This window comes from Eubalaena glacialis, chromosome X, assembly GCF_028564815.1.
Source record: "Eubalaena glacialis isolate mEubGla1 chromosome X, mEubGla1.1.hap2.+ XY, whole genome shotgun sequence".
Lineage (NCBI taxonomy): Eukaryota > Metazoa > Chordata > Mammalia > Artiodactyla > Balaenidae > Eubalaena > Eubalaena glacialis.
In genome coordinates this window covers 89,476,750-90,630,182 of record NC_083736.1, presented here as the reverse complement: position 1 = coordinate 90,630,182, position 1,153,433 = coordinate 89,476,750, and the positions used below count along the sequence as shown (strand labels likewise).

At 37.2% G+C, this 1,153,433-nt stretch overlaps 3 protein-coding genes, 1 non-coding gene and 4 pseudogenes across 7 annotated transcripts; 3 read left to right on the top strand and 5 right to left on the bottom strand.

Annotated features, from left to right (window-relative positions):
• Nucleotides 1-39,358: 39,358 nt before the first annotated feature.
• Nucleotides 39,359-39,720, bottom strand: LOC133082383 (large ribosomal subunit protein uL29-like; annotated as a pseudogene).
• Nucleotides 39,721-195,434: 155,714 nt separating this feature from the next.
• Nucleotides 195,435-215,241, bottom strand: LOC133081841 (protein ripply3-like; annotated as a pseudogene).
• Nucleotides 215,242-255,014: 39,773 nt separating this feature from the next.
• Nucleotides 255,015-1,133,042, bottom strand: DIAPH2 (diaphanous related formin 2). 4 transcript variants are annotated; one of them, XM_061179189.1, is made up of 28 exons: nucleotides 1,132,665-1,133,042; nucleotides 1,075,302-1,075,334; nucleotides 1,072,568-1,072,744; nucleotides 1,054,727-1,054,831; nucleotides 1,049,681-1,049,701; nucleotides 920,050-920,189; nucleotides 896,286-896,360; nucleotides 896,138-896,207; nucleotides 891,985-892,121; nucleotides 889,221-889,329; nucleotides 871,366-871,476; nucleotides 866,120-866,238; nucleotides 864,122-864,238; nucleotides 861,289-861,407; nucleotides 843,022-843,086; nucleotides 839,643-839,747; nucleotides 835,147-835,461; nucleotides 833,450-833,564; nucleotides 729,348-729,449; nucleotides 727,399-727,493; nucleotides 680,005-680,106; nucleotides 666,834-667,073; nucleotides 641,687-641,816; nucleotides 550,810-550,934; nucleotides 473,025-473,189; nucleotides 441,739-441,874; nucleotides 406,641-406,736; nucleotides 255,015-255,906 (listed from the first exon to the last, which is right to left on the bottom strand). In XM_061179189.1, exons 1-28 carry the CDS (start codon nucleotides 1,132,797-1,132,799, stop codon nucleotides 255,842-255,844), a joined length of 3,324 nt encoding a protein of 1,107 aa, XP_061035172.1. In that variant the 5' UTR covers nucleotides 1,132,800-1,133,042; the 3' UTR covers nucleotides 255,015-255,841. The 4 variants fall into 4 exon arrangements, with proteins under 4 accessions (XP_061035172.1, XP_061035174.1, XP_061035175.1 ...); XM_061179191.1 differs by lacking the exon at nucleotides 1,049,681-1,049,701; XM_061179192.1 differs by lacking the exon at nucleotides 1,075,302-1,075,334.
• On the bottom strand, nucleotides 760,659-762,787 carry LOC133082637 (uncharacterized; annotated as a pseudogene).
• On the top strand, nucleotides 850,790-855,810 carry LOC133082636 (methionine aminopeptidase 1-like). Its single transcript, XM_061179307.1, is given in 3 exon segments — nucleotides 850,790-850,800; nucleotides 854,525-854,658; nucleotides 854,661-855,810. Coding segments are annotated over 3 exon segments (1,143 nt in total). The 3' UTR covers nucleotides 855,659-855,810.
• RPA4 (replication protein A4) lies at nucleotides 917,597-918,376 on the bottom strand. Its single transcript, XM_061179194.1, has one exon. It carries the CDS (start codon nucleotides 918,374-918,376, stop codon nucleotides 917,597-917,599), a length of 780 nt encoding a protein of 259 aa, XP_061035177.1.
• Nucleotides 1,078,301-1,078,435, top strand: LOC133082790 (small nucleolar RNA SNORA70). The gene has a single exon (XR_009699011.1). It is a non-coding gene; the product is annotated as a small nucleolar RNA SNORA70 (small nucleolar RNA).
• LOC133082599 (large ribosomal subunit protein uL16-like) lies at nucleotides 1,078,386-1,078,836 on the top strand (annotated as a pseudogene).
• Nucleotides 1,133,043-1,153,433: the final 20,391 nt, after the last annotated feature.

Genomic DNA, 1,153,433 nt, shown 5'->3' with positions numbered 1-1,153,433 from the left:
ACTGCTTGAGGAAGTTAAGCTCTGGATTTTCCTTACAGCATTCTCAGCAGTGCTGTGGATGTATCTATGTACGTCTGTGTGTCTGGTTTTGTGTCTTGAAGTTGAACACTTTTCTAGAAAATACAGAGTAGCAATTAAGAACCTAGAGCTTTTCATCAGATGGAAATGAGATTGAACCAAAGCTCTTCCATTTATTAGCTATATAGCTTATCAGAAACACTTAACCCCCTAAGCTTTAGTTTTCTCATCTGTGAACTGTAAATAATAGTACCTACCTCATAGAATTACTGTGAAATCTAAATGTTATAACCTACATAGAGTACATATGATATTGCCTGGGCCCAAAGTCGGTGGTTAATAAATTACTGCTGTTGCTGCTGTGGCTGCTGTTATTATTATTATTCCTGTTCTTATTTTCTTAGTCACTAGACACATAAAATGTCTTTTTCCAGTCCCCTCCCACACTGTGTTGGGAGGGCAGGTAATGAAAGTCTTTGACTTATTAGAGGATATATGTTACAATCAACTATTGAGCTTAGTAGGGTTGCTGATTCATTGTCTCAATATTGTACATTTGGTTATGTTCTATTCTAATTCCCTGGAAACGGCTCATCCCTTGCCCAGAGCACCAGCATCCTAGAACATTCATTCATCAGATGTGTCTTGAGCACCTGGTACATACTGGGCATGTGCTATGCCCTGGAGATACAATTGTAAGCAGGATGCACATGGTGCCTATCTTTGAAGAGTTCCCGGTTTGATTTTGTTTATTAAGAGGAAGGGTGATGTGAATAGAGAGAGAGACAGATATAGTATGTTCTATGACAGAAATTAGCAGTCAATGTTAAGAAAGTAAGAGCATAGGACAGCCTAGGTGACGTGTCAGGGAAGGCTTTCCAGGGTAACTGTCTCTAGACTTATGTCTTAAAGTGTATATAGAAATTATATCCAGAGAGAGGGGATATAATTTCTGTTATTCCTGACAGATCTAGGAAAATGTGCAAAGATGTAGGTTATGAAAGACCAGAGCACATAAAGAAATAGCAAGTAGATCAGTATGATTGAAGAATAGGAAAAGAGTGGGGGTGGGGGGCAGGGAAGTACAGTAGGACTTGGGAGGTAAGTAGGGGCCAAATCATGAAGGTCCTTAGGAGCCATTTTAATGAGTTTGTTTATTATTCTGAAGAAAATAGGAAGTTGTGTTGAAGTGGCTTAAGCACCCTGACATCAGGGTGGAAAACGCAGTGTTGGAGGGAAAAAATTATAAACCTGTATACCAGTAAGGAAGCTATTGCAATAACCCAGGAGCGAACAGATGAGGCCTGAAAATAATGGCAGTGCTGTTAGAGAGGAGAGAACGCATTGAGTAGAGAGTTAAGAAGTAGAATCAACAGGGTTAGATATGTCACTTCTAACCATAGCATTGTTTTAGTACAGTTAACAAATCCTTACTGAGCACCTATTCATTCTATTTATACAGAAATGAACAAAGCACCACGGTCTTGCTTCCTGATAGAGGAGATGAGACATACACAATATGCCTAAGGTATGAGAGAAGGGCAGGAGTAGAGCTACAAGCTAAGAGCTGTAGGAGTGGTGAGGAAGGCAGCATCATTTCTACTTGTGATTTGTAACGTTAGAGAGAAGCAAGGTGGAGGAGATGTTATCTAACTTAGTTTACACAGACTAATGCATAAACCAGAATGTCAGGGTTTGAAAAAAATTTTTTTTGGTTATAAAAAATATTCCAGAAGAATTAAACAATGTCTTAGTTTCTCTGATGAAGAAAAATATAGTAAGGTAAGCTTTTTATTATTACCAGGAGGTTGCCAAGTGAGTATGGAACCAGAATTGGTAGAATTAACTGGATCATCTTATTAGTTGTGGTCTGAATGTTTGCATCTCTCCGAAATTCATGTATTGAAAACCTAATGGCCAAGGTGAAGGTATTAGGAGGTGGGGCCTTTGGGAGGTGGTTAGGTCATGAAGACAAAGCCCTCATGAATATGATTAGTGCTCTTATAAAAGAAGCCCCTTAGAGCTAACTTACCCCTTCCACCATGTGAGGACACAACAAGAAGTCTGTGACCTGGAAGAGGATCCTCACAAGAACCCGAGCATGAGGACACCCTGATCTTAGACTTCCAGCCTCCAGAACTGGAGAAATCAATTTCTCTTGTTTATAAGCCACCCAGTCTCTGGTATTTTGTTATAGCATCCAGAACAAACTAAGACAGCTACTATCTTTAAATTTTGGGAAAGCCATCCTGAAGCAGTGAGATCTAGAGGATAAATAAGACTCACCCACACAAAGATGGAGGAAAGAGTGTTCCAGGCAGAGGAGACAGCATGACTGAAGGCCATGATGTGAGATATCGTTCAGTGTGAACTGAAAGAAGTCTAACACATGACTGGGGAGGAGAGAGTGATGGGGAGAGCGCTGAGAGATGGGACTGAACCTGAGAAGCCTTGTAAGATTTTGGACTTCACCCTCAAGGCAACTGCAATTGGCTGAAGTGTTTTAAGGATGGGTCTGACCGCATCATTTTTTCACTTTAAGATCACTCTGCCTGCAGATTGGAGGGGGATTTGAAAGGAAACAAGACTGGAGGTGGGGAGACCAGACAGGAAGCTCTTGTAGTATTCCAGGCAAGAAGTGACAGTGGGTCGTGACAGAGAATATAGAGAGAAATATTTAGATAGCAGAATAGATAAAAGTTGGCAAGTGATTGAATAAGGGGTGTGGAGTGAATGTAAGATGAATCCCGTGTATTTGGCTTGAGCAACTGGGCGGATGGTGATGCTATTCACTGGTACAGGAGACACCGGAACAGAAACAGACAAACAGGATGGAAAAGATAATGGGTTCTGTTTGGGACAGGTTACGTTTCAGTTGCTTGTGTGAAATCCAAATGGAAATGCCAAGTTGGCAGTTGAATATGTAGATCTTGGGCTCAGAGTGGAGGGCTAGGCTAGCAAGCTCTCTTTGAGAGATGTGGGCACACTAATTACACTTCACTTACTTCTACGGATAGTTAATATCGTCCGTTTTGAACTCATCTTAATTATTTTCTCTCATAGAAGATAATCTTATCTAATGCTTATTGACTGGTTTCAGTAATCAGAAAAGCCATCATGGACAAGGTGGCATTTGATCTGGACCTCTGAAAGGCAAAGATGGTGACAAAAAAGAGGGTATTCGAGGCAAAGAGGAGAGAGACAGAAAAACAACTGTTCAGGGAAGATGAGTCTTCCAAATTGACTATAGCACGAGGATGATATACGCATTCAAGTGACTGTGTGCCACGAGGAATGTAAAGTTGAATAAGGGTTGGGGTCTGCACTCCTTTAAGAAGCCATCCCTCAATCCCCAGGCTGAGTTACAAGCACGTCCTCTGTGCTTCCTGAGTACCCTCTGCTCAGTCTCGTTGTTGGACTTAGCCACATTATATTGAAAGTATTTGTTTCTTGTGTCAGGCTTCTCCACTATAACAAGAATTCTTCATATTCACCATGTTATCCCCATGCCTAGCACAGGCACTCATCATGGTAAATACTCAATGAATGTTCATTGGAACGAACTGAACTGCAACCAAGGAGCTTACAGTCTAGTGGGGAAAATGTGGAAGCTAAAGCTGGAAAGAAACATATTGCAGAGAGATCTAAGTGTCAAGAGAAAGGGTTGGGATTATACTGGTAGGCAACAGGGTGTCAAGGGAAGTTTTTGAAGCTGATTTTGAAACAATCAAAGTGTGTTTTGACAATATTGATCTAATAACCACGTCTAGAATGCATTGGAGGAGGCAAGATGTAAGTCGAAAGGGTACATAGCACAGCCAGCTGACTCATAGTAGGTACTCAGTAGACATTAATGAAAAAATGGATAAAAGTCAGGGACAGAAAATAAGGAATAGATGCAACTATTAGCTAAGGAATTGAATGCATGCTCAGATACCCAGTAGCTCTCTGGAATACTTCTACCACCAACAGCATTATGTATATTTTATAATGCTGTAGTGTGGACCTGTTATAATAGGGTTTCACTGCAGCAACCATAAACTTTGCTCCTCACATCTCTTTTTTTAAAAAAATTTCTCCCAATGAATTAATTTTAAGGAGATGATGTAATTTTACGTGATTTTGTTGGGACTCAGGTCATTTAGCTGCATGATTAATACTCTACCAAGAGCCTGCATGCCATCAGGCAACATACCTATACACTGAACGTTTCAATTTGGCAAAACGGAAACAGCTTTAATAGTGATTATTGTGTGTGAAAATTTTCAGGGGTGGAAGACTGGCTATTATTGATCAAAATGGGAATCATTCTTCTGTCTTTGTTATTTTGTTGTGGAGACTCCTAGACATTTGCATTTGATTATAGCTGTTGCACAGCTGTTCTATTTTCTCATAACTTGCTCTCTGGTACCAAATATCATAGACAATCAATCAGAACATCAAAGTGTCCTATTTCTAGATTCCTTCAGCCTAGAAGCCCAGTGACAATAAGCTGAGGTTTACCTCTGGATCTAATTAATGTGTGGATCCAGCTGTTGTGCTGTATGGGTTCAGTTTTCTTAAGTCAAGCCTGTGGATCTGTATTGCACCTAGCTGAGTTTTAAAATGCTGCAATCAAATTGGCCAGTCAAACGGAAAGGACAAATTGTATTTAACAAAAACCAATGAAAAAGAAGGGAATGCAATTTTCTCTTTCCTTGGGAAGCCACTGGCTTATGTAACTACTATATTCTGGTGAATGTTGTAAGTTTCCATTATGAAGACATTGTATTTATTTGAAATCCACTTTAAAAGAAATCAATGTGTCTATTCCACCTGAGGGTTATTTTATGCTGAAAACAAATAGCATTATTTTTCTAATATTGAAATAAGTGCTTCCACTGCTAAAATAAATGATTTATTTCAATAGAAGAAAATTGACATGTGTCTAAAGCAGTTTTATTTCTTATGATTTATTTTATTTCCTTTCTATAACTTTATCTCTTACTTTATGAATGAAGTTAAAGTTGGATTTTTATTTTTTATTCTGCTTAGTTCTTGTAATTTGGACAATTTCTGCCTCAAACAAGACTTTGCTGGCTTGTGTACATCTGTACTGAAAACACTAGCCTTAAGTGAGGCCAGGATGGAAAGCCACATGGGTGCCTAAGCTCTCTGTAATAAGCAGATTAGAATATGCCCATGTGTTCAAGCCCTAAAGGTAACCAGGAAGAGAAGGCCTACTGAAAATCAAGTAGAGAGATTACTTAAGAGAGCATCCAAGTCTTTTAAATTGGAGAATAAGTGAGTTTTCACTCTGTGTTCTATGCCCATAAGGTAAAATATACATGAATATGCTAATTTGTGCAAAAAGAAACACAGGAAGGACCAAACATAAAATAATGTGATTCATTACCTATAGGAGATATGTGGGAATGGGGTGGGCAGGATGGGGAGAAGGAAACAGAGTAGAAGACATGGGTCAGGGAGTCACTACACTTGAGTATACTTTTTTTAGAGAGTTCTGATGTTGGAACCATGATAGTATTGCACATAGTCAAAAAATAAATAAATGAGAGATGGGTTCAAGATGGCAGAGTAGAAGGACGTGCTCTCACTCCCTCTTGCAAGAACACCAGAATCACAACTAACTGCTGAACAATCATCGACAGGAAGACACTGGAACTCAGCAAAAAAGATACCCCACATCCAAAGACAAAGGAGAAGTCACAATGAGACGGTAGGAGGGGTGCAATCACAATAAAATCAAATCCCATAACTGCTGGGTAGGTGACTCACAAACTGGAGAACACTTATACCATAGAAGTCCACCCTCTGCACTGAAGGTTCTGAGCCCCACGTCAGGCTTCCTAATCTGGGGGTCCAGCAACGGGAGGAGGAATTCCTAGATAATCAGACTTTGAAGGCTAGCGGGATTTGATTGCAGGACTTTGACAGGACTGGGGGAAACAGAGACTCCACGCTTGGAGGGCACACACAAAGTAGTGTGTGCATTGGGAACCAGGAGAAGGAGCAGTGAACCCATAGGAGACTGAACCAGACCTACCTGCTAGTGTTGGAGGGTCTCCTGCAGAGGCGGGGGGTGGCTGTGGCTCACCGAGAGTACAAGGGCACTGGCAGCAGAAGTTCTGGGAAGTACTCCTTGGCATGAGCCCTCCCAGAGTCTGTCATTAGCCCCACCAAAGAGCCCAGGTAGGCTCCAGTGTTGGGTTGCCTCAGGCCAAACAACCAACAGGGAGGGAACCCAGCCCCACCCATCAACAGTCAAGTGGATTAAAGTTTTACTGAGCTCTGCCCACCAGAGCAACAGTCAACTCTACCCATAACTAGTCCCTCCCATCAAGCCTCTTAGATACCCTCATCCACCAGAGGGCAGACAGCAGAAGCAAGAAGAACTACAATCCTGCAGCCTGTGGAACAAAAACCACATTCACAGAAAGATAGACAAGATGAAAAGGCAGAGGGCTACATACCAGATGAAGGAACAAGATAAAACCCCAGAAAAACAACTAAATGAAGTGGAGATAGGCAACCTTCCAGAAAAAGAATTCAGAATAATGATAGTGAGGATGATCCAGGACCTCGGAAAAAGAATGGAGGCAAAGATGGAGAAGATGCAAGAAATGTTTAACAAAGACCTAGAAGAATTAAAGAACAAACAGAGATGAACAATATAATAACTGAAATGAAAAATCCACTAGAAGGAATCAATAGCAGAATAACTGAGGCAGACCAACGGATAAGTGACCTGGAAGACAGAATGGTGGAATTCAATGCTGCAGAACAGAATAAAGAAAAAAGAATGAAGAGAAATGAAGACAGCCTAAGAGACATGTGGGACAACATAAAACGTAACAATATTCGCATTACAAGGGTCCCAGAAGGAGAAGAGAGAGAGAAGGGACCCAAAAAAAATATTTGAAGAGATTATAGTCAAAAACTTCCCTAACATGGGAAAGAAAATAGCCACCCAAGTCCAGGAAGTGCAGAGAGTCCCATACAGGATAAACCTAAGGAGAAACACGCCGAGACACATAGTAATCAAATTGGCAAAAATTAAAGACAAAGAAAAATTATTAAAAGCAGCAAGGTAAAAACAACAAATAACATACAACAGAACTCCCATAAGGTTAACAGCTGATTTCTCAGCAGAAACTCAACAAGCCAGAAGGGAGTGGCACGATATAATTAAGTGCTGAAAAGGAAGAACTTACAACCAAGATAACTCTACCCGGAAAGGATCTCATTCAGATTCGATGGAGAAATCAAAAGCTTTACAGACAAGCAAAAGGTAAGTGAATTTAGCACCACCAAACCAGCTTTACAACAAATGCTAAAGGAACTTCTCTAAGTGGGAAACACAAGAGAAGAAAAAGACCTATAAAAACAAACCCAAAACAATTTTAAAAATGGTCATAGGAATATACATATCGATAAATACCCTAAACATGAATGGATTAAATGCTACAACCAAAAGACACAGGCTTGCTGAATGGATACAAAAACAAGACCCATATATATGCTGTCTACAAGAGACCCACTTCAGACCTAGAGACACATAAAGACTGGAAGTGAGGGGATGGAAAAAGATATTCCATGAAAATGGAAATCAAAAGAAAGCTGGAGTAGCAATACTCATATCAGATAAAATAGACTTTAAAATAGAGAATGTTACAAGAGCCAAGGAAGGACACTACATAATGATCAGGGGATCAATCCAAGAAGAAGATATAACAATTATAGATATATATGCACCCAACATAGGAGCACCTCAATACGTAAGGCAACTGCTAACAGCTATAAAAGAGGAAATCGACAGTAACACAATAATAGTGGGGGATTTTAACACCTCACTTACACCAATGGACAGATCATCCTAAATGAAAATAAATAAGGAAACAGAAGCTTTAAATGACACAATAGACCAGATAGATTTAATTGATAGTTATAGGACATTCCATCCAAAAACAGCAGATTACACTTTCTTCTCAAGTGCACACAGAACATTCTCCAGGATATATCACATCTTGGGTCACAAATCAAACCTCAGTAAATTTAAGAAAACTGAAATCATATCAAGCATCTTTTCTGACCACAATGCTATGAGATTAGAAATGAATTACAGGGAAAGAAATGTAAAAAACAAAAACATATGGAGGCTAAACAATACGTTACTAAAGAACCAAGTGATCACTGAAGAAATCAAAGAGGAAATCAAAAAATACCTAGAGACAAATGATAATGAAAACACAATGATCCAAAACCTATGGGATGCAGCAAAAGCAGTTCTAAGAGGGAAGTGTATAGCTATACAAGCCTACTTCAAGAAACAAGAAAAATCTCGTATAAACGATCTAACCTTACACCTAAAGGAAACAGAGAAAGAAGAACAAACAAAACCCAAAGTTAGTAGAAGGAAAGAAATCATAAAGATCAGAGCAGAAATAAATGAAATAGAAACAAAGAAAACAATAGGACCAATCAATAAAATTAAAGTTGGTTCTTTGAGAAGATAAACAAAATTGATAAACCATTAGCCAGACTCATCAAGAAAAAGAGGGAGAGGACTCAAATCAATAAAATTAGAAATGAAAAAGGAGAAGTTACAACAGACACTGCAGAAATACAAAGCATCCTAAGAGACTAGTACAAGCAACTCTATGCCATTAAAATGGACAAGCTCGAAGAAATGGACAAATTCTTAGAAAGGTATAACTTTCCAAGACTGAACCAGGAAGAAACAGAAAATATGAACACACCAATCACAAGAAATGAAATTGGAACTGTGATTAAAAATCTTCCAACAAACAAAAGTCCAGGACCAGATGGCTTCACGGGTGAATTCTATCAAACATTTAGAGAAGAGCTAACACCTATCCTTCTCAAACTCTTCCAAAAACTTGCAGAGGAAGGAAGACTCCCAAACTCATTCTATGAGGCCACCATCACCCTGATACCAAAACCAGACAAAGATACTACAAAAAAAGAAAATTACAGACCAATATCATTGATGAATATAGATGCAAAAATCCTCAACAAAATACTAGCAAACAGAATCCAACATCACATTGAAAGGATCATACACCAGGATCAAGTGGGATTTATCCCAGGGATGCAAGGATTCTTCAATATACGCAAATCAATCAATGTGGTACACCATATTAACAAATTGAAGAATAAAAACTATATGATCATCTCAATAGATGCAGAAAAACCTTTTGACAAAATTCAACACCTATTTATGATAAAAACTCTCCAGAAAGTAGGGATAGAGGGAACGTACCACAACATAATAAAGACCATATACGACAAACCCACAGCAAACATCATTCTCAATGGTGAAAAACTGAAAGCATTTCCTCTAAGATCAGGAACAAGACAAGGATGTCCACTCTCGCCACTATACTTAACATAGTTTTGGAAGTCCTAGCCACGGCAATCAGAGAAGAAAAAGAAATAAAAGGAATACAAATTGGAAAAGAAGAAGTAAAACTGTCACAGTTTGCAGATGACATGATACTATACATAGAGAACCATAAAGATGCCACCAGAAAACTACTAGAGCTAATCAATGAACTTGGTAAAGTTGCAGGATACAAATTTAATGCACAGAAATCTCTTGCATTCCTATACACTAATGATGAAAAATCTGAAAAAGAAATTATGGAAACACTCCCATTTACCATTGCAACAAAAAGAATAAAATATCTAGGAATAAATCTACCTAGGGAGACAAAAGACCTGTATGCAGAAAACTATAAGACACTGATGAAAGAAATCAAAGATGACCCAAACAGATGGAGAGATATACCATGCTGTTGGATTGGCAGAATCAATATTGTGAAAATGACTATACTACCCAAAGCAATCTACAGATTCAATGCAATCCCTATCAAATTACCAATGGCATTTTTTACGGAACTAGAACAAAAAAATCTTAAAATTTTTATGGAGACACAAAAGACCCCGAGTAGCCAAAGCAGTCTTGAGGGAAAAAAACGGAGCTGGAGGAATCAGACTCCCTGACTTCAGACTATACTACAAAGCTACAGTAATCAAGACAATATGGTACTGGCACAAAAACAGAAACATAGATCAGTGGAACAGGATAGAAAGCCCAGAGATAAACCCACGCACCTATGGTCAACTAATCTATGACAAAGGAGGCAAGGATATACAATGGAGAAAAGACAGTCTCTTCAATAAGTGGTGCTGGGAAAACTGGACAGCTACAAGTAAATGAATGAAATTAGAACACTCCCTAACACCATACACAAAAATAAACTCAAAATGGATTAGAGACCTAAATGTAAGACCGGACACTATAAAACTCTTAGAGGAAAACATAGGAAGAGCACTCTTTGACATAAATCACAGCAAGATCTTTTTTGATCCACCTCCTAGAGTAATGGAAATAAAAACAAAAATAAACAAATGGGACCTAATGAAACGCCAAAGCTTTTGCAAAGCAAAGGAAACTACAAATAAGACAAAAAGACAAACCTCAGAATGGGAAAAAATATTTGCAAACAAATCAAAGGACAAATGATTAATCTCCAAAATATATAAACAGCTCATGCACCTCAATATTAAAAAAACAAACAACCCAATCCAAAATTGGGCAGAAGACCTAAGTAGACATTTCTTCAAAGAGGACATACAGATGGCTGAGAAGCACATGAAAAGCTGCTCAACATAACTAATTATTAGAGAAATGCAAATCAAACTACCATGAGGTATCACCTCACGTCAGTTAGAATGGGCATCATCCGAAAATCTACATACAACAAATGCTGGAGAGGGTGCGGAGAAAAGGGAACCCTCTTGCACTGTTGGTGGGAATGTAAATTGGTCCAGCCACTATGGAGAACAGTATGGCGGCTCCTTAAAAAACTAAAAATAGAATTACCATATGACCCAGCAATCCCACTACTGGGCATATACCCTGAGAAAACCATAATTCAAAAAGTCACATGCACCCCAATGTTCATTGCAGCACTATTTACAATAGCCAGGTCATGGAAGCAACCTAAATGCCCATCGACAGATGGATGGATAAAGAAGTTTTGGTACATATATACAATGGAATATTACTCAGCCATAAAAAGGGACGATTGGGTCATTTGTAGAGACTGTCATACAGAATGAAGTAAGTCAGAAGGAGAAAAACAAATATCGCATATTATCGCATATATGTGGAACCTAGAAAAATGGTACAGATGAACTGGTTTGCAGGGCAGAAAGTGAGACACAGATGTAGAGAACAAACATATGGACACCAAGGGGAAAAAGGGGAAGGGGGGGTGATGGTGTGATGAATTTGGAGATTAGGATTGACATGTATACACTGATGTGTATAAAATGGATGACTAATAAGAACCTGCTGTATAAAAAAATAAATAAAATAAAATTCAAATAAATGAATAAATAAATAAATGAAATCAGCAAGAATGAAGGAGATCCCAAAATGGAATACAAACAAAAATAAAGGAACTTAATTTTATTTCAGATGAATAATGTCACCACTCTGAATGGAAAAAGAGAGAAAACAAACAACCCAAGTAACATTTGAATACAGTATTTTAGCTGTATATATTCGGGTAAAAAGTAAAAGAACTGTAAACAAATATTAAACCTAGTTAAGTAGGTTTGTTTCTTCACAGTGTTAAAGTTAGCAATTTTGGAAACACTTTATGCCTATTCTATGAATGAGCAAATAAGTAAATATACTGTGGATAATGAGAACCAGGGTGTCACTGTAGAAGGCAGGTACAAATATGGCAAGGGGGGAAGAGCAGAGTGAACTCTGTGGTATTGATTGTAAGTACAGGTATCAGTATATACTCATGGTTTTTAACAGGTAGGTAGCATAGGTTAGACAGATGATTGGTAGACAGATAGATAGATGATAGAGAGATAGATAGGTGATATGTAGGTAGAAAAACACACACATACATACATACATGCATGCATACCTACATACATATATTTCTTAGCTTTGTCTGCTGAGAGACCTTAAAAACAATAGTACCCCATAATAACTAGCAAAACTAGTATCTACTCTTAATTTCTAAGTATCTTTTTCTACCAAAAGGAACCAGAGCCTCTTGGAACTGATTCCAGAGGTGGGGCAGAGAAAGAAGAAAATGAGCCTTGAAACAATTTTTGGCCCAGAAACTGAGAGTGTTCAAAGAATGAAGAGGTCACGGCCAGAGGACACAGGAGCCAGCCTGAGGGGCTCCATTGGCCACATATGGGACAATGTGAGCATCAAAATAGTGATAACAATGGGTTAACCTATAGAATAAAATGAGAATATATGAGTCAATACTAATATAAAAAAAGTTTGAATAAATAAATAAGGAATAAGAGAAAGCTCTCCCTTGCAGTAAAATTCAAACTAATAAATGTGGTAGGACTAATATGTTGCACTGAAAAGAGCACATCCTCCTTTCTGTGGTATTTTTGGAGAAAAAAAACCCTCAAAACCTGAGTGTCTGAGTCTAATGAAGAAAAAACAGCAGATAAACACAAATTGAGGAACATTTAAAAAATAAACGGCTTATTCTCTTCAAAAATGTCAGTTGTGAAAGACAAAGAAAGGTCAAAAACTCTTCCTGATTAAAGGACACTAAAGAGACATAATAAGTAAATTCAATGGGTGATTCTATATCAGATTCTAATACACAAACTTCTTTTTCTGTCACTATAAGAGACATTAATGGGACAGTTGACAGAATTTGAATAAGGTTTAGATTAGGTAATAGTATTATATCAGTGTTAGCTTCCTGATTTTGATGGTTGTGCTATGGATATGTAAGAGACTATCCTTATTTTTAAGAAATACATATTGAAGTATTTAGGGGTAAAAGGACCATCATATCTGCAACTTATTCTTAAATCATTCAGAAAAATTAAGTTGATATATTGATACACACACTTGTGTGAAAATCATATAGAGAGAGAGAGACAAAGACTACGAAGGTGGTAAAAGGTAAACATGTAGGGAATCTGGGCATATGAGTGAAGGGAATATGGGAATTGTTTGTACTATTTTTGCAACTTCTCTGTAAGTCTGAAATTATGTCAGAATAAAAAGTTTAAAACTGTGAAAATAAAATATTTCAAATAAATCTATCCTAGTGCCAAGATGTTTGGGATCTGGGTTAATAGGATTTTCTGCAAATGTAAGGAAGTGAGCCATAAAGAAGTAATTCTCACTGTCAGAGTAGTTTGGATTAAATCATTCTGTGGCCTATTTTTTCCCTTTGTTTCTTGTTCAGTGTCATTAGTATGGGGTCTTTGAAAGGCCCACAGGAAAATGATGCTATATCAGTTCCAATTACAAGAACCAGGCCCAGTTGTTGCCCTTTCCCGTACTGTCTTGATATTGATTTGACTTTAGCCCACATCATCTTTTCATTTAGGTCAGAAACCTAACTTTAAAAGTAAAAATCAAAATATAAACTTTATGATGTCTCCCATTTTTGAGAAGTCGTCCTGCTATTGCTATGAACTTTTAGGACTTTTCACTGGTGAGTGCATTCTAATCCATGCATTTGGATCTTTCACATCCTTAAAATAAATTGGGGTGCCTGAAGATTAATGAAACTGAACAGTTCCTTTAGACTAAGCACTAGCAGAACTACAGTCCAGGACTAAACGTTTTCTCTTTAAGGAAAAAGTATATTTGGAAAGGTAAAATTACTAAAAATATTTTCAAAGTGAAAAAAAAAATCTAAAAGGAGAGCTAATTCACCTCTTAATTTGGAAATAGCTGGAGGTGGGATGGGAATGAGGTGGAGATAAGGGAATGGAAGTTTAGGTAGAATTATGTTGCTCTGATTTATCCTTGGAGCAGGGCAAGCCATAAGATAAATTGTGAACTATGTAAAATTTTCTATTTCCTCAGTCTTCCCTCCTCCCCAGGCATTTAGTGTCCTCTTTCTCTTTTCTTCTATTCCAACTTTTATAACATTCCTCATTCTCACTAAGGAGTAAATGACTGATACAAACTCAGTGAGTTACCCTTCATAGGGTCATTAAGATTTTAACAGATATCAATACCATAAGCCAAAAAGCTAAAACTCCAATGGCAGATTTCAGGCATCTGACAGCAGATGAAAGAGATCATGGGGAAGGAGGGAGATAGTGGTTCTGGGTCTTTCCAATAAACATGGTATCACATACTTCTATGTAGGACTAGCCCTAACTTAGTCAACCAAAATGTCACAATTACTTTGTACCCTAAAGCAAGCTCAACGCTCACTCTACGTGTAGGTTACCCAAGTTGGCAGCCTGGCATCTTAGCCCAAAACCACTTTGGCTATAGACTTTCAGTCAACTTATATTTACATAGCACCTTCCATCTTAGAATGTCTGCCTTTTTATTAAGATTGTTTTTTTAAAAAAAATCCATGGAAGATTGAAACATAATATTTTCTTTTCACAGATTGGTAAAGTGATTCCAAGCAGAGTGCCATTGTCGACTAGCAACCAAAAGTTAGCAACGGAATGACAAGAGAGGCTCCTGCCTTTGCATTCTTTATCTGAAAAGAAACATTTTTACAACTGGACTTGGACTCTTCCTGGTGCTGTGTCTTCTGTAGAGCTGGTTTAAAACCAAACCACCCAGAGCCTAGGTAACCACATTTTGTTTGAAATGCCATTTGGCTTTGCATCATCTGCCATAATCTCTTTCCCAACTGGCCTGATATTCTTTCTCTCTTACGGATGCTGTAGGGAGGATGGCAATGCTGAGCGGAAGGTTGGACCAGATGGCCTTAAAGGGCCCTTCCAAATACAAGATTCTCCAATTCTCTGATTTAATTTTGATGATTCAGTTTCATGATTTTGGCTATCACCAGATGAAATTATGTAGACATTCTGCCTTCCATCTGCCCTCAGATATATGTCAATTTGTCCGTATCCAAATTCATCACATCAGTCAATGATTAAGCACTCATTTCCATGGAGTATTCTACAAAGTGTGTCCTAAGGGCTCTGACCCACAAATGTGAAGAACAGTTAGGAGCAGCAGGTATAGTAGAGGTGGACACATCAGGTTATCATAACTTGGGAACACCAGGGAGTCTAATCAGCCAGCTAACTCTCCATGTCCGGATTTCAAGCCATGAAGCAACCTTTTGACTGTAATTTGAGGTTCCTTGTGGACAGACAACAGAATGAGAATGGGCTGATTATCAAATAACAGTTATTGAACTATTGAGTGCTTACTATGTATGAGGCTAAATACTTTACACATATCAACTGACTTTAATTCTCACAGTAACCCTATCAGACAGGGATTAGCATTATTGCCCTTATTTTACGGATGCGGAAATCGAGGTATGCAGAGTTTAAGTAACTTTTCCAAAGTCAGATAGGTAGTAAGTGGTAGCCCTGGGATTCAAATTCAAGCAATCTCGCTCCTGGCCCATAAAGTCTATTAAGCCATAGTGCCACTGCAAGTATGCAGGCCACTTGATTGTACTGCCTCCGAGTAGCTGTGTTCCAGGAGATCCATGCTCTCCATGTTGGGCAGAGAAAACTGCACAGGAAGTCTGCAAAAGAGAAAATCCCAGGCTTCATATAAGAAAAGAAATCCCAAGAGTCTTGCAAGGCCTAAAGAATCTAATAACACAAGGGACTGCTCCTGTCCCTGGGGATGACTTACTGTTCCATAGTCGAGGAATGATATAAAATTCTGTAAACAGGACATCAGTGTTCATGGTGTGGATTTCTTTCATTAGGATTCAGGAGAACAAGAACTAGAACTAGATAGAGCCACCATTGGCCCTACGGCAACACCAGCTTCACTCTAATAGTTGTTTCTTGAGATATCCAGGCAGCTAAGCTCAAGTTAAATTAGAACAGCAAGATTCTTTCAGAGCATTGAGTATCCACTGATTGATTTTTGGTCTGAATCCAATTTAATCAATGAACCGCATGTATGTTGAGATTCCCTGCAACTTCTTGGCCTTCTTCCCCCCATCTTTATACTACCTGTTGCTACATCTTTATGCCATCTACCCCTAAGTCCATTCTATAAAACTAATTAACAATCATCCTAGGACTTCTGATTTCTCTTTTCACCCCAAATCCCCCCGTGTTCTTGGATGTTGTTTCCATGGTAACAACTAGCATTTGCTTCTGTGACTTTTATTTCATTTCCTTACCTGTAATTTACCCTGTAACATACTAAAATATGACTTCTACCTCCCTCCTAAACCCCACATACCCCTTCACAGTGGAACTGATCTTCCAAGACCATCAAAGACCTCCATGTTGTGAAATATAGTGGAAGATTTTTTGGTCCCCGTGTCTCAGCAGTATTTGACACTGTTGACCATTTCCTTCTTCTGGAGAAATTCTTTTCCCTCAGCTTCCCTTACATTCGTCTTCTGGGTTTCCTCGTACTCCTCAGTCTGCACCTTCCCAATCTTTTTTACAGGCTCTTTTTCCTGTATGTGTCAATTAGATGTTGGTGTTCATTGGGCTTTGTCTTAGATTTTCTGCTTATGTCAATGTACACAGTTTTATAACAAGGTTACAACTGCCCCTGTTACCTGCAAGTGTCAGCTATATGGTGGTATCTCTCGCATCTCTGTCTCCATCCTTGATCTCTTCTCAAAGCATGAGGTAAGTCAACTGAAATGTCAGTTGGGTATGTCCACTTGAATACCCTCCCCCCAAAGAGCTCACACTCATCATGCCAAAAAGTAATTGCCATCTTCTCATCTACCACCTCCTCCTCCTGTTCTCTGTTTCAGTGAGTTGCACCTCTGAATACCCAATCACAGTTCTGTAATGATCAGACACCTGAAAGTCTTCCTTGATTTCTTTGTCTCCCTCATTGACACCTCCATTCAATCAATCACCAAGGCCTATCAATTCTGCCTCTCTCCCTCTCTCTCTCTATCTGTCTCTCTCTCTCTCTCTCTCTCCCTCCCACCCCCCTCCCTTCTCCCTCTGGCATCTGGCTATTTCTCTGCATCTTCACTGCCAACACCATAGTCCAAGCCACCATCATCAGTTGCATGAATTATCACAATGACTTCATAACTTGTCTCTTTACCTCTAGTCTTCTCCCATTTAGATCCATTCTTCACATTGCTGCTAGAGTTATCTTGGTAAATTTCAAAACATTAAACCTTTCAGTGGTTGCCTGTTGTATTAGGGGAAATTCAAAACTCTAATACAGAATCTTGACACTTAGAATCAGGGGGGTCTGAGATGGTCTGGGTTCAAACCTTGGATCTGACAATCACTAGCTAGGTAAACTTGGGCTACTGGGTTAACCTCACTGAGCTTCTGTTTCCTTATCTGTGAAATGAGAACAATAATAATAGTAATAGTAAAATAATAATAATAAATGCCTCATAATGTTGTGAGGATTTAATTAAATTGCACATGAATAAACACTTTAGAATGTTTTCTGTCTCATAATTAAATAAATGGCTGCTGTTTTTCTTTTTGTTGCTGTTATTGTTATTATTCAACAATAATTTTTGAATTTTTACTATGTGACAGGAACAATAGTAGATAATGGCAATGCTATTTTGAACAAAATAGACAAGGTTGCTGCCCTCAGGGGAACTGATTTACAATCTAGCCACATTTCTTACCTCTCATGAACTTACACTCTAAATTATACTACTGTAGTCCCATTATATGCTGTTTTTCTCTCCTCCGGGCATTTTCCTATGCTCTTCCTGTCTCAGAAAACATTCTCTCCAAGTCCTCCCTCATCTGTTTAACTCTTTATCCTTCAGATTTCAATTTAAAATGTCACTTCCAAGATTTCTCTAACTGGATTAGGCCCCCCTTATTTCTTAATTCTTTCCCTACCTTAGCACATTTGTATTTTACCTGTTCATATATGTATATCCCAATACACTCTAAACACTAAAAGATGAAGGAGTCTCTAGGTCTTGTTCATCACTGTTTCCCCAGTTGTCTAACATAGGGTCTGACACACATAGACATTAAAAAAATATTTATGGAAGGAAGTAAGGTAATTAGTAGAGGCCACAAAGATCCTTACCATGATGGCACTTGGAGGGGGAGGGGAGGTACTTACTAGTATACCTTTGTATGTTACATTCTATAAGCTAATATATCTTCAGTATCACATGTCATCATCTGGAACATCTGTACACTTGAAAAGCAGAGAGTGGGTAACACATGCAAAAGACATCCTAGCAGCTATTCTTTGAACTCTTAATTGTGCACACTTACTGCCATTCTGATTTGTAATAATGGAAAGACTATTTTGAATAAAGACTCACAGTAGTAATTAATGCTAGTTGAATTGTTGAAAAACAGCTATCACGTAGTCTGAGAGTTGGTGTCATACCTGAAAGTAGACCCCTAGCTGTACTCCATCTTGTTGAAGAAGTGCTTGCATGGCTTTCTCCTAAAAACAATTCATGTCACAGCTCTACACACCATTGTAAGAAAGGGTAATAGGCTGTACTGCTCAGAAGAATTTCAGAAATGATTAGAAACATTAGTGGGATGTCTGACCAGAATTGGTTGGCCATAGGGAGAGGCATACAAGGCTGGCAGTGATAAGGCTGCCAAAAGTTGACAAGCATTCCCAGCCAAGTTCTGGCCCTCATCAAGTTTCCTAGCTGCAAAGATACTTCAATGTTTTGAAAGATGTACCGGCATATTGCAAGCATTTCTGACTATAATATAGTCCTGGCTGATATTACAACTGAATCGTGTTATGGTTCCCAAACCCCTTTCTTCCAGAAAAATCTTTCCTAGAAGATCAATATATAAAATAGAAAAGGTAGAGCTACTCTCCCTGATTCCCTTCTTATGCCCCCAACCTAATGACCTTTGAGGGAAGAGTAAAAGGATCACTGTACTGGCAACCAGAAAGCAGACTCATAGAATTCCAGGGTAGAAACAGAACATAAAATAATTCAGTCCAACTGTCCACCCTGTGCTTGAATTCCCTTCTATGAGAACCCTCCAAGCTCTATCCCCCACAGTGTTTCTGCTCTTGGACAAATCATTTCCCCTCTGTAGACTTCAGTTTATACACCTGTAGGAAGAAGAGTGGGATAAATACACTCCAAGGTCTTTTCATCATAAAAACATGATTCAATAGTACTAAGAACATATAAGAATCCTCACCCAGAAAGGAGATCATGAAACTTGTTAAGTTTTGCATTCTATACAACCAGTAGTCCAAAGGAATATGATTTGAGATGTCCTATAGGACTATATAGGTAGTTTCAAGGATTCTGAAACCCTTCTGAATTTTCATGCAAAACTGGAGCATTCTTCTGGTAGTGGAGCCCACTGGGGTTTTTGTTTGTTTACTTGTTTGTTTTATTTTGTTGTTTTATTTTGCATTCATTTATTGCAATATTTTGCATTTAAAGGGGAAAGCCCAGAGTTTTTAATAAACTTGTTTCTTTTGGGGGTGACATTACTGTCCCAACTTTGGCTGTTCTAGAGTGCTCTTGACCTCCTTTGAGTATTTGAATTTGGAATAGGTTTTCTTTGTCTTTTTTCATTTTTCAAACATCAATCTTTTCTGGCTCTTCCTAATAAAATCCATGTATGTTCAGTATATGGACATCCAAATGGTGCTTAAGAGGTACAATGTTTCCCAAAGTTTCTTTGTCATATAAGGTTTTTTAAATTTTTTTTATTTTATTGTGGTAAGAACACTTAATATTATACCCTCTTAACAGATTTTTAACTGTACAATGCAAATTTTATTTATTAAAGGACTGGCACATTGGTTACTACATTCCTAATAGGCCTGCCACTTTAATAAAGGAGAGATGAGAGGCCTGATATTGTCCTAACATAAATAATGATTTAGACCCCAGTCTTTTCTTCCAACCATTTTCAGAGTGCTTGTGAGAATACCCATACCTGAAATGTGGAATCAAAATATGCCTGGAACTCTTCTTAGTATATTTGTTTAATGTGTGGACATTGTGAGTCAGGGTTCTCATTGTGGAAGAAAGAAGATACAAATAAGGAATGAGGAAAGATGAGATTAGGATTGGAGGTATCCCTCCCACTGAGTAAATATGGCACTATTTGAGCATCAAAATTTAAAAGGTAATGGATAATAATCCACTGAATAAAATAGGTATCCATGAGTCCATAGCTATAAAGTTAATTGATATATCAGGCTGCCCCAGTGGCCTGGCCCACATCACAAATCTAAACCTTGGTCAGCCTGCACTTACAGGAACCACCTGTCAAGGAAACTTAACACCAATCACAGTCCTCCAACTCAGCTTTAGCTAGCTTAAATATTTAGCTAGAATAGGACCTGCCTGCCTTATAAGGAAATCCCTAACCTCTAGCCAATCACGCCATTTTCGCATTGCCTCTTCTAGTGCTCTATACACTCACTCTTTCCCAAAATCCTTCAGAAAGACTGCTCCACTGCTTGTTAGGCACTGTACTCCCCCAATCCATGGATTGTTTTCCCTAGAATAAAGGACAGCAAACTCATTACTAAATTGTTTTAGTTTTGTCATTTGACAATAGTGATAACAAATAGAAAGAGAGAGAAAGACAGAGAAAGACAGAGAGGGAAGCAGAATGTCAACTAACGAGTATGGAGGGAGGGGTGGATTTAGAAAAGCACCATTTTGTAACCATCATAGTAAAGATCAGTTCAGGCAACAACCAGCAATTTATGCTAAATGCAAGGTAGGGGGATGGACGGCAAACAATATTTGCATGGTTTTAAAATGTCTCCCCACAATTTCTTTATTAGTTGCAAGGGGAAAGTAGTAACTGTACAGTGAATAAAACAGATGATATGTTGACCAGCGATCAAAATTAACCTCATCAGTGAAGGACAGACAGACAATATGTGCTTCTGTATGTGCTTCCCTGATATGGACTCAACACTGTTGCTGTAGTATGTAGGGAGGTCTCACTTGAATCTAATTATGAGGAAACAGTAGAGAAACTTAAATTGAAGTACATTCTATAAAAAACTGAACTGCATTCTTTAAATTTCCTGAATTTGATAGCTGCATTGTGCTTATGTAAGAGAATTTCTTCTTTTTGGGAAAGACACAAAGAATAGTTAAAGCTTATGATCATATTCTCAAATAGTTTATCTTAAAATGTTTATATAAATGTATAAATCAATAAATATATATAGAGAGAGAAAAAGAGACACACAGAGATACAGACAAAGAGGACAGACAGAGAGAGAATAGTAAAACAAATGTGGCAAAATATTAAATATTAGTGATGAGTGAATCTGGGTAAAGGGCAATCAGAAGTTTTCTATATTGGCCTTCCAACTTTTCCATAAACTTGACATTACTTCAAACTAAATTTTTTTCAATTTAAAAAATTGACTGTTGCTTATATTCATCCTAATTTCAAATGATAAATAGTATTTATTTCTTTTAAAATTTTCTTGCCCGGGAAATTAATTTACTGGGAAATACTTTTTACTCAAGTACGTTTGTTTTATTTTCAGTGAAAAGGATGATAATGTGAAACATGTGAAGCACTGAACACATAACAACCCACTTAGAAGCAACTTTTAAAGCTAAGGGAAAAAATTCCTACTCAGTAGAAGCATTATACTCCTGCACATACACTCAAAAATCTATTTGTATATCAGGTCATTAAACTTTTTTCCCGCAGTTAAAGTCACCACTGGTCAAGCTTTATTAAAACTTTCCCATAGAACAGCAAATGGAGCAGTGGAGTGGGAGCCAAGAAGTCCTGGGTTCAAGTCCCAGCTTTGTCACTTAACTAGTCACATAGGTGTAACTGTCTAACTTCAGCTTTCCCATCTATACAATGGGGATAAGGATATCCTGATAGGTTCAGGAGTGCACAGACTTTCTGAAAGTACACCTGCAAGTTGGCCTTGTCATGAGGGATTGTGTGAAGCTGGTAGTAAGTGTTGGACTTGCTCATATACTTGTCTTTCTGTTTAATCTGACCATCCTCTAGGGTGGAGCTTGTCTACAGGAGCTATATATTCTTAAAAGGAATCTGACAAGCTGCTTTCAAGAGTAGTAAATCCTAGACAATCAGTTGCAATGAATTCACTAGCTTGTGCATACTATGGCCATTTTGCTTCTTGTGGAATCTTCCAAGTAATCATTGTGTTGGTCCAGAGAGTGACAACACAGGAAACAAATTTTTTTATACCCCAGATCTTTCTTGTGTACCTTTGAGACCTATCACTTACTGACAATTGCACTTTTTTCCTTCCTGTTAGCTCTGCTGTACCAATCTTCCTATGAGAGAGTAGGAACTGAATTGTATTCTGTCTTCAGCAGCAACAATTTCGTCAGTTAGACTGTGACTGCTGAATCTTTATTCCAGGGATGTGGCAAGATAGGGTGACAGCTTCAATATTGCTGACTAGCTCTTTTGGGATTTGTAAACTTGTGGCACAATTGACTTGTAAATCAATGCTTGTATAAATGCATCTGATACCCAAACATAAAAACCTACCATTTTATCTGAGTCTTGTTCACATTAAAATCATAAGTTTCTCTAATTCTTCATCTTCTCTTCACATTTTATGCCATTCATGAAACAAGCAGGATTAACTACCAAAGAGAAAGTGAAATGTAGTTGGTAAACATAGGACATACACAGCACTTTGCACTTATAGTCTCCCTATATTTTTTTTCGAATCTTCACTCTCTTAGGTAATTTTCTCTATCAAAATCTTTGTCCCCGGTAGTTTTCTTTAGTTGTACCTATAGAGTTTTATAGCAGAGGAAAGGATGACTCAGAATATTAAGTAGCAAGCTGGGGAAATGAGTATGTATTTCTAATTCCTAACATCAGTGCTTCAGTCCAGTCATCTGCAAAATGGGACTAAAGATACGCATGATATGTAAGTAAAAATTCGTGAACATGTGTAATGTGATATAAATTCAAAATGATAACACATGTGCTGTCTAAGATTTTTACTAGGAGGAAAACTGCTGGATTCAGAAAGCTCAACGTTCAGCCTGAACAAATTAGTAGATACCAAAGTAATACACCTCAAAATGCACCAAAGTTGGTAAATGATACTTTAACTCCCTGGTGTGAGAATTGGAAGGTGTACTAGTTTTCTACTACCGCTGTAACAAATTACCATAAACTTCGTGGCTCGAACAATACAAATGTACTATCATACAGTTGTATAGGTCAGAAGTCTGACATGGGTCTCGCTGGGCTAAAATCAAGGTGTCAGCAGGACCAAAATCCTTTCTGAAGATTATACTGGATTATCTGGGTGGGTCCAGTATAACCACAAATATCCTTAACACGGAAGCAAACTTTAGAGAAAGAGAGAGGCAGAGAGAGTGAGAGAGAGAGAGAGAAAGAGAGAAAGGGAGAGAGAGAAAGAGATATGATGACGGAAGCAGAGGTTGGAGTGAAGCACTTTAAAGATGAATTATAATTGATTTACAGTATATTAATTTCAGGTGTACAGTATAGTGATTCAGAATTTTTACAGATTATATTCCATTAAATGTCACTACAAGGTAATGGCTACAATTCCCTGTGCTATACAATATATTCTTGTTGTTTATCTATTTTATACATAGTAGTTTATGTCTCTTAATCCCATACCCCTGTCTTGCCCCTCCGCCTTCACACTGGGAACCACTGGTTTGTTTTCTGTATCTGTGAGTCTGTTTGGTTTTGCTATAAACATTCATTTGTATTATGTTTTAGATTCCACATATAAGTGATATCATACAGTATTTATCTTTCTCTGTCTGACTTATTTCACTAAGCATAATATTCTCTAGGTCCATTCATGTTGCAGCAAATGGCAGAATTTCATTATTTTTTATGACTGAGTAATATTTCATTGTATTTATAGACCACATCTTCTTTCATCCATTCATCTGTTACTGGACACTTAGGTTGTTTCCATGTCTTGGTTATTGTAAATAATGCTGCAGTGAACATTGGGGTGCATGTAGCTTTTCAAATTAGTGTTTTTGTTTTTTCTGGATATATATCCAGGAGCGGAATTGCTAGATCATATGGTAGTTCTATTTTTGGTTTTTTGAGGAACCTCCATACTGTTTTCCATAGTGACTGCACCAATTTACACTCCCACCAACAGTGCATAGGTGTTCCCTTTTCTCCACATTCTCTCTAACACTTGTTATTTGTAGACATTTTGATGATAGTCATTCTGACAGGTGAGGTGATATCTCATTATGGTTTTGGCTTGCATTTCTCTAGTAATTAGTGATGTTGAGCATCTTTTCATCTTTCCATGTTAGCCATCTGTATGTCTTCTTGGGAAAAATCTTCTCTATTCAGGTCTTTTGCCCATTTTTTTGATTGGGTTGTTTGTTTTTTTGATGTTGAGTTGTATGAGCTGTTTATGTATTTTGGATATTAATCCCTTGTCAGTCATATCATTTGCAAATACTTTCGCCCATTCAGTAGGTTGCCTTTTCATTTTGTCAGTGGTTACCTTTGCCATGCAAAAGCTTTTAAGTTTAATTGGGTCCCATTTGTTTATTTTAAGTTTAATTGGGTCCCATTTGTTTATTTTTCCTTTTATTTCTTTTGCCTTAGGAGACAAATCCAAAAAAAATATTGCTACAATTTATGTCAAAGATTGTTCTCCCTATGTTCTCTTCTAGGAGTTTTATGGTTTCAGGTCTCATGTTTAGGTCTTTAATCCATTTTGAGCTTATTTTTGTATATGGTATGAGGAAATGTTCTGATCTCATTGTTTTACATGTAGCTGTCCTGTTTTCCCAGCACCACTTATTGAAGAGACTGTATTTTCTCCATTGTATATTCTTGCCTCCTTTGTTGTACATTAATTGACTATAGGTGCATAGTTTTATTTCTGGGCTCTCTATTCTGTTCCATTGATCTATGTGTCTGTTTTTGTGCCAGTAACATACTGTTTTCATTACTGCAGCTTTGTAGTATAGTCTGAACTCTGGGAGGATAATACCTCCTGCTTTGTTCTTTATTCTCAAGATTGCTTTGGCAATTTAGGGTCTTTTGTGGTTCCATATGAATTTTAGGATTATTTGTTCTAGTTCTGTAAAAAAACGTCATGAGTATTTTGATAGGGACTGCATTAAATCTGTAGATTTTTTTAGATAGTATAGACATTTTAACAGTATTGATTCTTTCAATCCATGAACATGGTATATCTTTCCATTTCTTTGCCTCATCTGCAATTTCCTTTATCAATGTTTTTGCTCTCTGAGAAGTTCTTTATCTCTCTTTCAATTCTAAATGATAATGTTGCTGGGTAGAGTGTCCTAGGTTGCATGGTATTCCCTTTCAGGACTTTGAATATATCATGCCACACCCTTCTGACCTGCAAAGTTTCTGCAGTGAAGTCAGCTGATAGCCTTATGGGGGTTCCATTATGTATGACTCTTTGTTTTTCTCTTGCTGCCTTTAGAATTCTATCTTCACCTTTTGCCATTTTAATTATGATATGTCTTGGTGTGGGTCTGTTTGAGTTCATTTCTTTGGGACCCTCTGTGCTTCCTGTACCTGGATATCTGTTTCCTTCTTCAGGTTTAAGAAGTTTTCAGTCATACTTTCCTCAAATACTTTTTTGATCCCCTTCTATCTCTCTTCTCCTTCTAGGACCCCTATAATACAAATGTTGTTGGTATGCTTAATGTTATCCCAGAGATCTCTTAAATTGCTTTCATTTTTTTAAATTTGTTTTTCTTTTTGCTGTTCTGATTGGGTGATTTCCATTATTCTACCTTCCAGGTCACTTATCTGTTCTTCTGTATCACTTAGTCTGCTATTCATTCCTTCTAGTGTGTTTTTTATTTTAGCTCTTGAATTATTCATTTCTGATTGGGTCTTTTTATATTTTCTAGTTCCTTGTTAAAAATGTTCACTGTTTACATCAATTCTTTTCCCAAATGCAGTTAACATTTTTATCACCAATATTTTGAATTTTTTGTCTGGTAAATTATTTATTTTTGTTTCATTATGTATTTTTCAGGGTTTTTCTCTTGATCTTTCAATTGAGAGTAATTCCTCTGCCTTTTCATTTTGCTTATTTTCCTCTGCCTCTATGAGTTTAGGTGCAACAGTTACCTACTGTGGTCTTGAAAGGGTGTTTTTATATGGGAGTATCCCTATGCAGACTGTGTGTCCAATGCCTTTTGTGGCAGAGCTAGATTTGATGTGGATGCAAGTCACATCTTCAGGGTGTGCTGGCAGCTATCACCTTGGTAGGGGGTAGGGCTGGAGATGGAGATGCTAGAACTGGAGCCAGGTGTGAGGCAGGACTTTCCCTCTGCTCAGTGGCCATCACCACCCTATCAGGGTCAGGGTCTGACTCCAAGTTGCTGAAGCAGAACCCCTGACAGTCAGCCCAAGCTGGCTCTACTCCCTTTAAGTGTGTGTTTTTCCTTCTCCCCGCTCTGGGACCCTTGACCCAGAGGAGGGGAGTGCTGAAGCAAGTGGGACCCATGCACACAGAGGCCCAATGTGCTGCCTTGTAAGCGCCTGTGTCTCTGCTCAGACACCGCCTCTGGTGCAAGTCTCCTTTATCCCTCACAGCTGATCATTGTCCCCAGGCTCTGGGCAGCTCCACAGGGCTGGCAGGGGCCTGCTTGGACTCTCAGCATGTGTCAGGAGGTGAGCTGTGGTGGAGTGGCCACCATCAGAGATCTGGGTGGCTTCTAAGGCACTGTTTGAGAAAGTGCCAACAATGGTCACCACCACCCTACCCAGGCTCTATCCCGGGACTGGGTCACCTCTGCATCGCACAGTTGAATCTTTTGCTTGGTCATGGCCACCCCAGATCCAGTGCTGTGCTATGGTATGGAGTGAGCAGGGCCAGAGCGTTTGTTCAGCTTGGGCTAGGGCGTGCTGCTAGGCATTTGCAGGAAACCCAGCAGCTGCTAGAGCAGACCTCTCTCTCCCCTGCCTAGGGGCCCAGGCAGTGTGTGCATGTTCCTAACCAGCAGAGTCCAGGCTTCCCACAGCCCCTCTGTCTGTCCCAGTGCTCCTCCAACCAGATAAGGGGGCTTGTCTCCTCCTCATAGGACCCCAGGACTGAGGTGTCTAATATATGGTTTATACCACTGACTCCCCAGTGTGGGCATCCACCTGTATAATCTTCCTTTTCCTCTGAGTCCCCTCCCAGGGACACAGGTCCTGACCCGATCACTTTTCTTCCTTCCTACCGGAGCACATGTGTATCTTTCTTACAGCTTTGGTTATACAGGAGTCCTTCTGCCAGCTTCCATTCAGTTTTCTGTAAGAATTTTTCCACGTGTAGATGTATTTTTGATGCGTCCATGGGGGAGGTAACCTCTACATCCTCTTACTCCACTATCTTGATCTCTCCTCTGCTGTCTCTAGTAGCTTGAAAAGGCAAAGAAATAGATCTTCTCCTAAAGCCTCCAGAAAGAATGCAGCACTGCTAACACCTTGATTTTAGCTTGTAAGTCCTATTTTGGACTTCTGGCTTTCAGAATTGTATGATAATAAATTTGTGTTGCTTTAAGCATTAAGTTTGTGGTAATTTGTTAAAGCAGATAGGAAACTAATATATGGAGAATCCATTTCCTTGTCTTTTCTACATTCTAAAAGCCACCTGTGTTTCTTGACTTCTTGTGCTGTCCTCCATCTTCAAAGCCAGCAATGTCAAATCTTTCTCTGACCCTTCTTCCATTATCACGTCTCTTTCCTTTATTTTTAAATAAATTTATTTATTTTTGGCTGCATTGGGTCTTCGTTGCTGCGCGCAGGCTTCCTCTAGTTGCGGCGAGGAGGGGCTACTCTTCGTTGTGGTGCACAGGCTTATCATTGTGGTGGCTTCTCTTGTTGCGGAGCATGGGCTCTAGGCGCACGGGCTTCAGTAGGTGTGGGGCGTGGGCTTCAGTAGTTGTGGCTTGCGGACTTTAGGGCGCAGCCTCAGTAGTTGTGGTGCACGGGCTTAGTTGCTCCACAGCATGTGGGATCTCCCCCGACCAGGGCTCGGACCCATGTCCGCTGCATTGGGAGGCGGATTCTTAACCACTGCACCACTAGGGAAGTCCCTATCACGTCTCTTTCCGACCTTAGCTGGGAAAGGTTCTCTGAGTTTAAAAATTCACATGGTTAGATTGGATAATCCAGAATAACCTCCCCATATCAACATACTTAATCATTTTCACATCTGCAAAGTCTCGTTTGACATGGACGTTAATTTATTCACAGGTTTCAGGGATTAGGACATGGACATCTTTGGGGGATGGGGGCATCATTCTGCCTACTACAGAAGGCTTAAGTTCTATGCTTAGTTCATCAGCTCTCTAGAGATGGTACTTTGGGAAAATGTTATCAAATCTCTAGATCATAGATTTCTTTATCTGTGTAATGATCATAATACCTTGCTATGTCACAGGGTTGCTCTCAGCATTAAATGAGTGAAAGAATGTGAAAACACGTATAAACCACAAAGATTACATAAATATAAGGGATTATTATTTCAGGAAGGATGGAAGGGCAACAATAACAGTAATTTAAATAATGGATAATGAAGGAGATATGGGTATCCTACCTGTCCTGCACATCAAGCCTTATCAAGCTATTTATGGGCATACTTAGGGGTATCCCTGTGAACTTACAGAGTCCTCTCATATTCTCTTTTCTGAACACTTTCATTTATCTCATTAATTCGGGTTGCCATACAGCCACTGGAGGGTGGCATCTGATCATGACCTAGTTGCTGCTTGCCACAGTGCCCTCCGTGTCCATCCCACATTCTTTTGTTGCTCCTGAAGCTGTATACTCTAGAGGTGTCAAAGAGATGCAATAATTTCTTCAAATGCTCATCGAGCTGAGGCCACAGTATGTCCATATAGGATATCCTTTTCCTCCATTTTGCATCATATTTGGTCACCTGACCACAATGGCTGGGCCATTAAAGATTGGAGACAATGATGACTTAGACTTCATTCAAAGTTACTTTCACTCTGTGTTTTTACCAAACCAGCAAACAGGATTGGAAGGAATATACACCAGAAGCACAAGGAAATCAGTGGTGAATACATCCTATGCAGAAATAGAGATCTGCAATGTTAGAGGAGTCAAATACCATGAACTTGCTGCCTGTTAGATGATTTTAGCTGGGAGAGGGCCCACATCAGCACTCAAGGGTCTAACCATTACTATTCATTAAATTCTCACTATACCACAGTTAAATACTTCTGTGTCCTATTGCTTACTGACTCCTTATGGCTACCTGCAGCCTGACCATGGCATTCCACATCACGTGCCTCACAAGTCCTTTGTAAATACAGGTCTTTCTGCTTGTGCCTTCAATGCCTCTATTCAAAAAGCTCAGAAGTCTTTGGGAATAGATCAGGGGACAGACACTGGGCCAGCCTCCCCACCCCTTCTCCTCCATCACATCTTTGCCAACCAAGTGACCACTTACAAGACTCTCCCTGCCATTTCCTCACCTCCTCCTCATCTCACTCTTTCCACACCTCCTCTTTTCCTTCTCCTAGGCCTCTTCTCCCCAAGTGACAAAACCCATTTAAATGGACCCTGTGGATTATTTCTATCTGCTAATTAGATGCACTCAGGTGTATATGAATGGCAGTTAGGCTCAACTGGGACCACTGTTAAAATTATATTTGTTGTGATACATAACCAATAACAGGTACAGTTATGATCACGTAACAGATACAGTTCATGATTCAAATAAAAGACAAATGTCTTAAAGCCAAGAAGCTTGTGGTTCTTTATAGAACCACATCCATTGTAACTTTGGGCAGAACTAATTAACTGAGCTCCTGAGACATGGAAAAGTCTGTTCCTGTCACTGGGCAGACAATAGCTAATCAGTTTGACTGAAAGTTGAGGTCAGAATGGTTTAGAAAGGATACTGCAGCCACACATGGAGAAAAAGCTCTATAAAAGAAACATCCACGTCCACAATGACAATTTCATGGTCTGTGGAAAGAATCTGGAGTATGTGCACATATATTAATACCTTCCCCACCCACTATGAGATCTGGGATATACTTAGAGTTTGCACACCCTTCTGATCTGATAGATCAGAATGATGGATTCAGACCAGAGACTATCACCAAACAAGTACACAAGGAAAAGAAAAAGGTAGACATCTGAGTTCCACTCCCTGAACCACCCACATGGCTGAGCCGAACATTTAATTCTTACACTTCCTATTGAAGTGTTGTCCGAACTGCTCCTGCCAAGGGGCTCCAGGGTCTGTAGAAGCCAATGAATCAGCTCTGGCACTGGAGGTGAGCAAATTGTTTCATACACACTGGGGAGTGGTAGAAAATTGCTTGCCATCATAATGCAGCAATCAGGGGTCAAGGGACTTCATATCTGAGTTACAACAAGGGATGTGCTATGGAGGAAGCTTGGTTCGTGCCCAAGTTTGTACTTTAATGCTGAGGTCATTTCACTTGGGAAGAATACAAAAATCCCAAACATTTTGTTTCGTGCAATTTTGTGTCCCAGCAACGCCTGTTTCCACTGATTCCATTCAGTCACTTTGAAGGCTTTGCCTGCACTGCAGTGATTAATGAACATTGTATTTTGCTTATAACAAAAATTGAAAAAATTGGGAGCAGGGCACAGCGTGGTAACTCCTCCGGTGTAAGAAATAACATACAGAGGTGCTCATCTTAACTCAGTAGAAGAACCAGGTGTCAGTCAAACTGTAGAGGTGGAAATAACTGGTCAATTCAGTCCAACAACTGGTCAGTGACTACTCAGTAGCAAGTAGGTAAAGTCTTGGTTCTTTCTAATAAGCTGTGTTATTATAGGTGTTTGAAGGGCAACCTGCCTCCTCAAGATAAATTTCTAATTTTTTTCTAATATATAGTGTTTCTAATATACTCTGTATATTCTTGATAGTTCTTGATAGTCTATGCTTTATAAACTCTTCACAAAAAAAATGTGTTTTTTTCCATAAACTCCTAGATGACAGAAATAGGGTATTCCTTTACTCTGTGATTTCCTCCACTATTTCTACTATTGTCTAAAATGTGATATAAGCTGGAAAAGACTGGAATACTTTTGAAGTCACAGATGACTTTCTGACCCTTTCAAAACATATGAAAGTTCTCAATAACTGAAACAAACATGTGAATCAAAATATCAGAAATGTAACCTATAGCACATGTCCCAAATGTCACCTTCCCATACAGGATTCGTAGGTTGCAATCTCTTAGTAACAATTGAAAAATATATATATATATATATATAAAATATATATTAAAAAATATATATATATGGCAAATAAACCAACATGCTCCTGATTCAAAACTCTCATCTTAAAAAATGAGGGGAGGCGGTGGCCAGAGCAGTACACAATGAAACATTATTTATTAGCTGTTTTCTCTTGTAAGAAAAAAAGAAAAATGACAGCAAAGAAATGTCTAAGGAAACTGTTCAAGGCAAGTAAACAATACCTGAATGAAGTCAGAACGTTTGCGTTGGTAGTGCTGCTTCAGCAGCCAGTTAGAGATGAACGCTTTTTCCAGAATATGAGTAGCACTCAGTTTAACCATATATAGTCTTCTGATGTCATGTAATAAATAATAGAATATGTACTGTTAGACAAGATGAAAGAGCATGGACGGTACATCAGGGTTTATGCAAGAAAAACTGGTGTGAGAAAAGACAACTCGTGTAAAACCAGAGAGGGAAAATGCTTCATGCTTAGAAACATAATTTGAAAGTCACAGAAACCAAAAATGTTATCCCTGGGAATGGAGATACCATTGATAATCAATCGTATTGGTTTGACACTTCCAAGGACTCAGAAAAGGAACCATTAGTATATAAAAGTTAGAGAAAAAATGTCTGACTGACTTGCCACAACCTCATCTTCAGTTCTGTCATTAACACTGAATGTAGATTTATGAGGACAGAGAAATTAGACTTACCAAAGCTACAGTGAATGGATTTGTAGGGAAGCCCTGTACTGGATGACTAAGGTAGAGTTGAGAGGGGGTTGGCTCTATATTTCCTAAAGGAAACTAGAAGTTAGTCACGTGGAATTTTCTAGAAGTTGCCTTCATTTTGTGACAAAGAATTGTTCTCTGTTTTAAACGCATTTAATATTTTTGAATGAGTGGCAGCCTTAGAAATTGAACAGACTATTCTCCAAAGGTTTTTTAAAGGAGAATGATAGTTCTCTGCCATACTCCAACAACAAATACATTTTAGTCATTCAATAGAGACCCTGCAATGCTCATGAAATTGCAAGGGAAAACAACAATCCTGCCAAGAACGAACATAAAGGTAAAACGCCAAGCCTCTTTGCAATTCTTTTTTTTTTTTTTTTTCCCAAGTGCTAGAAGTGTTGGCAGATGTGTATGTAGGGTCCCAATAATAAGCAAATGAACACGTTTAACCTCTGGGCCAGATGAGCTGTATGGACGAGTCATGTCAGATTGTGTCATGTCTAGGGGAAGCCACATAAGATGTCAGTACAAACTAGGCTGGTTATCCACCAAATATGAGATTCACCAGCTTCTAGGAAATGCATTCCCATCCAATTAAGTGACTTTCTAAAAGGAAAAAGAATAAGATAATTCTCCTTCAGTGAGCTATTGCTTTTAGAAAATGTATTTCATGGAAATCAAAATTATCAAGTTAGAAAAGATTTATAGAGATAATTTAGACAAGGTTGTTTAGACCCAGGGAAGGGAAGTGATTTCCTCTAGGAAGCTGCATAGAAAAGCCAAGAACTACCTGACCAGGGCTGGATCTACATTTGCTGTTAACAAAATGTTCCAACCAGCTTCCCTGAATACCCTTCCAGATTTTCCTCCACTGGAGACTTCCTAATTCTTATTCAAAATACAAAATACTCCCTGACATTTTCACTCGGGGCATTTCATGAGGAAAGCAGAGTGGATATCGTAGGTAATATTGATAAATACAAAAGAGGCTAAGGTCAGATCAGAGGTGATTCAAATTTACCTATGACTTAAACCCAAATTGAAGCCATGTGGACCAATATGTTCTTACAATTTGAGCATAGGACTGTGATCACCCCCCTTCTGTCTTGAATAAAGCATATTTTGCTCAGTAGAAATATTCCCCTTTAATAGCTCACATGATGAATTAACAGAGTGCTAAATTAAAGGAATTTCATCTGTAACACTACTAGTTATTTCTTCATCATGGAATATGGGTATTCATCACCTGTAGCCTTATTTTAAGCTATGTATTCCATTCAGCTTTCATACTCAAATGCTACTGCACTAAAGGTTGGAAGAGAAACAGCCTTTCTATGGCAAGAAACACCCTTTCTTGCCATAGAAAGAGTACCTCATTCTACCACTCACTAGCCATACAACTTTGGACCAGATAACTTCTCTGAGTTTTAGTTTTTTCGTGTATAAAACACAGTTCACAGAAAGAGTTAAGATCAGTATGCAAAAGTGCTTGACATGTAGTAGGTGTTGAATATATATACAATAGTTGAATATGAGTGTTTGGGCAAGCATTATCTTCTGTTACCAACCTGGAATTGGTTCATGGAGAATGAAATAGAATTAAAATAGAAAATGTTCTTTTTCAGGCTCATAAGCAACTTTTAAACAATGGAGGAGCATAGCAGTAAAAACATGAAGAAAATAAGGTAAACTTGTCTTGTTCCATAGGCCTGGGTTTACCCCTAGATAATTCCTTCTTGCTGTATAAGATTATATGTGAATTAAGTCTCCTAAGCTGGAACAGCCCTGGGTGCTGCATAAATAGCATGAGTATTAGTGGATATTAAAGGCACACATACATACACATAAGTGCAACACACATATACACACACACATAGGGGCTTGCCATGAGAACCTAGCCTAATGTTATATTTGGTTTAAGCTATGAAGAGTTTCTTGTTTGTGCCTTTTGATTCTCAACTTACACCCTCTATATCAGAGGGTATCCTGTTTCTCAGTCAGTAATTGTTGGCTTCAAAGAACAGGAATGTATTCAGGCAGCTTAAATAGAATGGAATTTAATAAAAGACTGCAACAAACAATCTCATGGAAATCCCAGGGCATCCAACAAAGCCCAGTCAGGAACCTAGGAACCGGAAATTTACCTGTTAAATCAGAAACCATTGTTCATACTATCTCAAAAAGCCTCTCTCATCTCTGCCCTTCTGCCTCCTCTCTCTCTCTCAGCTCATTTCCTCTGCTTTCATATGGCACAATTTAGCTAAAGCAGCCATTCAGGTCTATTATCTGCTCATTTTCTAAGTGACTGAAACAATCATTAAAATATGTTGTATCTCAAATATTTTATATGAAAAATATTTTATTGAAGTAGAATTGAAAAAAAAGTATAATTACAATAATATATTAGTTTCAGGTGTACAACATAGCGATTTGATATTTTTATACATTACAAAATGACCATTGCAAAAGTCTAGTTACCATCTGTCACCATACAAAGTTACTGACGTATTATTGACCATATTCCCTATGCTGTATATTACATCCCCATGAATTATTTACTTTATTATTGGAAGTTTGTATCTCAAGCTCCTTCACCTACTTCACTCATCCTCCTACCACCCTCCCTTCTGGCAAACACCTATTTCTTCTCCATATCTATGACTCTGTTTCCGTTTTGTTATGTTTGTTCATTTGTTTTGTTTTTTATTTATTTATTTTATTTTTTAATTGAAGTATAGTTGCTGTACAATATTATATGAGTTACAGGTGTACAATATAGTGATTCACAATTTTTAAAGGTTATACTCCATTTATAGTAAATATAGATATTGGCTGTATTCCTTGTGTTGTACAGTATATCCTTGTAGCTTATTTATTTTTGCTGAAAAGACAGCTGAGAGTTCCCTTGTACATAACTAGTTGCTTTTCTCTTTCTGCTTTTAAGATTCTCTCTTTAATTTTTGCCATTTTAATTATGTGTCTTGATGTGAACCTCTTTGGGTTCGTCTAGTTTGGGACTCTGTGTTTCCTTGAACTGGATGTCTCTTTCCTTTCCCAGATTAGGGAATTTTTTAGCTGTTATTTCTTCAAATAAGTTCTCTGCCCTTACCTCTCTCTCTTGCCTTCTGATATCACTATAATGCGAATGTTAGTACACTTGATGTTGTCCCAGAGGTCTCTTACACGGTCTTCACTTTTTAAAATCCTTTTTTCTGTTCAGCTTGGGTGATTTCCACTACTGTGTCTTTCAGTTTGCTGATCTGTTCCTCTGTATCATCTAACCCAGGGGTCCCCAACCCCCGGGCCACAGACCAGTACTGGTCCACGGCCTGTTAGGAACCCAGCCACACAGCAGGAGCTGAGCGGCGGGTGAGCGAGTGAAGCTTCATCTGCCACTCCCCATCGCTCCCCATTGCTCGCATTACCGCCTGAACCATCACCCCTATGTCCATGGAAAAATTGTGTTCCACAAAACTGGTCCCTGGTGCCAAAAATGTTGGGGACCGCTGATCTAACCTACTGTTGATCTCTTCTAGTATACTTTTTTACTTCAGTTATTGTATTGTTCAGCTTTACTTGGTTCTTCTTTATATTTCCAAACTCTTTGTTAAACTTCTCACTGTGTTCATTCATTCTTCTCCCAAATTCATTGAGCATCTTTATGATCATTACCTTGAACTCTTTATCAGGTAGATTGTTATTCTCCATTTTGCTTAGTTCTTCTTCTGGGGTTTTGTCTTATTCCTTCTTTTGGAACATATTCCTCTGTCTTCTCATTTTGCCTAATTCTCTGTGTTTAATTTAAAATATTAGGTAGGTCAGTTACATTTCCTGATTTTGGAGAAACAGCCTTATGTAGGAGACATTCTATGGGGCCCAACAGCATATCACCCCCTGGTCACCTGAGTTATATGCTCTAGTGGTTCCCTTTTGTGGGCTGCATGGGCCCTTCTGTTGCAGCAGGGCTGACTACTATGGATGCACTGGTAGGCATGGCTGGCCCCTGGCCCAGCTGGCTGCTAGGCCCTTCTTTTTTTTATTATTATTATTTATTTATTTATGGCTGTGTTGGGTCTCCGTTTCTGTGCGAGGGCTCTCTCCAGTTGTGGCAAGCGGGGGCCACTCTTCATCGCGATGCGCGGGCCTCTCACTATCGCGGCCTCTCCTGTTGCGGAGCACAGGCTCCAGACGCGCAGGCTCAGCAACTGTGGCTCACGGGCCTAGTCGCTCAGCGGCATGTGGGATCCTCCCAGACCAGGGCTCGAACCCGTGTCCCCCGCATTAGCAGGCAGATTCTCAACCACTGCGCCACCAGGGAAGCCCTAGGCCCTTCTTTATGTGATGGCTACCAACCTGCTGGTGGGGGGCTGGGTCCCAGCATGGCTGGCTACAGGGGTTGGGGTGTCCTGGGGCTGGTGCTGGCCTGCTGGTGGGCAGAGCCAGGTCCCAGGGTGGCTTCTCATCCCAGGAGGTCCCAGGCTGGCTGCTCGGCCCAGAGGGTCCCAGGGCTGGTGCCAGCCTGCTGGTGGATGAGTAGGCCTTGGACACTAATAGGCTAAAAAGATACTCCAAAATGGTGTTTGCCAGCACTAGTGTCCTTGTAATAGAACGAGCTTCCAAAAAATGGCTTCCACCAGCATCTATGTCCTCAAGGAGAGTCCTAATTTCCTCCTGCCTCTCCAGGAAGCTCTCTAAGATCAGCAAGTGGGTCTGACCAGGCTCCTTTCAAGTTATTGCCTCTGTGCTGGGTCTTGGAATGTGTGAGATTTTGTGTGTGCACTTTAAGAGCAGAGTCTCTGTTTCCTATAGCCCTCCACCTCTCGCATACATAAGCCTCACTGGTCTTCAAAGCTACATGTTCTGCAGGCTCATCTTCCCAGTGCACGCCCCCTGGGCTTGGAAGCTTGATGTGTGGCTCAGATCCCTCACTCCTCGGGGAGAACCTCTGCAATTGTGATTATCCTCCCATTTGTGGATTGCCTCCTTCTGGGATGTGAGTCTTGACTATTCCCCATCTCTGCCCCTCCTACCCATCTAGCTGTGGTTCCTTCTTCTTATCTTTCATTTTATCTTTTCTGCTAGTCTTCTCATAAATAGTTGCTCTGTAAATAGTTGTAATTTTGGTGTGCCCTTGGGAGGAGTAGTGCTCAGGGTCTTCCTACTCCACCATCTTGGCCATACCTTCCAAAATTTTTTTTTTTTTTTTTTTGATAACAGGATGATAAGTGGATAGCTTCTCCCTTCTAGGGCCCAGTACATGGATTCCACAATTTTATTCTACCCTCCAGCCTTTTTCTTAAGTATGGTTTGACTTTTGTACTTTTGCACTATCTTGCTTACGCAAACCACATCCATAATTTCCAGTTTGGATTCCTTTAAAGTGAAATGAGAACTAAAAAAGACCTATGAGAGGAAGTGATCTGATATCCGTGATTTGCTTCAAAATAATTGTAGCAAAGGAGTGGGTGGGTATAGCTAAAACAAGATTGGACATGTATGGATAATTGTTGAAGCTGGGTGATGAGAATATCCTGTTTAATTATACCAGACTCTCTAATTTTAGATATGTTTGAAATTATCCATAAAATAAAGTAAAAAACAAAATATGTGAAGCAATATGAATGTAGAATCTTCTTAATTATTATAATTTCCCCCATCTTTTACTTTTTTCTTACCCGCGCCTAATTTGACAGATTTTTTTAGCACCCTGCATTTACTGAGACCTACAAAGGCATTCAGCCTAGATTTCATTGAAGCAACAACTCACTTTGCATTCATATTTCATCAGTTTACATAATATTTAATTAAATCACATAATTGCATTATTATGTACAACTGGCATAAATAGATTTGGAACAAACTCAACTAATTTTCAGTAAGCACACAACTCAAACTGTTGAAGCAGAAGTATCTGGGCAAACTAGACTCTTCTAGTCACACTACTTCTAACCGCACTACTAACTATAAGCACTTAGTGTACCATGCTTATTGGTCCTGGGTCTCACTGTCAATTAATCCAGCAAGATGATTAAGCAGAAGTTCACTAAGAGAGAATCTACTGTATTTTGTTGTTGTTGTTGTTACGTATGTGTTCTCCTACATTTTTCAAACTTTAATTCTGACTTCAGTTAATCTTCTTTCATGATCTCAAACTCAAGACCGTTGAAGATTTTATGTTTGCCTCAAATGATCTTCTGGTGTGTAATGGAGCCAGTGGGACTAATTTTTTCAGTTACTTATATTTGGCAAGGATGGGGAGGAAGGGTGTTTCATTTCTATATTCTTATTATTGTATTTTTCTGTTTTCTCACAACTCTCTGATTTGCTCGCTTAAAAAGAAATAGAAGTTAGGTTATTTTACGGACATTGGCTTTGGCGAGAAGCCTGATTATACTTGCTAAGCCTCCTAGTAGCAATATTGAGGAATTAGTTAAAATGCTGAGATGAGAGTACAGACCCAGAGAGACAAAGAATGAGTGTGCTAGTAGTCCCCAGCTCTAAGTTTCTGCAGTCATTTGTTGAAATACCTTGAGGAAGTAAGTCAGTTTTTATTTCTCTATGCAGGGTGGCAAAAGGTGATATGACGTACCAATCTTTTTATAATGATAAAACTGTAGGGACCAAAATTCCCTCTTTCTCCTCCTCCCTCCATGATACCTCAAAGCTGCTTCCAGAATGAACTAGTCATACTGCCCCTTGAGTTTCTTTTATCAAACTCACAGCCGTGGATGTTGGAAGGGACTGCTTCCCCTTTGCTTAACCACTTTAGTATGACTAACTCATGAACACACAGGAGCAAGGCAATTTGCTCCGCCATTTTTCATCTCGGGTATGCATGCAGCAACAGCATGCATTCTGAGTCACGCAGAGTCTACCCTAAAGAATGTGTGCTGTGAGCTCAGAGGGGCTAATAATCAAATTAGGCTGCTAACAAATGGCAATTTATAATGCTGAAACTAATGAGAGGTCAAAGAACAAAACTCTGCAAGGAGTTTTAATTATCCTGTCCTTTGTGACTCCACAAGAACATTTTTAAAGGAACACTGTCACCAGTATTCAACTGGTACTTTAAGTTCCATTAAGGTTTACATAAGCTATTACATAAATGGGAAATACACACTTTCTTTCCAAGTAGAGTAGGAATCTAAATCCTTCTCTTCAGGGATGGAAAACAAGCACTGTCTTGCTTTGATGTTCAATTTATTGAATCCTTTCCTTCCCATAGCACTGATGGAGAAACATGAAGCCTCTCTTCAAGGGAATCTCTAGATTGGATAGCATATAGAAAGAAAAGAACTGTAACAACCAAAACAACTGCAACAGTTTTTCTGTCCTTGTTTCCTATGCCATTTCGTTTTCACTTTTTTTTTTTTTTCTAGTTTGTTTGTGTTTTATTGACTCTGTGATGCTCAGGCCTTGACCACGAACTTTGGCAGTGGGTACAGCTGTTTCTTCTGCTGTTGCTTCTTGGTATTCAACTTCTCCTCATGCTTGTTGAATCTGCAGCATGTGTTTCCTTGGGCTGCAGATCCAGAGGCTTGTACTTCTTGCCCTTGTAGAATTTCCTGAGGTTCTCTTTCTGAGTCTGATTAACAACAGTGAGAACTCGGGCAACGGATTTACAAACATCTAGGATCTTGGAGAGCTTGGATGCCACACTGCTTGTCACTTTGGTGATTTCCAGCTAAGACAGCTCCACCTTCAAGTCATCCAGCTGTTTCAGCAGCTCCATCTTTTTGCCAGGAAGATCTCAAGCTTTAATCTTGGCCATGACTGCACAAGCTGCGCCACTGCCTGCTCTTGAGGGAAAGAGTTTTTTTCGCTTCTTATTTTCACTTTCCTCTGTCACATATATATCCACACGCACCACCACAACCACCACACCCAGCATTTCTGCAGGTCAAAGTGCCCTTCCTCTCTCAGAGCCTAACTTCTTTCTAGGAGGTGTTTGAGATGGGTTTGTATATTTATCTGTTTGTTTGGAGAAGAGTGGCATAATTGATGAACTGACGAAAGTGACAATATCAACTGAACGTGGAAACTCTCAGGCAAAAATAAAACCAAAAAGCTGCTACCCTTAAAAGCTAGAGAAAAGTGGAGATGTTAGCAGCAACATACTGTGAACACGGCTGGTCTGGAAAGGCTTTTGCTACCAAGAGGGTTAATTGTCCAAAGGTAATGTCTACCCATCAAGCCAATTTAAGGTCAAAGAATGCATCTTGGCAAGGAGTTTTCTTTTATCAATAACTGCATCAATAAAACAGCAAATGGAACACAAAAAAATCGAGCATATTCATATCATCAGGGCAGCAAGACAAGTAGCCCAGAGCACTGGAGGGTCTGGGTGTTGAACTAGTTGCCCTTTATTACTGAAAAAAACAAAGTATAAAAGCAATTCCAACAAGGAAATTGGGAACAATGCAAATAACAAAACTTTCTTCCTGAAAAGGAAGAAAAAATCTGCAAATTCTTCCGCTAAACTTGTCATCACCACACCCTGCCATGTGACATTTACATGGTTCTTTTAAATAGGTAGCCCGTTGTTTTATGAGACAGTGTAGCTTAAGGGCTAAGAGTGTGGGCTCTAGAGTCAAACTAAATCCAGTTCCATCACTTCTTAGCCACATAGTCTTGGGCAGGTTACTTTTTTCTTTCTAAGCCTCAGTATCCTCATGTGTAAAACTGGGATAATAGTAAGGCAGCAAGAGTACAGGCTTTGGAGTCAAACTGCCTGGTTCCCAGCCCTCTACTCCACCACTTACTGGCAGTGTGACCTTGAGCAAATTGCATAACTTCTCTGTGGCTCAGTTTCCCCTTCAATAAAATGGGCCCGATTGATTGTCAGGACCTCACAGGATCATTTTGAAAATTATATGTATTATAGAACACATGTAAAGTACCTAGTAAGTGCTCCACAGATATAAGTCATTAGTACCTACCTCAGAAGGTTGTAGTAAGGATGAAATGAGACAATGAATGAAAAGCTTTTAAGCTTGGTATAGTCAGTGCTCAATAAATGCTAGCTTTTGTTATGTGCTTGTCTTTTGACTCTCCAACTGGCTTTTAAGCTTCTAGAGGATGAGTCTTAATTTTTTTTCTTCATACTATAATATCTAGCACTCTGTTATATGCAAATAAAAGTAACTCAACTATAGCCAAAGGAAAGAAAGGAACAAATCCTCATGCAGAAAAAGTGGAAACTCAAATATCAGAACCGTGGACTCACACGCCATGAAAAGATTGGGTTTATTAAAAATTAATGGTACAGGTCAAACAACATGTCTGATTTTTGGCAAATTATAAATATTATCAAGAGCAAACAATTTGGCATTCGATTTCTTACTTGTGTAGGGGAGTATAAATATTTTTCCCTCTACCCTTCTAGGTTCTTGGCTGAGACCCCCTGTAATAAAAGACAGATTAACAGGAGAAAAACAATTTTAATTATGTACATACTATGTAGTACCGGAGCCCCACAAAGATATGAGGCTCAAAAGGAAGCCAGACAATAGAGGCTTATATACCATCCCAAGGCAAGGAAAGGAATAGGGGTCTGGGACTTTAAAGCAGGGGAGGCAAGTCATGGGACAATGAGAAGAGAAAAATGTATGGTAAACAAAAGTTGCACTGCCAGGTAGATAAATTTCTCAGGCGAAAAAATGATCTCTGATAAAAGCTCTCTTCCTGCTACCAGCCCCCTTTCTAATGTAAATTTCATTTATAAATGTAGATTTCCCTTACAAAAGGGCAACTTTGTTTTCAGAGCTTCTCCTATGTCTGTAGTTTCTCAAGATGATTCTTAGGCCAAAGAGGCATATTTTGGGGTGGCACTTCATTTGAAAATATTGATGACTACAATAGATGACTCAGTTAAAAAAAAACAAATGGCCAAACTAATGATGTTACATAGACACAGCTTAGGAGGTAGTTCTCACACTTGAGACTTCTGTGAATCACCTTTACAAATTTCATTACTTCAGTATACCACCAAAAAAATTCCTTCATAATTTATGCTTTATACACATACCACATTTACTATTATTTTCTTAACAACTTTTTCTTTGAACTAACTTAAATTGTGTTAAAAAAAAGACAACAGGCCCAAAATGGAGTCACTTATGCCAAGCCCCATGTCACCAAGACTTAATTATGGTTTTGGCCTCTCCCAGAAATGGAATCGAAAACCAGTCAATCAGGAATCACCTCGTTAGCGCTAGTGAGGTCATCTGCCTGATAGGCACCTGCCATTCCCTGAAGGAAAGTGACCTTGCCATAAACAATCCACTTTTTGCCCAATTAACTTTCTAATTCCCACTCCCTTCTACCTATAAAATTCTGTCATTTTGTACAGCTCCTCAGAGCTCCTTTCTATCTGCTAGAAGGGATGCTGTCCAATTCATGAACTATTGAATAAAGCCAATAAGATCTTTAAAATTTACTCAATTGTACTTAGATTTTTAACAATTGTTTTTACTTATCGATTTGAAAAGCTGAGTTTATATCATTACATAAAATGGAAACCAGTATCATTTATCATAAATAGAAGGTGAGAGTAAAAATAAATATAATGAAAACAAAACAGTGTTCTTAAAATCTAGATAAATATTGTTGCCTGGCAGAGGCTCCTGAGTCTGTGGCTTTGAGACCTGCTTTTTCTTTGTTAAAAAGTTTGTTTAGAACACATCAGAAATGTTTAAGACTAACTTTCACCAAAGTGAGAACTGAAAAAGAATTTAAAAGGGAAAACTTCCCCACTCTATGACTCAGTATTATTTAATGTCTATATACTCTGTGCACCACCTGAAATCATTTTGTGATTTCATGAAACACTGGCCTAGATGATCAATGAAGAATGGTTTCTGGCTCCCCAAATGCCTGTACAATAGTGTTCTCAGGGTGTAGCCCCTGAATTACCTGCATCCGAATCACCTATGGGTGCTTATTTAAAAAGGGGGGTGGTAACTAATGAATCACTACTTAATCTGGAGACTGGGACCCGACATATTACATTATTAAGAAACACCCGCAGGTGATTCTGATGCACAATAAAGTCTGAAAACCAGGGCTATATTATAGCAATTATTGAAGAAGGTGGAACCATCCCTATAACAGCTCTGTAGATACAGAAAAGCTGAAAGGAAAAGTGAACGGAGAATTTAGCTAAAGGAGGTAATCTGCCCCAGACCTGAACTGTGAGACTACAGCCTGCAAGATAAGCACTGCATTTAACTGGAGTATTTTAATACCAGAATGAGGTAGAAAGGGGAAAAAAAAAAAAGAAGAAGAAAGGCATCCGGCAATGAGAGAACAAAAAGATTCAATGAAGAAAGGGATTGATTTACAAGAAAAGATGAAAGGAATTTAAAATGTGGCTTTGCTAAGTGATCACTAAGCAGGGGTGTGATAACAGTTTACAAATGTTTGAATCATATACTAAAAAGAGGAGGAGGAATTTGTTAAGTAAGAACAAGAAGGGATAATTAGAACATTAGAAGATTCTCTGAAAATAGAGTAGAACTTTCCTGAGGGCAAATTACATTTATGAGGGAAACCTCCATTTGTAAGGGTGTCTCCCTCTCTCTACCAGGAAGGGAAAGTTGGCTCTAAATCACAAGAGAATTCTGTCAATGGAGAAGGCACTGACTGAAATCTGCATAACAAGACTTACCCTTGTTTACTGTGCTTTTCCTGGTCACCTCTCATAACTGGCTCCCCCACCTAACTTCCAGGCCACTGTGGCTGTCATGACCTCCACATCCTTTCCAAAATTACAGCCTAGACCCTCACTCTACTAGGGCAAAGCCTACAGGTCTAGTGGCCCTAACACCTTAAAAGCATTATAGGGGAGTCTGCACTAGAGCTTGGGAGACCTCCACTTTGAGGAGCTGAGAAATTGATTGGCAGTAGGGCCAGACTCTGGCAAAACCGACCAGTTGTAAAATTTGTCTTCAGCAGCTTTTTTGTGCCACCCCCAGTTCCAGATTCCCAGACATCTCGGAATATATAAGTAAATGTCCCTCTTGTAAGAGGAGAAAGGGATCAAATAAATACCACTCATATATGGAATGTTTTAATATGTATTGGGCTCCACCCCACAGGCCTGCAAGCTCTGTACTTGCCCGACGTCAAGATCAAAGAAAGAGCCCAGCGTCAGCAATAGAGACATCAGTGGTTTAATGGATGGGGGATCTTACATGGCTGAAGCAACACTGTGCGCAGTGGAAGGCAGGCAGGACACAGCAGCAGTCTTGCAGTCTTCACTCCTGGGGCGGAGGTTGCTGGGAAACCAGGTGGAAATGTTCTGACCTAGGATTAGGACAATCACTAGCTGGGTCTGGGGGCACGTCTGTAGGAAGGTCGGTCATGTGAGTAGGGTGTAGGTGAAGCAGGCGCTGGTCGAGCAGGGGATGTACAGAGAGCAAGAGAACAGCCATCTTGAGTGGTCTGACCATATAATATGTTACCTCTGGGAACAGGAATGGTAATTACTTTAAAAGAGCACTGTGGCGGGACTTCCCTGGTGGCGCTGTGGTTAAGACTCCGCACTCCCAATGCAGGGGGCTGGGGTTCAATCCTTAGTCAGGGAACTAGATCCCACATGCATGCCACAACTAAGAGTTCACATGCCACAACTAAGGAGCCAGTGAGCCACAACTAAGGAGCCCGTGAGCTGCAACTAAGGAGGCGACAAGCCGCAACTAAGACCCAGCACAACCAAATAAATAAATAAATAAATATTTTTTAAAAAAAGAGCACTGTGGAGAAAGGAAGATGCTTAAATCAAATGCAAAAATTCTAAAGTTAGAATTTTAGACACTGAGCATCTGAGTGTTGAGCTCTTTGGGGGAAGAGGAACACCATAAATAGACCTCAGTTTACCACATTAGTGATTCTGTAGGGGAGGAAAAATAATTTTCCATTTACCTTTTTGGTTCTTGATTGAGACTCCCTGGTAATCAAAGACAGATTACAAGAGAAAAACAAACGGAAGTCTAATAACATGTATACCTCCTGTATACATGGGACATACTCAAGAAAACTAACCCCCTGAGATGAGCTGGGCCAAGCCATCACCTTAAATACTATTTCCATCTAAAAACAAAAGAAGTTGGGGGAGGGAGATGCCAGTTATGGGAGGTGACCAGGAGAAGCACAGTAAACAAGGGTAAGGTTGTTATACAGATTTAAGTCATTGCCTTGTCCATTGATATTGTTGCTGGTGAATTTAAGGTTCTTTCTTCATCGCGAAAGAATTCGGAAACAAAGTGATAGGTAAGAAGTGGATTTATAGAGGCAAACACACTCCACAGACAGAGTGTGGGCCATCTTGGAAGGCAAGAGGCAAGAGGCCTCGAAATATGGCATGGTTAGTTTTTATGGGCTGGATAATTTCATAGGCAAATGAGTGGGAAGATTATTCCAACTATTTTGGGGAAGGTGTGGGAATTTCCAGGAATTGGGCCACCACCCACTTTTTGACCTTTCATGGTTGGCCGCAAAACTGTCATGGCGCTGGTGGGTGTGTCACTTAGCTTATGCTAATGTATTACAATGAGCATATAATGAGGCTCAAGGTCTACTGGAAGTCGAATCTTCCACCATCTTGGACCTAGTTGGTTCTCACTAGTTTTCATCATGTACTATGGCTATGTCTTCCTTTTAAAGGTTGTACCTTGCACCCTTCCCTCCTGTTCCAATATGAGTTTCTAGAAATTTACAGTCATCCTTCTCTTCCTGGTAGAGAGAGGGAGACACCCTTACAAATGGAGATCTCCCTTATAAATATAAATTTGCCTCAGGCAAGGGCAACTTCTACTCTGTTTTCAGAGATTATCCTGTGTCTGCAGCCTCTCAAAAATAATTAGCCCAAAATAATCCTCATGCCAAAAAGATATATTTTGGGGTGGCATATTCTGCTCCCCTTCACCACATTAGTGATGTTAAACTGCTGTCCCCATATTTCAAACTGATCAGTGACACCTGAAAAAACCTGGATTTTGAAGCTATGCCCTGTACTACCCTCTTCTGTCCCCTGACAGTTCAGAGACATTAACCTACTGAGTGACTTTCAGAGCCCACTTACTGAAGGTCTGACATAGCCACATAGCAGTTTGTAACTTTAGATACACTAGCAAATGTAAAATAGATAGCTAGTGGGAAGAAGCCACATAGCACAGGGAGATCAGCTCCGTGCTTTGTGACCACTTAGAGGGGTGGGATAGGGAGGGTGGGAGGGAGACGCAAGAGGGAGGAGATATGGGAATATATGTATATGTATAGCTGATTCACTTTGTTATAAAGCAGAAACTAACACACCATTGTAAAGCAATTATACTCCAATAAAGATGTTAAAAAAAAGTATTTTTCAGCTTTACATACGCCTTCACATATACCACCTGTATTTCCCCTCCCAGTCCTTTTATAGTTTCTCAATAGCTCACTTTACTGTGGACTCACATGAGCTTAGAATGCTGTTCAATCAACCAACAATTTCCTGACTGAATGATTAAGTTAAGAAATGTGGCATAAGTGGCATAATTTGAGACTCATGCTAGACTAAACTGAGAAGCAGAAATGCAGAGGAAGGGCTTTAAAATACATCACTTGATGGATAGCCTGAATCATTGCTGGGTCTCTTCCATCTATGTATTTCATATAATAAAGTAGCACTGTACTTTCCAAGGAATTTCACATTACCATAGAAGATTCTCTTTCATTGTATTTTAATTTGGGTTTAATATAGAAAATATTTGAATGTCCTATTCATCAGCTGAATAGTGCTTCTATCAGAAGTAGATAAAGGCTGTGTTGCTTTGTCTGTTCAGCACTTTTTCCTCCTTCACTTGGGCGTAGAGCTCTCCTTTCCTCTGGGGAAACACAGTTCATGTGGTTTTACTCCTGCCCTGGCCACTGGGGTGGTCTTATGACCCAGAAGTGTTCTCATAACCCAGATTTGGTCAATCAGAATAACCCATGTCTCTTGCCCCAGTGATTGGTCCAGGGATGATCACACGATTCAGGTCAGACTAGCCAAGGTGCTTTGGCTGAAATCACTGCATGCAAGTCTGGGGTCATCCTGCCATGCCTGTGCCTCTGTGGAGGGGAGCTGTACGAGAATGAAGACAAGCAGAATTGATGGATGGAGAGAGAGAGAGTTGGAACTCCTAGATGTAGCTGTGCCTGGAGCTCACTGAAAACCCCCTTCGACTTCACAAGTACATAAGCCATTACATTCTCCTTTTTTGCTTATTTAGGTTCATACTGGGCTTCTGACACTCGCAACCAAAATATTTCCACATAACACATTTCCAGGTTTTACTTAGGAAAAATGAATTAAACATAGAGGAATACTTTGCTTTATGTAATTGGTATCTTTTTCAGAAGTTGAGGTTAAATAAATTTTTGTGAATCAAATCACACGAAGGGGGACAGAACATGCCATCCAAAATGTGCCCCTTTGGCATAAGGATTATTCTGAGCTATTTTGAAAAGCTGAAGACACAGGAGAAGCTCTGTAAACAGTGGAAATGATTCTTTTGTAAGGGACATTTACATTAGAAAGGGGGCCTGTAGCAGGAAGCTCACTTTTTCACCTGAGAGATCTGCCTGGCGGGGCAAGCTTTGTTTACCAAACATTTTCTTTTCTCACCTTCCTGTGAATTGCCTTCCCTGCTTTGAAGCCCCAGACCCCTATCCCTTTCCTTAGCTCAGGATGATATATAAGACTCTATTGCCTGGCAGCTTTTTGAGTTATATCTTTGTGGGGATCCCATACATACTTATGTGCTATGTAATTTAATTTACTTTTCTTCTGTTCATCTGTCTTTTTGTTGCTGGGGGTGGGGGTGGGGAGGTTTCAACCAGGAACATAGAAGAGTAGAGGGAAAATTGTATTTCCTCCCATATACATACTACATAAAAAACAATACATTGTTAAAAGGAGACTTGTTGGGAATCTTTCATAGTACAGGTTTTTTGGGTGGCTTTCTGTTCGTTTGTTTGTTTTTAAGGAAAGGCATTACAAACGTAGAAATGTGCAAGTACCTGTTGGCGATTCTGGGAGAGCTACTTGGCCGCTTTCATGATCCCAGAAAGAGAGCAATGACTTTATTGATTTCATTATTTCTCGGGTATTAATTCTCACTCTTGTAGGCTTAGAAATTTGATTTAGTTGGTACACTAAGATAGGACCTATCTCTCAGGGAAGGATTCCCAATGAGCAAGTTCACAGAGACTAAAATAGAAAACCAAAATGCCAATTGATTAATGGACAATTACAAAGACAGTCCTCCAATGGACAAGAATCCTTGCATCAGCAGATCATTGCATTTTGTTTTTGAGGGCATAAGTTTCATCCTGATAATCTTGATTCAGTCACATATGCTTTTCATAAGCCTATAGTATAGTACAGGCATACTTCGGAGATACTGGGGGTTGGGTTCACTGCAATAAAGCAAATATCCCAATAAAGTGAGTCACATGATCTTTTTGGTTTCCCAGTGCATATAAGGGTAATGTTTATTAAGTGTGCAATAGCAAAAGCAATATATATACCTTAATTTAAAAATACCTGACTGCTAAAAATGCCTAATTATAATAGTTACATCAAAGATCACTGACACAAATCATCATAACAAATATAATAATGATGAAAAAGTTCTAAATATTGTGAGAATTACCGAAATGTGATACATAGACGTGAAGCGAGCAAATGCTGTTGGAAAAATAGGGCTGATAGACTTCCTCCTTGCAATGTTGTCACACACCTTCAATTTGTAAAAAATGTAGTAACTGTAAAGTGCAATAAAGTGCAATAAAATGAGTTATGCCTGTATATAAAAAAGTTTGGAATCAGATATCAATGTTAACAAATCATGGAACTTCACATAAAAATCTGGATTTACAACTTCTCTTGAAAAATCAAAATACCTACCAACACTAATTTCTCTGATCATGGCAACCATTGCATGGATCTGAGTAGGGCCTGAGCCCTTTATATGAGACATGGACTCTCTTATATACTAGAGTCCCCATCAGGCCCATTGTCTTCATTTATATCCCCTTCCTGGCCTATACAGGTATTTGAATTTCATACATTTAGAAAGGAAAGCTACATGTGAAGTCAATAAGCTCTTTCCTTCCCCCTAGCTGCAGAGTTTGATTCAAGAGTGGGAATGTGAGTGAAGCCAATGTAATTAGAGTGAATCTCAGGGGTTTTTCTGGGAATGTTGGGGCAAAGATGCTCACTGTTTTTTCTGTTGCAAATGAAAAAGGAGGCATGTATGTCTGGGTGTTACTGACAGCCATCCTGGGACTATAAGGGAAGCAAGTCTTATGATGACAAATTACATCAAAGAAGACAGCAGAAACACCAAAAGAAATAGGATCCTTTGGGACTTGAGTGAGCTGCAGGATCAAGCCTTACCTAAAGCTACACTGGAATTTTCAGGTACATAGGTGTCATTATTTAAACCAGTTTGAGTTGGGTGTGAGGGGAGCAGAATATGCCGCCCCAAAATATGTCTTTTTAGCATAAAGATTATTTTGGGCTGATTATTTTTGAGAGCTTGCAGACACAAGAGAATATCTGGAAACAGTAAAAGTTGCCCTTGTTAGGGAAATTTATACTTATAAGGGAAATCTCCACTTGAAAGTGTGGCTCCCTCTCTGTACCAGACTATTTAGATGACTAAATCTCTAGGAACTTATGAATGGAAAAGGCAACCACTCAAATCTGCATAACAACCATACCCTTGTCTACTGTGCTTTTCCTAATAGCCTTCCATAACTGGCCCCCACAACCCTCAACATCTTCTTTGTCTTTAGCTGGATATGGTATTTAAGGTGATGATTTGGGCCATTTCCAGAAGTTACTCAGTTTTTTGTGGGTCTCTCCAATATATATAGGAGGTATACATGGTATTAAACTTGTTTGTTTTTCTCCTGTTAATCTGTCTTTTATTACAGGGTGTCTCAGCCAAGAACCTAGAAGGGTAAAGGGAAAATAATTTTTCTTCCTCTACAGGTGATTTGCCACAAAAAGTATTCCGATATGGGAAAGGTATATTTTTTCTCCAATAGAATGTCTAGCAAAACTATTGTTACTCATGAGAGCGTGGCAAATCCCTTAGAAATCCCGAAGCAAAAACAGATTAAGAATTACTACTCTCAACTACAAGATATAATAAAATTAGGGTTCACTTACTGAATTCCAGTTTTAGTCTCACTTTCAGGAGGTTGTACTTAATTCACCTGGATTAGACTTTTGGATCTTCCCAGACTCTTTAGTCCTCACAGGCAACTTCTTGCTTTACCCACACATGGCTAGTCACATATCTTTTTATAAAGATTTAACATTTGAGGTCAATTATATTAACCCAATCTCCAAGGTTTGTGTGAGATAATTTATAGACTTACTCATGTACTGTAAATAAGAGGAACATATATGACTGCACAGCATATAATCTACTTATACAGGATATTTTAAAATCCAGGAATATATCTCTTATCGAAAGAATCATTATTTGGCAACTCTAACAATCTGAAATATTGATAAATATCAGGAAGAAACTAAAAGATCTTTCTATAAAGCCTATTACATATAATGAAATTCTCACAAAACTGAACATTGCTTCAGTCAGAGGACTTCCCCCACCACCACCACCACCACCTCACACACACACACCCTCAGGACCTTAGAGCCATTTATTCTTATTTTGTATAGAATTCAAACTAAACTGATTTCTCAAGTCATAAAAGTTTAGAAGTAGTAAATCAGAAGTATGTGTGGAGGTGGCATTGTTGAAGTAGGCACTGGAAGGAAGGGAAGGGGATGGAAGAGAAACAGAGAGACAAAGAGAGAGACTCGAAAACCACAGCATTATTATTGAGCCAGAGAAGCTGAAATACAAGAATTGGTTCTGAAAGCAACACAGTATCATGTACAGGGTAGTGTAATTGCTGGTATTTAATTTGATGAACCTGATTAGCCTGAAAGTTAAATTATGTCCAATAACTTTTATTTAAGAAGAAATATAACTATGTTATATATTTTACAAGTGTTTCTTCCCAAAGAATTAAGCTGTAGCTTTTAAAGAAATATACTTCAGTTATAACAAATAACACAGTTCTTGGCATATGGTAGGATATATATATATATATATATATATATATATATATATATATATATATATATATATATCAGGTACTTGTAAATCCATTTTGCTTTCTTGTGGATACCATGTCTACTAATTGACAATTTGAGTGTGTGTGTGTGTTTGTAATTGTTGGGGGGAAAAGAAATCATTTATGTGGAATATTACTTACTTATAAAAAAAGCTGTGTTAAGCTGACCATATTTTTCAACTATAAATTAAGCCATATAGTCGGAAAATAAAATATTTTTTTCTAATTTGTGAATGTATGTGTAAGTCTTACAAAAGCATAGAAACAAAATAATTCCACTTTATTTCAAAGAATAAAATGAGATGAAATTAGGGCTGTCCACAAAAAAATGTTAAATTTGTATGGAAACACAAAAGACCCAAAATAGCCAAAATAATCTTGAGAAAGAAGAACAGAGCTGTAGGCACCGTGCTCCCTGACTTCAGACTATACTACAAAGCTACAGTAATCAAAACAGTATGTTACTGGCACAAAAACGGATACAGAAATCAATGGACCAGGATAGAAAGCCCAGAAATAAACCCACACACCAATGGTCATTTAATCTATCACAAAGGAGGCAAGAATATACAGTGGAGAAAAGACAGTCTCTTCAATAACTGGTGCTTGGAAAACTGGACAGCTACATGTAAAAGAATGAAATTAGAACATTCTCTAACACCATTACAAAAATAAACTCAAAATGGATTAAAGACCTAAACATAAGACTGGACACTATAAAACTCCTAGAGGAAAACATAGGCAGAACACTCTTTAACATAAATCGCAAAAATATTTTTTGGATCCGTCTCCCAGAGTAATGGAAATAAAAACAAAAATGAACAAATGGGACCTAATTAAACTGAAAAGCTTTTGCACAGCAAAGGAAGCTGTAAACAAGACGAAAAGACAACCTACAGACTGGGAGAAAAATATTTGCAAACGATGCTACCAACAAGGGGTCAATTTCCAAAATATACAAACAGCTCATACAGCTTAGTATTAAAAAAACAGCCCAAACAAAAAATGGGCAGAAAACCTAAATAGACATTTCCCCAAAGGAGACATACAGACGACCAACAGGCACATGAAAAGATGCTCAATATCGCTAATTATTAGAGAAATGCAAATTAAAAGTACAATGATGTATCACCTCACACTAGTCAGAATGGCCATCATCAAAAAGTCTACAAATAATAAATGCTGGAGAGGGTGTGGATTAAAAGGAACCCTCCTACACTCTTGGTGGGAATGTAAATTGGTGCAGCCACTATGGAGAACAGTATGGAGGTTCCTTAAAAAACTAAAAATAGAGCTACCATATGGTCTTGCAATCCCACTTCTGAGCATATATCTGGAGAAAACTCTAATTTGAAAAGATACATGCACCCCAATGTTCATAGCAGTACTGTTACAATAGCCAAGACATGGAAGCAACATAAATGTCCATAAACAGATGAATGGATAAAGATGTGGTATATATATCCAATGAAATATTACTCAGCCATAAAAAATAATGAAATAATGCCGTTTGGCAGCAACATGGATGGAACTAGAGATTATCATGTTAAGTGAAGTCAGACAGAGAAATACAAATATATGATATCACTTATATGTGGAATCTAAAAAAAAATGATACAAATGAACTTATTTACAAAACAGAAATAGACTCACAAACATAGAAAACAAATTTATAGTTACCAAAGGGGAAAGGGGAGGGGGAGGGATAAACTAGGAGTATGGGATTAACAGATACACACTACTATATATAAAATAGGTAATCAACAAAGACCTACTGTATAGCACAGGGAACTATATTCAATGTCTTTTAATAACCTATAATGGAACAGAATCTGAAAAAGAATGTATATAAATGAATCACTTTGCTGTACACCTGAAACACAACATTGTAAATTAATTATACTTCAATAAAAAAAAAAAGAAGCCTCATGTAGGTATAAAAACTCACCTTACTATTACATCAAAAAAAAATTTGAAGAAGATGCAATATTTATAAATCAGTTTCAATTTAAAAAAACAACAGAAAGTTAAAAACTAAACACATTCTCTTTGACTACTGATCATTTTCAGTATTAAATGTCATTTCAACCTTGGGTATTCTAACTTTGGAGAACTTACCTAGATGGTTTAATGAGAACAAAAATCCCTCTCATTTCTCTTATCAAATATGTATAACATGATTTTCCAGTCAATTATTAATTTTTGAGGGGCATTTAAAAATAGACCTGGAAATATTAACTAAAGTCATGTGGTTATCTGTACAACTCATTATAAAGAAACTGAGAAAGTTGTTAAATATGCCTTAAGCATCTTCATCATGAGCATAAGCAAAAAATCTTGGTAACTTCATTTGATTATGGTTTATAAAAGCAAGCCAATGTTCAAAAGATTTGAAATAAAGTTGTGATTTTGAAAAAAAAAAAAATTAGGGCTGTCCAAAAAAAATATCTGGGATGTGTTCTATATGGAGTATAATCCCTTACCCACCACAAAATTTCCTTAAGTGAAAGTGTATCCTTCAAGAATTTACTTTGGCATAACTTCTACAGCAACAAGGATTTGGTTCTGTTGAGGATAATTTAAAAGAAGGGAATGACCACGTGAACGAACACATTGCTATGGCCCCTTCCAGGATTTGGAAGTTGCTCCTGCAAGTGAGGGTCTTGGAGCATAAGCTTCATTAGTTTCATGGTTAATTTACCTCTGAGGGAAGTAATCCTTCACATGTCCAGAAAGTAAGTAATGACAGATTTAAATTAACTGTACAGAATCATTTATTATTAAGTGTATATATCCAGAATTAGCCAAACTCTGAGGATTGAGCGCACAGTCCTTCAGACTGCCTAGTCTCACCAAGACTTATGACACCAACTGCAAGGAGTTAGTCTAACTACTGTTGAAAAGAAACAGACCCCAAATGGAGTCACTTGTAAGACCCACCTAAATACTTAACCTAATTGCAGTTTCAGCCTCTCCCAGGAGTGGAATTTTAAACCAATCAGTATGGAACCTCCTGATTAGCATAATAAAACCCCTGCCATTCCCTTCCTCCCAAAAGAAGATGAAATGGCCTGAAACAATTCTTTTTTTGCTAATAGCCTTCTCATCCTGCCCAGTTTTTGCCTATAAATACCTTACATTTTGTACTTCTCCTGCTTGCCCTCCTGCTTGCTAGGTGAGCTGCTGCATAAAGCCAATTAGAGTTTCAAATTTACTTGGTTGAATTTTGTTTTTTAACACTACAAATTTGGAGAACACCATCCCCAAGACTGCCCTCACTTTTGACACCAATTGCAAGTTCAGGGGAGTTCCCAAAACCTTCCTCAAGTTTGAAAATTCACTACAAAGAATCACAGTACTCCCTGAAGGCTATTATACTCACAGTTACGGTTTATTATGGAAAAGAGGCACAGATCCAAAGGAAGAGACACATAGGGCAGGGTATGGAGGATTCCAAATGCAAGGCCTCCGTTGTCTCCAGGATGTATTACCTTCCCAGTGTACGTGAGCTTTGGGTCTGGAGATTTTATTGGGGCTTCATTGCATAGGCATGATTGACTGATTGATTGCCCATGTGGTTGAACTAAATTTCCAGCAACCTCCTCCTGTCTCCAGAGATCAGGCTGATACCACATGGTCTGAGGGGCTCATTATAAGTCACCTCATTAGCATGAACTCTCAGATGTAGTTGAGGGGCCCACCATGAATAACAAAGACACTCCTATTACTCAGGAAGTTTCAAGGGCTTAGACATTACCTCCCAGGAACCAGAGACAAAGGTCAGTCCTCTCTTTGGAGCAGGACAAATTCTTTACTACACAGTGTAAAATACCACTGATGTACTCTTTAGTATACTTCTAATTTTATTTTTATGAATCTAAAACTATTCATGTTTCTATAGGTCATCATGGTTCCCCACCTTTGCTTTTTTCTTGCAGGCTTATAAATTCCTCATCTTCTTCATAGTTGCCAGGTAGTTTGAGAGGAGATTATTTTGTCAATATGATTTAGGTCATCTCTGTAAAATGTGACAATTTACAACTGTGACAAATGTCAAAACTGGTTAAATTGATTTTATTTTTGTATTAACTATTGCAAATGACAGCAACACATTTAAAAATAAATTTAAGGTAAGAAACGAATTGATTGGCTAGAGTATCTAGAGTAACTAGAGTATCTTGCAAGGAGTATCTTGCTTTAAGAGTAGCTGGAATCAGACTTTTAGAAAGTACTATCATGAGTTTTTGAATTTCCATTTTATGTATATATATATATATATATATATATATGTATATATTTGCTGTTGTTGGGATTCTAACTCTGATCACTCATTAATGCAATTTCTCTTTTAATTCTTTGAATACATTTGTAATAACACCTTTGAAGACTTGTCCATTATAGTCAGTGTGTAGACCCATTCTGAAGTATTTTCTATTGACTGCATTTTTTTCCTGAATGTGAGTTACACTTTCCTGTCTCTTCGCATATCTATAATTTTTTAAATTGGACATTGCAGATAATACATTATGATGATTCTGGATTATGTTTTATTCTGAGGATTTTATTGCTATAATAGGAAGTTAGTTTGCAAGAATTGAAACTGTAAACTCTGTCTCCTCCACGGAATGTAGCCCTGATATAGTTGCTCAGTTCTTAAGGTTTCCTGCTACTGCTATTTTTACCTCAGCTTTCCAGGAGTTTCACCTGCACCTGCATATCTTGGTGGTCAGCCAAAGATTTGGGCACAGATAGTGGGGTTCTGTCCTCTGATACCTCAAGCCAGTAACACTTCAGTTTTCTGCCCACCTGAGCAGATTGGGGAACACAGTCAGATTTTAACAAAAGAGAAGCAGCAAATTCACAAACCTCTTAGTGCACCTAGTGCAGCTGTTTTTCAAGAGTAGAAAAACCTCATTGTTTTCTCACCAGATGCCCTGGTATCTCTCTTGCACATGTGTAGTTTAGCAGTAAACCAGCATTAGCACAGAGTTTATGTTCAGATTTTGTGTCTCACCCATTTTGCAATTCTCTTGCTTCCAGAACTTTCCCCTTAAATTTACAGTTGCTTTTCCAGTTTTGAACTCTTCTCTGCTATCATAATGCTGATTTTTTTTTTTTTTTTTTTGGCTGTCATAGACATGGTAGTAGGGAGAAACCCCAGGAAAGAAAGCCACAAACTTGTAATTCTGCCTCCTTGAACTGCAGTTTTTCAAGAGTAAATTTTTCTCCTTCTTCTGTCTGCTTCTGGACACCTAATATTTTACACTGTTGGGAATATATATATTCTAGATTTTATAATTATGAACTGCACAAGGTTTCGCCTAACCACTTCACTTTGCTGTCATTAATGGAAGTACTTCAATAAAACATTATTTTGAAAAGAATCTAAAAGGAATTTGTGGGCTCAATGTAGTCATTAGGAATTTTGATAGCAAATTGACAATTGGACTTTTTTCTTCATTTTCACTTGTTGGCATCACATGGACAGAATGTCAAGCCTATGTTTGTTTGTTTGTTTCCACATCCACAGAAATAGCCAATTGCTAAACCATTGATTAGATTATCCCAGAGACAATCTCGTGGGTATTAAGAAGGGAGAAATCCCCTATCTCATGAAAAAGAGTTGATCATATAAAATCAATTAAAATATGATTTGGTAAAGTGTGTATACCAAAAAGCAATTACATGATTCAGCATCTTATTAGCATTTTTGAAAAATATTAACTTGACTGAATTCTTTGGTTAAGATTATAAAGAAATTCTACCAATTTTTGATCTATACATAGAGAAGATTACATACAAATGTAATATCTTATTTTAGAAAATCGGGTTAAAAAGATGATTCTCTTAGAAGTTGAGAGTGGTATTTTATATTTTCCTTTCTTGTAAAAATTTGTATTAATTTAGAATGCTAGTTGAGAAAAGATTTTAATTTAGAAAAACAAATTCCCTGAACTGATCCAGATGTATGTATCAAAGTGAAGTTACTCTTAGAACAGACATTAATTTTAATGTTCATATTTTCCAAAACACATACACATGCACATGCACACACCACACACAGAGCATCTCTTGATGTTCAACAACTCTGGTTTTCAAAAGTCATTGATTCTGGGACTTCCCTGGTGGCGCAGTGGTTAAGAATCTGCCTGCCAATGCAGGGGACAGGGGTTCGAGCCCTGGTCCAGGAAGATCCCACATGCCGTGGAGCAACAAAGCCCATGTGCCGCAACTACTGAGCCTGTGCTCTAGAGCCTGCGAGCCACAACTACTGAGCCCATGTGCCACAACTACTGAAGCCCACATGCCTAGAGCCCATGCTCCACAACAAGAGAAGCCACTGCAATGAGAACCCCATGCACCACAATGAAGAGTAGCCCCTGCCCGCCTCAACTAGAGGAAGCCCGCACACAGCAATGAAGACCCAACATAGCCAAAAATAAATTAATAAATAAATAAATTTATATTTTTAAAAAAGTCATTGATTCCACTTGTGTCTAAGAGTACTATGAACTAAATAAATAAGCAAGTGCAACCTCTCCAGGTGGGTAGCAATTCAAAGATCATTCTTTAACATTTCAGAAACATAATACTGAGCACCTCTTTACAAAGAATGTCTCCCCACTATTGAAATTCAAGTGCAAATTACAAATAGACCAACAGTGAAAAAGCACATAGTTCAATGCCTCAACTACTAATAAGAAAGGCAGCTAGTATGACAAAATCAACTTTGTGTAAGGACCACAATTGTCATTTGTGACCAGACTCTGGGCAGTCAAAAGATCAGACCATATAACCTTCCCCGATCCTAGTGTTTCCTTGGGATTTCTACAAAAAGCACTTTCCCTTTGTGTTGCTTCCTTTTTCAGACTTTTTTCTCCACACAGCCAAAGAATTTTGATAAGAAAGCGATGTAAGGAAAAGTTAGAAGGGAAAACAGTAATAGCTAATGTTTTTAAATAGAAAAATAATCTAGATTCTATTTTGCTTTATTTTTCAATAAAGCTCAATTCAATAAAGTAAAATACTTTCTCAAGATTTCCTGCAGTTTATATAGAAATAACAAGACCATGTCCATGTGGAGTAATTTTTAAGTAAGCACAAATCATAAGTCACAGTTCCATGATATTTTACAAAGTGAACTTTTGTGCATACCACCCATATACATAAATAGAAAATGCCCAGCTTCACAGAAGCCCCTCATAGCCCCTCCCAATTCCTTCTTCCCTAAAGGTAACTACTGTTATGAGTTCTATCACTATAGGTAAGTTTTGCTTGTTTTTACTTTTATACAAATGAAGTAATAAAATATGTATTTTTGTCTGACACCTCTTGCTCAATATTTGGTTTTGTGACACATTCATGCTGTTGCATGTATAAGTAATATGTTCATTGTCATTGCTGTATAGTATTCCATTTTATGACTATGTCAGAATTTATTGATTTTACTGTTGAATATTTTAGATGCACCCAGTTTTGTCTTTTACGAACAGGTGTTGCTGTCAACATTCTTATACATGTCTCCTGGTGAACATATGTACTAATCTGTAGGATACATACCTGGGAATAAAAGTGCTGAGTGTAGTCTCATGTTTGTCTTTAGTAGATATTGCCATTTGGGGCAATTTTGAATGGTTCTTGATAGGTTTTTAGGGAATGATTTGGATCTGATAAATACCATAAAAGTCCTTCAGCAAAACAGCTACAAACATTCTCTGAGATTCAGGGAGCGTGTACAGAGTAGTGAATGTGATTCACATTCATTCACTCATTCAACAAGCTTTTGGTAAGCAATTTAAAATGTCAAACACTGTGTTAGGCATTGGCATTACAGCATTAAACAAATCAGTCTCTGTTCTTACCAAGTAACTTTACAATTCCGTCTATTAAAATCATTTGTATTTAGCAGAAAACATAGAAGAAAATCTTTGTGACCTTGTGTTATGAAATAAATTATCCTTCCACCCATCTCCCCCATTCATATGTCAAAGCCCTAATCCCCAGCATCTCAGAATGTGACTATATTTGGAGATAGGGCCTTTAAAGATGTAATTAAGGTAAAATGCAGTCATACAAGTGGGTGCTAATCTAATATGACTAATGTCCTTATAAGAGTAAGAAGAGGAGATTAGGATATAGACATGTGTATGCACAGAGGAAAGACCATGTGAGGACACACTGACAAGTTACCATTTGTAAGTCAAGCAGAGAGGCCTCAGAAGAAACCCAGACTGCTGACACTTTGATCTTGGATCTCTAGCCTCCAGAGCTGTGAGAAAATAAATTTCTGTTCTTTAAGCCACACAGTCTGTGATATTTTGTTATGGTAGGCCTAGCAAACTGACACACCTTGGGTTAGGCAAATAATTTTTAGATATGACAGTAAAAGTGTGATGCATAAAAGAAATTCATAAACTAAACTTAATAAAACTTTAAAAATTTGCTCTGCAAAACATTGTTAGAAGAATGGAAAGCAAGCCACATAATGGGAGAAAATATTTGCAAATTGTATCTCTGATGAAGGAATTATATTAAGTATATATAAAGAATTCTTAAAACTTAATAATGAGAAAACTGAATCCCAATAATGAAATAGGCAAATCCTTTGAAGGGACACTTCAGCAAAGAAGGTATACAGATAACATAAAACCATATGTAAAGATGCCTGACATAATTAGTCATTATGGAAATTCAAATTAAAACCACACCTATTAGAATGGCTAACATTCAAATGCCTGAGCATACCAAATGTTGGTGAGGATGTGGAGGAACTGAAACCCTCATATGCTGCTGGTGGGAATGCAAAACAGTAGAGCCATGTTGGAAAACAGTTTGGCGGTTTTCTTATAAACATGCACTTACTGTACAACTGAGCAATTCCACTCCTGGGCTTCTGTCCAAGTGAAATGAAAACCTGTGTCCACATAAAAAAATGTATTAGAATGCTCATAGCAGCTTTATTCATAATTACCCATAACTGGGAACAACCCAAATGTCCCTCACCCAGGGAGAGGATAACAGACTGTGGTATATCCATACAATGGAACACTACTCAACAATAAAAAGGAATGAACTTCTGATACCTGCAATGACATAGGTGTGTCTCAAATTCATTATGCTGAGTGATACATATATACTGTGTGATTCCATTTACATGTTATTCTAGAAAAGACAAAACTATAAGAATGTAGAACAGATCAGTGGTTGACAGGCAATAAGGGTTTGACTACAAAGATGACAAGAGATTTTCGAGGGAGCAGGGGAGAAGGCAGTGATGGAACTGTTCTGTATCTTGATTGTAGTGGTAGTAGTTACATGACTCATAGAATAGTCAACAAACAGAGTGAATTTTACTGTATATAAATAAAATATAAATGACAAAAAATTGATGGACTCAGATATCCACATACAAACACCATCCTTCCTCCTGAAAAAAATCATTTGCCAAGTTTTCTAAAAGTAGAGATAAGTTCAAGGATGGATAAGAGTGAGGCAAAAGATACCATGGTGTGTATGGAGAAATAGAAACAATGTATTATTGTAAAGGAGTGATGCTGAAGAAGTTGACAGGAATGAATTTATGGAGGCCTTGTATGTACTGCAAAAGGATTTTGACCTTGTATGGTAGGGATTGGGAGCCATTGAATGATTTTGAGAAAGAGCATGGTATGGTCAGCTTTTACATAAATCAGTCTGGCTGTGATAAAGAGATAGGATTTGACTCGTAGAAAGACTGAAAGCACGGAGATCAGTTGGAAGGTGTTTGCTGTAGTCCAAGTGAGATATGAAAAAATCCTGCACTCAGGCAGCTGCAATAGGAATATAAAGTAAGGAGAGGTTTCTGAGCCCCATTGAGTGTGGATACATAAGTTCAAGAGAGCTAGAAGGGAAGTAATGACCTAAGAAAAGGATCTCAACTTTGGAAGGCTTCAGAGTACCTTCTTCTTACTATCTTGTTTCAGTCATAAGGGAGAGAATCACTACTGCTTGACCCTATCTCATTTCTGTGATACAAACCCACATGAATCCCAGACAATTTTTTCAATTACATGGTCTCACATGTTTTTTAGATGTTTCAGTGAAATCCAGATGGCAACTGAATAACAGTGATTAAATGACCTACAGTTAGGATGACCATATATCCAATTTTGCTAAGAGATAGTCCCTGTTTATTCCTGATCTCCTAGAATAATTATTATAGTGTATTAATAATAGTACCTCCTTTCATTCTCAAAAGCACCCTGGTTTGGATGGTAAAATTTATGGTCACCCTAGCCTATAGTAGCTTCCCCATTTGACTATTCTTCAAGGGGAAAAAGGAGGGAACATAAAAATGCCAATACATTCATTTTTTTTTTTTTTTTTTTGGCCGCACCGCGCGGCATGTGGGATCTTAGTTCCCCAATCAGGGATCGAACCCACGTCCTCTGCATCAGAAGAGCAGAGTCTTAACCACTGGACAGCCAGGGAAGTGCCAATACATTCATCTTTTGAATATAAACCAAGAGAGATTTTTTTCGTCTTCAAAGGCCTATAGACCAGTAAAACAGAATGGAAAGCTATATAATCTGAACACAAAGGTAATCATTTAACTATATATGTATATATACACCCAATTAACAGACTTGATCCTCAAATAATTATTGAGTTCTTCCCATTTACTTTTTCTTCCTGTGTACTAAATTTTGTGTAAAATTTAAAACCTTACTATCCCTTGGTACTTAAAAATTTCAACAGAGTGCCCCGGGGCCTTGAAGGGAATTAGGAAGTGAGGTCGTGACTGATTGTGATACCCCTGACTGTTCTCCTTTCAAAGATTCATCCTTCATTCTGTCTTCTATAATCCTGTGAGAAGCCAAAGCAAGCTTGCTCAGAAGGGTTCCTTGTGAAATATCAAGAATTCTACACTAAATCATCACCTCCCTCGTGCTAGGTCCACATAGGGCAGACAGAAGAGAAAAGAAGCATAACAACTTTGCTTCGTGGCACACTGTTCTGTCACATCAAGACTGGTTTTTGATACACCCCAAACCCTGTTTTCACACTCTGACCATAATGGTAAAACATAATTCCGGCCTGTGTAAGCCAATATGAAAGTGACAAACAAATAGAGTACTGAGGCAGAGAAGATTGGATTTCTTCCAGAGAAGATTTTAAAATACAAAAAACTGTATTTTATTATTTCTACCCATCCTACTTCCATAAAGGACTTAAAGCAATAAAAACAAATAAGAAGTTGTAATGAATTATAATCATGTTAGCAATAATCAAATGAGGAGTAGCCATTATATTGCCTTTTTTTTTTTTTTTTACTTCTTTTGTTTGATCTTTAGTTTTAAAATAAGAGTCCTGCAAAAACTCTTCACAGGTTCAACAGCTTGAATAAGATACTAACTCAAAAGATTAATACTTGGCTCTTTTATCTTTGTAACAGTCTGATGCCTTCAAGCTTTCTAAAATGAAATTGAATTTGAATAAGGATAGCACTCCTGAGGTCTGTAAATTGTCAGTTCTCAAAAGATTCCTTGTCTGTATTCCATATTCTCTTTCTAAAGCCTATAGGACAGATAATACAGATTCAATTCTAAGTAGATGTTACATGCATGTCAAAATTTTTTCTTTTTAAAGAAACTGATGTGCTCTTCAAGTCTATTAAATCTGAAAGATATCTGCATAAAATTTATCCACAGAAGATGTTTTGACATGGTCAGCATGGGCTTTTGCAAAGAGGTAAAGAAAAAGGCTCCCTTCATCTTCTTGTACCCCCAGTAGGGCCCAGAATAGGTACTAAATCAGTTATCACCACCATCTGTTCTATTATTTATTATGTTACACTGTAATTTATCTGTTTCTCTATCCATCTCCCCCACTAGACTCCATTAACTGCTTGAGGGTAAGGGTTGTTTCCCATGCATCTTTATTTCTCTGGCACCTAGCATGAAAGGAATTCAGTAACTTGCTGAATAAATGAATAGGGTCTCATTTTAATTTTGTTAGAGGCCATATACTTAACACTGTGCCTCTTGCATAGTAAGTGTTCAATAAATGTTAACTGTTATTTGCTATAATGGGGTCAAATGGAACTGGGAGCTGTACTGGAGCAGATTCCTACTGGCTGTTAAATTTTCAGGAATTTTGCAAGTTGGTTGTTAAATTATTGGTAGAAATAGCCCATGGAGGGAGAATTCATACCCTGGAAATTAGCAAATGCCACAGTTCCACACACAGACATCCCCTCCCCCCAAGTCGGCAATTAAACATTTACCAGCACACCACTGAAGTCAGATAACATACTACATACTGGAGCTTGAATCCCTCTAAATGTTATTAATGTTCATGTGATAAAGTGTGCATGTGATATGTGTTGAATGTAGGAGAGAGAAGAAAGTGAAACATTGGGGACAGAGAGGTAGTCTGCCAGCAACTGAGTGAAGTTCCAAATCCAACCTCCCATAACGCTTCACCTCTCTCAGATAATAGCCTTTGCAACAATTTATGGTGCAGGGTCTCCTGGTGGGCTTAATTTAGGCCAACAAGAAAGAACCGGCTGATGGTCTTAATTCAATATCAATCATTATCATGCTTCAGAAAAACTTCAAATGTTGCGACACCAACAATATAAAGGTTTACTAACCATTGAAGTTCTCCACGATGAAGTAGTTTGCTTTAAAATGTGAGGTTTTTTTGTGTAAATTAGGAGTGTTCACAGGGAAGCTAGATGAAAATCTGCAGAGATACTGCAGAATGAATTCTCACTAGGTGATTCTCTCGCACCGTGCTTCTCAAAGTCTGATCTGCAGACTTCTTGGGACCCACCCAAGACCTACTGAATGAGGACCTGCATTTTAATAAGCACCTCAGGTTATTCATATGGAAATTAAAGTTTGAGAAGGCTTTGCCCTAGATCACCTCTAAGGTCACAGCTAACTCTGGGATTCTGTGCCTCTACCATGACTTGATGAAGACATACAAATCACGCTTATAATATTTGGAAGGAAATAAAATGACAGAATGAAACAATTCGACACTAAACTCCAGATACAAGTTCCAAAATAATCTCAACATACTTAATGATAGGCGAAAATCAGCAAGATGAAATTCAAAAGGCAAAGTATGAAATCTACATTTAGAGAAATCCCTAAAGCAAGGGAATCAGGCACATCCACAGGACTAAGTCTTGTCAAAGCATCCGGGTGAGTGACATACAGGCAAATCCTTCTGTCCTAGATTCTGAGCTCTATTCATGTGCTCTCATGGGTTTATATTACTTTGTGAATTTTCTGAAGTCACTGCAGGAATATGCAATGACCTTCTGAACTAGACCATTTAGTAAGGCCCTTAGTTACAACATCTGCTTCTTTTGGGCTCTCCCCATCTCCCACTGGACCTGGAACAGAGCTCTTTACCAAGTGAGTGCCCAAACAATGCTACTGACTGATAATAATTATTAGTAGCATTTTAGATAGTACCCTTGTTTCTATTCCCTTCCAGTGACTACAAAATCTTCATAACACAACAAAATATCTCCATGATAGAAATTATTTATATTGTAAGCAGTAAATACAATATAAATTTTAACAAATCAATTAACAAGTGATAGACTGCTACAATTTCTAAATAATATCCTACAACTAATATTTTCCATTTAAACTTTATACTCTAAACTTCAAATGTTTCCCCAAAGTGATCAAATCCATTGACCACTTCTCTGAACCACTGCATTTCTTCCTGATCTCTGTTGGGTAGAACAGAGTTGGCAAATGTGTTGAGAAGCCAGAGCTGTTGTATTAAATGAACAACATGCATATTGTGACCTGCTGAATGAGGAGACACAAGCCACCACACGGGGATAGCAGGGAGTTCCCTCAGCATCTTACCTCCCACTATGGGGACCTGAAACCCATGGGGTCGTTTTGATTGAAGGTGCAGTTTCAATCAATACACCCACACAAAGGAAATCGAATCACAAGATTTATTATTGCTTACGGGGTTGGGGGTTGCTGGCAGCGCAGTGAGCCAGGGGAAGGGTAGTCCTTCATCCCAGGTCACAAGCCAGTAGGAGATAGAGAGCAGGGCAGCAAGTACTTATTACCTATAAGGTGGTTGGGGCAAAGTCACTAACTTCGCGGGCTTAGTTTTAACTGTGGTTATTTTAAAAGGTGTCCCAGGGAAAAGCAAAGCAGGAACTTATGGCGGGCACCCTAAACTCAAGTCCTTATCTAAATGTCCAGACTCTGGATGTGAGTAGGGTTATCATACTCTAAAATGCCTGGGCAGCAACTCAGAAAAACAAAGTTGTTTTCCTCAAAAGTTGTTTTTCCCATCACAGCAAACTTCTTGTAAAGGGCCAGACAGTAAATACTTTGGCTTTGTGAGTCAGATAGTCTCTGTTGCAACTACTTAAAAGCAGCCATAAACAATAGGTAAACAAAAGAGAGAATGAGTGCTGCTGTGTTCTATTAAAACTTGACCACAGCAGGCAGGCCACAGTTGGCTGAGCCTGAGTTGGAAGATTCTGTATCACAAGAAGCCAAGGTCCCCTCTTGCACTTACTCTAGGGAAAGAATGCTCCAATTCACATGGATTTGCCCTTCTCAACCCAGGAACCCATATGGATCTTGTTTTTTCAGTAGAAACCAATGAGTATGATCCAGATTCATGTCAACCAAATATTGCACAAATGTCTTTTTTCCCCATTTCTCCTTCTTTCTTCTGTCCTTGTGTCAATACAAGGCTCTATTTTATTCTGCTTCTCTTTTGCAAAGTCGTTCTGGAGGAGAATTCACACACAGAAAATTTTTCTTTCGGTTCTAGTAATAGAGATGGGCAGGCCCACGAGCCAAGGCTGAGCTAAGTCGCCTAGAGAAATCTAGGCTGAGAGGGCTGGAGACATTTTGCTCTTCCTCCCCTTTACCAGTCATGCCAGAGGAGTGACCAGTCAGAGAAAACAGCCCTGCCCTCTGGGGGGTGGGGGGTAGGGGGGTAGGGGAGGGTGTCATAACTAATTCCCCCTAAATCTGTTTAGTTCCAAGTCCATGATACTCCTTCCCATGACACTACTTCCCACACTGACTTATTTAACCAATTTGAAGAGGATTAAGGGCTCAGCTGACACTTACAAACGAGTTTCATGTGGTTGAATGAAAAACATGTTCTGGCAGCTTTGAGCTGTATGTAGCACAATGAGTTGGAATGTCAGAAAAAGGAATCTGGAAAGTGGATCCCATTTTGAATTCAAGCCGATATCAGAAAGGCCTTAAAGGTTCCGTTTTAATTTGCAAATTGAGATTTACCAGAAGCCAAGAAAGACAAACAGTCTTCATCAAGGCAGCATTTTTGCAAGTTTAATCCACCAGTTCACAGTTTCTTTGACCCTTGTGGTACTCGAGATTACTTTGCTCCTCCCAGAACACTGTGCAATAAAAGGGAGCTGATCAATGGAGAGAGACCTACGCTGCCTGTGAGAAGATAGCCATGGGGGATGATAAAACTGTTTTATTTCATGCTTGAATATATCTAATATTTTTTTCAATATTTTCAATTCAGAATTTTTACCCTGCTTAAAACAAAACAAGGAGAAAAAAAAAACCAAAACCTCATTTTAACTTTTGAAATGCGTTAGAAACACTGACTTTGGCTTGGCTCCTGAAGAGATTTGGGGGGTTAATTTATTTCTTTGAGAAGAAAGACAGTACAGAATCAAATAATCCAGCTGTTATGATTTTGAAGAAAGCATAAATGTGATTTAGAAGCATATTCACCTTGCTATGTGCCTGCTAGTAAAAGATAGTAGTGAAATCCTCAGTAGAGGCACCAATTGCAGTAATCTTAACGAACTGGAGCTTGAAAACCATCAAGAAATAGCCACAACCTCTGCAATACAGAGAACAAGCAATGGAGAAAACAATGATAAACAAGGAAAATGTTAATATTCCATTTATTCTTTGCAAGACATGCATCAAATATCCCCCAGCGTCTCTCTTTAAACATGGAAATGAATGTAGGCTACTTCCCCTTTCACCAAAAGGAATGTTGAAGAGAAGCTTCAATCTCATTGACTAATCCAGCTGTTCCTTTAAATTGAATTTTTAAACATATGGGCACACAAGCCAATCTATATGCAGAACAATTCTTTGAACAGCATGCAAACGGTTTGGGATTACATGCTATGTATCACACAAGTGAGTTTTCACAGGACAAAAGAATGAATTCCTTATTGTGACACTTGAGATAACAATACTAAAGAATTTCAGCTCAACTTTAAATTGTTCCACAACTGCTGTAGTTTTCTTAGTAGGAGTCTAACAGCCTCCTCAGCTTCTGGTTTCTCCTACCAAATAATAACTGCTCAACTCTACTAAAGAATGGGTCATTGATCTTCGCATTCATTCAGTCATTCAACAAACATTTCTTGAGCAACTCACGTCTGGTACTATCTCTCTTTTTTTTAATATTTTATTTATTTATGTATTTATTTCCTGGTCACACTTAATTAATTTAAATTAATTAATTAGTTAGTTAGTTATTTTTGGCTGCGTTGGGTCTTCATTGCTGCGCGCAGGCTTTCTCTAGTTGCGCGAGCAGGGGCTACTCTTCGTTGCGGTGTGTGGGCTTCTCATTGTGGTGGCTTCTCTTGTTGTGGAGCACGGGCTCTAGGCGTGCGGGCTTCAGTAGTTGTGGCACGTGGGCTCAGTAGTTGTGGCTTGCAGGCTCTAGAGCACAGGCTCAGTAGTTGTGGCACACGGGCTTAGTTGCTCCACGGCATGGGGAATCTTCCTGGACCAGGGCTTGAACCCGTGTCCCCTGCATTGGTAGGTGGATTCTTAACCACTGTGCCACCAGGGAAGTCCCTAGTACTATCTTTTTTTTAATGTGTTTTTTTTTAATTGACGTGTAGTTGATTTACAATGTGTGAATTTCTGCTATACAGCAAAGTGATTCAGTTATACCTATATATGCATTCTTTTTTTATATTCTTTTCCATAATGGTTTATCTCAGAATACTGAATATGGTTCCCTGTGCTATACAGTAGGATCTTGTTGTTTATCCTGGTACTATCTTAAACATTGAGAATAGAGAGATAAATATGGAATAAAACCTCTAAAAACTACATTCCTAATAGGTAGGACAGACTTATATAGAGACAAATTATATGAAAAGGAAGAGAAAGGGAAACACATCCCTAATTTGAGATTTTTATTCCAATTCAACAAATCTCCTTTTCATCACCGTATAACATATTGACCTTATATTTTACTTTATGTGTGTCCCTGGGAAATTCCTCTTGTCAGTCATCTTTCTTGGAAAAGAAATGATTACTTAAACCAGCACCTACTATTGTATGTAGGGCACTGACAACCAGGACAGAGCAGGCTGGAATGTGGAGGGGGCCTGATGGAACCTGTTACCAATGATGTATGAGGATGGAAACAATTCAGCCCTGAGATTTCCACTGACATATTATTGGTACACAGTGAGGATTTCAGCTGCTGATTCTGCCCCGTATCAGTTGCCCATAGTTTTGCTGATAAGGAGAGCCAATGAAGGGAAGAGGAGACAGGAAAGGAAAAAATGTCTTTAAATATTAAGGTATTTTTGTGGTCTAAGCAGGGTTGGTATACAACCTGTATGCACTGGTTAGGCATCTGTTCTTATTGCTCACTATTTTAATATCACCCTGAGTGTAGGTACCAAATTTACTGTATAAAGTGCACAGAGAATTGAAAGAAAATGTGGTGTATATATACAACGGAATACATTTAGCCTTTAAAAAGAAGGAAATTCTGCCATATGTGGCAACACGGATGAACCTGGAGGACATTATGCTAAGTGAAATAAGCCAGTCACAAAAAGACAAGTACTATATCATCCCACTTCCACGAGGTATCTAAGATAGTCAAACTCATAGAAACAGAGAGTAGAATAGTGGTTTCCAGGAGTTGGGGAGAGGGGGAAATGGGGAGATACTGTTCAACAGGTGTAAAGTTTGTTACACAAGATGAATGAGTTCTAGAGCTCTGTGGTACATCATGCCTATAGTTAACAATACTGTATTGTGCACTTAAAAGTTTGTCAGAAGGGTAGATCTCATGTTAAGTGTTCATACCACAATAAAAAATGGAAATATAATCTTGAAGAACTGCCAAAAAAGAGAATTTGAGTCTTTGAAGCCATGTCACCTTTAAGACTAAATTTGGGAGGAGGTGCCACCTGGGATGAGTCTTTAAAGGATAAATAGGAGTTAGTTAGGCTTGCAAGGAGAGGGCTGGGGACATCTGAGGCAGAGGGAACACACTCATAAATGGGAAACATCATGATGAGTGTAGGTGAAAGTACAAGGATTTTAGCGTGGATGAAGAGGAGAGATAGCAGAGCAGAAATGTACACAGGGTGCAAATTATAACTAGTCTTATATGGCAGGTTATGGAGTTTGGACTTTATCCTAAGAATCATGGGGAGCCATTTGAAGGCTTAAGTAAAGCAAGTTGGGGAGGGGAGTCCACCATATGATCAAATTTGCGTTTGAAAAGGTTACTCAGGCTGCAGTGTGGAGAATAAATGGGATTGGGCAAAGGAAAGGAGTGAGAATAATTTTGAATACCTGAGGGTTGCATTTTGCTGGGCTGATACAGCAGAAGGGACAGGTTACGTGACTTTGGAGAGGCCAGTAAGGGGCAAATAGACTAGAGGAAATTGGAGTACAGTAGTCAAGGTAGTGAATGTCTCACTTATAGGAGAGAGCAGCTGTAATGGGTTCGGGGAACAAATGAGTTGGAAAACTTGGAGGTTATAACCAGAGAATGGATTCTTGGAGTGTAAGATTTCTTACGTGGTGTGGTTTAAAGTAATTGTGATATTGTGATGTATAATAAATATTTTGGTCTTTAGTCCACGATTCCTGGCTTACAGCTTCCCCAAACCCTTGGAATTTCCTGAGCAATAAGAGCGATGGGAGCATCTTCTGTCATAATATTTGGCCTCTTGTCCTCAGTTCCTGAAATCCCTTCAGAGCCATAAAGCCGAAATGGGTGTCTTTGAAGCCGAATATGGCCTCTGTACCCTGACACCGAATTAAATCTTGGAGACAGAGTTTTGGGTGAAGTAGAAAAGAATAGCTTTATTGCTTTGCCAGGTAAAAGGGGTCACAGCAGGCTAATGCCCTCAAAACTGTGTGTCCCAACCTGGAGGTGGTTAGGTAGTGAGAAGTTTTATAGTCGTGGTTCAAAGAGGGCGTGATCAGCTTCTGGACATTCTTCTGATTGGTTGGTGGTGAGGTAAGCGGTCGTCAGCATCATCAACCTTCCGGTTCCAACCTGTCTGGGGTCTATGTGCTTGTGGGCAGCACACAGTTAACTTCTCCCACCTGGTGGGGGTTTCAGTGTCTGCAAAACAGCTCAAAGATATTGTTATGTGTATCCCTTGAGGGGAAACCAGGCCCCTGCCCCAAGGCTGTACTATTGTTTTTTTTTTTTTTTTTGACTGTTCCTCCCTTGTCTCTGCATCCCCTCCCTTCCCTAATTAGCAACTGTTTGAACCCGCTTGTTGGAACTCAGGGAAGGTCATAGAGGCTGAATGAAGATTGTTTCCTGTCATCAAGAAATGGGGGACACAGGAAGGCTTTTGTGCCCAGGAACCCCACAGGGTCCTGCTCAGTATCATCGTGTTATTCATAACAAACCCCTTTGTCAACTGAGTTGATATTAATGAGCTGACTTTGGAAATCCTCTAAAGATGAGGGGCTGATTGCCAGGGGAACCAACCAGAATGTAAGGGTTGAAACTTTCAGTCCCATCCCCTGATTTCCAGGGAGGGGAGAGGGGCTGCAGGTAGAATCAATCACCAACGGTCCATGATTTAATCAATCATGTCTCTGTAATGAAGCCTCCATAAAAGCACAAAAGGATGAGGTTCAGAGAGCTTCCAGGTTGGTGAACCAGAATGCATCTACATGCTGGCCCCAAACTCCACAGGGGCAGAAGCTCCTGTATTCAGGACCTTGCCCTATGTATCTCTTCATGTGGCTGTTGATTTGTATTCTTTAATATCTTTTGTAGTAAACCAGTAATCTAGTGAGTCAACTGGTTTTGTGAGTCCTGTGAGCCACTCTAGCAAATTAATTGAACCCACAGAGGGGGTTGTGGGAACCTCAGACTGATAGCCAGTCAGTCAGTAGCACAGGTAACAACTTGGACTTTAGATGGGCATCTGAAGTGAGGGGCAGTCTTGTGGGACTGACCCCTTAATTTGTGGAATCTGATGCTATCTTTGAGTAGATAGTGTCAGAATTGAGTTGAATTGTAGGACACCCAGCTGGTGTCAGAGAATTGCTTGCGTGGGAAAAAGCCACACATTGGAACTGGGTACAGAATTGTAGTGTAATGAAAATGTCTACAGTGTAGCCATGATGTTGAACGCAGAGGTAGGAGTAGAAGCAGACAAAACTCAAGGCTGCAAGACACCTGCAATTCTGATGGTATATCAGAATCATCTGTGGTGGTTTTACAGGTTACAGAATGTAGGGCCCCCATCCTGAGAGATTCTGATATGGTAGGTGGAACTCAGGCATATGCACTTTTAAAAAACTTTTACAGATATTTCTAATGTGCAAGCCAACTTGGGAACCCCTGAACTGAAGTTGGATGGATTGTCCATACAAATCCTAAATCTCCAAATGACAGCAAATTCGGTTAGGATAGAAAGCAAAGTCTTCACCGAGTGTGAGATAGTGAGCCAGTAGTCAGTATGTAAGGAAGAGGAAGAGGAATTGATTGTGGCATAGCCAGAGGGTAAAAACTTGAAACGAGCAGGGATTTTTACTGGAGGGTGAAGGATTTAACTCAGCATCACAGAGCAAAGGATGAAGGTGTAAACCTCACCTCCCAACAGTGACTTCCTTTAAACTAGATCATACAGCACAAAACTGTTTGTTCATCCCCAGTTCACAACTGGCATTTCCAAATTTCTACTTCACTATTCTGAGAAAAGTGAGTTTGGAGATGTTCTCATATTCTGAAGTTCTACTTTCCACTTTTCAAAGCTCATTGCCCTCTTTTAGATATTTCCTTCTCTTTTAGATAACCACTATGCTTGGAAGGAAGAAATTTTCTTCTACCCTTCTAAGTTCCTCCGACTGCCTAAGAATTAAATTAGCATGAGACAGGTTAACAGGAGAAAATCAAACAAATTTGAATAACATGTATACATGGGAGAGACCCAGGAAAACTGAATAACTCTCCCAAGTGGCCAAAATCCTCACCTTAAATACCATCTTCAGCTAAAGACAAAAGAAGATGTTGGGGGTAGTGGTTTGGGACTTCAAATGGGAGGAAGGCAATTCACATAGAGATGGAAAAGCAAATGTCTGGTAAACAAATATTGGCTGGGCCATGCAGAAAGGATGGGACACAGAGTGGATTCTGATCTCTAGGTTTTGCTGAGTTTTTCTCTCCACACCTAGCCTATATTCTTTGCAGATATCTGGTGATAGCTCTATTCCAGGAACAGGCCCTTTATCTAAATTCCTGTAGGCAGTTAAGGGGGAGGTAACAAGAAAAAATTCCTGAGTCTTCTGTTTCTTAAAAACAATCAGCCTAAATTAATCTTCATGCCAAAGAGATACATCTTGGGGTGGCAAATTTTGCTCCCTGACAGTAGCCTCTTGGGGGAATGAAATGAATCCTGTGGACTTGAATCCAGGTATTTTTAAATGAATTATTTTCTACAAGATTCAGGAGCCCACTTCACTTACTTGGTTTTCAAGATATTTGTGTGAAAGAGGATCAGGATAGGGTGTGATTAGATAATGTAAATTAGATCATTTTTAGAAAAATGGAATTCTATAGAATACATTATGGAGTATTTAGATTGAAGGAAATTCCAAATGACTGTCTCTAGTAACAGTAGTAGTAGTAAGAGTAGTAGTAGTAGTAATTCAGCATTACAAAGAAATGAAAAGCATCAAGTCTTGTTTACCTAGTATATTTTATTCTTTATCTTTTAAAATGCTTTCATTATAAAAGTAATGCAAGCTCCATATAAAAGTACTGAATAATTCACAGGTATCTAGAGTAAAAGTGAATGTCTTCTTTCCACAACACCACTCCCAACTCCCGTCCTAGTGTGCATCTTTTTCCAGAACCTTCCCTATGCATTTATAAAATATATACATATATATACATATATAAATGTATTATGCATTTTCTGCAACTTCTCTTTCTGTTAGCAATATATCACAAATATCCTTCTATACTGATACATATGGATGAACCTCATTCCTTTATCGTCTGTATAGCATTTCATAGTATGGGTGCACAATAATGTTTTTAAACATACTCTCCTTTTTGGGGTGTTTGTTTCAAATTTCTTTCTTTTATAAAAATAATTCTCTCCAAAAAATTCTTGTACGCATATTTTTGTGTGCATGTGCTAATATTTCTGTAGCATATATTCCTAAAAGGAGAATTTCTAGATCAAAAGATATGCATATTTAAAAGATATGCATATTTAAAAGATATGCATATTTAAATTGTCGTTAGGTTACACTTGGTTAGGTTCAAGTGTCCTTCAAAAAAATTTACTTTTCCACATATATCAAGTGCCCATTTCCCCCACCCTCTTGCCAATTGTGTATATTATAAATCTTTTTCATTTTACAAGTTAGTTTATTGTTTTTATTTACATTTCTTTGATTTCAAGTAAGGTTTCTTTGATTTCAAATAAAGCTGAGAGCGTCTTTTCCTATTTTATTGGCAACATCTCTTTTCCTTGAATTTCTTCATATACATTTGCCTTTTCGGGGGGGGTGCCTTCTTAATGATTTGTAGGAGTCCTTTATATATTGTGGATATAAATGCTTTGTCTATTATGTACATTAAAAATATTTTTTGCCAAATCCAATGCCTGTCTTTTAATTTTGTTTAGGATGCTTTTCATAATACAGAAAGAAAATTTTAATTTTCACATACATCATATCTTTACATAAAGCCATCCTTTATGGCTTCTAGCTTTTATGTTATGTTTAAGAAAGACTTTCCCACACAAAATTATTTCCAAGATAAATATTCTTTTACATTTTCTTAGAATGTATTGTTGCAAGTTGAGTTCCACAGTATGCAGAATCTGAAACAGAGTTTAGCCTTTTGGATGTTTCTTAGGGAATGATCTTGGGACCAACACCTGTGGAAAATGGAGGGCAAGGAAGCAGAAGTGGTCAGAGGAAGAAGCTGAGCCAATGACCACCTCAACCCACCTCATGGGTACCTCTGGTGCTCAAATGGTGCTTCAAAATTTTTTTGAGTTGGGCTGAGATGGCCAGGCCTATATATTCCTGCTTTTTCATCAGTCACTGGATGTAGGCTGCCCTGGGAAGGGGTGTGACCCTGCATGAGGCAGCTCTTTACAACTGAAGCAGTTACTGAAGAGGCCGGCATCTGAAGACTGTCTCCTGACAGCACTCTCAGCAAATGGAGCAGTTAAGTCCTTCACTGAAGAGACGTCTGGGCAGTACTTCACAGTGTCTACCACGCATGTGTATGGTTTAGAGTCTTTAACCCATCTGGAATTTATTTTTGTGTATGATACGAGGTAGACAGAGGTTCTGATTTTCCTATTCCAGTAGACAGCCAATTCTTCCAACATTTGCTTGATAGTTCATAATTTCCCATTAATCTTTTTACTCATTTTTTTAAAAATTCAGTCAAAACATTTATTAATTTGTAATCTACTTGATTGGTATTTATGATAACTCAGATACAATGTGGTATTTTCTATTACATTAGAGAAAAATAATTGTCTTAGTTCGGGCTGCTATAACAAAGTACCATAAGCGGTTTATAACAACGGAACTTTAGTTTTTACAGCTCTGGAGGCTGGAAGTCTGAGATCAGGGTGCCAGCATAGTCAGGTTCTGGTGAGAGCCATCTTCCGTGCTTCAGACTATCCCTGACTTCTTGCTGTGCCTTCACATGGCCAAAAGTAAAAGGGCTTGCTCTCTTCCTCCTCTTATAAGGACACTAATCCCAGCCTGAGGCTTCCACCCTCATGACTTAATTACTTCCCAAAGGCCCCACCTCCTAATAACATCCTACTGGGGCTTAGGGTTTCAACATGAATTTTGGGGGGAGACACAAATATGCCATCCATAACACTAATCAAAAAACAGAAGAATGTGTGAAATCATAGGGCTACAGAAAAGAATTTTCTATCATTGAAGATTTTTTATCATTAGAGTCATAAATCATCAAAACCAGAAGGGAACATAGTACATATTTTCCAGTCTCATTTCCCAGATGAGAAAACTGAGACCTGAAGAGTGGTAGGGGTAGATTAAAAACCAGATCATAAGACTTGATTTCCAGACCAGTGTTACTTCCTCTGTATTGGCAGCTTCTAATATATCATTTTACAATGTAGGCCTTTGAGGCTTTTTAATACTTTCATTAAAATATTTATTTGTTTACAGTTATTTATACTTTCTAATATGTCCTCTAGTTGAAAATAAGAAAACAGCATTTCATTAAATAATCTTCTCTACTGTAGACTCTTCACAAAGCTCAACTGGCCTCTCCTCTCATCCTCTAATTATTTAGAATTAGTGTAAAATTTTTTGTGCTGGCCGCACTCTCCTAGAAACCATGGAGTAATTAGCAAGTAGAAGGCACACCAAAGACAGATGATACTATATTGGCTTGTAAGGATAATTGTAAGTTTACTGATAAAAATCCATTTTTATTGGCTCACTTATACTTCATAATAAGGCCACCGTGGCACTTCCTGCTCAAGGCACATAAGTGAGAGCTAGTGTGTATTTGATTTTAATAAATACTGTCTGTGGGAAGCCTGGATAGGAATGAACAGATGTTGGAACCATATGATAATAGTGTGACAGGGTAAAAAAACCTGTGCATTTATATGGCACACCTGGTGTTTATGATACTTTTGCAACTTTTATAACTACAGCATCTGGCCCTTTGCTGCTGTTCTTTAATTTTCAAATACCCAGGATCTTACGTCTCTTGCAGTGTAGACATGTCCATCAGAAGAAAAAGAAAGGCCATACACATGTCACGATTCATGCAGAAAGAGACTACTGCCTCCCACAAGGAACTTATATTAAAATTGTTGGTGAAATTTAAAAATATGAGAAAACATTTGGATCGGCTTTTCCCAGCTCTTAAGGGGCAAGAAAAATTCACTCAAGGATTGCCACATCACCCATCTGCACTGCAAACTTTCCAATATTTTTAATTTGCAATATAGATAATTTAGGGGAAATATCTAAAATAAGTATAGCACTATAGGCTCTAAGTTATGCCAGTTGTATTCTATTTGATCCAAGTGATGTAGGTTGAGTTGGACAAAGAGAATATAATTTGATGTAACTCAAGTTTGATTAAATTTCATGATTTTTCCTCTGAGCTTTAGGGGGTGTTCCATGAGTTAAAGGATACCAAATGTATATATCTGAACCTAACACAATATTGCAAATCAACTGTACTTCAATAAAACTTTTTAAAATAACTTAAAAAGGATATCATATGTAAAATAGTTCTTCTAAATTTTCAGTTGTTCTAATGAGTATATCAGATTAATAGTATAACTCACTCAAGAGATGGTTTTTAAAAACATCACTAGACACACACACATAGCTTTATACTAAAGTTCACTTAGTAACTCTCTAACTCTTCTGGGGTTTTCTGGACTAGAACTTGGAGGAACCTTCAGAGTAGTGAATATGATCTGAGTTCTATAGCAAAACATGCTCCCTGAAGATGACCCCAATTTCGACAAGACAGATTTTTCAAAAAACACATCCTACTTGGGTTTTTGTGATGATGAACCTGCTAGGGTTTGTCAGTTATCAAACTTATATTAATATTTTCATGAATTGATAGATTTCAGTGAGAAAGAAGTCCCTCAGATGGCAACCTGAAACCCCTAAATCAGGGATGGAAAACACTCAGTGGTGTAATAGATCATGGATTCTTTCTCATTAAGTACCAGAAACCTTCAACACATGGCCCCAGGAGCCCACTCCCAAGCATTCAGGGTTGGTTTATGGGATAAACCAGGAATGAAAGACAGAGGGCATGAAACAGGGAAAGAAAAGAGAACCAATTCAAGGATGCATTATCAGGTGGCCCACCACTGAGTGCTCAGTCATGTGGGACCATCTAAGTTGCCTCATGAAATGCAAACCAAGACCATCCATGTAAAAGAAAGGGAAAAATGTTTAACCATCAGCTCTGTTTCCCCTTGGCTAAAAGTTGCCCTACAGGGTATTAACTTTCCCCACCTCACTTCCAGGTTGCCCCTACTTGAATGCCAAATGCCTTCTTGGAGCATCCTTGGGCAAGGAATCAGAGAAGCCCTGTTCCCAGAAGTGAGAGTCATTTGTGGCTGGCCAGAGACAAAGGACTCTCAGTGGCATTGAAGCTGGTCAAGGCCTACTAGGTTGCCCAGGTATGACTGGGTGGGAAATGAAACCAGAGGATTTGAAGTGTTGCACAAGCAATGTTCAATATACCTTATACAGGGCCTGCCAGTGAGAAATTATTGGACTATTCCATACAGTAGTGACAAGCAGAAGAGCAGTTTGTTTTTTACAGCTGTTATTTTTAAACTCTCCCTCATAATTTAAGCCTAAACTGTAAAGTTTGTTCCCCTTTCTATTAGTATTAATGAAATAATGCTACTGAGATTGGTTACTATGATTAGCACCATGGAACTGATGAAAAATGGATTTTTTTATTAGTATTTTATCCTTATTAGTAAGGAAGTTCCACAATCATGCCATTACACATAATTTTGAATAAGCAGCTTCTCATAATTATGAAATATAGAGTTATGGAACCTAATTTAAATAATTCCACTTATTCTCTGAGGTTTTTAATCACATATTGTGATTTTTTTGTTTTCGAGATCAAAGATGACAGGTTTACCTTTTGTGAAAGAAGACAATTTACTTAACAACAAAATCTTATTGTATCATAGTTACTAACATGTCTATTTCTCTTTCTGGCATTGATTTAAAATATTTTGAAATAATGAAATCGCTGTAACTTAACTTTGTGGATATGCTTCACAATATTCCTACTTAGCCCGTTTACTAAAATTACCCAAGCGTATATCCACGAGTATGGAGAATGGGGTGGAGAGTTGAGGGGGGAGTGGAGGAAGTTCATTTTGGAAGGCAGTATTATTAATACCTGCCATTTATTGAACTCTTGAAATGTGCTGTTCACTGTGCTAAGCAAATGCTATTTCTATATCATGTCATTTAATACTCACCAATAGGTGTTTTTATCTGCATTTCATAGATAAGGAACATGAAGGTCAGGTAGGCTGAGTAATATGTCCATGGTCACATAGTAGTAACCGATTTAGCCAGGATTCAAACGAGTGTCTTTTATTTTAGCATTCAGGCTGTTATTCAGCACAGTTAGCTGCCTATAATTTAGATGTCTGGAATGACCAGGAGAGGACATATAATTCTTTGTATACTGAGTCCATTAGAAATTGGGTCTCTTGCTAAATGTCTGTAGCCAAGTGTCTGGAAGTATCTGTCACTGCTCACTCGTTTTGCAGCTTAGAGCCACGGATGCCCTGTCCAGCTTGGCTGCCATGTACTGCCCTTTCCCTGTCAGCTGCAGTCAGACCATATTGCTTGGCTTTCTTTTGGTATATTCTCAAAGCATTCCAAGCAGCACATTATTCCCAAGAAAAGTAATGCATAAAAAACAATCACATCTCTATTCATCAATTTTTCATCAAACTTACAGATGTCCATTTGAGAGTTTTTAATAAAGTCTCTAAATATTACAGCTTCAATTGCACAATTTGAAAGCTTTGATGCTGTTTGGGCCTCTCTCACAGGAAAAGTCCACATGGCCTCCCTATTCACTTTAAGTCCAATTAAACAGTATTCATTAAATTCATTAAACTCACCCATTTTTTTTTAACATGTCCAAATAGGGACATGGGTACTTAATGAAATTGTTATTCCTCATTTCTCATCCAGCAGAAATGACCCAGCCTAGGCAAAGTGGGTTAGAGGCAATATTTTGGGTTCTTTATTTCTAGAACATGTGTGACTCAACTTGGAGGAAACCACATTATCTCTGCCCCAGTCTCAGCAAATGTTTCTTTATAATTGGTAATGCTTGACCAAATTAGCCTGTATGTCATGAACCAAGACTACTGAAAACCATGAGCTTAATTAATTGGCAGGTAGAATGTCTTTCTACACATCCTAGTTCCTGTTGGAGCAGTGTGTGTTCAAATGGGTCATCACACCAAGACAGAGGTTAAATCTTTCATCTTGTTTTGCTACAAGTTTCCAATTGACATATACCATTTAGTGGTTATAAGAATGATTAAGGCACTACAAAAAGGGTCTATAGCAATAATTAGCTAACTGTACATCAGAAGGTCAAAAGACACTTAGAAAGTTTGCTTACCTAACTACTAAGCTTTGCTTGCTCTGGGAGAGGTCAGAGTTCTTTTGCTTTGGCAGATTAATGTCACTTCCTTGATAGAGCAATGGATATATGATAAGGAGAGTTAAATTACCTACAGAGCAATTCCTGAACTGTGGGATCAAGATTCTTTGTGACAGCTCCCAAGAGGGAATAAATGCTTTTCTGAGATAGTCAACACTGTCTCAAATCCTTACATTGATCCGGGCCCATAAGAGGCTACAATCACCCTATAAGTCCAGGCAGTTTAACTGTTGTAACAAAGAATTCCAGTATCTCAGTGATTACAGAGAATGAAGGTTTAGTTCTCATTCTCCACATAGTCCAATTAGGTGATGAGTGGGAAGCATTCTATAAAGTCATTCAGGACCCCAGGCTCCTTCCATGGTGTGGTCTGCCATCCCTAGTGCCTCAGAGCCCTCCACTGGATCCTCTGCTTCTGGCTGGGTGACAAGGGGAGGGAGAGAATATGGAAAAGGTTCACCTGTTTTTAACAGCTTTAGCCAAGCCATGACACCCATGGCCTCCCCTCACATTCCATTGGCAAGAACTAGGCACATGGCCCCACCTAGATGCAGCAAGACTGGGAGATATTGTCTGGTGACATGCCCAAGAAAAGGAAGGAAATGGGTTGCACATGACACAACCACAACAATAAACACATTCCAAAAGGAGGCACTTTCGTAGCACCTTGTTTGTTTACTTTGTAACACATCATGCAATGCCATTACTTTATTTGTTGATTAATTTGAGGTTTACCCGTTGCTTTATTTGTCTGTCTCCACAACAAGAATGTACTGAGGACAGTGACCATGTCTGTATTTTCCACTATTGTATTCCCAGCATCTGGCATAGTGTCTGGTACTTTACAGGCACTTAAAGATTTGTTAAATGAATGAATGCCAGTGCTACCGTAACAAAGATGAGGGAATAACTGTAATAGTTCCTTAATTCTAAGATGTACTATCTAACAAGTAACAGATTTTCAGTGGAGTGGGTAAACACCACCATAATAAATACCCATGTTGATGATAAGACACATTCAGATTCCAGAAATATTAATCAGAAAAACATATAAAAATGAATCATATTTCTTCCTGATGGGCTCTGGAAAGTTTCACTGAGGACATGTTATTTGAGCTAATGGAAAGATGGCATTGTCAGGTTTTAAAAAGTTGGGAAAAGACATTCTGGACATGGAGGCGAGCATGCACAAAGGCAGTGCAGCTTCCTCCCTTTGGGAAGTCAGTAATTCGGTATAGTTAACTGGAAGAGTGCTTAAGGGGAGAACTGAAGATGAGTCTGGAAAAGCAGGCTCCAGCAATGGGGTGTCATTGACAACTCTGAAGCAAAGAACTGTCATTGTCAGGCTTGTGTTTTACCAACTTCATTCTGGCAGCAGTAGGAAGAGTATAATTAAGGGGGTCTAGAATGGAGCCAAGGAAGCCAGTTATGAGGCTATTGGAAGTGTGGAAGGTACATGGAAGGGTTAGTGTTTGTTCTATATGTCAGCTCCACAAAATGCAGTATGAAAACACACAATATAATCCCTTCTTTACAAAAGATAATTAATATAAATTTAAGGAGTAGAAACAGCATTTGTTGTATGGGATTATTTATTGCAGACAATTCTTTATTACCACAGCAAATTAGCTTGAACTGCCCAAGAGAAATAGAAGTGATTTTGTTAATACAGAACTCTTCTTTATAATGATATTCTTTGTAATGTCCTGTATTGAAACCCAGTTTTTCCTTATGTCTGTTTTAGCAATTAAGAACATTCCATCTCCATCATCTATTAAATTACTGTGTGTGTGGGGATGGGATATTTTGCCTTCTTTATTTCCATTTCCAGGTCTATCCTTTCTCCTAAGTAAATTAGAATTTATTAGTTACATTTCAATGTTTTATTTACAGATTTGAGGCTCTCCTAAAGTACCTCTTGTTCTTAATAGCATTGTGATTGTGGAGCTGAGAAATGTAAACCTTCTGCGGACTACACGTTCTACTAAATATATTGCAAGGATGATCTTGTGCTTTCTAGATATATCCCAGTTTAATGGAAAGGACACAGGCTTTACAGTCGGAACAACCTGGACTGAGTTCCAGCCACTTACTAGCTGTGTGACCTTGGGCAGGTCACTTCATCACTGCCCCATGGGTTAGTCGTGAAAAGGAAGAGGAAGTACCTCCCTACTATATGTAAAGGGCCTAGGACATTGCCCCAGGGCTTGGCTAACAATAATCTGATCCAGCCTCCAGGGCACTAGCCAGCCATCTCCCCACAGCCCAGATTCACCCTTTTTCTTTTCACATCAGCACTACATTTTGGCTAGCATTCAAACAGTATTTTTTTTTCCTTTTGTTATATTATTTATAGAAAATGTTTTTGCATAGCATTCCTTGTCTCTTGTGTTGCATGTAAAGTTGTTTTCTTCCCTAAGTGGCATGGCAGGCAATTCTGCCCATTTCTCCCCATCGGCTTTTACAGAATTTTCTCCTGCAAGATTTTGTTTCTTTAAAGTTTGTTTCCTGGGACTTTCCTGGTGGTACAGTGGTTAAAACTCTGAGCTTCCAATGCAGGGCGTGTGGGTTCAACCCCTGGTCAGGGAAATAAGATCCCACATGTCGCGCGGCCATAAATAAATAAATAAATAAATAAATGAGCTTAAACTATAAAAATATATATATAAAATAAAGTTTGTTTCCCTATCAGCAGTAGGATTTGTTATAAAAATTAAATCAACAGCAATTATTCCTTAACTGTTCCCTTTAACATATGCTTTGCCTTGTATGTGTCTCCCAATTAAGTAGTAGGCTCGTGGAGTGTCCATATGATCCCCCTTTTATCTTAAAAAAATTTTGTTGTTGTTTTCTGAAAGTTGGAAATACCACTTCTCTTCCAATCTGCAGACAGTTTCAATGAAATCTCGATTTTCTAATTTCCAGTTGAGTGCACACAACTTTATCTTTTTTAGTAGTTTATATTTTGGATCCAGTCTTCTTGCCCTGAACTTTTACTGAGGCGTCAGCATTGTAAAGTCTTTCTTCCACTCCCACACATCTAGTTATTCTTTGTCCTTAATCATTCCATTTGGGGTCTGGCTCTGTTAGTTTTTACTTAACCTGTGCAAACAACCTTGCTTATTCCTCCTACTCAATTGCTTTGGCTATGTAAACTTGATTACACTAAAACAGATTTTATGCAACTTACGACTTTCTTTCTTGGCGGTGGTGATTGTAGGGAATTCTTTTAACGGTTATTTGTTTTAAGAGACTTTATTTTGTTTATTATACAAGGTGGGCAGGAATCACTGCTTCTGTGCAGTTTTTCCTCTATACATTAAAAGCAACTTAAGACATGTCAGTCTTGAAATCACTTGGAAAGTGGAAAATGTCTCAGTATCCCTATCAGTGATCTGGAGAATCCATATTTTCTGCTGACAGAGTTGAAAGGAACATTACAAATAACACCCACTGCTTCTAGCCTTTAGCAAAGGACCACCTCCCAAACTACTGAATATACTCAGAGAATTGTTGGGGAGGAGGACATTTTCATCTACCCTTCTAAGTTCTTTTGGCTGGTCTAAGAATTAAATTGACATGAGACAGATTTACAGGAGAAAATCAAACAAAAGTTTAATAACATGTATACATGGGAGAGACCGAGGAGAACTGAGTAACTCTCCAAAATGGCCAAAATCTTCACCTTGAATATCATCTTCAGATAAAGACAAAAGAAGATGTTGGGGAGAGTGGTTTGGGACTTCAAAGGGGAGGAAGGCTATTCACACGGAGATGAAAAAGCAAATGTTTGGTAAAAAAATGTTTGCTGGGCCATACAGAGACAATGGGACACAAAGAGGAATTTTAACAAGCAGACTTTGCTAGGTTCCTCCCACACCTAGCTCATACTATAGTTATCTATGGTGATAGCCCCCTTTCTGGAACAGGTCCTCTATCTACATTCTTTTAGAAGTGACCAGAGCAGAAAGCTTTTATACCTTTTAGACAAAGAAATAATACATTTGTGAAGAATTGACAAGACAAACGGGTTTGGGCTTGGGATAGCAAATGGGGAAGAAGTAACTATGTTTGTTTATACAGCCTTCTAGGCCCTAAATTCCCTGTCTCCAGTGGTAAGGGTGTCTATCTTCCTGGTACAGGGAGGGTATCTTTCACATGGGAGATTTTTCTTTTTTTTTAATTTATTTTTATTCTAATATTTATTTACTTATTCGGCTGCTTTGTTTCTTAGTTGTGGCATGCGGGATCTTCATTGCAGCATGTGGGATCTTTAGTTGCAGCATGCAAACTCTTAGTTGCGGCATGCATGCGGGATCTAGTTCCCTGACCAGGGATTGAACCCAGGCCCCCTGCATTGGGGGTGCGGAGTCTTACCCACTGGACCACCAGGGAAGTCTCCTCACATGGGAGATTTATCTCTTGCTTTCAGGAGGACCAAAGAAGACCAGAGTGTCCTTCTTGAGCCAGCTGTTCCCTAAGTATGTTTAATTCAAAATAATCTGTATGCTGAAGGGGCATATTTTGGGGTGGCATATTCTGCTACCCTTCACCAAAATGCAGGGAATGGTTTCCAGTCACATATGCTGGAGCTTTTGTTTTGCAACTACATGAGGAAAGAAGAAGGTTTGCTTGGGAGAGGGTACTGAGGGAGACTAGAGTGAAGGCTCAAGGGGATGGAATGAGATCTATCTACATTGGGTCTTTGGCCTGGATTTGGCACTGTTACAAAGATAGTAGGTCAGAGGGAGAAGCTGAGGAACAAAACACAATCTTGCTACCCAGAGACAAGATCCTTGACATAGACAATGGCCTTATCTTTGTAGAGAAAGAAAAATAATTTTTTATATTTTTTCATGTTTGGGGTGTTATATTTTGCTACCCTTCATCATTATGGTCTATAATAGTGGTGAGGTCCCGCCAGGATATTTTAAGGGCAGTGGATACAAACAAATGGGAGTTGGAGGGGAAGAATACAGAAGATCCTACTCATGAAAGTAGCTGATGAGCTGGTTTTTAGGCTCAAGTGAAGCATTCCTCTGGGGACTCTCGTAAATAACTGGGTAACATTTGCATGTTGTAACGCTGAGACCCTGTTTCTACGCGGTTGGAAGTTAGCAAGTCAATGAACATCTGGATTACAGTTGGTAATGCTTTCCCATACTAGCATACAAAGCACAAGGTAGAGAGAGCTACAACTCAACATTGTCATGTTCTGGCCTCAAAAAGAATTTAGGGTACTCACTAACCACACCTCCAGAAATGGAAAACTCTCCAGCTTCTCTGTAAGAAACCCCGATCCACCCCGACACTCACATCAACATATATGCACACATATCTAACCTTGTTTAATTTAAAAGCAGATCGCAAGGCTGTATAGTCAGTTTGCCACCCCTTCATACACACCCACCCCCAATCTGCTCTCCCACCTGAGCACAAAGCACAGTTGCTCTTTTGAAACATCTGGTTTCTGCTACAAAGTTCGACCTTTTCTTCATGGTCTCCTGCTGCCTGCAGGGAGAAAAATCTTTCACCATCCAATTTCTCAGTTTGTTTTTAGCATCCTCCAAAGCCCCGATTTCATCCCTTTCCATTACCACCCCCTCTTCGTTTGTTGTCCTTCCATCTTCTTTCTTTTTTTTTTTAATTAAAGAAGATTTTTTTTTGAAGTATAGTTGATTTACAATGTTTCAGGTGTATAGCAAAGTGATTCAGTTATACATATATGTGTGTATATATATATATGTATATATATATATATATATATATATATATATATATATATACACACATATATATTCTTTTTCAGATTCTTTCCCCTTACAGGTTATTACAAGATACTGAATATAGTTCCCTGTGCTATACAGTAGGTCCTTGTTGCTTACCTGTTTTATACATAGTAGTGTATATCTGTAACCCCAAACTCCTAATTTATCCCTCCCACTTCCTTTCCCCTTTGGTAACCATAAATTTGTTTTCTATGTCTGTGAGTCTATTTCTGTTTTGTAAATAAGTTCATTTGTATCATTTTTTTAGGTTCCACATATAAGTGATATCATATGATATTTGTCTTTCTCTGTCTGACTTACCGTCTTCTTTCTACACTCCACCCATCTCCCTGCAGGGAAGTGTCTAGTAACCTACTTTCCCTAAGAACAAAAGGGTTCTTTGTGCTCAATCCCCCAGGGGATTGACATTTGAATAAGGGACAATCTTCCAACCAAATGAAATTAATTACACCTGAGGAAATTGGAGACTTCAGCAAAAGGTCCTGAAAAGTTTGTATGGAAAGTGGGGACTTGCCGCAAATCCTACCACTTAACAATTGCATGCTTTAGGGTAGAGTAGGGTCCTTTATTTTGGTATAGCCTTGGGACTTTATCACACACCCCACTCTTCCCCTGCATCTTTTCTTTTTTTTTTTTTAATTAATTGATTTACTTATTTATTTATTTTTGGCTGTATTGGGTTTTCATTGTGGTGCGCAGGCTTCTCATTGCAGTGGCTTCTCTTGTTGCAGAGCACGGGCTCTAGGCACGCAGGCTTCAGTAGTTGTGGCATGCGGGCTTCAGTAGCTGTGGCTCGCGGGCTCTAAAGCACAGGCTCAGTAGTTGTGGTGCACAGACTTAGTTGCTCCACGGCATGTGGGACCTTCCCAGACCAGGGATCGAACCTGTGTCCCCTGCACTGGCAGGCAGATTCTTAACCACTGAGCCACCAGGGAAATCCCCCCTGCATCTTTTCTTGAATTTCATTTCCTTACACATCTTTCTCAAGTTTTTCAGGGAGGGAAGCATTTTCTGACGACAACAATAAAATCTGGATTCTGCTGATCCTAGTTGTTTTCTAGGCAAAGGGAGTAAAAACATAGGTCATGTAAGATAGAGAGACAACTGATCTTCTTAGCTAGGGAATTTTCCTTGTCACCTTTATGTAGTTACTAATTTACATCTTCGATAGCTATATATTCTAGGGTTCCTTTCCTCTGAAGAGTTTGATATGCCCTTATTGGTCTAAAATTCAAAATAACAATAAAGGTTCTTTTGTTAATTAGTGAAAAACTGTCTTAATATGGTCTTGAAATGAGACTAAAATGGCCGGGAAAAGGCCATCAGTGGGAAAGGGATTGTTCGTGGTCTAGTTTGCAGTAATGAGGACAGGACCTTAGTGGGTGAGCCTAAATTATGCTGTTTTGTTATTCAGAAGCAGTGGGATGGAGACAGAGCCACAGGAATTGTACATTCGTAAATAGAAGTAGGTTAAGGTAATTAATCCTATGTCTTGCAGCTCCAACATTCTTTCCCTTAAGAGAAATAACCCAGGGTCCAAGGCAGCTAACAGCAAGGTGCAATGATAAAGTGGTCGAGTTCTCTCTGATTTGGGACCTGTTATTTGTTTCAGTGTATGTTGTGTGCAAAGCACATGTTTTAGGCGAAAGAGCAAGTATAAATTTGGTGTAACCTCAGATCCTTCCCAGTCACAGATATGGAAAATGCTTTTAGAAACATAAAGTCACATTTTTAAAAGCAACTCACTGGAACTCTTCAAGAAGCAATTAGATGCCATCCTGAGGGGAAGAAAGCTTCAATAAAATGAGTGGGTGATTTCTCTTAGCATTTCTTATATTTCTAATTTCATGCTTAATGAAATGGAAGCATGAGAAAGAAGTTCTGCCCATTACTGTTGTTTCTTTTTTTTTTTTTTTTTTTTCCTGGGGTAACTTTGAAGTCATTTTTGAAAATTTCACCATTATTTAGGTTCCCAGAAAAATAACTGCATTTAGGAGCCTTACTCCTGCCATGTTAATCCTGGAACTAAGTGCTTCATCCACTGATACAATAGAAAACACCAAAACAACCTTCAGAAATTCATTTACAGAACCCCCCCCCAAAAAAGATGGATCTGCAATCTTAAAGCTTTGCCAGCACAGTAGTATGCATATTCCTTTAGAGCAAACATAGAGTGCCTATTATGTGCCAGGCATGGTTTAAGTGTCATACCTAAGTTAACTCACTAAATACACAAAATCCTCAGACAGAGGAACTGAAACATTCCCACTGTAAATATGAGGCAACTAAGGCTCAAAGAGGTTAAGTGGTTTGCCCCATTAAGTGGTGGAGCTGCTCCAAAGTAGGTCCAAAGCCCATGAATCTCCACATATTCATCCCAGTATACAGCTTCCCCTGTACACAGCATGCTTCTAAGGCACATAAGTAAAGACATATGCTAGTCTGCGGGCATTAGTGTTAAAACTCCTGGTCTGACACTGATTAGAAAGAGCCCCAGGCAGGTGTGGAAGAGCAGAGTTGAAATATACTGTGCCTGGAAAACACAGAGTCTCTTGCTGGCTCAGCAACAGATCGGAAACCCAGGGGCTGTTAGTTCTCCTCAAAGCTTTGTCTGAGCACAGATGTGACCTTGATCTCACTAATGAGCCAGGCTGGCCTCAGTTTTCTCATCTGTGACTTAGAAATGGAGACTTAGAATACTTCAAAACATACCCAGGTGACAGGAAATTTCAAGAACCTAGGCTCTCATACTTGAGGTACAATACGTAGTTCTGTATGGAGTTAAGTATATGCTCAATGCAGAAACGTGGACAAAAGACCTATTCCCGTTTAGGAAAGAAAAAAAGCCATTTACCAAGTTTTCCCTCTGCTAATAAATGTCACCTTGATAGATATGGCTAAATAGAACACTGAAGGAATGGAAAGGTCTGCCATTTTCAGGAATAAACTTTTTGAATATTCTTTGTTTCTACACTTAGTCGAAGTAATATGGTTTTAATAAACATGGAGCTAATAAAATAGTATTATTTTGAGCTTATGAATTGTTAAGCCTATTTTTTATAATGATTAATGATGAATCATTTTATAAAGCTTGGGTGATTCATCAACAGAGCAGCATGCCTTTAAAACAGGTGTTCTGAGAATTTAGAACCTCTGTAACATAAAGTTATTTTTTATTCTCTAATTTGGGAATTTCCAAATTACCTGCCAATAGGAATAGAAACCAGGAAAGTAGGAGATATATACTCTTAGCTCTTCATATTACTTCCATCTTCATGGAATCTTAATAAATTCAGCTATAACAAAATGTAAACTACAAGTAGAGTCCAATTTCAAAGGAGATCTAGCTGCATTATCTAAAAAAGACTGTGTAGCTTTTGTACGAGTATTTTTCTTTGAAGTATTTTGTCCCTGCTGTAATCTTAAAGGATTTAAAAAAAAAAAAAAAAAGGGAAGAATAGCAAAGCTATGTCTGCTCCAGAGCTCAGATGTTTTGAAAAATGTGGACAGCTTCCCTGGAATTATTTTTCAGAAGGAAGGGTATAAACTTTATTTTAGATAGAAGATATAAGGTGATGTGACAAAGATCATGGAGGAAAAAAAGAAGCTAATAACTGCCCACTGAATTCCGCTCCTCTGAACTCATAAAATCATCATTTGATGGAAAGATAATGATCATAACTATACTTTTGTCTCATGATATTTTTAGCTTATCTGAAAAGAACGTCAATATAAACGATCAACAATAAAGAAATGCTTAAATTATGATATACCTATCAGATAGAATATGCTGCAGCCATTATAACAAATGTTTTAAAAGAATATTTAATAACAGATTGTTTAGAACATAAATGAATAAAAATGCCAGAATACAAAACTATAAGAAGAGTAGGAACACAATTTAAAATATATAACTAGAAAAAAAGAAACAATAATGTTAACGAGTATTTCTGGTGGTGGTTTTATTTGATCCTTTATACTTTTCTGTATTTCTCAAGTATCCTACAATTAACATATATTTGTTTTGCTACTAAAAAACAAATATGCATTTTTAGTCTTAAAGTTTAAAACTTGCACTTCTTTTCAGACGAGTAACATATGTTGACTTATTTTTATCATTTATTATTATTTTTCTAGAAACAAAACAAAAGTTACTGACATAAGGTCAAGAGTGACAGAATTTTACTTTTTAGACTCTATCTCTCTCTCTCTGTCAAGGTATATGACCCTCATTCTTGAGAGTTCTGTAAACTCAAGCTTGAGAGCTCTCATTTTACATTATGTTTCACTTTCCTCTGTAAAGAAATCCATTGTCTTTATAATTGTCAATTGTTAATGTTTGTATAATCATTTGTCCATTCATTTATTCACTCAACATTCTCTTATTGAGGAACATAGGCATAATAATACCTCAATGTGGGGGGATAGCTTAGAGAAGGAAAACTAAAGATGGTAGACCAGTTAGACAAGGAAAGATGCATGCCTAAAACATGCTAGTTAGTATGAGAATGTGAAGGAAGAAAGTCAAAAGATATCCTGAGACAGAGAAAGACAAATATCATATGATATCACTTATATGTGGAATCTAAACAAAATGATACAAATGAACTTGTTTACAAAACAGAAATAGACTCACAGACATAGAAAACAAACTTATGGTTACCAAAGGGGAAAGGAAGGAGAGGGATAAATTAAGAGTTGGAGATTAACAGATACAAACTACTATATATATAATAGATAAACAACAAGGACCTACGGTATAGCACAGGGAACTATATTCAGTATTTTGTAATAACTTAAAATGGAAAAGAATCTGAAAAAGAATATACATATGTACACCTGAAACATTGTACACCTGCTATACACCTGAAACATTGTAAATCAACTATACTTCAAAAAAAAAAAGATATCTTGAGAGTATAAAGAGAATGTGGTGACTTTTTATGTGTAGTTATGCCTAACATGTACTAGATAGTGTGGTAATGTAGACTGTATGACAGTAAACAAAACACCTTCTCCTCATTCCTCAAACCTCCAACCCAACATCACTCACTCCCTTTCACTCTCAACTGATGTTCTGGGAAAACAGAGCAATCAGAAGAGAACTTAATTACAATTCCACCTCTAAATCTACAATTCTCTACACCCTATGGCATATAGTCTTCCTTTTCTCCTGCTAAAAGGGAAGACTTGTTCACCCCTGGATGTATGTCCTGAGTTGCACCCCCTGTCACCTCCACAAGGACATCACTCTTATAATTGCCCAGCTATTCTACATCCTCAAAATTTCCCCCTCTAATGGATCATTCTAATCAACACACAAATATTCTGTTATTCTCTCATCTTAAACAAACATTCCCTTGAGCTCAACACTCTCTGCAGCCATCACTCCATTTCTGCTAAAATTAAGACTCTAAAAGCTGGTATTTATTCACATAGTCATATGATTTTGTAAAATTTATTAAGTAAAATACAAATTATTCTGATGTTAAGAAGCAAATTTGAGAAGATGCTTCGGAAACTTTCCATAAAACAAGTGAAAATTTACAGACTCCTTATTTGGCTGAATATGACAGGTACTCTTTTTGTCATCTTTAAATTTATTTATTAAAGTACAGAGAGAAAATTCAGATAAAAAATTAATGAAATGTGAAGCCAAAGTAATAAAGATGAGTGATGAAATCAATAGAAATTATTCTGACATTGAGAAGTGAATTGAAACATTTTTTTCCAGATTATGCCAAAAGCAGTAATTCATTAAGAGGAAGAGATAAATTTTGAATAGAAGTAATGAATAGGCTCTTGGATTGTTTAAGAGTTCAAATAGTGAAGAGAAGTGAATCATATGAATATATCAGGAAAAGATTTAAATTTCTTGCTGATTTGATACAAAATACTGACATTGCTGAAGATAACATAAAACCCATAATAATGCTACTTACAATGAGCACATTGATGCAAAACTGGTTAATGAATGTCATCAATTCAAATAATATTTAATATTAGTCACTGTACAAAAAAAATTGAAGTACTCTGAAATCTTACAGCTCATAAATTAAATAAACTTGATAGAAGTTTCCCAAATTTGACACAAAACCTTAATCTCTATATGATATTACCAATATATGTTGAGAAGGTGAAAGAAAGTGCAAAAGCTATCAATAAAAAAAATTGATCAGCCATGATAGAGATGATTGACTTCTTCTCAAAGAGTTTACAGACAAAAACTGTAGGGAAAAAAAGATAGTATAGCCATGTACCAGACAGTTAATTACTATGAGTATTATGTTATTTTCCTGGATTTGTGTCATGTTTGTGGTCTGTGCCAGGTTTTTTTAAAATAATAGATGATTTATTGATATCTTTTCTTGTTATGTAACAACGGTTACTTTCAATTGCTGCAATAACAAATTAGCCCAAAACTTAAACAATAACAGATGTATCATTTCACATCTGTAGGTCAAGAATTCAAAGGGTCTTAACTTGGTAGTTGTCATTCAAGGTCTTTTATTAGGCTGCAGTTAAGATGTCAGCTGGCACTGCACTTATGTGAAGGCTTGACTGGTGACAGTGTTGCTAAACTTTCCATTCCTATATAACAAGGATCCCCTTTTCTCCAGTTTCCAACATTTCCCATTTTCCTTTAAGCCCACATCTGAAGCCTCCTCAAAGCCCATCAGGATGCTATGAACAGTCTCATGAATGTTAGACTTAATATAACACCTCATCAAAATCCTTCTACCCTTTGATTACTACCTAGTTTCAAAGTTTCTCCATATTTTATGTTTTTATTATGGTAGCACTCCACTCCTGGCACCAAAATCTGTATTAGGTGTCTTTTCTTACATAACAAATTAGCCCCAAACTTAGTGTCTTAAAAAAAATGATCATTTATTACCTCACACAGTTTCTGTGGGTCAGGAATTCAGGAATGGCTTCACTGGGTGGTTCTGGCTCAGGATCTTTTATGACATTGCAGTTAGAATATTTCAGGATGCAGTGAAGATCATGGGGGACCATCTTGGAAGCAGACCACAACACATTCAAAATAAATATTTGCCTTCATATCTTATTTTTCTTTGTAACTTTTTATTCATTACATGTATAATTTTCCTTTTCCACAACACGTGGATGTCCAGTAAATCAGACTAAAAGTCTTGACTTCTCTCATTGTCTCAGACCACACAGATGGTCTATTAGTACATCCTGTTAGGTCTACCTTCAAAATATATCCCTAATTCAGTTACATATCACAACCTCCACTGTTACCAAGCTTCCCGAAATGATAATCATCGCTCACTGAGATTTACTACAATAGTTTTTTCTTTGGTCTTCCTGCTTCTACCTTTGTCCTCCTCTCATCTATTGCCAACATGGAAAAGTGATTATTTAAAATAAGAGCCATGTCATGTAACCACTTTTCTCAAATCCTCCAATGACTTACTATCTTACCCCAAGCAAAAGCCAACCTCCTTATATGTTCTATAAGACGCTACGTGCCCTGGTCCCTGTCTACCTCTCTGACAGCGTAACCACCTCTCTCCTCCTGCTCACTGTGCGCCAACTGGCTTCCATGCTGCTCCTACCTCAAAAACTTTATATTTTCTGTTCTTCTGCCTGAATGCTCTTTCTCCAAATACACCTCTTTTTTTATACTTTTTTGTATATAAACATATTACACACTTTACACTCTAAAAAGGATTTTGTACTGCCTCTTACCCTCCACTAAAATATAAGCTCTCTGAGGACCAGAGCTTTGTTTTGTACATGGTAATATTCCTAGCACATAGAACAAGGCCTAACACATGATAGATATTCAGTCAATATTTATTGAATGAATGAATAGATGAAGGAATCAATGAATAATTGAATTTTTGGAGAGATCACATTAGAGCTAGAACTGTGCAGTGTTAATATGGTCAAGAGGAAAAAGGATACAGAAAAACAATGATATGATTGTCTCTGTTAAATGCTGTAGAAAGGTAAATGAGACTGGAAATAAGAGAAGGGGGGGAAAAAAGGTCAAATTTAGAAGATTAGAAGATTATTTGATAGAATAGTTGTAATGCAGTTGTGGAAGCAGAAGTCATTGCCAGAAGTTAATGAGTGAGGTAGGGGAACATAGATGCTATGAATATCCTTTTGAGAAAGAGGATAATGAAAAATGGAAAGGAGGGAGAGAAGAAAGGGAGGGAGGAGAGAAGGAGGAAGGGAGGGATATAGAGAGAGGGAGAGATGGAGAGAGAAAGAGGGAATGAGAAAAAGGGTACCCAGTGCAGTGGTTAAGATCTTAGGCTTTGGAGTCAGACAGTTACGCTTTCAAGTCCCAGCTCCACCACTAAATACTTGCATGATTTTGGGCAAGTTGCTTAAACTCAGGAGCCTCAGTTTTCTCTGTCAATTGAGCATAATATTACCTACCTCATAAGGGAGGTGTGAGGATTAAATGAAATAACTCATGTAAAAGTTGAGCTTGATCCACTTTCTCAAACACAGTAAGAGCTTAGTAAGTGCTAGCTTAAGAATAGGTACCTTTTAAAAAGTCACAGGGTTGAGAAAGGGAGTTTTGGTGTTTTTTTCAGATATGGGAAGACTTGATTCTGCTTAAAAGCCAAGGGGAATAAGTTAGTGGAGGGAACAGATTGAAGATGTAAGAAATGTTCCAGTGAAACGGAAGTGGACAAGTACTGATAGTCCTGAAAAGAGTGGGACTGAATGAGAAAAGCTTCCTTCTGACATTGAAGTAGGGAAGAACAATTGAGTGGGTGACATGGAGAAATTTAAGAAAAGAGGGAGAGCTGACTTATATTTAATAAAACAGAAGAAAGCAAGCCATCTGCTGAGAGGATGAAGATATTGGGTTTAAAGCTGTACAATGCACTGCCTCGTTCTTCCAAATTTGCCTTCGCTTTTTAAAGGCTCAGACATTATTTATACTCAAATATATTCACCTTTCCACTTTCTCCAGCACAATCAGATACTGTCTTATGCCTGCCTCTGTAAGAGAAAGAACATTGGAAGTTCCTTTTTAAAAGAAGATGTTCATGACCTGGTAGATAATATATATATATAGCTACAATTTACACTCTGTGTATGTATATATATATATATATATATATATATATATATATATATATATATATATATATATATATACAAGGTATAAATTGCACAGGATGCATCTCAAAAACCATTTTAAGAGGTTTTTGTCTCTCTCCTACTAGGTTGTTGATAAATATATCAAAAGCGGGTAGGTAAATCACTGGGCATTGTACTGCATCAATCAATACGGTGATTGTATGACAAACATTTTCTATTTTTCTGTTTGCTAAAGCTAGCCAATCTAGTATGTGTTGGTGGTGTTTGTCTGTTTGCTGTTAAGGAAAGGGGTTTCTTCTGGAATGAGATTGGAAGAGGATCAAGAGAAGAGGGGACCCGGTGGGCTGCTCAAATCTTCTACAGTAGGGTAGTCACACTAAAATAATCCCATTGAGTACAGCTACTACTCTACCACTGTGACAGTGAAGGCTGTTATTTGAAAACAAAACAAAACTTAACAGCACTTAGTGCTTCCTGGTGACCTCTCCCCAATGTTTACTAGCTCTGCTTGCAGATCTGAATAAACTGAGGGAGGTAGGAGAGGATGAAGGGGAGAAATGGTGGGTCAGCACTTAGATTTGAAAATATTTTTTGATCCGAAAATACCACCATCATCAAGAATAACAAACATTTGATGAATATTTAGTACTTGAGAGCAGTTCTAGGGTCAGATGAATTATTTCTTTTTTTTAACATCTTTATTGGAGTATAATTGCTTTACAATGGTGTGTTAGTTTCTGCTTTATAACAAAGTGGATCAGCTATACATATACATATCCCCATATCTCTTCCCTCTTGTGTTTCCCTCCCTCCCACCCTCCCTATCTCACCCCACTAGGTGGTCACAAAGCACCGAGATGATCTCCCTGTGCTATGTGGCTGCTTCCCACTAGCTACCGGTTTTACATTTGGTAGTGTATATATGTCCATGCCACTCTCTCACTTTGTCCCAGCTTACCATTCCCCTCCCTGTGTCCTCAAGTCCATTCTCTAGTAGGTCTGCGTCTTTATTCCCATCCTGCCCCTAGGTTCTTCATGACCTTTTTTTTTTTTTTTATATTCCATATATATGTGTTAGCATATGGTATTTGTTTTTCTCTTTCTGACTTACTTCACTCCTTATGACAGACTCTAGGTCCATCCACCTCACTACAAATAACCCAGTTTTGTTTCTTTTTATGGCTGAGTAATATTCCATTGTATATATGTGCCACATCTTCTTTAACCATTCATCTGTTGATGGACACTAAGGTTGCTTCCTTGTCCTGACTATTGTAAATAGAAATGCAATGAACATTGTGGTACATGACTCTTTTTGAATTATGGTTTTCTCAGGGTATATGCCCAGTAGTGGGATTTCTGGGCCGTATGGTAGTCCTATTTTTAGTTTTTTAAGGAACCTCCATACTGTTCTCCATAGTGGCTGTATCATTTACATTCCCACCAACAGTGCAAGAGGGTTCTCTTTTCTCCACACCCTCTCCAGCATTTTTTGTTTGTAGATTTTTTGATGATGGCCATTCTGACTGGTGTGAGATGATATCTCATTGTACTTTTGATTTGCATTTCTCTAATGATTAGTGATGTTGAGCAAACTTTCATGTGTTTGTTGGCTATCTGTATATCTTCTTTGGAGAAATTTCTATTTAGGTCTTCTGCCCATTTTTGGATTGGGTTGTTTGTTTTTTTGATATTGAGCTGCATGAGCTGCTTGTAAATTTTGGAGATTAACCCTTAGTCAGTTGCTTCATTTGCAAATATTTTCTCCCATTCTGAGGGTTGTCTTTTGGTCTTGTTTATGGTTTCCTTTGCTGTGCAAAAGCTTTTAAGTTTCATTAGGTCCGATTTGTTTATTTTTGTTTTTATTTCCATTTCTCTAGGAGGTGGGGCAAAAAGGATCTTGCTGTGTTTTATGTCATGGAGTGTTTATCAATTTTTTTTATCTTCTCAAAGAACTAGCTTTTAGTTTTATTGATCTTTGTAATTGTTTCCTTCATTTCTTTTTCATTTATTTCTGATCTGATCTTCATGATTTCTTTCCTCCTGTTAACTTTGGGGTTTTTTTGTTCTTCTTTCTCTAATTGCTTTAGGTGTAAGGTTAGGTTGTTTATTTGCGATGTTTCTTGTTTCTTAAGGTAGGATTGTATTGCTATAATTTTCCCTCTTAGAAGTGCTTTTGCTGCATCCCATAGGTTTTGGTTCATCGTGTTTTCATTGCCATTTGTTTCTAGGTATTTCTTGATTTCCCCTTTGATTTCTTCAGTGATCTCTTGGTTATTTAGTAGTGTATTGTTTAGCCTCCATGTGTTTGTATTTTTTACAAATTTTTTCCTGTAATTGATATCTAGTCTCATAGCATTGTGGTCAGAAAAGATACTTGATACGATTTCAATTTTTTTAAATTTACCAAGGCTTGATTTGTGACCGAAGATATGATCTATCCTGAAGAATGCTCCATGAGTACTTGAGAAGAAAGTGTATTCTGTTGTTTTTGGATGGAATGTCCTATAAATATCAATGAAGTCCCTCTTGTTTAATGTGTCATTTAAAGCTTGTGTTTCCTTATTTATTTCATTTTGGATGATCTGTCCATTGGTGAAAGTGGGGTGTTAAAGTCCCCTACTATGACTGTGTTCCTGTCGATTTCCCCTTTTATGACTGATAGCATTTGCCTTATGTATTGTGGTGCTCCTGTGTTGGGTGCATAAATATTTACAATTGTTATATCTTCTTCTTGGATTGATCCCTTGATCATTATGTAGTGTCCTTTTTTGTCTCTTGTAATAGTCTTTGTATTAAAGTCTATTTTATGTGATATGAGAATTGCTACTCTAGCTTTCTTTTGATTTCCATTTGCATGGAATATCTTTTTCCATCCCTTCACTTTCAGTCTGTATGTGTCCCTAGATCTGAAGTGGTTCTCTTCTAGACAGCATATATATGGGCCTTGTTTTTGTATCCATTCAGCTAGTCTATGTCTTTTGGTTGGAGCATTTAATCTGTTTACATTTAAGGTAATTATCAATATCGATGTTCCTATTACCATTTTCTTAATTGTTTTGGGTTTATTATTGTAATTCTTTTCCTTGTCTTGTGTTTCCTGCCTAGAGAATTTCCTTTAGCATTTGTTGTAAAGCTGGTTTGGTGGTGCTGAATTCTCTTAGCTTTTGTTTGTCTGTAAAGGTTTTAATTTCTCTGTTGAATATTAATGAGATCCTTGCTGGGTAGAGTAATCTTGGTTGTAGGTTTTTCCATTTCATCACTTTAAATATGTCCTGCCACTCCCTTCTGGCTTGCAGAGTTTCTGCTGAAAGATCAGCTGTTAACCTTATGGGGATTCCCTTTTATGTTATTTGTTATTTTTCCCTTGCTGCTTTTAATATTTGTTCTTTGTATTTAATTTTTGATAGTTTGATTAATATGTGTCTTGGCGTGTTTCTCCTTGGATTTATCCTGTATGGGACTCCCTGTGCTTCCTGGACTTGATTAACTATTTCCTTTCCCTTATTAGGGAAGTTTTCAACTACAATCACTTCAAATATTTGCTCAGTCCCTTTCTTTTTCTCTTCTCCTTCTGGGACCCCTATAATTGGAATGTTGGTGAATTTAATGTTGTCCCAGAGGTCTCTGAGACTGTCTGCAATACTTTTCATTCTTTTTTCTTTATTCTGCTCTGCAGTAGTTATTTCCACTATTTTATCTTCCAGGTCACTTATCCGTTCTTCTACCTCAGTTATTCTGCTATTGATTCCTTCTAGAGAATTTTTAATTTCATTTATTGTGTTGTTCATCGTTTGTTTGCTCTTCAGTTCTTCTAGGTCCTTGTTACACGTTTCTTCTATTTTCTTCATTCTATTTCCAAGATTTTGGATCATCTTTACTATCATTACTCTGAATTCTTTTCATGTAGACTGCCTATTTCCTCTTCATTTGTTTGGTCTGGTGGGTTTTTACCTTGCTCCTTCATCTACTGTGTGTTTCTCTGTCTTCTTATTTTGCTTAACATACTGTGTTTGGGGTCTCCTTTTTGCAGGCTGCTGGTTCGTATTTCCTGTTGTTTTTGGTGTCTGCCCCCAGTGGCTAAGATTGGTTCAGTGGGTTGTGTAGGCTTTGTGGTGGAGAGGACTAGTGCCTGTGTTCTGGTGGATGAGGCTGGATCTTGTCTTTCTGGTGGGCATATCCGCGTCTGGTGATGTGTTTTGGGGTGTCTGTGACCATGTTATGATTTTAGGCAGCCTCTCTGCTAATGGATGGGGTTGTGTTCCTGCCTTGCTAGTTGTTTGGCATAGGATATCTAGCACTGTAGCTTGCTTGTTGTTGAGTGGAGCTGGGTCTTGGCGTTGAGATGGAGATCTCTGGGCGATTTTCGCCATTTGATATTATGTGGAGCTCGGAGGTCTCTGGTGTACCAATGTGCTGAACTCGGCTCTCCCACCTCAGAGGCACAGGCCTGATGCCTGGCTGGAGCACCAAAGCCCTGTCAGCCACACGGCTCAGAAGAAAAGGGAGAAAAAAAGAAAGAAAGAAAGAAAGAAAAAAAAGTATAAGTAAAGTTATTAAAATAAAAAATAATTATTAAAAATTCAAAGAATTTTTAAAGTAATAAAAAAAAAGAAAGAAGAGAGCAACCAAACCAATAACAAATCCACCAATTATAACAAGCGCTAAAAAGTATACTAAAAAAAAAAAAACCAACAGACAGAACCCTAGGACAAATGGTAAAAGCAAAGCTATACAGACAAAAATCACACAGAAGCATACACATACACTCTCACAAAAAGAGAAAAAGGGAAAAATATATATATATATCATTGCTCCCAAGGTCCACCGCCTCAATTTGGGATGATTTTTCGTCTATTCAGGTATTCCACAGGTGCAGGGTATATCAAGTTGACTGTGGAGATTTAATCTGCTGCTCCTGAGGCTGCTGGGAGAGATTTCCCTTTCTCTTCTTTGTTCACAAATGTCCTGGGGTTCAGCTTTGGATTTGGCCCTACATTTGCATGTAGGTCGCCTGAGGGCATCTGTTCCCCACTCAGACAGGATGGGGTTAAAGTAGCAGCTGATTCGGGGACTCTGGCTCACTCAGGCCGGGGGGAGGGAGGGGTACGGAATGTGGGGCTAGTCTGTGGCGGCAGGGGCCGGCGTGACGTTGCAGCAGCCTGAGGAGCACCGTGCGTTCTCCCGGGGACGCTGTCCCTGGATCACGGGAGCCTGGCCGTGGCGGGCTGCACAGGCTCCCTGGAGGGGCGGTGTGGAGAGTGACCTGTGCTTGCACGCAGGCTTCTTGGTGGCGGCAGCAGCAGCCTTAGCGTCTCATGCCCGTCTCTGGGGTCTGCGCTGATAGCCGCGGCTCGCGCCCGTCTCTGGAGCTCCTTTAAGCAGCGCTCTTAATCCCCTTTCCTCGCGCACCAGGAAACAAAGAGGGAAGAAAAAGTCTCTTGCCTCTTCGGCAGCTGCAGACTTTTTCCCGGACTCCCTCCCGGCTGACTGTGGCGCACTAGCCCCCTTCAGGCTGTGTTCATGCCGCCAACCCGAGTCCTCTTCCTGGGATCCGACCTCCGAAGCCCGAGCCTCAGCTCCCAGCCCCCGCCTGCCCCGGCGGGTGAGCAGACAAGCCTCTCGGGCTGGTGAGTGCTGCTCGGCGCCGAGCCTCTGTGCGGGAATCTCTCCGCTTTGCCCTCTGCACCCCTGTGGCTGCGCTCTCCTCCGTGGCTCCGAAGCTTCCCCCCTCTGCCACCTGCAGTCTCCACCAGTGAAGGGGCTTCCTAGTGTGTGGAAACCTTTCCTTCTTCACTGCTCCCTCCCACTGGTGCAGGTCCCCTCCCTATTCTTTTGTCTCTGTTTTTTCTTTTTTCTTTTGCCCTACTCAGGTACGTGGGGAGTTCCTTGCCTTTTGGGAAGTCTGAGGCCTTCTGCCAGCACTCAGTAGATGTTCTGTAGGGGTTGTTCCACATGTAGATGTATTTCTGATGTATTTGTGGGGAGGAAGGTGATCTCCACGTCTTACTCTTCCGCCATCTTGAAGCTCCTCAGATGAATGATTTTTAAGTGTCACAGCTTAGTGTTGGGAGATTTATCAAAAGAAAAAAACACATCAGTTGTAAATTACTTGGATGGCTTTTTAAAAGACAGATGGTTTACCTAAACCATTCCCCCCATGTGTCTTCTAAATTCTAAGAAGCCAAGAAAATATTATTAATTTAATGTGGCATATGTATTGTATTTTTTCACACCTTGGATTTAGATAGGATTGTGATAGCTGCATTTTTTTTTTTACATGATAGTACCTGCTTAATTCATTTTTTAATAGTTTTTAGAAACATACAGTGCAGCAAGTGATAAGGATCACATGCATTTTTTTCCATTTCAAAATTTGTCTGTCCCTTGAATCCATACCTTAAAGTTGTTTACCAGTCTGAGTGTCTTTTTTTTTAGATTCATTGAAATGTTATTTCTTTTAAAATTTTTTAAAAATTGAAGTATAGTTGATTTACGTTGTGTTAATTTCTGCTGTACAGCAAAGTGATTCATTTATACATAGATATACTTTTTTTTATATTCTTTTTCCATTATAGCCTGAGTGTCTTGATTGGAATCAGCTGAAAAATCATGCCATCCCCGCCCCCATAGGCAGAAAAGATTCAAGTCCTAGAGAAGTACCGGCTTAAAAGCTCAGGTACTTAGAGATTTGCTTTTGAAACCTGTTGCAGAGAGAATCTCAGGGAGAGAAGCGTGATGCAGGAAAGAAAGAAAAAAGGCTAGAAGAGAGGTTATGTTCCAAATAAATGGCTTTTTAAAAGGAATGGCACTTCAAGATGTTCCAGGAAGAGACTGTTCTGAAACTTTGAAGAAGCTGCTGGCCCTTCTGAATTTCAACAGAGTGGTGAGAAACTAAGTACTAATATTAAACTGGAGTCGTAAGAGAACCTTGAGTGGCTTAGAAGCACCCCTGAGCATGCTCTGTATGGTGAAGTGGCCCCAAGGATGTATGTTACAAGATAACATGAAAATAGAGTACCTGCCTTGTATTTCAGTTTTGCTTCCTTTTTCTTGGCTCTGTATTTTACTGTTGTTTTATTTATTTACCTCGGTTGCATGAAGTGAATGATAGAGAACTAGCATAACCAATTCACCAAAAGTTTTAGCAAAGAGAAATATTAGATAGGAGTAGAAATTGGTACAACCTTTTTAAGGGGGATTCACATTGAATTTCAAAATATTTGTAGCCTTAAAACTATTTGTAGCCTTTGACTCAGTAATACCACTTCAAGAAAGCTTAAGGAAATAATCAAATGTGCATAAGGGTTTTGTTTATTTGTTTGTTTTTTCAAATTTAAGTATTATTTATTTGAATCAAGTTAGTCTTTTTTAATAAGGTTTTACACAAAAGATTAATCTAGAAGACTAATAATCTTCTCTCTCCTCTCCTCCCTTCCATTATAGATGATTTAGCAACTACAGAAAAACATCATAATAAAAATCACCTGTAATTCCAGTACCCAGAGACAATCACTCTTATTACACTTTTCTTGGTGTTATTTTCTTCCAAACTGTGTTGTTAGGTTTCTCTTTGAGGCCACCATAACAAATTATCAAAAACATAGTGGCTTGAAACAACACAAATTTATTATCTTACAATTCTGTTAAGTCACGAGTCAGAGGCAGCTCTTACTGGGCTAAAAATCAAGGTGTCTGCGGGGCAGCATTCCTTTCTGGAAGCTCTAGGCGAAAATTCATTTTCTTTCCTTTTCAAGCTTCTGGAGGCCACCCACATTCCTTGGCTAATGGCCTCCTTTGTCCATCTTCAAAGTCAGCAATGTTATCTCTCTGTGCCTTTCTTCCATAGACATAGCTCTCTCTGACCACAGCAGGGAAAGATTCTCTACTTTGAAAGACCCATGTTATTAGATTGAGCCCGTTCAAATAATCCAGGATAATCTCCCCATTTCAAGGCCCTTAAACAGAATCACATGTGCAAAGTTCTTTTTGCCATGTAAGGGAGCATACTCACAGGTTTTGGAAATTAGGGCATGTATAGGCATCTTTGGTGAGGAGAGGGGCATTATTCTGTCTACTACACAAATATTTTCATGTATCTTGAAAAATATATATTTTCTAAAATTGGAAACATGAATAATTTTGTATCATGCTTTCCTTCTACTTACAGATGGGTAATCAGCTTCCAGATGAAGAAACAGACAATTACCAGCATTCCAGAAGCCCCCCTCATGACACTTTCTAGTCACTGCCACCAAAGTAAGCACTATTTTGACTTATAACAGCACAGATTAGTTTTGAATGTTTTTGTAGTTATACAGAATGTATGCATTTGTATCTGGTTTCTTTCATGTGACATTATATTTATAAGATTCATTTGTATTGTTTTATATAGTTGTAGGTTGTTGTTTCTCCTACTCTATAATATTCAGTTGTGTGAGCATACCACAATTCATGTATCCATTCTACACTGGGAAGTTTCTGTTTGGGGGCTGGTAAGCGTATGGACACAGTTTTTTTGTTATTAACCTAGGAGAGGAATTGCTGTGTCATAGAGTATGCATATAAGTTAGCATAAGTAGATACTGCCAAACCATTTTCTGAGGTGATTGTATCTATTTCATTCCCATTAGCAATGAGTGAGAGTTCCACTTGCTGTATACTTTGTCAACACTTGTTATTTTCTATCTTTCTCATTGTAGACATTTTGGTGGGTGGACTTATACATCTTTATATTTATTATCCTCAGTGTAGTTCTATAGTTGCAGCTATGGGTTTTCTTAGTTGATTAAATACAGATCTTCCTCAACTTACCATGGGGTTACATCTCACTAAGCCCATCATAAGTTGAAAATATCATTAAGTCAAAAATGAATTTAAGACACCTAATTTACTGAACATCATAGCTTAACCTAGCCTACCTTCAATGTGCTCAGAACACTTATGTTAGCCTACAGTTGTTCAAAATAATCTAACACAAAGCCTATTTTATAATGAAGTGTTGAATATCTCTGGAAATTTATTCAATACTGTACTGAAAGTGAAAAACAGAACGGTTGTATGGGTTGTAAGTGTATCAGTTGTTTACCCTCATGATCACATGGCTGACTGGGAACTGGGGCTGGCTGCTGCTGCCCAACATCAGGAGAACATATCATACCATATATCGCTAGCCCGGGAGAAGATCAAAATATAAAATTTGAAGTATGGTTTCTACTGAATGTGTATTGCTTTTGCACCACTGTAAAGTCAAAAACTCATAAGTCCAACCATTATAAGTTAGGGATGGTCTGTAGTTATTTAGGAAAGTTTTTTTGGTTTTTTTGTTTGTTTGTTTGTTTTAAATTATAACTAGTTGTGTCCTTTAAATTGTTGTTAAATTTTAGTTTTAGCACATTGTGATCAAATAATGTGGTCTTTACTATCTCGGCTTTTTGGAATTTGTTTTCTTTTAGAATCTAATGTGTGATCAGTTTTATAATTGTAAAAAGGATGGTTTAAAGTAATATATATTCTCTGTAGTCTTTTAAGTTTGTTATGACAGCCTGATTAATGTTTAAATCATTTATTGTTCTTTCTACTTAATCTGTCTAAGACAGAAAGGGTGGATTAAAGATTTCCACTTCAGTTATGTTTCTCTCATTTTCTAGGAGGCAGCACATGTAGTGCAGTGGCTCTCAAATTTTAGCATGCATAAGAATCAATTGGAGTACTTGTTAAAATGCAAATTTCAGAGCTCTAGAATATATCTGAGGTGACGCCTGGAGTTTGTGTTTTTAGTAACCGTTCTAATGCAGGTAATGCAAGGACTAAACTTTCAGATACAGTAAAGTAGTGTCTTAGTGCTTCTCAAGTCATAAAGACCTGGGTCCAAATCCCAGTTGTGCCCTTAACAGTGAAAACCTTGAACAAGTCATTGAACCTCTCTGTGCTCAGTTTCTTCATCTGTAAAATGGGAATAATTACCATGTCTACCACATAGTGTTGTTCTGAACATTAAATTAGCTAACCCATGTGCAAATGGTAGTGCAGTATCTGGCCACATGGTTCATTACTGTATAAGGCCATTCATTGACCATATACTATTTTATGTAAAGTGACTCTGTCCCACTTATTAAATTCTACTTTTATTATTATTCATCACCACCTTTGCATTTTATTACATTTTTCTGTTATATCTTTGCTCATTTAAAAAAATATTTTTAACTTCTAAGGCACTTTAGATATCTCTCATATGTGACAAATAGTTTTGTTTTTCTTTTGTAAGTTCAGTCTGAAACTCTTTTTATTACAGGAGTTAACTCATTTACGTTTGCTTTATCTTCAACAAGCTCCCTTTGCTTTCATATTCTCATATTTTTATGCTGTTTGTTTTGTTTTATATACTATATTTTTCTTTGCTTTTTTGTTTAGATATTTGGAAGAAATTAACCATCTTTTAAATTTACCTTTGTGTTTAAAATTGTACCTATATTTCTCTTGTCAATGTCAGGTATGAAATGGTATTTCTTTCTTTTTTTTGGGGGGGGGGATTTTTTTTTTTTTATTCAAACAGAAAGTCACAAAAATTATAATCATCCTCATCAGTTCACTCAGTCCCATGTAATTAATTTTTTTTTTCATCTTGATCTTTTGTTAGCACTTTTACGAATTCATCAGTTTTCCATTAGAGTTCTGAAAATGCTTATTCATTCACTTCAGCAGTATAGTCAGTTACCAGAAACCTGTACTTGTCAGAGTCTTTTCCATGAATTCCTTGAAGATGAAACCCTTTTATAGGAACATTTTTGCAAAAGCATCAGAGTACACCCAGAACTGTCTGTAAATGACAAAAGACTTAAAAATGACCACGGTTAAAGATTTGATGAAAGTTCATAATAATGCAATTGACAAGGAAATTTAGTTATTTCTGAGATATACATTTTAAAGATATAACTAGAATTATGACTTATAACATTATACCAGAACATATAACATTTCTAGAAATTTCATGTAATGTCTGAAACATTTATATTAACATATTTCCATACAAATAACCCAAAGAAAGTTTAGTACTGGTTGTTTTCTTGTTTGTTTGTTTGTTTTTTTATACTGCAGGTTCTAATTAGTCATCAGTTTTATACACATCAGTGTATACATGTCAATCCCAATCTACCAATTCAGCACACCACCATCCCCACCCCACCGCGGTTTTACCCCCTTGGTGTCCATACGTTTGTTCTCTACATCTGTGTCTCAACTTCTGCCCTGCAAACCAGTTCATCTGTACTATTTTTCTAGGTTCGACATACATGCGTTAATATATGATATTTGTTTTTCTCTTTCTGACATACTTCACTCTGTATGAAAGTCTCTAGATCCATCCATGTCTCAACAAATGACTCAATTTCGTTCCTTTTTATGGCTGAGTAATATTCCATTGTATATATGTACCACAACTTCTTTATCCATTCGTCTGTCGATGGGCATTTAGCTTGCTTCCATGACCTGGCTATTGTAAATAGTGCTGCAATGAACATTAAGGTGCATGTCTTTTTGAATTATGGTTTTCTCTTGGTATATGCCCAGTAGTGGGATTGCGGGGTCATATGGTAGTTCTATTTTTAGCTTTTTAAGGAACCTCCATACTGTTCTCCATAGTGGCTGTATCAATTTACATTCCCACCAACAGTGCAAGAGTGTTCCCTTTTCTCCACACCCTCTCCAACATTTGTTCTTTGTAGATTTTCTGATGATGCCCATTCTAACTGGTGTGAGGTGATACCTCATTGTAGTTTTGATTTACATTTCTCTAATAATTAGTGATGTTGAGCAGCTTTTCATGTGCTTCTTGGCCATCTGTATGTCTTCTTTGGAGAAATGTCTATTTAGGTCTTCTGCCCATTTTTCGATTGGGTTGTTTGTTTCTTTAATATTGAGCTGCATGAGCTGTTTATATATTTTGGAGATTAATCCTTTGTCCATTGATTCGTTTGCAAATATTTTCTCCCATTCTGAGGGGTGTCTTTTCATCTTGTTTATGGTTTCGTTTTGCTTTTCCTGTGCAAAAGCTTTGAAGTTTCATTAGGTCCCATTTGTTTATTTTTGTTTTTATTTCCATTACTCTAGGAGGTGGATCAAAAAAGATCTTGCTGTGATTTATGTCAACGAGTGTTCTTCCTATGTTTTCCTCTAAGAGTTTTATAGTGTCCAGTCTTACATTTAGGTCTGTAATCCATTTTGAGTTTATTTTTGTGTATGGTGTTACGGAGTGTTCTAATTTCACTCTTTTACATGTAGCTGTCCAGCTTTCCCAGCACCACTTATTGAAGAGACTGTCTTTTCTCCATTGTATATCCTTGCCTCCTTTGTCATAGATTAGTTGACCATAGGTGCGTGGGTTTATCTCTGGGCTTTCTATCCTGTTCCACTGATCTATGTTTCTGTTTTTGTGCCAGTACCATATTGTCTTGATTACTGTAGCTTTGTAGTATAGTCTGAAGTCAGGGAGTCTGATTCCTCCAGCTCCGTTTTTTTCCCTCAAGACTGCTTTGGCTATTCGGGGTCTTTTGTGTCTCCATACAAATTTTAAGATGATTTGTTCTAGTTCCGTAAAAAATGCCATTGGTAATTTGATAGGGATTGCATTGACTCTGTAGATTGCTTTGGGTAGTATAATCATTTTCACAATATTTATTCTTCTAATCCAAGAACATGGTATATCTCTCCATCTGTTGGTATCATCTTTAATTTCTTTCATCAGTGTCTTATAGTTTTCTGCATACAGGTCTTTTGTCTCCCTAGGTAGGTTTATTCCTAGATATTTTATTCTTTTTGTTGCAATGGTAAATGGGAGTGTTTCCATAATTTCTCTTTCAGATTTTTCATCATTAGTGTATAGGAATGCAAGAGATTTCTGTGCATTAATTTTGTATCCTGCAACTTTACCAAATTCATTGATTAGCTCTAGTAGTTTTCTGGTGGCATTTTTAGGATTCTCTATGTATAGTATCATGTCATCTGCAAACAGTGACAGTTTTACTTCTTCTTTTCCAATTTGTATTCCTTTTATTTCTTTTTCTTCTCTGATTGCCGTGGCTAGGACTTCCAAAACTATGTTGAATAATAGTGGTGAGACTGGACATCGTTGTCTCGTTCCTGATCTTAGAGTAAATACTTCCAGTTTTTCACCATTGAGAATGATGTTTGCTGTGGGTTTGTCGTATATGGCCTTTATTATGTTGAGGAAAGTTCCCTCTATGCCCACTTTCTGGAGAGTTTTTATCATAAATGGGTGTTGAATTTTGTCAAAAGCTTTTTCGCATCTATTGAGATGATCATATGGTTTTTATTCTTCAATTTGTTAATATGGTGTACCACATTGATTGATTTGCGTATATTGAAGAATCCTTGCATCCCTGGGATAAATCCCACTTGATCGTGGTGTATGATCCTTTTAATGTGTTGTTGGATTCTGTTTGCCAGTATTTTGTTGAGGATTTTTGGATCTATATTCATCAGTGATATTGGTCTGTAATTTTCTTTTTTTGTAGTATCTTTGTCTGGTTTTGGTATCAGGGTGATGGTGGCCTCATAGAATGAGTTTGGGAGTGTTCCTTCCTCTGCAATTTTTTGGAAGAGTTTGAGAAGGATGGGTGTTAGCTCTTCTCTAAATGTTTGATAGAATTCACCTGTGAAGCCATCTGGTCCTGGACTTTTGTTTGTTCGAAGATTTTTAATCACATTTTCAATTTCATTACTTGTGATTGGTCTGTTCATATTTTCTGTTTCTTCCTGGTTCAGTCTTGGAAGGTTATACCTTTCTAAGAATTTGTCCATTTCTTCCAGGTTGTCCATTTTATTGGCATAGAGTTGCTTGTAGTAGTCTCTTAGGATGTTTTGTATTTCTGTGGTGTCTGTTGTAACTTCTCCTTTTTCATTTCTAATTTTATTGATTTGAGTCCTCTCCCTTTTTTTCTTGATGAGTCTGGCTAATGGCTTATCAATTTTGTTTATCTTCTCAAAGAACCAGCTTTTAGTTTTATTGATCTTTGCTATTGTTTTCTTTGTTTCTATTTCATTTATTTCTTCTCTGATCTTTACGATTTCTTTCCTTCTGCTAACTTCGGGTTTTGTTTGTTCTTCTTTCTCGAGTTCCTTTAGGTGTAAGGTTAGATTGTTTACTTGAGATTTTTCTTGTTTCTTTAGGTAGGCTTGTATAGCTATAAACTTCCCTCTTAGAACTGCTTTTGCTGCATCCCATAGGTTTTGGATCATCGTGTTTTCATTGTCATTTGTCTCTAGGTATTTTTTGATTTCCTCTTTGATTTCTTCAGTGATCTCTTGGTTATTTAGTAACGTATTGTTTAGCCTCCATGTGTTTGTGTTTTTTACATTTTTTTCCCTGTAATTGATTTCTAATCTCATAGCGTTGTGGTCAGGAAAGATGCTTGATATGATTTCGATTTTCTTAAATTTACTGAGGCTTGATTTGTGACCCAAGATTTGATCTATCCTGGAGAATGTTCCGTGTGCACTTGAGAAGAAAGTGTAATCTGCTGTTTTTGGATGGAATGTCCTATAATTATCAATTAAATCTATCTGGTCTGTTGTGTCATTTAAAGCTTCTGTTTCCTTATTTATTTTCATTTTGGATGATCTGTCCATTGGTGTAAGTGAGGTGTTAAAGTCCCCCCACTATTATTGTGTTACTGTCGATTTCCTCTTTTATAGCTGTTAGCAGTTGCCTTATGTATTGATGTGCTCCTATGTTGGGTGCATATATATCTATAATTGTTATATCTTCTTCTTGGATTGATCCCTTGATCATTATGTAGTGTCCTTCCTTGTCTCTTGCAACATTCTTTATTTTAAAGTCTATTTTATCTGATATGAGTATAGCTACTCCAGCTTTCTTTTGATTTCCATTTGCATGGAATATCTTTTTCCATCCCCTCACTTTCAGTCTGTATGTGTCCCTAGGTCTGAAGTGGGTCTCTTGTAGACAGCATATATATGGGTCTTGTTTTTGTATCCATTCAGCAAGCCTGTGTCTTTTGTTTGGAGCATTTAATCCATTCACGTTTAAGGTAATTATTGATATGTATGTTCCTATGACCATTTTCTTAATTGTTTTGGGTTTGTTTTTGTAGATCCTTTTCTTCTCTTGTGTTTCCCACTTAGAGAAGTTCCTTTAGCATTTGTTGTAGAGCTGGTTTGGTGGTGCTGAATTCTCTTAGCTTTAGCTTGTCTGTAAAGCTTTTGATTTCTCCATCCAATCTGCATGAGATCCTTGGCAGGTAGAGTAATCTTGGTTGTAGGTTCTTCCCTTTCATCACTTTAAGTATATCATGCCACTCCCTTCTGCCGTGTAGAGTTTCTGCTGAGAAATCAGCTGTTAACCTTATGGGAGTTCCCTTGTATGTTATTTGTCATTTTTCCCTTGCTGCTTTCAATAATTTTTCTTTGTCTTTAATTTTTGCCAATTTGATTACTATGTGTCTCCGCATGTTTCTCCTTGGATTTATCCTGTATTGGACTCGCTGCGCTTCCTAGACTTGGGTGGCTATTTCCTTTCCCATGTTAGGGAAGTTTTTGACTCTAATCTCTTCAAATATTTTCTCTGGTCCTTTCTCTCTCTCTTCTCCTTCTGGGACCCCTATAATGCGAATGTTGTTGCGTTTAATGTTGTCCCAGAGGTCTCTTAGGCTGTCTTCATTTCTTTTCATTCTTTTTTCTTTATTCTGTTCCACAGCAGTGAATTCCACCATTCTGTCTTCCAGGTCACTTATCCGTTCTTCTGCCTCAGTTATTCTGCTATTGATTCCTTCTAGTGGATTTTTCATTTCAGTTATTATATTGTTCATCTCTGTTTGTTTGTTCTTTAATTCTTCTAGGTCTTTGTTAAACATTTCTTGCATCTTCTCGATCTTTGCCTCCATTCTTTTTCTGAGGTCCTGGATCATCTTCACTATCATTATTCTGAATTCTTTTTCTGGAAGGTGGCCTATCTCCACTTCATTTAGTTGTTTTTCTGGGGTTTTATGTTGTTCCTTCATTTGGTATATAGCCCTCTTCCTTTTAATCTTGTCTATCTTTCTGTGAATGTGGTTTTTGTTCCACAGGCTGCAGGATTGTAGTTCTTCTTGCTTCTGCTGTCTTCCCTCTGGTGGATGAGGCTATCTAAGAGGCTTGATGGGAGGGACTGGTGATGGGTAGAGTTGCCTGTTACTCTGGTGGGCAGAGCTCAGTAAAACTTTAATCCACTTGACTGTTGATAGGTGGGGCTGGGTTCCCTCCCTGTTGGTTGTTTGGCCTGAGGCAACCCAACACTGCAGCCTACCTGGGCTCTTTGGTGGGGTTAATGACAGACTCTGGGAGGGCTCATGCCAAGGAGTACTTCCCAGAACTTCTGCTGCCAGTGTCCTTGTCCCCTCGGTGAGCCACAGCCACCCCCTGCCTCTGCAGGAGACCCTCCAACACTAGCAGTTAGGTCTGGTTCAGTCTCCCCTGGGGTCACTGCTCCTTCCCCTGGGTCCCCATGCGCACACTACTTTGTGTATGCCCTCCAAGAGTGGAGTCTCTCTTTCTCCCAGTCCTGTCAAAGTCCTGCAATCAATTCCCACTAGGCTTCAATGTCTGATTTTCTAGGAATTCCTCCTCCCATTGCCGGACCCCCAGGTTGGGAAGCCTGACATGAGGCTCAGAACCTGCACTCCAGTGGGTGGACTTCTGTGGTATAAGTGTTCGCCAGTCTGAGTCACCTACCCACCAGTTATGGGATTTGATTTTACCATGATTTCGCCCCTCCTACCGTCTCATTGTGGCTTCTCCTTTGTCTTTGGATGTGGGGTATCTTTTTTGGTGAGTTCCAGTGTCTTCCTGTCGATGATTGTCCTGCAGCTAGTTGTGATTCTGGTGTTCTCACAAGAGGGAGTGAAATGGTATTTCTTGATTCTTTCCCTTCTCCTGACACTATCACTAGTGTAAATACAGTAATGTTTTACATAGCTATTCATAAGTCTTTTTGTTAAACTGTGAATTTATCAATAAAAAAATTCAATCAGGAAGTGTCTGATCTTGCTTGCCTCATTTATTTTGTATTATATTGACCCTTTTCAGCTCTAAGTTTTCTTCTAAACTTTGGTTTTTCATTTTATTTAATCTGTTCTTCATGTAATTGGAAAGTTTGGATCTCCTAGATCAGTTCTCCCTATCTTATTACATTTTTTTTTCATTCTGGACTAAGTTTTGTAAAGGTCTTTTAGGGTTTGACTCTGACCACTAAACAGCATCAACCCATCCAGTATTATTTCCATATCCCCTACTGTACTCAGAAGGCATTTGCTCAACCCTCACAAACTATATAACTTATCTCTGATGTGGAAAAAAATAAAATAAAATGGAGCTAATTAAACCACAAAAAAGTGACTGAACTATGGTGTTTATAAGAATGAAGTTCTAAATGTCATAAGCCTGCTTTATCTTTCTATCCCTCATTGACTGCCTATTTGGTAGAAGAACTCTTTCTATTTGGACTCCCTGAGCTTAGTTTGTGTTGCCAGCAGAGATAAGACCCCCAAGACTTTGCCTCTGCCTACTTCTCCAGGTTTATCTTCTTCCATTCCATAGTCTTGTTATGCTGAATTTCTTTCACCCTGTCAAATACTCTCAGTCAGGATACTTTTGACTTTAGGTAGAAAACACTGACTCAAACTAGTTCAAGTAATGAGAATATTAACTCAAAACTAGAGGTCCAAAGAATGGCATGCTCTAGATATGATAAAAATCAATTGTTACTCAATTATTATTATGAAATACTTGAATTTATTTCTGTTTTGTGTTAAGCTCTCCACAGTTTGGTTTCATGTTAAGGCTGGTGTAGCAAGAGGATTGCCAATGGAAATAAGGGTTACAAGCTTTTTTTGATCGCATCCAGCAGGAAAGAGAGAGGAAAATCTCTCCTTGAAGCATGGATTAGGTCTCTCCCTTGAAATTTTATTGGGCTGAACAAATAATAGTCACCAAGGAAATGCCACACACTAATTAGCTTAAACTAATCAAATTCTCCTGAGTATCCAGAGATGGATTCGGATATCTGAACAAAATTGAAATCATATTCAGAGTAAGAAAAGGCTAAATGGATGTTGATGAGGCAATAAATAGTGTCTACAGTGGATGCTACGTTCTTTCTCAAATCCTGATCTTTGCACACAGCGTTTCCTCTGCCTATGATACTTATTGCCTCCCTCTTTACCTAGCTTACTTTTACTTAGTAAGTAAAAAGCTCTCATCTTTTCCCCCCATTTTTATTGAGATATAATTGAGATACAGCACTGCATAAGTTTAAGGTATACTGCATCATGATTTGACTTACATATATTGTAAAATGATTACCACAGTGTTTAGTTAACATCCATCATCTCATATAGATACAAAATTTTTAAAAAGAAAAAAAAAGATTTTTTCTTCTTGTGATGAGAACTCTTAGGATTTACTGTCTTAAAAACTTTTATATATACCATATAGCAGTGTTAACTATAGTCACCATGCTGTACATTGCATTGCCAGGACTTATTTATCTTATAACTGGAAGTTTGTACCTTTTGACTGCCTTCATCCAATTCCCCTACCCTTCTACCACCCCCATTTCTGATAACCCACAAGTCTGGTCTCTTTTTCTATGAGTTTCCTTTTTTCTTCTTCCTCTTTTTTTTTTTTTTTTAAAGATTCCACATATGAGATCATACAGTATTTGTCATTCTATGACTTATTTCACTTAGCATAACACCCTCAAGTTCCATCCATGTTGTCACAAATGACAAGATTTCTTCATTTTTAATGGCTGAACAATATTGCATTTACCATTCATCCATTGATGAACACTTAGGTTGTTTCTATGTCTTGGATATTGTAAATAATGCTGTGAGTATGGTGGCGCAGATATCTTTCCACATAGTGTTTTTGTTTCCTTCAGACATATTCCCTGAAGTGGAATTGCTGGATCATACGATAGTTCTATTTTTAATTTTTTGAGGAACCTCCATACTGTTTTCCATAGGGGCTGAACCAATTTATTGGGTTGACCAAAAAGTTCGTTCAGGATTTTCCGTAAGATGTTATGGAAAGCCCAAACTTTTTGGCCAACCCAATACAATCCCACCAACAGTGCACAAGTGTCCCTTTTTCTCCACATCTTTGCCAACACTTGTTATTTCTTGTCTTTTTGATAATAGCCATTCTGACAGATGTGAGATAATATCTCATTGTGGTTTTTATTTGCATTTCCCCGATGAGTAGTCATGTTGATCATCTTTTCATGTGCCTGTGGCCAACTGTATGTCTTACTTGAAAAAACATTATTCAGGTCCTCTGTGCACTTTTTAATCAGGTTATTTTTTCTGGAAATTGAGTTGTGTGAGTTCTTTATATATTTTGGATATCAACCCCTTAATGGATATATCATTTGCAAATATCTCCTTCCATTCAGTTGGTTGCCTTTTCATTGTGTTGGTCATTTCTTTTGCTGTATAGAAGATTTTTAGTCTGATATAGTCTCACTTATTTATTTTCTATTTTGTTGCTTGTGCTTATAGGTATCATGTCCAAAAAATCATTGCCAAGACCTATGTCAAGGAGCTTTTTTCTTATCTTTTTTTTTAGGAGTTTTGTGTTTTTCAGTCTTATATTTCAGCTTTAATCTATTTGGAGTTAATTTTTGTGAGTGGTGTAAGGTAGGGGTTTTACTCTTTTACATGTGAATATCCAGTTTTCCCAGCACCATTTATTGAAGAGACTATTTTTTTTCCTCCATTAAGTATTCTTGACTCCCTTGTCAAATATTAGTTGACTCAGCTCTCATCTTAAACCGAATTCCGTGACCCATGCAAACTGCATTATAGAATTTGGGGCCTATGTAGATTTTTGTAGATTAAATGCAATTTTGCAGAGAGAGTGAGGATAACTCAACAGTTTCAGAAATTGTTGTTCCTACAACATTTCTCAGGGTAGAGGAGGACTGTACTGTATGTCCTCACAGGCTGTGTGCTGCAATTGAATTACACCCCCCTGACTAATTCCAGGGGGTCCTCAAACTATGGCCAATAGACTAAATCCAGCCATCACCTCCTTTTGTAAATAAAGTTTTATTCAAGCACAACCACATTTATTGATGTGTGGCCTACAAGATAAAAATATTTACTATGGGTCCCTTTATAGGAAAAAAAAAAAAAAGCCATCCTCTGACTTGGACAACATAGAGGCCTTGTCTTTAGGCCTTGTCTTGCTGAGAGTTGCTACACATTGGGAACTGACTTGAGATTGACTACCTTCACTCTAAACAATAGGAATGCAACAGGGTTCTTTTGCCCCTTTTACTTGCACTTGGTGAGGACGCACACCAGTGACCACAGTTTCTATAACAATTGAGGGAAGAGAGTGTGGGTGGGACAGGAGTTCAGAGAAACACCCATGAGATTGACAAAGATGAGTGGCTCACACTTGTTAGATTCCTCATACCATGCTGGCATAAGCAGTTGTAAGTCAGTGTGGAAAACTGGGATAAATGGCTAGTCTATACATCCATCCAGGTTCTTGCTGCTTTATCTTCTGTTTTATGGTGTAGTCTCTGAACAGATGGGTTTCTATATCTGTTGGCCTTAAACAGACAACATTTTTAAATTATACATGTGCATCCATCAATCACTGGACTCTAGTGTAAGAGCAGATTGTCAATCTATATTGATGGCTGAGGGACTTATGAGGATGTAAGGTATGAAAGTATTTACTGAGAAAGTTGCACCTGATTACTTTTTCCAAGTGGTGAACTTGTTGAAGATAAGGACCATGTCTTATACTATTTTCACCTAGAAGAGGATTAAGTGCTAAGCTGCTCAATAAATGCTATGAATGTGGAATGAAAATAACACAGTCTAGCTTGGCAATCAACAAGATTGAAAGTTTTGGTTGATTCACTGTTTTAAGGAGGGAAAAATTCAGAACACTTTCTATTACCTGTATTTTTATATATTCTCTTATATAAAAGATGTAAGTGAAATAGTAATAAACCCCAAATAAGTGCAACTAGAATGGTGTATTTGCTGTTAAAAGCACGCATAAGGACTATTATGGTAGACTATATCCCTGATCTGTAGTCATAGCCATATTCATAAAAACTCAGGGACTTAAGCATGCTTGAGCTGCCCCAGACTAACAAGGCAACTCTGCTTTATTTCTCGGAAGTGGCATGTAAAAAAAACCCAAAAAAACAGGAGACCTTCAAGATGGCGGAAGAGTAAGGCGTGCAAATCACCTTCCTCCCCACAAATAGATCAGAAATACATCTACATGTGGAACAACTCCTACAGAACACCTAACGAATGCGAGTAGAAGACCTCAGACTTCCCAAAAGGCAAGAAACTCCCCACGTACCTGGGTAGGGCAAAAGAAAAAAGAAAAAACAGAGACAAAAGAATAGGGATGGGACCTGCACCACTGGGAGGGAGCTGTGAAGGAGGAACAGTTTCCACACACTAGGAAGCCCCTTCACTGGCGGAGACAGGGGGTGGCAGGGAGGAAGCTTTGGATCCATGGGAGAGGGCACAGCAATAGAGTGCAGAGGGCAAAGTGGAGAGATTCCCACACAGAGGATCGGTGCTGACCAGCACTCACCAGCCCGAGAGGCTTGTCTGCTCACCCACCTGCCGGGATGGGTGGGGGCTGGGACCTGAGGCTCCCGCTTCTTCGGAGGTCAGATCCAAGGGAGAAGACTGGGGTTGGCTGTGTGAACACAGCCTGAAGGGGACTAGTGTGCCACAGCTAGCTGGGAGGGAGTCCGGGAAAAAGTCTGGACCTGCCTAAGAGGCAAGAGGCCATTGTTTCGGGGTGAGCAAGGAGAGGGGATTCAGAGCACTGCCTAAACGAGCTCCAGAGACAGGCGTGAACTGGGGCTATCAGTGTGAACACCAGAGACGGGCATGAGACGCTAAGGCTGCTGCTGCAGCCACCAAGAAGCCTGTGTGCAAGCACAGGTCACTATCCACACCTCCCCTCCCAGGAGTCTGTGGAGCCTGCCACTGCCAGGGTCCTGTGATCCAGGGACAACTTCCCCGGGAGAACACATGGCGCACCTCAGGCTGTTGCAACATCACGCCAGCCTCTGCTGCCACAGGCTCACCACAGATTCTGTAACCCTCCCCCCACCCCGGCCTGAGTGAGCCAGAGCCCCCTAATCAGCTGCTACTTTAACCCCGTCCTCTCTCAGCAAACAACAGATGCCCTCAGGCAACCTACACACAGAGGTGGGGCCAAATCCAAAGCTGAACCCCAGGACATTTGTGAACAAAGAAGAGAAAGGGAAATCTCTTCCAGCAGCCTCAGGGGCAGCGGATCAAATCTCCACAATCAACTTGATGTACCCTGCATCAGTGGAATACCTGAATAGACGACAAATCATCCCAAAATTGAGGCAGTGGACTTTGGGAGCAACAATATATATATATTTTTTCTTTTTCTCCTTTTGTGAGTGTGTATGTGTATGTTTCTTTGTGTAATTTTGTCTGTATAGCTTTGCTTTTACCATTTGTCCTAGGGTTCCGTCTGTCGGCTTTTTTTTTGTTTCCTTGTTTGTTTTATTAGTATAGTTTTTAGCACTTATCATTGGTGGATTTGTTTTTTGGTTTGGTTGCTCTCTTCTTTCCTTTTTTCAATTGCTTAAAAAAATGTTTTTTAATAATTATTTTTTATTTTAATAACTTTATTTTATTTTTTTCTTTCTTTCTTTCTTTTTCTCTCCCTTTTCCTCTGAGCCGTGCAGCTGACAGGGTCTTGGTGCTCCAGCCAGGTGTCAGGCCTGTGCCTCTGAGATAGGAGAGCCGAGTTCAGGACATCGGTCCATGAGAGACCTCCCAGCTCCACGTAATATCAAATGGCGAAAGCTCTCCTGGAGATCTCCATCTCAATGCTAAGACCCAGCTCCATTCAACAACCAGCAAACTACAGTGCTGGACACTCTATGCCAAACAACTAGCAAGACAGGAACACAACCCCACCCACTAGGAGAAACGCTGCCTAAAATCATAATAAGGTCACAGACACCCCCAAAACACACCACCAGACGCGTTCCTGCCCACCAGAAAGACAAGATCCAGCCTCATCCACCAGAACACAGGCACCAGTCCCCTCCACCAGGAAGCCTACACAACCCACTGAACCAACCTTACCCACTGGGGGCAGACACCAAAAACAATGGGAAGTACGAACCTGCAGCATGTGAAAAGGAGACCCCAAACACAGTAGGTTAAGCAAAATGAGAAGACAGAGAAACACACAGCAGATAAACGAGCAAGGTAAAAACCTACCAGACCAAACAAATGAAGAGGAAATAGGCAGTCTACATGAAACAGAATTCAGAGTAATTATGGTAAAGATGATCCAAAATCTTGGAAATAGAATGGAGAAAATACAAGAAATGTTTAACAAGGACCTAGAAGAGCTAAAGAGCAAACAAACAATGATGAACAACACAATAAATGAAATTAAAAATTCTCTAGAGGGATCAATAGTAGAATAACTGAGGCAGAAGAACAGAAAAGTGACCTGGAAGATAAAATAATGGAAATAACTACCACAGAGCAGAATAAAGAAAAAAGAATGGAAAGGAATCAGGACAGTCTCAGAGACGTCTGGGACAACATTAAATGCACCAACATTCGAATTATAGGGGTCCCAGAAGAAGAAAAGAAAAAGAAAGGGATTGAGAAAATATTTGAAGAGATTATAGTTGAAAACTTACCTAATATGGGAAGGGAAATAGTTAATCAAGTCCAGGAGGCTCAGGGAGTCCCATACAGGATAAATCCAAGGAGAAACAGGTCAAGACACATATTAATCAAACTATCAAAAATTAAATACAAAGAAAAAATATTAAAAGCAGCAAGGGGAAAACAAAAAATAACATACAAAGGAATCCCCATAAGGTTAACAGCTGATCTTTCAGCAGAAACTCTGCAAGCCAGAAAGGAGTGGCAAGACATATTTAAAGTGATGAAAGGGAAAAACCTACAAGAATGATTACCCTACCCAGCAAGGATCTCATTCAGATTCGATGGAGAAATTAAAACCTTTACAGACAAGCAAAAGCTAAGAGAATTCAGCACCGCCAAACCAGCTTTACAACAAATGCTAAAGGAACTTCTCTAGGCAGGAAACAAGAGAAGAAAAAGACCTACAATAACAAACACAAAACAATTAAGAAAATGGTAATACGAATATACAATAACAAACACAAAACAATTAAGAAAATGTTAATACGAATATACAATAACAAACACAAAACAATTAAGAAAATGGTAATAGGAATATACATATCGATAATTACCTTAAATGTAAACAGATTAAATGCTCCAACCAAAAGACATAGACTAGCTGCATGGATACAAAAACAAGACCCGTATATATGCTGTCTACAAGAGACCCACTTCAGACCTAGGGACACATACAGACTGAAAGTGAGGGGATGGAAAAAGATATTCCATGCAAATGGAAATCAAAAGAAGGCTGGAGTAGCAGTACTCATATCAGACATAATAGACTTTAAAATAAAGACTATTACAAGAGACAAAGAAGGACTCTACATAATGATCAAGGGATCAATCCAAGAAGAAGATATAACAATTGTAAATATTTATGCACCCAACATAGGAGCACCTCAATATATAATGCAAATGCTAACAGCCATAAAAGGGGAAATCAACAGTAAGACAATCATAGTGGGGGACTTTAACACCCCACTTTCACCAATGGACAGATCATCCAAAATGAAAGTAAATAAGGAAACACAAGCTTTAAATGATACATGAAATAAGATGGACTTAATTGATATTTATAGGACATTCCATCCAAAAACAGCAGAATACACTTTCTTCTCAAGTGCTCATGGAACATTTTCCAGAATCGATCATATCTTGGGTCACAAATCAAGCCTTGGTAAATTTAAGTAAATTGAAATCGTATTGAGTATCTTTTCCGACCACAACGCTATGAGACTAGATATCAATTACAGGAAAAAATCTGTAAAAAATACAAACACATGGAGGCTAAACAATAAACTACTAAATAACCAAGAGATCACTGAAGAAATCAAAGAGGAAATCAAAAAATACCTAGAAACAAATAACAATGAAAACATGGCGACCCAAAACCTATGGGATACAGCAAAAGCAGTTCTAAGAGGGAAGTTTATAGCAATAAAATCCTACCTCAAGAAACAAGAAACATCTCAAATAAGCAACCTAACCTTACACCTAAAACAATTAGAGAAAGAGGAACAAAAAACCCCCAAAGTTAGCAGAAGGGAAGAAATCATAAAGATCAGATCAGAAATAAATGAAAAATAAATGAAGGAAATGACAACAAATATCAATAAAACTAAAAGCTGGTTCTTTGAGAAGATAAACAAAACTGATAAACCATTAGCCAGCCTCATCAAGAAAAAAAGGGATAAGGCTCAAATCAATAGAATTAGAAATGTAAAAGGAGAAGTAACAACTGACACTGCAGAAATACAAAGGAGCATGAGAGAATACTAAGAGCAACTATATGCCAATAAAATGGACAACCTGGAAGAAATGGACAAATTCTTAGAAAAGCACAACCTTCTGACACTGAACCAGGAAGAAATAGAAAATATAAACACAAGCACTGACACTGAGACTGTGATTTAAAATCTTCCAACAAACAAAAGCCCAGGACCAGATACCTTCACAGGTGAATGCTACCAAACATTTAGAGAAAAGCTAACCTATCCTTCTCAAACTCTTTCAAAATATAGTAGAGGAAGGAACACTCCCAAACTCATTCTATGAGGCCACCATCACTCTGATACCAAAACCAGAAAAAGATTTCACAAAGAAAGAAAACTACAGGCCAATATCACTGATGAACATAGATGCAAAAATCCTCAACAAAATACTAGCAAACAGAATCCAGCAACACATTAAAAGGATCATACACCATGATCAAGTGGGGTTTATCCCAGGAATGCAAGGATTCTTCAATATATGCAAATCAATCAATGTGATACACCATATTAACAAATTGAAGGACAAAAACCATATGATGATCTCAATAGATGCAGAAAAAGCTTTTGACAAAATTCAACACCCATTTATGATAAAAATCCTCCAGAAAGTAGGCATAGAGGGAACTTACCTCAACATAATAAAGGCCATATATGACAAAACCACAGCCAATATCGTCCTCAATGGTGAAAAACTGAAACCATTTCCTCTAAGATCAGGAACAAGACAAGGTTGCCCACTCTCACCACTATTATTCAACATAGTTTTGGAAGTTTTAGCCACAGCAATCAGAGAAGGAAAAGAAATAAAAGTAATCCAAATCAGAAGAGAAGAAGTAAAGCTGTCACTGTTTGCAGATGACATGATACTCTGCGTAGAGAATCCTAAAGACTCTACCAGAAAACTACTAGAGCTAATCAATGAATTTGGTAAAGTAGCAGGATACAAAATTAATACAGAAATCTCTTGCATTCCTATACACTAATGATGAAAAGTCTGAAAGAGAATTTAAGGAAACACTCCCATTTACCTTTGCAACAAACAGAATAAAATACCTAGGAATAAACCTACCTAAGGAGACAAAAGACCTGTATGCAGAAAACTATGAGACACTGATGAAAGAAATTAAAGATGCTACAAACAGATGGAGAGATACACCATGATCTTGGATTGGAAGAATCAACATTGTGAAAATGAGTATACTACCCAAAGCAATCTACAGATTCAATGCAATCCCTATCAAACTATCAATGGCATTTTTCACAGAACGAGAACAAAAAGTTTCACAATTTGTATGGAAACACAAAAGACCCCGAATAGCCAAGCAATCTTGAAAAAGAAAAATGGAGCTGCAGGAGTCAGGCTCCCTGACTTCAGACTATACTACAAAGCTACAGTAATCAAGACAGTATGGTACTGGCACAAAAACAGAAATAATGGAACAGGATAGAAAGCCCAGAGATAAACCCATGCACATATGGTCACCTTATCTTTGATAAAGGAGGCAAGAATATACTATGGAGAAAAGACAGCCTCTTCAATAAGTGGTGCTGGGAAAACTGGACAGCTACATGTAAAAGAATGAAATTAGAACACTCCCTAACACCATACACAAAAATAAACTCAAAATGGATTAAAGACCTAAATGTAAGGCCAGACACTATCAAAGTCTTAGAGGAAAACATAGGCAGAACACTCCATGACATAAATCACAGCAAGATCCTTTTTGACCTACCTCCTGGAGAAATGGAAATAAAAACAAAAATAAACAAATGGGACCTAATGAAACTTAAAAGCTTTTGCACCGCAAAGGAAACCATAAACAAGAGGAAAAGGCAACCCTCAGAATGGGAGAAAATATTTGCAAATGAAGCAACTGACAAAGGATTAATCTCCAAGATTTACAAGCAGCTCATACAGCTCAATATCAAGAAAACAAACAACCCAATCGAAAAATGGGCAGAATACCTAAATAGACATTTCTCCAAAGAAGATAAACAGATTGCCAACAAACACATGAAAGGATGCTCAACATCACTAATCATCAGAGAAATGCAAATCAAAACTACAATGAGGTATCACCTCACAGCAGTCAGAATGGCCATCATCAAAAAATCTACAAACAATAAATGCTGGAGAGGGTGTGGAGAAAAGGGAACCCTCTTGCACTGTTGGTGGGAATGTAAATTGATACAGCCACTATGGAGAACATTCTGGAGGTTCCTTAAAAAACTAAAAATAGAACTACCATACGACCCAGCAATCCCACTACTGAGCATATACCCTGAGAAAACCATAATTCAAAAAGAGTCATGTACCACAATGTTCATTGCAGCTCTATTTACAATAGCCAGGACATGGAAGCAAACTAAGTGTCCATCAACAGATGAATGGATAAAGAAGATGTGACACGTATATACAATGCAATATTACTCAGCCATAAAAAGAAACGAAATTGAGTTATTTGTAGTGAGGTGGATGGACCTAGAGTCTGTCATACAGAGTGAAGTAAGTCAGAAAGAGAAAAACAAATACCGTATGCTAACACATATATATGGAATCTAAAAAAAAAAAAGGTTCTGAAGAACCTAGGGGCAGGTCAGGAATAAAGACGCAGACGTAGATAATGGACTTGAGGACACAGGGAGGGTGAATGGTAAGCTGGGACGAAGTGAGAGAGTGGCATGGACTTATATATACTACCAAATGTGAAATAGATACCTAGTGGGAAGCAGCCGCATAGCACAGGGAGATAAGCTCGGTGCCTTGTGACCACCCAGTGGGGTGCGATAGGGAGCGTGGCAGGGAGACACAAGAGGGAGGAGTTATGGGGATGTATGTATATGTATAGCTGATTTACTTTGTTATACAGAGAAACTAACACACCATTGTAAAGCAATTATACTCCAATAAAGATGTTAAAACAAACAAACAAACAAAAAAAGAGCCTGTCAATATCATAAAGCTCAAAGTCCAATTACTCACAAAGATGAGGCCTTTTGACAGACTCAGAAATGCTTAGATCCAAAGGTGAATTGTGACTCCAGTCTACAAAATTGATTCATGAAAGGTAGTAAAGCTAGCTATATACTGAAACTGAGCCCTAGCTCTGCCTTGGTTCCTGACTCATTTGCAAAAGACATAAGGCCAATAGATTAATTCAGTAATTCTTCCTACCATGTGCCAGACACTGTTCAAAGCAATATAAGTACAATGTTGAATAATACAAGCAAGGTCTATGCCCTCAGGGAGTTTGTATTCTACTGGGAAAAGACATATTAAGTAATTAGATTCGTTGCAATATAATGATCATATAATAAGTGATGAAGTACTGGGTGTTATGAGAGCACAGGTGAAGAATATTGAAATGACAGTGAGGGATCAAGCAAGATCTCCCTGAGAAGTTACACTAATATCTAATAGATGGGTTGAAGTTGAGTCAACAGGCAGGGAAGTGGGGAGTTGGTGAAAGTAGTGGTGAAGAATATCCCAAGGAAAGGGAACAACAAATGCAAAAGTATCAGGATGGAAGCAGTTGGGGGGAAAATTAAAATTTTAGACAGAATAGATGATTTTTTAGAGAATGTGTATTTACAAAAAATAAGTTGAGTAATAGCCTGACTGACATAAAATTCGGCTTAAGAGTTAGGTAGAGGTGATGTCATAAACAGTTTTGTTGATTGTGCTAAATATTTTGAACCACATTAATAATTTTAGAGCAACAAGATGTCACAAAAGAATTTTGAGCAGGATAATAGCATGATCAGATTTATGTTTTCTTAAAGAATATCACCAATCCCAGGAGTAGAGATAGCATGAAGGCAGGTTGCCCAGTTGGGATACAATCCACTTCTCTTCTTCACCATGCTTTCATTTGTAGGGAGCATTGTGCAGTGTAATAACTACTACTGATGATAAGTCAGTTAGTGATTTATTTGACCCTTTGTATCAGTCAGGCAAGGCTGTTATGCTTCAGTGACAAAAAACCCCCAAACCTCCATGACTTAAAACAACTAAAGTTTGTTTTTTGCTTATGATACATGTTCATTTTGAGTCAACTGGTACACTCTGCTCAATGTCATCCTCATTCCAGGACTCAAGCTGACAGAGAAGTCGTGATCTAGAGTGTTACTCATTGCTGGGGCATTCACTTGGGGTTCCATAAGTCAGCACACTAGCTCCTAGACCTACCACCTAGAAGTGATGCATATCACTTCTTCTCACATCAAGGAGTTATGGAGAAGTGTAGTCCTATAATATTATTGAAAAGAGGAGAACAAAAGTATTATGATCAAAAGACAATCTATAGAATGAGAAAAAATATTTGCAAATCACGTATCTGATGAGTCTAGTATCTAGAATATATAAACAACTCTTAAAACTCAACAATAAAAAGACAACCCAGTTCAAAAATGGGCTAAGGACTTCAATAGACATGTTTCTAAAGAAGATACACAAATGGCTAACAAAAACATGAAAAGATACTCAATATCATTAGTCACTAATGCAAATCAAAACACAATGAGTTACTACTTCACACCCACTAAAATGGCTAAAATTTTTTTAAATAGAAAATAACTAGTGTTGGCAAAAATGTGGAGAAATTGGAACCTTCATACATTGCAGGTGGGAATGTAAAACGGTTCAAGCTACTGTTGTTCCTCAAGAAGTTAAATATAGAATTACCACATCACTGAGCAATTCCACTCTTACATTTTATACTCCAAAGAATTGAAAACAGGTATTCAAATACTGTACACATGTATTCATAGGAGCACAATTCACAGTAGCCAAAATATCCATCAACTGATGGATAAACAAATTCTGGTAAATACATATAATTAAATATTATTTAGCCATAAAAAGGAATGAAGTACTGATATGTGCTGCAATGTGGATGAATCTTGAAAACATGCCAAGTGAAATAAGCCAGACACAAAAGGTCACGTGTTGTATTATTCCATTTATATGTATTATTCCATTTATATGAAATATCCAGGACAAGTAAATCCATAAGAGATAGAAAGCAGATCGGTTGTTGTCTGCAGCTGGGGGATAGGTTGGATGGAGAATAATGACTTAATTGGTACAGGATTCCTTTTGAGGTGATTAAAATGTTTTCAAACTAGATAGAGGTCATGGTTGCACAACACCAGAATGTACTAAATGCCGCTGAATTATTCACTTTAAAATGATTAATTTTGTGTTACATGAATTTTCCCTCAATAAAAAAATGTATTTATGACAAGAACTAATGATTACCACACCTCTCTAAAAATCTGTCATGAGGGAACTTGTAGGATATTTTGAAATATTTATTTAAGGTACAAAAATATATTTTAGAATATAATGTGATTCTTTGGGAATTGTTTTTTTTTTTAACCATAATCCCCATCTTCCTTTGTAGTTCTATGACAATATAAGATATTTTCCTACACACTTACATATTTTAACTTTCTCTCCATGAAGGTCATAATCAGCAAGAAACTTTGACAAAATATCCACTCCCTGAAGATCATTAGGTTTTCCCTTGTCCCTTTGTATAAAGATCAGGCGTGGTTGCCACCTGAATATTTAAGAGTCAAAATTAGCAGAGTATTTGTTATAATTGTTCAAGAGGAACCAGCTTTTAGTAGGGGTCAAAATGATCAGAATCCTCAGATCTGGCTCAAAGCGCTTGTTCTGTGTTTTTTAATGATATATTGGCCAGCCCTGAAAAGAATCCATCAAAGTGGCTAAGAAACAAAGAAGGTTAGGTATGCTTGCTAAGGAAAGGAGAACAGGCACGATTACCATTTCAAGCTGCAGAGTTCATGCTATTCAGACCTTAATATGCTTGCCGATTAAGAGCATACTGGTAAAACTCTGATCACTCAAGGTCACTCGGGATTGCACTTTCTGCCCAGAGATGGTTTCGTGGTGTGGTCAAGTCATGAAATTCAAATGTTTTTTTACTTGCAAAATAAAATGAAAGGTATTTAAATTGTTAGAGCAGGTCAAAATAATTTGTCTAATGGTTCCCCAAACAGTCACTGCCCTTTATAATCTAAGTTGACACTGCTGACAATGGTGTTTTCTATATCAGACTTCTCTACCTCAGCAAGCAATACACAGAGAATCACTCCAGTGGTATGGCCGGCGCAACACCTGCCCTTTCATCTCTGACCAGCCTCATGCACAGCATTATGTATGTTCAAGACCAAGTGGGTCCAAAAGGGTATAGATAAAGCAATAGGTGGTGATTTCTTTTTGGTGCAGAACACTAAAGGCATGAGGATAGCTGGGAACAGGCTATGATATCAGAAAAGGAGAGGAAGTGAAAAGAGACAGAAAGGCTAGTCCCAAGAAATTTTTGAAATTTTGAAAATTTTAAAAATGGGGTTAAAAATCTTGTTTCCATTTCTTACTGGCTGTATGACCTTGGTCACTTACTTACCTTTTAGTGCCTCAGATTCTTCATCTATAAAATAGAGATAATAATAGTATCTACCTCATTGGGTTGTCATGAGGAATAAATGAAGTCAATTCACGTGAAATGCTTAGAACAATGATTCTCAGTCTTTTGTGGGCATCTCAATCACCTGGAAGGGCTTGCTAAAACAGAGTGCTGGCTCTCACCCCCTGACTTCCTGATTCAGTAGCTCTGGGATGGGGCTGGAGACGTGCCCTTCTAACAAGTTTCCAGATAATTCTGATGCCACTGGTCTGGGGAACCACACTTTGCAAATCATTGTATTAGAATGATGCTTGGCATGTGGTAAGTTAGGAATTACTGTTTTATAAAATTACAACTACGATTTATTAAGCATTTACTGTTTGCCAGGCACTGTGGAGATTATTTTATGCGTATTGCCTCTCTTAAGCGTCACCGTAGCTCTCTGGGAAGGTGCTGTTACCAGTAAGTGGTAAGAGAGGAAGAATGAACACCCAAAGCGGTTGGGGAAATTGACCAAGGCCCCATAGCTTATAAAGGCAGAGAAGCAAATTAGACTGTCTGACTCCAGAGATTATGCAAGTGACTGCTCGAATCTGGTAGTGCCTTCCAACTCAGTAGTACCTTGACCCTGCCCCAGGTACTTTTGTGTTGTTCTCTTTGGTGGCACCGAGGAACCACTCTCCTTGCCAGGCTGTACTAGACCTTTCGAAATGGGGTTTATTCTTCTCCATCACCTCCACCCTTATCTTCTGCACCTGTTAACCGCAATCAAGGAACACTTGCCCAGTGATCACAGCTTATATCTGGAATGCCCCCCCCCATCACAAATGTTTCCTATTTTCTATTTTTCACCAATACCTAGCTCAGATGTCATCTTTAGAAACCCTTCCCTGATCACCTCTCTCCCTCTTTCTTCCCTCCCCCTCTCTCTCCCCTCCCCCTCTCTCCCCTCCCCCTCTCTCTTTCTCCTCCTCCCCCTTGCTCTTTCTCTCTCTCTCTCCACCCCTCTTTCTCAACCCAAAAGAGTTGATCACACTCTTTTCTGAGAATGTAGTATAGTGGATAAGAGCACAGGACTGGATTTGAATTCTAAACCTACCTCTGCTCCTTACTATCTGTCTGACCTTGAGCAAGTTACTTAACCTCTCTGGGCTCAGTCTCTTCATCTCTAAAATGGTCATAATAATAGTGCCTACCTTAGGATTGTTGAGGACTGAATGAGCTTATCCGTATAAAATACTTAACACAGTTTAGATGATATACACTGCAATATACAAAAAAAAAAAAAAAAACTCAATAGTAGCTATGATTTTTTCATGCTACCTTTATAATATAGTCCATACCTAAAGTCTATACCCAATGTTATCTCCTTATCACACTGTATTATAAACCGTCTGTTTCCATACTCATGCCCTTTGCTAGGCTAGGAGCTACCTGAGGAGATTTTTGCCTCTGCAGTCTCTATACCAGTTGTTCTCAAACTGTGGTCCCTGCTTGTAATCCAATGCTTGGGTTTGTGGTCTAGGTCATGAACCTGGGTTCACTGCTCACTGAGGCCACATTCCTTTGACTCTAGGCCCTATACTTTCATCAGCTCTCTCAGAACAGTGTGATTCTCTACGGATGCTGTAAAGGGGAAGTTTTGGGTTTGGGTTTTTTTTGTTTTTTTTAACTAGTGATTCTCACAGTGTGGTCCTTGGACCAGCAGCATCAGCATCACCTGGGAACTTGCTAGATCAGAAACTCTAGGAGAGGGACTTCCCTGGTGGCGCAGTGGTTAAGAATCCGCCCGCCAATGCAGGGGACACGGGTTCGAGCCCTGGTCCGGGAAAATCCCACATGCCGCGGAACAACTAAGCCTGTGTGTCATAACTACTGAGCCTGTGCTCTAGAGCCCGCGAGCCACAACTACTGAAGCCCACGCACCTAGAGCCCGTGCTCCGCAACAAGAGAAGCCACCGCAATGAGAAGCCCGCAACGAAGAGTAGCCCCCGCTCGCCGCAACTAGAGGAAGCCCGCGCGCAACAACGAAGACCCAATGCAGCCAAAAATAAAAGAAACTCTAGGAGAGGGGCCCAGCAATCTGTGTTTTCACAAGCCCTGGGCTGAAGTTTGAGAACTGTTCTCCCATGCCCGGCTTAAGAAATGTGTGATTTCCTAAAGGTCTACTCTCTATTTGCTTTCTTTTTTATTCACAAGGCATAGTGTCTTTGAGATTTTTCCAGGGACATACACTAGTAACATCCCAGCGAACTAGACTTTACTGGACTTGGAATTCGTATCAAGGTTATGAGGAGAAAAAAATATGGATCTCAATTTTGTATGTAATATTCTTAAATTCACTGAGCGTTGGGCAAGCTGAAATTTTCTAAATCTATGCCATTCCTAGGAGGAAAATATCATTTTTAACCATCCTTATCGCAATTAATAAAGCATCAAAAGACTTAAGGAAAACAAGCCTCTCTCGACAACAACAAAAAACACCCTTCTTTATGCTAAGCTAAGACAATTTCCCATTGATTTCAAGGTATCTCTTAATCACATATTTAACTCCTCTATTGAATTGTACTGCTTATTTATGCATACACACAATTACTGACAACTGTAGAGAATTTTAACTCCTTGGGAGGGTTCCAGAGGCAAATCCTTAGTGAAAAAACAAAAGTGGCAACTTTATCAAAATACTGTAGACTTCATTTCCACACTGCAGTGTATTCAGGACTCTCAATAGCTCCTCAAAATCATTACAACATGCTTTGTTGGCATAGATCTAAGCAAGAGTCTGGGTTGGTGAGGCAACAAAATCTCACTTTCTGGGGTACTTCAGAGAACACTGAATGGGGAGTTAGGGCACCGGGATTGTAGCCCAGGCCCTTCTGTACACTAACTATGTGACCTTGAGCAAATCACTCCCCCTCTCAGTTGTATTTCCCCGTCTATAAAATGCAGAGGTTTGGACCGCGTGATGTTTAAAACATATTGCTTCTCTGAAGTTTCCAGATGGCCTGAAGGTCAAGATTTAAAGTGATAGTAAAAAACTGAGCTCACCTTCTTGTAAATGGAACTGTAGGAACACGACTCTAAAGGGGTCTTGCTAGGGGCTGTGTAGAAGCCACTGGAGATCAGCATAGTCATCAGCATAGACTGATGAAGGTGGATGCTTCCCAAGCTTAGCCTACCTCCTGAGTGCAGGTTGAATAAACAGCAGACCCAGGGCCTCCTAGATTCACCCTTTCTGTTAAGGACCGTCCAGGCTCGTGCTGTTTAATTTCTAACCCCCTTCCAATAAATTCTGATCCCCTCTAGGTGTCTAACACTCTTGGACATCTCTTTTTGGTGTTAGTGACTGTGTCACCAGAGGTTCTGAAAGTAGAATGACCCCCGGGGGGTCCATCTGGTTTTATGTAGGGCTTCCTAAGGAGGCTCTAGGCTTGGCGTACCAACTCTCTCTTCACTCTTCAGGCCATTCTGCTTTAGAGCCTGCTGCCATCTTAAAGGCTTATGCGGTGTGGGGATTCAGCTGTGTGTGACATTGAAGCAGGTGCCAGGATGATGTGCTCTTTTTTTTCATATCTTTTGGTGAACTGCAAAACATTCTTTAGAACCTCTTAGATGTCTAAGAGTGATCCAGGAAATATCTTTGAATGTGGAAAACTTTTATATCATTGAGTATTTAAAGTGAAGCCTTATATTTTTAAATATATTTTATATATTTGTCTTCCTTATAACATCCATTCTTAACAAGTTTTTCAGAAACAGTGACCAAAGTAAGAGAAAGCTTCTGATTCACTCCCAAGAAAGGAAGTAGTGATACATTAACCCATTCTCCACAAAACTCAGCATTTAAAATCTTTGTATTGCTAGTACTGATAAAGCTATGCTAGAGACATGTCAAAAATTACCATGTGCTGCAACCTTAATTGGCTCATTGTGTAGAATTTTCTATTTCTACCTTAACTTCTAAATGTTTGTTTGGGTCCACATTTATAAGTTTGATGCCTCCTGATTTTGCCTGCCTGATTTTGGATCATTACCCTTGTTTTACCGTTGGTTTTCATCTTTTAATTCCAAGGATTCTTTTTAAGTGAGTAAATACTAAAACAGCTTCAAGACGAATATAAGCATCTGAGTGCCCCGGGATCTGGCAGTTAGACAAACAAATACAGTCTAAGCAGATGCTTGAACAGCCAGGGGAGGCCTTAGGCAGAACAGAATACTCAGTACTCTGGGCTGACAGAGCCCAGAGACCATCATTTCCTAGCTTGTAAGCAGCCTAATCCCCCAACATTATGCCTCCAGCTTGGGGAGTTTTATTTCAGGCCTCAAAGTACATTCCAGTAGCTTTCCTTCACTTCTCCCAAACCTCTGCCTGAAATGCCCCATCCCCCAGAGACTTAGGCCAAGAAAACCAAATGGGGAAGCACAAACTCGAAGCAACAGAGATGAAATCCCCAAAGTTCTAAAAACACTTCCTTGAATTTTAAAATAGAGTTAACATTTGTAGAGCACTTCTGATTTACCAGCCACCACGCCAAGCGCTTTACGGGGATTATCTAATTTAATCTCCCACAACAGTCGAGGAAGGGAGACACTATTATTTCCCCCTATGATAGCAATAAGGAAAAACTTGGGCTGAGGAAAGTTAAGGGAGTTGCCCAAGGTCCCAGAGGTAATAAGGGATGGAACTAGAATTTGGAGTCTACAGATCGTTTGCCAAAGACACCTAGCAAAAGTCTCATTAAAAAAAAAAAAAATCCAGCCAACACACCAAGCAGGTGAATAAGTGGTTGCTAGCAGGTGCACAAAACCATAAAAAAAAAAAATCCTGCTTTTCCTGCACGGTCCCATCCTTGATGGCTCTTCTTGCTGATTCTAGCCTGGCATGCCAAGACTGCTTCAGCGCCTGCTTTTTGAAACACAATTATACTCCTCAGAGGAGTCTAGAGACTCTGGGTCAGGGAGAGTTCTGCAGGTCACCAAGCTATTCTTCTGGCCAAGGAAGTGATGCAAACAGGAGAGCCTTCCAGAGGCTTGAAGAAAATGCACCAGGAGGGAGGAGTGGGTCAAATGGGAAAAGAATGCTGCAGAGAACCCAAGGTGATAGTGGCTCCCTAAGAAGCCCCATGTCTTTTCCTCATGTTCCATATAACACGTTGAACTTTGTCCCACGAGCATTAAAATCTAGTTTACTTTAGTCATGAGCACATGCATTAGTAGTCAGTGGCAAGATGCATATGCATTTTCATCATCCAGGTTGATCCTGTTGTGGCCTCCTGGAGTATTTCCCCGCCATCCCTCTGCCCCACACCCCTCAGTTTTTACGTCTGGAGAACTTAGGTACCAAAGCTCGAGTCTCTCTCCTGGATTATCCTGGCTCCCTGCCTTGGATGCTAGCTCCATTCATTCACTCGTTGAGTGCCCACTCCAAGCCAGGCTCTGTAGGAAAGCACCACTAAGGCTACAAAAGATCCTTAGACACAGCCCCAGCCTCAAAGAGGAGAGAGAGCTATAAAGAAATGTTTCCCAAATTTGAATTTTCCCCAGCCTCAGGAACTACAAGTACAGATGAGGCCACTTAATGGCAGTGACTTGGTTCTCTGCAGCTTACTCCCACGTGCTGATGTAGGAACTACAGGCTCTGTGCCAATAATGTTAGCGTTTTCAGCAAAAAGACGCTTGCAAGTTTTTACTTATAGCCCAGGCCCTGCTCTCCGTAGAGCTTAGACAGGAGCTAAATGGGGAGCTGAACCGGGCACTTACTCCAAGCAACACACAGTAGATGTGGGACATGAGCTCGGGTCTATTTGGTTTCAGGACCTGAAATCAGAATGACTATACTGTTACTGTCTCTATACACTTAGAGTTTTGCTTGTTTGGGAATGTGAACCTTCCAGTGGAAATTCTTCTGTCGTTCCATTTACACATTCCCAACCTGAGTTTGGAGTGTGGGCATAAGGGACACTGAGAAGGCAATAAAAAAAGGTGAAAGCCCCATGCCCCTATAAAGCCAAGTTTACAATCTCTCTCAGCTGTGGAAACTAAGAATTGGGCTTTTTACAAAGCATTTCCCCATTCTGAGGGTAGAGAGTTCCCAGAATTTGCCAGCAGAAACACTAGACTGACAAGCCAAGCTATAAGCTGCTGAGTACAAAGTAGTCTACAGCCTGTTCTCCACCTTTATTTTTAGATTCTTTTCTGTGTAATTGTGGCAGCTGAGGCTGTCTGCAATCCCTTCTTGGAATATGTTCTGCCCTATTTTTCTCCCCTAAGACTATGGTTTCAAATTCACCTAATTACTTCTCTGCGCAGAATTAAATCATGGTGGCTTCAAAATGGAGATGACCCAGTGAGTTTAATTATTCTCTAATGTGCCTCATTGTGGCAAAGGCGTGTTTACTACATAAATAACAATTCTAGAGGACAGCAAGCGTTTTTGTTTGGTTTTTGTGTTTTGTTTTATAAAGACAGAGTATAAGATTTACCTGGATTTTAAACCTTGAGTGCCATCATTTTCAAGTAATGGTACACTACGACAAAACTGTTCATATTAACTCAGAATCTTTCTCCTTGTCTTTTTGAAAGAAAGAGACCAAGTCCGATTTTTAGGGAAATTGCATCAGCTATCACCCCAATGACTCTTTTTTTCCGTGGAAATCACTGATGTAGTAATAAACATTGGTGCTACTTTTCTGGGAGTTAAACGGGAACACAGCAATGCATGTGTTAAAATGACAGCAAGACAAATGAAAGTGTAGGAAAAGAAAGTTTGTTGGCCTTTTATCCTTTGACTCATGTCTATTGGGAACTTGAAATTTTATTTCTCTTTGGGTCCTTCTCAGTTTCCCTTTAATTTTTTCCTGCTAAAGCAGAATGCAGTATGGCTTTAAAGAGAACATTCTCAATTCTCTCTAAAATTGAGAACATTCTCAATTCTATCAGTTAACACCTGATAACTAAGATGGCCATCTCTTGGTTATCAGGTGTTATTTCTACCCCACATTTGGAAATGAATCCACAGATAAAAAGATTTTTTGTTTTTGTTAACAAATAGACTTTCTGGAAGGGCTTTGTATACCTGTTTCATGAGGAAGTGGAACCAGTTGCTCTGAGATTTCTTTGAGTCATGATGTAGCACCAGGCTTTAGTACCCATTTTAGTTAGACCCCACTTAACTTTACACTACAAAGAGCATGATGAAGAGACTCTAGGGGTCCCCGGAAGGAGGGAGTCAACATTCAAGAAGAATTTTGCTCATTTCATTTTTCATATATCTAACCTTTCATCCTTGGGAAAACCTATAATCTACTCATACCAAAATTGAGCAGAGCAAAGGAGTTATGTTGACTTGAATCCATTTAAGATCATGGGCCTCCACTGAGACCAAAGAGAACTGGACTCAGGAGAAGGAAGGGCAGTATACAGTAGACCACGTTCATTTGTGCTGCCCTCTCTGATTCACACATTGCAGGGCCTGGCTACCTCTGCCATTTCATGCCTCTTTCACTAAGATGCCAGAATTTCCCATCTCTGACAAAGACAACACAGGGGACAGTATGAGACTGGGGGTTCCTACATAGGTTAAGAATTTTTACCAGATCAGTTAGAGCCATGGAACAGCATTGTCCTACAAATGGAGATCTGAGTTCTAGGTCAAGATTTGTTCATCTCTAACCTGGGGATTTCTGAGCCTCAGCTTCCTCATCCTTAAAATGAGAAGGTTGGATAAAAGATTGTCTCTGTGGTAGCTTTCAGCTCTAGCATTCTGTGATATTTCCCTTCTTCTCCTCCTCTTCCTCTTTTGGTTTAAAGCAAACCACTGAGCCCAGAGACTGTCTGGTTCAGTGCCCTTGCCAAAGGACATCTGAGATACATGAGGCACTGGGGCTCTGCACACATGACTAGAGCATACTCATGGCCAGATCCATCTTCATTTCCTAGGCAGTAAACCACTATCCTCATCAAAACTCTATGTAAATGTATCTATCCTCTGGTATCCAGGGCTATAAGTCATGTTAGGTCATTCTACCATTTTCCTTTATAATCTCTTCTACTTTTTATTTTTTTTCACTAGGTAATGGTGGTGGTTACACTTCTTTTTTTCATACACCTTCAATTCTACAAATATTAATTAAATACCTGCCTAGTTACCACTACTGGACTGGAGGCCATGTTGGGTTAAGCATATATATATTATATATTATATATAATATATATATGTGTTTTACATTTATATTTTTATACACACACACATACACACATTTGGGAGAGATGAGATTACATAAGAAATAGTTGTATAGGGGCCACCATTTGTAAGTGGGATGTTTTGGACTACATCTAAGACAATTAAATATCATATTATGTAATGGGGCCTGTATGAGCCATGGGCCATCAACAAGGAGAGGGGGCTATAATGATTTAAGGAAGACTTCATCAAGGAAATAGGGTTATAATTGACTCTTGAATGATGGGTAGGATCTGAATAGGTGGAAAAGTGGGAAGGCCTTACAGGATGGGGTTGCAACCTGAGAAAAGATACTATATTTAAAAAGGTTCTTTTGGTTTCAAGCAACAGAAACCATGTGGAGCTTTGCTACTCAAATGTCACCCCTAAAGTAGTAGCATCGACATCATCTGGGAACTTATTGGAAACGAAGCATCTTGGGCCCCACCATAGACCTACTGAATGAGAATGTGCAGTTTAACGGGATCTTCAGGTGAGTCATGTGCACGTTAAACCTTACCTAACATTGGAGTAAGGTAACTATTCTCAGCTTTGAATGCCTACTGGTGACCAAAATCCAGAAATAGCTAAATTAAAACTACCAAATCAAAAAATAGTATTTAGTAAGAATTTATTATACATATTAGAATAGTTTATGAACTGGGAGCTTTCAAATTCAAAGAGTGGTATGAAGCTCAGGGGCATGAAGTTACGGGATGGCTCATAAAGTAAAAATGAGGAAGTTGTTTATCCTTTACAATGATTGGTTATTACACTGGAGGTTTCTAGACAGCAGGGGATTGGTTAAAAGTGATTATCTCTTACCATTTTTAAGATGACTTAAGTTTCTTTTATGATTGTCAGAGGCATTTACAATAAATAACCTAAGTTTCACTTATGTTCATGAAATAAGATAGGTTTAGTTTTGCTTAAGTGGCTTAGATGGTTTGTCAGTTCAGGGAATTCTCAAGTCCGGTCTCCATTTTGTATTTAATTTTAATATTGGGATCACCTGGGGAACTTTAAAAACAAACAATACTGGGTCTCGCTCCCATTGACCTGAAGCTAGCTTAAACAGTGGGCAGTGAAAGGGTGAGTTTATTGAAATGTCACTAGAATGTTTCTTGGAATTAGTGAAGAACAAACTCAAGGTGGCCAGGAGCCAAGGTAGCTACAGAGAAATATGAGGTGTATTTCGTGAATTTTCCTTCTAGAGCAGTGCTTCTCAATTTTAATATCTACTACTAAACCAGTCAGCTTTGGGCAGAAGAAGACAGAAGGACTACTTTGTATCCAAGGTCATTTTCAGAGAAGGGAAAATTCTGAATGAGGCATCTGCCCTACAAAGTGTCTGCTATAGCCACAAGGGCAAAAATGAGCATGGAACATGCACTCAGACAAAAACACGGAGAAGGAGTTTGTACCTCCTTTCAGTTGAAAGCTTCTTGGCTTAGATAACCATGATCATATTGATATGTAATTTTATTGCTTCTTTGTTTTGAAGGTGTGGAAAAAATTTTCCTTCTCTTCTAGGTTCTTTGGCTGGTCTAATGATTAAATTGATATAAGACCGATTAACAGAAAAACAAACACATTTTGTATGTATAGGAGCCCCATAAACATGAGACGCAAAGAGCAGCCAGGCAATTGAGGCTTATATAACACCCCGAGCTAAGGACAGGGGTTGGGGTCTGGGGATACAAAGGGGAGGAAAGCCATTCACAGGAAGACAGAGAAGATGTTCGGGAAACAAAGATTTCCCTGTTATGCAGATAAGTTTCTTAGGTAAAAAGAGAACTCTGGTATATGCTCTCTTCCTGGTACAGGCCCCTTTTCCAATGTAAATTTAGGCAGTTGAGGGGGAGGTAAAGAAGCTTTTCCTGAATCTGCTGCATTTTGCTTGCCTTTAGCTCCAAGTAATCCTCAAGCCAAAGAGACATATTTTGGGATAGCAAAATCTGCTCCCCTTCAGTTTCATTTGTTTCCTTTTAGATATTTTGTAAATGGTTAATTTTTTAAAAATCTCTAGCAGTACAAAACAGTGTACAATGAAAAGTCTGCCTTCCACCCTAGATTATCTATCCCACAGTCTTTTCAGGTTCCGTACACAGAGACCACCACAGTTAAGCCTCTCACACTTGTACTTTGCAAAGACCGCAGTTTCTAGCTCTGAGTTTGATGAAATAAGCCAATGCCGTTGGGAGAGTCTCCATAATCATATTATTACAGAAAGACTTTCCAGGAAATAAATTGTATGTTAGCCATTTGAAATGGAAACAAGTAGATCAAATTAACATCCTAATACCACCTTACCCTTGTATCACAAGACTTTAAATTTTACAAAGCACTTTTGTATGCATTATCTCATTTGATCTTTATATTGATTCTGTGAACTTCTGCAGGGCAGGTATTTTCCCCTGATCTAATTAAATGGTTTCTGAGGTTCATAAAGGTTATGATTTATCCTATAATTACATTTTTCACCAAAATAAACGGACTTCTGAGGGTGCTTTGCATATTTCACGGGTAAAATTGAAGTATAGTCAAATATTTATTTTCAACACTTCTCTTAGGAGGCCTCTTGCCCCTGCCTGCAAAATTCTACCCACTAGGGTAGGGTATCTGACCCCTTTCTCCAATTAAAACATTCTCTAGGTTTTTCCCAGGCCCAGCTATTATGATTAACTAACCAAACTCAGGTAATGAAGACGATACCTTGCCATTAACTAGAATTTTCCAGTTTACCACACAGCTTCCTATTCAGGCAAGCGTCAATTCATTCAACAAATATTCCATCCTACTCTGTGTCAGGCACTGTTATAGACACTGGGGACACCAGACAGGCAAGCCCCCCTCCTGGAGATTCCATTGGGGGAAAAGAGACAAAGAAGAAAACAGATGAATACAAATTTTAGACAATCCTGGGTGCTATAAAGAGAAGAAAACAAAATGATGGTGATAATACAGAGAATGACTCATGGAGGGTGCTCACTACTTTAGATTAGAGGAGTCAAGAAGACTGAGGAGGTAACCTTTGAGCTGAGATTTGAATTCTAGCCCTGGAGCTGTGGCATTTGCTAGCTCTGTGAACCTCAGGCATGTTAGTTAACGTCTTTAAGTATTACAGTTGACCCTTGAACAACACAGAGGGTTAATCTGCCTATAACTTAGAGTTGGCCATCCGTATCTACCCCTCCTTCACATCTGCAGATTCAGCCAACCACGGATCTTGTCGTACTGTAGTGTTTACTGTTGAAAAATATCCGAGTATGAGTGGACCCACACAGTTCAAATCCACCTTGTACAAGGGTCAACTGTACTGTATTTCTTTGTAGAAAATGGGTTATATATAGTAGTATAATAATGATATCTACTTCAGGGTATCATTTTGAGGATTTAATTGGAGTAATGTATGCAGCAAATTACTCACAAAGTTCACTACATAGGTAAGTGCCCAACAAAGATTAGTGTGTGGTTATCCATGATTTCACTTTGTCCATGTAAAGAGCCCATTAAATTGTGTTAAGGAAATTGAGATTTAGAAAGGTGAAGTGATAATGGATCACTCAATGTGATGATAACTCACCCAGGTTGTCTACTTGCAGTTAAACAGAGAGTTCTACCAGCAATGCTATCTTTGAGATACTTTGGCAGGTTGAATACCAGGGAGATTTGGAGACAGCCAACAATTTTATGCTGTTCAAATCAGAACAGGGCTTGCTATCCCATTCTCAGACTTCTAGAGGGGTATGAAGCAATCACTTTAATGGTCTCTAGAAAGAAAGCATTATAGGGGATCAGTAATACTAAATACAGTAGGTATAAAACATCTTCACTAGATTAATTGAATGTGTACACCATCACTTGCTCCTGAATAATAAGCAATATTCATTAAAATGAATACTCTCCTGTAAAACTCTAACCTATTTTTTGCTTAGCCCAGTGCATTTTTAATCTAACAGAGTTAGAAAAAAATAATTTGCATGTGCTCAAATCATTACATTTTTATATACAACAGTGTCTGATATACAGAATCTATAAAACTTGTGTTATTACAAACTGATAGGTTGTGATGGTGCATGATAAAGTTAAACCAACGTTCACAGGAACGATTCACAACCCTAGGATAAAAAGAGCAAACTTCTTAGTGAAATAATCTGTTCTAAAAGGGACTGCTAAACATGACTTCCTAGGCCCACCAGAGAGTCAATCACAACATTCTTATTAGGATCCCTAGAATCTTGAATCCCCTTCAGGGCAGAATCTGGGGTCTATTTTCATCCAGGTCTTTAGCAAAATGAACAGGAAGAGGCCTGACTCCTGTCCCAAGTAAGGTCAGAGGCCAATGGGCAGGTGGCTTTGAATTATACTCAACAACAAAGATAATCCCCTTTTGTTGTTCCACTTAGTAGTTAACATACAGTTGTGATGAGAAGCCAGAGCTGTTGTATTGAATGAACAATATGCAGATTGTGACCTGCTGAATGAGGAGACACAAGCCACCACACGGGGATGGCAGGGAGCTCCCTCAGCATCTTACCTCCCACTTTGGGAACCTGAAACCCATGGGGTCATTTTGATTGAAGGTGCAGTTTCAATCAATACACCCACACAAAGGAAATCGAATCACAAGATTTATTATTGCTTACAGATCCAGGGTTGGGGGTTGCTGGCAGCGCAGTGAGCCAGGGGAAGGGTAGTCCTTCATCCCAGGTCACAAGCCAGCAGGAGATAGAGAGCAGGGCAGCAAGTACTTATTACCTATAAGGTGGTTGGGGCAGAGGTTACTAGCGTTTTGCAGGCTTAACTATATATGGTTATTTTAAAAGTTGTCCCAGGGAAAAGCAAAGCAGGAATTTATGGCGGGCATCCTAAACTCAAGTCCTTATCTAAATGTCCAGACTCTGGGTGTGTACAGGGTTATCATACTGTAAAATGCCTGGGCAGCAAGTCAGAAAAACAAACGTTGGTTTTTCTCAAAAGTTGTTTTTCTCATCACAACAGTGTTAACTATGTGCTAGCCTTCATTTGGGGCGTTCTACATGGATTAGCTACTTTAATTCTCACAGCACTCTTACAAGGATAAGTACTACGTATTAGTTTGTTAGGGCTGCCATGACAAAATACCACAGAGTGGGTGGCTTAAACAACAGAAATTAATTTTCTTGAAGTTCTGGAGACTGGAAGTCCAAGTTCAAGGTACTGGCGGTGTTGGTTTCCTCTGAGGCTTCTCTCTAGGCTTATAGATGGCCCCCCTCTTGCTGCCTCTCCTCTGTGCATGTGCATCCCTGGTGATTGCTCTTCTTCTTACAAGGACAACAGTCATATTGGATCAGGGCCCTACCCTAATGGGCTCATTTTAACTTAATCACCTGTTTAAATATCTTATCTCCAAATATGGTTACATTCTGAGGTACTGGGGGTTAGGACCTCAGCTTATGAATTTTGAGGGAAGGGAGAGACAATTCAGCCCAAAACGTAATATTATTATCTTTGCTCTAAAAATGAGGAAACTGAGGCACTAGGAGATGCCATATCTTGTCCCAGGCAGCACACTTATAAGTGGCAACGCTGAAAATTGAAACCAAGCAATTTGGCTCCTGAGCTAACAAGTTTTTACTCACTCCCCGAGAGTACCTTGTGTGACAGGAGGGTGGAGTTCCCTGCTCCCTGCTTTAATACCCCTCAGTAGACTGGTTTCTTTGCACAATTTCTCACTATATGTAAGATGGAGGCAAACCTATGACTGTTAGTACTAACTGAATTATTGTTTTGAATTTGGGAGAAGGGGAGGGCAGGATAGCATTTGTTTACCCAAAGAACAGCCTATATTGAGTGAGCATTCCCTAGAAGAGTATCTCCCTGAAGGACAGTCCCATATTTCTTATATCATTATGCTTCCATCTGGGACGCAACACATTCTGTGAAGAATAGAACCAGGGAACCTTGGTTTCTCTCCCAGGTTCCCAATGTCAGGTTTCCCAAGACCTCTCCGTGACTGGGTATGCTCTGCGTTGGTCTCACTTCCTTTTCTCAATGAGGGAGACGAAGGAAAAAGGTGAGGACCAGCCTTAACAGAGCAGACAGTAAAGGTGGCCTGAACGGCCCGAAAACTCTGCTCTCGAGACGACATCATGGAGATCTGTCTGACTTCTGAACAGGTCACATCCCGCCTTGCTTGTTTCGAGTTACTTGAGATGTTGTTGTCAACCATGTCTGCTTTCCTCCTTTCTGAAGAACTGTTTTCAATGGAATCTTTTTCTTTTCGGAAGCAGGAGTGTGAAGAGCAATATAGTTGCCAGGAAGAAATTTGCATGTGCTGTAACTGTAGAAGCCTGCTTTACGCAGGTACTATTCCAGTGCTGTCGAGGTGGTTTTGAGGAATATTTGTCAGTGACTTCTAGGAGCCACGTACTTCCAGGCTTGTGGGATAAATCCATGATCATTAAGTGCTTTGAAAAACAAAGTCCCTTTAGCTTTCTAAATGTCACACCTGAAAAGATTTTAAAATGGCCAAGTTTCTAAACATTGACTATTTTGGACAAAGTCAAGAAATTACCATTAATAAGCTCTACCTGTTGGTTAGCTTCAAAACTGGCTCTTTCTGGATTATGCTTCTCCCTCTGCCATTGACAAGAAACGATCTTGTCAGTCTATTCTTGAATTTTCAAGCTGAAAGAATATCAGAGATTACTTAGCCCAGCTCCTTCATAAAACATGGTGGAATCATTTAATAAGCTTCAGGGGTATGGAGATGGTTTTTCTTTTTCATTGCTCTCTCCAGAGCCTAGCACGATGTTTGGCCTATGATAGGTATGCAACAAGTAGTTTAAAATGGGGAAATGATTAGGGACTTCTGTGCCTGAAAAAGACCTTAAGAAAGGCCATATGATTAATTTCCCTAACTTTCTAAAAGCCGTGTTAAATCCTCTATAAAATGCACATTTATCCTGTTGCTGAAGGCTAACAAAGAAAGAAATTTCACAACCTCTGTGGTAAAATATTCCGTACGCTAATAACCTTCGCTGATCAGTAAATCTCTCTCTGATAGATTCTCTGTTCCTCATTTGCACTATTCCCAAGTTGATTGTTTCTTTGAAGACCAACGTTCAGTTGCCCCTCTGTCATCTCTTTCTCTAGCCTGAATAATCTTTACCATTTTGACTTTTTAGTCATCTCCTTAGTTCTCATTTAGGACCTCTAAGTTTTTCTTGTCCCTCTTAAGAACTAAAAGTACTCTGAATGTACAGAGGTCAAATACGAAAGTGATTACAAAAATGTAAATGAGATTTAGATAAAATCTATTTCAAATGCAAATACACACAAAAATGATAAGGATAAGCCTTTTCTCTTTATTTTAATGGTACTTTCCAATGGGAGCTAAGTTTGGCAAGTAGGGAAGAGTCAAGAAGAGAGATTTTTTTTTTTAATGTTTTCCTCCATTGTCCCACATGAATTTTTTTCAGTCCCCCTTACAGTCTGTGCTTGATAATTCTCTAGAGGACTGCTATTTCAAATGTATTGCCGTGCCTGTTAGCTGAGTTGCAAATTGTCACCTATCTCTCTTGGGAGTCCTACCGCCTAGCAAGACTGAAGAAAAAATCAAGAAAATCATTTCTAATTACTGTAGTACTGAAGCTGACCAGAAACAACGCAGATCCAACCTTATTTTTCACTGGAGCTGCAGAGTCTCAAAGTTCCTGGCTGCTTTCCTGTTTAGCAACAGTAGTTGACTTTTAAGAATATGCTATGGTTTCCCAGAACGGGATTGTAGATTGTGGGTACGTTAGAGGAGATTATAAAGGAAGTTTCAGACCTTAATGATAAATTGTCATGGGGTTTTGTTTATTTATACAGCTTGAATGCTTCAGAAAATTGAATTTTTATTATGTTTTTATACCTTTAGTTCCTAAGCCTCATCTCATTCCTATGAGGGAAAAAATATTGCATAAAGCACAGCTTGCTAGCTGATGCACACACTGAGAAGGCAGAGTGGACACATAGCCTGTTAGTACCGGGTAGTTTCTTGGCATCCTGCTTCTTCTGAAAACATTATTTCCGATGTTTCCCTAGCTCCAGAGAATAACATCAAGTGCAAATGAAAATAGGTGTAGTCCTGTGAAGCTGCAAAAATATTGAGAAATTGGTTTTCCACTCTTGTTTTTTTCTTTGTCAACATTATACATGCATAAAGATTAAAGAGTCAAATAATGCAACAGAGTTCTGTAATAATAAAATAATTTTATAATATAATATAATTCTATAGTATATGAAAAACAGTGGTCCCTTGACCTTCCCTATATCCTATATCTTGCTCCCTGGAGATAACTTTCATTTATTTTAGTGGGTTTTTGTTTGTTTGTTTCGCTATTTAACGCCATTAATCTAAATCAGCATTGTCCAGTAAAAAAAAAAAAAAGTTAAAAATATTTCATTTAACTTAATATGTCCAAAATATTATCTTTGAAGATGTATTCTATATAAAAAGATTAATTAGATATTTTACATTTTTTTTCCATACTAAGCTTCTGAAATCCAGTATATAGTTTACATGTACAGCACATCTCTATTTGGACGTTAAATTTTCATTAGAAATGTTTTATCTGTGTTTAGATTCCCTATACGTTGAAAAAGGAAATTCACATGCCCAAGTTGTTCCAGACACACCTAAAAGCTTTCCAATAACTGAATTGAGTTTAAGATCTTTAAATTTTAATTGTTTAAAATTAAATCAGCTTAAAAATTCAGTTCCTCAATTGGTCTAGCCACACTTCAGGTGCTCCATATCCACATGTGGATGGTCCCTATTTTATTGGACATTGCAGGTCTAAATGATATGATTATATTGTTTCTTTGTTAGTTTTTAGTTTTTGATGTAATCTACTAGTATCCCACTGTTGAAAATTAGACTTAACTGTTTTATCATCCCCAACCTCACACAGACACAGAAGCATATTCTCTTCCTATCTTCCCATCCTTCCCTAATTACATCATTTGATTAAATCAAAATTTATAGTTAGTAGTTGTCTTTGTTTTTTTCCCTTAGCTTTCTATATATGTATTCTTTCCCATGTAAAAATCTCCTTTAATACATTCAGATACATCAAGTATTCTATTAATTTCATCTTCTCAGCAAAAATATCTCCTATAGCCTTTAGAGTGGAGTGCGCTGAGTCTGCCTGTCACCATCATTCTGGGAATTGCCTTTGCCTCTCTTCTAAGTTGGAGCCCATGTGACTTTTATTACCAGCCTTCCTCTTTCTTGGTTTACTCCTCCATTTTGGTAGAAGATATGTCCTAGTTACTTTCCGGAAAAGTTTACATGGGAAAGAGGGGTATTTTTTTGAGATTTTTCAAGTTTGAAAATATATTTATTCTACCCTCACACTTGATTAATGGTTTTGTTGTGTATAGCATTCCAGGTTGAAAATATTTTCCTCATAACGTATTGAAAGTTTGTTCTATTGCCGTCTAGTTTCTAATATTGCAACTGAGAAAATGTTTGCCATTCTGAATCCAGTACATTCTCTCTGAAAGCATGTAGGATCTTCTCTTTGTCCCAAGTATCCTGAAATTTCATAGTGATGTGCTTTGGTAATGGACCCCTACAATCTGTGGATTGATGTCTTTTAGAAATGGGAATTTTTCTTGAATTATTGCTTTGATTTTCTTCACTACATTTTCTCGGTTACTTTTCTGGAATTCCTTAATATTCTAATGTTGGACTTCTTATAATGATCCTCTAATTCCATTAACCCTTTCTCTCCCTTTCCTATCATTGTCTTTTTACTCTACATTCTAAAGATTTCCAATGATGTTGTCTTTAAAACAGTCTACTCTTTAGAGTGTTTTTATTTCTGCTATATTTTTTAATTTCTGAGATATCTTTCCTATTCCCTGAATGGGGTATGTGTGTGCAAAACATGTTATTGTTTCGTGGATCTTTTTTTATATCATATATCTCAACTGCATAGTCTGTTTCTCCCCAGTTTCTTTTGTTCAACTTTTATATATGTGTTTGTTTGTTGTTTTGGTCTCTGTCATTCATATGAGACTTTCCTCATATCCCTAGTCATCCTTTGTTCTCTATTCATGTTGAAGGATGAGAAATTGAAAAGCCAGTTATAAAGCTTGTGTGTTTCATTGTAGGGTATTCTGGTTGAGTCATTTCTTTAGAGAATCTCTCATTTCAGTATTTTTAGGTCTTTCCTGTTGTGTTGGTTAGATTCACCAAAAAACACTTCAGATTTGCTGCCTCAATAATGACATCATGACAGATGAGTGGCAAGAGAGCACTGGGGATCTCAATATTCAACTAATGCTTCTGTTTTCAATACAGTACCCAACCCTCAACTATAACTGTTGACCCCTGCCCAGAGTCTCTATTTTACCCTCTACGGAGTATAAATTCCTAATCTTCTGTCAAGGTATGGGAAGGCTGGTTCTCCAGTGTGTGGAGAAGAAAAGGGGTTTATTAAATCTAATTGTTTCTTAATGTAAAGTTTGACAGTGTGAATTGAATTGTTTCTCTTTCCCCATTGTCAGTTTAGGATTAGGCTTTCTTGGGGTTTCTAGATCAGGTACTACTTACCCATATGCTTTCCAGCTTCCAAAAATTTACTGCTCTGGACACCTTTCATGTTTACTTTTGATTGTAGGTTTATGCCTTTTAAAATATCCCTTTAGTTTTTGGGAGAAATCAAAGGCTAGTATTTTTTTAAATCTGCCATCTTTAATTTGAAATCCTACTTGCCATTCTTTTGTGTTTTTTGGAACATCATTGATTTTTCTGGTACAAATAGTGTATGAAACCCCTCCTTCCCTGAATCGCTAACCCATTGTTCTCTTTTGTGAAAAATTTCTGCAAATCCCAAGCTGCTATTGTAACATCTGCCATCCCATCCCTGTAGTGGTGGTGCACAGTGAGGCAATAATTCCTGGATAAGAAAAGGTGGCCAAACCCTCTGTGCAATAAATGATACTAGACAGAATTAAGTGATTCTCATATTGCATTGAGTTTTTCTCTCTATAAAAAAAAAAAAAAAAACACTTTAGTTTGGGAGAGGGAAAGCAATGACAAATGCTAATGTTGCTCTAATTGCATTCTTTTGAAGTTACTTCAATTTTAATTTATTTTTATCTTAAATAATTTTCAAAATGTCACCAACAAGCTGTACCTTAACAACTCTCAAGTACTGCACCAGCACTTAGGTACTATGATGGTGGATCAGATCTTTTCTCTTTTGCTTGCCTACTTTAGACTGTGAAAGGAATAAATCTGTTAAGAGCCCTATATGTCTTTGCATCTTCACCCATTTGTCTTCTATAATTCCAAATCTTTTTGTTTCTAAAGCAGTAGAATTTTTATTTTCTCATTCTACAGTGGTCTATTTGATGCCTTACCCATAAACTCTGCTTGCTAGATCTCCAACCTAGACTATAATACATTAAAATGAGTCCAGTGTATTATTTGCCACTATACCTTGATATTGTGGATGTTAGGCTGATTGCTTCAGTAAAGAGTGTAATTAAACACCACGCTGAGCCCCATCTTCTTACATACAACCTAAAATTCAAGGTGAAAAAGATGAACTAGTACTGTCACTATTTGCCTAAAATTATTGGAGTTGTCAAATAGTATCTAGGAGAGGGTGTGGTGCTCATCAAGAGCTCCAGAAATCAACCATATAATGTCCAACAGGTCTTACAACGAGTAGGTGAAGCTTTAACCTCAGGTAGAAGTAAACTATTTTTCATGGAATGTCTAAAAATCATCTGCAGTATTGGTGGTCTATTTTGAAAGAAATCATGAATGCTATGCTAACCACAGGGTTATAATAATGTACTTGTTTCAAAAGAGTTGTTAGTCCGTGTAAGACTTGGAGAATTCACAACAATATTTCCAACACAATTCATTGTGCACTTGGTACCCATCGGCTATTCTATTTAGCTCTTTATGTCAGCGTCAACAATAGGTGTGACTTGGGTGTCATATTCACAGATCTACTAAAGGTGTTGGTTGCCATAAGTGAGCTGATATGTAGGAAATCTTTCAAAAGTTTAGTCTTATATGCTATTTTATCCCCACCTCTAGGTAGTCATACGAAGAGTTGGAGGTTGGGAGGTTGGTAGTGCTGGGAGTCGGTGAGGGGTGCATTTGCTGGAAATAATTCCAACTAGATTCTTGAATTCTATTGCTTATCTTCTTTTCAGCAATAGCCTATGCTGACATTCAAAGATGGCAATTCATGAGATTGGGACAGGTGGGAATATGTTCTATCTATGATCATTTTTTTAAAATAGTTTTTAAAAATTGAATATAACACATCACACAATAATGCTTTCTGGTAAAAAAAACAAAAGAACTAAGGTTTCCAAAGGTTGATGACTGAAAAACTGTGGTTCAGGCAGGGGGTTCTGCAGCAATTGCTCAGTTGGATTTCCCAAGGTTCACTTTGCTTTGGTCTGATCACCAGAACCCCAGAGACAGAGAACAACGCCCAGAAAACACCTGTCATCCTGCTAAGTGACTTCCTCTGAAACTTATGGATATATTTTCTTTATCACCATAGTATCATATCTTGCAGAACTACCCATGAAGAACAGATAAATGTCTGGATGGCAAAAGCCATTGCTTTGGGATAAACTCTCTGTGAAAGGTCCACAGTGTTCAGATCAGTACCAAAAGAGATGCACATCACACCATCATGCTGGTCACTATGCTGTGCCACAGTGAGAAATGGTCTTTATAACAAATGCCACATCAGGAAAGAGGGACATTTTACATCAATTGCCTGTACAAGATACACAAAAAAATGGCCAAAAAAGAGGGCCAAGAAGTCAAGGCTCCAGAAACGTTCGATTCACCCCAACAGAACTTCCTATGGCCAAATCTAGTGTCCTGAATATGCTACTATATTATACAGTAAAGACTCTGATTCTTCTGACTCACCTTTGGGGAATCTTTATAATAACATCTGCTCTCTGTCATGGAAAGCTGTAGTGAAAGTACACTGCATGAGGTTTGAAACATGAAGAAGGTTGTGCCTGAGAGGGCATTGTGAACAACAGGAAACCTTTGGCTGAGTTCTGTTGTAACAAAGTAGGCAGCACCTAGCATGGAGCCTGGTGGGTACTAATTGCTCAAGAAATAACGGAGAATTGTGGATGGTGATGATGATGATAATGACATTGATGATGGTGATGGTGATGATGATGATTTTAGTCTCACATAAGCCAACCATAAGACTTGGACATATCATGATATGATCAATATAATTTTTTCTACCAATCTATTTTTTCATTCAGAATGCTCTGTTTTATGTATGAAATAGTGACCTTTTAAAAATTCAGTTTTAGAAACATCATTCTGGCCACTCTCCTAACTAAACAGCTAAAAGCAAAATCAGAGAACTGTTGTGTAAATCAAGAGACCTGTAGTTTTAATCAAAGCAGTTAAATAATCTATTAAAGAGATGGAAATACTATCTTATTTTATAAATTCTAACTAATATGTGTGTGTGTGTGTATATATATATATATATATATATATATATATATATATATATATGTTTCTCCCTTCTTTTCCCATCGGGAGAGAGAGAATAAATGTTGCCGAGGAAATATGGCAAATAACATTGTGGAGAACACAAGCTGTTGCTCCAAATAACAAGGTGCCTTTCTCTTCTTATTCTTTGGGTAGGTTTAGGGGAAAGAAGCAGGGTCCTTATAAGGTGGAGAGACAAAAGGAACTTATTTCAGACTAGCCAGGCAAGGTGGATTGGCTGCCCACTAAAAGACAAAGTACCTGAGAGAGAAGTACCCTGGTCATTTTGACTTCCATTTTTTGGCCTCCTGGAAGTTGGGGCCAAATGCATAGGATGGCTTTTTGACTATAATTCAGAATGATATCATAAAATTCAAGGTTAGTAAAACTGACACCAAATTGTACATAGGCATATATTTCTTTGAAAAGAAAAAACTAAAACAAAAGAAAATCTTAAAAGCCAAATTTTGTCTTTATGGGTTTAAGCCAAGCTTTTTTTTTTTTTTTTTAACTTTTTTTTTTCAATAGGTGATGGGAATAGTGTGCTAATCTTTTCCCTAAAACACATGTTTATAGTTTGTGCCTTATCACTTGGACTATATGGTTGTGCCATACTATCACCACCTGGTGGCAGCATACCTAAATTGAGACTTTGCAAGAGTTTTTTCTTTTTCATTTTAACAATGTGAATATTCCCTTGAAGGGCAACACCACAAAACTAGAAATATGAAGGACAGAAAATATCACCCATACTCATCCAGGTACTTAGAGCCCATTTGTGGGCACTTATTAGTCCACCTCCTTATAGAAATAGACTATTGTGATCCCATTTCTGCCATTTACTTGTACATTTATTTTCTTGGTTGCTAATTTGAGATAATTTAGCCTTGGCACGGGTATTGAATCCTATTTTTTTCAAGTACTATACAAATTGCCAAGTGTTGGAGATGAGCTTCTGGGCCTTGTGCGTGTGGCTCATGAACGCTTTGATTAACTTGTTAATGAGACAGGTGGAGTCTCATTATGTGAAAGTTTGTCCTGATGAAAAAATTTTAAGTGTATGATAAAGAGGTTTCACAAACAGGATTTGTCGGGGGCAAAATGATGAGATATGTGAAACTTTTCTTCAGTACCCTGCCTTCTTCCCCCTTTGTCAGTACCTCAGATCTTTTGCAGCAGCCTTCTCTCTCCAGGGACCTGTTCTAGTTCTCTCCTCCCTGTCCAAAATACCGTTGCTCACCCGCCCCTCACCTAGAGCCTGCCCAGGGCTTTCCTGGCCACACTTCCCTAAGCTCTGCAATCAAATGGACATTGATCTCTCCTAGATCTTCTCTCAAGCTTTTCAGGATTCTTAACGCAGGGGTTTCCAACCTTCTCTCCACTGCAATGCGTGTGTCTGATGACATTCCCATGCATACACTACTCCCAAAACATACCAGGATTTCTGCAATTCCTTGTGTCCAATCTGTAATTCTTGCCCACTCAAGAAAACATATCCAAATGGGAAGAAGTAGAAGTGGTGATTTTATAGGGCTATCCTTGAAAGTGCTCTATTTTTATTTTAGTTTTTAAATAAATCTTTTAGTAAACAAAAAGGACCTACTGTATAGGAGAGAGAGCTATACTCAATATCTTGTAATAACCTATAATGGAAAAGAATCTGAAAAAATATATGTATGTATATATATATATATGTATAACTGAATCACTTTGTTGTACACTTCCACACAAAACTTTAAATTAACTATACTTCAATTTTAAAAAATCTTTTAAACTTCAGAAATTTTTATTCCCCCATATTACTTATGATATCTCACAACTGACTGTGAGACACCAATATGTCAAGACACTTCAATACACTATTCTGGTCATGGTCTGATACAATATGTCAATCATTTTTTCTGAGGATCAAATATTTACTTGAAAATGTCAAGCGGCTTCCCTCTATACTTCAAAATAAATATGGTAACATGAGAAGGAAGAGAGTAACATTTTGATAGATTATTGGGAGAGAGATTTGCACCTGATAAGGCCTTTTACTAGCTTTTATTTATTTATTTATTTATTTTGAATTTTATTTTATTTTTATACAGAAGGTTCTTATTAGTTTTCTAATTTATACATATTAGTGTATACATGTCAATCCCAATCTCCCAATTCATCCCACCACCACCCCACCACCCCCGTGTTCCCGCCTTGGTGTCCATACATTTGTTCTCTACATCTGTGTCTCTGTTTCTGCCTTGCAAACCAGTTCATCTGTACCATTTTTCTAGATTCCACATACATGTGTTAATATACGATATTTGTTTTTCTCTTTCTGACTTACTTCACTCCGTATGACAGTCTCTAAGTCCATCCACATCTCTACAAATGACCCAATTTCATTCATTTTTATGGCTAAGTAATATTCCATTGTATATAGGTACCACAATTTCTTTATCCATTGGTCTGTCGATGGGCATTTAGGTTGTTTCCATGACCTGGCTATTGTAAATAATGCTGCAATGAACATTAGGGTGCGTCTTTTTGAATTATGGTTTTCTCTGAGTATATGCCCAGTAGTGGGATTGCTGGGTCATATGGTAATTCTATTTTTAGTTTTTTAAGGAACCTCCATACTGTTCTCCATAGTGGCTGTATCAATTTACATTCCCACCAACAGTGCAAGAGGGTTCCCTTTTCTCCACACCCTCTCCAGCGTTTGTTGTTTGTAGATGTTCTGATGATGCCCATTCTAACTGGCGTGAGGTGATACCTCATGGTAGTTTGATTTGCATTTCTCTAATAATTAGTGATGTTGAGCAGCTTTTCATGTGCTTCTCAGCCATCTGTATGTCCTCTTTGAATAAATGTCTACTTAGGTCTTCTGCCCATTTTTGGATTGGGTTGTTTGTTTTTTTAATATTGAGGTGCATGAGCTGTTTATATATTTTGGAGATTAATCATTTGTCCATTGATTTGTTTGCAAATATTTTCTCCCATTCTGAGGGTTGTCTTCTCGTCTTATTTATAGTTTCCTTTGCTGTGCAAAAGCTTTTAAGTTTCCTTAGGTCTCATTTTTTTATTTTTGTTTTTATTTCCATTACTCTAGGATGTGGGTCAAAAAAGATCTTGCTGTGATTTATGTCAGAGTGTTCTTCCTATGTTTTCCTCTAAGAGTTTTAGTGTGTCTGGTCTTATATTTAGGTCTTTAATCCGTTTTGAGTTTATTTTTTTGTATGGTGTTAGGGAGTGTTCTACTTTCATTCTTTTACATGTAGCTGTCCTGTTTTCCCAGCACCACTTATTGAAGAGACTGTCTTTTCTCCACTGTATATCCTTGCCTCCTTTTTCATAGATTAGTTGACCATAGGTGCGTGGGTTTATCTGTGGGCTTTCTATCCTGTTCCATTGATCTATATTTCTGTTTTTGTGCCAATACCATATTGTCTTGATTACTATAGCTTTGTGGTATAGTCTGAAGTCAGAGAGTCTGATTCCCCCAACTCCGTTTTTTTCCCTGAAGATTGACTTGGCTATCAGGGTCTTTTCAGTCTCCATACAAATTTTAAGATTTTTTGTTCTAGCTCTGTAAAACTGCCATTGGAAATTTGATAGGGATTGCAATGAATCTGTAGATTGCTTAGGGTAGTATAGTCATTTTCACAATATTGATTCTTCCAATACAAGAACATGGTATATCTCTCCATCTGTTTGTGTTATCTTTGATTTCTTTCATCAGTGTCTTATAGTTTTCTGAGTACAGGTCTTTTACCTCCTTAGGTAGGTTTATTCCTAGGTATTTTATTCTTTTTGTTGCAATGGTGAATGGGATTGTTTCCTTAATTTCTCTTTCAGATCTTTTGTTGTTAGTGTATAGGAATGCAAGAGATTTCTGTGCATTAATTTTGTATCCTGCAACCTTACCAAATTCATTGATTAGTTCTAGTAGTTTTCTGGTAGCATCTTTAGGATTCTCTATGTATAGTATCATGTCATCTGCAAACAGTGACAGTTTTACTTCTTCTTTTCAAATTTGTATTCCTTTTATTTCTTTTTCTTCTCTGATTGCTGTGGCTAGGACTTCCAAAACTATGTTGAGTTATAGTGGTGAGAGTGGACATCCTTGTCTTGTTCCTGATTTTAGAGGAAATGCTTTCAGTTTTTCACCATTGAGAATGATGTTTGCTATGGGTTTGTCATATATGGTCTTTATTATGTTGTGGTAGGTTCCCTCTATGCCCACTTTCTGGAGAGTTTTTATCATAAATGGGTGTTGAATTTTGTCAAAAGCTTTTTCTGCATCTATTGAGATGATCATATGGTTTTTCTTCTTCAATTTGTTAATATGGTGTATCACATTGATTGATTTGCTTATATTGAAGAATCCTTGTATCCCTGGGATAAATCCCACTTGATCATGGTGTATGATCCTTTTAATGTGTTGTTGGATTCTGTTTGCTAGTATTTTGTTGAGGATTTTTGCATCTATATTCAGCAATGATATTGGTCTGTAATTTTCTTTTTTTGTAGTATCTTTGTCTGGTTTTGGTATCAGAGTGATGGTGGCCTCATAGAATGAGTTTGGGAGTCTTCCTTCCTCTGCAGTTTTTTGGAAGAGTTTGAGAAGGATGGGTGTTAGCTCTTCTCTAAATGTTTGATAGAATTCACCTGTGAAGCCATCTGGTCCTGGAATTTTGTTTGTAGGAAGATTTTTAATCACAGTTTCAATGTCATTACTTGTGATTGTTCTGTTCATATTTTCTATTTCTTAATGGTTCAGTCTTGGAAGGTTATACCTTACTAAGAATTTGTCCATTTCTTCCAGGTTGTCCATTTTATTGGCCTAGAGTTGCTTGTAGTAGTCTCTTAGGATGCTTTGTATTTCTGTGGTGTCTGTTGTAACTTCTCCTTTTTCATTTCTAATTTTATTGATTTGAGTCCTCTCCCTCTTTTTCTTGATGAGTCTAGCTAAAGGTTTACCAATTTTTTTTATCTTCTCAAGGAACCAGCCTTTAGTTTTATTGATCTTTGCTATTGTTTTCTTTGTTTCTATTTCATTTACTTCTGTTCTGATCTTTACGATTTCTTTCCTTCTACTAACTTTGGGTTTTGTTTGTTCTTCTTTCTCTAGTTCCTTTAGGTGTAAGGTTAAATTGTTTATTTGAGATTTTTCTTGTTTCTCGAGGTAAGATAGTATTGCTATAAACTTCCCTCTTACAACTGCTTTTGCTGCATCCCATAGGTTTTGGTTCGTCGTGTTTTTGTTGTCATTTCTCTCTAGGTATTTTTTGATTTCCTCTTTGATTTCTTCAGTGATCTCTTGGTTATTTAGTAAGGTATTGTTTAGCCTCCATGTGTTTTTGTTTTTTATGTTTTTTTCCCTTTGCTTGATATCTAGTCTCATAGCACTGTGGTCGGAAAAGGTGCTTGATATGATTTCAGTTTTCTTAAATTTATCATGGCTTGATTTGTGACCCAATATATGATCTGTCCTGGAGAATGTTCCATGAGCACTTGAGAAGAAAGTGTAATCTGCTGTTTTCGGATGGAATGTCCTTTAACTATCAGTTAAATCTACCTGGTCTATTGTGTCATTTAAAGCTTGTGTTCCCTTATTAATTTTCTGTTTGGATGATCTGTCCATTGGTGTAAGTGAGGTGTTAAAGTCCCCCACTATTATTGTGTTACTGTCGATTTCCTCTTTTATAGCTGTTAGCAGTTGCCTTATGTATTGAGGTGCACCTATGTTGGGTGCATATATATTTATAATTGTTATATCTTCTTCTTGGATTGATAACTTGATCACTATGTAGTGTCCTTCCTTGTCTCTTGTAACATTCTTTATTCTAAAGTCTATTTTATCTAATATGAGTATTGGTACTCCAAGTTTCTTTTGATTTCTTTTTTTTTTTTTTATGATTTAGGAAATTAGCATATTTACTTCTTTTTTTTTTAAACATCTTTATTGAAGTATAATTGCTTTACAATGGTGTGTTAGCTTCTGCTTTATAACAAAGTGAATCAGTTATACATATACATATGTTCCCATATCTCTTCCCTCTTGCATCTCCCTCCCTCCCACCCTCCCTATCCCACCACTCTAGGTGGTCACAAAGCACCGAGCTGATCTCCCTGTGCTATGCGGCTGCTTCCCACTAGCTATCTATTTTACATTTGGTAGTGTATATATGTCCATGACACTCTCTCACCCTGTCACATCTCACCCCTCCCCCTCACCATATCCTCAAGTCCATTCTCTAGTAGGTCTGTGTCTTTATTCCCATCTTGCCACTAGGTTCTTCATGACCTTTTTTTTTTTATTTTCCTTAGAGTCCATATATATGTGTTAGCATACTGTATTTCTTTTTCTCTTTCTGACTTACTTCACTCTGTATGACAGACTCTAACTCCATCCACCTCATTACAAACACCTCCATTTCATTTCTTTTTATGGCTGAGTAATATTCCATTGTATATATGTGCCACATCTTCTTTATCCATTCATCCGATGATGGACACCTAGGTTGCTTCCATGTCCTGGCTATTGTAAACAGAGCTGCAATGAATATTTTGGTACATGACTCTTTCTGAATTATGGTTTTCTCAGGGTATATGCCCAGTAGTGGGATTGCTGGGTCGTATGGTAGTTCTATTTTTAGTTTTTTAAGGAACCTCCATACTGTTCTCCATAGTGGCTGTATCAATTTACATTCCCACCAACAGTGCAAGAGTGTTCCCTTTTCTCCACACCCTCTCCAGCATTTATTGTTTGTAGATTTTTTGATGATGGCCATTCTGACCGGTGTGAGATGATACCTCATTGTAGTTTTGATTTGCATTTCTCTAATGATTAATGATGTTGAGCATTCTTTCATGTGTCTGTTGGCAATCTGTATATCTTCTTTGGAGAAATGTCTATTTAGGTCTTCTGCCCATTTTTGGATTGGGTTGTTTGTTTTTTTGTTATTGAGCTGCATGAGCTGCTTGTAAATCTTGGAGATTAATCCTTTGTCAGTTGCTTCATTTGCAAATATTTTCTCCCATTCTGAGGGTTGCCTTTTCCTCTTGTTTATGGTTTCCTTTGCTGTGCAAAAGCTTTTAAGTTTCATTAGGTCCCATTTGTTTATTTGTGTTTTTATTTCCATTTCTCTAGGACCTGGGTCAAAAAGGATCTTGCTGTGATTTATGTCATAGAGTGTTCTGCCTATGTTTTCCTCTAAGAGTTTGATAGTGTCTGGCCTTACACTTAGGTCTTTAATCCATTTTGAGTTTATTTTTGTGTATGGTGTCAGGGAGTGTTCTAATTTCATACTTTTACATGTACCTGTCCAATTTTCCCAGCACCACTTATTGAAGAGGCTGTCTTTTCTCCACTGTATATGCTTGCCTCCTTTATCAAAGATATGGTGACCATATGTGCATGGGCTTATCTCTGGGCTTTCTATCCTGTTCCATTGATCTATATTTCTGTTTTGGTGCCAGTACCAAACTGTCTTGATTACTGTAGCTTTGTAATATAGTCTGAAGTCAGGGAGCCTGATTCCTCCAGCTCCATTTTTCGTTCTCAAGATTGCTTTGGCTATTCGGGGTCTTTTGTGTTTCCATACAAATTGTGAAATTTTTTGTTCTAGTTCTGTGAAAAATGCCAGTGGTAGTTTGATAGGGATTGCATTGAATCTGTAGATTGCTTTGGGTAGCAGAGTCATTTTCACAATGTTGATTCTTCCAATCCAAGAACATGGTATATCTCTCCATCTATTTGTATCATCTTTAATTTCTTTCATCAGTGTCCTATAATTTTCTGCATACAGGTCTTTTGTCTCCTTAGGTAGGTTTATTCCTAGATATTTTATTCTTTTTGTTGCAATGGTAAACGGGAGTGTTTTCTTAATTTCACTTTCAGATTTTTCATCATTAGTATACAGGAATGCAAGAGATTTCTGTGCATTAATTTTGTATCCTGCTACTTTACCAAATTCATTGATTAGCTCTAGTAGTTTTCTGGTAGCATCTTTTGGATTCTCTATGTATAGTATCATGTCATCTGCAAACAGTGACAGCTTTACTTCTTCTTTTCCGATTTGGATTCCTTTTATTTCTTTTTCTTCTCTGATTGCTGTGGTGAACACTTCCAAAACTATGTTGAATAATAGTGGTGAGAGTGGGCAACCTTGTCTTGTTCCTGATCTTAGTGGAAATGGTTTCAGTTTTTCACCATTGAGGACAATGTTGGCTGTGGGTTTGTCATATACGGCCTTTATTATGTTGAGGAAAGTTCCCTCTATGCCTACTTTCTGCAGGGCTTTTATCATAAATGGGTGTTGAATTTTGTCAAAAGCTTTCTCTGCATCTATTGAGATGATCATATGGTTTTTCTCCTTCAATTTGTTAATATGGTGTATCACATTGATTGATTTGCGTATATTGAAGAATCCTTGCATTCCTGGAATAAACCCCACTTGATCATGGTGTATAATCCTTTTAATGTGCTGTTGGATTCTGTTTGCTAGTATTTGTTGAGGATTTTTGCATCTATGTTCATCAGTGATATTGGCCTGTAGTTTTCTTTCTTTGTGACATCTTTGTCTGGTTTTGGTATCAGGGTGATGGTGGCCTCGTAGAATGAGTTGGGGAGTGTTCCTCCCTCTGCAATATTTTGGAAGAGTTTGAGAAGGATGGGTGTTAGCTCTTCTCTAAATGTTTGATAGAATTCGCCTGTGAAGCCATCTGGTCCTGGGCTTTTGTGTGTTGGAAGATTTTTAATCACAGTTTCAATTTCAGTGCTTGTGATTGGTCTGTTCATATTTTCTATTTCTTCCTGGTTCAGTCTTGGCAGGTTGTGCATTTCTAAGAATCTGTCCATTTCTTCCAGGTTGTCCATTTTATTGGCATAGAGTTGCTTGTAGTAATCTCTCATGATCGTTTGTATTTCTGCAGTGTCAGTGGTTACTTCTCCTTTTTCATTTCTAATTCTATTAATTTGAGTCTTCTCCCTTTTTCTCTTGATGAGTCTGGCTAATGGTTTATCAATTTTGTTTATCTTCTCAAAGAACCAGCTTTTAGTTTCATTGATTTTTGCTATTGTTTCCTTCATTTCTTTTTCATGTATTTCTGATCTGATATTTATGATTTCTTTCCTTCTGCTAGCTTTGGGGTTTTTTTGTTCTTCTTTCTCTAATTGCTTTAGGTGCAAGGTTAGGTTGTTTATTTGAGATGTTGCTTGTTTCTTAAGGTAAGATTGTATTGCTATAAACTTCCCTCTTAGAACTGCTTTTGCTGCATCCCATAGGTTTTGGATCGTCATGTCTCCATTGTCATTTGTTTCTAGGTATTTTTTGATTTCCCCTTTGATTTCTTCAGTGATCACTTCGTTATTAAGTAGTGTATTGTGTAGCCTCCATGTGTTTGTATTTTTTACAGATCTTTTCCTGTAATTGATATCTAGTCTCATAGCGTTGTGGTCAGAAAAGATACTTGATATGATTTCAATTTTTTTAAATTTACCAAGGCTTGATTTGTGACCCAATATATGATCTATCCTGGAAAGTGTTCCATGAGCACTTGAGAAAAATGTGTATTCTGTTGTTTTGGGGTGGAATGTCCTATAAATATCAATTAAGTCCATCTTGTTTAATGTATCATTTAAAGCTCGTGTTTCCTTATTTATTTTCATTTTGGATGATCTGTCCATTGGTGAAAGTGGGGTGTTAAAGTCCCCTACTATGATTGTGTTACTGTTGATTTCCCCTTTTATGGCTGTTAGTATTTGCCTTATGTATTGAGGTGCTCCTATGTTGGGTGCATAAATATTTACAATTGTTATACCTTCCTCTTGGATCGATCCCTTGATCATTATATAGTGTCCTTCTTTGTCTCTTGTAATAGTCTTTATTTTAAAGTCTATTTTGTCTGATATGAGAATTGCTACTCCAGCTTTCTTTTGATTTCCATTTGCATGGAATATCTTTTTCCATCCCCTCACTTTCAGTCTGTATGTGTCTCTAGGTCTGAAGTGGGTCTCTTGTAGACAGCATACATATGGGTCTTGTTTTTGTATCCATTCAGCCAGTCTGTGTCTTTTGGTGGGAGCATTTAATCCATTTACATTTAAGGTAATTATCGATACGTATGTTCCTATTCCCATTTTCTTAAATGTTTTGGGTTTGTTATTGTAGGTGTTTTCCTTCTCTTGTGTTTCTTGCCTAGAGAAGTTCCTTTAGCATTTGTTGTAAAGCTGGTTTGGTGGTGCTGAACTCTCTCAGCTTTTGCTTGTCTGTAAAGGTTTTAATTTCTCCATCAAATCTGAATGAGATCCTTGCTGGGTAGAGTAATCTTGGTTGTAGGTTTTTCTCCTTCATCACTTTAAGTATATCCTGCCACTCCCTTCTGGCTTGCAGAGTTTCTGCTGAAAGATCAGCTGTTAACCTTATGGGGATGCCCTTGTGTGTTATTTGTTGTTTTTCCCTTGCTGCTTTTAATATGTTTTCTTTATATTTAATTTTTGATAGCTTGATTAATATGTGTCTTGGTGTGTTTCTCCTTGGATTTATCCTGTATGGGACTCTCTGTGCTTCTAGGACTTGATTAACTATTTCCTTTCCCATATTAGGGAAGTTTTCAACTATAATCTCTTCAAATATTTTCTCAGTCCCTTTCTTTCTCTCTTCTTCTTCTGGGACCCCTATAATTCGAATGTTGGTGCGTTTAATGTTGTCCCAGAGGTCTCTGAGACTGTCCTCAGTTCTTTTCATTCTTTTTTCTTTATTCTGCTCTGCAGTAGTTATTTCCACCATTTTATCTTCCAGGTCACTTATCCGTTCTTCTGCCTCAGTTATTCTGCTATTGATCCCATCTAGAGTATTTTTAATTTCATTTATTGTGCTTTTCATCGTTGCTTGGTTCCTCTTTAGTTCTTCTACGTCCTTGTTAAATGTTTCTTGCATTTTGTCTATTCTATTTCCAAGATTTTGGATCATCCTTACTATCATTATTCTGAATTCTTTTTCAGGTAGACTACCTAGTTCCTCTTCATTTGTTAGGTCTGGTGTGTTTTGACCCTGCTCCTTCATATGCTGTGTGTTTTTCTGTCTTCTCATTTTGCTTATCTTACTGTGTTTGGGGTCTCCTTTTCACAGGCTGCAGGTTCATAGTTCCCGTTGTTTTTGGTATCTGTCCCCAGTGGCTAAGGTTGGTTCAGTGGGTTGTGTAGGTTTCCTGGTGGAGGGAACTAGTGCCTGTGTTCTGGTGGATGAGGCTGGATGTTGTCTTTCTGGTGGGCTCGTCCATGTCTGGTGGTGTGTTTTGGGGTGTCTGTGGCCTTATTATGATTTTAGGCAACCTCTCTGCTAATGGATGGGGCTGTGTTCCTGTCTTGCTAGTTGTTTGGCATAGGGTGTCCAGCACTGTAGCTTGCTGGTCGTTGAGTGAAGCTGGGTCTTGATGTTGAGATGGAGATCTCTGAGAGATTTTCGCCGTTTGGTATTACATGGAGCTGGGAGGTCTCTTGTGGACCAGTGTCCTGAAGTTGGCTCTCCCACCTCAGAGGCACAGCCCTGATGCCTGGCTGGAGCACCAAGAGCCTTTCATCCACACGGCTCAGAATAAAAGGGAGAAAAAATGGAAAGAAAGAAAGAAAGAGGATAAAATAAAATAAAATAAAGCAAGTATAATAAAAAATAAGAAAAAAAATTATTAAGAATAAATTTATTAAGAAAAAAATTTTTTTTAATTTTTAAAAATAGATTTATTAATTTTTTATACTAAAAATAAGAAAAAAATTATTAAGAAAAAATTTATTAAGAAAAAAAATTTTTAATTTTTTAAAATAAAAAATATGAAAGAACTTATTAAAAATTTTTTTTTAATTTTTTAAAAATAGAAAATAAGGAAAAAATTATTAAGAAAACATTTATTAGGGAAAAAAATTTTTTTAAGTAAAAAAAAAAAAAAAAAACGGACGGACCTAACCCTAGGACTAACGGTGAGAGCAAAGCTATACAGACAAAATCTCACCCAGAAGCATACACATATACACTCACAAAAAAAGGAAAAGGGGAAAAGTTAATATATCCTGCTCCCAAAGTCCACCTCCTAAATTTGGGATGATTCGTTGTCTATTCAGGTATTCAACAGATGCAGGCACATCAAGTTGTTTGTGGAGCTTTAATCCGCTGCTTCTGAGGCTGCTGGGAGAGATTTCCCTTTCTCTTCTTTGTTCGTACAGCTCCCGGGGTTCAGCTTTGGATTTGGACCCGCCTCTGCATGTAGGTCGCCTGAGGGCGTCTGTTCCCCGCCCAGACAGAACGGGGTTAAAGGAGCAGCTGATTCGGGGGCTCTGGCTCAGTCAGGCCGGGGGGAGGGAGCGGTACGGAGGAGGCGGGGCGAGCCTGCGGCGGCAGAAGCCGGCGTGACGTTGCAGCAGCCTGAGGCGTGCCGTGCGCTCTCCCGGGGAAGTTGTCCCCAGATGACGGGAGCCTGGCCGTGGCGGGCTGCACAGGCTCCCAGGAGGGGCGGTGTGGAGAATGACCTGTGCTCGCCCACAGGCTTTTTGGTGGCGGCGGCAGCAGCCTTAGCGTCTCATGCCCGTCTCTGGGGTCCGCGCTGATAGCCGCAGCTCGCGCCTGTCTCTGGAGTTCGTTTAAGTGGCGCTCTGAATCCCCTCTCCTTGCACGCCGCGAAACAAAGAGGCAAGAAAAAGTCTCTTGCCTCTTCGGCAGCTGCAGACTTTTTCTCAGGCACCCTCCCGGCTAGTTGTGGTGCGCTAGCCCCTTCAGGCTGTGTTCACGCAGCCAACCCCAGTCCTCTCCCTGGGATCCGACCGAAGCCCGCGCCTCAGCTCCCAGCCCCCGCCCGCCCCGGCGGCTGAGCAGACAAGCCTCTCGGGCTGGTGAGTGCTGCTCGGCGCTGAGCCTCTGTGCGGGAATCTCTCCGTTTTTCCCTCTGCGTCCCTGTTGCTGTGGGATCCGCACTGATAGCCGCGGCTCGCGCCCGTCTCTGGAGCTCGTTTAGGCGGCGCTCTGAATCCCCTCTCCTTGCGCGCCGCGAAACAAAGAGGCAAGAAAAAGTCTCTTGCCTCTTCGGCAGCTGCAGTCTTTTTCCCGGACTCCCTCCTGGCTAGCACCGAAGCCCGAGCCCCAGCCCCCAGCCCCCGCCCGCCCCGGCGGCTGAGCAGACAAGCCTCTCGGGCTGGTGAGTGCTGGTCGGCACCGCTCCTCTGTGCGGGAATTTCTCCGCTTTGCCCTCATCACCACTGTGGCTGCGCTCTCCTCCGTGGCTCTGAAGCTTCCCCCCTCTGCTACCCACAGTCTCTGCCCACAAAGGGGCTTCCTAGTGTGTGGAAACCTTTCCTCCTTCACAGCTCCCTCCCACTGGTGCAGGTCCCGTCCCTATTCTTTTGTCTCTGTTATTTCTTTTTTCTTTTGCCCTACCCAAGTACGTGGGGGTTTTCTTGCCTTTTGGGAGGTCTGACATCTTCTGCCAGCGTTCAGTGGGTGTTCTGTAGGAGCAGTTCCACGTGTAGATGTATTTCTCATGTATCTGTGGGGAGGAAGGTGATCTCCGCGTCTTACTCTTCCGCCATCTTGCCCCTTGATTTCCATTTGAATGGAATATCTTTTTCCATCCCCTCACTTTCAGTCTGTATGTGTCCCTAGGTCTAAAGTGGGTCTCTTGTAGACAGCATATATATGGGTCTTGTTTTTGTATCCATTCAGCAAGCCTGTGTCTTTTGGTTGGAGCATTTAATCCATTCACGTTTAAGGTAATTATCGATATGTATGTTCCTATGACCATTTTCTTAATTGTTTTGGGTTTGTTTTTGTAGGTCCTTTTCTTCTCTTGTGTTTCCCACTTAGAGAAGTTCCTTAGCATTTTGTTGTAGAGCTGGTTTAGTGGTGCTGAATTCTCTTAGCTTTAGCTTGTCTGTAAAGCTTTTGATTTCTCCATCAAATCTGAATGAGATCCTTGCTGGATAGAGTAATCTTGGTTGTAGGTTTTTCCCTTTTATCACTTTAAATATATCGTGCCACACCCTTCTGGCTTGTAGAATTTCTGCTGAGAAGTCAGCTGTTAACCTTATGAGAGTTCCCTTGTATGTTATTTGTCATTTTTTCCTTGTTGCTTTTAATAATTTTTGTTTGTCTTTAATTTTTGTCAATTTGATTACTATGTGTCTTGGCGTGTTTCTCCTTGGGTTTATCCTGCCTGGGACTCTGCATTTCCTGGACTTGGGTGGCTATTTCCTTTCCCATGTTGGGGAAGTTTTTGACTATAATCTCTTCAAACATTTTCTTGGTCCTTTCTCTCTCTCTTCTCCTTCTGGGACCCCTATAATGCGAATGTTGTTGCGTTTAATGTTGTCCCAGAGGTCTCTCATGCTGTCTTCATTTCTTTTCATTCTTTTTTCTTTATTCTGTTCCGCAGCAGTGAATTCCACCTTTCTGTCTTCCAGGTCACTTATCCATTCTTCTGCCTCAGTTATTCTGCTCTTGATTCCTTCTAGTGTATTTTTCATTTCAGTTATTGTATTGTTCATCTCTGTTTGTTTGTTCTTTAATTCTTCTAGGTGTTTGTTAAACATTTCTTGCATCTTCTCTATCTTTGCCTCCATTCTTTTTCTGAGGTCCTGGATCATCTTTGCTATCATTATTCTGAATTCTTTTTCTGGAAGGTGGCCTATCTCCACTTCATTTAGTTGTTTTTCTGGGGTTTATCTTGTTCCTTCATCTGGTACATTGTCTTCTGCCTTTTCATTTTTGTCTATCTTTCTGTGAATGTGGTTTTCATTCCACAGGCTGCAGGATTGTAGTTCTCCTTGCTACTGCTGTCTGCCCTCTGGTGGATGAGGCTATTTAAGAGGCTTGTGCAAGCTTCCTGATGTGAGGGACTGGTGGTTGGTAGAGTTGGCTGTTGCTCTGGTGGGCAGAACTCAGTAAAATTTTAATCTGCTTGTCTGCTGATGGGTAGGCCTGAATTCTCTCCCTGTTGGTTGTTTGGCCTGAGGCAACCCAGCACTGGAGGTCACAGGCTTTTTGGTGGGGCTAATGGCAGACTCTGGGAGGGCTCATGCCAAGGAGTACTTCCCAGAACTTCTGCTGCTAGTGTCCTTGTCCCTGTGGTGAGCCACAGCCACCCCCCACCTCTGCAGGAGACCCTCAAACACTAGCAGGTAGGTCTGATTCAGTCTCCTATGGGGTCACTGCTCCTTCCCCCTGGGTCCTGATGCACACACTACTTTGTGTGTGCCCTCCAAGAGTGGAGTCTCTGTTTCCCCCAGTCCTGTCGAAGTCCTGCAGTCAAATCCCGCTAGCCTTCAAAGTCTGATTCTCTAGGAATTCCTCCCCCCATTGCCAGACCCCGAGGTTGGGAAGTGTGACGTGGGGCTCAGAACCTGCACTCCAGTGGGTGGACTTCTGTGATATAAGTGTTCTCCAGTTTGTGAGTCACCCACCCAGCCATTATGGAATTTGATTTTGTTGTGATTGCACCCCTCCTACCATCTCATTGTGGCTTCTCCTTTGTCTTTGGCTGTGGGGTATCTTTTTTGGTGAGTTCCAGTGTCTTCCTGTCGATGATTGTTCAGCAGTTAGTTGTGATTCTGGTGCTCTCGCAAGAGGGAGTGAGCGCACGTCCTTCTACTCCGCCATCTTGAACCAATCTCTTACTAAATAACTTTTAAATAGTATCAGGTAGTCAATTTCTTATGCTACCTATGCACAACATCAATCCTTTGTACTTTCCTCCATCTTGGCTTAGTAGGCATCTATTAGATTATTTCCTCAGCACAACTCTTTGAAGGATTGAAGCTGTTTGACCTACATGATTGCAGCTGAAGCTGTCAGAGTTAGACATTGCAACCTCAGCTCCTAGCCAGGCTTGTTATTTACCAAGGATGAGCTGAACCAATTTAGATATGGAGATGACAAGGAAACCAGTTTGTTTCTGAGTGGCTGGACAAGAACATGGAATCCTGAGCACTGAGGTTGCATTGTTTTCTATGATGTGGATAAAAGCAGCAGCAAAGCCTGGACTGCAGAGCAAAATAGAGAAATCTCACATGACATTTAATTTCTCACTTTAGCTTCTTCTTGAAACTCGGTTACATTTCTGTCCATGCATTCTCTGAATCACTCCTTTATCCTCATTATAATCTCTCTTTTTTTTTTCTTAAGCTACATTGAGTTGGTATTCCATTACTTTCAAGCAAAGAATTCCTAAGCAAAATATCTAGTAACATAATATTTCATTAAATAAATTTATAGTCTCTTTCTTCAAAGGGAAGGGTCTTTGGGATGTGATTTTAAGAATGTGATAAGTTCTTTTACTGCTCTTTCTCATTTCTTTTTTTTTTTACTTGACAAAAGGGAAATTAAAAGTATATTACTTATCTGTTTATATTACATTTAAATATAATCTCTTAGAAGGGAAGGACCATGATTTTTTTTGTATCAAGCCTGAAGTGTCTGGCATGGCATCATATACATGACAGAGCCTAATAAATACTTCATCGTGATGTTGCATTTGATTACAAAAAGGAAAAACCTCAATTGACCATGGACTTAGAGAAGAAGAAGATAGAGGAAAAGTTGTGATCAAAGGAGGTATAGGAGACTGTCTTTTCCAAAGATGACTGCAATGCGAGCTCCCGTCCCTCATGCTCTCTAGAAAGTTGCCACTCCTCCATCAAGATGTACAGTCTAGTTCCTCTCCCTCTTAAATCTGGCTAGGTTTGTGACTTGTTTGTAACCAGTAATGAGGCAGAAATAGTGCAATGGGATTTCTGAAGCTAGGTCTTGGAAGGTTTCTTCCTTGTTTTCTGGAACAATCACTTTTTTAAATTCTTTTATTTTATTTTTTTAATTGAATGAAAGAGTTTTTAAATTCTGTGGTGCTTTACAATTTTCAAAAGTTTCACACACAATTTCATATAATCTCATAATAATGCTTTTATTTTTCTCCTACCCCTATATTGCCCCTCCACACTTCCCTCTCCCCACTGGTAAGCACTAGTTCTTTTTATCTGTGAGTCTGCTTCTTTTTGTTATATTCACTACTTTGTTGTATTTTTTAGATTTCATATATAAGTGACATCATATAGTATTTGTCTTTCTCTGTCTGACTTACTTCACTTAGCATAATGCCCTCCAAGTCCATCCATGTTGCTGCAAATGGCAAAATTTCCTTCTTTTTTTATGGCTGAGTAGTATTCCATTGTATACATATACCACATCTTCTTTATCCAGTCATCTGTTTATGGACACTTGGGTTGCTTCCATATCTTGGCCATTGTGAATAGTGCTGCTATGAACATTGGGGTGCATGTATCTTTTTGAATTAACATTTCTGGGTTTTTTTGGATATATACCCAGGAGTGGAATGCTGAGTCATCAGACACCCTGTAAGCAGTCTAACAGCCCCGAGACTGCCACACTGTGAAGAAGCCCAAATTAGCCTAGGCTAGTTCTCCATATGGAGAAGCACTGAAAGTGCAGGAAGAGAGAGAGATGCCTGGCCAGCCTCCTCTGCTCCAGCCCACCACTATCTGGCTCCAGCCACTGTCTGGCTGCAATTACATGGGAGACTCCAAGCCAGAACCTCCCAGATGAACCCTTCCTGACTTCCTGACCCATGGAAGCCATGAGAGGTGATAACATAATTGTTGACATTTTCAGCCTTGACATTGTGAAGTGATTTGTTACGAAACAATAGTAACTAGAACAGGAAGAGTAACTTCAAAATCTGCAGAATGGGAGTTCAAATATAAACTGCACAAGTAATCCTGATGAATAGCAAACGTCTAGAGGAATTCTATTTATCCATCTCTCCAATAAGATAGCAAGTTAGGAAAGCATACTTAATAGATTATAGATGGGAAGCACAGTAGCAAATCCATTCTAACTAATAGTGGTACTCACAGCCTTCTACAGTCATGTAAGGGTCATTAACAAACAAGCAAAGAAGTCACAAAAACATTCGTGGGTCAGAACCTCAAAGCAGAGGGGATGAGAAAATGCATTATTCTTAGCTGTATTTTTTTTCTCTTAAAAATAAATCTAACCTCTCTTAAAAACAAATAAATCTGGCCTTTCTTTAGAGCAACACCATTTTATTTAGTGCTTTCTATATCCATTGCTCCCATATGTGAAATGTGGTGGTAATGTGCCAGATGATGGATTTGGTGGTGAAATTGTTTTGGTTACTCAATGATTGTCAGTCTGTAGTGATGTATAGTCACAAAAAATATGCTTATAGACAATTGAAGGGAAGGAAAAGGAAGAAGAGAAAAATCAGTTTAGGTATAATGGCTTATCCTGCTAATTTACTAACTAAATTAATAGTTACTGTAAGTTCTGATATGCATATGCCCCTTACAAAATAATTGACTCAGATAGCAAATTGCCCATACAGGTCATTGCCATCCCTCATTGTAGGATACCATGTAACATGCTCTATATAACCAGGGGAAGGTGATGGGCTGGAGAAACATTGACAATGGAATCTGTGGATGAAACTGTGGCTTTGCTGTAAGTGATGTTGAGCAATACTTAAAAGAATTCCCATGCAACCTTGCAACTTTAGGATGAAAAAAAAGTTTCCTCCTGATACTTTAGCAATTAAAATGCAATTACCTACCCTAACCTTAGCACTCAGAGAAAGCTATTTCATCTACGAATTTCCAGGACAGCAATCTAATTTTACCTGTTTGACTCAGCATATCCAAATAGTACATATAAGTTTTACTCAGTATTTTAATTGCTTTTCCCAACTACATATGAGAAGAACTTTGACAGTCTAGGAAAGTGTATTAATTTTCTCTAGGGTCCCAGAACATGGAAGCTGTAATTTGCCAAATGGCACCCTTGTGGTCTGTAAGTTGATGCAGCTTCTCCAAGTGTCTAACTTTCCCCCGGGGAGGAGTGGAAACCCTTGGAGAATTTGGCTTTTTAACAATGAAAAGATGTGAGGTTCACTCAACGAATGTGGAGCAGAAGTAAAATATGGCTCTTTTGGGGCAGTTCGAGATTTTGTCACTGACAATCCCTTTTCACAACTCTCTGATAGACTGTTGAATCCGGGGAGAAAACACCTTGTGAGTGAAAGTATGTATGGCAGATATTAATGAATACTAAGTTAGTCCTGCACTGCATGGAAATTTAAAATGCAGTGGTTCTAGTTAAATTAATTTCTTCCAGAAAATACGGATTGGTTCCATCCAAAATAGTACGTGATGGAGAAATGCCCTGACTTAACAACTATGTATTTAAGTGCTAAATATACTCATCTGCAAAGCCTGATGTTTGTGACCATTTCATTATAACTGTCATTATTTTACTGAATTAGCATAGTTTTAAGAACAATCTGGCTAGAAAACAGATGCCTTGGCTCTGATAATGTAGAGTTACCATATTCCTAAGCTAGCATGATTTCTTCTTGGGTTCATTTATTTCTTTAGAACATCTTTTGAAACAAGTAGCTTAGCCCTGAATGACAGAAATAGGGAAAAACACTGTGTTTGCCCTCCCTACCATCCTCTCACCTGCCAGAGAGCTCCAGGTAATTGTGTTTATTGAGGTGACATTCGCATAGCATAAAACTGACCATTTTAAAGTGTAAAATTAAGTTGCATTTAGTACATTCACAATGTTGTATGACTATCACTTCTATTTAGTTCCAAAACATTTTCATCACTCTAAAAGGAGACTCCATACCCATTAAGCAGTAATTCTCCATTCTCCTCTCCCTCTAGCCCATAGCAACCACTAACCTGTGTTCTGGCTCTGTGGATTTACCTATTCTGGATATTTCATATAAATGGAATCATACAACATTTGGTCTTGTATGTCTGGCTTCTTTCACTTAGCATAATGTTTTCAAGGTTCATACACATTGTAGCATGTGTCAATACTTCATTCTTTTTTATGGCTGTATAATCCTCCATTATATCTTTCTTTCTCCATTCATCTGTTGATGGGCATTTGGATTGTTTCCACCTTTTGACTATTGACAACAGTCATGCTATGAACATTTGTGTACAAGTTTTTGTTTTCAGTTCCTTTGGGTATATAGGAGTGTAATTGCTGGGTGATATGGTATTTCCATGTTTAACTTTTTGAGCAACCACCAAACTGTTTTCCAGCATGGCTGAACCATTTTACATTCCTACCAGCAATGTATGAGGATTCCAATTTCTCCACATCCTCACCAACACTTTTTAATTTTTTTTATTCTAGCCATCCTGCTGAGTGTGAAATGTTATCTCACTGTGGTTTGGGTTTGCAGTTCCCTAACCACTAATGATGTTGAGCATTTTTTCATGTGTTTATTAGCCACATGCATATCTTCTTTGGAGAAATATCTATTCAAGTTCTTTGTCCATTTTTTAATGAGTTGTTTGTCTTTTTGTTGCTGAGTTGTAAGAGCTCTTTATATCTTCTGGATACTAGCCCTTTATCGGATATATGAGCTCTAGGTAATTTTGAAATGTACTGCGCTAGCTGTAATATTACACATTCCTAGTGACAGATAGTTGGTAGCAATCTTTCATGGAAACTCCTGGCCTTTCCTCAAAAGAAGAATGGGATCTAGACCAATGGCTTGGCCTTATATACAGAAAGACCCAAGTGGAAAAGATAATTTAGCACTTAAGTCTCAGAACCTAATAAATATCTGCAGTGGAAGGCAGATTGAATTCCTTGTTTGCCGTTTCAGTTCAAAAGCAAATGTCTAACTCTCCTTTTGTCCTGGATACAATGGAATATGTTTGGGGCATGAATTGAATCCTTCTTACCTTGGAAGATTAGTGCAGTGTAACAAGCTAGAGGGAAGGCATTTTCTCATTCATAAGAGAAATGTTTGATGGAACTAGAATTGTCTAGCCTAGAGAGCAAAAAACTCAGGGGATATGATAGCTGTCTACAAATATTCTAAGGGCTGTCATATGGAAGAGCAATTAGAATTGTTTTACACGTCCCCAAAGGGTAAAACCAAGACCAATGGGTGGAAAAACTTCAGGGAGACAGATTTTCAATTCTATTAAAGGATAAAACATTCTAATAGTCAAGGCAGTCCAAGGCTGGAATGGGCTGCCATGACAGGAAGTGGGCTTCACATCCCTGGATGCAGGAATGCATAGCTCTTGAGTCAGACAGACAGGTTAGAACCTCAGCTCTGCATACACACTAGGTGTGTGACCTGGGGCATGACTTAGTCTCTTCAAGCCTCAATTTTCTCATATATAAAATGGGGCTAATAGTGGCTACCTTATAGTAATGCTATGATGACTAACTGTTCAGTCCAAGGCATATTCCCACTGAGTGCAAAGGTAAGTAAAATCAACAGAACTGTTTTCATGGTGTTTTTCTCTCTTTCTCCCTCTCCTTCTCTCTTCTTCTTTTCCCTCACTCTCACTCTCCCTCCTCACCTCTTTTTTTCCTCTCCTCCATTCTGATCTATGTGCTTATAGTTAAATTTGCCTGTGTTAAATATGCATATAGTATAGCTGTTTTCTAATATGATAGTTATGAAGTGTTCAGGCAGTAGTTAAATAACTCCTTGTCAGAGATGCTATCTAAGGAACTCAATATTGGGTAGTAAATGAGACTAAATAGTCCCATCCCCACATTCAATGTAGGTTGTGTTGAGTCATATTTAAAAACCAGATCATCTTAACTGTTCAGTTTGTTTGCCTTGGGAAAACAAACAAACAAACCATTCCCCTTCCACTTCCCTTCCTTTTCCTTCCTGAACTATTTAGTCCTAAAGTCATTTGAAGGGTCCAAGCAAGGTAGGCGTCCATACTGTGAGGGACAGGGACAGCTAATGGGCCTAGAGAAGGGTGTCAAAGGCAAAACAGGGTCAGGGAAGCATCCACACATATGGGTGACCAAGTAAGGGGTGCCAGAGCAAAAAAAAGAGTGAAGAGGGTGCCCTGTGGGGGGACAGCCCAGAAAGAGGTAGCCTAGGGAGGACTGTCAGAGCCTGAGCCCACATGGAGGATGGCCTGGTAAGGTCTGTGGGAGCACAAGCAGGATTAGGAGGAATCCACATTGGGGACAGTGACAGCTGTGTAGCATGGAGTTCAGAGCCTAAGTAGGACAAAAATATTTGCTCAGGGGAGGACATGGCACCAACAATGGGAAGTTAGTACATGTAAGAGGATTTATCAAATAATCAATGCATTAAGAATAATGGGAGCAAGGTTTCTCACTATCTGAGAAAAGTTAAAGTATGGAAAAGGAAAAAACTAGAATGAACCCTGTGGTGCTGGATTGGAATTAGAGTTATTGGTGTCAACTCATAGTTATCAATATACATAATTAGATAAAATTAATAGATGTTAACTTGTGTGTATGTATGTACAGTATGTAATACACCTGTCCCCTAGTTCTGTTCATGGAGAGGGCCTGGGAACAGTGACAACAATCACATCTACCATTCAGATCTTGATTCATCAATACCCTTCTCCACAAAAAGGAACAATGACTCTTTGTAGAAATGGATGATTTGGGAGCTAGGGCAGGGAAAATACAAAATGATCATAGAATAGCATGTGATAGAAAGTAAGAGGGTACTCAAAGAATAACGAGGACATATCTAAAGGATAGAGGAGCCAGTTTGAATGAGTTTCCCACTAGCCAAATCTGGGACAATGTTAAAAGTAAATACTAAATTTATGGATGACATGATCCTATATGTAAAAAATGCCAATGAACCCAATAAAAAAAACTTATAGGGCTAATAAAAGAATTCAACAATATTGCCAAATACAAGATCAACACACCAAAGACAATTGTTTTACTATACAATAGCAATCAATAATCCAAAAGGGAATTTCAGAAAACAATTATATTTACAATAATATCCAAAAGAATAAGCTACCTAGGAATAAATTTAACAAAATAGGAGCAAAAATTGTACATGGCAAACTATACAACATGGTTGAAAAAGATTAAAGAAGACATGAATAAATGGAAATATATTTTGTGTCCATGGATTGGAAAACTTAATATTGTTAAGAAGGCAATACTCCTCAAAGCAATCTATAGATTGAATGTGTTCCCTATCAAATTTCCAAAGGCCTTTCTTCTTCAGAAATGGAAAAGCCTATCTTAAATCTATATGGAATTGCAATAGCCAAAAACACACAAACAAAAATGTAAAAGGAGATCAAAATGAGAGGACTCATATTTCCCAATTTCAAAACTTACTACAAACCTACAGTTATGAAAATACTGTGGTGCTGGCATTGTGATAGGCATATAGACCAATAGAGTAGAATTGAGAGTCCAGCAATAAAACCATACCTTTATGGCCAATTGATTTTCAACAAGGGTATCAAGACCATTCAGTGGGGGAAAGTATAGTCTTTTCAAGAAATGATGTTGGGACAATTGGATATCCAAATGCAAAGGAATGAAGTTGAACCCCTACCTCACACCACATACAAACATTAACCCAAAATGGATCAACACTCTAAATAAAGAACTAAAACTAGAAAACTCTTTGAAGTAAACATAGGTTTAAATCTTCATGACTTTGTGTTTGATAATGGATTCTTAGATATAAAGAATCCATTAGAATTGGATTGGAATTCATCAAAATTAAAAATTCATCAAACTGAATTTTTAGGTTGAATTCATCAAAATTAAAAATATTTTTGCATCAAAGAACATTATCAAGAAAGTGAAAAGACAACCTACAGAAAAGGGAAAAGTATTTGCAAATCATAATACCTGTTAAGGGTCTATTATCCAGAATATATAAAGAACTCACACAGAGTTATCTTATAGAAAATATAAAGAACTCAACCTCAAAAAAGACAATCCAATTTGAAAACAGGTAAAAGACGTTAATAGACATTTCTGTAAATAAGATATTCAAATAGTAAACAAGCATAGGCAAACATCCTCAATATCATTAGTCACTAGGGAAACACACATCAAACTCTCAAAGAGATATCACTTTATACCCACTAGGGTAGCTAGAATCAAATAACAGAAAATAATCAGTGTTGGTGAGGATGTGGAGAAATCAGAACCCTTACACATTGCTAGTGGGAGTGGAAAATGGTTCAGCTACTGTAGAAAACAGTACAGGGAGACCTTCAAGATGGCTGAGGATTAAGACGTGGAGATCACCTTCCTCCCTACAAATACATCAGAAATACATCTACATGTGGAACAACTCTTACAGAACACCTACTGAACGCTGGCAGAAGACCTCAGACTTAGCAAAAGGCAAGAAACTCCCCATGTACCTGGGTAGGGCAAAAAAAAGAAGAAAAAACAGAGACAAAAGAATAGCGACAGGACCTGCACCTCTGGGAGGGAGCTGTGAAGGAGGAAAAGTTTCCACACACTAGGAAACCCCTTCACTGGTGGAGACGGGGGGTGGCGGGGGGGAAGCTTTGGAGCCGTGGAGGAGAATGCAGCAACAAGGGTGCAGAGGGCAAAGCGGAGAGATTCCCACACAGAGGATCAGTGCCAACCAGCACTCACCAGCCTGAGGGGCTTGTCTGCTCACCTGCTGGAGCGGGTTGGGGCTGGGAGCTGAGGCTCAGGCTTCGGAGTTCAGGTCCCAGGGAGAGGACAGGGGTTGGCTGCGTGAACACAGCCTGAAGTGGGGTAGTGCGCCACAGCTAACCGGGAGGGAGTCCGGGAAAAAGTCTAGACCTGCCTAAGAGGCAAGAGGCCATTGTTTCAGGGTGCACGAGGAGAGGGGATTCAGAGCACTGCCTAAACAAGCTCCAGAGACGGGCATGAGCCGTGGCTATCAGCGCGGACACCAGAGACGGGCATGAAATGCTAAGGCTACTGCTGCAGCCACCAAGAAGCCTGTGTCAAGCACAGGTCACTATCCACACCTTCCCTCCCGGGAGCCTGTGCAGCCTGCCACTGCCAGGGTCCTGTGATCCAGGGACAACTACCCCAGGAGAACACATGGCGCGCCTCAGGCTGTTGCAATGTCACGCCAGCCTCTGCCGCAGCAGGTTCACACCGCATTCCGTACCCCTCCCTCCCCCCCCCCCCCCCGGCCTGAGCGAGCCAGAGCCACCTAATCAGCTGCTACTTTAACCCTGTCCTGTCTGAGTGAAGAACAGATGCCCTCAGGTGACCTACAGGCAGAGGCAAGGCCAAATCCAAAGCTGAACACCAGTAGCTGTGCAAACAAAGAAGAGAAAGGGAAATCTCTCTCAGCAGCCTCAGGAGCAGCAGATTAAATCTCCACAATCAACTTGATGTTCCCTGCATCTCTGGAATACCAAAATAGGCAACGAATCATCCCAAAATTGAGGCGGTGGACTTTTGGAGCAACTGTAGAGTTGGGGTTTGCTTTCTGCATCTAATTTGTTTCTGGTTTTATGTTTATCTTAGCTTAGTAATTAGAGTTTATTATCATTGGTAGATTTGTTTATTGATTTCATTGCTCTCTTCCATTTTTTCTTTATATATAGATATATTTTTTTTTTCCTTTTTCTCTTTTTGTGAGTGTTTATGTGTATGCTTCTTTGTGTGATTTTGTCTGTATAGGCTTGCCTTTACCATTTGTCCTAGGGCTCTGTCTGTCCGTTTTGTTTTTTTTTAGTATACTTTTTAGCACTTGTTATCATTGGTGGATTTGTTTTTTGGCTTGGTTGCTCTCTTCTTTCTTTCATTTTTTTAATTACTTTTCATTTTTTAATTTTTAATAATTTTTTTATTTTAATAACTTTATTTTATTTTATTTTTTCCTTTCTTTCTTTCTTGTTTTCCTCCCTTTTCTTCTGAGCCGTGTGGGTGACAGGGTCTTGGTGCTCCGGCTGGGTGTCAGGCCTGTGCCTCTGAGGTGGGAGAGCCGAGTTCAGGACATTGGTCCACCAGAGACCTCCCGGCTCCAAGTAATATCAAATGGCAAAAGCTCTCCTAGAGATCTCCATCTCAATGCTAAGATGCAGCTCCACTAAATGACCAGCAAGCTACAGGGCTGGACACCCTATGCCAAACCACTAGCAAGACAGGAACACAACCCCACCCATTAGCAGAGAGGCTGCCTAAAATCATAATAAGGTCACAGACACCCCAAAACACACCACCGGACACGGTCCTGCCCACCAGAAAGACAAGATCCAGCCTCATCCACCAGAACACAGGCACGAGTCCCCTCCACCAGGAAGCCTACACAACCCACTGAACCAACCTTAGCCACTGGGGGCAGACACCAAAAACAATGGGAACTATGAACCTGCAACCTGTGAAAAGGAGACCACAAACACAGTAAGTTAGGAAAAGGAGAAGACAGAGAAACACACAGCAGATGAAGGAGCAAAGTAAAAAACCACCAGACCAAACAAATGAAGAGGAAATAGGCAGTCTACCTGAAAAAGAATTCAGAGTAATGATAGTAAAGATGATCCAAAATCTTGGAAATCGAATGGAGAAAATACAAGAAACGTTTCACAAGGACCTAGAAGAACTAAAGAGCAAACAAACAATAATGAACAACACAATAAATGGAATTAAAAATTCTCTAGAAGGAATCAATAGCAGAATAACTGAGGCAGAAGAATGGAAAAGTGACCTGGAAGATAAAATAGTGGAAATAACTACCACAGAGCAGAATAAAGAAAAAAGAATGAAAAGAATTGAGGACAGTCTCAGAGACCTCTGGGACAACATTAAACACACCAACATTCGAATTATAGAGGTGCCAGAAGAAGAAGAGAAAAAAAAAACGGAACTGAGAAAATATTTGAAGAGATTATAGTTGAAAACCTCCCTAATATGGGAAAGGAAATAATCAAGTCCAGGAAGCGCAGAGAATCCCATACAGGATAAATCCAAGGAGAAACACGTCAGGACACATATTAAGCAAACTATCAAAAATTAAATACAAAGAAAAAATATTAAAAGCATCAAGGGGAAAACAAAAAATAACGTAAAAGGGAAACCCCATAGGGTTAACAGCTGATCTTTCAGCAGAAACTCTGCAAGCCAGAAGGAAGTAGCAGGACATATTTAAAGTGATGAAAGGGAAAAACATACAACCAACATTACTCTACCCAGCAAGGATCTCATTCAGATTTCATGGAGAAATTAAAACCTTTACAGACAAGCAAAAGCTAAGAGAATTCAGCACCACCAAACCAGCATTCCAACAAATGCTAAAGGAACTTCTCTAGGCAGGAAACACAAGAGAAGGAAAAGACCTACAATAACAAACCCAAAGCAATTAAGAAAATGGTAATAGGAACATACATATCGATAACAACCTTAAATGTAAATAGATTAAATGCTCCAACCAAAAAATAAAGACTGGCTGAATGGATACAAAAATAAGACCCATATATATGCTGTCTACAAGAGACCCACTTCAGACCTAGGGACACATACAGACTGAAAGTGAGGGGTTGGAAAAAGATAATCCATGCAAATGGAAATCAAAAGAAAGCTGCAGTAGCAATTCTTATATCAGAGAAAATAGACTTTAAAGACTATTACAAGAGACAAAGAAAGACACTACATAATGATCAAGGAATCAATCCAAGAAGAAGATATAACAACTGTAAATATTTATGCACCCAACATAGGAACACCTCAATACATAAGGCAAATTCTAACAGCCATAAAAGGGGAAATAGACAGTAACACAATCATAGTAGGGGACTTTAACACCCCACTTTCACCAATGGACAGATCATCCAAAATGAAAATAAATAAGGAAACATAAGTTTTAAATGATACATTAAACAAGATGGACTTAATTGATATTTATAGGACATTCCATCCCAAAACAGCAGAATACACTTTCTTCTCAAGTGCTCATGGAACATTCTCCAGGATAGATTATGTCTTGGGTCACAGATCAAGCCTTGGTAAATTTAAGAAAATTGAAATCGTATCAGGTATCTTTTCTGACCACAACACTATGAGACTAGATATGAATTGCAGGAAAAAATCTGTAAAAAATACAAACACATGGAGGCTAAACAATACATTACTAAATAACCAAGAGATCACTGAAGAAATCAAAAAGGAAATCAAAAAATACCTAGAAACAAATGACAATGAAAACACGACAACCCAAAACCTATGGGATGCAGCAAAAGCAGTTCTAAGAGGGAAGTTTATAGCAATAAAATCCTACCTCAAGAAACAAGAAACATCTCAAATAAACAACCTAACCTTACACCTAAAACAATTAGAGAAAGAAGAACAAAAACACCCTAAGTTAGCAGAAGGGAAGAAATCATAAAGATCAGATCAGAAATACATGAAAAAGAAATGAAGGAAACAGTAGCAATAATCAATAAAACTAAAATCTGGTTCTTTGGGAAGATAAAGCAATTAGAGAAAGAACAAAAACACTCCAAGTTAGCAGAAGGGAAGAAATCATAAAGATCAGATCAGAAATACATGAAAAAGAAATGAAGGAAACAGTAGCAATGATCAATAAAACTAAAAGGCGGTTCTTTGAGAAGATTAAAAAAATTGATAAACCATTAGCCAGACTCATCAAGAAGAAAAGGGAGAGGACTCAAATCAATAGAATTAGAAATGCAAAAGTAAAAGTAGCAACTGACACTGCAGAAATACAGAGGATCATGAGAGATTACTACAAACATCTATATGCCAATAAATTGGACAACCTGGAAGAAATGGACAAATTCTTAGAAAAGCACAGCCTTCTGAGACTGAACCAGGAAGAAATAGAAAATATAAACCGACCAATCACAAGCACTAAAATTGAGACTGTGATTAAAAATCTTCCAATAAACAGAAGCCCAGGACCAGATGGCTTCACAGGCGAATTCTATCAAACATTTAGACAAGAGCTAACACCTATCCTTCTCAAACTCTTCCAAAATATAGCAGAGGGATGAACACTCCCAAACTCATTCTATGAGGCTACCATCACCCTGATACCCAAACCAGACAAAGATGTCACAAAGAAAGAAAACTACAGGCCAATATCACTGATGAACATAAATGCAAAAACCCTCAACAAAATACTAACAAACAGAATCCAACAGAACATTAAAAGGATCATACACCATGATCAAGTGGGGTTTATCCCAGGAATGCAAGGATTCTTCAATATACGCAAATCAATCAATGTGATAAACAACATTAACAAACTGAAGGGTAAAAACCGTATGATCCTCTCGATAGATGCAGAAAAACCTTTTGACAAAATTCAACACCGATATGATAAAAACCCTACAGAAAGTAGGCATAGAGGGAACTTACTTCAACATAATAAAGGCCGTATATGAAAAACCCACAGCCAGCCTCATCCTCAATGGTGAAATTCCTCTAAGATCAGGAACAAGACAAGGTTGTCCACTCTCACCACTAATATTCAACATAGATTTGGAAGTTTTAGCCACGGCAATCAGAGAAGAAAAAGAAATAAAAAGAATCCAAATCGGAAAAGAAGAAGTAAAGCTGTCACTGTTTGAAGATGACATGATACTATACATAGAGAATCCTAAAGATGCTACCAGAAAACTACTAGAGCTAATCAATGGATTTGGTAAAGTAGCAGGATACAAAATTAATGCACAGAAATCTCTTGCATTCCTATACACTAATGATGAAAAATCTGAAAGAGAAATTAAGGAAACACTCCCATTTACCAGTGCAACAAAAAGAATAAAATACCTAGGAATAAACCTACCTAAGGAGACAAAAGACCTGTATGCACAAAACTATAAGACACGGATGAAAGAAATTAAAGATGATACAAACAGATGGAGAGATATACCATGTTCTTGGATTGGAAGAATCAACATTGTGAAAATGACTATACTACCCTAAGCAATCTACAGATTCAATGCAATCCCTCTCAAACTACCACTGGCATTTTTCACAGAACTAGAACAAAAAATTTCACAATTTGTATGGAAACACAAAAGACCCCGAATAGCCAAAGCAATCTTGAGAACGAAAAATGGAGCTGCAGGAATCAGGCTCCCCATCTTCAGACTATACTACAAAGCTACAGTAATCAAGGCAGTATGGTACTGGCACAAAAACCCAAATATAGATCAATGGAACAGGATAGAAAGCCCAGAGATAAACCCACGCACATATGGTCACCTTATCTTTGATAAAGGAGGCAAGCATATACAGTGGAGAAAAGAGAGCCTCTTCAATAAGTGGTGCTGGGAAAACTGGACAGGTACATGTAAAAGTATGAAATTAGAACACTCCCTAACACCATACACAAAAATAAACTCAAAATGGATTAAAGACCTAAATGTAAGTCCAGACACTATCAAAGTCTTAGAGGAAAACATAGGCAGAACACTCTATGACATAAATCACAGCAAGATCCTTTTTGACCCAGGTCCTAGAGAAATGGAAATAAAAACACAAATAAACAAATGGGACCTAATGAAACTTAAAAGCTTTTGCACAGCAAAGGAAACCATAAACAAGACCAAAAGACAACCCTCAGAATGGGAGAAAATATTTGCAAATGAAGCAACTGACAAAGGATTAATCTCCAAAATTTACAAGCAGCTCATACAGCTCAATAACAAAAAAACAAACAACCCAATCCAAAAATGGGCAGAAGACCTAAATAGACATTTCTCCAAAGAAGATATACAGATTGCCAACAGACACATGAAAGAATGCTCAACATCATTAATCATTAGAGAAATGCAAATCAAAACTACAATGAGGTATCATCTCACACCGGTCAGAATGGCCATCATCAAAAAATCTACAAACAAAAAATGCTGGAGAGGGTGTGGAGAAAAGAGAACCCTCTTGCACTGTTGGTGGGAATGTAAATGATACAGCCATTATGGAGAACAGTATGGAGGTTCCTTAAAAAACTAAAAGTAGAACTACCATACGACCCAGCAATCCCACTACTGGGCATATACCCTGAAAAAACCATAATTCAAAAAGAGTCATGTACCACAGTGTTCTTTGCAGCTCTATTTACAATAGCCAGGACATGGAAGCAACCTAAGTGTCCATCGACAGATGAATGGATAAAGAAGATGTGGCACATATATACAATGGAATATTACTCAGTCATAAAAAGAAACGAAATTGAGTTATTTGTAGTGAGGTGGATGGACCTAGAGTCTGTCATACAGAGTGAAGTAAGTCAGAAAGTGAAAAACAAATACCGTATGCTAACACATATATATGGAATCTAAAAATAAAAAGTGGTTCTGATGAACCTAGGGGCAGGACAGGAGTAAAGACACAGATGTAAAGAATGGACTTGATGACACGGGTAGGGGGAAGGGTAAGCTTGGACAAAGTGAGAGAGTGGCATGGACATATATACACTACCACATGTAACATCGATAGCTATTGGGAAGCAGCCACATAGCACAGGGAGGTCAGCTTGGTGCTTTGTGACCACCTAGAGGGGTGGGATAGGGAAGGTGGGAGGGAGACACAAGAGGGAGGGGATATGGGGATATATGTATATGTATAGCTGATTCGCTTTGTTATACAGTAGAAACTAACACAATATTGTAAAGCAATTATACTCCAATAAAGATGTTAAAAAAAAAAAAGGAGGATCTATGCCTGATCTATGAAAATGAAAGGAACACATTTCAAGGTATTCCTTAAGAAATTAATTGATATTCAGAAGAAATCAAGGATGATCCCCAATTTTCCCTTTACATCTTGTTTATGACATTTCTTCCATTGGGAATCCCCTGCTTGCTTCTAAATAAGTATTTGATAAGCACTGAATTATTATAGTAAACACGATTCTTTTTCTAGATTATTGTTTTCATTTTTGTAGCCTTAGCATTATTATATTTTATTATAATTTTAATGTAGTCTAAAATTTCCTTTTAACAATGTCCATTACCCTCTATATTTTACATCTATTTGGGGAGAAATGGTATATTAAAATCTGTTGCTATATGAATAAAAAACCAGTACAGTATTTTATCTGGGGATTATGGAAATGTTTTAGAAGTACATAAAGATAGTGATTACACAACACTGTGAATGTACTAATTGCCACTGAATAGTTGACTTTAAAATAGTCAAATTTATGTTATATGGATTTCACCTCAGTAAAAATCAATAAATAGTTATTGATAGTAATAGATTATTCTCCATTCAATAAAATAGGAAGTCCTGAGCCTGTGATGATATAAATTTTAAAATTGAATAAATTGAAAGCTTAATGAGGAATGAATACCTACATGGCTTCAATGTACCCACTCATAAAATATTAACATGGTCATTCAAGATGCTTACATTAGGGGAAAGTGGGTGATGGATACATGAGATTTGCCATAATATATATTTGCTATAAATCTAAAATAATTTAAACTAAAAAAATTTTCAAAATATGCTAAAGGAAAAAAGATAAAATTTATAGCAGAGAGACCTGGCAGACATTAAGTTAATCTAGTTATCAAAGTGAACATCACTAATAGAACAAATAGAAATTACATGGCACATGATAAGATGTAGTGAGAAGAATGCAGCATCACTTCTGTAATATTCCTGCCAAATGTCTATAACCTGATTCTCATTAGAATATAACAGAAGACAACCCAGATTGAGGGAGAAATGACAAAGTAACTTGGCCTATAATCTTTGATAGTGTCAAGGTCTAGAAAGTCCAAGTCAAACTAAGGTAACTTCCCAGGATCAAGATGGAGAAAGAGTCATGAAAACTAAATGCAACTCCTTATTTTGAATTGGATCCTCTTACTCTAGAAGACATTATTGGGACAACTGGCAAAACTTGAATGGGCTTTTAGGAAGCTGTCAGGGAGAAAGAAATTTTCCTCTACCCTTCTATGTTCTTCTTGCTTGTCTAAGAATTAAATGGACATGAGACAGATTAACAGGAGAAAATCAAAGTGTAATACCATGCATACATGGGAAAGACCTAGAAAAACTGAGTAACTTCCATGTCCGCTGTTTCTTAGAAAGTAAGCAGCTTAAAACATTATGCCAAAAAGACATATTTTAGGGTGGGAAACTATGCTCCCCTACAAAGTGATGGTAGTAATGAATGTCCTGGTTTGGGTGGTAATATTGTGGTTATGTGGGAGAATGTACTTGCTTGTAGGAAATATGCACTAAACTAGTATTATGGGGTGATGGGGCATCAACTGACTCTTAAATGGTTCAAGGCAAAAACATTCTCTGTACTGTAATTACAACTTTTCTGTAAGTTTGAGGTTACTAAAAACAAAGAGCAAGAAACCTTAAGCCAGTTTACTAAGGGTGCTATTCTTTGAGCATATGAAATATCATTCTACACCATCTAACATGTGAGAATCAGATTGCAGTGACTGTTTTGGCTGTGGCTTGAAAAGACCAGTTCTACCATTTATCCTAATCTTTCTTTTCTTGGGATAAGTTACGGATGACATAGCTCATTACCAAGGTGGTGGAGGGTGATGGAAAGGAGAAGCCGGGAAAGCATGACGCTGCCTAAGGAATTGTTACTGAACCAAACTCGGGTCTGCTCACCCACACTTTGTAAAGCCCATCTACTGACACCGGGTTGTGGTGAAGGAAAGTGCAGTGTTTACTGTAAGGTGCAAACAAGGAGTCTGGGACAGCTACTGTTCAAAAAGCCTGAATTCCCCCTGGGTTTCAGCAAAGTATCTATCAATCTATCATCTATCTATCTATCTATCTATCATCTATCTATCTATCTATCCATCTATCTATCTATTTTTGCAAATAGCCAAAGAACCTCTTTTATATCATCTCTGTGTGGTAGCAGGAGAGAGACAAAGAAGACCTAAACAGGTGGGAGAGGGGGTGAAAGGGGTAAAAGATACATGTGTGCTCTTGATCTCAGGTGGCCTTGGCCCACAGTGGCTTGAAGCAGGATTTCAGTTCCCCGGCCAGAGATTGAAGTCAGGCCGCAGCAATGAGAGTGCTGAATCTTAGCCACTAGACCACCAGGGACCAGTAGCCAGTGACAAGGCCCTGGCCCATTGGCTTTGTAGAAATGAATTTCCACAAAGAGATGGAAAGTAGTGAAGCAAGTATAGTGTTTATTAGGAGGAGAAGAGGACATGTGAATAGACTCACACGGGAAGACTCAGAGAAAGAGTTGCACTTTTGTGGTAGCTTGAATCACTTATATGGGGCATTTCTTCTGGGTTTTGTCTGCCAATCATCTCGTTTGCCTGGCTCTGAGTCCATATTTGGTTTATCTCAGGGTCCTCCCCTGTGTGCACGTGTATCTCTTAGCCAAGATGGATTCTAGCACAGAGGCCTATGGGTAGGTTGACATCACATACTATGGGGTGGCGGCCCCTCCCTTTTTGGCCCCTGAGGAGCCTTTCTGTGCATGTGTAGTAGGGAAGGTCTCCTTGACCTCGAGAATGAGAAATATGTGGTCTCTTTATCTCTAATCTGGACAGGGCTCAGCTCCTCCTCGCTCCTGCTATTATCTTCATCTTGGAGTATCTGTCCACAGGGGGCAAGCTCAAGCTGCTCAGCCCGAGGCCCATCTATCTTCTGCCTCACTCTGATGGGGTATATATCACATCAGCTGGATGTCCCCACTGCCAAGTTCCATTGAAACCCACCTGATATGTTTTCCTGCCGTCTCAGGAAAAGAATGGATTGGCTGATACGCAACAATCTACTACCACTTCTGCTTGAAGGCACTGGGCACTGAGGCAGCAAAAAATACTCTGGACCCCTTGCAGCGCTGGTGGATGCTTCACTGGCCATCACACACCCAAGAGTAGAGGAGTAGTGAGTAGGTTCTTCCTCTGAGTGTTTATGGTTCATCTTTTAGTGTGAGCAGGATCTGCTGGTGTTGGAGGGTCTCCCAGGGAGGTGGGGGGGTGGTCGCCACCGTGGTTCACCCCGGGATCCTAAATGCTGATGGCGGACGTATCAGGAGGTATGCCCATCCATGCGAACTCTGGCTGGAGGCAGACATCTTGCTTGGGTCCCCAGCACTGAGACCTGGCCCAGCAAAGCATGTTTAAAGGCCAGGTGAGGGAGGGGAGTCTCAGGGTATGTGATCAGCTCGTGCACAATTCTCTGATTGGTTGATGGTGAGCTAACATGGCCAGGTCACAGGGGTTAACATTATCAATCCTCAGGCTCCAGGAGGTCTGGGAGCTATGTGCTCATGGTCATCAAGTAGTTAATGACTTCCTTTTGGTGGGGGTTTTAGCATCTGTAAAACAACTCAGGAAATGTGCATCAGATTCTGTTAGCTAGGTACTTCAGAGAGGAGTTAAGCAGAGGATATGGCAGATGGGTCTGTCCCGGGAAGGCCCCGTAGGGTCCTGCTTGGTTACTGAAGTAGTTATGTGGAAGAAGGTACATTAACTCTCCAATCCTGGTTTTGAAGAGGGGGATGATTAGGAGCTGGTGCTTAACCACAGCTACCCTTATTGACTTCTCCTACCCTCCCACCCCCCACCCCGCCAGTGGCTGGATGATTGTCCCACACTTTGAGGACAGCTCTGTTTAACAGCCCTTAATTAATGTGTTGACTCGACTGGAACCTGGCTATCTTATTAGCAAATCCATCCATTTTCAGGGCCCCAAAGCCTGTTCAGAGTAGACTCATTCTCTTTTTAGTTGAGAAAGAGGGAGCTTAGCTTTATAGTTAACACTGTCAGAATCTTTTATTAGGACAGACGGTAAGAGCAGGGGACTTTAACTCAGAAATGTAAGTGAGCCTCATATCTTAGCATAATGACCAGGGAGCATAAAACAGTCCGGGAGCCACAACATAAAAGTAATGTCTATCAAGTGTGCAGTTAAGCATTACCTAAATATAATAAACTGCAGGCAACAGCATCCACCCAGCCACACACGGTCAGATTACTCCCTTATCCTTTTATATTACAGTATGACAAAACCGCTTTCAGAGAGAAATTGGGGCTTCTTCACAGCACTTGTGAAGTTATTACAAGCTTAACCCAAGCCACATGGGCTGCATCGACAACCACAGACTCTTTAAAATAAAACTACATTTAAAACTCTCTGCCTTTCTACTTGACAAACAATCCGTGCAGTTGATGGTGGCACACATTGGTTCAAGTTCCCCTCATTTTTTGGACCCATATTTTCTTTCTCATACTATATTAAGAAGCTTTGGAAAAGGTATCTTGTAAAAAAGAGAGAACACAGCACCCACTAAAATCTTTCCCAGTTAAGATGCTGGTCCAGGGTTGTTTCTATGAAAATGGCCCTTTAAGCTTAGATAGTTACACCATCTTAGCACAATCACTCACTGTCATTTAAGCCACTCATATGAGTATGACTTGGTACTTAAAGCACCCTTCTTGTAGTAGAGCAAAGCACTTGCTTCTTAACAGGAGGTTCTGCGTCTTAACAACTAGGCCATTGCAAATCATTGATTGCTTAAAAAAAAAAAAAAAACAGTTAAAAACAAGATGTCATTGGTCCAGAGAACCAGAAGCCAGGTTGATGGGAATATGGACAATTGACATATTTCCTAGTGAGAACTTTGTCCAAGAAGAAGGGTCTTCAAGCTACAACCCTCAGGCCAAGGCCAGCTTGCTGCTTATTTTTGTATTTTGTATTATATTGGAACACCAGCACACCCGTTCTTTTAGTTACTTTCTATGCCTTCTTGTTCACTATAATCATAGAGTTAAATAGTTGCCAGAACAGGCTGTCTGGCCCTCAAAGACTAAAATATTTACCATCTGGCACTTTACAGAAAAAGTGGGCTGACCTCTGCCCTAGACACCTCTGGCATATAGCACAGCTCTTCTAATGCCACTCTACATCTCTGGCTCCCCACCTAGTCTAGAGATGTCAGTCATATCCTCCTTGCTTATAAAACTTCTTTAGGGAATCTGATCCAGACACTGGTCGGAAAGGGTAGCTCACACGGCTCTATCTTTTGATCACAGCTAATAGGGCCCAGGCTGGAAACCTGGCCCAACTGCCCATGAAAATTGGCAAGAGAAACTGTTTTACCTGGTACCTATGTAGTTGAATCCAGAGTTATTATTATGGCCAACCAAACTAATGTGCAAGCTTATGAGAAGAGGGAGAAGGGGCTGTAAACTTTGCAATGAAGCTTCCGTCTGCAGAAAGGAAATTGGGAGCAGACAGGCAGCACATATGAGAGACCCCCAAGGCTGCAAAGAGACAGACAGAAACAGACCATCTGTCTCAGCACTTTCTAAGACCCATGCGATCTGGCTGTATTTCATGTCATTGGGGGCCTGTGGGACTTCCTGTATTTCTTAACCTAAATTCCTTTTGCCTAACCTAGTCTGAGTGTATTTGTGGTTCTTGTTTTAAAATAAATAATTGACCTTAGACAAAAATACAGGTAGGTATAATATTTATTGAGTGACTGTTATATTACAAACATTGTTCTAGATGCTCCAAATTCAGTTGTGAAAGATACAAACTAAAATTTCTGCCCTCGTAGAGTTCATATTTTAGTGGGGTGTATATATTTGGCTCAATTTTCTTGCCTTTCTTTTGTCATTATTCCCATTTGGAAAAAGGAGATAAAATAGTACCCATCTCACTCAGGTTATCAAATGATAAAACGAAAACACTTTAGTAACTAGTTTGATGTCCTTTAATTCAAGGGTAAACAATCCATGGATTTGGGGAATATAGTGCCTCATAAGCAGAGGAGCACTCTTCCCAAGGAATGTGGGGCAAGAGTGAGTTTTCTAGAGCATTAGAAGAGGCCTCCCAGAAACGGTATGATTGGCTAGGAGGTAGATGATTTCCTTACAAGGCTGACAGGTCCTATTTTCTAGGGTAAGGTAATCCAGCTAAAGCTGAGTTGAAGGATTGTGATTGGTGTTAAGTTTCCTTGACAGTGAGGGGTTTCCTGTAAGTACAGGCTGACCTAGGTTTAGATTTGTGACATGGGCCGGGCAACTGGGGTGGCCTCCATTTTGTGGGTCCCGATACACAAATTAACTTTATCAGGGTTCGTTTTATGATTAAGTGGAATATGTACATGTAGAGTCCCTAGTTATATATGGTGGTGGTGGTCGTTGAAAAGAGAAGCTGAAAAGAAACAAAGGCCACAGCCAGAAGAAGGCTTGTGAAGGAGGGCAAATATAGACAGGTGTTGGTGCAGGGATTGCAGAAGGATAGAATCCTTTGTATCTTTGACTTTTGTAATCCAGAAAGTAATTGTCATTCATCACTATCAGTGTCCCCAGCAACAATCTGCCTTTGGACCCTTCTGACTCATTTATAAGTTTTTGCTCTTTCTTACTCTCCCCAGCAGAAAGGCATGGGGAGAGGAAGAGGGAGCTAGGGTCAATAACTTTCCTCAGTTTCTTTCTGACTATGACAGTGGGTAGTTGTTGCGTTTTGGGCCCCAAATATCCCTGGATGATTTCTACCTGCCCAACAGTACAAACGTTATTATAGCCAACCTCATAACTATTTACAGCAAGAAATGCCAAACAGATGGACCAGAACTGGTTCTAAATAAAATAAGCTTATTTTGAAAAAACCTACAAAGAGTCTTCCTTTTAAGAATTTTCTTTAAAGTATTAATATTTTGCAGAATGGACCAAAGGTGTAGGCAACCACCTAGACCAAAGTGGTCTGTGGATCAGCTGCATTGGAATCACGTGAGGGTCCATTTAGAAAGTAGATGGCTGGGGTCCCCCCAAGTAGATCCATTGAATCAGATTCTCTGTTGACAGGACTTAGGAATCTGTAATGATAGCAAGCTTCCCTGGTGATTGTTAAGCTGGCTAAGCTTGAGAATCACCGACCTGAAATGTCACCATCAAAGATTCTTTGGTTTTATGCTTTGGCCTAAATTGTGACTGTTTCTAGACAAGACAATACATTAAGATGTGAATGTAATGAATGTGAGTTAATTTGTATCCAGCTATCTAACATCACAGTTCACAGAAAGCATGACTGGAATGGGGAGAGAATGAGGGATCAGCAAGGTACTGGCTCCTAGTGGACGTACCACAAGGGGAAGAAGGGGTAGAGAGAGTTTTTCACAAGTCTGTTCTGCCTCCACGTAGTAGATACGCCATATGTGAAAGCTCTTGGATATAAGGTGTCCTTCCATCAGAAGTTGCTCTTGAGCTTGGGTCACACCTACCTGACAGGCAGCCCTGTTACTGAGGATGATTGTAATCTTTGCAGTGTGTATTGTCGGGGAAGAAGAAAATTTTCCTCTCCCCTTCTAGGTTCTTCTGGGTAGTTAAGAATTCAATTGACATGAGACAGATTAACAGGAGAAAATCAAATTTATTTTCATACGTACAGGAACCCCACATACATGAGAGGGTCAAAGACATAAAGGGAAAATGAGGTATACAGGCCATCCTGAGCTGAGGAATGGGATAGGGGTCTGGGGCTTCCAAGAACAGGAGGGATATTTACAGGACGATAAGCAGAAGAGTAGATGTTTGGTAATTAGATGTTTGCCCTGCTGTATAGATGGGGCCACTTAAATAAACTTTATCTCTGGTAATAACTCTTTTTCTCCAATTTAAATTCTTCTAGAAGTTTCTCTTGAGCCCACAAGGTCTCTATTGTCTTTAGCACAAAAGAATCCATGTGCCAAAGTGGCACATCTTGGGGAGGCCTGTTGTGAACCCGTATAGCATGTAAAAGGGGACCTTTCTCGGTAGGGCTGGTCCGGCTTGCTCTTGGCTGTATGAATGGGGAGTGGGCTTGGGGACCTTCCTGCTCTCCTTTGCAGGCATTTCTCGGGAGATGGAAGCAGGGATCCACCATGCACAACTCAGAGCTATTCCTTCCCTAGACTGAATGGTGACCGTTACGGAAAAATCCCTAACCCTATTATTGTCCCTGTCTTTCCTATGGCTGAATTAAAAGAAAAAAATCATTAGGTGTGTGGGGAGCAAGCTTCCTTTCCTGTTAAATGCTATAAAGCCAAGCCTTGTGGGCAGCTCTGGCTGATTATCAGGATTTTCAAATTGACTCTTCTACTGTGTAGAAGGAACTTAATTCCGTATCTAATTTTAATCTGCATCCCACGGTCAGAAGTGTTGTGTTAAAGCATTTGTTAACATTTAGAGAGGGGGAGCTGATGATATTGATCCTTCTTGTGTAAATTGGCCAAGGTGATCAATTTGGGGTTGTAAACTTTTGATGTTTAAATGCATTACCTTAATACCATTTAAGCACAGTCAATTGTCAACCCCATTAACCCATAGTGTACAGTCTGAACTTGGAATTCAACATTTCCAGAATGGTGACGTGAGGAGGGGAGTTTAGCAATTTGCACACAGAGTAGATCGGCTGTTCCCTTACAGGCCATTTCCTGTGTGTGCTGCTGAAATAGGCAATCATGGGGTCGTTGGCATAGTCAGAGTATGTTGCCGAGAATCCACTCTTCCTCCCTTATCCCATCCTGACTGCAATCATGAGAAAATGAGCAGATTTGTATTAAGTTAGCATTCAGGCAGTTAGCATATAGGTAGGGAAGGATTAATAGTGGCATCTGTTGTTGCAAACCAACAAGAGATAAACACAGAGACAAAATATTGTCAGCGTGAAGCTGCTGACTGACACCCAGAAGCTAAGGGCACAATGATTTCCACAGCCCAGGAGATGGTTCTTGGACACAGGGCTGCTTTGACCTGGTGACCAGAAAATTGCCAACAAATAATCCCCTTCCAAAGGGCTTTCTCTGCCCTTTGCCCATGCAATACATTTCCTTCTATAAGGAAAGAACTTGATTAAATGCTGTATCAGTTAGGATTAGGTACAGCTGTGAGTGACAGAAAACCCAAATTAATAGTAGTTTCAACACACAAGATTTAATCCTCTCGTTTGAGAAATCTAAAGTTTGACAATCCAGGGCACGGTTGGCAGTTCCATGATGTTACCAGGACATGGTCTTCTCCCAGTTTTTAGCTCCATCATCTCTAGGCTGTGTCTCTCATGCTTGTAACCCAAGGTGATTGCTTAAACTCTGGCTATTGTGTCACTTTTCCAGACAGCAGAAGGGAAAAAGAGGGCAAAGGACAATGCACCATTTTCCCTTAAGGACACTCTTCAGAAGCCACACATGAAATTTTCATTTGCACACCAATGGTCAGAACTTAGCCACGTGACCATACTGAGGTACAACGGAGGCTGGGGAATATAGTATTAAGCATGTGTCCTGCTAAAACTCAAAATTCTCTTACAAATGGAGAGAATAGATATTGAAGGTCAACCAGCTGTCTCTGTCCCAAGTGCTGTGTATGTTGCAGATGGGGACAGAAAAACTAAATCAAGCTTTTTGATTTTCCCCCTGCCATCATGGATCAACAACTCTCCATTTCCCTTTATCTCGACCAATCTAAAATGTTTACAGCCTCCTAAACAAAATGGAAAAGCATCCAGAAAGATCCAAGAGAAGGGGAAGGGGCATATGTAACATCAGTATTTCTCCCCCAAGTGATTTCAAAGCATTTTGAATCACTTGATCACTGTATATGGCACAGTCTGGCCATCAGCTCTGTCTCACTTTTACTCTGATAAACTAGGAATGTGATGGGGGCGTGGGGGCAGTGCGTTTGCCACTCTCATTAAAGCACACCAGTGGAACCATTAATCTTTTTGAATAAAAGTAACTCACATGTGATTTTGGATACTCCAGAAGGCACCTACCTACCTACTTATCACACCTACCACGCCAGATGTCCCGGTTGCGAGAAGTCTCATGAAAACTTAAAGCCTCAAGGTGTCCCTAAACCATATGCCCAGTGTCCAAGACCCAGTTCTGGGGTCACTAGGTTCTCCTGGGGTGAAACATAGTCCTTTTCTTAGGAATCCTTTCTTAGGAACTAAGAATTCTTATTTGTTTGGGGAGGTTTGTTGCACACGTTTTCAAAAATGAAGAAATCTCTAATAAGGATGATTCTCAACTTGTGGATTAATCATGCTTAATGATTCATCCCAGACAGGCTTTGCACAACTATTACATGCCTCTCGACCGTCTCTGTGACTGCCCATTTATGTGTGCTGACAGAATGCAAATTTAAGTTTAACAGAAGCCTAAGCAAAATATAATTGAGAAGGTAACTTTCCCCAAAATGATGTACAAGGTAAAATAGAAATGACTTCAAAATTATCAGTGTCACATTCATTGATGTGGATAATCAAGAAATGACTATACAGAAAAGTATCATTATTTTGGGCTCCAGCAATTCAGAATTTGTGATTAAATTTCTACCCACTTCCTGTTCAAAATACCATTGCGCTACCTCTGAACGAATAGTTAGTTCAGCAACGTAACAGTGTAAAGAAGATTGCAAAAGGGCATGTTTCACCTAGGAGGGATTGATCTCTTTTTAAGGGCTTTGACACATTAATTATTTGCATGCAAATGAGTGCTACTTATTCCAAATGAGTCTTATCTTGTCATTAAAACTCTTATAACACGACCTCATTTGGAAACATTTGGTTACCAGTTAGTTTGTTATTAGGTGTTATTGCAAATAATAAAACTGCATCTAATCTTTTAAATATGTAACTTAGACCCTTCACAAATTGAGATTAACCTTCCCTGTATTTGGCCTGTATCACTGAGGTTTCCCTGTATGCATGAAGATATATTTAGCTATCCATAGGCTGAACCTAACCCATTTATAGATCAGCAACTATTTCTGCAAATGGGCCAACTAGCCCTGCTGTGTGCAGAAAACATTCAGGATAATTGAAAACTACCTGAAATATTTATAAGCTTTGAACGAGTTCAATGAAGGCACTGGTCAGACATTCAGACTTTGATTCTAGTCCAATTACATCAAGTCACAGCCAATGATCTCAAATGATTAGAATGGCACTGAAAGTTTTTCTTTGTTTTTGTAGATCTAACCAGCTCAGTCACAAATCTGAGTAATTAGATATGTTTAATACAACTAAAACCAACAAAATATCATTTATCATACATTTAATATCTATGGCTTTTTGGTAAAGTAGATCATGTAATCCAGCTAGTTGCTTTATTATTAAGTCCCAAGACTTAGTCCCTTGGCTTAGCAAATATGCTCACTAGGGAAGCAGTGTTTCATTTAATTAAGAGCATAAGACAACAGAGTTCAGACTCCAGTTTTTCTACTTCTACCTTAAGCATTCTATTAGTCAGTCTCCTCACTTATAAAATGGGGACTCCAGTCCCTACCTCAAGAATAAGGGCTTAGCGTAGTGCCTGGAAAATATCATTATTATAGCTGTCATTAGGATTAGTGATAATATTTACTGAATTGACATGGAAAGGTAACAGAACTGAAGAACTTTAACGGGGACAGACAGTCCCATTGGTGGCTAGTTGCAACAAGCTTAACCAATGAAGTTCCCAGTCATCAGCCATTGGCCATTGCACAGTGTTTAGACCTCAGTTAACCTTTTTATACATTGATACTACTTGAAAACCCATTATGAACTGTGTGTGAGTGTAACTGAAAAGGTCACTGTGGGATCAATAGTACCTTCCAAACTAAGAACATGTGAAGTCTGTCCTCTGATTAGTGAGCATGGCCACTATCCAAATTGCCTGCCACCTAGATTCTTCATATGCCACAACATATTGTATACATGTAAGAAATTCCCAGACTCACGGCATTTCAGTGATTTTGAAGACATGTTCATAGATCACGATTGCCCAAAAGAAAACCTCCATACAGCATCCGTTGAATAGAACAAAATAACAAAATGAATGAAAGTCTGTCTAGAGTCAGTCAGCTAAGCATGTTGTTTGTGGTCTTTTACTGAATGGCACACCTTTCAAAAAGCAGTGTTTATTCCTCCTCAACATCTTAATCTAAGAACACTGTATAAACTATTCGCCAATCTCTAACCCTTGAAAAGTATTTATCAGTACATTACCCACAGGAGCACCCCTAGGTGCATGTGAGGAATTCAAAGAAAGAGATCAGTCCTTGCTCAGACTCTAGCCATACAGATTAAGAGGTACAATTTGTCAGAGGAGAAAGAGGGGAACTGGAAGCTTCACTAGCTGGTGTGTATGTCTGTGAGTTGTTTGGTGTGTCGCAAGGGATTTGATAAAAATCGTATTTAAACTACTGATGTTTGGGTATGATTTAATTATTTCAAAGAGAGTGAAATCAAAGTGATCCTTCTAATGACATCACTTTCATTTACTTACATTCCATTCATGCTGTCTTGAGTAGCAGCTAAATGGGCAGGGTTACACACAGAAAACGGTATAGCATATAACTCTGGGCATATGCAAAGGGAGGTGACTAGACAGCAACAGTCTCTATCCTGTATGTTGCAACTGGGAAAAGAAAGGTGGTTAAACCCCAGCTCAGAGTACCGTCTAAGGCACCTGCTGCCACCAGACTTTGTCTTGCTCAGAGCTCCTCATTCCATGGTGTTTTTCACCCTCCCTCCTATCACCATCCCAACTCTTTCCTGTCTAGAAACCCGACATCTGGACATTACTCTTAGGTTTTATTTATTACTAATCAGAGCATAAAAAATATCATTTAAAAAAATTCTTTTTTTCTGTCTAGGGCCATGTGTTTTTGGAATGCTCGTGGACCCACAAGCATTCCAAATGTGGAGATGTGGAGATGAATTCACATTATATCTTATATCTTATATCTTATATCATTATATCTTATAGCTTATATCATGTTGAGGTGAGGAAAGTTTGGGACAAAAAATATAAAAGTTTATCTTAGGTAAATGGGGAAGCTCAATCACAGACATATAGGGTGACATCGCCACCTATCCCCAAAGGTCACATTATCACCGTGTAATAATGGGGAAGTCTGGCTATAGGAGTCTAACCTTCTCCACTTTTGAGATGGGTTAGGTAACAGTGACCTTTTTTATTGATGGATTCTGAGGGCTATTAAATTAGCACTTCTTAAAGGGGGTTAAATAAATACTAAGCAGTAGTGTAAACAAATTTCACTTAAAACTATGAATAATGGAATCTGTGCTTCATTTATCATTTCTGGCAATGCAAATACATCAGAGGAAGCCAGTCATTTTTTCAGCTTTCATGGAAAATTTGCAATTCAGAAATCATTCTTTGGGTTCTTTATGCCTTCCTGCTCAATCTGTCATTGACTGTTGAGATTAGTGCCTGCTTGGTGGTTCTGTTTCTGTTCCCCAGCAATCTGTTAGGAACTAATGGTAAATAAAAGGGTACTCTGATGAAACAGTGTGGGCCTGAGGTTGAGAATGCAAGTTAGGCTGGAAAAGGTGAAGGACTGTATGCTGTGAGTTCAGGCTGGAAATGCAATCAGTAGACAGACCCACAGTGGGAACTTCTAGGTCTAAATAAATCCCAATTTAATATTATTCCATTTTTCAGAATATACACTTAATCTTCCTTCTGTGTGTGCCTGTCTAAGGCTCTGATACCCATGCACTAATCACAAACCCAGCTTACAGCTTTTCCCGTTGGGGGATGCTCTATTCCTCATGCTTGAATATTATGGCTGGGTGGCTGCATTGCAGGATGAGAAAGCACTCTTAAATGAAGGAGTAGATCAGCATCACAAATTCCTTTTCAAAATACTTTGGCCCACACAGTTTGGGTTGGATCATCCCACATTATGGATGTTACATCCACGTGCCCTCTCTAGGTGGCTGGCTTGGGCTTCTTCACAGAATGATAGTCTCAGAGTAGTCAAACTTTTTACGTGTAGGCTAGCTTCCCCCAGGGCAAGTGTTCCAAGAGACAGGAAGTGGAGACTGCCATTTTTTAAAGACCAAGCCTAGAAAGTGGCACATCTTCTTTTGTTCTATTATATCCTATTATTCAGAAAAGTCATACAGGCCACTCAATTTCAACGGAAGGAGAAATAGACCCCACCTCTTGATGAAAGGAGTTTCCAAGAATTTGAGACTGTTTATGATTGGCCACAGGATCCAAACTTATTTCTTTCCATATGGATAGCCAACTGACCCACTAAAACCTGCATGGGGTCACTACCAACAAAAGACCACTTTAAACTTAATTTTCAGGGGAGATGTTTGCCCCACCATCCAACACCAAGTTTTGAGACAGGCGATTTTCTTTAGAATCCCTTGGTGTGTGAGGAGAAGTATGTTTATTTCCAGTTTACCTTTGTACTGGGCACATAGCTTTTTGGAATCCTAATTTTATAAGAGTGTGGGTGTCTTATAGTAGATGTCCCAGCTGGTTGACTCTGGTCTTTTTTTTTTTTTTTTTGTCTTTCAAATTATTTATGTCAAGTAGAAACTGGGAAGACAACCACATGTAAGACAGTTAAAAAAAAACCTTGACAAATACACTCATTTGGTCATCAAAATATAAAAAGCTGAAAATAATATTTCATTAGCTACTTTGATTGAAAACAGTGTTATTCTATGTGTATATGTATAACTGATTCACTTCGCTGTACAGCAAAAACCAACACATTGTAATTTATTTATTTTTATTTATTTATTTATTTATTTATTTATGGCTGTGTTGGGTCTTCGTTTCTGTGCGAGGGCCTTCTCTAGTTGCGGCAAGCAGGGGCCACTCTTCATCGCGGTGCGCGGGCCTCTCGCTATCGCGGCCTCTCTTGTTGCGGAGCACGGGCTCCAGACGCGCAGGCTCAGTAGTTGTGGCTCACGGGCCCAGTTGCTCCATGGCATGTGGGATCTTCCCAGACCAGGGCTCGAACCCGTGTCCCCTGCATTGGCAGGCAGATTCTCAACCACTGCGCCACCAAGGAAGCCCAAAAAAACCAACACATTTTAAATCAACTATACTCCAATAAAATTTTAAGTGTTATTTTATTCAAGTAGTAAGCCCAAAGCCGTCCCAAACTAAGAGTTAAAGCTCTTCTATTCACACAGACAGATGTTAGACAAGAATCATATGCATTTTTATCCAGAACAGTCCCCCCCAAATCCTTGTCTTTTTATTTTTGTTACTCTTATGAAAGTTATTCAGTGTTTTGTGTTTTTCATAAATAAATTTTTTTCAGAATGCCACTAAACAACCACATCAACCTTGGACAATATCTAAAATCACTTTTACGAAAGTGGAAATAGCTAAAGAAGAATTCTCAGGTTAAGTGAGAGGCGTGGGTGTGGGTGGGTTATTAATTGACATGGAATAATTTGTCGTTTGATCGGCACAGTGACATTGCTGAACGAACGTGCTTCGAAAGTTGGCCCACCCGATAACAACCCATGTGGACTCAAACCTTTTCTTGGTCCTAGAATCCTTTCTCAAAGGTATAAATGAGGCTCAAAAAATCACCAGGAGAAGGACGAGTAAAAGCTGAGTCTTTGCCAAGAGTGGGGTGCTGGCCAGAGACAGTCAAGTTCTTGTACACCCAGTGGAAACGCAAAGTGTCCTGGCACGGCTGTCCCCAAGGGCTGTCCCCCAGGGCACATGTGAGGTGGGTCTGGTGAAGGAGAGACAGGCTTATTTGGATGAGGGTCACGCACCACCCCCGGAGAGTCAGGGCCGGGGAGCAGACCCTTACCACCGAGGCCGCCATGGTCTCCGGGTTGCCGTCCTGGGTTTGTCAGCCTGTCTCTGCCCTTTCCTCCTGGGCCGCCTCCAGCCTTCTGGCACTGAAGGGTTTCTTCCTCTTGCTCCTCATCTGAATCTGACTCATCGCTGCAGAAGTGAATGGTGGCTTGCGCAGGGAAACTAGCCAGCACCTTCTCGCACGAACTCTGCAGATACTCTTGACGCTTAGAAATGGGTAAAAAGTCTTAACAGGATGCTGAAACCCAAAGGCCCCCTTCGATCCAAGCGTTTGTTGGTCACTCCCAAGCTCAAGCTCGCCTCCAGTTCTGGTGGGCTCAGCATCCTGGGGGGGTCAGGATCCAAGGTCTCCATGGTGTTTGGCTCTTGGGCCGGAGCGGCGGCGGTGGTACCCGGGGACCATCCCGGCGGCAGTGACCGACGCATCCCTGTGCCCGTCCAGCGGCGCCAGCTATCCGCCACGCCTTTAACTGCTCAGACGAGGGAGCTCTGACTCTGGTCTTTATCTCTAATCCCCTACACCCCACAAGGTCATAAAAAGCTGAAAGCTCAAATTCACGGTTTTGTTAATGTTCTCCGAGCAAAAGCAAGCTTACTTCTCTGGGTTCCTGTTTTTGTTTTTGTTTTGCCTCCTCTGCATATTCCTTACTTTCTTGACAACTCATTTACGCATTTAATACACACACACACACAAATAACACTGTTGAAAAAAATCAGAAATTAATGAATGCTAGCTTTATGGAAATGAAAAGGGGTGGAGGAGATGAGAGAACAGCCTTGGAAAATCTGTGCTCCAGGAGGGTGGAATTCAGTGGAAGCTGTCGGTGCTTCCTTAATCAGTGCAAGACATTGATTTGTTTTGTTCTGTTTTGCATTGATGGTGAGATTTCTATAGCTCACCCCAGGGGGACAGGAGATAGATAGAACGTACTCGTCCCATCTGGGTAAATAGTGAACCGTAAATAAGTCACTACTCTTTTGTTGAATTTATAAATAGTATTCTCCTAACAAGGAGATACTTTGAGTAACATTTCTTGAACTACATTTGTTTTCCAATCATCATTACCAGGTAGATGTGAAGATTTGAACCTTGAGAAAGAAGAAAATTGATGAGAATCCATGGCAATTTGAAATGGTGGTATTCCATATTTTTCATTGTTGTTGTTGTTGTTCTGTGTTTGTTTTACTTGGGGACACTGTCATGTGTCCTAAAAAGAAAATCATTAAATTATGTGCTTTAAAGAAAGTTTTATTAGCAAGTAAGCTTTTAAAACAAAACTCTGGGGACTTCCCTGGTGGTGCAGTGGTTATGAATCCGCCTGCCAATGCAGGGGACACAGGTTTCATCCCTGGTCCGGGAAGATCCCACAGGCTGCGGAACAACTAAGCCCGTGCGCCACAGCTACTGAGCCTGCGCTCTAGAGCCTGCGAGCCACAACTACGTAGCCTACGCACTGCAACTACTGAAGCCCATGCACCTAGAGCCCATGCTCCGCAACAAGAGAAGTCACTGCAATGAGAAGCCTGTGCACCGCAACGAAGAGTAGCCCCTGCTCTCCATGACTAGAGAAAGCCTGCATGCAGCAACGAAGACCCAATGCAGCCAAAAAATAAATTAAAAAAAAAAAAGACTTAAAAAAAAAAACAAAAACTCTGGATCTTCTCCCATGCCTAAACCTGGGATGAGGTGATATAGTATAGCAGTTGCTATGATCTGAATGTGTCGCCTCAAAATTCATACATTGAAACCCTAACCCCCGAGGGGGCATAGTATTAGGATGTGAGGCCTTTGGGAGGTGGTTGAGTCGTGAGGGTCTCATGACCTTTTATAAGGACATGAGATTAATGCCCCAGAGGCCCCAGAGAGCTCACTTGCCCCTTCCACCATGTGAGGACACAGAGAGAAGGTACTATCTGTGAAAAGGCAGGCCCTCACCAAGCACAGATCTGCTAGCGCTTTGATCTTGGACTTCCCAGCCTCTAGAACTGTGAGAAATACATTTCTGATGTTTATAAGCTACCCAGTCTCTGTTATTTTGTTATAGAAGCCCAAACAAAGTAAGTAAGTAGTCAAGAACAAGCTCTCCAATGTTACTTTCTAGCTCCGCCATTTCCTAAATAGACCACTTTTGTCAAGTCACTTCATCCCTCAACCTTAGTTACCGCATCTGCAAATGTGGACAAATGAATGTTAAATGAGATAACATGTGCCAAGTATAAGATCAGTCATGACACTTATTTGCCTGGCACTTAAGCACATAAATGTTAGCTGTAGTTGTTGTTGCTCTTATAATAACTATTAATATGAAATAAGCCCCAGGAATGATGGTATATGATCAGGGTATTTGTTATAGGTACTACTTGATGGTTACTAGGAAGACAATTAAATTTTTTTACATATTGGGACGACTATTTGACCTCAGTTAATTTGTTTTTTTTTTTTTTTAATTGGAGTATAGTTGCTTTACAATGTTGGGTTAGTTTCTGCTGTACAGCAAAGTGAATCAGTTATACATGTACATATATCCTCTCTTTTTTAGATTCCCTTCCCATTTAGGTCACCACAGAGCATTGAGTAGAGTTCCCTGTGCTATACAGTAGGTTCTCATTAGTTATCTAATATTTTATACATAGTATATATGTCAATCCCAATCTCCCAATTCATCCCCCCCTCCCCCTTCCCCCCTTGGTAACCATAAGTTTGTTTTCTACACCTATGACTCTGACCTAAGTTAGTTTAAAACAATTACACCATCAACTATACTCCAATAAAAATTTAAAAAAATAAAACAATTGCACCAAAATGGCTGTGGCAGATTTCCTGCATCTTTCAATAAGGACCGTAATAAGTCTACCTCTCAAGAGGAAATAGTCTAGTCTTCTATGAATAGTGTGTGTCAACAGGAAAAGTTTCAGTTAACCAAGCTCTTCTTACAACCATTACTGTATTTCACCTAAGATTGAACAGCAGTGTTCACTATTGCAGGGCAAGGCAATAGGAATTAAAGAGAATCTAATATGTTTAAGATTGTTGTATTTTTACTTGATCAAGAAAGTGTTGACTGAGCTGGTTTCTTCAGTGTGCAGTTGTACTTACAGTTTTATTTATTAATGATCACCAGTGGTCTCCATAATTTAGGTGTAATGGTTAAACAATTACCTTTTGCCTTTGAACTGAAAAAAGAAGAAAGTCATTTAATTGCTAGTAATTTTTCCTCATTATACAAAAGCCCTGCCTTACTTCTTGGTAACATAATAATAATAGCCAGATAAAACAGTGATTCGGCAAACAATAACTTGTTTTGCTCCTTAAAAGCCAAACTATAAATCCCAAATGGCCGCATATAGCATATAAGCCATAGGGCTGAAAAGAGTATATTTTCAAAAAGGGATCTTGGTATGAGTTGAGGATAAGGGAGCTCTTTCTCCTATCCCATTGTGTCTTTGTAATAATGTGGTCAACCACAGCAACACAACTCTATGCACTGATTTAGTCCTCCTTTTGTTTTATCATCACCCCCCTTTCCAGACTTGTACGTTCATCCCCCCCACCTCATACAGGATCTCCTTACCGTATTCTTGGAAGTGACTTGTGATGACAGATTTGGGTGAATAATTCTGTCTTTCTGCATGAAGGAGAAAAAAATATATACGATATGCATTAGTCTTGTTCTGTCGTTTGACTCCCAGCTGCTCCCAAGCAGCTCACAGAGGACTAACATGGGTTTGATTAGAGAAATCTGGGGTATCGGGAAGGTCACACAATTTCTGGCAGCTTCCTTGTAAATTAAATCCAAGTAATTTATTCATGATGGTATCTATTTCAATTGTGGAGAGAGAGAGCGAAAGAAAACATAGTCTGAACAGTGACTTGGAAAACAGAAACTCTTGGGCTTTGCTCCCACCCTTAATGTCAACTACCTCTGTAGCCTGGGTGCGCACCCCAGAAGGGTACTCCAAGGATTAATTAGCTTCTTAAATGCTTTGAATGTGGAAATGTACTGAATAAACATATGACAGATTGAATTCACCAGAGGAAAAGAGAGACCTGAATTGGAGGGGGTGGGGGTGGGAGGAGTGGAGAACAGTTATAGAGTGAGAGATTATTGAATGTTTGTTCATTCTTACTTTGGAACAGTAAGAAGAAAATATCCTTAAGGAGTATTTTGCTTTATGTAAGCTGAAGGAGGGGGAGAAGAAGGCTAAAAAATCATCAGAAACTAATAGAATACTGTGATCCATAAGCAGTGACTAGAGATGGGAGGCTTAGTGAGGACGAGAGTGAACCATATAATAATGTGAAGCAAAGCTCTGTGGCTAGAAAAAAAAAAAAAAAGAAAACTAATCTTTCAAGAAAGGAAGTAGGACACTGATCTTAGGAGGCAGGGAGCATTGTGGTACAGAAAGCAAGAGACAAGACTGGATAATTAGATGGACTTGTCCCAAAGGAAATAAGTCAGGAGGAAGAGGAGGTGAGTAATATTAATGTTGTAGGTAGAAGGACACTATAATATACCAAATCAAGCCTGCTGATCTAAAACACAGGAGTGGAGACATGATGTAGTCAAAATGGCAGGGAATGATTGAAAATGAGATCGAAAATTTCAGCTGTAAGATAATAAGCTCATCATAAAATGCTGCTTATCAGGTCAAAAAAGAAAACCACTGTGAAATGCTGAGGAGGTGGACAGTGAGACAACATAATGTGATCCAAGATGCGGTTTCGGTCAAGTATTAGAACATGAAAGAAGAGAGAAATGGAACAATAACACAAAGAAAGAGAGAGGTACTGAAAATTAGATGATACTGAGGGTGAGGGGCAGAACATTATAGGAAAAGATTTGTAGTGTAATAAGACTGAGTGTGGGTCTTAGACATGCGTGCTCTCTAGGATTTCAATAAAGGAGGAGTTCAGAAGCAGGAATAGAACTATTCATATATGTGATTGGCTCATTAAACCCAGTATCTCTTCCCCATAATTACTTGGATGTCCAGTTTGCATTTGCTTCTGCAGAATAAATGTGTACACCTGGCCAAATCACTCTGCTATCACATTAGCCTATCATCCAAGAAAATAATCATAACTTGCATTCCAATTAAGAGATTCAAATGCCATCATTCCCCATTATTTCCTTTCAGGGCAATAATTCCATCCAGCAAGGTTCGCTAGTACTGTTACCTGTGCAGACATTTGGGAAATCCACTTCATTGACACCCATCATTTAACTCAAGCTTTAAATTTTTGACTGGAATTTTAAAGTTAAAACCTTGTTATGCGCTTTTCTTTGCTTATCTTTATTTTATACAAAGTTGGCCCCTAAAATGCTTACAGAGCATTTCTTAAAACCCAGATTACAAAATTATTGGTGATTTAGCTAGTTACCCCTTCTGAATTGGCTAGATAAAAGCCATAAACCTTAATTACATAATAAAGTTCCCTTCTAAATATCAAAATCCCTAAGAGAACAATCATTTGCAGTATCCAGATCAAGATTTTGTATGCAAGATCACCAAGCATCCCACACGGGCTTTGGGCACAGGCTGTTACTGCTTCATGGCTGCATTGCCAGCTCAGCTTGACTTGCTTAACCCTCTGCCTGCCCTGCTTTATGTCACCCGAGCTAATTGATCCACAAAAGATAGAGGGGCCTTGGTTTGGAATAAAGTTGCCTCTTTAAGTGTTTTTCAAGTGTTTAATCCTAAACAAGGGCCCCACCCATAGGTTACCTCAATTAGCCAGTCAAGAGTGGCCCATCTACTTATTGCAACAACTTGCTTGATACATTTTGTTAAATTATTATTACTATTATTCCCAATAACACCTTCAATATAAAAGTTAATAAGTGCTCACTGCAAAAAAAATTAAATATATGGAAAACCACAAAGAGAAAAACAGAGGCAAAGACCTTGACTAGATAGTTCTCCAAAGAAGGTAGACAAATAGCCAACAAATACATGAAAATATGCTCAACATCACCGATCATCAGGAAAACATGAATCAAAACTGTAATGAGATATCACCTCATATCTATTAGGATAACCACTATAAAAAAAAAAACAGGAAATAATAAGTGTTGGTGAGGATGTGGAGAAATTGAAACCCTTGTGCAGTATTGGTGGGAATGTGAAATGGTGCAGTGTTATGGAAAATAGTATGAAGTTTCCTCAAAAATTAAAAATGGAATTACCATATGATCTAGCAGTACTATTTCTTGGTATTTATCCAAAAGAATTGAAAGCAGGATCTCAAAGAGATTTTTACACACACATGTTCATTGCAGCATTATTCACAATAGCCAAGAGGCAGAAGCAACCCAAATGTCCATCAGTGTATGAACAAATAAAGGAAATGTGGTATATACATACAACAAACTACTATTCGGCTTTAAAAAAGGAAATCCTGTCCCGTGCTACAACATGGATGAACCTTGAGAGCAGCATTATACTAAGTAAAATAATTCAGTGACAAAAAGACAAATACTGTATGATTTCACTTATATGAAATATCTAAAGTAGTTAAACTCATGGAAACAGAAAAGGGTGGTTACCAGGGGCTGGAAGGAGGGGAAAATGGGGAGTTGTTGTTCAATGGATATAGAGGTTTAGTTTTGTAAAATGAAAAAGTTCTAGAGATCTCTTGCACAAAAAGTTCCAGAGATCTGTGAATGTAGTTGACACTACTGAGCTGTACACATAAAAATGGTTAAGAGCATAAATTTTATGGGTTTTTTTTAATCACAATTTAAAATATTTAAAGAAAAAAAGAAGCAGCAGCAGCAATAGCTTGAAAAGCACCTGTGCATTAGTACTTATGGATTTGTCAAGCCTGGAACGTTACCAGGATGTGAATGAGCCTGGGCTAGACTACTGGAGGTTACAAGACCACATCTCAGCAGACAGTCAATCAGCCACCAGACAGCTAACCAGTCACCAGCCAACCCAGCAGCCAATCACAGACACATGCATGGGCCACAGCAAAGATCTGCTGAGCCTGACTCAGATCTGCAGAAGCCCCCAGATGAAAACAGCCCAAATTGTTGGCCTGTATATTCTTGAGCTAAGTAAATCATTGTTATTTGGGGGAAATTTTAAAATAAAACAGAAATCACTCAAAATTCTTCCACTTAGAGGGAACCCTTGTGAACTAATATAAGTTTTGTGTATGTGTTTATGCATGTAACAGTATTCTATCAGGCGTTTACACCTTTATTTCTTTAATCCCAATGCATTTAGCTTGTTTTAAAATCTTGTGATATTGAAAATAACACTGAGATGAGCACTTTGTGGATATATTTTGTGTACAACGATGATTATTTTCTTAGGATGAATTCTTAGACATTGGATATCTGGGTGAAAGTTATATAAATTACTTAGGTATCTTAAAAGTATTCACTAAATCCTTTTTAAATGGGGGAGGCAGAGTTTCTTTTCACATCTGGTCACTAAGTTACACTTTTTAAAAAAAATCTAGCATTGTTTAACTGTAAAAATAATTTGATTAACTACTTTGGGTGAGCAGACCAAGAAAGAAATCTATAGGCAATGAAAACAGATATTAGTGGGTAAATTCTTAATGACAGTTGAGAGACACACAAGTGCAACCCAAATAGAAAAAAAAACCTTATTGTTGCTGTTCTGATGCCTGCCTGGTCTGTAAAACGTAGCAGATTTTTCAGTGCCTGTGGTGAAATGCAGCACATATTTGAGTGAGAAACCAGGCACTAAGAGCTTTATATGTTAATAATGCTGTGAGATCCACTAAATTTTTTGTATATAAATGTGCCCAAAACACTTAGTTTTATTCACACCCTGGAAGAAATAATATAAAGGTCTATTTATTGTTCATCTTCATCTATTTTAAATGCCAGCCAATGTGTGAATGGTTCATATCAGAAGGCTATTCAGCTGAAGACTATCATTAAAATGGCATAAATCAACATTCTTTTTATTAAGTAAGCCTTCATCCTAGCTAAATATTTTGGACCTCAAGCAAGGGAAACCCTTGTCCTTTTCAACTAGGAAGTAAATAGATGTCTAGTCCCTCTTATTCCCTGTAATGCAAGTATGACCTGGTTCTCATATACGCACGTTGTTGGGGAAAAAGAGCAGTATTTCCTTAGGCAGACAAGAGTGTTTAGCTTATACCCAACATGGTAAGTATAGACTAGGACATTCAGATAATGTTCAACAACTGGTGATTTTCTGGGTGATGTGGATGAGGAATGTCAAAAATGCCTCCTAAACATTGATCAAGTCTATGAGGCACTGTGGACAAAGAATGTCACCTGCCATATCAGTAAACAAAGGATGTTGCAGCCATCAAGCCCTCAGACACTGCAGTCACCCCTAACTGTGCACCCAGAGGGGATTCAGGATGGAGAAAAGCAGGACACTGGCCTTAGATAGTTAAAGTGCATATGAAAGGATTGATTTCAATGAGCACAGGCTCTTGCATCTTCCCATATATAGAAAAGTGCTAAATTCATTAACTTGAGATGTCTGGTTTTCTTTAATTAATAGTAATCATTTGATGTTCTGACTGCCTGGTTTTTGTTGCAAAAACTCCTATATATCCCTTCTTCTCCCTTAGCTCTTTGGAGCAGTTCCTCAGAGCTACCTGAGGGGCTGTCTCCCAGGCTTAAATCCTTATAAAGCCCGCCAGAAAAAACATAATTCTCAATTTTTAGGTGGTGTATTTTTTTCCAGTCAACACTGACTAATATTTGGGGTGCATTCTTATAAGCACAGAAGGTTTAGTTGCCATTAATAATGCATTTAATGGAGTTTTGACGTTTCTTGTCAATTCTCTGCACATATTCCTTTGAGAATTAGCAGAACTTTGAATCAGTATGTAGGCAACTAATAATTAGCCCACTTGGTCGATCTCTGGGCCTCAAATCTTACAGGAGCTGCTCAGGAAGTAACCATTTCTATAAAGTTAGGGAAGCTTGGTAGTAAATGACGCCGTTCTCACACATAATCCTTCTCTTTCTAATTCCCAGAGTGTGTATGTGTGTCGGAGGAGGGTCAAGTTGTGTGTGACTGGAGAGAATCTCCAATATTCTAATAGTTGGGGTCAACAGTCCCACTGAACCCCAAGAAAATTGTCTTCACTGCTGCTCCATGAACTTCATTCACAAAGCAAATGGTGAGAATGAATCTTACAAAGTTCTAGCAGTGGAGCCAAGTCAGTGTGAAACTGAGCATTGAGAACAAATTTAAGAAGATGCAGTATTTTGGTAATTGTTAAAATAATTTTATTTCCTTTGGTGGTGGCCATTGGGATCGGGAACCTACTCCCTTCCCCCACCTCCCACCTTGAAATGCAAACAAAGGCTTGCTAAAGTAGTGCTATGAGGAGTGGTTTGATTCTTGAAGAGCAGGATTGTTTATTTGTTCTCTTTCATTTGCAAAGCATCATATGAGTTTTGCAGATGGCACTTATAAAAGAAATGGTTCAAATACCTATTTGATCTGGCCCTGACACACACACTTACGTGCACATACAAGTTCAAGTCAACCTGATTTCCTCCCACTTTAGAAAAATAATTTATGAGACATTTATGGTTTTAGCATTTATACCTAAAATATGGTATTTAGCAAGACACAAAAACCTCTCTTGCTAGCGCTCTCTCTGTCTCTCTTTCTCTCTCTCTCTCTCTCACACACACACACACACACCCTTTTTGGAAAGAAAAGAAACTTAAGAAGCATAAAAGTTTACCTGGTATATAACCTAGAAATGGTACATTTAGGGTATTTTAAATCTAAGATCTATGATTGAATTCTATCTCCCCCACCTCAAAAATATGAGTTAGGTGTTTTCTTTTTAACCAAAGACTCTCTTATCTTTGAATTTCTCACTTGAGGAATATAGGGCCTGAATATCCCTGAGATATTTGTAGATACAGAAAATAGAGTGAGATTGTGGACAAGCAAAGCAAATCTTTCAAGTATATAAATGGAAAGTGGAAATAAGATAGCATGGTAATTAACACAGATAAAAATAGTTCATATGCTTCCCTATATTTCTTATGGGTGATAAACTGCCTTAGCTGGAAACTATATTTTCAAGCTGTAAATCTTCATATGACTAATGACTTCCCTATATCTTGCAATGAAATTAGAGAACAAATATTAAGATGTAGTTTTTATTTATCTGTAAAATTATAATACCAGAGCAACAGCATGAACCTGTACATGAAATTATGGCCACAAATTATTACTTGATGGCCATTTTCCCCCATTAAATTATATGGGTAGCAGTAGGTAGATAGAAATGCAAGATAAGTAAAGTTCATGGCCTGCATCTTGTCAAGTGGTTAAAAGGTTTCCATTGAAAGGACCAATTCATGTTGGAAATATTTATTTTAATTTGAATCTCTTCCGTGTATTACAAACTCAGTTGGCTGAAAAGGAAGATCAGAGCTATCTTGCAAAAGTCTTTGAAGAGTGCATTTGCCACACCTTAATTGGTATGTCTATTGTAGAATGTCTTTATAAGTGGATATCTCTGGCTTCCCACATATCACAAGTGCTTCAGCCGATTGTTAAACCGGAGAAAGGTACATCAGAAAAATAATGCTTCTGTTGCCTTCCCTGGGCATCCAGTGTGAGTTGCTTCCTCAGTCTAAAGATTACATGGAAGGTGGTTAAGAATCCACCTTCCAATGCAGGGGATGTGGGTCCGATCCCTGGTCAGGGAACTAACATCCTACATGGGACAACTAAGCCCACGCGCTGCAACTACTGAGCCCACGCGACACAACTAGAGAGCCCGCACGCCACAACTACAGATCCCACATGCTCTGGAGCCCCCACGTCACAACTAGAGAGCAAGTGTGCTGCAACTACTGAGCCCGCACGCTCTGGAGCCCACACACCACAACTAGAGAGAAGCCCACGCGCTGCAATGAAAGATCCTGGTGCTGCAACTAAGACCCGATGCAGCCAAAAATATAAATAAATATTTTTTTTTTAATTTAAAAAAGTAAAGATTACCTGGAGGGATTTAGCTAGGAACTTAGAACAGCCCTCAAACATGTACATGAATTTCTGGGCACCATTCACTTTTTCTTTAAGCTGTCTCCATAGTCTAGTCCATGGGTGAGAACTAACCTAATTCCAACAGAGGTGGGAAAAGACTGGCTTTGATTCACAAGTCAGCAGTTGTTAAATCTCGAGTCTAATTACATAAGCCACCTCGTAATGTGGAAGAAGTATTTGGAATCAAAGGGCATTGATATATTATAGAAAATATAAAAAGTGTAATGCTTTTAATTCTTGGAGTTTAATCAGAGTCTGAATGCCCACCTATCTGGGATGTTGTGAGGTAGATTTCTATATTGGGTGTATCTTCTGAGGTCCATTCCAACATTCTGATTCTATGACTTGGAGGTAGAATTACTAAATATGAATATTTGGGGCATAGCCTTATCCTGATGATTTTAATAGTTTTAGTACATAGACACTTGTGCAAATTAGAAGATGCTCCCTTTGGTAAGGTGAGAAGGTGTAGCCCAGAATCTATAATAAAACACCTGGGTAAACAAACTGAGTGTTAAGTGTTAATGTCCATCAATTTGCCCATTTGTTCATTGCTTTATTATAATTCATATGCTATTAAACATGAGTCTGGCGAGTTCTGGTGATGGAAGAGAGGCTTATATCAACTAAAACTCCCATACATTACAATTATAAACTCTGGAAAAGAAAACATAAAAATAACTGCTATTTGAAGGAACGGGAGGGTAAACAAAGCCTTCAGAAATTGTAGGGTTTTTTGACCCTTGAAGAAAGGAAATCATACTGTTTGAGGACCACCTTCATACATCTTTTCCCCTGAGACCAATTCCCAGCCTGAGCATCATGGAGGTAGAGGGGAGTTGATAAGCAGATTTGCAAGCTCCACCCATGTATGGTTTCCTCTTTTCAAGATTGCCTCCCTCAAATTCCAATCACTATAGCAACCACAAACTCCATCCTTAACACAGGAGACAGGAATGTTTTTGTGTACAGGACCAGATAGTGCAATAAATAATTAAGACTTTACAATACAGTCTCTGTTGCACAGTCCTCTTTGTTTTCCTTTTTGCTTTATATAAACTTTTACAAATACAAAAACCATTCTTAGTTCCCATTTTTAGCTAGAGGGCCCTATAAAAACAGGCCAGATTTGTCCAGGAGGCAATAGTTTGCCTATTCCTGATCTAATACCTCAAGCAAATAAAACTGCACCATCTAACATACATGTATTTGGATTCCCAGAAGGAGAGGAGAGAGAGAATGGAGCAAAATAAGCATTTGAAGTCAAAATCCTGAAAATTTTCCAAATCTGATGAAAAGCATCAATATACTAATCTAAGAAGCTTAAGAAGCTTAGTGAACCCCCAAGAAGTATAAATACATAAAACAAAAAAACCCAAGGCTCTTCATAATCAAATTTCCCAAAAACAAAGTACATAGAACATCTTGAAAATTACTCTTTTTATATTATTAACTCTAAGTAGACTTTGAAATATTAAGGATACATATTGTAATTCCTAAAGCACACACTAAAAATAATACAAAAAGTCAAAGTTAAAAGCCATAAGAGGAACTTAAATGGAAAACTTAAAAAAATTAATTAACCCAAAAGAAGACAGGAAAGGAGAAATAGAGAAACAAAAAACTCAAATGGGAATGGTAGAAAACAAATTGAAAAGCAAAATAGTAGACTTAAACCCAACCATATCAATAAACTATTTTACATGTAAGTAGGCTAATCTCTCCAACTGAAAGGCCAAGATTTACAGACTGTTTTTTTTAAGTGACTTTATCTATGCTATTACAGGCATTGTGTTTTGATATTATGACACAGGTTGAAAATAAAAGTATAGAAAAAGTTATATGGTACAAACAATAAACATAAGAAAGCTTGTATGTCTTTGTTATTATTAGACTAACAAGTATAACTTGAGATAAAGAGGGAAATTTCATACTATAAAAGTGTTACTATATAGGAAAGACATGACAACTAAATTTGTTTTTGTAGCTAAAAATATTGCTTCAGCTAAAGCTGACATAAGTAAAGGGAGAAATAAACAAATCCACAAAGGGCTGTGTATATGCTCATAAAAGACCTGAGAAAGCCCTCAGCTCTCCCCTCTGTCTGACTTTCAGGCTCTGTACAAACAGAAAGTGAAAGATAAGGCAGAGTTGTAAATTGCCTGGCTGAGTGTTGAGGGCGTATTCTGAAACATACACACACACAGTGCCCATCTGCAAAGACTAGGAGATTTTTTTTTAGTTCCAGTCTTTAAAGAAATTTCTGTACAATCACTGGTTGACCACTAACCTGAAGGAACAGAGACTTCAGTGGCCATGTACAACAAAGAATACACACTTTACAAAATTAGTTCAGAAAAGTCTCTAACAAACAAACAAACAATTACTACTACAAAAAGCAGCACCAACAATCCCTGGGGAGGGAGGAATCTAATTTCTGGAGTTGCCACATTATAATTCTCAAAATTTCCAGTTTTCAACAACAAAAAATTATGAGGCATGCAAAGAAACAAGAAAGTATAGCCAATACATAGGGGAAAGGGCAATCAATAGAAATTGTCCTTGAGGAAGCCTAGGTATAGGACTTACTACACAAAGACTTTAACTATTTTAAATATGTTTATAGAGCTAAAGGAAATCACATACAAAAAATCTGAAGGAAACTCTGAGAACAATATCTCATGAAATAGAGAATCTCAGTCAAGAGATAGAAATTATAAAGAGAAACATAGAAATTCTGGGGTTAAATTGTACAATAACTGAAATGAAAAATTCACTAGAGGCACTCACTAGAAAATGTAACCTGACATATGAGTTCAATTGAGGTTATCTAGTCTGAGGAACCAAAAGAAAAAAAAATGAAGAAAAATGAAATAAAAAGAGCCTAAGACAACTGGAGGACAACACCAACCATACCAACATATGAACATATACACAATGGGAGGCCCAGAAGGATAGAAAGAAAGGGGCAGAAAGAATATTTGAAGAAATAATGGCTGAAAACTTCCCCAATTTGATGAAAAACATCAATCTACACATCCAAAAAGGTCAATGAACTCCAAGTAGGATAAGCTTAACAATATCCACAGTAAAACACATTATAATAAAACTGTCAAAAGCCAAAACCTAAGAGAGAGTTTTGAAAGCAGCAAGAAAAAACCAACTCATCATGTACAAGGGTTCCTGAATGAGATTAACAGGTAAATTCTCATCAGAAACTATTAAGGCCAGAAACAGTGGGATGACATATTCAAAGTGCTGAAAGAAAAAAACACAATTGTTAACTAAGCATTCTCATCCAGTAAAACTATCTTCGTAAAGATAAACTAGAAAACCTAAGTGAGTTTGTCCCTAGTAGACATAACCTCAAAGACATGCTAAAGGGACTATTCAGTCTACAAAGTAACTTGAATCTACATGAAGAAATAAAGAACACTGATAAAGCTAACTACACAGGTTAATATAAAAGTCAGTATTAATAATTTTTAAAATTTTTTATTCCTCCTTTTTCTTACTTAAAAGACAACCATGTAAAACAGTCATTATAAATCTACACTGAAGGGCACAGAAGTTAAAAAATGTAATTTGTAATAACAATAAAGGGGAAGAAAGAGCTATATAGGAGCAAAGTTTTTATATCCTATTGAAATCAAGTTGGTAGTAATCCTAACTAGATTATTATAAATCGTTCACTGTAATTCTCAGAGAAATCACTAAGAAAATAATATTCATAATAGTCAAATGTGGAATCAACCCAAATGGCCATCAGTTGATGAATGAATGAACAAATTGTGGAGTAATCATACAGTGGAATACTGCTCAGCAATAAAAAAGAATAATTAATGCATGGAACAACTTAGTGAATCTCACAAACACTGCGTTGACCAAAAGAAGCCAGACACAAAAGAATAAATACTATATGACTCACTTTATGAAGTTCTAGAACTGACAAAACTAATCTATGCTGATAGAAATCAAAACAGGTGTTTTCAAAGTGGGGTAGAAATATGACTAGAAGGAGACACAAGAGCACTTTCTGAGACGATGGAAATGTTCTCTCTCTTGATTAGGGTGGTAGTTACCTGAGTGCATAAATTTATCAAGCATCATTGACTTGTCCGCTTAAGATTTGTTCATTTTGCTGAATACAAATTTTGTGCCAATTAAAAGTATGGTATATCTTGTGGTTCATGAAATCAGTCTTTTTAGTACAACACCCAAATCTGTAATGTAGTACTGGGGAGAATATTCTTCATCATTTTGTCAGTGAAGAAACAAAATTTTAAAATGCTTTAATCTTGAATTTTAAAAAATGGTTCCGGTCATTGATTCTAGGAGCAAATACTGTTTCTCCTTGCAAACACCACTTCCTCCAATGTGCTAAAAAGCAAAATTTGCCATGTGTATAAATTTCTTTGTAAAGATATATTGTCTTCTTGCAAAGCCCACTCTTCCCTTCCCCCCCCAAATAAAACCATGTATTTTGTGTTTTGTAAAATTTTAGATAATTTTTATATGGGCACATTCAACCAGGTCTCTGCTAGGTTCACAAAGGGTTCATGTTCTTCATGGAAGTACTGCTACTTAGTAGATTTTTTTTTTTAAGATAGAAATACCAGTCAAGATACCTTTGCTTCAGTAGCTGCTAAAAGTTTATTTCAGAAGCCTCTGACAGTGTGAACTTCTATCCAAGGGACAGGGGAGGAATTTTGGCTGCTGTGTGTGCTTCCTTGTCTCTAGTTTATACAGAGTTGGATTATTTGTGTGGTAAAGCATGCAATTTGCTCAGCAGGGAACACCTCTTTGCTTTCTCCAGCAGGGTTTTCATTATATTACCTAAAAGTGGTAGGTGCATATTTTGTTGACGTTTTTCATAAAACCTTTTTTTAAATCTTTCCAATGAAGGGGTTCCCAAAAGGGTCAAGGGTTGTCAAACACCCTTACTCAAATTCCATTCACCAACATCTCCTTAAGTGAAAGGTCTTATTTTAATTTGAGACATCTTAATAAGTAGACATCATTCATTCTGTAAATACTCACTGAGCACCAACTGTATGCAGGATCTGAGGTGGGGAGAAGAATAGCCATTCCTGACCTCAAAATCTCACACTCCAGTAATGAGATTTCTTAAAAAAATGAGAATCAGTTTGGACCATACGATATTGCCATTTTTGTAGGTCAAAAATAGTAGATTAACAGTGATTTCATAGGATCAACTTAGTGTAATCTGGGGGGAAAAGTGTTCAGTCCAATGCAGTCCAGAAGAAAGGAGTGATCACTTTCAGATGGGGTTTTAAGGGGGTGGGAAAGAAGAGAAACAAGAGAAGTTGCTGCCTTTTTGTGACTCATTTCTTTGTTCCTTTGGTGGTCATCACGAAAATTCATTGGCTGCCAATCCAGATTAGATAAATACTTCATTTGTGCTTCAAGGGGGAAGAAATGTAAAAATAAGAGGGATGATATATAAAGAGAATGTTGGTGTGGAGCCACTCACAATCTGAGCCTGTGAGTAAGGCATTGTGTGACCCTGAAATGTCTCTAATTAGAGCGCTTATTACCTGGGCCGGGGTGTGTGGTGCTCTGCATCTGAAAACTGGGGAATCTTTGTGGGGGGGTGGTGGGGCGGGGATGCATAGAGCTCTTAGAATTGTAAACAAAAGTATTTGTGTGTTTGGATTGGGATATTACATGCATTTTTCTGGGGGGTGGCAGGTGACATGGGAAGAGAGTTTATAATGTTCATCAGATTCTCAAAAGGTCTGTAACTCAAAATAGGTTAAGTACCGTAAAGGTATGTACACACAGATTTTGAACATGAATTGGTATACTTGGAGGGAGACTGCAATCAGCTTCATGATGTCCAGAGGAGGAAAAAGGTCACTTTCAGTGAGAGGGATCAGTGAAAGGTTTGGGAGGGAAGTTTGGCATCCAAGGTTAGTAGATTTTTCTACAGTGGATTTGGTGAGACATAATGAAATGTAGAACAATCGCAGTGTCAGGGAGGATGGAGAGGCGAGAGGCAGTGCAAGAACTACAGAGATAGAATTAGCAAGACTTGGCAGCTGATTAACTGAGGGGCCAAGAGAGATGGAAGATTTGAAGTTGATGCTGAACTTTTAAGCCTGGGTGAATGGGAAGATCAATTTCCCACTCAAAGAAGTCTTGAGGTGTCAAATATTTCTTTATAAAAATCATGCTTCTGTTTTCTTCTCCTTTAAAAAAAAGCTGGACTGACACTTTAGCTTTTTAACTCTTTATAATGGAAAATTTCAAACATATACAAAGTAGAGATAATAGTATATTGAACTCCCTTGTCCCCATCACCCAACTTCAATAATTATGAATATCCAAAGCCAGGTTTCTGGTTTAGCAACAACATAGCCTAAAATTAAATTCTCCAATAGCTCAGTTCTTCATGGGTAGAGATCCCCTATGATCCCCTAAAAGTGTATATAAAATTGTGTGTGTCTGTGTGTGTTTGAAGATCCACACAGAGAAAGGATCCATAGCTTCTGATAGGTTCTATGACACGGCCCCATCCCATGCCTTCCCACCACCCTCCATTTCATGGGAAGTCCTGCTCATATAAAAAGATAATTTATTTAAGACATGATTTCTGGAAGCTTGGATACAGGTTAAGCATTACTCTCGAAGAGTTACTCTGATTCTTCAAGACTAGAATATTAAGGAGATAGGACACCAAATGAGTACATTCTCATTTGAGGCCAGGGAGGTCTGGAAGATGGAATTATGCCCACAGAGGATCTGTCCAGATGGGTGTGGACTATGGACCTCCCTGCAAGCACTGGTTGCTTAGGTATGTGCTGAAGTTGTAGCAAGTTGGAGGAGAAAGATTAACAAGGAAATGGGTGTTGATTATATACAGAGTCTTCATTTGTTCACTAAGCAAGTATTTATGGACTGTATATTAGATACCAGGCACTGTGCTAGGTCCCAGAGGTACAGAAACAGTCTTGACATGTGTGAAACTTACATTCTAGTTGGGAATACAGGTGTCATCCAAATTATCATAAAAATAAGCACATAACAGTACAATATGGTAACTACTAAAAATGAAAGACACAAGGAATAACATGTGCAAATGCCCAGTGTTGGGAATGAGCATGAAACTGTATCTACACCCTAAATCATGGCCGCAATTAGCAGGAACTAAAATCTCAAAAGTAGCTGATGCTCAGATTGTTAGAAAAATCAGGATGCAGGAGGAAATTTGAGGGAGAGGTAGGCACAGGAACCCTGCAGGGTATTGAAGGCCATAGTAAGGAGTTTTGTCTTTGAAAATTATGGGAAGCTTTTAAAGCACAGGCTCTGGAAGAAGGGAAAGTAAGTTGACATGATCAGCTCTGCATTTAGAAAGGATGACTCTGCCTGGTATATGACTATCAGATTTTGAGAGGGAACACAAGTGCATAGTGAGTGACCAGTTTAATGGCTATTGTAGTTTAGATGAGAGAAGGTGAGAGATGATGGCTTATGTTAGGGTGGTAGTGATGAAGATGAAGTGAATTGGATGGTGTGGGGTATGTTAGTCCACCAAACAATTTTGACACAACCCATTGCCATGGAAAGTATGAGCCCTCACTCTGAATATAAGTAAAATAGAGTTTCATGGTAGTTCAGGTGTTCAACTAGAGTTAAAGCTCTGGGACATACCAAAAGCCACATAGTAAGTGGTCAAGTCAGGCTTTGAGCACAGATACAGGCTCAGGTTGTGTATAGCACAAGATAATAACCACTGATTAATTCTTAAAAAACAGTTGATCAAGTGGCCCTGTGTAGTCTTAGCTCCAATCAACACAAGATATCGACTATGCGCTATGTAGAAAACAGAACTATCCCACAAAAGTAGCCTCTAGTGTACAAAGAAATAAGCACCACCTCAACATGTACGATCCACTCAATGAATACATTCTAAATATTGAATAGATACTATTGAACCTAGCACTTGGCTCTGCAAAATTGCCAAGGGCAATTCACAGTGTGGATCTGCGGAGAAGTCTGTTTGATAGGGTGATTTCTAACTATCAGGATGCGGATGGGGGAAAGTCAGTTGTCTTAGGTGTAAGTAAAAGAAGCTTAATGATTCCTTCTCCTAAACCAAAAAAGTAGCAAGTTTGTTGATTTCTCTCTTGTCTCATCTTCTGCAATGGTGTGGTTTTTTTCCCCCTCTCTTTTGGGGCCTATATATGACTGTCATTAACAAAGGGATAGAGGCCCTTTAAGACTAAACTAGCTGACTAAGAGAATCCAAAAATGCCATCTTCTAAAGGCCTTTAGTTTCTGGAGGAAGTTTGTGCACAATTGATCTCATGAGCCTCAGTTTACAATAACCCTCTGATTGGTCTGGCTGATCCTGCTCTGCCAACTCTCCAGAATCTCTGGCACCTTGAATGGGCTAGCTGACAGATGGTGCTTACTTCTCAGATCACCACCCAGCTACCTGTCTTCCATCTCCATCCTTTCCTGAATCTTGCCAGCCTCCCATTCACTGTCTGCCATCTTTACCACTGTCCATTTCTGGGTTTACATCGTTTCTTAACATGGCCTATTGTCCTTCATGTGGCATCATTGGCAATCCTTAGAAGAACATTCTCAACCAGTGGTTTTCAGTCCTTAGTCGTGTGTCAGAATCACTTAGCAGATCTTTGAAATGGAGATTCCTTGGTCTGCTTTTGTGTTAGACTCTCTGGACAGTGATTCCCAGGTGTATGCATTTTTAGAAAGCTGTTTTGGAAGCAACGGACCAGTTTTTGGAATCCCTGCAAACTCTTTGACTTTTGTTCTACTTAGAGGTTTCAGATTCCCAGAGGAGGAAAGATGGGTCAGCGTGTTGCCCTTTATGAGCCTCTTAAGAAAGAATTTACAATTTCCTCAAGCATGATACTGAATTAGAATAATAGTACTAACCCCAGTTGATACAGAAAATATATTATTTTCATTCATGATAACAAATCCCATTTATTGAGTTCCTGGTGTGTGTGTGCCACCATGCTAAGTGTTTTTCACAGTTTCTGAAACTTAATCTTTTCTTTAAAATCCCATGAAGATTTACATTAATCAGATGAGAAAAATGGCACTCGGAGGTAAGCAACTTGCCCAGGAGGAAGTGGCCAAGTTAGGATTTGAACCCAGGACTCTCTGACGGCAACATTCATGCTCTTAGCCACATGGCCATCAACTCATAATAAGCAGGTGGCAGAACTGAGAACCAAATGAAGGTCTCCGTCCTCTTCTGGGTTCTCTGGTGCTCACTATAATGTGTTCCACAATGTGGACCAGATATCCCCTCTGTGGTTGCTGGGGGAGTTAGGGCAGCTAAGACCCGTAAAGAAGGATTTGATCTTATTGGTGAGTCTCATGAAATGGTTGTGATAACAAACCTGAGGCAAAATCATAAGTGTTTTGTACATCCTGGCTGGTTTTAGATTATTTCAGCCGTACAATTCCAGTTAAAGTCTCAGCCACTTCCTCTATTTTGCCGCGATGCTGTTTACTCACTGTGAAACCCCCAGGCGACTAGAGATTGCCAATACTGCAGGTGAATCTCCGGGCAGCAGCAGTGGTCCCTTGATGCCACTGTCTTCCTGACCACTATAACTCCCGCGGTCTCTTCCCCCTTGGTAGGCAGGACTCTGTGTTCACTAGCACAGCCGGCTGCTTTTGTTCAGACCTAGAAAGAGTGGAAGAAACACAAAAAGGTACCCTCGCCTTCATCGCTGTTAAACTACTGTAATCAAAGCAGAGTGCTCTGCTAGTGACAAGAAGTTGATGAAAAAAAAAAAAAAAAAGAAGTTGATGGATCTGTGGCAGAGTTCTAAGAAGTGAACAAGAAAGCAAAAGGATTTTGTAACAGATGGGATTCCCGTTGAGTTATTAACATTTGTATCACAGGTTCTATTTCTGCTACATTCACCAGGGACAAATAACACAGTAGCTCTGATCCTGCTATTCAAAAGGAAGTTATAAGGTGATGTAGTACAAAGGCTGCCCGTTATAAAAGTCCCATTGAAATGCAGTATACTCTTAATTGTTCTAAAATTCCTCATAATGAAAATAAACTTATTTTTAAATGCAAAACTGTATTTTAAAAATAACTTGTATATAACGTTGGCACCAAATACTTATAGTAAAATTTGGTTTTTTGCATTTCCTTTCCCATTGTGCATATACTATTGATACATTTCATCTTAAATTGTGTTACACAGTATTATCATCCCAATAAAGCATATAACGAACACTTACCAGTCAATAGAAAGGACTTACCCATTTCTGATTATCTATGGAAATCAGATTATAGTATGGTGCTTCCTGAACAATCATATCTTAATGTAAGGGGTAAAAGGTACAACACATACAGACAATGGAGACGGTGCAGTCGGATGGACCATTCAGCCATAGAATGGCCCCATGCAAGGATTAGAGACCTCTCCTTTGCCACCTTCTAAGATGCCTCCTTGATCCAGTTTGTACAAGTAGAGAGATACTGAAATAATTTGACACTGGCAAAGTGTCTGTCAACTGTCTGAGGTGACAAATGAGGCGTAAGTGAGTTTTCTTTGTCACATCTCGAGACACAAAAGTGGGAAGGGCAATTTCGGGTTAATCTTTCAGGAGAGTCCAGATACAGAGGCTGATACATTCCAAGCTGCTTCTGTTCACAGGGTGGCAGCTGGGAAAGATGGGACTTTATATCTAGTTGCCCCTCTCAAGAAACACAGGTTTCTGATTTCCCGCTTCCCGCCATCTGAGTACATAGATGGACGTTACTTCGCAAACCGAGTCCGGCTTAAAAAACAAAAGTCCTAGAAAGGCAACACCCTGAAAGCTTGCCTTTTATTTTCTCCAACATCTGAAAAACAGTTGTCTCAAAAATTTTTCTCGTTGTCTTCGGAGTTAACCATGATTCTTCTCATGACCATAACAGGAAAGCTTCTGGAAATGCTACCTAACCTACCAGAAGTTTCTTCCCTGAGCTCAATTGTATACCCACAAGAAAATAGGCATTTGGGATTTAGGTGGAGGGATCCACTCACTAAACTTGACTGCAGGCTAAATCCAGACTTCTGACAACTTCCGTTAAGGAAGACATGAGTTCTCAGCACATTATTCAGTTTGAAAAATCTGTATTTTGACTCCTTAGGTTTTTTGGTTTTGCTTTTGTTTTTGTTTTTTTTGGACTCAGAATCATCCCAGGATACCAGGGCTTCAGAGGTAGAAATGATCTCAGAAATGACCACAGAGTAACTTTTCAAGGCCACTTTTTATCCTAAGTAGAAGCTATCAACAGGCATGCCAGCCTCCTGGAGGAGGGTAGATTCTCTACATGCACTTTGGTGTGTATTTAAAACAGTCCTCCTGAAGCGAGTTAGTGTTTTCTAGAAGCATTTGCCTAATTAGCTCTTTTAACTTATTCTTCACTGAAGAGAACACCGGATACTTGACAAAACTTATGTTCTGTCGAGTGTTAGCATAGGTACCATTCGCAGAATTCTATGACAATTAGTTTCTATTGTTGGTTGTCCAACTGTCTGATCAAACACCAATTCTTCCACCATCTGTTTGGAAATTTCTGACAGGAGAAATTGAACCTGGCAAGGCAAACATTTCCAGCCTGTCTTTGGACAAAAGCATATCTCTTGTGGGGTGGTTTCCTCCTCCTTTTCTCCCCAAGTTTGCACATAGCACAGTGCTGGTTTGGAGGGTGGAATCCACCAGAAAATCAGCGACTGGGCTAAAGAAGCAGTATTTAGGACACTGCACACATTCCACAAGACAGAGCTTTAATCGAAGCTAAATGTTACATTATCAGTGGCAATGAAATTTGCTCACAAAGCTGGCCTCATCAGTGTTTCCACTCCCAACTATCTTTTTCCTCCCCCCTCCCTTATTTTTTTCCCTTCTCTTGGCTCCTTAGAGCTGCAGTAAATCATGTTGTGAAATAAGATGAGTTTGAATAGCGAAAGCATTGAGATTTCACATTCTGCAACATAACAATGAACTGCCTTATGTTAGAATTCAAGCTTGTTAGTAAGGCTCACAAATATTATCATCTCCTGTGGTGGCAATTTCCTATCTATCCAGGGAAGTGGTTTTGCTACCAGAGCCAACATCAGCCATGCCTTGTGAGCTGCAGATGGGCTCTCTTTGCCACAGTTCCACATTCTGCACTGCACGACGCCCATTCCTACTGGTACGCACGGGTGTCATCATCTGTGATGGATTGTACGGTGGTGTCATATTGATCACATGATGGGAAAGGTAGTTCAAAAGTGCCTTTCTTTTTTTTTCTGAGAGGCAAAGCCTGTTCCAGAGAAGAGGGCCAGTGCCCAGGCACAAGCCTACCAGGCCTGTGGGCTGTGTGGGAAGCAGCAATGCTATGTCCAGGTCTGAAAGCGAGGTGGGCAGACAGGCAGGAGGCCTTTCCAGCTAATCGTGACTCTTTTCAACAGCCTGCCTATTCAGTAGCCTTGGAGATGCCACTTATCTCTAGTAGCTGTGCTCCAGCTTAGCCCTGGGAGTCTGGGGAGAGTGGAGTTGGAGCATGCATGGTCAATTTCGTGGGTAGGAAACACTTGAAAGATGACAGAAAATTCATTCTGAGACTACCAAACAAAGGGATTGCTGTCTTGGAGTGCCATCAATCTCTCCCTCCCTCATCTCCCCTCCTCTCTACCTAGAGGGGCTTAGAGTCTTTGAAAAAGCCAGAGAAGAAATATATTATCCCACTTCCTAACAAATAGGGAGGAGCGGGCCAGATGAGGAATTTTTTATAGGGTAAACTGTCCGTGCTTGGAGTGAAATGGGAAACCATTTTTGTTCCTTTTTTTAATATTAAAGTTCCTAAGACAAAAATGGGTCAGCAATTCAAATACATAGAGAAGGTTAACCCTAAGCAAGGAGATTTTTTCAGTTGATTATCAGAATTAAACTCTAAACCTCGGAAAGCCTGGAATTTGGCACTTTTCAAATCTTTATTGAGGGCTAATTGCTATGCCTAGTTAGGATATAGATGAAGAAAGGTGTCAAAATTGACAGAGAGATCGGAGAAGAGATTAATATGCTGATGAGAAACATGTTTGCATTCTCCTAACTCAAAAATAGTTTTCTAATTGGGGTTATGAAAGGGACACTTAACCTCTGCGGGGCTCTGGAATGGAGGTAGATATTTTGCTTTCTAATCATCAAGTCTGGCCTTGAATGTAGGCTGACCATAAATTCCTGCTCTTGGAGGAATGAAACCTAAGATAATACAGGAATGTAAGGAAAAATGTGTTTTCATCTTTCCAAAAAACTTGAATACTAACAGCAAGAACAATGCTTTTGAATAGTTTATCCTCTCAGAAGGAGAAAGGAGATTGCTAGGAATAGCTCAGTAGCAGCAAGAGTCCTGTCGGGGGGCTCATCTATTCACTCACCACAGGAACTCTGAGAAGGCAAGGAGTATCACCAAAATTGCATCCCTTGGTCCCGTGGGAGAGATGACAAAGGCGTTTCAGGACTGAGTGGCTTCTGGGAAATTAAGGACAAAGACTCGTGAATTTGAAAATGGCTCCAGTCTCTTTTCTTCCTGTGTTGCCCTAAGATTCATTTCCCCAAGAGAAAGAGTTTGCAGTCAATATAAATTCCATGTCATAGTCAATGAGTAAAGAATCCAAATATTGACTTCGACTCCAGGGGCACTCAGCTGCAGCAACAGCAAAAGCTTTCTCTGACGTCTGTCTACTCCTCTTGATCGCTATCCTACTGTTCTCCCTTCTCAGCCAAATTCCTCACAAGAGTGGTCTAGTCGAGATTTACTGTTTCCATTGGCCTGTCTCCCACTTACTTCTCAACCCACTGCATTCTGGTTTTCCTCCCAACCCCCAAAATCCCACCCCCCCCAACACAGCCACCTAACTACCATGACTCCCTTGAGGATGTCCTGAGCATGGTAGCCGGTGGCCTGCATGTAATAAAATCCCAAGTGCTCTTTTCAGCCTTGTTCTATCTTGTTTGACCTCCCACGTGCAGTTGACGTTTGACCTTCCGCCTTCAAATTCCCCCTTCTATTGGTTTCTGTTACACTGCCCTCTACTTGTTTTATTTCTATTTATCTGACCACTCCTTCTCAGACTTTTTCTAAGCTTCTCTTCTTCTGCCAAGTCCTTAAGACAGGTGTTCCTAAAAGCTATCTTCTAGGTCTTATGCTTTTTTACTCTACATGCTCCCCGTGGCCTAGCTCGTATATTCACAAATATAACTTCATTCCTGACCTCTCTTTTGTGCTTCAGTTCCCTATATCTATCTAATTGGCATCTCCACTTGCATGTCTTAAAGATACCTCAGGCTCCAAGCTCTTAACACCGAAATCATCTTCCTCCCCAAACCAGATACTTGTCTTGTATTTTCTACCCTGATAAGTGACACTACCACTGATCCCAGTAAGCTACCCAATCCAGAAATCAGGTGCCATCCTTGATTCTTTCTTTTCCCTGTTTTCCCATATCTAATTTGAATATATTCTCTCTCTCAAATCTGTCCAGTCAGCTCTATCCCCATGCCAGGACCTCAGCTCAGGTCACCAACACCTGTAGCCTGTCCATTACAACAGTAGCCTCTTAACTCTTTTCCCCTCACCCCTCCTTGCCCTGTTCCAATTAGTTCTGCCACAATATAGTCAGAGTGGTCTTTCCGAAGTGCAACCCTGTTTCTATCCCATACATGGCTTCCTGTTACTGCTTGATAAAGTCTAAAGTTTATTTTATTTTTTTAAAATTTTTTATATGATACATTTTTATATGTATATAAAGACTTAAGATACACACACATATGATTCTTTTTGTTTTTATTTATTTTTTATAAATTTATTTATTTATTCATTGTATTTTTGGCTGCATTGGGTCTTCGTTGCTGCACGCGGGCTTTCTCTATTTGCAGCAAGCGGGGACTACTCTTCGTTGCAGTGCGTGGGCTTCTCATTGTGGTGGCTTCTGTTTGTTGCGGAGCACGGGCTCTAGGCACGCGGGCTTCAGTAGTTGTGGCTCATGGGCTCTAGAGAGCAGGCTCAGTAGTTGTGGCGCACGGGCTTAGTTGCTCCACGGCATGTGGGATCTTCCCGGACCAGGGCTCGAACCCTGGTCCCCTGCATTGGCAGGCGGATTCTTAACCGCTGCGCCACCAGGGAAGTCCCTAAAGTTTTCAGAATGTGTTGCAAGGTTCCCCATCATATAGACTTTTCCTGTCTACCCAGTCCTATCTCTTACCTCACTTCCCTTTGTGTTCTACATTCCAGTTATGCTTAAGTTTTTTTCAGTTTTTTGTTTTGTTTTGTTTTGTTTTTCAAAACTGCCAGGTTCTTTCTTTCCTCTGGTCTTTCATACTTGCCATCTTCTGAGAACAGTCTCCGCCCCTACCTCACCTCTTTTCCTCCTAGCAAATGCCTTCCTGATTCATCTGAAGTGCCATTTCCCCAGAGAGGTTTGTTAGGTTCTAGTGCAAAATCTGCTTCCCCCTGCATAACACTTATTGCACTTTTATGCAATTACTTGCTTGTTCTCCTGCTAAACTGTAATCTCTGTGAGGGTAAGAACCTTATATGTCTCATTCATCACTTTATCCCTAGTGCTCAGCACAAGTGCTCAACACACATTTGTTGAATGATTGATTGGTATTGTGTGAGGGAGTTATGGGAAAGGACGTGAGGGAGGACTACTTACCTGTGCATTATCTTGGGAGAGTGGTTAATGGTCAATGAGAAATGCCAAGAGTTACTCAAGTACTTCGTGATACTTTCTGGAGGAAATTGCTCTTAATACTTCAAGAATTATAAACCTGAAGGAGTAAGTCTACTTTGGATTGGGGATACAAAATCATTGTAATGATCATTCAGGACATTTGAAAGTGCTATGTCCACGTAGTAGAAAGACTCTCCTCCAGAATCAAGGGTAGCAGAACAAGGGTGCAGGCGGTAGAAGTAGGTCCTGAGTCGGGGAATAAGGGCCCTGGTGAGTGCCCCTGTAACAGGGGGAGGACACCAGCTGTAACAGTGGCAGAGAAATCAATGATGAGCTCAGTTATCATCTAAACAGGAATTGCAGCTGCTAATGTCATTGCAGTAAGCCACTAGGAGCCTTTGGAAAAGGGCTGCTAATTTGAGGGACTCTTTGCATTTCCCTGGAATGAAAATTTTGTTTTTTGTGTCAGGGACATAGTAGGAGACCCTTTGCAGTTAGGATTCTTAATTCCATTCGCCAAACAGAAATAGTGACCACTTCCTCTGAGGAACATGGGCAAGCCCTCCTTGCTTGCCTATTCTCTTTTTTTCATTGAGCTATCATGTATATGCCAGCTATCACCCACTCCTTTCCCATCCTGTGTTTCCATCTAGAGCTAATACAAGCTTTTCAAAGAGAAATCGCCCAGTCCCTTTCCCCAGACACAGTGATTCCTCAACTGCTGCTTACTTTCTAAACTCCAAATGGAAAAGAAAACAGGAAAAAAAAAAAAAAAAAAACCCTCCAGGTTGCAAAATAGATGCTGAAAATGGTAAAGATACAGAAGAGAAATCAAACTTGGCACCTACACATTTCTGACTGAGCAACGTACTTTTCCTTTATGTGAAGATATTTGATTTTGGAGCAACAAAGTTCTAGAGAATTCAAAACAGCATATTGAGCATGTGTAATGCCACATTGTCTTCTGTACCTTTAAAAAGACATGCTGAGATGTGTTCCTTTGAATGTTCACACATGTGGTCATTTGAATGTATGATTCAAAAGGAAGAGGAAAAAGAAACAGAAGGGAAAAGACCTTGAGGTGATATTAAGCACCATGAAGCAAAATTGATCTCCCTTGACCGAGTTTCTTCCAGGAAGCCGGTGTGCTTAACAGCATCACCCAGAGCAGAAGCCAAATCACCTACACTTAATGGTTGGGCTCATCAGCTGCAAAGGGTTTTCCAAAAGTTTCATAAAAAGAAGAAAATGAATTCAAATAATAAAAAAATTTGGGAGGGGGACACATTGTAGTCCTGGAGAATTGTGGTAGCAGCCATTTGAGATTCTACTTCTAGATCCAGTTCAGGAAAAAAGGCTGCCTTACTTTTCAATACTGTATTATGATTCCACCCTTAATTATTAAATATATTAATGATGTATCTGCCTACTTTTAGAATGATAATCAATATCTTCCCTGAAAAGAGCCATTAGTGCATAGCAAAGGTCATAAAGCATGAGCAAATGAGGTGGGTGATGTTCGTTTCCTACACATTCAGATCCACCATGGCCATGAACTAGGCTTCTGAGAAAGTATATATAAATATATATACTTTCTCAGAAGTATATATATATGTGTGTATATATATACGTATATATACTTATATATACGTATATATTTTTTCTCAGAAGTATATATGTGTATATATATACCATATATATACCATATATATATGGTGTTTTCTTTCACCATGATGCCATGTCAAAACAGCACTGAAAATCCTACAGTATGGGTGATTGTAACTATTTTTGTAATCTGGATTTGCATCTCCTTCTCTGTGCCTTTTCTGCTTTCTCTGTCTTCTCAGGATCTCTCTCTGTTAGTGTAAATGTGTGTGTGTGTGTGTGTGTGTGTGTGTGCGTGTATGTGTGTGTTTCTTTCTCCTCCTTATAGCTGTCTATTTCTGTCTTATTCTAAAAGTTTCTCTTGGACTATGTAACTGTTTGTCTTAGCCTTTCTCTGCCTCTGTTAGTCTCTCATTTGCTAGCCTTGCTAGCCTCTGTGCATTTCTACTCACCCTTTGAAGACTGAAGGATAACTCACCTTCTCTGTAAAGCTTTCCATGACCCATCCTCCCTACTCCTTTCTGACCCCCTCCTCCCTTTAGTTACCTCTCTTGTAGCCCTTTCACATTGGACTATAATCTGCAGTGAGAAGGGACAGTATGGTTGACCAAGTCTGCCCCCAGAGCCAGTCACACATAATATCTAATGTGGTTGAAGAGTTCTGGAAGGGAAATGACTTCTATTCCAGTTCTTCAATACTCATCATTTTACTGTTGGAGCCTAGGCCTGTTGTTACTAAAATGAGAAGGAAGGTGTGCTTCTCTCTGTCCATGGTCTTGAACAGTGGTTCTAAACCAGTGGTCCATGCAGTGGCATAATATTTTCTCAGGTCACTTGTTGGGTAGAGGCATATACCTTTCCCTGAGTACACCCATCCCCTGCTCCCTGACACTGTACTTATATGCTAGAATGATGTGCCTTAAACTTTGCTGTGCATCAAAATTCCCTGGGGAAGCTTGTTAAAAATACAAATGCCTAGATCCTACCCCAGAATCAAACTTGGGGCAGGGGATGCTGGGTATTTGTATTTTTAACAAGCTCCCCAGGGCATTCTGATGCTCAGTCAAGGTTGAAAATCAATCATTGAGAAGAATTTCTGTAGGTTAAACATTAACCTCTCCCTGGCCCTCATTTAAAGTAAGAATACTTCTTGCAGAGCAACACAGTAAGAAACCAATGCCTTGGTATGAATGAGTTTACTGTGAGGGTCTTCGAGGCATGAAGGAAAGCAATAACATGCGTTTAGTGCACACTGTGTTCCATACCATATGGCGGCCAGGAGAACCCTCCATTCCTATGGCCTTATGGGTAATGCTTCTTCTACTAGAGCAACACACTCCTAAATTTTCTTCCCACGCTTACTTACTTTCATCCCATGGGTAGGGTTGCCAGATAAAATACAGGATGCCCCATTAAATTTGAATTTCAGATAAACAAATTTGAATTTCAGACAATGTTGGGGGAGTAACTATGCCCTAAACACTGTATGGGTCATACTTATACTAAAAGTTATTCATTGTGTATCTGAAATTCAAATTTAACTCTGTTTTCTGTGTTTTCACATGCTAAATATGACAATCCTACCCATGGGAGGAGGATTGAATTATCTGAGCAGATCCATTGGCCCATGTTTTGCAGTTGGGTAGAACTAGGAGGACATTCTGTGTAAGTCTGTCTGCTCTGCAGACCCAAATTCTCCTTTAGGTGAACCATCTCAAAGAGTAGAGGTGGAGAGGAGAGAACTACTAAGACCATTTGGCTGCATGTCAAAGTTATATCCTTGAGTTCAGCATTGTCAATAATAAAGCTGATATTTTTATCTTCATTTGCCCTAAGCCTGTGTCTTATTTCTCATTTGGCTTTGAAATCAGATATTAATTATTTGCTCCCATGACAACCACAATGGTTATATTATTTACTTTAATTTTTTTTTTTTTTGATGTGAACCATTTTTAAAGTCCTTATTGAATTTGTTGCAATATTGCTTCTGTTTTTTTTATGTTTTGGGTTTTATTTTGGCCGCAAGGCATGTGGGATCTTAGCTCCCCGACCAGGGATCGAACCCGCAACCCCCTGCATTAGAAGGCAAGGTCTTAACCACTGGACCACAAGGGAAGTCCCTTATTTACTTTAATCTTAACAGTCTCTCTGTGAGGTAGGTGCTGTAATCCCCATTTTACAGTTAAAAAAGGATGGGACACTGAACTAGGCAATGGAAGAAGCAAAATTCAGATTTCCCAACACATGATTTAGCCTCAGGCATTTGACTGAGGTAGATATTTTCATCCCATTAAAGTGAAACTGACATCTGAATCTGTGTTCGATTTGGCTATTTATAATATACTAGCCTTAAATCATGAGAAAAGAAAAAACCCTTCAGTGCTAATAGTGCCTTTATCCAGTTTGACAAAAGGAAAAGTGAAGTATTGTCCTTTAACTCCCATCCTATGCTTTATGAATGCACAAATAATTTTTTTTTAATAAACAACAAGGCCACTGACCCAGATAAAAAGCAGCATGCCTAAGGGAAAAAATTCCCCTCCTCAAACATCAATTAGAAACGTTTATTAGTGGTATTCGATTGACAGTTCACATTTATTTCCAAGAAAAGACTGCAGGTAGGATGCAGCGCTTCAGAGTAATTGCTAAAGACAAGTGACCTTTGGAATCTAGCATCAGTCAGTTTCGGGAAGAGAAAGAGAATGTAGGCAAAAGACCTGCTCAAAACTCATCTTTAGATTTATTCAATGGCCCTTTATTTTAAGCCATGAATATATGCATAAGTATTAGCTTTCTAAATAAATTAAGGGTAGGTAGGAATAAGTAGTCACTTGAAAAATGATTGCATGTTGACTCTTGAATGTGGATCTGAATATGAGTCTGTAGATCTACATCTGGATCTTTGAGTAAGGATACTGTTGTGTGGGTTTGGATGTTTCTACATGTACCTGCTATGCTTGACCTTGTAGCTTGTGAGCTCTCTCTCTCCCCTCAACAATTATGGTACAAATAAAACAAAGACATCTGATGTCAGGCCTCCCCAGCTGGAGTCACTAATGCAAGGGGTCTGCAGGTTCAGCCTGGCCAAGTTATTAAGGTAGCCCTGACCAGGGCAGAACATATAGAACATTAGAAAATATTAGAAAGTGTTAGCCATACTCTTTGGTGAGGGCTAAAGTTAGTGCTGTTGCCCTAGAACCATTATCTCTTATACCAGCCACAACTCTTAGACATCTGGGTGCTGCTTCCCTACCCCACCCTTCAGATCAGACCACTGTGCTATCAATTCCTGCTGAACCAAGCCCAAGGTCATTATTCCTCCCTGGGTATTCTACATTGGAATTTCAGTTATTGTCTTCAGATGTAAGCTCTATGCCCTCCTCTTCCATATCATTTATTTCTTTATCATCTTGTAGCTATTCTTCATTTTCTGTGTATTGAATTATATTCTAGTTCTTACCAGATGATCAATGCTCAATACCAGGCCTGTTGATGCTCATAGTAGAAAGTTCTCACCCTCTCTGCCCACAATTGTACAAACGTTAGTCCGTGAAGTATATGAGATTTTTGCCTCAAATACAGAAAGCTCACTCATCACACTTCTGTTGCTCTAGCTATTATACAAATCCATGCGATGTAGACATTCTGGCTTGCATGGACACTGACATAGTCTTTGCTGCTGTAACAGGGCTTCTTTTGGTCTGCTGTGGTTTTAAGCAGAAATAAGAATATCTTCTTGGCTAGGGAAATTTTTTCTCCATTCTTCAAATAGCCTTTTGTGTGTTGCTTTTAGCCTTTCCATAGGCTTGGGGGACCCAAGCCATAGTTTTTCTTTACCACTGCGTATACAATGTATACAACATGAGTCTTGGGCAAATTGTGAAATATCTTTCTGTGGTGCCATCCACCACTTATGCTCAAAAAACCCTGAACTCCTAGAAGGGTTTCAGCAAAGCATTTTTATTTTTTTAAATGTCTTAAAAAATATTTATTTGGCTGCGTTGGGTCTTAGTTGCAGCACGCGAGATCTTCGTTGCGGCATGTGGGATCTTTCATTGTGGCATGCGTGCTCTGCACTGCGGCGCATGGGCTCCTCTAGTAGCAGTGCGCGGGTTTCTCTCTAGTTGCGGCGCACAGGCTCTCTAGTTGTGGTGCGCGGGCTCAGGGGTTGAGGTGCGTGGGCTCAGTAGTTGTGGCGTGCAGGCTCTTTAGTTGTGGTGCGCAGGCTCTAGAGCGCACCATCTCAGTAGTTGCAGCGCACAGGCTTAGTTGCCCCGCGGCATGTGGGATCTTAGTTCCCCGACCAGGGATTGAACCTGTGTCCCCTGCATTGGAAGGCAGATTCTTAGCCACTGGACCACCAGAGAAGTCCCCAGCAAAGCATTTTTAAAGGCCAGGCGAAGGAAGAGCATCACATGGTACATGGTCAGCTTGTGCACGATTCTCTGATTGGTTGATTTTGAGGTAATAGGATGGTTAACATGATCGATCCATAGGTGCTCATGATCATCAAGTAGTTAATTTCTTCCATTTGGTGGTGGTTTTTAGCATCTGAAAAACTCAGGAAATATGCATGAAATACAACTATCTACGTACTTCAGAGAGGAGCTAAAGCAGAGGATAGGGGGGAGGGGTCTATCCCAGGAAGGCCCCATAGGATCCTGCTCGGCTACATCCCCAGGGCCAGCACAGAGCCTAGCATATAGAAGGTCCCGTAAATTTGTTGAATGAACAAATAAAGTAGGTTCTATTATAAACCTCCTGTTTTACAAATGAAGGAAATGAGGCGCAGGGAAGTTAAGTGGCTACTCCAATGTCACACAACCAGTAAATGGTAGAGCCAGGTCTGTGATAGACCCATCTCACTCCAAAACCTGCATTCTTAGCAACTATTTCATACTGTGTCCCTTTTCAGCAAACCTGTTCCCACCCATTGGGTCCTCAACAGCCCCACCACCTCCACTAGAGAATCCCAATTGGGCTATCCACCCGAAGCAATGCCCATGCTCCCTTTATGACACCAAAAGGATCTGCATCATGAATGCCATCATCCCTGTCACCTCACTTATACTAAGGAGCTCGTGGATTAACATTCCCGTTTGAACTTTAGGGTTTCGATCTAGTCATTTAAAGAGGTAAATAGGAGTGGCAATTCCAGTCAATATGACAAGCCACTGAAGAAATATTTCTAGCCCAGGACATTTCAATAGGACATTGAATCACAACTCATGGTTGTCCTGGTATTTAGGGACATTGTGAGGCACAATCACTCTTTCACTACATTTAGCACATTAGTATAAAAATGTGGTGAATGAATCCCTTAGTGGTGTGAGTAAGGTAAGAGGTGATGCACTATAGTAAATTATCACATGTGACAGGACACCATGCAGGATTCTGTCAGGGGGTGCGGAGGATCATGGTACAAAGCTGGATCAGGCAAGGTCCCTACCCTTCATAAGCTTACAGTTTAGTTTTAGAGCTAAGGCAATTTAAGAGTGAAATCAATTCCATGATACATGAGCTGTCACAAGGCTGTCTGTGATTAACTTCCAAATGAGTAGTCCAGTCAATGAAGGCTGAGCTCAAAGGCATAAGACTTCAGTGTGGACTGGGAAGGCTTAGTTGCCTCCTGGTACCTGGCCCATTATTTTCAAAGGACTTACCATTCAAATGTTATCTTTTCCAAATGGGCTTCAGAATATTTCTTTATTAAAAAAAAAAAAAAAGACTATTTCTTTATTCAAAACATTGCTGTGTCTCTGTGACAGAGCAATGGAGTACCCTTCTGCTAATGACTTCCCCGTCTACATTCTATGTCTCTCTATATTAAAATGAGAGTCAAATGCAGCTGTTGCCATACTTGTGGATCAGTTTCACCTACTACAAATACAGATTCCTGGGCCCAGTTCCAAACCCACTGAATCAGAATCCCAGTAATTAGTATTTGAAAGAAAGATCTGTTTTCATTTTGAAATATTTATGGATGAAATGTGCTTCAAAATAATCCAGGGGTTGGTTGGATGAGATATAAATGAAATTAGATTGACTATGGGTGGTTAATTGTGGAAGCTTAGTGATGATCATCTGGGAGGTTGTTTTTTTTATATTCTCTCTTTTTTATGTGGTTGAAGTTTTCATAATAAAAAGTTTAATAAAACTAAAAGCAAAAGAGTCTATATTTATCACAGGCCTCCTTCCATTTAGATGGAACCATCAAAGGTAGAGGCAGACACATGAAAAAAATATACTGGCTATTATTCTGCATAGAGCTAAAGTCCAGGACAGAAAGGTTTTTGGTTTTGTTTTGTTTTGTTTTATTTTGTTTTGAGGGGGGGCAGTGAAAAATAGAAGTCTTTCCAATGAAGGTAACTAATAAGTAAACAGTCAAGAGGCTCCTTTTGAACAGTTAGTAATGGCATCATTCAAATAAGAAACGAAGAGTGATGATGCTAATAGCTTGGAGCATCTTTCTAAATACATCTACATTGGCCATTTGAAGCTCAGACTTCACTCATGAGATAAAGGGGGAGGCTGGATGAGTTGATTTGGGGGAGGCATTTCCAACATTCACATTCTAGGATTCAGGGGGTTATGTTGGCATGGCAGGTTTAATCATTCTCGTTTTATAAGTGTGGCTACAGAGGTTCAAAGAAGTTGAGTCAAACTTTCTTTTAAGCTGCTTTGTTTCTTTAGATTAGTTGAACCTACCAGTGTTTTCAAAGCCTTAGAACAGGTTTCACCAGTCTGGACACTTCATAGTATACAAAAACTTTGCTGGGATAGAGGGTTTAGAGTTTGAAAAATCAGCATCAGATTTTAGATTTCTTTGATTAATATAGGTACAGCTTCTTTGTCCTGGAGTAATAACTGCTAGAAGGTTGAGTATTGGGTTCTATCCCAAGAAGTAAGGGAAATGTTGGCAGTGTCCCCAAGCTTTGGACAGATCTAGCAGAGAGGCAGATTCATCTAGAAAAGGTACATTTGATAAGGTATGAACATACAATTGATGGTTAAAGGCTTCTTTTGAAACATTTGAGCAGAAATGTTTCCTGTTTTGAAGGATTATGAGTTAAGTGTTATCTTGGGTGTGGGTTTTCCTCACCAGGGCTTTAGATGACAACATGGAGCTATTCTTCAACTAATTCCTAGGAGTGTCATTTTGTCTATCAAATACTTTATACATATCAATCTGGAAATTTACCCATCATCTCACAGAATCATTACCAGCCTTTTCTACACACAAGCCAACATCATAGTATTGATGCAGTTGATAGCAGCAAGTCTGAAGAAGTACATTATCTCAACTGTGACTTATCTTTTCAATTAATTGAGGGCTAAAGCTCTTCTGATAAGGAAGTAAAGTTGATCTTGCAAATACCATTACACAGGGAATGAGGAGACCTGTGTTCTTATTTCAGCCTCTGTTTGATCCGCATTGACAGCTGGACTTCAAAAAATTTTAAAAGTTGATCCATGTGTTAGACACAGTCAAGTTACAAAGAATAGTGACATCCTCAACATATCTCAGTTAATGAATGTTTACTGTAAATAAATGAGCCACACATACCTTCTAAAGAACTTGACCATCGTTCCTCATACAACAGTAAGCTCTCCTCTCACAAGGAGTATTCTATTACTCCAACTTCTACTGCTCTGCTGGGAGGTTAGCTCAGCTATTGTGTCTCTGCTGCTACTTATCCCACTACTGACCAGTGGACTGAGTCTGAGTCTCAAATTGAGACTCCCCATGAGTAAGGATCTGGTTAGGATTCTTAGGCCAGTCCACCTTGGAGGCCGCTGGTCAGCCCATAAATACTGCCTTTGGGTCTAGCATTGCGCCACAGTCCAGTTATCTACAGTAAAGTAGCTAGGTCATGTAGTAACTCATCATCTGATCTCAGTTATCACCTCATTTTTGGAAATTTTTCATGCATGCTTTCAGTGGAGACTGGGAAAAAAGAGTAGGCAGGGAATAATTATATCTAGTGGACACTTTCCAAACTTTTCACAAATGAATTTTTAGCAAACAGGAGATTATTTTGTACAGCAGATGGTTTTATTGAGAAACTTAAAATTACATATAGAACAAAAACTTTGAGTATCACGAAGGAAGGAAATTTTCCAATAGGCTTCCTAATCATAGAGACTAATGGAAATATGTATAGAGGATGGGCTAAGATTACCTGAAAACCAAAGCACTTTGACAGAATATTTCCTTTTTAAATTTTCAAATTAACTTTACTTTTGGTTGGCTTTTATTTCATTTACCCATTTGCCGGTTGGACTAAAAAGGAAAAGTCATAACACACACACACACACACACACACATACACACACATACTCATTTGAAATATCATTATATTAAAAATGGCTTTGCAAACGCTGCAGAAAGCTACCCAAATTATTCGGAATCCACAGGTCCTGCCAACAGCATCTCAGATGTTGAAGAATGTCCCTTATTGCATCAGTTGAAAGAACAGTTAAAATAGCCACAATTGCGGGCTTCCCTGGTGGCGCAGTGGTTGAGAACCTGCCTGCCAATGCAGGGGACACGGGTTCGAGCCCTGGTCTGGGAAGATCCCACATGCCGCGGAGCGACTAGGCCCGTGAGCCACAATTACTGAGCCTGCGCATCAGGAGCCTGTGCTCCGCAGCAAGAGAGGCCGCGATAGTGAGAGGCCCGCGCACCGCGATGAAGAGTGGCCCCCACTTGCCCAGCTAGAGAAAGCCCTCGCACAGAAACGAAGACCCAACACAGCCATAAATAAATAAATAAATAAATAAATAAATAAATAAAAATAGCCACAATTGCAAACAAACAAACAGCAGAATATTTGAGCAGATAGAGGAATTGTGAGGCCAATCGGTTTTATGCTCTTTCTGCGGCATGCCTCTTCTCAGATGGACTACAGGGACAGCATGTGATATTAGAATGCTTGGAGAATTATGACCAATTAGAAAATCACTCAAATTGTCCAGTTGCTCTGTAGTTAAGGTTCTCACAGACAGAAGCATTAGCATGTCATGCCTCCAGCCAGAGTCATAGGATTCCATGTAGAGTTTCCCTATGCTGGGTGCTAAGGCAATCTATTAACTCAACCTGAGTTTTAAAAAATCTAGGTCTTCAATTATCCTCTAGCCCAAAGGTTCTGAATCTTTTTGTGTCTATGATTTTACTGGTTGATTCATAAGCTTACAGACAAGGAGTTAATATATTTCAACTCTTGGACCTATTTGAGCTGAAGCTTTCCAAGTTGTTAAGGTAGCTCTTCTGTCCAATGCTGGCTCCACTCTTCTGTGAAATTCGGAACGGCATCTGGTGCTAAGAAATGACACATAACACACTACACTAGCCATCCATTCTCCATCACCATCATCAACAATTTCATGTTACTGCTCCCCCTTAATTTCACTTCAAGAATTATAGTTACATGCATACCAGAAAGAGTGGGGTAGATAACTTAATTGAAGTACCATTGTTAAGTGTTTAGTGTAGAGGGCATTTGTTGGCTAAGGTGATTGATAGCTAACAAGATTGAAACATGCTGAACTGCAACTGAACAACTTGAACAGGGATTCCATCATTACCTTCCAATGCCTAGGCGGCTTCTAAGACCGTGCTATTTAGTGCAGAAGCCAATAGGCAGGGATATTCAGTGCCATGCTTGTTTGGTTCCCTGGCTGAGGGAGCAGGTCTAAAGCTTAAGGATTAAGTGGGTAGGTTTGGAATCCTATTACCTTGATTGGGGTCTTTCCTCTAGGGGAAATTTGAACTCATGTCACTCACACACTCCTACACACAGAGTCGGGATAGTGTTAGATAGTAGAGAAGTTTGGATTGTTGTGGTCTGCTCTGGAAGAAACAGAAGGGATTCATCCTGTCCATTGACTTAAATATTTATTAAGTGCTTCCTCTATCTGCTAGTCACTATGCTAGATACTGAGGATAGAGTGATAGGCTTTGGGCCCTCAGGGAGCTTACTGTCTAAAAGATGAGTTGGGCTTTAATCAAACAATTACACAAATGGTAATGATTGTATAATCACAACGTGAGACAAGTATTCTGAGGAAAAGATACATGATCCTCTGAAAGGATCTAGCAAAGGAAACTGATGCACAGTAGAGAGCTCAGGAGGTTTTCCCTGTGGTAGAGACATTTGAGCCAAGATCCAAAAGATGAGTAGGGGTTAACTAAGCATGTGTTTGTGTGGGTGTGTGGGGCGGGGAAGGTACAACGGGAAGAGCATTCCATATCCATGGATGAGCATATGCACAGGCTCGGTAGCAGGAGGAGATGGGGTCTGGTCATAGAACTGAAAGAAAGCTAACATGTCTGAAGCACAGAGAGCCAGGGGAGAGGGAAGCAAGATGAGGCTGAAGAAGTAGGCAGGGCCAGACTATGCAGAGCCTTGTAGACTCTGATAAAGAGTTTGGTGTCTATCCTAAGAGCAACAGGAAACCATTGAAAGCCTTTATTTAGGCAGGCGATACAACCAGAATTTTATTTTTTAAAGATCATGCAGGTATCTATGTGGAGAATGGACTACTGGGCAGCAAGAGTGCAAGTAGGGAGACCAGGTAAGAGGCTAGGGCAGTAATCCAAGTGAGAGAAAATGGTAGATGAGGTCCTGAATAGCCTAATCGAGGAACTTGCAGTCAATGAATAAATCAGCAAGGAATTACTCGGCACCTATCTAAATATGCATGGCTAGCTCTACTCATCATCTTGAAGGGAGATTCATCTTCAGCCTCCCACCTCTCTTTTTGGCAGCCTGGCTTCTATCCAATGATCAAGAATTCCAATTTAATGGAGCTGAGTTAATAAGGTGTTACTTTATTAAAATCATTAGCATTTAAGGAAATCTGGAGAAAGAATTGATTCAAGTGCCATTAACTAGTGTTTTCACATAGAACACTATTTCTCAATCTGTGATCCAAGAAAAGTTAATGCCACAGAGTCTCCTGGAGGAGTGGGAAAGCGGAGGCTTTATGAAAAATCAAATTTCTGGGCCCTACCCCAGACCCACAAAATCAGAATTTTGTTGTGGGGCTCAGGAAAGGACATCCTTAATGGGCTCCCCAAGTACCTCTATGAACATTAAAGTTTGAGAACTACTGCATATGGAGGCTTATTTGGAGATTGAGTTTGAACAAGGCAAATAAATACCTGTGACAGAAGAAAGGAGGGGGCATTCCAGGTTGAAGGTGGTCCTGAGAAAGTGTCAAGAAGTAGAATCAGCCAGTGGAGCGCAAGGAAAGAAAGTAGTGAGTAGACTGACTTCGCTGGGATGTGGAAGCTTTGATGGGAGCAATGAGAAATCATCTGTAGTAGGAGAAGGGAGAAGAGGAAGGACAGCATGCCTAAGAGAGCCAAGCCTGAGAGACACTAAATGAAGGGATTTCTATAATCCCAGAGTCACCAGATGAGGGGCCTGTGGGACTGCAAACTTGGAATTTCCCTCTCCCATGAAATGGAGGGAATGTTAACACCACTTACTGGTCACATAGCAACAATAGCCAACCTTACTGAGCTTGTACTGTGTGCCAGGCATTTGGCAAATTATTTTAAATACATTGCATCATTTAATCCTCACAGCATCCCTATGAGGTAGATACTATAATTATCCCCATTCTACAGATGAAGAGACTGAAGCACAGAGAGGGAAAATAACTTGCTTAAGGTCACACAACTGGTAAGTGGCTAAACCAGAATTCTAATCCAAGTCTATCTCTTGAGACTGCATCTTTAGTTACAATGCTGGGTTACTCACATCAATTCTAACTTATGCCCACAAGTGTTCATAGTCCTCTAAATAAGGGTGCCTTCGTTCTTTGGGACATGATAATGATTATGCATGATGGAGGCTTGGCCCTGCAGGTCCAAAGACAATTCAGGCCATAAGTAGTCCTGGCTAAGGCCTGGATAAGCACACAATCTCATGCAGAACTCCTTTGCAGGTTGATGATGGTCCACAATCAGCTAAGTGTAGCTGTTGAGAGTGAGCATTTGGAAACCTTACAGCAATTTTACAGAGTACTTTTATGTCTGTTTATGCTCACCAAAAAATGGGGGTTTTATTTTGCATGTCTTTTTTTTTTATTATATTTTTTCTAGAAATTTTAATTATATTTTATAGACGTATCTACAGATTGAAAATTTAAAACAGATCAAGACCAAAAGCATGGTTCTTCATTCCAGATGGTTTGTGATGCATGGGTCTAGTGGATATAAGAAAACTGTAAACAACTAACAATACTAAGGTATTTTCAAGCTCAGATATGGGTGGTAAGCTGACCAGTGGAGCTGATCTGAACCTTTATTTTGACATGGCAGCCTCTTCTACTTTACAGAATCAACCCCCTTGAGAATTATTATGACAGATTACAATGTGAAACCAGCCCTTTTTTTAGTAGACATATTCTTAGAGGTCATGCATTCAATTCTGGGCAATTACTGTCAGTTTAAACATTCAAGATGAAAGAAGGAAGTGTATAATTAATCAAGCAGAGGCACATAGATCCTGAGCAGTAAAGATTCGATGGGATCGTAGACAGAATAGAGGGAATAGGGAAGGGAACTCCTGTCGTTTTTCATTGACACTATCCCCAGAGTCATATGTTAAAGAATCTTAAAGACTTCCAATTTGTACTTTTGCTAAAAACAGAGCAAGACGGGAGGGAAATGATGCAGTAGCATTGAAGAAGTCCTCTTCTGGCACTGTTTATTTCTTCATTCATTCAACAAATATTTAATGTGTACCTATTACCTCCCTGTCTCTCTGCTTGGCACTTGTGGATACAAAGATACAAAGATTACATAGCTGTCCTCAAGGAGGTCACAGTCTAGTAGAACAACATGGAGACAGTTATAAAAAACTTGATAAGTAATAAAAGAAAAATGATTCTCAAGGGGCTGTATGTTTCAGAATCAAGGTGGGAGAGAAATAGTTTGAAAGGTCATATCAATACTCTATCAATCACCTTAAACGTAGCAGAGAAAAAAATAAGCATATTGGTTTCTTAAGACCGAAAATAAAGATCCGTGAAAGTCTGGCTGCTGGGAGGGATAAGATGATGGTTATCCAAATTAGGAGTCTGGACTCTCACTTGGGTGTGAATGTGTATACTAGTGTCTTTGCAAGGAACAGGGGAGAGGGGAGAAGTGGCAGGACATGCAAGACATTTATCCAAAAGGGGCATAGTTTTAAAAACTCAAGAAATGCGTTTGAATTTAGGTATAAAGAGATACTATGAGAACTATGGAGGCTAATATACTACCTGGGGTTGGAGGGAAGGAGACATATAGAAACGATGCATTTTGAGTCATAAACGTTCAGTAAGGAGTCAGAGTGTAAGAAATAAGAAGTGAGTGAGGCAGGGGAAGACCCCCTTCTGAAGCACATGGCTATCCCCCTAACCTCCTTGGCAGTTAAAGAACAGCATATGCAACCTACAGCAACAGTGGTGCTGAAAGCTGCTGCCATTGAGGCATCTGGGATGTAGCGCCATTGGCGCTAGAAGCTCTGGCTTTCAAATGCTACTCTTTCACAAACAGGGCATCATAACCTCCACAGACCTCACAGAACTGTTGTGAGACTCAAAGAAGATGCTAGATGTTAAAGCATTTTGTGAACTCTTAGGGAGTATGTGCTTATGTGTTGACTTCCCTGGTCCCCCACAAGCCCCCAAGGGTAAGTGAGATCATTGATGTAGAAGGCACTAAGCCCCTCAGAAGGAAGTTAGTATATGGAAACATGAACAATAATGATCTACATCTGCTTCTTTCTGATAATTCCTTTCTTTTTAGCTTTGACACCAAGAAAGCCCACACACCATGCCCTCTGTTGCTGAAAGTGGGCTGCATTGCCATTGGTTAGCTGCCAAGCATTCTGTTTCCAATTCAAAAGCAGTGGTTGTTTTTTTCTTGTTTTGTTTTGTTACTTCAATGCTTCTTGCCAAAATCTGGAGACAGAGACTTACATAAATGTCATGTGCATACAATGCTCATCATCTCCTATTGTTTGAGGCCATATATCCGATATCAGATCATGATGAGCTATTGGTCACATCTGGCAGAGCCCTTTAGGAAACTTTGAGATTGGAATCGCTGGTGGAGCAGAGCTGACTGAAGGCAAAAGATGAAGAGTGTAGTTTTTCTAAAAGCGAAATAATGGGATGATAACTCTCAGCCAAATATCTGGGAATGCTCGTGGTCCCTTAAAATGCAATTCCATTCTTCTGACTTGAAAAGGCTGTACCTGTCACTAGGGTCTCCTCTTGATCAATGGGCACAGACCTGAACCCGATAAAAAGCAAAACCAGGCCTGACCCAGCCATTCCCATCAAGGAGAGAAGTGGGCAACCCCAAGGCAGGGAGGGGTGGACAGTGGTACCAAGGGGCAAGAAGAAGTGTTAACACATCACCTTAAATACCACTGCTCTTCCTACTCCCTGTACTTCCTGGAGTGGTGTAGGGGTGAGTCCACAGCAATTGTTAGCAATGGCAGCCAGCAGGATTGTTCTGAACCATAACCACGAAGTAAGCAAAGTTGACCTCTGTGTAACTCATCTACCCTCTCCCCATCCTGAGCCCTGTCCTGGCCTTCCCAGCTGCCCAGGCTTCAACCCATTCCCTCCTCTCCTTCCTATTCCCTTGTCCTGTGTCCTGTTCCTGAGTGCCTTCCCCAATTAAGTTCTGGTCTGGTCAATTTATTAGAGCTAAAAGACGAATAGTTGCTAATGGCTTTGCTTCTGAACATGGGCTTTCTATCTTCAAGCAAAGAAGTAAGTAGAACAGCAATTAGGTGTTGGGGGTAGACTGAGGATCTGCTTGTAGCTGTCCAGTTTTCCCAGCACCACTTATTGAAGAGGCTGTCTTTTCTCCGTTGTATATTCTTGCCTCCTTTATCAAAAATAAGGTGACCATATGTGCATGGTTTTATCTCTGGGCTTTCTATCGTGTTCCATTGATCTATATTTCTGTTTTTGTGCCAGTACCATACTGTCTTGATTAACTGTAGCTTTGTAGTATAGTCTGAAGTCAGGGAGCCTGATTCCTCCAGCTCCATTTTTCTTTCTCAACACTGCTTTTATTATTCGGAGTCTTTTGTGTTTCCATAGAAATTGTGAAATTTTTTGTTCTAGTTCTGTGAAAAATGCCATTGGTAGTTTGATAGAGATTGCATTGAATCTGTACATTGCTTTGGGTAGTATATTTTCACAATGTTGATTCTTTCCATCCAGGAACATGGTATATCTCTCCATCCATCTGTATCGTCTTTAATTTCTTTCATCAGTGTCTTATAGTTTTGTGCATACAGGTCTTTTGTCTCCTTAGGTAGGTTTATTCCTAGGTATTGCATTCTTTTTGTCTCCTTGTCTATTGATGGAAAATGTGGGTGATAGGCTGGCATATAGGGCAGAATTTCCACTCTGATTCGGAGGTACAATATAGAGCATGGTGGTATATTTTGCCTCTAGCTCAGACCAAGAGAACTGAGAGAGTTAGACTCTACAATTCAATATACCAAGATTAAAGCAATTATTGTAAATTAGCTTAATCATTCCTCCATATGCCTTCAGAGGCAGGGTTTCTTTTTCTTTTTTTATCCTATTGTCACGACCACATAAATGGAGGCTTGCAAATACAGATAAACTTAACTTTTAAAGGGTTATCTGTGCTCAAATGTTCTGATGCTTTTCATTAAAAATTTCCTCATTATATATAGGAAAGTGTCTGTGTTGAGGCAGTGTGAGACACCAGGAAAGCATGAATGAAATATGGGAAGGAAATGATGGCGAACACGCAGCTGTCTTTTCATTTCACCCACGTATATTTTATTCTCAAGACAGCAAGATCTACCCTTAGCATGGCCTCTGACTGACTCTGGAGCTCCTCAAGGCCAGAGAACAGGGAGCAGCTTAAATGATTCCCTCCCTTTCAAGCCATAGGTTTTAGACTTGCGTTTCCGGAACACTCTGCAAGAAATTGCTAAGGGAGTACTCCAAAAGATGGAGAGCAGTGCTTTTCAAGCTTTAATGTGCACACGAATCACCTGAGAATGTGTTAAAATGCAGATTCTGATTCAGTAGTCTGGAGTGATGTCTGGGATGCTTCATTTCTAACAAGTTCCCTTGTGATGCTGATGCTGCTTGTCAATGAAGCATATTTTGAATAGCAGGAACATTCTAGATGTAGAGTCTAGATAACTGAGTCCTCTTTGGCTAGCAGCAGTGCAAGGATGAAGAGGCTTGATGGAAAAGCAGCACAGTTCTATCTGGATCAAGTGAAGGGCAGAGGAAACAAAAGGGAGGCAGATATGAGACTGATGGCACTCATGCTCCCCAGGGGTTCAAATAGATGGGTTTCAAGAAATACGTACCAGAAAGGCAGTTGCTGTCTCAAGCTAAAACAAGAAATATGCCTCGTGGTGAAGAACATATGTTCTGAAGTCATATTCTCTGGGTTTAAGTACCACCTCTGTCACTTCCTAATGGAGATCTTGATCATGCCACCTTACCTCCCTGAGCCTGAGTTTACTCTTCTGTAAAATTTGAATAATAGAACCCATCTCAGGGTGGGTGTGAGGATTAAATGAAATGAGAGAGTGGCATGGACATATACACACTACCAAATGTAACATAGATAGCTAGTGGGAAGCAGCCACATAGCACAGGGAGATCAGCTGGGTGCTTTGTGACCACCTAGAGGGGTGGGATAGGGAGGGTGGGAGGGAGACGCAAGAGGGAGGGGATATGGGGATATATGTATATGTATAGCTGATTCACCTTGTTATAAAGCAGAAACTAACACACCATTGTAAAGCAATTACACTCCAATAAAGATGTTAAAAAAAAAAAGAACATAAAGCCTGAGAATGGCACCTGCTATAGAGTGCTTAATAAGTGGTAGCTATTGTCACGCTTTCCATCTTTGAGCTGATCGCATTTAAGTACCACTGGGCTTTGGAAATGTTAGCCAGCCATGGTAGTGCCATATCTGCTTTTGATGTGACTCTCAAAGCAGCTTTGTTTGAAACTTAAGAAAAGTTAGTGATTTTGGATTTAAATAAATGGGATTCTAGACAAAAGCATGAAAACGGGAAGAAAAACTCCCTGGCAGGAACTATGCTTATTTTGTGCTTTGACCCTTGTCACTGCTTCTGCCTACAACTTCTCTGGCTTGAGAATCACTTGAATAAAGAAAGAATGATTTAAAAATAAAATGGATTAGAGAAACAAACTGTCTTCTGTTTCTTCAAAAAAGGAAATGCAGAATCTGGCTAGCTATCATCCAGCCTGGGGCAGGCCAGGCCCAAGGGAAGGGAAGGGAGGAAAGAAGGCTTGAAGAAAGAGCTTTCCAAGTCCATCAACTATACACAGAGCATCACTGAGTTGTAGGTACTGTCCTGGGGGTAAAAAAGGGCATTAGATAGAACCCCTGGGTTATGGTCTAGTTGGGAAGGTATTGGAGTAAAATACACACATGCATGCATGCACACACAGATGGATAAACATACATGTCAACCTGTAGCAAAGCTCCAGTGAGGACACCTGTTGGTTAATACAAAGGATGCATCTCTGGGGAGTAAAGATTAGTCTGGGGGGGAAGAGTGGGTCTGACTGTGAAGGTCCTTGAATATGAAAGGTATCCTGTGGGCAATTAGAAGTCAATGGTGTTTTGATGTGGGTGGGGTACCATATGCAAAAGAGCATTTTAGAAAGAGTAATCTGGTAACAGTTTGAGCAATTCATTTTAACAAACATTTACTGAGTATTATGTATAGCACCAGAGTCCAAAATGCAGAGCTATGCAACGATACAGGAAAAAAAAAATCTATATCCTCTGAGAATTAAAAGCCTTGTCAGGGAGACAGATATACTTTGTGTACTAGTGTGGAACGATTTCTAAGACAGAGTATTATGTACAAAGAGGTAAGGTACAGAACAGTATGTTTAAAACATGCTGCCATTTGTTAGGAAAGAATGCAGGGAAGACATGTATGTTTACATATGTATTTGTATACATATAAGATTTATACGAGATGTATACGTATATGATTTGTGCAAGGATACACAAAAGTCTAATGACGTTGCTTGCCTCCAGGGGAAGAAATCAGGGTGACGAGTTGGTGGAGGTGTCAATTGTATGCATATCCTTTGGCACCCTCTGAGTTTTGAAACAAATGAATATATTACCTACTTGCATTAAAATATATACAATAAAATAATGTGTATGGGAGTATGAGAGGGAAAAGATGAATTCCAGTTGGAAAATCTGGGGAGACTTCTGAGAGCATGTGGGCTATGAAGCTGGGCCTTTGGAAGGTAGCATTTCTACAGGTGATGGTTTGAGTGGGAGGTGTTTCAAGCAGAGGATAGAGCTTGCCTTGAGCCACAGGGTAGGGGCTAGATTTGCACTGGTCAGTATGGTAGCCACTAGCCACATGTGACTATTGAACACTAGAAATATGGCTAGTGTGTGCGAATTGAGATGTGCTGTAAGTGTAAAATAGTCATGGGTTTTTGAAGACGTAGTAAGAAGAAAGAATGTAAAGTTTTTCATTAATAATTTGTATGCTGATTACATATTAAAAGGATAATATTTTGGATATATTGGGTTAAGTTAAATATATTAAGATTAATGTCACTTGTTTCTACTTACTTTTTTAAGTGTATCTACTAGATCATGTAAAATTACATCTGTGACTTGCATTAGATGTCTGCTGAACAGGGCTAATCTAGGTAATGGAGATTTTCAGAGAGTGTTGAGTTAGGTCGGTATGGCTGCAGCAGGGCGTATATGGATAAAAGTGGGAGGGAAGTTTGGAAAAAGTGGGCCAGGTCAAATTGTGGAGGGCATTGGCTACTCAGCTAAAGAGTTTGGACTTTAATTTTATGTTCACTAGTGAGCCCCTGCAGGGCTTGGAGTGTAGGAATCAGATGATCAAATGGCTGCTTTGGACAGGGGTGAAAGTATGGGCAGGAAGAGCAGTTATGACAGTAACAAGGAGTGAGGTATTAGGGTCTGGGCTTGGGTGGTAGCTTTGAAATCAGAAAGAGATCAATGTAAACTATATTATGAAGGAAGAATTGATAGAACTGAGTGGAGGTACAGATGTGAGAGACGACATGAATTTTTACATCCCTGGTGATTAGAAGCATGTCAGTGCCAGTAATAAACATAATGAAGCCTGGAGAGGGAGGTGGATGGGAGCTGCCTGGGAGAGAAGATGATTTTGATTTTTGATGTGGTGAGCTTGAGCTTGAGGTGGCTGGCTGAAGTGTAGAAGTGAGGGTATGAGAGAAACAGATTTTTGGGTCTTAGTAGAGGTAATCAAATTGGTCAGATAATTATAATAATGATTAGTACTTGTATGGCATTAAAATACACACAATGCTCTCACATGGATTATTTTACATAATTCCTACAATAGTCCGAGGCTCAAAGAGTTTAAGTTTCTTGGCCAAGATCACACAGCTAGTTAGTGGCCACGGTAGCAGGCCCAAACTTGCTTTCTATCACTGCACTTGAAATAAAATGCTATGGGAAAATGTAGGGAAAATCTTAGACTCTAGATTATACAATTTCACTTCCCCCAAGCTGCTGCCTGAATTGAGGGGTGGACCCAACCCTGAGAAAACTATCTTAGCTTCCCCTCAGTTGTTTTAAACACCCTTTTTAGAGATGAGGAATCTGTGGCCTTGGAAGTTAAGCAAAATGTCAGAAATGTCTATTAATGAGAAGGGTAGGTGACACTCAGACAAGTGCTGTGGTACATTGCATGGTTGTTTCCAGGTATTAATATTTCCTCCCTGTTAGAGAGAGTGTCTCTGCCTCCTGCCATGAGCCCTACCAAACTGATGTGGGCTTGGTCATAGAACTTGCTTTGGCCCATGGAACGTGGGATAAAGTGACCTCCGCCACCTAGAATCAGAAGCTTTAACAGCCATGACATGGTTCAGCCTCTTTTGCTCCCTTCCCTCTGTGGTAAGAATGGCATGTCCCAAAGAAGGGCTCCTCCTTCAGCTGAGATCCTGGAATAAGGAAGACATACGAAGCAGAGCCACAGATGACCTGTAGCTACTGCAGGGCCTTTTGCTATGGTGATTGAGTTTGAGGGATTGTTTGTAATTTAGTGCAACCTAGCCTAAACTGACTGACACACTACCCCATTATATGTGCTTTGTTTCCATTACACTGACTGTTCACAAATGCTCACTTTTCACCTGGTTAACTTCTCATCCTTTCGGTCTCCAATTAAATGTCACTTTTTCAGAGAGGCTTTTCTTGACCACAGAGTCTAATTTAGGTCCCCCTCCCCACCATACACTCATACACCATTATTTTCTTTTATAGTATCTGCATTCTTTCCTTTTTAGGCACTTAACGCAGTTGTCATCATATAGACAACGTAGACTTGTTTATCATTGGCATGTTCCACTTGACTGTAAGCTCCTGAAGACCTGGATCACATCTATTTTTGCTTGCTATTATATACCGCCTGTTACACAGTAGTTGCTCTGTGGCTATGTGTGGAATAAGTGATGAACAAATGAATAGCTTCTTGTTAACCTGGTTGTTGGATCATAAACTGAGAAGGTGGGGGGATGCAGCAATTAGGGGAGATGATAAAGCTCCTAAAGAAGTTCCTGGGTGCAAGGATCAACTACTTTTTTTGTTTTTTGTCCTTCTCTTTCAAGGAAACTTTGAAAGCAGTGGCACTTTTCAAAACCCTTAAAAACAGATTCACTTGCCAACAGGCCTGCGGCCTGGCAGGTTTCCTGCCTAATACCAGGGAGGCCTGCGGAAGACCACAGATAGACTAGAAGGGCTCCTTTGAAAGAAAAGAGGACTGTTGCCATAGAATGCTTATTTATATAGAGTAAAAGAGTCACCTACCCTTCCCCTTCTGAGTGGTTGTTGCAATTTAGTGAAAAGTGGAAAGGAGGGGGAGAGAAAGAGACAACTGGGAAATAGAAATTATGGGCTGGGTGTAGTGGGTCCTTTTCCGGTCCAAACCAAACAAAAAATCAGGTCTACTCCCCCTCACATTCACCTGCCAAGAGACCACTTAAGAGGTGGCTCTGGACTGGATCACACCAAGCTGGCAATCAAGAATTTGAAGGCTTTGTGCAATACTGCCAGCCTCTTCATGACAGGGACATACACACATGCTTAGGTGGCAGGAGGGAGGAGAAAGCAACAGTTGTGTATTTTATATCATCATGAAATCTCTTGTATTGAGAAACCCACTAGGTCCCACAGCTTGAGTTATGGAATGCTGCAGTGAAGCCTGAGGTCGAGGCTACGTGTCAGTGGGTGGAGTCAATGACCCTTTCCTCCCGGGGAGCTCATTAATCCTGTGACCCTCCAGAACACACAGCCAGGGCAGGTTCCTTAGGCAGGGCAGAAGAGGGGAAGCTTATGGGGATATACTGCACTTTTAAAAAGTAAAATAAACGTAATAAAAAGCAGGCAGCATAATTGCCGTGACTTATATCCCATGATATTTGATAATAACAAGGTTGGTATGTTACAAAAAAGTTCCACAGTTACAACTCTGCCTTGATATTTACACTTATTAAATTGTTTAGGGAGGCGGTTCCTGGATGCTGGAGGCCCATACATAAAACATATTAGCATAATTGGAGTACAGCCAAGTCCCTCAGTGTACATTGCAGATACTTGTTAAAAGCTTGACCTTGGAGGAAAAAGCCTTCCTCCTTGTCTTCAATCAGTCATCAGCTCCTGAAGTGCTCCTCTGAAATCAACTTCCAGTCATCCACAGTTCGGGAGGCTTGTCCTCAACGCTGACCTTAGGCAGGCCCTCAGATCCCAGGACAATGATGAAGGCTGCGTTCTCACCTGGATGAGGAAATTAGCTATGATTTTCCATTACCTGTACCAAACATTCCTTTTCATTTGTTTAATTCACTGAGACTTGACACTACACATTAATTCATTGAGCAATTGCTTTGTGTAAAGGCCCAGAGATGAATGAGACAGTCATGGCCATCAAGAAACTTACACTTTCGTCAAGGACACAGACAACTATCTCTAGTAGAAGGCAGAATGAAATAAGGGCCATAATAGGAGTATGAACAAATTGCTACGGGAGCCTAGATTACACAATTTATTTTAATGAGGAAAGGAGAATTAAGGAAGGCTTCAGAAAGGCAGCACTGGTCCTTGAAGGATTAATAGGAGAAAAAGGGTGAAGTTGGGCAGTGAGGTCATACCAGTCAGAGTAAAGTGCATGTACATAAAATGGCATGAATGTATATACGTGTTTGGGGATGTAATCATATGTTTGTTTATCACTGGCAGGCTCCAGTGATAAATCCAGCGCAGTATGGCTGGAGGGATGGCAAAAGGGCTTGGAAGTTATGTTCAAGTCTGCTCCTGGAAACTTTGATGCCTGTACTAGTTTTGTTAATTAAGGGGAACAATCAAAATTTTTGAAGTGGATCAATAATGACATTTTAGGAAGCAATCTCTAGCAGTGCGAAGGACGGCTTGAAGAGCTAAAACACCGAAAACAGGGAGACCAACTTCTGTGCCTGACTGGATATTAGGGGAGAAGGAATAATACAAAGATGCTTCTGGTGTTTCTAGCCTTAGAGATTGGGAGAAGTGTAGTGCCCGTAATGACACGGGCAACCTGGAGAGAAGGATCAGCTTGCTGGAGAAGAACATATTTGGTTGGGAATATACTGAGTTTAGCGTGTGAGCTATCTTTTACAGAGGGAGGGTGGTTCTGGGGTTCTGGCGAGATCTCAGTTACCTGCTCATGGGAAATTGTCAAAGCCATGGATGTGGCTACCATGACCCTGATGGTGGGGACAATACAAATGAACACTGGAGATACTGCCTGTATTTAGGGGTCATGTGACCCCTAAATATGTGAATATTTACATATTAGTAAATATGTGAAGACAACCCCTAATAAATGGGAGTGAAGAATTTTCTGAGTGGTGGGAGAAGACAAGGCTAGGTGTATTTTGTGCCAAACTGGCAAAAAGTAAGCAGGATGAGGATACAGGGGAATTCGTAGGATTTGGCAATTAGGTGATCAGTGGTAGCCTTGAAGGAGAGAAGATTCACGGGAAGGTTGCTGCTGTTGTTTAATCAGATAGAGGAGACCTGAGGATGCTTGTAGACTGAGAGGAAATGAGCTGATGGAATAATGGATGTGAAAAGTGAAAGTCCTTTCGAAAGTACAAAGCACCACAAAATACAAGGTCACAGCAAGTCAGATTTTTATCCCAGATGCTCTAGAGTTGAAAGGTCATTGACATCTAACAGATGCTTTGATTTTTATCATTATACTGAGTTCTGCTAAGGAGGCCTTATTCCTGACCTCTTTCATCTCCCTTCCCTCCCTCCTCCAAGCACCACCATAAGTGTTACCAGTCGTTCAGCTGTTCAGCCGGGTAAAATACTCATTACTTGATTTTTGTCAGCAAGTCTAGGTCACTCTGCCATTATATATCACAGGTTTCCAAAAACTGTTGAAAGAGAAAATTCTTAGGATTTGGTTATTTTCAATGTAATTCCCATTGTGATATGCAGGTTTTTGTAGGAAAACAAAAGGACAATAACACAAGGTATTTGTGGGGTGGGGGGGAGATGGAGCAGATTCAGAAACCAGGTCCCCTTCCAAAACAAAAAAAATTAGCTAAAATAAAGCCATTCAGTGTCACATGTACCCAGCAGTTGAACGTGCTGAGGAGGGAAGCCTTATGGTTGTTAGAGTAGAAAGGTATTTAGCATAAAGGGAATAGACCTGAGTAGAGTTTTAAAGTCTGAGAGATTCCTGAGAAAACAGTAAAACAGGAGAATTTGCTGTTATTTTAGAGAGTAATGGTTGTTCAAAAACCTCTTAAATGTATGACTTAAAATATTAACCAGACACTTAAGAAGTCCTAGCTATGAACTAATTAAAGCTTTTCCCATGAATTATGCTTCATCTAAATGCCTTTCTTTCCTGTCAGTATGGGACCAAAACTGAATCAGTACATTTTAATGTCCACTCAATCTTGTCAGTTTTTCCTTTCTTTGAACAGCCACTCAGTGTTTTGACTTTCAGTATTATTGAGAAGAAAACAAAAGAGAAGGGACTGGAAAGGGAAAGAGAAAGGGGAAAAGAAGAAAAGGAAAGAAAAAGAACACAGCCTAGAGAGGTTACCCTGGTCCTTATTACCATAATCACTACAGTATCACTAAATACGCTCTTGTGTGGAATTGTTTTTTCCTGCCTGCTCTATGTCTTCACGACTTGATGCTACTTGTACACGAGGTTTGTTTGAGCCATTCAACAACACAGATATTAGGATCGTATCAAGTGTAAGAGCTGCAGCTGTACACATCCATGGTATCACTGCAATGATGAGCTCTTCTTCTTGTGTTCAATTTTTTCTGTTGAAAGTAGCCCATCAGTCACTCAGGCCTGAAACCTTGGTGTCAGATTTGAATCTTTCCTCTCCTCACACCCTCAACACCTAATTGATTTGCCAGTTATTTAGATGCTACTTGGATCTGTCCCACTGATGCTATCCTAGTTCGGGCCTTCATTAATTATCAAAAGTATTATAGCCAAAAAAAAATTATTGCAATTGCCTCCAACAAAGTTGGCCTTCTGTGACCTCTCCCATCTGTCTTACACAGAGCTTCCATCACCATCTTCCTTAAGTGCTCCATGTCATTTCTTTCCTCAAAATCCCTCAGTATTCCCCAACATTTATAAAATCAAGCCCAAACCACACAACCACTGCTGCCTTTCATGGAACCTTAAGTTTTAGTTCAACCGAATTGCTCCATATTCCTTTGCATATGCACATCAAAGCTTGTACTTCTGCTCATGCCTTCCCTCCCTCCTCAAAAAGACGTTAAGTTCCATGAGAATAGGGCCCTCATCTGTCCAGTTCACTGTTATGGTCTCAGAGCCTAGCATTGTGGTTGGCACACAGTAGGTGCTCATTAAATTTTGACTGAATGAATAAAAACTTGACATGTCCAAACCTACTTACCCTTTAAATTTCATTTCAAATGCCACCAGTGCCAAAAAATCTATACTGACACCTGCTTTCCACCTCAATACCCACCTCACCTCACCTCTCTAAAACTAAGTCAACTGTTTTTTCTGAACTCCCCTAGGCCTTATCTGTACCACTCTTACGACACTGATCACGTGCTTCCCACTTTGAATTACAGTTCTTTTTGTACATGTGCCATCTCCCATTAGACTGTGAGATCCCTGAAGGCAGGAGCTGTGTTTAATTCATAATGGTGTCCTGAAAAGTAATGTCCACTGAACGGGCACTCGGTGATTAGAATAGCCACACTGGAGCCTTTAGCGAAGTAGAGAAGTTGAAGGTTTATTATTAATATTTCTAATAATATGATAAGAGCCCTTGTGCTTTGCTCATACACATCAAAAGGTGAAAATATTGTCTGCACCTTAGCCAAAATATAGGTAAAAATACTGGCTGAACTTCTATTAGCCAAGATATAAGGTCATCATGGCTAAAGTCTGAACGCTGGCTAATCTCCAAGAACTAAGAACAAAGTTGTGATTTGTACAATTCATGAATTTGCAAGTTGTTTTTCCCTGCAGTGGATACTAACTATAATAATATTTTATTTGTGGCTATTGGGACTCTAGACATCTAAATAAATTCAGTCTGTAAATGGGATCTTTGGCTATAGCTTTCTTTTTACTATAAATCAAAACTATACACCATGTTACATTCATTGCATATATATCATCAATTTCCAGATTTCCATTTTCCTTTGAGCTCTTGGCATTAAGCTCGAATTCCCCTAGTCGTGGATACTAAGGTTTTCAGACTCCCTACAAAGGAGTTTGCCTACTTGGGTCTCTGGGGGAGAAAAAGCCAATTTTTTTGATTCCTGGAGCAAACCATTCCAAGGGAAACAATGGTCTTGCCAGGTACTTTGGACCATATCATTTATAGACCTGGTTATTACCTTGTCCAACCCTCCATCTTCAAGTCAGCCCACCTATGATGAGAGATTCTTCTTTTGAAAGCCCTCCAGAGAATAAGTATCTAAAATCCTTTATGACTAATTCCAGATTTTTACCCCTCTGAGCATTTGAAGCCCATTTACTTTCATTCTATAATCACGGTAAAAAACCCTTTTCTGTAGAAACAGTTTCTCTGGAGGATGTAAATCACCCTTCTGACTTTTCTGGACTTTTAAGTAAGTTGTGCAAACATCTCTCCACTACTCTGACAAGAAGTGCTAAAGATTACTTAAAGAAAATCTTATGATTCCCACAGGTGGGCGTGTCTTTGAATATATCCCATGATTTCCACCTGACCAGGTCCTTATAGAAATACTTTTGTACTTCTGTTAAGTTGAAGCTTCTCCTTCCAGAATGTTCTTACATTCCGTCTTTATACTTCAGTTTGTGCCTTTTCACCCATCCTTAGTATTAATTATCATAGGCAGCACAACATTTAATGTAACCTTAACTTTATTGAATAAGTAAGTATGCATTACAGATAGATTGCAAGTCATTCTTGGTCCTGCAGAGACAGGTGTTTATGCCGAGGCAAAATGAGAACATGAATCCACAGTTCTACTGCTACTGAAATACTTCTTCTGAGTGTCTTGGTATGGGCACAATCTCCCTCAATATCCATTCAAACAGGTTTTGCTGTCACCTCTCCTTTCAGCTGAGGGATTCACAATATCTAAAATAAACTTGTAAAGAAAGCTTCTGTATCAGAGGTAGTTTTATACCTACATTATTAATCATAGAAAACATTTGGTCAAAGACTCCATAAAAGGGGCAGAGAAGATACACCAGAGCTCAAAGTTGGAACCAATTATTTTTTCAAGCTAATTGGCCACAGTAACAAAAGTATCAACTGAATTATTTTAGAATAGCCTGTTCAGCCATTTAACATCAAAGCATGCAGTAGCCTGTGCATACAATAGCTCTTAGCGACAACCTTGAATTTGGCTTGAGCACCAAGGATGCATTTCAAAATGTGAAAAGTACATTTATGTGCAATGACTAGTGTTGTGAGCTGAAAGGTGGCTCCCCAAAGATACGTCCATGTCCTAATTCTCAGAACCCGTGACGTTAACTTAGTTGGGAAAAGGGTCTTCACAGATGTAATTAAGTTAAGGATCTTGAAATGAGGAGATTATCACGGATAGACCGGTGGGCCTTAAATGCCTTCACAAGTGTCTTTATAAGCGGGAGGCAGAGGTAGACTAGACATACAGAGGGAAAGGTGATATGAAGACAGAGCAGAAAGAGATTTGGCCACAAGCCGAGGAATGATGACAGTCACAAGAAACTGGGAGAGGCAAGGAACAGGTTTTCTCCTAGAGCCTCCAGAGGGAGTACAGCCCTGCTAATACCTCAATTTACCACTTCTGGCCTCCAAAACAGTAAGAGAATGAATGCCTGTTGTTTTAAGTGAACATGTTTGGAGTACCCTGTTACAGCAACCACAGCAACAAACTACAGATTTTGGTACCAGGAAGTCAGGGACTGCTGTAACAAATACCTAAAAATGTAGACGTGGCTTTGGAATTAGATCATGTGTAGAGGCTGGAAGAATTTTGACATATGTGATAGAAAAAGCATGGACTGCCTTAAACAGACTGTCGGGAAGAATAGGAATGTTAAAGGCGCGTCTCGAGAGGGCTCAGAAGGAACTGAGGACCATTTTATTGAAAACTAGAGGAAAGGTGATCCTTGCTATATAGCGGCAAAAAGCTTATCCAAATTGTCTCCAACTGTTGTGTGGAAAGTAGATCTGTAAGTGATGAATTCGGATATTTAGCTGAGGAAATTTGAGAGCAAAGCATTGGAGGTATGGCCTAGTTTTTTCTTGAGCTTAGAGTAAAATATAAGAGGAAAGGGATAAATTGAAGAAAGAACTGTTAAGCAGAAGGGACCCAGCACTTGATGATTCAGGAAATTCTGAGCCTATTCAGATTGCAAAAGATGTTAAAATGAAGATTCACTGTTAGGATAGTGTGCTCAGGAGACAAAGCCAAGGCTGGATAACCTTTGGCTAGTGCTGTAGAGATTAGGCATTGGCTCACTGATCCACTCAATCATCTCAGTAGAAGCCAGGAACAGAGGTGGTGTTATCTGGCAAGGATCTGTGAGGAATCTCTTGTCTCACTCATAAATCAATATGATATACATGGGGAGCCCACGAAGTTTTTGAGAAAGTTAGTTACACCAGCAGAAACAGTTCCAGCTTGGCCTGAAAGGGACAGAGACAGGACAAAATGAGAGAAGGCGGTCAGACTACCAAAACTTTACAGGCAGGAAGTAGGCTGATAAAGCTGCAAAGAGGTGATACCCTTCGATAGAAAAGATCAACCCTAGGGCAGAGCTGCAGGTTTAGAGGCAGAAGTACAAGCCATGGGCACAGAGGCAGAGACTTGATCCATGGGCCAAGAGGCCAGAGCTGCAGGCCTAAAGGGTGTAGCCCTGAGACAAGGAGGATTATTGTCAAGCCTTGAAACCTAAGGGGATTCTGCCTGGCCAAATTCTGAAAATCATCAGGACAGGTGACTCCTTTCTATGTTTGTTCCATTTTCTCCCTTTTGGAATAGGAATGTCTATAACTATTATCATATGCCTGTCCCACCACTGTATTCTGGAAGCAGGGGCCCTGTTGATGTCTTGTTTCACTGATTCACAGACGCAAAGGAATTTTGTCCCAGGGTTTTCACCTATAGCTGATTTAGATGATCTAGGTGAGATTTGGGACTTTTGAACTGAAGATGTTTGGATGAGATTTTAGACTTAGGGTTGAGACTTTTGGGAATGTTGGGATAGGGTGAATATACTTTGCACATGGGACAGACATAAATTTGGGGGTCCAGAGGGCAGACTGTCATGGGCTAAAGGTCACCTACAAAAAGATATGTCCACATCCTAATCCCCAGAACCTATGAATGTTACGTTTTTGGAAAAAGGGTCTTACAGATGTAATTAAGTTTAGGGTCTTCACATGAAATTATCCTGGATTATCTAGGTGGGCCCTAAATTCCAACAAAAGTGTCCTTATAAGAGAGAGGCATAGGGAGATTAAATACACAGAGGAGAAGGTGATGTGAAGACGGAGCAGAGAGAAATGTGGCCATAACCCAAAGAATGCCAATAGCTACCCGAAGCTGGAAGAGGCAAGGGAAGAGTTTCTTCTAGAGCCTCTGGAGGGAGCATGGCCCTTGATTTTGGACATCTGGCCACCACAACCATGAAAGAATAAATTTCTGATATGTTAGGTCACCAAGTTTGTAGTAATTTGTTATAGCAGCCAAAGGAAACTAATACAACTAGTAAACATTTTAAAGGGTTTTGCACTTCTTATAAAAAACATTCTGAAGAAAATCTGCATAAATTGGTGCTTCTCACGTGTGGCAGTAATAAACCCAACAAAAGACTTTAGTATAATTTGGTTCTATACTAAAAATGTCACTATGTACTTTTTTCTGGTGATAATTTTCAATCTAAAACAAAACTGCAAATGGCTAGAGCAGGACCATTATAAATCTGGGAAGCAAACCCTTTAATTGAGTTATCAGAACTTCGTGACAGACCCTGAACGGTCTCATAATGTTTGTGAAAAGCATGTGGAATTATTCTAAATACAAATATATAATTTATCAATAATAGTACTTTTTTTTCCCCACAAACTAAAAAATAAGGCAAGTTCACATCTGGAAAAGGTGATGATATGCATCAGTATGTCCACCTTGACCAGCCTGATAATATGGCATGGCAAATGCCCCTAAATATTAGTCAGGGTGAATATTTCAAAATATCATTTTCCTACAGTCTGAAAAGCTATCAAAAGACTCAAAGAAGCCATACCATGAAGATTTCAGAAAAGACTTTGTGAAGTTAAAAATACGTACATTAAGTATTTACATAAATTAGTAGAACCTAAATCTTTGTTGTTGTTGTTATTGTTAAAAAAACAGTGTGTGAAATTGATATGTCCCTTAAACTTGTTTGTGTGTGTGCATATGTGTGTGTCTTAAGATAGATAGGATAAAATTGTAAAATCTCAGATCCTGTTACTGCTTTTGATTTCTCTATTGTAGCAGCTTCAGAGCTTTGTAAAGGATAAGACCCAAGTAAGAATGTACTGGAGGAAAAGGCAGCAGTTTGAATCACTGTACATCTATAAAAAGGAAACTGTGAGCTATTGGTCACTTGGTTACATTATCTCAGGGAGTGACTTGCCAAGCCAGTCACTTGTTCTTTCTGAATGTCTATAATGTGCTTTGGAGGAAGTAGAAATAGGATTTTCTTTATAAGAAATATACATATAAGAAATCTTTTACAATAATCACAATCATCTGCATGGATTAGTCCAGAGAAGTTGTACCACATTATTACAATGCATTTTTAAAAATAATAGACAGTTAGTAAGTATAACTTTTTCTCCCTCATCATCTATTTAAGAAAAATGTAGAGCCTGTTTTTTCCTCCTAGAGTTGTTTTGGCAGCATCATTTGAATTTGTTAATATAAGGTAAATAAGTATGATGATGATTGAGAAGTTCACGTAGTCACTGGGATGTGGAATTATTGTAGCAGGAGATATAAATATATACACATATATACAGATACATACATATAATTTCTTTTTCTTCTTCAGATCACCATGGCGGAACTGGAAAGGGGAGTAGAAAGGCAGATAAAACAACTGACCTTTCGGACAGTTTTCTGCTGCCTCCTGCGGAGAGACACCTTTTTCCCCCTCAGGTCTCCTAGAACTCTATTCCCTGCCTTCAAGGGGGTTGTGGGAGAAAGAAGCAATAGAGAGAAGAAATAAACCATGGAGAATAGAGAGCAGTATTTACCTTTAAAAAACTGAATAAAGGTAACAGAATTTGCAGGTTCAGCCCTAGCATAAACATTACAATGTGAGGTTTTTCTCAAAAACAGCCATATAAAGTATTTGTATAAAGTAGATATATGTGCATAATTAGAAAATACCTCTTTAAATAAAGTTTAAATCACTTTCTCTAACTGCTTCTGTTAAACTTTTTGGCTTATTTTTAGCAATGATAAGTGCCTGCGATATCATGCTGAAACTCTAGATTAATGATAAGTTTAATTTCAGCCGAAGCAGATGAATCCATCAACTTTCACTTGAGATAAGATTCTAAGTAACTTGACGGGGGGGGGGGGGGGTGAAGCAGTACTTTTTCTGAGTTTCCAAAAATGGCTTCTTTTATAGAGTGTGCAATATCATTGCCTTTCCAAACCATTAACACGCACATTTTCACTGGCCTTTTCCTTTTCTATATAAAACAGGAATCAGAAGTAGACACTGACTAATTCTTTCTATTCTTTTTCTTCTCTTTTCTTCCTTTTTTTTTGGGTGGGGGTGACTTCAAATTTGAGTAATATTATACATTTTTGACAGACTGAATGGTTTTGAAAGTCTTTGGAACTCTTCAATTTCTTACACTTTTCATCATCACGGTCAGGCCACACACAGTAACAAATAATACACATCATCTTTACACTAAAAGGGAACGCATGTTTTATAATTCTGGTAATTGTGTTCATATTAGTATAATTGTGGGAGGAGTCTTGCAATAGCTTTACATATGCACGCTATTGCATCCAGCTTAGCTTGATCTTTGCAGAAATGTACTTATTTCCTCTCCATCCCTTGAGTGCATGTTTTGTTCTTCCCAAAATGTATGATTTTGTTTACTTAAGAAGTATTTTTCATATTCTTTGGCATCAGGAATCACTTAGATGAGATAGCTCCATTGTGGCGAGAGCGTGACCTTTCCAAAGGTACTCGTCTGTTATCTGTAAGACAAAGAGAAAAAGAACCAAAAACATGGTGAGCTTTAGATCCCAGCTGTTACGTGATGTCAGGTTGAGAGAGGTTTTCAAACAGTCCTGAAAAAATCACTTCAAATGAATATGTAAATAAGTAACATGGAGCCAAGATCTGAGGAGTTCATGCTGCAGCTCCCAGGCTGAGTTCAAGAGTTTGCAATCAGCATTAAATGACTTTTCTTGGTAAGTGAAGTCAGAGTGATAAAAGAAATGGAAGAATTCGCTCAAGCACAGTCCCCTTGGAAATAGCAGGCGACAACAAAATTCCTTGGTAAAGATGTTAGATTGAAAGGCTCTACGTACAGTGCCTTTTGTTGGAAAGCACTTCAATTCCCCATGAGTTTTCAATCTGTATGTTGGCTATCTCTCTCTAGAGCACACCAGTGTGGGCAGAGCAAAAAAGAGTTTTTATTTTTTACAATGATTGCAATATGTGGTAATCAAATCAGCTACCAAGTCTTTGCCTGATTATGTGATGTAAACAAATTCAATACATTATATAGTCATTATGGGACTGAATAATGAATAGGTCCTATTCCCCTCACCCGTCACAGGAAAAATAATCACTGTAGAGAGAACTGTTGGCACAAAGCTTGGAAAGCAAAGTTTAAAAGCACTGAAAGTTGCTGAAAATAGTTTTAGCTTTAATAGGAAAAAGGTTTACAGCTCTGCATTGTGATGATCACTACTATGTTATTATCACCTCTGTTTTATGCTCAGCTTAAATGCAACTGATGTTGGCGAAAATCCCTTTCTGACAAAAGCATAATGCACTTAGATTCTCTATTTAGAATGAGACTAGGTCCCTAGAAATAATGACAACTACCAGCACTTACATAAATGCTAACAACACTTTACACTCGTTAATTTGCTAATTCACACAACATCCCCGGGAGGTAAGCACATTTCATTCTATCCTATTATCTCTGCTTTAGTGATGAAGGTTACACAGCAAATCAATGGTATGACAGGGGATTATAATGCAAAGTTAACGCCTAAATGTCAGGCCTGCTTTGTTCAGAGGTAGATGTTGGGGCCTCCCAGGCTCCTACTCATTTCCTCCCTAAGATCATACCCAAGGAACACATTCTGCCTGTCCCATGGGGAGGATGGACCGTGAGAAATGTTGAGGTTTTGCCATGGGATCTTTCTCATCTGTGCTAGTTTTTCTTGAGTGATTCCGGGTAGTCTACGGTCAGTACACAGAGCAAAAGCTAACTGGCCTCCATAACCTTGGCCTCATTAACACCACAGAATGAGTGCACTGAACCAACCAGCCATAAGCTCAAAGTGCCTTATAATGCAATAATATCACTGAGAGGTGAGAAAGAAAGAGATATTTTCTCTATTCAGAGATATATCTGCGTGATGGATTATTTGGGCATCCTTTTAAAGATACCATTAAAAAATCCATTATTTAGTTTGTGATATGGATCACAATTCAGCTAAAAATGTAAAGATAACATTCCTAGATAAAGGGCTTATTACTTAGATGTCACTGGTTTGCATATAGATTGGTTTGGGACTTCTTAGAAGACATTTACAAATTAGATTATAATATGATGGCTACCATTGCATTGCTAGCATTTAAGTATTCAGTGTTAAAGCTATCAGATATGAGAATGATGGTACCATTCACAGAGGATTGTCCCAGCTCAGAAAAAAGGCTTGTGCCTTGGTGGTCCTACACACTAAGGTCAGTTGGCATTACCACTCACTCCAGGAATGCTATTGGTACCCCATACCACCACTCACTGCCCACTGGATTCAAGAGACATACCACATACAAAAACCTAGCCTTGCAGCAGTAAATGAAGTAATGACGGGATTCACATCAACCTGCAACTTTCTTGGTAGCATCTGGTGTGAGAAAATAAACTTTCAAGTCAAAATGAACTGGGGAACGGACACTGAAGCTTTTGGAAGGCAGGATAAACACTGGTTGACGGCCCAAATCCAGCTCTTGGCATACACAAAAGAGAATTATTCTATATTTCGTCCCTTCCTCTCTCCTTCTCTCCCTCTCTCCCTCCCTTCCTTCTCTTTCTGTCTCTCTCTCTTTAAATTTTTTTGGTACCTAATTGGTACCTATGTATATGAGATAATTATAAGTAGAAGCAATCCTGAAAGGCCAACACTTGTATTTTCGAAATGTCAACCTCCAACATTGTTTGTTTATGAGAAAATGACACTAGAAACAATGGCAGTGGGGGACCTTCAAGATAGCGGAGGAGTAAGACGTGGAGATCACCTTCCTCCCCACAAATACATCAAAAATACATCTACATGTGGAACAACTCCTACAGAACACCTACTGAACGCTGGCAGAAGACCTCAGACTTCCCCAAAGGCAAGAAACTCCCCACGTACCTGGGTAGGGCAAAAGAAAAAAGAAAAAACAGAGACAAAAGAATAGGGACGGGACCTGCACATCTGGGAGGGAGCTGTGAAGGAGGAACAGTTTCCACACACTAGGAAGACCCTTCACTGGCGAGGATGGGGGGTGGGTGGGGAGGAAGCTTCGGAGCCACGGAGGAGAGCGCAGCAACAGGGGTGCAGAGGGCAAAGCGGAGAGATTTCCGCACAGAGGATCACTGCCAACGATCACTCACCAGCCTGAGAGACTTGTCGGCTCACCCACCAGGGAGGGTGGGGGCTGGGAGCTGAGACTCGGGCTTCAGAGGTCAGACCCCAGGGAGAGGACTGGGGCTGGCTGTGTGAACACAGCCTGAAGGAGGCTAGCGCACCACATCTAACTGGGAGGGAATCTGGGAAAAAGTCTGGAACTGCCTAAGAGGCAAGAAATCATTGTTTTGCGGTACGCGAGGAGAGGAGATTCAGAACACCACCTAAATGAGCTTCAAAGACAGGCGCGAGCCATGGCCGCGTGGCTATCAGCGCGGACACCAGAGACGGGTATGAAACGCTAAGGCTGCTGCTGCTGCCACCAAGAAACCTGTGTGCAAATACAGTTCACTAGCCACACACCCCCCACCCCAGGAGCCTGTGCAGCCCGCCTATGTCAGGGTTCCGTGATCCAGGGACAACTTCCCTGGAAGAACACACGGCACGCCTCAGGCTTTTGCAAAGTCACGCCAGCCTCTGTCGCTGCAGGCTGGCCCCACATTCCAATTATGACTACCGTACCCCTCCCTCTCCCTGGTCTGAATGAGCAAGAGCACCCTCATCAGCTGCTGCTTTAACCCCCTCCTGTCTGGGCAGGGAACAGATGCCTGAGGGGGACCTACACGCAGAGATAGATAGGGCCAAAACCAAAGCTGAACCCCAGGAGCTGTGCGAACAAAGAACAGAAAGGGAAATTTCTCCAGGCAGTCTCAGAGGCAGCAGATTAAATCCCCATAATCAACTTGATGTACTTGCATATGTGGAATACCTGAATAGACAATGAATTGTCCCAAAATTGAGGCGGTGGACTTCGGGAGCAACTGTAGACTTGGGGTTTGCGGTCTGTGACTGATTTGTTTCTGCTTTTTTATGTTTATCTTAGTTTAGTTTTTAGTGCTTATTATCATTGGTGGATTTGTTTATTGGTTTGGTGGCTCTTTTCTTTTTTTTATTTTTTATTTTAATAATTAAAAGAATTTTAAAATTATTTTTAATGTTTCTTTCTTTTTCTTTCTTTTTTTTCCCCTTTTTCTTCCAAGCTGTGTGGCTGACAGGGTCTCGGTGCTCTGGCCTGGTGTCAGGCCTGAGCCTCTGAGGTGGCAGAGCCGAGTTCAGGACATTGGACACCAGAAACCTCCTGGCCTCCCATAATATCAATCAGCGAGAGCTCTCCCAGAGAACTCTGCCTCAATGCTAAGACCCACCTCCACCCAATGGCCAGCAAGCTCCAGTGCTGGATGCCCCATGCCAAACAACTAGCAAGATAGGAACACAACCCCACCCATTAGCAGAGAGGCTGCCTAAAATCATACTAAGTTCACAAACACCCCAAAACACACCATGGGATGCGGCCCTGCTCACCAAAAACACAAGATCCAGCCCCACCCACCAGAACACAGGCACTAGTCCCCTCCACCAGGAAGCCTACACAACCCACTGAACCAACCTCACCCAATGAGGGCAGACACCAAAAACAATGGGAACTACAAACCTGCAGCCTGCGCAAAGGAGACCCCAAACACAGTAAGCTAAACAAAATGAGAAGACAGAGAAACACACAGCAGATGAAGGAGCAAGGTAAAAACCCACCAGACCAAACAAATGAAGAGGAAATAGGCAGTCTACCTGAAAAAGAATTCATAGCAAGGGTAGTAAAGATGATCCAAAATCTTGGAAATAGAATGGAGAAAATAAAAGAAGCGTTTAACAAGGACCTAGAAGAACTAAAGACCAAACAAACAATGATGAACAACACAATAAATGAAATTAAAAATTCTCTAGAAGGAATCAATAGCAGAATGACTGACGCAGAAGAACGGATAAGTGACCTGGAAGATAAAATAGTGGAAATACCACAGAGCAGAATAAAGAAAAAAGAATGAAAAGATTGAGGACGGGTCTCAGAGACCTCTGGGACAACATTAAATGCACCAACATTCAACTTAAAGGGGTCTCAGAAGAAGAGAGAAAAAGAAAGGGACTGAGAAAATATTTGAAGAGATTATACTTGAAAACTTCCCTAACATGGGAAAGGAAATAGTCAATCAAGTCCAGGAAGCACAGAGAGTCCCATACAGGATAAATCCAAGTAGAAACAGGTCAAGACACATATTAATCAAACTATCAAAAATTAAATACAAAGAAAAAATATTAAAAGCAGCAGGGGAAAAGCAACAAATAACATACAAGAGAATCCCCACAAGGTTAAGAGCTGATCTTTCAGCTCAAACTCTGCAAGCCAGAAGGGAGCGGAAGGACATATTTAAAGTGAAGAAAGGGAAAAAACTACAACCAAGATTACTCTATTCAGCAAGGATCTCATTCAGGTTTGATGGAGAAATTAAGAACCTTACAGACAAGCAAAAGTTAAGAGAATTCAGCACCACCAAACCAGATTTACAACAAATGCTAAAGGAACTTTTCTAAGCAGGAAACACAAGAGGAGGAAAAGGCCTACAAAAACAAACCCAAAACAATTAAGAAAATGGTAATAGGAACATACATATCGATAATTACCTTAAACGAAAATGGATTAAATGCTCCAACCAAAAGACATAGACTGGCAGAATGGATACAAAAACAAGACCCGTATATTCACTGTCTACAAGAGACCCACTTCAGACCTAGGGACACATACAGACTGAAAGTGAGGGGACGGAAAAAGATATTCCATGCAAATGGAAATCAAAGAAAGTTGGAGCAGCAATTCTCATATCAGAGAAAATAGACTTTAAAATAAAGACTATTACAAGAGACAAAGAAGGACACTACATAATGATCAAGGGATCAATCCAAGAAGAAGATATAACAATTGTAAATATTTATGCACCCAACACAGGAGCACCACAATACATAAGGCAAATGCTAACAGTCATAAAAGGGGAAATCGACAGGAACACAATCATAGTAGGGGACTTTAACACCCCACTTTCACCAATGGACAGATCATCCAAAATGAAATAAATAAGGAAACACAAGCTTTAAATGACACATTAAACAAGATGGACTTCATTGACATTTATAGGACATTCCATCCAAAAACAACAGAATACACTTTCTTCTCAAGTACTCATGGAGCATTCTTCAGGATAGATCATATCTTGGGTCACAAATCAAGCCTTGGTAAATTTAAGAAAACTGAAATCGTATCAAGTACCTTTTCCAACCACAACGCTATGAGACTAGATATCAGTTACAGGAAAAAAACTGTAAAAAATACAAACACATGGAGGCTAAACAATACGCTACTAAATAACCAAGAGATCACTAAAGAAATCAAAGAGGAAATCAAAAAATACCTAGAGACAAATGCCAATGAAAACACGATGACCCAAAACCTACGGGATGCAGCAAAAGCAGTTCTAAGAGGAAAGTTTATAGCAATACAATCCTACCTCAAGAAAGAAGAAACATCTCAAATAAACAACCTAACCTTACACCTGAAGCAATTAGAGAAAGAAGAACAAAAATAACCCCAAAGTTAGCAGATGGAAAGAAATCATAAAGATCACATCAGAAATACATGAAAAAGAAATGATAGAAACAAAGGCAAAGACCAATAAAACTAATAGCTGGTTCTGTGAGAAGATAAACAAAATTGATAAACCATTAGCCAGACTCATCAAGAAAAAAAGGGAGAAGACTCAAATCAACAGAATTTGAAATGAAAAAGGAGAAGTAACAACTGACACTGCAGAAATACAAAGGATTATGAGAGATTACTACAAGCAAATATATGCCAATAAAATGGACAACCTGGAAGAAATGGACAAATTCTGAAAAAAGCACAACCTTCCGATACTGAACCAGGAAGAAACAGAAAATATAAACAGACCAATCACAAGCACTGAAATTGAAACTGTGATTAAATATCTTCCAACAAACAAAAGCCCAGGACCAGATGGCTTCACAGGCGAATTCTATCAGACATTTAGAGAAGAGCTAACACCTATCCTTCTCAAACTCTTCCAAAATATAGCAGAGGGAGGAACACTCCCCAACTCATTCTACGAGGCCACCATCACCCTGATACCAAAACCAGACAAAGATGTCACACACACAAAAAAACTGCAGGCCAATATTACTGATGAACATAGGTGCAAAAATCCTCAACAAAATACAAGCAAACAGAATCCAACAGCACATTAAAAGGATCATACACCATGATCAAGTGGGGTTTATCCCAGGAATGAAAGGATTCTTCAATATACTCAAATCAATCAATGTGATACACCATATTAACAAACTGAAGGATGAAAACCATATGATCATCTCAGTAGATACAGAAAAAGCTTCGACAATATTCAACACCCTTTTATGATAAAAACTCTCCAGAAAGTAGGCATAGAGGGAAATTTCCTCAACATAATAAAGGCCATATACGACAAACCCACAGCCAACATCATTCTCAATGGTGAAAAACTGAAACCATTTTCTCTAAGATAAGGAACAAGGCAAGGTTGCCCACTCTCACCACTATTATTCAACATAGTTTTGGAAGTTTTAGCCATGGCAATCAGAGAAGAAAAAGAAATAAAATGAATCCAAATTGGAATAGAAGAAGTAAAACTGTCACTGTTTGCAGATGACGATACTATACATAGAGAATCCTAAAGATGTTACCAGAAAACTACTAGAGCTAATCAATGAATTTGGTAAAGTAGCAAGATACAAAATTAATGCACAGAAATCTCTGGCATTCCTATACACTAACGACGAAAAATCTGAAAGAGAAATCAAGGAAACACTCCCATTTACCATTGCAACAAAAAGAATGTAATACCTCGGAATAAACCTACCTAAGGGGACAAAAGACCTGTATGCACAAAACTATAAGACACTGATGAAAGAAATTAAAGGTACAAATGGAGGGAGAGATATACCATGTTCCTGGATTGGAAGAATCAACATTGTGAAAATATACTACCCAAAGCAATGTACAGATTCAGTGCAATCTCTATCAAACTACCAATGGCATTTTTCACAGAACTAGAACAAAAAATCTCACAATTTGTATGGAAACACAAAAGACCCCAAATAGTAAAAGCAGTGTTGAGAAAGAAAAATGGAGCTGGAGGAATCAGGCTCCCTGACTTCAGACTATACTACAAAGCTACAGTAATCAAGACAGTATGGTACCAGCACAAAAACAGAAATATAGATCAATGGAACACGATAGAAAGCCCAGAGAGAAAACCATGCACATATGGTCACCTTATTTTTGATAAAGGAGGCAAGAATATACAATGGAAAAAAGATAGCCTCTTCAATAAGTGGTGCTGGGAAAACTGGACAGCTACATGTAAAAGAATGAAATTAGAACATTCCTGAGCACCATACATAAAAATAAACTCAAAATGGATTAAAGACCTAAATGTAAGGCCAGACACTGTCAGACTCTTAGAGGAAAACACAGGCAGAACACTCTATGACATAAATCACAGCAAGATCCTTTTTGACCCACTTCCTAGAGAAATGAAAATAAAAACAAAAATAAACAAATGGGACCTAATGAAACTTAAAAGCTTTTGCACAGCCAAGGAAACCATAAACAAGACCAAAAGACAACCCTCAGAATGGGAGAAAATATTTGCAAACGAAGAAACTGACAAAGGATTAATCTCCAAAATATACAAGCAGCTCATGCAGCTCAATATCAAAAAAACAAACAACTCAATCCAAAAATGGGTAGAAGACCTAAATAGACATTTCTCCAAAGAAGATATACAGGTTGCCAACAAACACATGAAAGGATGCTCAACATCACTAATCATTAGAGAAATGCAAATCAAAACCACAATGAGGTATCACCTCACACCGGTCAGAATGGCCATCATCAAAAAATCTACAAACAATAAATGCTGGAGAGGATGTGGATGAGATGGAACCCTCTTGCACTGTTGGTGGGAATGTAAATGATACAGCCACTATGGAGAACAGTATGGAGGTTCCTTAAAAAACTAAAAATAGGACTACCATACGACCCAGCAATCCCACTAATGGGCATATACCCTGAGAAAACCATAGTTCAAAAAGAGTCATGTACCACAATGTTCATTGCAGCTTTATTTACAATAGCCAGGACATGGAAGCAACCTAAGTGTCCATTGACAGATGAATGGATAAAGAAGATATGGCACATATATACAATGGAATATTACTCAGCCATAAAAAGAAATGAAATTGAGTTATTTGTAGTGAGGTGGATGGACCTAGAGTCTGTCATACAGAGTGAAGTAAGTCAGAAGCAAATACCGTATGCTAACACATATATATGGAATCTAAAAAAAATGGTTCTCATGAACCGAGGGGCAGGACAGGAATAAAGACGCAGACGTAAAGAATGGACTTGAGGACACGGGGAGGGGGAAGGGTAAGCTGGGATGAAGTGAGAGAGTAGCACTGACATATATACACTACTAAATGTAAAATAGATAGCTAGTGGGAAGCAGCTACATCGCACGGGGAGATCAGCTTGGTGCTTTGTGACCACCTAGAGGGGTGGGATAGGGAGGGTGGGGGGGAGATGCAAGAGGGAGGGGATATGGGGATATATGTATACATATAGCTGATTCACTTTGTTATACAGCAGAAACTAACATAACATTGTAAAGCAATTATACTCCAATAAAGATGTTAAAAAGAAGAGAAAAGAAACAATGACAGCAATGAATGCTCTGGGTTTTTGTGATTTATTTACGATTCTCTGTATGTATTTTAAAACTATTTTAGGTACAAAATATATTTATACTCTAGAGCTGTATGGATCAGGTAGAAGTGCAATTTGGATGATAATATGTTATATGTATATATAATATGGATATATATGAATATAAATATTCATCTCTTCTCACAGTCTAATAGCTTGCAATCTAATGATAGCAATGTTCATACTTGGATTCACGCCTTCTTTGAGGCAGAGATTGAGAATCATTGAATATCTAAAAATACAATTTCTATATTTATAGTATTAAATACGAATGGGTAAAAAATCAGTGGTTTGACCCTCATAAGGTCAGGACACATGGTTGGCATCAAATTTATGAGAAAAGAGCAAATGCTAGTTATTATTGCTGTTGGGGTGATGGAGTAATTTGGGTGATTGTGAGAGTGATTGCACTTCCTATTTGGAAACATAGGTGAAGGAGGCAGGTGCCCATGTGATATGATTTGAGAGCTCCAGGAGCCCCAGACTGAACCAAATCCACTTTTCTACCCAGTCTTATTCTCCCAACACTACTGATACTAGAATAGCTTAGATGGAAAAACATAGGAGTCTCTCCTCCAAAAAGTCAATAGTTTAAAAAATATGTATTTACCTGAGGTGATGTGGAGGGCTTTGTTAATAAGTAGTGGCTTCCCTTTCCAATTTGCCTTGTTGTGTTTTTGGAAATGAAAGAGAGGAAGATGGGGGGAGGCATCAGGCTATGTGTGTATACTTGTTGGGGATACTGTGCAATGAGATACAGGAAAATACATTTCATCAGAGGTTGGGGGAACATGATTTGTCATAATGTTCCTCTGTTTCCATTTTCTGAATGCATGAGGTAAAACACAGTGAATAAGAAAGCCTAGAGAGTCCAATGTATCCTCATGGTCTAAGAATTCATTAAGGGGTTCTATTGTTTGTAAACACAAGGATTAATGCAACAGTAGAGCCTGAGATGTCCATCCCAAGATGTACCCTCTAAATCCACCATAGTTGGGCATACATACCCTATCAGATTCTTTTTGGTCACCAAAGGCTTGATGCCCTATGTGAAGGTGAAAAGATTCTGACATTACAGACAGTAACCTGGTCATAGTGTGAAATTGAAGAGAGGGGAATAGTTACATGAAAATGTGCAGTCCATGGAGGAGGGGTGACCAAACCTAAAACAATATGCCAATCTGTCACAAAAAGAGAATATAAATACATGGTCCAGCTTTGACATGATTCTGCACATTGTGAATATCAGGTTAACCAGCTCAAACCACTTTCAAGCCTTTCTCCACTGTCATAAGAGCAAGAAGCTTTATGCTTTTTCTGAGCATAAACTGATTTGGCATTCATCTCAAAACCTTCCCAATGGAGTCCTGAGTGAATAGATAAACCTGTTATTGTATTGCTCTAAAATTCATTCATGCAATCATTTATTCAACAACTATGTACAAAGCACATCATCCATGAAATACCTGAATGTCACAAAATTTCAGATCATACCTAAATCTACACTGCTAATTTCCTTCCTACTGAAAACTTTGTCAAAGTGAGATAACTGAGGAATAAGCATATCATAGATAAAGCTTAAACAAAACGTGGTGTGAGATAGACCAAAGGACTCAAGCCTGTGGAATGTAACCTGGGAACGTTTAATTACTCCTCTAATAAAGTGAGTGTATGCCAAAGGTACAGAGCTGTGTGTTGTATATTGCATGAGTAGGTCAAGTTGAGATTGAAAACATGTGATAAAAAGACCATGTCCATTATTCATTTCCCCCCAGGCTAGGCATCCATCTGTTGTCTATGGAAGAACTGTTTCCTTCCTGGTGCTTCATAGGCAGGTTAGATGTATCAACGTTGACCTAACACAATGCAACTATACCCTCCCAATAGGGTAACATAAAATAAGTGTGCCTGGCATATACTGCACATTGTGCTACAAAACATCCCGTTTTAATGATAATTAGTTGGCTAGAAAACAAAGGAAAAGAAAGCCTCTGCAATTTACTGTGAGCTTTCTTTTCTCCAAAACTCTTCAAAAATGATGGTGTGGCAGATTGACCATCAATGGACAGGCATTGTTTCCAGCAAAAAGAGCAAACAGAGGATGGGGTTTGCACAGCTCAGGCTAAAAAAATGAAGAAAACTTTAGGTTGCTTTGGGAAATGTCTATTGAGTAGCTATTTGTATGCCAAACACTGATGAAAGATAATTATTTTAGACTGTTATAGTGAAATCATATCATATGAACTTACATCTTTTTTCCCTTCTGTCCCATGATTCCAAAACGGTTTATGTTTTTTTCTGTGCTTTTGGGGATCCTGACTTGATACAGTTTCTCACTCACTAGAAACGACTGGAAGGAAAGTGGCAACAGAATTAGGCTTGGGCCTAACCTCTTGGTGGAGGACAGCCAGTTTGTTGACTAGATTCGTTCTCTTCACTTACCAGAATAATGTCTTTAACAAAAAAAAAAAAAGTTGAGCTCGAACTATATATTCAAATTGGTGTTCTACTTTTTCATTTAACATTTTATTGTAGAAATTTTCCATGTCATTAAACTTCTGAAACATGATATTGAAAACATGATTTTTAATGGCCACATACTCTTCTTTTTATATAAATATGTCACAATTTGGTTAACCATTTCTCTACTGTTGGACATGTAGGTTGCTTCCAAGTTTTTGCTATTATACAAAGCCTTGCAAAGAATATCCTTGTAGTTTATATCTTATTATATACATCATGTGTAGAAGTGGCATTGTTAAGTATGCAAAATTAAGTCCAAATTGTATTCCAGAATACTTGTATTAATTTAAATCCAATTGGCAGTAAGTAAATGAATTTGTCTGTCTTATTGTTGGGTATTAATTTTTTAAAAATGTGCTAATATGAAAAGTGACTAATGGCATCTGATTCTTTCGGCCCTTCTTCAAATCTTAGTAAAGTGGAAATTTTCATATGTTATTATCCATTTATATTTCTTCCTTTAAATGCTGGTCATATCCCTTGCCCAATAAATTGATCGATCTTTTACACTGTGATCCATTCCTTTATTGTTAACCTTAGGAAGTCTTTCTCTAGCCAGAGACATTTGATAAACATTCAACTATATCTCTTCTTCTTCTTCTTTTTTTAAAACGTATCGATTTATTTATTTATTTATTTTTGGCTGCGTTGGGTCTTCATTGCTGCGTACGCGGGCTTTCTCTAGTTGTGGTGAGCGGGGGTTACTCTTCGTTGTGGTGTGCGGGCTTCTCATTGCGGTGGCTTTTCTTTGCTGCGGAGCACGGGATCTAGGCACGCGGGCTTCAGTAGTTGTGGCACGCGGGCTCAGTAGTTGTGGCTTGCAGGCTCTAGAGCGCAGGCTCAGTAGTTGTGGTGCACGGGCTTAGTTGCTCCGCGGCATGTAGGATCCTCCAGGACCAGGGCTCGAACCCGTGTCCCCTGCATTGGCAGGCAGATTCTTAACCACTGCGCCACCAGGGAAGTCCCGATATCTCTTCTCCTTTAAGGTTTGATTTTTTCTAACACTTATTTAAATGATCTAGAATTTATTTTGTTGTACAATGTCAGGTAAGTTTCCACATTGCTTGCTTGCTTGCTTTTTTCCTTGCAAAGAGGAAATGGGTTGTTCCAGCATCATCTGTTGAATAATCATGAATTTCTACATTGATTCATGATATTTCTTTTTTTGTTGTTTTTTTTAAAGATTTGTGTGTGTGTGTGTGTGTGTTAATATACATTTATTTATTTAATTTATTTATTTTTGGCTGTGTTGAGTCTTTGTTGCTGCACGTGGGCTTTCTCTAGTTGTGGCGAGTGGGGGGCTACTCCTCATTGCGGCGCACGGGCTTCTCATTGCGGTGGCTTCTCTTGTTGCGGAGCACAGACTCTAGGCGCGTGGGCTCAGTAGTTGTGGCACACGGGCTTAGTTGCTCCGCGACATGTGGGATCTTCCCAGACCAGGGCTTGAACCTGTGTCCCCTGCGTTGGCAGGCGGATTCTTAACCACTGTGCCACCAGGGAAACCCTATGATATTTCTTTTTTATATATTAAATTATCTATACTAGGGTACATTTCTGTTCCATTGACTTAAGTATTTTTCCAACTATTTTTCTGCCAATGACCTCTGATTTCATTATTTGTCTCATAATATGTTTTAATACCTAGTGGAGATAATCCTCTATAATTTATATTTTCATTTCAAACATGTATTTTTAGGGCACATTTTAGAACTCTACATCATGCTATAATCACAAAACAACTTGAAAACAATACAGTTTGACAAACAAACCCAATAGGTACTAACTAGGCTATCCTAGTAAGGCTAGGCAGATGTCTATTTCCTGAGTGCCAATGAGTCAAGTGACTCTAAAGTCCCCAACGATGTTTTTAAGACTTCTCCTCAGGTTCTTCATCTTCTTAAAGACTTAATAAGCCTCTTTCCCTGTCTTCTGACACTTTTTTTTTTTTTTTTCCTGCTGGCTAACCACTTTTCTTCTGAAAATACAGCACAGGCCAGCACTAAGGAAAAGAGCATCACCAATTCTACTTAGAGATTTTATAATACACTTATTCTCATTATTTTTGCTTCATCAAAATTTTGAATAATTGGAATTAAATGTATAGTTTTGTTGTTGATAAAGTCTAGTGCCTCTAGCTTGTAAACCTTATTTTCTCATATATTTTATATGTTTTACAAATTTGGTTTCCACTAGATACCACAGGTGATAAAATATATTAAATTATTTTATTCCAACAGAATTGTATACACAGGGTGCTAGTGCAAAAATGCATGCCCAGAAGCCAACCAATTACCTCTACTTAAATAGTTCTAACCCTATTCTAATCTCAGTGACATCGTAATGTTTTCAAAACTAGAAACAGGCCATGTTATGTAATCTATATCCTTCATTACATGCAAATAAATCCACGCAAAGAAGACAGAAACCCAGATTACCATGGTAGTTCAGGTCAGCAGAAGAGATGAAAGTTATTTTAACGAGGATGGTAATGGAAAGCAATAATGTTAAAGTAGTTCAGAGGCTACTGTGACTATAGACACACAACTCCCATTTACTGTAATTGGAGTTAAGCACATGTAATGATAACAAAATAGACCCCTAAATATCTTTCCAATTGGAAAATAAGCAAATGTGTTTCAGGAAACAGCATGCCTTTGTGTAGAAAATACAGTATTCTAATTGAGATGCACAAATTATTTTCACATTGATATTGCTCAGGGTATGATGGCATTTTTCCTATGCTTGGGGATGTAGATCTGCTCTAGGTAACATCTGTACAAAGAATGCCTTTCCTTTTCTTAATGCTCAGCATTCGTTATGTTATTAAAGGGAAAGTCTCAATAGTTGCAATGGATTTATTATTATTAATTCAGTAGCTTGTTATCAGCATGAAACTCTGCTGTGTTGGGGAAAAACAAATTATATTTTACAAAACTGCAGTAGTGAGATTAAATCACTTTTCTATATTTCACTTTCTTCTTATCCTCCCTGCCTGGTAGTAACTTGACTATCTCTATTATGAACCTCATATTTTGCAAACTATCAAGTCTCGTAGTAATATAAAGGTACATTATCAAACAAACTCAATTATAGCAACTTTAAGAAGATTGAAATACGTGATAAAAGTAAAACCACATAGTACAATAATATTACTTCAAGGCATTAAAAACTTAATCCATGTTAAGCTACAAATGTAGAAAATATGCAATGCTTACTTTTATCTGTCATAAACATGATATTTTCATAATATGTACAACCAACCTCTTGGGATTTTAAATGACTAGTATTTACCTAATGGATAACTTGAGTATTTCAAGGGATTTTGGAAAAGTATGGCACAGAAAAAATAAAATCAGTATATTCAGTATTTCAACTGCCACAGACCTTGCCATCGATTATCTTTGGACTCAATGTCAAAGCTAATGAACAGGATTTTTTAAAATGTCCTTGGTTTTATTTATTGGCCATGCATTATGTTCGCTTCTTCACTAGGAAATGCAATCGGGTCCTAACACAAATTTTCTACGAGGTTGAAAGTCTGATGACAATGCCGGCCTATCAGGAAAATATGGGAAAGGGCGACAAATAAAAATGTGAATAATGTTAGAAAATAGTTGGAAAAGCTCCCAAGTATATTAGATATGTGAAACTTACGTTAAAGAGCAAACCAGCAGAAACTACACAAACTGTAACAGAACCGCTCAGGTGTCTATCACAGTGGGTTACACACAGTGGTTTCTCAAAAACTGTCTGTTGATTAAGTAATAATCCAATCATTAGCAATGAATCAGGAACTGGTCCTGCAAATTCACCTTCCACTATACTGCTTACACACAGGGCATTAATTTGCCATTAATATAGGCAAAGGTAAGAAAATGCTCCCTTCCTCCCTTTCATCCACCCACAAATTTTTACTGAATAAAATATCTGCAGAGTACCATAATAAGCACCCTTATAAGTTATTAGGAAGGAAAGGATAAATGTACAAACAACTATAACATGAAACTAACTACATGTCTCTTATAGCATCTCTTACAGTCTACGTACAATGGAGGTTAAGAGAAGAGAAAAATCATATCCTTTGAGTGTAGAAGTTGGGGGGTCAGGGAAAACTTCATCCCAGTTAGCCCTTAACAGATAGGTGGGATTTCAACAAGAGGAAATAGAAGTGTAGCTGTTAATTTTTGATTAGAAAAAGTGAGTCCTGGTTCCTTATATTGCTGACTATTTTAATTACCAAATTTTTCCTATTTGGGGGGCATGAAAAGCAATGGATGTATAAAGGGAGAATCGGAATTTCTATACACGTTTAACCATTTTTTTCTAGGACACGGAGGAAAATAATGATAGGGAATGCACCAAACTGGTCAGATTTGTAGTGTTTCTGTAAACACGTGATTTTAGTTTTAATGGTATTTAAAAAAACAATCCTGAATGATTTACAGAGAAGACAGCAGTTTTGTTTCAAAACAAACAAATAAACAAACAACCCAGAAAAAGCCCACAACAAAACCACCCAGCAGAAATGAGGTCCTCTGGCATCATCTGGTTAGGTTCTGTTGTTGAAGCCTAGCTAGCACTATTAAGAGTGGCAGCAGAAGAGCTGATCAAGGCAAACAGAGATTGCAGTGACCTGGGCCAAGAGTACTTGGCAAGATGAGAGCTTGAGCAACCATTTGGGTTGATGCAGATAAACTAGCTGTTAAATGACAATGCGGATACAGGGTCATTCATTCCTACCACCTGTCATCTCTGTGTCTTTCTATTCCACGTGTGACAGAGATCCCTATGACTAAGAACGTTAGGCATCAGCCATTTCTCTAACTTTGATCATATGATGGACAATCCTCTGTCATTTTCTGTGGCAGTTGTTCGTGATCTGCCTGAGCTTTGTTGCTGATATGCTGACCTAGAATATATTTACCTGTCATCTGCTTTTGTTTCTAAATCATTCTAAGACTATATATCTACTCTTTTAGTTTTTAACGTGTGCAACCTATCTCTTGGGTCTGGGCTACCTGATTCTTGCTGATGATGGAAGTTTGAGAGTAATCAGCCCAACTCCCCAGCTTCAGTAGCCCTGGGTACTCTGGGGTTATGTAAGCTCGCTGGCTTCTACAGCAAGGCAGAAATGGCAGGCTTTCCCCTGCATACTTCCATTTCCCAAAGGACAGGATCACAGAACTATCCCACTGGCTATGATTTTGAGGAGAGAAGATATTAAGTTACAACTTACAATCCGTGAGACTATAAACAGGTGCTTCCTATTAGTAGTGTTCCCCACGCTAGCCTGTGCTTAATTACTTAACCAGTTGTATGGACAAAGGCAACCTGTATGGGTAATATCACAGACACTTTAGCAGCTGCCAGTGCCATTGTTTTAAAATATAAACTGTCCCTTAAGGTAGAAGCCAGTCAGCAGTTGTTTTAAATATGAGCAATTAGGACAGAGTTAAAACACGGCTTCTCAATGTCATATTCATAACTGACAGAAGTGCCTTTGTAATTGTAGTTTCTAAGGCAATCTATTCACAACCCAAGTGCTGGCTGAGCCTTTAGATGATAAAAAATGGTTACTGACTAGCAACTTATCCCTCATACAAGAAGTCTCAAAGAACCCTTCCTGATGTTTAAGTCTACTGGAATAAAGCCAGTCCTCACATTATCAGACAAATATATAAATATGGATGGCTGTACATCAATGTTCTTTGCAACATTGTTTATACTAGCAAAAATCGTAAAAAGTCTATCTGTCCATCATGGGATTCGATAAATAAAGGATGGGATCCACATACACTAGGATACAATGCAGCCATTTCTAAATTATCATATAGATCTACATGTACTTGACAGAAAGAGGCTCACATTATAAACTGAAAAGGCAAGTTACAAAAGAGTATATCATATTTTTAGTCTGAAAAAAATATAATTTTTAGAAGTTGGAAGGCTATCTGCCAATAAAAACAGTGGTTATCTCTGAATGGTGAGATCATGTTTTCTTTTTTATATTTTTCCATGTCTGAATTTTTGGCATTGAGCATGATTAACTTGGTAAATTAGGGAAGCAACCTAGGTAGGACGTAAAATTTTTAGCCTTCAGAGCAAAAGCACATACTGTTCTCAACTTAAAGGGCAGTTTAGGATTCAATAATCTGCATGAATTCTCTGTTGATAACACCATCACTAAGTACACTATAATGGGGGGAAAAAAAAAGACCAGTCAGGTACTATTTTCTGCTTTGTTTAAAAAAGGGCCACAGAATGTTCCCTGGTCAGAAAGTAATGACTTACAAGTAGGCTGGTTTTAGGGCACAAATAAATTTGTCTTCATACACTGTTGTCATTTATAAAAGGATATTATGAGTCTTAGATTCTAAATTCTAAAAGTTGGAGTCTTAAGAAGTGAGTGTAGACATTGCCTATCCAAAAAGATAGGTATAAATTCAGAAGGATAAGGAGGTATGTCATGGCATCATCTGGAGAGTTTTACTCCAATGGTAAAATCAAATGAGACTTAAAAATTCCTTTCAGCAACATGTTACCAGTAAATGACAAATTAAAAATAAAGTCTGTCCTTTGATGGGGGACAATACTGACCCATTTTCAATAAGACATACATACTGGGTTATTCTTCCTGGTTAATGCAGGCGGTGTGAGGTTGGAGAGGGGAGTCTTGGCACAAAGCATTATTATACTCTTTCTTACTACATTTGTACTAGAGCAACAAATGAGGATGGGATAAAGTAAAGCTAACTGGTATATGTAGTCTTTGAACTTATTAATGTAGATTACTAGACTCAGTTTTCTAATGAAATGGGCTATCCTCATATTTATGCATCTGCAAAAATGATTCTCCCTAAACTTGTCTCCTAATCTGCAAATAATAATGGTGCATACATTGTAGGGTGTTAACAGAATGAGATAATCTAGTACTTGGCCCATATTAACCTTTTGATAGATGTGAAACACACACACACACACACACACGAATCAGTCAACAATCCTCAAGCAAAAAGTGGTTTCTACCTTTAATGGTTATTTATAATTTTGTATTACAAAGTCCTCAGTGTATGACCATATGGGTTCAAATCTTTGTTCCGTTGCTTAATAGCAATGTCTTCCTAAACTTATTTTCCCATTTGTGAACATGAAAATAATATTTAAATACCTACCTAAGAGGATAGTTACAAGAACAAAATGAGGCAATAACGTAAAAGGACCAGAATGGTACCTGACAGAGTAAAAGCTTAACATTTTCGTATTTGATATTGTAAGAGTCACATTCTACAGATTTCAGCATCAAGATCTTATTATACTTTTTAAAGTCTAGACAGCCTCATTATGGAGACTATGACATGTTTTAGCCAGTTTGGGGACAATGGATAAGATGCAAACATATGTTTATAAAAGTCTTTTTCAGATTAGCATATAAAAACAAAGACTAATAAAGATCAGTTAGGAAATCAGAATTTATCAAGGTTCTGACTTTTTATTTATTTCACAAGTGGTCATGAGCGAGGGTATTTGTTATGCTCTTGGGAAGCAATGAAAATCTTTTATAGCAATTTATTTATTTTTCTTATTGTCATCCCATGAGTAGAGAAATGTTGCCAGGCTTTCTACTACATCTCTGCTTTAGGATTCCAGTTGTCTGGACAGATTTGTCCCCTGGGGTAGGAAGAGATTATTTCTAGAGATTCTAGGCTGGCTTGAACGATGCATCTGGTAAAACCAGTCACTCATTTTTTTTCCCCCTAGGACAGCAGATTTTTTTTTTTTTAACATCTTTATTGGAGTATAATTGCTTTACAATGGTGTGTCAGTTTCTGCTTTCTAACAAAGTGAATCAGTTATACATATACATATATCCCCATATCTCCTCCCTCTTGCATCTCCCTCCCACCCTCCCTATCCCACCCCTCTAGGTGGTCACAAAGGACCGAGCTGATCTCCCTGTGCTATGCGGCTGCTTCCCACTAGCTATCTATTTTACGTTTGGTAGTGTATATATGTCCATGCCACTCTCTCACTTTGTCACAGCTTACCCTTCCCCCTCCCCATATCCTCAAGTCCATTCTCTAGTAGGTCTGTGTCTTTATTCCCGTCTTACCCCTAGGTTCTTCATGACTTTTTTTTTTCTTCTTAGATTCCATATATATGTGTTAGCATACGGTATTTGTTTTTCTCTTTCTGACTTACTTCGCTCTGTATGACAGACTCTAGGTCCATCCACCTCACTACAAATAACTCAATTTCGTTTCTTTTTATGGCTGAGTAATATTCCATTGTATATATATGCCACATATTCTTTATCCATTCACCTGTTGATGGACACTTAGGTTGCTTCCATGTCCTGGCTATTGTAAATAGAGCTGCAATGAACATTTTGGTACATGACTCTTTTTGAATTATGGTTTTCTCAGGGTATATGCCCAGTAGTGGGATTGCTGGGTCGTATGGTAGTTCTATTTGTAGTTTTTTAAGGAACTTCCATACTGCTCTCCATAGTGGCTGTATCAATTTACATTCCCACCAACAGTGCAAGAGGGTTCCCTTTTCTCCACACCCTCTCCAGCATTTATTGTTTGTAGATTTTTTGATGATGGCCATTCTGACCAGTGTGAGATGATATCTCATTGTAGTTTTGATTTGCATTTCTCTAATGATTAATGATGTTGAGCATTCTTTCATGTGTCTGTTGGCAATCTGTATATCTTCTTTGGAGAAATGTCTATTTAGGTCTTCTGCCCATTTTTGGATTGGGTTGTTTGTTTTTTTGTTATTGAGCTGCATGAGCTGCTTGTAAATCTTGGAGATTCATCTTTTGTCAGTTGCTTCATTTGCAAATATTTTCTCCCATTCTGAGGGTTGTCTTTTGGTCTTGTTTATGGTTTCCTTTGCTGTGCAAAAGCTTTTAAGTTTCATTACGTCCCATTTGTTTATTTGTGTTTTTATTTCCATTTCTCTAGGAGCTGGGTCAAAAAGGATCTTGCTGTGATTTATGTCATAGAGTGTTCTGCCTATGTTTTCCTCTAAGACTTTGATAGTGTCTGGCCTTACATTTAGGTCTTTAATCCATTTTGAGTTTATTTTTGTGTATGGTGTTAGGGAGTGTTCTAATTTCATACTTTTACATGTAGCTCTCTAGTTTTCCCAGCACCACTTATTGAAGAGGCTGTCTTTTCTCCACTGTATATGCTTGTCTCCTTTATCAAAGATAAGGTGACCATATGTGGGTGAGTTTACCTCTGGGCTTTCTATCCTGTTCCATTGATCTATATTTCTGTTTTTGTGCCAGTACCATACTGTCTTGATTACTGTAGCTTTTTAGTATAGTCTGAAGTCAGGGAGCCTGATTCCTCCAGCTCCATTTTTCTTTCTCAAGATTGCTTTGGCTATTCGGGGTCTTTTGTGTTTCCATACAAATTGTGAAATTTTTTGTTCTAGTTCTGTGAAAAATGCCAGTGGTAGTTTGATAGGGATTGCATTGAATCTGTAGATTGCTTTGGGTAGTAGAGTCATTTTCACAATGTTGATTCTTCCAATCCAAGAACATGGTATATCTCTCCACCTATTTGTATCTTTAATTTCTTTCATCAGTGTCTTATAATTTTCTGCATACAGGTCTTTTGTCTCCTTAGGTAGGTTTATTCCTAGATATTTTATTCTTTTTGTTGCAATGGTAAATGGGAGTGTTTTCTTAATTTCACTTTCAGATTTTTCATCATTAGTGTATAGGAATGCAAGAGATTTCTGTGCATTAATTTTGTATCCTGCAACTTTACCAAATTCATTGATTAGCTCTAGTAGTTTTCTGGTAGCCTCTTTAGGATTCTCTATGTATAGTATCATGTCATCTGCAAACAGTGACAGCTTTACTTCTTCTTTTCCGATTTGGATTCCTTTTATTTCTTCTTCTCTGATTGCTGTGGCTAAAACTTCCAAAACTATGTTGAATAATAGTGCTGAGAGTGGGCAACCTTGTCTTCTTCCTGATCTTAGTGGAAATGGTTTCAGTTTTTCACCATTGAGTATGATGTTGGCTGTGGGTTTGTCATATATGGCCTTTATTATGTTGAGGAAAGTTCCCTCTATGCCTACTTTCTGCATGGTTTTTATCATAAATGGGTGTTGAATTTTGTCGAAAGCTTTCTCTGCATCTATTGAGATGATCATATGGTTTTTCTCCTTCAATTTGTTAATATGGTGTATCACGTTGATTGATTTGCATATATTGAAGAATCCTTGCATTCCTGGAATAAACCCCACTTGATCATGTTGTATGATCCTTTTAATGTGCTGTTGGATTCTGTTTGCTTGTATTTTGTTGAGGATTTTTGCATCTATGCTCATCAGTGATATTGGCCTGTAGTTTTCTTTCTTTGTGACATCTTTGTCTGGTTTTGGTATCAGGGTGATGGTGGCCTCGTAGAATGAGTTGGGGAGTGTTCCTCCCTCTGCTATATTATGGAAGAGTTTGAGAAGGATAGATGTTAGCTCTTCTCTAAATGTTTGATAGAATTCACCTGTGAAGCCATCTGGTCCTGGGCTTTTGTTTGTTGGAAGATTTTTAATCACAGTCTCAATTTCAGTGCTTGTGATTGGTCTGTTCATATTTTCTATTTCTTCCTGGCTCAGTCTCGGAAGGTTGTGTTTTTCTAAGAATTTGTCCATTTCTTCCAGGTTGTCCATTTTATTGGCATATAGTTGCTTGTAGTAATCTCTCATGATCCTTTGTATTTCTGCAGTGTCAGTTGTTACTTCTCCTTTTTCATTTTTAATTCTATTGATTTGAGTCTTCTCCCTTTTTTTCTTGATGAGTCTGGCAAATGGTTTATCAATTTTGTTTATCTTCTTAAAGAACCAGCTTTTAGTTTTATTGATCTTTGCTATCGTTCCCTTCATTTCTTTTTCATTTATTTCTGATCTGATCTTTATGATTTCTTTCCTTCTGCTAACTTTGGGGTTTTTTTGTTCTTCTTTCTCTAATTGCTTTAGGTGCAAGGTTAGGTTGTTTATTTGAGATGTTTTCTGTTTCTTAAGGTAGGATTTTATTGCTATAAACTTCCCTCTTAGAACTGCTTTTGCTGCATCCCATAGGTTTTGGGTCGTCGTGTTTTCATTGTCATTTGTTTCTAGGTATTTTTTTAAAATTTAATTATTTATTTATTTATGGCTGTGTTGGGTCTTCGTTTCTGTGAGAGGGCTTTCTCTAGTTGTGGCAAGTGGGGGCCACTCTTCATCGCGGTGCGCGGGCCTCTCAGTATCGCGGCCTCTCTTGTTGCGGAGCACAGGCTCCAGATGCGCAGGCTCAGTAATTGTGGCTCACGGGCCTAGTTGCTCCACGGCATGTGGCATCTTCCCAGACCAGGGCTCGAACCCGTGTCCCCTGCATTGGCAGGCAGATTCTCAACCACTGCGCCACCAGGGAAGCCCCCTGTTTCTAGGTATTTTTTGATTTCCTCTTTGATTTCTTCAGTGATCTCTTGGTTATTAAGTAGTGTATTGTTTAGCCTCCATGTGTTTGTATTTTTTACAGATCTTTTCCTGTAATTGATATCTAGTCTCATAGTGTTGTGGTCGGAAAAGATACTTGATACGATTTCAATTTTCTTAAATTTACCAAGGCTTGATTTGTGACCCAAGATATGATCGATCCTGGAGAATGTTCCATGAGCACTTGAGAAAAATGTGTATTCTGTTGTTTTTGGATGGAATGTCCTATAAATATCAATTAAGTCCATCTTGTTTAATGTATCATTTAAAGCTTGTGTTTCCTTATTTATTTTCATTTTGGATGATCTGTAGGACAGCAGATTTACCAGGCAACCTGCTGACCTTTAATTTGGTTTCCTGGGTAGACCCATTCACTGGAAAGAGGGAGTCTTGCCGTCATAACCAGGGTCTGTTCCCAAGTCAGGTATATTTCCTTATGTCCAAAACCTGGCCTGCGATTTATTTCAGCGTTCCTTTCTTGAACACTGACCACGTGCCTGTCATAGTGTCAGAGAGAAATGAGCCAGCCTCTTCTTTCCAGGCAGGTACTAGGTAGTGATTGGGGCCTTTGGTTTAAAAATTAGTCTAATGAGATGTGTTAGGGCTTCTGTAATCTGCTACACAGTTCTCAGTGAGTAAATTTTAGAGCCTGAATTACATTATATCCCCTGATACAAAACGAAAAGTCTCAGAGCTTTCCATCAAGATATTCTCACTGAAGTGAGGGTAGAATATAAAGATAATGAGAATACAGTTACACGGAGTATTATGATTAGGGGTATACTCTTCAAGAGCACAGAAAAGGAACACTTAGCCAAGCCTTAGAGGGAAGCATCTCTGGGAAGGCTTTCTAGAGACGGCAATGTTCTAGCTGATTCTTAAAAGATGAGGATGAATTAGCTTGGAGGAAAAATATATTCCAGGTAAAGGAGACACTGTGAGAAAAGGGAGAAAAGACATGAGAAAAAAATGTGTCTGTGTGACTACAAGTAAATCTGTGTTGATTAAAAGAAGGGGACTATGGGCTCTGAGTCTAGAGAAGTAACATCCAGATTAAAGGCTCTCGGACTTTAGATGTGCAATGGGAGTGAAATTGTTAAGATCGATCCATTTCGTGATTGTGTAGTGGAGAGGCTTAAAGGGGACAAGACAAGAATTAGGGAGTAACTGGACATGGAGGATAGAGAAAGAGTTAAAGATAACTCTAAAATTTCTAGCTTATACATTTGGAAAAAATGGTGGTTCCATTGACTAAGACAGGTATATGAGGAGAAGTTGCATTCAAGGAGAAGATTATGAGTTCAGTTTGGGATTTTTCAAGTTGGAGATGTCTTTAAGACATCCAGATGGAGCTGTCCAGCAGGCAGTTAAATATTACAAGACTGAGGTTCAGGGGAGAGGTCGGGAAAGGGTATGAGAGACTTGGGATACTTATCATAGATGGTAGTTGAAGCCATCACTCAGGAAAGTATGTAGAGTGAGAAAAACAGTTGGCTGATGATCAACTGCTGGGAAACACTGATATTTAAGAGATGGGCATAGGAAGAGGAGTCCTTGAAGACAGCAAATAATCAGAGCGGTACAGAATGGAACATTGGAGCACATATTATGGAATCCAAGGGAGTAGATATTTTGAAAAATGGAATAAGTAATAATATCAAATGCTGTAGAAAGATGCAGTAAAATAAAGACAGAAAACTATCAGCCTTAGAAATATGAATGTCATTAGACACCTTAATGAGAACAATTTCAGTAAAATAAGGGGAGCAGAAGCCATATTGCAGAAGGCTGAGGAGTAAGTGGAGGCAATGAATATAACTTATACTTGCATTTCCCACGATCCTGAATGCGGTGTGTTCATAGAGCAAAACAGTTATCTCAGGTCACTGTGCCTGACATGCCCAGCACCACTTCTAGCTGAAACTGTCCTGCTCATAGTTTTTTACTTAGGGGAGCAGCACTGAATAGGCTTCCCCCCCAACCAACAAAGGCCAATGAATGGACCACGATGGACACTTGGCCCCCTCAAGGGCAGCCAATTCATAGGCTGGCTAGTAACACATGGCATACCTTGTGATGAAGGGTACTACTCAGTAGGGTAATAAATCAGTCAAAAGAGAAATAAAACAGAATGAACAGACACACAGAAGGAAGTGAAACCCATTTTGTTTAGTAAGATGTCCTGAGTAAGTTTCTGTTCTAAAAGAGCCTAATACAACAGAAATGGATTACATGATGCAATTCCTAATACTGGGGTCAACTGCATTTAAAAAACAGTCAGCGAAGCTCACTAGGCCATTGTTTCTTAAAGCAAGGTATATTGAATGTTTTGTTTTGTTTTTTCATTTTTATGTAAAAAATATTGACATATGCATATTCGGTATCACCTTATAAGAAACTAGTGTATTGCTCATGGATATATACATTTGTTTATTTGTGTATTATATTAAAAGCCAAGCAACATCATGATGTACTGAACTAAGGAAACTTTCACAATAATATGACTAAAGAAAATTTTTCAGAGTCGAGTCATCCCAGAGGGTGATACTATTAAACACCATAGCGTAGGTAAGTTGGACATATAAGGTCCTGTGACAAAGAAGTCAGTACCGTCTTCAGGGTGTAAGCAGATGTACTTTGAGAATGTAGTCTTTGTGAACCAACTTGCAACTGTTAATTAGCAATAAACAGGGGGTAAATGTGGACTGAATAATTTTTTCTGTTCCTGGTTCCAGCAATAAATGGATTAGATAGCCATATTATGAAGATTTCACTCCCAACCTTACCTTCCTGTAAGCAAGACAACTTTACAAAATTATCGTGTTGACACCCTATTAAAACTGGAATTTGAGAGTTGCTCAATACCAGAGTTTTCACTCAGTGTGGAGTCCGATGATCCTGAGTTAGATGACAAAGCCCTTGATTAATACCATTTTGTTCAGTCTACTTATACAACAGAGATTCTCTGCATTCGTATCAATGAGGTCAAAATATATAACTGGATTCAAAGCTAAATCTTTCAACTATTAAATCTAGAATCAGTAGACATATTAATGTTAATTTTATTTTTATCTGCTTTATAGTTTTATTCAAATTGTTAAAGCATAAGGACTTTATTATGCCTATTTTTATATTTGTCAATATTTAAGTAACAACATATTAAAAATAGTTTTAGGTCAATTACCAGAGACCCAAAAGAATTAGATTTCCATTAAAATGAATCTACAGATACCTTTTACTATGACTAAAATTTGAGAAACAAGGTACTAGCTAAACTAATCACTACACCCAGATTGTCATCCATTCAAGTCATCCTCCATCCCCCCTTTCTGAGCAGTCTTCCCAAAGACACCTTACTCCCCAGCTCAAAAGGCTGCTGTGGATTTAAAACAAGACTAACCTGGCTCAACTCTAATTTGAAGTGGTGAAAAAAAGAAAAAAAGACAAAACAGCAATAAAAATTATAACAGGTTAACTTCCAAAAGAACTTTGGAGGGCTGATAGATTGAAATTCACTGCAAGATAAGGCATCTGAAGATAAACGTGAACAGTAGCTCAGGGAGATTAGACTATATGTGTAATAAATTTGGCTCTAAAATTTGTGGCAGCTAAAAAGGAGAAATTTATGGATTACATACTTGGTTTTCATGTTCTTTTTTTTTTTTTTTACACAGACCCCACTCTATCTAATCAGATTTTCCCTTATTCTCTGTTATGTACCCTTAAATCTAATTCAGTTGGCTTCTAACTATTCCGTGAACACACCTATACATAGTCCAAATTTTTGCTTGGGTGCCCACCTTCACCTTCTCCCTCCCCTCTTTGAAAGCCTACCTATCCTTCAGAGCCCAATTCAAATCCCACCTCCCTAACCTCTCTAGCCTTCCTCGGTCTTTCTCTCCTCTGGACTCTAAGAGCACGGACTTTGTACCACACAATTCAGCTTTTAATTTTAGTCAGTCTCACAGTTTTCACTATCATTTCATGTATTACCTTTCCAAGATGATAGTTCCATGATAGCCGAGAATGCGTCTCTTCAATCTCTTTATTAGTCTTCTCAATACTACATGGCCATTTAATATATTCCTGTTCTTTCTCAGAACAAAACTTTTATGAGGATTTATAGACACAAATATGCCATTTGTTCCCACATACACACATTTGTAGGAATGAGAAATAGTTTACAAACTCTACCTTTTCTATACTTTCTTTTACTATGGGTCTAATTGTGAATGTTTGAAATTGGTTCTGAAGAGGGCTTTGTGTTTTTAGGGGAATTGAGGGAAAAGGATAGTATGTATGGTTAGATTGTGAAGTAGTACATAAAATGGCATTAACAGCTCTCAGAGCTCCAATGTTGACCACGTACAAACAGGCAACGACTTGAAGGGAAGGATATTTCCTTAAAAGGCTTTCTTCTAACCAACTGCATTACAATCTCATTCTGAGAGGCTCTATTTTATCCTCTTCTGAGCACTAGTCACAAAATACAATAACCATAAATATCAGAATTTCAAGACCAAGGCAGAGTTGCTTGTATTGCTTCTAAAAGAGTCTGATCTGTCAGGATTATTTAACTACCTTTTGAAAGATACTCCAATAGTGAAAACTTTCTTATACATTAACTAGATCATGTAGAAAAATACAATTTCTATAAGTATAAAATGTTACACTGTATAAATAAATTCATTCTTTTCTCTAGTAATACAAATAGAGTGAAATTCTATTGAAAATACAGGGCATGTACCATGATGACCATATTTATGAATAGGCCTATTCTGAATCATTATCATATTCCTGCCTTAAGGCTTAGAAATTTTCTTTCAATTTTTATTTTCCTTAACCTCTCTGTAGCACTTGATACTGTTGACAATTATTCCTTCCATGAAAATCTCTCCTCTCTTGGCTTTTATATTACCACTCTTTCTTAATTTTCAAATTACCTCTTTGCCTGATGCTTCCCTGTATCTTTTATAAGCTACCATTCTTTTCCTTGTCCCTTATATGTTAGTAATTTTCAGGGTTTTATTCTTTGCCCTTTCCCATACTACTCTATATATGTTCCATGAGCTACCCTCCATGGGTATATTCATCCACTTGCAAAACTTCAACTACTCTATTCTATCTCTTTTAGGCTAATGGATCTCAATTCTACATCTCTTAGGCTCCAGTTTCAGTCACCTTCTAAGCATTTCTCCTGATTGTTCCGAAGCTACCTCACACTCAGCATCCAAACTGAACTGATTTCCTTTCCTTTGATCCTATTCTCTCCTTTCATGTTTCTTTATTTTGGTGAATGGGGCCATGATATGTGTTGAATTGGGTCCCCCCTCCAAATTCTTATGTTGAAGCCCTAACCCCCATTACCTCAGAATGTGGCCTTATTTGGAGATAGGGTCTTTACAGAGGTAATTAACTTAAAATGAAGTCATTAGAATGGGTTCTAATCCAATACGACTAGTGTCCTTATTAAAAAGGAGAAATTTAGAGACAGACACAAATTTAGAGACAGAAAATGCCATGTGAAGATGAAGGTAGAGATCAGAGTGATGCTTCTACAAGCCAAAGAATGCTAAAGATTGCCAGCAAGCCACCAGGAGCTAAGAGAGAGGCCAGGAACAGTTCCTTCCCTAGCACCTTCAGAGGGAGCATGGCCCTGCTGACACCCTGACTTTGGACTTCCAGCCTCCATAACTATGAGACAATAAATTTCTTTTGTTTAAGCCACTCAGTCTATGGTTCTTGGTTATAGCAGGCCTGGAAAACTAATATAGCCACCATACATTAAGTCATAAAAACGAAAACAAAAACACAAAAAACCAACAATTGCCCTAGGCTCCTTCCCTTTTTCCACCTTCATATCCAATTGCTCAACAAGTTCAGTCACTTCTAACTCCTGAATCACTCTTGGATCTATTTCTTTCTCTTCATCATCTCCACTGCCACTGCTCTAGTGTAGGCCTTCTTCCATTGCCTAGGCTCTTATAATAGACTCCCATTGAATCTCTCCTGCCTCTAGCCTCACCCCGACTCAATCAACCCTCCACATTGCTAGCAGATTCTGGAAAAGAAGCTAGAAATGACTCCTCATCACCCATGCAATAAAAAATCAAGTTCCTTCAGTATCCAAGGCCTCTCATGACAGCTCATTTTCCTAGCTTCTCATACCTATAGTTTAGCAACGTTGAACTACTTGCTCTTCCTTGAGTATATCGTGCTCTCCTACTGCCTCTGTAAATGCTGTTCCTTTTCCTGAGACATGCTTCTCTTCCTTTTTCTTCTCCTGCCTGAGAAACTCCTACACAGTTGTTAAGATTCAGCTCAAGCTTTCTATTTTTAAAAAATAATTTTATTTATTTATTTTAAAAAATATTTATTTATTTATTTGGTTGCGCTGGCTCTTACTTGCAGCTTGCTGGCTCCCTTGGTTGCGGCACGTGGGCTCCTTAGTTGTGGCAAGCGGGCTCCTTAGTTGTGGTATGCAAACTCTTAGTTGTGGCATGAATGTGGGATCTAGTTCCCTGACCAGGGATCGAACCAGGGCCCCCTGCATTGGGAGCGCGGAGTCTTAACCACTGCGCCACCAGGGAAGTCCTCCTCAGCACAAGTTTTCTACTGTGACTGTCCCTGTGTCAACTATCTGTCTCCCCCACTTCACTGGGAGCTCTGGAAAGGCAGGAGCTGCCATTTGCATCTGTTTCCTTGGCACCTGAAAAATAACAGGCACTTAAGAAGTGATTTTTTTGAATAAATACACAGGTGAGTATGTTCTTTTGTTTATCCGCAAAGAACGTGAAAATATTAGAGCATAATGATCATGAGTAACTTTTTGTGTGTGTATATTAAAACTATTCTTTAGGCAAGTTAATTCAGCTTTGATGGCCTTTTTTGGTAAAGAGGACTGGCCATATCTTTTTCATAGTTGTTCAGGATATACTGCAAATCTTTTAATTTCCCCGTATGCTCTGAAGCCTCCAATGAGAGAGTTCTATTGAAGATCTGTTAGTTCAACGGTCATTATAGGACAGAATTAAACTCATCTTTCCACCCTTTAGATCTTAAATTTTTTTTTTAGGTCTGTCAGCTCTCCTTAGATATCTCGTAGGAGAATCAAAAGCAGTCAATTTGCTGCTACAGTCATATAGTGACTTAGGAGAAATGAAAGAGTGCATTACTAAAAAATGCCTAATTGCTCCTTTCTACTTCAATAACCAAAATCATGCTTGACAGCATTTTACTTTATGAAGGGAAAGAGTTAAGTGATCCTCATTTCTACCAGGTTACATGGGTTATTTAACAAAACTCTCCCCACTCCACCCCATCCAGTGAGTTCAATCATCTCATATTCTTGCCTCCAGGTGGCAAATGCCTGAGGGCACTTTTATTGTCTTTCGCTGCTAAGGAAACCATTCCCGGTTATACATATCTCCCTCTTTTCCCTCCCTAAGTAGGGATAGGGCAGCGACATACACAGGCAGAGCTTCGTTAACACATAACAAAAAACGTATTGCCAAAAAATATTCAGCGCTTTCTTGTGAAAACAGTAGCAAGTCCCTTTGGACCACAGCACGGAAAGTGTTCCACTAAACGTTTAATGTGAATTTGCTCAATGGGACTGTGCGTACAGGTGTAGAACAATTATTAGATTTGATATCTGAATGAGCCCAGGTTCCCATTAGAGCCTGACTGCTTCAGTGACCCCATTATTTTGCTTCCACTGCTCCCAGAACTGATCAACTTAATTATTCTGACTAACGAAACATTTAGGACATGAATTTCTGATTTGTTTTAAACCATATGGGACATCTAAAAGTGCTTCACTTAAAAAAATCACAATACAGAAGAAATGACTATGAGGATGTGTAAGATGCCTGGAAGTAGGGCAGGGCCAGGTTCTATGCTGGGACACAGACACCATCTTTCCTGGAATGGCCCCTCTGTCTAGATTACTCCTTGGGACCAGTTACATTTTAGCAATTTCGCTCTTCCCTGGAATTTCACTCAAAATAGAAAGCATGAATTTGGCAATGGGGGTAGGGGCATGGGAGTGGCTGAGGTTAAACCTTGCACTTCCTGCTGTAAAACATTCAGTTCCTTAAAACAATTAATGTTCAGAAGCGCAAACAACAACAACAAAAACAAACAAACAAAAAACCCCCCACTTTGCAGAGCAAGCCAATTACAGTGATTCTTTGGCAAGGAGAATAAAGAACAAGAAATATCAGAAAACGGGACTAACTTTAGAGTTGATGTGTAAGGAATACGACCTTGTATATATGGAAAGTTAAGGTCAAATTATATTTGTTAATAAAAAACGTATCACCTTTGAAATTCAGGATTTTGACATTAACTTTAGCCACAGTGGTACATTACTAGTAGTACGTAGCTAGGAAAGAAAAGGATATACTATTTTGATACAGAAATATACTGATTCTGATAAGTCATAGCTGCTTCATAATTGGCATCTTTAAAAGCAAGTCCAACATCACCCATTCTTTCAGTTTATATTAATGACTATTAAAAAGTTATATGTTCACTTACAGGAAAGGGGGGCATAAAAGTATTACCAGTCTCTAAAATTTTACAGATGCCGGTTTCCCATCAGTGAGTGCATCTGTCCTTAAAAAGAATGAAAGTGACATCAAAATGGTTCCCTTTGCCCCTTGCCTCCTTTCACTAATGATATGTAACGGCTGCTGAGCCTGCAATAAATGTGTTTGTGTCCAGTCATATTCCCATCATTTTACAGTCCAATCTGATTACTTAAAAAAAAAAAAAGGAAAGAATAAAATCAAAGAAAGCAAGTCACAGGAGATGAGCCCAAGTTCCTGCTTCAAGGCACTGCCTGATATCAGCCTTCACTTCGTACTTCTGCTCGAAGTGCCTGATTTGACAAAGCACACAACGTCAGCAGACAAGTCGCTTCACCTCCTCTCCAAAACTGTCTGACAGGAGTCAATAATGATTCTTTCACACAGCTACAATCTAACAATTTTAGATGAAAGTCTGAGGGGAAACTTTCTAGCTATTCCTTACAATATTTTATTAAAGAGGGGTGTAGAAATGCATTTGCCTCAGTGGGGCTATTCTCCTCTTCTGGTTCAACTCAATCCATTTTAACAGTTGGCAGTTTCAATAACAGAAGTTACAGGCTGCCATGCACAGACGCTTTGCATGCGACATGAAAGGAAAGGATTCAGAGATGGAAGCAAAAACGGAAAGAAAAAAAAAAGCAGCCTCTCTTCTATAAAAGAATTTCTTTAATAACAGCAGCTGGGAAAAATTTCTCTGAGCTTGTGTCCTTCTCCTACTGCTTTATATAAAGCGGCTACCGTACTTTTCTTCCTAGGCTACATCTCCTGACAGACTGTCAAAAGCAAACAACTTTCCCCCTTATATTGCAATAATCATCTTCTGTATTTTTAACGCAGTCAAAACAAAATTTCTTATTATAACATCACAGTGACAATCCCCCCTGTATTCCCAATGTAAAATGATATATTTTAAACATGATAATCATAAAAGCAGCCTATCCATAATTACTATTTTTAGGTTAAATAAAATATCAACATTTTTCATTCATGTTTAGGTTAACATTTGCAATTCAGCTTTTTGCAATATTTAAATGGAATTGAATAACTTATGGGGAAAATTTTTTTTAAAAGAACAAAAATTAAAACTGCTTCTTTCTTGACTGGGTTGTCATCCTCACTGCCCACCCAAGACCTTCATCATATAATGTTAAAGAAGACCTCGAAGTTCACCAGATGAGCCCATTATTAACTGTTAGCTATGTCTCTGTGCCCACCAACTGTGACTTACTCAATTTTGAACTTGTACTTAATGATTATTTAGAAAGAAAGTATGTCTATTTTTTATACAATGTGCTGTGATTACTAGGATTAATAGATACAACATAATTTACAAGCTTCTGACACACTGAGATTGTAAATTGGTTAGTGTGGAGGAAGGGGAGGGATCAGGTTCTGTCACTGCATCTTGATACATATAAACTAACTACATATAAACTTGTGCATACAAACTAACTTTGGGTGCAATGATGATGTCTATATCTTTAAATGCCAATTTCCTATAGGCTAGGTCTGAGGGTTTTCTCTTAGGAGAAACAGCTCAGAAAAATAAGTAATTACCAAATATATAAGTAAATACATAAAATGCCTGCATGTGGAATTAGGAGAAACAACTCCAATCTTGTTTTGCACCCTCCTCCTCCTTTTAAAACTCCCTGGCTTTAAATTGCTCTAGAGCGGAGGTTAGCTGATATTTTGCAATAAATGGTTACCTTCCCTAAGCATCTCCAGCTTCTACAACATGTTGTGAAGCACCATTACGTTATCCACTCCGGGATTTGGTACAGTTTGCTCCTTCTTAGTCTATCCTTTACCAAGAGAGTGAAAACTGGTCACTCTTTAATCATAAACCTGAAGACTGATTATCCCTGTGCCTTCTCTTAGGCTAAACATTTCCAAACACATGTATGAATCCCTCATCACAGATTCAAGGAAAGAGGAGTTGTTGATATCACATCAGTTCTCAATTCATGCGGGTCAATAAAGTGTTTTTAAAAAGATAGCTATTTTTAAAAGAGCCTCATGAATTTGTATAATAGTTTGGAGATAATGGAACATAGAATTTTAGAACTGGAAGGGAATTTATTGATTATTTCAGTTCAGTCTAACCCTTCATTTTAGAGATGATGATACTGACCTCCAGAGAAGAGAATCAACTTGTCATAAATACCTTGCAATAAAGATACGAAACCGAGAGGCTTAAAGCAGGGAATGGGATGTAAGGTAATGAACCATGTAATCATAATTGTTCTTTCATTTATTGGATAATAGATAATTATGCTTTTAGAAAATAGATATTCATGAACAAAGATAGCAATAAAATGATAGAACACGATCTTCTGATGGCCCTGTATAATAAACACTCGAAAGAAGTAATTAGGGAGTAACAATAAGTTTAAAGTTCTTGTAATACTATAATACAACATTCAGTGATCCAGCTCTTTGGTAAGAAAAAGTTCATTGGATCCTATATATAAATCCTATAATATATGTATATATTATATATATATAAATACAGATTATAGGAGATATATATACACATATATATACATATATATACGTGTGTGTGTGTGTGTATATATATACATATATATATATGAGGCATTAGACTTCTACATAGTTAAGATCAAAAAGTTAAAAGCTCTTCAAGCTGTGAATGTAAGTTAGAAAAGTCACTGCATCGCTCTCTCTGGTGATTCCGTCATGTTCCCCATTGTTGATGGAACAGGCTCAAAGCTGCTGGTATCCCGTCAATGTTCAGTGTCATTGCTTTTGTTAATCTTTGTCCTGACCTCCATGTTACTGACATACAGTATGTGCTTGAGTATTCAAGACACTGTTTTCAGAGTTTTGCTATGAGTTGGGTATTTTAATTTAGGTTGACTGGTAATAAAATATAATTCAAAGCCAACTGTCAGGTGAACAAGTTAAACGAGTGCTCGGTTTCATAAAGTCTCTGTTCCCAATTAGTCTCTGGAATCTGAATGAGTTGTACGTCATCAATAGAAGTATTTAGAACTTGATTAGAAAGCAATACCTTTTTTGCATGCATTCTGTATGCTACTCACTACTGGGTATCTGTTTTAAATGCTAGAAAATGCTGTTCCTTTCACTGACTTCAACTCAAATTCTTTTTCTGAACAATGACCTCCTCATCTTACTCCTGTGAGCCACAAACATGGTGTGACTAGAGCAAAAGGAGATTAATTTTTGTGTATACATGGTTTATGTATATGGATCTCATTACATTAAAGCCACATATCCTATTTCTAAAATATTTACTTTTCCTCCCAAACTCTCCTTTTCTTCTGTTAAACAAGATAGTTTTTCAATTCATCTTTCTGCATGATTCATACCAGCAGCCCCGCCTGCCCCCACCTTAAAATACTGGTGATCATCTGGTACACATTTCCAATCTCAGTAATATTCCAGCAGTCACATAGAAGCTAGCATTGTAATCATCCCAATGCAGTCTTAATAATGTTATATGATGAGTGAGAAAACGTTCTTATAGTTAATATACTTTATTGTACCAATCACCCCTTGATGCTTCCATTTAGTCCTTCTGGTTTATGATTTTCCATGGCTTACTTCAAAATTTTCCTTGTTTGCATTATGTGTTGTATTATGTAATGCTACGTTAATTTCCTGTTGTAATGGGTCAGCATGCCAACATCATGCACCTCTTTAAATAAAGCTTCAAAATTTTTTATCAGCTCATAAGTTTTATTTAATTGAAATCATTAAAGTAGTAGAGAATCTTGCTGCATGCTTGGATTCCACTTAAATTGCTGGTATAATTTTGAATTGCTTTGTATCAAGTTTTGAAATGCCCTTATAAAGAAATTTTATAGCAACTATATACATTTTTTTTTAAGTGAGGAAAAGCAGCACACTTCTTTTTTTCTTTGTTTTTAGGAAGATCTTTCTTAAAAATATGCTGCTTTCTAAAAATCTATGTGATATATTTAAAACTATTCTATGAGCCATAACACACAGTGTACCTTCTTTTTGTTGGAAGCTAGCCACTTCAAAGGTACCATGGCAGAAAAGAAAGAGCACTGTCCTAGGCTCTGAAAAGAACTGCGTACTGAACTGATGCCTAGAATAGGGATAATGTTTCAGACCTCAGATGGTTACTACCAAGATCAAGTGAGATCTCACAGATATAGAGAACAAACTAGTGGTTACCAATGGGGATGGGGGGGAGGGGCACTATAGGGGTGGGCAGGGGTAGGAGGTACAAACCATTGGGTGTAAGATAGACTCAAGGATGCATTGCACAACATGGGGAATATAGCCAATATTTTGAAATAACTGTAAATGGATTGTAACCTTGAAAAATTGTATAAAAAATAAAATAAATTAAAAAAAAAAAAGATCAAGTGAGATCTTCTCTGTAGAGTGCCAGGCAACAACGTTTGGCACATAGTAGGCATTCAGTTCATTCAGTGTGTTAGTTGCATATAAATCTGAACCTTAGCTATGTGTGCTTAATAAACACATCTCAAATGTATCAACCTTGGGGGGGGGGAACACAACTATCAACTAACAGGTAGAGTTCAAGAATGAGCTACTGGGGACTTCCCTGGCGGCGCAGTGGTTAAGCATCCGTATGCCAATGCAGTGGACAGGGGTTCGATCCCTGGTCTGGGGAGATCCCACTTGCTGCAGAGCAACTAAGCCCGTGTGCCACAACTACTGAGCCTGCGCTTTAGAGCCCAAGAGCCACAACTACTGAGCCCGTGTGCTACAACTATTGAAGCCCATACACCCTAGAGCCCGCGTGCTGCAACTTCTGAGCCCACGCGCTGCAACTACTGAAGCCCGCGCGCCTAGAGCCCGTGCTCCACAACAAGAGAAGCCAACGCAATAAGAAGCCCGCGCACCGCAATGAAGAGTAGCCCCCGCTCGCCGCAACTAGAGAAAGTCCGCAGCAACGGAGACCCAACGCAGCCAAAAAAAAAAAAAAAAATGAGCTACTGAGTATTGAGAGGATGGTAGCGAGAATCAGCAATAGCAAGCTTATACTTTCTGTATTTATTTTGGGGGAAAGAACTCATGGTGAGGGAGAATTTAAAACGCAGATTGTCAGGATTTATGCGGAGAAGATCTCCTCTTTCCTCATTACTATAATAAACAGTGATCAAAAAATGCCTCATCAGACTTATGGCAGATAACGAAGGGAAGTACAACTTTAATTACGTCCTTGATTTATAGATAATGTTGCAACATCTCAAACAATGAACATCAAATTTTACCACAATCTATTTGCAAAGATTTGTGTATGTGTATGTGTGTTAGGGGTGTGATGGGAAATCATTTTTCATTCCATTCTTTTTAAATTAGAATGCACTTAAATAACTGTTCCAGAAAGAAAATGCAAATGAACATTAAACTACTTACATTCCTTTAAATTCTTTTCCAGTATGTGTCAACATACACACATTATTATAGATATAATCAGTGTTTATATACTCTCTTGGGATCTAATTCTTTCACTTAACATTGTTTCATGTACACATTTCTATGAGTTGTCGTGCAATGGCACCACCATCAGACTGTACCTGTTTCCCTACAGTTCCTCCCTCACCTCACTTTGTGCTTAGACATTCTAATAGATACATGTTGCTACCTTACTGTTATTTTAATTAGAATTTCTTGCTGGTGAAAATTGTATTTTTCCATGTGATGATTTATCGTGTATTTTTTTTTTACATGTAAACTTTCTCTCTCCACCTTTTATTTTCCTGTATGAACTGCCTTGGGAACCACGTCTAGAGGACCCTTACGCATTTATTCCAATGTCAACGTAACCAAATTTGTTGATTACTCCACTAAACCTATACAACTAAATGGGATAGCTATATACCTAATCATCGCCCATCTTCCTATGCTTCGAAACCCAATATCCAAATGGTCTCCAAATCCTCTAATAAATCTCTAAATCATTTCCCAATCTATTGTTCTCTCTCTGAGACTACTTGCATCTCCTCACAATTATTTTTAGAAATCGACTTAGAAAGGTAACTAAAATACAAACCCGATTGCATAACTCAGTCTCCAGTTAATAAATCTTTTATTGCTTACAGGATAAAAATAAACTTTTTGAGCATAGCCTAGAAGGCCTTTGCAATGTAGCCTAATTTCATTTACAGCCCAGCCTCATTTCCCCATTGTTCGCATAAATTCTACATTACATCTAACTGTTATATCTAAATGTGTTACTCATTGTTCCTGAATATCCTTCTTGCTTTTCTTCAACCATCCCTTTGCTCATGTCATTTTGCCCCCCCTATTAGGCTCAGGTCCCCTTACTCCCTATTCTACTCCAAATGCCTATGAATATCTTACACATCCTTTAAGTTTCATCTCAAATATGACTGACCTCCTGAAGGCTTTTCTGATATTTCTCAACTCGATATGGCTTCTCCTGTCTGTGAATCCTCAGAGCAGTTTATAGCTTGTTTATTTTCCCAGGTAAGAATTATTTGTATATTTGTTTTATCCCCTGGAATAGCTTATAAGCTGTTAAGAACAGGGGCTCAACTCACATCTTTCTCCCCGCAAATGCTCTGCACATAGTAGGTGTTCTATACATTTTTCTTGAATTGAATATTCTCCAAGGTCTGAAAATCCCTATCACAGCAAGAACTTTGCCACCTACATGGTTGGATCATCCCAACACTCAACATAAATATGGAATGAATAAAAATTAAAAACATGAATGCTTTCAAAGTCATATAATTGGGTAAAAATTAAGAACATGTATATTCTTACCTTCCAAAATCCAAGGCACGCCTCCCCCCTCCCAGTTATGTCTCAGAAAAAAAGGAAGCTGTCTTATGTTCAAGTCCTTATACATTCTTTAATTATAAGGAGCTTTATCTAAATTACTGTATTTTTTAATATTAAAGTACTCTTTGGAGAACACACATTAGTCTGGGACAAACTCGATTTGAGCTATAGGTGATTATGGAGGTAAATTTACAGAATTGGGGGGAGGGGTTGGAAACCACAAAATGTAACAAGACCTAAGAATTATTTACGGGGTATGTTCTCAGAGTAAAGTGTTGGATATGATGGTTAAAAAACAAAAAACAATAGCCTTTGAAAGATCACCTAAAATTGCAATTCAGTAAATACCTAAAGATGATAAAAAAATATACATATTTAGAATGAATGGAATAATCAACTGACCTAGTGTTACGCAAAGGGATGTGTGGCTTGGGATAAAAGTGACAGGGGTGCTATCATACACCGATTAAAGTGCTGTATCTCTATCTAACAACTTAGACGGACATGAATGTGATGTGTTCCAGAAAACTGTTAGGTGACTCAAAAATTGGCTCCCGTGCTTATAGAAACACTGATGTCAGAGATATGTGTGAAGAATTTGAACAACACTGTTTTACAAGATGGGATAGTGGGGGGAAAAAGCAATTTTTCTACATGAAGATACTATATTACACCATATGAAGTTGAATACATCTGTACAATTAAATGAATTTCATATCATAATTAGATATTTTACTATTTCATCTACTTTTTATTTTTTATAAATTTATTTATTTATTTATTTATTTGTGGCTGTGTTGGGTCTTCGTTTCTGTGCGAGGGCTTTCTCCAATTGCGGCGAGCGGGGGCCACTCTTCATCGCGGTGCGCGGGCCTCTCACTGTCGTGGCCTCATCTACATTTTTGAGAGGCTATCTATATTCAAAATGGTCAAAAACTTTTAAAAAATTCTATTAGGAAAATGCGGGCACACCTTAGCCATCATATTTGTTACGTGCTTTTGAATCCAGGGCGGTACACATGGCTCATTTCGGCCACGATAATAGTAAGAGCTGCCACTTAGCATTTGCTGGGTGTCATGGACTTTGTTAAGTGACTTGCACATGCTATATGTCAATGATTCTTCAAACAATCCTACAGGGTAGGTATTAGGAAGCCATTTTACAAATGAGGAGAGTATGCCTCCAGGAAATTAAAACGCTTGCTCAAGATCATGCAGTGAATAACTAGTGGATATCCATGGAGTTTCAAAGTCCATAACCTGAAGTGCCACATCGTACGGCCCCCATAAGCACTGAGCCTGAATTTCTAGGTCCATGACTTTGACAGGATGGTGCTTTATATGAACAATGGTGAAGTCAAAAGTAGGACAAGAACAAGAATTTTTGCAATCCATAAATGCATTACCATCTTCAATACTAACCCTTTTAATACATTTTTTATTTTGAATACATTTTTCAACTAGAAACCTGAAGAATACCACACTCATGATCTGTTTTGCCTCATGATTCTATTTCTGGTGAGCTTCACCAAGGGCTGCTCTATAGAAAGAAATGGTTTGTCCTCCTTTGCTTCCCACCTTCTCTCTGCTAACCATGTGCCTACACAATTCATGGATGAATTGACCCGAATCACTTTACTTTTCAAAATATGCTAGTTCTCTATATTCAATATTTTGTAATAACCTATAAGGGAAAACAATCTGAAAAAGAATAGATATATATATGTATAACTGAATCACTTTGCTGTACACCTGAAACTAACACAACATTGTAAATCAACTATACTTCAATAAAATAAATAAATACGCTAGTTCTTCACAACTTCTGGGGTAACTTGTTCCACGAGTCATGTATAGTACCACCCCTTCCCCATTGTTTACTTCTGTAATGTTTCAAGGATATTCCTTAGTTTCAATATTCTCGGCTTTGGTAAACAGGTTTGCACATATCCTATCCAAAGCTTTTATGATTTCATTTGATGGACTCTGAGCATAGCCTCACGGAACCACTATATTTTCCAACAGAAGAGCCCTAATTTTTTTAGCCTTTCATAACAGGGAATTCTCACTATTTGCCAGTTCATTACAAATGCCTTCTCTGGCCTGATGCAGCAGCAGCAGTATTTTTTTTTTAAAAAGGAGCAGCCATCAGAATTACCTACAATATTTCATCAAGTCTGGAGGACCTTCATCGTGTACAAAGGAAGCAGAATGTCTTCTGTTTGGATGCCAATCTTTTTCCAGATGCAGACCAGCAGAAATGTTGACCTTTGTGGCCATGGCAACTTCCTGAGCTCATTTTTTCAGGGGACAGCTACCAGTCCCTCCTAGATCTCTTTGCAAGATGGCAACGGAGAAGCCGGAAGCCTGCCAGCCTGTGAAGGCAGCCTGGCTTATTTTACTTTCGTTTTTTTTTTGCTAAATACATTTACCCACACAGAAGCTCATCTGCCACTTCTCGGCCCACTCGTGAACCTCAGGAGAGCTTCCTGCAGTTTACCCCTGGCAGCTTGGCATTTCACTTTCAGTGAACTCGGAACAGCTGAGTGTCAACTGCAAACTCTCTTTCTTCAGTTTCCTTAATTTTTTGACAGAATCAACTACTTCCTTGAAGTAATTAAAGTGATAATGTTTGAAATTGAAGGAGAAATATTAAGTGTAAAATTATCCTCCAATTAAACAAAAATGCCCCACACAGTGATAGTTTTTTTTTTTTTTTTTTTTAATTTCACCGTTCTTCACAGTGATGATGAAAAGTAGATTGTAACAGAAGCCTAGATTTAAGACATGCTACTGGCCTCGTATCTCTGAGGGCATAAAAGCGAAGGATTAATCTGCCAAATATCCTAAAATGCATTTACTTTCATTGTCATCAATCCTTCCAATTGGTCCCCCCCAGGTTGCTTTGTAATTCTATACGCCTCTTACATATTTAAAGAGCTTACTGTTTATCATTACTTCATTTTTAAAACTTTTATTTCCTTCTCTAGGAAGCCTTATTAATTTTTATAATACTCCCTTTTCAGATTGTAAAATAAATAAAAGAGATTTTAGTCTTCTCAGATATGCCTCAATGGTATGAAGGCTTACTATGAATTTTAAAAAATCAATTAGCAGAATTCTAATTTTCCCAGAGACATTTTAACAGAAAATAATGAAGACAAGATTTAAAAATTCTGTTGTAGCTAATTTAGTATGTGAAGAAATAGATTGTGTAATTGCCTTAATATCTACCTTAGTTTTAAGTTCTGACCTGAGCACGGGTTGCTGTGTCATTTAAAGTTCCTGAATGATCCACACAAACCTCACGTTAGAAGTAGACTCAGCAGGATATAATGGAAGGCACACAGAATCTGGACTCAGAGGTCCTAGGCTTACATTTTGCTCAGCCTCATTCAAGCCAGGAAACCAGTAATGAGTCAATCTTTCTAATCCTCAGTCTCTTCACCTGCAAAGTGAGGAGGTCAATTTTTTTTTTTTTTTTTTTTTAGAGAATTCTACCTTTCTTTTTTTTTAATGAATTCAATCCAGTTTTGTTTTTTTAATTTATTTTTATTTATTTATTTATTTATTTATTTATGGCTGTGTTGGGTCTTCGTTTCTGTGCGAGGGCTTTCTCTAGTTGCGGCAAGCGGGGGCCACTCTCCATCGCAGTGTGCGGGCCTCTCACTATCGCGGCCTCTCTTGTTGCGGGGCGCAGGCTCAGTAATTGTGGCTCGCGGGCCCAGTTGCTCTGCGGCATGTGGGATCTTCCCAGACCAGGGCTCGAACCCGTGTCCCCTGCATTGGCAGGCAGATTCTCAACCACTGCGCCACCAGGGAAGCCCCAGGAGGTCAATTTATCTTACTATGTTCACATGGTTCTTGTGAGGCTCAAATAAGGTATTGTAAAAATTTTTTCAAGTAGTTAATAAACAAAGTTTTATTAAAATTGGCTTTATTAACTGCAAGGCTTATCTAAAAATAAACCCTCTTGCAAATGGGCTACTTTGTATCTTTTCTACTGTTGGCTCTCTATTTTATACTATGATCCCTTGAAAAATAGTCATGGCTTTATGGCTGTGCTCATAATTAAAAAAAAAAAAAAATCTAAGTATTTTTCCATGCCATCTGAACAAGCACAGAAGAAAAAGCCTTGTTGTTTTCATTTTACCATTTTCTTTTTAGTCCAGGTTCTTCAGCACAAGCCACTCTGATGATGTTTAAAACCAAGATATCAAATGACACTGTCATGATCTGGAAATGTCTGCAAAGTCCAATGGGAAGTCTTAGCAAATGTCAGAGTACCTCTAAGGCAAGGCAGATCCTCAGGATGGATAATGGTTCAAGAGTTTAGTACTAAAGATACATCAGGGTTCCAGGGAAAGGCCTGCTTGAGGCTCAAAGGTCAAGCAGCACAAGTTTAATGCCGAGTAAAGTAAAAGGTCACTTAGCATTGTGATTAGTGATGCTGAATGGGTACAGGGTGATGTAACAGATACAGTCAACTAACACTTCCATTTCGGGAGGTGTCAGAATGGATATTTTCATCCATTCCCCTTCCTTTCTGACAAGTAATTACTTAGAAAAGCCAACGACTGAAAACACATCCTAGGCAGCAGTCAACTGTTTGGTAGTTAGTAGTCTACTGTGGTTGAGTTGCAGTTAAAAGGCATTATAGAGGATGATAACTTACAGACTTTAAGGGAAGAGAAATTATCTCTACACATCTGTTAAGAATGATCCTGGTGTGTCTGTCACTGGCAATTCAATTGTTGATTTTCTTTTAAAGCAAAACAAACACACGCATCAAGACAAACAGAAACCTGGAAGGGGAACTGATCCAAGTGGATGATACTAAAACAAAGGATACACATCATCAAATATGGCAGATGCATAGCGATAAGCACTAAAGGAAGGTGACAAAAATCTCCCCAATAACAATATCCCAATACCACCACCACCACCACCACCAAAATATTCCAATAAAAAAAATAAAGGTTCCCTGCCATCTGCTTTAAATAAGTATAAGGAATGCTGAGATATATGGTAATGTGTGAAAGTGAACCCTACACATTCATAACACAAAGGACTTGTTGCGATGGTTAACATAATAAAATCCTTGTAGGGTGATGGCCTATCCTAGGATATAAAGTATGGATATAATTGGAGTGGAACCTAAGGGTGTTTCATGTCGCATCCACAGGGTCCCAATAAGAAAGTGAAATCAAAATGACACATTTGAAAAGGAGAATATATATTTTAATCTCATTTTTGATCTAGTCAGAGCATTGAAGGATTTATCCTCACAGCTAACTGGCTACGCATATGTATACTGTAGTAGCCCTCTAGGGTTTATACAGGTTAGAACCGTAAGCTACTCAAGGATTTTTTTCTACATCTTTGTATCTTTAACACCTAACATGGGACATGCCACAAAGCTTGTGGCAAATAAAAGTATGTTGAATTAAACTTACAGAAACTTTGCTCTTACGGGCCTTAGAGTCTTGTATATAGATGGGAAAAATAATTAAAAAACAAGCGAGTGAAAACGGATGCTAGGAATTATAATGAGAGCTACTCTTTTTCACATCTGTATCTCTGGCATCTAGTGCTGTTCCTGGCATGTGGGCGACCCTTAGGAAATACTGAGCTATCAGTGTGTCACATAGAGAAGGTGAAATGTGATGCGGATCTTGAGAGGTGGGTAGGATTCGAAGATGTTTATTCCCAACCCTTCTTAGCAGCAGTTTCTAATGGAACTGGAGAGGGACATCTCTCCTCTAACCCCATACAAATTTACATGAGTCTCTTCTTTCTGAAAGCATGACCTCTTTTTGATCTTCTTGGGATAGATATGACATGATATCTATCCCAATTTTCTGGTAGGTCAGGATTGTATAAATCAGAGTTGGAAGTTGGACCAGAGGACAAATACCAGTGAATATCTGTCTTGCTGTAGAAGAGAGCTACTTTTTTTTTTTTTTTAACATCTTTATTGGAGTATAATTGCTTTACAATGTTGTGTTAGTTTCTGCTGTGTAACAAAGTGAACCAGCTATATGCATACGTATATCCCCATATCCCCTCTCTCTCTTGCGAGAGAGCTACTTTTGATTTTAAATCCTTGTGGTTTCATGCTATTTAAGTATGTATTTTGTTGGTGAAATTTTTACTTTGTTCTTGGTGATATTAATTCAGCAGACATTTACTGTGTCTACCATGCACATGGAAACAAAAAGTGAATTCATAAAATAGAGATGTAATACTATAGGTTGAATTGAATTTTTAAAATTTTATTTTATTTTTTAATTTAATTTAATTTTTACTGAAGTATAGTTGATTTACAATGTTGTGTTTTATATATATATATATATATATATATATATATATATATATATATTCTTTTTCAGATTCTTTTCCCTTATAGGTTATTACAAAACACTGAGTACAGTTCCCTGTGCTATACAGTAGGTCCTTGTTGGTTATCTATTTTATATATAGTAGTGTATATATGTTAATCCCAAACTCCTCATTTATCCCCCAACATGATTTTTACATTTTAAAAAAGTTTTGAATGTCTCTATTTATGGTAAATTATTTGAGCCATTGTGACTGTTTTTAGGGTTTCTTTTCCCCCCAGTATCTGTCCTTTTTTATATTTCTAGATCAGTTCAACTGAAGAATACCCTGACATGGCAAGGAGAGTTGTTTAAAACATTATTTACAACAACTTATTACTGCAAATCAGAGTTGTCTCAATATGGTACAGTAATAAATCAGATGTAATTTTGATGCTGAATCTGATGTAACACACAGGAGCTGTAACGTATAATCCCCAATTTTACACTTTTTAGTTTGAAGCCGTCTGTTTTCACCACCTCCTAGTAAATAAATGTTCTACCTTTGAACACACACGTTTATTCTAATAAAATACCACTCTTATCTTGGTTAGCTAGAAGATTTTATTTGGAAAAGTTTTCTCTGCATAAAAGAAAAAGTGTTTGAAAACCACTGCTCTAGTCTCTTACTCCAAATGGCTCCCAGAGGTCACTTTCTAAAACCCCAAATTTGATCATGGCCCTCTTCTGCTTAAAACCTGTCAGTGGATCCTACACCATATAAAAGTTCAAACTCCTTTGTGTCAGAACCCTTCTTGGCTGCTGTCCAACTCCCCAGCCTCATCTCTCACCTTGCCTCTTCACATCTGTACCTCAAGCCATATACTTTTTTTTCCCCAAACCATACACTTTTCATTTTTTGCAGTTCTAGGACCATGGCAAAGCCTCCATTTCTCTCAGCTTTTTAAAGAGCTGTGCCCCAAACCTCAGATACTGACTACCCACTCTGGCCTCCTTGTCTACTAGGAAAACCACTTTTTATCCTTCAAAGTTCAACCTAAATATAAAGCCTTCCCTGATCGCCTGCTTCCCTTCTCCCACTAAGAGTTGAGTCTTTCTTCCATTGCATTCACCCAGCAACCCGTATACACCATTATCCAACTCAAAAGATTTTAACGTGATTATTTGTTTCCACCTTAGTCTCTCCCACTAGACTGTCAGTTATATGAGGATAGTGATGTGTCCTGTCATATCTTTGAATCCTTGCTACTTAGGACAGAATCTGGTTCACAGATGTTACGTAATACAATACTTACTTAAATAAATAAAAAGTGACTAACTCAGAATTCTTCAGTTTCCCAGGGACTAGGGTTGATGTTTACTTTTGTTAAGCAAACTCCTTCCCCATAGATAATCTAAAATTAATAGTATAAATAAGATTATAAGGAGAATATTTAAAATGCTTAAGAGAACAAACTTTTCAAATCCCCTCAAGTACTTTATAAGCATCAATTCACATACAATTGATATGCTAATTACAATTTAGCCCTATTTGTTCATTAAAACTGGGTCCTTAAGGACCTCTACTAATGTTTGAATGACTGAATCTTGTTAACTTAGCTGAAGCTCCTGAACATACTAGACATAAATAAACATGCATTTCCTTAAAATTATTCCATAATTCCAATAATTTTCCCTAAATCAAAATGGCCTTTCTCATTTTGCAAGACGCTTTATTAACTACTGTTTCACTTCATTTTATGATACTACTTAAGTCCATTCATTGTTACTTTAAGGATTAAAAAAATATCCACAATGGTATTGGTAGAGGCTTTCCATTATATATTATAAAGCCAAATTCTCTGGCATGAAATAGAAGCCCTTTACCATCTACCACCTGTTCATTCTCTCCTATGTAGCCCAACCGTGTATCCTACCATTCCCTACAACTAGCCCTACAGTCCAGTTACAACTCCTTGACTTTCTTGAAGGATGCTGGGTCTTTTCATGACATCATCTTTTTATACATATTGTTGCTTTTTTCTGTAATGCCCTTTGCATACTCATGACCATGAATTCACTTACTAACTCCAATATCCATTTTCCCATGCCTCAAAAGACAGCTCCATAAGAAAGCTTTTTGGTCACCTAAGACAATGTTAGTCGCCCATTTCTCTGTGTTCCCAGAGCATTTTGTTGAGACGTATATTATTTATGACAATATATTATATATTTATGTCTACCTCCATTTGAATGAGGTCTTTGAGTGCAGAGACTGCATGCTATTCATCTTTCCATCCCCAGCATCCAGCATTGTATCTGGCACAAAGAAGGCACTGTTGTGAGTTGAATTGTGTCCTCCAAAAAGATACGTTGTAGTCCTAACCTGCGGTACATGCGAATGTGACCTTACTTGGAAATAAGTTCTTTGCAGATGGAATCAAATTAAGATGAGGTCATACTGGATTAGGGCGGGCTTTACATCCAATGACTGGCATCATTATTAGGAGAAAGAGATTTGGCAACACAAAGCCTCAGAGGACACACAGAGGGAAGAAGCCCATGTGACAACAAAGGCAGAAATTAGAGTGATGCAGCTGCAAGCCAAGGAATGCCAAGGATTGCTGGCAACCACCAGATGCTAGCAGTGAGATATGCAGCAGATTCTTCCCTCAGAGCCCCCCAAAGGAACCAGCCCTGCTGATACCTTGATTTTGTATTTCTAGCCTCTAGAACTGTGAGAGAATAAACCTCTAGTTTTGCCACCCAGTTTGTGGCAATACATTATGGCAGCCCTGGGAAACTAATATAGCACCCAATATATTTTTATTGAATAAATAAGTAAGTAGATGATGAATGACTTAACAGAGGCGATCCTTTTACTCGGTAGAGGATCTATGTCCAATGAATTCTCCAAAGCGTCTATTCTTCTCTGTCAGCTATGAGTCTCAGTAAGCATATGGAGAGTCCCTTTACAACTTCCATACATGTTTAATTCCAAGATGATTCTGGCTGGAAGGAAGGGAACAGACATAAAACCCATGGAAAATTGACGGCTTCTCTCTACCATCATATCCACTGGGAATAGAGCAGAGATCTCGAAGCCACAGCTGAAATATTTAGGATCATGATTCACCCAATGAAACTGCTTCTCTGTTGTGGGATATTCCCTTTGAAGTTTTGGTTGGTGTTCTGTGCTCTAAAATGGGATATATAGTGCTGGAATGCTCATGTGAAAGTTCCTGAGTCCACAGTAGAATGGTAGAGTCATGAGGATGGTTGCTATTACTGCTGTTGCCCACAAAACCTATTTTAGGGGACGTTTACAACAAAAATGACAGTAATGCACACAGTAGATCTACATGTAAAACCGGGTAAAATGTTACTTCTCTAGCCATTTCATTAACACGGCCTTTGCTATACAAGCATAACCATCTTCCACAGTCACAGAAAGCGTTATCATTTATGAAACGCTTTGACACAGTCTTATTTAAAATAAAAATAAAATCACCTTTTATTCGTTTTTTTCCATTAAAAAATTCCTTTTCTACTTTACAGTCTTTTTCCTACACTAACACTGATTTCCAGGTTTTTTACCTGAAGTCCTTTTCTTCATCGCTGTTTCTCATTTTCTTAATAAGGTTTTCTCCCACTCACCCTACTTACAACTATAGTCAATCACATTGACTATAATGATGTCTCTGTAAAAATATTTCAACTTCCACCTTGTAGCTAGCTCTCTCTTCTTACCTCCCTCACTTAAAAACCATACAGTGAAATAAAACACGGAATTGAAGGTAAAGGAAGACTGCATTTCATAAAGGTTGCCATATAACTGCTTTTCTGAAGATCTGGTTTGCAGCCAACGGACATGCAACTGTTTCTTTGTTGGTGCTAGAGCTATCATCATACAGAAGTATTAGAACTCAATGAGATCCAAATTCTTCCTCTCTTCCAGGGACCAGTTTAAGTCAAAACAGACACAGATGAGTAATGACAGAGTGTAAGCCCAGAAAAGAGACACACGCTAATGATGCAGACACTAGAAACATAGACTGTAAAGCATCAAAGAAACACATGCCAAATGCCCACCAGCCTGTTTTTTTTAAGCCTCTTCAGGAAGGCCTTGGCTGGGAACAACTTATACTCTTCTATCTGACGAACCCCAACACAAATGCTGAGAGATATACAGCTGCCTTGTTGGGAGAGCTCTACTAGATTTATAGTGGCTCTTGGTCTGGAAGACCTGTGTGGAACAGACTAGTTTTGGGGCCACTGTTTTAAGTAGCTAGGAGGTGTCAGCCATTACTTGACTTTATTTATGTCGCACACACTTAGGGTAAGCGCTGTCACTTACTTTGTGCCAGGAACTATTTTAAGCATGTTACAAATATACATTTACTTAACTTCAGAACTCTATAAATTAGATAATCTGATTATCTCCAGATTATAGAGGAGGAAAATGTGGCACAGAGAAGTCAAACAACTCACCCAAGTCGTACAACTATTGAGCTGCAGGGCTAGGATTTGAATCCAGGGAGCCTTTTCTCTGTAGTCCAAGCAGTAACCACTATCCATCCTGCCGTTCACTAATTTCTTGAGCCTTCTAGACTACTGTGGTTCCAGAGGAGGGAACCTCTTTAGCCTTTCTCAGTTTCTTGGATTATGGGTTAGTTTCAGGATCCCATTGGACTTCATGATTTACTCAGTGTTTAAGGTGCGAGAAAGCTTCTAGCAGGTACCTCTGGAATGTATGAGAGAGGGGTGTAGTCTTTGTCTTCCGAGAGCTCGAAAATGAGTTAATCATAAAGGCCACATGTAGACCAAAGAAAAACTTAAGGACCTTTACAAAGCTTTCTATGCATCAAGAGATTGCTCAGGGACTGAGGCATGGAAGCAAGGGATTTGGATTCTGCGCCACAATTCTCCTCTAGGCTAGAGGTAGTGTCTGAGGCAATCACTAGGCGTCCTGCTATGGATCCTATATGTCTGATTACAGAAAGAGGTACCATTTGAGACTGATTTCGTCAGCTGACTATGTCTCTGCTAGCTTCCACCGTGAGAGGAGGAGCTCTATAATTGTAATTGAGCCTGTAATTGAGCTACATACACCCTAGTAGTATACCAAAGGGAGGGTGGCAAATGTGAAGATGCATTCTAACATTTATGTATTCACATACATAATATATGTGTGTGTATATATATATATATACAAGTATACATATACATAGGCACATATACATATATACACATACACCAATATATAACTAGAAATTGCTGAGAATTTACTCTATGCCAGGCTCTGTACTGAATGCTTCATGTGAATTATTCTGTTCATCATCACATCAAGCCTGTAATATAGGTATCATTATTTATCCCCTTTGACAGATGAGAAAACGGAGGTACAAAGAAGTAGAGTCAGTTAGTAAGTGGGAATTGTCAGGATACAAATCCAGGCTGCTGGCACCACAGCCATATAATCTATTGCATATAATTTGAGTTAGGCCTTATGTTTTATCATACTTTCTTAAAACTCTTTTACTTTTACATTTTCCCAACCATTTTTTTGACCTACTCATTACATAAAGTCTTTTAAAGTCAGCCAGAGAATAGAGTTGCAGATTCAGTAAAATGTCAAAAGTTGCAATATAGTGTTTCAGCACTGGGCCACACTGGACTTGAATATTTTCCCTCTTAATTTTTCTATTTCAGGTTTAAACAACTGCTGCATATATAATATCCCTTGTAAAAAGTCCATTGTGTTTGTAATTAAGGGAGTCTTAGAAGTTGAAGGCAACAAAATTTATTGTTGCCATGGGAAAAAAAAAAATCCTTATCAACACAGAGTATGGTAAAAATGCCTGGTTTATTGGCTGATCTGTGATATGTGAACAACATCCAATTCTCTGTTATGTTTAACAAGGAAAAAAAATCAAATGCTACGAAAATGTTGTGAATATATAATTATCTTAATTAGGATGTATTTTGAAGCAGTAAATTTCACATCCTTGGCACATGGTGATAAGCTGATACATGTGCAAGGCAATTATATAATCAAAATTAAAATATATTCAGTGCACAAAACAGTAGTAAGAATAACATAAATCCAGGTCCATTATTTTGGAAAGAAACATAGTATTATGAGCTGAATTGTGTCCCTCCAAATTCCTGTGTTGAAGCCCTAACCCCTAGTACCCCAGAATGTGACTGTATTTGGAGAGTGGGCCTTTAAAGAAGTAATTAAATTAAAATGGGGCTGTTAGGGTGGGCCCTAACCCAGTATGACTGGTGTCCTTATAAGAAAAGGAAATTAGGACAGAGGCAACACAAAGTAATGACCATGTGAGGACACAGCAAGATGGCAGCCATCTGCAAGCCAAGGAGAGAGGCCACAGAAGAAACCAAACCTGCCAACACCTTGATCTTGGACTTCTAACCTCCAGAACTGTGAGGAAGTAAATTTCCGTTGTTTAAGCTGTGGTATTTGTTACAGAAACCCTAGTAAATGAATACACGTAGTAATGATTAAGAAGTCAACAACTATTACTAGTTCTTCGAAATTCTATGATTTAGAAGTTCTAATTTTGGGGGGGTTCTTCAGATAGGAACACATATATTGCTTTTCCATATGGAGTTGTATTATCATTAAAAGAAAAAACTCTAGCCATCTTGAGATTTTCTTTTTACTTTATCTTATGGGAAAGAAATTTATACTTTCAAAAAGAAAACTGTGAAGAGTGAAATGGATTAGATGCTATATTTTGAGGTGGTGGTTCCAGAGCACAAAAACCTATTCCTTAAGAGTAGGTATTCTCAAATATAATTTAGCCCCGAATGTTATGATTCCATCCACTGGAAGTCCACTATTTAACTGAGGCTGTATTAATCGCTGATTCAATTTATTATCTATTTATTTACAATGTTGACTTCCTGATTTTTCATGTAAACTTTTCACATTCTCTTCTAGATATGTACAAACAAAATAACTTAGTAAGGTTAAGATGTCTAGCTTTTTCATTCCCATGGAATGCCGTATATAGTAGGAGCTCAATAAATTTGCATCCATAAATGAATGAAATTTTTCCCCCTTAAGTGATTTTGTAAGTTCCTACACTCAAAATTATTGAGTTCATAGCTTGGGAGAAAATGCAAAGATCATCTAGTCCAACAACCTCGTTTCATGCAAGGGGAGACTGCTGATGCCTAGACAGCCTTAGTGACCAGATCAAGGTCACACAGTTATGGACTAAAATTAGACTTCTGTAAGTCTTAGTAAGTCTAAGTCTATACACTTGCCATGATCACTAGCTGAGTCAAGTGCTACTTTCACAAATCATAAGTCGGAAATGTTTCATACATAACTGTGGACCATTTGCCTCACTTTCCAGACTTCATGCTATAATTTTTTGGCTTTTACCTTCACAACGCCATTTCTAGAGAATGGGGAGACGGAAAATAGGGATTAAAAAAATGTCTTAGGAAGGAAGTTATATGTAGAATAGGCAGTATGGGAGACTCTATGCTTTGGGAATAACCAGAGTTGAGAAATCCACCTTGGGACTTCTGAAAATAGCCACTGGATTAAACAAATGATGGAGAAAAAAATTAAAAAAAAAAAAACTTACCATGACACACATGTTTTACTGAATCATAACAATGCAAATATTAGTTTCAAAATTCATACAATCAGACAATAACCAGGAAGTGTTACTGATCTAGTTTATTATCATTTGCGGATGTGACAAACTCGAAACCAGGCTTCGGCTGCCTAGATTGGTGTTACCAGGCAAAATTGCAAAGTAGGTGGCCTTCTACCTATTTTTAGGCACTCCTTCCCTGCCTTTTAGTGGATGTACAGGGCCCTCTTGCTACTTATAATTCCCTAGTATAGGGGCCCAAAGAGCCACTCTCACCTCTAACCCTAACCCTTTCACCAAATAACCCTTGCTCTACATTACTTCTCCCATTCTCCCTGCTCCACAACAAAATATTCTATTCACTTACAAACCAGAAAGTAGTCAGAGTGGAGTAATTAATATGGAGGTGTAAAATATTGATAGCGATAGATACTCTTACTTGTGTTTTATAGGAAGATCTTATTTAACTAAATGCAGCCTGAATTGGTAGAGGACCTGTGGGAGGTCTTTTAGGGGAGATGAATCTTCCCAATTGCCCTTACCTATCCCTCCTTAGAGGAAAGATTCGTAAGAACTTCATATGCCATTAAGAACTCTTTTCTAGACTTTTGGGCTCAGAGTTAGGTGGTGGTGTCATATGCATGGTAGTGGGAGATGGCTATGAGGCAGAATGTAAGAAACAAAAGTACTCAACAAGCAGCAAAATGTTCTTAGTTTAAAATCCCATGGAAGAAATATTGCTCAACTCAGAATGAACAAGCAATTGTCTGAAATCTGTATATGAAAGATAGATTTTCCTTAACTTATTATATAATACTTCTTTTTGAAATGGCCATTCTATGTTTAAATTAAAATTTGAGAGTTTGAGTGTTTTTCTTTGACATTCAAAAATAGGTCTTTATTTGAAAACATACTTAGGTATTATTTTGAGTTTTTCTTTTTCTTAGAGGAAATTAAAAAGGAAAATATGCATGTGTACTCTACTGGAGACGTGCCATAACTTAAAAAAGTATAATATTTCTGAAGAGTACAGGTAAATTAGTTTGTAGAATGTGGATTTGTTTGATGTTTCCTCACGGTTCGATCCAGGTTATGCATTTTGGGCATGGGAACTGTTCTAGATTAAAGGGGATTAAAAAGACATTATAACTAAATGCAATGTGTGATCTTGCATTTTTTTTTATTTTGCTATAAAATATATTAGTGAGAGAATTGATGAAATTTGAATAAAGTCTATCAATTAGATAGGATTTTATCAATTTGAACTTACTGATGCTGATAAATTTACTGTTACATAAAAGAATGTTTTAATTTTATACTTAAATACATTTAAGTACTTAGAGGTAAAGGAGCATCATGTTACAATTTACTCCCAAACATTCAGAAAAAATAATGCATGTGTGTATGTCTGTATCTAAAAAGAGAAAGAATGATAAAGCAGATGTGATGAAATATTAACATTTGGGAATCTGGGTAAAGAGCATATCAACATCTTTGGACTACTTTTGTATTTTTTGTGACTTTCCTGTAAGCCTAAAATTATTTCAAAATTAAAAACATTTTTTAAGAGCTATAGAATATTTTGAATGTGTTTATGCACGTTAGGTTATTTCCATATTTCCATATACACTTAGGCAAGAAGACCTGAAAGACAAGTTTTAACCTGAAACTTTAATTTCTAGGATCCACTTTACAGTAAATTAAACCCAAATACTGAAGCCATTTAGCAAGTCAGCCTATCTACAAATTGGATCATAGGTGAATAAAATCAAACAAATCGAATAAAAAGCAAGTTAAAATCACAAAAAATGTTAAAGTGTTTTCAAATTAATTTCTTTTCTTCTTCATTTAAAATTTAGATAAAATATCTTCCCAGCACTTGGGAAAATCTCTACCTGTCATTTTATAAATGGGCAGATTTCTCGATGTGGGCTTTCATGTACAAATAACTCAGCAAAATTCCAAAATAGATTCCTTTTAATAACAAACATATGAATTCACTTATTTCAGTTGCAGGTAAATTAGTGAGCTGCTTGGACATTTTTCAAGTTCTTATTGTGACAAGAAAAAACTTTCAAAGCAACATAAAGGTTTAGCGTCAACTTGGTCAATTAATTAAATCAAACCATGAGCCAGAAGACCAAGTTACATTAATCTTTTTATAGATATTTTTTCTTTCCAAGGTGTCATCTTGCACAGAGCATACAAGAAAAATTATGTATGGCATATGAAAAAACCAGTCACAAGAAATGAGCAAAATACTACACATTGCTTTAAAGGCATTGTCAGCTTTGGATAGAAGTGGGCTTGTATTTAATCCCCAATACCCGTATCATTGTACATTCGATTAGATTAGAAAACTAGGGCATATCATTGAATAGTGGTGCCTTTTCATGATTAAGAAAAGCAACATGGCTTACAGAGCCATCCTGACATGCCATTCTTTCCTGCCAAAGGCCACCCCTGCTCTTTAGAGCATATTCAAAAAGGAGGCACAGAAATGAGAACTCATAACAAGGGCCCTCAAGGAGAGTCACAGAGAGTGAGTCATACTGTTGTGGGCAGGTTGTAGGGCCAAGTAATCAGAAAAGAAGAGAGGAGCAAATTCTCCAGATTAAAAATGATGTAAAATTGTGTGTCCATCAAAAATTGTGTGTGTGTGTTTTGGGGGGGGGTTAGTGATAGAGAGAATATGAATGAATGAATGACTGGGGAGTTCGGCTTTGGATTGCAGAAAGCGTTCTGGCATCCTCAGTTCTGCTCCTTTCCCTAGAAGAGAGTGGTTTCTGTTGTCAGACATTGGAGCATGGGTTTGAACTTAGATCTATCACAGTGGTCACTGGAGAATTTCCATCAGCAATGTCGAACCCAGACCAGCTCACAAGAACTGACGCTAAACTTACTGCAACTTAGTTCCAATAGGATAGATATATGTGAAGGGCAAATATAAATAAGATTCCTAGCAGCCACATAGCACAGGGAGATCAGCTCGGTGCTTTGTGACCACCTAGAGGGGTGGGATAGGGAGGGTGGGAGGGAGACGCAAGAGGGAGGAGATATGGGGATATATGGATATGTATAGCTGATTCGCTTTGTTATACAGCAGAAACTAACACACCATTGTAAAGCAACTATACTCCAATAAAGATGTTACAAAAAAAAATATATCTATATCTATCTATATGTATATCTATATTTATATCTATCTATATCTATCTATATATCTATATATATATATCTGTATATATATATATATATATATATATATCTAAATAAGATTCCTAAATAGGGAGGCAACATGGAACAACGTGAAGACCAAAGGATTCCGAATCAGGCAGATCTGGGATCAATTCTAACTATCATTTAGCCATTGTATGACCTTCGGCAGCTTCCTTAACTTCTCTGGGCCTCAAGTGCTTCATCTATAAAATGAGGATAACGATATCTATCCTGTAAAGATTCTTTGAGGATTAGATGAGTGATAGTTCTTGCCTCAGATTGGTACCAAAAATGTTAGTTGTGTGGGAGCAAAGGTTAGAATGCTGGAAACTGAAATGAGGCACGGAAAACCTGAAGCCACCTCAAAGGAGATTCTGGAGTTAGAGTGACTTGTAAGAAGAAGGGTTATCAAGCATCTAATGTGAGGCTGATTTTAAAAGCACAGGCTTGGATAGAAATTCAAAGAACAGCACGTATGCAAAGTAAGAGGCATGCTGGTCATGTTTCAACGTCTTTTGAAGCAAAAGCTTAGGGATTTGCTGATAATGCTCAATTATCCACAGGTGATTAAGTAGATTTTGGCCTTCATCCCCTGGCTTCTTTCTACTTCTGGTTATACTCATCTTGTTCTGCTTGTTGACATTTATACTCTTCTCGCTCTAGGACTGCAAAAGCTAGAAGAGTAGTCTGGTCAACTTAACCAGAGAAAACCTTCCATGCCCCAAGCGGAGTTTGAGCTAGAAAAGTAATGTATCTGAGCGAGACAGAAGATGATTTCTTGTGAAGTTTTACCATCGGTCTGATAGGTGATACCATTGATCCCTAGCCAAGAGTCGGGGAGGCAGGGAGAAAGGATGGGGTGTCCACGGGCATTCAGCTCTTTCTGATTGGGGTCCCCACAGTTAGACCTCATTCTTTCATGTCAAGTATAATGACTGTCATGAACGTGAACCACATCTATATTCAAATGCTCAGTATAGGATTGGAGTTGCAAACAGAAATAATTTGGAGTTGTGTCTGCTAACATTTCCTCTTAACTATATGAAAAAAGTTAACTTCGAGCAAACTGCTGCCAGGTTGAAAAAAAAGTGGAAGTGAGTGACACACATGAGGTCATACTACACAGATAGAAATACACTCTCCACCTTATTGCTTCGCTGAGAAAGTGATTGTAATTCTGCACTGCCTAGCAGATGGACATCTTCCATCAGCAGCCTTATGACAGCTAAATGTACTGCTGGATGGTACATGATGCAACTTGGGTTAGAAAAAAAGAGTGATTGGAGGTGAAAAAAACCCCACAACGTTTTAAGCCTATTTATCAATGTCTCTCAACCTTTTGTAATTTTAATGAACTTTTAATCTGAGGTCATGTACAGATGTGTAGCTGAAACTAAAAATTAAGAGCTATATTTTATTAGCTTGATGTAAGTTAACATCTCTGGATATATAGGGCAGTTTGGTTTTAGAAACTGAGTTGTGATTTCAATGTGTTAGTATCAGTATGTGACAACAAAATTCGTTTGCAGGGAGGGAGGAGAGGAATGCTTTTGCTTGTAGAATAAACACTATTTAAATCTCATGCAAATCAATTTCTGTGTTATTGTACTGAATTTTCCTTTGATTTCCAGAGGATCACCTTACAGAGTTAGCTATATGGATTGTCCATATATTAAGGCTCACTGGAATTTGAGAAACCTCTCAAAGTGAATGAAAATAGACTCCTCCCTCCCCACACTGAGAAAGAACTATACCCTTCCATTCTAACTCACTTAAAAAGGGGAGAAAATATTAAAAAGGAAAAAGCAGGTGCTGAATTCAATTGATTCTTTTTTTCCTATTAAGGCTAAGTTGAAAATTGGATATCCAATTTACCACGGAGACGGTATTCAAATATTTCTGCTCAATCCCTCATTGCTTCTCAATTCACTCAAAGGCAAGATTATTAATTCCTCCTGACAGAAAATCAAGATTTAAAGAGCAGCTGACAGCCCTTAGGAATTACTGGGGAAATTTAACACGATAGTTCTGACTAAATAATGTGCTTTTACATATATGAGAAACACATTATGCAGAGTAATGAACATACAGTAATGTTAGTTTAGCGGTTAAATTTTGGCCAAGTGATTCATTTTACAGGAGTATATATTTTTTATCAAACTTCCAAGAAAAAAAGCTACCTCGTCTCCTACACTGTCACAGGGACTATACATTTTGGCAGACGGTCACAAAATTTTCTTGCGTTCACTTTTAATTCAACTAAATAGCTATTTTGCCTCTAAGTGCTAGGTACTGGAGGAGACAGAGCTAAACAGTGTCTCTGCTTTCAGTACTCCACATCTAATGGGTGGTGGAGATAGGATAAAGAGACAACTATAACACAAAGAATTAAGTGCAATGACAGAGGGACAAGGGGAAACAGCAATGGATTTGGGGGCGAGTGGGTGGGAGTGATGTGTGTGTTTTCAGGCAGCAAGTCTTCATGAAGGAATTTGTATTTGAAATGGGCCTTGAAGAGTGGATATGGGGAAAATGGTGGGGAAAGCCATAGAGGTAGGAAAGGTAAGGTATAGTCAGAGAAGACGGAATCATTCAGTTAGGCTGGAGTAGAGGGTAGATGATGGGGGCAGTAGTGAAAAAACATAGGCAGAAAAGGTCTCTTGAAGACTATACCATGGAAAGTCTTGAATACCAAGTTGAGTCCATAATTAAGTGTTCAGTTTGTCTCGCCAACTGGATTCTAAGTAGCTCAAGCACAGAGACTGTTTGAATTTGTCTCCGCTATTTCCATAGCAGCCAGGGACAGCAAGCTTGGATGCAGAGTAGGTCTGCAATACATACTCAAGAAACTGAATGGGTTGTAAAATTATTTTTCAGTGGATCTTTTTCTTTTACTATTTCTTAAGCCTTCTTTTTTAAACCTCCTTTAAAAGTAGAGTTTAACTTGCCTTTCTAAGATGAAAATATGAATAGAATGTTAGCCCAATGATTCAGACAAGCATTAAAGTCCCACCTAAAAGAATGTGCCACTGCTGGAGCTCAGGTAGTCTGTAGAGCCTGGTGCCCCTTGAACCAAAACTGTTAAAGTAATATCTTGTGGTATATTTTATAGGAAAGCTGACTTCTAGTCAGTAAAAATGACATGGCCTAAGTGATTTTTTTTTTATATAGGATTTTAGCTTTCAGATAGCCTCCACAGGGAAATAACATCAAAACTAAAATTGAGGTGGAAAAATGGAGATGCAGGAACACTGCGTCTCGTGCATTGATTTTATTTCTGGTTCCCTCTCTCCTCAGAGGAACACTCTACAACAAACTGAAAAGAAGCTAGTGACAATCCATTTATAAATTTCACTTTGTTGCTGTAATGACAACTGAATCACTTTGGTTTTAGACACTCTACATAATGGTTAACTATCACATTAAATAATATTCATTTAAGTATGTATATTATTGATCTAATATTCTACTAGCTTTCATTTCTTGGGAAGAGGATGTCTTATATGCTTGGAATTCAATTTAAAAAAACCTTACTAGTTTTCTCCTTTCCTTCCAACTACAATTTCATGTGATGTGATACTATTTGAATCTCTGGGACAGTAGAAGGGTGACAATTGAAGGAGTTTGATAGGGAAGGGTACTTGTGTTTTTGATGAATAAATATATGAATTAATCTTTTTTCTATCAAAGGTCAGTAATGCACTTACAAAGAAAGTTCAACAATTATTATAATAAAGCAGCAAAGAATCAATTTACATCTCAGGCTGCTGATAGATTTGAGAGTGACAGATCAATCACAGTGCCTGACACCAACTGGCATTCAATGCTTTTTGAGTGAATAAGATGTAAATGTTTCTCAGTACCACTATCTTTCAACGGATTCAAGAATAATATATGTTGAGACATTTAAAACATGTTAAACGGAGGCTCTTCAAGGAGTACTTTAAAATGGTGGATATTAAAAATGATTCCACTTAAGAATACGCTAGACTTGGCCATGATTATTTTTCACAGTCCTTTAAATTCTATCATAGATTAAATATGAACACATATTATGTGCAGCTTCTCCCATCTAGAGGTAGAATCTATTTCCCCCACCCCTTCACTCTGGACTGGCTTTGTGACTTGCTTTGGCTAACAGAATGCAGCATAAGTGACACTGTGTGACTTCCGACCCAGGCCTCCTGAGACTGTGTAGATTCTGTTCTTGACCTCTTGAAACACTGCACAGGCCATATAAGAAGTCTGCACTTCCTTCTGGAGAGGCCATGAGATTGGAAATGCTGGGCTGACATTTCCAACTAACCACCAGGCATGTGAGCGAGTCCACCCTGGACCATCCAGACCCAGCAGAGCCTCCATATAACTGTAGCCCTATGAGTGACCTTAGGTGAGCCTAGCAGGGGAACTGCCCTGTTGAGGCCTGCTCAAATTGCAGCATCATGAATTATTGGTTTAAGCCATTAAATCTGGGGTGGTTTGTTATACAGCAATTGATAATGGATATACCTTCTGATATTAATACTTATCCTGTCTTGAGGCCCTTATTCTTTCTCCTCTTGCTTGCTTTTTTAACTTTTCACCTTTATCTCAGATTATTTATTCAGTATATTTCTTGGCTTTTAAAAAATGTCTCAAAACCACCAGAAAACTGATCAGCCACTGTCTTTTCAACACATTCTAGGAGATCTCACTATCTCCCTTTGCAACACTCTTTTACAATCCTTACAGAACAAAACAATGCTTTTAAAGTCCATGATCCTAGTTGGTAATTTAAACATGATACTTTTTATTTCTCCTAAGAGGAAAAGAAAAACACCTCCTCTTTAGAATTCTAGAACCACATTTATTTTTGTGATTTTTATTTTTGTGATGTTTTTGTGATTATGCTGCCTATCTGCCCTCTTGTCCAGGGCATATAATGGAAAGGAAATTCTAGAATGCAATCAGTGAAGCCAAATTTGTTTTGGCATGTGCACTCAGGTGCGCGCGCGCGCACGCACTCACACACACACACACACACACACACACACAGGCATGTATGATCACCGGAAAAAAGAACCGTCACTCTGAGTTTGTCCTTCCCTTGCCAGCTCAAGTGTATCATGGCATAGCAATGTAGAAATATTTGCATTCCCTCCGGATATGGCAGGAATGGACAGGGTCACAAAAGACTTATTTTAGGTCATGATATCTTCCTGTTGAGTACTTCAATAATTGTCCCCCTTTTCATTGCATGTGATACACAGGCAATATTGACCAGAAAGATGACTTGAGACAAGGAAAGTTTGCTTTCCTCTGTGAGATGAACTTACCTACCCTCCTCCCTGCTTTGGTTACCATATTCAGTACTTCTTGGCAACCTCATAATGATTCCTCTAGTACCTATAAAAATCATTTCATCCCAATTTAAAAAATGCTAAATGCAAATGCCGCAGTGAAAAAAATGCTGAGTACCCTAGTAAGGATCTAAGTGGATTGGGACCCTCGCGAAATATAATTAACTCTCTTCTCTTCTCCTTATACTCTTGACTTGAATTTTCTTTAATTTCCTTTGCTTCAGAAACAGAATTCTAGTTTGGCTTTTAATATCTGGGAGGAAATGTCAGGGTGAATGGGGGAGTTAGGTTACCCATGAGGAATGGGCAATTTTTACCACGCCTATAAGTAGTAAGTAGTAGGTAGTTTACTTTTCTTATCTCCCTGCTCGTGCCCTCTCTTTCTCACTTTCCCTCTCTCTCCCTCTCTCTCCTTTCTGAGAGCTCAAGAGAGATATATGCATATATCCTGTCTAGAAAATTCAATGTCACTGTATGAACAATTACTAGAAAGTTATAGAATTATTATAAATATAAAATTTTAAGTGTCTGTAACTGATGATTAGCAAAGGAACTGAAGGTCACGCATCTTCCCTTCTAAAGAAAGTTTCCAACAAGGATGCTAAACCACTGTTTGGCTTCTAGACTATCTTTACAGGTAATTGTTATTTGTCAAGCACTTGCCTTCACAGCTTAAAATTCTGCAGCACCTACCATTTTATACATGACGGATTCGTATATTTATATCTTCTAATCAGTTGCATATTGATGATCAATTCTCTAATAATAACTTGGTGATATTAAGTTATTTAAGACTTTCTTTGTATTTTTAATTTACAACCTTATTTTTAAAAACATGCAAAACAATGCCATATGACTTGAAGTCCATTAAACCATTCTAAAGTTAAGTATTACTTCACTTAGTCTCAGCAAGATGCTAATTACCAGAAAATTCTACTGTAGATTTTGCAAATCAATGAAAAAAAACATCTGGTTTGCATTTTGTGCACAGGGGTAAATTATATAATATTTTATCTTTATCTCCACTCCTGTGAAAGTGTCCATTTCTAGTTGGCATTTCCCACTTGCAGAACTCTTCTTTTTCTCATTAAACACACACATGCCCTTGGGGAGGGAGTGTGAAACAAGACAAAGATAAACAAAACAATAGAAAACTGTGTCCATTCATCTAAGCCTTTAAAAAAATGTAAAGATTTTTCACTCAGATCTTATCAATGACTCATTGCAGTTCATATATTTCTCTCTTCTGGATCCTGAATTGAGCCATTTTGGGCAAATATTTGCTAATGCCAACAGCATACTGAGTATGAAAAGGATAGAAGACAAGCACTGTCTTTAGGGATCTTTCACTGCTAAAGCAGATGGATAATCATAGGCCAATCGCTTAAATTAATGCCTTTGGAAAGGAAAATACTTTGTATCCAGTAGCATTTCTTTGCTCATATTTCTCATCAGTAAATTCAACATAATCCTAGATAATCTATAATGAAGTAAACACGTAATCCGCTTCCTAATGAATGGGTATTACATGCTTACGGTATGGTGGGGATAGTATATGAGGTATAAATTTATATATATCTTTCTCTATTTTTTTTCTCATTCTCTATGGTACTACCCAGTAGGATAGGGTCTCAAGATAGAATTAAGTTCAATCACAAAAAATAAAGTTACATTTCTTACATACCCAAATTTGTGGATTTCAGACTTATGCCCATTATATATATGTGTATATCAAAAGTCTAATATTTCTGAGCTCTTTTAAAATTGAGTACTAAAATTAAAGGAACAGATAAATAAAATGATATATCAAAATAAGTTATCATATACATCTGTCCATACCAAGGGAGTCTTTTGGTTTTTTTTTTTTTAAAGATTTTTTTTTGATATGGACCATTTTTAAAGTCTTTATTGAATTTGTTACAATATTGCTTCTGTTTTGGTTTTTTGGCCGCAAGGCATGTGGGATCTTAGCTGCCGGACCAGGGATGGAACCCGCACCCCCTGTATTGGAAGGCGAAGTCTTAACCACTGGACCTCCAGGGAAGTCCCCCAAGGGAGTCTTAAATGCAATTGCCAGGTCATCTGTTTCTCCTTCATAGGCTATTGCTTTGAATCTCAATTATTTTGCTTTCAGAAAATGACACATGCTGGTGTCTGGCTCAAACCTAATGAAACTCAAGTGAGTTCCAATTCTGAAGCTGCAAATTCTTCTAGGATTTGGCTTTTAAAAACACCAATACATTTGAAGGTCAGTATCAAGAGAGGAGGGGAAGGACTATATTGTTTTAAGTTAGATTTTAGTCACCCCTTTTACCCTTTAGAGAACCTTAGACCTTGTGAAGAGCCCTCTCTGGAAGATTTACTCTAATTATAATTGAAAATCTATGTTTTTTCAGGCTACAATGCCTCACTGCCATGATTATAGCTAAGGCACCATAGAGAGTGGGAAGGACCAGATTCATTCTAACTGCTGACAAATATTTTTGTCCATGGGCAGAATTTTGGGTAACCTTTTAGTATCCAGCTATTTAATCCTTTTGATTGGGTTACAAAACCATTGTTGTAATGCAGTGAGCAAGGTGTTATTAGTTTTTTCCTCTTCTTTCTAAGTATATTTAGCATTCAGAAAATGAAAATGGTCAACAGGTTATAAATGCAAACAAAACCAAAAGCAAAAACTAAAGACAGACTGATTAAATATAGTTCAAAGTAATCTTGTAGAACTAAGGCATAATGCAGAGTCTTAGTGGAAGCTTGAATCTATGCATAGGTGCAAGTTTCTTCATTCAGTGTTTTAGAGACAGATCTCCTTAGATAGAAATCAGCCACAAAGGAAAGTCAATTTAGTTTATCTTCCCTCTTGACTTTATTTGAGAGGGAGTTTCTGGCTAACACAGCACCCTTTTCAATTTGTTTCTGTATAATGTGCAGCAGATACACTTGATTAATGAACTGATTAGCAACTTCTTTAATTATTTTCCAGTAGGTTTTTATTCCCCCCATTATCAAAGTGGCAACAAATCCTCAAAGTTACTGTTCTCTAACTATGGTACTCCAAAAACTTTAAAAACAAATTTGTTTTCCTAAAAAGAATAAACAGAAAATACGAGAAGTGTCTAATTTCAAAATAGGTTCCTAGGGGCTTCCCTGGTGGTGCAGTGGTTGAGAATCTGCCTGTCAATGCAGGGGCCACGGGTTCAGGTCCTGGTCCGGGAAGATCCCACATGCCACGGAGCAACTAAGCCCGTGCGCCACAACTACTGAGCCTGTGCTCTAGAGCCTGTGAGCCACAACTACTGAGCCCGCGTGCCACAGCTACTGAAGCCCGCGCGCCTAGAGCCCGTGCTCCACAACGAGAGAAGCCACCGCAATGAGAAGCCTGCACACTACAACGAAGAGTAGCCCCCGCTAGCCGCAACTAGAGAAAGCCCACGCGCAGCAACGAAGACCCAACGTAGCCAAAAATAAATAAATAAAATAAATAAATTTATTTAAAAAACAATGACAACAACAAAAAACACAAAATAGGTTCTTAAGACCTCTCTTACATATAAATCCTGTATCTTTCATTTCTCTAAAAGTTTTATTTTTTTTAAAGATTTTTTTGATGTGGACCATTTTTAAAGTCTTTATTGAATTTGTTACAATACTGCTTCCGGTCTTTCATGTTTTGGTTTTTTGGCCACGAGGCATGTGGGATCTTAGCTCCCCGACCGGGGATCGAACCCGCACCCCCTGCACTGGAAGGCGAAGGCTTAACCACTGGACCGCCAGGGAAGTCCCTCCAACAGCTTTAAATGTCAAGGGATCACAAAGATATTTTTGAATGAGCACTTTATACACAGCGCAAACAACTAGAAGTATTACCAGGGGGGAAATACTTCTACAACAAATATAATAGTTAAGATTATACAAAGAAATATGGAGAATATTCTGGATGTTATTAATAATCCAGTAATTTTCAAGCCATATTATGTACAGAAATGACAAAGATGAAATATTTGATAATTTAGCACAAAGACAAGACAGGCTAGATATTGAATTTGACCTACTATATGCATTAGTTACCTACTGCTGCCTAACAAATTACCCCCAAATTCAGTGGCTAAAAAATAAACAGTTATGATCTCACAATTTCTATATGTTAAGAATCTGGGTTTAGTTTGGGTGGTGCCAGCGGCACAAGGTCTTTTATGTGGTTGCAGTCAAGCCATTGGCCAGGGCTTCAATTTTATCTGAAGGCTCAACCAGGGCAGGATAGTCTCCCAAGCTCACTCACATGGTTGCTGGTAGCCATTGACTCCTGAACATGTGAGCCTCTCCTCAGACTGCCTAAGTGTCCTCACAACATGGCAGCTGGTGATCCATGAGAGGGACAGAGAGAGAGCACACAAAATGGAAGCTAGGTCTTTTTGTAACCTAATCTCAGAAATGACATCCCATCAGTTTTTCCATATTCTATTATTAGAAGCAAGTCACTAGGCCCCGTTCACACTAGAAGGACATGAATACCTGGAGGTTGGGATCATGAGGGACCATCTCAGAGGCTGTTTACCACACATTCTAAGCTGTTAAAATTAAGCTAACGAATTGACTTCCATAAACTTGAGCTTATCATTGCATCACCTAAATGATCTCTGTCCCTTCCATCTATCCTTCATGTGACTGTCCAATAGATCATTCAAACATCAGGTGTGATTTTGAAATTCTATTGCCCAAGAACCTTTAACGGTTTCCCCATTGCATGCAGAATGCTGTTCAAACTCCCGTGTCATCTATTTGACCTCCTGTGATCTGACTTCTTACTCTAGTCACACTGGACTACTTGTAAACACTGTACCCATTTCCACCTTCAGCCTCCCTCTGTCTGAAATGCTTCCATCCCACGCTTACTTCCCCTTCTCCTATTCCATTTTTACCTGTCAAAGCTTAACCCATTAATTTAGGACCCGGTTCAAATACTTTTACTGCCATGAATGCTTCCAAGAGGTCCCTAGTAAAAGCTAATCCTTCCTTCCTCCATATTTCCATATAGTTTAGTTTTTACCTCTATTATAGAATTATGTACATGTACCATATTAAAATTATTTCCCTCTATATTTGTGTCCTCCAATGAACTGTACGCTCCTTGAAGATAGGGATTATGGTTTATTCAGCTTTAATTTTTAGACTTGACAGCACCTAGCACTGTGCCTTGCTTATAATTCAGCAGTAAGTAAATATATTTTAGACTCAATCACTTGTGTATAATTTTGTGTAATTTTTGTATAATACAGGTCTCTATTAGATCTCAATCTGATGACATATTCTTTGGCAAAAGTATTTTATGAGGTCGCAGGATATATGCTTCTCAATCCAATATTTAAACATACTTGAAAAGAGTGCAACTGGGCTGCTGGATTTATGGAGGCAGAAGGTGTGAAGCCAAAATGCCATTGAAAGAAGAGGTAAATGATCCAGTGTACCTATTCTACAAATAGGTATTTCTAGTGTGGGGTATTTGAAGGCCTTGGTAATTTAATATACTCTGGTATAAATACGAAATGGCTATTTGTCTTTTAGGATATTTGTCATACCTCCAAAATATTCTGTTTAAAAATAGCTGATCCAAATGTTGAGGATAATTTTCATGTAGCTATAATGTGTTAAGATCAGATCAATAGAAATTCTTTGAAAATTCAAAAGGTGACTCATACAATATTTTCATTCTAAAGAGCCAGAAGTGCTCATGTGACTTCATACGCTCAATAATACAGCCGAGTAATTTGCTAACTGGGGTTCTTGTTCACGGCAAAATTTACATTGAGTATTCAAGGTCAAAAATGGTATTAAGTTTTCAAAGGGATTTATTTTGTCTTAGTCCATAAAATGCCACATATTGTAAGAGCTGAGCCTGAGTTTCCATTGATACATTTTAAAACTTATACTCTTTATGATTCACTCATCTGTATTTTCCTCTAACTCCTCATTTAGTAAAGTCCTTGAAATTCTTAGAATTCCTTGGTATTACAAGTGTTTTAGTTGTATGGCATCTCCATGAAGTGTAAAGCAATTATCTCATTTAGATAGTGCTTTCCCTAAGGATGCATAAAAGATTGGAATCAACACTCTATTCTCTGTTGTTGTATAAATTATGTTCACCTATATTACCATGTACAGGGATGACACTCTTTTAATCATTTTCTACTATTTTCATGTTTTCTGTAACATATAGTACTTGAAATACTGATTAATAATAATCAGTATATCAGTAAATATCAAATTATATTTGAATACTTTGTTCTTAAAAAAAAAGCTAGATGATAGTGATCTTGGGCATTATCTATTCTTTATCAAGTATAAAAAAATTTTATGGTATTTTTTATTTTCAGGAACTTCCTGATTTTAGAATTTCTAATTTTACATCTCATATCAAATATAATATTCCTAAGGCACCTAATTTTTTAATAAATTATTTTAAAATAATTTTAGACTTATAGAAAAATTATAAAGATAGTACAGAGTTCTCATATACCTCATGCCCACTTTCCTCTGTTATTATTATCATACATTAGTGTGGTACATTTGTCACAACTAATGAACCAACACTGATACATTATCATTAGGTAAAGTTCATACTTTACTCTGATTTCCTTATTTTTTACTTAATGTCCTTTTTCTGTCCCAGGATCTCATCCAGGATATCACATCACGTTTAGTTATCAAATCTCTTTGGGCTCCTCTAGGCTGTGACAGTTTCTCAGACTTTCCTTGTTTTTGATGTCCTTGACAGTTTTTGGGAGTAATGGTCAAATATTTTGCAGGATGTCCCTCAATTTGGGTTTGCCTGGTATTTTCCTCTTGATTAGACTGAGGTTATATGTTTCGGGGAGGAAGACCACAAAGGTAAAATGCCATGTTTATCACATGAAGGGAACATATTATCTACATGTCTTATCACTAATGATGTTGACCTTCATCATCTGGCTGAGGTAGCCAATGAACCTAATTTCCATAACTTTTGTTTATCCAAAATGTATCAGAGACTTAAGGAAGTGACTAGAAAGTTGTCAGGTAAATGATTTTTTTCACTTATTTCAATTTATTTATATGTATACACTAAGCAGTTAGGGTTCATGAGGATGTTGAATTTTTTTTTTTCATTGAAACACTAAAATTGTTGGCTATTTATGGGGAATGCTAAATAGAAAAGATGAAATTTTTTAATTAAAAAATTTAAATTAAAAGATTAAAATTAGGGTTGTTATACAAGACAGAAGTTGACTTTTGTACAGTTAACTAAATATATAAAACATTAGTTAGCAACTCTGATACAAACATTTTATAATATTGATATAATGCAACTTTAATCTCTTTCATCGTGATGCCTGAAAAGTCTCATCTCCAATTTTAGAAAATGGCTGAGAAAACCAAATTGAAAAATTTAAGTACTCCCAACCACAAAGGACTTAGGTAATGTGGAAGGGCAGAAGGAAGGAAGAATAGAAATATATAAATTAGATGAAACATCAATAAATGGATGAGGTGATAATTTGTTAAAGACACAGAAAAGCAAAGGCTGAAAAGTTTGAAAGTATATAAACAAATTCTAAAAAAATAAGGTAGTTGGAAACTACAGAATTCTGCCATTAAATCAATTTAAAATACTTTCATTTTTTCAAGAAGCACTGAAATCATGTTTATATGTACCTGGTGTATTGTTTTAGCAGAGTTTACTGTATAACTTGTTGGAGAGCATTTATACATTTATCTTGATTCTAGAGCAAAAATCATTTGATTTTAATTACTGCTCACTTTGAGTTACATTGAATAGACTACTCTGATTCCACAGAGAACAATTTCCTTTATTAGAACATTGTGGAAGGAAATCAACTGGATTCTTCTGAAAATTACCAGAATAAATTATTGGGTTTTTTCCCCCTGCTCCCAAAGAAATTAACACAAGATGACTCGCAACCATTGTGGTAAAGATTGGTTCAGGCAAGAATCATCAATAGTTGTTAAATCTATGGGGGAAGTTTGATGCAGAACAATATATTTACACAGTCTTAAAGTGTCTCCCCACAGATTGCTTATTATTTAGAACAGCAAAAATAATACCTATTAAGTGGAGACACCAGGCAACACATTGACCAGGTGATCAAAATGACAATCACCAACGAGGGACAGAAAGACATGGTGCGCCTCTAGATGGGAAATCCTAAGGAGGACATACTTGGCTCATGTAATATTCCAAATGGAAGTGCATAACTTGAATCTAATCATCAGAAAAATCTAAACTGAGGAGTGTTCTATAAAATAACCGACGAGCATTCTTCATATTTAACAAGGTGATGCAATGTCACGAGGGGCTACGGTAAAGGAGACTAAAAGGACAAGACAACTAAATGCAGTATAGGCCCCTGAAGTGGATCCTATATTGGAGGGGAAAATGCTATAAAAGAAATCATCAGGACAACTGACACAACTGGAATACAGACTATGGACTGTTGATTAGATGAAAGTATTATATTATGATAAATTTCCTGAATTTGATAATTATACTATGGTTCCCTAAGAAAATAATCTTCTTCTTAGGAAACAGTCACTGAAATATTAAGGAGTAAAGGGGTATAACGAAACAAAGGTGGCCAAGTGTTTAAAATGGTGAATCTGAGTAAAGGGCATACAGGAAATTTTCAATGGTATTCTTGCAACTTTTCTGTGAATTTGAAATTATTGCAAATAAAAATTAGAAAAAAAAGGATGACTTTGGGGACCCAAGCCAAATGGCTTGTCCACTAAGATAAACTATTATATACAGGACAATTACACAGTCTATGGAGAGGTTCTTCCTCCTGATGAGAGGGAACGAATGTCTTAAGATGGATTTTTAAAGAAACTTTATTGAAGTATAGTTGATTTACAATGTTGTGTTAATTTCTTCTGTACAGCAGAGTGATTTAGATATACATAGATATTCTTTTTTATATTCTTTTCCATAATGTTTTATCATATGATATGGAATATAGTTCCCTGTGCTATACAGTAGAACCTTGCTGTTTATCCATCCAGTATATAATAGTTTGCCTCTGCTAATCCCTAACTCCCATTCCTTCCCTCCCCTAATCAACCCCCCCCTCCGGCAACCACAGTCTGTTCTCTATATTAAGATAGATTTTAATTTTATGTTAAGTGAGGGGAAGGAATGTTTAGCAGTCTTTTTCTACAGTATGCTAGTGATTTTTACTTAGAATCAACTGATACATTTCTTCAAACAGGATCACAGGAGAAAAAGAATGCAGAGTTAAAGCTGCCTGTACTTTTGGATGTGGGATTTACTTTTTGGATTTTGTTAACCTATTTCTGACTCTTAGCCATTCTTAATATTTACCTGCTGACAGAGCTATGTCCTTTGTTTCAAACTGCCCACTTGCCCAGTGTGGGGGAAAAAGCCTCTTTCTGGGGATGATACTGGGCAGCAATTCAAGAAGGAATCAGATTTAGTGACACTTAAGATTTGGCCTAGACTAGAATGCAAAATGAAATGCAGAAGTTTTACAGCTCACCAAACTGCCTCTGCATTCACCCAGAAAAAAATGTTCCGAAGTATTCAAGCTAGCTTTTCAGAAATATTACAGTTGTAAAATCTGTGACACCAGTAATACTTGTGCCAAGCATGGGTTTTATTTTCTTAAGTTGTTTACTTATGCCAATGTTTAAGTGTACTTCTGTGCAAAAAGATGTGGATAATAGTTCTCTTTATAGAAAAATCAATGCACCCAAATAGCCATAAAATATAACAGTGTGTACATGTACATGCATTATGCAAGTACAAATAGATCTACATTGGGCCAGATGTGATTTAATCATTCTGGAAGTTCTGTTTAGGTATATGATATTAAAAAATGCTGAAAGGGCTTTTTTCCTCAGAGGGAAGCCATACATTTCACGTTACTCCTAGCAAATGATATTTGACATGTAATTTTAAAATGAAGTTACTCTAATCTAAAGTAATAGTGTAACAACAGGGATAAGCACTGAAGTTTTTCATAAGACAAAATGGATTTTAAAATTCTAGAAAGTTTTAGTTATAAGTAATTAGAAATGCAATTTAGAATACTTAAAATGTATTTCTTTCAATGGTTAATTACATTAGAACAGCTATTGCTCCAAATGGTGGTGTTCCAAATGATGGACTAATAAATTGTAATAATCATCTCTCTAAAAATTGGATTGCAATGTTTTAAAAAGTAGTCTGTATGACTAGAGAAGCCTATTTTTCCAACTCTGGAAATTTACTTCAGTAAATTACATATATGGATGCATATAGATATGTGCACATGACAGATAAATATTATGTGTATATATGAATATACACATTTAATTATAGTCTTGTAAAACATATGGGACTCTAAAAAGCATTTTAATTGTAATGTATGCTATGTCTGTAAAAATTCAGATAGTAGAGTAGATTGTACTAGAATACACATCACTTTTAAAAATCATCTCAGATTTATGATGGCATGGCTTCGGTCTAAGTAGATCTCTTTGTATACAGGCTCCATCCTCTTAATCTACAAAAGTTATCACTCTTTCCATTATTAGAAACAAAGAAGGAAAGAAAGGAAACAGAAGGAAAGAAATGGAAAGGAGGAGAAAGGAAAGGAAAGCAAAAGAAAAGCGTACAAGACAGAAGTGGAAAAGGAAGCAGAAATGGAAACGTGCAGGGGGTGGCAGGGGGCAAGGAGGGAAATCGCCACGTTCTTGAACGTGTAAAAACTCACTTCCACCAGTACACTGACCACAGGAAGGACAATCATTAGGAAAAGGCACAACCTAAGGTTTTGGCCACACCCAATTTTGCCACCCTACAAATAATGTGAATTATTTTATGTCAAAAGCAAATAGATGATGATGAGAACATGATCATGAATTTGTTAGGACTTTTAATGAAATCTTAATGAACATTTATTATATATTTTTGGAGATTATTTTTCTACTCATACGGTCAGTACTGCACACCCCCTCCATGGGGCACTTTTTATTCCCCGTGCCCCGCACAACACACCCCACACACATACACAGATGTTTCAATCATTGACTCCATACATCTCATTTAAGACAGTAATTAAAACTAATTCAACTAACTCCACCCCAGAAATGATAATAACTTCATGCATCCTTTTCTCTGATGGCAAACTCCTATGTTTCCAACTCTTTTACATAGTGATTCCTACTATACCCTTTCCTCCATTTAAAAGGCATTCCTTATTTCTGGGCCCCTCTACTTTGTTTTTAGCTGTATGTCCCTTCCTGTCCTAACTTCCTTCCATCTTCAGCCTAGAGCCCATAGTATATCTGTTGTTTTGTTGCAGATAACAGCGGTTAGCTAACCCAACAACCATTGCCAATTACATTGTCCCTCACCTTGATAGGTAAGTAAACTAAATAGTCACTTTACCAGATCTTTTGCAGTGACAAATGTAACAGAGTTCTGGCCAGTGAAATGATAGTGAAAGTTTTCCTGATAAAAGAAAATGACAGAATTGGCATTTCCCCCTTTCCCCATTCTTCCTGCCTTGAATGCAGACAGAATGCTCGAAGTTGTGAGATTTATCTTGTGACCATGAAGGAAAGGTGAAAAGAATGAGATTCTAGCTCTAACACACTCGAGCCACTGAACCAACGGGAGGAGCCACCTACTTCCACACTTGTTAGTGAGAAGAATAAGTGCATACTTGTTTAAACCACTCTAAGTTGGGTTAGCTGTTAGTACTTCCAACCAAAAGCATTCTTATCTTCTCTCTCACTAATTCCTCAATTCCCCTGGCCCACTGTACTTCTCTCAAACTTTGCTGACGAAACTCCAACTCTGAATCAACCTAATGGTCCAACTGATCCCTAGATTTCTACCCAAGTTGATGAGTATTACTAGAGAAAATTACAGAGCCATATAGATTGATGTCACTATAAACTCATGGACCACAACTTTAACTAAGTCCATCATGCCATCTATGTTTGCACAGTCACCTTCCCTACTCGCTTCAAATCTATGACCTTATCACCACCATGGCTTCTATCCCCATCACTCCACTGAAACTGTTTGCATCCAAGGTCACCAACAAGCTACTTATAGAATCCAAAGGACTTCTCAATACTTACCCTCCTTGTTACAACATCCAAAGGACATCTCGGCAGCGTCAGTCACTATCAACTATTCCCTCCTTCCTGAAACAGTCTTCACTAATGTTAATGACACTCTCTTACCTCTTTGACTATTCTTTAATTGTTTAAAGTGGATTCCAGTTCCTTGGTGAAATTCTCCACAATGTCATCTATTTTCTTGAACATGTTAACATAGTAACTTTTTTAATCAGAGTGATTTAAAAGTCTATGAGAATGCCAATATCTAGATCATTTGTAGGTCTGTATCTATTGTCCGATTTTTCCCTTGGTCCAGTTTCTTCCTGTGACTATTAATGTTTGATTGAATGCAGGCATTTTGTATGAAAAAACCCATAGAGGCTCTGAATGGTATCTTCCTTCAGAGAGGATTCACCCTATCATTTGTAGGCAGCTAGAGTAGAGGCAGATCACCTTAATCTAATCAAGGAGTAAAATAACTAGAAGTTGAGTTGCAGGTTCAGTCTACCTCTAGTTCACCCCCATTCCTAGAGGGCAGGTTCTTCAGGGGTCCCAACTGACATCCTGAGGTGTTTCTTGGGGTCACTCCTCCTTGGACGGTCATGAACATTAATTGCTATTTCTTCAGTAGCTGTGAGACTGGGAAAAACTCTGTTTTACAGCCATTTTCCGCTCAACTAGTAAGGCTCTTGCGCCATGCATAGCTTACGAATTTGGCACATGCCTAGAGGGAAAAACTACTGAGTGCCAAGCTCACTTCTCTGCTCATCCCTTCTCTTCAAGATTTTGGCCTCTCAAGAGCTGACTGATTGACAGTCCCCCAGCTTTCTTCTCTCCCCAGTCCTCTAAGATAGCTGAGACCTCTGGTGACTACTTCGTATCACGCAACCAAGAATTGGCAAATGCCCCAAGGGGAAATCCATATGGCTCACTTCTCTATAGTTTTCCTTACCTAAGATTTTAACTTAAGCCCTGGCTGCCTTGACAGCTTTCCCATGCCTTCAAATAGAATTTTTGTTTTTTACCTGGCATTTATAGAGGTTCTTAGTAGAGCCCAATTGAGGCTCAGGTTACTACATCATTGTCAGAAGTGGAAATCCTTCTTTGGCAATTTTTTTTTCAGTCCCCCCCCCCAGGTCCTCGCCATGTGATTCAGTCTTGAATATGATTTCTTCTGCTAGGAACATTTGCCACTCATCTTTTCTTTTCCTGTTTCACTCCTATCCATCTTTTAGGTATCAGCTTAGAATGCTCTAGGAAGTGTTTGGTAATTGCCAAAGTCTGAGTTAGATGACGTTTCTATATATGCCCTTAATACTCCATAGTACTTCCACATTAGCACTTAACAATTCATTACGATTTCCTATTTAATTCCTACTTCTCTCTACCTGCTCTCTATGTGAGGTCAGAGACAATATCATGCTTACCATTATATCCCCAGTACTTTTTTCCACTGCATCTCCAAGCACTTAGCACAGTAAATATTTGTTGAATGAATATCTGGTAATCACCTGGTGAGCAGCATAGAGAACTATGTGGCTCAAGGTCCTTCCTCGATCACCTTTCTTCTCTTTCTTCAGGGTAATCATGCTATGAGGAGTTCCTCATCTCCTCGTCCTTACTGACAGCTCACTTCATGCCATTTTGGGAAATTATCACACCTGTATAACTTGAGCAAAGCCAAGCTACCCCACGGTTCCCTACTGGCATGGAGCTGTACGCAAGTAAAAATCAATCTGAAGAAAACATGATTGAAAAACAATGTAAATAGTTACTGAATTCTCTCCAAGGACACCAAAGGAGGATTCCATTTATAATGTGCAACAAAACTGAAAAAAAATTTTTTTTCTATACCTTTCTCTGACTCAACCTTTCACAACTCAAAGCACCACATTCCCAATTCTTCCTGTTCCATCCTAAGATCTATCCTACACAACTGAAAAAAAAAGCCAATAAATAGTTTTCTCCCTACCTCAGCTCATGCAACCTCTGCAGTTCACTCTTCCCTCCCTGTATATTATGGCTCAACTTAGGCTCTCTAACATATTTCAACTTTTCTGTCTATTTACATATATATAAAAAATGGCCTGAGAATTGACTAAATAAGCAAGAATTCCCTTTCCTTTGGATGGTAGTGCTTGTGGATGGCTAAAGCATACACGTTATTTATTTTTTTTAATCCTTCATATTTGTATATGTCTCCCCTTTCCAAAATTTTCCTCTGGCACCATATTTTCACCCACCCCCCTTTAACTGATGTCCACTGTAGTATAGTAGTCCCACTATAAAAACCCCTATAACCAAAAAAAAAAAAAAAAAAGAAAGCAAGAGTTCACAAGTTTTAAAATCCAATTAGGCTTGATAAAGAACACGTGGTGTCATTTAAAGTCTTTAAAAATGCTCATGAATCCTATTCTGAGATTTTACACAGTTTCGATCTACTTCTTCATCCTCTTATAATTAGACCTGTTTTTTCTCAAGTACCACCATTCCAGCTAAAAATATAAAATTCTCTTATTCAGTGGTAGTGCTTTTGTTTAAGACTGTATCACAAAAGTGTTTGCTACTGTTCACTGAAAATGTATAGCATTTTGTTGACATTATTGGTATCCTGGGGGGGCCCAACCACCATTTATAACATTGCTTCTGTGGGAAAATGCTTTCTGGATTCCAAACAACTGACATCCAAGCAAAGTTTTCCCACTTCAGTAATCAGGATTCAAACAATTATATGCCTTACATCTGTCTACAAGCCATTTGTAAGAAGGGGACTGCCTTTATTTGAAAAACACATGTTGGTATGTTGCTCTTAATCAGGGAAAAAGAAATATTAGGATGATGAGGTTTCATGCCTGAATTTTTCTTCCCAGTTTTCAATTGCATTCCTCCCTTCTATCAGATTAGACTCATGTAAATCCTAAAGAAAATTCTATCAGGACAACAGATGCTCTATTTTTAATCTTTTGAGAATAATTTTCAACACACAAAACACCAGTTAAGCATGCAGGTTACAGAAACCTCTCAATAATTACAGAAATCAGTTTTTCAGAACCAAGGAGATATATTGGGACAGATGTTTTGCTTTCAAATTTTTATCTAATGAATTGAAAAATTTTCTTTCACTAACAATGAACCCAATCAACATACTACTGTTGAATGGCATTGCCTACCAGCATAAATTAGCCTGGGGGCAACAGAGGAGGAACCGGGTCAATGGCTATTTCTAGGGTTAGGGGTTGTAAAGCCAAAAGCAACTGAAGAATTGGGTAATGAGTAAATTAGGAGTATTCTTGAGTACAGTGCTAAAATGGCTGTTGGTTCATGGTTGGGTAGGGACAAAAATGAGACCAAGGGGGAATGAGACAATGGCTTATAGAACACCAAATGGAAAAGCACAAGTACAGTGGGTGTGATGGACCAGGAAAGATGGAAGGAGAAGTGGCTGTGTTCAAATAAGAGAATTTTAGAGTACCTAAGGTACGACAGTTTCAAGTGATAGACTCTCTATTGGTGATCACTGAATCTAGGGAATCAATGAGAGGCTTGAGTCAAAGTTGACTCCAAGGGTTTGAACCTAGGTGCCTGGGCAAAGGTAGAAAGAGTAACATGCTTTGGAGGGAAAAGAAACTCAGCACTGTGCTGGGATAGATACTAACTAAAGATGGTACAAAATTCACTGCCTGTTCTTAGCTTTTTGTTAACAAGTGACAAATGGATACGATGGCATTGGTTTTTATTTTGCATTCCTTCTTCTCAAGTGGCCTGATCACAAAACTTTCCATTCCTATGGATTCAATAAGAGGAGATTCTATTTTAAGACCTCAAAAGCAGTGGCATTTTACCCTTCTGTTTGATGGGTCACTTTAGGACAGCCATTCAAATCCCTCATGTTCAGTGTCACAATCATCTGTATAAAGCAACCTCTGCATGACTGCTTCAAAGACATTTGTGGAGGCTACGATCTGCTCAGGGTAAGAAAAGCTTTCTCAGAGAAAACTACACACTCCTGCTTGAGGTCATTTTTGTTAGGAAACAGGTCTGAGAAGGCTCCACTGATACTAACTCAACCTGCCATGCCAGGGTACAGTTATCTAAAGATGACGAGGAATTTCTCTGGACAGTCAAAATTGTGAAGTGATTGCCAGAGGCCTGGTTTGCTGACATTGATCAAGGTCAGATTTATGTATTTGAAGTAGGAACAAAGAAGCATTTTTCATTTATAGCAGTCATGCAAATTAGGTCTACAGTCAAGGGGCTTACGTGGAACCAAGCCATGGGCAAAAGACTTTCTGTCAAAAACAACCGCATAGCACAGGGAGATCAGCTCGGTGCTTTGTGACCACCTAGAGGGGTGGGAGAGGGAGGGTGGGAGGGAGGGAGATGCAAGAGGGAAGAGATATGGGAAGATATGTATATGTATAACTGATTCACTTTGTTATAAAGCAGAAACTAACACACCATTGTAAAGCAATTATACTCCAATAAAGATGTTAAAAAAAAAAAAAAAAACATTCCAAAGCTCTAGCAGTTTATCGAGGCCCAGATACTTTCTGTAACATCAGTGTCAAAAAGGCCAAGTTGGATGAAATGGCAGTGGAACATAGGACTGCATGTGGGCTGGTAGATGACAGCCCTTTCATGTTTTTATTTTTCCTTTCCTTTTTTTTTTTTTTAAATTGAAGTACAGTTGATTTACAATGTTGTGCTAGTTTCAGGTGTACAGCAAAGCGATTCAGTTATACATATACATATATCCACTCTTTTTTAGATTCTTTCCCATATAGGTCATTACAGAGTATTGAGTAGAGTTCCCTGTGCTATACAGTAGTTATCTATTTCATATAGATATCTTATTTAAATAGATTATTAGTTCTCTATTTATATATAGTTATCTTATTAGTTATCTATTTTATGTATAGTAGTGTGTATATGTTAATCCCAAACTTCTAATTATTTTTCCTAATCAATTTATAAGATTGATAGCTAAAGGAGAAAGAATATAATTTTATATTCTTTGATACCCTAATATCATACCTCAAAGCCACCCTCTGCTGGCTTGTTTGTTCTTTTGTTCATTCATCTATTCATTTATTCAAACATTTCGGAAGGGCCAATTAAGTTGCAAGTGACATGCTTAATGCTGGATCTACACACATGAATAAGACATCATGCCCCCAGAGAGCTCACGGTCTAATAGGAGAGACAGGCAGGCAAAGAAACCAGCACAGAGTGGTATGGGAGTTTGGCGAGGGCAACGTGCTGAAAGCATCAGGGGAGGGCTGAGGAGATATAGGCAGCCCTCCTGGTTGTAGGGCCAAACTGAGTTTGAAAGTATGAGCAATAATAAATCAGGTGAAAAGAATAAGGGAGGGTGGTCGAGGCAGAGGGACACAGTGAGCAAAGTTACAAAAGGATGGGTGGGCAAGATGGTGGACAAGACCAGAAGCTGGAATGCCATTTTGAAGATTGCTGCACTAAGTCTCGGCAAAGTGTGGTGAGAGATGGAAACTGGGCAGTGGAAGTTAGGATGGCACAGGGGTGACACATTCCAGAAATATACAGGAGTGAAAATAGGCAGGATGTGGAGATCGTGAGATGTGGAGACTTATCATAGAAAAGGAGGAGTCAAGGGTCACGCCCAGTCCCTAGCCAGAGTGACGGGCTGGGTGGTGGGGCTCCCTACGAAGAATCAAAAAAACGAAGAGATTTTAGAGGAAAAGGCAGAGTGAAGATTCTGACATGTTGAATTGAGGGTGCCTGTGGGGCATCCAGGTAGAACTATTCAGTAGGTATTTGGCTATGTAAGTCTGCGAACCATCTGTATGACAGATACATAAAAACATGAGGGTGGGAAAAGTCACACTGACAGAGTCTCATTTAGAGCAAGGGCTGAGGGTGGAACCTTGGTCAACAAGAGCATTTAATGTGCAGGGAGAAAAGGAAACATCAACCGAAGGAGAAATAGAAAGGTGTCAGAAGAGTGGCGTCACAGACACAACACTGAAGTACAGTTTTGTGGAGAAATTCACAAACAGCTATGGAGATGGCAGAGATTCTAAATTTTTTTCTGCAGTTGTGTTCTAACAGTTACAGCAAGGGTGTGGTATCTGAATTATCTTTGTGTCTCTCTTTCGGGGCTAGTGTCTGGCTCGCTGTTTTTAATGAGTATTTATTGAATGACTGGATGAATGACTGTCTGTTAATGTGCAGACTGTATATGTTGTTTGTTTGTTTTTGTAAGACTGTATATTTTTAAGTAAAGTATAAAGGTAAGGTATATAGACGTGGAAAATATACGTCTATAAATATTTGCCAGACACTGTTCTAGGCACTGTGGAGTCTTTGCATAACTAGAAGACTCAAAACTTTTTTCTCTCATGGAGTTTACATGTTGGTAGGGGAGGAAGACAGAGACAATGAACAAATAACTAGATGGTGGGTGGTGATATACACGGAACCAAGCCATGAGCAAAAGAGTTTCTGTCAAAACATTCCAGAGCTCTGGAGAAGAAGTAGTAGGGTAAGGGGAGCTAAGAGAGGGTTACTGGTTTTACATTAAAGTCTAGTCATTTCTTATTTCTAACATGAGGGTGATTAGAAACTTTATGGAAAACAAAATGGAAAATAAATGTAAGAACCAAATAATTTGGGGGAAATTCTACTACAAGCCATAGTTTAAAATCTTTTTAAGTAACTTAGAAAATAGAAATGAAATAGGTCATAAAAAGCTGCAAAAAGGAAGCAACAGCTGCTATCTATTTCAAGTAATACTTTTAATGGGCAAATCTGGTTTTGAAACTGCTCCAAATTTTCTTGAATGAGTTCTCCCCCCAGATCTTTTTTTTTTTTCCTCCCAAATATTGCCCAAAAGGGGAGGGCAGGGGTGGACAAGAGAAATTATGTCAAGACACAGCTTCTACAAAGTGAACCCTGGGACCTGTAGAAGCAGAAGAAATAACTTCCCTTGGCAGGCTGTATAATTATCAGCACTGGCATCCGGTGGCTACTTGGAATTCCAAAGGACAAGGATAACCACTTAAATAAAATAGGATTATGAACTGGAATTGATATGAATGAGATGTTCAGTCCTTTTAATCTTGGTTATTATCTCAGGCTTGTATCTGAGGTTAGTTTGAATTCTTTCGAATGAATTTCTATACATATTAGGAAGGGAGAGCATTCTAGATAGAACTTAGGGACAAAGGAATCCCCCATCAAACTTTTGGCCTCTATTTGGTCTCAAAAATATGGGGGGGGGGGAGGGTATGGAGGTGCAGAGGGACACAGAGAGGAAAACATTCAAATTTTCCACTAATTTGCTTTGAAAGTTTATAGGCAATAAGAACAAAAGTCTTATGACATCCTCTTTGCCTCTGGGCTGAAATAAATTGCCATTGTTTGTGAAAGGCCTGTGAGACTGAGGTTTTACTCAACTAGCTGCCCCTTTTCTGGGATCTCCCAAGGCATGAAAGGGGATGGCACCACCGTAAATAACAAAGCAAAACAAGCCCTGCCTGAATCAGTTATGTAAAGGGTTAAAAATGCCTTCCATTCTCTGCTGGTGATCACCAGCTTCACTTTCTTGCACTGCACGCTCAGCTCAGGACTGCTGCTGGGGAACAGACAGGCCTCGAGGAAGGCCCTCAAGGAGTGAACATCAAAATCTTCATCTAGACCCTTAAAAAGAGAAAGGTGTAATCATGGGCAGGAGGGAAACAGATTCACTGTTTGTGGTAATGCGGTGATGACGCTCCTTTTCCTAGTAAAAACAAGAGCACACAGAATATTGATAATGAACATAAGGACAAAAAGTCAGGGTTCCATCTGCCTAAAAGGCATCTTGTACCTCAATTATCAGTTAAACCCAGTTCCCAGTTTTGCCTCTCTGAAATACAGAATTAGGCTAATTAAAGTGCTAATGAGAGCAGTCATGACTTTTAACCAAATGGACCTCAAATTAAAAACTATATAGTTCAGAAGTATTTGTTGACGGAATGTATGGATCAAAGACTCATTAATCTGTTAGATAAACAATTTCATTATGAAAGTTAAAAACTGAGAGTCTACATGATAATCAGGAATATACGTTCTATATAGAGAGGGAAAAGATTATATGAGGCTCGGGTTTGTCACATGTGGGGATTTGGGGATTTCACATCACAGCAATTTGAATGCATACCTAATCCTGTGATTCTATGTTGAATAGTCATCAGAGGGTCTGAGTTCTAGTGTCCACTTTTCTACTCATGAGGTATGTGAGCCTGCTGCACAAGTCCTTAAACTTTATGTAAAAGGAATGAGTTGGTAAATGTACTTTAAGATCCTGTCCATCTTTAAATTTCTGATTCTAGGACATAGATGCAAATAACTTCCACTGGCAGATAGGTAAATAGTTATTAATCAAAAACTCCTTCTATAAGGTCTGTTTGGTTAAATATTTCTAGGGTTAACATTTCCTGTCCATTTGAAATTGTTTATAATTTGAAAAGAGGGAGAGGCACAAAGTTGGTACTTGATACATGCTTGCAAGTAAAATTAAGATTTCATAACTTAGAAATAAATGATTTTTTTCTGGTCCCAGAACTATCACCAGTCACATACTTTTGGGGGTGAGGAAAGGCAAGGAATGGATGTATATGGGGAAAGGGGAATGAGGAGTGGGAAGAGGACTTATTTCAGAAAAAATGTTGTTTCCTATAACATCTTGCAAAGGTATTCCACAAATGCAATGATATTTAATTGTGCTTCATAAGTGAACACAATCAAAGGAAATAAGGAAGTGGCTTGTTGACGAAGCAAATGACCATGAAGAATATTTTGGTACCATCTCTATTTTCGAGGATATTTTGTATCATCTCTCTCTCTAGTTGGTATCTCAAAGTGCTACTGAAGACAATGTTGTTCTTTGTCTACCATTTTAAACTGTCTTTGTTTTCATAATGAGAGCTATAAAATACATCAGGTTTTTCTTTCTGGCTTGGCTTCTAGGAAGCTCGAAGCTAAATTTAATGCTCAATAATAATAACCATTCTTAATTTAGGTATCTGTAGTAACTGTCTAAAATTTTCCCTCTAATTTTTAATCTTACTTTAATGGCCTTTTGTTGTGAACTATCTGAAATCATTCTGGGAAGTAGATGAGGGATAAATACATGAATGCATACAGAAAAGAAAGGAAAGAGGGAGGAAGGAAGGAAGGCCTGCCGGCCAATTTAGATGGAAAGAGGAAGGCTGAATAACTAGCCCTTCCGTATTTAAATCCGGGATAATAACTTGGCAAAATGGACCAAAGATACCTATCTGGTTAGGATGCAATTAACATGTATCCATGTTCTATCTAGAGGGGGAAAACATTTCTATGCGTGGAAAATAGAGTATATTTTTAAATCATGGTCTGAAAAAAATTCATTAGAAATAAATCAGCTCTGAGTAATTAATTCCATGAAAGCACTGCTATTTGTGGGAAAAGGTATAACTGTTAACTAGATGTGGAACCCTGCGACCAATCTAGAATGTAAAATTCAGTGCCTTCAGCCATCACTGGGACTACACAGAGCAACAGGAAGTTTAAGGAAAAACAAGATGAAACAATTGTGAAAATGCAACATTTGGAAATCCTTTGAAGTTGTACAATTTTAACAGTTTCCCTACAAAAATAGAGTCTCTACATACATCAAAAATCCTTTTTATTTCAATTGGAAAAGACTAAGAAGAAAAGAAGGTCTAAGGATAGCTAAGATTAAAGTAAAAACTAAATAACATTCTTGTTATCCAGACTGAGGAGGTGAATTTCTTGATTCATTTTTAGAATGGAACATTGGGGAAAGGGGGAGGACAGATGTGGGGAAAGAAGAAAAACAATCTAAGGGGCTGCAGAAAAATGAATAACAAATAACCTATTTGACAAAGATTGACAGATGGATATCTGGGCCACCATTGAAATAGTAACCTCTGTTGAAAATTACAGGCAACCTTATCAATCACACTCACAAGTATACTTCATCTTCTTAGGTTCATGGAGGGCTGGCTATGCACGGACTACTATTCCTTTAAACATTTACAAACCATTGTAAAGGCATCTAAGCATTTTTAAAGAAAAGACAGAACATCTAGCTGGTGAGTGATATGTGGCAATAACTTATCTTCTAACCTGTTCTTGCAGATGCAGGTGACTTATGATGTATTTGTGGCAGGAGAGTTATTCATAAATTTGATTTTTTTCTTTAAAACAGAGATGTTTTAAATGCCATCAGGGAAATGACTAACTAAAGTAACCCTACAGTGGATCTCTTTCTAAGTTAAGAGATCCCTGAAGGGGGAAAAAAAATCACCTTAGCTTATCATTTTTGTAAAATAATATTTTTTCATTTATTGAGTGTGCTTAAATAGAGGCACATCTGTATACCACTGTGGGCAAAAATGAAGTAGCCCAGCCTGGCTTTGTGCATCTGAAATTGCAGCCATTAAAATGTACTGTTCAGAATGTTCAATTCTTTTTATAGGTATCAGGTAATATACAGCCAACTCTCAATTATCTAGGCTAATGGAGAGGAACAGTGGCATGGCTAATTTAAACTAGCAAATAATCCAGAAATTATTTATGTAGATTTGGAAAGCCATTTTCAATCCAAAATTACCTTTGAGGGATGAGTCACTATTCAGGAAGATTAGAAACCAAGCTGGCATCGGGAATTCTGAGGGGGCTGAGCAAACTTTCTTTATGGATTCTCGAGGCTTTATCATTCCAGCTTCTAGAAGTGGAGGCAATAGAAGGTCTGCATCTAGTATGTTCAGCTAGAGAGAAAGGTTTAAGACTAGGAAGGGCAGGGAGGGTCCTGGAGGATGACAGCCAAAAAGTTCCTTGGAAAATCCCGTATTTTCTCATTTGGGAGTGTCCTAGTTCATTTAAGGACTGCAGCTGCACTCACTGATGCCCTAATACACAGATTCTAATTCATGGCTTGAGAAACCACCCAGATTAAGTGGACACTACTGAGAGAAAACTAGAAAAAAAAGACATATATATTTTTAATATATCCTTATATATAAGGACTTAAAAATAATTGGAAGGAATTTTTTAAAAAGTTTGCAACATGTTTTCCAGCAGGGATTAATAAAACGTCAAGCTGTTCTGGGAAGTCTTCCCCATTCTGACTTTTCAAACATAGTCCTATGCTCTTCCGTTATCTCCTCAAGTTTTAGAACTACATGTAAAGAAACTACTGACTTTAGATCTCTAGGAGAGATAAATATCAACATCGAGAACTCACTGTTTATGTAGGTTTACCGCATACTGCCAGTTCTGGCTACCCCAAATAAGGTAGAATAGAATGAAACGAAATAAAATTGCCTCCTGGGCACTTAGAACCCATGCCAGGTTCCATGGCAGTGAGCAGTCTTCACGTCCATTTAAAGTTTAGGAAGAGCTTCATAGCTTTCTGGCCCCAAGACTTCTGCTCATTTGATTTGCCATGAAAGATTACATTCCCAGTGCCAGGGCCAGCAGGAATTGGCCCAAGGGTAGAGTGTCATTCATTTTCAGAGCGACCTGATTTTGCAGGTGAGCTATTCTACCTCCACAGAGTTCTACCTCTGTGGCTAACAGACACCTATTCTGGGGTCTGATGAGTACCAGCATTGGGTGTCTTAACTCAGCATTTGGCTCTACATAACATTATTTTGTTTGTTCTGACATCCGCCATATGTCCAACCTTAGAAAAATTACATTTTTGCCTGTAGGGTTTCCTTTAATAAAAACAGGGCTAGAGAAATGTGGAGATGATGTATGTAAATAGATTTTTAAAAAATCATAAAAGCTATAGGTTTCCGAAAAACTAAGAATATGTCTGACCAAAGCTTCAGCTGCTCACATTATTATTAGCAATATATTTTAAAAACAACTTATAAAAAATGCTATTGTTCCCTCCCCAAAATATATCCTTGCATATAATTTTTGTTTAGAAAAGCTGGGGAAAACTATCATCACTTTATGTAGAAAGATGTCTTCCCCCCCCTCCCTTTTTGTCCTGTCAATGAATCTCAGCCTTACAGATGAAAGATACATAAATTATACATCATTGCCCTGCTTTGTGAGAATTGTGAGAGAGATGGTTTGAATTGCTCATTTTTATTGTTTCATTGATAAGAAGAAAACAAGAATCAAGACAGACTGTTGAGGGCTTTTAAGTAATTTTTTTTCTTCAAACCATGGAACAAATGTTTATAAAATGAGAACAGAATTAGACTTGCTGCCTGACCACAATGAATGGGTTCAAATGCTGAGTTTACTGAGTTCAAATGCTCTGTAATTATTTATTCCATGTTACTGTGAACTAGCACAGTGAAATGTGCTTGAATGGGGACTCTGGTAGAAGCAGGGTTGAAACAACCTAAAAATTAATTCAAAAGATGTAGAATTGCTTCCAATTCTGGGTTATTATGAACGAGTGGAAAGGAAGAAAAAAGAAAAAAAAAATCAAGTAGTAAAAAATTCAAAGGGAAACAGCAGAAGTTTCATTAGAAAAAATTATCTGAAAAGAGATAATGCAATATTTCTAAGATTAACAAACTGCCCTGCCTCCTCTGTGAAGCCTTCTTGGAATATTTCAAACTGCAGTAATCTTGTCCCTCCCTGAGGTCCTATTACCACAGAGGCATTTTTTTTTTTTTTTGCACTAACAATGTGAACACATGATGTGATACTGAATTGAGGCTATTTTGGAAAATCTAGGATATACCAGAACCTATAGAACAACATTTTAGTACATGTTTATTGTCGTGCATAATTGTTTGATTTTGGTAAGTCTGATTCCCCAAGGAAAGGGACCATGCTTTCTACTTTTATACTTCCCACAAATACTAAGCTCATGATATTTCTTCAATAAATACTATTGGTTGAATAGCTTCATGGCCTGATGGGTTATTTTATACGCGTGAGTATGATCCTTCAGAAGTAGAGTTCAACGATCTAGTACCTTTCCAGAATGAGAAGTCCCTTCTCTGTTTTGCTACATAAGGGCAACAGTTAGACTTAAACGGGTATCATGAAAGACCGCTTTGCCCAGAGACAAGTCCTGTGTCAAAACTGGATTTAACAGATGTTGCTTTTCTATCATTACCCAGTATTCTAGCCCCCTTCAAAGGGCAGTTTAAGCTCTGTAAATTATAAACTCTGCTGGGTAGGAGCTATCTGCATTTAGAGAACAAATCCATGGTTTCCTATGTTTGTTACTTCATAATGTAATGACTTCAGATGTATTAACCATAGATATGAGAGGACGACGGGGTGGGCTGGCGGTGGAGAGAAGTAGGTGCAATTAAAGAGACAGCACATGCAGGTCTGCTGGCATAACTCTCCTCTTTACAGAATTCCTAACAATGCTAATTAGGCAGGTCTATTAAAAATTTTATCCATTCTCTATGCTAGATATGTAATCTCATTAGTCTTGACAAAGGTCAAGAAACTGAAAGTAAATCAGTACATACAATAGTATGCTTCAATTTCCTTCATTTATAATTAAGGGTCTCCATTACTGCATTTTAAACTCTCATTTTGTCAGCTATAAATCTATGGAAGGAATGAGGAATGAGCAGTTCCTTAAAAAAGCAAAGTATTTAGATTCACAGTAGTGCAGTATCTAAGGGAAAGTGTGCAGGATACTGGGAGTAAGGGCTGTGCAGATGAAAGGGCCAATGGAAATAAAGATTTAAAGAAAAGGTCATGTGATTTTTCTTTTTAGATCAGTACCTCGTCTACTTCTAATTTTGAATGTTAAAAGACAAAGGAGAGTATAGGAAATTACTTGGTGGTAGTGATGGTTTGGGTGGGGATAGGAGGGTGTTACCGCAGATAACTGATTAGGTGGGGCACTTTGCCATTTAGGGGTTGGAAAAGGCAATTACATAGTCCTCTTTACCACCACCATAATCTGCCGGCTCTACCCTTACCATAATCCCACACTTCCCATTTCCTGTGCCCTTTCACTGGCCCTTTCCTCCCTTCCACTCTCCCCTCAGCACCCTTCAACTCATCCTCAGCATCCAATCATCAGTTTCTAAGGGCTGTACGCTCTGTTGGAGAATCAGTGGCATCTATGGCCTGACTTTGTAAAAAGCTGCCATGATATTAGTCAACTCTGAGTCTCAAGCAAAAGGTTGTCTTTTGCTATGGAGTAAAATGTTATGTTATGGAGTAAAATGCTTTCATCTGAATTCCCATTCTCCAACACTATGAACTTGGAGAATTCAAGGATGGAGACTCCCTGGAAGACAAACTCATTGTTTTAACTGTCACGTATACAAAATGATCTCTTGTGAAACATCTACCATTTTCGAAAGCTTTCAGAATCAAATATAATTATGATTATCTCCCATAAGGAGGCTCCATCATAATCAGGACCTCATCAGGAATAAAAGTTACACTAAGATAGGAGACCATTTTATTAAGTACCAGAATAAAAAGTCTTTGACAAGTAAGTAGTGTTTCAGTTTTTTAATCTAAAAACTCCAGGAAAAGAGTCTTAATATAAAGATTAAAAAAAATACATTTAATCACATTATATAGAATGTTTGTCTATATTATGTGATATTGGAGGACAGATTCCATGTATGCCTCAGTCATTCACTTCACAAATATTCATTGAGTATGTACTATATGTAAGTAGTGTGAAGATAACAAAGATGGGTTCCTATTCCGTGTAAAATAGATCTATAAATAGAATTTAGTTTCCTTGAAAGTAGGGATTTTTGGTCTGCTTTGTTCATTGTTGTGTCCCTAACATCTAGAACAAGGGTTAGCAATCTTTTCCTTCTAAAGGGTCAGAAAGTAAATATTTAAGATTTTGCTGGTCACATATGGTCTCTATTGCTTATTCTTCTTTGTTTGTTTTTACGACCCTTTGAAAATGGAAGACTGTATAAGCAATGGAGAAGTAACAAAGATAGCATGGTTGATCCCCTCTAAGAGCTAATGGATAAGGAAAGGAGACAACTGGACAGAAGTATATATAGAACTAATGATAGGGTATGAAGATTCAGAGAAGGAAACTTGGAATGAACAAGGAATATGACATTTGAGTTGATCTTGGACAGGACTTTTAGTGAAAAAGAGTTCAAATAAGTTTAGTTCCGATGACTTGAATTAGGGGAGCAATTTTGCAACTCATGGATGAATCTATGTAATTATTTCTGCACCTCTCAGAATGGATAAACCAAAATTACAGCACATCCTCCTAGTTTAGCATATGCAAAAAAATGCCAGTGGATATCCAGAAACATTATGCTGAAATCTTTTCTTTGGATAAGGATGATGAATTCAATGGTCTACTTTTGGTAACATACAAATGTCATTGCTATGAGGTGAACCAAGCATCATAGGCAAGACAAATCTTGCCAAGCTGGCTGTTAACTATAATCAAAGCAGTATATTCTATAAAAAGAGAGATGATTAGCAGATATAGAGAGCCACACCAACTCAACAATCCATTTAGAGTCTGATAAATAAGAAGAACAGGGACAATCCAGAGACCTTGTTAGTGAAACTGCACATCGGTATTTATATACAAATCATTTGACATTTTCAATTTGTTAGTACAGGTGTGGAGTTGGCTTTAAACTGCTGTTCATTTAGGTTATAACAGATGCCTGAGATTTTTTTTTAAAGCCTACAACTTCCTGAAAAGATAAGTTTGAATGTTCTAGGATTGATGAGTTAAAAACAAAACAAAAAAAGCCCTACCTCATTTGCTGCATTATGCTTCAGTGATCACTACAGCAGAATTGACCTTTCTTTATTAAGTACTGCATACGTTCATTCTTTACATGGCACCCAAATGATTCAAAAGGCAGTGAGGCTATTGGCTCCATTCTGCACACTCCAGGATGCTCATTTACACAAAGGAGGTCGTTCAATTCTTATTTTCCTTCAATCCAGGGCTAATCTATACAATCTAGGATGTTTGTAATCCTACTCAAATGGTTCTTTGCATCCAGCTGTCTTTGCTAACGCTGCTTCTGAATCTTGGGTTTTTCTCCTTAAATTACATGATGATGGATGCCCTTTCCCTGGGATGTTACAGGGATGTTACTTCTCCCTGTTGAAAATCACCGTTGTCAGCAGCATGGCCTAACATGACTAGTGTCATACCCCATAATGATGATGATTCCAAAGCAGACATGACACAGAAAAGAAAAAGCAGCATCAGCCACAGAAGAGGAAGCCTGCTCTGCAATGTAGGCATCACAGCCTCCTTAATTGCAAAACGTGATAAGGACTTTTAAAGACATAATTGTACATCGATGTTTGCACTGAGAATGTTGACCATTTTGTACCTGATCCTCTAGATTTCCCATTAGGAAAGACAATATTTGAAAATAGTTTCCTGGCTTTTGATTAAGTGAATCACAATTCTGACCTATGCTTATTACAGCCATGTGATATGTTTTATACTATGCAGTGTGTCTATTAGCGATTCACTCTTAGAGACCCACATAACAATCTGGTTTAGGTTGTAAGAAAGACTGTGGCAATCTCAAAATCATCCTTTGGGAACACTAATCCTTGAAAAACTTCAAATTAATGTATTTTTTCTCTTACTAAATCTTTCTGGGTTTCAACAGAAATGCAATGAATTTGGATTTCTCTCTATTTTACCTGGCATCACTTCCGACACAGAAACTGACCAAGTAATAGTCAATTAGGTTGACTGTTGTCATTGCACACGTGAAAGGAACAGTAAGTGCAGGACCTGCTTCACAAAGGCAGCTCCAGTGAGCAAAGACTTATTTATCACGGATATTCATATGGATGCTAGAAAAGGGATCCAGGATGCTTGCCTGGCAGCTGACTTACATGAAAAGGACATCTGAGAGCCAATGAAAACAGTATAACCTTCCTTTACCACAATACCAAAAGACTTGTAAGGTAGCAGAAGGTAAAATAATCTATTTACCCCACATGTACTTTCAAAACATCATTGGGATGAGATGGGCAACAATTGGGCAGGGCAGGCTAACATTGTGACAGGCTATGTATTCCACTTTTCATCAGATAAGGAGCAAGGAAAGTAAGAAATTAAAAAACAAAAAAAACCTAAGGAAACATCTGGAAAGACAAGTAGGACAACACAGCGTCGTTCTCATTCCAGTAAAATATCTACTCTGTGGCTTAGCTATGTTATGAAGTGCTACGGTGAACTTAAGACGATTTCTTAGATAATTACCAGAGATATTATCATAAACATATTCCCCATTTTCTAAGAATTTGAATATAAAATACGGTTAACAATGAAAGTAGGCTGAACATAATAGAAATTTTTTTTGATGGTTCAAAAGGTACTTTGGGGCATTGCACTGCCTCAGGGTCATCATTATGCATATCAGTCATCACTACTCAGCAGCTGTACAAATGTGCCGGGTAACAGAGTTCTGCAGTTTAATGTGTGGGTACCTAACAGAGCTGACTCTATTTATTTTGAAAAAGAAAAATGTTGAAGCAAACTGAATGCATAAAACTAGACCCGTGGCATTTTAGCCTGTTTTTCCATAAAAATAAGTGCTAATGGATAATTATTTCAGTCCTCTTTTCTTTGTGTGTGTGTTTTTTTTTTTCATTCTTGCCATTGGGTGTCTCTGAATTTTCTCTCTGGTCTTTATTTGCTCCCTCCTTCCTTTTAACCATTTTTTCACCTTGTCTTCCAGTTTCTTTGCTGACCTCATGAGCATTCTATCCAGGGCTTTTTTTCCTCATTTGGGGAATTTCCTTTTTCCAGAGACTTCTTGTGTCACTGTCTTTATCATTAAAGTAAAGGGGAAGATGGGGAGAGAGCTTAAAGAAAAAGGTTTGTCAGTATGGAGGTTCCTTAAAAAACTAAAATAGAGTTATCGTATGATCCAGCAATCCCACTCCTGGGCATATATCTGGAAAAGATGAAAACTCTAATTCGAAAAAAACACATGAACCCCAATGTTCATAGCAGCACTCTTTACAATAGCCAAGACGTGGAAGCAACCTAAATGTCCATCGACAGATGAATGGATAAAGATGTGGTACATATGTATACAATGGAATATTACTGAGCCATAGAAAAGAACGAGATAATGTCATCTGCAGCAACATGGATGGACCTAGAGATTATCATACTAAGTGAAGACAGATAAAGACAAATATCATATGATATCACTTATATGTGGAATCTTAAAAAATGATTCAAATGAGCTTATTTACAAAACAGAAACAGACTCACAGACATAGGAAACAAACTTACGGTTACCACAGGGGAAATGGTGGGGGTAATTATGAGTTTGGGATTAAAAGATACACACTACTGTATATAAAATAGATAAACAAGGTCCTACTGTATAGCACATGTAGCCATATTCAACATCTTGTAATAACCTATAATGGCGAAGAATCTGAAAAAGAATATATATATATATATATATTTATCTACTGAATCACTTTGCTGTACACCTGAAACACTGTAAATCAACTACACTTCAATAAAAAAGAAGAAAGAAAGAAAAAAAAAAAAGATTTGTGCTTGTCTCCTCCAGAAAGACTGGACTGAGAATTAAGAGACCTGAGTCCTAGTCCCCACTGTCATGAATTCACTGTGTGACCTGGATTAAATTACTTCACCCTCTCTGGGCCTAGTTTTCCTCTTCTGGGAAATGAGAGATTTGGACTAGGTGGTCTCTAAGAGTACCTCCAGCTCTATAATTCCCCATCTACAATTTTGTCAGCAATCACAGAGGATGACAGTTACGCAGGGCAGTTCAAATACATGTAGACTTTGCCTGGATACCGCAATCTTTGAGTAGATCTGTCTGTAATATGTCAATTCACTGTGAATTCCTTCAACTGTTGGCCCTTTGGAGTGTTTCTACTCAGTGTTTATACACTGTTCTTATATCAAGACATTATTTTCTTGAGGAAAGGAACCATCCTTTCAGTGTCCCCAGCACTTAGAACAGTGCAGGGTACTTAGTAGCAGTTAATAAAATGGTCCTTCTACTTTGTGTTTCCTCACATCACAGCATTTTTTGTCCATAAATGTTTATGTTATAAAAGTTTATCACATTTAACTTAAACTATTCAATGTCTATGGTTTCTGCCTACTTAGTTACCAATAATATCCTGGTTTTAGAATAGAATATTCTCCTATAAAATGGCAGCACTAATGGAAACAACACTATTTTCAGAAAGAGACCGGAAATGGACTGACTCATAAGGGAATCAATGTTTCACCTCCTAAATAACTCACTAAAACTTACTGCTAGGACTCTGCACTGGTGTATACTACTTGTGTTACTAGAATTTCAGTTCCCACGTGAAACTGTGACTTTCACAGTAAAAGGCTTAAATTGAAAAGCCATGACTTTTGGAAACACATTTGAAAAGGCAGCTACAGAAAAAATAAAAAAATTTTAATAACATGTTTCTGTTTCTCAGATTCCAGAAGTAAGCCTACAGTGGTATAATAAAAATTACTGTCACGACTTACACTTAACATCAATAATGGATTTTAGAGAGGGAACGCTATTAAGAGAAGTTCTCAGATTCATACACTGATCTTGTAAAAACAGGAAAAGAAAATCTGTAGACCAGTCATAGATCTCAAATTAAAATACTGGTATCTGTTTGGACCACTTTGTATAAAAAGTATGCTTTCTTTGCATCTTAAATTTTACATTTATAACATTTAACGATGATTAATCGTAAAGGACACATGTAAGACTGTAATGCAGCTAAATGATGCATTTGTAATTCATGTAAAACAACATAATTAGTTCTCCAAGGATTCATCAATATATTATTCTACTAAACAGAATACTTGAAAGTCCCACTTGAGTTTTAAATGCAATATGAAGCCTTTATTTTAAGCATGGCTTCCTCTGTGTAATATTCTCATAATTATTTTCCAGCAACAAGAAATATTAGGTTGATTATTTTTATTCTAGCTGTTAGCCCCTCATGCTGCGAAGAAAGCAACTTCATGAATTCATTTATTTCAATACAAGACTGACATATTTGGGCAGCTATGTTTAAAAGAAGAAAAAGAAGAAAAGATCTAAGTTCAAAAATCTTAAAAGAGGCGAAAAGTTGTCTTTCATGAATTGAAATAATTCTTTTAAAAGCCATATTTATTAAAAGCCAGAAAATATTTCTATCACCCGCCCCCCCCCCAAAAAAAAACCAAAACCTTTCTATCACAACCATATATAAACAAGTAGAGGTCAGCTTTAATTATAAAATTTAATTTATGGAAATAAATTATCATCTTGCAATACATAGTAACATTTTCATACATACTAAGAAGAAAAACAAAAAGCCATCTTCTTCATTTTGATACATGTCTCTATGTACAAGACAAACTCCTTAACACAAACTTTTCTTTTAAGAATAATATCAGTATATGTTGGCTAAACTTTTAGGTATGGGTTAATGCTAGTCATACAGCTTACACATCTCATGAAAGTTCTTTTTCTTGCAACTACTGTCTGCTAATTGTCTCCAGAAACTCTAAAACTTGAAAAATACATAGTGCTTTTGAAAGAAGCTGGATGAGGTCATTCAATGCCTTTTCCTTCTAAACTTCCAGGTAATCTGGTTTTCAGCCACTGTTCTCAGTTTATTTAGAAAATCTGCAACCCCAAAGAAGAGTATTCGTCTTTGTACAGTGGCCTGTCAATGTGCGTTGCTCTATAGAAGGAGAACACAAATTAGCAGGCATGAAGCCATGGGGAAGCATTCGCTTAAGTACTGCCAAAAGGACTAATGAGACTTTTATTCCTGATGCTAGATTTGGGGAGGGGGCTCAGTGGGGAGTGTGTGCTAAATTAGTTTCAGACAAGAGCAGCCTGCTGCATTTCCTGCGAGTTAGCTGTTTTCTTTATCGAGGGGTGGAAAATAGAAGACTGGAATAAAAACCAAAGGAAAGGAAGAAATAGAAGAATAGATGCAAGAAGACCCAGCACATGTGCAGGAGTGGAAGGGGAAGATTGAAGAACACATGTTCCAGGCTCCCTAGAAGGCACCTATAAAGATGAAGACTTACCTCCATCACCAAAGGACCAATGCTGGTCATTTAAGTCACTTGCAGTGTATTATGCTAAGTGAAATAAGTCAGACAGAAAAAGACAAAGTGGATGATATCACTTATATGTGGAATCGAAACAAATACAACAAACTAGTGAATATAACAAATATAGAGGACAAACTAGTGGTTACCAGTGGGGAGAGGGAAGGGGGAGGGGCAATATAGGGGTAGGGGAGTAAGAGGTACAAACTATTAGGTATAAGATAAGCTACATGGATATATTGTACAACGTGGGGAATATAGCCAATATTGTATAATAACTATAAACGGAGTATAACCTTTAAAAATTGCAAATCGCTATATTATATACTGATATACCTGTAACATATAATATTGTATATCAATTATACTTCAATTTAAAAAAAAAGGAGCATTTACTGGTTTGGAAGTGGGGTTGGAAATTGGGCAGAGATGAAAACAGGTATGAGAGGGAGACTTTTTACTTTATACATTTTTTTCAAATTTATTTTATTGAAGTATAGTTGATTTACAAGTTATATTAGTTTATGGTATACAGCAAAGTGATTCAGTTATACATATATATAAGAGTTTGCATTTGCTAATCCCAAACTCCCAATCTGTCCCCCACTCCGCCTTGGCAGCCATAAGTCTGTTCTCTATGTCTGTGAGTCTGTTTCTGTTTTGTAGATAAGTTCATTTGTGTCATATTTTAGATCCCACATATAAGTGATATCATATGGTATTTGTCTTTTTCTGTCTTACTTCACTTAGTATGATAATCTCTAGGTCCATCCATGTTGCTGCAAGTGGCATTATTTCATTCTTTTTAATAGCTGAGTAATATTCCATTGTATATATGTACCACACCTTCTTTATCCATTCCTCTGTCGATGGACATTTAGGTTGCTTCCATGCCTTGGCTATTGTAAATTCACTTTATACATTTTTATACTTAATTTTTGCCTCATGTGAGTGATTATTTTCAAAAATGTTCAATAAACAATTCTGTGATTGTTTAAAATAGTCACTTGGAAATTGTTCAATACAGTTAACCCTTGAACAACATGTGGAGGTTAATCCGAATATAACTTACTGTCAGCCCGCAGATTCAACCAGCCATAGACTGTATAGTACTAAAGTTTTTACTATTGAAAAGTACCTGCTTATAAGTGGACCTGCACAGTTCAAACCTGCCTTGTTCAACAGTCAACTGTACTTCATCCTATTCTGCCCCTCAAAATATCACTGAATGGCCGCTGTAGAATCCAAGTGTATTTACAGACATTGTTTCCCTAGTCTCCAATACGTATAACAAATGGTACCGAAATAATAGATAGAAAGGTACTGTGTATGAGAGAGCTTTTTATCATTAAAGCTAAGCTCTTTCTTAGGATATATAAAGTTCAGCCTATCAGGCTAGCCCTTCAAGTGTGCTCTAAGGACAATATGAACACTTGAATGTCTTCTTCCAGAGCATAACTGAGAGTCTAGTTTAGGCTCAGAAACCAAAATGCTCCCCTTATTGAAATTCTCCTTATGAAGTGTCTAGGGCAGTGACACACATAACTAGGTACTTTGCTATCATCCTGAGCCATCTTGCTCTGGTTCATAGTTTCAAAGGAGTCCCCTTGGGGTTGGGCTGGGACCACAGTAGTCTTGAAGTGTGTAGGAAAAGATTAGTTATCTTAGGCGTTGAGGTCTCAGAAGGTGAAAGGGCTCCAAGAGACCAACCTGAAAATCATAGTAGCTGTGAAAATAATCCTATGATAGCTGTGGAACCTACGAGTAGTACCCAGAGGTTCAGCAAGAGAGAGTTCTCAGAGCCTTTTATTTTACCCAACTTTATTTTATCCAGCATTTTTACCCAACCCTTTTTTGCACAAGACATATAGCAATGTCTGATAAAACAAATGTTGAGTAGAAACACATTGGGAAATGTGGTCCTAACCAATAGCTACAGACCTGGAGTAAACCTAACCCTGAATGCTGGGACCATCGCCTGGGAGCTCTCTCCTCAGATAACTGCCCAGTTGGCATGAGAGCCAAGGGGAGTCTGGTAAGGACTTTCTTCCATGCCAATCACATTAATGTGGGACTTTGCTCTACTAACTCAGTAGAGACTCAAAGAGAGCCATGTTGATTCATAATTATGATTAAAGCTATGTTACCTTCCTAATAACAAAAAAGGTGTGAACAGCTAGAGATTATTCATTAACGTATCACAATTGTAAGCTTAACTCTCTCCCTGGCCATGCTATTTTAGGCACCTTATAGACAAATACAGCATTTGTTTTATTAAATGACCCTACTTCCAGAGATGTAGTTAATGTACAAGTAATAAACAAAGAGGTGTTTTAGAAGACAAAAGAAATAACTGAATTGAGTATAAGTGGAGATTTAACAGAAACAGACCTCCCTGATCTATCCATGTCATTTAAAACAATATGGGGGGCTTCCCTGGTGGCGCAGTGGTTAAGAATCTGCCTGCCAATGCAGGGGACACGGGTTCGAGCCCTGGTCCGGGAAGATCCCACGTAACGCGGAGCAACGAAGCCCGTGCGCCACAACTACTGAGCCTGCGCTCTAGAGTCCCCTGAGCCACAACTACTGAAGCCCGTGCGCCTAGAGCCTGTGCTCCGCAACAAGAGAAGCCACCGCAATGAGAAACCCACACACCGCAACAAAGAGTACCCCCGCTCGCCACAGCTAGAGAAAGCCCGCGCGCAGCAACTAAGACCCAACGCAGCCAAAAATAAATAAATAAATTTAAAAAAAACAAAACAAAACAAAACAAAAAACAATATGGGAACGTGCTCCTCTCTCCCCTTGGATCCACCTTCTGATATTTGTCAGATCCCTGACCCAAACCACACTCTGGACCAGTGACTGGCCTCCTCCTTACTTGCAGACAGATACCAGCTATCTATCCTCCAGACACTACCTTCTAGTCTCCCAGACTTGTGACCTGACCCCCAGCCTTTAGCATTTACCCCACTCTATGCGTCAGGGGGCTCACTCGACCTACTTTGATCCCATGATGATCTCAGATACACAACAGACACCATGTTTCACCATAACGTCTTTGAGACTGGGATACATCTAATAACCAATGGTGTGCTGTGGTTTAATTGGCAGCATTTCTTTCTTTCTTAATGGTATACATAAAGTAATGTATATCTTACAATTGATATCATCTTAGATTCAATGATGTACGGTAACAGTAAACATTAGTACCTCAAGTCCCTTGATGTGATGGCTCAATACACAAAATATTCTGGGCATGATGCTTCTAGGTTGCACTGCCCTCTTCTGAGATAACTTAGAGTGTTCTTCTAAAGAGGTACCTTCTATATAGGCCACAATGCTTGGTATCATATGATCCCCATCACAGTAGATTAGATAATGAGTAAGTGCCCAAGAAAAATATCCATAGGCTACCAGGAGAGCTCTTTCCTGCAGGGACCCTCTGCTCTGAACCAAACCAACCAAATCTTTCTGTGGGGAATTTAATGAGACATATGCAGAGAGGGATACAAATGGTAGGCAGCAGCAGAAGCTAAGAGAGATGTTAAGCAAAAGCAACATGGTGGTAGAAGCCATGAATACGCAGACCCCTTGATGTAAAAGGAGAACAGAGAGTTACCTTCATTGTTAGAGAGTACAAAGAAGAATTAGATAGACAGAAAAAAACCAAATGGAGTAGCCGAGTGAGTCACCACAACAGCAAAGCATGAGAGTGGACAGATTAGTAAGCACAAGTGGAAGGAAGACTCCCAGCAGGGTGGTCACTGTGGCACCAGAGCTGCTGTCAGCCTGCCAGAGCTGCTGTTGTAATTGAGACATTCTAGTTTTGATGAGGCATGGCTGGGCAACCACTGTTATTTTTTCCCCAGGTCTCCTTAACACTCTGCCAGGCCTCTGTTCCCCACAATTGAAAAACCCCTTGATATACTATTAAACAATTGCAAGAAAGCAAAAGATAAAGTACAGAGAGCATGTGGTAAGGAATGTGGTAAGAGTTACAAAGTGGTTGAGCCAGAGAAAGGAAGAGGAGGTTAGCAGAGAGGAGCTCAAAAACTTGAGGTGGGGGAGGGGCAGGACAGAGGTAGAGATGGGGGAGGGGCAGGACAGAGGTAGAGGGCCAACTCCATTCTCTGTCTTCTTTTTACCTTCTGAAGGAGCATTAGCATATATCCCAGTTTCTTCTCAGGGATAGTATTATATTGGGTCCTGGCCAAATCCTAAAATTTGGCTTTCATTCTGCACCCCCAGCAATAATAGCTCACCTCCTTTCCTCAAATCACCTTGGACTAATCAAACTCGGACTTCTTTCCAGCCAACAGATCTAACAATATTCCCACGATGATTTGAATGAATTTGGTTAGGCCAAAATTTATTAGGGCCTTGTTTTCCTGTCCAACAGTCCTTCGGGGGGCCCGAGTTCTTCAGACAGAGGACTGAAAGAAACTCCCAACTCAGAGGAGTATCCTTTATTTTGGAATTTTTTAATTGGAAAAAGTACTGGTTTTAAAATTTAATTTAGGGAATATAAACTTATGAGAATTATTTTTCTCTCTAAGAGAAAACTATCAATTAAAAACTTCTCCTAATTCAGGGTCACAAGGGACTACTTACCCACGCGGAATGTACCAATCTGTCTGAGGGTGTTTAAGAGAACTATTTTCATTCATTGTATTACCTCCTGTGAAGATTGCAAACTAAAACGTGGTTATGCTCTCTTTTCTTTTCTTTTTAACATTTGCACGAATTTAAGACTCAAAATGGTAGTAATTCAAATCCAATTTGCTACTCTTAATCTTTGTAAAGGTGCAATTCTATTACAGTCTTTAGTATCTGAATTCTAGCAATAACCTTCTGGGATAGTTTCTGCCCCTTAATAAGTTCAATGCTTTTCTTGCACTTCTTTGGCTTTGAAAAGACCAGAGCTTGTTTCATTTGGATATCTTTGTTGCTTTTTCTAAGGTTTGACAATACGGAGTGAGCTGTTAATTCTCTTCCATTTTGGCTACCGAATAGGCAATGATTTCCTAACATAACAGAATGACACTCTCCAGGACTGGTCATCACTATGGATTTTACTGTGTAAGGGAAGGGATAAAATGAAACAGAACAGTCATCTGGCTCTGATATACATTTATCACCAGGACAAGAAACAGTTCAAACTGTATATTTAATACGTGACAGCATTCCTTTGAAAACATGCTTTCAAAGACTTTTATCACCTTTCTCTTTCTTTCCCTTTCATCATCTTGAATACATTTTTAGTCACCTTCTAAGATCTCACTTTCCATCAAATTCATGAATAAAACTTAATTGTGGGAATTCCTGTCTCTTATCCTTTAGACTGGTGGCCTGTGGGGAGTGTTTGGTTTTATATTAGGTCCCAAACAGCCTGCAGGGACCCTGTCAGTTACCTGAGTACCACACTTAAACCCTTTTTTGCTTTAACAGTGCCAGAGTGGAGGGGGGATTCCAGATGGCCTTTTGTAATTTAGTCATTCAAGGGGAAATGCGCACATCAACCTGCGTTAAATTGTATTACTCACCTAAGTAAAGGAAACTGCCCATTTAAACAACAGTCTGTTGTTTCTGAGGGGAAAAAAAAGTGACTGCCAACTGACACCGGGCTAGGCACAGACGTAGTATCTGAGTAGGCCAGGCTACAAGGTATGTGGATATATATCACTAGAACTGTAAACTCAAGCTCTGCAAATAATTTCCAGGCAATGCTTAGAATGGCCACAAGTAATGTCTCACAAAAAGGCTAGGAAGTTTTCCCCTGGCCTGATTAATTTTATAAGTCAGTTGCAACATATATACTGTTTAGGTAAGCTGTAGGTTGAGTTTGGCTTCATTTTTTATAGCTCTCTCATTTTTTCTAGCTCTAGAGTACAAAAAGGACCCAGAGAACACTGGTGCAAGGAAGGACATATTCAAACCACATGCTACTTTCTTGGTCTTGAGCTACCTCAGAGGATACAGTTTTAGGCAACTAAAACTAAAGCTGTACTGTAAGTTCCATAATTGGTCTCAAAAGCTATTTTTCAATAGTCAAAACTACTTATTTCCTTAAGTTAAAGGGTATATAACATTGCAGCAAAATAATTGTCAAAGACATAGCCATTTCCATCAACCTTTTATTTTAAATTACTCAGACTATCTCGTGTATATCTTTTCTTAGAAAAGAAGCACAAATTAGATGCAGTTTATTTTTCTTGAGAAGGAATGCTGACCTCTATTCAGAGCCTGCTAATAGCATTATTTCTCCTCCTCTGTCTGTACATGCAGAGGAAGGGAGGGGAGGGGTATTGGGGGAAGGGAGTGTTATAAAGACCTTTCTGTAGAAGTGGTTTTTTGCACCTTCAATTACCTCATGGCAGGTGCAATGACCACTTTGTGTTCTCTTGAGGACAAAAGTGGCAATTTGTACTTACAAATACATAACCATATCAGTTAAAATGAGGTCATGCTGAAAATCTGCCCCGAGATGTTTAAAGGACACTGAGTTTTGACTCAAATTTACACATAAGTCAATGCCAAATGACAAATTTCAAGCTTCACAAGTTCAGACATTGATCAGGGAATTGGAGCTTCAAAGCCATAAAGCTGAAAGCTTTTGGACCAAGGAATATTCAACAAAAGCTGTATAAAAATGCATCAATGAAATCTGGTCACCTCAAGCAAAAATCAGCAAGGCACAACAAGGATTTGATGAATGAAGAATTCTAATTTCATCAATTCTTTGGACTTCCCTGGAAAATGAGAATGCAATCACTGTCAGAAGTTGATAACTACATTTTCCAAATGGACTTTCAGTCCATTTGAAAAGGCATTAAGTAATACCTTACACTGATATAGAACTTAACAGTTTACAAATGGTCCCTACATATATTACCATATTTCCTTCTCACTTCAAGGCTCTGAGGTAGGGCAAATATGATTTATCCTCATTTTATACAAGGAGGCGTTGGGGGTAAGAGGTTTGTCTGAGGTAACAGAGTATTATGGACTGTATGCTTGTGTCCCCCCATAAATTCATATGTTGAAGCCTAATCCCCAATGGGATAGTTTTTGGAGGTGGGGCCTTTGGGAGGTAACTAGGTAATAAGGGTAGAGCCCTCATGAAAGGGATTAATGTCCTTATAAGAAGAAACATGAGAGAGATGATCTCTCTCCTTGTCTCTCTGTCTCTGTCTGTCTCTCTCTCTGTCTCTCTTTGTCAGTCATGTGAGAACATGGCGAGAAGGCTGGCTGTCTACAAACCAGGAAGTGAGCCCTTACCAGACACAGGATCTTGGGCACCCTGATCTTGGACTTCCCAGCCCCCAGAATTGTGAGAAATAAATGTTTGTTGTTTAAGCTACCAAGTCTATGTTATTTATTTATTTATTTATTCATTTTTATAGCAGCCTGAACTAAGATACAGAGCTAGGAAGCACTGGCATTAGATATGAAAAAAAATCCAGTGATCTTTTCTCCATTCCATGCTGTGAAGATAAAGACTCTCCCTGTTTAGACATGATAATATTTGACTATCTTCGGGTGTGAGATGGGTGGTGCTGCTGGTGTCTACAGTATCACATTGACATCCTAGGCGTTTTTTTCCCCCCTCACTCAATAAATTCAGTACCTTAATGCTCTTTAATTATACATTCATAATGAATAAGATGTATAACCAGTTGCCTACATACAGTTAATATTAATAAGGATATTCTACTCTGAGAGTAAGCATGTACCATTATTGTAGTCTGAGATGGTTTTGTTTCCCTATTGGGTAACATGAACTGATGGGTATGACTAATCTTATTAACTCTTTGAGACATGAAAAAGGTACAGTAATATAACCTAAATGGGAAAAGAATTTGAAAAAGAACAGATACATGTACATGTATAACTGAATCACTTTGCTGTACACCTGAAACTAACACAGCATTTTTAATCAACTATGCACCAATATAAAATAAAAATTAAGAAAAAAAGAAAAAGAAAAAAAAAGAAACTTGGTCAGATAAAGGAACTCTTTAAAAATAAAAGAGAAGTTTATTCTTTCATTTAGGACATAATGTGAATCCAATGTCATTTATTTAAAAACGTGTTAATTTGGTTAAGAAAAATGCCTTCTACACTGAACAGAATCCATGAATGAGTATAATTGGAGAGAATTAAAATCAGTGATTGTGGCAGAATACTGATTTAGAACACAGCTACTGGATCAAGTGGGATCAAGGGGCCACACAGTCCCTTAGACCCACAGGAGTCCTCTGAAACCTGCTGCTCTTTCCCACATAATAAACTTGAGTGATTATAAAGGGAAGGCACTGGTTACTGGAGGATCCTATAGCTTAAAGGAGAACCAGTCCTGACTCCTTCAGGATGATTTATGTGCTTTTTTGTCTCTTTGGTTGGTTCATTGATTTTAATCTATAGCAAAAGAATCATTTTGTTTGTGGATAAATATCATATCAAGCAACATGAGGTCAGCCATACCACAACGAATGAGCTTAAATACTAATTTAATATAATAAACTAGATCTGAAGCAGACACATGGTTGAAAATTGTCACCTTTATTATTTTTCCCAAATGCTTTAGTAAATTGCCAAAATCCCATGAAAAGTAAATGAATAATAAACTCATGATCTGAACGTAGATCTTCTGGAACCTAATCTAGACCTCTAAGTAAGTAAAACTTGCAAAACATTGTTACAACTGCTTTGTTAAAACATTTATGGTATAGATTTTGATGACGAACAATATTTAACACTTGCAAAGAATAATAAAATTAATATAAAAAGTAAAGTTTTGAAATAGTTGAGTAGGTTACTTGACCTAACCAAGTCTCAGTTGCCCTCCTACTAAAATGGGGTGGAAAGAAACGGAGTTATGTGTGTTACAGCATCTGTTAAGATAGCTGGCACAGAGCAGATCACCAATAAAGCTATATTCCCCTCCCTGCCTTTTCCTGTTCTCTCTTCCTTGATCTTTGTATTTCATTCTCATTTCCCCTTTCTTCCTTTTCTTTCATTTCCTTTGCCAACCTTTATGTTTCTAGCTCTCCTTTTCATGAATTATTGTTTACTTTCAAAGACAATGTGTAGTTTAATACTGTAGAAAAAAAAGGTACTGTACGGGTTAATATAATATTGAAGTAGAACCTTATATTTACTTCAAAGGCAAAATGAACAACTCATAGGAAAGAATCTATTTCTAAATCATAAAAGATAAACAATATCAACAATATGGACTATATATTGGTATTATAATCACCAGCTACCATGTTAAGTGTTTTATAGTAATTATCATATTTGATCCTCAGAACAACCCTATTAGGTAATAAGCATTGTTATGTACATATGATGGGTGAGGAAACTGGGTTTTAGAGAGCCCAGCGAATTTACCAAGGTTCACACAACTAGTAATGGTGAAAAATGGATCAGAATCCAGTTTATCTGATTAAACACTGCTCTTTAACCATTATGTCTCTAGTGTTCAAACTTCAGTAGTACACACAAGAATGATCTGGGGCACTTGTTAAAATGTGATTCCTGGGCACCATATACTGGGATTCAGTAGATCTGGGGTGGGGTCCGAGAATCTAAATTTTAATAAGCTCCCCAGGTAACTCTCATGCTGATTTTTTTTTTTTTTACAGACTTTGAGAAATATCACCATCCATTATATTGACATAGCTAACATTGCTTTCTCCGTATTAATTTCATATGAGTCTTTTTAAAACAAGTCATATATTTGAGATTGTTTTCCCTTTTCTAAAACTTATGATGCTCACTGTCTCACTGTAATTGAGAAACTTACCAGGAGAACAGAAATTGTGATGTGATGTGAAGTGAGTGTATTGATATTTGCATAATGACTGCATATGTATGAAACAGGGTTAGTCTGATTCAATGAGGCCAGACAACAACAAGCTTTCTCTGTAGGTTTAAGTAAAGGCAGGTAGATAGGGAATTCGGAGAAGAGGGAAAGGAGAAAGGAAGGTAGAAGGAAAGAGAGGGCAGAAAAGAGAGAACGGGAACACAGTAAAGGAGTGAGCTACTTTTGAACATAAATAACTACATTTCTCTCAAAAGACAAACAGGTTCTGATTAAAATTTGTGTTTTGACAGCTGTGTCTTTTATTTGGTTTTGTTTAGGTCCTTAAATTGATGACAGGGCACACAATCCAATTGACAGTTGTGATTAAGAGGTCAGGCAGTGAATTCAGTACTTAAAAAAAAAATCTCGCTCTCTTTCTAGTCTCCCCTTCAACTGGCACTTTAGTCTTCTAACTTATTCATATCAGCAGGAAGCAGTGGCCGAATACCGCCCTCCACACACAAATCTAAGGACGGGCTTCATTATTGCCTTTTGCTTCATGGAAATAAATTCAGTGACGTTTAGATAATCCAGGCACATATATAGCTTTTCAGTCTCAATTATTGTTTTCTTTTTCTCCTTCTGAACTATTAATCTAGTATGAAAAGCTTAAAAAATTAAAAGGCTTTTTAGAAAAGGAATCACTTTTGTCCCCATACAAAAGAACAGCAAAAAAGGCACTCCCAAGGACAGAGTCTGTTAAAAATCAGATTATTTCCACCACGCTCCCCTATTATTCACCTGTCAGTAAAATATTTCCCCTCATTGTCCTGGTTTGAATGCCTATTTTTATCTGACTGGAGCTATATGGTCATTTTTTGTATTTATTACTAAGTTCTTTAGGTTTCCTCCCCATTCTACTCTCCCCACCCCAAAGCATGTTTTTCTGTTCTTAAAAACTGGGCCACATGCCTCTGAGGAGAAAGTAGTGCATTATTTCATTCCCACCTTTTCTTCTTTTTTGGCATCTCTGAGGCCTGCTATGCCCAGAAGTGCTTCCACTCAAGCTGGACCATCAAATCAATTATCACAGCAGTCTGCTTTCTAAATATGAATGGCAGTGAATGACAACAGGCCAGGCAAACTTTCAGCTTTGATTTGTCATTGGTAATGTAAATCTTTTTTTTTTTTTCCTTGCCCCCTCCCCTCCTCCTTTTCCATCTCTCTCAATTTCTCCCAGTCAGTCTCTCCCTTTCCATCTCTCCCTCTCTCACAGATGTTTGAGATGGTCCAGTCTTTTGGCCAAATTCTTCCCGCTGCTGTCTGCAGCTGCATTGTATCAAATCTTCAAATAAAAGCTTCACCTTTGTGAGTCAAAGTCACAAGAGAAAAATGGTACTGGGAGCCATTATTGCTATAAAATCTCTTCCTGCTAACTTCTAAGCCTGATTATGACTACACCTGAAGAAACATGACAATGTTGCATCCTTATTCATTTGGGCTGTTTAAAATTCTTGCCTGCTCCAGTGTTTGAAGCTTCAACTGTTTTGTGCTTAATGTTGCTCATTTCATATCAAGTTTTTGGTTATGGGAAATACTTTAATTTTTAAAGTGTTATTATATCCTAGCTGTTTAAAAAGATTGAGGATGCCATAAAGAGAGAGACTGGTTTAAGCAAACTATAACTAGCTTTCCTAGTGCTCTATGTGATCATGAATCCATCAGTTTGGTGGGGAGGCCTGCAATTTCTAGTAGACTACAGTGCTTTAGTTTCTTTTCTGAAACTAGAAGCAATTCTGTTCATTGGCCAATGATGCCATACTTTTACCAATTATATTATAAATATTGCTTTTAAAAATGACTTCAGAGCAATAACATAACTTGAAAATAACAGGCAAGAGAATTAATTATGCCAACCACTATTAACCAGAAATTCTGTACCAGAGTCTTAGAAGACAGATTGTCTTGATTTAGTCAAATAATGATGAATTGTGTAAGGCTATGCCTCGAATCAGTTAGTTGCTGAATTAAGTTGTTGATTCTGTCATAATTAGCCCACCATAATTGAAAAATACTTATCACAACCTATTTTATGACATGCATATACTGCTCTTTGTGTACTGCAGGTGCAGGATAGGGATACAAGAGTATGAATTATAATCCCTATCCTCTAGAACAATCTAATTGAAGAGATAAGTCACATAGATATTAAAAAAAAAACTATAACAAAGGATACTATTTGCTAAGTGCCAAGGGAATTACGTAGAAAGCATAAATTATGTAATTGTGGGAAGCAGATTATTTCAAAATAGGGTGGTGGTTGATGATGCCTTCAGATGAGATCTGAGCTATACAGAGTGGAAGCATGGATGAGGTTTTCATAGGTAGAGAGTAGGAGAGAGGTTATTCCACATGGGCAAGTAAATAGCTTAAATTGATTTATTCATTGTTCATTCTTTGAAAAAGTATTTTTGAGCTCAAAGATCCTTAGTATCTAACTGTATAAATGGTTAACTAAAAATGGACAAAGAAAACCTGCATAAAGTAGAAAAAGGTATATCAATAAATGGATGAGAACTCTACGGCACAGTCTTTCTGCTTCTTACCCTTAGGCTTGTGGGTATGAAATCCTGGGTCAAAGGTGGCTTTCAAGGGACCAGTAATAGCTATAACAAATAGGATTCTAGTTCAGGCTGATTAGAGCTTTTAGATGATAGTTCCTGATCTTTTAAGGAATTCTGAGTTGCCCCCAAAGATATCTTAATGGTCAATTTCCATCTAGATTTATAACGACGTCCTAGGCTGAGGGTGGATGTCCTACAGTGGTCTGGAGCTGTATCCCTTGGGGACTCTTCCTAGACTAGTGTCCAAACCTTCTATATTAGTTTCCTAGGGCTGTTGCAATGAATTACCACAAACCGAGTGGCTTAAAACAACAGAAATGTTTTCTCTCCTGGCTCTGGAGGGTAGAAGTATGAAATAAGGTGCTGGCAAGGTTGGTTCTTTCTGGGGGCTCTGAGGAAGAATCTATTCCAGAGCTCTCTCCTAGCTTCTGCTGGTTGCCATCAATCCTTGGCATCCCTTAGCTTGTAGCTGCATCCTTCCAATCTCTGCTTCCATCATCACATGGCATTCTCCCTGTGGGTCTCTGTGTCCACACATGGCCTTCTTATGAGGACAACAGTCATTGGATTTAGGCTCACACTAATTCAGTACAACCTCATCTTAACTTTATTACATCTACAATGACCCTATTTTCAAATAAGATCATGTTTACAGGTACCAGGGAGGTTAGGTCATCAACATATCTTTTTGGGGGGATGCAATTCAATCAACAACCCTTTCAGAGCCAGTTATTAAAGTATTATTCCTCTAAATAGGATTACATGATCCCATCCCAATGATTCATTTACCACAATTTTTTTCTTTTGAAACATGCAAGTTCGTATGACATCTACACCTAATAAATAACCTGACTTTCAAATAAAATGGAATGTCTAATTTCTAAACTAGTTTAGTACTTATTAGAGCTGTCTTTAAAATCTGTTCTCTACTTCACATAGTGGGAGCAAGGTAGTGAACTCAAAGCTACATTAGGCCCTGTGGGGAGATAAAAAATGATGAAAAAAAAAAATTGGCTCCTACTCTCATATAGTTTACAGCCTTGAGGTTTCACTGCATAGAATGTTCGCAATGTAAGGGATCATAAAGATCATCTATTCTACACCACTGATTTTAAAGATGAGGCCTTTGAGGCCCAGAGAGGTTAACTAACTTGCCCAGGGCTCACAAAGTTAATTGGGGAAATAGAACATGCAAAAGAAACAAATGAAGGGCACAATTTTAAAGAAACCCCACAACGGCTAGTATTCGGCTTTCATATACGAGGTATACACTGAATATTGATGATGTGCCATAGAAAGATTTGATCGAAGTTTAGCAGTTGCATGCAATTCTGAAGCAGATGCTAAGGCTCTTCCTCCTCTCCTTTGTGCTGACCTCTGAAGCCTCCCAGAAAGCAAAGTGACTCCATGACCTTTCTTTTCCTGGGGCACAGGTGTAGGTCAAGTTTCAGTTGTCTGGGGAAGCAACACCTTTACAGTAGAAAGGTAAGACAGGCTTTCATGACCGTGTTATTCTGCCTGGTGTAATTCTCTGATGACCACAAACGAATCGGGGAGAAGTAGCCCCCAAGGAGGGTGGAGGCTGGGAGGAAGGACTTAGGAATTATAGATCTGTCGCAGATAAGAGAACTGTCATACGGGGTTCACTCTTTCCTGTTTCCAAAAGGAAATATGCAGTATTATTAACTGATTCTAAAGGAAAAAAAAAAAGGTGCATTGCCTACTTCAGATACAACCAACTGCCGGAATGCTTGCAAGGCACTGTCAGTCACAGCTCTTCTTTCCCTTTCTCCTTTTACAGAAAAAGTTTGATATTTAAAAAGTGACTACCAAGAACGGAATTAAAAATAACCAATCACTAGCATTAAAGAACAGTGAGGTCCCATGGCATTCTTATCACAACCTAACTGAAGATTTAACAAACCAAGAAAAAAACTGGAAAAAAATAAGAAAAAATTATAGGAAGGAAGCAAGAATTTACTTATCTTGTTATTTTTTAACCAGCATTAAATCATCATCAAATGAGCCTAGTTTCTCTGAATTAATGGAACTAGCATTTCATCTGACTTGCCTAATATAGGCACAAGCTTGTTTCTTGCCCATAAAATGTACAGGACTAAAATTAAAGTAGAACAGCACCACTTTCCAAGCTTACTATTTTGGGATGTATTGAAAAATTAACTATGTTTCCACTAATTTATTCAATATTTCATTCAAAATATCCTTTACATAATTACATTTCTTAGAGCTAACTCTAAGAACTGCAATTTCAAATTAGGTGATTTCCAGTACACCTATATGCCTAGATGGGAATTAACACAAATTTTAGCATCATCAGCTTGAAAACAGAGCTGCAGAGAAACCAAATAATGTGTTATAGATTAACATAAATGAATTTACATACTCAGAGATTCGGAGACATAGTAGAATGTCACATTTTCTTTGGGATTTTGAAAAAAGAATAAAATTTGACAATTACCATCTCCATGAGCGTATAACTGTGGAATAGAATTTTTGACTTTACTAGCAACAAGACTCACGAACTGAATGCTGCAAGTGTATGCACGTCATGATTCTTTGGGGACAGTTACAGACTCGTGACAATACCAAAAGATGAATTCTCATGAAATGTTTTCTCCTGATAAGAAAGTTACGATGCACGCTAACTCTGGAAAACTCCACAAATGATTGACTAACTAGAAGAGTCACTCTTCCACTTATCAGTGACTTATGCCTGGAGAGCTGAGTTTTTGGTCATTTATGATGTAGCTGAGATGACGAGCTTTTTAGTACTTTTGTCATTAGAAACCTCATGAAGATCGGTAATTGGAAAAAGTACCGATTACCTTGGCATTAAATCTAAATTCTATAATAGTCCCTACACTTTACTTCAGTGGTCAAACACACACACAGAAATCAATGCGAGATTTCAATAAGACATTGATAGGAAAATGTAATTTCACATGACAGTTGAAATCGAAATGTACTTCAATTTGTAATTATTTAATTCACCTTCTGAACACTATAGAGATGATTCACTTGCATAACTTTTTCTTTCTAACACAATGGATTACTTAAACTGAAAAGGATATATATATATATATATGTTTTAACATCTTTATTGGATTATAATTGCTTTACAATGGTGTGTTAGTCTCTGCTGTATAACAAAGTGAATCAGCTATACGTATACATATATCCCCATATCCCCTGCCTCTTGCGTCTCCCTCGCACCCTCCCTCCTATCCCACCCTTCTAGGTGGTCACAAAGCACCGAGCTGATCTCCCTGTTCGATGCGGCTGCTTCCCACTAGCTATCTATTTTACATTTGGTAGTGTATATATGTCCATGTCACTCTCTCATTTCATCCCAGCTTACCCTTCCCCCTCCCCATATCCTCAAGTCCATTCTCTAGTAGGTCTGTGTCTTTATTCCCGTCTTGCCACTAGGTTCCTCATGACCTTTTTTTTTTTTTTTTCTTAGATTCCATATATATGTGTTAGCATACTGTATTTGTTTTTCTCTTTCTGACTTACTTCACTCTGTATGACAGACTCTAACTCCATCCACCTCACTACAAATAACTCAATTTCATTTCTATTTATGGCTGAGTAATATTCCCTTGTATATATGTGCCACATCTTCTTTATCCATTCATCTGTCAGTGGACACTTAGGCTGCTTCCATGTCCTGGCTATTATAAATAGAGCTGCAATGAACATTGTGGTACATGAGTCTTTTTGAATTATGGTTTTCTCAGGGTATATGCCCAGTAGTGGGATTGCTGGGTCGTATGGTAGTTCTATTTTTAGTTTTTTATAAAGTACTACTCATTCAATCAAAATAAATTAATTCTACAGCCCAGGTTTTTTTGAAGTCATATCTCATAGTACAAGTTCTGTACAAAAGCACTTTTTAAGCTCTTAAATATTGGTTGAATTTCAGAATTTCAGTCCTCAGACCCAGGAGACATACAATTTAATTAAGATTAGGCAAGATGCAGGCATCGGCTGTACACAATGGTGACAGAGAGGAAATTTAGCTTAGAGTGTTTACGTGCTCACTATTACATTTCTATCACAAGCCCAAGCTGAACTTTGCCAATTTACTCAAATCTTTAACTCAGGGGAGTGGCTGATGTGTAAACTTACACTTCTACAACACTAACGCGTTAAACCACTACTCCTCTTGACTCCGTGTGAAAAGTACAGCTATAGTTTTTAACCAAATCAAAACACCATAGTAAATTCTGGGTATTTATATAGTTCATGACTTAACCCAAAATTCGAATATGACTTTCTCCATCTTTATGTTAATGTGTTGTGACTTATCTCCAGGTAGACTGAAATCAATGAGAAAATATGAACATTTCATTTAGAATGAAAGACTTAGGGACTTCCCTGGTGGTGCAATAGTTAGGAATCCGCCTGCCAATGCAGGGGACACGGATTCGAGCCCTGGTCCGGGAAGATCCCACATGCCATGGAGCAACTAAGCCCGTGCGCCACAACTAGTGAGCCTGCGCTCTAGAGCCCGCGAGCCACAACTACTGAAGCCTGTGCGCCTAGAGCCCGTGCTCCACAACAAGAGTAGCCACCGCAATGAGAAGCCTGCACACCACAGTGAGGAGTAGCCCCCGCTCGCCACAACTAGAGAAAGCCCGTGTGCAGCAACAAAGACCCAACGCGGCCAAAAATAAATAAATAAATAAACAAACAAACAAATAAATAAAATTAAAAAAAAGAAAAAGACTTAGATGACAGGAAATTTCTTAAGTATTAATGTATTGGGTTCTAACAACACAAAGTAAAGCTGCAATTGAGCTGAATTTTACATGGAATATGGTGCACGTAGGTGGATTTCTAACGTCTTCCTGATGACTCATGTACAGTGCTTTATTGTTTTAAATGGGTCATGTTGTTCACTCCGGAATACTAATGCTATTTTGTGATCAATTCAGGAAGCCCTACAACCTTTCCCTAAATTACTGAGAGATGCAGCTTGACAACTGTATTTACTTAGCTAGCACAATAATTAGAATCTAAAACTTTCACTTCAAGATGGCATATCACCTACCTATATAGCTCTGCCAATAAGCCATTTTCTTGGCAAAGAACTGATTGATGGTTCAGTCTTAACATGCTTGGAGAAACACATTAATAAGATAACCCATGCCTTTTTTCACTCTTTAATATCTACAGATAATCTCTATTTCAGATGACTCTAAGTAGCTAAACACGAATAAAAAAGAACACCTTTCTGGCTCATTAAGGCAAGTGCTCAAGCTGTCATTAGCATTACTTCTCTGCAAATGCAGTATGGGATATGCAGTAGGCCTTGTCTGCTGCAGAAACTAATGGCACAAAGCTACCTTTTGACAGCAGGACTAAATTTACATACTTTACATATTCAGTGAGTAAAGAATAATTTACATTATTAAATGTAAATTATGTTTGGGGGATTTCCCCCTCCCCCATTTGAAATATACCTATGCACATCGCAGGCCTAGTCACCCACGACTGCATACTAAACGAATTAATTGTGCCAAAGCCAAAGGCGGCCTTTTCTCCTTATTTAATCTTACTCATTTTCTAGAGCGCAACTGTAAACTATGCCTCCAAAGCAAGTCAGGCCTGAAAAGATGAGATGCTCTGGTTTTCATCCTCAGACCTGCTAGGCTGACTACCCGTCAGATAAGGTTGAAGGCAGGATTATGCCTTGAAATGCTGACAAACCACAGATTTTTATCACTAAATCAAACCTGCTGGGTTTAAACTCTGTGAACTTTAATGATTTCATATTTAATTAAAAGAACGAGATTAAACCCAAAGTGGAGGGGTGAGGGTTCTGGCAACAGAGAATCAGGGAGTTGTTGGGGATGAGGCTTCATTTTCACAAATCAAATTTCTCATTTGTAGTAAAGCAAGGTTTCCATATAGAGGAGATTCCAGGAATCACTGGGCTGTACAATACTGGAGGTTATTTAGTCTATCCCAGAATGATAATCATCTACCCTGTTCTTAAAAATCTCCACAGGAAGAGGTTCTGCATGTGTTGAGAAGGTTTCCAGCTGCTAAGGGCACAATGTCAGTTTACTGGAGATGGAGAAAATAAAAATTGTACTTCAGCAAGTAAAAGGCAAGAATGATCTGTGCTCCAAAGGTTGCTTTTATTGTTTTTTTTTTTTAATGTAAGGTAAGACAACATAATTACCAATCCTTTCAGAGTATCTTGTTTCATAATGGAAGAGTTATAAGATATTGAATTATTTAACCAGTAAGTACTCACTGACGGTCTACTCCAGCACTTGGCACACCTTCTCTGTAAAGGGCCAGGTAGGAAGTACTTTAGGCTTTGTGGGCCATAGGGTCTCTGCTACAACTGTTCATCTCTACTGTTGTAGCCCCAAAGCAGCCATAGACAATAGATAAATGAATGAACATGGCTATAGCTCAGAAAACTTTATTCTTCTTCTTGCTATTGTTTTCAACCATTTACAAATGTAAAACTCATTCTTAGATTTGGGGCCAGATTTGCCCTGTAGGCCAAAGTCTGTCAACTCCTGGTCTAGTCTATATTTAAATCATTATGTAGGGGAGAGAAAATAGTGTCAAACATGGCCACTTTTCATAATGGTTGGAGAAACAAGGATAAAAATATTAAAAGACTGGCTAATAATACAGTAAAGGGCTAAAGCATGTAGGACAGCCCATGTGGGCTAAAAGAACAGGGGTGAGGGGGACATGACTCTGTGACAGCTAGAACAGTCAGAACGGGACTCATGTATCGACTAATTGTACCAGAAAGAACTAGCTGGATTAATATAGATGGAGAAGAGAAGAAAAGATAACTCCAGGTGAGAGAAATAATATGAACCAAGATAGAGGAACATGAATTAGCAGGATTCATTTATGGAGAAGTAGAAGAAAGGCCTAACGAAGTAGTATCGATTGGAGAAATTCATTCGCTCATTCAATAGATAATTTTTGATCACTTCTGTGCCAAGCATTTTGCTAATACTAGAGATACTGTGATGAGGAAGACACAATTCCTGCCTTCCAACTGCTCGCAGTCTCGTTAAATGGACGAATAAGAAGTTACAATACAGGATAGGATATGAGATAGAACACTTAAACTGAAGAGGAAAGCTATCTGAAAACAACTGTGACAATTTTAAAACTTATGTCAATCCTCAACATCTCATTCATTTACACTTAAGGTAGAGATCTGTGATTTAAACCATAAAGGGAATCCAAATGCAAAATAAAAATCTCTTTGTGACCCACCCAAGGCCTGATCAGTTAAGTGTTCACACCTAACTTCCTCTCCTAGAGAAATGGCAAAATCACAGAAACTTCCTATGAGTAATTTCCAGGGACCCTTTGAAGATTATAATTTTCAAAGGGATTATTATTTTATTGGCTTAATTCACTGGAACTGGACATTGTGTCATTAGCCCTAACAATGGAAGCCTTTTCAGCAGTGAAGTAAATTACTATGGAAAAGCCTGAAGTGTTTTTCACCAGAGATCTTTAAGAAAAGGATTTATATCTACCTGCATGAGATGACTCAGGATCACCAATGCCTAGAGCACAGCATGAATTTTCAACTCTATGATTTGAAAACTCTTAAAAGTATTCCAATGACTATTTCCACAAATTAATCACTTAATTCTTTAAAAATGTAGTGGTGTTACTAGTCTTATTCGAGGCCAGAACTAAAAATTCAGCTACAAGTGTTCCTAGGAGTATGACTGAAGAAAATCTGAGCGATCTCATAAAGCTTTTGCATGAGCCCTCAAGTGAAAGGCAACGTTGCAAGGAAACAGCAGAGCGTGTGGTTTGGAATTAGACAAACTAGACAAACTAGACAAATTAGAACTGGTGTTCAGATTCTGATTCAACTGCTCACTAGCTGTGACCTTGGCCAAGCTACTTCTCTAATCCTCTATTCCTTCTCCTGTAAACTTGAGAAAATAAAACCTAACATTCCAGAATGTTGTGAAGATGTAGTGAGATGGTTACTAATACAGTGCCTTTGCAGAAAGAAAAGGGGACTGGGTAGAATGAACAGCTTGTTTTGCCATTTGATTATCTTGAAAAGTCACGTTGTACAATCATCCCATCTTGTTTAAAACAGCTCTTAGGCCAGTAGCCGATCTTGGATTAGCCCTTGTTGTGCAAGGATGATTTACCATTGTAGAAAAGAAGAAATAAAAAGTCTTTGAAAGATGCAAAAAAAAAAAAAAAAAGATAAGTGTTATACTGTTCCTGGAACACTGAATAAGACAAAATGATGAACAGTACATTTATAATACTGGCTCAGGATAAAAATGAGATTATAGATTAGACACAAATCACATTTTTATTTCATTGGTTATTATGCAGTTCATGATGAATGTGTTACACAATAAAGGAACAAACTGGTTATTGCCAGCATTCCATCCCAAGCTGCATTCTTGCTTCTTTCTTTGGAAAGTAGTAAGTTAATGAATAGATGCTATTTTCTATGATACGGATGTCCTTCACTATTAGAATCTATTGAATTCAGCAATGAATGCATATTCATGAATGTGCACTCTTCTCAAAACAGGGATTTAGACAGTCTACTCCATTAAACATAAGTTTATTTTTCTTCCAGGTGTCAGCCAGGGAATCAACATTTTGGTCAGTGGCCTTTTCTTGATGTTTGTCCTAATGGATGCCACCTGGAAATAAAATCAACTTATGTTTAATGGAATAGATTTTCTAACTCTCCGTTCTGAGAAGGCCATTGTTTCAGGAAAAAGTAATTAATTCTAAATATCAGAATTAAAACATAGATTCATAAACATAACTAGCTTAATTTGGTGTTGATTAAAACAAGAGTTAAACAAAAACTACATAATTTGCATTTTATTATTTATTCACATTATATTGATGATGTTAATAATTAGAGCCTGCATGCCATCATCCACTTGTCTTTTTCTTAGGTGAACTGTTTATTTTGCTAATCCTACTGGGGTTTCTTGCATATTTGATGAGGCCAACTGTGTCACCCATCAGTCTGTTCGAGTTACAACAGGTATACACAACAGATTACCTTTGTGTTGATCTAGCGATCAAAACTCCCGATCACCTAAATGGTTAATAAATATTAGCTAAGGTGTTAGTGTTAAATAAAATGTGTACATAAAACCTAACAAACTGCATATTCAAACTGCATATTCTTGGTTTCCTTTACAAGTAATGATTCATCTTTAAAAAGCCCTTTGAAGTGTTCTATTCATGCTCAAGCAATAGATATACCAAGGTCAAACTTAAATAATATAGGCTTGCTAAATAGAAAACAATACACCTTGACGATATGGATGAAACACAAGAAATAATTTTGCTAAATTTTGTTAGACCAAAAGGAATGGGGAATGGGGTGGTGAAGACCATATATATGCTAGATTCACACAGTAGTTTCTGTTTTGGGTGTTCAGTTAAGACCAACCAACATCTGAGCACCTTCTGTGTTTCCATCGCTGTGGTAAGATACTGGGGCTAACGGATATGGCATAAGTTCCTATCTCCTTACAGTCTTGTGTACTTTGAGAACCATCCTACTCTATTCACTCTAGGTGACGATGATGATTACAAAGAGGACAGTGGCAGCCATGCTCATAAGTGACTGTGGCCAGAGGCTGACATTTGGAACATTATAATGGCCTAAAAAAAAAAAAGTCTACTCCTTGGTGTGGACAATGTGACGGCCATAGGGATACAATGTGGAAAAATCCTAAGTGGGAAATTTTTGCTTCTATTTATTTTTTTTAAAAAAGTATTCTCCTGCCAGCTTGATCTGACTGACAGCTCTTACAGACTGACCTAATGAACCTTCAGCCCGGGAGCCTTTGCACATTCCCTGATAAGCAGTGAACTCAGGTTTTACTGTAGGCATCATCTCCTAAGCCCCACTGATCTGACTAAAGTGGCACGGCCTCCAAATACCACCACAAATAGTTAGTGAAGGCCAATCCCAGCAGAAATGTTGTCAAACTGATTTTTCAGCTTTTCTAGTCCCTCTGCAAATCAGTTCAAATCACATTGCTCCAGGTTTAGCTGAAGCATCTAACTGTATATCCCCATAGAAAATACATGGTCTCTGCTAGAATTTTCCAAAGGGGTAAATTATGACATATGAAAAGACCAGAGAGACACAAGGATATATGTAAATTATCTGCTTATTCCCCTGTAGACTGTGAAATATATTTTAAAGTTTAAAAAACTCTACCATTTATCTTATAGTTATTTTATTTTTCTGTTTCTTCCTTAGCTGTTAGAGCCAGCTTATAAATGTACAACAGGGAAGATGAGGCATGAGGCCAGGACAGGAATGAGTCAGGACTGCGATTAACACCAAAAATGTGTCCTGTGCAAAGGGAGTCCCTGGGTCACCTTTAGAAGGAGTCTTCTACACTGCGTATCTTAGGTATTAAAGTCTAATTCCACCAGTAAAGTGTGCAAACCAGTATACTACTCTATTAGACAGAAGGAAGACAGTGCATTGGTTTCAGATCTTTGTGCAACAACAACAAAAAGGAATTAGTCTAACTATTAGTAGTTTCCTAGAAATAACGAGTGACTTACCTTGGAATTAAATGAGGATCGTGGGACTTCAGGGTATGGAAGCTGTGATTAACATTTCAAACTTCGGAAACCACTTTTATGTTGGACTTTTCCTATGAGTTATTCTTAAATTAAGTAAATTGATTGCTCTAAATCTTAGATAAAGGGCGTGTTCATGGGATTATATTTAGATAGAATTCTAATTGTAGCTTTAAAATGGTCTTTCATTCCTCTTAGAAATTAGAATGACTAATCTAGACACTCATTTAAAAAAGAGGGAAATGAAGCCATTTAAATCTATAGGAAAAGAGAAAAAATATATACAACACTTTTCTCAAATCACTTTTCACATACAGCATATTTAACCCAATGATTTTGAATTTGTCTGCAGAAATACATACAAACATATCTAACACACACACATGCGCACACACACATTTAAGCTACACAGCTGTCATGAAAAGACAGTGTCTAAGCACCAAAATGAAACCAGGTACATCTACTTTGCTGAATTTCAACTACCCCATCTGGAGCTTCTGCCTGTATTTGCAGCACTGATTGTGTTTAACTATGGCAAAACAACAACAAAAACAACAACAACACACAAGAATTAGTTAAACTGTCTGGTTCAGGAGGAGATCCATGGCAAGGTGTTCTTTTCCTTCTTCTCAAAGCTCTAAATTCATCTACTTAGTTTCCTGTGTGTACAAAGCACTTCAATCTATATTTTTTCTATGTGGGCATAAGAAAAAGTATACTGATCATGGGTCAGAGTAGCTGACCAAATTATTTTAAGTCTCATAACTGGCTAACTACAGATTGAACTGGGCATTTGTATTTTGTATACTTTCTTATAATTTTGATACTATAAGTCATGTGAATGATTTTTTAAATAACCTCCATGTGTTGGTAAATGAGATCTATCCTCATTAACGTTGTTGCTTTGGGAATTACAGAATCAAGTAATGATGGTGTGAAACATTTGTGAAGTGCCTCTTTGGGATATATTTAGAGTCAGCCTCACATTCTTCTGAAGAGTCTCAATGACAGCAAATCTTTGATCTTTTGTAGTAGGTTTGAGTTTTGGAAAACAGATGAGTATTTCAGAGCCAAACAGAATAAATAAGCTGGGTAATTAAGCTGTGTAATACTAATGTTTGGTTAAAAGCTAGGTGCGACTATAAAGAAATAATACTGAATTTCTTCTTTAGCTCAAATCATGGCACTTTGAAGAACATTTATTGGGATAAATCAATTCTTGTTGGTTTGGTAATAAAAGCAATATATTCATTAAGATATAATAAACGCATAAATATATAGGTACATGTGCGTGTGCATGTGAGTGGCAGAATTCTAAAGCTAGACAGGATCATTTATCTTATAGATAAGGAAATGGAGGCCCAGCATTTTCTATTCTCCTAGTGAAGTAGCCAGCATATAGTAAAGTGCTTATTAAATGGTAAAATATTATCTATGCAGCCAAAACAATGATCTATGGAGAAATACACAGTATGTTTGAAAACAGCATTAGTGCTAGGATGATGGGTATAGCAAACAGACCATTTGCTTGCCCTTCCTATACTTCTTTTTTTTTTGGTTAACTAAATTAACTTTTTTTTTTTTTTTTTTTTTATTTATTTATGGCTGTGTTGGGTCTTCGTTTCCGTGCGTGGGCTTTCTCTAGTTGCGGCAAGTGGGGGCCACTCTTCATCGCGGTGCGCGGGCCTCTCACTATCGCGGCCTCCCTTGTTGTGGAGCACAGGCTCCAGACGCGCAGGCTCAGTAATTGTGGCTCACGGGCCTAGTTGCTCCGCGGCATGTGGGATCTTCCCAGACCAGGGCTCGAACCCGTGTCCCCTGCATTGGCAGGCAGATTCTCAACCACTGCGCCACCAGGGAAGCCCCGCTTCCTATACTTCTTGAAGAATCTGCTCTTCCAAACAGTCCCTGCAAGAGGCAGCCATCCTATGGACCCTGTGATCTTATCCCTCCCTGGTTGATTGTACAGAGGTTGGACACCTGACTCAAGGGGAATAAATCCATAGGCTAGGCTGGGCCAGTTAGATTCTGTCACAAGAATCTGCACTCAAAGGGACCAATGTCAGATAGGCACTTGAAGAAAGGGTCACGCTGTATCACAGCTGTGGCAGTCATGTTCAAACAAAGGAAACCAATGAAGAAAACGAGGAGACAGAGATGAGTGAGACCATGGAAAGCCAGAGAAAGCAACTTATATTTCTAACTTGCCAGTTTTGGTTCCAGCCCAAGGCACACTGTGGTCTAACTGTTGTTTCCTGTCCTTGGATGTCCAAAAGGTCACCTATCATATCCTTGGAGAAATCCCCCTTCACTCAAGCTAGCTTGACTAGATTTCTCTTCCTTTTAACTAAGCAAGCCCGGAGACAATGTGTTATTGGGCTACTATTCCCTCTTTTAGCTTTTTAATAAAAAAATTAGAAAAACAATTTTTAAACTGTTCAAGGAATGGCTGAATGCCCAGAAAGATTAAAGTGATTCCCTCCAAGTCATTCACATAGTGGCAAGTTAGAAACCAGATCTCCGAACTCACCACACAGTACCTATCAGTAGAGTATGCCATTTCAGAGCATAGACCCTGGAGCTACATGACCTTGGGAATCTTACTTAACCTCTCCTTGCCTCAGTTTCCCCCTCTATAAAAGGGGGTATAATAATAGTACTTAATAAATAGGGTTGATGTGAGAAATTAGTTATCATATGACACAAGTAGTAATAGCTGATTGAACCTGGGTAGGAACCTGACCTAAAGGGCAGCCATCCTAGGCTCTGGTACAGAAAATATAGGAGGGGCTAAGTGCACCAAATAACATTCCTCACACAGGAATGTGGAATTGGGACCCAATAGTCTTTGTCAGGGGGCAGAAGGGGCAGTTAGACCGGGGTAAGTAAAGTCTCCCTCCAAGTGCAGGATAAGCAAAGTAGTCCACTCTCCCCCTCCCAAAAAAAAAGCCCATGAACTCATGCTGTGGAGGACCTGAGAACCACATTGAATATAAAACAAAGATCCCACTTCTGGGGACCTAGCTCTAGATGTACAACATTTTCTGTCCTCAATTCCCTTGAGCCTCTCTGTATCTCTTCAATAAATACTCAGTTTAAATAGTTTTTTGTTCCTTGAAATCAAAAGAGACAAAATTAAGTAAAATACTTATTAATATTAGCTTACCTTTTAGTATGAACATTAAAAGTAATGACATACACAGGGCATAGGCGGTCAGGGATGGCCCATATGCTTTCCATCTCAAACATGTTTTTCCGGTGTTCTCGCACTGTTTTCCAGCATCGTCAACACAATACCCGCATTTCTCTCTTTCTGGGTAAAAGTGCTTTATCACCATCTTATCACCAGGAACTAAATGGCACAGGTCTTAAGAATGAGTAATTAATTATTCTAGATCCATTTAGAGTCATTGGATTCATTTTGTTTAACATGATAGAGAATAGTTTAAGCCTACACTCTTCCAATTAAAATGTGAAAATGTTCCTTACTGAGACCAAACTCTTAGCGTATGTTCTATAATTAGCACCCTGAAAATAATTTTTAAAACAGCAAACCAGCAACCTGAGCACAAACCAGAAGAAAAACAAGACGACTGCAAATTGTAAACAACTTCAGATGATTTATAGGGAGAGAATTCTACAAAGCTTCCCTAATGTCAGGATATAAACAGTTTTTAGTGCTATTTAGTTAAATGATAATTATAAAACTCATTGAACTGAATGTGAATTAGGATTGTCAGACAAATGCTTGTAAAGGGTTAATTAATTCATATGAACTGCACAGCTCAGCTGAAAATGGGCTCATTATTCTAAGCCACCAACTTTGTTTCTTAGTACTGTCCTTTCTCTATCAGATTCACCCTGTTACACCCCCATCCCCAGTAGCAAATGTCAGGAGATAGAAATATTTAAAAGGAAATGTGAGCTAAAGGCATTTTACAAGGGTACATCGGGGGGTACAAAGATGTCTGTTGGAACACTGAAATGGAAAGATCATTTATTAGTACACCATGGTTCATAACATCCCAAAGGGTTCAATATTTTCATTACACACACAAACAGACCCCCCTCCTCCCTTTCAAATGCCTCATTACAGCTAAGCCTGGAGCTCTTTTCTTAAAAAGCTTTCCTCTGAAATCATTAATAATTTGAAGTTCCCTACAGGCCAAGAGTATTATTACAGTCAAAATGCATCAATATGTATATATACTTATATATTCTCTTTTATGCTATTTTAAATAACAAAGTATTTAGTGGGAACAGTAAAGAATTTATAAGCTATATACAGAAAAGCCTAGAGGAAGATGGCAATATCCCAGGCTCTAAGGCAATGGCTCTTGAAGCTTATTAGGTGGCTATCGGAGACTGTAATAGGATTATGAGTTTTGGTTTAGCCTGTCCATCATTTCAAAATCCCCGTAACTAAAGGGAATATCTTCATAGGGGTCTCAGTTTAATATTGAAGCTGCCTTTTTTAATTCTTCCTATTTTATAATGCTGAGTGCTAATTAGTTCCATCCACTTTCTTCAGGCTTGTCAATAAGGCAACTTGGAAGCCAAGAACCTGCTGAATTATGGATTAACCAGTTCCGTAACAGCGTGTTCAAGCAACCTAGTTAGCTACTCCAAAGCATAATGTTATCATGGGTACAGGAGAGCACAAAACACTCTTTTGTTATTCTCTGCTTAAAAGCAGAAAAATAACTCCCTAGAAGTAAACTGCTTATTCCGGATGTGTTAATGAACATTTTGGATATGTAAACTAAAATAAATAACATTTATTTTCATGTGCGTCTGACATCGCCTATCACATTCACAACATCCACAATGTCTGCTACAGAAAATGACAAAGTAGTCTTAAAATTTTTTTTTGCACATACCAGGCAAACAAATTTTAAAGGCAGCAAAGATTGGGAGATTGAATCTGACTAGCATGAGTTCTCTCGTCCACCCTCACTTTTATTGAACCTTCATCCTAACCTCCCTGAGCCTTCCCATCACTTTCCTACTTTTGGCATTTCAATCGACTCCTTTCTTCTGCAGCTAGACTCTAGAATCAGTCCCTTAGTATCATAAATTCTAGAGTGAGAAGGGCTGTTAGAGATAAACTGATGTAGCTCTCTCGTTTCAAAGGGAATTAACTGAGATCCAAAGGTCAAGTGACCTATTCGAGGGTCATACAAGCTAGGTGATTGTAGAGGTGAAAAATGAACCAACGTCTCCTGATTCCCTGTTCAATGCTCCTTCACTTCTACATCATAACCATCCCACTCTGGCCTCACTAGGCTACTGAGCTACTCCTCCAATAACCTGGTATCCCCCTCCCCAGACATTCCTTTCCTTAGGCTCCAGGAATCGAGCTATGATAGAGTAAGGACAAAACTCAACTTGGCTGTATCTACTCTGTGTTCCCTGGCTTACTCCCCAAGTGTGTCCAAACTCCCCTTGTGTCCACAGGCTTCCAACTCTACCTTCCTTTCCTCATTCCTAAAGGATGATCTTGATTTCTACCTTGTTGTCTGAATGAGTCTGTCTCCCAAAAGTTTCACCATCTGCTTTCGCCTAGACATCATTACCTTCTCTGCTGTCCATCTTCGTGGTAGAAACAGCTCTCCTTTTCTTGCCTCCTAAAGGTTAACGCTCCTACATTTATTTCCTTCCTCCTGAGCACCTTCCATCTCTCCTTCTTAACTGCTGCCATTTCTTTAAACCCAAACTAATAAAAATAATTGATAATAACGAATAACGCAGTAATAACAACTAGCTAGTATATACCAAGTGCTTATTATGTACTAGGCATCATTTTAGGTACTTTGCAAGTATTAGTTCATTTAGTCCTCATAATAACCTATGAGGTAGGTATTACTATCATGCTCATTTTATAGATAACGAAACTGAAATACAGAGTGCTTAAGTAACTTGCCCAAGATACACAACTAGGAAGCAGCAATGCTAGGATCTGAACCCAGACAGCTCAGCTCCAGATTCTGTGCTCCGAATCATCACACTGCCTCTTTAGTATGTATCTCATCTATACCATCACTTATTACCTCCATTACGTTGGGCAACTTACTGAACTTCTTGGAGACTCAGTTTCCTTATATGTAAAATGAGAATAATATTGCTAATCTTGTAGGGTTGATATGAGGATTAAGTGAACCAGAGAATATATGTAATCCACCATGCCTGGCATATACGAAGTATTCAGTAAATAACAGTTAATTTAATAGTGATGACATTAATAGTAATAAGAACCAAGCCTCGATTTTACTAAAAAAAAATTCAGATATTTCTCCCAGAGGGAGACAAGCTTTATTATGTGTTTAAGAACTGCTTACCAAGGACTATTCTAAGCACTTGACCAGTGTTAACTCATTTAGTCCTCAAAACAACCATCAGGTGAATCCTACTATCATTTCCATTTTATGTATGAGAAAACTGAGACACAGAAGCAATTAACTTCTCCAAGGTCACAAAGCTAGAAAGGGGCAGAACCAAGATTTGGACCCAAGCAGTCTAACTCCAGAGTCTATGACAGGCAGATTTCAATGAAACAGTTTGTTGCAGGAGGGCAAACTTGAGATACCCATGTCCTGGTAGAATAGCATAGACACATACAGCCACAGTAAGTATGTAAAGGTACCATCTAGTGTAGTTCCCCAAACTTGTCAACTCAAGAGAATTACCTGGAGATTTAAAAAAAACCAGAATCATGGACCCCATTCCATACCTACTAAGTCAGACTCTGGGAATGGTGACCAGTAGAAGTTAATAGAGGAGCAAATCAGAATCACTTAGGAAGCTTTTTCAAAATCCCCATGCCTAGGACCCACCCCTGGAGATTCTGCTTCAGCATATTCATGGTGGTTCCCAGACCTCACTTGTTACCTTTGGGGGATGCTAGGGAGCCAACAAACCATTTTGAAAACAAACCATTTGTAAATAAAGGGAAAAACAAGCATTTACCCTGCCTTCTCTGTACGAAATATACTTCGATGTAACCAAATGGCTGATGAGGGGACATTGCTCTTTATAGAAGTATTCCAAATAATAAAAAAGGAGGGAAAGATAGAATATCACTCTTTTGAATTCATGGATCTAGGCAATGATTGTCAATAGCTGCCAATATAAGAAGAGCCAACCAGCCATCATGTGCTCCATTATAAAATGACACACCTATAACTACAAGGAGGTCTTGCCCAAAATATGGAACCTGAATCTGATCAAGCTTTTATATCTAAGTTTATAGGAAATGTATGGAGTGGGTGGGGTGGGGGGCAGGCAAGGATATATGTAAATGACACCACTGGGATGCAATAAGCAAACTACAAACTCTATCAGATAAATGACCTGGTTGCTTCAGCAAAAACAATTTTGAGAATTATAGTTAAAAAACTTATAATTAAAGTATAATTATAAGAATTATAATTAAAGTATAATTATACAAATTATAATTAAATTAAAATTATAATTTTAAAAAAGAGAGAGAAAGAGAGATGTAGTAGCCAGCCTCCAAGATGACTGCCCAATTATCCTCACCCTTTGGTGTTCACGTTCTAATGTATTTCTCTCCCACATTGTTTCTGGGTTGGTCTGTATGACTAATTGAATATGCCAGAAGTGCTGTTATGTCATTTCCAAGGTTAGGATATAGAAAGTACTGCGGCTTCCTCTTTGCTCTCTCTTAGATCAGTCACTCTTGGGGAAGCCAGCTGCCATGTTGTGAAGAGACTCAAGATGCCCTACAGAGAGGCCCACATGGTGAAGATGTGAGCTTGAAAGCCTATTCTCCAGCCTCAGTCAAGCCCACAGACTATTGCAGCCCTGGCGAACATCCTGACTGTCACTTCATGAGAGACAATGAGATAGACTCACTCAGCTAAGCTGCTCTCAAGTTCCTGACACAGAAACTTTGAGATAATAAATATTTGTTATTTTAAGCTGCTAAGCTTTGAGGATAATTTATGTAGCAACTGATAACTAATACAAGAGGGATCTCACAGTTTTTTTTAAAAAATTTAATTTAATTTATTTTTTTATACGGCAGGTTCTTATTAGTTATCTATTTTATACATATTAGTGTATATGGGATGAATTGGGGGGGATCTCACAGTTTAAAAGAACAATAATAATAAATAGAACTTATTTAGTTCCTGATTCAAACAGGAAAGGGGGGGAGTAGTAGACAATCAACAAAATGTGAAAACTAGATATTTGTTACTAAGGAACCTTTTTTTTTGGGTACATGCACCCCAATGTTCATAGCAGCACTATTTACAATAGCTGAGACATGGAAGCAACCTAAATGCCCATCAATAGATGAATGGATAAAGATGTAGTGTATATGTGTGTGTGTATACACACACACACACACACACAATGGAATATTACTCAGTCATAAAAAAGAATGAAATAATGACATTTGCAGCAACATGGATGGACCTAGACATGATCATACTAAGTGAAGTAAGTCAGACAGAGAAAGACAAATATCATATGATATCACTTATATGTGGAAACTTAAAAAATGGTACAAATGAACTTATTTACAAAACAGAAACAGACTCAGACATAGACAACAAACTTATGGTTACCAAAGGGGAAAGGGAGGGGGGCGAGATAAAACATGAGTTTGGGATTAGCAGATATGACTACTATATATAAAATAGATAAACAACAAAGATATACTGTATAGCACAGGGAATTATATTAAACATCTTTTAATAAACCATAACAGAAAAGAATCTGAAAAGAATATATATATGTATATGTATATATATATGTATTTCTCTCTCTCTATATATATATATACATACATATATATATACACACACACATATATATATATCTGAATCACTTTGCTGTACACCAGAAATTAACACATTGTAAATCAACTATACTTCAATTAAAAAAAAAATTAAAGAACCCTTTTTTTGGGGATAAGGCATGATAATATTATTTGGTTATGTTAAAAATAATCCTTATATTTTGTGGATAGATATGGAAATGTTTACAGATAAAAATTAAAAAGTAATGTCTAGGATTTGCTTGAGAATATCCAAGAGTGGGAGTATAGATGGAACAAGATTCAAGAGGAGCTGATCATTGTTGAAGCTGGGTGCTGAGTTCATTATATTATTCTATTTGGTATGTATTTGAAAATTTCAAAATAAAGAGTAAGGGGGAAAAAGAAGGACTGGCTGGCCACCAAGGCGCCATATCAGATGAAGCAATTCCAGCTAAACCACCCAATATGGAGAGGCAATTTCCCAATCCATACCTTGTACATACATACAGATATATATATATATATATATATATATATATATATATATATATATATATGTGGAGGAGGTAAGAGCAGTGAGATGAGGAGCATAATGTGGGCCCCGGGAAGGGGGACTGAGGGAAAATGAGGGAACTTGGAAGATTAGGTCATTTACTAAGATTGACGGGTGTGAGTTTCAGTTTGCAGGATTGGGGAGAGTATAGCAAATCTGAAAAAGCCACCAATGCATGTGACTCAGTGAATAATGAATAAGGAGACTGCTAAGCAGTAATGAAGACTCAATTAATGCTACAAGCATACTGCATACATAAAAAATGAAGATAATATTTGAGATTCTTCCACGGGGGCCATGAATTCATTTTTAGTATTTATTTTGTTTTGTTGTTGTTTGATTTGTATCTTTAGGAGGAGAGGATTGAGTAGCAACTGTGTTTCAATTGTAACACGACTAGCAGAGAGATATGATTCTAAATACTATATTCTGTATGTTGTATATGTTTTTCCCAGGAAACTTTCCAAATAGCTTGAATAATTTATGGTTTGATTTGAATACTCTGCAATAGTTTGGAAATATGTAAATATTTCGTCTCTTACTTTGTGAAAGTCTGAAAAAGCAAGGGTCAACCAGCAAAGGCAAAATCAAACAGTAAAAACCTCATATTTGAGAAAAGAAGATATGTTTTAACATCTAACTGGGCCATTTACAAAAGAATAAAGACAATCACTGAAACATTTGTTCCCATGGCCATCTGAGAATAATCCCTCAATAAATAACTATGGACACTTAGGAAAAGAAGCTTAGATATAATAATACTGCATAATTTAATAGGACAAATAGCTGTAGAGCAATTTCATTTTAAAATAGAAAAAAACTAAAATGATATCTCAGCTACCCAGAAACTTCAGAAAATGCATTGGTCTGGATAGCTGAGGGTTTATAAATTTTAAATCGCAACGTTTTTTTAGCTTAGCTCTTTTGTATAGAAATGTTTTGAAGATGTATTATACACTTTGCTGCCTTCATAAAGGGAATCTACTAAAAATACATCTTTGCTGATTCACATAATTATCATGAACATCAAAGACTGTGCTGCGCTCTAAATCCACCAAGGTCCTCAGGGCATACTTGAGGTATGTCTATTTGTTTCTTTAAATACACCAGAACTACTCTGTGCTTAAAGTTCTTTTTCATCTTAAAAATTTCATGTTTAAATTATCATTTTATTAAATCCAATGATATAATCAGCACATGGTCACGACAGAATATTTTGAAAAGTAGAAAGTAAAAATCACCCATAATACCATGACATAGCCACAAAGCCTGTTAATATTTTGACATATTTCATTCTGATTTCTTTTTAGAAACTATATACATATATTTTACTTAGCCGAGATCAATTATAACCAGTTTTGTATCCTGTGCTTTTGCTTTGTAAGATGTTACCTGCTTTGCGAATTAGTTCATCTCCTCTACTGGAGTCAGCATATTAGCTATCATTTCTTATTGCTGCCAGTGGGTCTTAACATAACCGTCCCTCTCCCAATCCTACTACGCTGTTTCCCAATTGCTGGGGGATGAAAAACCAGAAAACCCAATTTCACAGAACTGTGTCTAACAGAAGAATAAATAGATTTGAGCGAGGGACTGGGAAAGCTGTCTTCAGATCAAAGTCCATGTGCTATTGTTTAGGGACTTGATCACATTCCTTTTGCCTATTCAGAGATCTTTTTGTTTTTGATTACTTTCAGGCTTATGGCCATGTTTTGAAGAGACAGACGCCATTTCCAGGTAGGCATGATTGCTGGAATAGCTGAATTTCAGAGAAGTGAAGTGTTACTGTACTGCAATGCCAATTAATACCATAAATTAAATGCATGAGTCTGATCTACCATCTTTCTGGTACACAGACAAGAAAGGACCCACTCCAGTTCATTCTTGCTGAATAAGCAGTAACAATCTACATCCTCTCTCTTCAGAAGAATGAATTGCTTACACATCTGTGTTCCTACACCATCATGTATTCACTTCAATATTAAATCATATTGTATTACACTAGGTGGAAGCAAGTAAAATGAACATTGTTTTGTAGATCAAAAATTGACAATCCATATGGCTCAACCTAATGGTTAATTTCATGTGTCTCTCTTGTCCACACTAGGTAGTAAGTACCCTTGGGGGAAGGTCCATCTTGGTGCCCTAAACGTCTGGCTATAATAAATATTGAAAATATTTCTTTGAAGAATGTGAAAAATAGGTAGATTGATCTAGATTTGGATATCTAGATCTATCTATCTATCTATCTAAAAACCAGCAATTACAGGTTTTGTGCTTTGACTTGACCCAGGTAAATGATGCTTTGTACCTGGTAAGTAATAAAGAATTCTCATTTCACTTCGTTTATTTTTTTTTTAAGCTAATGCAGTGGATCAACTTTATTCCCCCTTCTAATTGCTTTTTTATTTTTTCTCTATTGCTTGGAGATGTTCTTCTCATAAGCCTTCTTTTTTCCCCCCCAGCTTTACTGAGATATAATCAACCTATAACATAACGTATGCTTCAGGTGTACAACACGATGATTTGATATACATATATATTGTGAAATGATCCATCACCTCACGTAGTTACCATTTTGTTGACGTTGTTGACATTTAGGATTTACTCCTTTAGCAACTCTCAAGTATACAATCCAGTATTGTTAACTGTAGCCACCATGCTGCACATTAGATCCCCAGAACTTATTTCATCTTCTAACTGAAAGTTTATACTCTTTGACCAACATCTCATTTCCCACACTCCCCAGCTCCTGGCAACCACTAATCTACACTTTTTTTCTGAGTTTGCCTTTTTAATATTCCACGTGCAAGTGAGATCATACAGTATTTGTCATTCTCTGCCCGACTTATTTCACTTAGCATAATGTCCTCCATTTGGTCTGTAGTGTTATTCAAGTCCACTATTTCCTTATTGATTTTCTGTCTAGATGATCTATCCAATGTTGGAAGTGGGTATTGAAGTTCCCTAACATTACTGCATTGCTGTCTACTTCTCCCTTTAGTTGTTAATATTTGCTTTAAATATTTAGGTGCTCCAACGTTGGGTGCATATATATTCATAATTGTTATATTCTCTTGATGAATTGACACCTTTGTCACTATATAGTGACCTTCTTTGTTGCTTGTGACTGATTTGTTTACTTGTTTATCTGTATTCTCTTGAATTTCATTAAGTTTCTTTAAAATAATTATTCTGAATTTTTTGTCAGGCAATACATGGATCTCCATTTCTTTGAGGTCAGTTACTGGAGCTTTAATTAGTTTCCTCTGGTGATGTCATATTTGCCTGATTCTTCATGATCCATGTAGCCTTGCATTGGTCTGTACATTCGAAGTAGCAAACATTCCTTCTAGTTTTTACAGACGGGTTTCAGGAGGTAAATGCCTTTTCCTGTTGGTTCTCCAGGCTAAGTGGATTGTCTCTGGAATTGCAGTCCTGACGTGTTGGAGCTGGATCACAAGGCTATCGCTGCACCTGCAGTTGGCAGGTGGGTGTGCATCCTGTGTGATCCCTGGGTGGGTGGGATGGCCTCTGGGACCTTGCTCAGTAGGGTGGTGCTGGGACAAGGGTCTGCTTCAGAATCCACAATTGGGTCCTCAGACAGTGTGTCTGTCACCGGGTGTATGGATGGGTATGACTCCCACTAGGTCCCTGAGAGGGTTCCTGCCGGGTCACTGGGTGGGTCCCTAGGCAGGCAGGACTGGCTACGGACTAGGGTTGAGAAGTGTTAAAACCAAGTCCCAGGGCAGCTTAAGGGTCCACTGCCAGGACTGAGGTTTGTAGAACTGGCTCTGGAGGCTTGGATGGGTGTGTCTTCTGCCAGGTGCCTGGGTCGGCTGGACTGCTCCCTGACCCCAGCAGGGAAGGGCTGGAGCCAGGTACAGGGTGATTGCAGGATCTCAAGAGGTGCAGATGGGAGTGTCTCTAACTGGGTTCCTGGACTGGCAGGACCGCTCACAAACTGCAGCTATGAGGGGTTGGAGCCCAGTTACAGGGCTGTTTCACAATTTCTAGTTGGACCGAGTTTGGCAGCCTTACCTCCAGGGGCTTCAGGACCACAGCTGAGAGAGGCTGGAGCTGGTTCACTGGCCACTTCCAGATAAAATAGATAATACATTTATTTAGATAACTTATTCATTCCACAGACCTTTACTGAGGACATATAATGTGCCAAGAACATAAACAAGCTTGGCCATTATCTATTATATGGGTGACAGAATACTTCAGAAGTCCATTTCCATTGTGTTTTGCATTTTATCTTTTTGAAAAAGAAACCAAACTATATTATTTTAGTCAGATGGTTCTAGAATACTAGCAAGGGGGCACTGACCAATTTGTAATTCTATAAGTGATGTTCTTCTTCATGTGGTATGGTTCATTTTCACAGTCACATTATTTACCATCAAAATCAAATATAATAGCACAAGAACCTCTAGAGAATAAGAGTTTTAAATAAGAATTATATTTGAGGGGACTTCCCTGGTGGCACAGAGGTTGAGAATCTGCCTGCCAATGCAGGGGACACGGGTTCCATCCCTGGTCCGGGAAGATCCCACATGATGCGGAGCAACTAAACCCGCATGCCACAACTACTGAACCTGCACTCTAGAGCCGGCAAACCACAACTACTGAGCCTGCACACCTACAGCCCATGCTCCACAACAAGAGAAGCCACCGCAATGAGAAGCCCGCGTACCTCAACGAAGAGCAGCCCCCGCTTGCTGCAAATAGAGAAAGCCGCACGCAGCAACGAAGACCCAATGCAGCCAAAAATAAAATTAAAAATTAAAAAAAAAAAGAATTATATTTGAGAATAAGAATGCACCCACAGTCATTTCTCAGGATGGCCAAATTCTGGATGACCTCAGCAGGAAATCCTAGTATCACTTTTTACAGCATGCTGAATTTGTCATTTGAAGCCAACCTCTAGACACTGATAGCTTCTGTTCATAGGTTTCATGAAAGCAAGTGGAAAGCTAAAATATTAATATCAATAGTACGTTTCTGCTTCTGATAGAGCTGTGATGGCTATGGCTCCTCTGATCATAAGACTTAAATATACATTTGCCTCCAGGAAGGGACACTTAGAATAACAATATGAAAATCTTTATGGTGATATTATTATGTATAAACAAGTTGTATCTCCTAGATGCATATTTGACTATATTGGCTTCTTTTTTTTAGAAAGATATATTACTTTTGCAGTCCAGTTATAACTAAAATGTTTGAATATTCAGTGTATCAAAGCAAAATATTTAAAAAATTTTTTTCTAGATTGAAAAATAATCAGGGGAAAAAATGACTATTTTAACTCCTGGAGTTGCTTGTCCTTGATCCAAAATAATTTTTCTTTCAAAAATTTTACTGCACTAGAATAGGTTAGCCAGGAAAATAAAACACTTTCTATATTATAGATGTAGCCACAGAAGAATAAGTCTAAGGTTGAACTATGAAGGCCAGGGTACAGGCAATATTTCCATTGCTTTGTAAAGTTATAATAGTAGAAACATTAGATATCATTATAATTATTTAGAACCTGGAGTATGGAGAGATGGATTCTTTAAAATAAGGTTTGTTCTAATTGTTCCATTTAGAAAATATCAGACTTACCCTATATTGAAAGTCTGACAAGCAATGTAACTGGAAGTTCAGTATACTATATTTACTGCGATTAATTAAATACCTCATAAATTCCGGCTTACATTTTATTTGTTCGTTACCTTAATCAATTAAAGATATAAATGAAACCAATAACATTTTACCTATTTTCATAATAATGACCAAACAATCATAATAATCTGGCATCACATCTTCTTAACCATCAAATTACTACTCAAATATTACCAAAAGCTCCAGTTTCAGGGATGAATACTGGAAGATCTCTTCACCCAAAACAATGCTCCTCTTTTTAATATGATAACAGTTTTGTAGCTGAGTGCTATATGTCCTCACAGCCTTGAACTATTCAAGAAGAGGCAGGTAATGTAGGTACAAGTCGGATCATACAGAGCCTTTCCAGCCACTGTAAAAATTTTGAATTTTCCTAACAGTAATGAGAAGCCACTGACATAAATGGTATTGATTTAATATAGTAATGACAGTAACCTTTAAACAGTGTAAAGCTTTGTTCAAGCTTTAAATAAATATACTTTAAAAGTTTCAAAAAACTTCACATCTACCACCTCACTTTATCTTTTTATTAATTTCTATTTGCTTAACTATTTTTAAAAATTTAAGTATAGTTGATTTACAACGTTGTGTTAGTTTCAGGTATACAGCAAAGTGATTCAGTTATATATATATATAACTGAATAAATAAATATATATATATATATATGTATTCTTTTTCAGATTCTTTTCCCTTATAGGTTATTACAAAACATTGAGTATAGTTCTCTGTGCTATACAGTAGGTCCTTGTTGGTTATCTATTTTATATATAGTAGTGTGTACCTGTTAATCCCAACCCCCTAATTTATCCCCCCCCCTTCCCCTTTGGTAACCATAAGTTTGTTTTGTACGTCTGCTCGTCACTTTATCTTCATAGTCACTGTAGGAAATAAGCAAGGTATCCTCACTTGTGATTAACTTATGGATTAACTTATTAAAGTATGGAAAATGTGCTATCATTATGAAGATTCCCCAAGTTTCAATGTCGAAACTTCCTCTTTTTTGAGGGAGAGGGTGTTGAGTGGATTAGCCATGGTAGATTTTCTGAGAGGTTTTAACTTTTTTTTTTAATTACAAATTTTCCTTTCCTTCAAAAAAAAAAAAAGTAGACCATTTTAAAGGAGGCTTATCCTGTGACTTAAGGCTGTCACTCGAATGGGCAGTACATCTTAATGAATGGTGCTAATCGCATTAATATTCTATACTACCACATAAAAGCATAGCACAGAGATATGTTAATAAGAGATACAGGCTGTAGTTATAGCACTTCAGTAAACTGCGGGACATAAGAGTTCCCAGATGGAAAGAGAAGAAAAGAGACAATGTGGTTGAGGGATCAAGGCAGAAGCTGTGGGGAGGCAGGGGCTGCAGAATGAGAAAGTCTCAGACTTGAAATAGCCCAAGGAGAGAGTGGAAAACATGATAGAATGGCACCTAGTTCTTACTAGACACCAAAGGAGTTACATATGTACATGCAGACATACAACATAGCTTGTTTTACCAAGTATGATTTTCAAAGAGGCTTTTATAATTAAAACCCATCCTCTCCAGACCCACATACTTTAAAAGAAACTAACCAAGCTGCTTATCATTCTAAAGCTATTTTTTTCAAGGGTCTTATAGGTTAAAAAATTGCACACATATTAATTCATGGTATGCACAGACACCCCTTAGTTTTGAGCCATTGTAAAAACTGAACTATATAACATGATTTTATAATATCTTTGAGGATTTTTACCTTTTGATACCCATGTGCAAATTCCACTAACATTAAGGTGCAGATGTATATGTGCTCACCAATGGATGTATATATCTAAGTTTTATTGAAATAAAAGGGTCCTATAGCCACTATTTATTTCCAGGCAATGTAGAATTTGAAGAATAGCATAAAAGTCTTTTTTTTTTTTAAAGCCTAATGTTTATTTACTACCCTTCATCTAGATGCCACAGCACTCAAGAAACTTGAACTGATGTTCACACAATACATAATAATCACTTGATCCACCAAAAAAAAAAAAAAAAAAAAAAAAAAAAGCAGCTGCTTTGTAGGCTTAACCATGCTACATAATGCTGAGGACAGAACATGATAAATACCATAGCCAATTGAATTGTATAAGCAATTTTAGTAAGTAGAATGTAAGACATACAGCACCATTCAATGCCGAGTATTTTCACAAGCAATGGTGAGAGGTTCTAACCCAGGGCATAATGGGTCCCTCTAAAGGGCACCATGGGGGGAGGAGGGGCTCATTCAGATATTGGTCCCCTTATCCTTTGTTCCTCTGACTACAGCTCTCACTCCTTGCTTGTCATCTGAGTGGGGATTTAGGCAGATGAAATTCTCTAGGATTATAATAGGAATTGTTTTGTTAAAAGCCTGGTAACCAATTGAAAATCCTACCTTCTCCACCCCTCCCCAACAATCTTGCTTTGGAATGACCATCAGTTGTTTCACAAGATAAAATACATTTATATTGTGTCAAGTTGTTTACCTGCTAGTTAGCCAGAAAATATTATTTAGTTTTATTACTTTAATTACAAAATCATAAAATAAAATACATACGCAATAAAAACAGATTATGCAACAAATACCTGTTTTCAGATTGCCTTGGGACTGCTTATGGAGCGGTTTGGCCCAACGCAATGACTAAAACCAGATTTGAATGCTATTATAAACAGGCATAGGCTTTCCTTACATAACCCATATTTATATTTATCAATAAAAGCTGAGACTTAAGGCTTGCTGTAATAACTTTGTGGAGAAAGCAGGGCAAATTTATTATCTGTGATCCCTTCTTTATCTCCCCCTCTTTACATCTGGGACAACTCTGTAGTACTTAGGTGATATGACTAAATCTTATTAGTGGAGGGCTTTTCTATTTTAAGCACAAATCTGGCATTTAAAAATCCCAATGTAAAAAATTTACATAGAAAATGTCAGGAAATTAAGCAAATTAAAAGATACTGTCAATAGCATGCAGTACTGTCAAAGGACTAATAACCCCAGTTAAATAGTATCAGGAATGGGTAGTAGATTTTTGAAAAGTAGATACCAAGGCAAGAGAGACATTTAATGTCAAAGCATAAGAGATATCTAGAGCACAATAGCTATTATACTGACCATCAGTCCTTTGAATATTATTTTATCATTTGTACAGTTGACACATAGGGGTACAAAGAGTAGTAAAAATCTATGAGGTTTGTAAATTACCAGCTTGCACCAGTGCTAACCATGAATCATAACCAGTGTTAGAATAAGGAAGATTCATTTCCAGCTTCACATATTTACATGTTTCAAGACTACCTTATTTAAGAAAATATAAACTACCAAAATTGTTAATATCATCTTTTCAAAGCAGGCTTATTTCTTTTTATTCCACAACTTGATTTTTCCTTCCATGAATGTTTAAGCGGCAGGCAGTCAGTAATATAAATTACTCATGTGAACTCTGTTTCAATTAGCCTAAGAAGAATCATAAATGTGAGAAAAAAGAATTTTTAAGTTTGTTAGTTAAGAAAGAAAAAAACATTTTAACCATAACAAAATATTAATTCCCTTGCTCTTCTGATGCAGAATCTTGACATTATTAAAGGAGTTAGAAGAGTAGAACACTTTAGAGTACTTATTGAATTTCTCACTTTAATAATGAAGATATGGTTCCATGTAATCTACAATTAATTTAAAGGTAGTGAAAAAGAAGTAATATTCTACTATCTCTGTTTTGTTCTCTCCCACTCAAATTTAACAAGTGGTAGGAGCTTTCAGAACAGCATGCACAAAAGATTCAAATTAGATGTCAAAGTTGAATGTCAAGTTTGCCTCCTTCTATTATTTGAATGGGATTTAACTAATTTGTTTGATAACCTTTTTTTTAAAATTTTTTTTAGAAAATTATCTTCTTCTCAATAAAACTTAAAGCTCTGGAAAGTGAACTTCAAAAGCAGTGACCATGTCATAAACAGTATGATATTCACATTGAAAACAAAATGACAAGTGGGTGGGAAAGTGGCGGAATCACATAAAAGAAATGATTTGGAGGAAGGGGAATAAACAAGGCAACCTTAGCAAAGTTCTCTCATTCTCTGCCCCAAATGCAAGTCAAATGGGACCTTTTCACTTGGCAGCAATGTTGTCCTATGACTGAAGCACCGTGAAAATGTACCAGGGGTTTGTTTTCATTTTAGCTGCATTTCTGACGTTTTATGGGCTGTGGAGATGTTCCCCGTATCACATACATAGGTAATGCACTGTGCGTCATCTCTAAAAATCACGTTATTATGACTGTGTTCAGAGAGCTCTTGCTTTGGGTTATTTCTCTAATAGAAAAGATGGATTTGTAAGTATTCATATAGACCCTCTTACCCAGTCCCCATAATTCCTACAAGCTGCATGGTCAACTGATGTGAAATAAGTTGACAAAGAAACAATGTGCTTTAAAAACGCGACTGAAGCTTTCACATCATTTAGAACAGGAAAATTCCAGGAATAAAAGAGCGTGGGTCTACCTTAAAGCAGGAATTTCCCTGCAGAGAGAAACAGAAAGAAACGAAGGCACGTAATGCCACTGCAGCTGCAATATTTCTGAAGTAGGACACTCAGAAAAGGGCACAAGCTCTTCACGTTTCCAGAAACATTACGTTTAATTCCTCTGCGAAAGATTTAGCAGCTTAGTGGAAAGAAGCAGCACACGGGGGGCGGGGACCGCCCTGAAAAAGAGTCAGCACTGCAAGGAAATTTGCTTAAACTACTATTAGAAAGAAAATATTTCAGAAATGGTTGCCTCTAATAATCTCATACCTTAAGGCTAGAATAGAAGGTCATAGCTAATTGGTACAAAAGCAGCTTTGGATACACAGTTAGGAAGTGAAATTCTGTGATGAATTCTACCCAATCACTACCCTTTTTACCTTCAATTATGCCAGGACATGTACCACATGTTATAGAGCTCAGAAAAGCCAAAAGAAGGCATACTTCAAAATGGAGCTTCTTTTCCATTAAAAAAAAAATTGCCACATTTAACTTCTATAGCCAAATCAACGAGGGTAACAAAACCTATCTGATGGTCAAGAATAGAAGTTAAGTAGTAGTTGGATAAATTATGCATAATGCATAACAAAAATGTTTTTGCATGATTTGATGAAAACAATCACGATTGATAAGAGGTGCTACTTTCCAAGGGCCACACTTGGGTTTAGGTAAACAGATAAGCACACACACTGTACAGTCTTTCTTTTACTGGAGTTAGTCTTCAAGTTAAGGAAAAAAGTAAATGAACGGAGGCGTACGTTTTCAAGATATTAGAGAAAAAATTTAACATATTAGCTTATAAGAAAAGTGCTTTTTTAAGAAAGTTTTGTTTTATGTGCCTTAATAATAAAGAAATCTCCTTAGAGTAGAACTTAATTATGACCTGTTCCAGTAAAATCTAATATTTTATTTGAATGAATGTAGAGAGACAAAAATAAAAAAATACTAAACCTGCTAAACTACTCATTGAAATCCCGAACATCTTCCTTTTCATTGAAGACATTCATACCTGTCAAGCTGTAAATAACAGTGCATTGTGATTTGAGGAATTTTTATGAAAAGGTATTTTCGGTTTTCTTTTTAAGAGTGTATACTTTTTGAGAGCAAAAAATCATGTAGTCATTTTACAATTGTCTATACTAATTGGTGAAATAATTTATGTATTATGTAATTTATTAAGGTTTATCGTCTACTTGATGCTTTCCTCACTATCAGGAGTACTTATAAATTTCAGCAGCAATGACATCATAATTCCAAAAAGGTTGGGAGCCAAGAGTCCATGCAGGAACGTTTCCCTGTCCCTTTGAAATGTCCTTCGCTGCCCCCCTCCCTGCCACCAAGATCAGGAACAATTTGGCATAAAGTAAGAGAGGGTTTATTTGGAACAGTAAGTATTGCCAGTGGTCTTTGTTTTCATAAAAGAGACAATGCTGAGATTTAAGAGAAATAAAACAGACTTCAAACCATGCTGATATAATTATATTCCCCCATTTCCGCCCCCTAGTTTTTCTTTTCCACGGCTAGCGTGTGGAAAATCAGATTGGGACAATGGAGGTGGGAAACAGTGTTGTGAGGGAGATAAATTGATAAAACAGGATTCTTCTGAAGCAGCAGAAGGGAAGTGAGGAAAGTGGTGTACAAAAGGCCCCAGGACCGCAAAGCATGGTAAGTGGGAAAAAAGTTAAGAAACTGGAAGCATAAGGATAATTTATAATGCAAAGAATCTGTGTGGACACCATTCAACTTGACCATAATCCTTTTTCAGTGCTTTGCATCTTCCTCTGCCAGGAAGTTTCAGTTCTAAATGAGCCATGCAAACTGATCGATACTATTTATGGCAACTGAAAAAAAATATTTAAATTGCTAGATGTGATACTTTTCTTCCCATTTGCCCTTCCCAATCTGCCTCCACCCTGAATTCAACATTTAAAATATCCTCTAATAATTTCCTAGAAGTTCATTATGTTGGAACTTCATTTCTAAATTTATTTTCTATCTTGGACCATTACCCCAGTCACTAAGGAAGGCACTTGGTGCCTTCATGTTGTGGGTTTTTAGGACTATTAACTGAACTTGTTTTAATGTTCTCTACATGTGCATGAGAGTTCAATTTGGACCTTAAAATGAAATCTACGTACTAGAAAAGTTTTTTAAAGAGTCCTTTTTCTTTTCAATTCAAAAATGTTTAAAAAAAAAATGTTTATGTTTGATTCCAATTATCTGTTGATATGATAATAAAATAAAATCTACAAATATGCACAAAGCACAGTCATCTCTCATGATCTCTGTCACATAAAATAGTACTGATATAGATGACTGAGATGAAGTCACAAACATAACTAAAATAAACACTGGACTATCCACACAAAGCCATACTGCTTATCCCTCCTGGTATAAATTTCCCTTCACAGGTTAACTCCAAATATTTGAAGATAATCTATCAGTTTATTAGGAAACACAATAAACATGTACACTTCTGATTAATAGCTATAAGGCTGCTAAAAGTCTAACAGGAATTCTAACTGTGCAAGAAAAAATGAAATCCATGCACAACAGTATTAACTTTCCAAACAACAATATGAAAATAATATCCTTGTTTTTGTGTTTTTTTGTTTCTTTGTGTCCAGGATATGCACTGGCTTTCTGAAACCACTGCAGAGTGGTGAATAATGTATATGACATGAAAAAAAAAACCCCTGTTCATTGTCCAGAGAGTACTGTACTGCTTGCTGTATACTACATCTATGCAAGACAAACAATAGAACAGACCAGTAACCCCAGAAATCTCAAACTAAAACCTTCCCAAGTGGAAAGGGAAAATATCATCCTGGATTCTAGAAAGTCTCTGAAACAAACAGTTCAAATCCCTAGAATACCCCTACACACTAGATAAAACCCCCTAAATTTCAGAAAGATTGGTCCTCCTGAGTAAATCTGTGAGAAAACTGGAAAAACAATTACTATTTAATGTTATTCTAAAGAGATTCACTAACTCCCGTCCACCTCCCCTGTCTTATAGGACATATTTGCAAAGACAGATGAGAAGATATGTAAAACTTAAAAGGCTGTTGTCAATCTACTTTTCCTGTATTTTCTCTAGTAGTACTTAGGAATTTTGCCCTCTAAGTCATAGGAATAGAACAAACCATGATTTGAGTTGAGAATGACAAAGAGGCAGCAGTCGAATGCAAGTACAATGGATGTAAGAATAAGAGTAATGGCATATAGTTATATTTCGTTTTTTACAAAAACTCAGCATTTTTCTTCACTTGTCAAGCCTAAACATTACTGAGTAGAAAAGGTCATGTGAAGGTAACATACATAGGACATTCGAGCTTGCCCACAAAATAAACTCAGATTTAATGGAATTCCATTTACAATGATGTAGAATGGAATTTCTATTTCCTTCATCCTCCAAATTTCAAACTTGAGAGATAGCTTTAGGTACAATATATTGAAAAGGCTTTCATGTAGATTCAATTTTTTTTTTTTTTTTGGATAATTGTTAAGTGTTCAACAAGCAGTTATCAAGAGTATACACTATACTGAGTTATGTGCTAGGTACTAAAAATATATCACAATCTTTTAATAGTGAAATATAGTTATAAACCTTGCCGTATTTTAACACTTTGTATCATCAATATCTTTAAGAGAGTTGACATTGAGCATAACCTTAAAAGGTTTCCTGGAATAGATGAAGCACAATATTAGTTTCAAGGTATCTGGGCTCATCCTTTTGCAAATGCAAAAAATACCAATGAATAATGGAAGAACTTGAATCTCAGAAGGGTATTATAGAGCCTTAGGTACCCACTGCCCTCTTCCTTCCTTCTCCTTCGGCTCCTCTCATTTTAATGGACACAAGGAAAGAAACTACCAGGAGTAAGGTTCAAATCATAATACACAGGAGGGGTATTTCCAAAGGTTTCATTAAAACTGGGAGATGGGTAGGGAGTACATTCATTTGCAGGTGAATCTAGCTGCCTTTGGCCATTGGGGCAGCAGATGGAATTCAGCTGGATAGGAAGCAGAGTTTATCATTTCTTATCCCCGTTTAGGAAAATTTTCAATAATATACTACCGAGTCCATATGAGAGAAATAAGCCTATCATTACAATTAGAACAATTATTTCCCTTTAGTTTTGAAAGCAATCAGTTTTCTAGAAAATTTAAGATACTTATGACAGTCTGAAAAATACCTTGTCATTTAATATAGTTATAGATGCACAGAGTGTCTGCTCATGTTAGAGTGGTATCACGCACCTGACATATAGGGTCCCAACGATTTATTCCAGAACTGAAGGTTTGTAAATAAGCAGGTGGTTATGGGAGCTTAGCTACCAACATTAGCATGTCTGTGAATTTTTGACATGGAATTAAAACTACCAAGAGAAATTTACTGCTGCATAATAATTGCTTGTCCTAACTTATCCCATATTCCAATATCTAAAGGAAGCCTGTTAAATTCATATTCTCATAAAAATCAACTGAAATTGACCTTATCTCCTACTAGCTTGCAGAGATCACCAATGAAGAAATCTGCAGCAGAGCTGATTATATTGTGTAGGAGAACAGACAAGCAAAGTGATTGAAATTTCTATAGAGAACATCATCAGTGCTTGCTTAGAACAATTTTGCATATAAATAGGGCATAAATGGTCTGCGTTCAATTTGTTCTCTAGTTGTCAAAGAATAATCAAGGATAGACTACATAGCAATCTTCTGTTTCTAGCCTCCCAAATGCAAACCTAGGTCTTATTAATCAATACATGTATGTGTCTGTCCTGAAAATAAAATTTAATTTCCGTAAAGAAAAAGAAAAAAACAAACAAAAATTAAGTAACTAATACAGGTACACACTTCATCATAAGATTCACATGAAGCGATGAAAAAAAAAGACACTAAATTAAGTGGCCTTAAAAACGAATAGCATTTTAGAACTCAAGGCATCTGCCTCACTCTCACCCCCGTCCAAACACACTCTCCTAAAACTGTTTTTGCTAAGGTCACCAATGAATTCCTAACAGTTAAATCCACTGGATCCTTTCCAATCCTTATTTTATTGGTCCTCCTGGCTACATCTGATGCTATTCAGCACTTACTCTTTGAAAAGCTCTATTCCTTTGGCCTCAGCGATACCACACTAGCTTTTTTCTCCCCACTCCTCCAGAACAAACCCCTTCATGCTATCTTTTATGTGCTTCGGTTTCCAAGCTAGTCCCATAAATTGGTGGTTGTCAACTTTTGTGACACATTAAAATCGCCCAAGTAACTTTTTTTTTTAATTGAAGTACAGTTGATTTACCATCTTGTGTTGGTTTGAGATGTACAGCAAAGTGATTCAGTTACACACATATTTCTTCTTTTTCAGATTATTTTCCATTATAGGCTATTATGAGATATTGAATACGGTGCCCTGTGCTATACAGTAGGTGTTTGTTGTTTATCTATTTAATATATAGTAGTGTATATCTGAATTACTTTTAAAATATACTATTGCTCAGACTCTGACTCCACAGATTTGGATTTGATTGCTTCAGAGAGGAACTGGACATGGGTATTTTTTAGAAGTACCTCAAAATGATTCCAGTGTGTAGCCAGGGCTGAGAACCAGTGTCACAAATGTTTGTTTTCTCCAGGGTTTTCCCTTTGCCCGCTGCTCTACTCATTTTCCCCAGATTATTTTACCTGCTCTCGTATTTTTAACTGTCACCTAAATGTTGATCGATTTCACCAAGATCCTAGAATTCACCCGCTAGTTATTGCTAAGAGGTAACCGAGCTAATGTTCCTGAGAACACTGAGTGGCTGGCCTCAGGATTATTTGATCCTTTTTGTCTCCTTCCCCACCTCCACCCCCACCAGCTAAACTCTCTGTATGAGCCACAAATGTCCTTCATTTTAACTTATGCAAACAGAACTCTGCATTATTAGATGGCTATGAATCACATACACACAACAGATAAGAAAGTGCTTTGTTAACTGTAAAACGCCAAGCATGCTAAAGTATTTTAAGTACATCGCATAGTATATGCTCAATAAATACAGTTGAATTAAGAGGGAAAAGTGTCCTATATTTGGAAGTAAAACCAGGCATAATTTATGATTGGCAACACCATTCAAGACCCTTGAAAGCATCTAGAGTTTCCTGTCAGAATCTCTAGAAGAGATACAATTTATTTTCATTCTCTAACTCCCTTTCTTTCCTTCAAGTGCCAGCACTTAAGGAACAAAAGATATTCTTCATTCTTTAATCCATTAAATCCTCCCTCTTGGCCCTCACCTTTCTACTGAAACTGCTCGGGAAAAGGACAGCTGTTACCTGCTAGTTGACAAACCCACTGGTCTATTTTCAGTCATCATTCTACTTACTTAACTTTCTGCAGGATGTGACCTTGCTGACTTTCTCCATTCTGAAATTCTCTCTAACCTCGGTCTTCCAGGCATCACTTTTTGCTGTTTCTCTTCTTCCCTTTCTGACTTTTTTTTTCTCAGTGCCCTTTGTTGATTCCTCTATTTTCCTCCTAAATACTGTAATTCCCAAAGGCACTAGTCTTGGCCTTTACCTCTCATTGGACATACTCTTCCTGGGTGATCCCAAGGTTTCTATAATCATATACATGCAGATGTTCCCCAAATTATTGGTTATCTCCAGTCTCAACCCTGTTTGCTTTCGTGTGTGTGTGTGTGTGTGTGTGTGTGTGTGTTGGTTTTTTGTTGCAACAAACTTTTCATCATTACCACAGTTCCCTTCCATGTCTCCATTGCATGTATTTGCCACCATTCCCCCTGTTCTCCAGACAAACTACTATTCATCCTTCAAAACAGTTCAAATGCCATTTTCATCATGAAAACTTTCCTGAATTCTCCAGGCAGTTTATTCCTCTTTTAGCACTTTGTACATACTTATATCATAGCATTTACATTATGTATAATTCTGTCTTTCCCATGAGCCGCTGAGTTCTTGAGGGCAAGACCCATGCTTTATCCATCTTTGCCCTCCAGGGTCCTAGCACTGTTGCCTGGCCCCTACTATTTGATCAATAAATAGTTGGATGAATGCTGTGTTTTTATTTGTTTATTTGTTTGCATAATGTCATTTTTTACTAAATTTGAACTGCACATTCCAATCTAATAACTGTACTATAGACAAAATGGGGTTTAGTTGGCTAATCTAAGATTCTAACACTTAGAAACAGAGACTGAGGAGGCTCAAGGGAAAGAACTCTTCCACAGGGAGAAAGAAGTAAACAGCTTAGAATGAATGACCAGCTTGACCTAGTAAAAATAATAAAAGAAAAACACAAAACCCCAACAGACCCTGGTCATCAAAAAAGGAGGAGGATACTGAGTACTACATGGGCTTGTCTTTGGGCCTTGCTGTATGGGGCCAAATCCTACGGAGATCAAGAGGGCTGTAACTTAAACCTGAAAGCTGTTTTTCTAAAAATGTCTGTAAGACCTTGATGCTTAAGTAGTATATTATCTTGGTACATTGGTGGAGTGTCACACTAAAGGCAGAGAGAGGCATTTCTTCCCACTTTGCCACTGACCGCTCACAGGCTCTGGCATCGTGAAGGCAGGAGAGTGCCGGTTGCTACAGCAAACAGCAGGCAGGGAAATGCATGGTATTATAGGTGAAAGCGAAGGAACAGTGGTTACTGTGAGGTAGAGAGGCCCAAGAAAATGTGGGTTTTGTTTTGCTACGAAAATACTTTTCCTAATACTTAGAGTTTGGTTTTTTTCCTCTGTTGTATATCATCGTTTCTTGTCTCCTTTCTGTTCTCAAATGGTAAATTATACCTTCTCATTCAGACTTTTATCTCGCTGATCCATAAAAGTAGGATCATGGGTCTCCAGAGTTTCTTCTGTTTTTTTTCAAATTTAGTTTTCTTGGTTGCCCTGAGTGGTTCTAAAACCAAAGTACATTTATTTTGTTTCCTGCTTTCATTTCTTCATAATGCTTTTCTTGTGTGTGTGTTTTTAATGTCTAGAACTATATATCAAAATCTAGTCAGAGCCAAAATAGCTAAGTTAGATATCTATCTATTGCCGAGAAGCCTGTTTATACTTACAGTGGGCAAAGAAGGAAGAGGTGGAGTTGGTTCAAAGAGAAGAAGGATGTTGGGCTTCCCTGGTGGCGCAGTGGTTGAGAGTCTGCCTGCCAATGCAGGGGACACGGGTTCGAGCCCTGGTCTGGGAAGATCCCACATGCCGCGGGGCGACTAGGCCCGTGAGCCACAATTACTGAGCCTGCGCGTCTGGAGCCTGTGCTCCGCAACAAGAGAGGCCGCGATAGTGAGAGGCCCGCGCACCGCGATGAAGAGTGGCCCCCGCTTGCCGCAACTAGAGAAAGCCCTTGCACAGAAACGAAGACCCAACATAGCCATAAATAAATAAATAAATAAAATTAAAAAAAAAAAAAAAAGAAGCATGTTGTAAGTATCTATAGCTATTCAGAAAGAAAACAGATGTGGCATTGTGTATTAACATTTTAAGTGTGGTTTTTACTCCTGCAAGGTTTTTCATCATGTGCTTCTTTTTCCTCCAAAGCTTACCTTTGATCTTATAATGAGAAAGTCGGGAATACTGATGGGCAATTCTTTACAAAGTAGATTGTAAACATATGGGACTTATTACCTTAAGGGCCAACAAAGGCTGTAACAAAGAGGGTCCAGAAAGATTTGGCCAAATTTATAGATGATAAATCCATCCTAGATAATTAAGGAAAACTGAGATGCTCCTTTCGCAAACCAAACTTCTAGAAATTGTAGTCCATATTCTAGGGAATATAAAGACGAGAGGGGAGGGGATGCGGGGAGTTACTCTATGTCCTGTGCTGCACAAGCACACGATTCCTATCTCATTACGGCACATATAAGATTGCATTGCATTTTTTAATTTAAAAAAACTTTTTTTAATTGAAGTATAGTTGATTTGAAATGTTATGTTACTTTCTTGCACTACACTTGTATCACATGGATTATATTCATGTTTTCCCAAATGGTATGTGAGCTCCTTGAGGCAAGAGTCCTGTTTGGTGTTGCATCCTCAGTACCTAATCCAGCACGTGATGCCCAGGGGGCATCCAATAGAATTGTTTCATTGTTGAATGAATACTTTCTACCCCTAGAGCCTCACCATCTACTCACTGCTGAGTCCCTGCATTCTGGCTCCCAGTTCCATTCCAATATTGAAAAGATGCTCTTAAAATGTCACTAGAAAGCTCCCAAATGGAAAATCATTGGTCTTTATCCTTTTTGATTCCACTGTAGCATATGTCATTATTGAAAATGCCCACCTTTTCTGCCTTCCTTTGCTTCTAGAATAATAATGTCTTGATTGGCCTCCTACATACCCAACTGCTCCTGGTCTATCTTCTCTGCTAGTTCTACTTTTAGCCCCAAAGGGGAGGCATTTTCAAGGTTCTGGTTTTGGATCTCTTTTTACTTAATAACCTCTCTAATAATCTCTTCCATTTCCAAAGTATAAGACCAGAAATCTCACAAACTCAACCTCTTGTGATGAAATCTACACTCATATTTCCAAGAAACCTCTGGACATCTTGACCTCAATGCTCTGCCACCACTTTCAGTTTCACTTGCCCAAAACTGAATTTGTCTTCTATCACTATTCCTTTTCCCTGATCTTAATAGTTTTCTCTCGTAACCCAACTGTCCTCCCAGCTAATCAAAGTCAAAACCCTAGGATTATCCTTGACTCCTGGCTACTCCTCTTCCCCTAAATTATCTCCTTTTGACTAAGAATTATTCATATGACTAAGAATATGACTAATTCAACACCTACATTCCTATAGATTAAATGTCCTAATATAGAGCTTTGATCATATTCTTCCGCTGCTAAAAACAATATACCTCCATTGCCTAAAGAATGATATGCGAACACCTTAGTCTCTTATTCCAGCACTGTATGATAGGCTAACAACCCACTTTTCCAGAATTATCTCCATACTTTTACACTTTATATAACCTATTTTCTTACTAGCTGTACCATTTGCCATTCTCCCAAAATGCTTTGCACTTTCTAAACTCTTAATGATGTTTCATTTGACTCAAATGCCCACTATCCCCACCTCCAACTCCTACTGCTGAAATCCATACCCATCCTTCAAAGCCTTTTTCTCCATGATTTTTTTTTCTGATATATCAATATGGTACATTTCCCTCCTCAGAACTCACACAGTATGTTATTAACACCTGGTGTGTAATGCCCCTTATCATCTGCCTTATCCTGTAGTCCTTCTGCCTTTTTTTAATCTTTCCTATAAGACACAAGGGTCTTATAACGAAGGAAATCTTATCTTAATTATTTCTGCATCTGCCATCATGTCCAGCATAGTACCTTTCACAGAACAGAGGTCCAAATGCATGAATAAATGTTTAGGGGCTCATTTCCTAAGCTCCGAGTTTGACACCAGCACAGCCGTAATCTGGGTAATTCAGCCAGTAGCAGCCATAGTGGCTACTTATTGCCTGTGCACGTTCTGATTGGCTGTGGCCCATGCTATACCAGTTATTAATATTTTCAATATCACTGCTGATATGATCGTCTCCCTTAAAATGGTTTTGGTGCCCTTAACTGAAACAACACACTCAGCTGAATGGGCTGGAGGCAATATTTGGGAGCGCCTTCTGAGTTAACTAATATGAGTTCTTCTTGGGGAGGGGAACATCGGCTCACTGTGGAAGATTTGCAATGTCGGCAACTAATCATACCATTTATTAACATTTTGATTTTCTAATGAAGAATACAGACTCTCACCTGATTTTGTTTAAATATGCAATTGAAAACACTGCAATTAGAAGCACAATTGTAGGGCTCTGTATTTTACATGCCAGGGTGTCCATCTGTAAGCAATGATAATGGGGTTGGCAAGCGGAGCAGTACCTCTTTGCTGTCTGTGGTTGACTCTGATTTCAGATTTTTTGGCTATTTCCTCTGATACGACTTTACTTGGAGAAAACAGCCTTCTTTTTAATTTGATTTTTCTGCTTTTATCTCATCATGGTGAAGTAGAGGTTTCTGGACAGGAGCAAGGATGCTGGGGTTAAACAGGGAAAGTGTAGCAATAGAAAGTCAATGGGATCTTGGAAAGGAACCAAATAAGATGCCTAGGAAAGTGAAAACAAAAGGAGGCCAGCAGGAAAAGATGATCTTAGCTAAGAGAGGCAGAAACAGCGAGGAAATCTGGAAAAGCCCCCCCAGTTCTGTCTCTTTTAGAAAGAGGGAAGCAGGCGGGAGAGTTTTTGGCAGACTTGCTAACTCTGTGCCTGCCTTCCCCTCCCCGTCCCTTCAAGCACTTCTACTGATGTCCAAGATGCTTTACCAATCACTGCCACTGTCTGCCTTCTAGTTTCTTCTTACCGCTAGACATTTGCATTGGCTGCTGCCACTTGGAATGACTGCCAGGGCTAACTGGGCTGATATTTTTGACCCTACGTGTTCATGGAGGCCCTCCAACTACAAAGCAAAAGAGGTCCCAATTTAGATTACTTGGAATCAGTACTAAAAAATTATGCAGTTTGTGAATATATTCTTGGTGTTTCACAGTTGACAACACTATATTCCCTTGAGTACCAAACTCACAGAAACCCCATGGAATGATCTCTTTCTCTCAGTACAGTCTTTCTAGAGTCAGTATGAGGTGTGAGACTAGTCAGACAGGGGCCTTAGCAAATGTATTTTAAAAATAAATAGCCTAGAAAGATGATGGCAGTTCTTTTATGGCACAGAATAACATGCTTTTACTTATCAGCTGCTTATCAGAGAACAGAATTGATAGAAAAATTATTTCAGTTTGCTTCCACTGCCTATTAATGCTCTGATTGTTCAAGAAAGAGCAGGGAAGGTTTCTATTTTTCTTAAAAGGTGGCAGGGGCCTCTGGTAGCATGATAGAATATTCTCATTTTACAGGTAAAGATTGAGGACAGATTAGTAGTGCCCCTAACTTTCTGCCATGCAGCATTACCGTAAAAAATATGGACATATAAATATAGATGTTAAGTTTCTTTCCTGCAGTCTTCCACTCTTTCTGTAGGCCATCTGCAATGTCTTCAGCCACATAAAGCGGTCCTACACTCCAACCAAAACACTCTTGTCCTCTCAACCAAATCTAACCTTCAGGCTAATGTACCCATCGGGATTCACTCAAATGTGAAAAAGATGAAATATAACTTATATTGTCTTCCACCATGAATTTCACCATTGCCAAAAGCTTTTCTGGACCATTCTGCTGAGCTCCATTTCTTTCACTGGTTTCTTGGAGTACAATGGTTTTGAGAGGTACCAATTTCCATTTTAATAAAATGTGATCGTTTCTATTCTAAACACAGAATATTTTTGAATTGTAGGCTATTCACGGCAAATCTTACTAATCTAAATTACGTAGAGTTTCCATGTTTACTATTAATTTTCCTTTTTTCATTTATGTCTCCATATAGCTCTACAGCCCATGAAGAGAGCTTTTACAGTCAACACACCTAGTTTCTCCCTCTACTTCAAGAAAGATAGGCACTAAAAATACAAAAATTTCCTTAGAGAGGATGGATAGCTCAGCCTACTTGGATTATTCTGAGAGGAGCTATTATTTACTTCAGCCATAGGGTATGAAGAGGAAAGACAGACAACTTTCTGGGTCCACTTGAGTGAGGGAGGTTGTCCTGCTTCTTTTATGTTTTTTCTTCCTCCGAGATCAATTTTCATAGTGTGGCTTTGTTACTAATTAAACAAACACAAAAAGGGGGTTCCAACATTTTGGGACTTTTGGGGATCTTGGATCATCTGTGCCTGTCCTCTCTTTAGTAACATGGAGAATGGAGAATGGACTGCAAAGCCAAAATGGCCTCTGGAAAGGAGCATTATCTCAGTTTCCTTACCTGTAAATAGCTAACGTGACATCATTAGGGCTAATTACTTGGAATGATTTAATTACATTTATGGTTTTAAACCATCTTCTACTCAAACCACATGTTCATAAAATCACAATTAAAAATATTTAATATGTGGCTTCCCTGGTGGCGCAGTGGTTGAGAATCTGCCTGCCAATGCAGGGGACACGGGTTCGAGCCCTGGTCTGGGAAGATCCCACATGCCGCGGAGCAACTGGGCCCGTGAGCCACAACTACTGAGCCTGCGCGTCTGGAGCCTGTGCTCCGCAGCAAGAGAGGCCGCGATAGTGAGAGGCCCGCGCACCGCAATGAAGAGTGGCCCCCGCTTGCCACAACTAGAGAAAGCCCTCGCACAGAAACGAAGACCCAACACAGCCATAAATGAATAAAATTAAAAAAAAAAAAAAAAAAGGAACCGTGTGCTCTGACATATCTCAAAATGGTTCCTTTAAAAAAAAAATATTTAATATGAAACACAGCAGGAATCCTTGCATCTAATTTTTTTTGCAAAGCCTACAGTTATTTGAAGATGCTTTTACCAAGTTGAAACTTGTGATCACGTAGATATAGAAGCCTGCTGAGATTTCACACATGAACTGAGATCAACTGTTTAAAAACATTTTTTTTCATGAGAAAGGTTGTTTTTGTCTTTTGGGGTTTTTTTGGTACTTGGCTCTGAGCACTTACATTCTATAATACCATGTGAGCTGGAATTGCTCTTACCTGGATTCCTTGGAATCCGCTTTCTGCGGTCTCGGAATGCTGCACCTGATTGCAGGGCTTCTAGAAGATTATCCATCACGCCCGTCTCATCACCCTCTGGAGGAAGGGAGAAATTGGAATTAATCTTGGAGCAATTAAAGTTAAACTACAGGAAAATAAAGGGAAAAACTCCTGTCAGATTTACATAATACCCCTAAATTAAAGACATATATCTGTTTTAACATAATGGATCTTGTCAGTTTCTGGCACCACAGACTACTTTGCTTATTACGCACCATTAAGCAAAATTCATGCCAATCCCACTGTTCTTTCAACTTAAAGACCTTGTCTTTTGTATTATTGATGACGTGCTCAGTATGCAAATAAACAGTAGCTGATCAGCTACTGCTGCCTTCCTGTTCAGATTCTTATAAGATATTCCTAAGCAAGAATCCACTGACCCGGCTTAATGCAATCAACGTGCAGGGCGTGATTTGATGAAGTGGAGTTACACAAGGTTAAATACTGATTGTATTAATACCTTAAGCATTCAATCATCATCTGCGGTTATCTTAAAAGACACTATTTGCAAAACACACTTGCATTCAGTTCCTATCTAATCCATATCCTTTACCCATTTTGAAATGCTGACATTGCAGAAGGCAAAGGTGACCACATCATCTGAAAGTCCACATTTTACATTTGAGAGACATTAGCCAGAGTCTCATCACCCCTTTTAGAATGCTGTTGTGTTTCTAAACTTTTCCTATGAGCGGAGTACTCAGATATGTTCATGGAAATTCCTAACGGAAACGTATATAAAACATTTCACCCTACTCTTATCTTTGACAATTCTGGCTGTCAAAAATAACTTTTAAGATTTGTTAGAGCAAGGTGTCCATTGCCAGAAACTCTCTGCGAAGCTGTGGATGATCCACAGTGAGCTGAGGACCCTCTTCTCAACAGGCCTCACTGATGAAAAGGACCCTCGCCAGGTGGTTAATTTGAGTGGTAGCTAAGTGTGTGGGTCTGGGGTAGAGGACACTTGCAGGCAGGAGGGTTAAGAGAAGAAAAGGGGGGCAGTGAGGGAGAAGAAATTATTTCTGATGTTATTCCAAAGTGAAATTTAAATCCTACTTTGTTTAAAGAATTGACTGTGGGGTGTCAGATCACAGGAAAAAAAATATTTTCTTATGGGGCAAGAATAAGCTAAAATCTTTTTTGATTATGCTCTTCATTTGACTTGAGATTTCCTCAATGTTACAATCATTTATTCTTTTTAAAATGAATTCTCTAGGACAGGATATTGAGTGAAAAAATAAAAGGAAACACAGAGGTTCTCAGGTATAATATTTGGTGAAAACGGGAAAAATAAAGGGAAAGTAGAACCCCAGTGACTAAACAGGGAAAGAGGATTGTGCACTTTTAGGAATATTAAGGCTGCAGACACATCTGAACCATGACCTGCTCTTTACAATGGAAAGAAAAGAGGAAATGAAGGAAGTCTGGCGTGGCTGGAATGTATCTGGGAGAATTAAATTTTATGCAGTACGCACTTCACACTGGTTATCTTTTTTTTTTTTTTTTTTTTTTGGCCGCACCACGTGGCTTGTGGGACCTTAGTTCCTCGACCAGGGATCGTACCTGGGCCTACAGCAGTGAAAGCGCTGAGTCTTAACCACTGGACTGCCAGGGAATTCCCATATTGGTTATATCTTATAATCCTCCCAACAACATATTGAAGCAGGAAATATCTCTGTTTTTCAGGTGGGTATACTGAAACTTAGAGAGTTTAAGCTTCTTGCTCCAGATCGCACAGCTGGCATGTGGAGGGGCCCAGGTATGAACCCAGATCAATCTTTGCATGACAGCTGGAAGAAGATGAAATGAACTAGGCAAGTGATGGCCAGATGATGAAACATCATAATTCTGTTGTTAAAAAAGAGACAACAGGCCCAAAATGGAGTCACTTGTGCTAAGACTCACATCACCAACCGGAGACTTAATACTTAACCTAACTGCAGTTTCAGTCTTTCCCAGGAATGTAATCTTAACCACTCAGTCTGGAATTTCCTGGTCAACACTAGTAAGGAAATCTACCTGATAGACCCCCCACTGTCCCACGAAGGAAGGTAACCTTGTCTGAACAATCCACTCTTTGCTAGAAGAACTTCCTTGTCTTGCTTCCTTCTGCCTATAAAAGTCTTCCATTTTGTACAGCTCTTTGGAGCTCCTTTCTATTTACTAGATGAGATGCTGCCCAATTTATGATTCATTGAATAAATCCAATTAGCTCTTTAAAATTTACTCAGTTGAATTTGATTTTTTAACACTATGATACGGGTTTGAGCACTATCTTATAAGCCAGCACTCTCCAACAGATATATAATGCAGGCCACAAATGTGAGCCACCTAAATAATTTTAAGTTTTCTAGTAGCCATATTTAAAAAATAAAATGAAAGTGGTGAAATGCATTTTAATACATTAATATTTAACTCAGTATATACAAAAATTATATATTTTACATTCCTTTTATTAGAGCAAGTTTCAGAAACCTAACATGTTTTTATTTCAACATCCTTCACTTCAGATTAGCTATATCTCAAGCGCTCAACAGCTATATGTGGCTCGTGGCTGCTGTATTGGGCAATGCAGCCATAAGCAATATGGGAAGTGACTTGATCAGATTTCTACTTTAGAAAGACTTGTCAGACAGCACTGTGGAGGATGACTCTGGGGACGGCATGACAGAAGGCAGGGAGATGTTTAGGAGTATAGTGTAATTGTCTAAGTAAGAGATAAAGAACTGAACTAAAGGGCTAGCAGAGTGAATAGAGAGGAGGGATATTTTAAAGGTATTAGTACATTCATTAGGACCTGGCTGGAAGGGTGAGAGCAATGGGGAGAAAAAGCGTCTAGAGGACAAGGGATAAACAGGTTTGAAAAAAAAATTTTTTTTGAGGAATATCTAAGTAGAGAAATCCAGTAGGAAGTTGGAAATATGGGGAATTCCCTGGAGGTCCAGTGGTTAGGACTCTGTGCTTCCACTGCCAGGGGCACGGGTTCGATCCCTGGTCCGGGAACTAAGATGGAAATATGAATCTGGAACCCAGGAGTGAAGTCTGGGCTGGAGCTAAAGATGAGAGTGCTGTTGGAAGATGGGTGAGATGACCCTGAGATGTATGAGAAGGAGGGGCATAGGATGCAATTCCTGAGGACCTCAGTTTTTAATAGGCAGTCAGGAGAAGCAGAACTGCAAAGAAGACACGGAAGGAATTTTTAGACACAGAAGTACAACCGGAAGAGAACTGTGGTACAACTGAATCTCAGGTATCCTCATAAAAACAGTCATTATAAAGACTATGTAGAAAGATGAATATTTGTATACGAGTGACGAGAACAGAATACCACAGAGTATTTATGATTTTACATAAATAATATGCAAACATGAAAAAAATCTACAACAACATTATGGATGTCATTTCATTAAAATTCTTTAAAGCTATTATATTGTTTACGGACTAAAGAGATGAAAAGAACAAATTATGACATAAAGTAGAGAGGAATTACAAATAAATCCCTTTGCTTAATTTAGTGGTTGCCATCTGAAAACACTTAAAAAAATGTTATGCCAGATCAGTTTCTCAACTTTTTTCTTCCATTATCGTTCCCTCCTCCCTTAACAGAGCCTTGTTAGATATCTTTTTCCTAATCCCCTCCACATTAATATTTACAGATATAACTATATATCTGCTTATGTATTGTGGTCCTCCCACCTCTCCAAGAACCAATAGTGATTCCCTTGGGGGTGATATTGCTCCTGCTGAGAAGGCATATGCTAGACGGTTCTGTTAAAAAAAAAAAAAAAAATCCAGGTCTTTGTAAACATCAGTAACGCCTTTAAGGAAAGAAATATAAGTTTTAGTCCACCAGTCCACCATTACTTTTTCATTTGCTTCATGATAACTTTCAAAGGAACTGAGAAATTTTCATGAAATGTTTAACCTTAAGGAATAAAGCTTTTATGAATATATTATAGATTTATATTTCAGTTAGTCTTTCTAAAACAAAATGAAAGCAAACATGATCATTTGAAAGTTATCCTTCATTTCAAATAAGTTTCAGTGCAATTTAGTCAGTGATTGAATTGTGTGAGGTTGACAGTTCACTTAGAATTTCCAAGTTCACAGAACCATTAATTCTTACTTAGATGTGATTAGCAGTGAGTAACTGTTTGGGTTTTTTTTTTTTTTTTGGTCTATGAGATCAAACTCAGGAAAAAAAAATCTTTTAAGTGCTTTATTTTTCATTGAAAAAGAGAATAACCTTATTGAATTACATAGAAAAATGCGTTTTCTTAAAACTTACAATACCTATTTTACTGAGTGAAAGAATATCAAGGAAAAATTGGTAATGCTTTTTAGCCACTAAAACAGTAACATATGGGCATGTCTGAGAAATAACAATTCAGAGGCAACTTTCTAAACTTTCATCCTGAAATTAGATCACAGACAGTATTAAGGAGCTAGAAGGGTTGCATGCAGTCCAGTGGGCTCTGTGTGAGCTACTTATCTTTGGGTAAAATGAAAGGCATGGCTTGTATCTTCTATTTCATATTTCCAACAGTGTTGGTCATTCAGTGGATCCTGAATGCCCACTGATTTCACCTTTCAGCATCAATGCATACCTGGGTTGTGTCGACTTAATTTCTCCAGAAGAGTTTGGAGATGCCACAGATTAAAATTAGCACTAGGTAAATTAATGATCTCTACTACACTTTTATGCAAGACTATTCCCCGATGGCTAGCACAAACTTATTTAGACGGAATTCCCTATGGGTTTCTCACATTTCTGCACATTTTGTGGGCACAGGCATTGATGACCTTTGTTCTGGACTATCTTTTCAAGAATTTTTTATAGTCAACGGCCTTGAAGGCACAGTGTCTCCCTCCAGAGCAGAGGGTAGGTTTACTTTGAAGACAGATTATATCTCCCTCTAGGGCAGATGTCAGACAGGTTTGCTTTCAGTCCATTATAAAAGATTTGGGTTCTTTAAGCGTGGGTTCCTCAGACAAAACACAAACCCACTGTGTGCCTAGCATCCACCTGGGCCCACCTTGGCATCACCCTGTGGGAGTTGGAGGGCAAGGGAAAGCAATTCGAACATGAAGCTCACACTGCTTGCTGTGCTGTGGATAACAGTTCTTTGTCTCTGAACCAGGAATCTTGTGTCTTCTGCCGGCATCCCTGAAACTGTGGCAGCTGACTTGCTGGCATGCAAGAAGAGTAAAATCTCTGACCCTTTACAATTTTTGAAAATACTCTGAGCTCTTCTTCCTTTTTAATCAAACATTATTAATTAAATACCCCTTATTCCTCTAGGAACCTAAACATCTAGTGCCTTGGACTTTTCCATTAACTAACACCCAACTCTAGCTCATTATTCCTCAAAAATGACTAAAGTAAAACCAATACCATAAAAATCATTCCCTAAGATCCTTACAACCTGGTCATAATGGCTTCATTATTCACTACAATTGCCTCCTTGAATTCTCAATTATATAATTAAGGCTTTCTGGAAAAGTTGAGCCACTCAAAGTTGAAGAAGTTGCCATCAACCAATAAAAATGGCCCAAAAGTAAATAAAGGGAACCAAAAGAAGCAAAAGCCTTCTTAATGAGGGCAGGACCCTACCGCACAAAATAATACTTAGGTAGATTAAATAATTTAAAAAATAAAACTATGTTCTCCATGGGTCCAAACAGTAAGGGAGGGACTTCCCTGGTGGTGCAGTGGTTAAGAATCCGCCTGCCAATGCAGAGGACATGGGTTTGATCCCCGGTCGGGGAAGATCCCACATGCTGTGGAGCAACTAAGCCCGGGCACCACAACTACTGAGCCTGCGTGCCACAACTACTGAAGCCTGCGCACCCTAGAGCCTGTGCGCCCCAACTACTGAAGCCTGCGCACTCTAGGGCCCGAATGCCGCAACTACTGAGCCCGCGTTCTGCAACTACTGAAGCCTGTGCACCTACAGCCCGTGCTCCGCAACAAGAGAAGCCACCTCAATGAGAAGCCCACGCACCACAACAAAGACCCAATGCAGCCAAAAAATAAATTAAAAAAAATAATTAAAAAAAGCATAGCCAAAAAAAAAAGAGTAGGGAAGGCTCATGGAAGAATTAGGGCTTAAGTTAAGCCCCTGAAAAAAATTAACATTTGAAACATTGAATAGTGACCAGTTTAAAGAGAGTAAAATCTAGATTTTTATAAAAAATTAAAAAACAATTTAATTTATTTAACCATAAGTTTGTTTTCTATGTCTGTGAGTCTACTTCCGTTTTGTAAATAAGTTCATTTGTATCATTTTTTTTTTGATTCCACATATAATCGATATCATATGATATTTGTCTTTCTCTGTCTGGCTTACTTCACTTAGTATGATAATCGCTAGGTCCATCCATGTTGTTGCAAATGGCATTATTTCATTCTTTTTTATGGCTGACTCTTGGCTATTGTAAATAGTGCTGCAACGAACACTGGGGTGCATGTATCTTTTAGAGTTTTCTCCAGATATATGCCCAGTAGTGGGATTGCTGAGTCATATAGTAATTCTATTTTTAGTTTTTTAAGGAACCTCCATACTGTTCTCTATAATGGCTGCACCAATTTACATTCCCACCAACAGTGTAGGAGGGTTCCTTTTTCTCCATACCCTCTCCAGCATTTATTATCTGTAGACTTTTTGATGATGGCCATTCTGACCGGTGTGAGGTGGTACCTCATTGCAGTTTCGTAAAGTCTAGATTTATTAACTCCTCGTGTACATGCATATGCTTACTTGCTCACTTTCTCTGTGTGTGTGCATGTGTCTGTGTACAAATTTACAAATATTGTAATGCACAGATCTTGCGTACAGCTTGGTGAATTCTGACAAGTACCTAAACCCATGTAACCACCACCACAGTGAAGATACTGAATGTTTCCATCATCCTCAGAAAGTTCCCTCTTGCCTCCACCACTCAAAGGCAACCTCTGCTCTGATATCTATCACCATATATTAGTTTTGCCTGTTCATATCATGTAATGTTAAGAGGGTAAAATGTGTTGAGGTGGTTTTGAATCAGTGTGGCTACCTGAAATCAAATATGCATGGAGTACATGATAAACCATGAGGAGAGCATCAGAGCAAAGTTCTAAAGGGCCTCGGGTATCAAAGTAAGAAGTCTGAATGTGATGAAAGGGCCTCTAAAGAGCCATTGGTAGACCTTCAGCAAGGTAATGACATGATAAAGGTGACATTTCAGATCAGCCTCACAGTATTATGCAAAATAGACCAGAGTGGGTGAGAAATTCTGCAAAGAATACAATTGAATTTGCAGTGACAAATATTTTTCTGTATATAACCCTGGGCAAAGTACGATAGTCAATTTTGGCATTATTGGTAAAAGACCGAATAGAACAATAAAACCGGTTTTGTGAGCAAGGTCATAAGCAGTGGTAAATGGAAGCTGACAGCATAAGAAGGCAGTGATAAGTGGAGGGCAAGAAAAATCAGTGTTAGATTCAATCTTTTTCACACTATCTATTACGGGCCAGATTAAGACCCTGCTGCAAGATGTATGGATTTGTAGATGATACAAAATTAGACGACCGCTCACTTATCAAAAAAGAGGGAAACAAAATTCCTTCTCTGGGATCTGAAAAAAATGAAGGCCTGGGGCTGACAAATAGCTCTTATAATTCAACACAATAAGAGGTAAGACATGACAAAAACCTGAACAACTTCTACTGCAGTCCACAAGCATCTAGAAAGCCTCTACCTGATGGGAGGTTTTTGCTAGTTTGTAATTTAATTGGAAGTGAGTGAAGAATGGAGATAATGGTGACTTGAAAAACCAACAGATGGTAACTAAGATAATAGTCTATGAAGTAATTTAGGGCCACGAAAAGTGTTTAAAAAAATCAAGATATTATTCCATAGAGATTAAAAGAGGGCATAAATAGAATGTATAAAGTTCTAAGGGAAATAATGAAGGCAGATGCTCCTGTTCAAAAGAAGAAAACTTTCAAGAGGGAAAAAAGGACAGAGGAGCTTAGAAGAAATTACCAGAAACCACAGGATGAGCTAGGGGCAGACTAGTAATTCCATTATGCAGCAGTTGAGGATTTGCAAAACAAAACAGAAAAACATCATGCTCCCAAGTTGAGGCCTTGCACAGTGGTATGCACCAAAAAGCAAAATTAACCTCAGAGCAATTAAAGTTAAAACTATAGGGGAAAATGTTGGTTAGAGAGTTCATTCATTCTGTTATCGCATCTCCTTGCCAGAACAGATAATGAACAGTTTCCTATAGTGAAGGGAATTATCAGATTCAGATAAACTTCATGGTGAATACTACTCTTCCTTACCACTTTTAATTGAAGGTTAATGTTATAGGTACATTTTGTCATGAAATAAATATTGTACTAGAGGGTCACAAGCTAATGGATATTCCACTCCAGAGTGATGAATGGTAAAGGATAAAGTGATTTCTCCCCAAATATCTACATGGTAGGTGTCACCTCAAAGTTTGTCACAGTAGCTAAATTGGTGAGTTAACTTTCCCTAATGTATTTGCATTTTAAAGAGTTGCCTGTTAACACACTTGAATGGATTTCTACTGGTGGTCTCAGTGAAGGAACTTTTATGGCCAGAGGCACCTTTTGGGCAGTCCACCTGCGGTAAGACAGCTTGATAGTAAATGGTAGTTAAAAAGTAATGTTTACGCGTATTCATTTTTTTCCCAGTTAGCTATATGCTAGAAGATTGGGAGAAGAAAATTACACTCTATAAATAAGCAAATACCCAATAAACCTGAATGTTAACGCTTACCAGAACCACTGTTGATGCCTCTGGTAAAATAGCTCACGTTCGATATTTTAAATAATTAATATTTCAAAGATACCTTTGAAATACTGTGTGTCTTATCAGAATCAATCATTTACTAAGGGCACGGAACACTTGTGAAGGGAGAACTAAGCAAAAACAAACTTGGAAAAAGAATAAATTCAAAACCATCCGCCAAAGTAAATCTCAGTGACTTTCTGAAAAGATAAAACAAAGATGTTTTTGGACATAGGAATAGTAATAATGTCTGCCATTTATTGAGAGCTTACTATATGTCAGGCCCTGTTCTAAGGGACGTTGGATCCCTACGCCAACCTATTTTTCAGGTAACGAAACTGAGGCATATTTGGGTAAAGTAACTCACTCAAGGTCGCAAGGTTGGGAGGTGACAGAACCAGCCTTAGACCCTCAGGAGCATGTCTCTAGAGCAGGGGTTGGCAAATTATAGCCCCAGTGGTCAAATCCAGCCTAACACCTGTGTTTGTACAGCCCACATCATAAGAATGGTTTTCACATATTAAATGTGTTTTTTTAAAAACTAAAAGAAGAATAATCTTTCGTGCCTCATGAATATTTCCCAAAATTCAAATTTCAGTCCCTAACTTTTATTGGAACATAGCCATACTCATTCATGATGTATTGGTCTATGGCTGCTTTCAAGCTACAACAGCAGAGTTGAGTAGTTGTAACGGAGATTTTTGGTCTTTGAGGCCTAAAATATTTACTATCTGGCCCTTTACAGAAAAAGTTTGCTGACCCCTGCTCTAGAGCACACACTGTCAACATCAACATCATGCTACATACAGACACCTGTGGAACTCACAATCTGTCTCTGAGGTGCCGAAGGAGCTTGGCAACCTCCGTGTCAGTGAAACAGGGGCTCACCATGGGTGGAAGGTGGGAAAGAACGTGCGAAGTCAATGTCGGCCTACTTGAAATTGAGATGCTTCCTTTCAGAGGGCCAAAGCCAAGAATGAGACAGAATCATTCATGAAGCAACAATTATACATACACTTCTATGTGGATTTACATTTAAGAATCCTTGAAGTTAGTTCCAAAAGAACAGTTACAAAAAGAGAAGAGAGGTTTTTTTTTTCAAAGGCCAGCGGGAGACCTGCTTTCCAAGTTTTGATTTCCTGTGTGAGAACCAGCCTCTGACTGACGTGGAGTAAATTCAGCTCCGTTACAGGAGACCTAGCTCCTTACCTCTGGACTTCAACTGGATGGCCATATCAGAACATGATACCATGCAATGAACCTAACCATCTTCATAAGAAATATGAACACAACCCTAGTGGTGGAGAGAAGAAAATGGATAGTTTGAGCTTCCAGAGCACCATTATGAGGTCAAATGTATACTTTTATCTTCCTTGGTGCCTAGCATAGGCACCAGGTAAGGGAAGGATGGAAGTAACTTTTGAAGAACGGCTGTCATGAGAGTCCTATCAGGTAGTTTTAACAAATGTCACACACCACAGCTACAGTGGCAGCCTACCACCAGGTATAAAAATGTACAAGAGGGAATTGGTACTCTTAGTTGCTGATGGTTGGAGTACAGGAAACAAGTGGACAATTCATCTGTTGCTAGGCCATCTTTTGAATTCTTCTTCCTCTCCAGTCAGAAAGGCAATGACAACTTCACTCCACTTTTGCACAGGAACTTAACTGTTGGTTATATATTTTTAAAGTGCAAGGAGTCTTGTGTGTATGTGTGTGTGTGTGTGTCTTTCTGATCATGTCATTTTTTTGAATGCCCCGAGAGTGAATATTGCTGCAAACTGATTTGTTCTTATTACAACTACCACTTTCAAATGGAGGAGCATATATCTTGTTTTAACATGATATTATACACTTTTGCTTTTTTCAAAAAGCAAAAAGCAGTATGAAAAAAGGCATGTATAACCAACTAGTTTATTGAACAGTCTCAACTCAGTAAAGGAACAAACATAAAATTGGTTTTCATTTTTTTCAGCATTGTTCCTAGACATACAATGTCAAGTCTCGCTTTCATGTCCCTTAATGACATCTTGGAAAGATTCTACAATTTTCTGGTTGTAATTTAAAAACTGATCGTATGTTTGCTTCAAGGTGTTTCCTTCCCCCGTTGTTGGTTAGTCTTTTGGACCCAGGGGCCCGAAGGGGAGAATGGGTGGCATAACCTGTTTGCCCACTCACTCCCCCAGCCTCTCTCATGGAAAAATTTGACCCCCAGTGGGCTGGGGCAGGGAGGAAGAAAAAGGAAGAAAAAGGGAATGTTATAATCCTCTTGATGAACGTGTTAGGTGGGCTTACAAGAGACAAAGGTGGGGATTTAGTGTAAGGATGTATGCAGAAGTAGAAGGAATAGGAAACAGGCTTCAGCAGCTACATGGTCAGGTGTGACTCACAAAGAAGTGAAACACCATTCAAGATACAACCTTAAAGGGAAGGGGTGTGGGGGACGGAAAGATTGGGAGTTTGGGATTAGCAGATGCAAACTATTATATACAGGATGAATAAATAACAAGGTCCTACTGTATAGCACAGGGAACTATATTCAATATCTTGTAATAACCTATATTGGAAAAGAATCTGAAAGAGAATATATATATATGTATAACTGAGTCACTTTGCTGTACAGCAGAAATTAACACATTGTAAATCAACTATACTTCAATTAAAAAATTTAAAAAATATATAACTTTGACTCTAAGCCTCCAGCTACAATAGCCCTAGTCATCCATTAATGTTATTACTTCAGTACTTTGATGTCCATTCTCACCTACCATGTGAACCTACTCTTAGTATTTGTTATCATTTTCTCTTCTGCTATTTCTGAACTATTTCTCCAGCTTTGTGTCTTTGAGTCCAAACTCCCCAAGAAAAAGAATCAAACTGATTCAACCAGGACAGACCAGCCTTTGGGGGAAGAGTGTTCATGACAGGCTATTTCTTACGAAATAGAAAAGCCTACAGATGGCTGTCCTTGGGTCAAGAATCAATCTCTGGCCCATTCTGAAGGTAGGGGAGGAATGCATGGCACAAAGCATGGTCAGCATTGCTTAAGAAGCTGCTGATTGCCACATGCCTCAGAAAAGGAGCTGAAGGTATGCACTTCTGATATGCATTATCATAACTCAATGGTGTAATTTACATTGATGTTTCAAAATGGGAGAGGGAAGGATTTACCTTTAAGCTTTGATCTAAATCCCTCAATAATTCCTTAAGAGGAGTTCAATAATCTGCTCCAGGAGAGAGCCAGTCTGACTCTGAGCATGGCTGGCTTCCTTCTCGATCAACTAGAATGTGTTTGTACTTCTAGCAATCTCACTCCTGTCTCCTGATGGAATTGAAACAAGTTGCTGAAAAATAATTATTTAGAAAGCAGAATGAAGTGTCACTGGACAGTCTGTGGCCTTTCTTTCTTGGGCTCTGGGAAGTGATCTCAGTTTCAAGGCTTCTAGTTCTCTTCTATGATGGAGATGCCTTAATTCACAACCTCACTATTTACCTGCATTCCCATTTCAAGGACGAACCATTAGCTACGCCCGAACAATGTTATTTATAAAATTTCCTATCATCTCAGACTCAGTGTGTCTCAGACGGATGGAATCACCCACAGATTTCCCCACCTAATCACACCCCTAATGACTTCTTATCCCAATTTTCTCATTTTTGATTATCCTCCAGGCTTAGAACCGTTGAATGGTCTCTAGTATTTTTTCTTCATTTCCAAAGTCAAATAGTGACCAAGCTATAGCACATCTTCACAGGCAATACAGAGTCTCCTCCCCTAGTATAACACTTATCCCTTAACCTGGATAACCTATATGAATCGACTTGCTGAATTTTGTTTCTAGTCTCTCCTATCACTAAACTGTAACTTTAATCACATTATCCTCTTTTCCAAGATTCAATGCTCATCTGATCCAATCTAAATTCCAAAGGTCTCACTAATTATTTCCAGATTTTTCTTTGGCTCCTCCAACCACACCAGCCAAGCTACCTCTCCTTACCATCTTCTACAGATCCTAAGTGTTCACACCTATATGTCTTCCCCCATGTTCCTAATTTAAGAAATAAAAGATTAATGTAAATTCTAAAGAAAAAAGCAAACAACAACAAAAAAAGATAGATACTTTATACTTTCAAGTTTAAATGGATATAGCTTTTAGGAAGATTATTAAAGTGAATACACTTCAGCTCACCAGATCTATTCCAGGGGTCAAATTCCTAGAGTGAGTGCTTTGGAAACATAAATGGCCTAAATTCAGGTAATTTAGGCAATTTATACAGATACACATTAACAATATCCTGTTCTATTAAATAATTAAAATTTAGATAGACCTTAATTATATGCTTTACTAAATAAAAGGAAGTTGGTCTCCAATAGAAAAAATTTAATTTCAAAATAAATAAATAAATAACTCCTTAAGGCAGATACTCGTAGTAAATTTAACATACTGCTACTACCATTTAATTGAATTCAACCTTTAAATTAAAAAAGAAGACATATTAAAAGTAATATGGTAATTGTATATTAGGTGGTATTGCCTTTTGGTGTTTCAAACAATCAAGGCAACAGTGATTAACCTCTTCATTACTTTATAATGTTCATCAGGGAAAAAAATTCCCCTCCAAGTTCAAATTTTCTAAAATTGAAACCCACAGAGCTCCTAAGAACACAGGGCAATAAAGCACAGGGTGCTTCATTAGAGTAAGTCTATAATTACAGATTACTGAGTAAATAATATGGATGCCATTGAATTACACGGGGGTCGATCAGTTAGTAGAAAATGGCATAAAATTACAAAATTAGGCACCAATACCTCAGAGATATAATTATGTCAATTTCTGAACATTATGTAGTTCTTTCAAAATAAAGTCATAAGGACTTCCCTGGTGGCGCAGTGGTTAAGAATCCGCCTGCCAATGCAGAGGACACGGGTTCCAGCCCTGGTCTGGGAAGATCCCACATGCCGCAGAGCAACTAAGCCTGCACACCACAACTACTGAGCCTGCGTTCTAGAGCCCGCGAGACACAACTACTGAGCCTGTGTGCCACAACTACTGAGCCTGCGTGCCCCAACTACTGAAGCCCATGCGCCTAGAGCCCGTGCTCCACAACAAGAGAAGCCACCTTAATGAGAAGCCTGCGCACCTCATGGAAGAGTAGCCCCCGCTTGCCGCAACTAGAGAAAGCCCATGTGCAGCAACGAAGACCCAACGCAGCCAAAAATAAATAAATTTATTTTTAAAAAAAGGCATAGATGATAATTATGCTTAACTTAAATAACCCACTGCAAGCTGGTAAAACCAGAGAAGACACCGGCATTTAAACATTGTCATTCCTTGGAGCTTAACTTCATAAGTGCTTTATTTTGACATGTCTACTTGAGTTTTACTTTTACATTCAAAAACTTCCATGGTTTATATCATATATTATTTTATGAAGTAACTATATCACTATCTAGCTACTGTTGGGTAACTACTGTTTGTAAATATTGTTATTTTTTTATTAAAATGTATAGAGCTCTGTTCAGAGACAAGACTTGCAAACAGGCGCTAAATTTCTTACTTGGGATTAAGTAGAAAAGGTTTACAATTTCATTGTTTCAACCATCTCTCTTCTTGGGACAGTAGGCTCCCAACAAGAAAGCAGGGAGGACTTAGACACAGTATGCTTCAATCATACCCCCAGCACATTCCTTATTTAGCATTTAATTCACTCTTTCAAGCTATCAACACATGACCAATGGGCACTTAGTAGTGGATAGCACTGTACAAAACAGGGAACTGTAATGCATCCTCCTAAGACGCATTTCCACAAAGAGGTCAATTATGTATTTCTTCTACTATGTAGTCTAATTTGGAAATTAAGAGAATTTTTGGCTAACAAAGAGCCTTGCCGATCAAACTGAATACAAATGAAATATTCTGAAAATCTCTACTTGTTTAACATATATCTGTAGAACAGAAAGAAAAACACTGTAGATTTTTTGGCTCTTAGAACATTAATTTAATAGAACACCCTAATTTTTACATTATAATTTGGGCATGGCTCAAGTGTTTGCAGAAGCCAAGATTCTACCATTTAGAAAAGCAAGTTATTTTTGTATAGTCCGTGTATTGATAAATTACCTCAGATAAATACGCTATAAAGGGAAGAACTGCTGATTTTATTAAATAAAGGATATTAAAACGACTGTTTATTTTACCTGTCCACTGAACAGTAATAATTTTTAATATTCTTAATTATGTTCCCTCTTTTAGTTAAGTAAAAAAAATTCAAAACCAAATATCTGTTACTCTTCAAAAATGGGGTTACAAAGTGGTATCTGCCCAAAGGGTAGAGAGTGAGGAAGTCACTAAACACTCCTTGGCAAAGATTTAGCACCAGGTACTATTTTGTTCTTTTTATGATTTGCTCACCTCAACTTATCGGTGAAATCTTTGCATACTATCTGATTTCATTCGACTCTTTATTTCCTATTTATAGCCTATATCAAGGGGGAAAATTGCAGTCCACAAAGAAATGATAAGGACTATTTTTTACTCAGCACTTCCGTGGCAGCTGGTGATTTTTAGTATAAGGGAAATTTATCCTCATCCTTTAGAAGGAATATACAACGTATGCTCTTATGACGTATGGAATCCTGGGTCTTAGAGAAGACTAGGATTTTCCACTTCAGGAAAAGGAAGGAAAAAAATGCACCATCATTTCTTTAAAGCAATTACCTGCCTCGTGAGGCTTTAAAAATGCCGTTATATTTGTTTTAGTAACTAAGCATTCACATTAGCACTGTCTTGAACAAAGAAGTATACTTAGAGAATCTATTCAGTGCTGCAATCTTATTTCCATCCAGTCTAGAGGAAGCTATTTTAAGGTACATCCTGAACTGGGGAGTAAAGTGAGGAAGAGGTCACTTCCACCTCAGAGTCAAATTGGGAGAAGTCAACATGTGCTGGATGGATTAATCATCCTCATGTAAGAGGTGATTTGGAAATAGGTGGCTAAGGAAACCTTGTCAACATCCAGCTCCATCCAAGAAATGACAATGTCTCTTAATCTCATTAGAATGACAGAGTTTGAGTTTCACACACAACAAAAAGTGGCTAAGTCACCATTGTAAAGCAATATACTCCAATAAAGATTTTTAAAAAAAAAGAGTGGTTAAGTAATAGGAGAATATTACCTTTCTGTTTGGGGAATTATGTGTTTTTCATTAGTTTGAACCATGTGAGGCTGCCATTTTTATAGGCCAAAAAGTAGTTAAAGAGTAACAGTTTCATATAGTTCAAACTGCTATTTAGGGATACAGTGAAGTCATTTGAATTATTACCAACTCTCTGAAAAAAATATTTCAAAACAGAAGAGGGAAGACTGTACAATGCAGAAGGCTATGACAATGATGATATGCATTTTAAAATATTTTCTAAAATGCAGAACTTGAAAAGCACACTCTTTCTAATAGTCCCTATTTTCCATAACTCCAACTTCCATGTTCTAACTCTGTATGAGTCATCAATACAAAATCAAGACAAGCCCGTGCTCGGCACACAGTCAACACGTCCTCTGAGCTATTATGTTCATCATGGTGACGTTGCTGACTTTTCACTGAGGTCAATCATTTGCGCTTCTTTCCCTAAAGCTTAGGATGGTTTTGCAAAATCTCCCAGAACTCTGTCCCTTGCCCCTACTCCAGCATTGGGATGCAAGGCAGCTTATCTTGTCATTTTCATGAAACATCTTTGAGGTATGATTTCACTGGGGAGAGATTTAGAAATCAAAGCTTAAGTAGGGCTGTGAAAGTAAGTTATCCAGTACTGAGCAAAACACAATCTCTAGAACTCATTTTTTTCCCGTGGCAAGCATTAATGAATGTCAAGCCTTTATAGATTAGTTAATATACTTAGAGATAGAGAATGCATGTTTGTTTTGCCAAAACCTTGATACAGCCAGTACCTCACTGAGAATTGAATAAATAAATCCACTCGTTATAGTATTTTTCAAGGAAAAATTCACCACTATTTGCAAAAAAAGTCAAATTTATTTTTTTCCTATTGTAATCACATGAAATAATGACAACTGCCTCAATATTATGTAGAATACCAATATGTCTGCTACATTTGCACTTTCTTATTAATTGTAATTTTATTTTTGTGTATTAGAATTTGTCAGATAGGAAAACCAACCAACCAACGCAGTTCAACCAAACATCTAATTACATTTTTCATGCTCTTTGTCATTTTAGTGAGTTTCTTGTAAGAGAACGCCAGCATGACTTTTATTAATGTCAGAAAATGCATTTTTTCCTTTTGATAAAAGAAGAAAGGACGTTTCACATTCAAAATTCAATTTTTTCTCCTAACATTTCCAATATGACATAAACATATGGTAAATAAAATTATTCTAATAAATATTAGAGCCAGTGGACCAGTAAGAGAAACTCTGAGCATGCTGTGAATATATTGAATACTAAAGAGCATTTGAAATACAAAAATCATTGAACTTTTAAGAAAAACTGAATAATTCAATAGTTTTTCATTAAAAAAGAAAGAAACGCACATAACAATAATTATTAACCAGGATATGTCTACATATCAGAAAGGGCTGACAAATGGACAAATGTGATGACAAAGTTTTCAAGAGTTTTACATGGTGGAATATACTGGTTAGAAGAGTCTGCTTTCCTCCACAAGAATATAATTAAGGTTAGTTTTCGAAATAAAGCACTTTGCCTAAAGTAAGGGAATAAGACACATCAAATAATTTCAATAAAAAGAAAAGAATAATGATTGCATTCAAGAACAATGGAACTTGTGGGGAATATAAGTGCATTGGTGTTCCCCAGACATCCCTCACTATATAAGGATTATTGGTGCTACTACAGTTTCCTTCTCCTGGGACATTTAGAAACATGCTGTCTAACCATTTGTCTTACAGAGTTACATACGGATATACCTTGAGGCAGGGAACTGGCCTGGATAATCTAGAGAGCATCTTCATGTTTTATGAAAACCAAATCACAGAAAACAAATTCAAAGGATGGATATTACTCTAAATGAACTCAGCATCAAGTGCAAACAGACCCAAAGACAATGCTGCAGAATGAAATCCTATGCCTCACTACGTTACTTATACAGAAATGTGGTATAAACTATCTGTAGATATGATACCTTAAGCCACTGGGGATTTAAAAAAAGAAATAGGAATCTCTTCAGAAAAATATGTGAGAAATTTGAAGCTGTTTACTCAGAGTATATAAAGTATTCATCAGAGGAAAATGTTCAAACCTACTTTAAGACAGATGAGAACTATTCCTTAATATATCAGAAGAGGGCCGAAGAAGATTGTTTCTTGACAGAAGTTCTCATGGGAAAAGCTCCCTTTTTTATTTGCTACAGAGATCATGCTGGAATTGATGGGAAAAGAAGAGACATTTTGAAATAAATAAAAGAGGTCACTTGCAGGAAAAGACTTTTTTTAAAAAGTGGATTCTTCTTAAGAGAGTCCCACTTTTATTCAAGTTAAAATGTTCATTTTGTTCCATGAACAAAGGCATGTGGATTTTACTTCTTACATTCACTGTACACTTAGGCAAAACACAGGGGCTTCCTGGGTATGTGACCCGTGCAGTCGCACAGGGTCTTGGGCTCAGGAGGGCCCCATACTTGCTTTAATGCTCTGCTGCTGCCGTCTTGAAATGCTGAATAATCTTTGAACAAGAGGCACAGATTTTCATCCTGCAGTTGGCCCCACAAATTATGTACCCAATGCTGGTAAAAATAAAACCCATCTGTAATGTAATAAACTATTTTGATTGTACATTTTTCATAAATTTCTTATTAGTATTTGAAAAAGATTACAAGGTCTTCAGAATGATGTAGTACTGACTACTCCTGATAATTTCTTCATGCTAGTTTCTTTTTATTTATTTATTTATCTATCTATTTTTTTTCTTTTTAAAAATTTATTTATTTATTTATTGTCTGTGTTGGGTCTTCGTTGCTGTGCGCAGGCTTTCTCTAGTTGTGGCGAGCGGGGGCTACTCTTCACTGCGGTGCACGGGCTTCTCCTTGCGGTGGCTTCTCTTGTTGAGGAGCAGGGGCTCTAGGTGCATGGGCTTCACTGGTTGCAGCACTTGGGCTCAGTAGTTGTGGCTCACGGGCTTAGTTGCTCCGCGGCATGTGGGTTCTTCCCGGGCCAGGGCTCGAACCTGTGTCCCCTGCATTGGCAGGCGGACTCTTAACCACTGCGCCACCAGGGAAGTCCCCATGCTATTTTCTTTAACATTCATAAAATCATATCAAAGAAAAATTTCCCAGTGGTTAAGTCACTTCCTTTAGAGGCTACACTAACTTTTTCAATCCACTCAAGTGTGATTTAGTAAGTAAATAGTCTCAATGCTCTAATTATCATTGAAAAGAAATGTTTGGCTGTTGAAAATAAAATCGAAAGCAGAAAAGATTGAAACAGTAGCTTTGTATTTCCTTTCCTCTAAGTTCCTATCCATGAGGGTATATGGGGCAAAGACGTCAAGCCAAGACAAATGGAAACTCACACATGTTTATTTGCTATCTGAATCCATCCATCAAGAGCAAACAAAAGGCTTTAAATTATGTACAAATAATGATAATTATAGAACAAGTATACTAATACTCAACTAATAACTAATATAAAGTAAACTTGCTTTTCAATAGATGTGCTCCTAGTTATGTAATTCATTATCTACCTCCTCCCCATGACCAAGAAATTCTATTTTAACATGTCAGGGACACTGCTACTTAAGAAATTCTTTGGTAATTCACTTTACAAATCAAGTACACACATACATATATGCATACATATATATATGTATATACATATACATATATACACACACAATGTAAATGATCATTCCTTAGTAAATCAGTTGCTTGAGTTCATTTTGGAATGTTATAGTTGGAAAAACATGGTACTAGCCATCCATCAAAGCCATATTGGACAACACAAATACTCTGCTGAGTTCCCTGTAAACTTCCAATGCCAAGGATATCCTCCCACCTTGTCACTGAAAACTACTTGATCCTGACTGATCCTGTCACTTGGCAAAAGGTTCAAAAATGATAGGAATGTAAAGCTTGAAGGACAAGTCTCTCATTTTCACATGTACAATGATCAATCATGACTAAATTTAAACAATTTAAAACAATGTAAAGGACTAGCACTGTGGAGTAGTAGGGCAGAAGGAGCAGTGGATGAGGCAGGCTCTACTCCTGGCTCTCCTATTTAGCACTAAACTAGCTTTATGACCTTGCGCGGTGTGCTGAGTGAGGGACCACACTTTGAGAACCATTGGCCTAGGAGAATGCCAAGAATCTGAAGGGCAAGATCTGAACCCACCCCCTGTGGGAGAGTTCCTGAGGCACCTGCCAAAGTGTCACAAGATATCAACAGATGATGGCGGTGTTCTTTCGAAGGAAGAAACTCAAGCTGAAAGATGGCACTGCATTAGCCTGCCGATTTGCAACAGGAGCAGGGTTGGGAGGAAGGGGGTGGGTGAGCCAGGAGGAAATCAGGAGAATTTAGAATTTAGAATTTATTAGTCTCTGAAACTGAGACTAATAAGACTACACAAAGCCCTAAATCAGGAAATAAAGCCAGCTTGAGCCCAAAGCTGGATGAAATATTTTGGCTTGTTGTAAACTAAGGGATGGGAGAAAATGACTGAAACCAATGAGTCAGGACACAAGAGGAGCACTTTTGGTGAGACAGGACTATAGGAAGGAAAACTCCTGTGAGATTAATAAGAAGGCCAAAGGTCCCAAGCTTTGGGGGTAGGGTGGGACAAGGGTTGGGTCTCTCTTGGCCCAGAAAGTTCCTAAAGAGGTTTGGCCCAAATAGTTTGCCATCTTCACTCAAAGGAAATTCTAAAAGATATATTGCAGGCAGAAAGAGTAATTCCAGGTATATGGTCTGAAATATAAAAAGGAATGAAGAGCAATATGTGGGTAGTATAAATGAACACTAACTGTTTGAAAATAATTATCATACCGTCTTGCTCTAAGGTGGGTAATGCAAGACCCTGACATCAATACCATATGCCTTTCTGTTTCTTAAAAAAAAAAAAATTCTTTTTTTGAAGTCTAGTTGATTTACAATGATGTGTTAGTTTCAGGTGTACAGCAAAGTGATTCAGTTATATATATAGTCTTTTTCAGATTCTTTTCCAATATAGGTTATTACAAGATAATGAATATATAGTTCCCTGTGCTATACAGTAGGACCTTGTTGTTTATCTATTTTATATACATTAGTGTATATCTGTTAATCCCAAACTCCTAATTTATCCCTCCCCCCCTTCCCCTTTGGTAACCATAGTTTGTTTTCTGCCTGTGCATCTGTTTCTGTTTTGTAAATCAGTTCATTTGTATCATTGTTTTAGATTCCACGTATAAGTGATATCATATGATATTTGTCTTTCTCTTTCTGACTTACTTCACTTAGTATGATAATCTCTAGGTCCATCCATGTTGCTGCAACTGTATGCCCTTCTAATTAGCTTTAAATACTTCAGTGGAACTTGAAAAATAAGTTGTTATAGTCAATTCTATTATTACATAGACACATACAAATAGCCACTTATTTGTGGGAGTCCATGTAATAATGTGCAGGTATGTATATATGTATGTATGTATACACACATTATATATACTGTAACCTTTGTTATACTTAAAAGGCATCTTTGCTAAGGAGTTCATCCAGTAAAACCACATCCATATTCACTTTTGAACATATTAAAGTTTTATTGATCTCACACATATTTTCATGCTTACCAAAGCCCACAAAACACCTATGTACATGTAATGTCTACACAGTCAAGAAGGTCGAAGTTTGATAATTCGCTCTTATCACTCTTTCTAGATAAACACTCCTTTAATATCAGCAAAAATAAAAACATACTGATTGAAGAAGCATCTGTAGTTCCTGAGATGCTCCTAGAAAATTAGTAGTTATTAGCTATTGCTGAATGATACATTCTAGCGTGATAAAAATGTATATGGTAGGAGAGGTCTATTATAACACATGGGGTAGTACATTTCCAAGAAGATTTTGAGTCAACCAAATGTTTTCTGAAATGGAGTGAAAGTGAAAAGAGGCCCTCCTATATTGCCTAATATAATTGTGAAAACACGATGTAGGGGGAAATGTAAGAAAACAGAAAGAGACTGCTTAATTCCTTTAAAACAGAAACTGAATTGCTGAGGCAGTTCTTACCACCTTATTTATATATTGGACTGCTCACAAATCATGATGTCACCCACCAGGAAGCAATGCATCAGGAAGAGTGTGACAGTGTCACAATCCCCCAGAAGGGGAGAGAGGTGCAGCCGAATGACAAAAAGGCACCATCAACTCAAAAAAATGCAAAGGGTTTTATGGATAAATATCATATAAAAGCATCACATGGGAGTCAGAAACTAGTTTCAGAAACTGCCTAGAGGCCACCCCCCCAAAAAAAAGATGCTTATAACAAAGGCCTCACATTTTGTGAACTGAAACTTGGTATTTCTTGAATACCAGAGATTTAGAGATGGCCATCTACCATAGTTGTGAGATAATCAACTAGCTTCTTATCCTCCACGCCCCCCAAGAAGCAAGCACAACGAAACAAAACCTGGCCCTATTTTCTATTTAAAGAATACATTTTTTTCTTTAACACATACTACTATCCGTGGAAATGTTTGTGAGGGAATACAGACTTCCAGTTTTATTTTGGAATGTAACTTCCAATCAGTCCTTAGTTAACTGTTGTCTTTAAAGAGCCTTCTCCTGCAGAAGAAGCATTAACTACTGAAGTCCAAAGCACACAGTAGCTTTTTCTAAGGTTATAATTATCTATGATTTTAAAAGAAAGAACCTGTATATTTCTTTTTTTTAAATTTAATCAATCAATATTTTTTTATTGAAGTATAGTTGATTCACAATATACATTTCTTTCTAAAAATGCTTACTTTGTTCTTCTGGGGTCTTAAAATGGGAGAGGGGCCAGGAAGGAGAGGCTGGGAACTGCACTGCAAACCCCTCAACGCCACCTCCTTTTCCACCCTTGAGGAGAGAGGTACCTTTAGGGGGTTTCATTTACTGTCATGGCTACTCAAGTGAAAAGGGCTAGTTTTCAACATGCCTGGGTCACAGGAGCTTACATGAGATTACTGAAAAGTCCAGGCTGTACGTACTGTGGGGATGGAGCGTGGGTACACTTAAAGCTTAATGTAGCCATAGTTCACCTCTATAGCTCAATCTCCATTTCCCCTCAAAATATGATCAGATAGTCCTTCGAACAAAGCTGCATTCACTCTTTGAGATGCAAAGAACAGTATAACAAGGCCTAACAGCATAATGGATTCCGGTTATGCCAGAAAGAGCTCTGACTCAGAACCAGTTGCCTCAAACAAGTAAAGCATCTTTTTAAAACACTGGGGAAAGACACAGGGGAGGCAGTTTCATATACCATACTGAAGTGCAGTAGAACAAGGTCGGTTAAGCACTCTATCCTGAGACACACACCTTTCATTTTCAATTGTTTTCAAATAAAAAGAGAGAAATCCCCTTTTCAAGTTGGATTGTTTAAATGCACCTACAGTTACTCTTGTCTAGCAAAGGCTAGGCAAGCTCTCCCTACTGATGCATTTCAAAAAAGGTTCAATTGGCAAAAGAAAGGAAGTGCAAAGAGTTTTTGACAAAAGAGGACTAGAGGGAACACATTTTCCTTTCACAGAAATACTGTTCTAGAAAATCAGATGAGGTAGCAACTCAAACCAGGAATGTGTACATATTGGTGAGACAGACAGGGAATTTGGAGAACTTCAACTTCAGACATTCAACTACATAAAATGATTAGCTTAAAAATTGGGGTGGGGGGGATAAATTTGGAGTTTGGGATTAACAGATACACACTACTATATATTAAATAGATAAACAAGGAGCTACTGTATAGCACAGGGAACTACATAGTCAATATCTTGTAATAACCTATAATGGAAAAGAATCTGAAAAAGAACACATATATATGTGTAACTGAATCGCTTTGCTGTACACCTGAAACTAACACAACACTGTAAATCAACTATACTTCAATTAAAAAATTAAAAAATAAATTGGGGTGGGAGTCACGTTATAAAAATGGGAGACTAAACGCTTAAACAAAACTAGGTATTCTGATTTTCAGGTTACAGCACAGCCTAACCCAGTATGCGGTTCTTCTACCACAGAACCATACAGGTCTGTAAAGAACCCCTGGGACCCTGTCCCACCCTCAGCAGGGCTGTGCCTGCAAGTCCTTAGACCTATAGCCATACATCCTGTTTAGCGATGCTCTAAGTAATTCCTAGGCAGCCCTCTCCAGGGCTCAGCAAATGTAAAAGACTAAATCAAAATCAGGACCTCTAAAATATCTCCTCTGATGAAGAGATAATTTTTTTTTTTATATATAATGTACATTTAGAGTAGATTTCAATACTGGTTCAAACAAATAAAAGCATTATGGCATCCATAGTTAATTACACATTTAAAAGGATAATTATTTTTTCCTTCCCAAATGAATCATACCATCATCTTCTGAGCTACTATGAAATAGTATATAAAGCCAATTGTTGATTTAGATGACAATCAGGTATTCTAAGTTTAGGTTATAATGTGTTTCTAATGCCATTATAACAAAGGCATAACTGCTTTCTTAAACTAAGATCTTTTTTTCCCATTTTTTTCTAACTAGTCAAGATATCATATACTTTATAGATTGTTCATGTGTGAAGGGAGTGACTGAGGACTGAGGCTTGACTAGACATAATGAAGAAAAATAGAATTTTTCATATATTAAAATATGTGAAAAAATGAAATATACATGCTATATGCTGCACATGGTCCTGTGTGAGTGGATACACACACACACACACACACATACATACGTATGCAGCAAGAGCCATTATTTCTTACAGAAAAGACACACACAGAGGCAGAGAGGCTGACAGTTAGTAACCCCTTAAGTAGGCTAATGGTGCTGAGTTAACAGACAACAATACTATGATTAGGGTGTGTCACCCTGCTCAGCACACGGTGGGCACTCAATAAACACTTGCAGAATTAAATTAAAAATCACTGAAAGGTTTTCATCCATAATAAGCCTTTCACACGTTTAGCGTAACAATAGACTTTGCCCTGATTCTGAAGCAGCCCGGGGGCTCAGGGATTCAATGTGGGTGGAACAAATATAATATTCAAAGAAAAAAAAGTCATTAGAGACTCAGCTGGGTCCAGTGCAGCTTATTGGTTCTATGAAGCTGTTAGGTGTAATTACCGATGTGAATCTAAATGCATTTGACTGAGAACACAGCCAAATTAATTGCAATGTTGGTATATAACAGCTGTTATTCATTTGACACTTTTGTAATAAGAATTAGAATACTGAAATATGGAACCGAAGCATGTTTCTAATAAATGATTAGGCCATCTACAATGTGTTTTGGTCATTTCTTATGTAGTCAATTTGATTGTTTTCACCCACCTGCTCCAATATTTTCATGGTTTTCTGGCTCGTGAAGTTACATAAGGCATACAGGGCAACAAGCACATACTGTAGAGAACAGCCAAATTTGTAACTGCCAGCAGTACTCATCTTCTACATAAGAACTGATGAAATCTTGTTAAATGCTCAACACGCTGAAGACAGTTCTTAGAGTTTTTGCAAATCGGAGTTTCTGCATTTAGAATGTAAGAACTCTTAATGAGATCTAAAGTGTATTACCTATCGTGTTTCGCATATTTATTTTTGTCTCCTATTTAAAAGAATATTTTTAGTTGGTGTAGAAATTTGTTTTACTGCTAAGGCAGACAGAATCAGAGTTTAGCACTTATTTCCAGTGAACTGATGCCAGAAATGTAATTATTCTAGTATGAGGTCAGAAAAAAATTACTAGTGATAAGTGGCTCAAATAGACTACTGGAAAAATAACTAGAACCTTCGATTAATCTAGAGTGTATTCTGGAATTAGAACAGATGAAGCCCACTCTCCAACACTTGTTTGCAATGATCACTCATGCTCTGAATACAGGTCCAGAGACAATAACAAAGTTCTATTGATTTACCAATGATCTATATATCGTGGGCTGACTGTATGTACAAACCTATATTTAAACACTATATGCGGCACATTTTCACCTGTGTAAAATGTGAAGCCAAAAATATTGGGGGTTGGGGGAAGGTATTTGGGTGAGTCAGAGGAGGGTTGTGCACTGAGTTCAGAAAGATGATGAATGATAAAGACTGATGCCCAAATGGCTTTCTTATAATTGCAAAATCAGATTAAACAAAACACCTCTTCCCCTAGGCATTCTAGTCAACGAAGATTTTATTGTAGTGATTATTGCTATTAATTGTTTTCCATGATATGTTCACTGAAATAACTATTATTATTAAGGGGATAACAACATTGAACACTTATTAAGTGCTAACTGTGTACCAAGCAACTGTTAAGAGATTTGTACGTATTGTCTCATTTCATTCTTATGAAAATCCTGGGAGGTGGATGCCATTCTTTCCTCTGTTTTATAGGCAAGGAAGCTGAGGATCAGAGGGGTTAGGTGAATTGCTCAACACACACACACACACCACATATATCCATTGAAAAAAACAAACCTAGAGAGCAAAGAGAAAAAGTTCTGATTTTGAATAAACAGATTTCTTGAAATGTTTGCTGATATAGGGAGCAAGGCAATTTAAATGCATGGAATGTCAACCAGATATTCTTTTTTTTCTTCATAAATAAGGCTTATTAGGTCAATATTTAGTTTTGCATTAGCATCTATGAGCTGCTCACTATCATTTGTAAAATATGCCAGAATGGTGGTACCCATTTTGTCTCAGGAATTTAGATAGGGGTAGACAAAAAGTTCGGTCGCGTTTTTCCGTAACATCTTACAGAAAAACCCGACCGAACTTTTTGGCCAACCCAATATTATCGGGGGCGCTTTAATACTACTTGGGATCAATTCCGTTATTTATGGGTATTCTAATCTATACTACTGGTTACTATAATTTAATGCCTGGGGTATGACATTAGGAAACATAATTTTGATCTATTCAGATTAAAATAATGTAATGTGAAATGAATTAATTCACTTATGTAATTATTTTAAAACTTGGAAAACAGAAAAATACAATTGCTACTCACCACTAATGATAGAGCTTAAATGTTTAGGTTTATTGGTTAAAATTTGCTTATTCACTCTCAGAAGACTGATTTATCATCAAATCTGACTCAGGTAGCTATCTTTATCATCATACTAGAAGTAAATAGGCAATTCTAATTTCCATATAATCTTATATAAGGAGGAGCAAAACTGTTCCTGATTAAATAATATTTGCATAAGAATCACATTTGGAGTTTCCAATTTCAAAACACCCTTTTTAAAATGCACTTCTTTTTATTGCTTCCTCCAAGTCCTTGCAATTAATTTGCTGACTTCCAGAAACATGAAAAGAGATTTATTCACCAATATTACAAATATTCAGTAAGCTTTCTTACTTTACCTACAGAATTAATTAATTTATTTTTCGTGATCCCTAAGTTAATTATCATCTATATTAATATAATCAAAGGTTGGAGAACATAGATTATGCCAAGTACTTTGCACAGTTTACATACTATTACACACATTTTAGAGTACATTTATTGATTTAGCATATTTTTGCTGCATTTAAATTAGCTTTCTCAATTTTACATTTAAATAAATGGTGTATTACTGTGCATGCTTTAATTATAATTATTTGGGAAATGGTGCAATAAATGTTGGTTGGATAAATGAAATAACCTAATATGTCAAAAAACATTAATACATAGTTATATATTGATGAAACCTTGCTGTTCTTAAAAAAAAGTCTAGGCCATCAGTAAATCCACTGCTTCCAACTCCCACTGCCTTTTTTTCCATCTCTTTTATGAAATTTTTCTTTCCTGTTACCACCTTCTTAAACTGCCACAGGTTGAAACTCCTTTGAAGAGAGCATCAGATATGAGCTAACTCCTTTTTTTTTTCTTTTTTCACCTTTCACTGTTCTTTTCCAGCTACGTCCACCTTGTGGTCACCTTTCCTTTCTTGTATTCTGGCTCACTACCTGGGTGATCCCTGAACAAATTCCTATAATCAATTTGGCTCTCCTACCTCATTGCATCACAACCTCCCATCTGACTTGGAAGGCTCTTCACAGTCTTTCCAACAGCCTTCCTACTTTTCCAACAGTTTCCCAATTCAAACCCTCCTCTGCCAACGATGACAACGAGGACAATGACAACATGAGAAAATATTTACTGAACGTTGAACTATTCATCAGAGACCAATGACATCAACATGTAATGGATAGACTAGAGTATCAGTAACACCAGTCTCTGTGGGTTACCTCATTTAACCCTCACAATAACAAGGGAACGTTTTACTATTCCATTTTATAGAGCAGGAACTTACGGCACAGAGAGATGAAATACCTTGTCAGAGATTATATGGCTACTCAGCTGTAGATCTGAGACCTGAACTTAGGACCTGTCCTTGTCATCATTTTGATGTACTTCCCTGTGGGCCACTGAACCGATCCTCTGTGAGGCCTGTTGCCTTCCGTGCTGACGTGCACCAATGCTGACGTTAGTCCCATTTACTTGAATAGTCTTGCCCCTGCTTTAGCTAAATATTACCCATCCTTCAGCGTCTAGTTCAACGGATACATTTAGAGACCATATTTAGCCTTCTCCACGAAGCCTTACGTCATTTTACCAGATCTCATTGATCTCCCCTTTTAGATAGTTCGAAATGATCTCTATTATTTATCGGTACACTGTTTGCTGGTTCAGCTTTATTACATCTGAAGAGTAGCAGAATATGTGACCCAAAGATATGCCACTTTGGCATAAGGATTATTTCGAGCTGAAGGTAAGTGAGAAGAAGCAGATACCAGAAAAGCTCTCGGCCCGCTAGCTATTTCCTTAAAAGCAGGATATAAATTTGTAAAGGTGTCCCTCTATTACTCTTTACCAGGAATAACAGAAGATATTCGCCAGAGACTACTCTAGATAGACTCTTATCCGTCCAGAAATGGCACCAGAGGAACCTACATAACAATTTACTAACTAGCCCTTATCTTCCATTAGTTCCCCCATATATTTACCTTCCCACAATTTGCCACACTAGAAACTCAAAGTCCTCTTCCTTTGTCTCATCTAAAAACTTCTCCAAATGTATTATTCTTTTGCTAAGATGCTCTATAAGCCCACGTTCTAACCACCCCTCTGAGTTACTCATCACCGAATGCTGCCAGGTATATGCACGATGCATGTATTAATAAATCTGTTCGTTCTTCTCCTGCTAACCTGTCTTCTGTCAGTGTAGTTTACAGGGCCCCAGCCAATGAACAGTTTCTCCTCCCCTACACATCTCTATGACAAAATTGTAAACTAGAAAGGATGGGGACTACGTCTTGAACTTTTTTCTGATTCTCCAACGAGCACAAAATGACTCTTTCATCATCAGCAGCAGCAAGAATATTCTAGGCCCTTTGTTATATACTGTACTTAATTATCTCATTTAATCTTCACTAAAATGATAGGAGGTAAATGTCATTATCCTCCATTACAGATGAGGTAACTGAGGCATGAAGAGATGAAGGAACAGAACAAGGTCATAAAGCGAGTAGGTGGCAGAGCTAGGACTGATCTCCACTTTTTTAATGTACAGACTTTAATAACTTTTTAGGCATGCCACTTAATGTTTGCAAATGATGGTCTCTTTAATATATAACCATGTCTTTTTTCTCTTTTACAATTAAAAAAATACTATTTCTTATCATGGCCTTTGCCTTTGGATCTCTAATTCTTTCAAAATGGAGCCTTGAAACATGGCTTTTTTTTGAAACATGGCATTTTTTAATGGATTTAACTGAAAAGGTATGATTCTCTGGCTGCTCGGTTTCCATGATATCTTTACTTAATGCTGAGCTCAGCTGATCACATCTAGATTATAGAAATAATCTTTTGTGGTTGCTTTATCCCATTATTCTTCTGAATAATTAGATTCCAGAATCTTTCCTCATGATGAATGCATATAATTTTGCATGCCAGATAACTATATATTGTTGTTGTTACTTATTAGCTATATGGGATCACAGGAGATTTTTTAAAAGGGAGGGGTTGGCAACTTTGCTAAGTTGATATGAAATAGAAACTTTACAGAAAGAGTATTTGTGTTTTTAAAGTTGTTCGTAATTTTCAAGTGGCTTTCTTTACCCAAGAGACTCTTTACTTAACTACTTTTGTTATAGGTCAGATTCCCGGGTTCCAATGGTATGTATCTCTAGTCACATGTGCATGAACTATCTCTACAGTTTAAATTATATGTATCTCACAATGGCAATCAAATGTTCTATATCAGTTCTCTTTCAGTGGAAAGTGGATAACACCATTCTAGTTGGATACATTTAAAAGTTCTCTATGGCACCTCATTCTCATTTCTAACATGGATTCACCTTTTACGTAGCTCCATCATGCCTCCTCCCAGGCTCTCAGAATATCTGCAGCTGACTTCCACCTAGTTAACAACAGCATCTTTTATAAGATACTAAGAAACTCACCGACACTGAGCTCCATCTTGACACCCAATTACCCAACTCTGTTCTTATTCTTTCTTTTCTGCATCTTTTCGTCTTCTTAAGACTATACAATTTCAATGGAAGGATCTCTTTTTAAAACATATTTATAAGTACTAACAAACATATACTCTTAAGTGTAAAATAATATTACAATAAATAACAATAATAATAATAAGTACTTGCCACATACGGGCCACAAATCAAGAACCTAATGGTGAAGTTTATTATTTAATTGATCTGTAAATAGAGATATGGTAAGAATATACAAAAGATTAATCCTATTTTAAAGTGTGTCTTTCGTGTTCAGATCACTCAGCTAAGCATTTGCATAAAAAACTTATTTGGATCTATATACTATGCCTTCAATGATGTTTGAAGAGGTCATCAATCAAATCTTGGCAAATGAAAATATATACATATTATAGACACAATCAAAATAGGTTCTTTCTTTTCTTCTTTCTATTGTAGGTATGTTTTTAAGGAAATAGTGAAAGCTTGATACATACTTGGGGTGGAGGTTGGGGAGGGGGGCAGTGTGATGTGGGAACAAGATTATGTTCTCGGCACAAAACTGGACAGACTCTGTCTTGACTCCTTCCTCTTTTCACTATTCACCCCGGAGAGTCTCAAAAGTGTAATCTGGGAACTTGTGGAGACCTGAGATCATTTCAGATCTACAAGGTCGAAACTATCTTTATAAGAATACTGACACATTTTTGCCTTTTTCTCTCTCATTCTTTCATGAGTGTATAGTGCTTTCTAGAAGCTACATGATGAACGATATCGCATTAGACCGAATGTAGAATCAGGTATGAGAATCAAGCTGTCTTTCATTAAGCCAGATTTTGAAGAGATTTACAACACTATTTTTTTCTCTTCTTACTAAGTTTTTTGAAGGGGAGATTTTGGAAGATAAAGCTACATTTCATAAAAAAATGTTATTTAACACATAATAGTTTATTTTAATAGAATTAATAAATAATTACTTTTAAAATTATTTCTTAAATAATTTTATTTACTATGTCTCCACTTAAATTCTAATATAATAAATGTCAATACATATAACCTAAATAAGCAAAAGGTATTGGAGGTCCTCAATAATTTTTAAGAGTGTAAATAGGTTCTGAGACCAAATACTTTCAGAACTTCTGATTTATACTTTACCCTGTGATCTCATTCAAACTCATATGTTATAAGATAAATTGTGTAATTAATTAAGGTGAATTTAAACTAGACTAGGTTGGACCCCTAATCCAACATGACTGGTGTCCTAATAAAAAGAACACCATGTGAAGAGTCAGACATGCACACAGGGAGAATGCCATGTGACCACCGAAGTTATGCTGCCACAAGCCAAGGAACTAACAGAAGCTAGGAGAGAGGCCTGGAATGGGTCCTTCCCTAGTGTCTTAAGAAAGAGCAGGACACTGCCTACACCTTGATTTCAGGCGTCTGTCCTCCAGAACTGTGAGACAATAAATTTCTGTTGTCCTAAGCCATCCAGTTTGTGGTACTTTGTTACAGGAGCCCTAGCAAACTAATATACCCTAACTTTAATCATCAAAAATCAATGATCCCCAAGTCTGTCTGTCTAGTCCAAACCTCTTTCCTGAGTTTCATACGCACACACACAATGGCTTCTTAGACATTTCCCATCTTTACAAGGTTTCTGAAAATGAAACAGGTTCAAAATGTCACTAATCATTGTAACCCTCCTGATGAAGTCTGCTCTATTCTTGAACTGTTTTTTCTTTATGAAGAGTACCACCTTCTTTAATGCTTCCTTCCCTTAATTCCCACATCTAAAATCATCAGGGTCAGTCAGTTCTACCTTTTAACAACCCTCTGGTGATGGTTAATTTTATGTGTCAGCTTGGCTGGGCCATGGTGTCCAGATATTTGTTTAAACATTACTCCGGATGTTTTTCTGAGGGTGTTTTTGGATGAGATAAACATTTAAATCAGTGGATTTTGAGTAAAGCAGATTGCCCTCTGTAATGTAGGTGGGCCTCATCTAATCAGTTGAAGGCCTGAATAGCTCAAAAGACTGATCTTCCCTGAGCAAGAGGGAATTCTACCAGCAGACTGCCTTTGGACTTGAACTGCAACACTGGTTCTTCCCTGGGTCTCCAGGCTGCCATCCTACCCTGCAGATTTTGGACTTGCCAGCTTCCATAATCACACAAGCCAAATCCTTAAAATAGATCTGTCTCTGCATATCCACAACCTAGAGAATCTAATACACCTCTTACTGGTGACTTCTGTAACCTCACTACCACTGCATTAGTTCAGGCCACCATCATCTCTTGTCAGGACAATGATAACCTCTTAACCTCTGTTGTCTCAGGCTGTTCCCTTTCCAGTCCATTCTCTATGCTTCTGTCAAAATGATCTTTCTAAGAAAAAAGCATATCACTTTCCCATTTAGAAACATTCATAGGTTTCCCACAGCTCTCAGGGTAAGACCCTTAGCATAGCCAAGTGAATGCACAGTCTGTCCCGTACCTCTTCCAGCCTCTTCTCTCAGTACTCCTTCATGCACGTAAGGGAACTAACATTCAGCACAGTTCTACTGACTCCATCACCTATTAAGCGAGAACTTCCTACAAATACTGTGCTCTAGTACTTTTCCTAATTGAGTGAGACATGTCCCACCCAATCCAAGGAGACAGAAAATAATTAGGTTCGGGGAAAGACCTCGCCTTTAACACGGATTTTATGGAGTGGGCATGAATCAGCAAAGAAACACTGGAGTGAAAAACACCTCAATCTCCACACCTTCAGTATTACAGGTGGATACCTTGAAGTGTGTGTGTATGTGAGTGTATGTGTGAGTGTGTGTGTGTTTGTATTTGCAAGACCCAAATGTTGCACTGAGATTCTGCCTCACTTATAAAATTGGGGATGTCCGCACATCTGTGTAGTGGCTTACAAGTACTGTCGTGCTCCATTTTCCCCCGAGTAAATCATAGCCATTTATTAAAAAAAATATGTATATATATATTCTTTTTCATATTCTTTTCCATTATGGTTTTTAATAGGCTATTGAATATAGCTCCCTGTGCTATACAGTAGGACCTTGTTGTATCCCTTCTATATACTTTTCTCGTCTTTTAAAATTATGTTATATTTATTTCCTGGGTAAAAAGATAAACTGCAGTCAATTCCTGAAAAATTGTATGTATTTTAGAGATATGAAGAAGAATGGTATAGATATTATTTCAGAAGATTCGCCATTAACAGACATTACTACAGAGTAACTGACAATGATTAAAAATACGTAATAATAATTAATAATTAACTTTGGCCACAGACTGCCTAGGCTCAGGTCTTGGTTCTACCTCTTACTATCTTTGTCAACTTGGGCAACTCACTTAACTTCTCTGTGCCTGTTTCCTCATCTAAAAATGAGATAGTAGCACCCTCCTACTAGGGTTTTATGAGGATTAAATATGTTCAAATGCATAAAATTCCTAGAACAGTTCTTGGTACATAGTAAGTCCTATATGTTAGCTGTTGCTGTTGTTGCTATTGTTATTATTATTTGACAATGGCATTTATAAGTGCAAAGATTCTATCGCCAGACTACTTAGATTCTAATCTTGCTGCTAATACTTCCATTTGTGTGACCTTGGCAAGTTCCTTAATTTCTATGAGCTTCAGTTTCCTCATCTGTAAAATGAGATAATAATAGTACCTACCTCACAGAGATGTTATGAAGATTAACTTACTTAAAATATGGCACACAGTCAACATTATACAGTGCTTGCAATTTTTAATATCATTATACTTAGAAATAGGTGGTCCATATTAATCATATTATCTTGCATCTTGTTCAGATTTTGTTTTGTTTTTCAATTCTCTAACCCTCAGTGGCAAAGGCTATGCTTTTGCATTCTTAAGTTGCAGCTACCTGGTGCTGATCACTTTCTTTCCTTACCCTCTCTTCTTTAAAAAGAAAACCAAACCAAACGAAACCAAAAAAATCCACCTTTAATATACAGTCATTCTTGCTAACCAAGAAAACAACTTACTTTATACTATGTGGATATATCAGTATTTTGTTTGTAGGCTCACAGCTGGACAAGGTGCTTCTCCCTATTTTTTTGCAACTTATAACAGTGCTGTCAATATCCATTATGACTTGAAATGTTCAAGCCCCCAAGGGAGGGTGTTAATTATTACTGTACTGTCAACAGACATGTGTCAACAAAATAAAATTAGAGCCATAAGGCTCATCTCTCCAGACCAGTGTTTCTCTTTTCATCTCACTCTCTTCTTCTCTTACCACTGCCTCATCCAGAACATAATATGATTTGGTAAAATAAATGAAGAAAAAAAGAGTGTTGCAACAACATATTACCTTGCATTGGTTATCTAAAAGCCTGTGTTCAGTGCAGGATGAAAAGAAATACAGATAATAACATGAAAGACATTTGATACAAATAACTAACAATATTGTGAATTTTCTACCAAAACCATTATTCACTTTATAATTCAAAATTATCAATAATTAAGTGCAATTATTTTGCACTTCATACCTCCTTCTTAAAAAATGGAAGCACTTCATACCTTTGTTTATATCAATGAGTTGTTTCTTTTTCTTCTGGCGTTCTAACTTTTCTTGTTCAGCTTTCTCTTTTGCAAGCTTTGCCCTCCTAGTCTTCTCTTCCATTTCTTTTCTCTTGTTGTTTTCTTTCACTGCTTCCTGTACAAATAAACAAAGTTAAACAAAAATTCTTCCATTACGTATATATTGGAGGAGTTGTGCAATATTAAAATTCTATACACACAAGTGTGGGTGCTCAGAGATGGAAAAGTATTATAGCAGCTTTGAGGTACATTCATATACTTTTGAGAGAAAGAAATAATCGTAAGATATTTCTTCTTGAAAAAAAATTATATGTAACTCAGGCCTTAACTGCTATTACCTGGGGTGTTAGAAAATTAGAAACATGAATGTTCACAGATTTTTTAACAATAAACATATTGTCTCTGTGGTTGAAATATGAAATAGTTTTGATACATAAGAAAAAGTTTAATAGGGAAATATGGCTTAGCAGGTACTGTACAGCTCTATTTTACATTTTCCCCTTATCTGAAAAATGTTTTTTTTAAACTACGTGATAAGATTTTTGTAAGAAAAATGAGATACATTTATAAAATACGTAGAACACTTTGTCTACGACAATGATAGTGGTGGGTGGGTGTGGCGGAGGTGGTCACCATTCCGTCTAATGGTGCAGGGCATGAAACAATCAGCCATATTATTACAGGAAAGAAATACCTGCACGTTTAATAGCTTTTTACATGCCAAGATCTTTGAGTGCTGAAGCATATTTCAAGCTACTGTCTGTTTTATTTTGGATAGATTATCTGTGGAACTCAAGGTAATCAGTACATTCCAGTAGACCGTATGGGAGAACGCTGGAGTAAATTGTTCTGCTGGACTAATAGTATTTTAGAGAATAGTCATTTTAGAGAAATCACTAATGCAGAGACACACCGACTGCAAGTTCCTTCCATCAAGTTGTTCTGGGTTTTTTTCCTCTTATGATTCATCAAACATACTTCACAGCATGTACCAACTATCTCACAAAAGCTATTTTGTTCCAGAAACCCTAAAGAAAAGGACTCAATAACAAGAATACATCTACAAGCCTTGGCCTGGAGGTGTCTATATTGAAATATTTTTTCTTCGTATTAAAAGGTAATAATAGTTTTTAAAAGCCTTGAAAACACTTTCAAAAAAATTCTCTTGACTTGCAAGAATTATTGGTACCTCCCCTTTCTCCTGCCCCTGTAACACTAGTACATCTAACATTAGGCTAAGAGCACAAAATAATCTGGCTCCTGCAGACAAACTCAAAGACTACCACTTAAAATAAATTTGAATAATAGAGTCATAATTTTAGAACAGGGTTTCTCAGCTTCAGCACTATTGTCATTTGGGGCAAGACAATTCTTTGTTGTGGGAGCACCCTGTGTCTTGTAAGATATTTAGCAGCACTCCTGACCTTTACTGACTAGATGCCAGTAGCACCCCTCCCCGGTTCTGACAACCAAAATTGTCTCCAGAGATTGCCAAATGTTACCCAGGTTGAGAACCACTAACATAGGGGGTTTCATAGAGATTAATTTATTCACCCAAAATTGCAAATCGTCTGCTCTGCTGAATCCAGCTTCTTTTTGCAGATGTGGAAACTGGGTTCTGAATGAGTTTAAATACTTGCCTAAGGTCACACATTTATGTAACTGCAAAGTTGGGAAAATATCTCATGTCTCTCTTCTCAGGGTTTAGTGTTTGTTTTATTCTTCATGGAAGAAAGACAATGTGGATGACACCAAAAGCACAAACAACCAAAGGGAAAAAATAGATAAATAAGACTTCGTCAAAACCAAAAACTTTTATCCATCAAAGGACACTGTCAAGGGAATTCCCTGGGGGTCCAGTGGTTAGGACTCGGCACTCTTACTGCTGGAACCCAGATTCGATCCCTGGTTGGGGAACTAAGGTCGGGCAAGCTGTGCGGGGCGGCCAAAAGGGAGGAAAAAAAAAAAAAAAAAAGAACACTGTCAAGAGAGCGAAGAGATAACCCACAGAATGGGAGAAAATATCTGCAAATCATATATCTGATAAGAATATATAAAAACTCTTACTACTCAACAATAAAATGACAAATAACCCAACTAAAAATGGGCAAAGGATTTAAATAGATATTTCTACAAAGAAGATAAAGAGCCAATAAGTATTTGAAAAGATGTTCAACATCATTAATCACTAGGGAACTGCAAATCAAAACCACCATGAGGTACCACTTCATGAACACTAGGATGGCTATAATAAAAAACAACAAAACAGATAATAATAAATGAAGAATTGGAGAAATTGGAATGCTTTGTATTGCTGGTGTGAATGTAAAATAATGAGTCATCCTGGAAAGCTGTCTGAGTTCCTCAAAATGCTAAACATAGAGTTATAATATGACACAACAATTCCACTCCTAGGTATATATCCAAGACAAAAGAAAACACGTGTTCACACAAAAACTTGTACAAGAATGTTCATTAGCAGCATCATTTCTAATAGCCAGTAAGTGGAAACAACCCAAATGTCCACCAACTGATAAATGGATAAACAAAATGTGGTACATATATATCCATATGATGGAATATTATTCAAGCATAAAAAGAATAAAGTACTGATACATGCCACAACATGGATGAACCTTAAAATATTACGCTCAGTGAAAGAAGACACAAAGGGCCACATATGGTTATGATTCCATTTATATATAATGTCCAGAATAGGTAAATCCATGGAGACAAAGTAGATTAGTGGTTGCCAGGGGAAGGAGGAGGGGGGAATGCAGAGTGACTGCTAATGAGAATGGGGTTTCTTTCTGGGCATGATGAAAATGTTCTGGAATTATGTAGTGGTGATGGTTGCAGAACCTTGTGAACATACTAAAAACCACTGAATTGTATACTGCAAAATGGTGAATTTTATGATATGTAAATTATATCTCAATAAAAATTAATACAATTTAAAAAAGTAGATGTTTGAAAAAGGCAGGATTGAAATAAAATTGTAACTTAGAATAAAAAGACAATGTGCAAAAGCAACATACATTCAGGTTCTGATATTAACAAGTTGCATGATCTTTGGTAAGTAACATGAGAGGAGGTGAGTAGCAGAGGAGAGAAGGGAGGTTAATGCTTGTGTACATTTTATTATCAGTCAAATCTCTGATCTGGTAAACAATCAACCAACATCTGGGTGTGAGGCAGGAGGTAGATGGGCCACCCCCTGCAACCCAGGGAAAGCAATTGGAGATTCGTTCTCTGTGGACCGATACTCCAAGATGAGAATAGGACAATTGAGAGAGGAGGCTGGGCCCTGCCCAGCTAGAAGATAGGAGACCACATTTTTCTCATTCTCGAAGTCAAGGAAACCTTCCCAACTAGAAAGCTCCTTGGAGGTCAAAAAGGGAGGGGGCGCCACCCCATAGTAAGTGGTGCCAACTACCCACAGGCCTCTTCGGTAGAATTCATCTTGGCTGAGAGACGCGTGCGCACACAGGGGAGGATCCTGAGCCAAATAGGGACTCTGAACCAGGCAAATCAAAAGGATTGGCCAAAGGAAACCCGACCTCAATCTCTGGCCGGGAACCGAAAGCCTGCTTCAAGCCGCTGCAGGCCGAGGCTACCTGAGATCAGGTGGACTCTTCTATTATCAATCTAATGGGCTATTTAGCTGCTGAGTGCTGTCATTTATTATGAAGATGGAAAAAACTGGTAACTTGCGTTTGTATTTCTTCCTTGTTCTGATAATAACAGCTAGTGTTTAATGGAAATTTATTATGTGCCAGGTGTTTTAAGTAAATAACTTCAAATATTTATAGAAAACCTAGTATTTGTTCTCATTTTACAGATGCTGAAACTTAGGTTGAGGTAGGTTAAGTGAGATGCCCAAGGCTACACAGCTACTTAAGTACCAGAAGCACATATGTTCACTCACATTACCATGATGCCTTCCAAGTAGAGTTGTCAGATAAAAAACAGGACACTCAGTTAAACTTGAATTTAGATAAACCGTGAATCATTTTTTTTAGTGTAAGTATATCCTATTCAATACTTGGCATATACTTATACTAAAAAATTTCATGCGATATGTGGGACACATTGATACTAAAAATTATTCATTATCCATACAATACTTGGGATATATTTATGTTAAAAAAATCATGTAATATTTGGGACACATTGCTAACAAAAGATTTTTTCATGGTTTATCTAAATTCAAATTTAACTGGGCATTCAGTATTTTTATGTGATAAATTTGGCAATCCTATTCCCAAGACTGTTGATTTTTTATAAGCATCCTTTTATAGACTAAGATTATGTAATGAAGACAGCAGAATAATTATAAAAACACAAAAAAGCCCAAATCTAAACTATATTTTGAGAACAGAAATGTTAATATAGATCACTGATAGGCATTATGTGATTCATGGACTTGAATCATACTATTTCTGTAGCATTCTTCACATTTCATTCCTTTTTCTTTCTTAAAAATAGAGTAAAACTAAAAAAATAGTTTATATAAAAATCTAAACTAATGCAATTTGGGGTAGAAGAAAATCAGTCAACAATATCATTGAATCGCTAGTAGAGAAATTTGGCATATGTGAATAGGTTAAATTTCTATATGAAAGGTAGACTTGCAACTGGCACTACTAAAACACCATGAATGTAAATCTATAAACAATGAAACAGACCAAGTAATAGGTTCATCAGTTCACACCTTAAATGTTTTAGGAATAAATTTAACTACAAAACAATCACACAATTTGAAATGGCATGTGCAATCCCGAAGAGACCGAAACGGAAGAGGAAAATAATTTCTGTGGTTTGGCATTAATAGAAATGAATGAACGCATCTACAAAGGCATATATTTTTCAAGCAACACAGACTGTGGAGTAAGATTTAGTTCTGATATCACCAATTCTGTCTTCATGAAGAGGCCTCATGAAGGCCTAAAAAGAACATCCTATTCCTCTTGGTGGTTTCACTCTTTGACTCTGGCTTTAGGAAATTAGGGATGGGAAACACATGCCTGTTTACTTTTCTCTCCTTAAGAAATAAATTTAAAAAGAGAAAGGGAAATCTTAACTATGGTTTCATATCAACAACCTGTAGTTTTACTAGAGAGCAAGATAGGAAATTTCAAGACTTTGTTTAACTCTCCAAAAAATGTGAAAGCTGATGGGGAGAGAACCCTTTTGAGGGATGGGATGTATTCTTTTCACCCTAATTCCTATAAAACAAAACCCAAATGATTAAAAGAATAAAAGCAACAGGAGCAAATTTGAGCTCAGAATTTTTTTTTAAAAAAACCTTTAAATAATTGACTGTGGTTAACAACACTGTATATTTGTTGAGCCTCACTAAACATTTTAAAATGCTAACTCCTCTACTTCAACATGATTCTCAAGTAAGCGTCAATCATTATTTCTTAGGGTTGGGAATGCCAGCTGATTAGATTCTGTCAATGTATAGAACTGTGTTCTGCTAAAAGGATGCTGCTAATTGAGAAAGTTTTTTGGTAGTAACCTCATACAAGATAAGAAATGTTTACAGAAAAAGAAGTCTCAGTTTTACTGGCGTATCTATTTTCAAGAGTCAGGAGAAAGCACAGAAGGAGCAAAATGTAACAAAAATTGTCTCTAGGATTTACTGCAAAATGTATTCACTAACCTCATTTTAAGTCTCTCACTAACTGTAAGACTCTATTGCCTTACTGAAAAATATGAATAAATTACAAATCTTATTTCCCTTGTTGTGCATAATTAACAAATGAGACCTATGGACTAAAAATGTCATATGCAAAAAAAAAAAAAAAAAAAAAGCTCATGTAAATGCTAAGACCTCTCATATATTCCAATTAAGCTTTCCGAAATGGATGAAACTGGTTTCGAAAATTCCAAGGGGCTCAGATGCCAGCTTCTTTCATGTCAGGTCTACACAAACCCAGCATCTTCCAACCTCGTGATATTTAAAAACAAAAACCACCTCCCACCAAGACCCTTTCCTTACTCCCATTGCCTTCAATGGCTTTTTATCCCAGTGCTGACTTCAGAAGCACTTTGCGAGCACTGTGATCTCACTGGAAGCCGAAGTATATTTGAGGGATGGAGAAGTGGAGCAATTAGGAAGAAAAATGGATCTTGGAGTCACCTTAACCTGGTTTCATATCCAAACTCCCATCACTTATCCTAAAAGCTGTGTGACCTTGAACAAGTTAGTTACTTCATTTCTCTGAGCTTTAGTTTCCACATCTGTAGAATGGAGACACTACTACTGAAATCGCTTGGTTGTTAAATAGATTAAGGGAAATAATGTTTATATAAAACACTGAAGACGATGCCTGGTACAGAGAAATGCTCAATACATGATGGCAGTGATTATAATGTGTAAAAGAAACATCTGAAAGTTTAAACAGTAAGCACACATGACCTCATGTGTTTTCAATAGTTTATTCTGCACAAGCCCCTCCCTCTTTTTTGGAAGACATGAGGATGCGACCCAGGACTAGAAATGTAGCATCTTGACATCATCTACCCTCATAAGCATACTGAACATAATTTATAACTGTACCATATTATTGGCACCTAAGGTAATTTTAAAAATCCATATATATCACCATCACTTGGCACTCATGAAAAAAAACCCTAGAAATTTATTCTTTTCTCTTTTGAGTTTTGGATCATCCTGGGTACCTGTGTGATTGTCACAATCACTTGTCAAGATTGTGATTCATTTCAGTATCGGAAGCTGTGTTAGAAGAGAGTCACATAACCTTAAAAGAATGTATTGGAAATATCCTGGTGAACAAATTGGCAACATTGGTGCCAGAGGCACACTGTGATCATGCCCCTGAGTGTTTCTTCATACATCAGGGATATTAGAAGGATTCGCAGATGATACTGAGTCAAATCATTTGGCAACAATATAAAGAAACCTGATACGTATTATATTGAAAATCTTTTTACACACTAAATGTGAGTCACCGAGAGATTATTCTTTAATGAAAACTCAATGAAAAAGGTGAAATTCTCTCCACACCTTTTATCTTGAACTGTCCTAGGACCTGATCCTCTTTTAGCTTTAATTCAAACAGTGCTTTTGGAACTTTCTTTTCTTTTACCTTTTCTGTTTTATGCTAACCTTTTTAGAATTTGAAATTGTTTCTTTTAATCACCTCTTTTAAAGTAACATAGAACACTTAAAATTTAAATCAAAGAAGTGCTGACCTGGATACTGTACATTTCTATCTTTCTTAGATAGGTATGATGATTCTAAGGCTCCATTTTTTAATGCATCTTGTTGATAAGATTTCTAAAGTTTCCTGACCCAGGAATTTTATGCCCAGAGTAAAAATAATGGGAAAGAGGCCTATTTATTTTGTTCCTCTCAAATCAGGACCCATAATCCAAACATTCTGAGTAGAGCAGCATACCCTTGTGAACACAGGATGGCCTTTAGGAGCTGAGAGATCCGGTTTAAATCTTAGCTGCCTAGCGACCATCATGCTTTATCACTTTGGGTCACTTACTTAACTGTGTTAAGCCTGCTCTGCTGATCTACAAAATAACTGTACTTCACAGTGTTGGTTTGTGATTTAATGTGATATTGCATCGAAAGCAATTAAGCACAGTGCCTGGCACATAGAAGAAGTATGCAGTAAATGGGCTGGTTATTATTATTATATAATTCCACAGTTGGGCAGTACCAATTCAGGATCTGCACTCCATTTCCTCTAGCCCAGGAGCAGGCTCACATATGCTCATGCGCACTGGGGAGAAGGAAGACTCCTTTTTGATATGGAAATCTTATAATATCAGTTAAAACTACGAAGAAATGAAACACACAATCTCTCTCAGACCCCAAACCTTTGAACAGATGACAGAAGTTGCCTTCTTGAGCCATGAGAAAAAAGATATAGATAGAATGAACGATAAGTTTTGGGGGAAAATTCTGGGGTTTATATACTATATTTGACAAATCTAAGAAACAAAAACATCATAGAACATTTTGCTATGTAGACTAATAATGAAATGCACGCATCGTCTTACTTAAGGTTCAACACACCTTATGAGATTGTGGCAAAAACAGAGGGATGAAGTTTCCTGGGGGAAGGCAGTGGATTTTTTTTTTTTTTTTTTTTTGCTGTTACTGTTTGTTGTTTAACATCTGGAGTTAGTTCTGTCATCTCCCTGAGAAAATGAAGCACATACTCTCATGCCATTTGATGTGGAAATAAGAAGTTTGCTTTTCTTTCTTTTGTGAGTATTTATCTCAGAATGTCACATTCACTTGGTCTGCTTAAAGGAGAATTAGTCTACACTCAGTCTTCTACCCCAGGCCTCGCGAAACTTTCTTAAACTTTCCCCACCTGACCCATAGGAGGCTGCTGGTCCTGCTGGAAAACCATCTACTGGAGGATTTCAAAGAGAAGAGAAGATGAACATTATAACCTTTTTGCTGGTTGGGGTTCTCATTTAATTCCAGGCATAACAGGAGGCAAAAAAGGTAGAGATGGAAAGGTGGTCCAGACCAGTGAACTAGGGCTAGAGCAGCAATGTCCTTTCCTTGTCCCAGAGATGTGCTGAGCATGACGATGAAAAGGAAAGGCAATTCTATGTATGATGCCTTTTCATCATTTTCCAAAAAAATTTTCTTTTTAACAAAATTCTCCTTCCTTCCCATTTACTCTGCTTCATATAGGTAGATACCTACCACATTCTTTGCTTGAATTGTTCTGGCTGCTAGACATTTCTGCAATTTGCTGCACTTGCCTGTAACCAAGGGTAAGGGTTACTGGGAAACACAGATCCCAATATATGTTACCACTACTGATGTGTAACTTGGGCTGAGGTCTCTATTTGTTAGTACAAGTGGGTGAAAATCCTAAAGAATACCAAAGGTCATAGTAAATCTGGACTCATCTACTCTTCCAGGTCTTTGTCAGTCCCATTTGAGAATGATCATGGCAGGTTACAAATGGGAAGAGACAATGTCAGCCGAGATGAATTTTTCAGCATTTGAACAAAGAACTGAACTACCAGATGATTAGAGAAAAACCTACATAAGATGGTAGCAGTGATTTGGGCACAAATTTTATGGCTTTCCATTAAAAAAAGGAAAGAATCCTACTCTTTAATTAACATCAAACAACTTTAGATGTTCCTTTTCTCTAGTTTCACTGTGTTTAGAGGGCATGTTGGATTGAAGGAGTCATGACAAATGCTCAGGGCAAAGAATTTTCAGCTGCAGCAACCACACTGAGAGTCAGTACCTTTGAAGACTCTATCAGCACCGTAATACTGCTAAACTTTTTTTCTTTCCCAGATATTTCCACTTATTATGGTGCAAGCGACCTATAAAATCCCTCTTATGCAAGATCTCATGAATACTTCATCAACCAGTCAACTGTGATTGTAACTGAGAAGTCTAACTTTCTCACTGGGGTAATTGAAACCTTGATTAGCTTGCTCGAGTGCTTAGGTGTCTCAGTAATAGACAGCGAACATATGTACTGATACCGTAGTTAGATGGAGATTTAAGTTGTGCTCACTAACCTAAGTAACTATGGTATGAATCACAGAGATATAGGCTACATAACCAAATCAAACAAAATAGATATTTTCTGCCCTCTTAGATTCCAGAGATGCTATGTTCCTTCCTTCCTCGACTACACTGCCCTCTCCCACCCTTAATTTTTACCTTCCCCTAAAGCTCTGTCCTCAGCTCATTCCCCCTCCTTCCTTCCTCCTCCTTCCTCTCAGTCTGTTTGTCAGAGAATCCATCTACTCCTACTCAGAGCTGAAGAAAAAAAGCCCTTCCAACAGCCTACAAGGCCTGACATGATCTGGTCCCCCCCGCTACTTGTCCTGGGTCATTCTGTTCTATCCCCGCTGGTCAACTTCCCTCAGAGACTTTCCACTTGTGTTCTCTCTGCTCTCAGACAGGGCTACCGAGTCTCTGCTTCAATGTCTCCTAATCAGTGAGGACTTCCCTGACGACCTTACATAAAATAATCCCTAATGAACTTCCTAGCTCCATTCTTCCCTACTGTAGTCTTCCTAACATAAAAGGTCAAAACCTAGTTAAACTTCAGATACGCTTCTCATTTTCTAAGAACTGGAAGCTGGAGTTCGTCGATTTACATAATAATAGTTTTCAGCCTGGGAATTCTCAAAACATGAAATTACCCAGAACCTCTCTACACATAATTCCCTACACATCTCATATTTCTTTATTGTGGAAAATCTGAGTGGCCTTGAAATAAGCATGATCCACCTTCAAATGGTGGGTTTCTTTCCTAATCATCCAAAGGTTGTGGTTCACTGACCTCTACATTTATTTTCTTAAAAATGCCAATGCTTAGTGTTTCTGAGGGCTGAAATCCATGACATTTGTCACAGGGACATAGCGCCACACTCTGCAGTGAAAGTTCACTTGTGTAGAGATGAGTGTTTACATAGAGCCTCCAAGGTTAAAAGAAAAGATGTTTTCTAACTTTGAAAAGGAGATCTTTGTTTTGAATGAGATATTTGCATGATCCACACACATTCATAACACACAGCTTTGCCAGTGATCTTTTGGTTTAAGACCAAACCGTCTCAGGTTCGGGAGGAAAGTTTAGATGAAAAGTTCCTTGAGTTTATTTGTATAAATGACTCCCTCTTGGCAGAGGGGAGACTCATAGAAGAAACTGATCTGCTGCAGGAGAGGAAGCCAGTTAAGTGAATTCCAGTACATGTTCACGAAAGCAGCCCTCTCTTGTATGCAGCACAACCAGCTTACTGTTCAGCCTCCTTAGGAAACAAATAAAAAATTAATGCATCTTTCACATGCTGCACATATCAGGAGGTTTGACAGACAAACAGATCTTTGCACACTAGTGTGGTCGTGAAGAGAATCTCAAAGGTAAATTATTCAAAATGAGAAGAAGGAAGAAAAGAAGACTGTTATGTGCAAATCTCCTTGTATATTAAACTTGCAGTTGGTTACAAAGCGGTCATGCGCCGATAATGCAGGCTGGATGTAATCCCCAAGGCCTTCTTTTAAAATTTGCCTTACAACTGCAAAAACATGGGATCTGAAGTTGGAGGAAAAATTGCCTCTCCCGTCACAGTCCATTAGAACGCTGAACTCTGATTAGCTAGAAGTTAATCGACAATCTGGAGCATGGAAGAGGTTTTCAAATGCTGCAAGTTTCTGCAGACATATTTTTCTTAGTAGGTATTGGAGTATCCCTCTTTCCATCTGGGAAAGAAAAACAATTGAGTTTGACATGCCTCTATGGACCTCGACTTGATTAAAATCTATGAAGCGCTTTGGGCGCCTATAGGAAGTTAATCTATAACTTAAAAAAAAATTCTATTTTGAACCAAAGGAACAAAATAAAATTCTGAAGTGACTGATAAGATATTTTAATGGGAAAGCATCTTGGGGAGGGGTGGGTGGGGGGAAAGGGCAAAACAAGTGGTATGTTACAGCTCCGAGAGCTGAGTTTACAGTCTTACTACTGTCACCATCTTAGAAGATGCAAGAGGCAGCACAATCAATTAGGTTTTTGATGAGACCAATTTGGGTGGGTTGAAAAGCACCTTGGAGACTTGGAAAAGAATATCAGATTACCTTGACACGTAGAAATATACACTCAGAACAGGAAAGACCCTCAAGAAAGGCGCTCCAGTCCTCTGCCTGTGAATAGGGTTCCATGACCTCCTGCAGGAACCTATGCTGATACTTAATCACTTCTAAAAGGAAATACTTCCTGATGTCTAATTAAAAGCTGTTCAGTTTCTTAAGCCCATATCTTGTCTATTGGCTGCTGAGAAATAGAAACCTGGTCAATATCTTCCTTAAAAAATTCGTCACGGAGGTATAACGTGTCCCCAGGAAGCACTGTGGTGCCTGAGTCCCACAAAAGTAAAGCTGATCCTCAAATGCAATGTGGGGGAATTTCTGACTTTGTAGGGTAAATGCTGGGAGGAGGGATGGGGTAAGAGAGGCCCTTAGGAAAATTAGTTTGGACTCCAAACTAAGCCGCTCAACATCATTTTCTAAAATAACAAGTCTCTCATACAGAGTCCTCTCTATAAATTTAATAATGTTTAGGTTTTCCCCTGGGTCTTCTCTCTTTGTTGGACATTATTTTTTAAATTATAGGTTTCTCCATCCTCATATGTATGTCTCTCCCACCCCCAAAAATGAACCAAGCTGGGAAAAAAATACCCTAAAAGATGGGCTAACCAATATCTAGGGTAAGGCTATTCCCAGTTTTCCACGCTCTAATTCTCGCAACACATCATAGCATTTGTTTTGTAACATTTTAAGGTGCAACTGTAAACTTGTAAGATTGGTTCCAATACATCTGTTGAAACCAGGAATCCCATCCTTCAAATGGCCACCTTGGGAAGCCATAAACTTATTTTGGTGAGGACCATTACTCTGTGATTGAAACTCCTCTTTCAGAATTGAGCTCTGAATCAAATAAAATCACTCTCATTATTTTAGATCCGCAATATTTTTGACCAGAGATTTTGTTACCCAGTTCGACCATACATCTTATTCATAAAACTTGGCTCGATATCACTTTTGGCTGATTTCAAAAATCAAATCTACCCTCAAAGTGCAAAGATTTAGTACCCCTGAAAAGATCTAAAGCACAGGCCACATAACCCTTAGGACAAATCTAAAACAGGCATTTCCAAAATATTTTGGGAAACGTCATTATCTTTCTTTTTTTTTTTTTATAAATTTATTTATTTATTTGTTTTTATTTTTGGCTGTGTTGGGTCCTCGTTGCTGTGCGCGGGCTTTCTCTAGTTGCGGCGAGCAGGGTCTACTCTTCATTGCGGTGCGCGGGCTTCTCATTGTCGTGGCTTCTCTTGTTGCGGAGCGTGGGTTCTAGGCACACGGGCTTCAGTAGTTGTGGCACGTGGGCTCAGCAGTTGTGGCTCGCAGGCTCTAGAGTGCAGGTTCAGTAGTTGTGGTACATGGGCTTAGTTGCTCCGTGGCATGTGGGATCTTCCCAGGCCAGGGATGGAACCCGTGTCCCCTGCATTGGCAAGCGGATTCTTAAGCACTGCGCCACCAGGGAAGCCCTGTCATTTTCTTTCAATTAAGATAACAATGTGGGTAAAATTCCTTTGACTCTACACATTTCTGGTTTGTCTTTAAAAAATAGTCATACCTCATATACTGCTGATTCACGATTAGTACTCTAACACTAAGAATCAAAAACCTTTTTCTAGTGAATTTATGCATGTTCTTGTGTCTATGCTGTCTGCTTGATGCCCTTAATTATTTTCTATTTGACTAATTCCTAACTGAACTTATTTCTGAGGGAAGATACACATCAAAAAAATGTTCATATATATATTAAATTTGCATATACATATTAAAATTTATATATATATATAAATTTTAATGAAGTGTTAGAAATTCCTCTGGAATAAGGCAAATGGAGCCTTATTTGCACCCAGTGACTTGTACCTTCTCTGAGAAGCAGGAAACTTTCATTGAGTAACTACCATGTAGGGGGATCAGGGAAAGTATCACAGACAAGGCTCTTGTGCTTCTGGCACTTAGGGGTCATCCAAAGAAGCACTAGAGTGTTAGTCCTCTTTCAGTCAATCTCCTAGACTGTCAGTTGAAATAGTATTCTAGAGTCCAGAGTCTAGATCCTATATTTTTTTCCAATCATCATTGAGAATAAATGTCACACGGGAGGGAATCAAATTCTTTGCGAATAAAGACTCTGTCTTGGACTAACAAGGCACCAATTCTTTCACAGAAGTAACCGAAAATGGTTTTGCTCAATTTACTTTTCACAAAGCCATGTTGATTGCCAGTCAGAACTCTGTGCTCTTCTAAGAAGAAAGTGATTGTTTGATGAGTTGTTGTCCCACTTTCCAGGATATTGAAGGAAAGATGTCCTTCCAGTAATTATGGGGTAGCACCTTTCCCTTTATTGATGTCTGAACAGTCAGGGTAATTTTCATACAGAGAGAAACATATATAACACTAAACAATGACTGGAAGCCAAGCAACACAATTAAAAAAAAGGAAAGCTGATGAGGCACAGAAAAGCATGGCAAGACGGCCCCTAGAGGTCACAGCGGTCCTGCAGTGAACCTGACACTTCCATGCTGTATTGTTGGTAAGGGAAATATGTCATTTTCATTAAGCAGAAGAGAGAGAGCATACCTCTAAACCTCTCTTCCCTCAGATTAAATTGGAGACCCCAAGGACTGCTTCCCTAACCATCAAGTCAAGATACGCTCATCCTTTTTCATATATGTTAATATATGTTAAATATGTAACATGGATTCAGATAACCAAAGATTTCCTTTATGTACATTTGCTTCAGTCTTGGCTTAGTTTAACAGCATCTGAAAGGGCAGGCGCTGTGTCGGTTTAGTTTGCTTCACGTATGATATATTCAGATAAGCACTCAAGTATAAGCCGAACAGAGCATCTAATACAAAGGCGGCATGTAATAAGTATTTCTTAATTAATGAAGACAGTGATGATTAATTTAGTGTAAATACTAGCTTAGCACGTGTGATAACAACATTCTGACTTAGGTTTATCTCTTTTGACAGTTTGGCCTTTTTTAAAGAGCTGTGCTTAATTTATGGGAGGAACAACTCTAAGGGCAGAGGCAGATTCACCATGAAGCTAAATAAAGCAAGGGCATCAGTACCCCTCACTTGCATGGGGTGGGGGAGGGGCGCTGGCAACGTGTTCACCTGCCCATGTGTTTTTGTGAAGTTTGCAAAAGAAAAATATTTTCATATTCTTTTTCCTAAATGGATCATCCCAATTTATATAAACTCAGGCCTCACAAATCTGGATCTTCCTTTGTTTAAGGGATATATAAAAACCTGAGGAGAACTCTAATGAAGAATAAGGGAAATGCTGAAAGATTGGGAAATGCCAAACCACGAACCAAAAGAAGATGGATAACTAAGCTCAGGGAAGACAGGATTAAGGGATATAACTCTATCCGTGGACACGGATATAACTCTATCCATGGAAGTGGATATTTATTTAAAGGACAAAGCTTATCTGATATCTTCCAGATTTCCAGAAGCAGAATAACAGTGCCTGCGTTTGAACTCTAAGAACAGAAACTCTGTTTGAGAATTAAAAATAATTTTATAGTAAGAATGGCAAAGCAGTGGAACCAAGTCAAGTTATGAACCTACTTTCTCTAAAAACCTATTTGAAGAATAGCTATTTAGCTGCTAAAAGGCTCTGGAAAACATGCCAGGAGCCTGAGTTACGAGATAAACCCACGGGGAATTCCTCACTTTCTATTCTAGGATATTTTGGCTCTAGAAGTGTGTATGTCTGAGTCAGTAGTTCATAAAACAGGAAAAATAACATGAATATCTTGTTATTCAACCCCTTGAATCTGGGGTTGCTATAGCCGGAAAGAGTTGATCTGTGAAAATACATGAAAATTAAATTAGAGTGTGGATCACTTCACAATTGGGTTTGGATAGGATAGAGGGCAGGACCAGGGTATCCTGCTTTAAGATCCTCTTTTCAAAACTAGAAATAATAAGGACATTGTTATATGGTGGTGATTGTATTCTGGGAAGCAAGCCATTCCATCTGTGTACGCACATTGCAGCTACATTCCACAATGTAAAACCCATCCCACTTGTGATTATATCCTTGATCATGACCTAGATTTGGCCAAATATCACTGCTTCCTTACTGATGGAAATATCCTTGTCTTACTATGCTAATGATCTACTGCCCTCTCCTTTACCTCCTTCCTCCCTGGATACTATGCCATTATTTATAGAGGAGTTTTCTGGCTTCATCATGAATCTTCTGCTTAAGTTGCCTTATTTATTGGTATAGAGGGATTTTGCCATTAGGCCTGACATGTTGGACAAATAACTTACTAGGGGATTTAGGGAGTTTACAGACACACTGGATTTTATTTCCTGTACAAAGCTTTGCAATAATAAACGTTGTGTTTTAGATTTGACTTCTTTCAGTGTGAACTTCTGTACAATGCCGTTCTGACTCACAGATACTCTACTACAATGAAATCTCAATGCTACTTTCTACATACCGTGCATGTTTATGCTTAAGTACTATAAAGGTAAAATACAACACTATGATATACTTAAGAAATTTAATATGACTAAATTTTATCCTGTAAAACTTAACGACTATTTTTCTTCTTTTAAAATGCAGCAACTCCCCTAAATAAAAGTTTTATTCCCTTCAAAGGGTTTTTGAAGATGGCAAGACTTAGAGAAGGTAGAAAGATCAGGTGTATGTTTGAAGAATAGTCCTTCTGTAATGATTTTTACCATAAACAGAAAAACATCCTAGAGACATAAGCAGGGGAGTAGCTGGCCATGGATAAATAATGAAGATTTAAGGGGTCATAATCAGTCATAAGGGAACAGTAAATCACAAAGTAATGCTGACAAATGAGAGGCTGGATACTAGAATGTACAAATAAAACAGTAAACATGAGGTACTTCCTGTGCCTTTGGATAGCTCACTCAAGAGTTATATGTAAGTGGAAAATATACGTCACTTTGGGATTTCACAATGATGAGTGATGGGGTGAATGTAGATAAGTTTAAGTACTTCAGTCAAATATTTGCTGTATCAATGTTGATGAAGAGTCAAAAGAATCATTAAAATAATGAAAGGTTTTGGAAAAACTGGCCGAGGAAGGCCAGGGGAAGGGGGAGGAGACAGCTAGAGGGCTTTGAAGCATTTAATACAAAAGACATTTATTATTAGATGTCTAGCACACAAGGAGCACGATCACCAGTTACAAATATGGTTATGGATCAATAAATATCTGCTGGTGACTATGTGCCACACACTCTGCTGTGTGACAAAAATCACAGACAGGTGAGATACATTTATTCCAGAGGAACTCACAGCATAAAGGAGAAAGCAGGTCTGCACACCACCAATTATAATGAACGCAGTGTGACATCACACTAACCACGTGATGGAAGCATACAAACTAGGGAGTGATGAATTCTCCTTGGAGTCGAGGAGGAGAGATTAGGAAAGATGTAATGGAGAAAGTCACCACTGAACGGAGTCTTGAAGGAAGAAAATGATTTCACCAGGTGAAAGGACGATGGTGCACATGATGGCATTCTAAGCAGAGGAAAAGAAGAGTGGTTGGGGGCGAATTAGACTGCCAAGGGGTTCCAAATGATAGTTTAGACTTTACTGTCACCCGTGGGCGGCCACTAAAGGTCTGAGAAGATGGGTCTCCCAGTGAGACCTAGGTTTTATTATTATTTTTTAAATTTTTAAAATTGAAGTATAGTTGATTTACAGTGTTGTGTTAATTACTGCTGTACAGCAAAGTGACTCAGTTAAACATATATATACATTCTTTTTCATATTCTTTTCCATTATGGTTTATCACAGGACATTGAATATAGTTTCCTGTGCTATACAGTAGGACCTTGTTGTTTATCCATTCTATATATACCAGTTTGCATCTGCTAATCCCAAACTCCCACTCCATCCCTCTCCCACCCGCCTCCCCCTTGGCAACCACCAGTCTTTTCTCTATGTCCCTGATTGTGTTTCTGTTTCATAGACAGGTTCATTTGTGTCATATTTTAGATTCCACATATAAGTGATATCATATGGCATTTGTCTTTCTCCTTCTGACTTACTTCACTTAGTATAATAATCTCTAATTGCATCCATGTCGCTGCAAATGGGAGACCTAGGTCTTAGAAAGAAATATCTTGCAGTGGTATAAAGATGGTTTGGAGGGTACTAAGTCTGAGGTCAGGATGACTGAAAAGATTACTGCAGGGGAGAGACAACAAATACCAAAACTAGGGCAGTTGAAGTGACTGTGATTCAGACAGAATCAACATGAACTGGGGGTTGAATAGATGTGAATGGTGGCAGAGAAGAAGATATCAAGTCGTATAATTAACCAAAACAGAGAATATGTTTATTTAATTAACAGAAGCAGAGAATATGTTTATTTAATTAACCAAAACAGAGAATATGTTCATTAATTAGTTATATAATTAACCAAAACAGGAAATTGGGAATAGATGTAATGAGTTCCATTCTGAATATGCTGAGTTTGAGACAGTTGTGGGAAATCTAGTTAGAGACATCCAACAGACAATAAACTTGAGGCTAGAGCTGAAGAATAAGATCACAACTCAAGAAAGAGTAGAAACCGTGAGAATAGATATGAACTGCTCAGGAAAAACTATGTAGGACAAAGGGTAGACCCTTGGTAATGCTCACATTTAAGATTGAAGGACGGGGATCCAAAGGAATAGACTGTGGAGATATTCCCACTGAAAGTCAAAACCAAGAAATCCTGCCCACGTTATGACAAAGGATTGTTCTACTGATCGGGATACGTGTGTATCATAGTATAAGGCAGAGTAGGGGGAAAATCAGGAGTATAAAGCATATATTGTATATCTAATATACTATAGGCACTAAAAAGACACAGAAGTACAGTATCATTTGCCTCCAGGGATACAGAAGTAAGTTCAGGACTATTGGCTAAGCAAGACTTGGGTCTCACTATCCTGCTAAGCACGCAAGATGAGGGCAGCAGTTCTGTCTCAGGAGCAATATATAAAGACATGAATGTCACCTGGAAAGGAAAGGGGAAATCAATAGTCCAGTTGATACCACATCTCTTCTAGTGAAACTCCTAATTCCCATCTTCTCTAAAAGCTAACCCCTCTTAAGGAGGGACTGCATTTGAAAGTTAAAACACAAGAGACTGTATCTGTTTTCTGTGATTTCCCTAGCAGAATCTCACCTCCACCCCCTTGTTTGCATGTGCTATATTAAGGGTCAGCAAGCTTTTTCTGTAAAGGGCCAGATAGTAAATATTTTCAGCCTTGTGGGTCATATGGACCCTGTCTCAAAGACTCAGCACCACCATTGCCATCATAGAGTGAAAGCAGCCACAGACAATACAGAAACAAAGGAGCTTGGCTGTGAGCCAACACAACTTTATTTACAAAAGCAGAGGGCAGGCTGGATTTGGCCCCTGGGTCATAGACTCCTGATCCCTGATCTATATCACGGGGGAAGCCAATACCAGAGGATGCCAATCTGAAAAACACAGATCATAGAGCTGGATTATGAGACCAAAACAGACAAGTTGAGTTGTGGAATGTCCTTGATGGGGAGAAAAAAATCCTAGACCTAGAAAGATTAGGCAGCCACTTACATGATGTTCTTTCAGAGGTACAAGAAAGGCTGCCTTTCTCCCCAACATTTCCTCTATCAGCTAGCCACGCTGCAAGAAGTTCTTGACAGCAGAATTGCTCTGCCAGATTAAGGCACTGTCCTGAATTTAAAGGGCATGCATGTAGTGGAGAATTGAGTGACACAGTACTGCATTAGTTTATCAGATCAATTAGCTGACAGCTGGCAGAGAACAAGGACCAGGGCAAAAAGAATCCAAGATGAACTCAATGTCTTTGTAAGTTCCTTAGAATTTTTCACTTTTTTGGCACTAAAAGTATGCTTTTACTGTACTACATGCTTTGCTATACATCCCATCTTTTGTCAGAGCTCCTGTCTGCTTCTAGGTAAAGATCTCTGTTTGCATAGCCTCCATAGTTCAGATGACAAGGTTATAATTATTTAATTGAAATGATAAAGCCCTTGGGAAGACTCTTTCTCTCAAGGGGGGCAGAATTCATTTTTATTTCTCCTATACCACATAAGGATACACAACTTATGAAATAGTTAGGGTTTGTATAAAAAAAATCATCTAATTGTGACTAGTGAAGTCTTCTAAACAAGAAAACTCAATGATTCCTACACTTACAGAAAAAGTTATAGTGCTAAAATCTAAGTCTTAATTTAAAATACTGATTGTACAAGGAACTTTAATGCTGAAACCTGTCAGCCATCGCCATGTGGCTTTCCCATTTGGCACATTTTTTTTTTCTTTCCATTGCGTTTATTATGTTGTAACACATAATTTTCCTAATAATAATGTTTATAGTTTATTATCTCGCTTTCCCCATTACAAGTCAAATTTCATGAGGGCAGAAATTGTAGTAAACTAAAAAGTGCCAGTAGCTAGAACAGTATCTTTAATTCAGTGGGAACTCAGTAAATATTTGCTGAATGAATGAATGAGAAAAAGCAAGCAAGCAAGCTGGAAAAGCAGAGCTGTCTTGTATCAGCATATTCCAGCTAAAGACAGAAAACAAACAAAGAAGGGTACCTTGGAAATAAACAAATAATCTTTACTATTTAAAGTTCTATTCCCCAAGATTCTTTTTTAAACTATTTAAATGAACCCAAGTGTGCATTTCACAAAAACATCTCCTTCATTTTGTATTTTGCGAATTTGGAACTTTTGGCAATTCAAACAATGCTGAGCAGCAATGTACTTTTGGGTTGTCTATTTTATAGATAATTTCCAGGCACTTACAAAAATATTCGAGCAGCAATATCTACATACATAAGCAGTTATAGTTACAGTAATAGTTATAAATTAATTTGCCCTATGCATTACAGTAATAGTTATAAATTAATTTGCCCTATGCATTAAAGCCTGTTGCCTAAAGGATTATCTAAAACTTATTTGGCCTAAATAATGCTCAAATGTAATAAAAATGTATTTCTATGAAAATATTATATGCTTTAGACTTTTAATATAGTATGAAAGAACAACTACATAATTATGATGTATTAAAGAAGCTTAATCTTAAATTGATTTTTTATTTATAAATCTTGTATTTTAAACTAAGGAGCAAGTACTTGGGCAAATACTTTCTTAGAGATGTCATCTGATGAAGGAGAATGGCTTATAACACTAAAAATAATTAATCTTCAAAATAAAGTTTCCAGGTTGTAAGGGACATCAACCCATATCTCCCATCTGGAGATTACAATTGGTCATTACAGTTATATTTATTATTTCATCCACATTTTAGCTGATCATCTATCTTGCTCTTCCGAATCACTGTTGCTTTATTTGTCTCTAATGTACATGAAGCTTGTTTCTTTTTCTTCTAGACCAAAGACAACTGAGCAAAAACAAATTCTATACTATTCCAAACTATACTGTCTCCATATAAACAAGTTTGGCTCTTTTATGCACTATTAGTGAAATCTGAAAAAAATAAATGACTTCAACTAAACCATCATAGTGAGTAATCCACTAATTTGAACACAGAATTTATAAGATCTTGAAGAATAATAGACTTTGAACATCTTCCAATTCAAAATGCCAGGATTTAAACGAATGACTGGTCTATTCCCTGGCTTTTCGGGAATACCATACAATCTCTGATTTGCCTAAAAGTCCTATCAAGAAAATCAGGACATTCTGATTATTGTGAGACCAAACACTTGCAGAAAATAAAATCAAAACAGTTATATGAGCAAAAATAGAAACTGTTTCATCATCAGGATTATAACATGTTTTAGATCTAAAAAAAAAAAAAAAAGGGCTTCAAAGACTGTATTCTATGACTTTGAAATTTGATTCAAGGAGAGAATGAGAGGAAACAAAAGGAAAACATATATATATATTTAATATATAAATATATTTATGTAAATGTATTTATATAAATATAGATAGATATATTTAGAAGGATATTTGGTCTGACTTCAAATCATACTATTACTTTTGTGAAAGGTTTTTGTGATTAAATTACAACCCCTTATAAAATTAACAGTTTGCACTTGTTAACTAAAAGACAGCCTAGCTGAGGTAAATAATGGTTCTTAAATCAAAATGTACAGCAGAGACAAGTAGCAGAAGGCTTATGAAGCAATTGCCACAGGAAAGTTTAATGAGGGTATTATGTAAAAACAAAAAGAGAAAGCAAGATTACACCGGTCTATTTACAGGTAACTTCCAATAGTCAATGATGGTTAGCATGGCACCAAAGACCAGGTATTTTGAAAAAGGTATCATGAAATGAGCTAATTAATATGTTAAATCACAACTGAAGGGATAACCAATGGCACTATACACTAAATGCTGATGATCATATACATACAGGCATAAGCTGCTAGGAAGTACAAGTAAATACACACTTAGGGCTTAAACTTTCACAAGACTTTTTATTATTATTATTTTAAGAAAAATATATTCACAATTTAAATACATATGTACTTGCACAGACAAATGTCTGGAAGAATATATGGCAAGCTATTAATATTATCTCTGGGTAGTAGGATTTCAGTTAATTTTTTTTTTTTCTTTTTTGCCTATGGTTTCTAATTTTCCTACAATTAACATGCATGATTTAAAAATTTTACAAGTCATATGAACCAGAACATCTTTCAACGATACAGAAAATATTAGTAATTAAAACAATACTTTACAGTGATCAAGTCAATAATTGAAATTATTGTTAATATATTAAATTGATGTGACAAATAGATGCATTATTAATTTATCTAGTACAAATTCTGCTTATTAATTTGAGTCACCTCGCATTGTCTTCCAAATGAAAATTAAAAACAAAAATCTTTAGCAGATAACCCTAAAGCCGGGTTTCTCAGTCTTGCCAAGGATTATTTCTTTGTTGTGAGGGACCGTCCTGTACATTGTAGGATATTTAGCGGCATCCCAGGCTTCATCCACTAGATGCTAGCAGCACTTCCTCCTTGTTTGTGACAACCAAAAATGTCTCTAGACCTTGCCAAATGTCTCCTGGGAGGCAAGATCATCCCTGGATAAGACCCACTGCCCCAAACACCAGACAAGTCAGTCTTTAAGTAACTGATTTTGCCCTAGATAATCTGCATCGATTAGCCTATTGCTCAGGACGGCTGTCAGTCATAAGAAGTAATTGAAGCTTGGTTACTGCTTGTCCAACCATATGATAGATAACCTTTAGATCATAATAATTACCTGAAAGCTGCTTCCCTGGAAATGAAATAGCTGTCTTTCCACTTTGAACTCGGCATGGAAAACTAGGAAATATACATGTTTACCACCATACATAAACACCAACTCAGTTGGGGAATAACAAAAAAAGGAAGGACTTCTTTAAATGTGAAAGGCTGCAGTACGCACGTCTCTTCTTTGAAGCCTTCCTTAAATCAGACAGAACAAATGCCTCTCTCCTCTGCTTTCTCACAAGCCCTTTGTATATATGTATCATTTTACTATTAGAATTTGTTCCTTTGACAGCCTTTTCCACTAGAATGTGAGCTCTGGACAGCCAAAAATTTGATTTTCTTCATCTTTGATTGTTTGGTTCATTCATTGTTATATTAATTCATTGAGTTAATATAACTCAATGAGTATATATGTGTGTGTGTGTGTGTATACACCCACACACACACACACACACACACACACACACATATCCTTAGTGATTAGCCTACCCATGGTAGGCTAATTATAGTGCTGGTCACTGAGGATATGGAGATGAACACACTACAGGGTAAAATATGCTAGGATGGAGGTACGAAAGTACCCAGAAGGGATATCTAGGCTAAAGTTGGAGCAGCAGGGAGGGCTTCTTAGATGAAGTGACTTGAACAAGTTGTTAAAGCAACTGGAGAGCAAGTGGGGGGAGGAGAAGAAGAGGGAGGAGACATATTGGGCAAAAGGAGCTCCATGGGCAGGGTTCCAGGGAGAGTCCTGCCTCCTACTGCCTCGTACAGGGACTAGGGCATGTTTTCTGATAAACAAATGAGGATGAAGCAGAATGAAGAAAAACAGCAAGCTGAGAGGGTGATACCAGTAGCATTAACCTCTGGAATCTTCCTGCTCAGGTTTTAACAGGCAGGCTTTGATAACAATCAATAGCTTTGGCCAATCTCAGGGCCACTGGAAAAGGTCAGCTCATATATTTTCCTGCTTATCTTATAACTTTCCTGCTAGTGAAACCGAGCAGGACCCTGTGGGGCTCCTGGGCAGGAAAGCCTTTCTGTGTCCCCTGTTTCTTGTTTGTAGAGAATAGACTACAGCCTCCGTGACCTTCCCTGAGTTCCAAAGGGCAGATTCAAACAGTTACTAATCAGGGAAGGGAGGGGGTGCAGAGACAAGGGAGGGGCAGCCAAGAAACAATAGTGCAGCCTTGAGGCACGGTCCTGGTTCCGCCTCAAGGATACACATAACAATATCTTTGAGCTCTTCCGCAGTACTAAAACTCCCAACAAATGGAAGATGAACTGCTTGATGAAGCATTCTTCATTCCAGAGAGAAGGTCATAGTTTGATAACCTCAAGAACCGCAGCTCATCAGGAGACCACGGGAGGCCAGATTAAAGGAATGCAGACCCTGCACATACCCTGATACTTACTAGCAACCCTGCCCTTGAACCATTGCTATTAAACTCCTCACCAAACTCCCCTGGGTTGGGACACACAGTTTTGAGGGGCATGAGCCTGCTGTGTCCCCCTTTGCCTGGCAAAGCAATAAAGCTATTCTTCTCTACTTCACCCAAAACTCTGTCTCCAAAATTCGATCCGGCACCAGTGCACAGAGGCTGAGTTTCAGCATCACTTCCAGGTGTTTGGATATAATTCAATAATAACTTATTTATGGGGAACACTTCCTTGAAAAATTCTATGTGAGGTGTTATTGCTAGAACTAAAGATATTGCATTTTGTTTCCTGGTTCTAGTTATTACTAGACTTCAATGAGAAAAGTAGGCATTGAACTGATTTTGTTAATATTTTCAGTGTTAGCTATTATGTTGTCTTAGATTTCTAAAGGGCAATATCCAGCTTGCCATGAACAATTCTGACAACTTTGAGAAATATCTTTAGAAACATTTATGATATCCTAAATTTTTATAATATTAATCTAAAATGTGTACCCATTTAAAAACCATTTATACCAGTAGGCATTTTTCTCATGTTGGGGAATGTGGGTTTTCTTTAAACCATGGATGCCATTATTACATATTCCTTTAGTTCCTTATGATATAATATTTAGCTTTTTTATACAAGGAACAATCATATCAGAAAAATAGGGCATCTACTTCTGGCCCAAAGTAAACAGTCAAACAGAATACAACAGTTGATAGGTGACATCGTTTTCTAAAGAAGAATTCAATGATGTCTGCATAATACAGTAAAGTCTGCTCTCCGGCACAGCTGGGGAATGAAGTATTCTGGTCAAATATTCTGCTTCATAGAGTTACCATGTATTTTACATGGATTGCCTATTTTCAAAGAGTTGCAATAGCTCAAAATAAACCTAAGGCTATGTAGCCAGGGTGGTCCCATCTGAGCTCAAAGGGAACTATCTGGGTGTGTGTGATTAAATAGGGGGAGCTGGTGGGCCCTTAGGGCTCTATCTGCATGAAAGGATTTATGCTGGTACTTTATTTATCCCTGCCTTCTAGGAAAAGGAAGATACCTGCCTAGGTGCCTGAACAAAAGGGAGGAAGAAGGGCAATGGAGGGGATTATGGTTTTAGGATCCCCTTTAGGCCTCTAGGACTTCAAAAAAAAACTTTTAAGCCTCCAAGGAGAAAGGGATCAGAAGAGACGAGAAATAAACTTTTTAAGAAGGGTCTCAGGAAGCATGGCTACGTCTGCACTGAGCATAATCCCACACTCAAGTACTGCAAGGATTGATGGCAAAATTGGAGCAGCAGGAGACTGCAACCTTGGCCCGGATGTGGCCATTATCATTGAGGGCAACTCAAGCAGCTTTGCCGGCAAAAGGCATTCAGCAGAGTGAGAGCTGCAGGAGGACAGAAAGGGCAGGACTTTGTCTATTTTGTTTAATGCTATATCCTCATCACCCTAGAACAGGAGGCACTCAAATATGTGGGGGCAAATGTCAAGCGGTGACTATAGATGACACAGGTTTGAGCCCATATGAGATGACTCCAGATGTACTTGTGGGAGTGGAGACTTTGCAGAGAGCTTGAGTCCTGCCAGTGGGGGTAAAGAAGAGATAATCTGGGATATCTGGATTATTGTTACTAGTGTAAACATCTGAATTCACAGGTGATGAGACAGTTAGCTTACAAATAAAACTATATTATTTCAAGAGGCACATCAGGGTCTTTGCTGTTTCTCAAGGGCATCTTCATAATATTAATTACCATTTTATTGGCAAAGCAAATATGCATCAACTTTTGAGGCATCTAGTAGAGATTTTGGATGATGGAATTCTAGATAATAGAGTTTATATTACTGATTAAGACTTCTTTGTTCAAGAACATATTTGGTTTCTAACATAAGTCCACCATTTTTACAATACTGTACTACAGTTTCCTTTAAATGTCAAGTGCTTTGTGAATTGAAGGCTTAAAAATGTTTCAAAATAACTTAGTGTTCTTGGATCAGGAATTATACACACAGTCTTTTTATGCAAAAATTCATCCTCATTTCTTTAAAGGCAAATTGCCTTTAATGAATGAATAAAATGTTCTATATATTATCAATTTAGCCTTTGAGTGCAGATGCAGATGCTCACCTTGCTTTCCAATTATAGTTTAGATTTAGACATGATTGAGTCCTTGTAAAGAGGAAGATGGCTTGAGGAAAATGAGAGCTTCTCAAAATTAAGTATCTCCATAAGCCAAAATGGCTACAAGGAGCTTTCAGATAAGGTTAGATTTTAAAAGAACAATTACTTAAGACAGAAGGAAGAACATCCCTAACTGAGAATTAAGATAAGAGCAACCTTGGTTGTCATAACTCCCAATGCCGCACTAGCTAGGGAGCAATTAACACAAGATGACAATCACACATTTGCCTCCGAGCCTTCATTTACTGAGCCTTCGATACTGTGCTCCCAAAGTTTCTCTCTGTTGTAAGAGGCTCAGGTCCTCTTAGGCACTTCCTGCTGTTTTGTTCTGCTGCCTCCACTGTCAATACTTGACTTTTCCCAGTCTGGAAGGAGAGTTCAAGTGATTATGGCTTATTCAGCCAGCCTTAGGACGGTCTGGGCTTTAAGTAATCTTAGTTCTTTTGATTTTGTAAACCACCTTAATTTTCAACAGTTTAGATTTTATCCTGAGGACACAAGTCATTAAAGAATCATAAGCCAGGAAAGTAACATTATCTTGTTTGTTTGGTTTTTTAAGTTTTACTCTGACTATAATGTGGGGAATGGATTAGAAGTTAGAAATGGTAAGAGAAGTAGGCAGAGAGACCAGTCAGGACATCATTGTAATTAATAGTCCAGCTGAGAGATGGCGGGGGCCCAGAACTAAAGTAGCGTCAGTGGGCTTGGAGAGAAATGGGTGAAGTCCAAAAATATTTAGGAGGTAGAAGCAACAAGACTGAACAACGGCATAAAACGCCATGATTTATAGATATCACTTAGCCTCCTAACACTTAGCCATTTTAATGCTCATCTAAGAGCAGCTGAAAATTGTTAAAGTCTTGATTTTTAAAAAAATTCTTAAAGTTTAGTTATCAAATGAACAGTAGCAAACACTTATTTTGTTGAGGGGAAATCTGCTAGCCTGATTAATAGTAATGGTAACATTTTCTTCTTAAGTTAGGCCAATGGATCTAATAATCCTATAAAGCCTTGTTCCTCTATTTCTAGTATATAAGATATAGAATGAGGACGCTCACACAACAAATATTTATTGAGTGCCTGGGTAACAGATTGTTCTTTAAAAAACAAATCAAAAACACACAGAAGCAGCAGGAAACTGACAGATTTAAAAGAGAAAAGAAATATTTTCTATAATTTATTTGGAGCTATGAAAGTTACTGAAGTATAATACTTGCCTCAAAACACTTTCCCAACAGCTGAAATTAATTTTTATGCCCAAGGAAGATGCTGCATGGTGGTGAAACACACAAGGTTCACTGATTTTGAACATTCTATTCCAAATATCTCGAAAGAAAAAAGACTGTGCAGTCAACTATTTGAACTAGTCGAATGACTGAAGCATAAAGGAGAATAAGCAAAAGAGATGTTTTGATATTATGTAAATCTGGAATTTTTCTTCTACAAAATATTCAACTTAAATTTAGGGATTATTAATTAACCTTGCCTATATTATAAGCAGTTTTTAAAACTCTCCTGCTCTCAGAGAAGCTAACTAGAAAGAGAGTCTTAATTCTGAATTTAGAAATGTTTCCAATTACATATATCTTCATGACAATATATAGGACATTCAACTGAACATCTTCAATATCCTTATTAGTTGAGTAATATGTAATATGAATGATATGAATAATTTATAGAGCAGCATCTCATAGAGATTGCCCAATTTTGCTTCCATTCATTTGAATGTGATTATTTTGAAAAAGGTCTTAATCCGTAATGTCAACCCTTTTTGTTTATTTCCATTTGCCCCATCTTTTAGAGGTTATCTCTTTTAGGAAGATTTTTTTGGTATCTGTATTTTGTTTATGCTACACATGCCAAATAGATCTCCCAAGATGAAACTCTGAGTTCATTTGGAAGTAATTTTTGGTAGCACATGAATCAGAACTCTTATTTTCTTCTCAGCACTACTGGTATTTTATTGCTTCCATCTATAGTCCAATATGCTTTTAAGCGCCAAGAACCCTGAGGCCAAACACACAAAGCACTAAGAAAATGGGAACTTGTGGCGATGACAACTTTTGTCTCTCTTTCAAGGTTCTTCCCTCCCCTGGGAGAGTGAAATCACTTTAAGTTCACTATGAAACAGGGACATGGTGAGCATAGATGATTGACTGAAGTTGGTGATGTTGATTTAGGAGTCTTCGGCTTATAGGTCAGGTGTAAAACTCTTAAACCTACTTGTCAAAGTCAGCTTGTCAAAGTCCTATGGATTTTTCCAGACTGCCTAAATGTCACTTTCCCTATGAAGGCTTCTCTGGCCAGCTCAGGCAGGGTTAGGCAGTCTCTCTTTTGTATTACTATAGCACCCTGACATATTCCTACGGCAGCACTTATCAAACTATATTGCATTTGTCCGTCGCCCTCCACTCATGGATAGAAACCATTCTCTTCCTTTTGTCTCTGGACTAAAGCATTACCAAAATCAAGTTGGTTCTCAATAAGTAATAATTGAATGGACAGGCAGAGAATGGCTAATAATACTCTCCATCTGCACAGCATAGGTTATGAGGTGTTTTCACATCATGGTGAGGAAGCCATGGCAGGAATTATCACTCATATTTTAAAAATGAGGAAACTGATGCCCAGAGAGGTTATGTGACCAACTCAAGTTCAAAAGAGCTAAAAAGTTGCACACTACTTCTCATGACAGCAAGTCTAAAAGGATTGGTAAATAGAAGTGGTAGCAGTAGTATTCTGTAGGACAGGTGGCAATGGCTGGCCAAGACACAGTGTAGGAGCTGGTCACCTGTTTTGAAAGCTCCCAAACTCTTAGCAGGTTCTCAAGAAGTTAACTTAAATGCACACACAACCGGGCTTCAGAATGTCAACTTATTTACAATGAGAATGATTTGTGACAAATAATTTCCCTGTACTCAAGCTACACCCACAGTGAAGCCAGTAGACAAAAAGATATATCCTGTTTATGTATGGAATACAAATGACTCTCTGAAATTCCCACCATGACTCATAGACTCTAAAGAGAAAGAAGTTCTTTGAGATCAGTAGTGTAATCCCACCATTTCCTAACTAACTAACTAGCTAACTAGCTAGAAAGATAAATGACTTACCTAATCACATAGCTTGCTTGTGAGAGCACCAGGACATAGAATCAGTTCTTCTTAACAATAATATCCTAACCTTTTTAAAACTAAGCTATGACTGAGAAATAATACAAGTAAAGTTCTTGGCAAGCCTCCTAAGCATCTGGCTAATAGGACTAAACATAGGCTGTCACACAGGAATTATAATTAAACAAATGCTGCAACATGAGAGAAGTACAGCAACTTCTACTCTATGTCCACGTATTGGGGAGGTAGGGGGCACATAATATGACAGGCAGTGTTTTAGGATCCCATTTATGTTAAAAACAAGGTCCTTTTTCATAGAGATTGACAATATTAATTATATTTATTTATCTCTATTAACCCATAGACATTGATGTTACCAAAAAAGAAAATTATTGGATTTATCTTTTCCGTGTCAACTGAAGTGTATTTTCTAGTCCCCGTCCCTTTTCAACATACATTTTTTTTTTTCTTTTTGAAAATTATCCAAGTAAGTATAACCTGGGTGTGTTCCTAACGTCTAAGTTTTGAAAAAGCCACTCATTGCCAGTAGAATATATTTTGCTACTTATTGACCAGCTAAAAAGTTAAATATGTGTGTCTATTAAGAGGCAAAGACCTAAGACAAAAATCAGCTAATATTCTCAGCAAAAAATAAGACAAATGATCATATTTATGAAAGTTTCTGGCTTAGCTTCTATTATCAAAGCCGGGGTGTACTCTCGGTTGTCTGTCCTAAATCAGTAGATGAAAGCAAGTGCTTTCCACAAGTATATTTGTATTTCATAGACTGTGCAAATCACACCAAAATCAAATGATTTCATGGAGCAACACCATCAATTAAGAGAGAGAGTCTTATTTAGCAAAGGATTGCTTTGGGGATAGAAACATACCTCTAACTACAATGAATTAGTTTGTTGATTGATGTTCCTGCTGGGGATAATTGCTAGAATTCCTTCTTTAACATAAAGGGACTTTTACCTGTTTGATATCAACTATTGTGCATATCTTTCTGTTACTATCATAATCGGAGACTGTGCTCTTCTATGCCTTCACTGGATGCAGAGAAATATTCCCACAGCATTTATACAACAAAGCTTTTGCTTCCCTCTAGCATCATAACTGGCACCCTGATAATCGACCTCCGATTAATGCTAACGTTTACCATTATCCCCAAGAGTTACAGTTTGAAAAAGGAGAGCTCACATTCTCAAAGAAACTTTAGGTACTCCAGGTCATTTATTGATACAGAGTCCAATTTAGAATCAGTTTCTCATCTAGACTATGAAAGAAACTTATTCATCAGTCACAGCATTTTAATGTATTGAGTAAAAGATGATTTTAGATGTTAATTTTTAAGCTAGGTCAAATTATAATATTATGCTGTATAAAAAATTAGGGTCATTTGAATACCAATTCATTCATTTTCTATAAAATTTCAGCAGTAAAATTCCCATGTGTACCTAAAGTTGAAGATAATTCATTTAGGTTCCCATTATACATTAAGCCAGCCAACAATTTTTAATCCATGTCACAGGTATAAAATATCTGTCAATTCCTGTTAAAGGGCTATAACATGAAATCAATATGGTCAGTAGGTACGTAAAATAAAATGCCTATGGAAGAAATTATTTAAAAACAAAAGCAACAGGCCTTGCAAGGCTTTAAGACATATTACTTACCAGGAACAAAGTTTGGAAGTTGCTGAGATCACCGAAAAATTCTTCTATGCTCACTGTCTTAGAGTCAAAAATAAAGTATTCTCCAAGATTCTCATAGAGCTTTATCATGTTGTTGTGCATGGTGAGTAGTTTTTCATACTGTTCTCTGGCACCCTTTGTAAAGCTGTAGCTTTCTGTTAAGGAACATGATCCAATAGTACCTCAAAGGCAATCACTAGATGTTAAGACTGAATTATAACATTATTTCTGTAAACACTTCTGCATTACTTTGCTCGGGTTGCCATCACAAAATACCACAGACCAGGTAACTTAAATAACGGAAACTTATTTTCTCACAATTTTGCAGGCTAGCAATACAATATCGAGGTGTCAGCAAATCTGCTGTCTTCTGTGGCCTCTTTGCTTGGCTTGAAGATGGCTGCCTTCTCCCTGTGTCCTTACCTGGTGGTCCCTCTGTCCGTGTTGTCTGTGTCCTAATCTCCGCTTCTTATGAGGACACTGGTTATATTGGATTAGGGCCCACCCTAAGGACCTCATTTTAACTTAATTACCTCTCTAAATGTCCTATCTCCAAATACAGTCATATTTTGGAAGTTTTGAGGGTTAGGGCTTCAACACATGAATGGGGGGGGGGCACAATTCAGCCCATAACAACTTGCTGGAGTCATTATATTGGTTAGTGAGCTTTGAAAATCTATAAATGAGGCAGAACTATTTAAGGTATAACCATGAAGAACATGTTTGCTAAATGAAAACACAGAAGTATAAACACCAGAAAACTGCCTCATATCTTTTTAGGAGCGAGGTAGGGTAGAAACAAACAGCAATGAAAAACTCAGGGAAATAAGTATATATTTTCTTTTTTTAATACATATTCTATATAGATGGAGAGGTTACAGTGAATTCTATATATAGGTTATATATCTATATGTGTGTATATATACATATACACATATATCCCATATGAGGAGGGGAAAAAGAGGGAGAGAGAAAAAGAAGGGAGGAGAGGAAGAGCTTTGGAGAGGGAAGGACGGAGAGGGGAGAGAGAGGGAGAGAGAGATTCTGCTGTAGCTCTAGAACCTTAATCACCCAAAGGCCTTGTTCAAACCCTAATGCTGTTTGCTGAGCCTGAGCCCAGGGGCCTGAGGATTATAATTTCTAACAAGTTATGATGCCAGATGATACTGAGGCTGCCAGTCCAGTTTAACCCAGCAGGACCCAGTGAGGCCTTCCCATGACAGACCCCTCCTCCATATCCTCTCCTTTAGCTCCTTTCTAAGTGCTTAGACAACAGTATCTGATGCACATTTCCTCAGTTGTTTTACAGATGCTAAAACCCCCACCAAATGGAAGAGGTTAACTACTTGGTGACCTTGAACACATAGCCCCCCAGGCCTACTGGAGCCTGAGGATTGACAGCCTTAACCCCTGTGACACCGCTCTGTTTTCTCACCATCAACCAATCAGAGAACTATGCACAAGCTGATCACATACCCTGCAACCCCCCTCCCTCACCTGGTCTTTAAAAATGCTTCCCTGAAACCCTCTGGGAGTTTGGAGCTTTTGAGCACAAGCCACCCACACCCACTCTCCTTGTCTGACGCCTATAATAAATGCTGCACTTTCCTTCACAACCTGGTGCCAGTAGATTGGCTTTACTGTGTGTGGCCAGAGGACCCAAGTTTGGTTCGGTAACACCAGGACTACACTTTCAGCAGTATACTCCAGAAAAGTATTTATCCCAAAATTAAGTACATCACTGTTTTAAAATTTTTATCAAAAAAGTGATAACAACTACCACTACTACCAAACATAAAATGAACCAGGTATGTAAATGTGTCCAACTAAATGTATCTCATTATGTGTAAATTTATAGAAAGAAATTATCGACTTTATTCCTGATTATAGAAGATACAGATACAGAAAATTATCTCTTTAGGTGACTTAGAAATATAAAAACGTAAGTAAACTAAAATTTCCAACAACTCAGTGTTGTGAACTTTTTGGGACATTTCCTTCTGGTCTTTCTTCTATGGCTGAAAGCTTTTGAATGTGAATTGATAAGAATGCTTCAGAAAAAGGTAAGTAGACTAACCATGAAGAATATAAAGGAAAGCAAATCTACCTTTTACAATTAAGTCTATTAAAGATCAATAATGATCACAGAAGTAAAATGTCTTTAAATGTAAAGGTACTAGACTTGGACTTGTTAAAAAAAAGAATAATAGCACAGTTTCGGGTGTGCTATTTTAAGATCTACTACAGTGTATTCACATTTTGTGATAGTATTATTTTATCAGGTACTGCTAACTGTGTCTTGAAATGCTGGATTTTATAAAATTTTCTGAATTCTTCAGTGTGTTTTATCATAACCTGGGGCCAAATTTATTTTCCATGGGAACACAGCTCTAGTTTCACAATGGAAGTCAGTGGGGAAATCAGACCATTTCTGGAAAATTACTTTGCAGCTGACACTTACAGGATACAGCAGGATTTTAAAAGTGAGATGCTCCCCTTCCCAGCCTCCTTCTTATGCTACTTAAGTATTAGCATTCACATTAGCCACACAACAACCTCTTCCTTGCTAAGGAGTGACATTAAATCTTTCAACCCTCAAGTCCATTTTGCTGTCAATAGACCTGAAAGAATTAATGCATTTCTGACTTACTCTACTTGCTTTTTACAAACAAAAGGGTTGTATGTAATGCTACCTACATATTCTGATTTTACCTCTGAGAATATCATCATCTATTTGTTTGATTTTTAAAAATTAATTAATTTATTTTTGGCTGCGTTGGGTCTTTGTTGCTGTGCGTGGGCTTTCTCTAGTTGCGGCTAGCGGGGGCTACTCTTCGTTGCAGTGCGCGGGGTTCTCATTGCGGTGGCTCTCTTGTTGCGGAGCATGGGCTCTAGGCACATGGGCTTCAGTAGGTGAGGCTCGCGGGCTCTAGAGCGCAGGCTCAGTAGTTGTGGTGCACAGGCTTAGCTGCTCCGTGGCACGCGGGATCTTCCCGGACCAGGGCTCAAACCCGTGTCCCCTGCACTGGAAGGCGGATTCTTAACCACTGTGCCACCAGGGAAGTCCCTATTTTTTTGATTTTTAAGAGAGTGTTGAACATCCTGTTTGAGAGCTGCAGAAATAAGACAATTCTCTTTATTTCTCAGCACAGAATGAAAGTTAGATTTTTGTTTTCTAGCCTCTCTTGCCTAAATAAAACAGACTCATGCCAGACTTGCTAAGAATACACGCTTTGCAAAGGTCACTTACTTATATTCTATTTGTAGCAAGGTACTAAACTGTGTATATTTCAGAAGGCTCAACACCTGTACAACACACAGAAAAAGCCAAGGATAAAAAAAAAGGCAAAAAAACTGGACATTTACCATTTATCATAAAACAATTTTTCACCAGCTAAAATATGCCCATGTGGTGATACACAATTTCATAAATTTGCTCTCCTAGAAGAAAAACTGATTTCAGAAATTCTGTCTGTATACCAAAGTGAGAAAATCTGAAAAATTCTGGGAATGGTTTCGCTTAGAAATAACAAATGGAAAGCAGCCCAATCTCCAAGTCCTTTACTTCTCTTCACAGTGATTACTTTGTAAAAGGGATGGAGGGCATGACTCAGCACTGAAATCTTTCACAAGAGCAACCCTGTCACCAAATCCTACTTGGGATTCTGCAGGTGAAAAAGAACTAGACACCATCATTCCTTTCCACCTCTTTATTTCATTTAAGACATTTTTTATTTTCTTTTTTTGAGCAACAACTAAACGCACGATACTGGTTAGTATTATGCTAAGTATTGTGCTTGATACAATGATCATTAAAGCCTAATCCAGACCCTGAAGCAGTTTATAATCTAATATTACAAATAATTCTCCTTATTAATTTGCATTTGTACAGGACTTTACGATATACTTTTCCTTCCACTATGTTCCATATCCTTCATGACAACCTTGTCAAAAAGGCAGAGAAATACCACTATTCCAATTTTTAGAGCTGTGGAAACTAGATAAGAGGCACTCATTTTATCAATAAAACTGTAAACATAATAAATTACATTCCCCCTCCCCCCAAAAAACAAAGGCACTCATCCATCTAAGGTTAGAATGTAGTGAAGGTGAGCAGATGTGCCACCCCAAAATATGCCTCTTTGGCATAGATTATTTTGAGCTGATTGAAAAACAGCAGACACAGGAAAAGCTCTGAAAAGAGTAAAAGTTACCCATTTGAAAGGGAAATTTCCATTTATAAAGGAAATCTCCATTTGTAAGGGTGTCTTCCTCTCTGTACCAGGAAGAGAAGGAGGACACCAGAGAATCAAGGGTATCAGGAGTATCACTGGTGAAGTTGCAGATTTAAACCTGCAGAACAAACCTTATCCTTGTTATGGTGCTTTTCCCTGTAACCCTCGTCCCCATTATGGGTGTCCTCACATCTTTCATTTGTCTTTAGCTGAAGATGGTATTTAAGCTGGTGACTTAGGCTACCTTGGGGAGTTACTCATTTTTCTCCGAGTATCTCCCAGGTACACATGAGGTATTCAAGTTTATTAACTTCTCTCTGGTTTTCTCTTGTTATTCTGTCTTGTATTACGGGGAAGCGGTGGTGGTGGTGGGGTTGGTCCTCAGCCAATTACTCAGTAGGGTAGAGAAACAATTATTTTTCCTCCCCTATAGTAGACATCATGATAGACCCCTGCACGATACTAATCTAACATTCTTTTCACATGGTAGAAGTGTACTATTTATAATGACAATGACCTTCACGTTGCCAAATCCAACATTCACCCCTCTGTCCTCCTTTTGATGTCTCAGCCACATCTGACACATTTAGCCACTCTTCTTAGTTTCTATGACATACACCCTCATGTTTAAAATGTTTTTCCTCTTACCTCCTCTCCTTCTCTGGCAATTTCTGTAAAATGTTAGAGTACCCTGAGGGCTTGGTCCTGAATCCTCTGTCTATAGTCTAACTGACCAGAGCGATTCACATGACTTTAAATACCATCTATATTGATGACTCCCAAATTACTTGTAGCTCCAGTCTCTCCCCTGAGATACTTTTATAATCAACTGCCTGCTTGTCATCTCTACTTAATTTTTTTTTTTGTTCATGGCATCTATTGGTATCTCAAATGTAAATCCTCTCCTGCAAACCCTCTGATAGTTTCCCACAACACTTGGAATAAAATCCAATTTTCTTCTCAGCGTTTATGAGGCTCTACATGATCTGGCCTTTACCCACCACTGCAACCTAATCTCACCCAGTTCTCCCTCTTAAGCACTATGCCGAGACTCATTAACCTTCTTTCTCTTCCTTGTGCCTAGCAAGCTCTCATACCCAATTCAGGGCCCTTGCACTTGCTCTTCTTTCTGCCTAGAATGTTTCTTTTTCACCAGGTCGTTCAACCTCAGCTCAACTGCCACCTCCCCAGAGAGGCTTTTCCCCAACCATCCAATCTAAAATGTCCACTCCCATCACTATTACTCTGGCCTATTTTATTTCATTCTGAGAACTTATCACTATCTGACATTATCTCTTTTATTTATTTACCTGTTCATTGCCTATCTTTCCTCACTTAAAAACATAGCCCAGGAGAATAGACCTTGCCTGTCTTGTTGACCACTGACTCACTGAAAGCAGCTCTTTTGCCCCTTTCCTGTTTGCCCGTTTCTGTTCCCCTCTAACCTTAAAAGAACCTAATTATGAGATCACTAGGTAATTTAACCTAACTCCTAACTTATGCTCTCCTGAATGCACACCACACCTTGCCTAACCTGTTGGTTCTTTTCCTAGATAAAAAGCAGTAAGAATGAAGAATTAAGTAGTTAAAGAATGACTAGCTCTCTACCCCCAACGGCCCCCTTAGCAATTCTGCAGGCAGATCACACAGGCAAGATACCATTTGAAGAGAGAGTCAGACCCTCTGCACACAATGGAGAATGATGCAGAATCCAACCTCCTGCCTTGATGATTCACTGAGATTCTTCCTCCTTTTCCCCTTTAAAAACTGTCATGGCTGAGCAGAATCTTGGGAGTTGGTCATGGGACATGAGTCCACCTTTTCCCCAGATTGCCAGCTTTTCTGATTAAAGCACCTTTCCTTTCTACTGACACCTGCCTCTTGATCATTGACTTTAGAGTGGTGAGCAGCCGAACCTGAGTTCGGTAACATCATCAGCCCCTAAAACCCGTAGCAGAAATAGGAGCAGTGGAAAAATAACTAAAATCAACAATGATAAAAATGATCATTACACCTAATCTTTTATTTTTTTTTTGTTTTAATTTACTCTGTGGGAGTCATTGTGAATGCTTCCCATGGATTAATGCAATTAATCCTCACAACTGTTTCCTGAGGTAAGAATTTACCCAAGGTCAGACAGCTGGTAAGTCACAGTAATGGGAACAAACTGAGAATGGGTCCAGAACTCATATTCTTAACAACTATGCTATAGTTTCTCAAGAAATATTTGGTGAAAGAGAAAAGTCTCATTATAACATCACATTGGAAGATGAGCCATGGGTTTGACTTGGGTACTTGGGAAACTAAAACCCTTCTTATACATCTTAAGATAAACCAATTTCACAACAAACCTTATTGGTAGAGAATATTTTAATAGTGATTTTCTGAATACTTGAGAAAAAATTTTAATCCCCTCATATTTTCATCAATCTTGACATTTTAAATTCATTTTTAAAGGTAGACTTCAATCATACTGATTTTATTTTAAACCTATATATGCAATAGAATATATTTATCAGTAGAATGATGGTCTGTTTAAGTTGTTTGTGTAATTAGACCTAGATGTGGCCCTAGTAGATACTTTAGTAGGTAACATTTTAAATTGGGCATTTTATTTATCTCCCATATTAGAGACTAGAAATTGAGAATACGTTTTAAAGGAAATTAAGTCTTAAAGCTATCTTCTGGGATGCCTGGTAAAGAAGTAATTTATTAGAAAATGTATTTTATGAAAGGGTATTTGGTGGCTCATGGGTAGTTTTCATCCTAGAGGCCAAAAGCCACTTTCTTGTCATAGAGATACAAGGCATCCTTACAGCTACCTATAGAATTCTGTTCTATTTATAATGTAAAGTGCGTATAACGGGATTGTGCCTACAGAGAAGAGGGAGAAAGTAGAGATTTGAACTGAGCTGCTGCTTCCTATTTGGGAATATTTAAAGCTTCATTATAAGAGAGACTTTAGAAAATATGTTGTAGACTCTTGTGATGAACTTCTCTGGGCCAGGCAGCCTGCCCTTAGCTGGGTTGTGAGCGCATGGAATGAGAAGCCAGTGGCCATGTTTAGGGTGAAATAGGAAGGACAGTTATGGGCACACCGTGTAACTAATGCTAGAAGCTCTTCTGATGCCTTTCCCTGAAGAACTATTGAAGAGAATGGTGAGATCAGCAGGAAAAGGCCATTTGCTCCTGGATGCCTAGATTTCTTGGCCTTTGGTGCCACAGGAGATGGTGACAATGGCTGTATTGGTATCAAAGAATAAGGTATTTTGTGGAAGATGATTAGACTATTCTGGGACCAAAATGTAGACTGACCTCTTCCCACCTGCTTAAGCAACCTTGGGAGTCCTTGAAATATTGAGAGAGAAGAACCCTGGAAAAACAATGATCTTTCCAAGATGAAGTTCAGAGATAGGGGTAATTCATAGTAATTTATATACTAAAAGAAATAGAACCTTAAGTTGGTAAAGTGGGCATATCAAATGCATATAAAGTTATCAATTGTAAGGGGAAAAAAGCAATTGAGAGCAATTTTCCTTTTACTAGTTGACTTTCAAATTCCTTGTTCTACAAAGACAAGCATTTCTGATTTTTCCAGCTTATAAGTTTTTGAAGATAACTGTGAACTATTGTAAAATTACATCATCTTCTCTCTAAGAGAAGTGTTTGTTGCAGGGTTTATAAGCTAAAACGTGGTCAGCATTTTAAAAAGCTAGGAGGTAAAATGTTAACCTTTAAAAAGTATTATTAATTTTAAACCATTTGATCTCAATCATGAATCTGGAAACAATTTATAAAACATACATCATAAGTCCCACAAAGCATTTTTATATTAACTCATTTGAAAATCTGACATAGGGAAGCAGTCTTCACACAATTACTTTGGTATTTACACACTACACAGAATTGTCTAAAGCTTTTATCATCTATGCTTTTGTGTGGCTATATACAGATTTATAGATTATATTCCTTACTAATATAATAATAGTATGGACTTAAAATTCAACCTGAAATAGCTATAATTCACCCATAGGCATATACTCAAATAGGAAATATTTTTAATACTTTTATGTTATTTTATACTTTTATAGTGTATATTTATATACATTATATATAGTTTTAAACTATTTTCAGTAGCTATAATTAGCTGTCTATAAATTGATTGAAGGTAGGTATTGTAACCCTTGCCCTCTAACTGGCACAATAGCTGATGGGGTTCAGAACACATTACCCCAAAATATGGCACGGTGGCATACTGAATACTTTAAGCTGAAGGAATTTGAGAAAACGGAAGAAGTAGGAAGATCAGTGCTCTTCTCCCCTGAAACAGGTCAGAAAACGCCGACGTGAGAGGTAGCTTCCCTATACCCCAAAGAAAGGAACAACCTTATCTCCAAGATGGAGGAGGGACACCAAGAAGTATCTGAACGAACAAGCCTTTCTTAGTTCCCCCCGGTTTACTATACTTCATACTATTTGCCCATTCATATCTTTCCATGACTTTCCACTATTTATCAAACCTAGCATAAAACCACTTAGGTTTAACCATTTCTTTGGGTCTTCATTTCCTAATGAAGGCTTCCACGCCACATAAGACTTATATTCAATAGATGTGTATGCTTTTCTCCCATTAATCTGTCTTTGTCAATCTTAATTTTCAGACGCACCCAGGGACCTTATGAAGACCGGGGAAAACTTTTCCCTGCCCTACAATAGCATTGCTGCATCAAATACTAGGCAGAGTACTACCAACACTACTGTTTGTCATTTTACTTAATTTTGATGTGGAGAGTAACTGTTAATACAGAAAACTTGTTCCACTAGAACTGGAATAAGCATTAGCAGAGCACTGGGGATGAAGGAGTTTATGTACCTCACAGCTAATTGAGTCAAATCCGCTCTTACAATTGCTCATCTTCATAGGCAGTACATTAGTTATGATTTTAATAAAAAACTTGAAATTCGAAATATCATTACTGCTGGATTGTTGAGAACATGGAAAAATCAACTTGAGATCCACTTAACCTTCACACAAGATTTAGTTAGCAACATGGCATAATTATCCATTTAAATAAAAGGAAGTCACAAATATAAAATCTATTAAAGAATACAGACAGTATTTCCTCTTTCCATAACCTGTCAGAAAAGATGTCTCTAAATGCTAAAAACCAAATATTAATTTTTTTCATTTAAATATATCATTTTTAGTCAAAAATGATTACTATTTTAAAGAAATTTATCTTTAAAAAATAATACTAAGGCATATTAAAGTAGCTGGAATTTACTTAGAGACCACACATTATGTGATAAATACACACTGATGAATATTTTAAAATGTGAAACATTAATAAGAACAATATAGAATATATATATTAACTTGCAATTGGGTTCAACATAATAGTTTAAAATGGTTCAGGATTTAGACTACAAAATTCTTTTAACAATCAGATTACAAAACTTAGGCATAGGACATTTAAATGACATAACAAAGATAGCATAGTCAACGACAGGAATTCTGAACCAGTCTCCAGTTTTTAACATATAGGAGGCAATTATGTTTCCAGAGAGATGAACTAATTTTGTAATGAGCCCACTTTTTCACAGATGGCCTGAGTCAGCTGGGTATAAAGAAAATGCTTTTAAATCAGTTTCCAGTTAAAGCCACAAATGTGATGATCATTATAGAGGTAAGAGGTACACTCAAGCCCTCCTACTTTTCTCTACCCCATTTCATTATTCACTCACTGTGCCTTTTGTGTACATTTCTTTTTACTCTTCCTTTGAAGACAGACTCTAGCTTTGCATTCTGAGACACCTAACAGAGTGATTTTTCATTTAGTCAAAGATATTTATTAAGTGCCTACTCTGTGCCAGGTATCTTCTAGGTTCTGAAGATATAGTAGTTAATATTGATACAAGGTCACTGGTCACTGCTTTCATGGAGATTACAGATTCATGGGAAAGCATACATTAAACAAATAGAAAAAATTTTAAATTACAAATTGAAAACTGTGATTGCAAAGCATAGGTTGTTAAAGAGTGTATATTTGGGAGACCTAACTTAGACTCGTGGGAGTACGGATGGGCCAGGAGTCTGGTAATGCCACTTGAAGTGTGAAATATTAAAACTCAGACCTGAAGGGGCAGAGCCAGGAGGAGCACTGGAGTAGGGTGAGTGAAGGCTCTGAAGGATATTAAATACTGCAGGAACATAAAGGAGAGAGAAAAGTCCTGGACTGCTAGAGCCTATGGAGGAAGTGGGAGATAGGAGGGAGATGGTTCCTGTCGTCCGTAGGGGCCAGATTCTACAGGTCTCTTAAGCATTTTGAAGTTTTTCCTGAGACAGATGTAAGTCATTGAAGGGTTTTAAACAGGGAACTGATACCATCCGATTTTTTTTGCTCAAAGGCATAAAAAATGCTAGCTAAATTAACACATACACGTACACTAACAACAATAAGAAAAAACCCTAGGACTAATGCAACATAGAATACTGTCCAAATGATAGTAAGTCTACTTGCTAGTTCCTAACTACTGATAAGAAGAGTATATATTATGTAAACATCCAATTAAAGTGTATCTGATAAATTATTGAGAATTTACATAGTATCAAAGGCAGTTAAAAAATAGCAGTGTTAGGCAATGCATAACTATTGAGACTGGCATATAAATAGTTGCGTTTAGAGTAACATAAGAGTTATGATTAGAAAATTTTGAGATTGATGTGTATATTTTGGAATGTCAGTATTATTATTGAATATTCATAGTCTGCACACACAGATGTTAATTAGATCAAGTACTACCTCCAGCCCTACCTCACGTTCAGCTCTCAGCATCATTTATCATGTGGCAACAATGTATAAGAAACTGGGAGATTAAGTAGAGAAAAACTGTTGTCTTATTTAATCCTCCCAATGGCCCTCTGATGCATATACGCTATCAGTAACTCCATTTTACACATGATGAAATTTGCCTCAGGGAGGCCTACTGACTTTCTCAGTGCCATCTCCGCAGTAAGTGGTGGTTTCAGGATTTGAACCTGGTACCCGTACCCCCATAGCTCTCCCATAACATAAAAGTATGAATTTAACCAGCATACCATACTGCTTCTCTTGTTTAAAATAAATAAGTAAATAAATAAAAGTGCATGGTAAAATAAACTAAGCTCCACAAAGGAATTCCAGAAAAATATAGAAACATATAGAAAGAAGTGATGCTGAGATTATTAGGTAAGGTTTCAGAAGGAAGTAACTTTCGACTTCCATCTTGAGGTATGGAAAAGATTTTTCTATCCAAAGAGAAGACACCACAGGCAAGGAGAATAGCATGAGCAGAGGTATAACTGTATCTGGAGTTGTCAAGAAACTTGGACTATTCCAAGATAACATAGATTGGGAACGCAGGGAGCTGTAGAGGAGGACAGCCTGTAATGGGTGGTAGAATAGGCCACCCTAAAATATGCCCATTTGGCATAAGAATTATTTTGAGTTGAAGGCAGTTGGGAAAACAGCAAATGCAGGGAGAGGCTTTCTCTGAACTCCCCTTATCTGCATAAAGACAGATCCTCCAAAAGGAACTCAACTGTCATCAACCTCTTCCCTGGGAGTTTCATCAACCAGAGAAGAATGACTCTTATCAAAGGAGAGGAGACTAGAAGTTGACACCACACCCAGACAAACTTTGCCTCATACTATCATATCTTCCATCTATCCTCCTGAGGTTCCACTCATCTTTCCTAAAAATCCTTTACTCTCCTCTAAGCGGCCTACGTCCCATCTCCCCTTCCCCTATTAAGATGTTGTATAAGCTCTCAAAGCTCACTGCTCGTTGGGTGTTCACTTTTTTTTCTCCCTGTTATGTCATAATATTAAATCTTAATAAATCTGTATACCTTATCTTCAGGCTAACCTGTCTAGTGTCAGTTTGTTTCATAGACTCAGCTGTTGAACCCAGGAACATGGAGGGCAAGTCTTTCCTTCCCTACACCTGGAAAGGTATTGAATGCATGTTAAGGTTTTCAAGTTTTCTTTGGAGGTAATGGCTAATCAATGGTTTTTATACAGAGGAGCAATATGATCTTACGGTTTGTAGGAATCTCACTCTGGCAACCATGGAAAGGATGGTTTGGAGGGATGAGACATTGAACCCTGGGACATGGTGACTAGACTACATGTTAGTGGTTAGAGAGAGGGAAGTATTGAGGATACTTGAGTTTTCTTGCCCTAGTAACTCAAAGTGTGTTTTCCGTATACTTGTTTTCTAATACAACTTGGGAGACAAGAAAAGGAACATTATTTAGTGTGGGTGGAGCAGGGAGAGAGGGAGAATAATAAATAGTTTTGAACACACTGAGTTTGAGATAGCTAGGAAACACTGGGATGGTAATATCTAACAGGCAGGTGGAAATAGTGGCCTCCTTGATAACTTGGAGATCAGCTTATATGGTGACAGTGAGAACTGCAAAGCCAAGGCAAATGGAGCAAAGATTTCCCCTTATCCATTCAGATCTAGATCAGGACAGTACCTCAAGACTGTTTCCCAACACTCTTGTGGGTTCAATGAACATGCCCTTAGTCTGAATATGTTTGGCCCTGATATGTTCTCCCTAAATAGAAACTATCCTGGGATTATAACTTCAGCTAAAAGAGCAAAATATCAGATCCCGCAGTCTCTGCTAACAGTTTCCAATGATCTTAAAAGATCATTTTACTACAAATGTCAATGAAGCAAAATATGTAGTCAGTGTGAATTTTGCCAAAGGGTATGTCCCTGGGGAATTGAGTTTTATTGTTTTGGGTAGTGACAGAGTCAGGGTGTAAAGGACTTTGAGACATGTTACTACAGACTCAAGAATAACTGTACACAGTTACGAAATTAGTTATAAGTGGTGATGCCGAGTACCTGAGAATTCCTATGTTTCTCATCATTACTGTGCACCCTTTTGTTTTTTATTTTTTAATTTTTACTATACCAGGTAATTCTGTCATGTCTGCTGCTCTGAAATGAATGTCTAGGTGCTTGGGATTGATCGTTTACTGTAAAATAATTCTGTGAATTCTTTGAGCATTTAATTTTTCTATTTTTCCTACATTTGTTTTCAAGGGCCCCCGTTTCAAGTTTGGGGATTAGTATACTGAATTGTAGATAGTTTTCAACCATGCATTTTCAATTCAAGTGGTAGTTTCAAATTCAGCGGATAATGCTTTGTCATTTTTTGCTTATCTCTCCTTAATTAAAATCACCAACGAGGTAAAGAAGTGGTAACGAAAAGGAAAAAGTCTTCCTAAGCAAGTTTACTCATAAAGATAAAAGGCAACTCTGTGCTTTTGAAAGACCTATGAACTGAGGCAAGAGATTTAATCCCTTTTTTGCATGGACAGGGTCATCTGCAGGATTTACTTCCCTCAACTGCAAAATAGAGCAACAAGAATAGAAATTCTGTAAAGTTCTTTCCAGTTGTAAAATGCTCGATTCCATAAATATTCAGTAAAAATGGAAGCACTTGAGAAAAAGTGAATACTTTGATTTCTTTAATGGAAATACTTGAATATATTATTTAAGCTAGTTGCTTAATTTTATATTAAGTCTTCCGATTCTAGATTGAAGGCAGTTGGTGGTAAAAATATATTTTGCACATCTTTTGTATGTCCTATAATCTCTAAAACAGGGTAAGAACCTTGTAAGTGCAGAGCGATCTCATCCTGAATTTAATCCACAATAAACTATCTCAAAGACTGACATGTTACTCTAAAATAAAATAATGGCATTTAAACACAACTTTATATTTCTAACCAAATTGCTTATTGACGGCTCTTGTTTCTTTTCAATCTGGCTGTTTGTCATTCCTGACATTAAACTTCCAACTCCTAGTTCTCTAAGCTTTGAAGACCTATGTTCACTTACAAGAATCTATTCACACCATCATCTTATATAAATTTATTTTAGATGATCATGTAACCCTAACCCTAAGCCTAATCTCTTCCTCACTTACTAAAATTTTTTGCAGGGTTGAAAACAAGTTCATTTCAGGATATAAAGCCCATTAATCTAATACTTCCGTCATGGCACCTAAACATTTCAGAATGTTTCCCTGCATATATTCAATATGGTCGGTTATTCTGGACCAACCCTGGGCCAGACATTCCACTAGGAAAATGTTATTCTTGCTACAATAGAATTTTCTCAGACAAAGCTGTGTTTTTTGCACCACATTTCTTATGCTTTTCAGCAACTCTTCATCTATTTTTTTAAGGTTCCCTAAATATGTATGTATGTGTATGCACATGTATGGACCTATGTATGTACGTGTATATATACATATATAACAATTGATTAATATTACTGCATCACTAATGGATGCTGTGTTTTCTCTAGTATCAATGTAATGTATGTATTAAATATGAAATTGTATTATTTAATTCTGAAAGACATTTTTAGATGCTTTCTGTGGAAGAAGCTATTCAAATACAGTGGCATTACTTCCAAACAACACATCCCTTCTCTTTTCTCTCCTTTGTTGGAAAGATAAAAATGTGCCTGTGAAAGTTTTCTGCTTTAGGAAAACAATAACAAAATAGCTTCAGTAGCGTTGCATTTGTGACATGGATATAAACTAGGACTATGAATCTATCTTTCACGTGTTTGCTGTGTCTAGGTGTCTCTGACATCTCAAAAAATTACATGATCTTAGGAATCATATATATTTCAATGTCAATGTGTTATTCAAAGTCAGCACTTGAACTAAAAAAAAGAAAAAAGGAAGCATTTCAAAGAGATATTTGCATTCCCATGTTTGTTACAGCATCACTCACAATAGCCAAGAGGTGGAAACAATCTAAATGTCTCAGGGCAGATGAATGAATAAAGAAAATGTGGTATATACATACAATGGAATATTATTCAACCATAGAAGAGAAGGAAGTCTGTCATATGCTACAACATGGATGTACCTGGAGGATATCATGCTAAGTGAAATAAGCCAGACACAGAAGGACAAATACTGCATGATACCATTTATATGAGGTGTCTAATAAAGTAATCAAACTCATAGAAACAAAGTATACGGTGGTTGCCAGCGGCTGAGGGGAGGGGAAAATGGGGAGTTGCCATACAATGGGTATAGAATTTCAGTCCTGCAAGATGAAAAATTTCGAGAGATTGTAAGCAGCTCTTTGAAGGAAACAGCCCTCAGTGGGAAGCCCCTTTCCTTGTCATTTCAGCAAAGCTATATGGTAACTAACTTTTAACCGGAACCACCCATGCTCTACTCATCTCCAGCCCAAGCACACCTTTCAGATCTTTTAATCACACAATACCTTGCCTAACTCGGTTCTTTTCATAGATCAAAGAAGTAGGAATAAAAAATAAATAGATGAGCAGATCTCTTCCCTAGCTTCCCGTTTGGTAATCTCGCGAACAAGCTGTGTGACCAAACTGTGTGAACAAGATGAAGTCTAGAGGAAGATCACGAGGAGTCAACAAGGCTGCACACAAGTCTGCACACAGTGGGGGATGGCGATGACTCTGACCCCCTATCTAAATGATTCACTGAGATTACTTCCCCCCTTTCCTTTAAAACTTTCCTGGCTGAGCAGAATCTTTGGAGGTGGTTCTCTGGGGACACTGAGTCCACCATCTCCCCAGATTGCCGGCATTGTGATTAAAGACAACTTTCCCCTCTACCAAAGCTTTATGAGTTTGATTTTGTAAGTGGCGAGCAGCAGGGCCTAATTCAATTGGTAACAAGATGTACCACACAACGTTGTACTTAAGAGTTAAGAATACTGTATTATACACTTAAAATGTTAAGAGGGTAGATCTCATTTTACGTATTTTTTACCACAATTTTAAAAAGGGCAAACTTCTACTGAGGTCAGTAACTGTACACACACATACGCACACATACACACACACACACACACACACACAAACATACACATACACATAAAATGAATCTGAAATTTTACTTGTACGTCTGAGTAGTCTCACGGTTCTGTGCAAGCTCAAGGTAGAGGGGCCAGTGGCTTTCTCCTCCCCTCCACCCCCGGCCCCGTCAATTTAGTATACAGACTTTGCTTAGGAGCCCAGAGGATGTGTGTGTGTGTGTGCGTGTGTGTGTCTTGGAATGAAGGGAGGGCAGAAAGAATGCCAGCGGATGTGCCTAGATAAATTTTGAGACTCACATTTTAGAGCTACTTTGTGACAATGCCAAGAGAAGGCTTCTAAGTATTGGGCAGAGTTACCCAGGGAACAGCAAAGACAATAGAAACATTCTGTCATTCTATGATTAAGCTGACTTTAAAAGTAGAGAACCCGGCTGGCTCCCTCTGCTGTGCCCTCCCCTTTATAACACCTGGGTGCCCTGGAAGACCTGTTGCTGTCTGAAAATATTGGAAGTAGTCATTGGCTGGTCTAAGGAAATTCAGATACTTCTACAAAAGCTCTACATAAGCTCTAAACAAGTGATAGAATAGGTTATATATACCAGTGCCCAGTTTAGTGAAAGTCTTGAAAACAAAACAAAAATACTGATTGTTCATGTATGCTTCTTTTGTATATTAATACTTAAATCACTCTCATACATAAGATTTCGTGTTTGTTTGTTTTAAAGTGGGTACTTTCCTTTTAGCATCTCAGTGTATTCTCATTTTAGTGAGGGGAGTAGCTGGGAGTGATTTTCACTCATCTCTATGTACAAACAAAAATATATCTCTTTTATCCACAAATGCCCAGGCTTTGTCAAGACATAAGAGCGAAGTGTGCCAAAATGTTAGGCTGTTAGTATTTTGCATAAAACACACATTTAAACATGTATTAACTGAACAGCAGATGGTAGAGAAAAGAAAATCAGATAGATTGCAGTGTGGGTGAAACAGACCCAGCAAGTTCTGTAAAGATGGAAACCTGGGCATAAAAGACACCATATTGACTAAGCAAATGGAATGTCTAATCTGATTCTTTCATCTTTACTGCTTTTGATTTATCCCGTCTCTATAAATACATTATCATTTTTATCATAATGCCTTAAAGCTACTTTTTGATGGAAAGGGGGGGGGGCTGGAAAGAATATATTCATATAGTAACACATCTTGGGAAATACTTAGTCTAGGAATAAAGACTTCTAATGATGTACAATGCTTCCTAATATTCATTAGTGGATGAAAATTAATTTAGATAAAAATGCTCATGTACTAGCAAAAGAAATGATGAATATGGCTATATAGTCTAACACAGCGGGTCCCCAACCTTTTTGGTGCCAGGGACCGGTTTTGTGGAAGACAATTTTTCCACAGATGGGGCGGAGGGGAAGGGGTGATGGTGCAGGCGGTAATGCGAGTGACGGGGATCGCGGATCGATGGGGAGCGGCAGATGAGGCTTCGCTTGCTCGGCCCACCGCTCACCTCCTGCTGTGCAGCTCAGTTCCTGACAGGCCACGGACTAGTACCAATCCATGGCCCGGGCATTGGGGACCCCTGGTCTAACATATACGAGAAGCGCCTTGAGCTCATTTTACGAATCAAATTAATAGAATATTTATATATTTTAATATCATTCAGCTTATAAATTACTGTTTTCCCAGTCAAAATAAAATAAAAGTAGAAAATGAGGATAAATATCTTAAAAGAACATGTAGAAAAGAAAGAAAATATTTACACATTCACTGCTGATTTAGAACTTTCAGCTAATAAAAATGACATTTTGTTAAAACTGGATTGAAACTTAGATGCATACAAGCTAAACAAGAGCAATGACAGATTCTAGATCTAGGAAAAAAAACAATAAGATAACCTAATACTTAAGGAGCTAATAATATATATTTTAGACCAAAATAATTATATGATGAAACTAGATGCCCCAATACTATATACCTATATGTTTTGATATTACAAAACAAAAAAACACATGCCCCAAGCTAACAACAGGGAAGAAAAGTGATTGCTTCTGGAGGAGCAATTAATTAATTAAGAAGGAATTAATTAAATGGATTGTAGGGAAGGGTATGAAAAATGCTATTTAAAAAGGCAATGTAGGGACTTCCCTGGCAGTCCAGTGGTTAAGACTTTGCCTTCCAATGCAGGGCATGTGGGTTCAATCCCTGGTCAGGGAGCTAAGATCCCACGTGCCTCGGGGCCAAGAAAACAAAACATAAAACAGAAGCAATATTGTAACAAATTCAATAAAGACTTTTTTAAAAAATCAAAAGGCAATGTAAGTTTTAGGGAAATATCAACTTTGAAAAAGGGTTAAATGCATAACAAAGAAATTTCCTAAGCCTGCAGATACTTGTCCATAAAAATAAAACCTGGTGAACATTCTTATATTTCAGAATGCAAGCATAGAAATTATACTATAACTGTTCCGTTTGTAAGTGGTGGGGATTCTTTCTCAACAAGATTTCAAACTGTCTAATTAAACAACCTCCTCCTGTTTACTTTGTTACTGTTTCCCTCTTCTAGAAATGACCAAGTGAAAATAGCACAGAGACCCCTTCTATGAAAACACAAAAGCACTACATACATTGCTCCCCCAGGACAGGTGGGCATCAATTACCACGGCAGGCCCTGAGTGAGTCTTTGCTATTGTGATGCTGAGCTTAATATATGCACATTTGCCAAGCAGGAGGATATTAATCAATCACGGAGAGTCACTGAGTGCAGCTCAGCACAACTGTGGACCCCATCTTGCTTTCCTTTGATGCCACTTGGCTGAAACCTTAACTCAAGCAGCAATGTGTCCTTCTGAGACTAGGTTTTGTACCATTCCGGACAAGCTGAAAATGGTATTGTCACAGCCCATTATAATTTTCATAGCAGCCATCTCACAGCCCTAGGAAGCAAGTCTGTTTTGTATGCATAAAAGAAAGTCCCAAGTCTCAGGCAGGTGGGTAGGTGGTTATTTCTGGCTGCAATTTTGTTAAGTTTCTAGATCAGTCCTGCTTTAATTGGGAGCTTTTCTTCTGAGCTATTTTGATGTTAATAATATATGGCTGTCGCATTCCTCGTACATGTTCCCAAACAGTGATACAAACATTATTAAATCTAGTCAGTGTTTATGGAGTATTCCATATGCTACCCACTGTGAATCTTTTAAAATGTCATTTTATTGGATAATGCATAAAGAAAGGTTGGTATATACAATGACATGCTTTTGTTCCTGCAGACAGTGATTTTTATGAAAAATTTTCTACAGATGGTAGTTGCTTTCAATTTGTATTTGACCATCTTTAAAAAAAGAATCTTTTATTAGACTTCTATATAATGTATATTTAAATTCACAGACTTTCAACTCCAAAGAGTACAATCATTAACTTTCCCTTCACTAAATTAAAGAACAGAAACAATGCTGCAAATGATGTAGATCAAATAAAGAAGATCCTGTTAAAATGAGGCTCCTTAGAAGTATGCATTAAGAAATATTTAGCAAGAATTGAAAACCAGGCACCATGCCTAAAATACCTAAAGTAACATTAGGAAGAAAACCTAAGCAATGCAAAACTTACTTATGCCTAGGACATCTAAGTGACTGCCCAGACTGGACTGCTGCTGTGCATTCCAATATAACGTCCTTCCTGCTCACGGTATCAACGATGAACGACTAATATTCAATGTGTCCACTGAAAGTAATTCTAACCAGATGGTCCTATATTTCTGAAGATGTCTATATGTAGTTTCTCTCCTTGAGCAATGCTATCAAATACATTATGTCTCTAAGAAGCAGGGCTGCAGATGCAGACGCTGTACTAAAAAGACACATTGTCAACCACAGAAGAGCCAGCTCACCACTCACATGTGTGAAGTGGATGCTGTAGCTTGTTCACCTATCTCTTCTATAGCCATGTACACAAACAGCAATCGTCACTAGAGTCACTGTCTTTAAACTCTAAGATGAGCGATATATGTTTAAGAAAAACAATTTGCTTCTATAGCTTTCTAGCAGTCTTGGTATAGACTTGGTTTAAGTCATCACTGCCTGAAGAGAGAGCACTGAAAGAGCTGGTCAGTGGTGTTTTCCTCTGGACATCAATACATTCTTAAGTCTTAAGCTGCACAGCCCTTTTATACTGCACTATTTGTAGGTTCCTCTTGATCTCTCAAACCTTCGTGTCTGAGTATAGACTATCAAAATACGTCTGTTAGGTTAGACAGAAAAACAGGAACAAAAATGGAGATGCCATCATTAGAAAATACAAGAGACGAAAAGCAAAAAAAAAATTGTAAAAGACAGATTTTAAAAATTTATTATTTGACTAGTTGATTATATCCACTGTGAATGTGGGGTTGACTGTTTTGTCATTTTACTGATCTTATCACGCTTTCCTATCACTATGGCATTCTCTTCTAAGATGTTATTTAACGCTAGTAAACTATAAAGGAGTTTTTCCTTTTTTTTCTCTCTTTTTGCAAATCTATTCTAAAAAGCACTAGAACTATGTGATTTCTCTACTGTTTACTTTCATAGTTTAAAGAAGGACATTCAAAGCCTGGCAGGCAGGTACAGTTTTTTATAGTTAATGAAAGGGATTTTACATGAAATGACAGTGCAGTTGCCACCTGAAAATATTAAGTGGTATATCTGACTTTTAGAACATGAGGTATTTATTTGCTCCTTTGATTACAGCTTTCTATATAGTGGTAAACAATGCACGCCTTTTCATAAGCCCTCACCAATCCCTGCTGGAGACTTGCCAGAACCATTAGAGAAAGCGGCTTCCCAAGTGGGAATATCATGGAAGTCTTTGAATTCCCAGCAAAACACTCGTTTTCTTGAAATATGTTTTATTAAATGCAGAATCATCTTTAGGCACCAAAGAGTAATTGTTTCCCTTAAAGTTGGTTACCAGTAGAGTCAAATTATAGCACTGAGATATTGAATACACAAATGAGGGACGAATTTTAGAATTAGGTCCAATAAGTTATTTGAAAAAGCATCTCTTTTCTGTGCTTGCTTTTTAAGGAATGGGAAAAAAATTAAGAGTAAATGTTAAAAGATTTCTATTTGCAAAGGTATATCATAGTTTACAGCAAATCCTAGAGTTGTAAATGACCTTTTGCTATTAACAACCTATTTTTTAGTCAGGAAGAAAATCTCAAAGTGCCGTCTCTAACAAATTTTGAGGGATAGGTTTTCAATTGAAAAAGTGTTTTCTTCTTCTTCTTGAAAAACTAATCAAAATCAGTAGATTCAGCTGGACTCCCAAACCTCTCCAAAACTGTACATATTAAACCAGTGGCTAAGAGTCAGCAATAGTTTCTGGTGTGTTTTCTTTCCATATGCCTTCAGGCATACACATGTAATTTTGTGCTTCAAGGAGTTAGCACTTCATAAAAACAGAGATGAACAGTTATAAAACATATACCAGCACCCTTTGGAAGTAATTAAAAATATGGCCTTTCCCTGTGCTCATTTCCTTTCCTTTTGACATTGCCCCTTCTATAACCTATGTGCAGCTTCCCCTCTAACTCACAAAATACATTTTATTTCTTTTTTGCTCTCCCCAAAGAATCGTATGCTTAAACTTACAGAAATGTGCCATGAATAATATTATTAGGCTTCTAAATACATTTTTAATTGCATTAAAACTAATAAGAATAAACTCAGGGGAACACTGGCTCCAATCCACAAACTATGTAGACTATTCTCTGTCTTGAAAGTACACTTTTACTATCTTCAAAGGGGCCTCCAAAGTGAGAAATATAAACAATGTATTTTCATTAAATACAGTGGGACATATATTTGATGCATACATTAAAATTTACTTGTAATTAAATGCTCAACTCTACTGCTGTGGGTTTTTGCATTTGGCACTACCATTTGTTAATCCAAATAGTTTAATAAAATTGTCTTTCTAAAGTATACCACATGCAAATATCTTTCTAAAGGTATAAATTAGCATGTCATTTGTTTGAACACGCATAAAATCAAAACAATTTCCAGTCTGATTTTCAACCAAGATTTGAAGGCAACTTTAAAGATCTGGCAAGTGCCCATTTAAAACACATGTATATATCAGTGTATGTGAATAGGACTACAATTATACATAAGTTCATTTAAGTTGTATTACTTATTATGCAATGACAATATTCTAAAAGGAAACAAAACTTAGGAGAAGAAACAGTATACTAATGACAGTTAAACACATTCTGTTGCGTGCTCGGGGCTATGATAATGTCTAGATATCATATGCTATGTGCATTATTTCAGATTTTAACTACACAGTAATGCTATCTTGCACATGACATACTTTGATCTCTGACATATATGAGACAGGTTATGAAGTTCCACTAGATGCTTTATCCTTAAATTTGTTTCCAAACCACTGCAAATGTAACCCTAATTTCCTAGTAAATAACAGGATTCAGAGGTTAATTCTCTACCTAGCCCTCTCTCTTCCAATCTCCAGCTATTGAAGAATTGCTTAATACTATTCTAAATAGTTCAGCTTAGAAAATGTGATCCTATTCAGTCATCTTATAAATGATGTCATAAAGGATAAGTGAAAATCATAGTGGACTCATAAATATTAAATGAATTAGTAATAAAATCTCTACTAATACCACTTGAAATTAAAGATCTAGCCTTTAATGAAAATAATTTTTATACTCTTCTTTTTACTCTTTCTATGATGATATAATGTTATATATTTCAAGTAAAAGGGAGGATCCTTTGTTGGACGCTCAGGTTTTAAGGTAAAAAATTATCCAAAAGCTCAGATTGACCTACATACAATGTAACCTCAACTTGAGAAATAATTTTGAGGGTGGCCAATTTGTTCCAGTTTTCCTGGGACTTGCCCAGTTTTAGCACCAAGAGTAACACTCAAACATACGGTCCCTTAGGCTGTTTAAATATTTATGGTCTGAATATTCCACAAAAACAAATGAATAGGCTTTGTTGTTGTTGTTGCTAGAAAGTAATGCGTCGCTTAGCAGAAACAATAACTTTTAAAGAATATGTTTAAATGTGTATCGTCAGGAACACTGATGATGTCTTGAATGCCTACTAAGTCCCAAATGCTATACTAGGCACTAATTCTTTTTTGAAACCATTTTATGAAAATTTTATGTTAGAGATACTTGAAGGTTCTGATGACCTATAAAAGAGTTAAATCTTTCCAATTAGAGTAGGAAAAATGACGTTTTACCAACCTTGATTTATTACTGCCTTTTGTGTGAATACACCCTAAAATCTCTACATTGCCATGGAGGGGGCAAGGAACATAGATTAAAACTTATTTATTGAAGAAGCGGGATAGAAAACATCCAGGATAGCTGGAGAGACAAGCAAATTCCTTATCGAGTTCTGTACAACTTTTTTTTTTCTTACTGTAAAACCTGTTTACTCATCAATTTTAGAAAATTCTCAAGATTATGAATGGAAAACAGTCATGCTCAACATTCTAGATTGAAAGAATCATGAAAAAAAAAAAGGGTGCTTTGAGGAGTGTATCAAAAGGCAAGATTTTTAATCTTATCTTTTCCTCAGAAGGGAAAAAAATACAGCTACTGTTTTGTGTGTGTTTTTTTTTTAATAATTGTTTTCCTGTCCTTTTCCTGGAGTGTCTATTAGTTTTCTTTTCTTTTTTTAAAATTTATTTTATTTATTTATTTATTTTTGGCTGCATTGGGTATTTGTTGCTGCACTCAGGCTTTCTCTAGTTGCGGCGAATGGGGGCTACTCTTCATTGTGGTGCGCGGGCTTCTCATTGTGGTGGCTTCTCTTTGTCGTAGAGCACGGGCTCTAGGTGTGTGGGCTCAGTAGTTGTGGCTCACGGGCTCTAGAGCGCAGGCTCAGTAGTTGTGGCGCACGGGCTTAGTTGCTCCGTGGCATGTGGTATCTTCCCGGACCAGGGCTCGAACATGCATCCCCTGCATTGGCAGGCAGATTCTAAACCACTGTGCCACCAGGGAAGCCCACAGCTACTGTTGCTTCTTGAAGATCCTTTTGTGTTTGAGTCCTTATGAGAAAGCATTCTATATTTCTGACTCTTAATAATACAACTGAGAAGCCTTATCTGAGTTGAATGTTCCTGTAGTTTTACCACTATCCTTTCTCCAATGATGGGTGATGTTTAAGACATTGGTGATGATTTGACATGTTAAAAACTGTAATCAGTTACAGTGGAATGATTACAATCACTGACAAGGTCAGGATGCATTGGTTCTTAAAGTGGAAAGGGGTGCAGGTAATTACCATTGCCTTCAGTCACATTTATGCATATGGACAGTAGTACCAGAATCTCATTCTTTTGCAAATGCAAAGTGTAATATTCCTCAGTTCTACTAATTTCCCTCTGGTATTATTAGGCAAAAATATATGTTTACAAAGGTTCAACGTGGTTTGGTGTTAATACCGATATTTCTCCCATCAAATCGATGTACGCGTTTTAACATCTGGCTGATTTAACTTGAATTATCATCAGGTAATAGGAAGTACAAGAGCAACGTCTGTTTATAAACAACTAAAAAATGAACAATCATCCCTAAGAGAGGAAAATGATATCCAAGTCTGAATCTTGCCTTGCGTTCCCTAGGCAAGTGAAGGTGAGGCATTAAAAAAATGCCCTTGAACCTCTTATTTTAAAGCATTCTTAATACGTTATTTGAGTTTAAAGAAGTTAATCATAAGAACTACTGACAAACAATGGACACGACTGAAGAACTCACTTCGCAATCAGAAAACTGGTGGTTGGGCTGTAAAACAAATGATGACATTTTAACATTTTCAGTGTTCACCTGTTTTAGTTCATTTCTTACAGATCACACCCAGAATGGACACGGAATCCTTCTGGTTCAAGCTCAACATAAAGACATCCTGAATTTTCAGAAAATAATAGGAACATTACAAGAGTCAGCATGCAATTCATATTCAAGGCAATTTGCTTTCTCATCTTGCCTAGACACCCTGCAATGGTTTCTATTACCTTTCTGTTTCAATTCGTGCTGTTTCCATTATGGAAGCTAGTGCACATCTAACTTTTTCATTTGGCATGGACCCCAATACGTGAACACATTTGCCCCACGTACACACAACTGTTGCAGATTTTGCTTGAGGCAAATGGAAACCCAGAGGGAAACTAGTTAACTTGTCAAAACATATTTTTTCCTCTTAATGTGTAAATAAAGTTTATCTAAATAGGGCTTGCGGTCCAGAAAAAAAGAATTGGACTCTCTTGCCTTCATCAAATTGCCTATGCTCCCTACCCCTAGTCTCCTTGTTTTTTTGGTCTTTATAAATCAGGGGGTTTGAAGGCAAGAAAGTGAGAAAAGAAGGAACAGAGGGGAAGGGGAAAAAGAGGAAAGGAAACAGGAGAAGGACCATCTATGCTTCTCTATGCATCTATATATAATTTATATATTGTGGTATATTTAAGAAATGATAATATTTGCCTGGCACTCCGGGGGAAATGGATGAGGCTCCTCATGTACTGAGGCAACAGGCTCCAGGGCACGGGCTACCCCAAGAGCTAAGGGGTCTCATATCTCATCATAGTGAGGCTAAAATTTGGCGATTCTCTGCTCCAGAGCTCCAAATTCTACACAATTAGAAAGACAAAAGATAAACACAACAGAATCAAATGTAATCGAAATGCTTATCTGTTCTGTGGGGATCAGAAACAAATACAAGTAGATAGTTAAATGGATGCCAGCTATGGTTATTTAGGCAAAACCACATGAAGAAACTTACTTAGAATAGACACGAAACCAACAACCATCAGCATAAGAAATATGAAGCTGCTTTTCCCAAGTTTTTAAAATAAGACCCATGATATCAAAAGAGTTGAATAGAATCCACATTCTTCTAATTCAATAGGAATGTTTGGTCAGCCACTGCAACAGGCGCTGTCTACGAGTCACTCATTTGATCTTGACAATTGAGAGACTTCTGTAGAGGGCTTATGGTGATGGATGATGTAAGCATCATCTAAGGGCAGAACTGAAATTTTAACCTAGAATTCTCTTATATCAAACCAAATATCATGTTCTTTCTACTAAAGTTGTGGTTTAAAAAAAATTGTTTTAATCAAAAGAATGTTTTCATTTCACAAAGCCTTACTTATACAAAAAGATGAAGGAGATAAAAATGGAGCTGTTCTGTGTGAGCGTGTGTGTAGGGGGATGGGGGTGGAGGGCGGTAAGGTTCCCATCTCATCAACAATCTCTGATGCATCTTGAGGGAAATCCCTAGGACACCTTGGCGCACACTTTGAGAAACAATTGCATTGAATCATGAAATCACATATATATATGTGATGTATAATTCACATCTACTCACATGCTAATTTCCAGTAAAAACAGAATTTAACATATAAAAGTGTCTGTTACAACCACATCATGTCATGTTTCTTGTTTTATTTGTGTACTTGTTTTATCTTCCTTACTGGGTCTTGAAGGGCAGAGGAAAGAAGGATAAGAGTTTAATAAAAAGAAGGAGAATGATAAATAAAACTAGTCAACAGCCATATATTAAATGTAGGTTTCTATACTAAGGGTAGAATATTGTTTCTCATCATCCTTTTCTAAGGGAGGAAAATGTTAAAAATGTGGACCAATTTGCTGCTAAGGATTCTTCAACTGAAACATTTCCCAGTGACAAAACCAAGCCTGCCTTCCAATGACTTGGGGCACCACTTATGTTAATACACAACATGTAATCTTGAAAATAGTAGCTTGAACAAACAGCTTTTATGGTTTCTAAATTTGGACACACTGAATGATGCATATAAGTATTCCTCTAAATTCTCTAACACTTTTTCAGTCCAATTCTATTTTTTCCCTTATAAATTCAAATGCAGAAGAAGAAATCAGCCCCCATAATAGACAAAGATACGTATCACAGAGACTGCTAGTCAGGCAAAAAGATAACGTCAGGCCACCTGATAGACCCTTACCTTTAACTCGTCCTAGACAAATACAGGGACCCCTTTAAAAAGTATATTATCAGCACTCTTGACAAATAGCTATCAATGTTTGCTAATTTCTGACTTAAATGTAACTCGGCAGTACACATTTTCCACAAAGTTATATTTTGCTGTGATGAACTTGCCTCATATCTTTAATGTACCTAAAGAAAATACATGGTCAAATATTTTACTTTCACTTTTATGGATGTATACAGTACTGCTGGCAAGGCCATTCAAGTCAGGGTGCAAAGTTTGTTCAACTTGGGCTTGTGTGTATCTACCTTCATTGCTTCCTGAAAGCAGACTTAGAAAATGGTAAAACCTTACTCTAGCCTGACTCCACAGTCCTATTTTCCACACTTGATCACAGAACATAAAGACAATCTTTCCAAATTGTATGTACCAACATACACTTAGCCTAGCTGAATCTTAACTGATTTAGAGTAACAGGAAGTCGTGAAAGAATATAATAAAACAGGAAGAAAATGAGCTGGGACAATGAAAGTTGAAAGAGGTGGTATGAGTGTAAGCAAATATTGAAATCACATATTTTAAACCACATTATATAAAAGATACAAGTAACGCTCTATCCTTCTAACATGAAGATGACCATGCTGATCCAATATCAATCAGTATAACAGGAAATCTTGATCACTTTTGCCATCAGTGGGCACAGATCTACAACGAATCATGCACCTTATTATCTAGTGTCCACTTGTGACCACTGGTATACAGCAACAAAATATTTGGTGGAAATTAAACTAATTCAGTGTCTGGGAACAGAAAGCTAACTAGCTCCAGCAGGTATCAAACTAACAGCCTTGGGCTCCCCATCATCTCAATTAATGGCAACTCTATTCTTACCAATTACTTAGGTCAAAAGCCTTGGCATTTTTCCTTGACTCCTCTCCTATCTCATATGTTCATTCTGTCATTCTAGTAAAATTCTATCCATGCTACCTTCAAGATTAGAAAGAACTATATTAGAAGTCATAGATTTTATTGATCAAAAATGGTTACATATTGGCAATTTCATATGGTTCAGACTGATATATCCAGGTATTTGACCACTTTTCGCGACCTCTACTAACACTACCCTGGTCAAAGCCACCATTATCTCCAGCCTGGATTACTGCAATAACGTCCTATCTTGTCTCCCTACTTCCAACCTGCCACACTGATCAGTCTGTTCTTAACACAGTAGTCAGAGTGATTTTTATCAATATCTAAGTGGCAGCGCATCTTTTTTTCTGTTCAAAACCTTTCAATGGCTTCTCATCTTTCTTTTAATAAAAGCTCAGGTCCTTATTAATGACACATGAGGCCCTACCTCACTTGGGTGTACAACTCCCTCCCCTCCTCAGGACTTACCTTCTATTCCTCTTCCCCTCATTTAGTTTGCTCCAGGCACACTGAACTCACTACTTTTCCTGGATCACACCAGGATTTCCCAGTATACTTTTGCCTTAGGGCCTTTGCACTTGCACTTGCTCTTGCCTCATGCCTGGAATGCTCTTTCTCCATATGCCTGCATGACTTACTTCATTTAGATCCTTATTTCGAACTCACCACATCAAGGAAGATTTCCTTGGCTACCCTATCTCAAATACCAACATACCCTCAACTCCTTTCTTGCTTTCTTTTTCCTATGGCACTTATCATCTTCTGACATACTCTGTAATTTAAAAAAAAAAAAATTGTTTGTTTCTCCTTACTAGTCTATCAGTTCTAGAAAGACAGAAATTTAGCAGGCACTCAATAACTTTTTGCTGAATGAATGAATGAATGAATGGGTCTTAAAAATTAAGCTCATCAGTCAGTTAATTTACCTTTTACTCTATTCTATTCTTCAAAACCCATTCATACGGATTCTTTGCAGGCAATTTTGTCCCTTTGCAAATTCAGAGTAAGGAAATCTCATTTGACTCATGAATCATTGTGTTATTCTAGGAGGGGACCAGGTAAAGCCGTATAGGGAGGATTTCTCTAAAGTTCTCTCTGGCATTCTTTAGGAACAGAATACCAGTCTAGCTTTTTCTTTTCTTTTCCTTTCCTTTCCCTTTTTCACTCCAGGAAGGTCACGATCGCTTGTCCAGCAACTTTGGTTATTACGTCAAGATGAGAACTGGCAGGGAAGAAATAGGTTTGTGAATTCACCATGCCTTGGGCCCTAAAACTGTTTCCTGCTTTTCTTCACCCAAATGGCTCTATCTCTCAAGGACTCAAAGAGATCCTTCAGAAGAGGACATGAAATCTTAGACAGCTTATCCACAGTCTTGTATAATTGATACTTAAAGCTGTCATCTATGAAAATGGTTGAAAACTGACCAGGATCTACACATAGCATTCTTGGGAGACATAAGAAAAGTTGCCGAGAAACATTCTGGCAGCTATAATGAGATTCACAGAAATATTTTTCTCGAAATGTTATTTATAAGGCATTTTCTATAGCAACACTAGTAAAACAAACCATTTAAAAAGTGTGACTACAATTCCTTCAGGTTCTTCTATGACAAAGTTACCTTATTGCTAAAGCCCATGTAGCATCAGAAAACATTACCTTTGGCAGGCACTTCATTATTATTTTAGTCTTGAGAATGCATCAGTGAAAACTGGGGCTAAAAAAAGTAAAATTGAGCAAGCCACTGATAAAATGTTGAATCAAAATCTGCTAGCAGAGGCTTTTTAACACATAAAACCTGTAGGTGGTACAGAAGTGAGGGAAAGTGGAGGACAGCAAGCAAAGCAAAGGGGCAGGGTCTGCAGGATTAGAGCAGCCCTGCCACTTCAGATATGAGGGGCCTTAATAAACATAGTGTGAGAAGACTTCTGACCCAGAAGTGAGTCAAGGTCCGTCTGTAAGATCAGAGTCGGTTAAGCAGTAATGAAATCCTGTTTCATTTAATTAGGAAGGTACGTGATTTAGGCCTAGGTCATTCTATTTCTTTTCAACCTTGCCTCAGTCTTTTTTCTTTTTTTTTATCATTGCTAATATGCATGTCTAACTAACTAGTGTTTAGACCGTAGTGACACTGTTTGAAAATGATTCTTTTTAATATCAAAAACTTATTGAAAAGTAAATGATACTATTATCTCTGAGACTCATAAGGCTAAGTTTGGAGAATCTATATGATCTGCCTTTTAAGCCACCTGGTTCACAAATACTACCCTAGTGCAGGTCGCTGAATGGCAGGTATAAAATTACTAGGTAGAAACAGCCAATCTCTAACTGAGATTTAGTCATGCCAATCTAGTCTTTGGTAATACTTTCTTACAGCTAATAGCCCTCTGTGCTAATAAAATTTATACAGCTAATGCTTTTTCTATTCTCTGTTCAGACTGAATCTGAAATCTATAAAAGCTTAGTAAATATTAAGAAAAAATAAAAAGAAAACCTTTACATGGCTTCATAATCTTTTCAGGCAAAATCGATTGCTTATAAATCACATTTAATTATAGTCTTCTTCTAATCAACTGATCATTCAATTCTCATAAAAGATTACTATCATTCTTTCACCAAAAGGATTTCCTTCCTGACAAAGGGCAAGGCTGTTTCTGACTAGGGCCAAAGATGGTTTGCCAAATAAGACAGAAGGATTAAACCTGAAAGGCAGGCAAATACTACTAGTTTTTGCACAAATGTTCTTTTCACTTTCTTTTCTCTCTATAGTCAGCTATGACTATTTCTTTTTTTTTTTTTTTAATTGAAGTATAGTTGATTAACAATGTTGTGTTAGTTTCAGGTGTACAACAAAGTGATTCAGTTATACATACGTATATACATATTCTTTTTCAGATTCTTTCCCATTATAGGCTATTACAAAATATTGTATATAGTTCTCTGTGCTATACAGTAGGTCCTTGTTGGTTATCTATTTTATACATAGTAGTTTGTACCTGTTAATCTCAAACTGCTAATTTATCCCTCGCCCCTTTCCCCTTTGGTAACCATGAGTTTGTTTTCTATGTCTGGGGGTCTATTTCTGTTTTGTATATAAGTTCCTTTGAATCATTTATTTTTTTTTTAGATTCCACATATAAATGATAGCATATGATATTTGTCTTTCTCTGTCTGGCTTACTTCACTTAGATTTCTATCTTATAGGAATAAACTTCTAGCTTCCCAATGCAAGGAGTCTGTAACTGGCAAGATCATTTTGATGATTCAGTACTGGCCTTTTCTTCATGTCTGTCTCCTCACAGTAGGCTCTACTCAAAAATCTGACTTACACATTTAATAAAAGCTTCTTCCTTAGGCACCCAAGACTCTGAGGGGGCTAGCCTCAATGGACATTTCCAACCTTATTTTGTACTATATCTCATGCACAATTCATTATCTATCCAATCATCCAATTAAATATAACAGTCCACTGTTCCTTAACTGTTAGATTTTCCCACTTCTCAGCCTTTGTTAACTGTCCCTTTGGTAGGGCAAGTCTTTCTTATCCTCATTCCTACTTCAGATACATGCTGAAAGTCAATCTCATTGTGTTAGAGGATAAAGTTCCAAAGCAAGTGTTTATATATCAGAAGTGCTTCCAGGAAGCTATGTTGATAAACACAAAAGTACCATTGGGGAAACAGATTTGTGACTAAGGTCCTCCAAAAAACGAGGCAGTATCCTAACCCTCCAGATGAAAGGATATTAGAGAGTGTACGCGCATGTGGAGCGGGGGTGGGAGTGGTAAACTGACGGCAGGGAAGTGGAGAAAGATACTGTTCCAGGATACCTGGCCTTGACTCTTTTTTTCCTCCCTTCAGATGGAGCCCACGGCCTTGGTAATTCTGAATTTGGCTCAGGGATGAGGAAAGCCCAGTGTTTGTACACATTCCTTTAAATGAGAATGTAGACATTCTAGAAATACTATACGAATGGTGATGATAGGTGTGTATGAAAAAGAGCAGTGGTACAGCAAAAGTTGAACTTTCCCGATCTGGCGACAGCTGACAGTAAGGGGACAAGTAAGCCTATCACTCCCGACCACTACCTCCCCCCACCGCCAGTGGCACCATCCCCTCATGCAACTCAGAACCAAAAGAACTATGCTGAATTCTGCTGTCTGTACCTCTGCCCTCACTTCCTGTAGCATGGTGCATCCTTGGCTAACTAAGTCGAGACCTTTTTCTAACCTGAGAAAGAAAGAGAGAGGGAAAGAGAGAGAAGGAGACGGAAGCAGAGGAGGGGCCAGTCTGTACCTGATTAGAGACACTTTCAATGGACTAGCCCACTGTAAATTAATTACACCAGGTTTCTTGAAGCTTCTTTTTTATATACGTTCTATTCAACCTTGTTCAATTTATTTTACAGACAGACCTTTCTGGGGCCAGACATCAATTTAAAAATGCCACTGGGCATGAGGTTGTTAAAAGCATCTCCAGGTGAGAAAAACACTACCCAGCACAACTGGCTGACCTGCCCTAGTGACAGCTCCCTGCCTCCTTGCCTCCCATTCTTTGACTATTTTCTCAGCCTGGGATCTCTCAGCTCCGAGTCTTGACTATGGCATTAGACACTGCCTCAGCTCAGCTTAGGAGAAATGATGCTTATTGACTTTGGACGTTCTCTTCCTGGGACTCTTGGATTGTGGTCAATCTGATGTGCTCTCCCTTATTGCATGCTCATTTTCCCTGGTCTTCGAGTTGTTCTTCTATCAAAGTATGTTCAGCCACACAGTACTGCTTACTTTGCTATTTCTCCTTAAAAGTGTACACTATTTAAAAACAAATACAAAATAAAAATAACGCTAGGTCCTTTCTTATAACGTAACAACAAAACACACTAATCAATCCATTAAAAAAATATAATCCTGCTCCGTTGGTAGCAAAATACTCACTTTACAACGTTGCAATGACTAGTGCAGCATACAGAATGTAATTTCTGAAAAGACAGCTTCCTGTCAGTGTTTATATGCAACAGCATCCTTTATTAAAAAGGAAACAGCTATAATAAACACAAATCATAGTGACAGCAGGAATCATGCTAGCAACAAACCCATCAAAATGGAATCAAACATCATGAGACGAATGCCATCAGAGAGATATGTACAAGTGCTTTTCCCATATGGGAGTCTCTGCAACTTCAATTTGAAACTACAGAACTAGGGCAACTGTTTCTGGCAATATATCTATGTGGGTTTTTCTCAGTGTTACTCTGTTCTCAGTAATGGTTCACAGAGGGTTTTATTCTGTAACAGGAGCGTTTTTCATGATCACAGCTTCACTGCAGTCCCATGTTTTTCATATTGCTGTTATAAGTATTCAAGTTCAGCCACTGTGACTTATTTTCAGATCAACTAAAGATATTGTTAAACACCTGGAGAATGTTTTAAGTAACTCACACAGGAAATAATATGTTTACAAACTGATAATCCTTGAACGGGGTTATGGCATGTTGGTGTAAATGGATCACATGTTCTGAAAGCAACATCTTTCTAATTACTGATAATCGGGCTTGCGTTCACGTGTAGCTTTATAACGTTCTAAAGTCCTAGATATAATATAATCCATATGGTTTAGATAGTAGCTAAAAGTATTCTATTCTTTCTTATATCCAACAACAGGGGTATTGCCAATGCATTTTTAAAAGTAATCCTATTTGATTTTTTTCTCCCTCCTCCTGAACATTTCAATGGGAATTTCCTATAATCAGGAAGCTTTGCCAGTAAGGTCTGCAGCCATTTAAGGTATGGTGTGTAATGAAATTTTAACAATTTTCTCCTGGTCCATTTCACTGACATTTTAGGCATACAAGAATAAATAGCTAGACCACCTTTTCCCAAACCGTGTACCATGCTTGAGATGTTAAAAGGTATTACACACACACACACACACACACACACAGATGCACACATGGCTAAATAAGTTGGGAAACATTTCATATCATAGCTCCTCTTAGAAATTTACAACAAAAGTAGCATATTAAGTCAGGAGCAATTCTGCAGTAAATAGACTTGTTGATCTTTGTTTAACCCAGCATATCCACAACTTATTGGCCACAGACAATTTCCCTGACTACCCTCAACCAACCTTTTCTTTTTCTTTTTAAATTTTATTTTCACATCCTATGGAACAATATTCTGTAGAACAGTTTGGAAACACTAAATTCAATAAATAAATATCCCCCATGTATAATTTAACATAATTTCAATATCTCGAAATAACAACGTATCACAACCTTCTTTCTTGAGAATGCTAGTTTATCAAGACTGGTATGTACCATTTTCTGAATGGTATGGGACTAAGAAACAGAGGACAACATGGGGAATTTGCAACCTTCTCTGTATATCTTACAATATATGTAAGCTACAGTTGGGTGTCTCCTGTTGGTAACAAAAACAAGACCTAGCCTTCCGGTGTCCATATGGATTTGAAAAGCAAAAGCAATGGCAAAACAGACTATAATCCATTAGAGGCTAAAGCAGATTACTTCTCGTTACTGATCAAAGACACTAAGTAACAAAAATTCAAACCAATAAGGGCATAAACCTTTTATCTATACCAAAGTTAAAAAAAAAAGGGACATGCAAATCTGAAAAGCAAAAAGTTAGGTCAAGTACTAAGAGTGTCAAGAGCAGCAAAACAAAACAGAAACGAGATCTTAATCAAGCAAGTCTTCCTCGCATCATTGGGATAGGCAAGGTATAGGGGGCAGCTAGTTGTATGAGCCAACGTGCAACTCCCCAGGATCATGTTCATTGCAGCTCTATTTACAATAGCCAGGACATGGAAGCAGCCTAAGTGTCCATCGACAGATGAATGGATAAAGAAGATGTGGCACTATATACAATGGAATATTACTCAGCCATAAAAAGAAACAAAACTGAGTTATTTGTAGTGAGGTGGATGGACCTAGAGTCTGTCATACAGAGTGAAGTAAGTCAGAAAGAGAGAAACAAATACCGTATGCTGACACATATATATGGTATCTAAGAAAAAAAAAAAAAAGGTCATGAAGAACCTAGGGGCAGGACAGGAATAAAGACGCAGATGTAGAGAATGGACTTGAGGATATGGGGAGGGGGAAGGGTAAGCTGGGACGAAGTGAGAGAGTGGCATGGACTTATATACACTATCAAATGTAAAATAGATAGCTAGTGGGAAGCAGCCGCATAGCACAGGGAGATCAGCTCGGTGCTTTGTGACCACTTAGAGGGGTGGGATAGGGAGGGTGGGAAGGAGACGCAAGAGGGAGGAGATATGGGGATATATGTATATGTATAGCTGATTCACTTTGTTATACAGCAGAAACTAACACACCATTGTAAAGCAATTACACTCCAATAAAGATGTTAAAAAGAAAAAATAGCGGGTTTCAAGGTAAGCTTATGCCTTAGAAATCAGAGCTGCACGTAAGAGAAATTCTGCCATTTTTAAAAGTCTTTTGGGTATCAGAAAACCTCCAAAAGCAACTCATCTGCAAGTTCCTAAGAATAGCAAAATATGATATCTCTGCAAACAGCACAGAATTGTAAATTACCTATTCAATATTAATCCAATGTTTGTCAGTCTTACAACACACAATTGGGAATAGAATTCTTGTTAATCACTTATATCTATAGTTATGCTTTCCTGTTCTATTACCAAGCATAGTTCTCAAGCTTCTATTGTTCTAAAAGAGGTGCAATAAACAAATCTCAACTAGTATTTGAACATAAAGAAAACTGACATGGCTTTTTCAGTTGGAGCATAATTTAGTCTTGATATTTGATTTTGAATGTATTATAAATGTACGACATAGAGAATAAAGTAACTATAAATGGCATTTATTATGCAGCTTTGATGAAAGTGCCTTAATTTAAATTTTAAAAGTCTGTTTACTTGGTCACTATGGTTACCTCATCTCCAATGTATATGCATAATTCTTGATTCTCTAACTGAAATTAAAAATATAAAAATATTTTGCTTTAGAGTGACATTTGGCAATCCCTTTATAATATCCATTCTGGACATTGTTTAAATGAAAAGAGTACTAGGCTATCTTCATGTCAGGTATCTGAGGTGCAAGAGCTTGTTTTGCTACCAACAAATGGTGTGTTCTTGGGCAAATCACCCAAACCTTGCAACATTTCAAAAATGGTAGGGGTTGCACTCAGCGATGTTTAAAGCTCCTGAAATTCAAATCTATGATATAGATCTTCCTGAAGTATTTTTCCATCAGTGCATTTTTATAAGGTAAAGTTCAAGCTATATAGTCTGTAACTCAGGATCCTCTGACTTTTCCTTCTAGCCTTTTCTACCAGCACTCTCCAAAATGTAACAGTTTATCCAGATGGGTTGATGGTAGTCCTCACTGGGAACTTCATCATATTTAAGCCTGAACTGTTATGTTTTCATGTGTATCTCTTGTCACCTCAAAATATAACAGTATTAATAATACTAATATCAACGTTACTATTATTAATGCTAATGATAATTTAAGGCCCCCAGCGTTATTTAGGTCAAGGCCTTATCAATAATAATAACAACTGTTATTACTATTAATTATAGGACACTATATGCCACATCTATGCTAGGCCCTTTTTATCTGTCTCATTTAGTCTTCACAGCTAGCTCTGGTTACTTTCCCTTTTTATACCTCTTTTTCTATTCTACCTCAAAAATGTGGCAAACCTCTCAAGAGAGGCAGGCCAACAAATTAACATTCTTTGTAGTCTGTGTGACAGGTACAAACCCAGAAAGAGGGGAGAAAAGAACTGAGAGTTCCTTAATAGTAACTGTGAAAATAACATACATCAGACCTATAATTTCATAGATTGTTTAATAACAAATTCTACATCCTGGGCTGTCTAATGATGAATTTCTACATTTCTGATTTATTCAAATGAGTTTTGCAAACATGATTTCTTAAATCTTATCATTTCATTTTCATTTTCTTTTAAATGTAACTAAAGTTAAACTATGTTATATTTATCATATAATAGATTTATTTCCATATTGAAAAAAATAAGGAAACCATAATAAAACTCTGCTGACTCTTCCTTGTTATCAACAATGTCAGGTATCACGTTCAATCCATGTGTCTATTTTATCAGTTAAATAAAATTCATTTATATCATCTTCATTATTTATTCAAATTTCAACTACCTACTAAGTTCCAAATGCCTAGCATCAGGGTATGAGGATAAAATTAATTCAGTTATGATAACAACCAGAAAGAGTCAAGAAATACAGCATTAGTTATTATTTTTTTTAGTTTATAATATATAGCATAAAGTCAAATATTATATTATTGTGTTAATATTTAATACAAATCATATTAGGAAATATACCATATTGAAATTAGAAGCATCTTGATGCAAACATTACAATAATAATGCAGTTATCATGATGGGATGATATTGTAAACCATGAGGCAGTTGCTAAGAAAGCTCTCCAATGAAATTCTGACTTTATGTAAATGCATGCTTATTTAAAGGTCTCCCCTTTGTCTATAAGCAATGTGAGAAATTAACTTTTAAATTTGTTAGAGGTACATAAAATTTTATCAAGTCATAGGAATATACTTTCTGATATAGCAAATAAACAAAAAAGAAAAGTAATGAAATGGGTAATTTAGAATCTACAGCTAAAAATATCAATTCTTTTTTTTTTAACATCTTTATTGGAGCATAATTGCTTTACAATGGTGTGTTAGTTTTACAGCATTAGTTATAATAAGAAACATGTCTTATGTGCTCAAAACCATAAACAGAATTATATACTGCTTATGATTTTGGATTTAACACCTGCTCTTGACCCCTGAGACAACTATGGCTATGCAAATGTGTTCTATTTTTGTTTGCCCAGAAGATTCACTGATAAACGTGTTAATTCTCACATCAAACTCAATACCTTGGTGTCCCTATATTAAGGGGCAGAGGGGAACTGTGGTGTACAAATAAAGAATTTTCCCAAAGTCATGAAATTCACAAGAGAATCAGAAACAGCCCTCAGTTTTCACAATAAAAACTTGATCAAATTCCACCCCATATTTTGTAAGGTGGAAACAAAATAGTAGTAACAGTAATAGCAATGATTATCTTTAGGGGAAAAACTCACTCCAATGGTAATACTTGGTACCTGTCCATTTATCAAAACCACTACAACCATAGCCATTTTCACTCATACTCTGCTTTGGTCCAACACCACCGAAAAAAAAAACAAAAAAAACCCAAAAAAAACCGGGGCACTATAAATCACTGAAATAAACTGGCAGAGTAGTTTAGGGAATTGTGCAGGATACTTTGACTCACTAGCTCATGTTTGCCACTAGTGCTATTTTCATGAATAAAAATCTACAGGAAAATTGACAAAAACATATTACTGACAGGTGGTTAGAGCCCCTGTTTCTATATAAATCTATATTACACAGGAAAGAAAATAGTAAGTTAGGACAACTTGCTTGCTTTCAATCTCTACTGCTATTTTTATATTGTTTTTCACTCTTAAAACAAGCAACTCTGTGGGATCAAGAATTTCATATAAGCTGCTAAATGCAGGTCTCAATTTGGATATGCTCTTTAAGAAAATTATTTCCCCAAAGGCCATCTTTTAGTTCTGTTTTCTCTTATGATTTGTCGCTTGTGTAATTTCTACACGTCAGAGTCGGTTAGCTCATGGTGCTAATGAGGCCAAGGTCATGAGTCTGATTCCTGTAGGAGCCAGTTAGCTTTCTAAAAGGAAAAAAAAAAAAAGGTTCTGTAGCCAGTACCTATAACTGCAGCCAGCCAGGATGCAAATTCACATCTTTGGTAAAAACAAGAACCAGAGAAGGTATAGATGAGCACACGTCCTAATGGCAGTGAGTCAAGGGTTTCTTCTTCATATTCAAATCCTGTAAGGTTCACATAAACATTGGGGAATTAATGTTGTAAAACCACCATCATGCCACTTACACATTGGAAACATTTTCAAAAGAAATCAACACCACGTGTTTACATGTGAGAGCATTTTAAAGGTCTCAGAGGGAAAACAAGTAATACAGATGATGGCTATTATATGATCTAGAGGTATACATACATAGGATGATGTATAATATGGATAATTACAAAATCCCATATATAAATAAAGAAATTACATGTGAGAACATTTTAAAGGGAAAGGAAATTATAAAGATGAAGTTTCTCATATCCAAAGGCAAGATTCACTATGTTAATGGCATAAAATAAAATATAAATGTAATGTCATATACTTAGATCTCCATAAACATTAGCTGAAATTTTCTTAACTTATAAATATCTACTCTCAATTTTATAATCGAGTGCTATGACCTACACATTTTCTAGAGAAATGTAATGATCATAGTGTATAACAAATCATTTCAAGGTTCAATAGAGCATGATATATCTAAATTGTTATGTTAATTACTATTGATTTTTTTCTTGTGGTTGCTCTACATTACTATAATTATCTACACAAAATAAAATAAGAAAAACTAGTGTCCCTTATGTAACTATTATACACATACACAACTCAAATAACTCAAAGGAAAATATAATTTCTTTAAAAACTCTACAAAACTCTACAGAAATCGTCTCTATCTTCAGATTCCAATAAAAAGGTTACAGAATGTTATTCAATGCAGCCATAAGTCACCTCTTCTAAGTCTCAGTTTACTCATCCATAAATTAAGACCAATAGACTAGAATATTTCTAAATTACTTTCCATTCCTAATAAGTAAAGATATAATCTTTATAAAAACCTTGCTTGGATAGTCTGGCACTGGGTAGTGAAAGTAAACAAGAGGCTGGCCAGGTGACCATCAGATAATCTATGAGTGACAGTCAGGGACTGTCTGGGACTCGAGAGGTGAACTCCAGGGTAGACAGCAAGGGCTGGTTCGTGACTATGAGTGTACCCAGGATAAGAAGGCAAAGAATCCATTTAGGTATAGTGGTGACTAGTGGACTACAGATCGTATCCAGCCAATAAATTCTTCTAAATAGCTTCCTTCAAGCTATTTTTATAGAATCTCTTTTGTGCACAGAAGCTTGCTTTCCACTTGGTCTCAGATGCTAAAACTTTACCTTAGATACTTTTAACATACTATTACCATAAAAGGAATAAGGTAGTTTTTGAAATTCAAGTATTATCTCTTGCAGTAGACACTCTGAACTGGAATCATTATTTGTGTACAAATTAGGAACAAACTAAAAAAGACAAGAGAATCAAGAAAATGTGAAACCAAAGTTATTAAAAGAATGTTGTTTTTCCCTGGAATGTAATTAAATCCGACTGCTTAAATTACGACAAAGAAACAAACACCTAAAACAATCCAAACATAGAGTCTATAAAAATAATCAAAAATTTATAAAACGTACATTTCAAAAATTTAGTTGTTATATCTACTGTGAAAGACTAGATAGACCTTCCAACATCTAAATCTCTAGCCATGATACACACAAAATAATTAACAATAAAGAAATGTCAAAGAAAGAGAGAGTAAAAATAAAAATTACAAGGCCTGAGCATGAGAGACTATAAAAAATTGAGAGATGATGGGTAGGACACAGAAGTACTGGAATTTATAGTGATATTATACAATCTCTAGAGTAGAAGATTGGTTGGCCTAAGTCATTTGCAGGTTCACACGTGCTTTTTAACTTGCCTGTTATCACTCAATCTTATCTTTTACTTAATTAGGGGATGCCTATCTGACTTGTCAGCTACTTCCTGCTTTAACCAGCTTGAATGGGTAAGTCCCTCATACTATTGCTCAGCCACTTAAACATTCCTTTGTGTTTCTTCTTATTCTTTTGCACAAATTTCCAAATGGTTATTATTTCATTTCTAAGGTAAGGATTTATATCCTGAATGCTTCCAAATGTATTTGAAGTAACATAAAATGTAATATAAGAAAATTGAATATAATGTGAAAATAGCATTGTCAAGGATAGAAACACTAGACACCGTCTAGAGGGAGTTGAGGGATTGGATGAGCTAATTTTGAAAATTGGGTGCTGAGTTTGAATATAAGTTCCCTGACAGCCAGGTTAAAGAGTGGTGCATGGAACATTTTTTAATGTCTGAGTAAAAGAAAACAGACATCTTGGTACAAAAAAATCTTGCTGGCATTCAACTAAAAAATCCATCATGTGGATATCTGTATGTACAAGGAGCTTTGAAAACACTGTGGACAATGTCTTTAACTACAATTTAGTGCAATTCACCAAAAAGTGCAAATGGACAAAAAGATGCTTTAAAAATTGCTTTCATTAAATAGTTCTTAATAATAAAACTAGCAATACGAGTAGAAATATCAGTAGTGCAACGTCAAAAGGGCTGCTTCAAATCCCTTATACATCATCCACTAGTCACATAATTGTTGGCAAGTCACTTAACTATTTCTTTATCTATAAACCAAGGATAACAATATATACCTTGCCTGACAATCAGATGGTTGAAGGATCAAATGACAATACTGTATATGAAAGTGTTTAAGTGCTATACTAATGGAAGCTATTACTAGTACCATCACTACTATTACCATCATAAGAGTTAAAAATCACAGAAAAAATATGGAGATAGACACATCAGTTTTCATAAAAGCCACTGGTAGTACCTGGTGTCTCAGCTCAACAATCCATTTTTCTGCCTAGCGATCAGAGCAATCTTTATAATGAGCCTTAAGTCCTTTGTCTCTGCTCAGAGTCTCCTGGCCCTTCTCCCTTTGTATCACAATAACGTGAGTGTAGAGCAAATGGATCTCCTTTAAAATCTTCAAATGCAATCTTACTTCTGGAATCCTGTTGCATTTTGCAATAGTAAATTTGAGGCAGATGGAGAAATAGTAAGCTCTGATAACCCATGAATGTGATGGTTTTTAATCACATTTAAAAAAAAAAACTACTGCCAAATGAAGAAAAATAAAAGTGGAAGGGATGAGGTAAAGAACTGGACTGTTGGCTGTTTTAACTGCCTCAACCTCACACCAAGCAGAGTGTTCTGAGTGGCACTGGTCAAAGAATAGGAATTATCACCATGGTTCTCGGAGCTACAACTCTCAGAGATTCTGATTTAATTAGTTTGGGATGGTGCCCAGGCATCAGTATTTTTTAAGACTTCCCTAGATGATTCTAATGGGTATTCAGGGCTAAGAACCACTGAGTTACAAGAACTTTAAAGAGCAATAAGTTAAATGAGATGTAGCAGCTCAAGGTGTTGAGGTATAAATAAGCCAAATAATTACCAGAGCCGGACTGCTGGGGAAGCCTATTACAGGGACAATGTAAATGAAGACATACCAGACCACTGTTTAAAGCAAATCAAATCGAAAAGATTAGAGACATTACCGCATATGTTGTACTTGTGATTTATCTTGAATATTTCTGAGTTCCTGAACGAATTAACAACGTCCATATATGTTGAAAGGCAAGTGGTGTGAAACTACCATTTCAACACCTGATAAGATTATAGACAAATATCACATAATTATGGACATGTCACATTTTAGCATCAACTTAGAAAGCAAGATTTTACATCGTGCTAAACGCTCATATTTTTCTCTCAACAATCCTGTATTTGGCTGACAGAGTCCACAATTCGTTTGAGCGAAAAGTAGTATATTTACCTACAAAATAACCATGACAGCAGCAGTACCCTGGACAAAAAAATTGGTATGCTCAGAAAATATCTGGGAAGAATTCTCCAATATAAAAACATTAGTTAACCAAAAAGATGAAATGATAAAGTTGTTACAAGAGAAGGAATACTGCTCCCAATTGACCTGGAACAAAGAAGAGGAGATGAACCAGTTTCAACTGGTTGGCTTTCCAATGCTACAGAGAAGTGCTCCTAGAGTGAAAGATGTTTTTAAAAAGAGACAATAATGGTTTATACGGAAAGAGTATGGTGTAGTGGAAAGAACATAGGCTTTGAAGTCACACAGATCTGGGTTCAAGTTCTGGCTTAGTCACTTGTGAAATAGCCATGGAATCTTGGACAAAGTGCTTAAACTGTATGAATCTCAGTTTTTTTTCACCTGAAAAAGGGATTAATTGGTAAAATAGTAATAATTGTTGAAGCTGAATGACAGGTACACCGGGGTTCATCATGTCATTTTCTCTACTTTTGTATATACTTATTATTTTCCATAATAAACAAGATAAAAATAATATGTATCTTGATGAGTTAGGGTACAAATTAGTAATAAATGTGAAGAGCCCAATCCACCGTAGACACAAAATAAAGGAAGTGGTTTTCTTTTCCTAATATAGCTTTCATTTTCTTACCTTTCCACTCTAATCCTTGTTCCTTATAGGCATGCTGTTCAACTATACCACCACCCCACTACTGTTCCATTGATAAAATTTACAAAAAATTCAACCATGCTTATGAGGTCTTTGATGCCTGGCTCACAGACTCATCCTCTACAGTAAATCCTACCAAAAACATTGTGCATCACTTCACTAGCTCTCCTCTCTCTCACTGCCACATATTGGTACTTTGTTATCGCCTGGAGGACAAATGAATGCTTATTCCACCTCTAAATCTTAAACTCAAAATCCCTCTCTATGACAACAGTCTCAAGGCCTTCTACCCTCACATACTCTCACTCTCTACAACACCCGTTCTTTCACAGAGAAGTTTTCTTATTCACTTCATGTATGTGATGTGACTACCCAGAAGTGCACTGATCTTGAAATCTCCAAGTAAAACATCCCATTTTGTGATCCATTGTGATCACAGCCTTTAAGTCCTCTCATTCCCTGCTCTTCACGTGCAGAAATCCTTTTACGTAAGCCATCTATTAGTTGACTCCTGGCCTCCTTCCTTCACCACCCAGTATGGCTCCATGGCTTATCACTTAAACTGTAATCCCTAGCCCTGTCAATTTCCTTCTACCATTTTGCTTCGTCATCTGCCAAGGAAAGCTCCGACTCTGGACCAATATTACAAGTACTATCTCTACTCTTATACTGGAGTGACTGTGTGATACTGAAGAAAATCACGTAACTACAAAATAGCAACAATAAAAATCCATAAATCCAACCGCAACCAAGCCCTCAGCATCATCTATGAGCCGTTTTTGTTTGAATGTGGTTAGTGTTTCCTGCTACTCTGCACAGCTAATATCCCAGATCCACCACGTTTCTAACGTCCCACAACTAGACTCTCTCAGTCACACAGAAAATTTAGATCTTTAAGTCTTCCTCTCCAAAGACAAGAAGATGTGCATCTTTCTGAAGGTATAATTGGCTTTCTTAAACTTCTTTTTACAGAAGTCGGATATCAACTTCAAAACAGAGGAGAGCTTATTCTGCAGTCTAAGTATTGTGTCATTTACACCCTGATTGTGGTAATCTGCATGTTTCTGGTGGCAAATAAAAGCACCAGACACCACAAAGTATAGAAATGCCTTTTACGGTCTCATAGAGCCTACTGAAGCATCCCAGGTGTGAAAATAACAACAAAAACACACTTAATGTGTAACTAGATATTAAAATTGGACTCTTCTCATACTTGACTGACGTGCCAATGTCACATAAATATTCGATAGAAAAATGTCTGTAGGCAGACTCCCATATGCAGAATTTTCAGAACTCTAAAAGGTTAGCAGAGTGGAGGAGGACAGGATTTATAAAGAGACTCTGGAGAAAGCTGTTGTCATGACGTGAGACATCTGCCAAGGGTGTGTATGTATATGGAGATACTACATCCTTTGATTCAAGCTTAGAGAAGGGGGCTTCCATCAGACTATTCAGAGCATGAATGTGTTCTACGACTTTGGGGGACACAGAAGAGGGGTACCTGACTTATTCCTGAAGAAGCTAAAGTGGCCTGGTCCAGGGGCATAGACACAGCTGGGCTTCGATCCCTACAGAGTTTTTCAGGACAAAGACCTGCATGAGTGTTTTCCATGGAATAGAAGTGAGCCTGGTGGGGAAGAGAGATGATCTGGAGCCTTAATTTAAGTCCTATACAAGAGGAACATCTGAGAGGGGCAGGTACACTGACAGAGAATCCGTGTTATAACGCATGTGGCATGGAGCCCTGAGAAAAGTGGGACAAGGGGGAAGTGGCAAGCTGGAGGAAATGCCATCAGTCCACATCAAGGGAGTGGCAGGGGAGGCTCCCCAAGCAGGGGAAGCACCTTGCTCCCTGCACTATTGCAATAGCCTAGCTTGGGAAGCAGAAATGATTTTACTTTCAACTTGAAATCTGTGAGTTTAGATTGCTAGTATTACTAGCACGCTAGAGGCCAGCACTCTGATTTCTGGATTGAGACTGTGTTTGCAATTTAAAGAGACTTCAGAGATCTGAAAGCCATGGGGGACTGCCTGTGTTTCCCTCTACGTGCAGGGCAAGATAATCCCCATGGAATAAACATTAAATAGGTAGCAGGAGACACACAATTGCTTTCTGACTATTTCCTATGGGATTTGCTTGCTCAACATATGGGTTACGAGTACAAGCTGCAAGATGATAACAATAACCAAGTTTGTAGGATCTATCCCTGACATCTTGATGTAGTATTAAAAATGGTGCAACACAGCCTTTGAAGAGATCATATGGAATACCAGCCTGACCATGAGTGAATCTTACAAGCCTTCAGGGAAGCATAATTTGAAAGGTTCATGTCATGATGCACGAATTACAAGAAAGGGGGAAGGGGGAATCATTAATTTAAATAACTGAGGTTGCTTTCAGGTTTTTTTCACTGTCAATCTGACTGTTATAAACACTTGGCCAGTTGGCTTCACACTTGGTGCACTGGGGACATTGTACTTCTTTTGTTTTATAGACGAAGAAGTAATCTTACAGCTAGGTTAATGACCCTGGCAAGATTAGGGAGCTTATTTCTTTCACTAATGCCTCTTGATTACCAATAGAGTGGTATTTTATTAGTGGGGCTCAATGCTTTTATTTGTTCAGTAACTCTTGAGCCCCTGCTCTGTGCCAAGTACTGTACTAGGCAGTAGAAACAGAGATGAGTAAGATACATCCCTTGCCCTCTCTGTAGCCATAGTCTATGGAGACAAGAGAAAGATACACTAGTAAGATATGGCTCACTGGACACATACTCTCTCTCTTTCCATTGCTGTAACTCCAAATAGTCACAGTTTGAGGATTTCCTGGGGGCTGGTGAGAGGAAGAATGGGGCTGGTGCATGCAGTCGGCCTTACTACAAAGGGTCACAGCACGTTCATTCACCTGTCAGGAATCGTGTCACTCTTATGTGTTGAACACAGAAACACCAGTAAGAGATATCCTTATGAATGTGACAACCACCACTGTCAATTAGCCTGTCCTGTTGAACACTGTACTGGGCCGATATTCAGCCATTATACATCGGAATGCCCATGCTGGTTATTAAAATGTTTAAAATACTACCATGCGACCCAGCAATTCCATTCCTGGGTATATATCTGAAAAACAAACAAAAACACTAATTCAAAAAGATATATGCATCCCAATGTTCATAGCAGCATTTTTTACAATAGCTAAGATATGGAAACAACCTAAGTGTCCATCAACAGATGAATGGATAAAGAAGATGTGATACACACACACACACACACACACACACACACACACACGCTGGAATACTACTCAGCCATAAAAAAAGAACAAAATTTTGCCATTTCCAGCAACATGGATAGACATGGAGGGCATTATGCTAAGGGAAATAAGTCAGACAGAGAAAGACAAATACTGCATGATATCACTTATATGTGGAATCTAAAAAATACAACAAACTAGTGAATAAAACAAAAAAGAAGCAGACTCAGATATACAGAACAAACTAGTGATTACCAGTGGGAGAGGGAGGGACAATACAGGTGTGGGAGAGTGAGGGGTACAAACTGTTGGGTGTAAGATAGCCTCAAGGATGTACAGGTGTATCATACAGCAGGGGCAATATGCTATATAAATCGTGACACAAGTCATGATTTTTTTGTTCTATAATACTGAAAAGAACATTTTTGGTAAGGTAGAAAAAAACAACAAGCATAAATTAATTCAGAGAGCCACTACTATCATGTTAGAACTGTTTCTCACCTCATTTTAGTTATTACACCATGCCTCTGGTTGAAATTGTTAAAAAGCAAATATACAAAGTGTATCTATTGAGAGGACAATAAAAGGAAAGGATTAAGGATGAATTCAGTTAAAGAATGTGCTTTTCTTAATTCAATTGGTCTGTTATTTGGATACATTCTTTTAAAAATGCACTGAAAATGGCTACTGGGAATTGCAATTTAGCACTTCTGGGTGTGATTCAGTTGCAGCTGTGATGGCAAAGGCACATTAAGACAAAATACAGGTGCCTTTTTCTATATAAAAGCCCACGAGACTTCATCTAGTTTATTGTTGAACTCCAAGGGCCTAATTTGACAAATTAGTTTTCCCACTCCCCAAACTTCACAACCGACACAACTGAGTTCTTAATCAGTAAGTAAAAATTTCATTTTTTTTTCCTTAAAAGCAACTACTCATGCGGGTTTTCAATTAAAAAACTCCCCCTTTTCTCAGACTTAACATTAGAAAAGGCTAGTCTTTTCAATAAGTGTTTACTGGGTGTCAAAACTGCTTAGTATATTTAATATTAATGCAATCTTTACATTTTGTGGTCTTCTATATCAAGCTAATGAGCCTTCCATTATACATTTTTTCCCAATGACTTCAATGAACTTTGTTGCAAATGTATATGCAATGAATTGCTTTACCTTAACCTTTCTCATAGGTCTTCTATGTAATATATAAAAGGTATCAGGAGCTTTAAATGATCTCCCCATGAATTTTGGTAAGTTTCAAGAAATCTTTGCAAAGGGACCAGAGAGATCTGTTCAATCATAAATAGCTACAAATATAGTAAATAGTAAGGATGTTAATCTATTAAAATCAAATTCTGAAGAAGAACTTGTTCCACATGGATTATGCTATTCCAGTGATGTGTTTATACATAAATATATATCACTTTTCTAAGAAATACTTTATCTGCATGTTTTGTCCCTTGAGAGTCTCAACAGCACTATTAAATATAAAACAATCCTCAAGGAGCATAGAGTTTTACTCTCGTATTTGAGTTTAAAGAAAACGTATCATGATACAGAAAGTAGAAAATCTTTCAATGTAAGAGCAACTTAAACACATTTTTACATTTCACTTCCTTTACTTTGGAAACTACTGAAGGTATACCTGTAAAACAGTCATTTCTCGGTTGAAATTAGTGATAGCTGAAAGCTACACAAAAAGAACTGGTGGTTTTAATTTTATTCATCACATCTCTACCTCAGGGACCTGGGGAAATGCAGAGAAGTGTACTGCATATTTATAAGGCCTCTGGGACCCTAACAGGCTTCCAAATGCCTTGTTTGTTGCAATCTGCTTGTCAAACTATTAAAGAAGTAAAATCCACACTTTATCCCCTATTGTATATGCAGAACTTTCTCTGTTAATTAAATCAAACTCTATGATTCCAAGAATGAGAACTGATGTAACATCTAGCTTATCAACACCTTTTCTAGGTAACCTGAAGACGTTAACACTTCTAGTAACCAGACTTTCATTTAGAAAAAAATTTCATCAACTATCATGTTCAACAAATATTTTAACCCTGATTACTCAAAATGTTCACTGAAACTTCAGATTTCACAGATCTGTTATTAAAAAGGTCTCTATTCTAGCCCTTAATTATAGCTACTGTAATATAATTCTAATCTGGTATAGATCTATTTACCCCTCAGTTCAAAGAGGCTAAACACTAAAAAGGATCGAGACTAAGAAAGCTTGTGATGATTAAGAAAAAAGAAAACTCCAGGATTTTAAAAGATTAGAAAAGGAGGGAGAAAAAACTCCATATCTATCTATCTACATCTACCTTTCTCTCAATGTATTTATGATGTAGAAAATGGGCAATTTTGCTACCCACTTGAACTGCAACCAAGTCAGCGGAAAGGCTAACTCATTCACCTATCTACTTGACAATGAACTTGGTCACAGGTGATTACAGTGTTACAAGGTTACAAGTGTCATGGCCTGACTGGGAACAGTGAAGAGACACCCCAGGAAGCATATTCTTTCACTTATTTTCACCTGTTACATTTTGCAATGCTATTATGGATATAAATAAACATTCACTGTCCTTTTAAATCTGCTATGATAAGTGGGAACAACCTATCAGTGGTGAAAATGTTATAAAAAGCATTCACCTCCGGGACATTATAGAATTACATGTTTTAGAAATAGAAACCTGGATGCACATTTTCAATGCAGTCAAAGCTCAGATAAAGAGAAAAGATTCTGTTCCTTTCCATCTCTATTTCTTATTTTTTCCCCCAATTTATGTAATCAGTGGCTGTTAAAAAAGAAACATAGGTTCCTACATGAAAAATCAGGAAGCACAGGGTGAAATGAGAGGGAAAAAATGCTAGACCAACTGTAGAGACTAAATTTCTAGTCCAAGAAGTACCAATAATTTGCTGTATTAGCTCATCGAGACTAGTTAGTTTCCTTGTGCTTTGTTTTCTCACCTTTAAAAAACTAGAGGATGAGACCAGATTATCACATTGCAGAATTTAAAGGACCCTTAGAGTTCATCTTGCACCTACCTTATTTTCCACATCAGGAAACCAAAGTCCAGAGAGGAGAACTGCACTGTTTAAGGCATTCAATAAGCTACAGAACACAGCCGTGAGCTGCAGATACCTGAAAACCTGTCTTGCATCTTTCTCCTACACACGTTGTTATGTCCAGCAAAGCAGTGCTGAAGGTCCCTTCCTTATCTCAGTGGCTGGGATTCTATGGTTGTGACAACAGAATATGCTGCACTGATAAACTGCAACTTGTGCCAGGGGCAAAGCCGAATACGGACATGCCTTGGAACTATTTTCAAAACCCGTGGCTATTTTTAAGCATCCAGACAATGGAATATTATTTAGCAATAAAAAGAAATGAGTCATCAAGCCTTGAAAAGCCATGGACAAACCTTAAATGCATATTACTAAGTGTAAGAAGCCAGTGTGAAAAATCTACATACTGCATGATTCCAACTGTATGAGATTCTGGAAAAGGCAAAACTATGGAGACGGAGACAATAAAAAGATCAATGGTTGCTAGAGGTTCTGGCGGAGGGAGGGAAGGAAGGAGGGAGGGATGAATACGGGGAGCACAGGGAATGCTTAGGGCAGTGAAACCATTCTGTATGATACGGTAATGGTGGATACAAGTCATTATACATTTTTCAGAAACCACAGATGTGCAACACAAAGAATGAACCCTAATGTAAACTATGGACTTTAGTTAATAACAGTATGTCAAAACGTTCATCAATTGCAACGGAAGTACTGCACTGATGCAAGATGTTAATTACAGAGGAAACTGTGAGGGGTGAAGAGGGTATATGAGAACTCTGTACTATCTGCTTAGTTTTTCTATAAACCTAAAACTGCTCTAAAACATATATTAATTAAAAAAAAAAAGCAAGCTTAAAAAAGTTCTTCTTTTCAAGGATTTAGAATGAGGGATGCTAACAATAGAGCAGCATGGCCCTAAATCCATATTTTTGGAGTGGAGTTGTTCAATGCACTAGTCATTTCTACAAATTGTTCTCAATTGGGGTAATAGCACGGATTTGATCAAAGTCCCCTGACAAGGAACACTCAAACCGGGGAGTAGGGTTGGGAGTAGGGAAGGGAGGGGTAGAGGTAGCTCCAAAATCTAGTGGGAGGGGTGTTAGGAGAGGACACTGGTGGACTTGTGCTTGTAACTCAGCTGGGGTCTTTGGGGCATACATATGGAGCTTCCTTATCCTGGCTAAAGCCGCTCTATCCACTCAAACTTTTCCTGATACTCCCTTCCAAAGGTGATCTTTCTCACCTCTGACAGATTCTTCCAGTATTTCACCTAATATTGGAAAGGCACCCATTTGGCCATGCAGTGTCATCCTTTTATATAAAGCACTTCGCTTCTCTTCTGTGCTATAGGCCACTTTGGGCTTGGATTTTACAGTATGTGATATATATAGCAGGTGCTCAATAGGTATTTCTTGGCTGAACGGATTTTCTTTACTATGTTGAACATGCTAAAGGTTTTTGGTTGGATGACAAACAAGTATCTCAATGAAGACACTACCCCTATGTTTAACTGCATAATTTATTCATTTCTGTGAATGGCTTTGTTTTACTTTACAAGTTTTCTTTAATGGCCTTTAATTCGTGCAAGATTCATGGGAATTTCCAAACTGAAAGAGGAAACAATGTTTAGATCTCCTGTGCAAAAGTGGGAGCAGACTCAACCTTCAGAGCTAGAAAGAACTATAAAAATCATCTAGTTCAACTTCTTCACTTGCACAGATGAGGAAACTGATAACCAGAGGGATGAACTGATTTTCAAACAAATTCACAGCTGTTTTTTTTTTTTTTTTTGCAGGATCAGGATTTGAATCCATATCTGCTAATTCAGTACTCTAATATCCCACGTGCCTTTTTAGTTGTAGCAGTTTTTTCCCTAGAATATTTTTAATTAATCACATAAGACATCTAACATTGACCAGCAGAAAGAGTCAATGGTCAATCATAGATTATGTCATTTAGACATTTCAGTTTCACTTCAATTGTTTTTGTTTTTTTAACTTCAACACCTTAAACATCTAGCCACCTAAATTGCTCTTCTTCTATGGAGTGAACAGAGTACAACTATATACATTTCAGGCACAATTCTCATATAAATGCTATTTACTATATCTCAATTAATGTATTTATGTCCAAACTACTTAATGTCACACTGAGTCATGACTATAGACGTTCCCCATTCATAAGAAGACATTAAATGGTAAACTCTAGAGGTGATAACACTGTATATTTCAGCTTACATGACAACTCAAAGCAACTGGTAAAGACTGCCTAGGATGCTGCACTTGAGAAGGATTCTGAGGTCATTTCTGATAGTGGAAAGAATGCTAATCTAGAAAGGCTAGAAATCTGGATTGTTTTGCTGGCTCTGCCTGGGGAAGGAAGCTCATTTGAAGTACTCCATCTCTCAGAAGTAAAAAATGAGATGAGGCTGGAATTTTGTAGCTAACAAACAGGTGCCTGGCTTAGTTACGGTAGGAACTCACTGTAGTGGATTAGCAAGGGAAGGCCTGACTTTGTCTCCAACTTTCCCACCACATATAGTCTTAGGATTAAAGACCAAGAAAAGATAACCCTTTGCAAAATGATAAAATCTTTTAAAAACTTGGGCTGAAAAGATGACAGAAGAAAAATACTGCCCTTTATATACTGACATGATTCTACTTATCTTTACCAACAAGATACATGACTTTGTTATATTTCTTGTAGCCAAAATGGGTTCTAATTATCCATAGTCTTCTTGGTTCTTAGAAATGTGTTCCTGATGAGCTAATGAACTCAAAGATGTGTGTTCAGTACCTGTTTAGTTCATGTAGTTTAGATACAGAGAAAATCAAAATTGTTTCCAGGTTCTCTCTCTAAACACACACACATACACACTGATCACTAGTTTTATTTGCTGCAAAAGTTTCAAGTCATTAGAAGGAGGCTGATGATGGCCACTTCCACTTCTTGCTGGTAATGATGTCAAGGCCAAGAGTAAATATGTGGAATTATCGGCATAGCGGAAAAGTTTCCTAAGGCCCAAGTATTCATTAAAATGACCAATGTCAAATTACATGTGAAACAGGGTATTGACTCAGTGGAAACCTAAAATAACTATTATCCTGGCCCCCAGGTGGCCTAATTAGTCAAACAGACTTCTGGGGCCATTTTAAATGTAATAATTCCCCCTTGAACATAAGCTTAATGGAAAATACCTGAGCATCACTAAACAGTATGTCATTTAGCTGATGGTAAATGTTTCCAAACCTGTTTTACACACACACACACACACACACACACACACACATTTATGCAATCTTTCATATTATTATAGGAAGCAGCATAGACAGATCTGAGTTCAAATCCAGCTCTACCATTAAATGGGTATGAGATCTTGGGAATTTTCATAATGTCTCTGAGCCTATAAAGTGTGACAAGCTGAAGAAAACTAATAATGTATTTAAAGTGCCTAAATACAGTGATTGGGTAATAGTTTATATTCAGTAAATGTTAGCTTCTTTACAAGTTCTGCCATTCAGATGATATAATTATTTTGATCGTTTCTAAAATGCACAAAGCTAAATTACTTATATGTAGAAATATATTCAGAGCCCCAATCACAAACAATAGCTGTTGCTTCCTTGTTGACAACGATATTTATTTATTTTGTTCGCTTATCTATTTTGTATACCCCTTGAATGCAGTGAATATTGCCTTTTATTTGCTGGCGTAGGGGATGACATGTGGCCAATGGAATTCCTGTTACATTCCTGTATCTTATAAATTCTCTGGTCTATTTGAATTATTTCCCTGTCTTCATTGGTATTTTCTGCATCTATTAATTTATTACCCATGAACTTAAAGTGTTGTTTACTCGTACTCCTTACAGATCATTAATGAAAATGTTAATTAATTACAGGCCTAGCACTATCAGAATCTTTAACAATAATAAAAGACCTATATCTTAGGTCTTATCCTAGAGTTATTCCACAGAGGTCCTGTACAATAAATGTTGACTTAGTCTTAAAACGATTTTTAAAAATTATGCTACATTAAATTTCTCGATCAGTTAATTATCAGTACGGTAACACTAATAAAGGCATGATATTAAGGTTATGCCAAGTGAGACAGCAGAAAGGATAATAATTTGTTCACAAATAGGCACCTGAAGTTTTTAACATGGGCATGCATCATTGTATTATTTACAGTACCCTGCCACTCATACAACTTTTCACAGACTACAGAATGGAAAAAAAAAAAAAGATATCTCTATCGCTTTCTCTATCTCTATCTCTATCTCTATCTCCATAGACAGCCCATCCTCCTCAAAAAGCAGAGGAAACAATAATGTACTGGGGTTAAAATCTCATCTGAACTTGACTGCTTGACTGTGTGACGCACTATACAAATGCCAACTAAATGGTCAGAGTACAGATTCCATGTCTTTGCTGCATTTTCCACTATGATAACAATATTAGCCAGGAAAATAGGCTCCAAAGGAACACCCCACGGTGGTAACCTAGAAAATGACTCTACTGGGCTTACATGGTGGCAGAGAACTTCTCAGATGATAACAGTGAATCTTTTCAAAGAGAGTTGAGCACTAATCAATACTATTAAAGTCCTATACTTCTGGCTGCTGAATCACCTTGTTGTCTTTCAAACATTTTACTCAGACATTTCTCCTGGGGAAATTTGTTTCTTTAGTGCTATTATTTAACTTGGCAAAATAACAATTTTAAAGAAATCCAAACGGCAAAGTAAAACTGGCTTCCTTATTGTTATTACCACATGTGAATTTCATAAGAATAATTATCTGAAGCACAGCATTAATAAATACTGTATTTCTCTCACTCATTCACTCACTCACTCATTCATTCATTCAAAAACATTTATTGTTCGTTTGCTCCACACAAGGCTTTGTGCTAGGAGCTGTGGGGAATACAAGGCTGGATTAGTGGTCTCTGCTCACAGGTTTGTAATCCAGTGGGGTAATTAAGGCATGCATACAAGTGCACCTAGCAAGCCACCGCTTATTTCAAACCTTACTTCAATTAGTGCAGACAATAATAGGTCTATTCCTCAGTTTGTATCTTATATGATAATTACAACATCTTGGGTAGGAACGGAAGAGCTCAGTGCAGAGAACTTACTTTGCTATTCAGTTTCTCTCCATTTGGTAGCACCTGGTACCACATTTTGCACATAGTAAAAACTCTATAAATAAGTGCTCAGTTAAATAATGGAATCTGCGAATTACTCCCAAATACCATTTTCTTCTTAGATCCTGTTGCCCAGCAAATGGAAAAGAAAATGCAGAATTCAAGCAGGAGGCATGGGACATGTTTTCTGATACTTCAACAGTCATCATGTGGAAAGAGGTGTAGAATTAATCTGTGTGATGTCAGAATGTAGACACACAATCAGTGAGTGGAGCTTACAGGAATAGCAGAGTTTGGCTCAAATTCAGAACTCTTTAGCAATAACAGCTGTCCAGAAATGTAGTTAGCTATTTCAAGAGGTAGTTATTACCTCTTGAAACAAGGTATTACCTTGTCATTTCTCTAGGTCCTCAAATAGAGATCAAAATGGCCACGTCAGGATGCCATAGAAGGGATTCTAGCACTGGATTCAAGCATAGATGTCAACTTCTGTGTCAGTGGGTGATGGGGAAGTACTATAGCAAACCTAGTTAAGGGTGCCACCTCTAGAGCCTGACTCTCAGGTTCAAAATCAGCTCCGCCAGTTAGTAGCTCTGTAACCTAGGGCAACTTAGCCCCTCTGTACCAATTTTCTCATAATGTAAAATGAAGTTAATAGCATCTACCTCACTGTGGTTATCAATAGGATCAAACGAGTTACCATTGTAAAACATTTAGAACAGTGTCTTGCATATAGCAAATACTACACAAATGTCTGTTAAAACAAATCAATGACATTGACGGTAAGATTGTGCCTTAGTATCTACAAAGAGTTTTTGAAGGAATTTTCCACACCTATCTTGTTTTATCCTCATTTTTCACCTATTCACCAGTCCCCTGGTCAGAGGTCACTGCTTCCACTTCCTGCCAGCTATGACACTTTTGTATATATCACTTGTGCCACCGATTCCATCAGGAATTTATCACACTTGCTGTGTGCTTGGCTTTTCCCCCACCATACTGTGGACTCTTTAATATAGGGACCCTGCCTTGCCATCTCTCTCCCCTGTTTGTCTGAACAATGCCTGAGTACACGGGAGGAGGTGCTTGATCGTTTCAATTCAACTGACAGTTACTCTACCTGGTGTTAACAATGGGAGAAACATAGGACTTAAACACTTTATCTGCAATTGATATTTACTGCATTGATTATTCTAACCTTGTAAGGTTTGGAGAGAGATGCAAAAAACACTACTTTTAAAACTGAGTAGGGACTTCCCTGGTGGTCCAGTGGTAAAGAATCCGCCTTCCAATGCAGGGGACACGGGCTCGATCCCTGGTCAGGGGACTAAGACCCCACATGCCGCGGGGCAACTAAGCCCGTGCGCCACAACTACTGAGCTCATGCGCTTCAACGAGAGAGCCTGTGTGCTGCAAATTACAGAGCCCATGTGCCCTGGAGCCCACGCGCCACAACTAGAGAGAAGTCCATGAGCCACAACTGGAGAGAAGTCCATGCGCCACAACTAGAGAGAAGCCTGCACACCACAACAAAAGATCCCACATGCCGCAACTAAGACCCGACGCAGCCAAAAAAAATAAAGAAAATTAATAAATTAAACAAAAATTGAGTAAATTCGAGCAAGAATTGGCAAGTGACTTTCCCAAGGTCACATATTTGGAAGAACTAGGCACATAACTCTAACCTAAGTTTTATATTCTTTCCCAATAGGCCATACCACCTCAAAAGAAGTGATAGTAAACCCTAGGCAAGACATTTGGTTAATACAGTCATTTATAGGTGACCAGAGAAATGCTATAATAATCAACATATCACAGTAGCCCAGTAAATGTGAAATACCGTTGGATGACATATCTTCTTCAGGATAGGCCTTGGAAAAATACGCAGTTGACTGGAATTAGAAAGATTTAAAAATAAGCCAGTACACATTGTTCTGGAAGTAGGTAGAGTGTAAATAATAAATAAATGAAGTTCTTTGTAAATGAAATGAAATTACTCAAGCATGTATAATAGCACAATTCAAGGGTCAGTCATTTGTTTCATTTTACAAATTAATAACAAGAGGAAGACTAGAAGAGCAGGCGACTCAAAATAACCCAGGGAGCTGCCAAGAGCAACACTGCACAAACACAGATTGGCTAGAAATCAGAAGCAGCATATTTTCTGCTGGAACTCTTTGATTATGGTAAATTGCCAGACTTAACAGTGCTTAACTTTTTCAGGCCACGATGGTTCATCTGGTAAATGGCTCTAAATGACTTGCAAGTTCCTTTCATTAGTGGCCTGAGAGCAGCAAGGCAAGGGGGTGCAAAGAGCTCCCTTTCTCATTAGAGGGAGGAGACCCCGTTGAACCAGACCCTCCCAGGTGAGTGAACTATTTGGGGGGATCAAAGTTGGACAGTGTAGCTGTACGTTAAGTCTTTTAAGTCACATGGGTACTATTTCACACACTGAGGTCACAAGGAAATCAATGGGGTCTAGGTGCCCTAAAAGAGTTATGTATGTAAACTGCCTAATTTATACCCCAAGGAGTATCTTATTCACTAAGCAGGAACTGACATGCTGTGACATGAGTTTTCCATTCCACTTAGTGAAAGCAAGTCCTAAGTTCATTCAATCATGGCTCCTGAGAACAAGCAGTTTCAGAAGCAATATCTCATGGCCAAATGTAGTTCTTGTCTGAGGAGTTAAGAAGTTAATGGGACTTACTACTTGTCAGCAGTGCACCTGGGAGCTTGGCATGTTCTATTTCTAGGGATTGTCATTCTTCATCTTAATGAGGGCACCAAGACAAAAAAAAGTTAAAAAAAAAAAAACAAAAAAAACTTAGGATACTGGAAAGGTCAGTGGTCAGAGACTACCTCAAAGGTTTTTTTTTTTTTTTTTTTTTTTTTACTATAACCGAAGTAGGTTAATTTTTTAAAAGAAAAAAAAGATACATTTTAATGGATTAAAATATTATGCAAAAAGAATAGGTGACAGATGGTAATGCTGAGCAACATTTACTACAATATCTCACTCGGATCCAGCTGACGCACCCCATTACATTTCATACACAGCATTCTTATTATTGATAACTCGGAACCTCTTTGCAGAGCTTTAATGTGTCCAAGTCAGATGGAACAATCGATAATTGGAGAGTTAATTTATATTACAAATCAACTCTATGCACAGTCCAAGTGGCAGCATCCTGTGTAAGAAAATCATTTCTTTTATACGTGCATGTTTCTGGCGCAACACATCATTTCTTGGTTTGATAGCAGATATTAGAAAGCTTATTCTTGTAGATTAGCTATACTTTGCAACCTCAAAATAAGCAATTTGTTCTATGCCATGGGAATCTTAATCACAGCAAAGGAGGTTTCGAAAAACAAGTTGTGCTACACTTCAGAAAAGCAACAAAAATCACATTTCACGTACACTGTTTTGACTCAAAGAATTAGCCTCTCAGTTTTGACAAATACAGCAAAATGCAGTGATTTTTCTTTAAAGGTAAAGCCAAAATAGATTTGGCAATTAAAAGCATGCATGGATCAAAAAAATTCCTACCAAGGGTAAAAACGTAAAAACTATAATCATATTTTTTTTTGTTTGATACTTTACTGAAACAACACAGATTAAGATGTGACATGCTTTACCAGGATAAAGGCTTGATGTGCTATGTTTTTTTCTAAATTTTCACTTTTTCTCCCACTCCACTTTACAAATTAGATTATAGCAGAGAATTACATAAGTGGAGAAGTTATAAGATATCCAACCACCAATGAATCATTTGTTTGGCGGTAGAAGGCATAACTGCTTTAAACATGGTGCCAGATGTCCTGGCAGTGTTCCAGTAAGGATGATGATAGTCATTGCACTAATTCTAAGGCACTGCACATAAAGATAATACTGCCCAAACTTAGAGTGAATGAAACTCACAATTTCAAGTCCATCATCAAAATAAATGCTTATGGGACAAGATAATTTGTTTAAAGCAAAAAAGAAAATAGCCAATATTGGTTCTTCCAAAGTTGTGGGCACAATTCAAAAGAATCTTATTTTTTTAAATCAAAAGAATATATTATTTATACTGTAAACTCCTTTGGCAGCAAGTACTATGACATTCTCCATGAGCTCTCTAGCACTGAGCTAGGATTCATCCTAAACACTAACTCATTTGGAGAACTGGCTAGTTAAAACTCAACTCAATAGCGATAATAATATTACCCAGCACCTAGATTGGTTCAGTTATGTTCAAACTCCTCATCCTGGTGAACAAGGACTGACATGATCTATTTCCTACCTGTTTCTCAGCTTTCATCTTACATTAATTTCCCCTTCGTTAACCACACACCAACCAAATCGACCTCCTTTCTATTCCTTGAATATACTAAACTCATTTCCATTTTCATAATTTTGAACAAGTTCTTCTCCCAACCCCAAATGCTTTTACCCAGATTTTTGTCTTGGTTCAAATGTCACCGTGACGAAAAGGCCCTTTCTGCCCTCCCAACCTAAAGTAGCACCCCAGCCACTATCACATAACTATTTCATTTCATAGCACTGCATCCCCAACGCAACCCAACTAAAATTTAAGCTCATGAGAACAGGGACCTTGCCGGTCTCATTAAGCCCTCTACCTGAAAGGCCCAGAATAGTGCCTGGCACATAGGAAATATTTGATTTTCTTAACTCATACTGTTTTCAGTCTCAACCATTTCTTTGTCATTGTGCATGCCATCGGCAGATGGAGATTATTAAATACCACTCCTCTCTAGGCCCCAGCTTTCTACCAAGAGAGAAGAGCAAGTTTTGAGTGTCTCTCATCTCCACTACTGTCAGTGGCCTCCAGCTTTGATATTCTTACTCTCTACTGATCTGGACTGCTGAGGTACTGGAACAAAAATAATGGTAGAATAACTCTTGCAGAAATGAAGAGCCGTAACACAGGTAGTACACACTGACGACAGAGAGTAAAGTCAGTTCTAAAGAGACAGAAGATAGACCATCCCTGAATTCCTAGAGGGTAGAAGGTGAAGAGAACCAACAGAAATATAGCCCTGGAAGCCATGGAACTTCTCTAAAATGTATGTGTGCATTTTGACTGAACAGATTGCCCTGATGGCATCAAAGGCATGGGCATATGTGTGTGCATGTATGCATGTGCACAGGCGGGAAATGAAGAGCCCATTTTGCTTCAACACACTGCCCTTAAACAATGCATGGCATGTTCTCTGTGTGTATACGAGTGTGTCTGTGCATAAGTATTTCTGTGAGAAACACATGCATGTAGAGAGACAGAGAAGGATGAGAAAGATACAGACATATATTCACACATTCACGCATGTATTCACACACAAGGGGGCAATCATCTGGGCCTCAAGAACACAAAGGTGATATTTTTAAAGCAAGAAATGAAATAGAGTTTCAGACCTAAGGTAGGATGGACAGATATAATACTGCATCACCGGGACAAATATTTCTAGAGCACTTCACAGGAATTGAGAATCCAAGATCATATGAATAAGGTTAAGTTATAGTTGGAACACTGTTTAGGAAGGCAGATAAGAGTACAGTTACTGTGCCTAATGAGATGCCTAGTGCTCTATATAATAATGAACTTCAGAGGCTATTCGCTAAAAACCAAAACCCAAAACCCAACCAAACCAACAATAACAAACCCCAAAACAAACAAACAAAAAGGTATAATTCTAGCATTTTACAAAGGGATATATGCTACTGAAATTACAAAATAGTTGAGATTTCACTGAAAACTTGTTCAAAGCATTTGATAACCTTTAATGCAGAGGATTCTAAAAACATGAAATGAATGGCTTATGGCAATTATTTGTGAATTAACTGACAACTTAATGGGGACATTTTGATTGATCTGGAAATATAGAGTCAGGTAAAATAGAAGAAAAAAAAATCTAACATAACTCTGTGTGTGCTATCTGAACAAATAGAGAAGTAAAAGAAGAAATGCATGATATGAGTCTACATTTTGTCAATAAAATACTGAGAGGGTTCTGAAGTCACTAGCTCCTCTCTGCTGTCTGAGTTCAATGCCTTACACGTATTACTGGTCGAGAGTTTAGCTAAACTACTGCATGATGTTGCTGCCTCAGCATCCATTAAATATGGCCAAGAGGCCTGCAGGGTCCTTGAACTGACACTAGTGAAACCGAGTCCCCCTAAAACCTAGTTTTCCTGTTGAGTTTATGATTAACCTCTCTATCCAAAACTTTATTCTCTTTCTTGTCCTGCCCCCTGGTCCCCTCAGGATAGAGGAGTATCAAAGAAAAGGGGGAACTGAAACCGAGCAGGACCCGCTGGAACCCTCCCAGGTAAAAAGCCCCTCTGTGTCCCTGGTTTCTTGTTTGTAGAAAAAGACTTTGGTCTCCTAGACTTTCCCTGAGTTCCAAAGAGCAGACTCCAACAGTTACTAATTAGGGAAGTGAGGGATGCAGAAGCAAAGGAAAAGCAGTCAAGAAATAACAGTTCAGTGGTAAAACAGAGTCCTAGTTCCTCCTCAAGGGATATATGCAACTATCTGACACATATCTTTGCCTTGTTCTGCAGGAACTAAGACCCCCAGCCAGGTGGAGGATGGTGACTACATGCTGACCATAAGCCCACAGACCCCAGACTTGTTGGAACCAGAAGGTTGATGATTAAGATTCCTGAAACACTACCCTGTTACCTCACCACCAACCAATCAGAAGAAAGTCATGCCCCTGGCAACCCTACCCCAAATGTTGCCTTTAAATACGCTTCCCTGAAAACCATCTGGCAATTTGCATTTTCTGAGCAAGAGCCACTTGTACTCCTTGCTTGCTGCCTGCAATAAACACTGTACTTTCCTTCACCACAACCCTATGTCAGTAAATTGGCTTTGCTGCATGGTGGACGAGCAGACACAAATGTGGTTTGGTAACACTAGTCCTTCCTGAATAACAACCCGCAGAGTCACAAGCAAATATAAGTTCCTGATGTGATGTCTCCAGCAGCCCACGTGAGCAAGTCTCCCCCACCTCCCAGGGCCTTCCCCTAGTGTATCAGTAGATAAGACACCTGAAGAGCTTGACAACCTCCCCCCCACATGCTCTTTTTGGTTTGAATTGACCAATCTGGCCTTAGCCCAGGAACCCCAAAGCAGTCCACCCATGGACCCTAACAAAGGCATGTGCCCCAGGTCTTGCCCTCTCCCTCTGCCTGCACCCAGCCTTAACCTCCCCATGGGGCCCCTGGAAGCCTGCTTTGTACTTCCTCCAGATCCTGAGAGTAAGAAACTTCCCTTTTGATGAACTGGCCTGGGGCTCTACTTAACAAATGTTAATTTAACGAAGCCACAGCAATACCTTTTAAATCAATGCATAGAATAAATGGGTCCAGTCAAACGGATCCTTCTTCAAACATTTTTGTTACTTGGCTTCCAGGCCAGTACAGTTTTCTGGTTTCCTCCTACCACACTAGCTGTATCTTTTATTTCTACAGTTCTTTTGTTAAAATTCTTCTCATCTTCCTAACTTCTCAATGGTGGAGTAGCCCAGGCCTTAGTCCTTGGACCTCTCTTCTCTGTCTGTACTCTCTAGGTAATCTTATATAGTCTAATGGCTTTAAATACCATCTATGTGCTGATGGTTCCTAAATTTTTATCTCCAGTCTGGATCTTTCCCTATAGTCTAGGCTCAATTATTCAAACATTCTAGGCTTTGCATCTCCACTTGGATGCCTAATAGTGTCTCAAACTGAACATCTTGAAGCCAAACTCTTGATTCACCACTGCTACAACCTCCCTTCTACCTCATCCAGTCTTCCTCATCTCTGTAACCATCATTCTCCTCTTTTCAATCCTCAAATGGCTTTCCATCATACATCAAGGTCTTCCATGATTTTACCTTCACTACCCTTTCTCCTTCTCCCTTTCTCCCTCCCTCACTGCAAAACAGCCACACTAGCCTTCTTGCTATTCCTTGTGGAGGGAAGAAAGTTTTGTCACCCCAAAATATCTCTCTGGCATCCGGATTATTTTGAGCTGAAAACAATCAAGACCCAAAAGACTCAGGAAGAACCTTTGACCTTCCCCCTAACTGCCTTTAGAATGTAGATAGAGGATGTGTTCCAGGCAGGGAGCTATCACCATAGATAACTATAGTATGAAGTAGGGAGGAACCTAGCAGAGTCTGCTTGTTAAAATTCCTCTCTGTGTCCCACTGTCTCTGCATAGACCAGCAAAGATTTGTTTACCAAACATTTGCTTTTCCATCTCTATGTCAATTGCCTTCCTCCCCTTTGAAGTCCTAAACCGCTACCCCCAACATCCTCTTTTGTCTTTAGCTGAAGATGGTATTTAAGGGTGAGTGTCTTGGCCATTTTGGAGAGTTACTCAGTTTTCCTGGGTCTCTCCCATGAATACACGTTACTAGACTTTTGATTGATTTTCTCCTGTTAATCTGTCTCATGTTAATTTAATTCTTAGGCCAGCCAGAATAAACTAGAAGGGTAGAAGAAAATGTCCTCAGCCTGACACTTACATGCTTCAAGCACACTCATGTTCGCACTTTAGAGCCTTAGAACACTAGTTGTCCCCTCTGCATGGAAAGCTCTTCCCTCAGTTATTCACACAAATCATCTCCTCACTTGATTCAAATCTCTGTTTAAATGTCACTCCCTCAAGAGGGGTCCCTCCCTGACAAATTTATCTTTTAAAAAAAACAACACTATCATTCTTAATCCTTTTGCCCATCTTATTTTTCTTATCACTTACTACTCTCTGGTATTATACTATGAATTTGTTTTTTGACCATCTACTGCACCAGATTATATGCTCAAAGATTGATATATATATATTTTTAAGTTTCTCATCACTGAAAAAAACAGAGCTTGGCATATAGTAGGTATTTGATACATATTTGCTGAATGAACAGATGAATTTGTTATCAGTAAAAACAATGTTATAGCATTATACAATGTTATATACATTATACATTATACAGTATATTATATCAATACTGGTAAAATGAATCAGGGAGCAAATTAATTCAACATTTATGCATTTAATGTTTGAGTGGAACAAGGATGGATATACTACACTGGATTGAGAATATAAGAACATTTTAGAGCTGAAAGGGACATTCGAGATTACCTAATACAATCCCTTTGTACTTAAAATGTATTTAATTGCATAACTTGGAATTATCATTTCATTTCCCTGATTTTCTGGGTTCAGGCTAGTTTATTGAAAGCTGATACTTTTATTTCCTCTAAAGAAAATGAGGATTAAAACACTTTATTTTTAATAATATTAAGATTTAAATGCAAAGCAATGATTTACAGAAGAGGAAAATAGGTAAAAATCATTCATAAATCCAAAGAGTTTTGGATCAATATTAGTATTATTAACCTAAGCACATCTTGGCATTTTATGTTATGAAAAAGATAAATAACAACATATAAAATATGTGCAGAAAAACAAATAGTGAGGCAATATGTCCCATTTGTAGTGTGACAATGTGTATTTGAGTTAACGTAATCTTCTTTTAATTAACATATCAATAATGTTAATCTCATTACTCTTTTGGTATTTCACACACAGGCGCATGCACACACATATTCATGCACGTGCGCACACACCAGACACAAATCAAAAGAATTCCCAGGTTTTTATAAACTTGTAATTAAAAGATATGACTTTACAATCCAAACTAGATCTTTTGGTATTTAAAAAAACATCATTTTAACACCTAAACTTCCTATAGGCAGCAGGGTTTCTTCTGTAAGAATAACCCATGGCAGCTGCATTTCATTTTTATTTGAAAAGACTGATCCAGTGTTTTTATAGCTCTCGATTAAGCTGTTTAAATAAAAAAAGTAAATGTTGAAAATGGAAACCACTGTAGTTAAGCTCTATGTACACGAGTAATGGGCAAATCTCTGGTGGTCTGAAAGTTCGGTTTGGATAAATATCTAAATCTATTGGAACCTCTTTAGCTAAAAAATTTCAGCTCCCACAAGGTTAGTAGAGCTTTAGGTTTTCCACTGAATCTGACATAGCTTTTCGAAAATACCCACATTCAATCCTTAACCAATAGTAAAAGCAACTTTGGGGGAAAAAAGTTAAAAGATCTTAAAACATAAAATGTCTTCAGTATTTGGTTCCATTTGAGAGATTTCTAACTCTCCAACTTTAAAACTCCACTAGAAGTGTAAATCCAGTAAGACCATGGACAAGAAAATAGATGAATTAGAATTTCAATGAACCAAACCATCATCAAGCTACCAAACTGTCAAATATTTTTAACACCTGTAGATAAACGGGCAGAAGTAAAGATTCATCTTCAGCTCTTCCCTGACTTCTTACCCATCCTTCACATCTCAGCTCAAGCATCACCTTCTCAAGAGAGATCTCCCTAACTAGGTTGCTGACTGGTATGGCATTATAAATCTCTTCCATGTCACCTGCCATGGTTGCTTGTGGAGTTGTTTAATGTCCATCTCTTCCATCAGACTAAAACCTCCCTGAGGCTATGTCATGTCTTTTTTGCTCATCACTGTATTCCAAGTATCTAACACAATGCCTGGCACATAGCGAGAATCACTAGGTAAATATTTGTGGAATGAACAACTCCTCAAAAACATCGACTAGGTGCAAGACTTAATATAACAGCTTTCATTATGGAACATTTCAAAGGAGACAGGGGAAGATAAAAGAGCTTTTTAAACTGTAAAATACTATACAAATATAAGTTGTTATTGCTGTATTACGAATCCAAGCTACAGGACAGTTAAATTGAAGGTAAAAAAAAAATCCATCTGCCCCATCAGACACACACAAACACAATCTTTCTAATACTGGAAACAATTCTGATTTTAGTCCTTACTTGGATCAGTAGTTGGCAGGTAGCAAGTATTACCTCATTCAAGCAAATGCCATGTGGTGGTTGGAAACAGGGAAAGGAGAAGTAAAGTTATTTGCCTTTCAGCCCATTACAACCCACCAAATACTGTTCAACCTCTTCAGACCACTATTCTTGATCTTTTGGGAATTGATTTTTTATTCGTTTTCCTAGTTGTAACTCTCACTACTTTAAGCCAATCATGTGTATTTGATATTCTTTCAACACACTTTTGATCTTTACAGACTGAGTCTTTGCTTGTGTCTGGTCTGTAACTCTCCATAAAACCTTCCCCTAAGTTTTCAGTCAGAAGTGATCTGAAGTCAGAAGTGGTCTGAATTACTAAGATGATGTATGTGAACACTCTACACCGACTGGAAACCTCTATGAATGTACTAGGATTTATTATTTTATAGAGCGATTTCCCCATTTTATATTGCATTTATCATACCCACATTGTCTTACAACTGTTTGGGTATATTGTTGATTCTGTTTATAAACTTATATGTTCTGAAATGAAAGGTCCACGTTTTACTCATTTTTATATACCTCACAGACCTAATGCATTGTTCACAAGGCATATTCAGGCATTAAAGGAATGACAATACACGTGTGGGGAAAAGGGAGATACAATCTTTTGTGTACAAAAGGGAGAGTAGAAGGCAAACTCTCTGGGTCAATTTTGTATTGATACCTGAATTTTTAGACAGATATGTTAAATAACCTAACACATATGCTCATCATATGGTATCTCAATTCCTATAACTAATTATTTTTAACATGAAATATGAATTTAAGCTATTTAATTCTATAATATAGGAATCACTGAACAAAATAAAGTTTAGTAATAAAAAATCCTGTTTGTAAATACAATAAGGCCTATAATGTTCAGTTGATCACTTCAAATCTTAAATTCTGACTCTCCTTCCATCCAATCCTAGAATATCTGCATACAGTCCAGTATGGGTGAGTTCTTGAAATGCAAAATCATTTTCATATTTATCGAATCAGACATAATTAATGAGGGGCTTTTGGGGGGTTTGTTTGACTAGACATTAAATGAATTTCAAAGTCAAACAGAATTACATCTTGGATGACCTATGAGAGGATCTAACAAAATATTTTTAACTACTATCTCTACAAAATACTCCAACATCCTTGAAATGTCAGCAGAGAGTAAATCATGCATTCACTCATTCACCAGACATGTATTGAGCCCTACTATGTGCCAGGCACTGGGAGTACAAAAGATGATCAACACAAAACCAACACAGTAAACTTCCTGCACACGGAGAGCTTATGCTGTAGCAGGAGTTGAGTCTTATCTCCTCTATGAAGCTGCTCCAAACCCCACAACCTTCCCTACTTGGTGAATTTTTAATGCATTTAAAACCAATGTTGTGACCAAGCAGGACCCTATGGGGCCTTCCTGGGACAGGATCCCCCCCACGCCCCCACTGGCAATGTCCTCTGCCTGCCTCTTGTTTCTAGAAAAGCTATAAGTTTCCCAGGCCTCCCCTGAGTCACAAAAGCCTGGCTCAAGAATGAATGATTGGGGTTGGGGAGGGGGCGGTGGTGGTGTGATGAATTGGGAGATTGGGTTTGACATATATACACAAATATGTATAAAATAGATAACTAATAAGAACCTGCTGTACAAAAAATAAATTAAATTAAATTAAAAGAAAAAAAAAGAATGAATGATTGAAAGGATGTGACCATGCAGCAACAAAAACAGCAATTGAGCCAGGAGAACTGGTAAGAATTTAAACAGTGAATCAGTCATATGGCAGTCACAGACTCTTTAGTTCCTCCCTGAAATATATAGATAACAGTATCTGATGTACATTTCCTGAGTTGTTTTACAGATGTTAAAACCGTCATCAAATGGAAGTGGTTAACTACTTGATGACCATGAGCACACAGCCCCCTGACCTACTGGAGCCTGAGGATTGATAATGTTAACCCCTGTGACACCACCCTGTTACCTCACCACCAACCAATCAGAGAATTGTGCACGAGCTGATCACAAACCCTGCAACTCCCCTCCCTCATCTTGCCTTTAAAAATGCTTTCCTGAAACCCATTGGGGAATTCGGGTTTTTTGAGCATTAGCTGCCCCGACTCCTTGTCTGTTCCTTTACCACAACCCAGGGTCAGTAGATTGGCTTTATTGCATGTGGGCAAGCGGATCCAAGTTGGGTTCAGTAACAATGTCACACAATTAAACTTTATGAAACACCATCATTTGAGTGCCTTATTTCTCATACACATGCTCTTAAGTAAATGTTAAGCTTCTTTAGAGCAGAGAATATTTTGTACTTCATTTTTATGCTTCAGTCCCATGGTACTTAGTATGGTGCTAGGTTCTGCAGTAGCTGCTTAATGAGTAGATGTTGATTGACTGATAAATACATGGAAAGAAACTTATTTTTGAACCTAGAGAAATTGTTGGTACAGTCAGTTCTTAATTATCTGCGTTGAGGGAGATAGTTGATGCAAAACGAAGACTAATATACAAGTCATTTCCATTTGGCTTTGGAATGCATTTCCATAATTAACTTTTCATTTGGGTCTATTGCTTGGCTAGAGAATACATTTCCAACAAAATAATAAAGTTGCCACGTTAATTTCCAACTGTGGTCAAAGCTGGAATGCTGTCTCACTATAGATGAAAGAGGGGAAAAAATACTGAAAAGGCCTATTGCATTTTTAGTCTGCACTACACTCATTTACTATGAAATGAGCTTGGATTGTTTGTTGCTATCTTCTCTCTATCACTTTTATCTCCCTGACTACATGCCTTCTTGAAAGCAGGAAACATACCTGCATCTTACTTTATAGGTGTCCTAACATTTAGAATATCACCTTTCATGGAGTATACAAGTATCTTCAAATTCTATTAGTTGCTTCTTTCTCTCTTATACCTAAGTGAAAAACGTAGGGATTTGTTTAATCCCAAACATCTGGATACTCCTAGAATAATGAAGTACAAGCCTCCTGCTTCTTCCATAGGCACTTACTACATGAATGTATCTTTTTTCTTTCAGTCTTAAAAACAAAAACAAAACAAAACGAAAACAACAACAACAAAAAACCAACTTAGATAAAATGAAGTTGGACAAAAGCAGACTGTGGTTGTTTACAAAGAATATTTTCCTTGGGGGAAATAATTTATCTCCCATTTGTGAGGTTTAGAGCAGAATGACCAATGACACCTTGTATGTGATTTCTTCATTTTACAAAGCATGTTCAAAGTCACTACTATACCTAGTCCTAATAAAAACATATGTGAGGTGGGCAAGGCAAGTATTTTTGTTTCAGTTTTACAAATGAGGAAACAGTGTCTTTCCTACATTTGCAAAGACCAAGGCTAACACTTAGGTCTACTGATACTCATCCACATGTCTTTTCATTCAAATGGATTAATAAAAATGCTTTGCATTTGTACAGAAGATTAAAGTTCAAAAGTATTTTTATATATATGGGGCAAATAAAGTGGACAGAGTACTTCTCAACAGTGTGCAAAATGAAATTGGATCTCTTTAGGTTTTGAGTCAGGACCATAATACAGAAATCTGGAGATGAGTAATCAAACAGTGTTGCCATGCACAAAGTTGATAATGCCTTAGCTGATATAAAAAAGCCACTTACTAAATGTTTGCTTTTGATAAGGTAAAGAGGAGTTGGTACCTTCACCCCTTGGAACCATTTTCAACTCAGTTACTCATGACTTTTCTTACCCAGACAACATCAATTGGTGACTAGGTCATATTCTCCTTTTCACTAATGATCTTGGGAAAGCTTTTCTATAGTTTCTTTTTAAATTTTTCATTCATTTTCAATTCTCACCACTGGTGAGTGCCTTAGCTTTAAATGAGTAGATGAGATGTAATCCTCTCAAGTTGATTATAATTTTAAATGCTTGTCTTATGAGGTATGTGTGTATATGTATGTGTATGTGTATGGATATATATATCCATCATTAAGATTCAAGTGAAAAATTTCAGTGATGTTTGTTATGTATTTCTTTCCATTTCTAACTTCAGTAATGAATTGGGACAAGGTAGTAGGTAATTATCCTACTTTCCCTTTGCAACACAAAGGACAGTATCATTACATGTTTATTAAACATATTGACTTGCTTTCTTGCATTTTTTTGTTTTCACTTCCCATACCTCAAAGTTTAAAACCAGAAGGAAGTAACAGGGAACGTTCAATGAAAAGCTAAGTTTACTTGCTATAATTTTCAAAAGTTATATCTCAGAGATCCTAACTAGAAATAACTGAACAGACATCTAATATAGAAAAAGACACTGATGTATTTACCTACATTTCTCAAATAATACCTGATTGAGATTTTGCTGCAAGAGTATATTTACTGACTAGTTATACTAACGTCACCATCATTGCCTATAAACTGTGTGTATTTAACATACTATGCGTGCCTTCAATAATTGAAAATAAAAGTTTTAGTAAATTTGAAATCAAAGCAAAAGGAAACAAACTCATATTCATTGCTACGATATCCAATTTAAGCTCTTGTGAATACCAAAATGGCTTTAAATCATATCTCTATCTATGTATAGATACATGTATATGCTACGTGTTTTCTAGTATACATGCATACACAAAACCATAACCACATTGGGTCATTTAGTTTTTCAAACTTCTTTTTTTACATCATTTCTACTCAGTATGAATAAATCCCATAGAAAGGTTTTTAGTCTCTTAAAACTTAGCTTCTGGTAGGAATGAGAATTTGTAAGGTTGAGGGTATATTAACTCTTTCAGATGACTTATGTCCCGTTCTATGTTCTGAAAAAGATGATTTCTCAGATGAGTCTCTAATGGCCTGGAAGCATTTATGTACCCTTTAACCAAGCAGTATGTTCTTTTCTCACCATTAGCATCATGCATCAAATGTCCGTCAATTCCCTAAACAAAGTTTGAAAAATGGAGCTCATGGTAATTTCAGGCTGAAGTTCAAACAAGCAAGACTCTTCAATAAAAAATTTTTGAACTGACTGATCTGAAAAAACATATGCTCCATTGAGACAGTTTCTTAGAATGCGATTTCTAAGAGCTAAAGAGATAATTCTTAATACCAGTATTTAAAATCAAAACATATTAAGGAATAACAGTGGAAACATGTTATACCCCTTTCTTTTGTCAAATTGAAGTTATGCCAGGATCACAAGCTAATATTTTCTATTTACTTGCCAGAATGTTGTTTAACATTAATCATTATGCAATGACCTCTAACATATTAAATAAACATTTATTAAGACAACTTTCGGGCTTCCCTGGTGACGCAGTGGTTGAGAATCTGCCTGCCAATGCAGGGGACACGGCTTCGAGCCCTGGTCTGGGAAGATCCCACATGCCGCGGAGCAACTAGGCCCGTGAGCCACAATTACTAAGCCTGCGCGTCTGGAGCCTGTGCTCCGCAACAAGAGAGGCCGCGATAGTGAGAGGCCCGCGCACCGCGATGAAGAGTGGCCCCCGCTCGCCGCAACTAGAGAAAGCCCTCGCACAGAAACGAAGACCCAACACAGCCATAAATAAATAAATAAATAAATACATACATAAAATTAAAAAAAAAAAAAGACAACTTTCTATAAAGCATTGTGCTAGGCTTGTTGTACTCAAAGATGAATAAGGATCTCTATCTCAAAAGATTTTATAACCCAGTGTTCAAAACACACATGCACATAAGCAGAGTACAGGCAAGTCAGCCAGTACAATAATCAAAATATTAAAATGTTATGAGAACACAGGGGACAAGGAAATTAATTTTGATTGCTATGATTAAGGAAGACTTTGTGGAAGATATGAGCAGCTAATTTTTAAATTAGTTTACAAACCTTTCAAAAAGAAATTTTTTTTTCTTCTGAAGCAACACATAATTTCACAGTGAACAACTGTGGAATTCATCTCAGATTTACAAAGCTTTCTGACCCTAGAGGCAGCACGATACCATGGTTACAAGCACAAGGCTTGGAGTCTGAAGGACCAAGACTTACTTGAATCCTGGCCCTCATTAACCAGACTTGTAACATACATGATCTCACACACGTGTTTGAACCTTTGAACCTCTATAGCCTCAATTCTCACATATTTGAAATGGGGTTAATCATAGTACTTCCCCTATAGTATTGCATTGGAGATCACTTGAGATTATACAGACACCTATATATTCTTAGCACTGTGACGGGCACGTGACATTCACTAAACAGTTGCTATTATTACAATTTTATTATCATTTTTATTTTTATTATTATAGATGATCATACCTTCTATTGCAAATCAATGCACAAATAATGGAAGTTAAAAAAAAATAAAACTTGCTTTCACTGCAGAGGGCCTGGGTTCAATCCCTGGTGGGGGAACTAAGATCCTACAAAGCATGCACAGCGGCCAAAAAAAAAAACTTCCAATACCATTATGAAGAGTGTATATTTCAAAGAATGCTAACAATCTTCCTTTTTTAAAAAAGCAATCTTTTCCCCCATGTGATTTTCTAAAACAATTTGCTTTTCAATGTATGCATTTTCTCTATTACTGCTCCCATGCTCACTGTCTCTTTTCTTCCTTCCTTCCTTCCCTTTCCTTTCCATTCCTTTCCTTTCCTTCTTTCTCCTCCTTCCCTCCCTTCCTTCCTTCTTCCCCTTTCCTCCTTTCCTTTCCCTTCCTTTTTTCCCCTCCCTCCCTCCCTCCTTCCTTCCTTCTTTCTCTTTCCTTTCCTTTCCTTCTTTCTCCTCCCTCCCTCCCTTCCTTCCTTCCTCCCTCCCTTCCCTCCTTCAATCCTGGACCCTCTCTCCCTGAGCACTCTCATTTAAAAATGTTTTGCTTTGAACTTCCTAATTTTTTGAGTTTGAGACCAGCAGGCAATTAAAGGTAATGAGAGGGAGTCCAAGCCACTAAACTTCCCTCCAGTCTAACCTAAACCTCTCGATTTTTCAGGAGCTAGAAAACAGCCTGGATAAGTACATTCATACCAGAGAGAAAAAAAACCCAAAAAACAAAAAACCTTGCTCTTGAGGTTTCTGTTTTGTTTTTGTTTTGTCTATTTTTTATATGGCATGTTCTCAAAGGTGATTAATATTACTGAGGTTGAACACTAACCCTGTGAGTTTTTCGTCCTTTCAAAAATTATTCACTTAATAAAGAACAGTGGGAGAAAAATCAACGTAATTGCAGTGCAGTAGAGACCCCGAATCTGTTCTGAATTGTCTGGTCAGGGCAATGTGCTTCCTCCGGAACTTGATTTTTAACCACTTCAAATGACTCTCCCTCCCACTATGAGAAACTCCCAGGTGTTGACAGTTAGCTACAGGGTGTTAATGTCATTAACTTTCTGTCAGCTCCTTTTGTCAATGTGTTAATGGTGCCCCTGATGCTCAGTCCTCCCTGCCCTCCAGTTGGTGAAATGATTTAGCTAGCAGTCAATCAAAAAGCTAAGCTGATTTGGGGCAACAGACAGCTCTGCCATTGACAAAATCTATGTAAGTAAATGTAAGAAATTTGTCAACAGGATATAAGCAGTAAGGTCAACACTGTGGATAACGTGTTTTTTAGACAGTTTAAGATGTTAAGAATGGACCACAACGTATATTCTAAAGTCTAAGAAGCCCTCTTTTAAGAATGGTTTTTCCCGTTGGAAAAAGCAAGGAGCAGTAAGTAAAAGTGATGCTTAGATTTAAAAGAAAGAAAGAAAAACTGTTTCATAGTCACATGATTGGTCAAAAGACAAAAGCTGAAAAAATCAGAATCCACATATAATGTCAAGTCCATGAGAACAAGCCTCAGGGAATTCCCTGGTGGTCCAGTGGTTAGGACTCCTCATTTTCACTGCCTAGGGCCCAGGTTCAATTCCTGGTCAAGGAACTAGGATCCCACAAGCCGCGTGGTGTGGCCAAAACAAAACAAAACAAAAAAAAAACAAGAATGAGCCTCAGGATTGGCAGGCAGACCACTCACAGTGCTCCCTCTCACCCCTCCTTAGCACGGGTTATTTTTCAAAACTTTGAAACCGGATGTGGTTCTGAACCTCACCCTACCAATTTTTGCAATAGGTGCCAAACACAGACAGAGACTACAGAATTCCTGGTAACCTTAAAAGATAAAAAGAGGGCTTCCCTGGTGGCGCAGTGGTTGAGAATCTGCCTGCCAATGCAGGGGACATGGGTTCGAGCCCTGGTCTGGGAGGATCCCACATGCCGCGGAGCAACTAGGCCCATGAGCTACGATTACTGAGCCTGCGCGTCTGGAGCCTGTGCTCCGCAACACGAGAGGCCGCGATAGTGAGAGGCCCGCGCACCGCGATGAAGAGTGGCCCCCGCTTGCCGCAACTAGAGAAAGCCCTCGCACAGAAACGAAGACCCAACACAGCCATAAATAAATAAATAAACCCAAAGTTTAAAAAAAAAAAAAGATAAAAAGAGATGACCCCTCGAAATTAATGAATTTAAAACAATGGGGCTATGACAAATAACTTTATGGGTTGTTATCCTGAGACAATTTGAGCTCACTACAATGACAAAGGGACAACTGTGATCAATTTCATCACCAGATATGGAAAATACTCTTCATTTAATGAATAGGACCATTTTTTTAAAAGCTCAAGTATGTAAAATTAGGCAGTGTCTGATACATAGTAAACATTCAATTAATGAGTGAATATTACCATCATTTTTATAACTTACCAAAAAAGGAATATAGGTTCTATTTGAATTCACTGTACAAACAATTGAACTTAAAACTTCTCCAATATTATTATGATGAGCATACGGGCATGAAGAATACAAAGAACTTTGCTTTTTAAAAAAATCAGAATAATAGCAAATTCCCACACATGGTATCCAGATTTTTGAACCATGTGTGTTTCAATACATATGGTGCTATTGTATCCATTATAGACCATCCCCTTTCATCCTAGAACCTCTCTACTATGATTTATGAGAGAATTTTCTCCATTTCTCCCTGTTTTGTAGTCTTACAAAATTAATCTTGCTTATTTTGCTCTTTCCTTTTTTTTTTTTTTTTTTTTTTTTGAGTTGGAACAAGCAACCAATTTGGGGTAGAGAAAGGGAAGCAGAGGTGACAAGCTTCATTCAAAAGCCACTGACTCTTGCTTAGGAGGCAGGAAATAGCCTGGGCCACTCCATTCATAGGAGAGGTATCATTCTCTTTTTTTTGGTTAATTTTTTTGACATTTACTTTTAAAAGGTGTGGATTATCTTTTCTAAAACTGATTACACTTTACATGCCCTGAAAAGGTGATTCAATGTGACTCAAGTTCCTGTGAAGATTTATATGAAGAAAAGTTTTATAACTACAAGCACAGCCTACTACTCTTTCAATAATATCCCCTTTGATGTGTTAAGTCAAAGTAGGATCTTGGACCAGATGATCTCCATTGTCTCTATAGCTATAATATTCTGTGATTCAATATACACTTACTGAGCGCCTTCATGTTGCTAGGTGCTGTGCATTGGGATGGGCATATAGAAATTAACACACTAGACCTGATCTTGGCCACTGGGCCAGCAAGACAGAGAGGCAGGTAAATGCCAGACTGTCAGCAACTTTTGGTCAAATTTTCTATCTCGTGCACTGTTGTATTTCCATGGCCTGTCAATGCCGAGCATATTATGAGTTCAATCAATACTGTGAAAGAGTAAGGGTGAACACAGGATGCTATGGGACTTAGCCCAACCTGGAGATTTGGTGAAGATTCAACCTGCATATTCACTTGCCCTTGGCCATCATGCCACTGCTGCTAACTACAGCACTGATGCCCTTCTGAAAGCCCAGAGGAGTGGCACTGCTATTCAGTTTTTGAACTCACAGTCCTTATAGAGAGATTACTGTTTAAGTAGGTAAGGTTACTTTCAAGGGGAAACTACCCCCATACTTGTGCCCATAGTTATTCAATTTAAAAGGCCAGTGCCTGAAGCAAAAGAATTTATTGGCAGGGGACAGAAACATTGGAAAGATCATCCAGTACAAAGAATCCTATACTAGAAATAGGATCAGGGCTCTAATTTTAAAACAGAATCAAGTATCCCACAAGAAAATATCCCTCTCTTTTGGAATTGCCAGAAGAGTAGAAAAAATATTAAGAAGGCACCAGAATTCATATAACATATATACTTATGATGATTAAACATTTTGTTTGCCATTTTCTAGAAGATACAAACTCTCAGTGGGTGTCCAAAGAGTCTCCCAAAGCAAGAATAATTTGAGCTACAGTTCTATCATTGTACTTTATTAATTTGGAGTTTTTAGCCAACTCAACACAATAGTCTAACTTTTTCTCTAAAATAAATTGCTGTGTATTTTATTTTGCTTTTTTAAATATGATATGCAAAGTAACAGCCCCATACATTTTAATACAGTTTTCAATCCCCTTGTGGACAAACAGTCACACTTTAGTGTCACTTAAATGAAGAATAACCATTCGTCTGTAACTTACAGATACAGAAGGCTCTGGATTTTCATTTTAAAGCGCTTAATTATCTGCATAAAGAGAGAAATAAAATAGAGTCCAGGCCAAGTTCATGAGGGTTTGAAATTACTTTTCTTTTTCTAAATGAGCAACAAAGACCCCTCAATGTTGTATGCTGTCGTCTGGCCACAAGCCAACTGTAGAAGAAAATGTTAAAAAGAACAAGGGAATCAGGAATTAAATTCAAATATGTGAGGCAAGAATCAAAATCAAAAGTTGAAAAATGTAGGTGGTGCTTCCAGCCACAGGACAATATAACAAATTTGAAAGAAAAATCTAATCAGCAACAAAGTTAAATCTTCACATTAAATATCCTGATGTGGACAGTTATGTAATCCAAGGTTATTTTTGAGGATTTCCTGCCTCCAGTCACCCACAAACTTATGTTCCCAAATTCCTATTTATATAACTACTCACCATCACTAAAGGACCACACAAAATACAGTATTAATTCATGAACCAAAAGAGCGAAAATAAAAAAAAAATTTTTTTTTCACATAAACCTAAATTGCCATTCTCAAATAATTCAAGTTCAGGACCATAACTTCCAAGATGGGCAGGAAAGAAAGCATATCAGAGAAGAAAAAGGCAATAGATTTAACCTTGAAACAAGGTGACTGCCATATAGTTGTTGAAGGAATTTACTTATTATCAGATAAAGAATTTACAGTATTTATTCCCTCTTGAGATATAAAATGGTGAATAAATCTGCAGTTCAAGATATTTATTTAAACCCAGAAGAGTAGGATATGGCTTTAACTTTTGAAAACCAAAATAGAAAAACAAACCAAAAAAATCAGCTCTAATGTAGTTTATCTTTAGACACCAGATTTAACATTCAACAATTCAAGCTAAATATCATTTCTCAAGTTTTCCTTTCATATATTTCTGTAATTTATATGAATATACTATATGTAAAATAGGGATTTAAAAACATTTAGGTAGCAGGCAATGCCTAACGTTATACAGATAGCTATTACAATTTACTTAAATACATAATCTACTGATCAATTAATCTATCCGTCCATGCATGCATCCATTTTATTCTTCATAACCTTTCAGTCTACTGATACCAGTTATCCTCTGATTGCCCTTGAAAATGCACATATCGCCTCAGAAAATACCTGCACACACACACAAAAAGAAAAAAAGAAAAAAAACCTCTGAGCAAAAAAATTCTTCTGTTGATCATTTCCTTTAAACAATAAGGAGATTCTTTGTTTTGTTTTAGGTCACATCAAGCCTCAAAAGACTTACCTTGCATATCTTGTAGGCCTTCAAATGAAATTCGTCTTTGAGAAATGGCATTTTTTCTTATATAATTGTTCCCTTGCCTACTCTACGATTCAAAACGTCATGAACTAAAATTTATGCTGGTAATATAAAAACAGCCTATATACAAATTCATCCAAACTGTGAATAGAATGGTAAGTTTAGAACTAACCACAAGGTAAATAGGTATATGGACAGACAGACAGACACACACACACACAGAAACTAACAAATAAACAAAGTGCTTAAATAAATAAAGGATATCGTCAGCTTTTCCACAAACTTATCACGTTGATTTTCTATTTTGGGGAATTGCTTGATGTCACGTTCCAGATGAACAATTTGTTGTTCCATTGCTGCAAGGTTGCTCTTGAGAATTTGAGCTGAAACTAAAGAACAACGTGCAAAGTGTTTAGAACATTTCTTTTACAACTAAAAGAAAACAGTATCAGTTCAATTATTTTTTTAATGTGGAGAATAGTTCCATGAAATCAACTCACATTTTTCTGAATTACTACTCATAAAAATTCTACTCTCCATGAAATAAGTGAAAATGTGTAATATAATATACCAAATCATCATGTTTAATATGGCAACGTCATCATTTTATTCAGCCATTAGCTCAAATGAATCCATTTCTATTTAAATTTATTGATGGAATTCCTAATATTTCATTCTTTAAAATCTAATTTGAAGATTAAAGAGAAACTAAGGTTCAAAGAGATCCTATCTTATTAATGCGTGTTCTTGGCTATATAAATGATTTAAAGTTAAATTACATAAAAGGATCAAATATTTTTCTCTTGTTGAAAGATCCTGATTTTTATAAACCAATATCTATGGTAAAAGTTCCTGACTTTAGTACTTTTCATACTCATAGAGAAATGATAAATAACTGTTGATACAGAGAATTTAGAGCAAACCAGAGCGAACATGTGTGTGCATACACACCCACAAAGCTTCAGTGAGCCCTCAAACACTATCGTTAGTTGCTTTAATTACCCCTAACATTCTCTGCACTTTTCTTTTTCTCTCCTCATTGACAACCAATAATTTTAAGTATTGTATTCAAACTACTCTTAAATACGTGCACACTTTCCAGATCTCTCACGATGCTTTCTTTTCACAGAGGTACTTTTTTTTAAGCTTACACTATTTTATAGATACTCTATTACTCTATGACTGCCAATTATGTATGAAGACACTTCTATCAATATCAATGGCATTTGGCAGGGTTCTAGTTGAAAAGGCAAGGTAACTATTAGAATTTGATAGGTAGCCCGTGACATTGATTTTTAAATCCAGGTCTCTGAAACACAGTTCTTTTCATTAAAGGACCATGAAACAGAAATAGAATAATATTACAATTCTTTTTTTTTAAAGTAAATTTCAGTCTCATTCAGAGGCATATCAGAATTACAATGAAAAATTCAAGAGACTGACAAAAATCAACCCCCTGGCAAATTTCAGCCAAAGTCTTCTGATACAAATTCATCACGCTGACACGTACACCTTTATAACTCAATGAGGAGAAATAGCTTAAATATACCTGGAAGTTCAAGAGACTGAAAATCAAACACCAACACTAAAGACAAATTATTTTTTTTTCCTATTACTCTGTCAGTTCAAATAGCTATGTCCAATTTAGTTCCATTTGTTTAGATCTGACAAGCTTGGAAATTATTCTTTATTGGAGAAGTCGAAGAGAGTTTTGTCCTGCCAAAAATGTGCTAATGGCTCAGCAATCATTGCTTGCTTTATTTAAAGGATGAGTTTGCTGTGGAGGTAACCATCCTCTCTGACTCTAAAGCTGAACTTTTTCACTTGGGTTTTTCCAGGAGATTCTTGCTAATTATTCAAAGGGTTTCTCCTTTCCCACTTGCTTGACTGAAAAACTGAAGATATGAAGTTGACAAGTTGTTTATGTCATATAGGCTACACAGAAGAAATAAACTCATGACAACTTTCTGCAATAAACAAAATGTGCCCATAGGCGAGGTTTAAGTCACAATAGTAATCCTCCTGCTAAAAGCAATAGTAATTCCAGTAGTAAAAAAGGGTGTGAGCATGAGGATTCTTCTGATTGTTCAACAGAGTAACAGCCTAATCAAGTTGCTATGCACACAAAAGTCTAGATAACTCAAATAACGAGACATTCTTTTTTTTTCTTTTTAACACACCATCAACGTTTATTGTTCAGCTCTCCCCAACAGGCCAGCACTGAGGCTGGGGGGCTGGGCCTCCATGAGAAGCGGTCAATCCAGGGGCCCCCCCGTGTGGCCACCCTAATGTGCTCTGGGGCCTGTCAGGCCTCCCCCTAGGCTTTCCAGGTCCAGAAATCCTTGTGGGGTCTGGGGTATGTCAGACCCGGGAAAGCTGCCTTTGTGGAGGAGCAGGACATGGGGGGAGAGGTCACGTGACGCCCCAGAAAGAGACATTCTTTTTAATCCACTAAAATTGCTTTTACCCTAAAGTTGAATTTTGAATAAAACAATGTTTTCTAGACATCTGTCCTCCTCAATTTCACCTGTCAAATCCTTAGTCCTCTGTAAATCCCTCTAGAGCTCTAGCCCAAATTCTCTACCATTTATAGACACTCCTATTTGTTTAAGTGATCTTCCACATACCACCTTCTGCTTTAAGTGAGAATTTTTTTTCATTTTTTGTATATAGAGTCTCTGCTATAAAACCTCATGCTACTTAATGGTAAGATCCCTACCTAGTACTTGGCTTTTCCCTCAGTACTTATCACATGATACTCAATAAATGTTTGTTGAATGAATATGTATATTTCAAGAAATTTTGATTCAGATTTAAATGTTTGCCCACTTCTGCAACTGGATGTGCATGTAGAAGTTAGATACAACCGAAGTGATTGGAAGTTAGCATATCAATTATTATGTGAGTATGAAAAGGAAGCAGGAAGTTGAAGGAGATGCTTAGACAAAGGGGAAAGTGAGAAACAGAGATAAGGAAGAGAAGTAAGGGACACCTTTTCTTTTTTTCAGCTTCTCTATTCTCCCTCTTTAATAATTTATTAACATTATGAATGAACGAAACTATAAAAAACAGGGAACTATATTCAGTATCCTGTAATAACCTATAAGGGAAAAGAACCTGAAAAAGTATATATATATATATATGTGTGTGTGTGTGTGTGTGTATGTGTGTGTGTGTGTTTGTGTGTATAACTGAATCACTGTGCTCTACACCTGAACCTAACACGATATTGTAAATCTACTATATTTCAATTAAAAAAATTTTTTAAAAATCTGTACCCATTGGCACAAGGGTATGTCACCTATACTTGGGGACAGGAGTCAGGGTCGACCTAGATTCTCACCTCTACCATATCCACTAATAGTTGGGTTACTTTGAGCCAGTTGCTTAGCCTCTCTGGGTCTTCATTTCCCAATTTGCAAAATAAAGATAATAATACCTTCCTTAAATGGTAGCCATTCAAGTTAAATAATTTGATTAATATAAAGTTTCTATCATTATAACAAGTACATAATAGGTAATCTATAAATATTCTTTTCATATTCTACTATCCTTCCCACTATATTCTACCTTCCAACAGACAAATTCCTACTGTAAACGTGCCACCAAAAACTAAACAACAATTTAGATGTAATCTGAACAAAAAAAGCGGTCATTCCCTACCTGCTACCTCAATGCGGCCTGATTTATATCGGTCTTCTTTCTAATCAAGGGAACTAAACTTAGATTGGGTTCTCTGTCTGTAGGTTTTACAGGGTACATGGAATTTTACATCTGGGAGGCAGTGACAGTTATACTAATGAACAGCCAATTTGTTAGAGATACTAGCAAGTTCCAAATTTAAAGAATATTTCTGGAAATTAAAATCTGCGCAGTAGTATTTCTCTGGAGACATTTACAAGTCAGTTACTTTGCTTTTCTAGACATGTCTAAATCATAAGAGATTTTTTGTAAGTGTTATAAAGAATTAACATGTGTTTACCTGCCTGATTATTTGCCTTGAATACATTTGTTTCAATCTTAAGAGTTAGGAGACAATTTGATTATGTAACTAGTTAGATCTTAGCCTACATTTCTTCTAATATGTCTTCAGGGTGTGTGTGTGTGCGTGCGTGCATGTGTGTGTGTGTGTGAAAGAGGGAGAGAAAGAAAGACAGAAATATATATATATATATATATATATATATTTTTTTTTTTTTTTTTTTTACTGGAGGTGGTAGGGAGATGTAGGGCAGCTGGATTTCTAAGAACATTTAAATACCAGAGTGGGTTAGAAATGCTTGTCTACTGCATAGCCCCCACCTCAGGGTTTATTTTTGTGCCTGTCATTATATTAGTTCACTAATATAAATTAAGGAGTCTTTAGTGACAGGGCAAACATTTTCTATCTGAGTGAATTTCCACTACAAGCATTTTCAATGACTGATTAGTCAGTCTGGTGGCACTTTAACTTTTTTCACTAATTTCATTTTTTACATCTGCTACTGAATTACTGAATCTGAATTATAACACTAAAAAATTAAATTATAGCTATCAGGTTCTTTATTATAGCTTTCTTCCTTATACTCCATAAATAACCTTTTAAGCTCAGTACACTCTCTCGAGTTATACGTAGGGAGAAACCTTCCCCACGAATCTTATTTATCTGCTTACTTCAGTTGAAAAATATACATATAGTACTTCTTTGCTGGTTTCAAGCAAATATATGAGAGTGGCCTGATCTTCATTCAAAACATTTGAAATGACAGACTTGCTCCAATTCATAATTTGAAGAAAAGTAAAGTATAAGAAAAATATTTTAAGTGAGATTTTTATATGGAAAGACTCTTCAATTACATAGTACCTAAGAGAACTGATATGCATTTAAGGAAGAAAAAAAAAAAATCACAGTACTCTGGTGACATTCTCTAGACCATGCGCAGAATGTGTAATTTTATGTAAATATAAAAGCTTTTCCAGCAACTTGAGGAATTTTTTTCTCTGAATTAAATATTTCTATTAATTTTACCCATTGACAAAGTAACCCAGCACTTCTTAACATCTTTGCTCTAAGAAAGGCCAGGTAACAATTTACTCTTGCAAGTCTGTATGTGAATAGGTCCCAACCTGATTATAAGCACCCTGTAATTTTCTTTAACTGAATATATTTAGTTGAAGAATTACTATCAGCCGAGTGGCATAACATTAAAGTGACTCATCCAGAAAGCACATGTAAAAAAGAAAAGGACATTACAAGCAGCCCAAACAACAGGGCACAGTTGTATTCTTTCTCAAGTACATTTATAAGTTAATAGTTTCATTTTATATGAATGCTATACATGGAAATGAAGCAAATGTGTTTATACAATAAAAATAGCAAAGGCTCAGTCAGCACTGTGGGCTTCTCAGGCCTTTAAAGAAAATAAGTGATAAATGGCACCCAAATAAGAAATTCCTCTAATTAAAAAAAAATCTGTTAGAGAATGACTCATTCTTAGGAGAAAAAAAAATTGTTAAAAAGTCACCTTAACAGAAAATACAACTTAACTAGAGTCCTTACTAAATGAAATTTAAAACGTATGTCCTCAATGTGTGTTCACAAGAGCCATCCATCACTTGCCCCTGGAACATGTGCCTTTGGGTATAAGGTGCAGTTTTTCTCAACTGGATCCATAATACGGCCTGAACTGATGCTGAGCGCAGAGGAACATCCATAACAAAACATGAAAACTACTTTATAAACCATATACATGTTTAACTCGAAAAACTTCACTAAGTATATTTCACTGTCTGGGTTCATACATTTGTACAAGATCTCAGCCTGTAAACCTCAGTCTGAATGCATTTTTTTAAAAGAAAGAAGTGGAGCCTTCTAACAAAAAGAAAAGACAAAACAAACAACCTTGCTAATAACTACAGTGAAAGGATAGCCGGGGTAAAGGAGGAGAGAAGAAAAGTTTAAAACCCTCTGAATCATGATTTGCAACCCAAAATTCTGTAGCCTGACCACCGACCCACTAGCACTGGACAGCCAAGCTGCCAGTGAATCATCGAGTTCTTTCACCTGCTGTCTCTTCTCCAACTGTTATTCTGCCTGCAGCAAATAGTATGTGTGAATTTTTAAATCAAAGACTAAAAAACAAACTAAAATCTCTTACTCTTGTTGACAGTCTTAGCTCAAGGCCAGGATTGGGAAGTACAGGTGCAAGCCGAAGCTTCTATAAAGCAATGCTAGATGTAGTCTTGTTGGAATAGTTTGTTCTCATTATGAAGAATCTTTTTTAAAGCTCGTTTGTTTTTCTTATAGTAAAAGATCTCTCACTCACCCACATCTCAAACTGGAATAATTTTAATGGGTCAAGTCATGTCTTTATTGAGTTGAGGCTGGGCTATACTGACTTGTCCTCCCTTGGAGATTTTATGTAAGTGGCTGGAATGGTATTCTCCTCAGCAAAAAAGCTTGCCAGAACCTTCAGATATTGATAAATCCTTTATGGCAATCCTATATTAAAGTTTTCACTTGTCAAGTCTATGTAATGCATTCTTCTTTTGCTTGTAATCAGAACACAAGTGGTAAAAAGGACCCTTATGAAAGGAGGCTACTTAATATTACCTATAACAGGAGGCCTTAAAACTAAATTAGTGAAATTATGGAAAAATATGTAAAATGTAGACTTGTTGACTAAAGACTAGAAAGGAAACAAATCTTACAAAATCTGAAATTATATCTTTGTAAAATTTGGAATTTTGAGTCCATGTTTATGTATGGATTTAGTTTTGAGCTATAATAATTACTGAAAAAAATCACAAAGAAAAAACATGTGAAAAACAACTATATTCAATGTTGCCAAAGTTCTGATAAACCAGCTGTGAGAAATGAGCACTGTTTTTTTTTTTTTCACGTCAAAACAACTACCGGCTTCTCGAAAAGGCATTCACAAATGTTCTCATCCGAGGAACCATTTAATGGCAACGTTACTAACCCCCTTACTCCTGGTATATTATATCCTTAATAAGGTACGAAAAGATTATATTGATTGATAAACCATTTGAATGCTTTCTTCCACGTGTTATTTGGCAAGAATTAAATACATGTAGGTAGTGTCATCATAAAGCTATAATGTGGGACTTCCTTGGTGGTCCAGTGCGTAAGACTCCATGCTCCCAATGCAGGGTGCCTGGGTTCGATCCCTGGTCGGGGAACTAGATCTCACATGCATGCCGCAACTAAGAAGTCCGCATTCTGGGCTTCCCTGGTGGCGCAGTGGTTAAGAATCCGCCTGCCAATGCAGGGGACACGGGTTCGAGCCCTGGGCCGGGAAGATCCCACATGCCGTGGAGCAACTAAGCCCATGTGCTGCAACTACTGAGCCTGTGCTCTAGAGCCCACAAGCCACAACTACTGAGCCCACTCGCCACAGCTACTGAAGCCTGAGCGCCTAGAGCCCGTGCTCTGCAACGAGAGAAGCCACTGCAATGAGAAGCCCGCACACCACAACAAAGAGTAGCCCCCGCTTACCGCAACTAGAGAAAGCCTGTGCACAGCAACGAAGACCCAATGCAGCCAAAAATAAATAAATAAAAATAGATTAAAAAAATAAAGCTATAATGCTATATTAAAAGACTGTTAGCCTTCTTGAGTGTAATTTTTGTGACTATGGCCAAATTATCCAAGAAATGTATTTCTGAACTCATCAGGGAAATCACTGGGACTGTATGATTTGGCAAAGTTATTCTTGCACTTGCCTGGGTTCTCCCAGAACAAGTCTAATGAGTGAAGTCCACAGATATGTACTTATACAAAGCCATCGACTTTCACCCAAACTGAATGCAGGTTGTCATGAGGTCAGCGTCAGTGCTGAGGTCATAACGCTGGAGTCATCAGAGTCCCTTCCACGTGAGTGCTGCTCGAATTGGCAGTTCTGCTTGGTAGTAGGGTTACAGGTCAGATAAAAGAGGCTTGGGAAGGGTATAGTAAGGTTTGAGTTACGTTTTCCTTCTTCATTAACTGACTGTGGATACTAATAGGATTACTATATGCCCCCAGATAAGAGATTGGCAATGCAAACTAAACAAATTAGAGGATATAACTGTAATGATTTTCTAAGTTCCTCACCACTGAAATCAGTCCATAAATAAAGTGGGGCTTTATTTGGGTGTTATCATCTCATAAATCTACTATAGCTTAAGTGTTTTTGCCTAATAACCTAACAATGGATTAAAAGAGGAAATGAGGTTTGAGGGGTAGGTGGGGCCTTTTAGGCCATGATAAGGACTTCAGGTTTCACCCTAAGAGTAATGGGAATGCACTGAAGGGCTTTAAGCAGGGGAGGCTGATGAAAATTACACTTTAAAAAAGATTAAACTCTGGCAGCTATGTGGAAAATGGAGGGAGGGGGTCAAGAATAGAAAAGGGGAGAAGAGTTAAGAAACAATGATTATGGTCTAGACAGGAGGTGATGGTGGCTTGGATTAGGGTGACCAAAGATGGTTGTGGTATGTAATTTAGACACAGAGCTGACTGGGCTTGGGGTGAATAAAATGTGAGCGGTAAGGAAGAAGGGATTGTTAAGAATGATTCCTGGGTTTCCGGCATGAACAAAGGAAACGGAGACATCAGGAGGGAGATTTGGGGGGAATATTCATGGGTTTATTTAGCTTTGGACCAACCAAGTTTCAATTGTATGAAGCATCCAAGTTGAGATTGCAAATAGGAGGTTGGATATATAGATCTGGAGGTCAGAAGAGAGGTCTGAGCTGGATACAGGAAATAGGGAGGCATTTGTATACAGATCCAACTTCAGTTATATTGTTTCATTATATAATTTAGTACAGTTAGTTTTGTGGCTATATAAGTCTAGGTAATAATTCCTCATCCTTGACTCATTCCAAGTACAAACATTTCTAGATGTTGGGTAAGGTCATTTTCCTCTAGGCTATGCTTGTAATTTATTCCTATTTCCCCTCTTTCCTCTACTTTGCTGTGAGTTACTCTGAACTTTCATAGGTACCACAGATATTCCTATTGTCTTCCCCACCCTAAAGTCTTGCTGTTATACTTCTCTTGAAACAAATGTTGCTAATAACAACCACACAGCTAATTGCATTTGGAGGTGGGGTGGGGTACACAAAATCTAAAAGCTGCAGGCCTTTAAAGCACAGAGTCAAGAAAATATCTGCCCAAATTTCCTTAAAAGAAGAAGGAGAAATCTGAAAGACTCGATTGTTTTTCCTTCATAGTGTACATAATTGATACATTAACACTGGTACAAGTGGAAGGGTTAAGGGTGGTTTAGCCAATACAAGACAAAGTAGGTTTCATCCTTCTTTGGTCCCTCTTTCCCACCAGCTCCAGTTGAGGTATTCACGGCAAGCATGTCTTCTTCCTGTTTGCAGCTCTACAAACTTCGTTTAGGGTATACACATTTCTAGCTTTCACTGTTGCTTGTTTTTCTTTGAATAGTCATTGCAATTAATTGCAGAGTTTCTTATCAGTGAACTTTTTTTTTTTTAAGGCCAACAGCAGTGATTACCCGTATTTTAATCAGAGTGGAACAATATAATTACCACTCCTGAGTGTACTGAGTAGAAAGGGATGTTGCATACATCTGCTTTAGTTCCCAAGTCAGTAACTCTGTTGCTGCCCTGGATGTGATAAAGTCCTTCTCTCCTTTATTTTTTTTAAAGGATCTATTTATTTATCCCTTTATTTTTATTTCTAAATTTTTAAAATGAATTTCACCTTCCATCAATTTCAAAAGGTCCATCACCCTCCCTCCAGTTAGTCAGCGAGTTACATTTGCCACTGTAATCTCTATCCTTCAGTATTTGAAAATAAATGTTTAACAATTATGGTCCTTTTACCGAAATTATTTTGCCAACTTATAAAGGATTTGGAGGTCTTCTATGGAGCCAGTAATGGATAAGAAAACTCAAATAAGAATTCCACCCAAATGGTCATTACTTTCAACCTCAGACAACTAGAAATTAACATTCATTATGTAGGTCTATCAATTTCCCACCAAAATCAAAACCACTATTTCAGTATTAAATATGGTTGGCTGCTAAAAGTTGCAGAATAACATTTTTTAAGCTGTGATCACAGGAAATTCTAACCATGACACACAACCAGATGTCATGCTGGTAATACTTGCTGACAAAAGAGATTTAGCCCTGAACATCATATATGTTCTTCCAAAACAGTTTTTCTAGCAGCTCAAACTAGCCAAACATTATAAAACATGTTTCAGTATTAAAATACTGTATATCAACCACAATTAACACTAATTTACAGAATGTGGTAAAACACACGTAGCGGAGTGCCCAGCACTTAGGAGATGCTGACTAGTGTCAGTAGAATTGGGATTGGAATCCGAATGAACAATACATCCTACTAAATAGTCCTCCTAGAAACACACTTCCAAATTAGTCAACAATGGCGTCATAAAATCTGGTTCCACACTATGCCAGACTTATTCTTTAAAAACTAAAACCTGATTTTGCCACCACAATGCTTAAAATCTTTCAGTAATCCAATGGTGTGCTATGCTATGGTGGAGAAAAAAAGCATGGTCTTTGGAGTCAGACACACCTATTTCAAATTCTTTATCCACTACTTACTATGCGATTCTGGGCAAGTTACTTCACCTTTATGAACCTTAGTTTCTTCATCAGTGAAATGGGGAAAACAATTCTAACCTCATAAGGTTGTCATAGTGATAAAGTGAAATGATGTAGACAGAGCTCTTATCATATAAACTAGCACCTTATAGAATTAGAAAGATGTTATTTCTTTTTGTGCTCCCCATCACATACAGGATCAATATGTATAAGGCCTTTAAATAGATGACTTCCATCTCCTTATCTCTCATTTTCATTTAAGGCCATTCTCCCACACTTAATGCTCCTGAACTGCCATCCTCAACTTCTCTTTCACATCTCCCTCCCTTGGTTCACATTTCTCTGCCTGGAATATCTTTCTGCTACCCTGGACTAATGAACTCCCATTCTTCTTCTTCTTTTTAAAGAATATAAGCAACTTTTAATTATTTTTTTGTGGAAGTTTTAAGCATAGTTTTTGTTTTTACGAAAGTTATAAATGTACATAATTTATAGAGTCAAATCATTCTATAAAACTGGTTATGAAAATAGCACCTGCTGTCTCCTGCCCCCTATTTCCCACTCCCCAGAGGTACTTGCTTCCTTTTACTTGATTAAAAAAAAATTTTGCCCTCCATAATGGGGGAATAAAAGCAAATGTTACTACTTCTTATTTTATTGTTTGTTTTTGTTTTTCCTTCCCAGCTTTATTGAAATATAATTGACCCATAGCATTGTGTAAGTTTAAGTATACTGATGTGTTGATTTGACACATTTATATACTGCAAAATTATCACCACCATAGCTTTAGTTAACACCTCCATCCCGTCACATAACTATCATTTCTTTTTTGTCGTGAGAACATTTAAAATCTACTCTCTTAGCAACATTCAAGTATCTGATACAATATTATTTGTTATAGTCACTATGCTGTATAATAGATCCCCAGAACTTCTTAATCTAATAACTAGAAGTTTGTACCCTTTGACTAATATCTCCCAATTTATCCCACGCCACCCTGGTAACCATCACTCTACTCTCTTTCTCTGGAATTCCCATTCTGCTCAAGGTCAACTCGTCTATGGAGTTTTTCATGACATCTCTAGATGTAGTAACCCCATTCTCAGTGCTCCCATAGTACTTTTGATTCTTTTAAGGTTTTTTCATTGCATTCTAATAGTTTGTATGGCTACTTCTCTCAAGAGAATTTTAGTTCCTCGAAAGCACAGTGAGGCTATCAAAAATATTTTCCTATTCTCAGCTTTTAACACTGTACCTGCCATACCGTGAGTGCTTAATAAATTTTTTCTGAACTGAGACACCATGTTTCTCATTTACCCAATTAGCAAACACGATTTTTAAAGTGTACACTACTTTGTACTGCTGAGGGTACAGTTACAGAAACTCTCGTACAATGTAAACCAAAAAAAAAAATCATAACTTTCCAAAAAAAGAATTAGAGTTAAGTGGCTTATAAATATTCTAACATTTGACACAGTAATACTAGTTGTTGTTAACTGTCTTCAAAAAAAAAAAACAAAAAAGCCTGAAAGAGAAGCCAGGCTTTTGGCCAAAGAAAATCATATGGTCTTATTTAAAGTGGCACAAAAATGACAATCTAGATGACCAGAGATAAGGCAATAATTAAGTAAAAACTTTAGTACAATGATATGAATGATAATTATATAGCCAATAATGTGAAATTCACAAAAACTTTGGAATACATGTGATTTCTTTCATATCAATTGAAAAAAAATCATCTTATGAAAGTTTATGTACAGTAGGATCTTAACTGTTTAATGCATTTTGTTTTAATAACCTCTTTGTAAAAGAAAAGACACTCCCTAACTTTGAATGGTACCCCCATATCACTCATGTTCATTCTGCATTTTATAGGGGATACAATATTGGGACATAGGGTGAATCTGATAGTTAACAAAGAAGGGAAAGAACCTTTTTAAGTGTATAGGGAGATTCTATGAAGCAACACCTACCCGCCAAAAATCATTGGCTATGTCTCGGGTCCTGAAGAAATGAACTACCTTAGAGGCACAAAGGATGTTTTAAATCTGTCATCTTCCATAAGACCCCCCCCCCAAAAATATCTGAACTTTGTCATGAAGAATTTTCATTCTATTCAAATATGTTCCTGAAAAGTCCCTCCACCCCTGCAAAAAGGGACTCATCAAATATACAAGGAAGGGCTACAGACACTTTTGGGTAATTTAAATAGCAACTAGTTTTGAAAGTCATGCAAAGAAAAGCTGTCGAAAACCTTCATTCATCTACACGGGTGGGAAAACATTCGGCAAAGGAAAGGTGAATAAAGAGCCCAGAGACTTTGAAGTATTCTGGCAAAAATATCTACAAGCACATACACACACAATCTGGTCAAAGGCCCTTCGGATTTTTCAAATGCCTCATGATCATTTATGAAATCAGGGAAAGGAAAGGTGAAAATAATCATGAATACAAGCACCGCAAGGTAATACCTTGCGTATTGTACGTTCTCAAATATATAAATACATGTATAAATTGTTATTCCAGATCAAGAGTTGGCAAACTACTTGCACATAGGCCAGATCTGGCTCACTGCCTGTTTTTATATGGCCTGCAAGCTAAGAATGCTTTTTACATTTATAAGTGGTTGCAAAAAAATGAAAGAATAAAATTTGTGACACATGAAAATTGCGTGAAATTCAAATTTAAGTGTCTATAAGTAAAGTTTTATAGGAACACGGCTGTTGACACATTGCCTACGGCTGCAGAGCTGAGTCCTTGTGACATGGACGCTGTGTGGTCAGCAAAGCCCGAAATATTTAACGTCTGACTCCTGATGGGAAAAGTCTGCTGACCTGTGTTCTATTTTTTTTAATTGAGATATAATTGACATATATCTTTGTATTAGTTTTAGGTGTACAATGCACCGACTGGATATATGTATATATTGTGAAATGATGACCATAATAAGTTTAGTCAACATCCATCACCTCACAGTTACAAAATTTTTGTGTGTGTGATGAGAAATTTTAAGATCTAGTCTCTTAGCAACTCTCAAATATATAACACAGCATCATAACTACAGTCACTTGCTATCCATTACATACCTCCTTAGAACTTGATTATCTTATAACTGGAAGTCTGTACCTTTTAACCACCTTCACCCATTTTGCTCACCCCTCACCCCTCACCTCTAGCAAACACCATGAGCTCTAGATGAATAAAAATACACTCTTGGGAGGGGCAACAGCAATTTCCTAGCCCAGATCGTTCATGAGGATATGGAGAAAGAGAGAAATCAAAAGTGACTGTCCATGTATATACGGCCAGGTCTCTGGATTTCTGGTTCCTCTTCCAATCACAATGCACCTGAGTCTCTTTACAACTATTTCCATCCTTCTGAGGATAAATGCATACTGTGAATCCCACAAGGTGCAGCTGATTATATAAGCTTATTCTGCCAAATGCATCAACAGAATAATTATTTAACAGCTAAAAAAAGCATTTTTTATACAGCTAGCATAATACCACAGGCAGATAGGATCAAGGCACCTCTGGCAAAATTTGAAAAATCTTCAAATTAAGTAAAATATAACAGCAATAGGTGCATGCAGAAACTCAAAGCCAGGTCTTGTAAGCCAGCCAGTATAAGAGGAAAAATCAGCCATTATAAAGTAATATGAAATGTAATCTCAATGGCCAAATAATCACTTGTCAAAGTAACACAGAAGGGATGCAAATCAAATTCTCCAGTATTATATCTCTACCTTATACTTCCTTTCAGACTTTCCTAAAGATCTAATAAATAATTGACCAAGAAGTATACTATATAACTGATCTATTTGTAGTTAACTTGGGCTTTAAAATGATAATCCAATACATTTTAGGAAGTTGCCAAGTTACACATCCCAGTGTTACACACACATGCGCGCACACACACACAGACACACGCACTCATTTTATTCTCATAACCACTCTGTGAGATATATCCTGTTATTATCCCTATTTACATACGAGAAATCTGAGGCAAAGAGAGACTACATAATTTCTTCAAGGTTATATACGTAGTAAGTGGCAGAACTAGTATGTGAAGTTATGTAGTCTAGTCTGTGCTTTTAACCAATATGCTCACTGGCTCTTAGGAATAAGGAAAGGCAAGTTTTAGTTAAGCAGCATTTCCAAGTATGAGAAGTACAAGCGGAACCTGGTACGTGAAGTTCTTTTATGTCCCTAATTTAACACATGGTTATTTAGTGTCTGCTAATGGCACAACATTGCAATAGCAAAGGACAAGGACCTGAGAGAGGAGTAAAGCACAGTCCTGCTATGCTCAGAGCTTTTAATTTTGTAAGGAGGTTAAAACAAGTACATACAAGGATGGATACATTGATGAGAGGTACCAGTCAGATTATAAGCGTTAAAGAGTGAGTAGGCACAGACATAGCAAACAAACTTATGGTTACCAAAGGGGAAAGAGGGGAAGGGATAAATTGGGAGTTTGGGATTAACAGATACACACTACTATAGATAAAACAGATAAACAACAAGGACCTATTGTATAGCACAGGGAACTATACTAAATATCTTGTAATAACCTATAATGGGAAACAATCTGAAAAATAATATATATATATATATATATATACATATGTATAAATGAATCACTTTGCTGTACACTTGAAACTAACAGAACATTGTAAATTAATTATACTTCAATAAAAAAAAGTGAGCAGGAAGTAAGAAACTTTGCAAAGAGACGGAGGATGATGTATTCCTTGAGACATGTGACTGTAAATGAAAGGGGTAGTTTCCATCTCCTCAGTCAAGGAGAAAAGGTGATCTTCTAGGCATACAGAGGATGGACTTGGGGGCTTGAGGAGAACAAACACAGTTTGGAATTGCTGTTGTGGGAGAACAAGAGAGGATCTGAGTTAAACGGAAATTGGTCGCTACTCCATTAGGAGCCCAAGGTTAGAAATCATGAGATAGAAGATCCCATCAGGTGGACTGTATGACTTTTGTTATCTATGCAGGACTTGGAATTGGAACAGAGCAATAGGAATAGCTGGGTATGAATGACAGAAGACAAAAGGAGGGGGGCTTGAGGAAAAGTGTGAGATTCCACAGTGCTGGCAGTGTGTGCTAGAAATGTACAGGTCAGGTGATGTGTTGAGTGCAGCTAGAGGGGAACTGATAGATTGGAAGAAAAGGGAGAGGGTAAGGAAGGGTAAAGGTGAAGTCATAATGAGGCCAACAGACAGGCTCGAGGGGCGAGGGCTGTGTGAGGATCGCTGTGGGAATGAAAGGCACATTTCAAAGTGTGGAATCCTGGAGGCAGCCATATTCTACGACAAAGGCTATTGTTTCCATGCTTTTGGGGGAGCTGAAGTGGAGAGAAAAATTCATGGGGATGGAATCCAGGCCAAGGAACTTTGAGGCCAAGGGGTAGAATGGGACTCATTTTCAATGGCAGAGTCCTCAACGTTCATCTCTTATTTTCTACTGAAGAGACATATTCATTTTCTTGGTTTTTGTACTGCTTTTGTAGTTCTGTAATTTTCTTTCTTGGAAGATGTTTTTGTTTTGTTTCTTGTTTTGATGGAGTGTTATAGTTAGAAGGGAGTAGGACAAGACGTCTGAGGAAGAGGGTATGATTAGCATAAGGTGAAAATCAGATTTTAGCAGAACAATATTTTATTATCTCTCCAGGGGAATGCAGATGAACAAAAACTGTGTTTTGGTTCATGGAATGACATGCACACAAATATCTTGAACAATCTTGTTTCCCATATTTTCAAAGCAGATAATATAAAAATAATTGGTAATTCTCTCAAAATGAGAATGGAGTGTTGCTGTAAAAATGTTTTTTAGTTATTTAAATTACACTGAATTCATAGTTACATAGATACACTGGGATATTTTTAACATGGTGCTATAAACTTGAAGGCTTTTTCTTTTTTTAAACATTTTTATAATGTGTATAGAGCTACAGTGAATTATTCTTAATTATATACATACTGTTTACTTGCTATATTTTTTTTAAATGGCCACAGTTTTCATACATGAATACATAATAGTAAAAAAAAAATAAAACAGTACATCCAGATGTTAAGAGATGAGTGAACTATTCCCTGAGTGCAATCCACATATGTTTTGTGCGCCAATTAACTCATCTGGGCCTCTGGAGGGTACCAATAAGAACCCTTTTAAGAGTAATTTACTCAAGAAGCCTGAAGGAATTAATATGCCTCAAAATGTGTTCCCAAAAGCCCAGTAAACAGTCACTTTTGACCTCTGACCTAATGTATGGAATATTGCCTAAATGGATTTTTACTCAGTAAAACAGAGAGCAAATTCATAATGTACCTTTAGGATCTGCTTTGATGAAATTCTAGTCTCACTTACAGGAGTCTTCAGGGAAGGTATAATAAATGTGGGGCAGCAGGATAACAACAAAAAGAAAGCTGGTCTTAGAAGACCCGAGTCCCACTTACTTTCCATATGACTGCACAAGACACATAAACCTCTTTGAGTCTTTGTTTTCTCACCTGTAAAACACGAATGATACCATCTGCCTTGCTGGCCTCATAGAGTGGTTATAAAGTTACAAATGAGTTGTGAAAACTCTTTGTAAACTGTGCTTGTGTCATAAAAAACTTGAGTGGATGGTGTTAGAGATGTTGATATAGGGAAATTGTAGTTGGCAGAAGGATGGGGCCAAAACAGCCCCCTAACTCTCTTTTCTATGTATAAAGGTAATATTTAGAAAGCAAGGCACAGTACATGAGATATATTTTTCATAGGAAACATTTCAGGAATATCTCTATTCTATGCCACAGATACTTGTATTCATTAGAATTCCATCAACTCATAAAATGGTTACTTTTAGGTCCAAAGTGTATGATATGAAATTTCTAGGTACCTGGAAAAATTATTTGAGGCCAATATTATCATGCTGATTCAACTCCAAATACAAAATTCTCTTTCATTCTATAGAGCAATATGACTCTTCTTTCTAACTGTTTCATTTGCTGCCTTCTATGCTTCTTCCTACCATGTAAATGGAAGCATTCCCAAGACCCTCTGCTCTTTTCTCTAAAAACTCTTCATCTTAAGGCATTGCTTTCACATCACGGCTTTCATTATTGTATATAAGCTGAGGATTCCCAAATCTCTATATCCAAGCTCCTACCTCTTATTTGAAGAACAGTCTTTTCTTCTCACTTACCAACTAAACACATCCCATTGGGTGGTCCATGTCCTGGTAAGCAACACATCCAAACCTGGGCAACCACTTTCCGCCAGAAACCAAAATCTATTTCCAATTATTCTGTTTGCCACAATGGTACCACCATTCTTTCAGCTGTCCTTTCTTAAAACCAGTGAGTTAGATTTTACTCTTTATCCTTTCTATTAACCACACCTAGCCAATTCTCATCAATTGTTATTTTTTCAAAATGCCTTTTAGCATCCATCTTTGCCTTTCCATGGCAACTGCCACTTTTCTGAGACTCACATCACCCAAAGGTTAGACTACTGTAACTGGTCTCCACACTTTCAATCCATCTCACAAATGCCTCTGGGGGAAAATGTGTTCTTAGAACACTGATGTCACCATCACTCCTTGATTCTGTGAGTTAAAATGAAAACCTTCAATTACATTTGAAGTCTCAAAAGCTACCAGAGGTTACCAAATGCAATTAGAAACTAATGAATATGACTAATATCCTGAACACAAATCAAGAGGTTTTTAGGATAGAAGGCATTAAAGTAACACAAATTAATAGAAGATTACCGTGCTATCTCAGAGATAAACAATAGTCACAATATCCATGGTGGACATAAAATGAAATAGCTTCTGTAAACTTCATACACCAGCCTTATTGTCTCTGAGAATTAAAAATGCACTAGTGTCCATCTGACAAACACATGGACTCTGCTACACATAGATGGACAATGGTGCATCCATGTTATGTTGCTTTTCTCTCTGGCGTGGGTTACAAGCTATGGTTTAAATCAATTCTTTAAATATGCAAATCACATTTCATGCAGAGATCCCTCACTGATCTTGCAAAGTCCAGCTCTCAGCTGCATTTTTAGCATGACGTACAGAGAGAAATCTCAATTTTGCCAGGATAATCTTGTTTGATTGCATTTCTACAGTTTGCTCTTTGCAAATTGTTACTAGCGTCACTCTTTAATGAGTAGCGAGGTACAGGGATTCTAATTTTATTTGAGACTTCATTCATTTAGGGGGGAAAGTTCTATTACTTTTCAGAAATAGAAAAACTATGCCTTATTTACATAATTGTAAACCGCTCATTTTCTTTTCTCCATTAGCAGAATATTGCTGCCTAATAAAGGGTATGATCTTAGAAAGAAAATAGTGATCATACACTAATGAGTAGTACTAGAACAACAAGCAAAGTTGGAAAACTCTTTTTTTCGCTTGTAAGACACTTCTTTTTGTCTTACTATACATCAACAGACTTCATTTTCTACATGAATTCTTTCCTCGTAAAAAATAGTATTTTCAAACTTTCCACCATAAACACAGAATCCAGCATGTGACCCCAATCATTTTAGGACTCATGACCTCATATTATTTGCAGTCAAAAGTTTAAAATATTAGGCAGGAAAACTATCATTTTCCCCCTAAGATTTGCTTCAGGTACTTGCTGAATTTTCTAATATAAATTCGGGGGAGGGCAAGATTTAAGAATATAAATAGTTTAAGGTTTTAAACATTTGCCTAGGAATAACTTGGATGTTAAAAAACTGGATCTCAATTTTGCAGTCAGTTTTATTTAACTATGCCTTATATTCACTAACATGAACGTAGCAAATAGGTTTGACTTTTTGATTATTGCCTCTTCTTATGGGATCTAAAGAAGACTCCTGGTTTCCTTCAGTATTCACTATTGCATGTAAGTTTGACTTTGCAAGAGTCGGAATAAACTAAGAACTGTTTGGAATGTCTTTTAAAAATTTCTCTTAATCAACCTGATTAAATTCTTTGCAATCATTTTATCAGGGAAATTATATTCCGGTCACGTTCTTGAAGGTCAGAGGTACTTTTTGCTCTTCTCACTGGGCCTAACACAGTGCATCACACATAGTATGACTGAATAAATATTGGTTGAAATGAAAAAAACATGTTATTATCCAATAGTCTAATCATTAGTCAACTAAGAACAAGCTACATCAAGTCCTAAATAATAAACGGGCAGAATGGGGAAATACCCTTATGTTATTTATATATCATGTTGACCCACACTGCTTCAATGATTTTGTAAGTCTTATACTGTGCCCAGAACACTTCAGTGCCATGAATAGCTCAGGTATTTTGTTAATGCTGATCAAATTAAGTGAATGAATAAATGTGATATATATTTTAATATTAATATATTTTCTATATTGCTATACAGCATTCTTATACATATTAAATGTGACTATTAGAAATATATATGCATATATATATAGAAATATGCATTTCTACTGATTAATGTCCCCATGGGAATTTTGAATATAAATGTAATGGTTGAACCAGATGAAACTGCCATTTGTAGGCCAGTATCTCCATGCCAAGGTTTAGATGATACAACAAGTTCTAATTCCATCCTAAGAAGCAGAATTCTTTTGACTTCATTGACCACCTGAATATCTGCATTACATGCTTTTAAACAAATATTCATTCTTCTCCCTTCAGAAACAAGTCTTGTCATGTTTTAAATTACATTAGGTAATTCCTAATATAGTATTTATTTTTGTAGTCTTACGTTTTATCAATTATTCTCCAATTTACAATGGAAAGGATGTTCCATTGATAACACCTAGACTTCCAAGTCTTCCTGAGCCATTCTTTGATTCAATCATTAGAGATGGGTAAACATTCTAGGATTGGTAATATAATTATACTTTTTAATCATCTTTCTCTTAGCTCCTAGAAAATTTATAATCTGCCCTTTACCATCTAGGCATCTGAGCATCTTATACGGCTCTCTAAGTATTTCTTATCTGTAAATCTTATCTCTTCAAAAAGATTGTAAGTTCCTCTAGAGCAGAGGCACCACATTTTTCTCACAGGATGTACCATGGTCAGGCCCCACAAGAAGCCCTCCCTATTTATCTCTGATGTTAGCATTAAGATTGCCAACAAAATTATTCTCAGGCCACCATGAGACTCTCCTCCTCAGATGGTCCGTATGCTATTGGTAACATATTCACACTGGTAATAATATTCACAAGAGAGAGAAAAAAGACAGATGCCTTCAGCTTGTTTGTATGATTTTTAATACCTTAACTGGGTAAAATGACAAAAGCCTTTAGAAATTGAGCTTGTCTTGGGGGAAGAAATAAAATCTTCAAGGTATAAACACACATGGCCCATTTTTACACTGCAGAAAGGAGAGAAAATGATGGACTTAGAATATGAAGTTAACACTTCTAGTGAATATGAGTAAGCAGCAATACAGTTTTTAATACACTAGACATGACTAGAAAGACAATTAGAAAATCAGGCAGGGTCAGTTAATCAAAGAGTTCAGTTAAAGTAGGTGTTCATAAAACATGGTATACATCTTAAATATCTTAACAGAAAAAGTATAAATAATATTCATTTGCCAATCTTTTTGATGTAGAGCTAAGGTATTCTATTTGAGTTAGGATCCTCTGATTGGCTCCGTGCCGAGGCTTGCTTGCATATAAACCACACACAAAATATACCCTCTCAGCCAGTTTCTAGATTGGTTTCTAGATTTAAGTTGCTAGAACTTAAATACATTCATGGAGCAATCTGAGTACAGAAGGCTTTTGGAATTGGTTCCTATCTTTTAAGTTTTCTTACCCACCCTGATTAGACAGCAAACTTAAAATGACTTTATCAAGCATAAAGCATTTTGCAAAGCATTCGACATAGTTTTCATAAAAATGACATATTTTTTAAGCACTATTTCTTGGTTCACATAATATTTAATTGAAAGACATAACTGAGGTGGCGGGATGAATTGGGAGATTAGGATTGACATATATACATTAATATGTATAAAACAGATAACTAATAAGAACCTGCTGTATAAAAAATAAATAAATAAATAAATAAATAAAAAAGAACCTTCTGTATAGTGCAGGGAACTCTACTCAATACTCTGTAATGACCTATATGGGAATAGAATCTAAAAAAGAGTGGATATATGTGTATGTATAACTGATTCACTTTGTTGTACAGCAGAAATTAACACAATATTGTAAATCAACTATACTCCAATAAAAATTAATTTAAAAAATAAAAAAAAATGAAAGACATAATTGAACTAACAAGTACAAGTGACACATACAGGAGGTTTGGAGAATAAGCACAATAGACTCATGGCACGCCATGATCTCAAACGTTAAGAGTAGAAGAGCCAGGATGTCCTTGAGAACAGCCTACTAGCTGCAAGGGCATCAGTCAACACCTTACATCCAGCGAAGTGTGAGCATTGATTTCTCAGGCAACTTGGTTACGAGGAGGTGGGTTAAGAGAATTTCTACCATAAAGGTGAGAGAATGACAGAGAGCCCAACAAGAGACGCCTCCTTTATGAACCCCTCGCTGAGATCATTTTCAATTCTTAGAACATTCAAGTATTTTGAATTGGAAACTGTATAAGACAGATATCTTTCTAAAATGAATGACTCGTGTAAAGATTAAGATGCCACTGATCTTGGAGCTTATCTAATCTTAGAAAATCTATTCCTCTGTCAAATCTATGCTGAAAACCTGAGAAGGAACACAGCACATTTCCCTTAAAAGACATAACAGTTCACCTAGAAATAATTTATTGCTTTCATAAACAGGTACCAAAAGTCAAGGAAGTATAAAAGCAACACATACTCAAAGAATTTCTGTTAAGCCATCGTCCCCTCAAGAATGAAAGAAGATAATGAGTTTGTTGTTAGATTTGCACACAATTAGAAGTAGGATCATTAGAGGCAGAAAGTAGTTTATTGATGGGACTCATTGTTCTCAGTCCATAAATGAGACCATTTTACTCCTAATGACCATAATCCCCTCCTTAATCTTGACAGTGCTAAATTACAGTTGGATATCTAATGATCTCAATCTTTCCCTAAGTTTATTAAAGCATAAAAAGATTAAGCAGATACTAAGTGACCTGACGATAGTTAAAGAAAGACCATATCATAATTTTACTGACTAAACTCTAGTGATTAGCAAGACTGGCGTTCGTCACTACAGTCTAATTGAAAATCTTGAAATGTTGAAAACTGCTATTTTCAGAAACTGACAACTAACCACTGAGGTAACACTACAACCCAAATAAATTAAGCACCATCATGTTTTCATAGTTAATAAGAGTCTAATTTGGTCCGGAAATGGTGGCTTTTCATGAGTACATGCAATTCCACTTGATAGTCAAGACTAATCTAGTCTTGTGTTTTTCATTTGATTTTAAACTAAAAAGGAAAACAGTTATAATTAATAATTTACTTTAAAGCTAGACCCACCATCTGTTTTTTGAACAATGATCAAAAAAACAACAAAAACCCCCTAAATTTCAGAAATATATAACCATTGCTTCCTGAATTCCTAACGTTGAAATTCTCCCATCCACGCATCTTTGACCCTACAGATCAAATTCCTAAACTACAAGGAGTTGAGTGCTGGCTTAAAGTTGTTGCTCATAAATACTAGGATACTACTAATTTTTAAAAAAAAATTTTTTATTGAAGTATAATTGATTTACAATATCATGTAAGTTTCAGGTATACAGCACAGTGATTTTATACATATATATATATATATATATATATATATATATATATATAAAATTTTTCAGATTCTTTTACCTTATAGGTTATTACAAAATACTGAGTATAGTTTTCTGTGCTATACAGTAGGCCCTTGTTGGTAGGACACTACTAATTTATTTCAGTAGAAATATTGGTTTTACTACATATTAGGGAAAGTTTATTAAATGTCAATTACCCTACATGTTTTAGTAATCAGAAAATACACAGTAAAAAATGGAGAAAGGCAGTACAAAAGTTATCAAAAATGACAATTGTAACTTGACCTATATAAAATATTTGTAGAAATGTACAAATAAATGAAAACATCTCAGAAAATAAATGAGGAATTAACAGTGTTTGAACTTAAAATAATCAAGCCATGGTGACTATAATGATATGGTACAATCTACCATTTTCTACCCCAAAGGCAGTGGGGTAAACATTTACAAAAAAGCAAAAACAAACAAACAAAAAAACACACAAACTCATATAAGTCAACTGGAATCACTCCTATTTGAGAAAATAAGAAAAACACTATTCGTGGGCTAAAATTTAGGGAAGGAGAGTTGGAAACCATCTATAACCAGTAAGAGCACACTAAAATAAACTATCTGAAAATTAGAATAAAAAACTGAACCATATGTATAATAAGAAAATTTCTTCACTTAAAATAGTAAACATTACATGAGAAGAAAAAATCACTTTTGGACTGAGAAATAAGAAAAACTCAAGGACAAGAGCAAAACCAAGATACTTTTTCCACTTTTAACAAAACTAAAACCACAAAACAAAGCATAATCTCTAGACAATTCTCTCTCAGAATTCAGGGGTCACATTATACTAGCACTGTGCTTTAATTGAAGTTTGTGAATGAATGAAGTCTAATATTACGACCTTCAGACCTTCCTTTAAATTTTTTCCACAATATCACGTTACAGTGAATTTAAGAGAAATCCAAGAGATGATTCACTTTTAACATGCATTCTTACCATTAAAATCTATTTTAATTTCTGTACATGGGTTAACCTACTTTGGTTGGAAATATTTTGTCATTCACGAACACTTGTTTTTCCTATTTGATAAACTAGACTTTCCCTTTTTTCTTCAAATACCAAAATAAACAACAAAATGAAGGAACAAGCCTGGATGTGACTGAGACACTTCTCAAAAATGATATATGCTACAGTGTAATTAATACTATGAGGTTTGCTACAGACATGTAATTAACAGTTCGATACTGTAATAACTTCATCCGAATACAAAACCCAGTTCAACTTTCACCCCAGTTCAAAAAACTAAGCACCTTCAGACTAAAGAGACAGATATTTAATACTAATCATCTGTGCACTTTATAGTTCATTCTAATCTAAAAACTGTCTCAGAAAGAAAAAAATAGGGAGCAAAATCATTTTGTTAAATTGTGGGAGAAGTTTAATGCTATTATTTTGGACACAATTTTGAACAAGAAATTCCAGTGACCACCATAAGAATTAATTCATTTATTTTTAAACACATTATTTAGCTGCCTCTCTGTTGCATCAAATATATTTATATATAACAGAGTTACCTCTGAGTAGACGTATTAGCAAAAGAAGCTTTGGTTAATAAAATACATTATCAACCAACCTTCTCAGAGCACTTTTATGAAGACAAATCTCAACACCTGGGCAAACTATTTTTAATTGAGCTAGACACTCTGAAGGTTTGTAAAATTATATATCACCTTTATTTAGCTGCAAGATGAAACATATATATACATGGTCTATAATTTATTTATTTTACTCAAACTCAACATAAAGAATAAAAAAAATGTACAGATCAGGATGAACCATACCAAATTGCTATTTATAGTTCAAAAATGGTTAAATATCAGCAATTACATGTTGTTTGACCTAATACAATATGTTTTTTCTTCAACTGTGCCATATGGGTGAAAACTTCAAATTAATGCACTATGTATATCCTCTAAGGGCATTTTAGGCACTGGAAATGGCGGTAACATTTGCAATGAATGCATTTTTGCAGAAATATGAGACTGTAGTCAAGGACCTATTTCAACTTAAATTAGGCCATTTCCTTTTATTTTCTGAACGGAAACCAGAATCTCAACTAAAGATGAGACAAGCAAATGCTCACGAGTCCTACAACTGAAGGGAAAAAGAGGAAAAAAAAATCCACCGAACTGTTTTTAACAATATTCGCTCCTGCTATACAAATAGATTGTACGGCAAAGCTATTTATAATCACACACACACACACACACACACACACACACACACACACACGCACACTCTCTCTCTCTCTATATATATATAGAGTGTGCGCGTGTGTGTGTGTGTGTGATTGTTAGGAGACCAAGCACAGTGAACACTTTTTTCCTACATATCAGTAGATTAATTATAACACATATAAGGGTTATTATGGGCTTATATGAAATCATCTGTGTGAAACTTTTGAAAATTGTAAAGCACTATAGAATTTAAAGAATTTTTCAGTTAAAAAAATAGCATTTAGAGAGTGTATGGAAAAGAATGCTTTTATAGGAACTGTTTGCAAAAGGGGAAGCTATATGGTGACAGCAAATGAGTACAGTTTGAGGCCACAAGCCACAAAGTGGAATTCTTGAAATATCCAGTGATGGACACAGCTTGTCAGCACACTTACCTCTTCCCAGCTACCATCTGCTCGGCACCACCTTCCCCATTCTAACCTCATCCCCATTGCACCATGCCCCCTCCTGCTCCTCTCTGTTTGCCATTCCACTGTCAGTCTGCTACTAGATGGAGGAACAGAAATGTTTACCAGTAAACCTACATCTTCAGGCTGTTGCTCTGTTTGCTCTCCTCAAGACCCAAGTTAAATAATGACATTAAAGGTCATCTTAGATTTCTTTTTTTTTTTTCTTCCTGCTAAAACTTGTAATCGCTGATAAGGTCATCCTGAAAAAGAGGTCTTGTCAGAATGAAACTTGTGTACATTCAGGTTTTTAAAAACAGAACTTTCACTTCTCTAGCTGGGGAGTACAAAAGTGGCAGAATCCAGGGAATAAGGCCTGAGACGAACTACTTTCAACAAAAGATAGCAAAAGAAATAACGTTTTGACAGAAGGTGAGGAACATCTGGGGAGGAGGAAAATGCATTATATAACAAATGTGGATCGACAATAAATACAGGTGTAATTTTCTACTTGCAGCGTTTATTCTGCCAACAATCGCAAACTATAAACTGTCCCCCTTTCCTACCACGAAAGGAAAATATCCCTGAGAATTTACTGAATCACTGCTATGATTCTGCATGCCTGTTGAGAGACCTAGTTTCAGTTTTAACTTGTCCTTGCCAATTTTCTAACTGGTCTATAATTCTCAACAATGAGTATCTTGCAGATGGTAAATCTAATCATTCTGACATCTATAAAAGATATTCACTTGGTGAGTGAGATGAAAAATGATGGTGCAGAAATATGAAAAGTCTATCTTGGGATAACAATAGGCTACAACTTTGGGTAAGCATATACCTTCACCAAGGTAGTTTCTCTTTAGAGCTCTATTTCCATTTCGGTATTATTGATATTCCTGAAAAACAATCACACATAAAGCCTGTATAGATATGTTTGGTCATACTTATTTAGTGGATTTCATTATACAGCTGTGAATCCCTAAGAATAAAAATGTGGCTCTAAAATGTGATTTTAAAAAAATAATAACAACAACAGCACTTATAAGACCTATTGGATTATGGGTACATTTTTCCTTTTCTCATCTTTACATTTCAAACTTTGTGAAGTATCATGGAAGAAAATCTGTTTGCCTTCTTTTACTTAGGTTTTTCCCCAGACTTAATGACAATAAAAAAAATCCCAAATTTTATTTCAAAGAATCAATAAGCAAACTATTTACATGTAATATTCCCATTTGGTATCCTATAAGACAAGATAGTTAAATAACATATTATTATTATTGCCTATAATAATTGCCTATCATGGAAAACACTAAAATATTAAAAACTATAGTATAGAGTTTTAAATTTTACTATTGAAATAATTATATACCTTTATCCATGACTTGCTTTCAGAAGAACCTGCTAAACATAGGAAACAATATTTTTCATGTACAGCCTAACCTACACCAGACTGCTAATTCCATACGTGCAGAACATATTCATTGTATACTCATTATATGAAAGTTTAATAATTTCTCTGAAGACTGCCTACCAGAAGTCTATTCGAAATAAGCAGAAGATATCCTATTCTGACTTTAATAAATAACATTGTTTTAAGTATGAGTTACAGTAACCCATAGATAAGAAAATTTATTAGAATATATATTGGGCGTGATTATTTTTTTCTTGTATTGGAAGGCAGTATTTAATTTGTCCTCCTTGGTCACAAAGCTAAAGTTGATAAAGCCAGTGGAATAAAATACATATACACGTGAGATATTTCAATAACTGAGATCATTAGTCTAATTTATTACATGTGCTTTTCATATCATTATGAAAAGCTCAAATGTCAAACTCACATGAAAAGCTTGTCCTAACTTCTCAAAACATAAATTAAGAGTGCTAGCCTTTGTATTCCTAGAGCATGCCTCAGCTCTAATTTTTTGGAAATCCTAAATTTCTTTTTGCAAAAGTCAAGTGTGCACCATTGAATTAACAACAACAAAGAAGTATGAATTAACACCCATGTCAAATTATGAGCAAATACTTCATTAGTTAAGGGAAAGCATGAAATGATGGGAAAACATCTCCTTCACTCTGGGTGGGGAGAGAACAGTGGCTTTCAGGAAAGTGGGTGGGGGGTGAGTGTGGTGACAGTGGTGCCTGAGTCAGCGGACACAGAGCAGAACATGGCAGCTGCAAACAGAACAACTTTGGGGTGTGACCATGAGGGTGGCAGCGTTAAGTACCCATGAGAAACCCAGGAACAGAGGTGTATTTCCTGCCTTCCAAAGCAGGGGGCCAAAGGAATTAAGTAGGAGCTAGAGTTTGTATGATAGTGACTTAAACTATTTATCTCTTCCGTGTGGCTTGAGGAAACAAGAATTTGAAGTGAGATGACACGACACCATAGTTTTTAATGTGGTGTTGATCCTCTGTACTGATAAGTGTGAGTGGTATAGAGAAGGAGATGGGCACGGCTCTGGTGCTTTTTATGGGAGCTTGGAAGGCCTGCATCAAATACATTTCTTTCTATTTGATTTTTGTCCTCAGCCTCTTGGACTTTAACCCATGCTATAGTCTACATTTTCTTGTGCTAAACTGATTAATATTAAACTCAATTCCACACATTCTCATTAAGTGTTTATTATGTGAGGGAAATATTGTGTTAGGTATGGCAGAAGTCTTTGTCTCATGTGTTCCCACTCCCCCCTTTCTGATTTTAGATTGTAATAGTTGAGAGCAGGTAATCAAAATACGCTTCAAGGCAGAAAATCATGAGTTCTATAAAAGAATTACAAGAAAAGTGTTTGTTCAAAGGAAGACACCATTGCCTCCAGAGCAGGTATTGCCACTGACGAGAAAGCATTTGAGATGAAGCTCAAAGGATAGTATATTTTATTTGTAACATGGAATTCTTCTCTCAGGGTCATACAGACATCACAACCTGATTCCTCTTTCTTACCTACCCCACTTGTTCTCTTAATCAACATTTGTCGCTTTCTTGAGAAATGTGTTGCATGAGCTAACAATTTTATCTCTAACCCACATGACAGGCCTCTGTATAATTACAAAATATCTTTAACATAGTCAACATCATTTTGAAAGGTGTTTGCTAGAGAGTAGAAAGGTGGTTACCAGGGGCAAGGGGGCGGGGGAATTGGGGAGATGTTGGGCAAAGAGTACAAATACCCACATAGAGAAGATGAACAAGTTCTGGGGATTTAACGCACAGCCTTTTGATTATAAGTAACAATACTGTGTTGTATGCTTGAAAATTGCTAAAAGACTAGATATTAAATGTTCTCACCACACACAAACATAAAAAGGTAATTATGTGATGTGTTGGAGGTGTTAGCTAACATCTATGGTGGTAATCATATTGCAGTATATAAGTGGATCAAATCAACACATTGTATACCCTAAACTAACACAAATATTATATGTTAATTATATCTCAATAAAGCTGGAAAAAATAAAAAGTAAAAAAAAAAAAAAATAGAGGTTTCCCACAGAAGAGTCATTAATTGAGACCTTATATTATCTGCATTGGTATAATGACATTCCTGGCTAAGAAACACTAAATATAACGTTTCACAAGTAAATCCACCAGTTCTTGGGCTGATCCAAATGTTAGTTAAAAATTCCTTCAACAGATGAGTCCAGTGAGTAAGTCTCTAATATTATGAGAAAGGGGTTAATCACTACACGATAATAGAAAATAGGATAACTTTGTTCTCAAGATTTGATTGTTGAACCTATTAGATCAATTTCATACTTGTATCTTTAGGAACAAAATATTTTAAGCATGTGAACTACAAATGAAAATAAACTACAATTTTTCCTCACTGTCAATAAGATATACATGTTCTATATAAATGTATGAGCCATATGTACATATGCATGTGTGTCTATATAGGTAAATATATTTTTTTCCCATTATGGAAATCTAACTTAGTCAGCAGAAGATAGCAGCTGTTTAATAGCACAAACAAGCAGATAAACCCACATTATATATCTAACAGGCTTCCCTGGTGGCGCAGTGGTTGAGAATCTGCCTGCCAATGCAGGGGACACGGGTTCGAGCCCTGGTCTGGGAAGATCCCACATGCCGCGGAGCAACTGGGCCCGTGAGCCACAACTACTGAGCCTGCGCGTCTGGAGCCTGTGCCCCGCAACAGGAGAGGCCACGACAGTGAAAGGCCCGCGCACCGCGATGAAGAGTGGCCCCCGCTTGCCGCAACTAGAGAAAGCCCTCGCACAGAAACGAAGACCCAACACAGCCAAAAATAAATAAATAAATAAATAAATATTAAAAAAAAAAAAAAAAAAAGACTTTAATATAAAATATGGGGTTTCACACATCACCTTGCAGTCCCTTAATGTATAATCTCATGGCTAAAAAGGCACATGAAGGCCTACTGGATGAATGACAGAACACCCAGTGGAGGATTTCTCTCTTTACCCTTCTTCATCTTCAATGATTAGATGGCTGATGGTGAGCTAAGAACTTGATTCCCTTTTCTCTTTTCCACAGGCAGTGATATGATTCACTTCACAGAGCTACCCACAGTTAGAACTAGAAATTAACAGGTTTTTTAACAACTGGAACCTATTTCCCTCTTAGTATACATGAATGACTCATATCACTGTTAATAACAGTTGAATTCTTGTATGACTGGAAAGAAAAATCTCCTCAAGGTGGAATGTTGACCCAACTCAGTTAAAGGCTTTTAAAGCAATCAACTGCTGAGATTCAATGAAACAAAACCACCTAATATCCAAGAAAACTATATTACAAGAATCCTGAGAGGAAGACCAGTAGGCCCCTGTCTCTCAGCAGGCAGATTTAATGAGATCATTAAATTTCCTTTATGCAAGTTGTTATTAAAAACAAAACCTAGGGACTTCCCTGGTGGTGCAGTGGTTAAGAATCTGCCTGCCAATGCAGGGGACATGGGTTCGAGCCCTGGTCCAGGAAGATCCCATATGCCCCGGAGCAACTAAGCCCATGCGCCACAACTACTGAGCCCGCGTGCCACAACTACTGAAGCCCGCGTGCCTAGAGCCCGTGCTCTGCAACAAGAGAAGCCACTGCAATGAGAAGCCCACGCACCGCCACAAAGAATAGCCCCCGCTCATCGCAACTAGAGAAAGCCCGCGTGCAGTAACGAAGACCCAATGCAGCCAAAAATAAATAAATAAATAAAAATTAAAAAAACAAAACCTAAACCTATTCATCTAGATTGCATGCTATATGGAAGTTGAATATCAGAGATTTGTTTTTAAGCTGATTATAATAGGCTAAACCAACTCTGTCATTTTCATGACCAAAAATTTGACCAAGTTAATGTCTTATCTAAATTGTCCTTGTTATTATAGAAAGAAACTTGAATAACTCAAGAAAAATAGAAACCCAATACCCAAGTTTATAATAGGCATAAAAATTTAGGATTTTTTTTAAGAAAGCCGTTTCTAGGAAAATCATAAATATGAAGACATTACAATTTTTAACACCATGCACACACAATAAATACTTTTTGTTCTCACTTTTCAGTGAAAACATGCTATATTCAAATTCTACAATTAATATGGTTTGGCCTGTGGAATGTCAGAATAGAAGGTTGGCCTTTTAGTTATCAAGTATTGAATAGCATACATTTCATTCTATGCTCCTACAATTAGCTACTCCTTAGTCTATGGATATTAGATCCTTTCATGACCCCATTTCTCTGCACGTGCAATTCTATGCTCTTATACTCCTTCCTTTTTACAGAGCAATCTCGTACTTGTCCTCTGAGATCATGATCAAAAGCCAGTTGCTCAGTAAAGCTTTCCTGGACTCCAACAGACAGTTGCTTGTTATGTCTACTGTACTCCAAAGCACTGAGGTTGATATTGGTACAATATATGTTAACAGGCTGTACTGTAATTTATATGCTTAGATTATCTGTTTCTCTTTTTACAGTGTGGGACTCTGGATGGCAGATGTTACACTGTATTTATCTTTGTATCCTCATAGTTTCTGATATATAGATATTTAATAACTGTTTATTGAATGAATTAGTGAAAATGAAAATATAACCACTTTAACAAAATGCTTCTCTACAGTAAATCAAGAGTGCATTTGCATATTGCCCAAGTAGTACATTCAGCCCTTCACTAATATTTAATATAGTTAAGAGTTACTGGAAACATTTTTAAAGATACAAACCAATATTTGCTGCATCCTAGCACCTGATAATGCAAAGCAAAATTCTGAAACATATCATGTAGTAGTATTTAGATGGCTTTGGTAACTGACAGCAATTTGATAGGAAATGAGAGAACTGACTTAGAGGTTAGTCTTGATGATATTAAAACCATAATGCACACAGTGTGCATATTTTAACATTTCAATGAAAATGCTTTTCTTAATCTTGAGAACAAGTGAAAACAGAAGCAGTCTTAAGAGAATATGATGAGTAGCATAGAAAGGGGGGAGAAAACAGAAGAAAAAACAATCTTTTCTCCTTTGGTTTGGAGAAATCAAAATGTGATCTGTTTTCAACTGAAGTTAGAGCCTGATATATGTCTATTATTTCATTATTTTAACACATTTTCATCTCATATCTTAGTAAATAGTCTCAGGTTGCCATCTTAAAGTTCATACACTCCAACAAGAAAAACATGTGCAATCCCTTTCTTGATAATGAAGGTAATTTCTATAGAGAAAATAACATTGACCTATTATCAAAATTTCATGTGAATTCCAATTTTTAAAAATTTCTTAACATCAACAACCCAAACTGCATTTGCTACACATTTTAACCATTCCTTTACAGCATGCAGACAAACTTAACCATAATAATGGTTGTATGATGATGAAAATACCCAAGCCTACCTTTCAACTATTTAACCAATGACTTTTTACAAATTTGAAAAGTTATAAAAGGTAATAAATCACAGATGCTCCTGTGTATGCAGTGAACAAAGTGCTTTTTATGTAGGTTATCTCACTTAATCTTAGCAACACCCTCAAAGAAGCAAATATGACAATTATGCTTATTTTACTAGGGAAACCTAGTGATGGGAGAAGTTACAAGCACGCCTAATACCACACAACTAGTCACTTGCAGAGCAAGGACTCTAACTCAGGTTCCATGACTCTAAGTCCCGTGGATTCACCTACCTACCAAACACTGCTTTCCTCTTTAATAACCCCAATTAAAAACAAAAACAAAGGGACTTCCCTGGTGGTCTAGTGGTTAAGACTCCGCGCTCCCAATGCAGGGGACCCAGGTTCCATCTCTGGTCAGGGAACTAGATCCCACATGCCACAACTAAAAGATCCCACATGCTGCAACTAAAGATCCTGCACACCGCAATGAAGATCCCACACGCCACAACGAAGATCCCGCGGGCTGCAACTAAGACCCGGCACAGCCAAATCAATGAATAAATATTTAAAAACCAAAACCAAAACAGAATTCCTATTATTTAATACCACACAGTTTATTTTATTTTGAGAAAGAGGAAAATAGGATCTTGATTGAGGCTACCTTAAAATTAATACAATTTTAAAAACCTAGACTATTTAGATAAGACAATACCAAAATTAGGCCTCCTTAGCCATGCATCTGATGATTTAAGTAAAAACCCAAACCAAAGGTTCTAACATACTTTTTCTTGAATAACCTACAAAATAGTGAGTCAAGATCATTATCTTTAAATGCCCTAAAATGCAGACTGATGACTTTCATTAAATATTTGTCATACTCTCCACTCATCTTCTGACAATTTTACCTACTCCTAACTAGAGTTCACAATGTTAATTCAAGTGGCATTTCTGAGGCTAATAAGGGATATTTTTTTACTCAGTAGAAGACAGAATAAATATGGGTATACCATATTATTTCAGGTCACATGAATAATGCTTATGGATTTTAGAACTAAAATTCATCATTCCATGGAATGGTAGAATCCCAAGATACTATTAAAATATGTATTGAAATGGTCCCAGATTTTCTTTTCTTGCCCTTTTACCAAACATGGAGGTTGACTGATAATCCTTTAGGCCAGTTGTTCTATGTATTTATGGGTCTCTGGTTTGCTATTTTTTCAAGTTAAAGTTATTGTTTTATACTAAAAGACCGCTGCTATCCCTATACACAAGGGCAAGTTTTCCAAATTTCAAATTGATTAGGTAGCAAACTGACACGGTTTACAAAGTGAAAAGCTTCAAACCCAAGACACTTTAGGCAACAGTGCACAATATGCTAGATGACACTACTTATTTACAAAATGTTAGATGGCAGAGCAGCTCTCTAATATGCTGCATAAAGACTCAGAGGAAAGTCAGAAGAGCAGAGTTCTACAAATTCTGGCGTTGGGTCAGGGAAACGGTACACAGGGGTGGAATTCCTGTTATGAGGGTGCCGTATGGCAGTGGCTGGGTGGTGGGATGCAAGAATCAGGAAAGAAAAATCAGCTGCTAGATGGTGATCCCAACCCTAAGGAAGCATTCACAACTTGTCCTCCAATGGCCAGCATGATCCAGGGCTGGCCAACATCTTCATTCCTTGCTCACAAAGTGTTTTCAATTTAGTCTACGGAAGGATTCACCTCCTTTCTCCGCCTCTCATTCATACCAACCAATGACCCTGCCCCAGACTCTACAATGGAATATAAGGGGGAAATATAATTGTTACAAAGTTGTTTTGTTTTGTCTTATCTGTTCCTAAGATAAGAAAAACAACCATTGAGATAGCCCTTTTACTGAAAATGGATAGAATAAAACCCTTACCCTCAACTCACCTTCTGTAACTCAAGAAATGAGAACATTACTTCTTAAATGAGGCTGGGGAAGAGGAGGACTGTCAGTATGTTGTTTAATTAAGTAGATATGTTCTGTTTGTTCAAATAAGGCAAAATGGGATTGAAACAAAACAGAATAATGCCCGATAATACATAAATTTGTAGTCACTCTTTATGCTGATCTACTTTATGTGTGATTTTAATCTCTCTATCCCATGGGCCTATTTTAGCAAAACAATATTTCAGTTTGTCAAAGATAAAGTGCACTGTGCATTGATTTCACTGTCTTGTCCATTTCCTTTGCCAAGAGGGACAGAACAAAATTTTAAGATAAGAGTGCTTCATAACAAGTGCAGCCCAAAGTAGCTCCTGGCCTCATCAGAGTTTAATGAGACATTCAATCTAAGAAATAAATTAAATGACATTTTGGGATCATGCTTAATGAAGCGGGTACCTACAGAAGCTCTAGACCGCAATAGTGTTCTTATAATCTGTGGAGAATAGGGCAGGAAAATGTCATCAATCATTTGGGACAAAATGGCACTCTGTGGAATAGAAACTCTTGAACCTCGGTAGCTCCTGGTCTCAATCATGGCCCGGAACTGGTTTCTTGTTATGTCAGTACCATAAAATAGTTTGCACATGTCTATGTTAATTCCATAAGTCAGTGTCTCATCATTGTCACAACCACATAAAGCAGACAGTGTCTGTGAAACTCCAAAATGAACAAAGCCAGGACAAATACAATGCTGGAAAGGTAAAGCAGAAAATAGTACAATTTTCCTATAACAGAAATGAAAGTGAGTTAGGTGTAGCATGTCTAAATGAAATATTAAAGAGCTGTCCTAGTTAAGAAGAGATTTTTGTCCAAATCATATCAAAAGGAAGATAATAAGTGGTCCTAACAAAAGGATGCACTTAGCCTATAATAGCAGTTGTGATAGACCTACAAACTCATTTGGCATCTATGATTCCAAATCAACAAGATATTTCACTTAAAAGTTCAGTGAAAATAATTTTAAAGTATCTTAATATTTGCAAATACAAATATACTAAGTCATAGTTACAATACTTGATAAGATTTTTGAAAATTATAATCATATAATGATAGAGAATGAGGAAACATTTAGAGCGAATACATGTTATGTAAAGAATTCATAGAAAATAAAGAGCAAAATACTTGACCTCAGTCAATAAATGGACAAAGCAGAAAAGAAGTGATAAAGTTAATTTTAAAGATGGGAAAATACTCTCTTTCATTCACAGCCATAGGAATTTAAATTACAACAAGAGATTATGACTGTATATTTATTGGCACAATTCTTAAAAAGTTTCATTTTTATTTTTACACTTTTATTGAATTTATTTCTTTTCACAGCTGTCTCAATCTCTCTTTGAAAATAGGAGTAATATAAACAAAATAGATAAAAATTACTGTTTTTGAGGTTGTGGTGAAACTCATATTTATTTATTCCTGACGGTTGATATAATCTTCCTAGAAGATAATTTTTCCAGAAAATTCCAGACCAGAAAAATGTTTACAGATCTTGGCACATTTAAAGGAAATAATCAAATCAAGGAAAGGCATATATCTTTAAAGAGAGAAATTATACAGCTATTTTTAATAGTGAAAACTTAGAAGTCTTTGTGTCTCATAGCATGATACTGATTTAATGAAGTTAAGCACATCAATTTGAGTCAAGATTACATAATAAAAATAATTATAAGGAAAATGTAGCAACAGAGAAAGAATATTGTGCTTTAAAAATATTAAGTATAATAAATGCAAATAAAGACCATATAATTCTATAAACATTGTCTATGAACAAAGACTCGGGGGGGGGTGGGACTTAAAAATAGAGACAACAAGAACTGATCAATGTCTTAGATTCTTGAGAGAGGGGATATTAAAAACATCCTTTCATTTCCTTAATGCTGTTTAAAAAATAAATAAGATAGAAATTAAAATAATGCAAAGGCTTACATAATATTCCACTTAATTCTGGGCCAACAGAATGAGAATCCTACTCAAATATATTTTTTGTAAGAACATTTGTTAGAATATTTTATTATCTTTAAACACTCAGAGATGCCACACATTCCTCTCTAAATATATATTTCCACAGAAAATAGACTATTCTGCACATTAAATTGATATAGAATTGTGTTAAACATTCCTCTTTGGCTAAAGTAGCTAACAGAGAAAAGCAAACCTTATCTAATAGTAACTAATGCATTAATTAGACCCAAACTAATCTGAAAACAGACTGAAACAAATTAAGCAAATTAAATTCAATTTTGAAGCAAAATTTATTCTTACAATCTGAATCACAGAACTGGTTGACTCCTTGAAAGTTAATCTGCCTTCAGGAAGGTGAATATATAATCATCAAAGATAAATGGGTTTCTATTCTCTTCTTGAGTTCGATTAAGTTTTTTGAAAACAAGACCCATGTCTTGTTTACTATTATTTTCCTATCACCTATGACAGTGTTGGTCGCACAATAAGCTCTGGATGGATGGATGGATAGAAAGAATATTTCTAGCGAAAGACACCAGAATTCTTTTTATTTCCATGATGATTTACACTGGTGGCAGAGTTCTTCCTTTCAAAAAGTAAAACAAGAATTTCAGTAGGGAGCAATCACAGCTGCATATGGTTTTGCCTACTAAATATATGGGTAGTGACTGGTAAGCAACACTTACTGAAAGTATTATCTTTGTGTAGCTCCTTGAAGTTTATTAATCAGATACTAAGCAGAAAGTAAGACAACTCTTACTATCTCAATTCGATGAATGAAAAAAATAGGGGTCAAGTTCTGGCTCTTACACTTCCTACCTTTATAACTTTGGGCATGTTACTGCTCAGTTTTCTCACCCATAAAATGGGACTGTAATGGTTCTAACTTCACAAGGTTGGTGTAAGGATTAAATAAATTCATGTAAAATACTTAGAACAGCTCTGACATATGCTAAAAACTCAATAAATGTGAGCTGTTACCACCATCATCGTTATTACATTGTATCATTATCATTGTTACAAACTTGTCCTAGACAATCTTAAAAGATGTCCATAAGTGCTTGCGGAAAGAGTAGCTTTCACCCTAACTTGGGTTTATATTCTGTTCACAGTGTTAAAGAATTTCAAATGAACCCCGTAGACATTTGTTATATGGCATCTATACTATACAACTGGTAACATTTTTTTTACTATATGGATATTTTCTTTATGTGATTAAACATGCAAATATCTGGTTCACCTATTAATTTGATAAGAAACAGCAATAGAGATACTGCTAGCATGATAAAGGATTGGTTAGGAGCAGTGCCAAAACTCAATAAAATGACAGTAGGTTTGATTCATGCTCCAAGAGATTGGCAGTGGCAAATATCAGGAGGCAATGAGGAGATAACTGGAGGTCGCTATGAGACACTGAGAATAGAATGAGGGAGATGCCAAAATCCAAAATCCAGAGCAAATTTATAAAACATAGTCAAGGTAATTGGTAACAAAGACATAGAAACAGGGTCACAGGCCATTAAAATAACTCTGCCAAATGATATCATTCCTGCCAAGGATGCTTTTAGTGTGTCATGAGTATACATCACACTGAGTGTGCCTGATCCATAGCATCTTAAAAACACTGCCTGACCCTTGACAGGAATGACTGTCTTGACTTTTTTTTGGTCAAACATAACCACTTTAAACTCGCCAATTTTTGAAAATTGATTTTAGTATAAGCTCACCTGAGCTTAAAACGAGTCAAATACTAAATATTTATGTTTAATTATTGCTCAGTATCACAGGAGATATAATGACATACGAATATCATAAATTGACCGTTTGAATACATGCATTGTACATGCCTTTATATGTTTTTTAATGTATGATCCAAGTCTTTCAATGTGCCTGTTTGGGAAAGATTTTATGACACAAGTATTCATTTTCCCTATTACACTCCACAGTGAGTACGAAACAGCATTTTAGGACCCCATGGTAAGTACATTCATAATCACTCCACCATTTAAATAGGTTGGTCTTTTTATAACGTGTCATTTCCAGAAGTAGTCCAGATGAGGCAGAGTTGAAGAATGCTGTTAAATAGGTATATATTTTATTATACTTGGTCTAGCTCTTTTAAAAGTAGGTAACCTTTAAAAAGTACTTAAGTCCAGAAAAGAAATATAAGAGACCATATATTCAGATTTCTTTATGGCCAAAAAAGTTTCAAATAATTCAATTCCATAGAAATAGGAGTAAAAGCCAAAGCATTAAGTTGCTATTGATAACAACTTGGTGTAAGGAAGCCTCCTTTCTTTACCACCCTCCCCCCAGTCCTGGTTCAAATCAGACCTGAAAACAGCCGTTGGTATGTAAAGGTCCCAGCTTCAATGCTGAGAAGACTAACATTTCAGAAGAACTAGAACATTCTGGGAAATAAAAAATAAAAAAGAAGAAGAAGAAGAAAAAAAGGCACTGCTTCAAAAAAGGGGCAAGGAGCGTGATGTGAAGGAAAAAATGTCCCTAGAGTAACCTTTCCATAAATGTTTGCTTGGGAGTCTGGAATGCATAATTATGCCACGCCATATCTTAGTATATAATATAAATACGCATCTATATACATAGACACATGAGTATGTATATATACATATATACATATATTCCATGTGCATATATGGAATAAAAGCAATTTAAATATATCATGAAAAAGCAAGATATTCTTATAACCCTCATATTATCAGTTTTTGTGCTGTGATTATATATATATATATATATATATATATATATATATATAATACCTGTATCTATAGATATAAAATCAGCAAAAAACAACCCTATGGGGTGATTGTTGGGATCTAGTGTGGCTGATTATTGAAAGGGGAGATTGCAAAAATGGGAGGAAAAAACTCAGTGAGCACCGCCTTCCCATGGAAACGTGTTGATGGCTAGGCTCCCTTCCTCCCACCGGCTACCAACCGGACTTCCCCTTCCCAAGCCACCTTATTCTCTGCTTGTTAATTCTTCTTTCTACATTTACTTCCCCTCACCTTTAATAAAGTTTGACCACAGCTCACATGCCAACCTAATATATTTGAAATACAAAGTATATCTCCTGCTTTCCTTTCTTAACAGAGTATAACGCTGTCAAAGTGTAAGAGGGATTTGTGAGCTGTCAGGGATGGAAATATCAAAGGAATGTGTTGGGAAATCACTGCAACTTTACGATAAAGGAAGGCCACATTGCTTAAACTATGTAGGTGAAGGTCAATATATGTGATTCAACCTATCAAGTGCTTCCTTGTCAATACTCAGCATTGCACTAACAGATAGAAATGTGGTAGCTGGTATGGACTGTTCGCCTGAAGTTTCATGGAATAAAAGATCAAAAGAAACAATATACTTAGGGTACTGTTGATGGTTGCATAAGCTTGTAATAACATGCACATAAGGATATTATATAATTGCGTAATTACATAAAGATATTGATTATAAATGCAAATATATTAAATATAAAGTCAAATACATTTGTGCCTATATATATGTATAACATACATATTCAAATTAAATACGTTCTAGTTTCATACCCTTAACTTTCTATGGGAAACACTTTTGTGACCTTATACAATATTGGACAATTTTAGCTTAAAAGAGATAGTAAAATATTATATTTCATATATATAGATTACATTCCTTATATATATTCATTATATTATATTCCATATATATATGTATGTGTGTGTATGTATATATAATACATTTTTTTTCTTTTCTCCCCTCACTGATCTGACCAGCATGTTTTAGGTAGAGCATAGCATCCTTAGGTTTCTTATATAGCTCTCTAGAGCCATCCAATGAATTTTTTTTTCCTTTAACATGAGATGAGCTTCTCAACATTCATGACACATGCACCAGAATCATTCATTCCCATTGCCTTTAGAAAGAAACAAATGGTATTCAGCTGACTGTCATGAATCTGCCAGTCTCTCTGCTTGAGTCCTATAAAGCCCTCTTAAGTGATGCACACATAACCGGCTTGCTTTGGAATACTGAATAGTTGTTTCTTTTCTATTTATTTTTATTCAACTAGAAACACACAAGGCACGGGAAATACAAAAAAGAATTAAAATAACTGGTTTTGAAAGAACAATCTGGTGAAATGGCATTAGCAAATATCTAAGTCCTTGACAGTCAACTTGGCTGTGGTCAAGATCATAAAATGACCTGAACACCTCAAACTTAACCCAGGGGAAAGGCCAAGCAGTAGCCATCATTAAGGGGAAGGTACTAATTCTGTAACATGTATATAAATATCACCCTCCCCTCCCTCTGGTAAACAAAAGAACTGGAACAAATGTCACCAATAGTAGGTGAGGTACCTTAAATGCATTTTTAAAATGCAGATGTAGCTCATTTTCTACTGTAGAATTCTCTTCCCCAAAAGTAAGCTCATTCAATTTCTTATATATTGAATCATCTGTTAGATACCTGAAGGAAGTTTATAAGTATAACTTACACTGTAACCTTATAAGAGATGAGTAAACACCCAAATGTTTCTCCTTTTTATGGACCTAGACTGTTCTAATTAGAAGTATTCTTAAAGTTAGGCATATATACAAATTGAAACACATAACATTTGATGACTACTTTGAGGGAAGCTTTGAGGAAATATATTAAAAAAAACAATAATGTGTAATTGGAGAAGGAAAATGAAATGGAAGGAAAAGAGGAGGTGACTTCCTGTGCTGCCGCTACTTGGCTGTTTTACTTACCATACGCACCTGCTACTTCTATTTCCACTCGTGTCAGAAGAAAAATTGCTTTCTACCTAATTCATAAGTGTGTAGTGAGGAGAAATTATATTCCACATGTGATGTGTTCTGAGTTAATAGAAGGTTACCTGCATACATATAATAGGCCTATACACATATAGACCAAATCATAAATTAGAGAGTATACTTGATAACTGTTATGTGTAACGCACACCCTAGAATGTTTCACAGATCCTGATAAATCCATCCATCTGCCTCAGAAATGAAAAATGGAAATAATGGAGTTAATTCACTACATTCAATGGCATGGGTCAAATCCTTTATTACAAACCTTTTCTCATTTGCATTTTCTGAATGAAAATCATATGTGCACCAGCTTCAAAAACATATTCTCAACATAGAAATCTCCTTTTAAATAACTATACAGTGGTATCTGGCCTATTATCTATATTTTTATCTTGAAAGAAGTTGTTAGTAAAGGGAATAGTGAACATTTTTCCTCTTTCTGTAAGAAACTTCCAGTACTAGCTCATAACTGAAGCATTTCATGTTCTTTCTTTCTTGGTATCTCTACCACTTCTATGTTTATTAACATTTGATGAAAAATCCCTCGTTAGTTTTGTGAATTTCACACCACTAGAACCATATTCTCTTTCAACAAATTTCTGTTAGCATTTGATGATTTCCTAACGCCTACAATCTTCTGTTATATCCGACTTAGCTTCGAAACAGATAAGAAGGCAGTAACATGGAACTGAATGAAAGAAGGTAAAATATAATACTGAAAATCCCCTTTTTTTATTGTTCTTTCTCCATGCACTGCAATATAACAAAACTACACCCACACACGTGTATGTGCAGATTTTTCCATGCCTGCGACTGTAACTCCAATTCTGAGTTCCAGATCCAGTGATAAGCTACCAACATCTGCTATCCTGCGCTATTGTCACTGTATGTTTCAGGTGACTGATGGTTTCCTAAGAGATCAGGGGTATGCTCTTTCATATGTTTTTAATTACAAGTAATCAAATCCTGCCAGGATTGCTTTATTTTATTTTGAAAAACAATGACACCATGTCATTGTGTTTTATTTGCATGTGCCGTTTTTATTTGCCTATAAGTTAACTATCCAGTTACAGATATAAGCTCTTCTGCTTATAAACGTACAATATCACTTCCCCATGGATGCCTAGTCCTTTTTTTTAAAAAAAAATAATATAGTGTATTAGCTTCCCTTCTGTTTCATTAACACGTAGAACATAATATTTCAACACCACGAATTTGCAAAATGGTAGGCTGGTGTGAGCTATCCTAGGGTTTGTACTACTTTCTATTTACCAACAACCTATACGCTTTTAATCATTTCCAGTTTTGCCAATGGCAATTTCTTATAACACACTACAAGGGACTTGGCTGCATTTAAGTTACATTTTAAAAGTAAAGTACAAATTTATCCTGATACCTGTGACTTCTAAACTGTTATACAATATATCTGGGTGTTACATACGTTTCAACTATTTCTCAGAGTGTATCATTTGCCTTTTAATTTTGTTCATACCTTTTTTTTTGCATTACAGAGTTTACTCTTTGATACGTATCTAGTAAACTGTACCTGTGTTTTTTCCCCAAGCTTTCATGCTTAGCAAGCCCTACTCTATCCTAAGATCAGACACTAGTTACCTACATTTTGTTTTCTTTCTTCTATTGATTTATTTTATTAACTTTTGTTTTTTTAATCTAGATGGAAGAAATTTATTTTAGGATATAGTGTGAGGTTAGGACCTATACCCCGCATCCAGATAGTTTAACCATTTATCACAGAACTACTGATTAAGTAATCCATCCTTGAGGAAGACAGTTACAGAATTTGAGACGTGATCTTGATGGATCTACAATAAAAATGGACCTTTAGAACCTGAATGTGGACTCTTTCACTTGCTAACATAATTAATATGCTTCTGTATAGTGTTAGGCTATAAAATGGTTCATTTAATCAAGTTTATGATTTTATACTTAATTCAGGTTTAAACTCTAGAACAATACTATTTATTCTCTTCCCTCCCTTCTCATCATGGTGTTTGAAGTAAGTTACCCCAGAAGGTAGAACCACTAAAACAAATTAAACAATTTGAAAACATTTCCAGGATATTAAAATGAGAATGGGATGTTTGATTAAGAATGGTATCACTCTGAGAGAGGGAAGGGGGAAGACATATTTTAAGAACAATATGCCAAGAGAAGCACTGGCATGGATCTGAAATACAGAACAAATGCAAGACTTGCAGTCATGTGACCTGAGGTTCCAGTCCTGACTCTGCCATTTACTAGCTAGTTGTGTAGTTTGGGGCACATTGCTTAGATATTTGAGCTTCAGTTTTGTCATCTATAAAATGGAAATAACAGCACTGATGTCCTCCCAGCGTTATTGAGAAAAAAGTCTGACAATGTACGTAAAAAATGCACTGAAAACCAAAAGAAATAAATACGTTTATATTATATAAAGTTTTGTACAAATATAAATTATTATGACCATAACAAACTTATTTATAGGCCTGGAATTAGAACCCATCATATATGGATTTAAATTTTCCACCTGGCTTCATATCCTAATTCCAGTAGAGAAAACAAACTGACTAGGCATTTTCTTGGGACAGATAATAATTTGTAAGGATGCTAAAATCCTGCTTGATAAACAGCAAAATAAAATAAATGAATGTAACATGTTATTAAATGCATCACACCAGTACCCATTCCATTCAACTCATCAGCATAAACTTCACCAGAAAATGAAATAGCTTTTCCAGCACCAGGAGGCAGCCAAGTAAAATGCTATCAATGCCTTTCTCAAATGATACCAATGGGGAGACAGCTTACTCCTAGTACAAGGACAATGAAAGGCCTTGAATTTTTGACAAATGTACCTTTAATTCACTTTGATAAAATAAGAAGCAAGTCAATAATTAAAAACTGCTTGACAAACTAACAACTGCGTAATGAAGGTAACCAAATGCAGCACTGGCATATCAAAATATAGGAGACGTGAATCTGGGAAAAGAAGAAAAATAAAAGGGACAAAGTTTAGGTTAATTTAAACATATAAATGTGTTATTCAGGAAAGAGAACAGGTAATTGATTGCTTGATTCAGAGCTCTGGACTAAGAATATGGATGCTTGGATTCTAGTTTCAATTCCATGATTTCCTGGCAATGAATTATGGGAAACTCTCTTGACTTCTCTAGGCCTTACTTTTCTCAACTGTGGAATAAGGAGATTAAACTAGATCAGCTGTTCCCAGGTGTAAGGATTCCAGAGAGCATGCCCCCAAAAGGGGGGAGACTACCTTTCTATATTGCCAAATTAGGCCATTATTTTTAAAGGAAAACTACCATTTATCACCACTACTATCTCATAAAAGTAAGACATTGATCATGAAAAATAGTGGAAAGAAAATAATCTCAGAACAAAGAAGTTCTTTATATTGAATATGTTTAGCTTAACTTTCTGAGTGTATGTATGTATGTGTGTGTGTTTATGCGTGTGTATGTTTGCATGTGCATTTAAATTATCATTTAACTACAGGCTGGTGAAACGTTACAGACTGACACTGGTCCGTGGACCAGTGTTTTATGACCAATGAAGACTAAGGGTACCACCTCGAGCTTTTATATTCCGTGGCTCTACTCTCCTTTTCCCATACTTTTTAGTTTATAAAATCGGTATGTGTATGTACATGTATAAAAAACACGTATTAGGCGTCCTTCTAGTTGCTGGATGGGATGCTGGCCCATTCATGGATCACTGAATAAAGCCAACTGCATCTTTAAAAAAAAAGAACAAAAACATGTTATTAGTGTTGGGTGTTAGGGGTGGGGATGGAGAGGAGTTCTATTTTTTTTTTTAAAGTACTCATTTTTCATTGTGCCAAGGCAACATGTCTGGTCAGGGATACATTTTTTTTGCATGTGGCCATTCTCATATTAGATTCATTGAACATACTAATTATTAGTGTTTCATTCCTTCTTTTGAGATGTCTAAAGTAGACTCATACTGATCTTTTTAGCACTGATTTGGAGGGCAACAAAGATTTTCCTCTTCTTTACCTTGATCAACCTAAGATTTAACTATAAATTGATGATATTATGGAATCGAAAGTTGAAAGGCCTCAAATATGAAAAGTGTCCTGTTTGTTTTACACTTGGAATCGTAAGCATAGAATACTAATGAATGAATAGTAGGTTTCTTAAGGGGTATTCTCCATACTTAGCAAGGTAATTGAACTATTGTGCTAATTCAAATATAGAAATAGAGTTACACTTTGAGCAGCCCATAGCATACACCCTTTTTAAAAATTTTACTTTATTGTAGTAAGAACACAACATGAGATCTACCCTCTTGACAAAACGTTTAACTGTATATAATACATTGTTGTTGACTGTAGATACAAAGTTGCACAGTAGATCTCTAGAGCTTACTCATCTTGCTTAACCAAAACTCTATGCCCATTTATTAGTAACTCCTCATATTCCCCCACCCCAGCACCACGATCCCACATTTTGATTCTATGACTATTATGGTATATCAAATAAGTGAAATCATGCAGTATTTGGCTTTCTGTGACTATATGATCCAGCAATCCAACTTCTGAGTATTTATTCAAAGTAACTGAAATCAGGATCTCAAAGAGATATCTATACTCCCATACTCACTGAAGTTCTAGACACAATAGTCAAGTTATGGAAACAACCTTTGACTGTCTCTCTTGCTACGGAGCAAGATGGGACAGCATCCCCAGTGAGGCTCACCCCCATGTCACTCATCTGAAGCTGCTTAGATGTGTACTTTGAAGAGTTTCTAAAAGTTACACAAGATGAAGTTTAAACACTATTGGTAGTATTGAGGGTGCTTGGTTTTGAATTCCCACCATCCTCTCGAAACAAAAGTAGGCCCACAGAAAAACCTTTAAGCCTTTAAAACCTTTTTCCAATCAGCACTAGCACAACATTCGAGAATCCCAAATCTCCCCATTTACCCTTGTGATGACCGACGCAGCTATAACTGAAAACCTGTATCCCTCGAGATATGAGTGGTCTGATGACCAGGACATTAGACTGACACAAAGAACAGGCTACAAATACAGATGCACACGGAATTTGGTTGAAAACCAGAGCACACCACTGGTAGCTAAGCAAGTGACTAGAAACCAAGATTAAACTCGAAATCTGTTTCTGCTACTTCTTTGTTACTTAAGATTGGTAAAGCCATTTTTATACTGCCTATGTGAAACAGGCGTTTTCCAACAGCACTGGAGTTTTTGTCCTGAGCCAAAACACCCATACACATAGCACAGAACTAAACAAGCCAACGAAAAGTGCCCAGAGTTGCAGTAGGCAGCCTTTACTGCCCACGTGGTGACAATCTCCGCCTCTGCTTTTACCCTAAGAACTCTGCGATCATCATACCTGCATAGTTAAGCACCTCTCAAGGGCCCTGCCCTACAGAGGCAGGCAACACACACTGCCTGCTAGCTTTAAAGGTTACATTTTCTAACAATAAATCCTACTCACTTTTTGTTTTCTTTTTCTGTTTGGCTAGGCAAAGGGCAGGATTTTTTTTTTTTTTTTTTTTTTTTTTGCTTTCTCTTATTTTTTTTTTTTTTTATTCTTTTAGTTGAGACTTTACTTTTGTACTTTGGGCCATTTGAGGTTGATAATTTTTAATGAACCAAATGATTTTCTTTGGTAATAGGTGGTTTTAAGTATCATTTATAATTCACTATCTGTATTCCTGAGATACATCTGGGGATGTAGTGTCTAGCCATTCCTTAGCATTGAAGGAAGGAAAGAATGAAGGAAAGAAGGGAGAGAAGGAGGGAGGGAGAGAGGAAGGAATCCTGAGGACAGTAAGGCAAATTTTCAGAGGCCAATCTCTTGTGTCTTTTCTCAGAGCCTTCTCTCTGGTTAATATGACCCATGGGGCCACATTTTTCTTCTATTCTTCCAAATTCTACTGCTGCTAGACCTCTAGTCAACCCTAGTTATTGATTATTCTGGGTTCACATATGGCTTTTTGTTAGTCAACCTTTCTCCTGACTTTCTTTCCTCAACGGCCAGAATAATGTTTTCATTCATCTGTTGAACTTGCTTATATACCTGAATTATTTGCCCAGCTTTTCTCTTTCTATATCTACCTAATTTTAAATTACTGCGCACCCTTTCCCTCTTTCTTTCAGCTACAATAGCTGTCTTGGCACAGGGAAGAAAAGGTAATTTTGCCAACTCCTCTGGCTGTTATTTACCTTTTTCATTTCTTAGCTTTTTACTGGCACCCTGGCTGGCACGTGCTCATATATACCTATGGAATTCAAAACTGGATCACTAGGGAATGTAAATGATGGTGGCAGTTTCAAAGCAAGAACCACGGAAACGCAAAAGTTACAATCATTTTGCACCAGTCTACAGACAGAAGGCTTTCTATGTTACATGATGTGGCATAAATGTGCTTCTATTACCATAAAAAAAGTTTTAAAATTATTTTTTTAAAGTACGCACATATGAATGTAATTAAAATGCTCTATAGCATTATAAGTCCAAAGTAATTTAGAGAACAACCTTCGTTGCTTTTACTGAAAAACTAACATCTGTCTGTTATTGCAGTTATGCAGAGTAAAGAACTCAATTTCATTCCTGTGGTGGCTAAACTATGTACTCATTATTGAACAGTCTGAAGTTAAAATCAATTAAAACAGTAGAGCAAAATTCCAGTAATTTTTCAACAAATAAGTTAAACTTCCCTTTCCCTTTCATTCACAAAACTACTGGATAAACAGGAAGAAGTAACAGTAAAGCCATTTTCTTACTGTCACAGCCATTTGTATTTATAATGGATATATTGCTCGTGCTTCCTTCACTCCTGGTCATATTACATAAGGCCTTCCAATCCGCCCTTAACATTCTCCTGAACCTATTCTGTGGAAGGTCTCGGATAACTATGTCATCACCAAATATGAACGCCTGACATGAGCTTACACTTTTCGACTTCTTTGGGGAAGTTGATGATGCTGTTTTACTCCCTAATGTTCTTAAACAAACAAATAAACAAACACACAAAAAATGCTTTCTCTCTTTGGCTCCTGAGATGCAGCATCAGTTTTGTTTATCTTCCCTCTTTCTTAACACTCTCTTGGCAAATTCTTTCCAACCCCCATCCTAAATGTAGGCATTATTCTCCACGATTTTATCTGTAAGCCCTTCCTCTTCTGCTCCAAAGACTCTTCTTTGAATTCACCTATTATCTTTTTGGCAACAATCCCCAAGTATCTCTCTAGGTAGGAACTTCTAACTGTATGCTTAAAATCACCCAGAGTATGCTAGCACCATTAAAAATCCATCATGATTTTCTTCCTGCTCTCTTCCTCCAGTAGATATCATTCCCAACTGCCTTGTGCCCCAAAAGAATATCCCTTTTATTCAACCATCTTGGCTCAAAGGCTTCACTTATTATCTGATTCTTTTTCTCCCTTGTCTCCTATTTTATCTATTTCCCAATTCTACTGCTGGACTGTCTATCCATTCCCACTGCTACAAAGTAGTTAAGGTACTTATCATATCTCACATAGAAGACAATAATAGCTACTTAACTGGTCTTTAATCCCTAGTCCTTCCTAATTTTCCACATTTCTGCCTGATTAGGTGGCAGTTTATGACCATACTCCCTGGTATTGCAGGATGGTAATCTCCACCATATGGATGCCAAGGTCATCATGTTACTACTATATAAGTTACTATTTTATTGAATGTATATGGGAAAAAGTCATAAAAATGTAGGTAGAGTGGAATCTCACAGACAGGATGAGGTCATTCCTGGTAAAAATCATGTAGAGATAAAGCATCCCTTTCGTTCTAGAAACAGGAATTGAGAGAGTGGGCAGATGTGGATGCAGACCAAATTAAGGGGTCAAAGTAAAGCCTCTCTTTTCCATAGGTCTCCATGTGGAATGGGTCAGGCCCTGTAGGTCACATTAGCTAGAGGGGGATTCAAATTCTATACGTTGCAAATCAGTTTTTTAAGATTTCTTATACCTTCCCTGCTTCTCCCTTAGCAAAAGTCTTGGTTAAAGTATCAGTGTTTCTCAGTTGTGTTAAAGAAAATAAAGCAGCCCCAACCCTGCTCCATGTGGGTTTACCAAACAAAAGGTTTTCATGAGCTTATAAAACATGTTGAAAATCAAGAAGTAGCATGGATTATGTAAAATAACTGATGCCAAGTTACTGACAAGTCTTTCTTAGAGAGAAAAAGCAACCAAAAGGCTAAAACAGAGAATATTTTTATTTCATGATGACTCTGGGCAAATTCTCTCCATACCATTGTTACAAAGGCATATAAATACCTACAGGATAACAGTACAGGGGGGTAGATTTTAATTTGGTTGAAAAATTAAATTCAAAGCCTATTAATTATTAGATTGATGTCAACCCAGTAGGAGGTTTCTGATAGTTAGTTCCAGGCATTTCTTCTTATTCCTGTCTTTTTCAATATATCAATGGCATAGAAGATATTTGAAGGTATACTTGTTAAATTTGCAAATGACACAACGCCTGAAGAGATTCTAATAAGATAGATGACAGAATCAGGATTCAAAGTTTTTGTAAAAGGAAGCAGTGCTGAACTAAAACTGAACAAAATTAAATTTAACAAGGATAAACACAAATCTTACAGATTGTTAAAAAAACAGACAAAAAAAAATCAATGGCATAGGTCCAGGATTTGGGATAATCTAATTTGACTGTGGTTTGTATTTTTTAAGAAATGAGGATTTCAGTTGCCCACAGAGTCAACATGTGTCCACTGCAAGATGCAATTACTATAAAAGCTAAATATCTTGGTCTGTCATTGATAATCTAAGATGGGAACCTATACTCTACGGATTTGATCTTTAAACGTATAATGTATAAGACATCGTTCAATAGTATTCTGCAAAGATCAGGCTCTATTTAGAGTGCTGGGTTAAATAATCTATGACATTTTAGGAGGGACATTGACAAATTATAATAAATGAGAAGGGGAGCAACCAACATTCTGGAGAGGTCAATGATCAAGGGACAGGTGATAAAACTATGCATATAGACCATAGAAAAGCACTTTGGAAAAGTGAACAAAATGGAAAAGAACTTCAAATACTTGAATAGCTATTATGAGGAAGAGGTAAGTCTTGGATCCTATATTGTCCCTCAGGGCAGAACTAAGTGAGAGCTTACAGGAAGACAGATCACAATTCAGTACGAAGAATATATTTTTAGTGGAAAAGGAGCCCACAGAGAGTAAGGTATTCCATGTCATTGGACATTTCTCTCTCAGGTGTGTTAAGAGAAACTACTGCTGTGCTGGAAAAAGAGAACAAATTAGGTGATCCTCTAAGGTTCCTTCCCACAAACCAGATTTCATTATTCTATGAAACAAGTGTTACTCCAAATCACAGGAGAATCACAACCTCAAAGTTTTCTACCATTTTTCAATCTGCTACTCATTCAGAGTATTACACTTTGGATGCTGTGCAAACAGAATTCCCGACTGCCCTAACATTACTAAGATGGTGTTTTGAGTTCATTTGCCAATCATAATGATTGGTCTCACTGAGCCATATATGCTTTAACCCAGTCTCCCAAGTTCTAGAGGCATATTTGTAAAATAGCTAGCTGGATTTTGAATTTCAGTTTGTGACTGTGGAGTAGAGTTTTCTCATGTGAAGCTAAGGAATAAAACCTGCCTCATTAGACTATGAGCTAAACAGTTAAACTTTCTGCCTTTCTGCTTTACAACCTGTCTCTCACTACTCTGTAATATGAATTTATACATGTATTTATATATGCATGGGTATACGTATGTTGTGCATGCCTGTACGTGTATATATATATATCAATGTATGTATGTGTAAATGACATGACACAGTAATAATAGAAAAAAGGTGAAGGAAAAGAAGAGAAAAGTGACAACAAAGTCATATGAGATTAAAACACTGTTTGCAACTAAGACGAGCTACTAGCAGGTTTCCAAATTGAAAACTAGAGGAAAGCCCTTGTTTGCCAATGGTGGGGAAAAGGCAAGAAGAGCAGAAGGGGAAAGAGGAAAATAAAAGCTCATGTCCCTGGTGGCAGACAACTCAATCAAGAAATTATAATTGGATCTCCATGAAAGTACGATTTGCTCCAACATAATATACTTTCATGATAATCATATCTCATTATTTGGCCACAATTAGAAATATTGGTCAAATAAAAATCTCTCAAAATGGGTAGTTTCACCTGGTATGGGGTTATAGTGCTACAAATCAACAGAAGCTAGTCAGAAGTGAATTGTGCATCGTCAAATTACATTTTGCTGCTCATTAGCATTTGAAGAATAGCGCATTCAGTTCCGTATCAGAGAACCTACAAAATACAAATAATGTCCATTTTCCTTCTCATTTTTTGTTGTTCATGCAGCACATATTTATCTTAGTGAGTACATGGCTTTTTAAATGATAGCTGTAAAACAAAATAGCACCATTTGCATTTCAGAGTAATCAGTAATATCCAGCTTGAATTTTGTCCAGAACTAAAACGGTGCTAAAGAGAATCTGTCTCATGCTGATCGGTTCAAAATCTGAAATTAGAGCTTTAAAAATCTGCTACAAAATGATAAAAATGCTTCTTGCATGTAATATTAAAATGTATAATAGACCCAGTTTAACGCTATGAAAGCAAAAATAAGCAATGTTCACCTTCTGAAAAGACTGCAATCTACACAAACTTGACTTCACTTCATTAATACCCAGGACCTGCTTAACCCCTTCCATCTGATCCCTGTCCCTTCCACTCCTGAAACTGTCCTGACAGCATCAGCATTCTGACCAAGGCCAACAAATCCAACAACTTTTTCATCCTCAACCCACGTATTTTCTCTTGATAATTCTGGATTGTTGATTAACCCTTTCTTCCTGAAATTTTCTCCTCCACAGGCTTTCTAACACTGCTTTCGCATGATTTCCCCACCCAGCTCCTCTAACTTTTCCTTCTCTAGCAACTCTCATTTCTTTACTCAAATGAGGTGTTCGCCAAAGTCCTCTCCTTGGCCTTCTTCCTTTCTTACACTCTTCCCTAGCGACCTCTTTTAGTTTCATAATTGCAATCATTTCCTTTGTAGGGATACCTGCAAAAATAGGTAATTATTTATACCCCTGCAAACACCATATGTACATCTCCCTATTAGGCAACTCTAGCTATATACTCAATCTATACTTCAAATCAGAGAAGTTCAAAACCCATTTGTCCCCAAACAGGATCCTTTCTCTGAAATTATAACTCTCTCACTTAAAAAAATGGCATCCCTCTTCAGCAGGTTATTCCGGCTCAGAATTGTCTTTGATTTCTAACCTGTCCACATAAAAAATTCAAGTACTGTTGAGTTATTCTTCCAAATGTCGGTTGCATCAATTCTGGTTTGGGTTCTTCTTGCTCAGACTATTGCGCTTATCTAATAGTAGTTCCTCCTTCTTCAGTTTTTCCTCCTCCATTTTATTCATATCTCTCAGATCAATCTTCTCAAAACCACCTCTGATAATATTCCTCTGCTACTTAAAATTCTTCAACGGTTCCCCTACTGCCTTATAAATAAAATCTAAATTCCTTAAAAATGGCATTCAAGGCTATTCTTGATAGGGTCTCAAACTTCCTTTTCAGTGGAATTTCTCTCAATACCATACACATATCTTATGATTCAGCAAGATGGAGCACTCACTGCTTCTCAAATTTACTCTGTACTTCCTTCACCTTTTATCTTGGTATAATTTGTTCTTTCTACCTTAAATTCCAACCTCTTCTCTTCCCCCTACCTTGCCTAGCCCGCACAGGCTATACCAAGATCTCAACCTACGGGAATCCCAACAAGGAATTCCACCACTTCTATGAAGCCAGGCCCCTAGCCAGAAGTTGCCCGTACCTTCTCTGAAGTCCCAAAGTATTTTATGTAGCGTATTTCAGGGTCCATTTTTATCGTTAAGGATACTGACAAATGATAGCAAAGAGTGAGAGGCAAAGTAAATGGTTAATCGATGGCTCATGTCCTTAAAAGAGTGTTTATAAACTTTTCACAATCTTACAGTTTATTACATATTAACATACCATGATCTTTTTATAAAAGCTAAATGTATAGCACATTATTGGTAGCAATTTATATATTACATAAAATGATAAAATAGTTACTTACTTATAAATCTTGTAATCTCATAAAAGACTACCATTGTCACGTTAATTAAAACTAGGATTGGGATAAGGATATGGCACGGAAGGCCTTTGTTAGAAAGACAGACTCAGAGCTTGGGATCACCACAAAATTAGAGCCTCCCATTCAACCAACACACATTTAACACATACACATAAGTAACCCCACCTCCACCACTAACACCACTTGACTAGGTGTTTGGTAGAGGTTGGGTTAATTTAAAGCATACGGTAGTACAATAACTGCAAAGAGAAATATAACGCTGTCACAGGGTTTTTAAATTGTCCTGAAAAGCTATGGATATACTAGTTTTTAAAAATTAATAAAATAACCACCAATACCAAAACAATCACTTTTCTTTTCCGTATCTTAAATCATAGTAATGCCATCATATATTTTCTGTGCACCATTCTCAGAGAAAGCCCTAAACATATCCAGATCTTTAAATTAAATTTGGTTGATAACTCTGCAGCACAGAGAAAAACCACTTTATGGGTAGAAAACTGGAGCACAGAGCGTTTATGCCATTGGCCAAGGTAAGAAAAAGCATCAAGGTTTTCTTATTCCCAATCTAGTGTCTTATTCAGTAGACCAGGAAGAAAAGCCAGTTAGCAGGGTGATGTGTGTGTGTGTGTGTGTGTGTGTGTGTGTGTGTGTGTGTGTTTCTTTAAGTAAGCTTTTCAGAGGTTTAATGAAAAAGTGATGCAGAAAAAAGAAACAAACAGGAAATTCCAAAGGAAGATTATAGATACTTCTATGGTTTCTGAAATGCAGTAATGAAGGAGAAAGGAAGATTTTATAGGGTGGGAGGATGGAAGAAAGGGAGGAAAAAAGGAAACAGAAATGGGGCACAACTGAAAACTTTCATATCAGTGTTCTGCTCTGAGTATGAATTCTGAAGTCAGGTAAGTCACAAAGTTTGGTGAGGAACCTGAAGCCAGCGAAGTATAAAGATATTCAGATGTACACAGTCAAGCCAGTTGGGAGGGAATACTACCAAGTGAGCAGAACACTGGAATGCCATGAGATCTAGGTTCTAACCCTACCCGAGCCACTTAATTGCTAGGTGATATTTGACAAGTTGTTGAAACCCTAAGGCCTCAGGTTTCTCATTTGGAAAATAAGGTTGGACAGAACAGCATCTCAAGCCTGTTCCGAACTAACATCAGAAGACACAGGATTCCAAAAGGCAGCATCACACCCAGCTTTGAGAAGGAGGACAGGAAATTGCTCAAAGCCTACAAAGATAGCTGGATTTGGCAGGCTCTCAGATATCAAGGAATAGATGGAATCTGGAATCTAAATTCACTTGTATTCAAGTAATCAAATTTAACGCAATAATCACTAAGAAGAGACATTTCTAGAGTATACTGTATGCTAAGAAAAAGGAGGGTGGAAGAGAAAGACTGAAGATAAAGGAGGGGAAAGAATGAGAAAAGGAACGTTAAAAAGAAAAAAAAGACAATAAAGTAGTTATCATGGGTCCATGTTATCTGGAGCTAAGGCACTTGACAGCCATTCTTAAGAACAACGTGTTTGGAGTAAGAAAAGAGCTTCTTTGTTGATGCTGAATGGTAGTAGTAGCTAGAGAAAGAACCCCTCATTTTTATGGTCACTTTCTAACCCAGATCTTCCCAGTTTTACCCTGAAACTCCCTAAGTCTTGGGGCACAGGAAATTCACAGAGCCACATAACAACATACAGAAAGTTGTGAGCACTCCATTTGGTGACATCTTCTGAAAACACCTGCGAAAGATAACTCCACCAATTGTTCTATAAAGTAGACAAATGAGTCACAAATAAACACCAAAGAAGATAGGTTGTCAGTTAATTTGCATAGTCATCATATACCTGGAAAGTAACTGAGTTTTTATACATCTTTTGTCTTGTAAAAATATTTTTGTTAAGCTGGCACTCATCTTTGCAGTCTTGTCAAATGCTTAAAATGAATTTACCAGAGCAAGTAGCATCTGGCTAAACTAATCATAGGCAGTTGTCAGCTATTTTGCTGAAAATCAGCAGTAGAAATGGCCAAACTGGGGGTGGGGGGAGTTAAAAAAGGCAGCGATTCCAACCCAACCAGTACTTTAATACAAATATCTTAATCTCCACACAGGCTGACGTCAGTGCTACAAATAATACTGCTTGCCATTCAGGCCCCAGCGTATTGCTGTTCTGGCTGCCAGAAGAATCAAGAAGGCAGTCAAGGTATTTTACTAACAGAGAATGAAAGAATGTGGTCCTTTGAAAAATTTTTAGTTATTCGTGAATTTCCTAAAAGCAGGGCTCAGAAGACCTTTTTATATTTTTTCTCCCCTTTTGATTCCACTGGTCAAATAACACTTTATATTTTCCTATAACGCCAATCAATATAGAGCTATGGCACCACCTATTGTGACATTACTTAAATGCTGATATCAAATGACAGCCTATTAAATACTGGAAGACTAGAACAAGACATTTAGTATTCAAGGAAATGTAAATGATTGTTTTCTCCAATAGTTCCTTCTGAGACCATAATGATATAAAAGGTGGCTGTGAAATAGATGCCTCCAACCTGTTATAACTTGTTTTTAATCTAGTAGAAATAGGCTCATAATGCAGCGTGTGCACACGACTATCTTGAGTAGCAGTAGGACTGTAGGTATTAACAACATTCTTTCATCCAAGTGGCCAAAAGCTGGGATAATGGTTACTATAATCTCCTGGCTAGATATCTCCTTCAGAGTATTCAAAATGAATTCCTTTCCTCCCTCCCTCTCTCCTTCCCTTCCTTCCAGAAATACATGCTAGTATAACCGTGTATCCTCACTGACAGAGTCCCCTCTAAGTCACTATTCTCTAAGGAAAGTGTGTGGCTGGGGGCAGTCCTAAGTTAGTGTATGCACGTGTCAGGTCAAAGTGGTTCAGGTACCTCTCCTTAAAAAATGCTTTAAGAGGTTGTTCTAATTTGGAATCTAGAAGGCAGGATCAGTCAAAAATAATTAAAATGACAACGAAATCAAGTATGTGTAGTTTTACTGACAGCTCTTTTAAACAGACACATACTCTTAGAAACTTAACTCCAAGAATTAGGTTTCTAAAGAATCCCACTTTGGGGTAATTCATTATTTAAAATGTTAATGTTTCATAGGAAAACAGCTTTAAAGGCATAAAGGGATCAAATTAGTGTATGAAAGCTTTTATAAATACTTTTATTCCCCATTAATATTTAAGACCACTAGAGATATATTAATTTAACCTTTTTCCATTGGTTAGGAGCCCTTTTCCATTACAAAGTCATAATGCATACGCATCAATATTTCTTACTCACAGTAGTGACCTCCTTCCTAACATACATGGGATGACAATCTTAAAACCCAGGTAAAATTTCTCTTGTTTTCCTTTCTGGGTCCTAAGACTCCATTTCAAAACTTTATCCTCTGTCTGTGACTATATGTGGGAACTTAAGCAGGTCTCCCCAAGTTCCACTTTCTTCATTAGTAAAATAGGGAAAATAATAGCATCTTACCTCAGGGAGTGTGTGTAACGTATAAAGGAGATAATGCATATGAACAACTTATAATGTGCCATATAATAAATGCTTAATAAATGCTAGTATCATTCTACTCCTCAACACTGCTACTTAAGCTACTATTCTATTAAGCTCCTTTTCTCACTTCTTAAAAATACTCATAAGAGGAATACTTAGGATTTGCGGATACTCAATCCAAAACTCTTATGGTTGCCCAAAAGGTACATAAATATAAATCTACATATGCTAGAGATTTTCAAAAGGAAAACTTACACTTGTGGATTATCTATTGTATATGTCACGCATTATAATAGTGTAACAGAGCAAATCAAGATCCCACACAGTCACAACTATGTTCCAGCACAGGGGTAGCCTCTGGGGATACAGAAATAAAGTTCAATGGAAGAGCCTGTACTTTTAGTTGTGGTATTCAGGGAGGCCTACTTGGAGGAGGTGGCAGCTTAATTGAACCTAAAATGATGGATAAGATCAGATTTTCAAAGTCCTGGGTATAGGAAATCTAGGTAGAGAGAATATCATACAGACAAGAGTAGACAAGTGCAATTGTGAGTGGTGAATAGAAAGTAAATTCAGTTCACTTGGACTACACAGTCCTGAGTGGGAAGTTTTAGGAGACAATTTGAACTAGGGGGCTTGATCTTCAAATCACAGTGCTTAGATTCTGACCGTTAAATAGCAGTAATGGTAAGTTCTATGCATATGTAATAAAAAAGAGTCCCCATCAGGTACATCTCTTAAACTCTTCATTTGAACCCTCTTTTCATCATCTAAAATAATAATTTTTAAAAAGCTTTATTTTCCCCCTGATTTTTCGGACAATGTCTTCTTACTGGGAGATAGTCAGAGGCTATATAAAAATGAAAAGAATATTTTATCTTACTTACTAATGCTTTAGTAAATACAATGTTTGAAAAGGAAGGCAAGAGATACAGATGTTTCTGTGAGCAGTAATAATATCCAAGCTATTTGGCCTTTTGAAAATCTAAACTGAGAAACTATTCCTGTCAACTGAGTTACTAAGCAACATCAACATCAGGTAAAACACCATCTCCATGGTCCCTTTTGCTGGAAATCACAACAGAAGCTTCAAGAAAATAATTTCTTGATTGACTTACACATTCCTCAAGATAGTAAACAAACTGGAAAACTATAGAGTTCAAGTAGTTCAAGGTCAAGAAAGAGAAAATACGTAAGTTTTGTCTTCAGAAAATTGAATCCTCTCCAAATTGATTGAAAAATATTTTTAAATTCTAGAAATCTATTTCGAACCATGTATTCTGTAAACTATCAGTATAACGAGAATGAAAGTTCCTCACCTACAACACAGGCATATATATATACATATCCAAATGGGGCTGTGTTGGATTCTGGAATGCATAGAAAGTTTATATTTGCACCTATAAGATAATGTGGTATAACAAACATCATGTGACTTATAATTCAGTGAAACATGGCAAATTTCTGATTTAAAAATTGCTATAAATATAAACAACTGTTGCAGATCCCATCCAGATCTTTTCTATGGATGGGACCACTTCTTGCCCCCCTCTCTACTACCCTCTGCTGCAACTCTTCCTATATCCTCTCTTTGTATGACATGGTTTCCAGACCTACCAGCATCAGAGTATTTCACTTTTGGACATGTTCCAGTGGACTAATTGTCTAAACCGTTAAGAATATGTCAGTGAAAGCCCATTTTTACATATTCATATGTTCATTGCAGCGTTCTTCTAAAAGATAATGTTGAAAACTGGAAATAACCTAAATGTCTTAAGATAAAAAGAGTTTCTTTAACAAAACACAAAGAGTTTAAGCCATAAAGGGAATAAATGATAAAAATGATTATATTAAATATTTAAAAAATTCTGTTCATTAAAAGGCATGGTTTTAAAAAGTAAAAATAGAAGTCTTAACTGTGATAAGATATTTGCATCACATATAACTGACAATGGATTAGTATCTGCAATATTTAAAGAACTCGTTAATGGAATTAGGAAGAAGATAGCCCAAAAGAAAATGGGAAAAAGACCTAACAGTTTTTTGAATAGCCAGTAAAAATCTTGAGCCTCATTAGTGATCACAGAAATGCAATTTAAAACCACAGCAAGACACCATTTTACACTCACTAGGTTGACTAAAATTAAAAAGCTTGACAATACTTAAAGTTGGCCAGAAGGTGTAGCAAAGCAAATACTACTATCCTTCTATTGAAAGTATAAATTGGTACAACTGCTTTGGAAAAAATATTTGGTATTATCTAGTAAATTTAAAGAGACATATGCCATCACTTGATAATTCAAATCCTAGATTTATACTGGAGCAGTAGTTCTCAATGTGTGGTCCAGGGACACCACGGGTCTCTGAGGCCTCTTCAGTAAGTCTCTGAGGTGAAAATTACTTTCATAATAATACTAAGACATTATTTGCCTTTTCACTCTTATTTCACAAGAGTGTGCAGTGGAGTTTTCTAGAGTCTATATGATGTGTAACATCATCATTGCTTTGATAGTTAATGCAATGTGAGCTTGTATATTCTTCTGTTGTAAAACTATCTCACTTTTAATTTGTAATATAACAAATATTGATACATTTAACCCACATAAGCAAAAGTTCTTGGAGTCCTCAATTCTTAAGAATGTAAAAGGGTTCTGAGATTTAGAAGTTTGAGAATAGTTGCCCTAGAGGAAAATCACTGCACACTTGCATCATTGTTCACATGTACACTGACAGTAGAATAGATAAGTAAATTGTGTAGTATTCATCCAATGGGATGCTATATGACAGGGGAGCTGAAATTCAAGTATATATACCAACATTGGTAAATGTCAGAAACATTATGTTTAGTGAAAAAAATAATTGCATTAGAATAAAGCAAATTTTATGATTCCATTTATAGAATGGCTTAAAACTGAGCAAAAGTAGATGCCATATTGTTTAGGGATATCTCATGGCAAAACTATAAGGAAAAACAAAGGGATGATAGACACGTAACTGAGGACAGTGGTTACCTTTGGAGTGGAAGAAAGAGGATGGGACCTAAGAGGAGCACACAGGAGGCACTACAAGGGTGTCAACAAAGTTGCGATTGGTAAGCTGGATGGTAAGTTCATGAAATTAAAATTTTTTTTCTTCTTTATATTTTACATGGTATGTGAATGTGTGTTTTTCTATAACCATAAAATATTCTGTAATGGTTTTGAAAATGTCTTTACTAACATTTAAAAAATATGAAAGACAACTGTTTGCATAGATGTTGTTTTCTAGTCTTTTAGAAGGAAGGGAGTGGGTCAGACACTATTCAACAGCCCATGTAGCCTGTATGTGTTTATGCTTTTATTTTCATTTGTTCATTTCTGTATTATATTCTAACTTAATTTCAAAAAGTAGATATACTCATCTCTCAGTCTTTCTTAAACATTTATTTATTGCATCATCTTTAATGCATCAGAATGTTGTCAATCATAATTGACCATTTTATTGACATTATTGTATAAAACAGAATGATATTCAAGGCATTAATAAGCAGTAGGATACATTACACCAAAGGCTCTTTTTTCCCCATAAAACATTTGGCATTGATGTCTTACCTTTTTCCCATATTATATAATTACTCAGTATACAATACCTAAGGCAATAGTCAATTAATACAAATTAAATAGGAATTTTGATAACTGCATAGTTTTATAAGAAAAAAACCAAATAAAATATTTAGAATTCAGTGAAGAATACTGTTAACATATATTTGGTTATCCTTAAATAACTCATAGTATTAACATCTCTCTTAAAATGTAAGGAATGACAGTCAAGCAATATGCAAACAGATTTAATATTCCTAAAGACAGGACAGAGAGAGAGGGGAGAGGTAGGAGGGAAGGAGAAGGGGAGTGGGAGGGGAGGGAGGAGGGAGGAGGGAGGAGGGAGGTTTTATGAGGAGCTGAAGTTTTAATCATGCAGAATACCTTGTACTTGCTGCCTATACTTGTTTGTTCTGAAATTGTATCACTGTATGAAGAATGGATATAAATTGAAATATTCACAAACAAGCACAATCCACAGGTTAAGATGTAAAGAATCTTATTCTGATGATGCTTCTTTGGAAACAATTTTATGCCTCCCACGAAGCACTAACCCTGCCAACAGAAAAGACTGCAACCTCTTTCTAAGCCTTTAGATCCCCATCTAAGTGGCCACTCTTCAGAGAAGCCATCTCTAAGCATACTATCAAAAGTAGCCCTCCTGCTGCACCCACCCCACAGTATTACTGTCCATTTTTGCACCCGGTATGTTTCTTTCCTAACATATATCAAAGTCAAATAGTTACGTAATTGTTATTGCCTGTCTCTCCTATGAGACTCTAAGCACCAAGAAGGCAGTGACCACATCTGGCTTGATCACCAGTGTATCACCAGTGCCTAGTATAATCCCTGGTATATATTCAGCATTCAATAAATGTTTGTTGAAAGAACGAATGTTCTTCCATGTGTCCTCCTCCTGCTTTATTATTTACCTGGAATATTTCTCTCTTGGTCCTCTGCTGCAGTTTCCATTTTGTTTTTATGATGCCCTGAGGTATCATGAGAACAGATAATATGATGGGGGACCATATAACAAACCCCATGATGTACAAATACATATCTTTTATATCAATCACTGTAGAAAATCATAACCCATCATTCATGTTCAGAGAACCTGTAAAACACTATTAGATGAAGGGATAAAGAAGAGAATTTAAATTTATTCTTAAATACCAAAAAGAGTAACAAAATAACAAAGACTTCTAAGAAGCAATTGCCAAGAATGCAAAACAATTATTTAGCACAAGAAAGCTGGTAACAGGCACACATCTAAGAAGTTAAAAGTCACATGTGTTAAAATAGTAAAGCCAATGTGTATGAAGACATACTTTTCTAAATTTGACACACTGCTCAGAGTTGAACATTTCACTGTATCTATGGCAACTGAGTCTCTCCTTTTTGATTTAAAAAAAAAAAGAGTAGTGTTCACTCAGAACCATAAGCTTGCCTCACTTTTGCTGACAGACAATAAAGGTTGGGGGGAGGTGCATTTTATATAATTTCTTCTTGGTAAGTAGGAAAGATAGGCATGCCTTGGGCATGTATAAGTACAGTTGTGTAACCTGCCAGTTTAAGGTACTCCCGCCCAGATGACTCTGACCTAGAGGAATATGGAACGGTTGCTTTGCACTTTTACTTATTAGTCCTTTTCATTATACTTTATTTCTTTCTTTCTTACCTCCAACTAGACTATAAGTACCTTAAAGATTCAGAACATCTTTGAAATGGAACTAATATAGTAATGACCTTAAAAATGTATTAAAGTAGATTCTCAATAAACTCTTGATTTTAGTGAATCCTGCTTACTTATCTGAAATCAGAGATCTTAGATATCACGACACACACAAAAAAGGTAATTATGTGAGGGGATGGAGGTGTTAAATACCCTTATTGTTGTAATTATTTTGTAACATATATGTGTATCAAATCATCCCACTGTATACCTTAAACTTACATATGTTATATATCAATAATATCTCAATAAAGCTGGAAAAGGGGGCTTATGAATCAGTTAATGCATACATTGAGCCACTTTACTCATTAAAGAAATATAACTTTGGTAAATTTACATTGTCATTCTTGACAATATTCCACCAATATTATTCCTTATAATATTTAAGGAAAAAACCCAGGTTCAAAATTACGATTGTCAAATTCCCAGGGGCTAGAAACAAAAAAGAAAAAATTCAAAGCCAGAGCTCCGATAAGAAAGCTAAAGGATAGACCAAGAGGAAAATGGAACTAAATATAAGCATAAAGACTAGGGATTTAATATCTGCATACGGAAGCAAATTTATGTCACAAGCTTCTTGTACATGAGGAGCTGGAACTGAGCTCTCTGAGTAAGAATAGGAGCCTGAAAAGGTGGTCCTGTCTAGAAAACCTTCAACCGCTTGCTGAGGACTGTGACAGGAAAACAAACTAACCACGTCAAGCTATGGGTAGAAAAGTGGGATACCGTGCCTTACCAACCTGTGTGGGAACCCTGTACTAAAAATCGATATAAAAACTGGTAAAACTTTGCAGAGGCAGAAAAACAGAAACCGTTCCATACGGTACCTCCACAACCCAGAGTATCTGGAACTTTTGAAGAAAACAATTTCTGCTGAAGGTGAGCTCCCAAGTAAAGAAATTACAAATCTTATGAACAAACCAACCACTAGGAGATAGTCAGCAGAAATAACAAAATGTGAAATTCATACCTTAAGAACTACAGATATCAGAATAATCAGAAGGAAATTTTAAAATAACTATGGTCAATAATCCAAGATATGAAGAAAAGAATGGACAACATAAAACAAGGAGAAAAAAGGATGGATAGATTAGAAAAAAGAAGCAAGCTGTATATGTAGCTAACTCCCATACTAGATTGTCTTTGGAGGGCAGGGACCCAATCTCACTCATCTTTTTGTCACCTTGCAGTATCTAGCACGGAGCATTATGCACAGTAGACAAGGTTTATTTAACTGAACTGTGTTCTGTGCCCATATTTTAATGTTTCCAATCTTAAGAAGAAATAAACGTTCATCAGGAAACCATTTTTCTTAAACCTCCAGCTAGACTGATTAGGAAAAAATAAACACAAATTAAGAATGAGAGAGGGGACCTCACTAGATTCTATAAATATTAAAAGGATAATAAGGGGATATTATAAACAACTTTATGTCAATAAATTCCATAACTTAGATGATATGGACAATTTGCTTGAAAGATTCAAACTACTAAAGCTCAGTCAAGAAGAAATAGATAACTTGAATAGCCCTATATTTACTAAGGAAATTAAATTTGTATAGCTAAAAAATCTTCTCACAAAGAAAACTCCAGGAAACCATTCTTAATGGCAGTCTATCGTATTAAAACATGATCAATGATGTTAAAGATATGGAGGATTTAGTCAAAATAAAACAATGATTTGTGTGCATTGTAAGAATGAATGCTTTTTCTTGCCCACCTCCCTAATATTGGACAAGAGTATACATGACAGTGAAGGGTAGCAGAATATGTCACCCCAGAATATGCCACTTTGACATAAGGATTATTTTGAGCTGAAGGCAATTAAAAAGGAGACATGAGAAAAACTCTCTGCTCCTCGCCCTCCCCTCCCGCCTCCAACACACATACACACAAGGAAAGGCAGGGTGACTTTTAATCACTGGAGACAACTCTAGACTCTCATCAGCCCATAAACAGCAACTGAAGAATCAACATAGCAAACCTCACTAACTCACTTTTACCTTCCATTAATTTTCCCCATTCATTTATTTACCTTCTCACAATTTGCTGTGCCTAGAAGCTCAAAGTCCCTTTCCTTTGTCATGTCACTTCTCTACAAAAGGTATTGTTCTTTTGTTAGCACTCTATTAAATTAAACCTCAAGTTCTAACCACCCTTTTGAATTACTCATCACTGAATACTCCCCTGTGTATGCCATTTGCACATGTTTAAAAACTTGTTTGTTTTCCTCTTGTTAATCTGTCTTTTGTCAGTCTACTTCACAGGGCCCCAGCCAGAGAACTTAGGAGGGTGGAGAAAATAAAGTTCTTCCTCCCCTACAACAGGTACATTTAATAAAAAGAATTTGGCAGGGAGACTCTGAAATGCCAAATGTTATTAACCAATTTGTAAAAGATTCTTCATACTAGAAAAAATAAATCCACTAGAGCAGTATTTAAAGAAAACTTTAACAATTATCAGAAAAACATGTACTCATTATTTTTTAAATATAAATAATGGCTGCATATTAAACAAAAGGTACTGAGAATAATGTTTGGAAATAATACTTAAAACTTGTGAAGCAACTATTTAAGTAAAGTCAAACAAAGTTGATACATTAGGATTAATTACTGCTAGTAGTAAAAGCATTCATATCTACACACACAGAACGTACGCCCAAAATATGTGCTTGAACTACAGGCCCATGAACTTCTTGTCTGTGCTTCTGTTATAAGAAACACAGGAAGTTGTTAGTCTGTGACTCAACTTTTCACTAACACCAGCGCTATTTCTGTTATAATCTTGTTAAATTTTTGCCCCTTTCTCTCCCTTAATACCAAGACATCTGAGGCATGAATTCTGCTGGTTACTTTAATAGACCTATTTTTACTGGCATAAGTCTGTACAAGGTTTATTTATTAGTTCCATGGAGACTAGGTAACCTTTCGGGTAGAAAGATTTAGTTTTAAAGATTCACCATCTTGAGAAATTTTTATGTGTGAGTCTCACTGTTTTATTGACCTCTCAGTGATTTGCAGTATTCGTATTACAAATTCTAGTCACGAGCTACAGATGAATCAGAAAAAGAAGAAAAGGTGAATCCTGGTAGAGGAAAATACCCATGATGGGCTGCTGAGAGGGAAGTATGGCAGAATGAAAAAGCCAAGAAAAACTAAGCAGCACAAATAGGCAGATTATCTATATGCCTGTGGGTAAATGAGATGGTAAGGAGGGGAGAGGTAAGAAGGAAAGGGGTTAAAGAAAAGAAAAAGAGGCACCTAACAAAAATCAGAAGTGAGGCTGACCTCACTTAAAGATCATGATGATGATAATCCAAATTGGAGAGGAAACGTGTATATAACTAAAAAAAGCCAACATCACTTGACCACAAAAAGCCCTTGGCTGAGACCTCTTCATCTCTAAAGGTCAAAAGAAAGGAAATATGCATATTCATCGAGCACCTCCTCTCTGCCAGGCATGCTGCTGGGCACTCAGTTCTACTCTGACCTAGCCCTTGTGTACCTTTCCAGCCTCATCTTATGCCACTCTCCCCTTTAAACACTATTTTCTAGCCACACTTGCTTATCAGGTCCTAGAACATGTTAAACTCTTTCTGCCTTGGGCTCACTATCCTTGTTATTTCCTCTACCTGGAAATCCTAAATGCCACATCTTCAGAGAACATTCATCAAGTCATCTGACCTAAAATAGGAGCACCTGTCATTTCTTTTCCTAGCACTTACCACAATTCATAAGTATATATTTATGTATCTGTTTGTTTGTCCTCTGTATCTCCCACTAGACTTTAAGTTCCATGAGGGCAGGGATTATATCTGTCTAGTTCACTATCACATCCCTAAGCACATAACCTGAAGTATATAGTAAATGCTCAATAAATATTAGTTGAATATTAGTTGAATGCTACCAGAAATCTACTAGAGCTAATCAATGAATTTGGTAAAGTTGCAGGATACAAAGTTAATGCACAGAAATCTCTTGCATTCCTATACACTAATGATGGAAAATCTGAAAGAGAATTTAAGGAAACACTCCCATTTACCACTGCAACAAAAAGAATACAATACCTAGGAATAAACCTACCTAGGGAGACAAAAGACCTGTATGCAGAAAACTATAAGGCACTGATGAAAGAAATTAAAGATGATACCAACAGATGGAGAGATACACCATGTTCTTGGAATGGAAGAATCAATATTGTGAAAATGACTATACTACCCAAAGCAATGTATAGATTCAACGCAATCCCTATCAAATTACCAATGGCATTTTTTACAGAACCAGAAGAAAAACTCTTAAAATTTGTATGGAGACACAAAAGACCCCGAATAGCCAAAGCAGTGTTGAGGGAAAAAAATGGAGCTGGAGGAATCAGACTCCCTGACTTCAGACTATACTACAAAGCTACAGTAATCAAGAGATTATGGTACTGGCACAAAAACAGAAATGTAGATCAATGGAACAGGATAGAAAGCCCAGAGATAAACCCACGCGCCTATGGTCAACTAATCTATGACAAAGGAGGCAATGATATACAATGGAGAAAAGACAGTCTCTTCAATAAGGGGTGCTGGGAAAACTGGACAGCTACATGTAAAAGAATGAAATTAGAACACTCCCTAACACCATACACAAAAATAAACTCAAAATGTATTCGAGACCTAAATGTAAGACTGGACACTATAAAACTCTTAGAGGAAAACATAGGAAGAACACTCTATGACATAAATCACAGCAAGACCTTTTTTGATCCACCTCCTAGAGTAATGGAAATAAAAACAAAAATAAACAAATGGGACCTAATGAAACTTCAAAGTTTTTGCACAGCAAAGGAAACCATAAACAAGACGAAAAGACAACCCTCAGAATGGGAGAAAATATTCGCAAACGAATCAACGGACAAAGGATTAATCTCCAAAATATATAAACAGCTCATGCTGCTCAATATTAAAGAAACAAACAAGCCAATCCAAAAATGGGCAGAAGACCTAAATAGACATTGCTCCAAAGAAGATATACAGATGGCCAAGAAGCACATCAAAAGCTGCTCAACATCGCTAATTATTAGAGAAATGCAAATCAAAACTACAATGAGGTATCACCTCACACCAGTTAGAATGGGCATCATCAGAAAATCTACAAACAACAAATGCTGGAGAGGGTGCGGAGAGAAAAGGGAACCCTCTTGCACTGTTGGTGGGAATGTAAATTGATACAGCCACTATGGAGAACAATATGGAGGTTCCTTAAAAAACTAAAAATAGAATTACCATATGATACAGCAATCCCACTACTGGGCATACACCCAGAGAAAACCATAATTCAAAAAGACACATGTGCCCCAATGTTCATTGCAGCACTATTTACAATAGCCAGGTCATGGAAGCAACCTAAATGCCCATCAAAAGACGAATGGATAAAGAAGATGTGGCACATATATACAATGGAATATTACTCAGCCATAAAAAGGAACGAAATTGAGTCATTTGTTGAGACGTGGATGGATCTAGAGGCTGTCATACAGAGTGAAGTAAGTCAGAAAGAGAAGAACAAATATCATATATTAACGCATGTATGTGGAACCTCGAAAAATGGTACAGATGAACCAGTTTGCAGGGCAGAAGTTGAGACACAGATGTAGAGAACAAACGTATGGACACCAAAGGGGGAAAACAGCGGTGGGGTGGGGATGGTGGTGTGCTGAATTGGGCAATTGGGATTGACATGTATACACTGATGTGTATAAAATTGATGACTAATAAGAACCTGCAGTATAAAAGAACAAACAAGAATACAAACAAAACAACTAATACTAAACTTTCTTTGGGTTATTTGTATGGAAATCTGTTAATATAAATGTTTCAGACATTACATGAAATTTCTAAAAATCTTATATGTTCTGGTATAATGTTATAAGTCATAATTCTAGTTATTACTTTAAAATGTATATCTCAGAAATAACTAAATTTCCTTGTCAATTGCATTATTATGAACTCTCATCAAATCTTTAACCGTGGTCATTTTTAAGTCTTTTGTCATTTACAGACAGTTCTGTGTATACTCTGATGTTTTTGTAAATATGTTCCTATAAAAGGGTTTCATCTTCAAGGAATTCTTGGAAAAGACTCTGACAAGTACAGGTTTCTGGTAACTGACTACACTGCTGAAGTGAATGAATAAGCATTTTCAGAATTCTAATTGAAAACTGATGAACTCATAAAAGTGCTAACAAAAGATCAAGATGAAAACAAAATTAATTACATGGGACTGAGTGAACTGATGAGGATGATTATAATTTTTGTGACTTTCTGTTTGAATTAAAAAAAAAAAATCCCACAAGGACTCAGAGGCAAAAAATATACAAATCAATTTTCACTGCAAAGTAAAGCAACTGTTACAGTGGAGGATTACTGGACTGAATGTCAATATTATGACATAGTATGAGTGTGTTTCGTGTTTGGTAATTGCAATCATTGTTGCTTTTGTTGTGGTCATCCATTTACAATGCTTGGTGTCAGTCTATTTATCTCTTGTAAAAATAAAATACAGTGTGTGTGTGTGTAAAAAAATTTTTTTTGCATAATAACCCATTTAATGTTTATAACAACACAGTAAGGTAAGTATGATCTACATCTTAAGGAAGAGAAAATAAGGCTCACAAAAGTGGCATACCTTACTTAAAATCACATATATAACTAGAAAGCAGACTTGAGATTCAAACTCAGGTCTTTCTGATCACAGAACTCTTTATATTAAATAATATCCTATTCTTATGGCCGATGCCTGCCCCCTCAAAAAACAAACAAACAAACAAAACCCTTAAAGGGAGAAATGTTATCTGTAACAAAATTTCCTCCTTAACCCACTCCTCAAGTTAATAAGAATTCAAAGGAAATGATCATTCCACTGGTTGCAAATTTATTAATTTTTAAAATTCTTTTCCATTTATACTATAATCATCAATAGCAACCATACCAATAGAATTTAAGTATTTGGTAAGCGTCTCTACACAATCAATAAATAACAAATTCTTTATTTTAAATACATTTTCCAATCAACAATTATGACTTGTTAGCATTTGAGGATGCAGTAACTAGGGTACTATGAAAATATCTAAAAGTGTACAAGAACAAGATTCTGACCAAACTCTAGTTGTTAAAAGGTTTCAACAGATTTTAATTCTAAAGTAAGATTAAATCATTAAACAGATTTCAAAATCTGCAACTATAGGTGCTAAGTTAAATGTCACTCACCCATATAGTGGAATACTGTGCAGCTAGGAAAATTATGCATTAGAAAAATTTTTAATGACAAGTTTGTGTTCTCCTACATAGGAAAAAAAAATCATACTGTGATTCAGCTTATGATACCAATTTTCAATATACGTACCTGTGTGTACACATAATATAAAGATTTGAAGGATGTGCACCAACATGTAACCAGTGGTTATCCCTGGTGTGAGGGATTAAGGGTGCTTATTCTTTCTTCTTTTTATGTCTTTAATTTTTCTATATTTACTAACTCTTCTGTAATATTTTAGTTTTCCTAAGCAGTGAATTTTATAGCCAGAAAAATGAGATTAATTCAAAAGAAATAAATTTTCATTTTCTATAAATCTGTTCAGTGTCTGCATATGTGGCTATGGATATATACAAAATCTCAAACTGTCAGTTTAACGTTTCAATCCCCATGCTTCTCACTGATCTTTGAACAGAATTAACCAGTTGCTTGGCTGTAGTGTTGATAAATTATGGAGTGCTTTTAGAAGCCATTACTCAATTGGTAACAGGAAGTATTTTGGCTCATGGCTCCGAGACAAGTTCAGAGTTTCTTGGCTACAAGGACTAAATTAGATTGAGAAAAGTTTTCTTTAACTCTGTTAATCAGTTACACTGACAGGGCTAATATTTGTCAGACAGTTTCTATAATTAAGGAGCCACAATATATGATTCCATTAAAATATTTCATAGCATAAAAAGTAGTATATGTTCATTTGAATGTTTACTACATATTTAATCACACTCATACCCATCACTACCACTACAAGTTAGAAATGCATATGCCAACCTTCAGCCCAGGGTGACTTCTAAAGCTGAGTTATGAACCCCAACTGGAAATGCTGACAACCTTAACTATAGTGGCATGAACAATGCTGACTATAATAAAATCCTTGTTCAGATATAACTCACATAAAAAGTAAAAGCCAAGGGCTGTGAGTAGCTCAGTACATTTAAGCCATTTTTCAACACATTCGAAATCCATATAATTCTGCATTCCTTTCAAAGCAATACCTGATGGCTTTTCAGACTTCTGTGTTGTTTCTAAAAATCTGTATACAGTAATATCTCATACGACTCCCGATGAAACATTCTTCCCCTTTATCTTCGGCTAGTGAGAGTGCTAATGAAACTTTTATGAAATAAATGTTATTTCTGTCTTGTCTTGCTTTGCATGTTCAATATCGCAGGGAATGGACCTGTTCGGTGAATTCAGAGAGATTAAAAAGCGCCCAACAAATTCTGATTTGCAAAGCCTGTTAAAGTGACGCTGCACTAAAATTGTCAGTGTAAAGCTGAAGAGGATAATATTGTTCCACAACAGTTTAATTAGCACTTCGCTTTTTTTCCCCCTGAATGTAAAAGGAGGGACTTCTTTTTTCTTTCATGCAAATAATAATAATGATAATAATAATAACAATAATAATAGCAGAGGAAATCAAGTACATGAGTCCAAACCTCTGGCAAAAGCAGCAGTGACAGTCACTGTTTATTTTTTATTTATTTATTTTATTGGGGTATAGTTGTTTTACAATGTTGTGTTAGTTTCTACTGTACAGCGAAGTGGAGTTCCCTGTGCTATACAGCAGGTTCTCATTAGTTATCTATTTTATACATATTAGTGTATATATGTCAATCCCAGTCTCCCAATTCATCCCACCCTCCCCTTTCCCCTCTTGGTGTCAATACGTTTGTTCTCTACATCTGTGTCTCTATTTCTGCCTTGCAAACCAGTTCATCTGTACCATTTTTCTAGATTCCACATATGTGTGTTAATATACGATATTTGTTTTTCTCTTTCTGACTTACTTCACTCTGTATGACAGTCTCCAGGTGCTGCAGTGCTCTGAACACTCACAGCCGCAAATACCCCGCACATGTGGATAGCTGGCTGTGAGCACTGTTGAAAGGAACAACGCTGATTAGCCACAGAGTTGCTGTAGATACCCCCTCAAGTCCAGTTGGCACAAACTCAGAATTTAACGATCTGGAGAATGATGTAGAATTGATTTAGTGTATATTAACTATTTCTAGCGGAATCTGAAAATTCCTTATGGGAGATAGAGCTCTTTGTTTCCTCCAATCTCAGATATTTGCTTATAATTTAAACATTACAGCATTTCAACATGAATATGGTCCTAAACATCATCTTGCAAGTAGCCTTATTAATTACAATCATTTCCCATTGTAACGCTATGGAAGACCAGGGTAAGGCACAGAATGAAGATGATCAAATGATTATGGTTGGTAGAGAGGCAAGAAAAAAGCCTGTTTATAGCTATACATTTCTTTTCATATATAATAAATCATGAATGTGATTGACTTCATACAAGATTGTATTTAGAGGCAATTCTGCCATGATTAATATCCATGGAAAATTAAATTTTACTCTGCAAACTATTTGAACTTCACAAGCCTTTAACATCAACTGTAAGGCTCAGCATATACTTTTATGTGCTAACTACTTTAAATGACAGTAACTCTTAGAGAAATAATTAGTTTTGAGAATGGAAATACAGCTAAAACACAAAATACAAATATGCTAATTGTTTGACCCTGCTATACACTTGTTTTGGAATTTGATCAGACAGACTAAATACTTCTTTTCTTTATACTTCTTTCCAAAGTTAATTGATGATACTAAATCATCAATTCTAGAACTTTTATTTAACTTTGAAGTGTTAGGGATACGACACTGCTGATGCTAGAAGTAAAATCCATTCAGGGAATTGTGTGTTTTAAAAACCAGATACAGGTGATTTCAAATTCTTACATAGATTGTTTGGGTACAATATCTGCACACAAATATTATTTCCAACTGTTTTTGCAAACTGTCTCCCCATTGGTGGTTTCCTCACATCGCATCCCAAATCCAACAGATTTTTAAGTCCTGCATTTTTTCCAAAATCTCTCCTTTCCTTTCTAGTCTCACTGCTATGACTCCTCAGCTACTAAAAAGTAAGATTCCAGATCATGGAGGACTTGATATTATAATAAAATAAGATTTGACTACACAATGAAAGAGTTCAAATTGTGTTTGTAAATCATTTTAAAAAATCCTCAAGTCTAAGAAATATGTTTCTTTCTGGGTGTTAATTCCATGTCTATTAGTTTACTTATTAAAGATTTGACAATGTGGAAAATTCTGTAGCCTATATTGCTGCTTTTGTAAAACACTCATTAAGACAGAAAAACTGAGATGTCAGTGATCACTTTTGTACAATCTTCTCTAGGAGAAGACAACATAAACAGGATAATAACTTCTAGTGCTAGACCAAATTCAAGATTAGGTGGTTATCTATCACGCAGATGGAGTTTACTAGGTGCATACCTGAATTTCATTTTTCTAGGCTTTATTTTGGTAAATAGTATTTCTCAAGTAAAGCAATTAGTTGGGCTGATGTTGGCTTACTGTTTTCAGGAACAACAGTTGACTAACTTCATTATTAGCAATGCAAAACCTTTGAAAAAGTGTTGCTCAGTGTCCCACGGCAATGGTGTCAGGCCTTGGAAGACACTACTCTAATCATTACCACAAAACCCTGGCTTACTGTTTACTTGTCTGCCTATGTTTAAACTGCATCCTCCTGTGATAAACCATAATGGAAAAGAATATGAAAAAGGATATGTATATATATATGTATAACTGAATCACTTTGCTGTATAGTAGAAATTAACACAACATTGTAAATCAAATATACTTCAATAAAATAAATTAAAAATAAAAAATAAGCTGCATGCATTTCCTGAAATTACCTGCCTGTCAATTCCCCAAACGATTATGTTTCAGTGCATGAAAATATAATAAACATACAGACACACACATCAGTCTTCTCTTTAATAAAATGTTGCTGGTGGGACTTCCCTGGTGGTCCAGTGGTTAAGAATCCGCCTTCCAATGAAGGGGACGCGGGTTCGATCCCTGGTCGGGGAACTAAGATTCACAACAAGTAAGCCCGCACGCTGCAACTACTGAGCCCGCGCGCCCTGGAGCCCGTGCACCACAACTAGAGAAGCCCGCACGCCACAACGGAAGTCCCACGTGCCTCAACTAAGACCCAATGCAGCCAAATCGATCAATCAATCAATAAATATTAAAAAAAAAAAAAGTTGCTGGCTACAAGTAGGTATTTTGAGTAGGTGTTGAAGGGATTTTTAATGTTTAAAAATATGGTGAGTAGTTGAAACCATAAAACTCTTAGAAGAAAAGATGGGGGAGAGCTCCTTGACATTTGGTCTTGGTGAAGAATTTTTGGATTTGATACCAAAAGCACAAGCAAAAAAATAAAAAATAAACAAGCAGAATTACATCAAACTAAAATGCTTCTGTGCAGGAGAGGAAACAATCAACAAAATGAAAAGACAACTTACAAAATAGGAAAAAATATTTGGAAATATATTTGATAAGGGCTTAGTATCTAAAATATATAAGGAACACATGCATGTAAATCAATAGCAAAAAACCAAACAACCCAATTAGAAAATGGGCAAAGGGCATGAAAATGTATTTTTCCAAAGAAGACATACAAATGACCAACAGGTATATGAAAAGGTGATCAACAGCACTAATCATCAGGGAAATACAAATCAAAACCACAATGAGATTATCACTGTACACCTGTTAGGATGACTATTATAAAAAAGTCAAAAGACAGGAGGCGTTGGTGAGGATGTGAAGAAAAGGAAACCCCTATACACTGTAGGTGGGAACATAAATTGGTACAGCTACTATGGAAAAACAGTATGGAGGTTCTTCAAAAAATTAAAAATAGAACTACTATATGATCCAGTAATCCCACTTCTGGGTATATATCCAAATGACAAGAAATCAATATTTTATAGAGATATCTGCACCCCCATATTCATTACAGCATTATTTATAGTAGGCAAGACATGGAAAGAACCTAAGTGTCCATTGACAGATGAATGTATAAGGAAAATTTTATATATAAATTACACACACACACACACACACACACACAAACACACATACACACTCCCTGGTGCCATGAGTTCAATTTTTTTTTTTTTTTCATTTCACACATAATTGAGATCATGCAATATTTATCTTACTGTGTCTGGCTTTTTCATTGAGCGTAATGTCCTCCAGGTTCATCTATGTTGTTAAAATGGCAGGATTTCCTTCTCTTTTAAGGCTGAATAATATTCTATTTCACTTATATGTGAAATGAAAAAAAAAATTGAACTCATAGTACCAGAGAGTAGACTGCTGGTTACCAGAGGCTGGGGGGTGAGTAGTGGGTGGGGGAAAAGGGGAGATTTTGATCAAAGGGTACAAACTTTCAGTTATAAGATGAATAAGCTCTGGAAACCTAATATACAGCATGGTGACTACAGTTAATAATAATGTATTGTATACTCAAAATTGCTAAGAGAGCAATCTCAAATATTCTCACCACACATACACGTGCGTGCGTGCGCACGCACTCACACACACACACACACACAGAGAGTAACTCTGTGAGATGATGAATTGTTAATTAGCTTGTTTTTGGTATTCATTTCACAATACATAAATTTATGAAAACATCACATTGTACAACATAAATATACACCTTTTTAACTTGTCAATCATACCTCAATAAAAAAATACAGTGAGGAATACATATGGTAGAGTCTTAATGCCACCAAAATGGTGTCCATTTTCCTCAATGCTTTTTTCATAAGAATTTCAATATGCTCAGAGTTCTGATTAGAAGATTCTGGAACCAAAGATTTATAAAATAAATATAAGCTGTCATGCATATTAAAAAATACAAGACTCTCTTGGTGATAAATCTTTGTGCACTTGCAGATCCTCTCAACCCCAGAACACTGCATACTATTTCATGTGTGTTAATCTCTAAATAACTATCTACAGTCCTCCCTTGGTATACACGGGATTGGTTCCAGGATCCCCCACGGTTACCAAAATCCATGGATGCTCTTATATAAAATGGCATGGTACAGTCAGTTTTCCATATCCATGGGCTCTGCATCTGTGGATTCAACCAACGGCGGATTGAAATTTGTTGAATCTGTGGATGCAGAACCCGTGGATTTGGAGGGCCAATTGCATGGAGTTTTGTGATGATCAAGAGTTTATCAGGGCTCATACATATCTACGTGTGTTTGCGCGCGTGTGTGTGTGTGTGTGTGCGCGCACATGTGATTTTCTGCATGTATGTGTTCATGACTACATTAGTATTTTTTTCTTTAAAACAAAGGCTCCTTCATAGGTAATACAAATGATACATTATGCGCAGAACAGAACAACATCTGGTGCACTGGTTTAACAGAGCATATCTAAACATTGTACTTATCATTATTCTTTACAGTTTCAATCAAATTAAATTCTTCTCCATGCTGGAAGTTGCGGAGGCACTTTTATGCCCTCTCAAATGGGTGTCCTCCTAATTCACTCAAAAGTACCCTATCGGTTACCTGGATCCCTGGTCCCAGGGTTTGGTATTTCAGCCACTTCTCTTGACTATCCACTCTCACTCTCTTGGTGATTGAATCCACTCACACGGATTTAACTACTATCTATGTCCTCGTCACTTTCAAATGTCTATCTATCTCTAGCCCCAATATCTCCGTGAACTCCAGACTCCCATATCCAACTGCCTACCTGATGTCTCCATTTTGATATCTAATAGGTATCGAAACCTTACTATGACCAAAACTGAACTCCAGATATTCCCAACTCCCAAACCCAGTCCTTCCACAGTCTTCACTTCGACTGATGGCAAATCCATCTTATTTCAGTTGCTCTATTCACAGCCTTTGGAGTCATTGTTGAAGAATCATACTGTCATACTCCTCTTCCTATTTATAAGCAAATTCAGGTGGCTTAATCTTTAGAAAAATAGTAAGTCTACATTTCTCATAAGCTCCACCACTGTTACCCTAATTGACGCTAACATCTTTCCTCACTTGATCAACTTCAGTGGTCTCCTGATCTCCCACTACTCTTGCCATATTGCAATCCATTTCTTCACTTGGCAGTCTGAATGATTCTTTTAAATATAAGTCAGATCTCATTACTCCCATACTCTCAACCTGCTAATAGTTTCCCATCAGACTCTGAATAAAAGCCAAAGTCCATTCCAGGGCCTACAAAGTCATACATGCTCTTGCCCGTGGCTACACCTCCAACCTCTTTTCCTATCACTCTCCCCGACCACTCACTGGTTCCCTTACTCTCCTTCAACTACAATATGCACTTAGAAGACTCAGCGAATTTTGCATTTGCTGTTTCCATTGCTTGAAGTATCCTTGACTGAGATATGAACATGTCATGTTACTTCAGTTTAATCAAGTTTCTGGACAAAGGTCACCTCCACAAAGAGGCCTCCCTGACCACTATACGTAGTACTACAGTACCCTCTGTCATTCTCTATTCTCTTATCTTGCTTTATTTTTCTTCATAATACTCATGACTGAAGGGAATTATATTGTTGTCTGTTTTTCCCATGAAAATGAGAACTTTGTTTTATTCATAACTATAGCCCAAGGGTCCAGAATGGTGCTAGGCATATGATCGGTGCTCAATAATTACTTGTTCAGGAAATGAGTGAATGAATGAATGAACTGTATGATGAGTTATATCTTAAAATTATTTCATGATTATAAATATAAATACACAGTCGATCCTCATTATTCATGGATTCCATATTTGTGAATTTGCCTACTTGCTGAAATCTATCTGTAACCCCAATCAATACTTGCAGTGATTTTGTGGTCATTCAGAGACATACACACGTGCAGAGTGGTGAAAAAATTTGAGTTGTCTTGGGTGCATGTTTCCAACTGAGGTTGAACAAGGGGACACTGTGCCTTCTTGTTTCAGCTCTCACACTGTAAACAAGTGTCCTTTTGCAACCTATTTAGTACCACATTTTTCTCATTTTTGTGTTTTGGGTGGTTTTGCTTTTTAAAATGACCCCCAAGCACAGTGCTGAAGTGCTGTCTGGTGTTCCTAAGTGCAGGAAGGCTGTAATGTACCTTACAGAGAATATACTTATGTTAAATAGGTTTCATTCGGGCGTGAGTTATAGTGCTGTTGGCTGTGAGTTCAATGTTAATGAATCAATCATATATATTAAATATAGTATCTTTAAACAGAAACACACATAAACAAGGTTATGTATTGATTGCTTGATGAAAATTGTGTGACCAGAGGCTCGCAGGAACCTAACTCTGTATTTCCCGTAGAAGCAATGATTCAATATTCCCTAATTCAATGTTTACGATGACTTTATAGAACATAACTACTACAAGTAACAAGGATCAATTGTATATACCACACAGAAGACACAGAAAACACAAAAATACTACTGACAACAAATATTACTGTTATGTATATTATGATTAATAAAATTTGGATTTATTGTCTATTATTTTATTTGAATTTACTATATTATTTGTATTCACCATGTCATTAAAGTTCATTGAAGGCTTCATTTTATTCAAAATATATTACATTATATGTATGTTCTATGATTCATTTTATTATTTCTCTTAATTCTTAGCTCTTCTGGATATTTCCAATTATTCACTGTTACAAATAATGTTACAAATGAAATTTTTGTGAATAAATCTTGGTACCCATTTCTGATCATCTTCTTAGGACAAATTAAATGTTTGCAGTTAGTTTGAGGCTCTTGATACATTTTCCTTTCCGAAAAATTGAGGTCATCTTGAACTTGGACCATTAATGCATATGTATCTCCCCTATACCACCTGTGTCAGTACTGAGTATGTGACAGTTTGTTTTTAAACTTTGTCACTTCAATAGCTGAAAAACTGTATATTATTGTTTTATGTGTATTTCTTCCATTACTGATGAGGTTGAATATTTTTGGTATGTTTGTCTTCTGAGAACATTCTGTCCATGTGCCATTTGTCCACATGGATGGCACATGTATTAGAATTGTTTCTAATGAATTTCTAAGTTGGGATATCAACTGAAATAATTAATAGAAGTGTAAGATATAACTCATTTTCCTTTGAAGAACTCCTATTCAGTGTGATTTCTAATAGTAAAAGATACATGAATAAATGCCCAAATTAATTTACAGCATGCCCCACACTTCCATGGACTATATAGCTGAAGAAAAAGTGATATATTTAAAACAAGGGATACAAATGTGCAACTCAGGGACTGTAAGTCCTTATACTATTAGAATTAAATAAACAAGTGTTTAGTTGGTGACCATATCCCTCAAGAAGGGTGAGCAATAGAGATATTCTTTGTTCATCACCACAGGGTATGTTACTACTCTCTGTGAAAATGTAGAAGGAAAAATGAATTGAATGAAACCCTAAATCCTGACAATACCATTTTATATATTTATCAGTTTACTGTAGTTTTAAAGTAAAACAATAAGTGTTTGTACTTATACGATTTCATTGGGTGTTTCTAATGGTAATAATTAATTTCCCATTAAAATCCAGAATTTATCAAGGTTTATATTGCCTTCTCAGTTTATCTTAAATTTATGAGTAAAAATTTCATTTTTCATATCTTTTTCAACTATGTTTTTGATATTACTCTCAGTGTTGTTATAATGAAAAGAATAAGTGATATAGAAGTAGCCAAAACCTTAGCTCTTATTAATTGTGTGACCTTGAGCACTTTATTTAATGTTTCTGAGACTCAGTCTCCTTTTCTCTAAAACCAGGCTTACTGCAGTGCCAGGCACTTAGTAAGCCCTTTATAAATGGTAGTGGTTAATATTATCACGAGTATTAGAAAAAAATGCATAATTAAGTGAAGAAGCAATAGCTAGCATAAACATTAGCCTTGGGTTTTGTGCTACAAATGCAAGCAGAATCCATTTCTTAAAAATGCACGTAAAAGAAATGTTTTATTATCATTTGTATTAGTTATTATAATAATATTTTAAATTCACACCTTTTTTTATGTTCCCCTAAACATTTACTATTAATTATTTAGAACATTCAATTAAAACTATACGTTTTTTCTTTTCTTCCATGTTTACACATACTAAAGACAAAGATATCCTATCAGAATAGGATATTGGAAATTTTATGATCAACTCTTAAATGTGGAATAATAATTCTTCCATCAGAGCTTGGAGATGTCATTCAAAATGAGATGAGCCTATGTGATCACGTTTTTAGAGTCTAATTTCAAAACGACTACGAGACGGAAAAAAGTAAAAGAACATGTAAAGAAAAGAAAATTAATGACATCATATGTTATTTCAGAGTGCTTCATGATTTAACAAGTGAATTTTGACCTTCATTTTTTAAATGGGACCGAACAAACGTAAAAAACCTGATCAAAATCATCTGGAATTAATATCTTTATGCTAGCTTGAATAATAAATCGTTATTTATATATAACACCTTTCTCTTAAGGCATATCCACACTGAATATCTAATTTTATTATCATAATCACCTGAGGGATAAATATGACCATCTATATTTTTCAAATTAAGAAATGTTATGATACAATGAGGAAACAGGCACTGAGAGGTTAAGTGGCAAAACTGTGATCCAACAAGTAGGTAGTAACAAAGTTGAAACTAGAATATATATGTTATGATTCTCATCCTTGGCCATATTATTTCTAGCATGCGTCTCTTTCAGATATGACTGTACCAGAATTCTTTGCCACAGAGCTATTAGCTTCCAATAGGAGTCAGGGTTTTTTTTCCTCATTATTTCAATGACTCTTCTAATAGAAATGCCAGCTCCGTTCTGACTGTTTTACGTGGAAATACTCTAAAGGAGTTTGGGTCATATAAAATTAGCATAAGTCAATATTATATTTGCTATTTACTATAATTTACCTCAACAACTTGTAGAATCCCAATTCCAGAAAAAGACCCAGTTAAATTCAAGAAATCACCCCAGCCACGTAGTCCCCTGTGTTCAAGCCACGTTTGAAACGTGTAAAAAATGGAGAATGGGGGCAGCTTATTAGGTAGATCTGATACTGTTCTTTCCTCTTCCAAAATCCCCAACCCTAATATCCCTAAACCAGATTCATCCTTATTGATGAATACATCAAAAGAACTGGTAGTGGTAAAAACTGCAGTGACAGTAACCAAGTTGATTACCAGATTCTACCAATTTCCCCTGGTGGTACAAGGGAGTCTCCACTAAGGACAGGAGCCACCTCTTCCTATGATTCTGCCGTGGCGGCAGAGAGCTGGTTTTTTCTTCATTTCTTTCACTCTTCTCTCTTCCCTTACTCTCCCCTCTCTACCTTGACATTACTACTTAACATCAGTCCCTAAACCTCTTGCATCAAATACGTCCCTGTGTTTTACTTCAGGAGTCAATCACATTTTAACATTTGCTGTATGAAGATTCATTTTTCACCTAACAAGACTGCATCTACAAGGAGATTAAACGAGCAATATTCCCACATATCCTCTTTCCTGACATTGAAGCAAAGACACAATGATAACAATGACAGCAGTGACAGGTTCTTGGTGAAAATTTTACCTCAGCATGTGCTCGGGACATGTTAGGACTCAATAATATACAAGACAGCATAATACTGACAACAGCTATGGAAAAGAAACATTCACCTGAATGTTTACATGGCATATAATGTGCTTGGTGATTTTTTTAACTTTTTTTTTTCCTTTTTAACACTAGAGTGTTACCCATCCACTCTCAGACTAAAAGACACTTTGACAAAATCCTTAAGTGACATACAACTTGCTGAAAAACAGTAATTATTTACAATAACATCAGATCAACTCTGACAGCAGTTATTTATACAATGCATGTGATCATTATAACTAAGCACAGGTAAAAACACGAGGACCTTTTGAATTAAAATGTAATAGCTTTCTCACTTTTCATCATTCATTACACATTTTAAAAATACAAATGACTGCCTATTAAAAAATGCTTTGTTGAAGCATATATCCCTCGTGCACACAGGTGACCAGCTGAATGAATTTTCACAAACTGAACACACCCATGTCACCAGGATCCAGATCAAGAAACAGAATGTGACCAGCACCCCAGAGGCCTTCACATGTTCCCTTCCAGCCATTAACCCACCCCAAAACTAACCATTTATAATGAGTTCTAACATCCTATTGACAGATTAGTTTTGCCTTAAACAGCTACTTTTAAAGAAGACATTTTGAAGACCTGGGCTCAATGTGTAAGAAGTTGAAATTAAGTATCTGCAGATATATTTTAGCTATTTTAAGTACCCAGAAAGTTTCACTGGGGTTAAATAAAGATGGCAGCTAAGATCAGGTGGAGGTTTCAAAATCATTCACTGAGCTGAATTTACTATGCCAATACTGTGTTAGATTCTCCCTTGAAAAAGCAAACTAATGATAACATAGATTATTTCAGAAAGCATCATGCCAGGATGCAGCCATGAGGCAAAAGAGTATAGGATATTGTAATGCAAAAGAGTATAGGATCAAGCACCAAACTAAGAAGCTCAAGTAAGTACTATGGTAGAAGAGGGGAAGTGAGAGATGCCTGAAAGCCAAAGCAGCTGGGGAAGGCTTCATAGAGGGCCATCAAAAGATACATACATTAGGCTCAAAAGGACTGAGTGAAGAGGGGGGAATTTCAGTTTAGAAAAACACAGAAGCCTAGGCTCTGAGACAGGCTGGGCCATGGAGTTGGTGTGAGACAGATGAGCTATGCATACAGTTCTCTAGCAGAAAGAGATTCTGGGTTGCAAAAGCTAAGGTACCCTAACAAATGCCTATAAGTCTATAAAAAATAGCTGATTTATATTGAAGCATTTTACTCAAGTCCAAATGGCCATGGTCTCTGCTTCCTTTCACTGTTCCCTGAAGATATGAATGTTTTCAATAGTTTCCTGTAGAAATGAAAATTAATTACAGGGTTTATATGTTATGAATTAAAAACACTGGTTGGTAATGACTAGATTACTGACCAGTAAGAAAACATGACTCTCTTTCCTAAGTCCTTTTGACATTTCAGGTTGAAAATATATTTTCTATGCATGTGTTGGACCTCTTGTGGTTTGTAGTATTTTAAAGAAATTCACTTTGTTTAAAAAAAAAAATTGGACCTAAGTGTCCATTGACAGATGAATGGATAAAGAAGATGTGGCACATATATACATGGAATATTACTCAGCCATAAAAAGAAACGAAATTGAGTTATTTGTAGTGAGGTGGATGGACCTAGAGTCTGTCATACAGAGTGAAGTAAGCCAGAAAGAGAAAAACAAATACCGTATGCTAACACATACATATGGAATCTAAAAACAAACAAACAAACAAAAAATGGTTCTGAAGAACCTAGGGGCAGGACAGGAATAAAGACACAGACGTAGAGAATGGACTTGAGGACACGGGAGGGGGAAGGGTAAGCTGGGACGAAGTGAGAGAGTAGCATTGACATATATACACTACCAAATGTAAAATAGATATTTAGTGGGAAGCAGCCACATAGCACAGGGAGATCAGCTCGGTGCTTTGTGACCACCTGGAGGGGTGGGATAGGGAGGGTGGGACGGAGACGCAAGAGGAAGAGGATATGGGGATATATGTATACATATAGCTGATTCACTTTGTTATACAGCAGAAAACAATACAACATTGTAAAGCAATTATACTCCAATAAAGATGTTAAAAAAAAGGAATAATAATAGTATCTGATGAAAATATAGCAAATATTTGAAAAACCATACTGAAAAAGAAACCTCATTTTCATTACTGGAAATGGCTATATCACCAACCCATTACTTTAAAAACTGACAAATAAAGGGAACAAATTGAGCATTTAGCCTAACTTTCCTGTATGAGCTATATTTCAGCAAAGCCAATAGTTGCTGAGGAGAGTCTTTTACAGAACATTTCTAGCCAATAAATGCAGAAAGTATAGTAAAATTAGAAAGTCACCATTCTGCAACCTCTAATAAAATAATGGATCAGGGCAATAATCATCGTAGGTGCTAAGACCACTGGGTGAAATTTGATAAGGAACTTTATAAGGAAGAAATCAGGCTGACACCATCTGAAAGTGGAACATCCAATATTATGTCTCCTCATGTGATGCAACAAAAAGTACAAAGCACTTGCTTCAAAAAAAAAAAAAAGAAAGAAAAGAAGAATAAAACAAAGAAACCTGGCTCTAATCAAGCCTCCAGTTCTAATTTCTCATGTACAAGAAATAAGGAGGCTAGCAAAAAAGTTAAACACCAGAAGAAACCAATCAGCCACATTCAGAATCCAGCACATTCTTCACGATAATTAACTTGGTTTATTCAATAAACAATAGCATTTTTTAATAAAAATGGAGAGACCATTATAAATTAAAAGAGTTAAAAATATAAAAACCAAATGCGATGTGCACATTTTGTTTGCACCCTGATTCAAATAAACTAACTCTAAAAATCACTTTTGAAATAATCAAGGAAACTTGGACTGGGTATTAGATAATGTTAAGAAATTGTTCATTCTGTTAGGTATGGTAATGGCATTGATTTGTGTTTAAAAAAAAATATGCCCTTATATGTCAGACATATATTATGCATATAACGTGCATAATAAACTAGCAACTCTAGTTAGATGATAGGATAGTTGGGATTTTCTTTAAAGGCTAAAATATACCTGCAAAAACACTATCACCATCACCAGTAGTAGTAGTAGTAGTAGTAGTAGTAGTAGTAGTAGTAGTAGTAGTAGTAGTAGGGATGGGACATAAGGCTAACAAAATGTTTTATAATATGGAAACTGAATAATAGGTATACTAGGGTTCATTATATTTTTCTCTGTAATTCTGTATATGTTTGAAAATTTCCATAATAAAAATAATTTAAGCCTCAAAAAAAAAAATTGGGGTGACCTGGTGAGAGTAAGGAAGAAAGTATATCAAACTGGAAAATGTATGAATTAGACTCCCTAAAACTTAATATTCTTCTCAATTTTCATAAGATTTTTATGGTGTCAATATGATAGAATGCAATTCATTCAGCAAAATTATTTATTTGAAATAGTGCAGGAAAGGTCCAAAAAAAGCTAAACAATTTAACTTTGTTATTAAAATGATATAGTGGTACAATGTATACTCAGTTTTATTCAGACTGCCAACATCTAAGTAAGGTCAATTCTACTGACATTCTGTTAACATTGGTTTATTATCATTCTGTGCTTCTAAAAAGTTAGACCAAAACACAAAGTTGTTGTTTTTTTTTTAATTTTTATTGGAGTATAGTTGCTTTACAATGCTGTGTTAGTTTGTACTGTACAGCAAGGTGAATCAGCTATACGTATACATATAGCCCCTCTTTTTTGGATTTCCTTCCCCTTTAGGTCACCGCAGAGCACTGCATAGAGTTCCCTGTACTTTACAGTAGGTTCTCAAAAGTTATCTATTTTATACATAGTATCAATAGTGTATATATGTCAATCCCCATCTCTCAATTCATCCCATCCCCCGCTTCCACCTTGGTATCCATACATTTGTTCTCTATGTCTGTATCTCTATTTCTGCTTTGCAAATAAGATCATCTATACCATTTTTTTAGATTCCACATAATATGCGTTAATATACGATATTTGTTTTTCTCTTTCTGACTTACTTCACTCTGTACGACAGTCTTTAGGTCCATCCACGTCTCTACAAATGACCCAATTTTGTTCCTTTTTATGGCTGAGTAATATTCCATTGTGTATATATGTACCACATCTTCTTTGTCCATTCCTCTGTTGATGGACATTTAGGTTGTTCCATGTCCTGGCTATCGTAAATAGTGCTGCAATGAACACTGGGGTGCATGTATCTTTTTGAATTATGGTTTTCTCTGGGTATATGCCCAGTAGTGGGATTGCTGGGTCATATGGTAGTTCTATTTTTAGTTTTTTAAGGAACCTCCATACTGTTCTCCATAGTGGCTGTACCAATTTACATTCCCACCAACAGTGCAAGAGGGTTCCCTTTTCTCCAAACCCTCTCCAGCATTTATTGTTCCAAAACGCAAAGTTGAAATCTGCTAGGAAATCCTATGGCTTCATACTTTCTCACACCTTGGGTCCTATGAGTTACTGTACATTGAATGCTCTAAAAACAGTAGGATTTTGTCCCATAATTCAAAAGATTTTTCAATAAAACAGTAGACAGTATAGAAGTAATTTTTTTTGTTCAGTCATTAGAATAAAAGATGTTTCAGCAGTTAGATATTACGTTAAGACAGTTGGCTGCCATTAGTTCCTATGAGACTTTTAATCCTTACTGTTCACCATAAATCTTTATGGTTTGGTAGTCTCCATAAGTTTAGATACTCTCCATTAAGAGCTCGATTGTTTCCAATTTTAACCTTCTCCATGAAAGAAGTAAAACATGGACCAGGAAATATTGTTAAGTCATGGTGTCTTCTTTATTCTAACTTATCTTGTTTCTCCTCTTGTATTTACAGTAAACAGTAATTTTCAGGTTGCTATTCTCAACTTGTCAACTTCCCATAATGCCTTATTTTGAAATACGCCTGCTGTACTAAAAGGATATGCAATGATTCAATGTAGTAAACATTTATTGAGCATTTACTTCTCTCTGAGATGCTGGGCTAGCACTGAGTCTGTTGGGACAAATGGGGCATATTCCTTGCCACTGAGGTACTCAACCTAGGAGGTACAGAGAGAAGCATACAATGAAATAAAAAAATGCAAATGTGGCAGGTGCTGTATTACTAATAAAGCTGAAGTACTGCTGTGACTCAGAGAAAGGAAAGGGTATTTCTGTCAAAATGGGGATAGAGAGACTGGAGTACTATATAGAGGAAGTGGCATTCATACTCCAGTAAATCTTTTATTTGGTCAGCGTTGATTTTCTATGTTTTCCGATATGTGAGCATGAATCTCTGTTGTATATTTTAGACCACTAAGGAAGGAAAAGTGGAGCTGAAATGTATGTAATAAAACAATAGACAAAGGTCTGCAAACCTTCATTGACTGTGTGATCGTGGGCAATTCCTTCGTCATTCTGGGCCTCAGTTTCTTCAACTGTAAAATGATGAATTTGGACTAAATGCCACCTTGGGTCTCTTTTAGCAGGGACGAGATGATCTCTAAAGCTTCTGCCAGCTCTGGAGTTTCAGAAAATGTTGTTTTGTTTTTTTGCATTCCCCCAACTTTTTTTTAACTCTGCTATGATTTTACTTTTTTCTTTTCCTTTATCTCATAGATTTTTCCCTACAATATTTCCTCTAATCTAAACTTTCATCATGATTAATCCTGTGAAGAAGTCAGAGTGGGTAAATAGCTAATCAGAGTTACTAATATAGCATGGAAAGATGGCAGATTATCAAAAGGTATGGTTGGTCATTAAAATTTATAATAGTTGATTTAAATCATAAGAAATTAACACTGCTTATAGAAAACTTAACCAACTTTTATTTTGTAGGATGGCAGTAATTTAACTGAAGTGAAACCCATTTCGGAGGTATGCAAAACCTTAGGATTAATAGTACCTTCAAATACATTAATATAATTTTCTCCTGTTGAATGGAATAGTTTTAATTAAACTTTACTAACCCTTTTGTTTTAATCCCTGGAGCTGACCTATAAAACACTAGAGGTTTTACATCAAACTGTAAAAATCCTCAAAGCCGAAAGTTAAAGTGATAGCCACAGGGTGGGGAAAAACAATGAAGGATTTACAAACTAGGTCTAGTAAACCAGCAATGCTTTATACAATACAGATCTAGATATCTATTATATATAATTATATATACATATATAATCTTTAAAATTATTCATTGGGGAAAAGGTAATGGTGGTTTATCAAATATATTTTCAATATTTTAAAGGCATTAGATTCTCTATAGCAACCACTTCTTTTCTCTCTAAAGACTCATTGGTATGTCAAACAGGAATGAGAGGACCTGCAGATTTATAATTTAACCTGGAAGAAAATGACCAGAGAAATATTATTTTATGAATTCCACTGGTAATAAAATTCCATTGTACTGTTTGAGTCTGAACTTCATAAGGGCGGCTTGCCTCCCCCACTCCCTGCAATAATAACTAAATAGATAAATAAATAAGTGAAACCAAAGCAAAACCAAACCACTCTCCAATTCTTTAGGCAATGCTTCATAAACGTTTCCCACCCAAGAGCCCCTAATGGAAGAGAAGATTGAACGCGCTCCCCAAGGGATCTGCGGCAAGTGTGAAATTTCTTTGAAGTCATCTGTTTTATTTTAAAAATTCATGCGAATTTTGCATTCCACTCCATAATATATCTCTGTGTTAATGTAAAATGACGTGTTTTCTCCCAATATCTTTGAGTTACTGAGCTCTAGGAAAATATGCTAAGTTTATACCATAGCTTTGCATCGTCCAAGACGCACACAATTTTAGAAGGTTAGCTTAACAAGGAATGAAGGCAATTTATAAAATACATTTTTCCATGAATCCCACGTATTTCTTACTTTCAGTTTTCTTTTCACTTCAAGGTAATTTTTTTTTTCTTTGTCAGTTAATTTGAGGTCTATAACTTTAGTACTGAGCTGAAATACATTTATTTGCTATAGCAGACAGAAAAGATCCTTATTCTATCAAAATAGGTACTTGGGTTTTAATAATCAAAAAACACAGAAGGGGGGAGGGATACATTAGGAGTATGGGATTAATAGATACACACTATTATATATACAATAGATAGGCAACGAGGATTTACTATATAGCACAGGGAACTATATTCAATAGCTTGTAATAACCTATAATGGAAAAGAATCTGAAAAAAGATATAGGTATATATAACTGATCACTTTGCTGTACACCTGAAACTAACACAATATTGTTAATCAACTATACTTCAAAAAAATAAAATAAAAAATAAAGAGAATTTTCAAAGGTATAAGAAAAAAACAAAAACAAAAAAAATAGAAGATATTAGTAATCATACAATTATTCTTGAAATATGAGTTATATAACTCAATTATTAACTGAATTAGTTTCATCTTATCTGTATCACTCCAGTTTAAAAAGACAGGTACTTTTTTCTTTTTGTAGGCAATCATTTCACAAGGAGATAGTCCAAAATCATGGAAAATGAATTAATATATAGTGTTGATCTATTTTTATTTTTGCTGGTTGGTTGTGAATATAGATATGCTTGCTATATACACAGTACTGGAGGTGACAGAATGTGATTCAAACAGGACTGAAATCTGTATTAAGCAAAGAAGACAAGTTAGACTTAGACACCAAGGAAAAGTATTTAACTATAAATAAGAAGTTAAGTGGCTTGACCTTTCACACCACATTCTGTTTTTTCTTGCAAACTAAATTCACAAGTATTTTGTTCTAAGGCTTTAGTAGCAAAACGTTAAAAAAAATTAAGGAAATGGATTCTGAACAGTGATTTGACAAACAATAGTCAGTTGTCTTAGAGGACAGGACAGGTGAGATTTCCAGGCATATGATGCAGCATGAAATCATACACAGAGACAGGATTATTAGAAAGGAATAAAAACGGCTCAAGAGGAAATATTTCTGGACACATGAGAACTAGAAGGAAATGAAAGGGGGATGCAAGCAGGCAGAAGGTACTTAAGAACTTGTTGAGTTGCAAACTCTGAGTCTGAATTTCATAGGGAAAGAAAAAGAACTAGTCAAAATAACTTGAGAATGGGGATTGCTGCAGCCCAAACAGAAAGATAGGAAGAGGATTTCTGGCAAGTCTTTCGAATACAATGGCAGGAAGACTACACGAAAGCAGAAATAAGCAAAATACAACAGAGAGGTTTTGCTCTTGAAATGGATAGGAAGAAAGAAGTTGGTGATATCGTAAAAGAAAAATATGAAAGGATTTACCAAAAGCCCAGACGCAGGAAACAAACAAATAGAACTGAGTATAATACATACTTGGCTGAGATTAGAGGAACTATAGGTACCCTTATGATTATTCTCTTCCAACAAGACAACAGCAACAACTATAATATTCATTAAATTAAAAGAATTAAAGAAATTTCATTAACTTCATTAAATTCAAGAAATATGTTGAGGATGTGATCAACTATACCAGACCGGCAGAGATGACCACTGAACAATATTACACAAACGACTTTCTGGGTTTTATAGACACACTTTTTTTCTCCTTCAAAGGACACTAACAGGTTTATATGGTTTGTAATAAACTCGGGAAACGTATATGCTTTTGAGTCCTTACTGAAAGTCCTCGGAGTTATAGAGAAGCAGAATTACTATAGTGCAGTTTCAAATATAAGATTTACGGCCTACTCTTCTTATCCAAGAGGAAAAATGTACTCCTCCACATACATCATCTTACTTTCAAAAAATGTTTCCTTGACCCTTCCTCCTTTCTTTCACTTTTCAACCTCTTCTAAAAGTAGACAATACTTACTAACCAACAAAGCTAATCCATTCGAATTAAAGTCTTGGAGACATTTTTGTTCCTCCTCTCCTGTTCTTCACTGGTGCCAGGTTCTGCCCATTCTGGTCCTTCAATGATGCCCTGCCACCTACCTCATCAAGATCAGACTGCTTAGCATGACACTGAAGTCTCTGAAATGGCTACCTTACTGCTTCAGCCTGATAGTCAATGACTCTTTCACCATCCTAACACATTCCGCCACTGTGCCTTCTCATATTGTCTGCTCTCTGGACAGCATACCCCTTTTCCATGTCAGTAAAAATCCTATTCTCGTGCTTCACCCCGGTGGCCTCCTCTTATCTATCCATTCAAAGGTTCTTTCTCTCTCATCTAAACCACAGTCCATTATCTTTTCCTGCAGCACTTCTCATATTCATCTTTGTTTTATAAAGTATTTGTGTATATGTCTTTTCTTCCCTTCTAGATTTTAAACACATTCAAGCAAGAACTATCTCACGATCATTTTGATATCACCAACAGCCCCAGAGTATGGTTCCTTTGCAAATAATATACACTTAAGTATTTATGAAATGAACAAATATACTATTTGATCAGAGATATGAAAGCTTCAATAACCTAGAAGCGCTAAAAAATAAAGTCGGTCAAAAGCAGGTCATTAAAACACACTATGCTGTCAAATATAAGCTAATGGAAACTATCTTCCTGCTTTTCTTATATCAGTAACCAAATAAAAATTATGATTAATGCTTATAGATTATTTAATCCTACCGTTTAAAATATTTACTTAGACAAGATGTAGTCTCAAAGCAGTTACAAATCAATTACCTTTGCTTGCACTTTCTACATGTTCCAGTTCTTCAGGAAATTTCAGGATATCCCGGTATTTTTCCTCACAAATTTCAGCAATAAAATGCAAGAGGGTTGTCTTTTGATCTGCTGATTTAGTATCTCGGATCTGGAATGGAATAACGACAATATTTTTAGTATTTTTTAATAATATATATAGAGAGACTTTTTCTTTTTTTAAAATTATTATTACTTATTTATTTATTTTTGGCTGAGTTGGGTCTCTTCGTTGCTGCACGCGGGCTTTCTCTAGTTCTGGCGAGCGGGGCCACTCTTCCCTTCAGTGCGCGGGCCCCTCATCGCGGTGGCCTCTCCCATTGGGGAGCACGGGCTCTGGGCGCACGGGCCTCAGCAGCCGTGGCCCACGGGCTCCAGAGCGCAGGCTCAGTAGTTATGGCGCATGGGACCAGTTGCTCCACGGGCATGTGGGATCCTCCCGGACCAGGGATCGAACCCGTGTCCCCTGCATTGGCAGGCGGATTCCTAACCACTGCGCCACCAGGGAAGCCCGAGAGACTTTTTCTTAAACAAGAGAAATAAATGAATAAATGAACTCAATTCATTGTAACTAATTAAAATTTTTTTAAATGTCTGAGGTAGTTCTTCCTGGGGTCTAGTGACAATGCTCTGGATTTTAAAATGAACTCCGCATTTTAAAAGAGAGAAAGATGACCGAAAAAAGTAAAAAATTAAACATTAATCCGTATTTCTTAAAATGTCTAGATTATTATGGCAAAATGAACTATTCTTTTCATGAGAAAAGAACATTCACTTAAGTATTGATAATAATAGTCCAAGTGAATGTGTGTTTATGTTATCAGCATTCTGTTCTTTGCTTTATCACAGAAATATATTCTTGAAAGCTGGATTCGTCTGTGAGGTTATATTTATTTCTGGCCATTGTTGATGCAAATTAATGTAAAAGAGCAAGCACATTTTACCCTCGTTTACTTGCATGGGCCATCAAAAAAGAATAACTGAAGGCTTTTTATGCTGATTTATAAACAGAATCTGACCACACAATCGTGATAATATGTCAAATTTTATTTGTCTGCCTACACATTGTATCTTCTTTTCAGAGACACTAGAAAAGGGATGCTGCGGTTAGAATGATAAAAGTCTTGAAAGTATAGGACCAAAAAAATCTATGATGAGAATCTAAGTGTTTTCTTTAATATAACTCTCATACTAGACTAAGCTGCAAATGAAATCAAGGATTTACTTAAAAACAAAGGATAAATACGGTATAAAGTATCAACTTTTCTCATTCTATTGGACGTTATAAGTCTATAATCCTTAGATGACGGGTTTGTCCACTGATGTTCATACTGATTTGGGGTTTTCAGCTTTAAGGAATACTGTTTAGAATAAATGAATATTCTTTGCAAATAGGTTTATGAAAAGGCTGTGGAGGATATTTAGGTAATTACAGAGTAATTTAATCCTTATTGTTTTAGTGTCTAAGGAAAATAAATCGTATTTAATCAATCAGTCCCATACTTTTTGTGCTACAGCTTTCTAACAACTGTTACGTTCCAATGATATGAACAACTTAAAAGAAATGTTAGTCTTCAGGCTCAAAACAAACAACCACAGGAAGCATGATGCTGATAACTGAAGTGGCCACAATGATTTCTTTTAGAATTTCTGGGATTACTATTTATCCCATGTAGGTAAAATATTTAAAATTTTGCATTATTGTGCTGATCCACCAAACACTTTGAAGTACTACAAGGTTGAAATGACACAATTCAAGAACGAGCTATAAGAACAAAAAGCAACAAAAACCTCAAGGGCAACTTGTCTCAAGTAAGGCTTGCAGCTGTAGAAGAATCAATGGGAGGTTCACTTTCCTAAAGAGACGTCTTTACCCGAGATTGCAGTGTTATATGTTCACAAAGTGCATCCCCTTCAGAGTATGCTGAATATTCCAAGTAATAAGGAAATAAACATTTTCTTTTTTTCTTACAAATGAATTGAATTCCTAAATCCTAAAATCCTAAAAACATTAGGAGCTTAGGGAAACCGAAGGCATATCTTCCTAAAGGAAAGGAAATTGATCTATATTTTGTGAATTCTATGGAAACAAATTATTCACACATACACACACACACACACACCCCAACAACAAAAACCCACCCAATTTTTTAGGACACTAAATTGTACAAGTATATCATAATTTTTTTTTAAATGCACATGGCGAATACAAGAAAGGAAAACACAAAAATAGAAAAATAGCACTGTGCTCATATGGCAATCTTCTGGGTGATTTAAAAATTTCCTTTTTGACATGCATGCTTATAAGTGCTTAATTTTCAGAAACTGTATTTGATAAATATTTATCCAGAAGGAGGGCCATAACTTTAATTCCTGTTAAAAAGTTTAGTAGAGTCAATGGTTACATTTTTAAAAGATAAACACTGCATAACATTTATACCATTAACTATTAAATATCTTTGTCAAAATCAGAAAGAGTGGTAGACAGAGTATGCATGTATTTTTTTAGAATTGTAACATTCCCTTCAAAGCAGGGACAAAGATGGCCAAGTGCCTATCCTGTCAAGCTGAGAAATATCTTGGTATGGTAGACAAACTGCTAAATTTGTATTGCAATATTTATTTTTTACATAACCTCACATCAGGAGTCTATCTTAAGGTTTCAAACTGGCAGGGAATATGTGGTCTTCTAAATTTTTCTTTATGTGCATGACACTTAGACCAATCATTTAAAAATGAATATATATATTATATATATATTTAATATATATATAAAGGGAATTCCCTGGCAGTCCAGTGGTTAGGACTCGGCACTTTCACTGTTGTGGGCCCGGGTTTGATCCCTGGTCGGGGAACTAAGGTTCTGCAAGCCGTGCGGCGTGGTCAAAAACAAATGAATATATAATATTAAAATATAAAGGCAAAGCATTTTTACTTATTAAAGTATATTTACTTTGTATTATCATGTCTTCAGTCTCTCTTACCACATCTACATGATTCACACATTAGCCATCATCTCTCTCAGGACCTATTGTGTGGTTCGATGTCAAGTACAGAAGGCAATTAAGAACATTCACCTTCATCACTTCTAATGGCTAATGGCATTTATGCAATAATTTGCCCTTCCAAGTGTACTAGCTGGATATAGACATCTCTTGGGTTAGTACAAAGGTAATCTAATCTGAGTATGTTCAAAATCACTTCCAAAGTGTTTGGGTTAGTTTATTAAGAAATAAAATTGTTTTCCCTTTGATATCGGGTTAACTCAAAATTATGTTATTTTTACATTAACATCAAATATTCCAATAATACTTGTCCAGATGGCCAGAGTCTCACTGGTAGCTATTCCGTAAGCATTTCAAGGTTCACTCCAGCCAGCAGCCAAGTGCCATTTTGCATCCTAGACTGTGCTTTCCCTCTCACCAGCAACAGTTAGGCAGGGGTATGAGATAGATATAGGACTTCTCTTTATAACATGCAAGAGGATGAACAAAATGATCACCCTATAATCCTCTGTCTTGTATATATTTTCAAACAATAAAAACACAAACAGTAGTTCCAGAAATTGGAATTATTTGAAAAAACTAACATTTATAATATCTTAATAAGGTGAGTTATCAACGAATGATAACAAAAAAAAGAGTAATTCACTATATTCACTGATAAAGTGCCATCAGTTAATAAACCATATAGCGATTTTAATTATAATCCTCTGACCAATAAATGTTACACATAAAGATTAATAACTGAATTTATACTAACTGTATCTACCTAATCTTTAATAACTTTCTGAAATGGTACATGAATACAAAATACCTTTAACAAATTAACACCTATTTCTCTAACAAATTCTGATCATTTCTTTTTTTCTAATAAACAGGAGTGCTATATTATGAAAGATAATATTTATATGTGATGTGTTCAAATACATTTCCAAAACTTCAGTTAGGCAGATAGCAAAATATCTGAATAACTAATTGCCTTGTAAAAGATTTTTTTATTTTGAATACTCTCATTCAAGCCTGAAAACCTGCAGTCTCTGCCCTGTTTTTGAAATCAGGCGGTTTGAACACACAGAAGCCAGCACACAGCCAGAGAGCCTGAGCAAACAACATTTTAATCATCTACGCCAGTCACACACAATCTTTCTGCGAAGGACCCCTTCTGTAGGTAATTTTCCCTTCTACTGAGATCTTAAGCCTATTTCTTCTTGCTCTGTCGTCAGTGGAAACTGAAAATAACTGGTTGCTATCCTCTGTATAACCACCTCAGAGAGTGAAAGCTCCCTTCTCAGGTGTCCTGTTCTCTTAAACCAAACAATTTCAGTTCATTTAACCTCACCACACAGATGTTAGTTTTCAAATGTTTAATTTTGTTAGGATGATTAGAACCCATTCAAAGTTTCCATTGCAAAGTCTCCCTTCAGCTACTAGAAAAGCACACAAACTTCTTGGTTTTACATTTAAGGCCCTTTTAGAGCTGGCCCTTGCCTACCTTTCTAATGTGTCCCCTGCTGCTTCCTGGTGCCTACCCTTCACTTCAGTCTGATTACAACTGCTTGCACATACCATGCAATGTCATACCACTGTGCTGTTGCACATCTTGTTCTCTCTCTAGACCCTCCTCTTTTTTTTTTCTATCTGCCAAGTGAATACCTACTCAAATTTCAAGACTTCTCAACTATCCCCTCCTTTCTGAAGACTCCTCTAAGGAGTAACTGATGCCTTCCTTTGCCATATTCCTTCACTACAAACATTTCAACACAGTAGTTTCTTCCAGTCAGTATGAGCTCTTTCAAGGGAAGAGACCCTGTTTTACTAATTTTTATTATCCACGGTACCTAGGAGCATGCTAGGACATACTAGGGAGGCAATCAGTGTTTTCTGAATGAAGATTTCTCTCCACTTGCGTGGGCTATAGAGCAATACTTCTAAATTCAACTCTACTCTTGTTAAGTGTGTGTGTGTACATACATATACATATACATACATACATACATATATATATATATACAGAGAGACTGACCCCAAAGCCCAGACTCTTCCAGAACACCATATTTGCTGAGAGTTATGTGAGAGTGAATGCCAGAATAAAGTTACAATGTGCCCCTTGGGAAATGAAGCACTATACGTTTATAAGGGGAGACAGGAGCAAAGCAATTATGAATGTAGAAGTACATTCGATGATCCACTGTGGGCTGGACACTAGGGATCAGAGATAAACAATGCATGGTACTTTCAAAGCCTCAGGGAACCCAGAATTTAGGAGACAACACAAAATTATACAGAAAGGAGATGACGTAGGAGAGTAATTTGGTGGTAAATGTCAAGGACTGATATAGTTAAAATGATAACTATGGTACATGTAAACAAAGGCAGAGAAAGGACAAATTCAAGACACATTGTGAAGACAAACAGGATTAAGTCACTGAAAAGAAATACTTGGGATGAGGGAAAGGGAAAAATCAAAGATTCCAAAAGTTTTTAGTTCTGGTGATTAAAAGAATGGTTGTGGCAATGATAAGGAAAGCAATAACTCTAGAGCAAGCTGGCTTTGGGAAGGAGGTGGCAGTTCATTTTTTAAACATAAGTGGTAGGTAGCTATGTGGAGCTAATCTATGAGAAGGTGGTCATGGCCATTCCATCCTCTCTGCTTCATTTTATCCTATATGATTTCACCTAATAATGCTTCTTAAACATCCATATGATCACGTCACTCTCTTCCTTCAAAAAATCCAATGGTTCTCTACAACTCATATAATAAAGTTCACATTTCTAATCAGAACAGTTATTGAGCACAGACTTTGGATTCAGACAGAACTGGGTTTGAACCTTGACTCTACCATTCACTAGTTGTGTGACCTTGGGCAAGTGACCTAAACACTCTATGTCTCAGCTTTCTCATCCATAAAATGGGCATTAGGTAACAGTTGTAGAATTGAATAAGATAATGTATTATCATGACCATGATCATCATCCAGATTAGAAGTGATGAGAGGCTACTTTAGCTTCCCATCTTCACACAGAGTAATCATTACCATAACCTAAAAGTCCCTCTGTGGTCTGGTCCCCCATTACCACTGAGATCTTATCTCTAGCTATTATCCCTCAGCAGCCCCACTCAACCATGCTGGCCTTCATTCTGCTGCTCCTTGAATTCACCAGGCATGTGTCTTACTCAGAGTCTGTGCGTGTGCTTTTTCTCTGCCTGGAAGGTTTCGCTTTTACTCACCTGCATGCCTAGTTCCTTCCCATCTTTCAAGATCTATACTCAAAAGTCATTTTCTCATTATGGTCTTTCCTAGCTACTCTATCTAAAATTGCAGTCCACTCTCAAAACACCTCTTACCTCTTTCCCTCTTTTATTTTTCTCCATAGCAATTATCACAAATATACTATGTACCCTATTTATTTATTTATTGTCTGTCTCTCTCTGCTACAATGTCAGCTACACAAGTACAGGGTATTTTTTTCTTTTGTCTGCTTTGTTCACTTTCATACACTCAGCAACTAGAACAATGGCTGGCACATAACAGGCACTTAATACATATTTACTGAATGCACGGATGGATGAAGGTTTCCACCCATTTTCTTATGCTCTTCCTGACCTTAAATGCCTTCTTCCTTCATCAGGTGGTAGTAGCCTGTACCTCCTTTAAGGTGGAGGAGAATGAATATTTTTAACCCATCTATCATGTGTTTAGGGGCCAGACACTTTGATAAGTGTTTTATATGGGTCACCTTTTTAAAAAAATCCTCAAAAGAATTCAGTTACTTAGTTATTAACAAGCCCATTTTATAGGTAAGGGACCAGGTTTAGAGTGCTTAAGTAACTTGACCTAGGTAAACAGATAATAAGAGCTGGTGCCAGAACACAACATGGTAACTTATGTACACTGGGTGTCTAATGCATAGTGGACTGAATTAAGTGTCATGGATGATGAAGGTGATGGGAGTTGGGGGGCCAGGTCACTCAGGGAGAGCGGTGCTAATGATCCTCTCTTAACTTTCCTGAACAGAATTAATAAATTCTGTTTTTGTTTTCCCACAGTACCTTATATATACTCTAGTTACAGGGTTTATTCCACAATATATAATTTTGTTTACGCAAGGAGTCTCACCTACCAAATTGTGAACTCCTTAAGAAAGAGGAATACATCAATTTTGTTCAGTAAATGTTTGTTGAATGAATAAATGCTACAGAGAGGCCAAAGATAATGAGGACTGACTTGATGACTAGAGACCTTCAAGCACAGTTTCAATACAGTGCCAGGGGTGCAGACTTAAAAACAATGGACAGCCAGAAAGAGGAGGTAACACGTAAGGTAATTTATTCAAAGTATTGATTATGGATAACAAATAACTAGATAATAAAGGGGGCAGCAGAGCTGGCAGCTGGAAAATGGTGAGGCTAGTAAGGAAGGTTATTATAATTATTTGTACCGAATACGTTCAGCATAATTAGGCCTGTGGGGATCAGTCAATGGAAGAAATAAGAATTAAAAATCATGAGAAAGGAAAATGGACGGACATTGACTATTTCACTGGTTCTCAAACCGTGGTCCCTGAACCAGCAGTATCAGCATCACCTGTGAACTTGACAGAAATGCAAATTTGGGGGCCACACACCAAATTGACCGAATAAGAAACTCTGAGGGCAGAGTCCATCAATATGTGATTTAACATACTGGCCACAAAATTCTGATAGCACCTCCAGGTGATTCTGAGGCATGCTGAAGTTTGAGAACCACTAGACTTCTTTGAAGGAAATTTCCAGGCAAGAAGATGCTTGGCAATTGTCCACAGCTTGCTTGGGCCCTCTCATAATTACTTTCACATATAAAAAGTTGAAGTGCCGATATGATTTCAAAGCTTAGTGTCAATTCAAAACTAGAGAGGAACAGACTAGCAATCTGTGGCATCTGAAGGACAGAATCACTCTGAATGTTCTTAATTTACATTAAAAATGCGACTGATTTGTATCATAATTTACCATCTACTTATCTAAGAGTAGATGACCCAAACAGTATGTCCCATGCTGTGAAGATTCTAAATACATTGTTCGTAAGTCTTTTAAGCTGTCTCTCATCCTTCACCTAAAACTGTACTGAAAATACACTCACATGATGTTGCAGTGTGTCTTGTCTACTCTGTATTATCAGAGTGATGGACTAGATAACCCAGGAGATCGTTTACGCCTTCCAACTCTAACTCAAGCTGCAAACTCACTTCTTACTGGCAAATCTGAATTAGTGTTTAAATATTTACTCAAGAATTTTTGAATCAGGACAACAAATGTCAGTTGTAGACATCAGGTTTCAATGCTTTCCCTAAAAAGTCTTGCCTTGCAAATGTATTTCACCAGTCCTAATTTCCGGGCTAATGTGTACTGGCTCTAAGTAGACAAACACCGTGACCCATATGTGAAACAGAGTTTCTTCGTATGAACCTACAGAGATCAGACAACAGCAGGTGAATGTAAAGAGAAAGAGGGCAAAGGGGGGGACGCATCATCCCTGTCCAAGACACAGGCACATTCTGATGCTGCATTTCCAATGTCGGCAACAGCATTTGCGGTGGAAGGCCAAGAGTGAGAGTGTGTTCCTGCGTCACTGCAAATTATGCAGGAACAAAGCTGTGTAGCGCATGCCCCCAGCTAAAGAAATCTTACACCCAACTTGCAGAGTGGCCCAGAGAATTCTCAGAATGACTAAACAAGCAAATATTCAGCCAGCTGCCAGAGAATATTCTCTTCCAGAAGAAGCAAGAATGTGCAGGATAAACACCAGGTTTTCTTGCATGAATTGCTGTAGAATGAATATTTATCAGAGATGAAACTGATTTTCATGTAAAGATTGTAAGAAATGCCGTGGTAAGGCAGAGTGGACGTTACTTAAGGAAAATTTTCAGGACACGTTTAAGCAGGTCTAAGAGTATTAAAACTTCAGTGTGATATAATCTAAAATATACAACAAAGTAGTGAATATAACAAAAAAGAAGTGGACTCAGGTTTAGAGAATAAACTAGTGGTTATCCGTGGGGAGAGGGAAGGGGGAGGAGGGGCAAGATAGGAGTAGGGGATTAAGAGGTACAAATTGTTATGTATCAAATAAGCTACAAGGATATATTGTACAGCACGGGGAATATAGCCAATATTTTATAATAACTATAATGGAGTATGACCATTAAAAATTTTTTTAAATTGTGACTCACTATATTGTACACCTGTAACTTACATAATATTGTACAGCAACTATACTTCAATAAAAATAGAAAAAACTTCAATGTGAGATAAAAGTCTCTAGACTGCACCAGAAGGAAGGCCTTTCTAGACACATCCCCTCCTTTTTCCCCTGGTGTTTATACAAATGGCCACATGAAATTCAGCAAACTTATCAACAGGTCCTTTACTCAGGAAAACCCAGAATTGCCTAATCCCTCTGTGTCAAGAAAAGGGTTCTGACAGATAGCAATGCCACATGATCCACATTTACATCGAATTGTCCTTAGAAGGAAGGGAGATAGTGAAATGCAGTGAAGGAATCTGGTTGAATCATTGGAATAAACCCACCTAGATTATCAATACGATCAGATCATTCAACTTCAGTTCCTTTAGCAAAAATTTTCCCTAATCATGGCTCCTTTCTTCCCTATTATATTTGTATATTCATGGAACAGTTAATATTTAAGCAATCAGGAATGCTCCAGTGCATATACCAAAACAACTACTACTGCATGCCAGTCTTGGTACAGCACATGAATTCTAATGTTTGTCTCCTTTACTTAAACAAAATTAAGTTCTGTGCTCTCTGCCAAGGGTTGTTTACAAATTATTGCTTTCTTCAACACCACCACACGCTGCAATAACATTGAGAAAGATAATGTATTTTTAAGGATTGCAATTACCATAAAGACATTAGCTTTGTAGCGGAGACCAGACAGGTTTCATACATGCTTTCCTGGCTTTATTTCTAACTCTCACCCAAAATGCTTTTCTGGGTACTACATGACCAGGGCTGACGCTAATTCAGCCAAATGTAATCTATAGTAGAAAGATGTCTTAATTCTTTATGTAGGCCTGACTGTCCCTTTTTTATGCTCTTGATTTGGGTATTAAGTGGTATTTCCAATAAAAAGGGAACAGATGATATCAACTGTGTAAAAATCAAGCAATTTAAGAGTTTTACACTTGTTAGCTTAATTTATGGCAGCAATCTGTGAAAGGAGAGCTTAAACTTGAAACCATGACAACATTAAAATGGCATAAGGATTCATCTCAATTGCCACCTCCAGGCCCAGCAGGACAGTGGTGATGTGAGTTTCCCAGAGAAGACAAATTTTGCTTTCCTGTTCTTCCTGCTCCACCTCTCACCATTTCCCCTTCTAGCCCTACTTATGCATTCAAGGAGAATACCCTGCATATGCATTAGCCTGGAGTAGCCAGCACCAGTGGCAAATCAACAACCATTTTGTCCTTATTTGAGGAAAGGCCAGAAAGAATTAATGAATTATGTCTATACTTTAAAAAGAAAAGCTGGTCTGGCACTTTCAACTGCTCTTAGTTAATCAACCTGCCTATAGGAGGCTTACCAAATAGAAGTTCTTCTGAGAATGGTTTTAACAAAATCAAGTTATTCTAAATTGGTATAGAAATAGTTTACAAGCATGACTATCCCTAAGGTCTTCAGTGGTTTCTCTCAGAAATGGTTTAAGCATTTAACTAAAACTTGTGACTTTTATTGTCATGAGGACTTTACTTAACAAAACTGTTTTATATGCATGAGGTTTGAGAGTGGGTGGAAGAGTTTTGGGGTTTTGTTTCTGTACATAGCTTTAAAGATTATCACCACCACCAAATGGGTGTATAGAATTGATCTTGCTATCTGTATACAGTGTAAATAAATGACATCTGGAGGTGCAACACTAGTGGTTTTAGCTATTTAAGAACAACCTTTAAGGCCCAAGATATGTAATATTGCTAAAGTATAATTAGAATCTGGCATAATTAGAATCCGAGGAGCAGCTATTTAGGGGTGAGTTACATAATTAGCTATGTCCATTCATTTGTTTTCATGACTGTATATTATTCCACCACATGAAAATAATTAATTTTAGTTACAGTCCCATGTTGACCATTTCCATTATCTAGTTTCCTTTTTTGGGGGGGTGGGGGAGTCATTATTACTGATATTCTTAAAGATAATGCTGCCGTGAACATTCTTTTATTATAGTAAAATACACATAAAATAAAATTTACCATTTTAAGCATTTTTAAGTATACAGTAAAGTGGTGTTAAGTACATTCAACACTGCTGTGCAACCATCACCACTGTCCATCTCCAGAACTTCTTCCCATACTGAAACTCTGTACCCATTAAACAGTAATTCCCCATCCCCCTCTCCCCTCCCCACCCCCTAGCAACCACTACTCTACTTTCTGTCTCTATTAATTTGTCTATTCTAGGTACCTCAATTAAGTGGAATTATCAATATTTGTCCTAATGTGTCTGGCTTATTACACTTAGCATAATGTCTTCAAGGTTCATCCATGCTGTAGGATATACCAGAATTTCCTTCTTTTTAAAGGCTGAATAATATCCCTTTGTATGTATATACCACATTTTGCTTATCCATTCATCTGTCAGTGGACACTTAGGTTGCTTACACCTTTGGCTATTGTGAATATAATGCTGCCATGAATACTGGTATACAAATATGTGTTCAAGTCTCTGCTTTCAATTCTTTTATGTGTACATCCAGAAGTGGAACGCTGCATCATACGGTAGTTCCATGTTTAAGTTTTTGAGTAACTACCATACTATTTTCCACAGGGGCTGGACCATTTAACATTCACACAAGCCAATCCACAAGGGTTCCAATTTCTCCATTTCCTCTCTAACACTTTTGTTTTCTGCTTTTTTAGATAGTAGCCATCCTAATGGATATGAAGTGGTATCTCATTGTGGTTTTGATTCACATTTCCCTAATGATTAGTGATGTTGAGCATATTTTCATGTGCTCATTGGCCATCTTCTTTAGAAAAATGTCTATTAAAATCTTTTGCTCATTTTTGAATTAGGTTGCTTGTGTTTTGTTGTTGTTGTTCAGTCGTAGGAGTTCTTTATGTATTTTGGATATTAATCCTTTATCAGATATGTGATTTACAAATACTTTCTCCCATTCTGTGGGTTGTCTTTTACTCTATTGATAGTGATTATTTCTTTACATGTCTACAGAGTGATTATTCTTGTACATGTCTCCAGAGTCCTTATGTAAGCGCTTATCTAGAGAATATACTAGGAGTTGCATTTCTGGTTATTGTATCTTCAGCATTTCTAAATCTTACCAAACTGTTTTCCAAAATAGAGGTACCAAGTTACATTCTCACCAGTAGTTCCCCTTGACACATATTTTCAGTCATACTTGATATTATCAGAATTTTTAAAATTTTGTCCATCTCACAGGTATGAAATGATATCTCATTGTGGTTTAATTGTAGGTGTGAATACAAAATGGTACAGGCATTTTGGAAAACAGTATCTTTTAAAATTAAACCTTACTTTCCATAAGACACAGCACTCCCAGTCCTAGGTATTTAACCAAGATAAAAGAAATTTATGTCTTGTACATGAATATTAAGAGCAGCATTATTTGTAATAGACACAAAGTAGAAACAACCCAAATGTCCATCAACTGATGAATAAAAATGTGGTATATGCATACAGTGGAATATTATTCAGTAATAAAAATGAACTACTGATATATGCCACAATATTATGCTGAGTGAAAGCCACACCAAATACAAAGTAACACAAAAGACTACATTATTGGACGATCTCATTCATATGAAATTCTAGAAAAAGGTAAAACTATAGTGACCGAAAGCAAATAAGAGGTTGCCTGGAGCTGGGAGTGGGGATTGACTGCAAAGGGGCATGAAGAAACTACAGGTTGATAGAACTGTTTCGTGCCTTGATTGCAGTATATACAAATAACAAATTTCATCAGACTGTATACTTAAAAATGAGTCAGTTTGATTGTATGTCAATTATATTTTAGTTAAGTTACTTTAAAAAATTATAGGTTAAGTTCAAATCTCTCTTGATTGTGAACATATTTTACTTCTGAAATAATTAACACAACAAACAAAAGTCCTACAGAGATGCTTTCAGAAATTGACAAGTACCCAGGCCCTTCTCTATATTTCTCGTATATTTCATGAAAACTGAAACTTGTAAACATAAAAAGATTTGAATGAACCAGGCTGTGGCTGTTGAAAAATCCTTGGAATCCTACATCAGCATCTCTCCCCAAATCTTTGAATAGCTTACAATGCTTTTCAACTTCCTTCAGCACAGGTTTCCAAAGTAAAATATTCTGTTTTAATATAAGTATCTAATAAGGAGTTTGGGATTAACATATACACACTACTATATATAAAATAGACAACCGACAAGGACCTACTGTATAGCAGGGGTCCCCAACCCCTGGGCCACAAACTGGTACCGGTCTTTGGCCTGTTAGGAACGGGGCCGCACAGCAGGAGATGAGCAGCGGGCCGGCCAGTGAGCAAAGCTTCATCTGCCACTACCCAGGGCTCCCTGTCGCTTGCATTACCGCCTGAACCATCCCCATCACCACGCCCCCGGTCCGTGGAAAAACTGTCTTCCACGAAACCGGTCCCTGGTGCCAAAAAGTTTGGGGACTGGTGCTGTATAGCACAGGGAACTATACTCAATATTCTGTAATAATATATATGGGAAAAGGATCTGAAAAAAAATATATAAACATATATGTATAACTGAATCACTCTTCTGTACATCTGAAACTAATACAACATTGTAAATCAACTATATTTCAATAAAAATTTTTTAAAAAATAATATAAGTATCTAGTCATTTGCTTGTATTTTAAGATTCAGTTCCTTTTTCTAAATAGTCAACTTCTGAATAGCTTATATTTCCTCATACTAAGTTGCTTGGATTCCAAAGAGTGATTGCTCACACAGAGCATTAAACAGTGACACTCTTCATTCTCATTTAATTTATCTAAAAAATCTCAGGACATTCTCTTGTTAAAAGAAATATTACTTGATTTTTTTTTGTCCAATTAGCGAATAAGGAAGGGTACAGACACATAACAGTCATACAGTGGTACCATTATATTACTGTTTTTGAACAGGTACTGATTAATTTTGTCCAAAATTTAAAAAATAATAAGACCTAATTATAGAAAGCAGGTAGAAACTTAAGAAAAGCAGTTTTAAAGATACTCTTACTGTACCATAAAAGGCAAGAGAGTATTCTGAGAATGCAGATTTAAAAAAAAAAAAAAAAAAAAAGATGAAAAAAAATGAATGGCAAGTCTGTGTGCTCGTCCCCATGACAGAAGTCAGGAAAAGCAAAATCTCAGCTTTGGTTTGTGGGACAGAAGTAAAGCACATGTTGTAAATAAGGCTGGAATTGTGCTTTTCCTGTCTAAAGAAGAGGGGGGCAGCTTTATAGTATGGGCTATCATATAAATAACAGAGTACTTTGTTATTTTGTAGTTAGTTAACCAGTATTTATAGCAACATAGATTATTTTTCATGTGTGCTATTATATAAAAGCCATCTCCCCCCTGCCCTCCACCCGATTTCTCCCTATTCTCCTCCCTCTTGTTTTAGTATTACAATGTTCTGTATTTGGCAACTAGCTCACCAGGCCCTCAAGGACTAGAGACATATGTTTTATTTCTCTTCATCCCTGCAAAGCATCTAGCACAGGGCTCCGCAGAAAATAATCAATAAATGTGGCCAACTTGCTGACCAAATACTAGCTAAAATGTATTTATATGTATATAAATACTTCTTAGATTCCCTAAAATTATCATAGGGATAATTGGATGTTCAGAGTTTTACTTGAATATTAACTGCTTATAAACCCCCTTCCATGGTCATCAGTCCTCCTTCCTAAAGTTCTCCCATGCCTTCATTAGTATGGTTTCATTGGACAGGAAAATCAGTTTGTAAGATAATCACTCACATTCAGTCACAGTAGCCACATTTTTTTGAACACCAGTCTCATACAGGGTCGAAATCCCCTTTGAGCAAAGCTTTTATAGAGTAAAAAGGCATTTGTCTTCAAGCTTCCTAATTATATTCACTAAATGCTGTTCATGTTGTCAACTTTCCCCCACTGTGAGAATTACAAAATCAGTCATAAGATTAAACTCAGAAAATGACTACAGCAATTCACAGAATACTAAGCCAGCTGGGTTCATTTAAATCCTCTATGGAAACAGTCTTTGTGGTGAACCTAGCAAGACCTACAGCTAGTCCCATAAATCATCATTTTTTTGGTCTGCTCCACTGTTGAAATTATTTATTGCCACTCCTGATATATGGGAGACTCATCAAGAACCAAAAAAAATGCTTTTTTATAAACTAGAGAATTATTCATCTCTGCCAGCCATACTACCCAATAGAACAGTTAACTATATCCATTATTGTTTAGTCACAATGACTTCAATGAGTATCTTTATGGCACAGTATTAAGTTGACTGTGTTTTTCATATCAATGTTAAGAAGATAAAATTTTAAAAATGAAAGAAAATACAGATATATTCGTTGTTTTTGTTTCCTTGAAATGAGTCTGTATTTAATGAGTCATAAACAAAGCCATACATGAGTCCCCTACTGGAAACAAATTATACCCCTCACTATAGTTCTCTATACAAATATATATTGTTGGCTTTTTAAATAATTATTATTGGCAGAAGATAAGGAGCATAATATGGCAACTCATACTTTGCATTTTTAAAAGCCCTTTACAAGTTTGTCAATTTACATGTAAGAAGTATTTAACTCAATCTTATTTCTCTCTGATCATCCAATTCCGAAAACCATTGCTGAAACTTTCTCACTCCTTCATTCTCTCTCTCTTATTTTGTCTCTCAATCTCTCTCTCTCACTCTCATTCTCTCTACACACACACACACACACACACACACACACACACACACACACACACACTTTTTGATTGGGTCTGGCTTTTAATTCCTTTTTCTCAGTCCTTCCCCTAACATAAAACTTCCAAAAATTGGAATCGCTTCCATATCAAAAAGATCATGTGTTTGCGTAGGGGAGTGCAGTAACTAGGCATAACCAGTCCACAAGGCAAGTGTGTACGTATGTACAATATATATTCATGTTACCCCTCATATCAAGTTATCTAGACTAATGGAAGGCAGATTTAACTGTAACACAGAGAAGTTAAAACCAGGGCTAGCAGCATAGGCATCACAATATTAAGAATTACAGTTAAGAGTCTTGGAGGGGTGTGTGTGTGTGTGTGTGTGTGTGTGTGTGTGTGTATGTGTTTAGAGGACAGAACATTTTCACATATATAAGTAAAATAGAAAAAAATATTGAGAGGGAAAAAAAAATGTTTCCAAAGCAGCCTGTATTGACAAGGAATACTAATCAAGTCTGCATCAGACAAATTACATTTATAAACTACTGTTCTCCAGAGAATTTAATAAACTGAAAATTGGGGGAATATAATGAAGTTTTCACACAACCTATAGTGTTGTAAATGTGATAATATCTAAACAGATGCAATCAAATTCTGAGAAAACAAACAAGTGTTACATTTAAAGTATTAGCTGACTAATTTGCAGCAATGAAGGTAAATTAATGAATATTTCAACTTAGAGAAAAATCTTTAAATAAGCTCATGGAAACTGTATTTTTAGAGGGAAGCAGGAAAATAAAGGTGTGAGTCTGTTTCTTTTCATCAGAGCTCAAGATTTCAAAAAAGGTATTCTCATAGACATAACTCTTTCATAACTATACCAATTTGAAGTACATCTACAAAATAGGTTAATCCCTGTGCCTAACATGATCATATAGTTTTACCCCTGCTGATACAGCAGTCTTTTCTCCCATCTCAATTCTGTAACGTAGGCTACAGAGAATAAGAAAGATACGATGCATCTCCACATTAACATAAATCTGGAAAATGTTGTGACCATTTGGAATAACTGAGATATCTATCTTAGAAGAAAGCACCTCTAAAGACAGAAACACACACTACCTTCATCAAGTTTTCTTTCTACTTAATTGTTTCTTTAAACAAATAAATTTAGAGTTCTTTAAATTTAAACATTTCTGCATTTACTGACTTAAGTAATATTAATGCTTGTTCTTTGAAAATCACAAATTTGCGTATATTGATTTTTGTGAAGAACTACGGGAAACAAAACCCTTGACACAGTTATAAAAACCGAATCTAAAATGTCACCACTGACATAGTCACACAAGAGTTGAACATTCATCTTTTCAACACTGAATGGTTGTTTAATTTCCATATGTTATTCATTATATGTCCTAGGTACCTTACATCTTAGAAGTGGAAAAAAAGCTGATTTTCAAACTGAAGGACAATCTTCAAAGCATATGGTAGCGTATTCACGGGATTACAAAATTAGGGAGACGGGTTCATATGTTCCCAACTCTTAGAGGGATGTATTTTTAAAAAGAGAACCTCAGAAGTAGCCTGTGTTTTCCTCCGATTTTTAAATGGCATGAAGGACATTGGAGGTGAGGACTCTGGATTGGATTTCTGAGCTGGTATCCACACATCTTCATTACTGGAGAAATGAGATGACTGAAGCAATCTTTCAGTATTACCATTTGCCCATGTGCACAAGTCCACATGCACTGATTAATAATATGTGCTTGAGGACATATAATGAATAACATATGGAAATTAAAAGAACTTATGGAGAATTGTTTCTTTAAACAAATAAATTTAGAGTTCTTTAAATTTAAACATTTCTGCATTTACTGACTTAAGTAATATTAATGCTTGCTCTTTGAAAATCACAAATTTGCGTATATTGATTTTTGTGAAGAACTACGGGAAACAAAACCCTTGACACAGTTATAAAAACTGAATCTAAAATGTCACCACTGACATAGTCACACAAGAGTTGAACATTCATCTTTTCAACACTGAATGGTTCTCAATGATGAGAACCCACTAAGCACAATACAATACAACACAAAGGATTTAAATAAAGGTCGACCATCAAATAAGCTGAACAAAGAAAACCATTTAACATTAAGAATGATATCCTGTCCTTATGTCATTCTATGGTGCTTAGTTATTTCAGAGGTCAACAATGGTGAATGTTCTTGCTTCAATGTAATATAATGAGGCACAGACAAACCCTTAACTTGAGATGTTTGTGTCTATTGGTCATGAATTATGAACGAATGATATGGTGTATCACTATTTTATGTGGTGACATTTTAAAATGCAAAGTAACATGAGTGAGCGCCTCTGTATTTTGCTGTAGCTTTGGATCTTATATCACTGATTATAACCAGTGAATCATAGAGATCACCAGCTGAAAACTCTGCTGCAAAGAGCCCACAGGAAGGAAGGCTAAAAGGACCCACAGGGAAAAAAAGGAAAGCTTGGTAAGAGGACCTAACATTCCATCCAACCCTGCTCTTGACAGAGAATCTAATCTTCCCTTACACAGAATTGTTCCAGGACAAATTATCTCCCTCAAAGCAATTTTCTTCTCAGCAAATTATCAATCACATCTCCCCCAAATCCAAATAATGCCATACACTGTCTTATAGGAAAAAGCATATTTGAGTGAAGCAGAAGAGATCATCAAATTCTAAAAACTACCTTGAGCCACTGAAATAATTTGAGTCCCAGGAAAAGTGGGATTCTAACTTTGCCTCCAATACTGAGTGATCCTGGGTAAGCCATCTCTCTGGAGAACAGATGCTCATTTGTAGAAAATATATATTGAGAAGAGCAGCCAACCCTGCCTACACAAAACTGATACGGTCTGAGAGCCTGTACATACAAAGCAAGTGATTGCTCTATAATTATGCAGATTATTAGGTGCTATTTTATTACAAATATATAGGTTCCACTACCTGGATACATTAAAATCTATTAGAGGAAGACAAACTTTCTATTAATATTCCTCCAATGACTTCTATTTCAATTTGAATAATAAAAAAGAGAGATTCCTCATTTTACAAGCTACTGGAGAGTCAAGAAAATCCACCTGTGATTTTCCCCATTTTCAGTACTCTGTAAGGGGCAGAGTTGGTTCTGTAATGGTTCCTTGAAATGAGCCACATATGACTAAACCTTCTGTTACAATTCAGCGAGAGGCAGTGTGTTGCAAGGTTTTGGACACAGAAAACCTAGATTTAGGCCCAAACTTGGACATTTACTAGCTTTCTGATCTTGAAAAAAATTTCGTAACCTCACTGGGCTTTAGTTTTCTAATTTGCAAAATGGGGTTAATAATAATAAACCTCTCTGAATCACAAAGGATACATCTAAACTGTAAAAGCACAGCAACCAAGTGTGTAGACTAGTGACCAGGATTTACTGACCTTTGCTAAGGTGCCTTTCAGTATATTCTACAGTGGTTATTTTCAACAATATCTTTGGTTTTAAATTAATAGTCCCATATTTATTTATTAACCCATATTTGAGGGTGAATTTTTGGTTTATATTGATAGCAAACAATACATTTTTATGTTTTTACAAATAAACCATAGCATAGTGTTACATTTACATATTTAATAGTTTCGCTGGTAAAAATACACTCTTTATATCTGTGAGACACTAAATTCTCTCACTTAAAAAAATGCTAATACTTATGTTGAACACTCACAACAAATCCTGTTATTTAATCAAATTGCCTACCTTTCATTCAATAGTAATCTATTGAGGGCTTCCTATACAATAGACACTGGGAATAAAATGTAGAATAAAATAATAACCACCCTCCATGAGTTCTGAGTCTTTAGAGAGAAAGAGAGATAAAATAATTATAGTACAGTGTGAACAGTCCTATAATAATTATACTCACAGTGTGTAGTGGTAACCAGAGAAGAAGAGCTAAAGGGTAAAAACCAGATGAAGAAGAGTAGCAAAGGACATTATAAAAATGCGAAAGGCAAGCTGTTCCAGTTACATGTTTTTAAAAAAAGGGTGAGAGAGAGAAAGAGAGAAAGCATAATCAGGAGGCCAAGACTCTACCTCTAGTTTCATAACTAAAGTGACCAACTGTCCCAGTTTGCCTAGGACTGTCCCAATTTTAGTAGTGAAAGTCCTGAATCCCAGGAAAGCTCTTAGTCCTGGGCAAACCAAAAGAGTTGGTCGCTATATCCAGCTTTATGAACCTGACTGTCACCTAGCAAGAAGGTGGCTGTCTGCAATTCAGAAAGAGAGCCCTCACCATATACCAATCAGGCTAGCATCTTGATCTTGAACTTCCAATCTCCAAAACTGTGAGAAAATAAATTTCTGTTGTTTAAGCCACCCAGCCTACAGTATTCTTTTATGGCAGCACAAGCTGACCAACACACCAACCAAAGTATTTCACTTCTCTAATGGTCAGTTTTCTCATCTGCAGGCTGAAGGGGCTAGATTAGATACTTTCTAATGTTAAGGTTCTAAGTTTAGATAGAGATAATCCACATCATTTCAGCTAAAAATGATTAGATACTGTAAAATTTTTAGAATACTTAGATGTAACTTTTTGCTTAGATCTTTTATAGATTTTCTCTTGAATTACAAATTTCTAAATTGTGCTTCCATAGACAGCAGTCATTTTCCTTACAAATCACATTTTCTGGTACATTATATTTTGCACTGAAACTGAACCTAATTCACTCTCCATCTTACAACTTCTCTAGGGGAGATAGATGCCTTCTTTTGTATACTTGGGGAGATATCTGTAATACTCTGTCACTAATACCATGTGATGACCTCTAGGAAATAAGGCCTTTATGTTACATACACTTTTTATATAAATGATGAATCTTAGAAAAAAGTAGCATAATTACATTATTCTATTAACCCTACTAAATTAAAGTTAGATATCTAAAATGTTCTCCACAGTAAAACTAAATGTTTTCTTCAGGTTCTTTGTATGACATATTTCACATCTGTACAAAAACACTTCATTATACCATATCATAATTTGTTATGTCTCTCTGTCCAACTAGAATGACTGGAAACTCACAGTATGGGTGAAGGAGATATTAACTCAAGGCAGAAAAACAAAGGTTTTTGGCCTTCATAAGTTATAAAATGGGCTGTGAGTGATTTTCAAAAAAAAAAAAAAAGTTACGGAGGCAAGATACTGAAGCTAGTATACAAATTACTCAAAATCTTCTCACAACCTGCTTACCAATGTTATTTGTTTCCAACATACACCCAATATTCCAGGCAGTGTAGTTTTCTAATTCATCTTCAAACACATCATGATTATTCCTAGTCATATACCATCATTAAAAAGAACTACTACCATTTTTTAACATTATAATTCTTCAAAGTACTGTGACAAAGATCGTTTTATTTAACCTTGAAAACAACCCTATGAAAATAAACAAGGGTCACTGTATATTTCCTCATGTATAGATGAGGAAACAGGTTTGGAGAGAGTAAGTGACTTGGCCATGAAAATTTAGCTAGTGATGGGCAAAATGGAAGCTAAAATGTAAGTTCTAAGGCCAGTGTTCTCCCATCGTGTAAGGTTATGGCTTCTTCCCTTCGTATAACTTAATTATACCTATCCTTCAAGATCCTTCTGTTCTAATTTATGAGTACCACTCACCGCCATGCCCATCACCAAAAATTCCTCCCTCTTGAAGTCCTGCTAATCTGAAAGTAATCTCAATGGCCCTTAATTTTTATATTCATTGCTAGAAGTATATTGTGACATTACGTAATATTCTGTATGTATATTTCCTGGCTACTCAACTGTATCACAAGCTCCTTGAGCTTTCTATGTGTCTTCTGTAATGTTTGTATCCCCTGGTATACCGACCATCTGTTTTGTTTTGCCTTTGTTTGTTCAGGCCTGGCTTTTATCCCTTCATCTGCCCCTAACCTTTGGTATCCTCATCCTTGGTAACAGCCTCCTTTAGGGCATGACCAATCATCCATCACAGTAGTCTTGGTAGCACTGTCAATCAAGGTTCTTTGCCCTCCCTTGGACAAGGGGTATTCTGATAATCTACACCAGGCCAATTGGTCTCTCTTTCTAATTAGAATTTGAATCAAATACAAGGAAAGGAGGAAGAAAATGGAATATACCCCAGAGGCAACTTCCTGGAAAGACTTTCCATTCATTCCTGCTCTCTGCATTCTCAAAGCTGCCATAATTGCTGCTCTTTTAAAGGCCAAGTTCTTCAGCCTTTCCTCAGTTTCTGGCTGAGCTCCTCCTTATAAATTCTATTTTTTGCTTAAATCAGGCAGAGTCACTTTCTGTTGCCTGCAAACAAAGATCCTTATCTGATATACCCACAAAGCTTAGTGCCTAGGGAGTGCTAAGTATTTTTAAATGTTTCATTCTTATGTAGATTATATGTTATTACACACTGAAAACATAAACAACAAATGGCCCTGAAGTACAACACTGCTATTGGTTAGAATTTTAATAACCAACAGGCAAGCAGGGGCCAAGCTAACATTGGAAACTCATCTGCATAGAAATGATTTTTATTACAGTTCAGCACCCTGGATTGGTGACTCACAAAGTGATAATACACTGCTGCAAATTAACAAAGTATTTTGTGGTGAGGGTAGTACTTACAGTAATGGTACCCTTTAGTGATATTTGACATTTAAGTTAACCCGTCTGTTTTCCTTTTCTTCCCAAATATTATAGGAGCTAATTGTGACCATCTGAATTTTTAATATTACTTTACTACAAGAAACATCTGATAAGTTTAACTGCTTATGCTGTGGTTCCTTTTTAACTAGGTGAATATTTTAACATAATCTATAGCTTGATGTGAAAAGCGGTAGATTACAGTTTTAAATTCACCGAGAAAAGAAATTATCATTAGAATATTAATTAGGTAAATGGTATCATTTTAAAAGCATAATCTGTGCCCTGCAAAGAAAGTTCCCTCTGCTATTTTTTTAACAAAAACAAAAAACAAAAAACAACACTGAGAGAAATCAACCAAGTAATCTTTTACAATATAACTGGAATTTAACACCAATTCTAGCTAACCATACATCAGTAGTTAACTCAGTTTCGAACAGTTTATAAACCTAAACTAACTATTTCTATGTACTTCAGTAAATTTCTGTCATTTTAGACATTTACATCCACTCAGAATCCTTTGTATTCCAGGAGCATCCTTTTAATCCTAGATATTGTGGGAATATCATACATGTATACGATATTTCTTTCTTAATGACAAGTATTTCCCTGAAGATAAAAATCCTACTGAAAAGTGGGAGAGGGCAGAAGATTTTTAAACATTCACTTCTTTCTCTTTTAGAACATCTATTACTACATGCTAGTATTTCCCATAAGATTATTTTTTATTTTATTTGAAGTTGGCAAAAATCTTTGTGCTGAATCCTTTGAGCATACCTCTAGTGATAGATGTCAGACCAGCGCTGTGTGGAAGAACTTTTATTTGACAGGTAGATGACAGGAAGAAGCCTCTCTCCAAAATACAAGATGCAACTGTACAATCCTTCTGTGAGATTAATATAATCTTTTGTTCCTATGTATAAATGACTTATTCATTCTTGCCTCAAAAATATCAGTTCATGTAATTAATTTGAATAGTGTGAAATTAAGACACTTAAAGAAGGTACATATTTGTTCAAATTAGGATAGTTTGTTTTAAATGTCTTTTTTATATGAATTAAATGTGAAACAGGTAACAATACAAATTTCCAATGATATTTTCTTTTAATTTATAATATTTTTGTAATCACCAACCAAGAACACTTTAAGATTTAACTCACTGTGCCTATAGTGTATACTCTAAACAAGTAGCATCTTGATAAAAGATGCTTTTACTAGTGTTGAATACATGATGTGCAATAAAATGAAAAAGTCTTAAATATTTAGTTTATCCTACAAATCGGGGTGTGAGTTATTCTAATTTATTACAAGCATAGCCTTATTCTTGTTGGTATTATCAAATAATTGCACATGTCCCTTAATATCATAAGAAGAGGGACCAAAAATATTTTTTTGACAAAAATCTAGCATGCCAGACCATCTTCCCTATCTTCCTTGCTTTCTTTCCTTACACCCCTTAAAAATAAATCAGGAGTAAACAGATACAATTTCATTATGCATCCTACTATCTACAAATGTTATTCTTTATGTCTATCCGGGTGAGAACTACCAGGAGCAAATCATTTTTGATACATATTAAAATACTAGTCCATGTATACGTAATGCACATCTATTTAATGCATGAATAGAAAAGAAATTTATATCCATTCCTAGATTGGGGATTCTTGTAATAATATACTTCAAGAACTAACCAAAGTTCTGTAATGTTTTCAGATGTGAAAGAAAAAAAAAAGTGAAACAATGGTGAGATGTCAAAGATACATCGCTTGTTTTCAGACTTATTTTTGTCTCCAGCTTTCTTACAGGCCTTCCCCTCAGAGTCTGTTCAGTTTTCTTTGTGTAACAGACAGATCTTTTCCTTTAATAAGGTGGTTTGTGCTAACCTAGAAATGGACATACACCATCACTTTTGCACTTGTCTGTTTCTTTGTTTACTTTTCACAAGAATTAACGCATAATCAAAACAATAAAACGATTACCACTTGATTCTTTAAAAACTTTTAGTTAATGCACTAGATACCTAGTATAAGTTTAATAACACAACACTATTCAACAATAAAGAGTATTATTTTCTTGGAGAAGAAAAAGCAAAGCATATTCAGAAGGCAATTTCTGGCTATCACCTCATTGAATTTAGCTCCTCAAATACTTTTTGGAGAGACATAAAATAAGTTTGAAGGGATTGAAGTACAAGATTACATCTACTTTATAAAAGCAATTTTTTTGGACCTAAAAACTCCAGGAAGATTTGATCAGCAAGAGCTGAGTACTATACTACAAAAGAATTTGCAGTCTTTGAGATTTTACTACAGTAAGGTTTTTAAAAATCATTTATCTGTTTTAATTTAGATACAATTCACATGCCATAAAATTCATCCTTTTAAAGGATACTTTTTTGGGCTTACGTACTATTGCTATTTAAAGTGACCCCTCTCGTAGATGAGATTATTGCTGTACATTGGCATTATAAAGTGTTATCTTACCTTACAGAGAAAGTTGATCTTAAAACCCAAAGACTGGGCATTTCTTGAGCCTGAGTTCATGTAGTTTCCAACCAAAAGAACTAACTCTAGAAGTCTGTTAAAGCTTTCACTTTTCTTCAGTTCTTCACAGGCCAGAGTTACTGCTATGATGCTTGGTTTGATGTTGTTTACGTGTTCTTCAAACGTGAGCTTGAAAAGAATGCTATTGAGACGAGGACGCAACATTTTCACTGAGCTCATCTGTAAGATAAGGAATGCTGTATAAGAATATATATATAAAGCCCGTTATTTTTCTCTCTAGCGGGGATCATTTTATAGACAATACTGTAAAACTTCCGAATAAAATGAATTCTCTCTGGGTTTTAACAAACATTATTCTACTTTGTTTTAGACATTTCAAAGGAATTTTTTTTCAAAGTTTAAAGAAATAGCTGTTCAGTTTTAAAGGAATAAATGAAATCATCCTTACTGCATTAAGAAAATATTATTGAAGCTAAACAGTTGCTGTATGTTAAATGCATAATCATTAGTCATCAATAGCATTTAAACTGCCAAAAATCTGTCCCTGAGGCAAACTACGAAAATGTACAAACATGACATTGAGTTGAGCGAATAGTTGGGCCACATATAAAAAATGTACACGATGACAGAAAATGTAAGTGCAACCACATTCCTAAAAAAAAATTACATATCACACTATGCTGTCTGAAACCAGAAGACTAGCTCTGACTGAGCATTTAATAATTTTAAACCTATGATTTCTATTAATAAAATGTATTAAATATTTATATATGCTCTAAAGAATTTCACCTACTTGACAGAATGTTGATGTTAAATAATTAAGTTATGGTAAAATCACATGAACTTACTTTTAAGTACATTATTCAAGAATTCTATATTGGTTTTCTTCAAAACAGTTAAACTTAGGTTTTAATTAATTGTTTCATAGTATCGGTGCACATTCTCTATTCCCTTTGGTATAGCTCCTACGATAATAATTTCTTTTAGTCTTTAATTCCCCCAAACTCCAAGTCATTTCACTAGTTTTTATTCACCAAAGGAATTCTGGGAGAGAGGTGGGGGGAGGGTAGACACATAAGAACATAAGCACACACACAATGAAATTATTAACAATCCTAATTACATTTATTCTTTTTACACATATAGCTTAGTTTTCTTTTTAAATACAAATGCCAGGCACAGTGTAGGCATGAGATATCTGTAGACAACATGAAAAGAATTTGATAGCATAAACAAGAGTCCTTAAGCCACAAAGAACCCTTCAAAAGCAGCAAAATGAGCTGTTGAATAGACCCTATCTGCTCTAATACAAAAGCAAAGCATAATTTATCATTTTAACTCTTTGAAATGAATTTTCACATTAACCATGGGTGTCTGCCTGTCCAAAAATTAACCTTTGCTGTCTGCTAATCCCCCATATGCTTACATGCTTTTTATAGGCAGATTATAAAAGTGCGCTGGGAATATCCGCCTGTTACTATACCTACATAAGTCAGATCACTTATCAATAGCTTTTTTTAAATACGATCAGGGTAGTATTCAAAGCATCCTACTGGGACTTCCCTGGCGGCGCAGTGGATGAGACTCCGCACTTCCAATGCAGGGGCCCAGGTTCAATCCCTGGTTAGGCAACTAGATCCCACACGCATGTTGCAACTAAGAGTTCACATGCCACAACTAAGGAGCTCTGGAGCCGCAACTAAGGAGTCCGCCTGTTGCAACTAAGACCTGGTGCAACCAAATAAATAAATAAATAAAATCTTTAAAAAAAGAAAAAGCATCCTACTGTTTCTTCAGTACTCGCATGGTTAAGTATAAGACACACCATCTACTCACAAAAAGTGTCCAATATACCTCAAAACTCATAACACAATCACTTGAAAACTATAGCTAGCGATAGAACCAGCCCATGATTCTAAATGGGTAAACAGAAATTAAGTGCTGGAGATGTTCACTGAAAGAAGAGAAAACTTTAAACTCTATGACTACAATGTTTAATGAAGGCTACAGAGTAGAGGGGATACAAATGGATAAATAGATAAAAATTAAACAAGTAGAGAGAGAGAGAGAAAGCGAGCAAGCAAACACAAACGGGGACCAAAAGAAAGTTGTGAGAAAAGGTTTATAGGTTAGGAATATATGAGGTATATACCTAGGGGCAGAATTTAGATCAAAGTACCTTAAGATTCCATGTAAAGGCCATAAAATTGGAAGCTAACCACACCAAAGTCTACGTCTCCATGAATGTGCAAATCTCCATGTGTATGTTTGTGTGGGAATCTAAGTTTCTATGTCATTTTCTGCCTTCATTTATGCCTCTACCACTGTCTCCAAATCCTTTCCCACTTAATTTTTCCTTTCTTTTCACTGTTAACTGGCTATCATTAGCACAGAATCATGTTTCCTATCATTTTATATGTTTCGGAAGTAGTAGTTTTTCAGTCTCCCTGATGGTTAAAAAAGCCATAGAACTATTTTGACCAGGTGCTAGTCACCAAATACCTGTCCTTCTGCCCATGCTCTGTAGGACTTGTAGGAACCCTGCTCACCAGGGTGGCCTTGGTCTGAGATCCACAAGGAATTTAAACCCTAGGCTTATATAGATTTTCTTTTAGTCTTGCTTCAGTTCTAATACCACTTGTTTTCATTCATATTTGTATCCTTTCTGGGCTTTGTATTTCAATCCTTGGCCTACAACCCAAAGAGCAGGGATTTGATCTTTTTTTTTTTTTTTTTTTCAATACCAGCTCCAACCAAAATAATGTGACCAAAAGTGTACTTTAGTAATTATAATAACAATAATAGCGGTGAATGACATTTATTGAGTACTCTGTGCCAGACATTTTTCTACAGATGTGTTATATACATATATGCAGATTTGATTCTCAAAACAAGCCTAGGAAAAGGTTATTAGCCTTAGTCTCATTCTAAAGATGAGGAAAGTGAGACACAGAAATACTAAGGAACTAGCACAGATTCAAATTGCATGTTGAAGATCTGGAGATTTGAACTCAGGCATTCTGGCTACAGAATCCAGACTCTCAACCACTACACCACGCCGTCTTTTGAGTCATACTGAGAGCAGTATGTATGAGTGGCTAAAGGAGAGATTAGGGGTAGGGATACCATTAGTTAAGTCTTCAAATGGTCTTAGAAACAGGTAATGACCTAGGATGTTGACAGTAGGAAGGGAAAGGAAGCAATAGATACAAGAGGCAGAATTAAGGAAGAAGCAATGGGACTTAGTAAATGACCAGTTATGGGAGGAGAAAGTCAAAGATGGCTCCAAGGTGTAAAGTCCTTTGTGAGGTAAAATGTTGTTGGCATTAATGAATGCTGAAGGAGATGCTGATTTGATGCAGTTTACTGTTTGTTTTTTTTGTTTCAGAGAATGAGGATAGATGAATTTGCTTCCCCTGATCTGCTGCCTACACTTCAGTAAGCTAATCAGGGACTAAGGCAGTGGGGGCCGATAGGGTACAGCTTAGTAGCAAACTCAACCAAAGGACTGAATCTAGAAACTTTTGCATAGTTAGACTGTGTGAAACTAATCCACCTAATTTTTCTGCTTCAGTTTCCTCATTTGTAAAGTAGGGGAAAGTCCTGTCGAGCAGTCTTGTTTTGATAATTAGGTAGGAGCCAAATAAATGATCCATATATATTCTTTCTTTCTTTTTTAGTCTCTGCCTCTAGAGTTATGGAAAGGTGAAGTAAACAGTGCGAGATTCACAAGTGAAAAATATTACTTGGATGTTACCAAGACATTTTTATTAGCATTTAAGTGAACTTGGTTCACCATCCTCTCAGACACCAGTGTATTTTATTATTAACAAAGATACTATTAGATCCCCACTATGAAGACTCCAAATCTTGAAGTCATATTCAAATCCTGGTAAAGACAATGTAATTTAATACCATTCCTTGCCTATATTTTAACCTGAAGAATTTCTTAGAATTGGTTCTTATTTTCAATTCTCACCATTCAAGCTTAAAATTTATGTACTTCAAGGTTGAATTACTAAAATAGACTATTTAAATATGTTCCCTGATCCCTCCAGCCTTCCCCCCTCTAAATCCTCACATGAATAGTAAAATGACACCTCTATAATAGGGAAATAATATTGCTTTCTTGGCATTTTGAGTTTTAGGTATTGTTATGATATCTGGTAGCATTTGGAAATTCAGTCCTTGAGTTTAGGAGGAGATAAGTATTAGAGTTGGCAGATTTGGGAGTGACTGGAATAGATGTTGTGAAAGGCAGGTTGTTGATGAGGAGAGTGTATAGAGAGAAGAATCAAAGACTGCACCTTGTGTAGCACCTAGCACGGGTCCTTGCATTTATTAGACATTCAAATATTTGCTGACTGATTTTAAAAGCACTCCTTAGCTGACTAACCATTTTCCGGATCTCCTCCCAAGGAGGACAGACAGGTTGTCTATTGAACAAAATTAACAGCCGACGGTAATGTTTTACTGTCCCCAAAATAATGTCTTCAGCTAAGATGTCAAACCAGAAATGCTAGGGAATTAACTTTGTTGAACTGCTGTTACTGGATATAATCTATCATCAGTCAACCTGATTTGGGGAAGAGGTTGTGTGTCATAAGAGGATCAGAGTTGACCACTGACTTGGCAAAATTTCTTCCTTCATTTACCCACTAGAATAAAGTTTAGTGCAGAGCAGGTGATAAACATCATAGGTGATTTGAAAAAAAAAAAAAATCCTGTAAAACAAATGGATGGATGGATGTATTCATTCATATAAACAGAAACTCCAATATCAGCAAAGTGCTGGATTGGGAAGCAGATGCCTAGTGTGAAGAGGTATCAGAGTAGGCTGATGTGAGGCAGGAGGAGGGTACCCTACTCCTTATGTAAAGTCATTAGCTACCAAATGTGTCATCCCAACGATATTGCCCAGGCTCAATCTTAGCCCGAATTCAGAGCCCCGTATAACTATTTTGAAGGGTAGGTTCGAGAGAATTTTCCCGTTAATCCTCAGAGAGGGAGAGAAACCATTCTCTGCATTCTCTAGACCTGTAAGGTACATTGTAGTGGAAGAAACAGGGACTTTTGAGTTATACAGACCTGGACTTGAACTACACTTCTGTTACTTTATAGTTATGATCTAATCCAAGTTACTGAATGTTTCTGAGACTTTATGTCCCCATCAGTAAAATGTATTCCTTAAGTCGTTCATGCAAGTTGCAGTAAGACTTAAATGAGATCCTATGTGTAACATTACTGTCATGGTAGCTGACACAATGGAAGCACTCTAAAACAATAGCTATTGTTGTTATTACCCTCTTTACTTATCCTCAGAAATTCCTAAGAAGGTACCATGGTCCCTGACTGTTCTCCCAAACCTGAGATAAAGTTTCTCTCATCCACAATTAAGGAATGTGTGTTACCAGGGCTTGGTGAAGAACGGCCCTCATTATCTATTTCACACTTTGTAAATATCATGCAGAGCTCCCTTCAGTCCGTTTCAATGCATAATATACATTTACTATTAGAAATGTTAGCACTGAAAATGTGTTACTGTAAAAATCAAGATTATGGAGGAGGTGAAACTATATGGATGCATCTCTTTACAGGAGCCACAAGACAGTATGCTTTGATCATACTAATAGAATTTGCTGCAATCAGAAGTGTGAATTTTTATGATCAGACCAGGGTAGACTGATAGACAATAGTTGAATCTCCATTAGAGGATTTGAGTGTGTAAGGGAATGCCTTGGATAACTAAGCTTAGAAATCATAGGAAGCACTGAGCGACATCCCCAGCCACAGATACAATTATTAAAAGGCGCATGTCTTGTAAAGGCATTTGAATGCACCTAAGTGATATGAGGAAATATAACAAAAACTTGGCTGAAATGTATGTTTGTTTTTCCTTGTGGTTCCTCGCAGCATTTTAGATGACTGGCATCCTTTGTTTTATAATTCATTCCTTGAAGTGCTGTGGGCTGGTGACCAAGGTATTGTATTATGTAGGGGATTTTTTTGTGTTACAAGATACTTGTCTGTCAAATCACATCAAGCAGCTATCATTTCTTTAGCTGATCTGCACTATATTAAAAAGAAGAAAATGTACCCTGACGGCTTTAGTGAGAACAGCTACAAGTGGGTTATTTCCCCAAAGAGTTAGACACAGTTTTGTTTATATAATTTGAATTTTATACACTTCACTACCTATGCAGCTGGTGAATATTGATGTTCTGCCATACTACCATAAGAATCCATAGAGAAAGAGAAAAGACCCAAGTGTAACAATCATGTGCGAAGGAGGAGGAGGCAGCCACATGCCACTCCTGCAGTCACGTGTCGCTCACCTTTAAGGGGATTTCTGTTATCTTTCATTTTGCATTGCTAAGAAACACACCCTCAACTGCCATCATATGTGAACAAAACTGATCTTCTAGTGTCTTCAAAATATAATGTTAAAAATTCATTGGAATTAACAGATATATTTGTAAGAAATATACATTTGTTACAAGGTGCCCCCTCCATACCTAAATACTATTGGGATCCAATGTATGGATACATTGAATATACAGAATAATTTTGTATCAGTGACTATAATTAAGGTGATGATAATGAAGTGACAATAAAGAAGAGTGGATTTAACTTAGAAAGCAGGCAGAACTGCCTATAAAAGTTGTGAGATCCAGACTCCACGACTGAGTAAAAGTCTGCCTGGAAGTATGGAAATAAAGCAAGGACATCTGTGATTCTCTGTTAAATAAATCATTTTACTATCCTATTTAGACATAACCCCCTCCAGACTAGGCTCTCTACTGCTCACTGCTGTACTTTCTGCAGTACACCTAGTACTTGGACTGCACAAAATCATCAATACAGGTACATCTGCTGTATGGAGCCAATGGCAAATGTTTGTGTATTAGATATCAGGAGAGATAAGAGCCATGGTTGATCTGTAATATGAGGCTTTGGAAAAACGGAGTGTTGAAAACTGACTGTACCGCAGAAAAGCAATGATATGCTGATAGAGAATATTTTCCCCAAATATAATGATATGTGGAAATTATGCATCAACAAACGTTTACTCATCTACAGTCTGGAACAGAAAATGGTAACAATGTCGGCCCCAAGAGACACTGGAAACTCAGAAGAATTACACTAAGAATTGGAGCAAGAATTTCAAAACATCCTTCTGAAAACAACTGTCTGAAGCCAAGAACGGCCATCAGAGCATCTGTAATGGTAATGCTATGCTGCCATCTTACGGATTACTGATATATGGAGAAGGAAAAGGGGTTAATTTTTTATTTTTAAAAAATTTAATGAAAAGCAATCAATAGCAAAATTGATTGACATCCCCGACTTAATCTGAATATTCAGTTTTGAGGTGGTTTTATTTTACCTCATTTTATTGCAAAAGCTGATGGAAATAAGCAATCTTGTCACAAAATGGACTATTATGAGAAGTTAATGAAATGAACAAGAATCTGAATACATGGATTTGAGAACGAGTCATGGCGAGTTTTCTTTTACTTGATCTCACAATTATTAAACCAGCTTTTTTTCAGATAAAATGAATGCACATCTGGAAGTAAGAGCTAGCATTCATATTTACAGAAGGAATGAAAATAGAAACAATCAAGGCATTACATATCAAAACACTGAACACTTTGAATGAAAGCAGATAAAGAAAAATGCAATTTTCCCAATGAATATGCAAACCTGAATAATTTAACATTAATTGAACAGAAGAGCTACAATTTTCCATCCGAACTAATTGCCTTTGATGATACGTAGGAGAAAAAAAAAAAGCTTTTAAGAATTTCCTTTTCACCTGGTTAAGCTATCTTGAATAGAGCTCATAAGCTCTTAGGGGACTTTAAAAAAATTAAAAAGCACACTGACTTTATAGTTGTACTTCCAACAATAGGCATAAATCCACTCCTCCTGCCTTCACATATTTATGTAGAGAAAGAAAAAAATTAAATGTGCTGTCAGCAGTATCACATAATCTTTGCTTTTCATTATAAATGTTTTTATGCACAAGGCTATCTCAACATCTTTTTCTTAGATTATAGCTTTAAAATGTTTTTAATTGAAAAATATGGGTAATTTTTGAGGTCAGAAAAACAAAGTACGGATTACCAAGAGAACTAATTATTGCCTTCTTTTTCTCAGAAGATGTGTTAGTTTAATAGATACACATAGTATGGGTCTCCATCCTCAGTGCAAGACAAGTGGGAGTTTCCGTCGCTCTGAGGTTTAAGAACAGCTGAGCTGCAAACACACTCAGAAGAATCTAAAAGCTCCTGCTGGGGGTTCTAACTGGCAGAGCTTTCAAAGATCTGTGCTTTATTCCCAGTAAAGGTACAGCACATAATTACAACAATGTACCAAATTCAATTCTGTGTGAGGCAGGTTGGAGGACAAGTCAGTGGGAAGCTATGCAGCCAATATACCCCCCTAAAGAAAAGGATTATTGATCATAGAAGGTGTGGGAACTAGCATACCCCTCTTCCCAGGAGGTCTGCTTGGGAAGACCTCCTGGGAAGAGGGATATGCTAGTTTTTTTATTTGTTTCTTTTCTCTCTCTCTCTTGCTCTCGCTTTTTTTTTTTTTTTTTTTTTTTTTTTTTTTGGTTTCTTTTTAACTCATTACATGTGAATATAAGCAAACCCAATGATATGGCTGCTTTAAAAAAAAAAAAGAAAGAAAACAAAACACCCAAAAAGTTTAGAGAAAGCTTAGCAGCCCAGTCACTGTCTCAGGTAAGTTTATTTCTTTCAAAAAGTCAAAGCCATATTTTTCCCTAGTCTTGCCAATTTTATTGTTTTTTGTTTGATGATGATTTTAATGAATTTTGCAGAAGTAATCACACTTCTGGCATATGTCTATCCCTAACTGATGAGATTTTGTTTTTACCATCCAGGAAGTTATATAATAATGGAAACTCTACAGGACACTGGCAAGGGTGATAGGTGTAAAATTAGGAAAGAGCATTTATCTCTAGAGAAGGCAAAGAAAGAAAAGGACTCAGTAAGGAATCTAAATTCTTCAATGTTATCAAGTGCCATATGGATACAGAATTAGGACTGAAAAGAGCCCACTTGATCTTGCATTCAAGCTAATACAGTCAACAAACATTTGGTAAGTATATGTCATGTGAATTAAATCAATACGATATATATACTTAAAGAAGTTGCAATCTAGCAGGGGTTATAGATAGTCAATAAATAATCTCGCAATTAAATATTTAATTAAAAACCATGAGAAAGGAAAAGAAAAAAGGTGCTCTGAGAGAGTTTAATAGGGAGACCTAATTTTGATTGATAGGTAAGTGAAGGCATCACGGAGAGAATGAAATTTAAGCAGAAACTTGAATAAGCAGAAGAGAGGCAGGCAGCGAGTGGGAGTAAGAGGGAGCAATGTGTGTAATGGTCCAAAGGCAGGAAAGAGCATGGTAAATTCAAAAAACAACGCAGTGATGCTTTAAGCAGATAAATAATGATGCAACACAAATGTACTCTAGAAATGTCACATCGAGGGCTGTGCCGAGACTGATTTGGAAAATGGCAAAAGTATAAGTGGAAAAAACAGGCTAAAAGTATATTATAATGGTTAAGGGAAAGATGATGCTGGCTTGGGCTAAAGTGGTGACGGCACAGAAAAAGAGAAGTGAGTAGAACCGATGTATATTTTAGATACAATTAGGAGGTAATTAATGATCTCTTCTAGATCAGTTTCAATGCATTGTTTAAGGCAGAATTCTGATTGCTGTTTGCTAAATAGTAACTAGAGGTAAGGAAGTAGAGAACAAATACACTAATCTTTGAAAAAACGGATGCTAGGTAATGAAGAGAGGGCAGTAGCTATCATGGACCTCAGGGCCAGTGAAGGATTTTTATTCATCCATCCATCCATTCATCCAGCTATCCATTCATACATTTTTAGGCAGTGAATGACTTAAGAAGATGTTTTTCTTCTGAAGAGAAGGGCAGAGTGGAGACTGACGAATTGAAGAGGCAATAGAATAACAGAACAAGAGTAGGCAGGGGATAATAATGCCTTAAACAGAGATAAGTAAATTAGTATGTAGTAGACTATCTCACACACACGTGGACGTGTACACACGTGCACACACCAGTTCAGTACAGTGGTTAAAATCACAATCCATGATGTCAGATTGCCTGGGATTGAATTCTGTACCTACTACTTACTATGTAACCTTGGACAAGGTCCCCAGCCTTCCTTGGCCTCAGTTTCTTCATCTGTAACATGAAGCTAATAATAGTGCCAATCTCATAGGGCCGTGAGGAATTCATGAGATGGTACATGTAAAAACACTTAGCATAGAATCAGACACAGTAACACCTCAATACATTCTTGTTTCTATCACTAATCATGACAACAATAGTATTAGTGATAATAAAGTATCCCTTTTTTTAAGGTTTGACAGAGAGGAAGCTAATAAAAGATATGGGTAGAGATAACTGTAGGTAGGAGAGATGTTGGAAGTTCTGAAGCCTAGGTGCTTTCCCTTTTCCCTGGTAAGAGATTAGGTTGTTTGTAGTAAGTGAAAAGAACGGGGAGGGGAGGGAGTGAAGACTTGTGGAAAGCAGGTAAGATACGGTATAGGGTATAGCCGCTATGGAAAAACGAAAGACCACTGAATAGGAACAAGTAAAATAACTGCTGAAATGGCAAAGAAAGTCCCGCCGAGGTAAAAGCTAAAATGTCATAAAGACACCAATTCGCTCAGTTCACCAAAGAGAACAGGGAGGCATAAAGCCAGAGAGTTAGAGGCAGAATGAGAATGCAAAGGAGCTCAGGTTTTATTCTGTAAACTCTGGGAGACACTGAAGGGTTTTAATACAGAAATCATAAGATTAATATAGATTTTAAGACGACTACACTAATACTTTTGATGGGGGAAGAAAGCAGAAGTAAGACAACCAGTTTGGAGCCTTTCTCATTAGGGCAGATGATTCTATGCATTTCCAAAGTTGTCCTAAACGTAGGCTGTCAATATATTTTGAGGATTAAAAAGTATTTGGGCGTTTCCAGACAGAAGTGAATTTAATTTCAGCATAGACCTGGAGAAATATATTTGAACATAATTTTTACTTTTAGAGATCTAAACTATGCTATTTTTAATCTCAGGCTCATACTTGGTTTGAATAATTGTCCTATAATTCAATTCAAAAAACACTTATCTACTATCTATTATATACAAGATATACATGCTTACATACATAGTTAAAAGACTGAGTCATATCATTATTTCAAGAATCTTTTTGCTAGATATATAAGAGATGACCTAAACTTTATTTGGCGCTTCCTGATTGATACTGCCTTAAGTAATTTACATAGCATAAACTACTTTGTAATGTCCTTGACTATTTCCCCTACAGACATGTAGCTAAGGATGGGGAGAGTAAATAAGAGGACCAGGTGACTTCATGTTCACAGCCCCAGAATTATTTATGGTTATGTGCACAAACAAGAAATCTCTTCCATTTTCTACTTTGCTTTGAGTTCAGAAGTTATATTGCTTTTTATGTCCCCAAACTTCATTTCCTCAGTGTGGTACCAAGGATATTCCTCTTGAAGGATTTGCTTGGCAAACTAATACATCTTCCAAGATAAACTGCATTCAGAAAAAAAATGGCTTCAGAGAAATTGTGTAGTGTACCTACTGTAAAACTCATAACCACCATGGCACAGCTGAATTCTCAGATGGTATATAGCCTTGCTTCAATTATAATATGAATTCAAGTAGCTTAAGTTTCAAGTGTGGACTTTGGTCTAGAAAATTTTACTATTTAATATTGTGTTAAAGTGCTGCTACTTAGTAAACAATATCTGGCCAGTTTAGTTGATTAATTTGCCTAATTCAAAAACGAGAGATATCTCTTCCTCAGGTACCTTTACATGCTCTATCTCACCCTAAATATACATTCCTGATTTGCTTTTCAAGGATTTGACAGAATCCTCCTACATCAGCATATGCAATGCCATATCTGAAAATTAATAAACTCTAAATATGATCAAGCAGTTATTGCATATGTTCAAAAGGAACATACTCTGTTCCATCTATCACATTTTGATTTTAAACACGATTTTTAAATTGCAAAGTACCAAATCAGATCAATTCAAATACATTCCTATTAAAGAGGTTAAACCCAAACGAACTTTTTGGCCAACCCAATATTTCAGATGAAGCAGACAGTGTTTGACTATTGGGTCCGGCGGTAATTTTAAGTAGTCTTAGTATGCAGATGGAAAATGGTCAGAGAGCCAGGGTAAAACTGAAAGCTGTAATAGAACTGTTTGTTCACATGGCAAACAAACTTGTATGGAACACCTAAGTCAAAAATAGCTTTTCTCTAAGAAAGTAAATAAATCATCATGCCCTCTTTCCCACCATCTTTTTTTATTTTTCCCTATTATTTGAATAGAGGTTTTGGGGAAAGCTATGCATATGTATATATAGGTATATGTATATATATATACACATGTATATAAAACTATATTTTTTAATACATATTTATACCTAGTCATCTTTTGTACCCCTTAAAATGAAGAGGAGATAAGAAAACATAATTCATTCCAATAATTATTTAATCATGGTAAAGCATGATGTGTATTTATGAAATTTTCTTTCCAGCTGAAACAGTGTATGTAAAGCTTTCAATCAATTAATGACACTCTATGGGATATCTGAAAATTCTTGTGCTTTTTCTAATACAATATATACCACAGAAAACAGTCTCTAGAACATTACTAATTATCTAGTTTCCGCCCTTATTCTTAGCCTAACTCTTTTAGGGCTAAATTCTAGCATCAAGATCTAAATAGAAGAAAAAACAGTCAATACAATAATATGTATTATTTTTCATATATTAATATCAGCACTGATATAGAGGAAGGCCCACGAGATGTCTAGAGGTATTTCATAATGTAAATCTTAATTTCTTTAGTTTTCAATAATATTATAAATAATAAACAAGGATTTTTTTTCCTGACAGCTAATGTTATATTAAGTTATGTAGTTATTATACAGTAGAAAAAAATATCAGCGATTGAAATGTCTTTTTTTTTTTCACTGTTTCTGATAAGTGTTACCTCCAAGCTGAGTTTGTGGGCCCTTAGGCTAGATACATACCACAACTCCAAACTGTTCAGGCTCACAAAGGTCATCATATTCATTCTTCAGCTGTGCTAATTCATTGAGTACCTTCTGCTCAGGAAGATGTTTTATAAGGTTCTAAAAAGAAATAAAAGCATAAAAGTTTAGTATTTCATGATTAGGATTATTAAACATGCATTAACAACTCTAAAAGTGATTAACTAGAAGAGTGGATAAATTTCTGATTGTGGTTCTGCCATAGTACCAGTGTATCTTCCCCTTCTTCCCAAAAACTTAACCAAAAAATGAATGACAATTTAATGTGAATAAATACATAAACATGTTTGGTGTCTATGCACTACAGCACATAAATGTTAAATTAAAAAATCATGTGACAATAAATAACAATCCAAAACTGACTAACTTTCTGGGCCTTAAACACATAGCATAATTTCTAAGTTTTATTTCCTGTCCTGGTAATTAGTCAATCTATATAAAAAACAGAAAAATACTATGTAGAATTAACTCATGGGCAATAATAATAATAATAATAATCAACTCTAATCTTCATAATTGGCAAAATTGGGAATCATCTTCAATCTTATAAACCGCACCAAGCCTGTAAAAATTAATCTCCCATTATTTACAATATCTGTATTTTTTTCTTTCTTTCTATTCTGTTCTTCTATGTGATTCCTAATTTCCAATACAGTTATCAAGAAACAAGCCTAGCCTTGGCCCCTAAAGTCCATACATCATTTTCCCAGCTATTTAAGCTTTACCGCCTCACAGCTGGCCACATAAGAGTCCAACACTGAGTCTGAGGGACAAGTGTGCAGCCCAACTAAAATATTCAAGCACATTAAAACTACCTTTCAGAACAACTTGAATATATATACAATATCTGTATTTAAGTACATAATATATTCCAACTTTAATGCAGAACCAAGAAAAAGTGATGAAGTCTGATGCATGTTCAAGTTTGATGCCTAAGAGAATCAAAATTAATGAATTCTTCTCAACCTAGCTTATCTTGGACTTTGGTACAGTTCTAACTATCATCACATTAACTTGCAACCAACGTTTTGGGGATCTATATGGAATTTAAAAAGGCATATGAAAGGGAAGAAAGCAGGAAACAAAGATTTAAGAAAGTAGAGTTGATGAAAAATGGCAGAGAAGGAAGCTCCAGAGATTGATCCCTCCATCAAAGCAGCCACTGAGCTGGAAAGAGTGATTTAATAAACTATTTCAGAACTGTGGAACCTGACTGGATAATTACAACAAGGGAAGTGTTTGATAAAGAGAGACTCTGGTAGGAGAATGACATGCATAAAACAGATACCATATACTATTCCTCAGCACCACTGTGAAGATAGTGCCTGAGTTGCCAAAGGGGACGGCTGATGCCAGGGTGAGCAGTGGGGACGTTGTTCTCCGAAATTTGGAGATCTGAGTTTTGGTTGGTTTGGCAGATGCTTGCCTTGGTTTCAACATTCTCTGGTTGCAGCAGCTTTCCCTGATAGCATCTATTGGAAGATTTAAACAGATAGAAACACCTCTCCTGCTTTTTGGAACCAGATATTTAAGGAAATCTTTGTCAGGTCACTGGCTGACAGAAGAGATAATGAAACCCAAACTACAATGACCACACACAAGGAATACACACTACCACTTTCAGCAAACAAAAATCAGCAGTCTGTAAGGAGTGGCAGAATCAGATTCCCAGAGTTATAGTATATTCAAATGTCCAGTTCTCAAAAAAAAAATTACGAAGCACGTGAAGAAACAGGAAACAGGGCCTGTGAAGGGGAAAATAAAAAGAATTTGACAGAAACTATCCCTAAAGAAGCTCAGACTTTAAAGTTATTAGTCAAAAATATTAAATCAACTGTCTTAAACATGCTTAATGAGCTAAAGGAGGCTATGGACAAATAACTAAAGGAAATCAGGAGGATGATGTTATGAACAGAATGAGAATATCAATAAAGACACAGAAATTACAAAAAGGAATCCAAAAGAAATTCTGGAAGTGAAAAGTACAATAACTGAAATGAAAAATTTACTAGAGGGGTTCCACAGCAGATTTGAGCAGGCAGAAGAAAGGACTGATGAACTTGAAGATAAGGAAATTGAAATGATTCAGTCTGAGGAACAGAAAGATAAAAGAATGAAGAAAAATAAACAGAGCCTGAGGGATCTGTGGGACACCAAGCACACCAACATGTACATCACAGGATTCCCAGAAGAGAAAGGGGCAGAAAAAATATATGAAGAAATAATGGTTGAAAACTTCCTAACTCTGATGAAATACATAAATATTCACATCCAAAGAGCTCATTAACTCCGAGCAGGACATCAAAGAGGTCCACTCTGAGACACTTCCTAATCAAACTGTCAAAATGTAGAAAAAGAATTTTTAAAGCAGCAAGAGGGAAGTGAATTGTCACATTTAATAGAGCCTCAATAGGATTAATATATGATTTCTACCATAGGAGTCAAAAGGTAGTGAGATAACATATTTAAAGTGCTGAAATAAATGACTATCAATAAGAATTTTATATCCACCAAACCATCTTCCTCCAAGAATGAAAAACTAAGACATTCCCAAATTAACAACAACAACAACAAAAGAGATAATTTATTGCTAGCAAACCTGTCCTGACAGAAATACTAAAGGAGGTCCTACAAGCAGAAATGAAATGACACCAAAAAGTAACTCAAAGACATAAGAAGAAATAAAGAGCAAGGTAACTACATAGATAAATATAAAAGTCAATGTTATTGTACTTTGGTTTGTAACTCCTCTTTTTTTTCCTATATGATTTAAAAGGAAAGTGCATAAAACAATAATTATAAATCTTTGTTAATGGGCATATAATGTATAAACATGTAATCTATGACAACAGCAATATAAAGGGAGAAAAATGTACAGGAACACAGTGTTTATATATTATTGAAATTAAGTTTTTATTATTAAGACTAGGTTGTTATAAGTTTAAGATGTTAATTTTAATCCCTAAGGTAATTACTAAGAAAATAACTAAAAATTACACAGAATAAAGAGAAGAATCAAAATAGTAGGCTACCAAAAAAAAAAAAAACCACAACTAACTACAAAAATAGATAATAATAGAGAAATTAAGGAACAAAAACATGTAAAACATACAGAAAACAGCTAAATGGCAGAAAAAAAGCCTTTCCTTATGAATAATTAATTTAAATGTAAATGAATTAAACTCTCCAATTAAAAGAAAGAGTTTTGCAGAATAGATTTAAAAACAAACAAATATTATGTACTGTTGGTGGGAATGTAAATTTGTACAGGCACTATGGAAAACAGTAAGGAGGTTCCTCAAAAAATTTAAAAAAGAACTATCATATAATCCAGCAATTCCACTTCTGGGTATATATCTGAAGAAAATGAAGTGACTATATCAAAGAGATATCAGTATGCCCATGTTCAATGCACTATTATTTACAATTGCCAAGGTATGAAAACAACCTGTGTCCATTAATGGATGAATGAATAAAGAAGATGATACAACACACACACACACACACACACACACACACACGCATGCGCGTGCATGCGTGCACGCATGCCACAATGGAATACTATTCAGCCCTAAAAAAAGAATGAAACCTTGCCATTTGCAACAACACAGACGGACCTTGAGGGCATTATACTAAGTGAAATAAGTCAGACAGAGAAAGACAACTACCGTATGATCTGACTTACGTGTGGACTCTAAAAAAACAAAAACAAAACAACAACCAAAAACCAAGTTGATAGATGCAGAGAACAGACTGCTAGTTGCTGGAGTGGGGGAGTGGGGAGCAAAATAGGTGAAGCGGGGTCAAAAGGGACAAACTTCCAGCTATAAAACAAGACATGGGGATGTAACATACAGCATGGTGACTGTAGTTATTAATACTGTATTGCATATTTGAGAGTTCTAAGACAGTAGATTTTAAAAGTCCTCATCACAAGAAAAAAAAAAGAAGAAAATTTCTATATGTATGGTGACATATTGTGGTGATCATGTTACAATTATACAAATACTGAATCATTATGTTGTACACCTGAAATTGATATGCTATGTGTCAATTATACCTCAATAAAACAAGTAAATAAATAAATAAACACATATATCTTCTATATGCAGTCTACATGAGACTCACTTTCAATAAAAAGACAAAAGGTGGTTGAAAAGGATGGAAAAAGATATTGCATCTAAACAGTAACCAAAAAAAAAAAAGCTGAGGTGTCTATATTACAGTAACCAAAAAAAAAAAAATCTGAGGTGTCTATATTATTGTCAAACTAAATAGACTTTAAATCACAAAATGATAACAAACAAGATACTACATATTAATAAAAGTTTCAACCCATCAAGAAGATATAATTATAATCATACTCACATCTAAGAACAGAGCTCCAAAATATATGAAGTAAAAATTGACAGAATTGAAGAAACAGACAGTTGTAAAACAATAGTTGGAATGCAAGGGTGATTCAACATACAAAAACCAATCAATATAATATACCACATTAATAGAATGAAGGGAAAAAAAACCTCACATGATCATTTCAACTAATGCATGAAAAGCGTTTGACAAAATCCAACACACATTTGGGAGAAAAAAATACTCTTTAAACTAGGAGTAAAAGGAAGCTTTCTCAATATGATAAAGGTCGTATATGAAAAAGTCACAGTTAACATCATACTCAATGGTGAAAGACTGAAAGCATACCTGTTAAGAACAAGAACAAGGCAAGGATGCCTGCTTACACCATGTCTATCCATCATAGTACTGGAAGTTCTAACCAGAGAAATTAGGCAAGAAAGAGAAATAAAAGGCATCCAAATTGGAAAAGAAAAAAAAAAAAACAAAACTGTCTCTGTTTACAGATGGCATGATTTTATATGCAGAAAACACTAAATAATCCACCAAAAATAATCCACCAAAAATACTGTTAGAGCTAATAAATGAATTCAGCAAAATTTCAAGATACATAATCAGCACACAAAAATCAGTTGTATTTCTATGTACCATCAATGAACAATCTGGAAGGAAATTAAGAAAACAATTCCACTTATAATAGCATTTTTTAAAGCACCCACAATGAGACACCATTTCATGCACACTAGAATAGCTATTGCCAAAAAAATGGGAAATAACAAGTGTTGGTGAGGATGTGTTAAAATAGAAACCCTCATGCATTGCTGGTTGGAATGTAAAATGGCACCAGCATTGTGGAAGACAGTTTGGTGGTTTCTTAGAAATTAAACATAGAATTACCGTATGACCCCACAATTCCACTCCTAGGTATGTATCAAAAAGAACTGAAAACAGCGTCTCAAACAGATAGTTGTACACAAATGTCCATAGCATCATTATTCAATAGCCAGCAGGTAGAAACAACCTACTTGTCCATCAACAGATGCATTGATAAATGTGGTATGTACATACAACAGAATATTATTTAGCCAAAAAAGGAAGTTTTGATCCATGCTAAAACATGGATGAATCTTGAAAATATTTTGCTTAGTGAAATAAGATAGACAAAAAAGGACAAATAATGTATGAACCCACTTATGTGTGGTATCTAGAACAGACAAATTCTTAGAGATAGTAGAACAGGGGTTACCAGGGGCTAGGAGCAGAAGGGAATGGGGAGTTACTGCTTAAAAGGTATAGAGTTTCTTTTAGGATGATGAAAAAGTTCTGAAAATAGTGGTGATGATTGAACAACACTGTAAATATACTTAACACCATTTAAATTGTACAATTAAAATAGGTTAAATGGTACACTGTATATTATTGATGTTTCCAGATCAAAAAAAAAAAAAAGAGTAGGCAACATATAGCCTTATAAGTCCCACAGGAAACAAGTGTATCATGTCTACTTTAAGTCCTCTTTTGTTCTCTCCATTTATCTTTTCTCTTCTCCCACTAATTCTGCGTTTCCACTAAGCTCTACACCTGCAATGGCACCCATTGTGTAACTGATGAGACCAAAGATTTAAAATATCACGTCCTTTGACTTAAAAGAAATATCAATGTTGATATAACAATATAAACATATAATCAAATGCAATTAAGAACATCTACTATTTTGCTTCATTAACATCATTTTCTTTTACAGAATGAAAAGGTAAGTAAATACCAAGGTGTTATTTCTATTTTTCTAGAATATTTCTGATGTATATAAATTGTTTTTAAAATTTTTTCTCTGTTAATGGGACTTTTTGTGAAGTATGTTATTAAGAAAAACAAAGAATCAGATTGGTAAGTTGTATAATTTTCCCGACAGGGAAACTCGATTAGAAAGATTAAGAACACTAATATAATTATTAAAAATATCAATTCTGCATATTTCAAACTCTCCATCTCAATTTTAAGTTTTAACTGTGAAAATAACTATTACAGAATGAATCAAGCCTAAAATAGAATTTTAGCTCTGTATGTGAAACTTGTTATTTTGCTTCTCTTCCAGCTGTAGATAATCTGTAAGTCATCTTTACAACACAGGCTCCACCATAGGTGACATATCTTTTCTTTCTCTGTTTAGCTATATGAAATATTGAACACATTCGGTGGCCTTAGATGTATTCTGATTCTGGATATGGTCTTCTGACTGAGTTACAAGCTTATATAACTGCCAGTGCTTAGTGGGTTCTATTTGCAAATAAGGCTTAGAGTAACACTCTCTCAACGTGTGGCAGATGCAGACTACTTTATAGGACTTATTGATTAATGAGCCCACTACCTCTAGAACCCCATGTTGCAAGTGGCCATCATAGCCAATACATAAAGATACCTGATTTTTTTTCCCATACATACTAGACTTTATAGACAAAATGGAGTATAAGATCAGACATTAATAATGTTTTCATGCCCATCAACTCCTGAATAGAAGAGAAAGGAGGATTAGAAGACAGAGGAGAGAGAGACATAGTGGTACTCATTTGCCTTTATCCCCTTCACCTGCTCAATAGCATGTCAAGAGAGAAAACAGATGTTCAAGGCACAGTTTGAGACTAATGTGGACAGTCCTTGGAGTTAGTTGGAAGTCTATTTGTAAGGCCTCTTGGAAGAGAAACGTCCCACCTAACAGAAAGGAAGTGTGTATCATGTAGTCAGGCTGGGTCCAGTAAGAAAGCCTACATTTTGGAAAGGATCAGGGTGATTCTGAGCACAGTACATTTGTTTCTTGAATGTGTCTCCAGGCCTGGCCTACCCACCCCCAACAGAGTCATATGTCTGAGTGCTGTGGAAAGGGGAGCTGTGTGATGAGCACGGCTTGGGTATCCCCCAAATCAAGGATGTTAAAAAAGGAGACAAGGGAAGAAACACATGTTTCTGTATTTTGCCACAGGAGACTCCACACCCTTGGCATCAAGAGGGCTTCAGTGCATACCAGCTGTACCCCGTGAGAAACTCCTCCCCTCTCCCCACATACAGTGGTCCTTAGAAAAGGGTTCAAAACAGGAAATGAAGAAAATCACCCACAGCAGCTACATGGAAGCTGACAAAATTAGTTCATGAGATGTGGAAGATATTCCCTGAGAGCCATAGAAGCATCTAATGTAGGTAGCTTTTGAAAAGAATTAAGGTCCTGCAACAGCAGCTAGGAACAAGAGGAAGCAAAACACAGGTGAACAGATGTGGACTGGGCTAGGGTTTAAAAGTCACATTGCCCAAGGACTCTGTACTTAAACAATTGTAAATAGCTTTTGACTTCAGCTGCCCTATTGATACTATCGCTACTTATGATCGGTAAATAAATTGCAAAGATGAGTTCAGACACCCTCTATACTGTAAGGGAAAAGCTGTTCATAATAGCAGAAGCTAGAAATTATAAATTTTTAAGTACAACTTAGATTCTGGCAAACTGTGAGTTAATAGGCAAATACCCTGTAAAGTTTCAACCCGCCTATTTTTCCCTCCTTTTGCTCCTGCTTACTACCGAGCATCTTCTTTCAAATATTGTATGATTTGTTGTTTAAAAGATCAATTCTAGGTCAGTAGGAAAATTTCATCCTAGAAAATGTCAATGAGCTGAAGTTCACAAAGAAAACAACAAAGGGGAAAGCAGTAATCATGTCACCAAATGAGCAGATTTTTCTTCTTCTTTTACGCAGCACAAATTCACTTTCTGATGACTGTCACAGCTATCTGAAGGGATTTCTCCTAACAGACCATAGGCTTTTAACTACTTTTTACATTTCTGCAATTACTCTATAATACTTTCAAAACTTTATTCCCTTTAAATGTTAATTGCATACTTAAAGGTTAGTTAAGTGAAGGTATTGAACCATAATGCCCTTTCCTTCTTGCCAAAACATAACCTTTCTTTTTTATCTTATATCTCATTAAGTCTTTTTAGTAGTAGGAAAGCCGAGTTAGGTTCACTGTGATTAAGTCTATCATTCCCCACGTAAATGGAATGGGGCCAAAATTTCTTTTTAAAAATCTGTTATTTATTCCTTTTAAAATTATACTATTACAGAGCATATATAAATATATGTTTATTTATATCTATACACAGGATTCTATTTATATATAGGAGATATATATACATATATGTAAGTGTTATTTTAACTTACGTCATCAAATACTTTATTTTGTAGAAAAATCCAGATAAGAAACGTTTTCCCGAAGTCTTGGATAAATCTCTGTCATCTTAACGTAACCCTCCACCTATTTTGCCTGGTCAAAAAACTCAATCCCTTAACTACTGTAATTTATTATATGTTTTTCAACACTTTCTCATGGCATGTCTTAAATTGTGTGTGTATTTTCATGTTCTGAAATCACATTCATGTGTTCTTGTTCTTTGCTTTGAGTTAAATGGCACACACTTTGATGTCGGGCCTAGTTCTGTATTTATTTTGTGTTTCATCCATCGTTCAGCTAGTATATACTGGCTGCCGACTATGTGCTTACGACCACGTTAACCACTAGAGATTCTGCCCTGACGAAGATTACTGGTCCAGAAGGACTGTGTATACTCCTCCCTACACAGTGAAACCATAATCAACATATGACTGACAGTAATTTGTTGCATTTGATCCAAAATACATTTCTTGTCAGGTGGTCATGCTACAATTCTCTCCTTTTGATTTGAAATTCTTAACATTTCTGTAACCCCTAAAACAGACTCTAAGAGTCTGCTAAAGTATGTTAAAATGCTTATTAAATGGCCTCAAGCATTCAGTGGGAGATTTTCTAGCCGTTTTCATGGAGCCACTCCTTTAAAAATATATTAGTTGATTAAAGAAAATACAAGCATTGAAAACATGATGAGAAAATTCATGACCTTGGAGTATGACATTTATATCTTACAAAGAGGCAGCCTTTTACAGGTTTCCTACCTATTTGATCTTCAACTTGGCCCAGGTAGGAAAACTCTTCAGTAACACCTCAGCGCTAATAACACCAAATGAACAGCTCCAGCCCTCACTACTCCTGCCCATCTCTAAGTTACATGTTTCTAACTGACAGTCCGTCCCATCCAGATGTCCCATCGTTAACTCAAATTCAACAAATCTAAAGGAGAATCCATCCTCACTCTGACCTCTCATCCCTACCTCTTATCAGCTTCTCCTAAAGGCCCCATTCTGCCAACAGGACTGGCATCCTCTCCACCTTCTAAGCTTTCAAACTGGCATTTGTCACTCAGTCACAAGTTCTGATGGTTCTTTCTGTCAAAATCTCTTTTTGGTTCAACCCTTCTTTCACATTGTACAGCCAAAAATCTGGGCTATGGAAATCATATGTATCTAAACTTTCCTAATTTAACTTCAATTAAATTCCTCAAAGTGTTCTCATTTTGAATTAGATTAATAGAGATCGCAGATATATTTATAACTTCTATAATTATAAAAAGAAAAATTGTGACTACTTTGTATATAACAATTTCAACTCCCACTAATGTCATGATCCTATTTGCAGAAGAAATGTATTGCCTTCTAAAATAATTAATATGATTTACAATTAATCTGAAAGATTATTACTGAAAGCATTCATTCTTTTGATGCTAATTATCTTCTATTTTGTTTATGTCCCACTCTGTACTCAAAAATAAAACTTCGAAATCATATTAAACCTAAAAGGTGATTTTAAGAATTAAACAAAATATAGAACATACAGAATGAATGACTATGAATACTGAATAGCATATGAGGTGGGTATGGCTGTGTCTAAATGTAATATATTCTGCCTAAGTATAATACAAACAATATCCACATTATTAACATTCCTTTATAAATTATATAGCCCTCATATATTTTAAATTAACATATTTCAAATTAAATATAAAATATCTTCTCATTATAAGAAGACAAACTGATATTCTCAGATATTTAATAGAAGATTTGTATTAGCTAAAATAGGTGACAGGTATACAATATCCTGTTTACGCTACATTCTGCTGTCATTAGATATCCCCTTATCATGGCCATGACAAACAAATGCAAGGATGCATTACTTTAAAATATTATATATAGATGTTAACCAAAGCTGAATCCTACCATAACAGTCAAGACACCTATCTACGATAACTATAGAGTTTGAAGGGTGCTAACATTTCACAGGTCTTGAAATGAGAATAGTGCAATGTACTTTATGTGAAATATCCCGAAGGACAACCTGGAAATTTCATTCAAATATACAGGTGTATGCTAATGCAATATTCAATCATTTCACATTAAGAACTCAGTGTTTCTCCTCCACAATTTTTGTTTGGGCATATGGAACAATGCAAGCCTATGCAGACTATGAAAACTAGCACACTAACAGAATGGCCATATCATTAAATGAAACATGCCACATCAGAATGCCACCACTCCTATGCAAATCCAAAGGTAGAAACACTTCACTGTCTAGGAAGACAATCCACACACAAACACAAGGTTGCTTCTATTTCCAAGATCATCATAATACCAGTAAATCATTCCAATTAGTTCAAAAAGAGTTGTAATAGAAACATACATGACAAGCTATTGTTAAGTATTTATTTCCCAGTTTTCATGTAAGTACTGGTTAGAGACACCTGCATCCAAAACAAATGTAGAAGTATATAGTTATGCCTTAGATTAAAGAACCAGACAGTCAATGTGAAGCATCTAATACTCTGGACATTTTTTGACACATCAAGCATCCATGTCAAGCTGAAAAAATGTTTTGTTTTGTTTTTTAATTTATTGATTGAATTATTTATTTTTGGCTGCATTGGGTCTTCGTTGCTATGTGCGGGCTTTCCCTAGTTGCGGTGAGCGGGGGCTACTCTTTGTTGCGGTGCGCAGGCTTCTCATTGTGGTGGCTTCTCTTGTTGTGGAGCACGGGCTCTAGGCGTGCGGGCTTCAGTAGTTGTGGCGTGCAGGCTCAGTAGTTGTGGCTCACGGGCTCTAAAGCGCAGGCTCAGTAGTTGTGGTGCACAGGCTTAGTTGGTCCGCGGTACATGGGCTCTTCCTGGACCAGGGATCGAACCTGCGTTCCCTGCATTGGCAGGCGGATTCTTAACCACTGTGCCACCAGGGAAGTACACGTTTTTTAACTAAGCAGAAATAACATTTGGCATCTGTGGAACTTAAAACACACTGACCTGAACATAGTGGCAGATTAGCACTATCTAATATGTTTCTCCAAACTTCCCAGTAAAAGAGTTGTTGAGATATTTTAGAAAAGACTTCTGTTTCTAGTCGGTTAGTTACCCTAGTCAATTGGGTAGTCAAATTGCCTAGGGACTGTCAATTTACAGAACACCTAAAATTCTTTAAAATACCTTTAGATGAAAAGCTAAGCTATGCAAGAAGTTAAGAAATACTTCCCTCCACCTCCCCTCAAAGAAAGAAAACTAAAGGAAAGCATTAATGCAGAGACATAACCAAACACTGAAGGCCAAGACTGCCCTAGGAACATCTACCAGTTTCCAGTGCTCTAGAATTTTTAGCTTTAATGGGCCTCAAACATAAGATGGTACACAAAGCCTAGACCTTCCACAAGATATAGGCAAACTCAGTTCATGATGCAAATGTAAAACCCCAAAAGATAATCTCCCCAGTGAAGGGCTTACTGTAAAGAAAAAAAACAAAACAAAACAAAAACAAAGCCCACCCATAGAGAAAAAGAGTACGGGATCTTGTCTGTTTTTGCCTTGACTGTGGGTTTAGGAGTAAGACGTTACTCCCTGTAAACCTCTAACCACAAGACAGCGCCCATGCAGGTTTTTGGTCAGAATTTAAAATACCTAGTTGTCAAAAAAAAAATACGCTGAGAATTTAAATTTAACGTGATTACATTTTGGCAGTGCTCCCAAATAACTGGCAGTCATTCATGCAAATTTCCAAGGAGCAAAGTACCTTTAAACTTCAGTTTCAAAATATTTCCACAGATAAAGGCTCAGCAGTCATTAGTTCACAATAAAAATACAGATGATACAGAAAGAAGTAAACAAACATTAGTAAGAGTCAGCAAAAAACAAACAACAGAATTAGACCTATAAAGACATAAGACAGAATATTTGATAAACAAAGAATCTCTAGATATAAGAAATATAATAAGTGACATTAGAAACTCATTGGATAGGTAAAACAGGTGATTAGGCACAAATCACAAAAGAATTAGTAAACTGCAAGATAGGCCTGAAAGAAATACTCTGGAGTACAGTATGTAAAGACAAAATACGAAAGAGATGTAAAAATAAGCAATCAAAAAAACCCCAAACAGAGTGAGAATGTTCAAAATGTGCTTAATTGGAGTTACAGAACGCAAGAATAGAGAGCATGGGAGAAGGATAATATTCTAAGTGAAAATGGCTAATAATTTTCCAGAATTGATGGAGCAGAACAATTTTTAAATTCAAGAAGCCCAATGAATCAAGATAAACAGAAGGATGAAAAAAAGAAATCCACACCAAGACACATCTTAATAAAACTACAGAATACCAAAAACAAAAAGAAGATCAAAATAGAATAGAGAGGTTACCTCCAAGGAATGTCAATTTAGACTACAGCTTGCTTAACAATAATCGAAGCCAGAATATGGTGCAATAATTTGTTCATACTGCTGAGAAAAAAAAAATTTGCAAGCTAGAATTACATACCCACTGAATATATCTTTTAATAACAAAGGTGAAATAAATACAATATCAAACAAATAAAAACTGTTTCCTATGTCTAGAATCTCACTAAAGGTACTTTAAAAAGATGTGCTTCAGTAAGAAAGTGATCCTAGAAGGAAGTTATGTCACATGAAAAGGAAGGTAATTCATGTAAGTTAAATATGTGAGTAAATCTAAGCAAACCTGCAAGAGTCAGCAAAAATAATGTCTAACCTGTTAAATTTTACACATAACCAAAATATGAAACAACAACAGATAAATTAGGAGGGTGTGAAAAAACGTTTCTGAAAGTCATGAATAAGTAAATAAATAGACACACATGCCATGTTCCAGAACAGGAAGAATCATATGTCATATGGGTCTCAATATACCCAAATTTGACCAGAGAGTTTATGTAATTCCAGTAAAATACCCAGAGTTTGTGTTGTTGCTGGAGCTTGACAAGCTGATTATAAAATTTATGCGGCAGAATGAAGACAGAGTAATCAATATATTCTTGGAAAACAACAAGAACGTGGGTTGACTTCCCCCAGCACATATCAAATGTTACTACAATTATATAATTAAAGAGTGTGTGATATTAGTGCAGGGACAGATGTATGGGTCAATGGATCAGAACTCCAAAACTGAAACCCCAGAAACAGAGCCATACATACTTGGAAACATGATATATAACAGAAGCAACATTACAAAAATTAGGGGAAAAATGGATTATTTAATAAATTATGCTGGCACAAGAGTTATTCATATGTAAAAAAACGAAATTAAATCTGTTCCTTACAGTATACACAAAAATCAATTCCAGGTAGATTAAAGATTTAAGGTAAATGACAATTTTCTTAAAACTTTTAGAAGAAAATAGAAGGAGAATACCTACATGACCTTAGATAAGTAAGGAATTTCTTAAATAAGACACAAAAACTAAAAGAAAAGTCTGATGAATTAAACTACATTAAAATTAGCAACAAATGTTCATGAAAAGATACCGTGAAGAAAATGGAAAGAGAAGAAAATGGGAAAATATTTGCAATACGTAAGCAACAAAAAAATTACTATTCCAAATATATCAAGAACTCAGATGAAACAAATAAAAAAAGATAAGCAACACAATAGGATTTTAAAAATGGACAAAAGACTGAATCAAGCATTTTAAAGAAGAAGAAACACAAATGGTCCATAAGTGGTCCACAAATGGCCCCAGAGGGGCTCAACTTCATTCATACTCAAGAAAAAAAAAATTGAATGCAAGAAATGAGATTCTTTATTCACATCTGCCAGGCTGGCAAAAGTACAAAATTCCTACAATATCAAGTGTTCTCCAGGGTGTAGAACATTGGTTTTCAATACCATCTTCACATAAAAATAAACCTGGAAGCTTTAAAAGATGGTGTGCGCAGAATGGCCAAAGCAACATGGAGAAAAATGAATAAAGGTGGAATCATCTCACTTCTTGATTTCAAAATATATTACAAAGCTATAGTAAGTAAAGCAGCATGGTACTGACATAAAGACAGACATATGGAAAAAAATTGAGAGCCCATAAATAAATCCATGCAACTGATCTTTGGAAAGGGTTCAAGAATACATGATGGGGAAATTATAGTCTATTCAACAACTAGTGCTGAGAAAACTGGGTATCTACATAACAACAACAAAAAAGAAATTGGAATTCTATTTTACACTTTACAGAAAAATCAATTCAAAGTAGATTAAACACTTAAACATAAGACCTGAAAACATAGAGGAATCGTTGCATCATTTTGGTCTTGGCAATGATTTTATGAATATGACACCAAAAGCAGGGGCAAAAAAAGCAAAAAGAAACAAACTGGACTACATCAAACTAAAGAGCTTCTCTGAAGAGCAAAGAAAATAATCAACAGAAAAGGCAACCAAGGGGGAGAAAATATTTGCAAACCGTAGATCTGATAAAGAGTTAATTTCTAAAATATACAAGGAATTTCTAAAATATAATAGCAAGAAACTAAATAACCCTGTCAAAAAAAAAATGGACAATGGACTTAAAACAGACATTTCTCCAAAGACATACAAATCAGGGAAACACAAATCAAAATTACAGTTAGATATCACCTCACACCTGTTAGAATGGCGATTACAAAAAACAAAAGATAACAAGTGTTGGTAAGGGTTGGGGAAAACTGCACACTTTGTACCCTGTTGGTAGAAATACAAAACAGTGCAGCCACTATGGGAAAAAGTATGGAAGTGCCTCAAAATACTAAAAATAAAATTTCCATATGATCCAGCAATCTCACTTCTGGGTATATATCCAAAAGAATTGAAATAAGGATCTTGAGGAGATATCTGCACACCCATGTTAATTGCAGCATTATTCACAGTAGCCAAGATATGGAAAAAACTCAACTGTCCACTGACAGATAAATGGATAAAAAGTGATATATGTGTGTGTGTGTGTGTGTGTGTGTGTGTGCATACATACATAAATACACACACTGGAATATTATGCAGCCTTAAAAAAGAAGGAAACCCTACCATTTGAGACAACATGGATGGAGCTAGAAGACATTATGCTAAGTGAAACAAGTTAGTCACAGAAGGACAAACACTGCATTGCTCCATTTAAATGAAATATGTAAAATAGGCAAACTTATAGACACATAAAACAGAATCGTGATTGTCAGGGATGAGAGGAGGGTGAAATGAGGCATTGTTAAATGGTTATAAAGTTAGTTATACACGATGAGTAAGTTCTAGAGATCTACTGTACAACACTGTGCCTATAACTAACAACATGGTATCGTGCACTTAAAAATTTGTTAAGAAGGTAGATTTCATGTTATGTGTTCATACCACAAAAACAACAACAAAAACAAAAAATTAAATGGACACAGGGAAACTTTTGTAGGTAAAGGACATGTTTATTACTTTGACGTGGTGATGGTATCATGAGTATGCATATGTCTAAGCTCATCAAATTGTATACACTAAATAAGTACAGTTTTTGGAATATCAATTATATCTAAATAAAGCTAAGGGGAAAATGATACCTGGGTCCCATCCCCCCACATTACGATTGAATTGATCTGGTCAAGGCAATGGTATTTTTCTAAGTTTCCCTAATGATACTAATGCACAGCTGAGTTTGAGAATTATTCACTTAAAACAATGAGAATTCTCATACAGTGTTAGTAGGATAAATTAATACAAGCACTCCAGAAATTAATTTGGCATTACTTGGTAAAGCTGAAGAAGCATACACGCCATAACCCAGTAATTATAAGACTGGAATCAAGGTTTCCCTGGTGGCACAGTGGTTAAGAATCCGCCTGCCAATGCAGGGGACATGGGTTCGATCCCTGGTCCGTGAAGACCCCACATGCCGTGGAGCAATTAGGCCCGTGCGCCACAACTACTAAGCCTGTGCTCTAGAGCCTGCGAGTCACAACTACTGAGCCCGCATGCCACAACTACTGAAGCCCAAGCGCCTAGAGCCCATGCTCCGCAACAAGAGAAGCCACCGCAATGAGAAGCCCACGCACCGCAACGAAGAGTAGCCCCCGCTCACTGCAACTAGAGAAAGCCCGTGCGCAACAACGAAGACCCAACACAGCCAAAAATACAATAAATAAATAAAAGTAAAAAAAAGACTAGAATCAGTCTCAAACTACAGTGTGCTATGGAATCACATGGAGGGCTAGTTAAAGATTTCTGGGCCCCACACCTTTTGGTTTGATTCAGCAGGCCTGGGTTAGGGGTGGAGATTATCCTTTCCTAACCTGTACGCAGATGATGTTGAAGCAATCACACTTTGAGGACTACTGATCTGGAGGAGCTCTTCAAGATTTGCACCAAGAGACATGTATAAGAATATTCATGGCAATGTTATTTGTACAGGCAGTCTTAATGATAATGATAACAATAACAACAACAGTAATAAAACAAAAACCTAGGAACAATCCAAATGTTCACTGACAGGATAATGGGGAAATGAATCATGGCGTATTCATACTATGGAACACTATAGCATGGCAAAAATGAAAAAAAATAATAGCTACATACATCAAAATGGATGAATCTCAAAAAAAAAAAAAGTGAAAACTCTAACAATAGAACATGTACGCAGAATGAGTCTACTCATACAAAGTTTTAAAAAAGGCAAAAACTAAGCACACATTTTAGGGATATGTATCCATATGTAATAAAAGCATAAAGAAAAGCATGAGATGATGAGCCCAAGATTCAGAATAGTGGTTTCTTTGGGAGTGAAGGGATAAATAATGGGCTTCACAGATATTGGTGATGTGGGCACATATGGTTACATTTTATTAATGCTATGCTTTGATGTACATACATACAGCCAAATATTAGAGAAGTAATCCCAAATGATTTTTTGTAAAACTTAATTCAATCTTCTGTCCTCAGGTATTCTTGATCATTCTGGGAGAGTTCACATTGTTGCCTTAAAACTTTATAGGGGGCTTCCCTGGTGGCGCAGTGGTTGACAGTCTGCCTGCCAATGCAGGGGACACGGGTTCGAGCCCTGGTCTGGGAGGATCCCGCATGCCGCGGAGCAACTAGGCCCGTGAGCCACAATTACTGAGCCTGTGCGTCTGGAGCCTGTGCTCTGCAACAAGAGAGGCCGCGATAATGAGAGGCCCGTGCACCGCGATGAAGAGTGGCCCCCACTTGCCACAACTAGAGAAAGCCCTCTCGCAGAAACGAAGACCCAACACAGCCATAAATAAATAAATAAATAAAAATTTTTTAAAAAAACAAAAAAACAAAAAACACTTTACAGTTTGGGACTTAGGCTTCTATTCATCTGATTCAATTCAATATTGATTTCTTCTGTTGAGCCAGTCAGGGACATTTTTCAGCCGCTCATCATTATCTAGATAATGACTCTTCACATTTGCGAAGTCTAGACTTACTCCTCAGTTTACTTTTCCTCTATGGGCTAAGTAATGATCCCCAAGGATTTAACTCATCTTGTTCAAACTTTTAATTTTTTTTTTAAGGAAAAATAATTGTTGGCTTTTGGCTGACTCTTTTCAAGTATCCCATACATTTTCACATGGAGAACTGTCAATTGAGTTTACAAAGAATGAGATAAGAGACAATGAGATGATCCTGAACAACTCTTATCCTTAGGCATTCATTTGTACCATAAACTGAGGGGAGCTAATTAAAAAAAAATTGAAGAAATCCTACAACAAATCACAAATCTAGTTTTGTTTGAAATATTTCCCCCTTGAAGCAGTATTCAAATTATCTATTGAAAATAACCCACACAGTATTTTTGGCCTGCAGCACTGAGTTTCTAAACCAATAACAGTCTTCACTGTGATCCTCAAAAATTGATTGTTTTCCCAACTAGTGACATGTGTTAAACGTTTATTTATAAACATTCACTGAACCAAGTTTACCCCTACTCTGCCATCAAATGTAAAACAATGGATTAGACTATACGTAGAGAGGATCTGGAATATATGCCAATGCCAAATTCCACAAAAATAAAATGATTACTCATCATAAATAAGACAATATATCAATATAGGGTGACCAAACACGTTTGTTATCCCATGCCTGGCTTTTTGCTGGTGAGGCAGAGTTTATCACTTTGCAGAATCTTGGCTTCACTTCAGATGCAGTCCTACTCTAAGCAGTCACTCCTATGTGGCTGCTCACTCCATCATCAACTAGTTATCCATCCTCTGAAGGTCTGCCCTCTTTATGACACATGACCTATTAGAATCAACATTGTGAAAATGACTATACTACCCAAAGCAATCTACAGATTCAATGCAATCCCTATCAAATTACCAATGGCATTTTTTACAGAACTAGAACAAAAGATCTTAAAATTTGTATGGAGACACAAAAGATCCCGAATAGCCAAAGCTGTCTTGAGGGAAAAAAACGGAGCTGGAGGAATCAGACTCCCTGACTTCAGACTATACTACAAAGCTACAGTAATCAAGACAATATGGTACTGGCACAAAAACAGAAACATAGATCAATGGAACAAGATAGAAAGCCCAGAGATAAACCCACACACCTATGGTCAACTAATCTATGACCAAGGAGGCAAGGATATACAATGCAGAAAAGACAGTCTCTTCAATAAGTGGTGCTGGGAAAACTGGACAGCTACATGTAAAAGAATGAAATTAGAACACTCTCTAATACCATACACAAAAATAAACTCAAAATGGATTAGAGACCTAAATGTAAGACTGCACACTATAAAACTCTTAGAGGAAAACATAGGAAGAACACTCTTTGACATAAATCACAGCAAGATCTTTTTTGATCCACCTCCTAGAGTAATGGAAATAAAAACAAAAATAAACAAATGGGACCTAATGAAACTTCAAAGCTTTTGCACAGCAAAGGAAATCATAAACAAGACGAAAGGACAACCCTCAGAATGGGAGAAAATATTTGCAAATGAAGCAACTGACAAAGGATTAATCGCCAAAATTTACAAGCAGCTCATGCACCTCAATATTAAAAAAACAAACAACCCAATCCAAAAATGGGCAGAAGACCTAAATAGACATTTCTCCAAAGAAGACATACAGATGGCCAAGAAGCACATGAAAAGCTGCTCAACATCACTAATTATTAGAGAAATGCAAAACAAAACTACAGTGAGGTATCACCTCACACCAGTTAGAATGGGCATCATCAGAAAATCTACAAACAACAAATGCTGGAGAGGGTGTGGAGGAAAGGGAACCCTCTTGCACTGTTGGTGGGAATGTAAATTGATACAGCCACTATGGAGAACAGTATGGAGGCTCCTTAAAAAACTAAAAATAGAGCTACCATATGATCCAGTAATCCCACTACTGGGCATATACCCAGAGAAAACCATAAGTCAAAAAGACACATGCACCCCAATGTTCATTGCAGCACTATTTACAATAGCCAGGTCATGGAAGCAACCTAAATGCCCATCGAGAGACGAATGGATAAAGAAGATGTGGTACATATATACAATGGAATGTTACTCAGCCATAAAAAGGAACAAAATTGGGTCATTTGTTGAGACGTCGATGGATCTAGAGACTGCCATACAGGGTGAAGTAAGTCAGAAAGAGAAAAACAAATATCGTATATTAACACATATATGTGGAACCTAGAAAAATGGTACAGATGAACCGGTTTGCAGGGAAGAAATTGAGACACAGACGTAGAGAACAAACGTATGGACACCAAGGGGGGTAAGCGGCGGGGGGGTGGTGGTGGTGGTGTGATGAATTGGGCGATTGGGATTGACATGTGTACACTGATGTGTATAAAATTGATGACTAATAAGAACCTGCTGTATAAAAAAATAAATAAAACAAAATTCAAACAAACGAACAAAAAATATATACATCATGGAACTTACATAAACTGAACCTAGTGGTTGCTCCCTTTGGATCTAATGTGCCAAAAACACTGTTTGCAGTGTTTAGATTAATGGAGACCACCAATATCCCTTTGGCTGAATGACACTCCCTCCAAATAGCCAGTTGGGGCCCAGGGAAACTGCATAGACTAGGATAGTTTTCACTGCTCAGTGCAAAAGAACTTTCAGAGCAGAATCATCTATGACAGAAATGTGTAGAAACACCTACAACTAATCATGACTCTGTATAAGTATTGCTTGACACTGTATGGAATCCTTATGCTTATTTTCATAAGGACCTTTGGTTCAACAAAGGAGGTTGGGATGGTTCTTATAATTCTCGTAAACACTTGAGAGACAACACAGACCTAAACAGTCAAGAAGGGGAAATCTGTAAATCTGACACCAATCTTAGCATGGACTGCTCACCCCCTCAATATGGCCCTGCACAGAGGGTCAGTTTAACATTTTGACAATCTCTAATTGAAAATGCCACCAAATGACATGATAACAGAATGTTTATCATATAAACAGAACACAATATCATGTATCTGACTGGTTCTAAAAGAACTAAAAAAAATTACTAAAACGGAGAATGCTTATGACATAGTTTAGAATGTCGGCATCACATGCAAAGATCATTTTCAAAGACCATTACAAAAAACTATGAATACCGTAGTACAAATGTGCAGACGAAGAATAAAGACAATGTTCAGTTTGGTATAGAAAGTAGGGAGTATTTCTAGGAGAAGGTGAGTTTTAAGTCATGTTTTGAAAGATATGAAAGATACTTAAAGGATGCAAAGGCATGGAGAAAAGCAAAGACAAGTCATGTACAGATTATTCAAAATCAAGACTGAGAAATTCAACAAATCTTTGAAATTAACTAGAGATCCCCTACAGTATTTAAAACAAGCAAGCAACCAAAAACAGATGGCAATCACTGCTATTGCTTCTTAAGGAAGAAAATGAATTGGTGGAGGATAAAGAAAATCGAGTTGAATCAAGTTAAGATGCACTGGATTGGAGGCAGCCTAGAGACAAAAAGATTAGCTAGGAAACAAAAGCAATAAAATGACTGAAGTGATGAGAGATAAGCCTAGTCCTGTGGGAATGGGAGGTAAGAGTGGCTCTAATGAATCTTCAGTCAAAGGATCAGTACGAATGCATGATGAGCTGGGATGAGTCTCAGGCAGAGTCAAAGAAGAGAGAAGGGATGAAAAGAATTCCAGGAGATAAGGAAAGGAGGTCTTTAGTTGGGGTATAGAACAAGAAGATGAGTTCTTTTGGGGAATGCTCTTTCAAGGGATGGTTGAACGTTTAAGTCAAGAGTTAATTATCTTTACTAAATGGCTAGAAAAGGTGAAAGACTAGGGCTAAGTAGACATCCAAGGGACTTGTCCGTATTTGTGTTCTATTTGTTTAGTGTTTTACCAGTTTGCACATATGCTCATATTGAATTGTTATAATAACCCAGTTTTGGAAATACACATATCCCCCCTTGTATATGAAAGAAATTTAAGGTTAAAAGAAGATAAGTGACTTGTCCAGGGTTGCAAAGGGTTTAAGTGACTAAAACCCAACATAATGCTTTTTTTCCCCACTATACTGAGAGTGGTATTTTAAGAATAAACCACTGAAGAGTAGGAAGTCCGAGGAGATGATGTAGCAATTAGTCACAGCACTCAAGGGAAATAAGGAGACACTTTATTTACTTTTCCTGAGAAGCAAGTAATTTTTCAACTCTATTCAACTATATACATTTAAGAAAAATTATAAAATGAAGGCCAAAATATTTACTCTTATTTATCTCAGAGAGCTGAAAGACTTCATTTCATTAAAAGGGGCCATCGCTTTGAATCCGTCATATGGGATAAAATAAATGATGGTCTTATTAGTATTTGAACTACACTTTCATTTTACTAAAATGCTGCTTATTAATGCGGAAATGAAATCCTATGCCCCTTATATTGCATTAAGTAAAATTAAGTCTTTATTTCTTGGCACCTAATTATACATTTCACAACACAAACAATAATGAATGTCAATGAAGACATTTCAATCCTGGAAGAAAATATTTTAAACAATAATTTAATTTCTACTCTGACTTCCGATGATAGATATTGCATGAACTCTTTAATTAGTAAATTTTTTGTGGCTACTTTTTATTGCTGTCCAACAGTAAGCTCCCAACCTCCTCACTCATCTGCATATCACAACAGGGAAAAACACAGACCAAACAACAGGAGAAAAAAAAAGAAATCAATGAACTGGGCATCACATGAACTGAGTTGTGATCCCAGATTGGCTGTGTGATATAAACTTCTTTGAGCCTCAGTTTCTCCTTCCATGAAATAAGGGAAATGAATAAGAGAATTTATAAAGTTAATTTTAGCCTTAACTTTTGATGGTCTCTAATTCCATGATCGAGATACAAAGGCAAAATTCAATTTGAGTACAATGTGTACAGTCTGGAAGACAATGAGGTATTCTAGCAAATACCTCATAGAAGACAGGTTCCACAATTGGAAGAGAAGGAAAAATAAGATCTTTTAAACATTCCATCATGTAGAATTCTCTGTATCACATCTGCTCTCACTCATATGCTTTCTTACCATTCCTAGGAGGTTATCTTGCTTGCAAACTTTCACATAAAGCCAGAACTCAGCAGGTTACACCCATCTAACAAGTCTCCCCTTTCCTTGCTGTCATAAAGCAATCCCACCTTCCTATTTCTGGCCAACCCAAAACACTCTTGAGGCCATGCACTGCCATTAGCACTGTCTGTTACCACTGTCATCTAAGCTTATTTAGCCCCTAAACTTTTAATGTCTTTTGTGATTCTTTATTAGAACAAATACTCAAAGTAGCTATTAAATTATAACTAATTATTTGGAATGCATCACAACATTTCTGATTAACTCTTTAATATGACAAATTCTTCTACCACCAAAACTTTAGAACAAGGTCATGTTCTCAATTTCAGGTACTTTGATTTTTATAAAATATTGTTTACTAATACTCAAACTAAAATATACAATTTCATTCACAATAGATATTGGTAATTTCATAAAGTCATGATTTCATATATGTTGGCATATATTTTAAATGATTCTAAGTATAAAATATATGATTCTAATACTACCCAACATACTAAAATAAAATACTCCTAAACAAATAAAACACAAATATAAAAATGCCAGGCATTTATCTAAAACATTTTCAGATCATTTGCCCTAAGGACCTCAAATTATGATAGCCTTATCTCATGCTTAATGATAGTACAAACATTGAAAGCTAAATTTTACGACATGAAGACATGAATAACTTATAATAATATAAATTCAAAAACAGTAAAAACTGTGGGAAACAATTGGTGGATAAAATTTTGTTACATTAATTCAAGTGGAATATTAAAGATCTACAAAACACTTTAAAAATGTTAAAAGGTTTTGATAACATCTGAGAGTCCCCAGTCTCACATCTGCAAGTCCCCCAGTCAGCTCCATCAACCAATTCTATCTTAATTCAAGTATATTTGTCTACTTGAAAGTCTACATTTACCTTTGCAGCATGCAAATGAGCAGAACTACAGAATAAGGAATGTGATATAAAGGATCAAAGAGGTTGAAGTGAGGCTTCTGAATTATCCTCTCAAAAATGGTAGACTATTCCTGGAGATTTCCTTTGTCCCTATTTGATGTCTCTGTTTCTGAGATTCCAGACAGTGCATAGTAAGCAAGACGCCCCAGGAGAATTATCACCCTGCTGAGATTCTTTCTATTAACATAGAAAACTGAGCACTGACTATTCAACTAAACGTTTTGCAGGAGGATGTTTGGAAAAAAAAGCAAACTTAACTGAACTGATCCCACTCACTTCAAAAGTCATTTGTTGTATCCTTACCTTGTAACCAGCACTGTGCTAAGGGGACTTTCACGTATGTTTAACTTAATCCTCATAAGAGACTCATCACCCCTTTAGAGGATAAAGACAACGTGCCCAGAGAGGCTAGGTAACTTTCTCAGGTTCACATGGCTGGCCAGTGGCAGAGTTGGGATTCGGACCCAGCTTTTTGACTCCAAACTGAAAGTTGTTATCACTATACTATTTGCCTTACCTAAATGACATATTTTTTAAAAAAATAAACATAAGGTTTTTTAAATGGTGTAAAGTGAACTGTTCAACACTATTGAGTTGTTAATGTAAAACAACAACAACAAAAAAACCCATCTAGTACATGACAAAGGAAAAAAAAATCAAATCACACTAATAGAATTGTCTGTATTCACCACTGAAAAATAATTAAGGCCTATACTTTAAACAATGCTTGATATTTGCAATTTAATGAGAATGTATTCTACCAGAATTTGAACTTAACATGAACACTTTACATTCCTGGGAAAGAGATTTTTTTAAACACATGGAATCAAGTTTTGGTTTTGCCTATAATAATCAAATGTCCAAAACCTCTGTCATGAGGGTTTCCAATGAACATAGAAAATAAAAGCAAATGACTGGAAGCTTATTATATTCTGAAACTTTACTACCTGTATTTCAGAAATAAAAATAATTCTTCAGACAGTTCTAACCAGGGACAATTTTGCCCACTCGGGGACATGGGTCAATGTCTGAGGCATTTTTGGTTGTCACAACTGGTGGGCTGCAACTAGTAGGCAGAGGTTAAGGGTACTGCTCAACATCCTACAATTTACAGGACAGCACTCCACAAAAAAGAATTAAGTCCTGCCTTAAGCATACACTTTCAGCACCTGTCAAATAATTTAAAATTTATTTATTGCGTAATATTTAAGACATACAAAAATATATACATAATATAATGACTCTATGTGCCTACCACTGAGCTTAAGAAATAAAGAGCATTCAGTCTCTCTTGTGTATTCCTTCCTGACTGCCTGTCAAAAATATTTTGTAAAGAGATTAAAATACCCATCATGTTATATCTATATTACACTGTGTTAAAGTATGCCATAGCATGCTAACTACACTCTATTATGTTAAATTATACTGTAACTATCATGTGACTTTACTAGAATTGAAGACTAGGTACCGTTCTTCTTTACATAGGAGATCTAGAATTATAATAGAGCATTGAAAAAAACAATATGGTAAGTAAATATTTATTCCTTGTATACAGAAAAGAATGTTCTGATTACCTACTGAATGCACAAAAGAGGAAGGGGTTTTTATAGATATAATCAATTACAAAGGTGTTATACTTCATTAAATATATGACTGGCCAACAATCTTTGGATTCAAAGAAAATTAATATAGTAAAAAAAGAGTAGGAAGATAGTAGGAAAAAACAGTGTAATTGTTCTCCATCTCTGTTAGTTTAATTGAGGGCATTGGCACCTGGACACTCTGCCCTCCATTTCTCTTGGGCTGAGAGACTTCGGCTTTTTGTCCAGAGGCAGCCTTATAGCTACAAGTTAGAGTGGGGGGGGGTTGGGTCTAACCTTGCTTCTCATTTCCTAATTCAGGGTTCTGGAAGTCTAAGGAAAATAAGGGCACTTTCCAAGTTCTACAATTGCAAGGGAATTCCTAGTCAACCCCAAACATCATCTCACATCAATAGACTCAGTGGATCTGTAGTATGAAAGGGCCAGAATTTTAATGAAGTTCTACCATGGCTTAAAGTCTACAAGGCCGCATAAAATATGATCTCTGAGGCCACATCTTGCTCAACTATTAATAAGACCTATGCTTTGTTCAAAGTATAAATAGGCTAATTTTTTTTTTTTTTGCATTTTTAAAATATGGTTTACAGTATGACTAGTACAAGAAAAATTAATGAATTGTTTAAAGCTACCTCTTCTTTCTTTGCGAAACAGTCTGGTATCAATTGTGGAAAACAGCATAACCAGTAATGGTGACAATTGAAATACCGGTATTAATCAACAATAGACATAGAGGGGATGAAAATAAATAGACATCACATTTGCTTGGAATAGGTGTGATTTTACCAACAGACTGAAAGCAGCAAACAAGGGCCAAAGAAAACTTCAGTGAAGGAAGGGTAAAGAAAAAAAAAAAATTACTCAACTAACCAGTTAGAAGCAAAAGATGAAAAAGAACAGCAGCTCACAGATACAAGTATTTTGAGATTACAGTAGCATGACACAAAGTAACTATTTATTCCTCCATGATGAGAAATGGGAAAGAAATGTTTTGTGATTGCTGCCATCATTGCTAATGTTTCATTTTCCCTAAAGAACTATGAAAATGAACATGGTGAATACAAGTTGTTATTTCAGACAAAAATGTTTTCAAATTCTACAATACTAATGCCATTATAGCCTTAATTGATATACTTGTAGTCTTCTAAAGTCATCAACCCTTGTAAAGTGCATGTACACATGCAGAATCACAAGCCTGCATAAAATACAGATGGTCGATAACCACGTAAATAGATCAATGATTACAAAGATGGATTGAGGAGACAAAAACGAGCTCTACTATTACACATGCATGAATTTCCTGACTATAAGAATAATTATACTCTAGAACTGGTTAATTGAGGGAAGTTGAAGAATCTTTTTTCCCCGCAGAATCGATAGATACCCATCTATCTTTGATGACTTAGGAGGAGCATTGCCTGGAATCAGGGGAATGGACTGAATGACCTTTGCTCCACTCTCATCATTTTGTCAGGACCCAACAATAAGTTCTATAAATCATAAAATCTGTTTTGAGACATAAAATAACATTTGAAAACATAATCATGTGGTTACCTGTAGAGCCCTACACATTGGGTTCAGAGTTGGATACTTGAATGGGTTTCAGAAAAGTAACAGAGCCAGCATAAATGGAAACTATCTGGGGAAGAAAAAGCCAGCTGGAATATTCCCGTGCATGTGAATGCAGCTCGTTTTCCCCTTTCCTGTTTGTCCATTTCTGTTCCCCTCTAACCTTAAAAGAACCTAAGTACAGGAATGAGCTCACTAAACTATTGAAACTAACTCCTGACTTACGCTCTCCTGAATGCACACCATGCCTTGTCTAACCTGTTGATTCCTTTCCTAAAGAGGAGTAAGAATGTAGAATTAAGCAGATAAAAATGGCTAGCTCTCTACCCCCTACAGCCCCCTTAGCAATTCTGCAGGCAGATCACGCAGGCAAAATAACATCTGAAGAGAGAGTCAGCCAGTCTGCATGCAATGGAGAATGATGCAGAACCCAACCTCCTGCCTCGATAATTCACTGAGATTCTCCCCCACTGCCATTTCTCCCTTTAAAAACTGTCATGGCTTAGCAGAATCTTCGGAGTTGGTCTCTGGATACAAGTCCACCTTCTCCCCAGATTGCCAGCTTTTCTGATCAAAGCACCTTTCCTTTCTACCAACACTTGCCTCTCGAATTACTGGCTTATGAGCAGCGAGCAGCTAAACCTGAGCTCAGTAACACATGTATCACAGAAAGACATCTGTGGAGGTATTTCTGTAGTTTCCAGGTAAGAAGGAGATACCCTAGAGCTCTATTTCACCAAGGGAGAATTATTTAGAACGATTAGGACCCTTTACACAAAAAGAATTTATTTAAATGAAAGAAAAGAAGAAAGGAAAGGAGGGGGGGAAGAAGGAAAGAAAGAAGGAGGGAAGTGAGACAGAGTAGGAAAAAGGGAGGGAGGAAGGGAGGAAAGGAAGGAAAATTCAGAGAAAACAAAGCAGGTGGAAGGGGGGCAGAAAATATTATACTGGACAGTTGCATGCCCAACAGGAATGCATCTGTCCCTTAAAAATAAGGGCAACAGAGACCAAAAGACAATAAATAGAACATTTGCTTAAGGAATACAGGTGTCTAGTAAATAATGTGGATTGTTTGAAGAAAGAATTGCAAGAAAATAACTACTTTAAGTATGACACTACAATTCAGGATATCAAGAGAGGTATCTTTTCCCCTGATATCATTCTCTTATTCATCACTCCTCAAAACTCTCTCCTGTGCTAGCTTGTGTGATGCACCAAAGAACCTGGCACTCCCTATGATATGCTGGCTCCCTTTGTTCTGATTTCTCTAACAACATCCATCCCCTCAACCTGTGTGGTCTCCAGAAATGTGGACCTTAACGTTCCAATGGTCACTTTTTTCACTATCAACCTCAAGAATTTCTCTGGTCTTTAAACTAGAACAATCATTTCCTTGCAAATGGCTACCCAAATCCTTAATTTCAGTCATCATCTCTATTCTGACTTCCAACACATATTCTAATGCAATGTATCCGTAAAAATTTTCTCCTCTACCCTGGAAGTATTTTCTCTCCCACATGATTTGCCTCTTTTTATTAGTAGTACAACCATTCTCTCTATCACCAAGATTTTTCGATGAATCTTTTCTTTGTAACTTCTTATTTATCCACCTTTCCTCTTTTTTCTCTACCCACAATGCATTTCAGGGCTTCATTGTACCTTATACTTGTTTTTCTGTTTTTGTTTTTGTTTTTTTTCAGCCACGCCATGTGGCTTTGTGGGATCTTAGTTCCCTGACCAGGGATTGCACTCAGGCCCTCAGTAGTGAAAGCATGGAGTCCTAACCACTGGACTGCCAGGGAATTCCCCTATACCTTACACTTGAAATTACAATTATCTCCCCATCTCTAATCTCTTTTCAGAAAGCCATTTGGCATACTGCAGCTACCGAAATCTTCCTAAACACACATGTAAACATGTCCAAATCCAATAGCTTGGCATTCAAGTTATCTACCAGGGGTCAAAAAGCCTGATGCTTATAGGGACTAGGAATAAATCAGAGTGGGTAAAATGTAGTGGGGGGTGGTAGGGCCTGTGGCAAATGGGACAGTATGTAACACTCAAATTCTACCATTTAAGCACTACAAAGGCCAAAGAAAACATACTGTGGGTCACTAATTTGTGATCTCTATGCCTCAAGAGTATGACCCCAACAAATCTTTTACATGCTCTTTCTCATTGCCACCCTACATGACTTCTGAGGCATACCAGAATATAAATATTTTCCTTTAGATGCTCAAGCCTTTGCCCACTATTCCCTTTTCCTAGCCTTCTCTAACTGAGCCCTAATAATGTTGCAAAGTCCAGTTTAAGTTACACTTCTCCCAAAAAAACACTGTAACCACAGGCCACCCAAACCTACAGCTCCCCTTCTGTGGGCCTCTGTACTAGTTTCTTTCTATTTTTATTAGATTTTATTTTTTAGAGCAGTTTTAGTTTTACAGCAAAACTGAGCAGCAAAATACAGAGAATTCCCATGTATTTCCTGCCCTTATACATGTATAGCCTCACCAACTATCAACACCCTCCCCACTAAAATGCTATATTTGTAACAACTGATGAACCTACACTGACATCAATATTGCCTAAAGTCCACAGTTTACATTAGGGTTCACTCTTCCTTTTGTACATTCTATGGGATTTTAACAAATGTATGACATGTATCCACAATTATATTACCACACAGAATAGTTAGTTTCACTGCTCTAAAAGGCGCAGTGGTTGAGAATCTGCCTGCCAATGCAGGGGACACGGGTTCGAGCCCTGGTCTGGGAAGATCCCACATGCCGCGGAGCAACTAGGTCCGTGAGCCACAATTACTGAGCCTGCGCGTCTGGAGCCTGTGCTCCGCAACAAGAGAGGCCGCGATAATGAGAGGCCCACGCACCGCGATGAAGAGTGGCCCCCGCTTGCCGCAACTAGAGAAAGCCCTCGCACAGAAACGAAGACCCAACACAGCCATAAATAAAAAAAAAAAAAAAAAAAAAAAAAAAAAAACCCTCTGTGCTCTGCGTATTCATCCCTCCCTCTCCACTAATGCCTGGTAACCACTGATCATTTTACTGTTTTGCAATATTTTTAAGGGAAACTTCTAAGTCATGTAACTGGGAAACTTTTTCTTTTTAAAATGTTTTTTCCAGTTTTATTAAGATATATAACACTGTGAAAGTTTAAGATGTAAAATGTGATTATTTGATATATGCATATACTGCAAAATGATTATCAGAATAAGGTTCCTTTAAACACCCATCACATATACAATGGAATATTACTCAGCCATAAAAAGAAATGAAATTGGGTTATTTGTAGTGAGGTGGATGGACCTAGAGTCTGTCATACGGAGTGAAGTAAGTCAGAAAGAGAAAAACAAATACCGTATGCTAACACATATATATGCAATCTAAATTTAAAAAAATGGTTATGAAGAACCTAGGGGCAGGACGGGAATAAAGACGCAGACCTACTAGAGAATGGACTTGAGGACACGGGGAGGGGGAAGGGTAAGCTGGGACAAAGTGAGAGAGTGGCATGGACATATATACACTACCAAATGTAAAATCGATAGCTAGTGGGAAGCAGCTGCATAGCACAGGGAGATCAGCTCGGTGCTCTGTGACCAACTAGACGGGTGGGATAGGGAAGGTGGGAGGGAGGGAGACACAAGAGGGAAGAGATATGGGGATATATGTATATGTATAGCTGATTCACTTTGTTATAAAGCAGAAACTAACACACCATTGTAAAGCAATTATACTCCAATAAAGATGTTAAAAAAAAAAAAAACCCATCACAACACATAGTCATAATTTTTCTTTATTCTGGCAAGGACTTTTAAGACTTACTCTCTTAGCAACTTTCAAATATACAGTACAGTACTATTAACTATAGTCACCATGGTGTACATTACATCCCCAGAACTTATTCATTTTATAGCTGGGATTTTGTACCCTTGAGCCAGTTTCATCCATTCTCCCCTTCCCTCTACCCCTGGCAAACAAACAACAATCTACTCTGTTCCTATGAGTCTGGTTTGTCTTAATTCCACATATAAGTGATACCCCACAGTATTTGTCTTTGCCTGACATATTTCACTTAGCATAATGTCCCCAAAGTCCATCCATGTTGTCACATATCGCAGGATTTCCTTTTTAAAATCTGAATAATATTCCTGTGTGTGTGTGTGTTTGTGTGTGTGTATACATACATACATACATCACAACTTTATCCACACATCCGTCAATGGACACCGAGGTAGTTTGCATGCCTTAGCTATTATAAAAAAAAAAAAAATGCTGCAATGAACATGGACATTTGGATCTCTCTTTGATATGGTGATTTTATTTCCTTCAAATATATACACAGAAGTGAGATTTCTGGATCATATAGTAGTTCTATTTTAATTTTTTAAGGAATCTCTGTACCTTTTTCCATAGTGGCTGTACCAACTTACATTCCCTCCAACAGTGCACAAGAGTTCCCTTTTTTTCATATCCTCACCAGCATTATCTGTCTTTTTGATAACAGCCATTCTAACAGGTGTGAGGTGATATCTCATTGTAGTTTTGATTTGCATTTCCCTGATGATTAGTGATACTGAGCACCTTTTCATGTACAGGTTGGCCATTGGAATATCTTCTTTGGAAAATGTCTACTCAAGTCCTTTGCCCAATTTTTATTGTAGTGTCCTTATCTGGCTTTAGTATCAGGGTAACGCTGGCCTCAAAAAATGAGCTTGTGAGTGTTCCTTCCTCTTCAATTTTTTGGAAGAGTTTCAAAAGGATCGATGTTAATTCTTTTTTAAAGGTTTGGTAGAATTCACCAGTGAAACAGTCTGATCCCAGACTTCTCCTTGAGAGGTTTTTAAATACTGTTTCAATATCCTTAGTCATTACTGATGTGTTCATATTTTCTATTTCTTCAGGATTCATTCTTGGTAAGTTGTATGTCACTAGGAATTTATTCATTTCTTCAATTAGTTGGTATCTAACTGTTTATAGTAGTCTCTTATGATCCACTGTATTTCTTTGATATGGGTTGCAATGTCTCCTCTTTCATTATGATTGTATTTATCTGAGTCTTCTCTCTTTTTTTCTTAGTCTAGCTAATGGTTTGTCAAATTTACCTTTTCAAAAAATTACCTCTTAGTTTCATTGATCTTTTCTATGGTCTTTTACTCTCATTTATTTCTGCTCTAGTCTTTATTATTTCCTCCCTTCTACTAACTTTGGGATTAGTTTTTGCTTATTTTTCTATTTCCTTGAGGAGTAAAGTTAGGTTGTTTGAGACCTTTCTTTCTTCTTGATGTGTTTATCCCTATAAACTTGCCAGTTAGAATTGCTTATTTATCCCCATCCAATAAGTTCTGGTATGTTGTGTTTCCATTTTGATTTGTCTCAAGGTATTTCTTTATTTCTTCTTTTTTCCTTCTTTGATCCATTAGTTGTTCAGGAGTGTTATGTTTAATTTTCATGTTTCTATGCATTTTCCACCTTTCCTCCTGTTACTGATTTCTAGTTCTATGTCACTGTGGTCAGAAAAGATATGTGATACAATTTTAATCTTCTTAAATTTGCTATCTATTAACTATCATATGATCTATCTTGGAGAATATTTCATGTGTAATTGAAAAGAATATGTAGTCTGCTGCTGTCGGATGAAATGTTCTGTATATGTCTGTTAGGTTCATTAAGTCGTAGTGTTGTTCAAATCCACTGTTTACTTATTGATTCTCTGTATGGATGGTGTATCCATTGTTTAAAGTGGGGAACTGAAGTCCCCATCTATTACTTTATTGTTGTTTATTTCTCCTTTTAGCCCTTGTTTTAGTTCTATTAGTATTTACTTTATATATTTAGATGTTCCAATGTTGGATGCATAAATATTTACAATTGTTACATCTTCTTGATGAACTGACCACTCTGTCATTACATAATGACTGTCTTTGTCTGTTTTGACCATTTTTTTGCTTAATGTCTATTTTGTCTGTTATTAAGTATCACAACCCTTGCTTTCTTTTGGTTACTATTTGCTTGAAGTATCTTTTTCCATCCCTTCAATCTCAAGCTATGTGTGTACTTAAAGCTAAAGTGAGTCTCTTAGTCTCTCAGGCTATTCTATGTCTTCTGATTGGAGATTTTAATACTTTTATCTTTAAAGTAATTGTTGATAGGTAGGAACTTGCTTTTGGCTTTTGTTAATTGTTTTCTGAATGTTTTGTTCCTTGCTTCTTCTAATGTTCTCATCCTTTGAGATTTGAGTACTTTTTGTGGCAGTATGCTTTGACTCCTTTATCATAATCTTTTGTGTATCTACTATAGGCTTTTCCTTTGTGGTTACCATGAGGCTTACATAAAATATATTTATAGCATCCTAATTTAAACTGATAACAACTTAATTTCAATAGCATACTAAACTTTATAATTTTACTTGTTGCCCCCCTCACAGTTTACATTATTTTAGGTTACAATTTACACTTTTCATAATGTGTACCTAATGACAGATTATTGAAGTTATGATTATTTTTAATACATTTGTTTTTTTAACTTTTAAACTAGAGTTGTAAGTGAATTATGCAACACCATTATAATATTAGAGAATCTGACTTTGGCTACATATTTACCATCACCAGTGAGTTTTACACATTCATATGTTTTTACAGTTTAAATTAGCATCTTTTCATGTTAGCATGAAAAACACCCTTTAGTATTTCTAGTGATGATGAACTCCTTCAGCTTTGTTTGTTTGAGAAAATATTTATCTTTTCTTCATTTCTAAAGGACAGCTTTTCTGGGTAGAGTGGTCTTGGTTGACAGGTGTTTTTTGTTTTTTTTTTTCTTTCAATATTTTGAATATATCATTCCACATTTTCCTGGCCTGTAATATTTCTTTTGAGAAATTCACTGATAGTCCTGTAGGCTTTCTTCACTCTTTTTCATTCTTTTTCCTTTTTACTCCTATGACTGGATAATTTCAAATGGCCTACCTTCCAGGTCACTTGTCTCTCTTCTGCTTGATCAAGTGTGATATTGAATCTCTCTATTGAATTTTTCAGTTCAGTCATTGTATTACTCAGCTCTAGGATTTCTGTTTGTTTGTGTGTTTTTTTGATGGTCACTTTTCCTTTGTTCAACTTCTCATTTTGTTTATGCATTGTTTTCCCAATTTTGTTTAGTTGTCTTTCTGTGTACTGCTATAGTTCACTGAACTTCTTTAAGAGGATTATTCTTAATTATTTTTCAGAAAGTTCATAGATCTCCATTTCTTTAGGGTCAGTTATTGGAGTCCTATTAGTTTCCTTTGGTGGTATCATTTTTACCTGATTCTTTGTGATTCTTGACTCCTTGCATTAGTATCTGCACATTTGAATAAGTGGTCTTCTTTCCCAGAATTTATGTTTGCTGTCACAGGGTAAGACCTTCACTCATCAGCCCAACCTGGGGTACAGCTGGTAGCATTTTTTGGCAAGTGGGGCTTGCTATTGGAGTCCCTAGTTGGATGACGCTATTGCCCAGTATCTGAGGTCAGAGGGGGTGCCACTGGTTGAGCTCCATTGTTGGGTGTAACTGCTGGCTAAGCTCCACATTCAAGCAGGGCTACTGCGTGGATGCCCAGATTGAGTGGGGCTACTGACTGTGCTCTGTGGTCAGGTGGGGCCACTAACTGGGTTCTGTAATCACCTCTGGTCAGGCGAGGTGACGGGCTGTGTTCCCTGATAGGGTGGTGCTACTGGTTGGCAAGTGGGCAGGGCTATGAATGGGCTTTGCAATTGCTCCTGGTCAGCTGAGGTCTCAGGCTGTGCTCCTTGAGTGAATGGCACTGCTGGCTGGACTATGTTCATTTGGAGCTGCAGGCTGTGCTCTGTCATCAAGTAGGGCTTCAGGCTGCGCCCTAATGTTGCACAGGGCTGCAGGCTGGGCCTCACGACCTGGTAGGCGACTGGCTATGCTCTGACTGGGCTCTCTGGTGGTGAGGGACTTCCAACTGTATCCTGCAGTTGGGTGGGGCTAGGGACTGTGCTCTGTGGTCAGGCACGGTCACTGTCTAGGGTCCCTTATCAGGTGAAGCAACAGGCTATGCTCCACAATTGGGCAGGGTAACTGGCTGGGTTCCCTGCTTGGGTGAGGCTGCAGGCCTGGACAAGGCTAGATGTTCAGCAATCGGGCAGGGTCATAGACTGTACTCTGCTATTGGATGGGGTTATAGTTTGGACTCCATCGTTCAGTGTTACTGTAGATTGGGCTCTGAGACTATCCAGGGTCACTGTTAAAGCTCCCTGGTTATGTGGAGCCAAAGAGTATGCTTAACAGTTGGTCAAGGCTGCTTGCTTGGCTCTCCGACCAAGCAGGGCTATAGCATGGGCTCCACAGTGGCCTGGGTTCTCAGGCTAGGCTACTTGGACAGGTAAGACTAGAGGCTATGCTCAGCAGTTACACAGGGCTGCAAATCTGCTTTCCAGCCCAGGCAGGACAGAAGAACAAGCTCCATGGCTGGCACAGCCCATTGACCAGGCACCCAAATCAGGCAGAACTGTCCACCGAACTCTCTAGCCAGATGGGGCCACCAGTTTGGCTCCGAAGATGAGCAGAGCCACTGGCTGGGATCTCTGCTTGGGCACTGCTACAAGCAGAAATGCAGTCTGCCAAGATCTAAGTGCTGTTGCTGTAAGCCCCACCTCAACTTCTCCACCTCTATCTGATCTCCAGTGGTTGAGCCCCACAGATTCCCCCAGTTATCTCTATGAAGTGTGGCCCAAATGGTCCTTCTGGGAAGCGTCCCACAGTGCTGGGGGAGCTAGACGTCCACCTAGGGTTCTCTTTTTCCAGTGGAGAAACTATAGGCCCAGGGGGCCCTCTCGGTGCAGTGTTGTGTCAGTCTGGGGAGGGGCAATGTAGTCAGAATGTAGCTGATCCTCTCACCCTTCTAATGTGGTACTTTTTAGTCTGCCATCTCGATTGGCAAACTTTTCTGTACTAGTTTCTATCCTCTTCGTTTTTGCCATGAACTCTTTAACACCAGCTTACGGATCCCTTCTCAGAATAAAGTAAAATACGTAAAAATACAAAAGAAACCAATTATATTGAAATAGTTATCAAGATATTTAAGAAAATAAATTGTGATATAATAATAGATGTGCTTCTTGATTAAAGCATAAAAAATAAGATCTAGTGGCAGCTTTAATAACTAGTGTAATTTTGAAGTAGTAATGACTGTAAATAATATTTCAAGATATCTGCCACAAATTTAATGTGATAGGAAAACATTTATTATTTCTATTAGTGACAAAGTTAGAGGTACTGTTAATACTACTTTGGTCTGTTGCCTATATTGTTAATCAGATGAAATACTAAATATTAGTTAGCAGGTAAAGAAAATAAAGAGGCAGTATTTTTCACATCTAAGTTCAGGAGCCCCTGAATTCTCTCCATGGGTCTCCCAGGGGCCTTTGGACCCCTGGTTAAAAACCCCTGCTTTATACATATCTTTGTAATTATTCTGCAGCAATTTTATACTGCCTTCTATGTTAATCATCTTTTTTCTGCTTAGGCTTTGTGAATATGACCATAATCTCCCTACCAACGTGAATTTCCTCAGCATTTAAGAATCATTTGCATGCACTGATGTTCTAAAATAGAATATACTGTTATTTTTCCTTCAACGCTTGAATCACTTTTTTAAAACTGCTAATTTCTTTTTTTTTGGTCAATGTTCTATATGTAAATGTGCCTACAAATATTTCATTTTTACCACTGATGTCCTAAAAACACTGGTCTTAGAGTTTTCTCTCAATAGATCAAATTAAATTACACTAAAGCAGATTTTCAAAGCTGAAATAATAACTCCAAGAATCACCTAAATTTAGTACACATTATTTGGAACTAACTCATAATTGCATATATTAGAAGCTCCTCAACAATCTCAGGATATGGTGTACTTTTTAAGTGTTTCTATGTGTTCTTGTAAGTATTTTAGGACTTTTCAACTTCTTCCATATAGTGAACTTGGTTTCTAGCTTCAATTTAGATATTTTGAAATAAAGGAGACATTAATATTTTTATTAATAACCTTAAATTTGGGGCTCTCTTTTGCTGATTAAATTAACATCTGGGGGTTTGTTTTTATTTTGTTTTGTTTTTTTAGTAAAGGATTTATCCTGCCAAATAACTAAAATCTATTAGTTGTCTGGCAGGAAAGAGCCTATTGACCCATACTAGGAGAGATAATACTGGTGTTAATTCAAATCTCTGGGAAGCAATGTGTCCTTAATTGTTTTTTGTTGTTTTTGTTGTTATGAGGAGACAACCATGCCACATGAGCAACAAACTATGATTATGCATGGATGGAGTTTAGCACTGTAATCAAATAGAACTTACAACAAAGTTAATCTGATGATACATATTTAATGCTATGCATTATCAATGTGCTACATGGTAATTAGTCATAAATGGTAAACAGCTCCTTTGAATGGCAAATTGATGTTACTTTTGCATCACTGAAGCAAACCCTTTCTAGGATGGGAGGGAGAAAGGCAGTGGTGATCTAGTCTTTTCTCTGGCCTGAGGGAAGCAGTCTCCTTTGGGTACTTGAAAATCAAATGACTGTTTCTACCCAGGACCTTCCTCCTTACTAGAAGATACTCAGACATTGGATTTGTCTGCATAAACGCAATATTAACTTTCATAACTCAGATGAGTTATTCACAATTTGTGCCTCGTACCCAAGCAGCACAATTCCAGTCATGCATACTATTAAATTACATGTTAAATTGTTTTCTCCTACAAGCAGGAGTAAGAAAATGAGTTTTGATTGAGCAGGGTAAGGAATGAGAAGAAATTTTAGAGTATCTGGCATCGAGGAGGAAGGCAAGCCAGCTTGGAAAAAAGTCTTCAGTGGCCTGCTTTAAACGAAAGGAAAGCACAAAATTGTTGGGGCAAAGGATGCAAGTGATAAAACACACAGAGATGTGAAAAAGAGAAAGATACAGGCTTAGAAAAGGGAATGGATGTCTAGAAAAGAGGAAGAGATGAGACAGGAAAAGGTTAACCCATCCCCAGCAAACAGGAAATGCACGGAAGCAATGGGTATAACACTCGCAGAAGGAGCCTGGCAGGATCTACACTTCCTGGTTCTCCTTCACTCACCTTCCGAGATTCAGCATAATAATGTGATTTCACAAGCAGTCCTTTTGACTGCATAGTGGATAAGATTAAACCAGCTGAATTCAATAATTTAGACATAATTTACTGCCTTCTCCAAATTGAAAGCAATTCCTTCCTCCCAACTGGACCAGGCAATTTAAAGAGAGAAACAAATATGTATCGTTTATGCTACAAAATCAAGTGAAACAGAAAAAAAAAAAAAAAAAAAAAAAAAAAAATCAAGTGAAACAGAAAAAAAAAAAAAAAATCCCACGTAATACATTTCTATATATACATTTTTAAAGCTTGTTGCATATTAGAGGGCCATTCATAAGTGAGACCCCTTCTGTTTCTTACATTCCCTAAAGAGCTGAAAACATGACTTAAAAAATAATAAATGTTTTTAATGTTACTGGTAAATAAATATCACAGTAGCATTCTGCATATTTACATTCTTTTTTATTTACTAAGGCATGTGAAGGAAAAGCTACAGTTTTAATGGGCAAAATAAATGCCTACATTGATTAATTCTTCAAAATATGGTTCTCTTTTACTAAAATCTGATCATACAGAAAAGACTAGAAAGCTTCAACTACTGAATAGGAGCCAGATGTTTGTTTGCCTTTTTGTACTTTCAAATGAAACTGTCCAACTGGATAAAAAGAGGGAGAACTAAGTCACATTTAGGCTTTTTAACTTGCTCATTCTGACTACTGTGCAAAGAACCATGGGAATAAGGCGGGCAGGACAAATGTGATCAGCTCTCCATTTCAACTCAGAGAACTCTGGACTTGGCTGGCTGGACAAAGAAAACACATTTTTCAAAAAACTTTTCCACAAGGGAATTTCTTAGCACAGTGTAACTTTCATTGAGGTTAATAAAGTTGTGTCATGATAATAAAGAGCCTACATAAACTCATTAACCCTTAGTACTACAGGGTAAACTGTAATGCAAGCCTACACTACGCAATGGAGGAACTTCTGTATAGACACAGCCTGCTCAAATGACAGACACTGGTGCTCTGAGATTTAGAGACAGTCTAAGGGGAGGTATAACAAAATTGTTACAGCATAAACTACTCAATCTTCTTAAAATCAAAGCAAGCCACGTGGCTCAAAAACAAACAACAAAAAACCTGCAATGACTATGCCCATCCATGAAATATCTTGCAGTTCTTCCTTCCAAAAATTAAACCAGACAGGGTCAAACATATGAAGAATTCTAAGAATTAGATCTAATAGAGTGCTTTATTCTACCAAGCAGTTTATTTGGTGTAATCCTCACAGTGAACTAGTAATGTCAGATGAGAAGATAGGGCTTTAGCAAACTGACATAGTTTGCCCATAGGAGGCAGAATAATAGAATAAAAAGAGCAACGGCTTTAGAGTCTTGATAGGCTTTGTTCTGAGTCTCAGCTCTACTACTCTGCCACTTACCAGCTAGGTGACAGTGGGCAATCTCTCTAAGCCTCAGTTTCCTGATGTGTAAATGAGGATAATAGTATTATCTCATAGGACTGTTGCAGGATTCAATGAGATAAAATATATAAAGCGCACAATCCCCAGCACGTTAAGTGCTTAACAAGGGATAACTTTACCATTCACCCATTGATCCTGAGGAAGCTATTTTAACCTCTTGGCCTGTACACTTTTACGTCCACACAATGGTAATAACAATATCTACTTAAAAATGTCATTGTGATGATGAAATAGATGCAATTTTATGTACAGAGGATGATGCGTCTACATGTGCACAAACTTAAATTTAAAAGGACACATATCTGAAGGAAGGAGAAGATGGCGGAAGAGTAAGACGCGGAGATCACCTTCCTTCCCACAGATACATTAGAAATACATCTACACGTGGAACTGCTCCTACGGAACACCCACTGAACGCTGGCAGAAGACGTCAGACCTCCCAAAAGGCAAGAAACTCCCCACGTACTTGGGTAGGGCAAAAGAAAAAAGAAATAACAGAGACAAAAGAATAGGGACAGGACCTGCACCAGTGGGAGGGAGCTGTGAAGGAGGAAAGGTTTCCACACTCTAGGAAGCCCCTTCATGGGCAGAGACTGCGGGTGGCAGAGGGGGGAAGCTTCGGAGCCACGGAGGAGAGCGCAGCCACAGGGGTGCGGAGGGCAAAGCGGAGAGATTCCCGCACAGAGGAGCGGCGCCGAGCAGCACTCACCAGCCCGTGAGGCTTGTCTGCTCAGCCGCTGGGGCGGGCGGGGGCTGGGAGCTGAGGCTCGGGCTTCGGTGCTAGCCGGGAGGGAGTCCGGGAAAAGGTCTGCAGCTGCTGAAGAGGCAAGAGACTTTTTCTTGCCTCTTTGTTTCGCGGCGCGCAAGGAGAGGGGATTCAGAGCGCCGCCTAAACGAACTCCAGAGACGGGCGCGAGCCGCGGCTATCAGCGCGGACCCCAGAGACGGGCATAAGACGCTAAGGCTGCTGCTGCCGCCACCAAGAAGGCTGTGTGCGAGCACAGGTCACTCTCCACACCGCCCCTCCCGGGAGCCGGTGCAGCCCGCAACGGCCAGGCTCCCGTGATCCGGGGACAACTTCCCCTGGAGAACGCACGGCACGCCTCGGGCTGGTGCAACGTCACGCCGGCCTCTGCCGCCGCAGGCTCGCCCCGCATCCGTATCCTTCCCTCCCTCCCACCCGAGTGAGCCAGAGCCCCCGAAGCAGCTGCTCCTTTAACCCCGTTCTGTCTGGGGGGGGAACAGATGCCCTCAGGCGACCTACACGCAGAGGCGGGTCCAAATCCAAAGCTGAACCCCGGGAGCTGTGCAAACAAAGAAGAGAAAGGGAAATCTCTCCCAGCAGCCTCAGAAGCAGCGGATTAAAACTCCACAAACAACTTGATGTGCCTGCATCTGTTGAATATCTGAATAGACAACGAATCATCCCAAATTCAGGAGGTGGACTTTGGGAGCAGGATATATTAATTTTTCCCCTTTTCCTTTTTTTGTGAGTGTATATGTGTATGCTTCTGGGTGAGATTTTGTCTGTATAGCTTTGCTTTATAATAGCTTTATTTTATTTCATTTTATTTTATCCTCTTTCTTTCTTTCTATTTTTTCTCCCTTTTACTCTGAGCCGTGTGGAAGAAAGGCTCTTGGTGCTCCAGCCAGGCATCAGGGCTGTGCCTCTGAGGTGGGAGAGCCAACTTCAGGACACTGGTCCACAAAAGACCTCCCAGCTCCACGTAATACCAAACGGCAAAAATCTTTCAGAGATCTCCATCTCAACATCAAGACCCAGCTTCACTCAACGACCAGCAAGCTACAGTGCTGGACACCCTATGCCAAACAACTAGCAAGACAGGAACACAGCCCCATCCATTAGCAGAGAGGCTGCCTAAAATCATAATAAGGCCACAGACACCCCAAAACACACCACCAGACGTGGACGTGCCCACCAGAAAGACAAGATCCAGCCTCATCCACCAGAACACAGGCACTAGTTCCCTCCACCAGGAAGCCTACACAACCCACTGAACCAACCTTAGCCACTGGGGACAGATACCAAAAACAACGGGAACTACGAACCTGCAGCCTGTGAAAAGGAGACCCCAAACACAGTAAGATAAGCAAAATGAGAAGACAGAAAAACACACAGCAGATGAAGGAGCAGGGTCAAAACACACCAGACCTAACAAATGAAGAGGAAATAGGCAGTCTACCTGAAAAAGAATTCAGAATAATGATAGTAAAGATGATCTAAAATCTTGGAAATAGAATAGACAAAACGCAAGAAACATTTAACAAGGGTGTAGAATAACTAAAGAGGAACCAAGCAACGATGAAAAACACAATAAATGAAATTAAAAATACTCTAGAAGGGATCAATAGCAGAATAACTGAGGCAGAAGAACGGATAAGTGACCTGGAAGATAAAATGGTGGAAATAACTACTGCAGAGCAGAATAAAGAAAAAAGAATGAAAAGAACTGAGGACAGTCTCAGAGACCTCTGGGACAACATTAAACGCACCAACATTCGAATTATAGGGGTCCCAGAAGAAGAAGAGAAAAAGAAAGGGATTTAGAAAATATTTGAAGAGATTATAGTTGAAAACTTCCCTAATATGGGAAAGGAAATAGTTAATCAAGTCCTGGAAGCACAGAGAGTCCCATACAGGATAAATCCAAGGAGAAACACGCCAAGACACATATTAATCAAACTATCCAAATTTAAATATAAAGAAAACATACTGAAAGCAGCAAGGGAAAAACAACAAATAAAACACAAGGGAATCCCCATAAGGTTAACAGCTGATCTTTCAGCAGAAACTCTGCAAGCCAGAAGGGAGTGGTAGGATATACTTAAAGTGATGAAGGAGAAAAACCTACATCCAAGAGTACTCTACCCAGCAAGGATCTCATTCAGATTTGATGGAGAAAAACCTACATCCAAGAGTACTCTACCCAGCAAGGATCTCATTCAGATTTGATGGAGAAATTAAAACATTTACAGACAAGCAAAAGCTGAGAGAGTTCAGCACCACCAAACCAGCTTTACAACAAATGCTAAAGGAACTTCTCTAGGCAAGAAACACAAGAGAAGGAAAACACCTACAATAACAAAACCAAAACATTTAAGAAAATGGGAATAGGAACATACATATCGATAATTACCTTAAATGTAAATGGATTAAATGCTCCCACCAAAAGACACAGACTGGCTGAATGGATACAAAAACAAGACCCATATATATGCTGTCTACAAGAGACCCACTTCAGACCTAGGGACACATAGAGACTGAAAGTGAGGGGATGGAAAAAGATATTCCATGCAAATGGAAATCAAAAGAAAGCTGGAGTAGCAATTCTCATATCAGACAAAATAGACTTTAAAATAAAGACTATTACAAGAGACAAAGAAGGACACTATATAATGATCAAGGGATCGATCCAAGAGGAAGGTATAACAATTGTAAATATTTATGCACCCAACATAGGAGCACCTCAATACATAAGGCAAATACTAACAGCCATAAAAGGGGAAATCGACAGCAACACAATCATAGTAGGGGACTTTAACACGCCACTTTCACCAATGAACAGATCATCCAAAATGAAAATAAATAAGGAAACACAAGCTTTAAATGATACATTAAACAAGATGGACTTAATTGATATTTATAGGACATTCCACCCAAAAACAACAGAATACACATTTTTCTCAAGTGCTCATGGAACATTCTCCAGGATAGATCATATCGTGGGTCACAAATCAAGCCTTGGTGAATTTAAGAAAATTGAAATCGTATCAAGTATCTTTTCCGACCACAACGCTATGAGACTAGATATCAATTACAGGAAAAGATCTGTAAAAAATACAAACACATGGAGGCTACACAATACACTACTTAATAACGAAGTGATCACTGAAGAAATCAAAGGGGAAATCAAAAAATACCTAGAAACAAATGACAATGGAGACATGACGACCCAAAACCTATGGGATGCAGCGAAAGCAGTGCTAAGAGGGAAGTTTATAGCAATACAAGCCGACCTCAAGAAACAGGAAACATCTCGAATAAACAACCTAACCTTGCACCTAAAGCAATTAGAGAAAGAAGAACAAAAAACCCCCAAAGCTAGCAGAAGGAAAGAAATCATAAAGATCAGATCAGAAATAAATGAAAAAGAAATGAAGGAAACAATAGCAAAAATCAATGAAACTAAAAGCTGGTTCTTTGAGAAGATAAACAAAATTGATAAACCATTAGCCAGACTCATCAAGAGAAAAAGGGAGAAGACTCAAATCAATAGAATTAGAAATGAAAAAGGAGAAGTAACCACTGACACTGCAGAAATACAAACGATCATGAGAGATTACTACAAGCAACTCTATGCCAATAAAATGGACAACCTGGAAGAAATGGACAAATTCTTAGAAATGCACAACCTGCCGAGACTGAACCAGGAAGAAATAGAAAATATGAACAGACCAATCACAAGCACTGAAATTGAAACTGTGATTAAAAATCTTCCAACAAACAAAAGCCCAGGACCAGATGGCTTCACAGGCGAATTCTATCAAACATTTAGAGAAGAGCTAACACCTATCCTTCTCAAACTCTTCCAAAATATTGCAGAGGGAGGAACACTCCCCAACTCATTCTACGAGGCCACCATCACCCTGATACCAAAACCAGACAAAGATGTCACAAAGAAAGAAAACTACAGGCCAATATCACTGATGAACATAGATGCAAAAATCCTCAACAAAATACTAGCAAACAGAATCCAACAGCACATTAAAAGGATCATACACCATGATCAAGTGGGGTTTATTCCAGGAATGCAAGGATTCTTCAATATATGCAAATCCATCAACGTGATACATCATATTAACAAATTGAAGGAGAAAAACCATATGATCATCTCAATAGATGCAGAGAAAGCTTTCGACAAAATTCAACACCCATTTATGATAAAAGCCCTGCAGAAAGTAGGCATAGAGGGAACTTTCCTCAACATAATAAAGGCCATATATGACAAACCCACAGCCAACATTGTCCTCAATGGTGAAAAACTGAAACCATTTCCACTAAGATCAGGAACAAGACAAGGTTGCCCACTCTCACCACTATTATTCAACATAGTTTTGGAAGTGTTAGCCACAGCAATCAGAGAAGAAAAAGAAATAAAAGGAATCCAAATCGGAAAAGAAGAAGTAAAGCTGTCACTGTTTGCAGATGACATGATACTATACATAGAGATTCCTAAAGATGCTACCAGAAAACTACTAGAGCTAATCAATGAATTTGGTAAAGTAGCAGGATACAAAATTAATGCACAGAAATCTCTTGCATTCCTATACACTAATGATGAAAAATCTGAAAGTGAAATTAAGAAAACACTCCCGTTTACCATTGCAACAAAAAGAGTAAAATATCTAGGAATAAACCTACCTAAGGAGACAAAAGACCTGTATGCAGAAAACTATAAGACACTGATGAAAGAAATTAAAGATGATACAAATAGATGGAGAGATATACCATGTTCTTGGATTGGAAGAATCAACATTGTGAAAATGACTCTACTACCCAAAGCAATCTACAGATTCAATGCAATCCCTATCAAACTACCACTGGCATTTTTCACAGAACTAGAACAAAAAATTTCACAATTTGTATGGAAACACAAAAGACCCCGAATAGCCAAAACAATCTTGAGAACCAAAAAAGGGAGCTGGAGGAATCAGGCTCCCTGACTTCAGACTATATTACAAAGCTACAGTAATCAAGACAGTTTGGTACTGGCACAAAAACAGAAATATAGATCAATGGAACAGGATAGAAAGCCCAGAGATAAACCCACGCACATATGGTCACCTTATCTTTGATAAAGGAGGCAAGCATATACAGTGGAGAAAAGACAGCCTCTTCAATAAGTGGTGCTGGGAAAATTGGACAGGTACATGTAAAAGTATGAAATTAGAACACTCCCTGACACCATACACAAAAATAAACTCAAAATGGATTAAAGACCTAAGTGTAAGGCCAGACACTATCAAACTCTTAGAGGAAAACATAGGCAGAACACTCTATGACATAAATCACAGCAAGATCCTTTTTGACCCAGCTCCTAGAGAAATGGAAATAAAAACACAAATAAACAAATGGGACCTAATCAAACTTAAAAGCTTTTGCACAGCAAAGGAAACCATAAACAAGACCAAAAGACAACCCTCAGAATGGGAGAAAATATTTGCAAATGAAGCAACTGACAAAGGATTAATCTCCAAGATTTACAAGCAGCTCATGCAGCTCAATAACAAAAAAACAAACAACCCAATCCAAAAATGGGCAGAAGACCTAAATAGACATTTCTCCAAAGAAGATATACAGATTGCCAACAGACACATGAAAGAATGCTCAACATCATTAATCATTAGAGAAATGCAAATCAAAACTACAATGAGGTATCATCTCACACCGGTCAGAATGGCCATCTTCAAAAAATCTAGAAACAATAAATGCTGGAGAGGGTGTGGAGAAAAGGGAACACTCTTGCACTGTTGGTGGGAATGTAAATTGATACAGCCACTATGGAGAACAGTATGGAGGTTCCTTAAAAAACTAAAAATAGAACTACCATACGACCCAGCAATCCCACTACTGGGCATATACCCTGAGAAAACCATAATTCAGAAAGAGTCATGTACCAAAATATTCATTGCAGCTCTGTTTACAATAGCCAGGACATGGAAGCAACCTAGGTGTCCATCATCGGATGAATGGATAAAGAAGATGTGGCACATATATACAATGGAATATTACTCAGCCATAAAAAGAAATGAAATGGAGGTATTTGTAATGAGGTGGATGGAGTTAGAGTCTGTCATACAGAGTGAAGTAAGTCAGAAAGAGAAAAAGAAATACAGTATGCTAACACATATATATGGAATCTAAGGGAAAAAAAAAAAAAAAAAAGGTCATGAAGAACCTAGTGGCAAGACGGGAATAAAGACACAGACCTACTAGAGAATGGACTTGAGGATATGGGGAGGGGGAGGGGTGAGATGTGACAGGGTGAGAGAGTGTCATGGACATATATACACTACCAAATGTAAAATAGATAGCTAGTGGGAAGCAGCCGCATAGCACAGGGAGATCAGCTCGGTGCTTTGTGACCACCTAGAGGGGTGGGATAGGGAGGGTGGGAGGGAGGGAGATGTAAGAGGGAAGAGATATGTGAACATATGTATATGTATAACTGATTCACTTTGTTATAAAGCAGAAACTAACACACCATTGTAAAGCAATTATACTCCAAGAAAGATGTTTAAAAAAAAAAAAAAAGGACACATATCTAATAAATGGCAGACACATACCTAGAACCTAGATCGTCTGAGTCCTCTTACTGTCCACACAGGTAGATATTCCTAATTCTATTATCCAAACATAGAAGAACATTTTCACACAACTCCATTGAAAGGACAGCAATCTAGAAATACCTGTGAAAATGAAATTTAAAAGCAAAATATGCAAGTTACCTGAATTAAGGCCTCACTCAACATGTCTTCATTAACCTCCAGAATGATGTTTTTTATATCTTCATATGGCATACGATATGATCCTAGGAAGATAGCTAAAATAAAAATTGATTTTATTAAAATGAGAGCAGCATCACAATTTTAAAGTCCTAATAAATACCTGATTCCCATTTCATAGACTCAAAATATGAAATTCCTGTCACTAATATTACTCTACAGAATTATGAACAAACAAAAGTAGCTTCCATTTGATGGACTATACTACTCATCTAGGCAAAATGGCCTATTAGCTCAGGGTCTAACGTTTACAGCTCATGCGTATTTATATACAAGATAAAACTACTAACAGCACTGATGACTACATGCTTATGCATTTTAGATGAAGCTAATACCAAATAACCCATGAAAAGTTAGAAATTTTATCTCAAGTAGGCCTTTTAATTCAACGTAGAATTTACCGTGGAGATTGTCAGATGCATCCAATACAGCACTTCTCGAGAATGACAGTAAAGTAACCCGATACTAAGAAAACCATAGCAATCTACTTTGCAGTTCTCCCACATAAGAAAAAATTTAAGTGTCTGAATCCTCGATGTTCTCTGCATCCCTGATGACATTCATGAGGTATGCTATTAGTTGCTTTTATGTTGAATCAACGATTTCCCTTGTCAACTTTTTCTTAAATGGATATGCATTATGTCATACGGGAATAATTCAACAAATTATACCTAGAAAAGCTTACACTGACTCAGAAAGCATTGTTCAACAATACATTCCACTTTAACCTCCATTGAACATACGTTTTAAAGAACATACATGTGTTCTTATCACCAGAACATACATATATTCCTAAGAATTTTTTTTTTTTTTTTCATGGAGAGGTCTATATGCCTTCACTGGTACCTAAAGACAAAGCATCCTCCCCTGTCCAGGCAAATGACTACCTAGACATAAACACCAAATGAGACCTCCATAATCCAAATAAATAATGTTGACAGATATCAACTAGCAATTAAGATCATACTACGTTTTTTTTTTTTAAAAAGTACTGAACATCCACTTTATAAAAAAAAAAAGGACTGTCTGGTAAGCAATGTACACAGGCAAAACAGCTATTAGGAGACTGCTTTTCTGACAGCAACATTCCTACCGACATAAGAATGAGAATGACGAGTTGTTTATTTTAATCTGATTCTCTATAGCACACTCCTTCACAAAATAAACTCCCAAGGTATTTCTCTGCATACTTAGAAATGCTTGATGTGCTGAAATTTCTCATACATAGTGTTTTAGTATCCTCAGAATATAAACACAGCATACTGTGGTGACACACACACACACACACACACACACACACAAAAGCTAAATTTAATACAGAGTGGAGACTATGTCAAAAAAAACTTAGGACCTGTGTAAATGAAGATGGGTTTAACTGTCCAGCTACTTTAGGAAAAGCGTATTTAATGGTTGACTGCTTTGTTAAAGGCTTTAAGGTTCACTAACCAGTTTTAAAGTACAGTGGTTAACAACTAGCTCACATCACAATTCCTTCAAATATAAAGCAAATAGTAGTAAAAGGATTTGCCCATGTGACTAGTGAATACTCTAAAACTATCACTCCCAGGCCTAGGCAGAAGGAAAAAAAATATAACACTCTTTTCAACTCTGCCTTTCCTCTCACTGTGGCCTCTAACAATGCTGAATGATCAGTACTTTCCAAAGCTTTATTATTCATAAATTTCACCTGGCCTAGCCGAGGCTAAATTATGGTAGTCTCTATTATGGCTGAATGACAAAAAGGCAGCCTAAATCATGTTTATACAGAATTTTGTTCCTAGTAGGTGCTAAATATACCTGTTCAAAGAAGTTATAACTTTGTTTTAAATACATCCAACAACCCCTCACTACCACCATCACCACCACTCCCTACTGAGAAAATAATCACATACAAAGATTCTGTGCTGTTTTGGGATCCAAAATTCTCAACTCTTTCACTTTCTTCTTTGTAGGCAGGGTCTTCTTTTCTTCAAAAGCTTCTGCATTCTTTTGAACTGAAAGAAAAATGTTGATTCATAAATAATAACAGTGCTCATCCAAATACACAGAATCACATTAGTAAGGCATATTAACTACATTAATAAAGCTCATGCCCAAATCAATAAATGGGTTTATTTCATTAGTTCAAGGAAGAGGATAAACATAAAAATATAGACCTGTTTAGAGGTTTCCCTCCAAATTAAATATCAGCACTTAAGCAGAAAAGATAAGCCAAATAGAACCAAAAATCAATTGCTGCTTCTTACCTAATGTGCAGCATTAATTACTCCTTAACCAGGTTCCTACAGCAGTACTGGAATTAAGTATATAGTAAAATCTCCCTAATTTGGACTAATTGAGGAAAAAGGCAGATGTGCATTTATCCTAAAATATGCTAAAATTTAGGCAGGTCTTTAATTCAGTGAAATTGCTTTAAAGATATCTAAGGTAACTTTAACTGCTAAACAGGTTGCCATATAAAAACTCCTGCTGAGACCGCTTTGAAGAATAGACATGAAACATTTGCAAGTTAGACAACAGTTAGCACCTATTTGCATACCCATAATTAATAAACCTCAAAGACATGGTCTTTTCAGTAAGTTCCCTTTGTCTCCCTCACCATTTTTTAGTGTTCTTTGCTTTCTTTGAATGAAAGATTTATTTATGCTATATTCAGAAGGTAACCCTTGAGTTCCAAACAGTTAAAATGTCCTGAAACCGTGAGGAGTGGCAGTGCCAAGGAGGGGCTTTAGACCCCCATCACTTCCACCAGCCCTCTCGCCAAACAAGCCATCCCCCAAACCAAAGTGAAAAACAACATCCTGTCTGCTAAGAAAATGAAGATTTATGTCAAATCCCTAAACCCCTCCTACATAGAAATTCTACAGCTACCACTATATTCCTGTGTTGGCAGTTTACCTCTTCTAATATAAAAACAGGGTTGTAGGTAATGGGAAAAAATATGAGAAAAGTAAAGCCAACATTTGTCAGTCAAGTAGAATGATATGCTCTTGGCCCCAAACTCTTGCTGCTAAATTTCATCACTAAATCACATGGCCATCATCATGCTGTTTCTTTATTACTTTTAAAAAATATAATGTCATTTTGAGGCAATCAGTATTTATCTGATCTTTGTTAAGGAGATCACAAATGAGTTACTGATTTTCTTGAGAGGAAAAGTAACCCACGACCACAGTAGATTTTTTGCTAAGCTATGTGTTCACAGATGTGAGCATCTGGAAAAGTTTCTAGAAGGCATCAAAATATTGTGGGTCCATTAAGACACCCCCCTTTGTTTTACTGGTGCAAAATATATGAAAATTAACTGAACTTACTACAAAAATAACAGAAAAAAACAATTACCTGAATAACTAAATTCCTAACAGTTAGTGCTAAGCTCTCTACAAGTACGACCAATCTAAAGTGATGGAGAGTCCAATCCGGCTAGGTAATTACACTTGACAATCATGATCTTATAGGAGTGCCAAGTAGTTTGCCATGTTTATGCAAGATAAGAGAGTTATTGGTCAACTGGAAGAAAAATGACTTTTAAGATATTCTTTTAAAACCATCACAAGTGTTCCCCCAAAGGATCTAAGACTACAGTGTCTCTCCTATAAAATAATCAGCATTTTAATTTATCCTAATTTTCAAGCCACTCCCAGCTTAAGACAACTCTATATAAAGAAATAACAGTCCAAGAGTCAGTCCTTTTGTCAATAAAAAAATTATCTGAATTGTATTGAAATTACTTCTAGTATCATTCAGAAATGCGTCCTAGTCAAACAGATTAGTCAAGAAAACTGTCCTAATCTTTCAATATGCCTTAAATCCCACTATGGGAGACTAATTAACAAAGTACATATACAATGAAAATGCTATAGTATGAAAGACATATTAAGATTATCCTGCAAACTAACAGACTCCTGACTAACCCAGGCATATATAATGCTCATTTTGTACGACTTCATATTTTTGCTTTTTTTAAAAAGTATATTTCAACCTCTCCCCTTTTCACATGAACAGACTGTTTAAAATTAAGATTAGATCTCTTAAATATCTTGAGTTCACAGTTTTGTTTTCTGAATCCTAATATATTTTCCTTGTATTATACAATTTGGTTTTATCTTGGGTTCAAGAAATGGTAAGAATTCCATGAGTGGGCACTGCTGTTCTGAGAATCATTAGAGCAAAGCTAGTTTAAAATAACTCCTTAACTAGACAGGCTTTCAGAAACAATAATGTTTTCACCAGGATCAGTAGATATTGACCAGTGGCTATTATCACCTTTGGCTTTCTTGTCTTTGAAAGCATTCCTTAGCAATCACAACCACAGGCTTAGATAAATATAGAATTTGAAGAGAGGCAATGATGTATGAAACTTATCTATATAGTATTGAAGCTTTCCTATATTAAAAAGTTCCTGCTTTCATAATGACTAGAAAATGCCACTTGTCCTAAGATGCTTTTATTTCATATATGTTTCTAATACTTACAAAACTTAAATATTCCATAACTTAATTTAAAAAATGGATAATCCCATAACTCGATTAAAACTCAAATAGATATCTCTCCAAGGAAGACATACGGAATGGCCAACAGGCTTATGAAAAGATGTTCAACATTGCTAATCATAAAGGAAATGCAAATCAAAACCACAATGAGATATCACCTCACACCTGTTAAGATGGCTATTATTTAAAAAAAAAAAGATAAGTGTTGGTGAGGATATAGAGAAATTGGAACCCTTGTACACTATTGGTAGGCATGTAAAATGGTACAGCCACTAGGGCCACTAGGAAAAACAGTATGGAGATTCCTCAAATAATTAAAATAGAACTACCATACAATCCAGCAATCCCACTTCTGGGTATATATCCAAAAGAATTGAAATTCAAATCTTGAAGAGTTATCTGCACGCCTATGTTTACTGCAGCATTATTCACAATAGCCAAGATATGGAAACAATCTAAATGTCCATCAAAGGATGAATGAATAAAGAAAGTGTGGCATATACATATAATGGAATATTATTTAGCTTTCAAAAAGAAGGAAATCCTCCGAAAAGCCAAAGCAATCTTGAGAAAGAAAAACGGAGCTGGAGGAATCAGGCTCCCAGACTTCAGATTATACTTACAAAGCTACAGTAATCAAGACTGTATGGTACTGCCACAAAAACAGAAATATAGACCAATGGAACAGGATAGAAAGCCCAGAGATAAACCCATGCACCTATGGTCACCTAATCTATGACAAAGGAGGCAAGAATATACAATGGAGAAAAGACAGCCTCTTCAATAAGCGGTGTTGGGAACACTGGATAGCTACATGAAAAAGAATGAAATTAGAACACTCCTTAACACCATACACAAAAATAAACTCAAAATGGATTAAAGAGCTAAATGTAAGGCCAGATACCATCAAACTCTTAGAGGAAAACATAGGCAGAACACTCTTTGACATAAATCGCAACAAGATCTTTTTTGACCCACCTCCTAGAGTAATGAAAATAAAAACAAAAATAAACAAATGGGACCTAATGAAGCTTAAAAGCTTTTGCCCAGCAAAGGAAACCATAAACAAGACAAAAAGACAACCCTCAGAATGGGAGAAAATATTTGCAAACGAAGTAACGGACAAAGGATTAATCTCCAAAATATACAAGCAGCTCATGCAACTCAATATAATTAAAACAAACAGCCCAATCAAAAAATTTGTGGAAGACCTAAATAGACATTTCTCCAAAGAAGACATACAGATGGCCAGCAAACACATGAAAAGATGCTCAACATCACTAATTATTAGAGAAATACAAATCAAAACTACGAGGTATCACTTCACACTGGTCAGAATGGCTGTCATCAAAAAAAATCTACAAACAATAGATGCTGGAGAAGGTGTGGAGAAAAGAGAACCATCTTGCACTGTTGGTGGGAATGTAAATTGATACAGCCACTGTGGAGAACAGTATGGAGGTTCCTTGAAAACCTGAAAATAGAACTACCATATGACCCAGCAACCCCACTGCTGGGCATATACCCAGAGAAAACCATAATTCAAAAAGATACATGCACCCCAATGTTCACTGCAGCACTATTTACAATAGCCAAGACATGGAAGCAACTTAAATGTCCATCAACAGAGGAATAGATAAAGAAGATGTGGTACATATATACAATGGAATATAACTCAGCTATAAAAAGGAACGAAATTGAGTCATTTGTAGAGATGTGGATGGACCTGGAGACTGTCATACAGAGTGAAGTAAGTCAGAAAGAGAAAAACAAATATCGTATATTAATGCATATATGTGCAATCTAGAAAAATGGTATAGATGATCTTATTTGAAAAGAAAAAATAGACACAGATGTAGAGAACAAACGTAGAGAACAAATGTATGGATACCAAGGGGGAAGGAGAGTGGGACTGACATATATACACTATTTTTTTTTTTTGGCTGCATTGGGTCTTAGTTGTGGCACACGGGATCTTTCGTTTTAGTATGTGGGCTCTTCATTGCAGTGCGTGGGCTCCAGAGCATGCAGGGTCAGTAGTTGTGGCGCGTGGGCTCTCCAGTTGTGGGGCACGGGCTCCAGAGTGTGTGGGCTCTGTAGTTGTGGCGCACGGGCTCCAGAGCGTGTGGGCTCTGTAGCTGTGGCACGAGGGTTCTCTAGTTGTGGCGCATAGGCTCAGTAGTTGCGGCATGCGGGCTTAGTTGCCCCACAGCATGTGGGATCCTAGTTCCCCTACCAGGGATCGAACCCTCATCCCCTGCATTGGGCGGTGGATTCTTAACCACTGGACCACCAGGAAAGTCCCTGACATATATACACTATTGATACTATGTATAAAACAGATAACTAATGAGAACCTACTGTATAGCTCAGGGAACTCTACTCAATGCTCTGTGGTGACCTAAATGGGAAGGAAATCCAAAAAAGAGGGGATCTATGTATACGTATAGCTGATTCACTTTGCTGTACAGTAGAAACTAACACAACATTGTAAAGCAACTATACGCCAATAAAAATTAATTTAAAAAAAAAAGAAAGAAAATCACTATCCTAGAGTACACAGAAAAATAAATAAAGAAGGAAATCCTGCCATATGCAACAACATGGATGAACCTGGAGGACATTATGCTAAGTGAAATAAGCAATTCACAAAAGGGCAAATACTGCAATGATTACACTTACATGAGGCATCTAAAATGTCACACTCATAGAAACAGTGTAGAATGGTGGCTGCCAGGAGCTGGAGGGAGAGGGACATGGGGCATTACTGTTCAATGTGTTATACAAGTTAAATAAGTTCTACAGATCTGTGGTACAACACTGAGCCTTACAGTTAACAATACTGTATTATGCACTTAAAAATTTGTTAAGGGGGTAGCTCTCATGTTAAATGTGTTTATAACAACAAAAAAATAAAACTTAAATTTATTTTAAAACAAAGTAAATTATAGTGATTCTATAATTATTTCAAATTACTTGAATGAGACTAGAGATGTTTTTTTAATTCTCAATACAAAAACTTCAAAAATTGATTTTATCATCAATGGCCCTATGATCCTCAGGTTCACAATGAGGCCTCCAGTCGTATGTGATCTCTCCCTGTACAAATGAAAACCCATATAGCCACTGGGCTTAAAACCGATGGATTAAATTAATTTGCGTGCTTAAATTGGCAATGCTAATCGACCGAATAATGATGAAACATTATAAAATACTGTCTGTAGGAAGATAATGATGTAATAATAAAGACATTTGTATTATTATTAAAGATATGTTAACATCAAGATACTAATTATCTAAGATAAAATGCCCACTGAGTATTCTTATATTTCCTGTAATACATGGATTTTTACATGCAGTTGTACTATAAATTTATTCCTTTACAGCTGAGGGATGATCATCAGCATAAGTAAAGTAAACATGGTTACATTCTTTCCCCAATCTAATTTAGGCAATGTTCAGGAATCCCCTATTAATTTCCACTATCCCAGTGGATACACGGAACATGTGTCAAGATGTTCGTAATTTGTAGCAAATATTAAGATAATATAAATGGGTAACACTGAATGATTTACATGGTGATAACTGCCATAAATCATAATAAAACTTTTATAACTAATTTATCTCAAAATTCCTGTGAGAAAGATTGATTCCTAAAGTCGGCATCAATACTATTCATTCATTCACTCATTCATCCAGCAAATACTTGTTGAACACCTACTATGCGTTAGCCTAGGGTGAGCATACAATGATACACAAGACTTAAATGTCTACTCACATGTCTTTAGTAAGTGGTCATAGGAAAATTACTAATTGTGGAAGTATCTCCAAAAGGTATATAACAATTATAATTTCCTTATCCATAATAATATAGCTTGAACGAATACCTGCATAGCACTCAGCAAATCTCCTTTTTGTTATTGGAAGCCATAGTTCCATATTAGATAACACTGTTATCTTCAAATCAGCATCAAGGCTGATGTGTTACATCATAGAATAAGGAATATATGAGAACTTCCCTGGTGGTCCAGTGGTAAAGAATCCGCCTTCCAATGAAGGGGACACAGGTTCAATCCCTGGTCGGGGAACTAAGATCCCACATGCCACGGGGCAACTAAGCCCATGTGCCGCAACTACCGAGCTCAAGCGCCTCAACCAGAGAGGCTGCGTGCCTCAAACTACAGAGCCCACGCGCCCTGGAGCCCGTGCGCCCCAACTAGAGAGAGAAAACCCGCACGCTACAACTAGAGAGAAGCCCGCACGCCGGAACGAAAAAAAAAAGATCCTGCATGCCTCAACGAAGATCCCATGTGCTGCAACTAAGACCCAACGCAGCCAAAAAAATAAAGAAAATAAAATAAATAAAATAAATATTTTTTAAAAGAAGGAATATATGGAAAAGTAAAGTATAACACTTCCTATTAAGTGCACTATATACAAAGCCAGGGTAAATAAAGCTAATAATAGTAGTGCTCCAAGCCACACTGAAAATTTATATAGCTTCATGCATACATATATGCACGTATATTCAACAAGTAATGCCCAACTGTCATTTTAGATATATCATACAAATAAAATAATTGTGATCGCCTGACATATGTACATATTTTGTTCACATGCATACAATTCCAGAAGTGATTCTAACTATATGGAAATAACTTTTCATGTATTAGTTGAAACAGCTGTTATTTTAGCTTCAATTAACAATTGTTAAAATGAGTGCAACTATGACAATGGCAGGCAGGGAAAATCTACTATGATTTCTGTATGATAGCTACAACGATTTTTTCATTTAATTGTTATCTTCCACTCTCTTCAAACCATCTTTATCTTTGCATTTCTGGAAATATTAAACAAACACAACTGAAAAATGCACAAAGGCTTATATACGTATATATACATATATATACACACACGTATATATACATGTATATGTACCTGCATACACACAAAAGAGGTAAGTGTACTAATGGTAATAACTAAAACAATAATAATAGTGGTAGTAGTACTAGAAGTAGCAGTAACTACAACCACAAACATCACAACCCCCACCAAAATCAACTTTTATTAAATATCTGCTCTGTGCCTGGAACTAACTAATTTAATTTTTATATCACCTTATATGATAGGTATTACCATTGTCATTTTACAAAGGAGGAAACTAAGGAAGAGAAAAATTGAGTCATTTGCCCAAGGTCGTATAGCAAGTAATAAAAGGATGCTCAACCTCATCAGTAAATCAGGGAAATGCAAATGAAAACAACCAAGGAAACACCATTTCACACTCATCAAATCGGAAATCACAGAAAAAGTCTCACAATACCAAGTATGGATGACAAGGTGGAGAAATAAGGATTTGATTGTGCCAACAATAGCAATAAAAATCAGGACAACCTTAAAATAAGCAGTTATTAATGCCAAATATATTTAAGGTCTGCTTACCCTGAGTATACCCCAATCCTTCCACTTACAGGTCAAACGATCAAGGAGACAAGGATGTTCATTGTAGACATGTTTATAACAGTACAAAAATTGGAAACAACCCACATGACAGGGGTTATGAAATGGGTAAATAAATTGTGGTATACTAATATAATGGAATACAACCCAGTATTTACAGTGACAGTGCTACAACTAAATATTTCAACAAGAACAGATCCCAAATACAATGCTGAATGGAAAAATAAAAGTGGTGGAAAATGGCGAATGCAGTATATTAGCATTCATCTAAATTAAAACACATATTAATCTTCTGTATTATTTGTAGATGAGTATATATATACATACACACACACACACACACACACACACACACACACATATATATATATATACGAAAAAATTATAAAAACATAGAATAGATACTCAGCAGATTAATGACGGTGTTTGTCTTGGAGGAGGAAAGTGATAACCAGAATAAGTAGAACGCTTAAAATCTCAACTTTATCTCTAATGTTTTATTTCTTTCAAAGCAAAGATCTGTAGTAAATAAGACTAAATGTTATTAGCATTTGTTCATTCTGGGAGGCTGCTGCATGGATGTCTGCTATATCGGCCTGTGCAAAGTACCTTTTTTTTAACATAAAAATAAAAGTATGGCTAGATTGATTCTTAAATATGTCCATCCTTTTTTACAGTTTACAGACTGTTAGCCTCAGCAATCCCAAGGACCAAGTGTAAGCAGGAATCAGAAACAATAGAGAAGAGAATGATAGAGAAAAAAAAAAAAAATACTGGTGAAGATTAGTCAGTTTGGAAAGCAAGCACAATTTTGTTTTCGATTGTCTGTGAATCCATTTTGTGAGGAATAACACATTTGTTTACCAAACCTTGGGAGGAAAGGCTGGTGCAATATGCACTGGGAAATTGCTTCTCTGTCTCCTCTTACAAGAGCCGCATATTGCAGCTGTGAAGCTTCCCCTCTCTGCATTGCCTACAGCTGTGCACTAACTACAGCATGCCACAGAAAGGTAGATTTCATCCTGACACCTGCACAGTACCTGAAGCCATAGGAATGGCATTACCAGGAGTGTTCCCGAAGTTTAGAGCACATTGCACAAGACTAATGTTTCTAATGGTGGGAATCACACACACATACTTTGTAATGATTTCCTAATTAAGGAGCAAATCTTACTGGTTGTATTTTAGAGAAGAACCCCCCAAATCAGGCAGCACATGTTACTGCAAATTAACATCTGCATAACTAATATACTTGTACACCTGTTCATTAAACCAATTCCTGAACACTGCTAAATGTCACCAGAACACTATGTTTAACAACGTGCATAGCTAATGTTGTATATCTTCAATTGGGCCTCAATAGCTAAGCAGGTAATGGATATTTTAGGAAGGACAAATAAAGTTAGCTTAGAGGTTTTAGGGAGAGTTTCCCTCATTTGAAATGATCATTTAAATGCCAAAACTCAAGTATGGTTTTTACTTCAACCTCGTACTTGACAAATGAGGTGGTGGGAGTTCTTCCTGTTAACCTTTAATCTCTGTGAGTACCTGACTCAAGCTCTAGTAAATCCCTTTACCCGCAGCTTGGCTCTGGCTTTGCTACGTAGGGACTGATGTTTCTCTGGCCATCCCATACACTCAGAGGACCTCCTGTTCTGTCATATTTCCTAATTTCTTGTCACAAATCAATAAGTCCAGCAAGAAACCCCCAGAGCTAAGTGTGTCAAACAAAGAGGAGTATTGAGAAAACATCACAGGAGGAATTATGATGCTAAAACCCAGTGCCACTGGGCTAATAGGGCATTTCTTGTTGAGCATACAGTTTGGGCATTCATCATATCCAGGTTTTTCTTTCTTAATGTGGTCCATCTCAGACTGGTACAAGTCCTGCACACAATTCAGTTTAATGCAGAAGGCAATTAACCTTGTTGAGCAAGAGTGAGCAAAATAACACCCTGAGAGAGTTGGAGCCAGAGCCTCAACTTGACAATGTAGGATCTTTCAGTCTGGGTTTCAAGTATACCTGAGCATGTCTAGAAGAACGTCAGTGTTCTAGATCCCACCAGGGACTTATTCAAACGACAGAAACCGGGAGACTATGTATCCTAAAAAGAAACTTCTAATCTCCTGGATATTTCCACTTGATTGTCCAATAATTGTCTCTAATTTAGCACATCCCAAACCAAACTCCTTGTCTGACTCCCAAACCTGCTTTAGTCTTTTTCTCGACAAATGGCAACTTAATTCCAATTGTTCAAGCAAAAAAAAGGTGGAATCATCACTGACTCTTTTCTTTCACAGGCCACATCCCACTCTTTGGCAAATCCAGCATTTGATCACTTCTGATCACCTCCACTTCCTACCCAAGGGTTTCAAGCCACCGTTACTTCTAGCCTAGGTTATTGCAGTAAACTAATTAGCCGTCTCCATCCTATCTTTGCCCTTCTTCACTATATCCTGTCAATTCATTTTATTCCACTTTTCAGAACCCCCCCTATGGTTTTCTGTCTCATTCAGAGTAAAAACCAAAGTCTTTACAGTAGCCTAGAATGCCTTGCTTTGTTTATTAAATTTATTTTTTTAATTTTATATTGGAATATAGTTGATTTACAATGTTGTGTTAGTATCAGATGTACAGCAAAGTGATTCAGTTAAACATATACACAGATCCATTCTTTTTCAGATTCTTTTCCCACATAATTTATTACAGAATATTGAGTAGAGTTCCCTGTGCTATACAGTAGGTCTTGTTGATTATCTATTTTATATATAGTAGTGTCTATATGTTAATCCCAAACTCTTACTTTATCCCCCGCCCCACATTTCCCCTTTGGTAACCGTAAGTTAGAATGCCTTACTTTATATTCCATGTCCTCTCCTTAGCTACTGTGACCTCAGCTCCTACTACTTTCCTCTCATTCCTTCTCCTCCAGCCACACTAGCCTCCTTGCTGTTCTTCAAATATACCAGACCAACTCCCACAGCAGAGCCTTTGCACTCGAGGTTATATCATCCCCAGATCTTCCCCCACTTCTTTCAGATCTTTGGTCAATGTCACTTTCTCATAGAGATCTTTCCTGATGATGTGCTTCAAAATCATAACTCCTCCCTCTTGGCACTCCTTTCCCCCTTTGCCTGCTTCATTTTTCTCCATGGCAGTTATCACCATCTGACATAATACATGTCTTCTTTATTTATTGTCTGCTCCTTCCACTTTGATGTCAGCTCCATTTAAAAAAGGTGTTTGTGACTGTTTTGTGCACTGTTACATGCTAGCACCTAAATCTGTGCCTGGAAAAGAACAGGCCCTCCAATTATTTCGGAATTTATCCATATATATATATTTTGGAATAATCCATATATATTCACATTTGTGCACAATGATTTACGTCTAAGGTTATGTATTCCAGTATTGTTACTAGCAAAAGATTACAAATGTTCATCAATTGGAGACAGATTCAATAAACTATGGTACACTGGGCATTGTTTGGTTTTTTTGGGGGTTTTTTTTGGCCGCACCACGCAGCATGTGGGATCCTAGTTCCTGGACCGGGGATCGAACCTATGCCCCCTGCAGTGGAAGCACGGAGTCTTAACCACTGGACCACCAGGGAAATCACTGGGCATTGTTTTTAATAGCAAAAGGTTTGAAATGACCCAAAAGCTCATCAATAGAAGACTGCCTGATTAAACCATCGTGTGTCCCACTCAACGGACTACTCTGCTGCTATATCCATGACCAAGGAAGCTCTTTATGGAATGATATGGAATGATCTTCACAAATATCGTTAAATGAAACAAACAAGGTATATAAGACTGTACAGCACATGCTACCATTTATGGGGAAAACAGAGGAAAGAATATTGATATGTATTTGCCGGTATATATATAAATGTTTCCGGGAAGATTTACAAGACATTTATTACATTAGTTACTTCTAGGGAAGCAACTAGGTAGCTGGAGGAACTGATTTCTGTGTAACTTATGAAGAACTAGAGTGAGAAGCTTAGAGATTATATCAGGGACCCAAGGACTCAGAGAAGTCACCAGATTTTTAAAAAATGGTTGTGCGGACTGGAGCAATATACTCATAAGAGGCATAGGCTTGATGAGGAAGCCCAAACCAAAGAACATTAGCTGACGAAGTGTGATCACCGCCACCCCCACAGACTCCTGGAATGAACCAAGAGAACCTTTGAAAAGCAGTTGAGGCAAATTCTAGGAATTGTGTAAGTGGCAGTCCCGGATAGGGCTAGATAGTCAATACTTCAGGCTTTGCAGGTCATACAGTCTCTGTTGCAATTCTATTCAACTCTCCCATTGTCTCCCGAAGGCAGCCATAGACAATGAGTAACAAACAAGCATGGCGGCTTTCAAATAACACCTATGTATTTACAAAACTAGGTGGCAGTCCGGATTTGCCTTCTGTAGTTTACCAACCCTTGACATAATAAGTGCTCAGTAAGTATCTAGTCATCCCTTCCTTTTGTAACTGAGGTCAACTTATTCTTGCTTCAACTTTTGAAAATGTGAGTAAATGTTCAACCTCTTCCCTGCAAAATAGCACCTAGAAGTGCCTTACTGTAACTGTTGATTGATAATTCTGTTTTTCAAATAGCGTTCACGTAATCAAACACATTTATACTCCTGATGTTTTTTTAAATGTGTCAACCCTACGGGGATCAACGATTTAATCCCAGACCATAACTGTCTCTTATTTATTCTCTGTATATTCTCATATGATTTCATCATATGTCTACACGTAAAATGACCATAAAAATAAATCAGCCTTAATAAAATTATGAAATTAGCTTCTACCATCCCATCAATATCTGGGTAGAATGAGAGCTCATAAGGAGCTAAAATGTTTGGTAATGTTTCACTTGGGATACACTGGTTTATGAAAAGATGAAAATCCGAGTTCTATAAAAAAACACACATAAATCAGAACTTTGAATTTCATATAATACAGTTCTCTTACTTTATGTACATAAAAATATTACTGAGTATCTCAATTTGGTTTGTTACTGGCTGAGCTCAATGGGAAACAACCACAGTTACATCGTCTCTGTTTTCCCCTTTCGGATTCCAACTGGTTTCAATTTTATCTTTCAGCAGTAATTTTCTTTAGTTCAGAAACCACATCAGTGTATTTTGTTGAAGGCAATCGAAGCATTAGAAAAATTCTGAGAGGGTAGGAGAGGGGGTATCTGAACTTTTCATTTCTTTCTTTATTTTAAGTCAAGTTTGGTTTGTTGGTGACTTTCTATTTCAAAGTAGTAAGCAATATGTGAGATTACTCTGGAAATGTTGGAAAGACATGTTCAGAACAAAATTTGAATAAGCTTAGAGTTATCCTGTTCTTAAGACAAACAGATTCATAACCCTCTTCTATCCCTACCTATCATCCTGTTATACTACCAAGAATGTCGAATGCTTGACCCTACTCTCTCATCTACTTATAATCTGGATTGGAACACACCCATAACTACAGAATCAAAATGTCAAGAGCTCTATACGTAGGGCCTCAGGACCTGTATCTCTTAACAACTCCCCAGGTAATTCTGGATATCAACAAGGTTTGGAACAACTGCTCTCTGGCATATAATACAACACTCTGTAATAGCTCAATAATCCCCAAATTGAAAACTGCAAATATCATCAACAGTAACCTATGGAAGTCCTGTTTGTAATTTCTTCTACAGCTCAGAATCTAACACTGAAGGCAACACTTGCTCAACAGCTGGGTACACAGTAGTGACAACTGATGAGATTTTAAAAGAAAGAGAATGATCCTCATGGCACACTCTTTACTTTTATTTTTATTTTTTTCGGCCATGCCACGTGGCATGTGGGATCTTAGTTCCCCGACCAGGGATCGAACCCGCACCCCCTGTACTGGAAGCATGGAGTCTTAACCACTGGACTGCCAGGGAAGTCCCTATTTTTAAATCAATTATCAACTAGATATATTCCCTGAGAGCAAGGATCTTGCCATATGTTGCTTGCTATAATCTATCACTCTAAGTACATAGAAGTACATAGAAGTTTTAAGAGTAAATAAGAATGTATTTTGTACATTAATTAAAAATATGTATATACATAATACATTAATAGATAATACTAAAATTATTATTAGATACCAGGGCCTCTCTTCCCTTTTATAGATGCAGTTATCACCATGCTAGAAGAGAAAGGAAAAAACAATGATTTGTTGTTGAAAGGAAAGTGGAAGATAGTTGAAGACAGATCCATCGCTGTTTGATGTAAACATGCTCCTTTTTTATCATGTCACCGAAAACAACCAGAGCAGGTAAGGCTTGGAATATGCAAAATAGGGAGAGTTAAAATATTTTATTCCATGAAAACTAGAGTTTTCAAAAAAGGGAAAATTCAGTCTAACCAAAATCCACAGTTGAGGTCAACAAAATGATACCTAAGCAAGCACACCGGAGCTTGGTTTCATTGCTTTTGCACACCAGGTAGCCATTTTAAAGATTGTATGCCTCAGACCAATAGATCTCAAGAACCAAACTCTAGTGAAAGTACATAATCCCTAAAGAAAATACTCTATTTTATGCCAAGGTCAACTTCAGTTATGTTCCTAGCTAGTAGCATGTTGATATCACCTATAAACAATGAGAATAATGATAACCTGAGTTCAGCATGTAAGCTATTCATCAAAATAAATTAAATCAACTTCTATGAAATCTATTCCATAGATGCACTTAGTTTAATATCGAGGCATTGATAGCCATAACTGGCGTCTATGTGTGAGTGTGCACATCACTAAATAGATCATAGTTGGGTGGCTTCTGTTTAACAATGAGCTTCCATGAGGTACTTTATTCTACTAAATGCCAGAAACAGTTTGGGTTGTAAGCTTTTAAGAACTTTAAAAAAAGTTGTTGGATGAAGGTCCAGCTATAAGAAACTCTGTCTCCTGTGAGAGCTATCTTTTAATAATACTATATTCAGTGCTGTAGAGCATTTTTAACATAACTACAAAAGATACAGTATAAAACAAGAACATAAGCCTAATAGTTTATTGTAGAATAATTGGTAATTGCCTTCTGTGTACCTTTTATTAGTTTTTGAGCCTAACAGGTAGATAATAGAGGTCCCTGTATTGTTTATAGAGGCATATATAAGATAAAAGCAATGTTTAAGATTAAATACTAAATCTCAGAGCAAAGCAAAACTCAATGTATCAATACATTGCATCCTCATTGCATTGCTTCCCAAATTCTCTGAAATCTGTAGAATTCAGATACAGCTATCACCATATAAAGTCAAACACATCTCATAAAGATTAGAATGAAATCTACATTATGTGTAAAAAAAAAAAAACAAACCTCAGAAATCCCTTGAATTGAAGGTTTTACCTGAAACGTAAAAGAGAAAGTAATAACCCAGGTAAGAAGCAGCTGCTAATAGTCACAGACAGCAAATAAATTTGACTGGATGAGGACAGCAACCTGCTGACTCTTTTTCCTAGCAAACTATTTCAAACCTGCTGTGCTCGCCATTAGGCTGGCCTTTACTTCACCCCAGCCACTTCAGTCCCATCACTGCGGGGGCTCACTGTGGCCTTACTCATGGCTGCCACCAAAGTGCGCCTCTGCTTTCAGCCTGGAATACTTTGAATGTGAACTTAAGCACTGGTCATAACTACAGAGAGGGAGCAGGAAGTCAATACATAAAATTTGGAACAGAGGTGTCATAAAGAAATATAATCAGGGACTTCCCTGGTGGTGCAGTGGTTAAGAATCTGCCTGCCGATGTAGGGGACACGGGTTCGAGCCGTGGTCCGGGAAGATCCCACATGCCGCGGAGCAACTAAGCCCGTGCGCCACAGCTACTGAGCCTGTGCTCTAGAGCCCGCAAGCCACAACTACTGAGCCTGCATGCTGCAACTACTGAGCCCACATGCCACAACTACTGAAGCCCGCACGCCTAGAGCCTGGGCTCTGCAACAAGAGAAGACACTGCAATGAGAAGCCTGTGCATCGCAACGAGGAGTAGCCCCCGCTCGCCACAACTAGAGAAAGCCCGCAGCAATGAAGACCCAATGCAGCCAAAAATAAATAAAATTAATTAATTTAAAAAAATTTTTAAAAGAAGAAATATAATCAAATTAAAAGCTTCAAATTGGCTAGTAAGAAATGATAAGACTCCTATTTCTTCCTGGAAAATGGTGCTAAAATATCAGGTAAGAAAAACATGAACTCCAAAGTTGGGTGTAACAATCCATGAAGAGGAATGAAAGAAGCGCTAATATATCTAGCTTTCCACTCAGAGCTCATGGAGATAAATCTGAAAAGACACTTAAAAGGTCAGAGATTACATCTGATATCTGGTGTAGTATATTTAAAAGCCAAGGCATACAAGATACAATAGGAGTAAGTAAATATAGAAAGCTAAACAGTTATACTTCTTTAAAATTACCCTTGAAGTTCTGCCTCTAATACATATGTATTTTAAATATATTAGGGGTATGACATGAGTTACTGTGCATACTGTTATTCTGGGTGTCTAATATAGATGAAAAGATTACAGGTTCCAATTTTAAGCAATTTTTTGCCTATTGTCTACCTAGGACAAGTCTACCTAAAGTCAGAAGAATATGACAGGACTCCCAAAGGATTGCAAAATAATTTGAGCTCACCTCCCTTCACATCTGTGCTGTCAAACCTATATCTATCCATTAAGACCCAAATAAAGTGTCACTTTCTCTATGAAACCTCCAATTACCACTACATGGTTTGCCTCCTACATCACTGATAAGGTACTTCCACATGTTGTCCTACTTAACTAAGGCTCATGTATGCATCTTTTTGCCTTCCCTAAGTTACAAACTCACAACTTTGTGAGGGAAGACAACAGGTTTGGTATAAATTTGTCTCCCACATCCATTCCACCTCCCATGGTATCTAGAAAATGATACTCAAGAAATATTATGTGAAATATGAGAGTGGAAAATGATGAGGGTGCAGGAAGAGAAATGCGAATTTGACGATCTTCTGTCTTCAAGATGTAACTGAAGCCTAAGCGGAGATTGAACAGTCAGTGAGAAAGAATCCAAGACAGAAGATTAGACCCTGGGGATGATGCCTGAAGTCGTGGACACAGAGAAGAACAGCCAATTAAGAGGACAAAAAGAATAACCAAAAAGGTGTGAGAAACAGGAGACAACATTGCCCCCACAGTGAGAAAGGAAAATGTTTCAATAAGAAAAAGTAATCAACAGTGTCAAACATAGCAAGAAGGTCAAGCATAGACTAAGCCCTGAAAAAAAGACCAGAAGAAAATAGGCCATTTCAGACCATATAGAGCAATTTCAAGAGAGCAATGACAACAGAAGCCGTATTACAGGATGCAGGGAAGAAGTGAAGGGAAATGGCGTAAAGACCACTCACTTGAGAAGGTAGGAAAAATAACCATCTATAGTATGAAGGAGACAGAAACAAAATGACTGAATCCCAGCTTGGCATAAGTTTGCCTATTACAAGAAGGCACCTGATTGTCAAACTCAAGAACAGCTTTTATGCCCAAAATGATTTCAGAACAAACCCAGCATACAATGATTTACTGGACAAGATCAATAGAAACTGTGCAAAAGAGATTATACTGTTCAGCGATCCATGTTGCATCAATATCTATAATGGAATGAAACAAAGTGATACAATGGCCCAAAGCTTCCTGGAATTGCTCGCTAATGAAATCAAGCAGGAAAAGAAAGTCCACATAGACAGTAAGCAAGTACCCCACCCTCTTTTTACTGATGATGAAAGAGCATTTTCCAGGGTCATAGTAAGAGAAAAGTAGTATTTAGCAGTACCACCAGAACTAGATTGGAAATTACTGTTTAGAGAACTAAATGTTTATACAGCAAAGACCCATAAGGTCCTGTCAACATCTACGGCAAAGAAATACAACTCCATCTATCTGAGTCAACAAATGAACGAAATTGGTATGTTCAAATGGTAAATTCTCCAGAAGCTGCAGCCTCTGACATTTTTATTGAAATACAAAGTTTCTGGATCACAAAGTGCTGATGAAGATTAGAACACTGTAATTCTGTCATATCAGGGCTAAACTAAAATATTAAGTGTTTATCTACAACATTAGCTGAAGGAAATAAACTGGCTATCACCCAGTTACCCATGGTGTCCTGAAGGTGTGAAATCTGACAATATGCAGACCTAATGGTAGTTTTTAAAGCTGCCCTCTACACCGAGTCCAGATGGACCAGCTAGGTAGCCTACCAACAAGACAGCAGGTGGCTTTCTCAACTTACTGACTGCATGTATAGTCATATTAACAGAAAATATTCAAATGAAAGAATAAAATTTGCTGGGCCAGTTTAGTTACAAAATCATGCTACCTCAAACAATTTCAGTGTGATACAATTAAAGAAATAGTTAAGTTCCTAGTAGGGGGCAAGATGTTACCCTAGGAAGGGAAAGAGTTCCATGAAACAGTCACTGACCTTAACAAACCTACGATATCCAACATGCTTGCCAAATTAACATTTTAAAGTTTTATTTAAAAAGTGATTGCCTATACCTTCCCATGTCTCTGTATGCCATGCATGAATTATTTAATTCATGATAGAATTAAAATCAAACATTTAATTTCCTTTCTAATATCCGCTATTATTAATGATATTGATTATTCTATTATTTCCTATCTAATGAGTGCCTTAGGTTATATATCTCCATCCCTTAAATCATAATAACTCTTCAAGGTAAATATTCTGTTTTTACTATAAAAAAACCTAGGCTCAGAGCAGTGAAGTAACTTTGTCCATCCAACAAGTAATAAATCTGGATTTCAAAGCTCAAGTTCATCTTCCTTCCACCACAGCAAGGTGCCTCCCATAGCGTGTTTGCCTATCATTTCATTAAGTGAACTAACATATGTAAAACATGAAGCAGAGGGACTGGCTCTTAATAGGAACCTTCTTAAATGCTAATTCCCATTCAATGGCCTCCACCAATCACTCTCAAATACTGCACTACATGCTACCTAACCCAGTGAGCTACAGAAAAGGGGTTCTGTAAAGTTACAAGTAAGCATACCAGGCATCCCAAATTCCATCTCTAAAGATGATAAAGGAAAAACCTCGTTTAACAAAAAGAACAGAAATGAATCCATGAGTCTATCCACTGATATATTTAATGGTAATTGAAGCATGACGCAATGACTTAACTGTTTCCTAAAGACAAGGGTGATTATTTGCTGGTAGTTTTCTGGGCTTGCCTTCCAGTGCATATGGTCATTATCAGTTTGAAAATACAGAATCTCGGTATGAATTTTGCTTAAGTAATTCCAGTAATTTATAATCCACAGTAAAAATGCACACTCAAAAGATAATATAAAACCTAGCCTTCTATACAAAGTGGAATGAAATTTCCCTGGCATAAAATACCTTTGGGAATGAGTTACCTCTTGGCAAAATAAAGAGTATCAAAATAATAACAAAAAACCTGTCAAATACAATAAGAGAGAAGACACTGCATTTTCAGCAGTTATTAAATGCTGGAGTTTACCACCACATAAAGACTCTTACAGCTACATCCTCAATATTTGGCCACATTAAAACCTTTTAAAGCGTGTAATCAATGAAACTGGAATGCATAAACACACATAATAAAAAAAAAAAAACTACTGCAAGCTGATCACTTGAAAAATGAGAGAACCATTCTATTAAATGAGACATAAACCAAGAAGTGTCTGGTCTTTTTTTTCTTCACTCCTTCCTAGAAATTGTCTTATTGCTTTAAGGTATGAAATTACATAACACCAGATATGGGTGATCTCACTATCCTCCAAGTCTATATTAATATATGTGTGTTGCATATATATCTATAATATCATATGCATCAATACAGGAAGCTACTGAATTACTCCTTATTACTAAAACAGTTCTGGAAACTTTCTCTTCAATGACTTCGAAGACCAAAGACTTCCCTGATAATCAAACCTATGCTTCTGACCAGCCTTTGGTTTTCCACACTGTATTCTCTACCTATTCCTTAAATATCAGTGACCCGTGCTCCCAGCTTTTTATTTTATATTTTCACCCTGTGTGATCTGCTCCCCTGACTTTGATCATTAATCTATGTGCTTATGTTTCTTGAATCTTTATCTCCAGCCCAGGCTTTTCCCCTGAGCTACAGACTCATAAATCCAATTTCTTACTTCTTCCACAGGACGTACAGATAAAGATGCTCCAACATGAACTCAAATCCAGTATAGTGAAAAGTGGTTTGTCTGTTCCCTACATGCGTTAAAGGCATCATAACCCAATTATCATACAAGTAAGAAACCATCAAGTCATCTTTGACCTTTCTCTCCCTAAGCCTACGCCACACCCTGTAAAATTCTGCTTCCCTTTCTACTGTCTTGTTTACAGCCTTCCACAATTATTGCTTAGATCATTCATTCATTAATCTATTTATTCTACAGCTATGCACTATGGTAGGCAATATGAATGCAAAAACGATTAAAGGACAGCCTCTGTCTTAGGAAAGAACAAATGAGTAACTCCAAAAATGTAAGGTGTATGAAAGAGCTATGAATTTAAAGTAGTCTCCTGGATTTTCATTTTGAATTTTTTTCACTCTACTCTGGTTTTTTCTACACATTCATGACTGTGGTTACCTTTGAAAAATATTATGATCCTACTACTTATACATGATTTTTTTCACTACCTTATAGGATAAAGCTTAAGCAATAAGCATGGCATTCAGGGCCTTTCAAAACCTGACTGGTAAGTAAAGTAATAGCCCCCAGATAGCCCAATGATCCAGCAATACCAGAGTGCTCACCATTCCTGGAAAAAGTCAGTAAATTCCAAGCCTATATGTCTTAGCTGAAAGCTCTTTATGTCCCACTCCTTCTGAGCCTGAAAACATTTGGCTGGGCTAAAATATCATCTCCTCTGGGATGTCTTCCTGAACTCTTCCAAGCAGAATTAATTACTCCCTCCTCTGGACCTCTACAGCTTTTTGTTCCTAGCATGGATATAGCACTTAATATACTGCCTTATCATTAGTTTAGATATCCAGCTCCCTAATTAAGTGTGAGCTTCTTAAAGCCATCAGCCATATCTTGACCATATTTGTATCACTGGAAACTAGTACCAACTTGGTACATAACAGGCATTTTTAAAACATGCTTGCAGAATTGGATGAAAGTACTACATGGCCAAACCATAAAATTCCTTAAAATTCTATGCATTAGAAATGAAAACATATTCTAATTTAACAAATTAAAAGCCAGCCTTTCCATAGTTATTGGACATCAACCCTTATATCCATAATTAAATCACTTTTAAGATGACACAGCTATTCATTGCTGCATATTGCATTTAATAATGGTGATTCGATGATTGATTTGTTTTCTATTTCCATCACTAGCATGAAACTTAACAGCTGGCATATGTGTTTCCCTGGTAAAACCCATTATTGGTGGCAGATAACAACTAAGACAGATTTTCCCATGGCAAAATCCTAGTGTCAAGTCACTCTACCTGATAAGCAGAGCCTCTGTGAGTGCTTCTAGAGTCTGAAGCAACTGCATGCAGGCAGCTTTCGCTGAATGCCCTCCAATCCTGAGCTGAAAATTCAGAAACCACACACATATACACAGAAGCACACATGCATTCATTAAGGGCCCGTTAGTACGATACTGTTCTATGTAGACTGAATTGATTTTTTTCTTGGTCTTCTCCCCACCTTTTTAAAAAATTTCTTTAGTGAAAGAGGAGGGGGATAATTAGTGAAATTAATAATTAGTGAAAGAGGAGGGGGATAATTAGTGAAAGTGGGACTAGAAACTATACCTGTTGACAAAACATAGTCCTTGGAATCACCTCTTAAATCACTGTGATTCTTCAATAGCTCATTACAATTTTTTTTTCCTGTTCTAAAAATGAGCATTAATATGTAACTAAGTTGGATCAGAAAAAGACTGGACACCACAATTTCTGTATTCAAGTATGAATGTCTCATGTTTAGGAAACTACAAGATAAGAATAAAGTCATTTTGAGGTGTCACGTGTCCACAAAAAATGGGTCACCTGAACTTCTGTTTCTGAAAGTATGGCAGAAGATATACCCTGACTTACGCCCCACTGAAAGAACTAAATGTGATGAATCTTTTAAAAATAATCTTAAAAGCATAATCTGGCCAAAAAGTAAGGAATACCTGGAGGCCAAAAACTGAGTGAAAGAACTCAGAGAGGTAAACATCAGTAGAGCCAGCTTTAGACCTTGAGTGAATTTGCTAAAGCCAGATGAACTTGAGCTTGTTTCCAAGGCATCAAGTATGGGGGAATGGAAACCAAGCCCAGGGCCTGATCAAAGTGGAAAGAGTAATAGAACATGGCCCTGAAAGCCCCAGAAGACTACAACTCAGTTTAACAGTAAATTAGAAATGAACTTGCTCATCTCCCAAGGGGCCTAAGAAGAAAACTGCCCACATCAAACCCTGGTGCTAAACAGAGAAGGTAAAAATCTTCTCTGAGAATTCCTAGTCAAAAACCAGTCCTCATACAGCCTGAATTCACACTTCCTCGAGTCTTAAAAAACTTAAGCCAAAATTTTAACATGATTCTAGGTTGGCAGCAACCTGGCAAAAGCAAATATGAATCTCCTCTGAAGGATATTAACTCTCACAGGAGGCCTTAAAATATTCCCACAGATAAATGTACAAGAAATAACATATTTAATATGCTTAAAGAAATAAGAGGGATTGAAATTATTAATAAAGAGCAAGATGCTATTAAAATACTAATACCAATACTCAGCAGATCTGCAAAAGATCCAAATGAAATTTCTTAAAACTAAAAATAAAAAAATTAACAATTAAAATTTTAAAACTCAAGAGGTTGGTTTACCAGCAGATGAAACAGAGATTAAGAGAGATTCATGAAGTGGAAGATACAGCTGAAGGAATGTTCTAGAATGTATCACTTAAGCAATAAATACATAGAAAATTTGAGAGGTTAAGAGAAATGTAGCATAGAGTGACAAGGTATAATTTTTATAATTCAATTTCCAGAAGGTCAGAAAAGGGTGAATGGGACAGAGGCAATATTTGAGGAGATAATGGTTGATAATTTTCCAATATTCCAGAAAGACACAAATACACAGATTCAGGAAGCTCAAAAAACTCCCAAGTAGGATAAATAAAAAGAAATCAACACCTAAGAATAGTGATGTAAACTCTAATACCAAAGATAAACAGATGATCTTAAGATCAAATACACAGAAAAGACATTACCTTAAAGGTAACAAACATAGAATGAGAGCTAACCTATCAACAACAACAGAAGCCAAAATTGGGGGACTGATCTCTTCAATGTGCTGAGAGAAAATAATAACCCAGAATATCTAGACAAAATATTTTTCAAAATAAGATATTAAAAAGGCATTTTCAAAAAAGCAAAACCTAGAACTCTGCCACCAATAGACCCTCACTAAAAGAAATTATAAAGGACATACTTTAAGGAAGGAAAATGACTCTAGAAGGAAGGTGGAAAATATATGAAGCCATGTGGAGCAAAGAAAGGGGTAAACATGTGGGCAAATCTAAACAAATAATGATGTCATAAAACAACTGCAACAACAATACCAGTTTTGTAGATGATGGTGTGCATATCCCACGACCCAGCAATTTCACTCCCAGGAATATACTTTAAAAGAATTTTCACCCAAGGCTAGACTGGCATTTCTAAGCCTACTGGATAGTTCCTCCTGGATGCTGAGAACTAGCAACCCAATCTCATGGTTTCCAAGACCCATTCATCACCTTCCTCTGAGCCTGTTCTTCCTCTCTCTTTCCCTCCCCTAGTTATGTTAAAAGTATCGCCATTTTCCCAGTCACATAGTCTTAAAATTCCAGACTCACCTTTAACTCTTACCTATACCCTATTACACAACAATAATAAGTTCTCTAGTCCTAGAGATTCTAACGTAAAGGGACAATTCTTATTCAGGCCCTCAGGCCCTTTCACCTTAGCAACTCCACTAAATGTCTTTAAAAACAGCTTTGCTCAGGTCAGTCTTCTAAGATCCCTCAATGCTTCCAAATTTCTTATCAGTTAAAGTCGGGATTTCTTAGTCTAGCAATTAAAGGCCCTCATAATCCAGTTCAAACATATCTTTCTAACACCATTTTCTGCCATTTCCTCTACAGTGCCCCCCTCCTTCCATCTCTAACATGAACTCTACAGTCTAGCCACATGTTAACACACCTGCTGTTGCCTGGGGAAAAGGACATTATAAGCTCCAGGTTTTTCAACATAAAATTTGTTCTGCTGAAAAAATTTTTTTTTTCCTTCTCAGCCACATTACTTAAATACCTGAATCTCACTCATCCTTAAAGGCCCAGCTAGCTTACCTCCACTTTCATGACATTTTCCACTATCTCCCATTCCCTCATTCCCTTAAAACCAGCACCACTTCATCTCAATCTCACCTACACGACTTTGGTATGTTTGGTATATTCTTATTAGCTGGGTGAATGTCTCATTCGTGAAAATTAAGCTCCTAGATGTAAGGGTCCAAGTATAACTTAATCATCTTGGTAGATCTCACAATGCTTAGCAAAGTAGCTTGCATGTAGCTTAATAAATATTGTTTGAATTGATCAATAAATTGGCCTTAAAAGCACATATTCAGTAATCACTATATTGATGCCTATAAACTGAATCATGAGTATCCCAAATCCCTGTTGTTTGTCAGTGTTTATTTTTAACCAAAGCAGCTAATGAGGTAAATGATAAAAAATCAGGTTGGCCCAACTTCTTCACAGGCTATCTCATCTCAGATGAAATGGGGAGAATGGTTCTTCTTTAGCCTAGGTAGGTGATTTTACTATAGAAATGAGCCATGGAAATGAAGCTGGCTGCGGTTTTCATTTTCTTTCTTGTAGGTAAATTTTTGAGCTAAGTATAGAAATCCCACATTATTCTTGAAAATATATTCAACTACTTAACAGAAATGTCCATCTAATTCAAAGGTTATGGTAGATATATCCCCTAAGCTATTAAAATTCCTTTGGGGGGCAGGGGCCAAAAAAAACCAGGGAACAAAGCAAGACAGTTTTACACCAGCAAGATCACAAAGAAATAGATATTATGAAATGTTAAACTAGAGAACAGATATCTGTGTCTCTTTCTATATATTTGAGAATACTTCAAACTCCAGATCCTGTAAACATCTGCTAAACATACACCCCAAACCCACCAAGCCAGCAGCTGTGTGATCTATTCATATTCCCACTACCACCTGGAAAAATGCAAATTGTATAGCCTTGTTCATAAAAGAAAATAAATAAATGTCTCTGCTGAATTTCTACACTCCCTGTATCATTAAAGTTAACAGCCCTGCCAAGGGAGATTATACAATTAAGAATTAAAATCTTAATGACTTAAATATTCTAATCAGTCTTTGATATCACCTTAATTATATGATAAAAGCCAGAAAGGGAGAAATGTGATGTCCTGTAGAAATTTAAAGTCTCTTTAAATCAATAATAAAAATGAGAGTGAAAGTATATTTAACATTTATATTATTCTAGATATACCATAGGACCAGACATTAAATATAGTGTTTTAAGAATTTATGTAAACTGATACTTTAAAAAATCATTCTGTAAACCTACAAACCATGTTACCTCCTTCCTGCCATACGACTGTTAATTCAAGACACAATATTCCACATAATTTGCTTTAAATTCAGCAAGTAACATTACTGAGAGTAATGAATGCATAGATAATCACTGAGAGAGTATGAAAAATAAAATAGAAGTAAATGTCAAGTTTTCCAAAGACGAGACAAATCAAAGGAGAAAGGACTACAGAAAAATCATAAATCAGATGGACATATTAAATAGGATCCTGAGGCAATGATCTAGTTTAATGTAACACTCAAAGAGCATAACAAAGTTCTTCTGTTCCCTTAAGCTAAGCGAACATCTTTGTATGGTTTCACAAAATTGACACATTTGAATAAAGTCCAAAGATGACTCCAGTTTCAATGTTAGTATTCCCTTTCCAGAGAGGGAAAAAAACAAACATGGTGCAATTATTTGTAAGTTGTTGATGTCTCATATAGATTGGGTCAATCTAAAAGAAATTCTTTAAATATACTCTCATAATTATGCTACTACTACTTAATGAACCAAGTGAGAATACATAATTATTCATAAAGCAAGTGGCAATAAAAGGAAAAGATGAATCAAAAAGAAGCACTGGTTAAAGAAAAAATACCTCATTTGTACATGTCAGGAAAATGTTTCAAAAAGCAAGCACTTGAATTGTCACTGTCATGTTAAAGAGGGAAACGGTACACCATCAATTCCAAGATATGTTTTAGAGAAAACTTAATAGCTAAAAATATAAGATTTTAGGAAGAAATATATTTGGAGAGAAGAGAGGTAAAAAGTATTACCTGTTTTCACTACCAGATATGGCATTGGTAATGAACAGAGAGGAAAAACTTCAAATGTCATTATGTTATAAACTTCAAGCTCTGACCTTATGCCTTAGCAACCTAACGAGTAATGTATCTTACAAGGTGGTCTAATGCGGTTTGGTAGGGAGGGACCGTACTCTATTATCAGCTTCACTGGAAACACCAGTAATTCAAACAACTTTTAAAGAAACAGAGCTCCCTGCACAATGCCTTGAATACAGTAAGTGCTCACTTAATGTATTGAGCATAAAAGAACATATCTAAGTGTGTTAACTAGGTTTCTGTTGCTGTAGCTCCGTGTATGCTGATTTCTAGAAAGGTCAATTATCAAGCGATGCAAGAGTGAAGAGAAAAATGTAAATGCTTAGGAAGAGGAAAGGAATTCGAATAAACAGGGTGATTTCAGAAAATAAAGTAGAACACGGAATGCAGGAGTTTTGAATTGAATTTTGAATTTAATTATTCAATTTATTGAATAGGTAGGAGTTTGTTTCATCAACTGTTATTTCCCAACTACCATAAAGATATGTTCAGAAAAATCAAAGAACTATTTATACACAGAACAAACTCTATGAAACTCCATAACCTGAGAGATGTTTTATGTTGAAAATATAAATTCAAGAAGAGTTTTGTTCATCTGTAGTACTCCATAGTGGATTATTAAAGTTATTGTTTAACCGAAACTTTCTGAGGTGGAAACAGATTCTGTTTTCTCACTAAAATCCCTTGTCTAATTCTGTTTGATATTTCAATTTCTCATTTTATTAACTATGTTACCAAAGCAACTCAAATAGAGTACTAATATATGGCTATTACACAAGTTAGCAGTATTTTCTTTATGTTAGGGCAGGTAAGTACTTGCTACTTCCTCATCTTACACACTAATTATTATTTTTTTTAATTAAACTTATTAATTATAATTAGGCTACCACATATGGGTTTGAGGTTTCATACCTCTGTCACACCAATGGGACATTCGAAAAGTGAAACCCAATGATTTGGGTAAAAATGTCATATCCTAACTACATTTTTAATGCTTTGCCCTCTGTTGATTTAAATTGTTTTTATTTTCCTTCATTCCAGTAACAATGACCACACACCTAGCATCTAGGTATTGCTCTGTCATACGATTCCCCACTAAAAGGAATCAGATTCCTCAGAGAAATAGCTATCCCAGGGCTATGGAAGAGTAGGTACAAGATGAAACTAAAATATCTTTATATCAGCAAGTAAGGTAGTGCTAAAAGTGTAGGGAGGGGGTAGGTATGTCACAAGGATAGCTTAAGGGGGCTCCCTCTGACCAAATCTGGGAAAAGTTGAGCACCAAAATCATTCAGTAATGCATTATGAACCACTGCAAAAGAGGAATTTATAAGTCTGCAGTGATAACAAATCAATCATTAAGTAGATACATCAATATACTGATCGATTGATAGATGAGAAAGGAGAGGTCTTGCTTACAACAGAATGCTGATTACCAACTGTGTGGAGGGAGGTTGGAAAATCATCATTTTACAACCATTATGGAAAATATCAGATAACCGAAGGGAACATTTTGATGAGAAGCAGATCTGCATGGTCTTCAAATGTCTCCCTACAGACTGCTTATTAGTTTCGAAGGAAAAATAGTAATTACACACTGGAGAAATCATATAATACCTCGACCAAGTGATCAAAATGAACGCCATCTATGAGGGACAGACAGAGATTGTGTGCCTCTAGATGTGATACTTGATACAGCATGACCTCTGTATAATTCTGACCAAGAATGCATATCCTAAATCTAATCATGAGGAAACATTAGATATATTCAAGATGAAGAAACATCCTATTAAAGAAAAGGAGATACATATTGCTCAAAAATATCAATGTTTTAAAAGACAAAGAATGGCTGTGGAAATGTTCCCAGATTCGAGGAGGCTGAAGAAGAAATGGAGCCAGAGATGGAGATGGGGTTGAAGGGAGAGGAGTGAGACAGAAAGAGATGGGGGTGGGGGGAATGCGGTCAACAGTATGTGAATCTGGGTAAAAGATATATACGAGTGTTCTTTGCAATATTCTCACAATTTCTGTCAGTTTGAAATGATTTCCAAATAAAAACTTAAAATATAACTCATCTTTTCTTAGTGTTTCTTAGTTTACTATGTTATGCTATTTTCCTGGTCTTATTTTAAAGATATGCCTATTTAATGATATTTATGATGATTTATATTTAATGATGCCATTTAAATGATATTACAGAATAAGAGGAAAACCTGAAGCATTAAATCACACCATCACTAACAGCTTGGAATCCTGTATCAAGGGGGTACAAATATACATAGCATATATTTATATTTGTCTACACTAAAAGCTAAGATACAATTTTCATAGAAATGTCTCAAATTTATTTTTGTAGAATCATAAAACAGAATCAGAGGATCCCTTAAAAATATCTTAACACAACCTCCCCATGTTTCTGTGTATGGAACTGAGGTCACACAGTCACAGAGAACCAAGACTAAAACACTAGGACTCCTCTTGAGCCTTGTTACCTCCCAAAATATAATTTTGGCTAACTTGACCAATCTGAACTGTTTCAAGTAAGTCCCTTATACACCATTCCTATGAAACAGAGTAGAAAGCACATTTCATCTCTGAAATCATGAGTGTCATATGTTATTTTAAAATCATTTGTAATTATATATTTTTCTTTACAACATGCTTTTTTTTAGATAAAGAGGAGTATGTAAACCTAACTGATCAATCTAAGCTTGACAAATTGATTATAATCATAGCTAGCCATCATTAATGTCACTCCACTTAAACTGTCCTCATTAAATGTACCATCTGAACTAGATAAACACAATGGAATCCATTTTCATTGGGCTACCTCTAACAATGCATGAAGTGATCTTCATTCAGTCATCAGTTTATAAAGTAATTCGTTTGCCAATATTTAATTTTCATATTACCTTTGTGAGGTAAATAGGTAGTAGCTAGCATAATCCAGCTACACCATTTTTTCCATTATCTTCAGATCTCTTAGTCACTCCCCTTCATTTACTGAGGACTTGACCAACTGAGTTCGTCTTTTTGTCCACTCTAAATTCTGTTGTTTTCACTGACTTTATCAGCCACATCCCAAACCTAACTAGTCTCTCAATTTCCTGTGCTTCTTTACATCTATGTTGTACTGAATTCAACCAAAGCCATTCAATCCCATGGCTATACCATGGTCACCAAAAATAACTCAACCTCCTAAATCCCAATTCAATCACAATATCTGATGATCTTTTCTCCCATAGTTCCTGCTTAATTGATCAAGTAACCCTGCTGAATCAATCTCTAAGTGTCATTGAAACCACCAGTCCTTTGACCCACCATCCATCATTCCTCTCCTGTCCTCACTTCTCTCCCCCTCTAGTTTAAATTCCAAGGCCAAATAAGTATTACTAGGCATTAGTAATCATTTTCTAACATACCATACTCAACACACTTTCCTATTAATGCTTCTACTCTATTTCCTAGGCCTGTATTTGTACAGCTGAGTATTTCTGGAAAAAAAAAAAATGACATAACTGGGAAGAGTCATATCACTCTAAAGTAATAATCATCAATTTCAAATGAATACTCAATATTGCCCAGCAATGGTGGCAACTCTTTACCAACAATTATTTCAATTTTTTTCAAATGATCTACTCCTCATCAAATCACACTGTTGCTAAACTGTTAGGTGATAACCCTGATGACTAACCCATGAGAAAACAGAAATCACTAATCAAATGGAAACATTCTAATCATGCCACTAGCAAACAAACCTGCATTTACACCACCTCCTTCTTTCCCATTATAAAGGAGAAAAGGATCCTCCTATCAAAGGTAAGTTCTTCCACATATGGATCTAGTACTCCTCTCTTTTCAGTTTTTTTTTTAATCACTCTTCTACATCTTCAACCTTTCTTTCTCAACTCTATTATTCCCAACAGCATTCAAAGATGCTTCAGCATTTCCCATCTGAACAAAAAACTTAAATCCCCTAATAACATACACCCTGCAGATACCACCCTCTCTGTGCTCTTCCAGAACCAAGCCTCTCAAGAGTTATCTAGCCACAGTGCATACACCCCCTCACCTCCTATTCACTCTTCAACTCACTCCAACATGGCATCTAGGTCAAACTCTATTCTGAAACTTCCTAAGGGCATCAATGACCTCAATGTTGCCAGCTCAACGGATATTTCACAGTCCTTCTCCCTAATCTGTCAGATCATATCTTCCTTCTTGGAACATTTTCTTATCTTGGTTCTCTGACACCATATTATTCCACTTTTTTCTGGCCATACTCTCCTCTATTTCCTTTGCTGAATCTTCCTCCCTTCTCCAATCTCTAACTGATAGAACACACCAGGGCCTGGTCCCATACTTCCTTTCCTTCTCCACATACACACTATCAAAAAGTGATTTCATGCAGACACATTATTTTAATATGATCTGTGTGACAATGATCTTAAATTGATATCTTTAGCTATAATTAATCTTTGGAATTCCAGACTCAAATCCAACTACTTACCTGACATCTTCACTATGATCTCTGCCTAGAAGGTATCTCAAACATAACGTGGCCAAAGCAAAATTCTTCATTCCTAACTCTGACCCTACCACTAGCCGAGTCTTCCCTTTCTCAATAAATGGCACCATCATCCAGTTGCTTGGGCCAAACAATTAGGAGTCTTTCTTGATTCCTTTTTGTCTTTTATCCCACACATCCAATTCATCATCAAGTCTTGTTGACTCCAGCCCCAAGACATATCTCAAAAGCAACTAAAACAGTGAACAATACAAACTGAGAAAGAGTGAGCTGGAGAAGAAGGAAACCCAGAGAGTAAGGAGTTATGTATAAATGTCCTCCATGTGAGATGGAGTGATCAGCTGTATCAAATGGTGCTGAGAGGTTAAAACAATAATTACAAAGCAAACATTGAAGGTCACTGGTGATCTTGACAAGAGTAGACTCTGTGGAATGATGGGGATGAAAGTTTAGTTGGAGGGGACTGAAGAAAGAGAGTAAGATGAGAATGCAAAGTCAGCAACTAACAGAGAAATCTTTCAAGGGGTTTTGCTCTCTGGAAAGCATAGAGATTAGTAACAGTTGGAGAGGGCGATGAGGTCAAAAGTGGTTCTTTTTTTTTCAAGAGAGGAGATACTAGGGCATGTTAGTATGCTGCTGAAAATGATCCACTTGCAATGAAAAAATAAATATAGCATGGGGAAAGGAGATAAATCACTGAAGAGTGGGAACCACTGCCCAAGTGGACAGGCTACTTTTCCACAGGTGGAGGGATTCTTTTGATCCACAGTCATAGGAAATGGTACACTTATAGATGCAGGGCAATTTGGTAGATTTCACAGGGGGAGATGAAGGAACTCTTAACTGAGTGCTTCTAGATTTGTCAAAGAATTGTGATGCGGGTAATCAGAGTGTGTGTGTATATCTGTTTGTCTGTATGTATCTGTGTGGTGTGTGCTTTGGGGATTGAGAACTTGGTCATCAAAGAGGTTAAAGAAGAGAAAAGGTATAAATTAGCTATGTTGAAGAGAACATACTAGGCAATTTATTAATACAAGGCAGAACTGAGTGTCTATTTGGTCATGTATAAGGTTTTCTAAAATGTTTTTTTATTGAAGTATAGTTGACTTACAATGTTGTGCTAATTTCTGCTGTATAGCAAAGTGACTCAGTTATACACATATGTACATTCTTTTTTATATTCTTTTCCATTATGGTTTATCCCAGGAGACTGAATATAGTTCCTTGTGCTATACAGTAGGACCTTGTTGATTATCCATTCTATATGTAATAGTTTGCATCTACTAATCCCAAACTCCCAGTCTATCCCTTTCCCTCCCCACTGCCCCTTGGCAACCACGAGTCTGTTCTCTATGTGTGTCAGTCTGTTTCTGTTTTGTAGACAGGTTCATTTGTGCCATATTTTAGATCCCACATATAAGTGATATCATATGGTATTTGTCTTGTGTAAGATTTAACAAAAAATTTTATATAAATATAAAATATATGTCTATTTAGTGGATTTTCTTTTACTGCCAAATTAGAATTTCTTATTATACAGCAAAGTATTTTTGGAAGATAAAACAACATTACATATTTCCATTGTTGTATGCCTAGACAGAAACTCTGTTATAATGGTTCACAAATGAAATGACATTCTTGTAGACAAAAAAGTTATTCATTTTCCTTTATACAAGTCTATCTCTGTATAGAGATGTCACGAATTAATTTGAAGATATAGAAGCATACAATTAATATTGCACCGTGGTAAAACTATGCCCATTTCAAACATGTTTCTATTATTCTGTGGTTTACCATTACATGATCAGAAAGCATTATGTCTTAATGTCGAGAGTATTTATTTAAAATTATATCAAGTAAGCAAGTTGTATTTACAATACCAGCAGCACTGGCTGAAACTGTTTGCCTTCCTTTTAGCATTTTAATTTAGAGCTTTCTAAATGCAAATTAGGGAAAGAAAGTCTCTGCTCACTAGATGGTAAGTAGTTTTTTTTTTAATATCTCACCTGTATTAGCGGTGTTATTTTATTGGGATTATACGTAGAGACAGCCTTCATGCATGGCCCTCAAAATAATTTATAAATATTAAAAGCACACCTACAATTCCCTCCTCCAAAATCTCTGCAATGTACCATTAAGATTATCTTCCAGAGAAGGCAAAATATCACTATTTTTACCTAAAGAAGTAAGCTGTTGATTACTTTTTCTTATTGAAACATTTTCCTTTCTCACTGGGGGGACAATGTGGTTTCCTGTTTCTCACTCCTTTTTGATTGTTCTTTTCGTCCTCTTAATTGGCTGTTCTTCTCTGTGTCCATGACTTTGGCCTTTCAATTCTCTGCTCCATTTTTATTACAGGGAACTAAAACACTATAGGGCTAAGTAGCAGAGGGAGTTTTCAAAAAGTCATCAAATCCTCTCCCTCTGTCAAGCAAAGAGAGCAAAGAATTCAAAAGATAAAGCCTTTTGTGAAAAATGACTCATCTTAAGTTCTCCAAAATTGAAATGCTAAAATTGGTGAAGCTTGTCCACATTCACAAAAAGGAACTCACTCATTTGAAAAAATGCCAACACGGAAAACAGTCTAATCCCAGTAACATTTGCAGCCATAAATATATGAACTTTATTATCAAAAAACAATGTCCACTTGATTTTGCCAGCTTTCACTCTGGGTAACACAAAAGAAATCTCATTTTAAACATCTAAATAAGTAAATTTGAACTATCAAAACTAATGTCCATGCATTTTAATCTACAGATACTGTCAGACAAGTGTGATTTAAAAATCCAAACTTTAAGGTTGTTTAAAAAATGAAAGCATTTTCATGTGGCACATATATACAATGGAATATTACTCAGCCATAAAAAAGAAACGAAATTGAGCTATTTGTAGTGAGGTGGATGGACCTAGAATCTGTCATACAGAGTGAAGTAAGTCAGAAAGAGAAAAACAAATACTGTATGCTAACACGTATATATGGAATCTAAAAAAAAAAAAAAAAAAATGGTTCTGAAGAACCTAGGGGCAGGACGGGAATAAAGACGCAGACTTAGAGAATGGACTTGAGGACACGGGGAGGGGGAAGGGTAAGCTGGGACGAAGTGAGAGAGTGGCATGGACATATATACACTACCAATGTAAAATAGATAGCTAGTGGGAAGCAACCACATAGCACAGGGAGATCAGCTAGGTGCTTTGTGACCACCTAGAGGGGTGGGATAGGGAGGGTGGGAGGGAGACGCAAGAGGGAGGAGATATGGGGATATATGTATATGTATAGCTGATTCACTTTGTTATACAGCAGCAACCAACACAACACTGTAAAGCAATTATACTCCAATAAAGATGTTAAAAAAATTTAAAAAATAAAAGCATCTTCAATCGAATTTATAGCTACTTAAAAACAGCCGGTTGAAAAAATGATTTATTTTGACCAATTACGGTGAGTTTCAAATTTTAGCAGTGGTTTTCAGCATAAACTCGCTTAAATTTTTCCTCAGTGCCAAGTTAAGTAGCAAACAAAATAAACAAGATGATAATAAGGAATAGTTTCTCCAGTTTAGTGATAATTGTTTCATTTCTTTTATTCTTATGGGACTGTCAAAGTTGAACTGACCTCACGAAGCAAAAATAAGCACAAATAGGATTTCAGTCCTTTAGGTTAACACACACAGACAAAAAAGGCTGATATTATGATAGTAAAACTCAAAGGCCAAGCATTCTTATTTTAAAATGTAATATAGTTAAAAGAATTTTGACTAGACTTTATTTTCAATGACTGACTCATCTATTTTCTGGATTTTATCTTATGACATTAGAAATGGTCCGATACTCACTCAATGAAAACATAAATCAGAAGCCTGAGAGGGAGAAAATAAAGTACTAGCTTCCCGATTTACATAGAAAGAGGACTGTAGTTCTACATTGAATAGGAAATTTTTCCAAAGCACAGCCATTAGCTATGAAAAGAAAGCTCTCCCATGTTCAATAAACTTGTGTAAGAAACATTAGAAATGTATTCATGGATCAAGAAGAAGTCCAATTTGGTCTATTACAATATAACAGTCATTATTGTAACAACAAATTACTAGTGACTAATGGCAATGTTTTCCATGTACATTATTCTATTTAATCACACTAACAACCATATGAGAAAGGTATTATTATCATGACTCAGAAGAAACTGAGATTTAGAGAAGGTAAAATATTTGCTCTTGGTTGCATAGCAGCTAAGATTTAAACTCAGATTTCCTGACTTCAAATCATATGCTCTCAATTAAACTCTTGCTAGAACAATAAAAACTAACCTCTGCAAGAGCAATAGTCAGCAGATTATTTAAGAATTTACCAAGAAATTATGCTAACGCCTAGCCTGGAGGCATCATGGCCAGCTAGTCAATGTATAATCTTACAACTAAAAAGAAAAAGAATGATAGAACTAGAAAAGAAAATAAATTAACTCAAATAAGTCTACATTTATACTCCTCATTTCTGCTGATATTTACTTACTTATTATTTATTTATTTATTTATTTGGAATGCTTTGTTCCACTAAAAAAAATGATCCACCCATTCATTTTTGACCCATTCAGGGAATGTAAATATTAGCATTCTTTCTCACTAACTGATAGACTTATTGCAGAAAATTTACAAGGGGAAATTCATTAAGTGAAGTCAAAATTTCCCATTAACTTACACTTTCCCAGAAGCAAGGAATAATTAGTTCCAAGGAAAAATACTGCTTTTTCTAATGCCTCCACTAACTTCTAATAAGAAAGACATGAAGAAATGCCCATCACAAACAGGAAAATGCCCAGAACGGCCACCAATTAAAACAGCCCCCATACACCATTTCCTTGCAAATAAATGTCTGAAATATAATTGGAACATGCCACCCCTGTTGAACTTAGGGAAACACTTCACAAGCAGAAATCTAAAATCAGTAGTCAGTTATTATACCATTTGGTCAGCAAAGGGTTTTCCCTTTTAAAGCCTTTTCTCACACATTACCTCATTTCATCACTGGGGTGCATAGGTTGGTGACTTCCTGCAGAGTCTCTCGGAGTGTCTTAACACTCAATAAACAAATTTTATTTATTGAGCACTCAATAAATAGTTACTGGAGAAAGGTACAGTCTAAATGAATGAATGAATGAGTAAGCCAAAGAAGTGACTACACCATCATCAAAGGATGAGCCAAATATCAGTACACGTATACAGGACATTATGTATTTGTCAAAACCTATAGAATGTACAACACAAAGAGTGAACTCTGATGTAAACTATGAACTTTAGTTAATAATAATGTATCAAAACTGGTTCACCAATTGCGACCAATGTGCCACATTAATGATAAGGGAAATTCTGTGGGGGGAGGGAAGAGGCATATGAGAACTCTGAACTTTCTGCTTAAATTTCCTGTAAGCCTAAAACTGCTCCAAAAAGAAAGTCTATTAAAAAAAAAAATGAACAGTATATTTTCAAATTAAGAAATGCCAGACCTGTCTGAAAAGCTAACTTATTATTATTATTTTGAAAACAGGAAAAAGAACAAAAAGCAAGAAGAATAAAAGACCTGTTACTAACACTTCCCATGAAAGGTTACAGTCATCAAAAGAAAGACAACCAAAAGAAAAACAATGAACACCGTATGTATTATTTATTATTTTGATTTCTAAAATGTAGCACTGCAAAAGCGCCTCCAGCAACACGTATAAAAATGTGTCAATCTACATATTAAAATGAAAACCCTCAAAACAACCCAAATACAGACTAATAAAGCTGAGATATACATGAAATTCAAAGTACATTCAATGCAACCACAAGTCTCAAATCGCTGGGAAAGATAAACCACCCAGAGGCAGGCTTGCTGAAAGCCCTGACATCTGATGATGTGAGCTACAGTCCTGTCAGGTCAGGAGGGAATAATATATTTCATCTGAGGCCCCAACATATTTCCAGCCTACAACATTCCAAGCTGGGAAATGATGGCTATCCCAAACTGCTGTGAGACCTGTGAGTTAAGTAGCACACACACTGACTGAGATATGTTTGTTAAGTTATGTAAACTGTGAAAAACAGTTACTTTTTGTCTCCCTATGTTAACAAACACATAAGTGTGTTTAATGAATGCTTTTCATAATAGCACCATAGACAGAACACCACCACAGACACCACATTCTGGAAAAACCCTCAAATGGCTAGGTTATTTGCCAAGTCTCACAGAGTTTTTGACAAGAAAGAATCATGCACTATAGTAGCCTAGCTTCTATTAGATCAAGAAAATATTATACTCCCATATATTATGAGTACAAAGTAAAAGTGTAATGGGATCAATACCAACAAAGTCTCTACAACATAGTGTGGCTGTCCGGGACTCAAGCAAGTTCACCATTTTCCAGTGAAGTCTGCACACCTGAGAAAGAAAACAAAAGCAGTGTCTCTGGGTTTGACTCATCTGCACAGTGAGATTTTCAGACTTAAGGTCGCTTTCAGATTGAATATGCTTTGGTTTGATGACATAGCTATGACCCACTTGAGTCTTAGGAAACTTGAATGTTCTACACCTATGCATATATTGTTCTGCCAATACAAGAGCTCCAAGCCAATATGTGTACAGTGACAGGGAACTCCTCCCAGAGAGCAGGAAAAGCTAGCTCAGCTCCAACCACAAATAGAAACGATAGAAGTGGATTGAAACCCTGCCAAGAGACTGTCACAGATGGAGACTCAGGAAGGGGAATATGAAAATAACAAAGCTTAGCTCCCTCTGAATGGAAGCCAGGGATAATGAATATCACTACTTGTATAATTTCTCTTGAGTCTATATTACAATCATTATACTCTCCCCTGTGTCCCTGGAGTAACTAAAGTAAAATTTTTCTACCTATATGGGAAATTCTGGTTTAAATGGTTCCACCAGTTTTCCACGAAAACAAACAAACAAAAACACTTTACTTCTTGCTAAAAAAGTTCAACACAAAATTAAAATGCAAATGAAAACTCTGGGGAAAAAACTGCAAACTGCGACAAAGGTGACAAAGGGTTACTATAAACATACAACAAGATCTTTAAAGAAATAAGAAAAATACTATCCCTGTAATATAAAGTTGAGTAAAAAATATGAACAAATAACGGACAAAGAAACACAAGTGGTCAATATGTATTAAACCTGTTTAACATAATTAGCAAGCAAATAAAACAAATGAAAACAATGAGATACAGTTTTTCAGTCATCAATGATAAATTATTTTTTAATTATGATACTCTGTTGGTGATGGTTCTAAATGATTGCCACTCATTTACGGCTGGTAGGAATCTAAATTTGAGCAGGTTTTTAGAAACAATTTAGCAATACATAACAAGAGTTGAAGATAACTCATACCTTTCTGTTAGTAATTTCAATAAGAGATTTACAAAAAGATTAATATATACAAGACTAGTCCATGTGGCATAAGACCAAATAATTGGAAATGATCTAAATATTGAACAACAGGGGAATTATTAAATAAATCAGGGTATATCCTTACGAGGGAGTTTTATACAGCCATTAAAATCACGTATTTGCAAAATATTATTGTTTATGTCCCAAGAAGATATTAGGCTCAAAAAGCAGAATATAGTATATACCATATATACAGTAAGATACTATTTTATTAAAAAAAAAAAAAGGATATAAAACAGATTGAAAAAAAAGAACACAGAGAAACTATCACTGCAATAATTCATAACAAAATGGTAAGAGTGGCTATCACAATTAGGTGATATAAATTCAAGAGATCTTTTTAAAAAATATCTCTTCTATGCTTTCTAAATGGTATAAATGAACATACATACTAGAAATGGACATGAAAGGGGACAAGAAAACAGCCCCCAAGGTAACCCTTAAGGGAAAGAGACACTAGGTGTAGCAACTACAGTGTCAAGACAAAGAGGCCAAATTACAAGCATTTGCAAGAACAAAAGGTATGTGGAAGAAGTAGAAGAGAATACATACATGCCTGAGATCTCAGCAGCAGAAAGCTTAGGATGATTTTCTAACAGCAATATTTCAGTACAGTACACAAAAGATGGAATGAGGTCATCTATTGGCCAGCTAAATCAAAAAGTTGATTCAAGAGAAATTTTCATTCATCTCAATGTTTAATTATATAATTCAATTGTATTGAAGTGGATTCGACGATTGAATTCTGGATCTACATTTAAAAGTTGTATGACTTCAAGCAAAATGCTCATCTTTATAAATTTCTGTTTCTTCAACTGCAATTTTGAGGTTAAAAAATAGTTCCTTTAACTCACAAGGGATCTGCTAGCGTTAAATGAAGAGTCTTAGGTAAACTCATCTAGCACATCATGTAGCACAATCTAAATGCTCAACACTCAGCAAGTATCCTCTGCTGTTTTGATGACTGTCATATATCTACTGCACATCCCTAAGTTAACATCCCTAAAGTTAAGCATGTTCGCATAAAATAAAGAGCAGTTTAGTCTGACTCATGACCCACTTTTTGTCAGTCAACTCTCTCCTCAAAAGTGTCCTGACAGTGAAATGAAAAACACCATGTGCTTTTTGACTTGTTCAAAGCTGGGACAGATAGAATGATAATTATTTCTAAATTTATTACTATTCCTATTCTATTTTCATCACCAACCCTACTGACCCTCTGCTCCAGTTATACCCAGTGAGTGCATATAAAGGTATGAGTTAGTATTGTGGGCAACCATGAGAGCACTGGACACGGTAAGCGCCATACAGAGCCTGCTTTTCTGTTAAAATGGCACATAGCACTATGATCCTACATACAAATAATCTGTTTCTTAGAAGAATTCTATAAAATAAATATATGGATTATTTTAGCTGTTTTTGTTCTAATTTCACATCGCAAAACACTGACTTTTCTTCAAGAATATCGTCTTTGTAGTAGTTTCTAAGATGTTTGCAAACAGAAAGCACATGAAAAATGTTACTGAGGTCAGATATAAAATAAAAAAATATTAACATTAATTGTGTATTTTACATAAAATCTAGCCATACATTTAAATGAGGAATCTAATGCCGAACTGTTTTGAAGGGAGTGGGAGTGGTGAAAATAATTCCTCAAATTTAGAGTCTTTAATAGTTATCAAAAGTAGTTTTAAATTCTAGGTGTTCTTATGCTAAATTATAAACCTTAAATTAAGAATAAAATATTGTTTAAATTGAATGAAATGTCTAATTTTCAGACGGATCTTATACTCCTGTATTTTTTTCAACTGGAGTTAAATCTGTTTTTGAATATTATTCCTCCTACCACTTCTTTGGTTCCCCTTCCCATAAGCCTTAAACTTAAAACAAATTAATTCCATTCTCTCTCTAAATCTTTCCTCAAAATTGATGATTTCTTTGGTAAAGACATCTTATAGCCCCCAAAGAACTGAATCCAAGATTTTCAACACTCTGGCTAGAGGCATATATTCTGGAATATAATGTGCCCAGATCACCTTATTTAAAATATCAAAGTGATAATATCTAGTACATCTCTATCAAACTACTCATTAATCAACTTAATTGGTTCTATGAAGAATAGCTACTGTTTCCCACCTTGTGTATTTGAGACTTTGAAGAAAATAGGTCCATTTCATTTGATCATACTATTTCATGATATGTAATTTCTTTTTTTTTTTTTGTGCTCTAGAAATTGAGACTATGCAGAATCAAAAAGTTAAAATACTATTTTAAAATTCTTTATACAGCATAATGCCTGAATTTCTCTTCATTAACTTGGCACAAAAATCATTCCCAATAATGAAGGAGTCCCATAGATCAAGACTACTTATATGAATGTATTCATATTTCATGATAATTAGTCCCTGTACACGTAATCTCTTCCCCTGGTGTGTCCAGTACATGTGTCTCTGTCCTAGATTGCTCATTAAATCTGCTATAGTTCATTTGAGCACTGCATCACTGTGACTGGGTTAGACATTGCAGAATCCAAGACCTATGATTCCTTTCTCCTGTGTATTTCTTACAAAATCTTACAAGCAATGCTCTGGTAGTGTTGTAGAAATGATGCATACAGTAGTCGATATGTTCTGTAAGTCTATAAACAAGGTTATCACAAAGGTAGACTGCTACCCTCAATGCCTCCATTGTGAATGCAGGTAATATGCCCAGTATCTGACAAGGTTTGAGAAGTAGCAATCCTTATTCTTTTTAATGGGGACCTCTGAGACCAACGATGTCTAGAAAAATACCAGGCTCACTGTTACACAGAGACTTTTCCTAGATTACTGGATATCCAGGCCACACACACACACACACGCCCTTTTTAAAAATTAGGTAGCAGAGAGTGTTCAGTAGTTACAATGGTAATATATTCCTGCCTGAACTATAATGTTCTGAATCCAGTTCTTTATAAGTGACAGAAGGAAGTTATGTTAAAATAACACAGTGGTGCAGGGGTCTCAGGTATGGATTAATTTTTAAATTGTTACACGGCGGTAGTTTGATTTCTATCTTTTTTGCAGTCCTATGTTATGAAAGAACATTGCTGGAGGATGAAGTTTCTGACTTTTCTTTCAGAACCAGTTCTGTACAATCCCAAGGTAAGATATTTTGCAGACTTGACAATTCCAGATTGATTTTCACTTTCCTATTTTTTGGAACCTTAGGCTAACAACACTGAAAAAAAAAATCTGTCCTGTATATACCATACAGATTGTTTTAAAGACCAATTTATATCATGTATGTGTTTCTACTCAGAATATATTTGAAACTGTTAATTATCTACATGTCAATAATACAAGTAGACTGCAATGCTTATTGAAATAACTATTTTCTCTTTTTCGTTGACTTTTTAAAATCTAATTTCTATATACAAACGATTCTGACCAAATGCTATCTGGCAATACCTGTACCCTTTTATTTTTCATTTCTAGCAGTAATAAAAGTATTTGCCATTAAGATTAATTCACAAAACAGTATCACGGTCTCAGAAACATATCCACTAAAAATACCTACTCTACAAAAAGTAACAAAATTAATAACTTCAGATTTGTGTAATTTAAATTTGAAATCCCTGTTAAATTATCAATAACCTTCAATAGAAAGTTTAAGAAATTGACTTAATAAGTCAGAAAGAGAAAAACAAATACCGTATGCTAAGGCACATATATGGAATCTAAAAAAAAAATGGTTCTGAAGAACCTAGGGGCAGGACAAGAATAAAGATGCAGACATAGAGAATGGACTTGAGGACATGGGGAGGGGGAAGGGTAAGCTGGGACGAAGTGAGAGAGTGGCATGGACTTATATATACTACCAAATGTAAAATGCATGGCTAGTGGGAAGCTGCTGCAGAGCACAGGGAGATCAGCTCGATGCACTGTGATGACCTAGAGGGGTGGGATAGGGAGGCTGGGAGGGAGGCTCAAGAGGGAGGGGATATGGGGATATATGTATACATATAGCTGATTCACTTTGTTGTACAGCAGAAATTAACAACATTGTAAAGCAATTATATTCCAATAAAGATATATAAAAAAAAAGAAAGAAATTGACTTAAGACATTCCCAGCTGAAAAAAAGCTCCAGCTGGTAGACCAGTTGCCTTCATGCTAATTACAACTTATATATAAATATAAAGAGTTGTCATCAAAAGAGCAAGTTAGGTTCTGAAGAACCTAGGGGCAGGACAGGAATAAAGACGTAGACGAAGAGAATGGACTTGAGGACACGGGGAGGGGGAAGGGTAAGCTGGGATGAAGTGAGAGAGTGGCATGGACATATATACACTACCAAATGTAAAACAGATAGCTAGTGGGAAGCAGCCACATAGCACGGGGAGATCAGCTAGGTGCTTTGTGACCACCTAGAGGGGTGGGATAGGGAGGGTGGGAGGGAGACGCAAGAGGGAGGAGATATGGGGATATATGTATATGTATAGCTGATTCACTTTGTTATAAAGCAGAAACTAACACACCATTGTAAAGCAATTATACCCCAATAAAGATGTTTAAAAAAAAAAAAAAGAGCAAGTTAAATCACTTTTACCCTTTACATCTATGTGTATTTTCTTTTGGGGTCCCTTGTGTTTAATACCTACTTGTAACGTCATAATCATCAAAATATGGATTTACACAATATTTATAGTTTATTTTTAAGAGTTTGAAAAGTTACCTTGGTCCACTGACTTTTTAAACGTATTTTTTTTTAAACGCATTGTTTACTTTGTTTATTTATTTATTTATTTATTTTTGGCTGTGTTGGGTCTTCGTTTCTGTGCGAGGGCTTTCTCTAGTTGTGGCAAGCGGGGGCCACTCTTCATCGCGGTGCGCGGGCCTCTCACTATCGCGGCCTCTCTTGTTGCAGAGCACAGGCTCCAGACGCGCAGGCTCAGTAACTGTGGCTCACGGGCCCAGTTGCTCCATGGCATGTGGGATCTTCCCAGACCAGGGCTCGAACCCGTGTCCCCTGCATTGGCAGGCAGATTCTCAACCACTGCACCACCAGGGAAGCCCCCACTGACTTTTTAAAAAATTATTCTTATGTATCACAAAATATCTGACCCTGAGTGAATTTGCTAATCCTTGTGATAGTGACTTTTGTTTTCCAGCTCTTCTCTTTGAAGAAAATATGTGTTTACTTATGTTGTTATACTACTTAGACATTCTCTATTACTTTATTTTGCTTAAATATAGAGGCTTTAAATAATTCATAAAGTTCTCTATTTAGTTAAAAGTAAGTTATGGTACACCAGCGATCATTTTAAAAAGAAAAGAAGAGAGAGAAAGAGGAAAAAAACCTCAAGGACAGCAACAGAGGAACTAATGGAGATGACCTTTCAAAATGGCATTTACTAGAACTCTAACGCAACTGACTCAGTTTATTAGATCTGGAATCTTTCTGCTCTCCAGTGCTATTATCTTACTTCGGAAAATAAGCACATTTCGAATGTGAGGATTGTAAATATTTAACGTTCCTAACTGGTTTTAACTGTTTTCTGATCTTACTCCTAAAAATCTGACATTTTCATTTCTTGACATAGAATGGATATCTGATCTGGAGGCATCTAGGCATACCTAACTATATCTGAAGATCAAATATTCTCAACAAAATTTTTAATAGCCTACTAGGAATTGTTTTTTTATAGTAGAAAAAGAAGAAAAGTTGTTGTGGACGGGTGCAATGGACTTGAGACTTTCAGAATACAGAATACAGAACCTTTGGGGAGGATACCATACAATGGTTTACATGTGTTCCCTAAGAGCACCATGGTGTCTTATTACATGGGTATTACAGTCCTTCAAATAGAGCAGCCCTTCAGCAAATGACTGTGTGAGATAAACAATTAATCATCCCAACAGATATGCTAGCAATGGAAATTAAATTATTTTGACCAAAAATAGGTTTACTGCATTATTTGAGAAAAACATAAAACCGCCAACGTAGTTATACAAATCAGACTCTCTTAAATAAAGGGGCTCCATCCCTTTAGGCAAAACTTAAAGGGTACAAATAAAGTTTTTATAATATATTCTTAATAAAATGTTCTAGGAAACATTATACAAGTCTTCAGGTAACTGGGGTAATCTCTTCCAAATTCTTTTTTTTACCCTAAAATTTGTGGACTTGAGTGCTTTTTAAAGTGAATATGCTAGTAATAGGAGATATAAAGGGGGACAAGAGTGAGAGAGATGCTACCCCAGCCCCCAAGAGCTTAAAAGTTAGAGAAATAAGACTGGTAAAAATCCTACACATAATAGCTACTGTTAGCTATATAGTGGCATAAAACTGAGATTAGTTCAAAGATTTGGGCACTAAATTGCCCAGTCACCACTCGAAATCCCAATAAAGATGACAGGGATAACCTCAGGAAACAGAACTATAATTTAGTAAATTGAGTAATGTAATATAATAGCCCTTATCATGTTCTAGGAATTAAATTTTATACTTTCTACATCTACAGAATTTGTACCAGCCTTTATTCCCACTACTTTCGTTTGGACGTGTGCAATGTCTTGCTTAGATTTCTACTGCAATAAGCTCTAGACAGGTCTCTCTTCCTCAAGTCCAAATGTCCCCTCCATACCTGCAACCATGCCCCAATCACCTCTCCTACCATAATCAGAGTGATCTAATGTTTTAATGTGAAAATGTCAATTCTGTGCTTAAAATTCATATTCCATGTTGCCTTTAGGAAAAAACATCCAAATTCCTAAATACTGCAGAATAGGCCATTAATGAGTTGACCCCTACTTGCTTCTATACACTTATTTCTTACCACTTTCCCTAGAATTACACTACCCATTCGCTATACCAAACAACTTAAGAGTTTTCTGAATACACCCTGATTCCTCATACCATAACACAGGCCTCGATTTGTACTTCCACTCTGTCTAGAATTCCTTGCTACCGCGATCTCCTTTTTCCATTGACTAATCTTTATTAAGATTTTGAAACTCACACCTGGCATCAACATCCACTCTGAATTCTTGCTTACTTCCCTTCAACTGAATTCAGTGGTCCTCCAGTACCCTACTTAACCTCTCTTCTGGTGTTTATCACATGTTATGATAATAATCTATTTGCCTATCTTCCCCACTATACTTGAATTGCCTGTGGACACAGAGTCTTATTTCTGTCTCCCCAGCATTCAGCACAGTGCCTAGAAAAAAGTGGGCACTTAATAAATGTGTATTGACTGAAGAAAACAGAAAGGCGCAACTAGCATTTGCAGTTAAACTGCTATTAACAAGATTGGATACAGGTAGGCAACTCCTATAAGGAAAGATGCTGGGACAAAAATATGGGAATACATTATGTCATAAGGTTTATTGAATTATGGGTTTTCTCCATTATTTCTCTAACTTTCTGTATAGTGTTATCAGAGTTTTGGCTTTCTTCTCTCCCTTAGGTTCTAATGAAAACATCATAAGGTCATTCCTCAAAATTTTATCATAGAGCATTCTGGTGAAAACTAGTTATGGAGGCCTCTTGTGGGGCTCCAGAATCCAGTAGCCTCCATAACTAAATGGCTCCCCTGAGGTAACCTGTAGACATCAGCTTCAGCAAATACTTAATGTCTCCCTACATAGACTGATTCCAACTCACACACTAGAGCTGAGAAATAACTGCAAACGATGGTTAATCAGTGGGCCTTGGGAAGCCAGAACAAGTCAAGATGGATGTATAAAGAGGGTAGAAGAAGTAACACCACTGAGCTGAACAAATATCTTAAAGTCTTGAATAAAGCAATTAGTTAAACTAAATAGGAAATAAAATCAGTGCTCAAAAATACGGCAGAAAAGGCAAGAGGTCTATAAAAGACTTTCTTATATTAAAATTATGTCTCTACTCACTAAAATTTAAGCCATGAGTTACTTTAGAATCAGTAGCTATACCATCATGGTACAAATGACACTACTATATTTTCACAGTGCCATGAAGAAACACTTCACTAAAATTCTAAAGGGGTTAATATAATTTTCTCTTCAAAAATGAAATCAGTGATATTATTTATATACTACGTTATATCTGATTCAGGTGCAGCAAAATTGAATAAGGTGGAAACACATATAGAAAACATGAGGGGAAACACTAAAGTCATTCTGAAATAAGAGTGTGAAAATATGAGTTCTTTATTCCTGTGATTTGTATATTTCCCCTTGTTGCCAGATAGAGTTTATACCTTAAGGTATACTTTATACCTTATGCAAGGTACATATAGGTATAACAGTGTAATATTAAATTATCAATACTAAGAAGTATAACAAAACATCAAAAATATTTGCCTCATGCTTTAGCACTTTCAACTAAAACGAGATTTTACCATCTTGCTCTCAGATATAACTATCTGATTGGTGGAAGAAAAAGGGGGAAATGGTGGTGATTATGATTTTTGCTAATATATAGCAAAACGACTTGTTTTTTGGTTCTCTCTCAAGTGTTCAATTATTTCTCTAACAGTTAATAATCTTGTTCACTCTACCTTTAAAGGATTTCTCAAAAACTTCTCTCCATCCCTGCTACCTCCTCTCTGATTCGCTTCAGGCCTGAGATATATTAATTGGTCAATTTAAATTATTGAATTTAATTTTAAATTCAATTAAATTATTAAATTATTGAATTATTATTGAATTATTTGTCTTACTTCTCCATCTTCCACTCCTCAGCCCATAGAACATTATTAAGTAGGCAGGATTTGGGAATATTTTTCTAAGTAAAGAAAATAGGATTATATAAAACCATCAAAGGATGTGATAATGGTAGGTATTTGGTGTGATGGGGGCCAGTGAAGAATGTTAAGGAAAAGCCGAAGAAAACAGTGGTCACACACTGGTGGGAAGAAAACCTGATCATCATAAGAAAGCAGAAGGATAAGACAGTATGTATCAAAAAAAAAGAAAAAAAGGGGGACTCATACTTGCCAATTAAAAACTTACTACAAAGCTATAGTAATCAAGAGAGTATGGTACTGACACAAAGATCTAGATCAATGGAATAGAACTGGGAGTCCAGAAATAACTCCTTCTATTTATGGTCAATGGATTTTAGACAAGGGTGCCAAGAAAATTATGGGAAAGAAAAGTCTCGACAAATTGTGTTGGGACAACTGGATATCTATGTGCAAAAGAATGCAGTTATCTAAAACAATAAAACTCTTAGAAGGAAACATAAGTGCATATCTTTGTGACCCTGGATCAGGCAATGGTTTCTTAAATATGAAATCAAAAGCACAATCAACAAAAGAAAAAGTAAATAAATCAGGCTTAATCAAAGTTAAAAACTTTTGTTTCAAAAGACAACTATCAAGAAAATGAAAAGACAGTCCACAGAAGATATTTATAAAAATTCAACCATAAAAAGACAAATAATCCAACTAAAAATAGGCAAAGGATCTGAATAAATACCTGTAAAGAAGATATACAGATAGCTAATAAATACATGAAAAGCTGCCCAACATCAGTAGCCACTGGGGAAATGCAAATCAAAACCACAATCGTATACCACCTCATACCCTTTATGATGGCTACTATCAAAAGACAAATAATAACAAACGTTAGAGAGGATACAGAGAAACTGGAACTCTCCTACATTACTGGTTGGAATGTGAAATGGTACAACCACTTTGGAAAAGAGTTTGGCAGCTCCTCAAAATATTAAACACAGAATCACCATATGGCTCAGTAATTCCCATTCTGAGATACAGAGGCCCCAAAATTGAAAGCAGGCATTCAAACAAATACTTGTACATGAATATCAATAGAAGCACTATTCACAATAGCCAAAAGGTGGAAACAACCTTTGTTTATCTAATGTCTATCACCTGAGGAATAAATACACAATCTGTGGTAAATCATACAATAGAATATTATTCAGCCATTAAAAGGAATGAATTACTGATATATACTACGACATGGATGGATCTTGAAAACATATACTAAGTGAAAGAAGTCAGAAGACACAACAGGCCAAAAATGATATAATTCAATTTTTATGAAATGTCCAGAATAGCAAAGTTCATAGAAAGTATCAATAGATTAGTGCTTATAAGTGGCAGAGGATTAAGGATAGGAAATGAGGAGAGACTTCTAAGGGGCTGAGGTTTCTTGTTCGATGATGAAAACGTTCTAAAATCAGATTGTGGCGATAGCTGCACAACTCTATAAATATACTAAAACCACTGCTTTGTTTAAAAAAGCAAAAGCAAGAGAGAGAGTATGTATCGAGAAGATCCTGTGAAGCATAATAGAAAGATGCAGAATGATAAGAAATAGCTAACAGAAAAGGTTGGGAGGTAGTAGCTAGAAGTCAGAGAGAAGGTAGTTTTAATAGAATAGCAAACATGGGCATCATACTGCCAGGAGTCAATGAAATTGCAGGGAAGCAGGAGAGGCACCGAATGTGGACATCATTACTGAAGATGATTAGCCATAAAAGGAATACAAAAAATATCATTTAGATGCTAGAACAATAAGCACATTGAAAACAGTTCCATGAACATTTTTCAAAGATATTCTATAGAATATTTTGGCATCATTGTTTCTATAATGCAATTAATTTTCTAATACCTTAAGAAGATTAAAGTAATATTTATGCAAATGACCAAGCTTATATATGACATTGCCACAGCTTTTGACATAATACAGCTTTTGAAATTCAAAATTACAGTTAAAACTTTTTCCATACTTGTTCTGCATCAATTATTTTTTTCCCCTCAAAATAAAGACCTGGATGTAATTCCATGAAAAGTAAAAAGGAAACATAGGCAGACTCAGTGTTGACAAGCGCCCCTGCTTCTGGGAAGCACTGATGTCTTTTGGCGTCACTGGAATGCTCCTCTTTATGTAGGTCCATTGTGCAGTGATGAATGAAATGGCTACTGATGCTCTCTAAATAAAAGACTCACTCTCCCTCAACAGAAGCAGGTGCTATCGAACAGCTACTGTTTGCACAGTGACTTTCCAGACAAAAACTTTACACAAAAGGAACATACAAATAATTCCTGGGAGGCCTCCTCTGTGAATCTCCTAGACAATAGCCCAGCTGCAGTAATGCCACATGTGTCACTCTTAAGGTCAGTTTGGTATGGGTGCCTTTTTTTTATAGCACTACTACAAGCATATTTATAAGGCATTCTCATCACATAGAATTCGACATCGGGGGTTATATTTCATTACTTAATGAATGTCTTAGTATAAGACCTTTATTGCAAACAATCTTTTGGCTGTTGATGCTTGCAGCGTTAACACAATTAAGTATTGGCAAGAAATATCTTTATAGCACTTTCTCTATCAGCCATCATAGTTTAGACTAATCTATTATTACCTTAAAAAGTAACAGTTGCATATACTTGACTTACTTGACAAAAGGGAGAATTAGATTTGCAGCTTGTAAAAATGTAAAGTGATATTATGATTCATGATAATTCAACAATCCACACTAAGGGCTATGTTATTTCTAATCTACTCTGCACATAATTTGCATAAATGTTTGTATCTCCACACCTTCACGGTCCCAGGCAATTTCGTTAAAATAAACATTTGAATGAATAAAGGGAAAGATGAGACCTAGGTTTCCACCTGGAGTTGTACCAATAGGTTTTCATATCCAGTTATTTGGGTACTTCTAAAAACCCTTAGTACCAGATGAGTCCAAAATAAATTATGGGATAAAATAGCAACGCTACTCTGAAAATGAGAAGAAATATGAATAGAATCATCTTTTTTAAAAATAATGCTAGAATACTGGTATACTTTCCAGAAGCATTATCAACACTATAATTGGTATTTAGAAAATCTTCATACAAGACATGCAAAGGAAGACCAGAAGCATTCTAAAGAAAGGCTAAGCAATATGTTTTTAAAAATCAATCTTCTACATGTGAGAAAACAAAGCTATGTTGCTTAAGATCCAATAATAAGACAATTATCAGAAGTTTCAAGAGGAGGTCTGATAATCTCAGTGAAAATGTTTTTCCAAGCAGTTAGAGGACAGGAAGAAGGTAGAGCAACAGTTCTTAACCTAAACGTAGAACTGAAAGATCAAGAGAGCCACCTGCAGTTTAAAGTCCAGAAATATGAAAACTCCCCTGACCTCCCATTTAAAAGCATTGCTTCTGGGGATGATACTCCCAGAGTTCCTAATTAAGTTAGACTTGGTGAGGAAAGCACATCATGATATAACCCAGATATACTATAAAAGTAAATTCATGTTTTAAGTTCCATGATGCTTTCAATATGAATCCTTTTTTAAAAACAATTTGATATTAATACATTAAAACAATCACTTGAAACATATTTATTGAGCACCTACTACACTGTTTACTTCTTATTTCCTAACCAAATGGCAGCTGGACAAGTATTATAAATGATATTTTCCTATCTATGTTAACATATTAGTCCTCATAAGAAGAATCGTCAACTTTTGGGGACATTATCAAAAATATAACATTATCCTGTTTTTAAAGTGAAGTTTCCATTTTCAAGTTTGGATTATAATAATTCTCAAATGCTTTTATTCCCTCTACCCCTAGTTGGGTATCATAATGTCCTCATGGCCTGTATCAAATATGCCCTTAATAAATAAATGTACCCCAGTTAACATATAAAATTGTCAGGCAAGAGCTCAGTCTATTATGAACCATGAATCTGTTGGAGTACTAAAAGATAATACTGTACTTGATGTTGGCACCTAAGTCTCGGCTGGATCCTATTAACATTCAACCCGGGGAATAGGCTATTTCCCATCTTCAGTTTTCACAATGGAGGAGAACCTCCTTCACCTGAGATTTAGGAGAAAGTTGACTGAAATGGTTTATAAGTCTGTTTACTACTTATAAAAATTACCACATGACTTCTAGACTGTTGAAGATGGAACATTGGTTTAGAGATTACTGCATTCTTAATTGACCTCTGGATACGTAACTCCTAAGTCTAGAGCTGAATCTATCAGTAGCACATAAAACCTAACATGATAGAGCTGTTGCCACCACAAGCAAATGTCCCCCAGATAGCCAGATGCCAGCTTTCTCAGAAGGAACACCACCCCCAATCTAGGATATTAGAAAAATATAGGGAATCAGGTCTAATCAACAGGAGCCTATTGGCTTTTTAAAGAAGGAGCGGTCAGAGTTGATGAGCTAGCCCATCTTTAGTAGATTAGGTCATTCCTAACTTGAGAAATAATTCAGCTGTTTTGAGCCAGAAATCAAGAAAAATCAGCTCTTATCCAGAGAGCGATAAACCAGCTTTCATCCTGCCCTGGCTAGTTGCTTTGTTTCCTTAACTCTTCTCATCAGATCAGATTCAGGAAAAATAAGTGGAAATATAAGTGAAACTGTTCAAGCCTGCTACTAGAACAAAGCTCTGGTAAATTTACATTTGAACATAACCCCCCCCCCCCAAGCACTAACAGGGTTAAGGGGTTAAGGGAGAGGAGACAAGGCCTTCATTTGGGTGGAGGAGTGAAAATGGCTGACACACTAAGAGAGCTATTCTTGCCTCTCTAGCCTACACAGACCAAAGCATGCCTTTCTCTGGTGTGGGAACAACCTGAACATGCATCTCTTTCAGAGATACTCGCTCTGGTAATATGCGTAGATATGAATACTACTCCTGGGTGTTCGTTTGAAGGTATCGCCAAAGGTTCACAGACACCCAGGGTTCTTACAAACCTCTCCATTTCAAAGAGTTTGACAACATTAACTGAAAACATTAAAGGCAATATCATATTTTTAGCAAAATCTATGCACAAAGTAGAAATATTTTTTTTTCTGGGTACAATAGCCTAAATGTAAGAGTGTAAAGATCTCTAATCCATTTTGATTAGTCCCTAAGATCTAAAGAAACAATGTCTATCTTCTCATGTGAGTTGATACATAAGAAAACTCCCAGTATCTCATTGTATTGTAGATGGCTACTATTTCTTCCTAGACTAGTACTTATAAATTTTTAGACAGACTATAACTTGCAAGAATGACTAGTGTATATATATGTGTCTTTGTGTGCTTGTGTGTATAAATTTTGTTTTCAAATGCCTGCTTATTGATTGGTATTCATTCCAACTGAAATATGACTTTGGTAACACTGGAGTAGATTTGTCATCTTTAGCTATGTTTTCGTGGAAAATCTTTTATGTGTAGTGTCGCTGCCAAGATAATGAGTTTAATCTGTTCATTTACATGGGTAAAAGGTAAATTGCAAATAAAATACTGAATCTAAAAATCTTACCTATACCAACACGGTATAACCTTTTTTTCTCTTAATGATTACATTCTTAATTCTATAGGCATGAATCGAAATCTGCTTCCAATATGTCACCCTCAAAAATATTTAATATTATAAAGGTTAAAATGCATAGATAAAAAAAAATGCATAGATATGTTTGTCATGTAATAGCAATAGAAAATAGAAAGTGAAATGCCTGCTTTGGTAAATCTTTTCACTTGATAAAATGTCCTAGAAGTCAAGAGGAGCACTATAATGAAGGAATTAAGAATATGAGCCATGGAGCCAGACTGCCTGGGTTCAGACTCCATCTCTCTCACTTACTAGCTGTGTGACCTTGATTAATTAATCTGTGCTTCACTTTTCCCATTTATAAAATGAGGATATTATCAGCTTTCATTGGGTTATTGTGAGAATTAAATGAGTCAATATGTGTAAAACACCTAGAACAACGCCAGGCACATAAGGAAGCACTAGATATTTGTTGGCTGTTAGAGCCTTTAGAATAATCTGAATCAATTAACAGGTACACAGAAAGATACAACAACTATGAAATTTTCAATAAAATTCAACAGAAGGGAACTTATTAGAAATAAGGAAAGAATAAGTAAAATAGCAAGTCTTATAGCACAGGGAACTATATTGAATATCCTGTGATAAACCATAATGGAAAAGACTATGAAAAAGAATATATATAACTAAGTCACTTTGCTGTACAGAAGAAATTAACACAACATTGTAAATTAACTATACTTCAATAAATTTTTTTTAAAAAAAGAAAAATAGCAAGTCTAATATCTAACATAAAGCAATTAAAATTGGAAAATAAAATCTGCATCATTCCCAATGGCAATACAGTATCATGGATGATTTCAAACTACTAATAAGTGTGAAATCAGAAACTCAAATTATATAATAATAAAAAAATCAAATATTGTAATATGCTGAATAGGAATGAAATTTGTGATTGCCAAAAAGCTAACACATCCATATATCATACATATACATATGTAACATTTTAAGGAACATGTATCTATCTGAAAAGATGGATTTTGAGAATATTATATAAAAGTTAAAAATCATTACGTTGAGCTGCCAGAATTCCAGACGACAGTAATTTTTTATTTATATACTATTGTTTCCAAATTTGCCAATGATTTCTCCAGATTTTCCATAACAAACATTAATTTTAGCATAAAATCACTTTACTAGAAATGAATTGCACTTCCACAGTCTTAAGAACATTATTTTCTGAGAAAAAGCTAACTTAATGTAAACAACTTTGCATTAAAACAAAATTCACATATCTGTACAAACATCTACCTAGAGAACAGAGGTTTTCTTCTGCCAAAACTCACTAAAGTCACCTTATTGAACCTTTCCTATTCTACTTCAGAAGGAAAATAATATCACACCATGCTCCAAACAAAGGTGTTCAGGATGGACATCGCACACTGTCAACAGTAGAAACAATGTATGTGAACATGTATACAGCATTTTATAGGAGAACCATTTTCCCAGTTTCTCATCACCTTAAAAATAATCCTAAAACTAGTTTCAGTTACTTTTAATACTAAAACCTAGTACTGTTATTGTACTTTACACTGGAGGAAACGGGTTCAGAGAAGTAAGTTGACTCACTTGAGGTCAGGGCTAGAAAGTTACAGAGCTGGGACTTTAAGCTAGATCCTCTCATTCCCAGACCAGTAATAGATCCTATTCTTTATTACATTCCATGTAATCACCGGCCTTTAATAATCTAATTGCAAACCCTGACTTCTAGTCAGGCCAACTTAAGTTTTCTTTTCCAGTTTTTCCCATTGCTCTTACTCTTAGTGCATGCTTTCATTAGAACAACTATCTTACTGTACCATAACTGTTTCTTTACAAGCCGCTCTCCCCACTACATGATAAGCTCCCTGATAACAGTACTCCGCACAAAGGAAATACTCGGTCAACATTTTCTGAATGACTATTCTGTACTGTAAATGCATACAATATAGTCTACTTGCCCAGCCTCAGAGTATGTTGCTTTATCAAATGTACTGATATAGTAACAACTAATTACTAGTAACGATTTCCTTAATTCAGAATCTACTTATTCCTTATATTTCCATATCACTGACCATCATTAATTTCTAGACTTTAACACTGTTTGAATTATATTCTTTGCTCTTTGGGAGATTCCTATGTAACATTTACTCTAAATAAATTGCTCAAGGCTCTCAATATCCATTCATGTAACAATAATTTTAAAGACTTTCTCTGCACAAGTCCCTAAGGACACTAAGAGGAATAGAAGACGGCCCCCACCCATGAAGATCTCACCTTCTGGGATGAAGAAAGACTATTTGCTCATCAAAGAGTTAAGGACAGCATCAGAAAGCAAGAGTTATATTCATCTTACCTGCAACTTCCCTTTTGATGGCTCAAATAATCTTCATTGTGTGTAATAACATTTTTTAGGGAGTGATAATGAGTACAACCACAGAATCACTTTGCTACTACAAATACATGTCCAAAAGTTGCCTGTTGTTAATTAGAAGGAAGCCCCATAAGATATAGTTACACACATACATACATGTTTAGAGAGCTCTAAGTAAATTAGGAATTGTGTTCCGGAGTCAGCTCACACAAAGGTTTATTTAAAGTACGCTTCAGGTTGATTCTCACTAGAAAGTGTTTCAGATAATAACATTAACCATCCCTTGTTAAAATGTATTGATACTGAAGCTCGTGTTAACTTGATTACCTGAACAGAGAAGTCAATGGGTCAACCACAGCACCACATGGCTGAGAGCTTCCCTTTCCCTCGTTCTTTAGGATTTCCTTTAATCCAGTTGATGTTTCAGTTGAACTGGCATTATTCCCATTAGCTTTAGGGTGCAGGTAGATTTAAAATACAGGAGTCTTGGCATTAACAATTTGACGTATTCCCCCAAGGATCTGCTTCCCATAATGATGTGGCAATCCTAGTCTTTCCTGATTTTTATAACTTCACTAACAGCCTTAGTTCCTTAGCAGAAGACTCTTTCTTTTTATGTCGCCAGTGGAAAATATATCATAAATACTTAGAACAGCGTTGAAATGGATAAAATTAATAACAGTTCAAGTAAAAATCTATTAAGGCCTATTGCATATTCGGAGGGTGAAAACTGTTCAAAATCATTTGGGTGATTATTCTTGAGAAGTATGGCCTAAATAACTGATTAACTTTTTTTTTTTTTTTTTAAACATCTTTATTGGAGTATAATTGCTTTACAATGGTGTGTTAGTTTCTGCTTTATAACAAAGTGAATCAGTTATACATATACATATGTTCCCATATCTCTTCCCTCTTGCATCTCCCTCCCTCCCACCCTCCCTATCCCACCCCTCTAGGTGGTCACAAAGCACCGAGCTGATCTCCCTGTGCTATGCGGCTGCGTCCCACTAGCTATCTACTTAACATTTGGTAGTGTATATATGTCTATGCCACTCTCTCACCCTGTCACATCTTAACCCTCCCCCTCCCCATATCCTCAAGTCCATTCTCTAGTAGGTCTGTGTCTTTATTCCCGTCTTGCCAGTAGGTTCTTCATGACCTTTTTTTCCCCTTAGATTCTATATATATGTGTTAGCATACTGTATTTGTTTTTCTCTTTCTGACTTACTTCACTCTATATGACAGACTCTAACTCCATCCACCTCACTACAAATAAATCAATTTCATTTCTTTTTATGGCTGAGTAATATTCCATTGTATATATGTGCCACATCTTCTTTATCCATTCATCCGATGATGGACACTTAGGTTGCTTCCATGTCTTGGCTATTGTAAATAGAGCTGCAATGAACATTTTGGTACATGACTCTTTTTGAATTATGGTTTTCTCAGGGTATATGCCCAGTAGTGGGATTGCTGGGTCATATGGTAGTTCTATTTTTAGTTTTTTAAGGAACCTCCATACTGTTCTCCATAGTGGCTGTATCAATTTACATTCCCACCAACAGTGCAAGAGTGTTCCCTTTTCTCCACACCCTCTCCAGCATTTATTGTTTGTAGATTTTTTGATGATGGCCATTCTGACAGGTGTGAGATGATATCTCATTGTAGTTTTTTTTTTTTTTTAATTTTTTTTTAATTTTTAAACATCTTTATTGAAGTATAATTGCTTTACAATGGTGTGTTAGCTTCTGCTTTATAACAAAGTGAATCAGTTATACATATACATATGTTCCCATATCTCTTCCCTCTTGCATCTCCCTCCCTCCCACCCTCCCTATACCCCCCTCTACATGGTCACAAAGCACCGAGCTGATCTCCCTGTGCTATGCGGCTGCTTCCCACTAGCTATCTATTTTACATTTGGTAGTGTATATATGTCCATGACACTCTCTCACCCTGTCACATCTCACCCCTCCCCCTCCCCATATCCTCAAGTCCATTCTCTAGTAGGTCTGTGTCTTTATTCCCGTCTTGCCACTAGGTTCTTCATGACCTTTTTTTTTTTTTTTCCTTAGATTCCATATATATGTGTTAGCATACTGTATTTGTTTTTCTCTTTCTGACTTACTTCACTCTGGATGACAGACTCTAACTCCATCCACCTCATTACAAACACCTCCATTTCATTTCTTTTTATGGCTGAGTAATATTCCATTGTATATATGTGCCACATCTTCTTTATCCATTCATCCGATGATGGACACTTAGGTTGCTTCCAGGTCCTGGCTATTGTAAATAGAGCTGCAATGAACATTTTGGTACATGACCCTTTCTGAATTATGGTTTTCTCAGGGTATATGCCCAGTAGTGGGATTGCTGGGTCGTATGGTAGTTCTATTTTTAGTTTTTTAAGGAACCTCCATACTGTTCTCCACAGTGGCTGTATCAATTTACATTCCCACCAACAGTGCAAGAGTGTTCCCTTTTCTCCACACCCTCTCCAGCATTTATTGTTTCTAGATTTTTTGATGATGGCCATTCTGACCGGTGTGAGGTGATACCTCATTGTAGTTTTGATTTGCATTTCTCTAATGATTAATGATGTTGAGCATCCTTTCATGTGTCTGTTGGCAATCTGTATATCTTCTTTGGAGAAATGTCTATTTAGATCTTCTGCCCATTTTTGGATTGGGTTGTTTGTTTTTTTGTTATTGAGCTGCATGAGCTGCTTGTAAATCTTGGAGATTAATCCTTTGTCAGTTGCTTCATTTGCAAATATTTTCTCCCATTCTGAGGGTTGTCTTTTGGTCTTGTTTATGGTTTCCTTTGCTGTGCAAAAGCTTTTAAGTTTCATTAGGTTCCATTTGTTTATTTGTGTTTTTATTTCCATTTCTCTAGGACCTGGGTCAAAAAGGATCTTGCTGTGATTTATGTCATAGAGTGTTCTGCCTATGTTTTCCTCTAACAGTTTGATAGTGTCTGGCCTTACACTTAGGTCTTTAATCCATTTTGAGTTTATTTTTGTGTATGGTGTCAGGGAGTGTTCTAATTTCATACTTTTACATGTACCTGTCCAATTTTCCCAGCACCACTTATTGAAGAGGCTATCTTTTCTCCACTGTATATGCTTGCCTCCTTTATCAAAGATAAGGTGGCCATATGTGCGTGGGTTTATCTCTGGGCTTTCTATCCTGTTCCATTGATCTATATTTCTGTTTTTGTGCCAGTACCAAACTGTCTTGATTACTGTAGCTTTGTAATATAGTCTGAAGTCAGGGAGCCTGATTCCTCCAGCTCCATTTTTCGTTCTCAAGATTGCTTTGGCTATTCGGGGTCTTTTGTGTTTCCATACAAATTGTGAAATTTTTTGTTCTAGTTCTGTGAAAAATGCCAGTGGTAGTTTGATAGGGATTGCATTGAATCTGTAGATTGCTTTGGGTAGCAGAGTCATTTTCACAATGTTGATTCTTCCAATCCAAGAACATGGTATATCTCTCCATCTATTTGTATCATCTTTAATTTCTTTCATCAGTGTCCTATAATTTTCTGCATACAGGTCTTTTGTCTCCTTAGGTAGGTTTATTCCTAGATATTTTATTCTTTTTGTTGCAATGGTAAACGGGAGTGTTTTCTTAATTTCACTTTCAGATTTTTCATCATTAGTGTATAGGAATGCAAGAGATTTCTGTGCATTAATTTTGTATCCTGCTACTTTACCAAATTCATTGATTAGCTCTAGTAGTTTTCTGGTAGCATCTTTTGGATTCTCTATGTATAGTATCATGTCATCTGCAAACAGTGACAGCTTTACTTCTTCTTTTCCGATTTGGATTCCTTTTATTTCTTTTTCTTCTCTGATTGCTGTGGCTAACACTTCCAAAACTATGTTGAATAATAGTGGTGAGAGTGGGCAACCTTGTCTTGTTCCTGATCTTAGTGGAAATGGTTTCAGTTTTTCACCATTGAGGACAATGTTGGCTGTGGGTTTGTCATATACGGCCTTTATTATGTTGAGGAAAGTTCCCTCTATGCCTACTTTCTGCAGGACTTTTATCATAAATGGGTGTTGAATTTTGTCGAAAGCTTTCTCTGCATCTATTGAGATGATCATATGGTTTTTCTCCTTCAATTTGTTAATATGATGTATCACGTTGATTGATTTGCGTATATTGAAGAATCCTTGCATTCCTGGAATAAACCCCACTTGATCATGGTGTATAATCCTTTTAATGTGCTGTTGGATTCTGTTTGCTAGTATTTTGTTGAGGATTTTTGCATCTATGTTCATCAGTGATATTGGCCTGTAGTTTTCTTTCTTTGTGACATCTTTGTCTGGTTTTGGTATCAGGGTGATGGTGGCCTCGTAGAATGAGTTGGGGAGTGTTCCTCCCTCTGCAATATTTTGGAAGAGTTTGAGAAGGATAGGTGTTAGCTCTTCTCTAAATGTTTGATAGAATTCGCCTGTGAAGCCATCTGGTCCTGGGCTTTTGTGTGTTGGAAGATTTTTAATCACAGTTTCAATTTCAGTGCTTGTGATTGGTCTGTTCATATTTTCTATTTCTTCCTGGTTCAGTCTTGGCAGGTTGTGCATGTCTAAGAATCTGTCCATTTCTTCCACGTTGTCCATTTTATTGGCATAGAGTTGCTTGTAGTAATCTCTCATGATTGTTTGTATTTCTGCAGTGTCAGTGGTTACTTCTCCTTTTTCATTTCTAATTCTATTAATTTGAGTCTTCTCCCTTTTTCTCTTGATGAGTCTGGCTAATGGTTTATCAATTTTGTTTATCTTCTCAAAGAACCAGCTTTTAGTTTCATTGATTTTTGCTATTGTTTCCTTCATTTCTTTTTCATTTATTTCTGATCTGATCTTTATGATTTCTTTTCTTCTGCTAGCTTTGGGGTTTTTTTGTTCTTCTTTCTCTAATTGCTTTAGGTGCAAGGTTAGGTTGTTTATTCGAGATGTTTCCTGTTTCTTGATGTAGGCTTGTATTGCTATAAACTTCCCTCTTAGAACTGCTTTTGCTGCATCCCATAGGTTTTGGATCGTCGTGTCTCCATTGTCATTTGTTTCTAGGTATTTTTTGATTTCCCCTTTGATTTCTTCAGTGATCACTTCGTTGTTAAGTACTGTATTGTGTAGCCTCCATGTGTTTGTATTTTTTACAGATCTTTTCCTGTAATTGATATCTAGTCTCATAGCGTTGTGGTCGGAAAAGATACTTGATACGATTTCAATTTTCTTAAATTTACCAAGGCTTGATTTGTGACCCAAGATATGATCTATCCTGGAGAATGTTCCATGAGCACTTGAGAAAAATGTGTATTCTGTTGTTTTTGGGTGGAATGTCCTATAAATATCAATTAAGTCCATCTTGTTTAATGTATCATGTAAAGCTTGTGTTTCCTTATTTATTTTCATTTTGGATGATCTGTCCATTGGTGAAAGTGGGGTGTTAAAGTCCCCTACTATGATTGTGTTGCTGTCAATTTCCCCTTTTATGGCTGTTAGTATTTGCCTTATGTATTGAGGTGCTCCTATGTTGGGTGCATAAATATTTACAATTGTTATACCTTCCTCTTGGATCGATCCCTTGATCATTATATAGTGTCCTTCTTTGTCTCTTGTAATAGTCTTTATTTTAAAGTCTATTTTGTCTGATATGAGAATTGCTACTCCAGCTTTCTTTTGATTTCCATTTGCATGGAATATCTTTTTCCATCCCCTCACTTTCAGTCTGTATGTGTCTCTAGGTCTGAAGTGGGTCTCTTGTAGACAGCATATATATGGGTCTTGTTTTTGTATCCATTCAGCCAGTCTGTGTCTTTTGGTGGGAGCATTTAATCCATTTACATTTAAGGTAATTATCGATACGTATGTTCCTATTCCCATTTTCTTAAATGTTTTGGTTTTGTTATTGTAGGTGTTTTCCTTCTCTTGTGTTTCTTGCCTAGAGAAGTTCCTTTAGCATTTGTTGTAAAGCTGGTTTGGTGGTGCTGAACTCTCTCAGCTTTTGCTTGTCTGTAAATGTTTTAATTTCTCCATCAAATCTGAATGAGATCCTTGCTGGGTAGAGTAATCTTGGTTGTAGGTTTTTCTCCTTCATCACTTTAAGTATATCCTGCCACTCCCTTCTGGCTTGCAGAGTTTCTGCTGAAAGATCAGCTGTTAACCTTATGGGGATGCCCTTGTGTGTTATTTGTTGTTTTTCCCTTGCTGCTTTTAATATGTTTTCTTTATATTTAATTTTTGATAGTTTGATTAATATGTGTCTTGGTGTGTTTTTCCTTGGATTTATCCTGTATGGGACTCTCTGTGCTTCCAGGACTTGATTAACTATTTCCTTTCCCATATTAGGGAAGTTTTCAACTATAATCTCTTCAAATATTTTCTCAGTCCCTTTCTTTTTCTCTTCTTCTTCTGGGACCCCTATAATTCGAATGTTGGTGCGTTTAATGTTGTCCCAGAGGTCTCTGAGACTGTCCTCAGTTCTTTTCATTCTTTTTTCTTTATTCTGGTCTGCAGTAGTTATTTCCACCATTTTATCTTCCAGGTCACTTATCCGTTCTTCTGCCTCAGTTATTCTGCTATTGATCCCATCTAGAGTATTTTTAATTTCATTTATTGTGCTTTTCATCGTTGCTTGGTTCCTCTTTAGTTCTTCTACGTCCTTGTTAAATGTTTCTTGCATTTTGTCTATTCTATTTCCAAGATTTTGGATCATCCTTACTATCATTATTCTGAATTCTTTTTCAGGTAGACTACGTATTTCCTCTTCATTTGTTAGGTCTGGTGTGTTTTGACCCTGCTCCTTCATCTGCTGTGTGTTTTTCTGTCTTCTCATTTTGCTTATCTTACTGTGTTTGGGATCTCCTTTTCACAGGCTGCAGGTTCGTAGTTCCCGTTGTTTTTGGTATCTGTCCCCAGTGGCTAAGGTTGGTTCAGTGGGTTGTGTAGGTTTCCTGGTGGAGGGAACTAGTGCCTGTGTTCTGGTGGATGAGGCTGGATGTTGTCTTTCTGGTGGGCTCGTCCACGTCTGGTGGTGTGTTTTGGGGTGTCTGTGGCCTTATTATGATTTTAGGCAGCCTCTCTGTTAATGGATGGGGCTGTGTTCCTGTCTTGCTAGTTGTTTGGCATAGGGTGTCCAGCACTGTAGCTTGCTGATCGTTGAGTGAAGCTGGGTCTTGATGTTGAGATGGAGATCTGTGAGAGATTTTCGCCGTTTGGTATTACGTGGAGCTGGGAGGTCTCTTGTGGACCAGTGTCCTGATGTTGGCTCTCCCACCTCAGAGGCACAGCCCTGATGCCTGGCTGGAGCACCAAGAGCCTTTCATCCACACGGCTTTTGGGAGGTCTGACGTCTTCTGCCAGCGTTCAGTGGGTGTTCTGTAGGAGCAGTTCCACGTGTAGATGTATTTCTCATGTATCTGTGGGAAGGAAGGTGATCTTCGCGTCTTACTCTTCCGCCATCTTGCCCCTCCCCTCCCTGATTAACTTTTAAAGAATAAAAACACATAGTGAACTATTTTTAAATCTAAACTTAAAGAGTACTGGCCTTGGTTTGGGGGAAGCATAGGACGGACTGGTAAAGAGAGGCATGGAGTTAAGCAAAAGGTTATTGTCAAGGTCCTAGATTTTGTTTTGGGTGATGAAGTCAGAGGAACTGAGTATATTATCAAAAACAGCTAATTAAACAACTTAATAAATAAATAGTGAGTCACCCACAAATCAATTATAACAGTGGGTTATGAACTAAGGGGCTGTGATTAGTCCAATTCTGTGCACCTGAAGTCCAAAAAAAAAAAAAAAAAAAAGGAAGGATAAAATAGCACCAGCCATACAAAACTAAATATATGATCTAGCAATCAGGCTCCTTGGTATTACACAAATGAGTTGAAAACTTACATCGGCACACAAATGTTCATAGCACATTTATCCATAATTGCTAAAACATGGAAGCAACCAAGATGCCCTTCAGTAGGTGAATAGGTAAACTACAAGGGAATATTATTCAGTGATAAGAAGAAATGAGCTATCAGGCCATGAAAAGACATGGAACAACCTTAAAAACATATTGCTCGGTGAAAAAAGTCAATCTGAAAAGGTTAGGCAAAACTATGGAGACAGTAAAATGATCAATGGGTGTCAGGGGTTTTGGGCGGGGGTCAAGGAGGGAAGAATGAATAGACAGAGAACAGAGGATTTTTAGGGTAGTGAAACTATTCTGTATGATACTATAATGGCAGATACATGTCACTAAACATTTGTCAAAACCCATAGACTGTACAACATAGAGTGAACCCTAATGAAAAGTAAGGATTTTAGCTAATAATAATGTATCAATATTGGTTCACCAATTGTAACAAATGTACCACAATAAGGCAAGATGTTAGTAATAGGAGAAACTGGGAGCAGGATGAGGGCATACATGGGAACTCTGTACTTTCCACTCAAATTTTTGTAAACCTGAAGCTGCTCTAAAAATAGTCTGTTAATTAAAACAACAAAAACTAAAATAGCATCAGCCATTTACGATTGCCTAATTAACCACATGGGTTTATAGTATATTATAAACTAATTTCTTTCTATTAAAGCCAATGTATGGTAAGCATGATGCAAAAGTATAATATATAAAATATGTTGGTATTTTGGTACTGTTGTCATGATAGCAGCAACGTTATTATAGTACTTCTCATAAAAATAAAACCTAAAAACCAATAATAACAAAATCATGTTTTACCACCTTACTTTGTAATGACAGAAGGATATTTTTTTAAAAATCACCCCAAAGCTTCATAAACTAAACATATGTACATACGAACTTTCGTACTAAATTTCTATGATGCTAGCCTCTCCTGTTTCACATATGAATAGGCAAACAAAATTAGAGGCTTGTTAACATGACAAGACAGCTATACTTATTTTATTTTATTATTTTTAATTGAAGTATAGATGATTTACAATGTTGTGTTAGTTTCAGGTATACAGCAAAGTGATTCAGTTATATATACATATAAATCCTATTTCAGATTCTTTTCCATTATAGGTTATTACAAGATATTGAATATAGTTCCCTGTGCTATACAGTAGGTCCTTGTTGTTTATCTATTTTATATATAGTAGTACATATCTGTTAATCCTAAACTCCTAATTTACCCCCCCCTTCCACTTTGGTAACCATAAGTTTATTTTCTATGTGAGTCTATTTCTGTTTTGTAAAGAAGTTCATTTGCATCATTTTTTTTTAGATTCCACATATAAGTGATATGATACTTGTCTTTCTATGTCTGACTTACTTCACTTAGTATGATAATCTCTAGGTCCAGCCATGTTGCTGCAAATGGTATTATTTCATCCTTTTTTATGGCCGAGTAGTATTCCATTGCATATAAATACCACATCTTCTTTACCCATTCATCTGTCGATGGACATTTAGGTGGCTTCCATGTCTTGGCTACTGTAAATAGTGCTGCTATGAATACTGGGGTGCATGTAACTTCTCCAATTAGAGTTTTCTCATCTTTTCCATATATATGCCCAGGAGTGGGATGGCTGGATCATATGGTAGCTCTATTTTTAGTTTTTTAAGGAACCTCTATACTGTTCCCCATAGTGGCTGTACCAATTTACAACTATATTTTAAATGATCAATCAATCAACTAAAAATATATGAACATATGATGTTGATGGTAAGGGAAACTTCTTCTAGATCTGGTCTTCTGTTTAAAACACAGAAATATATCATAAATACATTAAGGCAGATTAATAAATGCAAATGCTAAAACATCTTATGCTAATAGCTTCAAACAGGTTTTGCACACAGTAATTTCCTTGCTCACCTAGGCAACTAAGATTCTGCTACATTCATGTGCTTCTCCCAGGTCCTGGCTCTCCACCATGCTATCTTGGCATAATGTACTAAGGTACAATTAATTTACAGCAGGACAGTTCCACTCACATAGCTTTTCCTCCTTCTATTATTTGGGTTTCATGAAGACTGTACCAGTAATCTAGAGAAGAGGCAATCCTGTAATTTTTTTTTTTTTTGAGTCACACCACTGTAACGTTTTTAATCTCACCATCACTGAAACATTTGAAAAGTGCTAAAGAAACTCATTACTAGGAACTACTTGCACCTCCAGCTACCATTAACTGCACCATAAGCTCACAGGTGGGGTTAAAAAAATTAAATTACATAAAATTGGAGGGTCATGTTATCAAATTAATTAAAAACCAAAACACTAATTTGAAAAGATACGTGCACCCCAATGTTCATAGTAGCATTATTTACAGTTGCGAAGATATGGAAGCAACCTAAGTGTCTATCAACAGGTGAATGGATAAAGAAGATACACACGCACACACACACAAACACACACACATACACACACAATGGAATAACTCAGACATAAAAAAGAATGAAATTTTGCCATTTGCGCCAACATGGATAGACTTGAAGGGCATTATGCTAAGTGAAATAAGTCAGACGGAGAAATACAAATACTGTATGATATCACTTATATGTGGAATCTAAAAAATACAAAAAACTAGTAAATATAACAAGAAAGAAGCAGACTCACAAATATAGAGAACAAACTAGTGGTTACAGTGGGGTGCAATATAGAGGTGGGAGGTACAAACTCCTTGATGTAAGATAGGCACAAGGGTGTATTGTACAACACAGGGAATACAGCCAATATTTTGCAATAACTATAAATGGAAAGTAACCCCTTTAAGAATTGTATGAATTTTTTTTAATTTTAAAAAAATAATTTTTTAATAAAACCATATATTTCAATCCATCTGTGCTGTCTCAAAAAAACACAAAAACAAATCTCCAGTGTAACCTACCTTGAACATATATGACTATAAAATGAACTAAGAAGATCCCAAATTACCCTGAGGGAGACACTTCCTATCCCTTCTTACCCCATTTGAATTATATCCAAATTTGTGTTATTACACAGTGCTTTATCAAAGTTTTACTGTATTTATTACCTTTGACTTAATATGCAATTTATAATCTTTGAAAAATGAGCTTTCTCCCCTCACCACCATCGACCAAAGGAAACAAAAGGGTAAAAACTCTAAAATACTGATGTCCAATAAGTAAAATTCATATAGGGAAATGAAAAGACTAGTGGTAACTATTTATAATCCTTTCCTCAAAGGGCCATATTAGAAAGATTCAGTGATTATCAAGTTAGTATTAAGAGACACACCTTAAGGTTAAAGTTTTCTGGTAGTTATGTTTGGCAAATACTAAATTAAGCATGTTCCAATAAATGTACCTAAAAAGTTCCTGCAATTGACCTCAGGCAGCTCCAAGAAAAGTATTCAAAGCAGAAGTGGTACGCAACTCCATCCCAGCTTCACGATGGGAACTGGTGACTCCCAGTTTTGCCAAGGACAAAAATCAGTCATATTTAACATTAACCAGTAAAAGTAGATCACCAACAGGTTTCTGCTAGAATCTGATATATTATCTCCTGCTCACTACACAACCCTGAAGAGCTGTAGTGTGAGCTAAGGCAACTACAGACAAAGTAGACGGACACAATGATTTAAGGAATGCTACACTTTAGGAGAGTAAAACAAATTACATTGTGGACAGCTTGGAAACTATAGAAGCAATGACAACAGATAAATATGCAGCACCTAAGAACTGGGTGGCACCTTTTGAACAACTTTTTTGGGAAGAGACGGAAGCTACTTGTCAAAGGTATCCATAGCACCCATTCTATAAGTAGTGGCTCTAGCCTCGAACTATTAAGAAAAAAGGACTTCTATATCCTGATCTTTAAGAATAAACTAGCTTAGAGACAGCATAAACTCCATCAGTATGACCAATTCCTTACACAAAAAAAGTAACCCACAATATACAGCACATCTGTGGTTAAAAAGAAAGCTGATTATCTATGTCTCTTCATTTTATCTAATTTTTTCTTTTTCTTTTTTTTTTTGATTTTTTCATAAAGACATTCTGATGACACTAAAATTACCATTCCAAAATAAAAAGGCAAGAATGAGTTAATTTTAATACTTCAAAATATGTTTTCACTTTTTGCCAAATTTTATAAACTCATAGGCTAAGTGAAATGTTCTCTACGACAAATGAGAACAACTTAACCTTAAGAAAAGCCAAGCATCAATTTTTCATGAATTAGCCACTGGTGGGTTTACATTTCATGAAAAGAAAGATTAAATGTCGATTTCACACTTGGTGAACTGCCCCACCTACTGATTCAAATGAAAATAGAAGAAATTCATCACAACATATTGACAGCTTGTGATTTGTTTCAAGACATGCCTTTTTACCAGTATTCTAGTCTGAGGATAATAGATTCCTACGATATGAAGTTAATAGTAGTTCCCGACATAATCATTTTACGTACTTCTAACAAAAAGGTCGAGTAGCTTTTTAAGACATTCTTAGCAACAGAACCATTTAAACATAATAGCTTTTTAAGACATTCCTAGCAACAGAACCATTTAAACATAATTTGCTCAGAAATAAAGCATACAGGAATTGATCAATATATAGTTTGAGTGTATAAATATGAAGTTAGATCACTCCAGGTGCAGTTATTAATTTTCTCTTACACAGATCATCTGTTGCCTGCTAGATGAAGAAGCTTTTTTAAAAGAGATTTTTGAGGTACTGTTTGCTTTAACTGAGGAAGGTATGTTACAAAGCCACTCTGCATAAAAAATACCACGTTAACATGTACATAGATACATATTTGCATGTGAGTCGTGAAGCACAGATTAACGAATTTTTAAGTAGAAAGAAAAAAGTAAACTGGACATAAGGTCAGCAGATTGGATGATATTTGTTACTATATGAAGCTTGGAAGCATTGCCAGAAGCCGGGTCACCTCAAGAACAAAGAGTGAATGCACGTAGGCAAGACAGTATGGTAGTTATTGAATTCAGTCATTGTTTTATTGTGGATTCATGAAAATCAAAATGAGACCTTCCCTAAAATGAAACACTAGAGGATTTAGGAGGGCAGAGCATTTACACAATAAAAAATAGCATTATCATCAGAGTGCCATTTAAAAAATAATGTTCATTAAAAATGCTTATTGGTTCACTTATAAAAGTTGGTATTAAAGAATATTTGAAGCTAAATATGGTAAATTTTGGTGTCTCAAAGACACTATACATAGCCGAATTTCTTTTCTGTATAACTGTCATGTTATTTTTATTTTTTAGATAAATAAAAGTGCTACTTTTCCCCATTCTTCCGGAAATACATTTTTAAATGTGAACACTATCCCACTGTTAAAGAGACTGAATTAAACATCTTATTTTAAAAATAAAATCAATTACTTTCAGGATAAATTTCTCCAATATACAAAAAAATCAAATCAAATCAAGTATAAAAGTGGGATATATTACTTCAAGTCTGTATAACAATAAATCAAAATAACAACAAGAAGAAAATATTGACACCCAACACTCATAACATTTACTATGGATCAGACCACTATTCTAAACCTCGTAATCCTTTGAACCCTCATGAAAACCCTACGAGGTAATATCATCCCTCCTATTTTACAGATGAGGAAGTTGAGATGTAAGAGGTTAGGTAACCTGCTGAAGGTCACTCAGGTAGTAAGTGGCACTCTGCCTTCAGAGTTCATTCCCTGTAAGCACTCACTATGCTGGAGTTGCAGAATCTCCACCCACTGTGAGAAAGCTGATGGTATCTCGGAAGTAGTTTTGAACTGGCAAATGTCTGTAACTAGTTCTCAGAGGAGTAGAAGCTGTGGAATTGATCCAGTTCAAGTTGTTGAAAATGTGGATGCTCAGGATTTATGACAAGATTAGAAAAAAAAAAGTTAAAATGATGATGTTTCAGGAGGGATGGTAGGAAATAAGTGTGGGGAGAAATAGAGGCAAAGAAAAGTACACAACAAAAGTGATAAGTCTGGGAATCTGAAACAAAAAGAGAAGGGAATTTTATCAAAAGAAAATAAAATTAAGAAGGAAAGCCAAGAAACAGATCATACTCCATCTTTAAACCCTAACAACCTGGTTTGCAGATACACCACTTGACTGAAACTGCTAGTTTTGCCCATAAATTTCCCCTGAATTCTTTTTCATTCTTTTTCTTCCTGAATGATTATCTAACCTTAACTGCTAGCACCATCCCCACTTTTCTACCTCTTTTTCTTCCTTTACCGTTAACGATGGCTACTTCCCCTGGTTCAATGCTAAATTTCTAGTTCCTCTCCTGAGTGGCAATCTTAAAAAGCTCACCTTTCAACATCTATATTTTTGGTTGCCGAAAACTCACCTCTAATTATGCATCCCACTGCCTCATGAAAGCGTGAATAGTATACCACATTACAAAAAGGCTCTTTCCTATTTCTCCATCATCAGGGCCATTCTCTATTTCCTTAGGCTTATCAGCCAATTGATCCTTGCTCCATAGTCAATGCTCACAGATCCTTTAAGGCGTGCCTCTTTCTTGCTATATCCACTCCTATTAGCACAGTTTCTCAGCTTTCGCTATCTTCCCCCCTCGGTTGCTAAAACAGTCCCATATCTCATGCCTCTGCCCAAACCTTCTCCTCCTCCAGTGTCCACGTCCAGTTGCCAGATCACTTCGTCTCAAACATCACCCTGCAAGATCCACCAAGGCTCCCTAATACCAGTTGGATACAACCTAACCTCCAAAATTTTTTTGAAAAATGATTTAAACAGTTCTCCCATCCTCATTTCACTTGCCACCTCTTTAAATGCACTTCTCCCTATTCCTCAACGTGCTAATCCAGTCAAACCAACTAAGTTGTACAATCTCATCCAATATAATTTTTGCAAACTCCCTACCCTGTGCTTTCAAAGGTAAACATCTTAAAATATCAAGACCTTGGGTATTTTGAATAACTAACTGCACCTATTTCTTTATGGAGATGTGGGACTGTAGAAAACTTCACATTCCTTGAATGTCTACCCTAGCGAAGGAACAGTGCTAGGTTAGTCTTCATCACAATAGTGCAAAGTAGGTATTATTAAACAATTTTCTACCTAAGAACAAGAAGTGATGTTAAACCACTTGTCCAAGTTCACACAGCAGAATCAAAGTCCAAAGTTGATGCTGATGACCCTTCCTATTCTTTTCCTCTGCACCTTCCATCTTGGAACCCAATTGGAAGCCACAGGTACTCTTGCTGCCCCTCTGAACTTAGCCAAGTCTCTTTCTTGCTGGTGCCACTGTTTCCCTGCTGATATTGGAGGCTTCCGACAGCCAGGCTAATTTCGTGACATATTATAGAAAAAAAGGTGTTGCAGCCTTTAATTTCTTTAATGCCAGCACTCGGGCCCTGACTACTGAGGTATGGCAGGCGCACTGACAGTTGCACAAAGTGACAGCTGACAGTGAAAGAGAAAAAAAATACCTATAAAAAGCAGATACGAAAACTATTAAATGACAGCAGGCTGGGACCATGAGCCTCTCCTGGTATTCGCTCTGTGCATTCCTCTCCCACTGAAAACTGACAAGCAAGAACAGAACAGCTGTCCACCCCCTTTTCTCCATAACTATTTTCTGTTCAATGAACACATGAAGAAAAAGGAGGGTATCTCTCCAGTCCCTTCAGTTTTCTCTGTGTTTATTCCACAACTGCCTCCTTTTCCTCGTAATGATGCCTACATATCAGACCAAGGCAATGCTCAGCTCTCAGCAGGTCTGCTAACAAATTTCACGTGCTTTCCTAAGGAGGCTTCTCAAGGCATCATCCTGTTCTTTCAAACTACTTTTCTGCGGTGAACTCTGAACTCATTCTTCAAGGCCCAGTGCTACTTCTTCTCTGATGCTTTCCCTAACACCCCGGGAATGTGTATAAGGAAATGCATGGCCACCCCCGTGAAGCTGGTGGTCTTATCCCTGTTTTATAGCTGAAGCAACAATGATACCACGTTTCCAAGGTCCCAGATCTAGTAGGTTTTGTGTAACTTCAAAGGCCACGTGCTCTGCATTGCCATGTAAGTGCCTGACAATTAGCTTTTTTGACTGTCACGTAAGTGCCTGACATTAAGGTTTTGACTGCTGAGGCATCCACTTCAAAGACACCCATCTCCAACAAACACATTGCCAACTACCAGACTAGATAAAGAGCCAGGCTGCCCCTCTCATGAAGTTCCCTCTTCTTAGAGAGATCTGGTTGACTTAGATAACTGATCATTTGACCTCTTGCCTTTCCCTCCCAGAGCTTTAATTCCCACTCTTGTGTTTTAAATTCACCAGTAAAGAATGAACCTGTGAAACCCTATCTATCTATGACCTCCCTGTGTGGCCCCAGGCATCCCATGTATCCTCCAGGGCCTATGAGTCATAAACCTTGTTTTTTTCAAAGTTCCCTGATGCTTGTTGCTGAGGTGCATCTTACAATCATAGTAAGAATCACAAGGGCCAGTCCGGCAACAGCACTGGCTCCACAGGGGAAATGTCCTCAGGGGGCTCATCTTGGGCCCAGGGGAGTGTCCCCAGGCATTTCTAGCCAATAACATCACTATCCATAGGTGGAGACCGGCACCAATGACACAAAGTTTTCTCAAAGGAATTCTATTTGTTATTATTTGAAGATGGTAGATTCAAAAGTCACATAGTGCTTTCTACAGCCTTATTGGTTTATCTTATTAATTATTCGTAATAGCCCTATAAGGCAGTTATTGAGTTTAAACTCAACTTAGAATCCTGAACATCAAAAAAGCTAGACAATTTGTTTAAAGTTATATAGGTAGTAAGAAAAATAGGGATTGAACCTATATCTTTTGCACTAAATCTGGTGGTTTCCTCAATTAGAGAGCTGCTTCCAGAACCTTAAAAATATCTCCAGCATAGGATATATCATTTTACTCTATAACTATTTATGAGTTGAACTGCATGACTCCTCGAGTATGAAATTCTCAAGGAGAGAGGATGTGTCGTATTTAATATTTATATTTTTCATTTCCACGGTAATATATGAGATGGCTCATTGCATGGAATGTATGTGTTAAAAAAGGATCTAGAGTCAGATTGACTGGGCTTAAACCCCAGTTCTGCCATTTCCATGAGACTTATTTAGGGGACTTATTTAACCACTTGGAGCTTCACCTTTAAAAAAAAAAAAAAATTCGGCTTCAATAATATTCAATAGTATAAACTTCAGAGGGTTTTGAGGGTTAAATGAGAGAACACATGTGATGTACTTGGCACAGTGGCTAGCACAGAGCAACCTTTCGATAAATGTTGGTGGATATTATTCTTGTTATTGTTGAGGTCATTTGCCTCAGGAACTACTTCTTTCAGCACTAGAGCTGTCTGCCCTATAAAGCTTTCCCAGACGAGGCACAGTTAGTTAGGAATATCTTCCCATGCTCCTGCTGCATCTTAACCCATACTATTACTAAACAAAATGGCTGGTGGTTATCTGGTTTAATGTCTATCTCCCACTCTGTAAGAAGCATTCCTTCTGGGCAGGAACCATCTTATTCAATCTTGTAACATCATCATCTACAGTGCCTTACATGCATGCAAAAATCTCTTTGCCTGGTAATATCCTTTACTATCTTCTCTACCTGGAAAATCCCTACTTATTCTTCGGAAACAATTCTTACTTTGAATGTGAGTCCTTCTCAACTGTCTCAGGACAAATTCCAATTCCCAGACCAGTTTTTTCACACCTTGACTATAGTACTTAGCACACCATAGTATAATTTATTTATTCATTTACACGCTCGTCTCTCTAACTAGACTGTGAACTCTTCCATGTCAAGAATCCCATTTTATTCCTTGGCTCGGCCCAGCCCAAGCAGAATATAACATATGACAGATAATAACTAGTTATTTTGATGAATAACTGATGAACATATGAAGCAAGCAGGAATAAACAATACCTAATACAACTTGTTAAATGGAATTTGAAGTATTATGAAGTAACTAGGCCCCAGATCACCATTTATGAACTGCTGTAACAGCTATAATTATTGTAGAGAAGGGTATTTTGAGAGGGATTCACATCTTCACGGGTTATTTCACTTTGAAGGAATTACAGGAAAGTATGTGTGTAGGTAGAGACTTGGAGTTAAAGGCAAGTAAGATTTTGCTTCTTGTCTTGAGTTGTTTAGAAAGCAGAACCATTTGACAATTTCAGCATAATCATAAATAATACTCCATGGGGTAGATTTTTTAAGAGATAAAGAGTTAGATCATTTCATCCTTGAGTACAGGTTGTAGTATACGTTTGTGCAGGAAAGAGCAGAGAAAAGAGAGAAGATAGGGAGAAGGCTGGAAATGGGGAAAGGAAAATGCAGAAACAGAGGTAAACACAGAAAGGGGTGTGGTTTGCATCTGAAAACTAGAATTGGAAAGATCTATAGATCATCTTAAATTTGGACTACAAAGTTGCCTGGCTTTAATCTAAGACTGCTCAGCCTGACCATTTTCACAAGTACTAGATGTATTTTATAACAATGAAAATAAGATCTTATAATATCTTTGAGAAAAATCACTCTCTGCTATTTCCCATTTCCATTCCTTGGTGATTTGGCAGCAAATAAAATGAGAATTAGAAATGTTAAGAAAACTTATAACATAATTTATTTTTATCCCATCTCATAATTAATTATATATTAAAAAGTGATAGTTTGATACACTGAGTTAAAACAATAAGGAAAAGGGGAGGATATTGAGATCTTGAACTAACAATTAACGGTCAAAATCTTCTATGGAATCAATGCAGTCATGCTTTAGGAAAGTATCAATGTTACCTGTTGGCTTTATTCACACTAAGAGTTACAAAAAGTTTAAATGAAATTGCAGCTTTGCATTCAGATATTTTGATCATCCTTGCTGCAGTCTGCACAGGGATGGGCCACAGGACACTGAAGTACACGTACATATATGCAATACAAGTTATCACTTTTTTCCATTGGAAAGTAAAGATAATGGATAAAACTTTTAATAATGTACTCAAGCTTAGATATATAAAAACATGTAATGCTTAAATACACAGAGTTAAGCCAATGTGCAAATGAGCAGTTAAGACTATAGATACATGGATTAGATTTGACCTACTGAGTGACAACAGACTTTCAGCCAGTGAGACTAATACACATTCATGGATTAACGACTTGAATTATCAAGACAGTATCTGTTCATCAGCCTTTCTTTTTACAGAAAAGCTCATTATACCTACGATTTTTTTTTCTCTCTCTGATCTTGGAATGTTCATTCTGATTTCAAGAAAAAAACTAAAGTTACATAAAATCTTGTACCAAATTTAGAAAATCAACATTCTTCCAAATGTGGAGCTACTTAAACACATGGCCAAATAGGACTACCTTTGCCAAGCAAACTGGAAAAAAAAAAAAAAAATCGAGGCTACAGGTACAATCTTCAGTGTCTAACATTTCTAGGGCCTGCTCCCATCTTCAGGGTTAAAAAATAAAGAATAGGCAAAAAAGAAAAAGACAGTTCAACATTGATAACGCTCTATGTTAATAAGGAATACATTTGGCTTGGGGTTTTAAAGAGATCATAAATCTCCCCAACTCCTGCATTTGCCTACTTTTCTATTATGTAAGCTAATTTAAAATAAATCTGTATACCCTGAGCATTTCCCCACTGAGGTAGTCAGGAAAGAGCTTGAACTAAACACCCAATGGTGTTGTGAAGGGAACGAAACAAATAGATGACCTGTTTCCTACCCTCAGGAAGCTAGAAACAGGTTGAGGACACCAAAGAGAACATTTAAAAGTAGCTCAAGAGCATTTAGAAAGCAAAATGCACACCTTAATAGAACGCATATTAAGAAAATGAAAAGCTCCACGCAGGCATGCTTAGCTCCCCTCAGTATTCTCAAAGCTGGTATCAGGAATAATTAGAAGAAGTAAACAAGATTGGGAAGGAGGTAAGTGCTGTGATTAGTTGAGTCAGAGGCATCAGGCATTTCATTTCGGGAAGTGTCTGTGACAGGGACATGAGCAGACTGTGTCACTCATATGCACAAGTGAGCACAACCAGATTGGCCTGAATGAAGCAAGAGTATGGTTCAAACACACCGAACACTGAGTTTGAAAGCAGTGAGGGTTGGACAATAATGGCAGATGACAACAGGAACACATGAGGGATTATTCATTTTTACTGTATTAATCAATAGTGCTATAGGTATTTTTCATTTAAAACAGATATTATAATGTACAAAATTCATAAAATAGGCATATATTTTAAATGTTTTCTAGAAACTCATGTTTATGGAAACCTGAACCTCTAAACTAAGAAGTGAGAAAGAAGAATCAATACTATTCAGCTAAAAGCTGCAAGATTGAATAAATCTTTAAACTTTCAGCAATCTCCGTTTACTGAAGATGGAGGAATTTTCCATTCCTCGGTTGTCAGACCTTTACTTTAAAAGTGAACAATTTGGAAATATTACATCCTACCTTTATTTTGAAAGTGGGCAATTTGGAAATATTATACTCCTATCACTGATTTTTTTTCAAGCCTATGTCTTCTACTCATAATAGTCAAAGCCAATCTCTGAGTCTTATTTGTCTTTTATTTGTCACTAATCATATTGCCCTCCATTCTCAAGTCTAAACTTTTATCACATGTTAGGTACACTTATACACAGTTTCATGATAGGCATCAACAGAAAGATAATTCCATAAATTGCATTTCAGAGTTCACTTTTTTTCCCTGGTTAAAGCCAAAACAACCACACCTATACTAACAGTTCATACATTTCACACATGGTGCTTAGATTGAAGGAATTCATTATTCAAAAATGAAGAAAAAGACATGGCCGAACTTAAGCCATAAAAAACTAGCATCAAAGAAGCCATCAGAAGAGCTATATTCAAAATCAGACTCTTGGGAATTCCCCGGTGGCACAGTGGTTAAGAATCCACCTGCCAAGGCAGGGGACATGGGTTCGATCCCTGGTCTGGGAAGATCGCACATGCTGCAGAGCCACTAAGCCCGTGTGCCACAACTACTGAGCCCACGCACCACAACTACTGAGCCCACGTGCCACAACTACTAAAGCCTGAGCACTCTAGGACCCATGTGCCGCAACTACTGAGCCCGCATGCTGCAACTACTGAAGCCCACACGCCTAGAGCCCGTGCTCCGCAACAAGAGAAGCCACCGCAATGAGAAGACTGCGCACTGCAACAAAGAGTAGCCCCCGCTCGCCACAACTAGAGAAAGCTTGCATGTAGCAAAGAAGACCCAACGCAGCCAAAAAAAAAAGAAACCAAAATCATACACTTCTGGCCCGCAGTTTCTTTTTCTACAAAAGAAGATTGCTATCTGTACCAAGTGCTAGCCAGATCACAGACTCTCCAAGGAAGTTGAACAGGTAGTAGTGGTGTCAAAGGTCTTGACCATATTCTCTGCAAACAGACGACAAAGAATTGACTACACCCCTGGACCAAAAAATACATGCTGCTATAATAAGCGAACATTACTGGTAGAGATAAAAATGATCACAAGAACTACCTCATCTAGTACATGACGAGCACTATTTCAAACGTACATTGACTCAATTGTCACAATAAACCTAAGGGGTAGATACTACTATTATCTCCATTTTATAGATGAAGAGATTGAGATATTAAGTATTACCCAAAATCACACCAATTACAAAGTGGTACGAGTGAGTTTTGAAGCTGGCTCTAAAGCCTGCTTTCCTAATTCTGCTTCTGTGACCAACTGTTAGTGGGCCTTTGTTTCTCTTTTTACCATGACCCCCCACTGATGAGCATAAAGTACAAATAAAGCATGTGAAGTTCACTAATTTTTATTCTATCATAAAGGACTACCTTTAACGGAAAAATGCATGTAAATCAATGTTTCATTTTTATCATCAAAGACAATTAGAAAATTAATATATGAGTTTGGCTTCACTTAACAACAACAAAAACTATTATTAATATTAAAGGAATCCAGTTTTTCAAACTCAAAATGATTAACGTATCCCCCATAAACTGAGCATTTGCATTTCTTCCCTCATTTGGGGAGGGGGGGTAAAATCATTAAAATGAGATGATTCTTTCTAATACAACTGTCATTTTTTCCCCCAATCAAAAATCTACTCAGTAAGTTATGGCAAAAAACATGTGAGTAAAATAGATTTTAGGGGTTTTTTTTTTCCTCCTTGTTTTGTGATAAATGACAGAGTATATTCACATATTCTAAACAGAAATGTCACAGAGGTTAAAGGCTAATATATATTAATTACTATGTTGAGGTACAGTATAAAAATTTCTTCAGAGTATAACTATCTTACTGACTGGCAAAATATCCAACTTAAATCACAGGAATTAAAAGCTAAGGATGTCCTTTAAGGAAAAAGCATTTGCTTCCTCTGTAAAATGCTGTCATTTAACTATGAATACAGCCTCCCACAATTTAATCTGATAAAAACTAAGCCAGTCTTAGTGGACAATGACGTTTTATAATAAAAGCATGAATTACAGAAATGATAGTTGGTTGCCTACCTTAGACAATTTAGCACTAAATTCACCATTTTACCTTTAATGTTTATGCTATCTATTGAAATATCTTTTCAAAGCAGGAATATTAAAAGCATGACATTTAATATAATCAAAATGATCGCAACCATCAGATGAAATGAGAAAATCCAATGAAGTACATTAGACATTGAAGACTGTTAAAAAAATAGAGATGATATCAGGATGGGGGTAGGAATGCAGCCCTGCCTAGAGAAAGGGCAATGATGGCTCAAGGTCATCTGAAGACCCATGAAACTCACAAACTCTCAGAAAATGAAGAATAGCTATGTTCAGAGCTTTGAGATTCTTAGACACATCTATAATCATTAGTAACCAAAAGAGTGTCATGATCCCTATATGCCATACAAAGTTGAATAGGATTGAATACTGCAATGAAGACCTTGAAGGGGGAAAAAAAAAAACCCAAAAACCCAAGGTACTAGAGAGCCATAGAGTGTACATCCATTTGCTAAATGTGATTCAAAAATCCAAGTTAAAAGGTCATTTATAACAACAAGGTCCTACTGTATAGTACAGGGAACTATATTCAATATCCTGTGATAAACCATAATGGAAAAGAATATGAAAAAGAATGTATATATATGTGTAACTGAATCACTTTACTGTGCAGCAGAAATTAACACATTTACTTCAATAAAATTAAAAAAGAATCCTCAAGTCTCTCATTTAGAATCCCTTCACCAAAGATGACATGTATCAAGTCAACTAACAAGTGAGAAGGTACCTTCATCCTCAGTTTGTCTGCATTAAACACTGACATTTCCTTGAAAAAAAAAAAAAAAAAAGTCATCTGTATCATGGGACAGCAGGTATGGGGGAATATGAGGCCGTATATACCATCCAAGCCTCTCTCACACACTGAGGCCAAAGAATTCTGAGGGATAATTTCACAATATTTACATAATTTCCCAGCTACCACAACCATAGCATCTCCAAGGATGCATGAGTTTAAAATATTTGTCCACATACAGATGGTCCCAAGTTACCATGGTTTAACTTACAATCTTTTGACTTTACGATGCAAAAGCAATACATGTTCAGAAAAACTGTACTTCAAATTGTGAATTTTGATCTTTTCCTGAGCTAGTGATATGCAGTACAATACTCTCTCGTGATGCTGGGCAGTGGTGGTGACTCACAGCTCCCAGTCAGCCCCACAATCATGAGGGGAAATAACCGATATACACTTACAACCATTCTGTACCCATACAACCATTCTAGTTTCCACTTTCAGTACACTATTCAATAGATTACATGACTTTATTATAAAATAGGCTTTGTGTTAGTTGATTCTACCCAACTGTAGGCTAATGTAAGTGTTCTGAGCCAGTTTAAGATAGGCTAGGCTAAGCAATCATGTTGTGTAGGGTAGGTGTATTAAATGCATTTTTGGTTTATAATATTTTCAACTTATGACAGGTTTATCAGGATGTAACCTCAACGTAAGAGGAAGAAGATCTGTACTACATCAATAGGACATATATGTGAATACACCTAAGTATGGATAAACACACATCCACAGAGAGAGAGAAAGGGATCTTACTATACAAGTACTCACTGACCTCATTAAAAGAGGTAATCCTGAGATTTGTTGACATTATGCTTATATATCCATAGAAGGGTAGCAGAATATGCCACCCCAGAACATGCCTCGTTGACATAAAGATTATTTTCAATTGATTATTTTTGAGAAGCAGCAGATACAAGAGAAGCTCTGAAACCAGAGTAGAAGTTACCCTTCCATAAGAGAAATTTACCTTTATAAAGCAAATCTCTATTTATAAGGGCATCTCCCTCTCTGTACCAGGAAGAGAAGGGTGACTAAATCACAGGAGGATCTTGTCAATGGAGAAGGCACTGACTGAAATCTGCATAAAAAGCCTTACTCTTGTTTATTGTGCTTTTCCTGGTCACCTCCCATAACTGGCCTCTCCCCCACCCAACATCTTTCTTTTTGTCTTTAGCTGAAGATGGTATTTAAGATGGTGGCTTGGACCATGGTTGGGGGTGGTAATCTCCCCAGGTAGATATGAGGTATATATGTTAATAAACTTCTGTTTGTTTTTCTCTTGTTAATCTGTCCTTTATTACAGGAGGTCTCAATCAAGAACCTAGAAATGGTAAAGGGAAAATTATTTTTCCTCACCTATACCATATACTCATTATATTTCAATATTAGGCCTTCAGAACTATTGTGTTTATTATAACCATCTCCTTAGAGAGGACCAGGGTGGGGGGGAAAAAACATAGCTATGTAAAAACAGAAACTTTTGTTTAGGAGGTAGGTAACAAATTGGTTCACAAAATACACACTGCACTGACTAGGTGATGGGCAAGTTTTGAATAAGAAAGTAAGACAATATTCCAGCTTTTCCTTATTGTTTTTGTTCTGTGACTTTACTAGTTTAGAGTGTGACTTTGCAGATCAAATTGCGGATGTCTAAATTCAATATTGATATCAAAAATACATTAAGGTCAGCACAATTACCAATGCGCTTGGAATATCCACACAATTACATCTCATCCAAATGCACGCCATATACACAGTCATTGAGAATGACACAACTATAACATTTAAACTAAATGTATATTAAATGAGAATTGAGACTGTGACCACTAAGTTTTGACACTTAACACACACTCTAATTAAGGCAATATTTAATGAATTAGTGGCTGTTACTAAGAAAAATAATGAGCAAAATCTGGCCTTATCATTAGACAACTTCTTTAAAAATGTGACAGTATTGTCAGTGAGAATTCAACCACCTAGTTAATTTCTGTCAATATTTTACTGACAAAAATGCCCTAATAGAATCCTTGACCTTCAATAAAGAGTTTAAATGTATTAAGCACAAATCAACTATTTTTCAAAAGCATACAACAGCAATTTCGACATTTTACAAGATCATTTTTCAGAAGCATAAATGGATAAAGGTTTCATTCTGTAAAATCACTAACATAACTTTTATTAAATTGTATAAAGCTAAAATTAATAAGGTCAATCATATTCCATGTTTTCTTTACTAGTATCAAAAACTATGTGACAAAAATAATTTAAATCAAAAATCATCATTTCCACATTTCTGACTGTACCACTCCATTGTGAATGAAATAGTCTGCGGGGGGAACTTTTACTAGAGAATTTACTTCCAAAATAACTATTTGAATTTCAGAGATTCTCAGCTATTTGCCTGACAGTATTTTTATCTCTAAGTAAACAGTAGAGATAAATAAGCAGATAACTTAGGATGGCACTTCATAAAAATCTAGAGTATAAGTATAGTAGAAACAAATCAGTGATCTATATTCTTAAGTCTTTCTCTTTTTTCAAGGCTAGCTACTTAAATGGGACTATCTGCTTTGATTAGGTTCGGGTTTTAAAAGGATGCCTGATTTTCACGAATTTTTTCATTAATTAAGATCCTAGACTCAGAAAATATACTCTTTTAGGTATTAACTGCCTTGACCAATGTAAGAGTGTATTCAAATAATTAGTCTTTAGGGAAGGCTAAGCTAACCCATTTCATTTGTCAATTGTCTCCTTTGCAAACTGCGATGTACATGTGTATAACTGTGATGAATTCTACATTAATAAAAAATGCCAATTTTCCATAATAAATTGGTCCCAATTTTATGTCAAATGTGGCTGGGAGTATCCAGCGAGGCTTCAACTACTGAATAACCTCCCCAATCCTTATCTCCAGGCCAGATTGCTCTTGTGAGTTCCAGATCATATACTTTTCTAGCTACTGAACATCTCCAGATGAGTATCATACTTAACAGGATCCACAGTTCATTCTGTCTTTCTCCTACCAAAGCTCATACTCCTTCTGTACTATCGCAATGACTCGCACCCCAGATACCTCCAATGGTCCTAAACTCCAAAGGATTCCAACCTGGCTTTCACTCATACCAACCCTTAGAAAATATTTATGTTAAGATCACTAATGTTCTCCGTACTGCCATAGCTAAATGTTTTTTGCTGCCCTCATCTGACTTAACTTCTCAGCAATATTCTACCTGATTAAACCAGCCCTTTCTTGCTTCCTGAAATATTTTCCTCTCTTGGCTTTTACGATGACACATTTTCTTCATTTTGCTACGTCTTTTGGTGACATTTCATTTGCCGGCTCTCCTCTTCCACTGGCCCTTGAAATGTTGGTGTTCCTCAGGGATTCATGTTGGGCCCTCTTTTTTCTGTCTCTATAATACTTCTTTAGGTAATCTCATCCATTCTCCTAATATTAAATTCCATATACATGTTGATAAACTCCCAATCTCTCTCTCAAACCCAAATATTCTTCTGAGCTCCAATATTCTACATATAACTGCCTATAGGACACGGCCACTAAACTATCTTATATCTCAAACTTAGAATGTCAGACACCTAACTTTTGTTTTTCCCACTCTTCCTCACCTCGTTAAGTAGCACCGTCACCCACCACATGGGAATCATATTAGAGGTCTCTTTCCTCCTTCTTCCCTGTCTCTCACCTCCCCAAGTTTAATGCCATTAATAACTGTTAATTTCACTTTCTAACATTTAGTTCCCTCTTTATATCCCCACTTCCACTGCCTCAGTTCAAGTCATTAAAATCTCTCAATTAGATTATTAAAAAGCCTGCTAAATGCCTTCCCATCAATCTTTCACTTTCCGACTGAAAGTGATCATCCTAAAATGCAATCTGATCATACATCGCTAACCCCTAATTAAAAATGCATTAAAGGTTAACCAAGGTTATAGTAAAAAGGTCCTTTACTAGTTGACTTCAACCTTCAATCTCCCTCCTGTCCTTCACACCACATTCTCCAACCAAACATTTTATGTCTCACTCCCAACGTGTGATGCTTTATCGTATCTGCCCTTGTTCATGTAGTTTCATCTGCCCTGAATACCCTTCTCTTTTTTTGGGGGAAAAAAAAAAAAAAAAAAAAAAAAAACACTACATAAACTTCAAGTCCCAATTCAAATGGTTTTTTCCTCTGAAAACCTCTGAATTCATCTTTAATTATTCTTCAATAATAAGGATATTATTCTTTCATGGTTCTGTATAGCAGTTATCACATTTTAGTACAGCAATTACTTTATGTATAACAGATACTTTATGTATCTCCCTCTCTTTTGAAGAATAATGAGCTCTTTGAGGAGCCAAACCCTTTCTTCTTCATCTTGGTATACCTTAACTGCCAAGACCATGGTGGCCTGAAATGTAATATTCTCTCCCAAAGAGCCAAGATATTGGTCTATTGCCCTTCTTTACCAATAAACCCATACTAGGAGGTGCTTCTCCCACTGGATTAGCACGAAACGCCCTCTAGCGGACAACAATAACAGTGTCTTGTCACACTGGTGTGATATCATCAATTCCGAGGTAAAACGCAGAGGTTTTTTTTTTTTTCCCCAGAGTTTTTATTTTCATAAATACTTTACGAAAGTGTGAATCAGTCATGTTAAAAAAAATAGATTCCGTGTTTTCTCTGTAATAAAGTCATTCTAACTTGCTCTCATTCCAACATGTCTTTTGAGAGAGAAAGAATACAGTAAAGTTGCTGCTAGCACAGGAATAACTGCACAACACCTTGTATACGACCTTGGAAGCAGTCATGATAGGAACATCGTTCATTACCTGAATTTTGTCAGGCAATGTTCTGCTCGAGATCTTCTTCCCAACATCTTTTCAACTAGGAGTAAATTTCTAGACCTCTTTTCTGATTCCCCACTTAGAGACAGTCCCAGTGTTCTTCCTTTGTACTACCTTCCACATAAATCTTCCTCATTAATTCTGCTTGTAGGCATTGGTCATATCACACTACGCAATCCCATTCCCTGAGCTATAACCATTTGTGGCCATCACATGTGGATTACTATGGCTATACAAAATGCAAAGCAAAATCAGATTGCCTAATAACACAAAAATACTAATAAAACCTTAAATAAAAGGAACAAGAAAACTACTATTTGGGGAAGTGGCAGGAAAAAGATGGGCAGGTCATTCTGTACCCTGCCTGTGGCGTAAAAGAGAAAGAAACATGGTGGTCTGAGATATAATATGTTTACTGCTATAAAATGTCATCCAGTAGCAGAATTTCATCAAGAAACTTCTGCTCTAGATCTCCGTCCCCAAATACTTTCAGTTTGGAGCAAGTACCAAAGCATCAAAAGGAATATGGTAGACAACATAGCTTGTGTTAAAAAGAGAAAGAATAAATCCTTATCTACTATATGCTTTTATTATCTTGGTTATCACTGTTCTTTATCCAGTCACCTTTTGACAGTTCGATTGAGGTTTAATGCCAACTAACCAGTTGAAATACCATCATAAATAATCTTCTTGTTTAATAGGTCCAAATCGATCCAATCTCCCTATACTCATCATATTAACATTTCAGGCTAAACAGTGGTCTAGCAGCATGCACATCAAGGATATCCCCCTACAGTTGTGAAACATATATCTATGAACTTTCAATTATTATCACAAACCTCAGGCATTACAAAAATTTAGTTAGGGTGTAGGTCTTCATGTGCTTGACCACCTGGAGAGGCAAATATATATATTCCAGGGGAAAAAGATGATGAGGGCAACTCTTTGAAAAGATGTTACAGACCAATATTTTCATTACTTCTTTGCTATACTGTAGGTATTTTAGAGTATTTCTTCTTTCTAAAGAAACGTTGATAAGTTGAGGCACAGTAACTGCACTTAAGGCACACTGAAGTTTATACCACTAGCTTAGAGACAGAGAAAACAAACTGTTGGTTATATATGTGTTCACATATATACAATAAGCTGTTTCTTCCGATCATCCATTATGGAAATGGTGCTTTTATAATATACTAACTTCTCAAAACACTACACTGATTAAACAGAAAACCTCTGATAGCTACTGATACGATGCTACTATATATCCCCAGTGAATAGCAAGAAAAAATAAGTGATGATTTATTGCAGAGCATTTTGCATTGCATTTTATCGATGAAATGTTAAAGGGAAAACGATATCAAGGCAATTAGCAAATTCATAGATTATAGCATTAAAAACATGCCATGAAACAGAATGCCTAGGTTTGAATCATCATCCCCTCATTTATTAGTATCTGTGTTATCTTGGGCAAGTTATGTAACTTTTCTGTTCCTTACTTTCTTCATATATAAAATGGGACTAATAATAGTAAAGTCAAGGAGTTTATTGAGAAGATGTAATGAGTTAATGCATGTAAGACAATTATAACAATGCTCAGCACAGAGGAAAAGCTATGGAAGTGTGAGCCGTTATTATTATCATTTCCTTCCCAGCCTCCATTTGTGAGTTTATTTAAATTGGATTTTCTTTTTAATGCACAAGACTTCAATCATTCACCCAGAGGTCAGGAAGTATGAAAATTGCAATTAAGGATGCTGCATTTTGAAGTAAGAGGGTGCTGAGAAAAGAGAGAAAATGCTGAGATACATTCCAGATGCCAGTGATATTGACATAACAATTATAGCAAATATAACACTCCAGGTCAACATTTGCCTTACTCCCAACAAAGACAAATAATTAAGCACCTTTAGTGGAATTAGCTTCCTGCTAGCAAAGGAAAAGTAAAGAAGAGGAGAGAATGAAGCAGCACAGGGCAGGAAGCACGGCAGGAAACACTCCAAGGGGAGCATGAGGAATGAAGGCCAGTAGTCATGCTCAGTGCTGCCTGGCGTATGAGCAGCATGGGCTGGGCTGCCTCTGGAGGGCTACAACACTACTGCGCAAATGAAAGAAGCTGGATGCAGACCTGCGGATACACAGCTTGGCAAGTAGAGCTTGCGCCAAACTGCAGCCCTAGTCAGACCTGCAGTAGGGCATCCCTGTGCAATAAACAACCATAACAGAAGTCCTGGCCCTACGGTACCATGCCCCTAGAAAGAGCCTCTCTGGAATATCGAAATGGAAAGACTGGGGTTTTCCAAGCCGGGCACAAATTGCTTTTTCTACTGCTTAGCTTTCTACTGTCTCTAGGTTGAAGCTGGCCTTTTCCCTTTGTTAAAGTCCCAGTATGAGGGAAGAATTCCTGAGCAGGCCAGAATCCACTTTAGTCTAGGGCATGCACAAATGACTGAGATTTTATGTAGAAATGTAGACAAGTTATATAAATCTAAAGATAGGCTTATGCGTGCAACTTATATAAGACACTAAAATATGTTGGTTACCCTTCTACATACATATGCACATGCATGACTACACATGTTTTAAAATCCCCATTCTGATAACATTTTTAGAAGACAAAAAACCGATGACTAGAATTGTGTGATCCCTTTTATACATTACTATTTCAAAATGTCAAGTGATAAACAAACACTGCAAACAGAAGAGAGACCAATAACCTAAAAGAGTTGCTTTGAAACTTTCTTATATACCTTCCAGAGGCCTTCCAAAAAAATTTCTCTGGAGTTCACTAATCAAATAAACTAAGCTATATTAGATGCAGGTTAGCGTATCTCAATTACAATATGCTTTCCATATGTGCTAGAATGCTGTTTGAAAAGATTATCATACAGAGAATTTGCATTATCTTCCTGAGTACAATTCTCCCATGCTTTCACAAACGTAACTGTCATACTGGTGCTAAAACACCTCTCTGCTTACATGAAATGAAGTGAAATATCACAAATGATATATATCAATGGTCATGAATAAAGTTGGAAAGCTCAACCAACCCACTGAAGATACAGATTTGGTGCTAAGTTTTCTGGGTTATAAAGACAAGGAAACAATTAACAATCACAGTTGCTTTACTAATTCCGCTCATTCTGTAGAACTAAGTTATCAGAGAGAGAGCTGCTTAAGCGCGAAGCACCAAGAAATGAGTGAGAAGGCCCTTTACTATCTATCATAAATAATACAACCACAGGAAGAACACTTTAAAAGTTAACATGAACATTTTTGTCACATATGTATAATCCATTTTGGCAATTTCCCAATAATTAATAAACGCTATATTTACTCATAACTCGTAGAACAAGATGATGCAAAACCTTTTAAAATTTCCTAGATAGAGGGTGTTATTTCTATCTGGAAAGTGGACTTTGGAATCTGGTGCTTCAGGCCATTTAGTAAAAGATCCGAAAGAAATGACCTATATTTCTTTCTGAACTCGACGATAGGATTTTTATCAGTACACTTTCGGTGCCTCTCAGGCACACAAAGAAGGTAAAGATCTTCCTTAGATTACAGATTTAGTTGGAATGAGAATAAAATTCTCTTCTCACCAGAGCAAAACTGTTCATTTCGTAATTAATTCATACTTAGTGCACAATGTGACCTCAGCCTAGCATAAATCAAAAGAAACACTTAAAAGTGCAATGTTCATTTGACCAAATAGTTAAACACAGAGGAAAAAGTAAAGCTTGTCTTTACAGTCAAATCAAAAGAGGCACAAACCCCTAGAGTTGAAGCAAAGGTTAATGCCAAAGAGATACATCTTATTTCCATGCATCAACACTGAACTAATTCAAACTGCACTGTATTTCCTACCTTTGGAAATACTAGCGTAGTATATCCAAAGATGGTTTTCTCTTGATTATTATTACATTGTTTTAATCCTCTGACCACTTTTTCTGTCAACACCATCCCTCTCAGCCTTTTCTGATTCTAGTGTGGCTAGAATAGGATATTTATTGTACAGTACTTTATTTGACTCAAGCCCCAAACCTCTGAGTAATCAGATTCCTTGTGTTTTCCTTACCCCCCGGTACCCAACCCATCAACAAATCCTGTTGGCTTCTGCATCTGAAGATATGTGTTTTAAATTCCCCAATTTATATGCTTTTAAAATGACTTCCCTTAATTAACCACCACACTTAATTGTCCACCTAAGGAATTCTCTATCACATCACTATATTATATCATCTTTAGGATACCTAACACCAACTGAAATTCATATTAATTTAATGACATGTTTATTATTATATTGTTTCTGTTAGACTGTAAGTTCTAAGACAATCAAGATCACATCTACTTTAATTACAGCTATATCCCCTCCTCCCCACCCAAGGATAGCATTTGGTACAGAGTAGGTGCTCAATACTTTTATTTGTTAATATAAGACTGTATAGAAAAATAAACTTACTGATAACTATTAAGGGACTCAGAATTTCCAGAAAGATTGTTTACCATATACTTCTTGAAAATAAAAAATACATTTCTGAGAAAATATAAGCAGTTCCCTCAAAAAAAGAAAATCATATTACTGTATTAATTCTGTAAAACAAATGCCATAGTGAGGTGACAAGCATATCATACCACCCCTAACAGTCTTTATCATGAATTTAGTTTTCCTTTTATTGCATATCCTAACTGCTGTCGTTTTCACTCCCATTTCCAAACCTCAAAATACAGGTTGACCCCAAAGTCCACTGGAACTTTTTGGTCGAATTGTGTTTTAGGAAGCAATGAGAGGACTCAGATAAAAATAGGGCAATGAGAATAACTAAGCAGAAACTTTCTGGAAAATACTGTCTGTCATTGAATACAGTGGTTCAATTAACATGTAACAGGTTAAGCATGTCTAACCAACAACAATGAAATAATTTAGATCCTAGGAAATTCTTGAAGGTAGTAGAAATAATTATCTTGACTTTAAGTAAGCAAGCAAGGCCGCAAGTACAGAAATACAGGGATTCTGTCATGACAAAACAAGATAAACAAAATCCTTTTTCACCACTGGGAATTCAGTTACTCATTCGGTGGGTCACAGGCCTAATGGAGCAATAAACATTCTGAGAAAACTAGTAGTGTATAGCATATGATAGAAATTCAATACATATTTGTTGAATGTGCAAATAAGACAAGGAGGACGCAGCCTCAATGGCAGCTTGGAGGAATTGCTAGAATAATGCTGTTATCTCATTTCTACAGTAAATTAGTCTCCATGTAGGCCATCATAACTTATTAATACCTACACACGGAAATATAGCTCCCAAGCATCAGTGGATCAGTGGATCCAAGATTTGTGAAACATAAATTTGTCACTATGTTGATTATGCAGGTATCTGGGTCCACTGGGAGAGGGGAGATGTGCACGTCTGAGGGAAATAGGTGAAAAGAGGACTATTTTACAAAGTTTAGTTATACTGAATTTAGACACGTTATTATATACACGGTTTATAAAAAACTATTTCATCTTTCACTAAAATTTAGTCTCAAAAAAAATCTTCAATCACTGCTCAGTAATGGAGATTAGCAGAGAATATCTCTTGGGAAATGTATTGTCCACAGCCAGCAAATTCTGTACAGTGGTTAGCATATTAATATATTAAGTCTATTAGATGGTATATTTAACTCATAGCTGGTGCCTTCACTAAAAGTTATTAGTACATCAAAATATTGTCCATTCTGACTGGCAAAGAGCTGTCTAATATTACATGTGCCCCAGTTGCCCACCTCTATATGGTAAAGGAAACAGGTTGCTTTAATTCTATAGATTTCAGGGCACACATCCTAAAGAGTGAAGGCATTATTAAAATATTAATTGCTTAGGTAGAAATAGAGACACAGATGTAAAGAACAAGCATATGGACACCAAGGGGGGAAAGCGGTGGGGGTGGGGTGGGGTGGGGTGGGGTGGGGGGGTGGGTGTGGGATAAATTGGGAGATTGGGATTGACATATATACAAATATACAAATATGTGTAAAATAGATAACTAATAAGAACCTGCTGTATAAAAAATTAAATTAAATTAAATTTAAAAAACATTAATTGCTTAAGTTTTGTATTTCTATTATTCAGATATACATAATATAAATAATAAAGTAGGGCATACTTTCATTTCCTCTCCAAAGATCACAATGATGAATTTTAATATGATAAGTAAAATACTGATGTTCTATAAGCAGCCATTCCACAGACTCCAAAGTCCTGGCAACTCTGTTAGTTTCTGCATGGAAAGTTGCTTGGTTCCAAGGTGAATTTCCTTAATGGCAGTGTTCAGGCTAAAATTTGTTCAGAAATACTCAAAGCAACCTTATTCTAGGTAAACTGATAGGTTTCATTATTCACAATGTGCAACTATTGACATGTTACAAATGCACATATTAATATCACTAACATATCAAATCCCATTTATATAACCTCTTTTGCTGATTCAAATTTCAAATATTTTCTGTAAACCCTCTAATCCGACCTTAATTCAAAATTGGAAAGTGCAGAAAATTTGAAGGGAATGCCCATTGGACACCAAACATTTTAGCAAGCCAGTACTGATGTGCATTCAATAGATGATTCTTATAAATGATCAGGTGCTTTTCATACAAAAAATAAAAATGACATAGCATGATTTCAATTTAATAACTAATTTGACAAAAACTGTTATAAAATTAAACTTTCCACAATCTTTCAAATGGTTTACACATTTTCAGTAACTTGGCTAAAGCAATCTATTTGAAACAGTATAAAAAATGTTTGTTGATAAGTTGAAATATTGATTCCTTTCGGTCAAAGAAACATGTCATGCCTGCAACTGCTACACACAGTCACCTCCTAGGAGACATTTGGAAATGACCTTGAAACTCAAAACCCCAAACTTCAAAAGACTATTAGGAAAGCATTAATATTTACATTATACATGAGAAATGTAATTTAGGTACCTATATTACAGTATTTCTAGGAGTCAGATGAACTGGAGGCCTCCAGGAAGAGAGAACATTACTGACAGACTCTAACCCCTTCCTTTTTAGTAAGGGTAGATAGTAGGGGGTAATGATCAATATATAAATACTATATCAAATATAAGACATAGTGATATCTGTTAAGAATTCTCACTTTTAACAGAACAGTGAAATAAACTTGCAAAACATTTTGCAGTAATTCCTAATAAAGGAATTCTGAAACCCTTCCTACAGAGCAGTTACAGTAGGAAAGACTTTTTGGTAAGAATTAATACACAGTTGGAGGGCTTAAAACAACAGCAGCAACTGCTGTTAAGAGTTTTTCATGTCCTTCTCAAGTTGCAAATGCCACTTCAAGATTTGATTCTAAAACAAGGACACTTAGATGCCAAGAATGAATAATATTGTTCAGACACAGAAGCAACTCAGAAATGTGGATAGTCTGGAAATTCTCCCACAGCTAGCGTCTATCACTGAACCAGACTAACTCTCTTCCCTGCTGTCACACCCATTCTGGCTTCCAGATAAACCCCAGACCTGCATAGGCATGTATCGGGCCAGTGGAAGTGGAATGTGGTTTCTATGATATATACTTCATAAATGAATAAAAGGAACCTAGATTACCGGTTATATGACTGACTGAACCACTTACATAAATGAACTGGAACCTGGCAGTTTGTAGCATAAGTAAGGGCACTGGGTTCAAGCTCAACTTTGCTATCTTCTACCCTTGTCACCTTTGGGCAAGCCACTTAATCTTCCTGTGACTCAGTTATTTCATCTATAGAACTGGAGATAAGAATATCATCTCATAGGTTTTCTTTCCTGAGGATTAATGAAATGATTTCATATATATAAAAAGTTCAGAAGAATGTATGGTATGTAACAAACACTTTTTGAATCAACTCTTCTCTGTCACTATATCCATATTCTCCCATTAGATAAACACTGAAGTTCTAGTTCATATGTATGTTCCTGGTTGTCAACTGCTGAGTGGCTAAGAAATGCAGAGTACCCTTGGTAACCAGCCAACAGAACACTCACAGACCAGACTGAATCTACCACAGTTCATGAATGAATTCGTTTTACATATATTTATTGCAATTCTAACCATATCAATCCTGAGGTGTTTGTTGGACCCTTACCAACAATATCGCTGTTGCTACAAGAGACAAAAAATGGAGATGGGGGAATTAAGACAATCTACAGAAAGAGAGTCTTACAACTTAAAATAGCACCCCAAACAGGACAAATCCATTGTAATCCTTATGACCATAAAGAAATTCAATAGTAGATACACAGTTTTCTGTAATGTGCACTCTAGAAGAAACTTAAGGTATGAGACAGGACCAATATGGGTTTTCCAAAGGCCAAGAGCACATTTTTCTCTCTGCTAACAAGGGTTTAAAAATTATCTTTGAAAAGTCTTTAAACAAGCCCTAGTAGATCTTGCCAAAGGACACTTGTTTTCACAGCTTCTTTTGTTTCTTACTCCTAATCCAAAAAACCACAAATAGGCCTGAGCTAAAGATACTGAAATGTAAGAAAAAGACCACTATAAAAACATTTAATTGCCTTTACCTTCCAATTATACCCCCAACAGTTCCATACATTCATTCTATTTTATTAAAGCAGATAACTGAGAGCTGTCACATACATCTCATAAATACTAAATTATAAAAAAAAAAGATTAGCCATTTGTAGTCACTTGTAATATTCATAAAAATCAGAGCAAACTCTTAAGACTACTACTTTATTAGATCCTAACTAAGGTCTAGTCTAAAACTTATCTATTGGTAATAACTCCCAAGCAAATATTATGCAATACATAAACGTCAAGGCACAAATATAATCTGCCCACCAAGGAAACTGATAATGGTATTTTGAAAAAATTATTAAATTTAAGAGAGATGATAATAATAGCTGATAACAATAAACAATTGCCTCGATGTCTCTGAAGGTATGAAGAAATATAGACTATCACTGAAACAAAGTGAAAATGATACCATAATATTAGGATAATGATGAAAAGGCTTTGTACAAGTTACTATCTCTCTCAAAAAAAGCTTAGTTAAAATATATTCAGTTATGTCCCTGAAAATAGCAAAATTAAGAATTAATTGGCTTGCCTTTTTTTTCTACAAGATTAATAATATATGGTTATATCCTGATCTGGTAAGGTACTAAATTTAAAAAGCACTTTTTTTTAAAAAAATTATTTATTTATTTATTTTTGGCTGTGTTGGGTCTTCGTTTCTGTGAGAGGGCTTTCTCTAGTTGCGGCAAGCGGGGGCCACTCTTCATCGCAGTGTGCGGGCCTCTCACTATCGCGGCCTCTCTTGTTGCGGAGCACAGGCTCTAGAGCGCAGGCTCAGTAATTGTGGCTCACGGGCCTAGCTGCTCTGCAGCATGTGGGATCTTCCCAGACCAGGGCTCGAACCCGTGTCCCCTGCATTGGCAGGCAGATTCTCAACCACTGCGCCACCAGGGAAGTCCTAAAAAGCACTTCTGTAAGTCTTCAATATTAAACAATTCAAGAACCCTACAGTATGAAGCTGTTGTCAGGCACTGCTACTGCAGAAAGCAGACGCTATCAAGTTCATATCTACTATAGAAAAAGCTGTTTAAAATAGTTGACAGTTATCTTTGTCATCATATTGTTTAAATTGGTTATAACACCACACCAAGATCATGAGTTCAAGGCTTACTGAGTCAGTGACCTTGTTTATGCACCATGGGCACAAACTCTACCCCTAACCCACTGTCATCATAAAAGAGTATCACTGGTCATAAGAAACATTAGGCAAAAATAGGTGAAATGATCAATTTAAAAACATTCTTACCACTGGAAATCAAAATAGTTTCATGCCCTATTAATTATGGTAGTTAGCATCATCTTTTTATACGGATGACAGACAACATTAGTAAACCAAACAACAAGCAGAAAATAATATGAAAAATCTCACTGCTTTCATAGGTTATATATAAGTGAACCTAACAAACACTATGGCTAATTAGAAGTCATCTCAGGAAAGGATAAAAAAATTTTAAATTTGTAAGGAATTTTAAATTCTAAAGGAATCCCTTAGCTAAACTATATCTCTGTCGGAAATAATTTTAAAAGGGCTAGATGTGTCCCCAAATCCTGCTTCAAATCTATGAAATTAATTTCCTATGATTTTACCTTTATATGTGTTCAGTTTATGCCCTAAAATGGATTAAGAAGCTGTGTAATGCCAAATGATAATATTATTTATACAATGAATGTCTATAAAACTATGATACAAGGATTTTAGAACCATATTCTGATCCATCATACAGATATATTAACATTTGATAATACAATAAATTATTAAAATACTTAAATTGTCAGCATTGAGAAAACGAAAGCACGTGAAATAGAATAGAAATGCCAATAATTAACAAGAATGTGATCTGATTGGTACTGAAAGAGCAAATAGTAAGTAAAACCTAGGAGAGGAGTGATAGCATCTTTATTATTGCTGTTAATGGAACAAAAGGTACCTAATCACACTAGCTTCTCTTTTCAAAGACAACTACAAATATCCTAATAGCATCACATGTCAAAGAGTAGTTACTTCTGCTGCCTTCTATTAAAAGCAATTACATGCTAGGAAACATCACATTGCTCACACATTGCCAGGAGCATGTTATCAGTCTATTCTTATCACGTGAAGCCAGACACAGTCAACTCTCAGTAAGCCATTCACATGGAGGGAACACTGATAATTCACAAGAGTTATATCTGCCATTTGAATGCATCACATAGTTTGTTTAGGCTCCTATAAAATTAATTTAAATTAAAAATATGATCCTTAAGCCAGTGTTAACACATGACAAAGAGCATGAGGTAATGGTGCTGGGGAGGCAGGGAAACATCAGACTAGTATTAGTACTGGGCCACTGGATAAACTAAAGGCACACCACACATATGTGGAGAACTTAGCCAAGAGTGGCTAGGAAATTCAATATATTGTCACTCTTTCTAGATTGGTTTTATATTGGGAGCTATGTTTTTCAACACACCATATGTACATTTTGTTTGTTTGTTTAGTGGGCAAATTGATTCATTCAGTTCTGTCACTTTATGAGTATAATTTTACTGGGTCGTATTAATAGAAATACATTAATACTCTACATAAGCTAGGTAGCATTGAGTGCACAAGAATAAAGTACTTAAAAGGGCAAGATCACATAAATAGCCTATCCTTGTCCTGTGGGACAGACAAGCGGATCTTGAATTGAGGTTTTTGATAATAGAGCTTTAATTGGCACAATCATACTACAGAGAGATGCAGTGGTGTTGAAAAGCACAGGCTGTGGATTCAGTCTCGCTCTAATGCACCCTGTCTCCATGACCTTGCCCACAGAATAAACAAAGCAAAGTGGTGAAGCACATGGGCTGCGGAATCATCCTGCCTGAGCTTGATTTTTACCTCCACTTTGTTCATCTGTAAAATGGCTACAATCATAGTACCTACAGCATAGGATAGATGAAAAAATTAAATGAAATAATCCACGGAAAACACTTAACAAAGAATCTGGCATATAGTAAGTGCACAACAGATATTAACATTTGTAATTGTTAAAGTTGTCAGTTTTGTTGAGTCTGTGATATGTATTTATCTTCATTCTCACAGGGTTTCGATTGATGGTTTTTCTATTTTACTGATCATTATTCTACTTTATAGTTGTTTAGAGACAATAAGAAACTAAGTAGTTTCCTTACAATCAAACAACAAATCATGAAATAGACATTCACTTTAGCACACTAAACTTCTGTTTATTTAAGTGGGCCAACCATAAATTTTAAAAATTTATTGACTAAATAACCACAGGCCACTATGAAAAAAATCTGGCTTTCACTTTTGAAAATTTCAACAAAAATCTTTGGTAGTATACGCACACACACCTAAATGAAGTGAAATACTAAATCATAGGAACTTAAATGGCAAAATAACTTTAACAAACTACCACAGCCAGATTCAATTATGTAGATCTCTGGTATTTAATCAGTTACAAGAAGGATTTTCAAAAAACAGGTTCTATTATATATATCACCGAATGAATCATTAAATACACACACACTTCTTACTATGTGCCTAAATTTTGGGTTAGCACCCATACTTTATTTTATTTGCTTGGTACTATGAAACTAAGTACACATAACTGTAATTCTCTTGTGCGTTCATCAAACACACTTATACTTGCCAGAAGCTATACTACATACTGGGAAAAAACAGTAAACAAAATGGAAACACTTCTTCCTGCCTGCAAGAAGTTCAGTGTCTGATGGGGAGTCAAATGGATGAAGACAATTATAATATATTATGAAGACTGCATTCTGACAGAAGTGTCATATAAACAGAAGCTAAATGAAGAATTGGTGAAGGTTCAGAGAGAAGTTGCAAAGCCTTGTAAGTGTCTCTGTTCCAGGAACAAAAGAGTCCAGCCTGAGGATGTTTTAGGGGGAGTGAAGAGGCAAATGACCTTGAAATGCATGAGTTTAGATGTTCCCTAGGAGACAATGGGTGGTCAGTGAAATGTTCCAAGCATAGGAGTGCCATGATAATTTATACTTTAGAAAGACAATTCTGATTAGCTTGTAGAAAACTGATCACAAGGAAAGAGGACTGAAGGCAGAGAGACCACTTAGGATTCTGTTGAAGTCATCAAGAAGAAAGATGTCATAACATTTGTAATTACTGAGAAATCAAAATGTATATATCCATACGGCAGGCAGCTTCTGAAATGGCTCCCAAATGCTCCCTGCCTCCTGGTATTCATGCCCTTGAGTAAATTTCCTCCCCGTGTGTGAAGCCTGGACCTAGTTAATAGCTTCCAATGATGAAATCGGGCTACAAAAGACTGTGACTTCCCTTTTGCTTCTATTCTCTATTCACTTCTTCTGGGTGTGCACAATTTGATGAAGCAAACTGCCTTTTGTCAGCTGCATTACTGAGAGGCCCATGAGGCAAGGAATTGAGGGCAGCCTCTGGATAAAAGCCAGCAAAGACGAATAGCGGCCCTCAGTCCAATAGCCCTAGAGGAACAGAATGCTGTCAAAAATCATATGGGTGAACATAAATCATCCTCCACTCAAGCCTTCAGATTAGATCACAACCCTGACAACACCTCACATGCAGCCTTGTGACAGACCTTGAGGCAGAGGACTCAGCTGAGCTCTGCCACGATTCCAGAAACTGTGAGAAAATAAATGTGTGTTCATTTAAGTTGCTAAATTTGGGGATAATTCATTATGTATCAATAGCTATAGGCAACTAACATTATCCACAACAATAAAATAAAAAGTTAAAATTCTTCCAACTTCCACAAAAATGTGAAGCCATTTTCAAGTGTAACTGTATTCCTAGGAACATGTGTTAAAATGGAACTGATATTTTTAAGTTATAATTTTTAATTTCTTGAGTCATCTCCTGTACAGTATCTGGAGGGCACTAAATAACAAAATTTAGCTCACTCAATCAACACACCTACAAGATGTTAAACATTGTTTTAAAATAATGATATGCTCATAGAAACAGAGATGAGAATTGTGGTTGTCAGAGGCAGGGGATAGGGGGTAGGGGAATTGGGTGAAGATGGACAAAAGGTACAAATTTCCAGTTATAAAATAAATAAGTTTTGGTGATGTAATGTACAGCATGGTGACTATAGTGAACGATATACTGTATTGTATATTTGAGAGTTGCTAAGAGTAAATCTTAAAAGTTCCCATCACAAGGAAAAAAAGTTTCTAACTATGTGAGTTGAGGGATGTTAACTAAACTTACTGTGGTAATCATTTTGCAATATATACATATATCAAATCATTATGTGGTACACCCTAAACTTACCCAATGTTATATGTCAATTATATTGCAATAAAACTGGAAAAAATAAAAACATAAGCAAATCAAAAACCAAAAAACAATAATATGAATGAAAATTATAATAATGATCCCAAAAAACATAGTTTAAAATTAGTGAAAACAAGATAACACCCAGATATTACTGAATAACCTATTAAAAATAAAGAATTAAATTTACTCTTACCAACAAGGACTAATTGACCAAAGAATTACTTATATATAATGCCTCAGAAAAGATACCAGATTTGCACGTCCCTAAATTAAATATATTTCTCTTAAACAAATTAGAGAAACCTCTTGCCCTTACTTCTTATATCACGTAAAATATATAGTCTGGAACTGGTATAACTGCCATAAATATACAGTTGGACCAAAACACACCCCATTATAGTTTTATATAGCTGTGTGAAAAAATTCCATGGGATTTCAATGTAAATAATTTCTATTTGCCAAAATAAAACTAATTTAGCTAGAACAATAATTCTAAATGAGAATGATTATCTGTGTGAATTGTAAATGCTATCAACTGAACACCTGTTATTGTGCCTAATCCATACAATGTATATAAGCAAAAATTACTGAAATGGGGAGAGACAGTCTCACTAACTCATAGCTAAAAAGTGTCATATTAAAATAACACAAGGTGTCTATAATGTTATAAAGCTTAACCTCAAAGGAGCCCCATGAAAAACTGATTTCATTACTTTATGTACCCCATGTATATTAATATATCCTTACCAAATGCCTAATGACATGAATGTGGATTCCTTCATTCATTATTAGAAGAGACAGACCTTAAGTCATAGCAATGCTTTACAACTGATAGATTCCATTCAAAAAATGCCTTACAAATTTTAGTCATAGAAAAAAATAACCTTATTCCCTTCCAAATATACAACTTCCTAGCTTTGGTTTAAGTTCTAAAGAACTGTCTTCAGTGCCAGAATAATAGGATTACACATTTCACAAGATAATACATGTGAAACTATAGCTTTAAAAAGGGATCAGTTAACTATGCAACAAAACGCACAAATTACTAAGGGCATAAAAGCCATTGTTACAACACGGGGAAGTGATTAAGAACAAACCTGGGTTCAAACCTCAGCTTTGCCACTTACTAGCTATGTAAACAAGACATAATTCTTAATTCCCATAGCCTCAGTTTCCTCACCTATAAAACAATAATATAGGTTATCTAGGGCTGGTGTGAGGACTAAATGAGATATGTATTTAAAATGTTTATCACAGCTCTTGGGACATAGTAAATGCTTAATATATGTGCTATTACTGCTATTATTGTTATTATTATGATTGCTATTATTATTGTTATTAGTAGTGATGGTGTAGGTAGTAGTACAGTCACCATACCATCACCAATATGTAAAGAAAGAGCTATTTTGAAGCCTACTCATTCAGAAGGCTGAAGATACACTGCCTCAATTTCTCTTTACTATTAGTGACTCTTATAATTAAGTAATGGCATGGACCTCTGGCTCATGAATTCCTTGTTTCCTCTTCCACAAGCCAACTGGAAATGAAAACATGAGTCATCATTAAGTTAAAACACTTAAAATGTTCATAATGAAAAAATCTTTGATAAGGTGATAATACATATATCCAAAGAATTTAGATATAATAAAAATGATGAAATTATATACAGGTATATATGGTTTTTAGCTGGCTGCCTGAAAAAATTAAAGCCTTCTCGGTTTGTTCCCTTACATATTAATGCTTACACTAAGAAGCATGTATATTATGTCATTAAGATGACAAATTATTTGTTAAGACACCAGGTCTCTCAGGACACTTTAGCACCATTTATAAGGAGTGTGTACTGAGACTGACATCTCATTATTTTCAAGTCAATTCCAAGACTTCCTATATTATAAAGACAGAGATAAATTTGATTTTAACACTTTTTTGTTTTTTTTCATTGATTTACTAAATATATAAGACTGTGTTAAGCAACCAAACAAGGGTGGGTATCTTCAAAAGCAACCAGCTGATTCTAAGACTAAGAAACACAATTTAAAATATGATCCTAGAGGAAAAGTGCTTTTACATAAATATATTTTCAGACTCAGTTCCACCATAATTTTGAAGCTAGCCCAATATTTCAAGCATTGCGAAATGATCTTTATATGCATTTGAAATATTTATAACACCTCAATTTTCTGTTATTAAAGCAAAATTGCACTACAGAAATATATTATTGAAGAAGTTAAACTTTATTAGCCTTCTATGTTTATTTCTTAAATTTCCTCCAAGCAACATTAAAACCAAAGAAATTGCTTACAACTTCCACACACACTATCTTTGTTCTTCCTGAAGCCTCTAGAGAACCCTAGAAATTCTAATTAGAATTAGCAGTTATAACCTACATATTTTATTATTTATTTCAAGTTTAGTTAATATTAACCATCATTACTTTAATTCTTATATAATATCACTATTATCTATAATTACTATAGATTTTTAAGGAAAATGACATTATTATTATAGCCTTGTTGTTCATATGTCCCCAAATATCATCAATTTGAATAATAAATAAAACTAGAACACATATGCAAATTCCAACAGTTACATGTATGATGTACAGTCCAAAGTATTGGGTGTGTTTGGGTTTTCTGTAAGATCTTACAGACAACAAACTTTTTGGCCAACCCAATACTAAGTCTTTTCCAACTGCCTCTAATATATACACTTTTTGTCATTAATCCAGAGAGCATTTTGAGATCTAGTTTGTCATACAGCATCATTATGGCTTGTAAGAAGACCCTAAATATTATAAGCATGAGGACACAGGATTTGGGAACTAGAAGAAACTGTAGAGATTAAGAATTCATACTGATCAGGATATCGTCACATCTTGTCTAGCCTACTGGTATTGATTCACAATCAAAGGTCCATCATCTATCTGTGAATTCCCATTACCTATCTGTCCTCCAAAGGCCCGCTCAATGGCTAATCATCAAATTATTGGGCACCTAGGCTTAAAGAACAAAACCCCATTTCCTCAGAGTGAAATTCATCTCACCACCTTCACTCCAAGTCCCAGCCCAACAGGCTGTGCTTTCAACACAGCGTGCACTTCACCCTCTCCATATTTTGCTAATGGTGTTCTCTGCCTAGAATGCCTTCTTTCCTTCTCTCCCTATTGAAATTTTGCTTAAATTTCAAGGCCCAGAACAAATTATACCGCCTCTGGGATCTCCATTTGCCCTAGTCAAAATTAACTGTTTCCCTTTTGTGCTCCTCTGGCTTCTTAAAAATATCTAGGTTAACATTTAATAAAAATTGACTAAGTGTAGTATACCTCTTTCTCTCTCCCTGACTAGATGAGTCCCCTGGTGCAAAGACAAGACCTTATTCATTTATCTCCCTCCTATTTAGTATAAGACCTTGCACATAGTGTGTACCCAACAAATACAAATTAAATGAAATGAGAGATCCATTCTCTCCTAAGACGGAAATATTTTGGATTATAATAGGAAATTTAGAATAATTTTCTCTACAACTCTAAGAATAAGTGATTCAAATAGAAAGTATAATTTGATGGTACTTTCCCATATTAAACATTTACACATTTAAATATTATAGGTATCAGAACTAGCCTATTTTAAAACTTCTTTCTATTTAGCAATCTGAAGCAACTATAAACTCCTAAGAGAAACATTTTCTTGAAACACAGACCAGTAATGCTTTACAATGCATTTAGGGAGAACAGAGACACGAGCTTTCCAAACCCCTTGCAGGAGGAGGAAACTCTCAGAGGTTTTGGAACACTGGGTCTAAGAGCTTTGGAAATAGGTCTTAGAAACAACGAGTATGTTGCTCCTTCCAGAACACAGCTGCGTGAGTGGCAAACAGCAGCAGAATAGGGAAAAAAGTGGTGCCCTGAAGCTAGGAAAGCCAGGGCAGTGTGGTTTGAGTTGCCTGGAGCCAGAGCCTCCAGCTGATTTCTTACTGATCCTGCCACCTATTGACCAAATTATGAATCAAGGCACTGCAAGTGACAAGGAACTTCAGCTGTTAGAGTTAAGATCAATCAATACTTATCAAAACAAATGGAAGTTTGTATCATTCAAATTTGTTTTGGCTATTTTATGGAATATGCTATGATGCTTAACTGTTCCTTTAAATGTCCCTTCAGAAATAAATCTTAGTAAAAGTAATGGTACTGAAAGGTGCTCCTGACCTAATTTGGACTCATATTCAAAATTAGGAAAGTAGAAGTAGTAGTAGTATCACATAGAAAATTCAGAGAATCAGAGTTAAGAGGAATGGAAATGCAGAATTCTCAGTAGTTGAGTATGTGAGAGCCTTTACATGACTTTGGTTTTACTTTGCTTTGATTATGTTTTAGCAGCCAGAGTAAGAATGGTTTCTACTCTAACTGACTAGCTTTGCCAAGTGCTGCTCAGAAGAGCATGGAAGTCTCTTGCTGAATTAACAGTTGTAATAAGTGTCAATAACTAAAACAAACCATACACAAACACACACACAGCATCATGTTAAATGAAAGGGAAAGGGGAATTGATAATTTATTGAGTGCCTGCTATATCAAGCACCATGCTGGGTGCTTTAAATATATAACCTTATTTAACTCTCATACTTCTAGTTAAACATTAGTCTTTCTCATTTTATAGATGAGAAAATTCAGTCGCAGAGGTTACTAGTATCACAGCTGAAATACAAGAATGTATGACTCCATTTCCTCTGGGCTTTTCCCACTATACCACACTACCTTGAGAAACTCTCTAATGGATTTTATGCTAACTTCCATGTCTCAAACTCCACTTTCTTCATTTGTAAAATACAGTTTGGCTTAATCACTTCTAAGGTCCAGACAGACTCTGAAATTTTATGAAACCTATAATTCTTATGGGACTCAATACAAATACATCAATAAGTAAAAGAACAAATGCTCAACACGAAATGTGCAAATAACTGGAGGAAGTTGTTCACAGAAAAAGAGGTTAAAATTGCCTTTGAATAGAAGGAAAGCTACTCAACTTCACTCCTAATTTAAGGAGTAAAAATTATAATATGGATGATTTACCATTTCACCTCTGAGATAGGCAAAGTTTGTAGGGAAACAGATACTCATATGTATTTTAGATGTAACACTATAAATGGACACAAACTCTTTGGAAGGAAATTTGGTAATATCTATCAAAATTATAAATGCAGACAGCATTTTATCCAGGAATTTCACTTCTAAAATTTATCCTACAGATAGATCCTATGTGCACAAACGTATATGTAGATACACTTTCGCCGCAGCATTGCTTGAAATAGCAAAAGGCTGGAAAAAATCTAAATATCCATCAATAGGGGGCAGGTTAAATAAATTCAGATAGGCCCATACCAAAGAATTCCATGCAATGTGTAAAAAGAACAAAGTAGATAAACATAAACTACTATGGAATAATATCCAAGTATATAAAGTGAAAACAGAAAGAAGTAAAAAACAAAAAATGATATATACACATATGCTTCTAGAGGCATAGACTATTTCTAGGAGGCAATGTGGGAAATCAGTAAGAATGGTTTCTCTAGGGAAGAAGCTGTAAGTCTGCGACTGAAGGGATATGCTTACCACGCATCTTTTTATTATTATTATTATTAATACCTTGATGTAAGCATGTTTTACTTTTTCAATTTAAAAAAAGTGATTATAATAAATAGTAATCTCTGGAGTCCTTGAAGAATCCTTTAAATGTGAAGTCTAGTAGAGCAAATAAGGGAAAAAAAAGACTTCAATGGCAGGAATTTTCTTAAATGTCAAAATTCTTCAGAATACTCTAATCACCCCAGATTTCTGTATGGGTGTGAGCTTCAATCTACAAGGAACAACAAATACAGTACAAGTACCTCCAGTGCGCAAGATAAGCTAGAAGGGCTGAAAAGGAATAATTTTCACCTCTCTCTCTCTCCCTCTCTCTCTCTCTCTGAATCTTCCAAAATTCACATTCTCACATTCTACGGCATGCTGTGACAAATCAGACAAATGAATGGTAAAGGTGCTAATTCCAAGGGCACAGGCGTGTGGAATATATCAATTTCTTAGTTGTAAAGACTCACTCAGGCTGAAAAAACTCCTATGCTTAAGTAAGCTATCAATTCTGTGATAGTTAGTAAAATAGTAATGTTAAAATGAAATACCAAAAATTCACAAACCACAATGATCAATTATGAGATTGAGAAGTTACCTATATAGTACCAAAATTATGTGTGAAATTCAAAAGTGGTTAAGGATCTAACCATAAAGAAGGCACTCAATTATCAAATCAGTAAAATATACTTATTAGGTACCAGATTTTGATATTATTCCAGACAATCTGCTTATAGAAAAAAACTATCAAATTTCCAAAAAAAACCAAATGGATTAGTACAAATGTAAAACTACATAAGCATGATGGCACCAATCTTACTCCAATTACATTATTTTCTCTTATATGGTGAATCAATAGATTCATCCCCTCTGCTTCTCAGTAAAAATGACAACTTTACAATAGAGGAGTATAAGTTACATATTAAACAATAAAAATAAAACCTATATTTTCAGGTGAATAATAACATTTATGCAAAATAAATTTAACAGGAAAAAAGCTATCCTTCTTTCGTTGCTAGGTAAAATACAGTTAATATGTCAATCTAATTATGTTTGACTCTGCCCAAAAAATTATACATGTACACATTACTAGAAATTTTTAGCAAAGCACTGAATTCAATATATCAGAACAAAAACTCTATATTAAAAAATAAAATATACCTTTTATCTGGGTAGCGAAATTCAGTGCCAATTTTGCAAAGAGATCTGGATTTTCAAACTTCTCCTCCTTAACTTTCAACCAGAAACAGTTCTCAGACAATTCTTTGGGTTCAATCTGAAACAAAAGTAACAAAGATAAGTTTCTAAATTATTACTTCATATTTAATTTTTCAAAGAATTCACTTTCACCCAGGTTGAATGATATTACCTTTATTCATCTACCTACTAAATCAATTTTAGGATCTATCAAAACAACACTTTTTAAGTAAACATTCATTGGGAAAGTCACAGACTTCTACTGGTGTACAGAAAAATACACAACAGCAATAGGCCATGTAGCAAATTACATTTTAAAAAATCTTCTACTGGAAGGAATCTTATAAATAATTTAGTAAATCCCTCCCCCCAACTTACATACCTTCTTCTTGCTCCTGGATTTTTAACAATGGGGAAACTGAGATTCAGAAAAGTAAATTTCCCACGGTTGCAGAAAATAACCATAATAACTGACACTTACATACCTCCTAAAATGTGTCAGGTACTCTTTTAAGTGATTTCACACATTAACTCATCTCATCTAATCCTCACAATAATCCTTTGAAGTAGGACCTGTTATTATCTCCATGTTAAAGATGAGGAAACCGAGCCCCAGGAAGTCTGAGTGGCTGCCCAAGCTAGTAAATGGCGAAGATGGCTTTCAAATCCAGGCAGTGTAGCTCCACAGAATTGTGCTCTCAGCCACTACACTGAAACCCAATATTAGAACTGTGCATTTTCCAGTACATATCATGATGCTTTGTGATATGTAAGTGCCATTACACTATACGCTTAATTGCTAAATTAACATATCATTACATTTACACACACAGATAACTGGGCCAGCAGCTTCTGGGTCCTATAGTTTGGTCGATTGTGCCTAACAAAAAATAACTACATTCCAAAAACATTTATACCTCATTTACTCTTATGAGCAAAGCATAAGTATATGCTTAATTTTAAAACTGATTTAACCATTATTCTGGTCAAACCAACTTAATATGTAGATACTGTCAGATATCACTGTAACTATGTTCTTGGAATAGACATTTACCCAAATGGTGGCCTGGGTAATTGTATTTTCATTAGATTAGTTCCCAGTGAATGTGGACTGTGTCAATCTTGATAATAAGCTTTTTATAAGACATGTTATTTGATAATAATAAAGCAAAATAACATTCAAAAGAAAAATCTTTCACACATCATATAAAAAAACAATTAGTTTATGTCTCTACTGAATACTGTCAGCGATTCCACACTATCTGAAAGTTTAAAACTAAAAAAAAACTAATAATTTTCTAAGAAAAAATAACTAAGATAAAAAGGCCCATTAATACAAAGATTATATTTAAGAATGTTATAGCAATTAAAATTAACATTGGTAAAAGAATCAAAATTATTTTTCATATACTATTCTCTAAAACCACTTTCACTTTGATTTTCCTTTTGTCTTCTATGTTAATTTCAAGTTGTCTGTGGAGTTTCCAATTCTCCAGCTATGAAAGATGAACATAAGATGGTGAACTCACAAGCGAAAGCAAAACAATCAGTGGTCATGTTCTCAATTATTGTATCATACTTATAAGTAGCAATACCGTCATTCACACATTAATGAGCAACTATGACTAGACAAAGCCATAAAGCTATAGTCATAGTATTACCTTTGACCAATTGATCCTCTTCATGGACACCTCAGGTTTATATATTTTTTTATGCTTCATTCCATATGGCAGATCAAGTGTTCCCGGAGGAGGAGGAGGAACTCCTCCAAGGGGAGGTGGTGGAGGAGGTCCCCCAAACAAAGGCAGTGGTGATGCTATTCCATGTACCCCAGGTAAAGGAGGTGGAGGAGGAGGGGGACCTCCTCCGGGTAGAGGTGGCGCTGGTGGAGGTGGGGGCGGGGGTGGCCCAGCACCTGGCAATGGAGGTGGTAGAGGAGGGCCTGGAATTCCTGTTGAACCTGAGAGTCCATGTCCCTGAAATATAAAATAACCCAATGCTTATTTAAATGCTTACAGTAAAGTATAGTAGCAAAGAAAACTTATCAGTAGACATTTGTGGTTGGGTTGTTTAAGATTTATCTAATTTAGCAACATCTAAGGGCTTAAGAATACATGAAAAAGACTTGCAGAGATTTTTGATAAGCATTCTAAACCCTGGATAATGACTAACTCTGCTCATATACTAAGGCTAGGAAAGTTGGCATGCTCAAAGATTTTGTGAAACACTCCTCCAAAATAATGAAAACTTACCTTTCATTATAAATATATGCAAAGAAGAAGTACTGTATATGGCTTGGGCCTGTTAAGACTAGTTGGTATGAATACGGGATGATTAATACAAAATAACTGATTTAATTCCCTTGGGGCCGATTAGCTTTACACGAAGAGTCTGTCTCATAGCACCAGTAACTTAGCTATCTTCTAATACAAAGAATTAATGCTAAGTAACATCCATTGCATAATAATACAGGTTTATCAATGTTTTTACATCTATTATTTCTTTTCATCCTTATTATAACCCTATAATGTAGGTTGGGTATTTTTATCTCACCGCTTATAGATGAGGAAACTGTAACTGCAAAGAGGTTCAACGACTAACCAAAGGTTGCACAGTCTGAAATATGATTAAGATTTACCTGTGGTTCTTCTCATATCTAAGGCAGTCCTCTTTCCACTACAACAGACTAGCTCCTAACGAATGGGTGTCAGTTGCCTTGAGTGGAATTAATTACAGCTTGCAGTATGAGCAGATTATAACTTATTTCTCCCACCAGAAAGGAACTTCAAGCTCATTCTCTAATAATGATGGATGACAGCTGACGGAGATCACTGCATTCCATATTGCCCACTTTTTGATTATTAATCTGGACCTGTTTCTTTGAACCATTACTGATGACAACGGTTTACTTTCCGAAATGAAAATGAATATGAAAGTGAGTTTGTTAATTATAAACATTCCTAAGAAAGTCCTACAAATGAACACGCATCTTCTGTAATTGAGATACGACATTAGACTAACTGAATGAGAAGTTTAAAACTATTAACATGTCTTGGTATAGTGTTATTTTTATTTGGGGAGAAACTCTTCTAATCTTTACTAATACGAATTTCCTCCACGGACTACTTAATTGAACTAAACAAACTTAGAATTATCTTTACATAATAAATAAGTGGAAGCCTATTTTTGAAACAATCAATTTAAAGGATTGACCCATTTACAAGAATGTTAAAAATTAACAATCACAGGTAAACAGCATCACAGAAATGTTTCTCCTAATATTCAATGCACATTGTCCACAAATATTTTATTCACACATATGAATGTTTATGTGTGTATATACATATATACAACTAAAGTGTTTATACACTTAAATGACAATCCTCTCCTGGAATGCAATCCCCTCCTGAGATTAGGAAGAAGGATAGGATTAAAATATGCAAATTCTTTCTATTTTATTTTTAATGCAGCAAAACTATAGAAAACAGTCTGATTTTTCCAATCTTTATTGAGATAGCAAAGAAATTCTGAGGAAAATTAAAATAATTTTTCTGAAAAGTTCAGTAAATTAGTAATTTACCCGACAAGTTTTGTATATAAATGGATTTGTTTAATAATTTGAAAGGTAAAATGTGTATCCCATTTTTTGTATTAATTGACAGCAAAATGAAAGTAATACTTGCTTGTAAACATAAAATTTTGCCTCTATGAGATCATGTTTATGATATAAAACTTGTGTAACCACAAAAATGCTATTACTTTAAAATAGGACTTTTTACTCAAGTTAAATAGATATTTTACAAATTGAATAAAAATCTCAAATGCCACCAGCCTTAAAATCAAATCATATCAGCCCTTTTCTTCCCTCCTATGAACAATTAGGAATGGAACAATTAAATGAGACCACAATAGAGTATTGAGAATTGAATACGGCAAATTGACCATTTACTATTTGACACAATTTGGCGTGCACTAGAAAGTACTGTGTGACTCTGCACTTTTCCAGATCCGTTGATAATAAATAAGCAACTACGCAATTAAATGGTAAGGCCCTGTGCTAGGTGCAGTAGGGACTTTAATAAGAGTAAGCACAGGAAGTAAAGACATTATCCTCAAAGTGTTTATGCTGCAGGGGAAGGATAAAGCAGGCACACAACCAAATATGATAGGAGTGGTCTACAAAAGTGATATAAAAGTTCAAAGAAATTCCCAGAGTTTTGGGGGACGCTTTCCAAAGGATGTTATACTGAGCTGATCCTTAAAGGAGATGTTTCATTGGCACAGAGGAGCAAGGGAGGGTGTTTCTGAGAGAGAATAACCTAAGTCAGCATTTCTCAACTAAGTTCCATGAACAAACTCTTCTGCAGGAGATGTTAATAGGTGGTCTGAGATAAAGGGTTCTGTGGCTAAATGAGTTTGAGAAAGCTGTAGGAAAAAGAGTTCGACAGGTTTCTTTAATGTAGGCCATCTCAGACCCTTTAGTATGCTAATGAGAATGATGAATCTCCAAGAGGAGAATTTCAAGCGTACCAAATTTATTGGACTATGGAATGCTTTCCTCATGAAAAACCTATTAGCATCTCTGTAACTAATGTCTGGGAAATGCTGGCTGAAGGAAAAGTGTGGAGACAGTAAATTCTACATGTGAAGGGAGGAGGAAAGGTGACTTAGCTGCAACAGAGGCTGGAGTTAGGGGAGCAGAGACGAGGCTGCAAAGGGGAGATAAGGGAGCCCGGGATAGAAGGCCTTCAAATTCCCGGTAAGGAGATTTTTTCTTTAATCCTGAATGCAACAGGCAACCATTGAACATATTAAAGCCTGGAGTGACAATAATCAGGGCAGTGTTTTAAGAAGATTAATTTGCAACTGACATAAAGCATGAATCTGAAGAGGAAGAGACTATAGGCATGGCGGAAAGTTCGGAAACTACTGTAATATTCCAGGCAGGATGGAATGAGAGAGTGGCCCTGGGGGGGTTCAGGGTTTTGATACAAAGGGAAAAAAAGAGGAAGAACTGACATAAAACAGTGACCAACTTAATAATCTGTCAGGAGGCAGGGCGGGGAAAAGGCCAGGACAACTCCAGCTTCACAATAAAAAAAAAATTGGTGGTAAAATTTAAACAAATAAGAATGGAGACCAAGCTGGTTTGAGGACAGAGAAGTGACCACAAATAATGGGTTGGATTTCAACATGCAGCAGGACCTGCCCATGCGGAGATCTAATCAAGAGCTGGAAATAGATGACAAACCCAGGGGACCTGACACCTACTAAAAGGTGATATTTGAATTTATGATATTGGATGGGATATTAGTGCAAGGACATACAGAGAAAAAAGAGCAGAGGACAGAACACTGGGGAATGTCATCATTTGGAGGATGAAAACAAAGAGAAACTGAGTTCTGAGACATGTAGAAAACGAAGTCAGATGACACAAAAAAGAGAGATTGAGTGAAAAGAAATTATCAAATATTACAGATAAGTGAAAGAGGCTAAGGGTAGGAAAAGGCCACTGCATTGGGTAATGTGGAGTTCACTGTTGACTTCTGAGTCACTTTTCAGTAGATTGACAGAAACAGACCTAGTCAATCAACAAACACCCTACTGGGCATCTATGAGGCTAAGAACTAATCTTACGTTTCTTTATATTCATTTAAAAAATATGTTGTGTTGAGAGTATGTAATCAACTCTAAAATTTAGACACCATAATTAAGATTTTAAGTGTATATGGGGGGTTTTCATCATAGGGAATGTAGGTGGAAATATAAAGTTTATAGATTTTGAAATTATGGTAGTCGAGATTTAAAGAGATCTCAAAAAGCTTTAAGGAGCATTTCCACATTCCCTTTGAAAGAAAATACTATGCATCCAATTTTTCAAATCATCATGAAAATTTCATCTCAAGAAAGAGTTTTGCTTGTGTAATACATTCCATTAAAAATATTCAGGGCAGTTTATGCAACGAATGCCGTATTTTTATCCAAACATTAAAATGATTTATTGTCCTGGAAAATCAAATCTGTAGTTATTTCAAGTAAACTGGGAAACTACCAGAAAGTCTGCTTCTGGTCACATTTTTCCCTCCATCTAACAAGATAGTTTTCTACCTTTGAACTCAATGTGACATGACACAAAGTCTGTATCTTGTTTCATTACCTGGGTTCGAAGTTGTTGGATTTCTGTTTCAAGCTCTTTGATTTTTTCTTCTCTTTTTTGAAGCTCAGCTTGAGCTTCCTGTCGAGCTGTGAATTCTTCATCGAACTGCAATGATCACCACCATAAATGTACACTTAATAATACAGTTTTGAGAAAGCTTTAAACAGCAATATGTATTAAATAAGTGGAGTGTCTTTTGCTTCTTAAATTTCCCGGGCCACTCAGAAAATCAGAGCTCTTGATTATTTTATGGCAATTGAGCACCTCCGTGGGGATGGGGTGGTAGTAAAGAAGAACTATGTCCCCAGCCCAAGGTAAAAAAACCCATTTTCACTTCTGAAAAAAAAATACTAAACAAAATTTTAAAAGGGTGGACTAAGAAGGATCTCTTCATATATAATGGACATTTTTGTTGTTTTGTTATTGAAAGTTAGGTTTTAGAATTAATCATGGTTTTTTTTAATGTTTCATCCCATACTTTTAAGTTTATTTAATTAGAAAATGAAACCTAAAAATTAGGAATCAAGCAGTTCAACTCTTTAAAACTATATTTAATCTTGAAAAGAGACTGTACTTTTAGAACGCTCAAATGGATGTACATTAATACAAATCAGACTATTTTTATTATAATCTTAATTGTCTAGCATTCAAAAAGTGATGCTCCACAAAATCTGACAGTAGAATGATATATGCTCTAATGGCATTCTCATTCAGATGGTTAACCAAAACACTTGTACAAAACGTCATAAGAGGGAAAATGAGAGGTTAAATTACAGCGTGCTAAGCCAAAGAGACCATCAGAATGGTGACTATCCATTTACTGCATCCTGCCCAGCACTTACCTCAGTCAGGTGAATACCGCTCATGTCCAGCTATAGAACATTTGCCCTTTATTGTCACTGTCACTTCAAGTTATTTTAGAAGTCTATACATTATTCCAACAATGTTATTTATGTTTTTAAAAGTGATATATCTTACTGCCAAAAACTGCCTTTAGAGTTTGTGGAACAAGGAAAAAGTGTGTTTACTGTTAATAAATATTCCTCCTCATAGTAGACTTGACCTTTGGAAATTATAAAATGCCATTCAGATCCAGTCTGAAGAAAGAGTGGGTGAGCAAAGTGGATAATAGTGTTTGAGTCAAACCTACAATACTACTTAATTAATTCTTTTATTCATCTCTACTTGAGTCCTGGGAAAATGTCCCACAGAGGTTGGTTCAAATCGTTTCTAATCTCTTTACATTTGAAACTTACCCTGATTCTTCAGTATCAGCAAATGACCTTGTTTCCTAGGTCACTGAGAAGATGGAGCTTTTTTGACTTCACTAGTATCCATGTTAGGATTGATCTGATTCTGGGACTTCCCTGGTGGCGCAGTGGTTAAGACCTCGTGCTCCCAATGCAGGGGGCCTGGGTTCGATCCCTGGTCAGGTAACTAGATCCCACATGCATGTCTCAACTAAGAGTTCGCATGCCACAAATAAGGAGGCCATGAGCCGCAATTAAGGAACCTGCCTGCCGCAACAAAGAAGCCCCCCTGCCACAACTAAGGAGCCCACCTACTGCAACTAAGACCCAGAGCAACCAAATAAATAAATAAATATTAAAAAAAAAAATTGATCTGATTCTATACTCCCAGCCTCCTTGCCAGAGTTATCTTCTCCTGTGTGCTTCTCAAGCATGCTGTCCACACAAGCACACTACAATTTTGCTCTACAAATGGTTTATTAGTACACTTGTGGAGAGGCACACAAGGCTTCTGCTTGTAATTTAAAACGATCTTAATCTGTAAACCCATAGAGTAGGAATCAGAGAAGCCTGAGATATGTGAGCTGGAAGACTTCTTACAAGTCCACTAACGTTATTCTCTCCTTTTAAGGATGAAAAAATTAAGATCCAAGGACAGTAAGTGGCTTAAAGTCACAGCTAATTAGCAGAAACACTGAGATCAGATCTTACAACTAGTGCTTCTCATTCTAGCTGCCCCCCCTCATTTTTCTTTTTCTTTCTTTTTTTTTTACTACTTTATACTGCCTCTTAAAATCACCCAGAATAAGAGAAGGCACACAGATAACCACTGGGAGACCATACATGTTTTCATTCTAAATGTTGGCGAGGAGAATAAAGCATCAAACACTGAAATTTCTTTTTTATTATTTCAGGACTCCTTTTCCAATAATAGATGCTTACAGAAATTTTTACCAGATAGATCATCACAATTTGCTCCAGTCTTGTGGTAGCGAATCACAGTGCCAGAGAAAAAGAGATCCTAAGATTTTCAAAGGGAATTTCAAATGTGCTACTTAAAACAAGAACATTAGAAATATAAAGGTCTACTAATCGAAAAGGGTACAGTTTCCTTCACCAATAAAAATGACGGCTTCACACAAACATTTTATGCTCAAGCTCTTAAAATCTATTCTAGTAACAGAAAGAGCAAAAACATTTCTTCAGATGCCCTGAAGTAACTTCAGTAATACTCTGTAATTTCTAGAGTGATAGCAAAAGTGATTATCTAATCTCCAAGGTAAGTCATAACTTTGAAGAGACAGCAATATGTAAGCACTTTATCTTGCTGTCAAAAGACTCAAAACTGTAGAGCTTTTAGACTTGAGCTTCAATCCTTCCCCTTCCACCAACAGGAGAGAAATACTATACTAATGCTTTATAGGGTCTAAAACCAAACAATGCCACTTTTGGTAGAAGCTCATAAAATTGTAGCTATGCTTTCATGAAACAAGGAAAAGACCATCTGAGATCTAAATAAAATTCAGATATTCATAAAGTTGGCATTTACATAAGGCATTACACAAAGAAAGGGGAACCTCAAATTCCACCAAGACTACATACATGGAGTAGCAGCATCACTTTAAAAATGGTAATTACAAAATTCAAAGAAGATAAGTCTAAGCAGAGAGAGACAAAGAGAAAGAAAATATTGCATCATTCTGTTTCTATCAATAGCACTGATTTACAGAACATAACAGATAAGACTAGCTAAACATCTCCACAGTTCTCCAAGGAGCTAACTACTGTTAAGTGAGAGCTGCAGGAAAGCAATGGGGGAATGTGTTTTGGTTGACCATTTCAAACTATATGCTTCCAGCAACCTAATTTTATTTCATTTATCACTTTAGTAGAATATGGTTAGTGTTCTTCTTCCATAACGGATTAAAGGTGATGAGCAGGGAACAGTAGCAACCTTATCTTATCGGGAAAGAAATCAATATTCTGTGGTGGTGCCTGAATCCAGAAACATAAAGAACTATATAACTGAAATAACATTTATAAGCCCTCATATAAGGAAACAAGGTAGAATATGTATTGTGATTAAATTTTACATTTCATAATTACGGCCAGTATTTGATAAGTCTTACCTTCTTTGAAAATTCTGCTGCTTTTTGTTCACTTTCTTCAACTTTTGCCTTGTTCACACAAGAATCTATTAAGATTGAGGAAAAATGATTAGAAATTATTGCATTGGATCACTAGGCAAATGACGGCTACCAGCCTATAATTCTACTATGTAAACTATCATTTTTATGTCAATTGCTGTTCGAGGGAAATTGACCTATACTGCACATAAAACATAAACTACCAGGTTTCTTTTCTATACTAACTGAATTCAATGATAGTATTGTTGAGGCACAAAACCAAGCATCCAAGAATATATTTGACTCAATCATCATCATTTTAAAGGTATTCCATTATTTACCGACTTTAACAATTATAGAACTCCTTAAAAATTTTTTGTAGTTTATTATGGGTGGAGAAGTGCCAAAGAATCTATGCTATGCTTAAAATTATTAAAGATCAGGGACTTCCCTGGTGGTCCAGTGGTAAAGAATCCGCCTTACAAAGCAGGGGACTCGGGTCCGATCCCTCGTCAGGGAACTAAGATCCCACATGCTGCAGGGCAACTAAGCCCGCGCACCACAACTACTGAGCTCCTGCGCCTCAGCTAGAGCCCGCGTGCCACAAACAACAGAGCCCACGTGCTCTGGAACCCGCGCGCCACAACTAAAGAGCCAATGCACCCTGGAGTCTGTACGCCACAACGAGAGAAAAGAAAACCTGCATGCCACAACTCGAGAGAAGCCCACGTGATGCAACGAAGAGCCTGCGCCACAACGAAGAGCCTGTGCCACAACGAAAGATCCCACATGCCTCAACGAAGATCCCGCATGCCACAACTAAGACCCGATACAGCCAAAAATTTTTAAAAATAAAATAATTTTTAAAAACAATCAACAAGCTCATCTTAAAATATCATATTAAAAAAAAAAGATTATTAAGGCTCAAAATGGCCCTTAAAATAAGGCTACAGGGGAAGATACAATAACATTCATTAATTCAGGTTTCCTAAAGAAAGATTTCACTTGAACAACTGCTAAACAGGGGCAGAATATAGTATTACGTAAATAAGAAAACAAACATCAAACTTCCCAGGTCTAATCAAACACTCCAAAATATAAATAAGTGAAGAACCTCTTTTGGGAAATATTCTCAATACTGTATATACAGTCTATTTTGTATACCTATACCTAGCCATCCTATACCTATTTATTTACCTAAAAGAAATGAAAGCATATGTCTATAACCAGAATTGTATGTGAATGCTCATAGCAGCTTTATTTATAATAGCTAAATCCAAGAAATAATCCAAATGTCCATCAACAAGTAAATGTATAAACAGATTGTGCTATGTTGATATACCGTAAAAGTACTGTTATGAAAACGAATGATACATGCCAATACCACAACACAAATGAACCTCAAAATAATTATGCTGAATGAAAAAAGCCAGCAAAGAAAGTACATGCTGTATGTTTCCATTTACATAAAATTTTAGAAAATAAAACTAGTCTATACCAAGAGAAAGCAGATCAGTGATTGTCTCACGATGGGGAGAAGAGGGAGGCATGGGAAGAAGACTACAAATGAGAATGCAGAAATTTTAGGGGGTGACAGAGATGCTTATTATCTTTTTAAAAAATTTTATTTATTTTCTTATACAGCAGGTGCTTATCAGTTATCCATTTTATACATATTAGTGTATACATGTCAATCCCAATCTCCCAATTCATCACACCACCACCACCACCCCCCTGCCACTTTCCCCACCTGGTGTCCATACGTTTGTTCTCTACATCCGTGTCTCAATTTCTGCCCTACAAACCGGTTCGTCTGTACCATTTTTCTAGGTTCCACATATATGCGTTAATATATATTTGTTTTTCTCTTTCTGACTTACTTCACTTTGTATGACAGTCTCTAGATCCATCCACGTCTCTACAAATGACCCAATTTCATTCCTTTTTATGGCCGAGTAATATTTCATTGTATATATACACATACCACATTTCTTTATGCATTCGTCTGTCAATGGGCATTTAGGTTGCTTCCATGACCTGGCTATTGTAAATAGTGCTTCAGTGAACATTGGGGTGCATGTGTCCTTTTGAATTATGGTTTTCTCTGGGTATATGCCCAGTAGTGGGAATGCCGGGTCATATGGTAATTCTATTTTTAGTTTTTTAAGGAACCTCCATACTGTTCTCCATAGTGGCTGTATCAATTTACATTCCCACCAACAGTGCAAGGGGGTTCCCTTTTCTGCACACACTCTCCAGCATTTGTTGTCTGTAGATTTTCTGATGATGCCCATTCTAACTGGAGTGAGGTGCCACCTCATTGTAGTTTTGATTTGCATTTCTCTAATAATTAGTGATGTTGACCAGCTTTTCATGTGCTTCTTGGCCATTTGTATGTCTTCTTTGGAGAAATGTGTATTTAAGTCTTCTGCCCATTTTTTGATTGGGTTGTTTGTTTTTTTAATATTGAGCTGCATGTGCTGTATATATATCTCGGACATTACTCCGTTGTCCATTGATTTGTTTGCAAATATTTTCTCTCATTCTGAGGGTTAACTTTTCATCTTGTTTGTAGTTTGCTTTGCAAAAGCTTTTAAGTTTCATTAGGTCCCATTTGTTTATTTTTCTTTTTATTTCCATTACTCTAGGAGATGGATCAAAAAAGATCTTGCTGTGATTTATGTCAAAGAGTGTTCTTCCTATGTTTTCCTCTAAGAGTTTTATAGTGTCCACTCTTACACTTAGGTCTCTAATCAATTTTGAGTTTATTTCTGTGTATGGTGTAACGGAGTGTTCTAATTTCATTCTTTTACATGTAGCTGTCCAGTTTTCCCAGCACCACTTATTGAAGAGACTGTGTTTTCTCCATTGTATATCCTTGCCTCCTTTGTCATAGATTAGTTAACCATATGTGGGTGGGTTTTTCTCTGTGATTTATATCCTGTTCCATTGATCTATACTTCTCTTTTTGTGCCAGCACCATAATCTCTTGGTTACTGTAGCTTTGTAGTATAGTCTGAAGTCAGGGAGTCTGATTCCTCCAGCTCCGTTTTTTTCCCTCAAGACTGCTTTGGCTATTCGGGGTCTTTTGTGTCTCCATACAAATTTTAAGATTTTTTTCTTCTAGTTCTGTAAAAAATGCCATTGGTAATTTGATAGGGATTGCATTCAATCTGTAGATTGCTTTGGGTAGTATAGTCATTTTCACAATATTGATTCTTCCAATCCAAGAACATGGTATATCTCTCCATCTGCTGATATCATCTTTAATTTCTTTCATCAGTGCCTTATAGTTTTCTGCATACAGGTCTTTTGTCTCCCTAAGTAGGTTTATTCCTAGGTATTTTATTCTTTTTGTTGCAATGGTAAAATGGAATGTATCCTTAAATTCTCTTTCAGATTTTTCATCATTAGTGTATAGGAATGCAAGAGATTGCTGTGCATTAATTTTGTATCCTGCTACTTTACCAAATTCATTGATTAGCGCTAGTAGTTTTCTGGTGGCATCTTTAGGATTCTCTATGTACAGTATCAGGTCATCTGCAAACACTGACTGTTTTACTTCTTCTTTTCCAGTTTGTTTTCCTTTTATTTCTTTTTTTCTCTGATTACCATGGCTAGGACTTCCAAAACTATGTCAATAATAGTGGCAAGAGTGGACATCCTTGTCTTGTTCCTGATCTTACAGGAAATGCTTTCAGTTTTTCACCACTGAGAATGATGTTAGCTGTGGGTTTCTCATATATGGCCTTTATTATGTTGAGGTAGGTTCCCTCTATGCCCACTTTCTGGAGAGTTTTTATCAAAAATGGGTGTTGAATTTTGTCAAAAGCTTTTTCTGCATCTATTGAGATGATCATATGGTTTTTATTCTTCAATTTGTTAATATGGTGTATCACATTGATTGATTTGCATGTATTGAAGAATCCTTGCATCCCTGGGATAAATCCCACTTGATCATGCTGTATGATCCTTTTAATGTGGTGTTGGATTCTGTTTCCTAGTATTTTGTTGAGGATTTTTGCATCTATATTCATCAGTGATATTGGTCTGTAATTTTCTTTTTTTGTAGTATTTTTGTCTGGTTTTGGTATCAGGGTGATGCTGGTCTCATAGAATGAGTTTGGAAGTGTTCCTTCCTCTGCAAATTTTTGGAGGAGTTTGAGAAGGATGGGTGTTAGCTCTTCTCTAAATGTTTGATAGAATTCACCTGTGAAGCCATCTAGTCCTGGACTTTTGTTTGTTGGAAGATTTTTAATCACAGTTTCAATTTCATTACTTGTGATTGGTCTGTTCATATTTTCTATTTCTTCCTGGTTCAGTCTTGGAAAGTTATACCTTGCTAAGAATTTGTCCATTTCTTCCAGGTTGTCCATTTTATAGGAATAGAGTTCCTTGTAGTAGTCTCTTAGGATGCTTTGTATTTCTGCGGTGTCTGTTGTAACTTCCCCTTTTTCATTTCTAATTTTCTTGATTTGAGTCCTCTCCCTCTTTTTCTTGATGAGTCTGGCTAATAGTTTATCAATTTTGTTTATCTTCTCAAGGAACCAGCTTTTAGTTTTATTGATCTTTGCTATTGTTTTCTTTGTCTCTGTTTCATTTATTTCTGCTCTGATCTTTATGATTTCTTTCCTTCTACTAACTTTGGGTTTTGTTTGTTCTTCTTTCTCTAGTTCCTTTAGGTGTAAGGTTAGATTGTTTACTTGAGAGTTTACTTGTTTCTTGAGGTAGGCTTGTATTGCGATAAACTTCCCTCGCAGAACTGCTTTTGCTGCATCCCATAGGTTTCGGACCATCGTGTTTTGGTTGCCATTTGTCTCTAGGTATTTTTTGAATTCCTCTTTGATTTCTTCAGTGATCTCTTCGTTATTTAGTAACGTATTGTTTAACCTCCATGTGTTTGTGTTTTTTACGTTTTTTTTCCCTGTAACTGATTTCTAATCTCATAGCATTGTGGTCAGAAAAGATGCTTGATATGATTTCAATTTTCTTAAATTTACTGAGGCTTGATTTGTGACCCAAGATGTGATCTATCCTGGAAAATGTTCCGTGCGCACTTGAGAAGAAAGTGTAATCTGCTGTTTTTGGTTGGAATTTCTTATAAATATCAATTAAATCTATCTGGTCTACTGTGTCATTTAAAACTTGTGTTTCCTTATTAATTTTCTGTTTGGATGATCTGTCCATTGGTGTAAGTGAGGTGTTAAAGGCCCCTACTATTATTGTGTTACTGTTGATTTCCTCTTTTATAGCTGTTAGCAGTTGCCTTATGCATTGAGGTGCTCCTATGTTGGGTGCATATATATTTATAATTGTTATATCTTCTTCATGGATTGATCCCTTGACCATTATGTAGCGTCCTTCCTTGTTTCTTGTAACATTCTCTATTTTAAAGTCTATTTTATCTGATATGAATATTGCTACTCCAGCTTTCTTTTGATTTCCATTTGCATGGAATATCTTTTTCCATCCCCTCACTTTCAGTCTGTATGTGTCCCTAGGTCTGAAATGGGTCTCCTATAGACAGCATACGTATGGGTCTTGTTTTTGTATCCATTCAGTGAGCCCGGGTCATTTGGTTGGAGCATTTAATCCATTAACATTTAAGGTAATTATTGATATGTATGTTCCTATTACCATTTTCTTAATTGTTTTGGGCTTGTTTTTGTAGGTCCTTTTCTTCTCTTGTGTTTACCACTTAGAGAAGTTCCTTTAGCATTTGTTGTAGAGATGGTTTGGTGGTGCTGAATTCTCTTAGCTTTTGCTTATCTGTAAAGCTTTTGATTTCTCCGTCGAATCTGAATGAGATCCTTGCCGGTTAGAGTAATCTTGGTTGTAGGTCTTCCCTTTCATCACTTTAAATATGTCATGCCATTCCCTTCTGGCTTGTAGAGTTTCTGCTGAGAAATCAGCTGTTAACCTTATGGGAGTTCCCTTGTATGTTATTTGTTGTTTTTCCCTTTTTGCTTTCAATAATTTTTCCTTGTCTTTAATTTTTGTCAATTTGATTACTATGTGTCTCGGCGTGTTTCTCCTTGGATTTATCCTGCCCTGGACTCTCTGCACTTTCTGGGTTTGGGTGGTTATTTCCTTTCCTTGTTAGGGAAGTTTTCAACTATAATCTCTTCAAATATTTTCTTGGGTCCTTTCTCTCTCTCTTCTCCTTCTGGGACCCCTATAATGCGAATGATGCTGCGTTTAATGTTGTCCCAGAGGACTCTTAGGCTGTCTTCATTTCTTTTCATTCTTTTTTCTTTATTCTGTTCCGTGGCAGTGAATTCCACCATTCTGTCTTCCAGGTCACTTATCCGTTCTTCTGCCTCCGTTATTCTGCTACTGATTCCTTCTAGTGTAGTTTTCATTTCAGTTATTGTATTGTTCATCTCTGCTTGTTTGTTCTTTAATTCTTCAAGGTCTTTGTTAAACATTTCTTGTATCTTCTCGATCTTTGCCTCTATTCTTTTTCTGAGGCCCTGAATCATCTTCACTATCATTATTCTGAATTATATTTCTGGAAGGTTGCCTATCTCAACTTCATCTAGTTGTTTTTCTGGGGTTTTATCTTGTTCCTTCGTTTGGTACATAGCCCTCTGCCTTTTCATCTTGTCTATCTTTCTGTGAATGTGCTTCTTTTTCCACAGGCTGCAGGATTGTAGATTTTCTTGCTTCTGCTTTCTGCCCTCTGGTGGATGAGGCTATCTAAGGGGCTGGTGCACGTTCCCTGATGGTAGGGACTGGTGGTGGGTAGAGCTGACTGTTGCTCTGGTGGGCAGAGCTCAGTAAAACTGTAATCCGCTTGTCTTCTGATGGGTGGGGCTGGGTTCCCTTGCTGTTGGTTGTTTGGCCTGAGGCGGCCCAACACTGGAGCATACCTGGGCTCTTTGGTGGGGCTAACAGCAGACTCTGGGAGGGCTCACACCAAGGAGTACTTCCTAGAACTTCTGCTGCCAGTGTCCTTGTCCTCATGGTGAGACACAGCCACCCCCCACCTCTGCAGGAGAGCCTCCAACACTAGCAGGTAGGTCTGGTTTAGTTTCCTATGGGGTCACTGCTCCTTCCCCTGGCTCCCAATGCACACACTACTTTGTGTGTGCCCTCCAAGAGTGGAGTCTCTGTTTCCCCCAATCCTGTTGAAGTCCTGCAATCAAATCCTGCTAGCCTTCAAAGTCTGATTCTCTAGGAATTCTTCCTTCCGTTGCTGGACCCCCAGGTTGGGAAGCCTAACGTGGGGCTCAGAACCTTCACTCCAGTGGGTGGACTTCGATATAAGTGTTCTCCAGTTTGTGAGTCACCCACCAAGCAGTTATGGGATTTGATTTTAATGTGATTGCGCCCCTCCTACTGTCTCATTGTGGCTTCTCCTTTGTGTTTGGATGTGGGGTATCACTTTTGGTGAGTTCCAGTGTCTTGCTGTCGATGATTGTTCAGCAGTTAGTTGTGATTCCGGTGCTCTTGCAAGAGGGAGTGAGAGCACGTCCTTCTACTCCGCCATCTTGAGATGCTTATTATCTTGACTGTGATGATGGTTTTAAAGGTAGACACAAATATCAAAATTTATCAAATTTTATACTTTAAATGTAGGTCATTTTTCTTATGTCACGTATACCGCAATAAAGTTTTTTCTTTGCTGTAAAGAACTGTGTGGCTGGAATAAGGTAACTAAGGAAGAAATTGGGAAATGATGAGATCAAAGGGGGGCCAGATCTGTGCAGTACTGGCACTGGTAGGTAATCATTTTGATTAAAATTTCATTGGGAGAGGGACCTTGAAGATGGCTGAGGAGTAAGATGTGGAGATCACCTTCCTCCCGACAAATACATCAAAAGTACATCTACATTTGCAACAACGCATACAGAACACCTACTGAATGTCGGCAGAAGACCTCAGACTTCCCAAAAAGCAAGAAAATCCCCATGCAACTGGATAGGGCAAATGAAAAAAGAAAAAAACACAGACAACAGGGACAGAACATGCACCTCTGGGAGGAAGCTGTGAATGAGAAAAAGTTCCCACCCACTACGAAGCCCCTTCACTGGCAGAGATGGGGGGTGGCGGGGGGAAGCTTCAGAGCCACAGAGGAGAAGGCAGCAACAGGGGTGCAGAGGGCAAAGTGGAGAGATTCCTGCACAGAGGATCAGTGCCGACAAACACTCACCAGCCTGAGAGGCTTGTCTGATCACCCACCAGGGCAGGTGGGGGCTGGGAGCTGAGGCTCTGGCTTCAGAGGTCAGATCCCAGGGAGAGGACTGGGGTTGGCTTCGTGAACACAGCTTGAAGGGGGCTAGTGCACCACAGCGAGCTAGGAGGGAGTCCGGATAAAAGTCTGGACCTCCCTAAGAGACAAGAGACCACTGTTTCACAAGGAGAGGGGATTCCTTCCCTGTCTGCCCACAGAAGGCAGAGCACCGCTTAAACGAGCTCCAGAGACAGGCGTGAGCCGCAGCTATCAGATCAGACACCAGAGATGGGCATGAAACACTAACACTGCTGCTGCAGCCACCAAGAATCCTGTGTGCAAGCACAGGTCATTATCCATAGCCCCCCAGGAGCCTGTGCAGCATGCCACTGCCAGGGTCCCGTGATCCAGGACAAGTTCACCGGGAGAACACAAGGTGTGCCTCAGGCTCCTGCAATGTCACACTGGCTTCTGCCACCACAGGCTGGCCCCACATTCCAATTATAACTACCGTACCCCTCCCTCCCCCCTGGCCTGAATGAGCAAGAGCCCCCTAATCAGCCGATGCTTTAGCCCCGTCCTGTCTGGGCGGAAACAGATGCCTGAGGGCGACCTACACACAACAAGTAGGGCCAAAACCAAAGCTGAACCCTAGGAACTCTGAGAATAAAGAAGAGAAAGGGAAATTTCTCAGGAGCTGTGTGAAAAAAGAAGAGAAAGGGAAATTTCGCCCAGCAGCCTCAGGAGCAGCGGATTAAATCCCCACCATCAACTTGATATACCCTGCATCTGTGGAATACCTGAATAGACAACGAACCTTCCCAAAATTGAGGGGGTGAACTTTGCGAGCAATTGGAGCTTGGGGTTTGCTGTTGTGACCGATTTGTTTCTGATTTTTATGTTCATCTTAGTTTAGCTGTTAGCACTTTTTATCATTGGCGGATTTCTTTATTGGTTTGGCTGCTCTCTTCTTTTTTTTTAGTATTATTATTATTTTTTCTTTCTTTTTTTCTTCTGAGCCATGTCGCTGACAGGGTCTTGGTGCTCCGGCCTGAGGTCAGGCCGGAGACTCTGAGGTGGGAGAGCAGAGTTCAGGACACTGGACCATCAGAGACGTCCCAGCCCAATGTAGTATCAACTGGCAAGAGCTCTCCCAAAGATCTCCATCTCAATGCTAAGACCCAGCTCCACCCAATGGCCAGCAAGCTCCAGTGCTGGAGCACCATGCCAAATAACTAGCAAGACAGGAACACAACCCCAGCCATTAGCAGAGAGACTCCCTAAAATCATAATAAGATCATAGACACCCCAAAACACACCACGAGATGCGGCCCTGCCCCCAGAAAGACAAAATCCAGCCCCAACCACCAAAACACAGGCAACCGTCCCCTCCACCAGAAAACTACAAAAACCACTGAAACAACCTCACTCACTGGGGTCAGGCACCAAGAACAAGGGGAACTACAAACCTGCAGCCTGAAAAAAGGAGACCCCAAACACAGTAAGTTAACCAAAATGAGAAGACAAAGAGATACGCAGCAGATGAAGGAGCAAGGTAAGAACCCACCAGACCAAACAAATGAAGGGGACATAGGCAGTCTACCTGAAAAAGAATTCATAGCAAGGATAGTAAAGATGATCCAAAATCTTGGAAATAGAACGGAGAAAATAAAAGAAACGTTTAACAAGGACCTAGAGGAACTACAGACCAAACAAACAATGATGAACACAATAAATAAAATTAAAAATTCTCTAGAAGGAATCAATAGCAGAATACCTGAGGCAGAAGAACGGATAAATGACCTGGACGATAAAACAGTGGAAATAACTACTGCAAAGCAGAATAAAGAAAAAAGAATGAAAAGAAGTGAGGACAGTCTCAGAGACCTCTGGGACAACATTAAGCACACCAATATTCAAATTACAGGAGTCCCAGAAGAAGAAGAGAAAAAGAAAGGGACTGAGAAGATATTTGAAGAGGTTATAGTTGAAAACTTCCCTAATATGGGAAAGGAAATAGTCAATCATGTCCAGGAAGCACAGAGAGTCACATACAGGATAAATCGAAGGAGAAACATGCCAAGACACATATTAATCAAACTATCAAAAATTAAATACATAGAAAAAATATTAAAAGCAGCAAGGGAAAACCAACAAATAACATACAAGGGAATCCCCATAAGGTTAAGAGCTGACCTTTCAGCAGAAACTCTGCAAGCCAGAAGGGAGTGGCAGGACATATTTAAAGTGATGAAAGGGAAAAACCTACAAGAAAGATTACTCTACCCAGCAAGGATCTCATTCAGATTTGACGGAGAAAGTAACACCTTTACAGACAAGCAAAAGTTAAAAGAATTCAACACCACCAAACCAACTTTACAACAAATGCTAAAGAAACTTCTCTAGGCAGGAAACACAAGAGAAGGAAAAGACCTACGATAACAAACGCAAAACAATTAAGAAAATGGTAATAGTAACATACATATCAATAATTACCTTAAATGTTAATGGATTAAATGCTCCAACCAAAAGACACAGACTGGCTGAATGGATACAAAAACAAGACCCATACGTATGCTGTCTACAAGAGACCCACTTCAGACCTAGGGACACATACAGACTGAAAGTGAGGGGATCGAAAAAGATATTTCATGCAAATGGAAATCAAAAGAAAGCTGGAGTAGCAATTCTCATATCAGACAAAATAGACTTTAAAATAAAGACTATTACAAAAGACAAGCAAGACACTACATAATGATTAAGGGATCAATCCAAGAAGATGATATAACAGTTGTAAATATTTATGCACCCAACATAGGAGCACCTCAATACATAAGGCAAATGCTAACAGCCATAAAAGGGGAAATCGAAAGTAACACAGTCATAGTAGGGGACTTTACACTCCACTTTCACCTATGGACAGATCATCCAAAATGAAAATAAATAAGGAAACACAAACTTTAAATGACACATTAAACAACATGGACTTAATTGATATTTATAGGACATTCCATCCAAAAACAACAGAATACACTTTCTTCTCAAGTGCTCATGGAACATTCCCCAAGATACATCATACCTTGGGTCACAGGTCAAGCGTTGGTAAATTTAAGAAAATTGAAATCATATCAATTATCTTTTCTGACCACAATATTATGAGACTAAATATCAATTACAGGAAAAAAACTATAAAAAATACAAACACATGGAGGCTAAACAATACACTACTAAATAACCAAGAGATCACTGAAGAAATCAAAGAGGAAATCAAAAAACACCTTGAAACAAATGACAATTAAAACATGATGGGGTGAGGTGCTCCTCCATCAGCCAGCCAGCCTCCATCAGCCAGCCAGCGGCCGTGGAGACGCGTGTGTGCGAGACGGACGGTTGCAGCAGTGAGGCCAAGCTCCAGTGTCCCACCTGCATCAAGCTGGGCATACAGGGCTCGTACTTCTGCTCGCAGAAGATGAAAAGGCCAAGCGAGAATCTGTGTCTCCCTGGACTGTGGAGGGTGATATCAACACTGACCCATGGGCAGGTTATCGATATACTGGTAAACTCAGACCACATTATCCACTGATGCCAACAAGGCCAGTGCCAAGTTATATTCAAAGAGCAGATTATGCTGATCACCCTTTAGGAATGTCTGAATCTGAGCAGGCTCTTAAAGGTACTTCTCAAATTAAGTTACTCTCATCTGAAGATATAGAAGGGATGCGGCTCGTATGTAGGCTTGCCAGAGAAGTACTGGACATTGCTGCTGGGATGATTAAACCAGGTGTAACTACTGAAGAAATAGATCATGCTGTACACTTAGCATGCATTGCAAGAAATTGCTATCCTTCTCCCCTGAATTATTATAATTTCCCAAAGTCTTGTTGTACTTCAGTGAATGAAGTGATCTGCCATGGAATTCCAGACAGACGGCCCTTGCAAGAAGGTGATATTGTTAATGTGGACATCACTCTTTATCGCAATGGTTATCATGGGGACCTGAATGAGACGTTTTTTGTTGGAGACGTGGATGAGGGAGCTCGGAAACTGGTTCAGACCACGTATGAGTGCCTGATGCAAGCCATTGATGCAGTGAAACCTGGTGTTCGATACAGAGAATTGGGAAACATTATTCAGAAGCATGCCCAAGCAAATGGATTTTCAGTTGTTCGAAGCTATTGTGGGCATGGAATCCACAAGCTTTTTCATACGGCCCCCAATGTACCCCACTATGCCAAAAATAAAGCAGTTGGAGTGATGAAGCCTGGCCACGTATTTACAATTGAGCCAATGATTTGTGAAGGCGGATGGCAGGATGAAACCTGGCCGGATGGCTGGACAGCAGTGACGAGAGATGGGAAACGGTCTGCCCAGTTCGAGCACACCCTGCTGGTCACGGACACTGGCTGCGAAATCCTAACCCGGCGACTCGATAGCGCGCGGCCTCACTTCATGTCCCAATTTTAATTTCTCCCGAGATGGCGCATCTCAGTGATACCTTCTGTCTGTACTCTGCATTTTATTGAGAGTACAGGATGGAAGAGGAAATTTTTTATAACTTGTTTTGTTTCGACTATAGATAAGGAAGGACTACAGCATTTGATGTGTGTCCTCAAGAACTTGTCTTGGGTCTGAAAAAGCCAAGAAGAATAAAGGAAGCTTTCTCAAAAAAAAAAAAAACATGATGACCCCAAACCTATGGGATGCAGCAAAAGCTATTCTAAGAGGGAAGTTTATAGCAATACAAGCCTACCTCAAGAAAAAAGAAAAATCTTAAATAAACAACCTAACCTTACACCTAAAGCAGTTAGAGAAGGAAGAACAAAAAAACTCTAAAGTTAGCAGAAGGAAAGAAATCATAAAGATCAGATCAGAAATAAATGAAAAAGAAATGAAGGAAACAATAGCAAAGATCAATAAAACTAAAAGCTGGTTCTTTGAGAAGATAAACAAAAGTGAAAAACCATTAGCCAGACTCATCAAGAAAAAAAGAGAGAAGACTCAAATCAACAGAACTAGAAATGAAAAAGGAGAAGTAACAACTGACACTGCAGAAATACAAAGGATCATGAGAGATTACTACAAGCAATGATATGCGAATAAAATGCACAACCTGGAAGAAATGGACAAATTCTTAGAAAAGCACAACCTTCCAATACTTAACCAGGAAGAAATAGAAATTATAAACAGACCAATCGCAAGCACTGAAATTGAAACTCTGATTAAAAATCTTCCAAAAAACAAAAGCCCAGGACCAGATGGCTTCACAGGCGAATTATATCAAACATTTAGAGAAGAGCTAACACCTATCCTTCTCAAACTCTTCCAAAATATAGCAGAGGGAGGAGCACTCCCAAACTCATTCTACGAGGCCACCATCACCCTGATACCAAAACCAGTCAAAGATGTCACAAAAAAAGAAAACTACAGGCCAATATCACTGATGAACATAGATGCAATAATCCTCAACAAAGTACTAGCAAACAGAATCCAACGGCACGTTAAAAGGATCATACACCATGATCAAGTGGGGTTTATCCCAGGAATGCAAGGATTCTTCAATATACACAAATCATTCAACGTGATACACCATATTAACAAACTGGATAAAAAGCATATGATAATCTCAACAGATGAAGAAAAAGCTTTTGAGAAGATTCAACACCCATTTATGATAAAAACTCTCCTGAAAGTAGGCATAAAGGGAACCTACTTCAACATAATAAAGGCCATATATGACAAACTCACAGCTAACATCATTCTCAATGGTGAAAAACTGAAACCATTTCCTCTAAGATCAGGAACAAGACAAGGTTGCCCACACTCACTGCTATTATTCAACATAGTTTTGGAAGTTTTAGCCACAGCAACCAGAGAAGAAAAAGAAGTAAAAGGAATCCAAATTGGAAAAGAAGAAGTAAAACTGTCACTGTTTGCAAGTGACATGATACTATACATAGAGAATCCAAAAGATGCTACCAGAAAACTACTAGAGGTAATCAATGAATTTGGTACAGTAGCAGGATACAAAATTAATGCACAGAAATCTCTTGCTTTCCTATACACTAATGATGAAAAATCTGAAAGAGAAATTAAGCAAACACTCCCATTTACCACTGCAACAAAAAGAATAACATACTTAGGAATAAACCTACCTAAGGAGACAAAAGACCTGTAGGCAGAAAACTATAAGACACTGATGAAAGAAATTAAAGAGAATACAAACAGATGGAGAGATACACCATGATCTTGGATTGGAAGAATCAACATTGTGAAAATGACTCTACTACCCAAAGCATTCCAGCGATTCAATGCAATCCCTATCAAACTACCAATGGCATTTTTCACAGAACTAGAACAAAAAATTTCACAATTTTTATGGAAACACAAAAGACCCTGAATAGCCTAAGGAATCTTGAGAAATAAAAATGGAGCTGGAGAAATTCGGCTCCCTGACTTCAGACTATACTCCAAAGCTACAGTAATCAAGGCAGTATGATATTGGCATAAAAAGAGAAATATAGCTCAATGGAACAGGATAGAAAGCCCAGAGATAAACCCACGCACATATGATCACCTTATCGCTGATAAAGGAGGCAAGAACATACAATGGAGAAAAGACAGCCTCTTCAATAAGTGGTGCTGGGAAAACTGGACAGGTACATGTAAAAGAATGATACTAGAACACTCCCTAACACCATACACAAAAATAAACTCAAAATGGATTAAAGACCTAAATGTAAGGCCAGACACTATAAGACTCTTAGAGGAAAACATAGGCTGAACACTCTATGACATAAATCACAGTAAGACCCTTTTTGACCCACCTCCTAGAGAAATGGAAATAAAAACAAATGGGACCTAATCAAACTTAAAAGCTTTTGCACAACGAAGGAAACCATAAAGACCACAAGACAACCCTCAGAATGGGAGAAAGTATTTGCAAACGAAGCAACTGACAAAGGATTAATCTCCAAAATACACAAGCAGCTCATGCAGCTCAATATCAAAAAAACAAACAACCCAATCCAAAAATGGGCAGAAGACCTAAATAGACATTTCTCCAAAGAAGATATACAGATTGCCAACAAACACATGAAAGGATGCTCAACATCAATGATCATTAGAGAAATGCAAATCAAAACTACAATGAGGTATCACCTCACACCAGTCAAAATGGCCATCATCAAGAAATCTACAAACAATAAACGCTGGAGAGGGTGTGGAGAAAAGGGAACCCTCTTGCACTGTTGGTGGGAATGTAAATTGATCCAGCCACTATGGAGAACAGTATGGAGGTTCCTTAAAAAACAAAAAATAAAACTACCATATGACCCAGTAATCCCACTACTGGGCATATGCCCTGAGAAAACAATAATTCAAAAAGAGTCATGTACCACACTGTTCATTGCAGCACTATTTACAATAGCCAGGACATGGAAGCAACCTAAGTGTCCATCGACAGATGAATGGATAAAGAAGATGTGGCACATATATACAATGGGATATTACTCAGCCATAAAAAGAAACGAAACTGAGTTATTTGTAGTGAGGTGGATGGACCTAGAGTTTGTCATACAGAGTGAACTAAGTCAGAAAGAGAAAAATAAATACCGTATGCTAACACATATATAGGGAATCTAAAAAAAAAAAAAAAAATGGTCAGGAAGAACCTAGGGGCAAGACGGGAATAAAGACGCAGACCTACTAGAGAATGGACTTGAGGACACGGGGAGGGCGAAGGGTAAGCTGGGACAAAGTGAGAGAGTGGCATGGACATATATACACTACCATATGTAAAATAGATAGCTAGTGGGAAGCAGCCGCACAGTACAGGGAGACCAGCTCAGTGTTTTGTGACCACCTAGAGGGGTGGGATAGGGAGGGTGGGAGGGAGACGCAAGAGGGAGAGGATATGGGGATATATGTATACATATAGCTGATTCACTTTGTTACACAGCAGAAGCTAACAAAACATTGTAAAGTAATTACACTCCAATAAATATGTTTAAAAAAATAAAAATTTCAATGGGAAGGCGTTGAAGAAATTTAGGTCAGGATATGATCTGATTTATAAAAAAAAAGTACTAGACTCACAGACCTGTGAAATCAGAAGAGACTCTATGCTCCTCAAGTCCAGATGATCTTTATTTTAAGACATCCATAGATTTCCTAGAAGTTCTTGAAGCACCAGCTAATATCTGTGTGTGTGTGTGTGTTCTAATGAAAGGTTCATAGCCTTCATCAGCTACTCAAGACATCTGAGCATAAAATATTAAGGACCACACATATATTTGACTTATCTGAATTTAGAGTTGAGGAAACTGAAGCCTAGAGAAGTTAAATGATTTGTTCACAATCACAGAGATGATACGTGGATGAGGTCATAATGGGTTTTTGATACTGACTACCCTCTCTCACCTGATTCCTTCATGTCTTCCCACCCCAGTGCTCTTGATTAACGGTACACAATCCTAAGTGCCTGGCACACAGTACCCAAAACAAATATCCATAGAACACTGAATCAGTTAGCCAAAATCAACAGTAGCGTATGTGCACCAACTATGGTCCACAATAGATTTTAAGCCAATACAAGTATTTGGAAACAGTCCCTTATAACTCTCTCAACAAATATGAAATAAGCTACTGAGTTTATTAAGCTTAGGGAAAAATATGCAGTGAGGCCAATATTCACATTAATTGCAGGGGCAGGGTACATTGGCACAAGCTTTCTGAAAAGCATTTGGCCTTTCAAAGTTCACACCCTCAGAGGAATCAATCCTAAGGAAATACTGAGAAGAAGCCAAATATTTATATAAAGAATGTTCACAGTAAATTCATTTATAATTATAAAAACCTGAAAACAATCTGTATGTACAATAAGAAAGGACTGGTCAAGATGATTATGGCATTCTATAAAATGGAATATTATATAGACATTCAAAGTCACATTTTGAAGGTTAATATTGAAAAATTCTAATAATATAATGCTCCATGAAAAATCAGCATATAGATATATAGAAGAGGAATAGAGGAGGGTGGGAGATAGAGTGAGAGCAAGAGAGAGAGAGAGAGAGAGAGAGAGATGAAGATGGAGATGAAGATGGAGATCACAAGACGTACTGAGCTGAACAGTGAGTAATGGTGAAATGTACTGAGCTTGAAAAGTGTAATTGGTGGTTTATTTTGTCACTTACATAAGTCTCCAGATTGCCTATGATAAGTGAGCATTAGTTTCACAATCAGATGAGAATAATACATGATAAATAACAAGGAATTCATCTTTGAATATTACTGTGAGTCTTCCCTGGGCTATGGAGTGAAGAATAACATATAACTGGTATTCAACAGCTGTTGTTTCCTACCTTTAAAGACAAAGACAAATGAGTTCATGCTTGAATCGTAGCAATAGTGATTTCGATTAGGTATAAATAAAACTGCTTAACTATAAGGTCATATGGCATAGTATATTTCACAAGAGAGGTTTCACATCATCCATCAGAGATTGTTCCAGAAAGTGTAGCCAGCTACCAGTCTCAGATAATATAAGGTCATTTCCACAACAATCCAAGTAGATGAACATGATCATCTCAAATTCTTTCCCAGCTCTAAGCTCTATGAAAATATAAAGCGATCTACTTTAATAGAATTAAAAGGTCTTAAGTTACTGAAACCAACCTGTATTTCCTTTCTCAGACCTGAACACTAATAACATAGCATTACTAATTAGACCCTGTTGTTCACGTGATTTCTACAAAACCACAAATGTACCAGCATAAATTGAATCAATGGATTTCAGAGTCATGTTTCTAAAAAGCAAGGCATTCACCCCTAATATAATGTTTTTGGTGCGGCATTGACTTTAAACTGAATTCAAGAGTGTTGAAACTTAACAAACAGATTAGTATTTCCAATCACAGAGGCAGAACTCTCGTGATCATCATAACTAATAATTATAGCAAATGAGTCCCCACAGACACAATGACTTACCAGATATTAATAGAGGAAGTTTAGTGAGAGAGCTACACTTAAAAAGTGTCTATTAGACAGAAGAGAGTAAAACACAATCAAATGACATTGAGGGTTATATCACATACCTATCAGATGAGTGAAATCAATGTCTAATCTTTGTCTGTACTTGAAATCTGGGTCCATACCACTGCAGTGCAGCACTATCTGTGAAACACATTCCTCAACTATTTTGTAATACTGTGGCCTGCAAAAGAGAAGAAGTAATCTTGAATACCTTTTCTACCTATACAAATCAATTTTCTTAAGAAGTGATTCTGCATGATAAAGAAAACGAGGTCATTTTCTAGCAGGCTAAAAAACCCTTTTCTAGCCATTACACTCACTCAGGAGGAATATGCCTAAGCTTAAAGATGGGCTGGACGTTATAGTGCAAAACCCATTGTAATATAATCAACTGTGAACACTTAGTGACTTAATACTCTAGTTTGCAGGGATTCATGCTTGTGTTCAAAGATACTTATCAACCTTATCTACTTACTTAAGCTATTGTTCCTGAAGTTAATAAAAACAAATGACTCTTTAGTTCTACATCTATGGATACAGAAATGGTTCTAGGCCTCTCCAAGTTCTCAATTTCAATAAGGAATGAGTACCTTGGCATTACATGGCAAACAATGTATTGAATTTACTGCCACACTTTACTCAAGATAGCTATAACAGCTTTTACAAAACTGGACTCAGCCACTTATGTTACAGACTACTCCAAAGATCTATTTATACACATATTTTAAAAGATCCATTTTATAGACGCATACACACTAAATATGCATGGCGATAGCTTCAATTTGTTGAAAGTGTCAAAGGTTTTGAAACATTTCCTAATTCTGTAATCTATCAAGGTAATTCTGGCCTTAAAAATGACCACTTACATACTTCAAAAATTTTAAAAAGGCATTTTTTGCATTAAAATTCGGGGAAAATTTAGTATTTATCAGCAGCTAATAAATTCAACAGAGAAAAATCAGAAAGAAATACTACTATGGACAAACTATGACATAAACATCCCTAAAATTAGTGTGCTGATAACTAGCCAACCTACTAAAAGTTTGCAAATAAAGCCAAACATATTCTAATTGCTCTTATATGTCTTTTGTCATGGGGCTGATCTCAAGGATAAGAATAAATAGTAATATGTATTACACATCTGAGGCTTTTTCAAGTCATCATCAGGTCTAGGGTAAACAATATTGGATTATAATCAATCTAGTCAATGACTCTGGGTAAACAGGGAAAACACAATGGTTCTCTTTCAGGACAAATTAATTATCCATAAGTAGAATAAAAGTGCTAGTCGCACATCTACCTCACATGGATGTTCTCAGGATGAAAAGGACGTCATGTTAGAACAACTTCTCGTTTATTCAAAGTTACTGAGAAACGGATGGTTTCACACAAATTATTTCCCCAGGTAACTGTGTACCCATGGGCACAGTACCCCTTTAGTTGCCAGCACTTATTTGAGAAAACAACAATCATTTTGGTTGGATTACTATCTTTCCTGCTTAAAAAAAACACAGCATTTAAACATTTTTCTATGTCTCTGTAACATCATGATGCCCATCAGTTATTGCAACTGGCCTGAACTATAAGAGAACTATAATAGTTCTCTATGGACTTTAGAATTGTCATTTTTGTTGTGACTGTACCCGACCCCATGGTAGCCTTCCTTTGCCCTTTAATCAAGCAAGGTTTGAGAAATCAGAGAACCTAGGTTGCTAGAATTTCATGCATATTAGAGTATGAAGAACAACTAAGAGTCTCTTAAACAGTTAAATATAAGATCATGGTCACCAACTTATGGATAATTTCAGTCATTCAGAAACCCTTCTCTAATTTTCTGGTTTTCAGATATATTACCAGAACTACACTCCGAAATTTCTGACTTTATGGATTATTATTATATTCGTTTATTTAGAAGAATTACATTGCTGTGTATAAAGCTGAAATATTAGTATTATTATTTTCTTAGATAAGATCACACCTATTTCTAGATAAATACTATACAAGAGGAATAACAATAGTCTTATTAAAATATACAAGGACTTAAAATGCTTACTAAACAGCAAATGTTATCATTGCTGTTTTTATTATTATTAAACTTCTGAAGGAGGGCTTCCTTCAGCTACCAGGTTCAAAAAAATATCCACATCCACACACCCTGTGCACACTAAAATTAAAGCACTTTTACCACATTACAATATAGTGATACTATCTCTATAGTCTATTGTTCCTACCACCACATTATATAAATTCATGGGAAGTGTGGCAGATACTGCTAGATGTCCTATGATGCCCACTCTTCTCTTTTTCCTTTACTATTTGAACTTTATGTTTACCTGTGTATACTGCTTGCCAGAATAATATTTCCCATTTCCTTTCACTTATTGCTTCATAAAATCATCTCAGAACTTAGTGGTTCAAAACAATAACATAATCTTATTATCCCTCACATTTTTGTGGGTAAGAAATTCAGGAGGAGCCAATCAAGTCCGTTGGCTCAGATCTTACACATGGCTTCAGCCAGCTAGAGAGAGACCTAGAAGAATAGGGTGGACTGAACATAAAAAAAAAAAAAAAAGTACGAGGACTTAAAAGTTCTACCATAGACTCTTCAGAGCTTACTCTGTGCCACAAAAAAAATTCATCATAGGGTCAGTAAAATCTGTTGGGTTCATTGCTACTGAAATGGCATACCTCATTTTTATAAGTATATTCTTCTGTCCCAATTAAAAATAGATTTTGACACCTTTTTAAAAATGTTATCTAGAGTCATCAAACTCTTATACTCCATGCATATATATATATATGCATATACTGTCTAGACCCCACTACATTGTCAATTTTCCTTTAATATCCAATTCAAATTATACAAATTGTACTCTCATAACAGCCTCTTACCTGATATAATAATCATTTCTGATGAGCAAAAAATGTTGTAGAATGGATAATAAGTAATTTTCAGCAGCAGTGTCCTTCAACATGTTATACAGAAGATGGTACACTTCATTCATATCAGTGGAAAGTAAGTAAAGGAAAAAAATCAAAGATTCTTGATAACAGTTTCATTCATAACAAAAGCAGCTTCAGTTTTGAAAACACTGATATATCATTTTGTTTGCATTACTGTTTCTAAACCTTCAACTCCATGTTCCAGTATTTAAAACATTTCCAAAACGAAATTTAATCTATGGATCACTTTAACCTTTTAACAAGTGAAAGAGACTTAGAGTATTTCCAATACCATTTAACCATTAAACGCTTAAATGATCAGCTGTTCATTATATTTTAAAATTCCAGCTTATAGTTGGTACCATTGGAACAGCAATGCCATTAATGAAAATGTTTTTTTCTTGACCTTCCTGTGGTTGTGATGGGAACCTATATTATGCATGCAAGCCAATACTCCTGTCTTTTCACTGCCCACATAAGATAGTAAGGCAAATAAGCATTGTGTGGGCTGCTAAAAGTTCATAAAAAACAGTTTTATTTTATACAGATGAAATACTTACTACATATGAAATCATTACTGTTTGCATTCATTTGTATGTCATTATTTGATAAGGAACTTGAAACATATTTTTCTTAGGATATAAAAAGAGTGGTAGAAGTTTAAATGCTTTTAGTAAACTAGAAAACAGATTTAAAAAATGGATTCACTTTTATAAGAAAAGCGAGGACCTAGAAAAATCGATGTAAAAGAAAAGGAGAAGAGGAGATGTAATTCAGCATCTTAAAAATAACCTGAAATGTCAACGTCTTCTCTGAGATAGAATTAAGTATATGATGGATTACTTCTTAGACCCCATGTAAGAGTGTTGTGTTAAAGTCTCATAAGGTCCTTTCGATGGCTGCGGAATAGATCCAAAAATAGCTTTCTGATGAAGAGAAATTTATATAAAGCAAGATATTTATTAATTGATATAAAAAGCATTTAATATTATGGAGACCACTGTAGACTAGAGTCACTGATGAAGGATAAGAAATTACTAGAAATTATCTCTCATAATAACAAAATTGTTATTCATTGCACTTATCCAGTACTCATGTGTAAGACGCTTTCATAGGAACATTGGAGGAAAAAGTTGAAACACTTGTGCCCTCCATCTCATAGGCACAAAGAAGTGTATATAAATAAGGCAGATGCAAGCAAAGTACTGTAGAGTGAGAAGGAAGATGGAAGAAGACGTTATGGAGAAAAACTCCAGCTCAAAGGTCATTTTGGTTCCAAAGTATTTCCCAATTTCCCCAGAACCCATAAGTAAGAAATTTAATGGGTGTGAAACAAATGGCCAGCAATGCTATGACAACCATCTTTTAGATCTAAAATCATTTTGTATAAAATCATTGCCATAGGAAGATTATATGCTAGTTGTATTTGACTCAAATGCTTCTACTCTAGCATCCTTGTTATAGTCAGACCCTATCACATCTAAACTTTTTTTCCCCCCGCTAAGGAACCAAAATATTTGGATTGAGAATAAGACATCTATTTGAATTGAATGATATCTCTAAATCACTGGAGTACCATTTAATAAACTGAAAAAGCATATTACCTATAGTCACATATGAACTCACTGAGCTTTTCCCCAAAAAAATCCTTATCCATGACGAATACTGCCTTAGGCTCTTGTCTATTCAAGACCACTGAGCAGAGTATACCTATAATGCAGCAAGCCATTGTGCGGATTTCAATACAGTCTATGTAAATCATCAGGACAGTCTGACAATTCTTCAACATGAATCTCAAGGACAGCATCATCGTGAAGTTCTAATATAAATAAATGGATATAAATTGGGCTAGCAGACAAGAATTCTAATAATGGTTCACAAAATCACCCACAAATCCCTTTTTCACAGTACATGCAAAATGATTTCTGTGGTTCGTCAAAAGGATATTCCATTTCTGCTCGAATGTCATTGAGACGGTGTGATAATTCAGTTAGGTCGTCCTCTTTGTTCTCATCAAATACTTTCAACTGAATATCAAGCTCGTCATTCTCTTTTTCTTTCAGATCCTAATATATAAACAGAAAACTTAACAGACGAATAACAGTTTGACAACACCATACTTTGGCAATAAAGGCCTGACACTATTATTCATCTACATACACAGAAGCAATTTCAAATATTGACCCAGGCACTTGGTTTCCTGAAAGAAAGTAAATGTACTCTGTTTTTCTATTTTAAAATGAAAGAACCTCATTGCATTCACCGCATTTCTTTTCATGCTCCAGATTTTGACGATTCACATTAAAAAATTAACAATCACTTTCGCAACGGAAAAAAACTAATTGCTACAAACCCAAATTAAATGCTGTCGCTTTGACTAAACACACTAATCAAAGATCGCAAAAGAACTCATGCAGTTAGAACATTCACATATGCCTCTGGCAAAAAATGCGAATATAGATCAATTGTATTAATGAAGAACAAATGCAAGGATATATTCAAGCACAACAGTCCCAAGTATGGCGTGGAAAGTTGTAAAACAAATTTATTTTAAATGACATTTTGTGATTTTAAAGCAAAAAGGCGTCAGGACTTTTTAATCAAGATGCACAACTAGCCTCCTCCCCCACCTTTTATTTTTGCTTAGCCGAATCACAAAATACCAACTTGGGCATCAAAGACCTGTTTTTGTAATACATTATAAGCACATGCATTACAAACCTCTGATAATTTTCAAAATCATAGTATAAACAAAATCTTTGGAAGCATGCCACACTAGAGATTGTTGGGCTTAATATATATCACCTGGAATATCTTTTAATATGTGTCCATTAAGTTGCCGCTTTCAAAACCCAAATCGATAATCACAACTGTGGATGCTCAAGGGTGATACCAAAAGAGGGACTAGGATGTTCAGAGCTGAGCTTGAACTCTAAAAGGAAATGCAAGCACGGTGTACTTCAAATTAGGTCGATAAAACAAACTCGGATCCATTTTTTTGTCTCTATTTTTATTCAATAGGACGATTTTAAATGGAGATGCAACGGCTATTACTGAAGCCAAACACAAATTTATGCAATTTCTAGGTGTTCTTTTTCTAACATTCACATACATAATAATTTACTTACAGAGCATATGAAAATATTAATATGTTTCTATATAATTGCTTATAAAATACATAACAAATACATGTATTTAAACTTAGTTTCCTCCTGAGTAATAATTTGTTTTAGGTCTAACTTTCCACTTTGAAGGGGAATGAAGAAATTTATTGGAATGTAAAGTTATCTAACATTGGTGAGTTATATTATCAGGTGATTTCTGAACTCTATTCAGAAAAGAGCAGGAGCCAGACATACCTAATATGCTGGTCATTGCAGAAAAAACCTTTAATACATTTTATAATATGCAATTTTTCCTTATTCTTATGTCACAAGATATTCTTTCTTAGATGTTCACTATCAGACTTTAACACATTCAAATATGTTTGAAAAATAGAAAAAACAAGTTAATTAAATACTGTCATTTAATCAGCATCAGAACTTTACAAAACATGGGCTCAACCTTCATAATTAAAATATTTTCAGTGAAAATAACTGGTTAAATGTTTATTTCAGTTTTTAATTAGGACAACACATTATTTATATAATATATATGGTATGTGAACATGTACAGCACAATATAAAAATATAGATATGTATAAATGAAATATCTCATAAATAGTGTTCATTAATAATGCTCCGTTAAAATATATATGCATATCTACATACACACACATATATAAAAAACTTCCTTTCATTCAAATGTCAAACCTTGAAAGGTATATTCAAAAATTCTTGATAAAATAAACATTTAATGAATTAATAAAAGTTTCATATAGCACAAATGTGACAGATACCCCATTGAAAAAAGGGAAATGCATCACTGAAGTTTATATTTTAAATGAAGAATGGCATAAAATTACTGAATTACACTATTAATAATTACGTGAAATACTGTAAATATGTTTCAGTTATTTTTTAAACAGATTTGCTGTACAGATACGGAATATTTTCAGCAGATTCTCTAAAACATATAATTAAGTCTCTATAATATGGTGTACTTCAAAGGAAATCAAAGTCCATTACCAGTACATGACTGATTACCAGTCAAGCAATCAAAATTGAGTCTTCAAAAGAGTAAGAAAGGGTTTGTCGGTCTTTTAAAAGAGGTTAAGAATGCCTGCTGCCTACAGACACAATTTCTTACTATCTTGTTCCTTCACATATCTGACTTATCTAATATTTTCTTAATTTATTTAACTAACTAAAAGGCAGATGGAGAAAACTTCACAAGAAATCAATGTAAGTTAACTACAGAGAAAATACTATTTTAAAAATCACTATATAGTGTTTAATAACTCATTTGTCCCAAATTACTAAAGCAAATTTATGAAAAGTAAATTTTCCATGTAAGTGAAATATAAACTCTCTTTAAACATCGTAATTTATCTATAGAGACAGGGCAAATTTTGAAAATAAATTTCTACAGAATGTAATTAAAATAACTGTCCTTGTCTTGAGGATTCTAATAATTATATGAAACAAAAGTTTCACTCTACTACAATGATGGTCTCAGGGATTACTGAAATACTAAGAACTATTAAGAACTATTCTTCCCCAACACCTAACGATTCCACATAGGTATAATTTTTGATCCATGTACCAACAATTTATATTAGCCCTAGCCACGTCTAATTTGCTGCTTTGAATATGATATATTCCAGAAAATTAGGAAGCTCCTCCTGTTAGAACAGTGTATAAAATAAGAGTAAATAGGATAAAAGCCAGGATATTAAAGACTCATCTATGAATATATTATTAGGCTTCCATGCATGTGTAAAAGATGTTTGATATTACTATAAATTCTAGTGGTTGAAATGTAAATATTTAGTAAATTAGATAGCTAGACAGCAGTTGACATGTTAGGTACATCTAGTATACATTAAAGCATGACCATTCTGACTTTTGCTCCAAATTGTGATAATAAAACTACAAGGACAACAGCAACAGTAGTGAAATGTATGGTATTAAGGGAAGGACCTCTAATCTCAGGGTCTATCTGCCTAGATTCTGATTCTCATATTGTATATCAGAAATACCTGGGGAGGATTATTTTCTTTCAAACCAAACATCTCTGCCCTAGCCCCAATAAGATTTTGATAGACTCTCCTTAGGGGGACATGCCCAACTTCTTGAGAACCAGAGCCCTATTTAGCCATATTTCACTCCATTGTCACAGGAAGAAAAAGAAATTGAGAATCCTTGTAAGTTCTATTCCAAAACTTTAAGAGGCAGAAACATGACACTTCTCACTTTCCTCTTGCTGAAGGATCCCTGAGATCTAAGAATCAGGGCATACTGAAGAGATGTGATAGTTAAAGAAAAATCTAACTGGAAGCATAAGTTAAGAGGTACAGGGTACCGCAAGAGGCTTTATATACAGCTATAGGGCCAATGCGAAAGTGTAGCTAAGAAACACTGATGCAAAATCTTAGCTGTCAATGTAACCAAAGGAAAAATACCATGAGACCACTGAACCCAGCAGAAACGAGCACACCCTGGCAAACGTGCAAAAGGTAAGGACAAGAGCTACTGTGCATACCCTTTCTGAAAAGATGAGGACTTAAATAAATTGAGAGTCACAGTTTTCTTGACCAGCCATTCAGTAGCATAAGGTAGAAAATGAATGTTTAATTATAAGTAGACACAGGGAAATGAAAGCTGGAAGAGACAGCAACAACTAAGGCAGAAAAACATGGCATATTAGTAAATGAGTAGAGGATCTTCAGGAGCCCCTGAGGCCAACAAGTGTCCAAAGACATGAGTACTCTCCCAGAAACAGAGGACTAGCTCCGAGAGGACAAGGATGGAAACACTGAGTAGGCAACTCAAAAGCACACTATAATGAGGACTGTAATATTACCTCTAGCTACATAAGACCACAGACTTTTCATGAGGAGAGATTTGTGACAAAACAAGAATAAGTGTGTTACATACACTATAACTAGTGAATGTGCCTAAGTTAACTGCATATTGAACCTTTATTCGGGTCACTTAAGATGATGCTTTGATTCACTGCAACCAATTCCTTGCTTTTTAAAGTCATGGATGAAAGAACCATTCAAAGTGGAATTGACATAGAAATTTCTAAAACCGCACAGACCCAATCATATATCTTATTAAAATGGGTTTCAATAGACCCAATTGTATATTTTATGATGATGAGTTTCAACCACTTTCAGTTAAGACTGTCAGAAGACAAGTTACAGATGCATGCTACACGCTAATCCCTCACCAGGAAATATCCCTGATTTTGGTATTTCTAATACCCTAGGAATACCTTATATACACGCTCATTGACATTTGTTTTATTTTGTTTTTTCTTTCCTCAGTCCTTTTATTCCCCACCCCTACATTTACTTCTTGTTTATCAGGTATGGTCTAAGTAGCTTAAATAAAGAAACTAGTGAGATTTTACTTGTCTCCTTTAAAAATGCCATGGTCTTGAACAAAATCCTTCTTTAGTTAACATACTAAGTAAAGTATAAAGTCATGGTAGTTGTATTTCTATTTATAGAATAAGTGTGCTCATTTATCTTAGAACAAGCCTATAAAGTTATTTCAAAAATGTTTTTAACAGTATCACAATTAGCGCAGATATCCACACTCAATTTAAGAAATAAAATTGTTTTTCTTTAGAAAAGTTGCTACGGAATTATAACAAGAATACCATCCTTATGTTATGTGTCTAGAATATACTAATCAAAATTTTATGCATACTTATGCTGAATATAAAGGAAATCAATCTAAGTTATCAAAGAGGAAAGCAAAAAAATTTTAATGAACAATTGAAACGGCAAAAAAATAGCAGTCTTTTATGTTCTCAGTATTCAAAGTCAAAGAAAAGTTCCCTTTCGACTTCAAGAAGACCAAAAAAGCCATCATTTCTGGACATATCATTAGCTGAATTCCGAATCATCAGTTGTATGTAGAGACTAACACTACTGCAATATCAAAAAGCTTACAAAATGTCCAGTGCTTTACAAAAGGAAACGGCAAGGCACATTTATTTACTTTGCTGAAAGTACTTTTGTCTAAAGAGAGAAAAACATTAAAGTTCATAAGCATAATAAACATGCACATTCCACTTACTGGTAACATTGTTTTTAGTCCTGAACGAAGGAATTCATTCCTTAAATGTATTCGAAAATCAAGCTCATAAGGAGATGTGACAAGGGCATTTATAAACTGCATGCAGGCCACCTGCAATTAGAAAGTAAACTTTGTTAAAAAAAAGTTTTTTTAAATTAAAGAAATACTTAATGCATTCAGATAATTTTTTTCCATTTACTAAAGGAATACATACATATATTATGAAATATATCAAGAAATGCAAATGTTTATATAAGTATAATGATTATGACTTTACAGTAGAAACAAAAAAATTAACAGTAGAGTTTCTAATGTCCAGAGAAATTCTAACGAAGATATGATGGTTGGTCAAGTACTGCTATGCTTTGCTAAACAATATGAAGGAATATTAAACTTTCTCTGAGAAACTCCAAGTTCCAACAGTGTGGATATAGAGTCCTTTAAGAAGATCATGAAATGTATCTTTCATATCCAGCTGTCCTCAGAGGGCACTTGGCCTCAATTCTATATGGTTATAAACACTTTTCTAAAATAAATCAAACAAAGCTATAAAAGTACCCTGATGTTAAACAGGGAACAGTGATAACTTAGAGATATTATTACACTGAGTTACACTCTCTCCATTCTATTATTGGATAGATTTGCACAAAATATAGAGTATTGAACTATATGAATAAGATGAATTAATTTACTATATAAAAAAATGAATGCAAGTGAATTAAGATCAACTAGAAGGCACTATGACACAAATACTAATGTGCATTGCATGATAACGTAAATGTAAGAGCTTGTTTCCAAGTAAAGGTGATTCATTACTTAGACTGACGCTGGAAAATGGGTTTTGGTTTTCTTCTGTTATTGAGGTTCCCTATTATAAAAGAGGAGGGAGTTATTTTCTGGTAATTGCAAGCTAGGAGAGTGTCAACCAAATGCTAACTGCCAAGTGTTCCAAAGATTATTCCTCATTTTTGGAAAATGCTGCTCACGTCTAAGGCAATTGGCTAATAGTTTAAGTGAAGAGCTGCACGTTGAAATTGATTATTTTTAAAGTATGCAATGAGTGTAGTGTTCAAAGAGCTGACTGCAAGGGGACCACTGGAAAATACCAGATTTAGTAAATATGTTAAGTATATATAGAAAGGGGCACAAATATATCAATAGTTAGTATGGAAAAACACATCAGCAAAAGAAAAATATTTCAAATGTATTTTGACTTGACCTTATCCAGACCTGTTATTATGATAGTGATTTTTTTCAAGTAGAGACAAATATTAAAAGCTATATTGCTTTTATTGTTATATCTTTATCTTATGCATTTAAGCTGTTTTGGGGGAGATTAGCCTATCTAGCTCACATCCAGGTTCAAAAATCAAAAGTTGCATGCATTAAAAGGGATTATCGAGGTTGTCTCTAACATTACTAGCTATCTAAATGATAATTGAACAATGTACTCCAATTCTTATGAATGCTCAAATGTCAAGCTAAATCACTTAGACATCTGACTAAGTATTTGCCATTGACTTGGCATTACCTCAAAAGTCATATCAGATAAGTTATTATGATGCTTATGCGTTAATGGGTTACTTAACCTTCCTGTTTACAGTAAGAAAATGTTTAAGTCTTCATATAGTTTCAGTAGGCTGGAATATAAGTTTGCACAGCATATGAGTCCATAGGTATATTATGACTGTATTTGCATGAATGATTCTTGTTATGTTACAACTCTGACCTGACCGAACAAGCCAAAATACATGTCCAATCCAAAATTAATAGAGAGAAAAGTTGCCATCTGCTAGGATTGTTTTTGCCAGAAGAAATTCTAGCTTAATGGCTTGTATTAATACCCTACAAGCAAAGAGAACATTTCCATAAGAAACAAGTTAATGAGTCTTGGAATTGTACCTTTATACAATAAAAGAATTTGGATCAGGAAATTATAAAAATAGTAAAAGCCAAAAAAATTAATGAATGTAACATCAAAATAATTTTACATTTAATAATATAAATGTTGCAACGCTTTTAAATACTCACTTAACACACAATGTATGAATATATAACTAAATGCTAAAAAAAGAAGTTACATCCATTGACTATAGTAAAAAATAGCACACACTTTGAAGTCAGTAGTTTAAACAGGTAACAGCACTGGTTTATCAATGTACTATTTATTGTTTATCAAATTCTAATAGATATTTAATTACTTACAAATAGCATAAGATGAATATTCATACTATCATGTCATTTTCCAACATAATCTGCTAAAGCAATGCTCTTTAATAGGAATATTTACATTGTATGAATGTGGAGAACAAAAAAAATCATCTTAATTATCTCCATTCCTTTATACTACTACACAATTACTGCCCTTTTCAGAAGATAGGAACAAAATCAATCCAATTGTCACTATTTACAAAGTTAAATTTTTTAAATGTAATCAGTTTAAAGGGCAGAATATATTATTATTTAATTATAAATATGAAATACCCATTGTGTGGATTCTGAATTCATAGCTAAATACAAACCCCCAAACTATTATCATCATTAATATGCTGTATTAGTTTTTGTTACCAGACAATTTAGGAGCTTTACATAATTCACCATCTAATCTCATCCTCACAAAAACCATGAAATAAGTGTTACTATTATCCTTATTTCACAGATGATGAAGCTGAGGCTCAAAGCAGATAAATAACTTATACAAGGTGACACAGCAAGGAGGAAATTCATGATTCTAAACATATCACTTTACTCCAAATATAGTATAATTTCCAGCACATTCCAGATGCCTTATAAACTCCATTCCTAGATTAACAAAACAAAATATTTTAAGGATGGGTAAGATAATAAAATTTAACTAGTGCATCATGTTTAAAATATTGGGAATACCTAGCTTTGAAACTACAGGCTAATTAGAAAAACATATAATTATTTTAATATGCTGTCTAGTATATAAAATGGTTATGTTATGGTTATCAAGTATACCTCAATAAAAATAAAGTGGTTATCATAATACATAATGGAATGTGAAAGGAAGAAAGAAAGAAAGAAAGAAAGGAAGGAAGAAAGAAAGAAAGGAAGAAAGAAAGAAAGAAAGAAAAGGAAGAGAGAGGAAGAGAGAGAGGGAGAGAGGGAGGGGGGAAGGGAGGAAGGGAGATAGAAAATGGTTTCTGGAATGTGTTACATTCCACTTTATATATATCCTGACCAGTGACCTATGGACAGCATCCCATCATCCAAAACAATGGCCTCTCCTTTACTTCCTGCCACCCTACTCCCTCCACTCCCTATTCAGCATAGATGTGCATGCAAATACACACATCACATACACACACACACACACACACACACACACACACGAGCATGCTGTTCAATACAGAGCCACTGACTACAATTTAAATTTAGCTTAATTATAATTAAATAAAATTTAAAATGCTGTTGCTCAGTTTCATTAGTTACAGTTCAAGTGTTCAACAGCCACATGTGGCTAGTGGCTGCCATATTGGACAGCACAGATATAGGAGACTGCAGAAAGTTTGACTGAATAGCACTGCACTGGACACTTTAAAAAGGATTCTGGCCTAATATCTAAAACCTAAGCTCCAAAGCAGTATAAAATTCATTTCTGAATAATGGAACTTTCAAAATTGGCATGTTCGACTTCCAAGTATATAAATCTTTAAGAGCATGATTGAACGATATTGTCCTCTTACAATGAAAAATCAATCTACTTTCAAAAAACAAAAATCCAACTCCAGAGATAGAAAATAAAGAATTACGGGATTTGAAAGCTAGAAAGAACATAAAATACTCTGGTCCAATATCCTCATTTAAAGATAAGGAAACTGAAAACCTAGGAAGATTAGATGATTTGCCCAAGACTGTATAGCTAATAATAAAACACAAAGATTGGATTTGAACTCAGGCCTCATGACTTTTAGTCTTGGAATCTTTCTACCACACTATAATGCACAAATCAGGCATTGCTGAATACCATTCTTCCCTGTACTGGAAAGAAAACAAGTGCCTTTAAATAGAAATCACAGAGTCCACTAGCCAGATTTCATCTGTTGCTTAGTTTCTTTATAATGTATCTAAGGTTCAAAATGGTCTGCCATATTTATTTGATTTAAATTCAGCTTCCATGAGAATTAAAATCCAAAAATAATAGGAAGTCTGAATTTTCTCCATTATTGATAAACATACTAGGCTAGAACCACGATTCTGATTTTTAACCAGTAAAAAAAGTTTCTGTATTTGCAATGCTATTAAATGATCTCCCTATATTATATGGAGAATTTTACATGATATCTATATAACCCATTTAACAAACGCATAAACATGTAGATAAAAACCACCAACTTTGCACATGTGAGAAAGCATCCAATAATTTCTGCCATGCATAATTATACTAAACTGAATTACTATCAATTTTTCTATAACATTATGATCCTTCCTTTACCATAATAGTATACATTCTTTGTATAATAATCACCTACATTCTTTAGTCACAGGGTGCTATTGTCTTCATCCTGGGGTGTGGGGTGTGGTATAGAGAGTGAAATATCACAAAATAAATTTCAAGCTTCCTAAAGATATGGCTCTGTATTTGTTTAGGGTTTTCTTTGTAACCCCTAACTGCCGCCAATAAAATGTTTAAAATATAATGGGTGAATAGTCATTAAATGTTTCAATTTTTATTGACATAAGATATATTACTACAAAAAGAAATTGCATTAGTTTCTTAAGTGATAGAGAGGGAAAATATTTAAACATAAAATATCTTCACAAAATTCCTGGGAAAATGCTAGAACCTTTTATTTACTGTAACTCACCAGCTTTGAAAACTACACAAACATCTATTGTTTGATCACAATTCATAGAGCTATGTAGTACAATAATTGCCAACTCTAGGACATTCTCAGACAGATTATCCATATTGCCATTAGCTGTGACAAATTGTGCTTTTAAAATGTTATTGACACTGTCACACATTGACCTTATTAAGTACTTTCTTGACACTAACAAGGTCTTTCTTTATCCCAGCCCAGCGGGAGTTAGGAAAAAAGATGGTTTGAGTCAAAATAAGTACCAATGAAGAAAGATACAAACGTACAGAGAAAGTTATTAAGTCATAAAATGGAGGATTCCAGGCACGGCATTGCCATGTACAAAGGTATGGAGGCAGAGAGATGAAATAACATAAAATGTTCAGGAAACTGGGTACAGTATGACTGGATCAAAAACTATATGTAGAAGAGTGACGGAATATGAGGTTAGAGACAAAGCGATAGTTAGATGATGAAGTATTGATATTTTGTGTGGACTAGCATTAGACTTCACTCCTAGTGGCTATGGGAAGATGTTACAGGATTTTAAGCAGTGATGTAACAAGAATGGCATTTCAGAAGTATAACTTTGTGGAAAATGATTTAAAAGGGGCTGGAAGGAAGGGTAGAAGATATTTAAGAGTCCAGGGAAATGAGAAAACATTGAGATGTGACAACGTCCTGAAACAAAGGAGTGGCGGGTGTGGGGGGTAGATACTATTATACTAAGGAAGGAAAGTACAGCACTAAGGCAGTAGAATTGGTAGGATTTGGTGACTGAGGGAATGGTGGATGGAGAAAGAGTATATTCGAAAATGACTATTATGTTTCTCGATTATGCTACTTGGTGGACAATGCTAAGGTTAACCAGGAATGGGCAAACAAGAGAAAGGCAGGCCTGGAAGACCATCAAGATGGCAGAGGAGTAAGACATGAAGATCACCTTCCTCCCCACAAATACATCAGAAATACATCTACATGTGGAACAACTCCTCCAGAAGACCTACGAACGCTGGCAGAAGACCTCAGACCTCCCAAAAGGCAAGAAACTCCCCACGTAACTGGGTAGGGCAAAAGAAAAAAGAAAAAAGAAGAAACAGAGACAAAAGAATAGGGACGGGACCTGCGCCAGTGGGAGGGAGCTGTGAAGGAGGAAAGGTTTCCACACACTAGGAAGCCCCTTCGCGGGCGGAGACTGCGGGTGGCAGAGGGGGGAAGCTTCGGAGCCACGGAGGAGAGCGCAGCCACAGGGGTGCGGAGGGCAAAGCGGAGAGATTCCCGCACAGAGGATCGGTGTGCCGACCAGCACTCACCAGCCCGAGAGGCTTGTATGCTCACCCACTGGGACAGGTGGGGGCTAGCAGCTGAGGCTCGGGCTTCGGAGGTCGGATGCCAGGGAGAGGGCTGGGGTTGGCTGTGTGAACACAGCCTGAAGGGGGCTAGTGCGCCACAGCTAGCCGGGAGGGAGTCCGGGGAAAAGTTTGAACCCACCGAACAGGCAAGAGACCATTGTTTCGGGGTGCGCGAGGAGAGGGGATTCAGAGCATAGCCTAAACGACCTCCAGAGATGGGTGTGAGCTGCGGCTATCAGCGCAGACCCCACAGACGGGCATGAAGTGCTAAGGCTGCTGCTGTAGCCACCAAGAATCCTATGTGCAAGCACAGGTCACTCTCCACACCTCCGCTCCCAGGAGCCTGTGCAGCCCACCACTGCCAGGGTCCCGTGATCCAGGGACAACTTCCCCGGGAGAACACACGGCACGCCTCAGGCTGTTGCAACGTCACACCGACCTCTGCCACCACAGGCTTGCCCCGCATTCTCTACCCCTCCCTCGAACTGGCCTGAGTGAGCCAGATCCCCCTAATCGGCTGCTACTTTAACCCTGTCCTCACTGGGCGGGGAACAGATGCCCTCAGGCAACCTACACACAGAGGCGGGGCCAAATCCAAAGTTGAACCCCAGGAGCTATGAGAACAAAGAAGAGAAAGGGAAATCTCTCCATGCTGCCTCAGGAGCAGCAGATTAAATCCCCACAATGAACTTCATATACCCAGCATCTCTGGAATTCCTAAATAGACAATGAATCATCCCAAAATTGAGGCGGTGGACTTTGGGAGCAACCGTAGACTTGGGGCTTGCTTCCTGCATCTAATTTATTCCTGGCTTTATGTTTATCTTAGTTTAGTATTTAGAGTTTATTATTATTGGTAGATTTGTTTATTGATTTTTTTACTCTCTTTCTTTTTCGTTTTTTTATATATGGATATATATATTTTTTCCCTTTTTCTCTTTTTGTGACTGTGTATGTGTATGCTTCTTTCTGTAATTTTGTCTGTAAAGCTCTGCTTTTACCATTTGTGCTAGGGTTCTGCCTGTCGGTTTCTTTTTTTTTGGTATAGTTTTTAGTGCTTGATATCATTGGTGGATTTGTTTGTTGGTTTGGTTGCTCTCTTCTTTCTTTTTTTTTCACTTTTTAATTTTTAATAATTTTTTTTTATTTTTTAAGTTTACTTTATTTTATTTATTTATTTATTTATTTATTTCATGCTTCTTTTATCCCTTTTCTTCTGAGCCGTGTGGCTGACAGGGTCTTTGTGCCCTGGCCAGGTGTCAGGCCTGTGCCTCTGAGGTGGGAGAGCCGAGTTCAGACATTGGTCCACCAGAGACCTCGTGGCTCCATGTAATATCAAATGGCATAAGCCCTCCCAGAGATCTCCATCTCAACACTAAGACCCAGCTCCACTCAATGACCAGCAAGCTACATTTCTGGACACCCTATGCCAAACAACTAGCAAGACAGGAACACAACCCCACTCATTAGCAGAGAGGCTGCCTAAAATCATTATAAGGGCACAGACACCCCAAAACACACCACTGGACACAGTCCTGCCCAGCAGAAAGACAAGATCCAGCCTCATCCACCAGAATACAGGCACCAGTCCCCTCCACCAGGAAGCCTACACAATCCACTGAACCAATCTTACCCACTGGGGGCAGATACCAAAAACAACGGGAACTATGAACCTGCAGCCTGTGAAAAGGAGACCCCAAACACAGTAAGTTAAGCAAAATGAGAAGCCAGAGAAACACACAGCAGAGGAAGGAGCAAGGTGAAAACCCACCAGACCAAACAAATGAAGAGGAAATAGGCAGTCCACCTGAAAAAGAATTCAGAGTAATGATAGGAAAGATGATCCAAAATTTTGGAAATAGAAACAAGAAAATGCAAGAAACATTTAACAAGGACCTAGAAGAACTGAAGAGCAAACAAACAATGATGAACAACAAAATAAATGAAATGAAAAATTCTCTAGAAGGAATCAATAGCAGAATAACTGAGGCAGAAGAACGGATAAGTGACCTGGAAGATAAAATAGTGGAAATAACTACCTCAGAGCAGAATAAAGAAAAAAGAATTGAGGACAGTCTCAGAGACCTCTGGGACAACATTAAACACACCAACATTCGAATTACAGGGGTCCCAGAGAAAAAGAGAAAAAGAAAAGGACTGAGAAAATACTTGAAGAGATTATAGTTGAAAACTTCCCTAATATGGGAAAGGAAATAGTCAATCAAGTCCAGGAAGCACAGAGAGTCCCATACAGGATAAATCCAAGGAGAAACAGGCCAAGACATATATTAATCAAACTATCAAAAATTAAATACAAAGAACAAATATTAAAAGCAGCAAGGGAAAATCAACAAATAACATACAAGGGAATCCCCATAAGGTTAAGAGCTGACCTTTCAGCAGAAACTCTGCAAGCCAGAAGGGAGTGGTAGGACATATTTAAAGTGATGAAAGGGAAAAACCTACAACCAAGATTACTCTACACAGCAAGGATCTCATTCACATTCAATGGAGAAAGTAAAACCTTGACAGACAAGCAAAAGCTAAGAGAATTCAGCACCACCAAACCAGCTTTACAACTAATGCAACTTCTCTAGGCAGAAAACACAAAAGAAGGAAAAGTCCTACAATAACAAACCCAAAACAGTTAAGAAAATGGTAATAGGAACATACATATTGATAACTACCTTAAATGTAAATGGATTAAATGCTCCCACCAAAAGACACAGACTGGCTGAATGGATACAAAAACAAGACCCATATATATGCTGTCTACAAGAGACCCACTTCAGACCTAGGGACACATACAGACTGAAAGTGAGGGGATGGAAAAAGATATTCCATGCAAATGGAAATCAAAAGAAAGCTGGAGTAGCAATTCTCATATCAGACAAAATAGACTTTAAAATAAAGACTATTACAAGAGACAAAGAAGGACACTACATAATGATCTAGGGATCAATCCAAGAAGAAGATATAACAATTGTAAATATTTATACACCCAACATAGAAGCACCTCAATACATAAGGCAAATGCTAACAGCCATAAAAGGGGAAATTGACAGTAACACAACCATAGTAGGGGACTTTAACATTCCACTTTCACTGATGGACAGATCATCCAAAATGAAAATAAATAAGGAAACAAAAGCTTTAAATGACACATTAAACAAGATGGACTTAATTGATATTTATATGACATTCCATCCAAAAACAACAGAATACTCTTTCTTCTCAAGTGCTCATGGAACATTCTCCAGCATACATCATATCAAATGGTCACAAATCAAGCCTTGGTAAATGTAAGAAAATTGAAATTGTATCAAGTATCTTTCCCGACAACAACACTGAGACCAGATATCAATTACAGGAAAAAAACTTTAAAAAATACAAACACATAAAGGCTAAACAATACGTTACTAAATAACCAAGAGGTCACTGAAGAAATCCAAGAAGAAATCAAAAAATACCTTGAAACAAATGACAGTGAAAACACAACGACCCAAAACCTATGGGATGCAGCAAAAGCAGTTCTAAGAGGGAAATTTATAACAATACAATCCTACCTCAAGAAAAAAGAAACAACTCAAATAAACAACCTAACCTTACATATAAAGCAATTAGAGAAAGAAGAACAAAAAAACCCCAAAGTTAGCAGAAGGAAAGAAATCATAAAGATCAGATCAGAAATAAATGAAAAAGAAATGAAGGAAACAGTAGCAAAAATCAATAAAACTAAAAGCTGGTTCTTTGAGAAGATAAACAAAATTGATAAACCATTAGCCAGACTCATCAAGAAAAAAAGGGAGAAGACTCAAATCAACAGAACTAGAAATGAAAAAGGAGAAGTAACAACTGACACTGCAGAAATACAAAGGATCATGAGAGATTACTACAAACAGCTATATGCCAATAAAATGGAAAACCTGGAAGAAATGGACAAATTCTTAGAAAAGCACAACCTTCTGAGACTGAACCAGGAAGAAATAAAAATTATAAACAGACCAATCACAAGCACTGAAATTGAAACTCTCATTAAAAATCTTCCCACAAACAGAAGCCCAGGACCAGATGGCTTCACAGGTGAATTCTATCAAACATTTACAGAAGAGCTAACACCTACTGTTCTCAAACTCTTCCAAAATATAGCAGAGGGAGGAACACTCCCTAACTCATTCTATGAGGACAACATCACCCTGATACCAAAACCAGACAAAGATGTCACAAAGAAAGAAAACTATAGGCCAATATCACGGATGAACATAGATGCAAAAATCCTCAACAAAATACTAGCAAACAGAATCCAACAGCACATTAAAAGGATCATACACCATGATCAAGTGGGGTTTATCCCAGGAATGCAAGGATTCTTCAATATATGCAAATCAATCAATATGACACACCATATTAACAAATTAAAGGAGAAAACCCATATGATCATCTCAACAGATGCAGAAAAAGCTTTCAACAAAATTCAACACCCATTTATGATAAAACCCTCCAGAAAGTAGGCATAGAGGGAACTTACCTCAACATAATAAAGGCCATATATGACAAACCCACAGCCAACATCATTCTCAATGGTGAAAAACTGAAACCATTTCCACTAAGATCAGGAACAAGACAGGGTTTTCTACTCTTACCACTATTATTGAACATAGTTTTGGAAGTTTTAGCCACAGCAATCAAGGAAGAAAAAGAAATAAAAGGAATCCAAATTGGAAAAGAAGAAGTAAAACTTTCCCTGTTTGCAGATGGCATGATACTATATATACATAGAGAATCCTAAAGATGCTACCAGAGAACTACTAGAACTAATCAATGAATTTGGTAAAGTACCAGGATACAAAATTAACGCACAGAAACCTGTTGCATTCCTATACACCAACAACGAAAGAATATGTCTTTGAAAAAAAATGGTTCTGAAGAACCTAGGGGCGGGACAGGAATAAAGACGCAGCCATAGAGAATGGACTTGAGGACACAGGGAGGGGGAAGTGTAAGCTGGGAGGAAGTGAGAGAGTGGCATGGACATATATACACTACCAAAAGTAAAATAGATAGCTAGTGGGAAGCAGCCACATAGCACAGGGAGATCAGCTGGGTGCTTTGTGACCACCTAGAGCGGTGGGATAGGGAGGGTGGGAGGGAGACACAAGAGGAAGGAGATATGGGGATATATGTATATGTATAGCTGATTCACTTTGTTATAGAGCAGAAACTAACACACCATTGTAAAGCAATTATACTCCAATAAAGATGTTAAAGAGAGAAAGGCAGGTCAAGGTTGGAGAGTGGATTAGAGTAGGAAGGAGAGGATGAAGATAAGGAAGAAAAGTACAGTTAAGGACAATACTGAATTTGAAATCCAGTCAGAAGGCAGCTGAATATATGGAATCTGTGAGTCAGGATTTATTTGGAATAGAAGAGTTCAGAGAGATTCATCACAGAAGTGCTGGTGGAAGTCATAAGGATGGATAATGCTGCCAAGGACAATGTACAGAATGAGCAAAGGACCAGAGCAAAGGATCAAAGTACTATGGATCAACCTCTAGGAATAAGTATATTTTAAGGCCAAACATAGAGACAGGAGATTTTAAATGTAACAAAGAAGTAAAAGAAAAATGAGGAGAGCTTAGTATCATAGAAGTTGAGGGAGGAGAGAGCTTTGTTCAAGAGTGACCAATAGCGTTGAACGGTGCTGTAGAAACCAATATGATGACTTCCAAAGTGTCTATTGCTTTTTATATTACAGAGGTCACTAGTGATTCCCCGTTACCAAAAATGATCGATTTGGCAATTATTCAACTTTGAAACAGGTTTAAAATAAAAGACATCCTTCTTTAATTCCGAAGTTATTTTTGTACTTGAAACATGACTACATGGTGTAAATATTTCTATACAACCCCCCATTGTACTAATTCTAGTTCTAAAATGGTAGTAGTATAAAATTGTCAATAAAGTTATTTAGCTTCCTAAGTAGTATCAGACATTCCTTCAACACAATATTTAACACACTCATTTACTTTTCCACAAATTTCCTCCTTATTCATAGCTGCAGTGCCTTGTTTTATTATAAGTGTACCTCTACTGACAAATAATAAATGATTTATCCAAAGCTACTTTCTCATATGTGATGGTACGAGTGCACTAATAGCTAATTTGTAAGTATGCTTAGAGTAAAATCTCAACACTTGAGAACCACTGTGGAAAGAATCGAGCTACAAAGAATCAGTCCATATGCCTGACGGTTTGTCTATTTAAGCATGAACATCTGTTTTTGCATGGAACTCTTTCTGAAGAGAATTCCAGAATTCCCACATTCTTAAAATATCCTAGGTATAATTTGTTATTTTATTTTTTTGCTGACTCAGGGGCATGATTAAATATGTGAGTTAGTGAGAGATGATGGAACACATAGATGCCCTCGGAGCTATTGAGAGATACAGGGCTATTTGCTCTGACGCCAAATGAAACCAAATGTTATAATTTTTGAATTCCAGTTCCACTCTTTTATTATGTTTCTATCTCCTTCTCCCTTGCTTTCATTGTGTCAGTTGTTGCTTCTTCATCATCTCAGTGCACAAGTCTGGAATAAATCGTCTTCCAACCTCCCAACTCGTGCTTCTAGCCTGCTATGGATGGAAAACAGAAAATCGGGCCCATTAAGATAACATAGGAAGAAAGAGTTAATAGGCTCTGATTAAAGGCCAAAAGGTCTTTGTCGTCATGAGGCTTACTTGATGGATTTGGTGACATTTTGTAGGCTACTCAGATTATTTTCTTTTTTTTCTTTTTTCTTTTTTTTGGTTCTGAGTTATATTCCAAAATGATAAATCTCTCAAATAGGTGAGGTCTGGATAAGTGAACCAAGTGTATATTTACTTCTATGTTTTTGTGTACCATATCTAATTATAACATGCACAATTTTTTTTATTATTTTCAGCATGTTAGACAACATTTTTTAGATGTATTAAATCATGCTAAAATAAAAACACTTCTGCACATAGCTCCTGAAATACTTTAAGACATTGCACCTTTCAGACTAATAGCAGCCTGTGAAGACTGGGGCTGGTTTTTATAATACATCATTGGAGGTTAACTCTATGACTTTCTCTTTCCATAAACAACTATTATTGGGAGGGACAAATTAGGAGTTTGGGATTAACATATACATACTACTATATATAAAATAGATCACCAACGAAGACCTACTGTTATAGCACAGGGAACTATACTCAATATCTTGTAATAACCTATAATGGAAGAGAATGTTAAATATATATATACACACATTCATAGGTATACAGTCATACATATATATGTATATGTCATAGCTGAATCGCTTTGCTGTACACCTGAAACTAACACAACACTGTACATCAACCATACTTCAATTAAAAAAATTTTTTTAAATAATAAAAATAAAAGTTAAAGGGAAAAAAAACCAACTATTACTAATGCTCAGCGTACCCTAGCTTTTCCTGCTGGGCTACGTAGAAATCAGTTTCAACTATACGTTGGTATTACCTCTGTCTTTCGTGAAGGGACTGGCAGACTACTCTGGCCTCTATTTTTACCTACTGGAAGCCATTCTCCTGCCTCCCACCCTACCATAATACTGGTTTTCTATCAGTAAAGATAATTTTCTGGAAAATTCCTATTGATCCTTCAAGACACAGTTAAAGCATCACCTCATCACTGAAGCCTTCCTTGACTTATGCAGGACATACCTAAATTGGCCTTCCTTTGTGTCCTCATTAAACCTTACCAAGAGGAAAGGAACATGGCTGGGGAAGCATTGCTATTCCAAGCAAAGTGTTCTGCATGATAAAATGTTTGAGGGCATTTAAAAGTCTACAGCATATTTGGGAAACACCAGGTTTAGTATGGCTAAAACATATGGTACATTTGGGAGTGTGACGGGCTGTAAGGCCAGAATGTTAGGTTGGGACCACATTGAGAAAGGTCATTCATCATGCTTAGGCTTTTCACTTTTATCAAGCAATGGGTCATGAGGATAGATAGGTTTCTAGGAATGCTACTATGTTAGAATCAGATTTATTTTTTAAGGATAACTGACAATAGTACAAAACATTTGTCTGTTTTGGGGAAGAATGTATCAGTTTGGGGTACTACTTAGGAAATTGTTGGAATTATATTGCTGGGAGAAGATAAAGACAGTGGAGATAGAGAGACTGGGATAGATTCATAGTCTTTTGTAGGACTTGAAGATTAATTGGATGCAGGGAACAAAGAAGAATGAAGTCTTGAGGAAAACCAAAGATCAGGAAGAAAATGATACCTCTCTATTATCTAAAATGAGAAAGGCAGGAAGAAGAGTAGACTTCTTTTAGGGGGGAAATCATGCTAAGGGAAAGAGAAAATGTGCTCATTTTACTAAGAGGAGGTACCATATAGTGGTTAAGAGCAAGTACTCTGAAGCCAGATACTCTAGGGTCTAAACTGAGCTTTACTTCCTATTTACTATGTGACCCTAGAAAAGTTATCTAACCTCTATGAGCCTCAGCTTACTCATCTATAAAATGGGGATACTACTACTATCTCTCTCAGAGAATTGCTGTGAGGTTTAAAATGAGGTAACATATTAAAGTATTTAGAACACTGGCACATGGCTTATAAATGCTATTTTTAATTTTGAATTTTTATGATGCTTCTAAAACATGCAGTTAGCTATTTGGACAGGTAGGATTGAATACCGATATGAGCCAGACTTAAAACCTGGGGAATCACTAGAACATAGTTGGATGTTAAAGCTAGAGAAGCAATTGAGAGCATTCACATATGTGTGTATCAATACATATAGATGTATATGTATATGAGCTTATATACGTGCGTATATGTGTGTCCATATGTATGTATAAACAAAAATGATGACAGAATAGGACCAAGAAAAGAACATAAAGAATAAAATAGCCAAGAAGTAAGAAGAAACGCACGAAGAAGACAGAGAAAGAACAGTTAGAGGTAGTCAGCAAGCAAGGAGAGGATGGTGCCTAGAAAGCCAAAGGCAGGAAAATTTTCAAGGAGGGAGTGACCAGTAGAGCCAAGCAATCAGGATTGGAAAGAAGTCGCTGGACTTTGAAATTCAAAGATCATTGTCAACCTTTTGAAGAACTGTGAAAAAGTTGAGTTGTGAAAGGTAATTTAGGAAACAGAGAAAACAAGTATGGATGATTCTTTTAGAGACTTAGACTATAAAATGAAAAAGAAAGATGAGAAGCTACTTCGAAGGATAAGTAGGATCAAAAGAAGGCACTGTAGTACGGGGGAGACTTGAGAAGGCTACTCAGCTGAAGGAAAGTCAATGAACAGAGAACATATGAAGATATATGATTTATTGTCTATTTCTTGAACTACTGAAGATAATAAAACTCCTATCACAGGTACAAAATTTCACTTTAAATATGAGCTAGAAAACCTCTGTGAGAACTTAATAACCTCTTTTGGAATCCAAAAAGCAGGGGGGTGGGGGGGGGAGGTATGTAGTTATTATTTAAAAATATAATTAGTCCTGTATTTTAACAGAATTACTTCCTGAGACTGTAATAACATTTTGAGAAGTCTCAGGATACTACAGAAATAGAAAAGTAATTCTGTTAAAAGACGGCACTCATTTTATTCTTTAAACAACAGATTTTAAACTTTTGTTTTTCATTCTGTATTCTGAATATATTTTTGAACTTTCAGATATTTTTTTCATCCACGTGAAATAATCCAAATAAACAAACCCACTTCACAATTCTTGTGAGAGTACCAGGCTCTGTATATAACAAATCACTAACTTTTGTACCTCATTAAAATAGGATATTTCAAATTGTGATTTGCATATGTTTGCATCTATAATCAGTATTCAACAATTTCTTGAATACCTAGCAAGACATCTATGATACTTCCATGTTACTTGTTAAAAACTTGCCACTTTATCATTCCATTCAGTCCAGCTTCGTGAAGGCTAGCAAATGTCATTCCCACCTCATTGTGTGGGCTGAACTATTCTATGGCAGGGGTGTCATTTAAAGGTCAGATAATACAGTATACAAATGTTGGCATCACATAGACCTGGCTTCAAATCATAGCTCTACCTCTCAACAGCTATGTGATTTTGAGTGAGTGAGTGATCTGAGTGAGGAACGAAAACTTTGAATATAGATAAAGCACTTAATTCCTCCTAAGCAAACTTTGCAAGACAAGTACAAACGCCTACATACAACTGAAAGTCAATGAGATTTAGTTAGGTAAGCCCAAGCACAGGAACAAGAACAAAGATTTCAAGAAGTCATCTTAAAAAAGACAGTTTCCAAACCTTTCAGTAGAGATGTTAAATTTTATTGAGATAAATTGTATAATAAGAAGTATATTTAAAAAAGGAAAGCACTGAAAGGAAATGCCCCAAGCATTAAAAAATGTAATACACTGGCCATAAAAGGCACACCATAAAAGTCTATCCGAAATGCTCATCATAGTTGGAGTAGAAGTAACAATTAACAAATTTCTTCAAGTATTTGGAAAGGGATTATAGTTTTGTAACACTACAGTATTTTCTTTGGCCAAGCCAAATTATCTATCTGCTGAGGTTTGAAACTCTGGTGAAAACAGGTAACGACACTTAACAATAAAATTAAAAAGGGGAAAAGAAACTCTTTGTTTTTATATCAGATAAGAAATTTTAATATTTAAACACTCACTACTAAATAATTTCATAAAATAAACATGGACCCATGTTCTCTTTGTTGAATGACACTACAAGAGTTTAAAAAATATTTCAGAAAGTGTTTCCCATGGTACATTAAATGCTAAACACTGTCTAAAAGAAAGAGATGGGCATCACAGACTAACAAACCTGGCATCGAATTTGACTGTCCCACTTACAAGCTGTGGCACCTTAGACAAGTTATTTAATCTCAGCCTATTTGTCTCATAAGCAAAATGGAGATTATAATAGTACCTACATAGCCGAGTTGTGAGAATTAAACTAGATAGTATATGTAAAATCAAACGTTTAGTCCAGGATCTCACACAATAAGTATGGTCAATAAATAAGAGTTCTCATCACTAAAGAACAAAGTTATCTTTCATAAAATGGCTCATTTCCTGAAACCATCTAAGAAAAGATAGCAAATTTTGTCATTTTCTAAAGAAGACATGTAGGCTGGGTCTACACAGGGCTATGAGACAGACCATGACCTAAGAGTTGCAATTCAATCCTCCCTATTCTGGGCAGTGAAACTTCTGAATGCTGTGTGAATGGCACAAAAAAAGAGATGTGTTTAGTTTTCTTAAATTTCTACAACAAGCCCGCACAGACTTCATTAACCCTCAGGATAACGGCGCTGGCTGAACTGTTTGCCCTCTTGCCCTGATTATTGCTAAGGCTTTAATTTCCATGGCTTATTACAATAATTACTAAATTTCTACCCAAATATTTATGATAATCATGATCATATTTATAATAATTCAAAGTACTTTTCCTAATTTTAAACAAATTGTCATTTTCACAGACAAAACTTTAGCTTCTATGAATGACCAAGCAACAGGAAGAATTTCATTTTTATGTTCCCTTCTATTTAAATGCTACCTAAAATGGAGTTGGTGTCATACAAAACGAGTACTCTAAATATAACCCCGGAAGCAATTTAAGACAAAACTAACTCACCTGTAATTGCAAAGCTTCATGGTTTTCTAATCCTTCCACAATTGGTGAAAATCGTTCTCTGTTATTTCGTTCTGCTGCTGTAGTTATAGCCCCTAAAAGTTTATCTAGACTATAGAAAAAAAAAAAAAAATAGAAATGAGAAATACATCTTACACATACTATATGAATATGGGTTATCCCTTATACAGTCTTCCCTGTTTTCTTTCCGGTGCTTGATGTTTTTACATAGACCACTACAATTTAAGAATTGTGTTCTTGTCCACATATTTCTACAAGTCAAATGTTGATAGAGTTAAATAACTTTAGGGCACCAAAATGAAAATTCGATTTGAAAGTCTTGAGGAAAATAATTTTTCTGGGTGACATTTAAAAAAAAAACTTAATTGATAAACATTAAAATTTTAAGTTTCAGGTTTTGATATTTCATGTGTTAACACAGATATTAATGTCACTTAAACATGATATGGCATTTAAAATTATTCAAAGTTTATTCAAGTGTAAACGGACTATAATTTTATAATAAAGTGCTGAAAAGCATAAATATTTTTTAAATAACTTAAAAAAAACTCCAGGATTCTTTGAAAATGGAACAAGGAAAAAAACCTAAAAGAGAAAGCCCAGTAAATTAGGGAAGCATCTATAATTACCAAGCACAAGAAACTTATTCACCTGAACAAAAATATTGGACACTATCTCTGTACAGTGTCTGAATCAAATTAACCTCTATGTAGTATACTACTATTATCAAACTATATCTGAAATTATAATTAAGTCATAAAATATACCAGGGTAGGGTGCATTATATGAATTAAGTACTGAAAACCTAACAGACTAGAAAAATATTTCTTACTTGTGTATAAACTGATTTTTCTATAAAACATAAGGAAGGAAGCCTATCTGCATAAGCTATCTCATGCTCAGTTTGTTCTCACTGAGAACTGTGACTTAATGTTGTGTGATAATATTTTTGTTCAGTGTTTGTCTTTTGGTTTTGAAGGACGAACCAGCACTAAGCAACATCTCATTTTATTCCAAGAGGTATGAGAAAGTCAACATATTAGAAGAATCTTAAATCTTTGCCTGCCCCATTCTAATTCAAACTGAAATGATTACTGCCACACAGAGTGTTCAGAAGAAATATTTTAGTTCATGTCCGTAGCAGGTATTACATTATTTATCACAATGGTTTCTTACCAACTGGATATCAAATCTGTAATTTTGCTTCTAACTCAATATTATTTCCATAAGAAGAAATGATCTAATGCATAGTCAGCAACAACTTGCTGAAATTGGCACTTATGTGCACTCTGAGTAGTTACCAACAGCCTTCTGTTCTTTCCAACCAGTTAATTTCATTCCATTAATATTGCTTCATCTTTTCACTTACCATAGGCAGAAAGGATGCTCAACATCACTAATCATTAGAGAAATGCAAATCAAAACTACAATGAGGTATCACCTCACACCAGTCAGAATGGCCATCATCAAGAAATCTACAAACAATAAACGCTGGAGAGGGTGTGGAGAAAAGGCAACCCTCTTGCACTGTTGGTGGGAATGTAAATTGATCCAGCCACTATGGAGAACAGTATGGAGGTTCCTTAAAAAACTAAAAATAGAACTACCATATGAACCAGCAATCCCACTACTGGGCATATACCCTGAGAAAACCATAATTCAAAAAGAGTCATGTATCACAATGTTCATTGCAGCACTATTTACAATAGCCAGGACATGGAAGCAACCTAAGTGTCCATCGACAGATGAATGAATAAAGAAGATGTGGCACATATATACAATGGGATATTACTCAGCCATAAAAAGAAACGAAATTGAGTTATTTGTACTGAGGTGGATGGACCTAGAGTCTGTCATACAGAGTGAAGTAAGTCAGAAAGAGAAAAACAAATACTGTATGCTAACACATACATATGGAATCTAAAAAAAAAAAATTGGTTCTGAAGAACCTAGGGGCAGGACAGGAATAAAGATGCAGATGTAGAGAATGGACTTGAGGACATGGGGAGGGGAAGGGGTAAGCTGGGACGAAGTGAGAGAGTGGCATGGACTAATATATACTACCAAATGTAAAACAGATAGCTAGTGGGAAGCAGCCACATAGCACAGGGAGATCAGCTCGGTGCTTTGTGACCACCTAGAGGGGTGGGATAAGGAGGGTGGGAGGGAGACACAAGAGGGAGGAGATATGGGGATATATGTATATGTATGGCTAATTCACTTTGTTATACAGCAGAAACTAACAGAACACTGTAAAGCAATTATACTCCAATAAAGATGTTAAAAAAAATAAAATAAAATTATAGTACAAAATAAAGCATCTAGTTAATTCAGTTAAGGAAGTCAAATTTTGTGATGTGCATGTGTGAGGGTGTATGTTGTGTAGGGTGTGTATATGTGTGTGCCTGTGTATGTGTTTAGCCAAAATTACTCCCTAACTGACCTTTGCCCACTTCTCTAATAATTGCTTTACCTTCAGCTAGACAAAATTCTATTCATTCACTTTGAATATCCAACTTTGAAGAACTCCCCATTAGGATTCTATCTTTTTAAACCTATTTTTCAAAGAATCAAAAAAAAAAAAGCTAATTATCTAAATAGATAAGGTAAAAATAACAATATTTTTTTCTAAAATTTAATACTATTTTCATGCAAGTTATCAAAAGAAACAGCACAAAAGTAGGACTTGTTAATTTCTCAAGTGTCATTTTCTATGCAGTTAATATAATAATAGAGCAATACGTACATGTTCTCTTCTCCAACAATACAAATAGCAGAAAGTATTTTTACTATTTCAGTCATCATGTTGGGTTGTTTGGGGTCAACTGCTCTTGCCAACAGTAAAAGGCTTCTTTCATCCCCTAGAATCCTTTGCAATCCAAACTGAAAAAAATTTTTAAAAATGAACTTTCATTCAAAATGTTTTTGGAACACATCTTTAATTTTAAAAAGCAACTTAACAATGGTTTTCTAAAAACCAATACCTCCACAGTGAGGTTCTACTTAATTAGATGAATGTTCTTCAAATGCAGTTGTTTGGTTTTTATTTGAAATGACTGCATCTTGGAGTTTTGGTCCTTCGGTCAAATATGATCTCCATTAGCCTGCCTAAAACTTCCATAAAAATTTGGAAGAAATATGGGAACAATCAATATTTTCTCAACAAAGAAGAATATGTAAAGCACATACTGATATGATTTTCTAAAGCAGTTCTACTTATGTCACTGGGTCTCCCTGGAGATGTCGGGAACTCATGGTTAAATTCTCCAATATGTTTGTATGCAAAACTAAGTTGAACAAAAAGGGTAAAACGTTGAAAAGCTCTTTTGTATACTACATGCCAGTTAAAGAAGCAGTAGACCTCTGTATGGATTTTCCCGTACCTTCTCTCTCTTAGCCTCCCTCTTTCAAGCAGTTGTGCTGCATTACAAAAGTTATGAACAGAAAGAAATGGAGCCTGGGTTTTACTAAGTGTCACAGTCAACTAGGCAGAGAAGCCAGACACCATTTTCATTTATTTTCTAGGCTTGAATATATGCATGTAAGTGTGCGTCATAAGAATGAATAGGTAAAAAAATGTTGAAGAAAGCCCAAAACTCAGGTTTTCACTACATGAAGAAGGTAATATTTTCTTTGATCTTTGTCCCACAAAGTATTTCTCAGATTTCTTATGAAATATGTTTGCTTCTTTTTACAGTTTAACAGTGGAATCCGACATTTCATTGGAGCAAAATTGCCATTTCAAGCTATCCTTTAGTTAAACACCACACATTTGAATATTTTCATGGTTCCTAATTTATCTTCTAAAAGAATTCAGGACTAAAAAAAAACATAGCTAAAGCTCTTAAATATGACTTTACTCGAGGTCATAATAAATAAGGAAATTTACAGAGACAAGACAAAAAAAAGGAAATGGAAGAGACGAGATTAAAAAGAAGCAAAGAAAAACAGAAGGACTATGTAAGTATAAAGGTAGCTGGTAAATAATAAATAGTAAGGAAAATAAGTGATGTGTAAAACTGAGAGAGATGGTTACCATGCAATTACCAAACTTAAAATAACTTTAAAAATCAGTTAGACTGAGAGTGAAATCATTTAATTTTTCAAATTTCCATTTTATTATTTAAAAGTAGTTTGTAATGTGTAGGGACATACTCAAAATAAAAATGAAGATATGAGAAATGATGGAAAACCATCAATCTAAACATCAGAGCAATATTACAGCAATGGAAGTTGAGGGACAATGGGCTGCTTTTTATGATCCTATTATTACATGCATTGTATAAGCAAAAAGAGTTTTTGAAGTAGGTAATCAAAACTCCTCAGGGCCAGCAAATTTGATGTATGAGTCATTTCAGATGAAAGTTTCATTCTTTGATTATGACAATTCATTCCAACACGAAATGGATATATTACTGTATATTTTTTTATTTTGAATGTGTACTTTATGCCCATTGTTTCACACGCCTATAATTTAAAAGACCTACCATTTACTCATGCTCCTAGCACCTATGTGCAAGACATTAACATGCTCTAACTAAAGCCTAATCTTAGTATAGAATAATCTAAGTTAAACTATCATGTTTTACACTGTTATTGGGAATGTAAATTGGTACAACCACTATGGAGAACAGTATGGAGGTTCCTTAAAAAACTAAAAATATAACTACCACATGCCCCAGCAATCCCACTCCTAGGCATATATCCAGTGAAAACCATAACCCAAAAGGATATATGCACCCCGATATATGCTGTTCATTGCAGCACTATTTACAACAGCCAAGACATGGAAGCAACCTAAATGTCCATCGACAGAGGGACAGATAAAGAAGATGTGGTACATACATAAAATGGAATATTACTCAGCCATTAAAAAAATGAAATAATGCCATGTGCAGCAACACGGATGGACCTAGATATTGTCATACTGAGTGAAGTATGTCAGACAAAGACAAATATCATATATCACTCATATGTGGAATCTAATTTAAAGAAAAGAAACAAATGAACTTATTTACAAAACAGAAACAGACTTACAGGTATGGAAAACAAACTTATGGTTACCAAAGGGGAAACGTGGGAGGGGAGGGATAAATCAGAAGCTTGGGATGAACACACACAGAAGACTACTATTACATATAAGATAGATAACCAACAAGGACCTCCTGCATAGCATAGGGAATGCTACACTGAATTCTTTTAGAAGATAAATTAGGAACCATGAAAATATTCAAATGTGTGGTGTTTAACTATAGGTTAGCTTGAAATGGCAATTTTGTTCCAATGAAATGTTGTCAGATTTCACTGTTAATACAGAGTAGTACTAACCTATATGAGAAAAGAATCTAAAAAAGAATAGATACATGTATACGTATAACTGAATCACTTTGCTGTACACCTAAAACTAACACAACACTGTAAATCAACTATACTCTAATAAAAAAAAAACCATCATGTTCTTCAAAACTGCCAAACTCTTAAGTAATAAATAATTACGTATGGACATATCAACTTCTGTCTCGTGGGAAAGGGCTCTACAGGAAATGTCACTTTCTCTAGTAACTATACTGATTACAGTTATATCCTGGAAAGCTGTAAGAGTTGACTACTCAAGTCAGTAAGAATTTAGATCAGAGTCCTAATTTTACAGGTGAGGGGACTGATTGGCAGAGAGGTCAAATGATTTTCTAAAGGCCACACAACTTAGTGGCAAATCACGGACTATATTTCCTGATTTCTAGTACTGTGTTGTCTTTCCTTTATTTCTTTGTTTCCCTCAATTGAAAAAAGAGATCCATCTTGAGCTGTGGAGAAGCAATGTTCATTAACTGCTTTCTTGTTAGGTATCAGATTCTGCATAACTTTGTCACCAAAGACTAAGAGCTCAGAAGTTGAGAAATTCTGTACTAGTACTGATGGAAATCTTTCTGGAAGAAACTTCCAAGAACAGCACAATTAGTATATTCTATACGGGAGACTCATGTCAATTGGCAAGCATCCATCTGTTCCACATGCCAAAAAATTCTTTGCTGATACATGTGTGTATAATATACACATACTTATATATAATCCCACACACTTAAGAAAGACTGCAGATTACTTAAGTAGATAATCTTACTGCATTGGCTATTAATAGCTACATTTCACTTCTGGCAAGTTTTGGGTTATTGTTATAATTAGTTATTTTTAATAAATATTTTGAGATTATTAAAACACCATCTAAAGGGAATTATTCAATTAGTGAATTAATCAGTGGTATTTTACCTATAGGAATATAGCACAAATCATGTATAAGAGAGTAACAAAACAAGTTTATAGAAAAAATGACTTTAACTTCATAACCTGAGCAAAGACTACTTTTAGAAGAAAAACCCTTGTCTGGCATTCCTAGAGTCCCTCATAATGCAACTGGTATCACACAGGTACAAAAAAAAAACCTGGTATGTGCCAGAAATGTCTTTTATGTATGTTAACTCACTGACATTAATTGAACATAAAAAGAAAGAAAAATCTTAACCTTATAATGTTCTCAGCAAAAAAAAAAAAAAAAAAAAATCAAATCATAGCTTTGAATTGTCCTTTACATTAGAATAAAAACTCTCTGTAAGGAAATGGTATTCAACCTATCCCATTTAAATTTTCCTACTATCATGGAAAAAAAAGAGTATTATCTGATTTGGGAACAAGACTTGTACATTTGCATGATTGCAAAAACCTGCCAATAAATATTTTGTGAAGCAAAGTATATTTTAAATAATATTTAAATGAAACTCATGATGATTTGCATTATAAAGACCCTTTTGAAAACTGAGTAAGCATCCACTATTTTGCCTGTTTCATAGTGTCTGTCGGGCAAGTTCTCACCTTTTTCGACAGAGGCAGAAATAAATACTACTTACCTTATTGTTCATAAATGCTTTGAGGCACTGAATAAGTTTATACTGATTCTTCTTGTCAATATTTTCTTGCCTGAATAAAAGGAAAAAACATATTATGTTGTGCTTAAAAATGTCCCCCGTGGTGATTTTTTTTCATGTTTATTCTTACTGTTTCTTGTCCAGAAGCTTTTCCAGCACATCCAACAGGAGTCCAAGACCTTCATGGCCAAAGTTGTTAACCCAGCTATTAAATAAACAAGAAAAAAAAGTATAAATAAGTTTATATAATTAAAACATTAAATATCCCAAATTAAATTTTGATTTTCAGATCTGTTAATCCTGTCTTTATATTGCTTGTCCTTCTTTTTTCCACTCCCATTGCTTTGAGTATTGACTCTATGGGGATGACTCAGAGATCTTTACCTCAATCCCAGACTTCTCTTCACATTTTAGATTGCCCATTCTACAGCACTGCCTTGGTTGTTTCACCAGCGTCGAATACTTAAGCCTGAATTTACAAAGCCAAATTTCTCTTCTCCTATGGCTCTGTTCTCCTAAATCAACTCCTCTTCCCCTCTTCCATATTCTGATAATAATACTACTATCCCTTGCATCCTTCAGACTTGAAATACTGGCATAATTTCTTGATCCGCCACCTCTTTCACCTTTGCATTTATTCTGTTCATTCATTTAACAAATATTTATTGAGTTGCCACTAAGTACAGGCATGTTCTAGGTGACAGAGATATAACTGGCAACAAACTAAGCCCCTACCCTCATGTAGCTTACCATCTACTAAAAGGGAGACAGAGGATAAATAAATAACTATATAATAAAATGTCAATGCTTTGGTACTATGAAGAGAAATAAACCTTGGCAAATGGAATAAGGAGAGCCAGGATGTTATTTTTTAATGTGTAGTCAGAGAAAGATTATTTGATAAGGTGATATTTGAGCAGAGCCTTGAAGGAAATAAGGACTTTCCTAATAGAGGGAATAAAAGCAAACAGGGTGCTGAGGTGGTAGCTAGTGTGCTTGGAATGTTCCAGCATCTGTGAGGAGACCTGTGTGGTCACAGCTGAGCAAGCAGGCCTGGAAGCAAGAATGGCAGGAGATGAAGTCCCATGTGTGACAAAAGACTTGAAGACTGATCACGGAGAACTTGATCTGACTTATTGTCAAGACCCTACTCTACTACCACTCTACTTCTAGAATGACCCCCTTTCATTGTCTACCATTCTAATTTAGCCCTAGTTACCTTTCCTTTAATATGGCAGAAGCCTCCCAACTAGGGTCTCTGCAGCATCATTCTTTTCTTTTATTCATTTTATAAAATGCCAGATTACCACAGTCTCCTGTGCAAAAATTTTCTCTGGACTATTTAACACATTTCAAGTCCTGATTCTGATCAAGCCTCAACCTACCTTTCCAGCCTCAGGCCTTAGACCACATGTTCCAATAAAAATCAGACATATTCTCTTTCCTGGAGTCTTCCCTACATTTCCCTGCTTGACCTCATTTTTCATTCTTTCTTCCCAGAAGGTAACTCCAACTCCATCTCTCCCAACCCATCGAGACTCAACTTGACTGTCAATTCCTCCATTAATGTTTTTTTCCTGTAAGTCCTCCATCCAAATGCGTTATTTTCCCTTTGAATGCCCGTGTTTGTGCATCTCTTACTACTTGACATTATGATTCATACCACAAGTGTCTTTACCCACCTTTCTGGATTATAAATTCTCTGAAGACTGTTATATGATCTCACTCATCTTTCTGTCTCCCATAATGCTTAGCAGAATGGATTACATATAGTCAACACTAAATATTTGCTAATTAAAATTTAATTAAATTTACTGACTTGTGTGGTTAAGAGAATCAGCAGAATCATATTGCCCAAGAACTTTACAAATGTAAATTAATATACAGCAGGATGCCTGTGAAGCAATAATTAAAATCTATACTCTACATATTTAAACCATGACTATAGTTCAATTCCACAGTTTTTAAATCACATTTCATATCTACCTAAGGTAAAGCTTATCAACAAAGAAGAGACCTAAATTTCTAAGAGACTATCAGTAAGAAATAACAGATCACTGAAGAAAAATACATTTTATAAGTAGCTCAAATATTCGGAACCAATCACATCCACAATATATATGGAAACTCATTTTAAACAAATTCTGCTTTAATTTCCACAGCGGAAATGAGAAAAAATCAATATGGCATTGTAATGATAATTGGCAGCAAGCTACTATTCAATTGAGGCATGTAATCAACCAGTACAATGAGCTATTTTCTCTAAAGACTCGATAATCAGTGGGGTGGTGGGAGAAGGAGAAAAGGACATCAGCTCTCTAAACATAAAATACTGTATTTAATCTATCACAGAGAGAAATCAGCAGATATCCTAACAGCAGAAAATACCCTACAGCAACCTTAAAATAATAGAAATTCTGAACAAATTTATATATACAGCCCTCAGTATCTGCTTTGGCATCTGGAAAGATGAAATAATCTATGATTTCCTTAAATTTAACACTCACAAATTCTTTAAAGATTCTAAATTTTACCCGTTTCTTTTTATACCTAGTGCTATTAAAGTTATTAGGATTATTTGTTTCTTGGTCTAGGGAAGTGTTTGATACAAGACCATGATTTCTATTTGTTCACTTGAAATCAGTCACCCACACATCCCAGACTGTTTCAATTTGGGCAGTTGATGGTACTTTGATTTCATTCAGTGAAAATTATTATCGGTCTGAAAAAAAAAAAAAAAACATTGGATACAATCATGAAACCTAAGTGTGAGGAGGCCGGGCCTATTTATTACAAAGTAGGCAGTGAAAAGTCTTAACTGAGAATATGTTAGGGCAGTGCGCAGAGGAGGACCGGTAACAGTCCTCAGAGCTTTTAAAGTAGAGAAAATGGGAGTACAAAAGGAGCCTGTAGCTAGGGGAATAAAATAATTATGATATAGTAGGATGACACTCAAGAGGTGAAGAGGAAGGGGTACAGCTAGCCATACCTTTTTTTCCTTTGTCTTGCCATTTCTCTGTCTTTAAGCATCAAATACTTTGTAGCCTCTAGCCAAATGCTTACTGTCTGTCTGTCTCTCTATATATACTTATACATGTGTATATATATATATATATATATATATATACAGTCTATATATAAATATACATATATTTAGGTTTTACCCAATACAAAAGTGGCCATGAAATGATTAAGTGGTTTATAAACAAAATGTTGGCTACTGTATGTAGGCAGGAATTTTGATACTGCAACACCAGAGTAAGTATAAATCGGTGGTTCTCAAGGTGTGTGCCCCAAACCAGGGGCATCAACAGCATTTGGAAATTTGTTAGAAATACAAAATTCTTGGGTCCCACCCCAGGCCTACTGACTCAGTAACTCTGTGGGTGGAGCCCAGAAATGTGTGTTTTAATTACTCCTCCAGGTGATTCTGATGTTCACTCAAGTTTGAGAACCCCTGGCATAGAACAATGGTTTGCTGAGAAGTGGAGGAAGCCTTTCTCAAGCAGGACTCCAGGCTCAAAATTCAAGATTGCTCTAAATACCCTCCCAACCATACTGTACACTACCACTGCCACAGAACAGAGATGAGGAATCCAGTCAAAGCAAGTATATTTGGTATATTTTACAGAGTCTGCCAATTCCAGCTCTGAGTTATGCAGTACTAACTGGAATATCTAGAAGTATAAAAATACAGTTGATCACTCCATTTAAAATCTGACTCAGATTGCAGAAAAAGACAGATAAAGACATCAATTTTCTGTAGTATCTCAGCCTTGAAATAAGAAATTGCAATTTATCATGGACCCCGAAGTTATAAAGAGACACAGAAGCAACAGAGGATAATGAAGAACCAAGCAGCAGAAAAAATGGGGGAGGAAGATGATCTCTTATAACTTCCATAACCACTCTGAACACAAGGTTTTTTCCCTTTCTTTTTATTGGGATATGATTTACATACAGTAAAATTCATCATTTTGACAAAATATAGTCATGCAACCTCTAACACAAACAAGATATAGAACATTTCCACCACACCAAAATATTCCCTCATTCCCCTTTTGTAGTCAATCCCTTTTCCTTACTCCCAGTTGCCTGGCAACCACTTACCTGGTTTGTGTCCCTATAGTTTTGTTTTTTCCAGAATGTCATTAGAAATGGAATCATACTGTATACAGCTTTCAGTGTCTGGTTCCTTTAATTTAGCATAAATATTATGATATTCAACTATGTTATTGCATGTATCAGTAGTCCATTCCTTTTTATCGTATAGATATACCACAATTTGTTTATCCATTCATCAGTTGATGAATATCTGGGTTGTTTCCAGGTTTTGATGATTATGAATAGAGCTGCTATAAACATTCACATGTAAGTATTTGTGTAAGTATATATTTTCATTTCTCTTGGGAAAATAACTAGGGGTAGAATTGCTGGGTCTTATGATAAGTGCATGTTTAAATTTTTAAAAACTGCTTTCCAAAGTGGCTATACCATTTGGGACTCCTTCAGCAAAGTGTAACAGCTCTAATTGCTCCAAATCCTTCAAACACTTCATATTGTCAATCTTTTTGACTTTAGCCATTCCCAAAAGTGTTTTCACATAAAGAAACTGAGAAGCAAAGTAGCTAAGTAACTTGCAAAACATCATTCAACAAGTATCAGTTCTAGGACTCACACCCACACACCTAGGTCTGACTCCAAAGCCCATGTTTATTTCAATCATACCATTAGAAATTACTAACAGGACCAGTACATGGTTTCCTGTAACATCTGGCTCGTGGCTCCAGCAATAACTCATTAAAGAAGAATTAGTGGTTGTTCCAGAACTGTATTGGGTTTAAACCTACATATCTATGTCTAGACACAGAATTACATGTTTGGTATTATTTAACAGCTTACTTCATTCATTTAGGTGTGATAGGTACTTTTCAACCCACGTTTTTCTTGTCTTTCAAAGTCCTAAGCTTCATAAGAAATCTACCAAATACTGTTAAAGAAAGATATCTGGCGACTCCAACTAAAACTTCCAATCAAATTTAGGTACGGCAGCTTATTGGAAAGAACAGAACCAGATGTAGCTTATACTTTTTTTTTTTTTTTAAGATGGGCTATAGCCCGTAATCTCATTTCTTGGTATTAACATATTGGTGATTCCATAATCTCATTTCTTGGTATTAACATATTGGTGATTTTATGTTATCAAGTTACCTACGTTAAAGAGTTGTCTTCACATGCTACACATACATGGTGATATTTGTAACCATGACTTGACAGGGGACCAGGTGGAACAAATGAACCACCCAAAAAAAACAATAGAAAGATCAGTGAGGACAGTTAACATACGAGTGAGCAAGAGTCTAAGATTAGATCTGAACACTGAAAAAGAAGCCAGGAAAATTTTCTAGGGAAGAAGAGGACTGACCCACAATGAGACAGTATTTTCTGACCTTAGGTATAAAAGGTGTGGCTATATCTATAAGGCAGTCCAACATCCCTATATTGCTCAAGAAGTTAAAAATTAGAGATCTTTTCCCAAGTTTACTCAAAGGTCAGAAAAATAACCATCCATTCATCAATGGAATACCTCTGTGAGATGGCAGAGTGACATGGTTAAGTGCATAAGCTTTAGAAGAAGATAGATCTAGGTTCCAATCCCATCTCTGTCATATTCTAGCTGTGTTATTTTTGATCAGTTACTTAAAACCTCTAAGCTTTAAAACAGGGATGAGAATAGTACCTGTACCCCAGAAGGCCTTTGTGACTATTAAATGAAATCGTGCATAGTGAACTTGTATTAAGATATTTCTGAAAATATTAAAAATCAAAAACTTGAATGCTCTTTAAATCTTCTTGTCCAAAATACAGTATGATTTTAGGCATAAATTAAAGACTCCTTTTCAAAAATATTAACACTTAATAACATTTCATCCATTCATTTATTGAAAAGTATTTTAATTGTATGAAATATGCAGAAGAATCTAAATAGACACTAAACTTCTATTGATTGATTTTTTGGGAAAGATTTCATAATTTAAATATTTGGCACTCATCACATCATGTGCTTTCTTTAACTTATTGCTATTATTCAACTTTGTGTATATTCATTACTATATTAATGCTGGCCAATTCACACTGAAATAGACATAGAAATTACAATGGTGGGGGAAAGGGGATATGGAGAGAGAGAGAGGTCTATTTATAGTTCATGCATAATTCTGACAGAAAGATATCAAAATATATCAAGGTTTTAAAACAGAAATCTACCCCAGGCTTTCAGAACTTCTGAGGTCATTATTTTTAAAGGGCCCACTTACACTGATTGGCATGATCAAAGGAAAGAAAATCTTACATTTAATGAAAGTATCAGAGGATTCGTTGAACCCTAAGTCCATGAGAAAGCAAGATTCTCCCCTCTCTAGCTCTCCAGGGCAAAACAAAGTGAGGAAAACTATAAATGTGCCTATTTTACGAGGAAATGATGTTCTGCTCCCTCACACATTAATGTAAAGGAAAATCCTTCACAGATTCCAAAAACTTCAACCTTTTATCCGTAAGTTGGATATTCAGACTCTGAATTATTTAATTACAGTTCATGTAAATATAACTTAAAATCAGATTAGTGGACGGATGAGTTCAGTATACTATACGCAATACAGACATAACAGGAAGTAGTGACTGCATGCACATTTATAATTAGACTGTCCAGATTCACGTCTTTCTTTCAAAAGGCTTAAAGCTAAAATTAGGAAGTTCTATCCTGAGTCCCATAAGCAGTAAAGGCAATTGGTCTCATGTGCCGAAGTCCAATATTAGTCATGTCATCACTGTTTGTACAGTGCTAAAGGCTAGTATAGAGGGTTATGTGTCCTGTACAAAGAATTTTATTTCTCTCTAATGGTGTTCTATTCCCATGTGTAATCTCATACTACAACCCAAATCACTGGAACATCAAATAAAATGAAGAATAGTCCAGAGTTTCTTGGGGGAATTGAGAAAATTGGTAAAATTATAAGACACGAAACAACTAATTCAAAGGGTTGAGGAGACTTTAAAGATGATTGCAAATGGTGTTTACATATTTTAATACCAGGGAAACATCTCATTTTAATACCAATGTTGCCAATGTAATGTTTTCAGTGAAATTAAAACCAAACCTTAGTTATAGGTCCTTATGGAAAGAAAAAGGGTGCTGGGTGATTAAAACCAATGCACAGCCCAATGCAAACAGTATCATACCTTCAGTCCACAGATCAGTATCTCCAAACAGTAGCCAAGAAAAACCTAGTATTTTCAGCCTTTTTAAAGGATAATTTGTTCAGCCAAATCAACTTCATAGATAATTCCACTATCAATAACATACATCCGTGAAAAAGTTAAATGTTAACAACAAAAACAACATGGATTTGTATATGCTATGACTGCCTTGGTCTCAACCAGATAAAAAAATATATATCCACTCAGGTGTCTACATGAAAGTAAATACAATACCCTTGGGCATTTCAATGTCCTCCGAAACTATTCATCATGGTAGATTAGTACATGAACTATTTCTGACCAATTTAGAATATCTATTATTTGTAACACTGCCATTTCTAGACATTTGTACAAATCCCTTTGAAGCATGATATTCACTGACCACTTATTTCACCTGATTCATAAAAAGGTTGAATATGTCAATTTTCCAGCTCTCAGTGGTTTTGACTTCAGTATTGAAACAGATTACAATTTCCTTAGAAAACACCAAAGAAGACATTCCATCTTTCCCTATATCCTCTGTTTTTTGCTTAAGAGGGTTTTACCTGGCTGCATTTATTATCCCCATCAGGTCTCATTGGAAAAATCCTGCTCCGTTTCATGCTACTCACACATTTTTTTAAGAGTTGCTCACAACAAATTGTAAATGCCTGAGTTACATATAAAAATCTCCTGAGGGCAATAGTTTAAGTAAAATTCTCCCTCAAAGGATAAAAGTTCCTTATTTATTAAAATCAATTTCTTAAGCTCTCAAAATTATCAATACTTTGGAGATAGTCGTAATGGCTTAAGTCCAAATCTGTTAAAATGCCCAAAAGGCTACCGAACAAAGAATATTTTCCTCCCCACCCTCCTTTAAAAAGTATTCTTAGAAAAATATGAGATGGTCTTAGCCTAATGTAATGATGAAAACAAAATGTACCAAAAATGTGAATGAAATTAAAAATAGAGTCTTTATAGTAAATAGAGGGGAAGCAGGGAGAAAGAGCATTCCAAATATTCAAGCAAAAGCCAGTCATATTTTAAATTTTCTTCATATGTTTGAAATTGTGAATATAATTATGTTACCATACTTAAGTCATCTTCTTAGTGATATAACCAGTCAAACTTATAATAAAATGTTAACTTCCACAAGAAAAATGTATTGGTTTATTTTCCTAAGCTAAGTAATAAAGTTAAAATTCTATCACGCACTCCACAGGACGTCCAATTTCTTTTAGTAGTGAAATTTTGTTAAAATGAACTTACTCCAGGAAATCACATTCCTAATTTATAAACCCTGGAAATGAAAGAGAGCTGACACCAAGTTTATCTGTTGTGAATAAGGTAAGAAGTTCTTTGAATGCGAGGAGGAAAACAGAGAGGTATTAGCACGTACCGCCACACATTTCCTTTTTTCCTACACCAATCTGCATGTTATACTAACTGGTTCTGGTGGGCAGCAGAGAAGGTCAATGAATGCTCTTTCATGGTAACAGGGGTAAGGAGAGTTGAAAGATAATTGCTATTTGATGACTGACAACAGAAATGCAACAGTCCTTCTCACCTAACAGGTGCAGTTCCAAAAACATATAATTAAAGACTCATTATAGAGTGTGATAGCTATGTAGACAAAGATCAAAGAAATTTAATGTTCCTGAATATTTTTAGTACAGGATAACTGCAACCAAACCACAAAGAACCATTTCTTTGGGTCCTCATGGTGGATGTCAAAAAATCTCAGCAAGTTCAAATGTTCTGTCTCAGAATGTGATCTGTAATGGTAAATTTCTGGTCTTTTCTAGTTTATCTTTATATAATATTTTAAAACCCCCTTCCCCTAAAACTGAGAAAGATACTATGGAAATTATGTGTGTACCTGTATGTACATACGTGCACTCTTAAATATAGTTAAACATCTTAATACATCCAACTTTAATAAATTTTTTCAAAACATAATCATTGAACAATGAACAGTCAAAATCTTTAATAACCCCACATTAAACAACGTGAGAATTGTTAGGGCTTATCTAACACAAATTAAACCAAAAAACTCACATTTTTCTCTTCCACAGTGATATAAATCATCTAAAGCAATGACAACAAAACAATAATAATAAACTGTATATGACATACAGATAAAACCTTTATAGGATTACAATGCAGTATAAAGTCCCTAAGAAAGAAATATTAGCCTTCTACTATATTCAACCTGCCTTGCACTCACTTTCAGAAAAATCTAGAAACATAGCTACTCCGAAAGTTACATATTTGATAAGTCTTTCAAAACATATGAATGCTTTTTAAAGAAAGCATAATGCTTCAACTGCTTAAGTAACTTTGACCTCCTTCAAAAATGCAAGGACTTTCTTTTCAATTGGAACAGTTAAAAACCGAAACAAACACAACTTAAATTAACAACAAGGTTTTATCTTCATTTATAAACAAACCTCTACGAAAGGACATGCACTCACAAGAGTAGCTTTACTGGTTGTGAAATTAAACTAAGTTACTCCATATTGGCTCCTTCATTTTACAGATGAAGAAAATAAAGAATTTTATCGACTTGTTTTAGATCACAGAGCTTGTTAATGGCAAAACCATGACTGGAATCAATCATTCCTCAGTCCTTACATACCTCCCATTCAACTATATTATCAACAATTAACAAATATATCACCAATTAGTGGTTACAAGTTTTTTGGTTATTTTCCTTTCGTGAAGGAATATTGGATGAAAGTTAAAATATATTCAAATATCATCAATGTGTATACTTAGATGTGAAAGCAATACCAGTGAGAGTTTTTTTTTAAATTATTTATTACGGATTCTATCAAGAAGCAAAGGAAACTTTACATAATAAACACATCGGGGATATCCAAAAATATACTTTCTTTCTTCTTCCCATATACCAATAAATAAAATAGTTAACTTGCTCAGCACAGATGCAGAGCCCTGCCATATTGCAATTCATTATTATAGATTGTAGACATACCAGTGAAGTACAGATCGGTAAACATCCACTTCAAAAAATGTAGCAATTGTTAGTTGATATTTGGCCTGACACAATAATCAAGTATTAGGAAGCACCTGGAAAAAATGGAGCCATTCAACTTTAATTTGGGAATAATAGTTCTTGGTTAGCCTTACTTGCTTCCTTACCCAGCACTAATGAAGTGGTCAGCCATCTTAAGATTGCTTCCGATGGAGTTCAGAACACAATACCCCAAAATATGGCACCCTGGTATAATGAATATCTTAAGCTGAAGGAGTCTGAGAAAAGGACAGAACCAAGAAGGTCACTCTGACCTCATTGCTCCCAAACCCAGCCCCTTCTTCAATGAAAGCAGGAGATAAATCTCCCACGTAAGAGTCACCCATCCTGCCTGTATGTACCACAGGAAGGAAACGCATTCTTATCATCCGAGGCAGGGAATTGAGGGCGCAGAAGGCTGTATAAATAAAACTTTGTTAAACTAACCCTTATCGTCCCAGTTACTTCTTCACCATTTACTACCCCTAGTCCAAATCCCTTTGTCTTGTCAATTTCTCACAAATTTGTTGTTTCTTTGTCTAAAAGGTATAAAAGCTTCTGGCTTTGTTCAGTTCTTTGGGTCTTCATCCTCTTGTGAAGGCTCCTATGTATATGTAAAAATTCAGTAAAATTTGTATGCTTTTCTCCTGTTAATCTTTGTCAGTTTAATTTTCAGACCCAGCCAGGGACCCTAAGAGGGTCGAGTAAAACTTTTTCCTCCCCTACACTTCCCGCTAACTTCCTTAACTTCTCTATCCCTCTGTGCTTTGCCTTGCTCACTTTTGCTATAACAAACAAACCCAGTGAACAGTGAACTCTTTGCTGGACAATCAGTTCCTCTGTCAATTCCTGTCTGCAAATGGAATGAGGCCTGAACTAGAGTATTGACAATGGAAATGTAAAAACTATGCAAGAGATATTGCAAATAAGAAAATGGGCAAGTGTGATGAACAAGGAGTCTCAAAGATGACCCCAAATCATACACACAGGGCTCAGAGCCAAATCCCTGAATAGATGGACGAGTGCTCTAAGTCCAGAATCGCGCTTACCTAAGCTCCACAGTATGTGTTCAGCATTGTGCTTGTATCTCCACAGTACTATCTGATAATTCATATTTATCTAGCATCCCTCCTATCAATATGTTTCAGAAATTTCCAGCCACATATTTGAAAAATCCATATGCATGTATAATTTGTTCTTGCCCCTCGAAATTAACTCCTCTATAGCTGTCTCTTAACGTTTATTACTCCAATTTTCCAAGATCATTTGAAAGAGTTGAGAAATGCATGAAGGTGAATGCTTGCATCAAACTACTGTCATCAGCAAACACATGATTCCAACATGTAAAATCAGTACTGTCATTTATAAACAATACTAAATAATAGCAGAAACCAAAATTAATGAAAAGTTCACATGATAACACAGCACAGCGTATCCTGCATTCTATTCCTGGGAGAAAGTAATGATGAGGAAATAAACTGACAGAAGTTTTTTTCAAGATACAAAACATGTCATAAGGTCAGAGAATATCCCTAGGGCAATGTCCCATACCACTTACAATTAAAATATTTTGCCATTTTAATTGATGCTTATAATGTTGACCTCAACAACACTACAAAATTCTTAAGCATTTTCTATATCAAAGAAAAATGCTTAATATAGTTTTTACTGCTGGATTCATTTCAGGGTATTCTTATTCTTTGACAAATGCTAATTCACATATGGAAATTTATGATAACTCATTTTTTTAAAATCCATTTAACACTCCAGTTTAGCACTTAGTCTTTAATACTTTTTGATGAATGAATGTTGAATGCACCAATTTAAGAAACGATATCCAGGTAACTCTCTTGGAAGCTGGTATCAAGGGTTGTATGGTACTATAGCCTTGCCCTAAAAAAACCTATAGCAATACTCAGTACTCAGGCAGCATCCTCCAAAATAGAATTAGACCAAATCTGCGTATTTTCAGTAATGCTGGGTGCTGCAGAACAGACCTAACAAATAGGAGTGGGTTGATTCTGAGCGTATGAAGGTTTGAGATTCACATTCATATGGCAGACTACTAAGCTAGCTATCTCACTTGAAGCTGATTTACTTTTTCAAAGTACACTACAATGTTATACTGCCTTCTATGTTCTCCCTTCATGGATTCCATCTCAACAAAAGATTTTCAGGTTTAAACTGCCCGATGTGAGAGGCCATACACCTACAGCTTTACTGACCAGGTGGGAAATCTCCCCAAATTAGCTGCCCATTATCTAACACCAATCAAACAGCTGGGGTCATAGAGCAAACACTGTTATCTAGTGCACACGGATCTTCTTTCAATCGACTACACGGAATACCTGCGCTCCAGGTGCTAGCTGGCATCTTAATTGTGAATTGTCAGCTATCCAGCTCCTATCAAAAGTCCAGCAGAGATGATAGATATTCCAGAGGGAGAGCCTCAGGGACATTACTCAAGTACACCTTGGTAGCAGCTTGGATCATGGGGAAGCTGTATACCAGTACTATTACTCTGGGTCTTTGTAGAAATATCATGACTTTGTGGGTTGTTGTTTTTTTTTAAACTCAAGGCCCAATGGAGGAAATGGACATTCACAGAAATCCTCTGTACTTTATGGAAAACTATCAAAGACTCACTCTACTGTGTTGTTCAATACCCCTCGTTTAAAGAAACACAAAATAAAATTCTCTGAGTTTAGAATCAGAAAGAATGTCCTTCCCTGAAAAATAAATGCACTGTCATTCATCAGGTAACAGCTATGTCTGTCAATACTCTGCCTTTTTTTCCCCTTGGCTATGGGGAAAATTGGAACTATTTTATACTCAAATCACTACCTGACATTGTCCTAGACTTTTTGAAAACTACCACGTTCCCGCCTTACTTGGAGCTTGTATTTTTACCCTCATCTTAATGGTATTGGGATATCTGCATCTCTTATTGAAAGCTGCAATTGCTTTAGTAATAGTCCCATAATAATAAGTATATAAAACTCTAGTATGTGTCCAAGACCTTTAGTTAAATTAATTCATATAAACCAAAATAAAAATATCTCAAACGACACATATTTATAAGCTTTTTCTTCCCAAGGCTAGTTTTGAATATACAGAAAATACAATAAAACGCATATAAGATATTTTTAAATGGAAAGAAGTTCACCTTCTATTTAGAAATCCATTTAATTATTGTGCCTAGACTCTGCTGCTAGATTTTATATACCTTTATAATTACATGTCCAGTTACAAGTTTCTAATTATTTTAGACAATTATTATATATACATATTGGTTTTCAAATTTAAAACACATCATTTAAATGAGAAAATGCATTGCCTTGGTGGAGCTTCCTATATCATATAATAATAAAATAAATACCAACACAGGAGCCATCATTTATTCTACTTTAATGTCTCTAACATTTTCTCCAACTGAAACAATACTTCAGAAACCCGAGTCAGTATTTGCTGTTCCTATGTTTTTCTTTTTGAAAATAATATAGGACACATAGATCTAGTTTGGTTCTATTATGAGATATAATATTGGATCTGCCTTAAGTTAAAATTCTGTTTTGAAGCTAATATTATATAATTAAAATTCAATGTCACTGAATATTTATGGGACCAACTTAGCTAAATGAGCCAACATGGTTGCTGTTAATACAAATTGTTGGCCAAGATTTTAAAAGAAAGCATACAATTTGACATAACTACTCTGAATTTACTATTTTCTAGTCTATGTAAAACTGTACTAGGGTCTTCTAAAACGATTTATGCATTTGAAAGTTAAAGTGAACAAGTTTAAAATACAACCCTGCTTTCGCAATACTGCACATAATGCTGCCTTATGAGATGTGCTCACAATTTTAAGTCCTCTTCCCATTTCTGCACCATAAAAAATTGTCCTCATTATTCTGCTTTTCATAAGTAGTCCAGTGCAAAATGTTCTTAGAGTACTGATCTGCATCTAACGTTATATTAACTTTCTAAGTAGTGTCAGCTGCTTTGCCAAGCTTTTAATGCATTTAATATAGGCTGTTCAAATAGTTATTAACACCCATAATTCAGAAAGTACTTTCTATTCCTAATTTGTATTACTGTCAAGAGTCAGCTATTTTCATTACGATGATTATGTTAAAATGCATATTAATGTGCTAGAAAAATGTTTAAATCTAAAGGGAAGTTCGAAAATATCAAGTAAAAACAAATATGCCAGAGGTAATGCAAATAACTACACCTACAGAAACTCTAAAAGATATTTTATCTGTTTTCACCTGCTTGAAAAGATCGGCTGAGGAAGCTATCGTCACAGAAAGGGAATATACACACTATGCCATGAGTTTGGCAGATAACTAAGATTCCAAGCAAAACAGAAAAAAACAGTTTCCTAGTGGGGTAATATACCCTTCAAGCTATAAGGCAATTTCAGCAACAACTCTGAAAGATTTCTACACCATCACAACTCTCATACTATTCTTCAAACCAGTATTTCTTGTTTTTGTCATGTGTTGAGAAAGCTTAGTGACAATGATTTATTGCTACACATTTCTTTGGATCTTCATAAAATGTATTGCCAAATACCTATGCATCCTGTAATGGGTTGGCTGGGAATAAAATTGTCCAAACTCATTGGTCATTTCTCAGCAGGCACTGCTTCCTTTCATAACTTTAGTAGAGGAATATGAACAAAAATCTGTAAATAACATAGTTCTCATTCTGAAACACACAGACCATGGTATGTGCAAAGTCTAATACGATTTGTGGTCCAGACTGGGATTTATTTTATAGTCAAAACTCATGGATTTTTAGGGTGTTAAATAGAGTTGTAAACATTCAATTTCATTAACTCACCATGCAACCATAAAAAGACCATCGTGGAAAGAATGCTATGTTGTCTGTAGCTGATGAATATGGTTCAAATCAAACCAATAGGTTTCACTCTTGTGTGGAGGAAGTTTGCTTCATTCTTTTTCTCCGATTACATCTTAAAATGCATGGCCACAAAATAGAGCCCGATTAATGCAAATTCATTCTCATGGCTGGAGGAGCATAGATTTTTACTGATGGTGGGTCAACATCTACATCAAATCACACATTATTGTATATAAATTACACCGTACCTGCCATCATGAAACAAATAAGAGGGCAAGAGGTTCCCTTCCCCAGAGGAGTCTAAAATCGAAGTGAGAAAAGCAGACATACATGCATGAAACTATTACACAGCATAAGCAGGTGCAGGTGAATGTGTACAGTACAAAATAATTGTTGAAGGAATGTATAGTAATGGAGTGATTTGGGATATGGCCAGTTAATGATGGCTTATAAAAGGAATTTTTAAATATTTGCCATTAGCAGAAAATAATATAAAGAAATTACTTTCTTAGAGCCTTTATCATCTAAGTGATTAAATACTATATGAATTTGAAAATCATGACTGTTTAATATTCTGAAATGACTGTGCTTTGAAAATGTTTAGTAAAGCTATTAGTGTGTATATGAGTGTCTATATATTTATTATTTTACTAGGGGCTGAACAAAAAGAAATCAGTTAAAACTGTGGTACAGAAGCAAATCAGCCATGAAGAGGGCAAATGCCCAGATTCCAATGAATATCAGCTTTGGAAAATAGTTATGTAACAGAGACACAGAAACTGCTTCCTTCAATATTTTAAAGGAAACTAAATACCTTTAAAAAAAATAAAATAAAACTAAATACCTGTCCAGAGTTGGTTAAATATATTTACAAATACAAGAAAATAATAGAATGCTAGGAAATCTTTTAGTCTTAATAGAGGAACATTTTTCTCACTCTTCAAAATCATTTCTTAACAATAATCTAGTTCCTATAGCAAAAGTAAGAGGATTGGAATTAAGCAAAAGAGAACACAGAACATAGAAATTTAGAGCTGGAAGGCTCCAATCTCATTTACATATGGAAAAACTGAGGCCCAAAGAGTTCACTGACTGGACTAAGGTCATAGAGGGTGAGAAATCAAGGCCTGGAAATCAGATATCATGACTGGCATTCTAGTGGTACTCTATCATATAACATGCTCTCTCTCATAATTTAGTATCCAGAAAAATTTTCTTTATAAAGAGAACAAGGTTAACAAAATTTAATTTCATTAATGATAGTTCTACATAAGGAAGAATAATATTAAATGATTACTGCTGAATTTCAAGGATTCTTTTACTGTTATATAACAAATAAGACATGATGAATTCAAGGTGATTTTTCCCTCTACACGCTATTTTTTCTTTGTTTTCTGTATAATTTACTTATTATTATACAAATTATTCTCTTTCTTGGGTTTATTCTTACATTGATTTCCTCCTTTTCTTAGGGCAACACTCTCCAGAGACACTTTCTGAGATGGACAAATTCTGGACCTCACCTTGCCTCCCTTTCCCTTCCCAAGGACACGACTGACTCGATTAGGGACGGTCACCTAACCAGAGGTGTGGCCAGCATGTAGATGGGCCTGTAGGCTGAGGTGGCCTGGCATGAAAAGCTTTGCCAGAGCAGAAACAAATGGGGACCAGCATCTCCCCATTAAGAATTCTAAATGAGGAATACAGCGAAGGTCAGGCAGTTAATATCAGGAAAAGCAGCAGACTCATATAGAGTCCATGTTCACAATGAACAAATCAGGGAGAGGCACCATGAATTTCTGCTGCTGAGTTGAAGACTCATGACAAAAATAATCAGGCTCTAGGACTACCTTGGGATGTCAAGTGACCTTCCATATCGGCCTCCACGAAGCACAGCTATACGGCTGTCTCTAGAATTCCTGTGAAATTTCTAGCTCCTTCACTGCAACATGTTACATGGTCTCCCTGCTTCTACCCAGAGTTATCCTTTAAAAACCTAGGTCAGGTCAGGCCATTACTCTCCTCAAAACCCTCTTACAGCTTCCCAGCTCACTCAGAGTAAAAGCCAAAGTCCTACCAATGGCTCACAATTCTCTGCCTCCAGCCACACTGGCCTCTTTGACATTCCTGGAACAGGCCAAGCATTTGCTGCTGCTGCTGCTGCTGCTTCCTGTTTCTAACAATGTTCTTCCTCCAGTGGACAACACAGCTCACTCCCACACTTCCTTTAGATCTCTGCTCACATGTCACTAAAGTCAGGGAGGCCTTCACTGACCATGTGATATGAAATAGCAACATTCCCTCCCCAGGACAGATCACAACCTGACATTTTATGTACGTGTGTGTGTGTGTGTGTGTGTGTGTGTGTGTGTGTGTGTGTATGTATATAAATATATATATTTTTTAATTGTCTGACTTCTCTTACTAGAATGTAAGCTCCATATGCAGGCCCCATATGGACAAGGGGAATTTGTTATTCCTTTCTGGGATATCCATCTGCTATATAAAAACAAACTACATAATATTAAGTGCTATTCATTGAACTGCTCCAACCTAAGGTATTACCAAAAAAAAAAAAAAAAATAGTAACTCTCAATAGTAAAATTAAAAAGCTTTCTTGATTTATCATATAATGGTAAATAGGAATAATATCATATGGATGGCATTTGAATTACTAGAGGTATCATCCATAATGTATAGAGCAAAGGAGTCCCAAATTTCACTACAAAGAGCCACGAGGTCATAAGAGGAAGACTTTTCAATGCAATGATATATATTCTTAAGATAGTACACTTCAAAAAATAAATGCATTGGTTTATAGAAGATGTAGACTTTCAGATGATTTTTTAATCAGTGAAAATGCAGGCTCAAAGGATGTTATAGTGTCATTAAACATTAATGAGTTATATGGCTAAGTTCTCTACAACTATAATAAAAATAAATTTTGTTTCTTAAACTGGTAATGAATACAGAGGTGTTTTTATATTCTCCTCTATACTTGTTGCTGAAATATTTCATAGTGTTTTTTTAAAAATTCAAGTCAGACAAATTTTAATGAAAGAAATAAAGTCAAAATATTTAGTATGTGACAAGAATGAAAGGAGGATATTTTAAAAGACTTTCCTTATTGTGAGGTAATACAAAGAAGTGGATAAGGACCCAGGATTGGAACCTTAGCTCTGACACTTACTAGCCATGTAACATTAAAATGGAGCAAATTACTTAACCTTTCTGAGCCTCAAGTTCTTCATCTATAAAATGAGAACAATATTAATACTAATCATAATGATTCCCTGGTTGTATGTGTGTATTTCAAGTTCTTAGAACATTTCCTGGGGGATAAAAAATGGTATATATGTTAAGTGTTCCTTGTTATTATTTTTTTAATGTTTTAAAGATGCCTGTAGGGCATCTGGGAAGACATTTGGAGATGGGGTCTGAACTTCAAGAGAAAGGTCTGAGCTGGAAATATAAATCGAGGCACAGGGACCTCGATTATAAATCACAGGGACACACACACATACACATTCTCTCTCTCTCTTAGAACAGTGCCTAGCAGATAATAAGTACTATATAAATGTTAAAATATTAACTATTATTATTTTAATAAGCATTTCAGAAGTCAATTAAATTTAAGCTTATTAAAATGAAAGTTAACTCCTATTGCATATAGTAGGTGCTCACTAACGGTTTAATGACTTTAAAGAATTCTCAGTGGTTACCTTTTTTCATTCATCATTATAAGTGAATGGAAATTGTAAAAATACAATTTAAAATTTACTCAAAATATAAATCTAAATTTAGTAGGTAAAATAAAACAAGTACTAACAATTGTGATGACAGTATTAGATTTGACTTGAAAAATTTTCAAATGTATTTATTCCGTTCATTTAGAATCAACTTCAATATAAATGCATACATTTCTTATGCCTATGAGCCATAGAAAAACAACCCCCAGTGCTTATAATTATCAATTATCAGGTTCCTCAGAGTTAAATGTCCCTGCTGAAAATAGTCAATAGCATTTCCACAGGATTTCTATCTTATCCTCAAAGATTTGGCTCACACACAGGGCAGAACTGGAGAGGAAGGGGAGTACTGGCCAAGTTTATTCACCGTCTAAACAAAATTGAAAAAGAAGTCTGCATACCAAGTGGATGGTTTAAAATGAATTTGAAAAATCTGCTACCCCTAACATGCACTAAATATGCATGTACGGCAATCTAGCAATTGTTTCTGCCTCAAAATGTTTGATTTTCATTCACATTATAGCTAGACCTACTTAGTATTCTTCCATTGCAGTCCCTTACCTGCAGCAGAAACCCAGTAAAACACAAGAAGAATGGGGGAGGGGGGGTGCTAGGGTAATTAACAAAGCTAAAAAGTACCCCAAGGCACAAAGATAGAGGACAGTCCCCCTCAAAGGATGGGGCAGGAAGTGGGGGTGGTCCTTGGCCTTAAATTCGGATATACATATAGGCATCAGTTCCCAGGCACAAAGGCAGCCAAAAAAAGCTTTTTTGGCTCTAGGAATATTCCTAGAGTGAGGGGAAAGGTGACTACCCAGCCAACCGCCAATTGAATCAACTTGACAATTAGGAAAGTGACCTATGAAGTCATAAATATCAGATTTTAATCTCAGGCTTCCAGCATTTGTGTAAGTGATACCACAAAAGAATATTCTGTCTCTTAGACTATTTCTTTCCGCACTGACATCTTGAGGAAGAAATATGCCCCTCGTCTGTCTCTCCTTCAGTATGATTTTCCCCAGGGCAGGCAACCTTTTCGACAAAGGGGAGTTCATAATTTCTTATGTTTATGAAGACTAGAATTTAGAAAGATGTCTGATAATTTAAATAACAAACACGTTTATAGTATGTTAACCATCTGTGGTTTTCAAAAGAGTGTCATTTATGACTTCCTTGCTTTTGAAGGGAAGAAAAGTTAAATTTATGCCTCAGGAAGCTTAAGCAAGAACTGTTGATAAGTTTTCCTAAGAACTGGCAAAAAGAGGCCACATTCTAACAGTATGGATTGTTGGCTTTTAAGAGATTTTCTGTTTTTGCACCTTCTTTTTGTGATTGAGACAAGTAATGCTTTTCTCTTCTATCTGCATGTATATATTTTTTCTTTCCACTAATGTAACAGAGCTAGTAACTTGAAAGATACCATCTTCAGTGTATGTACAACTGAGTGCTTAGTGTGTTCAATTATTTAAAAGCCTCACATAAGTCATATAACCTATACTAAAATGTTGTATTACAAATAGGATGTATGTTATTGATATCATATAGAGAAGAGAAAAAATTATTCTGGATAATTACAATATTAATATTCAAAAACAAAACTATAGGCTTTTCAAATGAATTTAGAAAAAAATCACACAGGGAGGTAAAGATTTGCAAAGGTGCTTTAATAAAACGTTTAAATAAATTTTGGTTAAACTTGCAAAGTTTAATAAAATTCCCATTATTACTTTTTGTTTGTCTACCCTACAAGAATAAAACCTTCTTATACATAAAACAGAGCATTTAGTACTATAAATAATACATCAGAACATGAAACTTACATAAAGTCTGGTATCTGTGTACCATGCAACTACAAGAGATTGTAATTTAATCCAAATATCTCCACACTGTATTTGAAACAATCATTAATCATATTTTAAGAAAAAAAGTCAAAGCTGACCCTCCCATTTAAACATAGTATAATCTTATCTTTTAAAAAACATAAACCTACAGTGTAAGAGCAAATCACTAAATGAACATTTGAACTGAGTGCCTGAATTCATAAACTGCTATCTTTAGCACATCTGAATTAATCAACTACTATATTTAGCAAGAGATACTAATATGACTATAATATGCTAAATCCAAACATAGAAAACAAGTCTAATGTAAAAACAACAGATTTTTTTTTTGTCTCTTAACTGGCTCCTTGACTGCATCTACTTTCTCCTAATATGTAGGTATTTCAGAAGAAGAAGCTCCCATGCAACTAATAATTTTCAACTTTTTCTATACCTTTTCTCCCCCAAAATCATCCGTCCAAGAGTGTTTTCATTTGCTTGCTGGTAAACTCTACAAAAAGGCCAATTTATCCATCACCATCTCCCTCTGAGCTTCAAATACAGTTAGAAAAATAGAAAAGTTCAAAGCAGTTGGAAAAGCAGTGAAGTTCCAAAAGGATGCCAGTTCCAATCTTTTGTTTAAAGAAATCTACTTCCTAAAAGTCAAACAGTCAAACTCAGTCACAACTGGAGGCAGGGTCTTCAGAAAATGAAAAAAGTTTTCGCTGCTTCAATCAGCAGATTTAAAATGCTCCCCATCCACAGTGGGGTAGATGTGGCCCTCGACGGTCAGATACTCAACGGCTTGATTGATGGTCCCGATGCTCAGGTTGCTAAGCTCGGTCTGGAGCTCACGAACGCTCTTGCCTTCCTGTCGAGGACACTCGTGAATCAAACGCAGCACCTCCTTCCGGATGAAGTCGGGGTGGTACTCGCTGTGCCTCTGGGCCTCATCCATTTCTGAGGGAACAACAGGAACACTTTGCCCAGAGGCCGCTTTATCCAGCATCATGTGCGCGTTAACCGTTTCTAGAATATGTGTGGTGAACTCGTTCATGTCCTCCAGGACACGGATTTTCAACACCTCAAGGCTCTTCACCTCCGCAGAACATTTGAGGATACCTAACACTTTGGCGTATACTCCCACTGGAAGGAGAGTTATCCCCTGCTTTGCTCTATCTCTGCCGACCCACTGGCGGACCTCGATAGGCTTGGTGGTCATATCATCAATCTTGTAAAGAACGTAATTTGCAGCCATCTCTGCCTGCCTGATTATCCCCACGATAGAGACTTGGGAAACCTCGATTCCCCTAATCGTGAAGACATTATCAATCACAGTGGAGGTGAGCAGCTGGTTTACACAGCAAGGTATAATATCCTGGATTCGGGACCTGTATCGTATGGACTTGAAAGCAAGAGCTACCCTGCCCTGAGACGGTGGGTCATTGCTTCCAACGGCTCCGCCTGCAGCAGAGATGCCGCCATAGCTCCTAAACCCATTCTTACTCATTTTAAGGGCAGCTCCGGCAGACGAGGAGGTGGGGTTTGGCTCCCGTCAGCAAGCTCCGCGAGTTCCACAGGCAGGCTACAACGGCTATAACGACTATAACGACTATAACGGCTACAACGGCTACAACGGCTACAACGGCTACAATGGCTATAACGGCTACAACGGAATGCTGGGATTGTGACGACACAAGCAGCCCCACGCAACTGTGGAGCCAATCACCTGCCAGGATGCAGCTGTCTCTAACCAATCAAGACCTGCCAGCTTCTCACTTCGCCCCACAATTCTTTGGAGTTGTCGGGTAGCTGCTCCCCTACATCTTAAAGGACCCGCGTGTAATTTCAAACCTTTCCCGCTATCTTTATAAAAATGCATTTTTACTAGGTTCCCCCCACCCCTGCTTCATTCCTAAATGTAACGACTTCTGTAGTCACTTCTAAAAGACTCATTTATTCAACTCACTCAACCACTCAACAGCAATTTTCAGAGCAATAAGTTCAGTATAGTTTGTGTGTGGAGGCGGCAGAGGCGGCAGAGGCGGCAGCGGGGGAGGGGGGGATGGGGGACGACCCACCGCGTTTACTGTCCACCAAGAACTCACTTCCTTTTTCAAATCATTAAAACCAGAAGCATTCTAGAAAAAATGGCAAGACAGCCACCTCTGAATAATTATCGTATTCAAACGCAAGTCATATCTTACCATTACTTTTTTAAATTTTTTATTGTAGAATTAGGCTTTTCCAGTTATTCTGCCAAATGCATTATCGGTAAAAATAAATAGTATAATATATTTCAATTTATACATAAATTCAAATGAAACAACTGAGCTCTAAATTATTTTCAAGGCTCTGTGGATAGGTCAGGGAAGTACAAATCCCATCATATATTAGGAAAAACAAGAATAAAATCAAAATATGGTTTCTATATACTCTTATCCAGTAATTTCTGAACTTAATATTTTAGTAATTGTGTAAGTAGATCCCAGAATATTTTCATATTACACTGAAAATCTGTTTTTCCCTATAAAAACATTTTATTTGGGGTGTAATTAACTGAAAGGCTTTTTATAGTTAATAAAAGAACATCAGTTATTGGAATCCACCATTGGCAAGAACTTCTTCCTTGAACATCCTTTGTACCTAGGTAATAGCCTAAATGTGTAGATTTTTGAGGAGTTTATTAATATTTTCTTATTTACTTTATTGGTTAAAATAAACTAATTTTGCTATCCCAAATTACAGAAATGTGTGAATGACATATCTAAAACTTGTAGAATACAAAACTATATTTACTTCTCAAGTTAAAAAGGAAAAATATCATAGAGCCAATGTACTTAATTTATTTTATAAATAAATATATAATAATTGTTATCCGAGTACAGATTTTCATATAAATGTGGATGTTTAACTTCTGGACCCATATTTTACATAATCATAGAGGACTTAACCATCTGACTAATATTTGTATTCTTAAAATTGCATGTTATTAGAGATCAGATTAGCTATACATTTTTAAATGTTTACAAACTCATAATTAGACATTGTTGTTTTATTAACTAACATCAGACTTCTGGTCAGGAAAACTTGAGGTTAAAATGACGTAAGTGATTATATTCCCAACAATGATATACAGTACAAATTGTATGAATCACACCAAAACAGTAAAAAAGCACCTACCTGACAGGATTGCTGGTTAAAGAAACCCTCAGAGATTCTAGGCAATTAAGAAGTTTCTCATCTGAAATACCAGATCGTAATTCATGAACATATTCTTGTGAAGACAGAGTGCATTCATGTTTGCTGTTTTTCAGCCCTCCCTATTAAAAAAAAAAAAAGATATTATTTTAGACAAACAACAGGTTTTTTTTTTAACTTTTAAAATACAATAATGCATAGAATATGTAAATATTTTACCGTATAAAAATGTGTACAGAGTGCCAGGCGCTTAAAAACTTTTGGTCATAAAACTCACATGGTGGGGCTTCCCTGGTGGCGCAGTGGTTGAGAATCTGCCTGCCAATGCAGGGGACACGGGTTCGAGCCCTGGTCTGGGAAGATCCCACATGCCGCGGAGCAACTAGGCCTGTGAGCCACAATTACTGAGCCTCTGCATCTGGAGCCTGTGCTCCGCAACAAGAGAGGCCGCGATAGTGAGAGGCCCACGCACCGCGATGAAGAGTGGCCCCCGCTTGCCGCAACTAGAGAAAGCCCTCGCACAGAAACGAAGACCCAACACAGCCATCAATCAATCAATCAATCAATCAATCAATCAATCTCTGGGGCTAAAAAAAAAAAAAAAAACTCACATGGTAAAAAATAAAAATAAAAAATAAAAATAAAAAAAAAAACTCACATGGTAAAGTCATGTTGTATATATCTCAACACTCTCCTCAGCCTCATTTAAAGGAAAATTACACTGATGGTACTCATAACCTGAACAGAATATGGACTTCAGTGGCATAAAGTATCACTGACAGGGATGCTTAAATTTACAATCCAGGCATTAGGATTAACATTAAGTGGTCCTCCTTAACCTACAGGATGAACATTTAGAAGTCATCTTATTAATTCTCCTAGTTATTTATATTCTATTCTACAAAATACAGTGAACAAAATTTAATGTAAAACATTATACATAACCCAAATCTACTGAAATATGTCAGAATATCACCCTATCTGAAAACCAAGTGAAAATGTTTATTAAAATGCAAAAACAATATAGTCTCCAATTAGCATGTTAGTTAACAAATTAGTGTAAAGCATTCACCAGTTCCTAACTATTCCTTCGTAACTATGTTAATCCCATGCTGTAGTAATTTTAAAAAGCCATTAAATGCATTTATCTGATAGCGACTAGTTTTTAGCTTAATTTCCAGTATTCATGGGGTTATTTCTAGAACTCATTATCTCATCACAGCTCCTTAGCTTCATCACCTTGCCATAACTATGTAAGTAGTTTGGGAAAAGGCTGGGAGGAAAACATCATCAACACATTCATTGTACTAATAACTCATAGTTTCACATTCCAGATCTACATAATCATAACTGCCCCCTTCCTGTATTACAAATGTATCCCCTTGAATTAAAACCCTAGCTTGAGTCCCATTTTGTAAGTTCATATGAATTACACTCAGTTTCTGCTAAGTATCTAAGCTAGAAGAAGGAAAGCAATTTTTTTCCAATATGATAGAAGTTATATCATTAGAGGATATAGAGTTTAAGAAAAAAAAAACAATATGTTAATAATGAGAAATAGATTCCCTAGGGTTTCATACTATTTGGCTTTTTATTGAGAATGCCTCCTGATATAGAAATTGTCAATCATTCTTAATGTCTGAATTTTTAAAAATTCCATTAAACAGTAAATGTTTAAAGTCTGATAAAGTCTTCTGTACAGGAACTCTATTCCCTTATACCACTGTGACACTATCACTACTATAGCACTTAAGACATTGGGGCAGAGGTCATTAAGTGTGTCTCTTTCTCTTCCAGACTGGGAACTCCATGTATGCCAAGTATCTAACACAGTGATGGGGTTTAGTGAGCCTCAACAAAAGTGTGCTGTTATTGAATCTGTCCATAACAATTACAGAATAAGGAATACAATTTCATACTATTCGCTCCCATATATTGTATAATGGCCACGGACTTGATTTTTCTTGCTTTAGTAGGATATACAGTAGATGTTCAGGAAGTCTACTGAATGAATCACCACACAGATGGCACAGTAAGTAATACCATCATCGTGAAATCATTTCCACATTTCTATAACTTATATACCCATCTCTTTTTTTTTAAAATTATTTATTTATTTATTTATTTATGGCTGTGTTGGGTCTTCGTTTCTGTACGAGGTCTTTCTCTAGTTGCGGCAAGTGGGGGCCACTATTCATCGCTGTGCGCGGGCCTCTCACTATCGTGGCCTCTCTTGTTGCGGAGCACAGGCTCCAGACGCACAGGCTCAGTAATTGTGGCTCACAGGCCTAGTCGCTCCGCGGCATGTGGGGTCTTCCCAGACCAGGGCTCGAACCCGTGTCCCCTGCATTAGCAGGCAGATTCTCAACCACTGTGCCACCAGGGAAGCCCCTACCCATCTCTTAAGGCTACAGATCCACAAGGAATAAAAAGTAAACATTTATAGTATAAAATTTTGCAGATCTGCTGTCACTTTCACTTTCATATGATCCTCAAACTTATTTTCTTAATTAATGGATGACAAGGCCATACTGACTCCCCTAGAGGCTTATATATAGGGCTTATTCCTGTAGAATGACATTTGTATTTGCTGTTTTCTCTGCCTGGAAGACTCTTACCTCTGACCTCTCCATTGCTGGTTCTCATCATTTAAGTCTCAGCCCAACAGTCTTATATAAGTTTATCACGTTTAGCACTTTACTTGTTTACTGTGTCCTCCTCATTAAAACATAGGTTCCACAAATCAGGAAACTTGCCTATCTTGTTCACTACTGTATCTCCAGATCTTAACACAGTGCCTGGCACACAGTTAAGTACTCAGTATATATTTCTTGAATGAATGATGGATCTATGAATGGTGAATAACCAAATGGGTGAATGACTGATGAGCTTCAACATGCCAAAGCTTCCAAATTCAGTTTAGTTTCACTTCAGAATATTACAGTCCTGAGACATTCCATTATAATATATTCAGATATGCTTGTATAGAACAGGTAAACTTAGACAGTATATGGTATGCTGGGGATGGCTCAAACTGCCACTGGGTATGAATCATGGCCCTTCACCTACCTTCTAGGTAATCTTTGATCAGACGACTGAACGGATCTCTATAAACCTGTTTGCTCATCCGTGACACAGGGGTAATAAACACTGACCCTTCATATTTGTTATGAGGCTTAAGTAAAACAATGCATACCAAGTGCCAAAAACAGGCATTTCATATGTGTTGTCTCATAGACAGAGCAAGGTGCTCAGAAAATGTTAGATCCTTTCTTCTACATGGTTGTGCGTGAGATATTCTTTATGGAACAATTGGGCCAGCCTATCACCTTGGGACTCACCCCTCCTCCAAGCCTTAAAAACTGGTTTAAATTATATAATTGAGGATACTCTACAGTTATAAGGAATGGAAGAAAACAATGTAATGGAGCAAGACAGAAGATATATAACTTTAGAGAACAAATGCCTTTTATCAAGCTTAGAAGGACTTTGGGGTTTTCACATAACTTCATATTTGAAAATTATGAAAACATGATAGCATGGGAAGGCTGGACTGGCCCTAAAAGACCAGCTGTTCTAATGCTCTCATTACATAAATAGAGAATCAAGTTGATTTCCCAAGTTCACGTAATTAGTGAGGTTACAAGAATAAAACACTAACATTCTGGTCCTTGGGTTACTTCTTTTTTTTTTTTACTATATGTCACCTTTCCTCAATATTGAGTAAAAAATTAAAGCAACAAGTATTTAATTCTGAAATCTCTATTACAAAATGTCAAAGTATCTTCAGGAAAATCAATATGGTGCAAAATAATATTAAAGAAATCACCTAAAAACAAAAGTGTAATAGATTAAACTAATTCTCACTATATTTAATAGGGCTGTAATACAAGAATGGCTTATTATTAACATCCTGTTCTGATACTGAACAAAGGAAACAACTAGATAATGGATGGATAATAATGGAAATTTTAATTAGCTGCTCTGTATGAGATTAATGAAAATTACCACTGTGCCCATTTGATCTTTAAAAAATAATGCAGACAAAGTTAGCAATTAGCATACATCATGCTACTCCAAAGCTAGGTGAACAAAGAGCTTTCATAATTTGAAACGATTCCTTCATTTGAAAATCATTAGAATGGAGATACTTGCCAGTGTGACTGTCTTTATACTATTCTAAAACACTACACAAAGAACCAAAAGAAACTTCGGTCAGTTTAATACTCACAACCACCCTACTCTGATATGAAATGTTAGTATCAAAACCAAACATGCTCGAGATTGGTTCAAGATGGCGGAGTACAAGGATGTGCTCTCATTCCCTCTTGTGAGAGCACCAGAATCACAAATAACTGCTGGACAATCATCGACAGGAAGACACTGGAACTCACCAAAAAAGATACCCCACATCCAAACACAAAGGAGAAGCCACAATGAGACAGCAGGAGGGGAGCAATCACAATAAAATCAAATCCCATAACTGCTTGGTGGGTGACTCACAAACTGGAGAACACTTATACCACAGAAGTCCACCCACTGGAGTGAAGGTTCTAAGGCCCACATCAGGCTTCCCAACCTGGGGGTCCAGCAACAGGAGGACGAATTCCTAGAGAATCAGACTTTGAAGGCTAGGGGGATTTGATTGCAGGACATCGACAGGACTGGGGGAAACAGAGACTCCACTCTTGGAGGGCACACACAAAGTAGTGTACGCATCGCAACCCAGGGGAAGGAGCAGTGACCCCATAGCAGACTGAACCAGACCTACCTGCTAGTATTGGAGGCTCTCCTGCAGAGGCGGGGGGTGTCTGTGTCTCACCCTGAGGACAAGGACACTGGCAGCAGAAATTCTGGAAAGTACTCCTTGGTGTAAACCCTCCCAGAGTCTGCCATTAGCCCCACCAAAAGAGCCCGGGTAGGCTCCAGTGTTGGGTCACCTCAGGCCAAACAACCAACAGGGAGGGAACCCAGCCCCACGCATCAGCAGACAAGTGGATTAAAGTTTTACTGAGCTCTGCCCACCAGAGCAACAGCCAGCTCTACCCAGCACCAGTCCCTCCCATCAGTAAACTTGCTCAAGACTCTTAGATAGCCTCATCCACCAGAGGGCAGAGAGCAGAAGCAAGAAGAACTACAATCTTGCAGCCTGTGGAACAAAAAACCACATTCACAGAAAGATAGACAAGATGAAAAGGCAAAGGGCTATGTACCAAATGAAGAAACAAGATAAAACCCTGGAAAAACAACTAAATGAAATGGAGATAGGCAACCTTCCAGAAAAAGAATTCAGAATAATGATAGTGAAGATGATCCAGGATGGCGGAAAAGAATGGAGGCAAAGATCGAGAAGATTCAAGAAATGTTTAACAAAGACCTAGAAGAATTAAAGAACAAACAAACAGAGATGAACAATACAATAACTGAAATGAAAACTACACTAGAAGGAATCAAGAGCAGAATAACTGAGAAAGAAGAACAGATAAGTGACCTGGAAGACAGAATGGTGGAATTTACTGCTGTGGAACAGAATAAAGAAAAAAGAATGAAAAGAAATGAAGACAGCCTAGGAGACCTCTGGGACAACACTGAACATAACAACATTCTCATTATAGGGGTCCCAGAAGGAGAAGAGAGAGAGAAAGGACCAGAGAAAATATTTGAAGAGATTATAGTCGAAAACTTCCCTAACATGGGAAAGGAAATAGCCACCCAAGTCCAGGAAGCGCAAAGAGTCCCACAGAGGATAAACCCAAGGAGAAACACACCAAGACACATAGTAATCAAATTGGCAAAAATTAAAGACAAAGAAAAATTATTGAAAGCAGCAAGGGAAAAACAACAAATAACATAAAAGGGAATTCCCATAAGGTAAACAGCTGATTTCTCAGCAGAAACTCTACAAGCCAGAAGGGAATGGCATGACATATTTAAAGTGATGAAAGGGAAGAACCTACAACTAAGATTACTCTACCCGGCAAGGATCTCATTCAGATTCGACAGAGAAATCAAAAGCTTTACAGACAAGCAAAAGCTAAGAGAATTCAGCACCACCAAAACAGCTCTACAACAAATGCTAAAGGAACTTCTCTAAGTGGGAAACACAAGAGAAGAAAAGGACCTACAAAAACAAACCCAAAACAATTAAGAAAATGGTCATAGGAACATACATATCGATAATTACCTTAAACGTGAATGGATTAAATGCTCCAACCAAAAGACACAGGCTTGCTGAATGGATACAAAAACAAGACCCATATATATGCTGTCTACAAGAGACCCACTTCAGACCTAGGAACAACATACAGACTGAAAGTGAGGGGATGGAAAAAGATATGACACACAAATGGAAATCAAAAGAAAGTTGGAGTAGCAATACTCATATCAGATAAAATAGACTTTAAAATAAAGGATGTTACAAGAGACAAGGAAGAACACTATATAATAATCAAGGGATCAATCCAAGAAGAAGATATAACAATTATAAATATATATCCTCCCAACATAGGAGCACCTCAATACATAAGGCAACTGCTAATGGCTATAAAAGAGGAAATTGACAGTAACACAACAATAGTGGGGGACTTTAACACCTCACTTACACCAATGGACAGATCATCCAAACAGAAAATTAATAAGGAAACACAAGCTATAAATGACACAATAGACCAGAGAGATTTAATTGATATTTATAGGACATTCCATCTAAAAACAGCAGATTACACTTTCTTCTCAAGTGTGCATGGAACATTCTCCAGGATAGATCACATCTTGGGTCACAAATCAAGCCTCAGTAAATTTAAGAAAATTGAAATCGTATCAAGCATCTTTTCTGACCACAACGCTATGAGATTAGAAATCAATTACAGGGGAAAAAAAGGAAAAAAACACAACACATGGAGGCTAAATAATATGTTACTAAATAACCAAGAGATCACTGAAGAAATCAAAGAGGAAATCAAAAAATACCTAGAAACAAATGACAATGAAAACACAATGACCAAAAACCTGTGGGATCCAGCAAAAGCAGTTCTAAGAGGGAAGTTTATAGCAATACAAGCCTACCTCAAGAAACAAGAAAAATCTCAAATAAACAATCTAACCCTACATCTAAAGGAACTAGAGAAAGAAGAACAAACAAAACCCAAAGTTAGTAGAAGGAAAGAAATCATAAAGATCAGAGCAGAAATAAATGAAACAGAGACAAAGAAAACAATAGCAAAGATCAATAAAACTAAAAGCTGGTTCTTTGAGAAGATAAACAAAATTGATAAACCATTAGCCAGACTCATCAAGAAAAAGAGGGAGAGGACTCAAATCAAAAGAATTAGAAATGAAAAAGGAGAAGTTACATCAGGCACGGCAGAAATACAAATCATCCTAAGAGACTACTACAAGCAACTCTAGGCCAATAAAATGGACAACCTGGAAGAAATGGACAAATTCTTAGAAAGGTATAACCTTCCAAGACTGAACCAGGAAGAAATAGAAAATATGAACAGACCAATCACAAGTAATGAAATAGAAACTGTCATTAAAAATCTTCCAACAAACAAAAGTCCAGGACCAGATGGCTTCACAGGTGAATTCTATCAAACATTTAGAGAAGAGCTAACACCCATCCTTCTCAAACTCTTCCAAAAAATTGCAGAGGAAGGAACACTCCCAAACTCATCGTATGAGGCCACCATCACCCTGATACCAAAACCAGACAAAGATATTACAAAAAAAGAAAATTACAGGCCAATATCACTGATGAATATAGATGCAAAAATCCTTGACAAAATACTAGCAAACAGAATCCAACAACACATTAAAAGGATCATACACCATGATCAAGTGGGATTTATCCCAGGGATGCAAGGATTCTTCAATATACGCAAATAAATCAATGTGATACATCATATTAACAAACTGAAGAAGGAAAACCATATGATCATCTCAATAGATGCAGAAAAAGCTTTTGACAAAATTCAACACCCATTTATGATAAAAACTCTCCAGAAAGTGGGCATAGAGGGAACCTGCCTCAACGTAATAAAGGCCATATACAACAAACCCACAGCAAACATCATTCTCAATGGTGAAAAACTGAAAGCATTTCCTCTAAGATCAGGAACAAGACAAGGATGTCCACTCTCACCACTATTATTCAACATAGTTCTGGAAGTCCTAGCCATGGCAATCAGAGAAGAAAAAGAAATAAAAGGAATACAAATTGGAAAAGAAGAAGTAAAACTGTCACTGTTTGCAGATGACATGCTACTATACATAGAGAATCCTAAAGATGCCACCAGAAAACTACTAGAGCTAATCAAGGAATCTGGTAAAGTTGCAGGATACAAAATTAATGCACAGAAATCTCTTGCATTCCTATACACTAATGATGAAACATCTGAAAGAGAAATTGAGGAAATACTCCCATTTACCACTGCAACATAAAGAATAAAATACCTAGAAATAAACCTGCCTAGGGAGACAAAAGACCTGTATGCAGAAAACTATAAGGCACTGATGAAAGAAATTAAAGATGATACAAACAGATGGAGAGATATACCATGTTCTTGGATTGGAAGACTCAATACTGTGAAAATGACTCTGCTACCCAAAGCAATCTACAGATTCAATGCAATCCCTATCAAATTACCAATGGCATTTTTTACAGAATTAGAAGAAAAAATCTTAAAATTTGAATGGAGACACAAAAGACCCCAAAGAGGCAAAGCAGTCTTGAGGCAAAAAAACAGAGAGGGAGGAATCAGTCTCCCTGACTTCAGACTATACTATAAAGCTACAGTAATCAAGACAATAAGGAACTGGCACAAAAACAGAAACACAGATCAATGGAACAGGATATAAAGCCCAGAGGAAAACCCACGCACCTATGGTCCACTAATCTATGACAAAGGAGGCAAGGATATTCAATGGAGAAAAGACAGTCTCTTCAATAAGTGGTGCTGGGAAAACTGGACAGGTACATGTAAAAGAATGAAATTAGAACACTCCCTAACACCATACACAAAAATAAACTCAAAATCGATTCGAGACCTCAATGTAAGAACGGGCACTATAAAACTCTTAGAGGAAAACATAGGAAGAACACGCTTTGACATAAATCACAGCAAGATCTTTTTTGATCCACCTCCTAGAGTAATGGAAATAAAAACAAAAATAAACAAATGGGACCTAATGAAACTTAAAAGCTTTTGCAAAGCAAAGGACACTACAAACAAGATGAACAGATAACCCTCAGAATGGGAGAAGATATTTGCAAATGAATTATCAGACAAAGGATTAATCTCCAAAATACATAAACAGCTCATGTAGCTCAATATTTGAAAAACAAACAACCCAATACAAAAATGGGCAGGAGACCTAAATAGACATTTCTCCAAAGAAGACATACAGATGGCCAAGAAGCACATGAAAAGCTGCTCAACATCATTAATTATTAGAGAAATGCAAATCAAAACTACAATGAGGTATCACCTCACACCAGTTAGAATGGGCATCATCAGAAAATCTGCAAACAACAAATGCTGGAGAGAGAGTGGAGAAAAGGGAACCCTCTTGCGCTGTTGGCGGGAATGTAAATTGATACAACCACTATGGAGAACAGTATGGAGTTTCCTTAAAAAACTAAAAATAGAATTACCATATGACCCAGCAATCCCACTACTGGGCATATACCTAGAGAAAACCATAATCCAAAAAGACACATGCACCCCAGTGTTCACTGCAACACTATTTACAATAACCAGGTCATGGAAGCAACCTAAATGCCCATCGACAGACGAATGGATAAGGAAGATGTGGTACATATCGACAATGGAATATTACTCAGCCATAAAAAGGAACGAAACTGGGTCATTTGTAGAGATGTGGATGAATCTAGAGACTGTCATACAGAGTGAATTAAGTCAGAAAGAGAAAAACAAATATCGTATATTAATGCATATATGTGGAACCTAGAAAAATAGTACAGATGAACCGGTTTGCAGGGCAGAAATTGAGACACAGATGTAGAGAACAGACGTTTGGACACCAAGAAGTGAAAGCGGCGGAGGGGGGTGGTGGTGCTGTGATGAACTGGGAGATTGGGATTGACATATACACACTAATATGTATAGAATGGATAACTAATAAAACCTGCTGTATAAAAAAATAAATAAAATGAAATTCAAAAAAAAAAATTAGTGTCAATAAAAAATTGTTAGTATGGTAGAGGGAAAAGAACAAAGATCTCAAATCAACAACCTAAATTTACAACTAATGAACTAGAAAAAAATATAGAAAGTTAAGCCTACAGCAAGCAGAATAAAGTAATAAAGATTAGAAAGGAGAGAATCAAAATAGAAAATAGAATTATCTATTCTTTTCATAGAGATTATCAATGAAATCAAAAGTTGGTTCTTAGAAAAGATCAAAATTTACAAACTTTTAGCTAGAATTACTAAGAAAAAAAAGAGAGAAGACTTAAACAACTAAAATCAGAAATGGAAGTGGGGACATAAAGACTGACCTTACATGAGTAAAAAAGATTGTAAGAGAATACTGTGAATAACTGCATGCCAACAAATGGGATAATCTAGATGAAATGGAAAACTCCTAGAAACATACAAATTACCAAAACTGGCTTAAGAGGAAATAGAAAATCTCAGCAGACCATCAACAAGTAAAAAGATTGCATCAGTAATTTAAAAAAATTCCCAATAAAGAAAAGTCCTGAACAAGATGGTTTCAATAGTGAATTCTATGAAACTCTAAAGAAGAATTAATACCAATTCTTCTCAAACTCTTCCAAGAAATAGAAGAGGAGGGAACACTTCCTCACTCATTCTACAGAGCCAGTATTACCTTGATGCCAAATCCAGACAAAGACATCACAGGAAAGAAAACTATAGACCAGTATATAAGTATAGATATAAAAACTCTTAACAAGAGAGTAGCAAACTGAATTCAACAGCATATTTAATAAGGACTCTACACCATGACCAAGTGGGGATTGGCTTTTTTCACTCAGCATAGTTCCTTGGAGATTCATCCCAGTTGACAAATCAATGACTCTTTCCTTTTTATTCCTGAGTAGTATTCTGTGGCATCGATGTACCACAGTTTGTTTAGCCATTTATCCACCGAATGACAGTTGTTTCTAATTTTTTTAGTTATTATGAACAAAGTTGTTATGAATATTCATGTTCAGTTTTTGTGTCTTCAAGTCTCTTGGATAAGTGCCCAAGATTGCAATTCCTGAGTCAAAAAAAAAACAAAACAAAACCAAACATGCAATATTCTAAAAAAATATTTTAAGTTTGCGGTGGAGATACCACTTCTGATTTTAAATTGACTTGGTCTGTGTATGACCTGGTCTGAGTATGACCTGTCATTCTTTAATGTAAATACAGATTTATTTATAAATTGAGGAAAGGCTTCACAGTTCTAGGCTGTAAAGGTGTCTTGCTGCAGACACTGGGAAAAACTATTGATTGTACACAGGTCTTTTCAACTACAGTGTGCACAAAATAACGATTACTATCAGTGGTATGATCTTCAAATAGGAAGGACAATATTATTGTCATGAAAACAGTAATGCCATTACTGTTATCGACCATGATTTATAAACCCTAATGTAGTCAGGTTTCTTTGGCTACTTTAATCAAGTGAGTGTGTTATTGTTCACTACAGTTTTCTGAAAAAGCAATGCTATGTAAATGGAATCTAAAAAATGGTACTGATGAACCTAGTGGCAGGGCAGGAGTAAAGAGGCAGACATAGGGCTTCCCTGATGGTGCAGTGGTTGAGAATCTGCCTGCCAATGCAGGGGACACGGGTTCGAGCCCTGGTCTGGGAAGATCCCACATGCCGCGGAGCAGCTGTGCCCGTGAGCCACAATTACTGAGCCTGCGCGTCTGGAGCCTGTGCTCCGCAACAAGAGAGGCCGCGATGGTGAGAGGCCCGCGCACCGCGATGAAGAGTGGCCCCCACTTGCCGCAAGTAGAGAAAGCCCTCGTACAGAATCGAAGACCCAACACAGCCAAAAATAAATAAATAAATAATTCCCAAAAGAACTGAATGTTTTTCACTTGCTGTGAGATCTGCTTAAGACATCTCGTTTCTCTGTAAAATAAAGATATTTGTTTAAAAAAAAAAAAAAGAGGCAGACGTAGAGAACGGACTTGAGGACACGGTGGGGAAGGGGAAGCTGGGATGAAGTGAGAGAGTAGCACTGACATATACACACTACCAAATGTAAAATGGATGGCTAGTGGGAAGCTGCTGCATAGCACAGGGAGATCAGCTCGGTGCTTTGTGATGACCTAGAGGGGTGGGATAAGGAGGGTGGGAGGGAAGCTCAAGAGGGAGGGGATATGGAGATATATGTATACATATATATAGGTTATACATATATACATTCACTGTGTTTTACAGCAGAAACTAACACAACATTGTAAAGCAATTATACTCCAATAAAGATATTTTTTTAAAAAAAGCAATGTTATAGATTAACAAATTTGGAATTATATCTACAAAGGTTCACAGTGTGCTTTTGAGAGGCTCCTATAAGTTTAAAAGCATAAGAAACCGAAAAGCCCATTTCTCATCATAAGTCCCATGAATTCCAGTAGAAAAAGGAAACAAAAAATAAGTGCCTGACAGAAGTTGATCTACCTATTTTTTCTAAGAATGATGTATTTGGTGGGTTATACAAAGCTGAATATATTGCTAAACCTTTAGATGGCTTCTCTCCTATTATATAAGAAAAACATCTTGTAAAGGGAAGTTATTAAAGGTAAGTAATTAATTTCCCCAAAATATAAAAGGTACTTTAAAATAAATATATTAATTACAACATTTCAAATAATTTTATATGCAATTTGCACTGAAAATTAATTTAATTGCATGAAAAATACAGTATAAACTATATTAATATTATCAACTCAAGGTCTGTAAGATAAAAACCTATACAGAACAGTAGTATCATGAGATAAATTCATATACTGTCATTTCCCATTGCAGGACACACAGTTTATAATTAAGACCTTTTTCAGGGGCCAAAAGTAATACTCAGAATAAGAGAACGTATCCTAACATCAAGTGGAATAACATTCATATTACAGAGGTCCCAGAAGGAGAAGAAACAAGGGGCCAGAAAAATTATTTGAGGAAATAATGGCTGAAAACTTCCTGAATCTGTGGAAGGAAACAGATATCCAGGTCCAGGAAGCCCAGAGAATTCCAAATAATACGAACGCAAAGAGAAAACACACTGAGATGCATTATAATTAAAGTGGTAAAAGTAAAGGATAAAGAGAGAATCTTAAAAGGAGAAAAAGAAAAGCAATTTATTACATACAAAGGAAACTCCTTAACGCTATCAGCAGATTTTTTGCAGAAACTTACAGGCCAAAAGGGAGTGGTAAGATATATTAATAATGCTGAAAGAAAAAAACTGCCAACCAAGAATTCTCTACACAACAAGGTAATCATTCACAACTGAAGGAGAAGTTAAGAGGTTTCCAGATAAGCAAATGCAAAAGGAATTCATCACCACTAAACCAGCCTTACAAGAAATGTTAAAGGGACTTTGGTAAGCTAAAAAGGAAAGGAACTAATTAACAACAAGAAAACATAAACAGGTAAAAATCTCACTGGAAAACATGAATAAATAATAAGGGTAGTGGAGCAATCACTTATAAAGCAAGTATGAAGGGTAAAAGACAAAAGAAGTAAAACTATTTTAAAAACCAGTAATTAGTTAAGGGATGTATGAAATAAAAAGATGTAAATTGTGTCAGTAAAAACATAAAATATGAGGGGGGTAAAAATATAAAGTTTTGGAATGTGTTCCAAATTAAGTTACTATTAACTTAAAAGAGTATGTTATACACTTAGGATGTCATATGTGAACTTCACAGTAACCACACACACACACAAAAAATTATAGTAAATACAAAAAAGGAAAATGAGAAAGGAATCTAAACATAACAATCAAACCACAAGGGAAGAGAGAGAGAAGAAGAAACAGAGAACTACAAAAACTTCCAGAAAACAACTAACAAAATTACAATAATTATATAGCTATCAATAATTACTCTAAATGGAATAAATGCTCTAATCAAAAGACATAGTGTAGCTGAATAGATTTTTTTTAAAAAGACCTTTCTATATGCTGCCTACAAGAGACTCACATCAAACCTAAAGAAACTCACAGGCTGAAAATGAGGGGATGTAAAAAGATATACAATGCAAATGGAAATAAAAAGATAGCTTGGGTAGCAATACTTGTATCAGACAAAATAGAGTTTAAAACAAAGACTGTAACAAAAGTCAAAGAAGGCATTTCATAATAATAAAAGAGTCAATCCAACAAGAAGATATAACATTTATAAACATTTATGCACCAGACAAAGAAGCACCTAAATATACAAAGCAAATATTAACAGAGATAAGGGAAGAAAGAGACAACAACACAATAAGAGTGCAGGACTTTAATACCCCTACCCTCCTTACATCAATGGATAGATCATCCAGATAGAAAATCAGTAAGGAAACATTAGCCTTAAACAACACATTAGACAAGATGAACTTAATATATATACAGAACACTGCATCTAAAAACAGCAGAATACACATTGTTTTCAAGTGCACATGGAACACTCTCCAGTTTAGATCATATGTAAGGTAACAAAACAAGTCTCAATAAATTTAAGAAGACTGAAATCATATCAAGCATCTTTTGTGACCACAAGTGTATAAAATTAGAAATCAATCGCAAGCAAAAAAACTGGAAAAAAAACACAAATGCGTGGAGACTAAACAACGTGCTATTAAACAACCAATGGGTCAATGAAGAAATCAAAGAAGAAAGCAAAAAATAACTTGAAACAAATAAAAATGCAAACAGAACATTCCAAAATCTTTGGGACACAGGAAAAGCAGTTCTAAGAGTAAAACTCATAGAAATACAGGCCTATCCCAAGAAACAAACAAACAAATCTAACTTTACATTTAAAGGAGCTAGAAAAATAAGAAGAAAATAAACCCAAAGTTGGTAGAAGGAAGGAAATACTAAAGATCAAAGAGGAAATAAATAAAATAGAAACTAAAATTTTAAAAAGATCAATAAAACAAAGAGCTGGTTCTCTGAAAACATAAACAAAAGTGATACACCTTTAGTCAGACTCATCAAGAAAAAAACAGAGGGGGCCCAAATAAATAAAATCAGAAATGAAAGCGAAGGTACAAGCAACACCACAAAAATACAAAGGATCATAAGAGATTACTACGAACAATTATATGCCAACAAATTAAACAAAATAAATGGATAAATTCCTAGAAACACACAACCTTCCCAGACTCAATCATGAAGAAATAGAAAATCTGAATAGATGGATTACTAGTATAAATGGAATATTACTCAGCTGTAAAAAGAATGAACTCTTGCCACTGCCACAAAATGGTTGGTCCTACAGGATATTATGCTGAGTGAAACAAGTCAGACAGAGAAAGAAAAATACTGTACGGTTTCACTTGTAAGTGGAATCTAAAAAACAAAACAAACAAACATACAAACAAAATAGAAATAGACTCATGGATACAAAAAGCAAAGTGGTGGTTGTCATGTGGGGGTGGGTAGGAGACGGGCAAAATAGGTGAAGGGGATTAAGAGGTACAATGTAAAAGCATCATCATTCTTCAGATTATACATAACCATTTGTCTCAAAAGAATTTGACTAAGTTTATTTAAGTATAATTAGCTAAAATGTTTTAAGTGTAAGGTTTTCTATGAGAAAACATTTATTGTTTACTTATTGAAGCTTCTATATATTAAATACCAGATTAAGCATTTCACCCCCAAATTATAGAATCTAAAACCACCACAGAATGAATACTTAAATCATTCTTTCAGCACATGTACTATTAGAAATGTCAAGTACACAAGGAAACCCAAAACACATATTTAAGTTCTGTGGCCCTATTGTTATTTCTTTTGTTGTGAAACACATAATTTATGTAGTATGGAAGAAAATACTTCATAATAACACCAAATAATTACTCAGTTAAACACACAATAAATTTTAATTTTTATCATTGACTGAAACAAACGGGTGATATTTTAATAAGTAGAATGTTGATCCCCAAACACTAAACTTCATTTCTTGTAAAACAGCAGCCTTATCTGATCTAGACACTCTTAGAGACACTAACAATGAGAAGCTAAACCACCATTAAATGATTTCTTAGAGAAAGCTAATTAAAATATTTAATGATATTCAAAATCAGTCAATCTGTATAATTAGCAATCAGTCTGACATGTTTCTTTTTCATATCAAACACAATAAACATGTGGTCTACTCCATACTTAAAATCTATCCAGGGACTTCCCTGGTGGCACTGTGGTCAAGAATCCACCTGCCAATGCAGGCGACACGGGTTCGATCCCTGGTCTGGCAAGATCCCACATGCCGCGGAGCAACTAAGCCCGTGTGCCACAACTACTGAGCCTGTGCTCTAGAGCCCACAAGCCACAACTACTGAGCCTGTGTGCCACAACTACTGAAGCCCACGCTCTGCAACAAGAGAAGCCACTGCACTGAGAAGCCCATGCACCGCAACAAAGAGTAGCCCCTGCTCTCCACAACTAGAGAAAGCCCGCACACAGCAACGAAGACCCAACACAGCCAAAAGAAAAAAATTAAAAATCTATCCATACTTGCCTTTTAAAACTAGTATTTAGCAATTATAATGAGCAACGTGCATGTGAGTGAATGGACACCCAGTAAATCTTTAAAACTGTAAAGTGTGTGCCTACTAGCATTTTTTATGAGACCTTATCACCACCCACTGTACTTGATTAAGAGAAAGCTTAAGCATTATGTTTATCTTTTATTTGACAGAGGCCCTAGAGATATATCAGATAATGAAATGTAAACAGATAGAAAGTAACCCAGGGGCTTCTTAACCCTGGGTCCCAATTCAGGGAGTATGCAAACTTGGAAGGGGAAAAATGACATCTTTATTTTCAGTAACCGCTGACTTGAATTTAGCATCTCTTTCAATTAGGAATGTAGGCAACAGACCACAGTGTATAAGCAGCACCTACCACTTGGTCACTGTGACTAATAGAAGTCACAGATATTTTCCTATCACACCACACACCACATTTGTGGTGGTATATTAAAATATCAGGGGCTTCCCTGGTGGAGCAGTTGTTAAGAATCCGCTTGCCAATGCAGGGGACACGGGTTCAAGCCCTGATCCGGGAAGATCCCACATGCCGCGCGGAGCAACTAAGCCCATGTGCCGCAACTACTGAGCCTGCGCTCTAGAGCCCTTGAGCCACAACTACTAAGCCTGCGTGCCACAACTACTGAAGCCCACGCACCTAGAGCCTGTGCTCCACAACAAGAGAAGCCACCGCAATGAGCAGTCCTCACACCGCAATGAAGAGTAGCCCCCGCTCACTGCAACTAGAGAAAGCCCGTGCACAGCAACAAAGATCCAATGCAGCCAAAAATAAATAAATTAATTATTTTTTTAAAAAGTAAAATATCATCATTTCTTAAAAATTCCACTAGTTACACGAGCTGCCACTTTGTCTTGTTATTTAACAAATCTTGTAAAGAAGCCCATTACTGTCTCGATTTTTTAATTAAACTTTCTATTTTGAGATAATTGTAAATATGCACCCAGTTATAAGAGAAATGCAGAGAAACCCTTGTTTTCACCCAGTGGTAATGTCTTGCAAAACTATATTACAATATCACAACTGGGATACTGACATTGAGAAAACCCACCTATCCTAATGAGAGTTCCTTAGTTTTACTTGCACTTATCTGTGTGTGTGTATTTAAGTTCTTTGCAATTTGATCACCTGTAGATTCTTGTATCCAACCACCAAAATCAAGATACAGAACACTCCCACCGCCACAAGGATGCTTCATGTTACTTTTCACAACCACACTCAAATCCCTCCCACAACCCTCCACCCCTGGCAACCACTAATCTATTCTCCATTTCTATAATTTTGTCAATGTCATATAAAGGCAATCATACAGTAGTAACCTTTTGGCATGGGCTTTTTCACTCAGCATAATGCCCTGGAGATTCATACAAATAACTGCACATATCAATAGTTTGTTCCTGTTTATTGCCGAGTAGTAGCCCATGGTATGGATATACTACAATTATTTAGCCATTCACCCGTTGAGGACATTTGGGTTGATTCCAGTTTTTGTCAATTATGAACAAAACCGCTATAAACATCCGTCCTCAGGTTTTTGTGCAAACATAAGTTTCTATTTCTCTGGAATGTGTCATAAATTTAAAAAATAGTTAGATTAGTATATTTTAATATAATTAGTTTCCTTGTTAATCCTATGTAGTTTGTGCTTTACGTTTAAAAACATGATTCTGAGAAGGTGCCCATAGGTTCACCAGACTGCCAAAGGGGCTCACGGTACAAAACAAGCTAAGAACCCTTACAGGCGCCTGTTTTCTCTATTTTGTACTGGCACTATATTCACTCTATCCTCTGCCCTATGAAGGGAGAAAAAGCACGCTACCCTTTCAAATAGAGAAAGCTCACCTATGCAAAAGACAACAAGAAATGGACAGAATTTGACCAATGATAATGTCCAACAGGATAACCAGTCTATTTGGCATAGCCAGTTTCTTCATGTACCATTTAAATATAAGAACAATAGGGAAAGCTTCATCAGCATTTGTTATGTTGGGCAAAGACTATAAGGATATTTAAGAATAAGATATTTAGATATTTAAGATATTCAGAAAACAAATTTATGGTTACCAAAGAGGAAGGGGGGAAGGGATAAATTGGCAATTTGGGATTAATGGATACACATTACTATATATAAAACAGATAAACAACAAGGACCTACTACTGTATAGCACAGGGAACTATATTTGATATCTTATAACATAATGGAAAAGAATCTGAAAAAGGAGATAGATAGACAAATAGATAGAACTGAATCACTTTGCTGTATACCTGAAACACTGTAAATCAACTATACTTCAATTAAAATTTTTTTAATTTAAAAAAAGATATTTAAGTATAATGCTTTCCCTCCCTGCTTTACCATTTTTAGACCTAATTCTAAGAGTAACTTTAGACACTGTAACAAAGCCAGTTTAATAATACTTTTGCAGATTATAAATGTTTCCTATAGCCCAGAAAGAAACTACATCTTAAGGAGGTAATGAAGCTATAAATCGTAAATGAAATAAAGAAAAATTCCTTCCAAAAAACAAAAAATTTCCCTATAAAAAAAAAAAAAAAAATTTCCCTATTATTTTTAGACCCCTAGCCTTGTAAACATTTTACTAAGTGCGATCAGCCAAAATGAACACACTGAATTTTATTCAGTTCCTTGCCTACCTTTATCAATGGTGCATCAATAGTAAAATATCCAAAGCATAGAAAAACAAAGTAAAAGATCTATGGTTGATTGACATGTAAATATATGGATGTGTGTCATCGGCACTGAATGAGATTCATAGATTTAGACATCAAAAAGGCCTTACATTTCTATAGCACAAACAGCTTTCAGAACTTTTCCTATATACTCTTGCATCTGAATCTAACACCAGGGGAAGATATTGCTAAAACCATTTTTCTTTTCTGCAGCTGTGAAAATTGAGCCATGGAGAAGTCACGACTTGCCTGAGACTGTCTAACTAGCAAATAATTGTCAGAAACCGGCTAGAATCTAAAATAGAGAGTTCCTTTCGGAAGACAGGGCAGAAGTATTTTCAAGGGAGTACAATTTGCTTTCGATGTCGGATTATAACAAAAAGAGGAAAGGTGGGCAAAAGGTTCAGAAATATTCCTTACCCTCAAAAGCTGTGTAAATTTAGTCAAGTTATTACTTGACCTCCTGGGCCTCAGGTTCCTTATCTGCAAAATGGGAATAATATTGTATCTACCCTCAGAGTTGTTATAAGGATGAAATAAGAATCCATGTAAAATACGATAATGTCTGGTATATAATAAGTACTCAATTAATGTTTGCTGCCATTATATATTATCATTAATCTAATGAGAAATGTCTTTTAAAATTGCCTAATGAAAGAAGTACTGGTAGTATGAAATTAGTAGTTTCTGGTCACCTTGTTCAGGTGATGCTGAGTTGGGCTGCTTATCTTTCTGAAATGCTCAGGAAAGGATTTCTACCTTAGGCAGATAAGGTGATTATTTTCAAACTGTATTCTGAGGGCCCACAGAATTCCTTAAGTTGTTTTCGGGGCTGCTTTGGGGGCTGAAGAGGGGATGCGTACAGAGGAAGGCTCGTTGGGGGAGTGTCCATATCTTCTCTCCCCCAAGAATAAGGACATTTGCATGTTTATCTGCTTTATATATTCCTATTCCACATGTGATTTCCTGCTTTGATGTTAAATAAAGTTTAAACCCACTGAGCTGGATGATCTTGAAGGTCCTGCCCTTTTGAATCTATGACTCAGAATATGCCTCCATTTGTGTACTAAAGCACAAGCTTTTCTTTTTTAAATATAAAATTTTAATTGACTGTCATATTCTCTGTACACACACATGATTAGTCAGGTTTTCAGTTTCTTCACAAAATAATCTATCTCTTTTGCATACGGTGTCTTTTTCATATTAGAATAGTCCCACTCAACATTTATTGAGTTCCCATGAGGTTCCAGGAACTGGGAGTACAGATACAAGCCAAGACATACCCTTGCCATCAAAGAGCTTACACTTTGGGTGAGGGTGAGGGGCAATAAGCAGACTTATTAAACAATGTGATAAGTGCCGTGACAGAAGTAGATATGGGGAGGTACGGGAATTTGAAGGATAGATGGTCTGATTTTATTTGGGGGAAGATGGTCAGGCAAGCTGTAAAAGGTGAGTACATGTTCACCCAAGGCAGATAAAGTTATTTTAGTAAGAAGTTAGAATAAACACTGAGGCACAATGTTTGCCAACTTGCTAGTAGATCAATAAAACTGGAGCTCAGGGGCAATGTTTCTCAAACTGGGATCCTCAAACATATTCCTAATGGCCTCTGACTTGCGTAAGATGACTTAAAATTCTGCAGTTTCATTTCGTCAGATAATGTGATAAAACTCTGCATTAACTGGATTATCGGGATAACCATGTTACCCCCAAGTCCTGCCACCTAATCTCAGCATCCACATTTGCATTTAGGATCACACCATTACTGGGAAGGATGACTTTCATTATCTCAGACTAATGAGAACAGAGATGGCTTCAGTATGAAAACAATGTATTTGTACCAAATAAAAAGCAAATGACATTGCAGCTTGCTAGACTAATCAAAATTTAACCACAGATGGAGTAAACGGATGGTACAATTGGGTCATCCTATGGCACTCTAGGCACAGGGAATGAAAAAAATGCCTTCCTGTACTGTAGTATCTTCACATTGTAAATAGCAATGCAGGTTCAGAACATCATTTATCACTTAAAATAATGTTAATTTAAATTTTATTGATTTTTGTATTTTTCTTTAACACGTATATTTGTTTTATAAAGTGTGTAAGACTTATTGGCAGAGTGTAAATCTTATTCTGTGTTGGCACACATTTAAACAGTTTAATTAAAATATTTTAAGTCAACACTGGGGTCTTTGAGAAGGCTTTTCCTTTAAAAGGGGGCTATATCTTGGTCAAATCCGAGAAATTGCCATAGGTGAGAGAAAAGCACTGGAAGGATTTAGGCTGAGGAATGACAAATATATCTGTATTGTAAATGATGGCTTGAGCTGGGCAGTGTGTAGAAAAGCAGTTGGGGGAGAGAATGGAGCAGTAGATTTGTTTAGGGAAGAATATAATGAAGCGATAGCTATAAACATTGCAGTTAAAAAGACAAGACTGGATTAGAGGGTTGTTTAGGACCTAGACTTACTTCACCTAGTTAAGTGAATGGGGATGCCGGGCCAGGTAAGATGGACGAATTAACATGCTTCCCAGATTTAGGCAGCCCCTCTGAGCTAAGTGATGTTATCTGCATTTTTACAGATCAAGAAACTTAGGTTTCAGGAACTTGGACAAGGTCACATTACTAGTAAGAACTTGAATTTGATCCCAAATCCTGACTCTGAGGCCTGTGTGCTTAAACATGGAACAACACTGCATCCATATTAGTAGTGATAAAGTTTGGTTCAAGATTCCCACAGAAAATATAGAAAGTGAGAAAACAAGGTCAAGTAAGAATATCTGATTAGTGCTTACATTTAGAAACAGACAGCAAGAAGTACAGAATAGAATCTTTTATAAATCAACAAGAATATGTGAAAGGGAGGGGACATTTTAATTTGCACATATGCAATTGAATACTCAATTTTCCCTTTTTGTGATCTGGCCTCTAAAAAAACGATTGCAACATTAAAAATGACAATTTATTTACAATAAAATCAGCTACTCCATAAATGTTCAGTTTAATTAAAGAAACTGATGTCTTTGGGATCAAATAGTATTTTAGGAGGACAGTCTTCTGGTTAGTGTTTAAAAGAGGAATGATTTGTTTAGGTTTGTATATGTAAACTCTAAGAATACCTGGAAGCTGATCTTTATTGGTTTCATTTCAGAAGACTGATTTTACCTAACAAAGTTAAACATTTGTTTGTATTTTCTACAGTAGTGATGGATTTACAAGTTATTCAAGACATTTGGTGATAAATAATTCACCTCTGCAGCATGAGAACCAATTCTAGTTCTCAAATCATATACAATGAATATCACAAAACACTGTTTGTTCAAAGCCCTAGCCTAACTTGAAAGAACACCCTGATAAGAATACCGAGCTAGTACTAGAGCACGTAGTCTTCGTAGAGTTTTTTATAAAAGCACAAACAATGTTCTGGCTCATAAGCGCTACATAATATATCATGTTACAGTTTGAGGTTATGCCAATAGAAGCAGCAGGATCATATTACCCAATATGATGGCATTACTTTCATAGATTACCAACCATCTGTTTCAGCTGGTAGCATTCTTACCTCTAAAGACCTAAGTTGAGAATTTGATTATAAGAGAACCCACATTCCTGTTTCATCAAAATAATTATTCTAAAAATAACATTTCTTCACGGTCCACCTACAATGGTTTATTATTTTAGTGTGTCATTTACTTCTCAGAGAGAAAATGAATATAATCTAACAACCCAACATATACACACATCTCGAAAAGCCTTCATTTCCTTCTTCTCCTACCCAAAGTAAAACATTGATGTTAAATCTCTTCAATAGTTTAGACAATCAGTAATGTCTTTCTAAACTTCTTCACAAAATGAATGAGCCTTTCAACTTCTCAAATATATTCAGTGAGGGTTTTGTACATCAAAGAATAAAAAGTACACCTCGTGATTTTTTAAAGTGCATGTTTACTCTCCAAACACAGCAATTTACACTACCCAAATCTGACACCAGTCTGAGGGCTCTGCTGCCAACTCTGCATTCCTTTAAACAAAACAAGAGGAGGCAAAACAACCCAAAAAAGTCAGCCATATGGAGCTCAGTAGGTTAATGCACTATTCTGACACTTCCAACTAGTACAACTGAGGGCAAAACATTTTCAAAAGAAGAGGCTGCTATATGATGTATGTCTTTGAGAAAAAATAAGAAATCTTGCAAAAACAAAAAACCTGAAGATTCCTTAGGTTTCTTCAAAAGTTGTGGCATGTTGTTGGCAAGTATTCACATTGTTATGCAGATCCACTTAGTTAAAAAACACAGTGAGAGTATTTCTAGAAGGAACAAGACATTATCCTAAGCACTGAGAGGAATGTCAACGGGTATTAAAATTCCTGTGGGGCAAGAGATATTCATGTAACATCAGAGATTAATCTCATCTCTAAAAGCATGTATACAGTCACAAAGTGCATTTACACGCAAAACCAACCAACACATAATTGCTTTACTCCCTTAATAGAGTGGGAGGAAACTGACTTTGGAATCATGGAGATTTGATTTTGAATCCAATATCTGCTACTTAGGAATGTTTAACTGTGTGTAACCATTTTTCTGAGTTTCATTATATATTACAGAATTGCTTTGAAAATTTAAATATAAATAAATGTAAGGTATCCAGCACTATGCCTAACACATAGTTAGGTATGCAATGGATATTTATTGCTTAGCATTATCATCAACATCCAACGTTTTGAGTGTACTATGCTTCAGTCACTGTACTAACTCACTTAACATTTATTATCCTAATCCTTGTAAACAATCCTGAAGAGGAATAATTATCCCCAATTCACAAATGAGAAAACTGAAGCTCACAGAAGTTAGGAAACTTATCTGAAGTCACACACACAGTTCGTAAGTAGTAGAGACACAAACTCTGGTCCATTTGAACTCCTTGCTGAGGGCCACAAAGCCCTGTGTAATTTTGCCCCTACCTGTCTCTACAACTTCATCTGATTCCATCCCATCCCTATCCACTACTTCCCAACCACAGTGGTCTGTTATCTGACACTCCAACACCTCAAGCCCATTCCCACACTAGAGCCTCTACACATGTTCTTTCCTCAGCTTGGAAAGCCCTTTTCCTGAATATGTGCATGGTTATCTTCTTCCCATTATTCAAATACCACCTCCTCACACAGGTTTTCTCTGGCCATCCTACATGACGTAGCCCACCATCAAAATAGCAACCTAAAAAACTCACATCACTCTTTTAGGGGCTCTTATTACTACTTGGTATATCCTTTGTTTATTACTATTTGGCATATTCTTTGTTTATTCATCTGTTGATTACCTGTCCGCCTTCACTGAAATATAAATCCCATGGCAGCAAGGGCTTTGTTTCTCTTCTTTTGGGCTGTATCCCCAGTCCATAGCATAGTGCTCAGAACACAGGAGATAATGGATGGATGGATACACAACAAGAGCTTTCAACTACGCTGCTTAAATACACAAAAATATACATACACGTAAACACAGATGTACACCAGATCTGGAAAGTAGATGAGTTACAGGTGATTTTTCATGAGACACAAATTTGATAGAATTTGTGGCATGTTTTCCTAAAATACTGCCTAATATATATATATCCGATACACTCATTAACCTGCAATGAGAACAAATTTCTCACCTTCAGTCAGACTCCCTTACTTTTAGAAAGCTATATCTTCTATGACTCCTGGAAACAAATCTCTAGATTCCTGATCTTACGCAAACCTCCTTTGTGTAAGGATCACAAAGATCAACTCTCCTTTTTCATCACACTGGGATCTATAAATCAGTCCATTTGATCTGACCAGTTGACAACCCACATGTGTCATTTTAGATGAGCAGAATGTGGTGCGAGAGACTGTGCTAGTCTAAGTTGCCAATTAAAACACAACACCAGTAATACTAAGGAGGCAGTATGCTAAACAGGGCAACTTACTGGAGTGGAAGTCATGACACTTAGATTTTAAGCCTGGCTCGGCCATCGTTTGCTTTGTGCCATGAGACATACACAGATTCTCCAGGCCAATCTGTTTCTTCCTCTTATGAAAATGAGGGGCTAAAAGATGATCTCTAATGTCATGTGCAGCTTGAACATTCCACAGTTCTGGGACAAAATAAGGATTAAAGATATTGCCTGGGGCCTGTGAGAGAGAGTGGCCACTATCAAGACCAAATATGGGGTAGAAGCACACACACCCCTGAGAGCATAAGTCTCTCCCCAAAAGTGATATTCCATCGAGATCCTGAGTCCCATATGACTTGCCAAATGTTTAATTTATTCTCTGTCCAGAGGTAAACATATTACTTACTCCCGAGTTTACGTACTGCCCCATTATTATTCTCAATAATTCTTTCCTTCATCCACCAGCCACTATAAGTTTTACTTATTCAGCAGACTTCCCCAAGGGCAGTGACTTTTTTGTAATGGTTTACGTAATTCTTCAGGAATATATCTATCATTCAATGTGTGATATATATTTTACATTACTAGAACTTTACAAAATCCTAGGGTTGAGCAAGGAGGCTTCTTTCCTCCACTATATTTTTTCATTTATTGAAGCACACAAATCTGCATGCAGGGTGGAGGGAAGCATTTTTGTGAGAAATATCATATACACTAATAAATGTATTGATATAGATATCACAACTAATTTGTGACAATTCAAAAAAATGGTACGTGCCATTACCACTAAATATGGCCCCCCAAATTAAAACCAGTTTGAAACATTACCGACATTCCAAAGCATTCAAAAACAGAGTTTCCCTTGGAATACTGAAAATTGCTACAGACTCACTATCAAACTGGCTAAGTCCCTGAAAGCAAAACTAAAACAAGTATTAAAGAGCAAAAGTGCTACTCTTCTCCCAGATAATAATAACTTGTATGGCTTTACACAAAGTATGAGCTCTTGGTGGTCAAAATAGAACCAATCTGAAATATCCTCACCCAGCATAGTTTCCACATTAGAAATGTGAATTTTAAAGAGTGGTAAATGCTTTGAATTCTAGAAGTGTGGTACATGTGTGGAATGTTAATTTTATCTAAGATATTATTTCAAAGAACATTTTAGCTCCTACTGCATATTATTTTTCTTGGAAGCAGATGACCTTTATGCATTACTTTTATATCTTATCTCAACCCGCAGATTAATTTCCTCATTAAACATTTACTAAGTACCACTATGTGCTAGGCACTGGCTATACAAAGATGTCTAAGGCAACATCCCCTGTCCTCAAGGAGCTCAAAGTCAGGTTGAATAGCATTTTCTTTACCAGGCGAGTTTTTAATGAAAATTTCTAAATGAGGCTTATGGATTATTCAAATTTGTCACCTAACTCTTCTACTCATCCCAAGATTTCTACTATTTTTAGAAAAAAATTATTCTAGATTAGAAAAAGGGAGATCAATTTATAGACAGAACTTTGCCAAATTCAGAAAAAAACATTGACTCAAGCAATGAGGATAAAGAAATTCTTTTTCATGCCACTGTTTCATAGACCATTTCTTAAATAAAAATATCATAAACTAGTAAAGCAAAATACTTGTATACTATTGTTAGACTCACCATATTAACTCATGGTGGGTTTTTTAAAGAATTGATTCTCCTTTCATTTTAATGTAATATATGATAAATACAGAAGAACATATGTAAAATGATGTAAGTTTTAAAGTAGAAACTAATTGTTCATAAACCCAGTATCACTTTTTGCCACATTTGGGGAAATACTGCAGTCAATCTATACTTTGTATAAGTAACCAATAAAGGCTTTAAGTTAACAAACTAAACTAGGGATATAAAGGTTTGAAAGTATAAAAATTAACTTCTACTTTCAAATTTTACATTGACCTTAGTTTTTGATCTCTAATGTTAGAATTCTCTTTGAAGAACACAAATGTATTAGAAAAAAAATATTGCATTAATCCCTCTAGCATCCCTGTAAGGTGAGACGTATTATCCCTGTTTTACAGATTGGGCAAGTTCTTTCATCAACTTTGGCCATGATACACAATGAAAAATGGAACTGGGAATAGAACCTAGGGCATCTGATTTCTAGTCCAGTGTTCTATCCATTAGTCTTTCTCTCTTATGCCTTTGGCACTTCTCATTGTCCTAAAATACTGTCCAGGATCACTGACTCTTCAAAGTCCTGGCTCAGTTGTCAAAGCCACAAAGATACTGAACTTAGAAAAAAATTAATTGCTTTAGTTTGGGATTTAACAGAGTAGTGCAATATCACAGAGTAATAACCCAGCACAAAAAAAGATTCCAAGTGTAGAAAAAATATAACAGGTGACTACTGCCTTCAAAATACATTGTGTAAGATTCAAATGTGTTCGTAAAATAATATACTTTGTTTAATGGATTCACTTGATAATTCAGTACACACAGCTATACAGAAATTATGCACTTATTGACACAGAATACAATTAAAGCAACTAAAAAGCCCTGTCCATCCCCCCTCCCCAAAAAAAGCCCTGCCCATGGGGTGAGATAGAAATTCTTTCACAATGCTGATAGCAAGATGAAGGCTTGGCATAATCTTCCTAGAAAGCCATCTGGTAAGAAGAACCAAGAGCCTCAAAAAAAAGTATGCATTCTCTTTGACCTAGTAATGCTGTTTCTAGGAATCTATCATCGGAAATAATCTGAATTGTAGACCAAGCTTTATGCTCTAAGATACTCAAGACATCATTTTTTTGAAAAGGAAACTTGTAAACACTTTAAGAGATCAACTATAGGGAAATGAAGAGGTAAACTATGGCATCTACTTAAAATGGAATATTATGCAGCCATTAAAATGTTTTCATGATGGGGAAATATATCTTTGAGTCACTGTTATGTGAAATGAGAAACAAAACTCTTTATACAGTATGATTTCAATTATGTAAAAATGTTTCTATCATTCAAATGGTAATCTATGGTTATGTTAATGGTAATTATCCCCAAGTAATAGAATTTTAGATGTATATTTTCCTCTTCAAAACTTGTTGCACTTCCAGATTTTCTAAATTTAAGATGATTACTTTTGTAATTAAAATATATTAAATATTTTTAAAAGAAAGCTCTATCATCTGCTTTGGTTGAATTTACTCATATACATAGGTATAAGGCTTGAATAAACAAAAGGTGAGAGAAAAGAGATAAGGGATGAAAGAATAAAAATAATAATAATAAAGGAGAGACACAAAACAATACAGAAAAAAAAAAGAAAGGAATAAAGAAACTTGAGGACACAAAAGAAAACCCTTCCCTCATAACAAAGCAGGAACAATCTCTCTTGCTTCAACCAAAAAGATTTGTACCCTTTCAACTTCAATCACTAAGAGGATGTTTATTCAAATACGTATCACCTTCTGTTTGTTAAAATAGGCCTCAAGACACATCTCTATAGGCAGACATTTATAAGTAAAACACATTGATGAGGGGAGGAAGAGGTGAAGGAATATGGATTACATGTCACCCGAAGTTCTATGATCAAGCAAAAAAGAAAGAAAAAAGAAAAAAGAACCTTCCCCATAAAGGGTTTCCCACACATATTTCCTTCAGTTAAAAATTCTTTCTCAAATCCTAATACGCTCTCATTGATTATACAGTGAATGATTAGGACAAGCCCTGGACTTTGCCTTAAAAGTTACAGAGCAACCCAGGATTCCTTGCAAGATCAACACAAAAACAGCCACAGTAAAACAAATCAACAACCTAACAATGAGAAGAGAATTTTGACTATTTGTAGGGTGAGGGCATCATTTTAATGGTCACTAGGTAGTATAAATGAATATGAAACCAGTCTTCTACCTTTAAATACTGTATGTTGACATGACATGCATACATGCACACATAAATATACAGAAAAATCTAGCTAAAGTTCCAACTCCAGACATGGTCAAGATCAACTAATTATCACTAGCATTAGTTGGAACTTTCTAGCTAGTGTTCAATCTTGGGAACTCAAGGTAATTATCCACTGAGTGTCTACCATGTATAAGTCACTATGTTAGGTACCATAGGTAAAACAGAGACAAATGTGACAGTCTTTGCCTTCAAGGAACTTAAAGAGGGGAAGAATGCTTATTAACCTCAGTGAGGTGTCACCATTACACAATGATTCATTCATTCAAATGCTGAGTTATTCATTCATTTCAAACCATTATTGAAGATGTACTGTGTATGGCATTTGTGCTTGGTGTTAACAAACTGATGATTAAGAAGATGGTGCTCAAATTGGAAGTTGAAAATACAAATCTTAAGGAGTTTACAATATTCACTGTGGGTCAAAACCAGAGAGACTCATTCAATGGATACATATTGAGCAGCTCCTATGGGCCCAATCTGCTGAAACTGAGGATCTGGGAGTAAACCAAGTAGACAATGAGCTCTACACGGGTGGTCCTTACTTTCTAGTAATATGAGTAGAAAGGGGGTAGCATAGGGTTGTATGACAACACAGAAGGACCGGATCCAGATGTCCAGAAAGGCTTTATGGAGGAAAGAATGCCTAAGATGAAACCAGAAGGATAAGCAGGAATTGGAGAACATAGGAAAAAGCTTGAGTGAGGTTTGACAGGTGAGGGAGAGACTGTAAGTCTCAGTGATGGGAAAAGATAAAATGTGTTTTACAGAGAGAATGAATTTATTTGCTGGGGAGCAGATGCTGGTGAAGTAATTATAGACTAAGGCCTGAAGTCCCTTGAAAGCCCCTTTAAAGGGTTTAGACTTTATTTAGCAAACTGAAATCACTGAGGAGTTTTAAGCTGCAATGTGACATGTTTAGATTTGTGTGGAAAATGGAAGAAAAAGAGACAAGGACAGAAGAAAAGAGATCAGTTAGGAGGCTGGTGGTGAAAGCTAGGTGAATAGGATGGTGACCTAAACTGGGAAACTGACACTGTGAGTGGGAAGGAAAGGATGAGCTTAGGAAATATCTGAGCAGTTAAAATCAAGAGAATGTGATATCGGAATGGAAGTTGAGAATGAGGAAGAGCGAGGAATCAAGGATGAGGAAGGCCAAGTTTCTGGCTCAGGCATCCAGATGTACGGCGATGCCCATTTCCAGAGGTGGAGAAAACAGAAAGAGGAACACGTGTATGTTTGTTGCTGTTTTGTTTTGTTACCATTAAGTCAAGTTCTGTTTCCTTATCATTTTTACATTGTTGATAATAGTTGTTTTTGTTTTGTATTACCGCAATGGAATAAAAGATGACTATTCTAATTGTGCTTTCCTGTCACAGCCCTTCAATGATTTGGAGACAAATATACCCCACCAAAACCTTCTCTCTTTCAGCTTTCTCTCATTTCAGAATGAGAGAATGCATGCAAAACACTTAAAGTGGTTCCTGGTCCACAGAACACGATCAATACAAGTTGTCGAGCAGCAGCACACTTTAGCATTCCCAATGTTATTCTTAGAATCTGTGCCATTTTTATTTTCTCTACACCCCCTTAAAAATAAGTCTGGCAAGGAGAATGTAAAAAAAAAAATCATTAAAAATCCCACCATACAAGACACTAGTTTTTACACTGTCATCTAATCTTTCATCATAGGCTTACTAAAATGTAATAGCTGAAAGCATAAATCACACCACTCACGTAATTTCTTTTAACCATTGTATCAGATGAATGCTTTCATTTTTCTACACAGCCTATATAAGTCATTTTAGTACCTAGATAATATTCTCCTAAGGGTCTGGCCCATAATTTAGGCATTCCCTTCTTCTTGGAATTAAGGTTTCCACCCACCTTGATTTTCCATTAGTAAGAACAATCCTGCAAGGAATCTCTTTTTCCTTCTTTTGGATAATTTCCTCAGGATAAACTCTCTGAAGTACTATATAACAGGGGTCAAAGGGTATAAGCATTTTGTACATTCTGTCCAATTGCTTTTCAAACAGATTTAATTCTACCAGCACAATACAGTAAGGTACAAATTTCACCATATTAGGTAATGTCAATCTTATTGCTCCAATTGAATAGATGGAAAATGATACCTCATTTTCAAAATTTGCATTTCTCAGTTGGTATGTTAAAATTTTCCCCATTTTCCTGATTTTATTTCCACTTATATGAATTATCTATTTCTTTTACAGATTTATCTATCCAAAACCAAATGTCTCCATCATGCTCTATGCAGTACTTAGATACTAACAACATTGATCCCTTGTGTGATAAACTTGTAAATATTTCTTCAGTGTTTTATTTTTTATATTTTCCATACAGTTTAGCTTTTAATTATTCAAAGGAGTAAACCTTTTCTTTTGTAACTTCAATTACTTCAAAGCTTACAAAGTTTTCACTTTGCTGTTTACTTTTAATCTCTCTATGATTTTGGTATACAATATGACTTATGGACCTACTTTTTCCCCCGAGATTTATACGCAGATTAATGAACGGTGTTGGGATGCCTATCTCCTCTCCTTATATTATACCCTTACAAAACCCTTTATCTTCCTTTCTCTCTCTCTCTCTCTCTTTCTTCTCCCCTACCACCAAAATATTGTCCCTGGTTCTCAAAATGGTATTTTACATTCTTGCCGGTTTCCTTTTCCATATATATAACAATCTTGTCATATTCAATTCAGTTAAAATGTCTGTTTTTATTTCATTATAATTATGTTAAATGTATAAATTTAAAAAGAGAAATTTTTATCTTTATGGTCTTTATTCATCCCGTCTAGAACTGTATTGTCTTTACATGTATTCTCATCTTTTTCTATAGCTCTCCAAGTGATGTAGATTTATTTATGTAGATTATATACATCTATTAAGTTCATTCAAGTCATCTTATACTTTATTACTATTTTGAATGAGATATTTTTCATTGTGTTCTTTTTTTAAAATTGTGGTTAAATACACATAACAAAAAATTTACCATCTTAACCATTTCATTGTGTTCTTTAACTGATTATTGTCATAAAGAAATGCTATTGAAGCAAATCACTTTACTAAATATCAAACTGAGAATTTAATATTTAATTTAGGTACATAGTCAGCAAATTACTCTCTTGCTCTTCCTGACTCTCAAAATTCTAGCCTTCAGCTGGAAGATGAGACAAAAACAACACCTGTGACTCTAGCCTCTTTGATTTCTAGTCCAGGGTTCTATTGTCTTTAGGGGTATTTTTCAAGTTTTTCTTGGTTATATCAATCAATACCCTTATCAGTCAACAAAAGCAGAGAGAAGTAAACATATCTGTAATGTTGCAGATGCATGTTTCATGGTGCTAGTGCGTTCTATCAGGTTTATATTGGCTACTTCCAGGCACTGACTCCTTCAATCTGCAGGCTCGGTTATGACCAAGGAAATTCGAAATATTTAGGATCCTCATCACTGCCTATAAGTGGCATCGAGATTTACCTTTGCTGTCCTGAGTTTAAAGCCCAATATACTTAGGGTAAACATCCCCTGCTCGGATAGGAACTTGCCCTGAACCCTAGCTAACTTGGCATCAGGCTAACCTTTTCCCCTAGGAATCGAAGACAGCACCCTACATTATGAACCCCAAAACTTGGCAACTGTTTTTCCTCCGAACCACTGATCACCTGGAACCACAATGCTGCCAAAGGTCTGTCTACAAGATCAAGTAGCTGCATCCTAACTACCACATCAGAAGACTCCTTGGATATTGTCAATGCGCCAGATCAAATGCCACTTTTCCACATCTCTTTGAACCTTGATTTCATCTATAGCCACCCCACATGGAATTCAACCAAGTTCCAAAACTTTGACTCATGGCTGTCAATTTACTCCCTTTTCACCATGGGCCATTACATCGGTGGTCACAGTAGCCTCAAGGCTGAAATGGGCCAATACATAGCAGAAATAACTTGTATACACTGTGAATCACTTTCTCTAGTAGCCTGGAATACAAAATTAAAGCTATCTATATATGTGCTTCAAAAGAATCAAATGAACATTGTCATTTTACTTCACATACTACTAAATACCTTTGTATCCATCAAAGATTTTATCATTGGTATATCAGCAAAAACGAATTCTTATAGGTATATACTTTGCTTCAAACATTTACTGTGACATAATAATAAATCATTTTAACAGGAAGAGAAATTCAGATTTGTTTTTTTATAGCACGCATAGGGTTAACTTCCTCTACTGGATAAAAACACTTATAGCTTAGCTTCCTTATAATAAGTGTACTTGACATTACATAGCAAGTTATAACTTACAAACATTTTCACATATATTATGCCATTTAATCCTCATAACAACCACGTGTGATATTCAGGGCAGATAAGAACAGAACAAAGAAAACAATGTCCAAGCAAGCTGAGTGTGATGCTGAACTCACACAACTTATCCCTGGAAACAACAGATCCCAACTGTTTTGGCTACTCTTGGTCAGTGTTTTCTTCTACATCATGTAGAAAAGCCTTTTTAAAGAAAAATTGGGATGTCTGAATGGGAAGTAACGTCTAACTACAAAATAAAATCAGCATAAGTTTCAATAACTATGTGAAACACACTTAAGATTACTTGGTGTGGTACCTTTAAAAGATGGATTTTTCTATGGGCATTTAACATACATTGCAGGAAAATTTTTAGAAATCTGTATTTAAGTGGATTTTAAGTGTTTCCTTGAGATATGGACGGTAGCTTTAGAAATAGGAGTTTGGAACTTTCACTGCTATGATAAATCTTTTTGTTAAAGTAATAATTTGCAATTTCTGAACATTTTTTAAAATAGGTAACTATTATTCTTGAGTGTATTTTTCACTCTTTCCTATACAAATGGAAAGAATGCACACCTGCGGATGATGTAAATAAACTTGCAGAAAGTTCCAACAAGTGCTGTAACGTGTATACTCAAAGAGCATTCACATTATATTCATGTAAAATACATCAGAAATGAAATACTAAGGTATTTTCAATCTCTCCCTAATATAAAAACAAAACAAAACAAAACCAACCCTGAATTCAGAAGGATACTTGTTGTTTCCATCTCATGGTCTGATGAGAATGTGCATATCTTTCATTTCACTGGTTATATTGAAAACTCCTCAAGGGCAAAGACCGTGTTTTTTCTTTCTTAAGGCTATCCCTTCAACACCATACACCAGAAACATTCAATAAATACTTGCTGAAAGAGTGAATGAGTTGGTACAGGCAGCTTTGAATTATCAGAAAGTTTCTTGTGTTTTCCCCTCTCTGCTTCTGAACAAGTTTTTTTTTTTTTCGCCTTTTTAAAAAAACCTTAGAACAAATAAACATTCAACTCTTCTGAAGTATACAAATCTAACTAATTAGGACGTGCTACTGAAAAACAACACAAACTTGAAAGACAGTGTCACCACAGTAAGAGTGCATCACACACACACACAAACTTGAATTCTGTTTTTAAATCTTCTCTTAACTGACTTGGCAGCCATACAACTTACTTAACTTTGTGAGAACTGGGGCGTCTGAAGGCAGCTAATAAGACACCTTTTATCACCCAGGGGGCCCAAGCATACAGTTACCTAGAACAGACACACTGAAATTTGTTGTTGGATGAAAATTATCTAGCAAACACTTCAATTATGAGTTACTTGGGTCAAAAGGTCGACACCCAGTCGTGGCTAGTCTGCTTGTTAAATGACTTGGAGAATTCGATATCACACTGGCTTCTTATAAGCGTCTTTCATGTTTGAATCTATCCTCCCCCTCCATTCCACACACACATATGTTAATGGATTAGTTTTTGTTGTGTGTTTTTCCACATTTTGTTCTTTTTTTTTTAACATCTTTATTAGAGTATAATTGCTTTACAGTGGTGTGTCAGTTTCTGCTCTGAAGCTCCCCCACTCCGCCACCCGCAGTCTCTGCCCACGAAGGGGCTTCCTAGTGTGTGGAAACCTTTCCTCCTTCACAGCTCCCTCCCAGAGGTGCAGGTCCCGTCCCTATTCTTTTGTCTCTGTTTTTTCTTTTTGCTTTTGCCCTACCCAGTTACGTGGGGAGTTTCTTCCCTTTTGGGAGGTCTGAGGTCTTCTGCCAGCGTTCAGTAGGTGTTCTGTAGGAGCTGTTCCACAAGTAGATGTTATTTCTGATGTATTTGTAGGAAGGAAGGTGATCTCCGCGTCTTACTCTTCCGCCATCTTGAAGCTCCTCCCCATGTTTTGTTCTTAAAGTAGCCACTGAGGGACTTCCCTGGTGGTCCGGTGGTTAAGAACCCGGCTTCCAATGCAGGGTACGCGGGCTCGATCCCGGGTCGGGAAACTAAGATCCTACACGCCGCGGGGCAACTAACCCCGCGTGCCACAACTACTGAGCCCGCCCGCTCTGGAGCCTGCGCGGCACACCTAGAGAAGCCCCCACGCCGCAACAAAGAAGAACCTACGCGCCACAATGAAGACCCAGCGCAGCCAAAAAAAGGAAAAACAGAAAAAAAAGTAGCCGTTGACATTTGGCTGGCTGCTATATTTCCTTCCTAATACTCCGGTTACAGGCAATTGAACCAAAGTGTGGCCTAGAGCTTCATTCAAAATAAAATCTAGATTCAGTAAGATTAATCGTCAGCAAGGTTCTAACATTAGCATATTTTGTTATTTCCATGCTGTTCTAGAGCTCACAATGTTTAAACAGCTTAAATTTTTAGCTTTAATTATCCTCCATCTCTGATTCTATTTATATAATTTTTTAAATATTAGACTTTAACTTGCCCACGTTGAAAAATGTTCTTACCTTCTTTGATTGTCTAATCCTTATTCATCATTAAAGAGTCAGCTTAAATATCAATTCCTCAGGGAAGCTTTCCCTGTGTTCCCAAACTAGGTTCCTTTAATCTCCTGGATGTCTCCTTTGAGCACTTAGGATAATTAAAATGAATACTGGTTTTATATCTGTCTCCCCTGTCTTCATGAGGGTAGGGACTATGCTGTACTTTTCTACTGCTGCATCTGCTTGCACAGTATTCAATGGAAAAATGTATATTCAATAAATGAATATATAACAAAACATTCCTTTCTCAATATGGATCATATTTATTTAGAAACCAGAAGGCTACATAAACCTTGCTTTCATAAGCTACATACATAATAAACCCAGTCCTAATTTGAAGGGTATTACAGTAAGGGTTAGAAATGTTTGGGGTTTTAATGCCAAAGCTAGAACCTCAGCTCTCAGTTCTAATTTGGGTAAAATACGTTTAAACATGAATTTAATCATACTATAGTGTCTCTAATTGATTAAATGAAGAAAAACCATCTGACTGTACCAACAGTTCAGAGAAATTCTGAGTAGATATAAATTTCTAATTACCTTAGAGAGATATTCTAAACAACAGAAAGAGGGACTAATCATAAAATATAAAATTTAAATTTAAGAAATTTAAAGTGTAGAACGTAGCACAAATTAGATTAAGAATTTTAGAGTTAAGAAGGAAGCCTAGATTTAAAAAAAAGATAGCTGCTATAAAATATTCACTCAATACCTCAATTTTCAATTCAGATGCCTCTGAGACATACCTAAAATACAAAGATGATGTTTTGAGCCTGCCACTTGGTTAGTACTTCTGATTTTTTGTTTTTTAACTAATGGCATTTCATTTCAAAGTATGTTCATATAAAACCCATAATAGAACAAGCTATGCTCAGCAAGGAAAATAAGGTTTGCATGTTTTTTATCCTGCATGTCACTACTCTGCATTTTCGTTTGTCTCCTTTAACTGCTGCAAAGATAAATGAGGCCATTTGTATTTTTGTTAGTTTTGATATAAATTTTTGTACACTATTATTAGACTCTCTCATTGTGATGTAAAGGACATATCTAGTACCAGTAGAAAGACTTAGCTTTGGATTAAATCGAATAAGATATACAGGGGGAAAAAAAATTTCACCAATACCGTAGTACCTAATATTTTCATACATCATATGAGGTGACACCAGTAATGTATTAGTGCTGGTACACTATGATACAAAATGAAGCTACCCACAATAATTTTAAAAGCACGATTCTTCAATTTCAAAAATAAATCTAGAGCTAGTATATAGATCTTCTTTACCTAGTTGTCAAAAGCAAGCACTAAACATTTAAATCTAGTATATGCACAACATCACATGTGACTGACTTATCCTCCATTAAACTAGGAAACATAAAGCAGCTTTCAAAAAATAAAACCAATAAAATGCTATAGTCTTGAAGTGCAATTAACCCATTTTAGAAGCTATAACTAATGACAGATATAGTAAATGTTTTAAGATGGGTTCAGAAATATTTTCATAATGCTTAAGAAAGTTTTACAGCTATTTCTGAAAAGTAAAGTCCTAAAATAGGGAACAGTAAGACACAGTGGCGAATCTATTTAGCAGTATAGGTATCTTTGAAGTGAATGTATTTGAATATATTAATGGGAAATGGGAATTTCTCTTTAATGTGAGAACCAACAGAACCTCTTTTTGTCTTAAGATAAATAGGAGTCTTAAACAGGAAAACGCTGTGTGATCCTGCCAAGTCTGAAAACTTGAAAAGGGCATCTAGAATAGGGCTGTGAGCTAGTAAAATCCAAGGATTAGCACTTAGTATTATCTAATGCTGTCATATACAAAAATAACATTCTACTAATATTGTTTAAAATAATAGTATTCAAGTTAATTTGTGTCTATAAAAATAAATGTTTAAAACTTCTTGGAATAATTCCTTATAAGACAGATTTACTAAGCACAAGAAAAGTATACAGAAATGTGTCATCAATTAAGCAAACTGTAGTACTCTTTCACCCCTCATCCTCCATTCCCCCAACCCCCAGCCTCAGAAATCTAAAATTAAAATTATCTATACAAAGTGTGTGTCTTCAGAATGGCTGAATGGAAAAACACTAACTGGCCTTATAAGCCACAACACCAGAATCAAGTCCCGATGCCTCCATTTTCATTGCCTTTTGAGGGCAAATCACTCAGCCTCTCTGAACCTTCAAGTATTAAGTAGGGATATTAAACAGGGATAATAATCCCTGCACTCCTCAGTGGGTTGTTTTGAGATTCAGATTTATTTAAGGCAATTTTTGACCTGAAACTTCCTATAGGTAATATCATTATCTTCCATTTGCATTTGGGATCCCTTTGACAGCAGGGGCTCTAGATAAATCACAGAAAAGCCTATTTGCCAAATGTCAATTCCCGGAAAGATCAATTAGCAGAATTTACAAGGTGTACTGGAAATGTTTTTCTCAATTATTTTTAAAGTTTCAAATGAGTCACATTGGATTGGCAGAACAAAAGAAAACTGGGGAGTCAGAGCTCTAGGTTTTGGAGACCTCAGACTCTTTAACTCTTCCACCTGAGACAGAAGGGGAAGGGACAGGACACAAACACTAGATAACGAAGAAGGGGCTCAGCTATTGGGATGCCATAAAGACTGGCTAGGACCAGCTGAAACCAAGGTGGCTTTGAGAATAGTCCAGTCACTGGCCTTTAGTTCATTATACCTTCACTGTAATACTAAAAATCATTACCCCTTACGCCATGACAATTTCCAGGAGGACCATAAAAGGCCAAAAAGTGGGCAGCGGCCCAATTCCTGGGAAATCCCACCCTGCCCCGAAATAGCAAGAATATTCCTCCCACTCGTTAGCCTATGAAATTACTTAGCCCGTAAAAACCATCGACCCCACGACCTGGCGCTGCTCTCGCCTTCTGAGAAGGACAGTATTCTGCCTGTGGAATGTGTATCTCTAAATAAACTTGCTTTCCCTTTACTCTGGCTCGCTCTTGAATTCTTTTCTGTGAGGAGCCAAGGACTCTCACTTGGTGGTCCGTCCTAAGGACTCCTGCAGGTCCCAGGACAAGACATCTCCCTCTCTTGCAACACACCCCATCTCCTCCCTCACTCGGGTCCTCAGACTCCACGTTCTTAAGGATTACCAATCCAGGCCCATATGTCAACTTGCCCTCTAGTCCTAGTAGCAAGGAGCTGGGTAGAAACAAATATTCCCCAAAATGCTGTTACAAAGACAACATGAAAATGAGACAAGTAAAATCTCCGAGAACTATGAACACCTACCAAAAAGCACTGCATTCACTTTAAGGGCTGTTAAACCGGCCATGAATAGATTCAAAATAAGAACACAGTCATTTAATAATTTTAAGAAGAATGTTCCCTAAAACTAAGTTTTGGTAAATTGGCTCAATTTGACCAACAAGATACTTGAAAAAGCTTACAAGCACGGGAACCATTTCCTAATGGTCTTTGAAATGTTCAGGGCCTAGCACATTCAAAAGATGTTTGGCTGAATTGGAATGAAATAAAAGAGAAATCTGATGTCTATTTTATTTCAACCTGTTAAATTTTAATTAAAATCAATTACCACTTCAGGTTTAAAATATGAAATGGACTAAGATAGCTGACATTCTAAAATAAGAAGAGGTTTTACAGATAGGTAATATATATTTTGAACTCCTACTTACTTTGAACTAAGTAGGAATCTGAATTAAAAAGCTTTAACTACCATACCAAACAAAATATCATCATCAATCTGCCCTGTGACTCAACTACAGTGGAATTCGTACAGCACATGTACAATTACTTCTCTTTCAAAATCCAAATATTGATTAACCGGAATGACTGTTTGGCATGAATGATGGTATGTTGTAGTAAATTTAACTTTCACTTTAAACTTTTCATGACTGCACTACCTTTTTTGGTTATTGTTATTTAAACCCATGCTGATTAAAATACTTCTGAAAAAGGAGCATCCACATTCCTGCTTCGAAAAGTACATTCTAGGGAACAAAGATCTTGATGCCTTCTCAGGGTTATCATTATGAATAGTAATTATCACTGTACCTCACCGCAGAATGGAGGTGGGGAGATAAGATCTAGGCAAAACCTTTGCTCATCTTATTACCTAATCTCAGAATTGAGATACCATGCAAACCAAACATTATTTGCTTTATTAATTTCTATTTCAATTGCTATTTAAACCAGCATTTATAAATGTAGAAAATCAATATGTTTGAAAATAACTTCAAGTGCTGCTGCATGCCTCAGAGAATGAAGCAATTACCATGATTAAAATCATAAGACATAATGATAGTTTTTACTGACTTCAGACAGTTCATACAGAGGCAGACACTAGGGGATGGAATAAACAGGTGAAAATGAAGAGCTTCTACTTTTCCCCTTTCTATGCTTTCTCCATGAATGAAGGCCAATTGAAAATGAAATAGGGAAAAAGCAGGAAGCATGGTAGCCTCTTAAAGTATCTACCAGCTGCATAACATAATAGTTAAGAGAATAGATCCTTGAGTCAAATTACCTGGGTGGATTCACTTAACTAGCTACGTATTCTTGGGGAAGTTACTTAACCTCTCCGTGCCTCAGCTTAGGCCTCTATAAAATGGAATAAAAATATTACTTACTTCATTGGGATGTGGTGATAAAACTAAGCAGGACCCTGTGGGGCCCTCCCGGGCACAAATCCTTTCCGTGTCCCCCATGTTCCCCGTTTCTTGTTTGTAGGAAATAGGCTTCATTCAGCCTCCTAGATTCAAACAGTTGCTAATCTAGGAAGGGAGGGGATGCAGAGACAAGGGAGGAGCAGTCAAGAAACAATAGTGCAGCGAAGGGGCAGGGTCCCGGTTCCTCCACAAGGAATATACATAACAAAATACCTTTGAGTTCTTCTGCAGGAACTAAGGCCCCCTGGCCCCCGCCCAGGTGGAGGAGGTAACTTCAGGCTGAGCATAAGATTCCTGGAGCACCGCCCTGTTATCTCACCACCAACCAATCAGAAGAAAGCCACACCCCCTGCAGCCCTCACCCCCAATTTTGCCTATAAAAACTTCTCCCCCAAAACCATCAAGCAGTTCAGGGTTTTTGAGCATGAACCACCCGTTCTCCTTGCATGGCCCTGCAATAAACCTTTCTCTGCACCAAACTCTGACCTTTTGGTTTGTTTGGCCTCTTTGTGGGTGGGGCACACAACAATGTTTGGCACACAGTAAGGATTACATATTGTTATTATTATTATCTCACCAGGCAATCTCTCTCTGGATTGTGTCTATACTTAATAAGAAATACTTTTTTCTAGATATGAGCTCAATTTGATGCAAATTCACCACGTTATATTATGACAGTTAACACTATAAGGATCTGATCCAATGGAGTTTAGTATTTACTGTACCAGGAGGACCTTGTTGAAATAACTGAACCCTAAGGACAGAAATATCACAAGGTGTCAATGAATAATTTTTCCCAGGTTTTTTACTAGAAGAACAGAAGTAGAAATGATGGGAAAGCACCAAGTGTGAGTCCCTTTAGTGCTACAATAAAAAAACAATAGAAGCTTTTCTGATTATTCTGCCACACTTTAAGGAAGTATTCTGCATTTGTAGAGGCACTAAAAGGTTATTGAGCTATTAAGCAATATAAAGGTTACTGCATTCTTCTGAACAACTGTTTTACATATGTGCTAAGTGAATAGAAAATATATTGGTTCATTATTCATTCACAGATAGTTTTTGCAATATTTTACCGTGTAATTATTTTCAATTCAAAAGTATTCAAATTTCTGGTAACTTCATCATTCATGAGGAAAGATTTTTATCAGGTATCACCGCCTGACAAATGACAGTTGAGAAAAAGGAGCCAATGTTTAAATCAGATTAGGTAACAAAAAATATCTTTAATAGAAATCAGGAAAAAACAGTATCATTAATTCTTGGCCCCATGCAAACAATGGGCATCCCTGGGGAAAGAAGCACCTCAAAGTGAGGCAAACTTTGAAAACAATGTTCATGCTTTACATACTAGATTCAAAGAAATTTAAAAAAAAAAAAAAAGCCTGAAAAGTATATAACATAAAATCAGAAACCCATTATCCCAATGCTACTGTCATAAATGGATAATGTTCTAGATAATAATTCTGATGACCAAAGAAAAGACAAGTGACAGTTTTGTTGGCATTTAATGAAGTTAAGGTTTAGGATATAATTCTCTTACCTTGATCCCCAAAACTCTTATGGAAAAAATCATCACCACTCCTGTCACTATCATTTATCACTTAAGAACCTCCCAGCGAAGAGGCTTGTACCTTTTAAGATTCTCTTCAAAAAGGCAGACTAAAAGTGAATGCATTTTACCATGATCCTCCTCAATTTCCTACTTTTTCCCAAAAATATTATCAGCAATGCAGACATGAAAATTACTTTAAGAACTTAATGTTGACTGATTTTGAGCAAACGGTCAATTTACTTACAACAGGCTGAAATGCATGAAATTGCCCAAAAGCTCAACCCCTGTATCCTCGTATTCAACAAAAACATTGACCATTGCTTGCTGTGGAACACGCACATTGTTAGGCACGGCAGAAATAAAGACTTGGGGGGAATTCCCTGGCGGTCCAGAGGTTAGGACTCCATGCTTCCATTACAGGGGACACAGATTCGATCCCTGGTCAGGCAACTAATATCCCACATGCTGTGACGCAGCCAAAAAAAAATAAATTTAAATTTAAATTTAAAAAAAAAAGAAAGAAAGACTTGGAATATGCTCTGAAGATCTACATGAACTATAGCTCCAGATTAGATTAGTGGGGGAAGAAAAAAAAAAAAGAGTAGTGGTTGACATAGCCATAAAAAAACATCATCATAATAATAAAATGTTCCTGCCTGACAACATACATTTTCACTTAAAATGCTGGGGGGAGTGGGGCGGGTCTGGAGAGCAAGGCATAATCCTGTTTTCTCTCCATTAACTAGTAACCTAGTTACTATACCATAGAGAGAGAAGGGCAATGCTCAGTACCAGGCAACCACATATCTTTAAAAGTGATATAGGATCATATCAGCAAGGTAGATGGGACAACACAAATGATCAAATTTATTTCTCTACCTTGTGCAATTCTTCAACATCATTTTTAAAGAGTAACCTTGGATCACTCATAAAATGAATAAAACAGTAACAACAGCAACTACCATTCATTGAGTACCTATTACATGCCAGGCACAATGCTAAGGAGCTTTACACACACCATCTCTTAACCTTTATATCAGCCTGCAAGGTAAGCCCTATCTCCCACATTAGAGATAAAGAAACTAAGGTTCTGTCACTCAGTGACTTGCTTATGGCCACACAGCTGTTAAGATGTAGAGCCAAAATTGGAATACAGATCTGTCTGATTCCAAAGCTCACACATTCTTTCCATTATCCTTCACTGCCTTGTCAACAGTGCATTCAGTATCCCTTAAGGCAGACATTCCATATCTGGGCATCTTGAGTTATCAATCACTTAGTTCTTTTATTAATGTGAAACATGCCTCACAGTAACGTATTCCTTGGTTCTACTTATTCCTTTTGGGCCTACAGAGATCAAGTCTGCTGCTGCTTCTACACCACACTTCTTTAGATACTGGAAATTGCTATAAGGCCCTGCTACAAGTTTCTTCTTATATTTTGTCTTTTCACCCACAGAGGCAGCAGCAAAGGATGAGGGCCATAGGGGTGGGAATGGGAACAAAGGAGTGGTAGCAACTAAAACGACAACAAGTCAGTAATAAAAGGCAATGCATATATAAGGAATGTATCTAAGCCAGGATATCCTCTCTCAAGAAACACTTATTAACATAGTTATTGATTCCACTAGGCCTGAATGGTCCAGCAGTTGCAGTGGCTATACCATTAAAATAGGTACAATGTAGAACTCAAGTTAGGCATTCCAAAAGCAATTGAGATTTCCGACAGAATTCCTACTGTACTTTGAAACATGGGACCAAAATCTCTGCCAGATTCTCTTAAAAAAAAAACCAAACAAACCTATCTTTTACATAACACTTTAGACTTTACAAAAATACTATTAAAGAACACTAAATATATAATTAGAAAAATATTTGCACTATTGATTCATTCAGCCAGAAGATTCTGCAGTTTCAAATGCAAATTATAATACTCAAAGTATAATACGCAAATTATAATACTCAAATTATAATACTCAAGATATGCATATTTTAACTTTCCTTGCTTTGTTAAATGTGTAAAATTAGAAACTGGACTCAATGAATATGAATATAATTGGATACATTTATACGTTTGCTTTAGTTCAAAGTTTAACTCTGTTAAATTTCAGGTTTCACAATTGAGGGAACTCAAATAAACATATATAAAATATAGTGCTATCATGGAGATCCAAAGAAATGCACTGCTTGAAGTAAATCCTTTTTCTTTCTACCACTGCCACGACTTTTCACACTCAACTATAAATGGTGCTTTTGCTTTAACTTATACTTTATATTAGGTGAAATTAGAAAAACTAAAGGTGAAATACAAAAATATTCTTGCTATATGCAAATCTGTGTCAAGAGCTTCACTGAATAAAATTCATCCCAAATAATAATTGTAAATGCACAGTTTCCCTGCTTCCCTTCATGGAATAATTATTTGTTAATCTGGCTTAACAGAAACAGAAACAGGGAAAATTATTAATCATCTCATTAAAGAAAAGAGTAACACATCCTTGTCTTTTGAACATGGAAATGGTGCCTCATCAATAAATCGACTTCTACATACTTAAAGGGAGAGCCCACCAAGATGGTAATGTTCTTTAATTTATTGATGGCTTGTTCTTTTCCCTAGCAGTTAGCCTTGGTTTTGGCTAATAGGATTAATGTCATTTTAATCAGGTAGTCACCCTAGTGTCTGTATGAAAAGTAGTCAGTTGAAGGGGAGCAGAATCTCCACCCCAAAATATGTCACTTTGGCATGAGGATCATTTTGAGATAAAGGCAATCAAAACCCAGAAGATTCAGGAAAAGCTCTTTACCTCTCCCCCTCCCCCTCAACTGCCTAAATTTACATTGGAAGGAAGGCCTGTACCTAGAAGAGAGCTTTGACCAGAGATACCTTTTTACCTAAGAAGCTTATCTGCATAGCAAGACAACCTTTAGTTTTCCAAACATCTCCTCTCTTCTTCCTGTGAACGGCCTTCCTCTCCTTTGTATCCCCCAGACCCCTATCCCTTTCCTTAGCTCAGGATGTTATATAGGTCTCAATTACCTGACTGCCTTTGGGTCTCACATTTATGGGACTCCCGTACATCCAAAATTAAATTTGTTTTTCGCTTGTTCATCTGTCTTATGTCCATTTGATTATTAGACCAACCGAAGAACCTAGAAGGGTAGAAGGAAATTTTCCCCTCCCCTACACAGTGTATATTTGCAAAGGGTTGAATATCTATCTCTGAATAACTATCTCTGAAGAGACCAGTCATCAACTAGTAAACAACATGCCACTTACAAACAAGAACAGGCGATATTAGACAGCTACCATTTTAATTTGGCAGAAAAATTGCAATGCTTCCTTAAGATATTTACAGCATTTTCTAACTTAAAAATCTGGGAAGAAAAATGAGAAATTTATGACAGGAAGACAAAAATCTTTTTATAAGGAGAGGTTTTTGCCACTAAAAATGTTTAATGATTAACTGCCTCCAGGATAAGTGGGACCAGCCCATACGTAAAGTCAGGATTAATGATGGGGTAAGAAGAAATGTGTTTTCCTTACCAAAGTGTCTTTAAATAAATCTTCAAATATTATTTTTCATATTTCATAACCACAACTGAATTATAAGGAGACTGTTAAAGCTTGCTAGATTTTAAGAGTTCTGGCTTGAGTAATGAATGGTGTGATCAGTGTTTTCAATGAATGGGGGTTCAGAGAGGGTTAGTATATTGATGTGAAATAGCACTTCCTCTGCAATATGTTAAATATCCCTGAAAAATCTGTGTGTCCACATAAATCTCCTAGACTCACTGGGGTTACTGTTATCCACAAAACCATATGACACAGAGCTATCACCATGTACTATGGTGGGTTAGGAAATTTGATTACCAAAAACAGTTTAGCATTTAGATCTTCAGAGTTTACATATAAATCAATGACAATTTTACTATTGACATTAAAAGGATGGGATTTATTTTATGTTATCTTCTTTCGGCTGAAGCCGAAAGAAAAAAATTTGACTTTCCAAAAAGTAAAGCAAAAGTGAAATAAGTGACTTAGTGAAAAATATTAATATCATTTAAAAGGTGTGACAGAGTGACTATTACCTTCAAATTGTGCGTTTAAGCAAGTATGTTTAATGAAAAATAAGCCACTTCACCTATGTAAAGCTTATGCATAACTGAAAAGAAGGAGTTGATTGATGGCAGTTTAAATGGTTACAATATGTTTTCATTTAGCATATGTAGTCAAGAATTATGAATGTGGATTTTAGATGCCTATTGATAGAGCAATTTTGAAATTCATCTTTGTACTACTTATGAAATATGTTTGCTAATAAAATTAATGGAGTAACAGAGTACAGAAAGAATACTGAAATTAGTTATTGGCATATTTGAAAGGGCATGTGCTTGGGGGGAGCTGGAAAAATATATATTTGAATGCTAATACACCACTTACACACTTTGTAATTTAAGCAAGTGCTTTAACCTCTTCAAACCTCAATTTACAAATCTCGGGTTACCTACCTCATAGGGCCATGTGAGGACTGCATAAATTATGCCACTCGACTAATGCTACTTTTCTACCTCTTCCCAAAATACTTCTAAAGCCCCTACTTATTGACAAATAATTGATATGCTAATTACTAAAAGCTTTTATACATTCAGTAAATCAGGTTTCCTAAGGTCCTCTACTGGACAATGCTGTTAACCTACTCCCAATCATCATATTCCTTTCAAAGAAAAATTCTGTAATTCAAACTTTTTACTAATTTAGAAGTCTTTCCTTCTACAGCCATCTTTTACTAACTTATATTTCACATAAGTACATTACCAATAATAACCCTTCCAAAGTTTAGTATACATCAACATAGGGAAACAGGAACATAAGCAACTTAATTAAACTAGCGCACCTTGGGTAAGAGTTATCAGGTCGAAATGCCTGCACCATAATACTCATCATGCTTGACTCAGTTGATCTAGTTAGCCAAGACTGTTACCTCCTACCACCTCCAAAGTTTCTTTCTTTACCCTAAGTCTGTACTTTCAAATCTAAGGAGGCAGCCTTCAGTCACACCTGGATTCAGAGCCTAGCTCTGCCATTTACTGGGTGCATGATTTGGGTAATTAGTTGACTTCATTTAGCTTCAGTTTCCTCATCTTTAAAATGGGGAAACTCTACCAACCGCACAGGGTTATTGCCAATACTAAATGAAATTATATGTATAAAGCACCTACTAGGCATTTAATACATGTCAGTTTCCTCCCCATATGGAACTGCTCAGTTAGGACTCCAAAAGGAGTTCTAATGGATTTTAAAAGCTGTAAACAACATAAAACTCTACAAATATTTACTACATCACTACTATAGTCTACGTCGGTGCTGGGATTGCAGATATAAATTAAAAATACCTAGCATAGGGCCTGGAACCTAGGTGCTCAATAAATGCCAGTTGTGTTTCTTTCCAGCCCAAGGACTTTACTATGAAACAAAAGAGACATAAAACTCCCATACAATATTAAAAGCAAGAAACCTGCGAATAGAAATGTGTTATGAGAATGCCAAAAAAAGAATAATTCCAATGGATGGGAGGGACATTATGTAAAACAGTGACCTTTACAGTGGCTTGAGGGAGGAGGGCATTCTGTGAATGAGGAACATCACGAACAGAGGCAAGAATGTTTGCAATGCACTGGGAAATATAAACAGAGTTAGGCCAGAGTGCTGAATGTTCAGGTTTGTGGGGGATGGAGAGTGGGGAGGAAGGGAATGACAGGCAGTGTGGATGGAAAGCCAGGCAGCTAAGGAGACTGCCTGTCACACTGAGCTGGACCATTGCTAGACAACAAGGAACAACATGATTCGATTTATTTTTTGAATAATAATTCTGGAGGCACTTTCAAGGGGTAAGAGCGTACAACCTGGGAGGCTCTCCTAAAACTCCTGGCCTAAAAACATGGAAGTGGAGAGGGAATAAAAAGAAGAAGGCGATTATTTCAAGAGACAGTTCATTGGAGAGAGTGTGAAACACGGATGAATGGAACACAGTGAGCCAGCTTCATCTACTTCCTGAGTTCTTCCTGTGTTTGTCCTCCTTTTCTCAATTCTAAATTTCTCGATTCCCAATAAGCCATCACATGATGGGCTTTGCATGACCTTATTTGGTAAGAGGGTACCACCAGCATGAAGGTGAAGGGAAGAGGAGACCCTACAAATGCTTAGAAGAGCCCAAAGAACCATGCAAACAGGTAACTCGTTTCCCTCTGATAAAGAAGAAAGTATGGAGAGTGCAAGCCCATCTACACACATAGGACAATCCTACCAGATGGCACACAAAGCAGGGGAAAGAATAAAGAAAAAGGGGTTGCACAAAGAATAATGATTAAGTATGAGTCTGGAGTCTGATTCCCTGAATGTGACCCACCAGCCTCACCACTCAGTGGTCGTATTAATTTGAACAAGTCATTTCAACTCTCTGAGCTTCAATTTCTTCACTTCAAAAAAGAGAGAGAACAAGAGAAGCTACCTTCTTTGGTTGTTATAAAGATTATGTGAAAAAAAATTAAAAGTTTAAAAAATTTTTTTTAAAAAGATTATGTGAGATGATTCAGGCAAAGGGCTTAGAAGAACACTAAGCACATGATCAGTAACTGTTATCTTGGTGGTAGTAGTGTAGTAGAAATACTTTCAAAAGGAACAAAAAGACACTACCAATTAATAACGGGGAGGAGAGATGTTTTTCAAAGCAGAGACTAGATTGGCAATTTCTTTTCAAAATGCTAAGCAATTAGTTCTGATTTGTTGAATCTACAACAGGGTGTGACTTAAATAACAGGTAGAGATTCAAAGAGAATAGAGGCAATGGACATTTAAAAAGAAAAGTAGCATCCGGAGAACCATCATTAGTGAAATGTGATGTCTCCATTCCATTAGATATCCAGATTGGAGCAGAAGGAAAACAGATGGATGCCAAAAAGTGAACAAACAAACATGGGGAAAGGCAACCGCAGGACAGAAAGAAATCTGAGACTGCCAACCTTAGCCCAGGACATAGGCCCTGGAATGAATCTGGACCTCATTTCCTCATGGGTAAGATAAGGAGATCAAGTAAGATCAATGATTCTCAGTGGAGAAGGCGGCTCCCCTACTTCAGGTGGGATACTCATCAGATCATGTGAATTGCACTGCCCCTCCCCCCCTAAAAAAATACAGAAGACAGCTCCTGTCACCTGGATTTTCTTCTAATGCCTTACCAGGGAGGTATGTCCTACTTGGTAAGCCATTAGCACTACTCTCATATGCCATATCATCAGGGACATTTGGATGGAAAAAAAATTGAGACTCCAGATCTGCACTGTCCAATACAGTAGCCACAATGTGTGGAAACCGATCACTTGAAATGTAGTTAGGTAGAATTGAAATGTGCTTTACATGTGAAATACACACCAGAGTTTGAAGAGTTTGTACCCCCAAAATGTAATATATGTCATTAATAACTTTTTATTGATTACATATTAAAATGATAATGTTCTGAATATGTTGGATCAAATAAAATATATTATTAAAATGAATTTCACCTGTTTCTTTTACTTTTTAAATGTGGCTACTAGAATATTTTAAATTACATGTGTGTCTCACATTATATTTCTTCGAGACAGCTCTGCTCTAGTTGAAATTTTTACATGCCTTCTGGTGCAATAATTCTATGCTATCATGACTCCACTGTTAAAAGGGTAAAATAAAGTATAACTAGTTCTTGCATCTTTGTGGGGAATAACACAAAAATGTTTTAAAAGTTCCAAACATAAAAGACTGACACTAAATACCACTATGTACAAAAGAACATTATAAGCACCAACATTAATTTTAAGAAAATGAAATTTAAGTTTATTACTTAAAAGCATTCGCACACTGACAGTAGAAAAAGAAAAGGTCATGCCCAAGGTAAAATATTCTTTTGTTTCAATTAAACTCTTAAATTAATGTTGAACATAATTTGACAAAAATTAGATATTTAATTGTTTTAGGAATATAATTGTTTTAGAAGCCGCTCATTGGTGTACGAAAAACATTGTCTCTTAAAATTAAAAATGATGCTGTACCATTTTTCTAAGAAGTAATTAAATCATGGTTGGCAATTTAACATAGTCAAAAATATTCTCTACAATATTTTATTTCCTAAATACAGGCAGGACCTTTGAGTTGTAGAAGGTAGGAGCATTAAAATTTATTATACATGATGACGGAAAGATGAGTACTATAGAGAAAAAGGACATGGGCAAAAAAGGATCTATGCAACGAGGGGAGCAGTGTAAGCACTTAGGGGAATGACACTTTTAAACTTCTCTGACTATGAATAAAAGCTTTAGTTTGGGAGTCAGAAAGACTTGGCTTAAATCTATTCTACCTAACTCCAAATTCCAATGTCTTAAGCATTTCATGTATCTTCGTGTATATATATATATATATATATATATATATATATATATATATATATATATATATATATATATGATTATATGATATATATATGATTATGATTCTGAATTTGTATATAAACACAGACACCTGCTCTTCACCCCTTGGCCAAACTTCTTGAATAAATAATTGACAACTGCTTCCTTATGAAATACTCCTCAGCACATATTTGCCAAGATGTATTTATCCACAACATTTTGGCCTGCTAACATTTTTTCCTTATAAATCCTTTCATTATAATTTCTCTAAAATACTTCTCCTAGATGCATACATCCTATAAAATCTGACACTCTGTGTGATGTAGATGTTGTATTGGATTTCAGTTTTTCCCCTGTAATTAACAAATGAGAATTATATGCAGCTATGAAGATTCAAATACATGACTCAAAATTTGATGATAAACATTAGAATCCAAATTTTCTGGCAGGAGAACTACCTTCTCTGGTAGCACATTTAAATACTGACTTAGGGAAATTCATTACAATTCTGCATAGGCTTAGTTCCAATATTAGAAACATGCCTCTAGGCTCATTTGTACAAGAATTTCTTATTCAGCATCTCAGCTGCACAGGTTTCCACACAGAAATGAGCAAGTAAAAATGGTTGGAGCTTCATAACGAGTCAACATTAACATAATTACTTTCCATTTCATCTATTATGGTACACTGTTTGACTCTCTCATTTCTTTTCATTTCAATCATTCCTTTAGAACACCCACAAGGCCCTGTTAAAGAAATGAGACTTTAGAGGCTCTGCTATAGAAACTGAGGTGAACTAAACACTTTTGAAATTTTCCCTTAGAAATGATCAAATGTTCCACACTACCATAAACGATGTAATTTTGTACTCTAATATAATATTTCTTTACATCTCCTAAAACAATGTATACAATTAGATAATGGCATGAAAATGATTTACTTTGGCATCACAAAGCGTGACTATAAAATACCTATCCTGTTTCATTTTTTAACAAACAGAACTTAATCTTCCAAATGTGAACTGCCTATCACAGTTATCTCAGAGGCTAGATACGCACTATAATTATGCTGCCACTGCTGAAAACATCTCTGAACATCCTTTTTGGATGAAGGAATTACCTTCAGGGACAGTTTACCCCCCAAACAATAAAACATGTCTCATTGCTTTATATTTTAAGGCTAGGATTTGATTAATTTAGTCACCCATCTTATTCATCAAATTTAAGGCATAAAATGTTCGACGTTTCTAAAGATTACTTCCACTCTCAGAAGAAGAAGATTTACTACCAGCAAGGATGGATATTCAAGAGAAAAAGCATTTGAGTTCAAATAAAAGCCCCGGTGCTTACTATCAAGCAAATGATTGGGCAGCTTGCTGAAATTCTGAGTCAGAATATCTGGTAAATAAGATGACATCTGTAAAAGTACCAGCATGGTGCCTAATAAGAAGTAAGGGATCAATAGATGAACACACTGTATTTACACTGTGGGAAATAAATTCTAGAAGCCACACATGAAAAACCTTAGTAAAATAGTTCTGATGTGTTGCCTGCTCCATTTTAATTACAGAATTATCCTATTTGATACCATACACACGTCCCTGAAGGTAGCATAAATATTTTTTATAACCAAAATCCAAGTCTCCTTTTTACTTACAAAAATACAATCAAAACTTTTGACCACCTACTATTTCTAGGCACTATTCCAGGCACCAAGGGAGAAAAAGAAAACACAATGCCATTAAAAAGTAAAATTGACTAGTTACTCTACTTTGACTTGATCAATCGGGGAGGCTACACTACCTCACCTTGAAGTTCATTGGCTGCTCCCACTGCTACACATACACACACACACACACTCTTACACAGTAAGCTGCTAGTAAGATGTAAACATGTTCATCCATGAAGCTATTTATACAGTTCCTTTGGGAACTGGTCATTACCTAATGTGACATATAGTTCAGATTTTTATATCCATACTTCACAAAACACCCTTACCTAATATATAATAACTGATATCTAAAATACGAGTGCTTGGCTTCCCAGTGACATCATTTTTCTTTAAAGCACAAAAGAAAAGGAATACATTGCATGTGAATTTTATTTTACCACTCTTTAGGCTAGAATGTCTCTATTCCTTATATTAAGTATACCTGTACTGCTGTAAAATGAAATTAATCAAGTGCCTTAAGATTGGAAGTTGAGAAAAATAGAGCCATCATGCAAAATAATATTTTGCAGCTATTTTTTTTTCTATTCTGTAATGAGTATAAATAATTGGTCTAGGTCAGCCTGATTACTTAGCTTATCAGAGGAAAGAAGAATAGTTAGTCATTAATTATATCATTAAATTATGCAAAATCCAAGACTGTTTTGCTAATAAACTAGAGTATAACTAGCTATATAATTATATGGAAATCAATATGCCTTTGAGAACAGTCATTTATCATGAGAAAAGTTCATTCCATAACCAAACAGCCTTTTATGAGTATCTTAAACTCTGGACAACAAAAGTTCTCTAAATCATTTAGATTATATAATCCTATAAGGCAAGGACTCTGGGTACAAATTCTTGTCTAGCTTTCAAGGTCCTGAACACCACTGTAGTTAAGACTCCATGCTTAACCACAGTGGTGCAACTCTAAAAACTAGGCCAATGTCAAATGTGACACTCAGACACTACCTTCCCAGTAGAGGAGAAAGAACTTACGGTATTAGAGTTAAGTAGATAACTGTATTTATAACTAAATAACATTCTTTTGGATAAAAGCAAGTACCTTAAATTTTTTAAATCTTTTAAACATAAAATCTAAAACAAAACCTGATAAGACAATATACTTCCAAAGCAACGAGTATTTAAAATTTTAATAAAATTAATTTTAATTTAGTAATTAAATAAAATATATTTAATAAAATATAGAAATATCTTCCTTCTATTCTGGCATTAGCCCCGGTGGGGTAGGAGAGGGTGAAAGGTGATTAGCAAAGTCTTTGGCCCCCTTCTTTTTTAGAAAAGTCTTTAAAATCACCAAACATGGGTGGTGATTGGGTTTTCCGTGTAACCCAAGAATCTTTAGGCGGTTTTACTGCCCCTCTGGGGTCAGCCCAGGTGGCCATGGGGGAAGGGAGAGATCTCTTTCACCTCTATTTGGCAGGGGGCAGGTAGAGGATAGAAGGTAGGGCCCATGCTCTGGCTACATAGTAACAGTAGAAACTGAGGAACCTTGCTAGAGCTTGCCCTTGCCCTTCCTGTCTCTCAATTCTCAGAGGCTTTTAACATTCAGTGGATTCACTACACTGGCTACATTGGCTTGGTTTTACCACTCCGTACTAATTTACACAGAGGCAGCACAGCATAAAGATTAGATAGAGTATGATCTCCAAAGCGAGACTACCGTAGGCTTCAAACACTGGTTCCACCACCTACTACATGTGGAACTCTGAGCAAGCAAGCTACTTAACCTCCCTGGACCTCAGTTTCCCCACTTGTAAAATGGGAATAATAACTGTACCTACCTCATGTTGTTGTGATGGTGAAATTATTTCATGTAGTAAAAGCACTCAGAACAATGCTCAACACATAGTAAGTGTCCAATTAATATTAGCTATTTTTATTGCTGCTGTTGTCATTATTATTATATTATTTCCTTACTTCCTAGCACACGCCTTCTTTTGAGATTGAACCAGCTTCCTCCTTACCATTTTTAAAATTCCATTTTTGTGGGCTTCCCTGGTGGCACAGTGGTTGAGAATCTGCCTGCCAATGCAGGGGACACAGGTTCGAGCCCTGGTCTGGGAAGATCTCACATGCCGCGGAGCGACTGGGCCCGTGAGCCACAATTACTGAGCCTGCGCGTCTGGAGCCTGTGCTCCGCAACAAGAGAGGCCGCGATAATGAGAGGCCCACGCACCGCGATGAAGAGTGTCCCCCACTTGCCGCAACTAGAGAAAGCCCTCGCACAGAAACGAAGACCCAACACAGCCATAAATAAATTAATTAATTAATAAATAATAAAAATTAAAAAAAAAAAATTCCATTTTTGTTATTCCTCCCCCAGTAACATCCTTTAAAATCCAATTCAACTGTCATCTACTCCACGAAGTCTTTCCTGCTATGGAAGAGGCAATTTAACATAGTAATAAAAATGCCTCTGGAATCACAAGGCTTTCTCTCAGTTCTGCCCTGACCAGCTATAATTCCTTTGACAAATTATTTAACCTCTCAGAAGATCAAACAAGAAAATTTTAAATTCCTTGAAATCAAGGTATTTTATACTTTTTTCCTATATTCTCCACACCTACTTATAGTGTTGAGTAAATAATAGGAACTCAATAAACAACAGTTAATTGAACAGTAGACCTGTCTTCTCTGTTTCTTTCCAGCATGCTCTACAATAGAGTATGGAAGAAAAGTTGACTATTTATGACCTAACATGTTTTCGTTTCCATTAAGAATTATTTTTTTGAAAATGTGATCAAAAGATAAAAGTAATATTTACCAAATATGCCTTGTTTTCCTAATGTAGCATACTACTAAAATTTAAATGAGGGCTTCCATCTGTATCAGATATAGAATCTGCAAGCTTGTATATTACATGTTCCTGTTTTTCATCATACTGCTTTCAATATCCATTTTGAATATCATATCTGGTCATTTTCTTAAATGTATTAATTATGCATGCATAACTACTAAAGGGAAAAGCTTAGAGTTACTAGAAATTTAAGGAAAGGAAGCACATGACACCTACTTCAAAATACTTCTTCAACATGTATCTCAAACTGTTGAGCAGAATACTAGTCTCACTAGTTGATACAGATCACCAGCCAAGAAGTACATGGTGAATGGTGCAATCTCAATGCAGCAGATTTAAAGAAACAATATTTACATTGAAACATTCCTTGACAGACTAGATGCTCAGTAATGTTGAGGAAATCCTGTTGTATTCAATATGATCATGTAAGAGTATAAAGCACATAAAGTACTGCTTTCATGCATATCGCTGGATGGTAATAAACCCCTTTGAAAAGTCAACAGGTTGAGTAAGTGAAAGACCTACAGACACATCTGAGTTTTCTGGACTCACTCTTATATAGTGATATATATATATATATATATTTTTTAATACCTGAATCTAACCCTTTAAATTTTTTGACCAGTCTTGGAGAGGACTGCGTTTGCCTTCCTATGTAAAATGTATGTACTACACTACTCATTTTAACACAAGGCTATGAAAACAGAACCAAAATACATATTTAAAATATACTAAATCATAATTTTTGACCTTAACTATAGCTTTAAATACTAATTAAAATAAAAATATAACACCAGTTTTACAAATACATTACAAAGAGCAATTAAGGATAATAGAAAATCTTCCTTCAAATTCCCTCACAGTGTTTTCTGTATATAAATCTCTTATGCCACTCTGCAAATTATTCATTAATTTTTTAATTTCAAAAGTCCTTCAATTTACCACTATATATACTTTACAAGCTAAATCCATGCCTCCATACAGAACTTCCATGATTTGTGTCTCCCCCTCAAAAAGTATGCATTTCCAAAAAATGTCCCAAAAAAGGTAAACAACAAGGGAAATAATTAGGCATATAATCTACCCAAGTCGTTACAAATTACAAAAATCTAAACAGAAGTGATTTTTACCTGAAATCAATGCTTCCTCGATTGTTTGCAAATCATACACAAGTGTATCTTCTCATGTCTTACTTTTTAAGAAGTAGGAAAGTTAGGAATTTTCAAGCTGGGAAAAGCCCTGGAATGATTGCCAACAGCAATTTTAAGAGATCAGAAATATATCACCTCCCTGTGTCATGTTTCTAACCAAGTGCAAAGTGATATAAAAATCTTTTTGTGGTCTGCCCCTGCTTCCCTGGCTCATACCTACCCAGAAGACTAGTAAGCTTGGAAATTTTACCATGCAAACTCCCTCCACCAGATAGTGTAGAGAACTTTAGTACTGCCACTGGTCCTTAAAGAACCCATTCTATACTTCTCTATGCAGAAAATCATCTATTTATTCCTTTTTTTTTCCTCGTTGCTAAATCAGTTTCCTTCTCCGTGAGATGTACAATATGGCATCCCACATTGACTCAATTTTAATAACATTTGCCATGGCACATTGTCAAAGTATAGATGAGGGGAAGCTGAGAGACAATTTTTTTAGTCATGAAAGTAACACATGTGCACATTGAAAAATATATCAAACAGTACATAAAGGTGTGATGTGAAAAGTAAATATCCCACTTCCCAGAGCAGACCACTGTTAAGAGTTTTTTGTGGATTATTCCACACATTTTTATAATATAAATCCAAGAACTTTACACACAGACACACACACACACACACACACACATCTTTGAAAAGATAGGCTCTTACCATACCTGCTCTTTTGTCCCTTTTTTCTCAATTATATTAGTCATTACTAATGACTGCTTACAGATATTTCAAGTTCTCCTCTTTAGAGTAAAATAATAGGATTGTACTTTCCTATCCCTTGAAGTTAGATGTGACTATCTGACTTATTTTGGCTGATGCAATGTAAGTAGAGTGAAGAATGGTACATCTTCTACTTCCTTTTGTAATATGGCAGAGCCAGAATACTGAGTAAGAATAACATGGGACAGAGACCCTCACTGACACATGATGGACGTGGAGCATGAGTAAGAAATAAGCCTTTGCTGTTTAAAGACTGAGGTTAAATTCTGAAGTTAACATCTCAGTGTAACTAGCCTATCCTCACTAACATCACATCTTGAAGTCCATTCATATGTAAACACACAGATCTACCTCATTCACTGAAATGGTTTCATAATATTCTTTTTTTATGATTCTTTTTTAAAATCCTTTTAAAATTGAAGTATTATTAATTTACAATGTTTCAGGTATATTATAATATTCTTTTGCATGAATGAACGATAATTTAATTCACTTGATCAACAAGTATTTTGTGAGTATCTGCCATGTCTTAAATACTGCTTTAAATGTTAAATTTCATTTAATTCTCACAGCAAGTCTATGAGGTAGATTCTATCCTCACCCACAGTTTTGCAGGTGACTAAAGTGAAATACATAAAGATTAAGTTAAAATTGTCCTCAAGTGCCCACAGATAGTAAATAGTAGAGCCAGAATTTGAACCCAGCTGTGGCTCCAGAGTCAATGCTTTCAATCAACAAGTTATATACTGCCTTTCCCTATTCTGGGGAAACAGATAATACAGAAATATGCAAGAAAATATCAAATACTAATAGCTACTATGATGAAAATAAAACATAGTAATAGGATGAGAAGTAGGAGTGACTTTATGGTAGGTAGTTAGGAAAGGCTTCTTTGAGGAGTGATACTTAAACTGAGACCTAATTGACAAGAAAGAGTAGGTCATGTAAAAAAATCTGGGGAAAAAGCTTTCAAAGTGGAGGGACTAGCTAATGCAGAGGCCCTGAAGTGGAAATGACTGCCTGTATTCAAGAAACAGCAAGGCTAGTGTGGTTGGAGTACACCGAGCCAGGGAAAGAGTGATGGCAGATTATTTTACCAATCCTCCCGATAGACATGTTGCCTTCAATATTCTTGTACATGCATCTTTTTATGTCTATATAGGATTAAGTGTAGGATAAATCCCAATTGGAATTGCTGGGACAAATTTTGATAGACATCATGAAATTTCACTTCTAAAAGATGATAGGGCAAACACTGGTGCCAAGAGTAGAAGAAAGTGCTTGTTTACCATACAAGCTCTTACACTACTGTCATATTATCAGACGTTTTAACCCTTGTTAATTTAACTTGCTAGATTTTTTAAATGTTATGCCACTGCTAGTTTAATCTACATTTATTTAATTCTGTTTAAAGTACCTTTTATATATTTACTGGTTATTTATATTTCTTTAGCTGTAAACTGCCCACTTAAGGGTTTTGCCATTTTTTTAAATTATTTATTTATTTATTTGGCTACGCGGGGTCTTAGTTGTGGCACGCAGGATCTTTAGTTGTGGCATGCGGGCTCTTAGTTGCGGCATGTGGGATCTAGTTCCCTGACCAGGGATCAAACCCGGGCCCCCTGCACTAGGAGCGTGGAGTCTTAATCACTGGACCACCAGGGAAGTCCCGGGTTTTGCCATTTTTAAATTGGGATTTTAGTTTGCTTGTACTTATTTTGTAAAGTCTTTGCATATTAAGAGCATGAGGCCTTTGTCACACGTGTTGCAAATATATTTTTTCACATTTTAATGTGAAAGAGCAGAGGAGGGGAAGCTCACATGGGTAATAAGGAAAACTGACAGAATCTATATTAGATATATTAAGTATAAGGTGCCAGTGGAACACTGAAGTATAGCATAAAGTAATCATCATTACGGGCTAGCTAATACAACATGTTCTCTTGTAACAAGAAAAGAAAACTGATAAAAGAAATTTGATCTAAGAGAAGAGTATAGTTATCTAGATTTCTAGTAGACCTGCTTACATAGCAAGAAATAGCTCTTTTTTTTTTTTTAGAAATTTCACGTAACGTCTGAAACATTTATATTAACATATTTCCATACAAATAACCCAATGAAAGTTTAGTATTAGTTGTTTTGTTTGTTTAAGAAATAGCTCTTGTTTCTAGTTTTGTGATTTAGCATAATTTTCTACCCACATAAACACAGCCAATAAAAAAACTCCACTTAAATACCTCCATGAAGATATAACTGACAATATTCTTTTTTTCCCTCTCCATTCATATTGTTTTATTTTTTATTTATTGCTTTTTTCTTTTCCACCATGGTTTATTACAGGATATTGAATATAGTTCCCTGTGCTATACAGTAGGACCTTGTTGTTTATCCATCCTATATATACTAGTTTGCATCTGCTAGCCCCAAACTCCCAATCCAACCCTCCCCCTCCCCCTCCCCCTTGGCGGCCACAAGTCTGTTCTCTATATAACTGACAATATTCTTTAGCAAAACAGTTTTTTTTTAAATGGAAGAAAGAAAATAAATGTAGTAATCAAACAATTTACATCAAAATTTTGAAGTTTTTCAAAACGAAAGCTTTATCTGATTAGAAAAGTATTTAATACTTGTGAGGGAGAGAAAAGTTTATTTAGTTACATATAAACAACCACTTACCAAAGGATTAAATGTCTCACTTTAAGAGATATGCCTAAGCAAAGCGATTGTCTTTGCTAATATGCATTTGCTAATATGCAGCATAGGTTCGTAATATGTGGTATATGTTCAATTTAAACCTTTACATAAATAATCAGGGGATAAGATCATATGGTCCATGGACCCAATTGTTTGCATATGCAAATTAACTGACATTTTCTTAAATAGCTCATGAGATTGGTCTTTCGAGAACATCAAAAACACTTTGAGGGAAAAGCATCCTGATGAACATCTGTAGGCAAATTAAACTAGTATATTTGTCCCTTACAGTGATGCACAATGTTATCATCTCCTTCTGAATACCTTATCTAAAACTGAAATTGCGAAGCATTTATTTGTTTGCTTTTCAAGAGCTTATTGCCATGAGTGTGGACCGTGGGACTTTTACTTGTAGTACAGACAGCACATGGGAAGATGTTACCAACTATCAGACTTGGTTTTATTTTACTCTTCACATCTGTACCAGAGCATTTCAGTCCCAATAAGTTGATAATTTAAGGACATACAATTTCCCCCATGTGTGCTCTTCAACTCTGGATGTCTGGTGCTCAGTTAAATTTCATCTGTTTGCAATTTTTTCCCTTACAAGGCGTTATTTTTAGCTTCCCAGTCTATTAACAAAACAAAAAACTTGGCTACAAATCTATTTCTAAATGTTAACTCCCATTAAATCCATTGTCATTATAGTCTCACCAAATATAAAACCCCCTAAATGTGGTCAAAATAAATTACTAATATGATGCCTTGTCTAAAGGTAAAATCCAGATATGATCAGAAGGTCAGGGTTTGGAAGGAAAGGTGGAGATATTTACATATCTGTTTTCCTGTTTTCCCTTAGTCAGATCAACAGGACATATGACGTATTTGTCTTTTTTAATATCTAAAAGAAATGGTAGGTAAAAGAATTCCTGTGGGTTCCTTCATCCTCTGCCCTCACATCATGAAAAAAATCAGAAAATATATTTTCACCCTTTATAAATAAAATGGAATTTACATAATATTTCTTCTTGCTAAACTCTGAGTTGATAAACAAGGCAGATACAAAGAGTTTATTAATTCTATCAATGAATGCTACACTGTGAACACTGAGAATAAAAATAATGTAATCCAACTTCTTCTTCTTGATCATTTATTCCTTTTCTCTCATTCCAAAACTAACACAGACTCATTGTTGGAAATTTGGAAAGTAAAGTTAACATAAAAGAAGAAAATAAAAATCACCACCATTTCTCATTTAGTGAGAACTGCTATTAACATTTTAGCACATAGTTTTGTTTTTTTTTTCCTGTGTACAATATAGTGTTAAACAAAACTGAGGTCATACTATATGTTGTATATACATTTCATATCCTGCTTTTACCACTTAATATATCATGAATATCTTTTTATATAATTAAATATATAGAAGATTAGTTTTAATTACCATGTAATAATTACTTAACAAACTCTTATTACTGGGCATCTATGCTCTAAATTTTCACTATTAGAAATAATGCTGAAGTGAACATCCATGTACAGATATCTTCTTTATACATCTGCTTCATTAGGACATTCCATCCAGAATTAGAACTGCTGGATGTCATTATAAACATTTTTATTACTTATGTTTCATTCTGCTAAACTGCCTTCCAGGAGGGCTGTACTATTTTATAAATCAACCATCAAGAAATGAGAGTACATGCTTCTCAGCACCCTCACTGATCAGATAATTATTTTATATCTTTTTTTAATTAAATTGCACCATTCTTTTAATAGGCATTTCTTTTACCACTAGTAAGGCTGAACATATACACACCCAATGCACACCCATACATGCCCATACACACAAACATTAAGCCCACCCGTACATACCATGCATACCACGTACATTATATATGTAACTTATGCTATGTCAATATCATGTTCATTACCTTTGCTCATTTTTCTATTAAGATATTTATTTTTCTTTTTGCTGAGTAAGAACACATATAGAAAAGTATTAATCCATTATCAAAATTTTATAAAGTTGTTCTAAATTCATTATTTGCATTTTAATAATGCATACTGTGTTCTTGACTTACAAAAGTTCCTAATTTGTGTACAGTCAAAAATATTTTTTCTTTTATGTCTTCTATATCATTACACCTAATTCTTTAGGTTTCTGAATTTTATTTTGATGTATGGTGTGAGGTAGGGGATCAATTTATATTTTCCCTTCAATAATTCGTCAGTTGCTCCAGCAACACTTTCCCCTACTGATTTGGAGTCTCTAACGTAACTTCTCAAATTAGAAAAGGCTTCTTGCCATAACTCTTCCTCTATCTGTCACATTTCATTCTTAGAAATATACCAGTAGCAACAATTGTGAATACTAGCTACCTAACTATCTGATTAAAAATTTAAATAGCAGTTCTAAGAGGGAAGTTTATAGCAATACAAGCCTACATCAAGAAACAGGAAACATCTCGAATAAACAACCTAACCTTGCACCTAAAGCAATTAGAGAAAGAAGAACAAAAAAACCCCAAAGCTAGCAGAAGGAAAGAAATCATAAAGATCAGATCAGAAATAAATGAAAAAGAAATGAAGGAAACAATAGCAAAAATCAATGAAACTAAAAGCTGGTTCTTTGAGAAGATAAACAAAATTGATAAACCATTAGCCAGACTCATCAAGAGAAAAAGGGAGAAGACTCAAATCAATAGAATTAGAAATGAAAAAGGAGAAGTAACCACTGACACTGCAGAAATACAAACGATCATGAGAGATTACTACAAGCAACTCTATGCCAATAAAATGGACAACCTGGAAGAAATGGACAGATTCTTAGAAATGCACAACCTGCCGAGACTGAACCAGGAAGAAATAGAAAATATGAACAGACCAATCACAAGCACTGAAATTGAAACTGTGATTAAAAATCTTCCAACACACAAAAGCCCAGGACCAGATGGCTTCACAGGCGAATTCTATCAAACATTTAGGGAAGAGCTAACACCTATCCTTCTCAAACTCTTCCAAAATATTGCAGAGGGAGGAACACTCCCCAACTCATTCTACGAGGCCACCATCACCCTGATACCAAAACCAGACAAAGATGTCACAAAGAAAGAAAACTACAGGCCAATATCACTGATGAACATAGATGCAAAAATCCTCAACAAAATACTAGCAAACAGAATCCAACAGCACATTAAAAAGATTATACACCATGATCAAGTGGGGTTTATTCCAGGAATGCAAGGATTCTTCAATATACGCAAATCCATCAACGTGATACATCATATTAACAAATTGAAGGAGAAAAACCATATGATCATCTCAATAGATGCAGAGAAAGCTTTCGACAAAATTCAACACCCATTTATGATAAAAGCCCTGCAGAAAGTAGGCATAGAGGGAACTTTCCTCAACATAATAAAGGCCATATATGACAAACCCACAGCCAACATTGTCCTCAATAGTGAAAAACTGAAACCATTTCCACTAAGATCAGGAACAAGACAAGGTTGCCCACTCTCACCACTATTATTCAACATAGTTTTGGAAGTGTTAGCCACAGCAATCAGAGAAGAAAAAGAAATAAAAGGAATCCAAATCGGAAAAGAAGAAGTAAAGCTGTCACTGTTTGCAGATGACATGATACTATACATAGAGAATCCTAAAGAGGCTACTAGAAAACTACTAGAGCTAATCAATGAATTTGGTAAAGTAGCAGGATACAAAATTAATGCACAGAAATCTCTTGCATTCCTATATACTAATGATGAAAAATCTGAAAGTGAAATTAAGAAAACACTCCCGTTTACCATTGCAACAAAAAGAATAAAATATCTAGGAATAAACCTACCTAAGGAGACAAAAGACCTGTATGCAGAAAATTATAAGACACTGATGAAAGAAATTAAAGATGATACAAATAGATGGAGAGATATACCATGTTCTTGGATTGGAAGAATCAACATTGTGAAAATGACTCTGCTACCCAAAGCAATCTACAGATTCAATGCAATCCCTATCAAACTACCACTGGCATTTTTCACAGAACTAGAACAGAAAATTTCACAATTTGTATGGAAACACAAAAGACCCCGAATAGCCAAAGCAATCTTGAGAACGAAAAACGGAGCTGGAGGAATCAGGCTCCCTGACTTCAGACTATACTACAAAGCTACAGTAATCAAGACAGTTTGGTACTGGCACAAAAACAGAAACATAGATCAATGGAACAGGATAGAAAGCCCAGAGATAAACCCACACACATATGGTCACCTTATCTTTGATAAAGGAGGCAAGCATATACAGTGGAGAAAAGACAGCCTCTTCAATAAGTGGTGCTGGGAAAATTGGACAGGTACATGTAAAAGTATGAAATTAGAACACTCCCTGACACCATACACAAAAATAAACTCAAAATGGATTAAAGACCTAAGTGTAAGGCCAGACACTATCAAACTCTTAGAGGAAAACATAGGCAGAACACTCTATGACATAAATCACAGCAAGATCCTTTTTGACCCAGCTCCTAGAGAAATGGAAATAAAAACACAAATAAACAAATGGGACCTAATGAAACTTAAAAGCTTTTGCACAGCAAAGGAAACCATAAACAAGACCAAAAGACAACCCTCAGAATGGGAGAAAATATTTGCAAATGAAGCAGCTGACAAAGGATTAATCTCCAAGATTTACAAGCAGCTCATGCAGCTCAATAACAAAAAAACAAACAACCCAATCCAAAAATGGGCAGAAGACCTAAATAGACATTTCTCCAAAGAAGATATACAGATTGCCAACAGACACATGAAAGAATGCTCAACATCATTAATCATTAGAGAAATGCAAATCAAAACTACAATGAGGTATCATCTCACACCGGTCAGAATGGCCATCATCAAAAAATCTAGAAACAATAAATGCTGGAGAGGGTGTGGAGAAAAGGGAACACTCTTGCACTGTTGGTGGGAATGTAAATTGATACAGCCACTATGGAGAACAGTATGGAGCTTTGCGGTAGCCCCCAAGCTGCAAGCTTAATCAGCTTTCTGCTTATCGGAGAACTGCTTGCCTCTTTCTTGGTATGCACTCCTGACTCTGTGGTTTGAGCGTAAAAAAGGAAAATGGCTGGAGGCCAGTTTCGTTCTAGGAGTCTGCTCTGGCCAAAGAGCCCCTGGTTAATCCCAGGAGTCTGCTCCGGCTAAAGAGCCCCTGGTTGCTCCCCAGAAGAAGGACGTGCTGCCCTGAAGGGACGGTCTGTAACTCCAAAGAATGGCCCACTGGGCATGCTGACGCATAGTCAGGTGGCAACAGGATCATGTGGAAAACAAGGTTTACTGATTTATTGCCTTCTTTCTGTTCCTTAACTAACCTATATATGTGATCATGTTCTTTGAATAAACTTGCCTTGCAACCATCAGTTGTCTTGGCCCTTCTGATCCCATACTGGTGCTTTTCAGTTCCTTACCCCTCACCGCCAGGAACTCCCAGCTTTCTGCAGCCGGTCTGCGGCAAGTGGCGCCCGCACAGGGACCTGAGTGCGTGAGGCATTTTAGAAGATTTCAGGTAAGTAGAACTCTCGAGTGAGATAGTGTGGCCACAAAAAGAAAAGAATTTTAATTTTAGGACGGTAACTCGAGAAAGAGTCAGAAGTAAAATAATATGGGACAAAAAGGCTCTAAGGAGCATGATTTATTTGCTCAGGTTCTGCTTTCAATGTTAAAAGCTCGTGGAATTAAGGTAACTACCTCACAACTTCTGGAATTTTTGCAGTTAGTATATGATGCTTGTCCTTGGTTTCCTGAAGGAGGATCGATAGACTTAGCAATTTGGAATCGTGTAGGAGATGAGTTATCCAAATATCATGAAGCACATGGACCATCTTCTGTTGCAGTTTCCACCTTTAGCTTATGGAATTTAATAAGAGATTGCTTTAATCCAATTTATGATTCAGTTTCAAAATTAACAGCAAAATCTGTAGAACATATTGCTGCAGTAGCTACTGCTCCTCCTTTGCCACCGAGAGTAAAGACTGTTAATTCACTTGATGATGATGATTTTTCTTTTGATCTAGCGGATGAAGAAGCTAAATATGAGGCTGAAAAATATCCTGATAAAAATATTCTTCCACGGTTACAGCAATTACATGTCTCTGTCCCTATCCCTTCTAAACTTAGTCCTTTACAACAAGCAGTACGGGGAGCTCTTAATAGAGGGGAGGATCCTTTGTTCTGCTGCCCGGTGGTAGAACGACCCAATCCTCAAAATCCACAACAAAATAATCGGGAATATCAGCCTCTCTCTTTTAAGGTTTTAAAAGATTTGAAAACAGCTTGTGCACAATATGGGCCTATAGCCCCTTTCACTGTTACTATGCTGGATACTATTGCGACAGAGGCTTTGCCTCCGGCAGACTGGAAATCTATTGCTCGTGCTTGTCTCACTGGTGGCGATTATTTACTTTGGAAATCAGAATATTATGAAAAAGCTGCTGAGCAAGCTGAAAGAAATACTACACATAACGTACCAATAAATTATGAAATGTTAATTGGAGAGGGCAAATATCAATCTCTACAGGATCAATTAGCTTTTCCTTTTGTGGCCTATGCCCAGGTTAATCATATAGCTCTCCATGCATGGAAACATTTGCCTGCCTCTGCTAGGACTGAAGACCTTACAAAAATAAGGCAAGGGGCAAATGAACCTTATGCTGATTTTGTGGACAGATTATTACAGGCAGTCAATAGAATTATTTCTGATGGTCCTTCTGGAGCAATTATTGTCAAACAATTGGCTTTTGAGAATGCTAATAATATTTGTCAAGCAGCCATACGTCCATGGAAAAAGAAAGGAAATTTAGAGGATTATATTCGAGTTTGCTCTGATATTGGGTCATCTTACTTACAGGGAGCAGCTATAGCTGCAGCCCTAACTAAGGCCGGATTTGGACCAAAAGCTAAAAACAAGAACTGTTTTAAATGTGGGAAGCCAAGCCATTTTGCAAAAAGTTGTACTGCTGATAATTCTGGTATGCCTGTCACAAATTCAGTATCTCAAGCTAAACCTCCTCCCCCCACAGTTTGTCCCCGATGCCAAAGAGGACGGCATTAGGCTAAAGAATGTCATTCCATGACTCATAAAGATGGAACTCCCTTGTCGGGAAACTTCCGGAGGGGCCTGCTCCGGCCCCATCAAACAATTGGAGCAATGTCGATAATCCCCCCACAACCTGCTCCACCATCTCCAGCCCAGCCCTTTGTTCCTCAGGGAATGGAATCTCCGCCCTTCAAAGGGCCACGCCAAACAGTGCAGGACTGGACCTCTGTGCCTCCACCCAATTCTTATTAACCTCTGATATGGGACCACAGGCTCTTCCTATGGGAACTTTTGGGCCTCTTCCCCAGGGAACAGTTGATATAATCCTTGGAAGAAGCAGTATGTCTATGAAAGGCTTAACTGTTATTCCTGGGGTAATTGATGAGGACTATGAAGGGGAATTAAAAGTTATGGTTCAAACATCAAAAGAATCTTTTCTTATCACACCTGGTATGCGAATAGCTCAGCTTTTATTAATTCCATACATACCGGAAAGAAAAATTTTACAACATAACAAAAGAGGAACTAGGGCTTTCGGTTCCTCTGATGCAATTTATTGGATTCAACAAATTGGTAGGGAAAGACCACAGTTGGTATTAAAAATAAATGGAAGGCCTTTCTCTGGGTTATTGGATACTGGTGCTGACGTTTCTGTTATTTCATTTATACATTGGCCAAAAAATTGGCCCGTGCACCAAACAATTACACAGTTACAAGGTATTGGTCAATCTAACTCTCCACAACAAAGCTCGCAATACTTGCATTGGCAGGATGCTGAAGGTAATCAAGGAATATTTAAACCCTACGTGTTGCCTGGATTGCTGGTTAACCTTTGGGGAAAAGATATATTACAACAAATGGGAATCTTGTTGCTTAGCCCCAACCCTACTGTAACTAATATGTTGTTAAATCAAGGATATGATCCTAGGAATGGTTTAGGAAAAAATCAACAGGGAGATAAATTACCCTTACAGATTAATAACAAACGGGATAAAACAGGCTTGGGTTTTTCCTAGGGGCCTTGGATTCTCCTCCACCACATGCTGACCCTATAACTTGGATTTCTGATAATCCTGTCTGGGTGGACCAATGGCCCCTTACTAAGGAGAAATTAATGGCTGCCCATAATATAATTAATGAACAGCTTGCTTTGGGCAGACTAGAAAAGTCCAATAGCCCTTGGAATACTCCTATATTTGTTATTAAGAAAAAATCAGGAAAATATCGTTTATTGCAAGATTTACGTGCTGTTAATCAAACTATGGTAATTATGGGAGCTCTACAACCAGGTTTGCCTTCTCCTGCAGCTATCCCTAAGAATTATATGATTATTATTATTGATCTTAAGGATTGTTTCTTTACTATTCCTCTTTTCCCAGCTGATAAATTACGATTTGCTTTTAGCATACCCTCTTTAAATTTTATAGAACCTATGCAACGCTATCAATGGAAAATGCTGCCTCAGGGTATGGCTAATAGTCCTACTTTATGTCAACAGTTTGTAACTCAAGTTATTTCACCTGTTCGTAAACAGTTCCCTCAGATATATTTTATTCATTATATGGATGATTTATTACTTGCTTATTCTGATAAACATATTCTACTTAAGGCCTATAATTCCCTTCAAAGTTATTTATCTCGATCAGGATTAATCATTGCTGCTGATAAAGTACAGATGAACCCACCCTTCTCCTATCTTGGTAAGTATATCACAAATTGTAATATTACACCTCAAAAGATAGAAATAAGAACTGACGTTCTTAAAACTTTAAATGATTTCCAAAAGTTATTAGGAGATATTAATTGGCTACGACCTTCATTAAAATTAACTACAGGTCAATTACAACCTCTTTTTAATATCCTAAAAGGAAATCCTGATCCTTCTTCCCCTCGTATTTTAACTTCTGATGCTCAGCAAGCACTCAAGCTTGTAAACAAAGCGATACAATCTGCTCAGCTAACTAGAGTTGAGCCTTCTTTACCTATACTGTTAATAATCTGTGCTACTGCACATACTCCTACTGCCTTATTATGGCAAGAAACAGGAATTCTTGAATGGATTCATATGAAAAATGCACCTAATAAAGTCATTACACCTTATTATGAATTAGTAGCAACCCTTGTTCAATTAGGTCGCAGAAGAAATATCCAGTTGGTTGGATATGAGCCAAATTCAATTATTATACCTTATACTGCATATCAGTATTCTTGGCTTTTGTTTGCCTCTGATTTTTGGGCTCTTTCTTTTGCTGGATATTCAGGAACTATTGATAATCATTACCCTTCTAATAAACTTCTTCATTTTGCCACACAGCATCTATTTATTTTTCCTAAAACTATATGTTCAACTCCTATTCTTAATGCCCCAAATGTTTTTACTGACGGTTCTGCTAATGGCGTTGCCATGGTTATTTCTGATGACTTAATTCATAAAAAACAAACAGATCTTACCTCGGCCCAACGAGTTGAATTGCATGCAATTTCCTTAGCTTTTCAAATCTTTTCACATTGTTCTTTTAATCTTTATACGGATAGCCATTATTTGGTTACTATTTTACGTAACATAGAAACCGCTATTATTGGAAATACAGTTGATTCTCAATTGTTTCAAACTTTCCATCAATTACAAAATGTTATTCGTCAACATGACTTTCCTGTAGCCATATTACATATTCGAGCCCACTCAGGCCTCCCTGGCCCATTGTCTTTGGGAAATCAATTGGCTGACGTAAATACAAAGACTATAGCCTTAAGTTTATCTCAACCTCAGGATCTTGCTACACAATCACATAATTTACATCATCAATCTGCTGCTATGCTTCAAAAACAGTTTTCTATTTCCAGAGAAACAGCTCGATACATTGTTAAGTCTTGCTCTAAATGTTTACCCCACCTTCCTGTTCCACAATTTGGAGTTAATCCTCGGGGTTTGCTCCCTCATCATCTTTGGCAAATGGATGTTACTCATGTTCCCTCTTTCGGTAAGTTACAATTTATTCATGTAACTGTTGATACTTACTCTAATTTTATATGTGCTACGCCTTTGGCTGGAGAATCTACTAAATATGTAATTACTCATTTGTTTCATTGTTTTGCATCTATGGGAATTCCTAAAGCTTTAAAAACAGATAATGCTCCAGGATATACGAGTAAAGCTTTTGCTAATTTTTCTGCAACTTTCCATATTTCGCATAAAACCGGCATTCCCTACAATCCTCACGGCCAAGGTATTGTAGAACGTGCCAACCAACAATTAAAAATTACATTACAAAAAATAAAAAAGGGGGAATATGATAGATCCCCTCAGATTATGCTAAATCATGCTTTATTTATTTTAAATTTTTTAACTTTGGATGCATTTGGCCACACGCCTTATGAACGATTGTTTACAGGTCTTTCTGGAACCCCTCCGGAAAAGGCGCTTGTTAAATGGAAAGATCCTATGACTAATCTTTGGCATGGACCAGACCCTGTTTTAGTATGGGGAAGGGGCCATGTTTGTGTTTTTCCTAGGGAAGCAGACTCTCCTCGGTGGCTCCCGGAGCGCTTGGTTCGACATTACCATGCCAATGAACGCCCTGACTCGAAGAATGCGTCACCTGAGGCTCTCGCAATCGGACGCAGCACAGTCCAACCGGTTCCCCCGACGGATGAGAAAAATGCGGCGACGGAATAGGAAACAACTTGTCAGAGAGGCGAGAGGAGATCAGAGTCAGATTACTTGGTATCAATTGCAATGCTTAGTGTTTCAGGCACGAAAAACTACAACCTGTTACTTGGTCTGAAGCTGACCTTCCGATTTTTTATAATGATTCTACTTTTGGAAGAGTGCTGGGAATTTTGGAAACTTGCCTTATCCTTTTCTTATAGACCGGTGATTACTTGTGTTGCTCCTCCTTATGCCTTGTTGATTGGAGATTTAATTGTAGAATATACTATGAATCCTATAGGTTATAATATTACTTGTGTTAACTGTATCTTTAGTAGTTGTGTTTTGCCCGTTAAAGGAACCGCATCTGTTATGATTATGAAACAACCTTCTTATATAATGTTACCTGTAAATTTGTCTGAACCATGGTATCATAATACTGGCATGCAAGCCTGGCTGGAATTGACTGAAGCGTTAAAGCGACCAAAGAGATTTATTGGCGTTCTGATATGTACAATTCTTGCTTTGGCAGCTCTAACTGCTACTGCGGCTACTGCTGGGATTGCTCTTTCACAAACCATTCACCAGGCTCATTATGTTAATCAATTATCTAAGAATACTAGTGTAGCATTGGCCTTACAAAGTCATATTGATACCCAACTAAAGACAGAAGTAGATGAATTAAAAAATGTTTTAATAGGATTAGGGGATCAAGTTATGGCTTTAAAATTGAAAATGCGTTTGATTTGTCATGCTAAATATACTTGGATCTATGTAACTCAACATTTATATAATGATTCACAATGGGATTGGGAAAAAGTTAAAATGCATATACTAAGTGTATGGACTGATGGACACATTAGCCTTGATATTCAAAAGTTAAATGCCGAAATACAAGCCATTCAAGAGGCCCACCTGGACGAAGATGGACCCCAAAATTTGATTCAAGGACTATTAGATCAACTACAATGGTTAAATCCGATGCAATGGATTCATGGAGGGCTTTCGGGCCTGATATCAATTGGTGTGCTACTTTTACTGGTGATTAGTTTATTGCCCTGTATTCTCAGATTTGTAACAGGGCGCCTTGCTGTCTTGCGTCAGGATGTTCATGGCTTAAAGCTACATTATCAAGCTTTAAAAAATAATAAAAAAGGGGGAAATGCGGTAGCCCCCAAGCTGCAAGCTTAATCAGCTTTCTGCTTATCGGAGAACTGCTTGCCTCTTTCTTGGTATGCACTCCTGACTCTGTGGTTTGAGCGTAAAAAAGGAAAATGGCTGGAGGCCAGTTTCGTTCTAGGAGTCTGCTCTGGCCAAAGAGCCCCTGGTTAATCCCAGGAGTCTGCTCCGGCTAAAGAGCCCCTGGTTGCTCCCCAGAAGAAGGACGTGCTGCCCTGAAGGGACGGTCTGTAACTCCAAAGAATGGCCCACTGGGCATGCTGACGCATAGTCAGGTGGCAACAGGATCATGTGGAAAACAAGGTTTACTGATTTATTGCCTTCTTTCTGTTCCTTAACTAACCTATATATGTGATCATGTTCTTTGAATAAACTTGCCTTGCAACCATCAGTTGTCTTGGCCCTTCTGATCCCATACTGGTGCTTTTCAGTTCCTTACCCCTCACCGCCAGGAACTCCCAGCTTTCTGCAGCCGGTCTGCGGCAGAGGTTCCTTAAAAAACTAAAAATAGAACTACCATACGACCCAGCAATCCCACTACTGGGCATATACCCTGAGAAAACCATAATTCAGAAAGAGTCATGTACCAAAATATTCATTGCAGCTCTGTTTACAATAGCCAGGACATGGAAGCAACCTAGGTGTCCATCATCGGATGAATGGATAAAGAAGATGTGGCACATATATACAATGGAATATTACTCAGCCATAAAAAGAAATGAAATGGAGGTATTTGTAATGAGGTGGATGGAGTTAGTCTGTCATACAGAGTGAAGTAAGTCAGAAAGAGAAAAAGAAATACAGTATGCTAACACATATATATGGAATCTAAGGGAAAAAACAAAAGGTCATGAAGAACCTAGTGGCAAGATGGGACTAAAGACACAGACCTACTAGAGAATGGACTTGAGGATATGGGGAGGGGGAGGGGTGAGATGTGACAGGGTGAGAGAGTGGCATGGACATATATACACTACCAAATGTAAAATAGATAGCTAGTGGGAAGCAGCCGCATAGCACAGGGAGATCAGCTAGGTGCTTTGTGACCACCTAGAGGGGTGGGATAGGGAGGGTGGGAGGGAGGGAGATGCAAGAGGCAAGAGATATGGGAACATATGTATATGTATAACTGATTCACTTTGTTATAAAGCAGAAAGTAACACACCATTGTAAAGCAATTATACTTCAATAAAGATGTTAAAAAAAAAAAAAATTTAAATAATATGTGCTCAAGGGTATCAAAACCACCCTTGATTTAACACTATCCCTTTCATTCAAACAATACTAGGGGACCATTCATGTATTCAAGCTCCCTTTAATTTCTTGCACAATCCAACAGCAAGCCAGTGGGTACTGGGAAGGTAGGGAAGAGAGGAACACAATATTCAGGAAACCAAACACAATATTCCTTTGTTTTAAAGTTGTATCATTATATAATAATTTTTTTGATATTCATGAAATAAATTGACAATACAAGGAAGTAGAGTTTAATGTGAATTTGACAGTTTCTTATACTCAGAAGGTCTAAAAGACCATTGTTCATGAGATTTAACTGCACTTTATAATCTATATGTAACCTAGGAAAGAGTAGCATAGAAACTTTCAAAAAGTCAAGACAAAAAAAAACACAACCTAGCAAGAATGACTTTTGATGTTTTAAAAGCAGCCAAAACAATGTATTCTGCAGGAAAATCTAAAGCAGACATATAGAATTTTGCCTGTTGTGAGCCTTGTAAGTGGGAGACTTGTGTTACTATGTCTTATGTAAATGGATTATACAGCTTTAGAAAAAAAGCTCAATGCATCTTTAAAGTGTTTCCAAAGTGAAAATAACTTTCATAAGAGCTAAAAGTAAGACTCAGTACCTGTATTAGTGACAGCAAACTATCAGAGTTACATTCAGTCTCTTACTTTCAAAGGCAATAAAAGCTATATAATAGAGCCAAATAAAAACCCCAGTCTTAAAATTATGGGAGGGTGATTGACGCTAGATTTAAGATTGAAAACTTGCACTTTGGCCAAAAGGTAACTTAAAAGAACAAAAAATACTATTTTAATAGCTATCGATATATTCTTTAGAGAATTGACTTTAATTCCAATTTTTTTCACAAGTTCAAAATTGTTAAGTGTTTGATGCAATCACCTGGGAGATGTAGACATGACCATCATTGATCACCTACCCATCCAGCAATTCAAAAGCTCTCTTCTCCTGCCTTCATTGCCCCGGCTCAAGGGCTATCACAGCTCCCTCTGTGTGCACATATGCAAGGAAGTCAATGATTGAAATCTAGAGTAAAGCAAAAAGTCAATGGGTTCTGCTGTTTAGCCAAAACGAAAAAAGAGCTAAGAAGAATATAAAACAAATAAGTTAAAATGAAAGACTGGAACATGAGTTTGCCTGTGTTGACTAAGTGAAGCCTAAATTATTATGACTTCCTTCTGGCTTATAAGCAGCTGGAAAGTTCTCAGGGCTACTCAGGAAGTGGTTTTATTTTAAAGATAGAAAGCTGTTTCACTCAGTTGGTATACATAAACAACTATACTTGATCTGGCCCCTGCCTCACTGTGTGCTCTCTTCCCATATCCCTTGGCCCTCACACTACTTCACAGCCAAACTGACTTTCTTCCTGTTTTTCCACCATGCCGAGTTTTCCAACATTAAGGCTTTTGTATTAGCTGCTCCCTTAGTCTGGAAGGGCATTTGGCTTGATGGTCCCATGGCTGGTTTCTTCATATCATTCAGGATTCAGAATACAAATCACTACTTTAGAAAAGCCTTCTTTCAAAATGAGAACTATAGCCCAAGAGACAGCATTTCAGATAGCTCTGAGAAAGTGCTCCAAAGAGGTGGAGGCGGGGGAGGTCAGTATATATGAGATTTTGGTGAAGGGGGAGTACATGTAATCAAGTACACATTTTTTGCAGAAGGTCTTGTGAGGGTTACGAGTCACAAGGAGCAGACATCACCATGAAGAAATTTAGTGCTTTTCTAGATATGAGAAGACGCAAGAATTGGGCTCATAAAAAAAAAAAAAGAAAGAAAGAAAAGCCTTCCTTGAATATCAAGTTAAAAGATTCACTCTGGGAGTTCAGGGGTTTTTGAGCACAAGCCACCCATTCTCCTTTTTTGGCCCTGCAATAAACCTTTCTCTGCTCCAAAAAAAAAAAAAAAAAGAGTCACTCTGTCACTATCATACCTCTCCACTTTGTCTCCATATCATTTATGATTGCCTTGTTTTCTTAATCAATTATTTGTTCACTTGGTCACTAATCTTCACTGCAAGGTCCATGAGGGCAGGGATTTTTGTTTCTTTTATTCAATGCTCTATCCCCAGCACCTAGAACACTGTTATATGCTATGTGTCCAATGGATATTTTTTCAGCAAATACATTTAACTGGTTTGCATTTTTATTTTTAAAACCAATCACCTATGAATGATCCTGATTACCTCTAAGAATAGATTAGATCTCAAAGAGTATGTCTTCAACTATGTCTTAGTTGAAACATAAACCCCCTCCCAGAATATTTTAGGATCAACTAACTATATTTTTAATCAGCTCTCTCTTGCCCATATTCCTCAATACAATGAGGTTGAACAAGAGTCCGTGCCTCTGCCTCCAGTTGGATCTGGCCTATTTGTCTCTTTTATTGCCACAGCAAACAAGGCCATGGTTCTCAACCAGAAAATGAAGCAACTTTGGTGTATGTGAGGAGAAGGCACGAAGAGACAATCTTTCCCATTAATCATCTCAATAATTAAGAGTTTACTGAACTGGCATTGAAGTTTAGTCTCAATAAAGTGTAAGTTCTTTGAGGGAAGGAACTTTTTGTCTCTTTGGTTCACTGCTGTTTCTCCAGCACCTAGAAGAGAGCTCAGTGCATAGCAGGCATCCACTAAATGTTTCTTGAATGAATCAATGAATGAAAGAGTAAATGAATGATTATACAGTAAGTTCCAAATACTGACTTAGAAACAAAGATACTTAACTGCACAGGTTTGTTCTGCTTCTGAAGCCATATGGAGAAACACAGACTACAGTTAGATTTTATATTCCTACTTCTAAGGAATTCTATACCATGTGCTATTGATCATAAGGTAATTGAGCAAGAAGGAGCTTACAGACAGTTTAGAAAACTTATCATTGATACTAGAAATGCCTCTAATGGTAAAATGACTCAAATATCAAATGCCCTAGAAAAATGGGTGCCTAGGATATTGATCACTTACATGAATTTTGTAAAAAAATTTGAACAGTTATAAATCACTAATGTTTACTTATACTTTGCTTTGTTCTTACAGAATTTGAAGTGTCTTGAAAGATTATGAAAACAGCTAAAAACAGAAAACAGGAATAGGAAAAAATGTAAATCAGAACAGGTCGAGATTAAGAAAAATGTTACAACAAAGATTTAACTGTATTTTCTGGTGGCCAAATCAAAACAAAAAAAGAAAGAAAGAGAGAAAGAAAATACAGTTAGTTACTTTTCAAGGAAGCAAAGGTTTTTCTAGCATTTAGACTTGAAAAAAATGGTTCATGTGGGTTTTCATAAAATGGACCCAATGATATAGTGAACCATATCCACAATAGCATTGCTATATTGAAAGTAGTAACAGATTTTTAGACGAGTAGTTCTTGTAATATTCCTCAGGGTAATCTAAAAACAAACAACAAATCAGTAAAAAACAATTCTTCTGGGACACAGGGGATAAGCAAGAAAATGGATCCAAGTACATAACTCATTTATGGGTATGGATTGATCCACGGTTATACATAGGATATGGAAAATTGATTTCATCTTGCATACCAAATTGGGTTGATTTGTAGTCAATATCTTTCGTGGTAAATTGCCTGTAGTACTGTGTTAAAAATAATTAATACTCATAATCATAAATATTTTAGGCTTTACAGTCTCTGTAGCAACTACTCAACTCTGTCACTGTAGCATGAAAACCGTCATAGAAAATATGTAAAGAAACAGACATAGTTAGGGTCAAATAAAATTTTATCTAGAAAAGCAGGTGGCAGGCCAGATTTGGCCCACAGTCCACAACTTGCTGATCCTTGATTTAGAAGTATTCCTTCAAATAGGCTCCCAGAAAGATAGTATTTCTTGATAGGGCTTTTGATAAAATTTGGATACTTGGCAGATTAAAATTACATCCTCTTTCCAGAGCCCATAGTTCATATGTTCTAGACTGTTCATTAAGGGCAAATACATTTTTGAAAGGATAAACAAGCAAATAGCAAGACTGACATTTTAAATTACTAATAAGTATCAAAACTGAGTAAGTTTAATTTATACTAGCACTATACACTAGAAATTTCTTTGATGATAAAAAAAGTTTTATTCCATATGTTTCCTGTCTGATAACAGCAGTCTCTAGCCACTTGTGGCTACCAGTACTTGAAATGTGGCTAATGTGACTGAGGAGCTAAATATCTAACTTTATTTAATTTAAATTAATTTAAATTTAAATAGCCATATGTGAATCAGGGCTATTTTATACTTAAACATACCATTCAGCATTTACCTAGCTGTAGACAATAAAAAAGGAGTGCCTTGATTCAAAATGTTAGTGGTTATTATTCCCTTTATCCCAAAAGGGGTTCCTTGATAACACAGGTTTGAGAAATATTGGTTTTTTAAAAAGTTAAACAACAGACTTTTTACAGCTTTTAATATACTAGCACACTTCACTAATTTTCAAGAAGGGAAAACGGTATTCAACTTTCCTTTGTTACAAAAATAGCCCCCAATATGTCAAAAGCTAATGTCGTTGTTTGCATTTAAATATGGTATATTTATCTGATGATTTGGAAATTCACAAAAATAAATCGTAAAAGCACCATTATTCTCCATCTTCAATTAATTTCCTATCACTTCACACACTGATAAAAAAGACAGCCATATAAGGGAACAATGCCAGCAAGATGGTAAACTATGAAGCCTCAGACTCCTCTTCCTCCCACAGAGACACTGATTCAACAACAATACCTAGACCAGTTTTCTTTGTCAGAAATCCAGAAACCAGTTAAGAGGCTTCGCACTCCAGGTGAGTACAAAACGAGCTGCATCAAAGCCAGTAGGAAAATATGTGGCACCCTCTTGCCATAGACACACACACACCCCCATCCCCCACACAGAGCCATGCAGTTTGGAGGAAATGCCCGGCTCCTGGCTTCTCCCTGGGGAGGGTAAGAGAAGACTGGACCATATATCCAATGTTCTGACTTTTTGGGTGAGGCTGCCCAAGAGAGTGGGGCCTGACTTGGAGAACTGATGAGACGTGGCATACTCTAGGTAGCTGGGGGCCATTGAGAACAAAAAAAGAGCTGAGCGACATGCTGCTGCTTCACAGGACCCACAGAACAGCAGACAGATATCAGAGGGAGCAAGAGATTACAAGTTCCTGAAAAGAAAAAAAAAAAAAAAAAAAAACCGGAAAAGTCCCTCAATTAAAAATCTACACACACAGGTCCAGAAAATACATGTCTAGAAAAAAGGTTTGAGAGGCCCCCAGAATCTCTAGCAAGGCTGATTGGTGAAGGCCTTTCCCAGTTTCTAAAGACTTGGAGACTTGGTTCTTTTTTCAAATGCACAGATAAAAACACAAAGTTCAATGAACACACACACATACACACAAACCAAGGAAAAATGGCCCAAAGGAACAAAAATCTACAGAAACTGACTCTAAAAAGAAAGTGCTATATGAATTTACTGACAAAGAATTCAAAATAGCTATCAAAAATATGCTCAACGAGCTCAGAAAAATGACCAAATTGAGAATTTCAACAAAGAAACAGAAAATATAAAAAAGAACCAAACAGAAATTTGGGACCTGAAGAATGCAATAGTTGAACTAAAAATTCATTACAGGTGTTTAACAACAGAGTTGATGAAGCAAAAGAAAGAACAGCATATTCGAAGACAAGTCATTTGAAATTACCCAATCAAAGGAACAAAAAGAAAAAAGAATAAAAAAGGGTGAAGAAAGCCTAAGGGACCTAAGGGCTATAAATGGAAGACTAATAAATGTATTAAAGCAGTCCCAAGGGGTAAGAGAGAGAAAAAAGGGCAGAAACTTACTTAAAGAAATAATGGGCCCTTCCCATCAGCGCACTTCCCTCTCGTCACCCAAGTATTTGCAAATGATATGTCCAATAAGGGGTTAATATCCAAAATACATAAACAGCTCATACAACTCAACACCAAAAAAGCAAAAAACCTGATTTAAAAATGTGCAGAACTGAATAGACATTTGTCCAAAGAAGAAATGCAAATGGCCAACAGGCATATGAAAAGATGCTCAACATCACTAATCATCTGGACAATGCAAATCAAAACCACAATGAGGGAGAGACAGAGACAGAGAGAGAGATGGAGATCTTGTTTACATCAAATACCCAATGGACACCACGGAATATCAGGAAACATCATTTGTGTCTGGGTGTCCAAAAACTTAACAATTTACTCTTTTATTTGATATAACAATCAATGAAATATGCATAAGCAATTAATAACATCTTTACCAAGCATATCTTTAAATATTTTTAAAACACATAAATACATGATACTGTTCAAGGTAGTGTAAGAAGCCACTTTTAAGTGACGAAAGAGGATAAAGTGAAGATCCCTGGCATTGTGTAATTTAAAACAATCATCAATAGAAGAAAATTTAAGAGAAAATGGTAAGATATCTTTAAATGGTGATATCTTTAAAAAGTCACAAAATCAAACTGTAGACTAATCTTATAGTCCAATGGTAACGATCATTTTTTGGTGTTATTTGGATTTCCGTTAAAGAATTTTTTCCTCATTGTGGTATTTCAAATGTATTTCTATGGACATTCCTGACACAGTAGTAGTTGAAAAACATCTACACTAATGCTTGCTGTACCAGCCCTCCTCTGTTGAATAAATGGCTTAATAAAAATGTTTAGAGTAGGAAACCATTCATGTTGAAAATGTGAAATGTCTTCTTTAATGGACAATTAGGCATTACCATGTCTATGTGAAGCGCATACATTTTTTTACTGTAAACTTTTAAGCAAGATTTAAACCAGCCTTGCACATACATTCAAAATAGGAGGTGTAGGGACTTCCCTGGTGGCACAGTGGTTAAGAGGCCGCCTGCCAATGCAAGGGACATGTGTTTGAGCCCTGGTCCGGGAAGATCCCACATGCCGCAGAGCAACTAAGCAGGTGAGCCACAACTACTGAGCCTGCGCTCTAGAGCCCGCAAGCCACAACTACTGAGCCTGCGTGCCACAACTACTGAAGCCTGCGCACATAGAGCCCATGCTCCGCAACAAGAGCAGCCACCGCAACGAAGAATAGCCCCCTGCTCGCCGCAACTAGAGAAAGCCCGTGCATAGCAACGAAGACCCAATGCAGCCAAAGAGAAAGAAAGCAAGAAAGCAAGCAAGAAAGAAAATATTAAAAAAAAATAGGAGGTGGGATGAGGAAAGAATGCACATTCATTTTTTTTTCTTTTGCCTAATAGAAAATCTTTTGTCACTATAAATGCAGAACAATGATTAGTCTTTAGAGTAATACAGGTACTGGTGCAATTGATGGCATTTTATAAATTTTATAATTCTATTCTTTATTCCATATCTACACCTCCTTTGAGTTACCAATCAATGCTGGTGGGATTTTTGGCTATCTATTTAGTATTTGTTAAATCAGCCCCATTGTGAAGATAGGAGAGAGTGGGAAGGATGGCATCTTTATTAAAGTATCTAGGAATGAGAGTGATATGTAACACAAAAGGTCAAGAAACTAAATCTTCCCAATTAAGAGTGGGCAAAAAAATATACAATTTTTAAACCGATTGTGCTTTGAGATACGTTATTTTTAATTTATATGAAACATGGACCTCATAAAGGGCTCACATATTTTTTAAGGTCCACAAGGAGATTTTGTTGTTTTTCTGCAACACCAAATCTCATCTGTGGTGGACAGTAGATGTAGGAGCGGCCTCCTTCCCAATCTGAGCTTCGTGGACCAGAGTCCCTCTAAGTGTCCTTTCTGCGCTGATATGCTTCTCAGCAGAAAAGCTCATGGTCTATAAAACCTTTAGCTCCATATCAAGTTTTATGAATTCCTGGTATCCTCTTTCCTTTGCCGAGCATCTGACATCTATTTAGGACTTTTTTCTTAGCCCAGATGCTGTTCCTGGGTCCCAGACTCTGGTTCGCAATTTCCTAGACTATCAATGATTCCTCTTCAACACTGAAACCTAGGTGCCTAAACCAATGACATTTACCTATACTCCCTGCCTTACTTAAAGTTGTCCACTGGCCCAGCTGGATTATTATTGACCTGGTTCCTTCACTAATGAGTCCAGGATGTCTATACCTCTCCTTCCTTGTTGTGAGAGTTAAATATATACAATCAGCTAAACAAACATATGACATTTAACATTTAACGTTAAAGTGGCAATTCCAGTTTAACAGAAACCAGAAGCCAGGAAACTAAGCAAAGGTACATTGGATCATACATAGTTAGAACCTATAAAATATAATAGCTAATCCTTAATTTTTCAAATTACAAGCCCTGTGTGTTCTCACTTTAATATGAGTGATACGTTGCCATACTGGAAAACTGAAGATTTATCTATAAAACCACATAAAAGTAGAAGGAAAATTCCCCAAACAGATTCTAGAATTCTGAATACTGAGTTGGAAAGTCAGGATACAACTATTAGGTTTCTGTGTAGAATAATCACCAAACATCCTGGAAAACAACACCTGTATTTATTCCAATGATACTTAGCAGTAACATAACAAACCAAGAGCCATCTATTCAGAGTTCACTTTCTAGATATTCCAGGTTTCTCAATTACAGTGATGGTGAATAATGGGGAAAGTCAGCAACCAGAGCAGATGCTACATAACTGGAATAGGTAATTTCCTATACTGTGTGATTTGAGGACTACTTTTAGGTCTTATCTGCCTTCACCTTTACCAGAAATTCAGCATTATTTCACTCAGCAGATAATAACATCGGAAGAATTATTTCCAAACAATCACTGTTACAATGGTTTCACATTACATAGGCGTTTCCAGTAAACTTTCTGGCATTCCTTCTCAGTGGATATTTAGATTAGAAAATCTGCACTCCAAAAGAACCAGGTTCAGGGTCTGAGGTGATGTTCCAATCTAAGTCAATTTCATCAGGTGAGGAAACATTACAGTGACATACCTACCCTCAGTGACGACTGTGGGCAGCATGGAACCCCAGAGAGCACACTGACAGTAAAACAAAAGTCCAGGCAGACCACCTCCCCAGAGTAAACTACGTTTTCCCTAGCATGGTTCCCTTATGTTATCAAAGGCAGAAAATGTCACTGTATCATGTTTTACTTCAGTTTTGATCTACTAACTAATTTAGGCACCGAATCCTTTCAGGAATGAAGTGAGAAGTAAATTAAAAACCTACTAAATAAACACCGTATCAGGTGTTTGTTTGGCTCACTCCCTTACCTTGTTCCCATCTTCACTCAAATATCACAACAACGCCTATCCTGACCATCCTACTTCAAATTGTAAACCTCACCCCTGGTACTCTCTACCCTGGTCTGTTTCCGTTCTTTTCACCATAGCATTTACACCTGGGATTTTATCTATCTATCTATCTATCTATCTATCTATCTGTCTATCTATCTATATGTGTGTGTACATATATGCATGTGTATGTACATGAACATACATGTGTGTATTTTTTTCTCTTTGTCCTTACAAGCTGCTACAATAATGCCTGCATCATAGTAGGCACCCAAATATATGTTATTTTACTTATGTTAGTTTACCAGCAAATTCACCTAAGTACCCTACATGTTGGCAGTATATCAAGGATATTAAAGAATTTCAGTGACTCTCCCCATTCCCTATGAGATTAAGCGCTTCCACATTTGGAAATGACACTCTGATGAATTATATGCTTTTCTCAAAAGTTTTAAACTAACTCCATTTAGATTCAGAGAATATTAGTGCCTCACTGGAAAGACATGCTTTTTCTTAACCACCCAGAAGCAATCCCTTTTTTTAAGATGATAGTTATCACTTATTTATGCTGAATAAATTATTTTTAAATTTTAGCATATATTTATAACTTTATTTTTGGAACACTAGAGAGAACTGAACTATGATCATTGTTCAATTAGAATGATCTAGCACTACTCTTATACTATTTTCCAAAATTAATTTGCCTAACTACCCCAAACTATGGCTGTAAAATGAGGTATATTTGGTGAACAAATATTCAAGTTAACAGTACTTCATATCATTTTGAATACAGTTATAAATTTCTTTCCTAATACGAGTTTTATAAAATGTGCCATTCCTTCCCTTTCCTTTCATTTAACCAAATAAGAAATCATTCTATTCCTTTCTACTTATCAAAGCTTAATAAAACACTTCTATCTACTCTGTGTTTGTTAAATGGAGTAAAGGGGAGGTTGGGACTTTGGGGGGAAGGAGAAAAGAGAAAATAAATGTGAATATTATGAGTTTCACTTTAGATATTTAAATTTGAGAAGATGAGATGAAATAATCATACCTTCTAGGTATCTGGAAATATAAGACCAGAAGGCAGGTGAGAAGTCTGGATCAAAGATGTAAATTTAAGGGCATACACATAGGGTTTCCCTGGTGGCGCAGCGGTTAAGAATCCACCTGACGATGCAGGGGACACGGGTTCGAGCCCTGGTCTGGGAAGATCCCACGTGCCGCGGAGCAACTAAGCCCGTGCGCCACAACTACTGAGCCTGTGCTCTAGAGCCCACGCGCCACAACTACTGAAGCCCACACGCCTAGAGCCCATGCTCCGCAACAAGAGAAGACACCGCAATGAGAAGCCCACGCACCGCAACGAAGAGTAGCCCCTCCTCGCCGCAACTAGAGAAAGCCCACGCACAGCAACGAACACCCAACGCAGCCACAAATAAATAAATAAAATAAATAAATTTTAAAAAAGAGCATACACATAAGGATGATAATATGAACTCATCACAGCAGGCAAATTTCAGCAGGAGAATAAAGGCCTTGAACAAAAACTCAGGAACTAGGCAAAATTACTGAGGCAGGAAAATGGGGAGCTAGGAAATAGAAACAGGGTATAGATCGGTAGAAAGCACCAGAGGGTCAAGAAAGAATGGATAGTAGTTGATACCAAATGCCAACAAAGAATTTCAAGAAGATGACATTTGAGAAAAGGACTTTGGATTTGGACTCTAAGTTAAAGGTCATAGATAACCTTGGAAAAGGCTATTAATAGAGTACATGTGCAGAAATTACGTTATCTAGGATTGAAGTATTCTCCTTTGTTCTGCACGGCCACACTAATGCTACCATGAGATATTTGTTGAGAATAAAAGTCAGTTCAATCAGTTCAATACGTAATTTACACAATGTATGCTGTGTCGCTCCTTTAGCATATGAGGATTAAGGAAAATAAGTGGTTAAATGCGAGGCTAACATATTATACCAAATTTTCTATATGGAGTTTTGTGATTAGATAATATAAGTTGATATATGGAGTCTCTAATGTTTTAATTTTTTTAATGAAAATATCATCATGTATTATGTATAACTTAATTTAGTAAAGAAAATATCTCTTAAAAAGACTGACAATAACAACTGATGATGAGTGTAACTACCGGTAGGACTGTAAATTAATCCACCACTTTGGAAAACCATTTGGCATTACTACTGATGTTGAACCTAGGTATGTAACCTTTGAGGAGGCAACTCTATATACCAAACAGAAATGCATGCACATGTATACAAAAACACATGTATGACAGTATTCATTGCCAAAACACAAAGGTCTGTCAATATTTGAATGGGTAAGTTAATTTTGATATATTTATATAATGGAATACTGTACAGCAGGGGTTAGCAAACTATGGCCCATGGGCCAAATCAGGCCTGCAGCCTATTTTTGTAAATAAAGTTTTATTGGAATACAACCACATTCATTTGTATATTGTCTATGGCTACTTTTGTATTACAACAGTCAAACTGAGCAGTTGTGACAGGGGCTACAATGATACACAAAGTCTAAAATATTTACCGTCTGGCCCTTTACAGAAAATGTTCGCCAACCTGGGCTATAGAACAAAAAAATGACAAACCACAGTTACACTCAAGACTGTGAATGAGTCTCACAAACAAGGGGTTGAGTGAAAGAACCCAGAATCAGAAAAGGAGATACTCTATGATTCAATTCATATAAAGTTCAAAAATAGGCAGTACTAGGGACTTCCCTGGTGGTCCAGTGGTTAAGACGCCGCGCTTCCACTACAGGGATTGTGGGTTCGATCCCTGGTCGGGGAACTAAGATCCCGCAGGCCATGCAGCGGCCAAAAAACAAAAGAGTCAGTACTAAACTATAGTGCTTCCAGTCAAATTAGTAGTTATCTTTGGGGAGGAGGAAAGCAACAGGAATTGGGAAGAACTGGCAATGTTCTACTTCTTGAATTGGGTGTTGGTTATGTGGGTGAATTGACTTTGAGATAATTCATTGAACTGCTTGCCTATAATTTGTGCACTTTTATGTGTATTCCTTCAATAAATGAGTTTTTTTAAAGATATGCAGAAGGATTATATACCAAATTATTAACAGTAGTTACCCCTAGAGTATAGGATGGGAAGAATGAGAGATTTTACTTTTAATGGGTATAATTCCATATTTTTTAACTTTTTAAATAAGCCTATTGTTTTAGAAAAATGAAAACGAAGTAATAAAATGATATATATTATTACATATCTTCATCATGATGTGGTTTTATATTTTTATCAACAAGACTTAATACATTGTGGGCACTCACAAGTGACAACAGGAGGTCAGAAACTAAATGTTTAAATCACTCAACATCTCTAAGTCTTGTGAACCAACAATAGAAAATACATCTTAAACCTGTTACTCTTTATGTTTTATCTAAAAGTTTCATAATCTTATGAAACCTTCTCACATGTTTCTAAAATACTACCTTAATTATCTTTGTCAGATTATAGCTGTTATACATCCCCTATCTTTAGTAATACCGTGCATTAACATGATGGTCTTAACCATCCCCATAAGCTAACTCTGTTCCTTTTCAGAGATAAAAGACTTCAGGAATTGAAAGTGACATTAAAAAAATGGTGCTGGCAACTACCAATTGTTGCTTAAAGTAAAGATTTAAGAAAGAAATATTTCTGCATGATTTAATGATTGCTTGCTGTAGCAAAGTTCTTTTGTCTGGTCTCTAATACAACTCCCTAGAGTGTCTTGTTCAATATGCAACAAAACAATGATGTAGAGATTTTGACAAAGAGCCCATCTCCCTATTGAGGTGGCATTACAGGATAATAGCTGCCTAAGCTATATAATTCAATGAGATATATTTTAGTATTAAAATATCTGTTAATCAGTTTTTAAAGCTGTGATGTTCAAAACTCAGAACAATATGTAAAACACTCTTTTACCAAAGGGAATGACTAATCTTCTGTACAGCTTTGATAAGTTACAAGAAATAGGTTTATCTCAGAAGATTGGTTATGATTAATATGCAGTTCGTAAAGCTCCTTAGCTCTGTATGGTCTCTCTCTAACTGAATCTAATAAAGATAGGTCACGCATTTTTCATATTCCTTTTTCACCCATGACAGATCTCTAATAGGATTTATATGCATTTGATATTAATTGTATCGGAGACTGCACCAACTGCAATAATCCTTCATTTCTTTGCCTTTTTAAAGCTATACATAAATTACAAAGTTTCCATTTTTGTTTGACTGCAGCTCTCACTGACGAGCAACCACGTTAATGATATAGAGGTAGAAAAAGATTAAGAACCACCTCACCTAGTTCACTGAAATACCAAATGATACCGAAGGCTATAAACCCAGGTTTGAGAGCTGTTTTCGCTCCCCTCTCCCTTGTGTCAGAAGAACTCAAGCATATAACCTCAGTGAAAATCTTGCACTCTGAATTGGAGAGGAAAGGACATGCTTTTAATAACCATCTCACAGAGGGGTGCTGGCAGGAACCCATCGTTTTGATGAAGTATTGCTTTTCTAACCATCTACAGAGACAACACAGGAAATGTAAAAATGAGATAGTGCTACCTGGAATGAAAAACCGAGTGTCCTGGGGACTCAATCGAAAACAGTCCTTAATTTTAGCTCTGAACTCAAAAGAGGCTTCACTTATGTCTGGGGAAAAAGAAATGTATCTTGTGAGACTATTCAAATTGTAATTGCAGTTAAGAGAAGTGGACAATTATATTTTCATATTCTATATTCTGTACTATGACATAAATAGTGAAAAATTTCATTCTGCAAGAGAACATAGCAAAGGATTTGAGAAACTAGTAAAATGTTGCTTTACACTCTATCAAAACACTTGGCTATTAGTGAATAAAATACAATGGAAAAAAAGTAGGTCACAATTGTAATAACTTTCTTTAGTTGAAACAGACTACATACAAATTCAGCATATAAATGTCTCTCATACATACAGGAATTCTAAAAACAACCCACAAACAAGTCTGTATGACTAATTAACCTTAGACAGCTACCTCATGGCTTTATATAGATATTTATGTATATAAAATTTTGCCCTTGAATTAAGAAAGGTTACTTTTTAAATGCAACACCCAAGAAAAAAATGAACACAAATTCAAAAGTCTATTAACTAAAGAAAGGCAGCCAAATACCCCTCATCCATCTATAAAAGCTATATTAGGGACTTCTTTTGCTTCTGGCCATAAAGGAGTAACGGTACTAGACTAGCCCTCCATCTGTAAACAACTAGGGAACTACACAAAATATATGAAACAACTGTTTTCAGACATTGGACAACAGACAGCACAGGGCTGTGATCCCTGACACAAAAAAAACAAAGTGAGCCCTAGAGTCATCCCAGTTTTGTGTGTGGAGGCACATTCCCCATTAAAGTTCAGGGAGGGGGAAATTATGCAGAGTACTGTAGTCTTACAGAGCTGAAGAGAGAGAGATGCAAGATCAGGGAGGCTGAGGCAGTTTGGATTTATGGGGTACAGTATCAGAGAAGAGAAAGCCCCACAGAAAAATAGTTCCAGACATCCACAGTGGAGTCTCCTTGAGTTTCTGGCTGAATACTAATCTGCACAAGGGTAAGGGAGACTTGATGAGGATGGGCAGAGAACACTACTGTACTAGAGAAGGAATGACTACCAAAAAAGAATAAACTTAACACCTGCTGGAGGTCACACAGGGCTGGGAGACATTCTGATCAGTCAGAGTGGAAAGACTTCATTGAGTATTCAGAGACCAGAAAAAGTCCACCCTTTAGAAGTAGAGCCAAACTAGCCCTGTAGGAAATGCTACTTTAGATACATACAAAGTTTAAAAACAAGTCTTGAAATGATCAAGCTGATCTACATATAAATTAACAGCCAGAACAAAGCCTAACACGCTTTAAGACAACCAAATTACGATATTCAAACAATGTCACATTCTAATATCTAGAATCCAGTCAAAAATTCTCAGATAATCAAAGAAGCAGGGAAATATGACTCAAAGACACAAGGAAAATCACCCAATAGAAACAAATATATTAGTGACAGAGATGGCAGAAATATCTGGCAAAGATTTTAAAACAGATATTATTAGTATATTCAAGATTTAAAGAAAACATGAACACAATGAGAATAGAAATGGAACTATAAAAAAAAGAACCAAATAGGACTCTAGAGCTGAAAACTACAATATCTGAAATGAAAATTTCACTGTATGGGCTAATAGCAGATTAGACACTGCAATAAAAAAAAAGATGAGTGAAATAGAAATAATGTCAATAAGAACTACCAATCTGAAGCACAGAAAGGAAAAAAAATGGTTAAAAAATTATCAGAGAGCTTCAATGACATATGGGACAATATAATGTGACATAATACAGAAAAAACTCCCAAAATGGTGAAGGGATAAATCAAAAGAAATATTTGAATGAATGAAGACCCACAATTTTCCAAATTTGATGAAAAATATCAATTTACAAATGTAAGAATCTCAATGAACCCCAAACAAAATAAACATAAAATAACCCCAAGGTACATTATAATCATATTGTTGAAAACCAATGATAAAGGAAAAAACCTTAATAATAGCCAGAGAGAAAAACATGTTACATAGAGGGGATCAGAGTTTAAAATGATTGCTGACTTCTCATCAGAAACAGTTCAAGCCGTATGAGAAGAGATGACATCTTTAAAGTGCTAAAAAAAAGAAAACCAAAGTGGGGTGAGGGGGGACCTATCATCTTAGAATTCTGTATCCCATGAAAATATCCTTCAAAAATGAAGGTAAAATAAAGATGTTACTAGACAAACATAATCTGAAAGAATCAAGTTGAAGAGAACCTGCACTACAAGAAATATTTAAAGGAAGTTCTTTAGGTTAAAGGAAATCGAAACCAGATAGAAACTCAGATCTACATAAAGGAATGAAGAGTGCCAGAACTGTCTGTGAAATAGAGAATAAGAATAGATAAGACATTGTTTCTAGTTTATTTTCCTTAAAATATAATTGATTATTTGAAGAAAAAAATAATACAATGTAAGGTCAGATCTATAACATATGTAGAAGTAAAATGTATGACAACAATAGCACAAAGGATGAGAGGGAAGAATGTAAGTATGCTATTGTAAGGTTCTTACATTATACAGGAATATATACAATATCATTTTAAGCTAGACTGTCACAAGTTAAAGATGCATACTGTAAACCCTATAGCAACCACTGAAAACTAAAATAAAGAAGTTTATCTAATAAGCTAATACATGAGATAAAATGGAATCGTAAAAAAAAAAATACTTAATCCAAAGGAAGGCAGTAAAAGAGATTAAAGGAACAAAGGACAGACGAAACAGAAAACAAATAAGACTACAGACATAAACACAGCTATATTAATAATTATATTAAATGTAAATGGATTGACCATACAGATTAATAGGCAGAGATTGTCAGACAGCATTAAAAATATATACACCCCACTACCAAACGTAAAATAGATAGCTAGTGGGAAGCAGCCGCATAGCACAGGGAGATCAGCTAGGTGGTTTGTGACCACCTAGAGGGGTGGGATAGGGAGGATGGGAGGGAGGGAGACGCAAGAGGGAAGAGATATGGGAACATATGTATATGTATAACTGATTCACTTTGCTATAAAGCAGAAACTAACACATCATTGTAAAGCAATTATACTCCAATAAAGATGTTAAAATATATATATATATATACATATACACCCAAATATATGCTTTCTACCAGGAACACACTTTAAATATAAAGATACAGATGGGTTAAATGTAAAAGGATAGAAAATGATATATCATGCAAATAGTAATCATACGAAAGCTGGAGTAGCTAAATAAATATCACACAAGGTAGACTTTAGGACAAGGAATATCACCAAAGATAAAGAAAGATATTCCATTATTATGAAATGGTCAATTAATAGAGAAGACAATCCTAAATGTGTATATAATTAATAATAGAGTTCCAAAATACATGAAGCAAAAACTGACATAACTAAAGAAGAAATGGACAAATCCATAATCAGATTTGGTGATTTCAGCATGCCTCTTTCAGTAGCTGATAAAATAAGTCGACAGAAAATCATTAAGAATATAGAAGACTTGAACAACACTATTAACTGACTTGATCTAAATGATGTTTATAGAACACTTTAACCAACCTCAGAATATATCTTCTTTTTCAAGTGCACCAGGAACATTCAATAAAATAGACTATATGCCAGATCATAAAACTAGCCTTAATAAATTTAAAAGTAATGCAATAAAGCCATAATCACTCTTCTCTCTAGTTTTCAGTTATTGACGTGGTAATGAAACAACCTGCCATGTATCAGGAACTACTAGAAGACCAGAACAAACAGCATGGAAGTTAGGCTTAGTTTCAGTACAAATACTACTGCTCTAAACCTCTGTTGAAATGGTAAGTTGAATGGTGGCCCCAAAAAAGATATGTCCACATTCTAACCCTAAGAACCTGTGAATGTGACCTTATTTGGAAAAAGTGTTCTTATAAATATAACTAAGTTAAGGATCTTGATATGAGATCTTTCTGGATTATCCAGGTGGTTACTCAATCCAATGAAAAGTGTCCTTATAAAAGACACACAGAGGAGAGTCACACTGGGGAAAGGAGAAGACTATGTGAAGTCAGAAGAAGAGACTGGAGGAATGCATCCACAAGCCAAAGAATATATGGAGCTATCTGAAGCAGAAGAGGCAAGGAAGAAATCTCCCCTAGAGCTTTCATAAAGAGTATGGCCCTGCCAACACCTTGATTTCACATTTCTGGCCTCCAGAACTGTGAGACAGTAAGTTTCTGTTGTTTTAAGCCACCAAAGTTGTGGTAATTTGTTATGGAAGCCCTAGGAAATTAATACAATCACATAGGTGAGAGTTTCTCTAGAGTCTATATATTAAAGGAGATTTTTTTAGGTCATAGGATATATAATACTTATCTTCAACTTGAATTGATGCTGCCACTTTACACGCTAACATGACTGTACCTATTTACAACACCTATGAGCAGAAAATGAGAGTTTCCAGTACCTGATATTATCAGACTGTTGGTGGTGGGGTGGGTGGCAATTTAATGAGTGTGAAATGGTATTTGGTTATTTTAATGTTCCAAGGAGATTTGAACTAGTTTGGGCAACTCGACCACCTGACTTCTAAAGTCCCTGCCCACTCAAAAGTCTATTTCCATGATTTTTCATTTATCCATTGATAAATGAGTATTATTTATTGAGTACCTACTTTGTGTCAGCCAGGCACTGTGATCAGCACTAAGGAGACACACATGAACAACATATTGTCTCTGTCTTTCTACCTCAACAGCTTTCCTCTACTCTATATCCCCACGACACTTAAATATTGACTGTGTACTATACTATTTTTTACATATTGTCTTACATTATTTAAGTTCTTATGAAAATAACACACACACACACACACATATATATATATCTACGCATGTATATTTTTTCTCTGAACTAGATTGTAAGTTTGATGTGAATGAGATTCCATTTCTATCATACTACTCTTGCAATGGCTAGTCCAGTGTTTTGCACATGAAAGTTCAATACGTCCTTTCTGAAATTAGCCAAATGCACAAAATGACCCCACAAAAAAATTTTTTTTTTTTACCTCAAGCCATATTCCCCTAATCAGGTGATAGGATGGTTTTTTATGCTCTGCATTATCTCCTTTCTTATATATTTATCTTTCTGACAAAGAAGATAACTTATGGTATGACTGGTAAAGACTGATGTTTCTGGCCAAAGAACAGTGATGATCTCAATAAGATATTAAATGGTTCATGTCAGGAACAGGGTAGAGGTAGAGAAAAATAAAATCCAGGGACATTCATTTCAATTACTATCATGTCCTCAGTCCCAATAACCCATTCTTTAGCAAAGCTCAGCTTGATGATTAGAGAAATGTGAAAGAAGAATAAAAAAGATGCATCTTGACACAGTGGAAAGACCAGGAACTTTGGTATCAGACCTGGATTTGACTCCTGATTCTATTCCACAAATTTCGTGACTTTAGGCAAGTAACTTTATCACTCTAAGCTTCAGTTTCTTCATCTCTAAGAGAACAAGAATTCCATCTACCTCACAGAATTGTGAGGATTAAATGAGATAAAAGTAAATGCCTAGTGCACAGTAAGTACTCAAATACTAAAGTTCTTTCCTAACCTCCCTAATAAAAATGGAACATAAAAGATATGTGAGGGTTGGCAATTTAGTAACAACTATCAAAAGTCTTCAAATAGGAGTATTCCCTGACCCAGAAATTCTACTTCTTGTATCTAAAGACAAAAAAATTAAATAATTCTTCAAGGTTGCATAAATAAGGATGCTCACTTTAGAATTATCACGGTTAAAAATTGAAAATAATCCAAATGTCTTTCAATAGTGGAATGGTATGAGATATGTTTCCAAAGAGGGGAGGAGACTTTCACTCTGCTCTCTGGAAGGGAACGGTATTGGGAAGAAGACTTAGAATACTCCTGTCCAAGCCCTCGCTTCCTTCTTCCCCTGGAAGGACAGATTTATCTAATTAATGCAATTGCTGGGACTCTGTCACTCATTAAGCTTCCATTCTCCATGGGCAGAGTTATTCAGTTAGAGTTCACTGCTTATGCACTGACCCATACCTTATTTCTTTCTCCTCTTGACTTGGACCTACATGCCCTCTGTAACTCTATGTTTCCACCTCTGCTTTATTTCCCCCAGGTAAGCCCAAGAGCATCTCCCTCCACCCCAAATGGTCTGCTGTTTGTTGGAGGATGGGGAATCCACCAAATCTCCAACATAAAAGAATACTATGGAGCCATTCAAAATTATGTAGCTTTATATATTTTGACATGGAAAGATAACCATACTATCTTGTTGAGTAAAACTAAAAAATAAAACAAACACTAACACTGCTTTGCTCAAGATAGTAAAATTAAGACGCATTGTGGGTGGGGAGGGGAGTTTGGTTTCTTGACTAACTTCTCTACAAGATAGTTGTACTATTTGTATAAAATTATTTTTTTTAAGTGTGGAAATAGAATACAAAGAAAAGAGTAAGATAAGAAAGATCAGTAATAAAGTACACAATAGGGAGTGAAATCAAAATAGATAAGCTAGAGTGATCTCTTTCATCATTCTCCAATGGTTATACAAGATTCTGGAACCAGGTTCCAAGTATGCGTTCCTCAAACAGAAGTTCTAATATGGTAGAACCTATACTCCAATATGCCAAAATAGCAGAGCTTTTAATATGTTAAAGTCCTACTGTTCCTGAAACTATCACTCTATATAGTAAAATCATGATATAGCAAAATTAGCCCTCATTAACAGGTAGTGTACCCTGTAACGGCAGCATTACAAAGAGAGTTTACTGCAGTTTCATTATGTGTATTCGTTGACAAGTATAGTTTTTTCCAAAGCATCCAAACTCATTACTAATAATTTAACTAACACCTCCTTGGAGCCAACTTTAAAGTAACTTTCATTTCCAAATGTAATGATATTGAAATAAAAAAAACATTACCAGGCCTACACAAACAAACCTATTTTAAAATATCTAAAATTTAAATAAATTAACATTGAAATGAACAAAGCAACTCTGTCTCCAAAGTTACATTAAATTTACATACTATTGAAATTATGCTTTTATAGCAACTGAAGTGTTAAACTAACTGCAGCATACACAATTTCCTATATATCACAGGATTCAAACTGGAATATTCAATCTAATCTCATAGAAAAACTATCCCCAACCCTATCTGTGTTATACAAGCAGTCCCAATTTACAAGTGGGTTGTATTCTAAAGACAGTGTGCAAATCATTTGGCAAAAAATGCTGGGACATATTTAAAAAGAAAATCAAGTTTAAATAAAATGCTCAAGTTCCAAGGCTATCCAGAAAAACACAGTCAACCCATAAAATAATGTGTTATTGTAATAACAGAAGTTCTAAGCCCTGAACTCCCTTGCAACGAGGGATGGGGTCCAGAGTAAGCCCTGAAAACTGGCGGGGAGGAGAAGAGCACTGCCTTAATTTTTTTTTTTTTTTTTTTTTTTTTGGCCTTGCCACCCGGCTTACAGGATCTTAGTTTAGCATCAGGCACAACCAACCTTCGGTGGGTTAGTCTTCTCTGAATCAGCCTCTTCCTAAACTGGAGATAAAAATAATGACCACCCCATAGGGTTATAGAGGATTAAATGAGGTTATCCATGCAAACCATTTATCACAGTGCCTGGTCCACATTGCAAGTGGTCAGTAAATGTTACTATATAGAAAGTTACCTAGCAGAGATGCTGGGGCTGGGGTGGACCTTTATATAACCAACTGGCATAAGTCCTCTCCCAGCTGATAAGTAAAACTGCCAGCCTGCCAAAGAACTGCATTCCTGAAGTCTGAAAAGTGGGAGGATTTTTCCTCCCCATGAGATGGCACGAGGGTTCAAGTATCTTTTATCCTATTTCTAGGCTTAATTGTCTTCCCTCTCCCCACCAAGTTTAAGACTTCTTTGCCTCATCGAGAACAGGAAACATCTTTGAAAAACAATATATTTTATTTGTGAGCAATTGTTTTCTTTGAATATCAATCTCAGAAATATTAATGTGAGGCAAGGAGGAAAACATGCAAAATGCATTCCACATTTTACCAGGTATTTCTGGATACTTCCCTCTTGCACTTGGTGTGTCGCTTCTGTAGTTATAGCCATAACCTTTTTAATTATATTATTGAATAAGGCACAGATATGCATTTGTCCCATGAGCTTTTCATAAGAAGAACAAAATACGAGTCCTTTACCCAGCACAATCAGTGATCTATGAATGTGTGCTGTATAGGTACTTGAAAGATATCTCTTTAAGTATAACAACTAAAGGGGGGGAGGGGAGGAAGCTAACCATTCCTGATGGAAACTTGCTGAAAATATATTATGCCTAGACTGCACTGATGAAGAGTACATTCAATCTCCCCTTGATGACTCCTCATCAAGATCAATTTCTATTCTGTGCAATAATACAGAGATGCCCTCTGAAACCACTGAAGAGCAGCGGGCTGTTTTCCCTCTGTGAAATAACCAAAGACTGCTACATTTTTATAGTTCCTCTTTCTGCTGTTAGCTGTCACATCTCACTGTCAATAGCACCTTTCATTTTTTTTCTTTTCAAAACACAAGATTAACTGGGTGAGAGCCTGAGTTGACACCACAATTCTCTAAGACACACAAGAGTCTTTTTTTTCCCTCTTAATTTGCAGAAATGCAGGCCATACTGCAAATAGTTGAGATCAGCCAGAATACTGAGTTTCTGATTAGGCTACCTCTGCTGAATACAAAACTGCCATAATTGTATTCCAAAAAGCAGGAAGGTAAAGCCCAATTGATGGAAACCTTTAAAACCAGAAAACATGTTATCACAGAAAACTACATAAAGCAGTAATCAAAGGTGATTTTCTGTCAATCACCATGGAGATGCCATCTATCAGGGATTCATCTAAACAGCTCAGAAATTAAGCTTTGAACATTTTAGGACGTGATACTACAACAATATGCCCAGATTTTCTGGAATCCTCACTTTTTCCTTTGTTTTATTGCTTTCTTAGCTCCTATCCTATGAATACCCCAACCCACCAACCAAAATAAAGAAAATTAAACACTCAGAATAGAAGCTGTTATAATATTATGTGGGTTTATAACAACTATCTGTAACCAGGAATCAACAGAGAGTATGGCCTAGTTGACTGTATTTGCAAGAGGACGTAGAGTATAAGCAATTGTACTTGTAGCAAGCTCTGCTGTGGGGATGGGGAAGACAGGTATGTCTGGTACATTCATAAAGCTCCAGAAGGGAATTTAGCAACAACCCAAGCTGATGAACAGGCATTTAAACCACCAAGGTATTAAAGGCACCCCTAATAAAGAAAGAACAGAAACCTTAATCTCCCTAACGAATTAAGCATAAGACTATTATGAAGTAATAAAAAGAAATGCCATCCAGGTTCCTTCTCCTGCCCAAAGTGGTATTCATACAAATCCACGCCATGTAGAAAAGCATTAACATAGCAGGTCTAAGATCAAGGCTTGCTAGCAAGGTTTACCTTTGGCTGGTGTCTGGGAACTTGGTTTTGTGGCGAGTTCCCACTGCTCCTTAACTGATAAGGATGGTTTACTGTGCCTGCTTGTACAAATCATGTGGATTATACTGAGTGCTTGCTTTACTTTATGGCGTCTGGAATTTTGGTACATGCTAAACATAGCGCCTGCATGACTAGCTCCCAGTAAAAATCTTGGGCTCTGACTCCCTAATGGGCTTCCCTGGGCGGAAATGTTGCAGACATATTGCTTCATTTTCACTGTTGAGGGAAGAGAACACTGTATGTGACCCCTTATGAGCGAGAGAGAGAGAGAGAGCATAAGGAAGCCTGCCCATGGATTCCTCCAGAATTCACCTGTACTTCTCCCCTTATGATCTGGTGGTGTATCCTCACTGTGTCACTGTGACAAATCTTAGCTGTTAGTAGAACTATATTCTGAGTCCTGTGAGTCCTTCTAGTGTATCTCTGAATGTGGGAGTGGTCTTGGGAATCTCCAACTATACATGTGGAACTGTCTTGAATGTGGGACACAGGAGAATTTAAAAATGACTAATACTTGGGTCCCACCCTCAAACTGCTTATCATCTAGTGGGAGAGTTGGGAGGGTATGCTGGCAGTAAACCAGGAAACCCTGATCATTCATTCAAAATTTTAATGAGCATCATCAATTGCATCACTGGCAATGTTAGGTAATATAGGCTTAATAGGAATACAAAAATTAAACACAGCCTTTGTGTAAAGGACACAGTCACAAACAGTCCTCTTGAAAATGACACTGCCTGAAATATTAGAAACAAAAAGATGTTAACTATTCCATCGTAGGCATTCCAATTTTCTCTGACCCATAATTTGACTTGCACAAGTTATATGCTTCCTTGGGTAATACTAGGGCCGTTAGTTAATTTTCCTCAAAATATTTTGAAAAGGCAGGGTCGTGGGCCCCTAAGTTTTGCCAGACCCTTTAAATGTGAGTTGTCAGCACCTTCCTAGAGTTTATCAGCTATCAACTAAGTATCAAGCACTATGCAAGATTTGTTGCAATAGAAACATAAACATGTCCCAACCCTCCAGGATCCCATAATCTCCTGAAAGAGAGAAGGAAACAAATTATTAGAATTCCAGGTTAGAGGTCCAGGAAGTTTGCAGGAAGTGATGTAGCAGTGTCAACGAAGAGCAAACTTATGATCTCTACCATTACACACCATTATTGTTAGAAAACAAATGTGTGAAAAGGAGCTAACAATTATAACACCTGAGTGGCAGAGTCTGAAAGTTAACTGAGTCTTACTACTAACTACACTTTAAAATAGTTCTAAATGCTCCTTCAAGTTCTAAAATTAGAAAAACATTTTATCAAGATATCGTTTTGCCTGATAACAAAATTTAGTATAAAATATCCCTTAAGAGTGATCACACCATCCTCATCAACAATCGTATTGGTGAATAAATGACATCAGGCCCTGTGCCGGTCCTCACCAACAAACAATTTTGCCTTCCTCCCACTAAAAAAAGTTCCCAGTGTTGAAAGGTATGTTCCAACCTATTTGGCATTATGTTGAAAAGGAACCTAATTTTTTAACCAATTTCCTTTAAGCCACGAAAAACAATTTTTATAAAGGGCAAATAAATCTTGAAATTACTTTTAATCACTTAGCTAAATTTAAACCTCTTGGGACTTCCCTGGTGGCACAGTGGTTGGGAATCCCCCTGCCAGTGCAGGGGGCACAGGTGTGAGCCCTGGTCTGGGAAGATCCCACATGCCACAGAGCAACTATGCCCGTGCACCACAACTACTGAGCCTGTGTGCCTACAGCCCGTGCTCCGCAACAAGAGAAGCCCCCGCAATGAGGAGCCCGTGCACCACAACGAAGAGTAGCCCCCCGCTCGCCGCAACTAGAGAAAGGCCGCGCGCAGCAATGAAGACCCAACGCAGCCAAAAATAAATAAATTAAATACTTTAAAAAAAAATTTAAACCTCTTTACCTTAAAAAAATCACCAACTTTTTTTTCTTTACACAGAATATTACGATCTCCTATCGTTGAAGACTTCAAAAATATATTAGTTCAAAATCCATTTCTTGGTTCCCACTGAGATTTAAATTACCTGAAACTAATAGCCTCACTGCAAGAGTTCTATTCCATGGCTTGTAAGTTGAATTCACCAGCATGACATCTATGTTTTAAATATGTAAATTCCACAGGTTTACTGTAAATTCATGACATCAACAACACTGGTTGCCGAAAAGATTGGTACTATGACTGAAACAAATATATAAAATGAGACAGGAAGTAGCCATAATTTTTCCTGCTCGCCTATTTTATTACCGTAACCATAGGAAAAAATGGAGATAGTCTAGAACACAAAAACTAAGATAGCAGCTGAAAGCAATGTAAACTATAAGAATAAGCAATATTTGCATATAAATCAAAGCAAGCAATAAGGTTTACATCACAGTACATAATATACAATTATTTTATTACAGAAGCTACTGCTTGCATACTAGGTTCAATTATTACATTTTCTAAAATTTGGAACACGCTATACTAAAAGAAAATTTACTAGCAATACCATACACGGTATTGACCAGGACTATCCTTTACCTTCTGAATTCTTCCTAATACTGTAGTGAGTCTAGTCTACAAAACAAAACATTAAATTGTTACTGAAGTAAAGTAAAAGGATGAGTGTTGTCATCACTGGAAGTCAAGCAGGATGAGATGCTTCAGTTTGAGGCTCTCTCCTTTATTTCCTGTAACTATTTCTTCCCTCTGTTAAATAGCTATGCAAGTAACATTGTCAGTGCTCGTCAAACTGGAATCAATAGTTTGTACTTCTTTTTTCAAACACAGAAACTGATCTAAATACATCTGTTATCTTTTCTGTAATAGGAATTACATTTTGAATAACTAAATTGTAGAGTGGCCCTCTGTATCTGCAGGTTCCATATCCACAGATTCAACCAACAGTAGAGCCAAAATATTCAGGGAAAAGAAGAATTCCAGAAACTTCCAAAAAAGCAAAACTTGAATTTGCCAGGCACCAGCAACTATTTACATAGCATTTACATTGTAGTAGGTATTTTAAGTAATTTAGAGATGATTTAAAGTATACAGGAGGTTGTGCATAGGTTATACACAAATATTACACCAATTTATATAAGGGACTTGAGCATTCTCTGGATTTTGGTACCCACAGCCGGAGTGGGGTGGTGGGGAGGGGGAGGGAGAGCAGGTTGTCCCAGAACCAATCCCCAGTGGACATGAAGGGATGACGATATTTGTTACCATACTTAATACTCTCCCCAAACCTGCTTACAATCCCAGCTACTCACAACAGACCGGACTAATTCCAAGTTCTAATTACCTGAAGCCCCGTTCTCCACAGCACCTTAATTACTCCCTGGTAATCAGGTGAGCGCTCACAGTAGGACACTAATTTCTTCAGAGGTTATCAAGGGGCTGTTTAGTTCATTTTGGCTGCCAAATTCTTGATTACTACTGCACGAAATAACTTTTACACTACACAATGGTGTAAAGTTTCACCAACGGTGACAGGGGACTTATAGTCCCTTTCTGTGGAAAAGGGCCTGTGGGTAGGATCATATTTTGGATTAACTCCCTTGGTTTCTTCAAACATAAACAGGTTTCCTCCACCTTGTGAAAGTCTCACTTGACTTCGCTCACCTCCCTGCTCACGTCTGTTCCTCAAGGACATCCTCCTCTGCTCTTGTATTTGTGCCATTAGCTCCAGCTCATCCTTCGGCTCAGTAAACATGAGCACTTCCCTGCATACACTTTTTTTTTTTTTAATAAATTTATTTATTTATTTATTTATGGCTGTGTTGGGTCTTCGTTTCTGTGTGAGGGCTTCCTCTAGTTGCGGCAAGTGGGGGCCACTCTTCATCGCGGTGCACGGGCCTCTCACTATCGTGGCCTCTCTTGTTGCGGAGCACAGGCTCCAGACGCGCAGGCTCAGTAACTGCGGCTCACGGGCCCAGTTGCTCCGCGCCTGCATACACTTTTTGTCCCCCAACTCTTCTCTGTCCACTCTCTCCCCCTCAGGGAGCCCATGTTTTCTAAGGTTTGGACTATGGCTCCTATATGAAGACCCACAGAGTAACAACTCTTGCTCTCCCCCTCTACCTAATTTCTATTCAGCTTCTCCAGCAGCTAATCAGATATTTCCACTTATATCTGACTACTTCTACAAGCCGAACTCATTTTTTCTGTCCAAAACCATATCCATTTCACTCCCCTAGTAATGACAACCATCACAGTGGCTAACATCTAATTCTCACAACATAGCTTGGAAGTAGATGCTATTTTTTGTCATCACCATTTCACGGATGAGAAAACCAAGATTACACAGCCTGCCAGGATTCAAACCTAGGCAGACTGACTCCAGTGGCTGCCTTCGTAACCACTGTTGCTCACCATATCTGTGATTATCTGACTCTGATTTAGCCAACCTTCCAGAAATGGCTGTTTTCCAAATTGCATTCAAAGTCCAGCCAACATTTCTAAGGTCTCCATTCTGTATTGATGATTTCCTCCACAATAATCCAATATCTAGACAGTTCAAATAGACTCCACTGAAGTCCAGCTTTATCATCTGGGCCCTGATGCTACTCACTGCCCTCTAAACTCATGGACCACATACCATCACATCTTCCTCTCTCTAATTAAGCAAGTCCTCTACATAGTGCAGGGATATGAGGAAGGAGAGAAATATTTATTTGGCTATGTAACCACCTCCACACTAATTTTTTCAAACTGCACACCTTTTATAAACCCTGATAGTCAAACTGATGAATTTAATTACACTCATTTAATTGTGGATGCTTATATTTACACTACTGTCTTTACATATACTTGAGATGGGTTTTAGTGTATGGAGGAGCCTCCTCTTAATATACCAAAGTTAGAAAGACTGGATTATATTTCAATCAATATTGCCAATCCCATACATCTATAACTACAAGAAATCAAAAGCCAGAATACGTTTCTTGATTCAAACCAATGGACAATGAAAAAAATCAGTTAAATGAAGTCTGAATATGGATCTTAATGTTTTAATAAAAATAAATGGCTTATTCGTTAAGATGATACACACACTCATTCTATTCCAGTATTATTTTTAGCAATATGAGAGAACTCTGTATCTGTAATTATGTAATTTGGCTGTGTCATTATTCACAAAGAAAACCAGTACACCTATGTGGAATATTAAAATCCCAAATAGCTGGAAAGCAGATCAATAAAGCAAAATGCCTCCTGACCTACAATCAGTAGGGAATGAGACATTCTAGGAAAAAATATTCCAGGGAAATGAAAGTTTCCATTCCAATGCATCTATTTTAAGTTTTTTGGTTGAAATTTGTCTCTATCGACATTGACTATGATACTTCCCAGTGATCCGAACACATTACAATATACTACCGATAAAACTGGGATATTCAGATGCAGATGGATGGTACCTTGGGCCAAAAGACTGATCAGTGTGTGTCATGGGTTCCACATTCACACAATACCTTTCAGAGTTACTAAGGTACCAGCAGATTTTTTTTTGGACAGACATAAAACACACAGAATAGAGGAGTGATTCCCACAGGGGAAAGGGAGGGAACTTTTTCTAGTTGCAAGTGTCCGTTCTCAGAATCAAGGGTAGGAAGAGGGAGAGTAGTTCTCAAACTGCTGACATTCCTCATCTATAGTTGAGAACTACCACAGAGGCCATGCCTTGTGACTTAGTCTAAAAGCCTCTTTGCTCCTTGACCTGCTGCTATACAGAGCTCTTCTACACGTGTCTTTATTACGTCTCTCACCAGCCAGCTACCTCAATCATTCCTTCTAAAGTCCACTGGAAAACTGTTACCACCATCTCTAGTTTGCATCTGTCTCAGTGACTTGCGGATGTTAACATCCGCAAGCCACTAAATGCTGATGCTATTGCTGATCGCCTCCACTCTCTCTCACTTTTTAGTTTCTCTTTTTAGCTTCTGTGCAAGAAGGCTAGGCTTTTCTAGTCAGTTACCAGGCAAACAGGACATGCCTTTTTCTCTTGCCATCAAACCAAGGACTTAATGTGTAAAATGTAATCCCTAAGTCTTCTTTGGCTGTAGCTCTGGCCCTGCCTGGTGCACTCTTGTGTTTCTCTCTTTCTCTCTGTCTCTTTCTCTCTCCCCGCCGCCTCCCATTTTAGTCATAACTCAGATATTCCGGGCTTTTCTCCCCTCCACGGTAGATCCCCACCCCACCCCTTACTTGTAGAGTGTTATTTGTTCTGATTGTTTCACGAGTATCAAAAGACCTAGCCTTCGCTTACTACTAAGATTTCAGTGTGGTCTGATTTAATGCACTCAATGGTTAATGCTAAATAAGCCCCTGTGGGGAAAGAAAATGCTTTATGAGAGGCTAATAGCAACTGTGTTTTATAAAATAAAATGATCAATTTACACACTAGAAAATGTGATCTCTGCTCCCCTTAGAGTGAAGACATTGAGACTTACCAAAAAAACATATTGTTTCAGTGAGCTACTCTAACACTAGCCCAACTAGACTTTAAGTTCTAAGGAACTTTCTTCCTGTATTGTTTTTCTTCCCTCAGTACCTAGAAAAATACCTGGTACATTCAATAAATATTCAATAAATATTTTATAAATAAATAAGAAATATTGAGGATAAAGAGTAGGGCTTATATAACATTAAATAGCAGGATGAAAGTCATAATATAGATTTCACACCTTTGAATTTAAAAGCACTATAGGATCATTTTTACACCTCTGTTTTCAATAGTATGAATTTTATTTCTTAAAATTGACATCTGTAAGTAAGATAAGGTACTTAAATTTATAAATATATGTGTTTTAACATATTTTAGTGTTAGCTCATTCTCTCACTATTTACACGTAACACTTATCTGGGTATAACGCTTTACCTAAGCTATTCTCCAGGCATTATAAAGTTATATAAACAGGATTTTAAAGAATTAATTTATTAACAGCTGTTCCTTACATAAGGAAATTATCCCATGTTCAACCTTCATCCATAAAATGCTTATGTATATTTATAGGACATAATATTTCTAGGAAAATAGTTTTGAGTGTAGAACCGAAGGATAATTTTGGCAATTAGGAATATGCTTTTTTCCCTAACCAGACAGCAAGTAATGCTTATATAATGAAATTTCACAAATCGCTTATCCTGTTACCAAAGGAGAAAGGGGGTAGGGGAGGGATAAATTAGGAGTTTGGGAGTAGTATATAAAACAGAGAAACAACAAGCTCCTACTGTATAACACATGTAACTATATTCAATATCCTGTAGTAAACCATAATGGAAAAGAATATGAAAAAGAATATATATACAAAAAACTGAAACAGTTTGGAAAAGAATATGAAATGGAAAAGAATAATGGAAAAGAATATGAAAAAGAATACATATACAAAAAACTGAAACGGTTTGCTGTACACCAGAAATTAACACAACATTGTAAATCAACTATACTTCAATAAAGTAATAAAATTTTTTAAAAAAGAAGTCACTTATCCTAATTACTCAAAGAGACTAATTGGAAGGGCAGAAATCAAGATACAGATATAAACTGGACAGTAGAATATGGTAGAGGTAATAAGGAGAACCTGGAAATAGATTATGAAGGGCCACAAAACTTTTGGCTAAACTTTACCTTGATCTTATGGACAATACAAACTCCAGTGTCAGCTCTGAAATACAGTAATGCCATGAGATTGCTGCCCCCCTCATAGTTCCTTGACCATTTTCCCACAGTCGGTATTTCAGCCACACAGATTTACAGGTAAGTGTGACTGCTGCTTTTTGCAACCCCTCGATCCAGACCGCTAAAAGGATTCTTGTTTTTACTTAAGAGCAGCACGAATTCCTAATTTCCACCCTTTATCTTATTTTATTAGGATCAAGGAGAGCTAATTTTAAAGTCCTGATTCAATGTTCCATGAAAGGAAATACACTTAAAATTCATACAAACACATATACTTTAAATAATGGGTCTCCTAAATTTACATATTGAAATGGATATTTTCTCTAAGACTGGTAGTTTACAAACTTTTTTGCAAAGACTAACCTTTTTTCCACGTATATTAAAATAGTATTCCATTAGTGGGAATTGATAGGTCAATCAAGAAGAACAATGAGACTATTTGGATAAACAGAAACATCTACCGTGAGGCATTTTATAAAAGAGCTATAGTTCTATTAAGCAAAGCATATAAATGATTTACACATTTCGTTTTAGTTGTATTATATGAAGAAAACCCACATTTTCACAAATAAATATCTGTACATGTTAAGAGTTTTAAAATAGCATCTCTTGCAATCTTAGAATACTTTATCATTGAAGACGCCAAGAGATGGGACTTCCCTGGTGGTGCAGTGGTTAAGAAGACACCTGCCAATAAAAGGGACACGGGTTCGAGCCCTGGTCTGGGAAGACCCCACATGCCGCAGAGCTACTAAGCCCGTGTGCCACAACTACTGAGCCTGTCCTCTAGAGCCCATGAGCCACAGCTGCTGAGCCCACGTGCCACAACTACTGAAGCCTGCGTGCCTAGAGCCTATGCTCTGCAACAAGAGAAGCCACCACGATAAAAAGCCCGTGCACAGCAGCGAAGACCCAACGCAGCCAAAAGGAAATAAATAAATAAACAAATTAAAGATGCTAAGAGAAGCTTACATTCTGAAGTGTACACAAAAATGAATGCATCTGGCCTTATAAATTACTTATCTGGATATCTTTGAACATGGGTGTTATTTTTGTAACCTTTTAAAATACGTAAAACTCTCTTTTTAAACGGAACTGGGGAAAAAACCTGCAGAAATCATGAAGCACATCTACCAAAGCCTCGGGTGAAGAGCATGCAAGGGAGACAGTTTGAAAAGCATTGCTCTGGATGATCAAACACTACGGCAACCCACATTCCTATATGCAAATGCCTTTTTTTTTTTTTCCAGAAAACACATTTGTGGGTGTTTATAGATTCATGCTTGATAACAGCTAAAGGTAAACTGTCATGACTTTGTAAAGACACTGGAACTCTGAAAATAAAGATGTCTAAAGGCATTCTGATTCAAATAGCAATCTGATATAAGCTTTCTTATGTCTGATAAGATACAAAAGTAGATTTTAATATTTAGAATATTCAGAAGGAATATGCAGCAATGAAACTAAGTAAGGCCCAAATATAGCAATTGCAGTAAATAAATGGATCATGTTAGACATTTCATTACTTCAGATTCCACTATACCTGTCTAATGTTTTCTTCTGGAATGCTGGGGTGAGGGGAACAGAACTGCTCCTGGATGAGAGTTAATAAACTAGTATGTGTATAATTACCTCATAAAGTTCAAACAAAACAGATAGTAACTGCTTAATTTTATTTGTTATTTTCAGTAAGTAATTAAAAGGTTTTAACAGAGTTTCTACCAATAAGCTAAGGCAGTGAACAGAATTTAAATAACGAATCCATTATTCCATAATAATATTTCTTTAAAAATTAAAAGGGGAAGGGGAAATAAGGGAAAGTTCTACTTTAAAGAAGAATGCTAAAAAAAAACAGGGTACAAATGAACTTATTTACAAAACAGAAGTAGAATCACAAATGTAGAAAACAAACTTATGGTCACCAGGGGATGGGGGGGGGGGGAGGGATAAGTTGGGAGATTGGGACAGACATATACACACTACTATATATAAAATAGATAACTAATAAGAACCTGCTGTATAGCACAGGGAACTCTACTCAATACTCTGTAATGGCCTCTATGGAGAAAGAATCTAAAAAAAAAAGAAGAGTGGATATATGTATATGTATAACTGATTCACTTTGCTGTACCCCTGAAACTAACACAACATTGTAAATCAACTATACTCCAATAAAAATTTTTTAAAAAATAGAAGAATGCTAGATGATAAATGTAGAAGGAATGATAAAAGTAGAAATCACCATTTTGTAAAATCCCCAGTTATAATTTGATTCAGACAAGAATCATCAACCGATGTTAAAACTATGTGAAATGATGCTGGGGAACAGGTTATTTAAGAGATCTCAAAGTATAACCCCAGTTATCATTTGTTAATTGCAAAGAAAAATATGGAAGATACCTTCTCGACCAAACTACCACCCTTAACATCACCAATAATGGGGCAAATTGATATCCACGTGCCCTAGGAAGTGATACACTGAGGACAAACATCACCCACGTAGCATCCTTGAAAAAAATCTTTACCCTGAATCTAATTATAGGGAAACAATTAGACAAAGGCAAATTGAGAAACATAATGTAAAACAACTAGTTTGCCCTCATCAAAACATTAAGGAAATGAAAAAAATTTTAAAGTCTAGGAACTGTTCTAGATTAAAGAAGACTAGAAAGATATGACAAATAAATGTAACATGTGATTTCTGATTGGATTCTAGAGAAAAGAAGTTATAAAAGACATTCCCAAAGGGATAGTTGGGGAAACTTGAATATGGGCTGTATATTAGATAACAGTATTGTATCAGTGATAAATTCTCTGCATTTTAAAATTATACTGTGCTTATACAGGAGAAGGTCCTTGTTCTTAAGAGGTGCACGCAGAAGCGGACCTTCAAGATGGTGGAGGAGTAAGACGTGGAGATCACCTTCCTCCCCACAAATACATCAGAAATACGTCTACATGTGGAACAACTCCTACAGAACACCTACTGAACGCTGGCAGAAGACCTCAGACCTCCCAAAAGGCAAGAAACTCCCCACGTGCCTGGGTAAGGCAAAAGAAAAAAGAAAAAACAGAGACAAAAGAATAGGGATGGGACCTGCACCAGGGGGAGGGAGCTGTGAAGGAGGAAAGGTTTCCACACACTAGGAAGACCCTTTGTGGGGGAAGCTTCAGAGCCACGGAGGAGAGCGCAGCCACAGGGGTATGGAGGGCAAAGCAGAGAGATTCCCGCACAGAGGATCGGTGCCGACCAGCACTCACCAGCCTGAGAGGCTTGTCTGCTCGCCCGCCAGGGCTGATGGGGGCTGGAGTTGAGGCTCGGGCTTTGGAGGTCAGATCCCAGGGAGAGGACTGGGGTTGGCGGCGTGAACACAGCCTGAAGGGGGATAGTGCACCACAGCTAGCTGGGAGGGAGTCCGGGAAAAAGTCTGGACCTGCCTAAGGGGCAAGAGACCATTGTTTTGGGGTACGCAAGGAGAGGAGATTCAGAGCACCGCCTAAACAAGCTCAAAAGACGGGCGTGAGCCACAGCTATCAGCGCGGACACAAGAGATGGGCATGAAACACTAACGCTGCTACTGCAGCGAGCAAGAATCCTGTGTGCAAGCACAGGTCACTATCCACACCTCCCCTCCCGGAAGCCTGTGCAGCCCACCACTGCCAGGGTCCCGTGATCCAGGGACAACTTCCCCGGGAGAACTCACAGTGCGCCCCAGGTTGTTGCAACATCACACTGGGCTCTGCCGCCGCAGGCTTGCCCCACATGCCGTACCCCTCCCTCCCCCTGGTGTGAGTGAGCCAGAACCCCCTAATCAGCCGCTCCTTTAACCCCCTCCTGTCTGGGCAAAGAACAGATGCCAGAGGGCAACCTACATGCAGAGGCAGGGCCAAATCCAAAGCTGAACCCCAGGAGCTGTGCGAACAAAGAAGAGAAAGGGAAATTTCTCTGTGCAGCCTCAGGAGCAGCAGATTAAATCTCCACAATCACCTTGATCTACCCTGCATCTGTGGAATACATGAATAGACAACGAATCATCCTGAAATTGATGGGGTGGACTTTAGGAGCAACTGTAGACTTGGGGTTTGCTGTATGTGACTTACTAGTTTCTGACTTACATATTTATCTTAGTTTAGTTTTTAGCGCTTCTTATCATTGGTGGATTTGTTTATTGCTTTTGTTGCGCTCTTCTTTATCTTTTTATTACTTTTTTTAATTTTTATTTTAATATTTTTTTTAATTTTTTATTTTAATTATTTTATTTTATTTTATTTTGGAATTTCTTTCTTTTATTTCTCCCTTTTTTTCTAAGCCATGTGACAGACAGGGTCTTGGTGCTCCGACTGGTGTCAGGCCTGAGCCTCAGAGGTGGTAGAGCTGAGTTCAGGACACTGGAACACCAGAGACCTCCCAGCCCCAGGTAATGTCAATCAGCGAGAGCTCTCCCAGAGACCTCCATCTGAACGCTAAGACCCAGCTCCACTCAACGACTAGCAAGCACCAAAGCTGGACACCCCATGCCAAACAACTAGCAAGACAGGAACACAACACCACCCATTAGCAGATACGCTGCCTAAACTCATAATAAGTTCACAGAAATACCAAAACACACCACTGGACATGGTCCTGCCCACCAGAAAGACAAGATCCAGCCTCACCCACCAGAACACAGGTACCAGTCCCCTCCACCAGGAAGCCTACACAACCCACTGATCCAACCTTAGCCACTGGAGGAAGACACCAAAAACAATGGGAACTACGAACATGCAGCCAGAGAAAAGGAGACCCCAAACACAGTAAGTTAAGCAAAATGAGAAGACACAGAAACACACAGCAGATGAAGGAGCAAGGCAAAAACCCATCTGACCAAACAAATAAAGAGGAAATAGGTAGTCTACTGGAAAAAGAATTCAGAGTAATGATAGTAAAGATGATCCAAAATCCTGGAAATAGAATGGAGAAAATAAAAGAAACGTTTAACAAGGACCTAGAAGAACTAAAGAGCAAACAAACAATGATGACCAATACAATAAACGAATTTAAAAATTTTCTAGAAGGAATCAACAGCAGAATAACTGAGGCAGAAGAACGGATAAGTGAGCTGAAAGATAAAATAGTGGAAGTAACTACCACAGAGCAGAATTAAAAAGAAAGAATGAAAAGAATTGAGGACAGTCTCAGAGAACTCTGGGACAACATTAAACGCACCAACATTCGAATTATAGGGGTCCCAGAAGAAGAAGAGAAAAAGAAAGGGACTGAGAAAATATTTGAAGAGATTATAGTTGAAAACATGCCTAATATGGGAAAGGGAATAGTCAATCAAGTCCAGGAAGTGCAGAGTCCCATACACGATAAATCCAAGGAGAAACACCCCAAGACACATATTAATCAAACTATCAGAAATTAAGTACAAAGAAAAAATATTAAAAGCAGCAAGGGAAAACAACAAATAACATAGAAGGTAATCCCCATAAGGTTAACAGCTGATCTTTCACCAGGAACTCTGCAAGCCAGAAGGGACTGGCAGGAGATATTTAAAGTGATAAAAGGGAAAAACGTACAACCAAGATTACTCTACCCAGCAAGGATCTCATTCAGATTTGATGGAGAAATTAAAAGCTTTACAGACAACCAAAAGATAAGAGAATTCAGCACCACCAAACCAACTTTACAACAAGTGCTAACAGGAACTTCAATAGGCAGGAAACACAAGAGAAGGAAACGACCTACAATAACAAACCCAAAACAATTAAGAAAATGGTAATAGGAACATACATATCGATAACTACCTTAAATGTAAATGGATTAAATGCTCCAACCAAAAGACATAGACTGGCTGAATGGATACAAAAACAAGACCCGTACATATGCTGTCTACAAGAGACCCACTTCAGACCTAGGGACACATACAGACTGAAAGTGAGGAGATGGAAAAAGATATTCCATGCAAATGGAAATCAAAAGAAAGCTGGAATAGCAATTTTCATATCAGACAAAATAGACTTTAAAGACTATTACAAGAGACAAAGAAGCACACTACAAAATAATCAAGGGATCAATGCAAAAAGAAGATAAAGAATTGTAATTTATGCACCCAAAATAGGAGCACCTCAATACATAAGGCAACTGCTAACAGCCATAAAAGGGGAAATCGATAGTAACACAATAATAGTAGGGGACTTTAACATCGCACTTTCACCAATGGACAGATCAACCAAAATGAAAATAAATAAGGAAACACAAGCTTTAAATGACACATTAAACAAGATGGACTTAATTGATATTTATAGGACATTCCATCCAAAAACAACAGAATACACTTTCTTCTCAAGTGCTCATGGAACATTCTCCAGGATAGATCATATCTTGGGTCACAAATCAAGCCTTGGTAAATGTAAGAAAATTGAAATCGTATCAAGTATCTTTTCTGACCACAATGCTATGAGAGTAGATATCAATTACAGGAAAAAAAACTGTAAAAAATACAAACACTTGGAGGCTAAACAATACACGACTAAATAACCAAGAGATCACTGAAGAAATCAAAGAGGAAATCAAAAAATACCTAGAAACAAATGACAATGAAAACACAACTGTCCAAAACTTATGGGATGCAGCGAAAGCAATTCTAAGCGGGAAGTTTATAGCAATACAATCCTACCTCAAGAAACAAGAAAAATCTCAAATAAACAACCTAACCTTACACCTAAAGCAATCAGAGAAAGAAGAACCAAAAAAAACTCCAAAGTTAGCAGAATGAAAGAAATCATAAAGACAGGATCAGAAATACATGAAAAAGAAATGAAGGAACCAAAAGCAAACATCAGTAAAACTAAAAGCTGGTTCTTTGAGAAGATAAACAAAATTGATAAACCATTAGCCAGACTCATCAAGAAAAAAAGGGAGAAGACTCAAATCAACAGAATTAGAAATGAAAAAGGAGAAGTAACAACTGACACTGCAGAAATACAATGGATCATGAGAGATTACAACAAGCAGCCATAGGTCAATAAATTGGACAACCTGGAAGAAACAGACAAATTCTTAGAAAGCACAACCTTCTGAGACTGAACCAGGAAGAAATAGAAAATATAAACAGACCAATCACAAGCTCTGAAATTGACACTGCGATTAAAAATCTTCCAACAAACAAAAGCCCAGGACTAGATGGCTTCACAGGCAAATTCTATCAAACATTTAGAGAAGAGCTAACACCTACCCTTCTCAAACTCTTCCAAAATATAGCAGAGGGAGGAACACTCCCAAACTCATTCTATGAGGCCCCCATCACCCTGATACCAAAACCAGACAAAGACGTCACAGAAAAAAGAAAACTATAGGCCAATATCACTGATGAACATAGATGCAATAATCCTCAACAAAATACTAGCAAACAGAATTCAGCAGCACAATAAAAGGATCATACACCATGATCAAGTGGGGTTTATCCCAGGAATGCAAGGATTCTTCAATATATGCAAATCAATCAATATGACACACCACACTAACAAACTGAAGAATAGAAACCATATGATCATCTCAATAGATGCAGAAAAAGCTTTTGACAAAATTCAACACCCATTTATGATAAAAACTCTCCAGAAAGTGGGCATAGAGGGAACTTACCTCAACATAATAAAGGCCATATATGACAAACCCACAGCCAACATCGTTCTCAGTGGTGAAATACTGAAACCATTTCTACTAAGATCAGGAACAAGACAAGGTTGCCCACTCTCACCACTATTATTCAACATAGTTTTGGAAGTTTTAGCCACAGCAATCAGAGATGAAAAAGAAATAAAAGGAACCCAAATCAGAAAAGAAGAAGTAAAACTGTCACTGTTTGCAGATGACATGATACTATACATAGATAATCTAAAGATGTTACCAGAAAACTACTAGAGCTAATCAATGAATTTGGTAAAGTAGCAGGATACAAAACTAATACACAGAAATCTCTTGCATTCCTGTACACGAATGATGAAAAATCTGAAAGACAAATTAAGGAAACACTCCCATTTAACATTGCAACAAAAATAAAATACCTGGGAATAAACCTACCTAAGGAGACAAAAGACCTGTATGCAGAAAACTATAAGACACTGATGAAAGAAATTAAAGATGATACAAATAGATGGACAGATATACCATGTTCTTGGACTGGAAAAATCAACATTGTGAAAATGACTATACTACCCAAAGCAATCTACAGATTCAATGCAATCCCTATCAAACTACCAATGGCATTTTTCACAGAAGTAGAACAAAACATTTCACAAATTGTATGGATACACAAAAGACCCCGAATAGCCTAAGGAATCTTCAGAAAGAAAAACGGAGCTGAAGGAATCAGGCTCCCTGACTTCACAGTATACTACAAAGCTACAGTAATCAAGGCAGTATGGTACTGGCACAAAAACAGAAATATAGGTCAATAGAACAGGATAGAAAGCCCAGAGACAAACCCACACATATATGGTCACCTTATCTTTGATATAGGAGGCAAGAATACACAATGGAGAAAAGCCTCTTCAATAAGTGGTGCTGGGAAAACTGGACAGCTACATTTAAAAGAATGAAATTAGAACACTCCCTAACACCATACACAAAAATAAACTCAAAATGGATTAAAGACCTAAATGTAAGGCCAGTCACTATAAAACTCTTAGAGGAAAACATAGCAGAACACTCTATGACATAAATCACAGCAAGATCCTTTTGACCCATCTCCTAGAGAAATGGAAATAAAAACAAAAATAAACAAATGGGACCTAATGAAACTTAAAACCTTTTGCACAGCAAAGGAAACAATAAACAAGATGAAAAGACAACCCTCAGAATGGGAGAAAATATTTGCAAATGAAGCAACGGACAAAGGCTTAATCTCCAAAATATATAAGCAGCTCATGCAGCTCAATATTAAAAAAACAAACAACCCAATCCAAAAATGGGCAGAAGACCTAAATCGACATTTCTCCAAAGAAGATATACAGATTGCCAACAAACACATGAAAGGATGCTCAACATCAATGATCATTAGAGAAATGCAAATCAAAACTACAATGAGGTATCACCTCACACCAGTTAGAATGGGCATCATCAGAAAATCTACAAACAACAAATGCTGGAGAGGGTGTGGAGGAAAGGGAACCCTCTTGCACTGTTGGTGGGAATGTAAATTGATACAGCCACTATGGAGAACAGTATGGAGATTCCTTAAAAAACTAAAAATAGAACTACCATATGACCCAGCAATCCCACTACTGGGCATATACCCTGAGAAAGCCATAATTCAAAAAGAGACATGTACCACAATGCTCATTGCAGCACTGTTTACAATAGCCAGGACATGGAAGCAACCTAAGTGTCCATCGACAGATGAATGGATAAAGAAGATGTGGCACATATATACAATGGAATATTACTCAGCCATAAAAAGAAACGAAATTGAGTTATTTGTAGTGAGGTGGATGGACCTAGAGTCTGTCATACAGAGTGAAGTAAGTCAGAAAGAGAAAAACAAATACTGTATGGTAACACATATATATGGAATCTAAAAAAAAAAATGGTTCTGAAGAACCTAGGGGCAGGACAGGAATAAAGACGCAGTCGTAGAGAATGGACTTGAGGACATGCGGACGCAGAAGGGTAAGCTGGGAAGAAGTGAGAGAGTGGCATGGACATACATACACTACCAAATGTAAAATAGATAGCTAATGGGAAGCAGCCACATAGCACAGGGAGATCAGCTCAGTGCTTTGTGACCACCTAGAGGGGTGGGATAGGGAGGGTGGGAGGGAGACACAAGAAGGAGGGTATATGGAGATATATGTATACGTATAGCTGATTGGCTTTGTTATACAGAAGAAACTAACACAACAATGTAAAGCAATTATACTCCAATAAAGATGTTAAAAAAAAAAAGAGTGATACACGCTGAAGTATTTAGGGGTAAAGAGTTATATATCAGCAACTAAGACTCAGAAAAGAATAAAAAGGAGAAATAGAAAAAGAAAAAGAGAATGTAGCAAATATGACAATGTGAAAAAATTAGAGAATCATGGTGATGGGTGTGAATATTCATTGTAATAGTCTTTAATGATTCTGCAGATTTGAAACTTTTCAAAATAAGAAATTAAAGCAAATAATAAAATGTGGTGGTGAATTCCTTGTTACAAAGGACAAAATAGGTAACTATAAAGTAATTGATCTGTTCCTTTAATAAAGGTACTGACTGCCAAACTTTCAATCTTGCTTTAACTCAGTGGCAATGGTTATTTTGTTATATAGAAAAAGCTTATCAAATATTTTGGGTGATTTTAATCAATTTCTTAAAATGTGATAACTCAGAAATAAAATTAAAATTATGCACTTGTATACTCACACACAATCTGTTGTGACATTGTATAATTGGATACATTAAAAACAAAAGCATGAAATCGTTTTAGCAGCTACTTCAGCCTAGTCATCTGTTTAATACAAGTAATCTTTCCAAATGGTCTTGCTTCACTTGCAACAGTAATTCAACCGCACCCCCCAAAAGTAATGAATATAGAGGTTTACACAATTTCATGAGACTCACTGATACACTTTTCTGCTACTTAATATCCATTCAACACCTCTAGATTCTTCTCCAAATTATTCATATCTCATAAATAAGAAAAATATATTATAAATAGTTACCTGAGAAAATTGAGATTTAGTGTTGTTTCCTATCTTGATGGCAAACTGTATATTATGTTCATCCAATAATGGAATAGATAGATCATGGACATTTTTCATTAGGTTTTTTTAAGCTACCCAGGAAAACACGTAAAAATGGCCTATTACTGTCCACATACTCAAACATTACTAAATATAAAATCATGCCATAACTATACAAGGCATCAAATGCCTCTAGATACTGTGTTTACGTAACCAGAATGTAATTAAATGAAGTGAGAGTGCCAGGATTGGTTAAAATACGACTTTGCTATCAGAAGGTACAATTTACCAAAAATCATCTGTATCAGTTTACCTCATCATAAAATAGAGATGCATTTCTGAAGAAGTATAGCTACAAAGAGTGATAGAAATCATGTTAAAAATAAAACTACACAGCAGAGAAATGACTGGCTATCAGTACCAAATTACTAACAGTGGTTTATGTTAGGGTTATGAGGGTATGGTCTTTTTTTTTTTTTTTTTTTAATTCCCTCTCCTTAACTCCATTATCCAATTTTCTGAAACATATTGTATTACTCTTAGAATGAGAATAACAAACTTGAAAAGCATTTGCTTTCAGTCATATATTTGGTTTAAAACATATTTAAAGGAAACATGGCCTTTTGTACGTAAACCTTTGGCATTACTTTAAAAAAAAAAAAAAGCCCAAATTCTTAAGTACTACTACAATATCAAATACTACTCCAGAAACTTTCCCACCTCTGAGTTCATGTGACTTTAGTTTAGAAGTTGCTGAATCCCTAATTTGTAGAGTATATACAATATTCAGCTGAAGAAAAGAGTTCAAATGAAATGAGAAAATGAGACCATGGCCGTGCAGTTTCAAATGCAGACATTTTAATATTTAGATGGAACACTGGGGATAATTCTCACGGTTGCTTGTGCCTTTTCATTAAAAGGGTGACTTTTAAATGTAGTCTGTGGTCCGGGGAGCCTTCTTAGAAGACCTGAGCTTTTACAACAATTATAACTACAACTGGTTTCAAAACTGACCCTGAGGAATGAAGGAATGAATGCCTGCGTGCATGTGTCACTGTAAGCGGTAGTTGTGCTTTAGCGCTTTCTTCCAAAAAATGTGTATTAGGAACTACCGGGAGAATCATTTCTTTCATGATTACCATAATAATGATTTCTATGTGCAGTGTGTTTTGCAGTTTACCAAGTACTTCATAATTCTATTAGGATGGCAGGAGAGCTACAGATAAAGAGACCTGGGCTCAGAAAAGGTTGAGTACTTCACCCCAAATCACTTAGCCGTTAAGAGACAGAGCCATGAGCCAAACTTCAGGTCTTCTGAGTCCAAATGCAGTAATTTCTACTATGTTATAATTTACGCTCTAAGCATCCATTTTGTGTGGTGGCTTACGGATGGGTATGATTTACTTTGTACACCAAGCTGTGAGCAAACAATTCGAGAAAGACTCCAGGTGAAACATCCAGGATGTTTCTAGTTCATGTGATGAGGAGCTATTTTTGGAGTTTCCTACATAATGAGAAAAGAATGGCTGGCGGGGGGGGGGGGTGGTGGGGAACAGTTCTTGGCCTTTAATTTTAGTCACATCTGTACATAAAAATCACAATTGCTATCAATAGTGTCACCACTAAAACTAAGAAACTACACACACTGAGTAAAATGAGAATGAGAGCATTTAAACTGGGTGTATTATCAAGTGACACTTACAGTTCTGAAGCCCTAAACTGTACAGTCCAAAAGCAATTAAAAAGAAGGCAGCACGATATGGAAAAGTTAAAGCAAGTGGGAGAAGAGGAAACTGAGGGGCCACTTAAATCTACAAGGTCCTAAGAGAGGTTGTGTGGATGACGATGAACAACTGTCCTCAGTGGAAGTAGGAAACGTATCAAGAGGAAAGGGGCCTGAACTGCAATAGGAGAAATTTAGTTTATTCTTGAAAAAAATAAGATTTTAAGATGCTGGACTGCATTTCCAATGGAAGAGGACTTCTGTTCTTGAAAAGCATTATGAAAGCACCTTTATGATTTCAGTTTTTATACAGTTCAGTGTCAGAGGCATTGTGAACATGCAGAGATTGAACAAAAGGATGTTTAATTATTTTATTGCTGTTATAGCCTAGTGTATTTTAAAATGTCTAAGGGGTATTAAGACACAGCCCTTGCCCTTTGGGAGCTTATAAGCGTTTTAATTACACAATCTTAATTAAACAAAACTAATGTTTAATTGAAATTAATTACAAAAGGCAATAATGCATAAGAAAGGTGAACACTGATGATATAAAACTTGAAGAAGCACAATGTCTAATCTAATTTAGACACAGGGAAAAGGGCTTTAAGAAATTAAAGGCAATACCTAATAATGGGATTATTTCTAATATTTATGTTTGGTTTACAAAGCAGCAGTATCTCTTTCCTCACATTTATGTTGCTCAGTACATTCTGTTCATCTGAGGTAACGTTACCTGTTTTTTAATATCTGCTATGAAAGCACAAAGACCATGTCTACTCAGTCATTTTTGGCCCATAGAGCAACATTTGCATAGAGGCACTTAATTCTCTGTGATAGGCAGGGCTCTCTCTGTGTTGTTGGTGTGATTAGAAGCATTCTCCAGCTGGTGGAAGATAATCCCCTATTAGCAATCCGTGAAGGACTAAATAATAATGTTAGAAATAAAAAATACTGGAGAGGGTGTGGAGAAAAGGAAAACCTCCTACACTGTTGGTGGGAATGTAAATTGGTACAGTCACTATGGAGAACAGTATGGAGGTTCCTTAAAAAACTAAAAATAGAACTACCACATGACCCAGCAATCCCACTCCTGGGCATATATCCAGACAAAACTATAACTCGAAAAGATACATGCACCCCAATGTTCACAGCACCACTATTACAATAGCCAAGAGGTGGAAACAACCTAAATGCACATCAACAGAAGAATGGATAAAGAAGATGTGAGATAGATAGATATAGATATAGATATAGATATACACACAATAGAATACTACTCAGCCACAAAGAAGAATGAAATTTTGCCATTTGCGACAACATGGACAGACTTGGAGCACATTATGCTAGGTGATATAAGTCAGACAGAGAGAAACAAGTACTGTATTATAGCATTTATATGGGGCATCTAAAAAATACAACAAACTAGTTCTTTTCTTGACCTAAATGGTGATTAAGAGTGTTTGTCCTACTTCAAAAAATTAAAAATAGAACTACCATATGATCCAGCAATTCCACTTCTGGATATTTATCTGAAGGAAACAAACAAACAAACAAAAAACTAACAGTAAAAGGTCTATGCACCTTGATGTTCACTGCAGCATTATTTGCAATAGCTGAGACAATGGAAGCAACCTAAGTGTTCATCAATGGATGAATGGATAAAGAAAATGTGGTATATATGCATAGTGTAAAATATTATTCAGCCATATAAAAGAAGGAAATCCTGCTATTTGTGACAACGTGGATGGACTTTGAGGGCATTATGCTAAGTGAGATAAGACAGACAGAGAAAGACAAATACTGAAATATCTCACTTATATGTGGGATTTAAAAAACAAAAACAAAAAGCCAAACTCAGAGATACAGAGAACACAGTGGTTGCCAGAGGTAGGCCGGGGCAGGGAGGGGTGGGGTGCAAAAATGGGTGAAGGGGGTCAAAAGGGACAAACTTCCAGTTATAAAATAAATAAGTCCTGGGGATGTAATATACAGCATGGTGACTATACTTAATAACACTGTACTGTATATTTGAAAGTTGTTTAGAGTAGATGAAAAATTTGTAACTATGTGGGGTGATGGATGTTAACTAGACTTACTGTGGTGATCATTTTACAATATATACATAAATCGAATCATTATGTTGTATACCTGAAACTAATAGAATGTTATATGTCAATTATATCTCAATAAAAATATTTGTTGAGTATTTTAAAAAAAAGTGTTTGTCCTAAACTGTAAATCAAAAAGATACATGTGGGCTTCCCTGGTGGTGCAGTGGTTGAGAATCTGCCTGCCAATGCAGGGGACATGGGTTCGAGCCCTGGTCTGGGAAGATCCCACATGCTGCGGAGCAACTGGGCCCGTGAGCCACAACTACTGAGCCTGCGCGTCTGGAGCCTGTGCTCCGCAACAAGAGAGGCCATGATAGTGAGAGGCCTGCGCACCGCGATGAAGAGTGGCCCCCGCTTGCTGCAACTGGAGAAAGCCCTCGCACAGAAACGAAGACCCAACACAGCCAAAAATAAATAAATTAATTAATTAATTAAAAAAAAAAATACATGTACCCCTATGTTCATAGCAGCACTATTTATAATAACCAAGACATGGAAGCAACCTAAATGTCCATCGACAGATGAATGGATCAAGAAGATGTGGTATACATACACAATGGAATACTACTCAACCATTAAAAAAATGAAATAATGCCATTTGCAGCAACATGGATGGACCTAGAGATTATCATACTAAGTGAAGTAAGTCAGACAAAGACAAATATATGATATCACTTATATGTGGAATCTAAAATATGACACAAATGAACATATTTATGAAACAGAAACAGACTCACAGACATAGAGAACAGACTTGTGGTTGCCAAGGGGGAGAGGGATAAGGGAGGGATAGACTGGGAGTTTGGGATTAGCAGATGCAAACTATTATATATAGAATGGATAAACAACAAAGTCCTACTGTATAGCACAGAGAACTATATTCAGTATCCTGTGATAAACCATAATAGAAAAGAATATGAAAAGGAATATATATGTATAACTGACTCGCTTTGCTGTGCAGCAGAAATTAACACAACATTGTAAATCAACTATACTTCAATAAAATAAATTTTAAAAATAATAATAATGTTAGAGAAAGTACGCACCCATGGTGATGACCATTATCCATAACTGCCTGGAATCCACCAAATTCTTACTCAGGTTTTGGTTAAGAGGCCAAGCTCTGGACTCAGTCTGACTGGATTCAAGTCCTGGTTCTCCTACCTACTTGCTGTGCAACCCCAGATAATGTACTTGCTTTCCTAAGCTTCACTTTCCTCATCTATACAATGGGGGTGATAATTGTTATGAGGATTAAATTGGTTTTTACATGGAACTTACTTAGCGTAGTTGCTGGCACTCAGTGCCCTCTAAAGGTTAGCTATTATTATGTGTTGAATAAAACAGAATGAATATTATATACTGTATTAGTTTGCTAGGGCTGTCATAACAAAAAAAAAAAAGAAGAAGAAGAAGAAGAAGAAGATGAGAAAAGCAAAACTACAGAGCAGGTGGCTTAAACAACCAAAATTTATTTCCTCACAGTCTGTTGGCTAGAATTCCAAGATCAGGGTGTCAGCAGGGTTGGTTTCCTCTGAGGCCTCTCTCCTTGGCTGACATACGGCCACCTTCTCTCTGTGTCCTCACATGGTGTTTCCTCTGTGCATACCTCTGGTGTTTCTTTGTCCAAATTTCCTCTTATAAGGACACCAGTTAGATTGGATTGGGGTATACCCTAACAGCCTCATTTTAATTTAATAAACTCTTTAAAGGCCCTATCTCCAAATAGTCACATTCTCAGGTACTGGGGGTTAGGGCTTCAACATAGGACTTTTGGGAGACAGAATTCAGCTCATAACATATACTTACCTCACTCTACGCAAAAACATTCCACACCATAAGAAAATCTCAAATAATTCTGAGGAAAAGTCTCAGTTCTCACAACTTCTCAGCTTTCGAACATAGAGAGAACCTATGTAACCTCATTTAACTCTGAGAGGATAGACAGATAGATGGATATACAGATACACAGACACCTATGCACACACACACTCCATCTACCTAGTATACAGGTGTCAATCACACTTTGTAAAACAGCTCTCTGGATGCAAACCACTCTGCCAAAAAAGCATCATCATCAATGAAAATAAATGATTCACCTAAAGTATACAAAGTAGTTACTACACTCAAAGCACAAGAATTACACTGCATGAGCAATTATGTTCTCCTTAGATCACAAATTCATTGAAGAAAGGAACCATGACAGGTTAGTAAAAATTTACAAACAGATCAGCATAAAAAATGAACTTGGCAAGTTTTTTGTACCTTCGATTGATGCTCTTAAAATTCATTTTTGTTTTCGATATTGTTTTGATAGGCAATTGTGGTCGCAACTAGAATAGCACATGCAATGAATGCAGTAATCCAGCATCTGAATTATGGTGACCACAGTAAAAAAAAATTACCTTAAATGTTACTAGTCACATGACCATTATTTAGCGATGCAGGCCCACAAAGCATTAGGCTCAAAAAGCATTTCATACAAGCATATAAACTGGATACTAATTCACATTATGAATATCTGTTGACCACTGACAGAATACCCTGGACAGTATATACCACTCAAAAAAACTCCATGGAAAATGGCCAGACCCCAGGAATCTGGGGATGGAGGCAATGTCTTCCTGAAAATATGATGCACAGACCTACAGAAATACATATAGTATGTAGCTCAAATGAGAAAATGTGTGAAAGGGCTTTAAAAACTCTAAAGCACTTTATAAGTCTAAGGTGGCATTTTTAAGATGATCTTATTCTGCCCTTACCCCATTCGAAGGAGCTAATTATGATTCAACCAAACAGTCTTTTCCTAACAGATAAGCAAGAACAAGCAATCTGATTAACTGAAATGGGAAATTGAATCAAACATGTGAGAAAAAGGCCAAAATTTGATATACAGTAAGTTAAGGTAACTCTTTAATATTGATCATCATCTTAGAGTGTCTAATTTTTCCCCTGCTGACAACACTACCTGGATCAAGAAAGCATTGTCTCGTAAGAAATATCCCTGTGTCATGCCACTTGTTTTATAATGGTAACAGTAAATTTTACACAGAGCTTTTAAAGGATATGTGGTATAGAGACCATACTGTTTAACAACCAAAACAAACATTAAAAAACACTTCTCATGTAATTATCTCATGCTCTATGGCTGATCAAAATGGTTGCCATAATTGAAAAATAAAAAAAAAAATCAATGCGATATGAAATAATAACTACATGAGTGTTAAATGTCTTATACCAAGCATCAGATTTTAAATGTATTCTTTTTACCTGATGATATACATAGAGAAAGAAGCTCAATCGAAATTTTTAACATGATCACAAGCAAAATACACAGAAAATAAACGTGCAGTGCAGAATCCTACATGAAAAGGATATCTTTTTGTTTCTAATATCAGGATACACTATAAAACATAACTACTCCATACTCATAAATATTAATGCATCAATTTACAAAATATATGTCTAAACGAAAGTCAATATTCATACTGTCTTTTCGATATTTCCAAATGCCCAAGGTAAGATGACTTGCTAATATTTTATAATCGACATTATCTTAGCATTCCTTAAACAATGAATTTAATCTGGCATGATGAAATAATGTAATTTATGACAATGCACTGGAAGGGAAGGGACTGATAAGAAACTGTTCTAAAAATGAATGGAGGTTTAAATAACAAAACCTTTCAAAACATATGCAGATATTCCTATCCAAAACAAGTATAATACACAAGCCAGCTTGCAGTATCAAAACATAAGGAAATGGGAAGGAAGCTACTCATTGCACATAATGAATGTGAAATTAGAAAAGACCAAAGGTGGAATTTTAATATTGCTTGTGCTATTTTTAAAAGATCACTTATAAAATATACCCTCATTAAACAGTCTTAGGTCTTATTTTCACCTGATTACCAAATGAGCTTTTCTACTTTATATATACTAGTTAAAAATAATTGCACTGATTATTTTTATTCTGATTGAATTTAGATTTTTAACAAAATTGTCACCACCATAAAACTAAATATTTTACAGTAGCAACTATCCTACAATTTCTAAACCTATAACAAGAGAAAGAGGAATAAAAAACAATCAAATTGGCGTACAAAAAAGCCATGTTTTATCAGGAAGCAGCTACTTCAAACTCCAATAATCAATGTTTTGTCTCCCCCTTCTGGACCATACAATTATTTTTTAAAAAAAGAAACAGCAAAGTAAGATTTGATCTTTTTTTCACAGGATATATTCAAATAATTGGTCTGACACAAGTGTAACGTTACATGAAGTAATCATGACGATACTATTCAATCAGTAAACTAATAAAGCTTCAATTTAATAATGCAATAGCAGCTTAACAGCCCACAAATACATACTGCCACGCTTAGTGGTATTTTATGGCTATTATAATTAGTAGGTAGCTTGTAGTAAGAAACACATCAATAGCATTTTGAATTTATTACTTTGAGCCTGGCTATAAGTTTACTGTTAACGGGAACTTTCTTTCAGCATGAACTTCTTCACCAGCCTAGGGAAACAAATTCATTTGGCTCTATTTTGAGAAAAAGGTCCTATAATATTCACTCAATCGTGCCCCAAATTGCCATGCCCCAATTAGGGCAAAGAAACATACATGTGTACCTACCCTTCACCTATGATGGGGCTGCCCTTTTGACTCAGATTATTTAGAAACACTGCAAAACGTACAAATGTGACATCCTAATTACATAAAATGGCTTATCTAGTAAGCAATACTATAGGCCACCAAAATGATTAGCTCTTTTCTATCCGGGTCCACTGAGTCAACAAGAAACACACATGACCTTCATTGCCTAGTACAGGTAATGAGGCTGTGGTTTATAAACAGGTAAATGTTATTAGAATGATAAACAACATATGTTCAGCAGCATGTGCAGAGAATATATTTAAAATAGTTAAAGTAGGTGTTTGAAACAGAAAACCTAATTATAAAATTCTACTCTATGCTACGAGTGCCAAAGAAATGGTCTTGCGTGGCGATAACTTTATTCTTGTTTCGGTGATTTTACTAATTTCTCCTTGATTAACATGTCTAAACTGAACTCATCCTGTTTTACTCCAAACGTAGTCTTGCTCCTGACTTCTCCATGAAGGCTCAAGTCACCATCACTTCAGTCACCCATGCTTGCAAATTCACTCATTATTGATTCACACATCTCCTCTGCCCTTTTTCATCATTTGCTGAGGCTGATATATTCTACTTCTGCAATCTCTCTCTCTCATCTATCACCTCCATTTAGTTCTTACTAATAACCACTCTCCATTTCAGGGTCTTATTACTTCAAGTACAGCAACAACCCCCAGCTTGATCTCCCTGCCCCAGTTTCTAACCTCTCCAATTTCCACTGCTCCACTAATCTTCCCCAAATGCAACTCAGATTTTGTCATTCCATTGCTCAAAACCTTCCAGGATTCCTCACTGACTATTAAAGTACCATCTCCTTGGCATATCCCTCCTAAAATGACCTTAACCTACCTTTCTACATTTACAACCCCTGATATACTTAACCTGTGTTTTTAGTCACCTTAACAAAAACACCCCCGTACTTCCCCTTGGTTCATTCCACTCCATCCACAGTGGCCTCTTTGCAATTCTTCAAATACTCAAGGCACACTCCTGCCTCAAAGCCAGGGCACTTGATGCTCTCTCTGCCTGTAAAGCTCTTCCCTAGATATTTGCATTGGCTCTCCCCAGTTTCACTCATGTCTCTGTTCAAATGTCATTTGCTCAGAGAGCTCACCTATCTAAAATAGCACATCCCTGATCACACCCGGCTTTCTCATCTTGCTTTTTTTCCTTCATAGCGCTTACCACTACCTGCCGTTATATTTGATATGCGTCTTATTGTCTGCCTGCCCAAGTAGAAATATAAGCTCCATGAGGAATTTATCTGTAATGGTTCATCACCCAAGCACCTAGAATAGTATCTGGCACATAATAGGTAGGCAGTAACTTTTTATCCAAAAAAGAAAAGAATCTGTGGCTAGAGAGGTTAACCAGACCTAGAGAATGAATGAGTGCTGAATCAGGATTTAAATTCAGGTCTTTATGATGCCAAAATAAACACTATCCCAAAAGACACCCTACTGCTTGCCCTAGGCGCTCAACTATTTCTGTCATTAAGTTACTTTATATTTAACATTGTTAGGTCTGGTCATTATAATTCTATTTTCCAATTATCATATGTAATCATGTCAATTTTTACCCTTTTTTCCCACAGAAGAATGGTTCTTTTTCCTCCTGTGGATACATTATTCCTGGTTTGCAGTGAAATCAAATTAGTCATTTTAGCTGATTCCCAAATGTGTTTCATGCAATGTGTTACTAAATAATAAAAACAATTTATTTTCTTTCAAAAAGTTTACAACACTTACCTATAACTAGAAGCCATTGAAAAAGTCACTCAGTTCTTTCTATCTCTATCCTACTCTAAGTTCTCTTTTGCTATTTTAAGATATTGATAAGAAGATATTCTACCCTTTCTTAGATAGCATCTATAACAAATCTTCAACTATCTTATTAAATCTTTAAAATAACCTTGTCAATATTATCTTGAGACCACATATAAATTTTTAATTTTTTTCAAAGCCCAGCAATAATCTATACCACATAACACATAGCTTACAATAAACAGGCAAAACATTCTCTTTCTTCCATCCAGCCAAATCCTTCCCACCATTCTTGACCCAGAATAAATCACTCTATTAAATAGCACACATCTTGAATACTTAGCAAAAAAAAAAAGAGGCAGCTCAAAGTCTCATCTTGTTTTACCATGTTATCTTCATGTTTTATGTCTGTCATACCAAGCATTTCATAAAATTTAATACATTTAACCAAAAAATGTAATTTAGACCTGCTATTTGCAAGGTTCTTAATATGTTAAATATATTAAATATAAACAATAAACTTCAAAACCGTCCTGAATTGAGTATTATTATCCTCATTGTGTTAATAGGGAGACTGAGGTTCAGAGACATTAAGTAAGTTATTTAAGGTCACACAGTTAGTATGTAGCAGAGTTGGAATCTGAGCTCAGGTCTATTTGCCTCTGAATCCATGACCTCTACTGAAATTTGTATCCCTTCATAGGGTCTATATTGTGGACATAAAAAGACAGACCTGCACGGTAACAGAAAGTATTATTCAAGGACATACATTATTATAAACTAAAGTAATATAGGAGTATTATAAAAGAGGCCCTTAAAGAACATATAATGTAATAGAAACTATAAAATAGAGTAGAAAGTGATTCCAAAAGAGAGTTAAAAATAAAGTGCTATAGAAGTTCAGATAAATTACTAGGAGGAAATCAGGAGGTGGGGGAATGGGGAGGAAGGTCATCGGGATAGACTTCATGGAAGAGCTGAGGATGGGGAGAATGTTGACACAGGAAGGAAAATATTCGAAGCAAAAAAAAAAAAAAAGATCTAATGAGCCAAGTCAGAAGCAAGACTGCTTGAGGCTGAGTGGGTAGTTATATTCAGATAACAGCCTGATTTGTAAAGTAAATTTCTAAAAGAGAATAGTGAAAACTAAGGCTAATGGTAGTCTGAGATCAGGAGGACCTCAAATGCCTCCAATTCTGCTTCTAATCAACACTGGAGAGATAAAAGGAAGACAGGGTCGTGAAGACCTGGTTCATTACATATTCCATCTTTCCAGTTTCAGTCTGACTTCCACATCACTCATTTTTTGACCAACATACGTAGTCTTTAGGCAACCAGAATACTTAAAGTGGTTATTCTAGGATTTCTTCTCTGTTGAACACTTCTTATGAAATTCTTATCTGTCCATTTTATCAACAAACACTTCCCATCTTTTGTAGATTAGTGAGACCACGAAAAATAAGCTCTTTTGACCTGACTTTCACCTGGTGATTTTAAATATTTTTCTTCACTCCTCTCTCTAGTCTCAACAAACAACAAAAAACCTTCCTCCTGAAGGCACCCTTCCCACCTAAACTCTAGGATTAATCCCCTCATCACTTCCTCTAGAAGCTGGCCGATCCCTAGAGTATCCTCCCTTTATTGCAGGATTTGCAAACTCCAACGTAAGAAGCAGCTCACAGATAAAACAATGGGTATGAAATCATTTCTACTGTAGATCAATCATAACATCTTTCTCATTATAGTGTCTTTCAAAACACTCTCAGACAAGATGAAACTGTTCACTAAACCGTAAGCCACTTTGCAACCTTTCCTATATTACATCTTCAGGCCCTATCTTTATTCTGTTTTCCTGTCTATCTTCCCCATTAGACCTAGTATTTTGAGGGCACCAGCTATGTTCATTGGGGAAGAAAAACATATAATTTATCATAATAAAATGTGCTAAATATTATAATTGAGCTATATACACGGTGCTATGGAAAGGAAGGTGTTATCTAAGATGGCTTCTCCTTCAAAGACAGGCATGAAGCTTAATTTTGATGGACATTTAGGAGCTTGCTGGGCACACTCAAGAAGAAAAGGGCATTCTGGCTCAAAGAAACAGAATGTGCTTGATTTAGGGGGATTAAATAGGATGTTAAGGAATTGCCAAGTGTTCCTGTACAGACAGAGGACAGGCGCATGTAAGAATGCAGCTGGAGGTGAAATTAGAAAAGGAAGCGGGGATAAGATCACAAAAGGAATAGGGAGCCATTTGAAAGTTTTGATGGGGTAGCAGCAGCATCTCTTGTAACCATGTAGAGCATGCGTGGGTGGGGTGTGAGAGCCAAGACTAGGAGAGTATTGAGGAGGCTGGGGCAGTCACAGGTGTGTTAAATGATGGGTCTGAGATTAGGGGAGAGAGCTGAGAGTTATTTAGGAGAAAGAACTTGGTAACTGGATGTGGAGAAATCAGTAATCTTTCAGTAGCTTCTGGCATTGGCCATTGGATTGCTTATGGTACCAAGACCAGAAATATAGGCTGGCTCTGGCCCACATTAAAATGAGCTCCAGATTCCTTCATTGCCCCAAACTCTGTTATTTAACCCCACCCTTATACACCTAAGCCTCCAGTTTAATGCAGGTCCTCACTGACTCACACATGTCTCCTAGGTAGCACCCCAAACAAATCTCTCTCTATCCTAATCCAGTATTTCTCAAAGTCAGCTCTTGAGCCTACCTTATCAGAATCTCCTGTGGTGCTTGATAAAAAGGCAGAGTTCTTGGCCCTATCCCAGACCCCATGAAGGACAAAATTTGCATTTTGATACTTTCAACTTTGGGAACCACTAGCCTGATCCAGCCTACCTACTACTATCAAATTTATTTTTCTTAAACCCTGCTTCCCTCATGTCACTTGCTTGCTCCAACTAATTTCTAATCTTCTACCTGGACTTCAAGATCCTCTTCCAACATGATTTTTGAATCTTTCCAATTTACATTTTTGTTCTTTGTTCCAACAAAGTCAACCTCATCTCTCATTTCCCTCTTCTCCCCCCACCCCCTCCCAAACACAGTTTGGTTCTTTCTCCAAGCCTTTGCATTCAATATTACTTCCACAATCTGTGAGCTTCTCCATCATCTCTCCTCCCCAGTCAAATCCCAGCCACCAGATCCTGAAAGTCTAGAAATTTGCATGGAGTTTTCTCTAATTACTCTAACCCTACTTCTCTCTCCTGCTCATGTATTCCTATTACACTTACAATCAGCAGGCACAATTTAAGGTTTGATTATTTCAACATATATTATTGAAACTATAAGGTCTTATCTCATTCTTATTTGCCAGTCATCAGTGTGCCTAGCACAGTTCTTGGCACATAATAAGCACTGAAGAAATATTTGCTGATTTTTGAAATCATCCCAAAAGATGGATGGCTTTGTTTTCCCCTAAATGTCACGTGAATTCAAAAAGAAAAAAAAAGAGGACTTCAATTTTTAAAAGCAAAACAAATGTAAATATATTTACTATACTAGATACCACGGTACCTGATGATGCTAAAGATAATGTTTCCTGGCCTGTTTTCGAAATGCAGACTGCTTAATCATGAAGGCAGGGTAATTACAAATAGCTCTTAATTACAATACAGGCCACTTTTGGTGTATTGATGTAATAGTGTATCATGTATTGTGGCACTGAAATGCAGTGTCTGGAGTAAAAGAACCTTTAGAAGACAGCAACAGAAAGAACCTTAAAAGATAATGCAAGCCAATCACTTCAATTTATCCACTTAATAACTGAACCTCAGAGAAACTACATGACTTGCCCAAAGTCACAGAGCTGATGAGTAGCACCCAACAAAGACAAGCACGCGGGTCTCCTGACTGAACATCAAAGGTTGCTCTCATTACACTATGTTCTTAGGGATACTAAAGTCAAAGTCAGATACTTCAATAAGAATTCCTGTTAGCATAAACCAACCTTTTAGGAGTCTCTGCCTGCCATCCTGAAAAACTGAGGTAAAACACACAGTTTTATCAGAATCATAAAGACTGACACAGGCACAATTACAAAAAAAAAAAAAGAAAAAAATTTTAAAAAGAAGTAAAGCTTTCTAAGACAAAATATACAAGCACATTCTACTTCTAAAGCATTTCCCAAAGCCACAGGAAAAATACTTACCATAGCTAAATTCTATTCACCTGATCTTAATATTCACCTCACTGCTTTGGTAAAATATACACCAAAAGAAGAACCCAACATATAAAATACTATAAGCAAAAATCACTCAATCCCCAAAAGCACAAATTCACTTCTAAGGGTAAAACACATCTTTTGTACTCACCATAACTTTACTTCCAACTATCTGCATGCAGTGGTCAACGGAGAGTGGTTATGGTGTAAAAAAAAACAAACAGCAACAGTATTAGTAATCAGAAGCTTTTCACAGAAGTTAAGTGTTTAGTAAATTAGTAAATAGCTACCCCTTATGTATACTTTTAATACTTTAGATCTAGAGGCTAACACAAATATATCAGTATTGATTTCTACCATATTTCAAAAATGTGTAAAGTCTGCAGAATAAAGATTCCCACATAAAAGATTATTACAACTTGAGGATTTTTTTTTCTTTAATTTTCTGTAATGGGCTTCTCAGCTAGTGCAGTGTAAACATCAAGTAATGCAAGATTAAGTGTAATCAGGCATCAGATATTTTATCAGCCCACAACCCCTCAAAAAAATTATCACAAGAAAATTGAATTTTTTCCAAATGTTGCTTTTTTTCTCTTTCCTTATTTTAACAGGTATACTATTAAGGTTGAAATTCTGTATTTTAGAATATAAATGTTGCATTTAAAGTCGTGCATTAAGTTAATAAATAAACTTTAGGTTGAAAACTGGAATATTTTATATTGTTATGAATTTAAGGTTTAAAATATTGTTTTATATTATACTTGAAAATTACAAAGCAGATAGATTGCTTATGATTCTAGTTTTCTAGGTCATCCTAGAATTTCTATTATAAGAGCACAGTTTTGTATATAATGCAAAGACAAAGAAGTAGTTTGTATTTAAACATAGTTATTCATAAGGAGGAAACAGTTCAAAAATTACAGCCTCGACTGAGCTTTTCTAATGGTTAAGAGAAAAGACAGTTTCTGAGAATTTGTGTTTTAAGAAAGCAAGAAGTAAAATCATACTCCTAAAACATAATTTTATACTAAAATCCAATCTAAATCATTGTTATCAGTTTCCTACACTTGAATATCAAGCAATGTTCAAAAAAGACCTAATCCACAATCGAAAACCATTAATCTGATAGCAGTTATTATCACTATGTGCTCTGTTTTTCAGCTAGTACTTTAAAAATAAAAATCAAATATAATTGAAATCCCAATAAGAATTCTAAGTTTAACAGGATACTGCAAGATACAAAAAGATAATGACAGTTTCCCAGTAAATTATTTCAGAGGAATCCATGAATCTCCAAATAGAGAAGTAGCTTTCTTAAATATTCATTCAACAGACTATTTACAGGCAGTGATTATTTAGTTGAATAAAAGCTTCTGTGGTGCCATTAACCACCTTCTGAATTGAAAGATATGCTATTGACCTAAATTATTTCCTCCCACCAAAAAGACAGAGATCTTATTTGTCCCTTGTTTATTTAGCACAGACATGAAACTAAAAAAATGAATGCAAGCCTTCTTAACAATTAAGGCAGGTCTATACTCGGTGAAACGACCAGAATACGGCCCATTTAATGATTCATTCCATTGCAAAATGACTGCATTTAGCTAAAGCACATACAGCAAAGAGATTAGATGAGAAAAGGAAAGCTAAAAGAAACTGGTTTGGTCATGTTTGGGTTCAATTGTTTCACCATATCTAGGTGATGCCTCGAAAAGACCTGAGAAAGAAAATATCTGATAATGGCAAAGGCAAAACCATTAATATATGCATACACACATACAAATAGATATACTACAGCTCTCAAATGCTTATTATATGGGTCAATCTAAAAAAATTTAGAGATGTATTTGGTATCACTATTTTGAATTATTTCCTATTGAGAGTTTTTTAAATCAAGGATACCTTTCAATGTATCTTCATGAAAATATAATTTTACATATTTTTAAATCTCTACTTCAAAGATTGCGATTTAAGTTAGAAATAAACTAGTTTCCTAATATTCTCATAAGGACATTGACATCTGGCAAACTAATGTTAGGATTTCAGTCACTAATTTTTCCTCATAAACGTCTATATAGGCTGTTAAAAAATAACATGCAACATTCCCTCTAAATCACTGATGTCTTGTGCCTCTCAGGATTATGAATTGATATGACAATGTTCCAATATTAACAAAGCTTGGTTTTCCATTTCTGAAAACATATGTTGGTGTTTTGAAAACAAAGGCTCTTCCAGATTATCTGTGGCCAAATTATCTACACATACTAACTACCCTAGATCAGGTCCATAACCACACTTGCTACAATGAGCAAATGAGTACAGCTCCAGCAGAGAAGAGGCTCTTTTCCACTCCCTTAAAGTCCATTCATCACTGACAGAGTTACTCAAGCTACTTTTTCCTTCACATTCACACAACTTAACATTCTCTACTAAGGAACTTGAAAAGGAAAAAAACTAAGCAATAGTTTTCATCATTATCTTTCAATTTCCTTTATATTCTCTTATTCCAGGCTAATTTTGGCATAGTCAATTACACAATAAAAGACTCTCCTTTGCTTTAGAGACAGGTTTTGAGCCCAAACCTGTGTATTAGTTTCATGTTGCTTTACTGTCCTTACCCACAAACCCAGGAGAATGACCGACGTCTCTTATTGAGCTCATATTTTATTTGTTTTTCAATTCCATACAAAATGACTAATGCAGGTGTTAAAGGTGGAAATGTACAATTTATGTTTAAATTTAACTATAATTTTCACACATTTTACATATGACTATAAGACATTTTTCCACCACGGACTCTAGTCCTTAACTTGGCTTTTACTTCAAAATGAAAGTTTTGGCTACTTGTAAAGCATTTTCATAAAGAAGTGGTTACAATCATATCTACTTTAAATGTGGAAACATTTTTAATCAGTGTATCAATATAATGAAAAAGTAAGCATAAAAAAGTATGACAAGCAAAGCATATCTAAAGCCTAATAAAAGACAGCAGGATGGAAACCTTGGTTACACATAGGTAAATGGGCATAGGTTAGGTTATAATTTATGCAAATTTTATTGTCATGATCACGAAGAGGTCAAAAGATAAGAGGAGGGTTTGTCACTGAATGGCATCCCTATCACCTTCAAAAGGAAATCACATATGCAATTTCCTTTGTTTTCGCCACAGAAAACACAGCACTAATGAATGTCTCCCCAAAGTGAGAAAGCTTTAAAGCATGCTTATCAACAGGCTTTCTTTCATCATAATATTTGGTCCATGAAAAATATTTGCAAATAAAATGTATAACCTTAGAGCTCTAATGAAAGTTCTGCACACACATCAGGTGCTCCTATGTGTGCTAAAGGAAGCAAATAAGGATCACATACTAAATAGTTATAGTACTGATTTTGAGCCTAACACCTTAAATATAGTATTTTCATGTCTTTTGAGAAACATTCAATTTCCATGTTTCAAATAAAGCAATTCTAGAGAGCTCATCCAATGTTTACCCAAAGTTTAGCATTTTAGTCTTAAAAATGAGTCTATAAATTAAAAGTGTGCATCTCTCTGGTCAGTTGAAGAGGAAACAATAGGATAAGCGAAAACAAGCTCTACATAGAGATAGAGTCGATATCAAAAGGTTAAGGAGTAAGAGCTTCATACAATCTTGATTATATTCAGTCCCACTTACACAAACAAAAACAACAACAAATGAGCCAGAAACACTAACAAAATCTTATCATTAAAAACACCATATAATTATTCATGTATTATTATCTGTACTTTGCACTCAGATTTAGCTATATAGATTTACTAGTGTATTTGCCTTTAGGTATTTGAAAAATAACATTGAATGTACACCCTGCACTTCCTAAAGCATTTTACTGTGAACAATAAGCTGAGTACAAAAATGAGGAGATTCATCAGAATTTCAAAGCAAAACCCTATGCCTCACCTAATTCTATTGAAAACGATGCTCATGGCAAATTTCACTTATCACTTGAAACATATTTCTGCCCTTGGATACCAGAAGCAAATTAAAAAACATGCTGTTGCTCTGCTCTGGCAGAGCTGCAATGCGTTATGTTTAAATAGTTCAGCATTCAGATTTAGCTTGCTTGAAGTACAATATGGAATCAATACAATTGTAGAATTCAGGGCAAAATGCATCAGTAATTGCCACTGCAATTACTGTACTGAAATAGCATTAATAGGATAGCCAAATAACTTTAGAACATATTTTTCCACTGAAGAGCTATTTTATTCACTGGTCAGGTTTTTAAATTTAAAATATGTATGTCTTAAATGTAAATGTGTGTGTGTGTGATATACATATTACACAAACATAAAATCACTGTGTGTGATACATATATATATACATACACACATGTATATAATATATACAAACATAGTGATGTTATGAACTCTAAATGTGAAAAGCTTCTTCTTTACAGAAATGTAAAAGATATATTTCACCATTTCAAAAAATACATTTTTTCTTACAAAAATAAATCAAACCTGAAGACTATTTTTGGAAGCACCTTAGGAAATGAACAAAGCAACACATCCCATTAAAACACGAAGATCTTCCTGTTGAAGACAAGTCTTTTCAATGAACCCTACTTTCAAGTCTTTTGAGACTCGCACAGATTTCATTAAAGCTCCTATTAAACACCCTTCTTTATGTTAAATTTAGCTGTACAATAACAATTATGAGGTAGTTTACATAGTTAGCATCACAGAAAACAATGAAAAAAACCAAAACTGCTTATTAAAAACATTGCTAAAAATTTCATGCAAGCAGATACTGGACATATAGCTTTAATGTAAACTTAGTTAAATCTTGTGACTAGGCTATGTTTGTAACTTCTCCCTCAAAATCTGAAATGTTCATGTAACAAACTGTGTATTAAGTGGAATACCTGCAAATTGCTGTCATTTGTTAGTAAGTGCACAAAAACTCAGCCCCAAAACTTACTGGATTAACTCAGAGCCCTCTATCCTTAGTCTGTCTTGTTTATAAGAATGGAAGTCTCTCTAATTAAGAACAGTTTTGAAATACATACAAAATGTATTAAAGTACATGTATACGCTTCTTTTACAAAGTCTATATAAGTACATTGAGGCAAGAACTTAGAGAGCCAAGATTTGTTTCTTTTTAAGCAGATAACGCTAAGCTCATTATGTGGGTGCCGGGAGAGTCTCACTACTTACAGATTTGGCAGTAGCAGAAATATACTGGACGACCATCTCACGCTTGGTGGTAAAATCTTTGTTTCGTAAAGGAGCTTTTCGCTCTTCATTAAGGTTCATGTCCTCCTGTTAAAAAGAACATTTATTGTGAGCATTAGCAAATTTCTGCTTATGAGTTTCAAAAGTGATTAATAAATATTAAACAACAAGGTCCTACTGTATAGCACAGGGAACTATACTCAATATCCTATAATAAACCATAATGGAAAAGAATATGAAAAAGAATATATATATACGTGTGTATGACTGAACACTTTGTTGTACAGCACAAATTAACACACCATTATAAATCAACTATACCTCAATAAAATAAATTTTAAAAAAAGAAAAAGAAAAAAATTAATATTTTTTGTCTTAAAATAGTAAGTCATGCTATGACTAACAACAACCATCATTCTTCTGGCTCCTTCACTATTATTTTTCACTCTACATACCATAATCTTGTATAAACTTTACCATATAATCATGGTTCATATCACTACCTACTCAATAAATGAGCAGAAAGAAAAAAAAATTTTTAACTATTCCATAGAATAAACTGGCAGTTTATAGCATAGATATATATCATACCTTAGCAAAGCTATTTATTTACACTGATAGCAAAAATAAACAGATAAACAAACACTTTACTATTTGGCATATGTTCTCGTAGGATCATTATTATCTAGAAGAGCAAATATGATTTGTAAATTAACAGGAAACATATAGCTACAATATGTCACTGAAGAAAGATTCATGAGAAGTTGCTGAATTTGGGAAAAAAAAAATCAGAAACATAGTTACCTGTATAGGGATAACAAAAACTACTCACTGTAGAGAAAAATATTGTTACAACAACACATTGTTTTGAGGTTCAATAAGCTTTAATTTGGTTGGAAATCTTCCTTTATATTGTGATACACACACATGTATAACATTTTCACTAGACAAATTATTTTTCTTCATTTTGAAACTCATGTTAACCCCTGCAACACATTAAGACAGGGGCCCCCAAACCCCCAGGCCACGGCCTGTTAGGAACCGGGCCGCACAGTAGGAGGTGAGCGGCAGGCAAGCAAAGCTTCATCTGCCGCTCCCCATCACTCCCCATCGCTCGCATTACCGCCTGAACAATCCCCCACTTCCCTGTCCTTGGAAAAATTGTCTTTCACGAAACCAGTCCCTGGTGCCAAAAAGGTTGGGGACCGCTATATTAAGACACTCTTGAAGGGTCACAAAATCAAGTTGGAAAGGACTATGCTTCAAAAAGCAACATCAAATGAAAAGACAACCTACAGAATGGGTGAAAATGTTTACAAGTCATATGTCTGATAAGCGGCTTGTATACAAATTATAAAAAGAAGCCTTATAAGTCAACAATAAAAAGACAAATAACCCAAATACAAGTGGGCAAAGGATTTGAATAGGTATTTCTCTAAAGAAGATACACAAATGTCCAATAAGCACATGATGTTCAACATCATTATTCATCAGGGAAACGCAAATCAAAATCACAGTGAGATAACATTTCACTCCCACCAGGATGGCTATGACAAAAAAGATAATAACAATTGTTGGTGAGGATGTGGAGAAATTGGAACCCTCACACACTGCTGGTGAGAATGTGAAATGATGCAGCCACTTTGGAAAATAGTCTAGCAGTTCCTCAAAAAGTTATACTTAGAGTTACCACATGACTCAGCTTATACCCAAGAGAAACGAAAACATCTGTTCACACAAAAACTTGTACATGGGGACTTCCCAGGCGGTCCAGCGGTTACGACTTTGCCTTCCAATGCAGGGAGTGCAGGTTTGATCCCTGGTCAGGGAGCTAAGATCCCACATGCCTCAGGGCCAGAAAAACAAAAAACATAAAACAGAAGCAATATTGTAACAAATTCAATAAAGACTTTAAAAATGGTCCACATCAAAAAATCTTTAAAAAAAAAACAAAACAAAACTTGTACATGAATGTTCATAGCAGCAGCAGCAATAGGATATATATAATTCACAATCAATACTTATAAATGTCATGTATATATACCTATCTCCCTTCCCAATCACCTCCATCACTGTCTCTACCTATCTACCTTTCCTGTCTTATCTCCTTATTTCTCATTTGTATATCCCACTTGTTAATGACTTACTTGAAGGCAGGCTCTCTTTCTCTGACTAGATCTAGTATTGTTGAATCAAAGTAGAATCACAGAAACGAGGCTGGATAGCACTTTATAAAGTCCACAGACACTCATCTATGTTCTGTGTCAACTTCAGCTAACAGGGTACTCACTACCTCTACAGGCAGCCCAGCCCTTTATAGGGCAGTTTATTTTTGCCAAGTTTTTCTTTGGAGGACTGGATCTGAAATACATACAACAAAATATTAATATCATATTAAGGTGGAAAGACTGTGCCGTTAGTTTTTCTCCTCTACTTTCTAAATTTTGGATCACTTATTTCCTGAACACATACCATGCACCATGCGCTATGCTAGACTGGGTAGGGAATGCAAATTTGAAAGAGTGCTTGAGCCCACAAATTAAATGAGTTATTATTTGTGAAGTACTTAGAACAATGCCTGATACTTAGTAAATGCTGTATTTGTCTGTTAAATAAATAAAAATAAATGATTCATGGTCTAGTAGGGAAGACAGACATGCAAACAAATCATTATAACAGAGGCATGTAGAGGACGTTTGGGGAACACAGAAGATAGATGGGAAGGTCAGCAAAGAAGTCTTCATCAGGATTTGGGTCTTGAGAAAAATCTGAGTGAAGGCCAAGAGACTAGCTACCAGACCACAGTGGGCTTCTGTCATGGTTGGCTGCCCAATAGCACTTGAACATGCCCTCTACATTTTAAACACTCTCCCAGTGTCAGCCTCATCAAGGAAGAATCCATAAAAACCACATTTGTCGGTCTCCCTTATAACTAGAGTACAGGTAAGGTGGCTTAGTTTCCACCCATGAAATTCATGCATAGGAGATGTAGATTCAGAACTATGTAAGGGAGCAAGCCACGAGTAAGCCAGCTGTTTCGCTGGTACGGGTGGCAACAGAGATGACGTGGTTATGGAATTGATGGCAGCAGACATGTCTTTTTCATCACAACAGTTTGACAAAATGGTTCTGGGGTGGCAACAGTTCCTTCATCAGATATTTCAGTTGTGTGGTTCTGGAAGTTATTCCTATAATAATGTTACCTGGAGCCTGTTTTGCAACCCTCCTGATTCGTACCTCTTAATATATATATATATATATGTGTGTGTATATGTGTGTGTGTGTGTGTGTGTAGATATATATATATATATATTCTATTTAAAGTAGCCAGAATGAATTCTCTTATGTTTAATAATTTGGGCTATTGAAGTAATTCAAGTAACTAGTGATAAGAGTCCGAACTAAGAGAGATGATAGTCAGATTGGACAGGGGAATAAACTAAAGGAACATGTAAATGTTACATGAAGGCAACATTCTCTCCTTCAGGCTAAAGTATACCTACCAGTTTCAACCTATCTTCGTGTGACATGGCTCAGCGTCTCTCTCAAATACTCTGTGGTTTGATAAATCCAAGGAAGGAAAGGACTTCCACGTCCTTCATCTTGAAATACTATACCTCTATTAATTCAGCTTCAGATTTTATGGCTTTATTGGCAAGTACATCATTCTGCTGACTCATATGGTGTTTGTTTCCATCAAAAGCCCCTAAATACTGCTCATGTATGCTGGACTATGTCCCTACCATCTCATAACATTCTGGTTAAATTATAGTCTCCTGCAAATGTAGTTAGCATGAATCTGCATCCCCAAGTAGAATCGACTCTGGAACGGTGACAAGATTGTATTTGTACACGTCACAGCCAGGCTTAAGAGTGTGGTAATGTCACCTTTGGCAGTCTCTAGGTAGACAGTTTGCTCTCCTTCCAGTGACATTTCTCTGTTACCATGTACCTCTAATCCAATTTTTAATGGCATACATTGCTAAGATCATGCTATCAGACTAGAATCATGGAGGCAGGCAGGACATTAAGGGGAATATGGAGAATACAGACCTCAGAGGAATGTCAAGATTAATTGTGATCATGAACCCAAGCCTCGTGTATATTAACTAGCCATCAAAGAATGCTAGCTATTAGTATTATTATCACTTCCCTGGTCTCATTTCTTTTTTTTTTTTTCCTGTAAATGGCCTAGACCCTTTTTTTTTGTTTTATTTTTGTTGGAGTATAGTTGATTTACAATATTGTATTAGCCTCAGGTTTACAGCAAAGTGAATCAGTTACACATATACATATATGCACTTTTTTTTTTTAGATTCTTTTCCCATATAGGCCATTAGAGTACTGAGTAGAGTTCCCAGTGCTATACAGCAGGTTCTTATTAGTTATCTATTTTATATATAGTAGTGTGTATGTGTCAATCCCAATCTCCCAATTTATCCCTCCCCCATCCATATTCCCTGGTAACCATAAGCCTGTCTTCCACATCCATGACTCCACTTATGTTTTGTAAATAAGTTCATTTGTACCCTTTTTTTCTTTTTTTACCACTTTTCATCTTACCCCTTAGGTTTGAATGATGCAAGCTTGTTTGCAGTTTTTCTACATACACTATGCTGTTACACACTTCCATTACTTTGTTCATGATGCTGTTCTCTCTGCCTAGAATGCTGTCAACTTCAGCACCCTCTTCATCTATTAACCCCCATCTTATCCCACCTCACCGCACCCCACCACACCCAAATCCATAGCGGGCTAACTCACGTACTTCTGCTAATTCTTCAGATTTCCCCCAAAGCACCTCATTTAGAAATGACTATCTTCATTCTATTCTTCCATATTAATTTCCTATATTGTATCAACATAAGCTAACTGAGGGCAGAAACTGGGTTCTTTTTCTCTTTGTATTTCCAAGCAAAGAGTATGCATGCCTGGAATGCACCAGGCATTTAATAAATATCTGTTGAACCAATGTGATATTTAGGAGCTTTTCTCTAAATATTTTAATTTGCTTTACAGCCACAAACATTTTTTATACCTATAAATCTGCTGCATAGGTTGATTGGGACTAGGTACCATTCACATGAACAGAGGAGACCATAACGACTCATCTTATTTTTACAGAAAGAAGCAGCATACTACTAATTAGGCAGCTAATACTTCCAAATCATTAACTCCAGCTTTATAATACAATCATAAAACTAAATAGAGCAATACTCATAATTCAATATTAATTCTAAAAAATGTAATTGAGTATGAAACTACCTCTAAACACACTGAGTTGTTTTTTTTTTAATTGAAATATAGTTGATTTACAATGTTAAGTTTCAGGTGTACAGTAAAGTGATTCAGTTATATATATATATACACACACATAAATATTCTTTTTTAGATTCTTTTCCATTATAGGTTATTATAAGATATTGAGTAGAGTTTCCTGTGCTATACAGTAGGTCCTTGTTAATCATCTATTTTATATACAGTAGTGTTAAACACACTGAGTTCTTATAGTACTCAAAACACAAAAGCAAGCTTTTAGTGTATTTAACATTTAGTTAGTACTTCCACAGTACATGAGAAGAATGTGATATTTTGTAATTTAAAAAATGCTGAAGTAAATAACTGACTACTTATATTTGTATTATATTTGTATCAAGCCATATCTGTAAACACTAAACCATTTTTTCTCCTACCACTTATGCCATGAGGCAATTTTCCCATTATAGACAAACTCCTTCACTTCTTCAGCAAATACACATTGTATTCTTAAAGTTATAACTGAGGAGCCGTATAAGACTAGAGTCAAATGAGAAGGTTAAAAGTTGAACCAGCTGCCTATTCATTCATTTGTACTCTCTTTCATTCATTCATTCTCATTCTCTCTCTCTTTCTCCCTCTCACCCCCCAGTAAATCTTTAAACAGGTGACAGTACAATTTTTTAAACTTTCTCGTGTCCTAACATCATTTTCTATTTTCCTAACCCTTCCACTGTTTTCCTCACTTATTTTATGAAAGGTAAATGTCAACCGTTTGTTTTTACATCTTTTCCTCCTCTGTAAGAAGTAATACTTGCTCCTTCTTTCTATAAAGTTGCTAAAAATGTCTATATATTTTCTATAAAGTAACTGTTTCTGTTTCTGCAACATGCATTGATCCCAGTTTAAGGCTGGATTTTCCACTCACTGTTTTTAAATCTGAACTTGACTTCACCATCAAATGCTTGCCCTCTTCCTTCTGCTTCTCAATAGTAATTATTCAAGTATTCTTTAACTTCTATCTCGAGGGGACCTGTACCCCTGAAGAGAATAAACTAATGATACCCTAGTACCTAAAAATATACCCTAGCATGAACAGCAATTATAGTTATCTTTGATTATTTTAACATTATAAATTAATGGATTTTTACATTTATTTCTTTATTCTTTTCTAAAGAAACGTTCATATAAAGATATGCTCTATAGATAATTCCTCTACTAGAACTAGAAAGGACAGAACATTTCTTTTTAAAATTCCAATAAAAGCATCAGGAATTTTCTACATAAGTAAATAAATGGCCAATTGTACCTGGTATTAATTAACTACCTCATGTCTTCAAATGATCCAGTTAAGTTTACCTATATAGACTGTAGCGGCATAACATATAGAAGTTTATATGGAAAACAAAGTTAAAGGGGAAAAAAAATTGTCCAAATACATTATCTCTACAAATGGTATGGAGCCAAAAGCCGGGGCAAGCAAGCATGAAATTAAGTGAATGTTACTGAGTACTGCACAAAAAGTCTTCAGCTATTTCTACTTTCAGGGCCTATTGGAGGAAACTACAACTATGAACACCTACATATACCTCTTCACCATCAAGAAGGTAAATTCAGAACATCTATTTAGCTATTAGGAAACCCAAATATTATTTTCACTCTCCCATAATCCTTAATCCTGAGCTCAACATGGAACCAGTGTCCAGAGTCCGAAGATTACATAAAGGATCCACTGTGGTTTGTGATATATTGATGTTTACTCAAAATACAAGAAAATAAGCTTCAATATTTAACATGAGAATAACACTGAAGCCCTCACTGGATCCACAGGTCCAAATGGTACATGAGGTATCTCAAGGGAAGAGTGGGGTATTCACAATGCATATTTTTTCACTGTCAGTGTACTGCAACATACTGCAGTTTACAAGTACCTGGTTAAGTGGACTTACAGGCTATTTTACCTAGTTTTAACTAAGTCAACCCTCAAAACAACAACAACAAAATAGAAAAGTAGCTTTAAAAGATTCTTGCAAAGACAACAGATTGAGGATAATAAGATAATACCAATAATGCAAGTACAGGGGAACAAGAAAATACTAGACTGTTATATCTCCTACTCATAAGTCTGAGCCTTTCATCAGTCATATCATATGATAAAAGTAATAAAAATATAAGGCTGATAAGAAGCTGGTCCCACAAGATTAAAAATTAGTAAGGTAACTATCTGAAATATGCATGTATATCAATTATCACTGATGACTCTCATTTTATGTGCATATTGCACCTTAAAAATATTAGTTAATGATAGTATAAGGCTACCTCAAACTTGCAGACCATTTAAAATCCAAACATGTAGACCATGAGGAAAGCTTTTTCGATTTTCTCAGCAATAATTAGAATCATGTGATACGCAATCCAGTACTTAGTGAAATTTTGTAAACTTAATGACACACGTTTAGAAGACTCTTTTGAATGTTTTCTTTCTTTAATAGCAAAAGACAAAAGGTCCCATGACACTGGGGGAACACTTGGTAGAAGCAGCTGAAATAATACATGCAAAACAACATGGCAATAAACTAAAACACATTCCTTTGTCAGCAAATACTGTCAGAAGACACATAGAAATCATTGCTGAAAATTTGCTAAAACAAGTATTAGAAAAATTACTCAGTGCGGGAGGTTTATCATACAGCTGAATGAAAATACAGCTGTTTTTTCTTTTAAACAACTCAGCTTATATTATTTGCTAGATTGTTCCAATAATGAAATATAAAAACTACTTTTCTTTGAGTTGCTAATGGAACAATCTAACAGAGAAAACATATTGCCAAAATAAATGATTTATTTAATAAAAGGATGTTTTATGAAAAAACTGTAAGTGGGAAGCATTCCTGAGTAAGGAAGGTTAGCCCACATATAAAATTCAAACCATTGCAAGAAAGAAGTTGAAATCAAAATACACACAGTGGTATGCAGAGTCAAGAATGTAGGTGTTTTTTGTTGTTTTTTATAAAAGCAAGATATTTCAAATACTGTAGAATATTTACAATATTTTAAAATGAGACAGGAAGTGAGCATGAAAACATGTATCTTACAGAGAGATCTCCAGCTATCTCATGACAAAGTATTTTAAAACTTCTGAAATTTCACATGACTTGGGCATTTTTCATTCACAAAAGGACAAGTAATCCCTTAAGAGTTAACAACTGATGAGAAAGTAACTGCTTTTCAAATGAACTTCATTGAAAAAGCCACACACTGGCAGACCCAACTGCCAGGTGGGTCTCCTTCACCCTTGCATGACTCACCTCTTCTTTCTTCTTCTGGGTATTAGGTATAATGTCTGCAGCGGACATGAGTAGACAAACATGGGGGCGGGGGTCTACACATTAAGTATGTGGAAGGAAAAATGCAAAGAGCCCATGTCCCTGATGACATCTAGTGAAGCCCGTTTTCTAAAGCCCATTTTGAACCAATTTATTCACAAATATAAAAATGCAACACTTCAGATTAGTTCCAAGAACAACTGACCGTCATCAAGGGAGATGGAAATTTACTAGCCGTGGTTCAGCAGGAAACTTTTCCTTGATTCATGGATTGGACTGAGCAAAGTTAATACTATGATTTAATAAGTGTTGCTAATGATGTTCTCGTTCCACTTGGACCTATGCATCGTTGTCAGATTTATGTTTCAACTATAACAGACATTAAACCAAATATCAAAATAAAATGGACTCGGAACTAAACCTTCTAATTAGTCTCTTTTTTAAAACAAGACATAAAAAATAATGACACATTGACATTGCTCTCACTAAAAAGTTATTAATCGCGACAGCAAAGGCTTTTGCACCATTAATAAATAAAATAAACTCATTTTAAATCATTTTAAAATCTTGTTCATTGCATGTTTTTCTCATTCTTTTCTATGTCTCTATTTTATACATAGTACATACATATATGTATATATTTTATAAATAAAATATATTGGGGTTACTTGCTCAAATATATATATTTTTTTTCTAACGGGATAGGAAATCAGAAAGTTTAGAGACTACTACACTAGTCCAGAGGTTGACACTTTTACTGTAAAGGGCCAGACAGTAAATGTTTTAGGCTTTACGGGTCACAGGGTCTTTGTCACAACTACCCAACTCTGCAGTTACAGTGTAAAAGGAGCCATCAACAATATGTAAACAAATGGCTGTGGCTGCATTCAACAAAATTGCATTTATGAACACTGAATTTCAGATTTTCATGTGCCCTGAAACAGTCTTCTTTTGATTTTCTGCAACCATTTAAAAATATAAAAGCTATTCTTACCTTGGGAGTCATACAAAATAAAAACCTAGAGGCAGGGATAGTGTCTTTGTCATCTTTATGCTCCCCTGCACCTAACAAAGTATCTGGCATTCAGTAGAGAGTTGTCAAATAAACTTCTCCATGACACAGAAATATGTCTTTGCTTTTTCTTTTTTGTTTTCCAACAATTACACCTTACGTTCTGCTATATCACCTCTATCCTTGACAGCAGGGATTTTCCTTGAGTTGCTCTCTGCTCTCTCTCTCTCTCTCTCCTCAGAACTTAGAACAGCACCTGGCATATAGAAGGCATTGGACTTTGATGAACTAAGTCATTCAAACTTTGCGAACACTTTAATGTCAAAATATAAAGACTGAAAATTCAGAAGTGACACTGGGTTTCGTAGTATATTCAGATCTTCTCTGTTTCCTCCCTGAGCCCCTGTGCTGGCTTAAGTACTCACAGTAGCCTATTCACAGCTGTCCTACTACCATGGAAATCCTGTGTTTACTTGCTTGCCTCCCTGACTAAATTCTGAGCTCTCTGGGGGCAAGGGAGGAACTGGATTTATCTGTGTACCTGCAGCATGTAGCACACGACCTGGCACACTGCACATATCAATACACAGTCGTGAAAATGCCTTCATGGCAAAAAACACTAGTGGAACTTTTCAAACAGAAAAAATACCTTAGGAAACATGTCTATGTACAAATCAAGAACAGAATCAGTGAATTGTGAAGTTTATCAGCTACAATCAGAGTAAATTTCCAAACCTAGTTCCCTTAATTCCTCTTCCTGGGACTTCTATCCTACTACTCCCTCATTTGTGAACTTTTGGTGAGAATTATATTTGGGAAGGAAATTTAAAAGTGACCCAGATTTAGTTAACTTTGAGACCTGTTTACAGGGTAAGTTTTGCTCCTCCTTTATATGCTTTACTTGGGAGTGTGTGTAAGAAAATAAAATGACTAGAAATGATGCTGGTGTTCTCTCAGTCCAATGATACAGAGTAAGGATATTGGAAATATAAATGTAAAAAATGGAAAGTAGGCTATCTAGATAATTTCTAAGGATCTAGCCATTCCTGAAAATTATTTCCATGCCTTATTATAGATTTTAAGACCTATGTTACCAACAACTTATTTTACAGTAACTTAACCTTTAATTAAAATTACTTATGCTGAGAGCACTAAAAGGTTCTCATCCAAGCTAACCAACTCCTAAAAGACTGATGTTGGGTGAGAAAGAAACCCAAGACAGCAGTCAGGGGAAAACAAGGACAGCACCTGGGGTCCAAAGTCAAACAGGCTCTCAAAACTGATGAAAGGCAAAAGTGTGAGAACAAAATGAAAAGCTTTGGGATTATTTATGAGTTCTACCAGATGGAATATGGGGCAGATAATTTAATATTTACTGCATATGACTGTACAATCATTACATTATGCCCAAAATGCGAAATATATTAATGTAAATTGCTGAACAGAAAAAAAGTATAAAACATCACATTTGCATGTGGAATCATATATTAAACATTGCCTTTAATAACGGAAGTTGAAATGAAGTGTGCCTAGAAATTAATCATAAATCATTAATTATCACTAGCCTCATCTTTTGTATACAATTAAACTATTTAATTACCTATATTAAAACACAGTCCTTACTGACATATCTGTAGGACTCTAATGTGACCAACGCCAGCTGGACTTCCACTCAATAGATCCTGTACTAGGTAAAAGAAATTAAATTCCAACTTGAACTTCCAAGACATCTCTGTATGTTTATTTTTTTAAGCTTAAAATGGAAATCCCCTATCCCCTAAGCAAAAAAAAAAAAAAAAAAACCAGTTTTAGAACAGTTGCATACAAAAGGGAAATAATATTCAAAAGGAAATGGACAGTGTCCAGACACATTTCTCTCCTTGCTCTAATTGCATTATTCAAAAATGAGCTATCACTATTAAACATTTAATAGTCCTTAAGCAGTATTCTCAATGTACAATGACCAGTTCAGTTATTCTCAGTAAGCTCAAAGGCTATGATACCTTAACATGTTGAATAGTTATTCAATTACAGCATTATTAATTTCCTTATATTTAAAGTGTAAAGGAGAAGATATTTCACCAGTCCTAATTAGAGACAATACAAAATGTCTCCGATTAACATGAAAAAGATGATAAATATGAACCTCATTCAAATTTGAATTTGGGGTTAAAGGTGATATGTAATATTACGATAGTTCAGTCATCTTTTAAAGTTATCCTCCCCAAAATGTGGAAGCAGTATTGTTGTCTTGGTCCTACTACCGTTACCCACTTGTGGAAGATTTGAAAACACGACTGGGCAGAAAAGGGGAACAGGAATCTTAAAGAGCCAAGTATAGTTTACCCCATGCAGGTAATTATAAAAATCATATAAAAACGAGTGAGGGTTTTTTTTTCCACTCCTGAAAGTTTTAATAAAAGAACCACTTTCTAATTTTCAATTAATAGGCAATGACCACACTCCAAGTACGAAATCCAGTTTTACAAACTACTGAAGACACGCTGATAATAAATAGCGTGCGCTCCATGAAAAAAGCAATCATCTAAAAGTTTCAAATTTGGAGCTTTACATCTGTCAGCAATAGCCATGGATACCCTTACTCAGAAGATCTGTCTATACTTGTTTCCTTGAGCAGCCACAATATGAAAAGTGGCATATCAATGCGTAGAACAGATGTCAGTGTCAATGGAACGTTAGTAATCTACTACCTCACTAGTAAAGTAAAACCTAACCATTCAGATCTTTCAGTTAACTGGACTCGTTCCAGGATTTTACTTGGCTATAATGTGTCAAGTGATGTTTAAAATGAGCTATTAGTAGTTAAATACAAGTTACAGTAATCAAATAAAAGAATTAATACTTTTTTAAAAATCTGTAGTAATTTCAGACTGAGCCCAACATTCCCCTATTATCTACATCTACAAACCTGTACAGAGAGAACTTCTGTTGACAAATATGATCCTCGGACATAACAAGAGTTTCAATTATCAGAGTAATAGAGGATTTATTTGAATATTGCCTTTCATTACTTAAGCCTCCCACCAAAAGTTTCACCAATATATATCATTCCCCAGAAATTCCAAATAATAAACTATATTAGCAATTTTAACGTAATATATTTCTTGTCAAGCATCTCATACTCTGTTACTGTCTATAATGTTGTGCTATTTTATGTAATTATTTTAAATGTTTCACTCCTCAAGGTATGCTATCCTAAAACACATACAAGGTGCTTAGGCCCAATGGTCTAAACATTTGTAGTACTCTAAAGTGTAAAAAGTCTGAAAACAGGAATAGCACAATGAAGGATGAGAGTCAAGAGAGACAAGTTGTCATAATAGCCATCAAGTAGGACAAGTACATCTATTACATTATTTGTACATGGAAGGATGCCTACAAAGATTGAAATAAAAAAGGGAAATTTCATATCTGGAAATCTACTTCTGACGACTTAAGTGTCTTCTCCCAATCAACTTTGAAGATGGCATTGGAACAGTTTTCCAAAACTAAATTGTGGGCCTCTTTCTTTTCAATCGATGCTCTGTAAAAAGCAATAACTTGGAAAAAGACAACCTTCTGTCATCAATAGGAAACAATCCATCCATCTCGCTTTACCTGCGAGGCAATGTACCTCTGAGTTGCCTTCTACTTCCACTCAGTATGCGTGCAAAGAAAGTGTATTAATTTTACATTTAGCTTAAATGGAATATTATTAAAGATAGAGATTACCAAAATGCCAATTTTTTAGATTTTTATTTACCTAAATTTAAGTTCGAGCTCAGCCCCTTATTAGCTAAGGCAAGTTACAGAACCAATTTCTTTAGCCTCTCTCTCAGCTTTAATTTCCTTATCTGAAAAATGGAGTATAAGTATGTTGCCTACTTTGCAGCACTGTCACAAAGATCAGCTGAAATAATACATGTAAACTGTTCAGTTACATGCTGGGCCCAAGGGTGCACAGTAAGTGAAAGCTGTGAAAATTCGTAAAATAACTTGTTCACTTAACCTGATTACAGACAAACTAAAGATAATAAAGAAAATGCAAAATGTTCAATGTACAAGTAGACTTCTCTCAAAGAAGAGATACAACCCATAAAAAGTTTTTTATTGATCTTTTGTTGTTCCTTTTAAGCAAATCATAATTGTCTGATTTCCTTTTCCAACATTCCCATGGAAGGAAAAATTCTCATTAGGGAAAATGTGGCACCAAGTTGTACCTTTCTTTAAGTCACATTTATGAATCCACAAGCAAATCTTTTTAAAAACACAACACATTTAAAGAGGAAAGGGGTAATCTGTTGATGAAACATAAGATTTAAAATTCAAACCACAAAACGGAAACATTGTAAAAGGTTTGAAAACATAGTAAATGCTGTACACAAATTGAAAAACTTTATAAGTGCCAGGAATCATTTTTGCTTACAGCTATCATCATGTAAAAGGCATGTGTGTGTCACTGAAGCAAATGAAGAGGGTAGTAGAAGAAGATATCGAAGAGGTAAAGTGGGGATCAGATCATACAGGGCCTTACAGGCTCTTATAAGGATACTGGCTTTTGTACCCTGAGGGAAATAAGAAGCCATAGTAGAGATTTGAGAACCCAAGTGACATGACATTGTTCAGGTTTTAAAAGGGTAATGTTTCTGTGTTGAGAATATACTGCAGAGGGTCATGGTGGAAGCAGGGAGACCAATGAGGAACTGTGTTAGTCCTAATAGTTCTACCACTATTGTAGCAGCCTAGGTGAGGCTTCAACCAGTATGGGACCAGTGAAGGCGATAAGAAATGGTCAGCTCTTGTAAGTACCGTACTTTGAAGAAAGAGTGCATGGGTTTCCTAGTCAATTGAATGTGGAATGGGAGAAAGAGAGAGCAGACAAAGACAATTCCAAAGTTTTAGGCCTGAGTAACTGGACAGATGTATATACCATCAACTGAGAAGGGGGAAACATTGGGAGGAGCAGGTTTGGAGGGGAATATCAACAGTTTGGTTTTGGATATGTTACTTTTGAGAAGTCTACTGACCAATCAGAGAGAGATGTCGATTATGAAGTTTGATTATGAGAGTCTGGAGTTCAGACACAAGGACTAAGCTGTAGATAAATTTGAGAATTGTGAGCATACCAATGGAATGTAAAGCCATAGTACTGGTTGCAATCACAAAAGAAGATAGTGTAGATAGAGAAGAGAACATGTCCAAGGACTGATCCCTGGGCCTCTCCAACATTTAAAGGTTGAGGACATAAAAAGGAATCAGCAAAGAAGACTAAAAAGCAGCAGCCAAAGAGACAGGAGGAAAACCAAATAAAGGGGGAGCAGGGGGCGATTTATGACCAAATGCATCACCTGCTGCTGATAGGTCAGTTAAGATGAGAACTGAAAACTGAACATGGGACTCAGCAGCATAAAGATCTCTGGTGACACTGATAAGAGCCATTTTGATGGAATGGTGGGATGGAAGCCTGGCTAGAGTGAGTTTAAGACGGAAAGTAAGAAGAGAGAAATCAGAAGAAGTGAATATAAACAAAATTATTAGGAGGTGTCTTCCTTCAAAGGAGAGTAAAAATACAGCGGTAGCAGGCAAGGGAGATAAGGTCATGAAAAAGTTGTAAAGTGAGATAGCACATTTGTATGCTGCTGGGAAGGGCAGAAGAGAGAGGAGAAAATGATTGGAGCAATGTCCTTGAGTAAGTAGGTCTAAAGGAATGGAACCTTGTACACAAATGGAAGGACCGGAAGATGAAAACTTCATCTACGGTGGTGACAGGTAGCAAGACTGCAGATACTCAAACTTAGGTAGACGTGGTGGGGAGAGTCTGTGGAAGTTCCCTTCTGATCAGTTTACTCAGTAAATTATGCAGTAAGCTCATCAGCAGAGCATAAAGATGCGTAAGAGTTCTGAGGATTGAGCAGCAAAGTAAAGGTGTGAAATAGTCATCGAGAAGCACAGTGGAGGGAATGGAGTAGGGACATATAAGATGACTGTGTGAAAACAGAAGGGCCTACTTGGGGCTTTGGAAAAGGAATCTGTTTCAGAATCATGAATAGAGCACCACTGGATTAGAACAGGCAAAACCTGGAGGACAGGAGGAAGACCAGATAGGAGGCTACTTTCATAGCCCACGAGAAAAAGCCAGAGAGGGATACTGCCTAAAGTAGGGCAAGAGCATCTGGAGGACAACTGAGGAAACAGACGTAAAAGTCATTGCAAAAGCAGAACCAATGGGATTTGGAAAGCAATTCGAAGTGACTGAGAAAATGAATGGCGTGGAAGAAGGCCCGTAAGTGTTGAGCTAAAGTGAACCGGAGGGTGGCAATGCCACTGATAAACTGAAAGAACTATTTCACTACTGCAAAAATTAGTAACCGATTGGTCAGCTGATTAAAGGAGTAAGTATCATTTGAGTGAAGTTTGAGTAAAGAGAAGAAGAGTTTAAAAAAAGATTTAAAAGTTTGATTAATGTCAAAGAATGTTTGTTTCTGTCGTTGTTGGTTTGGGGTGATTAAGATAAGACAACTGAGTTGCAAATTGAGGGGCAACTGCAGAAAGAACAGAGCTTTATTTGCTAAAGGAAGGAAATGCAACAAACATTTATAAAATTATTTTTACAGAAAGTTTTATGCCAGACACTATTCTAGGAATATCATCTCCTTTAATCCTAAAAATAACCATATGAAGTAGACCCTCTTATACCTTTGTTACAGTTATGGAAAATAAAGTGTAGAGAGGAGGTATCACCTTCACAGGGTAATGTGATTAATGGCAGAGCCAGAACTCAGCCTCAAGGCTGAATGACCCCAAAGTCCAAGCTCTTAACCACTACACAAACATGCCCTGTAAAATTAAGGGCCTGGAAAAGGTAATATAGGTTGTTTAGCTTCCGAGAAGAGTTTCAGAGCTAAAGATCTCAAAGGTGGAATCATTCCAAAGAGTGACACAGTCCAAGGTGTAGTCATGCCTATAATTAGCTAAATACATGGATGCAAAGGTCAGAGTTCAGGAAACCAAGGAACTAAGGGCAACAATGCGATGCCAAGGTTATCAATGTAATAGCTGAAATCACCAAAACGAATAGCAAGGGAAGGGTCAAAAGGATAGCCAGATGCTATCATCATCATGGCTGGTCAGCAGATAATAGACTTTACAAGAGAAAGGGTTGTTGAAAGATGGTTCAAAGAATTTGACATAGAAGGAGCAGCAGGAAAGAGGGTATACCATAGTACTAGGAGAAAGGGCTGAAGAGAGTGGGAATGTTAGGACTTGTGACAAGGGAAAAACTGGATGCCAGCTCTGGCTAGACAGAGGGAACATTAAAGGAAAAGTTTAAAGATAAAGGGAATTTGTATTCATTCAACAACTTTCAATGACTAGTGGGGTTGGGGGCGGGGCGGTAACAAGATGTTCCATAATGGGCAGAGTAGAAGGGTCTAGATTTCCAGTATTCTTAACCTCTTCTTTTGGTATGGGTAAGGAGACCTTTGAAACTCTTGTGGACCTTAACTCAAAATGAATAGAGATTCACAAAAAAAAAACCTGCCATGATAAGTGGGACAGAATTAGAAATTAATGAATCATGAATCAGGATCTCCACTTCTCTGATCAAGCAAACCAATCCAAGATGGCCCGATGCCTCATCTCTCCCCTCTCTTGGTATAAACTGCTGAATAATCAAAATATTATATTTATTATCTAATATAAGAAATAATCTAGATCACAAGCTATAAAATATAAGAAGTGTGCTAGAAAATATAGATGGTATGACTGTTGATAATAGAACAAACTTGGAGGAATTTCTTCTGTCCCCTCTACTGTTTTGTTTTGTTTTGTTTTTTTACACTCTGTCCTCCCAACTCTATTTCATATACCTAACACGATACTTTATATTGTTTTCAGAAAAGTGGACTTAGGCCTGTTTTGCTTTATAGAAACAGAAACACAAATTAGGTAGTTAAAAAATTGATTCAGTGTGCCACAGACTACTGAATACTAGAGAACAAAAATAAGTAAGACAGCCCCTGCTTTTAGGAACTCATAGTGGAAGAGACAGACATATTATAGCTCAAAAAGACAGATGCTTTCGAAAACAGTTCTGTTGTATCAACAAGTTTCTGGTCTCTCCTTTATGTGATATAAACACAGTCCATACAAACAGCCCTACTTAAAACCCAGTGCTATTCTGGGCACATGCATTTTAAAATTACAACAAAATCAGGGGGTCTAACTTACCATCATTTTTTCAAAGAGATCCAGTACTTCCTTTTCGGACAAATTCAAAGATCGTTCATCATATAATGGCTGAGCCGCTGGAAACTCACTCATCGCAACTTGAGAATCAATAGGATGTTGGATAAGAGGTTTTTCTTTTTTGACAGTAGATTTTCTAAAACTTGTAATTCGGTCACGCTGCAAACAGAAAAAAAAAGAAGCCCTAAGGAAGAGATCAAGAATCACGAACGAACATGAAGAACTTAAACATCAAAATAGCACTTAGGATAATATATATCATTATTGTCTTTTGACAAAATGTTATTTTAAGCAGCAAGCTCCAGTTAGAGATTGTACTATTTTGAAACCTTGAAGTAGCTCTGCAGCCGCAGAAATCTAGGGAGTGAAAAGTATTCCTCAAAAGTAAAACTTAGTCCCTTGTCATTTCTGTTCTGCACAGTAACTAGGTCAGAAAAGTCCGGCCTCAAAGTCGTGTGGTGGTTTGAGAGAGAACGTATCTTTGGCGGCAACTTTCAAACTATGAGAAAAAAAAAAAGAAAGAAAAGAAAAGAATATCCAGTTCTAAGGGGGAAATTATCGTAACGTTTCTCTTCTTCAAAGCGCCAAAATAATTGTGACAAGTATCTATGAATACTTTGGCAGTGTAGTAGTAGAATATAATGGTTAAGAGCATGGACTCTGGAGCCAGACTACCTAGATTTGAATCTGCAATTTACTAGGTCAGTTACCCTGTGCAAATTACTTGGTCTCTCTATGACTGTTTCCTCATCTCTAAAATAGGGATAACAAGTTAATGTATGCAGGAGGAAGGAAGGAGGGAAGGAAGGAAGGGAGGGAGGGAGGAAGGGGAGACAGAGAAAGCAAGAAAGAAACAGTTATTGTGAGATTTAAATAAGTTATATGTTTAGTGTACTTAGCTACTATTTATTACTATTGTTGTTGTTGTTACTATTACTATTATTATTATTACACACACCTTTTTCTTCCCTAAAAAGTGGGACCAACAAGGAAGCACAACAAAATTAAAAACATTACCTTTTTGTCCTGGAAATATAACATAAACAGAAATATCTTATTCCTACAAATACTACTATGAAGAACTTGCTATTTTATGGATATTGACTTGTAACCATTGATTCCACGTACAATCTCTAATGATTAGCTTGCGATTTCACATAAAGTGAGTTAACGACTCCACTTGCATGTAAACAGGCCATTCTGTTTTAAACCACAGAACATTGGACATCAAAAATTAGTAACGACCATAAAACTGAACACAACTCAGTTTTATTCTGGTTTCTGTTAGGAAGCACATGCATACTGTCAGCTCACGTTAAACAAGCAGATATGTTAGATATCAGGACAGTGCCTCGTCACTGCCACGTTACCAAGTCCTTATAAATCACTTCAACAGTACAAAAAGCATCACAGAAGTTCTTACCACAATTATGTCGACTTCTATTGACCCCCCATTAAAAGAACATACTTTTTATTTCGATTCAAAGAACACTTTTTTTCTAAAAGGTGTACTTTGAAAGAAATATTAGCAGTTTTAAGCAGCTTATTTAGGATTCCAAAAATGATCTTAGTACATGGTTGCTTACAAAGAGATTATGTAAATCATACTATTTTAGAGCTGGGAAGAAACTTGGAAAATCATCTAGGCTGACTCTCTCATTTCACAGAAAAAGTGACTCGCTAAATTCACGAGTCCCTGGTAGCCCAGTGTTCACATATTCATTTCTTCGAATCACCTTCTATATTTTCATATTTTCTTTTAAATTTGAATGTCTTTGAGGAAAATTAAGTTAGATTAGATATGTAATATAACTCAAACAACTCAAGAAAAAACATTAAGCAATCCCAAATAAGCTGAGTACATAACCAAGAGTCAAATTTCACTAAAAGATATGGTGGACACAAAAGCATTTAAATATGCAATCGACCATTAAATCAACATATCTCTGTTCCCTTCCCTTCATATCACTTAATATTTACTTTTGCAGTACTGGCTTTTTTACTGAGTAGCATTATTTACATATATATTTGATCTTCCACTATGCCCTTCACTTCAATCTAGAAAACTGGCTTTTGCTTTCAGCTATATCTTGATAAGAAAATAAAGTTAAGCCACATACTTTCACTTCCTTAAATCATGAACGATATTCTACATTATTTGTAGACAGGTAATTTCACAAAGAAAAAATACTTAAAATACCATATTTTAAAAGTTTAGCTATAAAAGGGCACATTTAAATTTTAAGCCCATAACTTTTAATAAGTTTTACTATGATAGACTCAGATCAAAAATATTTGAGGATTTTAAATGTAATACCACATTTCTAACATAATGAACTTAACTTCCTTTCCATTTTATATTAATTTCCTTTACTGTTAATATTAATGTTTAACATATTCAGAGTCAATTTACATGGCTATTGAGAAAGGAAGTATTTGTGTTTTCCAGAGTTAGATTTATACAGATTTTTTTTAATTGGCTAAGGTATATATCAGGATGGTAATATCAAAATTATTTTGAGAACACATACAATTGCTTATGTGTATGTCAAAAAAAAGAAAAGCCACTCTATTGACTATTCTTCCATCTACTGTACTTTGTAAACATCTAGACTTTTTATAACTTTACATATATCAATGCTTTAATGTCCACCCACTTTAATAAAAAGGCAACATGCATAAGTAAGGTAATAACATGCTACTAAGTCCACCTTACCACATCATCTGCCAAAGTTTTTATTTGAATGTTCTATTAAAACCAAAAAGGAAAAAAAAAAAACAAAACCTGTCAGATAAGAGAAATTCATAGATCAAACAAGAAAATAATTGAATGATTCTCATTTTTTATTTTATCAACTATAACTCTTCAAAGAGAATTAGAAACTTTAAATCTATAAACACACTCTTTACAAAAGAAAAAAACAACTTATTAAGGATTAAAAATGAAGGTTTGGTGAAGGGGGTGTCTCTTCGTTTTTGAAGATGACTCCCAAGTTCCCAAAGTCAGATTTGGATCAGACATCACTACCACAGTGCTCAAACGTGAGAACAGATATAAAAAAGTCATAAGCCCTTTCAAGATTTTTCAAAGTTTTAGAATGAATAATCATATTTTTGAGATACATAAAACTTTTAAAAACATGAACAACAGGAAAAATGTCACATTTAATAGTAATGACATATAATGAAACAGCTCAGTCTAGAACTCAGTTGCATCTGATAATTTAATGAACACCTTATAAATATTCTAGATAACATTGAACTTACTGATTCTGTTAATATATGCCCATTTCTCAAAAACCCCAACACTTTCTTTTTTTTTTGCATGTGGTTTTCTACTTCTAATGTTGAGAATCATTGGAAATGGTATACTCTAGTTAATAAAATACAGTGGTTAATAAAAACTACCACATAGAGTACAAACAATACTGGAGTAATAAAGCAATATTAAAGTAAGCAAAGTAACAGCTAACAATTTAGTAATCTTCCAGGATTCAGAAGATACTTCAAGATCTTACAATAACATACAATCAGCATGAAAGCAGTTATTATTATATTATAAATATGTTGAAATATGTTGTAGTGCTAGTTAAGAGATGTGATTAGGAAAGAACCATATTTTTTTAAATCGCCTGTTAGGAACTGAAATTAACCCTTCTGCCACAACCTGTATGTTTATTTCCTACAACAGAAGCTGAATGATGTACATCATGCATGCTCACATCCCTTTTAACTAAGAAAAATATGGTCGTATCACTGGTGGGGAGAATTCCATTAAGAGTTTTAAGTGAGAATTATTTCGTCACAGGATCTCATAAAACTGTCTTCAAATATCACCAACTAAATGCTGTTAAAGATCATCCTCCCCTCCATCAGTTGGGACAAATATACTATTATATGTGTAGTTCTTTTTCTACTTTTAATCCATCTATTCCCTCAGGGATCTACACTTCTACATCTTTGTACTATGTCTTCATCACATCCTGCTGACACAAACCCCAATCAATCTTTACTGCCTAGAAAAAAGAAAAGAAGGGGGATTACTTATATCAGAACTGAAGCCTTTTTAAGAGAGATCAGTTCACCCTAGGACTATCTCTACCTGGTATTTTCTCTTTAATTTTCCCAGTGGGATACAGAAAACTGTTCTATGCACAGTGACAAGCTTCATGATTTCCTGTCATGTAAAATCAGAGTGAGAAATGTCAAAGTCTCAAAAGTGCCTCAACTACCCTGCTACCATCCAGATATGTACCTGTCCACCTGTGTTATTTATTAGACAGATTATACAGTTCTTCAAGCAACCCCTGCTTTTCTTTTCTTCCCATCCTTTGGGGTCATAAACTCAAGATTGGAAACATATAAATCTTCAAAGTGAATATGTAAATTCGGGGAAAATAAGATTTCAGTCAAATTCTCTAAGTTAAGGTACACATATGTCTCGAATGCCTTAAGTCTGTATCTCAATTGAATATATGTTGATAGTTTAATCATGGGGGACAGAAAAAACAACAACAAAAAAGCATTGCCAGCAATAGTTCCACCTTGTCTTATGGGAAGATACTTGAGTTTTCTCCTCTTCTCCCACCTCCACTCTCTTTTTTTTTTTTTTTTTTTGAAATTAACATATTTTTTTCCATATTAAATCCCACAGTATGGAGTTAGACACTATTAAATTGGATGAAATTTGAGATAATCTGGTCAAAACCTCTCAATTTACAAATGGTGAAACTGAAGCTTGAAGAGGCTAAGTGACTCGCCCACGGACCACAGATCTGGTTGTCACTAGATACTAACTCTTAGTCAACATATGACCTCTTCAGGTGGTATAATTAAGCTGTAGGATATTAGGGTTGAACTACTGAATTGAAACAGTTCATGGTAACCTCAAATTCACAGATATGCCCCAAGCCCCATCAGTTTCATTTTCCTTTGGGTAACTGCCTTTTGCCATCATTACCAGGGGGTCAAGCATCATCCCGAAGAGCATTCCCCCGGCAACCAAAGTCCTTCCCTAACACGTCTTATGTGTCACCTACTAAATTCATTTTGACCAATATACACTAATGTTCTTCCAGCGGCTGGTTATTCTTCATATACAAACTATATACAAATTTAGATTCTTTGGTCTTTCATAATTCTTCATTCCTAATTACATCTTACTACTGCCACAATTGTAAGAATCAGAGCTGTTCTCTCAGCTCTCTAGGTGGGTAATAGGAGGGAAAATAGAGTAGGAAAAAGTGGGTATATAATTAATAACCCAGTGGAAACACTACATGAGCACCAAGGGTTGTCACAGAGGGTTAGGACAGACTTTCAAAAAAAGGGTCATGTTTATGGTAATGGTACCATCCAATTTTAAGACTTCCGTGTCACCTTGGTCTCCTCCCTCTCCTCATTCCCTACAGCCAAAACAGTTGTCAAGTTCCATGGTGATCTTTCTGCAGTTTCTTCTTCATTTCCGCACAAACCATCCCAGTTTAGAGTCTAATCACTGGCAGTAGCCTCCTAACAATTACCTCTGCCACCATTCTCTCCTCATTGCCAAAGTCATCTTCTTCAAGCAAAGATCTGGTTCAAGTCACCATCACATCACCTCTTCCCTAGATTTCTGTAAGAACCTCCTAACCTATCTCCCTTTTTCCACCTTTACCCTGCTATAGTTCATTCTGAACACACTGAGGAAGTGACAGTATTAAAACCCAAGTCAGTTTGCAGCCAATTAAACCAACCCTGCTCTTTTCCCCGTGGGGGCCAGGTGTGCAATGGCTGCAAGCAGCAGCCTCCTCGGTAGTGTATGCAGCCTGTTGCCTGTATGCGTTGCCCTAAGGGACCCTGGAGACAGCCCTTTCCAGTGGACATCATGACTGGCATGCTGTCCCCAATCCAGGCTCCAGACAGGTATACGCGGTGCCTTTGGAAAGCCCCAGGGCACAGTGGCCAGGGTCCACATTGGCCGAGTCATAATGTCCATCCGCACCAAGCTGCAGAGCGAGGAGCACGTGTTTGAGGCCCTGTGCAGGGCCAAGTTCAAGTTCCCTGGCTGCCAGAAGATCCACATCTCCAAGAAGTGGCGATTTACTAAGTTTAATGCAGATGAATTTGAAAACATGGTGGCAGATAAGCGGCTCCTCCCGGATGGCTGTGGGGTCAAATACATCCCTAATCGTGGCCCCCTGGACACATGGCGGGCCCTGCACTCATGAGAGCCTTGAGGCTGTCCCCTCCTTACTCACGTGCACCAATAAATCCTACTTTTCTGTCAAAAAAAAAAAAAAGAAAAGAAAAAGCTAAAGAAATCTGAATAAACCATGGACTTTAGTCAGAAAAAAAAAAAAAACCCAAGTCAGATCATGTCACTCCTCTGCTCAAAACTTTCCAATGGCGCCCTATTTTCACTCCCAGTGAAAGTCAAAATCGTTACAATAGCCTGCAAGGCCCTATGGAGCTGCATACTCTTCATATTCCTCTGACCTCATCTCCTACTACAGTTCCTTTCATTCACTCAGCTCTAGTCACAGCAACCACCTCACTGTTCCCCAATAAGGCAATAAGCCACATATACTGTCTCTTCCCTCTGCCTGGAATGCTCTTTTCCGTTATCCATATGCTTTCCTCCATCACTCACTCCTCCCCCTTTCAAGTTCTTGCTCAGGGAGACCTACTCTGTCCATCCTATTTAAATGGAAACACCCACCTCCTCCACACTCTCCTGACCTGCTTTAGCATGCTCTGCTTTCCTTTTTTCAATAAAACTTACCACATTCTCACATACTCTGTAATTTATTTTTGTCTGTTTCTCCCACTAAAAATGTGAGCTCCATGAGAACCAAAGTTTTCATCTGTTTGTTTCAGGGATGTACCCTTAATGCCTAGATCAGTGTTTGGCACACAGAACTCAATAAAAAACTATAAATGACTATTACTTGCCCATCTGTATTCAATGGCTCCTGATGACCTACAGAATAAAGACTAATACCCTTAATATGGCATTCAAAGCCCTGTATTATTCAGCCCTAGGCTACCTTCTACGTCTTCCCTCAATGATCTGTGTGCTATGGAAAAATGGAAATCCTTTTCCCACCGCATGCCTCATTATGTCCTGTTTGTGCACCCACTCTTCCCTCTACTGGAATGTCAATCCGGCTAGGTACCTTTCTATTTCTAGAGCTTCCCTTGAGTTTAAAGTTTGGTTATTAATAAATCAAATGTGGATCCGTGGTCAAAAATGGAGGAGAACTATGCTTTGTTTAGTGTCTTCTTAAAGACTATTTTTTCCTAAAAGGCATCTTTAAGAATGATAGAGCACCTTAAGACAAAGAGGAAATTATATTCATGTAAAAAATTATCCCAATTACTTGTAATAGAGAACCATAAAGAAAAACACTCTGCTTATGATTTCCAGATTTACAAGTTTCATTCAACTACAGACTGGATATCCTATAAAACCATGCACATTTGACTGATATGGATATTTTTCTCATAGATTTCCCTCATGGAAAACTCTGCTGTCATAAATATCTTCTTGAGACCATTACTTAGAACTCTACAACTATTCAGAAAAGAGAGACAAATGTAGTCTATTGAAAAGAAAAATCTTTAAGGACATTTGAAGAGTCTGAGTTTAGGAGGGGGCCATTTTTGGCCACTGCACATTAAAAACACATTGAAATTACTGTATAAATTACACTTAAATTATATGCAATAGAAAATAAATTATTTCTGGCGCACAACTGTTTTTATACGTTAGTCAAAAAAAGAGAAAGTTACAAAAGGAAAACAATAACAAAAACACCACCAACATGAAAAAAGTTCAGAGAGCTGTAAAGAGCTATCTCTTTGACAAGATTCAATCGCAGTCATTTTTATGTGAATTGACCTGTAAAACATTTTTAAATGGTTGTATTAAGATACAGTCTCATTTATAATGATGTTCTGCAGGGACAAGGTCTCAAATTTTATCTGAATGTAATTTATATAGGTGCATGCACCTCTCTCTCTCACACCACTTGCAAGCAGACATTATGGATTTTACTCCTGTGTACAAACTATAGAGCTACTATGGAGTTAAAACAACAACAAAAAATGACAAAAAAAAAGTTTATTAGAGTCACACCCCTGAATTAAAAGCACTGATTAAAGTCATTTTAGTAAGTTTTCATTGCAAATCTAATGATAATGGTCATTAGTATGAGGGCATATTACACCAATAAGTATAGTGACCATATATTTTCATTGAAATCAACTCTAGAAAAGCAATACGCTTGTGAATTAGTCAAGCAATTAAAGTTTATTAAACTTCATTTATGATCAGTTATATTAAGTATAACTTACTACAGTACTCTATGAGTACTGTATAATTATAAAAGTTTCACTCCAGAGTCTCAACCCCTTAAGAATAAGAGAAATGGATGATTTACTTATAAACTCTAATGCTGAATTTCTGATTGAAATGCAGGAGCCATTATTGCAAGAAAATTAAGTTTTAATTTTCTCGATCAGGCAGAAATTAACAAAAACAGCAAGATGTAAAGATTCGACTCTCTTATGGCTAATGTTACATGGTAATACAATGTTTTATAAACATCTTGCAATTATTCCAGTACCACAGAAATTGGACAACTGAATTGCATACAATTCAAAAGTCTCACCACCAACTCAAAAACTTGGCCACACTTCTTTGACTTTGACTATTTTCTTCTCTTTTAGAGAAAGTAAGTTGGCCATCACAATAAAGATGAAGGGTCAATTATTTACCCAGCTTAAGTTTCTTAATCTCTAAGTAGGGCAGGGCAATATAATATAGAAAAGCATGTTCAATTCAATTGAACAAATATTTGAGCATCTACTATGCACCTGTTCAGTGCTGGGCACTAGGAACACAATCATAAACAAGATAAGCATGCACCTTACAGAAGTTGTAGTCTAGTCAAAGATCAGATGAATGAAAGAACAATCACAACAGAGAAATTCTGAGAGCACTGTTCGGGTGGTACTCTATCATAACCTCCATATACTTTCCAAGTAAGAAGGGCCTTTAAGAAAGGCCATCCATCTCAACCACTGATCCAGGGTTTGAAATCTCTAGATGACATCCCTGACCAATACTTATTCAGATCAGCAGCAGTCACAGAAGGAAGTAATTATTCTTCAAAGTGCTGCCTTTCAACTTTTCAGATCCTGGATTCACCCTGAACTTCACAAATCAGTAAGACCAATCAAGACAATTCAAGGCTATTTAACCATCCGGCAACCAAGCTGAACATTCTGTTCAGCCATTCAAATCCCTTTACTATGAAGATTGTTTTAGCTGAGTACCTACCTCTCCATTGTGTTTGTTTCACCAACAAAGGTATATATAATCTGATTTTTAGAACTGAGATCAACGTAGATAGAGGTTTGATTCTAAGAAGACAGGAGGAAAAAAAAAATTGGCTTTCAAAACCATTGAACTATTACTGCCTGTATTTAAAATTACTCTAAAATATTCTTTCATCTCCTTTCTAACAGTAAGGGGCATTTTCAGACACCCACATGTCCTCTTAGGCACTACATTCTTCCATCAGCATTAGCACTTCCGAATAGATGATAGATCAGCTGGCAGTGTGCGAGGCACTGGGATTTAAAGAGACATGGCCCTGACCTCAAAGGGCAAAAGCCTAGTAGTTGCGAAGATGAAGTTACAGGCATTAAGCTCCAATTCTCCACCTTACTTTGCTACTGTGAGCATCTCAAACTGTCCATTTCATCATTTTAATAGAGCAATACTTTTCTATACTTTTCTATATTTGTAACCAAAAGGACACCATCTCAGAAGCACTGTCAAATCAAAAGCCTCAAATGTGAACCCACCTGAGCTCTTGGCTATTACAAATCATAATTCTTTCCACCATTTTTACAACAAGAAAAAAATTCCTTTTGGGATTTGCTTCTCAAGATGCTCTTTCAATATAAAGAACAAAATGTGTATCTACCAGAAATCAAATATGACATCACAGTATAGGGCTTCAGTTTTCTTCATGAAGCAAAAGACCATGTTAGTTCACTGGATAAGTTTCAGAAATCTGTCACAACAAGTTCTTCTCAAGCTTAAATTAATTGTCTTGCCACGAACTTCAATATTTAACTGCCAAGAGGGGTGTCTATGATATGGAAATCCAGCAGTCTCTTCTGTGTAACAAGAATGTTCAGTAAGGACTAGGGGTGAAGCGCTCAAGAAACATATGTTTTAGAAAACAAATTTATGGTTACCAAAGGGGAAAGGTACGGGGTGGGGGAGATAAATTAGGAGTTTGGGATTAACAAATACAAACTACTAAACATAAAATAGATAAGCAACAAGGACCTACTGTACAGCAGAGGGAACTATATTCACTATCTTATAATAATCTATGCAGGAAAAGAATCTGGAAATGAATACATATATGTATGTATGTATAACTGAATCAGCACAACATTGTAAAGCAACTATACTCCAATAAAAATTAATTAAAAGGAGAGGAAAAAAAAAAAACAGAATCACTTTGCTGTACACCAGAAACTAATGCAACACTGTAAATCAACTATATCTCAATCAAAAGAAATTAATAGAGAAATAAAAATAAAATTTTTAAAGAAACGTATGTTTGCCACTTAGGTCTTAAAAAACGTTCATGCTAATGAATTAGAGGAAGTCACTTAGTACCTGAATTAATCAGAAACAATTGCACGAATAATCCAGGTTTTTCAAGTAGTAACTTCTTCTGTAGGTACTAAACCATTTCAAATGGGAAAACTGTTGGGACGTGAAAGTTCTTTATAATTGTACGAATAAAAAGTAACAGAAATGAAAAGAAAGCCAGCTTTGCCCAGCACAGTACTTTGTACATAATAGATACTCTTAGATCAATGAGTTAGCCAAGTGGGGCTCTATATTTAATAAATAAATTTTTACCTTCTGTTTTAAAAAAAAGACAGATGTCTCCACCAAACATTAATGTTTCAGAACCCATCATAGGCCCAGCACTTTGTGGCAAAGATAAGTTTAAGACGCGATTCTGCCCTTAAGGCATTTACAATCTAACCAGGGAGTGAAAACTAACCACAGAGGAGATTCTGAGGTATGTTCCTGCTCCTCCTCCCTGGGCACTATCACATGTCCTGTCTTACTATTTTCATAGCAGAACCACTACCTGAAATTATCTGTTCACTTACCTATTTACTTACTTATGTTCTAGCTTCTAGAAAACAAGTTCCCTGCTTAAATATTTGGTGAATAAATTAAGTACAATAGGAATTCAGAGAAGAAATAAATATAGCTTCATTAAGAAACTATAAAGAATTGTGCCCTAATTGCTGGGTAGGAATTGAATAGCCAGAAAGAGAGGAAGAAAAGGAAGTGAGACAGGGAGCAGTGTTAACATTTTACTTTAGGGAAGCAGCCTTAGGAAACAAAGGGTTCAAGTTAGAGGGTATTAAATTTCGAACATGTAGGGTGGTGGGGATGAAAAATGTCGCCTGCCATATCAGTAAGCAAAGGATGTTGCAGCCATCAAGCCCTCAGCCACTGCAGCTGTCCCAGCTGTGCACCCTGACGGGATTCAGGATGGAGAAAAGCAGGTACTGGCCCTAGATTGTTAAGGTGCATATCAAAGGAATGATTTCAATGAGCCCAGACTCTTGTATCTTCCCATACCTAGAGGAGCGCTAAATTCATTACCTTGAGATATCAGGTTTTCTTTAATTCACAGTAATCTTTTGATGTTCCGACTACCCGTTTTTGTTGCAAAAACTCCTATATATCCTGGCTCCTCCCTTACCTCTTTGGAGCACTCCCTCAGAGCGATCTGAGAGGCTGTCTTCCGGGCTTAAGTCCTTAGAAAATCTGCCCAATAGAACATAATTCTCAACTTTTAGGTTGTACATTTTTTTCAGTTGACAGTGGGGACAGATTAGAGACAGTCTTGAAAACCACAAGGAGTAGTCTAGACTATGTCTGACAACCATCGAGGGTCCTTACGAGCTCCTGATTCAGAGACAGACATGGAGAAGGTGGAATTTTAGAAAGATGACTTCGGGTGGTACAGGTCCACAATCTCTTATCTGAAACCCTCGAAGCCAGATGTGTTTTGGAATTCAGAGTGCTTCACATTTTAGAAAGGAATATGGTATGGGTACCATATATTACAAAACACACCCAGCGCGATCTGGGCTGGCACCCTAAATCAAATGCATTCAAGGTTAGCAGGGAAACATGAATACTCCACAAGACAGGAGAAGTAAAGGTTATATACAGCCTCAAGCCAGGCTGGGTTTCGGGGCCAAATGATAAAATTCTGTTTTCAGAGCTTTCAGATTTTAGCATTTCAGAGAAGGGTTGTAGGCTGTAATATTCAGGATAGACTGAGGAAGGAATCAAAGGCTAAAAAGGCAGCTTGCAGAGATCAGCAAGTTGGATCTATTCTACCTAAACACTAGCCACCATTTACTGAGCATTTATTATATGCCGGGCACTATGCTAAGAGCTTTACATGCACTGCCTCATTTAAATACTCACAGCAATCCTATGATATAGGAATTTATTGTCCTATTTGGCAGATCAGGAAATCAAGGTTTGCAGTCATTAAGTTACTTGCCTAAATGCACAAAGATAATAAATTACTTAGTTGGAATTAGCATTTAGGTCTAAGTAGAACCCAAGCTCTAAAACCTCTATCTATATTCTGAAATCTGTCTTCATCATATATAACATATATATGATGAAGTGTCTTCATCATATATAACAATACTGGTTAGAGTGCAAGTTCTTTTTCAATCTTGGCCTTTCCATGTAGACTTTGCTCTGCTTCAGGCGCTCACCCCTCACCTCCTCCTTCTTCATCTGCCCATCTCCTACTCACCCTTTCTGGTCTCAGTTGAGCTGAAGTTGGTCCTGTTATCGTCTCCCATGGTTCCTGACTTCTCCTTTTAGAACACACCCCAATTATCAAATTATAATTCCCTATCAATGCCGGTCTTCCCGGCTATACTGTAAACTCAGTGTAGTTAGGACTAGGTCTCTCTCGGTCCCCACTGTGTCCGCAGTTTTTTGCACTGTTTCTAGCACAGAGCTGCACTCAAACCTGTCATGATTTACTGAATTGGAGATGCAAACAGAGGAGAGAGAGAGAGAGAGAGATCCAGTTGTGAGGTGATAAGAGCTTAGACTATGATAGTAGCAATAGGAATAGAGAGAAGGCAGTTACTATATATAATTTTGTTTAAAATTATGCATGTTATTGAGGCAACTACACCCAGACATATGATTGCTGCTTGTATTAAATGGAGTAATTTAATATCTGTTGTTGTGATTACTATCTTTCTAATACACAAATAACCTCTAAATGGCTATGATTATCACTCTGGAGATATTTCACCTCACAATGACTTGCCATTTATCTACTTCAAGTAGCTTTTATAAATAACCACATCATTTAGTTTTCTGATGTAGCTGCAAAATTAATCTGACAAAACAAAATAATTCACTCCTATAAAGATTCAAGAGTATGAATTGCCTAAAACTGAAAATTATACCTGAGTTGTGAATAAGGTATTATTACAACATACTTTTTGTATGTTGTAATAATACATATAATAACATAATATCTTAACACAACATCATCATCATAATAATAATAACATAATAATAACATACATATCTTTAGGAAAAGATAACTGAAGTCAACCAATGATTTAATTTCACAATTAGTACTTTTAACTAATATTCTTGAATTTGCAAACAATTCCCAATTCAGGAACAGGTTGTGGTCTAAAAGTTCAATTGTGTGGCAGTTGTTTAGCTCCTGAAACACAGGTTTTCAAAGGTGCAACTAGTAAAAATGGCTTCCAAAGTGAAAGTGGACAACCTTCTCCCCACAGAAAACAAAAACAGTTTATTTGGACTCATACAGGAAGGATGTTTAAAATAACTAATTATAACAAATATTGAACACTTAAAAACTTAAGCAAAACATAATTATATGATAGACAAAAATGATTTAAAATTCCAGAAAACTTCAAAAGGATCTTTTGAAGAATTTAGGATTAGCAAAAACTTATCAAATTTGGTAACCTTCAATTTTTTCCCTATTGGCTTAAGATTCTATGCTGATTACTGATAACTCCCTTTAAAACTTCTGTCCTATAGCGTTCCTTAAATGGTTTTTTACCTAGTTTCCATTTAGATGAGGAATTCCATCTGAAGATAGTGACAGAAATTCTGTCAAAATAACACATTGCAGAAAAATTTCATTTATGTCACTGTTTTACAAATAGTATCATAACAAACTAACAGGTAGTTTTAAATTCTTGACTGTTTTTGTGATTTTAGGCAAAGCATCTATTGTAGTAATGTTTATTCTGATAAACCTCAAATTTCTTCTACTCTAACAGTGCTTTTCACAATGGACTCTTCACATTTTGAATTAACTGAGGTGGAATTAGGAACTACAACTATTAAACAACAAGGTCCCACTGTATAGCACAAGGAACTATATTCAATATCCTGTGATAAACCATAATGGAAAAGAATATATATGTATGTATGTATGTATGTATGTATATAGTAAGTCCCCTACATACAAACCTTCAAGTTGCGAACTTTCAAAGATGAGAACATGCGTTTGCATGTCCAATCACATGTTAGACCATGTGTCTGACATACACTGTCACATGTGCGCATCCTCTACAAGTGGTTGTGCTTTTGTGTACTTTACTGTACAGCACTGTATAGATACAGTAGTATGGTATCTTTATTTCAAGCCCAGGATGTCTCGAAGCAAGCGTAAAAGCAGCAGTATATGGCCAATTGTGTTAGTTGGGTACGTAGGCTAACTTTGTTGGACTTACAAACAAATTGGACTTACAAATGCTCTCCTAGAACGGAACTCATTTGTATGTAGGGGACTTATATAAGTTTAGTTTTATAGTTGTAGTTTTTTTTTTAATTTTATTGACGTATAGTTGATTTACAATGTTCTGTTAACTTCTGCTGTACAGCAAAGTGACTCAGATAGATATATATTAAAAAAAAAAAACTACAACTATAAAACTAAACTAAACCAGCAACTATACTTAGCCTCTGAAGCCTTGCATGTAATGTGTAACCAATTTACCAATTACAACATAAAAAAATGATTAGCTGTATGTACCTTTGCCTGAAAAAGTATAGGCAACTCAAGAACTACCATAATGGCCCTTACACATGTACAGGTCAAAGCAGATGATTCAAACTTTCCTTTTTTTTTTTTTTTATTTGGATTTTTTTTTTTAATTTTTGAATTTTATTTTATTTATTTTTTTATACAGCAGGTTCTTATTAGTCATCAATTTTAACCACATCAGTGTAAACATGTCAATCCCAATTGCCCAATTCATCACACCACCATCCCCACCCCCCCGCAGCTTTCCCCACTTGGTGTCCATACATTTGTTCTCTACATCTGTGTCTCAACTTCTGCCCTGCAAACTGGTTCATCTGTACCATTTTTCTAGGTACCACATACATGCGTTAATATACGATATTTGTTTCTCTCTTTCTGACTTACTTCACTCTGTATGACACTCTCTAGATCCATCCACGTCTCAAAATATCACCCAATTTCGTTCCTTTTTATGGCTAAGTAATATTCCACTGTATATATGTACCACTTCTTCTTTATCCATTCGTCTGTCAATGGGCATTTAGGTTGCTTCCATGACCTGGCTATTGTAAATAGTGCTGCAATGAACATTGCGGTGCATGTGTCTTTTTAAATTATGGTTTTCTCTGGGTATAGGCCCAGTAGTGGGATTGCTGGATCATATGGTAATTCTATTTTTAGTTTTTTAAGGAACCTCGATACTGTTTTCCACAGTGGCTGTATCAATTTACATTCCCACCAACAGTGCAAGAGGGTTCCCTTTTCTCCACACCCTCCCCAGCATTTGTTGTTTGTAGATTTTCTGATGATGCCCATTCTAACTGGTGTGAGGTGATACCTCATTGTAGTTTTGACTTGCATTTCTCTAATAATGAGTGATGTTAAGCAGCTTTTCATGTGCTTCTTGGCCATTTGTATGTCTTCTTTGGAGAAATGTCTATTTAGGTCTTCTGCCCATTTTTGGATTGGGTTGTTTCTTTAAGATTGAGCTGCATGAGCTGTTTATATATTTTGGAGATTAATCCTTTGTCCGTTGATTCGTTTGCAAATATTTTCTCCCATTCTGAGGGTTGTCTTTTCATCTTGTTTATGGTTTCCTTTGCTGTGCAAAAGCTTCTAAGTTTCATTAGGTCCCATTTGTTTATTTTTCTTTTTATTTCCATTACTCTAGGAGGTGGATCAAAAAAGATCTTGCTGTGATTTATGTCAAAGAGTGTTCTTCCTATGTTTTCCTCTAAGAGTTTTATACTGTCCGGTCTTACATTTAGGTCTCTAATCTATTTTGAGTTTATTTTTGTGTATGGTGTTAGGGAGTGTTCTAATTTCATTCTTTTACATGTAGTTGTCCAGTTTTCCCAGCACCACTTATGGAAGAGACTGTCTTTTCTCCATTGTATATCCTTGCCTCCTTTGTCATAGATGAGTTGACCATAGGTGCGTGGGTTTATCTCTGGGCTCTCTATCTTGTTCCGTTGATCTACGTTTCCATTTTTGTGCCACTACCATATTGTCTTGATTACTGTAGCTTTGTAGTATAGTCTGAAGTCAGGGAGTCTGATTTCTCCAGCTCCGTTTTTTTCCCTCAAGACTGCTTTGGCTATTCGGGGTTTTCTGTGTCTCCATACAAATTTTAAGATTTTTTGTTCTAGTTCTGTAAGAAATGCCATTGGTAATTTGATAGGGATTGCATTGAATCTGTAGATTGCTTTGGGTAGTATAGTCATTTTCACAATATTGATTCTTCCAATCTAAGAACATGGTATATCTCCCCATCTGTTGGGATCATCTTTAATTTCTTTCATCAGTGTCTTATAGTTTTCTGCATACAGGTCTTTTGTCTCCTTAGGTAGGTTTATTCCTAGGTATTTTATTCTTTTTGTTGCAATGGTAAATGGGAGTGTTTCCTTAATTTCTCTTTCAGATGTTTCATCATTAGTGTATAGGAATGCAAGAGATTTCTGTGCATTAATTTTGTATCCTGCTACTTTAGCAAATTCATTGATTAGATCTAGTAGTTTTCTAGTGGCATTTTTAGGATTCTCTATGTATAGTATCATGTCATCTGCAAACAGTGACAGTTTTACTTTTTCTTTTCCAATTTGTATTCCTTTTATTTCTTTTTCTTCTCTGATTGCCGTGGCTAGGACTTCCAGAACTATGTTGAATAATAGTGGTGAGAGTGGACATCCTTGTCTTGGTCCTGATCTTAGAGGAAATGCTTTCAGTTTTTCACCATTGAGAATGATGTTTGCTGTGGGTTTGTCATATATGGCCTTTACTATGTTGAGGTAGGTTCCCTCTATGCCCACTCTCTGGAGAGTTTTTATCATAAATGGGTGTTGAATTTTGTCAAAAGATTTTTCTGCATCTATTGAGATGATCATATGGTTTTCCTTCTTCAATTTGTTAATATGGTGTATCACATTGATTGATTTGCATATATTGAAGAATCCTTGCATCCCTGGGATAAATGCCACTTGATCATGGTGTATGATCCTTTTAACGTGTTGTTGGATTCTGTTTGCTAGTATTTTGTTGAGGATTTTTGCATCTATATTCATCAGTGATACTGACCTGTAATTTTCTTTTTTTGTAGTGTTTTTGTCTGGTTTTGGTATCAGGGTGATTCTGGCCTCATAGAATGAGTTTCGGAGTGTTCCTTCCTCTGCAATTTTTTGGAAGAGTTTGAGAAGGATGGGTGTTAGCTCTTCTCTAAATGTTTGATAAAATTCGCCTGTGAAGCCATCTGGTCCTGGACTTTTGTTTGTTGTAAGATTTTCAATCACAGTTTCAATTTCATTACTTGTGATTGGTCTGTTCATATTTTCTATTTCTTCCTGGTTCAGTCTTGGAAGGTTATACCTTTCTAAGAATTTGTCCATTTCTTCCAGGTTGTCCATTTTATTGGCATAGAGTTGCTTGTAGTAGTCTCTTAGGATGCTTTGTATTTCTGCGGTGTCTGTTGTAACTTCTCCTTTTTCATTTCTAATTTTATTGATTTGAGTCCTCTCCCTCTTTTTCTTGATGAGTCTGGCTAATGGTTTATCAATTTTGTTTATCTTCTCAAAGAACCGGCTTTTAGTTTTATTGATCTTTGCTACTGTTTCCTTTGTTTCTATTTCATTTATTTCTGCTCTGATCTTTATGGTTTCTTTCCTTCTGCTAACTTTGGGTTTTGTTTGTTCTTCTTTCTCTAGTTCCTTTAGGTGTAAGGTTAGATTGTTTATTTGAGATTTTTCTTGTTTCTTGAGGTAGGCTTGGATAGCTATAAACTTCCCTCTTAGAACTGCTTTTGCTGCATCCCATACGTTTTGGATTGTCGTGTTTTCATTGTCATTTGTCTCTAGGTATTTTTTGATTTCCTCTTTGATTTCTTCAGTGATTTCTTGGTTATTTAGTAACGTATTGTTTAGCCTCCATGTGTTTGTGTTCTTTACATTTTTTTCCCTGTAATTGATTTCTAATCTCATAGCATTGTGGTCAGAAAAGATGCTTGATATGATTTCAATTTTCTTAAATTTACTGAGGCTCGATTTGTGACCCAAGATGTGATCTATCCTGGAGAATGTTCCGTGCGCACTTGAGAAGAAAGTATAATCTGCCATTTTTGGATGGGATGTCCTATAAATATCAATTAAATCTCTCTGGTCTATTGTGTCATTGAAAGCTTCTGTTTCCTTATTTATTTTCATTTTGGATGATCTGTCCATTGGTGTAAGTGAGGTGTTAAACTCCCCCACTATTATTGTGTTACTGTCGATTTCCTCTTTTCTAGCTGTTAGTAGTTGCCTTATTTATCAAGGTGCTCCTATGTTGGGTCCATATATATTTATAATTGTTATATCTTCTTCTTGGATTGATCCCTTGATCATTATGTAGTGTCCTTACTTGTCTCTTGTAACATTCTTTATTTTAAAGTCTATTTTATTGGATATGAGAATGTCTACTCCAGCTTTCCTTTGATTTCCATTTGCATGGAATATCTTTTTCCATCCCCTCACTTTCAGTCTGTATGTGTCCCTAGGTCTGAAGTGGGTCTCCTGTAGACAGCATATATATGGGTCTTGTTTTTGTATCCATTCAGCAAGCCTGTGTCTTTTGGTTGGAGCATTTAATCCATTCACGTTTAAGGTAATTTTCGATATGTATGTTCCTATGACCATTTTCTTAATTGTTTTGGGTTTGTTTTTGTAGGTCCTTTTCTTCTCTTCTGTTTCCCACTTGGAGAAGTTCCTTTAGCATTTGTTGTAGAGCTGGTTTTGTGGTGCTGAATTCTCTTAGCTTTTGCTTGTCTGGAAAGCTTTTGATTTCTCCATCGAATCTGAATGAGATCCTTGCCGGGTAGAGTAATCTTGGTTGTAGGTTCTTCCCTTTCATCACTTTAAGTATACCATGCCACTCCCTTCTGGCTTGTAGAGTTTCTCTTGAGAAATCAGCTGTTAACCTTATGGGAGTTCCCTTGTATGTTATTTGTCGTTTTTCCCTTGCTGCTTTCAATCATTTTTCTTTGTCTTTAATTTTTGCCAATTTGATTACTATGTGTCTCACCGTGTTTCTCCTTGGGTTTATCCTGTATGGGACTCGCTGTGCTTCCTGGACTTGGGTGGCTATTTCCTTTCCCATGTTAGGGAAGTTTTTGACTATGATCTCTTCAAATATTTTCTCTGGTCCTTTCTCTCTCTCTTCTCCTTCTGGGACCCCTATAATGCGAATATTGTTGCGTTTAATGTTGTCTCAGACGCCTCTTAGGCTGTCTTCATTTCTTTTCATTCTTTTTTCTTTATTCTATTCCACAGCAGTGAATTCCACCATTCTGTCTTCCAGGTCACTTATCCGTTCTTCTGCCTCAGTTATTCTGCTATTGATTCCTTCTAGTGTAGTTTTCATTTCAGTTATTGTATTGTTCATCTCTGTTTGTTCTTTAATTCTTCTAGGTCTTTGTTAAACATTTCTTGCATCGTCTCGATCTTTGCCTCCATTCTTTTTCCGAGGTCCTGGATCATCTTCACTATCATTATTCTGAATTCTTTTTCTGGAAGGTTGCCTATCTCCACTTCATTTAGTTGTTTTTCTGAGGTTTTATCTTGTTCCTTCATCTGGTTCATAGCCCTCTGCCTTTTTATCTTGTCTATCTTTCTGTGAATGTGGTTTTTGTTCCACAGGCTGCAGGACTGTAGTTCTTCTTGCTTCTGCTGTCTGCCCTCTGGTGGATGAGGCTATCTAAGAGGCTTGTGTAGGTTTCCTGATGGGAGGGACTGGTGGTGGGTAGAGCTGACTGTTGCTCTGGTGGGCAGAGCTCAGTAAAACTTTAATCTGCTTGACTGCTGATGGGTGGGGCTGGCTTCCCTCCCTCTTGGTTGTTTGGCCTGAGGCAATCCAACACTGGAGCCTACCTGGGCTCTTTGGTGGGGCTAATGACAGACTCTGGGAGGGCTCAGGCCAAGGAGTACTTCCCAGAACTTCTGCTGCCAGTGTCCTTGTCCCCAGGGTGAGCCACTGCCACCCCCCGCCTCTGCAGGACACCCTCCAACACTAGCAGGTAGGTCTGGTTCAGTCTCCCCTGGGGTCACTGCTCCTTCCCCTGGGTCCCGATGCGCACACTACTTTGTGTGTGCCCTCCAAGAGTGGAGTCTCTGTTTCCCCCAGTCCTGTCAAAGTCCTGCAATCAAATCCCACTAGCCTTCAAAGTCTGATTCTCTATGAATTCCTCCTCCCGTTGCCGGACCCCCAGGTTGGGAAGCCTGACGTGGGGCTCAGAACCTTCACTCCAGTGGGTGGACTTCTGTGGTATAAGTGTTCTCCAGTCTGTGAGTCACCCACCCAGCAGTTATGGGATTTGATTTTACTGTGATTGCGCCCCTCCTACCGTCTCATTGTTGCTTCTCCTTTGTCTTTGGATGTGGGGTATCTTTTTTGGTGAGATCCAGGGTCTTCCTGTCGATGATTGTCCAGCAGCTAGTTGTGATTCTGGTGTTCTCACAAGAGGGAGTCTCTTTTTTTTTTAATATTGCAAAATCACAGACACTTTTCAGTCAAACAGTTTTGATGTTAAAAACCGTTCTTGGGGCTTCCCTGGTGGCGCAGTGGTTAAGAATCCACCTGCCAATGCAGGGGACACGGGTTTGAGCCCTGGTCCAGGAAGATCCCACATGCCGCGGAGCAACTAAGCCCGTGAGCCACAACTACTGAAGCCTGTGCGCCTAGAGCCCATGCTCTGCAACAAGAGAAGCCACTGCAATGAGAAGCCCACGCACCGCAACGAAGAGTAGCGCCCGCTCGCCGCAACTAGAGAAAGCCCGCGCACAGCAACAAAGACTCAACGTAGCCAAAAATAAATAAATAAAATAAATAAATTTATTTTTTTAAAAAATTATATTTTTCCCTTTTCACCTAGACTTTAAGACAACAGTGGTGTCTCCTATCCATCAATATATAGATCACATGTTACACAAAGCTGGAAAATATGTTGGGGCTATTAACCTCTTCTGCAATTGTCTGACCAACAAAGGCTGCTGATCAGCAGAATCAAGTTCTTTCCTGGGGGTGCCTAAAAACCAGTAAGAGATACTTATACATCTCTGCACATAACACTTCAGCCATGTTAAACTTGCCAATAACACTCAGATATCAATGAGACGTGCTCTTTGATAAAACAGAGAAAGTCTAAGTTATAAAGGGTAATTTGAGAAGTTCTGAACTTATTTTAATAACATTTGTTCAAATTTCTATTTTCCTCACTGCTGAGTAATTTGGCTTTATAACAGGTTAGTCAATTAGAGATTGGGAAGGTTGAAAAACGTTGCTATGCAACTGACGGAAAGATTTATAATCAGTAGATCACTGAAGTACAAATATAGGTGTGCTTTAAGATTTATAAAATTTCTCTTACTGTACTGTCATGAGTTCTAGCCCCAAATTAATGAGCCAGCATCAAAACCATAGCCAGGTTTTTTACAAAATTCCTTGAGTTCTCTTCAAGTATCATTCTATTTGCTAACAATGTTATACTTATTTTTAACAAAATTACTTATTTAACCGCCATGTCATCAATAATATTGAAGTTTTGGACACACATGGGCCCTTTATAGCCCTGAAGCAACATATAGACTCAGTTCTGCTACTATATTTTGCTACAGAGACAAAGTTCTCAATGATGGTTGAATTCCCAACTCAGTTTACAAACTCTTATTTCATCTATAATACACTTTCAGATTAGCACTAATAGTAGTATTCCAACTGCATCCTCCTTTGAAACACTTTCTGTAGAAAATATACATTCTAACCCAGGATGTGAAAAACTTGGTTTTCCCTTTCTGCAGGCAGGGCTAGCTACCCTAGCAATGGTACTTAAGGGGATAGAAGAGAGACAACTGGCCACTTACTTCAGTATAAGGGTTTAAAGAGTAACACAGGAGGGGTTCAAGCTCCTGGGGTATCTTAACTGGGAAACCGAGGGCAATATACACCCCTTCCATTAAAAAAAAAAAAAAATTGTCCTGGGATCTAACTCTCTTCATAAAGGCTGCCTCTAGAATACTTACAGTGAATCTGTTCAAGTACAAACTTGATCTACCAAGTTGAAAAGTCTCTCCATTTTCAGATATCCACTGAGTTCTTAATATCTCAAATTTCACAAACTATGCACAAGTGCCTTCCTAGGTGAGTTTTTAAACAGTATCCATTTATTTTAGGAAGGTACTAGAATAACCTCCTCCCTTTCTAGTAATAACATAATATAATGTGCTAAGAGAGGCATTTTCTTTTACATGAAATGCAGAAATGAAACTTTATGTAGGCCCAAAGCTACAGTGACTAAACATGAACATGTAAGCCATAGACATTAAAAGGGAGGCAAAGTTGTAAAACTCAAAAGTCAATGAAGCATGGTGTCTGCCAACGATGTTGAGTGCTTGCCTCGGCGAGAGTATGCTTTAAAGAACCTGGAAACATCACAAAAGTGGTATCTTTTTTTTTTTTTTTTTTTAATTCCTAGAGGGTATCTTTCTTGATGTCACTCCCAAGGTCTTAGTTCAAACCTTGACTATAGCATTTTATCAAAGTATGTAATTTCCCATTAGAGAGTATGAATTTCCTAAGGTAGGGACTGGCTCTTAAATAGTTTGGGGTATGTGATATAAATAGGTAAAAGATGGCCTCTGTATATTGGCCCTATGTTGTCTACCTCTTTACAGCAGCTAAGACCCATTAAAAGTCCACAGGTACCAAATGCAAATTTCTACACATCCAATTGTTTTAAATATCACCCCAATAAGATTTTTCAGCCATTAGAACCTGCCTGGTTTGCATACACTGCGAAACTACACCCAACATCTGCTGGCCAAAGATAAAATAATCCCTGTAGCTATAAAAAACTGCAATCACTGCTGTCCTCTGGAGCTCTCTGACCCAAAGATTCCCCATTGTGCTGCTGAGGGACATCATCTAGACACATATGCTCCCTCTCTGATCCTCCTCACCACAAGGTGTTCCCTTGCCCTCCTCCCCTTCTGGGTAGTGAGTGACCCCCTGCTGTTGTCTCTGGAAGGTCTCAGGCTATGAGGGGGCTTCCCCCACTGCAAATCTGCCAAAGCATCACCCAAATAAAGCTCACTGTGTACTACTGTCATCTTGTGGTCATATCTATTTTCCTTGATCAGCCCCCAAATCCCTCAAATTCACTATACAATACCTAGCTAATGGCCCTTGGAGCAGCTACACATTTCTTAAATGAATTACTGGAAGCTGGTAATTTCTCTATTTAAATAGGATCTCTCTCAGGTTTGATAATAGCCCTTCCCACCACTGGAACTGTCCATCACATAAAGAACCTCTGAGACAGAACACTGGTTGTCACAAAGCTGAAATGGTAAGAGAGGAGAAGGGATAGGAAGCCACCATATGGATGCCAACAACAAAAGCATAATTATAATTATCATTTATTGAGGGGTAACTACGTTCCAGGTACCATACTAAGCATTTTTACGTATATTTGAAGATTTAATTTATGCAACAACCCTTAACGTACATTCCATTATTTATCCCCACTTTACAAATGGGGAACCCAAGGCTTATAGATATAATTTAACTTAATCATGGCTCGCAGATGTTAAAAGATGGAAGCAAGATAATCCAGATTTGTGATTCTCCAAAGTCAATGCTCTTAAACAATATATAGATCACATATCACAGAAATAAGAGCACCTAAGAACTCAATGACAGCTAAAGAAATATCAGTAGCCAAAGAAAAAACAGGGCTGATCTTAGAAAAGAGAGCATATAATAGGCATTTAGGGCCACCACAGCCAACTCAGCTAGAGGGCAAGAGGGTGGGGGGTTAGGAAGTTAGTAATCAAAGAGAACAATATAGAAGAATTTTAAAACCAAGAAAATAAATCTACAGAGAAAAATCCAATGAGGAAAGAATTACCATTACCCTAAAAAACGTGAAATTAACAGTTAACCTTCAAAACACAGTCATAACATTTACTGAAACATATCCTAAGAAATATCTGTAATCTCTATGGTTTCCACTGACCAACCAGACTAGCTGATTAAGTTTACCCACATCCTTAACTATGAGGCCAACAAAAAGTGTGTGTGTGTTGATGGGTGAGGGGATCATTCAGGAAGGAATTATTATATATACACACCTCTGGAAGTTACATATTCAGAAACCCTGCGGGGGGGTTGTTGGAAAGTGACCTTCCCCCTCACCCTAGTTACCTGGTTGCTTGTTAGGTGGGGGAATAAAATAGCAAGAAACAAATAGGAAGTTTATTTTAAAAATCAATGTTTAAATACATTGCAAAATTTAATCTGAATTTTATAAAAACATAAATTAGAAACCAAAGAAAGGGACATCTGGGTCTCTTTTCCTCTTCTGGATATATGGCTTCAAATTTTATCTTCTAATCAAACTGCTACAGTTCAAAGTGCAATATTTACATCCTGAGTCTATTACTACTGCTTCAGCTAGACAGCAACAAGTCCAAGAAATGCAATGGAGGAAAGCAGGGAGGGAGGGAAAGTGGGAAGGAGGGGGAAGAAATGAGCGGGAGAGGGAGGGGCAGGGAGAGGGAGGAACGGATAGAAATGAATGAGACTCTTTAACTGCCAAATTGTAGAGGTGACCATTTAACAAGGAATGGTGTTCATTAATCATGTATATACAAAAAGAAAGAAAAGCTAGACCTAAAGAGAGACCATCACTACTCTTAGTGCTACTAATTAAGATTCACTGAGAACCTACTATGTGCCAGGCACTATTCTTAGTGCTTTGGTTTAATTAATTAATCCCCATAACAAACCTGTAATGTAGATATTAGTATTATCCCCATTTTACTGATTAGAAACCCGAGGGACACAGAACTTAAACAAAACCATTTTATAATATTCTCTGACCTGTGTGCAGTATTGCCACGCCAGCCAATAATATACCTTCACAAAGTAATTAGCAAACATAGAACTAGGGATGGTGTGATCCATCACAGTACAGATGGCAGCATCTTACCATCTTCAATAGTTGAAAACCAAGGGAAGTTTTTAAACTGACATCTTAGGTCATTTACATAGCTTACTTTCAGAATTCGAGCAGAGAGCTATGGAGCACAAAGGTCACATGCCTCCCTGATCACTCACATGAACTCAGCCGGTATGACTCAGCTTGTGTATAAAAGCTATTGAATTTATTTTCTGACACCAATAACACACAGACCTTTTCAGGTGTTCATTAGTCAGCACTTGACTAACCAACTGTAAAATACAAAATAGTCAGTATGTGACAAAAATGCACTGATGAGCACATATGAGAAGATCTTCCCACAGTGTTTGCATTTTAAAAATACAGAAGGAAAACTTCATGAAATAAATGTTAATGATCTCTATAAAATGAATTCTCAGTTTGGATTTGCATTAAAAATGTTTATTCTCTTTATTTAAATTATGTAGAAAAAGAATTACGTACTCCCATCTAACATAATAAAGCCCTACAACAGAGATTAAAAACCTTCCCAGTTTCTGCTTTCATCCCCCTAAATTTAGTTTCAGCAACATACAAGATGAGTATTTTAACTTAATTCCTCAAGGACTTGACAATTGGAATATAAATTTAGGAGATGGTCAACAATGAAGAATTCATTCCCTTTGACCTAGTTTTGTCAAACAGAAGCTTCCCTTGAATTCCAGAAAGAAGGTAGAACCACAAACTTAACAGTCTTACTAAATGGAAACAGGAGGGGGAAAACCAGTACAAAATGAGATCATGTATTAAATATGCTACTAGTCTCTACATCCAATATGTTTTAAATAAATCATTATAGGGTACAGTTTCAAGGGAGGGGGAAAAACCTGGAACTGAAAATGAATTAGAAAGGATTACTTCAGAAATATCCATTTATAACTGAGTGGTTTGTTGCAAGCCCTCTAGAAGTACATTTATCACGAATAAAATCTGTCAAATTGATGGGAAATTTTCTGCCAAAATCCATGTTGATGTGACCACACAGGACAAATGTAACATTTGTTCTTAGTGAACAGTGACTTGGATTTTCTTCCGCCTTCTCTTCTCCCTGTCAACAGGACCAATGAGAATGTTCCAGCTTAAAGAATATGCGAGGTTATACTAATAAAATAATCCCTAAATTATATTATGTATTTAAAACATTCTAAAAAGGTTATATCTGAATGTTTACAATAATCAAGGATGGTGACTTCCCTGGTGGTCAAGTGGCTAAGACTCTACACTCCCGATGCAGGGGGCCCAGGTTCGATCCCTGGTCAGGGAACTAGATCCCACATGCCGCAACTAAGACCCGACGCAGCCAAATAAATAAATAAATATTTTTTTAAAAAATCAAGGATGAAAATAAATATCTTAAATATTGTGTGACAAGGCAAAACATCAACGGCAGCTTACTAGAAAGACTGAGAAGTACACTCTCAATCTCCTTACATATAAGTGATAAACTGCAAGGTTCTCCTTAGCACTAAAATTTTGTTTCTGTTTTAAGTTTCTAGTAAAAATATGATACATGCTTCAGCTGGAGACTTTGATATGTGAACCCAGAAGGATAAAATTTTGACCAAGGCTGGAAAGGTTGTTGTAATAAACAACCAGAAAGGAATAGATGTATCACATGACCAAGAAGAGAACAGTTAGGAGGAAAAAATTTGGAAACTGGGACAAGCTTTATGTATGCAATTTCTCTGAACTAACCCAGCTCAGTAAAGGAAGGAATTGCCAAACAACTATTGACCATAATAAAAGGAGACTGCCAGATTGAGGTAAAGTAATTGTTGGGTAGGCAGTTTTGAACTAAATCCAAGAGATTACACCTGGACATTAAGTAAAAAAGTTGCAAGGGGTTGGCTAACATTCAGCCAAGACTGACCAGGTGCTGGGGTGGGGCAAGAGGTAGCGAAAAAGAGAACCATAAAAATCTCGATCACTTTAATTAGCTATGTCAAACCGGTTTGGTTTTTTTCAATGTGTCTAGGACTTCCAGTTCTGCCTAGACTTACCATCCTGCCTGAAACAACCAAAAAAAAAAAAAGAGACATAAATATTTCAAACAATGGTTTTCAAGACACTAGACATCAGGCAAGAAGGTCCAGTGATCCCCCAAAGACAGTAAGAAAAAATGAGGCGAGCCCTACAATTGCCCCCACATACTGCCTTGAGAGAGTGGGCAGGTCGTGGCTCAGGGAAGGGACCCAGGCAAAGCTCTACAGACCAACCACCTGAGTTGAGGAATTGAGAATCCAGGGATACTAGACTGCTGGAGTTCACAAGGCAGTGTGTCAGAAAGGAGAAAGCTACACAGAGACAAAACTTAGCTGACCTGTGGAGGTCCACCCCACGTGTTCAGCAGAGTGCTGAATGGTGCCATGTATGTAAGAAAACCACCTGAGGATGGGAAAAGAAAGAACCATCCAAGAAGCTCAGAGAGAGGACATTGCCTGGCACTCACACAGAGCCAGGAAGAAAACCTGTTTCTACCAGCCAGACTGGAAAAACCTCATAATTAATGAGGCATTGCATAGAGCTCTCAGAAGGCTCTTGTTCAGTAGTAAGAGAATAATTAGCCCTACACTAAACCTTGCTCTGGTCTTGCCAAACAAATCTTAAAAGCAGGACCCAAACAGATCAACCTGTTTCCAAGTAACTTAACCGCATCCCAGAACAACACTCTAGAATAATTACAGCAATACAAAAATATCCACAATCCAACAAGGTAAAATTCACAAAATCTAGCATCCAATCAAATACTGCCAGGCAGGCAAAAAAGCAGGAATATATGACCTATAATGAAGAAAAAAAGAAAACTGACCCAGAACTGACCCAGCTGTTAAAATTAACATATAAGGGCACTAAAAGTTATTATTTAACTTGTATTCCATATGTTTTAAAAGTTAAGTAGAGATATGGCAGATATAAAAAAGACCCAAATTGAACTTCTAGAGATGAAGATTGCAATGTCTGAGCAGAAAAATTCACTGGATAGGATTAATGGCAAATTAGACATTGCAGTAGGAAAGATCGGTGCACTTGAAGACATATGCTGTAGAAATGAAACATATGCTATCCAAAATGAAAAATGGAGAAAAAAGAAACAAACAAATAAAAATGAAAAGAGCATCAGTAACATGAGGGACAATTTCAAGTAACCAAATATATGTGTAATTGAAATCCCAAAGGAAAAGAGGGTGGGTGAATAACAAATATTTAAAGATATAATGGCTAAAAATGTGACAGATGTGTTTTTAAAAAAACTATAAACCCACTGATCCAAAGAGCCCAATGAACCCCAGCACAAGAAACATGAAGAAAACTACACCAAGGCACATCTTAATCAAATTACTGAAAACTAGTGATAAAGAGAAAATATTAAAAGCAGCTAGGGGGGAGGAAGGAAAGACATGTTACATAAAAGGATGGAAGAAGATAAACCATGCTAACACAAGTCAAAAGAAGGCTAGAGTAGCTATATTTTAATATCAAAGTGGAATTCACAGCAAAAAAATATTACCAGGGATAAAAAGGTCATTTCATAATGATAAAGGGGTCAATGAATCAGGAGGATATAACAATTCAAATGTTTATTCCTGTAATAATGGAACTTCAAAATACATGAAGTAGAAACTGATAGAACTGCGAGGAGAAACAGACAAATCTACAATTATAGTCAGAGATTTCAATATCCCTCTCTCAATAATTGGTAGAACAAGTTGACAGAAAATCAGCAAGAATATGGAGGAGTTGAACAACACTATCAATCAACATGATCAGATTGACACTTTTAGAACATTCCACCCAACAACAGAATACACATTCTTCTCAAATACACATGGTACATTTACCACAAAGTCTCAATAAGCTTGAAAGTATTCAAGTCATACAAAGTATATTCTCTGACCACAGTACAATTACATTAGAAATCAAAACCAAAGATTTCTGGAAATTCTCCAAATATTTGGAATGAAATACACTTCTAAATAACAGATAAGTCAAAGAAGAAAGCAAAAGAGAAACTAGAAAGTATTTTGAACTAAAGGAAAAGAAAATCACAACATATCAGAATTTGTGGGATACTACAAAAGCAAGAACTAGGGGGAAATCTATAACAAAAAAAATATTTATATTAGAAAATAAGAGAGTTCTCAAATCAATGACCTTAGCTGCCGCTTTAAACGAATAGAAAAAGAAGAGCAACTGAAACCCAAAGCAAGCAGAAGAAAGGAAATCATAAAAGTCAAAATGGAAATCAATAAAATAGAAAAACAATATAGAAAAATCAATAAAACCAAAAGTTGTTTAAGAAGATCCATAAAACTGATTTTTTTTAAAAAAAGAGAAGACCCACCGCACTATGGCTTCACTGGTGTATTCTACCAAAATCAATTGTACAGAAATGCTTTCAGAAAACTGAAAGAAAATGCAAACCGATTCTTGGTTTGGGACGAAAGGGAAAGGGAGGGACTCACCAAGGGCATAAGCCCTTTGTGGGAAGGGGTGGATACATGTTCACTATCTTTTTTGTTTTTGAAAGGTTGAGATTCTTTTTTTTTTATTATTATTATATTTTATTTTTGGCTGTGTTGGGTCTTTGTTGCTGCGCACAGGCTTTCTCTAGTTGCAGAGAGTGGGGTCTACTCTTCTCATTGCAGTAGCTTCTCTTTTTGGGGAGCATGGGCTCTAGGCGCACGGGCTTCAGTAGTTGTGGCTTGTGGGCTCTAGAGCGCACGCTCAGTAGTTGTGGCGCACGGGCTTAGCTGCTCCGCGGCATGTGGGATCTTCCCAGACCAGGGATCGAACCCATGTCCCCTGTGTTGGCAGGCAGATTCTTAACCACTGCGCCACCAGGGAAGTCCCACATGTTCACTATCTTGATTGAGGTGATGGCTTCACAGTGTGCACATATGCAAAACTTGGCAAGCTGTACACTTTAAATATGTCTGGTTTGTTGTATGTCAATTACACTTCAATAAAGCTGTTTAAATAGATTGATAGACAGAATAGACAGATAGATAAATGACTATAAGTAACCAACTTACCTCCATTTACAAGGTATGAAAAAAATAACAGGACTGAATTTATTCTTTAATATACTAGAATGTACATATTCAAATCACCTGTTCCCTTTCAAATATCGTAAAATCTGATTACCAATGCAGGCACTCAAATATATGCCAGACTCAAAGCAAAATGTGACGTTGAATGTGGCTTTCTATGTCTCTTATAAACTGGTTCTGAATATAGTTCCCAAACATTCCAAAAGGCATTCTGAGAAAATGGTAGCAGCATCATTACAAAATAAAAACAAAACCCCTATCACCCAGGGTGACCATACTGAGGGACAACAATTGAACGTATTTACAAGGATTTGTGGACTTTAATCTATTATAGCCTTAGTTTATCATCTGTAATCTGAGATTTTTTTAACACTTTGACAGAACAGGTTTTACACCCTAACCAGATGACTGAAAGAGTTTTATGGTTGACCCAGTTCAAAAGAAAGGTACCCAAAATACATAAAAGGGTCTAGGTTGTGCCTTTTGTTTTGGAGCCATGTCAGAAGACATTTTAAAAAAAAGAAAAAAGATAGTCCAAAAGTAAAGGAGACAATGGAGGAATGTTATGTTTATGAAGTAATTTCTGTGATAAGATTCCTACTTTTGGCTATGTTTAAATATACACTGAGTAGCAGTCACTCCCTCAAACCCTCATCTTTTCTCATCAATAATCAAACATGAAGACACTCATTTTAATTATGTATCAAACTTCTCGAAAAATACTCTGGCTTAGGTCATGGAAGCTTAAAATAGAAATAAACATGAGGCAAAGCATCACATTACATCTTACACATGTCCCACTTCCTCTTAACTATGACTGCTTAATTCCAATGATGACAGAGAATCAATATTCACTGTTTAATCGATATTGCCATGTGGAAGCATATATAATCCAGCCAAAACAAGTGAAGTTTTGCAATCAGTGTCCCTAGAGTGTGACTTTCAATGAGATTTGGCTCCATTAATAGCTTGCATCATTATTCAGTAATTGTTGCCCTGAATTGAAAATCTTTGTTCTGAAATTCACTTTCAACTGCAAGGATACTGTGGTGCACAAAAGTGAATGATTCGAATGGATGCTTTGCTCCACAGATATTTTTTTTCAGGTTAAAATATAATCAAATGATTATCAAAAATAAACTACATACAAGTCTTAAGATTTAAATTATATGTATTTTTTATTGTGCAGTATACATTTATCCTATAAGAATGCAAGCTAAGTTTTATTTTTTTAATATGTATTTATTTATTTATTTGGGCTGCACCAGGTCTTAGTCATGGCACACAGGACCTTCGTTGCGGCATGTTTACTTGTGGCCTGTAGACTTCTTAGTTGCAGCATGTGCACTCTTAGTTGCGGCATGCAAACTCTTAGTTGCGGCATGCATGTGGAATCTAGTTCCCTGACCAGGGATCGAACCCGGGGCCCCTGCATTGGGAGTGCGGAGTCTTACCCACTGGACCACCAGGGAAGTCCCAAGAATGCAAGCAAAGTTTTAATATAGTGATTTTTACAAAACACACAGAACTTTCCACTTCATGATTTAACCATTCATGGCACTTAAGAGAAGTCAGGAATTCTCTCTTATTTAATAACGACACACTTCTCCAAAAGAATTACCTAATAATTTTCTTTGCTTGGTCAACAGCCATCACAAATTGATTAATTCGCTTGAAAACATGCTATTTTTAGTGCTTAAAAATACACATACACAAGTATGTGTACCTATGTGTGGATAAACACAGAGACACAGACTTTGGGGTTTAGAGAACTTTTGTGGCTCATCTCTTCTGACCTGAAGTTTCAAATGGTTTTGCCTATTTTTTCTGCAGTCTTCTAGGTAAAATTCTTCAAGCAAAATAAACTTGCCAAATCAAAACATAATTATCAATCATCATGGAAAAAGAACACTGATGCAATTTATTTATTTACTCATTCATTCATTCATTCATTCATTCAATATATACTTAAGAAATACTTGCTAAAATGCCAGACACTGTGCTAGGTGCTAAAGATAAATTGGTGAGCAAATAATCAAACAGGATCCATGTTTCCATACAGCTTACAAACTTGTGGGAAAGACAGACATAAAAGAATCACACGCACAAACTTCTAATACGATAAGTGCTATAAAGGAGAGATACATGTGCTATGACAGCATGCAATGGGAAGAAATTACTGAGTCAATGAGGTGATGAGAGAGAACTGAGCTGAGGTCTTAAGGAAGAGTAGAGGTTAACTAGAAAATAAGTGGGGGCTGTAGGAACGGCCCATGCAAAATTCTTGGTATAGCCACTTTAGAAGACAGTTTGGCAGTTTCTTATAAAACTAAACATAACTAAACATACTCTTACCACTCCTTGGTATTTACCCAAAGGAGTTGACACTTCCATCCATACAAAAACCCACACACAGATGTTTTTAGTAGCTTTATTCATAATTGCCAAAACTTGGAAGCAACCACAACATCCCTAAGTAAGTGAATGGATAAACAAACTCTGGTACATCCAGACAATGGAATATTATTTAGCATTAAAAAGAAATGAGCTATTAAGCCATGAGAAGACATGGAAGAAATGTAAATGCACATTACTTAGTGAAAGAAGCCAATCTGAAAAGGCGGCATGCTGTATGATTCCAACTACATGACATTGTGGAAAAGGCAAAACTATGGAGACTGTAAAAAGATGAGTGGTTGCCGGGTGTTAGGGTGGAGGGAGGGATGAATGGGCAGAGCACAGAGAATTTTTAGGGCGGTGAAACTATTCTGTATGACTCTATAATGGTAGATACATGTCATTATACATTTGTCAAAACCCATGGAATGTGCACCAAGAGTGAAGCTAATGTAAACTATGGACTTTGGGTGATAAAGATGTGTCAATATAGGTTTCTCATTTGTAATAAATATACCACCCTGGTGCAGGAGGTTGATAGAAGGGGAGGCTGTACATGTGTGGAGGTAGAGGGTATATGGGAACTCTCCATACTTTCTCCTCAATTTGGCTGTGAATCTAAATCTGCTTTTAAAAAAAAATAATAAAGTCTATTTTAAAATCAAATAAACATGCACAATCCTTGAGGCAGGAATGAGCCTGGCACTGCTGCCAAGACCACTGATTGCAAAAACTAAGAAGGACATGCTCTCAGAGTAAAGGAAATAAAAACAAAATTAGGAGAGAATGTGTGCACTGAAACAAAGTCAAGTTCAGGCTGTGAATTACTCCAGCTCGTCTTTATTATCTCTTCTCACATGCATGAACTTTGAAATAGGTACTGGGGTGTGCACGTGCACACACACAAGCATGTGAACAGGAACACACACACACACCCATACCACTCTTCATGGTAAGTAGCCAGACCAATTCAAAGATAAATGATCAGAAAGGGACCAAAAGAGAATCTATGCATAAAATTTGCAAAAAATCTAGATGGACTTCAAATGTTGTTCTTCATGGTCTCAAATAAATCACATGTGATCATGTAAAAAGAGATCAAAGAAGGTATACTCTTAAACCAGAAGAACTAAAAACAGTGATAGCAGTATTGTGATGACAAGCATGGAATGGTGAGGGGTGGCATGAGCTCAATCCTCTGCTATCATAGCAAGAAGTCAATAGATAGTATCTAAGATAGATAAGGTAAGACACAGCAGTATAAGCATACTACCTGGAGATAAGGAGCAAACTACCAGACAAAACAGTTAAAAGGGGTTGCCACTGGTGAACAACACTAGGGATGGGAAGAGATGGGGCATGAGAGGTTACTATTTATTACAAGCCTTTCTGTACCACTGACCTTAATTATATACATATACTGTTTTGATAAAACTAAAATCCTTTTAAGAAAAAAAATTTTTAAGAAAATAAAATCCATTTAAGATCCTTTTAAGAAATAAAAAAAAGATGAAAGAGAAGGAGGAAGTAAAAACCATGCTGGGAGAGTTCTAGAAAGAAAAGATGAAAAATCATAAATAAAATCCACAAAGGAGGCAACAACGATAAAGAGAATGAAACATTTGAAACACAAAGTTAGGAACAAGGTTGATAGGCTTAAGGAAGTCAAATAAAACAAAATTGCAACAAACAATATATCATGATTACAGAGAAGATGACAGATATGGAAAACAAAGGAGAGCCAGAATAGTGAAGTGATGTGGCCAAAGTCACAGAAGAGTCAAGGTTGTTACCCTCACAGCAGCTTTGTAATAAACCCGCTTATTTAGCAGAGTTCAAAATTCTAAGAATTCAATACCTAGCCAGATAATCACTTCTGTTTGTCAAGAATGCTGTCCATTTAGAAGTTTGGGGGTTTTAATTTTGTTTTTAGTGTAGACTTGTTTTCTATAAAAAGCCCACCTTGATTATATGCAAGAACAGAAAATGCTAGCAAATATTATGACATTTGAGTAGACTGCTGCATCTAAAACTGACTTAGATAAACACAGCAGTAGTAAACTAAAAGAAAAAGTTCTTTCTGAAAAGGAAAAAAAAGAGCATTTTTTAAAAACTGAGACCCATTCTTCTCTACTTCATATAATTTCTCTGATATTTCACCCATTTAAGTATCCAGCTAGCACTGTAACACATAAGCATTCAATCATTTTGAGTCAACAAAATATTTACCATATACACAAACTATAAAACTACTTTCCTAACCAGTGGCTAATTTTCTCTCTTATCCTACAGCGGGGAAGTTGAGGAGAGGAATCATGGGGGTGTTATATGTTATCCAAAGATTCACTAGCACTAGTCCTTCAAATCCAGGGCACTAATCCACACAAAGGAACAAGAGAAAAATGGAAATTTCTTTTTTGCTCATCAAAAGCAATCAACTCAAATTTTTAAATATCAGGAAGAACATGGCAGACAGGACGGTGAAGGAGCAATTTGCAGTAAAAATTGTGATATGGTATACTCCTCTGCATATGAATTCTAACCACTTGACTATTATACATTCTAACATTAAAAAGACATAAAGGATCCTTGGTTAAGTATGTTATTTTTTCAATACAGTAGGGACAAAAGTCAACCCAGCAAACTCCTTGGGACAAATTGCTTTATTCATCCTACCTTGAAGGCTGAGTCAGATCAGAGTAAGCCTAGGTAGTTGAATGACTGAAAAGAACCGTTAGGATATGGGAAAGGTTCCAGAGTCCCCCTATCAGACCTCACTCATAAATGACACTTAGCAACCTCCCTACTAAAAATCCTACCAAAAATGCAGAATACTGTGATAAATGTCAAAGTACAAATATACAGAATCCCTTAAGACTACCTAAGAAGACCACAAAAGTTCCAGGAAGTCTACCCCTGGATAAATTCTTGAAAAAATTCTGTAATTAGACAAGAACTCAATCACTATATATTAAAATCACTGCCTACTTTTTCATTTCCACAAAATAAAATTTCCACATAAATGCCTTCATCTCTCACGGAAAGGAAGTTATAATAAATTAATTTGTGATCAGTCAATTTTGAAAAATGAGAATACAATCTGCTTGACTACCATGGTCATTCAATAAGCAACTTGAAGGCATGTTGGTCCCTCACTATGCCCAGAAATGACGAAGAAGTGACATGCTAACTAGAATTTCATTTCAGAGCATGGAAAATGAGCCTTTACTGTATAGTATTGTACAGACATGATAAGGTCCAGTGGGTGGTTACTTTTTAAAAGTTGATTAAAGTGAGGAATCATTAAAAGTAAAAATTATCTTCAACATTTTATTGTAACTTACAACATGAAATATACCTCATTCATTAATCTTCTGACGTAGAACAAAGGCCTTTTCTTTTAATATAGGCTCCTTAGCGAGAGTTCAGAGCAGTTTTCCTTTCATAAACCACACCCTCAATGCATTCCCTACTATTTGCATTTTCTTTAGAAGAGAGAACTTAAAGATACCTGCAAAGCCATAGGAATCCTTTTAGATTTTTGTTATTTTTCCCTAGACTTTCAGTTGCCTCTGAAAGTAGACTTTCTGTGCTTAATACAACGGGCAATCTTTTCAGCTGCTTTATTAACTCATGCAAAACACTTCTACTTAATTTTCATAGGAGTATCTCTTTTTTCTCACACTCACAGTTCATCAATTTCATGATGTTTAAGTAAATCATATAATTACAATAGCAATTACAGCTGGCAGTATAGGTTTGCGAACAAACAAAGCGACTCTTTGGTAAGCATACAACTCAACAGATAAGAACAGAACGTAGTTTATAAATTATTAGAAACCAATGCTTTTAATACTATCCATCATTTGCCTCAATAATCAAATTGTCTGAGCTTAGAAATTGCATCTCACCATTTGTGGGTAAGAAATAAATGAAATGATTTTTTATTAGTTAATTGCTGCTTATATTAAGCCATCTTGGAATATACCCTTCACTCAAAAGGTCATATAAGCAGTCTCAAACTTAGAAGAGTCACTCTTCTGGCCCTGTTTACCTACCCTCAACTCCAGAAGGCTCTCTGCTGCTCTCATGGAAGCAGTCATGAATACAGAGACGCTCTGAGAGAGACTGGCTCATAAGTGAAGAGGCAAGACTTCCTCTTTCTCAAAAGGAGAAAGAGCTTAGAGGTGATTATTCCCAAGTGAAAATATTAAATCAGGGCTGCTGATATAACGACCCACTCCCCTAAAACATTCTTTCATTATCTAACTTTATTCACTTTCCTGTGCTACCTGCTGGATATTTTACCAAGCAATTAATTTTTGTTAACAACTGTCTTTTAAAAATAACAATAACATTGCACCAGCAGAAATGATTTTAGCATAACTTAGTTCGTTCTGATACTTAGGAGAGAGAAGCTATACGACAGAAATGAGGAGTTTAGGAAGAAGGGGTAGGGAATTTTGGAATACTGAGGAACATGGAAGATCTGGGAGGGGGGGATCACGGAAGGAGGGGTGTCATCTGAAGGGAGGGGCACCACTGTATAGAAAAGGGATACACAAAGGGATTTGGGGAATCCCAAAGATAAAATTCACTAATTTCAAAATATTGCCAAGGGTCAGCCTTGTACCTAGAAAAGAGACAGGAAGGATCATTGTTCCTACACTATATGGTACATGATTGCTCCCAGAGTCCAGACTCATACTATTAATAAAACAGGTCATGTGAAATGTACATTCAGTCAGATTTGAAAAGGGGGAGCTACCCTGGGAACCTAACCTCCCTACATAACATGTTCCCAAAGAAACAATGTTTTCAGAGATATAAAAAAATAAAAATGTCCTACAAACACTTTTTGGAATACAGAGTGTTCCTAGTGTCCACAGTACTAAAGAATACTCACAAAGCAAAACTGAAAATGTAGAAGAGATCAAGGAAAGTTACCATCTGCAAGAAAGCAGTGGTTGTCATTAAATCACTGTGTCAGCATGATATGCTACAGCAATGTGTCAACCTTTGCTAACCTTTGATGCTTTGGATAAAAATCTCTCACACTCAAGGGATTTGGATACACCTCTGCCAAGGGATTCTTTGTTCAGTGCCTCCTCCGGGGTTAGGTTAAGGTGACGATATGCTATTTTCTGTCTATTCCTGCTAGTCACAATTTTGTAGATTTTTTTTTCAGCTTGCATTAGGAAAGCAGGCAGGTTTTTTAATATGCTTTTTCAATCAAAACACATAGATCCAGGACATTTTTATATGCTCCTCTCGGAGTCATCCTCTCCTTTAACACAGTAGGGAGGGTCTCTGCTCCCTAACAAGCTATACCTCAGTACCTAGCAACGATGTCCCGCAATCACCTAAAGTTACTGTGTCCAAAACCAAACTCATCTTCCCACCTACTTCCCTCTCTCCCTACTCCACCATGCCTGTTCTTCCTTCTCCCTTCCAGATCCTACCGCAATTCAGTCAGTCACCAAGGTTGGCAGCTTCTACATAACTAAACTTCCTCCTTTTCTCCACCAGTCTTACCACTGTCCTAGTTCAGCAGTTCATTTCTTATCTCTACTACTGTAATAAATTCTCTGGTCTCCCAGCCTCCAATCTCACCTCTTGCCAATCATTTTTCCTCACTATTTTTTAACTTTTGGATTCAGAGTCAAAAACTCAAATGCATACGGATTCTAAGCAGGGGATATAACTGGGTGATGCAGCTCAACCGTAGGAAAGTAAATGTCACCTAACACTAGATCCCAGGATGAAATGCGGTAAGGGTGGGCTGTGGTAAATCCAGGAATACCTGGCCCATTCAAATGGGTACAGTGGACTGCTGACAGTCACATGAGAACATGGGTTCAGTATTACAAAATTACACTGATGTTTCAAGGGAAGCCAGAAATTTGGATTTAAATGTGTAAAATCCCTATTTTTAAGAGCTGGCAAACAAATCAAATTTTCAAAACCATACTGCCAAGACTGCAAGCCAAACTAAACAAATCTGTGGGCCGGATGTGACTTGCAGGGCCGCCATTTTGCAAACTGTGCATGAGATTATTGGTTCTCCAACTTTAGGGTACAGAATCATCTGGGCAGCTTATCAGTGCAGATTCGCAGGGCCCACACCAAAGGGATTCTCATTTGGTTGGTTCACTGGGCCTCCAGAATCTATGTTTTTTAGCAAGCTTTTCTGGTGGCCTTCAGGCAAGTGGTCCCAAAATCACTTTTTTCACAAATCTGTATGAAAGGGAATCTAGAGGATTAGAGGGAATGAGAAGAATAGAAGAATGGAAACTGTATTTCTAATGCATTTAAAAGACTTTAAATATTCCCATTTGCTGTCCCAGGGAAATACAACTTAGCATCATACTTGTTTCAACTTTGAACAATAGTGCTCATTCATAAACACATTTTCAAGTAACATATGAAACCAGTTAGACTTATCAAGAAATTACTTTTTTCAATGTACTGGGCATCTGTCATTAATAGTATGGCAATGGTTATAATTAGCATTAAAATATAAAGTGGTCTTCTAAAAAAATCAGGAACATTTTGTTTACTAAAAAAAATCAACTTTAAAAGTTTTATTATAACTTTTTTTTTTTTTTGGCTGTACCGCGAGGCATGTGGGATCTGTTTTGAATTCTGAATGCATTTTCCCCATGAGGAATGTGGGGGGAGGGAGGAAGAAGCACCTAGTGAGTCAGTTCCTAGTGTATTTCAACCCAAATTATTAATCTTTCCTGTCTCTAAATCCCAGTCATTCATATGGCACTAATCAAATACTGACATGTATACAAGTATACTCTCCTTATAATATTGTAAAACCCTTGATAACAAGCACCTATATTTCACAACTCTATGTCCTTCAGCATTAAATAGAATATTAGGAAACTGAACTGTACTACAATATTTATCAAATAAGGGAATAATGTCTAAGGGAAAATGCATCCCCCACTATTAGGCAAGGAGTGGGGAGGGGCAAGTAGCAAAGGAAAAAGTTCAGGCCTCTCATCAGCCACTACATTTGGGCAATAAAGTCAGATGGTAGGGCGAGTGGGAGAGAGACTTGAGAAGTAAATTGTTTCCAGCGCCACCACATTTATGGAGGTCACTGAGAAAGAAAGAAAACAGAGACTTAATCCTACTCAGGATTGGGTCACCAAGTCCCAAGGCAACATCACTGGGAAGGGGAGGCAAAAAGCCAGGCAATATTTTTGGCTCTCACGTACCAGGGGAGCCCCTGCTCAAGCGCCTTTCATTATGGCCATGTATTTATAACTCAGAGAATTCTTGTCCTCAGCTTTGGTAGTAATACTCTTCGCACTTCGAGGCTCAAAAGGGATTTTGCAAGAACCACAAATCTACCATGAGAAAGATGTCTAGCAAAGGATGATTCATGTCCTAGAGACCGATGTCTTTTTAGAATAATTTTGTAATGCAACAAGGAGCTTGAAAAATTTCCCAGCCTACACCTTGCAAAATAATGTCCTGTTTCTATAGCTACAAACCACTGCACAAAAAAATAATCATTTGCTTTCAGTAAAACAAATGCTAGGTAACATCTCTAAACTCAAAAAAGAGAAAATAACCGCAAAACATTCCATTTTGGCCTAAGTATCGATAGCTTTACCCTCAACTAAATGAAAACACTGAATAACAGTTATGTATATAACAGAAAGAGAGTTTACTTTTACTTTTAAGGGAGCAGCTAAACCTCAAAACCCTATATATATTTTTAAAATTTTATGTTCAAATCAACATAATAATTAATAAAAACAACGATAATAGATACTATTTCAGTCACATGTTACAAAACCAGTTTTATGCAAAAACTAGATTTGAACACAGATTAACACATACTTTGATATCCTGGGTATGTGAAATCCTTTGCATATAGACAAATTTTCATTCCTCTGGCTCTTAAATTCATTTGGGCCTCTGTAGTAATAAAAGCTCTAAAAGCTGTAGTAATAAAACTAAGTTGACAGTGTCTCTTAATACAAAGCTCATTTGTTTAAGTGAATTATCCTAAGTAGGGGACTTGAGTTCAAATTATAGCCCTTAGACGACTTTGCCATAGTTGGGAGCAATGCATCTCTTCTTACACTGTCCTAGGAGATTCATATGTGAAAATGGAAATAAACAACCAAATCATGACAACACTTCAGTGAGGGTAATTTTACCTAGTTTTGTGTATCATAAATCTTGCAGCTTCTCTGGGATTATTCTGGGGACTGTAATTCAGCCCAGAACAGAACACATCAGTCTGACAGCAGCAGCGTTGTATGTTAAGCTACCTGACTTTTACAGCAGTATCAATTTGCAAAAAACAAAACAAAAACAAAAAACAAAAACAAACAAAAACAAAAAAGCAAACAAAAAACAAAAAACTGTACACTTAGATGCACTGATCTACAGAAGAAGGTGGGAGCGAGGGCCAATTAGGTCGCTACAAAACTGTAAGTTATCAAAATGCCCTGTTTATGGTACATGCTTAATTTCACTAGTTCAAAGCTGTCAAATAAAAGCATGCCAAAAGGTATCAGAATTAATAGATGCCTTTCTATTTACACTACAAACAGGCCAATTACCGCGGAGTCTTGACAAAAGATTTTAGACTTCGTGATACTTTGAATTATAGAAAGTCTAAAGGAAGGTCTGATTGTAAGGCCTATCACCTCACTCCCCTGCTTAGATACTCTTCCAGGGTTACAGAATGGGGTCCAAACTGTTTAAAGAAGCATCTGGCCTCACCGTGATGGACCGGCTCTCTCCCTGCCCACCACTCTCACTTGTACAACTGGGTCTCCCTGGCCTAAAACTCTTAAGGCCTCAAACTTGCCCGAACTCCTTAGCCTCCTGGCAGTGGTGCGTACTGTTCTCACTACAGGGAATGCCCCCTCTCCACTCTCCACCATTGTTTGTTTAAGAAGGACTCCCTGGGGTTTCCCTGGTGGCGCAGTGGTTGAGAATCTGCCTGCCAATGCAGGGGACACGGGTTCGAGCCCTGGTCTGGGAAGATCCCACATGCCGCGGAGCAACTAGGTCTGTGAGCCACAATTACTGAGCCTGTGCGTCTGGAGCCTGTGCTCCGCAACAAGAGAGGCCGCGATAGTGAGAGGCCCGCGCACCGCGATGAAGAGTGGCCCCCACTTGCCGCAAATTAGAGAAAGCCCTCGCACAGAAACGAAGACCCAACACAGCCTTAAATAAATAAATAAAATTTTTTAAAAAAGAAGGACTCCCTGTACTTTAAGACTCTCTTCTATTGCCAATCTTTCCATGAAGTCGGCCCTACATTCACAGCGCGTCTTGCCTGTGCAGTAGCAGTTACCACATTCCTCCCCCAACCTCGCCACCCTAGGTCTGTGTTCCTAGCACGCCAGGACTATTGATTTTAGTACCCTAATAATGCTTAGCACAGTCCTGGGGTGGGTTTCTCCGAAACACTTATTAAATTAGATTAAGCCTTGAACAAGAATTTCAGAGCTAGAACTTATCCAATTGAGTAGCCTGCCCAAATTCTCAGTGGTAAAACGAACCGTATTCAGCTCTAAATTAGACGTCTGTGGACAACTCCCAGCCAGCTCCTCAAGCTCTATTCTTTCTCAGCTAACTTAGTCTAACAATGAGGAAATGCGTTAAGATACGTTTATTAGACTCTTAATAAGGTTTGTGACAGGAGGAAAAATACAAAATATGAAGTTGATTTTCATAAAGTAGAAAAATATTATAGTTCATTTCTAAATTTTAAATATAATCTGTTACTTCTGAGAAGGCAGCATGCTCTCATAAAAGAGCGTGTATTTTGGAATCAGAATTAACCTCTCTGAGACTCATATCCTTTCTTTGTAAAATGTGGGAAATAACTATACTTCCCATATATATTTAGGATAAAAATTAAGTCAGGTGGTAATGTAAAGCTCCCAAAACAATGCCTGGAACACTGTACGTGCTCAGTGAATGTTAGTTCCCTCTCTCCACCTCACTTCCGAGTTGGTGAAAAAATGCTTCATACGATCATCCATACTGGGTTACAAAGCAAGTTGCCACAGCCTTCCTTCCCTCCCAGATCTTAACATTTTCAAATCAACGACTCTTAAAAAAAAAATACCTGCTTTTCCATAACTCTAAACGTCTGTACATGATGATCCCTCTATTGAGAATGTCCTCCCTTTTAAACTTACCAAACTCTTCTTCATTCTCCAGGACTCAGATTCCAGTATGGCCTCTGCAAAGTCTCTCCCCTCCCTGCCAGGCTCAGTATGTGACATTCCCAAGAGCACTATGCCCACACCTGTGTATCACAGGACTTACTACTTTAGACTCACCTGTCCTTCTTTTCTCGCTAGGCCACAAGCTCCTCAAGAGTAAGACCTATGTGTAGTTGTGTTTATCCCCTCAGTATGGTGCCTCGTACATAATGAGGATTTGATGTGTGGAATGATCATACACCGTAACATCCATTTATAATGAGCACAACCGTGAACACGGCCACGCGTGTTGCAGAAAGAACTGGTTCTCTATGGGAAATTGCAAGTTGAAGGAGAAGAAGTTGACCATAACACTTTCAATCAGGCAATTTAGATTTTAAGAATTTATGAAAAAAATGGAAGGAAAGTACGTAGATTCACTGTGAAGAGAAAAAAAGGATAAGAGGTCATTTCAGGCAGATGGACCAACACAGCTAATGGCTTCACTTCAATAAATGTGCAAACATAAAAAGGAAGATAAGAAGATAAAACTAGGTAACTTAACAGTAATCCTAAATATGAACATAAGCCTGGTCCTGATGAGTTGGGTGAGAAGTAGTCACTGACTTTCACTGGTAAAACAGGGAAGTTAACCTTGATCCCAACTGGAACAGAAACCGTAAAGGTCAGTCAGTGACTAATATTATAGTAATACAGTCTGGTGATAAATGAGGCAAGAGTAAACTTCATTGTGAATAAGTAAGCTTGATAAATACCGTGTGTGTGTGTGTGTGTGTGTGTGTGTGTGTGTGTGTGTGTGTCTCTGTGTGTCTGTTAAGGGGGTAGGGGTGTCAAGTTAACTTTTATTTTCCCTGCAAAGAGGAAGAATATTAAAACCACTGCCATAAAGTATTTCAGGTTTCAGATGGGTCTCAGATAAATGAATCAACAACTATATGCTGTTTTTAGTAGCAGTGCACCATAGTTAGGAGATGTCTTCCAGCACACAATGACCTAGTATTGAACTGAGAGTCAGAGTAGCTAGAAAGGCTTGGCATCAACTGCATTCAGGTAGCACTGGAAGAGGCATATGATTGCCTGCAACTGGACATGGAAAAGAGCAGAAAAATTTTTGAGGTGGGAGGCAAGGAAAGCTGTTACTTTTGGCAGTCAACCAATTCAGAGGCAGAAGCTGCCAGAGAAGACTGGACCGTGGAATCTAAAATCCGTATAGATGATGACTTAAAAGTGACCAGTGTCAAAAGCTGTTGAGGTATCAAGGAATCAGCAGATGGAAAAACAGCCTTTTAAATGCATTAGGATGAGAATGAGTATTTTTCTTAGAGGTCAGAAATGAGATAAACGATAAGAGGCATCGTTTACAGCTACGAAGTTATAAACACTCCAGCCCAGCAGATATCCAGTAATGGAAAGGAAAGAAATGAAAATAAAATTGGTGGGAGTCAATCAAATAAACGATGACTTGAAGACATCTTCCTTGAAGATCTGGCCCTGTCTCAATACAGAGGAAAGGACAGAATGAAGAGTAAAGAATGGCTAAGGAGCCACAAGCATTTTTCAGGCTAGGTAAACAAAAAGTCATAGGTTCCACAGCAGGGTTTCTCAACCTTGGCACTATTGACATTTTGGGTGGGATAATTCTTTGTCATGGGGGGCTGTCTTGCACACTATAGAATGTTCAGCAGCATCCCTGGCCTCTATTCACTAGATACCAGTAGCATCCTCCCCTATTTGTGACAATCAAAAATGTCTGGACATTTGACAATCAAAAATTACCAAGTGTCCCCTGGGAGGTAAAATTGTACCTCACTGAGAACCACCGGTGTAAAGAAAAAGAACCTACTTTGGGGAAAGAGGAATGCTACATCCTTCCTTAAATATGTGTCCAAAACACAAAGCTCTTTGTGTTAGATGAGGTCAAAAACCAAAGAAGGGGCTTCCCTGGTGGTGCAGTGGTTGAGAATCTGCCTGCCAATGCAGGGGACATGGGTTCGAGCCCTGGTCTGGGAAGATCCCACATGCCGCGGAGCAACTGCGCCCGTGAGCCACAACTACTGAGCCTGCGCGTCTGGAGCCTGTGCTCCGCAACAAGAGAGGCCGCGACAGTGAAAGGCCCGCGCACCGCGATGAAGAGTGGCCCCCGCTTGCCGCAACTAGAGAAAGCCCTCGCACAGAAACGAAGACCCAACACAGCCAAAAATTAATTAATTAATTAATTAATTTTTTAAAAAAAAGAACATATATTTTAAAAAAAAAAAAAAAACAAAGAAGGACATCAGCAACCACTACCATATTTGGAGGAAACATGAATTTGTAAAAAGAGATAGGAGGGATATTTGAAAAACAAAAATTTTTTAAATACTCAGTCTGCTTAATTATCTGCTGTCCCAGTTATGTTTATATCATCATGTGAGCTTAAGACAGCCTTTACCTCCTAGCTCGTACACAGTTGTATGAAAAGAATGGTACATAGTTCTATGGTACATACTGATGGTACACAGTTCCATGAAAAGAACCAACCTAGAAATTTCAGCTCATTAAGATCAGTGATCGTAAGTGTGAAATAGCCTGATTCCAGGCATGTACTGGTGTATTCATGATCTATTTTACTCATCACATTTTGTTTGAAGGTTCCCTTTTCCTTTGGGGAGGAATGATGGTTAAGGCTGAGGAACTAGACCACAAATCACATTATGAACTTCCATATCACTTGGCACCTAAGCCCATAGTTTAGGGCTCTATTACTTGTCAACATGTTAACGCAAAAATAGTTTGTCACAACACTTTCAGCAGCCTAATTAAAAAAGATAGCACTTGGCTGAATATGCCACACTTTTTTAGCAGCCAATCTTTAGGCAAAGCAGGAAGGAGAAGGAAGCAGCAGGAGAAGGTAGGTGGTTCTTGGCACTCCCCTCACCAAGAAACAATGCATGTCGTGTACTTGTATAATAGGAGATAGCATTAGCTTTTCCAAAGCAGTTTTACTTCACACAGAATTTCACAAACAGAAGGAGAGTGGGGAGGGGAGGAGAGATAGAAACTACAAGATGAAGCAGGCAGGATGGTTTGCAAAGTAACCAGTTCAGAAGCTACTCTCTTCATGGCTAACAAAAAAAAAGACCAAAAAAAAAAAAAAAACAGAGAGAGAGAGAGAATCATATGCAATATGCAACAGTAGTAAAGTACAGGAGGCCTTATGGTGAACATGACATTATTTGATAGAAGCCAGACTGGTATTTTTAAGAATTACATTCATGCATCCTTAAAATCCACAGCCTCATCACTTTCATCCTCATGGCTCTTTTCTAATAAGTAAGTGGTCACATATCTGACCCACTATTTCATGGCAGTGATTCAAAGAATCTTAACTTTTGATTATCAGTGGCACTAAAATGAATGGCCCCTGAACTCTCCCTTCTAAATTAGACATAAGCATAGTGCAAATCTAGAGCAGGTCCAACCATCACCAGTCTAGAGAACCATTAGGTCTTCAGGTCAATTTAGAGCTACTCTGAAGTTTACGGTCTTAGGCAATATATGCAAAATCTTGGTTAAAAACATGGATTTTTATAGGCATACTGGTCTTGAATCCCAAATTCACCACTACATATCCTAGGGCAAGTTACTGATTGGCTCTGAGCCTTTTCTCCACACCTACAAAATAACTGTTGTGAGGATCAAATGAATGACTATTGATGGGGGGAGGATATCCGCCATCAATACCCAAGCATCCCTGCACATTCTTGCTGGGTTTGCCAAGGCTGAAAGGCCCGACAACACTTCAGCCAGGCCATTTCCCAAGGTTGTGTTCGTAGCAAGCGGCCGAGATGATGAGGTACTAATATCACCCCTCCCCAGACAAAGAGCAGGCTTGCTTCTGCTCACCATGAAAGTGGGAAGTCCACCAAGCTCAGTGTTCCTCTCCTGTAATGCAACTGACTGCCTGGGTAGGCATCCGTCCTGGGCTACCTCATGGGACTTAGGACTGTAGTGAACCAGCATGTCATGCTGACATTCTGGCTGCTGGTTCTGTAATGAATAAAAAACCATCTTTTGTCGCTGACCCAGGAGTCTTGAGTCCTCTGTAATCATCCGGGAAACAGCAACAGATGGGTAAGCAGGATAAAACCCCAGACCCTGCACGGTTCTTGACGATTATTGGGTTGGCCAAAAGGTTCATTCGGTTTTTCCTGTAAGATGGCTCTAGTAGCACTTAGTTGTCTTTAACTTCATTCAAAATAATTCTGTTAGATGGTACGTGACAGCTGTCATATCAGCATGCATTTAAAAAAAGACTTATTAAAATTGGTGAATTTTTGTGTAGCCATTTTAGTATTAAAGACGGAAGAAAAAAAGCAACATTTTCAGCATATTATGCTTTATTTTTTCAAGAAGGATAAAAACACAACCGAAATGCAAAAAAATGATTTGTGCAGTGTATGGAGAAGGTGCTGTGACTGATGGAACGTGTCAAAAGTGGTTTGTGAAGTTTCGTTCTGGAGATTTCTCATTGGACAATGTTCCACGGTCAGGTAGACCAGTTGAAGTTGATAGCGATCAAATCGAGACATTAATTGAGAACAATCAACGTTATACCACGCGGGAGATAGCCATCATACTCAAAATATCCAAATCAGGCGATGAAAATCATTTGCACCAGCTTGGTTATGTGAATAGCTTTGATGTTTGGGTTCCACAGAAGTTAAGCAAAAAAAACCTCCTTGACCGTATTTCCTCATGCAATTCTCTACTTAAACGTAATGAAAACGTTCTGTTTTTAAAACAAATTGTGACAGGCGATGAAAAGTGGATACTGTACAATAACGTGGAATGGAAGAGATCGTGGGACAAGCGAAATGAACCACCACCAACCACACCAAAGGCCAGTCTTCATCCAAAGAAGGTGACGTGTATATGGTGGGATTGGAAGGGAGCCCTCTACTAATGAGCTCCTTCTGGAAAACCAAATGATTAATTCCAACAAGTACTGCTCCCAATTAGACCAACTGAAAGCAGCACTTGACGAAAAGCGTCCAGAATTAGTCAACAGAAAACGCATGATCTTCCATCAGGGTAACGCCAGACCGCATGTTTCTTTGATGACCAGGCAAAAACTGTTACAGCTTGGCTGGGAAGTTCTGATTCATCCGCCGTATTCACCAGACATTGCATCTTCGGATTTCCATTTATTTCATTCTTTACAAAATTCTCTTAAGGGAAAAAATTTCAATTCCCTGGAAGACTGTAAAAGGCGCCTGAACAGTTCTTTGCTCAAAAAGATAAAAAGTTTTGGGAAGATGGAATTATGAAGTTGCCTGAAAAATGGCAGAAAGTAGTGGGACAAAAGCGTGAATACGTTGTTCAATAAAGTTCTTGGTAAAAATGAAAAATGTGTCTTTTATTTTTACTTAAAAACCGAAGGCACTTTTTAGCCAACCCAATACATGCAAGGTACTTAGGGTAACAACTGGCACGTATGATCTTTCTGGTTACTGAGAATCAGCTCTGGGCAGGCTTGAGTACTGCACTTGGTCAGTGAACCAAGGCTACCACCCAAGGATGAGGATGACCCAGAGGAGAGCCAGCAGGGCCCTGCACACAATGCATGGTTAAAACCATGTCGACGTTACCTTCACTGAACTAGACTCAGACTCCAGAAACAGGACAGTAAAGTTAACTTGTATTTTCACCCTTAGCATTCAGCCTTAAAGAGTCATCTTTCATGACTGCCAACTTTTCTTCTAACTAGAACCCAGATGTCATGTATTTATGTTAGGGCAGATTCATTACAGCTCTCAATAACCTTTGACTCCCAGAATGTCAGAGCTGAATGGAACCTTGAAGACTTTATTTCAACTCCCTTATTTTACAGAATAAACTGACACCCAGAGAGAAAAGAGATAAATGACTTGCCCAGCGTTACATTTTAAGAAGTAGTTAGCTTACTCTCTATATAACCTTTTTAAATTGCCAGAAACTCTTAAAAAAATACAACTTAATAGGATCAGTTAGATATCCTATTTAGCTTATTTCAACTCTGTATAGCATGATTCTATAAAATAAGATGCACATTGAAAACACGAAGCGGTGGTACTAAGATCAAAATGAAGTTTCTACTAGTTTATGGCAACATGGTTGATGACAGGTGTAGAGAGGAAATGCTTTTAAATAAATCTTTCACATTCAGTCATTGATTTCCTATCCATTGGCCACCCTTCTGCATGTTACTTCTGTGGCCAGGCCATAGGATACACCATTAATAATATTCGCAGAAACAAGTAAAAACGATGGTGACGATCTTCAGAGCCAGAAACATGCAAGTGATAATATATTATTTAAAGGGAGGGTTGAAAGCAGGGGTTTGTAATGTAACATTTTGATCCACAATTAGCTACAACAGACCTGGTAGAAAGAGCATAGAGCCCTGCACAATTCCTACTTTAAGGTATAGCTAATGCCTCAATTCCATTTTATACAGAGATATGGCCACTTAAAGCTTCGTATTTGGTCTCAGACCTACTCGGCTTATATAAAAATGGAGGATTTGGATCTCTCAGAAATTCACAAGACCATCTGAAAACGGTTTGATGAAGCAAGCATAGGATATACGGAGCAAGCCTGAGAATTTAGAGATCAGAGAACATGAGTTAGCCCTGCTTTAGTCAAACAAATACATGAAAAGCCAAACCACCAGCATGGATAAAATCCAGGCCACTTTTATTTTGTTGCATTGTAAAATTATTCTTCCCTTTAATAGCTTGTTTAAAGACCATTAGCTACTCAACCAAAGGGGGGGAAAAATGCAAGCTAATGCACTGCCAATGAAAAACAAGCTGTGAAGTCAGCCCAAGAAAAGATTATTTCTACTCACAAACGTTCTGTGTACACACTGACTCTTCTGGAACACATTGATTTTGTAATGCAAGGTATTAGACTGCAGAGCATATTATTAGAGGAAATGCTTCTGCCAAATTTATTTTAAGCCATCTTAACTTTCCATAAGTTCTTGCCTTGAATCGTGGGCAATGTAAGTGAAGAGAAATTGGAGTTATGACACAAACTTCAAAAAAATGCAGTCTTACCTGTACAATCTGTAACCATGTGAAGTACTGCGGGACAAGAAAGTCAAGAAAATGACTAGGAGGAGGGCAGAAAGGGAGGAGCCTTAGGTCAGAGAAAGTAATCAACGTATTGAACCTGTAGCCTAGATCTTCAAAGACACAGCCCTCTACACTTGAGGGCTGCAATCATTCACAAGCAGGTTTAGGACAACATAGTACATACATGGACACCTTATACTGTTTTTTCCGAATCAATGACAAATGGAAAACACCTATGGTAAATGAGACATTAAACTAAGTTCTGTGCTTTGCTGAATTTCTCATCTGGTGTGAGAATAAAATCCAACTGGTCTTAATTTCAGTAGCTAGCCCGTATGGCACCTCTGTGTGAACTAGGAAAAGTGGTCCCCGGAAGTCACATTCCTGTGACTAGGCAAATGATTTGGTAAGTGATGTGACCTCTGTGGTCTCACACCGTGAGCAGGGCCCAACCATACACAGCGGCCCTGGTCTCGATTACACATTTAAGTTCAAAATGTCAGTGTGCAGTCTACACAAGGTCTTGCTTTCTCCACATAGAATCTTCCTTAAGCAGCTTCAGCCAGCATAATATGCTATTAAGCCTTTGAGATTTTATCAGTGATTGATCTCGAAGCACATAAAACACCACCTCCAGAGTTGTCCCTCCCTCGACCAAACCAAAACGTGAAAAACGCCACCTGTCCAGCCCCAACAATTATCACTCATCTCCTGTTTTGAGGAAAAATCACCCACCTGATTGGGTCAGTAAATGGTTAGCTTAGAAGTTGCAGGGTGGAGATGGGTTGCCAGCCGAAAGCTACCTGAGTCCACAAAGCTCAAGAAATTATATGCTTATTGCTGCGCAGCACAACAACAGCACTAAATTGCTGTCTGGAAAGTAGTGGTTACACAATTTCTTTGGTAAATCTGTGTGGAGTGTAGGCCTTTTGCCCAAGTCGATTTCTCATACTTACCCACTCCACCCATCCCCAGCTCTATCACCTCATTAGTGTAGCCTGTTTTTTCAATTTTAACCCCACAAATGTCTAAATAAGGAAACTTAATAGTTCAGACTTCTTTGTAAAGCTTTGCTCACCCAATTATCCACGTGCGGCAACTTAGAGTGTATTAAAAAGGCTAAAAAACACAGACACTTCAAGTACCAAATTGGCCTGTGTATGGAAATTGAAACTAGAGCTAGTAACATAAACTTAGTTTTATGCGAGTTACATGAACCCTTTATCGACAGAACTCAAGAAGACGGTCCTTTGCCCAACTGTCTACAATTTCCCTGGGACGGAAATTCTTGCACATAACCCCACTCCACTTCACAAATTGCAAAATGAAGAATGAGTGATTACCCAATTAGTGAGTGGAGCCAGAAGTCTTAATTTGGTCTCTTTTCTCAGCACATAGTAGCTGTTCTAAGGAGCCTCTCCACACTTGTACAGTCAAACTTTCCAGATAGTTCTACAGAATTAAAGACACAAGTGAACTTAACTGGAGCTGATACTTTATGATAGCACTTTATGTGGAGCAACTTTGAACGACATTTTACCATTAATATAAAGCTGTATTTGTTTAAAGAGCTCGATGACATGTACATTAATTAGGCACACATGAGATTAAAAATCTGTTTTTTGAGGCAATTGGGGGTATTTGATTATGAATTGAGTGTTAAATGATACCAAGGAATATGTTAATTTTTAAAGATGTGACAAAGTCAGTAATTTTTATAGAGATGCACACTGAAGTATGCAGGAGCAAAATGACGATATCTGGGATTTGCATTAAAGTACTTTAGCAAGGAAAAAAATAAAGGATGGATGAAGCAAATGTTGAAAATCAAAATAACTACTCTACATAGTTAATGGTAATAATACCCAATGGTGGTTCATTATACTATCCTGTCTACGTTTTAGTATGTTGAAATTTTTCATACCTTTTATTAAAAAAGCCTTATTAACTAGCCCATATTATAACTAAAGTGAAAACTCTATTTTAGCTCTTTTATTGATACTTTTAGCTAGGGGAAAGACCAACAAATTAAAAGTAGATAAAAGTTCCTCATAATTTTGAGCAGATCTTTACAAAAAAGCATGTGGATATCTATCACAGAAGAACAAATAGACTTTTTTTTTTTAAGGATTTTACCCAACATCTTTTCTCCCTTGGATGAACACCAGGATTGCCAGGTGATTGAATCAATAGCGTTTGCGAAATCATTCATTCCTAATGAAGTCGTAGATTCCTACCTAGGCCTGCCTGAATAGCCAGCTGAGAAACTCCTCACTTGCACTAGGCACCACGACATAGAGCCCTAGCAGACGGAGAGACTAGAGGCCGATTTGCTGTTCTGTATCTGGTAGCAATGTAGCTGACTCTCTCGCTAAAGCAATACAGCAAAACCTTCATTAAACCAAAGCCTGTGTAAGTGGTGATTAGTAAGATTTTGCTTTCTACATTCTTTCATGAGAAAGGCACCAATACCCTTTTCCCAGGCCAACTCACATAAAGCAAGCAAGGATCAGGATTCAGCTGAATGTCTGTTCAAGCTACAGCCCAAGTAAATCATTTAGACTGAAACGGATTCAGCCTGATCAGGTAAATAAGTTTTAAATTAGTGTGAATTGATTTCTTTCTACTACATTCATAATAAATAGCTATGTGAAAATGTATCTCAGCCTCCCTTTACATGCATCATTTTTGAGCTGTCTTCCACTTGAGTATCTTCTATAAGATGCCCACTTGGATATCAAGTATATAACTGTATTTCAAGTCATCTGTCCATCATCTTAGTTTCTTCAGTCATGAGACAAAAGAAAATATCAAACAGCCAAAATCTGACAGAAGGAATTGGTCTCTTCTGCATGGCAGACGGAATATAGGACCAGGAGAAAGTTGGGTCTTCAATAATCATCCCTACGGTGCTACTGATATCCAGTGCTATTTAGTCAAATGTGCTGATTCATGTAAATTAGCATATATTATGTATGTACTATTTTCAGAGCATCCTGTTATTTACAGTGTTCTTTGAGACCAGGTTGGAAAAGAATATGATTTTACTTCAATGACATGTTGCTACTGCCAGAGCTCTTGACACTCAGAATGAAATCTAGGTGGATTACAATGATAATTGTTCCAAAAAGGAACAAAAAAAGAGATTGAATAATTTTTCACTTTCAGAGTGCCTGAAGCATAATGACTCAGCGCTATAGCTAACTTTGACAAGAGAACTAAGAACTTTTAAACTTATCTCTAGGTCAGACTCCTTAACACATCAGTGACTCAGTTTTCTTATTTGTACAACAGCAGTAAGCTGCCTGACAAGACAGAATTGTCATAGGTATCTAGTGAAGCTTTCTTAACAGAAATTTTAAATGCCTCAAATTGATACATGGAAAGAAAAGGATAGCCTGATTCTTTTTAAAAAAAATTACAGTGAAAAAAAAAGTTAAACTTACATCTTGTATTCATTAAACAGAAAGAATTATTAGCAGAAGGACAGAATGTATAATCTTTCAAATGGACAAATGGAATTGGAGAGAGAATAAGCAATCAATCAGCACGCAGCCATATTATGGCACTTTGTACAATAATAATCTTAGAACTATCAAATTGCAAGAAAGCCATTAAACTATCCAACCACAATACATTTGATTCAGGTAATGCAAGGGGTTAACAATAATGCTCTATATTTGCATAGCAATATAGAATTTCCTATATGCTTTCTCATTCATTACTGTGTTTTATCTAAACCACCTTGTAAAGCAAATCAGGAAAGCATTTATCGCTGACTGGTAGATGTTAATCAAGGGCTCAAACCTCTGGTATTAAACGGCTCATCAGAGATCACAAGCAACTAAAAGATAGAATAAATACTGGAACCCAGGTCCTTTGGTCCTCCATTCAGTATTCTTTAGCCAATAATCTGATATCTCCTATTAATACCAATAAAATGTTACTTGGGTCATCATCAGTTGTTTTTTTTTTTAATTTTTATGGGAGTATAGTTGATTTACAAGGTTGTGTTAGTTTCTGCTGTACAGCAAAGTGAATCAGTTATACATATACATATATACATATATCCACTCTTCTTTAGATTCTTGTCCCATATAGGTCATTACAGAGTATTGAGAAGAGTTCCCTGTGCTATACAGTAGGTTCTTATTAGTTATCTATTTTACATATAATACTGTGTATATGTCAATCTCTATCTCCCAATTTATCCCGCCTTCCCCCACTTCCCCCTTTCCCCCATGGTAACCAAAAGTTTGTTTTCTACATCTCTGACTCTATTTCTGTTTTGTAAATACGTTCATTTGTACCATTTTTTTTTGATACTGGTTCCCCACATGGAAGTTCAGGCTGTGACATCACAAGAACCCAACCAAACAAACGAGGCAAGTAAGGGATGAGATCGTCCAGCCAAGAAGTTTCTCGACTTTCAAAATTAGAGAAAGGACACAGAAGAATGTACAGATAGGTTCATTTGATGGAGCATATATTCTAAGAGAAAAAATGGCACATTTCTTTTTCAAAAAGCCTCTTTTCAACAATTTACACTCTCAAAATGTCTGGCCTATAGGGAAAGACTTCCCAGCTAAAACTCATTTGTTGAGTAGCTCTGCACGCCAGCACCGGTCTGCAAGGTTTTCAAGAATAGGCATAGGGCTTCCCTGGTGGCGCAGTGGTTGAGAATCTGCCTGCCAATGCAGGGGACACGGGTTCGAGCCCTGGTCTGGGAAGATCCCACATGCCGCAGAGCAACTAGGCCCGTGAGCCACAATTACTGAGCCTGTGCGTCTGGAGCCTGTGCTCCGCAACAAGAGAGGCCGCGATAGTGAGAGGCCCGCGCACCGCGATGAAGAGTGGCCCCCGCTTGCCGCAACTAGAGAAAGCCCTCGCACAGAAACGAAGACCCAACACAGCCAAAAATAAATTAATTAATTAATTAATTAAAATGAATAATGCTTTAAAAAAAAAGAATAGGCATAAAGCAGGACCCTTGCCCAGAAGCACTTTAAAATCTTTTGTAGGTATGAGATCAGCATATAACATTCAGACCCACGATAGGAATTCAGAATAAGGAAGAGCCTTTCAGTAAGCTGAAGTTTAATGGAAGAATGAGAGAATTATGAGGCACCAGCTGAACTGTGAGAGGCGGGTTAGATTTATAAAGGAGAAATATGGCGGACATTTCCAATTTGGTGAAGATGTTCAGGGTGGGTAGCAGGAAGGAGAGGCAATGGATCGGCAGGAGGAAACTGAGATGTAGAGAAATATGCCGAGTAAATGGATGAGCTAGGAAATGGATGAGTGCATGCACTGCAATTGGAATCCAGGTCTCTAACCCTAAACATCGAACTCTTATGCCATTCTGCCCCTCCTAACTGGTCTTCCAGCCTCCATTCTGGCATCCCTGTCCAAGAAATTCTCCACCGTTTTAAGTTTCTTTCTGAAATACAATTCTGATCAGCTCAGTCTCCTCCTTACATTTCTTCAATGACTTAGTATGGCTTTCAGAAAGAAGCTGAAACTCTAACATGGCATACAAATACCCATCATGACCTGGACTCAGTCTCTTTTCTAACAGGTCTACCATATGGAACCTTTGTTTCAGCCACTACCATCTATCCACAGCTTCTTTACTGGACATGCTACCATGTCTCTCTACCTTTGTATTCATTGTTCTTTCACCCTTAAATGCCTTTCCCTCCCCTTCTTCAATTAATGCCTTATTCTTCAAGCCTTGGTGCAAATGTCACCTACTATGGTAAGCCTTTCCTTACCACAATTAAGCATCCAATTAGATTCAGATGCCTCTCCACGTTTCTATTATCACCCTGCTAATACATATTCCCATTGTTCCTTATCACACCACTCTGTAGTCATTAATTAACTTCCCTGTCTCCCTCACTAGACAATGGCACCTTTGTATCACCAATCTTCGGAATAATGCCTAGAACATAGTACGTGCTCAGTAAGTGTTTGTGTCATACAGGAACACACTGTGCTCAGCCTTTATCAATTAAAATCAAAACATGATTTATCCAACTAAAAACAAATAACCAAATACTCAGGAAGTTATGTAAGAACCAGAACATTAACTTCCGTTATTCCAAGTTACTAATGTGACTCTACTATCTAAACAACCAAAGGCTTCAGGAATTATACAGAAACACAAAGTCAAAACGCAAAAACATCAAAGAATGTTAAGCCACTCTACACCATGGTATGTGTGTGAGGACTGCTGGTTCTACCTTAACACTAGCCTCTCTTAATGGTTAAGTCACTGCCTTAAATACGTGGGATTTAGGATGTCCCCTTCATGACACTTCTAGAGCTCTCTGTACTACTTGAGTTGACAAAATACATTCCATGGTTGACATCAAATTACTAATTAAGATTCATGCTGTTTGATGACATGCTACAATCTGGGCCTAACCAGATAGTTACATAAAATACAAAGCTCTATTACTAAGGCATTATCCAAACTGTGATGAGTCCAAAACAAGGTTGCCTTCATTAAAAAGAACCAAAATAAAAGGGTCATTATGAGGATGCACAGATGAAGAAAATGGAAGTAAGCTTTGTCAAATTGATTTAATTAATCTCAAGCAGAAGTCGTTAAGAGTCCTGAAATGTCGCTCTGAAAAAATTCTAATACCCATCAAAAGGTTGAGGATATAAATGAAAGTAGTTCCTCTCTATAGAAAACATGCCTTCCTTCTCCAGTTTCCCAGAACAATGAGAAACTAAATGAAAACAACTGAATCACAAGCCTTATACTGTACGCATCCACTATACCATAGCTATCACTTTAAATTTTCTATGCAGTAAAAACTTTCATTTTAGCTAATACTATATAGATGTGTGTAATTAACCGCTTACTCCCAGACGCACTATCTTCAATATCTACCACTCACGTGGTCAGTGTTATTTCCCTTCTCCCTTGTCGGTGACCTCCTCCTCTCCCCAGTCTCTTCAAGTGGAATCAACTGGCATTTCCTTTACTCTCTCTCTGGTAACCCAAAAGTTCTTATTCTTCTATAGGAGACATATGCCTTTGAGAAACTGATGAAAACTATGGGGCCCAGAAAACTGAATGTACCTACATACACTCAAATTTTTTCATATGATTTCAGTTTAAGAACCCTTATCCCCCATAATCACCTACACAAATAATTTCTACTACCATATGGCTCTCTTTTACAATCCCCCACAACTCCTTTACACACACACACACAAACACAATTAAGGACTACTACAGTGGTTAACAACATAATACTCAAAATAATAAAATTTAGTCTAGGTAAAGCTTTATTTTACCAGCAATATTTTAAGAATCCCAGATGAACTCCTCTCTACATGGCCTTAGAACATGTTGAGCACTTCAATAAGACAACTCAAAATAAGGACTAAGGCATTTATTTTAAAAGTTTACCAAGTCTTATTATTTGGTCAACTTTCTTGCCTTAAAATGTGCTGAAATGTCTTCCTAAATTTATGTTTATAAACTCTGACATATCTGCTTGTAAAATCATGTAAGGCTCAAAAATTATTTTGAGTACAAAAGCAAGTTCCCATTGATATTCACAAACTCTTGGATTCAAATACTTGTTCTACTATATCAAGCTATACTCAACACCAAATAGTGTTAGCTAGGAACTGAAAGTGATACCATCTCATAACTATCTAGTTACCTTGTCAAAGCATAAAAGATGAAACAGGACAAATGACCAAAAGGATGGGAAGAATAGAATCAAGGTGTTATTACTAACAGACAGAGATAAGTGCTTTCTCTTGAGCTCACACATCCTAAAAGTGGAAGGCTCTTGCTAGATGTACCAAACTCTTTGTGGAAACTATCAGTTCGCTTTTACTTTTGCTTAAACTTTTAATCACTGTTTAAACCAGTTTTGTACTGGATCCAAAAAGAAAAAAGAAAGAAAGAAACATGATCACTCTTTTACCGCAAACATAAAATTTCAACATCAGGATTTTCAAATACATTAAACTTTGGTAATACACTCACAAAACTTTTCTAAGTATTATAATAGGGGCACCCATTAACCCCATTAACCCCCTGCCAGTATAGACAATTCACTAAGAGCTTGTGACTCAGTTCCTTCACTTGTAAATACTTGGGGGGAGGGGAGATAAGAGGACACATCAAGTAATTCTTAATTTGCCTCAAGTTAGGGTGGAATTGATGAGACTTTAGACTGGTTGTTTTATTCTACCCCACTAGGTCCCTTTCCACATAATGGAAGGCTACATATTTCCTGTAACGATAACACTTCGGTCACTCTTTTCCAATCTGGACAGTTCATAATTGAAAGGCAAACAGCAGGCAAGGGAGAGAAGCACAACAGGTACATACCAAATGGCCAGATACCCTAAGAAAAGGCTTTAGTTATACGTCACTGCCTCCTTCCTTATTATAATCAAGTTGCTGGTTAAAACAGAAAACTAGATACGCAACATGGGGCTTGTGCTCCAGACCTAAACGAAGAACCTTCAGACAGAAGGAGTATTTGCTGAATTTGTGCTGGAAAACCATATCCCCTCTGCCACCCAAATTAGAAAGTTTATTGATAAACGTCTGCCTAATATTTGCCAGGGTTGGCAAAAATAGTCTTTGGCCAATATACTGTAAGAATTTGACCAGTTTTTAAGTTTCACTATTATTAAACCATTTTCCTATAAGCTGAAGGGGAAAAAAAAAAAAGAGGAACCGTTTTAACTGATGAGTTGAAGACACTCCAGTATTTCTCAATCTAATACCAGGCCCCATAGATTTCATTCCTCTGCACATGAAGTCAGTGGCAGGAAATGGACTGCTCCCACTGGTGCACACACTCTCAGGACGGGGAGATTTGTGCAGTCTGCCTACTGCTTTTGAGCGTTCTTAATCAACTAACTGCACGTACTGGACGACTCTGACGATTACACACACGACAGTTGGTGGTACCTCACCCCGCCTCTAACTCCCACGCTCCCCCCACTCTTCCAAAGAAATGTTTCTTGGAAGAGCACATGGAGAGGCAAGGGGAAAAAAAGCATGTAGGCGCCTCTTCCTTCGATATCTGGTCAAGTAGAAAGACTGGGGGCCTACGTTGTGTGTTTTTTGTTGTTGTTTTGGGGATTTTTTGTTTGGTTGGTTAATTGGTTGTTTTGGGGTTTTTTTGTAAGTCTGTGGGTGGGCTCCCAAGTAGTGGGACTGAAAAAAAAGAGCTAGGTTCCGCTGCCCGAACCCTAAGCTTTAAGAGGCAAAAACCCAGCAACTGACAAGGGTGGGAGGGGAATGGAATCGCGCAAAGAAGGTTCGCGCCCACAAGTTAGACAAACAACAGCCCCTACCCGGTACTCGGGGTCTCCCCAAGTTGGGGTGGGGCCTTTCTCCTTCCCGCACCGCCTCCCGGGCTGCCAAGAGGGAGAAAGGGGTTAAGTGGAGAAGGGGGTGCTCTTCCGCCCCCACGCCGTCTCCGCGCCTCGGCGTGGCCGCTGCTTTAGCGGCTCCCGGAGTTGCACAGCGAGGTCGCGGTCACCCTTGGGAGGGGGCCCCGGGTCCCCCCGTGTTCAACGGCAGGAGGACCCCGGGGCTCTCGCTGTCCCCAAGGCCGGCGGGGGCTGCGGGAGCACTCACCAATTTAGGTTTGTTTTTCGTTTCCTCTTCGTTGGCGGCCCGGTTCCCCGCGCTCCGCTTGTTGCTTCGGCCCCCACCGGGTTCCTCGCCGCAGCCTCCGGCGCCCGACGCCGCCGCCGCCCCGGGCTGCTCCATCTTTCTCCGGCCCTGTCACCTGTGCCCTGGAACCCCACCTCTCCTCCACTGAGGAAGCCCCTCGGGGCGGTCCCGCTGCCCCGGGTGGATTCGGCAGCACCTCCTCCTGGGAGGGGGAGAGAGTAGGTCTGCCGAGTTCACGTCCCCGGGGCTCCCGACGCGACAAGCCGTTGCCACTACTCTGCGCTGGGGCAAGCCCTGCCCCCGAGCGGCTGCAATTACCACGGTCGCCGCCGCCGCCGCCCTCAGGGTGGTGTTTAGGGTGGAGGGAAAGTAGGTGCCTATCTCTTTAAGAGGGCCTCCGCACACGTGATTCATCAAAGTGCCCGCAGTCCGCCGCCCGGGCGCGGAAAGCTGCTTCCTACTCCCGCTGCCGAGCCGGCCGGGCTACTGAGCATGCCCGGCGCGGCGACAGCTGCCAAACGAGAGGATTTAAGCTGCGGTTAAGCACTGATTTCCCTTCCTAGGGGCCTAGCGTGAAATGGGAGGGAACTAGCCAAGAGAGAGGAGGTGTAGCCCATTTTAGAGATGGGGACACTGAGGCCCGGCAGGATTCACGTGTGAGTTTCACCTGAGTCTCCGCTTCCACTCTTGTAGGCCAGAGCACCTTCCCCGGCTGGCCGAGGCCTCGCCGGGGGTGTGGTTGTGTTCCACTCCGTGGGAGGGGTTGATTGGCAAGGCAACTAGCATCCTGTAGGAAAACCGCCACGGGGAGCGCTGATTAATTGCCTAGACAGACTGTACGGGTGAAAGTAGAAGGAGTGGGTGCTTTCTGTTGCCATGATTGCGTTGCGACCAAAGAAATACAGTCGTTCCTTTATTCCCAGGCTGCGGGGTAGTAGAAGCAGCAGACGCCCACTGCTTAATCCCGAGGGGGTGTAAGGCTCTTTAGCCAAAGCACCTATGGAGAGCTAACAATTGGATTGAGTGCTATTTTCAGTTTCCTGAGCTACTTTAGGTTTACAGTTGTTGTGGGGAGCGAATAAGATCTTGTGTGTCAAAGCTTTGTTAAAAATGTAAATCTCTAGACAAATGCTAGGTGATTTGGTGCAGCAGCAGCAACAGGGCACCGCTGGTATTCGTAATCTTTCGTCCTGCAGTTGTCAGGAAGAGGCCCACGCCGCTTTAAAAATTAAGTTCACATTGAGAACATTAGCGGGGCCGGGCAGAACTTGAATGAACCACCATCATACAATCTAGAGAAGCTACCTGAAATGTAAATTTAGATCCCAGGTCTATAAACATGCTCATGTGCCTGTTATTCAGATATCTTCAGGCTATGACCCTTTTGCCCTTCTCCCCTTCAACCTAAATTCTGCTATGCTGAAGCTAATATGTTTATGAACATATTTTTTGAGTGCATTAGGATAAATTTGGCCATGCTGTAGGTGTGATGAGGCAATTAACTTGGAAAGTAGAATAAAAAGAATGTTAGACATCTGAAAGCAGCTTTAATCCTGGCTTTGCCATTGTCATTAACTTTCTTTTTAATCATGCAGGTGGTAAACTACCCAAGGACAGCAGAGAAGAGGGAATACATGCTCCCAGACAGGGTGGGCAAGGAGCCCTAAGGTAAATTTGCTTTGTTGAAGTTCCTGTTTGACTTAAAATTTGATGTATATTCTGAATTTAACTCACTATACACACACACACACACACACACACACTCACGAGTGATTTGAATTACTTAAATGCCCCCCCCTCCTGAAAAATGGCATAGAAGTGGATGCTGCAGTAAGATGTGACCTGGTGATCCACTGCTTTCACGTAATTCCTGTTTGAGAGATGTGGGTGTGAGCCATAGCTGAGTATCCCCCAAGCTCAAATGTTGCTTAATAATCTGCCCAGTAGATCTTTATTGAGCTCCTAAGAGTATACCAGGTGATATCCAGAGTGCTGTGGGTTAGGAGGATGAAGCTCACAGTCCTGCCCTTTAGAACCTCCTAGTCTACTGGGAGAGACCAGTTGTTAATGACTGCACTTCATTGCAACAGATAGGAACAGGGAGCCCACGGAGCACATGAGGGGGGTCACCACCGGAGTGCCAGAGACTCTGGGACACCTTACCAAAGAGGATGATGTTTGAGCTGAGTCTTAAGGGTCTAACTGAAGACAGTAAGTATTTGTTGACAGCGTACTAAGTGTTAGATACCCTCCTAGGCATTGAGGGTCCAGTGGGGAACAAGACGGATGTGGCTTGCTCTTGTGGAACTTTCTGGCTATCGGGAAGGATATTAAACAAAAAAGTATTGAGCAATTACAAGGCAAAAAAGGAGAGTGAAGAGCATCCCAGGCAAAGGAAATGACCATAGCATGTGCAGAGACTCTGTGGTTAAGAAATTGGAGGGCTTTCCCTGGTGGCGCAGTGGTTGAGAATCTGCCTGCCAATGCAGGGGACACGGCTTCGAGCCCTGGTCTGGGAAGATCCCACATGCCGCGGAGCAACTAGGCCCGTGAGCCACAATTACTGAGCCTGCGCGTCTGGAGCCTGTGCTCCGCAACAAGAGAGGCCGCGACAGTGAGAGGCCCGCGCACCGCGATGAAGAGTGGCCCCCGCTTGCCACAACTAGAGAAAGCCCTCGCACAGAAACGAAGAGCCAACACAGCCATAAGTAAATAAATAAATAAATAAATAAATTTTTTTTTAAAAAAAAGAAAGAAATTGGAGGTGACGGATAGGGGCTGCTCTTGGCAAGAGAAGAAGCAGAACAGATGAGCAGCTTCCAGATCATGAAGGTCCCCACTTGTAGATCTCATTGGTCTGGTTTTAAAAGCGGTGAAGGTGTTGTAATACAAGTGACTTCTGTTTTGAGTGTGTGAATATTTGAAAATGGATCAACATTATTTTGAGTGTAAGGCTGGGTTTCACCATCCTCAGGCCAGGTGAAACTACATTTGAAGTCAAATGAGAGGTACATGTAAAAGATGCATAATCTGTACTGCAAAAAGTGAGAAAGTTTGTCCCTGAGATGGCTTACATTTGACTTTATTGTGGTTATCTCAGCCCCATCTTAATTCTGGCTGTTTTCTTTTCAGCATTTTGTTCCAGTTAATGTAAACAGTCATTACAAACAAACAAACAAACCCCCTTCCTTCAAATATCAGGGCCTCTCTTGGAAGCTAACACACAAAAGGAGCCACTGGTCCCCTGCAAGGACACTTTGTCCACTGATTATGAACCAGGCACCTCACCAAGTGCAGTCCTAGGGCTGATCCCACTACATTTCTTTATTTTTACCTTCCTGGGACACACAAATAGGCCGCTGGATGGAGAGACATCTTTTCTCTGATGCTGCAGAAAGAAGAAGGCTACTACCATCAGTTGGGACTTCAAAAGTATGTGTTAGACCCGCTGACCTTGTAGTCTCTCCCTCTGGCCTCTCATGAGTTTAGCACCCGGTTAACATTAAAAGCCAGCCCTGGGAAAAAAGAAAGATAAAAGGCTGCTAGGCTCTTTCTTCAAACTGATCTTAGAGCCATCCATTACCCCAGAGGTTTCTTTTTATTTTTTCAATTGGGATATAGTTGTTTTACTATGTTGTGCTAGTTTCTACTGTACAGCTAAGTGAAGCAGAGTTCCCTGTGCTATACAGCAGGTTCTCATTAGTTATCTATTTTATACATAGTAGTGTGTATATGTTAGTCTCAATCTCCCAATTCATCCTGATGATCCTTACTAGTATCACTCTGGCTTTCTGTGTCTCCCTTCTGCTATGTGTTCTCATCTAAACAATCTGGGCCATTAAGAGACATTAAAGCCAACATGGATTAGACAAAAGTAAGAAATAAGCACCTCCAAGGTTATGGAAAAATATTTATGAATGAAAGGTTGCCTGAGAATAAACAAGTATTTATTAAGCACATACTACATGGGCAACACCAAACTAGATGTCGTGCGAATAAAAAAGTACCAGATGTTCTGCTCTAAAGGCGTATATGTCTTCCTGAAGAATCTCCTGTTCTGCAAAATTGCACACTAAAAATAACAGGGCTTCTGGGGAAAACGTGGTTAGGGAAGGTCACTTAAACCCAATGCAAATTTGTAATCAGAGCACTAATGTAAACAATAACCATCCCAATAAAAACACTCAGGAGGTTGAATCTCCACTGGCATCTGCACCCAGCATCACAGCCATCAATGCTTGGTAGCCCTTCACGCTTCCTCTTTCCCCAATGTGAATCCTCAAGGGCATTTACTTTTAATAGATGCCATTTTCATCAGAATTAAAAATCTAACTGAGGAGTAACCAACTTTTTAGAATCACACGGTGAAAGGTCTTCACAGCTTCATTATCAGTACTCACAGCTTCACCAGCTAGTTTAATGTGATGGGAAATTTAGAGGTTGTTGAAATCACTAAACCAGTCATAAAAAAGGGGCAGTTTTGTGCAGGATTCTTTTTTTCTGAAAGTCTTCATATTGTGAAGGCTTCTCTTTAATTGTGAGAAAGCTGGCTCCTGATCACGTCAAAACTTAAAGTGCTAAAACACTTCACATGTGAACCAGCTGGCCTTCCACCTAATTTTAGTGACACCATTCTCCTATTTACCAATCACTAATGTGCTATTTGTGGTACACAAACCCTTGTAATGGAACAGAGTGTAAAATATAAATTCTTTGCCATCAAAGGTATAAAATCTGCTTGAGAAAACAAACAAGGAAACGAATGTGTGGAACAGTAAGAGCAAATTGGCTGCCTAATTCGGAGGTCCTGACTCGAAATTCCGGATAATGTGGTGAAGGGGTGAGATTTGTCAGGCCTCGAATAGATGAAGAAGTTTTCAAGGAGAACTTGAACTGCCAAGGGCTGAAGCAGAAATCATACTTGAATAGCCAAAGCAAAGAAAGGAAGTAAGGAAAAGACAACATATGGAATGGCCTGGAAACAATACTGACCAATAATGTAGAGGGGCCAGTGGGGCTTGAGTAGAATGGTGAGAACATAGATGTTGAATAATAGTAGGAAACATGGTTCTCCCCATAGCGTTTGCCCAGTATGTAAACAGATTTAAATATAAGACATAATAGTAGTGACTGATAAGGATATTTAACAGGAATGTTATAAAATAAAGGAATATTTTAAGGAGCTGGTCTGGCAGTGGTATGCAGCATAACTGGACACTGATTCTCAAACTTATTTTTCTCTCAGTGCAGAATTTTTTTTCCCCCAAACAAAACCTTTACAGAAGCTCAGTATGTACGACAGATACAAATCTAGCTGACCTGTTGGAAGTTACTGTGGGAATGGAGATTGCAGTCCTCACGACCGCTTGGCTTCTCTCTTATCCTCTGAGGCGACCCTTTGAGGCACCAGTGCTGAACTCTAGCTAAAACTAGATAGAGTCTTGCTGGATAAAGTCGTGAGGATCGGAACTAGAGTAGCCCCAGAGGAAATAAAGAGAAAGGAACGAATCCAAGAGATGTTTAAAGGAACACACTGTTCCTCTCCACAGATTACATACAGGAAACAAAGGGAATGAAAAAGTAAACAAGAATTACTAAAACGTTGGCCCAAGGCAATAAAAACCTAGTAGTAAACTGGGAGATAGTATCTTAACAGGTACTTGTCAGTTGGCAGGCAGAGCCAGACCAAGGAGCCTGATACCCAGACATTAAAGAGACTCGTTAGGGCAGAACAGGAAAGCGAACAAGGTTCCTGTAGTCACCAACAGAAAGAGTCTGGAAACGCTGGTAAAGCAGAAGGGTTGTGTAACAGTAGGCAAGAAGGCAGACAGCTAAACTCTGGAAGTCTAACGATGGATGTCCTGTCAGGCAGGCAGAGAATAGAATCCAGTCTGGTGGCAGGTACTAGGCAGAGAATGAAGCAAGCAGTACGTAGTAGGAATCCAGTCAGGGGGTTTGGGATTAAGAAACAAACGCACAATCCCTTAAGAGGTCTGGCAAAACAGTGCTAAACAAGGCAGTGCACCAAGCCTAAATGAATCGGCATGTCAGGTGAAGTCCACGAGAAAAGGCAGAGACAGGCGAATAAAAATGGCACCCAAGAGACCCAGTTACTTCAACTGGTCTGTGAGATCTAAGTAGGACCGGAAGCAATAGGCCCACTGGATGCTAAGCCACCAAACTACTGAAATACTGCTCCTTAAATCCTCTCTGACTAGGAGCAGGATTGGTCCCAGTAGAAGAAAAGTGGACAACAAGAAAAGGCCTGGAAACAGTAATGACCAATAATGGTCACTTACCTGGAGGTAAAGGTTAATGTGTTGAGTTGTGATGATTACAGGGTTTGGTGCAGCTAAGACATAGCCCCACAAAAATTAGTCCAAGAGATAATAGTGCCAATGTCTCCTTTTGGGGAAAATGTTGAGACTGCTAGAGACTGAGAATTCCCAGATTCGTGCTATCTATGGTTTTATACAGTATGCTGAAAAGCAACCCTTTGAATTTTATCTGGAAAATATGCTTCTAACAAAGAACAGACTTCCTGTTCTACATTAACCAAAGCCCCCAGAGTGCTTTTCAAGAGTGGCTTAACAGATCATAAATGGCAATTGTCCAATCTATAAGTTACTAGGACATAAATGTAGTAATAAACAGTGAGAGAAAAACGTTCGGTTTGCTTGCTAAATTATGTGGATCACAGAAGCACACATTGGTGGTTATAGGGATGCTATCTATTTAATGAAATTGAGTTTCTTTTTTTAAATCAGTATAAACAGTCTCTTGAAGATGAGTATAGTTCAAAATTGAGACTACAATTATGCAATTAAAATTGATTGTCTCTTTTACTTTGTGGTTTGTGTTTATTTTCTGACCTTTTCAAAATATAATTAACTACATGAAAATTAAGGAATACCTGTTTGACATCTGTAAACAATAAAACCATTTTCATATCTGGGCATCAGTAGGTAGGCAAGTCTTAGAAATAGGTTTATTTTTCTTTTACATATTCTCCCACATAAATTTTAACAGCTTTATTGAGATATAATTCACATAACATACAATTCACCTTTTTAAATGTACAATTCAGTGGTTTTTAGTATATTCCCAGAATTGTACAACCATCACTGCAATCAATTTTAGAATTTTTTCATTCACTGCACCAAAAAGGATCCCTTCCTTAGCCGTCTTCCCTTCCCACTCCTCCCAAACCACTCCTCGGACACCCCCCCCTCAACCCCCAGCCCAAGGCAACCACTAATTTACTTTATGTCTCTGTAGATTTGCCTATTCTGGACATTTCACATAAATAGAGTCATACAATATATGGCGTTTTGTGACTGGCTTCTTTCTCTGAGAATAATACTTTCAAGTTTCAAGCATCCCACATCAGTTTTTATTTGTTCATTATTACCTATTTTTTTCTTGGATGCAAATACAGATCACTTGTTTAAGCCACCTCCCCTGTTATACACACAGTGACATATACCTACTTAAAATTCCAAAGAGTTGACATTTTCACACAAACACCAACCTTGCCCCTCCTTTCCCGGCAAAACCAGGAGATCTGGGGTTTGATTTTCCTATACAGTGATATAACAGAAGAATTTATTTCTGACCCAGGGCCTGATGTTTTATGGAAATGACCGTAAGCACCATACTTAATCAAGTATACATTATGTACCAGAATAACTCTTAGAAGTTTACATAAATGAATTCAACAGAGAAACCCAGAAACCAATTACATTAAATTGTGTTTTACCTAATACAGTAGCAGAGAATATATAGGTCTTTACTTTCAAGTGTTCCATTATAACATTTTAGAAGCTAAAATGTACATCAGATTCATTCAGGAGGTCTTCTTTGAGATTTGCACATGAATTTTTAAGAAAATTTTTGGGAAAGACTTTTCATCATTGGATGATTAATTGAAAACTAGATTCTAGGATATCTATTTTGCTGCTACTTTTATTGTATTTATTTATTTTCTCAAGTAGCCCTGTATCATTGGCTTTCTGCTGCCTTCAAAACAGAAAGGCTAATGTGAGCTGCCGTCTCATCAGTACTAGCAGCTTCACCTCACACCCTGACATTATACAAGGGCAGACCTGCCTCTAAACTCTATGAACCAACCCTGATTTGCATCAAAATTTCCATCCTTTAATCCCTCACCATGTTGTTGCTTTACACCATCAAAATGCCTCAAAGCCTTGGCTTCGATAGTGGCCAAATTCAAAGACACACAGGGCCAAGCTTGATCCTAAATCTACAGAATAAATCTTTTCCATCACAGGCACAGCCCTGTGATAATATATAACTGTTATTAAAAGATTGATTTCTTCCCTTTTACACTATTTTCGATTATTAAAACTGTAAAGTAATTAGATTTTATTTTAGCTAGTATATTAGACTTATACATATAATTTTAATTAAATAATATATTAACACATATTGAGTAGTAACTATATCTAGGGCATGGTGCTAAGGATAAGTGACATACACTATGAATGATCTCAACGGGCTTAGGATGTAGTCAAGGCAACTGACAAGTAAGTATACATTTAACTGCAAAAGAATGTTACAGAAGCATATAGGAGGAAGAGAATAGGGGAGGTTTCATGGAAAAGCTGGACCTTTAAGTAGTATCCCAAAAGTTGAAAATTAGAGAAAAGGGCATTTGAGAAAGAGGGAACAGCATGACCTACAGCATAGAGAAAGGAAAATGTGGGCTGAGTTTGGAAACTGACTAGTCATCTAATGGGGCTGGAGGGTAGGTTTTGTAATTGTATAGTGGGAGATAAAGCTGGAAAAGCACAATGAGACCAAGGTGGGAAGTCTTGGAATGCCATCCTGAACTCTGAATTTATTATTTAAGCTGTGGAGAGTCATGAGAGATATATGAACAGGAAAAACACATGATTAGCCCTATGTTTTAGGGAAATGCTCTGGCATTGGTATGTAGGATGGTTGTAAGATGAGAAACGAGAGGTGGGGGATATATTAGGATACCACTTTCAAAAGCCATTCTCTCATTGGGGAATAAGTATGTTAGCTCAACCTGAGTGCCAGCAATAGGAACCTGACATCATGTAGGTATCCAAGATAGTCCAGAGAAGGAGGAGCTAGAAGGATGAGCCAAGGCAAAATCTGCTAAGAATAACCAATGAGTCAAAAATAAATAGGGAATTCCATGGTGGGCTAGTGGTTAGGATTCCGGGCTTTCACTGCTGTGGCCCAGGTTCTATCCCTGGTCGGGGAACTGAGATCTCGCAAGCCAGGTGGTGCGGCAATCAATCAGTCAATTAATTAATGTAAAAATGCACAGGACTGGGACTTCCCTGGTGGCACAGTGGTTAAGAATCCACCTGCCAATGCAGGGGACACTGGTTCAATCCCTGGTCCGGGAAGATCCCACATGCCGCAGAGCAACTAAGCCCGTGCGCCACAACTACTGTGCCTGCCCTCTAGAGCCCACGAACCACAACTGCTGAGCCTGTGTGCCACAACTACTGAAGCCTGTGCACCCTAGAGCCTGCGCGCCACAACTACTGAGCCCACGTGCCACAACTACTGAAGCCCGCGCGCCTAGAGCCCGTACTCCGCAACAAGAGAAGCCAATGCAATGAGAAGCCTGTGCACTACAATGAAGAGTAGCCCCCCACTCACCACAACTAGAGAAAGCCCGCACGCAGCAACGAAGACCCAACACGACCAAAAATAAAAAATATAATAAAATAAATTTTTAAAAATTAAAAAAAAATGCACAGGACTGAAGTCTCCATTGGACTTGGCTTGTAGACCCAAGAGTTTGTAAGGTAGAGTCAGGACTGTAGGGAGAAGGTGTCTTAAGAAACAAAGGAGAATCAGTAGTAAACAGCCTGGAGGCATCCATAGCTTAGCTTTATTGCTTGGTGGATATGAGATGCATGGATGTGTTGGGCTGGTTCAAGGGACCAGGGGCAGTTAGTTAGATATTTCGATGATAGTCTCACGATAATAAGACCATGAATTGGGGCAGTAGAAAAGAGAATGGAAAGATGGGAACAGATTTCACAGGTAATAGTCCCAGGATTTGATGACCTGTTATAGGCAATGGGGGAATGGGAAAAGTAGAAGATAATTCTGAGGTTTCAATACTGAATAACAGGGAGAGTGATAATATTGCAATGCAGATTAGGAATCTAGGAGGAGAAGTACACTTGGAAAATATAATACTGAGTTATGTATGAAAGAAACCACATTTCAGGTGCCTGCAGAAGGAAATGGCATTAGACATTAGGTCTGCTGTTTTTGAGAAGGTTTGGAGACAGACATGAAGATTTAGAGTCATTTACATAACTATTAGGTGAAGATGCGGCAGTAGGTAAGATAACCAGGGAAGAGAGTATAGAGGGTTATGGGAAGCAAAGAAAGAAGTTTGTTAAAAGCTCATTTTTAAGTGTGGACAGAGGGAAAGAAGTCATCCAAAGATATCACTTAACAAAGTTTACTACTCCTGGCGGGTTCTTTGATTTCAGTACTGAGTGACAGGGAGGGTCGTGATAGCAGGATACTAGAATGCAGATTGGGAATCTGGGAAAAGAAACATTTTTGATATTGGATGGTGGGATGCTAAAAAAACATTCGGACAGGTAGGATGGGATCCAGGAAAGTACAATAACACAGAGGCCAGACATTAAAGAGATGGTAGCCAGCAGAAAAGTCAGAAAGGATGAAGCCTTTGGTGATAATAAATACAGAAATTGGGAAACTGATGAGCAGATTTCTTCTTGGAAACAATACCCACTTGGAAGACTATACTCACGTTAAAATCAAGCTAATGTTGCTCAGAACTCCACCCTTGAGATGGCTTTCAGAGACAGTTCATCAACCAAACAATAAAAACAGTCTAGTTTCTTCAGAGAATACTCACTCTTGACATACACATGTGTCTCTGTTGGCTTCTTTCTCTCTTTAATGCCTCCCTTTTCTCTCTTCCCTCCTTTCTCTCCTTTATTCAGCTTAGTTCATTATCTTCCCCCTCCTGCCAGATGTAGTAGTTCTAACCCCCTCACTGCTCCATGAAAGTCTCTGCTGGAGTTGGCTTGTGACCAGACACAGGGTAGAGGGGCTATGTAAGGTGGAGGCTAGGTCCAAGGAGTCAAGTTGAAGCCAATAGCCAGGGGGAGCAGTACTCAGAAAGTATCAGAAAGGAGACTGCCTGCCATATTTTATTTGTGTGCTGGAAGCCTGCTCTAAGTTCTAGAGGTTTATATCATGTAAATTACATTAAGTTAAAAAATGCCTAGATGTATCTTTATATATTAAAAAACATACACAAAGCACACAGATAGATAGACACATAGGTAATCCTTAATTTGTCCTGTTAATGTATACACATACAAACATATCCAAATTAATAATGACAGAGAGAATGAGTATGAATATGAGAGACCACATTCATTTTGGTTATTCAGGAGTAGGTTGCACCTCATTTTCTAAATTTATTCTTCCTCTCAGTTACTTCTAGAAAGCTGAGCTAGCTTAATTTGGACAGCAAGCTACATTTTAGAAATACATTTCAGAAGCTTTAGCACATAAATCTTACATCTTGATTCTGAGTTCTGACCTCTAGAGAGCACAGTGAGTTTCTACCTTTAGAGTAACCCAAGATCATGGGCTCTGATTTAAAGACTTGCCTCTGGGTGATAGTGGCATATCCAGAGAGTTTACCACGTGGGCCTCAGAGGTCAGGATTCTTAGCCACACCTGCCAGCTTTGCACATCAAGGCAGTTCACAAGAAAGGGCCTAGTGGACAAGCCATAGAGATAGAACGGTGATCTGTATGAACAGTGTTGATCTAGAACAGTGGTTCTCAAAGTATAGTCCCCAGAGCAACAGCATCAGCATCACCTGGAAGCTTGTTAGAACTAAAAATTCTCGAGCACCAACCCAGACCTACTGGATCAGAAGCTGTATGGTGTAATCCAGCAATCCGTGTTTAACGAGCCCTCCAGGTGATTCTGATGCATGCTCAAGTTTGAGAACCACTGCGGTAAAAGAAAACAAATCATGAGCAGGAGGGTTATAGGACAGAGGAGAGAGGACAACAAGGTACCAGCAAGGGAGATGGAATTGAATGAAGGAGGGGGAATCCTGAATTGTACCTCTCCGACTGCCATCCCAAGAACAACACTTCCATTCAGATGTTTTCAAAGTGCTAAACTGCATGTTTAAAATATAGCAATAAATGGAATGGAATGAGACACCAAATGTTGAACGAAGGGTGAGAACAGAGTCAGGAGTAAATGGTAGAAGAAAAGGATCAAATCCAAACCAGCAGGAGCTGTCAGGAGTAGAGCAAAGCACAGCAGTGGTAGATGAGCAAAAGAGGCAAATTGGTTGCTTCTGATAGTTTAGGAAAACTCTGATGCCCCTGACACTCAATATTGTACTACCAGAGAGGACAAGCAGCTCCAGGGGTGGCGATGGGATCAAGGAGATGGGATATATTTATATTCAAAAATTATCTGAGTTCACACATGAAGGAAACAAGACATTACTGTAATCCAGGCCCTTGATATTTCAGCAGGGAATATGGCTTATGAAACCACCTTATTCCACATTAACAGCTCTCAACTGTGCATGGAATTTCTAATGTGAACAGAAATCAATGGATCTCTAAGAAAGGAGATACATTTAAATCTGAGTAAGATGGTTTGTGACCTAGTCTTTGTCATAACTTGGATATACTCTGCTAGGAGGCTTTATGGTTATCAGTAACACAAGTCTGTAAGGAGAGGAAACTAACTAGGAGTGGTAGAGACCCAGGTATTTAAGGTCAAGGATCTGGGAGAACAAATTTATCTGTACAGTGTGGCTTGGGGGTGGTGGGGAAGGGCAAGGAGGCAGTCAGTCAGGTAGTAAGGCTTGGCAGGCTCCACTGTAATGCAAGCTGTAGTCAGTACCTGAGTATCTAGTCAGACAGGTGGACCAAAACAGTGAGAGATCCACACAACAAACGACTGTGTTCAGCATCAGGCAAAGAGTGACCTGTCTGATCAGGCAAGTATCAAATCCATCTGCATGTTGGTCCACAGGTCCAACTTCTTAACAGAGTAGTTCTCAACCTATTTTATCCTGGGACTCACCTGACGGATGAAGATCCTTCGTTCAAATCTCCACTCCTCCACTACTTACTATATAATTTGGAGCATGTTGCTTCATTCCACTGTGCCAGTTTCCTCCTCTGTAAATCAGTACCTATTTCATAGTGCTGATGAGGCTGAAATGAGATAGTGCATGTCAAATGATTGACTCAGGGTCTGCTACATAAAGTGCTGAATACATTTCAGCTATCATCATGAGAGGAAGTACACATTATGGTTTACTCCACCTTTTATGAGACATTATGACCTTGGCCAAGTAATTTAACTTTACTATGCCTTAGTTTCCTCATAAATAAAATGGGGTTAAGAGTAATACTTCCATCATAGGTTGCTTTCAGAATGAGATTAATTAATGCATAGAAAATGCTTAGTGCAGTACTTGGCACATAGTAAGTACTCATTAACTGTTAACTACAATTATTACTTCTCGCAGTTATGTGCAATTCCCTGAACTCTTTATTGAGGTGTAATTGACAGATAACAAACTACACATATTAAAGTGTATGAGTTGATAAAATTTGTATCCAAAATAGTCAAATTCATAGACGTGAAGAATAGAATGGTGGTTGCCAGGGGTTAGGGCAGGGAGGGAAAGGGGAATTGCTAATCAACAGATATAATTCAGTTATGCAAGATGAATAGGCTCTAGAGATCTGCTGTACAACGTCATGCCTATAGATAATACTGTATGGTACACTTGAAAATCTGTTAAGAGGGTAGATCTCCTGTTAAATGTTCTTACCACAATTAAATACTTTAAAAACGACATATGTATATAACCTTGTGCAACTATCAGCTCAGTCAAGAACATGAACATATCCATCAGCCCAAAAGAGTTTCCTCCTGCCCCTGTGTAGCTCCTCCTTCACACTCCAAGCTTGTCCCCAGGCAAACGATGATCTGCTTTCTGTCACTGTAGATTAGTGACCAAAAAACCTGCATTTTTATACAGTTTCATATAAATGCAATCATTATAGTATATACTCATTTTTCCTCTGGCTTATTTCACTTGGCATTTTTATTTTGAGATTCAACCAAGCTGTTGGATTCTTATTGCTGAGTAGTATTCCATTGTATGGATATACCACAGTTTGTGTATTCAAGTATGTCTTCATGTATACATAGGCTTTCATTTCTTTCAAGAAAATACCTAGGCATGGAATTGGCTGGGTCATATGGTAGCTGTATATCTAACTTGTTAAAAAACTGCCATGATTAGGGTGCATCCATACAGTAGAATGACTCAGCAGTAAGAGGATGAACAATTGATATGGAAAAAAATAGATAAGTCTCAAAATAATTATACCAAGTGAAAAAGAAAATAGTGCATAGTATATGATTCCATTTTTATTATATAGTATTCTTGGGAATGCAAAATAATCTATAATGACAGAAAGGAATCAATGGTTGCCTGGGCATCAGGGGAGGGAGACTGTAGGGGCAAGAGGGACGGATTAGAGAGGGACTTAGGAATCTTCTGGGACTGAGGTGTGTGTTAATAATCTTGATCATGGTGATGATTTCATGAGGATATGAATATGTCAGAGGTATCAAATTGTACTTTTAGATATAGACAATTTATTTTATATCAATGATGCCTCAGTAGAGCTGTTAAAAATGTGTCACAAATAAAAATATTTTTTTAGATATCCAAAAAAAGATGTACAACATGATTAATATAATTAACACTGCTGTATGTTATATAGGAAAGTTGTTAAGAGAATAAATCCTAAGAGTTCGCATCACAAGGAAAAGATACTTTTTTCTTTTTATTTTATATCTGTACAAGATTATGGATGATCATTAAACTTATAGTGGTAATGATTTCATGATGTATGTAAGTCAAGTCATTATGCTATATACCATGAATTTATACAGTGCTGTATGTCAATTATATCTCAATAAAACTGGATTAAAAAAAAGAAAAAAGAAACTGCCAAAGTGTTTTCCAAAGAAATTGTATAATTTTACATTCCCAACAGCAATGAATAAGAGTTCCAGTTGTCCTGTGTCCTTGGCATTACTTGTTAATGCCACTGTCTTTTAATCTAGCCATTCTGATAGATGCATGGTGGTATCTCGTGGTTTTAATTTGTATTTCTCTCATGACTAGTAATATTGAGCATCCTTTCACTGTTTATTTCCTATCTAAATGTCTGAAGTATCTGCTCCAATATTTATTTTTAATTGGGTTGACGGTTTTCTCAGTACTGAGTTTTGACATTCTTGTATTCTCAATGAAAGTCTTATAACAGATATATGCTTTGCAAATATTTTCTCCCAAATCTGTGGCTTGTTTTCTCATTCTATTAACAGTGTCTTTTGAAAAGCAGAGGTTTTAATTTTGATGAAATCACAATTTACTGATTTTTATTTTATTGACTGCACACTGGGTATGATATCTAAAAAATCTTTGCATAACCCAAGTTCACGAAATTTTTCTCCTATGTTTTCTTATAGAAATTTTATAGTTTTAGGTATTACATTTAGGTCTATGATCCCTCCTCTGAGTTAAATTTTGTAATGGTGCAAGGGATTGAAATTCTGGTTTTATTTTTGTTTTTGTACATGGACATCCAATTGTTCCACTACCATTTGTTGAAAAACCATCTTCTATCCACCTTGCACTTTTCTCACACCTTTGTAAAAGATCAGTTGTCTATATATGTGTGGGTTTATTTTTGGACCGTTTATATTCTATTCATCTATTTGTCTGTCTTAGGTAAATACCACACTGTTTTGATTGCTGTAGTTCTATAATATGTTTTGAAATTAGATAGTATTAACCCTCTAACTTTGCTCTTCTCTTTCAAAGTTGCTTGCATTTCTATATGAATTTTACAATCAGCTTGTAAATTTCTTTTTAAAAAAAGCCTTCTGGGTCTTTGTAGGAATGCATTGATTCTACAGATATATTTGGGAAGAATTGGCATCCTTACAAAATTTAGCCCTTCAATCCATGAAAAAGGTATCTTTCGCCATTTATTTAGGTCTTTTCTAATTTCTCTCAGTAATGGTTTCTGTTTTCAGTTTAAAGGTTTCACTTCTTTTGTCAGATCTGTTCCTAAATGTTTTATAGTTTTTGGTCTACTATAAATGGTACTTTTAAATACTTTAGCTTCCTATAGGTCATTGAAAGTATATAAAAATACAATTGATTTTTATATACTGGTCTTATATCTTGCAACTTGGCTAAACTCACTTATGAATTCTAGTAGCTTTTTTGTAAATTCTATTGAATTTTCAATATAAACAATCATGTGTTCTGCATATAAAGACAGTTTTACTTAATCCTTTGCAATCTGGATGTATTTAATTTCTCTTTCACGCTGGGTAGCACAAGCTAAAACCACTAGTGATAATGTTGAATAGAAGTGTTTAGAGAGGGAATTCCCTGGCAGTCCAGTGGTTAAGACTTTGCATTTTCATTGCTGAGGGTGTGGGTTCAATCCCTGGTGGAGGAGCTAAAATCCCACAAGCCCCACAGTTCAGCCAAAAAAAAAAAAAAAAGTGGCTAGAGAGTGTTGGATTTTGTCAACTTCCTGATTTCAAAATTTAGTAGAAAGCTATAGTAATCAAGACTGTGTAGTACTCTTATAAAAATAAATCAGAAATAAACCAATCACTTATGGTTAATTGATTTTTTTTTTTTTTTGGCCATGCTGCATGGCTTGCAGGATCTTAGTTCCCTGACCAGGGATCGAACCTGGTCCCCCCAGCAGTGAAAGCACTGACTCCCAACCACTGGACTGCCAGGGAATTCCCTGGTCAATTGATTTTTGACAAGAGAACTTTTCAATGGAAAATAGTAGTTTTTTCAACAAATAGCACTGAGTCAACTGGGTATACACATGAAAAAGAAAGAAGTTGGATCCCCACTTCACATCATATACAACAATTAATTCAAAATGGACCAAAGACCTAAGTGGAGAAACTAAATCTATAAAACTCTTAGAAGAAAACATAGGTGTAAATATTTCTGACTTTGGTTCCTTATGTATAATAAAACAAAACAAAACAAAAAATGGAACTTCATTAAAATTAAACACTTCCGTGCTTCAGAGGACACCATCAAGAAAGTATTTGCAAATCATATATCTGATAAGGATCTAGTATCTAGAATATGTAAAAACCTCTTACAACTCAACAATAAAAAGACAAACAATCCAATGTAAAAAAGGGCAAAGTGTGCGAATAAACATTTCTCAGAAGAAGATATGAAAATGGCCAATAAGCACATGAAAAGATGCTCAATATCATTAGCCATTAAGGAGATGCAAATGATAACCACAATGAACATTTCTCAGAAGAAGATATGAAAATGGCCAATAAGCACATGAAAAGATGCTCAATATCATTAGCCAATAAGGAAATGCAAATAATAACCACAATGAGATACCACTTCACACTCACTATGATGGCTATAATCAAGAAGACAGAAAATAACAAGTGTTGGCAAGGATGTGGAGAAATTGGAACTCTCATACATAGCTGGTAGGAATATAAAATGGTACAGCTGCTTTGGAAAACAGTTTGGCAGTTTCTAAAAGAGTTGAACATAGAGTTGCCATGTGACACTACAATTTCACTCTTAGTTGTATACTCAAGAAAGTTAAAAATATATGTCCTCACAAAAACTGGTACATGAATATTTGTGCCACTATTATTCATAATAGTCAAAAGATGGAAACAACCCAAATACCCATCAGCTTACGAGTGGATAAACAAAATGTGTTATATCCATACAATAGATATTATTTAGCCATAAAAAATGAAGAGCTGTTTCATGTTATAACATGTATAAACCTTGAAGACATTATGCTAAGTGAAAGAAGCCTATCACAAAAAGGTTACATATTGTATGATTCCATTTATATGAAATGTCCAGAATAGGCAAATCCAGAGACAAAAGTACATTGGTGGTTGGAGGAGGGGGATGGGGAGTGACTGGTTGTACAACTTTGTGAATATACTCATAACCACTGAATTGTACACTTTGAAGGGCTATGGTATGTGAATTATATCTCGATTTTTTTAAAAAGAATTTTTGTAGCGTGAATAGCCATGGAAAAGAGATAGTATTTTCCTCCTGAGATGACTACCCATTATACGGTGACAAATTCAGGATTCCTCTCTTAAGATGTACCCTATTGCATGGGCAGGTATCTTTCCAGCCCTCTCTGCATCACCCTATGGGAAATGGTGCTCAGGGACCTGGTACAAGTGCAGATACTCTAGCAAATGCTATTGTTAGTGTTAATAAACTGTCCTTTGTCTCTGACCCCAGCATCTTTTGCCAGCATCTATGAAACTGTGCCAAACTTGTTAACTTGTACATAGGGTAAAATCTCAGAGTCTTCAAAGTTCTTGACAAGGACCGTAAAATTAATTTAGTTCAACTTTCTCATTTTACATATTTCAAAGCTAAATCACATAGCTATGTATTTTATTTCAAGAAAGCCAAGGAAGAAGAAATCAATAGGAAGAAAAAATTGGTTTCTTTATGGAATGGGTTTATCAGCCCTTGACAACTTCGTCCTTAATTTGTTAGCATTTGTCATGCCATATTTCTTTTTATTTGTTAGACTCATATTAAAGTACCATTTTAAATACATGACTCCAAAGAGGATTCTCTGACCTTTTCTTAGTGGTATTTGCTGACCTAAAACCTTCTTCTTCCACTTGTAATAGCATCTTTGAAGGACTAAAGAGAAAATAGATCTATAACGAAGATTCACTGGTATATGTAGAGATCTGTGATCAATTTATCCTTGGTTATCAGGAAAATGGTGGTATTATGAAAAATAATTTAGACAGCATTGGATGTTTCTTGAAGTGTATCATAACTTCAGGATAACTTTTATAAAATAGGTATCTGTTAAGTGATACAGTGCTTGATAATAAGTCGAGTTATTTCACTACTTCTGTACCCTGGTTCTTTTTTTTTTTTATAACTTTTATTTTTATTTTTGGCTGTGTTGGGTCTTCGTTGCTGCGCAGGCTTTCTCTAGTTGCGGCGAGCGGGGGCTACTCTTCGTTGCGGTGCGCGGGCTTCTCATTGCCGTGGCTTCTCTTATTGTGGAGCACGGGCTCTAGGTACGTGGGCTTCAGTAGTTGTGGCTCGCGGGCTTAGTTGCTCTGCAGCATGTGGGATCTTCCCAGACCAGGGCTCGAACCCGTGTCCCCTGCATTGGCAGGCGGATTCTTAACCACTGCGCCACCAGGGAAGCCCCTGTACCCTGGTTCTTATACATCATTAGGGATTGTTCTAGTTCTTGGCAAACAATTCATGTATAGTTTATTTATTTTTTAAAAACTGTCCTTGAATTTCAGAGTTCTTACATATATCCTTGTGTTCAGTGGTGGCTTAGCTTAGAATATCTTATCAAAATAGATTTTTAATTTGTGTAACACACTCTGCAAGGTCATGACCATCATATTATGACAAAAAATGAACATATTTCTGCTGAGTTTTTGCTACAAATATAAACAGCACTTTACAAAGTTTTTATTAAAAAATATCTATATGGAATGGGTCTTAAGACTTTAGGCAAAAATTAAATAGATGAATAAATTGTCTTGAAAATAATAAGCTCTAATACTTTATGCAATAGTATTAATTAGGCAGTATTCTAGAGCTTAATATATTCCTTTTTCTTGGTTGGGTCACCATGGGTCTAGCTGAATTTGCTCCTCAACATTGCATCTCCTCTGTAATAATATTTAGCACATTTTATTGTACTTGCTTGTTTATATTGATTCCCCTCCTCCAGACTGCAAACTCCTCAAGAACAAGAAATGTGTTTGTCTTTCCAGCTCTAGGACCTATGCCACTGCCTGGAACAGAGTAGGCATCCAGAAATGAACATCGATCCCCCAGGCAGGTCATACCTTTAGAAAGGTAACTCACAGTCAACTAGATTTTGCCAAAAACCCAATTTTTAAATTTATATTAGATGATATATATTTATAGGGACCTTTCTTTGTATTAATATGTGTGGAAACCTGAAATGATAACTGTTAATGGGCTGAATTGCTTATCCTCCCAAAATTCATATATTGAAGTCTTTTTTATTAATTGAAGTAGTTGATTTATAATGGTGTGTTAGTTTCTGGTGTACAGCAAAGTGATTCAGTTATACATATATATACATATTCTTTTTCATATTATTTTCCGTTATGGTTTATTATAGGATATTGAATATAGTTCCCTGTGCTATACAGTAGGACCTTGTTGTTTATCTATTTTATATATAGTAGTTTGTATCTGCTAATCCCAACCTTCTAATTTATCCCTCTCCCACTCCCTTTCCCCTTTGGAAACCGTAAGTTTGTTTTCTATGTCTGTGAGTCTGTTTCTGTTTCGTAAGTAAGTTCATTTGTGTCATCATATATTGAAGTCTTAACCCCTGGTATCTCAGACTATAACTGTATTTGAAGATAGGGTCTTTAAAAAGGTAGATAAAATGAAATGAAGTCATTAGGGTGGGCCCTAATCCAATATGACCCATGCTTTTATAAAAAGAGATTAAGACAGAGAGACACACAGAGGGAAGACCATGTGAGCACAGAGAGAAGATGGCT

Coding starts and splice junctions, on each gene's coding strand:
- RPA4 (XM_061179194.1), bottom strand. CDS start 918,376: ATGAGTAAGAATGGGTTTAGGAGCTATGGCGGCATCTCTGCTGCAGGC.
- DIAPH2 (XM_061179189.1), bottom strand. CDS start 1,132,799: ATGGAGCAGCCCGGGGCGGCGGCGGCGTCGGGCGCCGGAGGCTGCGGC. Junction 892,122..896,137: donor AAGCATTTATGAACAATAAG/GTAAGTAGTATT, acceptor AATTTTTTTCAG/TTTGGATTGCAAAGGATTCT. Junction 641,817..666,833: donor AGATCAACTTTCTCTGTAAG/GTAAGATAACAC, acceptor ATTCCATTCCAG/ATCCGAGATACTAAATCAGC.